This window comes from Pongo pygmaeus, chromosome 12, assembly GCF_028885625.2.
Source record: "Pongo pygmaeus isolate AG05252 chromosome 12, NHGRI_mPonPyg2-v2.0_pri, whole genome shotgun sequence".
Lineage (NCBI taxonomy): Eukaryota > Metazoa > Chordata > Mammalia > Primates > Hominidae > Pongo > Pongo pygmaeus.
Genome location: NC_072385.2, coordinates 88,743,659 through 89,723,812, shown reverse-complemented (window position 1 = coordinate 89,723,812; position 980,154 = coordinate 88,743,659). Strand labels below are relative to the sequence as shown.

Here is a 980,154-nt window from a genome sequence, read left to right as displayed (position 1 = left end):
AGACAGTTTCATTCTGTCGCCCAGGCTGGAGTGCAGTGATGTGATCTCTGCTCACTGCAACCTCTGCCTCCCGGGTTCAAGCGATTCTCATGCCTTAGCCTCCCAAGTAGCTGGGATTACAGGCACGCACCACCACGCCTGGCTAATTTTTGTACTCTTATTAATAGTAGAGATAGAGTTTCACCACGTTGGCCAGGCTGGTCTCGAACTCCTTACCTCAAGTGATCTGCCCGCCTCGGCCACCCAAAATGCTGGGATTATAGGCATGAGCCATAGCGCCTAGCCTGTTGTTGTTTTTAAATTCTCAGGGGAAAGAAGACTTTTCTGTTTTGTATTTAGGGCTTGAATCACATAGTCTGGGGAAGTTAAGCTGATGTTGATAACATTCAGGAAAAATATAATACTAGAGGAGAAAGATGTGGGATTGCCAGAAGGCAAACAAAAACAAGGCGCTTGAATAGTTGGAAGGGACTCAGGAAAGCCAGAGGGTCCAGGTGACACTGAAAATGGGTGTGAGGGGCAGGAATTGCCAGGACATCCTTTCTTCCTCCATCTTCCTGGCATGACTGAGCTAAACCTCCTGCTGTCTGAGCTGTGGTTTGGTGGGGGACCGAAAGCGGGGAGAGTGCTCTTCTCCTGTCAGATCTTTCCAGACTCCCCAGTGCGTTAATATGACATGAAGCCAAACCAAGCCGAAGAGCTAGCTGGCAATTGTGAAGAGCCTTGGCCTTTTATTTAATCATCAGAAAAACCAAGGCTCGTAAGTGCTGGTAAAGTGCCAGATTAATTATTCAGAAACGAGTGACTGAGATTGGACCAAGTATTGTCTCATTAGCATGCAGTGTCCATGCTGGAGTCTGGTTAGAAAAGCCACGGAGACTACAGGAGGGGTCGATGGGAAGGGAACCAGAAGAAAAATAAAACTTTCTCTTTATTGTACTGTGAAATCTCACACTATTAGAATATTCCCCTGCCCTCAAATATAGGGTACTCTCCGGTAATATGCCTCGGCCCAGACCCTGTTCTGGAAGATGCAAGACAATTATTCTGCCAGCCCCTTGCATCTGTGCCCATAAACTTGGCCTTCTTTCTTCTTATAATGCATTGTGTTTAAGACCAGCGCCCCTCTCATTTACATTCAGATCTCACCTCCTCCTCTTGCCTACTGAAGGACATACTTTGCTTCTGAAATTCTTTCTCCTGCACAATTCATTCCTCCTCTTTGTTAAGTGATCTCCATCAGCATGCATTCTCAATTTCTATCTTTAAAAAAACCTCTTTAGCTAGGTGCAGTTGCACACCTGTAGTACTAGCTACTCAGGAGAGAGGTTGAGGCAGAAGGATCACTTGAACCCATGAGTTCAAGGCTGTAGTGTGCTATGGTCACACACCGCACTTTAGCCTGGACAACACAGCAAGACCTCACCTCTAAAAAAAAGAAAAATTTAAAACTCTTTAGACTCTATTTCTTCCTCTAGAAACTCCTTCTTTTTCCCTCTTTACAGTGAAAGTCCTGAAAAGAGTTTTCTCTACTGGTTTATCCTCTGCTTCCATTTACTCTTTTTCGGGAGGTGGGTGGTGGGGGACAGAGTCTGTCTTTGTCACCCAGGCTGGAGTGTGATGGCACCATCTCGGCTCACTGCAAACTCTGCCTCCTGGTTTCAAGCGATTCTCCTGCCTCAGCCTCCCGAGTAGCTGGGATTACAGGCACACACCACCACACCTGGCTAATTTTTGTATTTTTAGTAGAAACGGGGTTTCACCATGTTGGCCAGGCTGTTTTTGATCTCCTGACCTCAAGTGATACATGCACCCCAGCCTCCCAAAGAACTGGGATTACAGGCATGAGCTACTGCGCCCTGCCCTCCATTCACTCTTGAACTTACTCCAAGCAGACTTTTGTCCCCGCCATTCCACAAATAACTTTCATGTAGCCAACTCCAGGAGTGAATACTTTTCCTAAGTCTGTTTACTGGATTTCTTCCTTTTTTCAACCTCTAAAAATTGCGGTGCCCTGGGATCTTTGGGTTTCTTTCCCTTGACAATTTCCTCTAATGCTGTGGCTTTTTAGACCATCTTTATGATGATGACATCAAAATTCCTATCCCACTTCTCCTCTGAGGTCCAGTCCCCAATCCCCACTGGAATGGTTAATAGATATATTAAACGTCATGTTCAAAGCAGAACTCTTTATTCCCTACTCTCCCTTACTCAAGCTGCTTCTCCCACAATTTTCTCTTTCTCATTCATGGCTCTTCCTTTGTTTTTGTTTGTTTGTTTTTTGAGATGGAGTCTCACTCTGTCACCCAGGCTCACTCTGTCACAATCTCAGCTCACTGCAACCTCTGCCTCCTGGGTTCAAGTGATTCTCCTGCCTCAGCCTCCTGAGTAGCTGGGATTACAGGCACCTGCCACCATCCCTGGCTAATTTATTATTTTTAGTAGAGACGGGGGTTTCACCATGTTGGCCAGGCTGGTCTCGAACTCCTGACCTCAAGTGATCCACCCGCCTTGGCCTCCCAAAGTGCTGGGATTACAGGTATGAGCCACCGCACCCGGCCACATTTATGGCTCTTTCCTTCTCCCACTTGCCCCAGGCAAAAACCTAAAAATCATCTCTTTCCTCCCCTCTCTCACACCCAGTGCATCCTATTTTTCAGTCTGTCAGCTCTACCATGAAGACACCATTCCATTCCAAAACACTTCTCACCATCTGATCATCATCTCCCACCACTGTCAGCTCTCACCTGGACTACTGGAATAGCCTCCTAACTGCTCACCTACAGTCTATTTTTCATATGGCAACCAGTCTTGTGTTTTGTTTGTTTGCTTTGAGAAGGAGTTTTGCTCTTGTTGCCCAGGCTAGAGTGCAAGGGTATGATCTTGGCTCACTGCAACCTCCTCTTCCCGGGTTCAAGTGATTCTCTTGCCTCAGCCTCCGGAGCAACTGGGATTACAGGGGCCCACCACCATGCCTGGCTAATTTTTTTGTATTTTTAGTAGAGATGGGGTTTCATCATGTTGGCCAGGCTGGTCTCAAACTCCTGACCTCAGGTGATTCACGCCCCTCGGCCTCCCAAAGTGCTGGGATTACAGGCATGAGCCACCATGCCTGGCACAAAGTAATATCTTAATTACATAAATTTAATCATTTTACTCCTCTGGTCAAAACTCTTTATGGCTTTTCTATCACACTTGGAACAAAAAGTCCTCACCAAGTTTGCATGAGATGCCACGTCATGTGCTTCCTGTTCATTTCTCCATTCTCACCAGCTTGCTAGTTGTTGCCACCTCTTCCTACTCGCTGTAGCCTTCCTGTGGTGTCTCCAACACTTAAAGTTTGTCTCTCAGATGACATAGTATCAGTTTTCATTTATAATAACAGCATACTATTTGTTGAGTTTCAGCTACATGCAAGCCACTATACTAGGCATTTTACATACATAATTTTTAATCCTAACCATGAGTTTTCAGTGTAAAAATTACTATCTCCTATTTGCAAATGAGGAAACTAAGGCTCAGAGAGGTTAGGTAATTTGTCCAAAGTAGCAGAGCTAGATAGACAGTGGTAGAGCTGGAATTCATTTCTACGTGTTTGTTATTTTATTTTATTTTATTTTATTATTTTATTTTATTTTATTTTATTTATTTTATTTTATTTTATTGAGACAGAGTCTCACTCTGTCACCCAGGCTGGAGTACAATGGCATGATCTTGGCTCACTGCAACCTCTGCCTCTTAGGCTTAAGCGATTCTCCCACCTCAGCCTCCCTAGTAGCTGGGACTACATGCATGCACCACTGTACCTGGCTAATTTTTCAGTCTTTTTTTGTAGAGACAGGAATCTCGCCATGTTGCTCAGCCTGGTTTTGAACTCCTGGACTCAAGCAATCCACCCACCTCAGCCTCCCAAAGTGCTGGGATTACAGGCATGAGCCACTGCACCCAGCCTTGTGTTAATGATTTTAAAGTCTAAACTCTTTCCATTGCATTATACTACCCGTTTGTGACCAGGATACTGACTTAATCCTCTCAGGAAAATTTCGCTTTTTTCTTTCAGGATTAGGGGCTGGGTTTATGTCCGGGTGCTCACCATAAGGCTGACCTACAAGCTCGTGGAAGAGGTTGCTGAGGTAATTGATCCTGTTTGTAAACTCCTTGGATCTCCAGGAGAGAATGTGGAGGGAAGTAGAGCATCTTCCCACCTGAGTGATGGGGCCTGCAGGACTGGGGAAAACAAGCTCCTGGGGAACGGCTGCATTGAAAGCTCTCTTTTGTCTCTAAATGCTAATAGTTCTGGATTCAAAATCTTTTCTCTCTTTAACTGGACCCAGAAATAATAAAACAAAAACCTTACAGCATATAATTTGGCATTTTACTGGTATGGTAGGCTCACAAAAATTTTGTTCTCCCTGACAAGGCTCAGCTAATTCTATCAAAATAAATCTCTGAAGGAAAAAAGCTTTCTTTTAAAGTCAATGAGAAGCTTTTTAAAGAACAAAAATAACACTTTAAAACTGATATTCTGTGTATCTTCTTTCTCTTCTCTTTTTCAGAAGAAATTCTGCCCTTTTTGATAATAGAAAATAAGAAATGTCCGGGAGAAAAATGTCAAAATTTGGCATGCTATGAAGAGTGGAAATTTCTTCCAACATTACATTTTAAATTTTAAAGCATTTTGAGCACAGATTATGCAGGGGTCAGATTTCCACAGCCACATGTATCCTTTGCCAGTGACCATGCCCATGAATGGCCTCACAGTATTTTTCACTCACCAGACCTTGACTAAGAACAAAACCATTATAAGAGCCAAGTATTTCAGCATCTTCTCCAACTGGTCTCTCTTATGTTTGCTCTCTCAGGCTTCATGGACACTTCTCTGTCCTAAATGTGTTTGGTCAGAGATGTTTTTCCTGCAGGTGAATCACACAGCAAGGTTGAGCAGACAAGCTGAATTTTGTATTTCAGTAAAGCCACATTGACTGTGTATGTGTTCAACATTGTGCTAGGTGGTATAAACGCTACAGTGCAGAAGAGGAAGATAGCAAAAACACATTTATGAAGAGTCTGTTTTGTGCCATATAATTTATACTATATATAATTTTATAACATATTGGGTAAACATTATTCTTCATGGTTAGAGAAGAAAGGAAGCTGTGACAAATTAACTCACTCAGAGGCAAGCTAGAGTGAGGAGGAATGGAGGAGCTAGGACTGAAGTCTAGAAATGTCTGATACAAAAACACCCCACTCTTTCCATTATACTACATTAGCACAAAATTTAAGTTGAGATTCCCTTCCAAATGTGCTATGGTCCAATAAAATTTTGCCAAATTTGCCAAATGCGATTGATAAAGTCTGAAGGAAATTGGAAAAGAGGAAGACGCAAGCATGTCTGGATTTCCAAGGAAGGTTTCATGGAGGAGGCAGGGTAGGAGCTGGGCCTCAAAACCTGGCGGGGCTTGTATGATGAGGGAGGAAAGTCATAGCAAGGGAGGAGAATTACAGGCTGGGAATCAGAAGTTGCCAAGAAGTAGAGGGGAATTACAGTGGCATGTGAAGAATGAAGAGGTCATTGCTATCACTGCTGCTGAGGGTATGTGCTGAAAGCAGTAGCAGATAAGGATATGCAGGTATTAGGACCAGATTGCAGAGGACTTTCAAAGCCAGGTGGAGTTTTAAGTAGAGATATGGTGGAAGATAGTGCAATCAACTGAATGATTGTGTAACTTGCCAATTCGTGTGTTGAAATTTAATTCCCAATATGATGGTACTTAGAGATGGGGCCTTTGTGAGGTGACTAGGTCATGAGGGTGGAGCCCAAAAGTATGAGATCCATACTCTTATGAGAAGATGCCAGAGGGCTGGGCATGGTGGCTTACGCCTGTAATCCCAGCACTTTGGGAGGCTGAAACAAGTGGATCGCTTGAGCTCAGGAGTTCAAGACCAGCCTGGCCAACATGGGGAGACTTCATCCCTGCTAAAAATACAAAAAATTAGCCAGGTGTGGTGGCATGTGCCTATTTTCCCAGCTACTCCAGAGGCTGAGGTGGGAGGATCTCTTGAGCCCAGGAGGCAGAGGTTGCAGTGAGCTGAGATCACGCCACTGCACTCCAGCCTGGATGACAGAGGGGAGCCCTATCTCAAAAAAAAAAAAAAAAAAAAAGAGTGATTCCAGAGAGCTAACTTGCCCCTCTCCATCACGTGAGGATATTATGAAAAATTGGCAGTACACAACCCAGAAGAAGGTCCTCACCAGAACCCAACCATTCTGTCACCCTTATCTTAGAGCTGTGAAAAATACATTCATGTTGTTTATAAGCCACCCAGTCTATGGTACTTTGTTATAGCTTCCCAAACTGGCTAGGGTGGATAGAACATATGACTTTCAGAGGGGAAAGTTTTATAATTAACTGAACATGATAAAATTCTCAGTGTATGTGAATCTTTTACATACATTGGAATACATATATCAAAATTTTGTTTTGTTCTGCAACGTAGTAAAGTTATTCTTCAGATAGAATATAAAATATACAAACTATGACCATTTTGACATAAGTGCTCAACAGGACCTTCAATCCATCATCACCAGGGTCCCAGAGTTAAGAGAAACAACTGTGTCTACTTAGCCGATGGTGGTGTGTCAGCACCATGGACAGCGATGCAGTAGCGACAAACTGCATCTACGGGCAGAGGAATTTAGACTTCTGTAAGGCAGTAGGTCTTTCGCATAAAAGCAGTGGAATGGAATCTTTCAGTGAATTTCAAAGACTAATCTTTTTCCCAGGCTTCCCTTTCTTTGGATTCCCACCAGGGAAAGGAGAATCTCACGTGCGCTGACTCTGAGGATTTGGTGTACAGATGCACACGTGTGAACATGCTAGTGTGTGCACACATGCAACTGAAAGCTTTCAGAAAATTAAAACAAACTCATTTTACAAAGACTAAGGACCCTGGAGGAAGAAAATAGGGAGATTTTAAATTGGCGCTTTTGCCCTCCTGAACACAGCCTTCCCTGAGTACCAATGCATGGAACCAAATTGGCTGTGATGTTGAGCATCCTGAGATCAGACAATTCTCCCTGGTCTGAAGCCCTCGGCTTGCCTTTGGCTGAGGCCCAAGATGGAAAAGGACAAAAACAAAACAAAATAAAACTGCAGAGGTTAGGTGGCCTAATTCTTTTTTTTTTTTTTTTTTTTTTTGAGATGGAGTCTCACTTTGTCACCCAGGCTGGAGTGCAGTGGCGAAATCTTGGCTCACCACAACCTTCGCCTCCTGGGTTCAAATGATTCTCCTACCTCAGCCTCCTGAGTAGCTGGGATTACAGGTGTCGCCCACCATGCCTGGATAATTTTTGTATTTTTAGTAGAGATGGGGTTTCACCATAATTGGCCAGGCTGGTCTCAAACTCCTGACCTCATGATCCACCCACCTATGCCTCCCAAAGTGTTGGGATTACAGGTGTGACCCACCGGGCCCAACTTTTTCTTTTTTGTTTTGGTTTCTTAAGTCTTATTTGCAAAGTTCTTGACCAGGCCTAGCTTGAGGTTGAGCCTAAAGAACATCTCAGGGCTGGAGCTGGGGTAGAATAGTATTCTTCCTTGAAGTGTGTAAAATAAAAGGATTTGAGGCCAGGTGCAGTAGCTCACTCCTGTATTTCCAGCACTTTAGGAGGCTGAGGCAGGCAGATTACTTGAGCTCAGGAGATCAAGACCAGCCTGGGCAACATGACAAAACCCTGTCTCTACAAAAAATACAAAAATTAGCTGAGCGTGGTGGTGCATGCCTGTAGACCCAGCTAGTTGAGGGGCTGAGGTGGGAGGATAGCCTGAGCCCAGGAGGTGGAAGTTGCAGTGAGCCAAAATCGTGCCACTGCACTCCAGCCTGGGTGACAAAGTGAGATATTATATCAGAAAAAATAAAAAGGATTTGAAAGAGGAGTGTAAAGTGATTTACAGTCTACAAAAAGACATCTGTAGCACATCTCATTAAAAATCAGGGCAGGGTATACAAAAAATTAGCCGGGCGTGGTGGTGGGCGCCTGTAGTCCCAGCTACTCAGGAGGCTGAGGCAGGAGAATGGCGTGAACCCGGGAGGTGGAGCTTGCAGTGAGCCGAGATCACGCCACTGCACTCCAGCCTGGGCGACAGAGTGAGACTCCATCAAAAAAAAAGAAAAAAGAAAAAAAATCAGGGCGGGGTGGACAATTCTGTCACTGAGGACATTACCAGTTCTGCTGTTGTTGAAGACATTAACACAACTACAATAGGACCACTTTCTGGTAATAAATCCTCAGTGGATAATGCAGTCTTATTGTTTTAAGTCTTTAGCATGGCATTCATGGGCTATCGTTCCAGTCTTTGTCTCCAGGCCAGCCTCATACCCATCACAAGGTTCTACTACTTTCCTCTAGAGCTTTGCCCCAATCAGACCTTATGGGCCTCCATGCCATAGTTCTTTCTTTCTTTTTCTTTTTTTTTTTTTTCAGACAGAGTTTTGCTCTTGTTGCCCAGGCTGGAGTGCAATGGCGAAATCTCAGCTCACTGCAACCTCTGCCTCTTGGGTTCAAGCAATTCTCCTGCCTTAGCCTCCTGAGTATCTGGGATTACAGGCACCCACCACCTTGCCCAACTAATTTGTGTGTGTGTGTGTGGTGGATTATCATAGGTGGTGGAGTTAAGAGCAATATTTTGCGGTCAGGGGGTGGATCTCACAAAGTACATTCTCAAGGGTGGGGAGAATTACAAAGAAACTTCTTAAGAGTGGGGGAGATTACAAAGTACATTGCTCAGTTAGGTTGGGGCAGAAATAAATCACAATCATGGAATGTCATCAGTTAAGGCTATTTTCACTTCTTTTGTGGATCTTCAGTTGCTTCAGGCCATCTGGATGTATACGTGCTGGTCACAGGGGATATGATGGCTTAGCTTGGGCTCAGAGGCCTGATATTCCTGTCTTCTTATATTAATAAGAAAAACAAAACAAAATGGTGGTGAAGTGTTGAGGTGGCGAAAATTTTGGGGGGAGGTATGGAGAGATAATGGGCGATGTTTCTCAGGGCTGCTTCAAGTGGGATTACGGGCGGCATGGGAACCTAGAGTGGGAGAGATTCAACTGAAGAAAGATTTTGGGGTAAGGGGTGATATTGTGGGGCTGTTAGAAGGAGGATTTATCGTATAGAATTATTGGTGATGATCTGGATGCGATTTTGTATGAATTGAGAAACTAAAGACACAAGGTCCAAATAAGAGAAGGAGAAAAACAGGTATTAAAGGACAAAGAATTTGGGAGTACCCAGGACATCCAATTACAGATTGTCCAAGGGGGTTCAGCGTAATTACTTGCTTGGTTAACACAAATTTAGGCTCTATCCTTGAGTTTTTTTGTGTTGTCATATACCATGCCAGATTGATTTAGGTAAAAACAGCATGCTTCATTTAAAAATATACAGTCTTCTTTTTTTAGCAGTGACTAAGTTGAGGCCTTGGCAATTTTGGAGGAAAGAGAAATGCAAAGCCAGCAATTGTTTGTTAAAGGATTAGAAATGGCTAGGAAAAAGTGAGTTTGATAGTGTGGTGGAGATAGCTGGGGAGAGGTAGAGGGTGGCATAAGAACGGGAACAAGAATTAGAATAAGTATAAAAGTAAAGAATAGGACTTCATCAGGGTGAAAGTATTGGAGTGTACTTTGTCACTGAAGATCTTCTATCCACTTTAAGAGAGACTTAAGGGTGGCAGTTGGAGGTAAAACCAGGCGCCACTGAATACCAAGAGACTGAGAACCTGCTTCGGTGATTTGACTAATAAAGGCCTTTCCGTTATCAGATTGTATAGAGGTGGGAAGGCCAAACCAAGGAATTATGTCTGACAGAAGGGAAGAAATGACCGTGGTGGCCTTCTCAGACCCTGTGGAAAAGGCCTCTACCCATCCAGTGAAAGTGTCTGCCCATACCAAGAGGTATTTTAGTTTTCTGACTCGGGGCTTGTGAGTAAAGTCAATTTGCCAGTCCTGGGCAGAGGCAAATCCCCGAGCTTGATGTGCAGGAAAGGGAGGGTTCCTGAACAATCCCTGAGGGGTAGTAGAATAGCAGATGGAACACTGAGAAGTGATTTCCTTGAGGATATATTTCCATGATGGAAAGGAAATGAGAGGTTCTAAGAGATGGGCTAGCAGCTTGTAACCTACATGAAAGAGGTTATGAAATGACGACGGAATAGAATGGGCCTGTGAGGCTGGAAGGAGATATTTTCCTTGGTCTAAGAACCATTTGCCTTGTGTGGGAAGAGATTGATAGATGGAAGTTTCAGCGGGGGAGTAGGTGGGAGTGACTGATGATGAGGAGAAAAACTGGCTGTGAGGAACAGAAGTTGGAATTCTAGCTGCTTCTTTAGCTACCTTATCAGCATAAGCGTTGCCCTAAGCAATGGGATCTGATGCCTTTTGGTGGCCCTTGCAGTGTATGACTCTAGCTTCCTTTGGAAGTAAAGTGGCCTTGAGAAGAGTTTTTATTAAAGAGGCATTAATGATGGAGGACCCTTGCATAGTGAGGAAACCTCTTTCAGCCCATATAATAGCATGGTGGTGCAAGATATGGAAGGCATATTTAGAGTCAGTATAAATATTGACACGTAGTCCCTTTGCAAGGGTGAGGGTCCGAGTTAAGACAATGAGTTCAGCTTGCTGAGAGATAGTGGAGGGGGGCAGAGTGGTAGCCTCAATGATAGATGTGGAAAATATTATAGCACAGCCTGCCTTTGCTAGTGAGTGGCGATTAGGCCTGGTGGAACTGCCATCAATAAGCCAAATGTGATCAGGGTGAGGAACAGGAAAGAAGGAAATATGGGGAAATGGGGTGAGTGTCAGGTGGATAAGAGAGATACAGTCATGGGGGTCAGGTGTGGCATCCGGAATAATGTAGGAGGTCGGATTGAAGTCTGGGCCAGGAACAATGGTAATTGTGGGAGACTTAACAAAGAGTGAGTATAGCTGAAGGAGCCAGGAAGAAGAAAGTATATGTGTCAGGTGTGAGGAGAAAAATAGATTTTGGAAGTTATGAGAGCTGTAGAGAGTGAGTTGAGCACAGGTTGTGATTTTGAGGGCCTCTAAAATTATTAGGGTGGCGGCGGCCACCACACGCAGACATGAGGGCTAGGCTAAAACAGTAAGGTCAAGTTGTTTGGACAGAAAGGCTACAGGGCACGGTCCTGGCTCTTGTGTAAGAACTCTGACTGCATAGCCCTGCACTTCGGCTGTGTGTAATGAAAAGGGTTGGGATGAGTTAGGGAGAGCTAGTGTGGGGGCAGCTTCTAGGGCTGTTTTTAAGGAACAGAAAGAGGAGTGGCAAAAGGATTTAGGATCTATGGGGTCAGCTAGGTTTGGTTTTGTGAGTTTATATAATGGTTTTGTTAGGATTGCAAAACCAGGTATCTAAAGGTGAAAGTATCCTACCATGCCCAGGAAGGAAAGGAGTTGTTGCTTTGTAGAAGGGTTTGGGAGATTAGCCGGACACGATCAGCAGGAAGAGCACATGTGTTTTCATGAAGAATTATGTCGAGATAGGTAATGGATGAGGAAGAAATTTGGGCTTGACTGAAATAATGGGGGCTGTCCATGAAGCCTTGCGGTAGTATAGCCCAGGTAATTTGCTGAGCCTGATGGGTGTCAGGGTCAGTCCAAGAGAAAGTGAAGAGAGGCTGGGATGAATGGTGCAAAGGAATAGTAAAGAAAGCATGTTTGAGATCCAGAACAGAATAATGGATTGTGGAGGGAGGTATTGAGGATAGGAGAGTATATGGATTTGGCACCACGGGGTGGATAGGCAAAACAATTTGGTTGATAAGTTGCAGATCCTGAACTAATTGTAAGACTTGTCCAGTTTTTGAACAGGTAAAATGGGGGAATTCTAAGGAGAGTTTATAGGCTTTAAAAGGCCATGCTGTAACAGGCGAGTGATAACAGGCTTTAATCCTTTTAAAGCATGCTGTGGGATGGGATATTGGCATTGAGCAGGGTAAGGGTGATTAGGTTTTAATGAGATGGTAAGGGGTGCATGATCAGTCGCCAAGGAGGGAGTAGAGGCATCCTATACTTGTGGTTTAAGGTGGGGGGATACAAGGAGAGGATGTGAAGGAGGCTTTGAACTGGGGCAAAAGGCGGCAATGAGGTGTGGCTGTAACCCCGGAATAGTCAGGGAAGCAGATAATTTAGTTAAAATATCTCGACCTAATAAGGGAACTGGGCAGGTGGGGATAACTAAAAAGGAGTGCATAAAAGAATATTGTTCAAGTTGGCACCAGAGTTGGGGAGTTTTAAGGGGTTTAGAAGCCTGGCCTCAATACCCACAACAGTTATGGAGGCAAAGGAAACAGGCCTTTGAAAAGAAGGTAACGGGGAGTTGGTAGCCTCCGTATTGATTAAGAAGGGGTCAGACTTACCCTCCATTGTAAGAGTTACCCAAAGTATCTGTGATGGTCCAGGAGGCTTCCGAGGTGATTGGGCAGTGTCAGTCTTCAGCCGCTAAGCCGAGAAGATCCTGGAAGGAGTCAGTCAGAGAGCCCTGGGCCAGAGTTCCAGGGGCTCTGGGAGTGGCTGCCGTGCAAGTTGGACAGTCCGATTTCCAGTGGGGTCCCACACAGATGGGACACGGCTTAGGAGGAATCCTGGGCTGCGGGCATTCCTTGGCCCAGTGGCCAGATTTCCAGCACTGGAAGCAAGATCCTGGGGGAGGCAGTCCTGGAGGAACACCTGGCCACTGCGGTTCAGGCATTTTGAAGTTCTTGTATGCTGGAGATGTGGCTGGGGTTTCTCTCACAGTGGAGGCAAGTAATTGCAACTCAGAAATACGTTGCCTCTACTCTATTACTGTACACCTTGAAGGCGAGGTTAATTAAGTCCTGTTGTGGGGTTTGAGGGCTGGAATCTAATTTTTGGAGCTTTTTCTAATGGTGGGAGAGGATTGGGTAATAAAATGCATTTTAAGAGTAAGGCAGCCTTCAGGACCCTCTGGGTCTAGGGCAGTAAAGCATCTAAGGGTTGTTGCTAACGGGCCATGAACTGGGTTGAGTTCTTATATTTGATAAAAAAGAGCCTGAACGCTAACTGATTTGGGAGAGGTTGGATAAAGAAAAAGAAGCATTAACCTTGAATATGCCTTTAGCTCCAGCCACCTCTTTAAGAGGAAATTGTTGGACAGGTTGGGGAGGGCTAGTCGCGGAATGAAACTGTAAGCCAGACCAGGTGTGAGGAGGGAAGGTGATAGAAGGATTTTAGGGTGGGGGGAGCAGAGGCTGAGGAAGAATTGGGGCCTGGCTTGGCCTGGCCAGGAGCAGCCTGGGGAGAAGGGGAGAGGTCAGATGAGTCCATAGAAAAGAAGGATTCAAAGGACTCAGAGCTTGGGGTGGAGACTGAAGGAACAGACAGGAGAGAAAGAAGAAAGATTTGGGACGAGTCTCATTGGGAGCAGAGACTCGGGCAGGACCAACATGTAAAAGAATGACTGGACGTCAGGCACCTCAGACCATTTGTCCATTTTTTGACAAAAATTATCTAGATCTTCTAGGATAGACAAATCAAAAGTGCTATTCTCTGGCCACTTGGAACTACTGTCAAGTTTGTATTGGGGCCAAGTGGTATTGCAGAAGAAAATAAGATGCTTAGATTTTAGGTCAGGTGAGAGTTGAAGAGGTTTTAACTTCTTGAGAACACAGGCTAATGGAGAAGAAGGAGAAATGGAGGGTGGAAAGTTGCCCATAGTGAAGGAGGCAAGTTTAAAGAGAAGGGTAGAGGCATGGAGAAGCGGGGGTGGGGAGCAGCTCTGGGCTGCAACATGGGTGAGTAGCCAAAGCAGGCATCCCTGCAATTGACTTGCCACCAAGCGAATGTGGGTGAATGACCAAGCAGGCATCCCCGCGGAGATCAGACACCCATGGAACGTGGGTGAATAATCAGAGAGGTGTCTCCGCAATGATTAAACACCAAGGAAAGGCTGCCTTCCTGAGTCCGTGACCAGCACCGGAGTTTTGGGTCCACGGATAAAATGTATCTCCTTTGTCTCTACCAGAAAATGAAAAGAATTGAAATTAAGAGAAGGGAGAGGCCAGGTGCAGTGGCTCATGCCTGTAATCCTAGCACTTTGGGAGGTCAAGGTGGGTGGATCACAAGGTCAGGAGTTCGAGACCAGCCTGGCCAATATGGTGAAACCCTGTCTCTACTAAAAATACAAAAAAATTAGCTGGGTGTGGTGGCACATGCCTGTAATCCCAGCTACTCCGGAGGCTGAGGCAGGAGAATTACTTGAATCCGGGAAGCAGAGGTTGTAGTGAACCTAGATCGCGCCACTGCACTCCAGCCTGGGTGACAGAGTGAGACTCCGTCTCAAAAAAAAAAAAAAAAGAGAAGGGAGAGATTGAAGGGTGGCACCAAGATTGAAAGGAGAAAGAGGTTGAGGGATAGTGAGAGAGGTTGGAGAAGAGAGTAAAATGAGGCCGCTTACCCGAATTAAAATCGGTGAGATGTTCCTTGGGCTGGTTGGTCTGAGGACCCGAGGTCGTAGGTGGATCTCTTCAGGGAGTGAGGGTGAGGACAGGGGACTGGTCTCCTGAAGGAGTCCCACTGACCCAGGTCTTCGGGGCCAAATGTCTCACGTGTCCGTGTGAAGAGACCACCGCACAGGCTTTGTGTGAGCAACACGGCTGTTTATTTCACCTGGGTGCAGGTGAGCTGAGTCCAAAAAGAGAGTCAGTCATTTTTTGTAGTTTTAGTAAAGATGGGGTTTCACCATGTTGGCCAGACTGGTCTTGAACTCCTGACCTCAGGTGATCCACCCACCTCGGCCTCCCAAACTGCTGGGATTACAGGCATGAGCCACCTTGCCTGACCATAGTTCTTGCTCTTTGGCCCCTTTGACTGGCATGGTCTAAATACACCACATCTTTGTCTCTTCATAAGGGTTTTACTCATCTTTTAAGCCTTTTGTTTTCATTTACTTCTACTAATCCTTCCACTAAATCAGGAGTTTTAAGGCACCAATCCATAATCCATAGCTTTGTATATTGGTACTCTGTGCATTTGAATTACTCTAGCACTAGATTGTTAACTCTTTGAGAGCAGTAATTGTGACTTATGTTGTATGTCTGTTGGGAAAGTTCTGTGTATCAAGCTACACATGCATACCAGTTGTCCAATTAGACCTTCAACATAGACTTTGAAAGCTGAGAACTTCTTAGAAGTGAAGGAAAAAAAGACAGGACCTGAGTGGATTGCCACCAGTCACTCTCTTCTTTCTGCCTCTCTTGAATTCCTTTGTAGCAGAAAGAATGCAGTGTTGGTTTCCTCATTTAATCATTACTGTGGTTTTTGAGGCTCTTAAAATTAACTTTACCCTAATGCTTTTCTAAAATGCCACTTGACAACAGTGTACAGGTATTTTACATAACTACTGTATACTGGAAGTGTCTTCAATAGAATGTAGTGATCAAAATCCAGATCATAATTATATCCCGTCAGTGTTTCCATTCTAAGCTCCTCTCCAGAAGGGTTTGTTACTCATTTTTTAATTTGTATCAGGCTCCAACCTGACATGCGAGTTCTCAGTCCTGCTATAATGTAGGAATCCTTTTCTGCCTCAAAATGTATATTTTAATCACTACAGCAATTCAACTTGGAATTCTGTGTTTCTCTGCCGGGGAAGCCAATTCAATCACCCACACCTTCTGGGGGCAACTTTGATGGTCAAGGCTGTGGGACTGCTCAGGATCCCCTGTGAGGCATCTTATGGGTTGGATGTCATCCTTGAACCCAAGTGACTCAAGGGCTCTCAGCAACGTAAGCCCCGTGTGTTTTCTCACCCTGAGTCCTCACTGGCTTATTTTTTGTTTTGTTTTGTTTTTGTTTATTTTTGGGTTTGTTTTGTATTCTTTTTTGAAACAGGGTCTCACTCTGTCACCCAGGCCAGAGTGCAGTGGTACTATCACAGCTCACTGCAGCCTTTACCTCCTGGGCTCAAGCCTCCTCTGACCTCAGCCTCCTGAGTGGCTGGGACTACAGGTACATGCCACCATGCCGGGTTAATTTTCTAATTTAATTTTTTTTTTTTTTTGTAGAGTTGGGGGTCTCACAAAGTTGTCCAGGCTGGTCTCAAACTCCTAGGCTTAAGCAATCCTCCCACCTCAGTCTCCCAAGTAGGTAGGACTACAGGTGCATGCCACTGTGCTTGGCTAGTTTTTTTTTTTTTTTTTTTTTTTTTTTTTTTGTAGACACAAGGGTCTCACTATGTTGCCCAGGCTGGTCTTGAACTTCTGGGCCCAAGCAATCCTTCCACTTCGGCCTTCCAAAGTGCTGGGATTACAGGTGTAAGCCACCACGCCCAGCTGAATTCGCATGTTGAAGTTCTAAAGACAAGAGACCTCCAGACATTTCCTGGACAGGAGGCCTGAGCTCTTCTCTTTTGATACCTGCTGACCGGGGCTAGCAGTGGACCCTCAGGAAAACTGGACAGTCTCTGATCCTCACTCTAGGAGTCAGTCTTTTCTTTTCTTTCCTCTAGGTTTTTTTGGGGCAGCCTTTGAAGACCCAAGTTTATTATCCCTTCACTCCTCCTAATTCTGAGAACTTTGTTCCCAGCAGGGTCAGGGAATAAGGAGGGAAGTGCTTGCTCCTCATAGGTCTACTTTACAGTCAAGGACATTTCCTATACCTCATCTTCTCTTTTTTCCCAATCCCTATTTCTGGTATTCAACTTATTTTTAGGCATCTCTAGTGGATTTTCACCTTCTTTATCTTTACATTGATTTTCCTGGGATACCTCTGTGGTATCAGAGGGTAGAGAGAGGCAGGGATTGAAAGAATAGAAGGGCCAGGTGCGGTGGCTCCGACCTGTAATCCCAGCACTGTGGGAAGCCGAGGCAGCAGATTGCTTGAGCTCAGGAGCACAAGGCCAGCCTGGGCAACATGGCGAAACCTTCTCTCTACAAAAAATACAAAAATTAGCCAGGTGTGGTGGCGTGCAGCTGTACACCCAGCTACTAGGGAGGGTGAGGTGGGAGGATTGCTTGAGCCTAGGAGGTTGAGGCTGCAGTGAGCCATGAGCACCTCTCAGCACTCCAGCCTGGGTGACAGAAGAAAGCAGGAAGGAAGGAAGGAAGGAAAGAAAGAAAGAAGAAAGAAAGAAAGAAAGAAAGAAAGAAAGAAAGAAAGAAAGAAAGAAAGAAAGAAAGAAAGAAAGAAAGAAGGAAGGAAGGAAGGAAGGAAGGAAGGAAGGAAGGAAGGAAGGAAGGAAGGAAAGAGAAAGAAGAAAGAAAGAAAGAAAGAAAGAAAGAAAGAAAGAAAGAAGAGGGAGGGAGGAAGGAAGGAAGGAAGGAAAGGAAGGAAGGAAAGGGAAAGAATAGAGGGAAGGTAACATTGGCTCTATTGGCCGGGCGTGGTGGCTCATGTCTGTAATCCCAGCACTTTGGAAGGCCGAGGCAGGTGGGTCACTTGAGGTCAAGAGTTTAAGATCAGGCTGGCCAACATGGTGAAACCCCGTCTCTACTAAAAATATAGAAACTAGCTGGGCATGGTGGCAGGTGCCTGTAATCCCAACTACCCAGGAGGCTGAGTCAGGAGAATCGCTTGAACTGGGAGGCGGAGGCTGCAGTGAGCTGAGATTGTGCCACTATTCTCCAGCCTGGGTGACAGAGGGAAACTCTGTCTCAAAAAAAAAGGTGGCTCTATTGATTCTTACAACACAAGCCTGCTGTGGGAATTTCTGTGTTTAGAGGCTTCTTGCTTTGGGAATTTTATCCAAAGACTCACTGTGTAGCTAACGCCAATTACTTACCTGCTTTGTTTCCTCAGATGTCATGGGAGGGGATTCATAATTTAGTGAACTCAACAAACATTCATTGAGTAGGCAAGATACTGACCCTTTCCTTATGCCGCTCACAAGCTAGCCATGGTTATAAACAATTGAACAAACATTGACAATACAAAAAGGAAGTATAGGCCCAGAGGGAAATGTAACAGGGGCTCTGACTGGAAAAGGCTTAAAGGTGTTTTCCCAGAAGAAATATCATTTTAGCTAAGGCCTGAGGATGAGTGGGGGTTACTTGGCAAAAAATGGGGGGAAAAATCGAGGTGAGGTCCTGAGGCTGAGAAAGTCTGTTCTGTGGAGTGTATTTAATGAGTTGGGTATTCAGAGCAGATTCTTTTTAAATGCCCCCTTCTCTATTCAACAAAATTATTTGGTAAGAAACATAAGATAAAAGAAAGAAAATAATAGCTAGAAAAGATGAAAATAGTGAAAAATTTCTTTTATATAATATCATATATATATAATGATGCCTGTAAATTTTATTTATTTATTTATTTATAGAGACAGGGTTTTGCCATGTTGCCCAGGCTGGTCTCAAACTCCTGGACTCGAGTGATCCACTCGCCTTGGCCTCCCAAAGTGCTGGTATTACAAGCATAAGCCATCGCACCTGGCCTGTAAAATGTAAATAAATAAAATTAAATAGATACTATGACAGCAAAAGGAAAAGAGTAATAAAATGATGTTTAAAATTCATAATATATTTTTTAAACGGGAAAAACTTATACCTATGTATTGTTCTGTAGCTGAATAATAATAACATTATAATTTCTGTTTTTGAGATTTAACTTCTGCAGATTTATCAATGACTATATCAAAACTGGTTTTATTTGCATGTTCCCATCCAACAATCAGTATAGCTGGATTTTTCAACCCATCTTCACTTATAGTTGATCAAAGAACATTTTTATTCATTTTAATTTTGAAAAGTTTCTTTCACATGAAGCAACAAAAATGCAAATAGGGTAAAGATTCATAAAAATTCCACTTCATAATAAATTCCACAAGGTGCAATACTGTTCATGTCTTTTCCCCTCTGACTCTAGACACTTCTGAACGTTTCCATTTGGAGCTTTTGTGTTCAAAATTGTGTTTCTTAGACTTGACAATCACTGTGTTGTTATTGTTATTTCAAGTCTACTGACAAGAGAGGTTGGTACTTTGTACATGTGGACAATTTCTCCTTTCACTAGAATATGTAGTAAAACACATATTCACAGAAATATGTAGTAGGCCAGGAGCTGAAGACTTGAGAGCAAGAATGATTCCAAATGATTATAAACTTACTCTTGAGACAAATACATATAGCTGAGCTCATATGCATGGGACTTGACTGTATACTTGAGTGTTCCAAAGTACCTTTTACAAAGACTGCAATGATTATTAAGAGATAAGTAATAAAATTGGGCTAATTTAAAAGTCATATATATTAATTATATACATATAATTAAAATTAACAGTAATTGCAGAAATTGTTTAGTACTTAAGACTTATGAAAGATTTGTTGTTTGTATTTTATCACTTCCCTTCAGCCAAAAATGACAAGGGACACAAATTAGCTGGGCGTGATGGTGTGCACCTGAAGTTCCAGCTACTTGAGAGGCTGAAACTACAGGCACACATCATCAGCTAATCTGTAATTGAACAAGTTGGGTTTATTATTTGTTTGCATAGAGGGAGGACACACTCCATGAGGACCCATGGGATGTCTCAGAAATAGGATAGTAGAAAAAACCTATTTGGTTTGGATCTGGGCTTTAGTTGGGTAATTTGCAGGAGGGTCTAAGGAAGCAGGGGTTTACTCTGGATTGGGTGCCATTAGAAAGTGGATGCAATTCTATGATTTGACATGTTAATAAGTCTTATAGTGGGAGAGACCAAAGACCAAAGCTGTAATTGATAAAGAAGCTGGAGAGTGGGATATATGGTGCTCTGTGTTGCACAGTGACTATGTCTGAAGTGGATGTTCTATGAAACAGTGCATCCCATTCCTGCCCTCACCCAGGCAGACTGCTCTCACCATTCCACTCTTGGTTCACCACTGCTGATCTGTTTGAAAAATGAATAGTTTCTTTTGTTGGATCAAGAGGTCAAGGAGATGGGGAAGTAGATGACAGAAATTGGTCATGAAGGGCCTAGTCTGTCAAATTAAGCCAGTTAAACTACATCTAAAAATAATATGGAACCATCAGAAGGTTTATGTGAAGATTATTAGATTAATATTTTAGAAAAATCCCTCTGTGAGGAAAACGGGCTGGGGAGGAGGTTAAGACTAGAGGAATCTTTTCTGCAATAATCCAGGCAGCCAGGTGTGGTGGCTCACGCCTGTAATCTCAGCACTTTGGGAGGCTGAGGTGGGCAGATCACCTGAGGTCAGGAGTTTGAGACCAGCCTGGCCAACACGGTGAAACCCCATCTCTACTAAAAATACAAAAAAATTAGTTGGGCGTCATGGTGCATGTCTGTAATCCCATCTACTCAGGAGGCTGAGACAGGAGAATTGCTTAAACCTGGGAGGTGGAGGTTACAGTGAGCCAAGATCACACCTTTGCACTCCAGCCTGGGCAACAGAGCGAGACTTCATCTCAAATAATAATAATAATAATAATCCAGGCAAGAGATAATGATGAGTTGAACTAAGATGCTGGAGAAATGAGGACAGATTTGAGAGCTGGATGACAGGTAGAATGAAAAAGCCTTAGTGGCTGGCAGTATATAGATTCGGGGGAGTCAAGGATGACTCCAACCTGAGCAGCAGGGTGATTGGTGAGTCTATTTTCCAAGCCATGGAACACTGGAAGAAGACACGGTTTGGGCTGAGATGGGAGAAATGATGAGCTCAATCTTGGATGTAAGTTTAAAGTTCCCATGAGGCATTTCAGTGGAAGTAGGTAGTGGGTAACAGAGTCAGGATATCAGAAGCCATTTCCCAACTGGAGAAACATTAATTAATATGACAACTATTTTTTTTTTTTTGCATTTGCTGTACTATATACCACCCACAGTCTTGATAAAGACACAGCAGTTAACAAAATAAAATTCCTATCTTTATTGACAAATAATCAAATAGTTTGTCAGATGGTGATAAAAAAACAAAGCAGAGAGAGGGGATAGGGAGAATTAGTAGGATATAGGTCTGAGATATAAGTTTAGAATTAGTTCCTTGGCTTCAAGAATTTGTGATAAATACAAATTCTGATGACCTTCAAGAAATGTCAGGATCCAGTCTCCAGTGGCATGGTGCTTTCTATTTAGATCCATAACAGGGTCCACTCTGCTATTTGCCAAACTTCCCAGATCATAAGAATCACCCAGGAGGCAGAGGTTGCAGTGAGCTGAGATTGCCTCACTGCACTCCAGCCTGGGCAACAGACCGAGACTCTGTCTCAAAAAATGAACAAACAACAATAACAAAAAAAACTAAAGTGGCTTGCAAATTGCCACATAGTGATTGGGAAGATTCCAGGAAATATTAATTTTTAAGAACATGGCTTATTCTCTTAGTTTCTTTGTCACAACCCCAAGTAATTTGGCAAAAAATTCTTCCTCCAGGCTAGATCCTATAGGTTGCAAGAGATGATATGCTAACTGCCCTCACAGAACTTACAGTTTAGTTGGGAGAAATGACTTCTGCACATGAAACCAAGAGCAGAGCCTAGATTTAAAATGAAAATAATCACACTTGGACATTGCTGAGTTGTCTCAGTTCCCAGGGGGATTACAATGAAGTGCACCCGCTCCAGAACTAAAATGTATAGGACTGAATTGATGAGACCAGCCATCTAGAGAGAGACCCTTTAGTCTGAAGATGGGTGGCCAAACACCCTCAGATACCCTCAGCCTGAAATAGAATCCCCAGAAAAACATTAGGATGGATGGAGCCAATCAGAAAACAACAACAAAAAGAAAAGCAGTGATTTTCCGGGATGAGGAGAATGGAGGATGTACAAGATAAATAAATTCTTACCAAGTGTCTACCAAAGGCCAGGTTTGGGACTACTAGGCAACTGATGTCTCAACCCACGACAAGCTTGTGAGGCTGATTGTGCCTTTCTGTTTTATAGATGAGGAAGCCACCTCAGAAAAATTACGTAGCTAACCTAAAATAAAGAACTTGCTTAAAGTCTATTTGACTTCAAATGCCAAGGATAAGTTAGGTAAGTTTAACTCAAAGACAAATTTTTAAAGCTACAAGCTTTTTGTCTGTGATAGTTTCTCTCTTTCTCTCCTCCCACCCTCAGACTCTTTTAAATATTTTTATTTATTTATTTATTTATTTATTTATTTTTGAGACGGTTTCTTTTTTTTTTTTATTAAGTATTTATTGATCATTCTTGGGTGTTCCTCGGAGAGGGGGATATGGCAGGGTCATAGGATGATAGTGGAGAGAAGGTCAGGAGATAAACACATGAACAAAGGTCTCTGGTTTTCCTAGGCAGAGGTCCCTGCGGCCTTCTGCAGTGTTTGTGTCCCTGGGTACTAGAGATTAGGGAGTGGTGATGACTCTTAAAGAGCATGCTGCCTTCAAGCATCTGTTTAACAAAGCACATCTTGCACAGCCCTTAATCCATTTAACCCTGAGTTGACACAGCACATGTTTCAAAGAGCACGGGGCTGGGGGAAAGGCCATAGATCAACAGCATCCCAAGGCAAAAGAATTTCTCCTAGTCAGAACAAAATGGAGTCTCCTATGCCCACCTCTTTCTACACAGACACAGCAACGATCTGATCTCTCCTTTCTTTTTCCCACACTTCCCCCCCTTCTGTTCAACAAAACCGCCATCGTCCTCATGGCCTGCTCCCGATGGTCGCTGTCTCTTCGGAGCTGTTGGGTACACCTCCCAGACAGGGCGGCCGGGCAGAGGCGCTCCTCACCTCCCAGACAGGGCGGCCGGGCAGAAGCGCTCCTCACTTCCCAGATGGGGCGGCTGGGCAGAGATGCTCCTCACATCCTAGACGGGGCGGCCGGGCAGAGGCGCTCCTCACATCCCAGACGATGGGCGGCCAGGTAGAGGCGCTCCTCACCTCCCAGACGGGGCGGCCGGGCAGAGGTGCTCCTCACTTCCCAGACGGGGCGGCCGGGCAGAGGCGCTCCTCACTTCCCAGACGGGGCGGCCGGGCAGAGACGCTCCTCACTTCCTCCCAGACGGGGTGGCGGCCAGGCAGAGGCGCTCCTCACCTCCCAGATGGGCCGGCCGGGCAGAGGCGCTCCTCACTTCCCAGACGGGGCGGCCGGGCAGAGGCGCTCCTCACTTCCCAGACGGGGCGGCCGGGCAGAGGCGCTCATCACTTCCTCCCAGACGGGGTGGCGGCCAGGCAGAGGCGCTCCTCACCTCCCAGACGATGGGCGGCCGGGCAGAGGTGCTCCTCACTTCCCAGACGGGCCGGCCAGGCAGAGGTGCTCCGCACTTCCTCCCCGACGGGGTGGCAGCCAGGCAGAGGCGCTCCTCACCTCCCAGACAGGGCGGCCAGGCAGAGGCGCTCCTCATCTCCCAGACGGGGCGGCCGGGCAGAGACACTCCTCACCTCCCAGACGGGGTGGCCGGGCAGAGGTGCTCCTCACTTCCCAGACGGGCCGGCCGGGCAGAGGTGCTCCTCACTTCCTCCCCGACGGGGTGGCAGCCAGGCAGAGGCGCTCCTCACCTCCCAGACAGGGCGGCCAGGCAGAGGCGCTCCTCACTTCCCAGACGGGGCGGCCGGGCAGAGACACTCTTCACCTCCCAGACGGGGCGGCCGGGCAGAGGCGCTCCTCACTTCCTCCCAGACGGGGTGGCAGCCAGGCAGAGGCGCCCCTCACCTCCCAGACGGGGCAGCCGGGCAGAGGCGCTCCTCACCTCCCAGACGATGGGCGGTCGGGCAGAGGTGCTCCTCACCTCCCAGACGGGGCGGCCAGGCAGAGGCGCTCCTCACTTCCCAGACGGGGCGGCCGGGCAGAGACACTCTTCACCTCCCAGACGGGGCGGCCGGGCAGAGGCGCTCCTCACTTCCTCCCAGACGGGGTGGCAGCCAGGCAGAGGCGCCCCTCACCTCCCAGACGGGGCAGCCGGGCAGAGGCGCTCCTCACCTCCCAGACGATGGGCGGTCGGGCAGAGGTGCTCCTCACCTCCCAGACGGGGCGGCCAGGCAGAGGCGCTCCTCGATTCCCAGACGGGGTGGCGGCCGGGCAGAGGCGCTCCTCACCTCCCAGACAGGGTGGCGGCCGGGCAGAGGCGCTCCTCACTTCCCAGATGGGGCGGCCGGGCAGAGGTGCTCCTCACTTCTTCCCAGATGGGGCGGCTGGGCAGAGGTGCTCCTCACTTCCTCCCAGACGGGGTGGCGGCCAGGCAGAGGCGCTCCTCACCTCCCAGACGGGGCGGCAGGGCAGAGGTGCTCCTCATCTCCCAGACGGGGCGGCCAGGCAGAGGTGCTCCTCACTTCCTCCCAGACAGGGTGGCGGCCGGGCAGAGGCGCTCCTCACCTCCCAGACGGGGCGGCCGGGCAGAGGTGCTCCTCATCTCCCAGACGGGGCGGCCAGGCAGAAGTGCTCCTCACTTCCCAGAAGGGGCAGCCGGGCAGAGGCGCTCCTCACTTTCCAGACGGGGCGGCCAGGTAGAGGCGCTCCTCACTTCCCAGACGGGGCGGCCGGGCAGAGGCACTCCTCACTTCCTCCCAGACGGGGTGGTGGCTGGGCAGAGGTGCTCCTCACCTCCCAGACGTGGCGGCCAGGCAGAGGCCCTCCTCACATCCCAGACGGTGGGCGGCCAGGCAGAGACGCTCCTCACTTCCTAGATGGGGTGGCGGCGGGGCAGAGGCTGTAATCTTAGCACTTTAGGAGGCCAAGGCAGGAGGTTGGGAGGTGGAGGTTGTAGCGAGCCGAGATAACGCCGCTGCACTCCAGCCTGAGCAACATTGAGCACTGAGTGAGCAAGACTCCGTCTGCAATCCCAGCACCTCAGGAGGCCGAGGCGGGCAGATCACTCGAGGCCAGGAGCTGGAGACCAGCCCGGTCAACAGGGCAAAACCCCGTGAGACGGTTTCTTGCTCTTTCACCCAGGCTGGAGTGCAGTGACGATCTCGGCTCACTGCAACTCTCCCGCCCAGGGTTCAAGCCATTCTCCTGCCTCAGCCTCCCAAGTAGCTGGGATTACAGGCGCCCACCACCATGCCTGGCTAATTTTTGTATTTTTAGTAGAGACAGGGTTTCACTGTGTTAGCCAGGATGGTCTCGATCTCCTGATCTCGTGATCTGCCTGCCTCGGCCTCCCAAAGTGCTAGGATTACAGGCATGAGCCACTGCACCCAGCATATTTATTTTATTTTTTTTGAGACAGAGTCTTGCTCTGTCGCCCAGACTGGAGTGCAGTGGCACATTCTTGGCTCACTGCAACCTCCACCTCCCGGCTTCAAAAGATTCTCATGCCCCAGACTCCTGAGTAGTTGGGACTACAGGTGTGCACCGCCACGCCCGGCTAATTTTTGTATTTTTAGTAGAGACAGGGTTTCATCATGTTGGCCAGACTGGTCTCAAACTCTTGACCTCAAGCGAGCAGCCCACCTTGGCCTCCCAAAGTGCTGGGATTATAGGCATGAATCACCATGCCCAGTCTCTTTTAAATATTCTTGATACTCCTATGGTGTCTGTTGACAGGCATGCACATGCTGTGGGAGCAATTCGGAGCTAGGATGTGCAGCAGACAGTTTCTCCGCTGGCTGAGTTGACAGCCTGGTGGACCCACTTTTCCCACTTGTTTTTGTGGGACCAGTAGCCATCAGAGACCTCCACCTCAAAAGCTTGACTTCTCCTGTCATAGGGTAAGGCTGCCAGGAGTCAGATTTTGAGACGAAGTTTAGCAGTGAGTTGGTTGATTAAGGAGTGCTCTCATGATCAGTATTTACAGAAAGAAGAGGAAACTGGGATTGGGTAGAAGTCAAGTTGTAATGCCATCCCAACAAAGGCCTCAGTTGATGCCATGGGGAACTCTTTAAGCACTAGGATGACCTCTCAGAGTTGTCCCAACTTAGGCTGATCTTAATACCCCACACTGATAAAAAAAAAAAATCCTGGCAGGAAGTGTGACCTTAGGAGAGGCAAGTTTGTTCACACAAGCGCAATCTTCCTAGGGGACTAACAGCTGAGGGCCAAGTTCCAGTAGCACTGCCAGTGGCTAGGGGAAAAAGACCTTCATTCCTAGAGGGGAATCTGGACCATGCATCACAGCATTCACTACAACTTGCAAAAATTGTAGAGGATCGGCCAGAGTTAAGACTTTAGCCCAAATGACTGTTGCCGCTTTCCATCCATTTCCCATTTCCCATGATTTATCAGTTCATATTTGCCCATCTCATTTTATTTCAGATAATGGCAAATCAAAGCTGATTTTCATTCCTATGCTAAGAGGAGAGATGTTGTCCAGAAGAATAAACCATCTCACTGAAGAGAAGGGTAAAAATAAGGGAAAATTATACAAGACTGACCCCATTGTTACGGTTGATTCGTTTACAGTGGCAAGACATCAGAACCACATGATGGGTCCACTTAATGGATGGGTTTTTGAGAATGGCTGGTAAGCGGGTGCCGTGTTAGTTCTGGGTCAGATTGAAAGGTCATGCCTAGTTCCTTTTCCAGCCACTGTATGACTCTCTTCGAAACATTGAGAAATCATTGGGGGGAAAAGCAAAGAACACACCCTCACACTGAGACCATTCTCCCAGTTGGTTGTCAGAGTCCCACTTTTCTAACTACTGAGTCTCCAGTGCAAGCTCAGAGATGAGAGAGAGGACTAAAATATCTTTTTACAATGATGATAGTAATCCCCAATCTCTGCTCACCCTGGAGGCTTATTTTGAAAATCACAGTGATTTAACTTGTTAGCAGTTTAATTCACTTTTAAAAGATTAACCAGACTAATTATTCTTCAGATTTCACCATCATTGTCAGCCTCAATAAGGATCTTTTGTTACAGTGATTAATGTGTTTTAATTGTATCTTCTCTCAGAGCAATAATTCGATCGCACAGTATTTGCCGAATCTATGGAAATCTTGGAAATGCTTTGACAGCTGAGCTATTCTTGGGAAATGAAAGTAAAGGAATATATGTAACTAACAAAAAGTGTTTTATAGCATATCATTAATATGGATTTTCTTCCTCTCTGACAGAGACCTTGCTCTACCAGCTTCAGTCCGTGAAGCTGCCTGCTGTTCAGTCAATTTGCCATTCAGGGACAACATAGATCAATTAATACAGGTGACTAAACTGTCTCCAGTTGGTGTCTTCAAACATATGCTAGTCATAGTAATACTCAGAGCAAATATATCTAGGTCGCAGGGAAAGTTAATCAACTAGCCAGTGTCCATAAATAATCATCCAACTAAGAGACTGGATCCTGTGTTGACCATTTTATTTTCTACCTAATGCTTCATCCTCATTCATTTAACTGGTGGCTGCTGTCCAAGTTAAGGGTTTTTAGAACAGCAAAAAGGTTTGGAGAACCTGATAGAGAGATGAATTATATCCAGCCAATACTAATTTCAAACTTAAAATGTGTTCTAATATTATTATTTTTTAAAGCACAGTGGTTCTAAGAGCTTTGGGATCAGATCTGAATTTTATTCTTGGCACTACCGCTTATTAATTATGAGAGCTTGCTGGAAATTAGCAGGACCTAGCCTCCCAGAGCCTTGGTTTCCTCATCTCTAAAATAGGTATAATAATATCCACCTCATAGTGAGAATTAAAATGAGGTGTTACATGTAAGACCTAGTATACTTCCTGGACTACAGTAAGCATTCAATAAATTGTTTTTGAAAAAGTGATAGGCCTTCATAATGCAAGACAGTCATATGTCCATGAGCATTTCAGATGATAACAATTACCCTGAGATCAGTAGGAAAGGTGTGCTGTTATTGTTTTTGTTTGTTGTTTTCAGACAGGAAAACTGGGCACAAAGAGATGTGGTAATCTTTGTAAATTGGTCATGTATGTTCATCAATAAACTACTTGATCAAGCACAAAGCATGCTCTACAACCCAGAGAGGCTGACTTCTGTTCCTGCTTTTTCAACTGCAACCTTGGAGGCACCAAGCGCTCTGAATAAGCAGAGTGGTTGAGAACAGAAGTAATTCATTATTCGTTGACAGACTTTAGCCCTGCTGTTGTGATTACATGAATCTAGTAATTTTTTAAAGCACAGTGGTTCTAAGAGCTTTGGGATCAGACCAACAAAACCAGGCATAACCTCACTTAACTCATATGGCAAGGCAAGGAGGTAAGTATCATTCTTCCCCAAATTTGACAGCTGAGGATACTGAGGCTTAGAGATATTTAGTAACATGGTTTGACAGATTCAAACCCAGATCTGTCTGACTCCAGGGTCTGTTTTAACCATACAATATTTTGCCTCCTGCCAGTCCCACTTAACAAAATGCAGTTTTAAACAGGGTCTAACTGAGACCTATTAGGTCTATATAGTAACCAATGACCATTTTTTGAATTATTGTGCTAGTGCTTCATATACCATGACTCCAAATTTCAAATTTTCTTTTCTCTTTTTTTTTTTGAAACAGAGTCTTGCTCTGTTGCCTAGGCTGGCATATAGGGCACAATCACAGCTCACTGTAGCCTCCTTCTCCCAGGTTCAAAAGATCCCTCCACCCTAGTCTCCCAAGTAGCTGGGATTACAGGTGTGCACCACCATGCCTGGCTAATTTTTAAATTTTTTGTAGAGATGAGGTCTTCCTATGTTGCCCAGGCTGGTCTTGAACTCCTGGACTCAGACAATCCTCCTGCCTTGGCCTCCTAAAGTACTGGGATTAGAGGTGTGAGCCACCATGCCCGGCCTAACATTTTCCTTAATTTCAGGGCCAGAGGTTGGGAAACCCATTGTTCTCTTACTTGGGCATCAGCACTGTCTGTGAAAAAGGATTACATAGTCAAACATTAGAAGGTCAATTCTTCCTTAGATATTTGTAATACACATTTGCATAGTAAAGGCACTGAGAAATACTATGATTAAAACAAATTGTGTCAGCTGGGTGCGGTGGCTCATGACTGTAATCCCAGCACTTTGGGAGGCCGAGGCGGGCGGATCATGAGGTCAAGAGATCGAGACCATTCTGGCCAACATGGTGAAACCCTGTCTCTACTAAAACACAAAAATTAGCCAGACATGGTGGTGGGCGCCTATAGTCCCAGCTACTTAGGAGGCTGAGGCAGGAGAATCGCTTGAAGCTGGGAGGCGGAAGTTGCAGTGAGCCAAGATCGTGCCACTGTACTCCAGCCTGGCAACAGAGCCAGACTCTGTCTCAAAAAAAAAAAAAAAAAAAAAGTGTTAAACCTGATTCCTCAACTTATTTGACCACAAAACCCTTCTTTTTAGTTATAATAATTAAGAACCTATGGGAACTCATTTAGATTCATTTAAATAAAAATCACAGCGAAATTTATTTAGCACCCAGTATACCCCAGACTGCTCTCAGAACTTCATATGTATTAACTCATGTTATAATATTCTTAATGAGGCAGGTATTTTAAAAATAATCTTTTGAGGTAGGTATTTTATTAAGCAGCTTTCCCAAGATCACCAACTAGTAAGTGGCAGAGCCAGGACCTGAACCGAGGTTGCCCCTCTCTAAAGCCTATGCTTCCTCAGCTTCCATGGAAGAGCTGAGAAATAGTCAGTCATACGCAAAGGTATGCTGTGTTTTTTCCTACTTTAAATCTAGGATAAATATGCTACACCAAATTATTATCTGATCACATGGACCCAACTAAAGGGGAAAAAAAACAGGCAAAACCACTTCCCTGAATCGGACACTCAAAACCATCCAATTTGTCTGTTTGATCTTAACAACAACATTCTCCCCCTATAGTGTTGTTTAATTCTTAAATACTTTTTATTTGTTCCAGCTATAGCGGTCTACTTATATTTTTGTAGATGTATTTTGAAGCAGAGGTAACACCCTCTTATCACCGTATCTTTTCCTGGGTAATAATCACTTCAATTTTCCTCCAGGCCAAATGGACCAAGATCAGACAGATAAAAATCTTACTTAGAAACAATCAGGTGATCACCCATCAGAATTAGGAAAGATATAATTTTCTCCAGGAAGGCAAAAGGCACTAGAATTTTCCTTTCTTTTCTCTTCACTGATTTTCATTTTCTTCCTTTTACTTTGTTCGGTTTCAGGTGGAATAATGCCTTGAGGGACGACAGAGTTTGGGACTCACTCATTTAACAGAAGGTACCCCAGCCTAGAAGGAGGACCAGGAGGAAAGACAGACCTCCAAAAGGGACAGAACGCCCCAAGAAAGCTTTCAAGTACTATTGTTGCCTTTTTCTTTTGATCCTTTCTCCCCACAGAGTGGCTTTTTTTTTTTTAAGCATACTTTTCCAAGTTGTTACATTAACAAATTTGCACTGGTTTCTTTATCCTTGTCATCTAAAAGACCACCTTGTCGGTGGATGGTGAACTTTTTCTTCATGCCAGGCCTGCTGTACTGTCTAATGTCACAAGTGTCTGCTTACATTAGCTCCTGGAGACTGGAGAAGATTCCGCATGGGGCCTTTCCAGCAAGTTGATTTGACAGAATGAGTCCCCATGCTAGCTCATGGCACTTATCAGTTAGTCAGGCTTCCGCAGGGACAGGAATTTAGAGTGCACCATATTCCACTTCCAAATCAACTGCTGTCCCCTCAGGAAGCTGTGTGTTGCATTATTAAAAGAGATGCCTTCAACCACAGGACCATACTTAAACATTCATCCACATTAAAAAAAAAAAAAAAAATAGATAGTTGGGAGAGACAACACAACAATGCCCCAAACCCTTCACTGTGTTAACTCTTTCCCTCCAGGGTTCCTGCCTCCCTCAATGAACAGTCCTGGAACTTTTAGTAGTGAGCATGAACATTTGTAATATTGTGAATGTTACCTTTATTCAAAAGGAGTGCTTTTGCATTACTTTGGATGGCTGTGAAACATTCTCCGAAATTCTGAGATCTTGAAGGTGAGGTCCCCATCATCTTTGACTTCTCCTTTTTGCTGAGCTCCTGTTGCAAAATTAAATACAAAAATGCAGCTGCAAGAAACAGCAGTGACTTTGATTTACTTGTTACTTACTTCTCCTAGTTCAGATAAAATGAGGGTATTAGTTCCTCATTGAAAATCAACAGATGTAAAACTCAAACTTTAATAATTAAAACTTCAGATCTTTCTAATTTAAAAAAAAAAAAACATGTGCCCATTTTACCTTTATCTTTCCAAACGAGTAATTGATGAGATTGCTGGAGAAAAAGAGAGATCCTTTTTAAAGCTGTATGTTGATATAAACATGAAAATGGATTAAACTCTGCTTCCAATTTCCAAACATGTGTACTTCAATGAATATTAAATGGCAGGCCCCTATCACCATCATGACTTATTTACTCACTGGAGTTTTTATCAAAAAGGGACCGGAGTTGCCTGTGGAGCATGAAAGTCTCCTGTAATTGAGTTTAGAGTGGTAAATCCACTAAACAGGCCACGGCCCCAGAGACACCCCCGAAACCCACCTGTCAGCTGGTGTTAGATCACAGCTCAAACAAGGCATGGCTGCCTGCTCCTGCTAAATACTGCTGTGGCCCAAAACAAAAAAAAAAGAGACGTCATTCCCCAGGGGATGAAGGAGGGCTGGGGGCAAGCCATGGGGGTTGGGAGGGCAGGCGAAAAACTCTCATCTAACAGCTGCCCAATGTCAGCTGGAATCATGATCTGAAACTCAGCTTGGGAGGGGGACAGGCTAGGGCCTCGTTTGGTAAGGTGTCATTTCTTTATTTCAACTTCCATTATGTGGGAGCGTAATCGAGTGGACAAGAAGCTTTTTTTTTTTTTTTTAATCATGATTGAGCCATGGAAATCAAAGCCCATAATTTCAAGGGGGATAAAGATACAGCAGGCTTAAGACTCGTGCAGAAAGGTCCACATCTGGAAAGGGAGAGAAGCCCCAGATGAAGACATGCTGGGTCAGCAATGTTCAGCTCGAGAGTATGAACATTTTAAGCTAAAGAACCATCATTCACCCAATAAACATTTATTAATTGTTTACTAGCGCAGATTACTCTATCAGTTGCTGAGTGTATCAAGATAAATAAGACATAGTCCTTGCCCTGAAAGAAGTTAAAATGTAGTTGGGGAAAACATGCAGGTAAGTCAATTTAACAATAAAGTGTCAATGGCTGTGGGAACAAAACTATGTGCTCAAGTTGGTAAGTTAGGAATGCCTTCTGGAGGAGATGACATCTTTTATGTTTTTGTGGGTTTTTTAATTTTATTTTATTTTATTTTTTGAGATGGAGTCTCTCTCTCCCAGGCTGGAGTATAGTGGCACAATCTTGGCTCACTGCAACCTCCGCCTCCTGGGTTCAGGTGATTCTCCTGCCTCAGCCTCCTCAGTAGCTGAGATTACAGGCACACACCACCATGCCCAGCTAATTTTCATATTTTTAGTAGAGACTGGGTTTCATCATGTAGGCCAGGCTGGTCTCGAACTCCTGACCTCAAGTGATCCGCCTTCCTTAGCCTCCCAAAGTGCTGGGATTACAGGCATGAGCCACCTGAGGAGGTGACATCTAAGCTGAGTTTTTCAGAATGGGTAGGATTTTGCCAAGCAAAGGAGAAGGGTAGGGTGGGTGTGGGGATGGCGATAAGAATGAGAAGCCTTTACTGTATAGAAAAGACATAATATCAAAAGGGATAGAAGCCAGGTGTGATGGCTTACAGCTGTAATCCCAGCTACTCAGGCGGCTGAGGCAGGAGGATCATTTGAGCCCAGGAATTCAAGACCAGCCTGGGGAACATAGTGAGACCCTGTTTCTAAAAATAAATGAATAAAATAAAAAGGATAGAGTATAGTGTCCTCACAGGACTCTCAGAGGCTTGACATGGCAGGGGCATAGGTGATGGGAATGCAATACAGCCTCAGGTAGATGGGGCTAGAATGGGAAAGAAAGAGAAGTCAAATGATCAAAGGCTTTAGCAACCTGGCTAATACATTTGAGGTTTATTCTGAAAGCCATGCGGAGCAATGGAAGGAGGTAAAGCAGGGGAGTGACGTGGTCAGATTTGCCCGTTAGGAAGGCCCGTTTACCTGCTTTGTGAAGCGTGCTGTTAAAGAGGCAAGGCTGGAAATGGGAAGGCCAGGAAGGAGGCAGCTCCAGGAGTCTGAGAGAGAGGATGATGGCCTGAACCAGTGATGGAAGGGAGGGGACAAATTGAGAAATATTACAGAAAAGAGTCAGTAGAATTTGGAAGGCAATTGAAAAGGGGAAAAGAAGGAGGAATCCAGATGGCTCCAAGGTCCCTGGCTTGCCTCTAGGATTGCTAGATTTAGCACATGAAAATACATGCAATATTTGAGACATAATTGTACTAAGACATTATTCCTTGTTTATCTGAAATGTAAATTTAACTAGGAATCCTGTATTTACTCTGGCAACCCTACTTTGGTGACTGGTAAATGGTGGGTCATTTGTCAATCTGGGGATGGCAAGAGGCACAGTTGTGGGAGAGGGGGCCAAGAAGATCATTTTACTTTTATTTATATTGAGTTTGTGGTATCTGAGGGATATAGTAGACATCCCATTATCCCTCAATACCTTCCTGCCCTTTTTCTATAACAATGGTTTTAACTGCACATGGCCACTCAGCTAAAGACTTTATTTCCCAGCCTCCCTTACAGAAAGTGTAGCCATGTGACCAAACTCTGGCCAATGGGATGTAAGAAAAAGCAATGTATGCTTTGCCCTCAGAAGAATTAGGTACAAGCTCCCTCGACCTTTTTTTCCTTTCCACTGGTTGAAATATAAATCAGAACCAACGCAGCCACCTTCGGTCTAGAGAGGAGAAGCACAAGTTGAGGACAGCAGTGTCATCTAACTTGCCCTGGGCCGCCTACCTCTGAATTTTAGAAATAAGCTTAGCCTGTGCCCTAACCACGATAAAACATCCAAGAAGAAATGTCCAGTAGGCAGTTGGATATACCAGTCTGCAGCTTAGGAGAGGGCGTGAGCTAGAGAGAAGGAATTGGGGGTGATTTACTATGTAGGCACTGAGTGAGGCTTTAGTTTAGATGAGCACTCCTAGGAGAAATGCGAGGTGTGAGATGAATGAAGGACAAGAAAGCCAAATACTATCATCTTTTTTTTCTTTTGAAACTTTTTTTTTGAGATAACCTTAAACTTTATCCTTAAGTAAATACAGATGTTCCAGGAATACTAGGATGATTTTTGAGAGTTTTGTTTTCATTTCATTTCCTCTATATAGCCATGCATTAATATTCAGTGCTACTGAATTCATTTGTTTGTTTATTTGTTTGTTTGTTTGTTTGTTTTTGAGACAGAGTCTCCCTCTGTCACCCAGGCTGGAGTGCAGTGGTGTGATCTCAGCTCACTGCAACCTCTGCCTCCCAGATTCAAGTGATTCTCTTGCCTCAGCCTCCCAAATAGTGGGGATTACAGGCACCTACCACCATGCCCGGCTAACTTTTGTATATCTAGTAGAGACAGGGTTGCCCAGGCTTGTCTCGAACTCCTGACCTCAAGTGATCTGCCCACCTCAGCCTCCCAAAGTGGAGTGGCATTCCTCCCAAAGTGGAATTACAGGTGTGAGCCATCACACCGGGCCCTCATTTGATTTTATTTGGATTTATATTTCAGCACCAGCTGGGAAGAGAATGTGTTCTCATGCCCTGCGGGCCTTTGGACACGCTCACAGGTCCTGGTGGGTGTGCTAGGGTCTGTGCAAGGGTCAGGTTATGTGTGTATGATTTTGCATGTGCCTCTGTGGGTGTGTCAGTGCCACATGTGCCTTCGTTTCTCTGTTCTGGCAGCTGTCTTTTCAAATCTAAAGTGTTTGAAGGAAGGAATCTCCCAAACTTCCCCAAAGATATTTCTTGCCTCTTCTCTATAAGTCTGCCTATTCTCAGACACCAGACTGAGGCTGAATTTTACATAATATGAAATAACCATGATCTGCATGAGGGTCAAGGGCACCATGAAGAGTGTGTGTGTGTGTGTTATGGAAATTTCTAAATATACTCAAAAAATTAGAATAAAAAGAATCTCCATGTATCCATCACCCAGCTTCAATCATTATCAACATTTGGCCAATCTTGCTTCCTCTCCCCCAACTCTTTTTTCCTTCTAGTATATATTAAAGCAAATATTAGGTAGCTTGTCATTTCATTTGGAACACTTGTGTTTTAATCTGTAATTGATAAGACTTTTTAATACATTTCACAATGTCATTGTTTACTTAAAAAAAACACAATTCCTCAATATCATCTAAACTCAATCCATATTCAAATTACCTGATTATCTCAAAGACATCTTTTTTCAGTTGTTTTTTAAAACTCCACATATTGCATATGGTTGTGTCTTTTTAGTTTCTTTTATTCTGAAGCAGTTCACCCTTGTCACTGATTTGACAGGGAATCAGGTAATTTGTTCTGTATAATGTCTTAAGTTCCATATCTGTCTGCTTCATTGTGGAGTGGTTAATATATTCTTCCATCCTCCGTATTTCCTGTAAACTGAGAGTTATATCTGGGGCCTTCATTAGATTCAAGGTCAATGTTTTTAGGCACCTATACTTTTTAGGGTGGCATTACTGTGAGACATATAATATTAATATCTTTTTTTCACTTTTAATGCTAATAGGATTGATCAATGGGTTGAGGTAGCATCATCCCGTAAAGTTCTCCATTAACCTTTCACCTGATGATTTTAGCATCTGTTGATTGCGACCTAAGTCCATTATGTCATTTCCAGTCTTAGTGATTTTAAAAAATTTTTTTCAGGCCGGGCGCGGTGGCTCACGCCTGTAATCCCAGCACTTTGGGAGGCTGAGGCAGGCGGATCACAAGGTCAAGAGATCGAGACCATCCTGGCCAACATGGTGAAACCCCATCTCTACTAAAAATACAAAAATTAGCTTGGTGTGTTGGCACGCACCTATAGTCCCAGCTACTTGGGAGGCTGAGGCAGGAGAATCACTTGAACTCGGGAGGCAGAGGTTGCAGTGAGCCAAGATTGTGCCACTGCACTCCAGCCTGGCGACGGAGTGAGACTCTGTCTCAAAAAAAAAAAATTTTTTTTTCTTCCTTCTGCATATATTATCTGGGATTCTTCGAGCTCCAGAATTTTGCTAATCAAAGGGAATAGTGGAGTTGCCAGGCTCTCAAGGCCAAACGAGGGCCCTGTTTTCTTGGCCTCTTTCCATGTTAAAAAGATTAATCCACCCTCCCCAAAGTGGCCACACCTAAATCCTAGTCTCTAACCGAAGGCAACTCTTTGTGCTCAGATAAGGTGGAAGTCAGCAAGGATCCTAGTAGAGGGGTCTACCCTTTGCTCCAGGAAAAAGGGGCTCTAGGAGTAGCAGCAAGGCCTTCCCAGGACACAGGGAACTCAAGGCTGCTCAGGAACTGAGGCCTGATCACCAGAGATCATCATTAGTTTGGGGAGGGCTCCCTTTGCTCCACCCACTTACCCTATCCCGGTCAGGCTCATTCTGGGGCCCTGGATTTCTGCTCTTCTCCAGGGAAGCAGCAGCATTCAGCCACTCACACCAGAAACAAATGTCTGGGACTGTGGCTTTGACTTTCTGGTGCTTTTCCCTGTATCCTCAGATGAGCTCCACGTCCTTTGCCACCCCTGGCTTGGGCACTGGGCTGCATACCTCCTGCAGTTGCCCTTCTTCGAGGAGCAGGGACAGAGCTGATCTCCTGTTCCATGTCCCTCCATTAGCCCTTTCCTAGATCTAAGTCTTCCCCAAAAAGCCCTGGGACAAACAGTCCCAAAGGCAGGGCCCAACTGCTGGATTAAATGCTTAACTCTGAAGGTCCAGGATATATATACATAGATTATTAACTCTATCCCAGGCTTCATCCCAGGCTCAGTGTGGATAACTCTCCCCTCAGCAGCCAAATAAATCAGACCATTCTTCCTCTCCTATAGACAAGTTAGGTCTGCATGGAAAAGATAGCACTTACACTCATTTCTAAGAGGAAGATGTACTTTAAATTTTGTATGAAAACATTGAGTTCCATGGTATACACTGTTGGCATGAAAACAATGAGACTTTTAATTCCTCCCAAAACTCTAATATATATATTAGAGTTAATAATTAATATATAATATAACAGATGTTATTATATGTAATATATTTTATATATATATATAAAAATACTTGAAAATAGTCACCTGCCTTTAGACAGTTATAAGCCACAGGGGAAACTCTTTGAATTCCCACCAATAACCATTTGGCTTAGAACGACTTTCAGCTGTTTCTAAACATCAAATTCACCCTGAAATAAGGGTGGTTTGCTCTCACCTCATGATGGTGGGGAGGAGGTGGACAGCAGTTAAATATGCTGTGGGGCTGAATGTGACCAACACGGCAGTGCAAGGAAAGCTCCTTTGTCCCTGCGCGGCCCAGACTGGGACGCTAGATGGCAGGCTCACCTTCTAGATGGAAGCTTCTGGCTCCTTCTAGAGGGAAGCAGCCAGCCCTGGCAGCCCGGCCTCTGCAGGCAGTAGCCACACACTCCTGAGCAGTTCCCAGGGGCCTCCAGTGGGCTCCCCAGGGAAGGTGTGACCGATCCTCAGTGGGAGGCCCCAGAGCTGTCTGATGTGAGAATGGGGAATGCCTGCCTGTCTCCTGCAGCTGCAGTGGAATCAGGGTCAGGGCCCACTTGATCCCAAACCTCATGGTTTGTGGCTATGGTGACTCCACTGGGCTGCCAGCCACACCCACCTCCCACCTGCCTGTCCCCGTATGGGGCTGAGAAATGTCTCCAGCTTTCTTGGGCTGGCCCAAGGTTCAAGGTCTTTCAGGATGTCTGAAACTCGAGGTTACGCTTTATGCAACCTATTATCAAATAGAGGGTCCGGCGGGGTGTGGTGGCTGGTGCCTGTAATCCCAGCACTTTGGGAGGCCGAGGCAGGCAGACCACCTGAAGTCAGGAGTTCTAGACCAGCCTGGCCAACATGGCGAAACCCCGTCTCTAGTAAAAATTTAAAAAATAAAATAAAATAAAAATAGCGGGGTGTAGTGGTGCGCACCTGTAGTCCCAGCTACTCAGGAGGCTGAGGCAGGAGAATCACTTGAACCTGGGAGGCGGAGGTTGCAGTGAGCCAAGATCATGCCACTGCACTCCAGCCTGGGTGACAGAGTGAGACTCTGTCTCAAAAAAAAAAACAAAAAAAAACAGAGGGTTCTACTCTGGGTGTGTGCATTGCTGAGTGCCAGGAAAGAAATGTACAAGCCTGGGCTGACCACTGGGCTTGGGGTCTGTGGTTTTATTAACGTTCAAGCCTCAGAGCATTCTTCACCCTTCTTCTTTTGGCTGCCCCTGCCCTCCTCCCATCCTACCCAGGGTTTACCAATAAGTACAAGTTCTCTTAAAGGGCAAGAACCTTCAAGGACTTGCTTCTGGATTCCTGTGCCTGCCGCGTGGTGAGGCTCAGTGAATGTCTGCTAAATGAGTGATTGATTGAATAAATTAATGTTGGGATCCAGAAATCATCTGGCTTAGCCTCCTCCTTTTAGAAAGGCTATCAACTAATTGGAAATGTATTGTTTTCTAGGATGCCTGCTTTCATCTTTACCCTCCTTCCCCCCTCCCAGTTGAGATCCCATTCCCAGGATCTCCATTTGGGAGTGCCTGAATCTTTCTTACATCTAGCTGAAATCCCACACACTGCAATTTGAGACCGATCTTTTTTGGTCTGACTTCAGTGTAAGTCAATGATGGAATCGGGGAATAATATTGTAATGGGCTGAACTGTGTCCCCTTTAAATATTCTACTCAGAAATTTGAGGCACTCCCAGTATCTCAGAATGTGATTGTATTTGGAGACAGGGCCTTAGTTAAAGTGGGGCCATTAGAAGGTAGCCTAATCCAGTCTGACTGATGTCCTTGTAAGAGGAAATTTGGACTAAAAGATACGACAGAATCACACACATACAGGAAAGACCAAGTGAGGAGACAACAACTGGGTTGACATTTGCAAGCCACGAGTGGAGGTCTTGGAAGAAACCAAACCTGCTGACACCTCAACGTTGGACTTCCCGCCTCCAGAACTGTGAGCAAATAAGTATCTGTTGCTTAAGCACTCCCCCTCCCCCAAGACTGTGGTATGTTGTTAGGGCAGTCCTAGCAAACGAATACAAATATGACATGCTACATGATTATACATGATACCTGATTATAATAGAATGATACATGATTATAATAGAATATAATAAAAATGCTATGATACAGAATACTTTGCCCCTTTGTCAGCATGTCCAGCATCTTTAGAACTATTATCCAGCTGATGTGATGGTAACTGAGGTTTCCACCTCCACCTCTGGCTACTGGCTCTTGCCAGACAGGCAGAGAGGAGGGAGAAAGACCCCTTAAGAAAGGAGAGATGTTCACAGCTTTAGTCAGCGTGGGCTGCCTGCCTGTCTAGGTTTTTTTTTTTTTTTTTAACCAGCTCAAATGTGACGAAAAATAGGTTGGTACGGCTCCCAGGAGAGGGGGTTACCGAGTAGGACAAAAGCCAAGCTCCCCGAAGAGGTCAGCACAGCCTCAGTGGCCCAAAGGTTGACACATCAAGATAAATTAGGTTTGTCAGAGACAGAAAGGAGCAAAAGAGGCTGCTTGTTGGAGATTAGATTAGACCAGAGAAGACTGTGTAAAGGCTACACAACCGGGGAATTGAGGAGATGGGGAAAGAGGGAGGGCACAGGGCTGGCTGAGGAAATGACAAAGAGAAGCTGAAACTTTGAAGCAAAATCAGCCCAGTGAACACAGAGCACCTTGGGGTCAGAGATGAGCCAGCGGAAAGCTGTGAAAAACAAGGCAATGTCTCTCTCCTACCTGGGTCACATTTAAGTGGTAGGGTTTGGTCTTTTGAGAACTGACTAAAAGTAATTGACTCTCTTTAAAGTGGAAATTCTTTTTTTTTTTTTTTGAGACAGAGTCTCAGTCTGTTGCCCAGGCTGGAGTGTAATGGTGCAATCTCGGCTCACTGCAACTTCCGCCTCCCAGGTTCAAGCGATTCTCCTGCCTCAGCCTTCCAAGCATCTGAGATTACAGGCACCCACCACCACGCCCAGCTAATTTTTGTATTTTTTTTAGTAGAGACAGAGTTTCACCATGTTGGTCAGGCTGGTCTTGAACTCCTGACCTCAGTTGATCTACCCACCTCGGCCTCCCAAAGTGCTGGGATTACAGGCATGAGCCACCATACCTGGCCTAAGGTGGAAATTCTGGAGCACACTTAGAGTGAAGGGGGAGGATGGATGGAGAAAGCTAAAACTGAGACTCTGCTCTCCTGGACACGTAGCCACAGGACATTTCTGGGGCACAGTCAGGCCCTCCCTTTCTTTATGCTTCCAGAGACTATTTCTCTCCTCCCGTAAATGTCACAGTAAGAAATCATTGGGAAAAAGAGAGAAATTCCCCAACAGGAGCACATGTAGAGATGAGACCATCATCCACAGACCTTGCAGTGTCTCCCGCCTGGCACAGACCTGCAAGAAGGAAATCAGGGAAAGGGGGATACAATTTAGATGTCCCCTTTGTCCATCCTCTCTCTTCTGCCCCCAATTTCCACCAACTTAGCCTGGCTCAGATGAGGAAACAAAGAATGGACCTTGGCTCTGCCTCTCAGTACCCTTGGTCTCTTGGTCCTGGATTTAGAGAAGTGACCACACTCCCACCCCCAATGCCCTTTCCCTCCTTCTCACCATATTCCTCACTCAGGGTAAGGGATGGAGGAAAACCTGGTCTTGCAGCTCCAACCATGTGTGCATGGGTAGCAGAGTTGGGAGGTGGGAGGTTGCACTTTAGTTTTAGTAACACTTGGGTCCCTAAGGAAAAAGAACAAATCTCAAAAAGCTTAGAGATCATCAAAATAACACCCCTATTTTCTTGATAAAGTTGTTGCATTAGTCCATTTTCATGCTGCTGAGAAAGACATACCCAAGACTGGGTAATTTATAGAGAAAAAGAAGTTTAATGTACTCACAGTTCCACGTGGGTGGGGAGGCCTCACAATCATAGTGGAAGGTGAAAGGCACATCTTAAATGGCGGCAGACAAGAGAGAACGAGAGCCAAGCAAAAGGGGAAAATTCCTTATAAAATCATCAGATCTCGTGAGACTTGTTTACTACCATGAGAACAGTATGGGGGAAACCAGCCCCATGATTCTGTTATCTCCCACTGGGTCCCTCCCACAACACGCGGGAATTATGGGAGCTACAATTCAAGATGAGACTCGGGTGGGGACATAGCCAAACCATATCAGTTGTTGAGACCCACAATGGGGAAAGGATCTACTGAAGGTCACACAGGACCGATCATATTGTCCAATAGGTTTTCCCGAATATATCAAAGACATGTAGTCATTTAAAAACATGTCCCATAGAGGCCAGGCACTGTGGCTCACACTTGTAATCCCAGCACTTTGGGAAGCCAAGGTGGGAGGATCACTTGAGCCTAGGAGTTTGAGACCAGCTTGGCAACATGGCGAAACCCCATTTCTACAAAAAAAATACAAAAAGTTAGCCAGGTATGGTGGTGCTTGCCTGTAGTTCCAGCTACTTGGAAGGCTGAAGTGGGAGAATCAACTGAGCCAGGGAGGGCCAGGCTGCAGTGAGCCATTATCGTGCCACTGCACGCTAGCCTGGGTGACAGAGTGAGACCGTGTCCCAAAACAAACAACAATGACAACAAAAACCTAACACCATGTCCCATAGAGCAATAGCTTAAATCCAGTCTATTTTCAAAAGGCCAGTCCTTGAAGCACATTATAATCCCCATAACTACTTTATGCCAAATAAAGTTGTAACATATCCAAGAAAATAGATGGAATCTCCTCCCTTGTAACTGCATCTGGGTGAATGTTCACTTCTGGCCTTGGGTTTTATAAGGATAGATGAGGGGTGGGCTGACTATGGTGGTGAGGAGTTCAGAAACTAGGTCATACGAGAGCACAGAGGAGAAACTAGGGAAATCCAGCCTGTAGAAGAAAATATTGAAGAGAACCATGACAATGAGCTATAGCAGGTGAAGGTCGAATGTAGGAGAGCCATGGCAAAACTAGAAGTCAGATTCGGATCAAGAGTAAAGAACTTCCCAGGTTAGAGTGTGATAGAATGAGATTTTCTTTCCTCCTCACTCCTCTCTGGAAAGGAAAGGGTCTTTGGTAAGATGTAACTGATATTCACAAGAGAAAGGCTGTGACCTTGTAGATGATTCCCTCTGAGGGACCCAGAGCCACCTCAGAGACCTCAAGGAACTGTGGTCTTTCCATGGTGGAACCAGCATTCTGTGCAGAGGGCAGAGAAGAAGATGGCAGAGGAGGAGAGGAGTGGAGAAAGAGGGGCTGCAGAATCCATGAGTGCTGTCGTACTGCTGAAGCAGTGGGAGCTGGTGGTGCAGTTCAGCCTCAGCTGGAGGTGTGCAGTATGTGAGTGCTCTGAGTACAATGATGTTCCAGTGCTCTCTGTTCAGGGATATGGGAGCCATTTTGCTGGGCACATAGATCTCAAGGTTGGATTGGGGTTTCCTTTGTGCATCACGGTTGCAAATGCAGCAGTCGATGTCACGCACAGAATATTTTTGAATGGGTTGATGGGGGTTGCATGTTGAGTGCCCTCAGCCCTTTTCAGTGGAGGAAAGTGGAGACGGATTCAGTGGCAGTAAAGGCAAGGCCACTGTAGGGGAAAAAACACCAAGTACTTGCACCGTCGTTTTGCGTACATTCTCTTTTGCCTTGAAGCCTGGCTGCAGCATATAGTTGTGTAGGTTGTGCACTGCACCACTCCAGGAGGCATTATTTACAACCTGTGCAACTCTAACTGGCAGGGACTATGTAAAAGCCAAGAGCCAGTCCCAAATTGCCATTCAAAAAGACTCATTGCCTTGAGGGGGACAACTAACCTTTTCACAGACATTGGGATGAGATTAACAAGATTCCACCCACACCTCTGATGAAAGAGGAGTAGCCCTTCCAGTTATTTTCCCACTGGAGACGACCTTCAGGAAAATCACAATGTCAGTTGTTCTCAAGTTCTAACTTTTTTTTTTTTTTTTTGAGATGGAGCCTCACTCTGTCGCCCAGACTGCAGTGCAGTAGCACAATCTCGGCTTACCTCTGCCTCCCAGGCTTAAGCAATTCTCATGCTTCAGCCTCCCGAGTAGCTGGGAATACAGGCACGCACCACCACGCCCGGCTAATTTTTGTATTTTTAGTAGAGACAGGGTTTCGCCATGTTGGCCAGGCTGGTCTTGAACTCCTGACCTCAAGTGATCTTCCCGCCTCAGCCTCCCAAAGTGCTGGGATTACAGGTGTGAGCCACTACCCCCGGCCTCAAGTTCTAACTCCTGATATTTCTATTTTATTTTTTATTTACAACACTCAGAAGCAACTTAACCAGTATGATATGTGGATGGAAAATGTTGAAGACTTGGACCCCAAAGTATAAGTTATAGACCTAATTTTGGCCTAATGTGATTTGAAATGGGAAGCCATAGTTGCAAATAGCCCTGAATGTGATTAAACCCCAATGGGGGTTGGAAATGATGGAGACATGACAGATCCCTCACAATAGCTCACTCCACACAATAGCCTAATGAAACTATGTGCCTGACACACAGAGTATTTTCTGAAAACTGAAAATGCATCTCTGCAGTTCATAGGCTGGGTATTTTTTTCCTATGGAGAACATTAAATTTCTAAAAATTACTTGTTACAGCTTTTTAACTTGCAGGAAGAACTGATTTGCCAGTTCTGTTTCCTAGAGAATATACAGTTCTCCTGAAAAAACGTCTCCCTTCCTTCACAGGTTAATAAGAGAAATCTGGAAGGAAGAATGATAAATTGGCCAGGATGTTGGGGAAGGAGAAAGTTTGATGTGGACAAAGCCACAAGACTGGGATTAAAATAAGGCATAAGCTGGCCTGGTTTTCACAGAAACTTGGGGTGGAGATTCCTTCAACCACAGAAAGCTCAAGAGTAGACTTAATTTTGGTACAATCCTGACATATTGTGAGCAAATGTGTTTTGAAGACAGTTTTTATACCCCATTTTAAAAAAAATCCTTTTTTAATCCTACTACTTTATCTCATTGATCTGTTTCCCTGTATTGCAAAGTTTCTCAAAAGTTCACTATTCCTATAGTGAGCTTTTGCCTCTACAACCTCACGAAAACCATGCTGCCTAAGGTCACCAATGGTCACCAGGTAATGGAATGTGATAGTTCTTAGTCTCTCTCTTCCTTTTCCTGTCTTTTTTTTTTTTTTTTGAGAGGGAGTCTCACTCTGTCACTCAGGCTGGAGTGCAGTGGTACCATCTTGGCTCATTACAACCTCCGCCTCCCAGGTTCAAGCAATTCTCCTGCCTCAGCCTCCTAAGTAGCTGGGATTATAGGCGTGCGCCATCACGCCCAGCTAATTTTTGTATTTTTAGTAGAGATGTGGTTTTACCATGTTGGCCAGGCCTGCCTCAGCCTCCCAAAGTGCTCAGAGACCAGCACAGTGCCCAGTGGGGTGGACGTCTGACTTTCGTGTTGGGAAATACCTAGCAAGATAGATTTGGGTCAGATGGTGGAGGCCCTTGAATGCCGGTCTCAGGAGTTTGGCCTTGATCCTGCGTTTTCCAGTAGGCTTCAGCTTAAGGGGAGTGGGAGCAACTATGAAATTCACTTAGCATAGTTATCTCAGCTGCCTGCCAAGTAGTCTATTTAGTCCAATTCACAGGCAGAGCTTTGTTGAGCATTGAGAAGTCACTTGCTCCATTTGAATCCAATCACCACGGCAGGCACACCTCAAAGAGGGAACACACAGCCGCCTCTGAAAAGCCTGCCCCATACTCTGGCAACTCAATTCATGAATATGCTTTTCCAATGTCTGACGCTGCTGCTTAGCAAAGATATTATGGGACAAATCCTTGATTTGACCTTTTGTATCTCTATCCATCCCGCTGTGCTAAAAGCAATTATGTGCATCTTGTGTGTGGCTGTTGGAATGGGGAGACACTTAGCGACGGGTCCTTTTCACACTCCAACTGTCCTCTCGCTCATTCCTTTCCCTCTCTCAAGCTGGCCCGCACAGCAGGCCTCCTCGGCTGCTTGGCAGAGTCTAAAATGGCATCAGGGGGAGGCAAGCAGAGATGTAAACAGGTGGAAATAGTTCCTGTCATGGTGATTAGCATTCTTCTTGGCCAGGCACAGCTATGGATGAAAGAATGGGGCCACAAGGGGGACAGGGAGGAGGAAGCTGGCCAGGGAGCGGGAGACGGAGGAGGGATGAACTCTTTGTCAAATGCACAGACAACTTCCTGCAAAAACTTCCTAGGAAACAAAGCAATCCCCGTGTCAGGGTGGGTAGTAGTGGTCTCTGCTGGGGACAGATCACTTGTCACTGTCTTCTTTGCCTGTACTAAGTAGACTCATGTATGCTTATGTCTGTGTGATTAAATACGAAGATTGACGTCTGTGTATGATAGAATGTACAGTTATGTCTGTGCGTATCTGATGTTGATAACAATGTTTGAATGTCTGTATAATGCCTGTGTGTTATATATTTATATACTGTGTCTATACACTTATATGTATATGATGCCTGTGTTTATATACTTATATGTATGGGTGCCTCAGAAAGCTCATGTCGGTGTGTATCTACATATGTGTTAGGGTGTGTATATGGCGCATGAATGCATGCATGACTGCGCGCATGTCATTTCCAGATGTGTTGAATTCCTTTATGTATATGTGTGCATGGGTGTGCATGCTGGAATGAAGTACGAGGAAAGGACTGAGTGGGAAAGAGCTCCCGTATCCTCTTGCTGGAGCAGTTCAGCATAACTACAGAGGCCACTCCAATCCTGTCCAGAGAGAGGAGCCCTGATCTTGCTAAATAGGCTGAGGGTCTGGCTCTTCAGGAACTGGTATCGTTTACTCAGTTCCCCACTTCCCCCAAACTCCAGGCCTAAAAGTAGGGGGAAGACCCCAGAGCTAAGGAAGATATCCAGCAAGACAACAGAGGGAGAGAGTTAAAATGCTGGAGGCAAGACTCTGGAGGAACTGGGAGAAGATCAAGGACTTTTTCTGAGCTTTTGAATATAAATAATTTACCGTGGGAAAGTGAGCTGGACTCTTGGGCAAGAGGTAAATGCAGAAATAATAGTGAGTAAAGTCATCTGCTCTCAGCTGAGGCTCACTCCTGATTGAGTTGAGACTTGGCTGTAGAAGGAGAGTAAATAAAACCGGTGCTTGGTGGGGAGTTATCTGAGCTGACCTAGACCAGCACTGCTGTTTGAAAGAGGTGAGGACACAGCAGTTGGTCTCAGGTAAAGTCACCTGATGGAGTCACCATTGACTCTGGAAACTAGGGCAGAAAGGAGAAAATTAGCAATGTCTACGGTCAGAATTATGCCTTGTTACCCAAAAAACTTCCTTGGCCAAGAACTCTGGGAGGCTGATGTGGGTAGATTACTTGAGCCAAGGAGTTCAAGACCAGCATTGGCAACATGACAAAACTCTATCTCTATAAAAATACAAAAATTAGCCTGGCATAGTGGTGCATGCCTGTGGACCCAGCTACTAGGGAGGCTGAGTGGGAGGATGAATTGAGCCCACGAGGCCGAGGCTGCAGTGAGCTGTGATTGCATCACTGCACTCCAGCCTGACAGAGCAAGACCTTGTCTCAAAACAAAAACAAAAACAACAAAAAACCTCCCAAGCACAGCAGATTTTACTGCAATTGGCAGCTTTCTGCCATACCAACTTCCAGCCACGTGTGACCTGGCATGATCTTACCACCTATTACAGGTCACCTTTGGGTCGCTCAGGTTATTCTCAAAGTAAGAAGGGGGTGATGAAACCCCAGGGTCAGGCCATTCACTTTAAAAATCATCCAAGAGGGTCATTCAGACAGGCCTTTTATGATTACTCATTGATTGTAAGCACATTAAGAATGGAGATAAAAAATAAAAATTATCCATGAGTGCCTGTAATCCCAGCACTTTGGGAAGCTGAGGTGGGTGAATCATGTGAGGTTAGGAGTTCAAGGCTAGCCTGGCCAACATGGTGAAACCCCGTCTCTACCAAAAGTACAAAAATTAGCTGGACGTGGTGGCAGGTGCCTGTAATCTCAGCTACTTGGGAGGCTGAAGTGGAGGCTGCAGTGAGCTGAGATCCCACCACTGCACTCCAGCCTGGGCAACAGAGCAAGACTCTGTCTCAAAAAAAAAAAAAAAATTATCCATGAGGATATAACCTGGAAATAACCAACATTTAACATTCTGACAGATAGCTTCCCAGGCTTTTTCCCACCTTTCTTTGTTTTCTGTGCATATAGCTATTCACATGTACATATACATCTATAAGCTATAACTTATTTTCTCACTTATTAATATGTCAAATATCTTTTCATATCAATACAAATATACATTATATTTATTTTATTTTATTATTTTAAGACAGGGTCTCACTCTGTTTCTGAGCCTGAAGTGCAGTGGCCCAATCACAGCTCACTGCAGCCTTGACTTCCCAGGCTCAAGCGATCCTCCCAGCTCAGCCTCCTGAGTAGCTTGAGCTACAGGCATGCACCATCATGCCCAGATTTTTTTTTAATTTTAGTTTTTGCAGAAACAGGCTGATCCTGAACTCCTGGGCCCAAGCGATCCCCCTACCTTGGCCTCTCAAAGTGCTAGGATTACAGGGGTGAACCATACACTGTCAGTTTATTTTATTTGTTTATTTATTTATTTATTTAGTTTTGAGATGGAGTCTCCTTCTGCTGCCCAGGCTAGAGTGCAGTGGTGCAATCTTGGCTCACTGCAACCTCCACCTTCCAGCTTCAAACGATTCTCCTGCCTCGGCCTCCCAAGTAGCTGGGATTACAGGTGCCTGCCACCACACTCGGCTAATTTTTTGTATTTGTAGTAGAAATGGGGTTTCAATATGTTGCCCAGGCTGGTCTGAAACTTCTGACCTCAAGTGTTCCACCCGCCTCGGCCTCCCAAAGTGCTGGGATTACAGGTGTGAGCCACTGCGCCCAGCCTTATACACTGTCATTTTAAGTGGCTGCTAAATATCTCATTGCATGGGCACATTATAATTTATTTAACAGATCTTCATTTGTTAGATATTTATGGGTTTTTCTTTTTATTTGTCTGGATTTTAAAATTTGTGAATAATGATAATCAATAATTTAAAACAATAGTTGTTTTATAGTCCACTAGGTGGTACTGGTGGCAAAGGTGACATTAGAAGCAGAATGTTTGACTCTGGGGTTTTATCACCCCCTCCTCACCTTGAGAATAATCTAAGGAGGTCTGAAGGTGACCTGGGATGATGATAAGATCATGCAGGTCCCATACCACTAGCTTGAAGCTGCAGTTGCAGGAAGCCACCAGCTGCCACGCAATCTGCAGTGTTTGGAGGGTTTCAGAGTGGTGGATCTTATCTGATTGTAGACACTGCTAACCTTCTCTAGGAAGCAGCCTTCTTGTTCTGGTTCCAGACACAATGGCAGCATCACTGAGAACCCTATGGAGAACAACCACCCTCTGCCTTCAGCCCTTGCAGACAGCAGAGAAGGCCAGGGCACAGTGCAGAGACTTCAGCAGACTTGCTCAATCTCGGCAGAGTTTCATATAGAGGGTGTTTTTCCTGCTCTGAATCAGTCTGGTTGCTATTTCTACCTGGATCTCCTGAAATTTCTTTTGCCTGCTTTGGCCTTCAAGTATTTTCCGGACAGAAGGAGGAAGCAGAGATTAAGAGATACCAAAGCTCTCACTCTTCCAGACCCAGGTGAATGCTTCATGTCTCCATAAATCCTCCCAGGCAGGGGGCAGGACTTCTCCATCTTGGCCCCACATCTCAGCCTGTACTGCTCTTACCACAGGACTGTCTGCGCCTGAGACTGGGAGCCTCTCAAGGCCAGGGACTAGATTCTACTTACCTGCTTGAGGGCAACACCTGGCCTAGTGTTGTACACATGGCACAATGCTTAACGAGTGCTGCATAGAAGGGTACATAGCATCACGAACCCACCCCAGTTCCACTGCATCATCATTCCAGCCAACCCCCGATGACCAGTCCCCTCTTCTCCTGTGGATGATCTCAGCTAAGCAAGCCTGTAGACTCTGAAGCCAGGGCAGGTGGGTTCAGATCTCTTCTCCATTTACTAGTATGATCTTGGTTTAGTCACCTAACATAGCTGTGCTTCAGTGTCCTCATCTGTCAAATAGAGGTCATAATAGGACCTACCTCATTATTAGGCAGGGTGAAGATTATTTGGCTAGTATGTGTAAAGCACTAAGAGCAGTAGTGGGTACACGGGAAGTTCTCAATCATGGCTAGCTGTGGCCATTCTTTCAAAAGAAAAGAAGTGTTCCTTGAGTGAGCCTTATAGCCAACCTTGGAAGACTTGGCTTCTTGCGATTATATCTCTTCTGACTGTTTAAAAGTAGCTCTGCTCTTTTGAGTTTCTCTCTTCCTCTCTCTAGGGGCCTAAACCATGGCTGTCTGGAAGCCATTAAGCATAGCATGACCTGTGCTGTCCATGTTTATCCAATGAAGAGTACCTGGACTTTATTACTGTACTGCATCAGAATTTTGTTTTTTTCTGTTTTTTTGTTTTTTGTTTTTTTGAGACAGGGTCTCACTCCTGTCGCCCAGGCTGGAATGCAGTGGTGCGATCACAGCTCACTGAACCCTCGACTTTCTGGCCTTAAGTGATTCTCCCACCTCAGCCTCCTGAGTAACTGGGATTACAGGTGCTTTTGTAGAGATGAGGTTTCACCATGTTGCCCAGGCTGGTCTCAAACTCCTGGGCTCAATTGATCCACACACCTTGGCCTCCCAAAGTTCTCAGATTATAGGTGTGAGCCACGGTACCCAGCCCAGAGGTGGGCCTCTCTCAAGCACATGTTTCAGGGATTAAAGATAATCTTTGTCCCCTGATCTTACACAATCAAAATCTGATGCTTGGTTCCAAACTCACCTTTGTAATTTGCCCCCAGGACCCTGGAAGCCCCATTCATGCCAGTAGGGTGTTGATGGCCTATAGTGACACCAAGAGTGTTTGAGGTAGGCACAGTGACTCATTGGCACATTTGCTTTCATCAGAAGAAAATGACACATGCTCTAAATTGTACATGGAGGCTTGGGTATGGGCTCATGGAATTGTTCACATTCTCAGAGTCCTTTGTAATATCTAGTACATTACATTTCTTAAAAAGAGCTTTTCTGAGGCCGAGCATGGTGCCTCATGTCTGTAATCCCAGCACCTTGGGAGGCCGAGGTGGGTGGATCACTTGAGGTCAGGAGTTTGAGACCAACCTGGCCAACATGGTGAAATCTGTCTATGAAAAATACAAAAAATTAGTCAGGCATGGTGGCAGGCACCTGTAATCCCAGTTACTCAGGAGGCTGAGGCAAGAGAATGACTTGAATCCCAGAGGCAGAGGTTGCAGTGAGCCAAGATCGCGTCACTGCACTCCAGCCTGGGTGACAGAGTAAGACCCCATCTCAATAAAAAAATAAAAAATAAAATTTAAAAATTGACTCTTCTGGAATTAGAAAAACCGTGTGGGTCTCAAGCAAGGCAAGTCTTTCACAACATGTGGAGGAGGTAAAGTCTGTCCCCAGTACATTCATCTGTTCATTCAAGCCCTGTTTACCGATTCATGCTGTATTTGTTGAGTGACTACTATGCTGGGCAGTGTCATAGCCAAAAGTCAGACATGGAACTTGTGCCCTGGGGGTTCACAGTTAACCGGAGGATACAGATAATACATATAGTACAGTGAATAATATGTTCCAATGAAGGAGGTACAAGGAACTATGGGGATATGAGACTGGGGCATCAAACTGTGACTGAGATGAGTGCGGAAGTGTTCCTGGAGGACTGACGTCTGAAATTAAATCTGAAGAATGAATAGGAGTCAGGCAGTCAAAGGAGTGGGTGCAACGTGTTTAAAGCAAAGGTCAGAAAGCAAATGAGAACAGGGAACGGGGAAGGGCATGAAAGATGTTGGGTGTTGCAGGATTCTAGTGTTACAAAGGCAAGGGTGATGAGAGATAAAGCTGGGAAGGCAGGCAAGGGCCAGAGCATAATGGGTACTGTGAGCCAGGTAAGGAGCTGGACTGTTCTCCCCACCCCGTAAGTATTGTCCTGTGTCCCATTCTTCCTGATTCCCAGTTACTGTCAGCTGATAAGGCCTAATACTCACTGGGAAGGTGTGGAGGTGCTGCATTTTAGAAAGGACCACAGAGGAGGAGTAAAACATTTTGTCCAAGACAATGGGACTGTAATGGTGTAATGACAGGCAGTGGGATGGACATTCCAAAAGTGGGGAATTTGACTGAAATCCTCTTCAAGCAGCCCTTTGTAAGTAACTGGCTGCTGCTGAGACTCAGGGGACTGAGTTCTTTGTTTTTGTTTTTCCTAAGAATCAGGTGGACTAATTTTTGCCTCGTAAGAACACAGAAGCCTTAATTTTGTGCATTGTACCCAGGGAGTAGCCAGCGAGCACACAGGAGCAATTTAAATAGACTGAAAGCAAGGGCACATGTGTCACAGGGCCTCTCACAGCAGACAGCACAGAGTAGACACTAAATAAATACTTGCTGAACTTGACACCCTTTTGACTAGCCATCCTCAGATGCTCACTGGCCCCTCCCGAGCACCAGGCATAGTGTGCAGTAAGTGGTGCTAAGAAGTACAAAGACAAACCAAGACCCAGGAGTGTGTGGTCCAGCTCAGGAGTTCAGACGTCTCCACTGTAAATGCACATGGTACCACATGGCAGTATTGAGGCCCAACAAATGGATGGCTGAGAGAAGCAGGGCTTTGGGTCCTGTCTTCTGGAAAGTTTCCTGGAGGAGACAGGACTTGAGAAGGTGTATTAGTCTGTTCTCATGCTGCTATGAAGAAATACCCAAGACTAGGTAATTTATAAAGGAAAGAAATTTAATTGACTCACAGTTCTGCATGGCTGGGGAGGCCTCAAGAAGCTTACAATCACGGTAGAAAGCACCTTTTCACAGGGCGGCAGGAGAGAGAATGAGTGCAAGTAGGGGAAATGCCAGATGCTTATAAAACCATCAGATCTCGTGAGAACTCATTCACTATCACAAGAACAGCATGGGAGTAACCACCCCCATGATTCAATTACCTCCTACTGGGTCCCTCCCACGACACATGGGGATTATGGGAACTACAATTCAAGATGAGATTTGAGTAGGGACACAGCCAAACCATATCATTCTGCCCCTGGCCCCTCCCAAATCTCCTGTCCTCATATTTCAAAACACAATCATGCCTTCCCAACAGTCCCACAAAGTCTTAACTCATTCCAGGCTGGGCACAGTGGCTCACACCTGTAATACCAGAACTTTGGGAGGCCAAGGTGGGCAGATGACCTGAGGTCAGGAGTTTGAGTGGCCTGGCCAACATGGTGAAACCCTGTCTCTACTAAAAATACAAAAATTAGCCAGGTATGGTAGCAGGTGCCTGTAATCTCAGCTACTTGGGAGGCTGAAGTAGAGGAATGGCTTGAAATCAGGAGGTGGAGGTTGCAGTGAGCCGAGATTGCACCACTGCACTCCAGCCTGGGTGACAGAGTGGGACTCTGTCTCAAAAAAAAAAAAAAAAAAAAAAAAAGCCTTAGTTCATTCCAGCATTAACCCAAAAGTCCAAGTCCAAAGTTTCATCTGAGACAAGGCAAGTCCATTCTGCCTATGAGCCTGTAAAATCAAAAGTAAATTAGTTACTTCCTAGATACAATGTGGGTCCAGGCATTGGATAAACACGCACTCCAAATGGGAGAAATTGGCCAAAACAGGGGATACTGGCCCCATGCAAGTCCAAAATCCAACAGGGCAGGCATTAAACCTTAAAGGTACAAAATAATCTCCTTTGACTCCATGTCTCACATCCAGGCCAAGCTGATGCAAGAGGTGGGCTCCCACGGCCTTGGGCAGTTCCACCCCTGTGGCTTTGCAGGTTACATCCCTGCTCCTGGCTACTTTCACAGGCTGGTGTTGAGTGTCTGCGGCTTTTCCAGGCACATGGTGCAAGCTGTTGGTAGATCTACCATTCTGGGATCTGGAGGATGGTGGACCTTTTCTCACAGCTCCATTAGGCAGTGCCCCAGTGGGGACTTTGTGTGGGGGCTCCAACTCTACATTTCCCTTCCTCACTGCCCTAGCAGAGGTTCTCCATGAGGGCTCTGCCCCTGCAGCAAACTTCTGCCTGGACATCCAGGCATTTTCATACATCCTCTGAAATCTAGGCAAAGGTTGCCAAACCTCAGTTCTTGACTTCTGTGCACCAACAGACTCAACACCACATGGAAGTTGCCAAGGCTTGAGGCTTCCACTCTCTGAAGCCATGGCCTGAGCTGTACCTTGGCCCCTTTTAGGCACAGCTGGAGTGGCTGAGATGCAGGGCACCAAGTCCCTAGGCTAACACACAGCAGGGGGTCCCTGGACCTGGCCTAAGAAACCATTTCCTTCCTCCTAGGTCTCTGGGCCAGAGATGGGAGAGGCTGCTGTGAAGGTCTCTAGCAGGCCCTGGAGACATTTTCCCCATTGTCTTGGTGATTAACATTTTGCACCTCGTTACTTATGCAAATTTCTGCAGCTGGCTTGAATTTCTCCCCAGAAAATGGAGTTTTTGTTTCTATTGCATCAGTAGGCTGCAAATTTTCCAAACTTTTATGCTCTGCCTCCTCTTGAGTACTTTGCCACTTAGGAATTTCTTCCACCAGATACCCTAAAACATCTCTCTCAAGTTCAAAGTTCCAAAGATCTCTAGGGGAGAGGCAAAATTCCACCAGTCTCATTGCATAGCAAGAGTCACCTTTACTCCAGTTCCCAAGAAGTTCCTCATCTCCATCTGAGACCACCTTAGCCTGGACTTCATCATCCTTATCACTATCAGCATTTTGATCAAAGCCATTCATCAAGTCTTTAGGAAGTTCCAAACTTTCCCACACCTTCCTGTCTTCTGAGCTCTCTAAGTCTCTAGGAGTAAAAGGAGCAGAGAAAGGGGAGGTGACACCAAGGTTCATTAAGGTATATTGACCTGCCGGTGATGAGAAGTCAATATTGATTTCTAGTGGAAAGTTTTACTGTGAATCAAAATCCAAAGTACAAAAGAGTTGTTTGATGTTTTCTATCACAATACAGCTCACTGATGTGTAGGCTTGGCTATAATTTCATTTTGCCTTCTGGGGCAAAGTTTATAACAAGTACATGTGAAGGCAGAAACATGTTCTTTTCCCTAGGTGGGTTGAAAGGGTTGCCTCAGGTCTGGCTGTGTCAGTGAGGGTCTGTCATGCAAAAAAGGAAAACACAGGTAACCAATCCTGCATCTTCCTCCCCCTTGCTCTGCGGTGCTCCGAAGAGTCCCCATTCTGGCTCCCTTTTTCTTCTTCTTTTTTTTTTTTTAATTTAAAAGTAAACTTTAATGTCAAAAATGCAAACTTGGGGAGGGCAGAAAGATCACACATAGGGCAGCCACTTCACACTTGGAGGGTTGCACAGCGGCCGGGCAGAGGCGCTCCTCACTTCCCAGACAGGGTGGCCGCTGGGCAGAGGCGCCACTTCCCAGACGGTGTGGCGGCCGGGCGAGGCGCTCCTCTCTTCCCAGACGGTGTGGCGGCCGGGCGAGGCGCTCCTCTCTCCCCAGACAGTGTGGCGGCCGGGCGAAGCGCTCCTCTCTTCCCAGACGCTGTGGCAGCCGGTCGAGGCGCTCCTCTCTTCCCAGACGGTGCGGCGGTCGGGCAGAGGCGCTTCTCACTTGCCAGACGGTAGGGCGGCCGGGCGAGGCGCTCTTCACTTCCCGCACAGTGCGGCAGCCATGCAGAGGCACTCATCTCTTCACAGACGGTGTGGCGACCAGGCAGAGGCGCTCCTCACTTCCCAAACTGTGCGGCAGCCAGGCAGAGGCGCTCATCTCTTCACAGACGGTGGGGCAGCCGGGTGGGGCGCTCCTCACTTCCCAGACGGTGCGGCGGCCGGGCAGAGGCGCTCCTCACTTGCCAGACGGTGGAGCGGCCACGCAGAGGCGCTCCTCACTTCCCAGACAGGGCGGCGGCCAGGCAGAGGCGCTCCTCACCTCAGAAATAAGCCCCAGAACCAAAGTCTCTCTCTGTTCTTTCCCCCAACCTCCCTGTCGCTCTGGTCCTCTTTCCCGAAGAAGCAATAGAAGGGGCACTCTCTGGAATTTGCTTATCTGACTTCTAAGAACGCTTAAATGCAACTGTCTTAAGACTCCCTCCCTAGGGCGCTCATCAACTGACCAGGAATGATCAACCATGGAATGATCAACCAGGAATGATCAACCATGAGAGAAGAGACTCAAGTCATCACCATGCCGAGGCTGACTTTTCCTCTGTTCTTCTGAGGGTAGCTCCAAGAGATTACCCGCGGCGGGGAACTTCATTGCATAGTAAGACAACCTTTGTTCCTGTGAAGCAAACTCTGTTCCTTACGTTTCTGTACTGGTGGCCTCCCAGCGCCATTCGTTCTCCCTAATAATTTACTACCCCTTCAAAGAATTGTCTACAATTCCCATCTCCCCCCTCCCTTATGAAAAAAGGGGAGCTTCTGGACCGCACTGTTTTTTGGGTGATCATTCTGTAATTTCCTCTCATGCATGTTAATAAGTTTATGCCTTTTCTCCAGTGAATCTGCCTTTAGTCAGTTGGTTTTCAGTGAATTTTCAGACACTTCCCTGGAGGAGACATGAGGGCTTTAGGTGGCAACCTAGGGAGGTTACAGGGAGCTGCTCTTGGCAACTATAACTGTAAGGGAGTAAGGACTAAGCAGAGAGAGAAATTGAGCTCTGGCACTGTTAATAAAGGCCTCCATTGATCCCGTGGGGAGCTCTGAAGCTGGGATAGTCTTTTAGAATTGCTCTGAAATGGCTGGGCGCAGCGGCTCATGCCTGTAATCCCAGCACTTTGAAAAGCCAAGGCAGATGGGTCACTTGAGGTCAAGAGTTCAAGACCAGCCTGACCAACAGGGCGAAACCCCGTCTCCACTAAAAAATACAAAAAATTAGCTCGGCATGGTGGCATGCGCCTGTAATCCCAGCTACTCGGGAGGCTGAGGCAGAATAACCGGATGAACCCAGGAGGCAGAGGTTGCAGTGAACCGAGATTGCAGCACTGTACTCCAGCCTGGGTGACAGAGTGAGACTCCATCTCAAATAAATAAATAAATAAATAAATGGTTCCGAATTGAGGCAAGGGAGCTGAATCCTTGTATCCCTATTTTGACCACTCATTAGATGCATTCCCCTTCCCCCGCCCAGGAGGGGTATACCTAAGAAAGAACTCAGCTGTACGACATCTGTGCCCAACATTCCTGGCAGATCTAAAGGGCAAATCTAGATGGTGCACTGCAGTCTCTACTAAGAGGGTCATCGTGGAGAGAGAGGTACACAGTCACCTGTAGAGGAGTCCAAGCTGGTGACTGGTTGGGAGTTGCAGCCTGACCTCAGAAGATCTGCAGAACCAGCATGAGCAGAGGTGGAGCCAAGTCACTATGGAGGAGGTGGCAGCACTCCCGGGGGAACAGGGCTGTACATTTCCCAAGCGAAGGGAACACATTGTGCTTCATACCACCCATGATGCCTCAGCAGCAGAGGCAGAGAACCAAAGCCAATGCCCAGAGATAACTAGGAGAAGGCAGCTCAGCTGGAGAGCACACGTGCAGCAGCAGCCCCTCCCACAAGGCCATGGGGTTCTGTAGGGCCTTACTGTTCCCAGCTACTATCTTGGGAGGGAGGAAGGGAAGCCTTCTCTGGAGGAGAGATTTTAGGGGGTGTTTGGAAGACTGAGCAATTTACATTTGAAAGACTGTAATTTCTCAGCAAAAACTGAGTTAACAACTCTCAATCCTGCCATTTTTTTAAAGCTAGATGTAATAGAATTTGCTTATTTATTTATTTATTTTTGAGACAGTCTCACTCTTTCGCCAAGGCTGGAGTGCAGTGGTGCGGTATTGTCTCACTGCAACCTCCACCTCCTGGGTTCAAGCGATTCTCCTGCCTCAGCCTCCTGAGTAGCTGGGATTACAGGTGCCTGCCACCATACCCAGCTGATTTTTTCTTTTCTTTTTTTTTTTTTTTTGAGACAGAGTCTCGCTCTGTCATCCAGGCTACAGTGCAGTGGCGTGATCTCAGCTCACTGCGAGCTCTGGCTCCTGGGTTCATGCCATTCTCCTGCCTTAGCCTCCCGAGTAGCTGGGACTACAGGCACCTGCCACCACACCCGGCTAATTTTTTATATTTTTAGTAGAGACGGGGTTTCACCGTATTAGCCAGGATGGTCTCGATCTCCTGACCTTGTGATCCTCCTGCCTCGGCCTCTCAAAGTGCAGGGATTACAGGTGTGAGCCACCACGCCTGGACCATACCTGGCTGATTTTTATATTTTTAGTAGAGACAGAGTTTCACCACGTTGGCCAGGCTGGTCTTGAACTCCTGACCTTAGGTGATCCACTCGACTCAGCCTCCCAAAGTTCTGGGATTACAGGCATGAGCCACTACACCTAGCCAGAATTAGCTTCAATTGGGAAGTTTAAGTCGTCACCTCACCATAACCATTAGAGGAATTGGGGTCTTTTTTTATTTTTTGTTTTTTGAGACAGAGTTTTTGCTCTTGTTGCTCAGGCTGGAGTACAATGGTGCAATCTCAGCTCAATGCAACCTCTGCCCCCCAGGTTCAAGCGATTCTCCTGCCTCAGCCTCCCAAGTAGCTGGGATTACAGGCATGCACCACCATGCCCAGCTAATTTTTTTTTGTATTTTTAGTAGAGACAGGGTTTCTCCATGTTGGTCAGGCTGGTCTCAAACTTCTGACCTCAGGTGATCCGCCCACCTCGGCCTCCCAAAGTGTTGGGATTACAGGCGTGAGCCACTATGCCTGGCCTGAGGAATGGGGTCAAGAGAGAAAGAAAAAGTAAGTTACAAGGAATAAAGAAGCAGGCCTGTGCAGTGTCCCACACTTGTAATCCCAGTGTTTTGGGAGACTGAGGTGGGAGGATCCCTTGAGGCCAGGAGTTTCAGACTAGCCTAGGCAATGCAGAGAGACTCTGTGTCTAAAAGAAACTAAAGAATTAGCCAGATGTGGTGGTGTGTGAGTGTAATCCCAGCTACTAGAGAGGCTGAGGGGGAGAGGATTCCTTGAGCTCAGGAATTCAAGGCTGCAGTGCTTATTTATGCACTCCAGCCTGGGCAACAGAGCAAGACCCTGTTTAAAAAAAAAAAAAAGTGAAGAAGCTAATTTTTTCTCCCAGCTGAATTCTGATATGTAAATTTCATCCCTCCCAGTTCCCTCTTTCCCTCAAGCCTTATCCTAAACAACTGCTTCCAAAGTTATCTTTAGGAAACACAGGTTTGATCATGATGCTTCCCTGTTCAGACCATTGATGGCACTCCAATTGCATGTAGAACACTACACTTGATCTTAGCCAAAAGGCTGAGAAGCCTATAAAATAAAGTTAAAACTGCTAAGCTTTTCATACCCTGTCTATTCCCACCTGCCATTTCCAGAGATATCAGCCCCGTCTCAGGACAGGGTTTCGCCATGTTGGCCAGGCTGGTCTCGAACTCCTGACCTCAGGTGATCTGCCCACCTCAGCCTCCCAAAGTGCTGGAATTACAGGCATGATCTACTGTGCCCAGCCTTGGCTAATTTTTCTTTAAATTTTTTGTAGAGATGAAGTCTTGCTATGTTGCCCAGGCTGGTATCAAACTCCTGGACTCAAGAAACCCTCCAGTGCTGGCCTCCCAAAACACTAGGATTACAGGCATGAGACACCACACCTGGCCCTAGCACAGTTTTTTTTTTTTTTTTCACCGTTTAAGGAGTTTTTATTAAAGCAAGAATTTTATAATCCAAATTACATTTCCTTGCTCAGTTATGAATTCTGTTACTTAAAACAGAACTGACATTTTGAGCTATTTCACAGTAAAGAATTATAAAATTAAAGAAAGGAATGCTTTAAATTTTTGTACTTTGCTGAAAATTCTTTTTCCCAGGTTCTATAAAACATTAATTTGTTTTTATATTTTACTATTTTTTTGTGGGTTTTTTTGTTTGTTTTTAAATCAATAAGTAATCTAGGAGTAGCATTATGTTTGCTGGACCTGGCATTTGCTCAGTACATAAGGTTCAAAGTTTCCTTTCCTTTTTTTATTTATTTTATAGTTTGCAATTTTTTTCCATAATATTTAAGTTTTCCGATGTTTAGATAGTTTTCTTCGGTGCAGCACAAGTTTCTTTTCATGGTTCCTGATCAATTTTAAACAGTTGGAACACCAGTGGCACTGTTAACTACTTTCTGGGCAGCCTCTTTAGCTTGGTGGGCTTGTTTGTAGTACAGTTACAGCTTCAACAACCTTAGAACGGAGTGACTCTGGAGACTCAAGCATATGAAGAAGTTCTGAATTATCAATCTCCAACCACATGCCAGTGATTTTACCGACAAGAGTAGGGTGCACGGCTTGAATAAGAGGAAACAGCCGTTCACCCAATATTCGCTTTTGCTCTTGAGGAGGGGCAGATGCCAACATGGAAGCAAAGATTCCTGACCTTGTACGTGAACAGCAGCAGGCTGTTGCATTGTAACTTGAAGCACAGTTTTTTTTTTTTTTTACCTCCCTCTTTTTTTTAACTTCCCCAAAGTGCCTATAGGATTCACTACTCCCTCTACCATGATTGTATAACACTTTGTAAAGATCTGTTACAAATCCTGACACACTGTAATATCATTTGCTGCGAAGATACTTGTATCTGTACTCACCTTTAGATTATGAATCCTATGCATCCTTCAAATCCTCACCTCGTTTTTATAGTTTTGTTGTTTGTCTCCTGAATGACTCTGCTGCTCTTATGTACCTTGTCCTAACCTGGGCACACTTAGGCAGAGGAGCAACAGAGTCACTGTAACTGCTATGGGATAAGAGATTTAATTCCATAGATTAAAGAGTTAGAATTTACAAAAGAGCTGGGGAAGTGAAGATCCAGAACAGGAAGTTAGAGAATCAGAGAAAGAGTCACCCACCCGTCCATCCAAAGAGCCAACTATATCTAGTCACTGAGGCAGAGGCATCCATGGGAAGCTGTTGCCTCTAGATAGCTACCCTCTTTGTCAATTCACAACCAATAATTTGGTGTTGGGGAGGGGCCACTGTTGGTCAGTGGGGCAAGGCTGGTCACAGAGAGGGAGAGTGAGAACAAGCTGGAAACTGCTGGGCACCTCTGTGTCTGTTGGTCATCTCATCTTACCATCAAATGACTCTCAGAGAAATGACTACTCTTCCAAATCTCATGCAAATTCTTTTGCCCAACTTTAACCCAGAACCGTACAGAGAAGGAGACCCTGGGAACAGCAGTTTAGCCTAGTTGACACAGCACAAACAACCACGACACTGTATTATAGCCATTATTTAGTCTGTCTGCCCCTCAACAAGGCTGAGAACTCCCCAGTGTGAGCAAGAATTCACTTACTTTTTTTTTTTTTTTTTTTTTTGAGATTGAGTCTTGCTCTATTGCCCAGGCTGGAGTGCAGTAGCACAATCTCGGCTCACTGCAACCTCCACCTCCTGGATTCAAGTGATTCTTGTGCCTCAGCCTCCTGAGTAGCTGGGATTACAGGAGCGCTCCACCATGCCTGGCTAATTTTTGTATTTTTTTTTCTGTGGAGACAGGATTTCACCATGTTGACCAGGCTGGTCTCGAACTCCTGACCTCAGGTGATCCGCCTGCCTTGGCCTCCCAAAGTTTGGGGATTACAGGCATGAGCCACCATGCCCAGCCTGTCTTCCTTTTTTTAAAACTCTTTTTTGGTGTAGTCAAACCTAGGACATTATTGGCAGCATTGTAGACTAGATATCAATGGCTATTTTTGGAATTAAATTCAAAATGAAATACACTGAATTGAATAGGAAGCGACTGAGTCTTATCCTTGTGTCTACAGCTCGGAGCACAGTACCTGAAGGCTCATGCTTCTCAATGGTAAGTGTCAAGTGGATATTTGTTAACACATGGAATTGCCCAGAGAGGTTGTTTCAGAAGGAAGATGGAATACACTTTGAGTGGAGGGTGAATCTGAGGATAAGTTCCAGCTGTTTCTATTGTTCATTGTTTGATTTTTTGATACTAGCCATTCTATTAGAAGAAAACGTAGGGGATATGCTTCAGGACATAGACTTTTTTCATTCAAGATTAACAGAAGACATGGGCAGAGGGGTATGTGTGCGGGGGTGGAGGAATTATGCCCTTTTCCATGGAAATGAGAGAATGTGGAGAATGGTGCCTTGTGCAGAACAGAGCTCAGCGAAGAGAGAGGTAATTGAAACACCTGGTGATGCCAAACCTTCATCTCAAGATTTTCTTATTGCTAAGCTCATGCTTAACTTCTTTTTGGTAATTTGGCTGGGAATCTGCCTCTACGGCAGTAGTTTGTCCACTTAAGTATATCTATATAAAATCAGCAGTGCCTTGTTGTTCTAATAACCTGTTTCACTCGACAAAATGAAAAGCCAGATTTTGACAGATTCCTTCTTGATTGGGGGATGTGTGCTGCTGTCTATTTGTAGAGACGGAGAATTGTGATTGGTGTTTTTTTGTTTGTTTGTTTGTTTGTTTTTGTCCCCACAGTTAAAGCATGCTCCTGGCTTAGGAAGGGCAAGAAGCCACAGTGTCTTGCAGCTGCTCCTGAAGACTTCTTGTCTGGGTGTGGGGGCTCACACCTATAATCCGAGCACTTTGGGAGGCAGAGGCAGGCAATGGCTTGAGCCCAGGAGTTCGAGAATAGCCTGGGCAACATAGTGAGACCCCCATCTCTTTTAAAAATAATAATAATAATAAAACAAAACCTTTTAATTCTGGGTCAACCCTATACTTCCCCTGACCAGCTGTGGAGCTTTCTTCATCTAGGGCAGCAAGACGTCAAAGGCAGAGGAGAGGTTGACTCTTCCTGAAATCAGAATTTGTCCTCATACAGCAACTCTTACCAGGCCTGGAAGAGAAAAACCTCTCAAAATTTACCTGCAAAAAAGAGAGAGAAAGATTAAGAACAAGTTTACTTACACTGGAAAAATGCCATGGTTAGCAATGACCAACAAAAGCTCTTCCTGGATTAGGAGTGCAGACCTAGATACTTTGGCCTGACCATTGACTGAAATCTCTTTAGTCTGATCTCTTAGTACACACACACACACACACTCATACTAGATACATAAGAGTATATTGGCCAGTTGCAGTGGCTCACGCCTGTAATTCCAGCACTTTGGCTGAGATGGGTGGATCACCTGAGGTCAGGAGTTCGAGACCAGCCTAGCCAACATGGCAAAACCCTGTCTCTACTAAAAATACAAAACTTAACCGGTCAAATAATAAAAAGTGTTGGTGAGGATGTGAAAATATTGAAACCTTCATATACTGCTGATAGAAATATAAAATGGTGCCATCACTTTGGAAAACAGTCTAACAGCTCATCAAAAATTTAAACATAGACTTTGCATTTGGTCCAGCAATTCCAGTCCTAGTTGTATACCCAAAAGGAATGAAAACAGGGCCAGGTGTGGTAGCTCACACCTATAATCCCAGCACTTTGGGAGGCCGAGGCAGGTGGATCACTTGAGGCCAGGAGTTTGAGACTAGCCTGGCCAACACGGCAAAAACCTGTCTCTACTAAAAGTACAAAACTTAGCCTGGCATGGTGGCACATGCCTATAGTCCCAGCTACTCAGGAGGCTGAGGCAGGAGAATCACTTGAACCTGGGAGGCGAAGTTGCACTGAGCTGAGATCGCACCACTATATTCCAGCCTGGGTGACAGAGTGAGACTTTGTCTCAAAAAAAGAGTATATTGTCCTTGTTATAAGAAGAACCAGTTGTGCTTCTTAAAAGAGGCTTTAATTTGCATTTCCTTAATGATTAGTAATATTGAGCATTTTTTCATGTTTGTTGCCCATTTATATGTCTTTTAAGAAATGTTCATTTCAGTTTCTTTGCCTATTTTTAAATCAGATTATTTGGGGATTTTTGCTGTTGAGTTGTTTGAGTTCCTTGTGTATTCTAGATATTTGCCACTTGTCAGATGAATCATTTTCCCCCACTCTCCAGGTTGTCTCTGTACTTTGTTGATTGCTTCCTTTGCTATGCAGAAGCTTTGCCATTTAATACAGTCCCATTTGGCTGCTTTTGTTTTTGTTGCTTGTGCTTTTGAAGTCTTAGCTCAAAGCTTTGCCTAGACCAATCTCCTGAAGCATATCCCCTATGTTTTCTTCTAATAGAATGGCTGTTATCAAACAAACAGCAACAAATACTGGCAAGGATATGAAGAAAAGGGAACTCTTATATACTGTTCGTGGGAATGTAAATTAGTACAGCCATATGGAAAAGAATATGGTGGTTTCTTAAAAACAACAACAACAACAACTAAAAATAGAGCTACTATATGATCCGTCAATCCTACTACTGGGTATTTATACAAAGGAAAGAAAATCAGTATATCAAAGGGATTCCTGAAACCTCATGTCTATTGCAGAACTATTCACAATAGCTATGATAGGTTGGGCACAGTGGCTTACGCCTGTAATACCAACACTTTGGGAGGCCGATGTGGGTGGCTCACTTGAGGTCAGCCTGGTCAACATGGTAAAACCCTGTCTCTACTAAAAATACAAAAATTAGCCTGGTGTAGTGGTGCATGCCTGTAATCCCAGCTACTGGGGAGGCTGAGGTATGAGAACTTGAACATGGGAGGTGAGGTTGCAGTGAGCTGAGATCGCACCATCGCACCCCAGCCTGGGTAACAGAGCGAGACTCAAAAAAAAAGAACAAAAAAACAAAAACAAAAAAACCTCACAATAGCTATGATATGGAATCAACTTAAATGACCATCAACAGATGAAAGGATAAAGAAAATGTGGTATATATACACAATGGAATACTATTCAGCCTTAAAAAAGGAATGAAATCCCAGCATTCACAGCAACATGGATGAGCCTGGGGGACATTATGTTAAATGAAACAAGACAGGCACAGAAAGATAAATACTGCATGTTCCCACTCACATGTGGAAGCTAAAAAAACTTTTTTGAGCTCATGAAATTAGAGAGGAGATTGTGGTATTAGAAGTTAGGAAGGGTAGGGAGAAAGGAAGGATGCAGAGAAGTTGGTTAAAAGATATGAAATTACAGCTAGTTATGAGGAATGAGTTCTAATGTTCTTCAGCACTGTAGATTGAATATAATTTATTGTGTATCTTCAAAAAGCTAGAAGAGAGGATTCTGAATGTTCACAACACATAAAATGATAAATATTTGAGATGATGGGTATGCCAGTTACCCTGATTTGATCATTATACATTGAATACATGTATCAAAATATCACACTGTATCCCATTAATATGTACAATTATTGCATGCCAACTAAAAATAAAGGGAGTGCAATAAGGCACTTTTTGCAAACATTATCTTGTTTCATCCTCACATGAGATAACCGAGGGTCAGAAAATAGCTTGTCCAATGTCACACAGATGCCAAGTGCTGGAGTCTTTTTACTCCAAAACCCATGCTATTTCAGCACCTCAAAAGTGCCTCACACACACACAGGGAGCCAAAGCCACTGGAGGGTTTGTTAGAGGAAAAAAATATTAAAACTATATTTATATGGCTGGGCATGGTGGCTCACGCCTGTAATCCCAGCACTTTGAGAGACTAAGGCGGGTAGATCACCTGAGGTCAGGAGTCTGAGACCAGCCTGGCCAACATGGCGGAACCTCATCTCTACTAAAAATACCAAAATTAGCAGGGCATGGTGGCATGTGCCTGTAATCCCAGCTACTCGGGAGTCTGAGGCAGGAGAATCACTTGAACCCGAGAGACAGAGTTTTCAGTGAGCCAAGATCACACTGCTGCACTCCAACCTGGGCAACAGAGCAAGACTCTGTCTCGAAAAAAACAAAAACAAAAACAAACAAACAAAAAACTGTATTTATAGCTGGGCATGATAATTATGTGGGGCCTGAGACAAGAGGATCATTTGAGCCCAGAAGTTTGAGGCTGTAGTGCACTATGATTGTGCCTATGAATAGCCACTACACTCTAGCCTGGGTAACATAGCAAGACCCCAACTCTAAAAAAGTTTTTTTAACTTAAAAAACAATATGCTAGGCCAGGTGTAGTGGCTCATGCCTATAATCCCAACACTTTTGGAGGCCAAGGCGGGTGGATCACCTGAGGTCAGGAGTTTGAGACCAGCCTGGTCTACATGGTGAAACCCTGCCTCTACCAAAAATACAAAAAGCCAGATGTGGTGGCATGTGCCTGTAATCCTAGCTACTCGGGAGGGTGAGGCAGGAGAATCGCTTGAACTTGGGAGGCAGAAGTTGCAGTGAGCCTAGATTTTGCCCCTGCACTCCAGCCTTTGCAACAGGGTGAGACTATGTCTCAAAACACACATGCACACACACACATGCACATGCACACAAAACTATATTTATAACTGGGCATGATGATTATGTGGGGCCTGAGAAAACAAAAAACCCACTATGCTAATAGTGTGACCTTCATCTGTATGAAAACATATTTATATGTGTATATACCTGCACAGAAAACAGGAGGGCACAATACATTGAAATAGATGGGTGTATTGGTGACTTGTTCTTTTTGACTCTCAGTATAACCTAGAGCAGCAATGTCCAATAGAGCTGTCTGCCATGATGGAAACGTCTGTGTTGTCCAATATGACTAGCCGCTAGTGACATGGGTTTATTGGGCCCTTGATGATGTGCTATATCTGTGAAGTACACACTGGGTTTTTAAGACTTGGTCTGAAAAGCAAAATGTGAAATATCTAGTTATTTTTCATATTGGTTAAATGTTGAAATAATAATATTTTGGATATATTGGGCTAAATGAACCAGTATCAAAATTAATCTTATTTATTTCTTTTTTCTTCTTTTAATGTGGCTATTAGAAAATTTTAAATTATATATGTGGCTTACACAGTATATTTCTATTGAACAGCACTGGTCTAGAGTGCTTTTTTTATTTTTATTTTTATTTTTTTTTGAGAGAGAGTCTCACTCTGTCGCCCAGACTGGAGTGCAGTGGCATGATCTCGGCTCACCACAACCTCTGCCTCCCAGGCTCAAGTGATTCTCCTGCCTCAGCCTCCTGAACAGCTAGGATCACAGGCGCATGCCACTACGCCCGGCTAACTTTTGTATTTTTAGTAGAGATAGGGTTTCGCCATGTTGGCCAGGCTGGTCTTGAACTCCTGACCTCAAATGATCCACCCACCTCGGCCTCCTAAAGCACTGGGATTACAGGCATGAATTACCGCACCCGGCCTGGAGTGCTTTTTGTTGTTGTTTTTTCTTTTAGTCAACTGATCATATCAAATGGTCTAGAGTTTAAGTGCATGAAATTTGAAATCAGACAAACTGGAGTTTAATTCCCAGTCTTCAGTTTTCTAACTAGGTGACCTTGAGCTGGTTACTTAATCCCCAACCCTTGTTTTTTTTTTAGTTGTCAAACAGGGGTAATGACTGAACCTAACTCAGATAGTTCTGTGAGGATTAAATGAGTTGCTCATGTAAAGGCTCTACTACAGGGAATACCTGCCATATGTTAACTGCTCAATAAAAATTAATAGTTATTCTGGTTTCTAAATTTTCTATGGTGAATATGAATTTTTTATGTAATAAAGAGTAAAAAGAAAATCGAAACAATTAAATTTAATATTAAAGCAATTTATTCTTAACCACAATCAGAAGATAAATATGTTGTTCTAAAGCTGTGTAATAATGTTTGCTTTGTCATGTATTGGGTATGTGTGTGTGTGTGTGTGTGTGTGTGTACAACCCTTGGATGGGCATGGAGTTGGGGACCGTGACAAGTGACCATTTATTAGGTAATCCCATTCTTCCCTCTGACCCTGGTCCTCTCTATTCCATCAAGGGGAGGGGATAATTGCATCATGGTTCTCCCTGGCACTCACAACACACCATGTGTTCGCCTATATTTAGCCAACATGAAGTCACTGAAACTCTATGCCCACTGGAGGCAATTTGTGCTTTGTCGTTTGTGGCTCACATGGCTTCTATCCTGACCGCTCTTCATAGTTTATGTCCTTAGATGAATTTAAAGGACTGAAAACCTTTTGTTGGTTGAAAAACTGTGTTTGGGGAGTCGAAACTGAAATACCAAATCAGTGAGATCCTTGGAAGGGTCCCTGAGATGAATACCTGATGTTTCTTGCAAGCCAGGGAGACCTCAATTATCTTTTTCTTTGACAGAAGGAGAAGGACCAGGGTGAGCAGGCTGGGGAGGGAGGAATTGTCTTTATTCCACTCAAATGGTAAAAGCAGCACGTCCATTCAGCAGCTTGCAATAACAATGCCAACTCTACTCTCCTTCCAGCAATTAGAAATGACACATGGAGGCCGGGCACAGTGGCTCATGCCTGTAATCCCAGCCCTTTGGGAGGCTGAGGCAGGTGGATCACTGGAGGCCAGGAGTTTGAGACCAGCTTGGCCAACTTGGCAAAACCCTGTCTCTTCTAGAACACAAAAATTAGCTGGGTGTGGTGGTGCGTGCCTGTAATTCCAGCTACTCGGGAGGCTGAGGCACAAGAATCACTTGAACCTGAAAGGCAGAGGCTGCAGTGAGTTGAGATCGCACCACTGCACTCCAGCCTGGGTGACAGAGCGAGACCCTGTTCCAGGAAAAAAAAAAAAAAAAAAAAAAAGGCCTGGATGCGGTGGCTCATGCCTATAATCCCAGCACTTTGGGAGGCCGAGATGGGTGGATCACTTGAGGTCAGGAGTTTGAGACCAGCCTGGCCAATACGATGTAACCCTGTCTCTACTAAAAATATAAAAATTAGTGGGGCATGGTGGTGCATACCTGTAATCCCAGCTACTCAGCAGGCTAAGGCAGGAGAATTGCTTGAATTGCTTCAACCTGGGAGGTGGAGGTTGCAGTCTGGGCAACAGATTAAGACTCCGTCTAAAAAAAAAAAAAAAAAGAAATGACACAGAATGCAGACACATAGGAGCTCAACAAGGCTAATGTTACAAGAGGACAAGAGATGGAGGGGCTGCCCACAAGGTGTGGTTTCAGAAGTTCAACCTGTTTGCTGTTACTTGGATTTTACTCTCAGTGTCTCCTTCCTCTAGCTTGAGGCTCTGAACTTTTGTGTGTGTGTGTGTGTGTGTGTAGGCAGGTAAACATTGGGAACCTCAGCTTAGCATCTCAATTCTCAATTTTTTGTCTCTCACTTTGGATGAAAATTGTAGAAGAGACTTACTCCTATCAGAGAATACAGTTTTGTTTAACAAACAAAATAGCTTCAAGGGAGTGGGCAAAGAAATAAGGCAAACACTATTATATATATTTTTGAGACAGGGTCTCACTCTGTCACGCAGGCTGGAATGCAGTGGTTGCATCATAGCTCACTGCAGCCTCGACCTCTTGGGCTCAAGCGATCCTCCTGCCTCAGCCTCCCAAAGTGTTGGGACTACAGATGTAAGCCAGTGTGCCCAGCCAATAAGTTTTAAATAGTCATTTAGTCATTCATTCAACAAATATTTATTGAGTACTCAGTGTGAATAATACTAGTTAACATTTCATTTGTGTCATTGCTTTATCTGTTTTTATTAATCATATTTATATATTTTTATTGCAAATTAACAATTTATAATTGTATATATCTATAGGGTAAAAAGTGATGTTATGATTTATGAATACAATGTGGAATACGTAAGCCAAGCTAATTACCATATCCATCACCTCAAATATTTATCATTTTTTGTAGTTAGAACATTTGAAATTTACTGTCTTAATTTTGAATTAATTATAATGTTTATGGTTTTACTAAAAAACATGTTTCCAGTCTCATTCTTCTTCACTTCCACTATAGATTTGGTAAGCTTATTAAAAATGTATCCTTGGGTAACATTAAAAAGAAAACAAAAACAACCACATAAGCTCAACTCACTCACAAGGCAATTTGAAGAGGGCCCCGGCTTTAATGCTGTATCATTATATCCCTATGGGCTGTAACAAAGAGGTTATGGACAATTACCAGCACACCTGTTTTCTCTTACAAAGGAAGCTAGCAAATAAGAGTCAGGTGAATTCATTTCAGCAGAAACAGTGAGTTAACTCAGATTTATTAAAAAGTAAATTATTTCAAACTTCAGCACTTTATTATTAGTAACAAGTTAATTTCCACATACCTCACACTCTAATGAGAATGGCTGTGTTGGACAGCAACCAGTCATCAACACCTCAGTGTGAATGAGGATCTGAGAATAGATTGTAAGAGGTGGAATGAGGCACAGAACACAGTGGGTCCTTGGAGTAGGGAGTGGACAACCTGGGGACAAAATGTCTCTAACTTCCTAATTTTGCACAGGGACCTTGTCTCAGGAGTAACTTCCCTATGTCCTCGTCCTACTGGCCTCAAAATCACAGAAACTGAGTTCTTTAAAATTCTGGTTTATATTTTACTGCCGCTAATTGCTATGATTATCGCTACTAATTACCATGATAGAAAAGGAAAGTCTGCTCTTTCTGAAGCTTTTATACATTGACAGTCATTATAGTCACCACTTACGGTAAATTTTTGAATGCTTTAAATGGTTATAGTGAGGCTGGGGGTAAATACTGTTACTATGTTTTTAAGATATAAATACATAAAAATAATAATTCCATTAGTACAACAGTTTAAAATGTGCCACAGTATAATTGTCAATAGCTTTTACTGCTATAACTGCATAACAGGATACTTTTTCAAGAATGTTTTGTAAAGATGATGTATTCCAAATCTGTATAAAAAATAGATTATTCATTAAATGCGGTACCCATCTGAAAGAGAAAATGAAAGTGAATCTCTATCTCGATCCTCATAAAATACATTTCAAACAATGTATGATTTAAAAATGAAATGAATCAATTCTAGAAGGTAAACTGAGTAAATATTTTTATAGTCTTGGAGTAACGACATTCTTTTTTAGCTGAAATCCTCAAGGAAGATTGTCAATTGGGGCTTTTTTTAAGTGGAAATGTCTTCAAAATACATAAGAAACAAGGTTGCATCAATGCTGGGGAAAATATTGCAATATTTGTGACAGAGGGATATGATACAATATACATAAATTTACGTATAATGACCACAATAACTTTTACATGTAAGAACAAACAATCCTGCCTGGGCATGGTAGCACATGCCTGTAATCCCAGCACTTTGGGAGGCCGAGGTGGGCAGATTACTTGAGGTCAGGAGTTCAAGACCAGCCTGGCCAACATAGTGAAACCCTGTCTTTACTAAAAATACAAAAAATTAGCCAGATGTGGTGGCGGGTGCCTGTAGTCCCAGCTACTTGGGAGGCTGAGGTAAAAGAATTGCTTGAACCCGGGAGGTGGAGATTGTAGTGAGCTGAGATCGAGCCACTGCACCCCAGCCCAGGTGATAGAGCAAGACTTCGTCTCAAAAAAATAAAATAAAATAAAGAACAAACAATCCTAAAAATAGGTGAGGGCAGGTGTAAAAAAAAAATGACAAACAATCCTAAAAATAAATGGGCAAGCGGCTTGAATAAGGAGTTCACAGAAGTACAATGGTTCCCAAACTATTCAGCACAGTAAGATGTGAGAGCCAGAAACACTTTGGAGATGACCAGCCTAACCCACTGCTTTACACAGGAGGAAACTGAGGCTCGGAGATGTTTGGTAATGTGCCTCATGTCACCTCACCAGTTGGTGCAGATTTAATTCAACTTCACATTGAAATAGTCTACAGGATCTTTACACATCGAATGTGAGGAAAAGCAGATCTAGTTGCAGCCCCCACATTCAGACTTCCACATGTCGCCTTTGGAAAGCATCAGGGATAACACCAGGAAAGAAAATGGAGATTCCTAAGGCCGCATTTGCACTCTTGGTTGCAGAACACGTGAGATGTGAGCTCATTTGGCCTGGGCCAGTCGTGTAGCAGCTTCAGAGGCTGAAATGTGGGACACCGAGTTAAAAAGACATTCCAGGTCAGCCACCATTTGTTTGGATGACAGTCTCTAGCCCAGCTCTGCTTAAGGTCACTACCTGCAGGGCAAGGCTTTGCTGACAATGGACGCAAAGACCTGGTCAGCAGTCCAGGGCTGGACACTGATGCAATCTGAATAGAAGTCAAGAGGGAGGCAAAGAAAGCAAAGGATGTGTCATCCTAGTGGCTGTCACTATCGCCCAGGTCAGGGGTTCCCCAAGTCTGGACTGCACACAACTGAGGGCATGGGAACTAACTATTTTAGATAGCACCCAGATACTCTATTTTTAATGGCCTTGTATTTGTTTTAATGTGTGTAAAAACATAACTGGAACATCAAAATCATGATTTCATATATATGGGTTTTTTGGTGGTGTTTTTTGTTTTTTGTTTTTGTTTTTTTTTTTTAGGATGAGGCTGCAGTAGGTATTTAGGTTAAAAGGTGACTTGACTTAGGCCGGGCGTGGTGGCTCACGCCTGTAATCCCAGCACTTTGGGAGACTGAGGTGGGCAGATCACTTGAGGTCAGGAGTTTGAGACCAGCCTGGCCAACATCGTGAAACCCCATCTCTATTAAAAATACAAAAATTAGCTGGGTGCAGTGGTGCATGCTTGTAATCCCAGCTGCTTAGAGGCTGAGGCAGGAGAATCACTTGAACCCTGGAGGCGGAGGTTGCAGTGAGCCGAGATGGCACCACTGCACTCCAGCCTGGGCAACAAATAGAGACTTTGTCTCAAAAAAAAAAACGTGACTTCATTTAAAGAACAATACTAGCCCAGGCAAGGTGGCTCATGCCTGTAACCCCAGCACCTTGGGACGCCAAAGCAGGAGGATGACTTAAGCCCAGGAGTTTGAGACCAGCCTGGGCAACATAGGGAGACCCCATCTCTACAAAATTAAAAAAAAAAAATTAGCTGGGTGTGGTGGCATGCACCTCTAGTCCCAACTACTCTGGAGGCTGAGGTGGGAGGATCATTTGAGCCCTGGAGGTTGAGGCTGTAGTGAGTTCAGATCACATCACTGCACTCTATCCTGAGCAACAGAGCTATACCGTGCCTCAAACAAACAAACAAACAACAAAATAAAGCACAATACTAAGTAATTAACGGTGCAGGTGTTATTCGAATACAATCACAATTGTGAATGAGGTATGCAAATGACTGAAGTTTGGGAAATACTGATATAGTCCATGTTGTATAATTTTTTTTTACCAGCCCTGGAAAGAAATGCAGTTATTATTATTATTATTATTATTATTTTTTGAGACAGAGTCTTGCTCTGTTGTCCAGGCTGGAGTGCAGTGGTGCGATCTTGGCTCGCTGCAACCTCTGCCTCCCAGGTTCAAGCAATTCTTCTACCTCAGCTTCCCGAGTAGCTGGGACTACAAGTATGCACCACCATGCCTGGCTAATTTTTTTTTTTTTTTTAATGCCTGGCTAATTTTTGTATTTTTAGTACAGACAGAGTTTCACCATATTGGCCAGGCTGGTGTCGAATTCCCGACCTCGTCATCCACCTGCCTCAGCCTCCCAAAGTGCTGGGATTACAGGCGTGAGCCACTGCGCCTGGCCAAAAAATACATTTTATAATGCCTGCCAATACATACATACATACATTTATGCAGGAGTACAAAGCTTTTGTGAAACAACATTATTCCTGTTTGTGTGATGCACTCTGGACCCTAGATGCATTTGACTTTCTCTTTCTTTCCCCTTCTCCTCATGTCTCTAAGTCCTTTCTGTCAGTTCTGCCACTGCTGCTTTTTTTTTCCCCCCGAAAAAGAGTCTCGCTCTGTCGCCCAGGCTGGAGTGCAGTGGCGCCATCTCAGCTCGCTTCAACCTCTACCTCCCGGGTTCAAGGGATTCTCCTGCCTCAGCCTCCCAAGTAGCTGAGATTACAGGCGCACGCCACCCCGCTTGGCTGTTTTTCTTTTCAGAAACAGGTTCTCACTCTGTCACCCAGGCCGAAATGCAGTGGTGCAGTTATAGCTCACTGCAGCCTCGACCTCCTGTGCTCAGGCAATCCTCCCACCTCTGTCTCCTAAAGCACTGGGACTACAGGCACATGCCACTATGCCCAGGCCAGTTCTCCTTCTAAAAGGTCTTTATTCATTCTCTTTCTCATCTCCAGTGCTTCAGTCCTGGTCTGTCCCCCATCGCCTTTCACCTGGGCTATATCCTAACTCGTCTTGTCACTTCCAATCCAATTTTTCCCCTTCAATAAACCCTCCACACTATTGCCAAAAAGGTCTTTCAAAAACTCTGATTTGGTGGGCGTGGTGGCTCATGCCTGTTATCCTAGCACTTTGGAAGGCTGAGGCAGGCAGATGGCTTGAACCCAAGAGTTCAAGACCAGCCTAGGCAACATGGTGAAACCCCATCTCTACAAAAAATAAAAAAAATTAGCCAGGCATGGTGGCACATATCTGTAATCCCAGCTACCCGGGAGGCTGAGGTGGGAGGATCACTTGAGCCCAGGAGTTTGAGGCCACTGAGATCATGCCACTGCCTTACAGCCTAGGCAACAGAGCGAGACCCTGTCTCAGTAACAAAAACACAAACTCTGATTTGGCCCTGTCATGCCCCAGGGCACAGGATAAAGTCCAAGCTACTCAGTAAGACTTTAAAGGAATTCGGTTGCTGGTGCCTGCTGACCTTCCCGGACTCAAATGCTGGCACATCAGGACTTGAAATCCTTCTAGATTCTCGAATCTAGTGCTCTTCTCAACACATCATACTGCCTCCTCAAAGACACTCTCCCGGTTGTTCTCATTCCACATGTGATACCTGCAGAGGCGACTCCTGCCTCTCTGGCACAGGGCATTTTGAGTAAACCCTGTTCTGAAATAAACAGAATGTCACAAAGTAGGTTGGACATGAAGGGTATTGTGTCTTTGAACACATAATATCATCAGTGGAGGTCACAGAATGAACTAGTGATCAAAGTGAATCAAAAGGAAATTAAAAGTGGACCGGGCGCAGTGGCTCACATCTGTAATCCCAGCACTTTGGGAGGCTGAAGCGGGTGGATTACCTGAGCCAGAAGTTTGAGACCAGCCTGGACAACATGGTGAAACCCCGTCTCTACCAGGCGTGGTGGCCGGCGCCTGTAATCTCAGCTACTCCGGAGGCTAAGGCAGAATTGCTTGAACCCGGGAGGTAGATGTTGCAGTGAGCCAAGATCCTGCCACTACACTCCAGCCTGGGTGACACAGCCAGAGTCCATCTGAAAAAGAAAAAAAAAAAGGGGAAATTAGAAGTGTTTATTAGGCAACACTGCACTCACACTGGAGCCCGCCAATACTGCACAATGATCTGTGCCAGCCCCACTTTGCAGTTCTCCCACAAGAAGCCAGTGTCTCCAGGGAGGAGACAATGACCCACTGCTTAAATTTCAGTCTGGATTAGTTCACAACTGAGCTGTCACTTCCAGTGGTCTTCTGTGGGGTTTGATGTGCCCCCTTGCCAAGGACAGCAATGTGAGTCCTGAGACTTTTGGTCCACTGCTGTCCCAGCGGCCTTGGGCATTTCTGGTACAAAGGGTAAGAGTGTCAGAAACCTGTGAGATTGAAAGTCCTTCAACAGCTTCTATTAAGTGTTTGCTTATTCATTTATCTAAAAAATATTTATCCAGCATATACTACATGTCAGGCACTAGACTATGTGCAAAGAGATAATGGTGAGCAAGATAGGTGGGGTCTGGCTCTGGTACTCTTGATGCTTCTAGTTAGTTTAGGGTTTAAACAAGTGATTGTCATAAATCATGATTCCAGCTTTGATAAGGGACATGTAGGATGGTATGGAAACACAGTGCAAGAACAGCCAAAGCCAGGGGGCTGAGGCAGGGACACTGAGGCCAGGAATTTGAGACTGCAATGTGCTGTGATCACCCATATGAATAGCTACTATACTTTAACCTAGGCAACATAGACAGAGTCTTTAAAAAAAAGTTAGGGCCGGGCGCGGTGGCTCACTCTTGTAATTCTAGCATTTTGGGAGGCCGAGGCGGGCAGATCACTTGATGTCAGGAGTTCGAGACCAGCCTGGCTAACATACAGGCTGGTCTCTACTAAAAATACACGTGCCTGTAATCCCAGCTACTTGGGAGGCTGAGGCAGGAGAATCACTTGAACCCAGGAGGCAGAGATTGCAGTGAGCCACGATCGCACTGAGCCAAGATCGCACCACTGTACTACAGCCTGGGCGACAGAGCTATACTCTGTCTCAAAAGTGGAAAAAAAATAGGAAAATAATATAATAAAAGAATAGTTAACCAAGTGTGGAAGGAGTAAGAGGTGGCTCCCAGGAAGAAATGATTCTTAACCTGAGACCTCAAGGATGGTGTGTAGGAACTAGTCAGAAAAGGATAGGGGCAGCTATAGCCAGTAGAGGTGCTAGCATGTGCAATGTGCAGAAACTGGCAGCCAGAGAAACAATTTCAGACTGCATATCTGATTATATCAACCCACACCCTCATAGTGCACACTTTTTGCTGCCTCTCCAAAAGACCATTTCCCTCTCCCTCCCTCCTTGCTGACAGAAACCTCCTTCCATGAGACAGGCTCCCTAGTTCCTTCAATTAGGCCTTGGGCACATAACCTAATTGTGGCCAGTGAGGCTGACATAAATTCTCTGCTTGGCCAAACTCTAGTCAGGCTTCTGAACTTTCTCCTAGGCCCATCTGTGTACTTCCTTGTAAAATCCAGTTTTAGCAAAAACCCCGCTAAGTCAATTTGGCAAGAATATCCCACTCTCGATGTCTGATCTCCTTTAATATCTGACTGCGTTCCTCATTCTCCATCTTCTTCCAGATGATAACTGATAACCATGGGCTGCCTTCAACAAGAATCCTGTCAGGTCAGTTTAGCCAGAATTTCCCCTAACCCACTCGGATGCCTTTCTCCCTCCCTCCCTCCCTTCTTTCCTTCCTTCCTTTCTCTCTCTCTTTTCTTTCTTTCTTCTTTCTTTCCTTCTTTCTCTTTCTTTTCTTTCTTTCCTTCTTTCTCTCCTTTCTTTCTTTCCTTATTTCTCTCTCTCTTTCTTTTCTTTTCCTTTTTTTCTTTTGTTCTTTCTTTCCTCCTTTCTTCCTTCCTTTCCTTCCTTTCTTCCTCCCTTCCTTCCCTTCCTTTCTTTTCTCAGGGTCTCACTCTGTTGCCCAGGCAGGGGTGCAGTGATGTGATTGTAGTTTACTGTAATCTTGAACTTCTGGGCTCAAGCGATCATCCCACCTCAGCCTCCTGAGCAGCTGGGACTGCAGGCGTGCACCACCACGCCCAGCTAATTTTTTTAGTTTATGTAGAGATGAAGTCTTGCTACCTTGCCCAGGCCAGTCTTGAACTCCTGGCCTCAAGCCTCCTACCTCAGGCTCTCAAAGTGTTGGGATTACAGGTGATAGCCACTGTGTCCAGGTTATGTTTTCTCTTAGTAATTTTCCATCCACTGCCCCCACACCACAACCCTGCTTCTTAGCTTAAATTCCCACTTGCCCTTGCTGTCAGAGTTGAGCTCAATCTCACTTGCACTGGAAAATCCCATTTCAGTAGTCCCTACACCTATGGCAATGGTCCTGAATAAAGTCTTCCTTACTGTGCTTTAACAAGTATCATTAAATAATTTTTTTCGTTAACAGGGCCTGAGGGCAAGTCTGTTCGGGGGTTTCTGGGAAAGGTTTTCCTCCTTTGTAAAAAGTTGCAAGGGAAAAAAATTTAACTTCTTTGGCTAGATGGAGTTATGTGTATATGTGATACCTGGGACTGAGGCAGCTACTTTGTGGCCATAAGGTAACAAACCTAAGGACAAGTCCAATAGGCTAAGGATAGTGAAGATAAAAGGATCCTTCATGACAATATTGACCACCCCAAACTACTCTGGAAGCACTTGTTTTTTACTTTTTGTTATATGAGATAATAAATATCCTTATGTTTAAGTCACTTCTAGTTGGGTCTTCTGTTATATGTAGCTAAAAAAGCTTCTCACCAATACAGCCCTTAAATAGTTGGCTGGGCGAAGTGGCTCACGCCTATAATCCCAGCAATTTAGGAGGCCGAGGCAGGTGGATCACCTGAGGTCAGGAGTTCGAGACCAACCTGGCCAATATAGTGAAACCCCATCTCTACTAAAAATACAAAAATTAGGCCAGACGTGGTGGCTCACGCCTGCAATCCCAGCACTTTGGGAGGCCGAAGTGGGCAAATCACTTGAGGTCAGGAGTTTGAGACCAGCCTGGCCAAGATGGCAAAACCCTGTCTCTACCAAAAATACAAAAATTAGCCGGGCGTGCTGGCGGACGCCTGTAATCCCAGCTACTCTGGAGGCTGAGGCAGGAGAATCACTTGAACCCCAGTGGCAGAGGTTGCAGTGAGCAGAGATCCTGCCACTGCACTCCAGCCTGGGCGACAGAGTGAAATTCTGTCTCAAAAAAAAAAAAAAAGCTTTAAATTCTGTATGTATGTATGTATGTATGTATGTATGTATGTATGTATGTATTTATTTATTTTAGTAGACACGGGGTCTCAATATGTGGCCCAGGCTAGTCTTGAACTCCTGGGCTCAAGCAATCCTCCCACCTTTGGCTTCCCAAACCCATTATTTTTAGAATGAAGAAGGAATTCTCTTGTGACTCCCGAGGCCCTCCTTGACCCCTGGGAAGTGTGCTCTTCCGTTTTCCCCGCGCTCTAGCACCACTCGCCTTCTTTCACCGCCCTCTCCCCTGCAAGAAGAAGGCTTTCATACCTGCGGCTCTCTCTGCCAGGAGAACCCTTCCTCCTCCATTCCCCTACCTGGTTCTCAGCACTTTGAGGTGGTTTGTAACGCAGCAAAACTGATCCAAAAGTAAAGTGAGTTTGTGTTTGTTTTCATCTAGTTAAAAACCAACTCATTTTCCTTTTGTGGATCATCTGCAGGGGAAAAGCAATAATGAGCAGTTGACCTTCCCCGACCCCGGGCCCAGCGCATTTCTGGGGCATCTCCCAGCATGCTGCTTGTGTCCTGCAGAAAGCTCCGCAGCCTCCTCGCATTAGCCTGACGGGAAAGTAAATTAGGGCTATTCCACCCCTGCACTCCCTCCCTCGCCCCAGTCCCAGCGAAGCCCGAAGCAAAACCCCAAATCCGGTAGCCCTCTGCGATTAGCCTGGCCATGCCACTACTTCTCCCTCCAGGACTGGAAATCTGGGAACTGCTTTCATTAAGGGTGCCCAGCCTTGGGGATTGTCTCCCCACCCAGCTTTAGCCAGAAGTTATTCTGGCGAGAGTTCACGGTGTCTGACTCCTTTTATAAAAAAGAATGCTCCCAGGAATCAGAAGCCAGCCGGGACAGCGCAGTAACGCCCAATGGCCCGGATTACGCAGCCCTCGTTTTCCTCTAGCTGAGGTCACGGAGGAGCTTCTTGCCCCTCTGTGGGTTTCTTCCCTTCCCCGCGCCTTCCCAGCACCCGCCAGTTCCCCCGCCAGTTCCCTTCCAGCGGTCCCAGGTCGGATTCCCCTGGGCCCCGAGCCGCCGCACCATTGAGGACATTCTCCTCGAGGTGGCAGTAGAGAGCCGTTCCTTGCCCGGTCAGCTGACGTCACCTTGTTTACCCGGCTCCGGGTCATTTTTAGATCTAAGATCACAGGATGTTAATTGGGCCAATGATTTCCCATTCATTTTGGCAAAGGTCCTCCTAGTGGGCGTTCGGACAAGTATGATGTCCTTCTTGATACATATTGCTGCGGGGAGTATTTATTTGCAAACACTTGTAGTTTCATCTTCAGGAGATGAGGGTGCTACCAGTGGCTCCATGCTATGGGCTTTTTAGGGTCACTTGAGTTTTGGAGCCTGAATGAGGGTGGCATTAACTGGGGAGAGAAGAAAGGGTAGATATTACAGTGGTGTTTGGGGAGGCATCCTTAGAGCCAGCAGAGAGCCTCCAGAGGGAATCTGCCTTTTTACTTCTCCTTCCCTTCCCCTTGTAAAGTAACCACTGTAGTCAGCAGGAAAGCCTTTGGACTTTGGAACTTGGAGGGAAAAGGAAAGCAGCTGATTTGGCCTAATTGTGTCCTGATTACTCGTGGGAAGACACCTTGTAACTTAGGGGCCAGGAGGCCGCTGCTTTGGATGCTCTCACCCAGGAATTGGGTCTGAATGCCTCAGAGCCATAAATCACACGTTTCACACACTGGAACATTTCATCCCAACAGCAGCAAGCACACACTATTTCTTACGGGTCACTCCCAGCTACCCAACTGCGGATGAGGAAAGGCGAGGCACACAGCAGCTGAATGACCGAGCTCACTCTCTCATCTCCAGGCCCTGCCTAGTTTTAGCAAAAGTAAAAACATCAAAAGCACCGGGGGGCCTGCTCTTCCAGCGCCAGGTTTGGTGGGTGGGGAATGGAAGGAGCTGGGAGTTTGTCTCTGACTGTTCCAGAGGCAAACTAAGCAAATACAAGCAAAAAGGATCAGCTATGAGATCCTTTACAAGAGAGCAGAAGCATCTTATGCTAAGGAGAAGAAAGAGAAAAGCTATAATGTTAAAAACAAATGAGCCTTAGAAGTTTTTAAAGTGCCTGCTCTTTCCTCTCCACCTCCCATTGCACCTTTTTACATGTTGCTGCAGCTGCCATATGAAAACCAACTCCCAGAAAAGGCAAAAGCGCTCTTCCTAGTTGGCAGTCCGCTGGAGTGATCAGGCTAGGCTGAAGAGATAGATGGTTTTCATGCAGGCAAGAAGAGAAGGAAAATTCGATTCAGTTCAATTCAACAACCATTTCTTGAGCTCCTATTCTGCATCAACTACTCAGGAAGGCAATATAGCTTATGAAAACATGGAAAGATACCATTCCTGCCACTGTGGAACTTTGAGTCCTGATGCGTGTATAGACATGGGGAGCTTTTTGTTCCCTTGGTAAAGCACAGGATGAAAGAAGGATGGAGAGAGACATTACATTGCAATAGAAAGGGAGAATGCCAAGTCAATGGCTTTGAGAAGCATTTCCCCACTCTGCTGCGGTATCTGCTTAAAAGTAGTGTTGAGGACAGAACCTGGAAACAGTGGGAGAGCTGCTTGGCAGAGAACAGGAGTCCCACACTACAGGCACTCGGACCTCTAAGGAGGCTGAGGGAGGCTGAGAGAGGCTGAAAGAGATGAAGCCACTTGCTCAGAGATCAAACTGGACATTGAAGGGCAGGGATTTTGGTAAAAGTTAAGAAGCATCACAGAACCATGCAAGGAAAGTACAGGGGTGTGGAGCATCCCCTATAACTGTCCCAGGTGTATGTTCAGGAAAAGCATTTAGACCCAGCCTGAGTTTCTTGCATCTGTGAATAGGAAGAAATATGTGACCAGGAAGAAATAAGTGCTCCCAGGTCCCCTCGTCACCAATAATATCATCTTTTCAAAGGCCTTTTGTTGAGAACCTGGTGATAATTCAGATCCATCCTAACCACAGGGAGGTAGAGAGGAAGGAGCAGGCACTTTAAAAACAGGGAGAAAGCAGACAATAAAAAGTTTTTATTTTTCATGGTTATATGAAATTTTGAAAATATTTCTAAAGCTCTTAAATTGTTAAATATAAAACAAATACAGACAACAGCATAAAACAAATATACAGCTTCAAAATGTATAAAGCAAACACTCTAGTAACCTTGTAACCACCCATGAGAAGAGACAAGACCATGTCCACCACCCCAGCAAGAACTTTTTAAACCATAGTAACTGCTGTAGGCTCCAAGACTGGGCGGATTACTTCCAGGATGTTATGAAGCCCACAAGGAAGGAAAGGGCCTTTCAACTATCAACCAAGCAATATGAACAAGTGCATATAATAGTGTCACATACAAAGTGTAGGACCCTATCCCCACACATTTATCTGAGAGAGGTAAGGAAGGAAGAGGACGAAAGAAGAGAGAAAGGAAAGGAAGGAGACAAGGAAGACAAGAAAGGATTCAGTATTCATCGAGTGCCTGCTATATGCTAAGTGCTTCACCTACGTTATCTCTCTCTTTTAATTTTTAATTTTTTTTTTTTTTTTTTTTTTTTTTTTGAGACAGAGTCTTGCTCTGTATTCCAGGCTGGAGTGCAATGGCATGATCTTGGCTCACTGCAACCTCCACCTCCGGGGTTCAAGTGAGTCTCCTGCCTCAGCCTACCCAGTAGCTGGGACTACAGGCGTGGGCCACCATGCCTGGCTAATTTTTCTATTTTCAGTAGAGACGGGATTTCACCACATTGGCCAAGCTGGTCTCAAACTCCTGACCTCCAGTGATCCACCTGCCTCAGCTTCCCAAAGTGCTGGGATTACAGGCATGAGCCACTGCGCTCGGCCTGTATGTTATCTCTGAAGAAGATAAATGAAACATTAATCCTCACTACAGTTCTGAGGTTGGTGTTGTTAGGCCTACTTTACAGATGAGGACACTGATGCACAGAGAGGTTAAGTAACTTGTGCAGAGTCACATGGCAAGAACGGGGCAGAGTCACTCCAGAGCTCCAGTCTTCCTCCCCACTCTAAATAGTGTTATGTATTAACACTATTAGTTAGTGTTAGTTATGTTAGTTGGTGTTAGTTTGGTTAGTATGCTGGATACTTCGGTTTGCCTTTCTAAATCGACTCGTGATTCTTTTCTACTCTGCTCTGTGCCACTAACTGTATCAATGGGCTTGGTTACTCTTTGGCTTCTAGTTGGGTTTAGCCAGTGGGTATCCTAGGTAGGAGATTAGAGGGAGGAAAAGGTGTGGGAGCCCTGGGGGATCACCTCTGGGCTGGCTGTATCCTTTGACACATGGTCGCAGCTCTTGTCAGGTGCTGCTAAACATGCAGGGCATACTCTACAGGTTCTGGTGACTGCACCACCCCTGATCCCTTGAGGCCTAGGGTGGCCAAGTAGCTGTTACTTATTGCACTACCCCTGTGGTTTCCCTACATCCTGCCTGCACCTTTGTAAATAGCCCCTTATTCAACTTTTCTCAAATTACCCAATTTGAGTGTGCCATCTGTTTCCTGCCCAGGTCTGGCCTGATATAAATAGAAAGTCAGGAAAGCAGCAGCCCAGAGGCCTCCCCGCTAAGTGGGCAGCATTCCTCAAGGGTACAGGACCAGTCACAGGTGAATCAAGACACCCTCTCATGTGAAGAGCTTCAGGACACACTCTGTCTCTCTCTCTCTCTTTCTGTGTGTGTGTGTGTGTGAACACATCTTTGGCTTCCATGTAAGCCTAGACATCCTCCCACTGTTCCAGGTTTCTCAATGTTATGCCAAGGAGCTCTTGCGGTGTCTGTTCATTGATTTAGAGATTCGTTCATTGATCAGGCCTTCACAGTGTTTGAGGAAATGTGAAGAAAATTCCATCTTTGGGTGACCATTAGATGCATGAGACTGATAGGAATTGGAGAAGGAAGAGGTGGTAAGCCAAGGATAAACACTGCAGATAGTGCCGGAATGGTCTCTAATCTGTCTCAACCAGCAGCTCTGGGAGTTTATGGCAGTTGTCTCTGGGTTTTTACGGTCAACTGCCATCGTCGTTTTACAAGGGAAGAAAATGGAAGCTGGAGGGTATGGGATTTATTCATTTCCTTGGGCGAGGTCAACAAGGAGAGGCAGTGCTTGATAGGAACTGAAGAAACCCCCACACTTTCCTACCCGTGTCCTGCAGGGTCTCCAGAAAATAATATTCAGTCTATAACACCTTCCAAGCTTTTACCAGAATCAGTCCTCTCTTGAACAAGCCAGGATCAGAATAGGGCCAGAGCTCAGTCCCAAGAGCTTAGTACCACCATTCTCTGTCTTTACTGGGCACCGTGTGTGTGTGCTTGGGGAAAGTATCTGGGGAGGTGATGGGGAAGGGAGAGGCAAACACAGGAAACAGCTCTTTTTGAGCTTGTCTGCAGAGACTGTATTATGAATATGAGGGATAGGATTTCCCTCAGTGAGAAATGCATGAGAGAAGCCAGTGTCAGAATTTAGCCTTTACCAATTCCAAATGCCATGGCAAGGTTTGCAGGACCAATCCAGAGCCCCAGTATCAAAATGTCCAAGGGTGTTTCCCATTCCTCCTTGCTTAGAAGCAGCATCCGGGACCTCTGATAATGGCTGCTTTGGATGAGGACAATGGCTTCATTACCCATCCAGGCAGTTTCAGGAGATGAGATTTCTCCTTTTTGTTTCTTCTATGCCATACCATCAAACCAACTAGTCTTCCTCAGTATGCTTGTCCTCATTTCTTCCATTGTGTGGAAGCTAAGAAGAGGTGGAATGTAGAGAAAAACATGGAGGCAGACTAGATCTGGGTTTGAATCTGTGTTGCAGGACATAATAACTGGGTAACTTATATAAATTTACCTATGGTTTTAGAGTCTCAGTTTCCTCATCTGTAAAAAGCAAATAATAAAAATCACCTCAGGGAGTTATTGTGAGGGTTAAAGTCAATGTTTACATGGTCCTGGTGCATGGTTGGTGCTCGGTAAATAGTATCTGTTATAATAAGGTTTCCACTAAGCTGGCCTTTCTATAAAAGGCCTAAATCCCTCCTATACAAAAAGATCTGGTTAACTAATTTTGTCAGTTAGGATGCTTCCAGCTATAACAGACAAAAAATCCAACTGAGAATAGCTTAACAATAAGGAACACAGTATTTATTTAGTAAGAAATCCAGAGGTAGCTTCAGGGTTGGCTGATCCGTAGCTTAACAATGTCATGGATCCCACACATTCTTTCATCTCTCTGCTCTACATCCTCAACCTGTCTACATTGTCCCCAGGTAGTCTTCTTGTGGTTTCAAGATAATGGGCACAGTTCTAGGAGTCACATGGAAATACAACACTGAAAAGCAGAAGACGTCTTTCTTTCCTTTCTTTCCTTTCTCTTTCTTTTCTTTCCTTTCTTTCTTTCTTTCTTTCTTGATGGAGTTTCACTCTTGTTGCCCAGGCTAGAGTGCAATGGTGTGATCTCAGCTCACTGCAACCTCTGCCTCTGCAGTTCAAGCAATTCTCTGGCCTCAGCCTCCTGAGTAGCTGGGATTACAGGCTTGCGCCACCACGCCCAGCTAATTTTGTATTTTTGGTAGAGATAGGGTTTCTGTATGTTGGTCAGGCTCCTCTCGAACTCCTGACCTCAGGTGATCTGCCCACCTCGGCCTCCCAAAATGCTGGGATTACAAGCTTGAGCCACCACACCCCACCCAAGACTGTCTCTTTCTATGTCTACCTTTTAAAGCAAGGAAATCCTTCTGGGAATCTCCCCGGCAAACTTTCAATCTTATCTCATTCATCAGAATTATCTCATTTACTTATGTTTGATCAAGAAGAATATGATTACTGCAACTGATTGTTTCAATCAGGTTTTATTGCTGAAACAGGGAGGATGATTATTAGATAATCCCATGGTTTGAATGTGTCCTCTGGAATTCAAGTGCTGGAAATTTGGTCCCTGATGGGGAAGTGTTGGGATGGGGGGGCTTAAGAGATTAATAGGTTGTAAAGAGGGATTGGTGCCATTCTCACAGGACTGAGTTCATTCTTGAAGGAGTGAGTGAGTTCTCATTATTACAGGACTGGGTTTGTTACTATGAGAGTGTGTTGTTATAAAGTGAGGCTGCCCCTTGTGTTTTGCCAGTTTCATCTGTGCCCACTTCTCCTGCTGCTTCTCTGTCATGTTATAAGCAGTATGAGGCCCTTACCAGAAGCTGATCACATGTGGTCACCCTGTGTTGGACTTTCCAGCCTCCAGAAACATGAACCCAAACAAACCTCTTTCTTTATAAATTATACAGTCTGTGGTATTCCATTATAGCAACAGAAAATGGACTAAGACATCATTTAACAAATGATCTGCTCCAATATTTGTCTACAATATCACCACCTCCGAATTTATTGAGCGCCTATTATGTTCTCAGGCTTTGGAGGTACAGATACAATAGTTTAATGTCAACCACTGCGAATTTAGAATCTAAATAATGGATTTTGACTTACAGAGAGGAGGCTCCCAGAAATTTCCTATGAAGCAAAGAGCTAAAGGGCAAGGCTGAGGTGCCTGGGCCAAGTTCATAAATATTTATGGCCAGGCAGCTGCAGTTTTGGAGGCATGGCTTACTAAGGAGGTGAGGAGCTCCCAGTGTTTCAAGCTGGCACTCAGCTCCCAATTACGATTCCAGAATTATTAGCTTTGATTCTGTGAGAAAGGAACACATCAAAGCCAGAATCCTATGAATTAAAATGTTGACTAATAGAGCTAATTATAGTTCAGTCATCCGAATTTTCACACAATGAGCTGAGTTCTCATGAAAGCCTTCTCTTGGGCAGGAAGCTTTGATGATGAAGCAGCTATTTATGTCCCAGACCTAGTCCTCCTCACTCTGGCCAGGGGATCTTCACTGAAGTGCCTTTGGTCAACTCAATCCCTTTATGAGTTTAGCCCCAGGTTTCTTAAAAGCTAAGGCAAACACAGTTGAGGTGGAGATTACGAAGATGTTGGGAGCAAGACTGCCCTCCCTGGAGAAACATCTAACCTGTGTGTGAGGATGTCATGAAAGGATTCTTTTCATTTTCAATTTTATTCCAGATTTTAAAATACTTAGGCAATTTACATTGCCTAATTATACTTTAGGGAGAACCTTCTCAACATGTCTCAGTTATCAGATGCAGAGTGGTATAATAAATTTTAATCACTGTTTAGATGTTCTTTGCTGCAGAGTTAATAATATAGACTAAGCCTAAATCTTTGATGAGCTAGAATAGGAGAATTCCAGCTACAAGGTAGCTCTTCCAAGAGAGAATTCACTAATTTTAAGCATCAGTTGGGTACCAGAAAAAATGATGTGTTAAGGAGTGGTTCTCAACTGGGTAAAATTTTTGGACCCCTCCTCCCTTTACCCCTTGCCAGGGACATTTGTCAATGTCTGAAGACAGTTTGGGTTGTCACAACTGGGGAGGTGGGGGAATACTATTGGCATCTAAAGGACAGGGATGGTGCTAAACATCCCCCCAATGCACAGTTTAGGCCCTCACAATAAAGAACTGTCTGACTCAAAATGTTGATAATGCCAAAGTTGAAAAACCCTGTGTTACAGGGTGAAAGTTTTCTACTCAACATTAGTCATACATTACGGTGACAGCATCTTTGCTTAAATGGTGTTACATGCCACCAAAAGATATATTTGGGCAGACTTCTTTACATTTAGTCTTTCTAAAAGAGAGCTAAGAATAAAGAAGTGGGTTGAATACATGACTATCATAGTCTTGAGTCTTATGGGAGATGATTAATTCTTCCTACTCTATATGCTTGCTCCTCAGGTAGCCTGTACTTGATGAATGACAATGATGTCTGTTTATGGATGCACAGGCCCACTGATTAGATATTCTTCCTGTCCGGGCAATTTTAAAAGTAGGTATATAGAACATGATCCACCCAGTATATTTCTGTCCCCAAAATACCTCTTTATTAAGGAAGTTTTTATTAGTCTCTATTATAAATATATAAGCAACAAGAAGGTTTAAAATAACACAAGGCCTAGGTACAAATAAATACCCTTGTAATCAGCTGTTATCAAACTGTGCCTACATCAACCAAGAAATTTTTGACCTTATTCCTGACTTTAATCCCTTCCTATATTATCCATTGTATTTAGAACTTGAAGTTAATTTGCCTTTCTACACATTCTTAACTGTAAAGACTTTCCGTTTTGTCTTATCCTTTTGGAGAAAGGTTACTTAAAAATTGTTTTAATAAATACATAAATATAATTTTAAAAGTTCAATAGTATTAAAAGACCAGTGAAATTCAGCTCTTTCCTTTTTTATTCTTTCTCCCTCTCCCCAGTCTTGTTTCTTCAGGCATTTACACATTGCCATATGTTAAATAATATGCATGTACTATTCTCTTTTGATTAGATAATTTAGATGTATGATTTTCCTATTACAGTAAATGAGAATTTAGCATTCTTTTCAGCCATCTCTTCTGTTTTCTCTCCCTAATTCTCCCTACATAATTATATTATAATTTTTGGTTAATTCACTGTGTGTTTACATTATCATACACATTTAAAAAAAGTAGAGCATTGTAGTGTATTATGATTAAATTTCTTTGTTACATTTTGTTTTTCCTGAAGGTGTGTTTTCATTGGTGACCTACTTTAAATTTCTTCCTTTGCAGTCACTTTGATCAAAAGTATTGTACTGGCTGGGTGCAGTGGCTCATGCCTGTAATCCCAGCACTTTGGGAGGCTGAGGCAGGAGGATCGCTTGAGGTCAGGAGTTCAAGACCAGCCTGGGCAACATAGGGAGACCATGTCTCTACAAATAATTTAAAAAATTAGCCGGACATAGTGGCACATTCCTGTGGTTCCAGGTATTTAGGAAGCTGAGTCAGGAGGATTGCCTGAGCCTGGGAAGTTGAGGCTGCAGTGAGCTGCGATCTTGCCACCTCACTCTAGCCTGGGTGACAGAGTAAAATGCTATCTCAAAAAAAAAAAAAAAAAAAAAGCATTGTACTTGTCACCTAATTTCTCTTTACCTAGCTGACATTTAGCTAACATTTTAAAGTTTTGGCCCCTGGATGTCATCTCCCTCATGAATCACTAAAAAGAGCCTAACCTAGAGGCACAGCCCATTTGCCATATTAGCTTTATTTTCCCGAAATGGGTCATTCTTCAATCAGAGGTTTTCATTGCCATTTAAAAACCTATCTCTGCCAGGCAATGTGGCTCATGCCTATAATCCCTGTACTTTGGAAGGCTGAGGCAGATGGATTGCTTGAGGCCAGGAGTTCGAGACCAGCCTGGGCAACATGGCAAAACCCCATCTTTACAAAAAATACAAAACTTAGCTGGGTGTGGTGATGCACGCCTGTAATCCCAGCTACTCAGGAGGCTGAGATGGGAGGAGAACTTGAGTCCAGGAGGTTGAGGCTGTGGTGAGCCATGACTGAGACACTGCACTCCAGCCTGGATGACAACAGGAGAGACTGTCTCAAAAAAAAAAATAATAATGACGTTAAAGAAGTAGCAACCCTCTTCTGGCTTCTGTCTTCATTGAGAATGGTCTATCACATACTCAGGATTTATTGCCCTATTCCTATAGTCTGCTCTATTAGGATCTATGCTGTTGCCAATATCTGAACCCCCAAGCTGGTATTCCTGGCCCCAAGTGTGAGAAGATCTGTCATAGAAGATAAGAACTCCAATATTGAGGAGATGGAACCTAACTAAAAATAGGCATGGTTCAATTCCTCCGGAGAAAAGGCCTCATTCAGCAGAGCATCTCCATCAGAAGAACTCCTCTCCTGAAGTATGCTGGCCTCTCATGGTGTTGATGGTGGCTTCCTGACTTAGCTGATTTAGCTCTGATCTGCCCACTCTTGGAGAATGCTTGATTATGGCAGCTTCTTGGTGATAACTGGCCTTAGTCTGCCAAGCCTGTGTCTATTCCTGTACCCCTTCTTATAGAATTTCTTCCCATCCAAAATCAAGTAGTTGAGGGAGGGAGGAAGTCAAGCAGTCTACCTTATAAAATTTTAAAGCATCCAGGTCTTCCTCCAAACTCAATAACGCTTGCTTCTAACAGAACAACAGGCACACACACACACATGCTGAGGCTCAATAACAGTATCTTTTCTTCAGCGATGACCCTGGGTTTCTACTTCTGTATCTCTGCTCACTTCTCAACACAGAACAAAGGGATTTTTGTGGGGGCAGACACACCCCACATTCCTAGTTTACAGAATTTATTTTTGGCCAGAGCTGCATTTAGAAATATATGAGCAACTCTACTAGTAATAAGGAGAGGAAGAAGAGAAGGCGTATGTGTGGATTTATCTTCCTAGGGCTGTGTGGCTCAGGTTAATATTTAAAATGGACTTGCATTCTCTGAGCACACACTGACTGTATGATGGGGGAGGTGATGAGGAGAGGGACAGGTGGCATGGGGAAAGCTGACCTAGGATTAAAAATTAATTGTGCTCGATTTTCAAATTAGATCATTGTAGACAGATGGCTATGAATTTTAATGTGATTTCATGTTTAACCTTTTTCTGAGGAGATTTAAACTCTATTATTCACCAGCTAGGCAATTTATGAACTCACATTTCAGCTTTAATTCTACCTCATCACAAGCAGAATTATAGGGCTGGAAAAACTCCACCAATCATCCTCTGTTTGAAAGAACCACACCCAAGGCCAACCAAGGCAACAGGGATCCCTAACACATCTTCTATGCCTTCTAATTTCAGGTATTCCACAGCCAGTCACCCTTAGGAGCAAATTCTGGTGTTCTACTTTTCCATTCTGTCAGCCTCTGCTATGTTCCCTCTTCTCCTGTTCCGTGAAGCTGGGTAGACAGAGAAGGCTTCCACCCACCCCAAGGCTTCATCAGTTTCAGCCTCAGCCTTAACATCATATGGGGCCTGACATCCTGTTCTGTGGGCTGTGAAGTCAGGCATGCTGAATCAGGCCACAACCCTGCAACAAAAGGGAAGGAGAGCAAACAGGGAGAATCCTGCCCACTTAGGGTATAGGATTGGGCTGGAAGGAACGAACCTAATCCCAGAGACTGGCCTCCATCAGAACTTGGCCTATTCAAGATGTGGTACCCAAAGGGCAAAGAAAGATTTGGACAAACAGTGATATTAGGGGGTCCTATTTGGATGGTGGTGTATAGCAGGGAGGGAGGAATTCCAGGCAGCAGCAATAAGGCAGGAATTAGATACAGCAGAGTTGTGGTTCTGGAAGAGCTGAACACTCATGGAGTGTGTCATCAAGTAGATGAGGGCACAGAGAGAAATAAGTTTTTTGTTTTTAGTTTTTGAGACAGAGTCTCGTTCTGTTGCCCAGGCTGGAATACAGTGGTGCAATCTCAGCTCACTGCAACCTCTGCCTCCCAGGTTCAAGCTATTCTCCTGCCTCAACCTCCCAAGTAGCTGGGATTACAGGCGCCGGCCACCACACCTGGCTAATTTTTGTATTTTTAGTAGAGATGAGGTTTCATCATGTTGGCCAGGCTGCTCTCGAACTCCTGACTTCAAGTGATCCACCTGCCTTGGCCTCCCAAAGTGCTAGGATTACAGGCATGAGTCAGCAAGCCTGGCCAAAATATGTGTTCTTTGAGGAAAAGAAACTGGCAAGAACAAGGCAGGGTATCAAGGCCCTGAATAAGTAAGCAGGGGATCAAAATAGCCTTCAAGCTCTGGAGGGAAAGTGGAGCCCCTTGGCAGTCATTATAGATGCAGCGCTCCTCATCCTGCCTACTCTGCTGAGTGCCTCATTACATCGTTAAAGTCAGTGACCTCCAGGATAACTGCCTTTTTTTAGATCTCCAGTCTAGGCCCCTTCCTGGACTTCAGGCCTTCATATCCAGCTGCCCACTGGGCCCTTTCACTTACATGTCCAAAGAAACTCACTCTTTTTTTCCAACCTGCTCCTCTTCCTATACTCTTTATCTTTTTTTTTTTTTTTTTTTTGAGATGGAGTTTCGCTCTGTCACCCAGGCTGGAGTGCAATGGCGGGATTTCAGCTCACTGCAACCTCCACCTCCCAGGTTCAAGCAATTCTCCTGCCTCAGCCTCCCAAGTAGCTGGGATTACAGGCGTGTACCACCATGCCTGGCCAATTTTGTATTTTTAGTGGAGACGGGGTTTCACCATGTTGGTCAGACTGGTCTCAAACTCCTGACCTGAGATGATCCACCTGCCTCGGCCTCACAAAGTGCTAGGATTACAGGCGTGAGCCACCACACCCGGCTACTCTTAAGAGAAGCAGTCATTCTTGTCTCTTCCTTCTTCTCACCCACTATATTTAGTCTTTGGTCAATTTCAGTTGCACTGACCTCCTAAATTGCTCCTACTTCCCTTCCCTCTCTGCTATTTCAGTACTAATGTCTTCATTCCAGTCACCATTACCTCTCACCAGAATTTGCACTACAACCTCTTAACTGTTCTCCCTGCCTCTAGTGGTGCATGCCCTTTGCCAGTCCTTCCTCCTCAATGCAATTCCGATTTGATGTCTCTTTTGCTCATACTCCTTCACTGCTACCCATTGTCCCCAGGATAGGCAAAACATATTAGTATAACTTAAATGCTCATGACCTGCCCCTCTTGCCTGTCCATCTTCACCTCTTGCCCCTTCCTACACCCTCCACATCATTGTCCAGCCATGTCATTGTCTAGTAGGTCCCTGAAGAGCCTTGAAGTCTCCACAGCTGTGCACCTGGGGTTCTCACTGTCTTCATCTGGGCAACTTTTACTCATCTTGTGGGATTCCATGCAAAGGATTATCTTCCCCAGGAACCCTTCTCTGGATAGGGCACCTCCTACATGCTCCCATACCTGCTCAGTCTCCCTCTGACCTCATGCCTGTGTCTATCTCCCTGACTAGACCAGGAACACTTTGAGGTAGAAACCGGGTTTTTTTTTTTTTAGCTGAGGAGCAGTTCTGCAATGGGGAGACGATGGCCTTTGGAATCAACCAGATCTGTGTTTGAAAACCAAATGTAGGTTAACACACCCTGGGCATGAGTATCATCTCAGGATCTCTGTCTCATTAACTGTGAAATAATAACACTTCCTCCTAAGCAGTTGTCAGGATTAAATGTGGTAATAACACAAAGCACTTGGCATTAACCCTGACACATCGTAGACGCTCAATATCGTTGGATGAAAAAGTGAAGGAGGAGTAGCTCCAAATAGGCTTATGGGCTTGTGGTTAGTCATGAGAGAGGCTTATGTGAGTCACCGTGGCCTTGGCCAGCAAGGCAGAGAGACAGCAGAGCTGGGTGGAGTTGAGGTCAGAGCCTTTGTCTAGGGAGGAAATGCTAACTGAGCAGGAGCCAGGCAGCAACCAAGACTGATGAAGAGCAAGACAAGGAAGACAGAAAGTTAACGCAGGAGGCCTCAATGAGATTGCATGGCAGCATCTGGCTGGGCCCTTACTGAAGGTTCATGGCCCAGCTCAAAAGGGCAGGCTTGCCAAGTGCTTTAAGCTGGCATTGGGCATTAGGAAGCACATTCTCACCCTCACTCTTGAAGCTTTGGATCTCCATCTCCAGAGGTTTGGCTTCAGGTGCTCTAAGGTAGGCCCAGGATTGGACATTTTTAGAAGCTCTTCAGAGAATTCAGGTGCATTGAAGGCTAAGAATCATCACTCTAGAGTGAAAGCAGCCCTGTACAGATTGGGGAAGGAAGCACCACATATCAAAGGCTACATGGTCACTGGGTTTGCCCCTGGGCCTCTAGGCTGTTTTCACTGATGATAACTGAGGGGCTCAAGGGTGGAAGGTGGCTGCTACTCGCTTACCTAGCTTGGTGAGGACTAGCTTAGCTAGATCAAGTGTGAGGGAGGAGAGGAAGACAGGGAAGAAACAACGAGGCTGGGATGAATGCACATCCTTCCTTATCTCAGAATCCCAGCCTGCCTGCCCAGCTCCTCCCCAGAGGAGATCAGTTGCTCTTTGAGAGGTAGGAAATCCTTTGGGAGGTAATGGGATGGAGAAACACCTTCTCTTCCTTTGTATTTATTCCAGTGGTAGAGGGGGAGGCCAAAGGGAAGTTGCTTTTACTTCTCCTGGGGAATAGCTCAGAGATAGCAGTTTAGGACTCAAGGCCATTCTGAGAATTTACAGAATTTTTTAAGATAAGAAATGAATCCCCAGCCAGATGCAGTGGACTCTTAGTTTGAAGAGGTCATAAAACAGAATGAGAACAAAGTCTTATTAGAAAATTAGAATCAACTGACATTTATTTGAAAAATGCCTACTTCTCTGCTCTGTGGATTTCTACAATCTGTATATCTGCTCTTTTCAAAACTAATCCAGAAGACACATATATTATAGTTCACAAGGAACAGACCCACGAAGAAGTGGCATCACAAAGCGACTTTCAGTAAAAGCTATCCTTTATTCGGCCACCTTGATTCTCACTAGACCCTGCAAATGTTTGATCATGCAAACATGATCAAGCATCATTGATCATGGGTCTATGCAATTCAAGCAGTCTCTTTCTCAATCCCAGCCTAGAAAAGATGAAAAGAATGGCCATGAATCAGTAAGAAGTACAAAGTGGGCCAGGCACGCAGTGGCTGACGCCTGTAACCTCAGCACTTTGGGAGGCTGAGCAGGTGGATCACAAGGTCAGGAGTTCAAGAACAGTGTGGCCAAGATAGTGAAACCCCATCTCTACTAAAAATACAAAAATTAGCCAGGTGTGGTGGCAGGTGCCTGTAATCCTAGCTACTCGGGAGGCTGAGGCAGAGAACTGCTTGAACCCAGGAGGTGGAAGTTGCAGTGAGCAGAGACCACACCACTGCACTCTAGCCTGCGTGACAGAGCAAGACTCCATCTCAAAAATAAATAAATCAATAAGAAGTACAAGTGGGCTGGACATGGTGGCTCACACCTGCAATCTTAGCACTTTGGAAGGCCAAGGCAGGAGGATCACCTGAGCCCAGGAGTTCAAGACCAGCCTGGGTAACATAGCGAGACCCCATCTCTACAAAAAATTTTTTAAAATTAGCCAGATGTGATGGCGCACACCTGTGGTCCCAGCTACTTGGGAGGCTGAGGTGTGTGGATTGCTTGGGCCCGAGGGGTCGAGGCTGCAATTGTGCCACTGCACTCTGCCTGGGCAACAGAGTGAGACCCTGTATCAAAGAAAAAAAGAAGAAGAAGAAGAAGAAGTACAAGTGGCATCCCCTCCCATCAGCTGTCAGTGCAGAGGCAAAGCCCTGAGCGGGAGAGCACATGAAATAAAAAGTAGCACAAGGCGTGAGGTCTACTTGTTTCTAACTTCTATCTGTGTTTCTATCTCCCCAGCCCCCTACCCTCAACACCCTTCACCAATGTGCATCTATATAAACACCTATTCCTCTTACCACCTTACACTAAAATTCTTCTATATAAGAACTATAGCTTTGTGTCAACAAAGCATTGCACCCCATGCCAAAAACAACCAACCAACCAAACAAAAAACCTTAGAAATGTTGTCATGTGGTTCATAATCTTCCTGGAACTTACCTAATTGTAAAAAGACCCGAAAATAAAAGGACTTCTATTCCCTATGGGCAGAGAAGTGACGTAGACTATTTTATAGTTCAATCATCTCTTCCTTTCTGGAAATTAACAACTCGAGTCTCTATTGATTTAACATGCTGTCCCTGTGATACAGTGGGGGGTTCACACAAGTAATGAGGACAGGCCGTTCTGTGATTATTGAACCCTTCTTGTTCTTTGTTTTGTAATTTTCTCTACATGATAACAACTCCAATACATGGAATAATCTACCAAAGGGAACGAGACCAACATCTGCGTGTCCTCATGTACTTTAAAGATATAGATTGAAACATACTGTAGAAATAAGGAGATTTCAGTCTGTGTCATTGCATTGTGCTTCTGAACCACAGATATTCTTGTGAAAGAGCAGGCTCTGCAATACATTAGGACAATAAGCAAGTGCCTGGGCAGGAAATAGAGGGTGGAATGAATATATTCCTTGATTTTCTTTCCTGGGTCTCTGACTCTTTGTTTCAGAGTACTCTGAGGCTGTGTTTGCTGGGGATGATATCAACTTGCTGTGGGTAGAAATTATGACGGTGGCCTAAATTAGGCACCATGACTTCAGTGTTGGGATAAAGAGGAGGAGGGAGGAGAGGAGGCCAGAGCTGCTGTTTAAAGTACAATAAATGGAGTAACTGTCAGGATCCATCAGTTACTTTGTACCAAATTGAATCTTCAGGGATGATTCTTCCCTTTGTTTTGAGGAAAGAAGAAGCAAAGTCCTTTATTCCTCATGATTTTAAGGACAAGGAAAAGTCTTCCAAATTGTGAGAGGGGAGAAAATAAAAAGAGAAGCCTCATTACCCTGACTACTTAGCAAATGTTCAATGAGCATCCTCTATGTGCGGAAGCCTGAGCTGGCAATGCAGGAGAAGCCCTGTCTCTGCTGTGGAACGGGGAGTCGTGTGGGTGGAGAGATCCCCATGACATCCTGGCTTGTACCATGTTTGGACAGTGTTTCAGTCTTACACACTATTACAAGTCAGTAAAATTGGCCTTGGCAATCCTCCTCCCCATGCTTACCTTGTCTGGGGTCATCCTTGTGTGGTCTTCAGGTTTTGCCCCATTGCCTCCCAACCTGGGCCCTCCCCTTTCATTTTCCCCTCCCTGAGTACACCACCATTCTTTCTCTCACTTAAATGCTGAATGGGGCAGTGGAAAGGACATCGGTCTGCCCTCACTGGCTAAACTTTGATAAGTCATTTCATTTCTTTGAGGTTCAATATTTCCTGTAAATAACAATAGCAACACTTGTATTGTGAGGATTACATGAAATAATGATTGTGAAATTCATTATAGCTAATCTTTTTTCACTTTTAAAAAAATAGGCTGGGGGCAGTGGCTCACGCCTGTAATCCCAGTGCTTTGGGAGGCTGTGGTGGGTAGATTGCTTGAGGTCAGGAGTTTGAGACCAGCCTGGTCAACATGGTGAAACCCAGTCTCTACTAAAAATACAAAAATTAGCCGGGCATGGTGGTATGAACCTGTGGTCCCGGCTACTTGGGAGGCTGAGCCATGAGAATCGTTTGAACCCGGGAGGCGGAGGCTCTGGTGAGCCAAATGCCACTGCACTCCAGCCTGGGTGACAGAGTAAGACACAGTTTCAAAAAAAAAAAAAATTATATATATATATATAGAGAGAGAGAGACTGAGAGAGAGAGGAAGAGAGAGAGAGAGAGAGAGAGACTCACCATGTTGGCCAGGCTGGTCTCCAACTTCTGAGCTCAAGTGATCCTCCCACCTTGGCCTCCCAAAGTGCTGGGATTACAGGCATGAACCACTGCACCAGGCCGTGACAGTTAATCTTTACGGAAGATGTGGCACATGCAGACATAATGCTGAATGCTCTGTGTACAATATCCCATGTCATCCTCCCAACAGTCAGTAATGCAGGCATTCTCTTCTGCATTTACAGTGAGGAAACTGAGGCTGAGACTCAGTAACTTTCTCAAGTCACACAGCCAGTTTGTGGAAGTGTCAGGATTGAATCAGTTTGTGTCTTACTCTAAAGTCCATGCTAGTAACCACGATAGCACACTGCCTCTGTAAATGACTCTGTAAAATGCTATGTCAACAGAAGATAATTTTACTAGAATCACAGCTAACACATAGTACCATTCCTTAGTAGACAAATTTGAATGTACCAAAGATCACATCATTTACAGATTTTTTAAAATGCAGGGCAATTAATTTACATACAACCACAGGCTTTTACAGGTGAAAGGGACCTTTGAGATGATCTAGGCTTGTGGTTTTCAAATTCTGCTTCTCAGAGGCCACACATCAAGCTCGGCTTTGATCTGTTTTAGAATGCAGTGTTATTTGTAAGCAACATTTTATCTGAAGAATGGTTCTCTAGCTTATTCTTTTCTAATCCACACTATTCTTATACGGTGGCCTTTTACTGAAGTCTTTAAAGAGAAAAAGAGGCCCAGGTTTTCCTGACTTCTGATCCAGGAGTCTCTCCATTACTCAGCCCTATCTCTTGACACACTGTGTCCAATGCAGTAAAGCATTGAGAATATTAAAAATTAATAATCAAGAAGGACTTTTGGAAAGAAATATCTCTCTCTGTCTTTTTTTTTTTTTTTTTTTTTTTTGAGACCGAGTTTCACTCTTGTTGTCCAGGCTAGAGTGCAGGGGTGTGATCTCGGCTCACCGCAACCTCTGCCTCCCTGGTCCTGGTTCAAGCAGTTCTCCTGCCTCAGCCTCCTGAGTAGCTGGGATTACAGGCACCCACCACCATGCCCAGCTAATTTTTGTATTTTTAGTAGAGACAGGGTTTCTCCATGTTGGCCAGGCTGGTCTCGAGCTCCTGACCTCGTGATCCACCCGCCTCGGCCTCCCAAAGTGCTGAGATTACAGGCGTGAGCCACCGCTCCCGGCCCAGAAAGAAATATCTTAAGAGAGCAAATAGGTCTGGCTGATCTAAGTAAAGGCAATGTAAGTCTCAACCACAAGAAAATGAGGCATGGTAATGGGAATAAGAAAAAAAGATTCTGAGGAGGCTTGGAAATGATGGCAGCAATGACTGTTATGGAAGTTGTGTCCTATGAGAATAAACAGAAAAATACCATTTTGTTACAGGAAAGGGGTCCAGGTCCAGACCTCAAGAGAGGGTCCTTGGATCTCACCCAAGAAAGAATTCAGGGCAAGTCCACAGAGTAAAGTGAAAGCAAGTTTATTAAGAAAGTAAAGGAATAAAAGAATGGCTACTCCAAAGGCAGAGGGCTGCTGGTTGCCCATTTTTACGGTTATTTCTTGATTATATGCTAAACAAGGGGTGGATTATTTATGCCTCCCCTTTTCAGACAATACAAGGTAACTTGCTGATGTTGCCATGGCATTTGTAAACTGTAATGGCACTGGTAGGAGTGTAGCAGTGAAGACGACCAGAGGTTATTGTGTGGCCATCTTGGTTTTGGTGGGTTTTAGCCAGCTTCTTTACTGCAACCTGTTTTATCAGCAAGGCTTTTTTTTTTTTCTTTTTTTTCTTTTTTTTTTTTTTTTTTGGTTGAGACAGAGTCTCCCTCTTGTTGCCCAGGCTGGAGTGCAGTGGCGCAATCTCGGCTCACTGCAACTTCTGCCTCCAGGGTTCAAGCCATTCTCCTGCCTCAGCCTCCCGACTAGCTGGGATTACAGGCGCCGGCCAAGGCCTGCTAACTTTTTGTATTTTTAGTAGAGATGGGGTTTCATCATGTTGGTCAGGCTGGTCTCAAACTCCTGGCCTCAGGTGATCCACCCACCTCAGCCTCCCAAAGTGCTAAGATTACAGGCGTGAGCCACCGCGCCCGGCCTATCAGCAAGGTCTTTATGACCTGTATCTTGTGCTGACTAAGTCCTGTGACTTAGAATGCCTTAACCATCTGGGAACTCAGCCAGTTGGTCTCAGCCTCGTTTCACTCAGCCCCTATTCAAGATGCAGTTGCTCTGGTTCAAACACCTCTGACAATTTCATGAGGTCTTTACGTTCATCCGTTCATTCCACCATCATTTATAAACTGTCTGCTGTATGCCAGGCACTGTCGGAGGCAGAGAGACCAAAAGGTGAATAAAACAGTGTCCCTCGCTGGGCACGGTGGCTCACACCTGTAATCCCAGCACTTTGGGAGGCTGAGGTGGGCGGATCACCTAAGGTCAGGAGTTCGAGACCAGCCTGGCCAACATGGTGAAACCCTGTCTCTACTAAAAATACCAAAAATTAGCCGGGCATAGTGGCGGACACCTGTAATCTCAGCTACTCAGGAGGCTGAGACAGGAGAATCGCTTGAATCCAGGAGGCAGAGGTTGCAGTGAGCCGAGGTCGTGCCATTACACTCTGTTGCCTAGGCAACAAGAGCGAAACTCTGTCTGAAACAAACAAACAAAAAAACAAAAAACAAAACAGTGTCCCTGAGCTCACAAATGGGTGTAGGGTTGGCCATGAGGCTGAGGGGTTGTTCAGTAAAACCAATGATAGAGATCTACAAAGAATCTTAGAGGTACTTAGAGAAGGAACATCTCATCCAGCCATTGGTGGGGAGAGGTAGTGGTCAGGAAACACTTCCTAGAAGACAGAACACCTGAGAGAATTCAAGATGAGACGAGATCCACGTGGGTGAGTAGCCTCGTTTGGGCCTTAGGTAGAACAGAATTTAGTTTCTACTTTCTCTGATGAGGCAGAGACGGGCAAGATAGCAAGACTTCTTGACTGTAAGTCACAAACTGATAAACCCAAACCACATTGTCTCAGGGCGATTGCCAACTAGAATTTCTGCTTTCAATTACTAAAAATAGTTTCTTCTAATAATTTTTTCTCACAGAGATGAAAACAGCTATTCCTCAGAGTCAGAGCTGGGGAGTATCTTCCTCGGTGATCACTTAGATTTTAGCCCCTTTGGATGGCTTCTAAATAAGTGTATGCTGTGGTAGCTACACTACATATCTATGGGATGCTTGCAAGAATACAAAAATGAACTTTACTAGTTATGAGAGACTACATTGCTGAAGCCAATGGACTCTAAAGTACAGTGGTTCAAACCCAATAGAAGTTTATCACACATAAAGCAGGGTGAATATTCCAAGTCAGCAGCAACGGTCTTCCACATGGAAAATCAGGACTGCAAGCTCCTCCATCTGAGATTCAGCTTTCCTAAGGTCTTGATGTCTCTTTGGTCCAGTTAAAGGAAGTGGGGTGGGGAAGGAAGGTGTGGACACTTTGTTAAAGGGCTATGCTAGGGACTGGTATACCATATTTCCCCTTGTATTTTGTTGGCAAAAATTAATCACATGGCCACAGACAGCTGCAAGAGCTGCTGGGAAAGTTAGTTCCAGGTTGCGCAACTGCTTCCAGTCGTAACTCTATTGCTATGGACGAGGAAGATCTTGGTGAGCAGCTATTGTCTTACTCACAAAAACTGAGAGAAAGAAAATGGATAAAATGGATAGCCACAGAAAATCTAAGTTAAGTCACTAATAAAAATGCCTCTCTGCTACAGAATGTTTTATTATTATTTGCTTGGTAATATCAATACCTGACCAGAAACACCCTTCTTAAAAGCTTCGGATAGAAGCCCATCCATATATGAGCAACAACCAGGTGATTATATATTGTTCATTAGTTAAAACCCTGGTTCTTTTTTTTTTTAATTCCAAGAATCTGATAATGAGATAGTATTCACAGCAGGAAGTCATGGGAAGCTGTCAGATTTTTCTAATCAGAGCAATTTAAAAACATAAACAAACATTTTTCAATGCCTTTTCTACACTAAATATTTTGGAATAATAGTTTTAAAAAACACTGTCATAAATATATATATTTATATACATACACACACAATTAAGACCGAAATACAAGTGATATAACTCAGTAATATTACTGATTGCCAAAGGGGTTGTTCAGAAAAAAATGTAGGTCAGAAGGCATGGTGAAAGGAAGATTTGTGCAAAGCCTGAGCTATGGGTAAAGTGTTGATAGGTATAATGGATGGGGATATAGACTGGATGTTTGTCCCCTCTTCAAATCTCATGTTGAGGTATGATCCCCAATATTGGAGGTGTCTGGTGGGAGGTGATTGGATCACAGCGGCGGATCCCTCATGAATGGTTTAGCACCATCCCCTTGGTAATAAGTGAGTTCTTACTCTGAGTTAACGAGACACCTGATTGTTTAAAAAGTGTGTGGCACCAACCCCCTCAATTCTCTGTTGCTACCACTCTCACCATGTGAGACGTCACTTCCCCCCTTCACCTTCCGCCATGATCAGAATCTTCCTGAGACCGTCACCAGAAGCCGAGCAGATGTTGGTGCCATGCTTGTACAGCCTGCAGAATTGTGAGCCAATTAAACTGCTTTTCTTTATTAATTATCCAGTCTCAGTATTCCTTTATGGTAACACAAGAATGGCCTAACATGGATGGGAAGTCATTACATGTATCAGAGTTTCAGAAGCAGATGAGAACAAAACATATGCAGGGCAGAGGGGAGAGCATCATCATGAATGCAGAAATTGATAACAGTGACTCATTATGATGGAGATTTTCCATGAATGAGATGAGGTGGGAGAACAGGAGTTAACCTTCTATTCTCTAGGTAAAGATGAGGCGAAAAGTAGTATGTGTAGCTTAAAAACAGAATGATGACATTCTGTTACTGTCTTCATTGAAACATTATGAAACATCAGTTTAAATATGTTATGTTTAATCATTTATTGAAAATGCTTGCTGGGCATGGTGGCTCATACCTGTTATCCCAGCACTTTGGGAGGCCAAGGTGGGCAGATTACTTGAAGTCAGGCATTCCAGACCAGCCTGGCCAACATGGTGTAACCCTGTCTCTACTAAAATAACAAAAACTAGCCAGGCAGGGTGGCACGTGCCTGTAGTCCCAGCTACTCAGGAGGCTGAGGCAGGAGAATAGCTTGAACTCGGGAGGCGGAGGTTGCAGTGAGCTAAGATCACACCACTGCACTCTAGCCCGGGCAACAGAGCGAGACTCCATAAAAAAAAAAAAAAAAAAAAAAAAAAGGAAGGAAGGAGGAAATAAGAAAGAAAGAAAGGAAAATAAAAGAAGAAAATAAAGTTTGATTTAAAAAAAATTTTTAGCCTGGGGTAGATTTCAGGTTTGAAGCACCTGAAACAACTTTCAGATAAAAAATAAGATTCTCACCGGGCAGGGTGGCTCACACCTGTAATCCCAGCATTTTGGGAGACCGAGGGGGACGGATTGCGAGGCCAGGAGTTCGAGACCAGTCTGACCAACATGATGAAACCCTGTCTCTACTAAAAATACAAAAATTAGTCAGGCGTGGAGGCACGCACCTATAATCCCAGCTACTTGGGAGGCTGGGCCAGGAGAATCGCTTGAACCCGGGAGGCGGAGGTTGCAGTGAGCGAAGATCATACCACTGCACTCCAGCCTGCGTGACAGGGCGAGACTCCATCTCAAAAAAAAAAAAAAAAAAAGAAGATTCCATTTAGTATAACTGTGACTGATGTGATGTACTTAGTAAAAGGCCAATAAATAATTGTTATTTAATTGATAAACATTGACAAGCACCTTAAGATAGATTCATAGAATCTATGTAGTAGGCAGAATTTTAAAAGTAGCCACTAAGATTCCTATCCCCTGGCTCTTCAACCAAACACGAATCTAGGCAATGCTATGAAGCAATTTTGCAGGTATAATTACGGTCCCAAGTTAGTTGACTTTAAGATATGGAGGCAGGGAGTTATCTCTGGCTGAGAGCAAAAGATGATGCCAGAGAGATCGACAAGGCATGAGAAGAACTTGTTGGACGATTCCTGACTTTGAAGATAGAGCAGACTCATGAAAAAGAATGTGGATGGCCTTTAGAAGCAGCAAGTGGCCTCTGAGTGACAGCCACCAAGGAAACAAAACCTCAGTTGCGAGGAACTAGATGCTACCAACAACCTGAATGGAGTTGGAAGATTCTTTCTGAAAGCTTCCACATAAGAGCCCAGTCTGGCCAACACTTTGATTTCAGCCTTGTGAGACTCTAAGCAGAGAGCCCAGTTGAGCCCCTCCAGACTTCTGACCCACAGAACTATGAGCTAATAAATAAATGTTGCTTTGAGTTGCTAAGCATGTGACGATTTGTTATATAGCAATAGAAAACTAATACACATAGATATCTGAATGAGATTCAAGCAGATGGCCAGATGTGGTAGCTCACACCTGTAATCCCAGCACTTTGGAAGGTCAAGGCAGGGGCATCACTTGAGGCCAGGAGTTCGAGACCAGCCTGGCCAACATGGTGAAACCCTGTCTCTACTAAAAATACAAAAATTAGCCAGGTGTGGTGGTGGGAGCTTGTAATCCCAGCTACTGGGGAGCCTGAGGAAAGAAAATCACTTGAACCCAAGAGGCAGAGGCTACAGTGAGCTGAGATTGCACCAGTGCACTCCAGCCTGGGCGACAGAGCAAGACTCTGTCTCAAAAAACAAACAAACAAAAAAACAAATTTAAGCACAGTGTGGTGGCTTATGCCTGTAATCCCAGCACTTTGGGAAGCTGAGGTCAGCTGATCACTTGAGACCAGCATGGGCAACATGGCAAAACTCCATTCTCTACTAAAAATACAAAAATTAGCCAGGTGTGGTGGCACATGCCTGTAATCCCAGCTGCTCAGGAGGCTGAGGCGGGAGAATCACTTGAGTCCAGGAGGTGAAGGTTACAGTGAGCCAAGATCGCGCCACTGCACTCCAGCCTGGGTGACAGAGCCAGACCCTGTTAAAATAAATAAATAAATATATATATATAAAATAAGCAGAGATTGTACAATTCAAGAGCCAGTTTTAATCTTCCATGAAATCCTTCCTGATCACCCCAGAGTGATCCTTTTTTCCTCTCTACTTTTACAGAACTTAGTTTTTTATCATTCTGGAATCAGATATCACATATTACCTGGTACTTTGTGTACCTAACTTGTTTTATCCCCCCAGATGATGAGCTCCTTGATGGCAAGAATCAAGTCTTTGCAATTTCTGCTTCTAAGAGTTCGAGATTATAGGAGGAGGTGGTATGCAAGCCAGATTTTCAAGAATTTTCTATCAAAAAACACAAATGAAATGTTCTTGAGGATGAGCAAATGGCTATTGATTTCTCTCAATAAATAAGAACCTGAGACAATATTCAGTTGCTAAGATCAATGTTAAAGATCTGTGAGTGCTAGCCTGACCAGGGTACTATTGCTACATAATGGGCAAACCACAATGACTGGTTTGACTCATAAAGGTATAATTGAGACCCTCTTCCAGTTATGAATCTGTTTTATTCTTAGTGCCAGTTATTACTCCATAACCATAATTTCACCCTGTTCCTGTTTGCTGCTGAAGCTGTGATCATGGCAGGACATTAAAGCCTGGCTTACAAATTCCAATGTTTTTTTCTTAGGTAATCACGTGAAAACAGTCCTACCAGCCTCTAGATGCAATATCATTTATTTCCAAGAAGCTCCTTAATTCACATCTATTTAATGCACATCTATTATAAGTGGATTTCATCCATGTACTTTTATGCATAAGCCACTAATGCAAATAATTTAAATTTTTTTAATGTCCACATGTTATAAACTGGTAGACTGATTCTGTAAAGGATTGGCAATGCACTCACATAGTTCTGGAAGGAGTGTGAGGGCCTGCTTGGGACAGTTAATTCATTTCTTCTTCCTTCCCCCATGGGTAGCAAAGGAAAAATTATGCCTTTTGAGGCAACCTGTGTGATAGAGGGAGTGAGGGAGTGATCAGACAATCCCTGAAACAGAATAATTTGCTTGGGATCAGTGGGTTTGTGTGTGTGTGTGTTTGCTTTTTGTCTTTTTTTTTTTTTTTTTTTTTTGAGGCAGGGTCTCACTCTGTCACCCAGGCTGAAGTGCAGTGGTGTAATCTCAGCTCACTGCCACCTCCAACTCCCGGGTTCAAGCGATTCTTCTGCCTCAGCCCCCCAAGTAGCTGGAATTACAGGTGTGTGCCACCACGCCCGGCTAATTTTTGTATTTTTAGTAGAGATGGGGTTTGGCCATGTTGGTCAGGCTGGTCTAGAGCTCCTGACCTCAGGTGATCTGCCCGCCTCAGCCTCCCAAAGTGCTGGGATTACAGGTGTAAGCCACTGCACCTGGCCAGGGACCAGTGTTTAACCTGAGGTTAGAATGCCTGGCCAGGTGTGGTGGCTCATGCCTGTAATCCTAGCACTGTGGGAGCCCAGGTGGGCAGATCACCTGAGGTCAGGAGTTTGAGACCAGCCTGGCTAACATGATGAAACCCCGTCTCTACTAATATACAAAAATTAGCTGGGCTTGGCGGCGTGTGCCTGTAATCCCAGCTACCCAGGAGGCTGAGGCAGGAGAATCATTAGAACCCGGGAAGTGGAGGCTGCAGTAAGCCGAGACCGTGCCACTGCACTCCAGCCCGAGCAACAGAGCGAGACTCCATCTCAAAAAAAAAAAAAAGCCTGATTTTAGGAAACTGTCACGGCATTCAATGGTAACTGGACCTGGTAAGTTTAGGAACAAAATCAAATGTGTTTTTTTCTTTTTTCAGTTAAAAAAAGATTTTAAAATTTGCCAGCAATATTTTTACTGGATCCTCAGCCTCAAGTACCCTACAATTGTTCTACTTTTAGACTAATCTATTCACCCCTTTTCCCGTTTTGTAGTAATTCAGAGAGTATCTTAAAGTCCTACTCAGTCCCTTCCACCACTGCCATATTCAAGTACGTATTGAAAAAATCCAGGGTATTCTACCTCCAAAATATCTTACTTTCTTTCTTTCTTATTTATTTATTTTTTTGAGATGGAGTTTTGCTCTTGTTGCCCAGGCTGAAGTGCAATGGCACAAACTCGGCTCACCACAGCCTCCATCTCCACCTCCCGTGTTCAAGCGATTCTCCTGCCTCAGCCTCCCGAGTAGCTGGGATTGTAGGCACGCGCCACCACCATGCCCAGCTAATTTTGTGTTTTTAGTAGAGACAGGGTTTCTCCATGTTGGTCAGGCTGGTCTTGAACTGCCCACCTCAGGTGATCCACCCACCTCAGTCTCCCAAAGTGTTGGGATTACAAGCGTGAGCCACTGCGCCCAGCCTCTCAAAATATCTTTCAAAATCATTCTCATGTCTCCATCTTCATCCCCCTCATTTGGTTAAGATCTCCAGTCTCCTGGCCTTTCTTCCCTGCAAACTTGAGCTGAAATGATTTTTCTAAAACATCAACCTAGTCATACCTCTCACTGTTTTGCTTAAAATCCTCCATGTCATTTCCATCAGGGTATACTTTAAACTCATGAGCTAGACAGACCATGCCTTTGCCTGCTTTGCCAACTTTATCTTCTATCTTCTCCCACTTCCTTTGCTTCAGAATTTCTCAAAGTATAGTCTTTGGACCATCCTCAAAAGAATTGCCACTTATTAAAATTACAGATTTGGTCAGGAGCAGTGGCTCATGCCTGTACTCCCAGCACTTTGGGAGGCGGAGGCCGGTGGATCTCTTGAGCTCAGGAGTTCAAGACCAACCTGAGCAACATAGTGAGACCTCATCTCTACAAAAAAATTTAAAAATTAGTCAGGGTGTGGTGCCATGCACTTGTGATCCTAGCTACTCAGAGGCTGAGGCAGAAAATCACTTAAGCCCAGGAGGTCAAGACTGGAGTGAGCCGTGATTGCACTATTGCACTCCAGCCTGGGTGACAGAGGAAAGCCCTGTCTCCAAAAACATTAAGTAAATAAATAAAATTACAGATCACTGGGCCCTGTCTGAGGCCTGTAGAATCTGAAATCATGAAAGTAGGATCCAGAAATCTTTCTGGTTAACAAGCATCACTTCTGAGTTGATTCTTAGGCAACATGAAAACAGAATAGCTGCTAGTAGCTACTTCTTCAGTGCCTCACATTCTCTCTTTTTCTTGCCTTTGATGGGATTGAAAATATGCTTGCCCAAAATATGGCACCTTGACATTTAACGAAACAGCAGAAGCAAGCCATAGAAACTAGAAAGAATTCCCTCTGCCCCTTCTTGCCTGATGTGGGCCATAAAACCCAGCTGACCTTCCCTGAAAATAGGTCATAAAACCTCATTCCAGATATTCTGCGGATAGACCCTTTCCTATACCCAGAGGAGAAGACTATCCTTACTCTGGAAGACACACAGAGATGCCAAGAAGACTCTGAGCAAACAGGCCTTGCTTACCTCCCCACAGTGCATTGCCATTGGCTCATACCTTCTGTCCTCTGATCATATTTCTGCACCACTGTCCATAAAAATATAATTTTTCCTCTTTCTTTGGGTCTTCATTTCTGAAGGCTTCTATGTCACATAAATTTATATTAAATAAATGTGTATGCTTTTCTCTTGTTAATCTGTCTTGTTATAGGGGCCTCAGCCATGAATTTTGTGATGGGTGAGGAAAAGCTATCACTGGTCCCCAACACCTTTCTTTGTGCTGTGTGCCCTGCACACAACACATGCTTCTTTGCCTGGCTGACTTTGGACTGTCTTTCTAGAATAGTTTAAATCCTCCCTAAGAGTCACCTCGGGAGGCCGGGCACTGTGGCTCATGCCTGTAATCCCAGCAATTTGGGAGGCTGAGGCAGGCGGATCACCTGAGGTCGGGAGTTCGAGACCAGCCTGACCAACATGGAGAAACTCCATCTCTACCAAAAATACAAAAAATTAGCCGGATGTAGTGGCCCATGCCTGTAATCCCAGCTACTCGGCAGGCTGAGGCAGGAGAATCGCTTGAACCCGGGAGGTGGATGTTGTGGTGAGCCAAGATTGCGCCATTACACTACAGCCTGGGCAACAAGAACGAAACTCTGTCTCAAAAAAAAAACAAAAAAACAAAAAGAGTCACCTCAGGAAGACTTCCCTGACCCTGCTAGGCTGTCTAAGGAACTAGCTTCTGCATTGCCCTTATCAATATTATCAAAAAATAACAATATTTGCTATTGTTGGTGATGATTCTTTTACCACTAGATTAGATGCTTATAAATGAGGACTGTTTCTTTCATCTCTGTCCACAGAGTTTGGCAGAGTTCTGCGGATGTTGTGGTTCCTAGTAAGTATTTGTACATTTGTGAATAAATAAACGTATAATTTTCAGATCTTAGTATCTTCAGTATCTTCACATAATTTGATACAAGAGGAAAAAATTAAGAGTTTCTTAAACTCAGGGAATTTTGCTTTTTTCTAGTAGACAGTCATTGATTGTAACTCATAGCATCAATAATTCCAATCACTGGTCGACAACAGTTTTGTAGATAAAAACACCTGTTTCTCTGAATTTTTCATTTTTTCCTGAGGATGCCCTGAGCTCTGATGTACTGTGCTATAGGAAAGACAGATGCATCTGGGAGTTGGACAGTCCTGGATTTCAATCTCAGCTCCGCCAAGCACTAGGTGTGTGACTCTTAGCAAGTTTTTAAATTTCCCTGAGTCTGTTTCCTCATTATGTGAGTCAGAGAAGCCTTTCTACACATGCACAGAAGGAATGATAATATGCAGTCATAGAGGGAAAATGATATGGAACAAAATACAGTGTGTAAGACAATAGCAGGTAGTGAAAAAAAATCATTCTCTTTTCTTTATAGTAAAAAAGGAACTTAAATTGTTATTGCATTTCTGTTGTTTGTTAAGTGTTTTGTTAGATATTGGAGATGGAAGAGTAATGGAGAAAAATAGAGAGATTATATACTTTCTAATTCAAGAGATAGTATTTTTGAGAGAGCTTATAAGGTATTGAGCGTTATAAACAAATTAATAAACCTATTTTATTAATTTTTATACACAAAAAAGTCTCAGCTACAAGGAGACTGCCAGTTGTCCTCTAGAATCCATTCCCTCCTTCTTCTACAGTAGTAGAATCCTTAACTTTAAGCCAAGTAAATGGCCACCTGGAATAAAAAGGTTACAGTTACATGTGACCATATGTCTTTCTTTTGGCTAATGCAGTATGAATATAATGTAAGGAAATTCCGGGAAGCATCCTTAAAGAGAAGAATGCTCTTCTTCCATTTTCTTATTTATTTATTTGTTTGTTTGTTTATTTATTTGAGACTGAGTCTCACTGTGTTGCCCAGGCTGAAGTGCAGTGGCTCAATCTCAGCTCGCTGCAAACTCTGCCTCCTGGTTCAAGTGATTCTCATGCCTCAGCCTCCCGAGTAGCTGGGATTACATGCACATGCCACCATGCCCAGCTAATTTTTGTATTTTTAGTAGAGGCAGGGTTTCACCATGTTGTCCAGGCTGGTCACGAACTCCTGACCTCAAGTGATCCGCCTGCCTCAGCCTCCCAAGGTGCTGGGATTACAAGCGTGAGCCACCTCTCCTGGCCCCATTTTCTTCTTTTTGCTGATAGATGGTGGACTTGATAATTGGAGTAAGAAAAGTCACTGGGGCCATAATGTAGAAGCTATGTGTTGAGGATAGAGAAGCAGCGAAACTCAAGGAGCTTGGTCCCTGATGGTCTCATGATGCCATCATATTAGACATATATTGCCTATGTTTATTTGAGAGACAAATAAACTTTAACCCACTGTTTGGGGGGCTTTCTATCACTCACAGCTGAAGTTAATCCTAATGCAAACTAATAGGTATTTACAAAACTTCAAGCTGCCTTTCCAGTCTGGTCTCGAACTCCTGGCCTCAAGCAGTCCTCCCACCTTGGCCTCCCAGAGTGTTGCGATTACAGGCATGAGCCACTGTGCCTGGCCCTTTTTTAGAGTTTTTAATGCAGAAAGGCTTATGTCATAATGATGAGTTAAAACAATGCAAGAGACAACGTTGTGTGTGCAAAAATACATAGAAGACATATAGGAAGGAAATATACCAAAGTATTAATTTGTTGGCTTAAGATAATAGAAAAATGTGTAGGTTTTTTTCCAGTTTCATATTTCTGTATTTCCCCCCCCAGTTTTTAATTAAAAATTATATTTTCCTTTTTTTTTTTTTTTTTTTTTTTTTGAGACGGAGTCTCACTCTGTCGCCCAAGCTGGAGTACAGTGGCGCGATCTCCGCTCACTGCAAGCTCCGCCTCCCGGGTTCACGCCATTCTCCTGCCTCAGCCTCTCCGAGTAGCTGGGACTATAGGCGCCCGCCGCCACGCCCAGCTAATTTTTTGTGTTTTTAGTAGAGACGGGGTTTCACCGTGGTCTGGATCTCCTGACCTCGTGATCCGCCTGCCTTGGCCTCCCAAAGTGCTGGGATTACAGGCATGACCCACCGTGCCCGGCCTATTTTCCATTTTTTAGTGGATATACATTTCAGTTCAATTAGTAGTAGTCATTGTACACATCTCAGTGCTTTTGTTATCTTGTAGTTCTAAAAACTTGACGTCATTTCCTATATCTGGAGTTGATCACAGCAAAGTGGTTGAGAGCATGACTCTTGAGTCAGCCAGTCCTGGGTTCAGTATTGCATTCTGGCTGTTTGACCTCTGGCAAGTTACTTATCTGGGCTGGTCGCGGTGGCTCACACCTGTAATCTCAGCACTTTGGGAGGCCGAAGCGGGTGGATTGCTTGAGGCCAGGAGTTCAAGACTAGCCTGGCCAAGTGGTGAAACCCCATCTCTACTAAAAATACAAAAGGTAGCCAAGTGTGATGGCGGGCACCTGTAATACCAGTTACTCAGGAGGCTGAGGCAGGAGAATTGCTTGAACCCGAGAGGCAGAGGGTGCAGTGAGCCGAGATTGTGCAACCGCACTCCAGCCTGGGCAACAGAGTGAGACTCTGTCTCAAAAAAAAAAAAAAAAAAAAGAACTCAGGTAAGTTACTTATCTGAACCCCTGTTTCTTTATCTGTAAACTAGGCATGATAATTTTACCCATTTCATAAGATTATGGCCTGAATTAAATAAGGTAATGGGTATAAAAACTGCTTAGCACCATGTGTGTAGTAAGCAGTCAATACATTCTGCATAATATAGTTATTATATCTATTTCTATGTGTCAATAGAGTCTACTTACTGGCATTTTCACCAGCCACATAATGTCAGTATTTTATAGCTTGCTTAGCTATATCCTTACTAGTAGAAATGGATGTTGTTTTCAATTTTTCATTAGTAGATGAAATAGACTTGAATTATTCAAGAGAAGAGGCTCTCCCTGGCCAGAGAGTCATGGGTGAAAGCTAAGGTGAGACTATCTATGATCTGCTAATAAGAAAACTGTAGCATTTAAAATCAGGACTGTTTCAGAAATCCTGGAATATTATTACTGATAACAATTTAGCAAGTGGTTAAAAAACAAATGGCGTGGTGTTCCAATAAATATGTATTAATTTGTTTTAAATAAAAAATTGTTTCAGTGAGAGCAAAAAAAGCCTTATTTTCAGAGCAGTAAGATAATAGGCTGGAGAAGTGTGTGTGTGTGTGTGTGTGTGTGTGAGAGAGGTGGCACGATTACTGAGGAAGGATCTTGAGGGGTAGTCTGAAGAGTTTGAATTAGATACAAAAAGAGTTCTGGGCCAAGTGTGGTGGCTCACGCCTATAATCCCAGGATTTTGGGGGGTCGAGGCAGGAAGATTCCTTAAGGCTAGGAGGTTGAGACCACCCTGGGCAACATAATGAGACTGACTCTCTAACAACAATAACAACAGAAGTGTTCTGGAATAAATATGAATTCAACTAGTAAGTTTTTCAGTTTTTTCTGATGTTCCCCTCAGGGTGGTCAAGGGTTTATTTTTATTGGAAATTATATTGTAACAGAAGTATAAAGTAATACATGCTCAATTATAAAAGAAAAATCATAAAAGAAACATCAGGAAGGTTAAAAGTAAAACAAGGAAAAAAATCAGCATGTATTCTTTTGAAACAATAAAAAGAATTCCTATCCATTTTAAATTAAATACTAATAAAATCTTGCTTTCCATAAAGGGATAAATAGATGTGTTACTATTTTTATTAAGAGACAATCTGGATGATTGGAGAGCTATACTTATTTAACCAGATCCTAAGATAAATTAGTAGTTGTTCACCCAGTATTTCATGTTTCCCAATACTTCCCAGCCTCCTTGTCAGTTTAGGGCCATATGACCAGTCCTTCCCAGTAGACTGTGAGCAGAAGTGATTATGTTTGGGCCACTACACTTAAGCCTGGGCAACATAGCAAGACACCATCTCTTTAAAAAAAAAAAAAAGATATAAAAGACTTTTATTCACTATGAATATTTCATCATATATATAATGAATTTCCTCCATTTTATAGAGTACTGGGAAAATTTATTGAGAACTTAATTCAGTGCCAAGCCCTGTTAAAAATATACCATTCTAATATAGTACATTAAACTCTAAGTGAATTATATGTATTAACATTAACTCATTATAGCCTTAAAATAACCCTACAAAATGGATGCTATTATTATCCGTTTTACAGATGAGGACAGTAGGCACAGATGGGTTAAAGACTTGCCCAAGAGTACACAGATGGTGAGTGGTGAAGCCAGAATTTGAACCTATGCAGTCTTTCTGGAGCTGCATGTACAGCTCCAGAAACAACAAAGAAACGTTGTTGCTTTGCTAATTCCAAGCAACAACGTTTTGAATCTATGAATTCTGTGGTTAGATTTTGTGGTTTGCTTTTTTTCCCCTATGTCTTGCATGCAGTGCTTGAGTCACGTTTCCTCTTTGATGCCTTTGAAAAGTGACTCTTTGGTTTGGAAACCAGTTAAAATTCTTGCCCTAAGAAATGATATATTTCAAAACATGAGTAAACGTAGTATGAGCTGAGGATCAGTGCTTTAATTGCAACCAATTCAATTCAGCAAAGTATTTGTTGAGTAACTACTATATGCCAAGCTCTGTATTGTGTACTGAGGATACAATAGAGACGCTATCCTTGCCTTATAGGACCAAGCCACGATTACTGAGGGTTTTATGGTATTTTCCTCAGGTGTGTTAGTGAGGAAAAAAATCAGGACCATGGTGTTTTCTATCTATACTAAGCTACTAAGAAGGAACTTAGAAATTAAAACCGAGAATTTAATAATGTTTATTTACTCGTTTAAAATACTAATAAATCAGCCAGGTGCGGTGGCTCATGCCTGTAGTCCCAGCACTTTGGGAGGCCGAGGCAAGTGAATCACCTGAGGTCAGGAGTTTGAGACCAGCTTGTCCAATATGGTGAAACCCCATCTCTACTAAAAATGCAAAAATTAGCCGGTCGTGGTGGCATATGCCTATAGTCCTAGCTACTCGGGAGGCTGAGGCAGGAGAATTGCTTGAACCCGGGAGGTGGGGGTTGCAGTAAGCCAAGATTGCACCACTGCAGTCCAGCCTGGGCAATGGAGGGAGACTCTGTCTCAAAACACTAAATAAATAAAATAAAATACTAATAAACCCATTATATTACAGGTTGACAATAATAATATGTTTGATGAAAACAATTATTTCCAAAACAAAAAAAAATTGGTGAAAAGAGTGGCATTGGTTTTCTCCTCTTCTTTTGGCTAGTCTCCATAATATCATACTTAATAGAAGACAGGTAGGTTCTCATATCCACTTCTGCATTCAATCTATTGCAATATGTTGTTTTAGTTGAAATATATGAAGAACATCTGGCCTCACACAGGTAGTTGGAAAAGGAGGGACATTTTAGTAGTCATTTCAGATTCAGGTAAGTGTGGATATTCTTATTTGATATTACACCAAAACTTGACAAGTTGTAGTTTCCTAAAGGTTAGTAGCAATTTGAGATCTGACCTTCACATGCTGTTATATTAAAATCAACTGATCTGGCCAAGTGCAGTGGCTCACGCCTGTAATCCCAGCGCTTTGCGAAGCCAAGGAGGGTAGATCACCTGAGGTCAGGAGTTTGAGGCCAGCTGGCCAACATGGTGAAACCCCGTCTCCACTAAAAATACAAAAATTATCTGGGCGTGGTTGTGCATGCCTCTAGTCCTGACTACTTGGGAGGCTGAGGCAGGAGAATCACTTGAACTCAGGAGGCAGAGGTTGCAGTCAGCCGAGATCACGCCACTGCACTACAGCCTAAGTGACAAAGTGAGACTCCATCTCAAAAAAAAAAAAATCAATTTACCTATCATGCTTTGAATAAGTATTTCACCACTGCATGATCGTATAATATCACACATTGTTCATTCAGAAAATATTGGTTTATTGAGTTATACAGATCTTCCCAATGTTGACACATCTCACTGTACAAAACCCAGAAAAATCATATTCATTAATATCACCACCAATCTCACTGGAAAGGACTTTAAATACTGTGAAGCTGTCAAGTTCACAGTAGCAAACACAGGTCTTCTAAAATTCAGATTTTTTACTTGAAAGCTGCAATTCAATCACTGGTAAATTTGGAAATACTGTCAATTGTTTTCCTTGAAGTGACAGGCCCACTTTGTTCATTTTTGAAAAAATATCTGCCATATACCCAAGCATGAATAACTGTAATTTGTCCATCAGTCATTGTTTTAAATCAAAATGGTGTTCCATTAAAAAACAGTTAGTTCACCTTGTGCCTCAAACCACAGGTGCTTTTCCTCAAGATAGCTCCCTAGCTCAGTATGCAGCATGAGGACTTGATGTGTACTTCCCATTTTGTCACACAACACATTAAAAAGACATGTACTTTAGGACCAAGGTTTAATAAAATTGAGAATTTTACTGCTTCCCCAAGTACTTTTTTTTTTTGGTTAGAGACAGAGCTTCGGTCTGTCACCCAGGCTGGAGTACAGTGGAGAGATCTCGGCTCACTGCAACTTCCGCCTCTCGGGTTCAAGTCGTTCTCCTGCCTCAGCCTCCTGAGTAGCTGGGATTACAGGCGCCCACCACCATGCAGGGCTAATTTTTGTATTTTTAGTAAAGACGGGGTTTCACCATGTTGGCCAGGCTGGTCTCAAACTCCTGACCTCAGGTGATCCACCTGTGTCGGCCTCCCAAAGTGCTAGGATTACTGGCATGAGCCATCGCGCTCAGCCCCCCAAGTACATTCTTAGGTGAAACTTGTATTTTAATTTTAATTAATTGTGTTTATTTACTACTAGTGCTTGGCAATAAACAATGTAATGACTGTTATTACAGTTTGGTGCAACTGCCTTCATTGGTGCTAAGGCACCAGCAGTTTAACCCACCATTGGTTTGGTACCATCAATGTTAATACCAACACAATGAAAAAGGCAAACACTGTTTTAGTATAAAGAATAGTTTTGACTTCATGGATTTCCTGAAAGTGTTTTGGTGGCCTCGAGGGGGTTGCAGACCATATTTTTAGAACTGTCATGCTAGAAAATAACTGTATTTCCTCACGAAGACTTTAATATCTGAAATAGAACACTGGGGTAGATGACTGATTATTATACATGCCCTTTTAATAAGATAAACACTATAAAATCACAGACATAAGAAAACAAAAGGATTTAGTACTCATTTAGCTTTTCTAGTGGATGTGCTTAGAAAGCAAACTCAGATTCAAAAGTTTAGAGACTTTAGGCCGAGCACGGTGTCTCACGCCTGTCATCCCAGCACTTTGGGAGGCTGAGGCAGGTGAATCACCTGAGGTCAGGAGTTCTAGACCAGCCTGGCCAACATAACAAAACCATGTCTCTACTAAAAATACAAAAATTAGCCGGGTGTGGTGGCAGTGCCTATAATCCCAGCTACCTGGGAGTCTGAGGCAGGAGAATTGTAAAAGTTTAGAGACTTTAAATTTAGATTAGTTAATTTTTTTTTTGTTTTTAAGCATTAGAAGATCTATTAGTGAGATGGTTTTCTCTCTCTTGTTACTTGTTCTCTAAAAAATGATTATATTAATGAGAAAGTATCCAAATGGACATTTCTCCAAAGAAGATATATGAATGGCCAATAAACATATGAAAAGATGCTCAACGTCACTAATCACGAGAGAAATGCAAATCAAAACCACAATGAGATACAACTTCCTACCCACTAGGATGGCTAGAAATTATGAAGTCAGACAACAATAAGTATTGGTGAGGATGTGGTGAAATTATAATCCTCATACACTGCTGGTGAGAATACATAATAGTCCAGCTACTTTGGAAAACAATTTGGCAGTTCCGTAAACAATTAAACATAGTTACTGGCTGGTTGCAGTGGCTCACGCCTGTAATCCCAGCATTTTGGGAGGTCGAGGTGGGAGGATTGTTTGAGACCAGGAGTTTGAGACCAGCCTGGCCAATATGGTAAAACCCCATCTCTACTAAAAATACAAAAATTAGCCAGGCATGGTGGCGCATGCTTGTAATCCCAGCTACTCAGGAGGCTGAGGCAGGAGAATCACTTGAACCTGAGGCAGAGGTTGCAGTGAGCCGAGTCATGCCACTGCATTCCAGCCTGGGTGACAGACCAAGACTCCATCTCAAAAAAAAAAAAAAAAAATAGAGTTACTATATGATCCAGCAATTCCATACTCAGGTAACATACCCAAAAGAAAGGAAAACATATGTCCACACAAAAACTTGTATACAAATGTTTATGGTAGCATTATTCAGAATAATACAAATGTGAAAATAACCAAAATGTTCATCAACAGACGAATGAACAAAATTTGGTATATCCATTCAATGACCTATTATTTAGCCACAAAAAGGAATAAAGTACTAATATATGCTACAACATTGATGAACCTTGAAAATATTACGCTGCCTGAAAGAAGCCAGTCACAGACCACGTACTAATATGGTTTGACTCATATAAAAGCCCAAAATAGGGAAATCTGTAGAGACAGAAAGTAGATTAGTGATTACTTCAGAGAAGGGTAGCGTGGGGGATGCGGGAGAATGTGCTAGCCAAAGGGACATGTGGTTTCTTCTTGAGGTGATTAAAATGTTCTAAACCATCTAAAAGATGGTTGCTCACATCAAAAAAAAAAAAAAATTGCATTGTACACTTTAAATGGGTTAATTGTATGGAATGTGACTCATATCTCAATAAAATTGTTAAAACTAATTACAGTATAGAAAAAATTAGCGATAAATTTTTTTTTAGAGAAACTTTTTTCTTTTTTTTTTTTTTTTTTTGAGACGGAGTCTCGCTCTGTTGCCAGGCTGGAGTGCAGTGGCGCTATCTTGGCTCACTGCAACCTCCGCCTCCCAGGTTCAAGCAATTCTCCTGCTTCAGCCTCCCAAGTAGCTGGGACTACATGCACACGCCACCATGCCCAGCTAATTTTTGTATTTTTAGTAGAGATGGGTTTTCACCATGTTGGCCAGGCTGGTCTCAAGCTCCTGACCTCATGATCCACCCCACCTCGGCCTCCCAAAGTGCTGGGATTATAGGCGTAAGCCACTGCGCCTAGCGAGAAATCATTTTATAGATGGGAAGACTGATCCCCAGAGAGATGAGGGGACTGACCCAAAGTCACAAAAACCTGGGAAAAGAACCCAGTTTTCTTTTTTTTTTTGAGACATAGTCTCACTCTGTCCTCTGTCGCCCAAGCTGGAGTGCAGTGGTGCAATCTTGGCTCACTGCAACCACTGCCTCCTGGGTTCAAGTGATTCTCCTGACTTAGCCTACTGAGTAGCTGGGACTACAGGCATCTGTCACCACGTCCAGATAATTTTTGAATTTTTAGTAGAGACAGGGTTTTGCCATGTTGGCCAGGCTGGTCTTGAACTCCTGACCTCAGGTGACCCACCCACCTCGGCCTCCCAAAGTGCTGGGATTACAGGTGTGAGCCACCTGAAGACTTAGAAAGAACGCAGCTTTCTAATTCCTGTAGTAGAGTACATTTCCTCCCTCAGAATAGTAATACAATGCCCTTTCTTTCACTCCTGCAGTGAAAATGACAGTGATCTTACCAAATGCATTCAAACTGGAGTCAGCCTAAGAGGTGAAAAGAAAGTGTCTACAAGTAATCTATCTACAATTCTGCTCTGAACAATGTCACCCTTTGTGGAAAGAAATAGGAAACCACAGAAAAGCTGAGCAGAATAAGAGAGGAAAAATGAACATCACCTTCTCACTTCAACACTAAACCACTTATGGGTGGTCTTATAAATGTTGTCATACCAGTGGCATAGGCTTTTGTCAACTCATCTTAAAATAGCTGTCCATAAAAGTAGTAGACAAAATGCAGCACAAATATTTTGGTACGTCCACTGGGCTAGTATCATACCTATTCATGTTCAAAGATGTAAAGGACAGCAATAGTGCTTTTCTCACAAATGCTTGGGTTGCAATGCTAGTCAGAACTACGGTAATACCTCTGATGTATCATACTTTGAGTTTCAACTTACTTTTACACAATCACATCTGACGCTCAAAACAGCCTTGTGAAATCAATAGGGCAGGTATTATTAGCCCCATTTTGCAGATAGGAAACTATTTTTAGGAAAGTAGAACAAGGTTTATTACCATCCTCATTTTATGAATGAGGAGACTTATTTTACATGAGCAACGTGCTATAAATAGCAACAGGAGAGAGCTTAAACCTGTAGCTGGTACATGAAATTTGGGGAACTATTTAAAACTGGAGACTAAGAGAACAGAGTATGCAGCTGGGATACTCATGAAAATGACAGGTTTATTGCTGCTTTTTATTTATTACGTTCCATAAACTGCTTTTAGGCAGATCAGAACCTGCACTTCCAAGCCCTGGCATGATAGAGAATGATTGACAGGGCTCTGCCTTGCACAACTTCAGGGGACAGCATTCAGATGAGGTGATGCCATCCCCGGAGCATTTGTTACTCAAGTGGAGACTTGACCCTAAATCAGAGATGCTATATAGATATCTCAGACACGAATCAGGAAAATCTCAGGACCCATCACAAATTGCACCTCCTCCATGAAATTTCCAATAACTTTTCCTGTCCTAACAGAGTCCATTGTATGCATCATATATTTTGGTATTCAAGTATATTCCATTTTAACTAAAATTTATCTTTTATATTTTTCCTCAATGTTTCATCTTTATTTGACTTGTAGTACAAGTTTTATCTTCTTCAAAAGATTCTACTCTTTGAGGGCAAAAACCACGCTATTTTCCATTTCTTTGTGCTTCAAACTTTCTTCTGCATAACGATAAGTACAGTAGTCAGTAATTCAGTTGAATTCATCAATTTGCCCTCAACAATTTAGTCATTTGATATCATAAGTACAGTAAAAGAATATAAGTAAATCTAGAAATATGTCAATTATTCCATGAATAATATTTGCCTTTGAATTTACTAATTTATTTATACTTCATTTGTATAGCTTTCTGGCGTTTAGATTACTGCCTTAAATTTTTGTGCCCTTATTGGTGAAGCATATGGACAAACAAATTTGAATTCTATTTACCAATGCTATTAAGTTTCAAGAGCCAACTGCTGGTAGAACAATTATCCAGTCATTCAAAGATATATCTGGATTTCATTTCTAAGTAAGGAGATGTACATAGCTTATAATTCCAAATAGCTTGTCTAAAAGCCATGACTTTAAGGAAAAGTCTAAATTAACTTGAAACAAATAACTCTTTTTAAAAAGTGTATCAGCGGCCGGGTGCTGTGACCACCTGAGGTCAGGAGTTTGAGACCATCCTGACCAACATGGTGAAACCCTATCTTTATTAAATACAAAATTAGGCGGGCATGGTGGTTGGCGCCTGTAGTCTCAGCTACTACTTGGGAGGCTGAGACAGGAGAATTGCTTGAACCCAGGAACTGGAGACTCCGGCTCAAAAACAACAACAAGAAAAATGTATCAGCTGGGCGCAGTGGCTCATGCCTGTAATCCAGGCATTTTGGGAGGCCAAGGCAGGCGGTTAGCTTGAGTCCAGAGTTCAAGACCAACCTGGGCAACATGGTGAAGACCTGTCTACAAAAAATTAGCTTGGTGCCATGGCGCATGCCTGTAGTCCCAGCTACTCAGGAGGCTGAAGTGGAAGGATTGCTTGAGTCCAAGAGGTCAAGGCTGCAATGAGCCATGATCATGCCACTGTACTCCAGCCTGGGTGACAGAGTGAGACCCCATCTAAAAAAACAAAGAGAGGCCAGGTGCGGTGGCTCACGCCTGTAATCCTAGCACTTTGGGAGGCCGAGGTGGGCAGATCACTTGAGGTCAGGAGTTCAAGACCAGCCTGGCCAAGATGGTGAAACCCCGTCTCTACTAAAAATGCAAAAAAAAAAAAAAATTAGCCGGGCATGGTGGTGGGCGCCTGTAATCCCAGCTACTTGGGAGGCTGAGGCAGAGAATTGCTTGAACCCGGGAGACAGAGGTTGCAGTGAGCCGAGATCATGCCACTCCACTCCCACCTGGGCGACAGAGCAAGACTCCATCTCAAAAATAAAAAAAAAAAGAGAAAAACAAAACGAAAAGTGTATCAGTGAGAGGTTGACTTCAGCTGCATCTATTATAAATTTGACGACACTGGTAATCCTAACCAAATAAGGTTTTAGTGTTTTCAAATAACAAGATGTCTAGAGGCAGACAGGGTAGCCAGCTTTAGGAAATAGAAAGCAGTGAACCCAGTTAAATTTGAATTTCAGATAAACAACAAATAATTTTTTAGTATAAGTATGTTGCAAATACAAGTATAACTGGGCAGCATGCATTTTATCTGGCAATCCCAGAAGCAGGCATGGCTGGTGCAGCTGTTCAAGGATGTCTGCAGACTTCTTTCATTCTATCCTACTGTCCTTTCTTTGTGATTTTACCCTTATAGTTGCAAGATGGATGCTCTACCTCCACATATCAAATTTGTGTTTTAGGTGGGGTGAATGGCAAAAGAATTATCAGAAGGACAATAGAAGTAAGCCAGGTTTTCTGACCCCAGAAAATAATAGATTCTCTGGAACTCTCTTTGAATCAGGAAAACAGTAGCTTCTCTGGAAACTCCATGCAGTAGACATCCACTTATATTTTATCTGCTGGAACTGGGTTGCATGGCCACTGCTAGCTGCAAAGGCAACCAGGGAGGTAAATATTTTTAATTGTGTACTCTGCCAATCTGAACGAATTGAGTTTTCATTAGGAAGAAGGAAGGGTAGATGGGGGTAGGCAACTTCCAGTATCTACAATGAAAGATGAATGTCATTTTCAATGTCCAGTTTCTAATGTTGTATTCTTATATTTTGTATTTTATATACACATATATGCATTATGAATTTTGGAAGATGAAAGACACCCCAAAGGTAGAATTTCCCATTTTTAGTCTTAACTAGCTTAGGACCCTCTAACTTTCTAAGAAATTATTGCCCACAGTTTTAAGGATAGTCTTGACTCTAGAACATTTGTGGGAGAGCTGGGCATGGTGGCTCATGCCTATAATCCCAGCACTTTGGGAGGCCGAGGCAGGTGGATCACCTGAGGTCAGGAGTTCGAGACCAGCATGGCCAACATGGTGAAAACCCGTCTCTACTAAAAATACAAAAATTATCCTGGCATGGTCGCACACCTGTAATCCTAGGTACTTGGGGGGCTGAGGCAGGAGAATCACTTGAACCCAGGAGGTGGAGGTTGCAGTGAGCTGAAATTGTGCCACTGCACTCCAGCCTGGGCAAAAGAGTGGAACTCCGTCTCAAAAAAAAAAAAAAAAAACAAAAAAAAAAACAACAACAAAACAAAACAAAAAATAAAAGAAAAGAAAGAAAGAAAATTAGTGGAAAAAAGATTTTGCTGGTAGGCATGACCCGGAAGTGGAAATGGGGTCTCTAGAACCATACTTCAAAGGCTATTGCTAGGAAGATGTGTCTGTTTCCTGGAAGATCCATAATAACTATGTTACTTTGCTGAAGTCTTTAAAGGAAATTCATCTAAAAAATATCAATTAATGATTCCAACTCCACGGTCAAAAATTCTTAGACTTGATAAACTGCAGTCCTCTTATCCTGCACAATTTTACGATGAGACTTTTTCCCTGATCTAAAAGTAGCATGTGTATGATTTTCTTATCAAGAGACAATTAACTAACACCAGACACCAGCTCCTCTCTCAACCTCTTTAAACAATTAGCATCAAATTATTTCTTTTCTTGTGGAAATTAAAAAGGAAATCACTAACAAATTCTACCCAATTACCAATTACAAGATTTTGTTTTTCCTATTTGATAGCGGGCTTACAAATACTAGTGGGTTTTTGTTGTTGTTGTTGTTTTTTCCTGGCTATACCATCAGGAGTTTGACAATTTTGATGGAATATTTTGCATCAACAACAAAAGTATTGGTTCACCTAATTTGACACTATCAAAAGCAGTATCATTTGATGACCTTAGTTTTGTTTTTCTGTACAGATAGAGAGCTACATGTAAAACAAGCATGTAATTTGTGCCATGAGCAATACATTACCATAATTATTACTATATAGATAAATTCTCAAAGAAAAATAGAAAATTCTTTTTATTAAGCTTTTGTTCATTTTGTTTTGTTTTTACAACTTGGCTGCCTGTCTGCCTTTATTAAGGTAATACTTATTCAATATCTAGTTAAAATAAAAGATTTATGTCTAACTGAATAAGCAGCATAATTATTTTGTCAGAGAGTCATGAAAATGAATATCTTCTTAATTTTTTGGAATGATATAGTTTTTACAAGATATCATTCAGATAAGGTCAGACCAAATAGAAGTTTTGCTCATTGGATTAAAAATAGATCAGCTCAGTGACTCAGCATGTAGCTTATTGCAGTTGCCTACTGAGAACATCCTAATTCTTCGTTGTACTACATTACAGTGGAGTACTCATGTGGCTTTATGGGGATTAGCTTATTTAGCTATTAGAAATAAGATCACAGTATATCTAGGACAGTTTGTGAGACACAACGACACTGAGTATTATGGGTCAAATTCTGGTTAAGTATACATAGGCGTATATTCAACCTACCTATTTAAATTCCTTTTATTAAGAGTGTCATGGGTAACATTCTGGTTAAGTATAAGCAAGCACATAGTCAAAATAATAATTTAAGTTTCTTTTAATAAATTTACAGTGATATTATGGCTAAATTAAAAGTGAAAGGTGGAATCAGGTTACAGAGAGAACTTGACTGTGCTCTGATTTCTAGAGCAATGCCTGCTTTATTATTTCATGAAACTTCCTACCTGATTCTGCTGCTGTGTGGGAAACTTTGGTAGGGAAAGGGGGCTTTAATGCCTCTCTTTTGTTTTAAATGCCACTGAAGGGAATCAGAACATGCCACCTCAATATGCCACTTTGGCATAAGGACTACTTGAGCTCAACACAATTGAGAAATAGCAGAAACAGGAGAAGCTCTTTGCCCTTCCCCTATCTGCCTAAAAGCAGGGCATTAAATTTTCATTTGTAAAAGTGTCCCACTCTCCCATATAAAGGAGAGGAGAATGACTCCAGAGACAACTCTTATCACCAGGGACAACTTGAATCTGCATAACAAACCTTACTAAACAACCCTTATCTACCACACATTTCCTAGTCACCTTCTCACAGTCTACCTCTCTATAACCCAAATGCCCTTTTTCTTTGTCTAGTCACTTGTCCACAATTTATTGCCCTTTGTTAAAATGGTATATAAGCCCCCAGGTGTAATCACCTGTTTGGGTTTTCACTTCTTTGCTGTGAATCCCCTTGCACATAAAATACAATTTGTAGGCCTTTTCTACTGTTAATCTGCTTTTGTCAGTTTAATTTGCATATTCCAAGTAAGGAACCCAAGAGTTCAGAGGAAAAGTTTTTTCTACTTCTATATCCACACTCAGGCAGTGACCAGGAAAAGTTATCTCTAGTCCCAATCAGATAGTCTTCTGCACAAATGGAAGTTCTCCTAAAAGGAGACAGGAGGAATAGAAGACCCATCCTCCCTCCAAAATATCTCCCTCCAAATTATTGGCTATCAATAGAGAAACACTGGGCCAGTCATGGTGGCTAATGCCTGTAATCCCAGCACTTCAGGAAGCCAAGGCAAGAGGATTGCTTGCAGCCAGGAGTTCGATACCAGCATTCACTTAAAAATCACCTTTGGGCTGGGTACTGTGGCTCACACCTGTAATCCCAGCACTTTGGGAAGCTGAGGTGGGAAGAACACTTGAGGTCAGGAGTTCAAGATCAGCCTGGCCAGCATGGTGAAATCCCGTCTCTACTAAAAATACAAAAATCAGGCAGGCATGGTGGCATGCGCCTGTAATCCCAACTACTTGGGAGACTGAGGCAGGAGAATCACTTGAACTAAGGAGGCAGAGCTTGCAGTGAGCCAAGATTGTGCCCTTGCACTACAGCCTGGGCAACAAAGCAAGACTCCATCTCAAAAAAAAAAAAAAATCACCTTTGTACAGCCATCCTATGTCACATGCCAAAGACAAAAAAGTGACGCTTCCTTTAGCTCCTGATTTATCAGATTCCTGAGTAAATAGACAGGTAAGTTGTGATGTGAGAGAAAAAAAAAAGTATGAAGATGAGAAGATGAGAAGCAGGTCTTGCATAGCCCTACAACGGAGCATCTTCTTGAGTCAGCCAGGACAGCAGGCCTAGAAGGAGCAGTTTGAGGGCTCTAGAGGCTTTGAAGGGAGGCATAAAATCAACACGGGGTTCTGAGAGGGGCAGAAAATGAGCTTCATTCTCACAAAAATTTGGCCTTGAACTAACTTTGGAAACATCATCTGGTTTAGTCCATCCTCTCTTAGGTTAGGCCTTCAACAAGAGAGGTAACTGAAACCTAACTTTGGCAGGCAGTCTATATTCCTTTAGTACAGCTATTTTTCCTCCAGAATTGAATTTACTGTAATTTCCTCCCACTCCCTGTCACATGGAGACCTTTCTTCTCTGCTACTATTATTAATTGATAGCAAGAAGTTATGGAAGACTTAATTGATAAGGACTTAAAGTGAGTTCCCTGCTAGTAATATTTGCATTTTAACTCTTCAAAGGAGACCCCTAAAACTGCAATCTAAAATCAGACACTAAGGTTAACTTATAGGGTTATTCTTACTCACTATCTCAAGTCTCTGTCCTAGGTCTTAGCCCCCTAAAGTTTCATTGAAAAATAACAGACATTGTTAAGTAGGTAGTTAGGCAGACAGGAGTAGGGCAGTAGAGAGCCTCCCTGACCCGCTACCCAGGAATGTCAGGTGACCATCAGGTGACGGTCAGGTGGTTGTTAAGCTGTCTCTCTGAAATAATAATTGGTTGCAGCCAGTCCCAGGGAAAGGCAGTCTCCCAATAGATAGAAAATACCTGAAACTGGTGATCAGCAACTTTCCGATAAGATCTCAGGAGCTGGGCAAATGGGCTCAAGCATGCGCACTGAGGCAAAATGGTGGAGTTTAAGTACTGTATGACATTCCTCTAGGAACACTTGACCAGTAAGGGAAAAATGCCTCAAATGAGCATGCACGCAATTTCAGTAGACACATTGCACATGCAGACAGCCCACCTCAAGTGAAGAATAAGGGGCAAAGAGATGTAAGACCTCGGAAGCATGCCAATGTATAAAACCCAAGTCAGAGGTCAAAAAGCCGCCGGGTGCAGTGGTTCATGCCTGTAATCTCAGCACTTTGGGAGGCCAAGGCAAGTGGATCACTTGAGATCAGGAGTTTGAGACCAGCCTGGCCAACATGGTGAAACCCTATCTCTACTAAAAATACAAAAATTAACCACACGTGGTGGCAGGCACCTGTAATCCCAGCTGCTCAGGAAGCTAAGGCAGGAGACTCGCTTGAACCCAGGAGGCAGAGGTTGCAGTGAGCCGAGATGGTGCCACTGCGGTCCAGCCTGGGCAACAGAGCAAGACTCCATCTCAAAAAAAAAAAAAAATTAAACAGCTCAGCTGAATCTCTCAAGTCACCTGCTTGGCCCTCTTCCAAGTGTACTTAACTCCTTTTGTTCCTGCTCTAAAACTTTTTAATAAACTTTCACTCCTGCTCTAAAACTTGCCTCAGTCTCTCACTTTGCCGTATGCCCCTTGGACGAATTATTTCTTCTGAGGAGGCAAGAACTGAGGTTGCTGCAGACCTGTACGGATTTGCCACTGCCAACAACATGAGGCAGATTGATTAACAGGAGAAAAAGCACACAAATTTATTTGACATGAATATGCATACACAGGAGTCTTCCCAGTAAAGACCCAACCCCCTAATGAGGTACAGAAGCTCATATACCATCTTCAAGTTATAGAAAGAATGTGGACTCAGAGTGTGGCCAAAACCAGATTTTAGTGGCAAGATAGGTAATGGGAGGGTGAAAGGAAGAGGTTTGGCTAGTAAAGTTGGTCTTGTTATAAAGATGAAGCCTCCTAGGTAGCAGCCCTCAGAGAGAACAGATGGTAAATCTTTTTTTTTCGGATTTTGAAAGGTGTCAGATTCTCAGTTAATCTCTCCTAGATCTGGGAAAGGCCTAGAAAGGAGGGCCTGGATGCAATAATGGAGATTCTCTAGAGATACAAATTTTCCCAGTGAAAAAGAGTTTCAGAGGGCCACCTTAGTTGGATGGCTTGCCAGCAGCCATTTCAAAATATATTTGGGGGCAAAATATTTTTATTTCCTTCAGTCTCCTAATTTTACTTCTTTCATTGTGTATCAGTTAGCTTTGTAAATGACTTAAAACAAAACAAAACAAAACAAAAAAACAGACAGGACCTTGCTGTGTCACCCAAGCTGGAGTGCAGTGGTGTGATCATACCTCACTGCAGCCTCGAACTCCTGAACTCAAATGATCTTCCTGTCTCAGCCCCACAAATATAGGCAAGCACCACCATGCTTGGCTAATTTTTTTGTTTTTATTGTTTGTAGAGGTGGTATCTCCCTCTGTTCTAGGCTAGTCTTGAACTTCTGGCCTCAAGCAATCCTCCTGCCTCAGCCTCCCAAAATGCTGGGATTACAGGTGTGAGCCACAGCTGTGCAGGGAAGAAAAATAATTTTCTTTCTACCTTTCATAATTATTAACAGGGCATCCCTGTAACAAAAGACAGATTAACAAGAGAAAATCAAACAGAAGTTCGTCAACATGCATGCCTCACTGATACACGGTGGGAGCTGGGGGCAGAATGCAGCACAAAACCCCGAGAAATTAATAAATCTTCAGAGTGGATCTCAAAGAAAGTTTAAACTTCAGGCTTAAATATTATCTTTTTCTGAAACAAAGAAAGAAGGGAAAAATGAGATGGCCAGGAAAAGTACATTAAACAAAGGTAGTATTTATTATGCAGATTTAAATCCATGCCTTTTCCATTGTTCAAGAGTCTCTCATGATTTAGTCATCCTTTTCTTCCTGGTGCAGAGGAGACAGTCTTACAAATGGAGATTTCCTTTACAGATGTAAATTTCTCTTACAAAAGGATAACTATGTCTATAGTTTCTCAAAATAATCAATATGCTCAAGAGACATATTTTGGGGTGGCATATGCTGGTCTTCTACATTTGTTGGGCTGTTGTGTCCTGAGCCCCATGAGTTAAGTGTAAAAAAAAATAGTTGAGTAGGTAATTTTCTAAACTGTATTTAAAGGTTTATCTATCTAACTTGCCTGGAAACTACTATTAAGGTAGACTTAAATATATTCTCTGCTCACAAATTCTTTGGGACAGAATTGCTCATAACCTCCAAAAGGCAGACTCATGTGTTGTCTTTGGGCCCCAGACCCTTTCTCTTGCCTGACTTTGGTCTGGTTGTCAATGGATTGAACGCCAACAACTTCACATTTTGCTCCTAAGTTCTTGGAGCTGAAAGCTGTAATCATTTCACAAGATTTTCTAAGTCCTTCTTCTTGGCAAAGGAATTACAAGTTTATATAAATAGAGTTTATATCAGTCCAAGAAAATGACTTGCAAAACTTTACAAAGCAACATAAAATTAGATATAAATAAATACAGGGAAAAAATAGCGTATGAAGTAAGTCTGAGAATATTGACTGATCTTTAATGCTAGATGAAGTGTAAGGGCAAATACAAAATTTCCTTCGGTAGAAAAATAAGGGAAGAGTATTTTCTCTCACTTCTTCCTTTTCTTTTGGAGTTTATTTCTCTGTCCTTGTCAAAAGTATGTAAATTATTTTAATGGCTAAATAAGCCACTGGCCAGTCTCACAACTCAGGAATGTTTCCTCAAGGACTTGGGAGTCATTGCTTTGAAATGTTATCATTTAAGATAACGCTCCACCTGATGCCACCCCCATCTTTCAGTTTTGTGGGAAATGATGGACCTGCCTACATTGTCACCTGATTCCAAATTGCAAAACCTATCTAACAGTTTGCATGGATTGGGCTACGGTTGGAATGTTTCCTCCAAAACTCATGTTGAAACTTAATTGCCATGTGACAGTATTAAGAGGAGAGACCTTTAAGAGGTGATTGGATCATGTGGGCTCTGCCTTCCTTCATTAGTGGATTGATGCCATTATTGCAGGAGTGTGTTCCTAATGAAAGGATAAAGTTTGGCTCCCATTCCCTCTCTGTCTCTCGTGCTTGCTTGCCCTTCTACCTTCCCTGGTGAGATAACGCAGCACAAAGGCCCTTGCCAGATCCCAGTACCATGTTCTTGGGCTTTCTGACCTCCAGAACTGTGAGAAAGAAATGTCTTTACTTTCCAATTATCCAGTCTCTGATATTCTATTACTGCAGCAGAGAACAGACTAAGAGAGTTTGTATCCACTTAGCTATAAAAAGAGTCAAATTCCTTTCTAACTTTGCAAACCCTTTAGCAGGTTTCCTATATTGTGCATCACATTCTGGTTTAATGCTTATTCAATAATAAAATAATTTTCTTTCTCTTCTACCTTTATGGAGAGGTTTTCTGGGTTGGGAGAAGATTTTGTTTTTAATTATATTTCTCTCAACACAGGATGAGCTGAGCTTTTCTGGCAGCTGTGATATTGATGCCAGGTAGTTTCAATCATGACATTAATCCTCTCTGTTTTCTCTAAGTAATAGAGAATAATTGCAGCATGGTGGTCAAGAATGTGGACTCCGGAATTAAAACCCTTGCCTTCAAATTATCGCTGTGATTCACCAACAATGTAACTGTGTGCCAATCAATTAGATGTTACGCTGAACTGTCCCCAGTCTAAATTTTCTCATCAGCTTTTCTTAGCTGCAGTTTTCTCATCTCTAAAATGGTGAATTATGAATAGTGCTCACTCTATAGGGTTGTTGTAAAAATTGGGTGAAATAGTGTATGCTTGGTACAGTGCCTGGCATACAGTAAGCACTCAAAAACATGTTAGCTGTTATTTAAATTCTGACAAAGGAATTCATATTAATTATTGCAGTATAACTAGATTATTCTAAAAATGACATTTTTATTCTTAAGAAAGTGTTTAAAATTCATTTTATTATTTTTAAATTTTAATTGTTAACACTGAGCACTAGTGTTATAAAAAGGAGTAATTGTTTCATCTAAGTAACAAATCTCTCACAGAGATTAATTAAAAATAGAAACAAGTTTTTATAGTTTTTCCCTTTCCTTTGTACTTTATTCTTAAAACAGGTCTTTTTTAAACCCCAGGTTCTAGAGGTAACTATTAACAGTTTGATGTGCATCCTTCTAGACATATAAGTCCAGTTCCCCACTCCACCTGGATCGTACTACACATAGCAATTTCCTTTAAAAACCTAGCAATATATCATTGATATATTTCCATGAGAGATGATATTGTAACTGTAATAGGTTCATTGCCCAATGCGTGGCAAGTCAGTACACTGAGACACCAGGTTGCAGCAGAGGAAATGGTTTACTCATAGGGCCACCGAACAAGGAGATAGAAGGAAACCTCAAATCCATCTCCCCAAGGAGTTTGGAGCTAGGGATCCTAAGGGTTTTGGAATGAGCCAAACTGTGGACATCATTGATTGGTTGAAGAATGCCGGGTAAAGTCATGGAACAGGGAAATGAACAAACTGTAGTCTCATGCTGATTTAGTTTCTCTATGGGGATCTTCAAACTGGTTGGTATCAGCTGTTCCACTGGATTTCAGAATCTGAAACACATTCTAAGTAGTTTTTTTTTTTCCTTCTTTCTTTCTCTCTTTTTTTTTTCTTTTTTCTTTTTCTTTTTCTTTTTTTTTTTTGAGAGTCTCTCTGTCACTTAGACTGGAGTGCAGTGATGCAATCTCAGCTCACTGCAATCTCTGTCTTGCAGGTTCAAGTGATTCTCATGCCTCAGCCTCCTGAGTAGATGGGACTACAGGCGTATGCCACCATGCCTGGCTACTTTGTGTATTTTTAGTAGAGATGGGGTTTTGCCATGTTGCCCAGGCTGGTCTTGAACTCCTGGCCTCAAGTGATCCGCCCGCCTTGGCCTCCCAAAGTGCTGGGATTATAGGCATGAGCCACTGTACCTGGTTCTAAGCAGTTTTCAAACAAAAGCCTTATGATTCCAGCATCAGACATCTTATCTATAGGAGAAATGGGGATCCAAATCATCAGTATCTAGTGCTACATGACTTTTACAAGGAAGTGGGCCAACTTGCAGCCTCATTAATACTTAATTATGGTATATTTCTGTCCAGAATTCTTGTTAACCCTGTGAAGACAGCTTCAATATAGATAAATTTCATTCTTTATGGCTATGTGGTATCCAATAAGACAAATGTACTTTGATTTGCTTAACCATTCAGTATTAACAGATATTAAGGTTATTTCCAATGTTTAGCTATTTTAAACCATGCTACTGTATGTCCTTGGAGGAGCATTTCCTTATTTTAGTTTCCAAGGCCGAGCATTTGAAACCATCTGTCAAATTTACACACCCACAAATTGTGTACGAACAGAGTAGTTTCCCTTATTGCCACTGCTCGATCTTGTTTATTTTCATTGTTGCCAATTGGAAAAACCAATAGTATCTCCTAATTTTTTAAATTTTCATTTATTTGATTATTCATGATTTAGAATTTATTGTATTTTTTGGTCACTTGTTCTTATTCTGTGAAATGCCTATTTATATCATCTGCTTTCTCTGGCTTATGATTTGTCTATTTCTTAATGATTTGTAGCATTCTTTTTTTTTTTTTTTTGAGACAGAGTCTCATTCTGTCACCCAGGCTAGAGTGCAATGTCTCTATCTCAGCTCACTGCAACCTCCACCTCCCGGGTTCAAGGGATTCTCCTGCCTCAGCCATCTGAGTAGCTGGGATTACAGGTGCCCGCTACCAGGCCTGGCTATTTTTTTTATTTTTTGTAATTTTAGTAGAGACGGGGTTTCACCATGTTGGCCAGGCTGGTCTCAAAATCCTGACCTCAGGTGATCCACCCGCCTTCACTTCCCAAAGTGTTGGGATTACAGGTGTGAGCCACTGCACCTGGCCTGTAGGATTCTTTATATAGAACATCATTAATGTGTTATCTGCCCTTTAGCTCTGTTTCTGGAACTGCTGTTTCCCTGACTTTGGATCTGTGCTCACCCCTATAACTTTGCAACCTACTTCTGGTCTTCACTTTTCCTTGCCCTCAACTCAGGTTTCCCAACTCTCCCCTCTTGGACCTATTTGGGGCACTCCTTGTGAATTCCCACTCTTGATCTTACCCTTGTATTTTTCTCACTGAGAACTGTGAAGAAGAGGGAAAGAGTGGGATTATAGAAGGTAGAGATGAAAGTACCAGGAAGGTGGTGAAGGTAGAGATTTGGAACATCTATACCATTGCTCATGTGACTTCCTTTTTTTATGTGCTTCAAAGATGGCACTTTGTTGTGGTGTCCTCACATGGCAGAAGCAATGAACACTGTGCCCTCATATGATGGAATGGGCAAGAAAATTTCTCAAGCCTCTTTTATAAGGGCACTAAATCTAGTTTATGAGGGGAAACCCTCATGACTTAATCACTTCCCAAAAGCCCCATATCCTATTACTATCACATTGGGTATTAGGTTCCAACATATGAATATTGAGGGGACACCAACATTTAGACCATAGCAGACTCCTTCCTGGAGGCACAGCCTAGAATCTGCATACAATCCCTTCCAATATTTTTGCAAGCATTTAGTTCCTTAGATTATGTTCCATTTCATGTACTACCATTTACTAGTAAAGTCACCTCAATTATCTGCAAAGTAAGTCCTGATTAATTCATCCCAATTAATTCTTAGAACATAGTAAGAATTTTGGATTTTATTTAGTGAAAAGATGGAAGCTTCTCTGAGGAAGCAATGCTTGAGCTGATTTCTAAAAGATATATATATGTTAATTAGTGAAATGAAAGGGGGAGAATATTTCTGGCAGAGGACTTAGTGTATGCAAAGACACTGTTGTTTAGGAGGGAACTTGGAGAGAGGAAAAACGGCTGTAAGAAGCCTATGTGGCTGGAGCATAGAGAGTGAAAGGGAGGGAGGCACAAAATGAGGATGGACAATAGGAAGAATGGGAAAGAAATAAGGGAGGAGGTAATAATTTGATGAGATTTGCATTTTGAAAATATTATTCTAGCTTTGGTGGAAAAGGAGATTGGATAGGGTCCAGAGATGATGAAGATACATCAGTGTGTTGGAGCCTCCCGAAAGACACATGAGAAGATTTTGGATTAGCAGCTCACTAGCAGGTGATGAAAGAAGTGGATGGTTGAGGGATTTTTATAAGACTTGGTGATGGGGCCAGGCGCATTGGCTCACACCTATAATCCCAGCACTTTGGGAGGCCGAGGCGGGTGGAATACCTGAGGTCAGGAGTTCAACACCAGCCTGGGCAACATGGTGAAACCCCGTCTCTACTAAAAACACAAAAATTAGCTGGGCACGGCGGCACGTGCCTGTAATCTCAGCTACTCAGGAGGCTGAGGCAGGAGAGTCGCTTGAGCCCGGGAGGTAGAGGTTGCAGTGAGCCAAGATTTTGCCATTGCACTCCAGCCTGGGCGACAGAGTGAAACTCCATCTCAAAAAAAAAGAGACTTGGTGATGGACTGGAGATGGGGGTAAGAAAGAAGCAAGTGTTCAGGATAACTCCTCGGGGTCTAGTTTGCCAGTTGTATGGAGAGCAGTGACATTCACTGAGACAGAAAACCCCTGGAGAGCGCAGTGTTGCTTAGAAAGGAATTTGGGGCTTAAATAACTAATAATTCCGGGAGATAATTTTGGGATTTACCTCAGGAATAACTGGCTCCAAGGGCTCAAAAAATTACAGTAGAATACACTATATCTGTCTGTCCCTAGGACAGGCTCTCTCTCCATGTGGCAGGGACTATTGCCACCAAATGTCCAAGACATGTTCTCTCTCGCTCTTTTTTTTTTTTTTTCTGTAGAGTTGAGGTCTTACTATAGTGCCCAGGCTGATCTTGAACTCCTGACCTCAAGTGATCTTTCTGCCATGGCCTCCTAAAGTATTGAGATTACAGGTGTGAGCCACTGCACCTAACTAAGACACGTTCTAACAGCTTGGTAACCCTAGTGCACAGCAGAAAAGTTCAAGGTTTGCATTCTGATTGGCCTGGCTTGGGTCACATTCCCACCCCTGGACCAATCAGTGTAGCCAGAGAAAGATGGTGTCCTTGACTGATCAGGCCTGGATTATGCCTGATTCAGCCCTTTAATGGTAGGAAGAGGAAGTTTGGGAAGGTCAGTCCTAGATGAATCTTATGGAAATTATTTTCCAAAATAGAAAAGTAGATGGGGATGCTAGACAGGCCATAGCAACTGTTGGCAAGACCACTGTTAATCTTCTACCACTCAATGTTAAGCTCCTTGAAGGCAGGAGCCGTGTCTCACTTAATAGCTTCAATGCCAAAAATAGTACCTAATATTTAATAAGTGTTCAATAAATATTTGCTGAATGAATACATAAGGAATAAATAAATATCATAGGCAAAGTTTCAGAGGTCACAAAGTTGGAACAAGTAGAGAGTAGCAGTGGGAAATATGACTGAGGTATAGGTTAAGGCCGTATAGTAGGAATGCTTAAAAGGAATTTGTGGATTACTATGTAGACGGGAGGGAACCACTAAAGGGAAATAATAGGATCAGAGCAAAATATTAAGAAGACTAAACCAGTAGAAAAGTCTGGAATGAATTGGTGGTAGGACCCCAACAAATAGGAAGATCTTTCTAATAGAAGGCTATGGCAATTATTTGGTTAGAGCAGTAGCTCTCAACTGGGGATTAAGATTTTTTTCCTCAGGGGACATTTGGCAATGTCTGGGGATATATTTGATTTTCACAACTGAGGGGGGTGTAATTATCAGTGGGTAGAGGTCAAAGATGCTGTTAAACATCCTACAATGCATGGAACAGCTTCTCACAATAAAGAATGATCTTGTCCAAAATATCTATTGCACTCTACTTGGGAAAACCCTGGGTTAGAGGTAATTAGAGTAGATAACAGGAAGTGAAAGAATGGAGCAAACCTGCATGGCACCATGGAAGTAGAACACACAGAGTTTTGAAAATATATAGGGCAGAGAGAAGGCAGGATTAAAAAGAAAATTCCAAGGGTTAGAGCTGATAACTGAGAAGATGATGGTGTCAGGAACAGAAACAGAGAAATTAGAAAGGGAATCAAATCTTAAGGGGGGCCAGGTGTGATGGCTCATGCCTGTAATCCCAGAACATTGGGAGGCCAAGGCAGGCAGATCACTTGAGGTCAGGAGTTCAAGACCAGCCTGGCCAACATGGCAAAACCACATCTCTACTAAATATACAAAAATTTTCCTGGTGTGGTGGCACGTGCCCATTCTCCCAGCTACTCGGAAGGCAGAGGTTGCAGTGAGCTGAGATGGTGCCACTGCACTCCACCCTGGGTGACAGGTCGAGAGTCCGTCTTAAAAAAAAAAATATTAAGGGAGGATGACGAATTTGTTTTGAGTTTAAGATGGCAACTGGATACCCTAGCACAGATCCAGAGGCAGTTGAAAATGTACTTGCAAAGCCTAGCAAGAGCTTAACACCAGAGATACAGATTTTAGGAGACACTGGCATTGAGTTATTGGATAAGGAAAGGGGAGCATATGAGAGGCTGAAAAAGAGCAAAGAGGAGAAGAGGTCTGAGAACAGACTTGTGAAACGCTGGGCGAGAAATGCAAAGATCTGTCAGTCAGTGTAAGGCAGTGACTTTTATAAAATCATACTGTTTTTCAGAATAATTCTTTGCTTCAGTGATTAATTTTTCCCCACAAATTTTTCATACTAATTAGACTACCTGGAAGTGAGTCTTTCCTAACTGTTCCTAAACTCTTGTTAAATCCATATCAAAGAGCCTCTTGTTCTCTTGTTTTTAAATCACGGTTTTATTAAATCCTCAAATCCTCTTATAAATCTCAAACATATTTTCAAGCTTGGCTCAATGGAACAGTGTTTTTAAAGCATTCTTTTCCTTTTTTTTCTGTGACTATCTTTAGTATTTAAGAATTGTTTCAAAATTATTTTTAAGGTCGACCCTCTGCAAAATTGGGAAGTAGGTTATTTGATTTCAGAGCATAACAAGCCTGAGGCTTTTTTCCTCTCCATAAAGGAAGGGAGTGTGAGCATGAGAGTTTCTATCTCAGTTCTGTCACCAGTAAGCTATGTGACCTTTGGTAATTTTTTCTCTCTCTCTCTGTTTTTTAAAGCTTTTAATTGAGTAATACCACACCTACAAAAAAAATCACAAGCTTTGTAAGAGAATGACATAAACATTTAATGTGGTAGTTTCCCACCACTGCGTAATTCATTCCTTGTCTCTTCAGTGTAAATTCCAAGGCGCAATTCAGAAGCATGACAGATTTTAACAAACTTTCCAAAGTATTTTTTGTTTGTTTTCTCTTTTCCTTTTTTAGGTCACCCAGGCTGGAGTGCAGTGGTACAATCATAGCTCACTGTAACCATGAACTTCTGGCCTCAAGGGACCCTCCTGCCTCAGCCTACCTACTAGCTGGGACGACAGGTGTGCACCACCACACCCAGATAACTTTATTTTTTCACTTTTTTTTTTTTTTTGAGATGAGTCTCGCTCTGTCCCCCAGGCTGGAGTGCAGTGGCGCAATCTCCGCTCACTGCCAACTCCGCCTCCTGGGTTCACGCCATTCTCCTGCCTCAGCCTCCCGAGTAGCTGGGACTACAGGCGCCTGCCACCACGCCAGGCTAATTTTTTGTATTTTTAGTAGAGACGGGGTTTCACTGTGTTAGCCAGGATGGTCTCGATCTCCTGACCTTGTGATCCACCCTCCTTGGCCTCCCAAAGTGCTGGGATTACAGGCGTGAGCCACCACGCTTATTTTTCACTTTTGTAGAGACAGGATTTTGCTATGTTGCTCAGACTTGTCTCAAACTCTTGAACTCCTGGTCTCAAGTGATCCTCCCACCTCGGCATCCTAAAGCGCTGGGATTACAGATATAAACCACTGCACCTGGCCTTCCAAATTTTTTATTTTGAAAAATGCCAAATCTATAAAAAGTTGAAAACAATAATAGAATGAGTACTGATATACCATTCACCTAGACTCACCTATCATTAACTTTTATAGCATTTGCTTATCTATCTGCCTCTAACTATCTGTATTTTTTTGTTAAATCACTTGAAAGTAGGTTAAAGATATCATGAAACTTTACCCCAACCACCGAGTATATATCTCCTAAGAATTAGAACATTTTACTATATAACCACAATATTATTATCTCACACAAAAAAATTGTGCATTAATAAAGTAGTATTATCTAATATGTATTCAAAAATTTTAAATTGTTCCCCAGATACCCTTTATTTATTTATTTATTTTTATTTTTTGAGATAGAGTCTCACTGTGTTGCCCAGGCTGGAGTGCAGTGGTGTGATCTTTGCTCACTGCAACCCCAGCCTCCTGGGTTCAAGCGATTCTCCTGCCTCAGCCTCCCGAGTAGCTGGGATTACAGGATGCGTGCCACCACGTCCAGCTAATTTTTGTATTATCAGTGGAGACAGGGTTTCTGCCATGTTGGCCAGGCTGGTCTTGACCTCCTGATCTCAAGTGATCTGCCTGCCTTGACTTCCCAAAGTGCTGGAATTACAGATGTGAGCCACTGTGCCTTGCCATGAAGGCACCATCTTTGAAGCAGAGAGCAGGCCTTATTAGACACCAAATTTGCTGGCACCTTGATCTTTAACTTCCCAGCCTCTAGAACTGTGAGCAACAAATTTCTGTTGTTTATAAGCTACCCAGTCTAAGGTGTTTTATTATAGCAGCAGAAATGGACTAAGACACTTGAGTGTGTTTGTTAATGTAATAGCTATGGTAGGCCAGACATGGTGGCTCATTCTTGTAATCTCAGCACTTAGGGAGACCAAGGGAGGAGGATTGCTTGAGCTCAACCAGGAGTTTGACTCCAGCCTGGGCAACATAGCAAGACCCCGTCTCTACAAAAATAAAAATAAATCCCCACTTGGAGTTATCTGCAGTGCTGTAAGGGACTGCAGATGCTAGAAGAGTTGCAGTCACCCTACATCCCCAGGCAGATGTTCTCTGGTGTCTTTGACTTCTTTGGCCTCACTGCTGCAAACTTCCACTTGTATTAAACATATTTATTGAATATATGTTGAGAAGTGCTACAACCTTGTACTTGAATATATGTTGATGAATGCTACATTTCACTGTGGCCTCAACTCACTCCTCTGCAAGATAACTTCAGTAATTTAGAAGCATTATCACCAGTTTTGTAATGTTTCTTTAGAAATGTTAAAGGCATCTATAGGTAGTCACTGAATTGTGAAGAGTATGAGATCAATTTTTAGATGAAGCTGAGGTCAGCATGTGTCATTATGAAAGTAATCCTATTCGTCATCATATATATATATATATTTTTTTTCGAGACAGAGTTTTGCTTTTGTTGCCCAGGATGGAGTGCAATGGTGCGGTCTCAGCTCACTGCAACCTCCTCCTCCTGGGTTCAAATGATTCTCCTGCCTCAGCCTCCCAAGTAGCTGGGATTACAGGCACCCGCCACCATGCCCAGCTAATTTTTGTATTTTTAGTAGAGGTGGGGTTTCACCGTGTTGGCCAGGCTGGTGGCAAACTCCTTACTTCAGGTAATTCACCCACCTTGGCTTCCCAAAGTGATGGGATTACAGGCGTGAGCCACCGTGCCCAGCCTCGTCATCATATTTTAAAGATCCTGTCCATGTGAAAACTAAGCCATGATAGCCAGTTACACCAAGATAACAAAAGTCATCGGGTCTCTTTCCAACATGAAGCGGTCTACTTCAGATTTCCAGAAGTATGTGTGCCCAGGAGAAAAGTGACACAGGTTTGGTGAGTAGTCAAAGGGCTGTAAAAGGTTTGATAAATCCCCACTTGGGGTTTTTCCTGGAACAAATGAACAAAAAGCAATATTTAAATATTTAAAAGGTCTTCCTGACTGCTGTGTTACAAGGAAATCTACTGAGGCCTAAACTGAAGGGAAAGCAGGAATCCTAAGAGATAAAGCGAGCACCAAAGATGGCTTAGTCCTAAGGTTTCTGAAGAACTCTGGAGACCTTGAACTTCTACTCTGATGGCTGCACAGCATTTGGGGGACAGAAGATAATACCTACGGCCTACCCAAGTAGACAGTCTACTACAGGATCCCCATAAAGCTGAGACCTCCCTGCCCCAAATCCCAGAGAAATAGACTTACCACTTAGAAGTGAACAGCAGGCTGGGCGCAGTGGCTCATGCCTGTAATCTCAGCACTTTGGGAGGCCGAGGTGGGTGGATCACCTGAGGTCAGGAGTTCGAGACCAGCCTGACCAACATAGTGAAACCCTGTCTCTACTAAAATACAAAAATTAGCCAGGCACTGTGGCGGGTGCCTGTAATCTCAGCTACTCGGGAGGCTGAGGCAGGATAATCGCTTGAACCCAGGAGGCAGAGGTCACAGTGAACTGAGATCATGCCATTGCACTCCAGTCTGGGCAACAAGAGCAAAATTCCATCTCAAAAAAAAAAAAAAAAAAAAAAAGTGAGCAGCAAACAATTTGCCTATCTTGAACTTGACTCTGGGTAAGGAGAACAAGATAGAAAATTTCCCCCCTGGGCATTTGCTACCACAGACTGGCCTCCAAGTGGATTTTTAGTCCAATATCATGCTCCCTATGAGGTTTGAAAACCTAAAATGATCATTTATATGGTTTGGCTCTGTGTGCCTACCCAAATCTCATCTCAAATTATAATCCCTATGTGTCAGGGGAGGCAGCTGGTGGGAAGTAATTGGATCATGGTGGCAGATTTCCCCCATGCAGTTTTTATGATAGTAAGTTCTCATGAGATCTGATGGTTTAAAAGTGTGGCACTCCCCACCCCTGCCCCCACCACCTCCTGCCACCATGTAAGATGTGCCTTGCTTCCCCTCCTGCCATGATTATAAGTTTCCTGAGGCCTCCCCAGCCATGTGGAACTACGAGTCAACTAAACCTCTTTTCTTTATAAATTACCCAGTCTCAGGCCTGCCATGTTCTCAGGTCTGAGACTGGGTAATTTATAAAGAAACGAGGTTTAATTGATTCACAGCTGTATAGCAATGTGAAAACAGACTAATAGAGTCATATAACTTGAAGTGGTCCCAGGCTGGTAGTTCCTTCAGTCAATAGGCAAGACGATTGCAATTTCAACCTGGACCTCAAAGGAATCCTGCCAATAAAATGCTAAGGCTGGCCAGTCGCAGTGGCTCATGCCTGTAATCCCAGCACTTTGGGAGGCCAAGGCAGGCGGATCATGAGGTCAGGAGATCGAGACCATCCTGGCTAACATGGTGAAACCCCGTCTCTAATAAAAATACAAAAAAAATTAGCCGGGGCGTGGTGGCGGGCGCCTGTAGTCCCAGCTACTCAGGAGGCTGAGGCAGGAGAATGGCGTGAGCCCAGGAGATGGAGCTTGCAGTGAGCCGAGATTGCGCCACTGCACTCCAGCGTGGGTGACAGAGCGAGACTCTCTCAAAAAAAAAAAAAAAAAAAGCTAAGGCCAGTGATTCAGCTCACAGTAAAAGATCTAATGACACAAGGAAATAAGGCACTCAAAGCCAATAAATAGCCAAAACTAAAGAGCAAAATCGGCTGGGCTAGGTGGCTCATGCCTGTAATCCCAGTACTTTGGGAGGCTAAGGCGGGTGGATCACCTGAGGTCTGGGGTTCGAGACCAGCCTGGCCAACATGGTGAAACCCCATCTCTACTAAAAGTACAAAAATTCGCCGGGCGAATTACAAAAATTACAGGCACTCCCAAGTAGCGGGTGCCTGTAATCCCAGCTACTTGGGAGACTGAGGCAGGAGAATCTCTTGAACCTGAGGGGTGGAGATTGCAGTGAGCCATTGCACTCCAGCCTGGGCAACAAGAGAGCGAAACTCCGTCTCAAACAAACAAACAAACAAACAAACACACTAACCAGCAAAATCAAATCTGCAAAGACTTCACATATTGAAATTGTCAGATTCGACATCAAATTACTGTTTTGTATATTTAAAGAAAAAAAAGGGTGGTTTCAAAATATGAGCAAGGAACAAAAGACTATAAAAATAGTTAAGCCAATATGATAAAGAGCCAAAGAGAATTTCTAGAGATGAAAACTTTAATCATTGAAACTGAAAACTCAGTAGATGGATTAAGCCCCAAAATAGAAACAGCTGAGAAGAGAATTTGTAGAAGAGTCCAGTCCAGGCTTATAGTCACATAACTCCAGTTTTGTCCAGGGCAGTTTCAAAATTCCAAATGTGTTCAAAGCTAAATCTTCTCTGCTTCTCCAGCTCAGGGCTGCCTCAAGCATCAGAGCCAGAGGTAGGGGAGGCAGCCTTGTCAGCCACTCCTCTCCTCCCATACCACCTCCTGAACTTGCTAACTGCTGTTTCTGACCTCTCCACCCTGTACCAGTGGCGAGAGGGGATTAGGGGAAAAGGCAAACAGTCTTTTATACCTAGTACAGTGTCCTCTGGCATCAGTGCCCTCTGGGAATGGAAAATGCCCAAAGCTGACTCTCTCTCCCAGGTCACCCCTCTCTCTCCACCTACCCTGACTGCAGTTCCCTGATGCAGACAACACTTCTCTGGCTGTCAGCTTTTGATGACTTCCTCAATTTGGGCTTCTGGTGGTTCCTTCACTCCTTGAGGAGCGAGGAGGCAAGATTCCTCTTCAGATCATCCCAGGTGCAATGGTTTGAATGTCTCTTCCAACATTCATGTTGAAATTTAATTGCCATTAATCCAGATTAGGTCATGGACTAATGCCATTACCACAGTAGTGGATTAGTTATTATAGGCTTGCAGGCTCCCTTTTCTCTTTGTCTCTTGCACTCTCTTGCTCTTCCACCTTCTGACAAGCGATAATGCAGCAAGAAGGCCTTGACCCAGATGCAACTCCTCAGTCTTGGACTTCCCAGCCTCTAGAACCATGAGCCAAATAAATCTCTTTTCCTGATACATTACCCAATCTGTGGTATTCTGTTATAGCTGTGGAAAACAGACTACAAAAATTGGTACCAAGAAGTGGAGCTGTTGCTATAACAAATACTTGAAAATTTGGAAGTGTCTTTGGAAATGGATGATGGGTAGAGGCTTGAAGAATTTGGATGAACAGGCTAGAAAAAGCCTGGATTGCTGTGAATGGAGCATAAAGGGAGATTCTGATGAGGACTCAGGAGAAGAGCTGTAGAGAAACCTCTTAGAGATTAATCGATGGCTGTGATCAGAACGTTGGTAGAAACATGAATGGTAAAGGCCATTTTGATGAGGTCTCAGGTGGAAATGAGGAAGAAGGTGATGGAAACTGAAGTAAAGGCCATTCTTGTTATGCAGTTGCAAAAATTTGGCAAAATTGTGTCCGTGTCCTAGAACTTTATGGAACGCAGATCTTAAGAGCAATGAACTAGGATATCTGGCAGGAAAAAATATCTGAACAGCAAAGCATCTGAGCTGCTATGTGTCTGCTTTTAATCACATACAGTGAGATGCAAGAGGAAAGACATGAACTTAAATTTATAATTTTTTTTTTTTGGAGACGGAGTCTCTGTCGCCCAGGCTGGAGTGCAGCAGCACAATCTCAGCTCACTGCAACCTCTGCCTCCCAGGTTCAGGTGATTCTCCTGCCTCAACCTCCCAAGCAGCTGGGATTACAGGTGCCCACCACCATGCCCGGCTAATTTTTGTATTTTTAGTAGAGATGGGGTTTCGTCATGTTGGCCAGGCTGGTCTCAAACTCCTGACCTCAAGTGATCCATTCGCCTCAGCCTCCCAAAGTGCTGGAATTACAGGCATGCGCCACCGTGCCCAGCCAGGAATTTATAATTAAAAGTGAAGCAGAATAGAAAAATTTGGAAAATTTGCAGGCTGGTCATGTAGAGAGTGAAAAGGCATTTTTTAGGAGAGCAAACCAATGCTGTGGCCAAGCAACCATTTGCTAAAGAGCTTACCATAGATAGAAGGGAGCCAGGTGCTAGTTATCAAAACAATGGGAAAAATACCCTGAAGGCATCTCAGAGAGTTACAAGGCTGCCCCTTATAGCACAGGCCCAGAGCTGTAGGAGGTTTCAGGGGATAGGCCTGGGACACCTTCCACAAGCTCCTTCCCAGGGCTGCCACAGGTCTCTGATCCCAATAGCCTTCCTCAGCTGCCCCAGCTATGGCTCAAGTGGGCCCAGGTGTGGCTCCACCCACTGCTTTAGAGTCTATAACTGGTAAGCCTTGACAGCATCCACATGCTGCTAATTCAACAGATGTATAGAAGGCAAGAGTTATAAGGGCATAGCTTCCTCCACCTAGATTCCAAAGGATGTCATGGACAGTCTGTGGGTCCAGGCAGAGACTTGTCATAGGGCTGAGCCACCGCGGAGTCCCCACTAGAGTAATGCCTAGTGGAGCTGTGGGAGCAGGACCACCACTGAGGCCCCAGAACTGTAGAGCTACAAATGTACAATGCCAGCCTAAGAGAGTCATGAGCACAAGACTTCAACCTGTGAGACCTGCTGAGTGGACTGAGCACATGAAAGCCACAGGGGTGGGGCTGCCTGAGGTCTTGAGGGCCAACCCACACATCAGTGTGTCCAGAATGTGGGACATGAAGTCAAAGGAGATTATTCTTTAAGACTTAATGTTGTTTTTTTCTGATGGGTTTTGGACTTGCTTAGGACCAGTTAACCCTCCTTTTTTGTCTATTTCTTCCCTCTAGAACAGGAATGTATATTTTATGCGTGTCGCACCATTGTATTTTGGAAAAAGATAATGTTGTGATTTCCCAGGCTCACAGCTGGAGGGAATTTGCCTCAGAATGAATTGTGCCTTGAGTCTCATTCATATCTAATTTATTTCATTTTATTTATTTATTTATTGAGACAGGCTTTCAGTCCTGTCACCCAGGTTGGAGTGCAATGGTGCCATCTCAGCTCATTGCAACCTCTACCTCCCGTGCTCAAGCAATTGTCCTGCCTCAGCTCCTGCATAGCTGGGACTACAGGCTCACGCCACCACACCCAGCTAATTTTTGTATTTTTCGTAGACACAGGGTTTCACCATGTTGCCCAGGTTGGTCTCGCACTCCTGAGCTCAAGTGATGCACTTGCCTCAGCCCCCAAAGTGCTGGGATTACAGGTGTAAGCCACCACACCTGGCTTTCATTCATATCTAATTTAGATGAGACTCTGTACTTTCGAATTTTGAGTTGATGCTGAAATTAGGTAAGACTTTTGGGACTTTGGTGATAGAATGAAAGTGTTTTGTATATGAGAAAGACACAAAGTTTGAGGGGCCAGGGGGAGTGCTATGGTTTAAATGTCTCCTCCAAAACTCATGTTGAAACTTTTTTTCCAATTACCCGGTTTCGGGTACTCATGTTGAAATTTAATTGCCAGTGTAACAGTGTTGAAAGGTGGGAACTTCAACAGGCGTTAGTCCTCATGAGTTGATTAATGCAGATTACAGGAGTGGGCTCGTTATCACAGGAGTTTGGCTCCTTTTCTCTGTCTCATGAACTCTCTTGCCCTTTCACCTTCTGCCAGGGGATAAAATGGCAAGACCCTCCCCAGATGTGGCCTCTCCACCTCAGACTTCCCAGCCTCCAGAACCGTGAGCCAAATAAATCTTTTTTCTTTATAAATCACTCAATGTGGTATTCTATTATAGCAACAGACAACAAACTGAGGCTGGGTGTGGTGGCTCACGCCTGTAACCCCAGTACTTTAGGAGGCCGAGGCAGGCGAATCACTTGAGATAAATAGTTTGAGACCAGCCTGGCCAACATGGTGAAACCCCATCTCTACTAAAAATACAAAAATTAGCCAGGCATGGTGGCACATGCCTGTAATCCCAGCTACTCGGGAGGCTGAGACAGGAGAATCGCTTGATCTGGGAGGTGGAGGTTGCAGTGAGCAGAGATTGGACAACTGTACTCCAGCCTGGGCAACAGAGCAAGACTCTGTCTCAAAAACAACAACAACAACAAAACAGAGACATCCAGCACTTTTTGTGGATTCCACTTTGTTCCCTGGGAATATTTTCCTTTACCCACTGTAAATGAAAGTCCACCAGCCTGGCCAACATGGTGAAACCCTGTCTCTACTAAAAATACAAAAATTAGTTGGGTGTGATGGCAGGTGCCTGTAGTCTCCATTACTCAGGAGGCTGAGGTGGAAGAATCGCTTGAACCTTGGAGGCAGAGGTTGCAGTGAGCTGAGATCATACCACTGTACTCCAGGCTGGGTGACAGTGAGACTCTGTCTCAAAAAAAGAAAAGAAAAGAAAAGAAAGTCCAGTTTACACCCAATGTGACCTTGTGAACAGGTGAACCTTTGGCCGTTTTTTCTATCTTCATACTTGCCAAGGATCAGACCCAAGTCTTTCTTCCTGAAACTCCAGGGGACAAATTCTGGGAGGTCTCCTTGAGGCACCTTTCCTTTGGCTTGAGGTGAGGAGAGGAGGCACCTTTCTCCCTGCCTACATGTGAAAGTCAGGGGAGGAGAAAGCACTTTCTAAAAATTCCTCACTCTGGCTCTTTCTACCTCAACCTCCTCATACTTTGAAGGTCAATGATGGGTTCATGGAAGCCAGAAGTGTGTTTATGATCTTAACAGGTCCAGAGTGACTGTGGGAGTACTAGTCCCCAGTGGATTGATCTCAGCTTTTGGGGCCTGACTAAAACAGAGAGAGAGAGAAATGCCGTTCAAGCATATGGTTCCAGTGGATTTTATCCCAAATAATCAAAATCATTATGTTTTTAAAAGAAGTAGAAAAATGCAAATAAGATGTTTCCGTTTCTTTGAAGTCAAAAATTCAAAGCTAAAAATGCAAACCACAGAGGAAGAGAAGATATTTACAATGCATATTACAAAGAGCTTATGTTCAGAATACATAAAGAATTCCTATAAACTAATAGAAAAATGGGCAAAATCTTGAACAGGCTCTTCACAAAAGAGGATAGTCAAATGACCAATGAACATAAAAATGTACTCAAATTCATTAGAAACCAGGGAAAAGCCGGGCGCAGTGGCTTATGCCTGTAATCCTAACACTTTGGGAGGCCCAGGCAGGCGGATCACGAGGTCAGGAGATCAAGACTATCCTGGCTAACACAGTGAAACCCCATCTCTGCTAAAAATACAAAAAATTAGCCGGGCGTGGTGGCAGGCACCTGTAATCCCAGCTACTCAGGAGGCTGAGGCAGGAGAATGGCGTGAACCCGGGAGGCGGAGCTGGCAGTGAGCCGAGATTGCGCCACTGCACTCCAGCCTGGGCGACAGAGCGAGACTCCGTCTCAAAAAATAAATAAAATAAAATAAAATAAACACTGAAGCGGCTGGGCGCGGTGGCTCGCGCCTGTAATCCCAGCACTTTGGGAGGCCGAGGAGGGCGCATCATGAGGTTAGGAAATCGAGACCATCTTGGCTAACATGTGAAATCCCGTCTCTACTAAAAATACAAAAATTAGCTGGGTGTGGTGGTGGGCGCCTGTAGTCCCAGCTACTCGGGAGGCTGAGACAGGAGAATGGTGTGAACCTGGGAGGCGGAGCTTGCAGTGAGCCGAGTTCGCGCCATTGCACTCCAGCCTGGGCGACAGAGCGAGACTGCGTCTCAAAAAAAAAAAAAAAAAATCAGGGAAAAGCAAGTTTAAATTATATTGAGATATACCATTCACACTCACTAGGATGGCTAAAGTTAAAAGCAGAAAACACCAAGTGTTGATGAGAACATGGAGCAGCTGAAATTTTTCTATATCAGAGGCATGGAAGCATAAATTGATCTAACCACATTGGAAAACTGCCAGGAATAGCTATTAAGTCTGAACTTTTGACTTAGCAATTTCATTCCTAGGTATTTACTTAATAGGGCATATATGTGGTGTACTAAAAGATATATTCATGAATGACCATAGCAGTATCATTCATTATAGCCCCAAACTGGAAACAGTCCAAGTATTTATAGATAACAGAACGGATGCATACATCATACTGTATTCATAAAATGGAATACAATGTAGGAATAGACATTAATGTACTGTTACCCACTTAAATGCAAGCAAATCTCACATGAATAAAAGAAGTTGAACACAAAAGTATCCATAATGCATGATTCCATTTATTTATTTATATATATATATATTTATTTTTTAATGAATGCTTCATAAATTTGCATGTCATCCTTGCACAGGGGCCATGCTACTCTTCTCTGTATGCATGATTCCATTTATATAAAGTTTGTAAACAGGCAAATCTATGGTATTAAAAATCAAGAAGGTGATTTCCTTTGGGGAAGAAGGAGAGAATAGCTATTCGGAGGGGGCAGAAGGGGAGTTCTGGGGTGCCAGTCATGACCAATTTCATGCCTTGTTGGTGGTTACATGGTGTATACACTTTGCGATAATTAATTGAGCTTTATACACTTATGATTTGTGCACTTTCTGGTATCCATTTTATACTTCAATAGAAAAAAATAGTTTTTAAAGGGAAAACAAAAACCAGAACCATCTTAAAACCCCTGCTGTAAGAAGACAAAGATGAAATATGAGTACAGAAAGAACATTGGTTTTGAGTCGGTGTTGTATCCCTGCTGGATTAATGACATTAAACTTGATCAGTGTCACTGATCACTTGATCATACGTGATATCGCTGAGCCTCAGTTTCTTCATTTATGAAATAGGAATGATATCACAATACTTTCTTAGAGGACTATTGTGACGGTCAAGTGAGAGAATGTGTACAAATGCGCTTTGAAAACTAAAATATTTGTTTATGAGTAGTCATGCCAAAAAAAAACTAAAGCAAACATCACATATAATAATACATATATTAAATGACAAAAAATTCAAGGCCATTTTTCCTTCACAATTTGTTCTCTCAAGAAATCATCTATCCCAAGCACAGCTGCTTTTTTTTTTTTCTTTGTTTTGAGACAGGATCTCTCTGTGTCACCTAGGCTGGAGTGAGGTGGCACTATCATGGCTTAGTGCAACTTCCACCTCCCGAGCTCAAGTGATCCTTCCACCTCAGCCTTCCAAGTAGCTGGGACTGTAAGTGTGCACCACTACATCTGGCTAATTGTTTATTTTTTTACAGGTGGGATCTCCTAATCTTGCCTAGGCTGGTCTCGAACTTCTGGGCTCAAGCTATCCTCTCACATTGGCTTTCCAAAGGGCCAGGATTACAGGCATGAGCCACCACACTCAGCCGTCACGGTTGCATTTTTTTTTTTTTTTTTTTTTGAGACGGTGTCTGGCTCTGTTTCCCAGGCTGGAGTACAGTGGTGTGATCTCAACTCACTGCAAGCTCCACCTCCCAGGTTCACGCCATTCTCCTGCCTCAGCCTCCCAAGTAGCTGGGACTACAGGCGCCCGCCACTGCACCTGGCTAATTTTTTGTACTTTTAGTAGAGACGGAGTTTCACCTTGTTAGCCAGGATAGTCTCGATCTCCTGACCTCGTGATCCAGCGGCCTCGGCCTCCCAAAGTGCTGGGATTACAGGCGTGAGCCACCGCGCCCGGCCAACAGCTGCATTTTTAAAAAGAAAAGAAATAATCTAACATCCAACCAAGAATCAGGTAACAAAGGCCTCCCATACTATTTAATCCTCATGAGTCACCAACGGATGTACTGTATAGCCATGCAGATATGTGAGTCTACAGATAAATTGAGAAGATTTTCATGGCCATGAAATAGTGGCATCTTGATACAACTGACTTGTCTCAATGGACAAGTGTAGGAAGCCTTTTTCTTACTTTTAATCTGGATGTCTCAGTTACAACTATTTTGGTTGCAAATAACGGAAATCAACTCAAGCTAATTTAAGCAAAAAAAGAATGTGGAGATGTCTCACAAAACTCAAGGGCGTAAAGTAGTTGAGCTTCTAGAATCAGAAACTCTCAGCCTGGAAGAATCCAGGCAGAGCTGGCTCCTTTCTCTCAACCCTACTCCTTTAAGTCTCTCTGCTTCATTCTTCTCTGACAACTAACTGGCTCTCTCTCCTTCCCTGGACACAGAATGGGGAAAGGTGGCCTGAAAGCTGTCTGAGTTGACAGCATTTCCTCTCAAAAGACCAGCTTAGTCTGATGGACATTTTCTTGGTTTCAAATCAAATTTCCCAGGGAAAAAAAACAGTTTGGCCTGACTTAGGAAGAGTGACCACTGTGGTCTTTTCAAATGACCAGACCTCCAGTGTCATTTAGTACCAATGTGTTTGTTGGAGACCCATCCCACTGGGCAGTGGGTGAAATTCTCAGAGGAAGGGGGTTATGATCTGGGAATACACCCACAAAAGTTTTTTCTCTAGATTTTAACTGTAGTAGTTGCATCGATCAAGTTGCCTGCCTTCTGTGTCTTTTCTGTACTTTGAGGGTTTTTTCCACAACCCTTAAAGCCTATCAGATGGTAAAGGCCTTGCTATGCAGGTGATAGGTGATTGGGCCAGGGATTAATATATAACCCATTATAGGCCAATTATATTTTTTCTGCCAGAAATTGGAAATGGGATATGAAGGCTGGGTCAGTTACCCATGGGTCTTGGGTAAGGTAGAAAGTGGATGCTGGAGTAGCCATGCTGACACACATACAGAGGAGAGAAACCAGCCTCCATCTCTGTGTGAGGCAGAAGCAGCTGGACAGAGAAATGGAGAGAAGAGAGACTATGTCAGTTTTTAGAAAAAGAGACTGGTTTCTGACCTCCCAGTTCCCAGCTGCAGAGATATGCAGTCTTAATCACCAACCTGTAGTTGGGTTCTATCAAATCCTCCTGTCTGCTTATTATAGATGCCTATGTAGCTAAACCAACTTAAGTAGATTTATGCTCACTGTAAACAGAGGATCTGAATGAATTTGAAAACATCAATGCCTAGTGAGAGTCATTTCTTTTTTTTTTTTAGATGGAACCTCGCTCTGTCGCCCAGGCTGGTGTACAGTGGTAAAATCTCGGCTCACTGCAACCTCCACCTCCCTGGTTCAAGCAATTCCCCTGCCTCAGCCTCCCGAGTAGCTGGGATTACAGGTGCACGTCACCATGCCTGGCTAATTTTTTTGTATTTTTAGGAGAGACAGGGTTTCACCATGTTGGCCAGACTGGTCTCGAACTGCTGACCTCAGGCAATCCGCCCGCCTTAGCCTCCCAAAGTGCTGGGATTACAGGCATGAGCCACCGTGTCCGGCCTAGTGAGAGCCCTTTCTACCCCACACAGAAATGAAGTCATTTGCTTTGAGCTCTAGCCATAGTTGTACAAAAGCAATTGCTCTTTCTGGATTTTCCTATAAATAATCAACAAGATATGAATGGGTGCCCACCATGTTTAGCATAAAAAGCCATAACAGAAGTATAACACATGGTCCTAGCCTCTGGGACTACAGTCTAGTTGAGAAGAGACTACATAACATACCTAACACAATTAGAGACTAGCACAAAACAGTATATAATTAAGTATAAAATTGCACAGCACAAAAACATTACTACTGTAGCTCAGGAAAGAGAGAGGAGATCCTGTAATCTGTTGTGATCAGCAGAGATGATAGAGGAGGGAGAGAGGGGGCTATAGTGAGCAAACTAGTAGGATTGCAGAAGGTGGTTCAGGTTGTTAATTGGTAGGAAATTTGCTTAAAAATATTTCTCTTATGTCTGATTACTAGCTTCCAGTTGGTGTTGAGTTCTGTTGAAGTGTTGGGAAATTATAAGACACATTTCTTTAATTGAAGTTGCTCTTTTCTATAATCTTATAGCATTTTCTATCCAATATACTTTCACTCACTTCAACTTGAGATACAGAGATTAGGTTTCCTGGGGCCATTCAGCTGTTTGTCCCCATTGAGAAAGTATTTTGCAATAAATCTAGCAATCATGTCTAATACTTTATGTTGGTTATTCTATATTGTCCTGAATGATGGTGATTAATAGCAAACAAACCATAATACAGTTGCCCAAATATGAACAAACGTGCATATTCATGTAGCAACTGAAATTCACAAAAGTGCTTAACTTTATAATATAATCACCCCACAGTAAGTAAATAAAAGTAACACTGCAAAGTTATTGTAAAAGAAAATTGTTTCAGTGGTTGTATATAATCTTCTAAAGCACACAAAGAAATATGTCCAGGAGAAAGTAACAAAAATATAAACACATTCTTTTATGACTTATGAAATTATTATAATTATAAAATTGACCTATAAAAGTATGAACAATGACCTTTATTTGGTGTTTCCTTGCTATAAATTGTATGAATTTGGTATTGACAAAATCACCAAAATAGTTGTCCTTCGTGGGTAGAGACAACAACTATGATAGAGTTTGAAAATTATACTCAATTTATTGTTTTGTTTTTTTTTGAGACAGATTCTTGCTCTGTCACCCAGGCTGGAGTGCAGTGGCACAATATCGGCTCACTGCAGCCTCCGCCTCCCAGGTTCAAGCGATTGTCATGCCTCAGCCTCATGAGTAGCTGGGATTACAGGTGCGCACCACCATGCCCAGCTAATTTTTTGTAGTTTTAGTGGAGACAGGGTTTCACCATGTTGGCTAGGCTGGTCTCGGCCTCCTGACCTCAGGCAATCTGCCCACCTCAGCCTCCCTCCCAAAGTACTGGGATTACAGGCATAAGCCACTGCGCCCATGCCAATTTATTGATAGACAATTGAGTTCCAAAATAATACAATGAAAAATAAGCTTTAGCAGATGGCTTTCTCCCTCTCTATAGCTATTTACTGGGTCAAATTTAACCTTAAGCTATAGTGATAAATATAAATCTATGTAGATAATTTTCTCACCTAGTCTATCCATTTTGCATCCTTTTCTAAATAGTACTCTGAAAATAATTATTTTTTAATTTTTATTTTAGGTTTGGGATACATGTGAAGGTTTGTTACATAGCTAAACATGTCAAGGGGGTTTGTTGTACATACTATTATATCACCCAAGTATTAAGCCCAGTACTCAATAGTTATCTTTTCTGAAGAATTTTTTTTTTTTTTTTTTTTTTTTTTTAGACAGAGTCTTGCTCTTGTTGCCCAGGCTGGAGTGCAATGGCATGATCTCAGCTCACCACAACCTCCACCTCCCGCGTTCAAGTGATTCTCCTGCCTCAGCCTCCCAAGTAGCTGGGATTACAGGCGTGTGCCACCATGCCCAGCTAATTTTGTATTTTTAGTAGAGACAGGGTTTTGCCACGTTGGCCAGGCTGGTTTCAAACCCCTGACCTCAGGTGATCAGCCTGCCTTGGCCTCCCAAAGTGCTGGGATTATAGACATGGCCACCGCGCCCGGCCAGAATTTTTTTTTTTTTTTTGAATCAGGATTACGCTTTGTGATTTAGACTAGAGTGCAGTGGTGAAATCATAGCTCACTGTAACCTCAAACTCCCAGACTCAAGTAATCCTCCTGCCTCAGCCCCCAGAGTGGCTGTGACCACAGGTGTGCATCATCATACTTGGCTAATTTTTAAGTTTTTTGTAGAGACTGGGTCTCGTTGTGTGGCCCAGGATGGTCTCAAACTCCTGGGCTCAAGTGATCCCCCATCCTTGGCCTCCCAAAGAACTAGGATTACAGGCATGAGCCACTATGCCCAGCCTGAAAAGAATTTTTCTTTTTTTCTTTTTTTGAGATGGAGTTTCACTCTTGTCACCCAGGCTGGGGTGCAATGGCACGATCTCAGCTCACGGCAACCTCAGCCTTCCACACTCAAGTGATTCTCCTGCCTCAGCCTCCCCAGTAGTGGGGATTACAGGCACCCGCTACCATGCCTGACTAATTTTTGTATTTTTTAGTAGAGACAGGGTTTCACCATGTTGGCCAGGCTAGTCTTGAACTCCTGACCTCAGGTGATCCACCCACCTTGGCCTCCCAAAGTGCTGGGATTATAGGCATGAGCCACCGCACGTGGCCAAGAATTATTCTTTTAATCTTTAATGTCTTATTTTATCTTTCCACTTCAAAGATAATGAGGGCTATTTCAAGGCATTAGCCGGACAATTTTTTTTTTTTTTTTGAGACGGAGTCTCACTCTGTCACCAGGCTAGAGTGCAGTGGCATGATCTCGGCTCACTGCAACCTCCGCCTCCCGGGTTCAAGCAATTCTCCTGCCTCAGCCTCCTGAGTAGCTGGGACTACAGGCGTGTGTCACCACGCCCAGCTAATTTTTGTATTTTTAGTAGGGATGGGGTTTCACCATGTTGGCCAGGATGGTCCTGATCTCTTGACCTTGTGATCCGCCCACCTTAGCCTCCCAAAGTGCTGGGATTACAAGTGTGAGCCACTGTGCCCACCCTAGCTGGACTACTTTATTTTGGTTTTGCCACTAACAGTAATTGTGTTAGTGGAGAGAATGAAAAATTTGGAAGGAAACATTGACAAAACTGGCTAGATATGGGGAATTATATAGGAGGCTGAATGGGGAAACTCTTATATCTTGACAGAGGTAATAAACTAGAGTGAGCTTTGGGAAGAAAAAATTTTGGTTCCAAGTAACAGAAAATTCAACCAAAAATTCTGGGCACAGTGGCTCACACCTGTAATCCCAGCACTTAGGGAGGCTGAGGTAGGCTGATCACTTGAGGTCAAGAGTTCAAGACCAGCCTGGCCAACATGGTGAAATCCATCTCTACTGAAAATACAAAAATTAGCTAGGCGTGGTCCCAGCTACTTGGGAGGCTAAGATGGGAGAATTGCTTGAACCCGGGAGGCAGAGGTTGCAGTGAGTGGAGATCGCACCACTGCACTCCAGCCTGGGCAACAGAGAGAGACCCTGTGTAAAAAAACAAAAAAAAAACGAAAAGAAAATTCAACCAAAAGAGGCACATAAAATAAGGAAAATTACTATCACACTTAATGAGAAATTCAAGAGTAGAGTGGTTCCAAGGTTGTTTAATTCAATAGCTTGACAATATCATCAATGGTTAAGGTCCTTTCCACATTTTCACTCTTTCATGCATAGTGACTTGCTCTTTGTTCTCTAGTTTGGTCCCTTCATGGTCACAAATGGCTGTCATAGCTCCAAGCATCACATCCGTACAAAATAACCATAATAATATAGCTAAAATTTGCATAGTACTTTTGATAAGCAAAAGACTGCTCTAAGTGCTTTACATATATTAATTCTTTTGGTCCTCACAGCAACCCTATGAGTCGGTTCTATTATCCCATTTTACAGATGAGAAACTGAGGTACAGGGATATTAAATAATTTGCCCAGAGTCACTAGGTAATGAATGGCATAACTGAGACACACTGCAGGAATCTGGGTCCAAGAAAGGAAGAGTGGGTATCTTTTCTCATAGTCCTCATTCTTATGAGGACTATGAGGAACTATTCAGGATCCTCCACCTCCAGCATATTTCCTATCAAGTGTCATTAGCCTGACTTGCCTCACATGCACATTCCTAAACCAATCACCCGGAAGGGGGAATGATATTGTCATAGATAGCTTAGACTGATTAAGATTAATCTCTGGGGCTGGGGAGAAGCTCAGTCTCCCCCAGAGCATACCTCAATTGAGTGAGTCTCTATAGCAGGATACAAGATCGAGTTAGGGAGACTACCAAGAAGGCAACCAATAGGAGAGAAGTGCCATGGGATATTGAAATGGACAAATCCAATAGGTAGCTGAGGACACATCAAGAGGATGGAGCTGGTGCTCCACACTTGGGGCTCAGATGCATTGAGGCAGTAGTTGAAGTCATGAGAATGGGACACATTTCCAAGGAAGATATCAAAATCAGCAGACTAAAAACTGAACCTTAAAAAAATTGGTGGGAGGGATGGTTGAAGCAATAAAACAAAATGTTCAGAATTGTTTAAGCTATGTGATAGGTACACAGGGTGTATTATATAATACTACTCTCTGTAGTTTTGTGTGTGTCTGAAATTTGGAATAAAACGGTTTGAAAAAAACAAATTCAATCCCAGAGGCTTTGCAAACTCTCTCAATATGAAGGAGCCACCTGTCCTTGGTCCCCAACCTCTCGGTAGACTTGTAATTCAACCCTTGTATAAGGTTTATATCTACCCCCATATTTTGGGACAAGTTCTGGTCCCAGGCAGGGAGACAATAAGAAGCCCTAGCGTGCCCTCTTACTGGCTCATTTTCCAGCCGTTTTTGCTGCTGGTTGGTTCTGGTAACTCAGCTGGGAGTCTCTTGCATCCTCTCCTGTAACCATTTCTATCTGGCCTCAGAGCCTGAACTTTTCAACCCTGATCTCCAATCTTCCTATGCCCAGCTCCTGATAAGTTACCTGCCTCCAGACCAGTTACCTAATTGCGAGGATCTCTGCTTACTTGCCAGAATTAGGCCTCTATGTAAAGGACATTAAATATGGGCCTTAATATAAAATCTTTTTTTTTTTTTTTTTTTTGAGACAGAGTTTCGTCTTGTTGCCCAGGCTGGAGTGCAATGGCACGATCTCAGCTCACTGCCTCCTCTGCCTCCCAGGTTCAAGCGATTCTCCTACCTCAGCCTCCTGACTAGCTGGGGTTATAGGCACCTGCCACCACGCCCAGCTAATTTTTTGTATTTTTAGTAGAGATGGGGTTTCACTATGTTGGCCAGGCTGGTCTCAAACTCCTGACCTCAGGTGATCCACCCGCCCCAGCCTCCCAAAGTGCTGGATTACAGGCGTGAGCCACCCGGCCCAATATGAAACCTTTTAAATTAATTGCACTGAAGTCCTGCATGACTCTTTCACCAAGAATTTTCGATTTGCAGGTTTCCTACAACTATATCCCTGCATACTTGTCGAATAATAGACTTGTGATTTTACTCCTATGTTCATCTCCTTGATGTCTGCTCCAGTGTGAGTCCGCTGAGATTCCTTTTTTTTTTTTTTTGAGATGGAGTCTCGCTCTGTCACCCAGGCTGGAATGCAGTGGTGCGATCTCGGCTCACTGCAAGCTCCGCCTCCCGGGTTCACGCCATTCTCCTGGCTCAGCCTCCCGAGTAGCTGGGATTACAGGCGCCCACCACCACGCCCGGGTAATTTTTTGTGTTTTTAGTAGAGACAGGGTTTCACCATGTTAGCCAGGATGGTCTTGATCTCCTGAACTTGTGATCCGCCTGCCTCGGCCTCCCAAAGTGCTGGGATTACAGGCGTGCACCCGGCCGAGCACAGTTTCACTAGCAGGAGAAAAAGAGCTTTCAGACAAGTAAACAGGAAGAGTTGCTGCAGATATGGAAGGAACATAAGGGAACAGTAGCACAATGTTGCCTTTAGGTTTTTGAAGCATGAACAAACCACCATATTGCATGAGCAAATGGCAATGTTATGATAAAGCAAAAGATGAAGAGTTGGCAGAAATGTATACTTTATTGTAAAAAGAAAAAAATAACAAAGTGAATGAATAATGTAAATGAATTTGGGCATAAATGCTAAACTGCTTAAACAAATGGCTGTTATTAGAGTTTTCCACAGCCAAGCATATTTAAACATTTAGCAGTGTTGCAGCATTTATAGTTGGGCTCCACGTGAATAGTTTTCCTGATACCACCCACTGTGTTATAATCATAATCTCAATCATCTTATGTGTATGACACTCACTTTAAAACACAAAGGAGGATCTGGTTCTGAGGAAGCCAGTTTTGGCCTCCTAGGCTGTGGGGATTGCATGTAAGATGGTGATAGCTTGATCAACTTCCTCTCTAAGGAGGAAGCAGGGTTGGAGGACAGGCCCAGGCTTCAGGTCGTAGCACTGAGAAAAGGAAAAATGTCCAGCAAACTACTTGAGATACTCCAAATGCAATTCAAGAAATACTTATCAAGCATCTATTATGTATGATTTACAACAAAAGAAACGATGTCCTTGCTGAATTGGAGGTTATAGTCCACAGCAGGGGTACGACCTCCTCCATGCCTTTTTTTGGGCAAAGGGTCCCTTTGGTGAATCCTGTGGATTTCTTCTCAGAATAACATTTGAAAATACATAAAGCTCATTAAGATTATAAAGGAAAACCAATTATAATTAAAGACAGTTATCAAACATGTACATTTGTGATATGCTTCTTTTTTTTTTTTTTGAGACAGAGTCTCGCTCTGTCACCCAGGCTGAAGTGCAATGGCATGGTCTCGGCTCACTGCAACCTCCGCCTCCCAGGTTCAGGTGATTCTCCTGCCTCAGTCTCCTGAGCAGCTAGGACTACAGGCGTGTGCCTCCACACCTGGCTAATTTTTGTATTTTTAGTAGAGACAGGGTTTCACTACGTTAGCCAGTCTGGTCTCAAACTCCTGACCTCGTGATCCACCCGCCTCAGCCTCCCAAAGTGCTGGGATTACAGGCATGAGCCACCACGCCCAGCCTATGCTTCTTTATTAATGCATGAAATAACAAGATCTAGTGATGAGTATAATAATTATAATTTCAAAAGAGTGGTGAGTATAAATGACATCTAGAGAGATTGTGATGCTTGGTAAAGACAGGGAATCTCTGCTCTAAGCAACTTGTGCAGTTCCGTAATTGTTTGGCCTCCCTTGCAGCTAGTGGTGATCATGTGATTTCCTCACCCAACTTTTTCTACATTACATTTAATATTGTTTTTATTTAAAACTATATATTGGGGAGTGATTTGCATTACTAAGAGATTCTAAAGCTCTTCATGTGGCTCTGGAGAAAGATGTTATGATTCTCATTTTGCAGAACAAACCAAGGCTCAGAGAGCTTAGTTACTAGCTCAAGTCACACAGCTAGTTCATAGCAGAGCACATTATGATGGTACTCAGGGTTTATGACACATTATGTTTATGATGGTAAACATCAGTTTTCAAAGTTGTGAATCTTGTTGGGCTTTCTTTAATGGTTTAGTATTTTAAGCAAATAAAGCATACAACAAAGGTAACCTTCATATATGTTCTGGGGTGTCTCCATACTTTTCTTTTTTTTTTTTGCTCTTAGTGATTGAAAGTATGAATGACATGGAATTATCAGCCCACCTAAATGACTGAGCTTTGTATTTGTTTTTGGGTCAACCAAGGGAAAGTGAGAAGGAAGTCAAGCAAGCCAAGAAACTATTCTCATGCCTTTCTGTGGTTGCTTGTATTCACAGGACAAGGGTCCCTAAGTGTCTTCAGTTTTTTATCCTTAGCATGGTTCCCATTTTAGAAGCTGAGGTCTCAGACTCCCTTCTGCTTACATAAGGGGTGTCAGGCAATGGAGTGTGATTTAAGAAAATTTTTTTTATAAGTCACTTCAATAATACTTCCTGCGGACTGTATGATCTCATGCTGATAATAAAGAGAACGGTGGAAATGTGAGATATATATATGTTCTCCCAACATGCGAAAGTAAGGAAATTAATTTACTTTACATCTGCCTCCATTATCCTGTGCCAGAGGGTCTCAAACATTGATGCGCATAAAAATCATCTGCAGGCCACGTGCGGTGGCTCACGCCTGCAATCCCAGCACTTTGGGAGGCTGAGGCGGGCGGATCACTTGAGGTCAGGAGTTCCTGACCAGCCTGACCAACATGGTGAAACCCCGTCTCTACCAAAAATACAAAAATTAGCCAGGCGTGGTGGTGGGTGTCTGCAATCCCAGCTACTCGGGAGGCTGAGGCAGGAGAATCATTTGAACCTAGGAGGCGGAGGTTACAGTGAACCGAGATTGCACCACTGCACTCCAGCCTGGGCGCCAGAGTGAGACCCCGTCTCAAAAAAAAAAAAAAAAAAAAAAATCATCTGGGGAGCTATTTTAAAATTCACCTTTCTGAGCCTTGTCCCCAGAGTCCCTGATTTGTAGGGATGAGTGGACCTGGGAATTTCTATCCCAGAATCCCAGATGATTCGGATGCTGGTGGTCTATTCACCATGCTGTAAGAAACACCATTCTCACACAAACTTGATGAGTAGGTTTTAAAAATCTGAACTGCAGAGGCGGAGCCGCCACCCTGCCGCGACTTTCAGACTCTGACCATAGCCTCATGCTGGTGGCGGTGGGCCCGGCTCCCCCGGCCTTGCAGGGCCTCTGGGGCCGCGCGCCGCTGCCGGCGCCCGCGCTCAGGCTCATAGGCGGAAGGGATTTGGCTTGTCTCAGATACCCTATTTTAGTCTTGTGAAGCGCTTAACATCTGCCTGTCCAAATGTATATAGTATATCACGGTTTTATCACACGACCCCGGACAGTAAAACACACAGTGGTGAGAAATATACAGATCACCGATCCTTTCAAATTCGGTTGCAGAGACTTGAAAGGTCTGTACGAGGAGAGGACATTAGAAAGGAACTGCTCATATCAACAACAGAACTTCAGGAAATGTCTGAGTACTACTTTGATGGAAAAGGAAAAGCCTTTCGACCAATTATTGGGGTGCTAATGGCCCGAGCATGTAATATTCATCATAACAACTCCCGATCCAATGTCCAGTTTTCACAAGCTGATTGCTGAGAAGGTTGTAGGCGGCATCTGTTAAAAAGCATTGCTGTCTGTTAATTTGACATATGCAAGCCAGCCAGCGCGCCATAGCCTTAATTGCAGAAATGATCCACACTGCTAGTCTGGTTCACGATGACGTTACTGACGATGCAAGTTCTCGAAGAGGAAAACACACAGTTAATAAGATCTGGGGTGAAAAGAAGATACGGTTTTTTGGTTTTTTAAAATCTCTCTTACCGAATCGCATGCTTTTTGGACCGCGTTTGCTTTTCAGATTTGTCTTATTAAAAAGTAAAATATGCTTGCTCAAAAAACAAAAAAACCCGAATTGCAATTAAGTCTTTTGTTTCTGCCGTCCTTATGACGGCCTGGACAATTGTCCTATTACTAAATTTGCCCTTTTCTATAAAACATTGACAGCCCCTAACCTGAACAGCACTCTGTTGGGTCTAAGCTTAAATTGTCTGCCCAAACCAGTTTACACCAAAGTAGGAAATAGGTTTAAGTTCTTTCAGGACATTCGGATTACAAAAATATATATATATATATAAATATAAATTATATATATCCTAAGGGAAGTATTAGAATACCTCTATTACACTTTTGTTTTTCGTTTGGAGAATTAACATGGCAGCATCGTCTAATTTGATAGCTGGAGGAGTCATGTCCACTTTCCCCATCGGCCTGTTAAACCCCTATCATTCATTCTTGACTCATCCTGTGTCTTTGTGAAGCCTTTCTTGGTAAACCTATCCACAAGGAAGACCCTTTATGTCATCACCAGCCCTTGTGCATGTTTCAATTATAGTACCTATCATCTTGTACTGCGATTGCCTAATTTATTTTTGTATCTCCAGCTCTACATACAGTGCCTGGCAAACAGCAGGCGCTCAATAACTGCGAAACGAACAAGTCCATGTCAAGAGACTAGGCTGGGAGTTTTAAAAATCAATGCTGAGAAACAAAATACGGAAATGTCAAGGGCTGGTATAAAAATAATCTCTAATAGCACAAAATCCTCCTGAAGGGAACACCTGTCCCTCTTTCCCACGTTGATTTCCAGATTCTTCCGACACCCCAATTTCCCGCCCACTCTTCTCCCTCCGGGGGACAGGTCAGGCAGGTATCCCAGCTCGGCGGCTCTGATAGGTCGGCGATGATTTCATTGTCAGGGAACATCCGGGCCTTTCCCCTCCCCGCAACACCTCCCCAGAGCCCGGCCTTCCCAGTTTCCCACTCTCGCGTGCGCCCCACCCGCGGCTGAAGCAAAACAACCGCCTCTCCCCTGCCCACTTCTTGTCCTCGTCTGAGCCATCCCTTCCCGTCTCCACGCCGAAGAGAGGCGTTTAGCTCCTCCAATGAGGGCCTAGGAGGACTTTCTTAGCCAATCAGTAGCCAAGCCCCTGCAATTCCGGGTGGGACCAGGCGTCCACACCTATAGCTGGACTGCTCGTTGGTCCCTTATGGCGCTTCTTTTACGCAAGGCTTAGAGGTCAAATACAAGGGGGCACGGTCCTCACAGAACGGAAAGGATCCGTACAGACTCTGGGTTTGACCGTTTTCTAGGACGAACCAATCGCTTTCCAGATACTTCCCCGCCTTTTGCGCGTTCATTTGAAAAAAGCCGGTGTGACGGACTTGGAAATTGGCTCAGTGACTGACCCGCAAGAAAGCCAGTGACTGGGGGTTCGGGCCACGATTTGAACCAATAAGAAAAGACAACCGCTGGGGCCCGGGCTTTGCTAGGAGGAGCGCAGGTGGGCGTTATTTGATTGACGGAGGGCTCTACTTATGGCTGGTAGCGGGGGCTGGTCCCTGACGTTCGGGAGGTAGGACCTAGCGGAGGCGGGGCCGAATAAAGTAAATGGTAATAAAGGGTTGGGTCTCACTTAGTGGGCGGTGTTTAATGGACAGCTGACCTTGCCAATTGAAAGTAGCCACTGATGCCCAATGGGAAATTAGAAACTCAGAGGCGGGGCCGGGTGGGCGGGGTAAACTAAGTACGAAGGTGCCGAGGGAGCAGCACTGGGAGGGGGAGCGGTGATTGACAAGACTCCCAGCAAACCGGGGGCCGCGAGAGGGCGCGCGGCATCCCAGTGGGTGGCAGCTGGAGGCGGGGCTCCCTGAGGGGCGGGGAAGGACTAGGGTGCGGGGAGGGGGTTGCAGAAGGAGCCCAGCGGCTTCTGCTCAATGGCGGAAAAGCCGCCGGTGCTCTGACCGCCTGGTTCCCCTAGCATTTGCGGGGGAGTTTCCTGCCGGCGCGGCTGGAGTCTCTGATTCTCAGGGTTCGGTGGTTGGAAGATGCTCCAGAGAGACGAGGCTGCGGCGGAGGAGGTGGCGGCGGCCGAATCGGCAACGGCGCTAGGGTGGAGAGAAGGCGGCAGCGGCGGCGGCGGCGGCGTGAGGGGCCGGGCGGTGTAAACAGCCCCGGAGGCGGCGGTCGAGACCCCGAGGGGGAAGCGGCGGCTGAGTCAGGGTCGCGCCTCTGTTGGAAACTTGGGCTGAGTACCGCGGCGGGCGCGAGCGAGGCGCCCCAGACATCTTCTCCCTCCGTTGCCTCAGGTAAGGCCGCCAGGCGCCCCGCCGAAGGGGAAGCGGCTGACCCGCCGCGCCGCCGAGGCCCCGGGCCCTGGGCCGGTTTTCGCGGTGCTGCGGAGCCGCGGCCGGGGCCTCTGTCCTTCCGAATTCTTGCTGCTTTCCCTGCTGCCTCGGAGCCTAGGCAGGGGAACGCCGGGCCTGGCTCTCGGGTAGGCCCCTTCCCCGGCCCCCGCCTCCGCTCGGCTGAGGGCTGGGAGAGGCACAGGGAGAGAATGGGAGTTTGCTCGAACCCCTGGAAGCCCACTGATTCCCTCTTCCCTCCGCTTCATTTTGCAAGCATCTCTTTCACACGAAAGCACTGGGGCTACCCCAAGCCTTGGCGCTTCTCTTCCTGGTGCATGCCCTGTTTGAAAACAGTATCTTTTCCCATTCGTTTCCTCATCAGCTTCTGCCCTACTCTGCGCTCCACTTCACTTCCTTGTTAAATCGTCTTTCTCTGCTGTCTATGCGTTCTACCCTCGCCTTCCCTACTTAGTGGCTTTAAATTGTGTGTTTCTCTTTTCATCGTACCCCGGCATCTCTTGCCTGTCTTCCCTAGCACTATCCTTTTCGGATGTCATTCCTGACAGTGAAGTTCTTAATTGAAACTGCCACTTATTGTCAGTACCCCAAATCTCCCGGAGCCCCATTAAGAGTATAGACTGAGTAGCCGTATGTGGTAGATCAGTTTTTTATAGTTTAAGCCTAACAGCCTTAAAAACATTGTATTATTAAACGTAAAGTGTGAAAATAATACCGAAAATAATTTTTTAAATGAAGGACTCAGTGAGTGTTGGAAATAGTTATTTCTTCATTTTTTAAAATTGCATGACCTCTCATGTCAGATTTAGTAGATCTAGGACGTCTGCCCATCTTATTCGGCAAAAAAAGTGCTTCTTAGGCATTTGATAGCAGCCCAAATTCATCAATATTCAATTTCTTCTAAGAACAACTTGAAAACTTTTTAAAAAGAGACATTAATAACTAGGAAGCTGTTTTGATAGTCACAGTTAAAGAGCTTTTAAAATAGGCTCCACATGTTTAATGTATCAAAATAGAGTTGGCAGGCGTGTTGTAAAAGGATTATTTAGGAATTTCAGTAGTCTTAGTGTTATGTAGCTATTTTAGGAAAAACATTCTTTTTCTGTTAACAAACGTTTACAACTACGGTGATGTGAGAATTACTGAGGCTTATTGTGGGATTAACACAGGAACTGTCTTTATTTGAGCTACTGCATGGATGAAGAAGTGATAAATTGTTCAGAGTAGACAGTGTAAGTCACAGTATGTTCTAGGAGATGGAGAAACATGCCATGGACACTGAATGTTAATAGATGTTATTTCATTTACTTTCTCTGTTGTGCAATAGCAAAGTTCCTATTGTTGGCCTACTTTTAAATGGAGCATTTCTAAGTAAATAGTGAGACAAGTTATTCTAATTATTATGATAGTCTTTTCCAAGTGTACAGGCCTTTTAAAAATATAGTTGAAGTAATGGTGATTTTTTAAGGAAATGTTTTTGTAGGTCTGCCAAATGGACAGTGCGTTGTTCTAATCGAAATTTTAAAATTAAGTATTTAGAACAGAATATTTTAGTCAACACATTTTCAGGGATAATCTTTATTTTGTGCTTCTTCTCTCAATGTCTTCTTTGTCTTTTTTTTTTTTCTTAATGGTTATTGTGTTTTCGCCTCTTCATTTGTTTTTGCTCTCATAAAGTCTTATAACAGTTTCTGCAGTGGTTCTTTTTGTTGCTGTATATTAACACGCAGTAGTAGTTTTATTTGAGCTTTCATAATTTAAGATTTCCCCAGTTTCTAGTACATTATCCTCTGGATTTGCTGAATTGATTGTTCTCTTTGAAGTGACCAGCAGAGCTTTCAACACCGTTTTCTTACACTGGGTGTCTGATTTCTGTGAAGACTCTAGGAATAGGTGAAAGGCCTTTCAGTTTAGTCATGTCAGTAAATACTGTTTTATGTTAGTAATTCACCTAATTACTAAATTCCTTAAGATTACATCATCTGAAGGAATAGTGTAGTGTCCAAGTAACTGTGCTTCTAAGAACAGCTGATTCACAGGTTGACAAGGTCAGAAAAAGTGGCTCTTGTTGAAAGTTATCTTTTCTGTAACAAACATTTTTTATGGAATCTTTTGAATTAAAATATGATGCTGATTATGTCTTGGCAGTCTTGGAAGTGTAGAATTGGCTACGATATCACTTAGTGATTGTGGTGATTTATTAAAAAGAGGCTATATAGGCCAGGTGCTGTGGCTCATGCCTGTAATCCCAGCACTTTGGGAGGCTGAGGCGGGTGGATCACTTGAGGTCAGGAGTTCATGACCAGCCTGGCCAACATGGTGAAACACCATCTCTACTGAAAATACAAAAATTAGCCAGGCGTGGTGGCGTGTGCTTGTAATCCCAGCTACTCAGGAGGCTGAGGCAGGAGAATCACTTGAACTCAGGAGGTGGAGGTTGCAGTGAGCCGAGATTGTGCCACTGCACTGTAGCCTGGGTGACAGAGTAAGACTCTGTCTCAAAAAAAAAAAAAAAAAAACAAAAAACTGTATTTCATGAATATTTTTATATGTAACTATTTTAAAGTATTTTGTGACATTAGCATAGAAAGTAGTTAAGTAGTATAATTCTAACTCTCACTTTTAAAAATGCAACATACAGTATTTTATATTTTCTGTGAAATATGCCTTTCACAATTCACTGATTTTAATAAAAATTAGCAAACAAATAACTGATGGCATCAGAATAATAAAAGTTTGTTTAATCCAAAATTATAATAGCAAAATTTATTCAAGTAATAGCATAAAATGTGAAATCATGAATAATGGTAAGATAATTTTTGGGAGTGTGATATTCCTGGATTTTCAGTTATTCTTCACATTGTACCTGTTTCTTTTTGTTTTTCCCTTGCTGAATTAATTTCAGAATTGGAATGAAATGGAATACTGCTATTATATTAGCAGCTTTAAAGTTTTATTGTAAAATGTATCTTATATTAGCAGAATTGATGGTTAAGTGTACTGACATTTCACTATCCTATACTCAAACATTGATGGTAAAATAGAGTTTTGGGAAATATTTACTTTTTGTAGTTTGTAGTTGGCTGTCATAAAATTTGCAGAATGACAGAACTTATCATTGGCTTCTAGTGGCTGATCTAACAAGAACAGGTGAAGAAAAAGGTACATGAGCTTCATAATCTGTATTTTTTCTTTGTTTTTGTTGGTGTTTACTTACATCAATACATTGAGTTAAAAAATAGGTTTTCATCTTTTGGACTAATTTAAGTATGCTAAAGCTGTTTTAGAATCTTTGCAAGTAAAATGTTTCTAGGCCGGGCACAGTGGTTTACTCCTGTCCCAACATTTTGGGAGGCTGAGGCAGCTGGATTGTTTGAGACCAGCCTGGGCAACATAGCAAGACCCTGTCTCTATAAAAAATAAAGTTAGCTGGGAGTGGTGGTGTGCACCTGTAGTTAGCTGCTTGGGAGGCTGAGGTGGGAGGATCGCTTGAGCCAGGGAGGTCAAAGCTGCAGCGAGCTGTGATTGCACCAGTTTACTCCAGCCTGGATGACAGAGTGAAACCACGCCTCTATTTTTTGAAAAATTCTGGTGTGATTTAATCTCTTTGTGTCCATTTGATTTAAGATGATTGACGCTTTTGAACATTTCCATCCATATTCCTTTTCTTAAAGAGTACCTAGAAGACTAACAAGTGTGGCCAGGCGCGGTGGCTCACGCCCATAATCCCAGCACTTTGGGAAGCCAAGGTGGGCAGATCACTTGAGAACAGCCTGGCCTGGCCAACATGGTAAAACCCAGTCCCTACTAAAAATACAGAAATTAGCCAGGTGTACTGGCCGGCCAAAGAAGACTAACAGACCAGATACTTGAATCAGCGTTATGATGAAAAGAACCCTTTACTAAATTCTTGATGATGTTACAAAATTTTCCAAAAGCGTAATCTATATAGTGTATTTATTTCTCAGAGTATTTAAAGATTTTGAGATTTAGTTTTTAGTAATATATAATATCCTAGGAAACATAAATACTGTACGATAACTTATATACTTTTTTCTTTTTAGTTTTCTTTTTTCATTTCTTTTTTGCCCCTCAAGATCTTACACTTCGTAGTTTTCCTTCAAATTACAGGGTGCTTTATTTCTCCTCTTCGGTTTAACTTTAGTAACAACCATAAACACTTTACTTCTGAATTAATGGTAAACCATGACACAGAAGAGTGCTTAAATACATTTTTTTCTTTTTGTTTTACTATAACTAATCACATCTACAATGTCTTGTTATTGCTTGGCATAACATATACCTTTTGTAATAATACTCCTCATGGCCGGGCACAGTGGCTCATGCCTGTAATCCCAGTACTTTGGGAGCCCGAGGTTGGTGAATCACTTGAGGTCAGGAGCTCGAGACTAGCCTGGCCAACATGATGAAACCCTGTCTTTACCAAAAAATACAAAAATTAGCCGGGTGTGGTGGCACATGCCTGTAATCCTAGCTACTCAGGAGGCTGAGACAGGAGACTCACTTGAACCCAGGAGGCGGAGGTTGCAGTGAGCCGAAATTGCGCCACTGCATTCCAGCCTGGGCAACAGTGAGACTCCGTCTCAAAAAAAACAAGAGGGAACATAATTAATTCAAAGCACTCCAAATGTTAAGACTATATAGGAGATTTTGTTTAGGTTTGGGAGGCTTTCTGCTTTTATTTAGTCTGAGCTACGAACCCACTGAGAAGTAAAGAGTTCAGAATAGTCTAATAGTATTTAGTCTGTAACCCTCCACCCAATTCTTATGTTCACTGAGTGCCTTCTGCGTGCAAAGGCCCCCATTTCATGCTAGTATCTGAACAAAACAGACAAAATCCCAAATCCTTATCGTTGACGATCTTGCATTCTGTTAACCAACAACTCCCAGTTTACATTACAGCTGAACTCCTTATGTGGCTGGCTTAAAAACTTGAGTGGAAAATTTGGGGTGTGTGTGTTTTGTACACTAAACTTAAAAGCTGTGATTAGAGCTTTACTATTTTTAACAAAAGGAAAGGAAGAGGTTTTCTGTAATTGGATAAAAACTAGACTGAAAAGAGGAAAGGGGAAATATTGTTGTGCCTTAGAGAAAGACATTGGTTTAAGATTTTTTATTTTTTTGAGACGGAGTCTTACTCTGTCGCTCAGGCTGGAGTGCAGTGGCGTGATCTCAGCTCACTGCAACCTCCGCCTCCCAGATTCAAGCAAGTCTCCTGCCTCAGCCTCCCGAGTAGCTGGGATCACAGGCATGCACCACCACACCTGGCTAATTTTTGTATTTTTAGTAGAGATGGGGTTTCACTATGTTGGTCATGCTGATCTCGAACTCCTGACCTCGTGATCCACCTGCCTCGGCCTCCCCAAGTGCTGGGATTACAGGCGTGAGCCACCACACCCTGCCTGGTTTAAGATTAAAAGATGACCCAAGGAGAGAAAAAGAGATCCCTGCATTAGACAGACATGAGGGAAATTTGGGGGCTTCAGGTGTTTCCATTTACTATACAACCTTGGCTAGATGAGTTCCTGGAAAGGAGGATGGTAGTAAAGGTGGAACAATAGGAGGAGGGTGAACAGGATTTTTTAAGTCTGATTTAAATAATTGGGATATACCTATAAAATATATGTTGTCATTTATGTTTAAAAAGCTTTCTGTTCTTACGTGAGTATAGCTGAAGGATTAGTGGTTGACCAATAGTGCCTGGTACTGATTTGTAATGGATACTTTTGTGCTCTTAGCAAAGACAGGTAATGCAGCCAATTTGTCTCTTGGTTTATTGTGCACAACTTGGTCTGTATATTTATCACTGCTTCTCCTTCCATAGCTTTGTTGTATTACTTAACGTTGTGCCTTTGTTTTTTCTGCGTATGAGATTGGCATATTGCACTTAGATGTGTGAAGCAGGTGCTTAATTTTTGCTTTCTGTTCTTTATTGCTTTCCTATTGAACCAGTTTGGTAAAGAGGCCTCTTCTTCAGTTTATACAAACATTGCAAACTTAAGCATAAAAGATCTTTCATCTTTTTGTTCTTATTTTAATGCTTGGTGGTCTTGTGCTTTCATTTATGAGTCAGTTTCATTTGATCTTCATTGCTAAAGTGAATCAAGATTGATTTTTTTAATTTTAAAGTAAATCAACCAACTTGCATTTATTTCAGTGCCTCAATATAAAAATGAATGTTCTATTTTTGACTTAAGATTCCTCATTTATTATGCCCAAATACGCCTTCAGATTACTAGTATATTTGTTTGTGTGGGTGTATGTGTATTTTTATTATGTATTTATTTATTTTTTGAGACAAAGTCTTGCTCTGTCACCCAGGCTGGGGTACAGTGGTGCAATCTCGGCTCACTGCAGCCTCCACCTCCCAGTTCAAGCGATTCTCCTGCCTCAGCCTCCCAAGTAGTTAGGATTACAGGCCTGCGGCACCACGCCCAGCTAATTTTGTATTTTTCGTAGAGACGGGGTTTCACCATGTTGGCCAAGCTGGTCTCAAACTCCTGACCTTGGGTGATCTGCCCACCTCACCCTTCCAAAGTGCTGGGATTACGGGCATGAGCCACCATGCCCGGCCTAGTTTCATTTTTAATGTATTTTTGTAACTCTGTTACTTTATCAAAATGCTGATATGCAAGAGAACTTGAATTTTTGGAATATATTAAATTTAGTACTGTAATTCAGACCAGATTCATTAAGTTGTTCAACATTTGGCCATCTATCTTAGATTTAAAAATAACCAAAAGCAACCTTAGTTGAATTTTAAAAAATTATCTCTTGTAACTGGTTTTGTTTATATAATCTAACATTTTATTAAATCTTCGGTGGTTGCTAGTCCTAAACTTAAGGAAATTGAGTTTGTTTCTATTCAGCTGTTCTGGAGTGTTTTGAATTGCAATGTGAAAGTGAAATAACTTTTTTTTTTTTTTTTGAGACGGAGTTTTGCTCTTGTTGCCCAGGCTGGAGTGCAGTGGCGCAATCTTGGTGCACCACAACCTCCACCTCCCGGGTTCAAGCAATTCTCTTACCTCAGCCTCCCGAGTAGCTGGGATTATAGGCATGTGCCACCATGCCTGGCTAATTTTTTGTATTTTTAGTAGAGACAGGGTTTCTCCATGTTGATCAGGCTGGTCTCTAGCTCCCGACCTTAGGTGATCTGCCTTCCTCAGCCTCCCAAAGTGCTGGAATTACAGGCGTGAGCCTCCATGCCCGGGCATGAAATAACTTTTAGCTTAATATGTAAAATACATGTAGTCGTTTTCAGTTATGCCCCTCCCACCCTCCTTTTTAATAAACTCTAACTGTAGTTTGTAAGGGCAGGTTTGGAAAGATTAGTGATAATATTGACTTGCATTATTGTTCTTACTCTACATCTTGAATCTTCTTCCCAGTGACATAGGTTTATATTTAGGTTTAGGTTACTCTTCAGTGTGCTTTTGCTTTGAGTTGCTTTTTCTGCCTATGTCTTTGCTTACTTGATTTTTAAGTACAGGGTGGCCACCAAGTTTGTATACACAGGTGGATATACAATAATTGTATATTGATGTTGTATTGCAGAATATGAAAATAATATCTATGTTGGCCAGGGGCAGTGGCTCACCCCTGTAATCCCAGCACTTTGAGAGGCCGAGGTGGGCAGATCACGGAGTCAGGAGTTCGAGACCATCCTGGCCAACATGGTGAAACCCCGTTTCTACTAAAAATACAAAAATTAGCTGGGCATGGTGGTTTGCACCTGTAGTCCCAGCTACTCGGGAGGCTGAGGCAGGAGAATTGCTTGAACCCAGGAGGCGGAGGTTGCAGTGAGCCAAGATTGCACCACTGCACTCCAGCCTGGCAACAGAGCGAGACTCCATCTCAAAAAAAAAAAGTCTATGTTTTCAGACCTTATGACCACCCTACAGAGGGCAGTTCATGTAGCTGGGTCTTTTTGTCTTTGTTCAGGTTTATATTGCCAAATTATGGAGTCAAATATAAGGCATATTTAAATATAAAGTTATAGTAATAATTATAGAGAACTGTCTGGAATCACATTGAACCTGTTTTTAAGAGGACTGAAGGCAATCTCAAGGTAAAAATGAGTTTGATATTTAGTTGGTTGTCAGATACTTTGGTTAAAAAAAGTTCGGGAGATGCTAGATAGCAGTAGTTTCAGTTGTGTATTTGAAAGCTGGTTAGAGAGGTTGTCCATATGGTAATGATATTGGTATTGTTTCTGAAATGTGGATGAGGTATCTTCTCAACAGATTTAGATAAATATTTCTGAATTGCTGCTACTCTGTGCTTGCAGGTAATGCTGTAGGATGCTTAGCACTGTTTATAAGTGTATAAAGTGTAAGAAGCCTTTATACTTAGAGTGGGTTGTGTTTCTGGAAAAAGGAGGACAGTGATTGGGAACATTGACTCCAAAGTCATATTCTTGGATTTGAATCCCTGCTCCACCACATAGACAGGTTACCGACCCTAGGGTAGGTTACTTAATGTTTCTAAACTTCAGTTTTCTCGTTTGTAAAGTGAGAGTGTTCATAAGATTGTTGGGTTGGGATAATCTATGTAAAGCTTTTAGCATAGAGACTGGCACATTATAATGGGTAACCTTTATTCAGTGCTTTCTATTGCTGTTACTACTATTAATACTACTAAATGATATATGGTAAGTTGAAAGAGTACTGAAACTTGGAAACAGAAGATCCTGTTTGTGGTTCCCACTCAACCTTTTAATGGTTCTGTGGCATGTGTACTTATTCTTTCTAGGATTTAGTAGCCTTAACCTTCCATCTTAACATTTTTATCAGAGTTAAGGGAGAGGCCTGGACCATGTGATATCTTGAGGTTCTTTTGACTCTAAAATCAAGAGTCCTGTTCTGAGATTCTCATTTTCTACCAGAGCATAAGCCACATAAGGGCAATAACTGTTAGTTTTGTATGCTGATTTATCCATGTATCTATATTGTGTTCTGCAAATATTAGCTGAATAAATGAGTAAATAAGCTAAACAGCATCTTCTAGGGAGAGGAAAGGAGTAGTGCAGAGGTCCCCAACCTTTTTGGCACCAGGGACCGGTTTCATGGAAGACAATTTTTTCCACGGATGGTGTGGGGGTTTCAGGATGATTCAAGCACGTTACATTTATTGTGCACTTTATTTCTATTATTATTACATTGTAATATATAATGAAATAATTACACAATTTACCATAATGTAGAATCAGTGGGAGCCCTGACCTTGTTTTCCTGCAACTAGATGGTCCCATCTGAGGGTAATAGGAGACAATGACTGATCATCAGGCATTAGATTCTTACAAGGAGTGCACAACCTAGACCCCTTGCATGTGCAGTTCACAGTAAGGTTTGCAATCCTGTAAGAATCTAATGCCGCTGCTGATGTGACAGGAGGTGGAGCTCAGGCAATAATGCCAGCCATGGGGAGCAGCAGTAGCTTCACTTACTTGTCTACTGCTCACCTCCTCCTGTGCAGCCTGGTTCCTGAAGTCCACGGAGGGTACTGGTCTATGGCCTGGGGGTTGGGGATTCCTGGATTCATGGGTAGGAAGAGGGAGAAGGATGGTTGTTGAAAGTATGAACAAGCGGAGATTGTGGTGAGCCGAGATCATGCCACTGCACTCCAGCCTGGGCGACTGAGTGACACTCTGTCTCAAAATAAAATAAAATAAAATAAATGAATAAACACAAATTTCCTTCTATTCATTTTTGTTTAATCAATAAATATTGTCTATGGGCATTAGTTGCTTTGGAGAACAATGATAATTCAAAGTATCTTGTGATTTTTGCCTTGTCCTCACTTTTAGAAATCACATGCTTAAAAGGAAAAACATCAGGGTCATGAACTTTTGGAGAATTTATTTTGGGTAGATTTTGATATTTAACCTTGAGGACTCTGGGGGAGACTTAGGACTACTTTAATATTTGGGGGGAGAGTAACAAATTTAATAAATTATAAATCATCTCATACTGGATTTTTTGCTTTTTAATATGGAAAATTTTAATGCTGCGAAACATTATAGTAGTACACTGAGTGCTTGTATACCAGTCACCTAAATTCAACAGTATTTTGTATTTTTGCCTGTCTTAGTTCGGGCTGCTGTAAAAGAATACCATAGACTGGGTGGCCTATAAAAAACAGAAATGCATTTCTTACAGTTCTGAAAGCTGGCAAGTTCTAAGATGAAGGTGCTGGCAGATCTGGTGTCTGATGAGGTCTGTCTTTCTGGTTTGCACATGGCCATCTTGTGTGCTTACATGGTAGACAGAGCTAGAGAGCTCTTGGGGTCCTTTTTATAAGGGCACTAATAGTATTCATGAAGGCTCCAACCTGATGACCGAATTACCTTCCAAAGGCCCCGCCTCATATCACATTGGGGGGTTAGGATTTTAACATATAAATTGTGGGAGAGGAGTGGACACAGATTCAATCCATAACATTGCCATATGAGCCATTTAGAAATTACAGAGATGTCATGTCACTTTACTCCTAAATACCTAAGTATGAATCTCCAAAAAATGATTTTCCTCTATACCTGCAAAATTATCTTATCTGACAAAATTAATTCCCCAATTCATCTGATCCACAATCCGTATTCAGACTTCCCCAGTTGGGCAAAAAAAAGTCTTATGTAGCTTTCCCCCTGCAAACCAAGGTCTTTGAAGATTGTGCATTACATCATGTTTGTTATTGTGCCGCCATTCTCTTACAAATTTTTTTTTTTTTTTTTTTTTCGAGATGGAGTTTCACTCTTATTGCCCAGGCTGTAGTGTAGTGGCGCAATCTCAGCTCACTGCAGCCTCTGCCGCCCGTGTTCAATCTGTTGTCCTGACTCAGCCTCCTGAGTAGCTGGGATTACAGGTGCCTGCCACCGCACCTGGATAATTTTTGTAGTTTTTTAGTAGAGATGGGGTTTCACCATCTTGGCCAGGCTGGTCTTGAACTCCTGATATCGTGATTTACTTGCCTCGGCCTGCCAAAGTGTGGGGATTACAGGCATGAGCCACCATGCCTGGCCAATGCCTGACTTTAACATTAGTAGTGGTGCTAAGTTTGATCACTGGGTTAAGGGTGGTGGTAACTGCTAGATGTCTCTATGGAGAAAAGGAACATTTTCTCTTTTGTAATTATCGGATGATCATGGCATATATCGTTATTATGCAAATCCATTTCCCCTTCAGCCTTTCACTTAATAGATTTACTGATACCTTTTTTAAAGGTGGATCTAGACAGGTGTCATCAAACTGTAACCTCTCAGCCAAATTTGGCCTGATGCTTCTTTTTGTAAAGTTTTATTTGAAGATAGCCGTGCTCATTTGTCTATGGCAGCTTTCCCATTACTAAAGCAGAGTTGAGTACTTGAGAGAGGAACCATATGGCCTTGCAAACCCAAAAATATTTACCGTTTTGACCTTAAAAGAGAAAGTTTGTTGACCCCTGATCTAGGATGTATGTTTTGTTCCCTTTTTCTCGTTGTAGTGGTATACAATTGGTATTTACATATTTGGTGTTTATATTTTTGGTGTTTACTGCATCTCCTGTACCCTGGTGTTAGTCAAGGGATAACTGCTTTTAACATTGTTAAAATTGTGCAGTTACTGCTTCATTATGTCCCCCAAACCATAAAGTATACCCAGTTAGTGCTACACATGGTATGTAAAATCTTCTGTTAAAAGTTTGGAAATATTTGAGACATAGAGTTATAAATATTGAACAATGAAGTACCCACCACCCAGCTTAGTTTAGGTAGTTGAAGCTCTTCTGTAATCTTCCTGAATTCCATCTCCTTTCTCTGCCACTATCCTAAATTTCATGCCTGCCTTATAGATACGACCTTCATACATGTATCTGGTTTTTTTTTTTTTTTTTTGAGACAGAGTTTCCTCTTGTTGCCCAGGCTGGAGTGCAGTGGCATGATCTCGGCTCACTGCAGCCTCCGCCTTCATGTTTTAAGCAATTCTCCTGCCTCAGCCTCCTGAGTAGCTGGGATTACAGGAACGTGCCACCATGCCCAGCTAATTTTTGTGTTTTTAGTAGAGACGGGGGTCTCACCGTGTTGGCCAGGCTGGTCTCGAACTCCTGACCTCATGATCCGCCCGCCTTGGCCTCCCAAAGTGCTGGGATTATAGGCATGAGCCACCGCGCCTGGCCTACGTGTATCTGTTTCTAAATAGCATATAGTACTGTTTTAAGAGGCGTATGTACATGATCATATACAGAATTTTTTTTTTTTTACAATTTGTTCTTGTCACTTAATATTTTTGCAGTTCTTTTTTTGTTCTAGTCCCTTTTTTCCATAGTATTGCATATATATTGCATAGTATTCCATTGTATGATTAGAACGGTTCTTTTTTTTTTTTTTTAAATAAGACAGTCTGGCTCTGTTGCTCAGGCTAGAGTGCAGTGGCTCAATCTTGGCTCACTGCAGCCTTGCCCTCCCAGGCTCAAGTGATCTTCCTACCTCAGCCTCCCAAATACCTGGAACTACAGGCGTGCACCAACACATCTGGCTAATTTTTGTGTTTTTTGTAGAGATGAGGTTTCACCATGTTGCCCAGGCTGAGCTCAAGTGATCCACCTCCTTTGGCCTCCTAAAGTGTTGTGATTACAGGCGTGAGCCACCACACGCAGCTAGAACACATTTTGTCTAGTCTTTTTTGGAAGGACATTTGGATTATTTTTGTAATTTTAATCAATGGTCTAAAACCATTTACATGCCAGATATATATATATATATATATATATATATATATGCAAGAATTTCTCTAGGGAGTAAAATGGCTGAACTGTAGGCCATCCTTATCTTATAGCCCTAACTAGATATTTCCAAAATTCTCTCCAATGTTGCTATACCAATTTATAAAAGAAAGAGAGGTTTAAGAGTGGATCACCTGAGGTCAGAAGTTCAAGACGAGCCTGGTCAACATGGTGAAACTCTGTCTCTACTAAATATAAAAAAGTTAGCCGGGTGTGGTGGCGGGTGCCTGTAATCCCAGCTACTCAGGAGGCTGAGGCAGGAGAGTCACTTGAACCCGGGTGGCAGAGGTTGCAGTGAGCCGAGATCGTACCATTGCGCCCCAGCCTGGGCAACAAGAGCGAAACTTCGTTCCAAAAAAAAAAAAAAAAGACTTTAACCTCAAGTCAACTCTAAAATATTCCCCCAAAATGTGTATTTGGATTGAAATGAATGCTTGGAAGGACAGTACTTGAATGGCAATAATAGGGGTAGGAACAAGGCAATTGTTTAATACTTAAGGGAAACAATCCTTTGTATGTATTTCTTTTCCTTCATATATTTCTCCCTTTGTTTTGCTTAATCTTGATCTTTCTTTCCTCACTTAGGAAGAGTTGGCTGAATGGATCTGATTTAGAGCCAAAGATGTTCTCCAAAAGGGCTACAGGGATAGACTGACTTTGGGAGTTGGGGACACTCTATGCCCATCATCAGGAAACAAACCTAGTAATATAAATTCATTAGTGTGTCCTCTGTCCTCAGTAAATAGGTGTAATTGGCTAGGTGATTTAAATGAATCAGCACAAATAAAATTGCTGGAAATCAAGGACTGCTTGTACTTAATAAATGTTACAGTGGATATTAGAGGTTAATCAGCATTTCCAATAGATTTTTAGGTCTCTGCCAATTTAATATTTCTGGGAATGTTGAAATAGCTGACTAGGACATTCTTTCTTGAAGAAGGATCTTTTTTAATTATTTTTTTTTTTGAGATGGTGTCTCACTCTGTTGCCCAGGCTAGAGTGCAGGAGTGTGATCATATCTCACCGCAGCCTTAAACTTCTGGGCTCAAGCTATCCTTCTGCCTCAGCTTCCCGAGGAGCTAGGACTACAGGCGTGGGGCACCATGCCTGGCTAAGAAGTGTCTTTTAAGTTAACACATATTCTATTTAGTACCTACTAGATGACAAGGACACGAATTAGAGTAGGAAAGGAGCTAAGAAGAGCAAAAATGTTAAAAGGAATCCAAATGATTTTATAGGAGTGGTGAGATGGTGGTAGGAAGAGTTGGGATGACATCAAGGAGGAGGAAGTGTTTTGTTTTGTTTTGGAGACAGGGACTTGCTCTTTTGCCCAGGCTGGAGTGCAGATCACAGCTCACTGCAGCCTCGATCTCCTAGGCTCAAGCAGTCGTCCCACCCCAGCCTCCCAAGCAGCTGGGACCACAGATGTGTGTCACCATGCCTGGCTAATTTTTAAATTGTTTGTATAGACAGAGTCTCACTGTGTTGCCCAAGCTGGTTGGTCTTCGACTCCTGTGCTCAAGTGATCTTCCCATTTTGGCCTCCCAAAGTGCTGGGATTACAGGCATGAGCCACCATACCCAGCCTAGGAAATATTATTTCACAGGCACCTTGAAGGATTTGGCTAGCTAAATAAAATAAAGTAGAAAAAACTGACTGTGGGGTGGGAATGACCATGATGAAGTTGAGCTGTGTAGAGCCTAGGCATGACAAATTAGAGAAGGTTCTTGATAAGGTTGTAAAAAACCACTGCATCTTTTAGGGACATTTAAGGTGTGTTTTAGGGAAATCAAGCTCATGATAATCTGTAGGTGGATTAGAGGAAGATGAGATTGAAGTCAGGGAGATCCACTAGGAGGAAGTTAGATAATCAGTGCATTATGTGATGATGCTAAAATTAGGATGGTAGGATAAGAGAGACACTGAAAAACAAGAATGATGGAACATAGTGATTAGTGGTGGTTGAATATATATCAAAAGATTTATGGCTTCTGTCCTGGATTAATACTAGAGGAATGCTCTTACTAATACAAATAGGTAGGTAGGCATATGAACGTGGCTTGGGTACAGAGATGAAGTTTTTGATTATGTTATATTTGAGGAGAGATGTAGCACATTCAAGCTTTATGTTTAAAATCTAGAATAAAATTCATCTGAGAAGTCAGTATAGACATAGCCTAAGCCATGAGATTGCATCAGAGGGCAGATGCTGTGTTTTGGGTTGAAGGTTGATTATTATCTTGGGACCCCACTTCCCTCTTTCAGAGGGTGCAGAAAAAAGAATAAAGGCAAGTGATTTGAGAGTGTTTTGAAAGTCAACACAAGTGTTAAGAGTTTCCAGAATCGAGGAGTTACCAATAGTTTGAAATGCCGCAAAGTACCTTATTTTGGGAAGCCTCTTCTTAGGACTGATAGTTGGCTAATTCTACCCCACAGGACATCAGTGTTTGAGCTGTTTGGTCAGGAATATTGGTGTTTTGGGTGCTGAAATGGCTGTATGTTATATCGTGAGAAACATTCTCTATGGACGATACTCCAGACATACGGGAAATACTAGTAATTTCTTTTTTTTTTTTAATTTTAATTTTTTTTTTTGAGACAGAGTGTTGCTCTTGTTGCCCAGGCTGGAGTGCAATGGCATGATCTCAGCTCGTCGCCACCTCTGCCTTCTGGGTTCAAGTGATTCTCCTGTCTCAGCCTCCTGAGTAGCTGGGATTACAGGCATGCACCACCATGCCCAGCTAATTTTTTGTATTTTTAGTAGAGACAGGGTTTCTCTGTGTTGGTCAGGCTGGTCTCAAACTCCCCACCTCAGGTGATCCACCCGCCTCGGCCTCCCAAAGTGCTGGGATTACAGGAGTGAACCACCATGCCTGGCCAATACTAGTAATTTGTTATAATTACTTTGTTCTTGATTACCTAATTTTTAAGTTTTCTAATTGTGATTTGCTTTTCTTTTTTTACTTTTCTCTTTAGTTTGTTTTGAAATAATAGGTTACAGGTTTCCTCTGTTTAGTAGGCACTTTTTTCCTAGTATGCTTTCTTTGACTCTAGGGGCTTTATTTTTCATATTTTTTTTCTTTCTTATAATTACTTTGTATAGAATTGGACCGTGATGTTTTCCTGAACTTTTAGGAAGATAGGGTGTGTGTGGATTTTTTTGTAATGTAGATTTTCTTCTTAGCAGTTTTTCTTTAGTGTAGAGCTTCGTCTAACAAGGGAGCGTTTATTTCAGAGTTTATAGGATCTAGATTGCTCCAGCACTATCAGATCTTATTGTATATTGGTCCCTTTGCATGACCTCAGCAGTTGGGTCTTGCAGAATTCCCTTTCAGTTTTAGCTGTTACTAGATTATCCTGTCACACTTTTCAGTGAGTAGCTATTGGTGATGTTGGAGTTTCTCTCATCTCAGCATCTTCAGAAGCCTGTTTTCCTTTTGCTTCGTTTTGCACAAATGCTAATACCACTTGGATCTTATAACAGTTTGTAGCTTATGGGGGAATAATACCTTTGTTGTTGGATTGCTTTGTCTAGGGGAGATATTAAAAACCTCTGCTGTGACCACCACTACCATCTTAGACTGCCCATGTGCATGTTCTTAACTACTGTGTTGTATTACTTGCCAAGTGATATTTGATGAAATCAGGCCATTTAGATGAGGAATATCCACATTTTGCCTTGAACATTCTTCCCGTATGGTTTTGGGAACAAATATCTGCACAGAGTAGGATAAGTAAGACAGAATAATAGGTATTTAACTGGTTGGAGAGTCGGTCTCCAGAATCAAGTACAGCTGGATACTGGGATAAGGTTTACATAAGTTGTTAGGTAGGCCTGAATGACCTAAAACCAGAGGAAGCTAAAAGGACTGCCTCCTCATCACCACCCAGTAAAGCCCAAAGCTTCAGCTTCTTCATCACTTAAGTACATTGAAGGAAATACCAGTGAGCCCCAGGAGGAAGGGAGAGAATTAGCCAGAGAGCTTTTTGACCCAATTGTGAGCCTGAGGATGAGATTTGGCTTTGGAATTGGACTGCATGGTTTAGTATCTTAGTTTTTTTTTTTTTTCTTTTTTTTGAGACAGAGTCTCTCTGTCTCCCAGGCTGGAGTGCAGTGGCGCTATCTCGGCTCACTGCAAGCTCCTCCTTCTGGATTCACACCATTCTCCTGCCTCAGCCTCCCGAGTAGCTGGGACTACAGGCATCCGCCACCATGCCTGGCTAATTTTTTGTATCTTTATTAGAGATGGGGTTTCACCGTGTTAGCCAGTATGGTCTTGATCTCCTGACCTCGTGATCCGCCCGCCTCGGCCTCCCAAAGTGCTGGGATTACAGGAGTGAGCCACTGTGCCCGGCCTAGTATCTTAGTTTTACCGCTTGATAGTTGTGTGTCTTTGGCAAGTTCTTAACCTCATTGTATGTTTCCTTATTTGTAATGTAGTGATTATAATAGTACCTTCCTCATAGGATTTTTGTGAGGATTAAATGAGTTCATGCCTGTAAATATGTTGAAACAATTCTTAACATATAGAAAATGTCTGCTGCTCTAATAGGTATCCAGTGGTTGTTCTTTTTGATAGGACATTGACCTGTTAGCAGCATTTGACACAGTTCATCACTTCCTCCTCTGTAGCACATTTTTCTTTGTTGTCAGGGGTACCACACTGTTGGTTTTCCTCCCACAACTCTGGTTGCTGATTCTCAGTAACTTTTACTGGATTTTTTTTCATCTCTTGACCTTTAAATGTTGGAGTGCTCAAGAACTTAGTTCTTTAGTGTCTTCTCTTTTTAAATTATATTTACTCTGTTCTCAAGGGGTTTAAGTGGAGATTTAATTATCATATAAATGCCCCCAAATTTATGTCTTCATTCTTGATCCCACTCCTGAATGCTTTATTTCTAGATCCACCTTCCTGCAATATCTCCACTGGACATGTAATAGGCATCTCTAACTGAACATGTTCAAAGCTGACTACTTGATAGGTTATGCCTCCCTTCTTCTCCCCTAAGTTGCTGTTGGCACAGACTAAATCAGGGATTCTTAAGCTGGAGTCCACAGACCCACATAGGGATCTATCAATAAAATTCAGGAGGATCATGTTTTTATTTTCACTAATCTGTAACTGAATTTTAACATTTTCTTCAATTATCAATGTAGTATAGCAATTCTTTTTTACTTGTCTTCTTTAGAAGTCAGATATTTCTATATCATTTTATAGTTGTTGCAGGTATCTTAAAATATTATTAAACTCACCACTACTTCAGAATTACGACACTTATTAGACCTGCCACTAGATATTATTGTGTTAGTGAAGAAGACATGTATTACTGTGCCAAGTTTTAAAAAATATTTTGATAATGACTTTAATATTATTGGGTTTTATAGTAATCCTAATTATTGTATACATTTTATGCTTACCTGGCTTCTAACCTGTTTTGCCTGTTTTTACATTTCATTTAAATGGAATCATACATTGTATACTCTTTGACTTCTAGTTTCTTTCAGCATTGTTAATGAGATTCATCTAAGTTCCTGCCTATAGTTGTGTCTTGTAGAATTTGAAAAAGCATGACAAGTGACATTAAATTAATTCCTCTTGTATGATACCTTGCCCTATGTTGAGAACTGCTACTTTAAAGTTGATTAAGTGGTAATTTTCTGTTTTTGATATAGCCTGAATATATGCTTTTCATAGGTCTGCATGTAGTTTGGTTTTTAGAGCACACTGTACATGTTCAGTGTGATAGATTTTTTTTTCTCAGATTAAATTTGCAACTAAAGCAAAATACCACTGTCAACAAAGCTATTTCAGTTTTATGAACTACATTTTTCGTATTGAAAGGCTTGGAGAGGGATAAGTTATACTGTTGTCCTGAGTTTGAAATTTCTAGCTGAGCTTTTGATTTAGGACAAGAAAATCTAAATTATTCTTGTATCTGGGGTCTCTCACTTATGATTTCAGAGAATCTGATTCACTGAATAAATTTGTTTTCGTAATCTTGCTCTAATGTAGAGCTATAGTTTCCAGCTTTTGGAGAATTATTAAAAGTGACTAGCCTATTTTTATCAGTAACATCTCCTTGCCATTGGACCTGGGTGTGGTCAATGTCAATGTTATTCAGCAATTATAATGAAAACTGTAAAATATCTCTTAAACAATTATTCAGGCCCTTTTGAATGTCAGTTATGATTTTGAAAATCTTAAGCAAATGCCACTGATACTACAGTTCATCAGAATTGATTTGGAAGAGGGGAGGACTTAAATAATTTAATTCTGAAGATACTAAGAATTGGAAGAAAGGATGTGAGCTACATGTTCTGTTTCTGTGAGTTTACTGATGGGGTGGAGTTGTTTTTCTTTCGCTTCTCATTCAGGCAGTTTAGGATTTGATGCAGGTGTTTGTGAATGAGTATGTTCTGTAAGGTCCTGGCATGGTGTTAGTAGTATGTGACTTTTCAAGCATCTCTTTGAACATAAGCTGATTATTAGATTTTATTACTACTATCATTTATTTTAGCAATGTTTTATAATAATGAAAGCCATTAATCTACACATTGTCTAGGAACAGGCTGGAAGTGAAGACTTGGCTATATCATAGAAATATTTCTTGGTAACACTTTGGAGTATATGTGGCATCAGTTAAATTTTGAAGATAGAAGCACATTATTTGAAGTATTTCATGTGTACAAGCTTTTTTCTTTTGAGACAGGGTCTTGCTCTGTCATCCAGGCTGGAACGCAGTCCTATCATCTCAGCTCACTGCACCCTCCACCTCCTGGGCTCAAGCAATCCTCCCACCTCAGCCTCCCAGGTAGCTGGGGCTACAGGCAGACACCACCATGCCCAGTTAATTTTTGAAGTTTTTTTTTTATAGAGACAGGGTCTCACTGTGTTGCCCAGGCTGGTCTCAAACTCCTGGACTCAGGCGGTCCACCCGCCTCAGCCTCCCAAAGTGCTGGGATTACAGGCGTGAGCCATTGTGCCTGGCCTGATTTTTAACTAAAAGGTTTATACAACTATTTAATGATTTTTCATTTAGACATTATCATTTGATTTTCTGCTATGGAATGTCAAATGAATTTTCTGTGGTCTAGTTTTGTTGATGAGAAGTCTCGTGCTACTTGGATTCTTCTTTTTGTGTAGATGACTTTCTAGCTCTACTCTTACCCCAAAAGCTTAAATAAAATTTAATTGTAGTACAAAAAGCACATAATATAACATTACCATCTTAACCATTTTTAAGTGTACAGTTCATATCAGGCCATGGTTGCTGCAAAAAAGAAAAATAAGCATACAGTTCAGTAGTGTTAAGTATATTCACATTATTGTGCAACAAATCTCCAGAACTTTTTCATCTTGCGAAACTGAAACTCTATGCCCATTAAACAACAGCTTCCCCTTTACCCTTCTACCTCCAGTCCATGGTAACTGTCACTCTACTTTCTGTTTCTATGAATTTGGCTGTTTTAGATACCCCATGTAAGTGGAATCATGTAGTATTTGTCTTTTTGTGACTGACATGTTGTCCATGTTGTAGCATGTGACAGGATTTCCTTCACTTTTTTTTAAGGCTGAATAATAATTCATTCTGTGTATATACTACATTTTGTTTATCCATTCATTCGTCATTGGACATTTGGGTTGCTTCTACCTCTTGGCTGTTATGCATAATATGGGTACTACGATCATGGGCGTACAAATAGAAATGTCTCTTTGAGATCCCACTCTCAATTTTTTTGGATACATACACAGAAGTGGCATTGCTGGATCATATGGTTGTTTTATTTATAATTTTTTGAAGAAGCGCCATACTGCTTCCAAAAGCTTTTAAATTTCTTTTAATTCTTGGCCATCTGAAAGTCCATAATGATCTGTCTAAACATGGGATCTCTCCCCTACTCTGCCTCTCCGCCAAGCAGTAGGCTTTGAGTCTGAGTATTTGTATCTTCCCTCAGCTCTGAAAAATTATTTTTGTTTTATTGTTTCTTTGATAATTTCATTTCTTCTCTATTTCTGGAATATTTGGTCCTGCATTGCATTTCCTGGATTGAACCTCTGTGATGGTTCAATTTTTTTTTTTTTTTTTTTTTGAAACAGAGTCTCGCTCTGTCGCCCAGGCTGGAGTGCAGTGGTGCGATCTTGGCTCGCTGTAAGCTCTGCCTCCCGGGTTCACGCCATTCTCCAGCCTCATCCTCCCGAGTAGCTGGGACTACAGGTGCCCGCCACCATGCCTGGCTAATTTTTTGTATTTTTATTAGAGACGGGGTTTCACCGTGTTAGCCAGGATGGTCTCAATCTCCTGACCTCGCCATCTGCTCACCTCGGCCTCCCAAAGTGCTAGGATTACAGGTGTGAGCCACCACGCCCGGCCTTCACCTTTAAATTTTTAAATTTGATACACAGTCCAGGAGATTGCTTTGGCTTACTTTAACTTTCAAAAACCATCAAGAATTTTTGGGTTTTGTTTGTTTGTTTGTTTTTAAGAAGGGGGATGGATTGAGACAGTCATGTTTAAATCTGAAAAGCTGTTTTTTTGTACTGTACTGTGTTCCATTTGTTAACATCCTGTTATTCTATGGAAGCCAGATGAAGTATCTTTTTGAATCTGAGGATTCTGATTTCTGATTTAAAAGAAAAAATCTTCTTTCATTGAGTTTTTTCCTTCTCTTCTCCCAGTGTTTATCATGGCTTTAGTGCTGCTGTGTCTTTCTTTCTTTCTCTCTCTCTCTTTCTGAGACGGGGTCTTGCTTTGTTGCTCAGGCTGGAGTACAACAGTACAATCATGGCTCACTGCAGCCTCAACCTCCCAGGCTTAAGCAGTCCACCCATCTCGACCTCCTGAATTGGCTGGGATCACAGCCACATGCCAACATGACTGGTTAATTTTTTAATTTTTCGTAGAGATGGGACTTTGCTATGTTCCCTGGGCTGGTCTTCAACTCCTGGCCTCAAGCGATCCTCCTGCCTCAGCTTTCCAAAGTGCTAGGATTACAGACAGGCAAGAGCCACTATGCCCAGTTTGCTTGCCTGCCTGCCTGCCTGCCTGCCTGCCTTCCTTCCGCCTCCCCCTCCTCCCCTCCCCCCTCCCCCCACCTACCTCCTCGCCCTCCCCCCATCTCCTCCCCCTCCCCCTCATTTCTTTCTTTTACTGGGATCACATAGCAACAGAGGAAGCAAGATAGAGAGGGGAGGTGCCAGCTTGGGTTTTTTGTTGTTGTTTTTCCCCCAAGCACTTCAGCCTTGATCTCCTGGCTCAGGTAATCTTCCCACCTCAGTCTGGGTAGCTGGGACTACAGGCATGCCACCACCACACCTGGCTAATCTTTTTGTATTTTTTATAGAGATGAAGTTTCACCATGTTGCCCAGGCTGGTCTTGAACTCCTGGGCTCAAGCAGTCCACCTACTTCAGCCTCCCAGAGTGGTGGGATTACAGGTGTGAGCCACCATGCCCAGCCATGCTGCCTTTCTTTCTTCACATGCCTCATTATCCTTAGCTGTTTATACTTATTCTTAAATATGAATACAGAATTCATCTTAAGTTTCTTGAGAAAAGATAGAACACTTCTGCTTTTTGTCTGTATGAGAGGAGACTGGGGTTGATGGTTCTCCATAACTTAGTTTCACCCTCATTCTTACTTGCAGGCATGATCCTATCTTACTACATCTGTGAACGTACTGTGTCTGAGTTCTCAAACTGTCTAGGATTCCCTCCGCAGTTCTAACTTGCTAAGCTACTGGTCCTTCCGTTCTTTTTTATTTATTTTTTTAAATTTATTTTCGAGAGCCTCTGTCGCCAGGCTGGAGTGCAATGGCGTGATCTCAGCTCACTGCAACCTCTGTCTGCCAGGTTCAAGCAGTTCTCCTGCCTCAGCCTCCCAAGTAGCTGGGATTACAGGTGCCTGCCACCATGCCCGGCTAATTTTTTGTATTTTTAGTAGAGATGGAGTTTCGCCATGTTGGCCAGGCTGGTCTCGAACTCCTGACCTCGGGGGTTTCGCCGTGTTGGCCAGGCTGGTCTCGAACTCCTGACCTCGGTTTATCCACCTTGCCTCCCCAAAGTGCTGGGATCACAGGCGTGAGCCACCGTACCCTGCCCATTGTTTTTTATTAATCACTGCTTCATGGCTTCCAAAGGCTTTTGATATCTCTCCCCATTGATGGCATACCTCTCGCCCCCATTTCCTGCTCTTAATTTTTCATTGCTTCGTGTTTTACGCCTTTTTAAAATTTTTTCTTTACTAACATTTTGATGGCATATTGGGAGGGATTAGAGATAAATGGCTTTGTTCCACCTGTCTTGAACTAGAAACCCTTTTATCATATGGATTATATCGTATGAATGTGAATGTTTTCATTACAAAAATATTTCACAAAAGATTAAGCTACCATTGGGCATTGTGGACAGATCATTATTTGATACGAGTAGAGAAATTTGAGTATATTTGATTTTTTTTTTTTTTTTTTTTTTTTTGAGACCGTCTTGCCCTGTTGTCCAGGCTGGAGTGCAGTGGCCCAATCTCAGCTCACTGCAGCTTCTGCCCCCAGGTTCAAGCGATTCTCTTGCCTCAGCCTCTCAAGTAGCTGGGACTATAGGTGCCCACCACCACATCCAGCTAATTTTTTTGTGTATTTTTAGTAGAGACAGAGTTTCACCATGTTGGCCAGGCTGGTCTCGAACTCCGGACGATAGGTGATCTGCCCGTCTCAGCCTCCCAAAGTATTGGGATTACAGGCGTGAGCCACTGTGCCTGGCCAAGTATATTTGATTTTGAGAAAATATTGAAACTTACTCTCATGTCTTTTTTTCCTGTATCACTTTTTGAGGCTTTTCTCCCCTTTGCTTGTTCTTACTTTTTAAGGCATTTTTTCATTTCTTTTGAAAGTAATTTTAAAGAACTCTCAAAAAATTTAGTAGGCAGATACATTTAAATGAGTTGATCTTTTTATTTGTAAGCGTTAGACCAGGCGTCTGTTCAAACAGAAGTGACATTTATTTTGGCTAAACAGTTTCTGTTCTACATATGTGTTTACATAGCATTTTCACACTCCGTAAATTGAACAGAGCAAGTACCCATATTTTTGTTGACTAAGTTTTACTGTAATATTTGTCAAGGAAATGGGTATTTAATGACCATTTAATAATAAAAGAAATTGTATACAATTATTGTGTTGAAATAAGATTTTACTGAGACACGAACTGTTATATCAGTGTGTGCAGCTTATTTGAATAGTTTGGCAGCATGAACATTTTTGCTTCTTAACATAAGGATCCATGTTCTCATCACTAAGATTTAACAGACATTAACATTTTGCTGTTTGCTTCAAATTGATCTCATAGAGAAATGTTAACCAACTTTAAATATTACCACTTCACTATTTCCCTTGAAGTAAGTACTATCAAGTTGGTCTTAGTAGTTTTAGTGTTTATACTACTCAAGCGTGTTTTTAAATACTTTTGCCACATATTCGTGTATGTAAACTAATCTGTTGCTTTGTAAATTTTATTTGTTTGTGTTTTTGTTTTTTTGAGACGGAGTCTCATTCTGTTGCCCAGGCTGGAGTGCAGTGGAGTGATCTCGGCTCACTGCAACGTGCATCCCAGGTTCAAGCTATTAGCCTGCCTCAGCCTGCCGAGCACCTGAGATTACAGGCGCCCGCCACCATGCCCGGCTGATATTTTTCTATTTTTAGTAGAGACAGGGTTTCACCATATTGGCCAGGCTGGTCTCGAACTCCTGACCTTGTGATTCGCCTGCCTCAGCCTCCCAAAGTGCTGGGATTGCAGGCGTGAGCCACCGCGCCCAGCTTCTGCTTTGTAAATTTTATAACTTTGCATAATGGCATCACACTGTATGTATCATTTTCCAGCTACTTTGTTTTGATTTACTCATGGTGATACAAGTTAATGTAATCCATACTTTTAAATTCTGTAGAGATTTACATTGTATCAGCATCATTGTATGCTTCTGCTTGTATATATGTGAAAATTTCTCTGGGTGGATACTCTATAACCAACAATTCTTCAGGAAATTATATGCATTTTTATTCTACCAAATATCACTCTGGAGATTTCTCATGCTGTTTGGGTTCCTAATTCTTTATCTGTGACTTATTTTTTCCCCCTTTTTCCCTCTGGGAAATTTTAGGTTTTATCTTTATCATCAGTGTTTTGAAATTTCAGTTGCTTTTTGTGTCTCTGTGTGTGTGTGGTCGGTTCTACTTTCAATCCTGACACTTAGGGTGTTTGGTTCTCTTTCCTTTTCTTTTTCTCTCTGTCATAGCTGTTAGTTTCAGGACTGATCCTGTAGCTTTCTTAGTTTTATTCCTTACTACTTTGAGTCTGTTTGGTTTTTGTGAGGGGGAGGGGTCTGGGGGATTTTACTTTGGATTTTTTTTTTTTTCAGTTTGATTTTCTAAACTTCTATTGAAAATTTTTTGTCATTTTAATTATTGTTATGTTATGTTATGTTATGTTATGTTATTGTATTGAGATGGAGTCTTGCTCTGTCGCCCAGGCTGGAGTGCAATGGCGCGATCTCAGCTCACTGCAACCTCCATCTCCCGGGTTCAAGCGATTTTCCTGCCTCAGCCTCCCGAGTAGCTGGGATTACAGCCCACAACCATGCCCGGCTAATTTTTGTATTTTTAGTAGAGACGGGGTTTCGCCATGTTGGCCAGGGTGGTCTCGAACTCCTGACCTCAGGTGATTCGCCTGCCTCTGCCTCCCAAAGTACTGGGATTACAGGCATGAGTCACTATGCCTGGCCTGTCATTTTTATTTTTAAAATGTTTTCTTTAACTCGACATTATAATCTTACATATTTATTAGGTACAAAATGATGTTATAACATATGTATGCAGTGTAAAATGATTGAATCAAACTAATGAACATATCTATCACCTTAAATAATTATTATTTATTCCACCTGTCTAACCACAACTTTTTATCCTTTGATCAACATCTCCCCATTTTGCACCACCCTCCCAGCCTCTGGTAACTACCATTCTGCTCTCTGCTTCTATGAGTTTGATTGTTTTAGATGTCACATGCAAGTGAGAATATACAATATTTGTCTTTCTATTCGTGGCTTATTTTACTTAGCATAATATCCTCCAGGTTCATCCATGTTGTTGTAAATGACAGAATTTCCTTCTTTTTTTTAAGGCTGAACAGTATTCCATTGTGTATATATACACCACATTTTCTTTATCCATTCATTCATTGATGGACACTTAGGTTGATTGCATAACTTGGTTTTGGTAAATAATGCCACAGTGAACATGGGAGTGCAGATACTTCTTCCACATACTGAATTCAGTTCCTTAGGGTTGTATACCCAGAAGTGGGATTGCTGGATCATATGGTAATTCTGGTTTTAGTTTTTTGAGGAATAGATAGTTGTCCAGAATTACTGTAATTTACATGCCCACCATCAGTGTACAAGGGTTCACTTTTCTCCACATCCTTACCAATACCTGTTATCTTTTCCTAATAGCCATTCTGACAGGTGTGAGATGATATGTCATTGTGCCTTTAATTTGCGTTTCCCTGATGATTAGTGAGGTTGAGCATTTTTTCACATATCTATTGGCCATTTGTATGCCATTTTAATTTCAAAAAGCACTTTTCTTTCCTCTGAATTTTTTTATTTTGAAAAAAATTTTTTTTAGAGACATGTTCTCACTCTGTTACCCAGGCTGAAGTACAGTGGCCCATCACTACAGTCTTGAACTCCTGGGCTAAAGCAGTCCTCCCGCTGCAGCTTCCCTAGTAGCTAGGACTGCATGTGCTTGCCACTGTACCCAGCTAATTAAATTTTTTTTTTCTTTTTTCTTTTTTTTTTTGAGAGACAGAGTCTCGCTCCATTGCCCAGGCTGGAGTGCAGTGGCATGATCTCAGCTCACTGTAACCTCCGCCTCTCAGGTTCAAGTGATCCTCCTGCCTCAGCCCCCCCAGTAGCTGGGATTACAGGCACATGCCACCATGCCCGGCTAATTTTTGTATTTTTAGTAGAGATGGGGTTTTACCGTGTTGGCCAGGCTGGTCTCGAACTCCTGACGTAAGGTGATCCACCCGCCTTGGCCTCCCAAAGTGCTGGAATTACAGGCGTGAGCCACTGTGCCCGGCCTAAAAAATTTTTTTTTATAGAGACAGAGTTTCACTTTGTTGTCCAGGCTGGTCTCGAGCTACTGGCCTCAAGCAATCCTCCTACCTTGAACTCCGAAAGCGCTGGGGTTGCAGGCATGAACTACTGCATCACCCAGCCTGGTTTTGTTTATTTGTTTGTTTGTTTGTTTTTAATATCTTTTTGGTTCACGAATACAATACTTTTTTATTTCTCTTAAGAATGTTTTTCCCTAGTCCCTGCATGGTTTTTTCCTTCTGATTCCTTTTTGTTTGATTTATTTTGCTTTTCATGTTGTATGTTTCCTTTCAGTATCTGGTAATCTTTGGATAGCTCCTCATATTTAAGTGTAGCCCTGACAGCCTTGACAGGGATGTCATTTGATAGGCCTCACTGTAGGATGATTGTGGAGACCAGGCATTTTATGGAGTATTCCTGTGTGTAAGTAATCTGTGGGTACTTTCTCTGGGACTATTGAATTTCCTCAGAGAGCAATAGAGCTGTTGCCTGCTTGTGGTTTCCTTGATTTCTGGGAGTTGGTAAAGAAGGCTGAGCAGGCCGGGTGCATTGGCTCATGCCTGTAATCCCAGCACTTTGGGAGGCCGAGGCGGGTGGATCACGAGGTCAGGAGATGGAGACCTTCCTAGCTAACACGGTGAAACCCCATCTCTACTAAAAATGGAAAAAATTAGCCGGGCGTGGTGGCGGGTGCCTGTAGTCCCAGCTACTTGGGAGGCTGAGGCAGGAGAATGGCGTGAACCTGGGAGGCGGATCTTGCAGTGAGCCAAGATCACGCCACTGTACAAAAAAAGAAGGCTGAGCATATCAGCATTCATTAAGCAAATTAAGCAAATTTATGGTTTATATCACTGTTTTTCTGTAAGGCTTCTTACTCTGGTCCTCAGCTAAATCTGCTATCTCTAAACCCAGAGTCTCTATAGTTCACTCTTTGCAAGATAAACCTCCAGTCTTTTGCTTTTTTTTTTTTTTTTGAGACAGGGTCTCACTCTGTCACCCAGGCTGGAGTGCGGTGGCGCAGTCACTGCAACCTCCACCTCTTGGGTTCAAGTGATCTTCCTGCCTCAGCCTCCTAAGTAGCTGGGATGACAGGCGCGTGCCACCACACCAGGGCTAATTTTTGTACTTTTAATAGAGACAGGGTTTCACCATATTGGCCAGGCTGATCTCGAACTCCTGACCTCAGGTGATCTGCCCACCTCAGCCTCCCAAAGTGCTGGGATTACAGGCGTGAGCCACCCCACCTGGCCTTTTTTTTTCTTTTTTCAAGAGACAGGGTCTCACTCTGTCGCTCAGGCTAGAGTACAGTGGCATGATCATAGTTCACAACAGCCTCAATCTCTTGGGCTCAAGTGATCCTCCTGCCTCAGCCTCCCAGGTAGCTGGTGCTGCAGGCATATGCCACCATCCTAGGCTAATTTTTTCCCCAATTTTTTTTTTTAGTAGAGATAGGGTCTTGCTGTGTTGCCCAGGCGGTCTCGAACTCCTGGTCTCCAGTGATCCTCCCACCTAGGCGTCCCAAAGTGCTTGGATTCCAGGCATAAGCCACCATGCCCAGCCCAGACATGTATTAAAACTACCAAACAGGCCAGGTGTGGTGGCTCACACCTGTAATTCCAGCACTTTTGAGGTGGGAGGATTGCTGGAGGCCAGGAGTTCAAGGCTGCAGTGAGCTATGATTGTACCACTGCACTCCAACATGGGTGACAGAGCAAGATCCTGTCTCTAAAAATAAAAAATACATGTCTGCAACCTATTTAGTAATCTTCTCCTTTGAGTGGTGGGGTCTACGTTCCTTTGTCTTCAATCTGAACAAGACTTAGTGACTTGCTTGTAACCAATAATGCAGCAGAAGTGACTTCTGAGGGTGGGTCAGAAAATACCATGTAGCTCTGCCTGGGAAACCAAGTGACATGTAAGAAGCCTGACCATGTTGAGATCCTCAAACTGGAGAGGCCACATAAAGATACTCCTTGGGACAGTCTCAGCTAAATTCCTAGCCAACATCCCTCATCAGCTGCCTATCATGTTAAGTGAGCTTTCAGGTGACTTTCTCCCCATCCAATATTTGTGTGCAATAATATGAGAAAACCCAAGTGAGAACTGTCCACTTGAACCCTTACAATTAATGAGCCAATACTGATACATTGTTAGCTAAAGCCCATTATTTATTTGCATTTTCTTAGCTTTAACCTAATGTCCTTTTTCTATCCAAGATCCCATTAAGGATGTACCACATTACATTTAGTCATCATGTCTCCTTAGGCCCCTGTTGGCTGTGGCAGTTTCTCAGGCTTTCCTTGTTTTTTATCACCTTGACAATTTTGAGGAGTACTGGTCAGATATTTTGTAGGATGATTAGACTGGGGTTATTATGGATTTTGTTTTGGAGGAAGACCACTGAGGTAAAGTGCCTTTCTCATTAGATTATGCCAAGAATATAAACCGTTGATGTCAAGTTTGATTACCTGGCTGAGGTAGTGTTTGTTAGATTTCTCCACTGTAGAGTTATTCTCTCCCTCGTTTTCATTTTGTACTTTTTGAAAAGAAAATAACTGCCCATTCCACCCTTATGAGGTGGGAAGTTGTACTTGACCTCTTTGAAGGTGGAAGATCTACATAAACTATTTGGCATTCTTCTGCATTAAAGGTTTGTGTGGTATCCCCATTCATTTACGTATTCAATCCTTTATTTTTATCAGCAAAGACTCATGAATATTTGTACTATGGGTTATAATCCAATATTACATTATTTTGTTGCTCAGATTGTTTATCCATTAAAAAAGAAAATGATCTGTCATAGACCAAGAGTGGTTATAACATCTCAGAAATAGAATCACTGGATCGGAGTTTCCAATTATTATATAATCTTGGTATTTTTAGGATACATTTCTAAGCCACCTAGCATGATTTGCAAAATCACAGGTGGAGAGATTTTCCATAGCCAGTCCACCTTGCTTCATCCAACACTGTACTTGGAATGACTTAACTGAGGCTTACCTTTTAGTTTTCATTTTTTAAATAAACTTTTAATGTTGAAATAATTTCAGATTTACAGAAAAGTTTGCAAAGGTAGTACAGAGTCTTCCCCATCTACCCCCTACCCAGTTCCCACTAACGTTAACTTTTTTTTTTGAGACAGGGTCTTGCTCTGTCACCTGTCATACCACTGGAGTGCAGTGGTATAATCAGGGCTCACTGCAACCTCAACCTCCCAGGCTCAGGAGATCTCCCACCCCAGCCTCCTGAGTAACCCAGGCTACAGCCGTGTGCCACCATGTCTGGCTAATTTTTAATTTTTTGTAGAAATCGGGTCTCATTATGTTGTCCAGGCTGACCTCGAACTCCTGGGCCCAAGTGCTTCTACCTTGGCCTCCCAAAGTGTTGAGATTACAGGCATGAGCTACCACACTTGCCCACTAATGTTAGCTTTTTGCATTTACTGTAGTGCATTTATCAAAAACTAAAAAAAAAACTAACATTACTCTTCTGTTAACTAAACTCTAGTCTTTGGATTTCACCAGTTTTTCTAGTAATTCTGTTTATCTGTGTCAGTATCCAGTCAGGGATATGACATTGAGTTGCCTTTTGAACCCCTGAACATTTATATAACTATTATTTATTTTTTAAAAGGAAGAAAAAAGCTTGTAATACACTAGCCACTGAAGCCCAGAGTTTGAGAATGCAAGATTTAGGCTAGTCTTAATAGGTTCGATTTCTGATTTGCCACTTAGTTGTGTTGTCTGGATACCCTAGGTATCCCAGTTTTCTCAATGGTAAAATGAGAATATAAATAGTGCTAACCTTACTAAGTTGTTATTAGAATTAAATGATATAGTGTATATCAGTATCTTAGTGTAGTGCCTGACATATAGAACTCATTAAAAAATGAGGCATTGTTATTGCTATTTATGTTACTTTTCTAGTCGAAAGAGCAACATACTAGCCTTCAGAAACCTTTGGGAAAAATTTTATCCATGAGCCTGAAGCGTCCCTAACACCACCTCATTTTCTTTGATAGGAAGCAGATGGGATTGACAGATTGTGCTGTTCTTAAGCAAGGCTTGCCAATGTCCATGTGCCCCCTCTAAAAAAGTGTGCCAAGTGCAGTAAGGAGGAGAATTTTGAAGTATTTGGTCGTCTTTTTTTGAAGTTTTGTGATTTTTTTGTTTGTTTGTTTTTGAGACAGTCTTGCTCTGTTGCCCAGGCTGGAGTACAGTGGCACGATCCCGGCTCACCACAACCTCCGCCTCCCAGGTTCAAGAAATTCTCCTGTCTCAGCCTCCCGAGTAGCTGGGATCACAGGCACCCACCACCATGCCCGGCCAATTTTTGTATTTTTAGTAGAGACGGGGTTTCACCGTGTCGACCAGGCTGGTCTCAAACTCTTTGCCTCAAGTGATCAGCCCGCCTCAGCCTCCCAAAGTGCTGGGATTACAGGCATGAGCCACCGCACCCAGCCTGAAGATTTTTTATTAAAGGTCTCCCTGATAATTGTTTGCTTTTTTGTTATTTGTTTTTCTAAAGAGTAGAATTTAAATAAGTTAATGTTTGTGAAGCATTTAAGACAGAGCCTACCACAGAACAAAGCACTACAGAAGTATTTGCTTATTCCTTGGTCCCTCAAATAAGATAAAAGCGTAACATAATGTGCCTCTGGTGCAAAAATGAAATGAAATAATAAGAGGTACGAGGGCCATTAACTCTCTTAGATTACTTCCCTGGTTGTCTCTGCAGGGGCTTGGTTTTGGACCAGACCTATCTGCAGTCTGCCCCATCATGCTCTTAAGACTGTTGAAGATTCTTACTTTTGGTCATAGGGCTGGTAAAAGTGCAGGTAGTGTCTGGCATTTGTAATTACTAGGGAATAAAGGGAGAATGAATTAGTTTAAGCAGTTTTTTCACTACGTATTTTGCAGTTTAAAATTTCATTACAATCACAAGTATCCCGTATATGGCTACTAGAAAGAAATGGTCCTGGCCAGGCGTGGTGGCTCGTGCCTGTAATCCCAGCACTTTGGGAGGCCGAGGTGGGCGGATCACAAAGTCAGGAGTTCAAGACCAATCTGGCCAACATAGTGAAACCCCATCTCTACTAAAAATACAAAAAATTAGCCGGGTGTGGTGGCGCGTGCCTGTAATCCCAGCTACCCGGGAGGCTGAGGCAGGAGAATGGTGTGAACCTGGGAGGCGGAGGTTGCAGTGAGCCAATATCATGCCACTGCACTCCAGACTGGGCGATAGAGCAAGATTCCATCTCAAAAAAAAAAAAGAGCCGGGTGTGGTGGCAAGTGCCTGTAGGTCTCAAAAAAAAAGAGCCAGGTATGGTGGCACGTGCCTGTAGTCCCAGCTACTTGGGTGGCTGAAGGAGGAGAATCGCTTGTGAACCTGGAGGTGGAGGTTGCAGTGAGATGGCACCACTCAACAGAGTGAGACTGCATCCCCTCACCCCCCAAAAAAGAGAAGTGATTTAATAAATACAACCAACAATTCTGTTTCATTTGCATTTAAGTATCTTTTAAAGTTGTCTTTTCAGATGAAATAGCCTATACAAGCAAGCATATAAAAATGTACTTAGAACTAGGCTTTAAAATCATTGTATCACAGAGAATTAAACCAGCATGTTCAAAAGTAATCAAGCATATTCTGTTACATTGCTCTCAGTACAAAATATGACATTCTACTGATAGAATGAAAAATAATTTTTACATGATTTTAATCTTATCCTTTCAGGACTCTTTTTCTATAAATACATTTGTAATTTATTAATACAGTATCACGTATAACCCAGGAAAATTATAAAACTGGTATGTAACTTATAAATATTTACATATATATATCGAATGGTTCATCAGATTTTTTAAAATGGGGATATGTAATTTTATTGTAAAGTTCAATAATGATCATACCTGGAAAAAATCTCACAAAGATACGTAGACCCAAATGGAGGTAAATTGATCTAGACCAGTGTCTCTCAAAACCTTAAATCACCAGCATGCTTTTTTGGTGATTCCATCTAAGATCTAGTGAAAAAAATCCTTAGGTGTGGGAATAGGGCTATGAAGTGTGCATTTTGAGCAGATATAACAGCAAACATTTTATGGTGTTTATTGTGTTTTAAGTGCTGTTTTAAGCACTTTACATTGACTCATTCTTCACAGCAGCCCTATGAGGTATAGGTACAGGTGACTAAGAAATTTGCCCAAGGTCACCTAGTTAGAGTGTAGGGTTAGCATTGTATGTAGAAAACATACCAGAGAATTCTTTTGCATACTTTTGGGAACCATTACTCTAGTCTAAGTCATTTGAAATTGGGAAAGTTTAATTCTATAAAATAGTAAAGTTGGATAGGCGGGGAGAGGGTGATGCATAGTAGTACTTTCCAGTTCTAAGGATTTTAAGTCTTTGTCAGTCAACACCGGGTAGCTACTTCATGGATTTTAAGTTCAGCAAAGTGAAGTCCATTTTTTAGCACCATGTTAAAGGTATGTTTTTAACAGAATCAAAGTAATGATACGGTTTTCAGTTTTGTAGATACATAGTAAAAGTGATAAAACCAAATGTGTGTAGAATGGAGATTTTTATGTTTTAATTGAATTTTGGGGTTGTCTTTAGGTTCACTGTGAGGAGAAATCTTGATTTCAATACTTGCTTTTGAAAGTCTTCTAAAATATATTAGTATACCTTCCTGCCTTGATTTATTGAACAAGATGACTCACTGTTTTGAATATTCTCATTGTCCAGTCTTCTATAAACTTACATGTCAAACCCTAGACTCACCTTGTAAATTAAATCAGAATAAAATTATTAACGAAGTTTTATTTCTTGTTTTTCCTTTCTCCTAGAACAGTGGTCTCAACGTGGCTGCACATACAAGTCACCAGAGAGGCTTTTAAAAGATGATATCTGTGTCCCATCCCTAGGAATTCTGATTTAATTGGTCTGATTATTCTTACGCACTAGGGCTGAGAAACCACTGTTCTGTAGGATGTAGGGGAGGAAATTTCTTGGACTTTTGTTGTTGCTCCCGTAAATTAGGATAATACTAAAAAAAAAAAATACTTGAGGTAGGAGTTACTAGACTATAGAGGGAATATTGTAGATATATTTTCTGTCAAATTTAAACATTTAACACCTGCATTTTTTATTTCAGATTTATTGCTAAACATGGGTGCATTTTTGGATAAACCCAAAACTGAAAAACATAATGCTCATGGTGCTGGGAATGGTTTACGTTATGGCCTGAGCAGCATGCAAGGATGGAGAGTGGAAATGGAAGATGCACACACAGCTGTTGTAGGTATTCCTCACGGCTTGGAAGACTGGTCATTTTTTGCAGTTTATGATGGTCATGCCGGATCCCGAGTGGCAAATTACTGTTCAACACATTTATTAGAACACATCACTACTAATGAAGACTTTAGGGCAGCTGGAAAATCAGGATCTGCTCTTGAGCTTTCAGTGGAAAATGTTAAGAATGGTATCAGAACTGGATTTTTGAAAATTGATGAATACATGCGTAACTTTTCAGACCTCAGAAATGGGATGGACAGGAGTGGTTCAACTGCAGTGGGAGTTATGATTTCACCTAAGCATATCTACTTTATCAACTGTGGTGATTCACGTGCTGTTCTGTATAGGAATGGACAAGTCTGCTTTTCTACCCAGGATCACAAACCTTGCAATCCAAGGGAAAAGGAGCGAATCCAAAATGCAGGAGGCAGCGTGATGATACAACGTGTTAATGGTTCATTAGCAGTATCTCGTGCTCTGGGGGACTATGATTACAAGTGTGTTGATGGCAAGGGCCCAACAGAACAACTTGTTTCTCCAGAGCCTGAGGTTTATGAAATTTTAAGAGCAGAAGAGGATGAATTTATCGTCTTGGCTTGTGATGGGATCTGGGATGTTATGAGTAATGAGGAGCTCTGTGAATTTGTTAAATCTAGGCTTGAGGTATCTGATGACCTGGAAAATGTGTGCAATTGGGTAGTGGACACTTGTTTACACAAGGTATGTAAACTTTTTTGTCGTTAAAATAACATGTTAATTTTGAAAAGTTACGGTAGGTAAAGTTAAGCAAACTTAAAATTTTAAAACTTTTAATATTTTCACAGAAGCTGTATATTTTGAAATACTTTACCAGAAATGAAACCACTGTTTTCTTTGCCATCCCTGTTTGTCCCAGCCTTCTAATTTGAAAATTAAGCTTGATAAATGTGAGGCATTTGTTGTCATTTAAGTATTTGATAGCTCGTTGCTATAGCAAAAGCATTTACAGAGTGACTTTTTCTTGACATTGGCAGTAACCATCTTATGCCTGATTGTGAAGCAGCTTGATAAAATATGTATATAGTAGAATTCTGTACTAGATACTACTAAAAGATCAAGAGCCATGTGAAATATTGGAAGATGTACTAGATGCCTAGCCTATATAAAATTTAGTCCTGAGCCTCCTAGCAGTGAAGACAAAAACTGAAATAAAAATATGGGTTGTATATTTCTCATTGTCTTCTAAAAGCAGCTCTTATCTGGCAATACAATCTAAAAAGGATTTACATGTGGCTCTCTATGTAAGTAATACATGACTTGATGGATAGTATCTTTTGTAGAAGATAAAATTCTTTTCATATAGATGTTTTTATTATTTCTGATTAAAAACCAAAGGCTTATATAAAACATAATCTTGTGAAAAATTCCTGTGGAACGCTAAAGTTTATTTAGATTTGTAATTTTCTATGAATCATTGCTTGATACAGTAATAGAAAAAAAGACCAGAGTAATAGATAATTGGCAATCCTTTGAATGTCTTTAAAATACTCAGTTGTTTCAAGTGGGTTTTTGACAGCATCTATATATAATTCAATTAAAATTTGAGTTATCTGGCCAGTGTCTGGAGTGTGTAAGTATTTGACTGAAATACTTTTATTTATATGAAATAAATAAAAGGGTTTGACTTATTTATTATGTCTAGATTAGAACCATTGTATCTCCCTACTCCAAAATTTACTGTGGAAGGTATGGGCATAACCTTTTCAGAAAGGATCTCTGGGTCTCTGGAAATGCCCAGATTTTGGTTAAGTACAGATTTATTTTTAATAGAATGGAAAGAGACAGTTTTAAAAACAGAAGATTTAAAGGCCGTTCTTGTCAGTGGACAGCCTTTTTCTGAAAGGATTTTAATGATGGTACCCTCTAGCTCCTCTGATTTTTATTTTTAACACACTGTATCTTTTTACTTCTGGATGAGTTAAGAAGTATTGATGGTTGTCAGTGATCAAATAGTAAGTGGGTCTAAAATTAATGTATTTGTCTTTGAACTCTAAATGAAGCAATTCTGACCTGTAGATTTTTGAGACAAGCATAGGCGTATGTTTGTTGCCTGACTAGCTAATGAAAACAGCGTTTTCCCCAATTATAAAAAAAAAAGTATATACTTATTATTGGAAAAAAAATCCAGATGATAAAGAAAATATAAAGAAACACTCAAAATTTTGCCATCCACCTAAGTCAGCTACTTTCATTGTTGTGGTGTATATTGTTCCAGTCTTTTCTGCCTGCCTGCGAGTGTGTGTATTTTTGTAAAACCGAGATGATTATACTTGTTATTCTACAGCCTGCCTTTTCCAACAATATATTGTAGAGAGATCTCCATGCCTATAAGTATTGATCGGTATCATTTTTCTTGGCTGCATAGTATTTTATTGAAAGAATGTGGTTGTGAGGGAGTAGCCAAAAAATCTATTAGGTCTGTAATTTGGACTAAGGAAAGAAGTTTGTGTTAGTAGATTAACTCACTTATCCATTGAAGGGATGCTAGTTTTTGAGGATTTTGACTCGACCCTTCTGAATGAGGTTTAAATATTTCTGGTGGTATATCTTCACTTGCTAGCTTTTATCAATTTAGAGTGATTAAATGTTCATGTTGATAGTGTTAAAAGATTCTAGATGGCATCCTAGAATCTCAGAAATGAAGAATGATAATAACAGACAAGAAGTTGGGGCCCATGATTCATTCAATGTTAATGGAAGCTGACCATCATAGTTCCTTCTAATGGAGCTGCATTCAAATTGAAATCAGTTTGGAGGTTTGAGTTGAAACAAAACAGACTTAAAATTATTTTTGAACCTTTGAAAGTTACTTATGGAAACCTTCATTTCTGTTTAACTTCGTAATTTTGTCTTTCCATTTATTTGTATTTGTAAAAGCAAGGGTTAGCAATAAGATCAAATATAATTACTTTGAATTTACTCAGAAAAATTGTAAGTTAAAAATTCATGGAAAGCACTTAGCGATTGCTCAGTAGTTACCTGCTTTAAGAGGAGAGGAAACATTAATAAGTAGATGTTTCCCTGATAAAAGATTTAAATGAAGTCTTAGTTTTTTCTAACACCTCCATCACTTGTCATACTTTCATGATTTATAAGCACTTTTATCTTAACTCATTAAATCTTGGGAGGTTATCATAATCATAATCATAATCGTGGTAGTATTAGTAAATTATTGCTTTCTGTAAGCCAAATGCTATTCTAAATACTTTACATATTTTAACTCATGTAATTTTCACAACCATATGAGGTAGTTAGGATCACGAGGTCAGGAGATCGAGACCATCCTGGCTAACACAGTGAAACCCTGTCTCTACTAAAAAATAGAAAAAATCGGCCGGGCGTTGTGGTGGGCGCTTATACTCCCAGCTACTCAGGAAGCTGAGGCAGGAGAATGACGTGAACCCGGGAGGCGGAGCTTGCAGTGAGCCGAGATCACGCCACTGCACTCCAGTCTGGGTGACAGAGTGAGACTCTGTCTCAAAAAAAAAAAAAAAAAAAAAGATAAGCATTTTTCAGGGTTGCCAATTAATATTAATCTGTAAGTATTGGATGACTATGGTCAGGTATTATCCTATTTAAATTAGGTATTTAACTCGAGGGGAGAATGGGAGCTAAGAAAGCAACCCTCCCATTTTATTTCTAATGCTGGCATTTATGGTGTTTACTGCCAACTAATTTCGGGTTGTTTAAAATATGTAACTGCCACTTGCATAGCTTTTCATAACTTGTAAATTATACATACTTATTAATCCTCATAGTAACTTTCTGAGGTGAACAAAATAAAAGTTTTTATTTTTTAATTTGCAAGTAAGGAAATGGAGGTTGTTTGATAATAAAAGATATCCGTAAGTCATATACTTGGTGAGTATTGAGGCTGAGACTAGTTTTCCGACTCAAGTTTAGTATTTTTGTTAGCAATATTTCCCAGAAGGGTCTGATAAAATAAAGAAGAGTGTGTGTGGGGGGGGTGGGGGGGGCAGGGTGGGTGTGTGTGTGTGTCTGTCTGTGTGTTTCGGTTTTCATGGTCTGAGAAATTTTTCCCCAAGGGAAACATTAAGACTAAATATTTTTTTGTAACAAATACAAAGATATTTGAAGTAAAGTGATTCCCCATGATGTTTCTGCTTTCCAGTCTCATCTCCCTTAGGGAACCACTGCTTATGGTTTGCTGTATATCTTTCCAAATGGTTATTTGTGATTATTGATAGAAATGTATAAACATAAAATAGGATTTTTTCTTTTTTTCTATTTTACAGAAAGATCATGCTATGTTTGTTACTTTGTCACCTGTTTTTTTCTTAAATTATAAAAGTCAGTATTCTTTTAAGTGGTTCTTTTAAAACATTATTTGATTCTCCAAAATTTCATTTATATACCATCTACCAGAAGCCTATTTATTTTAAAACATGAGATAGTACCTCATAGTTGGATAAAATTGAGGGAAATTATCATTTTCCAAAGGCAACATCATTCTATATTAATTTATATAACATAGAAAATGTAACCCCCTCAATAATTGTTTAGTTCTAAACTCAGGAGAATTGCTTGAACCTGGGAGGCAGACATTGCAGTGAGCTGAGATCGCGCCATTGCACTCCAGCCTGGGCGACAGAGTGAGACTCCATCTCAAAAAAACGAAAACAAACAAAAAACTGTATCAGATTATTTTCTGTTTAAGTTTAGGTGCCCTTATTTATGGCAGGGGCACTGGCTTCTTTGATCTAGTACTATAATTATTGAGAGTGTTAACTGCTATGTTGTAAAAAGTAAAAAGAACATGTAATAATCAATTTTTATATGCAGAGCTAATTTCTTTACTTATCCAAACTGGATTTAGAAAAAAAAAAAAAACATGTTTTATTTATGGACTTAGTGAAAACTTTGTACTGATTATACAAGGATGATTTGTCTCTAAAAAACAGAATGGCACAAAGGAAAGGACCTTTTCTATTGCTGTATAACAGCTACTGAAACATATTTATACTTGGTGTTAAGGGGAAAGCCATCTTTACATAGAAATAGAAGCAAGCCAGGCAAGGTGGCTAAGAAGCAACATCACTGAAATCACACATGCCTGACATGTAAATATAAATTATTTCCTTTAAATATCTTTGGAGAACCATAAATTTATTGGAACTCTCTTTCAATTAATTTTCCAAAAGTATTTATATTTTATAACTTATAAAAATCGAATGGAAATTAGATAAGGAAATGTTCAACAATGCTCATGTTGTTGTTACCAAAACTAAAAAGGGTTAAAAGAAATTAGATTTCTAAAAGTGTAAGGTTATTAATTCCGTTTATGCATAAAATTGCTTTATAAAATGTAATTATGCTTGATTCCTTTTTTGTTGTTGTTTTGTTTTAGAAGGGGTGTCTCACTATGTTGCCCGGGCTTGTGTCAAACTCCTGGCCTCAAATGATCCTCCTGCCTCAGCCTCCCAAACTGCTGGGATTACAGGCAGCCACCATGCCCAGCTGTTTGATTCTTGAATGTCCATGGTGTACTTTAAAATTATTTTTAATTAAAAAGTTTTGCTTGACCTGCCCTTATGACATTTATACAAGTATATTCATATAACCAAACACATACAGTATTTCTAATATAAAAGTTTTGGTGGGTTTCATTAAGGAATGAAATTAATTTGGCCAATTTGGAAATTCTTGTTCTTCCAGATAACCAGGAATCTAATGAAATACTCATGTTGGTTCCTTCTTCTAAAGCACAACAATCTGTGACAAGTTAATTTATTTTGAAGTCTTCTGAAGACCCAACCTTCACTGCCTTCAAACTTTACTCCCATTGAATTAGGAGGTGAAGGCAGAAGTTATTCAAGGCCACCTGTCTTTTGGGCTGTGTCATGTAGGTTCTGAAAGGCGCAAGTCTGAACCAAGCCATGCCTGCCTAGATTCTAACCATAATAACTGAAAAGACTAGAATGAGTGTGGTCTTGGTTTCTTTCACTTAAGTTGGCAAATTTGGCAAACTCCACTATCAGACAAAATAGCCTACTACCTCCATTGACTTAGTTTTTTAGAGTGAACAGAAAAAGAAAGTTTGAAAAAAAAAAATCATTATTCCAAGAACAGTTTCATCTGCTCCTGCTCTTAGAAACTGAGTTAAAGTAGTATATCTTTAGAAAAAGTAATGAGAAGATATTTTTAATTTATTGCACGTAATCTCATGGTACTAGAGTAGTGTGTATTATATGCTTTTTTTTTTTTTTTTTTGAAAGAGAGTCTTGCTCTGTTGCCCAGGCTAGAGTGCAATGGTGTCATCACGGCTCACTGCAATCTCCACCTCCCAGGCTTAAGCGATCCTTCCACCTTAGCCTCCCAAGTAGCTGGGACCTGGGACTACAGGTGTGCGCCACCAAGCCCAGTTAATTGTTATATTTTTTGAAGAGACAAGGTTTTGCCATGATGCCCAGGCTGGTCTGGAACTCTTGGGCTAAAATTAAAATGGTCTGCTCGCCGAGGCCTCCCGAAGTGCTGGGATTACAGCCATGAGCCACAGTGCCTGGCTTTATGCTTTTTTTTTTTTTTTTCCCAGGCTGGAGTACAGTGGCGCAATCTCAGCTCACTGCTCATTGCTCACTGCAACCTCCACCTCCCGGGTTCAAGTGATTCTCCTGCCTCAGCCTCCTGAGTAGCTGGTATTACAGGTGCACACCACCACGCCTGGATAATTTTTGTATTTTTAGTAGAGATGGGGTTTCACCATGTTAGTCAGGCTGGTCTTGAACCCCTCACCTCGTGATCTGCCCTCCTCAGCCTCCCAAAGTGCTGGGATTACAGGCATGAGCCACCATGCCCGGCCTATGCTTCCTTTTTAACATAGTAATTTGTGACAGTGTGGTTAAAAGGGAGAAATAAAATATGTCCTTAAATTAGCTATTTTAGCCACTTTATAAAGATCCTGAAACTATTTGCGACTATACAGCAATCTGATGTCTTTTCTTTAAAAGTTATCACATGACTACAGTTGGATCTCAGTTGTCCAGTTACAGTCCACCCTGTTGCTGTGCCCTCTGAATAGTTTCTTGTATTAATAGTTGTGGGGCTGGGTGCGGTGGCTCACGCCTATAATCCCAGCACTTTGGGAGGCTGAGGTGGGTGGATCACCTGAGGTCAGAAGTTCAAGACCAGCCTGGTCAACATGGTGAAACCCTATCTCTACTAAATATAAAAAAATTAGCCGGGCATGGTGGCGGTCACCTGTAATGCCAGCTACTCAGGAGGCTGAGGCAGGAGAATTGCTTGAACCTGGGAGGTGGAGGTTGCAGTGAGCCGAGATCGCGCCATTGTGCTCCAGCCTGGGCAACAAGAGTGAAACTTTGTCTCAAATAGTAATAATAATAATAATTGTTCAGTTTAGCATTTTGGGTATTCTGCCGAATAACAATTTTCAGCTATGTTAAATTCACGGAGTCGTAGCATTGCTCTGAGGCAGTTTAAAAGCTAAGCTGGAAAACATTTGCATATGTGTTTGGGAGGATCCATTGTGGACTTAAGCCAGCTTGGGAATAGACAGTCTTGAGTGGGAAATAGTTTAGAAGATTTAATATGTATTGAAGATATCTTCATTTCTCAGACTGGAATGGTTGTGGGTAAGAATAGTTCACCAGAATTAAGAATACAGAAATGCTTACAGATCTGCCCATACCTAGACACCTTGTTTCTTCAAGTTGTGTTTTTAGTAGTTCATTGGAATAAAAATGAATGTGTTAAACATAAACGTTCTGGATGATTAAATAAACTATAATTGCTTAAAGTATTTTGAAGTAAAAGTTGATTGTAGAAATACAATTTTTTTTCTTTTTTTTCTTTAATATACAGGGAAGTCGAGATAACATGAGTATTGTACTAGTTTGCTTTTCAAATGCTCCCAAGGTCTCAGATGAAGCGGTCAAAAAAGATTCAGAGTTGGATAAGCACTTGGAATCACGGGTTGAAGGTAAGACAGATGCTGTTTAAAAATATAGACGGGCCAGGTGCGGTAGCTCATGCCTGTAATCCTAGCACTTTTGTCGCCTGGGCGACACAGCAAGGCTCTGTCTCAAAAAAAAAAAATACAATTTAGAGAGGGAAAGTATTCTTTTTGTTTATCAAATGATTATTTTAAAATTTCCTGGTCAGGCGTAGTGGCTCACACCTGTAATCCCAGCACTTTGGGAGGCTGAGGCGGGCAGATCACAAGGTCAGATCGACACCATCCTGGCTACACGGTGAAACCCTGTCTCTTCTAAAAATACAAAAAATTAGCTGGGCATGGTGGCACACACCTGTAGTCCCAACTACTCGGGAGGCTGAGGCAGGAGCATTGCTTGAATCTGGGAGGTGTAGGTTGCAGTGAGCCGAGATTGCACCACTGCGCTCCATCCTGGTCGACAGAGTGAGACTCCGTCTCCACAAAAAAAAAAAAAAAAATTCCATAGGACAAACAAGTATTTCAAAACAAGTCCTTGAAAAAACACATCTATCTGTCTAAAATTTACTATCTTGGACCAATGTTTCGGGATTTATTGACAGGGAGAAGACAAATATGTCTGTTTTACCACCAAAGAGAAACATAATTTGAAGGTAGTTGGTTAGAGCCTGCTGCATTATTTTTTTCTTTCTTTTTCTTTCCCTGCATACATTCCTAATAGTAAGTGGAGAACCCAGTGAAATTTCCCCTAACAGTGTCATGAAAAGCAAGTACTCTTAATTCCACTAATACTAATTCTCCCTTCTCGGGTTAATTATCATTGGAATTCATTACGGTATCCTTTCCCTTTTATTGATAGAGTTAACATTAGTGTTTCAAAAGATTATTTTACATATTTTTTTAAACTTCATTTGGCAATAAATTTTTTTTTTTTTTTTTGAGATAGGGTCTTGCTCTGTTGCCCAGGCTGGAGTACAGTGGCATGATCTCGGCTCACTACAGCCTCAACTCCCTGGGCTCAAGTGATCCTCTCACCTCAGCCTCTCCCAAGTAGCTGGAACTACAGGCACGTGCCACCACAGCTGGCTAGTTTTCTTTATCTTTTGTAAAGATGAGGTCTCACTGTGGTGCCCAGGGTGGTCTCAAACTCCTAGACTCAAGCAGTCCTCCCACATTGGCCTACCAAAGTGCTGGGATTACAGGCATGAGCCACCACAGCCAGCCTAATAATTTTAAACATACAGAAAAGTTGCAGAAGTATTACAGGAGCTCCCATGTACATGTAGTATCCTTTACCTAGATTCCTTGTTTGTTTATGTAATACCACGTTTGGCTTATCTCTATATATACTTTCTGTAACATTCTCATTTTGTCTCTCCCTCCTTCCTTCCTTCCCTCTCCCCCTCTCTCTCCTCTTATTCCCCTGCCCCTCATATTACTAACCTTTTTCCTGAGCCAAATCAATTGAAAGTTGCAGATATATCAGTACTCCTTAATAAAACGAAGATTACATAACACTACATAACTGTAGTACATCCATAAAAATTAGGAAATTGGCCCAGCACGGTGGCTCACACCTATAATCCCAGTACTTTGGGAGGCTGAGGTACGCAGCTCACAAGGTCAGGAGTTCGAGACCAGCCTGGCCAACATGGTGAAATCCCATCTGTACTAAAAATACAAAAATTAGTCGGGCGTGGTGGCAGGTGCCTGTAATCCCAGTTACTCCGGAGGCTGAGGTGGGAGAACTGCTTGAACCTGGAAGGCGGAGATTGCAGTGAGCTGAGATCATGCCGCTGTACTCTAGCCTCGATGACAGAGCAAGACTCCCATCTCGGGGAAAAGAAAAAATTAAGAAATTAACGTTGATACAATATTACTATGTAATCCACAGATCCCATTTAAATTTCCCTAATTATCCCAGTAATGTCATATATAGGTCCAGGATGCAGTCTAGAGCTTGTGTGCTGCATTTAGCTATCATGCCTCTTTAGTCTCCCTCAATGGAAAAAGTTCCATAGTCTTTTTTATTTCTGTTGACCTTGACGTTTTTCAAGAGTACAGGTTTGTGGAATGTGCAGCTTGGGTTGGCTGATGTTTCCTCTTGATAAGATTTAGGTTATACATTGGCAGGAATACCGTGGAAGTGATTCTAGATTCTTCTCAGTGCATCACAATCAGGGAGGCACGCGATGTTGATTTATAATGTTAACGTCTTTTGTGACTTGCTTGGGTTGTTGTCTTTCAGGTTACTTAATTAATAATTGTGTTATACCTAATAAGTATTTAATAAATATGTTATACTTATTCATAAGTATTCTATGGGGAGACACTTTGAGATTGTTAATAACCTATTGCTCATTAAGATTTTAGCAGACAGTTTTAGCATCCATTTGCGATTTTTGCCTGAAGAATGATAGCCAACTGGTGATTTTCTGATTCAGTCATTTTTTTTTTTTTTGTGATGGAGTTTCACTGTTGTTGCCCAGGCTGGAGTGCAATGGTGTGATCTTGGCTCACCGCAACCTCTGCCTCCGGGATTCAAGTGATTCTCCTGCCTCACCCTTCTGAGTAGCTGGGGTTACAGGCATGTGCCACCACACCCAGCCAATTTTGTATGTTTAGTAGAGACAGGGTTTCTCCATGTTGGTCAGGCTGATCTTGAACTTCCTGACCTTAGGTGATCCGCCTGCCTTGGCCTCCCAAAGTGCTGGGATTACAGGCGTGAATCACCATGCCTGGCTCAGTCATTCTTTTTATATGTATTAGCATTTTACTGCACGGAAAAATTTTCTTTTCTGCCTGTTTGTTTATATGAGCACAGACTCACGGATTCCTGTTCTATTCATTGTATTATCAACTGTTTCAGCCAATGAGAGCCTCTTAAAACTTGTTGTAGCATCTTTTTGTCCTGCCTGCAACTATACAGTACTACAGGATTTATTGTAGTTTTCTCCCTTTTCATATTTATAACTCTCTTCTACAGAAAGAAACCTGTCCTCTACTGTCAACCCAACAAATCTGTCACTGCGAACCCTCATGCATATGCCTTCCTCACTCCACATTGCCCATTCCAGTTCACCCTATAGCCGTCCTAAAGCTATGCTTACTTGGTTAGGCATGAGTATCCCATTCTGGACCAATTTGTGGCCACTATTTCCCCCTCCACTCCCTGAAAGATTTGTTTAGCTTAGCTAAGCAAATCCAATCGTGTTGGACAAAATTATTCAGGAACAAGAGAAGGGAGAAGCTAGTCTGTTTATCTTTAACATAATTGCTGATATGTTTGAGTTTAAATCTGCCGTCTTTCGTGTTTCATCTATTTTTTTTTAATCCTCCATTCTTGCCTTCTTTTAGATGTATTCCAGTTCATCCTAGGATTTGCTTATTAGTTACACATTCTTTAAAAAATTCCATTTAGTAGGCCGGGCATGGTGGCTCACGCCTGTAATCCCAGCACTTCGGGAGGCTGAGGCAGGCAGATCACGAGGTCAGGAGATCGAGACCTTCCTGGCTAACACGGTGAAACCCCGTATCTACTAAAAATACAAAAAGAAATTAGCCGGGCATGCTGGTGGGCGCCTGTAGTCCCAGCTACTCGGGAGGCTGAGGCAGGAGAATGGCGTGAACCTGGGAGGCAGAGCTTGCAGTGAGCCGAGATCCCGTCACTGCACTCCAGGCTGGGCGGCAGAGCAAGACTCCATTTCAAAAAAAAAAAAAAAAATTCTATTTAGTAAAAAGGAAAAAATTTTGTGGTTACCCTGAGAAAATGAGAATTTTTCAGTCTTAAGGCCCTTTTCTTTTTTTTTTTTTCCTTTTCTACTTTCAACCCTGAGAAGCTAAGTATCATAATCTTAATATAACCTTTTGGTTTTATATATGCTGTTTTTAAGATATGAGATTACTGTTTATAAAGTTAGGTTGTCAATCTTTTTTCTTTTCTTTGTGGGAGAACTTTGATATCATACCAAGCTCTTCCACTCAAGGAGGTTACGTAGTTACCTGTATTTTCTCCTAACACTTTTATGTTTTGATTCTTTTTTTTTTTTGGAGAAAATACGTTTGAATGATATAACTTACGATGATGGTATAATAGCTTGTTGAATTTGGCCTATTATGAGTCATTTTGTATATAGTAGGTCACAGTAATTGGTGAGAGTTTTGAAGTGTGAAGATCTGTGATTTCTAATATATAATTACAATTAAAAGTATAAAACCAAGAAGAGAGTCTTTTGCAAATTTGGAGAATGGGGATTTATCTTTTCTGTCTCTACAACTATCTAGCTAGGCACCCTAAACAAGGTGCTTAAAGTTTTTTGTGCGCCTACAATTTCCTCAGCCCTAAATTAATCTTGTTTTTAGGTCTCAGAGCTTTTGAGTCTCAATGAGTCCTGCTTTGAGGGTGATGGAAACGTGAGAAACATGTAAGAACACATTGAAGATTATGTCAGATGCAGTCATATTCCTATTGATAATATCATTAAGAGGAGCTGTTTTTATAGAAGTTAATATTTAATGATAAATTGTAGTATATTGGGGTTGCAGATTGCTGACTGTAGTTCATCAGAAGGTGGGAGGAATTCTCTTAGTTTCCTTCTTCCTCATTCATAAAGAAACCAGGTAGTTTTTATTTTAGGAAGAGCTCTCTAGTTTGGTCAGCTGCCTGTTATGTGAACTTATCCAACTTGCTTAACCCCTCAAGCCTCCAGTTTCTTTATTGGAAACTAAAGATAAAAACACCAATCATGGAGTTTTTTGTTTTTTGTTTTTTGAGACAGTCTCGCACTGTCACCCAGGCTGGAATGCAGTGGCGCGATCTTGGCTCACTGCAGGCTTCGCTGCCCGGGTTCACACCATTCTTCTGCCTCAGCCTCCCGAGTAGCTGAGACTACAGGCGCCCGCCACCACACCTGGCTAATTTTTTGTATTTTTAGTAGAGATGGGGTTTCACCGTATTAGCCAGGATGGTCTCAATCTCCTGACCTCATGGTCTGCCCGCCTCGGCCTCCCAAAGTGCTGGGATTACAGGCGTGAGCCACTGTGCCTGGCCCCATAGAGTTTTTTTTTTTTTTTTTTTTAATAAATTGTTATAAAAAAAGCTTATTGATGACACTTGTTAAAGATGGTAAGGCAGATATTTTTTCAGGGGGGCCATGGCAGTAGATATAGGGACCACTATGATGGAATCTTGCAGTGGCAGAAAGAAATTAAACTCAACTTGGGGTCCCATAAAGATAAGTGGAATTTATAACTAAGGAGCTGAGTGCTTGAAGGGAGTGTCAGTGGATGGAAAATTATTACTAAGAGGAAGCATCAACATAAGGGGTTTCTGGCTAAACTGAGTTGATAGGATGGCAGGCCAGGCTAAAATATCCAGAGTGGTCATATATCAAGTGTGTGGGGGTTTTCAGTAAACTGAGCAAGATTCTCATTCAGCCTGGTTTCTACAAGGACAGAGAGGGAGCCTAAAGGTCTCCTAGTCAGAAAGAACTCAAGAGTCTTGCTGAAGGTTTGGTCCAAGCAAAGAGTTTTTGTCAAAATAAATGAGAATTATGTTTGTTAAGCACCGATTATGGTGCCTAGCACGTAAGTCCTCAGCAAACTGTAACTTTGTATGAACTCTTAACTTCTGTAATAGCCACGTTTTAATTTCTTAAAGTTGTGGTCAATTCAGTTTAACATGAGTTAATAATTTAATATTAATTTTCTTTTGCATAGGTTGTAACTTTCTGAAGTATATATTATATAGGCGAGATAACAAATATGTAATATGATCTCTAGGGCCTGTAGCAAATAGTTATTAATCAGGAGACAAAATTGTTAGCTAGGCAGCCACTACAAATCAATTTAAGTTGGTACTTAAAATGTAACTTCACAGTAGCTCACACCTATAATCCTTGGGATGCCGAGGTAGAAGGATTGCTTGAGACTAGGAGTTCAAGACCAGCCTGGGCATCATAGACCTACAAAAAAGTTTTAAAGATTAGCTGAGCATGGTGGTGCACACCTGTAGTTCCAGCTACTTGGAAGACTGAAGCAGGAGGATTACTTGAGTCCAGGAGTTTGGTGTTACAGTGAACTATGATGGCACCACTGCACTCCAGCCTGGGCCACAGAGTAAGAACATGTCTTTAAAAAAAAAAAAAAAAGTAATTTTTTATTCGTAAAGCAGTGTTCTTCAGGAGCATTGTGTTTCTTCTGGGGTTTTAAATCGTGTAATATGACATTAAATTTTGTGGTAAATACATTCTGGTGTACTTGGTAAATCTGTGTGTATGTTTTTAATGATGACTGGTAAGGTGGGAAAGGAATAATATTAAAATAAACAGGGAATAGTAGTTCACCTAAATTGATGAATTATATATTTAATGATTGCTTTCTACATATAGGTTTACTCAGTGTTTATTGAACATGTGTCACTGAGGATACAGCAGAAAAGGAAATCTCATGTAATTTGTATTCTAGTAAAAACCTATTTTTTTAATAGAGAAATAAAATAGAGTAAGTAGAGAGCAACAAAGAATATTGGTTAGAAATGTCTCTGTGAGGAAGGACATTTGAGCAGCCCTGCATGGAGAGAGAATATCTGAGGGAAGAACATTCCAGGCAATGAGAACAGCAAAGACTAGAAGGGAATGTTCTTAGTGAGTGCAGCTGGGTTAGAATGAGCCAGTAGAAAACTAGAGGAAGATTAAGAGGTTTGTAGGAGGCGTATCATGTAGCGTCCTGTAGACCAAAGGGAGGACTTTGGGCTTTATTTGACTTGTGGGAATTCATTGGAAGATTTTGAGTACAAGAGTGATTTGTTCTTTTTTCCAAAGGATCTCTCTTAGTTGCTGTATGGAGAAGAGATTGTATAAAGGGGACAAGAGAAGCCAAAATACCAATTAGAAATTATGCATTAATGCATGGTAGTGGTAAATTGGACTAGAGTAGAGGGGTGTGAAAATGTCTGGAGACATTTTGGGTGTCATAGCTGAGGGGGGTGCCACTGGCATCTAGTGAATGGAGGCCAGGGATGCTGCTTAATATTCTACAGCACACAGGACAGCCCCCACAACAAAAGAATTGTCTGGTGTAAAATGTCGGTGTTGTTGATGTTGAGAAGCCTTATACTATAAGACGCAAATTTAAGGTAGAAAACTTACAGTCCTGCTTTCATGAAGCTTGCAGTCTATGACCCAATAAACATCGTGTATATGGGAGTATATAGCATTATCGTATACAGTACATGTCATGCATATGGGAGTGTATTGCAGTGTACCTACTCAGACTTAGGTCAGAGAAGGATTTGAGAATGTGACATATAAAATTGAAACCTCAAGGATGAAAATAGGCATTCATAGCTGGGCATGGTGGCTCAGGCCTGTAATCCCAGCATTTTGAGAGGCCGAGGCGGGTGGATCACGAGGTCAGGAATTCAAGACCAGCCTGGCCAACATGGTGAAACCCCGTCTCTACTAAAATACAAAAATTAGCTGGGAGTGGTGGCACATGCCTGTAATCCCAGCTACTCGGGAGGCTGAGGCAGGAGAATCGCTTGAACCAGGGAGTCAGAGGTTGCAGTGAGCTGAGATAGCACCACTGCACTCCAGTGTCTCAAAACAAAAAGAAAAAAAAAAGGACATTCACCATACAAAGGGGTTGGATTAGAGTGAAAAGTGTTCCCAAACCAATGAAAAGAGTATGTGAAGATCTAGAAGCAAAAGTCTGAATAGATCCTTTGGAAATGAGGGAGGCAGGGGCAGAGTTGAAAGAGTAGTGAAAGTCAACATAAGGGTCTTGTGAGGCATGGTAAACAGTTGTTTTGAAAATAAGGCCTGGGCTGGGTGTGGTGGCTCACACCTGTAATCCCAGCACTTTGGGAGGCCGAGGAGGGTGGATCACCTGAGGTTGGGAGTTTGAGATCAGCCTGACCAACATGGAGAAACCCCATCTCTACTAAAAATACAAAATTAGCCAGGCATGGTAGCACATGCCTGTAATCCCAGCTACTCAGGAGGCTGAGGCAGGAGAATTGCTTGAACCCGGGAGGCGGAGGTTGCAGTGAGCCAAGATCACGCCATTGCACTCCAGCCTGGGTGACAAGAGTGAAACTCCATCTCAAAAAAAAGCTGTAGAATGTAACTATTTCAGGTAAGTATCAACTTGTAAAAATGATTTTTAATTTCTCCCCTTTTTCTTATAATTCTTATCTAGCTAAACTTTTGTTATCCTTTAGTAATGGCATTCATAACTTTTATATTGTTTTTACTTAATATTAGATCAGAAGTATTTTTCCATATAGCTGTTACTGTATTCATCAAGACACCTATTTCTTAATTTTTAGTGATTATAAACCATTTCACTCAATAGCTACACCAAAGTTTTTTTAACGTCCTCTTGTTGCTGAACATTAGTTTGTTCCAGTTTTTGCTTTAATGAGTAATGCTGGAATGAACATATATATGCAAATAACTGTTTTTTCTTTTTTCCCCCACATAACAGTGTTTCAGTCAATAAGTAGCTTCTTGTATTACTTTTTTAAAGTTTTTTGTGTGTTGATGGTAATTTTTTTTATCTATTTTAAAATAGGTATTACCAAATAGTATCTCTTGTTTCACTTCTTGGTGAGTACTGGCTTATCACATTAATTTAGGAACTTTTTTTAAAAAACCTACAGAGATTATGGAGAAGTCTGGCGAGGAAGGAATGCCTGATCTTGCTCATGTCATGCGCATCTTGTCTGCAGAAAATATCCCAAATTTGCCTCCTGGGGGAGGTCTTGCTGGCAAGTAAGTAGAACAAAAAGCTAATTTTGAGTTCGTTCATAATTAGTAATTAAATAATTTGGGGTAAGAAAACTTAAATCAGAAGTACATCAATTATCTAGAGGTGAAATGGGTTAGTGTTTCTTATACTAGAGAATAACTCGTAAAACTTTATCCAAAAACGATTTTTTTAAAGGAATTATCTATCATACTCTTTGAGTATGAAGTTCCTTCTTTCCTTGCTAAGGAGTACAAATGGATTACGCAAAATCAGATTCTGAGAGTAAAGTGTAGAAGGTATGTTCTTGACAAGTATAGAGTGTAGCAGTTACTTTTTTAGTGTGGTCAGGATGAAATATTGAGATATTCACAAGCTTAAAATTCTGTGTAATTTAATAAAACTAAAGCATGATTTTTTTTTTTAGGCGCAATGTTGTTGAAGCTGTTTATAGTAGACTGAATCCACATAGAGAAAGTGATGGGGTAAGTTTTATTTTATTTCATAAGCATTTGAAGTAATTTCACAATATAAATACTAAATATGAATATATTCACATTAACGAAGTCTATAATAAATTATAGTCTAGTAAATTACTACTGCTTTTCATTTTAAAGTGTCAGTTAAAGTTTAAGAAAATGTATTGAAATGAAGGTAGAGATAAAATTTTGTTTTGTAGATAGCTTTGTTGTCACTTTCTGGGCATCAAATGACCTTTTTTGTTTGGGCTGTCTTTTATTTCTTCTCTATATGTCTGCTTTTCCTTCTTCTCCTTTAAACCTTAATTTTGAGGCAAGAATGCTCTTTTAAATATCTCAATTTCTCCTCCAGCAGGCTGCTGCCATCACCAGAAGTTAGTGATAGTGAGTGAGTTGTTATTTTAATGACTAGACCTTTCAGTACCCCTGTATGCCCACTTGGAATACCCGAGGATAGTTTTTTTCTAATATTATTGTTGTATTATGGGTATATGAGCGTTGAGCTGAGATAACCATTTCTGTTGTACCTTGCTGTACTTCATCAGAGCAAGACTCTATGCCCTTACCTTTTATTTTGCTTTCCTTCGAAATGTCAGTGAGCTGCCAGCTGCTCCTCTATATTGTTTTGTTTTGTTTTGTTTTAGTACTATTACCATGAGACAGAAGTGTCTTTTTTTTTTTTTTTTTAATCCAAGTTAGTTCAAATAAGTATTTTTCTCTTGGGTTTTCAAGTTTTTATGTCTAAAAATAAATTATTTAATTTTTAATATATATGCTTCAAAGCTTTAAGGGAACCAAACTTAGAAATGAAACTGATTGGGAGGAAGAGCCTCCGTCCAGTCTCCAGCTCTTGGCAGGTTGAGAGAGAGAGTATCCATTGGCTAGAAATCATATGTCATCTCAGTTGCATTATTTGCTAGGATTCATTATTGCACAGCCATATAATATAATTTCTTTCCTTAACAGTATAAGTTATCCTGGCAAAAAGGAAAATTTAACAATTAATATAATTTTAGTGAGTCATATAAAAGTGATGCTATATATTGCTAATTATAATTTATATCTTGGTCTAGAGCAGTGATTCTGAGTCTTTTTTTGTGGCAGGTACCTCAAAGTATTAAGAATTGTACCCAAGGCCGGGCACGGTGGCTCATGCCTGTAATCCCAGCAGTTTGGGAGGCCGAGGCGGGCGGATCACCTGAGGTTGGGAGTTCGAGACCAGCCTGACCAACATGGAGAAACCCCGTCTCTACTAAACATACAAAATTAGCCGGGCATGGTGGCACATGCCTGTAATCCCAGCTGCTCGGGAGGCTGAGGCAGGAGAATCGCTTGAACCCGGGAGGTGGAGGTTGTGATGAGCCGAGATCATGCCATTGCACTCCACCCTGGGCGACAAGAGCGAAACTCTGTCTCAAAAAAAAAAAAAAAAAAAAAAAAAAAAGAATTGACCCAAAGCTGAGAAAATTAATTTAAAAATCCAAATATTTTATGTGATCCATCAGAGAACCCTCAAAGAAATGAGTATAGGATGTTGACATGACTAAAAGGATGGTTGGTGGTAATTTGGAAGGTTGAGAGAAGAGACTCTTACCTCTTCAGCTAGATTATAGATTCTTCAGGGCATCCACTACCTTGATTAGAGGAAATAAGCCCTCAGAAGACAGTTACTGATTCATTATTAGCCATAGAAGTACTCCCATTTCCTCAGGTGTTTCAAAGTGCCAAGCTTCATGTGTAATCTTTAAAAATACATATACCTTGCTGGATTTTGGGGTCCTTCAAGAAAATAGTCTATTTTTACTCCAAACAAGGTTTTCTGTTTAACATATACCAAGAATAACTTTTAAATTTTTTAAAAAGAAAAAATGATTACACATAGTAGCTACATAAACAGGGAATAAATAGGCAACAGAACTATGAAACTGGGGGGAAATGCTCAATATATAAACCTTACCTTAAATAGATTATTATTTGGCTATAGAAATGGGATATATGTACTTAATTACCTTTATACATAAATGTTCTGTCAACATCAGCAGATCAAACACTGACATTGTGTCGTATAGTGGATTCACAGAGGGAGAAGACTAGAAAACCTAAGACATGACCCCACCTGTGTGCCTAGTGCAGCTTACACTGCAGTTATAAACACACCTTAAATGATCAAAATATTTCATATAGCTTAGTAACAAATAAATGACAAAATCCAGAATGTGACCATTGCCATGTGACTTGGACAGTGATTGCTGTAAAAGTTCAGCTACTTAAGCAGGGGGAAAGTCAGCTTCTTAGAGAAAAGATAGGATTTGAAGAATGATTTGAATGGTAGAAATGACATGAGGATGATGACCTTTCAAGTGGACTAGAGAGGCAAGGACAAAGTGTAAGATATCTTCAAAAGAAAGGACATCTCTTGGCTAAAGCAGAGAACTGTTGTGGTGAAAAATAAGAATTTAGGTTGCAGAGGTACTTGCTAAGAGACCAGCCTTTTGAACATCATTTTAGAGTAATGGACCACCTTATGTTTAGAGCATAAGAATGATAGATTCAAAAAAATATCTGTGGTATTTTAATCTGTTAGAAACATTTACCGTATTAGATTAAAGAGATGCAGGCAGTCAGGTAGTTGTGAAATAATTACAGAGACCAAATGGTAACTGTAAACTTATTATCATTACATAGATATATAGATTAAAGGAACTTTCCTTGTTTACTGTGAAAACTGACTTTGCAGCCTAGAATTTTAAATGGGGAAATATTATATGCCTTTCACAATAATCACTAACTTAGAAAAATGTTGAACTATAATTGCAAGTAGCAGAAATATGCTGAAAAATACCGCAGAAGGAGAAAGAATGAAGAAAATACAGACATGTGATTAAATTCTGAGCTCTTAACTTGACCCACTGTAGCAAAAAGCTGGCCACAAAGGTGCTCCATAAATGCTTCTTAACAGTGTGGATGATGTCACCAGGAGCTGGATGTTAACTTGCAGGGTGGGAAAGATGAAAGTATGGTAGAATTACAGAAGAGGAGAAAGTTGGAAGGTATTATAAAAATTAAGTTTTTTTTAAATAACAAAATTATTTTTGTTTAGATATTTAACAAAGAATTCTAGCCAGAGTTAAATCAGAGGGTTTTTTAGACTCCCGAATGTCTGCTTTATATCGGACAGAATTGTTCTGTTGTAAATGATTATAAGTAGTACCACTAGAAATAGGGATTCATTCATTTTTCTTATAATTAAGACAAATCTTTTAAATAAATATTTTTCAGAAAGTAGAGTTGAGTATAAGTCAGAAATTAAGTAATTTTAATATATATTCAGAAAGGTTACTATTTAGGGGAAACTTCTTAAGTTGTTTACTAAATTTGTTTTTTAGTATGTGTTCCATCTTCTTACCACAAGCAATATTGATATTTTCCCAACTTTTAAAATATAAATTTGTAACAGAGTTTAGCAGGGATTCTTAGTCTAGGGATTCACGAATCCCCAGAAATCTTTTGGAAAATTTCCAGAAAAAGCAAAACTACATTTTGCTGTAAGTTGTCTTTGTATTAGACAGGGCTCTGGGATCACACTCCTTCCCTTTTTCTAAAATGCTAGTTTGTGTTTTATAATTAGAATATAAATTCTGTGAGATCTGGGACTTCATCTGATTCATTTGTGTGTATAGTCCAAGCACAATCCTGCCATACGGTGAAAGCTCAGTAAATATTTTTTGAATAGGAAATATTTGTATTTATTCATTTCTAGTAATTTGCTTAAGGCTGTCCTTAAGTCATATATTTAAAAATTAATTTGAAGTTACTAATTGGTATGAAAGTCTGTATTTATAGAGTTTTATATTTTCATGCAAAAAGTTCTTCCCTTGAAAAAGACTCACAATGCTTTTGAATTAGTATGCCACTGATCACGTAGTTGCATAAGTTGGTAATTTTCCAAGGGTAAAGTTGCGCAGGGGGGTGACCTGTATTTACCCAGCTCCTACTTGTGCCAAGCCCCTTATTTATACACACACAGAGTCATAGGTAATCTTCTCAGCACCCTTCTTTTACACATGAGACTTACAGAGATGAGGTAGTTTGCACAGGTCACAAAGCTAAATAAATCGTGCAGCCAGAATTTGAATTCGTCTGACTCCTATTCTCTTTACATTATTCCATGTGGCTTCTTTAAGGTAGTTAGAGATTATGTATGTCTGTACCCTGCCTCTGTCTACCATGCAGGAAAAATCATTTCCCATTCTTTGGTAAATATCATGTTTAGCAGTCTTAAGATACTCTATTGATTGAGACAGGGTCTCATTCTTTGTCCCAAGCTGGAGTGCTATGGCACCATCATGGCTCACTGTAGCCTCAACCTCCCAGGCTCAAGCAATCCTCCCAGCTCAGCCTCCTGAGTAGCTGGGATTACAGGCACACAGCACCACACTTGGCTAATTTTTTGTATTTTTTGTAGGGATAGGGTCTCGCTTCATTGCCAGGGCTAGTCTTGAACTCCTGGGCTCAAGTTATCTTCCTACCTCAGCCTCCCAAAGTTCTGGGATTACAGACATGAACCACTGCATCCAACCACAAGATAATCTGTTTTTAATGGTAAATATTTTATAAAGTTGTCGAAAGGAAGGAGTTAAGCCCAATTCCTTGTCAGTTATTTTTCATTTAAATACACATATTTATCTTAATCCAAAAACGGTTTAAGGCATTTTGATCTTAGAGAAGGGGAGGAAAAACAAGACAGATTAGTCTCTTTTTGAGCCCAAAAGAATCTCTGTATTGTTTTCACATTATTAAATTTTGCATGCATTTTTCTGTTTTACTTCAAACAGATAAATGCAATACCCATAGCTGCTTTTACATTTTTATATCACAGTTTTTAGAACTATGTGAATATTAGTTTTTTCATATTTACTTTTTATTCACTTGTCAAAGCATTGCTATGGAGAAGACCTACACTGTTTGAACATGCAGGCCAGGCGCGGTGGCTCATGCCTGTAATCCCAGCACTTTGGGAGGGCAAGGTGGGAGAATGACAAGGTCAGGAGATCGAGACCATCCTGGCTAACACGGTGAAACCCTGTCTCTACTAAAAATACAAAAAAAAAAAAATTAGCCAGGCATGGTGGCGGGCGCCTGTAGTCTCAGCTACTCGGGAGGCTGGGGCAGGAGAATGGTGTGAACCTGGGAGGCGGAGCTTACGGTGAGCCGAGATTGCGCCACTGCACTCCAGCCTGGGCAACAGAGCGGGACTCTGTCTCAAAAAAAAAAAAAGAGAAAATGCACTAACATTAGTCACTATGTTTTTAAGGTATGATTGACATAACACTTATCTTAGCTATGTGGTCTTGACCATTCAAATGACACTGTCTAAAATTATTCATTAAATTTGACATGATTCTTCAAGTAACATGTAATTTATTAGAATCTTCATTAGTCATCAATTGTATCACATTTTGTCATATTCGAGAATTTTTAGTTTAAAAATTTTTTTGTCTGACAAGCAGCACATAGGACTTCACAAGAAACGTTTTTACTAGTGTTTACTTTTTCTCTACTGTCATAAGTAGTCATTTTAAGAATTTTGGTTATGGGCCGGGCACAGTGGCTCACGCCTGTAATCCCAACACTTTGGGAGGCCGAGGTGGGCGGATCACAAGGTCAGGAGATTAAGACCATCCTGGCTAACAATGTTGATAACCCGCCTCTACTAAAAATACAAAAAATTAGCGGGACGTGGTGGCAGGTGCCTGTAGTCCCAGCTACTCGGGAGGCTGAGGCAGGAGAATGGCATGAACCCAGGAGGCAGAGCTTTCAGTGAACTGAAATCGCGCCACTGCACTCCAGCCTGGGCGACAGAGCAAGACTCCATCTCAAAAAAAAAAAAAAAAGAATTTTGGTTACGAGAGCTGTGTTTCAAAAGATAAATATTGCTGCAAATAAATATTAGCTGGTTAAATTTTCTTTTTTTAAATGTGCTTAGATTCCCTTCCTTCCCCCTCCTGTTACTACTCTCTGCTTGATTTATCTAATTTCTGTGTCTTATTTGGTGTAAGTTAGTATTTTCATCATGAGAGATTCGATTTTTAAGCTATGTTAGTCTAGCTGATAGCTGATAGTAAAAGCTTAAAAACTAGGGTGGGTGGGAGATGTCCTGAATTCTCATCTGAGTAATTGCCTTCAATTTACTTTACAGAATAATTGTAAACATCCCAGCTGATATGATAGTTTAATCAACATAACTAGTGTTCTATAGTTTTATTAATTTTACTATATTAAGGAAATATAAACTTCAATATGAAATAACCTGTGGTGTTCTATAATAATTTCACCAGTATTTCTTTAGTAAGAGTCTTATCTATATGAGGTACTTCCTATGCAAAAAAAGTCACTCGCCATAATGTATTCAACAGAGCGCAAAGATAGACATTGATGTTAATTATACCTGTGCACAAATCAGAGCTCTGCCGTTTACTAAGATTGTCACCCTGACAAATAACTTAAATCTCTCTGAGCCTTAGTTTCCTCACTTATAAAAATGATAACTGGAGTCCTTACTTTGTAGGGTACCTGTGAGGATTCAGTAAGATTATGTATATAAAGTTCTTAGCACAAATATTATTTTTCCTTCCCTAGATGGTAGGAGGACATAGAATGGAATATGAAATTGTCTTTACTCTCAAAGAGTTTGCAGTGTAAGTGGAGAGTCTTGTGAACCATTGCAAGGTAGAGTTAATTGCTATAATAGATGTGTAAAAATAGGTGTGCTATATCAACTGTATGAGTTCAGATAAAGAAAGTGCAGGAACCTAGATAATAGGTTTCTCTTCTAATATTAATGAAAGCCTATGAGAGAGTTACATAACAGTGTTTGGGAAAATCAAATGTAATGGCTGGGGAAGAGGTTTCAGTCCTCTATTGTCTATCCAGAGTGATGAGAAAATGTAATTTGCCATAAGATAAAATGACTTGTAAGTGTGGTCATTAGCTAAAGTTCTTCTCAATTTAGTGATTCTGTAATGTCAGCCATTGCAAATCCGTGTCTACTTGATTTATTGGTTTGGTTTTCTTTTGCTTTTTATTTTTTTGTTTTTCATTTTTTGAGACGGAGTCTCACCCTGTCACCGAGGCTGGAGTGCAGTGGTGCAATCTTGACTCACTGCAACCTCCGCCTTCCAGGTTCAAGCGATTCTCCTGCCTCACCCTCCCAAGTAGCTGGGACTACAGGCATGCACCACCACGCCTGGCTAATTTTTGTATTTTTAGTTGAGACGGGTTTCACCATGTTGATCAGCCTAGTCTCGAACTCCTGAACTAAAGTGATCCACCTGCCTCGGCCTCCGAAAGTACTGGGATTACAGGCATGAGCCACCGTGCCTGGCTATGGTTTGGTTTTAGTATGTCTTTTTTTTTTTTTTTTTTTTTTTTTGAGACAGAGTCTCGCTCTGTCGCCCAGGCTGGAGTGCAGTGGTGCCATCTCAGCTCAATGCAAGCTCCGTCTCCCAGGTTCACGCCATTCTCCTGCCTCAGCCTCCCAAGTAGCTGGGACGACAGGTGCCCGCCACCACGCCCAGCTAATTTTTTGTATTTTTAGTAGAGACAGGGTTTTACTGTGTTAGCCAGGATGGTCTCGATCTCTTGACCTCGTGATCTGCCTTCCTCAGCCTCCCAAAGTGCTGGGATTACAGACCTGAGCCACTGCGCCTGACCTGGTATGTCTTTTAAAAAGCAACTTCTCTTCCCCAACTATCACTACTATAGCAATTCACAGAAATACAGGTGATTAATAATGTAAATGTCAGTTGGAAAGCGAGAGGTACTTCATCTGTTGAACTTGCCAAAATTGACCCAAATACGACAAATAGAAAAACCTTACATCCAACCTTATTAATAAGTGCACCTCCAAATAGAGTTATGCCATTTAGTCTATATCAGTGATTCTCAACCCTGGCTGTATATCAGAATTACCTGTCAGGCTTTAAAAGAACAACCCAAATCCACTGAATCTGTGTATTTTGAAATGGAACTTTGGCATGTATGCAATTTTAAAAGCTCCACAGGTAATTCCAATGTGGAACAAGGGTTGATAAGCACTTTATGTGTAAATCTTTGAAGCAGATTTTATTTTAATGTCCTGTAATTTTTTTTTAATAAAATGGTAGGCTTTTTTTTTTTTTTTTTTTTTGGTTTGGGGGTTTTCTGGGGGAGAGGGTTGTAGGCCCTGCATTAAAAGGTCTTTGTGATATACCATAAAGTAGAAAATTTCCTCTTAAAGACTGACAAGGTTTATCATTAGAGTATACTTACCACACGTTGTTCCATCTCAACCCTTCCTGAATAGATTGAAACGGTAAACTTTTTATTTATTTATTTATTTATGAATGAATGAATGAATGAATGACAGGGTCTTCCTCCATTGCCCAGGCTGGAGTGTAGAGGCATGAACATGGCTCACTGTAATTTCAACCTCCTGGGCTCAAGTGATCCTCCCACCTTAGCTTCCCAAGTAGCTGGGACCAGAGGTGTGTGCTGCCACACCTAAATTTTTAAATTTTTATTTTGTAGAGACGGGGTCTCCCTGTATTGCCCAGGCTGGTCTCAAACTCCTGGGCTTTCACCTTGGCCTCCCAAAGTGCTGGGATTACAGGCATGAGCCACCAGCCCTGGCTGAGAAACTTTATTTAGGGAAACATGTTTTAAGTCCACATAATAAATTTTGCAATTAAATGACAGCTAATATGCTTGTTGTGGAAAATTGGAAAATTCAAAGAAAATAAAGTATCTAGAACTCCCTACCCATTATCATTATATTGCTGTATTTCCTTTCTTTGCAGGTATTTTTACATATGCTAACATGAACAGATACACAGACATATATGTACCCAAAAAGCATGAGCCATACACAGTATCACCTTTTTTTTTTTTTTGGAGATGGAGTCTTGCTCTGTCGCCTAGGCTGGAGTGCAGTGGGTGTGATCTTGGCTCACTGCAACCTCCACCTCCCAAGTTCAAGCAATTCTCCTGCCTCAGCCTCCCGAGTAGCTGAGATTACTGGTACACACACCATGCCTGGCTAATTTTTGTATTTTTAGTAGAGATGGGGTTTCACCGTGTTGGCCAGGCTGATCTCGAACTCCTGACCTCAGGTGATCCACCCACCTCAGCCTCCCAAAGTGCTGGGATTACAGGCATGAGCTACCTTGCCCGGCCCAGTATCATCCATTTTTTGCCATGAGGATACTTCCCCGCCCCATCCCCACCACCACCCCGTCTGAGGCAGGAAAACAAGCACTTTTTTTTCTTTTTCTTTTTCTTTTTTTTTTTTTTTTTTTGGAGACAGTCTCACTCTGTCTCCCAGGCTGGAGTGCAGTGGTGCGATCTCGGGTCACTGCAACCTCCGCCTTCCGAGTTAAGCGATTCTCCTGCCTCAGCCTCCTGAGTAGCTGGGATTGCAGGCATCTGCCACTGCGCGCTGCTAATTTTTTGTATTTTTAGTAGAGATAGGGTTTCACCATCTTGTCCAGGCTGGTCTTGAACTCCTGACCTCGTGATCCACTCACCTCAGCCTAACAAGCACTATTTTTTTTTTCTTTTTTTAAGAGGGTCTCACTCTGTCGTCCAGACTGTAGTTCAGTGGTACGGTCATGGGTCACTGAAGCCTCAACCTCCTCGACTTAGCTCAACCTCTCGCCTCAGTTCCCCAAGTAGCTGGGACTATGGGCGTGTTCCTTTTAAACATTTTTTGTAGAGATAGGGTCTTATTGTGTTTCCCAGGCTGGCCTAGAACTCCTGACCTCAAGCAATCCTCCTACCCCTGTCTCCCAAAGTGGTGAAATTGCAGACATGAGTCACTGCTCCTGGCCAATGAGGGAAACTTTTTAAAAAATAACATTCGTCTGCTCTCATTTTTCTAATAAAACATTGCCATTTATTATATGGCTTTATTAGTGTTATCTTTGTTGCAAAAGTGTAGTGTAATAGTCTCTAAAGATGGTCTAAAGATGGTTAAGAGTTTGTGTCAGATCAACTGCATCAATAACCTATTTTGTATTTTATTTTCCCAATATTTTAAGATGAAAACTTCCAAATGTATTTAAAAAGGGGATATGATATGTTGGAACAGCTGTATATCGTCTGTCTAGATTCAACAACTGTTAACATTTTGCCATAGTTGCTTTATTTTTCTTACTATATCTACTGTTTTTTTTCTTTCTTTGACTGAACCCTTTGAGAGAAAATTGCAGACATCATATTTTACCTGTAAACATTTAAGCATGCAGCTCTTAAGAATGAAGATATTTTTCAGCCAGGCGCGGTAGCTCACACCTGTAATCCCAGCACTTTGGGAGGCCGAAGCAGGCAGATCACCTGAGGTTGGGAGTTCGAGAGCAGCCTGACCAACATGGAGAAACCCTGTCTCTACTAAAAATGCAAAATTAGCCGGGCGTGGTGGTGCATGCCTGTAATCCCAGCTACTCGGGAGGCTGAGGCAGGAGAATCGAGGTGGAGGTTGCGGTGGAGGTGGAGGTTGCGGTGAGCGGAGATCATGCCATTGCCCTCCAGCCTGGGCAACAAGAGTGAAACTCCATCCCCCCAAAAAAAAGAATGAAGACATTTTTCTATATAACCATAATACCATTATTATACCTTAGAAAATTAATTTTTTTATTTTTAATTTTTGTGGGTACACTGTAGGTGTATAAAATAATAAATTGTATAATATCGAATATCAAGTTTAAATTTCCCTAGTTGTCACCAGAATGACTATTATAATTGTTATTTTGAATCCCAGTCTAATCAAGTTTATCAATCAAGCGCATTAAACAAGTCTTTAATCAGTCAAGCCCCTCACCTGTTTTTTTCCCCTTGACACTGACTTTGAAGAGTCTGAGCCAGTTTTTTATAATACGTCCTGCATTCTGAATTCATATGATTGTTTTCTCATGGTGTGCTCTAACTTGACCCTCTATTCTCGTTTTTCCTGTAAACTGGGAATTAGCATTATTAGATTCATTCTAAACATTTTTTGGCACGAATACAGGACATCACTGTACTTTATAATGCATCATATCAAGAGACACATAATGTAAGGATATCTTGATTTTAGTCTGTCAGCTTAACTGTGATCAGCTTGGATGATTAGAGCTTGTTCTGTACAGTATTAAGTAGTTACTATTGTAGAAACCTGTAGATTTTCCAAAATTCACTAAAATATTAAAGGATTGAGTAGTTTATTATTCATACTTAGAATACTTAATTTATTTTTATCTAGAGATGTTTTTATCAAAATAAGAGCAAAAAGTAAATACAGTTTTTATCCTTGAAAACTCTAAAATCTTTCAAAAATCTGTTTAAATCTATATAGTTTTATGTTTTGTATTTCCTACTTATTTAGCAGAAATGATGAAGAAACTGTTCTGATGGCCTGCTTTTCTGTCCTTTTCCTACTGCTTTAAGCATTAATTTTCTTTTGTACTAAATCATATAGCCAAATATTGTTTAAGTAAGTCAGTTTTAGGAAATGCTTGTGTTGCTGTTGAATTATAAAAGCTGAGTAAATTTCAGATTAAACTTTAAATGACTGAAATAAGACATGAACTAGTTAATGGTAGTTTGCTTAAAATGACTTGAGATTATAATTGGAAGTTTTTATTAATTGATACAGGTAAGAATCGATATTTAATAAAATGTTCTCATGCTTAGACTATATTGCTTTTCAGTAGAGAAATTAGTATTTTGCTGTAATGTGTTATGAAATACATGTGATATCCTAGTTTGTCTACTGACACTGGGGTCTTGAATCTTAAAAAAAGGCCTCCGATGAAGCAGAGGAAAGTGGATCACAGGGAAAATTGGTGGAAGCTCTCAGGCAAATGAGAATTAATCATAGGGGAAACTACCGACAACTTCTGGAGGAGATGCTGACTAGTTACAGGCTAGCTAAAGTAGAGGGAGAAGAAAGCCCTGCTGAACCAGCTGCCACAGCTACTTCTTCGAACAGTGATGCTGGAAACCCAGTGACAATGCAGGAAAGCCATACTGAATCAGAAAGTGGTCTTGCTGAATTAGACAGCTCTAATGAAGATGCAGGGACAAAGATGAGTGGTGAAAAAATATGACTTTCCTTTTTGGTAATATTTTTGTGATCTTTGATGGTTTTTAACCTAGGAAGTGTAATGTATGCATTTATATAACCGTTTTGTTATTTGAATCTTGGAAAACTAGTTTTATTATATTCAGATAGCCTTGTTTTTTAAAAAGGCCTTTGCATACACCTTTATGAGATAGTGTAAAATTGACTATTTATAGTACTATGGATTTAATGAAATTATATGTCATTTCACATTGTATGCCAGAAATTAGGCTACCAATTATGAATTAAAGTCAGTAGTTAAATTAATACTAGATAGAATTAGAAATTTTGATTAGAGAGATTACGCTATATTATGGAAAAACTTGTTAATGTAGAATTATACTGCTTCATATTATTTTACCTATTAGTACACTCATAGTTAGCTTTGTAATAAATTTATGTTTTCTTTAATAATTTTAGTTCTTCAAAGAATGGCTGATGCTGGCCTGTAATTTTTCTTTCAAGGATGATAATTTGTGTGTTGTTTGATTTGTTTATATTTTACATCTCTGTAGTTTTATTTTTAGAAGTTGTGAGATATTGGATGTGTGGCTATTTTTCCTTTCTCTGTATTCTTTATGAAACATAACTTTTGAAAAACCTATGTATTATTCATACAGCTTTGGTTTGTATATTCTGTATAGCCTAACTACACACATCAAAATGTATGTCAACCAAGTGTTTAGAATGAAATTATAAGTGTTTAAGTCCAAATAAAGCATGTGATGTGGAATAATCTATGCATGTTGTACTTATTTTTGAATTAATTTTTTAAAAACAACCAAGCTTGGTATATTGGAAGAATACCCATTAGAAATTCATTTGTATTTATATAACATTTAGAACACTTTTGGCCTACCTTTTTTCATTAACAAAAAGGAAAGAAGTTTAATATTAAAATATATGTGTTGCATACTTAAATCTATTCTTTTTCTTATCCATCTTTTGTGGTACAAAATATTAATCTTTGGACATTATGGGCACACATAGACATGTGAGAAAATTTGCCACAGTGAGCATTTTAAAGATTGCAGAATTGTCCATTTTGTTACAAATTTTTGTTAGTTATTAATAAATTGAATAATTATGGGCTATTTTTAAAATAGTGGCAGATGAGAGTTTTTGTTTAAAGGGATTTTTAAATTATAGATTTGTCACATGGGGGAAAATATTTTTTTAAAATTATTTTATGACTGTAGAACATTAACTTTTCTTCTTTACGTTTATATTTATATCATGTGTCTAAAGTTGCTTTAAGTTACCATAAATTGAAACTTTGGAATCTTTGGATGTTATAGCTGATGTTTTGATGTATTTTTCCAATGCCAGAATATTTTTAAGTGCTTTGAGAAAGGAAGGCATTTGATGGAGAGGGGAGGAAAATAACCCAACCCAGTTATCTATCTATATTAGATACACGTGTACACACACAATATGCAATACACAGCATCTCTCTGTAAAAGTACCCTTTTCAGACAAAGAAAGGAAGGTAATTTGTTCATCAATTTTGTTTTCTTTTGAAATTCAATCCAGTCTGGAAGTGATATAGGTAAATAATAATATTCTTCCTTTTCTCTTCCTGTAGGGTGCTGGAGATCTAGAAGACCCATGGTAGCCTTAAAAACCTTCTAAAATGCTTTTGATTCTGAAAATTGGGGGAAAAAACTTTTAATCACAATTTTCTTCAATACAAGGGGAAAATATTCTTGCGGATTCCCAACGTTTTGTGATATGAGCAGAAAATCATTAGCATTTCCCATCATTTGTTCATATTTGTGTTTTCTGACAGTTGCCACTTGTAGCATTGCCTGTACTACAGTATTTTTTGCCAACCTCAGGCATACTCATTACATCTGTATTGAACTTTTGTCCCTAGAAACCAGTGGAGTTATTTCACCACAAATCAACAATGTGCCTGAGGTGCATGGGAAATATAGTTAGCTATACTCTGAAAATACATTGTTTTTTTTCTTTAAACAAAACACACAACATGTAAGCATGTAAGAGTAAAGAATTGTATGATATGTTCCTTTTTTCAGTTCACCACGTTGGAAGCCTTTTGCAGCTCTGTGGCTTGGAATTTCATTTGAGCAATTTCTATAGAATATGTATTTATTATTGATTGTTATTTAATTTTTTTCCAATTTTACCTGTATTACCAAACTGGGTTCTCCAATAATGTCCAAATTGTAATGTTGCCTTGCTTCAAGATAAAGTGTATTTGGGAATAATATTATAAACCCTTACAAATTTTATGCATGTATCTACTGCATCCTTCAACTCTCACTAGAAAATCTTTTGAAACCAAATGGATTAATTTATGGCTATTTATAATTTGCTTTGACATCTCACTGTTGGAAATTTTTTAAAGATGAGATTTGCCTTTATAATGTAAATTGTGATTTTTGTTTTACATGTGGGTTTCTATAGTTTTATTTTTTTCAGCTTTTAAGATACGAGTTTTGTGTAATTTGGTATTTTTAATCCTTTATGTTATTTTAAAAGCTCAGAATATCACATTGAAATTACTATAAATACATTTAAAATTATCTATTTTAGATCTAAGGAAATACTACAGAGATATTTTCATGGGTTCAGTAACCTTTCATTTTATAACATTGGGCACGGTACAGAGTCGTTGTCACATAAGGTACTTGAAGATTTATTAGTTTAATTCTATTTTTACAGTAACCTTGAATTCTTCTGAGTTTTGCATGTATTAAATTCAATTAATGCTGAACATGAAGAGTAAAGTATTTATCTGAAGTTTCTGGGTTAGGAGAAGTAATGAATATATCCATTTGTACATGGTTTACATGTTGTGGATGCTTTGTAAACATTTTCCTATATGTTTAAATTGTGTTTCAGCAGGATGTAATTGCCCTTGTGTGTAGTTAAAATGAGTCATCATCTGGTCCTGTGTGAAATGGAATTCATGGTATTTTCTGTAACATTTTCCTGAAGCTGTTTCTGTAGAGCCACACGTTTAAATACAGACAGCTTTCCTGATCATTTGATTTATTGTGCACCTGATTTTTGGTCTAAAAGGAATTATTGCCACAGTATATTTTATTTATTCTTTAGATTTTAGCCTTGTAAGTTAAAGTGCTTTACATGATGATGTGAAAAGCTGTTTGTCCCTTTACTGGGTTTGGGGGATTGTTAAAAGATAGGGAATGAAGAATGCAAAATGGTTTATCGTTCAAACTGTCCACTCTGATCCAACCCTGTGCTGATAGTACTTTCCAGTATGATATTGTGATGTTTCATACAATGCAGTGAACATAACCAACTTGTTACCTAAATAAAGAATTGATAAAAACAGTGTGACATATTACTATTTGGTATGATTCAGTTTTTAATGTTATTTTAAACTTCTTATGTGGTTGGCATATTTGTGAAAATTAATTCCAAAGAGGAATTAACCAAACTGTACAGGACAATATTAACCCCTTCTCTACTCCAGAAATATTTATACTCCTTTTAAAAAAGCCTGCCTTTGGCCGGGTGCGTTGGCTCACGCCTGTAATCCCAGCATTTTGGGAGGCCAAGGCGAGCGGATCACGAGGTCAAGAGATGGAGACCATCCTGGCCAACATGGTGAAACCCTGTCTGTACTAAAAATACAAAAATTAGCTGGGCGTGGTGGCGCTTGCCTGTAATCCCAGCTACTCGGGAGGCTGAGGCAGAAGAATTGCTTGAACCCAGGAGGTGGAGGTTGCAGTGAGCTAAGATTGCGCCACTGCACTCCAGCATGGCGACAGAGCGAGACTCCGTCTCAAAAAACAAAACAAAACAAAACACACAACTTTTTCGGCAGGGGGCAGGGTGGGGGTTACTGGTACTTGAAATAGAAATAATGTATGAGTTAGTAAAAGAAAAACCCATGTTCAGTGTTGACTCATCTGAATTTCCTAGCCTGGCTATTCTCAAGTATTTTGGTCTGAGGACCCACTTATACTCTTACAAATTGTATGTTGCAATGAACTTTTGCTTTTGTGGATACTATCGATATTTACTATATTAGAAATTAAAGCTGAGAAATTATACATACTGTTTTAATTTGTTAACAAATAAAACAATTACATGTTAATATATAAACCATTTTATGAAAAATAATTGTCTTATAAGTTAAGATAGAAAAATTCAGTGTAAAAAGGACCGTTTTTCATTTTTGTGAGCCCTTTAATGTTGGACTGAATTCTTGTTTGTGCTTCTGCATTCAGTCTGTTGCAGTGTGGTATGGCCCGGTGGTTGAAGTATATGAAGAAACCTGGCCTCACACAGATAGGTAGTTGGAAAACAGGAGTATTTTAGTCACTTCAGATAATTGTAGATATCAAAACTTGACAACTGATAGTTTCTTGAAGGTTGGTTGCAATGTGAAATTGGAAAGTTTATTAGAGAACTTTTCTTTGTTAAAATCCACTGGGTCTGTCTTGCATTTTGAATGGACCTTCTGGCTATGCATGATTTTGTCACATCATGAATTAGTCATTTGGAAAATACTGGTTCACTGAATTATGCAGTTCTTCTAAATATTGATCTGTTATTTTGCAATGATTAAAGTTTTTTGTTAAGGGTAGGCACAGTGGCTCATGCCTGTAATCCCAGAGCACTTTGGGAGGCCGAGGCAGGCAGATCACCTGAGATCGGGAGTTTGAGACCAGCCTGACCAACATGGAGAAACCCTGTCTTTACTAAAAATACAAAATTAGCCAGGCATGGTGGCGCATGCCTGTAATCCCAGCTACTCGGGAGGCTGAGCCAGGAGAATCGCTTGAACCCAGGTGACAGAGGTTGCAGTGAGCTGAGTTCATGCCATTGCACTCCAGCCTGGGCAACAAGAGCAAGACTCCATCTCAAAAAAAAAAAAAAAAAAAAAAAAAAAGCTTAGCTGAATGTGGTACCTTATGCCTGTAATCCCAGAGGCTAAAGCAGGAGGATTGCTTGAGGCCAGGAGTTCAAGACCCGCCTGGACAACATAGCAAGACCTGGTTTCTACACACAAAAAAATTTTAAGTATTCTAGCATGCCTATAGTCCCAGCTAGTTGGGAAACTGAGGCAGGAGGATTGCTTGAGTTCAGGAGTTCAAGGCTGCAGTGAGCTATGATCCAGCCACTGCACAGCAGCCTGGGCAACAGCAAGATTCCATCTCAAATTTTAAATATATGTCTCTTTTATATTAAAAAAAACTATCAAATTTTAAAATAACATTGTGAAGGAATAAACAATCTAAGCAACAAATGCTTCCAAGCTGCTTCACCATTAGTTTATTAACCTGAGTAGAATTTACCACCAAGAGTCATAATTTCTTAATGCTAAAAGTAGAAATCCATTGGGAGTTGCATTGTCATTCAAAAAAAATTACAATGAAGGCCAGGCGCAGTGGCTCACGCCTGTAATCCCAGCACTTTGGCAGGCCAAGGTGGGCAGATCACTTGAGGTCAACAGTTTGAGACCAGCCTGGCTAAAATGGTGAAACCTGTCTCTACTTAAAAAATAAAAATAAAAAAATTAACTTGGTGTGGTGCTGCGTGCGTGTAGTCCCAGCTACTCGTGAGTTTGAGGCAGGAGAATCGCTTGAACCTGGGAGGTGGAGATTGCAGTGAGCCGAGATCGCACCACTGCACTACAGCCTGGGCAACAGAGGGAAACTCCGTCTCAAAAAAGAAAGAAAAAAGGTGTAATGAACTGGTCTTCCTATATGAAAATAATGGCGCTGCCTTGCCAGTTGTTATTCTTCTTTCTATCCAGGCTTTAAAATGGTTTTTAATAACAGGAGAAATAATATTAGTTGGGGAAAAAATGTTTATATAATCATATTAGCTTTATATTTGAGCCAGGAATTACAGCCTCATTAGTTTACTTTTCAAACTGCCTGATATATTTTCTGAAACCTTGGAAAATACGCAAACCAGAGCAATATATGGTGCCCAAGTCTTTATCCAACTTCAGTACTTGAAATTAACTGGAACATGTCCATCAAATATCTTTTGCTGACCAAATATTATTATTCCTTGTCTTGAATTTAAGGTTATATTTTTTAAATGACATCTCACACTGACATTTCCTCTTCCAAATTGCCTTCATTTGTGTTTTGAAGTTCATCTGGTTTAAGTATTAAGGGAAAACGTGATAAGATTTCTTGTGGAACACATTTTGTTTTGAGAAGCTAAATAGTATTTAGTGAAAAACAGCAAAGTGATGTTTTTCACATATTAGACAATTCCTAGTTGTGCAAAAAATCCATTGTATATGTAAAATAGTCAAATGCTAACATAATTGTTAAGATGAATTCAAGCGATGATTTAATTTCAAAGCAATTCTGAAGTTACTTTTTAAATTCTGTACTAGAAAATGCACTGAAATGGAGTTACTTGCTTTTAGTTCATAATGGGCATTATAACAGTTTGCACTGTGGTTTTTATGCTAAATTGCTTTTAAGTTTTTTTCTATTCAACTTTGGGAGTTATTTTGTAAACCCTAAAGAAAATGCTAAACAAGTGTTTGTTTTTGCCCGTTGTTTTCATGATTTGTGTATGTTACATTATGGTCTAGAAGTAAATAGGTGTAGCTAGTAATAGAGAATACATTGCTTTTCAGGCAGCATCACTGCCATTTCTCACTTCCTGCTGGCTTTTCTGGCTGTGGTATTTTCTCCCCCTTATTTCCTGTTTCAGTTTTATTTTACCTGCGAACACCACTTACTAGTACACTGTTTTGTGCTCAGATGTAACTGGTGGATATGCTCTTCTAATTCAGAGGTGAGGGGCACTTAGGAAGTTAGTATTTCTGCTGTCTTGTAAGTATCCACAACTCCAGTGGGACACAATAGAGCCATCCCCTTTATCGAAGGGGAGAATGAAAGATTGGGCTTTACTTCTTTTAACTAGTAAACCTAGTCTATAATATTGGCAACAGTGATGTTTTTAATGATTAAATCTGTACAACAAATGTATTCTTTCCATGTAACATTCACCTATAATGCATTTAAGATGAAGAGGACCAGTACCACCCAGGAGTTACTCTAATAGTGGGTCTGATACCTTCTTTCCTTCTCCTGAGTCGTTTACACTTACTTTTTTGGGCACCGATTATGAAGAGGTGGTTTTGCTTCATTCCTTAGTCTTGAAGTTATGAAATGCAATTTATTATTTATTATTATTTGAGATGGAGTTTCACGTTTGTTGCCCAGGCTGGAGTGCAATGGCACGATCTCGGCTCACTGCAACCTCCGCCTCCCGGGTTCAAGCGATTCTTCTGCCTCAGCCTCATGAGTAGCTGGGATTACAGGTGTCCACCACCACGCCCAGCTAATTTTTTTGTATTTTTAGTAGAGATGGGGTTTCACCATGTTGGCCAGGCTGGTCTCGAACTCCTGACCTCGGATGATCCGCCTGCCTTGGCCTCCCGAAGTGCTGGGATTACAGGCGTGAGCCACCGCGCCCAGCCTGAAATGCAATTTATCTTAACAAAATTCCACAGTAACATGATATAGAGTACCATGGGGTTTATTTTCATGAGATTTTGACTATGAATAATCATAATAAATCTATATAGTATAAAGTTTATTTTAAATATTTAATATTTGCTATTAAAATTGCACTTAAGACTGCTTATAATTGATATAGCACTTTGGTTCTACTGAAGTATACTCTTGAAAGTTACTGGGTTCTGCTGGGCACAGTGCCTCACGCCTGTAATCCTAGCAGTTTGGGAGGCCAAGGTGGGTGGATCACCTGAGGTCAGGAGTTAGAGACCGGCCTGGCCAACCTGGTGAAACCCCGTCTCTACTAAAAATAGAAAAATTAGCTGAGCCTGGTGGCGGGTGCCTGTAGGCCTAGCTACTCAGGAGGCTGAGACAGGAAAATCTCTTGAACCTGGGAGGCGGAGGTTGCAGTGAGCCAAAATCATGCCACTGCACTCCAGCCTGGGCGACAGAGCGAGACTCTGTCTCAAAAAAAGAAAAAAGAACATTTTAGGGGGAGCTTGAACTACATAAACATTCTTAAGTCTAGTGTACTTCTGATTGTAACTAATTTTAAAATGTGAAGTCTTCATGAAAGTTCTGTAGGCTCCTAAAGATCCTATACTCTAGGAGTTAATTAAATCCAATAACTTTAAAACGTATTTTAAATGGTTGTAATAATATATTTTACATGTACGATCAAAAACCTTAATGTAAACAAATTATTTCACTAAAAATCCTAACTGAAAAAAGGAGGGGAGAGGAGGGAGAGGGAGAGGAGGAAAACAAACAAACAGAAAATTGGCTGGACATGGTGGCGTGTACCTGTAGTCCTAGCTACTTGGAGGCTGAAGCTGGAGGATCCCTTAAGCCCAGGAGTTCAAGTCTGCAGTGAGCTACAAATGGATCACTGCATGCCAGCCTGGGTAACAGAATAAGACCCTGTCTCTAACACACAGAAAAAAAAAATTGGATAAGCATGAAATAGTATATAATTTGCATTTCTGATTACATGTGAGAAAAACATCTTTCCTGTATATATTGGCCATTTGAGTTTCCTCTTTTCTGAATTGAATGCTCACACCACTTGTCCATTTTTCCATTGGGTTTGTCTTTTTCTATATAGTGTAGATACTAATCCTTTGTTATGCGAGCTGCAAAACCTCTCAGACTTTTTTTTTTCTTTACTTTGTTTATGCAGTCTTGCTATTTGTCATTTTTTTGCTATATGGTTTTCTTGTTTAGGAAATCATCCTCATCCCAAGTTCATATAGTCTCTAATTTTTTAAATTTATACATTTTCATTTTCATATCAGGTGGATAATGTAACAAGGCTGAGGGGAGGCACATCTCACACGTAAGTGTGAAAACCCAATCATCATGCTTGTGAACTACAGAAGGATCTCTAATATTACCTTCCAGCCATTTTAGAAGTCTTCTACCTCCCAAGCACATATATTTAGGTTTTTAATCATTCTTGAATTTCTTGTTACATAATATGTGAACTAAGGAATCTTTTTTTTCCATCCAGCTAGCTAATTGTGCCAACACCATGCCACCCCTGTCAGATTCCCATTCCCCAAGTATGTGTGGTCCATTTCTAGTTTCTTCTGCCCTATTGTTTTTTTTTTTTGTCTAACCCTGTGGAAATATCACATCATTTTGATTACTATAGCCTCCTAAGTGCTGACATCTGGCAGGTATACATTGTCTTCACCATATTTAAATTTAGTTCCTTTTATTTTTTATTTTCAAGACAAGGTCTCACTCTGTTGCCCAGGCTGGAGTGCAGTGGCATCATAGTGCACTGCAGCATCGAACTCCTGTCCTCAAGCAATCCTCCTGCCTCGGCCTCCCAAAGTACTGGGAGTACAGACATGAGCCACCGCACATGGCCTAAATCTAGTTCCTTCTAATAAAATACAACTAATAATCCACATTCTAATAGTAAGAGCTTGCATCCATTTGGGGATGTAATATTGAAAATTGTTCGCCTTTCCTATAATTATTTTGTGTGTTTCTGTTGTACATTTACATTTTTAATTGTATTATGGGACCATGTTGCTTACTCATTTTAATCTGTCACTCCCTTTCCTCCCCCTGTAAAACAGGATTAGTAACTGTACCATGCCAAGCCATGTGGGAGCCTAAGGCAAATGGAAAACTCTGTAATGATTCTTTTTTTTCCCTTTTTCTTTTTAAAATTTTTATATTATGTTTGTCATTTTGCATTAGTTTTTTTTTTAATGTTGCATTAAAATATCTAAAATTAAAAAAATAAAATATTTATCTTGATTACTTGCCATTCCTTAAATTTTGTCCCCAAAAGTGCTTCACCCTGGTCCCAGATGATATGTGAATTCCTGGGCCTTTGAAAAGACCATTTTCCTGATTTAAGGCAGATGTTACCAAGAAGGAATAACTCCTTAGCCTACTAGTACCCATTAGCATGAAACAGCGTTTTCTGGGGTGGCTCAGTAAAATGGAGGGAGCGCTGAGCTAAGAGAGTCCCGAGCTCCAGCAGCAGCCAGGTGCTGTTGGCTTCCTTACGCAGTGAGCTGTCTTTTACTACTTTGAAAACATGATGCTGAGAGAAAGCAAGTTATAAGGGGATGTCTTGTATGTAAATTTGTCTCCAAAATTAATTCCAAAACACACTGCATATTTTAATTTCTTTGAAATTGGGAAGCATCTTTATTTTTATTTTTTTATTTTTGAGACGGAGTTTCACTCTTGTCACCCAGGCTGCAGTGCAATGGCACGATCTTGGCTTACTGCAACCTCCGCCTCCCAGGTTCAAGCGATTCTCCTGCCTCAGCGTCCCAAGTAGCTGGGATTACAGGAATGCGTCACCACGCCCGGCTGGTTTTGTATTTTCAGTAGAGTGGGGGTTTCTCCATGTTGGCCAGGCTGGTCTCGAACTCCCGACCTCAGGTGATCCACCCCCCTCAGCCTCCCAAAGTGCTGGAATTACAGGTGTGAGCCACCGTGCCTGGCCAGGAAGCATCTTAAATCAATGGCATCTTAGCAATTGTCTTTGACTAAGGCAGCCATCATGCCATAGTTGCACCAGCTTGGTCATATCTCAATTCATAATTGGGTTTTGTACTGTGTCGGGAATACATGTGTTAATATTTAAGTGCTGTTTAAAATGTCTTCAAGGCCAGGCGTGGTGGCTCACACCTGTAATCCCAGCACTATGGGAGGGCGACGTGGACAGATCACTTGAGGTCAAGAGTTCGAGACCAGCCTGGCCAGCATGGCGAAATCCCATCTCTACTAAAAATACAAAAATTAGCCAGGCGTGGTGGTGTGCACCTGTAATCCCAGCTACCTGGGAGGCTGAGGTAGGAGAATCGCTTGAATTCAGGAGGCAGAGGTTTCAGTGAGTCACTGCACTCCAGCTTGGGTGACAGAGCATGACCCTGTCTCAAAACATAAAATGTCTTCAAAATGATTATATTATGATTTGGCATATAACACAGAAATAACAGCATATGTAAGATTAAAAAAAGATCTGTCCTAAAACCCTGTTATAATAAGTATTAGAAAATAATCTTTTTTTTTTTTTTTTTTTTTTTGAGATGGAGTCTTGCACTCTCGTCCGGGCTGGAGAGCAGTGGCGCAATCTCGGCTCACTGCAAGCTCCGCCTCCCAGGTTCACGCCATACTCCTGCCTCAGCCTCCCGCCTCAGCCTCCCGAGTAGCTGGGACTACAGGCGCCCGCCACTACGCCCGGCTAATTTTTTGTATTTTTAGTAGAGACGGGGTTTCACCGTGTTAGCCAAGATGGTCTCGATCTCCTGACCTCGTGATCCACCCGCCTGGGCCTCCCAAAGTGCTGGGATTACAGGTGTGAGCCAGTGCGCCCGGCCAGAAAATAATCTTAAATGTTAACAAAACATTATTTCGTAGTTTAATTGGCAGCATTTTTTCTTAACATATAAAAGAATGGTACGTAAAATGATAGAATCTTAGAGTTGATGAAATATGATAGGTACAATTTATGGATATGTAGTATGTACATATAAAACACACATGAAAATAATACACATTAACTTTAGAACAGTGGTTACTTTTTTAAAGACATTGGGAAAACGAGCTTTTTATTTTCTCCTTAAAGGTAAAGATGTCAAAATGTTAAATCTGGGCAATAGGTAAAATTGTTGTATTTTCTCTAATTTTCCATATGTTTGAATTTTTCATAAAATCTTGAGTTAAATAAAATACAGAAACAAAATTCAGTGTCCCAAATTGCGTTTCAAGAAGAGGGTACACATTTACAATCTTAATAGTATACAAGAGTACCCATGTTTTTCACTTTCTTACCAATGTTGCACATTGCCAAGCTGCTGGGTAAAATATTGTAACCTACATTTTCTTGATTTAATTCCCAATTATTTGATTACTAGTGAGTGAAAATGTTTTTCTCATATTTGCTTATTCTTTTATTATAAGCCTGTTCACACATGTTAATTGGAAGCATTTTTTCTTAACATAAAAAGGATATTGTGTTTACATATTTATAATTTTTCTTGATTTGTGAGAGCTCTTTATATATGTAGGATTTTAACCATTATTCTGTTACATATGTCATGAATTATTGTCCTGAGTTCACCATTTGCCTTTCAATACTGTAATACTGTTTATGGTTTGTTGTTGTTTTTAAAGAAAGATATTCACGGATTGGACTAAGACCAAAGGACATCTAGCCATACTGAAATGACCTAATTTTTGAAAAAAATACAATCTCAACCTCATAGGGTATTCCCCCCCAAAAAAATCACATCATGCAACTTCTGAGCTTTTTCTTACACAATAACTTTTTGTTTCGATGCCAGATTTTCCTACAGGCAGAATAAGGGCTTTCTACTCACTATGACTGGAGTGGTACTAGAGAGAGGGCTAAGATGCTGAGAGCTGAAGAGTATAAGAGAGCTCTCCTTGGTCACAAATATTCCCTTTTACCCTTCATATACCCTTTGAAATCAATCAGGGTTTATTTTGTTTTATATTACTTTAAAAGAATTGAAAATTTACATACAGTAAACTACAAAGACCTTTTGTGTTAAATTTGATGTTTCAACAAGTGTCATACTTTTACATTCAAAATTTTCAGGATTTTATTTTCTTTAACAGTTTCATCAACCTTCAGTTGCATACAAAGACGATTTTTTATATCCTGAGTAAGTAAATATTTACATATATTTTAAGACATTGGCCTTTTGAATATTTGTACTTTAATACAACTGAAACTTATTTCTGAGGTAAAAATCTAATATAACATTTTCCTATAGATTTTTCCATTATCCCCTTATACCAGCTATTACATAAGCCAACCTTTTCTCATTATTTGAAGTTGTCCTTTATGACATATTCATGTATATGCTTGTATTTTTATAAGCATTCTATTTTATCGTTTTGTGTTGTGTGTCAGTACCATGTCATCTTAATTATCATAGTTTTATTATACATTTTATTATCTGATAGGGGAAAATGCCCCTTATTATTCTACTTTTACAAAAATTGAATGTGTTTATTCTTCCAGATGAATTTTTCAATAATTTGGCCAAGATTTCCCTGCCAAATAAAAATCTCATTAATGTGTTGATTGAATTGTTATATGTGTAGATTAATGTAGGGGTCATTGGTATCTTTAGCCAAGGTGAGTTCCACCAGGAAGATGCTACATCTTTCTATTTATACAAGTGTTTTTAATGTCCCCGGTACAGTTTTGTAATTTTTTCCATATGATCTACACCTTTCTTAAATTAATTCCTTGTTATTTTATATTTCTTATTGCTGTGATGAGTGAACTCCCCTCCTCAGTATATTTTAAATGTATACCTTATTAGACAACTAGTTTTATTTACTTACCACCCCCAATCCTGCAAGAAAAAAAACCCATATATATATGTTTCAATTTCTATCATATCCACCAGATGGCAGTCTTGGGCACGTCCATTTGTAAACCTGCTGAGAGCTCTGGTGACAAGAAAGGCAGTGGCTGGCAGACCTTCCAAGCACTCAGAAACACACGGACAAAAAGGTTTTTTTGTAAACCCGAATGAAAAATAAACCCAGCATTATATAATTATAGTATTTGTACTGCTGTTAACCTTTAATCTTATAACCCATTAGTGGAGACAGAGAAGAACTGTCACTGTGCCCTTCAAAATCATATTTTTTCCTGTCCATGTGATAAACACCTGTGGCTTCTTGGCAGCACTTTTGGTTTGATTCCAGGGACTCTTATGGTTAAAGGCAGGCTTTAATCTGGCGTTGTTTTCCTTCTTCTAAAAGCACCATTTAAATTGGAAGTTACTGGATTTCTAAACAGTTAAGACCATCTTCCGACTGGTTTTTATCATTCCCAGATCTCTTCTGAAAGGAGGTGGTGTGCATAGTTAATATGAAAGGAACTGGCTTGTTCTACACGAATACAAATCTGAATAACTCTTCTATATTAGACCTTTTTTTTTTTTACTTTAGTGACTTCCAATATCTCTATTTAGAAGTGTATAGTGAATTACTTGAGAGAGAGATATATATATATACACACATATATATAGTGTGTGTGTGTATCTATGTGTATATATATACATATACACATGTATTTTTAGGGCTTTTGGCTTTTTTAGGGTGGGACACGTGAATCTGGCAGTTGAGACAGAATTTTTCCTATAGCGGTGTAACAGTGTACAATAATAAACTAATGAAACGTCTTTCACTATCAACAATTTACGTATCCATGCTGATTGCTTTAACACTAGAAAAAATATGCCAAAATAAACTACATTTTCTAGACTGCTTTCACATCAAAAAAACACACACACAGCTGCTTGCCCATTTGAGAACAGCCAATAAAGCAAACTCTTTGAATGATTTGTGGTTTTGTGTCCCCAGAAGTTTTAACATAGTAGTTCTGAAGATTTGTCATTTGTGTGTGCTTCAAAGATAGAGTAATATATTTTATAGCTGGGCAGATCTTTAACTATATAGTTATAAAATCTCAAAGCTGAGAAAACCCTGAATGCCAGATGATCTTTCAGCAGCCTCTGGTGTGAGTGTCAGGAATGAGTTCATTTTCATCTTTGATCACCTCTGCCTGTCCTGTTGCATCTCTGCTTCTTCTCCTCAGTTGTCTTATTAACCCTTGGGGCTATGAAAATAAGTATTTAAAAGCTCCTGGAACCCACAAAAAACACTAAGCCTTGAGAGAGATGTAGTTGATCTGAGTCACATATGGTAACAACTTTTTATTTCCCTGATTATTCTTCCTGTTCTGTACAATGACTTAGAATAAAACTACATCAGGTACAAAAACCACCTGCCTTCTTAATTAATGACCTTTGTTATAGATTAACTTCTCCTTTGTTGTCCTGCTTCACTTAGATCAGATGACAGAAAACCCATGACTTCACCCTCTGTAAAAGGTGTTCAGTGTACCTTTCCCAAGAGAAACACTGCCTGTAACCAAATTGCTGTAACTATGTGCCAACCTTGTAAGAAAAATGTAATCCTGCCAAAAACTCCTGTCTCTGCCTATGGAAGTGAAACCTTGAGCTTCCTTCCTTCAGCACACTGACTCCATTCCTTTGGAGCTGGTGCTCCTGGGTGGGCTGTCCTCAAACTCTGCGCTTGAATAATCTCTGTTTAAATTAGATTCTGACCGTTTTGATTATTTTAGATTGATAAGGCCAAAATTTAACCACAGCTATTAGGATGACTCCTAGCATATTCTCTTTTCTGTCCCCCATTATTTCATTGATTACCATTATATATCCTAACGCCAACTGTATTCACCATCCAGGACCCTTTTCTCCCAATGTGCTCTCATTTTCTTGATCATTCTTAAAGTATGCAACCCAGAACTGAACATTTATGGGTAGCAGAACTGTCTCATCCTTTATTCTCGTTAATACTTTTCTGTTCTTCTATTTAACACCCAAATATTGAACTAGATTTTTTTGCAACTGCACGATACTGTTTGAGTCCTTCGAGCTTATTTTTACTGCTTTTAAGCAATCTTTTCCCATCCCATACTTGTGTGGTTGGTGTTTTGGTTAACCTATTTTGCAGGACCTTTATTTGTTCCTATTAAGTTTTCTTGGGTAAAATTTATTAACCTTTTGAGTTGGTTGTGGATTTATCTAAGATATGTTAGCTATCTTCTTCTTTCCAGTAACTCCAAAATTTCATACATAAACCTCCCATACTGAATGAAACAGGTCCAAGTACTGAGGCCCTGTGGGAGGCCTCAGAAACTTCTCTTCAGTAAGATGCAAATTGACCAATCTTTTACTCAACATCCATTAGGTAAGAATTTCAGCAATGTACTGATCCACTTATTTGCTCATATTTCTCCAGTTTATCTACAAGGATATCATAGTATTTTACATTCTTTGCAGAAGTCACTTGCATATAACCCAGCTTATGCGGAGGTTTCACTTTGACCTATTCCTCTAGGTCCTTGCAAATTTTTGGTGTTGGTTTTTGCTTGTGGTATTGCTTGCATCATTTATGCATTTAAAAAAATCCTGAGCTTGTTACAACTCTTCCTGTGTAACTGCTGATTTCTTGGTTTTGTTTTTATTGTTGTTTTATTATTTTTAGGTACCTCTGCCTTTTTATTCTGTATGTATATTATACTTCAATTAAAATATTTTTAAAAAATATCCCTGATGCACTGAAAAAAATCAAAACTACAAGTTGCTCTGCAACCTGAAGGCCAACTGTAGCCGTGTAGGTTGGTTAAGGTAGAATAGTGCCTCATCCACAGACACCAGTCACATCACAGACACATGGACTTAGACGTTGCAACCACTCTCCAGCAAGTGGCAGGAAAGTGTTCTAATTCTAATGAAACTAGTATAGTTATATTGCAACAAATACCGGACAGGTGGAAGTAACGTGACTTGCAAAAAAAGTGCTTTTTTTTGGAAGCGGTTTTTCCAATTTACCAAATCTGCCACATGGGCCAGCAGCAGCCCTGGAGCCTTGAATTCCTCTGGGAGAAGAGACGAGGTAGCTCTGCACCCTACATTCTCCCCTACCTGATATATATCCTCTTTCTTAAAAAAAAAAAAAAAAAAAGAACAATGGAAAAAAGCGACACTGTAGGACTGTGGCACAGGAATTAAGCAGCATCTGAGCAATCTTAAAGGACCAGCTTTGGTTTCCTAGGCTGGAGTTCAGCCTTTTTGGGAGGGCCTGTGACACACTCAGTATGTCCTTCTACAACTCTTATTCTCTTGACTTCCTCAGTCACCAGGCTGAAAAAATAGCAAATGAGAAATAGTGGAAAGGAAGGGAATGCCCCAGATGTAAATAGCGTTGTAAATTTCTGCAGATATATGTATTATTTATAATGTGTATATAGATAGTGTATATTTTTGTGCACATTTCGGTATATATGCTATACTTCAATAAAATTTTATTTTAAAGAACCTTGAATAATGCAATAAACCTTCATATATATTTATTTATATGAGGTTTCTGGTAGTGGAAAATGAAACAGTTGAATAGATGTGGATATGCTTTGGAGAATATGGATTAAAACATAGATTACATGTATGAAAAAGTCACTTTCAGGGAAGGAGGGCACACCTTCCAAGAGACAGGCAACAGTTTAGTCAGGGTGAGCTAAATTGCTATAACAGAACCAAATCTGTAATGTTCAAACATAACAGAAGTTTATTTCTTGTTCATCTATAGACCAGGCTAGGTGTTCCAGGTCAGAGGCTTCTTCTCTTCCATGTTGTGACTCAGGTTTGAGGCATTTTGCATCTGGTGGCTACCTATCACCCAGGGCCTTATTGTTACATATATCCCACCAGCGCAAGGGGAAAGAGAGCAAGAGAAGGGTACCCCTGCTTCTTCAAAGCCTCAACCTGAAGGTGGTGCACTTTGTTTCTATTTGCACTTTGTTGATGAGAACATGGCCACACTTAGCTGTAGGTGCAAGGTGTGGGGCTGAGAAACTATTCCTGGTTAGTAGCTGCATCGCAGCTACAACTCAGTTACTATGGAAAATAGGAAGCACAGTGTGAGGACAACTCCTGTGTCTGCCACAGGCAGCCATTCTCCAGAGCAGGTAAACAGGGTCCACCACTTCAGAGAGATGAGGCATACATATTAAGGCACTGTGGACAGAGAAAACGAACGATTCAAACACAACCTTCAAAAATGAGATACTCCACGCACCCACCAGAATTACTAAGATTAAAAACACTGATAATACCATATGTTGGCGAGGGTGTATAACAACCAGAACTGTTGGCATTATTGGTGGAAGCATAATGACACAATCATGTTGGGAAAAGTTCTGGGGTATCTTTTTTTCTTTTTTTTTTTTAAATTATACTTTAAGTTCTAGGGTACATGTGAACAACGTGCAAGTTTGTTACATGGGTATACATGTGCCATGTTGGTTTGCCTTACCCATCAACTCATCATTTACATTAGGTGTTTCTCCTAATGCTATCCCTCCCTCAGCCCCCTACCCCCCGACATGCCCCAGTGTGTGATGTTCCCACCCTGTGTCCATGTGTTCTTGTTGTTCAGCTCCCACCTATGAGTGAGAACATGCTGTGTTTGGTTTTCTGTCCTTGTGGTAGTTTGCTTAGAATGATGGTTTCCAGCTTCTTTCATGTCCCTGCAAAGGACATGAACTCATCCTTTTTTATGGCTGCATAGTATTCCATGGTGTGTATATGTGCCACATTTTCTTAATCCAGTCTTTCATTGATGGACATTTGGGTGGGTTCCATGTCTTTGCTATTGTGAATATTGCCACAACAAACATACGTGTGCATGTGTCTTTATCGTAGAATGATTTATAATCCTTTGGGTATATACCCAGTAATGGGATCGCTGGGTGAAATGGTATTTCTTATAAAACAAAACATACACATACATTATGTCCCATCATTTCCATGTCTAGGTATTTACCTAAAAGAAATAAAAACATATGTCCTGCCTAGTGCAGTAGCTCACACCTGTAATCCCAGCATTTTGGAAGGCAAAGGCAGGCAGATCAGGAGTTTGAGACCAGCCTGGGCAACATGACAAAACTCCGTCTCTACTAAAAATACAAAAAATGAGTCAAGCATGGTGACATGCGCCTGTGGTCCCAGCTACTCAGGAGGCTGAAGCGGGAGGATCACCTGAGCCCAGGAGGTCGAAGCTGCAGTGAGCAATGATTACACTACTGCATTCCAGCCTGAGCGACAGAGCGAGACTCCATCTCAAAAAAAAAAAAAAAAAAATTAGCCAGGTGTGGTTGTGGGCACCTGTAATCCCAGCTACTTGGGAGGCTGAGGCAGAAGAATCGCTTGAACCCGGCAGGCGGAAGTTGCAGTGAGCCGAGATCATACCATTGAACTCCAGCCTGGGTAACAGAGTGAGACTCTGTCTCAAAAAAAAAAAAAAAAAAAAAGGAAAGGAAAGGAAAGAAAACAACATATGTCCACAAAAAGACTTGTACAGGAATGTTCCGAGCAGCCCTATTCCTAACAGTATCAAAAGGAGGACAGCCCAGCTATCCATCAGTAGGAGAATGGATCACTGCAGTATAATCACAAAATGGAATGCTACTCAACAATAGAAAGAAAAGAACTATCACTCTATGCAATGGCATGGATGAATCCCACAACATTAAGCTGAATAAAAGGAGCTTTACACAAAGAGTGTACAGCATGTGACTATGACTACATGACTATTTAAAAGAGGCAAAACTATGACAAAAAAGAATCAGCATGGTGGGTGTCTCAGTTGGGCAGGGGAGCTGGAGGTTGACTAGGAAGGGGCATGAGGGAACTTCCTGGGATGACAGGAATGTTCTGTATTGTGATAAGAGGCTTGGGCTACACAGGTAGATGCATTTGTCAAAATGTAGCACATGTTCACTTAAGATGTATTCATTTCATTGTATATAAATTTTATCTCAAAGGATAAAATTTATAAATGAATTTTAATCATATGCTTGTTGAAGTATTTAGCGGGGAATGCATTGTTATCTGAAATTTATCTTGAAATGCATAAAGAAATAAGAGGGCTGGGTGGATAGAGGGATGCATAGATGGATAGGTCTGTGATAAAACGTTATGAGACATCCAGACTGCTCAAAATGGAGAAACAGGAGCTGGATTGAGTCTTTCACATTATGCAAATAGAAAACCAGGCAAAAGACCTGAAACAAAGGCTTATAGACACTGGGCTATAGGCAATATGAAAATGAGATTGCTGATAGAAGGTTAAAAAATGAAGTGTGCCCTTTGGTTTCACCAGCTTCCTGTCTAGAAGCAGTTTCCAGGCCATGGCACAGAGTATGGGAACCCAGACAGAATTGGGTAGTCTTACTGAGTTAGCAAAGGGAAATCCGAGTTTAGAGAGCCCACAGTGCTATATTTCAGCCAGACAGCAGTGAGCTGCATGGAGAGAAAGGACCCTAGAAACCTGCAGAGGTTTCCTTCAAGTTTTTACTTTTTTTTTTTTTTGAGATGGAGTTTCATTCTTGTTGCCCAGGCTCAAGTGCAATGGCACAATCTCAGCTCACTGCAACCTCTGCCTCTTGGGTTCAAGCGATTCTCCTGCCTCAGCCTCCTGAGTAGCTGAGATTACAGCCACCACGCCTGACTAATGTTTTTGTATTTGGGTTTCACCATGTTGGCCAAGCTGATCTCGAACTCCTGAGCTCAAGCAGTTCTTCTGCCTTGGCTTCCCAAAGTGCTGGGATTATAGGCATAAGCCACCATGCCCAGCCTCCTTAAAGTTTGGCTGAGTACTGAGATCCTATACGGGTGAGAAGAAACCCCACCCGAGGCCTGACAACTACAGGCAGACCTTGTTTCCTTGTGCTTCACTTTATTGCACTCCACAGACCCTGCATCAAGCAAGTATTATGAATGAGCAAAGAAAGTGGTTTCTTGAGATGGAATCTACTCCTGATGAAGAAGCTGTGAACGCTGTTGAAATTACAGCAAAGAATTTAGAATATTCCATAAACTTAGTTGATAAAGCAGTGGCAGGGTTTGAGAGGACCGATTTCAATTTTGAACATTTTACTTTGGGTAAAATGCTACCAAACAGCATTGAATGCTACAGAGAACTCTTTCATGAAGAGTCCAATGATACAGCAAACTTCATTGTTGTCTTAGTTTAAGAAGTTGCCACAGCCACCCTAACCTTCAGCAACTCCAACCCTGATCACCTAGCAGCCATCAACATCAAGGCAAGACCCTCCACCAGCAAAAAGCTTAGGATTCTCTGAGGGCTCAGATGATAATTAAAATACGTTAGCAAAAAGCATTTTTAAATAAGATATGTACTTTTTTAGACATAATGCTATTGCACACACAATAGACTACAATATAGTGCAAACATAACTTTTATATGCACTGGGAAACCAAAATGTTTGTGTGGCTCCCTTTATTGTGATATTCACTTTATTGTGATGGTCTGGAACTGAGCCCACAGCATTTCCAAGGTGTGTCTGTACTTGAAAGGAGTAGGCATAACAATGAATAAAATATACACAGGTCTAGGAGGAGTTTGTGTCCCCATAAGCCAGAGTGAAACAACTTCATAAGACAAGGGGCATCGAGAAGAATCCTTAGAAGAGTGTGGACTTAATAGTGGGACTAAGTTAGCCCTAGACTAAGTGTATCTCTGGATCCATCCTAACAATTCTTTTTTTTGAGACGGAGTCTTGCTCTGTCACCCAGGCTGGAGTGCAGTGGTGCGATCTCGGCTCACTGCAACCTCCGCCTCCTGGGTTCAAGTGATTCTCCTGTCTCAGCCTCCCAAGTAGCTGGAATTACAGGCATGTACCACCACGCCCGGCTAATTTTTGTATTTTTAGTAGAGACAGGGTTTCACCATGTTGGCCAGGCTGGTCTCGAACTCCTGACCTCAGATGATCCGCCTGCCTTGGCCTCCCAAAGTGCTGGGATTACAGGCGTGAGCCACTGTGCCCGGCAGATCCATCCTAACAATTCTTAAAGTCAAGTCTCAAAAAGTTCAAACCACTGTGAACCAGAACCAAGTCTAACACTATTTAAAAGAATACTACAAAACCCAGCAACTACCATTGTAAAAGTCTCCATTTCCGGCATCCAATAACAAACTACCAGGCATGCAGAGAAGCAGAAAAAATATGACCGATAAGCAAGAGACAAGCCAGTCAATAGAGACTGAGAAATGGCAAAGATGATGGAACTATCAACAGGTAAGTTAACACGGCTACTATTAAATATGGTCCTTTTGTTCAAGAAGACAGAGGAAAATATAAGCATGATGAGGAGAGTTGCAGAAAAAAATTTAAAATATAGTATTAGAAATTCTAGAGAAGAAAAATATAATATCTGAAATAAAAATCCATTGGAATGGATTAACATTAGATTAGATACTGCAGAACAAAAGAATGGTGAGCTTGAAGAAATAGCAATAGAAATTATCCAAAATGAAGCACAGAGAAAAGTGATAGGAAAAACAAAACAAAAGAAGAAAACATTAGCAACCAGTGAGAAAGTATCAAGTGGTCTAACATATATGCAGCTGGAGCATCAGAAGAAAGGACGGTGAAAAAATAAGGCCTAAAATTTTGTCAAAGCTGAGAACTATAAACCCTCAGATACAAGAAGTCCGAAGAACCATAGCTGGATAAATAGGAAGAAAACAACACCACATCACATCATAATCAAATTGCTAAAAACCAGTGATAAAGAAAATTCCTTAAAAGACAGTGAAAGACAAATTATGTATAGAGAACAAAGGAAAGAATGACAGTATATTTCTCATCGGAAGCTTCGCAAACCTGAAGACACTGAAGAGACATGTTTAAAGCCCTGAATAATCTGCCAGTGTAGAATTCCTTACCTACCAAAAATAACTTTCCAGTGTTATTTGGACAAAGACTCTTTCAGATAAACAAAAGCTTAGAAAATTCAAAAACTTTATAATTTTTCTCATTTTTGATTATTTAAAAGAAAATTCTTGGCCAGGCACAGTGGCTCACGTAATTCCAGCACTTTGGGAGGCCAAGGTGGGTGGATCATGAGGTCAGGGGTTCGAGACCAGCCATGACCAATATTGTGAAACCCTGTCTCTACTAAAAATACAAAAATTAGCCAGGTGTGGTGGCATGCACCTGTAATCCCAGCTACTCAGGAGGCTGAGGCAGGGGAATTGCTTGAACCTGGGAGGCGGAGGTTGCAGTGAGCCGAGATCACACCACTGCACTCCAGCCTGAGCAGCAACAGAGTGAGACTCCGTCTCAAAAAAAAAAAGAAAGAAAATTCTTTGTTCAAACAAAAATAATAATGTAGGTTGTATAGCATATTTATAAGTAAAATGTATGACAAAAATGACAAAAGATAGAAAAGAGGAAATGGAGGTGTGAGATTCTTACACAATACATGAAGTTGTATAATATTATTTAAAGGTGGAATGGATAAGACAAAAGTGTATATTGTAAAATTCAGAGCAATTGATTAAAAAATAAAGAGATATGGCTATAATTACATTTAATGAAGATCAAATTAAATCATACAAATCAATTCAAAAGAAAGCAGAAAAAGGAAAAAATAGAGAGCAGTTACAAAAATGAAAAACAAATAGATTCATAGTGGGCATAAACCCAACCATATTCATGATTAGACCAAATGTAAATGGTCTAAACACTTCTGTAAAAGGCAGAGATTATCAGCTGATGCAGTGGCATGTCCTGCAGTCCCAGCTGCTGCAGGTGGGAGGATTGCTTGAGGCTGGCAGTTCAAGGCTACAGTGTACTATGACTGTGCCAGTGAATAACCACTGCATTCCAGCCTGACTGACATAGCAAGACCCAATCTCTTAAAAAAAAAAAAAAAAGGCAGAGGTTATCTAGTTAGATAATATAATCATTTATGGAAAGTTCAACTATATGTTACCTACAAGAAAACTTCTTTAAAAATAAAGACACAGATAAAGTAAAAGGATAAGAGAAAATGTACCATAAAAAATACTAATCAAAGGAAAGCTAGAGAAGAAGAAAATTGAAGGACTCATGCTAATTTCAAAAACTTACAAACAAAGCTAACAGTAATCAAAACAATGTGATACTGATATAAAAATAGGCATATAGGCCAGGTGCAGTGGCTCACTCCTGTAATTCCAGCACTTTGGGAGGCGAAAGCAGGGGATCACAAGGTCAGGAGTTCGAGACCAGCCTGGCCAATATGGTGAAACCCCATCTCTACTAAAAATACGAAAATTAGCCAGGCTTGGTGGTGCGCACCTGTAGTCCCAGCTACTCGGGAGGCTGAGGTAGAAGAATCACTTGAACCCGGGAGGCAGAGGTTGCAGTAAGCCGAGATCATGCCACTGCACTCAAGCCTGGGTGACAGAGCAAGACTCCGTCTCAAAAAAACAAACAAAAAAAAAAAGGGCATATAGATCAATGGAATAGAATTCAGAGTCCACAATTAAACCCATACATCTATGGTCAATTGATTTTCACCCAGGGTGAAAAGGCCATCCAATGGGGGAAGAATACTCTGTTCAATAAATGGTGCTGGGACAACTGGATATACACATGCAGAAGAATGAAGTTGGATTCCTATTCACACCATACACAAAAATTAACTCAAAATGGATCAACTTAAATGTAAGAGCTGAAACCATAAAATTCTTACAAAAAATACATACGGGCAAATCTTTATGATCATGGATTTGACAGTGAAAGATAGGACATCAAAACACATGAAACTAAAGAAATATAGATAAATTGAGCTTCATCAAAATTAAATACTTTAGTGCAACAAAGGACACCATGAAGAAAGTGAAAAGAATCTACATAATGAGAGAAATTATTTGCAAATCATATGTCTGATAAGGGTCTAACATCAGAATATATAAATAATGCTTACAACTCAACAAAAAAACAAAACAGGACCATTTAAAAACAGGCAAAACCCAGTTAAAAATTTAAATAGACATCTCTCCAAAGAAGATATTAAATGGCCAATATGCATACATAGGAATGCTCAACATCATTAGTCACTAGGACAATGCAAATCAAAACCACATTGAGATATCACTTCACACCTACAAGAATGGCTACAGTTGAAGTGGGGAAAGTGTTGGAGGATGTCTTAGTCCATTTGTGTTGCTATACAGGAATACTTGAGGCTGGGTAATTTATAAAGAAAAGAGGATTATTTGTCTCATGTTTCTGCAGGCTGTACAAGAAGCATGGTGCCAGTATCTGCTTCTGGTGAGGGCTTCAGACTGCTTCTGCTCATGGTGGAAGGTAAAGCAGAGCTGACATGTGCAGGGATCACAAGGAAGCAAGAGAGAGGGGAGAAATGCCTAGTTTTTTTTTGTTTCTGTTTTTGTTTTTGAGACAAAGAGCAAAGTCTTGCTCTGTCACTCAGGCTGGAGAGCAGTGGCATGATCACAGCTCACTGCAGCCTTGACCTCCTGGGTTCAAGTGTTCCTCCTGCCTCAGCCTCCTATGTAGCTGGGACCACAGGTGCACACCACCATGCCCAACTAAGTAAAAAACAATTTTTTTTTTTTGCAGAGATGGGGTCTCCCTATGTTGCTCAGGCTAGTTTCAAACTCCTGGGCTCAAGTGATCCTCCCACCTTGGCCTCCCAAAGTGCTGGGATTACAGGCATGAGTCACCACACCTGGCCCCAAGTTTTTTTTTAACAACCAGCTCTTGCGGGAATTAATAGAGCAAGAGCTCATTCATTACTGCAAGAAAGACAGCAAGACATTCATGAGGGATCTGCCCCTATGACCAGAAACACCTCCCATTAGGCCCCACCTCCAGCGTTGGGAATGAAATTTCAACATGAAGCTTGAGGGGACTAACATCCAAACTGCAGCAGGAGGATGTGGAAAAATTGGAACCCTTGTACATTGCTGATAGGGATGGAAAACTGTGCAGCCACAGCAGAAAACAATGTGATGGTTCTCAATAAGTTAATCGTAGAATTAACTGCACACTTACCCAAAATTGTAGAAAACATTTTGGCTATTCACAATAACCAAAAAGTGGAAATAATACAAATTTTCATTTACTGATGAAGGGGTAAACAAAATGCAGCATATATATACAATGGAATATTATTCATACATAAAAAGGAATAAAGTACCAATATGTGCTACAACATGGATAAACCTTGAAAACATTATAAGTGAAATAAGTCAGACATGAAAGGCAGAATGCTATATGATTCCGTTTTTATGCAGTGTCCAGAAGAGGCAAATTCATAAAGATAGAAAGTGAATTAGTGCTTGCCAGGGGAAGAGGGGAGTGGGGAAGGGGAGTGGCTGTTTAAAGGGTTGTGGGTTTCTTTTTGGTGTTATGAAAAGATTCTGGAACTAGATAGTGGTGATGAGTACACAACATTGTTAAAGTACTAAATGTGACTAATGGTAAATATTACATATATCACAAGAAAAAATAAAGCTAGGTAGCTATATTAATATCAGATGAAGTAGATATTAAGACAATGACTGATACCAGGGAGAAAGAGAGACATATCATAATGACAAAAGGCTCAATTAATTGGCCGGGCAGAGTGGCTAACACCTGTAACCCCAGCCCTTTGGGAAGCTGAGGCGGGCAGTTCACATGAGGTCAGGAGTTCAAGACCAGCCTGGCCAACATGGTGAAACTCCATCTCTACTAAAAATACAAAAAGTTAGCTGGGCATGGTGGTGCACACCTGTAGTTCTAGCTACTCAGGAGGCTGAGGCAGGAGAATCGCTTGAACCCGAGAAGCAGAGGCTGCAGTGAGCCAAGATTGTACTACTGCACTCCAGCCTGGGCGACAGAGTGAGACTCCATCTCAAAAAAAAAAAAAAAAAAGGCTCAATTAATCAAAAGGATTATAAACATAAACATGTATGTATCTAATAACAGTTTCAAAATACACAAGGCAAAAGCTGATAGAACTAAGAAGAGAACTGGACAAATTCACCTTTATAGTTGGAGGTCTCAACACTTCTCTCTCAATAATTGATAGAACAAGTAGACAAAAAATGAATAAGGATATAGAAGACTTGGCTGGGTGCGGTGGCTCACGCCTGTAATACCAGCACTTGGGGAGGCCAAGGCAGGTGGATCATGAGGTCAGGAGTTCAAGACCAGCCTGGCCAACATGGTGAATCCCAGTCTCTATGAAAAATACAAAAATTAGCCAGATGTGGTTGTGGGCCTGTAATCCCAGCTATTCGGGAGGCTGAGGCAGGAGAATTGCTTGAATCCAGGAGGCAGAGGTTGCAGTGAGCCAAGATCGCGGCACTGCACTCCAGCCTGGGTGACAGAATGAGACTCTGTCTCAAAAAAAAAAAAAACAAAAAAAACCACCACCAACCAACTTGCCTAAAATGACATTTATATAATACTCCACCCAACAACACCAGACTACATATTCTTTTTAAATGCCCACAGAACATCTACAAAGACGGACTATGTTCTGGGCTATACAGGGAGTCTCACTAAATGTAAGGAAGGTTGAAATTATACAAGGCATGTTTCTGGTCATGGGGCAGATCCCTCATGACTGTCTTGTGCCTTTCTTGCAGTAATGAATGAGCTCTTGCTCTATTAGTTCCCACAAAAACTGGTTGGTTGTTAAAAAAAACTTGGGGCCAGGTGTGGTGACTCATGCCTGTAATCCCAGCACTTTGGGAGGCCAAGGTGGGAGGATCACTTGAGCCCAGGAGTTTGAAACTAGCCTGAGCAACATAAGGAGACCCCATCTCTGCAAAAAAAAAAAATTGTTTTTTACTTAGTTGGGCATGGTGGTGTGCACCTGTAGTCCCAGCTACATAGGAGGCTGAGGCAGGAGGAACACTTGAACCCAGGAGGTCAAGGCTGCAGTGAGCTGTGATCATGCCACTGCTCTCCAGCCTGAGTGACAGAGCAAGACCTTGTCCTTTGTCTCAAAAACAAAAACAAATGAAAAAAACTAGGCATTTCTCCCCTCTCTCTTGCTTCCATGTGATCCCTGTACATGTCAGCTCAGTTTTACCTTCCACCATGAGCAGAAGCAGTCTGAAGCCCTCACCAGAAGCAGATACTGGCACCATGCATCTTGTACAGCCTGCAGAAACATGAGACAAATAAGTCTCTTTTCTTTATAAATTACCCAGCCTCAAGTATTCCTGTACAGCAACACAAATGGACTAAGACATCCTCCAACACTTTCCCTACTTCAAATGTAGCCATTCTTGCAGATGTGATTTCCATGTTAGAATTAACCTAGTAATAACTGAAGGATAAAAACAACACACTACTAAATAATTCATGTGCAAAGAATATATTACAAGTGAAATTAGAAAATACCTTGACTAGCATGAAAATGAAAACAATTTATCAAAATTTGTGGGCTGCAGCTAAGGCAGTGTTTACAGGAAAATTCATAATTTGAAACACATATTAGTCCAGTTGTGGTGCCTCACGCCTATAATCCTAACACTTTGCAAGGCCGAGGCAGGCAGATTACTTGAACTCAGGAGTTAGATACCAGCCACGGCAACATGGCAAAACCCCATTTCTACTAAAAATACAAAAAATTAGCCGGGCATGGTGGCACGGGCCTGTAATCCCAGCTACTCGGGAGGCTGAGTCACGAGAATTGCTTGAACCTGGGAGGTGGAGGTTACAGTGAGCCGAAATCATGCCACTGCACTCCAGCCTGGGTGACAGACTCTGTCTCCAAAAAAAAAAAAAAAAAAAAGTAAAAGAAAAAACACATATTAGAAAAAATGTGGTGCCGCTGTAGCTATAAATGACTTTGATTGGCATAAGCACAATTGTTTCACATATGCACTTGTCAAAATTTAATTAACTGTACATTTTATTTCTGCTAGCGAAGTTTCCTAAAAACAACAAAAAAGTACACTTTAAATATATATAGCTTATTATATGTCACTTATGCCTCAATAAAGTTGTTTAAAAGAAAAAAAAAAAAAAAAAGAAAAAATGTAAGATCACATATTAATGATTTACCAACTTAAGAATTAAGTACAAGTGCAAGAAAGGAAGGAAACAATAAGAGTAGAAATGGATGGCATAGAATATAGAAAATGAGGAAAATCAAAAACTGGCTCTTTGAAAAATATGAATAACATTAATAAACCTGTCTAACCGACCAAATCGGGAAAAAAGAAAGACACACATTATTAATATCAGGAATGAAAGGGAAGATATCACGACAAACCTGACAGACATTTTTTTTCTTTGAGACAGGGTCTCACTCTGTTGTCCAGGCTAGAGTGCAGTGGCACCATCATAGCTTCCTGCAGTTTTTCTTTTTTTTTCTCTTTTGAGATGGAGTTTCCACTCTTGTTGTCCAGGCTGGAGTGCAGTGGTGCAATCTCAGCTCACTGCAACCTCCACCTCCCAGGTTCAAGCTATTCTCCTGCCTCAGCCTCCCGAGTAGTTGGGATTACAGGCACGCACCACCACACCTAGCTAACTGTATTTTTAGTAGAGATGGGGTTTTACCATGTTGGCCAGGCTGGTCTCAAACTCCTGACTTCAAGTGATCCACCTGCCTCGGCCTCCCAAAGTGTTGGGATTACAAGTGTGAGCCACTGTGCCCAGTATAGCTTCCTGCACCCTTGACCTCCCAGTCTTGAGTGATCATCCCACCTCAGCCTCCTGAGTAGCTGGGTCTACAGAAGTGTGCACCCACTTCTGGCTAATTTTTGTATTTTTAATATAAACAGGGTTTCACCATGCTGCCTACGCTATCTTGAACTCCTGGGCTCAAGGGATCCTCCTGCCTCGGCCTCCCAAAGTGCTGGGATTACAGGCGTGAGCCACTGTGACTGGCCTAGACATTTTTTTAAAGTTAAAGGAATACTATGAAAATGTTTATACTAAATCTATTACAAGGAGAAAAAACTACAGACCAATATCTCTAATAAATATTGTTGCAATAACTTTTAACAACTTTTTTTAAAGTTAAAGGAATACTATGAAAGTGTTTCTACTAAATCTATTATAAGGAGAAAAAACTATAGGCCAATATATCTAATAAATATTGTTGCAATAATTTTTAACAAAATTTCAGCAAACTGAATCTAGCACAATACAAAAAGAATAACAGCTTATGACCAAGTGGGATGCATCCCAAGAATGCAAGATAGGTTTAACATTTGGAAGTCAATCAATGCAATTCAACATGTGAAGTTGAAAAAAATCAAAAAACAAAACCATTTCATTATCTCATTAGATTCAGAAAAAGCATTTGACAAATTTGGGACCTAGTCAAGATAGAAATTCTCAGCAAACTACCAATAAAAGAGAAACTGCTCAACTTGATAAAGGCTAACTATGTTACACCTAAACCTAACATCATGCCGGGTGGTGAATCCATAAGGGTCTACAGCAACCTCAATTCTTGCCTCCTCAGATGAAAGAATTCGACCGAGTGACAGAAGGCGGAGTGTGAGACTGAGGCAAGTTTTAGAGCAGGCGTGAAAGCTTATTAAAAAGCTTTAGAGCAGGAATGAAAGGAAGTAAAGTACATTTGGAAGAGGGTCAAGTGGGTGACTTGAGAGGTCAAGTGCAGTTTCATCTTTGACTTGGGGTTTTATGCACTTGTGTGCTTCCGGGGTCTTGCATCCCCTCTCTGATTCTTCCCTTGAGGTGGGCTGTCCACGTGCGCAGTGGCCTGTCAGCGCTTGGAAGGGGTCACATGTGCAGTGTGTTTACTGGAGTTGTAAGCATGCTCACTTGAGGCGTTCTTCCCTTACCAAAGGTTCCTAGGTCATAGGCCAGTTAAATGCCGCCATTTTTGCCTTCAGTGCGCATACGTGAGCCCACGGGCCCTACTCCTGAGATTTTACTGGGAAGTTGCTGATTGCGTTTCAGGTTTTTTCTGTCTTTTGGGAGGCTGCCCCTCCCTGGTGCCAGCTGCAACCAATTATTATTTTAGAGTGACAGTTAACAACCACTTGACCATCACCTGATGGTTGCCTGACATTCCTGGGGTAGGGCAAGGGACCCTCTCCTGCCCTGCTCATGCCTGACCAGCTACCTACTGTAACAATACTTAATGGTAAAAGACTGAATGTTCCCTCTAATACAGGGAACAAAGCAAGAATGTCTGTCTGCTCTCACCACTTGTATTCAGTATTGACTGGAGATCAATTGCCAGTACAGTAAGGCAAAACAAATAAATAAAAGGAAATAAAAGGCATAAATATTGGAAAGAAACAAAATGGTCTTGATTTGCAGATGACATGATTATGTAAATAGAAATTCATAAAGAATCTATAAATAAGGTATTAATAAGCTTAGCAAGGTCACAGGATTCAAGGTCAATGTACCAGTATACATTTCTATATATTTGGATCAAACAGTTAACAATTGAAATTAAAAAATCAATACCATTTACGATAGCATTCAAAACTATGAAATATGGCCGGGTGCAGTGGCTCATGCCTGTAATCTCAGCACTTTGGGAGGCCGAGGCAGGTCGATCACCTGAGGTCAGGAGTTCAAGACCAGCCTGGCCAACATGGCAAAACCCTGTCTCTACTAAAAATACAAAAATTAGCTAGGTGTGGTGGTGGCCGCCTGTAGTCCCAGCTACTCAGGAAGCTGAGGCAAGATAATCACTTGAACCCGTGAGGCAGAAGTTGCAGTGAGCCTAGATCACACCACTACATTCCAGCCTGGGTGACAGAGCGAGACCCCATCTCAAACAAAACAAAACAAAACAAAACAAAAAAACCCATGAAATATTAAAGATAAATTTAACAAAATATGTGCAAGACCTGAACCTGGGAAACTACAAACCATTTTGAGAGAAATTAAAGAAGACCTAAATAAATGAAGAGAGATACCGTTTCTTGGATTTAAGATTAATATTGTTAAAGATGTCAATTATCCACAAATTGATTTATAGATAAAATAAAATTCTTGACAGAGTCTCACTCTGTCACCGAGGCTGGAGTGCAATGGCATGATCTCAGCTCACTGCTACTTCTGCCTCCTGGGTTCAAGCAATTCTCCTGCCTCTGCCTCCTAAGTAGCTGGGGTTACAGGCACCTGCCACCAACCCTGACGAATTTGTATTTTGTATTTTTAGTAGAGACAGGGTTTCGCCATGATGGCCAGGCTGGTCTCGAACTCCTGACCTCAAGTGATCCGCCCGCCTTGGCCTCCCAAAGTGCTGGGATTACATGAGCCACTGCGCCATAAAATCTAATGAAAATTCTACTAGCCATTTTTTGGGGATAGAGTTTGACAAGCTGATTGTGAAATTTATTTTAAATCTTAAATAATGCAAGTGACCTTGATAGCCAAAACAACTTTGATAAAGGGATTAAATTGGTGGATTCATATTACTGGATTACAAGAATTCCGATAAAGTTGTGGCAATTAGGATAATATGGTTTTGGTGTCAGGATCTATATATCAAGGGAACACAACAGAGAATCTTGAAATAGACCTGTACATATATGGTCACTTGAGTTTTAACAAAAATGACATGGGAATTCAATAGCGGAAAGGAAAAGTTCTTTATTTTTTAATTTTTGAGACAGAGTCTTGCTCTATTGCCCAGGCTGCAGTGCAGTGATGCAATCTTGGCTCACTGCAGGCTGGACCTCTAGGGTTCAAGCGATCTTCCCACTTCAGTCTCCCAAGTAGCTGGGACTACAGGCATGCACCACCATACTGGCTAACTTTTGTATTTTTTGTAGAGATGCATTTTCCCTTTGTTGCCCAGGCTATTCTCAAACTCCTCGGCTCAAGTGATCTGCCCACCTCTGCCTCCTGGAGTGCTGGGATTACAGGTGTGAGCTACCATGCCCAGCTGAAAGTCTTTTTAACAAATGGTTTTGGAACAAATGCATAGCCATATGCAACTACAGCAGTAACAGCAAAATCAACCTTGACCTTCTTATCTCATGCCACACAAGAATTAACTAGCAATTAGTCACAGACTTAATGATAAGAGCTAAAACGAAAATTTCTAGATGATAACAGTGGAGGAAATCTTTGTGACCTTGAGTTAGGCAACACTCAGATAAGATACAGAAAACATAAGAATAAGTACCATAAAAGAAATTACTGGTGAATTTGATTTAATAAAAATTAGAAACTTCTACTCTTCAAGAGAAACTGTCAAGAAAATTAAAAGGCAAGCCTTAGGCAACACATATCTGATAAAGGACTAATACTTACAATAAACAACTTTTACAACTCAGTAACAAAAAGCAGAAATAGGTAAAATATTGCAAAATTGAATGGACATTTCACTAAGGAAGATAGACAAATGGCAAATAAATGCTAATGGTCAAAGTTATTGGTCTTTAAGGATGCACAAATTATAATTTTGCTCACTAGAATGCCTAAAGTTACAAAAACTGGCATTGCCTATTGTCAGCGAGAACGCAGAGCAAATGGAGCTTTCACACGTTGCTTATGGGAAGGTAAAAAGGTCCCAACCTTTTAGGAAACAGTATGGCAGTTTCTTGTAAAGTTGAACATTATACTATATATTGGTCTTATGATCCAGTAATTCTATTCCTCAGCATTTACCCAAAATAAATAAAAACATAGCCAGGCACGGTGGATCATGCCCGTAATCCCAGCACTTTGGGAGGCCAAGGCAGGCAGATCATTTGAGGTCAGGAGTTTGAGACCAGCCTGGCCAACATGGTGAAACTCTGTCTCTACTAAAATTACAAAAATTAGCCAGGTGTGGTGGTCGGTGCTTGTAATCCCAGCTACTTGGGAGGCTGAGGCAGATGAATGGCTTGAACCCAGGAGGCGGAGGTTGTGGTGAGCTGAGACTGTGCCACTGCACTCCAGCCTGGGTGACAGAGTGAGATACTCTGTCTCAAAAAATAAATAAATAGCTGGGCGCGGTGGCTCACGTCTGTAATTCCAGCGCTTTGAGAGGCTGAGGAGGGCAGATCACAAGGTCAGGGGTTCGAGACGAGCCTGACCAACATGGTTGAAATCTGGTCTCTATAAAAATACAAAAATTAGCTGGGTGTGGTGGCGTGCACCTGTAATCCCAGCTACTCCAGAGGCTGAGGCAGGAGAATCGCCTGAACCCGGGAGGTGGAGGTTGCAGTGAGCCAAGATCGCGTCACTGCACTTCAGCCTGGGTGACAGAGCGAGACTCTGTCTCAAAAAAATAAAATATAAAAATAAATAAATAAATAATGAAAACATATGTCCACACAAAAACCTGTCTGTACATAAATGTTCACGAGACCTATTATTTATAATAGTCCAAAATTGGAAACACCCCAAAACACCATCAACTGGCGAATGAATAAACCACATCTATAACAAGGAATGCTATTTAGCAACAAAATGGAATCAATTACTACAATAATTAATTCAACAACATGGGTGAATCTCAAAAGCATCATACTAAATGAAAGAAGACAGGCAAAAAAGACTACATACTATTTGAATCCAATGATCTGAAATTCTAGAAGAGGCAAAATTAGAGTGACAGAAAGCTGGTCAATTGTTGGCAGGGGCTGGATTTAGGGGAAGGACATGAGGAATCTTTGGTTGGGGCTGATGGCACCATTCTGTATCATGATTGTGGTGGTGGTTACATTTATCAAAACCCATCAAATTATATGCTGAAAAATGGTGAGTATGCATTTTATGCCTCATTAACGAAGAAGAGGAAGAGGAGGAGGAGGAGGAAGATGTTAATGTAGATGTTGGTTTATTGGTATTTATTGTAAAATTTTTTCAAATCTACTTTATACATGGTAATTTTTATTTTAAAATATGCCAAAGCAGTCAGGATGGCCGAGCTGTCTAAGGCGCTGCGTTCAGGTCGCAGCCTCCCCTGGAGTTATGGGTTCAAGTCTCACTTCTGACAAAGCTGAATTTCCTGCTGGGTGCGGTGGCTGACACCTGTAATCCTAGCACTTTGGGAGGCCACGGTGGGCAGATCATCTGAGGTCAGGAGTTGGAGACCAACATGGAGAAATCCTGTCTCTACTTAAAAAAATACAAAAATTAGCCAGGCGTAGTGGTGGGTTCCTGGAGTCCCAGCTACTTGGGAGGCTGAGGCAGGAGAATGGCTTGAACCTGGGAGGCAGAGGTATATATATTATATACATATATGAATGTATTTATTATCTGAGTTATTTAATGATTTAATGATTTTCCTGAACAACTGCTGGGTGATGGTGGTGATGGAGTAAGGAGGAAAGCTAGTATAAAATACTTTGCAAAGTAATCCATTTATATAGGTTGAATTATGTCATATGAAATTGATCAAGCCTTATTTTATTTTATTTTATTTTATTTTATTTTATTTTATTTTATTTTTTGAGACAGAGTCTCGCTCTGTCACCCAGGCTGGAGTGCAGTGGCACAATCTTGGCTCACTGCAACCTCCACCTCCCGGGTTCAAGCAATTCTCCTGCCTCAGCCATCCAAGTAGCTGGGACTCCAGGCATCTGCCACCAAGCCCGGCTAATTTTTTTGTGTTTTTAGTAGAGATGGGGTTTCACCATGTTGGTCAGGCTGGTCTCCAACTCCTGACCTTAAATAGTCTGCCACCTCGGCCTCCCAAAGTGCTGAGATTACAGGCATGAGCCACTGCACCCGGCCAGCTTCTTTATTTTATAATCCCATCTAATACCCTCACCCAACAATCAGGAAGACCTATTAATAGAATCTAACTTTGGAATGTTGTAAAAGTTACTAAAGCTTTATTGAAATCCAACTATAGAAGATGCTCGTAGTTTTTTTTTGTTTTTTTTTTGCTTCTCAAAATCACAGTTTTGTAACCTTTTAGAACAGTCCCTTTTGCATGGCATTCTCACTAATGCAGCTGATGTGGTTTGGCTGTGTCTTCACCAAATCTCAACTTGAATTGTATCTCCCAGAAATCCCAGGTGTACTGGAAGGGACCCAGGGTGAGGTAATTGAATCATGGGGGCCGGTCTTTCCTGTGCTATTCTCGTGATAGTGAATAAGTCTCACAAAATCTGATGGGTTTAGCAGTGGTTTCTGCTTTTGCTTCTTGCTCGTTTCTCTCTTGCTGCCACCACGGAAGAAGTGCTTTTCGCCTCCTGCCATGATTCTGAGGCCTCCCCAGCCATGTGGAACTGTAAGTCCAATTAAACCTCTTTTTCTTCCCAGTCTCGGATATGTCTTTATCAGCAGCGTGAAAACAGAATAATACAGTAAATGTTGCCAAAGCCATGCACACTTTCATTTGCTACTTATAAGGTGTAGGGTGCCTCCATTTTAATTTCGACTTCTATTTTGATGCCTCTTCAAGCTTTAGGAAAGCAGGCGTCTACCTTTTAAGCAAAGATGATTGCCTTTCTGGTAAAAAGGTATGCTATAGGCTTAGGATGACATCCTTTAAGGCTCTGGAAGTGGTAACATTGTTAGTAATGATCCCTTAACATATATGGTTATTGTTCTTTATTCTATAGATCAGAGTCAACAAACTTTGTAAAGGGCCAGAGAGTGAATATTTTAGACTTTGAAAGCCATGTGGTCTCTGTCTCTCAACACTGCTGTTATGACAAACAGCCATAGACAACACATCAACAAATTAAAGTGCTTGTGTTCCAATAAAACTTTATATACAAAAACAGGCTTGGAGCTGGATTTGACTTGTGCTGAAGTTTGTTGACCCCAGCTGTAGATTGTAAACATCACTGAAAACAAATGTGCAGCTTGTTATGATAGACTGTTTGTACAATCAAATAACATAGGTACTTCTATGAAGAGAACCAATATTGAATAGTGAAATATCCATCAGGAAGTCCCCATATCCGAAAATTAGGGTGTGCATCTTCTGGGACTCTGCATGATTAACTGGTATGCAAAAATCTCTGATTTATAGAAAATATGAAGATATTTATCCAAGATAGTTTAGAAATGTTTCACAGACTAACCACTTTGGTTGCTAATCGAAGTATACTTTAGCTACAAATGTAAAATTCAGAGTAGGTTTTACTTTTACTTTGTCTTTCTAAAAGATTATACTTTTTTATATTTAGCAAGTAATATAAGGTGACCATTATTCTTGTTAAAACATTCCAACAAATCAGATTGACTCCTATTGAAGATTTAGCTCTACAATTTTTTATTCTTGGCTATAAGGAGTAGATAAAGACACAGCTACCATCTATGACTATAATTTATGCAATTTGCAGTGTTCCCTTGTACTAAGATCATTTCCCTTGACTTAAAACAGAATTATTACTTAAGAACTTCTGAACAATCATGATTTACGCAAAGGTACTATTATTAAATAGAACTTAGGGCCGGGCGCAGTGGCTTATGCCTGTAATCCCAGTACTTTGGGTGGCTGAGGCAGGTGGATCACAAAGTCAGGAGATTGAGACCATCCTGGCTAACACGGTGAAACCCTGTCTCTGCTAGAAATACAAAAAAATTAGCTGGGCATGGTGGCATACACCTGTAGCCACAGCTACTCGGGAGGCTGAGGCAGGAGAATCATTTGAACCCAGAAGACGGAGGTTCCAGTGAGCCAAGATCATGCCACTGCACTCCAGCCTGGGAGACAGAGCGAGACTCCATCTCAAAAAATAATAATAATAAAAAATAAAAAAAATTAGCTGGGCATGGTAGTGCACTCCTGTAATCCCAGTTACTTGGGAGGTTGAGGCAGGAGAATCACTTGAACCCTGGAGGCAGAGGTTGCAGTGAGCTGAGATTGTGCCACTGCACTCCAGCTTGGGTAATAAAGCAAGACTCCATCTCAAAAAATAAAATAAAATAAATAGAACTTAGAAGAGCTAAGAGTCTTTGTCCTCATGGTCATATCATTTCTATTAAACAAATACATTTTAAAGGATGGAAAGGAGGAAAGAGAAACAAAAAAGATATTATGGTGAATATATATTGTTTTGTTGTTCTAGTGTCTTCCTACTCATTGTTTACTATCAAGTAGAGCTAGTATTTATTTCTTATTTAGTGAGAGAATATTCTAGCTGCCTTTTGGGATAAGTGAGGATAGAAAAATTACTTCCACCAGGCGCTCACATCTGTAATCCCAACACTTTGAAAGCTGGAGGCGGGAGGATCGCTTGAGCCCAGGAGTTCAAGACCGGCCTGGGCAATATAGGGAGACCCGTCTCTACAAAACAAACAAACAACAACAACAACCACAAAAAACAACTTAAAAACAATTAGTCAAGCATGGTGGAGTACCCTGGTGGGATGATCACTTGAGTCTAGGAGGCAGAGGTGCAGTGAGCCAAGATCACACCACTGTACTCCAGCCTGGGCGACAGAGCAAGACCCTGTTAAAAAAAGAAAGGAAAGGAGAGGAGGGAAGGAAAAGTAATAGGAAAGGAAAGGAGGAAAGGGAAAGGAAAAGGGAAAGGGAAATTACTTCCAAGGAGATCATTCTTATCTTGTGAAGAATAGAGATGTTCCCTTTAGTTCTGTAAATGTAGTGAGTAGACCCCATTGTCCTGAGAGATAGACCTTAATACTGACTGTAATTTTATTGTCATACTTATTTTAACAATGACAACTTTTATCCATGATATAGGCCTTGCTATGCAAAGCTCTTTGCTGGCGAGGGAGCTGACCAATTTTTACAAGAGGAGCCCATTACCACTGGTAGGTAGTTTTATATGCCATTTTATTTAATCTTTATAACAACCTTATAAAATAAGTGTAACAGGCCAGGCGTGGTGGCTCACGCCTGTAATCCCAGCACTTTGGGAGATGAAGGCAGGTGAATCACCTGAGGTCAGGACTTTGAGACCAACCTGGTCAACACGGTGAAACCCCATCTCTACTAAAAATACAAAAATTAGCCAGGCGTGGTGGTGTGCACCTGTAATCCCAGCTACTTGGGAGGCTGAGGTAGGAGAATTGCTTGAACCCAGGAGGCAGATGTTGCAGTGAGCTGAGACCAGGCCATTGCACTCCAGCCTGGGCAACAAGAGCAAAAATCTGTCTCAAAAAATAAAAATAAATAAAAATAAAGTAAGTGTAACAGATGGAAAAGTAAAGAGACTGAGTAACTTATCTAAGACCACAAAGCTCGGAAGTTGCTGATCTGAGATTCACACCCATGTCGATCTGGCTCAAAACCTGTACTTTCCCATTTCAACATGCTGAGTGAAGATGAATTACCATGAAACTATAACTCCATCAGAGAGAGCAGAGGGAGCACTAGGCGATGCCCTTAAGGCATGAGACTCTGAGCAGGTCATGGAGTCTTTCTGTGTCCCACTTTTCTTAACTGTCAGTAGGATGACTCTGATAATCAATGGTTCCCCAAAACCAGAACTCGGGTCAAAGTTTGCACATGTCCATCATACAATTACAAAAATAAGGACTGCCAGGTGTGGTGGCTCATGCCTGTAATCCCAGCACTCTGGGAGGTGGGTGGATTCCTTGACCTCAAGAGTTCAAGACCAGCCTGGCCAACATGGCAAAACCCCATCTCTACAAAAATACAAAAATTAGCCAGGCATGGTGGTGTGCTCCTGTAGTCCCAGCTACTGGGGAGACTGATGGGTTGAGCCCAGGAGGTAGAGGTTGCAGTGAGCCAAGATTGAGCCACTGCAATCCAGCCTGGGAGACAGAGCCAGAGTCTGTCTTAAAAAAAAGAAAAAGAAGAACAATGTAGATTTTCCATAAAGCTACCATTTATTCTACTTAAAAGAGCTATCCTTTGATGTAAGATTATGTTTTTTTCCTGCATGTTTTACAATGTCCTTCACAAAATAAAATATTGGGAGGAGATGATAGATTATTTTTATTTTGTATTATTATTTTTTTTTGAGATAGAGTCTTGCTCTGTCACCCAGGCTGCTTATTAGCCTACAGGGCTCCAAATACAAAATTTCATTTTCACATGTCTTCTAAGCCAAGCCTAGAATTCTCTTCTGTATAAATTCCTGGATTCCTATGTAGGAGAATAAGGGAAAAAGTTCAAATTTAGCAAGTTCAAAGGCAGTCTGAGAGTGGAAACAAAGACTCCTCAAATATTGGCACAAACTTACGTTCTGTGTTGCAGTTGCACTCCTTCTCGACCCCGTGTGCCAACATTTCTCACCCTTATTTATTTATTTAGTTAGTTAGTTTTGAGATGGAGTCTTGCTGTTGTTGCCCAGGCTGGAGTGCATTGGCACGATCTCGGCTCACTGCACCTCTGCCTCCCGGGTTCAAGCAATTCTCCTGCCTCAGCCTCCCAAGTAGCTGGGACTACAGGCGCGCACCACCACACCCAGGTAATTTTTGTATTTTTAGTAGAGACGGGGTTTCAGCATGTTGGCCAGCCTGATCTCGAACTCCTGACCTTGTGATCCTCCCGCCTCAGCCTCCCAAAGTGCTAGGATTACAGGCATGAGCCACTGTGCCCGGCCTTTTTTTTGTTGTTTTTGAGATGGAGTCTTGCTCTGTTGCCCGGGCTGGAGTGCAGTGGCACCATCTCAGCTCACTGCAACCTCTACCTCCCAGGTTCAAGCGATTCTCCTGCCTCAGCCTCTCAAGTAGCTGAGATTATAGATGTGCGCCAACACACCTGGCTTTTTTTTTTTTTTTTTTTTTTGAGACAGAGTTTCACTCTTGTCACCCAGGCTGGAGTGCAATGGCACAATCTCGGCTCACTGCAACCTCTGCCTCCCGGGCTCAAGCGATTCTCCTGCCTCAGCCTCCCAAGTATCTGGGACCACAAGCGCCTGCTACCATGCCTGGCTAGTTTTCATATTTTTAGTAGAAATGGTGTTTCACCATGTTGACCAGGCTGGTCTTGAACTCCTGACCTCAGGTGATCCACTCGCCTCGGCCTCCCAAAGTGCTGGGATTACAAGTGTGAGCCACTGCACCCAGCTAATTTTTGTGTGTATATGTGTGTGTATGTGTGTGTGTGTGTGTGTATAATAATAATAATTTTTTTTTTTGAGACAGTTTCGCTCTTGTTGCCCAGGCTGGAGAGTGCAATGGTGCGATTTCAGCTCACCATGATCTCCACCTCCTGGGTTCAAGCGATTCTCCTGCCTCAGCCTCCCGAGTAGCTGGGATTACAAGCATGCGCCACCATGCCTGCCTAATTTTGTATTTTTAGTAGAGATGGGGTTTCTCCATGTTGGTCAGACTGGTCTCGAACTCCCGACCTCAAGTGATCTGCCTGCCTTGGCCTCCCAAAGTGCTGGGATTACAGGTGTAAGTCACCACGCCCAGCCAATTTTTGTATTTTTTATTAGAGAAAGGGTCTCACCGTGTTGGCCAGGCTGGTCTCAAACTCCTGACCTCAACTGATCCACCCACCTCAGGCTCCCAAAGTGCTGGGATTACAGGCATCAGCCATCACACCCAGCCAGATTATTTTTAAATGTCTTTATTGAGCAAAATAAGATGTTGACACCCTACTTTGGCTTCTAAAATATTGTTGGACTTTTTTTGGGAATTTTCCTTGCCTATGAAATCACAAAATTTGGGAACCATTGTTCTAATTGAACACACAAACTGGCCAGGCGTAGTGGCTCATGCCTGTAATCCCAGCACTTTGGGAGGCTGAGGCAGGTGGATCACCTGAGATCAGGAGTTCGAGACCAGCCTGACCAACATGGTGAAATCCCATCTCTACTAAAAATACAAAAATTAGCCAGGCGTGCTGGTGGGCGCCTGTAATCCCAACTACTAGGGAGGCTAAGGCAGGAGAATAGCTTGAACCCAGGAGGCAGGGGTTGCAGTCAGCCAAGATCGTGCCATTGCACTCCAAGAGAGTGAGACTCTCTCAAAAACAAAACAAAACAAAACAAAACACACACACACAAACTAGCAGATTGACTATTTATTGATTAAGGGACAGATTTTATTTTTTAGTTAATTTCTTTTTTCAGTTTAAAGAATGCTGTTGTATAAATAAACCCTGGTATAGAGAGACTGTTATAACCGCAGAAGAGCAAGGACTGGGAGTATTACCCCATCACAGAAAAGGTCATTTAAATCAAACATGGATTTGAGTGTATTGGCAACATTTAAAATGTGCGGAATTTTACTTGTTAATACAGATTTCCAGCTTCCCTAGAAAAATTAGATCTGGCCATCTTGAGCCCACATGTTGCTGGAGCACAGTGGCTGTGGCCCTGTGGGCATGGCATGAGCCTCTGGTTTGCCATCATCCCCACCATTTTCTACTGCATCTCACCCTGCCTGCTTCATTCACGTGAGTGTGCCATCCCAATCCTGCAGGTTTTTATGTTTGCAACCTCGTGCAAGTGCAGTCTAGGGACCACAGCACTGATGTCACCTGGGAGGTGGTCAGAAATGCAGAATCTCAGGCTCCACCCAAAATCTACTGAATCAAAACCTGCATTTTAACAAAATCTCCAGGAAAATAATATGCACATTACAGTTTGAGAAGTCCTTTGAGAAGAACTGGAACTTCAAGAGCCTTTCCTCAACCAGATTCTGTGACCATGGGCAAAACTCTGAACTATTCACTGTGGCAACAGGTACAACTCACAGTGCCTAGGGTAGGAAGACAGAACAAAATCACATATTAAAATAGCTACCGCCTGGGTGTGGTGGCTCACATCTGTAATCCCAGCACTTAGGGAGGCCAAGGTGGGCAGATCACGAGGTCAAGAGTTCGAGACCAGCCTGGCCAATATGGTGAAACCCTGTCTCTACTAAAAATACAAAAATTAGCTGGGGGTGGTGGCAGGCACCTGTAGTCCCAGCTACTCAGGAGGCTGAGGCAGAAGAACTGCTTGAACCCGGGAGGCAGAGGTTGCAGTGAGCCGAGACTGCGCCACTGCACTCCAGCCTGGGGCTCACGCCTGTAATCCCAGGACTTCAGGAGGCTAAGGCAGGCAGATCACCTGAGGTCAGGAGTTTGACACCAGCCTGGGCAACATGGTGAAACCCCGTCTCTACTAAAAATACAAAAAAATTAGCTGGGCGTGGTGATGTGTGCCTGTAGTCCCAGCTACTCAGAAGCTGAGGCAGGAGAATTGCTTGAACCTGGAGGCAGAGGTTGCAGTGAGCCAAGATCATGCCACTGCACTCCAGCCTGGGTGACAGAGTGAGACCCTGTCTCAAAAAAAAAAAAAAGAAAAGAAAGAAAAAAGAAAGCTACCATTATAAGGATGAATGTAGAAATACATGACGCAGACTGGGCTGGATCAGTGTCTCCTGGTCTGATGTTGGTGGTAGGGGGTGGAGGCTGGAGCTGGGCCTCAAAGACAGGAGGGAGAAACCGTCTAGAATGAGGTGCTCACGGTCTGTAGTGAGGGAACCCTCGGCAGTGCTGATCGGCTGGAGCACAGAGCCTAATTTGGAAATACTAAGAAAGCAAAAAGATTGGAAATATATTTTGAGCATAAACTGTAGCTTAGACTTCTATGCAAAGATATTGGCATTTGTTCTCTTTATAATGAGAAGCCATTGATAGCTTTAGAGGTGTGAAATGAGTGTTTTGAGGTTAATAGTCTGACAGATTGTACAGGGTCAGTGGGTTTTATTTTAAAGAGACACATTCAGAATGGTTTTATACACAAGCCTAGATGTGAATAAAGCAAATTCCTTAAGGTATGACACATTTTGTGTCTTTCCTACCTATATTGGCATGCGTTTCTCTGATATGTGTACTCAGAGTCCCTGACCCAGCACCTAAAGTCATGATGAATCTTTCCTGGCTTTTTGTCAGGCCTTGCCAAGAGTGACCATTAAAGGTCAGAGAGTCATACGGCCTCTCCCAGGGATACTGGGCTGGCCTGGGAATTGAGGAATTCACTCCGCATCCAAGAACCACATTTCCCCAGCTGTAAGATGGCAGAGAATAATGTTTGTGTCCCAATGAAGTTCTAACACACAGTGTTCTCAGATGACTGGCAGCATTTTGAAAGTAACATGTGACTGTGTAATTTATGCTCTTTGAATTTGCAGTGAGACTATTTGTGGCAGTACAATGTCTATCCATGCTCCTAATTAGAAGTTTTCCAGAACAGCTCATGTGTCTGAATTAGAAATATTTGTCACAGGGCATTAAATGTGGTATTTAGCTGTTGGGTGATTTTTTCAATAGAACTTTGTTAAAGACCAGATATAATGTGTCATTGTTTCTTTTGTGATTCTGGATTCTTTTTGAGAACTAAATGTTTAAGCAGTAAAGAGCTGAGACACCCTATGGGTAAGATCCTTTATAAATCAGCCCATTACACCGCGAATTCACTTACATTGTTGGTCAATGACATCATGTAAGGATCAGATTATGGTTTTCTGTTTGGGTGTGTTTTGTGTTGATTTGTCAAGCCTGGAGGGTTGGCCACCAGGAAGAAGTTGAAATGGCCACTGAAATCCCCTGGCTGTGATTGTCACAAACTTGAGTCTGAGATACACAGAAACACTTGCCTGTCATCAGGCTGAAGCTTTCAGCTCAGGCTGTACCAGTGCCTGTTGGAAATATAAATGAAAGTATTTTTACAACTCTGCAACAAAATATCCAGTAGCCTAATAAAAAGATGGGCAAAGGACTCAAACAGACATTTCTCCAAAGATGATATCCAAATAGCCAATGAGGACACATGAAAAGATGCTCAACATCACCAATTTCATTAGAGAAATGCAAATCAAAACCACACTGAGCTATCACCTCACACTCATTGGGATGGCTACTATCAAAATACAAAACAAAACAAAACAAAAAACGGAAAATAACAAGTGTTGATGAGGATGTTGCAAAATTGAAGCCCCCGTGCACTGTTAGTGGGATTGTAAAATGGGGTAACTGCTATAGAAAACAGTATGAACAGTCCTCAAAAAATTAAAAATAGAACTACCATATGGCACAGCAATCTCACTTTTGAATATATATCCAAAAGAATTGAAAGTAGTGTCTCAAAGAAATATTTGCACACTCATGTTCATATCAGTGTTATTCACAATAGCCAAAAGATGGAAGCAAACCAAGTGTTTGACTGATAAACAGATAAACAAAATGTAGTATATACATACAATGGAATATTATCCAGCCTTAAAAAGGAAAGGCCAGACACAGTGGCTTATGCCTGTGATCCTAGCACTTTGAGAGGCCAAGGCAGGAGGACTGCCTGAGGCCAGGAGTTTGAGACCAGCCTGGGCAACATAGTGAGACCCCCAAATCTCTACAAAAAACAAAAATTAGCTGGATATGGTGGTGCATGCCTGTAGTCTCAGCTACTTAGGAGGCTGAGGCAGGAGGATCGCTTGAGCCCAGGAGTTCAAGGCTACAGTGAGCTATGACTGTGCCACTGCACTCCAGCCTAGGCAACAGAGCAAGATCTTGTTTAAAAAAATAAATAAATAAAAAGGAAATCCTGTCACATGCTACAACATGTATGAACCTTGAAACATTGTGCGAAGTGAAATAAGCCAATCACAAAAAGACAAATGCTATAGGATTGCACTTATATATCTACAGTGGTCAATTCATAGAAACAGAGTAGAATGTTGGTTACCCTGGGCTGAGGGGAGGCAAGGGGGAGTTGTTTAAAGGATATATACAGTTTCAGATTTGCAAGATGAAAAACTTCTGGAGATTGGTTTCACAGCAATGTGAATATACTTAACACACTGAACCATTTAATTAAAAATGCTTAAGATGATAAATTTTATGTTTCTACTACAATAAAAATTACACAATAGATAATTTCATTAATAGCCCAATTTGTAGCCTCCTGTATTTATGCCCTTTGCCTTATAACTTCTTAGTCCCTTCACACACTGTCTCTGGGCTTGGCATATAAAGTACAGTCAAAAACAAGCTATGTAACTTCTGAGGCTAGGTCACAAAAAGGATATCGTTTCTGCCTTGCCTGCTTTCTCAACTGGGACACTAACATTTGGTACCAAGCCAGCATGCTATGAAGACGCCCACAGTAGCCCACATGGAGACTACACTGAAGCAATACAGGTATTGAGAACAGAGACACCCCCAGCCCCACTCCCCACCCAGCTGGCTGCCAGCATCAGCTGCACCAAGGAAGATATATGGATGGCAAATAAGCACATGAAAAGATACTCAACACCATTAGTCTTTAGAGAGGTACAAATTAAAACCACAATGAGACACCACTACTTACCTACTAGAATCCCTGAAATTAAACAGACAACAGAGCAAGTGCTGGCAAGAATGTGGAAGAATTCACACACTCATACACCAATGAAGGCAACGCAAAATGATACTGTCACCGGTAGAGGGTCGTGACTGCAAATTGTCTAGGTTCTTGGTGTTTTGAAGAAAGAATTGGACAAAACGCCCAGCAAAGAAAGAATGAAGCAACAAAAGAAAGAAAGCAGCTCTCTCGGCTTTCGGCTCGGAGGAGGCCAAGGTGCAATTTTCTTCGGTCGTCTCGAATCCGGGTTCATCGACACCAGGCGCCTCCACCATGCCGCCGAAGTTCCACCCCAGTGAGATCAAAGTCATATACTTGAGGTGCACTGGAGTTGAAGTCGGTGCCACTTCTGCCCTGGCCCCCAAGATTGGCCCCGCGGGTCTGTCTCCAAAAGAGGTTGGTGATGACATTGCCAAGGTAACGGGTGACTGGAAGGGCCTGAGGATTACAGTGAAACTGACCATTCAGAACAGACAGGCCCAGATTGAAGTGGTACCTTCTGCCTCCTCCCTGATCATCAAAAGGAACCACCAAGAGACAGAAAGAAACAGAAAAACATTAAACACAGTGGGAATACCACTTTTGATGAGATCGTCAACATTGCTCAACAGATGCGGCACCGATCCTTAGCCAGAGAACTCTCTGGAACCATTAAAGAGATCCTGGGGACTGCCCAGTCTGTGGGCCGTAATGTTGATGGCCGCCACCCTCAGGACATCATAGATGACATCAACAGTGGTGCTGTGGAATGACCAGCCAGTTAAGCACAAAGGAAAATATTTCAATAAAGGATCATTTGACAACTGGTTAAAAAAGAACGAAAGCAGGGATTTATTGAAAACGAAAGTACACTCCACAGTGTGAGAGCGCGACGAGCAGCGGCTCAAGGGCCCCAGATACAGAATCTTCTTGGGTCCAAATACCTTCTAGAAGTTTCCCATTGGCTACTTCATGTCCACCTCAGGTAAATGAAGTGGTAGCCCACAATCAGTCTGATTGGTTGCAGAAAGCAGCCAACCAGAGGATGACGTGGTTACAAAAGTTACACTCCTGTGCAAACATATGATTGGTTGCAGAAAGCAACCAATCAGAGGCTAGGGTGAAGTTACAAATTTATACTTGTATGCAAACGAAGACTCCGTCCGCAATCAGTCTGATTGATTGTGGACAGCAACCAACCATTCGGAGGCTGGAGTGAAGTTACAAAGTTGCAAAGGAAGACTCAACCCGCAATCAGTCTGATTGGTTGCCAATTTCCCATGCCTGGCAGAAAAGGTGGGGGGTTTGCAAAGAGAGTAGCCTCTGGTCCTTTTGTGATTTAGGCATGTAAAGTTAGGGTTTTCCTTTCAGTTTAGTTCTAGGAACGCTGCGTGAAACAGCCTTAGGTTCCCTGCCTCCAAACCCTATTCTCCTGCCTCAATACAACTACTTTCCAAAACGGTTTGGCAGTTTCTTAAACATTAATTATACACTTACCATATTATCCAGCTATTTCACTGCTAGTTGGTTCCTAAGAGAGAAGGAAGCTGTATCCTTAGAAAGAGTTGTACATGATTGCTCGTAGCAGTTTTATTTATAATAGCCAAAAACAAACGAAAAAAATCCCACATGCCCACTTATAAACTGTGGTGTATATTCTTTTTTTGTTTTGAGCCTCACTCTGTCACCTAGGCTGGAGTGCAGTGGGGTGATCACAGCTCACTGCAGTCTTGGCCTCCTGGGCTCAAGCAATCCTGCCTTAGCCTCCTGAGTAGCTGGGATTACAGGAGCACGCCACCCCGCCCAACCAATTTTGTATTTTTGAGTAGAGACAGGGTTTCTTTATGTTTGACAGGCTTGTCCTCAACTCCTGACCTCAGGTGATCTGCCCGCCTTGGCCTCCTAAAGTGCTGGGATTACAGGCCTGAGCCACCGCGCCTGGCCAGGAGCAGAGGTTTAATAGGCAGAAGAAGGAGAAAGACAAAGAAAAATAGCTCTCTCTCTAGTGAGAAAGAAGGGACTTACAAGAGGAAAAGGTCAGCTGGTAGATACGCCAGATTTTATAGTCCAGCTTGAGGAGGCCGTGTCTGATATAGGTAGGGCTCACAGGTTTTTTGGGTCAGGTGTGACGTTTACATAGCACACAGGGAAGGCTGGTGGCCCCACCCTAATCTTATTATGCAAATGAACTCTCCCCTTGGTCGGTGCCATCTTGTCTGCTCCTTACTGTACACGTGGCTGGCAGAGAAGGGGAGATGCAGCCGCCATTTTGAACATGTCTAGTCCCAGGTAGTTCTTTCCTGTGGCATCCACCTGTGCAAGTTAGCAGCTTGCTTGTCTATGTCTGCAGCTTGACTTTACTGGCTGCTCTTTGTTAGAAAATGATTTGGGGCCTGGCACAGTGGCTCACGCCTATAATCCCAGCACTTTGGGAGGCCAAGGCAGGTGGATCACCTGAGGTCAGGAGTCGGAGAGCAGTCTGGCCAACTTAGTGAAACCCTGTCTCTACTAATGCAAAAAATTAGCTGGGCGTGTTGGCGGGCACCTGTAATCCCAGCTGCACAGCAGGCTGAGGCAGGAGAATCGGTTGAACCTGGGAGGCGGAGGTTGTGGGTGAGCTGAGATCACGCCATTGCACTCCAGCCTGGGCAATAAGAGTGAAACTCCATCTCAAAAAATAAAAATAAAAAATATTCAATGGGCATAATTAATAATAATGAGAGGTATCACTGGGTGCATTCAATGAGCCAAGTATTAGTATTTACTCATTTTAAAATATAATTTGTCCAAGATCAAGTAGCTTATTCCTCCATACCTCTATACTATACAATGCTTCTAAGCCATTCCACAAAGAGACACTAAGATTAGGGCCCCAGATAACTATCATCATTTAAAAGAAAAAAAAGTCTCATTATCAGATCAAATGATTCATAGGACTGTATGTGCTCCTGATGAAAGGGACATCATAAATCATTACATTCCTTTTTGTTGTTGTTGTTGAGACAGAATCTTACTCTGTCATCCAGGCTGGTGTGCAGTGGCGTGATCTCAGATCACTGCAACCTCTGCCTTCTGGGCTCATCTCAGCTCACTGCAACCTCTGCCTTCTGGGCTCAAGTGATCCTCCCATAACAGCCTGCCTCCTGAGTAATTGGGACTACATGGGTGCACCACCATGTTCAGCTAATTTTAAATTTTTTTTGTAGAGATGAGGTCTTACTATATTGTCCAGGCTGGTCTCCAACTCCTGGGCTTAAGCTATCTTCCCACTTTCTCTATTTAACCATGTATAAGAAAAATAATTCCCCCCAAAGTCATTTTTCTTATACCTGGCTAAATAGAGAAAGCTTTAAGCTTTAAAAAAAGTTGTGGTAAAACATATATAACATTTCAGTGGCATTACGTATGTTTATACTGTTATGCAACCATCACCACTATCCATCTCAGGAATACTTTTCATCATCCCAAACTGAAATTCTCTGCCCAATGAACAATAACTCCCCATTATCCCCTTCCTCCAACCTCCAGTAACCACCTTTCTATTTTCTGTTCCTGTGAATCCTACTACTCCAGATACCTCATCTAAGTGAAATCACACTTGCCCTTTTGGGTCTGGCTTATTTCACTTAGCATAATGTCCTCCAGGTTCATCTATGTTGCAGCATGTGTCAGAATTTCAGTCCTTTATTTATGTATTGGAGACAGTCTCACTCCATCACCCAAGCTGGAGTGCAGTGGTGCTATCTCAGCTCATTGCAACCTCTGCCTCCTGGGTTCAAGCGATTCTCCTGCCTCAGCCTCCCAAGTAGCTAGAATTACAGCATGTGCCGCCATGCCCAGCTATTTTTTTTTTTTTTTTTTTTTTGAGATGGAGTTTCACTCTTGTTGCCCAGGCTGGACCGCAATGGCATGATCTCCATTCACCGCAACCTCCGCCTCTCGGGTTCAACTGATTCTCCTGCCTCAGCCTCCCGAGTAGCTGGGACTACAGGCATGCACCACCACACCTGGCTAATTTTGTATTTTTAGTAGAGACGGGGTTTCTCCATGTTGGTCAGGCTGGTCTTGAACTCCCAACCTCAGGTGATTCACTGGCCTCGGCCTCCTAAAGTGTTGAGATTACAGGCGTGAGCCACCACTCCTGGCCTAATTTTTGTATTTTTAATAGAGATGGGTTTTGCCATGTTGGCCAGGCTGGTCTCCAATTCCTGACCTCAAGTGATCCACCCGCCTTGTCCTCCCAAAGTGTTGGGATTACAGGCGTGATCCACCATGCCCAGCCTTCATTCCTTTTTAAAGCTGAATAATATTTCACTCTATGTATAACCACATTGTTTATCTGTCCATCTGATGATAGCTACCTGGGTTGTTTCCAATTTTTAATTTTTTAATTTATTTTTAGTTTCATTTTATTTTTATTTTCTTTCTTATTTATTTATTGTATTTTTTGAGACAGAGTCTCCCTCTGTCACCCAGGCTGGAGTGCCGTGGCTCGATGTCAGCTCACTGCAACCTCTGCCTCCTGGGTTCAAGTGATTCTCCTGCCTCAGCCTCCTGAGTAGCTGGGATTACAGGCATGCACCACCACGCCCGGCTAATTTTTGTATTTTTAGTAGAGATGGGGTTTCACCATGTTGGCCAGGCTGGTCTTAAACTTTTGACCTCAGGTGACCTGCCTGCCTCAGCCTCCCAAACTGCTGGGATTACAGGTGTGAGCCAAGGTGCCCAGTGGAGATTTTTTTTTTTTTTTTTTTTTTTTTGTGGGATGGAGTCTCGCTCTTGTCACCCAGGCTGGAGTGCAGTGGCACGATCTCGGCTCACTGCAACGTCTGTCTTCCGGGGTCAAGTGATTCTCCTGCCTCAGCCTCCCGAGCAGCTGGGATTACAGGCGCACACCACCACGCCCGGCTAATTTTTGTACCTTTAGTAGAGACGGGGTTTGGCCATGTTGGCCAGGCTAGTCTCAAACTCCTGCCCTTGGGTGATCTACCCGCCTCGGCCTCCCAAAGTGCTGGGATTACAGGCGTGAACCACCGCGCCAGTCCCACGATTTTTTTTTTTTAAACCTCTGTACTTTTACCCTTTCTTCCTTGGCTGGACTTTGTCCAGCCAGGTTCATTTATAAACCACACAAAGTTCATTAACAAGACCAAGCACTCAGCAAGCCACTCTTCCACCTCCCTTACTGCAGGAAGGCACTCTGAAGACATAAGTTGGTGAGACATGGCTGAAGATAAAAGCAAGAGAGACTCCATCGAGATGAGTATGAAGGGATGCCAGACAAACAACGGGTTTGTCCATAACGAAGACATTCTGGAGCAGACCGCGGATCCAGGCAGCTCAGCAGACAACCTGCAGCACAGCACCAGGAGCATCCTTGGCTCCCAGGAGCCCGACTTCAAGGGCGTCCAGCCCTATGCAGGGATGCCCAAGGAGGTGCTGTTCCAGTTCTCTGGCCAGGCCCGCTACCGCATACCTCGGGAGATCCTCTTCTGGCTCACAGTGGCTTCTGTGCTGGTGCTCATCGCGGCCACCATAGCCATCATTGCCCTCTCTCCAAAGTGCCTAGACTGGTGGCAGGAGGGGCCCATGTACCAGATCTACCCAAGGTCTTTCAAGGACAGTAACAAGGATGGGAACGGAGATCTGAAAGGTACATGCCCAGAGATCGTTCAGGGTGGGTGCCAGGATGAGATTGGTTTATGGTTCTTTTGTTCTTCAGAACCAAATTATGCCTGGGTTGTTCAGTAAGCACATTCCATTATGACTGGTCATGCCAAGTTGCTCCTTGTTTATGATATTCTTAGAAAATCACTCAGCAGAACCCAGCAGTTATTTTACTAGCTGAAGGGTTATTTGCTGAAGGCCTTTGAGCCAAACGAGTTGTTTAATTTATTGCCCACTAATTACATATAGTTGTTCAGTCATCAATTCTAACTTCTTAGAGCAGCCTTCCTTCTAAAATCTATGTCTTGTTTCTGGGGACTTTATAGTTGAATATGTCAGGGCGGCAGCTGGGAATTGCTTTCCCAGTATATGATGCGGCTAGTTTGGCTGTGTGGCTGGGAGTGTATTAGTGAATAAAGCATAAATAATATTTTTTAAAAAATCAAGTGATATCTGTAAAAAGTATAGGCTGAGTCTTAAAGTTTAAATTCTAAAAAAGGAAGGGAAGTAGAAAAGGTGTAGCAGTATGCGTTTGTTATTACTTGAATTAAGGATTGTTTAAAACCATGTCCATATTAGTATAAAACAAGTAAAGAATTAACCAGGGGTAGTGGCGCATGACTGTAGTTGCAGCTACTTGGGAGGCTGAGGTGGGAGGATTGCTTGAGCCCAGGAGCTCTCAGCCGGCCAGCTTAGGCAACATAGGGAGACCCCATCTCCAAAAAGAAAAAAAAAGTGAAAAATTATTTTTTAAAAGCTAAGTTAATTTCTTGGGGGGTTATGTGTAAAACATCCTTACAATATATCGCTCAAACCAGGACATACTTCAGAGTAAAATTATGCCAGATGGCAGGCATACACTGGGAACTTTTGAGCAAATTGGTTGGTATGGTCACTCTAGTTCAAGGCAACAATAGGAAACAAATAAGGAAACTAACAAACTAATGTTTTACAATGATAATTGGTTTGAAGAAAACAAAACAGGATGATATGAATGTGGAAAGTAGGAATGGGCTTAATGTATCTTTAAAATGCTACAAATGAATTCTTGAAACCTGCAGCTTTCCTTAATCACTAGTAGAAGGCTTTTTTTTTCACGCTCCTATCATTCTCTCTCTCTCTCTCTTTTTTTTTTTTTTTTTTGAGATGGAGTTTCACTCTTGTTGCCCAGGCTGGAGTGCAATGGCACGATCTCAGCTCACTGCAACCTCCATCACCTGGGTTCAAGCAATTCTTCTGGCTCAGCCTCTCGAGTAGCTGGGATTACAAGCATGCGCCATCATGCCTGGCTAATTTTGTATTTTTAATAGAGACGAGGGTTCTCCATGTTGGTCAGGCTAGTCTCGAACTCCTGACCTCGGGTGATTTGCCCGCCTCGGCCTCCCAAAACTCTGGGATTACAGGCGTGAGCCACCGCATCCGGCCATATCATTCTTTTTTAAAAAATCATCCTGCATTGTCACTCATTGAAGAAGAGTGTATCTGTCCTTCACGGTGCAGCTCAAACCCATTGCCTTCATTACTCTTTCTTTAGCCTCCCTAATCAGACCATGGGCTCCCCACCCCAGACTCTTCGGCTTTGGATGTGTTTCTAGCATCCTTTAATCCTGCCTTGAGTGACTCCCTTTCCCCTGACTCATGACCTATTACCTGCTGCCTTTTGCACATTGAGTGCTTAGCAAAAGCAATGTTCTGACTGAATAGACCTAAAGCCCTAAATCCAGAGATACGTTTACCGCTTCCTGGCCCTGCCTTCCTAATAATCTCCTTCTGGATAGGTCCAACATTCCCATAAGCATGGTGGTTTCCAATCAACTCTGATGTTTGTCATTTCCAATACCTGTTCTTGGAGGGATGTTTTACTTCCTGCAATCCATAGGCATTTGTCTTTGAGGCTGAAGGGATTTCGTTGTTGTTATTATGAAGATCCCATTCCAGCTTTGAGTCTGGTTTTGGTGATTGCCCTCTCTCCTCCTAAAATGTGGGGTGGGATCCCTTGTTTACTTTCTCCAGCCACTTTGTTTTCATCCTCATGTTCCTTTGTGTCTCATCATAAGATATATTGTGTTGCTGTGCTGGCTTAGATCAAAACCTTCTTGTTGCCTGTTGATACTGTGTGAGATCTTGCAGCTACCCATATGGGGGAACTGGGGTACAGAGACAAAAATAAGCAGCCTGGCGGACCAGGCGCGGTGGCTCACGCCTGTAATCCCAGCACTTTGGGAGGCCGAGGCGGGTGGATCACGAGGTCAGGAGATTGAGACCATCCTGGCTAACATGGTGAAACCCCGTCTTTACTAAAAAAAATACAAAAAATTAGCTGGGCGGGGTGGCGGGCGCCTGTTGTCCCAGCTACTTGGGTGGCTGAGGCAGGAGAATGGCATGAACCCAGGAGGCGGAGGTTGCAGTGAGCTGAGATCGTACCACTGCACTCCAGCCTGGGTGACAGAGCGAGACTCCATCTCAAAAATAAATAAATAAATAAATAAATAAATAAATAAGCAGCCTGTTATAGGGGAAGAGCCCAGATCCCAGGTGTCGAATGACTCTGTGCTTTGGAATTAGTGACCTTCAGCCTGCGGTGTGGCCTCTGACAGTCTGATTCTAGGAAGCCACATCAGGATTACACAGAAAGTTACTGGAGATTGAATACTAGACTCAAGTTGCTGAATATGCATTTGGGACTCTGAACTAGAAGGAGAAAACATATTATCTGCTCATTATCCTACAAAGTTCCAAATACAAAGTTTCATTTCCACATGTCTTCTCAGCCAAGCCTAGAATTCTATTCTGTATAAATTCCTGGGTTCCTATATAAGTGAACAAGGGAAACAGTCCAAATTTAGCAAGTTCAAAGGCAGTCTGAGAGTGGAAACAAAGACTCCTCAAATATTGGCACAAACTTACCTTCTGTGTTGCAGTTGCACTCCTTCTCAGACCCCGTGCACCGACAACATTTATCACCTTATAAATTAATTGATGCATTTACTTATTTATTTATATTTATTATTATTATTTTTTTTTGAGATGGAGTCTTGCTCTGTCGCCTAGGCTGGAGTGCAGTGGCACAATCTCACCTCACTACAACCTCCACCTCCCAGGTTCAAGCAATTCTCCTGCCTCAGCCTCCCGAGTAGCTGGGATTACAGGCGTGCACCACCGTCCCCAGCTAATTTTTGTATTTTTTAGTAGAAATGGGGTTTCACCATGTTGGCCAGGCTGGTCTTGAACTCCTGACCTCAAGTGGTCCACCTGTCTCAGCCTTCCTAATTGTTGGGATTACAGGCATGAGCCACTGTGTCTGGACTTCTCACCCTTTTTTAGACATGCCCTGTCTATGCTTGCTCCCTCCTTTCCTTTGCTGTGCCTGGAAGCCCTTCACTCTGATTCCCCTTGCCCACACCATCCTGGACCTTCTCTGTCCTTACCCTCAGGGGTCATCAGCTTCCTCTGCCCCTGGGGATCAAGGGCCAATGCCCTGATGCCCTTAAAGCACTTTCTGCAGCTCTTCCTTAGCTCTTCAGTCTGGTCATCATCCCACCCCTACCTGCAGACACTTCCGAGACCAACACTGCCCAAAAGAAATACAATGGGAGCCACATAAGAAATTGTAAATTTTGTAGTAGCCACATTAAAAAAAGGAAAAAAGAAGCAGGTGAAATTAATTTTCATATGTTCTGTTTAATCCAATGTACCATTTCAACACATAATCAGTATAAAAATATATACTTTTTTTTTTTTTGTATTTTAAGACGGGGTTTTATCATGTTACCCAGACTGGTCTCCAACGCCTGAGCTCAAGCAATCCACCCACCAAGGCCTCCCAAAGTGCTGGGATTACAGGCATGCGCCACCATGCCCGGCCCAGTATAAAAATATTAATGAGATTTTTACATTCTTTCTTTTTGTACAGGGTCTTCAAAATCCAATACATGTTGTTCCCTTACAGCACATCTCAATTCAAATCAGCCACACTGCAAGTGCTCAGTGGCCACATGTGGCACTTGGCTCTTAGACAGAACAGTGCAGTGTAGACCACGTGACCAACGGGGGCCATGTGTTACTCTGCTCTGTTCCTTGACATTTAGCCCAGCAGCTGGCGTAGATTAGCTGCTTAAAAACCATGTGTAGAATAAATGAACAATACCACAGTCTTGGTTTTAAATATAAAATATGAGTAAGTCACAGATTTTTTTTAATGCTATGTTAAAGGTCATCGATTACTGCTAGATGACTAATTTGATTTTCTTTTTCTTTTCTTTTTTTTTTTTTTTTTTGAGAAAGGGTCTTGCTCTGTCGCCCAGGCTGGAGTGCAGTGGTGTGATCTTGGGTCATTGTAGCCTCCGCCTCCCAGGTTCAAGAGATTCTCCCGCCTCAGCCTCCCAGGTAGCTGGGATCACAGGCATGTGCTACCGCACCCAGCTAATTTTTGTATTTTTAGTGGAGACGGGGTTTTGCCATGTTGGCCAGGATGGTCTCAAACTCCTGACCTTAGGTATCCTCCCACCTTGGCCTCCCAAAACGCTGGGATTACAGGCGTGAACCACCACACCCAGCCTAATTTGATGTTTTTTTGTAGAGCTAGATCTTCCTATTTGAATTATACTCAAATTCAACAAAATTCTAAGTATTTTTGCCTTCATGTAAATATTTCTATCTTAGGCATATTTGTTATATTTTTTGTCCTTTAACTAAAACAAAGTAGGATTTATTCAGGACTTTGACTTTTTTCTTCAGGTATTCAAGATAAACTGGACTACATCACAGGTTTAAATATAAAAACGGTTTGGATTACTTCATTTTATAAATCGTCCCTTAAAGATTTCAGATATGGTGTTGAAGATTTCCGGGAAGTTGATCCCATTTTTGGAACGATGGAAGATTTTGAGAATCTGGTTGCAGCCATACATGATAAAGGTAAGTTGAATGGAAAGTGAGCAGGATGGGGGTGAGGGTTGACAGAAGCACTTTTTCAAATGTTTGCTTAAAGCATTTCTTTTCCTTAACTGTCATATACTATTTCTTTTCCTCCCTCCCTCCCTCTCTTCCTTCCTTCTTTCTTTCCTTCCCTTCCCTTTCCTTTTTTTCTTTCTCCTTTCCTTTCCCCTTTTCTTTTTCCTTCCCTATCTCCTTTCTGCCCCTCCCCTCTTCTCCCCTCTCCTTTCCCTCCTTTTTTTTTTTTTTTTCCAGGCAGGGTCTTGCTGTGTCTCCCAGGCTGGAGTGCAGTGGTGCAATTATGGCTCACTTCAGCCTCCACCTCCTGGGCTCAAGCAATCCTCCTACCTTAGCCTCCTAATGTATTGGGGTTACAGGCGTTAGCCACTACTGTGCCTGGCCTGTCATATGTTATTCTAATACAATCTTTCCCTAGCATTTGAAATGTCTTTTACTCATTAGGTTTAAAATTAATCATCGATTTCATACCAAACCACACGAGTGATAAACATATTTGGTTTCAATTGAGTCGGACACGGACAGGAAAATATACTGATTATTATATCTGGCATGACTGTACCCATGAAAATGGCAAAACCATTCCACCCAACAACTGGGTAAGTATCAACCTGTCTGATTTACGAAGGGGTAAAAGGCAGATATGCAGTGATTGAACTGATTTAGTAAAACCCTTCTGAGGGAAAAATTAATGAACATAGTTTATGGGAAGGGGGCAAGTTTCTGAAAGAAATAGAAATAAGGCTTCCAGTTATTATTTACCCAGGCTTCCAATTATTATTTAGATTTCTGATTTCATCATAGAGATGATGTGTTCTAGCAAATTCAAACCTATTTTCTCTCCTTCCACCCTTCCTTCACTTCCTACCCGATCCAACTTGGATTCCATGTCCCATTAGTTCGATAACCTTTTTTCTACTATCCATACCTCTTTGCATTTTTTTTTCTTGAGATGGAGTTTTACTTTTGTCTCCCAGGCTGGAGTGCAATAGCACAATCTCGGCTCACTGCAACCTCCACCTCCTGGGTTCAAGCAATTCTCCTGCCTCAGCCTTACCAGTAGCTATGATTAGAGGCATGCGTCATCATACTCGGCTAATTTTTGTATTTTTAGTAGAGGTGGGGTTTCACCATGTTGGCCAATCTGGTCTTGAACTCCTGACTTCAGGTGATCCACCTGTCTCGGCCTCCCAAAGCGCTGGGATTACAGGTGTAAGCCACCGCTCCCGGCCCCCCTTGCCTTTCTGACTTTTTGTCTCCTCTGTCTGACAAGACCCTAGCCATGAATGAACCCAATTATCTACTTTCTTTTTGCCTAAACCTTAGTAGTCGAGTCTCTGGAGACATCACACCTTCACTGTCCCCACCTGAACTGAGCCATCCAATCTTCTTGGGAATTTTGCTAATTCCAACCAATCAACTTTCCCTCCCTCTTTTCAAACATCATATCTGCCTCTACCCCATCTTATCACTGTCAGCAGCAAACTCGACTTCACAGAGAAAACGGAAGCCATCAAGCCTGCCTGCCCCATTCCCACCCTCTTCCTACTCACTCCTTTTACAACAGAAGCCAGATCCCTCCTTTCTGGGGTGACCAGATTTAGCAAATAAAAATTCAGAATGCCCATTTAAATCTGAATTTTGGATAAGCAGTGCATAAATAATTTTTTAGTGTGGACCATACCTTCTTTTTTATTTTTATTTTTCAGAGACAGGGTCTTGCTCTGTCTCCCAGGCTGGAGTGCAGTGGCTTGATCATGGCTCACTGCAGTCTTTGCCTCCTGGGCTCAAGCAATCCTCCCAGCTATTCCTCCCAAGTAGCTGGGACCACAGATGTGTGCCAACATGCCCAGCTAATATTTTATTTTTTTGTAAAGACAGGGCCTCACTCTGTTGTCCAGGCTGGTCTTGAACTCCTGAGCTCAAGTGATCCTCCCGCTTCGGCCTCCCAAAGTGCTGGGATTACAGGTGTAAGCCACTGTGCCTGGCCACATGAGTAATACTTATACTCAACAATATGCATGTTGATCTGAATTCAGATGTAACTGGGCATCCTGCACTTCATCTGGCAGCTCTGCTTCTGTCCCAGGCCAGAGCTTCCCCTTGCCCGGGTTTGTGTTCTCTCCTGCCTTTATTCTGGATCATCCCTCCCTCCTCCAATCCCTCCTTCTCTCTTCTGGACCTTCTCCATAAATATTTAAACATCAACTTTTAGGTGATCCAAGGACACTCAGAATTGATATATTTCCAGGTCAACTTTGTGATGTGTGATCTTCTCCCTACAACTTTCCATCTCCCAGGTTCAGTGAATGGTACCACTATGCAGCCTGAGGAACAGGCTGTCAGCAAGTCCTGGCAGTTTCACCTCTTTAATTTTTTCCTCCAGTTCACTGACTTGTTAAAATTGCAATGACATTAGCAAACATTTACAAAATACTTACTTTGTGCCAGGCTCTGTGCTAAGTGTTTTATATTCATTAATTTAGTTAATCCACTCTATAATCCTATGAGTCAGGTGTAATTCCTGTTTTGCAGATAGGCAGACTGAGGTTACTCAGCTAATAAATGACAGGGCTAAAGATGGGATCTAGTCATTCCAGCTCCATAGTCTGCTTTTAAAAATTGCTGCCATACTCAAACCATATCATTTCTTGCTTATAGAATGGTCACAGCTGCCTTTTTTGTCATCCAGTTTTTCCATCGCTTTGTTAGTTCTCCACTATAGTCAAGGTTACATTTTCTAATGTAATAGTTAATATGTTCAAAAATACGTATATGTATATGATGGATAAACACCTTGTAGTATAACCATATATTGCAAGACTTCGACTCTAAAAAAATTATTTTTTGGTTTCCTCTATTTTGAACTTCAGAAAAGTGTCATGCTAGGTATAGTCTTCTTAACTAACTTTTTCATGATTTATTCATGTAGCTTCATGTAGCTATGGTTCATACATTTTCATTGTTGTATATTTCACTGTGTGAACAATCCATGGTTTACTTATCCACTCTTCAGTTGATGGGAAGTTGGGCTACTTCCGTTTTTTTTTTATTATGAACAATGTTACTATAAACACTGTCATTAATCTATCTTGGGGTACATGTGCGAGGTCTTCTTTTTTTTTTGAGATGGTCTTGCTCTGTCGCCCAGCCTGGACTGCAATGGCACGATCTTGGCTCACTGCAACCTCTGCCTCTCCAGTTCAAGCGATTCTCCTGCTTTAGCCTCTCAAGTAGCTGGGACTACAGGCACCCATCACCACGCCCACCTAATTTTTGTATCTTTAGTAGAGACAGGGTTTCACCATATTGGCCAGGCTGATCTTGAACTCCTGACCTTTTGATCTGCCCACCTCGGCTTCCCAAAGTGCTAGGATTACAGGCGTGAGCCACCATGCCCAACCAAGGGCTTCTTTAAGGTAAATAACTAGGAGTAAAATTGCTGTGCAGGATGTTGCATGCTCAGCTCTACAGGATAGTATCAAATTCATTATCAAAATGGTTGTACCAATTTATATCCCCCACAGAAGTATAAAAAATACACATTCTCATTAATTCCTGGTATTGCCCAACTTTGTAATTTTTATTTAAAAATTATTATTACTTTGTGTCAAGGTCTCACTCTGCCACCCAGGCTGAAGTGTAGTGGCTCAATCATAGCTTACTGCAGCCTTGAGCTCCCAGGCTCAAGCAATCCTTGCCACCTCAGACTCCTTAGTAGCTGGGACCACAGGCATGCACCATCATGCGTGGCTGAGTTTTTTTATTTTTTTGTAAATATGGGGTCTCGCTATGTTGCCCAAGCTGGTCTTGAACTTCTGGCCTCAAGCAGTCCTCCCGCTTCAGCCTCTCAAAGTGCTGTGATTACTGGCTTGAGCTACCATGCCCAGCCCAGACTTAAAACAATATTGCATTGCGATCTTAATTTTATATTTATTTAATTACTAATGATGATGTGTCTAATTCCTAATACAGTAATTATCTAATTCCTAGTGATGTTGAACATCTTTTCTTACATTTATTCACTTCAGTGTCCATTTCTGTGAAACACCTCTTTATGGTTTCTTTCCCCTAGTTTCTTTTGGATTATTTATCCCTTTGAAATTGCTTTCTTCAGTTCCTTTTGTATTCTGGATACTGATTTTTTATTGTTTACGTACACTAAAAATCTCTTGCCCTGGTTGTGTCCAGGTGGGCTGTGTGTTGAATTGGAAAGGGTGCATGTCCTTGAAAGGCAGCAGCTACTACTCAGCATCTGCCTGGTGTTGCCATGGACATGTGGACTCAGTGTAACTACGTCTTCCAACTCAAAAAGATTTATGTAAAACCTCCCAGTTGTTAAATGTTTTCCAGATGTTCTCTTTAACATGAAATGGACAAAAGGCCTAGGACAGAGCCCCATGAAACTCTCACATTCAAGGGCCTACAGCATTGACTTAAGGAGTGGCCAGATATGTGGGAGGGCAGCCAGGAGAGTCACGCCATGGGGCCATAAATGTGAGCATTTCCAGACAGAGGAGACCAGCGACAGCGTCATCTGTTGCTGAGTACCAACACTTGAAGTTGCTTTTTATTCTTGGAGACTGGTAGAGATTTTAAGTGAAGGATTCTAATAATTTTCTGGGGATACAATTTAAATATTCAGTCTCTCTGGACTCAAGCTCCAAGATGAGCGGAATGTGTCTTTCTTCCAAATTGACTACCATTTTGCTTCTCTTCACAAACAAGAGTTCGGATCCTGGACAGAAGATTCAAGAAAATACATTAGTAATGTCTGTTCCTTAAGTTGACCTTGTCTTGGGTTTAAGAACATTTGTTTGCTGTTGCAGTTGTTACAAACAGCCTCTACTGTAAAAATACATTGCAACCATGTTTGTGAGGCATTAGGCCAATGGGGTGGGGGGTATTTGGAAGGGGTTACTTTAACCTGCTGCTCTTCGTAGAAGGAAAACGCTCAGGATTTACATACTCTGCCTGCAAAGGATCAGGGAGGGCAATGATCTTTATTTGTGGGCAATACCATTATATGTCACTGATGTGCTGTTTTCTTTGTTTGCCAGTTAAGTGTGTATGGAAACTCCAGTTGGCACTTTGACGAAGTGCGAAACCAATGTTATTTTCATCAGTTTATGAAAGAGCAACCTGATTTAAATTTCCGCAATCCTGATGTTCAAGAAGAAATAAAAGTGAGTATAGATACCCCCACAGACTTCTCCATTAATAGAGGTTTAGGTAGTTATTTAAAACTCTTTATATTGCACAGTAATTGTGTAGGCAAAATCAAGTCTTTAATTATTTGAAATACTCTATAGTTATTTGAAACACTTTATATTGCACAATAATTGTGTAGGCAATAGTCAAGCCTTAATTAAATCCCAGAATTAAGCTCTCTGGTGCAAATGTAGACTCTCAGATGTGTCTGTGGCTCCTTCCTTCATCTAACCCAGAGTACCCTAAATGGAAGGAGTCAGAAACACCTGCCACCCTAGCTCCAAGTTGCCCTGCCACCTGTGACAGTGAGCTGTATGGTGCCTGTGACAGTGAGCTGTGCAGTGTCTGTGCAGTGCCTGTGACAGTGAGCTGGTTCAGGGAGGTGGGTCATTTGGGGTCTGGCTCCTGCATCTAAAATGGGCTTCTTGATGAGTTATTTGGCTTTCATGTCTTAGCTGTCTCATCTATGAAACACAGTTGGTGGCAATATTTGTCTCATAGGACTGTTTGGAAGATTAGATGAGATAACCCATGCACGACACTTCTCTACTCATTCAGTAAATATTAACATATTGCCTACTCCGTGCCAGGCCCTGTTCTAAGCACTGGTAACGCAGTAGTGAATAAAAGAAGCCTTACCCTCAAGGAGTCTCCAATATACTGAGGGGAAAGCAGGCAATTAGCCACTAAATATATATATATTTAAATATATATGTATAAAAATATATATTTATATATAAATATATATATTTAAATATATATATAAAATATATATTTAAATATAAATATATATATAAAAAATAAATATTTAAATATATATAAATATATATAAATATATATAAAAAATATATATAAATATATATAAAAATATATATATTTAAATATATAAAAATAAATATATAAATATATAAATAAATATATATAAATATATATAAATAAATATATATAAATATATAAATATAGATAAATATATATAAATATATATAAAATATAAATATATAAATATATAAATATGTATATCATATATAAATATATGTATAAATATATATATCAATATATATAAATATATATAAATACATAAATATATATAAAAATATATATAAATATGTATAAATATATATATAAATATATAAATATATATAAATATACATATAAATATATATAAATATATATAAATATATATAAATATATAAATATATATAAATATATATAAATATATATAAATATATAAATATATAAATATATAAATATATATAAATATATCAATATATAAATATATATAAATATATATAAATATATATAAATAGATATAAATAGATATAAATATATATATAAATATATATAAATATATATAAATATATAAATATATAAAATATATATATATAAATATATATAAATATATAAATATATATAAATATATAAATATATATAAATATATATATAAATATATATAAATATATATAAATATAGAAATATATATATAAATATATATAAATATATATATATATATATATATATATGTGTCAGGTGGTGGTGAATGCCAGGGGGAAGGGGCATCAGAGTGCCAGGTAAAAGTGGCTCTTCTATATAAGGTGTGTAGGAAACACCTTCTTATGATGAGATGCTGTTTGGACAAAAACCTGAAGTGAGAAGGGAACCATGTGACTATCTGGGGGAAGAGAATTTTGGGCAGAAAGAAGAACAAATGGAAAGGTCCCGAGGTGAGAGTGTGGTTCGTGTGTTTCAGGGATGGCGTGGAGGCCAGAGTGTAGGATTGCCAAGTTTAGCAAATAAAAATACAAGATGTCCAGTTAAATTTTAAATGAATGATGCAACATTTGAGACATACTGCTACCAAAAAATTGTTCATTGATTACCTGAAATTGAAATGTAATTGAGTGTCTTGTATTTTATCTGGCAACCCTACCAGTATGCTGGAGTGAAATGGGTTAGGGTGCTGAAGTAAGAGGTGGGGCCTGATCAGTTCTCACAATACAATTCACAAAACATATCAGCTGTGTTCTTGTTCTTGTTCTTGCTGCTCCTATGGCTACAGTGGGCAGAAACTTAGGTGAGTAAGGGAGTCCTCTGAGCCAATTAGGTGGGGAGGAGACCCTAACAGAACAGGGAGCAGTGGGTGCCTTTCCACAGCTCACCACATCAGCCAGATAGAGTGGATGCAAGCTGTCATGTTGGAGTCACTAGGGGCACCTAGAACCCTTGGTTTAGTTTAGTTTTATTTTGAAATAACAGTTTAATTGACATATAATTCACATACCATAAAATTCACCCCTTTTCAGTGTGTAATTCAGTGGTTTTAGTATCTTCACAGAGTTGTGCAATCACTACTAATTTCAGAACTTTTTTTTTTTTTTTTTTTTTTTTTGAGACAATCTTGCTCTGTTGCCTGGGCTAGAGTATAGTGGCACAATCTTGGCTCACTGCAACTTGTGCCTCCCAGGTTCAAGCGATTCTCCTGCCTCAGCCTCCGAGTAGCTGGGACTACAGTCATGTACCACCATGCCCGGCTAATTTTTGTATTTTTGTAGAGACAGGATTTTGCCATGTTGGCCAGGCTGGTCTCAAACTCCTGGCCTCAAATGATCCACCCGTCTCAGCTTCCCAAAGTGCTGGGATTACAGGTATGAGCCACTGTGCCCGGCCTAATTTCAGAACACTTTTATCTTCTCAAAAAGAAACCCCATATCCATTAACAGTCACTCCTTATGGCCCACTCCCTTTCTTCCCCCACCCCCTGGAAACCACAAATCTACTTTCTTTTTACCCACCTAAGCCTCAGTTAGATAGGTTATGCCTATTCTGGACACTTTATACAACAGAATCATGCTGTATCTATATATCCCCGGTAGGTATCTGTATCTATGTTTATTTGAGAAACTGCCCAGTTGTTTTTCAAAGCAGCTGCACAATTTTACATTTCCATTAACAATGCATAAGGGTTCTAATTTCTCCACATTCTCACCAACACTTGTTATTGCATGTATTTTTTATTACAGTCACCCTAGTGGGTATGAAGTGGCATCTCACTGGTTGTATTTGCCAAATGGCTAAAGACATTGCACATCTTTTCATGTGCTTATAGTTCATTTGTGTATCTGCATTGTAGAAATGTCTATTTAAATCCTTTGCCCATTTTTATTTTATTTATTTATTTAGTTTTTTGAGATAGAGTTTCACTCTGTCACCCAGGCTGGAGTGCAGTGGTGCAGTCTTGGCTCACTGCAACCCCCGTCGCCCAGGCTCAAGTGATTCTTGCGCCTCAGCTTCCTGAGTACCTGGGACTATAGGCACGTGCCACCATGCCCAGCTAATTTTTGTATTTTTTGTAGAGATGGGGTTTCTCCATGTTGGCCAGGCTGGTCTCGAGCTCCTGGTCTCAAGCAGTCCTCCCCCCTTGGCCTCCCACAGTGCTGGGATTACAGGTGTGAGCCACCGCACCTGGCCCTTTGCCCATTGTTAAATAGGGTTGTCTTTTTATTATTGGGTTGTAAAAGTTCTTCACATATTCTTTTTCCTTTTTCTTTTTTTTTTTTTTTTTTTTGAGACAGGGTCTCACTCTGTTACCCAGGCTGGAGTGCAGTGGCGTGATCTCGGCTCACTGCAACCTCCACCTCCTGGGTTCAAGCGACTCTCCTGCCTCAGCCACCCAAGTAGCTGAGATTACAGGTGCACATCACCATACCTGGCACATTTTTGTATTTTTAGTAGAGACGGGGTTTCACCATGTTGGCCAGGCTGATCTCGAATTCGTGGTCTCAAGCAATCCTCCTGCCTCAGCCTCCCAAAGTGCTGGGATTATAGGCATGAGCCACCACACCTGGCCTCTTTTCATATTCTTGATACATGATTTACAAATAATTTTTCCCATTCTGTTGGTTGTCTTTTTACTTTCTTGATGGTGCTTTTTGAAGCACAAGAGTTTTTAATTTTGATGATGTCCTATTTATTTATTTGTTTTTTGAGACAGAGTTATGCTCTTGTTACCTAGGCTGGAGTGCAGTGGTGCAATCTCAACTCACTGCAACCTCCGCCTTCTGGGTTCAAGTGATTTTCCTGCTTCAGCCTCCTGAGTAGCTGGGATTATAGGTGTGCACCACCATGCCCAGCTAATTTTTTGTATTTTTAGTAGAGACAGGGGTTTTATCATGTTGGCTAGACTGGTCTCGAACTCCTGACCTCAGGTGATCCACCCGCCTCGGCCTCCCAAAGTGCAGGGATTACAGGCATGAGCCACCGCGCCTGGCCCAGTTTATTTATTTTTTTCTTTTGTTGCTTGTGCCTTTAGTGTCGTATCTAAGAACCATTGCTTAATCCAAGGTCGTGAAGATTTACTCCTATGTTTTCTTCTCAGTTTCATAGTTTCAGTCTTACATTTTAGATTGTCTGTTCCATTTTTTGTTAATTTTTATACAGGGTGTGAAGGTAAGGAGTCCAATGTCTTTTTTTTTTGCATGTGGCTATTCAGTTATTCCAGCCACATTTGTTTAAAAATACTATTCTTTCCCTGCTGAATTGTCTGGCAACTTTTGTTGAAAATCAATTGACCATAAATGCGTGGGTTTATTTCTGGACTCTCAATTCTGTTCCATTCATCTATATGTCTGTCCTTATGTCAGTACCACACACTGTCTGAATTACTAGCGCTTTGTAGTAAGTTTTGAAATCGGGAAGTGAGAATCCTACAACTTTGTTCTTTTTCAGTATTGTTTCACTATTCCAAGTCCTTTGGATTTCCATATGAATTTCTGAGTCAGCTTGACAATGTTTGCAAAGAAGCCTGCTGGGGTTTTGATAGCGATTGCATTGAATCTGTGGTTTACTCTGGGGAATATAGCCATCTTATGTTAAGTCTTCCAGTTCATGAACATGAGATGTCTTTCCATTTATTTATGTGTTCTTTCATTTCTTTCAACAATGTTTTGCAGTTCTCAGAGTACATGTCTTGTACTTCTCTTGTTAAATGTATTCCTATAGACTACTTAGTTTTAAGACTTTTTTTTTTTTTTTTTTTTTACTATGTATGTTAGTTTTTCCAGAATTTGTATGAAATGTTTTGGAATCTGTTCCGGAAGTAAGCACCATGAGTGAGGGCACCTTGCCTCCATGGGGTTGTGGGGTTGTGGGGTTGTGGGGTTGTGGGTTGGGTAGTTGTAGACATGGTCAGCAGACTAACTAGGGGTTAGTTTTAAACTTCTCTGGTAGCCTGTGGACTCTCCTCTTCTTCATCACCAAAACTCCTTAGCACACCCACGCCTCATGCTCTCCCCACACATTCTATGTGCTAAGTGCTGTTCCTGGATAATTTAATGCTCAGAATAAGCCTAATTTACAAGGTTTTGTGATCATTTTACAGAGAAGGAAATTGAGGCTTAGATAGGTAAAGTCACCATCCTTGGGAGTCATGGAGCAGAATTGAAATCCAGACACTAGGACTTGAGTTCATGCTCTTAACCACAATCCTACACCTGCTTTGAGGCAATGTATGTGTTTCCCTCTCCACGCTTCACTTTTTCTGCACGGTTTTTTCAAGGAGGTTTTCAGTTATACATTGATAAATGTGAGTGTAAACCAGCTGGTTTACAGTTGGTTTATCAGGCAGTGGATTTTTCCAGGCTCCTTGTGGCAATAATGATGAATTGTCTGGGGATGTTTAGACAAGTGTGATAAATTCTGCCAAAATGTGCCAGCCAATACATTAATTATTTTTTTGACTAACCCAGCTGTGCTCTTCCAGATATCCAAGCCGTGGAGTGTGTGGATAGGATACTTATTTACTGGTCCTCCGGCTGAAATCCCTCATGTGATGAATCATTACTGCCTCCGGTTGAGAGATTAGACTTTATTTGCAAGACTGGTTTAGAAGATTTACTATTAGAAGTAAATAAGAAATGCTGAGAAGCTGAGACAAAAGTGTCTTTGTTCTTGGAAAGGGACTTTGGCATGAAGGAGACTTCTGTCACCCTCCTCCCCACCTTACCCCCAGCAGCGCTTGTTTCTGCAATAGAGTTAAGCAGGTTAATAATTTGCAGCTCAGAGGGTTTGTGTGGAGGAGGCGTTTGGAATGACTTGCTTGCATACCAACTTGTACTCCTGGAGCCTGAGCCCACTTCCTCCCCGCTCCTATCAGATTTTGCTTTATCTGTACAGTGGGAAGCTGGCATGCTGGGGAAATCCAGCGGAGAGCACCCTCTGCTCTCCTTCTCTTTCTCCTCCTCTTTGCACTGGCCATCAGGGGACTTGGCTCTGCTCTGAACCTCTTGGGGCTTGAGTGCTTTCAGCTGAAGAAGTCAGAAAACCTTCTTTGAGGTATCAGGGGTGTATATTTGTATAATATTTCATACTTTCCCAATCACTTTGGTTTTTACTGGTCCTCCAAATTTCTTATTTGACAAATGAGGAAAATGAGACACAGAGAGGTGAAGTAACCCAGTGGGTTAGCAGCATGGCAAGGAAGAGACTCCAGATGGCCTGGCCTTGTATCTGGGGTTTGGAGTGATCCTAGACCTGCCGTATGGGAATGCTGAGCCCCAGGGTAGGGACTGCTGGGGAGACCCAGCTGAGAGGGAACCCAGAGCACAGGTGTAGGCTCTGTTCTGTCCCTACTAAGCATGATACTGCTGGAGGCAGCAGCTCAATTCAAAACACAATTCACTCACTACCTGCCTGATTAGCCAGCTCTATGTTTGATAATAATAATTGTGCCATTTATTGCACCTTCTCTATGCCAGGCACTTTATTATAATCATTCACTCATTTAACAATAGGTATTGTGTGTCTTGACCATGTGCTAAGGGTGTAGGGGCTGGTAAGATACATATGTCTTGTAGCCACCCTGGGGCTTATATTCTGGAGTGGGAGGTGGACAATTAAACAGGCAATTGCAATAAAATGTGCCCAGCGGTCATGACAGTAGGAGGTAGGAATACACAGGGCAAGTGCCTAACCTGGACACATTTGAAGAGGAGGTGAGATACCAGAGGAACAGGCATGAGCTAAGCGAACAGGCATGGGTGGCAGTGTTTCCAGCAGAGGAAAGCATGGATCGTGACACATTAGAGGTGCTGGTAGCTGTCCAATATCTCTGGGATGTAATATATAGAGCAGGGAGTGACTCGATGAGACTAGAGAGGTCACTGGGGGTGAGGTCAGGAGCACCACTGAAGGCCTTGGTAAGGATTTGGGCTTAAAAGGTCTTAGGTATTTATTTTTTATTTTATTTTTTTTCAATTTGAGAAATCAGTCTGGTTTTTGAGAAGGGGTTTGAGTAGGGCAGGTTTGGAGGCTTTGGGGCCAGGGAGGAGGATGGTGCAGTAATTGGGAAAGAAATTCTGGTGGCTTTAGGCCAGTGATGGAGGCATAGAGGTGCAGAGAAATCATCAGGGCTCTGAGAGGAGTCCCCTGTGAATCCCAGGTTTCAGATTTGAATATGGGGTGGGTGGCAGAACCATTGTCTGAGATGGGAGACACAGGGAGAGACAGGGAAATATCTTAGGTATGTAGAGTTTGAGCTGCCTGTGACACATCCAAGTGTTCAGTGGACAGTTAGATATAAGGACACTGGGCTGGGCACAGTGGCTTATGCCTGTAATCCCAGCACTTTGGGAGGCTGAGGCAGGTGGATCACGTGGTCAGGAGTTCAAGACCAGCCTGGCCAACATGGTGAAGCCCCCATCTCTACTAAAAATACAAAAATTAGCCAGGCATGGTGGTGGGCACCTGTAATCCCAGCTACTTGGGACGCTGAGGCAGGAGAATTGCTTGAGCCCATGAGGAAGAGGTTGCAGAGAGCCGAGATCATGCCACTGCACTCCAGCCTGGGCGACAGAGCAAGACACCATCTCGGGGAAAAAAAAAAAAAGATATAAGGACACGGAGCTCAAGGAAAAGTCTGGTCTAGAGATAAAACTTTGGGACTTGTTGACATGGCTGATGTCTACAGCGCTCAGGTAGGTGTTTGGTGAGAGAAGCAGGCTGGGTAAGGTGAGCAAGAGGGCCAACTGCAACGTAGCTGGAGCAAATTGCTCACATGTGAATGAGGGCCAGGTGTTGGTAGACCTTCCAATTAAAAGAAAAAACCAAGGGAGCCAGGCTAGCAAATAAGTCAGGGCGCCCTACAGTTGCAATTCTGCTGCCACCACTTACCAACCATGACCTTGTCAAAGGCACATCATCTTCCTGAGCCACAGTTTCCTCACTGATAAAGGGGGAACAATAATGGTACGTACTTAATGGGGTTACTTGAAGATTAAATGGTTTAACCTTTGTAAAGCACTTAGGATGCTATGTTTTTTACTGTATACAGTACTTGTTAAATAGTCAGTAAATTGGTAAGTAAATAAATACTATTGTGAAGTGAAATGTCCAGACGGTGTAAGATGGAGCCCCAAGGAGCACTGACATCAAAGAGCTGCAGAAGAGACAGAGAAGGGAGGCAAACCAAGGGGCAGGGTATAACGGAGCTAAGGTATCTGAGTGTTTCTAGAAGACGAGATTGGTCAACAGTGTCAAATGATGCAGAGAGATTGGGTAATATAAAGACTGAAAGGGGTCTGGGTGTGGTGGCTCATGCCTGTAATCTCAGCACTTTGGGAGGCCGAGGTGGGTGGATCACTTAAGGTCTGGAGTTTGAGACGAGCCTGGTCAACATGGTGAAACTCCATCTCTACTAAAAATACAAAAACTAGCCAGACGTGGTGACAGGCACCTGTAATCCCAGCTACTCAGGAGGCCAAAGGAGGAGAATTGCTTGAACCGGGGAGGCAAAGGTTGCAGAGCTGAGATCACACCACTGTACTCCAGCCTGGGTGACAGAGTGAGACTCCATCTCAAAAAAAAAAAAAAAAAAGAAAGTCTGAAAAGTCAATTGACTCTGGCAGCAATACCTTATTTACTCCATACAGAAACCCTCCATACTATGTTATTGATGGAGACACTGAGGCTTAGCTAGTCTTGCAGATGCCCTATGTCATGCAGCTGGACAGTGAGAGAGCTGGGTTGTACCCAGAGGGTCAGATTCTGAAGTCCTTGATCTTTCCTCTACTTCTTGCTTCTGGAGGAGTTAGCAAAGAATTTTTCCAAGATTTCTGAACATGAGTAGGGTCAGTTTTCTTTCTCTTGCCTCTAAGTAGAGGAATAGTTTCCTCTGTGCTCTGAAACATCCTTTCTCATTCTTTCTTGAGATGGACAACCTGGGATTGATGACATTTTCAAGAGGATGTCTTCTGTTTGTGTTTTTGGTTTGTTTTCATTTTTGTTTTTTCATTGAGACAGGGTCTCACTTTGTTGCCCAGGCTGGTCTTGAACTCCTGAGCTCAAGTAATCCTCCCACCTCGGTCTCTGAAAGTGCTAGGATTACAGGCATGAGCCACCACACCTGGCTGAAGAGGGTGTCTTCTTTATCATCCCATGTAAGAGTAGACAGCTTTTCCCAAACATGGCTTTTTAGTCAACGGGCCCCCAAATGTCAGCCATCTGAAAAGGAAAGGCTTGGCTCAAGGTTCCATGTATTTGGATATGTTAACTTGCTTCCTTAATGCTGACTTGCTTTCTTTTCACTCAGAGCAGTGAGTTATTTAAAGAGAAAGGAGTTAAAATGTGCCCAGTGGAAAAACCAGGAGTGCGTGATGTCATGGGAGTCAGACAGGAGTCAAGGACATAGTGTATAGTCCAGTTCCCGGAGTCCACGGCACCTGCGTGGGTCATATACCCAGCCGACCCAGGCTCTGTGCCCATTTTTCATCTGGAACCCTGGGAGACCTTCACTGGAGTAAAGAGGGTTAACAATTAAAATCTGAAGCTCTCTTTTCCCTCCTGGTTGACAGAATAAATAGCATGAAGCAAATATTTTTCAAGATCAAACTTTGGATTATCTTGGTGATAATGTGAATTATCAGCATTTCAAATGACTTTCAGAAAATGTCCATCAAGCTTTTACTGTTTTGTCTCATTAAACGATGATAATATTTCTGATTATGCTAGGGCCATAAACCTTCTATGGGGTACAAGTTTCTCATGTTTAATGTCAGGTCAACATTTCACAATGCTGAGATCCGGACTCCGTAAAGAAAAGGACTGGCTTTATTTTAGGAAATCAGTGCCCAAAACTTGATGTTTACACAGAATGGTGCTTAATGTTTTCCCACATTTTTGTCAGAGGCTGCTTGGATGCCTTCAGTTATTCGTGCTCTGCCCCAAACAATGTTCACACTTTTAAAGAACAGCACCACCTGGGGGCGGACCCAGGTTGCGCGGGGTTTGAAGCTCATAGTAATTTAGGGCCTTCTTAAAATAGAGCACAAAATGAGCAAAGAAGGGGAGTTAGATGGGTGCAAGTGAGAGGTCTTGAAGCTTAAGTTTGGTTAGCTTCATAGTAAGGTCACTCCTGAAGCCACTGAAAACCTGTTCTAGAAATGAGGTGCCTTTCTTTGCCCCACCAGACTTCTCTAGCCCATTCTCTGATGAATGGCTGTCACTTCCTGTTTGCCAGCTGCAAACCCTCCCCAGGGCGAATTGCTGTTTTACCCTCTTGTATTACCATGTTTCTCTCCTTTGTCTCAGCTGTGATTTAAATATTTTTGTGTTGCTATTTGTCTAGCTGGAGATTCTAAAATAATCCGGGAGACCTAGGACTGTGTCTGTTGTATTTTGCTTGTGGTTGTAGTTCCAGAGCTTTGCCTAAGTGCCTGGTATACAGTAGGAGTTCAAATACTTATTGAATGAATGAATTTGGTAAAAGATAAAGGCACTAGTAAGAACAAATTTGTTTTTTATGCCCCAGAGAAAAATTCCACTGGGTAGAGATTACTGGAGGTTATTTGGGTCACCTGTGCCCATGATAAGAGTTATTCGCCCCAGAACCTGCTCTTAGGCATAAAAAATTGATTCAAGCTTCACCATTCAAAATCTCAGCTTAAAGTGAATTGACATGAGCGGTATTAACCCTTGCATTTAGCTGTTGAGACCCTTGACTTGACTTGAAACCTCCATATTCACGTGCAGATAGAAACACACTTCAAGTCAAACAAGTTGATATGGTTTGGCGGTGTCCTCACCTCAGTCTCATCTTGAATTGTAATTCCCATAATCCCCATGTGTCGTGGGAGGGAGCAGGTGGAGATAATTGAATCATGGGTGTGGTTTCCTCCATCCTGTTCTCGTGATAGTGAGTTCTGATGGTTTTATAAGTGGGAGTTCTCCTGCACAAACTCTCTCGCCTGCTGTCATGTAAGATGTGACTTTGCTCCTCATTCGCCTTCTGCCATGATTGCGAGGCCTCCCCAGCCCTGTGAAACTGTGAGTCAATTAAACAGCTTTACAAATTACCCAGTCTTAGGTCTGTCTCTATTAGCAGCATGAGAACAAACTCTAATACACAAATGAACTGTGGGATAGTTGTCATTTGGGATCTGTGGCTCTGTTTCCCTCCATAGGTGAAAATTGGCTGTTTAGTACTTTACAGATGGTTCTGCTCTACAGTGATATATACTTTCCTGTGAAACCTTCCATACAGCAAGGGATGAGCCAAGAGAAAAGTAGGGAGAGCCACTGTTCCTTTGCAGAGCTTGTGAACAGGTGCCAGAGCAGGCCTTGCTGGGAGAGGCTGGCTGGGGGATTGAGGCAGGTAGCTGAGGCTCAGGCCCTCTGCTTTTCAAGGTCACCTGGTCCTCCCACCTGTCCCAGTACAGGCCAGCCTCTGCCTCCACGCTTGGCTCATGTTGTCCCATTCCCACCCTCCACTGAAATCTCACCAGGTCATCTAGGTCAAGTTCAAGCTCTAGCTCTTCCTTCTCCTGCTGTGCCAACCCACATTATTTTGAAATGTCTTGAAGCTCTTGCAGCCCTGTAGGCAGAGGTGTCTCCTCTCATGAGGACCTGCATTATTAGGTGACCATCCCTTGTCCCACATGTCCCCAACTGTTCTGTAGACCTGAAGCCAGGGAACATGCTGTACTTCTGTAATGTTTGGTCATTCAGGCTCAATATGTCATTCTTTCATGCTACAATTGGTTCACTAAGTACCAGGTGCTGTTTCAGAGGCCTACAGATGTGTACCATCACACTCAGCTAATTTTTCATTTTTTGTAGAGACAGGGTTTTGTCATGTTGCCTGGCTGGTCTAGAACTCCTGAGCTCAAGCGATCCTCCCACCTCAGCCTCCTAAATTGCTGAGATTACAGGTGTGAGCCATCACACCTGGCTAGAAAAATCTTTTCAAGGTTCATCCATGTTGTAGCATGTGTCAGCACATCGTTCCTTTCCATGGCCAAATATTCATCATATGGATAGACCATTGGGTTGTTTCCACTTTCTGGCTATTATGAATAATGCTGCTATGAATATTTGTGAACAAGTTTTTGCGTGGACATAAGTTTTCATTTCTCTTGGGTATATACCTATGCATGAAATTGCGGGGTCTTATGGTAACTTGATGTTTAACCTTCTGAGGAAATGCCATACTATACAGTTGATCCTTCACACATCAGATCTTTAAAAAACATGTAAGTCAGCTCACAGCCTTTTCTGCTTAAAAATCCCTCCAGGGGTTTCCCATCACCCTCACACAAATCCCAGATCTTTCCTGTTAACTACAAAGCTGAGCATGATGAGTTAGTTCTCTTTACCTCCTTCTACTCTTACTTATGCTCCTCTGGCCACACTGGCCGCCCCCCTATCCCCGCCACTGCCCTTTTTTTTTTTGAAACAGGATCTCCTTCTGCCACCCAGGCTGGAGTGCAGTGGTATGATCTTGGCTCACTGCAACCTCCGATTTTTAGGTTCAAGCAATTCTCATGCTCAGCCTCCCAAGTAGCTGGGACTACAGGTGCATGCCTCCACGCCCAACTAATTTTTGTATTTTTAGTAGAAGCGGGGTTTTACCATGTTGGCCAGGCTGGTCACAAACTCCTGGCCTCAAGTGATCCACTCGCCTTGGCCTCCCAAAGTGCTGGGATTATAGGCGTGAGCCACCGCGCCCGGCCTAACCATTTATTTGCACCAGTCTTCATCTCTCTAATCTTTGGCTTCAGCATTAAAAATGCCTGGGAACAACGCAGCCCACGATGATGCTCTCAGGAGCAGTTGAGGCAGGGGAGAGGCTGAGCAGGCAATGACTACCTTCTCTCTAGCAAGGTGTGTTGGAAGAGTAGGGCAGGAGAGGAGAGCGAGCCAGGGGCATTCATACAATAATCGGGTTTCCAGCACACACCTTTGGAAGAAAGTCTGTCACCAAAGAATAAAATGAAATGTATGAGAACCTGGATTTTTAGCTTAACAATTTGTGCTTGGGATCAATTTATCTGTGAAATTAAAGCCAGTGGAATAATGTACGTTCCTTATTTTTTCTTTTTTTTTTTAAGACGGAGTTTTGCTCTTGTTGCCCAGGCTGGAGTGCAATGGCCCAATCTTGGCTCACCACAACTTCCGCCTCCCGGGTTCAAGCGATTCTCCTGCCTTGGCCTCCCGAGTAGCTGGGATTATGGGCACCCACCACCATGCCTGGCTAATTTTTGTATTTTTAGTAGAGACAGGGTTTCATCACGTTGGCCAGGCTGGTCTCAAACTCCTGACCTCAGGTGATCCGCCTGCCTCGGCCTCCCAGAGTGCTGGGATTACAGGCATAAGCCACCGCGCCCAGCCCATTTCATCTTTTATTATCTGAGTGTATTCAAGACAACACTTGTATCTGAGTTTTACCACAGGATTGTCACTATTCTTAGCTATTTACTTGGTTGATGGTTGATTCTATTTTTTTGTGTGTGTTCCTTCCATATTACTCCTAGCAGGTGATCCTTTAATATCTAAGCACTTCACCTCTCATTTGCCTTCCTAGTAAGGAGTGAAATATTTAACTATTGAACAATGTGTTATTTTCTTTGAGTTTGCAGTGACAGTTAATGACTTGGGCATGAGGGAGATGAGAAACTTTCCCAGTTTATTCTGAGTCCTATCTTTTTTTTATGGTTTCATTCTTTCATTTTTAGTAGATTCTCTAAACTTTGAAAACATCCTCATAACATCCATTACAAATGTAACTAATGGTAATTCTGAATTCAAATATGAAGGAGGTGTGGGAGTCGCCAAATGCAGTTACTTGAGAGTGTATTATAGTAAGACAGTTATGCTAAATAGATAAAAATAGACTGTGAATACTGTGCTTGTTCTGTATATAGATATCTATTTTATGATGCCAAGTCGTTAACAGTCAAAACTTTTATTAAACGTTGTGATAATAACATGTAGTTAATGTAACCAAGCATTTTGCTTCTTCATCTTTAGGAAATTATACGGTTCTGGCTCACAAAGGGTGTTGATGGTTTCAGTTTTGATGCTGTTAAATTCCTCCTAGAAGCAAAGCATCTGAGAGATGAGATCCAAGTAAATAAGACCCAAATCCCGGTAAAGTTTTATTTTAAACGTTTTTCTTTTGCCTTTTCTGAAAATGTCATCAGAGTGTTTTCTTTCTCAGCCTGAGATACCAATTACAAAGATGAGTTTTGTCCTGTGTCTAGCAAGTGCCTTGATTCATTTCTTTAGGAAATGCTCAAGAGTTTCAAATGCATATGCATTAGATGTTTTTTTTCCACTGGTTCCCTCCAGAGCGAGGGATCCCTTGAGGAGTCCTTCAGTGACAAGGGTTCTGAAGACATGGACAGTGTGGGCTCTACCAAGGGCCACAAAATAGAGGACATTTACTCCTGCAATTTTGTCATCTGACATAGGCTTAAGTGAGGAGGCCTTGAGTTGTATGAGATGTAATTTTTTGTTTTGATTCTAGGAGATTATTGTCATCCTAGAAAGACATAGAAATGAGACACTGACATAGAAATCCTACAAAGATACAGAAAGTAGGAAAAATTTACTGAAACCCCGAGAAAGTGTAACAGTAAGGAGAAAGGATAGTGATGGTAAAGAAACAAATTTAAGTGCATGATGTCAATAGTTTTGTGAGCAGATAAAGTATATGTGTAATAATGAGCTCTATAACCACTAAGATCTTTTTTTTTTGTCTTTAAAAGTGTCTGAAACATTTTGACAATTACGTGTTGAGGAAGACTTTGTAATCAGTGTTTTGCTTGGTAAAATTTATTTGCTAAAATGGGTGACAGTTTATTAGAGAAATATTGCTTAGTAGATTTATAAAGTTAACAACTTGAGCATCAAATGAAGTATTCTTCTCCATCCACAAAACCATGTTTGAGTGTGTGCCTTGCTTGGCTTGAGCCCTTTGAAGAGGTTGACTACATTCACATAGAGCCAGCTGTGGGCATGCGATGTATGAAATGAGGATAACCATGTTGTCCTGGTTTTCAAAGGACATGCTCACACAATACTCGGAGCTGTACCATGACTTCACCACCACGCAGGTGGGAATTCACGACATTGTCCGCAGCTTCCGGCAGACCATGGACCAATACAGCACGGAGCCCGGCAGATACAGGTGACCATGGCATATGCTCTCATTTCTTCCCAGGCTTAGTGTGTGATCTGCAGTGTATCCCTCACAACCAAGTGTATTTGGAGGTTCAAGTAATAATGTAACAAGCCTGCATAACTCTAATTGATTACAGTTTGGTTATACCAGGGCCTGCCATATTCCTTTCCTGTTTGCTTACTTTGCTGACTTTCAGTTTCCTCTTTTGTAAAATGATGCAGATCACACTACTTACTTCACAGGAGTTTTGTGAAAATTAGGTTAATTAAAAAGAGATTATATTAGCTAAATGTTAGCCATGAACTATTATTTTTTCTTTTTCAAAAACCAGCTCCAGGCCGGGCACAGTGGCTCACGCCTGTAAACCCAGCACTGTAGGAGGCCAAGGTAGGTGGATCACGAGGTCAGGAGTTTGAGACCAGCCTGGCCAATGTGGTGAAACCCCGTCTCTACTAAAAATACAAAAATTTGCTGGGTGTGGTGGTGGGTGCCTGTAATCCCAGCTACTCAGGAGGCTGAGGCAGGAGAATCACTTGAACCCGGGAAGTGGAGGTTGCAGTGAGTCAAGACTGCACCACTGCACTCCAGCCTGGGTGACAGAGCGAGACTCCATCACAAAAAAAAAAAAAAAAAAAAAAGAAGAAGAACCAAAAAAACACAAAACCAGCTCCAGCTGGGTGCAGTAGCTCATGCCTGTAATCCCAGCACTGTGGGAGGTCAAGGCTGGTGGATCACCTGATGGTGTTCGAGACCAGCCTGGGCAACATGGTGAAACCCCTCCTCTACTAAAACTACAAAAATCGGCATGGTGGCACATGCCTGTAATCCCAGCTACTTGGGAGGCTGAGGCAGAAGAATTGCTTGAACCGGGGAGACAGAGGTTGCAGTGAGCTGAAATCATGCCATTGTGCTCCAGCCTGGGCAACAGAGCAAGACTCCATCTCAAGAAAATAGTAAAAATACCAGCTCCTTCTCTGCAGCATTATTTTTATCATTGTTATTGGATCTATAGTTTCCTTGTACAGTATAAATCCATATGTTTCAGCTAAAGTATCAGGAACACAGCTTTGGAATCAGGTAGGCCTGAAGGAGTCCTGCTCTGTAGCTGTGTGACCTAGGGCCGGTTAATTAATGTAAGTCTCAGTTTTCTCATCAATAAAAAAGTGATAGCAATAACCTCTATAAGGCTGTTGTGAGATTAAATTAGATAATATATATAAAGTACTTAAAGTAGTGCCTGGATCATAGTAAACACTCAATAAAATTACCCATCATTAAGTTTACATAGATCACTCAACAGAATCAATAGGAAGGAATTAAAGAAATTTCATCTTCTTAAAGTAGGTACTCCGATTACTCTGTCTCCATTTTATAGACAAGGAAACTGAGGCTCTGAGCATGTAGGTAATGTCCACAGGTAGGAGTGGCAGCTATGGGATTTGAACTGAAGCAGTTGGGCTCCAGAGACCATGCACTTATCCATAAATATGCTGCCTCAAATAGCTAAAGCAAGCATTGATCGGAGTCATTTCAGGTGAATGTGTCTTCCCCAGGGTTTTGCTTTCAGTAATTGAGAGTGCACACCAATAATAAGGCAAGATGTTACAGGGACTCAAATACAAGGGGAAGTTCTTTTGAAGAAAATACCCCACCTTATTTGCAGACATAAACTTTAGATCCTAAATGGAGTGATGAGAATTGCTAAAGAAAGTCTTCCTGGATGTCAATGAGTTTTAGTGTCAGGATGTTACTAAATTTTGATTCTAGGAGATTATTTCTCCTAGGATTCTAGGTTTAGAAAGAAAAGAACAGGCTGGGCGCAGTGGCTCATGCCTGTAATCCCAACACTTTGGGAGGCTGAAGCGGGCAGATCATCTGAGGTCAGGAGTTTGAGACCAGCCTGGCCAACATGGTGAAACCCTGTGTCTACTAAAAACACAAAAAAATTAGCTGGGCATGGTGGCGGGTGCCTGTAATCGCAGGTACTCAGGAGGCTGAGGCAGGAGAATCGCTTGAACCTGGGAGGTGGAGGTTGCAGTAAGCCAAGATCATGCCATTGCACTCCAGCCTGGGCAGTAAGACTGAAACTCTGTCTCAAGAAACAAAAATAAAAAAACAACCAATATAGACTGAGATCCAATTTTTTTTTTTTTTTTTAAACACAGATTCTCACTTTGTTGCCCAGGCTGGAGTGTGGTGGCATGATCTTGTCTCACTGCAACCTTCACCTCCCAAATTCAAGTGATTCTCCTGCCTTGGCCTTCCGAGTAGCTGGGATTACAGGCGCATATCACCACACCTAATTTTTGTATTTTTGGTAGAGATGTTTCTCCACGTTGGCCAGGCTGGTCTCAAACTCCTGACCTCAAGTTATCCACCCGCCTCGGCCTCCCAAAGTGTTGGGATTACAGGTGTGAGCCACTGCGCCTGGCACCCAAATGTGTTTCATTTTTTTTGGGGGGGGGGGGTGGATTTTTCTGCCTTGTGTTATTTTTTATTATTATACTTTTAGTTCTAGGGTACATGTGTACAACATGCAGGTTTGTTACATAGGTATACATGTGCCATGTTGGTTTGCTGTACCCATCAACTTATCATTTACATTAGGTATTTCTCCTAATGCTATCCCTCCCTCAGCCCCCCACCCACTGACAGGCCCCGGTGTGTGATGTTCCCTGCCCTGTGTCCATGTGTTCTCGTTATTCAACTCCCACCTATGGGTGAGAACATGCGGTGTTTGGTTTTCTGTCCTTGTGTTAGTTTGCTTAGAAGGATGGCTTCCAGCTTCATCCATGTCCCTGCAAAGGACATGGACTCATCCTTTTTTATGGCTGCATAGTATTCCATGGTGTATATGTGCCACATTTTCTTAATCCAGTCTAACATTTGGTGACAGCTTGATTATGCTTTCTAGAAGGTGCTAGTCCTATATGGTTAATAGTGTGCATTCAGCCCCTACATCTTGTACATGCAAGATAAGCAGCTGTGGAGTGCCTTCCCAGTCTTCTGACAGGCCCCGATGACATTGAACCTTATCAACTCTTATAGGTTCATGGGAACTGAAGCCTATGCAGAGAGTATTGACAGGACCGTCATGTACTATGGATTGCCATTTATCCAAGAAGCCGATTTCCCCTTCAACATTTACCTCACCATGCTAGACACTGTTTCTGGGAACAGCGTGTATGAGGTTATCACATCCTGGATGGAAAACATGCCAGAAGGAAAATGGCCTAATTGGATGGTAAGTCCTCATGACAGCACAGTACATAATGTGCTGCTGTTGCCTTTGCTGTCCAGTTACCTCTAAAATACAATGCACCTTTGTCTCTAAGTGACCATCACCTCTGCCTTATTTGGTGATTGTTCAGTGGTCAGGCCTGTCACAGCCTCTGCCAGGTTCTTTTCGTTAAGGGAGAGACACTGCCCACTGAATGGAATGAATATTGAATGAGTGCTTGTCTATGCTCAGAACACTGCTAGGCTTTTTGGGGATGGATATCAAACCATAATTTCTCCCCACATATCTCAGAGTTTATGATGTCAATGGGAAGAAAGAGGATTTCGGGTGTGGAAGAGGTACAGAGCAATTCAGGGCAACATAAAACTGTGACAAAACGCCAATTTGTGGGGCAGGATGCACTGCAAAAAGCGTTTAAACTACAGAGATTCTCGGAGAAAAATTTCTCCCCCTTCTGCACTACACTCTTCAAAACAATTTTTTTTTTTTTTTGAGACGGACTCACTCTGCACCCAGGCTGGAGTGCAATGGTGCAATCATGGCTCACTGCAGCCTCGACCTCTGAGGCTCAAGCAATCCTCCCACCTCAGCCTCCTGAGTAGCTGGGACTACAGGTGCATGCCACCATGCCTGGCTAATTATTTTTGTTTTTGTATTTTTAGTAGAGACGGGGTTTCACCATGTTGGCCAGGCTTGTCTTAAACTCCTGACCTCAAGTGATCTGCCCACCTTGGTCTCCTAAAGTGCTGGGAATACAGGCATGAGCTACCACGCCTGGCACTAACATTTTTCAAGACTGGCAATACATTACTTCAGTGAAGAACAGAAGATATAGCGATACATACCTGTGGTAACAAACCAGTATTCTCACTTCCACACCCATCAGGGTTGCTTTCCCTGATCTGATTTTTCTGTCTTTGGGTTTGAGTTAGAGGTCAATATTAGGCTCCTTTATAAGGTGTCTGTAGTATTATAGATGTAAGCCCTGCTGCTTCAAAGTCCCACGGTAACAGTGGTTTAAACAAAATGCAAGTTTCTTTCTCTCATATAAAAGACCACCTTTCTTTTTTTTTTTTTTGAGCGGAGCCTCCCTCTGTTGCCCAGGCTGGAGTGCAATGGCGTGATCTTGGCTCACTGCAACCTCCACCTCCCGGGTTCAAGCAATTTTTCTGCCTCAGCCTCCTGAGTAGCTGGGATTACAGTTGCACGCCACCATGCCTGGCTAATTTTTTTATTTTTAGTAGAGACGGGGTTTTACCATGTTGGTCAGGCTGGTCTTGAACTCCTGACCTTGTGATCCACCCCCACCTTGGCCTCCCAAAGTGCTGGGATTACAGGCGTGAGCCACCACTCCTGGCCCTTCCTTTCTTTAATATATTATAAATGTAAACTCTAAAACGCCTCTTTAGTCTCGATAATCCTCCATCTTTCTGTATCTCTACCACCTTAGGCTGTTTCTGTGGTCTCATCATTTAGGTCTCAGGTAGGTGTCACCACAGGAAGCCTTCTGGAGCCCCCAGATGAGGTGTCAGGTCTACCTATTGTATACTATAGCACCCGTTCATTCCCTTTCCTTGAAGTCCACACAATTCCACGATGTCTGCTTTCCCCACTAGACGGTTCACTGGTTGAGGGCAGAGGCAGGTTCCCAGCATCCTTGCACGGTGCCCACCTCACACCGACGTGCTCAGGCTCAGGGTTTGTTTGTTGCTGGTGCTGTTATTAGTATGCAGTTTAGCGATTTACCAAAGGTGTGCCTTATATATAGAGAGAGTTGCCTTACACTAGTCAATATCTTCTGTTGTACCCCCACAATACCTGTAGGTTTGATCTGAGCCCTGAAAAGTGGTATGATTTTGATACTTTTCGCACAGATCCTGCCAGCTATCTTACACAGCCTGATGAAAACCTGAAAGGATAAAGGAGAAAATGCAGCCTAGGCAGAAAAACACTGGCAGAATCTGTGAACGATGATTAAGCTTATTTCAATCTTTTCTGACGCTTTAATAGGCAGGAATGTGTGTTTCCATTGCCAGAGCCTTTCTCTGTCTGGTGAGGGGAAAGAGGCTCAAATTTAGGCATGGTAAAAGCTTTAATTTGTTAAATCTAAGTATTAAAACTATACTACAATTTTAAAATAACAGCTTTGTTGAGATATAATTCACATACCATAAAACCTTTTTTTTTTTTTGAGACGGAGTTTTGCTCTTGTTACCCAGGCTGGGGTGCAGTGGCATGATCCCGGCTCACTGCAACCTCTGCCTCCTGGGTTCAGGTAATTCTCCTGCCTCAGCCTCCAGAGTAGCTGGGATTACAGGTGCCCACCACCATGCCCAGCTAATTTTTTGTATTTTTAGTAGGGACACGGGGTTTCATCATGTTGGCCAGGCTGGTTTCGAACTCCTGACCTCAGGTGATCCACCCATCTCGGCCTCCCAAAGTGCTGGGATTACAGGTGTGAGCCACCGAGCCCAGCCAAAATTTACCGTTTTTAAAGTATGTAATTAAGTGGATTTTTGGTATATTCACAGACTTATGCAACCATCACCAATGTCTCATTCCAGAGCATTTTCATCACCCCCAAAATAAACCACATCTCCATTAGCAATAACTGTGCATGGCCCCTCCCTCTCTGTCCTCAGTCTCTGGCAACCACTTACCTACTTTCCGTGTCTATGGATTTGCCTATTCAGGGCATTTCATATAAATGGAGTTATACGATATGGGCCTTGTGTGTCTAGCTTCTTTCACTTAACATAGTGTTTTCAAGGTTTATCCATGTTGTAGTATGTATCAGTACATCATTCCTTTTTATGGCTGAATAGTAACTTCCATAAAGCACATTTTGTTTATCTGTTCATGAATTGACATTTGTTTTCACTTTTGGACTATTATGAATAGTGATGCTATGGACATTTGTGTACAAGTTTTTATAAAAACATGTTTTCAGTTCTCTCTGGTATATATCCAGGAGTGGAATTGCTCCACTGGGCATATGGTAAGTCTACATTTAACTATTTGAGGAACTGCCAAACTGTTTTCCAAAGTAGCTACACCATTTTACATTCCCACCAGCAATGTTACGAGGTTCCGATTTTTCCACATCTCATCAAGCCTTGTGATGGTCTGCTTTTCTGATGATGGCCTTCCTGCTGAGTGTCAAGTTGTTATCTCATTGTATTTTTTTTTTTTTTTTGCATTTCCCTGATGGCTAATTTTGTTGAGGGTATTTTCATGCACTTATTGGACATTTGCATGTCTTATTTGGAGAAATGTCTATTCAAATTCTTTGCCTATAATTAAATTTGGTTGTCTTTTTATTGTTTAGTTTTAAGAATTCCTGATATACACTGGATAGGTGATTTGCAAGTATTTTCTCCCATTCTGTGGGCTTTCATGTCACTTTCTTAATAGTGTCCCTTGAAAAGCATAAAAGTTTTTAATTTTTATGAAGTCCAATTGTTTTATTGTTGTTGCTGCTTTTACTTTTAGTGTTACATTAGAAACCATTGCCTGGTCCATTTATTCCAGCACCACATGCTAAAAAGACTATTCTTTGCTTCATTGGATTATCATGGAACCTTTGTTGAAAAATCAACTGATTGTAGGCTGGGCATGGTGGCTCACACCTGAAATCCCAGCACTTTGGGAGGTTGAGGTGGGAGTTGAGCCCAGGTGTTCAAGGTTGCCGTGAGCCATGATCACACTCCAGGGTGCACTCCAGCCTGGGTGACAGAGTGAGACTCTGTCTCTAAATGTAAAACAAAACATAAAAAAGAAAATCAGTTGATTTCCAGACTCTCAGTTCTGTTCATCTATATGTCAGTCTCTATGCCTCAACACCCTGAGTTGATTAGTGTAGCTTAGTAAGTTTTGACATAGAGAAGGATGGGTCCTCCAAATTTGTTATTTTTCAAGATTGTTTTAGCTGTTCTGGGTACCTTATATTTCCATGTAAATTTTAGGATTTCCATATAAATTTTAGAGTAGCCATCTGGGATTTTGATAGGGATTGCATTGAATCTGTTTATCATTTTTGGCAGTCATGCCATCTTAAGTCTGCTAATCCATGAACACAGATGTATCTTATTTAGGTCTTTAATTTCTTTCGATGATGTTTTGTATTTTTCATTGTATAAGTCTTACACTTTTTGTTCAATTTATTCCTAAGTATTTTGTTCTTTTGATATTATTGTAAACTGAAGTGTTTTCTTAATTTCATAATTGGATTCTTCATTATTATTGTATAGAAATACAATAGATTTGTGTATATTGATCTTGTATCCTAAAACATTGCTGAACTTGTTTTTCGTTTCTAGTAGTTTATTGTGAATTCCTGAGGATTTTTTTTTTTTTAATTTGAGGCGGAGTCTTGCTCTGTTGCCCAGGCTGGAGTGCAGTGGTGCGATCTCAGCTCATTGCAAGCTCTGCCTCCCAGGTTCACACCATTCTTCTGTCTCAGCCTCCCGAATACCTGGGACTACAGGTGCCTGCCACCATGACTGGCTAACTTTTTGTATTTTTTAGGTAGAGACAGGGTTTCACCGTTAGCCAGGATGGTCTTGGTCTCCTGACCTCATGATCTGCCTGCCTCAGCCTCCCAAAGTGCTGGGATTACAGGTGTGAGCTACTGTGCCTGGCCTCCTGAGGAATCTTTTGTTTTAAAATTATTGCAAAATATACATAAAACATAATTTTAAACATTTAGAAGTGTGTAATTCAATGCATTAAATACATTCAAAATGTTGTACAACCATCGCCATTATTAGTTTCTAGAACTTTTATCATCCCAAACAGAAAATCTGTACCCACTAAACAATAATTCCTCACTTCCACCACTAACCCCTGATATCCTCCATTCTATTTTCAGCCTCTATAAATTTGCCTATTCTAGGTACCTCATATAAGTGGAATCATAACAATATTTGTCCTTTTGTGTCTGCCTCATTTTACTTAGCTTAATGTTTTCAAGTTTCCTTCATACATACAATAGCATGTATCAGATCTTACTCCTTCTTATGACTGAATAACATTCCATGGTACCTATGTAACACATGTTATCTATTCATCTGCTGGTGACATTTGTGGTTTTGCCTCCTTTTGGCTATAGGAATAATGTTACAAACCAATGGTGTACAAATATCTGTTTAAGCCCCAGATTTCAGTTCTTTTGGATCTATACCATGGAGTGGAATTGCTGGATCACATAGTACTTTCTTGTTTTTGTTTTTTGAGATGGAGTCTCACTGTATCACTCAGGCTGGAGTGCAGTGGTATGATCTCGGCTCACTGCAACCTCTGCCTCTGGGTTCAAGCAATTCTTATGCCCTAGCCTCCTGTGTAGCTTGGATTACAGGCATGTGCCACCATGACTGGCTAATTTTTGTATTTTTAGTAGAAATGGGGTTTTACCATGTTGGCCAGGCTGGTCTGGAACTCCTGGCCTCAAGTGATTTGCTGCCTTGGCCTCCCAAAGTGCTGGGATTACAGGCATAAGCCACCGTGCCCAGCCTTTTTTTTTTTGAGACAGGGTCTCACTTTGTCAACCAGACTGGAGCACAGTGGTGTGAACATGGCTCACTGCAGCCTTGACCTCCTGGGCTCAAGCAATCCTCCTCCCTTAGCTCCCACCAAGTAGCTGGGACTATAGGTGCATACCACCATACCTGGATAATTTTTGTATTTTTTGTGGAGATGGGGTTTCGCCATGTTGTCCAGGCTGGTCTTGAACTCCTGAGCTCAAGTGATCCTCCCACCTTGGCCTCTTAAAGTGTTAGGATTACAGGTGTGAGCCACTGTGCCCAGCCTTGGATCATATAGTACGTCTATGATTTTGAGGAACTACCAAACTGTTTTCCATAGTGCCTTCTCTGTTTTACATTCCCATCAGCAATGTACGAAGGTTCCAATGTCTTTTCATCCTCACCAACACTTTTGTGTCTTGGTTTTAAAAATTATACTCATCATAGTACATATGAAGTAGTAGCTCATTTTTTCATTATTGAATAACTGTTTTGCTGGATATAGAAATCTTGGTTTACAGTTCTTTCTTTCATCACTTCAAATATGTCATCTCATTGCCCTCTGGCCTTCATGGTTTCTGATAGGAAGTCAGTTGCTAATCTTATTGAGACTCCTTACATGTGATGTACCAATTTTCTTTGCTCCTTTAAAGATTCTGTGTCTTTTAACAGTTTGACTGATACGTCCAAGTGTGGGTTTTTAAAAATTTTGTCCTACTTGGAGTTCATTGAGGTTCTTAGATACACAATTTTTAAAAAAATCAGATTTGGGAAGTTGGTGGCTATTAGTTTTTCAAATATTGTTTCTGACCATTTCTCTCCCTTCTCTCCTTTTGAGACTCCCATTATGCATATGTTGGTATGCATGATAGTATCCCACAGGTCTCTGAGAGTCTGTTTTTTTTTTTGTTTGTTTGTTTGAGACAGGGTTTTGCTGTTGCCCAGGCTGGAGTGCAGTGGTGTAAACATGGCTCACTGCAACCTTGATGTCCTGTGCTCAATTTTCCCATCTCAGCTTCCTGAGTAGCTGAGATTACAGGTGCATGCCACCATGCCTGGCTAAATTTTTAATTTTTTTGTATACATGGGGTCTCACCATGTTGCCCAGGCTGGTTTAGAACTCCTGGGCTCAAGCATCTTCCTGCCTTGGCATCCCAAAGCACTGGGATTACAGGTGGGTACAGCGCCTGGCCTCATTCTTCTCTTTCTTTCTGGTTCTCAGGCCAGATACTCTCAATTGAGTCTTCAAGTTTTCTGATTCCTTTGCTAGTTCAAATTTCTCAAGCCCCTCTAGTAAATGTCTCACTTTAGCTATTGTACTTCTTAACTCTAACATTTTTATTTTTTCATAATTTCTCTTATCTATTTGATAACTGTTCATATACTTTATTTAAATTCTTTAGGCACAGGTTTTTTCTTTGAATATCAAAATATTAGCTGGTTTAAAGTCTTTGTCTAGTAAGTCCAATGTTTGGTCTTCCTAAGCAACATTTGCTATTGACTCCCCCCACCATTATATAAGCCATATTTTCCTGTTTTGACTGTTTTGTAAATTTGTTGTTGTTGTTAAAAACTGGACATTTTAAGTAGTATAATTCTGGAAATCACATTCTTCCTTTCCCAGAGTTTGTTGTGGTCTATGTCCAGAAGTCTTGAGAAATCAAAGGGTTTCTTGTCAGAAGATCTCACGACAGTGAAAAGAATAAAAGGATGGAGGCAAAAATTGACCTAATTTTCTGGCCATAAAAATAGAAAAATACTTCACAATGGTCTACAAAAACATAATTATAAAGATCATTTTCATACATCTAAGGAAATTAAAAAAAAAAAAAGCAACCTCCTATTTCTTGAATTGTAGCAATTAAGTTTTGTCCTAAGACTCAAGTTCAAATGCTAGTTCTGTCTCATACTACTACTTGAATAAATGATGTAATTTCTCAGAGCTTGTTTCCTCATTTGTAAAATGGAGATAGTACTTGCTAGCACTGTTGTGTGAAGGAGGGAAATATAGGTGTGAAAGTACTTTTTAAAAAGTAAAGTGCCATGCTCAGCATATGCACATGAGGGTTTGAGTTGTGGGTTATGGAGAGAGTTGTCAGGTGATTTAAATAAATTCTTATTTAAACAAACTCTTTTTAAAATAAGGGCTAGAATATACCTAGAACATTTAACATGGAAATATATTTACAAATAGAAAACACTTGATAAAATTTCATCTTGGACTATGTAAATTCTTCCTAAAAGTTGATTTACTTTAAAAATTTTGTGTAAATAGTTCATAAGTCAAAACAAAAGAGGACACATCAGAAGTCTCTCATGCCTGTCCCTTTCACCTTATTCCCTTGTCTTGCTCTCTGCCAGTTTTGTTTCCTTTCCTGTCAATATTCTTATCCAGATATGAGAAAATATGACTATGTACCCTCTGAGTTTTATTTGCAATATCATTGTAAAATAAATTCTTATCACCCTTTTCTTGCTCATCAGTGGCCGAGATAATAAATTGGTCAGTTACACAGCAAATAGCAGGCCTAGGACTCAAGTCCAGGCTTGCTAGTACCAAGGTACCACATCTACTTTGTTTTGCTACGTTGTGAACTTCCTGTGAAATAGGGTAAATCTTTCAGAAAACTGTGTATACAGATGTGTTCTTAAAAATATCTGCCTTTCAGATTGGTGGACCAGACAGTTCCCGGCTGACTTCGCGTTTGGGGAATGAGTATGTCAACGTAATGAACATGCTTCTTTTCACACTCCCTGGAACTCCTATAACTTACTATGGAGAAGAAATTGGAATGGGAAATATTGTAGCCACAAATCTCAATGAAAGCTATGATATTGTAAGTTGAATACAACTTGACTATTCATCACAGCTATAAAACCAAGTACTCATTTTTTATTTTTTGCCAAATCAGAGAACTTACTATCTCTCTATTCCATTGCTGAAAATCATGGTTACTTTGCTTTTCTTTCTTACTGTAAGAATTCTCAGCTTTCTTGGTGGTCTGAGAGCTTATTTTAAAAATGCTTTTGGAGCCACACAACTAAATTTCTTGGGTAGGGCATTTTAAAGATGTTTTCTACCTGATAGGCACATTAAAATTTATTTATTTATTTATTTATTTTGCCAGGAATACTGTGTTGTGAGGCACACTAAAATTGGAGAACCAGTGGTTTAGTTTATTATTCATTTCCCTCTACTTGAAATGTGGTGTTAGGAACACTTATTTCTTTAGTTCTCATTTGTCCTGTTTGGTCTTGGGTGACCACAGCACAAGGACCCTTTTCTGTTATCAGGTGCAGTGCACAGCCTGAGAGTTAAGCAGTTTTCATTTTGTAGCTACAGATTTCAGAATTGTGTTGCTGGGTAGACGACTATCTTGCAACTTTAATTTGCCTGGTTAGCTTTCAATTGTATGAGATCCAATTTCCCTAATATTTGATTAAGGTGAAGCTTTTTTTTCCTCTATCAGCTCCTACATTTGTGTGTGCGCACTCATGAGCAATAACCAGGCTGAATAAATGAGTAGGACAGAATTCACACTCACTTGTACATGGCAGTGTTCTTAAATTCACCATCACTGTACCATAGTAGAAGTCGTGTAAATTGGCAATAGCACATTTTGAAATCCTATATTATTGATTTTTAGGAAAAAGCAAAGATTTCAAGCATGTATTAAAGTTCGATTAGTATTGTCTATTCAAACTCAAAATGTTATTAGGTACTTTCTAGTTAAAAGGGTGAAACTGGTTTGTGTACCAAATGTTAAGGCCTTTTCATCACAAATGCTAATGAGTACAAACACTAGCTAAGAACTACAGGGAATTAAATAATTATGAAGTAAATCAGGACCAAAGTACATTTCTTTTAATAACCAAACCACTGTTTTCCCTTTCTGGTCTTTTGACATAGAATACCCTTCGCTCAAAGTCACCAATGCAGTGGGACAATAGTTCAAATGCTGGTTTTTCTGAAGCTAGTCACACCTGGTTACCTACCAATTCAGATTACCACACTGTGAATGTTGATGTAAGTATCAGTGAAAATTTTATGTTGATTCTAGAAACAAGAAATGGGTTTCTACTGAAAGTACACACTCACCCTGAATGTGTCTAAACCTTAACGGATACTCTTTAAAATCAATCACAGACTTCCTTGCAGTTTTCAATTTGTAAGGAGTTTGTAAATCATGCCTTTGTGAAAATACAAACTGGTACAAATCTACCAAGTGAAGTGAAGTATCATATAGAATATACAAGTCTTCATTGCGATGACCTTTACTAAGGCCTTTGAGCTATGAAGGAAATTTTATGGAAGTTTTTTAGCTAGCCCAGCTGCCCTTCCTCCTCTCTTCCTCTCAAAAGGCACGGAGAGAGGCGGGTGGATAGGCAGCCATGCAGGCAGGAAGGAGATCAATCCTCAAATCCACACTACTGTTTTGAAGAAACAGAAGCCATACATGATCCTTAAAGTGGTTGCTCTGGCATACTAATACCACTTTGGCTTTTGCCCTTTTTTCTGTTCCCATAGTGATCAAGCACTAATGTCATTCACTAGTGAAAACTTCACTGGAAAACAAACTAAACCAATTTAGGGGAAATGAAATTATAGATGCCACATGGAGATACTTAAGAAATGCAAAGCACCCTCCACCACACACCATGCCCCATCCCAGTCTACTGAGTAATCTGAGGAAACTCCCCAGGATATTCAGATATAGAAAGCCACACAAACCCTCCTGCTCCCACAGCTCCCTGCTACAAGCACCACTGAGAATTCCTGGATAGTATAAGCTTTGTTTTATATAGTTGTAGGTCTTGAAGACACAAAACATATATGGGTTGAATGCCTCTTGAGTCTCATGTCTAAAATATTCCCATAGGCCAATATGAATACAGTATGTAGGAAGTCCTACATAAAAATGCATGCCAGCGAAGATAGAGAAAATGCAAATTAAAACAGTTATTTTATTTTTTATTTTTTTTTTGTGATGGAGTTTCGCTCTTGTTGCCCAGGCTAGAGTGCGATGGTGTGGTCTTGGCTCATAGCAACCTCCACCTCCTGGGTTCAAGTGATTCTCCTACCTCGGCCTCCCAAGTAGCTGGGATTACAGGCACCCACCAGGCGCCTGCCACCATGTATGGCTAATTTTTGTATTTTTAGTGGAGATGGGGTTTCACCATGTTGGACAGGCTGGTTTCAAACTCCTGACCTCAGGTGATCCGCCCACCTCGGCCTCCCAAAGTGTTGGGATTACAGGCGTGAGCCACCGTGCCCAGCCAACAATGATACTTTTTTCTATCAGATTAACAAAGTCTTTAAAAATGATCATGAGTGATGACAGATACTAAGTCATAAATCCCAGACAATGCCGTTTTAATAAAATACATCCAAATGACCCTGGAAAGGAACAGAAAATTTAAGTAATTTCTAAAATATATAAAGTAAAATTAGGGCTGGGCACCATGGCTCACACCTGTAATCCCAGCATTTTGGCAGGCGAAGGCCAGAGGAATGCTTGAGCACAGCAGTTTGAGACCAGCCTAGGCAATATAGTGAGACCTTGTTTCTACCTTCCCCCTAACCTCGCCAAAAAAAAAAAAGGGAAATTAGCTGGGCCTGGTGACATGTGCCTGTCATCCCAGCTACTCAGGAGGCTGAGCCCAAGAGATCAAGGCTGCAATGAGGTGTGATTATCCCAATGCACTCCAGCCTGGGTGACAGAGTAAGGCCGTCTCAAAAAAAAAAAAAAAAAACCAGAGGCTAGAAGTGGGAGTCTAAAACATACAGGAGAAAAACAGTTCTAAGGGAGAGAGCACTGTAGGAATTTCCTGAACTCCTGCAATTTGCCATGGCATAATTTCCCTGAGGAAAAAACATTCCAGAACTGTTTGGTGATCACATGCATGGTAGAATTAGTAGAACAAAGCCTGAAGCTTCTAAAAGTGCATCAGAAGAAAGAAAAGAAGGAAAACAAGACCTAACTCTAGCGCCGTCCCTGGCGAGAATTCACTGTGGAATGCTCTCAGAAAGGAGAGCTTTTACTACTCAGCTCAGAGTCACAGAGGCCAGGAGAAAAAAGGTGGGAATCTAGCAAGCTTATCACCTTCAAGTAGGAAAAGAACCCCACATCCCAATGTCCCAAAGACAAGTCAGACCCACATCCAACTTGGCTTCCCATTATGAGAGGCAGGCAACCAAAGACAGGCAAACAAGGAAGGTCAAAACACAAAAGCAAACAGATCAAGAATCACACAGTATCTGAGAAAAACCAAGGCCATGAAAGGAGACACCATTCCTAACAGAACACTGTAGAAAGCAGAGAAAATATAGCAAACATAAGACTTAAATATAAGTATAAATACCCCCAGTAGATTGCTGTTTAATGGAGCTCCTTGAGATTCTTTCAAGAAGTGATTAGATATCTCAGAAGTATAAAAGACTGTCAAACAATGAAATAAAATAGAACATAAGTGCTAATTAGTATGCTGAAAAACTGATCCAGGGGCTTGTCCAGAATGTGCTGAAAAAGACAAAGAATTAAGAGCATAAGAAAAAATTGGGATACATGGAAGATAGATACAGAATTCCAACATGCAGTAAAAACAACTGCACAGGAGAACAGACTGGAGGAAACATACAAAGAAATAAAACACATAACCCAGAGATAAAGGAAGACTTTATCTTCTTTCAGAACAGCTAGGATAAAGAGAACTCCAAAACTACTCAGAAAGAAACCAAACCTGAAAACAGATTGCCTGAGAAAAGGGTTGAGAATTGGACTAGCATCAGAATCCTCAATTGGATACTACACCACATTAGAACTCTATCTTCAAAGTTGTAATGGAAACTGAATTCTATATCCATTCAAACTAGCATGTAAGAGAGCAAAACAGAGATGGAAAAGCAAGGACCCACATTTTACCATGTGTGGCCACTTTCTGAAAGAATAGTCAAGGGACTATCCAACAAAACAAAACATAACAATTCTAAGAGATACAATGTATTAAAGAAAGAAAAGGAAATAATATAACTTGATTTAAATAATTTTTGATACACAATGTAAAACAAGGTATTCTGGAACAAACATCTTAGTGATTTGATTCTATATGGGAAATGTTAGCAGGGAGGGTGTGTGGGTGGGAGGGGGCACACAGGAGCAAGCAAATAAGAGAGCAGTGTTTGTTTTGCACAGGAAAGAGAGTAACTCTAGATTTGAGCTGTTCAGTAGCCATTAACCACTGTGACTATTACATTAAATAGAGTTAAACATTTAGTTCCTGCTGGGTATGGTGGCTCAGGCCTATAATACCAGCACTTTGGGAGGCCAAGACTGGAGGATCACTTGATCCTAGGAGTTTGAGACCAGCCTGGGCATCATAGTAAGACCCTATCTCTTAAGAAAAAAATTAGCTGGGCATTGTGGCACACACCTGTAGTCCCAACTACTCAGGAGGCTGAGGTAGGAGGATCACTTGAGCCCATGATGTTGAGGCTGCAGTGAGCCATGATCATGCCACTGCACTCCAGCTTGGGCAACAGAGGGAGATTTTGTCAAAAAAAAAAAAAAAAAAAATTAGTTCCCATGTCATAGTAACACTTCAAGTGCTCATTAGCTGCCATATTGGATAGCTCTGATACAGAACATTTCCAGCATTACAGAAAGTTCTATTGGCCAGCATTTTTCTAGACATTGAGAAAAATTATTTTAAGGTGGTCATAATTTTAATGGTAAAATTAGGACAGACATAAAAATAATTTTCAGAGAATTATTTTCAAAGAACACTAGACATAATATAAAAATTTTCAAATTTTCAAAGAATACTAGAAGAAAAAAATTATACAGTCAATCCAATAAAAAGCTTAATAGAAAAAAACCCAAACAATAGTATAACCACAAATAAAATAGGGCTTTGGAATTATGTCTAAATAATACAATAATTACAAATATGAATGGGTTAAATTAGCTTATTAAAAGATAAAACCACTCAGATAACAAAAACAGACATAAACACTAACACAAAACACAAAGAATTAAAATGAAGATATAGCAAGCAAATAATAGAAAGCTTGCAACCCAGCTATAGCTATAAACACAAAAAATGAGGTTATCTTTTGACTTAATAATTCCATTCCTAATACTTGTACTTAGAAATATTTGCACATGTACGCAATAATACTTAAAGGATCTCAACACTTTTTTTTTTTTTTTTTGAGACAGTCTTGCTCTGTCACCCATGCTTGAGTGCAGTGGCATGATCTCGGCTCACTGCAGCCTCTGCCTCCCAGGTTCAAGTGATTCTCCTGCCGCAGCCTCCCGAGTAGCTGGGATTACAGGTGCACGTCATTATGCCCGGGTAATTTTTGTATTTTTTAGTAGAGATGGTGTTTCACCATGTTGGCCAGGCTGGTCTTGAACTCCTGACCTCTGGTGATCTGCCTGCCTTGGCCTCCCAAAGTGCTAGGGTTATGGGCCTGAGCCACCTTGCCTGGCCTGCAACACTTGTGTTTAGTAGAAGACACAAGAAATGATTTAAATATTTTATCAACAGAAAACCAGTTCTATCAACTATGGGCCCAGTATGCAGCTTTTAAAAATGAGAGCTCTATATACGTTGATATGAGACCATTTCAAACATGTATTCAATAAAGTATAGAATGGTAACATGTCACCAATTGTGTAAAGAAAAATATGTAAACATGTTTGCATAGGCACAGAATGTATCATTTCATGATACATAAAAACAAAAGAACATATAAATAGTTATAGTGCCTGTCTCTGAGGGGAACTGTGAAGCTATGGAAAGGTGTTGAAGAAAACCTTTTTATAGTATGTACTCTTCTTGTAATTGAATAAAAAATAAAATTACAAAAATCAGGCTCGGAAATATTTAATAGCAGACAAAATATAGTTCAATATGAAAAGCATTATATTGAGACAAAGGCAATTTTCAAAAATTGATAAAACATTCCACTAAAAATCATGACTATGCATCTAACAGCTTCAAAATATAGAAACTACTCAAATGCAAAATCAACAAATCTGCAATTACAGAAAAAGACTTCAACATACTTCTAGAAAGTAGTAACTCAGGTAGACAATAATAGCTAACACTTACCGGGCACTTCTTATGTGAGCGGCACTGAAACATGTGCTTTCATGCATTACCTAAGGCTAGAGAAAATGTTAATAACTTTGACAAGTCATACATGTATCATAAATATCTTTGTACCTAACAAACAGAATAAACATCTTTTTAAACACCATTAGATAATTATTTAAAGACCACATATTGGGAACCTACCCCTAAAGAACAATAACAACCACAATAACAACTATCACTCCAGTAAACATGGCTGGCAAGAGTACAGTTAAATGAACATTATCACTGATTTGGCAACAGCTCTTATGAAGAATAATTTGGCATTATGTATCAAGTGCCCATACTCTTTGACAAAGTAACTGTCTTTCTGATAATCTATCTTAAATAATACAAAAATTGGGGGAGGGGAATAAAAATAGAAAATATTAGAAACACTACCGTCAAAATGAAAAGGCATGGTTGAGTATGGTACAACCGTTCAACAGAATATTGTCATTAAAAACATTTATGGAGGCTATATTATACAGTCAATAACAGAAAATGCTTGAAAGGTTAGAAGTATATCATCAAATTATGTTTTATATAGCTGTAAAATAAACCCAAATCATCTTTAATGAACACATACTATTATGGTAAAAAAAAAATCTACAATTTCTAACTTTCACCTTAGGCAGCTTTTTATTTTGCATCCTTTTCTCAACTTTCTCTTCTATTAGCTGTGCAAGAAATACATGTCTGCTAAAGTTACGTGGTCTTCGCACAACAGCAACTTACACATTAGTCTACAAAGGGGAACAAATCCAAATTCCTCAGAAGTCTGAGTCCACTGTTGCTTTCCTTCTGGCCATCTGGCAGTTACAACATAGCACAGAGTGACTTTATGCAAGTTAAATATTCATCTTAGACATGGACATTTGTTTTGGAATTCCTAAAGTGGAGTCAAATTTGATCTCTACAGACTCTACAATGTAGCAGAGCACTGTGCATACTTATTGACTCCCAGACAAGCTGAAACCCGAATTTGTCATTTCTATCAGTTTTTATATAAATTGTTCTTACCTACTTATTGATGCTTACAATTTGGCAATTATAAGGGGCAAAACTGGAGCAAGTGTTTTGGGTAAATAACTGCTTACAATATATTAAAAATACTTACAAACAATTCTTAGAATCAAACACTTATGTAAATACTTTTTTTAAAAAATAGGTCCAAAAGACTCAGCCCAGATCGGCTTTGAAGTTATATCAAGATTTAAGTCTACTTCATGCCAATGAGCTACTCCTCAACAGGGGCTGGTTTTGCCATTTGAGGAATGACAGCCACTATGTTGTGTACACAAGAGAGCTGGATGGCATAGATAGAATCTTTATCGTGGTTCTGAACTTTGGAGAATCAACACTGTTAAATCTACAGAATATGATTTCGGGCCTTCCCGCTACAATGAGAATAAGGTTAAGTACCAATTCTGCCAACAAAGGCAGTAAAGTTGATACAAGTGGCATTTTTCTGGACAAGGGAGAGGGACTCATCCTTGAACACAACACGAAGAATCTCCTTCATCACCAAACAGCTTTCAGAGATAGATGCTTTGTTTCCAATCGAGCATGCTATTCCAGTGTACTGAACATACTGTATACCTCGTGTTAGGCACCTTTATGAAGAGATGAAGACACTGGCGTTTCACTGGGATTGTAAAGCATTTGTAATAGCTTCATGTACAGCATGCTGCTTGGTGAACAATCATTAATTCTTCGATATTTCTGTAGCTTGAATGTAACTGCTTTAAGAAAGGTTCTCAAATGTTTTGAAAAAAATAAAATGTTTAAAAGTAAATTATCGCTTATAGGAGCTTATAACTTTATTCAGATAGCATCAATCAGGGATGATCAGAACACATTAGGACCCCAGATTATTCAAAAACTAACGAATTTTAAGAGGAAGAATTTTATCTTTTCCCTTAAAATGCAGTCATAGAAATTAGAGGATGACTCACTGCCACAGTATCTAAAAGCATTTGCTAGCAAAGAGGCAGGACACTAATTTGTAAACTGCTCAACTGTTCTGACTGGAAGGGAGGCCTAGAGTTCTGCTATCACCAATCTTTGCCTTCCCTCTACTCCATGTCCTTCTAAGGAGCATGATTTGAAAACTACTTTCCTAGGTCAATGGGCATGTGCATCAATGGAGAGAATAGTATAAGCAAGTGAGATGTAGACTAAGCAAAATTTAGATGGAGAAGCACATTTTAAAAAATTAATAACTTAAAAGTCTCAAGTTATTAATTTTTTTTTGCTAACTCAATTGGAAGTAAGACTATGAAATATTTCAGTGTGTTTCCAATTCCCAGTTGAATGTAGTGTTTCAGAATTTCAGGTATTTCTTAAGATCCTCGAAAACACTGGTGCTGTCAAGTCCAAGTTCCTCGTACAGGAATTTAATTTGGGCTGTAATCTAAAAGAAACACATTAAAAAAATTTAATAGAAGGCCTTTGTAGTAAAATGCCACTGTTTAAGCTTCTCTTTATCTATTCATCTTTACCTAACCCTGAAGTCAGCAATTTATGGCAAGAATACTTTCATTTGGGACAGAGGCAGAAGGCTTCCAACAATTAAGTTATTTTCTTTAACAGAGCTCACTTATCAAGTACAAGAGAGAGACATTTCTCTTGACTGACACAGTGTCCCTCCCTCCCCTCCTGGGTCTCACCCACAGATAGGACATTTGTGAAGTAGCTTTGTGATAAACCCTGCTGCAACCACTGAAAACGTAAAAACAACATATATCTAGTTCGGGAATCTGTCCACTGAGAGGGCCTTGATAACATACCTTTTTGTGAGAATCCTCAATTACATGATTGCCTCCAGGCTGAATATCCAGAATAATATTAGGGGACTGATAGCCTGAAAGAGTTAACATGTAGAACAATTACAAGATTGTATGGGATCTTCTTTGGAAGATCGAGACCCATTCCTCCCCTCTTCTTTGAGTACTCAGTTCAAATAACAGTAAAGGAATAAAAAGCAAAAACCACCATCATCAACAAAAAGATGGGAGGGGACAAGCAGCAGAAGACAAACTTCTGACACAGGGAAAGCAGGAAGAGGCCGTATGGAAAAGACTATATGGTGCCACATGGAGAAGGTTGAAACCCAGGTGATCATCAACCCACCCTGTGGAATCTGAGAGTCTTATGCCCTGAAAACAGCAACTACAACAATGGATGGGAGTGACAAATGGAGATGAATACAGGGACACTGACTTGGTATGTAGTTTCAAGGCAAAAAGGAGGGATTCTTATCTCATAAAGCTGAAACAGCTAGCTAGAGGAAATTCATGCAGCTAAACAGTTTGGGCACTGATGGCCCAAAACAAAAATCTCAGAATCTGTCTTTTAGAGATTCCCAAGAGTAACGGCTCAATAAATATTGTTAAATGAATTAATAATTGTATGGCAGTGCATCTCCAAGTTATATCTGATTCTTAAATTTCCTGTTTCCTTTGTGTATTTTAATACTGTCCTTTGAAAAAGAGGTGAGGCAGTGTTTGTATAGTTATGTAGTTATGTACACTTTAACTGGGGAGTCAACATAGCAAAATAATTGTTTGCCCTAAATCCTGGGCAGATGATTTGGCTGCAGCCTGAAATATATTCCTCTGAGCAGTGTGCTGTGGGTAGTAGTCTGTTTGGCCATGTTCCCTGCTTCTAGGGGGGGTCTCCTACCTTCACCTGTGTCCTTAGCATGCTCCGCAATGGCTTCCTTGAGTTTCTCAGTATAACTTACAATTCCTTTCAGAGGTACACGTTCATCGTTTTCATATGCCGTTATGTGAATTGAAGGATAATGCTGAAAGAAAATACATGCACAAAAAGTTTACATTATTTCTTATGGTCCCTTTCCACTACAGAGACTATGAAAAATAATTACCTCCAATTTTTTCCCTCTAAGTGCTCTATGCTTTTTCTCACTTGCTATCTTGAGACAGCCTCAGTATTACAGTAGTAGACTACTTGTTATCTGGAATAGCCTTTTCTTGACTACAGGACCTTAGCTAATTTAGTAATTAAGGCATGATAAGTCTATTCTCCCGAGGTATTAAACATGTAGCATGAGCAGAGATGGTGCTGAAGATATTTGGGCATCATAAGTAGAAACATCTCAAAAGCTCCTATTTTTGCTTCAGCTTGGATAAGTTTTTTTTTATTTTTATTATCTTCTATGTAAATTCAGGATAGTCTAACACAATTGTCTTTCACTACCTGAGGTTTAATATTTTGATAGGGACAGTAATGTTTTATGTAGTTCTTGTGTTTTTCATCAGATGAAGGATTCCCCCATTCTTCTAATTCTTCTAATGTCAGAGGAAGTGTAGTGTCCATCATGGTGTTGAGAACATCTAAGAAAGGTGCCTAAAAAAAAAAAGGGAAAGAAACTTATACTTCAAGTAAGAGGTTGGTAAGTGAGTTTCAGAAAAACATTCTATTTTATGAATGTACATACTGATATGAGAGAGAATAACTCAAGAAGCCATGTAGATTCCTAGGAGCTAGAATACTCAGTCCTTAACCAGGGCCTGTAATTTATAACCTACTTTTAAAGTCTTCAGACTCCTTAAATGACATATAACAAGAAATGGTTTTATCTTCTAATTTCACAATATTTATTTTTGGCTTAGTACCTTTTATTTATTTATATTTTTTCTTATATAAAAGCAATAAATGCTACTGTCTCATACCAATTAGGACAGTTAGTTATTATATTAAAAAACAACAGCAACAAGTATTGGCAGTAATGTGGAGAAACCGGAATCCTGATACACTGGTGGTTGGAATGTAAAATGGGGCAGCTGCTATGGAAAACAGTATGGTGGTTCATCAAAAAGTTAAGATTACCATATGATCCAGCAATTCCACTCCTGGCATATAATCCCCAAAACTGAAAGCAGGGTCTTAAAGAGATCTGCATACCTATGTTCACAGCAGCATATTCACAACAGCCAAAAGGTGGAAGCAACTCAAGTGTCCATTAACCGAAGAACGAATAAGCAAAATGTGGTATACACATGCAATATTACATGGAATATTATTCAGCCTTAAAAAGGAATAACATTCTGATCCATGCTACAATATGGATGAACCTCAAGGATATAATCTAAGTGAAATAAACCAGTCACAAAAAGATATACTTTGTATGATTCCACCTATGTGAGGCGTTTGAGTAGTCAAATTCACAGAGACAGAGGCTGTGGGAAGAAGCAAATGGAGAGCTGTTTAATCGGTACAGGGTTTCAGTTTTGTTAAGATGAAAAGCGAGTTCTGGAGACTGACTGCATAAGCCTATGAATGCACTTACCACTACTGAACTATTCACTTAAAAATAGTTGAGATGGTAAATTTTATGGTATTTTACCATAATTAAAAATTTTTAAATGAAAAAAACACACAACAAGGAATAAAGTCTTTTTCACCAGTTGGACGTTTATATTAAAAGCAAAAAACGCTAAGTAAAGAAACTCTGGAAAATATCCAAGGTGAAAGAAGAGAAAACAACCCATTGGCTTACAATTAGTGTTACAAAATTTAATAAAATGAAGGCTGAGTCGCACATGGTGGTTCATGCCTGTAATCCCAGCACGTTGGGAGGCTGAGGTGGGCAAATCACTTGAGCCCAGGAGTTTGAAACTAGCCTGGGTAGCATGGTCAAACTCCATCTCTACAAAACAACAACAACAAACCACAAAAATTAGCAGGGCATGGTGGCACATGCCTGTAGTCCCAGATACTCAGAAGGCTGAGGTGGGAGGATCACCTGAGCCCCAGAGGTCGAGGCTGTAGTGAGCTGTGTTCGTGCGCCATTGCATTCCAGCCTGGGTGAAAGAGCAAAACTCTGACTCAAAAAACAAAACAAAACAAAACAAAACAAAACAAAACCCCCACAAAAACAACAAAACAAAAATGAAGGCTGTATTTTTCACTTAGCTTTATTTTCTTCTGTTAACATACTTTTTAGCTTTCCCTCGTATTAACATTAACCAAGTATAGTGAGTCATCTGTAATTCTTTTTGGCTGCCTACCATATGAACTTTTTTGCATTTGAAAAACCTCCAACCTTAATCAGCTAGAGCCTGCCTCTCACTGTAGAGATACTAAGTGCTAGACATTCTCTTTCCCATTTTTCCCTGCAGCTTGGGAGTAGCTGTGTGACCCATGTGTGACTTGGGTCTATCAACCAGACACATGTGCTTTACACTCAGCATGGGAAGTTAGTGATTCAAAGAAGCAGTGATCACAGATAATTTATTCTGGCAAAAGTGCCACAGCTATATCCAGCTCTAGAAGTTACACTGGCAGTGTGAGGTGATTTGTGCTTGGCAGTGGCGGCAGTAATAGTTTCATTGGGCCAATTCTATGCCTTTGGCTCTGAAGCCTCTAACACTGGTCTGAAGATACCTACATTTTCCTAATGCCCTTTAATCCCTTTTCTGCTTAAATTAGGGTTGATTTTTGGTGCTTATAATTAAGAATTTGACTTATACACGTATAAAAGGTTGTCTCCTATTCTTCACTGTAATAAGCAACCTAGGATAAATATCCTTCTCATTATTTCCTTTCAAATTTCTAAAAGTCAAAAGCTAGTTGCTTTTTCTTTAAACTGTAAATAATTCTGCCATTATCTTTGTGCATAGGTTTTTTTTGTTCTCTACATTTTTCTGTTTTTAAAAAACAGACTTACAGGTGACTACTATTTAACACTTATTTACAAGCCCACAGTATAAACTCTCCAACCTCAAAATAAAAAATCCTGAAAATAATTTACTCTCTCCCATCTCAGTCATTATTTTTCAGAGTAACCAGGAAGTAGGAGAATGATAGCAGTGAAACCAACTGCTATAATGGAACTTCATAATTTCTGACACTGGGAAAAGATAATCATTTTCAGAACAGGGTAAGATATTTCAATTAAAATACAGAAAAACTATGCCCAAATGACCATTAAGAATGGACTAATCTAAAAATAAAGAGCCTATATATCTAGGACTGAAATGTTGATGGGCAGTAGACTGTCAAGGTGACCAGGAGCCAAAGGACTCAGTGCATTCCAGAGTCACAGCGTGCTTTGCCTGGCTTTCTCAACTGGGACTCATATATGCTTCAGTGCTTTTTCACCAATTCTAAATGTGCTTACAAATACAAATGAACAATGGAAATAGCCATTAATATCTTTCAGTGGAAAGCCTTAAAGATAATAAAGAACACTGTCAGAGAATAAGGGTTAATAGTTGGATTAAAATAACTTTAGAAGTTCTCCTCGAGCTATAATTCTGAGTTTAAAACTTAAAAGCTTTGTTATACTCCTGTGCTATGGTAAAACTGTAACAGAAATGTTTTTCTTTCCTTTTTTTTGACAACCTCTCACTCTGTTACCCAGGCTGGAGTACAGTGGTTCACTGCAGCCTCAACCTCTTAAGCGATCCTCTTACCAACAAGCCTGGGTAGTTTTTGTTTTTTGTTTTTTGTTTTTTAATTTCTTGCAGAGACAGGGTCTCGCCATGTTGCCCAGGTTGGTCTCGAGCTCCTGGTAAGCAATCTGCCTACCTTAGTTTCCCAAAGGGCTGGGATTACAGGCATGAGCCGCTGCGCCAGCCCAAAAATGTTTTTCTTAAGAGTAGCCTATGGCTTCACACCTCCCCCATTCCATAAACAGTAGAGACAGAGCGTACTCACCTCCAAAGTCACCGCTCTCAGCAGCTCTGGATTAGAATTACACAATGCTCCTGCAAGCACCCCTCCAGCACTGAAAGCAGTCAGGGTTGTTAGACTTGGCTGAGAAAAGCCTTGGCCATGAAGCGTCTTAATGCAAGCCTCTAAGTCAGCAAGGCCATTGAGTTTTTTAGTTAGGCGGCCATCAGCGTGCCACTGGAGGCCTAACTCACCACCACCCCTGAAATTGAAGGGCAAAAAAGTTTTAGTGGAAAAAAAAAGTTAATGATGTAGGCTGGGGTCAGCAAACTACACCTGGAGGCCTGTTTTTGTGTGGCCCTGGAGCTAAGACTGGTTTTTGCTTTTTAAAGGCTGAGTGAAAACAAGGAATGTGCAACAGAAACTGTATGCGGCCTGCAAAACCTAAAATGTGACTATGTAGCTCTTTAGAGAAAAAGGTTTGCCAACTCCTGATATAGACAATCCAGAACTGATTCAACAAATACATTTTGAGTGCCTGCCCATTTATTAGGGATTAAGTACAGACCTTAAAAGTAGAAACAAACGAAAATCCCCTACCCTGGAGAAGATAGTAATTCTGTGGGGGTAAGAAAACAATGACTTACGCAGCAATGTGGTCATTGCTGTAACACAAGTGTATTTAAGGTATTACAGGAGAGAGGAAAGAACATCCATCTGCCAGATGAGGGGTATATATACGAGTCAGGAACACAAATGCTTTTAAGGAGATGATACCTAAACTAAGTTGTGAAGGAAAAATTTGAGTTTCCAGAGGGCAAAGAAAAGGCATTAAGACACAGATACGACACAGCATGTATAAGGGCAAGGAGGTGACAGAGCATGTCATTTAAAAGACATGACTTTGGGGGCTGGGCCCAGTGCCTCACGCCTGTAATCCCAGCACTCTGGGAGGCTGAGGTGGGCAGATCACTTGAGGTCAGGAGTTTGAGACCAGACTGGACAACATGGTGAAACCCCCGTTTCTCCTAAAAATAGAAAAAATTAGCCAGGTGTGGTGGTGCGTGCCTATAATCCCAACTACTCAGGAGGCTGAGGCAGGAGAATTACTTGAACCTGGGAGGCGGAGGTTGCAGTGAGTGGAGATCGCACCACTGCACTCTAGCCTGGGAGACAGAGTAAGACTCCGTCTCAAAAAAATACAAAACAAAATAAAAAAAAAAAAAAGGACATGACTTCGGAAGGCCGAGGCAGGCGGACTGCCTAAGCTCAGGAGTGCGAGACCAGCCTGGGCAACATTGGAAAACCCTGTCTCTACTAAAATACAAAAAAATCAGGCCGGTGCGGTGGCTCATGCCTGTAATCCCAGCACTTTGGGAGGCTGAGGCCGGCAGATCACTTGAGGTCAGGAGTTCGAGACCAGCCAGGCCAACATGGTGAAACCCCATCTCTACTAAAATTTCAAAAATTAGTCGGGAGTTATGGCAGGCACCTGTAATCCAAGCTACTTGGGAGGCTGAGGCAGGAGAATCGCTTGAACACTGGAGGCAGAGGCTGCAGTGAGCCAAGATCATGCCACTGCACACTCCAGCCTGGGCGACAGAGAGAGACTCCATCTCAAAAAAAAAAAAAAAAAAATTCAGATGGTGTGGTGGTGTGCGCCTGTAGTCCCAGCTACTCAGGAGCCTGAGGCATGAGAATCACTTGAACCTGGGAGGCAGAGGTTGCAGTGAGCCGAGATTGTGCCACTGCACTCCAGCCTGGGCGACAAAGCAAAACTGTCTAAAAAAAAAAAAAAAAAAAAAGGATCTGATGTTAAATGCCACTACAGAGATCAATCAGACTATTAGGAGTATTATACTGGGGAATCTGGACTTTGTTCTAGAGATGGGGAGGTGGAGAAGAATTTTAAGCAGAAATACAAAATAATATTTGTGTCTTGAAAACAGCTGAAATAAAATGGAGGTTAAATGGAAAACAGGAGTTCAGATTGAGAGGCTACTTAAACCTAAATTCAGGAGAACTGAATGGAAATAATAATATTACTAAATAACTACAGAGTCTGGTACCTCTATGCAAAAATCCTAAAAACCTATCCTTTTGCTTTTTGGATCAACTAATCTGTTACAGAATCAAGTTTCACCTGCACTGGTTTAGGAATACATAAATTGAATAATAAAAATCAAAAAAATAAGCTTTTGTTCCCTGATATATTGCTATTCTTGACATCTGTCACAATGGTCTAGCACTTACATGCCAGGTAAAATATACTGACTCACCGAACATGGCAGTATGCTAATATCCATCCATCATCCACCAGGACCCGCCTCTCAGGCCTGAAATTCATTTTCAAATCTATTCCATAAGCTCCATATACTTGTACCAAGAGAGGTTTCTTCTGCAAGTCCTCAGAGTCAGTTTTGTGGAAAACAGTCATTGGCACTAATTTTCCATCCTAGAAATGAAGAATTACTATGTATGTAAAGAAGAGTCTTTTATAATAACAGTTTTATCCCAATTTAAAATACATTGAGGTGCACTGTCTCCACTTATGTGCTACCTACTGATGTTGAGCACAAATTGGTTTAAGAAAAAGAATTATGGTCTCTAAAAATACATCATGGCTTTTGGTTTCAGCTACCTTGCTGTCCTACAGTATTAACCAGAAAAGAGCAGCAAGATTGGCCTGAAAACATTTTATTAAATGCAGCTTTTCATGATAATAATGTAATTTTAAAGAGTTCTTCACTATCTACTATAATTTTAAATTTTCAGATGAAACCAAAATACTTACCAAGGTTAGAAGTCCTAGTATAGCATTCTTCCTATGCCTAAGAGCTAGATATTGGCATTTTTCACTTTTGAGTATCTACAAATATGCTGACTAAAGTCTTACCAGCTCATTTTTCTCTCCTCTGTAGTCGGAATTCTCAACCATTAAGACTTGAAATCTTACTGATGTTACTGATAACTACCACAATCCTCTTCAAAGGCCTATTTAACTTTATTAAAAAAAAATTTAAAGTGGTGTTAAAATTTTTAGGTAAAATTCTTTGTAGGGTTAAAGTAAGTTAAATTATTTGTATAGTTACTAAGTTACTTGTAGGTTATGTAACCATCCCCCAATGTAGCTCAAACTCATCAATTCCAGTTGACTGAAACTAGGCAGTCTCTGAACAGATGAAAGAACTAATTCTGATCTACCTTTCATAGAAAAAAGATAAAGAAATTGGTTTTCACTCTGCTTAAACTAATGAAATAGTACCAGTTTACATAAAGAAAATAAATAATATATCCAAGTCACTCTTCGTATTTTCATTCTCATTTTGAAAACTTCACTTTGGGGCAATAACTGGAGACAGCAAAATGTTATCAAATAAGGAGGAAATTCTCCTCTCATTCTTCTTTAAAATACCCAAGTTGTTATGACATTGTTAACTTTCACTTTTAGTAAGATTCACTTTTATAAAACTTGATGTAGATTAATTTCTATAAAACAATCTTGGTCTTTTCACCTCCCAACTCTTCCCCAACTTCAGTTATACAATCAGAAAAACTTGCTTGTTGAAAAGTTTTGAAAGGAAGAGGTAAAACAGTAGCTACTCCTGTGATGGGCTGGATGTGGCTTTGCCAGCAGTACTAAAATGCCTGTGGAAAGGTGTAGCGCTTCCATTCAGCAGCTGCTTCCCTTGTCCCCTCTTGGCTCTCCAAGAACATGGCACTTAACTGTTCTTTCCATTTCGGGTCCAATAATTACAACATTTTGATAGACTAGTCTAATTCCATGTTTGTAAAACCAAACAAAACCTATCTAAAAGATAATACACTAAGTGGGTAACAATGATTATTTCTAACAGGTGCAGCAAGCAAATGGTACTGAGAAGTAGTCATTTAAGATTTATTTGTTCTGTATTTTTGCATCTGTTCAACAAGCATGTATTGCTTTTGTAATATAAAAATATTAATATTTACTTAAAGATTTTCAGAGAAAAATAAATGAATTAAAGAAAAAAAATTCCTAAGAATAAAAGGCTTGTGTTGCAGTTCATTGTGTCAGCACATGTGAAATTATCTGATATATGATATGCTAAAGTCTGATGTTTCCTTAAATTCAAGGCTATAGTTTACATATTAATTTGTTCCCTACTTGCATAAATTTGTAAATTCTGTATATTGAGTATACCTGGAATATGGATATTTGTTATTTCCTTTTCTATGTCTCATCTCTCTCTACTCCTCACCCTGCCAATCTTCCCTATTCTACTTGACTCTGGCCATAATGGCCTCCTTTATATTTGTTTTTTTTCTGAGACAGGATCTTACTCTGTCACACAGGCTGGAATGCAATGGCGCAATCACAGCTCACTGCAGCCTCAAGACCTCCTGGGTTCAAGTAATCCTCCCACATCAGCTTCCCAAGAAGCAGGGACTATAAGCATATGCCACCATGCCTGGCTAATATTTTTGGGTTTTGTAGAGATGAGGTCTCACTATATTGCCCAGGTTGGTTTCTAACTTCTGGGCTCAAGTGATCCTCCCAGCTTGGCCTCCCAAAGTGTTGGGATTACAAGTTTGAGCCACTGTGCCTAGCCCTACACTTCTTCTGTAGGCTGGAGTGCAGTGGCGAGGTCTTGGCTCACTGCAACCTCTGCCTCCTGGGTTCTAAGGATTCTCCTGCCTCAGCCTCCTGAGTAGCTGACATTACAGGCACCTGCCACCACGTCTGGCTAATTTTTTGTATTTTTAGTAGAGACGGGGTTTCATCATGTTGGCCAGGCTGGTCTCGACCTCCTGACCTCGTGATCTGCCTGCCTCAGCCTCCCAAAGTGCTGGGATTATAGGCGTGAGCCACTGTGCCCGGCCAGCCCTACACTTCTTGAATTGTATAATTTCTTCCCAAATTCAGGGCCTCTATACAAAATGGAATCCCCTGTCTCCTTTCTAGTTTACTCTTAATCATCCTAGTGGTCTTGAGACATAACTTCCTTGGAGAAAACTTCCCTGATCTCTCTAGAGTAGGTAAAATCCCTTTGCTCTATGCTCCCACTGTACTCAGTATGTCCTCCTTTGCAGCAGTCAGTACATTATTAATGACTTTTTAAACATGTCATCTTTCCTGCTATATGTAAGCTCCATGAGGGCAGGGACTGTATCAGTCTAGTTTACTCTAGTCAACTACCACCTTCACAATTTTTGCCATAAACTACATACCAACTCTATTAATTTTTTCTTAAAATCAACTTTAAAAAATCAGACATAAACAACATGTAAAATAAAAAGCTTGACATGCTATAAATTTTCTTTTTCTTTTTTTTTTTTTTTTTTGAGACGGAGTCTCGCTCTGTAGCCCAGGCTGGAGTGCAGTGGCACGATCTAGGCTCACTGCATGCTCCGCCTCCCAGGTTCCCGCCTCAGCCTCCCAAGTAGCTGGGACTACAGGCGCCCACCACCACGCCCGGCTAATTTTTTGTATTTTTAGTAGAGACGGGGTTTCACCGTGTTAGCCAGGATGGTCTCGATCTCCGGACCTCGTGATCCACCCACCTCGGCCTCCCAAAGTGCTGGGATTACAGACGTGAGCCACTGCACCTGGCCGACATGCTATAAATTTTCTAATCCATGTTAAAACAAACATGAATATTAAGGTTAAAAAAAATTCACGTACCCCTAAAGTCATTTCGGTATTACTATGGTCTAAGAAATCTACATTAGGAAACCGTGCTAATGTAACTCCAACAACTGCATGGCATCTGGCAAACGGTATGCTTTCAGTAAATGGGAGCTGAAAGTGAAGATTATTAAGACCTACCTTGCTTTTCGCTTCTAGACGTAAAACACGACTAGTCTTTGTGATTGGGTCTTCATGCCCAGTTTCCTCAAACAGTTTGCCTTCTGCAAACTTGTATGTGTAATATTTTGGGGGACGTATTGGAGAGCAAAGTTGAAAGGGGCAGTTCTTTGGGTCAGAATTTGTATCCATTATGAATCCACAGGCCCAAGGAGGGAGCTAAAGAAATAAAACAGCTATTTTTATTCTTTATTTAGGCCAAGTATCATTAATTAAATTTCTAAGTCTTCTCCAAACAAGATGATGTGGATATCTAGTTTACTTTTTTTATCACAACAACATATATTTCAAATAAAAAACAAAACTGTACATTAATGACCAATAAAATAAGACAAACTATAGGAAAATGATTTATCATGATTCTAGCTTTGTATGAAATTGCCTTTAACATAAAACTTTATTTTGGGGTATAATCTTGGATAATAAAATAGTAAAATGGAAGAATAAGAGCAAATCAAATAGTAATTCCAGAACCCACCGACACTGCCAAGATCTCTGTTCTCAAAGAACGTGAAATCCCTCACATGCGTGTGTTTTTCATAATTTACCCACTAGTCCTTACCCTGCTGCCTGGACAGCCACAGTGATGACAGTTATTATTTCAGGGCTATAAACGGGCTCAGCAGCATTAAGGCATTTGCAATTTGTTTCTAACTTTTAGCTCCTAGGCTAACCATTGTGCAGAACAAAACCTCTTCTGGCACATCTACTCTGAGAGACTCACAGCTATTATACTCAAGGTTCTTAACTTTAAGAAAAAAGGAAAGGAATCAAAATTTATTCTCTTAGAGCAGCAGGGTCCAGCTTCAAGCCTTGCACTAACATCCCTCTTACACCTTTTAAAGAACTCTGGTAAGCAGGTTGACAGAGTGTTAGAAATGGTACCGAGAGGCAGAACATTAAAAGAAAATTGCCTTTCTTTTCCTGAGTAATTGTAGAAGGAGCAAATTCCTTAGAAAATCAGAGGCACAGAAACATCACTGGTGGGCACTATTGAAAAAGGGCAGCTGGGGATTTGTGCATAAAGAGGATACCATTCCACCTGCAGCAACTACAGCCAGAGTTTACGTTCTCTGAGCAAATCTCTTCTTATTAATAAAAAAAAAATCTATTTTCATGAAACACTAATAAGGGCACACATCTGCAATCTCTAAAAGCTCCTAATGTATGCTTCTCACATTGAGGGTTGTTTTAAAGGATAACTTGTCTATTTAAATGTAAGCCATAACTGCAGAGTAAAATGTAAACAAAAATTGAGAAATCTGGTAGCATAGTTATAAGCAAGCAAACTGAGACTTGAGAGGGAAGAAAAGGAAGCACTGCTACAAACCTCATAACCAGGCCTCAGAGCGAGGGTACAAGGTTCCTTAGCCCACGGAAGCTCAAGTTTTTCTGCCCTTTGGTGAGACTTCAGGACAGTCTCTATGTGACCTATGTAGTAAGCTGTCTTAGCTTTAGACCAAGTGGTTCCAATAAATCAAAAAGTATTTTTGGTGTTTTTCTAAAACTAATGGGACCAACATTAATGTTTTAATCATAATGAAAACTGTTTCAAGGCTATGGACTTTTAAACGTTCATCCAGCTAATGCAGATATAAGTATTAACTAACTCAAGGATATCTTAAGCCACATTTCCTATTGAGATAAGCCTGCAGTATATCTGTGTATATTAATGGACAGCACCAGAGAGTAAGTAGGCCAGGAGATAGGGAGACATTCCTTAGATACCTGACAGAAACAGGTTCAGTTTTAGCACTCTACCAGCAAACTATAGTTATTTCATCAAAAGAATAAGACATACATGCCGAAAGAAAATTGGCCTGAATATGCAGACTCCTCCTCTAAATAAAACTGATGTTAGCATACAGCAAAAAATGTCCCAACTGGCCTAAGTTAAATATCATAACTTCTTTTTGTGACAAAAAAAATACTTCCAGAAAACACTGATGGCACGATGACCAAGGATACGAGGCAAGTATGTGAAGGGTTTTACATTTCTATTGCTAAGATAGAATTTATTTATTTATTTAGAGACGGAGTCTCGCTCTTGCACCCAGGCTGGAATGCAGTGGCATGATCTTGGCTCACTGCAGCCTCCACCTCTCGGCTTCAAGCAACTCTCCTGCTTCAGCCTCCAGAATAGCTGGGACTATAGGCGCCTGCCACCACGCCTGGCTAGTTTTTGTATTTTTAGTATTCTTTGTATTTTATACTTTTTGTATTTTTAGTAGAGACAGGGTTTTACCATGTTGGCCAGGGTGGTCTTGAACTCCTGACCTCAGGTGATCCGCCTGCCTTGGTCTCCCAAAGTGCTGGGATTACAGGCTGAGATTGAATTTAAAAATATCTTCTAATCAAGTGCCCACCAGGCAGAGATACTGCATAAAGAAATATTTTATAATGCACTCATGCTTTGGTTAAAGATTTTGTCTTTTGTGTATAGCACTGTCTATGGATATTAATTAATATTATTCAGGTTCATAAAAAGGGTCTGACCTATAAAATTCTCTTTATTATATACCACGTACTAACCAGAAAGATCAAGTAGTATTTAATTCCACTTGATGATGACTAGAACATTATAAAAGTCGTAATAGGTACTATCATTTGGGAAGGGTCAGAAAATGAAGAGATAGAAGATACAGAATAAATTAAAGACATAATGTTTGTTCCAGTGGAATTTAAAACCATGGAAACTTGGGCATATCTTTAAAATAAGAATACTTACAAAAAATATAAAAGGTCATATTTACTTAGAAGTCAAATCATATAACGGAGTAAACTCCACATGACATTTCTAACTTTCCTGACATAGAATTTTGTTGTAACAAGTGCATTGCTAGAAATTACATATTCTCTCCCATTCTTATTCATACAGACTGAAATAAGAATAGCTGCTCCACCAGTTTCCCAACTGAAGATGTCTAAATTTGGCACCAGTTAACATGTAAATGGTTAGCCACAGGCAGAAGATTGAAAACTGGACCCCTTCCTTACACCATATATACAAATCAACTCAAGATGAATTAAAGACTTAAATGTAAAACCTAAGACTATAAAAACCCTTGAAGAAAACCTAGGAAATATAATTCTACAGAAAGGCAAAGATTTTATGACAAAGATGCCAAAAGCAATTGCAACAAAAACAAAAATCAGCAACTGGAAACTAAAGAGCTCCTGTACAGCAAAATAAACTATCAACAGAGTAAATAGACAACCTACAGAATGGGAGAAAATATTCACAAACTATGCATCTAACAAAGGTCTAGTATCCAGAATTTATAAGGAACTTAAATTAACAAGCAAAACAAACAAACAAACAGAAACAGAAAAAAACCCCAACACCATAAAAAAGTGGGCAAAGGACACGAACAGACATTTTTAAAAGAAGACATGCATGCAGCCAAAAAGCATACGAAAAAAATGCTCAACCTCACTAATCATTAGAGGAATGCAAATCAAAACCACAATGAGATACCATCTCACATCAGTTAGAATGACTGCAGTTAAAAAGTCAAAATATAACAGATGCTGGTGAGGCTGTAGAAAAAAGGGAAAGCTTATACACTGCTAGTGGAAATGTAAGTTCAGCCACTGTGGAAAGCAGTTTGGGAATTTCTCAAAGAATGTAAAACAGAACTACTATTTGACTCAGCAATCCCATTATTGGGTATATAACCAAAGGAATACAAATCGCTCTACCATAAAGACACATGCACACATTATGTTCATCACAATAGCAAAGACATGGAATCAACCTAAATGTCCATCAATGATAGACTGGATACAGAAAATGTGGCACATATATACCATAGAATACTACGCACCCATAAAAAAGAGATAATGTTCTTTGCAGCAACATGGATGAAGCTGGAGGCCATTATCCTAAGCAAGCCAAGAGGAACAGAAAATCAAACACCACATGTTCTCACTTATAAGTGGGAGCTAAACACTGTGTCCATATGGACACAAGGAAGAGAATAACAGACACTGGGGCCTACCTGAGGGTTGAAGGAGGGTGAGGATTGAAAAACTACCTATTGGGTACTATGCTTATTACCTGGGTGACAAAATAATAGGTATATCAAACCCCTGTGGCAGACAATTTATCTATTAAACCAACCTGCACATGTACCCCTGAAAGTAAAAGTTAAAAAAAAAGAAATGCTATCTAAAATAATAATATTAAAATTTTTTAAATTAGCAAGTGAAAAGAAATACTTTGCACTCCAGCAGATGAAGACAATAAGGACATCCCTCAAGTCAGTCACCATTTTGGTTTTAGGACCTTACATAGCGTTCTAAAAGACTGGACATTACATTTAATCTTTTGATTTTAGGGAGTAGCTGGAGAATTTCAGTTATTTCAGGCCCTTGTTATTTCTTATTTATACCAATAAAACAATCTCAGAACTAGCTTCCTGCCCCTTACTTCTTTTTGGTTTAGTGTATCCTACTATGGCTGCCACTCCTCAAACCATTCCCCTGCTCAAAAACTTCAAATGTTACCTTTCCTAATTAATAAATTCCTCATACTGACACTCACAAAAAGTCAAATCATGGCTTCATCCCCCAGAAATGTATAGCGCTTTAATAAAACAGAACAATTAACAGTTTCCTGAACATTTTCTGAATGTCAGAGCATACAGCTTCATTTGATGGCTTTCTCATCTTGGAATATCATCCCCTCTCCACCTGTCAAAATCCTATCTCTCCTCTTTGGTTTATTTCACATTCAACCAACTTTACCAAAAGCTTTCCTGGGCCTTCTTCTCTAATTTGAGCCCCACAGCACATTTTATGTTTTTGATACTACTTATTTAAATCCACAATAAACTTAATCTTTGTGTACTAATCTTATGATTAACTGTATCTTCCTTAAGGCTAGGATATTCTGCTTTAACAGCTTTTGACTCTATAATGTCCAATACAATATTGTGCACATAAAAGTTCAATAAAAAGCCACTGAATTGACTGAAATTGCATTTTTACAGGAGTTTTAAGAATATTGGAGTTAGGGAGGTATAAATGGTCTATGCTGTTTGCTCATCAACTGGCTCAATAACTCTTTTCATATCAAACAAAATGGAAGCCATCCTCTTCCCTTCAGTGCCTACTACCTCAACTCACATGTTAATGCTGCTTTAAAACTAGGCAATAAGGTTGTCATTCACCAATTTTAGGAAGTTCACTTGTGAAGGCAGGTTATCTTTCCTGGTAGCCACAAGCAGTATCAACTAGTCAGCTTGCCAAGCAGTCTTGCCACTAGTACCCTTCTGTGATGCTGTGGAGACCACGCTACTCCTACATTGAAAGAAACCAAAGTTTGCTCCCTGCATCCCCCGCGGATAAGAAAACTGGCAGAGAGAAGACGATGCAGACAAAAGCATGTAGTGGCTAAAACACAGTGGATACCACTACTGTTCCTGTTAGGGATGTGGGATGGGGGAGCAGCGGTCAGTGCTTAGGCACTAGCTACCAAGTTTGGCCTGAGTTTTTGCTATATCTAAAGTTGTAGAGATACGTGAGGTAGAGAGATATACAGAAAGAGAAATATTAGCACTTAACTCTACTTGTGAAGTCCATGCCATAAGACACTATTTTAAGTAAAACTGCATAAAAAGCAAGATCCTCTAAGTAATTCTAAGATAACCCTCCTAAACCCGACAGTGAGTTTGCTAAATTCCATTTAAGTTGAATTCCTTTTAAGAAAAAGAACATTGCTGCCACTATTCAAAATGTGATGTTCTGTTAAGCTAAACTGCATATATATTTTGATTAACAGTATTAACTTCTGAAAATTAAACATACCTTTAGAGACCGAACTGAATCATCAGCCAGACCAATCACATTAACATAAAGGAGATTGCTGTGCTTCAGAAATAGAACACAGTGATCCTTAAACATGTCCAAGTCTATCACTTTTGTATTTCTCTTCATTGTAAAAAATAAATCCCAATTCATAATTGCAGGGGTATCAGCCGCTGTTCTCATTAGCTATGTGGAAGAAAGTTAGAAGACATATAGGTAAGAAAACACGAAGGCTACAGCATCCAGAGATGCAATCACTGAGAACTAGACCATACTAGTCCTCACTGTTTTAAGAAGAGCTGAAGGAACTAACGCTGCATCAGGGATAAAGTGTGACCATCAACCATATGAATGAGTCCTGACTAGCCTGCTGGGTGGCGAGACGGTATGTTCAGTGCTTAGCCAACCACTGGACATTTGAGTGAGGGCATTGACAGCTAGCTGACTATAGATACATCAGTGAGGTTAGCTGATACCAGCAGAAGAACTGCCTAGCTGAGATCAATCCAAATTGCCAACTCATAAAATCACGAGTTTATAAGTTTGCTCTTTTAAGCTACTAAGTTTGATTTTGATAACATAAACTCAGGACAAAATATGTTTTATTTACTAACTTTTTAGGCACAATTAAAATATGTAGAGGCATTAGCTCTAAGGGAAAAGAAATGGGATTGGTTATACATAGGAAGGTGGCATCAATTTATAAAACAATGAGCTCTTGGAGCAAGAAATGTTGTTGATCGAAGTGTGACACTTCTTAACAGCCCAAATAGGAACAAAGAGCATGCAGGATTACCTTAAATTCTGTAGGCTCTCCAACATTAGTGAGAATGTATAATTCATCATCTCTGTGTTCAACATAGTAAAGGACCCCATGTATTCGCTTCTGGATAAGTACTGGTGGGTCCCAAGGGCTCAGGCCATCTATCAACCACACTTCAGAAGTAGTCTTGTTCATAATATTTATGGTGAGGAAACGACTGTCTTTTGTAAGATAAAGGAAAACAAAGTAGCTAGAGAGAGAGAGAGAGAGAGATGAGATCACAGTTTATTTCAGATGGATGCTACCTTGTTAAGGACAGTATCTCAGAGGTGGTCAGTATACATGTTGATTTATAATGCAGATAGGAAATAAAAATAATTCCTTAGTGAGTATCACTTGTAACTTTAACAATTAGCTATTATTTTTCTCATTTTCTCCTAAAGGGCATTCAAAATCATTTACTTCTAACATTTTATCATAAATGTTTTTCAAAAATACAGAAAAGTTGAAAAAACCATCTTGATTCCATCATTGCTAACATTTTGCTATATTTACTTTATCACATATCTATGCATCTATTAATCCATCTTTATTTGGATGCATTTCAAGGTAAACTACAGACATCATTTCTCAATCACATGAGTAGATAATACAGCTTTTTGCTGAGAAGAGGAAATAAGCTTTCTATAGGAGACACAAATAGGGAATAAAAGGGACACGGAGTTATTTTTATTTTCTTTTTTCTCTGCATGAATCTTGGATTTTTTTTTCCTTTCTCCCAGTTTTTACAACAAAATAGAACAGGAAGAAAACCCCTCACAACCTTACTAATGTAACACATTTAAAACATTAACATAGCTATTTTACTTTATTTTTCCTTCTAAGGTATATTTATATTTCATGCGTGTCTTTAAATAGATGTAATTATAGATACAATTTTTGATTCTGTATTTCTTACTTCATATATCAATTTTCTCCCTACATGAGTTGAAAGTCTTTGTGATTATTATTTTTAATGGCTACCTAATATTATAACAGGTTTAATGGCTACCTAATATATCATAATTCTTAAAAATTTAGATTTTAATGTTTCATTATAATAAACAATATAACAAGGAACATATTCATGAAGATATTTTCCCCTTCCATGATGTTCACAATTATTTTCCCAAGACAAATTTTTAGAAATGGAAATACTAATTTAATAAGTGTATTTTTATGACTTGATGAATATAATCAAATAATATCCTAGAAGCTCTATACTAACATAATGGGTGGCTTTAAATGTTATATTTATATTTTTCCTTATTATAAAAGTAATTTATACTGAAACTACTGAAAAATGTAAAGAATCCCAATGCCCCCAAATAACAACTGCTTATAGTTTGGTAAAATTTCTTCTGTATTGGATCACATTACCATGTTTATTTGTCAATCGTATTTCTTTTGTGAAATGTCTGTGTCTATTTTAAACTTTGAATGTAGCTTAAATTATTAGTATGTAAATAGCTCTTTAAAAATTAAGACTATTGGCTGGGCACAGTGGCTCACAACTGTAATCCCAGCACTCTGGGAGGCCAAAGCAGGCAGATCACCTGAGATCAGGAGTTCAAGACCACCCTGACCAACATGGTGAAACCCCGTCTCCACAAAAAATACAAAAATTAGCCAGGCATGGTGGCAGGTGCCTGTAATCCCAGCTACTTGGGAGGCTGAGGCAGGAGAATCACTTGAACCTGGGAGGCAGAGGTTGCAGTGAGCTGAGATCACGCCACTGCACTCCAGTCTGGGTGACAGAGTGAGACTCTGTTTCAAAATAAAAAAAAATTAAGGATATTAACTTGTCTTTTTGTTGAAAACACTTTCCTCCATTTTGTTATCTAGATTTTAACTATTTACAATAGTTTTTGTAGTTTTTGACTTGAGTTTAATATTTTAGGTAATCAAGACTGCTACTACCCTTTGTAATTTCTTCTATTGATTTTATGTTTCAAAAATATTCCAACCAAGTTGAGTAAAAAGCTTATATTTTCATCTTATTAAAAAATTATTTTTCTCAATGGATTCTTTAAATCTCTTAGGAATGTATGCTGACATAAACAATGATGAAAATTATTTTTTCCCAAATAGTATTTCCCATTGCATTATAAAATAACACTGATTCATTTTTCATTAGTTTGTGATGCCTTTTATCATATAAATTTTCATATATACTAGGATCTGTTTTAGAGTTATTTATTCTAGGCTCTATTATTCGTCTATCAATTTGTATTATTTTTACTGTTATTGCTTTATATGCTTTAATATTTAATTGTAGGGCAAATCCCCTACCCTACTTTGCTCTTTATTTTCAACACTTTCTTTGCTGTTTTTATATATTTTTGTTTGCTCGGTTTGGTAATGACAAATCAAAAATAAACTACTTGAACAAATAGTTGGTAGATACGTGGTTACAGGAAGTGAGAACACAAGTGGCTCTAGGGTAAAATGTGTCTAAGAGAATATAAGAAATATAAAGAACTAGAGGTTAATCTTTTTTTCCAATTATTTCTAGCGACAATTATTTTTAAATTTAAAATGTATTTTCTCTATGATTATAAAAATAATAATGCTTATTACAAAAAGAAAAAAAGAAAAGTAAAAAAAAACCATTGTTAGTATTTTGGGTATATTTCCTTTCAATCTTTTAAAAATGCATCTTTTTTCCTTGATACCCAATTGAAACCATAGCATATATTTAATTTTTTCACCTAGCACAATAATACATTTTTGAGTTAGTTTTAATTTATAATTTAGTAGCAACACATACTTTAAATTCTTCTATATATTACTAAGAATTTAATGGTTAAAAGGTACTCAACAATCATCAGGAACAAGGGGTTTTAGTTTGAAAGAGAGATACCTATCTAAGTATACCATTTATTTAAGCAATAGATACTGACTAAATAGCACTATACAAACCTGGCACCCTGCTTATCAATTAAGATGCAAAGGTGAAACAGACTCAGTCTGTTCACAATCTAGCAGTTCTATGTCGTCTTTATGAATTTACATGAATGAACTATGTTGTAATTCACAAAATCAATTTCAGTTTTTAATAAAATGTTAGTGATATATTTGTATTTACTCTGATTTTGAATATTACCAGACTCCAATTTTGAATACAAACAACTAATAAAAGAATGATCGTTTTAGCCTTATTATTCCTGGTTCCAACCAAAATAAACATTTTAAGTCAACCAAAGTCAGTACTTTAAATAACTGGAGAAAGGTTCTGGAGAGAAAGATTTAATTATATTATTCTAGTACCTTGGGTCTTTTTCTGTGTAAAAGCGTTCATTACGTTTGTTATCACCAAAAGTGGCTCGATATACGTCGTGACAGCGAAGGTTCCTCTGGAAGGTGTAGAATAAAACATCTTCATCTTCCTCGTCCTTTACCCATTCTGAAAGAAAATAATGAGATAATTATACATAATCACCTACATTCCATAAAAAAAAAAAAGGCACAGCACATTCTAATTTGGAATGCCAGTGAGAACATGTGCAAGTTTATCCCTGGAAATCTAAATATTTGACTGTATCTAATCTGTGCTGTATATAAGCCAGAGAGCTTTCCTGAGAATAAACCACTACTACATCATTCCAAGGTTTCAAGTAGTTATCATTCTCAGGGTACTCAAGTTTCTAAATAAGAGCTAAATGCTCAATATTTAGGAAAGACATTGGTAAAGTCACATCTGCTTTTAGGAGGTGAATTCTGTTTCAATCTACAACTCGAAACTGTAAGTCTGAAGAAATATTGCATCTTTCTCTCATGTGTAAACCTTCTCCGTCTGCTTTCAAGCCACAGGATATCTCCAACTGCCAAACACAATTTAATGCTGATTCTTGATCCCACCAGAAGCTGTCAACAGAAGTTTGCACACAATTACACCATGACTGCCACCTGGCTGACAGTGATTGTAAGTCATCATTGTATAATATGCACCATGATTTTAAAGGTTAAAATGTACAAAATATATGTCTCAGAATTCAATAGTTAGGGTATAATTTCAATTCACTGCAACAACATTTAGTTAAACAATGGAGAAAATGATGGCAGAAAATGAAAAGAGAGGACAAAATGTGACATATGTACCACTCAATGATAAATTAAAAGTTAGTTCTATTACTAAAAATGTCACAGCTTCCATTGATAAACAGGTTAGTTCAACATATACCAAGTGCTTTGGTAGTGACTTTGGGCAATTTGCTGTAACAGCTCTATAGGATAACATGAAATTAAAAAAATACATTCAAGCTTAAAGTTGAATAAAATATTAAGATGCACCTTACGTGTAAAAATTTATTCTAGATAATTTGGCAAATTACTGATAAATCAAAACATATTGTATGACATGGACTCTAACTCTTTTAAAAACATGAGTATTTTAAAATTACCCATATAGATATATAATTAAATAAGGGAAGGTCTCCTGAATAAGAGGTACATAGGAAGATGTATAGTCCATAGGGATATATGAATCAGGCATTCACCTTCTCCCTCACTCACATGGGCTAAAAAAATGTTTCAAAACTGTTACTGTTGCCTTTCAACACAGAGGACTATTTTGGTTGGTGGCTTACCAAAACTGGACACATTTGGGAAAGAAGCTTCCATTACAGGCTGATCGCTGAGCTTTATAATTACACAGGTAGATGCTTCAGAATCTTCAGTTCTTATCTTGGCAGCCACATATTTTTCATCTGGAGCAACTCTGATGCAATCAATGAAGGGCTGGTCTAACTTAAGTTCCTCCAAATTGAATAAAACTTCATAATTATCATTGTCTGCTGTATAAAGAAAAATACGAAAGTGATAATTTCACAGGATGTACTTTAAAAAATTAAAACTGTATTTTAATGTTTCAAATTAGAATTCCCATTCTGTAAGAGGCCATATCCTAGCTTCTTTCAGCAACGATGGCAGCTTAACTTGCACATAAACTGACAATAAGTTTTTTAATATTACCTTATGCTATTCAATACTATTCTGTGCATCAACCTATGAGACATTATTTGATATTGTTATAGTCTAGTTTAGTATTTACAGACCATACAGAACCTAGAAAGTAAGTGAATATAAATGACAATCAACAATATATGCCAAGTGCCTAGCATAGTACCTAACACACAGCAGATGCTCAAAAAATGCTGGATGCCATCTCCATTCTCCCTGCCAAAGCTTCTGAGTCTAACTATGTCTTACACAAACCCAAAGATTAAAAACTAGTCATTAAAAAAAAATTCAGAAATAATCTTTAAAAAAATCTTTTCTCTATCTTTGAGAAATTAATAAATTTCCTATAAAAATATGAAATCTGAAAATTAGAGCATGTAAAAAGAAAAATTGTGGTGTACCTTCTTCATCTTTGGAACGAACCAAGCAACAACCTTCTTGGTAATAAACAAAACCACCATGTTTAACCTGATAAAAGAAACATGCAGTTTACTTAATAATAATTTAATTAACCTTTTCATAGTCTGACTATTCAAGATGAAGATGAAATGAAGCCTCTTATAAAAAACAGACCTGTTGAAGTATATGAATGAACACATATGAAATATAAAATTGACCATTTTTACAATATAGTTGATAAGATATGGTTTTCATATGTTCATAACCACTAGAGGGGTTTTTAATACATAAATACAAGAGGCAATAAAGAAAAGGTATAAAAAAATCTGTCAGTTCTCACAACTGTACAAACTACTTCTGCTACATTTTAGAAACATCTGATACCTGCACAGTGGGAGTCAATTAACAGAAATCAAATGGCATCTTTAAGATAATCCAAAATGATGCAGATGAGGAAACTGTGGCTCAGACTAGCCTGAAAACCCAGTCAATAACTTTCTGAGACTCTTTCCTTTAAAATATGCTGTCACCAACAACTATACACAGTCTTGATTTAACACAAATTATTTCACCTGCTGTAAGGTGACAAATACAATTTGAAATTGAGAGAATTAATATTACCAAAATATAAATAGTGTTGTTGTCTAATGCCTACATATTAAATGTAATTGATTGGTTGATATGATTTCAGTGGCTTACAACACATTTATTATCTGTTAGTTAGTGGCGTAATTTGAATCTGGAGATCCTTATTCTTAACCTACTATTTCCACTCTACTATGTATGTGATTTTCACCTATTGCGGTTCAATTTTCCAATCTTATTGAAAAATTCAATTCATTTCTTTCTTTTTTTTTTTTTGAGACAGAGTCTTGCTCTGTCGCCCAGGCTGGAGTGCAGTGGCACAATCTTGGCTCAGGGCAACCTCTGCATCCTGAATTCAAGTGATTCTCCTGCCTCAGCCTCCTGAGTGGCTGGGACTACAGGCGCCCGCCACCATGCCTAATTTTTGTATTTTTAGTAGAGATGGGGTTTCACCATGTTGGCTAGGCTGGTCTTGAACTCCTGACCTCAGGTGATCTGCCCACCTTGACCTCCCAAAGTGCTGGGATTACAGGCGTGAGCCACTGCACGCACGGCCCTCAATTCATTTCGATTGAATATTTATGATTGTGATAACCATAAAATGGTTAAACAGATACTTGGCTTTCATGGTATTATACTACTTGAAGTGAATTCCTTTTATTAAAAAATTTAGACAAAACAAGTAATTTTCAAATAATAACAAAGTATGAACTACTTTCATTTGAACTTCTCCTTAGAATCATTAAAAAATTTTTAAATCAGTGCTGGGCATGGTGGCTCACACCTATAATCTCAGCACTTTGGGAGGCTGAGTGGGGAGGGTTGCTTGAGCCCAGGAGTTCAAGGGGGCAACATAGTGAGACCCTGTCTCTTGAATTTTTGTTTTTTAAATCAGAACTGATTGTTTGCAAAAACCAGTATTAATATATTACAGTTGAAAATTTATCTTAGTTTCGATCTTTACATTTATTGAAAGATGTAAAGGATCACATTCTGTGATCACAATCTGTGAAGTCTTTGCTTTTTAAGTTTTTCAGCATATTTTAAAGGCCAAAAGCAGTATAATCTTGATGTGGACTATGTCTCTAAATCACCAAGTATATCATTTGCATCTTGATTGGTAATATCAAAATTTTTTTTTAAAGACATGAGATATCTTACTTCCACATTGATGATTTCATATTCTTCTTGTGGCTGTGTTTCTAATTTTGTTCTCACTTTTTCAAATGCATCCATGTTTTCTGGAAGGGGTTTTTCGTTTTCTTGTTTAACAGGCTGAAGATCCTGGAAAAAGTTTTGTTATGATCAAAATATTTCAAACTAGGGAAAAAAAATTTTTGCTTTTTAAAGATAAGTAGGTCTATAACATAGACTAACATTGTACAAAAAAGAAATAAGATTAAATAGTATGCATTTCACAGATTTTAAATGTTCTTTCCTAGGCTCATCAATAAAATGATCTTTTTCATTAAAAAAAAGTAAAGAAAATAAGATAGACATTTGATGGTTATACTATTATTTTAGATGAATAAGTCCTTAAGAAGCAGGAATACTAAGAAGCTCAGAAGAACGTTCAGAAATACTATGGGGAAAATTGATACACAATTAAGGAGAAAATAAAATTCCATGAACTTTTACATATTTAATAGGAAAGTCAGGTAGAGAAAAAAATCTTTCGCGTTTTATAAGTACTGAAGTACCTCCTAAAAGAAGGGAAATATCAAAGAAGTGGAAGACATTATTACTACTAATAAATGTTCACTATTATTTTACTCACAGCCAGAGTGATAAGAAATATTTCCCTACTTCATTAACTATAATTTTTTACTTTTTAAATTTTTTAAATTTAAATGGGTCTGAGAACCAAGGGATATAATTTTCTTTTCTTGTGGGAATAACTACGCCCCAAAACAGAACTGTTTATCAAATCAAAAAGTGAACTGGCGAGGCGCAGTGGCTCACGCCTGTAATCCCAGCATTTTGGGAGGCCAAGGAGAATGGATCACTTGAGCCCAGGAGCTCAAGACCAGCCTGGCCAACATGGCGAGACCCCGTCTCTATAAAAAAATACAAAAAATTTTAGCTAGGTGTGGTGGCACACGCCTGTAGTCCCAGCGACTTGGGAAGCTGAGGTGGGAGGGATCACCTGAGCCCAGGAGGTCGAGGCTGCAGTGAGGCGTGATCATGCCATTGCTCTCCAGCATGCAGAGTGAGACCCTGTCTCAAAAAAAAAAAAAAAAAAAAGGGAATTAATGCCTAATGAAACAGAGCTTCTTTTTCAGTTTCTTTGAGGAATAATAATACGTTCACTCTATGAAAGGAAGAACCAGGAAAAATAATAGAAAACTAATGAACATGAGTGGAAATATAGATGAAAGCTAAATAAGCATTCACTGTGTCTTATCAAGAGTGACTAATAAGCTAAGAGCTTTATTTGAGTTCTGGTAAGCAAATTAATATCATATAAATCATTACAATTTGGATAAAGCAAAACCTGTTATCAAATTTAAAAGCTTTAATAATTCAACACTCCAATGGTTTGCCTTGTTTAAGCAAAAGAATTCCGGCCAAGATGTTTTACTTCAGCTCTCTGCCAAAGATGACAATTGTACAGTGATTTGTACCAGAGGGGGGACTTAAGTCTTTGGTAAGGATTGCCAACAGCTGGAAAGTATTTATTGCATAAATATGTCCATGATACTTTACTAACATTGTAGAGAATGTAAGCTATAAATACAGTTTATATTACAAAGAGTTTACAATCTAAAATTAAACACAAAAATATAACGGAAAAATCACCAAAACAAATTAAATGGAAAATAATCATTTTCACAAAGGTTTTCCTTTTAGATTTTTTTGGGACACATTATTATTTGAATTAGATTAAAATTATTAATAATGGTTGTTATGATAGTCTCAATCATTTAGCCTCTACTTACAATCACATAATTTTCTGAATTTTTTTTAAGAGACAGGGTCTCACTATGTTGCCCAGGCTGGACTCAAAGTCCTGGGCTCAAGCAATCTTCCTGCCTCAGCCTCCCAAGTAGATGGGACTATAGATAGGTGTGTGCCTCCTCATTCCATACAGTTAATTTTTTGAGTAATTATTCGAAGATCAAATACTGGAGGCTTATATATTTATTTTTCATTCATTTTTAAAGCATTTCTACAAAATCTATGGTTGATCTTTAAAGTGGTGAGACACGATATCTGTATCAATAATCCCCTCATATCACCATCATAAGTCAGTAGATGACTAAAAATCTATTCTGAAACTGTAAAATAGCAATAAGAGCTGCCTTTGCATTTCTAGATTCAGGATTGTCTGTTCTGTAATTTCCATTAAAACTTTTGAAGTAGAGTCAGGATTATCTCTCTACTACCCTGTAGCTTCTAGCACATTCTAGGTCATGGAGCTGGGTTCTGTCACTTTTAAATACTCATTCTTACTGAGAGTCATAGCCAACACAGAGCCAAAAGCAACAGAGCAGGCTCCAAAACTCACCTTCTTAATTTTACATTCCTGATTAACATTTTTTCTGTCATAAATCCAAATAAACTGAACTTATCTGAACCAAAATAACTCTGAAAGCAATAGGATTTTTGACTGCCTTAACGAAATTCAAGCAGAACTCAACAGCTTTCTAAGTAACTCTTCCAAAGGAATTACTCCCATGGAAACTGAGATTTTATATAATATTCATTAAGTACTCCAAGTTACTTTTGGTTTTTGTTCTGTCCCAAGGATACCTGCTAAGTGTTTTAAGCTTTCATTTCAATTTCAGCTAGCAATATCATTAGGGTACACAGCTAAAGCCATCCATTTTAGCCAGGTATCTTAATATTTTAAATAGTCCAGTTGTTTCAAAGGCATATACTACCCAATGGAGCTGAGGTAAGGATGGCTTTACCTTCAGATTTTAAGAAGGTTACTGGTACAGTATCACTCCATTAGTGGTAAAAAGAAGCACTCCTTCCCACTTCCCAAGTGACCCACCACTAAATCATTTTAACAATGAAAGCTGTTATAAAATAGAAGGAGAATGATATGTGTTAACTTTATCATGGCAAAGATGCTGAACTCTAAAGATAGAAAAAATGGTGAAGTAGAAAGACACTGGACAGCCCTTCAGTCAAGACTAATTAGCCAAAAGTAAATGGCTAATTCTAAGGCTAGGGCAGGGAGAAAATACATGGTAGGTTTGGGAAATCTTATGCCAGAAAATAAGGAAGTGCTCAAAGTTTAATGGAGACATGCCAAAAGAATACAAGTGTCAACTGAAGGGGTTTCTACTGGCCACATTTTGGACAACTGGAGCATCAAAAAGAATAATAAATAATAAATAATACATTGAAAAAACATAAATCCACAGCAATTGAAAAACAGAATGCAATATGAAGCATTTCAATTTAGGAAAACAGAAAAAGAGTAAGTCTTAAGGAAGTAGAAGAAAGGAAAGAAAATTAATTTTTGAAATTAAATTGATAACAAAGAAACTAAAGAGAATCAAATTAAAAGTTGGTTCTTTTAGAAACCTATTAAAAAACAAACATCGCAAAACTGATAGAAAAAAGAATACGAGGCCGGGCGTGGTGGCTCACGCCTGTAATCCCGGCACTTTGGGAGGCCAAGGCGGGTGGATCATGAGGTCAAGAAAAAAGAATACGAGGAGAGAAAAAGGCATAATTACAGATACAACAGAGATTTTTAAAAATTACAATAAGCTTTATGTGAATCTATTTGAAAATAAATGAAATGGGTAATTTTCCAGAAAGAAAAAAGAATTACCAAAATTGACTCAAGAAATAGAAAAGCTATATAAGTCACTAACTCTTAAAGAAATTAAATTGGTAACTAAGTGTCCCCTTCTTGAAAGAGACACCAAGCCCAGATGCTTTCAAAGGTAGCTTTCTTGGATCTTCAAGAAACAGCTAATCTTTTCATATGTCAACTATTTAAAAAAATAGTAAAAGAGGTAAAACTACTCATTTTATTAGGCTAATATAACCTTGACATCAAAATTAGACAATGATGATATGAGACAATTAAAAAAATCAATCTTATTCTAAAATAAAATGTGATAAAATCAGTTAATTTTAAAAAGCACAAAATAAGAACAGTAATAGTAATACTAATTAAACTTAATGTGACCAAGAAGGATTTTTTCCTAAGAATGAAAGGATGGTCCAACATCAGAAAAAAATCTATCAATGTAATCTAACACAAATAAAGGAGATAAATCTTAGAGCCATTTTTGATAAATGCAGGGAAAAAACAAAAAATAATCACCATGCTTTAAAAAAATGATAAAACCTTAAATTAGGAATAGAGAGGAACTTCCTTAATAGTTTCTGTCAGTTATCTTAACACAGAAATATACTAAATCTGTAATCAAAATACCTGAAATTAATTCATATTAGCATACATGCTATTTAGCAACCATGAAACACCAATGAGATTTCCAAAATTTTAATTATGTTCACGTAAAATAACTAATTGTATTTGCTGTTAACTCATTTTGTTTTTTAAAAGCAATTGTTAAATGAAGGAAACGTGTTCCTTTCATCTTCTGCCTCCAATTCTTCTCCTTACCCCCTCTCTAGAGCCCAGACTTTTGCCCTTCTTATGCCACTGACTGCTCCTGTCAAGGTCAGTGAATGGCTACCACATTGCAAAGTACAAAAGTTAATTTTCAGTATTCATATTACTTGACCTGTCAGGATCATGATACAATTGATCACTTCCTCCTCCTAAAAACACTTTTCTTTACTTGGCTTCCAGGACACCTCATTCTCCTTGTTTTCCTCTTATTTCACTGGCCCTTCCTTCTCAGTATCTTTAGCTAGTTCCTTCTCAACTCCCTGGCTTTTTTTTTTTTTTTTTGAGACGGGATTTCGGCTCCCTGCAACTTCCGCCTCCTGGGTTCAAGTGATTCTCCTGCCTCCGCCTCCTGAGTAGCTGGGATTACAGGCACTTGCCACCACGCTGGCTATTTTTTTTTTTTTGTATTTTTAGTAGAGACGGGGTTTCACCATGTTGGCTAGGCTGGTCTGAAACTCCTGACCTCAGGTGAACACCCGCCTCAGCCTCCTGAAGTGCTGGGATTACAGGCGTGAGCCACCAGGCCCGGCATCTCCCTGGCTTTTTAACACTGGCAGGGCTCAATTCCTGCACTAAGTACTTCTCTTCTTTGCAGTCTGCACTAATTCCCTTGGTGATCTCATCCAGTCATGACCTTAAATACTATTTATATGCTGAGGACTCCCAAATTGACAGCTGTAGCCTGAACAACCCTGAACAAGATGGACTTGTATATCCAACTGACTACCCAACATTTTTACTTAGATGTCTAATATGCCAAAAAATGTCCAAATCTGAACTTTAAATCTCCCCATATATCCCTTGCCCTATTAAAAAAAAACAAAACCCTGTTCTCCAGGCAACCTTTCCAATTTACATAAATGACAAATCTGTCCTCCCAGCTACTCAGGCTTAAAAGCATTACAGTTGGCTTTGTCTTTTTCTCTTGCCACAAACAAGTAGTCTGCTAAATCCTGTCAATTCTACTTTCAACATATATCTAGAATCTGACCACTTCTCACACTTGGACTGGACTACTCGGCTAGTACCGTCATCATTTCTCCCTTGGATTACCGCAAAAGCCCAAAAGCTTTCTCTGCTTCTGCGCTTGCCTCCCGGTCTATTTTCAACAAAGGAGCTTGTGTGAGTCTAAAGTCAGATTATGTTACTCCACTCAAAACCCTCCAATGGTTTCCCATCTTGCTCAAGAGGAAAAGCAAAAATTCTTACAATGGTCTACAAAGTCCTAAAGAATCTTGTCCCATTACGTTGCTGACCTAATCCACTACTAGACGCCAAGCCCACTTATTCCAGTTAATCCATACTTGATGCTTCTTGAACATATCAAGCTTGCTCCCACATCAGTTTCTTAGAACTTGGGCCCTATGCCCAAATACCTCCTTAAAGCTATTGCTCAAATGTCATATTCTAAGTTAGGCCTTTCCTAACCATTTTACTAAAATAACACCCCTCCCTATCCCCACACTGCCTATTCACATCTTTCCTGTCTTTTTTTTTTTTCTTCTTCACCATACCTATCGCTTCTGACACACTTTGTATTTCATTCATGTAATTCTTTTTATTTTTTTGAGAGATGAGGACTCGCTTGTGTCCACCTCAGCTGGAGTGCAGTGGCATGATCTCGGCTCATTGCAACCTCTGCCTCCTGGGCTCAAGGAATTGATCTTTGATCTCAGCTCTCAAGTAGCTGAGACTACAGGCGCCACCATGCCCAGCTAATTTTTGCATTGTTTGTAGAGACAGGGTTTTGCCATGTTGCCCAGGCTGTTCTTGAACTCCTGGGCTCAAGCAATGAGCCCACCTCAGCCACCCAAAGTATATTACAGGCATGACCCATTGCACCTAGCCTTGTTCATGTAATTCTTTATTCTTTCTCTTTTCCTTTCTCAAGTAGGATGGTAAGCTTCACAAAGGCAGGGATTTTTATTTTGTTCAGTGTTATATCTCCAATGCCTAGAATGGTGCATAGCAGGTGTTCAACAAATATTTGCTGAGTTGAATAAAATTCAGACAGCATAAAACATAAAATGAAAAAAACATATTTAACAAAAGATATCATAAAGTGAAAAGAAATACTAATAGGACAAATATGGAGAAGATATCTACAGCACATGTAAAAGACAAAGGACACGTAAAGAAATCTTATGAATCAGTAAGAAAAGGACAGACAATTAAAAGAAGGTCAAAAGACAAGAATAGGCATTCAAGAAGAAAAACCAATAGGATCAATAAATGTAAGAAAAGATGCTCACTGGCCATGAGTGGCAGCTCATGCCTGTAATCCCAGCACTTTGGGAAGCTGAGGCAGGAGGACTGCTTGAGCCCAGGAGCTTGAGACCAGCCTGGGCAACATAGCAAGACTGTCCCTATTTAAAAAAAAAAGTTTTGGATTTTGGAGCATTTCAGATTTTGGATTAGGGATGGTCTACCTGTACTACAAGATATTAAAAAAGAAAGGTACTGTGAATTAGGCTAACTTAGGTCTACTTCTGACTCTACTAGTTTTCTTACTTAACTTTAGGCTCTGTGGCTTTAGTTTCTTCATTTGTTTAGAAAGAATTCACACGCTTCCTGATTTTAAAACTTATTACAGGCCAGGCGCAGTGGCTCATGCCTGTAATCCCAGCACTTTGGGAGGCCAAGTCGGGCAGATCACCCTGAGGTCAGGAGTTTGAGACCAGCCTGGCCAGCATGGAGAAACCCCGTCTCTACTAAAAATAAAAAAAAATTAGCTGGGCATGGTAGCAGGCACCTGTAATCCCAGCTACTCGGGGGGCCTTGGCAGGAGAATTGCTTGAATCTGGGAGGCAGAGGTTGCAGTGAGCTGAGATGGCACCACTGCACTCCAACCTGGGCAACAGAGCTAGACTCCATCTCAAAAAAATAAATAAAACTTTTTACAAAGCTATATTAATTAAATGTGTAGTACTGGCATAACGACAGACATATAGAAAAATGAGATAAAAGTGAGAGTCGAGAATAAACCATTGCATTTATGGTCAGTTGATTTTCAGAAAGGACACCAAGACAATTCAATGGAAAAAGAACAGTCTTTTCAACAAATGTTGCTCAGACAATGGATATCCACAAGCAACATAATAAAGTTGTACCCCAATCCCTTGCACTATAAACAAAATGAACTCAAAATGGGTCATAGGGCTGGGCATGGTGGCTCACACATGTAATCCCAGCACTCTGGGAGGCTGAGGCAGGAGGATTACTTGAGCTTAGGAGTTTGAGACAAGCCCGCACAACAAAGTGAGACCCTGTCTCCACACACAAAAAAAATTCAAAAAATTAGCTGGGCATAGTTGTGGGCCCAGCTACTTGCAAGGTAAGGCAGGAAGATAGCATGAGCCCAGGAGGTTGAGGCTGCAGTGAGCCATGTTTGTGCCTCTGCAGTCCAGCCTGAGCAAGAGTGAGGCCCACTCTCAAAAAAAAAAAAAAAAAAAAAAAAAGTATCAAAGACCTAAAGAAAGAGCTCAGATGGGATGATTTCTGGGGTATGTTTTCTAGCAATAAAGTTTATGGTTATATGAAAAGAAAAAATGCAGTAATTTAACTATTAATTCATTCTATAAACACATTGCTTATCTACAATGTGGCAGTCATTATGCTATGTGCTGGCAACATGTGTACTATAAAATTCTTGTCTTTAAGGACCTCCCAATATAATGGGGAGACAGAAAAAGTTTAAAATGATGTAGTAATAGCAGAGAGGTAAATATAGTGATATGACTCCTATGGCTTCAACTGCTATCTATATGTAACGACTCTCCCCAAATTCCAGACTCATATATCCAACTGCTACTGAAATCTCCACTTTACTAGTGAGTTATATTTATCCTTTCCTCTTCTTCTTCTTTTTTTTTTTTTTGAGATGGAGCCTCGCTCCCATTGCACCAGGCTGGAGTGCAGTGGCGCGATCTCAGATCACTGCAATCTCCACCTCCCGGGTTCAAGTGATTCTCCTTCCTCAGCCTCCCGAGTAGCTGGGATTACAGGCATGCACCACCAGGCCCGGCTAAAATTTTTCGATTTTCAGTAGCAATGGGGTTCTGCCATGTTGGTCAGGCTGGTCTTGAACTTCTGACCTCAGGCGATCCACCCGTCTCAGCCTCCCAAAGTGCTAGGATTATAGGCGTGAGGCACCACGCCCGGCCTTCTTCACCCTTAACATCTGAATATCAGTAAGGTTACATACATGACTGTGAAATAAGTCCATCTGAAACATAAAGATAAACCAGGTATGTTTTAAAATTTTGAGATTTTTACAGGGGAACAACACTCTAATCAAATGCAGTAACATTTTAGAGCTAAACATCTACTAATTGGGATAAAGGTCATAATAGCTTTGTGTCAGTTTAGGTCAGGTTTTGCCCATTCTCAATACCCTCCAATCAGTTAAAAAAAATCGTTTGTTTTCTAACAGGCTTTTGGATTTTAGAATCCAAAGAGATGAGGAATTATCACTCAAGCTCTCTAGTCTTCCATTAAGATGTCTCAAATAAAATGTAATCAGGGCCAGGTGCGGTGGCTCATGCCTGTAATCCCAGCACCTTGAGAGGGCAAGGCAGGTGGATCGCTTGAGGCTGGGCTTCCAGACCAACCTAGCCAATATGGCGAAACCCTGTCTCCACTTAAAATATAAAAAAATTAGCTGGGTGTGGTGGCACATGCCTGTAATCCCAGTTACTCAGGAGGCTAAGGCACGAGAATCACTTGAGCCTGGGAGGTGGAGGTTGCAGTGAGCAGAGACTGTGTCACTGCACTACAGACTGGGTGACAGAGTGAGACACTGTCTCAAAAAAAAAAAAGCAATCACCCTCATCTTCACTCATCTGAGTTACTGACAAGGCTTCCTACTTCCAATTTATTCTCTATTCTGTCAGAGTGATTCTTCTAAAATGCAAATCTGATTGCGCCTACATTTTTCAATAACATTCTATTGCTTAAAAGGATGTAGCTCAAACTTTTTGCAAGATATACAAAACTACATATATATATATACATATGAATATGAGACTATTGCAGGAGCTGCTAATCTGTACTGTAGAAATAGGCAAATGACATGTTTAACCAAAGGATTTAGTCTTCTCTCTTTAATTATTCAATTTCATTTTTGTATCTTGTTCAAATTATCACTATTAAAGATTTTGGGAATTATTTTTTAGGCAGAGCAGAGCAGGATGATGTGGAAGATAAAGAAATGTGATATCTGGATGGATGCTAGTCTTTGAGTATCACTAGCTGGCTTGTAAGTATAATAATTTCATCTTGCCATCTGGCTAATGTAAAATGGAAAGCTGAGGTACTTGCCAATAAGAACTGCAGAACTGAATGAATTCAATAAGGTTTAGATCAGCAACACTTGATCATCAAACATTTCCAGTTTCTAAATACAGGTCCACTGTCAGTCAAGTTGTGAGTTCCAGAATTACCTGATGTGAACTTCAAAAAAACAGATCTGGGGCTGGGCATGGTGGCTCACTCCTGTAATCCCAGCACTTTGGGAGGCCGAGGCAGGTGGATTACCTGAAGTCAGGAGTTTGAGACCAGCCTGACCAACATGGTGAAACCCTGTCTCTACTAAAAAATACAAAAAAAATTAGCCGGGCATGGTGGTGGACGCCTGTAATCCCAGCTACTTGGGAGCTGAGGCAGGAGAATTGCCTGAATCTGGGAGGCAGAGGTTGCAGTAAGCTGAGATCATGCCATTGCACTCCAGCCTGGGCAACAAAGCAAGATTCCGTCTCAAACAAACAAAAAACAGACGTGTAGGCCTCAACCATAGAGATTTTCATTATGCAGATGTGGGGTGAGATCCAGGAATCTGCATTTCTAAAAAGCTCTCCAGGATTTCTGATATACAGTTAGACTGCAGAAGTTGATACTGAAGAGTCCCCAAACTTATAGGCAATAATTCGTTGCTAAAGTAACAAGAGGTATAGAATCACAAAATTTTAGCACCTGTAAGACTTTCTCGAGAATGACAAGTTGAAACTCCCTATTTTTTTTTTTTTTTTTTGAGACAGGGTATCCTTCTGTCACCCAGGCTGAAGATCTCACTGTGCCTCAACCTCACTGCAACCTCACTGCAGCCTCGACCTCCCAGGCTCAATCAATCCTCCCACTTCAGCCTTCCAAGTAGCTGGGATTACAGGCGTGTGCCACCACGCCCAGCTAATTTTTAGTCTTTTTGGTAGAGATGGGGTTTTGCCATGTTGCCAAGGCTGGTCTCGAATTCCTGAGCTCGGACAATCCGCTCGCCTTGGCCTCCCAATGTTCTGGGATTACTGGCGTGAGCCACTATGCCTGATCAGAACTCCCTATTTTTTTCAGTCAGGAAAATTAGGAGTCCTGATTAGTTCAGTCACACCAATCATGGCTAGATCTTTTGCCTTCTAACATTCCCATTACACATGCTACTTTCTGTTCCTTACTTAACTTATATAAGTAATAGCTCTTTAAGCAGACACATTTTAATTTACCTAAAAGCATTAACTACTTTTTCTACTTTATTGCACCCTATAAAAGTGGACAGAGTTGGAACTCAGTGGATGCTTGCTGAAAGAAGGAAGTGTGCATTCTTGTCTACAGGTGTTTTCACAGCTGCAGGGGCATCTTTATAAAGCTTCCCCAGGTCTCAGTGATAAAGACCATGGCTTTTATATTACATCATTTCTCATAGAGGGAATGGTTGATACATGACATGTGAAAGCAGGATTACTTTATCAGGTAAAGGAATTACTAAAAGAACTATTAATACTTGGAGTCACTGAGTCAGGTTAAAGTTTCCAGGTAGTGGGAATCTATAAAAGAGAAAACTGAAAAGTTGCTTCAGGAACAAATGGAGGGAAAAAATAGTCAACCTTCTGTTTAGAATGTGAGCTAATACCACAGCTGTTACTCTGATGGTAATTCCTGCCTACTATTTATAAACTAAGTGTTAAGACAAAGTACGACATGACAAAATGTTCTAAACACAATGCAAAATAAAATCACCTAAAGGTCCAAAATTTAGTTCAATAGGTGAAATTAAAAATTTTATCTTTCTGAAGTAGGAATGATGTACAAAAAACACAAAAATGAAATAAAAAGAAGATATAAAGAATTTCTAAATGAGTAAAGAAAGTACTAAACTAAGGCAAGACACTACGAAAAGGAAAAGAATTTCAAAGACTAAAACATAAAAAGTCTAGGAAGACTAGGGGGCTACATATAAAATGTTAAAAGCAAAAGAGACACACACAACACCTAAATAGGTATCAGCTAAGATAATGGCAAAAATTGAACAAAAACTAGAAAAACTGCGTAAAATTGAAAAGTAAGATTGAAAAGATAGTTTCTAAAATGAGAAGAATCTGCCCAAGTATCCATCAATTAGAAGAATGGATAAACAAAATGTGGTTTATACACACAAAGGAATATTATTCAACTATAAAAAGAAATGAAGTTATGATACATGCATACAACACAGATGAACTTTGAAAGCCACTGAATTGCATACTTTAAAATGGATCAAGTGGAAAACTTTGTTATACATATATTTTACCCGAAGAAAGGAGGAAGCCAAAACAGACTAAAGGAAAAATCAGTATGTGACAAAACCAGAAATTAAAATAAAAAGATATATTAAAATCATAAATTTGTGAAACTATTGCAAGAATACCACCCCCAAATATCATTAAGGAACCTAAGGAACATAAGAAGTAAAAGGCAGGAGAGGGATGTCAAAGCAGCAGCAGCACAAATAGATCACTTAATCCTACTTACTGTAGGATGACCATATAATTTACCATTCTAACCAGGACACTTTTGAGAGGAAAGGGGACACTATTAATAATTACACAGGGACAACAGGTGTAGGCTGGAGCTGTCCCAGGCAAAAGTGGATATGTGGTCACTCTCTATATAAGGGCAATCAGGTCCTCAAGGTTGAGTTCACGCCCACAGCTTGGGGTCTGGCAGAAGTACAATACTCTGACAATGTCTTCCTGAATGACTCAAGTGGTCAAAAACGCAAGACTATTTTTCATTTTTTTACAGAGAAATAAAATACAATTCATGGCCTTTACTGACGTTTACTGATTCGTGATTCACAAAACAATTAGCGTATCATTAGATTTTATTAAGAGCTATAATTTATTGTTCTAGGAAGTTTAGAAGGCTCAATTATACTTTGAAATGCACTGGCAGGCATACTAAGGAAGTCCTGAGGTGAATCATTTTTTATAAACCTACATTTTTATATATTACATTAGAGCCCTATAAATATATGTATACACTTTTTTTTTTTTTTTTTTTTGAGACACAGTCTCCCTGTCACCCAGGCTGGAGTGCTGTGGTGTGATCTCAGCTCACCACAACCTCTGCTTCCTGGGTTCAAGAGATTCTCTTGCCTCAGCCTCCCAAGTAGCTGGGATTACAGGTGGGTGCCATGACACCTAGCTAACTTTTGTATTTTTAGTAGAGACAGGGTTTTACCATGTTGGCCAGGCTGGTCTTGAACTCCTGACCTCAGGTGATCTGCCTGCCTCGATGTATATATACTCTTTTATACTTACTTTTGACTAGAGACAATTGAGACTTGAAAATTAGAAAAATCAAGTTAGAATTACTGAGAAAATTAGTAGCTCTGATAGTCTACTCATTCTTTATTTTTAAATTAAAATTAATCTTAATGACCTACAAATAGGTTAACTTAAACAGTCCATACCTTACATGAGAAGCTCCGACTTGGGATGTTTCTTGCTAACTCTGATATCTTGGGTTTATTCTGAAGACACTTGGTTAGGTGATATTTTTTCAATTTTATTCTATTGTAATAATGATCAGCGAAGTTATAGTGATTCAAATGCTGTTTCTGCATGCATTTTCCAAGGTGAGGAATACTATACTTCAAAGCTTGGAGAAATAATTTGGTCTTCTGCTGCATGATATCAAAGTCCCTGGTTTATGCTCCTTTTGGGGCTGCCAGTACATGAATGATTTTATAGGTATGATTACAGAGAAGTGGGTTCTCAGAGTATCTAAGATCAGCAGTTCTCCTCCCTCCTTTTCAGGGCCATGCCCCGCTTAGGTTATGAATAACTTCAGACAGCTGATAACTTAGGCTAACTAAATCTAAAAACCTGTGTAATTTAAAGTTTCATTCAAATCATAATTCTTGGCAGATGTGACTTAAATGTCTCATTTGTAAAGTTAATCCTATCAGGCTCAAACTATGCAGCACTGATTCTGGCACACATAGGGGTTAAACTAAAACAAAAAACAAAACAAGAAACAAAATAAAAATTTGCAAATAAGTACACAGACTTAATGGGGTATCTCAGGAACTCAGGGCTGTAAAACGTAAAAAGCCCTTTGGTCTTACATAATTATGAACATATCTTTGGTATATATGTGGAAGATAAACTGAAAAAGCCTAATTATTTAATAAAGGTGGGGGAGGGAAGATTAATTATTGTTGAGTGTTAACTAAGTGCCAGGTGCTTTTATCTTCTTTAATTTAAATTTTATATGGACTTGATAAAGTAGATATTACAATGCACATTTTACAGGCTGCCAAACTGTGGCTGTGGGAGGTTGTAAGCAACTGTTACAGGTCACTTGGACAGTAAGCTGCATAGCAAAAAATCCAATTTGGTTTGGTTCCAAATATTGGACATACTCAACTTCGGATTTTTAATGTTAAAAAGGTATTTAGCGCTTTAATTAAAAACAACAAAAAACCCCTGCAAGATGCACAAATAAAACGTAAGGCCATCTCTGGTTTGTCAGGAGGTAGCTTTTATTAACCTTGATTGCTAATAAGTAGTTAAGAGTCAGAGAGACTTGGGTTGAGGTCTTAGCTCCTACACTTAACTGTCTCTGGGCCTCAGTTTCTTCATCTGCAAAAATGAAATGACATCATTTACCTTCTAGGGTTGTTGTTGTAAAGACAAAATGAGACAGTTTAATGTTAAGACCATACAGTGCCTGGCACATAGTGACCACTCAATAAATGGCAGTTGCTATTATTTACGACAGGAATAATCTAGGTATGTTGCACACCGCTGAACGTCATTATGGAAGTCTTCCACAAAATGCCCCCTGGTATCAAAGGTAGAACGCTGCGTCAAATTTACCATACATCAGATGCGCTACGACGCCTCCGCCCCCCTTAATCTTTCCATGTCGCAGCAAAATAATGGGCGATTGGGGGTAGGGGAGCAACACTAGTTTACTAGCCGACACTAGTAAAAAGGGAAAAAAGACCCGAATAACAAGGGCCTGCAAAGGTCCTACATCACCACGTTTCCACAGCCTTTATCCATCCATCTTTCATCCTTAAGGAGAAGTATGCGAGGCTAGGATGGGGGTGGGGTAGATAAATGGGTGTTCTCAGGAGAACTTATTCGTTTTCCCCATGCAACTCTCCATCCCAGGGATGAGGCGATCTGAATGCAACAGGGAGAGGGACCAGGTGACACGCACGCAGTGACGGGACATTAGTCAAAAAGCGAGGACCTGGGGACTGAGGGGTGGGTGGCTAGGCGGGGGGAGAAAGGGGAGAAGGAAAGAGACCAGCACATCCCCCATACATACGCAAATTGAGAGAATCAGTCCAGCTCTGGACACAAACCAGTGAAGGCAGGCCGGAGAACCTGAAGCTCTCAGAGAGGAGCAGGTGTCACCGCAAGCACGTCCAGCCGAAGTCTGCGTTCCGCAGCTCACAGAACGACAACCTACCCAGAGCCGCCTAGAGCTGGTTTGCAGCACGCCGATCTACGTAACCTCAATCTAGCACGAAACCGGCAGATTTCGCCATCTTTGTTGTGGTCAAGGATACTTCTTGGGTTCCTGGGTTCTTTAGTCTCGAAATATATAAGACTTTTGGTTTTTTGCTAGTCTTCTGAGCTCGAGATGAAGCACAGAAGGCTAAAACAATGAGGGACAGCGTTCCAGTAGCCCTGCCACAGCTCTCTCATCCTCTGGTCCACCCTCACTCAAGATGGCTACCAGCAAAATGGTGCAATGACGTGACAGCGCGGCCCTGGTTGCCAAGGAGATGCGAGTACAGGAAATGCGGAATTCGGGGAGAACGCGCATGTCTGGTCCGGTTGGCGGGAGGGGCCGAGCGTCACAGGTCCTGACAGGGAAGAAGTTGGCAGGTCCTGGCAGGGGACGAGCTGCGGCGGCCGCACCTCCGGGTATGGAAGGCTCCAGTGAGATGGAGTCGCGAGTCGCGGACGCTGGGACCGGCGAGACTGCGCGAGCAGCGGGCGGGGGTCCGGTAGTTGGCTGCACCACTCGGGGGTCCGTAGTCTCGGTGCCCCTGGGAGCCGCCCGGTGGAAGCTCCTGCGGCAGGTAAGGGAGAACCTGCTCGCCTCACCTTTGCCTCTGGTCACTTCTCTCTCACGTACCGGGGGAGCGACTGTTCGCAGCTCTTTCCTCTTGGCAGCTCTGGGAGACCCTTCTCAGTTTGCCGGGAGCCACCTGCGAAGCTCCCCCTCGCTTCACCTAAGCGTTCCATCCAAGAGGAGGAATCATGTGGGGTTGGGTGGGGAGCGGGACAGCCAAGGCTGAGCTCCTGGGAAACTCAGATGGAAGTAGAAGAACCCCTTCTAGACATTTTTGTGCGTCTGGGGGACTTTTCCCCTTCTTGCCAGTCTCTGGTGCGCCCACTGCTCCCCACTGCTCTTTTCCTGCTTCTGTTTTGCCTCCTTCCCCAGGTTTCTTCCAGCTTAACTTGCAGCCTGGTTCGAGTTACCGATATTCGTCTGCACCCTCTGGCCCCGTCTTTTGCCCAGCGTGGTTGACTGTGCCGGGACTGAGACACGGCACGCGTTCCCTCGGCATCTTCCGTACAGCGGAGCGTGCAAGGAGTGGGAAGAGCTGATCCCCTCTCTCACTGAGGTCTCAAAGTTAAATGATTATCTTGTAGTTTATAGTGATCAGCGAGATTCTTCGTGTCCAAGGTGGGCTAGTCAAAGTGTGTTCGTTTTTGAATGATGGTATCTTCTGGTACTTAAAAGTTTCTGCTGTTACTTACAACTTTACTCGTGCAAGCTTGATGGAAGTTCTGATTTATGATCACTCACATTCTTCGCTCACTTCTTGAAGTGAAGTCTGGTTATTGTTTTTACATACCAGTGTTATACCTCTGCCTGAAGTTTTCTGCCGAAAACTTTACTCAGGAGGACATTTTTCCATTTCTGACGGTTGTATTTGGAAAAGAGTTTCCCAGCTATTGCCACTTTACTTGAGATTGTGCTTTTAGTGTTTTGGGGGTCACTTTGTTTGCAGTTGCCTTGAGTCACCTTTTCATACAGTGGTCTTTTAGTGCTTTTAGAGTTATGAGTTAAGTAGATCATCAGAGTTAATTAAGATTTATTTGCTGATACATTGACAGTCTTTCCAGACCATTAATGATCTGGTTTTGCTATTGTTACAAATGGTATTTACAGGATAAGAAAATGCATGTCCTCACAGATCATCATAGGAAGTATCTATAATAAAGTAAATATCTAATTTTTTTTAATAGTGACCACTGAAATGAGATCTTGCGTGAGCTGGGGAGAGTGGACTCAACCCCCCTTCCCCCCTCCTTTTTTTTTGAGATGGAGTTTCCCTCTTGTTGCCCAGGCTGGAGTGCAATGGCTGCAATCTCCACTCACCACAACCTCCGCCTCCCGGGTTCAAATGATTCTCCTTCCTCAGTCTCCCCAGTAGCTGAGATTACAGGCATGCACCACCACGCCTGGCTAATTTTTTTTTTTTTTTTTTTAAGTAGAGATGGGGTTTCTCCATGTTGGTCAAGCTGGTCTCGAACTCCCCACCTCAGGTGATCCACCCACCTCGGCTTCCCAAAGTGCTGGAATTACAGGCATGAGCCACTGTGCCTGGCCCCTCCCCCGCCTTTTTTTTGTTTTTTTGATACAGAGTCTTACTGTGTTGGCCAGAGGTGAGTGCAGTGGCGCAATCTCGGCTCACTGCAGCCTCCACCTCCCTGGTTCAAGCAATTCTCCCGTACTCAGCCTTCCAAGTAGCTGGGATTACAGGCGCTTGCCATTATGCCCAGCTAATTTTTGTGTTTTTAGTAGAGACAGAGTTTTGCCATGTTGGCCAGGCTGGTCTTGAACTCCTGACCTCAGGTGATTTACTTGCCTCACCTCCCAAAGTGCTGGGATTACAGGTATCAGCCACAATGCCTGCCACGCCCACCGCCCCCACCCTTCCTTTTTTTTTTTTTTTTTTTTTTTTTTTTTTTTAAATAAGATAGTCTTGCTTGTTGCCCAGGCAGGTAACTCCTGGGCTCAAGCAATCCTCCCACCTCAGCCTCCTGAGTAGTTGGGATTACAGGGGTATGTCATGCTGCCTGGCTTTCAGTGATTCTCAGTATAGTAAAAACTACAGCACTTATGTTCATTCTAAATTGCGGTCTAAATGAAAACAGTGACAAGTTTCAGCTGTGGCTGTTACATGAACTCCCCACATGTTCTGACATCGAAACGTTTGGTATACATCTGCCTGCTTAGAGTCTTTTTATCTTCTCTCCTTGGTGAATGATTGTTCATTCTTCACACTTCCATTTCAAACAACTCTTCTGTGAAGCCACCCCTAATGCCTCTGGGCTAAGTTAGACCCTCAGCCCACTATACCAGTGAACCCCTTATATTATTTTATGATCATGTGATCAGGGTCTCTCTTTCTTACTAGAATGGGCATTCTCCCTGGGAAAAGGTGATGTTTTATTAATTTACATCCTCTGCTCCTAGCACAGGGCCTGGTTAATTTGTTTTTAGTAGATGTTGTTGTCTGTGGAAAGCCTGAGAGTAAGGACAGTCTTTAAGTGGCGCATAGCACCTAGTCCTTAGTGTATTTTATCAGTAAGCTATTGCTAAGTAAGAACCGCAACATCACAGTGGCATACAACAGTTAGTATTTATTTTGTTGGTGCATCTGGGGGCCACCTGGGAGCTGACTGACAGGCTGTAGTCACCTGGGTATCTCTATGATGCACATGTGGTCCATATGTCTCTAATCTTTGGACTAGTGGGCTAAAGTCCTCATGGTGATAGCAGAGGTATAAGAGCAAGCCCAACCACAGAAACACATTTTAAACCCCTGCTCACATCATGTGTTTATTTCCTATTGGCCAAAGTAAGATATTTGGCAAAGGCCAAATTCAAGGGGCAGGGAAATACAACTCCTTCCTTGGAGGTGACAAAGAGGAAGTGAATCTTTTTCTATTATAATTTAATCGATCACATATATTAAACATTGACAAGCTCTTAGTAAATGTATTTCAAATGAATGAACCATTCCTATCTTATATGCATCTAGTACTGGAAAACTATAAGGAATCTAAGCAGTGCTAGAGATATGTGACTCCTTTTCCTTCTTGTGGGACATCTGAAGAACATCTGCTCTGTCTACTTGTTTTTTCCTTTAAAATTCTGTCTTTCCTTTACCCTATAGAGCTCCAATGCTGTCTCATGGCCTTTTACTTTATGTTAACTATTCAGTATTTTCTGTGTTTTGTAATTAACAAAACACAGGTTTTGAGAGAAAACCTGGTTGACCTAGTGCATCTTTTGGTTCCAGGTTACGTGGTAAGTTGCCAACATTTGAGTCAAGCGAGTACTTAAATTAGATGAGGTCTGAAAGTTTATGAATCAATATCAGTAGAAGTTATGGATGTTGTTCTATTTTCCTGTTTGTTGAATCTCATTACATGTTGACGAAGATGGCCACTGGCAACTCCAGGCTTTCATATCCATCCAGCTAGTAATACAGAAGAAATAACTCTTTTCCCCAACATCCAAATCATTTCCTCCAAAGGACTCTGATAGGCCAAGGTTGGACCAATTGCTGTGTCCAGAATGGGGCACTTTGGCTAACCTGGGTCATCAGCCCACCCTGTGGCAGGTAAGGTAACAACCTCACTAGAATTACATAGAGTGAGGGAGGGACAGTTCCTAAAAGGAGGCGATGTAGGGCAGATGAAAAAGTAGCAATGACTGTTACACACGTATTTACAAACCACCTACCGAATGAAAAATGTTGCCTGGAGATGTGAATACTTGGCTGAAGAATCTGATTATGGAATATTTCACAGTTCAGTTTATATCAAAGCAGGATGCTTTTACCTGGATTGGCTAATTGAAAAAGTTAGTTAAGAGGTGAATTGTAATAACTATACATATTCCAAGTGAAGTTATTTTCTGAGTGTCAGATCTTTCTAGATGTTTATAATTCTTCAAATGTTTATAGTTGGCTTCCAACACCTAAATTGATAGTAAACTTTTAAGCAACTTACCTTTATCTTTCTCAAACATTCAACTTGGCTTTTAGGGTAGCGATAACTCTCTTTCAGCTGCTATTAGTTTTGTAATATTTAATTAATGACAAGTTAAATATTTAATTGATGACAAATTTAATTTGTTATTTTGAAGAACAAGTAGAATAAAAAGGTTTGTGAAGAAGCACAGTTAACTTGGCAAGCATACAACTTGACACTGGCATCAGATGCATCTAAATCGTGATCCAGTCCTAGGTCTACTACCATGTACTGGATGCTCTTCACTGATCTATATCAAGTATTTAGATTGTTTTGGAATGTATTTTTGTTGCATCTTTGTTTTATATCCTTACTTTTGCTTTCTCTTTTTCTTCATAAATGTTATCTTGTTGTATTGTTCATCTTTTTAAGCCATCTTAAATCCTTTTGGTAATAGGTGTGATATAAGTCTTCTATAAGTTGTCGGAATTTGGACAACTTTTTACTTTCTAACCTCAGTTTTCTCTTCACTTAATGGGAGTGATAACACATACTTTGGAGGGTTGTTTTGAGTATTTGACATAATATTTGTAAAATGCTTAGCTTGGAATCTGCCACATCATAGACTCAAAATAAATAGTAGCTATTATTATTATTATTATTATTATTATTATTATTTGAGACAAAGTCTCACTCCGTCACCCAGACTGAAGTACAGCAGTGTGATCTCGGCTCACTGCAACCTCCATGTCCTGGGTTCAAACGATTCTTATGCCTTAGTGTTCCGAGTAGCTGGGACTACAGGTGCACACCACCACGCCTGGCTAATTTTTGTATTTTTTTTGGCAGGGATGGGTTTTGCCATGTTGCCCAGGCTGGTCTCAAACTCCTGAGCTCAAGCAATCTGCCCACCTCAGCCTCCCAAAGTGCTGGGATTACAGATGTGAGCCACCGTGCCTGGCCTGTTGCTGTGTCTTAAAAACGGGAAACACTATAGCTTCTGCATGTAAAGGATACGGTTTTCTGGTTTTTATTTGCATCCCTGAGCATAGATTCATATATAAATATAGGGATTCAGAATTCTGTTAACTGTCCTCTTAACTGTAGGGTAACTGGAATTGGTCATTTTTGTTGGGTGGATCCCAAATGTCAGTATCTACAGGTCTTTTTTTCTTCTTCCAATATCCCAGAAAGGAAACCAGGTTAAGCATCCCTAATACAAAAATTCAAGATCTTAAATGCTTCAATATCCGAAACTTTTTGAGAGCCAACATGTTGCCACAAATGGAAAATTCCGTGCTTGACCTCATGTGACAATTCGCAATTAAAATACAGTCAAAACTTTGTTTTATGCATAAAATTATTTTTAAAATTATGTAAAATTGCCTTCAGGCTATGTGTATAAGGTATGTGTGAAAAATAAATGAATTTCATGTTTAGACATGGGTCCCATCCCAAGCCTTCTCTTTATGTTTTACAAATATTCCCAAATCCAAACAAATCCAAAATCTGAACAAATTCAAAATCCAAAACACTTCTCGTTCCATTTTGGATAAGGGGTACTCATTCTATATTGCAATCTCCTCTCTGGCAGATATAAGACTAGCTGCCTATTATCTGGAAGCTAAGTGAAGGAAAGGGATATTGATCAGAATGAAGAGCCTGTTATACTACTTTAAGCTGTACTTGATGTTTAAGATCAGAACTGTTACTCATCTTCTCTAGAAATGTACCTATCAAAGTTCCATTGTGGGGAAGTGTAGTTGCCTGGTGTTGATGATGTAATCAGGGCATCTAGCTACTCTTCTAAAAGATTTTCAACCAATACTTTTGTGTTTAGCCTTACTCCTCTACCCAACTGCTACATCTGGTCTTCATAAGTGTTTCTGTATAGTTATGATCAGTTTAGTTAGTTCTGGAGTAAACAAACATTTGAGGTTAATAAATGGGTCTTTGACTTCCATTGTGTTCAGTTGCATACGTTGTTTACCTAATGGGTTTAGGGACCTTAGGACTTGATATCTTTTTTTTCTTCTTCTGATACTTAATCTTTTGACATGAACTTATTTGGTATAGCATTGATATTTGACTCAATAGCTCATTGACTTACTTAGGAGAATGAGAAAATGCCTTGACTATTCCTTCACCCCAGATAATTTCATTTGAATATTATTTAATTATATAACATGGGTATTTGAAGGAGGTCTTCTAAAAGTGGTAGATGATAAGGTTATAACTTGATGGGAGATTTGAGTATCCTCTCAGTTCATTAAGCTACAAATATTATTGATGGCCTTAAAGTAACTGAATCTTCTTTTTAAAGAAATGTCAAAAGTAATTTGACTTGATCTCCTATTGCAATTACTTTTACCTAACGTGGATTATATAAATGTCTTATTTGTTCTAAATATGTTACCTGTTACTTTCATTGAGTATTAGCTTGTTGTCATATTGTCAATCATGTAGATCTTGTTGTCATACTGTAGATCATGCAGATCATACTAAACTATGAAAGCCCCTTCCAGTATTATACATGTGGTGACTTAAATTATTTTTTATATTAGTGGTTTATGGTGCCATTACCTTGACATCAGAGTACCTTGGTGCCATTACCTTGACAACAGAGTAATTTAGACTATTAAAAGGTGTTTACTGTTTGAAGTTTAATTGGGCAAGATTGAAGACAATTTATAATATCTACATTTTATATTTTTAAAAATTTGATACTTTGTTTTTTCCTAAGAGTAAGCTCTGTTAAGTAGTTTGTTTTTCTTCCTGTTGCCCATAGTTGACAGACTATAATAAGACCCTGTATTATTATTATCATTATTTTTAAACAGAATCTTGCTCTGTTGCCTGGGCTGGAGTGCAGTAGTACAGTCTGGCTCAAACAATTCTCATGCCTCCTGTGCCTTCTGCCTCCCAGGCTCAAGCAATTCTCGTGCCTCAGCCTCCCAAGAACCTGGGATTACAGGTACATGCCATGCACCGCCTAATTTTTGTATTTTTAGTAGAGATGGGGTTTCATCATGTTGGCCAGGCTGGTATCAAACTCCTGGCCTCCAGTGATCTACCCACCTTTGCCTCTGAAAGTGCTGGGATTACAGGCATGAGCCACCATGCCTGACCAAGACCCTGCTTTTCATTAAGTCTTTTAAATAATTAAAAATAAATAAAACCTTCAAAGAGAGGCTACCTTTTCTGATCCTCCATTTAAAAAACTAACCTTCTAAAACTTCTACATAGTATATAAAATTTAAACATATTTTTCCTATGAGATATATTCATACTGATATATTTTCTTGATTGTTTTGATCTCAGTTTGCCCTTCTACACATAAGAATTATGCATCTTTGGAATAAGGGTTCCTTTTTTGAAAATGGAAACCACTCTAGCTACTTTAAGCAGAAGGGGGTTTAGCATAGTGAATTCAGTACTTACAAAATCATTGGAGAAACAGTCTAAGAGTGAATCCCAGAACAACAGAGTCCCAGAACAGTATAAAGCTGAAACTGGCCAGCCAAGTGAAATACTACCTCTACCACAATGAAGAACCTGAAGCTGTGTCCAGGATTACATCACTTTAGCTGTGATCTTTGGTGAACAGGAAGCTGCTGTGCCATAACTATAGATTCTAGAAGCAAAGTATGCCATAACTAGATTCTAGAAGCAACCAGGAGAAGTGATGCCACTTGTGCTCCCTCTCACTCTCCATTAAATTAGAGAGTCAACACTGGGACCTCTGTTAAAGCTGCTTCAGAAAAACCATATCTTTACAACTATTCTGACCAGCACAAGTTGGTTGTGAATTATAGTTAACACCATCTTTTCTTCTTTCAAACTCATGTTAGTGCATCTGATTAGTTAAACCAAAATCACATCTGAAACTCTAACTGCTAAGGATTCTGGGAAATACAGCTTCTAGCTTTCCAACTCTATAAAATAGAAAGGTATCTTGGGATCTGGAATGGATAGGTGATGCCAGTTTATCATATTCTCTACAAGCAGAGGTGTTAAGAGTTTAAGGTCTGTAGTCAGGCAGCCTGGATTTTAACTTTGGGTTTGCCTTTTGTGAGCTCTCTGACGTTGGGCAAATTGCTTAACTGCCCTGTGTTCTGGTTTTTTTCTCTCACATAGCAGGTATCTACCTCATAGTGTTGTTTGAGTATTTAATGAAGAATGTGGTAAGACTTGCATTAATTATTACTCAGACATTTAATGTAATTTTCCGGTAAGCAGTCTGGGCCTGGAGTTTTCTTTGTGGTAAGTTTTAAATTTATGAATTCAGTTTTTGAAATAGTTTAGACTATCCGGATTTTCCATTTCTTCTTGTGTCAGTTTTAGTAGTTGTGTTTTTCCATTTCATCTAAATTTTCGAAGTTAGTTTTCATAAATATCTCTTTATTATTATTTTTTAATGTCTACAGGATTTATATTATAGTAATCTCCCTGTATCACCTTGATACTTCTTCCTTTTTTTCTTATTAGTCTTATTAAGGATTTATCAGTTTTATCAATCTTTTCAAAGAAACAACGTTTAGTATTATTGATCCTCTCTCCTATGTTTGTTTTCTACTTCATTAACCTGTACTCTTTTAGGGATCTATTTTGCTTATTTTTCAAATTTTTGCAATGAATGTTTATTAACTTTTGGCCTTTCTATATTTTTTTCTGTAAGCCTGGATTTAGCTGCATGTCATATGTTTTGAAATGTATTTCTATTATCATTCAATTCAAAATACTTTATAATTTTCTTTGTTTTTTTCAGAGATAGAGCCTCACTCTGTTGCCCAGTTTGGAGTGCAATGGCTTGATCATTGCTCACTGCAGCCTCAAACTCCTATGCTCAAGTAATCCTCTTGCCTCAGCTTCCTGAGTAGCTAGGACTACAGGCACACACCACCACATCCTACTAATTATTTTTATTTTAAAATTTTTTTCAGGCAGAGTCTCGCTGTTGTCACCCAGGCTGGAGTGCAATGGCACAATCTCGGCTTACTGCAACCTCTGCCTCCTGGGTTCAAGCAATTCTCCTGCCTCAGCCTCCCCATTAGCTGGGATTACAGGCCCTGGCCACCACACCTGGTTAATTTTTGTATTTTTAGTAAGGATGGGGTTTCACCATGTTGGCCAGGCTGGTCTCGAACTCCTGACCTCTGGTGATCTACCTGCCTCAGCCTCCCCAAAGTGCTGGGATTACAGGCGTGAGCCACTGTGCCCAGCCTATTTTTATTTTTTGTAGATATGGGGTCTTGCCATGTTGCTCAGGCTGGTCTGGAATTCCTGGCCTCAAGGAGTCCTCCTGCCTCAACCTTCCAAGGTGTTGGGATTACAGGCATGAGCCATTGCACCTGGCCTATAGTTTTTATTGTGTGTTCTTTTTCTGGTTCACAGGTTATTTATAAGTACATTGCCTAGTTTCCAAATATACTTGGCTTTTCAAATATCTTTTTCTTTATTTTTGTTTGCTTATGAGTCCGAAGTTATTTTATATCTAAGATTTTTCTATCATGGGAAATATCAAACATATAAAGCTAGAGAGAAGAATACAATAATCATTCAGGTACTGATAAGCTTCAACAATTTTAACTCATGAATAGCTGTGTTTATTCTCACTTTTCCCATTGCCCCCCCACCATTATTTTGAAGCAAATCTCAGATGTCATTTTTTTCTTTAAATATTTCATTATGAACTTATAAAAATGACATTAAAAAATCACAATACCACATCAACCCAGAATAATTAATTGATGTCATGAAATATCTGATCAGTTTTCAAATTTTCCCCATTTTGTCATAATTTTTCTTTATAATTTGATTATTTTGGAAGAGGATCCAAAGAAAATCCAAACATTATTATTGGTTGATGTGTCCCACACTTAAAAACCTGGCTTTCAGCAACACCAGCAAAATTATTCATTATGCTAAAACATACATACCTTGCATACTCAATATACCTCCCCATTCCTAGGTAAGCTTTGAAACTCAACTTTTCTCTCCTAGCTCCATAGGCTGTTAAAGATGCAGCTTATCTTCTTGGTTCTTTCTTTTGGAATGGACAAATATCCCCAGGAGAAAAGTGGTTGCAAAAGTCAGAGTAACCTTTGTAGGTTTTCTGCTTTTAAAGATATAAGACTGCAAGCCAAGTGCTGTGGCTCACATCTGTAATCCCAGCACTTTGGGAGGCCAGCTTTGAACATCACTTGAGCCCAGGAGTTTGAATCCAGCCTGGGTAACATAGGGAGACCCCATCTCTACAAAAAATTTAAAAAATTAACCAGGCGTGGTGGTGCATACTTTTAGTTCCAGCTGCTAGGGAGCCTGAGGTAGGTGGATCGCCTGAACCCAGGTGGGTGACAGGCTGGGTGACAGTGAGGTTGGGTGACAAAGTAAGATCCTGTCTCAAAAAAAAAAAAAATCAGACTTGTAAATCTTCACTGTCTTTGCTCTCTGATGTCTTCAAGTAATGTTTTAAAATATTTTGTTCATCTTTTATAGTTATCTTCAGTAGGAGATATATCTGAATTACCTAATCTGTCATTATTGGAAGGGAAAGTCCCCTTACCACTTAAATTTTGAACATTTTGAACACTAAACTTACTATATGTTTAGATAACATGACTGCAATATTTGGTTTTATTTCAAAGGTTCTGAAGCAAAAACACCTGGATGATTGCCTGCGACATGTATCTGTAAGAAGATTTGAATCATTTAATCTGTTTTCAGTAACAGAAGCCAAAGAAAGGGAAACTGAAGAGGAGGTTGGTGCATGGGTCCAATATACAAGCATCTTCTGTCCTGAATACAGTATCTCCTTAAGGTAACCATTATTCTAGTTAAGATTTGTAAACACTAGATTTCTCTTGCATAAGAAAAACAATCTAATAAGAATCGTCATTATTTATTCTATTGAGTTTACGGGCAGTCTTTTTCAGAACTTAGGTTTTACAACTTGTTTTAGGAAATCCTGCTATTTTAACTGGGTCTTGCTGTGTTGTGAGACTAAAGGAAAAAAATTCTCACAAATATAGTGGCATTTGAAGATAAGGTGGTTGCAAATCAAAGGGTTCATTTAAGCATTCTGTCATAGCATTTGTTTATGACAAAAAGCCATGTTTGTTTTGAGGCAAAGAAGGGGCTGAAAGTGAAAACAGAATTTTTGCAAACTACCCTTCAAGTAGTAATCTGAAAAATCAAGCTTTGGTTTTTTTTCCATTTATTTATTTTTTATTACTTTCAGAATAGAATCAATCTTAAGACTAAAGGAGAAAATTCAACTGAAAACACTGATATTGTAAGAAGCATATGGACTGTTCTTTAAAAATCATTAGAAAAGAGACAAGAGAGTTACAGACTACAATAACAAGATACCATTTTACTGAATTAATTTTCTCTCAGTTATATTCTAGCATGTTGCAATATTACTGTAGGTGTTTGATTTTATAAAATCTGCTTTTTCTGACAGGATTTCACATTTTGAAAGGGAGGGAGGAGCACATTTACAGTAACTATAAGAAGAGCAAAAAACATTTTAAGTGTAAATGTGACTGAATAAGGTTTAGGTGAGGCTAGGAATAATTTTAAGAAAAAAATTTTCACAAAGCGTATCTATTTATAGTATATGTTTCTCGAGCTATTTTAGTTTAGAATATCTAAGCTTTAAAAGATATCATAATAGCTAAAAATTTGGGATTTGGATAAAAATTGACTAGGTTGGGCAGGAAAGAACAATTAGAATCTGGTTTTATAATATTATTTTACTGAAAATGCCGGCTGGGCGCAGTGGCTCATGCCTGTAATCCTAGCACTTCAGGAGGCCAAGGTGGGTGGATCACTTGACCCTAGGAGTTCAAGACCAGCCTGGGCAACATGGCAAAACCCCACCTTTACAAAAAATACAAAAATTAGTTGGGCATGGTGGCATGTGCCTATAGTCTTAGCTACTCTGGAGGCTGAGGTGGAAAGATTGATTGAGCCCAGGAGGTTGAGGCTGCTGTGAGCTGTGATTGTGTCATTGCACTCTAGCCTGGGTGACAGAGTAAGACTCTGCCTCAAAAAAAAAAAAAAAAAAAATCAAAGTAAAGAAAATGCCGAATAAAACATATAAACTTACAGATTTTTGGGTGTACCTGTACATTCGTTATGAGATTCTAATTAGGATACCCCAACTGCTTTGCATTTTGATGGAGATAATCAGTTTTGTCCTTGGTTAGAAAGGAAAGAAAGGTATATGCTTACTCTGTGTCAGGTACAGAGCTAGGTGTTTTGATGTATTCCATTTCAAGTGATCCTTACAATAACTTTGTGAAGCAGGAATGGAAATGATTAAACAGTTAGAAGGAAATGAAAGACAAGAAAGGACAGAGTGATCCAGTAGGGGTCTTTAGGTATAAAGTTCTAAAAGTTATCTTCTACATCCACTGGTGAAAAGAGACAATAAGTATAAATTGTAGCAAGAATAATTTCCTGACATCTTCAAGGCCCTGGTAAGGGTTAGCCAGTGAGAATGTGAAATAGTCTCTTCTTGAGAACTTTCAAAGCAAGTCATGGTTATCCACTTGTGGAGATGATCCTCATGTAGTACTATCCAGAGCCCAGGCTATAGAGTAAACTGGGACTCCTCTCCAACAGCATTGTTCTTCGTGATATATCTTCTTGTGATATATGAAAGAATAAATGTGTATCTATATAAATATGACATTGAGTTGGAAAAAAGACAGGTGACTGAGCTAAAATTTTGGCTTCATTGGCTGCCAAGATTTTTTTTTTCAAACTAGTTAGTATCTGTCCACATTAGTGCAAAAATAACAGTACTTTGGGAGGCTGAAACAAGAGGATCACTTGAGGCCAGGAGTTCAAGACTAGCCTTGGCAACATAGGGAAACCCTGTGTCTACAAAAAATTTTAAAAATTAGCCAGGGGCGGTGGTATGTGCTTGTAGTCCCAGGTACTCAGGAGGCAGAGGCAGGAGAATCCTTACAGCCCAGGATTTCAAGGCTGCAGTGAGCCATGATCATGCCACTACACTCCAGTTTGGGCGATAGAGCGAGACCCCTTTAGGGGTTACAGGCTTGAGCCACCATGCCTGGCCAGGGTTTCTGTTTTTTTGTTGTTGTTGTTTTTTAATATTACTTGCAATATCCCAAAGCAGTGGTTTAGAAGTAGTTTTGAAATGAAGTGGAGTACTCTCATCTTCCTCTATATTTTTTAAGTTTGTTTAATCAGCAGTAATGATGATTGAAAAAAAAGTGATGAATAGTGTTAAATTCAAACCAATAAATATTTAATAGCACCTTCTCTCTCTATATATAAACAGAAGGAAATATAAATATACAATACTATGCTCAAGGAGCTGAAATAGATAAAAGTTAAATAATAAAAATAATTAAATAAGGAAAGTTAACTATTCAGTCTAAGAACTCTCACCAGGCTGTGCATAACTACTTTCAAAATGAGTGGAATACTCACACTTAATAGAAGTTTAGAGGTCTTAATAGAAGTTTAGAGGTAGGAGTGATTTTTGGAAATGATTTTTTAAAAAACTGGATCTGGAAGTACTTGAAAGTTCTGGGAGAAGGGGATGCCCAGATGATGGCAAAGGTACTAGAAAATACACAGGGTGAGAAAGAGCAAGACAGAATCATCAGAGGCTACTGAGAAGAGGCCATTGCAGTCTTTAGCTGGAGGAATGATTATCGATACATATTATATGGTGGATCTGCTCCAGGTTCTTGGTTTTTTTTTTTTTCTTTTTTGAGAAGGGGTCTCAATCTGTCACCCAGACTGGAGTGCAGTGTCCCATTCTCAGCTTACTGCAACCTTTACCTCCGGGTTTCAAGTGACTCTCCTGCCTCAGCCTCCTGAGTAGCTGGGATTACAGGTGTGTGCCATCACACCTGGCTAATTTTTTTGTATATTTAGTAGAGACAGGGTTTCACCATGTTGGGCAGGCTGGTTTTGAACGCCTGAAATCAAGTGATCCACCTGCCTTGGCCTCCCAAAGTGCTGGGATTACAGGTGTGAGCCACCATGCCCAGCCTGCTCCAGGTTCTATTAAGGGGCTAAGCATTGGAGATGTTGGGCTGGGCACAGTGGCTCATGCCTGTAGTTTCAGCACTTTGGGAGGCTGAGAAGGGTGAATCACTTGAGCCTAGGAGTTTGAGACCAGCCTGGCCAACATGCTGAAACCCTGTCTCTACTAAAAATACAAAAAAAATTAGCCAGACATGGTGGTTCATGCCTGTAATCCCAGTATCCCTGTTACTCGGTGGCTAATACATGAGAATTGCTTGAACCTGGGAGGTGGAGGTTGCAGTCAGATGAGATTGTGCCACTGAACTCCAGCCTGGTGACAGAGTGAGACTCTGTATCAAAAAAACCAAACCAAAACAAAACAAAACAAAAAAACTGGGGATGTTACAAGTTCCTCACAAATCATAATTGTAAACCCCATTTTCACTTTCTCAGTTCTTATCGCCTAAGATCACCTGTCACAGCTTAACAGAGTTAACACACACAGGGTGATCAGCACTTGTTATCAATACTTATTAGTTTTGTCTATCTTAAACTTTTGCTACCCATTCATTCTGTCTCCTTAAAGTTTTATTAGAGTTGAAATGAATACCCCCAAGAGGATTAATACCTAGGTATTTGTGAATTCAAAATGCCTAGTTGTATCTTGTTTATATAAGCAGTGACCTTAAAAACTTTGACCATTATTTTCTGTCAGCCTTATATGATAATACTTAAAATGAAGGAATAATTTTCCCTTAGTGACTTTTCATCTGAAGCTAAAGTGTAAACAGTGTGAAAGGTAGGTTACAAAATTCCCAAGGTTTGTTGTCGTCTTTGTCTACCTGTGGATGGTCGACTCTTTGTTTCAAATTATGTGTTGAGAGTTTTGAAATGAAAATCCAGGGTATGACTCCTGGATTTTGTTCCTTGACAAAATATTCTTACCTTTCTGGTACTTTCTTTCTTTTTTTTTGAGACGGTCTCACTCTGTTGCCCAGGCTGGTGTGCAGTGGCATGATCACAGCTCACTGAAGCCTTGACCTCCCAGGCTCAAGCAATCCTCCCGCCTTAGTCTCCCAAGTGGCTAGGACTACAGTTACAGTACAAGTGGCTAGGACCACAGTTACAGCTAATTTTTGTATATTTTGTAGAGATGGGGTTTTGCTGTGTTGCCCAGGCTGGTCTCAAACTGCTGGGGTCAAGGGATCTGCGGGCCTTGACCTCCCAAAGTGCTGGGATTACAGGCGTGAGCCACTATGCCTGGACTTTGGTACTTTATTTCTTAGAACTTTGTCGAAGAGGCTCTTGTTATTAGATAGATGCAAGTATGTAAGCTAAGAGATACCAGGAGATGTTTATGCTAAAATTCTTTAATTAAAATTTCCTTTTCGCTGTCTCATAAACTGTAATCTATTGTTGTATAAAGCTTGCTGTGTAGATAGAAGAAATTGTTCCTGTCTCCCATATTTCTACTTAATTTCAGCACATCAGGAATTTGCATATTCTGGAAGCTTTAAATTGCTTCCATTATATATGGAACCATAGAAGTGCCTGAGGTATTCATTTATAAGTGTATACATGTCTTAGGTATAGAAAAAGCTGAGAAGCCTGAACTGTCCTTCTTTGTTTGAATAAGACTACTGTTACTATGGTAATTGCTGAATTAGAAGGCTAGAACTCTTGACTTTTGCCTTGTCCTGGGAACTTAGAATGGGCAAAAAGTCAAGAATGACTTTGTCTTTGACTGTGTTGCATCTTTCTGTTATAACAAATGCGCTACACAGAGATCATACCTTCCATTTCTAGGGAAAGAAAAAGACAAACCAAACCCTCACCTCATTATTTTAGTTATATAGCTTGTGAATGTTCAGTAAATAAAAACTAGTGATTAGATGGTTTGCTTATGAAATTAGATGTGTGGCAGATTATTTTTGTATGTGTGATATAACCTAGGTACGTATATAGAGCTTGGCAAGGCTGGCATCTAAGACAAATATGAATACTGTATCTATATTTAAAAGCATAGTTTTATTGTTAGTAGTGATATTAACAACAGAGGTGATTATAGCAATAAAACAACGGTTTTTAGGACCCTTAAAATATGATCCATAGTTTCCCAAAAACTGTGAATTCCATTGTGTCACATTTTTATGGATCTTAAATCATAGATATGGGTTACTATAACTTAGTTTTCTAATTTGTTTTAAACTTCATTGCAATTTTTTATGTAATGTGCTTACATATAAATATACTGTTTGAGTAAATTGAAATGTTCCCTTAAACATTTTCCAAATCCTAATATAGAACATGTAGAAACCATCTACTAATTTCCTAAAACTCGTAGATATGAGACTGGAAAACATCTCTTTAGCTATTTTTAAAAATTTTAAATTTTTAACTGCTTATTTTTGAAAGAACTCCAAAGCATCTAGAATTAAGTTTGTTTGTTTGTTTTGAGACAGAGTCTCGCTCTGTCACCAGGCTGGAGTGCAGTGGTGCGATCTTGGCTCACTGCAACCTCCGCCTCCTGGGTTCAAACGATTCTTCTGCCTCAGCCTCCTGATTAGCTGGGACTACAGGCATGCACCACCACGCCCAGCTAATTTTTGTATTTTTAATAGAGACGGGGTTTCACCATGTTGGCCAGGATGGTCTCGATCTCTTGACCTCGTGATCTACCCGCCTTGGCGTCCCAAAATGCTGGTATTACAGGCGTGAGCCACCGCGCCTGGCCTAGAATTAAGTTTTTAAAACCTTCCGAAAACCTCTCCTCTTTGTTCTTCTGCAGCCTTTTAGGACCCATTCCACTCTCTGGCTTACTTTGTATTTTTGGATCAATTTTCTTTTACTCACAATACAATTTACATAACAAAATTTGCTATTTTAATCACTTTAAAGTATGCAATTCAGTGGTTTTAAGTATATTTACAATGTTGTACAGCCTTCACCACTGTTCCAGAACTTTTTCATTACCCTGAAAAGAAACCCCATATACATTGGCTGTAATGCCCCATTCTCCTCCTTCCCCTAGTCCCTGGCAACCAGTACCTGACTTTCTGACTCTATGTATCGTCTGTTCTGGGCACTTTATGTAAATGGAATCCTACAATATGTGGCCCTTTATATCTATCTTCTTTCACTGAGCATAATCTTTTTAAATTTAAGATTCAGCCATATTGTACCGCATACCAGTACTTCATTCCTTTTTTATGGCATCCCCATTGTATGGCTAATGTATTTTGTTTATTTTTTCATCAGTTGATGAACATTTGGATTGTTTCTAATTTTTGGCTATTATGAATAATGCCACTATGAATATGCATGTACAAGTTTTTGTGTGAACGTATGCTTTTAATTCTCTTGGGTATGCACCCAGGAGTGGAATTGCTGGGTCATATGGTAACTCTATGTTTAACTTTTTGAGGAGTAGCCAACTATTTTTCATAGTGCTGTACCATTTTATATTCTAGGAATGTATGAGTGTTTTAGTTTCTCCCTATGCTTATCAGTGAAGCACTTGTTAATTTTTCTTCTTTTTTAAAAAATATTATAACCCTTATAGTGGATATGAAGTGATATCTCACTGTGGCTTTGATATACATTTCTCTATTGTTTAATGATGTTGAGTATCTTTTCATATGCTTATTGGCCATTTGTATTTTTTTTTTTGAGAAATGCCTATTCAAGTTCTTTGCCGTTTTTTTTTTTTTTTTGAATGTTTTATTTTCTTTCCAATGGGACTTTTGCACTCCTGTCTTTGCGTTTTTAATTGAGCTGTCTCTTTTTATTGTCAGAGTTATTTTTATATATTCTGGATATTAGACCCTATCATACATGTGGTATTTGCAAATATTTTCTCTTAGCCTGTGCATTTTCTTTTCACTTTCTTGATATGTAGTACCTTTCGATGCACAAAATTTTTAATTTTGATGAAGTCTAACATATCTATTTTTTCATTTGTTATCTATAATTTTAATGTCATATTTATCCATGGCTTGCTTTTCACCTCTAGTTTCAACCTCTTGGCACGTTTAGGCTTCAGATTTTTCCTCTAGCAGCTTTTCTTTTTCCCTCTTCAAATAATTATCTGCCCCAGTGACTCATTCCTCAGTCCTTACTCAGCAGGCCATTTTTAGGAAGAAACTCAAAGTTCCTCAGTTCTAGGATAGCTTTAGGTGCTTGTGAAAAAAATGGTGTGGCCCTGGGGAGAAGAATCTGGCCATTGTTAATGGTTTGGGATAAAGCTTTGAAGTTTAGGACAAAGATGGAGTGAACTTTTTATACTCTGAATATGTTGGCAAAAAATCGTCGTTGTCACATAACATTAATTACAAGTATAATGCTAAGACTGAAGTTTTTAAGAATTTAAGTTTGAGAAGTTTCTTTTGTTATAGGCAGTACTAGCAAACCACAGAGATCAGACAGGACCTAGGTAAATAGTTGAAAAACTAAGACTAGACAAGAGCTTGTAGAGTTGAGGCTTGAATAAAATAGATGACTCAGTGAAAAAGAACAGTCCTTAAGTTTGGAACAAATGAAATGGAACTTGAATCTTTGTCATACTATATTGATAGCAGTTTTCCTATAATTAGAACTAACTTCTTATAGTTTTGAAAATAGTGATTATTAACATTATTCTTTCATAAGATGCCATCTTTTAGGTTTTTAAACCCTGATAATTTCATGGATAATTGATTTTATTTTTATAAATATCTTAGAGGTATAGGATGAGGTTTACTGTTTCTCCACTGCCTACCCCCTTAAAAAGGTCATAGGGGAAGCATTCTGTTTCTTTAAGAAATAATGCTTTCGGCCGGGCACGGTGGCTCACGCCTGTAATCCCAGCACTTTGGGAGGCAGAGATGGGCGGGTCACGAGGTCAGGAGTTTGAGACCAGCCTGGCCAACATAGTGAAACCCCATCTCTACTAAAAATACAAAAATTAGCCGGGTGTGGTGGCAGACACCTGTAATCCCAGCTACTCAGGAGGCTGAGGCAGGAGAATCGCTTGAACCTGGGAGGCAGAGGTTGCAGTGAGCCGAGATCGCGCCATTGCACTCCACTCTGGGCAACAGTGCAAGACTCTGTCTCAAAAAAGAAATAATGCTGTCAAGAATGACAAGTTTTGCTTCAGTGATAAGTTGAAATCAAATTTTTTATTTTGAATAGTGTTCTTAACTTTTAAAACATGCACTTCACTTCTATTATCTCAGTTTGTTTTTTAGAAATATAAAAAAAATTACCATTATTACAAAATATGTGCATGTTATTTCTACTTGTTTCAGATTTAATTACAAGTATTTATTTCATCCTGATATATGAGAGACAGAGACAGAGAGAGACAGATGCAAGAGGAAGAGAATATTCTTATTAAAATTAGGCCATAAAACAATTCCCCTTTTAGCAATGTATCTTAAGTAAACAATCAGAAATAGATCTGATGTTTTCCACAAGAATGTTCATTGCAGCAGTGTGCACAATAGCACAAAATTGGGCACAATCTTAAAATCCAACATAAAGTTCTGGTTCAATAAATTATGGTGCAGACATCCATTGAACTTGGCAGCCATTAAAATCATGTTATGGGATATTACTTAATGATGTGGGAAACTGTTTATAATGCATAATTTGTTATAATTGATGAATAACAAATTGCAAAACAATATGGAAAAGTGCTTTCAGTTCTTTAATAAAAGGAATATGTGAACATAGAATAAGATTTGAAGGCTGCGTACCAAAATTCTCATGTTATCTCTCCATGTTAGGATTATGAGCAGTTTTTTCTTGAAGGAACCATATATTGCTTTTGTATTAAAACTTTTTTTGGATTTCAATACTGTCTTGTTGATAATTTTAATAGTTTCATCTTACTTTTTTTTTTTTTTGAGATGGAGTTTCGCTCTTGTCACCCAGGCTGGAATGCAATGGCACGATTTCGGCTCACAGCAATCTCTGCCTCCCGGGTTCAAGCGATTTTCCTGCCTCAGCCTCCTGAGTAGTTGGGATTACAGGTGCCTGCCACTACACCTGGCTAATTTTTGTATTTTTAGTAGAGACAGGGTTTCACCATGTTGGCCAGTCTGGTCTTGAACTCCTGACCTTAGGTGATTCTACCTGCCTCAACCTCCTAAAGTGCTGGGATTATAGGTGTGAGTCATCTTGCATTTTGGAGGTTAAATATTTTGCTCCTTTTCATCTTTTCTCAGTATTTACTGTAGTTTTCCATATTAGTGTAAATAACCTCATCTATACCTAGAATCTTATAGGCCCAGAGAAGACAAAGAATCATTATGTTATTATGATTGTTTTATTTGTGATTGGTGACTTTGTTTTTTTAGATTATGATACTTTGGGGCCTAGTGCTTATTTGATCAGTCAGATTGCAAGTAACTTTTTTCTTTTTCTTCTTTTTTTTTTTTTTTGAGACAGAATCTTATTCTGTCGCCCAGGCTGGAGTGCAGTGGCACAGTCTCCACTCACTGCAAGCTCTGCCTCCCGGGTTCACGCCAATCTTCTGCCTCAGCCTCCTGAGTAGCTGGGACTACAGGTGCCTGCCACTACGCCCGGCTAATTTTTTTGTATTTTTAGTAGAGACAGGGTTTCACTGTGTTAGCCTGGATAGTCTCGATCTCCTGACCTCATGATCTGCCCGCCGTGGCCTCCCAAAGTGCTGGGATTACAGGCCTGAGCCACCAGGCCCGGCCAACTTTTTTCATCTCATTTAATTACCCTGTCAAAGAACTGGGCCTCTGTGACAGAAATAAAGAAAAGCTCTATTTTTATGGAAAGGGTAATACAATTTACATGTATTCTCTTACTATGTTTTAGTTTGCTTGGCTGCCAAAACAAAACACCACATACTGGGGGGCTTAAACAACAGAAATTTAGTTTCTTGCAGTTCTGGGAGCTAGAAATCTGAGATCAAGGTGTTGGCAGGTTTGGTTTCTTCTGAGGCCTCTTCCCTTTGGCTTGCAGATGGCTGCCCTCACACTGCCTTTTCAGAGGCCATTCCTCTGTGCATGCATGACCCTGATGTCTCTCTGTGTCCTACCTCCTCTTTTTTTTTCAGTTGATAATTTATTTTATTTTATTTTATTTTTATTTTTTGAGACAGAATCTCACTCTGTCACCCAGGCTGGAGTGCAGTGGCATGATCTCAGCTCACTGCATCCTTCGCCTCCCAGGTTCAAGCAATTCTTCTGCCTCAGCCTCCCGAGAGGCTGGGACTACAGGTGCATGCCACCACACCCAGCTAATTTTTGTATTTTTATTAGAGATGAGGTTTCACCATACTGGCCAAGCTGGTCTTAAACTCCTGACCTTGTAATCCACCTGCCTCGGCCTCCCAAAGTGCTGGGATTACAGGCATGAGCCACTGCACCTGACCCCTTTTTTTAATTTGTAATTTTAATTTTCATTTTTTCCCATAAGTTATTGGGGTACAGGTGGTATTTGGTTACATAAGTAAGTTCTTTTGTGGTGTTTTGTGAGATTTTGGTTCACCCATCAGCTGAGCAGTATACAGTGTACCATATTTGTTTATCCCTTGTCCCCCTCCCACTCTTCCCCGCAAGTCCCCAAAGTCCATTGTATCATTCTTATGCCTTTGCGTCCTCATAGCTTAGTTCCCACATATCAGTGAGAATATATGATGTTTGGTTTTCCATTCCCGAGTTACTTCATTTAGAATAATAGCCTCCAATCCCATCCAGGTCACTGCAAATGCCCTTAATTCATTCCTCTTTGTAGTATTCCATTGTGTATATATATATATACCACATTTTCTTTATCCACTCGTTGATTGATGGGCATTTTGGTTGGTTCCACGATTTTGCAATTGTGAATTGTGCTGCTATAAACATGAGTGTGCAAGTGTCTTTTTCGAATAATGACTTGTTTTCCTCTGGGTAGATACCAAGTAGTGGGATTGCTGGATCAAATGGTAGTTCTACTTTTAGTTCTTTAAGGAATCTCCACACTGTTTCCATAGTGGTTGTACTAGTTTACATTCCCACCAGCAGTGTAGAGGTGTTCCCTGATCACAGCATCCACATCAGTATCTATTGTTTTTTGACTTTTTGATTATGGCCATTCTTGCAGGAGTAAGGTGGTATTGCATTGTGCTTTTGATTTGCTTTTCCCTGATCACTAGTGATGTTGAGCATTTTTTTCATATATTTGTTGGCCATTTGTATATCTTCTTTTGAGAATTGTCTATTCATTTCCTTAGTCCACTTTTTGATGGGATTGTTTGTTTTTTTCTTACTGATTTGTTTGAGTTCATTGTAGATTCTGAATATTAGGCCTTTGTCAGATGTTTAGATTGTGAAGATTTTCTCCCACTCTCTGGGTTGTCTGTTTACTCTGCTGACTGTTCCTTTTGCTGTACAAAAGCTCCTTAGTTTAATTAGATCTCAGCTATTTATCTTTTTTTTTTTTTTTTTTGCATTTGCTTTTGGGTTCTTGGTCATGAAATCCTTGCCTAAGACAATGTCTAGAAGAGTTTTTCCAATGTTATCTTCTAGAATTTTGATAGCTTCAGGTCTTAGATTTAAGTCCTCAATCCATCCTAAGTTGGTTTTTTATAAGGTGATATGAGGATCCGGTTTCATTCTCTGCATATAGCTAGCCAATTATCCCAGCACCATTTGTTGAAAAGGGTGTCTTTTCCCCCACTTTTTGTTTTGTTTACTTTGTCGAAGATCAGTTGGCTGTAAGTATTTGGATTTATTTCTGGGTTCTCTATTCTGTTCCAGTGGTCTCTGTGCTTATTTTTATACCAGTACCATGCTGTTTTAGTGACTGTGGCTTTATAGTATAGTTGAAATCAGGTAGTGTGATGCCTCCAGATTTGTTCTTTTTGCTCAGTCTTGCTTTGGCTATGCAGGTTCTTTTTTGGTTTCATATAAATTTTAGAATTGTTTTTTCTAATTCTGTGAAGAATGATGGTGGTATTTTGATGGGGATTGAATTGAATTTGTAGATTGCTTTTGGCAGTATGGTCATTTTCACCATATTGATTCTACCTATCCATGAGCATGGGATGTGTTTCCAGTTGTTTGTGTTGTCTGTGATTTCTTTCAGCTGTGTTTTGTAGTTTTCCTTGTAGAGGTCTTTTGACTCCTTGGTTAGGTATATTCCTAAGTATTTTTTTTTTTGCAGCTATTGCAAAAAGGGTTGAGTTCTTGATTTGATTCTCTACTTGGTTGCTGTTGGTGTATAGAAAAACTATTGATTTTTGTACATTAATCTTGTGTTTGGAAATTTTGCTGAATTCTTTTATCAGTTCTAGGAGCTTTCTGGAGGAGTCTTTAGGGTTGTCAGGGTAAACAATCATATCATCAGCAAACAATGACAATTTGACTTCCTCTTTACTGATTTGGATGCCCTTTATTTCTTTCTTTTGTGATTGCTCTGGCTAGGACTTCCAGTACTGTGTTGAAGAGCAGTGGTGAGAGTGGGCATCCTTGTCTTGTTCCTGTTCTCAGAGGGACTGCTTTCAGTTTTTCCCCATTCAGTATTATGTTGGCTGTGGGTTTGTCATAGATGGCTTTTATTACATTAAGGAATGTCCCTTGTGTGCCAGTTTTGCTGAGAGTTCTAATCATAAAGCGATGCTGGATTTTGTCGAATGCTTTTTCTGCATCTATTGAGATGATCATGTGATTTTTGTTTTTAATTCTGTTTATGTGGTGTATCACATTTATTGACTTGCATATGTTAACGCATCCCTGCATCCCTGGTATGAAACCCACTTGATCATGGTGGATTATCTTTTTGATATGTTGTTAGATTCAGTTAACTGATATTTTGTTAAAGATTTTAACATCTGTATTCATCAAGGATATCAGTCTGTAGTTTTCTTTTTTGGTTATGTCCATCCCTGGTTTTGGTATTAGAATGATGCTGGCTTCATAGAATGAATTAGGGAGGGTTTCTTATTTCTTTAGCTTGTGGAATAGTGTCAAAAGGATTGGTACCAATTCTTCTTTCACTGTCTGGTAGAATTCTGCTGTGAATCCAGCTGGTCCTGGACTTTTTTTTGTTGGTAATTTTAAAATTACCATTTCAGCCTCGCTGCTTGTTGTTAGTCTGTTCAGGGATCTAATTCTCATGCTGTACTGACTGGGCTAGCTGGGTGCCTCAGGGTGTCTAATTTTTCCTGATTTAAGGTAGGAGGGTTATATTTTTCCAGGAATTTATCCATCTCTTCTAGGTTTTCTGGTTTATGTGTGTAAATGTAGTAGCCTTGAATGATCTTTTGTATTTCAGTGGTGTCAGTTGCAGTATCTCCTGTTTCCTAGTGAGGTGATTTGGATTTTCTCTCTTCTTTTCTTGGTTTATCTTGCTAATGGTCTATCAATTTTATTTATCTTTTCAAAGAACCAGCTTTTTCTTTCATTTGTCTTTTGTATTTTGTTGTTGTTTCAATTTCATTTAGTTCTGCTCTGATCTTGGTTATTTTCTTTCTTCTGCTGTGTTTAGGTTTGGTTTGTTCTTGTTTCTCTAGTTCCTTGAGGTGTGACCTTAGACTGTCAGTTTGTGCTCTTTCAGTCTTTTTGATGTAGGCATTTAGGTCTATGAACTTTCCTCTTAGCATCACCTTTGCTGTATCCCAGAGATTTTGATAGGTTGTGTCATTATTGTCATTCAGTTTGAAGAATTTTTAAATTTCCACCTTGATTTCTTTTTTGGCCCAGTGCTCATTTAGTAGCAGGTTATTTAATTTTCATGTATTTGCATGGTTTTGAAGGTTCCTTTTGGAGTTGATTTCCACTTTTATTCCACTGTGGTCTGAGAGAGTGCTTGATATAATTCCAGTTTTCTTAAATGTATCGAGGCTCATTTTATGGCCTATCATATAGTCTGTCTTGGAGAAAGTTCCATGTGCTATTGAATAAAATGTTTATTCTGCAGTTGTAGGACAAAATGCTCTGTATATATCTGTTAAGTCCATTTGTTCGAAGGTATAGTTTAAATCTATTGTTTCTTTGTTGACTTTCTGTCTTGATGACCTGTCTAGTGCTATCAGTGGAGTATTGAAGTCCCCTACTATTATTGTGTTGCTGTCTATCTCATTTCTTAGGCATTAGTAATTGTTTTATAAATTTGGGAGCTCCAGTGTTAGGTACATATATGTTTAGGATTGTGATATTTTCCTGTTGGACAGGGCCTTTTACCATTATGTAATGTCCCCTTTCGTCTCTTTTAACTGCTGTTGCTTTAAGATTTGTTTTATCTGATATAAGAATAGCTACCCCTGCTAGTTTTTGGTATCCATTTGCATGAAATGCCTTTTTCCACCCCTTTAAGTTAAGTGTGAGTCCTTATGTGTTAGATGAGTCTCCTGAAGGCAGCAGATATTTGGTTGGTGAGTTCTTATCTGTTTTGTGGTTCTGTGCCTCTTAAGTGGAGCATTTAGGCCATTTATATTCATTGTTAGTATTGAAATGTGAGGTACCCTTGCATTCATTGTACTCTTTGTTGCCTGAGTACTTTGTTTTTTTTGTTTTTGCTTTTTAACTTGTATTTTTGTTTTATAGGTCCTGTGTGATTTATGCTTTAAAGAGGTTCTACTTTGATGTGTTTCCAGGATTTGCTTCAAGATTTAGAGCTCTTTTTAGCAGTTCTTGTGGTGGTGGATTGGTAATGGTGAATTATCTCAGTATTTGTCTGAAAAAGACTATAATTTCCTTTATATATGACACCTACTTATATGATGCCTAGTTTCACTGGATACAAAATTCTTGGCTGACAATTGTTTTGTTTGAGGAGGCTGAAGATAGGGCCCCAGTCCCTTCCGCATTGTAGGGTTTCTGCTGAGAAATCTGCTGTTGATCTGATAGGATTTTCTTTATAGGTTACCTGGTCTTTTGCCTCACAGCTCTTAAGGTTCTTTCCTTCATCTTAACTTTTGATGATCGATGGCAATGTGCCTAGGTGATGATCCTTTTGCGATGAATTTCCCAGAGCTTCTTGTAGTTGGATGTCTAGGTCTCTAGCAAGGCCGGGGAAATTTTCCTTGATTATTCCCCCAAATATGTTTTCTAAGCTTCTTCCTCAGGAACACCGATTATTCTTCAGTTTGGTCGTTTAACATAATCCCAGACTTCTTGGAGGCTTTGTTCATATTTTCTTATTCTTTTTCTCTTTGTCTTTGTTGGATTGGGTTAATTCGAAGATCTTGTTTTTGAGCTCGGAATTTCTTTCTTCTACTTATTCAATTCATTGTTGAGACTTTCCAGAGCATTTCACATTTCTAAAAGTGTGTCTGAAGTTTCCTGACATTTTGACTGTTTTTTCTTTATGCTGTCTATTTCCTTGAATGTTTCTCCCTTCACTTCTTATATTGTTCTTTTGGATTTGCTTGCATTGGGCTTTGCCTTTCTCTGGTGCCTCCCTGATTAGCTTAATAACTAACCTCCTGAATTCTTTTTCAGGTAAATCAGGGATTTCTTCTTGTTCCGGATCCATTGCTGGTGAACTAGTGTGATTTTTTGGGGGAGTGTTAAAGAGCCGTGTTTAGTCACATTAACAGGGTTGTTTTTCTGGTTCCTTCTCATTTGGGTAGGCTCCGTCATACGGAAGGTCTAGGGCTGAAGGCTGTTGTTCAGATTCTTTTGTCCCACTGGGTGTTCCCTTGATGTAGTACTCTCCCCGTTTTCCTATGGATGTGGCTTCCTATGAGCAGAACTGCTGTGATGTCTCTCCTGGGTTCTAGCTACCCAGTGAGTCTACCTGGCCCCAGGCTGGTACTGGAGGTTGTCTGCACAGAGTCCTGTGATGTGAACTGTCTATGGGTCTCTTAGCTGTGGATACCAGTGCCTGTTCTGGTGGAGGTGGCGGGGCAGGGGGGTACAATGGAGTCCGTGAGGGTTCTTAGCTTTGGTGGTTTAATGCTCTATTTTTGTGCCGGTTGGCCTCCTGCTTGGAGGTGGTGCTTTCCAGAGAGCATCAACTGTAGTAATATGGAGAGGAACTGGTGGTGGGCGGGGCCTTAGACCTCCCAAGAGTATATGCCTTTTCCTTCAGCTACCAGGGTGGGTAGGGAAGGACCATCATGTAGGGGCAGGGCTAGGCCTGTCTGAGCTCAGAATCTCCTTGAGTGGGTCTTGCTGTAGCTGCTGTGGGGGATGGGGGTGAGATTCCCAATACCTCCTCTTCTTATAAAGAAACCAGTCACATTGCATTAGGGCCCACCCTAATGACCCTATTTTAACTAAATTACCTTTAAAAGCCCTATCGCTAAATATAGTCACCTTTTGAGGTACCAGGGTTAGGGCTTCAGCATAAGAATTTGAGGGAAGTGGGAGGCACACTTCACCATAATTCTATATATCACTTATGACAAGTTTTAAATGACAAAGTGAATGTTGAAGTAAATTTTTATGAATTATCAATGGTTATTATAAACTTTTATAACATTCTAAAGAACTTCAGCTGTAAATTATATGGGAGAGAATGTAGAGGATTGTAGATGGATTAGCACTAATTTTTTTTTTCCTGAGAAACTCAAACTCTATGACCTATTGCACAATTGAGTCTATTTGTATATAACATATAGTATTTTTCATAGGTATTAATAAAATATCAGTGTCAAGTCAAATATTTAAAAGAGTTGTTAACTGAAGAGAGATTAGAATTAAAGGCGTTAGAATTAAGATTAGTGGGCAAAAGATACAAAAACTTTGCTCCCTGACATTCATAACTGTCTGTAGATGGAATAGCAGACCTGATGATTGGCTAGTTCTTTGTGACTGAAGTTCTGAATTTTTTGTGCTGTTATAGAGTAAATTTATGTATTGTTGAGTGTGGTTCTGGAAGGTGATGATTTTTCAACTTGATTCTCTAAGTATACTGTGTGGGTTTTTGGCTTTAAAAAGGTTAAGAACTTCCCTTTACATAATGAAAACGCAACAAGTAAATATTATTTGTTAGTACTTTAAGATGTAGATTAATCATTTAAAAAGTCATTATGTTAAATATTCTGAGGACCATACTGTTATTTCTTTTCCTTCTCCCTCTAGTGGGCAGAAAATATTCTTAAAATATAGCATGGAATAATTTATTGCTATTGGGTATGCCATAATATACAGTCTCAGTCTCAGCTTTTTTGAAAACTAAAAATGTTAACATTTCAGAATCATTAAAGCAAACGCTTTACTCCTTTCTAGGCATAATAGTGGATCCTTGAATGTTGAAGATGTCCTTACCAGCTTTGACAATACAGGAAATGTTTGTGAGTTATACATTCACTGTATAGAAATATATTTAGTGTTTTACAAAGTGAATTTATAGTTGATGTTTTCTTCTCACTAATATTTATTATACTCACTAAATGTATGCATGTATGTATATATAATAGAAAGTTTTACTGTCTTTAGCTGAAAAATAAGCCTTGTATAAGGTACACCGACAAAATGGGATACTGCAGTTTCTACACTTTGCAGGTGTGTGTGTGTGGGGGGGGAGGTGGGGGAGGGAGAGAGAGAGGGAGAGAGAATGTAGGTCAGAAAGAACACTGGACACTGAAGTACTGTCCCTTTTATTTTTGTTTCCATTTTGACCTCAGTTAATTCAGTAGTGGGGCTGTTTCTTCCTTCTTTGCTTTGTTTTGGGTGATTTCTTTGCCATTCCCTGCTTCTTTACTTTCACTGTAGAATAAACCCAGAACATATTTTTCTTGATGCTACTATACATTAATACCAGAGTGTTTTTGTTTGATGCAGTATTACAATATTATAGAATATATTGCCTTTTCATCCAAGCTTCTGATTAAGTGGTGATAGATTTGTCCACTGAGAAAATCACTTAAATATTTCTTATAATTCTTGTAATTAATTTCATGTGATGAAAGAAATCAGCCAAGAATACCTTTGTGTCACTGAGTTAAACAGCATACCATCATAGGAGCTATGGACTTTGTATGTTTTTTGTATAGGACATTTCTCTTAAGATAGTGAATTGTCAATGAAATATGAGCATTTTAAATGTAAAAATAGTACTCATACTCTTTCTCAAAGAAAATATCAGTACTGTTAACTATTGTCTGAATTTAGGTAGTGTCTTTTGCTTAACAATACAGCTTTATCAAATGAATAGATTTGTTTGATAAAATAGATTTGTTTGAATAGAATTATGTTCAGTAATACTCAGACAACACTTTTGTTCTTATGTCCACATTATGATAAGCTTTTGATTTTATAGAAAAATATTTGTGGTTCACTAAGGAATCTATAAATGTCCTTAAATTATCCTAAATACCTAAAATAATGTAGGTTTCTTTTTTGTGGATAGTGACAGATGTACCTTTTAGTTTCTTTCTTCTTTTTTTTTTTTTTAATTTTCCAAACACCAACTTGAACCCAAATGCCTTTTACTTTCTCCATGTTGGCATTTAGTGAATTCTTTCCCACTTAGGCATATCTCATGTTTTTATTAGGTCTAGGCAAGGACTGGGCAAAGCATACCAATGATGGTTGAGGATACATACTCTTTTAGTTCTGGGGTAATGTTAAATATCATTAAGTCAGGCTTACACATATGTAATTTCAGAAAATGATTCTAGAATGTTAAATGTGGAATTTTTGATTCAGTAATGTAAAAGTCAAGTATTGTTCCCAGTTGATTCAGTATGAAATAGGGCCACTAGCTGGCAGCATTATGTAAAATAAAAATAATTTCCTAAAGGCATCAATTATTATTTTAGGCATGAATAACTGTCTTATCCTTCTCTAACATTTTTTCCCATCAACTTGTTCCATACCCCGTGTTGTTGTTGCATGAACAAACGGAAAGATTGCATATTCAGGGTGTTTTTTCACTGTTGTCTGTTGTTTGGTAGAAAGGTTTAAGACTATGGAATGATACTCACCTGCGTTTGACTTCTGGCTCTGAAATTCATCTTGAGCAATTTGTATCATCTCTATGAACCTCAACTGTTTTCATCTCTTAGGAGTGGCTATATTATAAAGAAAGTACATACATACTGCATGGCTCAGAGTTGATATTCGATAAATGGAAGTTATTAATTATTACTGGCGATGAGTACCTATATAACCTCTTTTGGTTTTTTCCTAATAAAGAAGATAATATTATTAGGATTATTCTGTCTTATACTATTTTAATTGAACTAACAGGGCAGAAAAATTAGGTAAAATTAGCGAAATAGCTGTTTATTAAAATGCCTCGTTATAAATATTGTCTTAAAAACCTGAATATATTGCTAAGTGATAGAAGTGGTGACAAAAATAAGACCTCTTAAAATATGTTGTTTTGTGTACCTTTTATGTTTACTCTTTTTATTTTAACAGAAAAATCTATGTAGATGTTTCATTTAATGATAAATTGGTAAAGTCCTGTTCCAATAAAGTAAATATTGATTATGACTTTTATATAATCTTGGATGTAAAGTAACCACGGACTGGAAAAGTGATTTTTCACTTGATGCCTCAAAAATTTGATTTTATTATGCCAATAGTGATATTGAGTTTGTGACTGGAAAACCCAGCAGAGGGCGCCACAATCATAATTCTTTGTCATAGCCCAATATAATTAGGATAAATAGCTCAAATAATAACCCTAAGCTTTTACCATGTAGGCATATAAAGATGTGTCTAAACATTTCTATTTTATTCATTTATAATATATTTAATATATTCAGTCTTTCAAAAATACAAAAAAATAGATTTTTCCTGGCTGATTGTTTAGTTTAATTTTTTAAAATATCAGTTTAATTTTTCTACTTCTAGATTTAAATAAAGAAGTACTTTTGATAGCGAAAGTTCCATACAAGAGTATCAGTTCGTAAATCACCACCATGGTAGTATGTTAAAGGACAATTAGAATGAGGAAAAAAGTTTCTAATAGATGAGAGAACCAATAGATAGAATTATCTATTTATTTTAGGAATTTGTTTCTAGGTTAATAGTGCTTCCTAGTAATAGAAAAAACAGCTTAATTAAAACATTTTCTAGTCACAAAAACCTGATATGTGTAGATACAGTAAAAAAAAAGGTATGGTCATGGTTTAGTAGAACCATTAATTTCAATTTTAAGTTCATTTTGAATATCAGGGAGTGATTGTATTCATTGCAAATTTTCAGAGATGAAAGGATCAGTCTTACCTTCTGAATTGGTTTATGCTGTAAGTGAAAAGACATGGAAAATTCTCTTTAATTTTGGAAAATAAATGAAACCTCTAGATAACTTATTTCCTATTAGAAAAGATAATTTTTTTGTATATACTTTTTTTGTTTAGAAGTCTTGTGATTTTAAATGTATGAACTGCAAAGTGTTTTATATTTTTGTGGTAACTTTTCATTGCTTGAATTTCTTCGAATGTTATGGAAAGAAATTAAGAGGAATCTCATACAGAATGAATCACGTCTGCGTATTGATTTATTGCCGTGTGATATACGACCCAACCTTCTTTTTATATATTTATATTTACTATGGTGGAAAACAAACCATTTTGAAAGTGCTTACCTTTAACTAGGAATAGGTATGTATATTTAATTATTTGGTTTCTACTACTTGAGAACCTACTTTCTTTTGAGATATCAAAGCTTCTTGGTCAGGAGGTTGTGTCTACTATTGATTCATTGTGCCTAGAAAGACATGCTGGCAAGCTACCTAGGGAAAAGTATAGGATGACATCTTTCACCTCAGATGAGGTACTGGCTGCTTCTGTGTTTCCTTTGATATGTTGCTCAGATACCTTGGGTAATGAGGGAGTGCTCTATAAGCATTGTAGCAGATTTCTTGCTTCTGCTTTTTCTGTGGGCAGAAAAAGCTAGACTCCTTTCTAGCTTGTCCTCTGACCTCTGGTCAAAGAAGCTGCACCATGCTGTCTCTTCCAAAATCATTTTCCTCTTCTCCAAAGTCATTTCTTTCCACTACTGAAAGGAATTTTTAAAAATGTAGTTTTCAGTGTTTACTTGATCCAAATTTGGATATCATAGTATCTAATATAACTATTTGTTGTTTATAACATCTCTTCTTATGCTTGGGTCTGTAATAGATTTATTGGGACATTTTTAGCACATCATCCTTTGTTGAGTAGTATGAACAGAAGTGTTAGTACTTCGTATAATTTATTATAAACTATGTACAATATAATGTATATAATCCTTTAAAGGATAGGAGGTGAGCAGTTATATCATTTCAATAATATCATTGTGAAGCAGGATTCCTGGCAAATGTTGCAGCTTAAGTCTGGGGGATGTATTGGTAAAACTTCTCTACTATTCTTTGAAAAATTTTTTTTTTCTTGGTTGAGCTCCATGACAGGACCCTGTGGTAGTTGGTGTTGCATTATCTCCTGGAGGAATTTGTAGACCCTCTGCCATATATACTCATACATGTGACAATGGTGATTTTTTTTTCCCTAGTGAATTCTAAGACTGACCAGGGTTTTTTTTTTTTTTTTTTTTTTTTAATGGAGTTTCACTCTTGTCCCCCAGGCTGGAGTGCAATGGTGCAATCTTGGCTCACTGCAACCTCTGCCTCCCAGGTTCAAGTGATTCTCCTGCCTCAGCCTCCCGAGTAGCTGGGATTACAGGCGCCTGCCACCATGTCCAGCTAATTTTTATCTTTTTAATAGAGACGGTGTTTCACCGTGTTGGCCAGGCTGGTCTCGAACTGCTGACCTCAGGTGATTTACCCGCCACAGCCTCCCAAAGTGCTGGAATTATATGCAAGAGCCACTATGCCTGACTTGACCAGGATTTTTAATGCACACAGCTATAGACTTTGCTTCCTAGTGGTCTGCTAGCAGGATCTGTTTGTCTGTTTGTGATGTATCTAAAACTGATCTCTTCTGGGGTGGTAATCAGTTATTATTGAAAGAAAGACTCATTAAAATAAAAGTCAGGTGTGGTGGTATGTTCCTGTAGTCTCAGCTACTCAGAAGGCTAAGGCTGGATGATTGCTTGAGCCCAAGAATTTGAGGCAAGCCTGGGCAATATAGCAAGACATTTCCTGTAAAAAAAGAAAATCAAATATTTATCTTCCTGGTTTTTCTAGAGGAAAAAAATTATGTGTTTTCACTTTTTACTTGTATTTAGGAAACCAAAGGTAATAGTTTCTTTGGAAATATGGTCTAAATTTTTAGTTTTTCTGTTTCATTGTTGTTATGTTATAAAGTTAGGGTTTGGAATGTTGGTGAAATTATCAAAGCTTCAAAAATGTCAGCTTGGATTTTAGAATGATATTCTTATTCAAATAAAGATGTCTATATATGTAATGTATATGTATGTATATATGTATATGTAGCTATATATTGCATAAATGTAGCATATGTGTATACATATGCATGTATACATATATGTAGTATATGTGTATACATGTACATATGCAGATATATAATGCATCTATGTAGTATATGTGTATACATATGCATTATATATCTATATATATGCATTGTATATTTATATTTATATACAGATATATACATATACACAGTACAGTAGTTTGATTAAAAAATGAAAAAGTTGGGCTTTTATGGGTCATTGCTCTGTTTTTAATTTAGAGTGGTTATGGAAGGTACCTGGGATATGAAGTTCAGGTTTTAGCTCTGCTGGTTATTAGCTGTGTAATTGTAGACAAGTCTTTGTACAAGTCTTAACTCCTTATGTAAAATTGAATAGGAAACAATAAGTACTTTATAGTGAGGTGAACATAATATTAGATAATGTGAAAGTACAAAGTAAACTGTAAATAGTATTCGTATTTTTTATGGTTAGTAATATCATCTGCCTCATTCTTGAATTTTTTCAGTACTGTTGTTATTCAAAATAATACAAGATAGAAGGTATTTTTGGTATGTGCCATTCTGTTTTAATATCGCACATTATTTTGTTATTTGAAAACATTGTAAAGCTACACAATTAAAATAGTGTGGCATTATTGTAGAAATACACATATAAATCAATGTTTTAGAATAAAGGGTTCACAAAGACCTAAATATATGTGACTTAACATATGATGAAGATACAATTTTAGTAAGAGAGGAAAGGATGGATTCTTCAATAAATAGTATTGGGACCATTGCCTAGGAATTTAGAAAACTAATAAAGCTGACTCCCTCCTATATACTATATGCCAAAATAAATTTAATATGGATTAAGTATTTAATTAAAAATCATAACACTCTTAGATATTTCAGATGAATAATTTTAATATATTGAAATCAAGAAGGTCCTTCTAAGTGTGAGTCAAACACTGTGAATTTAAAGATTAATAGATTGACTAATTTAAGATTTAAACACCCTTTATTCAAAAAGCAGCATCAAAAAAATTGAAATACAAATTACACACTGGCAATTGTTATTTATGACATATATTCAGATGAAGATGTATTTTCTTTATTTTATAAAGAGCTCTCACAAATCCATAATAAAAAGACAATCTGAAAACCTGTAAGACAGAGAAAAATATAGCCAAAAATTTAAGAAGAGGTATTTCACAAGAGAAATAGCAATGTTCTATATGTACATCAAATGCTTATTTTACTAGGAATTGAGGGAATGAATTTTAAAAGTGAGATAGTTTTTGTTTATCAGGTTGGCAAAGATGAAAGAAGTTAAGCAGTAATCAGTAAATTGTAGGGAACTGGGTATTCTCATACACTATTGGTGGAGGAGGGGAGGTAAATTAATTCTACTTTTCCAGTGGCAGTCTGATTGTATCTTTCATAATTTTAAATATCCATATCTTTCAACTAATGATTACCTTTCTAAAAAAAAAAAAAAAAAAAAAAAGAAACCAGGATGGGAACTGTGGCTCACACCTGTAATCCCAGCAGTTTGGGAAGCCAAGGTGGGTGGCTCACTTGAGGCCAGGAGTTCGAGACCAGCCTGGCCAACATAGTGAAACCCTGTCTCTACCAAAAATGCAAAATTTAGCCAGGCTTGGTGGCAGGCATTTGTAATTCCAGCTACTCTGGAGGCTGAGGCAGGAGAATTGCTTGAACCCAGGAGGCGGAGGTTGCAGTGAGCTGAGATCATGCCACTGCACTCCAGCTTGGGCAACAGAGTGAGACGTGTCAAAAAACAAACAAACAAAAAAACCATGGCAAAACCCCATCTCTACTAAAAATTACAAAAATTAGCCGGGCGTGGTGGCAGGCGCCTGTAATCCCAGCTACTGGGAAGGCTGAGGCAGGGAGAATCGCTTGAACCCGGGAGGGATTGGCATGTATTCCTTTTATAACTAGAAAAAATAATGATATTTTCATTTGAAAAACTACTCTTTAACTTCCAAACTGAGTATTTTTTTTTTTTTTTGACCGAAAGCTATGATACAATCTCAAATTGCTTAGGACAGCATTGTGAAAAAAAGGAGCAGTTCATTTTAGCAGTGAAAAAGTGTACAATATTGCCTGGGCATGGTGGCTCACGCCTGTAATCCCAGCACTTTGGGAGGCCAAGGTGGGTGGATCACAAGGTCAGGAGATCGAGACCATCCTGGCCAACATGGTGAAACGCTGTCTCTACTAAAAATACAAAAATTAGCTGGGCGTGGTGGCATGTGGCTGTAGTCTGAGCTACTCAGGAGGCTGAGGCAGTAGAATCGCTTGAACCCAAGAGGCGAAGGTTGCAGTCAGCCGAGATTGCGCCACTGCCCTTCAGCCTGGGCGACAGAGTGAGACTCCATCTCAAAAAAAAAAAAAAAAAAGAAAAGAAAAAGTGTACAATATTTTGTTTTAAAATAATACTTTTTTTGAAGGAGCTCACAGCATGTTAGATGTTAATGTATTAGTCCCCCATTACACGTTCAGAGATCAAATCAGTTTAACCCTTTTTTAGGTTGGGAAAGTACAAAGAGGTTAAAGTCAGTCAGTGGCAGAATATTGAGCTTTGGGCATAGAAAATGTATAAGTTGTGTTACAAAATAAATATTTAAGGTTATCAATGTGTTATGTGGTTAGAACACATGGGTAATGATCAGCAGCCCTGAGATTATAGGGGACCTGAAAGCCAGTGGAGTGCTGATGGTATGCAGCCTAGCACTGGATTCTTAGTCCCTCTTTAGCATCGTAATGTACATGTAGTCTTTGATTCTTAGTCTGTGTTAGAATTTTTGGAGGTTGGCTTCGGTTGCTAGATGGTAGTTTCCCTAGCCATGTGTCTCCAACTTCTTAGCTCCACAGTTGTCAGGACAGTTTTTTCTTTTGGCTCAAAATTGGGTAAGCATGCCCCTAATTCATAAACAGAGCCCTACACATTTGTTATCAATTACCAGAGAAGGAAAAAGAAGTCTCTTTTTAATGTATTTTAAAAATTTCTATTTGAAATAAGAAACCGCAGAATTGGAATGATTCTTTGACAGTAGAACTTGGTAGTATCATGGGAACCGACTGAAATAAACCCTATAATCCTTTGTAGATTCATATGCCTTAATCAGTGCAATAATATAGAGAGGTAGCTCATGTCTTTGTCATAAACCTGCTAGTTTCTCCCTCCTTTAAATATCTAAAGGGATGTTTCTAATTTAGGTACTTCCAAGTTTTAGCACAAGATATGTCAAGAAAGTCTTTTTATTTTTCCCCTGAGCAAATACTGAGTAGTTTTCCTTTGTCTGTCTTTTAAATAGCTACCATTACTTTTGCATCCTTTACAGTATTTGTCAGGAACTTTGTAAGTACTGTCCCGTTTAATAATCTTAACGACTTTACAAGGGGTGAGGAAACTGATGTCCAGAACAAGGTAATTTGCTTAAAGATTTAGTAGGTGGTGGCACAGGAATTTAACTATTCTACTTTATTTCTTAAAGGCTACATTTCTCCAAAATGGCGAGAAATGAATTTTAAAAGTTTGTGATGGGAATTGAAACTGAAAGTGGTAACTTGAAGGGCTAGAAAATAACTTTGGCAAATGGAATTCTGTGCAGCAGATTGTGTCTCAGAGGAGACTGATTAAAGGTCAAGAAAAATGGGCTCTCCAGGGTTTCTGCAAGGTAGTTGACAATCTAATGGAGTGGGGATTTGGGGAGTGTGGATAAGGGACAAAGAATGCATTTTCTTTTAATAGTCTTAAACCAAATGCAGGCTTTGTTTTACTTCAGTTTCTTTCTTTTTTCTTTTTCTTTTCTTTTCTTTTTTTTTTTTTTTTTGAGAAGTGCTGATTTTTGTAACGGTCATACAATAGTAAAAACAAGTTATGTTTTAACATAGCTCCTTCTCTAAGGTACTTCTGAAGCTTATGGCTATATATTTTAAAAGTGCTTACATAAACATAAATCATGCAAAGAGCTCAACTAAAAGGATGTTTTTGATTTTAACAAAGTTGTTTGGATTGTGGATAGCCTTTCCACAGAGAATTGTTATATTTGACATTTGTATGAACTGCGTATATTGCACTACTCTTGTTAATGCTTGATAAGAACAAAATATTTGATGATTGAATGAATTTAGTGTTTGTGTGTATATACTCCATGTTAAAAAAATTTTTCTCTTCTCTGAACTTTTACTCTCCACTCAGCCCTCAGTCTGAATATTTTCATTATATTCTGGGAGGTGGGAACAGTTTGCAGGAAGGAATAAGGAAAAGTTTCCAGTCATTCTGTGTGTATGAGATTGAAAAGGTGCATGTTTTGTGTAATTATAGATATGCCACATGCTCACAATCTGCTTGTCCTAGTATGCTGGATCAGGTGTAGTCTTTGCTGCAGATGGTAAATTCATAGTTTGTCTTAAGCCTTTGCCCTTCTAGGGTTTTGAAGATCAGACTTCTGTATCACTTAATTTCTGGTTGATTTTCTACAAAAAAGTATTGTTTTTAATTGTGTGATAGTCAAACACAGACAAATAATATTTTGGTTAATCCTGGACTTTGTTTTTATTTTAATACTTGGTGACTTAATCAGAATTCAGTGGGGATTGACTGGACTGCCATTAGATACAAGTAAGAAATGATATGTGTGGGATGAAAACCACAAGTTCTCCTCTGCTTGTGCCTATCCTCTGAATTTCTTTAAAAGAGAAATTAATGTAACAAGAAATTTGTTGGGGGAGGGGGCATTGATTCTTATTGCCCTCTTTGATCTTTCTCTTATTTCCCACAGATTTGTTTACATTTCCCTTTTCTCCCTCTCTCATCTACTGCCATCTCACATTGCTGCTGGTTTTCTACACCTCTTAAATACAAAATAATCTAGAAAAAAAAAAGCTAAGAAAAAATTCTAACTCTTGTATCCATCATGAGAAAACTCTTCTCTTCCATTTTACCCCCTTTCCTTCTGATTTTGTCATGATAGAACTGAGGAACATGGCTGTCAAGGTAGGATTTTTCTTGCAGGAGGTGAGCCTGGGGTAGGTAGACTGGAAGAAGAAGAGACAGAAACAGACCAGGTTCTTTTAGTTAGGGTGACTGTACAGCCTTGTTTGCCTCCGGTGGTCGCAGTTGTTCTTATCATAATTATTAACAGTGCTTACTTTCACTCCCAAAAGTGCTCTGATTTGGATGATAAATTATATGTATATGTTTAGAAGACAAGGAAAGAGAAAGATTGGAAGCTTAATTATTTATAGTCATTTATAACTCTTTATCCCAGCATAGTACCTTTCACAAAGCCTGACCCAAGTGGTATTCAGTAAGTATGCATTGATTCATTTGAATCCCAAGTCATACCCAAACAAATCTGTTCATTCTACACAAGTGTATTTATATTTGATATGTTAATATATTCTGTATAATGGAGAGGTAAATCTAAGTTTCAATTTTAGAGGACATATACCACAAGCCCTATAAACTAATAGAAACTGAGTTCAGAACACATACATTTTTTATTTAGGTAATACAATAATTTTTAAAAAATTACAACCAGGATTTAAAAATCAGAAATATTCACATAAAAACATCGATTTTTCAGTTTCTTTTAGAGAAAAAAAAATGATCTAGTGGCCTGAGTCTGAGCTCACATGGTAATTATTATATGGAATGAGCAGGATCTTTATTTTGCCTTGGCACTCACTGCTCTACCCATGGACATTCAGATTTGCAATCGCTGATGCATATTGTATATTTGGAAGCATTTAAGATGTTAAACTTTGTATATTTAGTTATCTACTTAAGATGAGCCAATTCTCATTAGTCATGTTGTTTATCAAAGCTATTTAAATGAAATACTTAAAAATTCTTTTGGTGATAAGCCTTTTTAAAAAATTCAACGGGTTGATCATTAATCTTTGGGAAATATTTTTTTCCCATACCGTCCATGAATGGCAACAGCTATTAACAAATATTTATATTATTTAATAAAAAATAAGCTAACACTATCTTAAATATTTTTCAACAGCCAGTATCTTCGAGAAAGCGTATTTTTGAACATACTCATTTGAGTTAAAATTGTGAAATGCATTTAAAAATGGAAACTGAAAGTAGAACTACTGAAGAAATTTTAAATATTTGTGAGTACATGTATGTGTGTATGTGCATGTATACTTATGTGTGTATATATATGTATGTACATAAAATACATAGTTAACTTGATCTTCATTTGGTTCTTGTTTATTTATAGATTGGAACAGAAAGAGCAATCTCAACAAGTGTTTATTAAGTTCTATTATGTGCTGTCCTGCATTTTCAATTCTCAAATGATTTATCAACTTTGAAGTACAAAGGAGTAAAACATTCTTTCTACACATGTTGAAGAAACTACTGCATGTTAAATTTGGATAAATATCTCAGTATCTGATGCATCCAGGTACTTGGATGATTTCTGTGGACTATATCTGACTTCTCACCAGCAAACATGTTTTAAAAATAATACAAAGACCGGGCGCAGTGGCTCACGCCTGTAATCTCAGCACTTTGGGAGGCTGAGGCGGGTGGATCGCCTGAGGTCAGGAGTTTGAGACCAGCCTGGCCAACATGGTGAAACTCCGTCTCTACTAAAAATAGAAAAATTAGCCAGGCATGGTGGCGGATGCCTGTAGTCTCAGCTACTCAAGAGGCTGAGGCAGGAGAATCTATTGAACCCGGGAGGCGGAGGTTGCAGTGAGCTGAGATTGCATCACTGCACTCCAGACTGGGTGACAGAGAGAGACTCTGTCTCAAAAAAAAAAAAAATTAAAATAGCTACATTGCTTCACCAATGAAGAATTTACCCTGCTAACAATTTTTAGAATTTTGGCAAAAAAAAAATGGCTTGACTAACTACATTAAATATGAATTTAATGGCATGAACATATTGCCTCAGGACATGATTTTATTTGTACATTTTTAAGGTTTAATATATTTTCAGTTAAAATTATCTATATGTAGATCAATTTCTTGCTCTTGGAGTCTTTTCTGAAGCCTTCTGACCTCTTCCAGTTTGACCTCTACACCTGCAACAAACATCTTGACATCTTCCTTCACTATCATCTTGAGGATTCATTTCATTTCTTTTGTTTTGTATCTCGTTCTAAATTCCATGGCTTCCTTTTAGTTTACTCTGTTGTTTTGGAGGATTATAAACTCCAATAGCTTCCTGAGAAAGTAAGGGGAAGTAATTTTTTGAGAACTTGTGATACTTTGGTTGGATATTAAATGATAGAATTTAAAACAATTTCCCCTTCAAAGTTTTACAGTAATGTGTCATAGCTTCTAGAGTTGCATTTGAGTAGTCCAATGCTATTCTAACTTATCATTTTTATGAAACTTGTTAATTCTCTGTTGATTGAATCTTCTGTTATTCCCATTATTCCAATATTTTATGATAAAATATCTTTGTGTGGCTGTATTTTCAAACATTGTGTTGGACATTTCTTGGAATTTTCAAACATTGTGTTGGACATTTCTTGGGCACTTTCAGTTTAGAAAGTCGTATTTTTCAGTCTGGAAAATTTTTTTGAATTACTCTTTTAATGACTTTCTTCCCTCTGTTTTCTCTGTTTCTTTCAGAAACTTCCATTTTTTGAATATTGTACATCCTGGACAGTTCTCTAATTATCTTTTCATCTTTTGTTTTGCATTTTTTTTTTACTTTTTCTTTACTGTCTTTTAACCTTTCTGTTGAGTTTTTTATTTCTATTTTTATGCTTTTTAATGTCCAAAGTTCTTTTTCTCTTTTCTTAGATTTTTCCCCCATAGCGTTCTTTTCATATTTCTTAATTGCCTTTCTTGCTTTTTTTGAAGATATTACTGAAAGTTTTTTTTTTTCTGTCTTTATAGTCTTTGTTTCCTATAAATAGCTTCTTCTGTTTCTTTTCTTTGGTCTCTGTCTGTTACAGTAGAAGCTTTCATTACATTTCTGATGATCCTTAAGAGATGTATACTGCAAAACTGATTGGAAGGGTCACTGATATTATAGTTTCCTCTGTGGGATAATCTGGTTGGGTTGTTTCTTAGGGAACCCTGGATGTCCATATGGTGTTTCCCTTGAGCTGGCCAGTTTATCAGAGAAAACACTTTTGAGTTTGCTGCTTTGGGCAGTATGTATACCTTAGCAGCTAGCATTTTGGAAGATGGATAGGAAGAAGAGTCCTCAGTTACTCAACCCCCTGATTCAGTTACTCAACCCCCAGTTAAAAAGTATTTTACCTTCCCTACCACCACCCTCCTTGAGCTGCATGAATGCCCTCCAGTCTGGAGAGACTAGACCCGAAGACGTCTGACAGGATGGAGCAGGGGTAGTTGCACATATCTTTGGAATAAGAGATGAGATTTCAAGATCTAATTGTTTCGTAAGTAGATTTTCAAGAAATTCTTCTTTGTTTAGTCCATCCTTATCTGTACTCACAGACATGTAACTCCGGTTGCTTCTTAGCTTCTCACCACTGCTGATGTAAGATTCAGCTTTTTGTGCCTTTACGAACCTTCATTTTATTTTTAAATGTACTTACTTTTATTTTAGGTGGGGTATCAGGAAGAGAGGGAAGCTAATAGGTAGATTCACTCTAACATCTTTAGCTACCATCTTTAACACATACACACATTTATGCACTCATGTACATTAATTTCACATAAATGCCATAACCACTTAAAAATAAGGTAATCAAATTTTTAATACTTCATTTAATTAGACTACATATGGTTCTTGTCAAATCTACACTAGAACAGCATTTCCAGTTTACGTGTATTGAGATAAATCACCAAGGCTTTGCATAAATTTTAGAAATTCTTTCTTCCCTAATTTCTTCAGCCTTCAAGATTCAACTCAGATGTCACCTATAAAGCTTTTCCTGACTCTCCTAAGTTACAGTTTATTGGTCCTTTCTGTGTTTACCTATAGACTTTTTAATTTAATATACCATTAAAACATATCACATTGTGTTATAACTATGTCTAAATCACTTACCAGACTGTAAGCTTCCAGAAGGCAGGAGTGATGTTTTGTTTGTACAGTGCCTGGCATATAATGAATACTCAATATATGCTTTGTGGATTAGTGAACTTATTATTTAAAAAAGGAAACCACACTTTAAGTAAATAAATTAGGATATGATTATTTTAGAAAATATTCACTATACAAAATAATTTACAATGCATTTAAAATTTCGTTACATGGCTTTTTTTCCCCTCCAGGAACATGTTCATATTAGTGTCACTTTTGCATATGTGTGTACATATGTATGCATTTTGCATTGGTCTTCTTTAGTAGGTATGTTACTTGTCTTTTAAAAGACATACATGTTATTTTGTTACATATTGGTGATATTTTCCCCTCCAGATATCTTTTGCTAGGAGAGCACTAAGTTGCAATTCATCTAGTTTTTTGATCAGTGCAATATATTTTAAGCAACTAGTTCAAAAATACATTCAAATAGCATGCCCTATTCCTCATGAATTGCTATTTCTTTGCTTAAATTTCCCACTCAGACCACCAGCAATCCCTTAAGTACTTTTCCTACCAGCTAATGCTAGCTTTTAAAAATCTACTTAATGTTTCTCTTTTCTTTCTCTTTGTTGCCTCTGTCACTTAATATACCTGTGTGCCTGCCTGATATTGTTCCTTCTCAAGGTCTTTTTATGCTTTTAGGACGATCTTTCCTAGTTTCTTTTTCTACTATCTTAGATGCTTTGATTCTGCTGTTTCTCCATTGTAAAGAGCTTAGTGGAAAGAGGAAGCGAATATTAAGAGTGTCTTTTTAAAAAAAGTTGTTATGTATAATATTAAAGAGAATATAAATGCTGGTGGTTACTATATAACTAGTGCTCCAAAAAGGATTTTGATAAACTTTTAGAGTCTTTCATGGAGTCAGAAATACTAAAACGTGTTGTGTTTAAATTTCTTAGATAAGGGGAAAAGGGAGCATTGAAATTGGGCAATTGTAAAAAATGAATGATAGATAAATGGGAGTTCATTATTTTCTATTCTCTATGTTTTTGTGCATATTAAAATCTATCTAAATACAAGGTTTAAAAGAGGTTAAGTATCATTTTTCATTTCTTTTGACCCAATAATCCCACTTTTGGGTGTCAGTCCTCTAGCTCATAAAGACATATGAGCAAGGATGTTAAATATAGCACTGTTTGGATTGGAAAGGAACATAACTTGAAAACAGTCTGACAGCTGTACTTCCATTACTAATGGAATTGTTGGATAAATTATAGTGTGTCCATACAATGGATTATTATATAGCAATCAAAAAGAATGGATTGAGTTATATGCTATATTCTGGAGGGATGTCCACGATGTATTTTTAGGTGTTGAGTAATGCATAAAATGTAATTTCATTTTAATAAAAAGAAACTATGAATATTGCAAAAAGCTGTGAAGGCATATATACCAATTTATCAAAGTTACTTATTTTAGGAAATTGGAACTTGAAGGAATGGGGTAGAAGAAAAATTAACTTTATCTCTATTAATCTTTGTACTTAATTTGTTTCAAGTATGTGTTACTTTTGGGGAAAACGTAATGAAGATTTGAAAAAAACGTAAAAATAAAATATTTTAAAAATGAATGTCAACTCATCCAAGATAATAATAACTCATTTTTATAGCTGTAAAGAGACACAGAAAGTGATATGCATAAGAAACTAAATGATGAATTAGATCATAATTTGCCTTTGGAAAGAAACATAGATGAATTGATAGCTCATGCCTATGAACTATATATTGAACTCTGTTTCTATTCCCAAACTTCTAATAGAAATTGCTGGGTAATAATTACAAAGAAGACTTTGGCCTTTTATATATTAATTCAGTATTCTCCTAAAATCTGTGCCTAACTTTAAGCCTTTTTGTTATGGTAACTGAACCAATCAATTTCATAGTTAAAGATGCCCCATTTTCAATAGACCATATTTAACTTGGAACCAAGGGTATCTAGTTATATCAGTTAGGATTCTTTGGTTGTGAGCAACAGAAACTGAGTCTGGCCAACTTAGACAAAAAGAAATGTATTGGAAAGATACTAAGCAGGTAATAGAATTCATGTTTCACCTGACAGTTGGGCATTTCATTTTGTGTTTTAGTATGCCTCTAATTATATTCTCTGCTTTCAATTACAGCATTGCTCCAAATGTTCCTAACCAAATGCCTTTGTCATTTTGCCTTAAGTCTTTTTTTTTTTATTACCATTTTTTAAAAGGGAAATTTATGTAACATCTATTGTTCAAATTGTGCCCTAGTAAATGATGAGTTTGGAGTTACAATATGTTTGATTTATTATAAGAGATATTCCTATTCAGATACTTACAGATAGTTTCAACCTACATATTTTATTTTAGAATTGTCACCCTTGAGTTTCTCTTTAATACCACCCCAGTGTCTTTGTGTGTGTTTAGCACATTTGTTTTGTTTATCTTTTTTGTTGTTGTTGTCTTATTGGTAAGTTTTCTGGGGAGATTAATTATAAAATGTTTATTAACATTAAATTATTATTATTTTTGAGACAAGGTCTCACTCTGTTGCCCAGGCTGGAATGCAGTGGCACCATCATGGCCTACTGCATCTGCAACTTCCTGGACCCAGGTGATCCTCCCACCTCAGCCTGCCAAGTAGCTGGGACTACAGAAGCGCACTACCACGCCCAGCTTGTTTTTTGTATTGTTTTGTAGAAATGAGGTTTCTCCATGTTGCCCAGCCAGGCTGGTCTAGAACTCCTGGGCTCAAGCAATCCGCCCACCACACCGCATCTTCCCAAAGTGCTGGGATTACAGGCGTGAGCCACTGCGCCCAGCCAAATTATTTTTATATACCTATGCTATTCTTTATAATTTCTGTCTACTTAACTGGAACAGTCTCTTGTGCTTTTTAATTGGATTCCAGACATTGTGTGTAAAAGGACAGCAGGGACTAAGGTAATAAGATTCATGCCCAAAAGTGGTCATGCCTCTTCTGTTAGGTCATTAGTGTAGGAGATTAAGTCAATTTAGGCAGTAGTGAAACTGAGTTTGGTTTTGTTGTTGCTGTAGTTATCTTCAATTGTTCTGGTGGGCTATCATTACCTTCTGCTTAGCTTAGAGCCTGGAGTCTTAGAGAGTTTTTCTCAATAATTTTGCTCCCTTCACAGCTTTCAGCAGGCTTTGCACCGCTATATGACAGATCTCTGTGCTCCTGAGCCTCTCTAGAAGTAGACTGTTAAGTTGGTTCAAGGCTTGTGGTAGGGCCTGGAGGGCTCATTCTTGGCCATACCCTGTGCACCTGAGTCTCAAGGGTCAGACGTTTTCAGTGTTTGTGCTTCTGCCCAGATGGCAATACACTTTTGCTTTGTATTAGTGCAGGATGCTTGGCATGAGTGGGTTTTCTCCCCTTTTACAGCAGCAGGTGTCTTTTGCCACCTGCAAAAGACAAGGTTGCCCTTTTTGTCAGGGCAAGGTAAGGATGAGGTGGAGATTGCCTTGGCCAAGTTAACCTTATGAACCTCTGCAGTAAAATGGAAATGATACTACTATCAGATGTAGCAGTGAAACATTTAGTGTACTTTATTTGGTACTATACAGATGTTTGTTAATTAGGTAATATTTAATGCAGAAGGTATAGGTTGAGCCATGGCTAAAAGGATTAGGACTTAGATGGACAGACTGAAGGCAAGAGGGCATCTTGGGTAGCTTAAGATAAAATAATGATAGGCAGCTGCAATTTGATGTGAAAGTATTTTTTCTTAAATCAGTTATTCTGTACCTCAAAATTTCATTCATTCATTCAGTTAGTCAGTCATTGTCTCTTGCTGCGCTTTACTAGAAGTTGGGGCTTCAGAAGCATATGGCTCAACTGTAATAGTAAGTTGTACTGATAGATTTCCCAGTATACTGGGAATGATCAGGGAAACTTAATTGAGGCCTGGGTTGGTTTAGAGGCAGAGGACAACAGTAGAGCATGTCTTTTTGTTTTTCTTTTTTTTGAGATGGAGTCTCGCTGTGTCCCCAGGCTGGAGTGCAGTGACGTGATCTCGGCTCACTGCAACCTCCACCTCCCAGGTTCAAGCGATTCTGCTGCCTCAGCCTCCTGAGTAGCTGGGACTACAGGTGCACACCACCACATCCAGCTAATTTTTGTATTTTTAATAAAGATGGGGTTTCACCATATTGGCCAGGATGGTCTCGATCTACTAACCTTGTGATCCACCCACCTCGGCCTCCCAAAGTTCTGGGATTACAGGCATGAGCCACCGCGCCCGGCCATCTTTTACTCTTTATAGATTGCTATAAAGAGTTACTTGTAAGTAAAGTAAAGATAATGACAATAACAGTAAAATGATAATAGTAGCTCTAGTTTGTAGAAAGTTTTCTTGTTTTTTATTGTTTGTTTTTGTCTAGGCATTGACCTCTTTTATTAAAGCCCTGCAATACATAAATTATTATTTCCTATTTATTTCTTTACATCCACAGATGAAGAAACTGTATCTCAGAAAGGTTAAGTGAGTTGCTCAAGGCCACTCAGCTAGTTTAAATTAGTGCATGACTTTGACTAAAGTTAGTCTAACTTCAAAGTCTGAACTCATTTTGTTTTATTACTCTGCCTCCCAAGACTCAGATATCTAGTAAGGAAAGCTAGTATTCAGAAACATCCAATCAAAGAGCTCCTATATTAAAGTTAATTAATTAATTAATTTTTTTGAGACAGGGTCTCGCTCTGTCACCCAGGCCAGAGTATAGTGGCATGATCATGGCTCACTGCAGCCTCAACATTCTGGGCTCAAGCAATTCTGCCACCCCAGCCTCCTGAGTAGCTGGGACTACAGGTGCACACCACCACACCTGGCTAATATTTGTATTTTTTATAGAGACAGGGTTTTGCCACGTTGCCCAGGCTGATCTTGAACTCCTGAGCTCAAGCGATTTGCCTGCCTCAGCCTCCCAAAGTGTCAGGCTTACAGGCGTGAGCCACCGCACCCAGCCTGCTTCTATAGTTTTAATTTTTAGTTGTTATTTTAGCCGATATATATATATATATATATATATATATATATAGCTACATAAAGACAACTAGCCAAAATTCAATGAAGTATCCAGCCAGTGCTTTGTTATGAATCCAGCATTCTTGCAGGTATGTACTATCTTAGTAGTTAGTTGACATTTGGACTCCTAGAGACAATCATGACTTACTGGTGATATCTACCGTGACATTTGTTATGTTCTTCAGGCTCAGAAACATTTACACTTTCATATCATGTGGGGTTATATGATGTACAAATTAGGTATTGGCTGGTTTTTTATCTCCTCTTGAAATTTCACATGAATCTTGGTTTGATTCTAAACGTAGATGTTATTGTGTTATCACAAATAAGTAAATTTGGAATTTTGTCAAGTTTTTATATACTTCTTTGGCCTCAAAGCATATCTTAAAGCCATTTTATAGCAACTATTACAGTGGCAGATTTGGATGGCTAAATATTAAAAAACATAGAAGACTTGACATTGTTGTAAAAATGTGATATCATACATTATGTCTTAAGAAGTTAATAGAAAACATTTTATCTTTAATTGTGGAATACTCTAATTTATAGAGATTTTAATAAAATAATTCATATGGAAAATCACTGTTTTTTTAATTGTTGTCAAAATGCAAAGAAGCAATAGGATAGAGATGTATGTAAGGACTGTGTCGTTTGTTCATTCAGTAATTCAGTTAACCAATATTTACCATGCTAGACAATCTGTTAGGTCCTGGGGTATAAAGAGAAATAATATCTGGTCCTTGTTCTCAAATGGTTTAGAGTTTAATGAAATAGACAAATAATTTGATGAACTATAATATGTTTTAATAAAAGTAGGAAATAACTGCTGTGGAAGTATAGAGAAGAGCTGAGAGCTGTGTATAGTTTTTAGTACGTTTTCTTTATGTAGCATGGTTTTTATATTTCTGTAGAAAAGTCTGAAACTGGTAGGGAGTATTTTTCAGCAGTTTCTTACCATGTACTACCAAAGAAGCAGAATGTAAGAGACCAGTAATCCAGTAGTAATATGTGTATCCTGACAAACTTAAGTAATTAGCTTAGCATAAACCATAAATGGAAATGTCATCAGTAGATTAGTAAATACGAGTCAGGTATCAGTATATATATAGGATATATACTATGTATATATATTTATATGTATATGTATGTGTGTGTGTGTGTGTATATATATATATATATATTTTTTTTTTTTTTTTTTTTGAGACAGAGTCTCGCTCTGTCGCCCAGGCTGGAGTGCAGTGGCGCGATCTTGGCTCACTGCAGGCTCTGCCCCCCGGGGTTCATGCCCTTCTCCTGCCTCAGCCTCCCGAGTAGCTGGGACTACAGGCGCCCGCCACCTCGCCCTGCTAATTTTTTTGTATTTTTAGTAAAGATGGGGTTTCACCGTGTTAGGCAGGAAGTATATTTTACAAGACTCTTTTTGTGATTTATCAGCATACTTTCATGCCAATGTAAAATGTGGGAGATCTTAAAATTGAGAGCTACAATCAACCCTGAAATTGCAAGTCTATTGAAAGCCCAACGTAGACTCTGATGACTGTCATTTCACCTAAAGGGAACATACTCTAATTAGTTCAAAGCAATATGTCAGTTGCCTGTTCTTTAATATGCTAAAATATGGGTACAGTAATTTGGAGAAATAACTTCATTAACAAGTGAAGGATTGCTGAGGCAAAGAGTAATTGTCTGATACTAATGGGATAGCAATATACCCAGAGATTAAAGAGTTTTAAGAGGTTGAAAACAAACAAATTCTGTTTAAGGATTGGTGAATTTTAGCTTCCCACCCCCCATCTGAAAATGAAGCAATTACTTTTTAAAATGAAATGTATCATTATGTATAAAATTAATTTTTAAAAGTAATTGATAGTTCTAAAGTAATAAATAACTTTTGGTTAAGATGTTCCTATTGGGATTATATACCTTGATTAAAGGAAATGTAATCTTTTGAATACCCATCTTGAGTGTTATCAGAAATGGCCTTTACTGTCATATCCATTAGTTCCTACTTGTAGAATTTCTAAAAGTCGAAAATTTGATTTAGTTTTTTAAAATACTTCTCTTGTTTGAGCAAATGTAATTTGCAGTCTTTATGGACAGAACCTTGTACATTATATTCCTGGGCATCCAGATTTGTTAGGATAGGTATTTTTGTGAGTAATATTCTGGCTAGCTGAGCATTCATTCGTTTATGCATTACATATTTGAGTGACTATTGTGTGGCAAGTACTAGGCTAAGCACTGGGGATACAAAGGTAAAAAAAAGACATTGTCTTATAGAAAAGTGACATTTGGTTTATAAAGTTTCTGAAGATTTAGACTCCAGGGAAATGTATACTTTATACTCAATTGCATGTATTAGAAAATTTGACTTTGGTCATATGGTATCTCTAGATTTTAGCTCCCTCATTTATGAAGTGAATGCATCTGGATTAGGTAATCTACAAATTCTCAGAGAGATTTTAATAGTCTGTCAGTGCCTCATGATTCTGAATAAGGGTTAAAATTTAGAAAAAAATCCTGAGTACCAGACTTTTTTTCATATTTTATTCATTAGTATATTGAATATGCAAATAAATACTGCTTTGGACAATGTAACATTATTGTCTTTCTCTTATATATTGTATCCTTTCCCCAAGTTTTGTCTCAAGTATTTTTGTAAAATTCCATTCATCAAACTATTTTTTAAATGGTTTCCACCAGTTGCCTTAGTTTTTTAAAAGTCATCGTTCAAGGTAGTCTTTTTAATTTTTTTTAAATTGGCATCCTAGGGGCTTCAGTTTCAGCTAATTTAACCTCTCTTTCATTGTTGATTCATTGCCCAAAGTATCATTAACATTATTAAGAAACTTTGGCTTTGGATACATAGCCAATTAATATTTAACATGAACATTCTTTTCAATTTTTTTTTTTTTTTTTTTTTTTTTTTTTAGCAGACAGTATAGATTTGCACTGAATCCTCCGTAATTCTTCTGCCAGGACTCTTCAAGGATAAAGACATTATCGGAGAAAACACAGCATATAAAAGTAACCACAAGGAGATGGAACTGCTTGTCATGGGCATTATGTTTCAATGGATTGACTCCAATAGCTAGTGATAACCCACAAAGAGTCTGTCCATTTATTCTGTACACCCCCTGCAATGCCTGTTCTACTCCTGTACATACAATGGGGGTTCAAATATTTGTTAAATGAATGAGTGAATAACCAAAATAATGGCTAGCATATCTTTGACACAAATTGTTTTTGGGCCATTATAATGTTTATTTAAGTTTTTTTTGTTTGTTTGTTTTTGTTTTTGAGACAGAGTCTGGCTCTGTCGCCTAGGCTGAAGTACAATGGCACAATCTTGGCTCACTGCAACCTCTGCCTCCCAGGTTCAAGCAATTCTCCTGCCTCGGCTTTCCGAGTGGCTGGGATTACAGGTGCCCGCCACCACGCCCAGCTAATTTTTTGTATTTTTAGTAGAGACGGGTTTTGCCATATTGGCCAGGCCGGTCTTAAATTCCTGACCTCAGGTGATCCACCCATCTTGGCCTCCCAAAGTGCTGCGATTACAGGCGTGAGCCACTGGGCCCAGCCAGGTGAGTCTTTTGAATCAATACATTTCATTGAATTACTTACAAGCCTTCTAAACTATTTTGACAGTGAATAAGTAAATAAGCAGTAACTTAAGCAATAGGAAACATCCTCAAAATATCCTAAAAATTCAATTTGGAATGTAGTTTAAAAATAAAGAGGCTGGGCATGGTGGCTTACGCCTGTAATCCCAGCACTTTGGGAGGCGGAGGTGGGCAGATTACCTGAGGTCAGGAGTTTGAGACCAGCTTGACCAACATGGTGAAACCCCGTCTCTACTAAAAATACAAAAATTAGCCAGGTGTGGTGGCGTGCGCCTGTAATCCCCACTATTAGGGAGGCAGAGGCAGGAGAATGGCTTGAACCTGGGAAGCAGAGGTTGCAAGGAGCTGAGATTGTGCCACCACACTCCAGCCTGGGCAACAGAGCAGGACTCCATCTCAAAAAAAAAAAAAAAAAAAATTAATTAAATAAATGAATAAATAAATAATAAACTAATGGTGTTATCCATTCTGTACAGTTCTCTGGGGGCTGATTACAAGTGCTGAATGGCAGTATTAATCTCTGTTGTTTTTCACTTGAGTGATCCTATACATTAAAGTCACAGTGTACATTGTTTCTCTGCTTGATTTCTCCTCATCTCAAAATGTAGGGTCAAATGAAAGAGGTAGGTAGATATTTAGAGAAGAGTATTTTAATCTAAATATAACCATCGTGTACTATTAGTAAAAAAATTAAGAGGCCAGGAATGGTGGCTCATGCCTGTAATCCCAGCACTTTGGGAGGCCAAGGCAGGTGGATCATGAGGTCAGGAGTTCAAGACCAGCCTGGACAACATAGTGAAACCCCGTCTCTACTAAAAATACAAAAATTAGCCGGACAGGTTGGCGTGTGCCTATAATCCTAGCTTCTTGGGAGGCTGAGGCAGGAGAATCAGTTAAACTGGGGAGGTGGAGGTCGCAGTGAGCCGAGATTGCACCGCTGCACTTCAGCCAGGGTGACAGAGTAAGACTCCGTCTCAAAAAAAAAAAAAAAAAGAAAAAGAAATTTAAGAAATGGATCCATGGGAAATATATACATTTGTTGAATAGAAAATTATTTTTCAACAGTTAGCTCATATCTACTGTGTTGTTCACTTAAAAAGCAGGCAAAATGAAGATGATGCTTTAAAAGGAGTTATAATTAGAAATTTGGAACTACCATACTGTTCCAGAAGACTTGATTTAATATTTGGTCATGAGTTGCACAACTAATAAATTTTAGACCTCATTAAATATATTTTCATGCCTGATTTATCCTTGATTGAGAACTCAATACAAGATTCATAGTGATATTTTAGCTTTCTAGACAGGATATTTAGTAGCCAGGCTCAGGGTGGCATTGTATTGGTATGGCAGTTGGTAGGCCTTTTGACTATATGTTGGCAGGATAACTTGAATGATACCCTCTCCCAAACCTGTCCCACATCCTCATATCTCTGGCAACTCTATTTTAGAGTAGTTAGCCAGAGGTGATTGCTTGGAGGGGAATATAATGGTTATTTTCTGGTTGTTCCAAAGGAAAGAAAATATTATCTCCATGTATTATTTATTGCTATATAGCACATTGCCCCAAATTTAGCAGCTTAGAACAAATATTTATTATCTAACGAAGTTCCTGAAGATCAGGAATTTGGGTATGAATGGTTCCTATGGTTCTGGCCCAGGGTGTCTTTATCAGGTTTCAGTTAAGCTGTCAGCTGAGGTTGCCGTTATCTCAGTGCTTGACTGGGACTGGAAAATCTTTCCAGGGTCACCCACATGGTTGTTGGCAGGCCTCAGTTTCTTGCTAACTGTTGATTAGATGCTGCAGCTTTTCACCCTGTGGGCCTTCCATGAGGTTCACAATATGGCAGCTTCCACTAGAGTGTAAGATCAGAGAGACAGAGTGGACACCCAAGATGAGAGTCATAGTCTTTTATAACCTAATTTCAGAAGTGACATACCATTACTGCAGCCATGTGGTGATCATACAGACCAACCCTAATCCCCTGAGAGAGGGGACTGCACAGGGTGGAAATATGAGGATGCAAAGATCATTGAGGACCATCTTGGAGGCAGGCCACCAAACTCCTCATGATGGATATCATCATTGGTAGTTCTCTAGCTGGCTATCTGTAAGTCTCCAAAGCTACATTTGAACTGTCTAGCATTTAGATTAATACAGCTAGAGGAGCTAAGTTTGAATTTTTTGAAAAATCAGCCAGGCTTGGTGGCTCATGCCTGTAATCCCAGCACTTTGGGAGGCCGAGGCAGGCGGATCACAAGGTCAAGAGATCCTGGCCAACATGGTAAAACCCCGTCACTACTAAAAATACAAACATTATCTGGGCGTGGTGGTGTGCCTGTAGTCCTAGCTACTCAGGAGGCTGAGGCAGGAAATCACTTGAACCCGGGAGGCGGAGGTTGCAGTGAGCTGAGATGGCGCCACTGCACTCCAGCCTGGTGATAGAGTGAGACTCTGTCTCAAAAGAAAAAAAAAAAAAATTCTGGGTATTATTCTTATTAGATATGTGTCAGATTATCAGATCACTTGGTGTTAGGCCTGGTATCTACAACTGAGTTACTAAAAGATTTCATCAAGTAGGTAGCAGATATTTAGGAAGAGTACTTAAAGAAAATGACTTGTTTTTAAATTTTCCTTCTTTATAGGCCTCAAGTTTAATTCACTACAGAGGATAATTTTGTTTGCTTTGCAAGACAGCCGGACTAGAGGTTAAATGTTTTTTTTGACAGTATGTGGTTACAAATCAGTCTTGCCAGTCGTATGTTAATTAGTTATTTCCACTGTCTCCAGACTCTGGTGATAGTGATACAAATTAAGATAATCACATGAATAAATTAGTGGCAATAATTTCTTTGAGTCTTTTTCTTGGCCTTTAAGTTGGTCACTTTGCATTACTTGTATAAATTTCTCATGTAAACAGAGAGCAAATTGTGTGTGTGTGTATGCACATGAGTGAAATCTATAATGAAATCACAGTTTAGAGAAGGAATTATACGTTTAAAGTCTTCAATTTTATGAAAACAATGATTCCACATTTCTTCAAGTGGCTGCCATAGAATGGAAATTGAAATCCCTGGGTGGGAAGTGTGCTAGAAATCATAGTATTCCTTTTCAAAGTATTTTGCATCCCCTTATACATATATTCAGTACTTCATTTCTAACCCCTACACACTAAATCATGCTGTGATTCATAATACTCTGTTATGTTTTAAATTCAAATATTGTTTTTAAAGGGAAATTGCTACTAATGTTGGCTAAACTGCACATAATAGTTTAGTAAATGGTTGTAGGTTTGATTCTTCTCATGTCAATCTAAATGTGAACTAATATTATTCAAAATCCTTTTAAGATACTGCATAATTGTTTCAGTTAACTAAATGCTTCATCAAGTAATATCAATTTATGAAGTACGGTTGGGTTTAGGGCGTTTATTATTTAAAGAAAAAAGCAATAGGTACATATCTACATAACAATGTTAATGGATATCTTTTGAGTGCTCATGTGTTTGAAGAAAGAGGGATTTTCATATCTTAACAGAACAAGTATAGATCATTGAAAAAATTTAAAAGTAATGTATGATTTAGTTTACTCTTATTTAATTTGTTAAAATATCAGCTTTATTGAGATATAATTTACAGAAATAAAATGCACCAATTTTGGTGTACATTTTGATGAGTTTTGAAAATTTTATACATTCGTGTAACCTGTGGAACATTTCTATCACCCCAGAATGTCTTCTTCTGTTTTTTTTTTTCCAGTCAATTTTTTTTTTTCCAGTCAAATACTGATCTACTCTCTGTCACTATTGATTAGATTAGACTCTTCTAGTGTTTCATATAAGTGCATTCTTATATGTGCTCTTTTTTTTCCCTAACATGTTTCACTTAGCATGATTTTTTTTTTGGAGATGGAGTCTTGCTCTGTCGCCTAGGCTGGAGTACAATGGCGTGATCTTGGCTCACTGCAACCTCAGCCTCCTGGGTTCAAGTGATTCTCCCTGCCTCAGCCTCCTAAGTAGCTGTGATTACAGGTGCCCACCACCACACCCGGCTAATTTTTGTGTTTTTAGTAGGGACAGGGTTTTGCTATGTTGGCCAGGCTGGTCTCTAACTCCTAACCTCAGGTGATCCACCCGCCTCGGCCTCCCAAAGTGTTGGTATTACAGGCGTGAGCCACCACACCCGGCCAGCATGATGTTTTTGAGATTCATCCGTGTTGTGGTGTGTATCTGTTGTTCGTTTCTTTATTCTTTTCACTTTTTTTAGAGACAGAGTCTCCCTCTGTTGCCCAGGCTGGAGTGTAGTGGCCTGATCATGGCTCACTGAAACCTGAAAATCCTGGGCTCAAGTGATCCTCCTACCTTAGCCTCCTGGGTTGCTGGGATTACAGACATGTATCATCATGCCTGGCTTTGTTTCCTTTTTATTTCCTAGTAGTATTGTGTTGTATAAATATGGCCACACTTTGGGAGGCTGAGGCGCGGATCACGAGGTCAGGAGTTCAAGACCAGCCTGACCAACACGGTGAAACCCTGTCACTACTAAAAATATAAAAAAAATTAGCTGGGCGTGGTAGTGCACACCTGTAATCCCAGCTACTCAGGAGGCTGAGGCAGGAGAATTGCTTGAATCCAGGAGGCAGAGGTTGTAGTGAGCTGAGATTGTGCCACTGCACTCCAGCCTGGGTGAAAGAGGAAGACTCCGTCTCAAAAAAAATAAAAAATAAAAAATAAATATGCTCACAATTCATTTATGTGTTCATCTATTGATAGACATTCGGGTTGTTTCCGGTTTTTGGCTGTTCTGCATAAAACTAGTGTGAACATTCATATACAAGTTTTTGTGTGTATGGATATGTGTTTTTCTTTCTCTTGGGTAATACCTAGGAGTAGAATTGCTAGATTGTATAAGTGTACATTTAACTTTGTAAGATATTACCAAACTGTTTTCCCAAGTGGTTGTACTATTTTACATTGCCGCTAATAATGTATGAGAGTTCCAATTGCTTCACATTTTTGCTAATGCTTGGTACTGTCAATTACCTTTAACCATTCTGCTAGGTGTGTAGTGTATCTCATTGTGGTTCTATGCAGATTCCTGATGATGATGACGTTGAACATCTTTTCATGTGCTTATTGGCCATTCATATATCTTCATCTGTGAAGTGTATATTTTGCCCATTTTAAAAATCAGATTGTCTTCTTAATGAGTTGTAGGCCGGGCATGGTAGCTCATGCCTGTAATCCCAGCACTTTGGGAAGCCGAGGCGGGTAGATCACCTGAGGTCAGGAATTCGAGACCAGCCTGACCAACATGGCGAAACCCCGTCTCTACTAAAAATACAAAAAGTAGTCGGGCATGGTGGCACGTGCCTATAATCCCAAATACTCTGGAGGCTGAGGCAGGAGAATTGATTGAACCTGGGAGGCAGAGGTTGCAGTGAGCCAAGATCGCGCCATTGCACTCTAGCCTGGGCGACAAGAGCGGAACTCTGTCTCAAAAAAAAAAAAAAAAAATGAATTGTAAGAGCTCATTATATACTCTGAATACAAGTCTTTTGTCAGGCATGTACTAAGAGTATTTCCTCCTTTGTGTATCCTGTCTAAAAAAATCTATGAAATTTTTTTTTATGTGTTCTTCTAGAAGTTTATAGTTCTGGCTTTTACATTTTTAGTCTATGGTCCATTTTGAGTTAATAAAAACATATAGCATGAGGTAGAAATTAAGGTTCTTTTGTTGTTGTTTTTGTTGTTGTTGTTTTTCACGTGGGTATTTGGTTGTTTTGGTATCATTGATTGAAAACACTGTCATTTCTCCATTAACTTACTGTTGCATCCTTTTTGAAAATCATTTACTCAAATATGTATCGGTTTTTTCTAGAGTCTGTATTCTGTTTCATTGATCCATCTTTTATGCCAACGGCACTACATTGTCATGATTATTATAGCTTCATAGTGAGTCTGGAAATGGGATAATGTAAGTCCTCTGGATTTGTTTTTGTTTTTTCAAAATTGTTTTGTCCATTCTAGGTTCTTGCATTTCCATACAAATTTTAGGCTAAGCTTTTCAATGTCTACTAAGAAGTCTACTACAATTTTGATTGGATAGCACTAAATTTGTAGCTGAATTTGGGGAGAATTGACATTTTAACAATATTTGGTCATCCAATCTATAAACCTGATATGCTTCTCTCTTTATGTAGGTATTCCTTAATTTCTCTTAGTAAAGTTTTGTATTTTTCATTTTACAGCTCTTGCATATATTTTGTTAAATTTATTCCTAAATATTGCATTTTAAAAATAATATTTTAAGTAATCTTTTGAACATTTTAATTTCCTGGTTTTTGTTGCTAGAAATCAGTTATTGAAACAAGGAAATATGTTTCAAGCTAAATTATTAGAAAAAGCCCTTTTGATTTAAAGTATGTGCTGTTTATGAGATCTGAAGAAGCAGGCAAACTAAAACTACTTTTCCAGATTCCGTCGCAGCTAAGGTGCTAAATATGAATTAGGTTGTACCACTTAGATGCACTTAGATGAGATTTGAAATGTGGACCTAAGATGATGCCTTGGCCAGCTCTTTCTGCTGGAAAGCACAGTGATGGACATGTTTAATGTTTCTACAAAAGCATTCCGGTGTTTGGTCATTAGCTTCATGGGTGAAAGTGGAAGGTACAATGGCAGCTTCCTGATCCCTAAATCTCAGGTATGTATTCTTGAACTCAGCAGTTCTAGTGGTGGCCTCCTATTCCCCCATCTGGAAGAGGAAAGAAGGCACCAGTGAGCCAAAGGATGTTCGCAGCTTCTAGAAGCTTGTAATGGCAAGGAAATAGATTCTCCTCTAGGCCTCCAGAACAGATAGCAATTTGCATACATCTTGATTTTAACCCACTGTTGTTGTTAAAAGACAGTCTTGCTCTGTCACCCAGCCTGGAGTGCAGTGGCACAGTCATCACTGTAACCCTGAACTTCTGGGCTCAAGTAATCTTTCTGCCTCAACCTCCCAAGTAGCTAGGACACAAGTGCATGCTAAAAATGTTATTTTTCCAAGAGGCAGAGGCTGAGGTAGGAGGATCACTTGAGCCCAAGAATTCAAAGCTGTTGTGCACTGTGATCACACCTGTGAATAGCCACTGCACTCTAGCCTGGGCAATATGGTGAGACCTCACCTCTTTAAAAAAAATTTTTTTTTCTTCTGTGGTTGCTAATATCTTTTTTAAAGTGCAAAGAGTTGTCTCACAGTCATTAGACACAATAGATGATGTAATGCCATTGTTTCTTTTTTTAGTATTTAGAGCTTTTTGCCATCTGAAAAATACTCATACAAGATCACTAATCGCCTAAGTTTAGGTGAATACTCAGGAGAGGAAATTACACAATTATTTTAGATAATTATATGTAAAGATTTATTAATTGTGTAAATGTAATGTGAGTTTAATAATAGGATATAGCTTAAATCTCTGGCTTCTATTTGAAAAATTTCTAAGGATCACATCCAGGCATATGAAATAAAAAGGTGACATGTTAATCTGTGTATAATTTGTATATTTCTGCATAACTATATGGTCAAGTCTCAGACTGTTTTCTAATTAATATTTACTGTTGCTTTCATATTGTTTTTATCTTTCTTTAATCTTAGAATCCAACCAATACTTTTCTCTATATTGCTAGAGGGGGAATATATATGTAGAGATAAATAATAAAGTTGACTCTTGAACAATGCAGGGGTTAGGAGTGCTGACTCCTCCCTAATAAAAAATTTGCATGTAACTTTTGACTTAATAAACCTACAGTTGACTTTTATTGGTGAAAATCCATGTATATGTGGACCTCTGTAGTTCAAACATGTATTGTTCAAGAGTCAACTGTACATATATATTTTTTTCTCTTCCTTTTGTGAAAACTGCCCAAGAGTCAACTGTGTATAAAACCTGGGAGCAGTGAGGCACCTCCCAGACAATATCTGCATTATTGCTAAACCCTAGAAGATAGTGTGGATAATTTGGAGCTAAAATAATTTAATTATATTTTTAAAAATATTAGTTGATAGGTTTGTACCCAGGCCTGTCATTCAAGATAGAGTATCATTTATTTCATAGCCTATATTCTACTAGCAGAAGCTTACTTTTTTTTTTTTCCCCTTGGGTAATTTTTTTTAATTGTCTAAGGGATTAACTATCACCTCATTATCTTTGTTAATCACTTCCAGAGCTTTTCGCTATCGTTCACCACAGTAGTCAAGAGGATCACAAAGAAAGTGCTAAATCTTTATTTACAAAGAAAATTGATTCTCAGCTTTGCTTATATCTGCTATATATTTCCTTTGAATATTTGTTAGGGTAGCAAATGGTTAAAATTAAATATTTATTGAGAAGTTATTTTTAATGTTGTGGGAAAAGATTTTATGTCAGAAAAATATTGAATCTCAAATAAAACCATAGAAAATAGAAAAAAATCATTAAGAGACTTGACTAATGTCTCCTCAGAATGGTTTACAATATTCTGCTATTCATTTACTTTCTTCGTGAGCAGTGTTCTTGAAAGTTTTGAAGAAAGACTTTTGTCTTTTGTTAAATACTTTGGAATTTTTTTGACAATGTGAAGAAATTTTATTTACATGTTTGATAAGAACATCCACAGACATCTCTTTTAAAGATAAAAAACTTCAATATGAAAATTGAAGTTATAAACTAAAGATCCTCTCTCAGCTAAGAATTCCTTTTTAGAAATGTATAAATACAATTATCCTTTAATAAATAAACTTATCTTCAAATTTTCTCAGTAATGTGTCACTGAAACACATTAAAAGATGACATTGCTACTCACAATAACAGTACAAAATGAAGAAAATAATTGAAACATAGATCAAGAATGTTAAAGATGGGTGAAGAAATTATCTTGCTTTTTATAACTAAAGTTTGTTTAATATTCATAACAGGCTTATAGAATTCTTAGTTGTTCCAGGTAAAATACCTAATTTTCTTTGTTTTGAAAGCATTCTCTTTTTCTTACTAAATCAAAAACAGAGAAAACTTAGAGTACACCAATCAATTATGGTTTTTAGAACAAAAATGGATAAGAATGTTTTAAAGATTTAGGAATCTTTTAATCTCTCTGACGTTTCATCATTTCCATTCTGTATCGAGTTTTCGGTTGCAAAGTAATAGAAACTGATGTTGAATAACTTGAGTAGAAATAAATTCATTGGATATCAAGCAATTCTCAGAGTCTATTTTGAAGGCTGGAAAAATGGGGCTTGGGAAGTAAAGAGGAACCGAGGCAGGCTAGGCCCAGGAACCTCTACACAGATCAACCTGCATGATATAGTTTGGATATATGTCCCTGTCAAATCTCACGTTGAAATGTAATCCCCAGTGTTGGAGGTGGGGCCTGGTGGGAGGTGTTTGGGTCATGGAGGTGGAGTCCTCATGGCTTGGTGCCGTCCTTGTAATAGTGAGTACTTGCAGAATCTGGTTGTTTAAAAGTGTATAGCTCCTCGCTTGCACTGTCTCATGAGTAAAAGCTCCCTGAGGCCTCACCAGAAGCTGAGCAGATGCTGGTGCAATACTTATACAGCCTGTAGAGCTGTGAGCCAATTAAACCTCTTTTCTTTATAAATTACCCAGTCTCAGGTATTTCTTTATAGCAATGCAAGAATGGACTAGCACATTAATGTTGACTAACTTATGTAGAAATAAATTTGCTGAATATTGGGCAATTCTCAGAACCTGGGGAAAGCTAGAAAATGGGGCTTGGGAAATTAAGAGGGACCCAGCCAGGAACCTCTACACAGATCAACGTGCAGGATTAGTCTTGTTGTATGGATGCTCCTCTCAGACACATATCAGTGCTATCACTACTGGATTTTTAATGCTACTTCTGCTGTTGCTGCTGCAAATACTTTATCACCTGCGTCTGTATTTTGCCTTACTCCCTCAAGATTCAAAGTCCAGAACTGGAGTATCCAAATATATTGGTCATTAGTTGGAGCATAAATTTCTTTTTTTTTTTTTTTTAAATTTTCAAACATCTCAACAGCCAGATGGAGCATAAATTTTATCTTGTAGATCAGTGTTTTACTCTCACAAAGTTTTGTCTCCCAGTTGACACTCTAATGGAGTTTCCAGTTCAGCTTCTCTAAGAGGTGAGCTGCTTTTTGATGAAGAGATACATAGAACCAGTGAATTCCCTGGGTTATCAGCCCATGGCTTTATTTTTATCACTGTAAAGTGAGCTCCTTGTTCAGAATCAACGTGGTATGGTATACCAAATGTCCATTACACCTTTAGTCTCAGATTTTCTTTCTCATCTTCACTCTATATCTTCCACCTGCAGCAGTAATAAAGGTATCACAAACAATTATTTTTTAGAATTCCTTAAGAGGAATAATATTTATTCTGCTGATCATCCTGGTTTCAATGGAATTATCCTAGGAGTGAGCAGTAATCATATGCACAGATTCAGACATCAGGACTCTATTTTATTTATTTATTTTGAGACAGAGTCTCCCTCTGTCACCCAGGCTGGAGTGCAATGGTGCGATCTCGGCTCACTGCAACCTCTACCTCCTGGGTTCAAGTGATTCTCCTGCCTCAGCCTCCTGAGTAGCTGGGATTACAGTCATGCACCACCACTCCTGGCTAATTTTTGTATTTGTAGTAGAGACGAGGTTTTACCATGTTGGCCACACTGGTCTCAAACTCCTGACCTCAAGTGATCCACCTGCCTGCCTTGGCCTCCCAAAATGCTGGGATTACAGGCATGAGCCATCGTGCTGGGCCAAAACCCTTAACTCGAATAGCACTTCAAGCATCAGTTCTCTGTCTCCTCCCTTTCTGTTTTCCTGTGCTGCAGAGATGCCATCTTATAAATAATTCTATGAGCCTAGTTATCACAATGAATTGTAATTTTGTTTTGTATATTGTCTTCCCCATGGACTATGAACTGCTGGAGAGCAGGAAGTTTTAATTTGTGTTTGTGTTTTCTGCACTTAACACTACATTTGGGACACAGTAATGGCTCAGTTTTTAAAATCAAAGTAACATATACATACAGTTAAAATAAAATATATTGAAGGCTTTATAATGAAAATCAACAGTCTCCTTTTCTAACCTGTCCTGCTTCTTAGAGGCCAACATTTTTAACTTTTCTAAGTAGTCTTCTGGCAGTTATTTCCATATTTCTTTAAAAATATGTTTATCATGGTATTTCTTGATTCATCAATTTTAGAAAATTTATTGACCACCCACCAACATTCCTGAGATATGTATGTAGTGGGTGTATATATAGCTGTTTTTGTTTTTATGAATAATTAGCATGTCTATTATTTGAACTATGCAAATTACATTCATTACAGAGCCAAGTAGTGTTTTGTAATTATATTTTCCGTCTTATACAGCTTTCTTTTCTTGTCCTCTTGTACTATTTGCTATTATATTTCCTTTCTTATACCACTTCTATGCCTTATATATTATCTAATGTTTCTGTACCGTATGTATTTCTTAATTTTTTTCAAGCCCTCCTGTAGCAGGACCGGTCGCAGACAAAACCTCTTGGACACCGGTTTTAGGAAGGAATGGGCTTTAGTCAGCTGGGAGCATCGGTAGACTCGCATCTCAAGGTCCAAGCTCCCCAAAGTAAAGATTCCTGTCCCTTTTATGGGCTTACAACTCTAAGGGGTCCATGTGAAAGGGCCGTGATACATTGCGCAAGTGGAGGCTATGTGACTGAGGGCTACATGCATCAGTGATGGGGGCTAGCAGAACAGAACAGAAGGTTTCACAATGTTTCCTCATACAATGTCTGGAATCTATAGATAACACAAGCAGTTAGGTCAGGAGTTGATCTTTAACTACCAGGCCTGATGGAATACTACTCAGCCATAAAAAGGAACGAATTAATGGCATTCACAGCAACCTGTATGAGATTGGAGACTATTATTCTAAGTGAAGCAACTCAGGAATGGAAAACCAAACATCATATGTTCTCACTCATAAGTGGGAGCTAAGCTATGAGGATGCAAAGGCATAAGAATGACACAATGGACTTTGGGGACTTAGGGGGAAAGGGTGAGAAGGGAGTAAGGGATAAAAGACTACAAATAGAGTGCAGTGTATACTGCTCAGGTGATGGGTGTGCCAAAATCTCACAAACCACCACTAAAGAACTTACTCATGTAACCAAACACCACCTGTTCCCCAATAACTTATAGAAATAAAAAAATTAAAAAGAAAGAAAAAGAACACAGAGTGGAATGGGGACAAAGCTGTAAAGTTTGGGGGATATACATGATCTAGAACATGAAACAAAAAAGTACCTGTTTTGGTAAATAGATTTCATATCCTGTAATATTCACAATTAGAACACCTTCAATATTGTGACTCAAAGTTAAAGAATAAAATGTTGCATGTTTTCAAATTGCATGGACTCCTTTAGAGATTCTGAATCAGAATAATAAAATAATTAAAAATAAACATAAAGAATAATGAAAAATAAAATAAAGCTATCTAACAATAGTTAATGGCTGGGTTTTTAAATGAATAAAACATTATCTTATCGTTATCTTACCGAAAGACAACAATATTTCAAATCTACTTATGAAGACATTAATGATATGACTATCTAGTGTCTACTAACCATTATTATAACAACCATTTTGGTGGAGATTTACTGCATTGTTAGAAGAATATCATGACTAAAAGAAGAGAAATAGCAATTGCAAGTTATCGTAGAAGTATAAAGACAAGGTCATTATAGACTGATAGTTAATAGAGCAATAAAAAAATGACATTTGATATGAACTGTTTTGATTACAGAAAAGGCTGTGACTCATTTTTACATTCATATATTTATAAGAAAATTCCAGGTTTATAAGATTGATCCTTCAATTATTTTTTTCTTTTTTGTAACATACAATGAGTAATTGATGTTACATTTTTCAAAGAGCAAAAGAATTGTTAAATCAAAAGCCGTATGTATAAGGTGGAGACTATTTCAGGGAGACCAGTGTATTATCTCTCTGGTTCTATGTAGGATTGTATCTTTTTTTTTTTTTTTTCCAAGACAGAGTTTCACTCTTGTTGCCCAGGCTGGAGTGCAATAGCATGATCTTGGCTCACTGCAACCTCCACCTCCCGAGTTTAAGCCATTCTTCTGCCTCAGCCTCCCAAGTAGCTGGGATTACATGCATGCCCCACCACACCTGGCTAATTTTTGTATTTTTAGTAGAGAGGTGATTTCACCATGTTGGTCAGGCTGGTCTCGAACTCCTGACCTCAGGTGATCCACCCGCCTTGGCCTCCCAAAGTGCTGGGATTACAGGCGTGAGCCACTGTGCCCAGCCAGGATTGTATCTTTTAAGCAGAAAACTTAATAGCTTTGTTCATGACTTAAAAAAAATACCATGAGAATCATTTTACCAAGTAATTTACCTTATACAAATAATTAGAAATTATGCTATCACTAAAACATAGTTTAAATATTTTTGAAAATAACTTAGTGTTGTTATAAAATAGAATTGGAAAAGGTGGGCAAATCAACATAATTGGTAACTGGCAAAAGTTTCAAGCATTCTGCCTAAGAACTGGAGCAAGACAAGGATGCCCATTCTTACCACTCCTATTCAGTGTAGTACTGGAAGTCTTAGCTAGAGTAGTCAGGCAAGAGAAAGAAATAAAAGGCATATAGATGGGAAAAAATGAAGTTAAATTCTCTCTCTTCATTGACCATGTGATTCTGTACCTAGACAACCCTGAAGATTCTGCTCAAAGACTCCTAGACCTGATAAATGACTTCAGTAAGGTCTCAGGATACAAAAGCAATGTACAAAAATCTGTAGCATTCTATGTACCAATAACATTCAAGCTGAGAACCAAAACAAGAATGCAGTCCCATTTACAATACACATACCTAGGAATACTTCTAACCAAGGAGGTGAAAGATCTCTATGAGGAGAACTTAAAACACTGCTGAAAGAAATTATAGATGACACAAACAAATGGAAAAACATTCCATGCTCATGTACTGGAAGAATCAATATCATTAAAATGCCCATACTGCCCAAAGCAATTTACAGATTCAATGCTATTTCTATGAAATTACCAATGTCACTTTTCACAGTATTAGAAAAACTATCTAAAATTCATATGGAACCAAAAAAGAGCCTAAGTAGCCAAAGCAAGCCTAAGCAAAAAGAACAAAACCAAGGCATCACATTACACAATTTTAAACTAAACTACAGGGCTACAGTAACCAAAACAGCATGGAACTGGTACAAAAATAGACACAGAGACCAATGGAACAGAATAGAGAATCCTGAAATAAAGCCACATACCTACAACCAACTGGTCTTCTGCAATGTCAACAATGGGGGAAGGATACCCTATTCAATAAATGGTGCTGGGAAAACTGGTTAACCATGTGCAGAAGAATGAAATGACATCTACCTCTGACCATATACAAAAACTAACTTAAGATGGATTAAAGATTTAAATATAAGATCTTGAACTATAAAAATTCTAGTAGAAAACCTAGGAAATACTCTTCTGGACATTGGCCTAGGTAAATAATGTACGACCAAGTCCTCGAAAACAAATGCAACAAAAAAATTGACAATTGATCCTAATTAGACAAAAGAACTTCTGCACAGCAAAAGAAACTATCAACAGATTAAACAGACAACATACAGAATGGGAGAAAGTATTTGAAAGCTACACATTTGACAAAAGACTAGTATCCAGAATCTATAAGGAATGTAAACAAATCAACAAGAAAACAAATGCCATTGAAAAGTGGGCAAAGGACACGAACAGATACTTCTCAAAAGAAGACATCCAAGTGGCCAACAAACATGAAAAAATTCTCAACTTCATGAATCTAGAGGGATGCACATCAAAAACACAATGAGATACCAAACCTTAGCACCATACAATATACTCATGTCACAAACCAGCACAAGTCTCCTCTGAATCTTAAAATATGTATATGTATTTTTTTGTTAGGCTTCAAATGTAAATTAACATGGAGCCCAAGAGGCCAAAAAACAGCTGCTACAAAATATACTAGATTTGTATTATATTGAATTTGTGGCCCAAACCAGACCATATATTTTCCTGCTTGGTAAAAATGTGATAGTGAAATGGGAGAGTTCCTTTGACCCCGTCATGGGACTTGGGACAGGGGTGGCTCGTTTGCTCGGCTGCCATGCCCAAACCCCTTGTGGGAAAGGGAGCATACAGGTGAGGGGGTGCAGTCTCTGGGGCGAATGCCTTTGGGCACTGGCAGGAACAAACATCATACTGGCCTGCAGCAGCCTCTAGGGGTTGCCCACAACCTCTGGAGCCCCTAAGGGTGTGTGTTACAAAAAATGCTCTTTTAGCATTTGCCTTCTGCAGTTGGCTAAGCGTTAACCAGCTCAGTGGAGGGTCAGGGTGACAGCTTTTTACACCCTGCCCCCTTGGTACCCAGGTTCTTGTCCGGTGTCCAGGAAGAATCAGATCACATGGACTTGAAGGATGGTGAATGCGGAGATTTCATTGAGTGGTGGAAGTGGCTTTCAGCAGGATGGAGAGTTGGAAATGGGATGGAGTGAGAAGATAATCTTCCCCTAGAGTTCAGTCATTCCCAGCCCAACTCCTCTTTGACCATAGTCTCTGATGTTCAGCTGCCTCTTCTCTTCTTTCCTTCTGTGTTGTGCTGCCCTGCTCCTCTGCCAGTGGAGGTTGTGATTTTTATGGGCACATGATAGGAAGTGTGGGGGGCAAAAAGGCAGCACTAGGGTAGGAAAGCAGAGATGTGAAGTTCTCATTTAGGGCCGCAGGTCCAGGCTTGAGGGTGGAACCCTTGCCAGGGACCCCACCCTTTTCTACTCAGTATTTCCCTGCCTCCTATCCATATCAATAGATGTTGGCAGTTCTTTTAGTTAACATAGTCCAAGGTTTTTCTTGAATTTTTGTATGTTTGTGTATATGTATATTTTATATGTATGTATGTCTGTATACATATATATCTTCAATTTTCTCAGGCTTCATACCACAGTTTAGAGTTATGCAGTCATGTTAACCATAATAACTCAAATTCTACTGGATACAACTCCAAATGCAAGTTTATGATGACTCCATGAGTTTGTAAAACTGTTACAGACTTTCAAGGATCTCAAAACACGGGCAGAAGGCATTTGTTTCTGGGCAATGTGCTCTGCTTGTTGGAGTGACCCAGCTAAACAGAGCAAGAAGTTATTTTGCCTTTTCCTGCCATTTCTCCTCCCATTTGGGGGCTTTATGAGTGCTTTGAGCCTAAGAAATATATTTGAAATATAGATTGTAATCATCTTTGTTCCAGTCATGTTGAACTTAAGGCTAAAGTCAAAGAGCCCAACTCTTCTTACAGGGCTCCTTGAGCCCCACCAGCAAAATTGTTTCTTATCTGACCAGCCTAGACATACCAGAATCTCACTTAGACTCAAACTGACATCCCTACCCTACAAGCTATGAAGCTGACTTTGAAGCAATGTGGAATGTGTTTGCTTTGGTGACTCAGGAGGTTTTATATATGTGTGTGTGTGTGTGTGTGTGTGTATATCTATCTATCTATCTATCTATCTATCTATCTATCTATCTATCTGTCTTATGGATGGTGAATTATACTGTTAATTCAAACTAATATTTCTAGATAATACATATTATATTCGTACTACTGTTTTGGTTTGTTCAATCTGAAATAGCCCTAGCTGGACCTGTATCTCTTTGCTTCTTTCCTGGTCTCTATGTTATACTTACTTCATCATCATTTAACATAATGGAGCTACTAATGACTCTTCCAAGGTTTTTGTTGTTGTTGTTTGAGAGTGTTACTTTAATGGGACCAAAAGAAGAACATATGACAAAAGAATAAAACCTATCACAGTTAGGTGCTAATTTACCCATAATTATGTAGGGTCTCATTATATGATCTTTTTAAAATTTGTGATAGTGATTATATATGATATATGTGTATATATATGTATTAAGACAAAAATCTCTAAATAATAAAAATAATTAGTCATCCAGGACTCTTTATAGAGAAGCTCTCTATAAAGATGAGAGAATTTTGGGGGGAAATTATGACTTCTTGATATTTTCAGTGGGCTTTCAGCTATGAATGTTTGAGATTCTCATGGTGCTGGATTAAGTCAAAGTATTCCACCTAAAACAGTGGTACTCTTGGTGGAAGCTAAAGAATAACCTGCCTTGTAGTCTCTGATGTTTCAAAAGAATCTGCCCAAACATATGATCTCCATCAAATGTAAAGTTAGGGCCTGGAATCACACCTTTCATTTTCTTTTTGTCTCCTTTAGCAGCCCTGAAGAGTTTTCACCAAATTGCAAACTGGAGTCAGGTAATAATGTTTGTTTCTGAGCTTTCAGAGGAAGCTGTTTATTTTAGTAGGCAATTTTCATGTGTGATGAAGTGAAATGTTGAGAAGGCAGCCTCTCATCAGTGGACAAACAATGCCTAAGAATTTAGCTAATGGCCCCCCTTCAGTGCAGAGAATAGATGGCAACAATTGTACTTGCATACTAGACCCAGAGCTACTTGTTTGGCTGCTAGGTGTTAATGCAAATTTGTTCTTCAGCTCATTCAACCCTGGGGCTCCCATCCTTTGATTTAATTAAATGTAATTGGTTACATTGCTCCTCCCAGGCCCCTGAGGTGTTTTTGTTTATTGCTTACTCTTTGCAATAAAGCTTCAATTCATGGCACAAAATGCTGGATAAATAAGAGTCTTTTTTTCCTGTGTTGGATTTGTTGGGAGATTATTTCTTTCAAATAGTTTGGCTTTACTGTTAAAAGCAAATGACCAGTGAAATAAACTCATTGGGTGGCAAATGTAGCATATCCAGAAGCAAGGAATTAAGTAGGGTAAATTACATGAGATTAGGAAAAGATATGAAGTTGTAATGTTAAATTAGTAAAGATTTGCAAAAGTACTAAAGAGCTATCAACACTGTAAACAAAGCTTTAATAAGTGAGATTATCATTTTTGTAGCATGTTATTAAAAAGTTTAAAATTTCAGTTATGAAATACTCAATTTATTTTGTAATCATACATAATTCTCTTACAAATATGCAGGTGGCATTGGTTCAAGATAAAAGTGAGAATAATATTGATTTAAATTAGGTCAGCACAATTAACCTATTCTTTTTACTGAGAGATATTTTCCCTCTGAATTAAGTATATATATTTTTTCTACCTGAAGATATTATAAATAACATTTTTTGGTAAACTGATACTTTTTTTCCCTTTCAAGTTTTAATCTTAATTTGAGAAGTGGGGTAAATTAACTTTGTATTAACTTCTGAGGAATAACTCAGAAACTTAGGAAAATTAAGAAAATATTATTAGCACTTCCCAATTCAATTTTAAGTACCAAATTGTATTAAATGACTTTTTTCCCTTTTTGTTACTGTCAATGGGATAAAATGGCCTCTAGAAGCTGCCATTTATTATAGTGCTACCTGGTTAGTTCCTTTGTTGCTTTCTTCTTTCCCTGGTCTTTATTTTTCCCTTTTTTACTGTAGAGGTAACATCAGTGACATTTTCATTAGTGCAATAGACTTTCTAAATCTTGCTGTGTCACAGGCCTAACTCATATCTCTTCTGATGGAAAAAATGAAAAATCCATGATAAGAACCTAGGTATTCCCAGTGCAATATAAAGCTTCAGTTTCCTACAATAGGATTGTTTTGCAGAAATTTTTTTCTAGGCTCCTCTCACATTCTATTGTTGAGATACTGGGGTTTTAGGCTTATCATCTTGTGCTGTCGGGTTAGGCCTTTCTTCTGGTGGATGCCCATGATGAAAACCAAGTGGTAATAGACAACTAGAAAACACTCCCATTGGGAAATGGGGAACTAGTCTAAGATGTTAGCTCAATGGTAAGTGTTCAGAGAAGAAATCAAGTACCAAATTTACTTCCTGGAAATGAGCTGCTAAAAAGGCTGTGCTTCACTTTCAGAGGAAGCTTTGTTTAGCCCCTACCAGCTCAGGTATAGGCAGAAAACCCAACTGTGGTCCTGGGTCCAGAAATCTTGGATGGAAATTACAGGCTTTCTTGACAGCAAGGCCAGGATGATTTAACTTCTTGGCTGGTTTAGTCACATCTTAAAATAACTCTTGCCCCACATACAGAGAAATAAGAATGTTTGAAATATTATAATGTAGTGGTTACTGAGGGTTTCCTTTGTGAATGAATGTAATGTCATAGACAAAAGGGAGAGAAGTGTTCCAGTGGTCTTTTAGATAAAACCAGATGCTCTTGTACTTGAGTAATTTTCCTCCCTTCACATGGGCAATAATAAGCCCATTGCCCATCCCCTGACTGTGACTCTCCTGAATCCACAGCTTTGATTGGAAACTCTCAACCCCTGACCAGCCTTGGGAGCACTGATTACAAAGGCACCCCACACACTTCCTTCATAAACATTTGGCAGATCAGGAAGTGCTGAAAAGCAATGCCCCTGGGTCTCAGAAGAGAATACTGGTGGGAGAAGAAATAGAACATTTTCCCTCTTGCAGCTGTCAAAGAGTGATTATGTCAAATGGGTTTTCAAGGAGCCACGAAGTAATTACAGGGTAACTTCTTGACATTATTTTCCAATGTTTGACTCAGCAGATGATGATTAATTGATGCGTATTATTTTATGGCTCTCTGAAACTTTGTTTGATACTTCAGATAGAGGCGGGGCTAAGTCTTCACTTAGACTAACATAACAAAGTTGCCTTAAATTTTAACATGTTAACTCTTTCTTTGTAATAGATGATTTCCTAAACTAACTGGTCTTCTGGTTGCTAATAGAGACTGTGTTTGAGCTAACTTTTCATGTAAATTAAAAAAAAAAATCATGTGCTTTCCAAGTAGTGTTTCATTCTTTTACTAAGATGTTACTGTTAATTTTCCATGGCTATTGTGAGAATTAAATGAGTTGAATAATGAAAAGAGCTTAATAGTTGGCACATGGTAAATGCTTAGTAAATATCAGCTATAATAAAACATGACATAGTAATCATTAAACTCAGAAAGGTATTTCCTTATATTCTATCTCAAATGTGGTCCTTTTGGCAGAGAGGAATTTGAACACCCAGCTCATTTTCTTGTGTAGTTATATTACATTAGAGCTGGTTTATCTATTGGTTTATATCCTTTTACAAATTTTAGTTCAAGTTAAAATAGTTGGGAGTATTTAAATACAGTGGACTTGAAATACACATATATATATATCCTTTTCCAGGGTGTATTTTATATATGAATGTCTAATATTATTTGATTCCAAGCAAGTAATTGATTCAGGTAAGCCAAGATCTGGACATTTGTGACTGATGCAATAGAAGTGAAGAAAGATTAATTAACTTAGTAAATAATACATATCGTGGAACTTTTACTGAGTTTGTAAGCTTTAAGTGTATTATTTTTTCAAATCCAACTTGTCAATGATATAAGCGTTTCGTGATCTTAGGGTTTTCATAAATTTTATATGAAAAGATGTTTTGTAGCCAGAATGTTTCTTATAAGAAAAATGGAAGTGTCTGACATTATGAGAATTTGTATCACTTTGTGCTTAGTCTAAATTTAAAAAAGTCGTAAGTTTTATTTTTGCCTTTGTTTCATGCAAAATAAGTTCTATATGCTGACCCTAAACTGTTCATTAAAAAATAATTATACTGAGCATGATGTCATATGAATGACTTGTTATAGCATGAACCATTGATATTTGATTAACTTTTGAAAACATGCTTACATATAGCTTATGCAAGTAAGTGCTTTTAAGTGGAATTTTTAAAAAATTAAGTTATCAATATTTATTCAAAGTATTATTTTTCCTCAATTTAAGAGAAATCTTTTAGAATCAAAGATCTTGCTATAGTGGGATCCCACCATGCCCTTTTACATACCAAATGCATTCATCTGTCTGGTGGTGTGTCTGTGTGCCGTGGTTTGTAAATAAATGTGTGTTTTGTAAACAAATGGAGTAGGTGAGTTGTTTGTAAGCTGTGCTGCTTCTGCCTGCCAACTAGATGTATCATCAACATTCCAGGTACAAAAGATGTTTAACCAGTTCAACTGAATAGTCCTCCTTTGTCTCCACATGTATTTCACAAAGAAAAGATGCTGCTCTCATGGTAACAGAAGGATGGTAGTCTAGGGTTTGCAGTGCCATCTTCATTATGTGTATGCTGAATGAAAGGAAACCAAGTATTCAACTGTGGGCTGCTGTATGGTTGTGAGGGATTTTTTTTTTTTTTTTGGTGTTGGTTGAGGTTTCCATTGATAGAATATTTTAGACTTTTAAAAAACCATCTGTTTATCGGAAGCACAGGGAGTGCATCCGTGTGTTGACTTTAATAAGTGTATTGCAAATAACAGATGGCTTAGTATTAGGTTTGCTCTTCTGTAGGAATTTGTTGCTTCTAAAAGTAACAAATTTTTGTCTTTCAATATTAACTCATTTAGGACATTTGGACTGAGGTTTGATTTCATTCTAAAGTAAAGCTTTCATTGACAATCTGACCTAAGCTCTCCATTTATACCCTAATTGTAATATTGTCCTATTGTATGGTAATTATCTGCTTATTTGGCAATGTCCTTAGCAAACAAGGTAGTGATTTTGTCTTATTCAATGTTGTCTCCCCAAGATCAATTAACACAAGTATGTTGAATGAATGAAGTAGTTTTGTGTGTGTGTGTATGTGTCTGTGAAAATCCAGAAGAAACATCCAGAGATGCTGTAAATTCCTCTGATTTAAGGATTGGTGAAATTCAGTTATTTTGTGAAAGCTCTCCTCCCATTTTTAGATAAAGGTTGCTAATAGGTTTCCAACAAAAAATGGCAGAAACCTAGACTGCTAATTTACTGTTTATGTTTGCATATATTAAGCTAGGACCCTAAATGAAAATATCAGAGTAGCATGTTAATCACAATTTGAGGTCAAGTCAATTAGAAAACATTATAACTAAGTTTGCTGTTATTTCCAACTTCATATAATGGCATTATTGTCTCTGGGGTATGTATGTTTTCAAATATGAGCATCGTTAGGTTCTTTTGAACAACGGTGCACCATCTAATGAATTTACATACATAAATACTACTAATTAACATTCGTTTATTATTTTGCATTTCACTGCTATTTACTAACAGATTTCAAGACAATAGACAATTTTGTAACCTCGATTTTATAAAAACCACTAGTATTTTTGGTCCCTAGCAACCATTTAGTATGTAAATTAGGTATTCTCAGGCTTAATGTACTTCATTTTTATAAAACAAATACATCATTAATCTGATTAAGTTCTTGGGTGGGAGTGCTGTCCTCAGATCATTGTGGATCATTTATTGTTGGGCATGCATCCAAAAAAAAATTCAAGCATGGCACTTACAGTCTAGATTTAGGAGAATTGTTGAAACCCCCTAAATGACATTTTCCAGAAGAATAGAAAGGCACTGCTTACTTAACAATTGCAAGCATTACCTAAAACTTAATGATGTTCTTATCCTTAATTACAACTCAGTTTGATGATGATTCAGTGCCTGAAATTATGCCATGTTTTGCTTTGATGTTATAAAATGTATAATGAAATAAAGGTGATCCGAGTGAATCAAAAATAGATTCTGGCTTTCCAGTAGTGACTTAATCACTATGTTTCTGAATTCACAACTTGCTTGACTGTCATGGCTATTATTTGGTATGTCTTTAGCTTTTAGTCAAATTTACTACTTAAGAAGTGAGAATGTTTAATTTTAAGGTTAAGGAAAGTTCATGATGTTCTCATTCACATAGCAGAAGGACCTTTTAAAGAAAACTTAAAATTATTTGAATTCTGCCTTTTTAGTTCATAGTTTACCAAGTTGTGTATCTTCCTTTTGGAGGTAGTCTTTGTCTAATGGAGCACGACATAATAATGGTTTTCGTTTACTGAATGTCTCCCATAGTACTTCATTCATTTTGCCTAGAAATCCTGTGAAGTTGGTTATGTTTATACCCATTTTACAAATGATTAAACAAAGGCTCTGTGAGGTTAAGCAGATACCCAAGGTCATTATAGATAGCAGGTGCTTAATCTAGGAATCAAACTCAATTCTTTTTTTTTTTTTTTTTCTTTTTTTTTGAGACAGAGTCTCCCTCTGTCACCCAGGCTGGAGTGCAGTGCCTCGATCTCAGCTCACTGCAACCTCCACCTCCCAGGTTCAAGCGATTCTCGTGCCTCAGCCTCCTGAGTAACTGGGACGACAGATGTGCACCACTATGCCTGGCAAATTTTTTTGTATTTTTAGTAGAGACAGGGTTTCACCATGTTGGGCAGGCTGGTCTCTAACTCCTGACCTCAAATGATCTGCCCGCCTCAGCCTCCCAAAGTGCTGGGATTACAGGTATGAGCCCCTGGTCCGGCCAAACTCAATTCTCACTCCAGAGCCTCTGCCTCCTCAGATAGGGCAGATAAAGAAAGGGGACACCAATTTCCAAGGCGTGCTAGGCTGGGATCATTTCAGACAGGGATTGGGAAACTTTTTCTGTAAAAGGTCAGATAGTAAATATTTTAGGTTTTGAGGGCCACACAGGGTCTTTTTCAAATATTCTTATTTTTAATTTTTTTTTTTTTTACAAACTTTAAAAAATATAAAACCACTCTTAACTCCAGGGCCATACAAAAACATTCTGAGGGCCAGATCTGACCAAAAGTCCTTAGTTTGCCAAACTCAGATTTAGGACAGTGTCAGTAAGCCCTATAGGTATCTGTTCTCTCAGGACTATGTGATTACAGTCAACAATAAAATAATTTATATCCATAATAGTGACTTTTAAACACTAAGAAAATGGATAAATTATGGTTCTCTATGCCCTATTTAAGAAGGCTTGCAAGTATTACATCTTAGATTTTCATCAAAAAAATAAAAATATGGTTTTGGTGTTTATAATGATATTTTAGGTACCTGAAAGATTCAACTTTTTGAAACACTTCATTTCATAACAGATAAAATGAAAGGTATTATTACAAGTGGATTTTGACAGTTACAGAATTTATAACATGCCATTTTAGTTTCATACCTGAGTGTTTAATTTTATTTTTAAAAATCTTACCTCCTTGATATTTGAGTGCTTACTATTCTGTCCACAGATTTTTGATATTGCAGACTGTTAGTTCCTTACCCACCCCCCAACACTATACATTTTATTGAAGAATACAAAGGAGTAGCAGAGAAAATGGTTCTTTATCCTTCTTAAGAAAAAAGCATTTTATAACAATAGGTATCAGTTATCTGAGATTTTTGCTGATAGATTAATGTTTATATACATATGAATGTTTCTTTCTCCAACTCCTTAATTCATTAACAATCTATTTTTGACAGGCTAAAGTGAATCAGACTTCTGCTTCAATCCCTTTGCTTAAAGAGGCCCCAAGCAGGGTTACTGGGGGATAGTTGTTCTGTTGGGGAATAGGGGATGGCAAGGGACCTGGGGCTGTCAAACCAGTAGTTGAAAATGTTTTTTATTTAATTCCTTTATGTCCATGTTTTTCTAATTTCTTTGTTTTTCTTCAAGCCATAAGCCATTAGTAGTGTTCTTTTGAAAAAGTCAGTATTGGCTGATCACGGTGGCTCACGCCTGTAATCCCAGCACTTTGGGAGGCTGAGGTGGGTGGATCATTTGCACTCAGGAGTTCAAGTCCAGCCTGGGCAACATGGTGAAACGCCTGTCTCTACAAAATTTACAAAAATCATTTGGGCATGGTGGTGCATACTTGTAGACCCAGCTACTCGGGAGGTTGAGGTGGGAGGATTGCTTGAGCCCAGGAGTTTGAAGCTGCAGTGATTCAGAAACTGTACTCTGGCTCAGGCAACAGAGCAAGACCCTGCTACAAAAAAAAAAAAAAAAAAAAGTATGATCAAACAGGATTCAGATTCAGAGAACTACTACCTTCTCTGAGTCTTCTTTTCTGTGTTAGCTCCTCCAGAGATCCACCAAGTAATGTGTGTTTGTTTTTTCCTGCCACTTCTGTTGGTTTTTTAATAAAGTAAAAAATACAGACAGCTTCTTATTCCATTGTTCTAAGCTCTTTATATGTATTAATTTACATTATCTTGGCAGTAACTCTTTGAGAAAGGTACTTATAGCCCCATGAGAAAACTAAGGCACCAAGAGGTTAAGTAATTTTTTAACTAGATCAAGGTCACTCAGCTAGTAAAATGGGGAGCTGGGATTTGAACTCAGGCAGGCTAGCTCCAGTGTTCATGCTCTTAACCATTCCTCTAAACTCTCTCTCAAATATAATACTAGACTTGCATCTTCCTACTATTAAATTCAATATCAGTGAATTTGTTTCAGTAAAACAACATTATTCATTACATTAAATTGATGACTTAAGTTTGAATTTAATTGGTTTTGAAATTTCGTTTGTGTTTAGTTTGTAAACTTGTTTTGGTTTCATGGTTATCTAAAAGCTATAACTTTGAGGAAGTTTTACTCGTGTTTGTACATAATAATTATAATTACAAAAATAATAAGAGTTAACAGAGTAGTCCTCAACAACTATAAATTTTTTCCTATTCATTTACATAACATTACTTAAGTTTAGGAAACACCAGTCTGTGACATAAAGTTAGGCTCTTAATGCAGTATAGAGTTCCTTGAAGATATGATCCCTACCTGTCTTCAGTTTGATTTTTCACCGTTTCCACCTTTATACTTTTTGACACTGAACTACTCAGGTGTGTGTTTTTGTTTTTTTGTTTTGTTTTGTTTTGTTTTGTTTTTTTTGGGATGGAGTGTCACTCTGTCGCGCAGGCTGGAGTGCAGTGGCACAATCATGGCTCACTGCAGCCTTTGCCTCCCAGGTTCAAGTGATTCTCCTGCCTCAGCCTCTTGAGTACCAGGCGTGCTTTTTGTTTGTTTCAACTCACCCTTGCATAGGACTGTCTCCTCTTATCTGCCCCTCCTACTGGGAAAATGGACATGGCATCCCCTTAATCCCTTGCCTGAGCTTGGTTGGTGCCCTTTTTTGGTAACCGCTTAGTGTCCTGTGCACCCTTCTCTCATTTTACTCACCACATTGTTTCATAATTGTTGTACCTGTTTTAATTAAACTGATGACTTGAGCAAAGGGACAGGTATAGAAGAAACAGCTATAGTAAGTAAAGTAACCATACTTTCCTGGCCAGTTAGTTTCATTTTCTTGAAGCCACCATCTTTTTTTTTCACTGTCTTTTGGAACCCAAATTGAAACCACCATCACTTGTTATTAAAACATTAAGAACTCTCATTGGGACACAGTTTATTATACTACATTCTTTCTTGTATAACTAGATCCTTCTCCTACCACCCCAACGACGTTATCCTACAATTAATCCTCTCTCTCTTCTACATCCTTAATTCCTCCTTCTTTGTAGAGTCATTTCCATCAGCAAACAAACATGTAGTACTTCCCTTCTTGAAAATAGTTCTCTCTTGACCCCATTTCCAATCTAGTTGTTGTTCCACTTCCCTGCCACCCACCTCCTCTTTTGATTCCTTTTTATAGAAAAACTTTTTGGTAGAGTTGGTTCTAGTTGCTTCCCCTCACGTTCTTTCTGCTGGTACTGGATTCAAGAAATGCCAATATGGGCCAGGCGCAGTGGCTTACACCTGTAATCCCAGCACTTTGGGAGGCCGAGGCGGGTGGATCATGAGGTCAGGAGATCGAGACCATCCTGGCCAACACGGTGAAACCCCGTCTCTACTAAAAATACAAAAAATCAGCCGGGCATCGTGGCGGGTGCCTGTAGTCCCAGCTACTCGGGAGGCTGAGGCAGGAGACTGGCATGAACCCGGGAGAGCAAGACTCCATCTCATAAAAAAATAAATAAATAAGAAATGCCAATATGCTGGGAGGACTTACATCCATCTGAAAACATTTCCAGGGCTTATGAGTGCTGTAAGTCAGGAAATGTCAAGAGCCAACGACAGAGTTACTGAATGAAACCCCTGAAGATAAATATTTTCTACTTGGAGACAAAGGTCTCATTGGCAGGCTCAAGCCTCTCATCTTTTCTGACAGTGCCTCCATCTCATGGGATATGGCTTCTTATGGCGCAGGTCAGAATGAGAAAGGAGAGTGCTTAGAGGTAAAGAGTGTTGAATTGGAAAGGGTTTTGTTTGTTGTTGTTGTTTGTTTTTACTTATACAGGTCTTATAAAAATGTATTCATTTGAGCTGGACTTGGTATGCTGCATCCTCTAGTCCCATGATTCTAGTGCAGCCCATGATTTCCTTGAGTTTCCTGAGGTTCTAAAAGCCAACTTGGGCTCTTGATGTAACCTCGGGACCTCAGGGAAATCACACAAAGAGTGGGTCTTGATAGCAGTAATAGAAAATACGGTATTATTTTATTTTTTGGATGAAGAACCCAACATTCAGATTGTCCCCAGGGCACCATGCTAGTAAATACTAGTAAATGTCAATGCTGGCATTTGAAAACCAGATCCTACTTCATAGCATGTGCTCTTCCCACTCTTTCACCTGTAAAAGATACACAAACACTTTAAGTCTTAAGCTGCACTATCCAGTATGGTAGCCACTAACTCTGTGGCTTTTTAAATTCCAAATTTAATGAATTATGATAAAATTTAATAAATTAAATCAAAATTTCAGCTCCCCATTTCACATTTCAATGCACATTTCAAGGGCTCAGTAGCCACATGTGGCTACTATATTGGACAGGAATGATATAGAGTATTTCTATCAGAAAGATGTATTAAGACAGTGCTACTTCCCTTCCAAGACATTAGTTTTCCACAGTAGTATCACATACTCTTAGAATTCTGTGCTATTGGTATTGATTGTAATTGTAGAACCTTTTATCCCTTATTTTTTTATTATCCATTTTGAATATCGTGGCATTATTTTTCACAGAATCCCTCTTTTACTTGGTGTAGTCAGAATTCTCCATTCATCTTCTTAACTTACATTTTCTCTTTTCTTAAAATGGCCTGTTTTAAATTAGCCTTGCCACCCCTACTAATTTGAATTCCACATCATGAAATGAAAGTTCATACTTTGTGCTTACCTGGCCAGCACCTGGGGGAATTCACCTATTAAATCATATTCTTCCCTTTAATATATTCCTTTGGTTCCTCTTCCTTAACAATTTTTTTCTCACTTATTTGGTGTCTGTTAAATATCAGAACACTTTTCCTGTGACTCAATATATGTTTATATGCCAAGTCTTTTTTTCAGTTTGAGGTGTCTGGATACTTGAAGTTCATGCCTTTTCATTTGACTTGCTGGGAAATAGTTATTCCTTCCCTACATCATGAGTTTTCAGGATTAAAAGGTTTTTTGACCTTTAAATTATAACTAATAATTTGCCTAAATCAGTGTTGCTCGGTGATAACATCTAGGATAACAAGTGAGTTACAGGTTCACAGTGATGACTCAGAATTAATCATTAGCCTGTGTCATCAAGCTTGCAAATAGAGGAGTCTTTAGAATTAAGACTTTATCTGCTTTCTCTCATGGCACACGGCATAGTACCAAGCATTTCATCTTGTGCACTCAATAGATGTAGATGATTAACTGTATAAAAAGGCTGCACTATCTTAGGGTAGGGTTAACTATCTCTTGATACTTCTTTTTTTTTTTTTTTTTAACCCAACACAGAATGAATAATATAGTGCCTTCGAATATCTTTCAGATTGGTGCATTGATATTCGTAGATATAATTTCAAATTTAGAAAGTGCTTGGTCTTCTGCCATATCACTCTGTAGGTATGTATTCTCCTTATATAACTAGTTGTACTGTAAAAGGTGATTTGGAGCCTTACAGCTTTAAATCATTCTTGCCTTTTTAATATTTATTTTATAAGGAACCACAGTTTTGTGTGCATTTTGACATGGTAGCTTTTATACTTGAAATAATATAATGGCAAGGAAAATATCCTCTTTTATCTAGACTTCTAAGGCTTAAGCTTTGTTTTTTGTTTTTCATTTTCTTTCGGCACCTGCAGTATGAAGCTATATACAAGGCTGATGGAGAGCAAAAGAGGCTGCCCTATAGCACTTTAAAGAAAAGGTATTAGCCTGGTCTTCAAATTGGCCCTTGAGAAGCAGGTAGCTCCCTTGCTACTAAACAGATGTGCTGGTAGCAGCTTGGGAATAAAGAGCAGCAGCAGAGTCTGGCCCTAATACTCATTTTTACCCAAGCAAGACTCCAGTCTGAGAGAAAAAGAACTGCTTAGATAAGGTGAATGAAAGAGAAGTATGTATGACTCAGTTCTTTCATTTGCCTTGCAAACCTATCAGTGGCTCTAGTAGAGCGTAGGTCAGAAGCCCAAGAGCACTGGTTGTCATTTCCCATAGAGTTGTGTGTGTATATATATATATATATACACACACATATATAAAGCAAAACTATATACATAAAAATGACATATATCTCTCTATACATACATATACATATATATTTTTTACATCTGCTCATTTTGCTTTGTTAATCTAATGCCAAGATTTCTATGAGTATGGCACCCTTGTAGTCCTTCACAGAACAGATTTGAAACCTATGATTTCTAGGCACTAAACATTATCTCTTGCTACTAAGCCATATTGTATTCCTCACATTCTCAGGTCAAACCTTTTGATGACTCCTTGCATTTCAATATAATGTTACCTCTGTCTTCAAGGTCTCCCCTTAATTCTCTGACAGACTTCTAATGTTTCTAAGTACAACTGAAATGCTACCTTCTTGTTAAAGCCTTTCCAAATTCCTTCAGGCCAGTGGTTCTATCCCTTGTGCTCCCAAAGTACTTAGTTCATCCTGCTGTTGTAGCACTAGGCACCTACTGTAATTACCACTTTATTTGTCTGTCATCGCTCTCTCTCATGAGATGCTGGAGCAGGGATTGTTTTCATAACCTTAACGTCTAGCACAGACCTAGACTTCATAATAGGTGCTCAATAAATGAGTGACTGCAAGAATAAATGAATGAATAAAATATACCACCTCATGTTTGAAACGTACTTGAATTCTTCCAACCAGCCTTTTCTTTTGTGCTGCTTTTCTTTATCTTCTTCCCGGCAGCACGTTCTTCTGTCCTACCTGGTAGATTTTAGAGCTTAGGAAATACGTGTTTGAAGATTTAAAATATAGTTCTTTGAACTCCTTAGAGGAAAAGTCTATGAATAAATAATTAGACTCATTTCACATCAAAATCTAAAGTGTGAAAAAATGTTCGTATCATTTGGTGCTTTATTCACTTGTATGGTAATCTAATGGCATATCCATTGTTAACACTGAACTATACTGAAATATTTTACTCTCAGGGCTTTTCATCTGACAAAGGAGGCTTTTTGAAAATGAAAAAGCACAGCTCCTGTCCCTGGTATGCTATGGGGAAATTTATTAGTTTTGTAATGCATGGGTTAATATTACCATTTTTTATATTGAATATTACTTGAAAAAACTACTATTAATATCACTGCAGCATGTATGTATATAAGTCCTGTCATCTTTGGGGTATGTAAATCAGGAATGTTGCTGAAGAACTACTTAGCATTTTCTTGGGGGTGAAGTGCTTAGTTTTGGAATTTAATTGTAGGTTTTACATTTAAGCTGTTCAGTATTACTCTTCTAAAGGTTCTATAAATTTCTTGCTTTGTAGTTTAACAGGTTTAGTCACCACAGTTGAAAGGCATCATCCTCATAATGAAGCCAGAGAAGAATAAAGGTTGATCATGCAGGGCTGGCTGGCTGTGACATTGAACAATAGAGCTTGACTTCTTCATGTCTGTTAAATTAGACTATGGGGTGTGCTTATCTTGCTGCAATGATACTGAATTGTAACAAGAAAATGTTATGTTGTGCAGCTCTGCGAAGGGGGTGCATCCGTTCTCACCTCATATGTATGGCAAAAGCTTTAAAACACTACTGAAGCTGCCTAGTGGGCTTAAAGTCTAATGACACAGAATTGGGCATAATAATGAAACAAAAATAAAGAAAAAGTGCAAAGGCTTTTAAATGTCTTGTAAAATTTTATTTATAGTAGTCTTTTAAGGGTCTAAGGCAGAACACAAGAAGGGTATGCTGGAAAAATTCCATTTGGAAGAGGTCTTTGAAGGAGATAAGTGTTACAGCCTGAAGGAAAAGTAAGAAGATATGTTGCATAGGTGAATGATTTATTCTAAACTTTTCTACACGTGTACTTGATACATACAACTAAATTCTTTAAATATTGATAAAAAACCTACTATGTTCCCAGCACCGTGTTGGATACCATAGGAGATTTTGAAAGAGCATTAAATTCAGTCCTACCTTGAGGAATTTACTATTTTTTGAGGCAACAGAAATGAAATCCATGAAATAATTTCTTAGAATTGTTGGATATGTGAATGACAGTATTATAAGCTGTCAAGATCATGTAAAATTTTGATTCTGTTATTATATGTATCATTCCCAGATGTGTCACATGAGCTTTTGATAGGCATACCTTTTATGTTTTTAAGTCTCAGATAAAAATGTTGAAAAATCAAGGCCATGGTTAGGTTAGGGGCAAGAAAGAGCCTTCTGACACTTCCCATACTTGTTCTTCATACATGCTTTTTGTCTACTTTTGAACCTGTGTTATTTTCTAAATGTGTATAAGCCACAAATTAGTAATCTGTTACAAAATTTTATCGTGGATGTTAAGCTACTGTTCAAGTTATACACACATACATGTGTGTGTAAAAATCTGGATTAATATTCTGGTTCTTTCAGAGCAATTATCATGCAAATCCTGCCAGGTGATGGGAATAAATAGGGTACCCATCACCCAGAGGTTTCCTTTTTGGGAAAGTAAGAGCATGGGAGCTAACCAACGCCAAGCACCATGTACCCAAATCTTAGCAAGCATAACTATAGCTACCAGTTATCTGGGCATGTCACAAGACATCCAAAGAGGACTCAATTCCAGTTTCACCTTAGCATTCGGCTTATGATAAGGAGTCCATGCAAGCCCCCAAGACACATTTTTGTCCCAAATTCAGTTCCAAGCTTCGGGTCAAAGCCCTAGGAAAGAAAACTGTATCTAAGGGATCTAGAGGCAGATGATAATAGAGGTTAAAAGGCACAGTGCAGGTGAGCATGGCTAGTTTCTGCCAATTAAGCCAAGCCTCCCACTTCATGGATAAAGGTCAAGCTAATATTCATGGCATAAATGAGGTCCTGGGAACTCCAAGGCTACTGACAGTAGCAAGGATAGAGACATAGGTGAGAGCAGATAATTCCTATTCTCTAGGCCCTCCCTGCTTCATGGGTACAAACTGCTTTGGCACCCATGAGTGGCACCTGTTATGGTTTCCAGGACTCAGGGATGCAAGGATGGAAGAGGGAAAGAGGACTCACTTCCTTCTTTCCCTCACATACCCCAGGTATTTGCTAGGAAGAGAAGGGAACCAGGGATGCCTGCTCCCCTCTTTCTAGATGAGTAGCCATTCATCTTCAGTTTGTATCCCTTTCAAATGCATCCTGAACCCCTGGGACTCCCTTGAAAAATGCCCTCTTTTTTCTTTTCTCCTTCTTGGTTCTCTCTTCACAGATAGGTAATTGTGTCTCCATACTACGGGACATTCCCCTAAGATGCACCCTCCAAACTGGGAAAAGTTAATTTCCCAAACCTTAAACTGGTTGGCTTAGGATTGGGCTCAGGGGAAGTCCAACATGTTGGCAAAATGGTACTTTTTTTTTACCAGTTGGGCTTTTGGTCTTCCTCTCCCCATGCAAACTGGTAAAAGGCCTCAGGATTTTTGAGCTGTCCTCAGCCCCCTCCTCTTGTTTCATTTTAATACATGTTTTCTAATAACCCAGTTTGTCTCTTCTCACTTTCAGACCATCAAACTCCAAATGGTCATGCAACCAAAGTCTTGAAGTCTTGGACAATGACCCCTTCTGCCAGGAACTCTTAGATAGGCCTCTGACTGCCGTTTTCCCCAAAACAAGACCCTCTGTCAGCAGGAAGCAGTTAAGATCTGTCTTCATCCTTATCTTTATCCTTATTCTAATGTCAGTTAGACGTACTTCTTTAGAGGGGGGAATGTGACAGCCAAGTATAAAGGGGTCGCTGGAGAACCTCTGGGACTACAGGCATGTGCTACCACACCTGGCTAATTTTTTGTATTTTTAGTAGAGACAGAGTTTCACCATGTTCGCCAGGCTGGTCTCGAATTCTTGACCTCAGCTGATCTGCCCACCTTGGCCTCCCAAAGTGCTGGGATTACAGGTGTGAGCCTCTGCACCTGGCAACAGATATTTACTGAATGCCAGTTACGTGTCAGGTTCAGTTGCGTTGATTATTCACTCTCAGAGCCTCCCAGATTTGGTCTTTCCCTTATATTCTTTTTTTTTTTTTTGAAACAGAGTCTCGCTGTGTCGCCTAGGCGGGAGTGTAGTGTTGTGATCTCAGCTCACTGCAACCTCTGCCTCCTGGGTTCAAGCAATTCTCATGCCTCAGCCACCGAGTAGCTTGGATTACAGGCATGTGCCACCACGTCCAGCTAATTTTTGTATTTTTAGTAGAGACGGGGTTTTGCCATGTTGGCCAGGCTGGTCTTGAACTCCTGGCCTCAAGTGATGCACCCCCTCTGCCTCCCAAAGTGCCAGGATTACAGGCATGTGCCACTATGCCCAGCCTTTTCCCTTATATTCTCATTCACTTCAACAACTTAAGTTCCGATCCAGAGGCCTCTATCTCGGTCTTCCACCACACTGTATACCTTGTTGTGCTGCCACAGGGTTTGTGGTGTCAAAGCAGGCATCTCAGTCCAGCATTGAGGCCTTTCATCATCACAGTCTTTCTATCTAAAGTTTATCTTCTGTCATTCCTCATCATACCCACAAGATTTGGCCATACCTGTGTCATTACCTTTGTTGTTGTTATACATACACATATTATGATTTACATTTGGGCTTTTCCTTATTCCTTTTCCACATTAGCATTTATGAAGGTAGTCTATACTTGATTACCCAGGTGTTCTTTATTTAATGTAACTTGTATTCCTGACAAGCTTATGTGCACAAAATTTTGGTACATTGGACCATTTAAGAAAGAGTAAATAATCAATTTTAATTTATCTTTGTTTAAAGTTGGAGTTTTATTTAGTGGAGATATGATGCATCTTTATATTGCTTTGTGCTTTGTTAATGTTCAGATAAGGAAACTGAGATTCCTAGTGGTTAAGAGATTGGCATAGGACATTTGGCTAGTAAATAGAGAGAGTAGGATTAAAACTCACATTTAATAACTCATTGTCGAGTATGCTTTTCACTAGAATAGTTGATTCCTTTTATTCTCCTCATTTTATGTAATTCTGTTATAATATCCCTAAAGGTAGGAGCTGTATTTTGTATCACACCCCCTCTTCCAAATATTCATAACATTAGTGCCTACAGTAGTTTTGGATAAAGAGATTTAACTGCCATGTTGATATATGTGAATGTATCAGTCATAGTGGGATAGGTTATGTTGCAATAATAAACAGCCCATCCCCCCCAACCTCAGTGGCTTACAACACTAACATTTCTTTCATGTTGCATGTTTATCTTGGGTTTATTGTGGCCATGTTTCATGTTGTCTACAATCTGCAACCTGGGATCAATAAGCAACTTCTTGAACACTTGTAGTGGATAGAAAAAGGGCACGATAACCCATGTACTACTTCTCAAACAATAATGTTTTCACATCTTATTGGCCAGAGCAATTTACATGGCAAAGCCTGTTGTCAGTAGAGCATAAAAGTATAATCCTTCTCTAGGTAGGGGCAGCAAATATTTTTGAAAAATAATACTCCCCCCAAAAAATCTGTGACCTTACATACAGAGCATTGAGCAACTTGTATTTTTCAGTTTATGGCACACTATCATCATTGGTCGCTATCTGGCCACTTTATTTTTTAATTCATTTGTCTCTCTGTTTTAATGTGTTCTTATAAAATGCATTCTATTGTTTGGGATATGTATTTTAAATTTATAAGTGGTATTATGCTAGAGATTGTATTCTGTTTCTTGATTTTTTTTCACTTAACATTTATTACAAGATTTATTCACATTGCTGCACATTCATCCAGTCTGTTGCATCTGGTGAATATAGTTGTCCCTTGGTACATGTGGGGAACTAACCAGTTCTATACCAAAATCCACACACAGTCACATCTGAAAGTTGACCCTGCAGAAACTGCATATATGAAAAGCACCCCACCACCCACTGCTCCTTATGCACGGGTTTGCATCTGGGGAATGTTGTATTTTCCATCTGCCTTTAGTTGAAAAAAATCCACATATAAGTATATCTGCACAGTTCAAACCTGTGTTGTTCAAGGGCCAGCTATCTATAGTATTGCATGATAAATATCCACTACACTTTACCTGTCCACTTCCCTAGAGGGTCTTCAATTCTGTACTACAATAAATGGTGCTGTGTGAGAATTTCTTTGGGCTGTACAGCCAGGTATAAGATTGCTGGGTCTTGGGACATACATATATTTAGCTATTTAAGTATTGCTTTCTTATTATTTTTACTAAGTCTTCACAGCTATTAAGCTTTGGTATTATGAGAGTTTAGTAATTATGTATTCTATCTTGTAAGTTAACCTTACTAATTCTGTAAATAAAGTCCACCCAACTAAGAACACACGAGTAACTAATGTGACATGTAATTCACCTCTGTAAACAGATTTTTCACTAATGATTATGTATATGCATATGTTATAAACTTATTCTGAGGCATTATTTTGTATTGCTGTAAATCAGTGAATGGATAAACAAAATGTGGTATATTTATTCAATGGAATATTTTTCAGCAATAAAAATGAATGAATTAATGATACAACCTGGGTGAACCTCAGAAACATTGTGCTAAGTATAAGAATCCAGTCACAAAAGATTATTTTAAGATAACATTTATATGAACTGTCTAGAACAGGCAAATCTGTAGAGACAGTAGATTAGTAGTTGCCTCGTGCAGGAAACTAGGGAGTATGGACGGAATGGGGTTTCTTTTGGGGGTGATGAAAATGTTGAAAAATTGATTGCGACGATGTTAGCACACCTGTGTAAATACACAAAAAAACTATTGAGTTGTACCATTTAACTGGGTGAACTTTGTGGCATGTAAATTATGTCTTAATAAACCTGTTAAAGACAAAACAAAACTTCAATCAGATCATTTTCCAAGAAGCAGGTTAGAAATGAGTTAAATGTTGACCCCTTCATGTAGGGGGAGAATTTTCTCCCCTTGTGAGAACCTGAAGGGGAAAAATTGGGACAGTTTTATTCCCAAACTCTGTCCTCAGGTTATTTGAAAATAAACCCATGCATGTTATTTCAACTGACCATCTCTGTGCTGATATACCCTCAGCCCTGATAATTTGTTTAACTGTTTAGTTATCTTCAGAATATTTTTACTTGTATAACCCACCACTAATTTTCTTCCCAATTATCCAATTTCTGCTGTCCTTTCAGTTTTTATATCTCAGTAGTTTATATCTCAATAAATCTTGGTGATCTCTTTCTTTTTTCTCATTTCTAGATCAACCTTTTATCGTGTCATATCATATTATCTTAAAATTATTTTTCACATATGCTTCTTTTTATTCTTTAGACTTTACACTGCCCAAAAGGAGAAAATAATTTCTTTCTTCAATGTTTTAGACACAATAGCATTGGCAGATGTATGCTAATTAATACTTGCTTAAAAACAGCAAGGAAATTTCTTTCAACACTATTAACAAGTATCTGACATGAAATAACACTTTCACGAGTAAAAGAGATTCTGATCTTTTATGTTCCTTAGTAAATCTTTGGAGGGGGTTAGTACTAGAAATTTTTTTCCTTTGGAGGACTGGTAAATTCAGTTCTGATTTTTACATTGTTTTACATATGTCCTGTTATGATCACTATAACATTTGTGTTTATCAAATGAGTTAAACTATAGTAGTTTTTAAGTTAAGTAGTGAAATCCATGATAATCCAGGGATGCTCAAGTGACTTGAATGCTTCAACTTGAGATGGGTCAGCTTTAGGGGTGAAGTTGTGAAGAGAAAGCCATCACACACACTTCATCAACATTGTGGAATGAGGGACCGATGCTTTTACTGAGCAGTGGATTTCCAGTGAGCATATAAACTAATTGGTGGGTGAACATACCCCAGGAGCAATGATTTTAAGGTCATAGCAGGCTCAGTGAATAATGCTGACTTACACTGCGTCTCACTGATAGCTGATCTTACCAATGAGCAGTTTAGAGGCATTCAAGCCTGAGCTCTCTTCCATGTGCCTTGAATGGCATGTCAGTGGTCACTGTTTTTGACATCCTTTATATTTGTCCAGTCAGCTCTAAATCTTTAGGTTCAGCTTCAGAGTACTCAGGAAAGAAAAGAGAGAAGCAATTATTTTCAGTCATTGAGTTTTGAAGATCTTAGCGTTAATTATGCCAAACATTGTTGGTTCATCAACAAATACAAACCTTAAAAGGGGTTATGAAGCATTGTAAACTTGCTTAAACATAGTTTATGGTGATTAAGAGAGTCTTGTATACACTAATATATTTTTAGGTACACTTTCACCCATATATTTTCATATATAGTTTCAAAACCAAATATTCAAATTAAAGCTAATTTCAATTTTGGTTAATAAATTTTGAAATGCTTATTCACTTTTAATTAGCATTTCTTTCATATTTGAAAAAAGAGGAATAAAAAAGTACAATTCACTATTTCTCTGTGGAGTCCAGAGTAATTTTGGGTGTGAAAAATATTTCAATAAAACAAAAATCACAATGTCATAGCTCTAGTAATGCTTTTTAAAAGTTGATTTAATAGTGGGCTTTGAGATTTAGAAATTTTCTCCTACTTAAATCTTTAATTTATCAAAGATTATTTGAGCATTAAAAATGTGCTTTGCCTATTGTTTTCCAACTCTCTGTGCTCTCTGACTTGTTGAAGTTTTGCAGGAAGTGCCCAATCAAAGGATTTGAGGAAGCAGTAGTGAACATTCTTTGGAAGTGTTCATCTGAGAAAATGAAAGTTAGAGGCAAAACTAGTTTTCTTGTTTGCAACTCAAATTTTAAATCTAATTTCCCATGTAAATAAGTGAAAAGCACAAAGGATGTAAACTTCCTAAATCTGCCAGAATCTTGTGTGTTAATTAAAAAATAATTTTACTGTAGCAAAAGAAACACATTTAGTTCCTAAAGAAAATACCATGGGTGGTATTCTTTTGTTGTATTAGAGGTTTGAGGTAGAATAGTTGTTTCTCATGTACATGTATTACAGTAGACAAAGTGTTGAACTTGAATAGTTTTCATTTCTGATACATTAATGATTAGAAAAATCACTACCCTAATCCTTTTTTTTGTAACTCAAAAACAAACTAAAAAGGTTTTTGTTTTTTGGAGGATCTGTTCTTTCCAAGGCTGGTGTTTTTCTACCTTTACCGTCCTAACCTTGCCTTTCAAATTAAGATATAATAGTTAGAATCTACTATAGAATTAATTTAGATTCAGTTGTCTCTATTAACAGAAAGTGATATAGTTTTAAAAAATGCAGATGATCATTTATGAGAATCTGGCTGTAATCAAAAGCAGTAACTACTATCCTTATAAGTTCTTTATTCAGTAAAGCATTATCCTCTTTTTGATGTTCTTTATTTCATTTATTCTTGTAAAATATGTTTACCTTTTTATCAAAACTTTCTATTTTACATGGCTAGATATGTGATAAAACAAGCATGGTAAAATGTTAAGGATAGAATCTAGGTGGTAGGTATATGGTCTTCTCTGTAAAATTTGCTTCTCTTTCACGTTTGCTGTATGTTTGAAATTTTCATGAGACAATTTTAGAGAACAAAAGCTTTCTATTTTGATTGTAATAGCCAATAGCCAAAAACCTTATTCCATTTTCGAAAAAAAACCTAGGTATTTTAAGTTTCTTTTACTTATCTAAGCATAACAATGCAAATACCATATAATATATATTGATAATATCACACATTTAGTGAGTTAGAAAATACAAAACTGGCTTTTAATTGTTAAATATGTATACTATATACCATTCATATTTTAGCTGGTGGTTTAAAAAGCTAACTTAGGCATTATTTAAACTGAATTAGGGTAATTACATCAAAAGTAGATTTTTAGCCAGAATAATTTTCCACTTTGTTAAAGGAGCCACGATGAAATGAAGTGTTTGGAGAGTTTTAGGAATAAAATGTGGGTGTGTATTCTTTAACATAGAATGAATATGCTTTCCAGTGGACTTTGGAATGGGAAAAGTATCAATAAATAATGCTTATTAAGCTTCTAACTAGGCATAGGGCCAGTTATCTCATACTTGAGAGAGAATTTTTTCCTTAAATAAATGCAACCATTGCATTTTGGGGGTGCTTTTCTTACTGTTTTCATTCAACTGTTTGCCACATGTGTGCCTGATATATTATTGAATCATAGAAATAATGTTTAAATATATGTGGGCTCCCCACCCACCCACTCCTTTTTAAAAAAATAGATATTAAACACACAAAAAATATTACTATTGTTTCTTCCCTGAAATCTTTCATGGCAGACTTGGCTGACAGAGTTTAATTTTGCTGAAATAAGAGTTTATAAGTCATTTTACCTTTGATATTCCAAAGTTAGAAACCTAGAGATAATTTTTAAGTAAAATTTGTCTTTAACCTTTGTATTATAATCTCTTTTTACATGACTCTGCAAGTAGCCTCTCTTTATTAATGAAAATAAAGACTAGTGAAAAAATTTTATAAATCATTAACCTAGTTCTTGCATTCATTAGATATATTTACAAGTCATCTGTGATCAGTTTAGTTACCATCTCTTTGATATCCTGCAGCCATTATTGGATGCCTTTGGGGTTATGATATCATGCTGGGGAAGAATGGTTCAGCTGCAGGTTTTATGTGTCTTTTTATAGTTGTTCACAATATCCCATGCTAAATTATATGGTGAATTATTATACATTAGCTAGTTTAAAAGATGTCTAATTGATTTACTATGCTAAAATATCAAAGACTATATGCTGCAGGAGTGATGCTTCCAGTTAACAACTTATCATGTATTCATGGAGACGACAATGCTTGCTCACATATTGGGACTATTGTCTAATTTGGTGTGCCTTGTGTTGTAATTGAATCATCTATTATTAAAAGTAGATGTGGCTGTAGGGAGCAAAACCACATACAAATCCATAAACATACATATGTGCATATTTACTTATACTCACATATATGTTCAATAAGTTTTTTGTTTTACCTGCTATTAATGTTTGTACTAGCGAGTCATAAATGGAAAATATCTATTAGCTCTAAGGTAAAATAAAATAGGTTTTGATTTAGTCAAGTGAACCATCTCATTTAAAATTAGCCCAGGGGTCTTGTAAAGAATGCAAGTAATCTAAACATAATAATGCACATTGCCCAATTGCTTCTGTGTATGATACAGGTTCAGTGCTGTAGTGCTTTGACAGCCCATTACTGAATGTAATGAACAGCTATTTTTAAACAGAAGAAATTCAAGTTGACAGCTTGGCAATGAAATTCAGCTAGTGGGATAATTTTTGTCATCTTTAGAGAATGGATTCAGTTTGGTTTAAGCAAATTTGTATCATGTAGTTTATAGGGCAAACATTTTTATTAAAAGATAATTTTATTGTCCATTTTATGGAGAGGGGCAGATGTTACTGTTAAGAGTATGTAATCAGCTTTTAATGAATATTTTAATGAATTACTGAAACATCATTTCTAGAACCTAGGTTTAAAATGAAATTTCTCATTTTTCTTTCCTGCCATGGGTGAAACAGTCTAATAAAATGACTATAAGATTAACCCTAAGAGGTGTTTTTCAATGCTGCTTTTTAGTCTTTCAGAGTTTAAAAGAAGTAGCTTTTAAGAAATAAGATAGTCTTTGGAAATGGATATAAAGCTTGAGGCAGTATTGTCTTAATGGAAGTAAGAATTAGACAAAATACCATTGAGAGAGAGAAGGAAAATGTCTGCCTGACTATATTTTAGAGAAATTCTTTTACTAAGAATAAGGAGACGGTAACATCTGATTTTGACAACTCTTAAAAAACAAGATGGAGAAGCTTCGTCTGCAGTTCTTAAATAAAACATATATTTTTAACTCATACTATGAAAAATAATAGGGTAAGTCAGAGTGAGTTATTTCATTCTTTTCTGTTTACAGCAGAAATTGTTTGAGAATTCTATTTGCTATTTTTTCTAAGTTGAGCTAATTGCCAGAGCTTTTAAAATAGAGACTTCAGGTTCAACGTTGTGCATTGTGTTAAATGTGGCTTGAAAAATACGTTACTCAACAAAATCTGGGTGAACAAAGTAAGTAAACTGAGTACTTTACCCAGTATCCAATAATGTTTCTGACCCTACCAGTAAAATAAACTAAATATATAGCAGGGGTGAAAATTTTAAAATTGTCAGAAATCCCCCTCCAAATGCATTGCCAGAAAGCTTTGTTCATGGGTCTTCATTACCCCTTCATGCTTCCAGGGCACCTCCTCTGGGTTCCCAAGGCACTGGGAACTTAAGAGTTAGCTTTGCTTAGTAACTATGCCTTAAAGTAGGATAATAAAACAAATCATTTTTAATAGCCAATAGATTTTTTTCCATTTCTGATCTGTTTCTCTATTTTACTTATCTCTTGGAAGGCATAATGGCCCCAAACCTAATATAGCAATGAATCTGTGTAGAAGTCAAGCATTTTTGGAGAGGCTTTCATGTTAGGTCACTACTGTACTCTTTAGAATTGTATTGTATCAGTGAATCAAAAGAATTTCTTGACATGAAAGAATTGGTACACCTCTATAAACATTTTATTTAAACCTAGAGAGGATATTATTTATCTAACAGAATCCGGCTTATTTCTAGCAACAGTACCATCAGTTTGTAGCCTGGTCTTTGAACTCTTGATTTTGTTGTGAAGTGACCCTCTTGAAATCTTAATTTACCCATGGATAGAGGACGTTGTATGAGGCAGAAGGGCATCATCACATTAGCCCTGCTTCTTTATGGCATCATGAGATGCTAGGATAAGCACTTGAAAGGTATTTTAACTTTCTTGATCTCAGAATAACTTGAGAAGAAATTCATGGTACCCACATACTGGGTTAACAAAATAATTAGTTGCATTTGGTTATTTGTGAGGAGGAAACTGTGAAAAGTGAAAGTAGGACTGGGGATTCCAGAACAAAGCCTAGAGATAGATTTTTTTTAGAAGGAGGCTTATCTCTGAAGATGGGCAAGATGAAAGAAGTCACCAGCGATTCCAGTGGATGCTTTCTGTGTTATGTGACTTCATTTTTCTTTCTGCTTGCCCTTTGAACTTTGAAGTCTGAGCAGTGCAGGAAGAAGAGAAGAAATTGCGTTGCCATGATACACTGTAAGGGCTTCAGGAAAATGGGATATGGCAGTGGTTTGAAAGATATTGAGAAGGTTTCCAACCCAATTGTCATTCATTGCAGCTGTAAGAATTTAATGGGATATGGTCTAATGAAGCATACCCATTGAAAAGTTCTTAAACTAGTGTCTTGAGAGTCAAAATTGTTTGCTGGTTAAGACACATTCTGTCTGGAGCTTGACTGCCTGGGCTTAAGCCCTATCACTAGCTGTGTAACTTTGACCAGGTTATTTAACCACTTTGTGCCATTGTTTCTTTATTTGTAACAAAAATCACAACTCCCAGGGTTAGTATAAGGATCACATGGGGTAAACATTTAAAATTCTTAAAAAGCTATTTTTTTAATGCAAAAAGAGCTTAATTTGTGTAATCTATTGTTGTTGTTTCAGAATTCATTGTAGTTGGAATGCTGTGTGTCAAAGACGTTGGTCCTTAACTGAAGGTTAAAGTTATCAGGAATCCTAACTTTGAAAAAGGAAAGTCTAAATGAGAATTCAGTTCCATTTGGTTAATATTTATCAATCATAAATATTAAGTAGCATGGGATGGGATTTATAAAATATTGAAATCATAGCTTCTACCCTACTAGTAAACTCTTTGAGGATAGGGAACATGCTATATGCTACCAGTCTTGTAACCTAAATGGTGCCTTGTGTAATTCAAATATTTATTCAGTAAAAGTCAGGTCAACATGAATCCAAATATATTGCTAGTACATATTAGATTCTTAATATGTGTAACTTAAGTGAAAGGATTTATTTATGTGTGTGAGTATGAAAATAAGTTTTCATTTTCACTAGTGATGAAGGACTTGAATTACAACAAAAGAGTTATAGGTTACAAATAGAAGTAATCTGACTATAGGGTTGGTAAACATCCTAGTTCTTTCCTAAGAGAAATAACAGAATCTATATATTGTAAAGAATAGGTTATCAGGTGACATTTAACTGTTTTTATTTGTTGTAGAAGAATATTTAGGTCTTTTAGCCCTCTTACCCTCTATTTCTCAGAATTATTATATAAATATATACATTCTTATGAAAGAAGAAACAAAAAGACTTTGGAATGAAAAGCTTTAACTACAGCCAAGTTTACCTTTTCTATACATGTCATACTTTCTCTTTTAGGGGAAGCAACCAGGGGAAAATGAAGATACCACCATCAGTAACTCTTCCTTTTTTGTTTAAATGGTAAATATGCCTGGGGAGATGGGACTTATAAGAAAAGATATTTTGGCCAAGGCAGCCTACCTCTCCTTGTCTTCATGATCTTCATTACAATCATCGCAGAAATCCTCATGCTAAATGTTTTTCTTTTCCTTCTTTTTTGGGAGATCATTAATCAGCTATCCTATTTTCCTATTTTACGATTTCTCCTTCTCCAGCCCAATTATGTTTTCTACAAAGCTAGTGTCTGGGATACTAACTCTTAACTCATTCAAGCAAGCTTCTCAGCTATATCATTACAATAAATTCTATTTAAAATACTTAGTGAAGTACAGTATTCATAAGCCAGTTATTGCTTTAGGTGTAGCTGCAGTGACACTGGTTAGCATTCATCATAAAGTTAGTTGAATATGATTTATTTATATTTGTATGTAAGTATATATATTTTGAATATGTACTATGCTCATATGATTCAAAGTTCAAAATGGCCTCAAGAATATAAACTGTGAAAAGTCTCCTTTCCATCTCTGTCCTTCATCAACCCAGTTTCCCTCTCTGGAAGTAACCACAATGACTAATTTCTTTTGTATTCTTCCAGAGTCATTTTCTGCATACAAATAAAAACATGTATGGTTGCATATATTTCTGTATACTTAAAAAATGGAGATGACTCTTTTTTATTTGGTTAGCATCACTTTCTGGAAGGCAAAAGATGATCATAAATTCCTTCTGAGAGTACCAACTTGCCAACTTGCCTTAAGTCATATTTCTTTCTTTTTATTTTCTTTCTCTTTTTTTTGAGACAGAATCTTGCTCTGTCACCCAGGCTGGAGTGCAGTGGCATGATCTTGGCTCACTGCGACCTCCACCCCCCGGGTTCAAGCAGTTCTCCCACCTCAGCCTCCCGGGTAGCTAGGACTACAGGTGCGTGCCACCATGCCCGGCTAATTTTTGTATTTTTAGTAGAGATGGGGTTTCACCATGTTGGCCAGGCTGATCTCAAACTCCTGACCTCGTGATCCGCCCGCCTCGGCCTCCCAGAAGTGCTGGGATTACAGGCATGAGCCACCGTGCCCGGCCCTTAAGTCATATTTCTTAAAAGTGCCTAGTGTACAAGAGTCTTTGAAACTAGAAATAAGTAAGAAGAGAAAGCAAAGATAGATTAGAAACCCTCGATATTTGTTTTCTTCTTTTGGAAATTCTCAACAGAAATTCCAGATGTTACAAAGTTGAATTAGCTAGTTCTGCCATGGCTGCTTGCTGATGGATAAGCCATTCCCCTGCAAATGAATAGTGAACCCTCAGATTCTCTTGGAAGCATGGAACAGCCTGCACATTAGTGTAAAGAACATCCCCCATTTTGGAGTCAGATTAATCTGGGTTTGGAGACACAGATCTAGCATTAGGACTTTGCAGCTTTGTGACTTTTTTTTTTTGCCAGAGTCTCGCTCTGTTGCTCAGGCTTGAGTGCGGTGGTGCATTCTCGGCTCACTACAACCTCTGCCTCCCTGGTTCAAGCGATCTTCCCACCTCAGCCTCCCATGTAGCTGGAATTACAGGCACGTGCCATCATGCCCGGCTAATTTTTGTATTTTTGGTAGAGACAGGGTTTCACCATGTTGGCTAGGCTAGTCTTGAACTCCTGATCTCAAGTGATCCGCCCGCCTCGGCCCACCAGAGTGCTGGGATGACAGGTGTGAGCCTCTGCGCCCTGCCAGCTTTGTGACTTTTAGCAAATGACTGAGTCACCTTGTGAAACTCTGTAAATAGAGAGTAATCAAACCAAACCTGTGGTATATTTCAGATGGTTAAATGAGATCATGTAAGTGAATACTGTCTGGACACAAAGTAGGTGCTCAATAAATGTCAGCTTCTTTATTCGCCATTCTGCTAGTACATTCAAGATGAAAAGGTCTACTTTCAGGGGTTTGTGTTGTTCGGTCTTACTGTGCTTCTCAGAATTGAAAACAGCATTTAGAAAGACGTTTTTATATAATTATTCATCTTGTAAGGACACAAGTGTCAGAATCTATTTTTAATCTAACAACCAGCTTTTCTGTAGTGTTTTAACAGTTTACAAATGTTAACTTTCCATTCTCTCTCTAGGGAGATGAGAGAAATCAATGAAGGGCGAATACAGATGAATACTCCTGTAGCAATACTTGATAGATTAAATTATTTAAAAGTGTTTTTTTTCTTCTTCCTCTTCTAGTTGCAGTAATACCAGGTTTCTAAAGGCCGTACGTAACTATGTACATAAAGAGGAAAGCTACTTGGGATAGAAAGACTCTCAGATTGGGTTTTAACTTCTCAAGTATAAAAATAAGACAAGTAGGCAAAAATATCACATTCTGAAGTTTTAAGTGACAGATAAACAAATTGAAAATGCACCACCAACTTTTTGAGTTTTAGGTACACTAACTTATTGTGGGATCTGGGCCAGCTGCTCTACCTCTGTAGACATTTCTAAGTGGGGGAAAAAAAAAAGATTTAGGAATATTTCCCTTTTCAGATTCTCTCAGAATTATAGTTGTAAGCACTATGTAAATTCGTAGAAAATAGTTTTGAAGACCAGCTTTAGAATTTCAATAGTTATTGTATATTCAAAACAGCTACACAAGCACTTTATTTTCATTTTAAAGATTTACAATTAAAGTCATTTTATGTATACCTCAAATGCCTGATTATATACAAACCCATTACAGGGTTTATACACACATTAAATCCCTTCTTATTATGGGGTTTTGTGCACATTAAATGCCTGGTTGTTATAGATTGTTGTTTTTCTTGTTACCATTAAATGTAACATTTCCCTAGGTGATGAAATGTATTAATATTTAGAACATTTATTTTAGTGTGTGTTCTGTATTTTAAAAGAGAAAGGTATTTAAGCAGCAAAGATGTAACTGTTATGAAATTTATTTTTATAAATAGCTTTCAGCAGAAATCAGAACAGTGCTTTAAAATTACAGTTAAAAAATCATTTAATCATCACACTCCTTGATGGCTAATAGAGTAGTAAGTGACTCCCCCATATCCCCCGCAATAGGCTATTCTCGATATGCTCACTAAGTGGCCCTAAGAATAGTACTAGTATATTTTATGTTAGCAAGCCTTGATAGCAAAGTGCCCAAAGTTCAGGGGGCATTTGTCTCCTTTCTCACAAATTCATTTAAGTCTTTCTGGAGCTTTAACTGGGGCAGACAACCATACAAATGACTTGAGATAAAATGAAAATAATGGACTGAGCTGGGTGCTGGGGATGGTAGTTATGCTGAGCACACATCAATAAGCTTGGAGTGTGATTCTATGCTAATGCAAGCCTGATGGATCAGCTTTCTCTTTTAGCCTGGAGGACCATTAAGCTCTGGAAGCTGAGTCAAACTGATAGAGTTGGCAAATACAGCCCATCAGTTAGCAGCAATTGTTAACTGACTGTGATTCCTAATATGCGAAACTAACATTGCTTAAAAACCCTCCATGATCAGGACATAGATCAGAAAGGAGATAATAGATTCTGCTTTAATTTACATAATCAAAGCTTCTCATTTTCCCACCTATAGTTAACCTAAGAGGGAAAAAAAGCCATGGCTACTTTCATTTTGTTGTTAGTCTTGAATCATAGCAAATAATTTTCATAAAAATGTAAATAACTTGTTTCAAAATAAAAGAGTATATTTGAAAGATTCTCTGTGTTATTTCTTTGGAATTAAACTGTAGACACAGTTACACGGGTTGGGTAATAAGTGTCTTGGGGATATGAAAAGTAACAAAGTTTTAAAAAATTGTGAGTCTTTTTAGTGATTGATTATTTTCATATATAATTTATAAAGTTCTATACTTTTACTTGAGGATATTGGCTTTGCAAACTTATCAAAAACACTTAGTTCAAATTCTGTTGAATTCATATTTTTGTGTTGTGAGGACTTTCTGTTCATTTAAAAACATTTATTGAGCACCTATTTATTTCAGGCACTGCATTGGACACTGGTTGTGTCCAATTGTGATGTGGTTGCTCTCTTGGAGCTTACTTTTTTTTCTTTACAGGGGAGGTAATAAACTGGTAAACAAAGACATAATACAGTTTCAGTGAGTGATAGATTCTTTTTTTTTTTTTTTTTGAGACAGAGTCTTGCTCTGTCACCCAGGCTGGAGCGTGCAGTGGCATGATCTCCGCTTACTGCAACCTCCACTTCCCAGGTTCACATGATTCTCCTGCCTCAGCCTCCCGAGTAGCTGAGATTACAGGTGCATACCACCACACCCGGCTAATTTTTGTACTTTTGGTAAAGATGGGTTTTTGCCATGTCGGCCAGGCTGGTCTCAAACTCCTGGCCACAAGTGATCCGCCCGCCTCAGCCTCCCAAAGTGCTGGGATTACAGGCATGAGCCACCATGCCTGCCCTGAGTGATAGATTCTTAAGTAGAGCCTTCTCCATCTGAGAGATTCTACTCTGACCAAATTTTTGCCAAATAGACTCAAACATTAAATATGCTGTTTTCAATCACAGGTTTCCAGATGGTCTAAAAAATTTCTAAATGTAAGGAAAATAATAAATAAATTTGTGTTGAAGAAAAAGTAAGGGCTTTTGTGTATACCTCGTTGTAATCCAGACTGACATCTCTGTGAAAAACCTAATAAAAGTCTATATGCATGGCTTTCTGAGTGTTTAATGTGTGCTGGCTCTCTTCTAAACAGTTTACTCATTAAATACCTCATTTAAAAAAACCTCTAAAGAAGGTACTATTATTCCCAGATGAGGAAATCAAGACAACAAATGTTAAATAACTTGCTCAAAGTTATATAGCTAGTAAGTGGGTGAGGTGGGATTAAAACCTAGGCAGTTTGGCTCCAGAGTAAGTGTTCTTAATCACTGTTACTCTATGGCAACCTGAAGAAATTTGTTTAGCTGAAAATGTGTTGCTACTTTAGAATGCAAGGTTTGAGAGGACAGGGGATGCATCTGTCTTGTTCACCTCTAACTCTGCACTTAGCACTGAACCTGGACTATAGAGGGTGGCCAATAAGTATTTGTTGAATAAGTGAGTGTAAATGACTACTATTATATGTTTAAATTGAAAGTAATATTTCATACAAATCCTTTTCAAAATTTATTTTGCTACATATGATTTGCTGGTGCCCTAAATTAGTATATGCCTTATATGTACAATCCAGCGCTAGTTAGAGTAATAATATGATCAGTTCCTATGGATGGGGTAAGGGTAGGGCCAGAATTCCTACCTACCCTATATAGATAGATCTATAGCCTATCTACCCTACATAGATAGATCTATAGCCTATCTACCCTAGGTATATGGGATCTATAGCCTACCTACCCTATATAGATAGATCTATAGCCTATCTACCCTAGGTATATGGGATTTCTCAGTGGATCACATCACATTGAGCTCATACTGTGTTCTTGCATAATACCTGCTACCCTTGACTCACAGAATGTTTTGTGTGATGTCAAGTAGCAAATGCTTACATATTTCTACTTCCACTTATGTTTCCTTTCTCCTTATATCTTTGGAGAAGACAATAACATTATTCTGTAAGTATCAAACTGATATTAAATGATTGAATGAATGGGGGTTTCTCCTGTACCTGGTTTGTTTTTAGAATATAAAAATGAAAAATAATTTTTCTAAATATGATACACAGGAAAACTCATGTAGAAAATTCAAATAATAAAAGGGTAATAAAGTAAAAATAAATCATATTCTCATTACTCAAAATAATTTATGTATCACTTAAATGTATTAATTCTCAGTTAACATTTTGGTAATCATCCTTTCAGATAACTCTATGTATACATAAACACTTACACATGATTTTAAATACATGAGTTTATAATGTGCATATGATTGGATAACCCGCATTTTTTCACTCAATAATGAAACTTGGGAATTTTTTTTCATGTCAATGAACATTATTATAGTTTTTAATGACCTACTCTGTTGTTTGGATTTATGATTATTTAATTGGCCTTATAAAGATCTAAATTCCTTTTTTTGCTTTTATTTTTGACGTTCTAAACAAAACTGTAGTGAATATGTATTCATATATCTATATGAATTGTTGCTGGGTCAAAGGTTTTATTTTTTGGGTCATGTATAATCTGACAGTTTAAAATTATACAAAAATGTGCTGAAGTCCTTGCGTTCATTGCTTAGGGAGTATCTATGTGCAAGAGGAACATTATGTGAATGAATAGAAATATAACTTAGGTCTCAGCTATTTAGAAAAAAAATGCTTCTCAAGTCTCTTAATCTAAAGATTTCTTCTTTATCTCCTTTTGCTTTTTCTCCTTGCACTTTGTTAAAGAAACTATTTGTTCTGTAGGTTTTCCTATAGAGTCTGAGTTTTGCTGATTGCATCCCCATATTGTCATTTAACATGAACTGCTACCTTCTGTATTTCCTATACATTGATAGTTAAATCTAGAGGCTTGAGCCAATTCAAGTTTGATTTTATTTACTTATTTATTCAAAGCTACTTCATAGGGAGAGCCTTTCTTCTCTGCCAGAAGGCCACAGTATCAATCTTATTGTAGTATTGTAGTACTTACAGCCATTCTTTATCAATGCCATCAATACCTATGTTAATGTCTTTGCAGTCCTTTAAGTTGTTCCAGTTTGGATTTGCATAACAAACACTTCAAAACTTAATGGCTTACAGTAATGTCAGCAAGAATAGGAAGCCCTAGACCTTGTTTTCCCACAAAGACACTGATTTAACAATATATGACCCAAAAACATTTAGGATAGCTCCAGAAGCCAGTTGTGAATTCACAGCACCCTAGGCAGGATCAAAGCCATGAATAGTTCTATTGAAAGAGATAAGAAAAGTAGTTCCATTTGAATGATGTCAGCCCCTCTCTTAAGCCAGCGTAGCTCATAATAGGGAGGAAAAGCCCAACTCATGGCTTCTGCCTTGAGAGGAAAATAGAAAAGTGAAATGTACATGCAATATACTAGCTTTTTAGGGGGTGAAAAAGTAAGGGGTTGGGTGGGAGTTGGGCTGCCCAGAATGTTGATTTCAGTCTTGCCTGACTCAGAGTGCTAGCTGAACCAGCATACCTTGGATACCTGGGGTCTGCAGCAAACAAAAGAGAGCTTAGTAGCTTTTTGCAGCACCAAGAACCCCGCAAGTACCACAGACAGGCACAAGAGGGAGGAAGAAACTATAAACTGAAAAAGAAACTGACAAACTTCTCTAATTGGGAATTTACATGCAGAGGGTGAGAGAAGACACATCTCCCCATAAAAGGATTGAGAGGCTGTCAGATTCTCTGGCTGTGCTATTTGGTGAAGATCTTCCCCTATACAAAGCCAGTATGTAAAGATTGGGAGAGGTGGCTGTTTTTCAAATTCAAAAATCACAACAAAAAATAACAAGGCACACAAAGAAACAGGAAAATCAGTCAAAGAAACAAAATAAATCTCCATTAACTGACTCCAAAGAAATAGAGATCTACTAGTTACCTGAAAAAGAATTTATGATAATCTTAAAGAAGCTCAATGTGTTACATGAGAATACAGATAGACAGCTAAATGAAATCAGGCAAACAAAGCATGAACAGAATGAGGATATGAACAAAGATATAGAAACTATAAAAAAGAACAAACTAGAAATTCTGGAGCTGAAGAAAACAACTGGCTAGGAAAGTTCACTGTGGAAGACCAACAAGAGACTTGATCAAACAGGAAAGAATCAGCTAACTCAAAGACAAGTCATTTGAAATTATTGAGTCAGAGTAACAACAACAGCAAAAGAATGAAGAAAAGTAAAGAAAGCCTGAAGGACTTATGGTATACCATCTGGCTGACCAATATATACATTATGGGAGTTCTAGAAGGAGAAGAGAGAATAGGACAGAGAGCTTATTTGAAGAAATAATGGTCAAAAACTTCCAAAATCTAAGGAAGAAAATGGACATTCAAATTCAAAACACTCAACAGACTGTAGATATGATGAATCAGAAGAGGTCCACACTGAGACACATTATAAACTGTCGAATGTCAAAGACAGAATCTTCAAAGCAGCAAGAGAAAAGCAACTTGACACATACAAGGGAGCTCCCATAAGTTATCAGTGGACTTCTATCAGAAATGTTACAGGTCAGAAAGAGTTGGAAGATATACTAAAAGTGCTGAAAGAAAAAAACTGCCAATAATACTGTATCTGGCAAAATTATCATTTAAAGATGAAGGAGAAATAAAGACCTTGGATGAACAAAAGCTGAGGGAATTCATCATTTATCACCACTAGACCTTCCTTACAAGAAATGCTAAAAGGAATCCTTCAAGTTGAAACAAAAGGATGCTAGACAGAAACACAAAAAGATATGAAAATATAAAGCTCTCTAGTGAAGGAAAATGTATAGATAAATACAGAATCCTATGATCTGTTATGGAGTGCATAAATCACTTAATTCCGAAGTGATTCCAATTTAAAATTGGATATTTATCTTTTAAATTGGATTATCTTTTAAATTCCAATTTAAAAGATAAAAGCACAGAAAATAGCTAACTATAAAACTATGTTAATGAATATAAAATATAAAAAGATACATAATTTGTGACACTGGTAACATAGAGGGAAGAGACGTAAAGGAATGAAATATTTATATGTGATTTATCAGTTTAAAAGAGATCATTATAACTATGTTTTATGTAATCCTCATAGTAACCACAAAGAAAATACCTACAGAAGCTGCACAAAAGAAAATGAGAACAGAATAAAAGCACATCACTAAAAAAAATCAATGAAACAGGCTGGACGCAGTAGATCACTCCTGTAATCCCAGCACTTTGGGAGGCCAAGGCAGGTAGATCACTTGAGGTTAGGAGTTCAAGACCAGCCTGAACAATATGGTGAAACCTCGTCTCTACTAAAAATACAAAAATTAGCTGGGTGGTGGCACATGCCTGTACTCCCAGCTATTCGGGAGGCTGAGGCACGAGAATTGCTGGAACCTGGGAGGCAGAGGCTGCAGTGAGCCAAGTTTGTGCCACTGCACTCTGTCAAAAAAAAAAAAAAAAAAAAAAAAAAATCAAACATAAAGGGAGACAGCAAGAGAGAAAAGGAGAGACAAAATAACTGGAAAACATAGAAATAGTAAGTTCCATGGGAACGGTGAGAGCTTCTCTATCAGAAATTACTTCAAATGTAAATGTTTACTTTAAACTCCTTAATCAAAGAACAGAGAGTAGCTGACTTAATTATAAAAACTTCAAACAATAAATGCTATTTATAAGGCACTCACTGTAGATATGAAGACTTAGGCTGAAAGTGAAAGGATGGAAAAAGATACTCCATGCAAATAGCAACCAAAGGAAAAAGAGGTTAGCCCTACTTAGACAAAATAAACTTTCAGTCAAAAACTGTCACAAGAGACAAAGAAGGACATTATATAATGATAAAAGGATCAGTTCTCCAGGAACTCAAAACAAGTCTAAATATATATGCATCTAACAGTAGAGCACCCAAATATATAAAGCAAACACTAGCAGAATTGAAGGAAGAAATAGTAACACAATAACAGTAGGATATTTAAATATTTCACTTTTCATAAGGGATAGATCAACTAGACAGAAGATCATAAGGAAACAAAGGACTTCAATAACATTATAGTCCAATTGGACCTAACAGATATACAGAACACTCCACTCAACAACAGCATAACACACATTTTTCTCAAGCACATATAGAACGTTTTCCAGTATAAATCACGTTAGGCCATCAAAAGTGGTCTTAACAAATTTAAGAAGATTGAAATCACTTTATGTATTTTTTCTGACCACACCAAAATGAAACTAGAAATCAACATCAAAAGGGAAACTGGAAAATTCATAAATATGTGGTGATTAATCAATACACTCTTGAACAACCACTGTGTCAAACAAATCACCAAAGAAATTAGAAAACATCTGAAGGCAAATGAAAACTAATACACAACATATTAAAACTTATGGAATGCAGCAAAAGCAGTACTCAGAGGAAAGTTTGTAGTGGTAGACACATTAAAAAAGAAGGCTCTCATATCAACAAAATAACTTTACACTCAAGGAACCAGAAAAAGAACAAACTAATCCCAAAGCTAGTAGAAGGAAGGATATAATAAAGATTTGAACAGAAATAAATAAAAAGAGAATAAAAATGATTTAAAAAAATTAACAGAACTAAGATGACTTTTAGAAGATATCAACAAAATTGACTAGCCATTAGCTAGACTTAAATAAAAAAAGACAAGACTCCAATAACAAAAATCAGAAATGAAAGAGCAGACAAAACAATGGATGCCACAGAACTAAAAAGGACTATAAGAGACTACTATGAACAATTACACAGCAACACATTTGATAACCTAGTAATGGATAAATTTCTAGAAACATATAACCTACCAAGACTGAATCACTAAGAAATAAAAATAGGCCAGTCACGGTGGCTCACACCTGTAATCCCAGCACGTTGGGAGGCCAATACAGGAGGATTGCTTGAGTCCAGGAGTATGAGATCAGCCTGGGCAACATAGTGAGACCCTGTCTTTACAAAAAAAAAAAAGCAAAATTAGCCAGGCATGGTGGCACATACCTGTAGTCTCAGCTACTCAGGAGGCTGAGGTGAGAGGATTGCTTGAGCCTGGGAGGTCAAGGCTGCAGCAGCAGTGAGCTGTGATCATGACACTGTACTCAGTAAGACCCTGTCTCCAAAAACAAAAACAAACAGGTGGCTCACGCCTGTAATCCCAGCACTTTGGGAGGCCAAGGCAGGCAGACCACCTGAAATCAGGAGTTCGAGACTAGCCTGGCCAACATGGTGAAACCCTGTCTCTACTAAAAATACAAAAATTAGCCAGGCATGGTGGTGGGTGCCTGTAATCCCAGCTACTAGGGAGGATGAGACAGGAGAATCCCTTGAACATGGGAGGCAGAGGTTGTAGTGAGCTGTGAGCTGTGATTGCACCACTGCACTCCAGCCTGGGTGACAAGAGCAAAACTCTGTCTCAAAAAAAAAAAAAAAAAAAAAAAAAAGCCAAACCAACAAACAAAAACTCACCACCACCACCAAAATATACTACAAAGCGACAGTCACCAAAACAATATGGTACTAGCATGAAAACTAACATGTAGACCAATAGAATACAGAACCAAGAAATAAGTTTTTGTATCTATAGCCAACTGATTTTTGAGAAAGGTATTACAAAAATATGTTGAGGGGAAGGACAGTCTCTTCAATAAATAGTAGTGGGAAAACTGGATATCCACATGTAGAAGAATGAAACTAGACTCCTAGTTCTCACCACGCACAAAAATCATCTCAAGATGGATTACGGACTCAAATATAAGACCCAAAACTATGAAACTACCAGAAGAAAGCATGGGAGAAATGCTTCAGGGCATTGGTCTGGGCAAAGGTTTTATGGCTAAGACCTCAAAAACATAGGCAACAAAAGCAAAAATAGACAAATAGTATTATATAAAACTAAAAAGCTTTTGCACAACAGAATAAACAATCAACAGAGTGAAAAGACAACCTGAAGAATGGGAGAAAATATTTGCAAACTGTCCAACAAGAGTTTAATATCCAGAATATACAAGGAACTCAACAATTCAACAGCAAAAAAGCAAATAATCTAACTTAAAAATGAGGCTATAATCTGAATAGATATTTTTCAACAGAAGTCATATTAAAGGCCAACAAGTACATGAAACAATGTTCTACATCACTGGTCATCAGGAAAATATAAATCAAAACCACGATGATATATCATCTCTCATGCCAGGTACAATGGCTGTCAACAAAAAGACAAAAAATAACAAATGCTGGTGAGGATACAGAGAAGGGGGAGCTCATACACTGCTGGTGGGAATGTAGATTAATACAGCCATTATGGAAAACAGTATGGAGTTTCCTCAGAAAACTGAAAATGGAACTATCATACGATTCACCAGTATCACTGCTGGGTATATATCCAAAGTAATGGAAATCAGTGTGTTGAAGAGCTATCTGCACTCCCATGTTTATTGCAGCACTGTTCATAATAGCCAAGATATGGAATCAATCTGTGTTCATCTAGAGATGGATAGATAAAGAAAATATAAGGCCAGGTGTGGTGGCTTATGCCTGTAATCCCAGCACTTTGGGAGGCTGAGGAGAGAGGATTGTTTGAACCCAGAAGTTTGAGACCAGCCTGAGCAACAAAGCAAGACCCAGTCTCTACAAAAATTACAAAAATTATTTGGGTATGGTGGTACATGCCTATAATCCTAGGTACTCAGGAGGCTGAGGTGGGAGGATTGCTTGATCTGAGAGGTTGAGGCTGTGGTGAGCCATGATTTGCTCCATTGCACTACAGCCTGGATGACAGAGTGAGACCCTGTCTCAAAAACAGCAACAACAAAAAAGCAAAGGAAAAGAAATAAAAATGTATGTTCTCACTCGTGTGGAAGCTAAAAATGTTGATCTCATGGAAGTAGGGAACAGAAGGCTAGGAAGAGTAGGGTGAAGGAAGGTATTGGGAGAGGTTGGTTAATGTACACAATATTAAAGCTAGATGAGAGGAATCAGTTCTAGTGTTCCATAGCACTGTAGAGTGACTATTGTTAACAAAGAAATGATATATGTTTGAGGTAATAGATATGCTGATTACCCTGATTTGATCATTACACATTGTACATATATATCCAAGTATCATACTGTATCCATAAATGTGTACAATTACTATGTGTTAGTTAAATATAATAATACTTTTTTTTAAATTAGCTTATTTTTTCATTGAGTGTCTTAATCTATTTGGCTGTTGAATCTTATTACACCTGATTTTTTTTTTGTTATAAATAATTTGGTCATGTTGTCTGAAAATCCAAAGATTGTGTATTTGGTGTGTGCCCTTTCAATATGTAGCTTTAAGTATATTTCTTTGTTTATAAATTTTAGAAACATTTTCTTGGATGATAATTCCACATTTGTTTTAATCCATTACTTTTTCAGGAGCTCCTCTTACATGTATGTTAAATCTTCTTTGTGTTTCTGTATATGTTACTTTATCTCATGTTTATAATTGCTTTCTTAATTTCTTTTCTTTCCAAATTTTTTATTGTGTTAAAATGCACCTATCACAAAATTTACCATCTTAACCATTTTTAGTATTCAGTGGTATTAAATACACACATAATGTTGTACGCTTATCATCACCATGCATCTGTCTCCTCACATTTTCAGTTTTTATTTTGTCTTTAATTGTCTCCTTTTCATTTTCTATTACTTTTAAGGTATTATCAGTTACGTTTGTTTGCTCTCATGTTCCTTCTGGTTTTGTTTTCATTTTTGAAAAAAAAATTTCTTTCATTTCTAATTTTTTTTTGCATTTTATCACCTTATTTCTGAGTTTTCTAATTCTGATTTATATATTTAAATATCTTCTATTGCTTTCTTAATTTCTTCTAGCTTGTTTGGACATAATAAGTTAGATTTTCTGTATAGATATTTCCTGTATCCATAGATATTATTTTTCTCTTTATCTTTTTTTTTCTCTCTAATAAGAACTTTTCATGAGATTCAACTGTAATATTTCCTGCGGCTCATTTTAATGTAAAAGTAGTTATTTTAAATATTTAAGTAGGAGGGTTGTGTCAATATAGCTTTTGTAGCTTTCCAATTCTAAAATTCTCAATTCTGTTTTTAAAAATATGGCCTCATACTTTGTGAAGTTTCCTGGGTTTTCTCCTCTCCCATTTTTACCTGGGTCATTTCTTTGCTTTAATTCTATTGCCCCATCCTGCCCAATTTGCATTCCACTACCAGCCACTTGTCCTTTGTGAGGGCAGCTTCAGACCCTTTGTACTCTCACCTGTGAGTTGGAATGGGCAGTAGTGTCTCTCATTTTCAGTTGCTGTTCTCAAATTGGCCCTCCATGCTTCTCAAGGAATACCTTGGAAGGAGTTTGCAATTTGGAGGTGGCAGTGGTTTCTTCCCACCTGTTTGTATTTTGTCATTCATGGAGATACCTTGTTATAGCTTTGTTGCAGATTGTCAAGGGGGTTTTGGTTTTTCTACTTAAAAAGTATGTTTACTGTCTTTATTTAAGAAGCTGATTATTGAATTTTGCTATACATTAATAAAATGATATCCAGACAAAGTCATTGCTAATATATATGCATGTCTGTTTTTTCCTTCTCCAACAACCTTGCGTATTATCTCTCTTTTGAAATTGTCAGTTGGCAAAAAGTAATACCTTATTGAGTTCTTATTTACATTTCTTGATTACTTAGGAGATTAACTACTTTTCATGTATTTGTGGTCCACTTGCATTTTTTTCTATTGTAAATTAATTGTTCTTTTGTCAGTTTATCTGCTATGTTTATCTTTTTCTTATTGGATTTTGAGAGCTCTTTGAATATTAGGAATATTAATCTTTTGTTTTTCATGTATTGTTAATGTCTTCTCTCTCTCTCTCTCTTTTTTTTTTGAGACAGTTTCGCTCTTTCACCCAGGCTGGAGTGCAGTGGTGCGATCTTGGCTCACTGCAACCTCCGCCTTCTGATTTCAAGCCATTCATCTGCCTCAGCCTCCCAAGTAGCTGGGATTACAGGCACCCGCCATCACACCTAACTAAGTTTTGTATTTTTAGTAGAGACGGGGTTTCACCATGTTGGCCAGGCTGGTCTCGAACTCCTGACCTCAGGTGGTCTGCATGCCTTGGTCTCCCAAAGTGCTGGCATTACAGGCGTGAGCCACTGTGCCCGGCTCTAATGTTTCTTCTCTAGCTGTTTGCTTTTGATGGTTTAAAAACTTTTTAATAAAATTTTATAGAATAGCCAGGCATAGTGGATCACTTGAGTCTAGGAGTTTGAGACCAGCCAAGGCAACATAGCAAAACCCTGTCTCTAAAAAATATATACAAAATTTAGCTGGTGGTGGTGGTGGGTGCCTGTCGTCCTAGTTACTAGGGAGGTTGAGGTAGGTGGATTGCTTGAGTCAAGGAGGTGGAGGCTGCAGAGAGCCATGGTTGTGCCAATACACTCTAGCCTGAGTAACAGAGCAAGACCCTGTCTCAGAAAAAAAATAAACTAACAAAAGAAAGAACATGACTTTGGAGTCAAGTAGTTAGATGGTATAGCTTAAGCATTTACTAGCTACGTGAGTTGAGTCAAATCACTCTTCTCTGATTCTTGATGTAAAGTACAGAGTCTCACTCTGTCGCCCAGACTGTCTGCAGCCTCCACCTCCCGGTTCAAGTAATTCTTGTGCCTCAGCCTCCCGTGTAGCTGAGATTACAGGTGTGCACCACCACGCCTGGGTAATTTTTGTATTTTTAGTAGAAATGGGGTTTCTTCATGTTGGCCAGGCTGGTCTCAAACTACTGACCTCAAGTGATCCACCTGCTTGGGGCTCCCAAAGTGCTGGGATTACAGGCATGAGCCACCATGCCTGGCCTAAAGTACTGTTTTCAAATAGTACTTTAAGCGGTTGGTATAAAGATTTTCAAAAGAACTATTTATGATTCTTCCTGAAAGAATTAAATGGGCAATTCTTTTTTTCTTTGAGATGGAGTCTCGCTCTGTTGCCCAGGCTGGAGTGCAATGGCACAATCTCGGCTAACTGCAAGCTCCGCCCCCTGGGTTCACGCCATTCTTCTGCCTCAGCATCCCGAGTAGCTGGGACTACAGGTGCCCGCCACCATGCCTGGCTAATTTTTTTTTGTGTTTTTAGTAGAGATGGGGTTTCACTCTGTTAGCCAGGATATTAAGTGGGCAATTCTTTTTTAATCAGTGCATGAAATTTGCTTTGGAATTTCATTTGAATGATTATTTTTTATTGTGAAGAATAAATGAGATAATGTATATAAAGTAAATAACATAGTAGTCAGCTAATAAATGGTAGCTATTACTACTGTTGCTGTGAGGCTCAATCTAATAACTTGTCTAAGGTTCAAACTTTTGCATCAGCCCCCAAAATCCTGTTCGTACTAAAATATACTATCTAAAAACATTCATAATACAAATATTCCATATATCCTCTTTCATTTTAACAAATATTTATGGATGATACAATGTAAGCAAGAACCTGAGGATACAAAAAAGTAAGACTTGGTTCCTGTCACCTAGGAGCCCACAGTTGGTAGAGAGGACGGGCAGATATAGGAAAGAAGAAATTGCTTTTCCTAAATTATGCATCCCAGAAAATAGCATTCTGGAGTGTGGTTTTGAACAGAATTCTATTCTGCAGATAGCAAAACGTAAGTTACATGTTGATGAGATTAAATGTTCAAATCAAATAATGAAATATATTTATTTAGATACATTTAATGTCTTCTTATATAACTATCAAGTTGCATTTTTTCTAGCTGCATTTAAATCTATGTGCATTTCCTTCCTACTTCTCCTGAGATTGATATGCAGCCAGCCCATTTCAGTTACCAGCATGAAGAATAAACTGGGAGAGAGGAAAGATAGTGAAGCAGCTGTCTTCCATTATAACATGTCTAAATGGATAGTTCTACCATGATGTTTCTTTCAATTCCTTCTGGGTTTGGGTGAGAGGGGTGGAAGGAATGTTTCCATTGGTGAAATGGTAGCTGAACTGCCAAATGGTATGACCTGCTATCAACACTACTAAAAAGAAAATCAGAGACATGGATTATTATTGGCCAACATATGTTTTTTTGTGGGCATTTCCTTTGTGTTTCATTTTATGAAAAATGATAGGCATCGCATTAAAAAATCAAGTAGTTTATAATAATTGGAACCTCATTAGTAGATTTTACATTTTATGTACCAAAATGTTAACAACCTATGTTTTAAAAATTAAACCTCGAACCACTAACAAATCAGAGCTAAAGAAATAATCCCATTATTGAAGAAGGATCATTGTGGTAGATTGAGTACCAGAATTTTTTTTAAAAGCAGTGCTATTTTTAGTACATTTTAGAAATAATTCCATAAAATGATATGTTTTATAAGCGTGGATTTAGAGCTAAATTATCTTGGAAAGGTGTAAGTTAACGAAGACAAATTCTGTTTAATATGTAATAAGCAACTCTGGACAATGAAACCTTTCCATCCATGACTTTATTCTGTGTGGAATTTTTTAGTAGATACCTGAAGTTACAAAATATAAAAACAATCCTCTCTCCTTGGGGAATTTACAGTTTAATGTGGAATAAGTAAACTCCACATTTAATGTAGAATAAGTATGGTAGAAACCCAATTGACAAAAGTTAAAACAGTTTATGCAGTGAGAATTCAACTACCTAGAGACTTGTGGACTTTTTAGAATCATTGTCTTCTGTGCCTGATCTTTGGTTATTACTGGGATACCCGTCATTTATCTCTGCCCTTCTTTTACAAACCTTTCAATCAGTAAACTGGGACCAGTTGTTCTATTTAGAGATTACCCATGAGGCACCATCCAAATTGAATACTACTAAGCAGCAATTACATGATTTATAGCAGAGATTATTTGGCTATTTGCAGCACAAGGCAAAGAAGAAGGAATATAATCTCCATTCACATATACCTGTGTGCATATACATGGTATATGTGTATCATAATAAACATCACAGTTCTTCTTTGGAATTGTGAAATATCCTCTGAACTTAATAGAAATTTAGTAGGCATTAGGCCGGGCGTCGTGGCTCACACCTGTAATCCCAGCACTTTGGGAGGCCAAGGCAGACGGATCACCTGAGGTCAGGAGTTCATGACTAGCCTGGCAAACATGGTGAAACCCCATCTCTACTAAAAATACAAAAAATTAGCCGGGCGTGGTGGCAGATGCCTGTAATCCCAGATACTTGGGAGGCTGAGGCAGGAGAATTGCTTGAACCCAGGAGATGGAGGTTGCAGTGGGCTGAGATTGTGCCATTGCACTCCAGCCTGGGTGACAGAGCGAGATGCCATCTCGAAAAGAAAAAAGAAATGTAGTTAAGTATCGAGAGGTAAGTAGTGAGTAAGAGAGAGATAAAGAGGGAGAGCGAAATGCTAATTTTTTTCAAAGGAAATATAACCAAGTCAACATGAAAATCATTCTGTTACTATTTAATTCCTATATGTCTATCAACCCAACTAGACCTATAATCTCTAAGGCAGTGACTGCTTCCTTTCAGATTCAAATTCAGCAAACAACTGTGTTAAATGTTATTCCTGACCTTCCTCACTCTGCCAGACCAAATGCTCCTCCCTGTACTCCAAATAACATTGCGTGATATCTCTATTAATTGCACTAACAGCACTGTAAATACATTGAAACCCTCTATGCTGAAATTCTCTATTTGCGTTGTTGCTCTCTATTCTGCTAAAATATAAGCTCCTCAAACTAATAATTTTTCTTTATTCAGTGCCTGGTATGTAGAACTGAGTAATGTTTATGACATTCAGCGTGAAAGACTGGCCAGACACAAGAATGATAAGAAAAGACCTGAGACATAGTGATAGATGAAACTCGAGAATGTATTATTATTTGAACAAACTTGATTCTAATATTTACCAAAATGATATAGTTGAAAAGAGTCAAAATGTAATCCTTCTATAGCATGTGGCTTAGTTTAATATCCATGTTCCATTATTTCTTTTGTATCCTCTTGAGTATTTAATAAATTTTATATCTGATTTAAATTTTAAAGTAGATAAATTAGGTTTTAATAAAAACAAATGGAAACTTTTAGTAAGTGGTTGGACTTGTTCTGAATAAAGGAATATAGAATGGACCTTATTTGAAAAGTTGAAGTTTTTAAATAGTAAGAATATAGGTTGAAATTTTTTTTTTTGAGATGGTGTCTTGCTCTGTCACCCAGGCTGGAGTGCAGTGGCGTCATCTTGGCTCACTGCAACCTCCGCCTCCTGGGTTCAAGTGATTCTCCTGCCTCAGCTTCCCGAGTAGCTAGGATTACAGGTGCGTGCCACCACACCCAGCTAATTTTTGTAGTTTTAGTAGAGATGGGGTTTCACCATGTTGGCCAGGATGGTCTTGATCTCTTCACCTTGTGATCTGCCCATCTTGGCTCCCAAAGTGCTGGGATTACAGGCGTGAGCCACCGCGCCTGGCCTATAGGTAGAAATTTTTGAAAGGAATAACTGGTGTGGCAAGTAGAGCTGGCAACATTGTGTATATTACAAGGATGGCCTTCAAAAGGCAGAGGACTGTTGGATACCTCACTATTTTAAAGAGAATTTTTATTTAAAAAAGAAATCTTATGCATGATCTCATTTCAGTTTTGATTTACTAGAAGCATATATATGATGGACCTACGAACAGGACCCTTCAAATCAAAATGCATCATTGTTTAGGACTATTCTGAAGGGGAAAGTCTGTGACTGCATTCTCTGAGAACCATCTGCTCACCTACTTATGTCCCTTAAAACTGAAGCTTTAGGATATCGTTTGAAACCTTTTTGTTTCTTATCATATAATGTATGGTATCATAAATACCATTGCATTTGATTTTTGTGTGAAACAACACTAAATCACTATTAAAAAGGAAAGAATGAGGTTATCTTGCTGACAATTTAAAGAAAAGACTTCTTCATAATATATTTACGACATCTAAAATGGCTTTTGTCCTCAGGGTAGCACTGTAGTTCTTTGGTGCTTGAGTTGATACTGCAATTTAAGACTGTACCTACAAAGAAAATTACAGTTTTTAAACTGTTTATTCCAAGTGCTTTCAAAATGAAGACACTACTAAAGTGGTGAAAGCATGTAGTTGGAAAAAAAAAGTAGTAGGAGATTATTAATTTCTTAAAGGTAAAGATTATTGCAAATTCAAAAGATCCCACTCATTATCAATATGGGGTCTTTCTACAGTTTTGCATAGTATAACATATTCTTAAAAATGGGATACATAGTGACTTTGTAGCATCAACTATTTAAATTTTCTAGCTCCTGAGTCCTTTTCTTGCTGTGAAATGTGTTCATTTTATTTGTGTGATATTAACATAGATCAAGAATATAAGTGAAATATTAAATCTTGTCACGTTCAGGGTTTTAGGGTTCTTAAAAATGTATAAAGTGTTTTTACACTGTGTGAAAAAAAACTTCATACATTTGTAAGATTTTGAGTTACCTAATTTTATAAACTAAATTATTTTGTGAAAAAAATGCTTAGAATCATATGTTCCATGTAGCTCAATATTTTTTTCTGAAATCGAATTAAATTATATCTACAGTTGCTTAACAGAAAGAGCACTTAATTTGTAATCCACAGACCTCGTGGTCTTAGGCAAGCCATGTAATTTCCTTGTCTTTCAATTTCCTCATCTGTAAAATGGGGATAATAACTCAAAGGATTATGAATAAAAAGCACCTAGTACATGACACATGGTGGGTGCTATATCCAAGCTATTATTATTATCCAAATGGCTTATTACTGAAGTAATGAAAGAAAGCTTTTATACAGTTATATCAAAGGTAGTTCTGGGTTATAGTCTCAGAGACATCATTACTATGAGGATATAGGGAATTTGGGAAAATTTTAAAAATTATTTAAACAAAATTTGAAAAACATTGTAGGAATGTATTACCACATACAATTATATCTGCCTACCTATGTATTTAATCACTATCTTTTAGAAAACACACAATAAAAGTTCAGTTTGCTATAGTTCATTATTGAGTTAATAGGAGCTTGGAGATTTGATCTAATAAAATGCAAACCCATGATGTTATCAGAAATTTTGGAGAAGCCCAGGACTGGGGTGTACAGGTATACCCACCCTGAGACCCAGTGGATCTATATAAGTCTGGTGTATTGGTTTCCGTACAATGATATTTATATACAACTTTGTGTCAAATAAATTTGCTAAGCCCTATTATAAGTTAAAACTATTTTTAAACCATATTTTCCCACCCTGGTTTGGAAATTGATAAAACAGTTTAAAGCTGAAAAACATAAACTACAATGACTTAATAAACAATTTAAAAATAAGTTGTGTAGGTAGCTGGAAAAAATTATAAATCTCAAAAGTATAGATTTAAGATAAAGCCCAGTTATCTAGAATTCTAAGGTTATAGTACATTTTTGGTTGAGCACATTTAGCTTTTTCTATTCCTCCATTTCGCCTAGCTGCCATTTCTTAACTATGAAAGGAATTGAAAAGTCCATCAGAGCTTTTGTTCGCAGCAAAGAATAGTCATTTGAAGAAAATGGTGCCAGGCCAGACATGTAAAGATATTTAAAGAAAAGAAGGAAGGTGATAGGGCTAAATTCAGGACCATTAGTATATTCACAATGGTACAGGTATAGGCTAAGCTTGGTCACAGGTGAAAGGCAGTAGTGTGAGAACTCATGGAATTAACAAAACTACTTCACACAAAGTGACGGATGGCACTTCCTCCATGTACATTCCCTTCTAAGATTTCAATGGCAAACAGCCTATGTAAGGCTGCAGTGACAATTTGTTTCAGTGGCCCTAAAAAATACCTATATGTACCGTAGATTTAATGTGTAAAATTAAAAGCAATATATATTAAATATTTTCTAGGAATCTGTGATTTTGTGACCAAAGATCTGAATATACTTAAAAACAAATCCTTATTTTTTTCTAAAGAAACATGATAAATATCTGGATAGCTGGCTACATTTTGAAATATTCACCCAATATTTCTGGAATAGTCAACATTTCAATAATAATTTTATTTGCTTTTTCATGGCTTTGAATTGGGTATTAATTTGTTTCTTTGTTTTGTCCTAAGTCTATAAAGTTTTTTCTTGCCACCGTTTGCTGTGATTACAGATAGAGGTTTAGAGTTTAGCCTTTGCAATATCATCAGTTGATGGCATGTCTACAGCAGTATAGTGGATAATATTTTTTATTTTCATAGTATGAGTGCTACTTGACTCTGACTGAATGATTTTCTGTTACAAGATTTTCTTTGGTTTATAGACCTACTTTACCTTGGCTTCTGAATATGCTGAAATCCTTCTGCCCTTGGTTATAACACCTTTTATTTGTTAACATTTAAAATGCTCTCAAATCTTTAACAATAATAAAGGCATTAGTTATTTTAATTAATTTGTATGGATGGAATAAAACCAAAGGGAAGGTGTCATTTTCTGGTTACAATAAAAAGATATAAAAGTTAGTTGCTTTTCTTTTCTTTCTTTTTTTTTTTTGAGAGGAGTCTCGCTCTGTCGTCCAGGCTGGAGTGCAGTGGCACGATCTTGGCTCACTGCAAGCTCCGCCTCCTGGGTTCACCCCATTCGCCTGCCTCAGCCTCCCGAGTAGCTGGGACTACAGGCGCCCGCCACCACGCCGGCTAATTTTTTGTATTTTTAGTAGAGACGGGGTTTCATCATGTTAGCCAGAATGGTCTCGATCTCCTGACCTCGTGATCCACCCGCCTCGGCCTCCCAAGGTGCTGGGATTACAGGCATGAGCCACCGTGCCTGGCAATTGCTTTTCTTTTCTAAGAAAATTATGCTGACATCTTTGGTACATATTGCTGTTCTTAAAGTTTTGAGTTTACTAATCCTCAACAGTAAATATCTTTAAAAATGTATAACCTTTGCTTAATATTAATTACCTAAAAATGCCACAAGAAACTGGCATCTTTATAGTTACTTTATATTACAGAGTGTAATAAATTCTAGAAAGATGGGACTAATTATGGTAACAGACATTTTATACTCAATAAAAACTTTCTTTAATTTCACCCTTATTCAGGGAGTCTCAGCGGAGTACCTCTCTTTTGTGTCTTGGTTGGTATGGCATGGCACTAAGTGACATTAGATTAGCAACTGGGGAACAACTTTGTGAAACTGTGTTTATGGAAGTGAATTTTCAGAGTTCAAGGTTGTGGTTTTTTTTTCCTATCTCAAATCACCTAGCAACTTTAGATTCAGGCAGAAGTTGGAGTTTATTTTACAAAACATGAAAAAGCTTTTAAACCAACATCTTTGAGGTAAATCTGTAGCAAAAGTGAGGCCACCTGCTGTTAAGAAAAGTGCCTACACATTCAGCACATTTCTGTCCCCAATAGAGGGTACTGCTGAGTAAAACACTGCCATTATTGTTCAGATCCTGTAGGTGGCAGCAGTTCCTACAGTTTCAGAGCATAACAATGGCTCGATTTGTGGGTCTAAGAATAAAGCTGTCACGAACTCATGGGATCTTTATACTGTAAGGGCTCTTCTTTGAAATGTGATACATGAGAAAATTACCATTAATTTTTAGTTTCCCTTTTAAGATTTAAGTAGCTTATCTTTCTTTTAAGTTCCATTTTGTATTTGAAATTGTGTCCCCAAACAAGTATTGACAGCCATAATTTTATGGTGTTAAATTATGAAGTATAAATTTTTAGGTAATCTCAGGGAAAGATATGATGTAAACTTTTTTTTCTTTTCCTCTCCCACCCTAGCCTTCCACCCCAATTACAAGAATAATCCATTGTTAATGTTGACTGCTGCTGCAATCTTGAGAAGGAAATCCTAGTTGCTATACAAGCATAATTTTCTCCATGTTCAGGAGCTGAGTGGTTAATGGTTTCAACATTGCCATTCAACTTCTAGGAGGCTTTGAACCAAATTGTAGCACCTATCAAAGAGTGATTTTGTAACTCTCTTTAAGAAAAAAGATTTGAATCATACTGTAGTTTCTGTTAGGCGACACAGAACTGAGGATGTAAGTACTGTACTCTTAGAGCAACTCACCTTTTGCCTCTGACAAGCAGCAGAGTCCTTGTTACTTCAGTGGGTCACTTGCACACACATACACACACCCTCCCACCCATCCAGAATAAACTCCATATTAGGTATAACAATTGTAATTCATTCAGTTTTAACGGTCAAGTGACCATTAAAAAAATTTTCTCTGCTAATTATTGTGTTTAATTCAGAGAGTTGCAAAATGCTAAATAAAACTAGTTTTTTGGTTCAAGTCAAAATAGAGTTAAGCCTATCTCTAGAAATGTTTATTCAGAAATTCAGCAACCCTTGTCTTATTGCTCAAATTAATTATCCAGAAACTGTATTATGATTGTTTACTCAAATTAATATGAAAATCTGAGAATTCTATCTTTGTTTTAAATTCAGGAAAGACTAGATTCTTTTTATTTATCATTTGAGATAACAAAGTAAACTAATGGCAATTTATGAGTATCTTAACTTATTTTGAAGGGAATGGGTTAAACTGTTACTCTTTTGGAGCTGATCTCTTTGTATCTATTAGGTACATTTGTAAACTCTATATTTTTGAACCATATTTTTGGAACTAATCTAAAGCTATGAAATGAATACATTATTTCAAATTAAAATATACATATTTATATGTATTATACATATCATACATAGAGATGCATATATATATTTATTGAAGATAAAGGAGATGTAGGTTTTAGGATTGTAGAACATTTGGATCATTTAAGTAGAAGATACATGCCTATACCTTCTATCATCCATATTATATGTGTGTGTGTGTGTATATGTATATATGAATACATTTATTCAATAGTATGTTCAGGATGATGTTTTTCATAAAGAATTATTGGTGTCACATATGATGCCATTTCCCATTTGGTGGATATGAAAGGAAACAGAATTATATAAGCAAAAAAGTTTGCTAGGAACCTTACATGCTCTTAGTAATTATTTTGTGCATTATCGGCTACTGAACAAATTATTTGTTTTTAAAGGAACTACTAGGAGCAAAGTATAAATCAACTTGTTTTTGAACACTTCTAATATTATATGTTCATATAAAATCTATTTTTGATGGCATAATGACAGTTTAATTATGTGCATTTTTTTTTTGTCCTTGCTGTTGTTTTTAGCATATTTATAATAGCTAGCTGAATAGGAAGAAATCATCACTTAAGGCAAGGCTCTTCAGGTCATCTGTGAACATTCTGTCTATCCTTTCTTTAAAAATATTTTGAACACCAAGATATTACAAGATAAATTCCATTTTTATTTTTGCAATTCTCTTTCAGAAGCTTATGTTAAAATTAATTTCAGTTTATATTATTTTCTTATGTAAATTATGAACATGTAAGGATGATCACTTTGTTCTAATTTGTAAATTTTTACAAAGTATTTTAGTAAAATGATATATGTCCTTCAGTGAATTCATATTGCTATTTAACAAAATATTCCCTAATGATAAAGTTGATATTTATGTTTTGTAAGTAAAATCATTTCGATGAATGACAAAGCTTTTGATGAATCAGATACTATCAAATCTTGGAGTTGTTTTCAGAAATTGAATGTATGCAGGTTTAAAAAATAAGCTAAAACATATTTTTAGGTATCATACATATGGGGAGAAAATGAGATATATAGTCAAGTTTGAACAGCTTAGACTCATTTGAACCCGGATTTTAGAAATTTCAATTCCTTGTAATTAAAAATTCTGTTGATCTATTTAAAAATGAGTATGCATTTAACTTTCCCATATTTAACAATAGTAAACTTTAATATTAGCAAAATATTACCTAAAAGATGTTCACAGAAACTGTTGACATGTTTGAAAGGATAGAATATGATTAACTCATGTATTTTGAGGGGTATTTTACGGCTTAGAGAATTGCATAATAGACTGATAGGGAAAGACTTTCAGGAGAGGGAGCACAGTGACTGATATGCCTGAATTTGAGAAAGCAGCAGATACAATAAATGTTTGATTCTATGTAACAAGTAGTAAATGGAATTTTTCACTAATTGAATTTTTCTGTTTAACCTAGTGTCCATATGTATGTATTGTACATATGACTAGTTTTGTAAGCATTAGAATATAATAAACTTAATCTTAAACGTAACACCCAAAACAATTACTTCCAAAAATTCTTCAGGAGGTCTATTGGAATCTTTAGTGTGAATGATTATCATTGTGAGCGTCTATTGCTATTTTAGAGTCTTGCTTATGGGGAAAAATAATTTGATAATGATTGAGCTTTCTGATTACCTGGGTACTAGATAAATAAGAGTTTGTTAACACTAATTTCTGTACATTTAGGTAAATATATTTACTTATAAACATTTAACTAAAATATTATTATTAAACATAGTTCTATTTTGAGTAAATAATTTAAAATGCTGGGACCGTTTTCTCTGAATGGCCTTCTTCAGACTTCTGGACCCTAGAAATGGCCTTATACTTCACCCTAGGAGGGCCCTTTTTTTCACAGGCCTGAAACTCTGTAGAATCCATGTTGGATATTATTAATGAACATGTTTCTTTTTGTAGAGGGGAGAATGATGATTGGAAAGGTAAATTAGTATCATAAACACTCCAGATATTTCAGCATATGGGGGAAATTATTCTCTCTCTTCATGGAATCCATTGTCTTCATGTGCATCTAGTTTCATGACCTACAAAAGGGGACTTCTGAGCCATGGGCATGTACAATCAGGTTCTGCTTAAAGTCAACATTTCTTATACAGGTACCATCTGTATTATAAAGAATCATGATGCCAATGGTGTAGCTTTAAGTGCTCTCCAATCGAATTAACAAGTACATATAGCATGCATGTTGTGGGCAAGACATGTGCTTAGCACTATATAAAAATACAGTGAAGGTTCCTACAACTGACATTTTCCCATTCAGGCCTGACTCTTCAGCCCTATCTACTCTCTTATCTGAATAGATATGTCACCCTCAGTCAGTGTGGGGAGAATAAAGCTGAATGTGAAATTTAGCTTCCTTAACATTTAAAGTCAACTTTTCATTTAACTCATTTTTTTCTTCTGTGCTTTCAGAAAAACAATGATGAGATCAAAATTAGTTACTCATGAATTCAACCACAATTATTAAACTATTTTTGAGGTATAGGGATCCAGCAGTACCTGTTCTGAAGTTCATTTTAGTCTAATGGACTTAATTAGCCTTAAAGATGTCATCTAGTTAATACAATATATTACACATACAATATATTACACATACTCTCCTCTGTTTAGAGGGTGTATATGAGTAGTCATAAATTCTTGATGGCATAACCCAAACTGGTATCCTAAATCTTTGACTTCTAATTTTAGACCATTGTACTTCTAAAGTTTGCTTGTAATTTGAGTATTAAGAAATTAAAGGACAAGAACATACGAAGGCCATCATGTAGCTCAAAGTCTAAGGGAAAATAATGCTGTTTCAGTTCTCAATATAAAACAAAAATAATTATATGAGTAATTATTCATTTCTTCAAGTAAAACTGGGCTTAATCAAAAAAGGAGTAACCCCTGAAGACCTTTTGCATTGTAAAATTCTAGCAAAGTTGTGATTCCTGTTGATTTTAAAGAGTGATATGAATGGAGCTTCTGAATATCCCCTGAGATTTTAGAAGTATATGATACTGGCAATTATCACAAAAATATATTTCTAGAGAAGTCTGAATAACTGACTCTTTAAAAATTATGTTTTCTTGCAAAATCTCTAAGGAACTGAAGAAGTTTCTAAGAATCACAGGCATGCTCTTAAAGCATTACCATGAGCCTTTACTCTACTCTGAAATACCTCATATTGGTACCTCATACCTTCTTTGCAGAAATGAGTGCCTAAGTCCTAATGGGTAGAAATGTACTCCAAAATGATCTGAAGCCATTGGCAGGGGACAGAAGAGATACTATTAGCAGAGCAGAAACACAAATAGATGGATAGAGCCAATGGGTTTTTTTTTTTTTTGGTAGAAACTGACAAACGATTTTAATATTTATATGAAAATGTAAAGAACCAATAATAGTCAAAATCATGTGGAAGAAAAGGAAGAAAGTTGGAAGATTTACACTACTAGATATCAAGGCTTGTTATAAAGCTACCGTAATTAAGATAGCATGGTATTGGTGTAAGGATTGATGAAAGTCAAATAAAATGATATGGAGTCCAAAAATATACCCACATATATGTGGAAACTTGATTTTATAACATAGGTAGCACTGCAAAACAATGAAGATGGATGGTATTTTTAATAAAATATTCTGATCCAACTGGATAACCTTGTGGAAAAAAATCATGGTCCTCTACCTCATACCATATACAAATATCAATTTCAGATTTCTATTTAGACTATAAATCTAAATATAGAGGGTAAAGCAGTAAAGCTTCTAACATTAATGCATAAGAATATCTTCATGACCCTGAGTTAGGTAAGGATATCTTAAATAGGACAAAAAAAAAAAAACCATACAGAAAAGACTGATAAATTGGTCTATGTTATAATTAGGAATTTCTGTTATTGAAGGACACTATTTAGAAAGTAGAAATGTAAGTTACAGAGTAGGAGGCGGTATTTGAAATGCATATAACTAAGGACTTATTTTCAGAATATATAACAAATTCTTACAAATCAACAGGAAGAAAAAAGAACCTAATTTCACAAATGTGAAAAACATGAACAGGCACTTCACAAAGAGTATATCCAAATGGCTGATAAACAGAAAAAGATACTAAACCGAAATAGTCACCAGGTAAATACAAATTGAAACCAAAATAAGATACCAACATATTTCCAACAGAATGGTGAAAACTAAAACTGGCAAAACCAAGTATTGATAATAACGTTGAACAGTTGAAACTCATATACACTACTAATGGAAAAACCATTTTGGAAAACTGCTTGACAGTATCTGTTAAAGCTGAAAGTATATGCATCCTGTTCCCTGGCAATTTCATTCTCAGGTATGGTAGACCCTACAGAAATGTGTGCACCAAAAGACATATGCAAGAATGTTCATAGTATTTTTCGTAATAGCTGAACAATGGAAATAACTAAAATGCCCATCAACATTAGAAAAGACAAATAAATTGTGGTTTATTCATATAATGGAATATTTTTAAAGCAAAGAAAATGAATCAACTATTTCCACACACAATATGCTGTACAAATCTCACAAACATAATGTTGAGCAAAAGATGACAGACTCAAAATAATACATACAGTCATGCATCACTTAACAATGGCGATACATTCTGAGAAATGTGTCCTTAGGCAATTTTGTTGTGCGAACATCATAGAGTGTACTTACACAAACCTAGATGGTATAGCCTGCTGCACACATAGGCTATGTGGTATAGCCTACCGCTCTGAGGCTACAAACCTCTCCAGCATGTTACTCTACTGGATACTGTGGGCAACTGTAACACAATGGTAAGTATTTATGTATCTAAACATAGGAAGGGTACAATAAAAAACTGATATTATAATCTGAAGGGACCACCATATATGTGGTCCTTCACTTACCAAAACATCCTTATGCAGCAGATGACTATACTATGTGATTCCATTTATATAAAGTCCAAAGGATGGCAAAACCAGTCTGTGGTGTTAGAAAGCAGGATAATGCTTACCTCTGAGGAAGAGAGAAAGGGAACAAGGGAAGCTTCAGGAGTGCTAGTAATATTCCATTTCTTAAACTGGGTGATGATTATGTGGGTGTGTTCACTTTTTTTATTTTTATTTTTTGAGATGGAGTCTCGCTCTGTTGCCCAGGCTTGAGTGCAGTGGTGCGGTCTCAGCTCACTGCAACCTCTGTCCCCTGGGTTCAAGCAATTCTCATGCCTCAGCCTCCTGAGTAGCTGGGATTACAGGCCCGTGCCACCATGCCTGGCTAATCTTTGTATTTTCTTAGTAGAGACGGAGTTTCACCATGTTGGCCAGGCTGGTCTCGAACTCCTGGCCTCAAGTGATCCACCCACCTCAGCCTCCCAAAGTGCTGGGATTACAGGTGTGAGCCACCATGTCTGGCCTGGGTGTGTTCACTTTGTGATAATTCTTTCAGCCATGATCTTACTTTTTTACTTTTCTGTATGTACATTGTACTTCAGTAAACAAGTTTAATAAAAAAGAGAGGTAACAGAAGTTGTGTTTTGTTTGCTGTTTGTTTGTTTGTTTTTTAGCTTTTCCAATACAGAGCAGAGGAAAAGCAGTCTAGAATGTGGATAAGAAGCTCTGGAAGCTTTTTCTGATTTGAAAGAGGTGGTTCACGAGATAAATATTTTTAACTTAGCCACAAACTCATAGTGTGTACTGATGTTGGTCATAGAATGCCTCAATGTTGCAAGGTTCTTCGGGCTGTGGTACTTTACCTACACAGGATAGTGTTTATGAACCTGAATATTGTTAAAGGAACTTTAGTCAGAGAGCTGAAAGCCATTGAGCATGTATGTTGCTCAGCACAGATACCACTTCTTCCAGAAAGCCTTCCCAGACCCATCAGTTTGGGCCAAGTGCTTTCCTTCTATGTTCCCACAAATCCTTGGTGTACCCCCCAAGAAACTGTAAGCTTCCTGAGTGAAGTTGTCTGTGTTGTCTGTCCTGAGAGACATTGTCTGTGTTGTTTATAATTTAGATTCCAGTGCCTAACATTGTGCCCAGTACTGAATAAAATAAGTACATGAATGAATGTTTGTAAGTCAGTCGTTCATAACATGAAATGTGCTTAACTATGTGTTTAACTATTTTATGGATAGATTTGATCATTTTGGAACATGTAATTCTTATCAGCACTGAATATTAGGATGAGGAGTGTGTTGGCCGGGCGCGGTGGCTCACACCTGTAATCCCAGCCCTTTGGGAGGCCAAGGTGGGTGGATCACCTGAGATCAGGAGTTCGAGACACCAGCCTGACCAACATGGTGAAACCCCATCTCTACTAAAAATACAAAAAAATTTAGCTGAGTTTGGTGGTGCATGCCTGTAATCCCAGCTACTTGGGAGGCTGAGGCAGGAGAATCGCTTGAACCCAGGAGGCAGAGGTTGCAGTAAGCCAAGATTGCACCATTGCACTCCAGCCTGAGTAACAAGAGCGAAACTCTGTCTTTAAAAAAAAAAATTTGAGTATGTTATTAATAACTTATTTGTATACACAAATTAGCCAGGCATGGTGGTGTGCACCTGTGATCCCAGCTACACAGGAGGCTGAGGTGGGAGGATCATTTGAGCCCAGGAAGTGAAGGTTGCAGTGAGCCATGATTGCTCCACTGCACTCTAGCCTGGGTGACAAGCGAGATCCTCTCTCGAATCAAACCAAAAAAAAAACTCACCCCCAAAAACCCAAACTTATTTGTAAAGTGATGTTCAGTTGCATTGTTATGAAATATGGAGTCATAATTTTTTTAAGCCCAAGGATACTTATTAAAAATTAGAAAAGCCTTAGGGTATTTGTGTGTGTGTGTTTTATGAAATGGAGTCCCTTTCCATTGCCCAGACTGGAGTACAGTGGCACAGTCATAGCTCACTGCAGCCTTGAACTCCTGGGCTCAAGGTATCCTCCTGTCCCCCACTCCTGAGGAGCTGGGACTGCAGGTATATACCACCATGCCCGGCTAAGTTTTAAACATTGTTTTAGAAATGGAGTCTAGCCATGTTGTCCAGGCTGGTTTCAAACTTCTGGTCTCAAGCAATCCTCCTCCTGCCTCAGCCTCCCAAAGTTCTGGGATTACAGGCATGAGCCACCAACCCTGGACTTTCAATTTTTGACATTTTTTAAATTCTTCCTCTAGTCTAATGGTTTTCATATTTATTTGTCCACGGAATACTTTTTTTTGTTTGTTTATTTTTTGAGACGGAGTCTTGCTCTGTCACCCAGGCTAGAGTGCAATGGCGCAATCTTGGCTCCCTGCAATCTCTGCCTCCCAGGTTCAAGCAATTCTCCTGCCTCAGCCTCTCAAGTTTTTGGGATTACAGGCACCTGCCACCATGCCCAGCTAATTTTTGTATTTTTAGTAAAGACGGGGTTTCACCATGTTGGTCAGGCTGGTCTCGAGCTCCTGAACTCAGATGATCCACCTGCCTTGGCCTCCCAAAGTGCTGGGATTACATGTGTGAGCCACCGTGCCTGGCTGGAATACTTTTTATATTCTGATGTCATGGAAGAACTCCAAAATGAAGTAATGAGGTATAATAGTATATTGCAATACTTGGATTACAATTGACAGAAAAATAAAACCTTGCAAACTAATTGCTGTGAGAAGTAGCAATTGTGATTCTTATGCTTTGAAAACTTTAACAGAATGGAAAAAATAATGGTAACATATTAGAAAAATTGGATTATTGTAAAAAGAACAAGAAAAACCTAATTTAAAATGAAATTAAAAAACACTTTCAATGAGAACAGTGTTTTTATGTCTTATCCATACCCATTTAATATAAGGAGAACTACTTATTGGGTTCCATGTTCGCTATTTGGGTGAAGGGTTCACTTGAAGCCCAAACCTCAGTATTATGCAATATACCCATGTAATAAACCTGCACATATACTTCCTGAATCTAATATATATATTAGATTAATACACACACACACACACACACACAAATATATGGGCAATGTTTCACTGTTGGATCTGCATACCAGATGCAACATCCAGTTATAGTATTATATATATTTTTAATGCAGACAAATGCAAAAATCCTTTTCCACACAGATATGTTAGAAATAAAAGGAAAAATACATAGACTTTTACAATAGTTAGGTACTCTTGAATCAGACCATTCCAAAGTGTTTAATTATTTAATTTTCAATAGCTCATTTGTCATTTTTCTTTTTCTTTCTTTCTTTCTTTCTTTTTTTTTTTTTTTTTTTGAGATGGAGTTTTGCTCCCGTTGCCCAGGCTGGAGTGCAATGGCGTGATCTTAGCTCACCACAACCTCCTCCTCCTGGGTTCAAGTGATTCTCCTGCCTTAGCCTCCTGAGTAGCTGGGATTACAGGCATGCGCCACCACGCTCGGCTAATTTTGTATTTTTAGTAGAGATGGGGTTTCATCATGTTGGTCAGGCTGGTCTCGAACTCCCGACCTCAGGTGATCCACCTGCCTCGGCCTCCCAAAGTGCTGGGATTACAGGCATGAGCCACTGCACCCAGCCTTATCATTTTTCTAGAAACTAAAATCTCCACATATTTATCTTCATTTTGAAGTATTCTGTATTTCAAATACATGAGTATTATAATTTATGTTCTGAGAGCAGTATTTTACTAGATGAACAGTATGTATTTCTCTCCATTCCAGCCTAATAATTCAATAAGATCTAAATTCAGCTTTACTATTTTCTTTATAAAGTGCTTAAAATTGAACAAACAGGAGGAGAAAAAGGAAGAGAAGAAAACAGTGATGAAGTCATTTAGGAACGATAAGCAAATGTGACCAGGTGAGGTGGCTCACACCTGTAATTACAACACTTTGGGAGTCCGAGGTGGGTGGATCAGTTGACCTCAAGAACTTGAGACCAGCTTGGGCAAAATGGCGAAAACTTGTCTCTACAAAAAATACAAAAAAAATTAGCTGGGCATGGTGGCATGCCTGTAGTCTCAGCTACTTGGGAGGCGGAGGTGGGAGGATGGCTTGAGCCCAGGAGGCAGAGGTTGCAGTGAGCCGAGATCATGCCGCTGCACTCCAGCCTGAGCAGTAGAGCCAGACCTTGTCTCAAAAAAAAAAAAAAAACAGTAAATGCAGAGTATTCCAGAGACTGTGACAAACTCTTAGTTATTTCTATGTTTTTGAGATTTCCAGCAAGGTTGTGCCAATGGCTGGAGGGGATAGAAGAGGTGGTCCATTCTAGGGCAATGAAGTGAGTTAGATAATTTTTTTAAAAAAATAATAAAATTGAAAGTTGTTCTGCTGTTAATTATCACCATGTGCCTAAAATTTTTTTAAATGCCACTGGTAAAATACCTCTCCCTATCCTTATTCATGTAGACCACTCCTACCATGTCCTACCTTTTGGTACACATTGGCTTCCAGGATATTTAAAAAATGAAGAAAATGCCAAAAACAGGGTTACAAAAATTTTGGAATATTTTAAATGTTTTAATTTAATAAAGTAACTCTTTGTACAAAGGCAATTTAATTGAGCTATTCATAGGATAATTGTATAATATAGAAATATTAACTTATACTGCACTATGATGAATGCCTGACTTTCAGCCCTGTCAGGTTATCTCTTGTGACTATACATCTGACCTTTTTTTGATTTTCTTTATGGCTATGAGGCCAGACCATATACTTTTCTTGTTGCTGTTCTTTTACCTATTGCACCCCCTTAACCAGAATGGGCCCTTTTTAATTGGTAACTAATTGCCTTAAAGATATGTTGAGAATATAGCATTCTTTGAAGCTATCAACAAATTTATAAGAAAAGTTTGTAGAGCATGAAATTCAGGAAATGTTTTCTTTCTTTCTTTTTTAATCAATTAAGTAATTAGATTTAGTTCTACTAATATTACTGATTTACCTTAAATCCTGATTCCAGCTGGTGAACTTTTTGAAATGTGAAGCACTGGTTAGGAATTTGAGAACTGCAGATGTGAGACTCATCTAGATCTTAGTTATGATTTTATTGTTCACTGCATTTGAAGGACAGAGAAAAAAAGGCAGGGGTTAAACATAAATCTCAGAGAATGTATGAGGATTAATGAAATTATGTCCCTTATAAAACATTTGAGTTTTTTTTTGGTAGAATGCCAGTATGTGAGAATAAAGGAGGATATTCACCAGTGTCTTCTAACATTTAAAATGTTAGCAGAAGCAGATCATATTTGAAAATAAAATTTAGTCTATGGTTAATAGTTTATTTTCTCTTAAAATTGTTATCAACTTCCATAAATGTAAATTATATATTTTTATTTTCATATTTTTTGATAGTCAATACTTGTTTCCAACATGGACAATATTAAACTGTAAAGTTTCTGAAGTACTCTAGGTTTCTCAAATACGCTTATTTCCAGGTAAGAATAAAAAATATTTTAAAAGTTAAAAACATAATATTGTAAGTAAGCAATGTAGGTAAGGTGTTTTGCATCTGAGAGTGCGTTTGCCCAACTTAACTAATAGGGCAAAAGCACTATTGTGATGACATCTTTGACATATCTTTCTTGGACCCAATGTCACCGATGATGTTGGTTTGTGGGTTGGGCCATCTTCACTGCTTGGTTTATCTTTGGTGTCAATCAGTGGTAATGATACAATCCATGACAAAATATTTTTTGTTGAATATTTATCATCACTCAAAATGGGATACAGTTCTTTCTAAAGATAAAGGCTTTCTCCTAAGGCATTTGTTCCTGCTTTAAGGATTTGCTGTAACAGAATATGCTTCTTGGATTTTGTTTATTAGAGCTAAGTTATCTGATCTTTTGGGGACATATGGTATCTTATTTTTTTTTTTTTTTTTTTTTTTTTGAGACAGAGTCTTGCCCTGTCACCCAGGCTAGAGTGCAAAGGCATGATCTTAGCTCACTGCAACCTCCGCCTCCTGGGTTCAAGCGATTCTCCTGCCTCAGCCTCCTGAGTAGCTGGGATTACCGGCATGCACCACCATGCCCAGCTAATTTTTGTAATTTTTTTAGTAGAGACGGAGTTTCACCATGCTGGCCAGGCTGGTCTCGAGCTCCTGAAGTGATCCGCCCACCTCAGCCTTCCAAAGTGCTGGGATTACAGGCATGAGCCACTGCACCCGGCCTTAATATTTTGCTCTATTAAGCAGTGGTCAACAGGAAAAAACCATGAATTTACTTTGAATTCTAAATAAGTTATGACTTTAGAACTAAAGTCACCTGTGCCAGGTACCTGAGGCCTCAGAAACAAATATCTGCCTATATACTGTATATTTGAAAACAAAGTAGCAAAACTTTTTGTTTTTAAGTTTTAGTTCTGGACTTCTACTCTTCCAGCCCGTTAGAAATCATTCTGTCTCTCTGTCTCTCTCAAGTCTAAACAACCTCAGAGATTGTACTGTTGTTTTTATTTGTTTTATGAAGTGCTAATCAAACTATTGATGGTTTAAAAAATTATTTGATAATAATGATTTTGCTTTTTGTTTTTATTCTTCTTCATGAGATGTTTTTTTCCCAGGGCAAGTTGTTGAAGACATTTTTGGCCACCTGATTTTTGCCTGTTGCCATTGACTTTTCCTTTTTGAAGTGTGACTAAGCTTTGAGAGCTCCTTCTTTGGTAATTCATAGAAGAAAAAGCCTTGGAAAAAATATTTGTACTTGATTTTAAGGGGTAACAAAATTTCTTTGTTGTTTGTTTTTTGGAATTGTGTTAAAGAAAATTATGAAATTGTAATGACTAAGTGCATATTTTTGAAGGGTTTTACTTTGTTTATTTCCTTCATCAAAAAAATAAGCAAACCAGTAACTGTTAACCCTAATTTATTTTTACTCTTCAAGTGACATTACTTTTAACTGGCTACATTTGGATAATAAAAGCCATGGATTTTAAACCACTTAGTAATTTGGTTTCATTTTTAACACAAATAACACCTTTTCATCCATTTTATATAAACTTCAAACAACATATGTTTTAACTTACTGCCAAATAAGAAGAAATGTGTTACATTAAAGTGCATGTTGTTTGCCTGCGCATTTGGAAATACCATTCATTTTATAGCAATTTTGAGTTATTTTTCTGTCACTTTGTATTCCTATTCAAAGAGACATACAGAAACCCTCACTCAAAACAACTCCCTTAGGATTTACTCTTGGATGTCAGTAGACATGAACGGGAGGCACTGTATACAACAAGCTTAGGTCATGGAAATGTCAACTCTTGGTGACTTGCATTTATTATTATCCTTTGAATTGTGTCCTCTTGAAATTTTGTGAGTGGTATTTTAATATATTTCTTTTATGTTTGAGGTGGGCAAAAGAGAGAGACCACCTCACTTTTTTTCCCCTTTTCCTTCTGTTTATGTACAAAAATGAGATACTCTCATTCTCTAGAATTTGATCCAAATTTTAAAACTGTTGCTAAGGGATAATGGTCACACAGAATGTGAAATATTAATAACATAAAAAACTAGGACATAAAAATGGAAACATTTTCAGTGCTAAGATGCAATTCAAAGTGTTGGATTGTTTTTAAATTAATGAGAAAGTATTTTTAAAGCCCTTTTTCTTTAGGGTCTTAAATTGTACCAGGAGAACGTGGATTCTTTTAAAGAACACAGGTTAGAGTTAGTTAAAACCTACCAATTAGTATAGGAAAGAGAGACTCCATTATGACAGATAAGGTTTAGATAGAATTATTATTAGTAAACTAGAAAATTTAAAAAATCCCCAGGAAGCTTTCTCTGACCTCTTACCTCCTGCTCTTGTTGAGTTAGGTGCCTGCCACTCTGTGAAGCTCAGGTAATCAGAGCACTGTGCTTAGCACATCCTCACTAGTCCGTGAGCTCTTTCAAGGCAGGTACTGTATCTTATTTGGCTTAGTTTTCTCATCCGTCTCACACAGTAGTTGCTCAGGAAGTATCTGTTGAATGAACATGAGGTGTAGCGTGATGATGGATAGACCCTAATTATGTCCACATCCATGTAATAAAATTAGCAGTATATTTAGGTTTGAAAATAATCTCACTACTTTTTTAAAGAAATAAATGCCGCTGCAATCCTTCTAAAAATAATTGATTTTTATTTTTAGCCAGGTTCTTGCTCTGTCACCCAGGCTAGAATGGTAGTAGCGTGATCATAGGTCACTACAGCCTTGAACTCCTGAGCTTAAGCAATCCTCCTGCCTCAGCCTCCTGAGTAGCCTGGACTACAGGTGCATGCCACCTGCACAGCTAATTTTTTAAATTTTTTTGGTAGCAGTTAGGATCTTGCTATGTTGCCCAGGCTGGTCTTGAACTCCTGGCCTCAAGCAATCCTCCTGCCTTGGTCTACCAAAGTGCTGGGATTAAAGATGTGAGCCACCGTGCACAGCCAAGAATTGATATTTATTTTGAGGACTGACTAGAAGTTTTAAAATTAAAAAAAAAATTCATTGCAGTTTTGTAATATGTGAAAAAATCATGAAAATATATTGTTAAAAATGTCATCACAATTCTGGTAACCTAACTTTGGGTTTCTAAAAGCTTTTGTAGTGTTAATGTTAATACTGCCCTTTATTGTAGGCCAAGGATGTCAACTGGAAGCAATTCTTACTACTGGTTGTTGGCAAGTTGCATGAGCAAGGCAGATTTGGACCCAGGCTGAAATCTCTAGTCAGTTGCATTCTTTAGCAGCTGTCACAGTGTAGTTCCAGCAGTGGTGTGTACCTTTCTCGTTCCGTATTATAAACCCACAAAGAAAGCCACCAGTGAACAGGACCAGCTAAAAGTTTTATTCTCCTTCTATTGGGTTGCTTTTGAGTAGATCCAATTTCACTTTTATTAGTGATTCAGTTTCTTCCACGTATAATCACGTCTCTTACTTTTTTATGAAATCTAATACCTAGTAACTCAAAGTAAAGAACAATGAATAATCCTCAAATACAGAGTATTTAGTTTTATTCCCTCCTGCATTCAGAATAAGGCCATGGTTGCACTAGGCCATACCCAAGTTAATAATTTGTAAAATGCCAAAGCATTTGAAGCTTTTCAGATTTCTGTTGTAAAAGTCCTCAGTACAATTTTACACTATCCTTTATATTGACCAATCTAAAGATTTGACTATTAATTTAACCAGCATTATTGTACTTTTCCTCTGGAATAAATCAGGGCTTTTTAAATGAATTGATCCCTTACTGTCTTATAACAATAAAGCATATTCAGCAGTCATATTTTTCCGATACTATTGCACAATATTGTCAATACTTGAATAGAAGAACAGCTGTTGTCTAGGGAGTGAAGGTTAAAGGTAAACACTCCCTACTGATTAAAAGAAACATGGGCACCCTATTTATTATGTATTTGTAAGTAGAGCTCAGCAGAGTACTGCCACATTTAATGTATATTTCATAGAGTAACAAAAGCATTTTCCACTTTTGACTAATACAGTTTTTAGAGCCCATCCTTGTAGGTGACTTGTACGTATGTCCTACAGGCACACAATAAATATTAGCTGATGATGAGAGATGAATATCCTTACTTTTCAGTTCTGAACATGAGATAACCAAGCCTTTTAGGTAGAGTTAATTAATATCTGGTGGTCTTCTACGTTCCTAAGGGAATATGACTTTGAATTCTCTGTCTTCATCATAGATAAATGTGTAGTCACAAATGTGGTGTTCCAGTTTTGGGCTTGGGAAATGAAGTTTAAATGAATAATGATAATCCATAGTAATAGAAATGCTTAGTTCTACTGGGTGTTTAAGTCTAATGTGTAGGCATCTGGGGACTCTGATACACTGATTTACTTGTAGGTAAAAACCTTTAGAGCTGCTGCAGTGTTTTTTGTTGGGATCATTTGTTGCATTTTTAGTGTAACAGTGGACTTAGAAGTTAAATGTCAACCTTTGGCCGAAATAATCTGCTAGTCAAAGACCTTGGACATTTAGGGGTTTTTAAATTGGAAGTGGGAGGGTATCCTCATTTATTATTCATAGCTACAGTATGTTAGTTATTATTCTTTTGTTAAAAATGTGACAAAATTAAAGGCAAATGTAGTTTTAAAGGCTCCAGAGTAAATTAGAAAACTGATTTCATACATCTCCAAAAATTTTATTAGCTGATTATTTTACGTCAATTAATATTGGGAATGTTGACAGATAACTACACATTGCTGTTTCACTAGAAATATTTTGTGTATGTTTATTCTTTATGATCAGAAAAATAAATAGTGTAGATTGGACAGTGTTCATTTTTCATAAATGGAAAAGAACATTGTTCTTTTACTAGCCAGGGTTGGAAGAAAGTACTTGGGATAAGAAATAAAAATGAACGTGTACAGTTCAGTATGTGTAGTGGGATGGATTCAGGAAATTCATTCTTTCATATTTAATTTTTCTAAACATTTTTTATGTAGGCATGACAAAAGATAAGAGAGAGTAAAAAAAATCCCATTTTGTGAAAAAAGCAAACATATTTGTATAGATGTAGTAAAGATATACCTGAAAGTTACATACCAAATTATTAACTGTTCTTTTGGGGGAATAAACCTCTAACCAGGGACCTTTTCTTTTTAAAAATTTTTATACCTCTATATTATTTCGAGGAGCCTGTATTATACCTGTAATTTAAAAAAATTAAGGAAGCAGGCAAAGAGAGAGAGAGAGGGTATATGAAGGGCTGTAGGCAGCCCCAGAAGAGCAAGAAAGGCAAAGACCAAGCGGGCATCAGAGCTGGATCCTGACATAGTGAGCAATTCAGACACTTGCCGGGCATTGGGGCAGGGTGAAGTCTTCTTACCAGAAAAGAAATCTGGAGTCCAGGCCAGCGGGGAAGTGGGGGGACCTGTGTGGGGTAGGGAGTAGGTCTGTAAAGCGGAATGTTGTGGTAGAGTAAGACTGGAAAGGTAAGGTCATTCATTATGGAGATAGTCTGAAATAAAGACATCAGGGATCATGGAGTGTAGTTAGTATATAAGCATTTTGTGCAAGAGTTTGATGCTTGTTTCCTTTATATTTTTACCCTGTGGAGCCCTTGGGAGTTCAAGTATGTGTCTATTGAGAGAGATCCATCATAGCGCCTTTATTTATTTATTATTACTACTTATTAGAAAATGAGCAATGCTTAACCTCTCTAGATAATTTTAATACAGTGACATGACTTCATGTTGTAGAGTTGGCCAGGTTATATGAACATATAGAAATGTAGCTATTCAGTTTCTCAGTTTTGATGATGACCCATGTCAAATATTTTTTAAATTGTCTAATATGAGATTAGGCTCTTACACTGAGAAATTAATGTGAAACAAGCTATTTATTAACAGAGTAGGTTGACTAATCCTTTGCTAGAGTAAATATGAGGAGCTACATCAACACACATATACATTCTCTACGTAAGGTTAAGATGTGTGTAGCTAAATATATTCATTAGTATCACTTAGGAGATGCTCTTTCTTTTGTCATGTTTCTTTGGCAAAAGCTAGCAGTTCTGTTAGCAGTGGTTTTGATGATAAAATCCTGTAATTCAAGAGGTTGGCTTATTCAACTAAACAACTGCTACCTTGGGCAATACTGGACCAACTGCAAGGGGACTGTTTTCTTGAGACCTGGAAAGCTGTTCTGTTTGCTAAACAAAGGAATTGTTGATTTCAGTGATTTAATTCCCCTTTTGGCTAAAGGCTGCTGAATGAAAACAGTGCTTGTTTGGGAAGGAATCTGTTGCTAAGGCAACTGATATCTCCTTAATTATTGGCCAATATTCCCAAATGAGATTGGTCTCTTTTGATTGTTGGAAATAACCAAATTATCCTGAGCACTTTCAAGTCTTGAATTTTGTGGTAATGGCGGGGGTTGGGGGAGGGATTTCTCTCAAGTATATAAACACATATCTCCCATTTGGATTGGCATAGTGTGGGCACTATGTTTATGAGGGTAAAAATATAGATGATATTTGCAAAACCTCTTTTATTGTAAGAGATCTTATTACTTAAGACGAGTTGCAGTTCTGAGATGAGTGACCTATGTTCAATCTTTTTTAAAAAAATGCATTATTTGATTTCTGTAAAAAAATATAATACATCTAATCATTTATCCTCAAGAATAGGCAGATATACGGAGAAACTTGTAAGTATTATTTGAATGATGCTAACAAGGACTGTCTTCAGAAGTGTCTGCAGCCATTTATGTGAGGTTCTTTACTTGAATGTTTCTAGCAGTGCCTATGCTGACCTTGGAGAGGGACCTCTTTTCTGTCTGTTACTTTGTAGGATCATGTAAAAGACCTGTGGTTTCTTGTCTCTTGGCAGTACAGTTGTTTGATCATTTAAAATTAATTGAAGCTTTGAATATAGTCAGGCTCAAGTTCTAGTGTATTCATATCATACTTTGTAATTGCTCTCTAGTGTGAAGGACATACTAAAACATCAGTACAGTTCTTACAAAATGGGAATTTGTCTTTATAATTTTATTGTATGTCTTTTAAATTCTTATTGTGAATCATAGAGATCACACATTATTATCTCATGTCCTTACAACAAAACAGGAATTCACTGTTCTTTGGTACTTGTCCTGTGACAAGCCTGGTGAGCATTGATGAAATTGTTCTAATATTACTTAGGGTATCCCAGATCTTACAGTTGAGTGAACATGAGGTTCTGAAGTGTGACTGTTTATGATTTCTGTGTTGTAGAACCATGAAAATTTTGTAGAAGTCTCACATGAAAGGCTTTTGGCACAATAGCACTGAGTAAAATCTGTTTTGTGATACTTCTGAGTGGCTATAGTTCTTACTCAGGATTAGTCTTTCCATGTTTCATTCATAGAGATGACATTGGGTTTATACCTTCGGTTGAATTGAATATAAAAAGCTTTGTACTATGTATTGGAACAATACTTGAGTTGGATTTCATGTACATATTTATTATCTATTCTAGACTTATGAAATTTCACTCTTCATTTTAAATAGCTTCAAGAAGTAAATACAGGATTCACTTGGTGAAAATATTAAAATACGTGAAAAGGACAATATCCTGCAAAACTGTTGACTAAAATATAAGCACAGAACCACAGAATATAAGTTCAAAGCTGTCCCTACATGTCTCTAGAGTATCATTAATCTAGTTCTCACTAGGGTTTTACAGTATCTAAGTAGGTTTTACACTACTGAAGTTCTTCCATATCAGACTATAAATATAAGCATACAGTGAAATCTGTGATACATTTTGAATTAGCCTCCCTTTTTAGAACTCTTTTGAGCTTGTCTTATTTAAAATATGTTGAAGTATGAACTATCAGACTTCAAAAACATTGTTCTTTGAAAAACATTTTTGTGCTGTATTTTTAAATTCCTTGATATTTGTAATTATTTCAAAGATTTTTGTTGTAGTCATCCAGTTTATGAGATTAATTTTTTCGTGGATTATTGTAGGAAAAAACAAGTTTTTAAATAAGATAATATAAAGAGAATTTATATATTTATGTTGATTAGATCATACAAATTTGACCCAAGTTATTATATATGTTAAATTCTATGAATTTATTACTTTGTTTTGTCACATATTAGTTGACTCAATTTTCCAACATTTCCAGCATTTCGCCCTTTTCTCAGATACTTTTTTTTTTTTTTCTGGAGTCTTGCTCTGTTGCCCAGGCTGGAGTACAGTGGCACAATCTCGGCTCACTGTAACCTTTGCCTCCTGGATTCAAACGATTCTCCTGCCTCAGCCTCCCGAGTAGCTGGGATTATAGGCACGCACCATCACACCCAGCTAATTTTTGTATTTTTAGTAGAGATGGGGTTTCACCATGTTGACCAGACTGGTCTTGAACTCCTGACCTCAAATGATCCTCCCACTTTGGCTTCCCAAAGTGCTGGGATTACAGGCATGAGTCACCATGCCCAGCCTCAGATTCACTGAAGATCAAAGATATAGAGAGAATATTTTGTTAGCAATTTCTTAGCTTTTTTTTAAACCTTATATATATATATATATATTTTTTTTTTTCCTGGAGACTTATACTTAGTACTAACTTCAGTTTGCATAATATATATTTATATATTCAATGTGACTATTTTATATACATATCTATGACAAATCTTAATTTTTATATACAAATAAATGGCAGTGTTCTTTTTCTTTCTGCAATGGTAGGTTTTTTCTTCAATTCAAGACTAATTCAGTATTTTATTTACCTTTATTTATAACCATGTGTGGTATCTTTCTTTTGAGAAAGCATTGACACTCTATTGCTATTAAACACTTTCACTGGGTGAGATAGAACTGTTGTTGACTGTACATTATGTGTGTGCCAGAGAATATAAAGGAACAATGGAGAAATGTCCCATCACAATTTTGAAAGGGTCTATTTTAAATGCTACATGTTTCTACTAGAATATAGAGCTGTAATTTGGAACAGGAGTGAAGAAAGAGACTTGTAGAATTTAAGTTGCCTATCTGCTATCTCCTAACTCATTGGGAGGTTGGGTCTTCATTGTGAAGTCTCTCATGTATACCTGTTAAATGAATTTGTATGCCTTTTGTCCTATTAAAAATTAATTAATAAAGGGCTCGGACAAATTGAAACACTGGGTCTACTCAGGAAATATTTTTATAGTTGCAGTTCGAATGTTTGAATTAGGATGTAACATTAGAAAAGGTAAACGAGCTGGGCATGGTGACTCGTGCTTGTAGTCCCAGCAGGAGGCTGAGGCAGGAGTTTCGCTTGAGCCCAGGAGTTGGAGTTGAACGTTGCAGCGAGCTATAATTACATCACTGCATTCCAACCTGGGCAATAGAGTAGGGGGGTGGGTTGGAGGCGAAACAAGAATAAAATGATACAACAAAAACAAAAAAGCAAAACAACAAAAAGAAAATGTAAAGGCTATATAAGGCTTGCCTCAGGCAAAAATTATCAAATAGGCCAGGCGCAGTGCCTCACACATGTAGTCTCAGCCTGGCCAACATGGTGAAACTTGTCTCTACAAAAAATACAAAATATTAGCTGGGCGTGGTGGCAGGTACCTGTAATCCCAGCTACTCTGGAGGCTGAGGCAGGAGAATTGCTTCAGCCCAGGAGGCGGAGGTTGCAGTGAGCCGAGATCGCACCACTACACTCCAGCCTGGACAACAGAGTTGAAACTCTGTCTTAAAAAAAAAAAATTACCGAATAAATACACATTTATCTTTGGTGTTTCCCAACTTAGATTTGAATTGTTGTCTCTCTCCCCTAAACCCTGCCCTGTGCTCTTGTGTGCCCTGTGACTGATTAGTATCCTTGTCTCTGTCACTCCAGGTCTGCTCTCTTTTTCCTTTTCCCTTTCTGCACTTCAAGCCTTCCCTACCTCCCATGCCCTTGTACCCTTTTAACTTTCTTTAACAATGGCCAGTGCTTTATTTCACTTCCACTGTGTCCATTCTCTAGAAATTAATCTGATGCACTAATCACCATTAAATTGATAATGCTTGATAATGTCTTGCCTTGATCTGGTTTGCCATCTTAATTAGAATTTTAACTTAGCTTTTTAGAGAAGAACATTTCAAGACATACCACCTTGATTGTTGAACCTGGGTTTAGATAATATTTCAAGGTGGTTCATAAAGGTATTTATTTTAAAGGAAAAAGAACACTGAGAGCCCAGCATGCATATCCACCTTCAAGATTTAATAATTTGAGATTTCAACTGTCCCTTAAGGAAAGCTGATTTTAGAAGAGAGAAGGTAAAACTATTCAATAATTATGATCCATAATAAAATATATTATAGTTCCTTATTCTTAGCCAATTAAAGGAAAATATTATGTATTAATAGGATATGTAATTTGGGGGGATAGAAAACATTTTTTTAACTCATCTAATTATTTTTAGTTTTTGTGATGATGACTACTGATTTGTCCTGTGCTACATATAATTCTTTGTCATAGTTTTATTAGCATATATTATAGCCAAGTGCTTGCTTGTTATATTATGAAGAGGGCATTTTTATTCTGTTCCATGTTATTTTTCTTACCAAAAAATGCAACAAAAAACTAAAGTCTATTCAAAAAAAGCTTATTTCATTATTTAAAAAAATTCTTTCCCATATTCCATGTTTCTTTGGTTAGTGTAATAACCAATTTTTTTTTCCAGAAATTTAACCTCTCCCCTGCTTGTGTCATTCAGGTTTGGCCCAAAAACAAACAATGGAAGTACTTCTGACCTACCTTTGTTAGAAACTTTGCATATCTAAATCATTGCTTGCAAGAGTGTGAGGGAAAGTAAGAGTAAAGAGGATAGAATATAAGAGATTGCTTTGTCCTAAGATATTGATGGTCTATTGGGAAATCAGATAACCACATATGACACACTCTATCAGCAAGCCAGATTAATTTTTAAGTTCTAAGATATGTGAAAAAGTTCATAGTATCAGTCTTCAGAGAGAAAAGAGAAATTACCGCAGGCTTGAGATGTCATAGAAGTTTTAGACTAAACTTTGGTGATAAAAGGGAAGAGGACCTTTGAGATGAAAATCTTCAAATATTCCTATCAGAATTCTCAGCCCAAAGATGATACATGCAACAAACTGAGAAAAAGAGGAAAAAAGATTCGCTTCTAGGCTTCTTCATTTGTCCACACGAAGTCTGTCCAAACCCAGTGGACAGACTTGTAGTTTCAAGCACTCTGTTCTTAGATCTTAGACTGCTATGACAAAATACACCAGACTGGTTGGCTTAAACAACAGAAACCTATTTCTCACACTTCTGGAGGCTAGGAAATCTAAGATCAAGGTGCCTCTAGATTCTGTTCTTGCTGAGTTCGTCTCCTGGCTTGTCTTAGAAGGGCTGTCTTATCCTTATGTTCTTACGTGGCTTTTCCTTGATGAATTTACTTGTGGAGAGAGAGAGAGAAAGCGGAAAGGAGAGAGGGGAAGAGGGGGTGGGGGGAGACAGAGAGAGAGAGAGAACAAAAGGGGAAGGGGGAGAGTTGTCTACTCTTTTTGTAAGGGCCCCAATGCTGTTATGAAGGCTCCATCTTCATGACCTCATCTAAGCCCTATTACTTCCCAAAGGCCCTATCTTCAAATACCATCACATTAGGGTTTAGGGTTTCAACATATCAATTTTGAGGGACACAAACATTCAGACCATAACACAACCCAGAACTCATTTGTGTTATGGTCAGTCCCACCCTTGCCTTAATTCCCTATCTTCCCCCAGTATCCTAGAAGATAAGACACACTGCTCAAATGACTTAGGACTTAGTTTAGGGCACTCCCTTTCGGGTCATATGTTGTATTAGTTCAGATTTCAAGTATTTATAGATATTTTTGAATTTATGTTTAATTCTTTATTCAAAATGAGGTTTTTGAGAGCTCATAATTGGCTTACCTTATGATTCCATAAAAGTGAATATTTGGCTTTAGACAAATGTAGTTTGTTTATTTAACAACCATTTAATGGATGCCTATGATGTTCTTCTTTCTGATTTTTGGCCTAGGGGTTTGTTCAATTTCCTATACCTCTTACAAGGGCAGAATTGAGGTGGGGCCTTTGAGTTTCTCTGCATCCTTGCCAGCCTTTGGTGTTGCTGTTATTTTTATTTTAGCCATTTTAATAGATGTATGGTGATATCTCCTTATGGCTTTAATTTGCATTTCCTTAATGGCTGATGGTGTCAAAGATCTCTTAATTTGCTTATTTTCCATCTGTATATCCTTTTTTGTGAAATACCTGTTCATGTGTTTTGCCCATTGTGTTAGTCTGGTTTTTTGTTGCTATGAAGGAATATCTGAAGCTGGGTAATTTATAAAGAAAAGAGGTTTATTTGGCTCACGGTTCTACAGCTTGTACAAGAAGCGTGACACCAGCATCTGCTTCTGGCGATGGCCTCCAGCTGCTTCCACTCATGACAGAAGGCAAAGGGGAGCCAGTGTGCACAGAGGTCATGTGGTGAGGGCAAAGGGGAGCCAGTGTGCACAGAGGTCATGTGGTGAGGGTGGGGAAGAGAGATGCCAGGCTCTTTTTCACAACTAGCTCTCACTGGATCTAATAGACCAAGAACTCACTTATTACTGCAAGGATAACACCAAGCCATTTGTGAATGATCCCATCACTGTGAACCAAACACCTCACGTTAGGCCCCACCTCCAACACTGGGGATCAGATTTCAACATGAGATTTGGAGGGGTCAGACAAACCATATCGAAACTAGAGCACCCACTTTCTAATTGTTTTTCTTTTTAATAATTGAGTTTTGAGAATTTGTAAATATATTCTACATGCTACTCTTTTGTTGGATATGCAGTAGTTTGCAAATGTTTTCTCTCAGTCTGCAGCTACTCTTTTCATCTGCTTAATAGGGTCTTTTGCTGAGCAAAGGCTTTTAATTTTGATGAAGTCCAATTTATTTTTCTTTGTGGTCTTGTGCTTTTGGCATCAATTCTGAGAACTAGTTTTGTAGCTCTAGGTCCTGAAAACTTTTCTTCTGTTTTTATCTAAAAGTTTTATAGTTTTATGTTTTACATTAAGTCTGTGGTCCAGTTTGTGTTAATTTTTTATATAAGGTACGAGTTTTTGGTGGAGATTCACTTTTTTGCTGATGTCCAGTTGCTCTATTCTTTATCATAAAGGTCTTCATCCTCATCATCTTACCATTGAGTAGGCTGAGGTGAAGGAGGCGGAAAAGGAGGAGTTGGTCTTGCCATCTCAGGGGTGTCAGAGGTGGAAGAAAATCCATGTGTAAGTGGACCTGTGCAGTTCAAATCCCTGTTGTCCAAGAGTCAACTGTACTTCCTTTATAAAATGTCAGCTTGTTCCTGTTACATTAAGGAGAAACAGGGAGTTGATTTACTTTTGTTTATTTATTTATTTATTTATTCGAGACAGAGTCTGGCTCTGTTGCCCAGGCTGAAGTGCAGTGGCACGATCTTGGCTCACTGCAACCTCCTCCTCCTGGGTTCAAGCGTCCTCCCAGCTCAGCCTCCCAAGTAGCTGTGCATCACCATGCCTGGCTAATTTTTGTATTTTTTTACAGAGACAGCATTTCACCATGTTGCTCAGGCTGGTCTTGAACTCCTGGGCTCAAGCAGTTCATTCCACCTTGGCCTCTCAAAGTGCTAGCATTACAGGCGTGAGCCACCGCATCCTGTGAAACTAAAAGTTTAAATCTGTGCTTGTTTCAAGGAAAGAAGGAGCAAGTGGTAAGTGCTCCTAAGCTAAGTGGTAGGGGTATAAAAGTGAGAAAACGAAATAAGGAAAGTTGAAATTCAAGGAGAATGAGTTGAAGACTACTTGTATACCTCATCCCTTCTACACAATATATTTATTTCTATTCGAGAATTTTTCTCATGCCTTAAGGATTTTGTAAGTAAAGGGATGATTCTCTTCCTTGCATGTGAGACAGTTTTCAGTGGTTTTCATTTAAATATGTAAGTTATTTTTCATATTTCTTTCTGATTATACTTTTTTAAACATCTGGGGATAATAGTGGTTGGTTTTAGTCAATATCTGTATAATTTATTCTTTGTTTATATTTTGGGATAGATATGTTAAAATCCTGATTATGTTCTGGTTGGACAGAAATAAACGCCTTTTCTCACTGTAGGGGGACTCTATAAATACAGATACTGGTAAACCCAGGTTTTTAGTGCTAATAATGAATAATAACATGAGACATTTCACATGATATAAATATAGTTCAAGAAATCCATCTCCTTATACCAAATTGGATTTCTGTAATAAGTGTGCTTTACTGACTAATTTTCTTTCAAAATTAACTCTGTTTAAACCGTTCTTGCTTTTTGTCATATTTCAAAATGTGTTAGCTAATATTACCTTAAATAATCAAGGTATCATTTTTATCTTGCAAATTTATGCTGATCAAAAAATCTTCAAATTTGAAATGTTTATAAAAATGACTATGTGGCAGAATGGCAAACATACTCTTTAAAACGTTTTAATTCGAAAGCTCACAAGGCATTTAGAAAGGTAGTGCCTACAAGAAAATTCTTATCTTCAATATTATTTACCTATTCATTTTGGAATTCATAAAATTTGTGCAATCTTTTTTTTTTTGAATATGTGTGTCCTTATCAGAAAGGAATAGAAAAGTTGAAGGCAGTTTGGAGCTGAATAGAAGTTATTAATGAGCTTAGCTTTGACTGAAATGACAGATTAATGGCTAAATTTTCTTCTATAACAAGTCTGTTAGAACTTCTACCTTGCTTCAGTAAATTCTTTTTGTCATTACAAATTGGAGGCAAAAGGCAAAGTAGGTTTAATTTCAATTTTGAAACTCAGACCTTAAATCTTTAGTGACCTTCACTCAGAACTAGGATTGGTTGTACTTCTTTGGAGCACTTATAAAAAAAATCTTATGGATAGTATGCATCATGGAACACATCACATTTTCTCCTTTTTATTGACTGCAAAAAAGCACTGAACCAAATTCGTGGTGGCCTACTTATAATTGGTGTACTGTACCATGTAGTATGCCTTTTTTGTACTGACCCTGATTTCATCTCATTTTTTTCTTGTCTATTTTCTGTTTGCAGTGATGTCCTCATTTTAGAAATCCTGTTGTGATAATAGTAAAAGTAATAATTATTCATATTTATTTAGTTCTGTTTATAAGCACTCTACATGTTACATTAAGTTTAATGTTTAACATCCCTTTGTGATAGGTACTCTCATTATCCCCATTTTACTGATGAAGTAGAGCAGTGCTACTCAAAGCACTAGACTGAGAGGAGTTTAGCAGCTTGTACCAGCATTAAATCAACTTACTGCTTCCTTCATCAAGAAAGTCATGCTGTGAAAAAAGTGTCAGCCGAACTAAACAATGTGCTTAATGATCTGCATTCTGATGCAAGAAACTTACCTCGGCACAAACTGGCAATAGACACTTCATTGTCAGCCTGGACATCGAACTTTGAGTAGCACCGTTCCAGAACAGTGTTTCTCAAACTATCTGTGGTGAAGGACTTTTATGCATGTGTTTAAATGTTTAGCACTTATGGGCTGAGACTTTCAAAAAGTAAAAACGTTGTGGTAATGTGAAAAGTTTCCAAGTACTTTAATGTAATTACCTTGTCTTGAACAAGTAACAATGACTTTAAGGACTGGCATAGGTAGACTCTGTTTTGAGCAGCACTGGTATAGAGTGAATTAGTGTATCGATTGTGATTGATTCTAGATCCTAGGGAGAATCACAGTGTCTTATTCAGCATCAACACATGAGAGTTGCCTAATTTGCATAAATGTAAACCTATGGCCACATTGGTGGGGAATAACAGAGCAAATATCTAGGTATTAATCCTGTGGCATCAGCACCTTAGGTTTATCTGGTTTGCATATAGCCAGTCACAGCAAGGGAGTGAGTAGGCAATATACCTATAGGTATAGAAGCAGTCACAGGAAGGGAGTTCCCCACTACAGTGTTTAAAAATTCTGAGCTTTCATGCACAATGAAAGCATGTTTCTTTCCTTCCCTCACACTCAAAGGTTGTGAACATCCTACAAGAGACTATTGTAGACATCCACCTAGAGGTTCCAGTACTGTGGCTGTTTACCTTATCCCAAAGGAATATGTATGTGTATATGTAGGATGTGTAGTAAAAGGAAAGTTTGGCCTAGATAGATTGAACAACTTTCTATGGGATTTTTTTCTTTTAGGTAAATAATCTTATGATAAATATAAGTAATCTGGATAGGATATCCTTATCAGTTTCTATATTATTATGTTAAAGGCAGTGGAAAAAATATGATGTAACTTGTATGTCTTAAATTGTATGTCTTGGCTGGGCGTGGTGGCTCACGCCTGTAACCCCAGCACTCCGGGAGGCCAAGGTGGGTGGATCACCTGAGGTCACGAGTTCGAGACCAGCCTGACCAATATGGTGAAACCCCATCTCTACTAAAAATACAAAAATTAGCCGGGTGTGGTGGCGTGCGCCTGTAGTCCCAGCTACTCAGGAGGCTGAGACAGGAGAATTGCTTGAACCTGGGAGGTGGAGGTTGCAGTGAGCCAAGATCATGCCACTACACTCCAGGCTGGGTGACAGACCAAGACCCCATCTCAAAAAAAAAAAAAAAAATTATATGTCTTAAATTCTTGTGGCTTTAATGTGAGAACACTGAAGCACAGAAAGGTGACAAGAGCTAATGAGGGACTAAGCCAGGGTTTCAGCTCAGCCAGGGTTTCAGCTCAGGGAACTGTCTCCAATAGCCTAATTATTTTTCTTTGTTTTTAACTTTTAGTTATTTTAGACTATTACAAAAAAAAAGTTTTCTGTTTTTGTTTTTTGTTTTGTTTTGTTTTGTTTTGAGTCAGGGTCTGTCTCTGTCACCCAGGCTGGAGTGCAGTCATCTTGGCTCATTGCAACCTCCACCTCCTGGACTCAAGTGATCTTCCCACCTCAGTCTTCTAAGTAGCTGGGACTACAAGCACATGCCACCATGCCCGACCAATTTTTTGTGTTTTTTGTAGAGATGGGGTTTCACCATGTTGCCCAGGCTGGTCTTGATCTCTTGAGCTCAAGCAATCTTCCCACCTCGGCCTCCTGAATAAAAGTTTTAAAATAAGTATAATTCCTGCTGTGGTTTGAGTATGTCACCAGAATTCGTGTGTTGGAAATATGGTCCCTGGTATGGCAGTGTTTGGAGGTGGGGCCTTAAGGTGGTTAAGAGGGATTAATGCTTCTCTTGCAGGACTCGGTTAATTCTCATGGGAGTGAGTGAGTTGTCACTATTGTGGAATTGAATTGGTACCATGAGAGCAAGTTGTTATAAAGTGAGGCTACCCTTTGTGTTTTGCCCACTTCCTTTTTGGCTTCTGTGCTATGTTAAAACGTGGGACAAGACTTTCACCAGAAACCAACCAGTTGCGGCTGCCCAATCTTGGGCTTCCCGGTCTCCAGAACTATGAATCAAAATAAACCTTTTTTCTTTGTAAATTACCCAGGCTCAGGTATTCTGTTATAGCAATAAAAAATGGACTATGACAGTTCTCAAATACTTTTCCCCTGGCTTCCCTGAATGTTAACATCTTACATTACCATAGAATAATTATTGAAATCTCAAAATTGACATTGATACTGTTAACTGCTCTACAGAGCTTATTCAAATTTCACCAGAATTTTAGTTTTTCTATTAATATCCTTTTTCTGGTCCATGATCCAATCCAAGAGCACATACTGCATTTAGCTGTCATTTTATTTTAGTCTCTTTAAATCTGTGGTAATTCCTTAGTCTTTCTCTGTCTTTCACGGCCTTGATACTTTAAAGAGTACTAGTCAATTATTTTGTAGAATGTCTGTTAATTTGAGTTCATCTGATGTCTTCTCATGATTACATTGAGATTTTAAAGTTTCAACTAGAATATTACAGAAGTGATGTGCTCCTTCTCAGTGAATCATACTGGGGCTACATGATTCTAACACGACTCAATTACTGGTAATGTTCACCTTGATCACTTGGTCGAAGTGGTGGATCCTAGGATCCTCCATTACAACACTACTATTTTCCCCTTTGTAATTAATATTAATAAATATCTTGTTGAGAGATACTTTGAGACTATACAAATATCCCATTTCTCATTATACTTTCCCTCTCAGATTTTACATTCCACTGATTCCATGGCCTACATTCTTTTTAAAAAACTTCATTTCAATAGTTTTTGGGGTACAGATGGTTTTTGGTCACATGGATAAGTTCTTTAGTGGTGATTTCTGAGATTTTAGTGTACCCATCACCTGAACAGTATACACTGTACCCAGTATGTAGTCTTTTATCCCTCACCTCCCTGTCAACCTTCCTCCTCAAGTCCCCAAAGTCCATTATACCACTTTTTTTTTTTGAGATGGAGTCTTGCTCTGTTGCCCAGGCTGGAGTTTAGTGGCACGATCTTGGCTCACTGCATGCTCCACCTCTTGGGTTCAAGTGATTCTCCTGCCTCAGCCTCCCAAGTAGCTGGGATTATAGGTACATGCCACCGTGCTCAGCTAATTTTTGTATTTTTAGTAGAGATGGGGTTTCACCATGTTGGCCAGGTTGGTCTTGAGCTCCTGACCTCAAGTGATCTGCCCGCCTTGGCCTCCCAAAGTGCTGGGATTACAGGCGTGAGACACTGTGCCTGGCCCATTATATCAATCTTATGCCTTTTCGTCCCCATAGCTTAGCTCCCACTTTTAAGTGACAACATACGATATTTAGTTTTCCATTCCTGAGTTACTTCACTTAGAATAATGGCCTCTAGCTCCATCCAAGTTGCTGCAAAGGACATTATTTCATTCCGGTTTTTTTTTTTTTTTAAGATGGAGTCTCGCTTTGTCACGCAGGCTGGGGTGCAATGGCACCATCTCGGCTCACTGCAACCTCCACCAACTAGGTTCAAGCAATTCTCATGCCTCAGCCACCTGAGTAGCTGGGACTACAGGTGTGCACCAACACACCTGGCTAATTTTTGTATTTTTAGTAGAGACAGGGTATCACCATGTTAGCCAGTCTGGTCTCGAACTCCTGACCTCAGGCAATCCACCTGCCTCAGCCTCCCAAAGTGTTGGGATTACAGATATGAGCCGCCATGCCTGGCCTATTTCATTCCTTTTTATGGCTGACTAGTATTTCATGTCCTACATTCTTAATCGTTACATTGGACTTTTGTAAATTATCTGAAAGTAAAAAGGTACTTCAACTGAGGGCTGAGAGATCTGCCTCCTAAAACCATTTGGGGCTCTTGCTCCCTCCAGCTGTTTCCTCCTCCTGGACTGTTCTTCCCTCAGATTTTATCTTTTGGTTGGGTCCCTCACTTCAAGTGTTTACACCAATTTGACCTTGTTAGTGAGACCTCCTTGACCACCCTATTTAATAATACTGCAAACCAACCTGTCCAACCTGCTTACTCTGCCCACCCCCCATCTTCTAATAGTACTGTACTTTGTGCTTACCTAGGCTGTCCCTCTTGTAGCTCCTTGTAATTTCAGACTTTAGAACAGGTATGAATGAAAACGTTCTGAGAACTTTCTCTGCTTGTGGGTGGAGGAAGGAGTGCACAGTGAAATTGCTCTTCCTATGCGTCTTCCTTACGTCAGCCATGACACTTGTAGTCACTGCTGCTACCACTTCCCAAGGAACTCAGACTCCAGGCTGCCACTACTTTGCAGGACAATATTATCTGATGCTTGACCATGTCTATGTAATTTTGTACACAAGACAAAAAAGGGGCAAAAAGTTACTAGCTCCTCCCCTTAGCCAACATTTTGACTTTGGACAAATAAGTTCACCTTTCTGTTTCTCATTTTCTTTATAAACTGAGGCTAATAAATCATAGGTTTGCTGTAGGGATGAAATAAGAAAACACATAAAGCACTTAGCATAGCACCTGGCCTGTTGTAAGCATTAAATGAGTGGCAGCCATTATTATTATTATCTAGCTTTTATGGATGTATTTTACACATGGCACAAAATTGTACTTTCATTTATCTCATTTTGACAGTATACCTCTTCTTCTGACCTACATGTACCTAAATTTAAAGAACAGTTTTTCCTACCCTTTCATTATTGCTAGCCTTTCAAGAGTCTCCTACTTTTTTTGTGCTTTCTCAATTCCTGTATGATGTTTCTAAACTACAATAAATTAAAGCTAGTATTTCTTCTCTATTGGAAGGCCAGCTGGTTAAAGACAACATCAAAATATCTATACCTAAATCTATATGAAATTTTGAAAGACATGATGTGTAGTCAACTTACAATGGACTTCATTATACTTGCTTAAAATTAAATTTTTATTTGATTTATATTTTCAATGTTTTTTTCTTAAGATAAATGCAAACCAACTTCCGTTCTCAAAGCAAATAAAATAAATGTCAGTATTGAGCTTGGAATGATATGATGTATGCTGTCCCCCATCTGTATGGATGAAGCCAGTTCAGGAAAACAAAAACAAAATATCTATTTAATTACATTTGGTGTTAATCTTTTCACAAGCAGTCCTGCATTTTCATGGAATTAAAAAACATTCTGATGAGAGCTTTGGTAATGAAACATTCTGATGAGAGCTTTGATAATTTGCTGTATGTGTTTATTTTCACATCTATGCTAGCTATTGATCGCAATTTCCAAGCCATGGAGAGGGAGAAATGCCCTCAGGCCACTCTTCTGTGTGGCCTACTGCAGACAGCCAGATTACCCCACTGTCAGGCCCCTTCCTGCACCCACCCCCACCCACCCAATACCTTATTCTTCACACAGAATGAGACAAGGGCCAAACGAGAGGGGGACTGGAACATAGGAGTGTGACTAGTACATAGTAGTAACTTGATAACTGTTGTTGAATTAATGAATTAACAAATGAACAAATTATGTTTCCAGTACACTGTGACTGCTAGTAAGGTCGGAGCTAAATTTCCTATTCCATTGCATCAACTAGGATAGTGTCTGATATACCTTATCTCTATTCCTAGTTGTTTTTAAATTTTTATTATCCTGCTTATGGATGCTTTAATATCATAAGCTCCTTCCCATGTTTGGACTGTGAAACTTAAGAAAGATGTTTCAAGTTCTTGGTACACAAGAAAGGAGAGCTCCTCTCGGGACCATAGGCCAGTTCCAAATGTGCCTTCTTCTAATCATAGCCCACAGAGCTTACTTCTCTTTCCCTTCTTGGGTAGGAGCACTGGAAAGGACATCTTCAATCACTATGGACGTTGACTTATTCTGACAGTGTAGAGCAGTGTGCCATAAAATCTGGGGCAGACATTTCCCCCAACTTCCAATATAGAAGAGAAAAAATTACTAAGAAAATCCTGGCCAGGAACGGTGGCTCACACCTGTAATCACAGCACTTTGGAAGGCTGAGGTGGGCAGACTGCTTGAGCCCAGGAGTTCAAGACCAGCCTGGGCAACATGATGAAACCCCGTCTCTACAAAAAAATGTAAAACTTAGCCAGGCATGGTAGTGCATGCCTGTAGTTTCAGCTATTTGGGAGGCTGAGGTGGGAGAATCACTTGGGTTTGGGAGGTGGAGTTTGCAATGAGTTGAGATTGCACCACTACACTCCAGCCTGGGTGACAGAGTGAGACCCTGTCTCAAAAAAAAAAAAGAAAAGAAAAGAAAATCCTTCAGTGCTTAGAGAAATCAGAGGGTGAATGGTTATATAGAGGCCAGCAGGAAAAGCATCATTAGAGGAGGTGAAGAATCTGAATTAATTGTCCGGGGCAAGGACCTATATCCAAGAAGGGCAAATGTGTTTAGGAGTAAGACAAAACTTAATGTTTATGCCAGATAATGTAGGAAAAATACCTTCTGCCAGACCTTGGTGATTGACTAGATAGAGAGGCTGATAAAGAGGTGAGCCTATTGAATGAAGCATTTTTAGTATGGCATGATATAGGTGGCCCAGAGTGTCTCGAGTTTGCCCAAGCTCTTTCCTCTCTAAGGACTAACTAAACCTAGTGCTTCTTTGCTCTGAGAGCAGGTGGACATTGGTTTATGGTGGCTAGTTTGTACTAGGTAGAAAGGCAAAAGAGGGAATGCTGCATGGATTAATCAAGGATGTCCAATTCTAAAACAAAGGATGCTGAGATGACAAGAAAGGCCAAGGAAGAACTATTGAGATTGTAAATGCCATGAGAGCAGGGACCTTTTCTGTCTTGTTCACTGCTCTGTTTCCAGCTCCTAGACTAGGGCCTGACACATGGTAGATAGAGTAAGTTTGAATGACTACATTAATAGTAGAAACTTTTGAAAGATAAAATGCAAGGTCAATTATATGCAATGGTTGTTGCTATAGCAATGATATTAGTGCCTAGATTCTTCCCCATATCCTTCCTGAATATTTTAAGATAAGTATATATAAAAGGAATATGATGGATACTCATAAATCATAGGATATGGCTGCTATGACTTATGGGATGGGACAAATGACAACTTGGTATATTTACGAGGAAGGGAACTGCATAGCCTCTGAGAAGTTGGGTAGTCCTGTGTAGACCACTCACTTATTTGTACCAGGGCAAGAGGCAAATAAAGCTGACCTTATATACTTTTGTGTCTTGATCTCTATGTTTTAACTCTAAGGGGTGGGAGAAGCCAGTGGCTAGGGAAAGACAGAGGTTTTAGGATTAACATCATAATATTAGCTACAGAGATTTTACCTAGAAGTAACTGGAGCCTCATTTGTGTTTTGAATTTCCATAAGGAAGGGTTTGATATATTGCCAGATCAGTACTGGCTTTGGTGTCTGAAAGCTTTTTGGGAGAGTGGCTCTGGTCACTAGTAGAGGCTTTTCAGCGGGACTGGGAGGAGTTAGGTAGAACTTTGGATTTGGGTATAAAGGGACCTGTAAAACTCAGTCAAAATGCTTACAGTCTGGCAAAGGTAGCTCTTCAGGCTCTGGTAAGGGATATCTATAACCTCTATGGAATATCCTAGAACACATGGGATTAGGGGAGGTAAATGATCAATGGAGTAGGCAATTCATTCACCTGTCAGTCACAGAGATCTTACTTCTAGGGAAAATCTGAAATTGGAGGACTTACTCTGTTACATGAATCAAAGATATGACCTTGAAAAATGGGAGTAACCATGGCACCAATTAGTGAGTCAGTGATTTGGGAGGGGAAACTGGTTTGGGAAGAAGGATTATCATTTTGGTTTTAGAAATTCTGAGTTTAAAGCTACAGCACATGTTGAAATTTGTAGTAGACAGCTGGGAGGAACTGATGGAAGCTTAGGTGAGAAGACAAGTTAGGGGTTGTTAGCTCTGTTTTCTTCTTTGTCCAACTCCTCTGAGAAAGCAGAAAGTAAAGATGCCAGCTTTAGTCTGTGGCTACTTAGTTTTTAGGCCCTTTACCTATTTTTAGTCTAAGTCATTGCTGGGATACATGAAATGGGGAGAGCACAAGCAGTTGCATCTATTTATGAGAAAGAACAAGTCTAAAGAACGAGAGTCACGGAGAAGCAATTTTCTTTGCATTTATTTTTATTTTTATTTTTTGAGAACTTCTCATTATTACCAAGCTTCTGTCAGGAAATATGTACTAGAAGCCAAACAAAATTGTTTCATTGCTTACGGTAAAATGCACCAGGGGGGTTGATGGGCGAAAAAGAGCGCCTCATATGAAACACCAAATGTTCCAGTAATCCTGCTCCAAACCATGCCAGTTTACTTAAAATTTCTTTCACAGTTCTCGTTAGACTCATGCAGTAAATAAATTAAGTACCTTTCCCACTGCGAGTTTTTTAGAAACACTTAATGAAGTAAATGCCACAGTGTTAGGCCAGGGGGAAGCCATGCCGTTAAATTATTTTTAGCATGCATTTTCTAGTTTAATTTTTGTTGGTTTCTTTTGATCTGGGCTTGAGTCTTAGCCAGATAGTGTGATTCAGGGGACAGAGGACATGGATGAAAGAGAGGTTTGTCTTACTGCCTAGTGAATATAACTAAGAGAAGCTTCTTTTTTTCCCCAAAGGTTAAAAAATTTTGTCCCTCTCTAAATATGTTTAGGATTGCCTCTCTCAATATCAAAATAATTGTATTTGGGATAACTATAAAGAGATACACTATTAACTCATTACCCTTGAATATTTAGAAAAGCCCTATATGTTTAATTTTAATTACATGGCCTTTCAAGAAAAGTATTATATATGCTATTTTTAAAATACTTAAAAACATAAGATTATTTTAAATATAGTTTAATCTTTCTAATTAAGGACGCTTCTTGAGTTTTTTTTTTTTTTTTTTTTTTTGAGATGGAGTCTCACTCTGTCTCCCAGGTTGGAGTACAATGGCACAATCTCAGCTCATTGTAACTCCCGCCTCCCGGGTTCAAGTGATTCTCCTGCCTCAGCCTCCCGAGTAGCTGGGATTACAGGCATGTGCCACCATGCCCAGCTAATTTTTGTACTTTTAGTAGAGATGGGGTTTCACTATGTTGGTCAGGCTGGATTCGAACTCCTGACCTCAAATGATCCACCTGTCTCAGCCTCCCAAAGTGCTGGGATTACAGGCATGAGCCACCCTGCCCGGCCTTGTGGTTTTGAAGAGTTTGAATCATCATTTTGAGAATTAAATGATTATTATATTATAAATGTGCATAAGTGTTTGTTAATGAAGTTTCTGATTAATATTTCCTTTTAAAAAAACAGGAACTATAACCACATTCTTTTAATAACTAAAAGCATTTGTTAAAGTGACCAAAAATAATTGTTTCAAAAATTATTTTTTGAATGAAGACAATGCAAAAATGTATCGGAGAAGATACACTGTGTCTGGAAACAATCTGTGTCTAGAAAGAAGTCTTCAATTTTGATTAATATGTTTTATGAGCAACTTAAGAATTAATGCAATATGTTAGGTAAAATACAGCAATAATTTTTCATTGCTAAATTGTTTAGCAGACTCTTGTAATTTTCAAGGGGTGTGCTGTTGTGAGTATGGGATTTTATTCTGAAGGAACAAAAACCAAAGTCAAAAAGATGGTTTCCTTTTTGCACAGAACTCTCTAATACCTCTGTCACTATCTCAACAGGGAGTGGTGCTTCTTATTTTAACTTGAAGAGTATAGTGAGGACTGTCCAGCCTTTCTGCAATCTCCAAGTAATCAGAAAGTATTGAAAGGTGTAATAGGAACAAAGTGGAAAACGGCAGTATCCTCAAGTTATAGGCCAAATTGGTAACCCTAAGAGAAAGATTTTGACAGCCATAAATATTTCATCTCAAGGCCCTGATGCTACTGTGTGAGAACAATTTAGTTAGAAAGATCATCAACAATTACGTGACATCTCTATCACACCTATTACTGAGTTGAAATTTCACTGACATGAATAATAAGGGGTCTTGTTTGACATTTAGCAGTTTAATTAATTTGTTTCCTAAAGTGAATGATGTTTTACACTGTGATTTTTCAATACGCCGTCTCCATACACTTGAATTTTTTTATTTTGCTTTTCTTGGGGAAACTAGTTAGTTTTCCTCTTCACTTAACAAACTACCTACCCATCTTGGCTCTGGTGCCAGCCAGTGTTTTGTGGGGCTTAGGGGGCGGGGATAGCGTGGGGAAATTGAGGAAGTGCTGTAGATCTTCCTCTACTATTCAGTTTTGGAGGAGAGATAATGTAGGAGTATGTAAAAGGAAAACAAAAACACTTTTTTTTTTTCAAGGAAATTTAGTACTTTTTGGCATTATTGTTAGGCAAAAATACAAGTCTTGTCTCTCTGGTTATTCTAGTCATCGAGAATCATCAAGGAAGGAGCTGTTATGGGTAGTCTTTGCCTGCCATGTGGCATAACTGTTTGCATTATTCTTTATATATTACTGACTTTATTGGTTTCTGTACACCTTCAAGATATGTTGTATATTAATGTGATTTCTGTAATGCTATTTTTGAAAATAAAAAACATAATGTTTGCTAAAGGTCACTTCTAAAACAGCTGCTGTGAAAGTAGGAGGAATAATCCAATGTAACAATAGAAAGCATGAATCTACTGTGTATTCTTACAGATAAAAATAGACTTTTGAAAAATTCGTCAACTCAATTAAATTATTTACTCTAATTACCTCTATACAAACACCTAAATACCTACCTTAAGCTGCTTCCCTTTGTAGAGTTTTTTAAAAACCGAAGATGTGTGGAAAAGCTATTTCTCTCCCACTCTAAACTGTAGGTCATGAAGGTAAATGATATTCTGTATTCGCCAGAGTGCAAGTGTCCTTAACTACCTGATGATGATGTATATTTCTGATGGATGGGGCTTAGCTAGGTAGACGTACCCAGATGAAATCAAGTGAGTGCATATTCGTGACACCTGTGAGTGGGAAGAATGTCTTAGAACATGTCATGCTGAAGAGACAATGCTGAAGTGTTGAAGGTTGAATATTAAAAGGGGAAGATATGCTCCAGCTTTTGGAGGAAAGGTAGTCCAGTATATACCTCCCATATGATACTTCTTTCTGTGTTGTCTGTTCTTATTTTATAATGGCGTCTAAAAAATAAACAGGTACCACTACTTTACTAACCTGCTTTTGGGCCAAATATAATGAAAGTGATACGGAACTGATTTTTAACTATTGAACCTCTAGGATAGATGAACTCTTAATGCTATCACAAAGCACCATGAGATACTTCAGCATAATAGAGTGCTAGCGAAGTTGAAATTGCTGCTGTTGTGTATCTCAGACTTGTTAAAGCTGTTCCAGACTCATGGTGAAATAGATTGCTTCCTTCTACTGGTGGAAATTGAACTTTTTCCCTCTATACATGTATTTATAAACAAACAGTGACATAAACTTTTCCATTGGAACATATTTTGTGTTTGTAGAGAGCATTATATGTATCATTTAAATGTATTTTTTTCCCAAAACAAGTTTCCAGGTCATAATTTTGAACCTGTATAATTTTCATTATGATTTTCCCCTCTGAACTGAAAGGCCATGCAATAAGTGAAAATATTTTATGTTTATTTTTATTAAGTACCTCTCCCTCTCTGCCATAGTGCAAGGCATAGCAAAGGAAGGATTAAGGATAATTTCATAAAGATAATTAAACATAAGCCTTGAGTGACTTCTTTCTATCAGAAAGACTTCAGAAAGGAAAGAGTTGAATCAGCATGGTATGTTTAAAAACGAAACAAAACAAAAAAGTGTGACATAGGACACAGCAGATGTATGTTACTAAAAAGTTTTACCATGTGCCAGGCACTGTGCTTCAAACTCAACATGCATTATTTCATTTGGTCCCAGCAACCAAGTGAGGTAGTTGTATTATCTTAATTTTGTACATGGTGGCATGATCATAGCTGAGAATTCCTGGGCTCAAGTGATCCTTCTGCCTCAGCCTCCTGAGTAGCTGGGACTACAGGTGCACAGCATCATTCCCAGCTAGTTTTTAAATTTTAGTTGAGATGGCCAGGCGCAGTGGCTCATACCTGTAATCCCAGCACTTTGGGAGGCTGAGGCGGGCGGATCACAAGGTCAGGAGATCGAAACCATCCTGGCTAACACGGTGAAACCCTGTCCCAACTAAAAATACAAAAAAAAAAAAAAAAGCGAGGCGTGGTGGTGGGCACCTGTGGTCCCAGCTATTCGGGAGGCTGAGACAGGAGAATGGCGTGAACCTGGGAGGCGGAGCTTGCAGTGAGCCGAGATCGCGCCACTGCACTCCAGCCTGGGTGACAGAGCGAGACTCTGTCTCAAAAAATAAATAAATAAATTTATTTTAGTTGAGATGGGGTCTTGCTATGTTGCCCAGACTATGTTGCCCAGTTCTAGACTAGTCTAGAACTACTACCCTCAAGGGAGATCCTCTTATCTATCTCAGCCTCCCCATCCGCCTGCCGTGGACTCCCAAGTTGCTAGGATTACAAGAATGAGCCACTGCATCCAGCCCTCAAAGCATTTTAAATTACTATGCAATACTTCTACTCATCAACCCTCTATCATTAAGTGGTTATATCATCATGAGTGAATTACTTAGGCTTTGAGAGAGGTAATTTCTTTCCCTATTAAGTGATGGTCATGGTACCTGCTCCTCTTATTTCAAATGCAACATGATACCATGGAAAAGGCAATGGACTTAGAGTCAGAGAATATGAATTCAAAGACTGACTCTATTAGTTATTAGTTGTATTATCCTGAATTATGCACCTAATCTCTCTGATGTGGTTTGGCTTTGTGTCCCCACTCAAATCTCACCTTGAATTGTAATCCCCAAGTGTCAAGGTAGGGACAGGTAGAAGTAATTGGATCATGGGGGCAGTTCCCCCATGCTATTCTCGTGATAATGGGTGAGTCTCATGAGATCTGATGAGTATATACATGTCTGGCATTTCCCTTGCTTGCATTCATTCTTTCTCCTGCCACCCTTTGAAGGGTGGCTTCTGCCATGACTGTAAGTTTCCTGAGGCTTCCCCAGCCATGTGGAACTGTGAGCCAATTAAACCTCCTTTCTTTATAAATTACCCAGTCTTGGGCATTTCTTCATAGCAGAGTGAGAACAGACTAATACACTCTGTAAACTTGGTATGTTCAGCATGTATCATGGGAATAATATCAGCACTACCTATCTCCACAAGGTTGATACTGAAGTTGAAAGTGACATAATGTAGGTGAATATGGCTTGTGGTAAATGGTATGGATTTATGTTTATTAGATGCTCTGCTCATGGTAATACTGTTTTTAACAGCATTTTACACTTTATCTCTTTTATTTTGAATGACTTTATATTGTAGGCACTATTATCCCAATTTTTTTTTTTTAATAGACAGAGTCTTGCTCTGTTGCCAGGCTGGAGTGCAGTGGCACAATCTCCGCTCACTGCAACCTCCGCCTCCCGGGTTCAAGCGATTCCTGTGCCTCAGCTCCCGAGTAGCTGGGACTACAGGTGTGCACCACCACACCTGGCCAATGTTTTGTATTTTTTAGTAGAGTTGGGTTTCACCATGTTGGCCAGGATGGTCTCAATCCCCTGACCTCGTGATTCACCCGCCTTGGCCTCCCAAAGTGCTGGGATTACAGGCCTGAGCCATCATGCCTGTCTAGTATCCCAATTTTATAGTTGAGAACACTGAGGCATAACGAGGTTAGGCAACTTGCCTAGAATTATGTAGCTAATAAGTGGCAGAGCCACTCAGTTTGAATGTAGTGATCTCCCTCCAGAGCCCATGCTCTCAGCCTTCCATAAAGACAGGTTATAATGTCAGCTACTGGGCTGACTGAGATGGGAGTATCCCTTGAGCTCAGGAATTTGAGGCTGCAGAAAGCTAGGGTTGTACCATTGCTCTCCAGCCTGGGCAATAGAGCAAGATTCTGTCTCTAAAAATAAAAATAAAATAAGATAGAATTGTGGTAAAATACATGTAACATAAAATTTACTAATGTAACCATTTTTAAGTGTACAGTTCGGTAGTATTATTAAGTACATTCACAGTTATGCAACCTCTCTTTTCTTTTCTTTTCTTTTTTTTTTTTATGGACAGAGTCTCACTCTGTCACCAGGCTGGAGTGCAGTGGCACAATCTTGGCTCACTGCAACGTGCGCCTCCCGGGTTCAAGCAATTCTCCTGCCTCAGCCTCCCGAGTAGCTGGGACTACAGGCACATGCCACCACTCCTGGCTAATTTTTTGTATTTTTTTAGTAGAGATGGGGTTTCACTGTATTAGCCGGGATGGTCTCGATCTCCTGACCTCGTGATCTGCCCACCTCGGCCTCCCAAATTGCTGGGATTACAGGCATGAGCCACCAAGCCCGGCCCCTCTTTTCATTTTATATTCTATCTGTCCCTTTCTGTCTAAACTGATACAATTCCTTTAAAAATTTTGTAGGTTTACTGTATATGTTACAATCTATCACATTAGACAAAAGCCACACTCACTAATATGCCCTTCTCTCTCTTGTGCTCCTTGTAAAGCTGCTGTGGGGCAATCCCCTTAAGATACTTAGAACCCCTATTGTTATCACAGGAGGTCTTCTACACATGGTTTTAAGATCTTCAGAAGTTCTTTTGTCTGTCTGAAAGGGTTTATAATGCATTACCTTAAATCATTCTGGGGTCATTGAGGGTTTTACAGCCACACTCTGAGATGCTTTCTTGGTAGGACCTGGGATTTTATTTTTACCTTGAAGGCATTTCTTAATTTGAGAAGTATTTCCTGTCTGAAGAGTCTGGGAATGAGAAACAAATTTAGTTTTTTAACGCAGCAAGTCCTGGATCCTTTACATTACCTCTAAATTTTGTTTGAAAATGGAATAGTTCATTCTTCAGTTCATCTTTCTCCTCTGACATTTTATTATGGGGAGCAAGAATAAGCCAGGTAGCACTTCCAGTGTTCCACCTGCAGAATTCCTTAGCTAGATCACAAATTTATTAAGTACATTTCCTTTTTTCATACTACCAAATTTCAAGCTGTTATACAAGGATCTTCTTTCTCCTAAAGTAACATCTTTGTTCTTTGTTACATTTTTTATTTATGCTTCAGTGTTAGCCTCTAGAGTACTGTTCCAAAACTAATGCCATGTGTATTAGATTTTGTTACAACAGCACCGAACTTTTAGTAATGAAATTTGTTCTGGTTAGCTTTGCTGCATTAAAAAAAAAAAAAAAGCCTACCAATATTAATTGTATAAAGTCACAACTTTTTAACTTTGCTCATAGATTCTGTAGGTCAAGAATTTGGGATAGTCACAGAAGGCATGGCTCTTCTCTGCTACATGATGTCTTGGGCTTCTGCTGGGGTCAAGGGGACCCACTTTTTTTTTTTTTTTTTTGGAGACAGAGTCTCACTCTGTCGCCCAGGGTATAGTGCAATGGTGAGATCTTGGCTCACTGCAATCTCCGCCTCCCAGGTTCAAGCGATTCTCCTGACTCAGCCTCCTGAGTAGCTGGGATTACAGGTGCCTGCCACCACACCCAGCTAATTTTTTGCATTTTTTTGTAGAGCAAGGGTTTCATCATGTTGGCCAGGCTGGTCTCGAACTCCTGACCTCAGGTGATCCGCCCGCCTCGGCCTCCCAAAGTGTTGGGATTACAGGCATGAGTCACCACACCTGTCCAAGGGGACCCACTTATAAGATGATTTCTTTGCTCACATGTCTGGTAACTGAGCTAGGATGACCTAAAGGCTTAATCGGGACCATAGAGTACCTATATATGACCTCTATGGGGCTTGGACTTCTTGCATGATTGTGCTGGGTTCAGAGAAGAGCCTCCAAAGAGCAAGCATTTTTTTTTTTTTTTTTTTTTTTTTTTTTTTTTTGAGATGAGGTCTCGCTCTGTCACCCAAGCTGGAGTGCAGTGGCGTGATCTCAGCTCACTGCAACCTTTGCCTCCCAGGTTCAAGTGATTCTCCTGCCTCAGCCTCTTGAGTAGCTGGAATTACAGGCATGCACCACCATGCCCAGCTAATTTTGTATTTTTAGCAGAGATGGGGTTTCATCATGTTGGCCAGGCTGGTCTCAAACTCCTGACCTCAGGTGATCCGCCCACCTTGGCCTCCCAAAGTGCTGGGATTACAGGCATGAGCCACTGCACCCAGCCCAGAGAGCAAGTATTCTAAGAAGATCAACTTGTGTAACCTTTTCTGACCTAACCTCAGAAGTCACAGAGCATCACTTCCACTGAACTCTATTGGTCAAAGCAGTCACAAGTCTGCCTAGATTTAAGGGATGGGGACATAGAATATAAAAAAATTGGGGGCTCATGTTTTAAAACCACCACAGGGGTGATAAAATTCAAGGATAATACAGTCCATCTTTGTAGCCAGTAACATTACTCCCCAATCCCCCCATCCCACAACCAGGAGTTGCTTTTTCCAGGACTAACCTTGGATGCTTGGAGATAATTATTTTAAGAATGGGAACATTTCTACCCAAAGGTGCATTATTATTATCGTTTTCCATTTTGCTAATGGTCTCCTTTTTATTTTTCTTCTCTTATTCCTCTTTCTTCTTTTTTCCTTCTCCTCCTCCTTTCTTTTTTTTCTTCCTCCTCTTCTTTCCTCTACCATTCTTCTTCCTTCCTCTTCCCCTCATCTTCGTCATCAAGCAGTGTACACTGGACATCCCTTAGCATCTGTTTTCATTTTGTTATCATTGTGGCTGTGGTTAGCTTTAAAGACAGTCTGAAATCTATAACATACCTCAAGTTGAAAAATTTGAAAAGAGGACAAGATTACAGTAGAGAAAATAAATAGAATAAAAAGCTAGAATGAATGTTGGAGAGTATTTTCATTCTGTAAGTGCACTGTATCAGTAAGGAGTAAAGTTGAAGGAAATTTTTATAAAACAGTATATAGTCTGCTGTTTTAACTTCCAGGGAGATAAAGTATGAGAAGCTGTTTGGACTCCCCAGTTTCCCAAGGGTAGCCAGTACACAATATTTCTGGTACAAATGAGAGAAGGAAACTGCTAACTTCACGGAGATATTCTTGCAGTATCAGTAGAGATCATTTAAATGTAAATGGAATTGAGGGAAGTGTATTGGCCAGAAGAATCTGAGTGTTCCATAAGTATAGAAAAACACAAATTTCTACTGCACCTTCCTTGAGCTCCTAATAGAGTCAGTTGTCAGTCATGCATGCTAATGGAGGATTATAGTGACATGGATACTAAAAAACAAAAACCTTTGTTTTAGACTATATGAGGGTTATGCTTTGCTTACTTTACATTATTTGAGCCCATATCAATTTATAGTATAAGGAGTAAACTAGGATCTGTATATATAGCAAGTAAGTAATCAGTTATCATCTTAATATTTAAAACTTTAAATTGATAGTACATTTAGTGGATTTGCTCACAAAAATCCACAGTAACTTATTAAATAGCTAATTAACATTATTTATTTATTTTTGAGACAAGATCTCACTCTGTCATCTAGGCTGGAGTGCAGTGGTGCAATCATGGCTCACTGCAGCCTTGAACTTCTGGACTCAAGAAATCCTCCTACTTCAGCTAGGACCACAGGTGCACACTATCATGTCTAATTTTTAAAACAGTTTTTTTTTTTTTTTTTTTAGTAGAGGTGGGGGTCTCCCTAAGATGCCCAGGTTAAAAATCCACTATAGGCCAGGGGCAGTGGCTCATGCCTGTAATCCCAGCACTTTGGGAGGCTGAGGCAAACAGATCACTTGGGGTCAGGAGTTCGAGACCAGCCTGGCCAATATGGTGAAACCTTATCTTTACTATAAATACAAAAATTACCTGGGCATGGTTGCACACACCTCTAATCCCAGCTACTTGGAAGGCTGAAGCAGGAGAATCACTTGAACCTAGGAGGCAGAGGTTGCAGTGAGCAAAGATCACACCATTGCACTCCAGCCTGGGTGACAGAGTGAGACTCCATCTCAAAAAAAAAAAAAAAAAAAAAAAGAGAAAAAAGAAAAAATCCACAATAATTTAAAACGTTAATGCAAATGTATTGTCTTGAGATTTTTCTGCCATGTACTCTCATTAACGCCCATTATGTCCTACTGTAACATTTTTAAGACATTAATGTAATTATTTACATCACTTACTTTCCATGTTATACTGGAAGCTCCATGGGGACATTAGGTCTAACTTGTTTATCTCTGTATCATCAGCACCTGTACATGTTTGGTGACTAAATGAACTAGACATCCAGGCTTGAGAATTCTGTCCTTTACCTAATCATTACCACTCCATGGTGCTGAAGGATTTCTTAGTTTTGCAGTTAGCTATGCCTTGCTTCATGCTCCAGAAATACTTTTTATATCCCTCTGTTAGCCTTTATCTCATTCTGTTGGAATTATTTGCATATTTACCTGTATGTCACAATACCTGGGACTCCTGATGGGCAAAGGCCATGTCCTGTTCATCATTAATCCACCAGGCCTTGGCACAGTACTTGGAATCCAGCAAATGTTTTTGGAATGGTTAAATCATTGAATGATTTTTTTCTGCCCACTTCTATACAATAGATATTATGCCTCCTCAGATCTTTTGTTTTTACTTTGAGCAGTTTAAGAGCCTCTCCATAAGTGCAAAGTTCATAAAAAAAAAAACAATTTAACTTGTTAATCATCCCTTTGCATTATTTTCATTAAATATTCATTTAAAGCCTTTTATTTTATATGAGGATAAGTGAGATTAAGATAGCACACGTTAGTAATTATAGTAGTAGTAATACTGGAAAATTTTCAGGCATTTATATAAATTTTATAGGTTAGATGACACAAAATATATAGTAAATTAGATTATTATTTTAGAACTGTTCATGTTTAGCTTGTTGATGACTGAAATCCAACAGTAACTATTATAAAATTGTCCTAAAATTACTAAAGAGATTTTTTTTTTTTTTGAGATGAAGTCTTGCTCTGTTGCCCAGGCTGGAGTACAGTGGTGTGATCTCAGCTCACTGCAACCTCTGCCTCCCAGGTTCAAGCGATTCTCCTGCCTCAGCCTCCCGAGTAGCTGGGACTACAGGTGTGTGCTACCATACCCAGATAATTTTTTGTATTTTTAGTAGAGACAGGGTTTCACCATGTTAGCCAGGATGGTCTCGATCTCCTGACCTCGTAATCCACCCTCCTCAGCCTCCCAAAGTGCTGTGATTACAGGCGTGAGCCACTGTGCTGGGCTGAGATATTCTTTTCTTTTGAAAATATTACTATACGTTTTCACAGAATAAATTTTAATTATTTCTAGTTTTTTGAGTGTAAGTTGGTTTATACCATCATATGTCATGCAGTTCTTATCATCATCTTATTAGGTGGGAATTAGTGTACTTATTTCATAGATGAGAAACTGAGGCTGGAAGAGGGTAATTCATTTGTCTGAGGTCAACAGCTAATAAGTAGCTGGGCTAAGATTCAAATCTGGATCTATCAGACCCAAAAGCCTCTTAAGCACTATGCCTCTTTCCCAGGATTTCTTAAGCAATATGCCTCTTTCCCAAGATTTCAAAGTGACATTTTCTCCCAATAAATTGAATATAATCTGAATAATTTTATGCAATTAATATTGTCTGCCTAGAAAATGTATAATGCTAAGAGCATTCACTAGTAATTTCCTATTTTTATACATGTAGATATAAAATTTCTATTAGGGTTCTCCAGAGAAATAGAACCAGTAGAGTATATATAGATAGATATACAGAAAGAGATTTATTATGAAGGCTTGGCTCAGGCAGTTATGCAGGCAGAGAAGGCACCATCGGTTGTCTGCAAGCTGGAGGCCCAGAAAAGCTGGTCATATAGTTCCAGTCCAGGCCCTAGGGACCAAGAACCAGGGGGCCAGCAGTGTAAGTCTGTAAGTCCTGGTCTGAGTCCGGAGGTCCAAGAACCAGGAGTCCTATTTGAGGGCAAGAGGACGGATGCCCCAGCTTAGGTAAAGAGAGAGCAAATTCACCCGTCCTTTGTCTTTTCCCTCTATTTGGGCCCTCAACTGATTGGATGATGCCCATCTACACTGGTGAGGGCGATTTTTTTTACAGTCTACTGATTCAAATGCTAACCTTTTCTGGAGGGTTCCCAGGCACACCCCAAAATAGTATTTTATCAGCTGTCTGGGAATCCCTTAGTTGATGCATAAAATTAACCATTACAAAAGCCCCCAAATATTTTCTTTTTTATAAGGACTTTAGTAAGATATAGCTCATACACATACCATACAATTAATCCCTTTAGGACGTATAATTTAGTGGTTTTTAGTATGTTCCTAAGGTTGTGCAACCAGTTTTAAAACAATTTTACAACCAATTATAGAGCATTTTCATCACCCAAAAAGAAACCCTATACCCATTAGCAGTCACTGCCCATTTCCTCCAGCCCCCTTATTCCTTGACAACCACCCCCAGTTTTTTTTTTTTCTTTCTAAAACAGGGTCTTGCTCTGTCACCCAAGCTGGAATGCAGTGGTATGATCACGGCTGACTGCAGCCTTGACCTCCCAGGCTCCAGTGATCCTCCCATCTCAGCCTCCCTAGTAGTAGCTGGGAGTACAGGTGAACGCCACCATACCTGGCAATATATATATATATAATTTTTTTTTTTTTTTGGTAGAGATGAGGTCTCTCTCTGTTGCCCAGGCTGGTCTTGAACTCCTGGGCTCAAGCCATCCAGCTTTGGCTTCCCAGTGGGATTATAGACATGAGCTACCACTCTTGTTTAATGTCAAATCTTTAATATCCTACAATATTTTAAAGATTTACTCACTGAGACAATAATAGAGCTTTAAGAAGCATAGAGTAGAATCATAATAATAGAATTAAGAAGCATAATAACAGCTTTATGGAGCTTTATGAAGCATCAGTGTGCAACATGTTCATGAATGTTTTACAGTTCCTTTTTTTTCTTTTTAAAATACTTCATTTTTTAGAACAGCGTTAGGTTCACAGGAAAATTAAACACAAAGTACAGGGCATCCTCATGACCCCCTCCTCCCACACGTGTACAGCCCCCCCCCCATTATCAATATACTCAATGTTTGTTGCATTTGTTACAATTGATGAACCTACCTTGACACATTATCACCCAAAGTCTATAGTTTACATTAGGGATTACCCTTCCTCTTTTGACATTCTGAGTTTTGACAAATGTATAAATGACATGTATTTGCCATGACTGTATCATAGAGAATAGTTTCAGTGTCCTAAAAATCTTCTTTGCTTCACCTATTCATTCCTTGTAGTTCTTTTAAAAACTACAGAATTATAGAAATTCGTCGTGGGAAGGTATTGAGAGATTATTTAGTGCAGCAAACCAGTTGGGAAGGATGTAGTCAAAATTCTCAGTCTCTTCAGCTGAATTTGTCCCTTTCTTTCTTTTGTTGATTGTCATAAATATAAGCATTTTTTTCTTTTTTTGTAGTTTCCCCTTACTTACCACAAAGGGTCATTTCCTAACTTAGAATGAGCCAGGCAACAAATTTTAGAATTTAACAAGAAAACAGTATTTTCTTAGTTCTTGTTTTATGAAAAATAAGTTATTTATATTAGAAAAACTTAAAAATATACAAATAGTAGAGAGCACAAAAATAGTTATCCATTCCCCAGTTACCAACACTTGGCCAATCTCTTTTCATTTGTTCTTCCACTCATTGCCACCCCCTTAACTGCATTATTTCAAAATGATTTATAGATATATCATTTTATTTGTATGTATTTTAAAAGATACACTTTAAGAGAAAAAAATTATCACAACTGTTATCATATTGTAATACTGCTAATTCCTTAATACCACCAGATAGCTAATCATTATTTAAATTCTCCCAGTACTTCATAACTTTTTCTTTATTGTCGGTTTGTTTGAATCACATCCAAACAATATCCACACATTGCATTTGTCTCTTTCAATCTATAGCTTCCCTCCCTTGTTTGCTTCTTCTCCCTTGCTTCTTATTTGTTGAAGAAACTGGACTATTCATCTTGTTTCTTGCACACAGGATTTGCTTATTGCATCTCTGTGGTCTTTAATGCATTTTTCTCCTGTGAACTGGCAGTTTACTTAAGAAGTTTGATCTGATTCCAGGGTGTTTTTTTGTTGTGTTTTGTTTTGGTAAGAATACTTCATTGATGGTACACTGCATTTTAATTTCTACTAAGTTTCTGTTTGTCTATTTTATGATGTTAGTGGCCATTATTTCGTTAGGGGTTTGCAAAGTGGTGATATTCTAATGTGTTTATCTTTCTTCATTTATTAGTTGGACTATTTCTATAAAGAGAAACTTGTCAATAACCTGAGGTATAGTTTGTATAGAAAAGGCAGATTAAATGCTTGATTTCTTTCCCTTTAACTGCTAGTTTTCAGAATAATGAATTGGTTCACTAGCATCCTCCAAAGGAGACCAATCAGGTTTTGTTTGGTTTGTTTCTTTAATATCATTATGAACTCATAGATTTTTTAACCTATTTCATGTGTTTCAATCAAATACAGTTATTATTCTACTGATACTCAAACTTGAAAATCAATGTAAAATTTAAAAATTGTATCACTTAAAGGTGGTTTTATTATAAATTATTTCCCCATAGAATTTATGAAAATGAAAAGCTTCCCTGTGTGGTTACACATGAATGTTCAGGAGTATATCTACCATGTAAAGTGGGTTGAACTTTCACAGGGGTTTATTTATGCATATACACTGAAATAAATGTGTTGGTGTGGTTATCTAAGACAGTCTATGATACTCTAAGGAATGAATACATGTTCACCTTTATACAAGAAATCTTGAGTTATGTGCTTTGGGATAGGGTTGCTTCTGAGGGGGCAGCCATTCTGCAGCAGCCCTTCTGTACCTTAAAAACCAGCACAATCTCCTTGGAACACATTCTTCAGCTCTGACCACAGGAGACCAGCTGGGCTAACGCTTAGTGATTTGTCAGATTTACCTGCATTTTCATAGTATGTCTGTCAAAGAAATTTGTCCTAAGTGTCAAATTGCTGATTTTTCCAGTAACTAAAAGGTTTCATGCGGACTTCTGTTGTTATTTATATGTATATGGAGAAAATTGCAATCTGTGAGTAATTTGAGAAATTTCAACACTTTCAGCAGTAGTGATCTAGAAATTAAATGGGTTTCAAATACAATATTCCAGTGCAGTGCTGCATATATAATGTATGTGCAGCATATGCTGAGGTCTTTTTCAAAACATTTACATTAAACCTGTCAGGTATTTATGAATAGCAAAAATTAATTTCCCCTAGTTCTGTCATCAGTTAGAGAAATGGATTTTAGCATGGAAGACTGTCAGTATTTCCTGCATACTAGAACAGCTCACTTCAATGTCATAGTATTACACCAGGTGGCCTTCTAAGAGTCAGCTTAATGTGATTTCAAATGATAGGGTAGTGAATGTGAGGGAAATTAAAATAGTATCATACTTATGATTTAAAAGCAAGTTAATTACAAGGGCTTGTTAATAAACAAAGAAAAATTCTGAATGTATTATCTGTTATATAGCATATCAATAACAAGTGTGATGCTTTGAAAACAAAAAACTCTACCACTATGTGACTTTGAGATGACTTAAAAATATTTAATTAAATTGTTGACAAATGTGTTAGTCTACTAATGGCCTTATAGCATTTGAAAGAATTTTTAGATATTCATTTAGCTCTTAAGGCACTTCTAAAAGCATTGTTTAACTGAAAAGATTAGCTACATTGTTGGCATTTTATCTAGAAAATCACTGATGTGTTTGATATGAATGATCCTAACAGGACTGTACTTTGTCAATGTTCAGTCAATGCATTTTCCCCAATTGGGTACTTTTAAGGTTCTTATAGGGCCAAAGCATGTGCAATATCACTATTACTAAAACGAGAGACATTTTATTTGATGAATTATTTAGTATTTTTTGATAGTTTTGGGTGATGTGCCTCCATAATGCCCCTATCTTATATATTAGGGGGAAGAAAAGGGAGTATATCTGATGCATTTTAAGAAATTATTAACGCTCTGATTTTTAAAAATATCATTGTGAAATTTTAATTTTAGAAGGTATTTAAAATGTCCACTATTTATGAACCTGTGAAAATTTCATAATATTTTTAAATCTAGAGGTTTAGAAACAATTATTATTAATAATTTAATAGTGTGGTAGCCTTAGAAGGAACAAGATATGATGACAAAGATCTTCCCCATTGTGCATATGAACTTGCTGGGAGCCTGATATATATATATATATCTATATATATATATATATATATAGATATATATATATATATTAATATGAGGAACACAGGCTGATTTTTTAAATATATATGGCTTATGAAAATCTCATTTTCTAGTCACAAGACAAACTGAGGATAATTCTTCCCTTCCTGGATTATACTGTTATGTAGTTAATAAACCTATTCTTTTAAAGATTATTTCAAGGAATTTTAATAGTTTTTGTTCCATGCGGTTTTTAAGATTAAAAATTAAGCCCAATTCTTAAGAGGTTGCCTTTTAAATAATGGGTCTAATACACCAGGGTCACATAGAGTTCAAATCCTGGAAATACATGGCTCTACTTACACAATGTTTTATGTGGTTTTTCTTTTAAAAATTGTCCTCTTTAATATACTGTGGAATAATTTGAGTCTGTACAATCCCATTTTAAGGACTTCTTTGTAAAATCCAGCTGTTTTAAGGTTCTTGAAATGTCCTGGCTGACAGCCCAACTAACACTGCTGTGCTGATGTGGATACAAGAAATTTCATTTGAATGAGAAGGACAGCTGACATTATATTCATAGTTTTATCGGAGGCCATAGCGTTATTAGTCATAGGAGCCAATACTTTGTTCTGGTCATGTATCCCTTTTTTCATAGGGCTTTCCACTTTATGATTATTGTTTGTTAACATTTTATCTTTTAAGTAAATAAGCAGTGATACTGCAAATCTCTGTGGTACAAATCTGCATCTGTTTTACTTGAGGATTGTCTATGTTATTGCAATTTTGATAAACCTTTGACTCTCTTGATATTACACTTATATTTCCTTGGTTATATACAGATTCCTTTTAAAAAAAACTAAGGCAAATATTTTAAAATACATTTAATAAGAACATAATTTTTGCATGTTTTGTCTTATCACAGTTTTAAAGTGCTATAATTCTGAGGCTTCTTCTAGAGGAGGTTAAGCATTACAAAATAAAAGGCAGGAAAGGACAATTTTAGGAACTGTGCAACTAAGTTAAAACAAATATTATATCCTAGTAATTGAGGATTAGGACTCTTGATTCCATTCCTTGTAGTGCTCTCCTATAGACCTCTGTACAGAATGTGTATATGTAGGTATGTACATGTATTTTCTGAATACGGCTACTTGCTGGTATAGTGTCATTTTAATCAGCATTTTAATCTAGTTGTTATTAAAATGCTACTTACAATGTAGAGAGAGGCTGGCTATTTGCTTTTAAAGTGTCAACAAAAATGCTGGAACAATCACATGTTTTTGTTGATCAAAGAATGTACAAATGTCTAGGAGATCACAATCACTATTATCATATATGGATTATGTTGACAAAATACATGGGTGTGTGAATTCAAAAGGGAATAAATCTGATGATCTGTTAATTTGCAAACAGAAAATCATTATGGGAACTGTGCAGTTGGAGTGAATTCAAAAGTTAAGGAAAGTTTGAATATCTGCTTGCATGCTATAGCACTTGAAATACATTTAGACCTGTGTCACAGACATTGAGTTCCTACTATAGTCAGCTTCTGTATTTGGTGTATTAGATGAGTATGACAATTTGCCTCCCCTCAAACAGCTTAAAGCATACTGGAGAAAACTGGCATGCAAATAAACAGTGACAATGCATAATAGCTGTAATAGGATGCATACTTTCCAGTGGGAAAGCAAAAGGGGGCAAATTTATTTTTATGTGGAAGCCAGAAAAGACTTCACCAGTAAGGCACATTTGTAAGGGAGGCACAAAATGGAAATAATGAAGCTGAAAAAATTTATGAGGACTTCATAAGGTCATGTTAAACAATTTTACTTTTATCATGAAGGTAATTGTATGCCATTAAAGATTTTTTTTTTTTTTTTTGAGACAGAGTCTCACTCTGTCACCCAGACTGGAGTACAGTGGTGTGATCACAGCTCACTGCAACCTCCGTCTCCCAGGTGCAAGCGATTCTCTTGCCTCAGCCTCCTGAGTAGCTGGGATTACAGGCATGCACCACCACGCCCAGCTAATTTTTGTATTTTTTAGTAGAGACGGGGTTTCACCATGTTGGCCAGGCTGATCTCAAACTCCTGACTTCAGGTGATTCACCTACTTCCACCTCCCAAAGTGCTGGGATTACAGGCATGAACCACCACTCCTGATGTAAAGATTTTTAAACAGAGTAATAGATCACATATTTGTGTTAGAAATACAACTTTAAGATGGCAGATAACTGCATCTTTTTTCTGAGGGGCAAATCCAGTAATCTCATTAAAAAATAATTAATAACAGATTTTTTTTTTTTTTGAGACAGAGTTTCGCTCTTGTTGCCCAGGCTGGAGTGCAATGGTGTGATCTCGGCTCACTGCAACCTCTGCCTCCTTGGTTCAAGCAATTCTCCTGCCTTAGCCTCCCAAGTAGCTGGGATTACAGGTGCCCAACACCACACCCAGCTAATTTTTGTATTTTTAGTAGAGACGGGGTTTCACCATGTTGGCCAGGCTGGTCTTGAACTCCTGACTTCAAATGATCCATCTCCCTTGGCCTCCCAAAGTGTTGGGATTACAGGCGTGAGCCATTGCATCCAGCCAAGAATATTATATCTGGCAAAATTATTCTTCATAAATGAAGGAGAAATAAATTCTTTCCCAGGCATGCAAAAGCTGACAGAATTCATTACCACTAGGCCCTAGAAGAAATACTTAAGGGAGTCCTAAACCTGGAAGTGAAAGGATGATATCTACCATTGTGAAAACACGTGGAAGTATAAAGCTCACTGGTAAAGCAAACACACAAATGAGGAAGAGAAAGGACTCAAATGTTACCACTAAAGAAAAACAACAAACCACAATGATAAACAATAAGAGATGAAGAAAGGAACAAAGAGTATATAAAACATTCAGAACACAATTAACAATATAACAGGAGCATATCAATAATACCCTCGAATGTAAGTGGATTAAATTTTCCACTTAAAACATAGAGGCTGGCTGAATGAATTACAAAACATTACCTAACTATATGCTGCCTACAAGAAACTCACTTCACCTGTAAAGAAATGTATAGATTGTAAGTAAAGGGATGGAAAAATATATTCCATGCAAACAGAAACCAAAAGCAAGCAGGAGTAGCTATACTTATATCATATAAAACAGACTTTAAGTCAAAACAGTAAAAAGACACAAAGAAAAGTTATATAATGACAAAGGAATCACTTCAGCAAGAGGATATAACAATTCTAAATATATATGCACCCAACACTGGAGCACCCAGATTATAAAGCAGATATTACTAGACCTAAATGAAAAGATAGACTTCCTATACAATAATAGTTGGGAATTCAGTATTCCACTCATAGTCTAATGCAACTAGCATTAGACAGATCATCCAAACAGAGGATCAACAACGAGCATTGGGTTTAAACTGGACTTTATACCAAATGGACTTTATAGACGTTTATACAACATTTTACCCAACAGCTCCAGAGTGCACATTCTTCTCATCATTATATCGAACATTCTCCAGGATAGAACATATGTTAGGCCAGAAAACAAATCTCAATAAATTTTTAAGAATAGCAATCTTATCAGTATCTTCTCAGATCACAATTAAACTAGAAATCAATAGAAATCAACCATAATTTGAAAACTATACAAATACATGGAAATTAAACAACATGCTCCTGAATGACCATTGACTAAATGAAGAAATTAACATTAAAATAAAAAAAATCTTAAACGAAAATGGAAACATAACATAACAAAATCCTCAGGATACAGCAAAAGCAGTGCTAAGAGAAGTTTATAGCATTCAATGCCTACATCAAAAAAGTAGAAAGATTTCAAATAAATAATCTAGCAATGCACCTCAAGGAACTTGAAAAGCAAGAACAAACCGAACCTAAAATTACTACGAGGAAAGAAATAATAAAGATCAAATCAGAACTAAATAATATAGAGATTACCAAAAAAAAAAAACCAATAAAAAGGATCAGTGAAATGAAAAGTTGGCTTTTTTAACATATAAAGTTGATAAATGGCTATAACCAAAAATTGCTATAACCAAAGGGGAGGGGGAGAGAGAGAGAGAGAGAGACCCAAATAAAATCAGAAATGAAAAAGGAGATATTACAACTGATACCACAGAAATACAAAAGATATCAGAGGCTATTATGAACAACTGTATTAGAACAAACTTTAAAACCTTAAGGAAATGGATAAATTCTGGGGCATACAATCTACCAAGATTGAATCAGGAAGAAATAGAAAACCTGAATAGACCAATAACAAGTAATGAGATTTAATCAGTAATAAAAAGTCTCCCAACAAAGAAAAGCCCAGGATTAATGGCTTCACTGCCTAATTCTACCAAATGTATAAAGAAGGACTCATACCAATTCTCCTCAAACCATTCCAAAAAATGCAAAAGGAGGGAATTCTCCCTGACTCATTCTATGAGGCTAGCATTACCCTGATAACAAAACCAGTCAAGAACAAAACAACAACAACAAAAACTACAGGCCAATATTCCTGATGAACATAGGTGCAAAGGTTCTCAACAAAATTCTAACAAACTGAATTCTACAGCACATCAGAATGATAATACACCATGATCAAGTGGGATTTAAACCAGGGATGCAAAGATTGCTCAATATATGCAAATCAACAAACGTGATTCATCACACCAACAGAATGAAGGACAAAAATCATATGACCATTTCAATAGGCACAGAAAAAGCATTAGATAAAATTCAACACCCATTCATAATAAAAACTCTCAGCAAACTTGCTCTAGAAGCAACATGCATCAACATAATAAAGGCCATATATGACAAGCCCATATAACATCATACTGAGTGGGGGCAAAGCTGAAATCCTTTCCTGTAAGAACTAGAATAAGACAAGGTTGCCTCTTTCACCACTCCTATTCAACATAGGAACAATCAGGCAAGAGGAAGAATTAAAAGCATCCAGATTGGAAAAGAGAAAGTTACATTGTTCTTTGCAGACAAAAATAATTTTATATTTAGAAAAACCAAAAGACTCGACCAAAAAACTCATTAAACTGTTAAATTCAGTAAAGTTGCAGGATACAAAATCAACATACAAAATCAGTAGCATTTCTATACACCAATAATGAACTAGCTGAAAGAGAAATCAAATAAGCAATCTCATTTGCAATAGCTGCAAAGAAAATAAAATATCTAGAAATAAATTTAACAAAGGAAGTGAAAGACCTCTATTAGAAAAAGTATAAAATACTGATGAAAGAAATTGAACAGAACACAAACAAATAGAAAGATATTCCATGTTTGTGGGTCAGAAGAATTAATATTGTTAAAATGACCATACTACCCAAAGAAATCTGTAGATTCAATGCAGTCCCTATTAAAATACCAACTTTTTTTTTTTTTTTTTTTAAGGTGGAGTCTCACTCTGTTGCCCAGGCTGGAGTGCAATGGTGTGATCTTGGCTTATTGCAACTCCTGCCTCCTGGGTTCCAGCGATTCTCCTACCTCAGCCTCCCAAGTAGCTGGGATTATAGGTGCCCGCCACCATGCCCAGCTAATTTTTTTGTATTTTTAGTAGAGATGGAGTTTCACCATGTTGGCCAGGCTGGTTTCATACTCCTGACCTCAAGTGATCCACCCGCCCCAGCCTCCCAAAGTGCTAGGATTACAGGTGTGAGCCACCACACCTGGCCTCCAACATTATTTTTCATAGAAATAGAAAAAATAATCCCCAAATTTGTATGGAACCAAAAAAGAGCCTGAATAGGCAAACCAATCCTGAACAAAAAGAACAAAGCTGGAGGCATCACACTACCTGACTTTAAAGTATATTACAAGGATATAGTAACCAAAACAGCATGGTATCAGTATAAAAATTGACATATAGACCAATGGAACAGAATAGAGAACCCAGAATATATAGAACAAATAGAACAAATAGAGAACATATTTACAGCCAACCAATTTTTGACAAAGGCGACAAGAATATACATTAGTAGGACAGTCTCCTCAATAAATGGTACTGGGAGAGCTGGATATTTATATGCAGAAGAATGAAACTGGATCCATATCTCTCTCCACGTACCAAAAAGTCAACTCCAGATGGATTAAAGACTTAAATATCAGATCCCAAACTACGGAACTATTAGAAGAAAACATAGGGGAAACAGTTTAGGACACTGATCTAGGCAAAGATTTTATAGTTAAGACCTCCAAAGCATAGACAACAAAAACAAAAATGTACGAATGGGACAATATTAAACTAAAAAGCCTCTGCACAGCAAAGGAAACAATCACCAGAATAAAGGCATAACCTTCTGAATAGGAGAAAATATTTGCAAACTATTTCTCTGACAAGGGACTAATATCCAGAATATACAAGGAACTCAAACAACTCAATAGTAAAACAAACAAACAAACAAACAATTCCATTAAAAAGTGAGAAGGGACATGAATATACATTTATCAATAGAAGACTTACAAATGGCCAGTAGGTATATGAAAAAATGTTTAACATCACTAATCATCAGGGAAGTGCAAATGAAAACCACAATGAGATATCATTGTATCTTACGTCAGTTAGAATGGCTGTTATTAAAAAGACAAAAAATAACAGATGCTGGTGAGGATGGGGAGAAAAGGGAACTCTTTTTTTCTTTCTTTCTTTCTCTCTCTCTCTCTCTCTCTCTCTCTTTCTTGACAGGATCTCATTTCTGTCACTCAGGCTGAGTGCAATGGTGCAATTATGGCTCACTGCAGCCTCGACCCCAGGGTTCAAGTGATCCTCCCACCTCAGCCTCCCAAGTAGCTGGTACTACGGGCATGTGCCAACATGCTCAGCTAATTTTTTATGTTTTGTAGAAACAGAGCCTTGCAATGTTGCCCTGGCTGTTCTTGAACTACTGGACTCCAGCGATTCTCCTGCCTTGGCCTCCCAAAGTGTTGGGATCACAGGCATGAACCACTGTGCTGTGTAAATTAGTACAACCTCTATGGAAAACAGTATGGAGATTCCTTAAAGAACTAAAAATAGATCTACTGTTCAATCCAGTAGTCCCACTACTGGATATCTACCCAAGGGAAAAGAAATCATATGAAAAAGGCACATGCACACATGTGTTTATAGCAGCACAGTTCCAAATTGCAAAGATATGGAACCAATCTAAGTGCCCACCAATCAATGAGCAGATAAAGAAAATGTGGCCAGGCGTGGTCGCTCAACACCTGTAATCCCAGCACTTTGGGAGACCGAGGCGGGTGGATCACGAGGTCAGGTATTCAAGACCACCCTGGCCAAGATGGTGAAACCCCATCTCTACTAAAAATACAAAAATTTAGCCAGATGTGGTTGTGGGCACCTGTAATCCCAGCTAATCAGGAAGCTGAGGCAGGGAATTGCTTGAACCCGGGAGGTGGAGGTTGCAGTGAGCCGAGATTGTGCCACTGCACTCCAGCCTGGGTGACACAGCGAGACTCCATCTCAAAAACAACAAAAAAAAAAAAAAAAAAAAAAGAAAAAAGAAAATGTGGTATATATACACCATGGCATACTACTCAGCCATAAAAAGGAATGAAATAATGTTTTTTGCAGCAACTTGGATTGAGTTGGAGGCCATTTTTTAAGTGAACTAACTCAGGAATGGAAAACCAAATATGGTTTATTCTCACTTATAAGTGGGAACTAAACTATGAGAATGCAAAGATACAGAGTGATATAATGGACTTCAGGGACTCAGGAGGAGAGGTTGGGGTGGGGGTGATAGATGAAAGACTGCATATTGGCCACAATATATACTGCTTGGGTGATGAGTGTGCTAAAATCTCAGAGTTCACCACTGTAGAATTCAACCATGTAACCAAAAACCACTTGTACCCTCAAAGCTATTCAAATAATCATTTTAAAAAAAGTTCTTTAGCTTCAAACCTAAGGAAAAGTTGCATACCATTTACTTATACTTGTATGCCCTTTATAATAATACCAATTATTACATCTGCCCCATTTATTATGTACAAAATAATTGGTATACCAATTATTTGCATCTACCCTTCTCTCTCTCTCTCTCTCTCTCTCTCTGTGTGTGTGTGTGTGTGTGTGTATGTATATAATACTTCTCGGCTGGGCGCAGTGGCTCACGCCTGTAATCCTAGCAGTTTGGGAGGCCGAGGTGGGCGGATTGCCTGAGCTCAGAAGTTCGAAACCAGCCTGGGCAACATGGTGAAGCCGCATCTCTACTAAAAATACAAAAACTTAGCCTGGCATGGTGGCGGATGCCTGTAATCCCAGCTACTCAGGAGGCTGAGGCCAAAGAATCACTTGAACCCAAGAGGTGGAGTTTGCAGTGAGCCAAGATTGTGCCACTGCACTCCAGAAGTCTCAAAAAAAAAACCCCAAAAAACTTCTCTATATCTCTTTATATTTTTTAAATCTATTTTAATCTATCTGTCTATATTGTTTTTCTGAACCATTTGCAAGTAAGTTGCAGACATGATATCCCTTTACTTATAAGTATTTCAGTGTGAATTTTCTAAGAACAAGAATATCCTCTTAAGTAACCACAGTACAGTTATCAAAATCAGGAAATTTGATGTTGGTGCAAAACTATGATCTAATCCTTAAACCATATTCAGATTTCATCAGCTGCCTCAATGATAGTCTTTATAGCTATTTTTCTTACACTAGTGTCCAGTTCACAATCATGCCTTGCCTTTGCTTGTCGTGTCTATTTACTCTCTTTTAACCTTGAACAGTTCCTCAGCCTTTCTTTGGTCTCTTTTGCCATTGACAATTTTGAGGAATAAGGGCCAGTTATTTTGTTGAATGTCCTTCATTCTGGGTTTGCCTTCTGTTTTCTCATGACCATATTTGGGTTAGGCACTTTTGGCAAGCATATTACCAGAAATGATGATGCACTTTATTGGCATGTCATATCAGGGAATGACATTGATTTGTCTCATTATTGGTGATCTTGACTATGATCAATTGGTGATCACAAAGGTGATGACTTCCAGGTTTTCCAGTGTAAAGTTACTGTTTTTCTTTTTATAACTAATAAGCAATCATGAGGCGATACTTTGAAACTATTGAAGCATATTGTTCCTCATTAAACTTTCAGTTTTAGCATACATTGATAATCATGCCCAAATCAGTTATTAATATAATTGTTGCCAAATTGTCCCTTCTACATTCATTAATTGGCATTCTGTTATAAGGAGAAGCTTCCCATTTTCCCTCTCTTATATATGTATATACATATATATATATGTATGTACATATGTTTTAGTATGGATTAATTGATTCCTGTGTTATTCAGTGGATTAAAATCTTTGCTTTCATTATTTATTCTGATGTTCAAATTGTCCCAGATTTTGTCTGTGAGAACCCCTTCAAGCTAGTCCCTTTGTCCTTTTGTCTTACCATTCTTTGTATACTTTTTAACTTTCTAATACAACAGTGTGTTCCAGGATCATCTTGTACTTTCTCTGACATAGCCATGGAACCAGCGAGTCCTCCAGGGAACATTGATTCTTTTTAGTGGAAAGTGTTATTTAAAAACTCAGATACGAGGCCAGGCCAGTGGCTCAGGCCTGTAATCCCAGCACTTTGGGAGGCCGAGGTGTGTGGATCCCTTGAGTTCAGGCATTCAAGACCAGCTTGGGCAACATGGCAAAACCTCATCTCTAAACAAAACACAAAAATTAGTCGGACATGGTGGTACACACCTGTAGTCCCAGCTACTTGGGAGGCTGAGGTGGGAGGAACGCTGGACCCTGGAAGGGCAAGGCTGCAGTGAGCTGTCATTGCGCCACTGCACTCCAGCCTGGGCAACACAGCAAGACCCTATCTCAAAAAAGAAACTCAGATATGGGTTCTAGATATACTCATTGTTACTGAGATGTAATTGCTTTTAGGCCCCCACAGGGGACAAAGATAAAAAAATTTATATTTATATATGTGGATCTGTGATCCATTTGAAGTTTATTCTTATGCATGATGTAAGATATGTGTCTAATTACATTTTTTCCAAATGGCTCAGCAATTATCCTAGCATCATTTCCTAAAAAGTTCATCTTTGTCTCAATGATTTGACATGTCATTTTATTATATACTAATTTCCATATGTACATGAGTATATTTCGGTACCTTTTATTCTATTCTACTGGTCAGTCTGTCTATTTGTGTGCCAGTATCACAATGTTTTAGTTATAGAAGGTTAATGTTTTAATGTCAGTATGGCTAGTCCCATCTCATAGGTTTTCATTATCAATATTTTCCTGACTAACCTTGCATGTTGTTGTTTCATATGAACTTTAGTACCAACTTAGTTCCATTAAAGAAAAAGTGATATTTTTATTGAGATTGCATTGAATTTATAAATTAGCTTAGAGAGAACAGACATCTTTATGCTGTTGAGTCATTCTGTCTTATAGTAGGAGATGTCTTTCCATTTGTTCAAGTCTACTCTTGGGGTTTTCAGAAGTCTTTAAAAATTCTCCTCACTTAGATTTTGCCATTTCTTTTTATGTTTATCTATACTTTATTATCTTTGTTGCTATTAAAAGGAAGTTTTCTGGTTATTATGTGTGTACAGTATTTGAAGGCTATCAGTTTCTGAATATAATTTTATATCCTGCTACCTCACTGAATTTTTACTGTTGAAGGATACATATATATATATATGCCTGGATAACATGGTGAAACCTCGTCTCGACAAAAAATACAAAAATTAGCTGGGCATAGTGGTGCATCCTTGTAGTCCCAGCTGCTTGGGAGGCTGAGGTAAGAGGATCACTAGAGCCCAGGAGGTTGAGGCTGCAGTGAGCCATGAGTGTGCCACTGAACACCAGCTTGCGTGGCAGAGTGAAACTCTGTCTCAAAAAAAAAAAAAAAGGATATATATATATTTTTACTAAGACTATTACTTCAGAAAAGCTATAAAAACAGCCATATCGGTGGGGCACGGTGGCTCACGCCTGTAATCTCAGCACTTTGGGAGGCTGAGGCAGGCAGATCACCTGAGGTCAGGAGTTTGAGACCCACCTGACCAATATGGAGAAACCCTGTCTCTACTAAAAATACAAAATAAACCAGGCATGGTGGCACACACCTGTAAATCCCAGCTACTCGGGAGGCTGAGGCAGGAGAATCACTTGAACCCGGGAGGCGGAGGTTGTGGTGAGCCGAGATCGTGCCATTGCACTCCAGCCTGGGCAACAAGAGTGAAACTCTGTCTCAAAAAAAAAAAAAAAAAAAAAAGCCATATCTTTGTCTCTAACAATATAGTCAGCTCAAATCTAAGTCTTCCCCTGTGAATATAAATTATTTTCAGATACTGTTTGGTGCTTAAGGAGGCACATAATTTCTTTCAAGTCATTTGGAGTTTATTCAGCAAGCATAGAGTTGTCATTGTACAAATATATATTTTCCATATAGGGCCCCCAAAAATCAACTGGAAAATTCTCAAACCGATACTTATTGAGATATTTCCATGCATAAACACTGCTAGGCATTTGGGTGTTGCAACAAAAAAAATAGAAGATGCTGACAGCAAAGACCTCCACTCAAGTTGCTTAGAGTCTAACTCAGGAGATAAGACACATACACACACACACACTCTCTCTCTCTCTCTCTCTCTCTCTCTCCATATATGTATATATTTCTATACATGTGTAAAGAAACTTGGCTGGCAGTTCAAGGCATTATATAGAAAGATCTAAATGAGTTAGTTGCAAGATAAGAAAGAGGTCAGAGGAAGAAGGAAGAGGGAGAGGAGAGGTTTCTTGGAAGAGGCAGAACCACTGTCAGGCCTAGAAGCAGTGACAGTATTCCAAGAAACTGGGGTCTCAGGATAGCAGTTATGGGATACTTAAGACAGGGACCAGATAAAAGATCATCCCAGCATGGCTTCATCTGGTGAGCTGTGTGTGGGAGATAAAACTGGAAACCTAGACTAATTTAGGTCAGATGGCGGGAGATCCTGGGTGTCAGGTTAGAGAGCTTAGACTTTACTTCCCTTCATCCTCCATTCCTCACTATTATTAAGCTTTTAACAGTTATACTTATTAAAATAGAGAACCGAGTTTATGTATCATATAGCTTCTTAGATGCAAATTATCTTTTACTAGTATCTTTAACTAGGGGAATAAAGTAGGAATAACCTGGAAATTATGGTCATTTATATGTGATTTTCCTGCTTTTTAAATTAATGCTTTGAAGCAACTGGGTCGAACTTTCTCCCAATTAAAGAGAAATCTCAGTACTTAAGGAAGACCTTAAGAGAAAAGCTGAGAATCTACAGAAGTGCCTTCTTTTAGTGTAAATAGTGGCTCATTTAGTGCCTTTTAGAGCCTCTGTTTCTTCCAGTATGATTTCTGCCATGTAAGTGTAGCCACCAGCACAAATGAAGAGGATGCAAAGACATTTCCCTGTATTAAAACAATGAATTAATAAAGAGAGCTCTGTTCTGGATTAGTTATGCTTTTAATTTTAATATAAAATGGTCTCTTTAGAATCAAATGCCCTGTGGGACCTATATCTAGAAGGAGGAAGAATGAGCCCCCAGGATTAAGGCTACAAAGAACTGACTGTGGTGCTCAATGTAAACAACAGCTGAGATTAACTATGCTAGTATTTTTATTAGTATTGTTATTATTCTTTATATTCTGGGTAAAGAGTTTTGAGTGGTCCAACCCAACCCTATTTTTCTTATAAGCCATATTATTATTTTTTGGTGCATAATTTTTGAGAATGCAAGGATTTTCAGGAAAGCTAGGTGGTTGGTTTTACAAGATATAAAATTAGAAAATACCAAATTTTTACACAACATAGTTGATGTAATGTAGTAATCATGTATTTTATTTCTCTGAAAATTGTATCCTCATTTATGAAAGCCAGAATACTATTTTAGTAGAATTTATCTATTTAACTTTCATTGTCTGTTGACTGATGTATTTAGAAAATCAAAGTTAATGTAGGATAACCTGGTCGAGTTAGCATTTATTTTCGTTTCTGTTCAGAAGGTAGCAAATATTGGTTTAACCAAAGCTCAGGGGCTAAGATAGGTCAAATGAAGTTTATGAGATTCCATACACTTTCTGGACAAAAATCTACTATACTAGCTTTGGAAAAATAATTTGAAAAAGACGTTTTTGAGTAGGCTTAATGTTCTTAATTTAGTGCTCCCCAAAAGAGGAGTATGAGAAAAACATTTAAACTTTGGTATTATGTTAAATACATCCCATGTTTATACCTAAAATAGTCAATGAAATTCTTTTCCTGTGTCAACGATTATTTCAGTGATTAACTGGACATTTGGGAAAGTTAGCAATTAATGCCAAGGGTTATTTATTTTGTCACTGGTTCAGAAATGCCTGTTTATACAAATCAAGACTTCCAGCAGCTTGAGCCTTCTTTTTCTTTTTGAGCTGGTAGAGTCAATGGTTAAAGGACAAAAATTCTACAATTGATTGAGTTACAAATGAATACAGTGTTAATTAAGCCAGGCCATTGTCTTTAAAGTGGAGTCAGTACATTGGAAGTCAGATTTCTCTTGCTGTTTAGTCAAACTGCCTAAGGCAGCAACTGCTTCCTTATTAGGTTACTAGCTTTGGGGAGATGTCATTGTTTGCTGCTGTAGCTAGGCTTTCTGTTAAAAATCACAGCATGAGGCTTAAACTGCTGCAACCATTATCCAGTGCTAACATGTCACTAAAGGTCTGCTAATAGAACAAGAGGAAAAATATCAATCTTTAATTTTAGATCAGCTAAGTAATCTGTAGCACCTGTTCATTTTCTCTCATCAACCCATTTAAAACAAGACTAGAGTGATCCTTTGATGGGCAGGCTATAAGATTCTAATATTTTTTGCCTTTTCTTATCAGAGGAAAACTTAGACTTTAAGACTAAAGAATAGAAAAAATACACTATAAGTACATTTCTTTTAAAAATTTTATTTAAGAGGTAGAATTATCTGATGTAATCCAATGATGACTAGGTTATTATAAATAATTTTTTAAAGAATAATTTTGTTTAATTTTCTGAAATTTACTTTTTAGATAAAAGCTAATCAGTGAGGACATACTACAGTGGTCCAAAAAGCAAATTTTCCATAGAGAGCAGAAGCTCTTTCAAGCTTTAGATGACAGCCAACTTACATTTACCTATTCAAATATAATAAACAGAATTAGAACTTAGCAGCTGCTAGCTTTCCCTTACATAGACCTCAAGGCTCTGTCACAGTATGGGGCAAAATTAAAGAAAACATTGTGGCCTGCTCTTAGGAGAGGTGAAAGGATAGCTTGTGCAAACCACCATTAGCAATGTGAGTTCCAAAACATTCCCAGTGATGCTAGACCAAGTACTACACTTAGCAAATAAACATATAATAATAAGAGAAACATAAAACTTAGTAAACCTTTACAGTCCCCAAGTATATCCATCTTTTATTTAAATTAAAAAGTCAGTTACTACTCTGAGCCTGTCTCTTTACTAGGCACTGAGAACATCAAAATGAGTCATAATACATGTACCCTGCTCTTCCTCATGGAACTTATGGTCTATTATTGATCCTCTGTATAAAACCTTTCTCAGAGCTAGTACACATGCAGTTTTTGTTTTGTTTTGTTTTTGTTTTTGTTTTTTTGCTGGTAAGGAAGTTGAGATACAGGGAGGTTGTGACTTGTCTAAGGTCACAAGGTAAGTGGCAGAGTAAGGATTAGAAGAATCCAGTGTTCTAACTTCTAGACTCGGTCTTTTTTTTTTTTTTTTTTTTTTTAACTGTATCAAGATGAAGATACCAGAGGGGAGAAGGGGATTATGAAGGCACAGTTTTAATGGACACCTTGTAGAATAATACAAGAGTGGAGTGACAGTGTGGGAGCCTTTGATTAAAAAATTAATTCTAATGATGAAAATCTAGAAGCCAGATATAATTTAAGTATCTTCAAAAGGAGGGATCATCAACCCATTTAAAACAAGACTAGAGTGATCCTTTGATGAGCAGGCTATAAGATTCTAATATTTTTTGCCTTCTCTTATCAGAGGAAAATGTAGACTTTAAGTAAGACTAAAGAATAGAAAAAATAAACTATAAGTAAATTTCCCTTAAAAATTTTATGTAAGAGGTAAGATTAGCAAATTGCATCTTTTATATAGAGAGTTATCTTTTGTCTGTAACATTCATCAGTATCTGATCATATTCTTTTGGATCTGGCTATCTTAGACTGCTAGGACACACACACACACACACACACACACACACACACACGCACATACCCCTATACCTATGACCAATTTTACATCTAAGATCTGACATTTAGCCCTAAAATCTCCTTCTTAGCCCAAAGCCGCTATTGGCCTTGTCCTGGGCATTCCAACTTTTAGCATTTTCTTCAGTGGTCACTTGTGTGATGCATCTCTCCTAAGGTCTACATCAGAGCAGGCTCAGCCTCATTCTGCCACGACCATTTCCATCATCACAAGTACTTGATCTGTTTCATGTTTTATAGAATCGATAAATCTCATCCCTAAAGAGTCCAGCAGGCCTTTGATTCCTGACCTGACATTTGCTAATGCTATTCCTGATGACCTGCCACTACGGATCTGCAGCACTGCACTCTGTGTTTGACAACACTCATAATATGAATCAATATTCAGCATTCAGTAAGTGAGCTGGGGAGTCATTTCACTGCTGCAAAAGGCTGCGTTGCCCCTGGGCAGCTGTCAGAAATGGGTAGTTATTAATAGCCCTCTCTTTTCACTTAGCATAGTCAGTAGGGGTCAGGCATGAAATGATTTAATCAGTTTATGATATCTGTGACAGAGAGCACTTAAAATGTAATCACAAAATTTAGGTAGAAGTGTCCCTGGGCTGTTGTAATATTTTTCTCACTTAATTTTCCCTAATGCTGATACAGTGTAGTGCACACTGAGAGACTGACCATACAACAAAATGACATATGAGTTGGTGCTGGTTTCATTTCTCCCTCAGTAAAGTTGCCTTTTTAGTGGGGGTTTTTACTTTACAACATAGACCATAAATCCTAAGGGTAAGTGAGTATAAATACCTTGGGTTGGCTTGCTTGGCTCTGCAAAATGTGTCCAAAATGTGTTGAGGGGTCTTGAGGGTGGAGAAGAACTTGATTTAGCAGAAAAATGTCAAGCTCAGGTTTTTTGTTGTTGTTGTTTTCTGTGTCCTCAAAGAAAATGTTAATGTGCTAGGATTCAGAGGACATTTTCCAGGTACACAAACCTCTAATAGAACAATATCAGTAGTCTTATTGGGTCCTCTAGCAGTCACTTGGAAATAAGCTCAGCAGAAGTAAGAATAAAAACTGTTCTATGCTGATAGTTGGAAAGACAGTACCTCAGCAGGGATTGGTCAAGCTGGGAATTCAGGGTTCCAGTAAGAGGAGTGGCTCTAAAAAATGTTAGATGATGCTGACGTGGTGGTGCATGCCTGTGGTGCTACTCCGAAGGCCGAGGCAGGAGGATCACCTGAGACCAGGAACTTGAGGCTGTAGTGCACCGTGATCATGCCTGTGAATAGTCACTGCACTCCAGCCTGGGCAACATAGCAAGACCTCATCTCTAAAAAACAAGAAAGATATGATAGGTGAAAGATGACCCTAAACTTAAAAAGCAGTGAAAAAAATCATCACAGGTGTAAAAGTTAGCAATGCATGGAACAAGCTTAGTACAATGTTTGGGTCTTGGGATCTGGAATAGCCAGGTTCAAATGCCATCTCTGTACTATCATTTCCTCATTTGAAATAATACCCATTTCATAGGGTTACTATGAGAATTAAATACGAGCTTATGTAATGTATCTGACACACAGGAGAAGTTCAAATAATATTACTTCTCCTTCTCTCTTTCCTTATCTCTAACGGCCTAAATTTGGTTAATTACAATGGAAAAGGGAGGGCAAGTTTTGAGCTGAAGCTGCAATGGAAAGGGATCATCACGACAGCTGTCCTTGACTGTCCCTCCTGCGGTACTGTCTGTCATTGGCTGCTTGGCCATCAGAGGCACACTAATCACTCTAAATATCCTGGTAGGGGAGTGGGGAAAAACTTGGCCCTGGACATCTTCCTGCAGATTTAGGGAGACAGAAGAAAGAAAAAAGCACAGAATATGCTGAGTTCAGATTTGTGATTCTAATGTTAATTAATGCTTGCCTTCAAATGGGCTTAGTTCTTTTATTCAACAAGTATTTACTTAGCATCCTACTATGTGCTTTCTATGTGTTGGCAAAATTTATGGGAACAACCAGCTCGAAGTCCCCTCCTGCCTCATTCCTGACTCTCTTGGGTATCATAGGATGAACATTAGACAAAGACATGCCCCTTCTATATTTCTCTGTGAATCCAGAGCCTTAAAAGCTCTGGCATTGTCTAATTGTCCATTGTCCATTGTCTGGTTTGTACTGGTTCTTTGTCTATCTTTCTAAGCTAGAAAGCCATGGTCTCACATGAAACCACAAGCCCTGATAACAGGTGTCTCCTGTGGTAGGCAGAATTCTAAAATGGCTCCCAAGATTCCTGGCCCTGCTGTACACACACCTTCTCCCAGGTATTTAGCTGTACAATATCTAGATACTGCTGTGGAAAGATTTTGCAGATGTAGTTAAGGTCCCAAATCAGTTGACCGTAAAGCAGCGACATTATCTGAGTGGATCTGACCTAATGACATAACCCCTTTAAATCTGGGTCTAGAAGTCAGAGACAGGAAGTCAGAGACAAAGCAGGAGAAGGATTTGCTGGCTTGAAGATGGAGGCAGATTTGTAACAAGGAATTTTTTTAGCTGAGAGTGGCCGTTGGTTGCCAGAGAGAAAATGGGGACCTCGATTCTACAACTACAAGTTGCTGAACTTTGCCAGGAAGAATGAAGTTGGAGGCAGAATTTTTTTAGAGCCTCCAGATGAGAACTCAATCTGGTTGGACTGTTATTTCAGCCTTGTGATTGCCTGAGCAGAAAACTCTGACCTAAAGAGTTGTGAACTGATAAATGAGTGATGGTTTAAGCTGCTAAATTTCTGGTGATTTGTTATGCACCGATAGAAAACTAATAGATTTTGTTTACATACATCTTGCCTGTTCCACATTTGTTTCCTCCAAGATCAGATGGAAACATGATCCCCTTTTTCTGTTTTCAAATCTTATGTCTCTTTCTGGTACATTGGCTAAGCTTTTCTTTCTGTTGGAGAAAAATGTTCTCTATTCATTTGCCAAAAGAGATTATTGCAATCTTCTGAAGCTGGTGAATGCCTGAGGCTCTCTCACTAGTTTACCAGCTCTGTCCACTTCTTTGGGCTCTCTTTGGTGACTAATCACTCAAGCATCCTCCTTCCCAAACCCATGGGAATTCTCTGCCAGATTACTATGTTATAGTTTTATAATACTAGAAAAAAAGACCTGAAAATGTACAGAGTGGCAAACATAATTCACCCCAAGGGAAGAGAAAAACCTCTCTCACACAGCAGGAAGACTCAGTTTTTCTTGTCCAGTCACTTGCCACAATCTCTTGAACTAAAAACCGCAATTACTTTTGCACCAACCTAAAATGTATATATAATTTTTTTTCTTTTTTTCTTAGACACAGGGTCTCATTCTGTTGCCCAAGCTGGAGTGCAGTGGTGATCATAACTCAGTGCAGCCTCAAACGCCTGAACTGCTCATATGTTTTAGAAACACTTCTTGGCAGAAGATTATGATACTCTTGCTTATTTATTGGCTTAAGGATCCCCAAAGTCTCAGACTTCAGTAAGTAAGCCTATGTCCTACATGATGTCTGTAAACTCCACTCCCTCTTGGACTTACATCCTGGAACAAGGACATAGGGGGCTTCTTCAACTCTGGCCATACATTTTTGCCCCAGACCCAGCTTCATTGTGTTAAAAGTCATGGTGTTATGTGAAGAGTGTCTTATCCATTCTTCCGTCATTCAGTGTAGAGTTCTAGGATTTTTGAAATAGGATAGATTCATTCTGACCTGCCTCAATTGAAAGTCATATTAAAATGTGGGCAGGGAATGGGGAAGGGAAATGTGGAGAAAGGGAATGTATGTGTAGTTATATTCGCAAAAATACCTTGATAAAGAGCCAATACCAGCACAAAGAACATCAGCATGTATGTTTTTAAGACTGACAGCCCGTGGGCATGGTGATTCACATTTATAATCCCATCACTCTGGGAGGCTGAGGTGGGTGGATTGCTTGAGCCCGGGAGTTTGAGACCAGCCAGGGCAACATAGGGAGACCCCGTTTCTACAAATCATTTAAAAATTAGGCAGGCCTGGTGACACATGCCTGTAGTCCCAGCTACTCTAGAGGCTGAGGCTTAAGCCTGAGAGGTTAAGGATTCAGTGACCTATGGTAGTGCCACTGCACTCCAGCCTGGGTGACAGAGTGAGACTCTGTCTCAAAAAAAAAAAAAAAAAAAGGAAAGAAAAAAGACTGACAGTCATGTTAGATCACATTTACATATACAATACATATATGGAATATTTCTTATATGAGGATAAATAGTAAAGGAATTAAATCAATTTAATTCTACTACTATAGAATTAAATGTCTACTATAAAGTTGTCACTAAGCTGACCTCTTAGGGAGACACCGAACCCAGGGAATTTATAAGCTCCTTCTATCTTTTTTCTATTCCATGTGGTATGACAGAAGTCAGTTACCAAGATCTATTGACCATCTATCCACTCTTTTCTAAACCAAAGGCATACTCTAAAAGCTTGCAGAGACTGGATGAGTCAAATTCTGTGGGTTTCTCTTTACAAGTTGTTTTGTAATGATTAAACCAGTGATACATTGTATCATACATTGATTGAGGAGGCATTTAATACTTAAAGTGAGAACTGTTGCAAGTTATCAGATGAACTGTGGGTGTTCTGTATGTTCTCTGTATATCTTCATAGAGACTGCCAAGAATGGGGCTTGAGACTAAAGTTTTAAACAACTCATTCATGAATGTCCATCTACCTAAACTTCTGTACACAGTATATGACAACTTGCAAGACCTGAAAACCAGCTGTTTTTAAAATCGTTTTCTTCAGTGTTTTATTGTAAAAAGTCTCATCTATTCTACCTAGCCACATAATTCCAGGTGGTGTTCTAGGGTTCAGGGTAGAGTATGTAGCAGTAATGTAGTCACAAGATTATGTAGTCCTGTTTAATTGGGGCAGAAACCCACGTCTGCAAGATCTTTATTCTCTCAGATTGCTGAGACAAAGAACTGAATACGGGGCTTTACACAGTGTCATGCAGTCGGTGGGCATACCTTATGTGTCACATTAATTGTATTTATAAATTTACTCCAGAAACCTGAGCATGAAGACTCTAAATTCTCATTGTTCAGGTGACTCTAAGCAGATGGCTTATGCATAAGATTGGAAGGATTGGAAGTTCTAAAGGGAATTGTGCATGTTGCCCTTTGTGTTCCATAGGCCATTACCAATGGGCCTTGAAACTCCCTGGAGTTTTATGCATAAGAAAGAAAGATGTCAAATTTGCCTTCTTGCGTAATTTTATCAAGGTCACCTATGATCTGTATTTAACATTTGGTTGCAAGGGAGAGTTCCCAACAAAAAGATGCTGGAACACAGCCAGTCCATTAGCATTGAGGCCATGCTTTCTTCAAAACATCCTGGGCTCTAAACCAAAGTGTGCTTTTTAAATGGCAGCAGTGGAAAAGATTTGTCGAAAACTCATGTCACTATAGATGAATTTGCTCTGAAGAATAGAGATCATTATCAGCCCAGTAAATTTTGAGACATCAGAGTGAAGCACTGTACTAAGTGCTTTTGTACATGTCACTTCACTTCATCTTCTTAATAGTCCTGAGAATCACATAATTATTATTCTCATTTTACACAAGAGAAAACTGAGGCCTATATGTGACGTACCTTGTATACCTATGGAGAGCTTTCCTTTGTTGGCATTATACCAGAACCAGTTTAGCTTACTCAAGGTGAAGTGTAATATGGGTTTCTAATATACGGATTTTTTTTTAAATTTTCATTTTTTAATAGATTTAGGGGGGACAAGTGCAATTTTGTTACATGGACATATTGTGTAGTAGTGAAGTCTGGGTGTTGAATGTAAGCATCACTTCAATAGTGTACATTGTTTTACCCATTAGGTGATTTCTCATCTCTCATCCTCCCCTCCAAGTCTCCAGTGTCTGTTATTCCACTCTCTGCCCATAGGTATGCATTTAGCTCCCGTTTGTAAGTGAGAACACTAACCTACAGTTTGAATGTATGTTCACAGTGATACACAATGATATTTTGATTGTACTCATTATTGCTTTTGAATCTTTTAAATAAAATTCAGAAGAGAATTTTTTTTTAAAAGACTGTGGCTTTCTCATTAACAAGACAGGCAAACTGAACCAATTCACTTACCTATCTAGTGCTTGACATGGAGGATTTAAGAAATCCTAAAAACGATTTCTAAAATGGAAGATTTTACTTGGTGATCTTTACAGTCAATAACAACTCCAAAATCCTGGAATTTTATGCAGATGGAGTCCTTTCATACAAAATACTGTGGCAGTACTCAGAATCTGGTGTGAGGTCTGAGGCAACCACTCACCTCCATATTTTCCATTTATTGAGCACTTATGTTTCAGGAACCATGCTAAGCGATTTACATACATCATCTCATTTAATTCTTACAACTGTTCTGCTAATATTATTTCCATTTTACATATGAGGAAACTGAGATACAGAGAGGCTTAAGTAATTTGTCCAAAGTCACATGGTATGTGATGGTAGAGCTGAGATGTGAAAACCAGCCTGTTTGACCATCAAGCTAGCCTCTTACCATTGGGCTATTTACTTTATTTATTTATTCAGCCTTAGGGACAGGATAAGTTTATGTCATTTAGTCAGGACCCTTTCCCTTGATAATCATTGGACAAATCAGCAATAATTTTAAAAGAAAGAGACAAATATTTTAGAGGAAGGTAATAGGATAATTGGAAAGAAAGTAAGAGGGTGCTGGGAAAGTAGACATAAGGCGAAAGGAGGCTTAGCCAAAGAGTTCAAAGTCAGAATGCTCCCTTGTCACAGAAATTAAGTACTAGATGTGTGCTATGATTTAAAGTTTCATGGCACATTAAAGTCTTTTGTTGAAAAACCTGTAACATCTTCAGCAAGTAGTAGACACTATTTAAGTACCTGTAATTGACCAGTACGATACTATACTACTGGCGTTCTGTTCACTGTAGACACAGAAGGCCACATGTGTAGATAGCATATGAACCTTCTTCATTTTATACTCTGTTCTCTCATACAAGTGCTCTAAATTGACTTTTAATCTCTGTTATATATAGTTTTTATCCATTAAGAGGATATGACATCTTTTCATTCAGAGTGAGACACTTTTTTTTTTGAGACAGTCTTGCTCTGTCACTCAGGCTGGAAAGCAGTAGCACAATCTTGGCTTACTGTAACCTCCACCTCCTGGGTTCAAGTGATTCTTGTATCTAAGTAGCTGCGACTATAGGCATGGGCCACCATGGCCCGCTAATTTTTGTGCTTTTAATAGAGATGGGGTTTTGCCATATTGGCCAGGCTGATCTCGAATTCCTGGCCTCAAGCCATCTACCCAACTCAGCCTCCCAAAGTGCTAGAATTACAGTTGTGAGACACCGTACTTGGCCATGTTTTTGTTGTTGTTGTTAGAAATGTTCTCTGAGAATGGCATTTCATCTCTGTGACTAATCAACATTAGATGGGAAGATAGTCAACTGTTGTATTCTTTTTCTATTCTGATTATTGTCGTGGCTCTGGTAGAATTTCTAACTATAATTTTACACTAAAATAAAAAGAATAATTTATCAAATAAAGCTATTTTAGTGAATTACTTTTATTGTTTTGTTGACTATTCTGGTTCTATAAAACACAACATTTAAAAAAGAGGTTGTAGGCATTAATATTAAGTGACTTGCAAATAAAGAAGTATGGCGAATCTTAGGAGGTGGCTGCCTGTTTATCTCTTTAAAGAACACAGTTTTAGAAATGTTTGCTTTATCCATTATGACCTTTTGCTAACTCATTAATTCATTCAGTAGACATTTGGTGTCTGTATGTTCAGTCGAAATTCCAGGGGTAAGAATTAGACATTCAAAGACAACTAAGATAGAGTTTATACCTTTGAGAAGCTGACTGTTTTGTGAGGGAGATAGACAAGGGAGGAGGAAAATCCAGTAGTTAGTTAAACATTATGATAGAGGTATGCACTGGATGGTGTGTGGGCACAAAAATCTTCCTAGTAACCCAGATTGCCTAGGTTCAAATCCTGGCTTTGCCACTTGTTGACTATGGGTCTTGGACAAGTTACTTGACCTTTCTGTGCCTCATTTTTCATACAGCCCTTAGAACAGTACTTGATACACAATAAATATTCGCTGGGCACAGTGGCTCATGCCTATAACCCCAACAGTTCAGGAGGCCAAGACAGAAGGATCGCATGAAACCAGGAGCTCAAGACCAGCCTGGGCAACATAGTGAGACCCTGTTCCTACAAAAATTTAAAAAATTAGTTGAGCATAGTGGTACATGCCTATAGTCCCAGTTACTTGGGAGTCTGAGGTGGGAGGATCACTTGAGCCCAGGAAGTCAAGATCAGCCTTGGCAGCATAGTTAGACCTTGTCTCTGCAAAATAAAAAATAAAAAAATTACCCAGGTGTGGTGGCATATGCCTGTAGGCCCAGCTATTTGGGAGGCTGAGGTGGGAGAATCGCTTGAGCCCAGGAGGTCAAGGCTGCAGTGAACCATGATCATACCCTGCACTCCAGCCTGAGTGACAGAGTGAGACTGTCTCAAAATAAAATGAAATGAAAACACAATAAATACTGCACTAGGGTCTGTTAAGTAAGATATTTAAAGCAGAATGGATGAATAGGAATTAACCAGATGAAGGGAGTTTTGTTGGGGTGGGAGTAGAGAAGATAGGATGGTTTTGAGGAAACTGCATGTGTGGAAGGTCTTGGCAAGAGGGATCTCGGAACTGTTGAAAAGGGTGGAAAGGGGGCAGCAGCAAAAGAATAAACAGGAGAAGTAAGCAGAAACCATATTACACAGTCTTGTCTGAAAACATGGCAATAATTTACATTATTCATTCAGGTTCATATTTTTACAATATTTTCATGGAGGATAGATTGGAGCAGGGAAACCAGTCAGAGGCTGTTGACATGGTTCAGATAAAAAACGATTGAGACCTTAAACTAGGGGTATTGGTGGTAGGGATAGAGAAGAAGTGAATTGATTAGAAAGCTGTCGAAAGTGTGGGATAAGGGACAAGGGACAGGTGGGAGTCAGATGTGACTCACGGTTTCTGGCTTGTTTGACATATTGCTGAAGCAGGGACTACAGGAAGAACAGACTAGGGTGAGGATGGGGAGGGAGGATGAGTTCCATGTTAGATATTTTTGAGTGGGTGGAGCCTATGGGACAGTTAGAAGAGCTTTCCCAATAGGCCTTTGGTTGTTGAGAAGGTCTAGGCATCAGGAGAGTGGTCTCATCTGTAGAAATTGATTTGGGAGTTGTCTTCAAATGAATATGAGTTGAAGCCATGAGAGTTGGTGAGATTAAGAAAAGGAATAAAGAAAGAATATAATAGAATTCAGGATAGATTCCTGGTGATCACTAATTTGAGGACTGGGTATATAGACTGAAACAGACTGAAAGGTAATGCCCAGAGAGGAGGAAAACCAGAAGTTGTTGTCATAGAAACCAAGGGAGGAGAAACTTTCAAGAGCAAGAGAGTGGCCAGCCATGTCAAATCCTGCAGAGCTTTTGGTTAGGATGGGGACAGAAAAGTGTCCATTGAATTTAGGAACAAAGGAGTCATTATTGATTTTGGCCAGAGAGGCTTCCAGCAGGAAAGAAGGAGTGGCAGCCAGATTGCAGTGGGCTAAGGGGTGAGTGAATGGGAGGAGCGGAAGTATAGCTTGTCTGCAAAGGAAAATCAAGACATGGGGCAGCAGAAAGGGGAATGCAGGGTTATACCTGTCTGTGTTATGGGTAGCATCTTCATTGCAAAGTGAAAGGCTATTTAAAAATACCTACAATTTTTTTTTATTTTTTATTTTTATTTATTTACTTATTTTGAGACAGAGTCTTGCTCTGTCACCCAGGCTGGAGTGCAGTGGCACCATCTCAGCTCACTGCAACCTCCGCCTCCCGGGTTCAAGTGATTCTCCTGCCTCAGCCTCCCAAGTAGCTGGGATTACAGGTGGCTGCCACCACGCCTGGCTAATTTTTGTATTTTTAGTACAGACGGGGTTTCACCATGTTGTCCAGGCTGTTCTCGAACTCCTGACCTCTGGTGATCCACCTGCCTCGGCCTCCCAAAGTGCTGGGATTACAGGCATGAGCCACCATGCCCAGCCAATTTTTCTTTTTTTTTGTTTTTAAAGGACTAATCCGCTGGGCACAGTGGCTCACGCCTGTAATCCTAGCACTTTGGAAGGCCGAAGCAGGAGGATCCCTTGAACCCAGGAATTTGAGACCAGCCTGGCAAGATAATGAGACCCCGTCTCTACAAAAAAAAATTTACAAAATAATACAAGTGAGGATGCTGTAAGTTTATTTTAGGGAGAAAATGCACAGGAACTACCCACTCCCCGCTGGAATGCAACAGCATGCAAAAGTTTTATCTTTTTTACTTTCACCTATGTGGTTTGCTTTAACTCTTTTCACTGAAGAAATGCCTTGTTTATTAACTTTTCTAGACATAGGATTCATTCATAATTAATGATAATGTGGTTTCCAAGTATTATTTGTCAGAGAAATGTCCACTAGAGATGATAATGGTACTAACTGTGTCCTCTCTCTACCATCACTTTAATCTTACTCATATCTCTGTGGGAGGATGGAGCTGAAAGATAAACCTTTGGTACATTTTCTAGTTTTGTTTCTGGCTTTTTTTTTTCCCCCATTTAAAAATGTTAGTACATTCTCTTATTTGAGGAAATAAAACTAGCACATGAAACAAATAGGAAGTAAAAATAAACAGTGCTTAAGAAGATAGTTAATTTTGTGATACAATAAGGGCAGGCCATTGGTTGGTTTCTTTGTTTAGAGGGAAGTCCTTTTTTGAGGAAGGGGACTATTAGTGGAATGGTCTGATGGTGTTGCTCCTCATCTTGACCTGAGGGAATGTCTTGAACAAGTCAATTAACTTATTTCTTCCTTCTTTCCTCCTTCCTTCCCTTCTTTCCTTCCTCCCTTCTTCTATGTGTAAAATAGAAACAGTAACAGCAGTAATAATCTCTTTAGAAAAGCTTGAGAAAAAAGTTTCTAAATAAATAGAAGAATGGTTAGCACCATATTTCTGAGTCCTTGTCCATTTTCTTGTTACCAGGAGGTGATCACTTTTTGTGGAGAAAGTATTTTTAAGGCACTTTTTATTATTTTCTACATTTTTCTAATTTCATGTTGCTGTTTTTAAAATATAAGGAATAGACAAAGAAGGAAGTTTAAGATTAACCATTGCTCTCTGCTCTGTATCAATTTAGGTTGGTCTCTCCTCCCCACCCCACATGTCAGTCAGTTTAAAATATGTTATCAGGACCCTGATTGGCATTAAAGAAAAACTTACATAATAAGTTTCACCCAGGGATGATCAACTGCAATACTATTGTGAGTTTTATTTATTTATTTATTTATTCATTCATTCATTCATTCATTCATTCGATGAGATCTTGTTCTGTCACCCAGGCTGGAGTGCAGTGATGTCAGTATAGCTCACTGCAGCCTCAAACTCCTGGGCTCAAGTGATTCTTCCGCCTCAGCCTCCTGAGTACCCATCACCACACTCAGCTAGTTTTTTAAATTTTTTGTAGAGATGGCATCTTGCTATGTTGCCCAGGCTGATCTTGAACTCCTGAGCTCAAGTGAGCCTCCCGCCTTGGCCTCCCAAAGTTCTAAGATTACGAGAGTGAGCCACTGTGCCTGGATAATTGTCAGTTTTCTAAGAGCTCTATTGCGTTGCCCCAGTTTCCTTGGCACTTGCTAAGTTTAGACCTTGGGTGGACCAATTTACATATATGGGAATATGCAGGAAATGCTTTTATCATCTGTTGTAGCCTCAAAAGATAGTTCCTAAGGCAGAAGTCTATCTTCAATAGATAGAGTTCAGAGAGACAAATTAATTAATTCTCAGAGGTGGATTGGATAAGGAAATTGTGGTACATATGCCCCATGGAATACTACACAGGCATAAAAAAGAAGGAAATCATGTCCTTTACAGCAACATGGATGCAGTGGGAGGCCATTATCCTAAGCAAATTAATGCCAGAACAGAAAATCAAATGTCACATGTTCTCACATATAAGTGGGAGCTAAACACTGAGTACACACAGACTCAAAGATGAGAACAATAGACACTTGGGACTCCTGGGGTAGGATGTGGAAGAGAGGTGAGGGTTCAAAAACTAACTATTGGGTATTACGTTCACTACCTTGGTGATAGGATTATTTGTACACCAAACCTTAGTGACACCTGAATTACTCATGTAACAAACCTGAATACATACCCCCTGAACCTAAAATAAAAGTCTAGAAAACGTGTGTGTGTGTGTGTGTGTGTGTGTGTGTATGTATGTATGGATAGATAGATAGATAGATAGATAGATAGATAGATAGATAGACATTATCTGTCTATCTATCTATCATCTATCTAAAATCCAAAATAAAATTAATTATCGGTTTCTACAACAGATGATTCTTCAAAGGCTTAGATCCGCTAAAGCTATCCAACTTGAACACTATTGGATTAGGGACACAACTTAGTGATGGTGCTGTTTTAATTAGGACACACTATTTGCAGAATCATGAAATGATGGTGTTGGAAGGGACTGTATAGTCCTCTATTGCAGCTTCCCCTTCAGTTGAGGAACTCCTCCGAGAGCATCTGTCACAGACTTGTGAACATCTTCACTAATAGGAATTGCATTCCTTTTGAGGTGGTACACAGTTAAACTGCTGCAGGTGTGAAGAAATGTTCTTCATCAAGAGCCTATATGTTCCTCTCTGTGATAATGTACATTCTTTGCTCTGCTCTCTAGAGCACTACCTTATTTTCATGACAGTCCTTCAAGTATTTCGGGACAACTCTCATGGCTTTTGTAAATCTTTATTTCTTCAAACTAAGAATTTATATTTTACCTAACCACTTTTTTTTTAATGTGGTCTTCAGATTTTTCACCCTCTTCTCTATGAAATCTGTTATCCCTTTGAAAGATGTGTCTTACACAGGGTCTAGTTGAGCAGACTAGTATGTCTGTAGAGCTGAACCCTCTATCTACTTACTGGAGGATAATTATGGAGGAGGGGAAGGAGTCTAGCTCAATGCCTGAAACGGTTATTGATTTAAATTTACATAAGTGGTTCATGATAAAGCATTTTATGACTATTCAAAATCATGTTTTTTATTTGAACTGCTAGCAAACTAGGTCTTCTCCAATTTGTACATGGGACTTAATTTTTTGTTTAAGATAAAAAAGCTTCTGTATGTTTTTATCTGCCAAATTTCATTTGACTTTGAATGATATTGGTTTTTAAACTCATTTTTATATTGACTTTGAATAATATTGGTTTTTAAACTCATTTTATGCCAATCAAAGTCAATTCAAATTTTTATTCATCATCTGTATTATTAACTAGCCCTCTTGCTTTGGCTATTGGGAAATGTGTAAGTTTGCCTTTGAAGTCTCTTTTCAAGTTGTCAATAAAATATTTGAATAGGCTAGAGCTAAACACAACACACTGGGAGTTTCTGTTAGGAAAAATTGACATCCATCAACTGACTTGGCCAGTTTTTCTTAGTCTTGTCCATAAGAATCTATCTGAGGCTTAGTTAAATGTCTTCTTGGAACTAAGAGATACTCTAAGATACTTGTTTTTTAAAATTTATTTATTTTCTTTTAGAGATAAGGTCTCACTCTATTGCTCAGGCTGGAGTGCAGTGGCATGATCATAGCTCACTCCTGGGCTCAAGTGATCCTCCCACTCAGCCACCTAAGTAACTAGGACTACAGGAGCATACCACTATGCCCAGCTAATTTTTTAATTTTTTTTTCTAGAGACAGTGTCTTGCTATATTGCCCAGGCAGGTCTCAAACTTCTGGCCTCAAACAATCTTCCTGCCTTGGACTTCCAAAGTGCTGGGATTACAGGCGTGAGCCACCATACCCAGCAGGTGGCATCCTTCTAATGATAGCCTGATTGATCAGTCTAAAAAGAAAAAAAGCATGCTCTCATTTATTAATATCTAATATTATATAGTTTGAGGTGGTATATTTAAGCTCTTTGGACAATAGTTAACCTCATGTAATTTTATCGTTAAAAATCATCTGAACAAAGCCTATGCCCATCTCCATTTCCCTGGCAGCTCCCCCGTTCTTTGTGATGTCTCAAAGTTACTAATATTGATTTTGCACACTTGCCCTCAAGTTCTTTCAGTACCCTGGAGTGTAATTTGTCTAAGCTTGAAAACCTGAATTCACTTGAAGTGACTTCATGCTGTTTTCCTACTATCTTACACCTTAGATGGGGGCTTTGAGTCTTTCTTTTTCATTCTTGTTCTACCATTTTCAGAGAGAAAATTAAATCTAAGAAAAACAAGAATTGATAAGTACTGCTGCCTTCCTGTCACCATTTATTATAATATCATATGGCCTGACCACTGGTTTTGTAACATTCTTGTTTGTCTTCTTATTCCAAACAACCTTCTTATAATCTTTATCATTTTTTTTTTCTTTCTTCTTGCATGCCTTAGCATTCTGGAATTTAGCCTTTCTGACACTGTGTTTTGTAAGTTCCTACCAACTTGGCAGCATACACCTGGTGAGGTGAAGCTCCTCAACATTACTACATCTTACCAAAATCATGGTTTTGTATCTAGACTTAGAAATAGATTATCTGAATTCTCCATCTGGCTGGTGGTTTATAGTATACATACTTCCACAAGACTACCATTACTGTTTTCCTTTCTTAATCTCCACTTTTTCTTTCCTTCTTTGTGTTTGATTTTTACATAGATAAATATGTTCTTAACATACAGTTTACTTATTATTCATCACTATGAATTGATATATAAGCATGTGACTTTCTTTTCCTTGTTGATTTCACTTGGGATAACCTGGTGACCTTTCCCAATATAATTATTCTAAGTCATACCTGTAGGCCTTTTTATTAATATTCCCATTTACTCTCAATCAATTCAGCTAGTTTTTTGTCAAACATGTTCTGCTCCCTTTTCAGGAGACGAATGATATCTCTCATTAGGAGTTTTTCAGTCTGCCAGCTTAAGCTATAGATAGACAACAATATTATGGGGTTTAGAGCAAGTGGCACTTAAGACATTGATGAGGGACCTTAAGATCTGGTCACATTGGATCCCCTCATTTCTGATAGAGAAAATAAAGTAGATCTGATACTGCTAAATGGACAAGGAAGTGGAATTATCTGTAAGAGTCTTTGAGGACATGGATGGGTCAGGAAAAGTCAAGGAAATCACTAGGCGATGGCCAGGTAGGGAAGTGAGCCCTGGACAGGGCTGGAGAATATAAGAGGGAGAAAAACGTGAACCTCCATTCCGAGTGATGGTGACAGTGTGAAGCAGCTGTGGTGGTGGACTTGCTTGTGACAGATGGTGAACTTGTACAAAATGAAAATAGAAGATGAAGCTGATGCTTGGAAACTGGGTAGGAGGTTTATTGGGATATTCTACCAAGGGCTTTGTAACTTGCCACCCAGCTGCTGTCTTTGAGTAGAAAGTCCTCTATGTGGTGAGCCAGTGAGAGGAGCTAACAGCCATGCCCCCCTTCCCATTCCACTCTGTGTTCTACATTAGAATTTCAGATCCAGAGCAGGGGGGATTTAATTTTTATTTTATTTTATTTTATTTTATTTTATTTTATTTTATTTATTTTTTTTTTTCCAGCTCACACATGGAAATATATTTTTTGTAGCATTGTTTAAAATAGAGGAAAAATGCAATCAATAAAAGAATGGTTAAGTCAATTCTAATATTCCATCCTATAAGACGCTATGTCTCAATTTCTTTTTTTTTTTGTTGTTGTTTTTGTTTGTTTGTTTTTTTACTTATTATTATTATACTTTAGGTTTTATGGTACATGTGCGCAATGTGCAGGTTAGTTACATATGTATACATGTGCCATGCTGGTGTGCTGCACCCACTAACTCGTCATCTAGCATTAGGTATATCTCCCAGTGCTATCCCTCCCCCCTCCTCCCACCCCACAACAGTCCCCAGAGTGTGATGTTCCCCTTCCTGTGTCCATGTGTTCTCATTGTTCAATTCCCACCTATGAGTGAGAATATGCGGTGTTTGGTTTTTTGTTCTTGCGATAGTTTACTGAGAATGATGATTTCCAATTTCATCCATGTCCCTACAAAGGCCATGAACTCGTCACTTTTTATGGCTGCATAGTATTCCATGGTGTATATGTGCCACATTTTCTTAATCCAGTCTATGATTGTTGGACATTTGGGTTGGTTCCAAGTCTTTGCTATTGTGAATAATGCTGCAATAAACATACGTGTGCATGTGTCTTTATAGCAGCATGATTTATAGTCCTTTGGGTATATACCCAGTAATGGGATGGCTGGGTCAAATGGAATTTCTAGTTCTAGATCCCTGAGGAATCGCCACACTGACTTCCACAAGGGTTGAACTAGTTTACAGTCCCACCAACAGTGTAAAAGTGTTCCTGTTTCTCCACATCCTCTCCAGCACCTGTTGTTTCCTGACTTTTTAATGATTGCCATTCTAACTGGTGTGAGATGGTATCTCATTGTGGTTTTGATTTGCATTTCTCTGATGGCCAGTGATGGTGAGCATTTTTTCATGTGTTTTTTGGCTGCACAAATGTCTTCTTTTGAGAAGTGTCTGTTCATGTCCTTCGCCCACTTTTTGATGGGGTTGTTTGTTTTTTTCTTGTAAATTTGTTAGAGTTCATTGTAGATTCTGGATATTAGCCCTTTGTCAGATGAGTAGGTTGTGAAAATTTTCTCCCATTTTGTAGGTTGCCTGTTCACTCTGATGGTAGTTTCTTTGTCCAGGGCCAGATGGATTCACAGCCGAATTCTACCAGAGGTACAAGGAGGAACTGGTACCATTCCTTCTGAAACTATTCCAATCAATAGAAAAAGAGGGAATCCTCCCTAACTCATTTTATGAGGCCAGCATCATCCTGATATCAAAGCTGGGCAGAGACACAACAAAAAAAGAGAATTTTAGACCAATATCCTTGATGAACATTGATGCAAAAATCCTCAATAAAATACTGGGAAACCGAATCCAGCAGCACATCAAAAAGCTTATCCACCATGATCAAGTGCGCTTCATCCCTGGGATGCAAGGCTGGTTCAATAGATGCAAATCAATAAATGTAATCCAGCGTATAAACAGAACCAAAGACAAAAACCACATGATTATCTCAATAGATGCAGAAAAGGCCTTTGACAAAATTCAACAACCCTTCATGCTAAAAACTCTCAATAAATTAGGTATTGATGGGACGTATCTCAAAATAATAAGAGCTATCTATGAGAAACCCACAGCCAATATCATACTGAATGGGCAAAAACTGGAAGCATTCCCTTTGAAAACTGGCACAAGACAGGGATGCCCTCTCTCACCACTCATATTCAACATAGTGTTGGAAGTTCTGGCCAGGGCAATTAGGCAAGAGAAGGAAATAAGGGGTATTCAATTAGGAAAAGAGGAAGTCAAATTGTCCCTGTTTGCAGATGACATGATTGTATATCTAGAAAACCCCATCATCTCAGCCCAAAATCTCCTTAAGCTGATAAGCAACTTCAGCAAAGTCTCAGGATACAAAATCAATGTACAAAAATCACAAGCATTCTTATACACCAATAACAGACAAACAGAGAGCCAAATCATGAGTGAACTCCCATTCACAATTGCTTCAAAGAGAATAAAATACCTAGGAATCCAACTTACAAGGGATGTGAAGGACCTCTTCAAGGAGAACTACAAACCACTGCTCAAGGAAATAAAAGAGGATACAAACAAATGGAAGAACATTCCATGCTCATGGGTAGGAAGAATCAATATCGTGAAAATGGCCATACTACCCAAGGTAATTTACAGATTCCATGCCATCCCCATCAAGCTACCAATGACTTTCTTCACAGAATTGGAAAAAACTACTTTAAAGTTCATATGGAACCAAAAAAGAGCCCACATCGCCAAGTCAATCCTAAGCCAAAAGAACAAAGCTGGAGGCATCACACTACCTGACTTCAAACTATACTACAAGGCTACAGTAACCAAAACAGCATGGTACTGGTACCAAAACAGAGATATAGATCAATGGAACAGAACAGAGCCCTCAGAAATAACACCACATATCTACAACTATCTGATCTTTGACAAACCTAAGAAAAACAAGAAATGGGGGGAAAGGATTCCCTATTTAATAAATGGTGCTGGGAAAACTGGCTAGCCGTATGTAGAAAGCTGAAACTGGATCCCTTCCTTACACCTTATACAAAAATCAATTCAAGATGGATTAAAGACTTAAATGTTAGACCTAACACCATAAAAACCCTAGAAGAAAACCTAGGCATTACCATTCAGGACATAGGCATGGGCAAGGACTTCATGTCTAAAACACCAAAAGCAATGGCAACAAAAGCCAAAATTGACAAATGGGATCTAATTAAACTAAAGAGCTCCAGAGCAGTTTTTACAACAAATGAATTCTATTTTTCTTGGCACTATCCACAGTCTCTGTTTACCCTTCTTTCTTTTCTAATCCATTTGCTTATTATAATTATTATTACAACAGAAGCATAACCATTAACAACAATAATAGCTAGCACTTTATGAGCTTTCATTATATGCCGAATACAAGTATTAATTCATTTAATTCACACAACATCCCTGGGAGGTAAGTATTATTATTTCTATTTCACAAATGATGAAACCAAGGCTTAGAGAGGTTGGGTAACTTGCTTAGAGAGGTTGGGTAACTTGCCTAAGGTCACATAGCTAGTAAGCCGTGTCTTCAAAGCCATGCTCTTTTTTTTTTTTTGAGATGGAATCTCACTCTGTCACCTAGGCTGGAGTGCAATGACACAATCTCAGTTCACTGCAACATCCGTCTCCTGGGTTCAAGCAATTCTTCTGCCTCAGCCTCCCGAGTAGCTAGGATTACAGATGCCCGCCACCACACCTGGCTAATTCTTGTATTTTTAGTAGAGACGGGGTTTCAGCATGTTGGCCAGGCTGGTCTCAAACTCCTGACCTCAAGTAATCCGCCTGCCTGGGTCTTCCAAGGTGCTGGGATTACAGGCACGAGCCACAGTGCCTGGCCCAAAGCCATGCTCTTAATATCATATTCCCATCTGCCTCCCCTGCGTAAGAGGACCTTACCCTCTCAGTACTGGTGGTATTTGTGGTAAGATATGGAGAAAATGATAACTAAGTATGTATTTCACAATATGTAAAGGTTTTTTCTTTTTTAACAGACATTACATTATTTGATCTAACCAACTCCTGTGCCATAACTAGTGTTATTCCTATTTTATGGAAGAGAAAAATAAGGCTGAGAGATTAAATTAAAACTTACAAGGTTTACTTTTATTGAATTAATTTTTAAATTATTATTATAAAAATAATCCTACAATCCCACAACTTAGAGGTATCTACTTTTATCTCTTCGGGATGTATTTCCCATAGGTGTATATAAAAATTTTTGTTTCTTTCTTAAAAAAGGATTATTCTACCTGTACTGTTTTATAACCTGACTTTTTTTACTTCAAAATGTACTATGAATATTTTCAGTGTGATTAAATTTTCTTGTACAATATTATTTTAATAACATTATTGTTTTGCATTATGTAGATATTACCATTTGTGCTCCTGACACTGTCTTGTGGGGAAAAACAGTAAAGATGATAATGTCAAGGGAGAGTATAGAGTCATTAGTTTCTTTTTTTATTATTATTATACTTTAAGTTCTAGGGTACATGTGCACAGCGTGCAGGTTTGTTACATATGTATACATGTGCCATGTTGGTGTGCTGCACCCATTAACTCATCATTTACGTTAGGTATGTCTCCAAATGCTATCCCTCCCCCCTCCCCCCACCCCATGACAGGCCCCAGTGTGTGATGTTCCCCACCCTGTGTCCAAGTGTTCTCATTGTTCAGTTCCCACCTATGAGTGAGAACATGCGGTGTTTGGTTTTCTGTCCTTGGCGATAGTTTGCTGAGAATGATGGTTTCCAGCTTCATCCATGTCCCTACAAAGGACACGAACTCATCCTTTTTTATGGCTGAATAGTATTCCGTGGTGTATATGTGCCACATTTTCTTAATCCAGTCTATCATTAATGGACATTTGAGTTGGTTCCAAGTCTTTGCTATTGTGAATAGTGCCACAATAAACATACGTGTGCATGTCTTTATAGCCACATGATTTATAATCCTTTGGGTATCTACCCAGTAATGGGATGGCTGGGTCAAATGGTATTTCTAGTTCTAGATCCTTGAGGAATTGCCACACTGTCTTCCACAATGGTTGAACTAGTTTACAGTCCCACCAATAGTGTAAAAGTGTTCCTATTTAGAGTCATTAGTTTCATATTATTTATACAGTTGGGGTTCAAAGCATACTAGTTGATAAGAACTTTTTTTTCTTTTTGAGATGGAGTCTCACTCTGTGCCCAGGCTGGAGTACAGTGGCTCAATTTTGGCTCACTGCAACCTCCGCCTCCTGGGTTCAAGTGATTCTCCTGCCTCAGCCTCCCAAGTAGCTGGAGTACAGGAGCGCGCCACTGTGCCTGGCTAATTTTTGTGTTTTTAGTAGAAACGGAGTTTCACCACCTTGGCCAGGTTAGTCTCAAACTCCTGACCTCAACTGATCCACCTGCCTCGGCCTCCCAAAGTGCTGGGATTACAGGCATGAGCCACCACACCTGGCCTAGAACTTTTCTCGGAGTGAATAAAGGCCTGCATTGCTATTATTTACCAAGCCGATAACATGTTTTGTTTGTTTGTTTGTTTGTTTTTAGGCAGAGTTTCGCTCTTGTCACCCAGGAAGCTGGAGTGCAGTGCAGCACGATCTCAGCTCAGTCTCCCAGGTTCAAGCGATTCTCTCCTGCCTCAGCCTCCTGAGTAGCTGAGATTACAGGCATGTGCAACCATGCGCAGCTAATTTTGTATTTTTAATAGAGACGGGGTTTTACCATGTTGGCCAGGCTGGTCTTGAACTTCTGACCTCAGGTGATCCACCTGCTTTGGCCTCCCAAAGAACTGGAATTACAGGCGTGAGCCACTGCATCCGGCCCCAGGTGATAACACTTTAAATCTTGGTTGGACTTGGTAGTATCATTACATATATGCAGGTGTCCACTCTTGTCTGTAAGTGAATTTCATGAACTAAGCCACCCTGTTAGGGTTGTGCAAGGTGAAATCATAGTCCAAAGAGATTTCCAGGGCTATCCACTGTTTCCTCACTTGGTCTGCCTGGCGTTGCTGTCATGTGTATTCGTGTCTTAATTTTTTTCTGCTGGGTTGAGGGTTCTTCGGAGAAGGCATCTTTCTCATCTTTGTTTCTCACATTTCCTAGCATAGTGCTGGCCAAGGGGACCCCCCAAGTGATTTAATTTTATATTCACTTAACTATGGCAAGGGTGGCTTGATGGCAACACCTTCAAACATTTTTATCCATATACATTTGATCTATAAATTGGATCAAGAATGCTCAGAAAAAGAAATAAACATTAAAAAAATAATAAAGTAGGCAATGTGGTGTCCTGGAAAGAACACTGAATTATAGCAAGAAGACGTAGCTGTAAAGCTTTGGCACTAACTTCTGGAGAGAACTTGGCAAAGTCACTTGACTTCTCTGGTTCTCCATCTCTCCTTTTGAAAAATGAAGGAGAGATGAGATACTTTTTTAGATCCTTCCCATTAGTGATGTGTGAGGATTACGTAATTTAATATTGCCAGAGTTTGTGCTTACTTTACAAAAAGAAAGAAAAAACTTCAGGAATAAACAGATTCTAAAGCAGTTCTTCTAAAATTTGGCTACACATAGGAAGGACATAGTGAGCTACAAAACAAAACAAAACAAAAAAATGATGCCTGGATCCTACTCAGAGAATCGGATCTAAGTGACCTGGAGAGTGGTCTGAGTTTGGAATTAAAAAAACAAAACAAAACAAAAAAACTCCCCAGGTGATTCTATGTGGAGCCAAAACCACTGTTTTAAAAGTTTTCCCCATTGTCTTATTCACAAGTGATCAATTACTGGTCTTGGCGCAGGTATTACTATTTTGACCCTAAAAATAAATAGGAAGGCTGACTGCTCTAAAGTTGATGATGCTATTTCAGATCTTTTCACACAGATGTCGCTTGCCCTATAATATTGTTTTGTCATGCCACAACATGTGTTTGTGTAACCGCACATGCATGTGTACGTGGCTTGTAAATCTGTGGGGTAAATTAGATGGCGCTAAAAAGTAATTGAGGATTACAAATTATCTCTACCGGCTGTTGAATATTTTATGTCAATTAAACATTTGTAAAAACCAAGTATAGTATTATGATCTACTCATAACTATTACAAGACTGGCACATCTCCATACAGCAAGAGCCATTGCTAAGGCTACTGTACTACTCTGGCATGAATCATAATAAATTGGGATCCCCCTGGACATAATGAACAGTAATATAATTTTGTAGTTATTCTCCTAGCATGATGAAGCAGCAAGCCAAATTGAGTTTCTAGATAAATTTTGACATATGGGTCTTATTCCTAAAGAAAAAGAGCTATTGTTGCTTTGGCTTTGTTCCAGAATTCTGCAGAAATCCACATGGTAGCTTATTGTTATATTACAAAAAGGTACTACAAGTATTTTTTTATGAAAAAGAACAAATTGCTAAGTTCAATTAGTCCTTTGGGGCAGAATTTGGAATTTCTTTTCAGTCAGGCTGCTGGATCGTATGTGAACTATTGTTTGACTCACACAGGGGCTGTCCTAAAGGCCTATGAGCCATAAGGCCACCGTGGGGGCTTCTAGCTGATGGTGGAAGGATCAAGCAGCCCTCTTTGCCACAGCAGCAAAACATGATGTTGACATCATTTAAAAAAAAAATTAGCCATAGGAAAGAGGTTAAGAAGTTGTGGCAGAATTGAAACAAATCTAGGCCTCTCAACTGACAAGCTGAGAACCCTGCTTGGCATTTATGAGTGGATGCGTTTGAGGAATTATGTAAGAATAATAAGTTAAAGGATGCTTTTAATTTAAAAAATTAAGATAACCTGAAAACATACCTGTAAAAACATTTCAGTTGACACAGTCTCTTATGCTTATAACAAGGATTACTGTTAATGTGTTTTTGAGGAGTTGGGCTCTGATCTGGAAATATTTCTCAGGGAGATAAGAGTCTATGGTTAAACAGTAGTAGCAGTAGTAGCAGAATTCGGGTGTCATTGTATAGCCAAATTCAGAAGCTTGGGGGAAAAGAATAGCTACCATAGGAACCAGTATTTTAGAAGCAAGTACTGCTTATGAGAGTTATCAGTTGACCAAGGGATTCCTGTGTAGGTTTGTAAAGAGTGTCAGATCTAGCATTCTCAGTATGGAATTACTGGCATGATGCAATGGAGGAATAGGAATTTTTCTGCAGCTCTTTCAGTAGTATTGGTTCGGACTTGGGTTATCCAAATAATGCTCAAATTGTCCTAATTAACATTAACTCATCCCCTCTGTCGGGCTTATGTGACATATGCAACCCGACCATCAGTCAGTGGCATATTAAAACGCTCTCCACAGGACCACAGAGCAGTGGGTGACCTCTGCACGGACACGATCTTTGCTGAGCAGGAATACTCATATTTCTGCCCTAAGCACAGAGCAACCAGCTATCAACTGGGATAGAAAAATTATGTTCATTCAGGAGACTCTTGAAACATCTTGCTTCTCTCCCATGTCAATCCTTTGTAATAGAGTAAGGGAAAAGCACATACACTTTTCAGTAACAGTTTCCATACAAATGCACTGATGAAAGTAGGGTCCCATTTGGAGGAAGCTCAGTTCAGGGCTCAGCTTGTTTTCTGGAAGCTGGAAGCAAAAGACTGCTGTTAGACAGAGACAGACATGGGAAGGATGAGAATTGAAAGAAGATAAAAAGAGAGGATTTTCCTTGTCAGGTTTCTTCTGCAGTTATGTCTTGTCCTGTCACGTCCTGCTAGCACAACTTTTGGCAGAATCCAAAATGTGGGAGCCAAACTAGGCATTAACAATGTTTCTTCAACAGCTCAGCCATAGAAGCTGATTTCAAAGTTAACAGTAACTGCTCTCTTTGGATCAAGAGTCATTCATTCATTCAGCAGGTATTTATCGAGTGCTTACTTAGCACTGGGGAAACTGGTGAATGAGGTAAAATGCTATTCCTGCTCTTATTTACAAGTAAGTACTGGGGACCAAGGTTAATTGTTTACTTGCAGTTATGATAAGGGTCGCTCTTAGAGCTTATAATAAGGAGCTCTAACTTTGCCAGGGGCCAGGGTGGGGGTGGGTGATCAAAGCATGCAACCTTGAGGAAGTAACAGTTGAGCATAAATCTGAAGGATGCACTGGAGAGAGAGATGAAGGAGTAGGGCAAAGTGTTCTAAACAATGGGAAGAGCATAGGCAAAGTCCTGAAATGAGCAAAACAAGCAAAACAAGCTGAGCCTGAATTGAGCTTCCTCCAAATAGGACCCTACTTTCATCAGTGCATTTGCTTGGAAACTGTTACTCAAAAGTATATGTGTGTTGTGTCTTTTCCCTTACTCTATTACAAGGACTTACATAGGAGAGAAGCAAGATGTTTCCAGACCCTCCTGAATGAACATAATTTTTCAATCACAGTTGATAGCTGTTGCTCTGAGCTTAGGGCAGAAATATGAGTATTCTTGCTCAGCAAACATCATGTCCATGCAGAGGTCACCCACAGCTCTGTGGTCCTGTGGAGAGCATTTTAATACGGCACTGACTGATGGCTGGATTGGGTATGTCACATAAGCCTGACAGGTAGCAAGGAGATTGGTTTTAGAGGAACTGAAGGTCTAAAAAGGCCACCCTGGCTGAAGCAGGTCAGCATAACAGGAGAGAAAGGAGAAGGGGCCAGACTGTGCAGCACCTCATGGACATGGCAGGGGTTTTTGCCTTTATCCTAAAACCAATAGGAAGACATTGAAAGTACAAAGCTGGGGAAGTGACATGTGCAGCCCCTGCTTACAGAGGGCACAAAAGACTAAGGTTAGAATAGGGTGTGGGTTCTGAGAGGCCCTGTGGAGGCTAGTGCAGAAGCCCAGACTACAGAACAGGAACGAGGGAGATGGCAGTGGAAGAGAAGTGGAAGCATGCAAGCTACATTTCCAAGTTACAAGGGTCAAGTCTTGGCTTAGAAGCAATGGTGGTGGTTGAAATGTCAGTCTCTAGGGCAGTGTCAGAATTCCACCTGATGGCTCTGGCCATCACATCTCAGTTTCTGGATTGTTCGGGTTAATGCTAGACAGGTAGAGCCCCAAACTAAGTATGTGCTCTGAGAGACTCTGCCTCATGAATAAAAATCATGCTGTCCTGTGATTTTTATTCATGGAACAATTGTACCTAGAGACAACTCAATAGGAAAACTATTAATAACTGGTGATAATATCATCTCACTTCTTCAAAATAAATGTTTTTCATTTTCAAAAGTTCTAAGTTCAGTTACTTGCAATATTTCTGCTTACATGGTAAAGGTCTATAAATCAAGATGCAAATATCATCGGCTTCTTACAGGGTATTATACGAATGGTGATTTTCTAGGAGTTATTTCACTAAATTTGCATATGTAATCCAATGGAATATATTCATTGCAAATGATTCTGAAAATCATTTTCTTTTTTTTATTTTAAAAATGAGTTTGTGTTTAATAACCTTACATTCCCAATCTGTGTACTATTACTATTGTCATTCTCCTTCAGTAGTTCTGTGAAATCTCTTACAACTCTCAGATTCCATGATTTTCCTTCGTCCCTGTCTCTCTTATTATCTTTCATTTCATCTCTTCTCTCAGTGTCCTGTCTTTCTCTCTTTGTGGAAGTAGTAGCTGGCATGATAGATGGAAGTTAGAATGCTCAGGAAGGGTAGTTATCAAGGGAAGCTTGGGCCGTAGTCATCACCAATCCTCTTTGCTCAATTTCCTCTGTGCATTAGCTTCAAGTGCAGTCATTACTCATTTAGTCCTCAAATAAAATGCTCTTTGTTGCAATGACAATTTTTTTCTAGTATAAGGCAAAATGGCATATCAGTCTGATGATGTGGATTTTATAGCAACTGGCAGATTTTATTTGTGTAAGGAGTTTTTATAGTTGTTGGTTTCCTTTTTTTTAAGTTGCCATTTGGATCAAGGAGGATTTTATTTCTTAACTAGGATTATTCCTTTATCGGATATTAACTTAGCCTTTTTTCTCTAAATACCAAATTCATAGAGATGCTACATAGTTAATTTTTTTCTTTTTAACTAGATTATCCCCATATCAGGTATTTCATAAAGCTAGGATAAATGTATTTAACAGAAAATATCCATCTTATAAGTAATATTTCCCCCAAATACAATGAGGTCCATTTAAATGAATGTCTGAAATAAAAATAATCCTAATGATAGATCTAATGCACTTTGTATCAGACCCATTGAGTTTCTTTAAACTCTATTCAATAAATGCCTGATTAATAAATAATCTTGTTAAATGAACAAAACCCCAGTGTGCCAAATGGAGACATACAAAGCAATCATGATCAGACTTGTTATGGGAGAATGATAGATGAATAAATCTACTGTGCAATTAATTTATGACTGAACTATGATGAAATCCCAGTGGCAATACTAAATCTGTTAGAGGAATAGATTTATCATCTTCTTTCAAACAATTACATTCCAGGAACTTTACAAAAATACTATTATCTGAATCTTATCATAACAGAGATATCTATTCATTTACATGGGGAAGAATTCCTTCCGTGCCGTCTGAGCTAAATTAGTGTTTATTATTTTTGATGCTAACCAAAACAGAAACAATATAGGACAGAAACTACTAATGTGGTTAGCTATTCTTAGCTGCTTCTGTTTCTTCAGACTTGATCAAAATTGCCTAATTTTTAGATAGTTTTTTTGTTTGAATAATTTTACTTTTTAAAAGATGAAAAAGCAAACCAATAAAAAGCAGGTTATAGGCTATTTTGAAAGCAATCTGTGTTACTTTATAATGTGGTTACATGTAGGTTATGAAGGCACAAATTTGGGGGCCATGTTTTAAGAAGATCATTGGGGAGTGGTAGTATTTCAGAGTATTGTTACATATTTTAGCTTCAAAAGACAGTCGACTGTATTTTAGTGCTGTTGTTCTTTTAGACAGGCACTTATTGATACCAAAAAACACCACAAAAAGTAAAAAGGAAAACCCAAACCACAAGAAACATTTGATTTAAAGGTTAGATAATCTGAATTCATGAGAACTTAGATTCAGAGCATGGCAAGGTTAAAAGAAATTTTATTAGGATCAAGACACAAACCATGTTTAATGCAGTCCTTTTGTTTTGGGGAACTAGAGCTGATATTTTAAATCTAGTCATTTTTACCAATGTAAGGGAATTTAAGAGACAAAATTTGAATAAAAAGGTAAGATTTGTATAGTGATTACAAGGATGTGATCTTTAACAGAGGGTTTTGTTGTGTTTGTTTTCCACATAAAAGAATGAAGAATTTGTAAGGGTGAGGTAAAAGAGAAAGGATCTCCTTAAAACTTAGAGAAGGAAAGAATTTGTTCCATTGTAGCAATATTTGAAAACAGGTTTTATTAAGGTTTTAATATGTGTTGAAGTAAATAATTATGCAAATTAAACTAGAAACTTCTTAGTTTAAATCTAGTCGGCTATTTACAGTGTTAGTAGCTGGACATCATACTTTTTAAAATTAATGTAATATTGATAAATAGCAATCCTGTATATTCTCTTATTTCTCAGACTTAATAACAAAGACTTTATAAATCCACATATGTAGTGGGTTTCACTTGTTTGCACGTTATTCATGACCAATGTTATGTACACAGCATTGTTCTAAGGCCTTCTTTGATCTGATCTTGGGTATAAAGAAACAAAAACAAGCCGGGTGAGGTGGCCTAACCCGGGCCACCGGGTTTGTAGTCCTGGTGCCCTGGAGACTGAGGCAGGAGGATTGCATGAGCTAAGGAGTTTGAGACCAGCCTGGTGGCAACATAGTGAGACCCTGTCTCTAAAAAATAAAAATTAAAAACTAAAAAATGAGACAAAACAAATAAAAGTTATTACTTGCAGAGCTTATACTTGAGATTATATTAACATATGAAATAATACATTCGAACACTGACACATCACTTGTTTGTGAACTACCTTCATGAATTATTACCAAAAATCCTCCACTATTTTAAAATATTTTTTATCATGGTAAAACATATATAATCTTTTACATATCTTAAGTATACAATTCAGTGGCACTAAGTATATTTATATTGTTGTGCAACCATCACCACCATCTATCTCTAGAACTTTTTCATCTCCCCAGACTGGGACTGTACCCATTAAGCAGTAATTCCACAATCTCCCCTTCTCCCAGTCCCTGCCAACCACCATTCTACTTTTGTCTCTATGAATTTCTTTTTTTAAAAATTTAATTCTTTTGTAGAGACAGGTTCTCCCTGTGTTGCCCAGGCTGGTCTTAAACTCCTGGGCTCAAGCAATCTTCCCATCTTGGCCTCCCAAAGTGCTGGGATTACAGGTGTGAGCTGCCATGCCTAGGCTCTATGAATTTCATATAAGAGGAATCATACAGGGTTTGTCCTTTAGTGAATGACTTAATTCACTTAAGATAATGGCATCAAGATTCATCTGTGTTGTAACGTGTCAGAATTTCATTCCTTTTTGAGGCTGAATATTATTCTATTGCGTGTATATATTAATACTATATTTTGTCAGTCCATTTATTCATTGATGGACATTTAGGTTGTTTCCATCTGTTGGCTGTTACGAGTAATGCTGCTGTGGACGCAGGTGTACACGTGTTTGTTGGAGTCCCTGCTTTAATTTTTTGGGGTCTATCTCTGGAAGTGGAATTGGCTATTATGAGTAATGCTGCTATGTTGGCTGTTATGAGTAATGCTGCTATGGACACAGGTGTACATGTGTTTACTGGAGTCCCTGCTTTAATTTTTTGGGGTCTATCTCTGGAAGTGGAATTGCTGGATCATATGGTAATTTTATGTTTCATTATTTTTAGGAACCACCGTAGTGTTTTCCACAGTGGCTACATCGTTTTACATTCCCACCAGCAGAGCACAAGGGTTCCAATTGTATCTCTTGTGGTTTTTTATTTGCATTTCCCTAATGATTAGAAATGTTAATCTTTTCATGTGCTATTTGGCCATCTATATCTTAGTAATAGTAATCTTTTCATGTGCTGCTATTACTGTTAGTAATAGTAATCTTTTCATGTGCTGTTTGGCCATCTGTATATTTTCTTTGGAGAAATGTCTATCCAAGTTCTTTGTCCAGTTTTCAATCAGGTTTTTTGTTGTTGTTGAGTTGTAGGAGTTCTTTATAATATTATGAATAGTAATGTCTTGTTAGATATATGATTTGCAAATATTTTCTCCCTTCCTGTAGGTTGCTTTTTCACTGTTTTTGTGTGTGTGTGTGTGTGTATATTATCTTTTATTTACCTATGTAATGACTTTAATCAGTGCTTATTATTTCTTTGTGTGGATTCCATTCATTCTGTTGATAATATCTTCTGATGGACAAATGTTTTTAATTTTGATGAAGTTTGATTTTTAAATTTTCTTACTGCTTGTGCTTTTGGTGTCATATATATTTTTCATTTTGTAGTTTCCTTTAAGTCTTCTGGCTTTTGTGTTTTGTTAGGGAGGCCATCTACATCATAAGATTATAAAAATATCCTTTGAAATTTTCTTCAAATACTATTGTAATTTTTTAAAACATTTGGTTCTATAATCTCATCTGGAATTTAGTTTTGTGTATGATGTGAGGTAAAATTCCAAATTTATTTTTTCTATATGGATATTCATTTGTTCAAACCAAATGTAGTAAATAGTTTATTTTTTCTTCACTGTTCTGAAATACAACCTTTACCATATACTGTATCCACATATGTAAGTATGTCTATTTCTGTATACTCTATTATGTGTCACTGATTTGTCAGTTTCTGCTTTAATTATTTTATAGTTATGTTTTGATTTCTGATAGGGCAGGTCCCTTCTGATTATTCTATGTAAATTTTTTCTTCAGTGTTTTTATTTATTCTTCCAGATGAACATTTGAATCTACATATTGGATTTTTAGAAATACAGTAGTATGTTACAGTTTACCCAGGATTTGTTTTAATCAGGTGTGGTAAGACATGCAGACGCAGACATAATTATCATGAAGGAAATGTTTAGACTTATAGATCCCTAGAAACGGCTGTTATACAATGCCACTCAGAGCCACATGGGGAAGACCAAGATTGGGCAAGAGGCAGAACCAGGGAGCATGGCCCAGTGCCTTTATTGGGGTTTTCACAGGATCGAATGGGTGAGGTAGGGTAGGTATGTTGAATAAGTTTAGGATTGGAGAGTTTGAGTAATTTTGGTGGGCTCTGGGTTATAGCTGTGGCCCCTAATTATCTGATATCTAGCCCTAGGCAGATTTAGGGCGGCAGGAATATTGGCTTGGTGTGTGAGAGTTAGATACAGGAGATGGTTGGGGATGTGTGCTCTGGATTGGTTTACTTAAATATCAAAGGTGCACTTGCAAAGAAATCCTTTGTCTTCTCTAGGAATTAGCTAGCCCTGAGAGGGGCAATCTAAGATGAAGACTCCAAAATGCCAGAGTATCAAGAATACAGGGGAAAAAAAGTCAAAACAAGCTATGATTTTTTTTTTGACTGAGGTTGCATTGACTTATAGAGTAATTTGATAATGAAATGACATCATTACCACAGAGTGCTCCCATCTAGGAAAATGATATGTCTTATTAATTAATTAATTAATTGAGATGGAGTCTAGCTCTGTTTGCCAGGCTAGAGTGCAGTGGTGTGGTCTCGGCTCACAGCAACCTCCGTCTCCCAGATTCAAGCAATTCTCCTGCCTCAGCCTTCCAAGTAGCTGAGACTACAGGCATGAGCCACCACACTCAGCTAACTGGCTACTTTTTTGTTTTTGTATTTTTACTACAGATCAGTTTTTACCCTGTTGGCCACTCTGGTCTCGAACTCCTGACCTCAAATGATCCACCCACCTTAGCCTCCCAAAGTGCTGGGATTACATTGTGAGCCACCACGCCTGGCCATGTTTCTCCTTTTATTTATTTTTTATTTTATTTTATTTTTTGAGACAGAGTCTCACTCTGTCACCCAGGCTGGGGTGCAGTGGTGCAGTCTCGGCTCACTGCAACCTCCGTCTCCCGGGTTCAGGTGATTCTCCTGCCTCAGCCTCCTGAGTAGCTGGAATTACAGGTGCATACCACCACTCTTGGCTAATTTTTGTATTTTTAGTAGAGATGGGGTTTTGTCATGTTGGCCAGGCTGGTCTTGCACTCCTGACCTCAAGTGATCCTCCCACCTCGGTATCCCAAAATGCTGAGATTGCAGGCATGAGCCACCACGCCCAGCCCTTCTTCATTTATTTAGGTATTCTTTCATATTTTCAGTAACATTACATATTTTTCTTCACATAGGTCTTGCCCATTGTTGTTATTCTTATAAATATTCCTAAGATTTTTATTGCTATTCTTTTTTTCCCTATGGCTTCACCAAACATGACACCCTTACAGATCTTGTTCAATATTCAATCATTCATTTATTTTCCCAGAAAATATTTGTTGCCAGGTGCAGTGGCTCATGCCTGTAATCTCAACACTATGGGAGACTGAGGTAGGTGGATCTCTTGAGCCCAGGAGTTCGATACCAGCCTTGGCAACATGGCGAAACCCCATCTGTCTACTAATAATGCAAAAATTAGCTTGGCATTAGTACCAGCTATTCAGGAGGCTGAGGTGGGAGGATTGCTTGAGCTTCGGAGGTCAAGACTGCAGTCAGCTGTGTAATTGTGCCACTACACTCCAGTCTCGGTGACAGTGAGACCCTGTCTCAAAAAAATAAAAAAAATTGTTAAGTGCTTGTAAAGTATGAGTCAGACTCTAAGGTAGCCACTAGGCAGTCCCCTTCCTAGTGACTTCTTATATCCTGATCTGGGAAATGTTGAACATAGAGAGGGCACAGGTGGTGAAATTGGTCTCAGAGAAGTTGAGAAAACATGGGTTCAAGAATGCAGGTGGGAGGCTGGGCACGGTGGCTCACGCCTGCAATCCCAGCACTTTGGGAGGCCGAGGTGGGCAGATCACCTGAGGTCAGGAGTTCAAGGCCAGCCTGGCTAACACGGTGTAACCCCGTTTCTACTAAAAATACAAAAAATTAGCCAGGTGTGGTGGCGCGCGCCTGTAATCCCAGCTACTCGGGATGCTGAGGCAGGAGAATTGCTTGAACCCGGGAAGCGGAGGTTGCAGTGAGCCAAGATTGCATCATTGCACTCCAGCTTGGGCAACAAGAGCGAAACTGTCTAAAACAAAACAAAACAAAACAAAAAAAAGAAAGAGCACAGGTGGGAGAAAGGAGAAACAGAAGCAAAGGAAGACAGGAAATCTGAAGTAAAGAGTATAGAAGTTGTGAAGCATGGTGTTCAGTAGCCTCAATATATTTCAATAACTTGGGAAGCAGTCATCTGCTAAAAATGATAGGGCAGGGACAAGTCTTCCTGGTGGAGAATAATTTGTTGTAATAAAAGCAGCTTGTTGGATTACATGAGGGTCCAGCGTGAATGTGATCAGTGGTCAAAGTCAATGTGATTTTGTGACTTATGCTGATAGCATTCAGCAACCACAGAAGCAGGTGAGGACAGTGTGGTTGGTGAGATTATTCAGGTCTGAGGAGTGGCATGTTAGGATCAGTGAGAGAAAGGTCAAAAATAAAAGTAAGTGCACTGTTGAGGCTAGAGTGCTACCATTTGCTCAGAAATAGCCTCACTTGCACAGTTCTAAAAATGCAACTCAAAAGATAATTATTGACAATTAAATAGCCCCCATGGCTTCAACACTAATCATAACAAAACAAAAATACTGCAAGGAACGTTCATTCATTCCATTTTTATGGAAAGAATACCTGTGTTAGATGCTGGAACTGTTTTCAAGGAGCTCATTTCTAAATAATTTACTTTCTTGGACCATTTATCCAAAGAAGAAGTGCCATTTCTTCAAAGATGTGTGTTATTCAAATCTGCAGTATCTTCTGTAAGCATTCTGATTAAATAATTCCCCAGGACAGGAAAGTCACTTTGATGGTGGTTGTACAAGGGAAATGCCATGAATTCCCAGATGCTTTTAAAATACAGGTGGGTTATAAAGACAAAGGTGATGCAACTTTTTGAATGTCTCATTTTTAAATTACAACTTTCAAAGGAGTGAAGGACTTGCCATCCCAAAATATGTCCAACTGGTATATTAATTATTTTGAAAACATTGGAGAAATTGTAGTTTCAGAAAGGGGTAGCTGACCTGCATGCAGCAAGCCATAAAGCTTCTCCTGTGGCTCACGCCTGTAATCTCAGCACTTCGGGAGGCCAAGGCAGGAAGATCATTTGAGTTTAGGCATTAGAGACCAGCCTAGGCAACATGATGAGACCCCATCTCTACAAAAAATATGGAAATTAGCCAGGTGTGGTAGTACATGCCTATAGTGGCAGCTACCTGGGAGGCTGAGATGAGAGGATCATCTGAGTCTGAGAGGTCCAGGCTACAGTGATCTATGATCACACCACCACACTCCAGCCTGAGAGACAGAGTGAGACCCTGTCTCAAAAAAAAAAAAAAAAGAAAGAAAGAAGGGAGGGGGAGGGGGAGAGAGAGGGACAGGGAGAGGGAGACAGACAGGGAGAGGGAGAGGGAGAGGGAGACAGAGAGGGAGACGGAGAGGGAGAGGGAGACGGAGAGGGAGAATATTCCTTTGGACGAGATCCTCCCTTTACTAGAGCCAGGAATTAGCTCTTATCAACCAGAGGCTGGGAACTGGGGGCTGCAGTGGACCCAATTAAATATATTTTCCAACGTAACCCTTCTACTAGTTTTACACCCCGCTTGTATCTCCTAGTGACTCCCCTAGGAATTTATTGCCCATAGACAGATCACCTTTGCCCTATCATTTCTTCTTAAATTTATTATTCTTCATCCAAAAAGTATAAAAGCATCTTGCTTTGGCCCCTTTAGACTTCACTCTCTTGTGAAGATCCCCATGTACATGTAAAACTAATAAAATGTGTATGCTTTTCTCTTGTAAATCTGCCTTGTGTCAATTTGGTTTCTAGATCCAGCTGAAGGGCCCACATAAGAGCTCAGGGGGGTTGGAGGTGATCTCTCATTACCTACACGTTATATAAATTCAGCATAGGAATAATGCTTGAGGGTAAATTAACATTGTTAAAAAGAATACACCATAACATAAAGTACTTTAACATTTATGAGACCATTTATTAAAGAAAATACCATTATATAATAATGAGGCTAATAATTTCATATGGAAATAATACTGTATTAATTCGATGTATTCATACTAACAGTGAACATGATATTTTAAATTTTGCTGTCACATAATTATGCTGCTGCTTTATGAAATGTTATACTGTCACCTAGAAAAACCCTTATTTGAGTGTAGATCTGCGATCTTCAGCCTCAGATGGCAGGTTGTAATATGTTACTGAGGTATTTTTAAGTGAAGAGGTGGGAAAAACTCCTGGCTGAGTCATAAAGCTGAGGATTATTTCTTTCCTAATCTGCCTGGAGCAAAGCTGTCTAGGCTAACACTGGCCTTTAGCAAAGAACTGAAACACTTTCCTAGTTCTACAAGGCAAATTGGGTAATGGGATGTGGTGTTAAGTTTGGAATGAGGAGATATCTTAGGGTTGTGAGTCATAGTCTGTATTATTTTTAAGTTGTTGCTTAAAAATAAAAAAGCAACAAAAAGCAATCAAAGGGAAAGTGAGAGTTAGAAGAAGTTGAAGGCCAAATAATTTTATACTAGTCAGTAAATAGTAGTATTATGACTACATATGACTATTTGGTACAGGCATCTTAACTCCTCAGCTCTGTTAGCACTGATTAAAAGTGAAAAAGTTGATTCATTGTGCATTGGAATAAATAATGCCTCAAAGTTTACGCAGTGGTGGAAGTGAAACCAAAATACAAAGCTCCATTTGTGACTGAAGTTTGCTAACATTTCAAGAAGTAGGTTGAAGTGACAGTGGGTAATAGGAAAAGCAGACATATTTCTTGCCATGATATTTTATAGCTGTCATTGGCAGTGTGTTTTCTTAAACTGATATCAGCTACCATTTATACACTTAACAATTGCTGGTCAGATTAGGGCAGAAGGTTGTGGTACCCACATATATAAAATAGTATAATAATGTTCTATTTTTTTTTTGGAACAAATTTGTTACATGAAATGTCAGATGAGTCATTTTGCTCCTGTCAGGTATTTAAAAGTAATGGAAAGATGCCAACGTGGAAGCCCAGTAATTCATGTGCTGGTGTAATGGAGCAAATGAAATGCAAAGCTCTTGTACAGGTCCAATTTCAGCACCAAACGCTTACCTGTCAGTCAGCAAAATTGTCCCTGAATAAAAATGAACCCCATCTGAGAGGCAAAGCATTTTAATATACATCACATTCTTTGACTCTATTGCGAGGTAGAAGCTGCATGGAAAGAAAGAGAATGCTGTTGGAAAAGACATTTAACAGCAACCTCTGAGCATGCTGAAAATCTCACTCGCACTACTGCCCACAAAAGGTTTTTGGTTTGCCTTTTCTCTCCTGAGCTATTGACAAACTCTTCAGCATTGCTGCCCTCCCCGGCTCTGTGTCTCTTATCTACATGGAAAGGCAGCTGATTTACCCCAGTGAGAGATTTGGCCACTCAGGGATGTGGAGACCAAGTTTTAGACAGGTAACTTTATTGCTGTCTGGGTGCAGCTGGGGGATGTATTTATGGATGTGACAATTAAAAGTGTGTGTTGCACAAATCGAAAGTCAGACATACCCTTGTAGAAATGATTATTGTGGTCCAAAGTGACTGCCATTCTTTTGGAAAGCCTTTCATTTGGAATCAGTTCCCAGTTTTCTATATGAGCAAGCATCTTACAGAAATGAGGTGTCTAGTTTTTTTTTAGACCCAATTCCTGTGGTTTTTAAAAAGCAAATGGGAAAGTTAAGAATTTGTGTGCTTCAGTGCCCACGCACCCGGGGATTCTTGTACCCTACCTCTAGGAGTCATGATTTGTTCTACCTTTGAAATGTCTGTTTTCCATTTCTGTGTTTAAGACTCTAAGTGCTTATAGGAACCCAAGCAGCTATTGAAAACCAGTAATGACTAGTTCTTCTAAATGCTAATGATTGAGAATGAACTAGCAATCAGGGCTCAAAAATAAAATAAAATAAAATAAAGTGTGCTGAATTAGAAACGATAATAATTAAATCAAGCCAAGGTGCCCTATACTTATGACTGCACTAATGCTTGAAAAATTATGAGTACAGAGAAAATTTACATAAATCCTCTTTAAATGATGTATGTGAAAAAAAAAGAAAGAAGGAAAAACCATGGTCACAGGACTGAATTTATTTTAATCCCCTGGTTCAAGTGGTCCTAGAAATAATCATACTTGTATCAATCTATATTGCATGACTTTTGTAAGATGTGAAAATAGTGTTTTTCACTAAATTGTCACTTATTATTGTTCATTTAGGGCCACTAACATAGAAAAATTTCTCAGCTACAGTGTCAAAAGAATAGGGACAATTTGATGTTTTCTTTTGATGCTGTTTGTTGATATCTAGACCACTGTAGCTTGATTGCCTAACATTAAACCTATAATAACAGTGCAATCATAGCAGTATCATCATGAATGTTGTTACAATAGAAACAACATTTACACGGCTTCAGAATGGTAATTATCAAACTTTTTGTCATGAAGCGCTTATTTGCTAGCATTGATCTGCCCTGGTCAGTTGTTAGCTCTTCTCATCTGAGGTGTATTGATTGTATAATCAGTAGATAGAGGCTGTGGGCAGATGAAATTCAGTGTTGTTGGGCAAATTATCGGCTGCTTGCCTGTTGACCTGGACCCTGCTGGTTGTACCTTAGATGCTGGTGGGATTATTACTCATTTCAGTGACCCTACTTTATGACAGAGCACTCTGTATTATTATAAAAGATAAATGCCATCCTGCTTGCTGTGGTTGTGGTTGACTACACAAATGTCAGAATATAGCTAGTCTGCAAACTAGGCAGTACAAGTATGTTTCTGATGAGATCAAAAGGAGAAATTTTCAAAGACTACCTTTTCTGAATTTGTCTCTCTATAAGAATGTAATAACAAAAAGCCTATGTGTATCTAGCTGATGATAATAATGAAACCTTTATGTATATAGCTCTTTATCATGTGCTAAGGATTATGACAAATCACTTAATATTTTGTTTTACCAGTAAGAACACTGAAGCCTACATTAAGCTAAGCAAATGGGCTAAGATCCCATGTCAATGAGCAGTAGAGCTTGGAATTAAATCTGTTTCTCCTGAATACAAGTCAAGTTTGTTATATTCTACTGCTCTGTCTTATTAGGTTATCCAGGCTGACCATTAAATATGTGTGTACTGACAGATCTAAGGTTTCATCCAACTGGATTAAAAAATAAAGACCTCAATGTTACTGAAATAAATTATTGCATTGGGTAATTTTTGAGACTATTTGAACTATTAAATAATTATAACATTCCAAAGCCCAAGGTCTAACATGGGATTAATTTTACAGACAAAATCATTTTATATAAAGAGCAATGTAAATTTTATAGCTGGTGGCTGTTTTTAAAAAATCTAGATGGTTTTGGCCGGGCGTGGTGGCTCATGCCTGTAATCCCAGCACTTTGGGAGGCTGAGGTGGGTGGATCACAAGGTCAGGAGTTCGAGACCAGCCTGGCCAATATGGTGAAACCCCATCTCTACTAAAAGTACACAAATTAGCCGGGCGTGGTGCCACGCGCCTGTAGTCCCAGCTACTCGGGAGGCTGAGGCAGATGAATCGCTTGAACTATAGAGGCAGAGGTTGCAGTGAGCCGAGATTGTGCCACTGCACTCCAGGCTGGGCAACAAAGCGAGACTCCATCTCAAAAACGAAAACAAAAACTAGATGGTTTTAACAGAATGTTTTGTTTATATGAAAAAATTCTCAAACGTTATTTATGTTACCATGTCCTATTTTCCTTGCACTTTAGGATCATTCTATCCATCGTAGGTAAGTACAGGATGGCATCACATCCTAATACCTAAACTGGGCCTTTCTGACACTACATGGAAGAACAGAAAGAATGTCTTTAGTCTATTTGGACGTTTAGATTGCTTCACAAATACATATATGTGAACTTGACAGTGTTCACAGTGGCATTTTTACTCTTTCTCTCTGAAAAGAAAAGAGCATAAAAAGGATGTACCTCACTAACAGTGCAATGCTATAAAAATATTAATGTTTTGGTGCTGATCATTCAAATTCTCAAATAGTAAAATAGATGAAGCGATACTTAAACATAATTCTCCATTTCTAAATGCACTCAGTTGTGCCTGGTAAGCTGTCTCATTCTTTCTGCCAACTTCTGGACCATTGTTTTATAAAGGTCAGTGGTTACCTGCTCATTGTATTTTAAAGGCACACTCACAGCACATAGTCCAGTAAGCAAGTCCAGCAATACCACATTCCTCTTTGGTCTTAAATTCTGCACCTGTTGAATCATGATTGGACAATGATTTTTTTTCCTCCTAGTTAACTACTTTACGTTCTTACTTTTAAAAGACTAAGTGACTGATCTCTTACCCAAAATGTTGGAGGAGATAATGGGTAGAGTACATGAAAGTTACATGCAGAGGTGGCTTAGAGTTGAGATATTTAGTAGTTTCCCTCTCTGTGAATACCAAAAAACACAGCTGTTTGAGTACTTCCTTAACATTGCTTACCTAAGCAAGGCAAATAACTAAGAAACTGACTCCCAGTTTCTAGCATCGTAAGCTTTTCGAGAGAAGCCTAAATTTGTGTGTATATTCCTTTCCTTTATCTTTTGGCTGCTGAAATACATACTATCAGCATAGTATTTCAACAAAAATGATGATCTTTTTTGGAAATTCGAATTGTTCTGATACTCCCCACAAAAAACCCTTAAAATATATATAATACATAATAGTCATTATTTGGGTACTGATCCTATTATACTGTTAGCTCTTCACATCTGACCTATTTTAGTATTTCCTGCATTGCTCACTACTATGCTTTGAGTGTAGAAGGAGCTTTATTGATTAAAATGGACTGGATATTCATTCAACAAGTATCTATTGGATGCCTACTAGATATGAGGCACGGTGGGAGCCATCAGATACGGTAATCAATGAGCAAGACACACACACAGTCCCTGCTCTCAAAGAGCTCATGATGAGAAAGATGTAAGACAGGCATTAAGTGACCAATTACATAATTTTTAATGCAAGTTTTACTTTAATATTATATGCTTAAATAAAATTCACGATGTTAGAGGATACTTCAGTAAGAAATCAGATCAAGTTTATGCTTCTCCAGGACAGGGACCTTTAAAAATCAACACTTAAAACTCAATATTTTGCACTTAAAAATAAAATGAGGCTGAGGACCATGGCTCACCCTATAATCCCAGCACTTTGAGAGGCTGAGACAAGAGGGTTTCTTAAGACCAGGAGTTTGAGACCAGCTTAGGCAACATAGGGAGATTCTGTCTCTACAAAAAATAAAAAATTAGCTGGGCATGGTGGCACATGCCTGTAGTCCTAGCTACTTGGGAGGGCGAGGGGGAAGGATGGCTTGAGCCCAGAAGTTCAAGGCTGCAGTGAGCTATGTTTGAGCCACAGCACCGCATCCTGGGCAACAGATCAAGACCCTGTCTCTGAAAAGAAGAAAGAAAGAAAAAAGAAGGAAGGAAGGAGACAAAAAATAAAATGCACACATTGCAAGTGTACATTTCAATGAATTTAGACAAGTGGATACAAATATCCATATATAAGTGAATATATTATATAGGTAGAGATGAGTATATATGTATGTATAAGCATATACATATATAACTGTGTACATACCCACACATCCCTTCATTCAACATACAGGATATTTACATGACCCCAAAAAGCTTCCTTTGTGCTCTTTCCTTGAATACAACTCGTGATTTCCCCCAGGCTCCTAGATTTTTTTTCCAGTTTCAGATAAATGAAATCACATAGTATGTACTCTGTGTCTGACATCTTTCACTCAGCCTGATGTTTCTGAGATCCATCCATGTTCTTATGTGTATCACTGGTGTTTTCCTTATTATTACTGATTAGCATTTTATTTTATAGATACACCACAATTTATTTATTCATTTATCTACTGATTGACAAAAATAAACCTTAATTTATTGCTTATAAGGTAAGATGAAAGAAGTGGTACATTTTTATTTGTGAGCTGTGAAAATGTACTAGAGGACCTGAGATATTACCTTATATTCACCACGTATGAATAGTGTTGGCCCACACTGAAGTAATTTTTATCCCCAAATGAGCCTGTTATAAAGACATGTCCTACCTGAAAAAAGTTTCATTGATAATTTATGGATAATATTAAATGCTTCCTAAGTTGTTGAGTAGAATGCTGAACTAACAGGTAAAACACTAAAATTAACCTGATTCTGTGTATTGTGGGCTACTTACAGAATGCAACAATTATTTTTGGAATTCAAATTCAAGTCAAAAAATATTTATGAATGTCTGCTATACATAAAGAATGGTATTCAGTTCTATAAGGCAATAGAAGATAAGCAAGATGGAGTTCCTTCCTTGGAGATCCAGTGGCCTAAAGTGGGAAATTGGGTGTCTGCATGAAATAATTAAAAAAAATAGTAGGCCTGGTGTGGTGGCTCACACCTGTAATCCCAGCACTTTGGGAGGCTGAAGCGGGCGGATCACGAGGTCAGGAGATTGAGACCATCCTGGCTAACATGGTGAAACCCCGTTTCTACTAAAAATACAAAAAAAATTAGCCAGGCGTGGTGGTGGGTGCCTGTAGTCCCAGCTACTTGGGAGGCTGAGGCAGGAGAATGGCATGAACCCAGGAGGCAAAGGTTGCAGTGAGCCGAGATCGCACCACTGCACTCCAGCCTGGGTGACAGAGCGACACCCCATCTGAAAAAAAAAAAAAAAAAAAGTAAAAAGGCTTGTTGATTAAACCAAAGTAGTTTTAGTGCCCAGCTTTTTAAAAGGGGAGTAAATTATACCTCCTATAAGCCAGTCAAGTTAATTTTGATACCTTTAAAGATTCTGCACTAGATGAAATCATTGAACAATCAATTAGTTACCACATAGGAGAGCATGAAGCACTGGGTAGTCACTGTCTTGGCTTCGCAAAGAGCAAATTGTACCAGATCGATTTAATTTCCTTCATGAAGAGATTGACAGTTTATACAGACATTTAGGAAGCAGGATATATAATTCATCTGAACTTCAGAAAGGATTTTGATTCAGCCACACATGACATTTTAGCACTAACTCAAAGGATGTGGTGTAGTCCAGACCATATTCCTGTAGGAAGTGGCCTGCTTCTCTGAGGGGTTATATTTGAAAAGTGTTATGAAGGGCTTAGCGTCAACCATGAATCTTGTTTTATAAATACGTATCCAAATGCTGGAGTTATTCTGAGTTTCTGTGTCATGCATAAATAATTGAAAATAAACTCATATGTTGGCAAAGGAAAACCTTGATATGAGTACTCTGGAAGATTGTTATAGATTAGATGAAATGATCTTAAACCATAAAAGTGACAATTGTATACTTTATGAAGGGCTGTAAGATCAAGTTCAAGTAACATGCTATGGTGATCCTAAGCTTTGCCAAAGATAGATGCAAGATGGGAACAGCTAGGCCATAAATAAGACAAGAGACTTAGGAGTCATAGTGGAATTCAATCCATATATTGCTGATCAATTCTGTGTTATTATTTATAAACAATGCATACTTTTAGAGTGTGTAAAGAGGAATATGATTTGCAAGCATATGGAGCCCAAAGGTCGTTACTCCGCAATAGTCAATTTTAGTCACAACTCTCAGACTCTTATAATTTTACACTACAGGGAAGCTAGAGGGTCCAGAGAAAAACATTCTAAATATGCAAGAAGATAAATAAACATTTCTTTAAAGTTCAGACTATAGAAGAGAGACCACTCTTCAAATTGTACAGAGGTATCATTTCATTTCATAGTCATTTATTGTGCAGCCAGCTGTATCTCAGCTTGTCACGATTTATGGAGCAATTGTTTTTTGTTGTTTTAATTTTCATCGCGAAGAATATAGAGCAAACAAGCTTAAATATAGCAAGACTTTAGTTAGGTAAAGGAGGAACTCTTACTATTGAAGTCATTAAGCACCAAAACATGTCATCAAAGAGTTTCTGAAATGCTTTTTCTTTTCTTTTCTTTTTTGTTTTAGTAGAGATAGGGTTTCACCATGTTGGCCAGGCTGGTTGTTGAACTCCTGACCTCAGGTGATTCACCAGCCTCAGCTTCCCAAAGTGCTGGGATTACAGGCGTGAGACACTGCACCCAGCCCTGAAATGCTTTTTCTTGAAAGCTGTTTGGAAACAGAATAGGCAGCCTTCTGCCCAAGGTGGCATAGGTGTTTAAGGCTTGGTTTAGTTTAAGTGTTCCAAAATCTGATAGGGTTTCAGGATCACTTGGATAGAATTTTTTGAAACACAGCTTTATTGAAGTATTTTACTATATTTATTGAAGCTTTATTGAAGTATTTTACTATACATTGCACGTATCTCAAGTGTACAATTTGATAAGTTTTAACATATGTATATATATGTTAAAAGGATTCCCTATTTAATGAAACTATTACCACAATCAAAATAATGAACATATTTATCACCCCCAAAAATTTTCCCCTGCTCTTTTGTAGTCCTTCCTACCCTTCCCTAGGCAAATATTATCTGCTTTTTCTCACTATAGATTCATTTTCATTTTCTAGCATTTATGTAAATAGAAGCTAACAAATTGTATTCTTTTTCATCTGGCTTTTTTCACTCAGCATAACTATTTTGAGCATTCTTTCACTCAGCATAATTATTTATATTTGATTCATGCATATTGTAGTGTGTTTCAGTCTTCTATTCCTTTTTTATTGCTGAGTAGTATTCTGTTGTGTGGATTTATATGCAGTATATTTATCCATTTATCCATTGATGGACATTTGGGTTGTTTCCAGCTTTGGGTTATTATATATAAAGCTGTTGTGACATTTATGTAGAATCTTTAATTTGGACATATGCTCTTATTTTTCTAGAGTAAATACATAGGAGTAGAAATGCTTAGATCATATGGTAGGTATATGTTTATGTTTAACTTTTAAAGAAACTGCCAAACTGTTTTCCAGAGGGGTGGTTCTATTTTACATTCCCAGCAGCAGCATGGGAAAGGTCTGTCAACACTTGGTTGGTGAGTCCTTTCCATTTTAGTCATTCTAGTAGATGTATTAGAATCTCATTGTGGTTTTAATTTAAACTTCTCAAATGATCATCTTTTCATTGCTTATTTGTCATCTGTGTATCTTCTTTGGTGGAGTGTCTATTCAGGTTTTTTTTTTTTGCCCACTTTTAAATTTGATAATTTGTTTTCTCATTATTGAATTTTGAGAGTTCTTTATTCTGAATACAAGTCCTTGAGCAGATTCTGATGAGAATTGCATTGAATCAATAGCTTAATTTGGGAAGAAGTGACTTCTTAACAATACTGAGTCTTCTAATCAATGGACATGGCAGATTTTGCTGTTAATTTAAATTTTAAACTTCTTTCAGCAATATTTCACAATTTCCAAAGTACAGGTTTTACATATCTTTTGTCAGATTTATCCCTAAGAATTGTATATTTTTTATTGCTATTGTAAATTTTATTAAAAAAAAATTATTTCCAATAGTTTGTTGCTGGTATATGGAAAAACAACTTTTATTTGTGTATTGACCTTGTGTCCTGCAACCTCACTCAACATACTTGTTAGCTTTCTGTAAATTCCATCAAATTCCATCAAATTTTCCACATGAACTGCTAATATTTTCATATTGTCTGCTAATATTGACATTCCTTTCCCATCTAGATGCCTTTTATTTCTTTTCTTCCCATACTGCATTGGCTAGAGCCTCTAGTATAGTGTTTAATAGAAGGAGTAACAAAGAATATCTATGTCTGCGGGGGATATTGGTCTGTAGTTTTCTCTTTGTCTTTGTCTGGTTTTTGTATTGGAGTAATGCTTTCTTCATTAAGTAAGTCGGAAAATATTCTTCCTTTGCAATTTTCTCAAAGAGTTTGGGAAAGAATTGGTGTTATTTCTCCTTCAATATTTGGTAGAATTCACCAGTGAAGCCAGCTAGGCCTAGAATTTTCTTTGTGGGAAAGTTTTTAAACTACAAATTCATTTTCTTTTATGGGTACTGCAATATTCAGGTTATTTCTTCTTGAATAATCTTTGAGAGTTGGTATCTTTCAAAGAACTTGTGCCTTCCATTTCATCTAAGTTGTCAAACTTATTGGCATAATGTTATTTATAATTTTCCTTTATTATCTTTTTACCATCTATAGAATCAATAGTGATGCCATCTTTCTTATTCCTTATATTGGTCATTTTTGTTTTTTCTATAGCTTGTCTTGGTTATCAGATTAATGGTCCTCAGTGCTTGGGTTCAAGTAACCCTTATTTTACTTAATAATGGCTCCAATGTGCAAGAGCAATCTTGCTGGCATATTGTTATAATTGTTCTGTTTTATTATGTTATTATTGTTAATCTCTTACTATGCCTAATTTATAAAGTAAACTTTATCATAGGTATGTAAGTATAGGAAAAAACATAGTATATATAGGGTTCAGTCCTATCTGTGATTTCAGGCATCCACTAGGACCTTGGCATGTATCCCCCAAGGATAAGGGAGGACTACTGTACTTTGTGATCAGAGAACATATTTTGCATGGCTTAAATCTTTTTAAGTGTATTGTTTTGTGGCCTAGAATATCGTCTAGCTTGGTAAAGCTTCCACTGGCATTTCAGAATACTGTATTCAGCTCTTTTGGGTGGTGTGTTCTATAAATGTCAATTAAGTTGGTTGGTAATGTTATTCAAGCCTTCTATGTCCTTACTGGGTTCTGTATACTTGTTATATCGATTATAACATGTTAAAATCTCTGACTATAATGATAAGTATTTATAATACATATTCTTGAGTTTTGTTTTGTGAAGCAGATGTGTTACTGGGAAACAGCTTGATCCTTTCAGATCTTGCTTTTAAGATTTGTTAGGTGGGACCAGCAATATTTATGTAGGGCAAATTTTTCCACACCACCGAGGCAAAACTCTTTTGTGTACTCAACTCAATGTTCAATGAATTAAGAAGTTTTTCTTGTCAGACTGGCAGAAACATGCACAATTTTCAGTTTTTTGTGAACACTGGATACTATTTCCTTTAATCCTTTCTGATAGGTCTTTCCCTGGCCTCCTGTAGTTTTCTCAGATACATGTGCTTATCAATACTCTGATGAATACTCAAAGGGAGGCATTTTTCAGATGTGCTGGGTTCTATCTCTTTGCAGCTCTCTACTCTCTGATACTCTGTCCTTTGAACTGTAGCCACATTGTTTTTTCCAGACTTTCAACTCTGGTACTCTGCAGGGCTCCACTTGGGTTCCCTGTCCCAATGCCATAGCCTGGAGTCTCTCTTAAACTTGAGATAATTGTTGGAATCACTCACTCACCTCATTTGTATTCTGTCTCCCAGGGATAACTGTCCTTCATGCCTGCTGCCCACTGTCTTGAATACCATAGTTTCATTTATTATATTTGATTGGTAGTTGTTTTAGGTGAGGGAGTAAATCTGGTCCCTGTTGCTCTATCTTGAATAAAAGCAGAAGTCTCCCTGGGGAACTTTTGAAAAAGACAACTTCATTTTATTTTTGAGACGGAGTTTTGATCTTGTTGCCCAGGCTGGAGTGCAATGGCATGATCTCAGCTCACCACAACCTCTGCCTCCTGGGTTCAAGCGATTCTCCTGCCTCAGCCTCCCGAGTAGCTGGGATTACAGGCATGTACCACCATGCCTGGCTAATTTGGTATTTTTAGTAGAGATGGGGTTTCTCTGTGTTGGTCAGGCTGGTCTCGAACTCCCGACCTCAGGTGATCCGTCTGCCTCAGCCTCTGAAAGTGCTGGGATTACAGGCGTGAGCCACCATGGCTGGCAATTGCTACAAAGAGAATAAAATACCTAGGAATACAACTTACAAGGGATGTGAAGGACCTCTTCAAAGAGAACTACAAACCACTGCTCAAGGAAATAAGAGAGGACACAAATAAATGGAAAAACATTCCATGCTCATGGATAGGAAGAATCAATATTGTGAAAATGGCCATACTGCCCAAAGTAATTTATAAATTCAATGCTATCCCCATCAAGCCACCATTGACTTTCTTCACAGAATTGGAAAAAACTACTTTAAATTTCATATGGAACCAAAAAAGAGCCCGTATAGCCAAGACAATCCTAAGTAAAAAGGAAGCATCACGCTACCTGACTTCAAACTATGCTACAAGGCTACAGTAACCAAAACAGCATGGTACTGGTACCAAAACAGATATATAGACCAATGGAACAAAACAGAGACCTCAGAAATAACACCACACATCTAAAACCATCTGATCTTTGACAAACCTGACAGAAACAAGCAATGGGGAAAGGATTCCCTATTTAATAAATGGTGCTGGGAAAACCAGCTAGCTAATGCAGGAAGCTGAAACTGGATCCCCTCCTTATACCTTATACAAAAATTAACTCAAGATGGATTAAAGACTTAAACGTAAGACCTAAAACCATAAAAACCCTAGAAGAAAACCTAGGCAATACCATTCAGGACATAGGCATGGGCAAAGACTTTATGACTAAAACACCAAAAGCAATGGCAACAAAATCCAAAATTGACAAATGGGATCTAATTAAATGAAAGAGCTTCTGCACAGCAAAAGAAACTATCATCAGAGTGAACAGGCAACCTACAGAATGGGAGAAAACTTTTGCAATCTATCCATCTGACAAAGGGGTGATATCCAGAATCTACAAAGAACTTAAATTTACAAGAAGAAAACAACCCCATCAAAAAGTAGGTGAAGGATATGAACAGACGCTTCTCAAAAGAAGACATTTATGCAGCCAGCAAATATGAAAAAAGCTCATCATCACTGGTCATTAGAGAAATGTAAATCAAAACCACAATGAGATACCATCTCATGCCAGTTAGAATGGTGATCATTAAAAAGTCAGGAAACAACAGATGCTGGAGAGGATGTGGAGAAATAGGAAAACTTTTACACTGTTGGTGGGAGGGTAAATTAGCTCAACCATTGCAGAAGACAGTGTGGCAATTCACCAAGAATCTGGAACTAGAAATACCATTTGACCCAGCAATCCCATTACTGGGTATATACCCAAAGGATTATAAATGAACTCCTGACCGCAGGTGATCTGCCCGCCTCAGCGTCCAAAGTGCTGGGATTACAGGCGTGGGCCACCATGCCTGGCAATTGCTACAAAGAGAATAAAATACCTAGGAATACAACTTATAAGGACCTCTTCAAGAAGAGCTACAAACCACTGCTCAAGGAAATAAGAGAGGACACAAACAAATGGAAAAACATTCCATGCTCATGGATAGGAAGAATCAATGTTGTGAAAAATGACCATACTGCCCAAAGTAATTTATAGATTCAATGCTATCCCCATGAAGCTACCATTGACTTTCTTCACAGAATTGGAAAAACTACTTTAAAGTTTAAAAAACTACTATAAAGACACATGCACATGTATGTTTATTGCAGCACTGTTCACAATAGCGAAGACTTGGAACCAACCTAAATGCCCATGAATGATAGACTGGATAAAGAAAACGCCGCACATATACACCATGGAATACTATGCAGCCATAAAAAAGGATAAATTCATGTCCTTTGCAGGGACATGGATGAAGCTGGAAACCATCATTCTCAGCAAACTAACACAGGAAGAGAAAACCAAATACTGCATGTTCTCACTCATAAGTGGGAGCTGAACAATGAGAACACATGGACATGGGTCTGGGGGGCATCACACACTGGGGCCTGTTGGGGGGTGGGGGACTGGGGGAGGGGTAGCATTAGGAGAAATACCTAATGTAGATGATGAGTTGATGGGTGCAGCAAACCACCATGGCACGTGTATACCTATGTAACAAACCTGCATGTTCTGCACATGTACCCCAGAACTTATAATTAAAAAAAAAAAGAAAAAGACAAATTCTTGGCTGGACACAGTGGCTCACACCTGTAATCCCAGCACTTTGGGAGGCCGAGGTGGGTGGATCACTTTAGGTCAGGAGTTCGAGACCAGCCTGGCCAACATGGTGAAACCCTGTCTCTACCAAAAAATACAAAAATTAGCTGGCATGGTGGTATGTGCCTGTAGTCCCAGCTAGTTGGGAGGCTGAGATGGGAGAATTGCTTAAACCCTGGAGGGGGAGGTTGCAATGAACTGAAAATGTGCCACTGCACTCCAGGCTGGGTAACAGAGCAAGACTCTGTCTCAAAAAAAGAAAAAAAAGAAAAGAAAGAAAAAGACAAATTCTTATGTCCATCACAGACCTACTGAAACCCAGTCTGTGGATGAATCCAGAAATCTCTAACAAGTCCCCCATCTGATTCTGTAGTACACACATTTTAGAACCACTGATTTGATCAAATGTGATCCCCTAAAGTCCAGTCCAATTCATCAAGCAGCCAAGGCAGTGGCATCTCTCAAGAGACAATGAGGTCATGATCAGTTTCTCAGTTTCAACTTTGAATTGTGCTTGCATCATCACAGACCTACACCAGTGAACCGTGGAAATCTCACCCCGAGAAAATCCCAGGCAAAAAACTCTGTCAGGAGACTACTGGTTGTAAAAATTCTAAGGTTTACTCAGTCATTAAAATTATGCATATATAATAGATTCCTTTCTATTTTCATTGCCAACAGAAAATTGAACATTTGCTTCAACCTTCATGAAATCAAAACTTAGAGAAAAACGATCTTTTTATAAGGAAAATGAGTTGTTCCATGTTACTAATTAGATCTTAGCTGTTAAATTTTGGAATGATTAAAATCCTTTTCAATAATTGCAAAATTTGCTTTGATAAAATCACCCTAGAAGTTGATTATGCAGTGTAGTTTCAAGTTCATTATGTTCTCTTCTTGGGGACAGCTTTCTGTCTGGGGATGTCAGTAGTGGCAATCCCCTAAGTGCATGTTGGTTGTTGGGTTGATGTAGCCACAAAAGATTTGATGAACTGTGATATGACTGCTTTTATACAGGTCCAACTTCCACATAGACTAGTTAACGCTCCATATAACTAAGTTCCGTCCTTGGCAGATGGATTAATTTGTGAATAATGAATTTCCCTTAGCTACCTCCATACCTCCATTTTGGTTTACTAAATATAGAATCATTTAAGAAATCTGTCCATAATTATTTGCAGTGAATCCACAATTAATAATAATATCAGCCAGTGATATACCAACTTACATTGGGAGCATGTCGCATTCTGAACTCTTTGTTAATCCTAATTTACATTCCAGTAAAAATGTGGTAGATGGTGTGTAAGTATGCATATTATAATCCCTTTAGCTCAGAGGTTCTTAACCCTTGCTGTGTCATGAGCCCCTTTGGTATCTTGTGATTCTGCTTATGGATCCCTTCTCAAAATAATGTTACAAGTGTATTAAATAAAATCCAAAAAGCAATTACATTGAAATACAGTTATCAAAATATGTTTAAAATACAATTGTGGTATAGTAACATATATGCTTCCTTATTTTTTGTTTGTTTGTTTGTTTGTTTTGAGACAGAGTCTTGCTCTTCACCTGGGCTGGAGTGCAGTGGTGCGATCTTAGCTCACTGTAAACTTCACCTCCCTGGTTCAAGCGATTCTCCTGCCTCAGCCTCCTGAGTAGCTGGGATTACAGGCATGCACCACCACGCTGGGCTAATTTTTGTGTTTTTAGTAGAGACGGGGTTTCACCATGTTGGTCAGGCTGATCTCGAACTCCTGACCTTTTGATCCACCTGCCTGGGCCTCCCAAATTGCTGGGATTACAGGTGTGAGCCACCGCACCCAGCCTGTGCTTCCTTATTAATGCCATAAAATAATAAGATCTAGTTGTAGCTCTAATAATGATTATAATTTTTCATTAAGAATGAGCTACTAAATATCATTTCCAAACAAACAATGGCAAAAATTATAATGTTAGATGAAAATATTACTGTTCATAGCCTACACTTGTAATATAAGGAAATACTAAATTTGGTTAGTTTAGTAAAAATAAGAATATTTTTTCCTTGCAAGTTCATGGACCCCCTGAATTCTTTCTATGAATGCCTTCCTTCTGTTAATTTTTGATGAAAATTTAGATTTTAGTCACGAAAACCAAGTTATGCAAAAATAGATTATGAAGGAATATGGGAGAAAAAAATGAAGTTCCAGTTTTCTCATGAAATTGGTTGAAAGGCTTTATTCAACATTAAGATATATACACTGTGCATTTTTTTTTACTTTCCATTACTTCCTGCTGGAATTAGCATTGTCCTCTTCAATGAGTCACTAATGAACAGCCTGACAAGTATGACTTAATCATACAGCACTTTTAATCTATGAAACCTACTTAGAATGTTAGCACAAAGTAGAAATACAATGATTTAAGGAGAGACTTATATACTATAATGAAATCTTAGCTTAGAAGAACCTAATTTGCAGCAAGCTTAGGACCTTTAAAATCAGAAGTCCTTTGGGTCTTGTCTTAGCAACTTACTTGTTAAAGGCTCTGGGTGGGGAGGTGGTTGTGAGGAGATATAAGAAAATGAAAAGAAGGAATAAATAAAGTCATGGTTTCACAATGTGAAGTTCAAAAAGGCTATATACCATCACAGGTGTTCAGTACATATACCAAACCTCATATTTACAAGTTGCTAACTGGAATTGCATGATTAGATTGAGTAATCGCACGTGTCGGTAAAAAGCTGTAATTACCTAAGAAAAACGTAGCATTTTTGTCTGTGCAGGGCTCACCTATTTTGTATATCTTTAAAACTTTGACCAATTATAAATCTGTTAGCAAGGTAGAGAGTAAAATCCTATATTTTCTGTGGATCTTGACACATGTAAGTTCCTGATCATTATTTACTAAACAATTAGCTTTAACATGTAAGATGGAATGGGAAAAACATTTAAACCTAGTGTGAATTGCCTAGGTATGAGAAGCCTTAGAACTTTGTTAGAAATTTCTGTTTTCCATTTCTCAAATACTATGACCATAACTCATAGTTTATTTATAAATGGAAAGTGACACTTCATAATACCTGGCAGCTTTCAAAACTAGATTGTATCTGTCTTTGCCTGAAGGGCTCCAGTAACACTATTGTACAACATTTTCTTCTGACCATCTGGCAATTCTTAGGAACCAACCTCTGTCAACATTTTATAGCTACTGCACTGGTTACAGCTAATCCTTTCAATGAATGAGCTGGAAAAAATGTAGATACATCAATATCGTATTCCTTTAGAGCCCATTTAATACATGCCCTGTTATTATTTTGTTTAATAGGGCCATTATCTTCTGTGAGAATGAAAAGTAATTTGTCAGAAGCATTTTTTTAAATTTAAAGATCAATCTATGTAATTTTTTTAAAAATAAAAGAAACCATAGCTTTTTAAAAGAAGAACCTCAAACATAATCATTAAGATTCTCAGAAATGGGAACTTAGGGCTTAGATTCCACAAACATTTTTAGGTATTATTTTCTAATCTGGGTTCTAACATGTTTAGTCTAATAACCAAGCCTGGATTGGGCTATTTCTGAGAGGATTTTATGTTAACAGTGGAGTTGACACTTTGGCAAGGTTTAAAAAAAAAAAAAAAAAAAAAAACTTATATGTTTCTCTTGTTGTTTGCTTTAAGAAACTAGGAAGCAATTCATTCCAATGTGGGAATTTTTATGAATTTTTCTTCAAAACAATTTGGTACTCTATGGACTTTGAATAACTAATGATTTTAAAGTACTTTATTTTGCAGTTTATGAATAAAAGTTGTGGAAAGTTTCCAGTGTTCTCATTCTAACCTATCTTTACTTCATAAAAACCCATGTTGGTTGAATAATTTTCTTAGAAAGGCTGTTAGTTATTTCTGTATTCTGAAATTTACATTTATCATTGAAATGAAATGGGAAAAGATATTGATCTTTTTTTCAGATTCAGAGTTTAAAACTCTGCTCATAATACAGATGATAAAAGAGATTCTCCTCAGCTTCACCATTCCATTACACACCACCACTATCATGAGACCAATTTTTTTTTTTTTTTTTTGATTTTTGAGACAGGGTGTCGCTCTGTTGCCCAGTCTGGAGTCCAGTGGCACCATCATAGCTCACTACACCCTCAAACTCCTGGGCTCAGGTGATCCTCCCACCTCAGCCTTCCAAGTAGCTGGGACTACAGGTGCACGCCAGCACACCCAGCTAATTTTTGTATTTTTGGTAGAGAGACAGGGTTTTGCCATGTTGCTAAGGCTGGTCTCAAACTCCTGGGCTCAAGCCATCCTCCGACCTTAGCCTCCCAAGCGCTGGGATTACAGATGGAAGCCTTGGTACCTGGCCAATATCAAGTTTTTGACAGAAACCTTTTCTCTGTAAATGTTTTGCACTTCCATATTTAGGTACTTCAACTTGGGCAAGGTTGTTCAGTTAACATACACAGATACAGACACACACACATATGTGTCTGTGCACACAAACTGTCCCTACGTTGCTGGGTGAAATTGATTTGCTATTCCCATAGTTTTTTGGTATCAAAATTAATGTTTAAAATTTCTTTAGAGAGTTTTATGGTGACTTTTAGAAAATGTTTTCCCTTTCTTTTCTATCAGATGGAGATTAAAACTACTACAGTTATAGTACAATGTTGAGTAGACTCAGGAATTTATGTAAGATGTGGCTAACAATTTTGATAACTGTACATTAGAGTGTGTCAAGACAATGAGCCTTCTTTGATATTGTCTTTTCTTCTTCCAATTACCAGGTTTCTGTCATATCCTAAATTTAGGGAGGGAATAATATTCATCTCCAAATTAAGTATAACATCTTGCTATATTTTGATACTTTTTAATTGCTATATATGATATAACTGATATCAGTTAAAAAGTACCAAAATATAGCCAGATGTTTTACTTAATATATATAAAGGTATGCCATTACTCTTTTAGAAAAGTCATATGGTGGCTCACGCCTGTAATCCCAGCACTTTGGGAGGCCGAGGTGGGCGGATCACCTGAGGTCAGGAGTTTGAGACCAGCCTGACCAACATGGAGAAACCCCATCTCTACTAAAAATGCAAAATTAGCCAGGCATGGTGGCACATGCCTGTAATTCCAGCTACTTGGGAGGCTGAGGCAGGAGAATCGCTTGAACCCTGGAGGCGGAGGTTGCGGTGAGCCGAGATCACGCCATTGCAGTCCAGCCTGGGCAACAAGAGTGAAACTCTGTCTCAAAAAAATAATAATAATTAATAAATAAATAATAAATAACAAAATTTTAAAAAATCATAAAATTGGAAGAAACCTAAAGAGGTCGCTAGTATAATTTATTTTCTTGGAGACACTATGTTTCTGGAAAGAGGAAAGCTTTCTAATATGTTCTAATATGTAGTGACTCTGTTGTAATATGTACTGACTTTTGTTATCAAATAATTCCATATACGTAAATAATCTCTTTCTTACTATTCTCTAAATTCCATTCATTATTTTATTTTTTTCTTGCTCTAAAACATTGAATACCTTTTTTTAAGTTATTTTTAAAACCAGAAGATTTAAACTTAATATTAAACATTTCCTCTCAATTCTCTTAATTACTTTTTAATTTTTCCTATTAAGAAGGACAGTTTGGAAAACACAAAGCTAAAAGGAAAAGTAATCATGATTCCATGTCTAGAGGTAGTAGCTTAGCATATGTCCTTTGATTCTTTTTTCTCTATATCTGTACTTTTTAAGTTGTGTTTTACAAAAATGATACCATATTGCATATACTATATTGTAGTTTGCTTTTAAAAAATATATTTATTTATTTATTTGAGACAGGGTCTCACTCTGTCACCCAGGCTGGAGTGTAGTGGTGCCATCTCAGTTCACTGCAACCTCCACCTTCCAGGCTCAAGCGATCCTCCCACCTCAGCCTCTCTAGTAGCTGGGACTACAGGTGCACACCCCCACACCTGGCTAATTTTTGTGTTTTTTGTAGAGATGGGGTTTCACCATGTTGCCCAGTCTCGAACTCCTGAGCTCAAGTGATCTGCCCGCCTCAGCCTCCCAAAGTGCTGGTATTACAAGCGTGAGCCACCATGCCTGGCCCTGCTTTTAGAAAATTTATTAGCCAATTTTGATAATAAACATTCCTCCACCTATTATTTTTAATGACTACCTAGTATTCTATAGTGTGAATGCACCATAATTTACTCAGCCTGTTTTCCAATATTTTTATTAAGAGAACAACAAAAATGTTAAAATAATTTTATAGTAAGCACACATATATCCACCATTTAGATTTTACAACTAACATCTTATTATACTTGCTATTAGTCTGTTCTCACACTGCTATAAAGAACTACCTGAGACTGGGTAATTTATGAAGAAAAGAGGTTTAATTGACTCACAGTTCCACAGGCTTAACAGGAAGTATGACTGGGAGGCTTCAGGAAACTTACAATCATGGCGGAAAGGGAAGGGGAAGCAAGCACGTCTTACTATGGCAGAGCCGGAGAGAGAGAGAACAAGGGAGGAAGTGCCACACTTTAAACTACCAGAGCTCAAGAGAACTCCCTCACTAACATGAGAATAGCATGAGGGAAATTCGCCTCCACGATCCAGTGACCTCCCACCAGGTCCCTCCCCTGACACCTGGGGATACTATTCGACATGAGATTTGGGTGGGGACACAGAGCCAAATCATATCACCTGTTTTGTCACATACCAGTCAAACTAGCTATCTCTCCATTATTTTTTGTGTATTGCCAAGTAAGTTGTAGTCATTAGTATACTCCCCTCACCCAAGTATTTAAGCATCATTAACCAGAGTTCAGTATGTGCTTATGTACCCAACCTATATATACACACACACACACACATATATATATATATACACATGTATATATATGTGTGTATATGTACCTTTGTTTTTTGAGACAGAGACTTGCTTTGTCACCCAGGCTGGAGTGTAGCAGCATGATCTTGGCTTATTGCAGCCTCTGCCTCCTGGCTTCAAGCAATTCTCGTGCCTCACCCTCCCGAGTAGCTGGGATTACAGACATGTGCCACCACACCTGACTAATATTTTGTATTTTTTCAGTAGAGACAGGGTTTCACCATGTTGGCCAGGCTGGTCTTGAACTCTTGGCCTCAAGTGATCCACCCACCTCGGCCTCCAAAAGTGCTGAGATTATAGGCATGAGCCACCAACTGGACCCCCAACCTATATTTTAAAGGATTCTTTTACATTTATTATTTATATGTATTTATTAGTGTAACTGGATCAGCTATATATTGCCACACGACAAAATACCCCAAAATTTAGTGGCATAAAACAAACAAGTACTTTATTTGCTTTTGATTCTGTGGGTCAGCAACATAGGCTAAGGTCAGCTGAGTGATTTTTCTGCTTGCTTCACTAGAGTTTTTCATGCAATAATAGTCATCTGGCCGTTCCACCAAGGCTGGATGGAGAAAGATGGTCTCACTTGATAAATTCCTGGAATTGGAATTACTTAATAAAAAGGTATACATACACATAGTCAAATTGCCCTCTTTAATTATTTAAAATGTTTTCCCCTGCCCCAGATTCTATTTGCATTCTTTCAATTCAAAGTCAGTAATTTTTTGAGATGCTGGCTGGATTCATTTTAATGAATATATTGAGTATCTCTTGGCTAGGTATTGAGAAGGATACAAGAGAAAGAAATACAAGATATTGTCTGTTCTTCAGGAATTTATAATCTAGTTGTGTAGATAACACCAACACCAATAAGATAGTCAAACTGAATTATAAGACCTGGTACAGTTGTCAAATTGCTTACCTCTTTCTCCTCTTCTCACAGGACAGGCTATGTTAATTACTTGACATCTAATAAGTATTCAGTAAATAATTGTTTAGTGTTTATCACTGAATTTAAGAGAAGCTCTGAGTTAAAGTCCTCTAGATGAGGGGTTTTGTTAAAGAGGTGGGCCTTGATATGGCCCTTGAATTAGAAGTACAATTTAGAATTAGAACAAGGAAAGGAATACGGATTTAGTAATCATTTTCTTTAAATCTGTTTTATTTTGTATGTATGGCTAGAAATTACTTTTCTTGTTTGTTTACTATAAACACAAGACTATCTGCTAAATATTACCCTACTGAGTTCATAACTAAGATTGCCAAAGTGCTTGTTTCACTACCATATTTTAATTTCTGACCATCCTTTATCACACAAGGTGTGACTAGAAGGGAAACAACCAATTTTCTCAAACAAATTCAGAAACCCTTATCTGAAAACCCCATGTAGTAGGGTAATTCAGAGTAGGAAGATTTTCAACATATTGGAGGGAATAGTTAAGGGAGGGTTATGGGTATAAGCAAACCTATGAAAGCCAATCTGTTTTTTTTTTTTTTTTACATTTTTAAAGTAAAATATCAATTTGGGCACCCTAAATACACATAGTAAAATAGTTACAATGAGATTCTGAACCATTAATATACATTTACTATTTTTTCACTGTAAACTTTCAGGATCTCCATCTTCCTTGATTTCCACTCTATGCTTAGAAGTTCAGGTTGCTTTGTTGCTGAGGGTGCTTATACTAAAGGTTTTTGCTTTTTTCCTGAATGTAATTGTCAATCCTCCAGGAAATTTTATGACACAGAGTTGTTGACTTCCGTTATCTGATTCCCACTATGGTCTCAGAGTCAAAGAAAACTGAACAAATAAGCTATTTGTGGCTCACTTTCTTTAACCAACCTGAACAAGTATTTCTTTCTCCCTATTTCAATGTGTTAGTTTCCCTTAGTTCCAAATGGAGTGCCATCAGTCCCTGATGAACTGAGCTAAAAAGTTGAGGACATGCAATTACAAGGCCCTCATATACTTTTTCTCACCTTCTGTCTGTCTTCCAAAAATTCATGGTAATAATTCTGTTCTCTTCTCCTTTATTTCCCTTTTCTTTTTCTTAATTATTTGTGTAATAGGGAGACAAAAACTCTTGAGGACGAAGAAGCCATAAATAAAAGTGAATTTCACTTAAGGGGAAATCAAGGTTGAGAAATTATTATTATATAGTGGCACTTATCCATACAGATGAGTGTTGCCCACTTCACATTTTTTATCTTAGCTCAACTGTGCTGCTGTTGCTCAAAGTATGTTTTTGTTATGGCCTTTACAAACTGTAGCACATTTTTTTGAACATACTTGGTGGTGGCATGTCTTTCTTGAGGGTGAGTTTTGTTTTGTAAACAAGTTATCTATCTACAATCAAAATTGGTGATTTCGGCAGATGGAATCATGCTGCATAATATGTCTACACATATACACGTTCATATACACACAGGTATATCATCACACATATATAAAGTAATGAGAATAACTCAGAGTTTATATATCATTGAAAAAGTGTAGTTTCCTAAGTGTTTGGGGACAACATTTTTTATTTTTAAGAATCAAAAAGAACTGAAAGAGCCTTGGAGGTCATTTATTTCAATACCTCAGGGAAACTAAGACAAAGAACAGGAAAATAACTTGTCGAAGTCTCATGGGCAGTGATTGAGAACTCCTTAGATTTCAGTTTCTTTGTTGATGATCACATATCTTGCTTGTCCTAATTCCTTTGAGAGTGAGTGCTGAGGGAATACAGATTAGAGTCTTGCATGTAGAGATTCCGAAGAAATTATGTTGGCATAAAAGGAAAAAAACCACTCATACATAGAGCTTCTTTAAAATATTTTAAAAGCTCCAAATTCTATTGATAGGATTATAATAATCTATAGGCAAAATTTCCTTTTAATCAGAAAAATACTAAAGAAAGTAAGAATTCTATATAGTTCATGAACCACTTGAATAATTTGAGCCTGCACCTAATAATTCCTGAGTTGTTCAAAATTAACTACTCCAGGAACGTCAGTTAACTGTTTTTGTGTTTTGTGAGTGTTTGTAGCTATGTTTTCAAGCATATTTCTTTTACAAAATCAGCTGTCTAGTACTTTTCCCAATCTGGACTTCTAAAATAGCCACTAAAGTATTAGCCAAAAGTGATCCCCATTGCTGTCATAAACTATGTATCTAAAATACCTATTTTGTTTGGAAAAGAAAACAGCTCATGAGGAAATTAAGTGATAATATATGATCATTCAGAGAAATGGATTGGCTGAAATGATTACCTCTCAAAATGACAAATATCTTTTTCCATTGAAATAACCTAGTCAATCTAACATTTAGAGAGTCAAAGGTCTTTTAGACCTTATGATTCCCACTCAATGTTGGAAGAGGCTGGAGTGATGGCATTCAAACACCAGGTCCACAGACTGGAACTAGCCTATGACAAGGAGTCTGTGACAGCATTTTAGCCTATCAGTAGTCAAATGAGGAAAAAGAAGATGATATGGTGAGCTTATTAGAAAACTAAATATATCCAGCTTTTTATTATTTAAATATCATTTTTGAAATGGTAGTGATAATATTTTTTGTTCTTTGTTTTTATCGTGTTCTTACCTTAGCAAAGGTGAATCCCCAAACTTAAAGACATCCAGTTCAATGTTCTACCCTTTCAGAATATAAACAAAGCGCCTGCTATAGAATTTGAGTTATTTTATAAAAGTAGAATAAATGACTTAGAAGTTTCTTAATGTGACCCCCCCCACCAAGATTACTGTGAGAGTTCAGTTTATCTATAGTTTATCATTAAAAGTTTACTGCAGCTGGTTCTAAGCAGTGATTCCCTACCCCCCGCCCCTTCCATTTTCATGACCATCTTGAACCTTTCATTGAAGCTCAGGCTGCTTATATAGAGTCTGAATTGTTTTGTCAGTATTAGTAGCTCATAATTAACATTGTGATTTGTCACATAGCACCTCTAACTGCACTATTCTGTGGTTTCAAGAAGTTATTTTGGTAGCAGTTCCTTTATGATCAGAAGGAACATTTTGCTACAATAGGAAATGCATTCTGTGCAGACAGGCTGCAAATTCCCATGACAGGGCAGGCTCATCTGTCAAAGAATATTTTTTATTCCCATTTACCTCTTTGATTACATTCAGAATGCCCCAGTAATGCTGATGAGATCATTCTAACTCTTAAGAACATTTTCCTCATGTTTTCTATCATCTCCAATAACATTAAAATGTTTATCACAGTGGAAATGGTAGAGAAATCTCCGTTTTTCTCTTTAGGAAGCTAATTTGGGGAAGGAAGGTTGGTATATGAATGTCTAAAAAGTATTTTTTAAATTATCAGTACCGGTGTTTATTATTTAACTGAACACTAAATTGCTCTTGCATGTATTGCATTTGCATATACTATGGGTTCTAGTAGTGAACATAAAAGCACCAGTGATTTACTCAAAAAAAGATATTTTCTGTTTATTTTCAATTCTACCTATACTGTATTGAAAGACTAGGAAATACTATGAATTATTGATACATTTTTTAGTGAAATATGGTGTTTTATGTACCATAACGAAAACCAAAATCGGTAAACACTTGGTTACAGTGATTTAAGTACAGAAATGTGTAATTGATGCAATTAGGTGTTTCATTGGCATTTTAAATGAAGTCTGTATTTGTGCATATGTAATTATAATTTGAATATATTCTGATTTTTTGTCCTCTACTTTTTTCCAAGTTATAGTCTTATATATGCTCAGTACTTTATTTTTAAAAAACTTTTTATTATGAAATGTAAATGATTCAAAAAAGTAAAGAAAATAGTATAGTGAGAGCAATATACCCATCACCCAGTAATACCCATTAGCATGACTGATCTTATTCCACTTATATCTCCATTCACCACCCTTCTCCCACCACTAGATTGCGTAAAATCACATACCAGGTATCATTTTATCCTTAAATACTTTCATACATAAACTGTATACCAATAGATATTTAAAATATATTTTCCTTTTTTTTTTTTTTTTTTTTGAGACGGAGTCTTGCTCCGTCACCCAGGCTGGAGTGCAGTGGCGCCATCTTGGCTCACTGCAAGCTCCGCCTCCCGGGTTCACGCCATTCTCCTGCCTCAGCCTCCCAAGTAGCTGGGACTACAGGCGCCCACCACCACGCCTGGCTAATTTTTTGTATTTTTAGTAGAGATGGGGTTTCACCGTGTTAGTCAGGATGGTCTCGATCTCCTGACCTCGTGATCCGCCCACCTCGGCCTCCCAAAGTCCTGGGATTACAGGCGTGAGCCACCACACCCGGCCTATTTTCCTTTTTTGTACTTTTAAGTTTTATTTTTTAAAAATTGACAAATAATAATTGTACTTATTTATGGGGTACCTATTGACATTTCAATACATGTAATGTATAGTAATCAGATCAGGTATTAGCATATCCATCATCTCAAACATTTATCGTTTTCTTGTGTTGGGAACATTCAGTATCCCTTTCTAGCTATTTGAAACTATATAATGTATCATAAAATATATTTTCTTCAAACCATCAAATATTCAAAGAGTTACGTTTTCCTCCCTCTTGATTATCTCTCTCTCTTTCTCTTTTTAACAATTTGTTTGAATCTGGATCCAATCAGAATCCACTGTATTTGGCGGATATTTCTCCTGAATCCTTAAACTTAGGTTTCCTCCTCCTCCCTCTTTTATTTTCTTACCATCATTTTTGAAGAAAACAGGGTCATTTGTCCTGTAAAATTCCCATATTCTGGATTTTGCTGATTATATTACCATGTGGGTATTGCTAATAGGTGCCTCTAAGCTGTTAGTGTCAGTATTTTAAGATTATTTTCCAATTTTTACTTTGAATGTAAATCTCAACATGTCTTCATTTTTCTATTCAAGTAATGTAAATCTCTATTCAAGTCCAATCCAAAATCTACCTTTTTCTTGCCATACCAGTCAATCACATTTGCAGTATTTTAAAGAAGATTGCACATGAAAAGATTGCTTTTCCACTTGTTCCTAGACCTCAAAGAAAGACATGTACTGTATGATCTCCCTCATATCCTAAGAAAGTTGATCTCACAGAAGTAGAGGGTAGAATGGGGATTGCCAGAGACTGGGGTGGTTAATGTGGAGGGAAAATGGGAAGATGTTGGTCAAAGAACACATAATTACAGTTAAATAGGAGGAATAAGTTCAAGAGACATACTGTACAGTGTGGTTACCATAGTTAATGATGATATATTGTATTCTTAAAAAATGCAGAGTGGATGTTAAGTGCTGTTATCACAAAAATGATAACCATGTGAGGTAATCCATTTGTTAATTAGCTAACTATTCCATAAGGTGTATATACACAATTTTCTGTCAATTAAAAAAAACACTTTTTAACAGAAAAAATAGATTAATCAATAAAAAATTTAGTTTATTAAGTTATGCCCCATGTGAGTGGCATAGACTGCTACAAGGAATATAAAGGCCATTTTAATCCCTGTGGGTAAAAGTCTTCAAAAGTGACTCCTAATATGGTCATAAATTCTTCATTACTAAGTGCTTCTTGACCATTGCAGTTTTATAGGATTTGATTTCTGAAATTACAAACTTTGTTCTGATGAACTCATTCTCTCCTCTTCATAACTGTTCTAATTTAGTGTTTTTCTGCTTGCTATGGAGGGATGGAGGAGAAATGGCTCATTTCCAGAAGGGTGGATTGGAATCACTCATAGGGCTCTTAACTCCTCCTGCTGAATTGATGGTTACTGTTAGAGTGACCCACTGCTACTGATGGAATTACAAAACATCTTTCAGATATGCTGGGGTGGAAAAACAGTTGAAAACCATTGTCAACAGTCTATGTAAGACTTTCATGAGAAAGTTGCTGTATAAAGTTGTAATACACCTAGTTGACTTTCAAAGGCATCTTAGCCTAAGGCATTGACTGTCAAGAAAATAAAAAGGTCACGGAACATAAAGACCTCTTTTTCCCCACCGAGGAAGCAGGTTTATATTATATACCTAGATTATTAGGGAAGAGGCTACATTTCTGAATATAGAAATGTGTTCATTGAGAAGGGATTTATTGAGCATCTATTTAATTGCATTGTGTAAGTCTCTGAGGAAAAAAGGAAATAAAAGTGTAAAGTGTCTCTTGGTTCCATGAGAGCTTATAGTCTATTAATAGTTGAAGAGAAAGGCATATAGTGTTAAAAGAGTTAAATAAAAATGAAAGATACTATTAGATTAAACGTTAGAATTTGGGATGATAAAGTCTTAAGGAAGCAGAATAAAGGGAAGAATAAGGACCAAAGAGGATTTCTGAAGAAGTCTGGGGTCTCTCCTATTTGGGAGGTGGCACTTTTATCATGTGAAGTGGAATGGATGACCCTCTCCAAAACCTCTAAGTTTCTTCCATATTTGTGATTCATACTAGAATATTATCAAAATCTAAAGTTTTGATGGACAAAAACTGTCAGTATGACCAAAATAATGTAACCCTTTCAATTAAACTGACAAGCTACATTTGCAACATATTTGCCAAAAATAAATTAAGTATCTCAAAGTAAAAATAAGTATCAGCAGTAAGCCCCAATTGTGTTGTTAAGTGAAGTTAAAAATATATAAGAGTTCTTAAACTTTTTGTGTTGAGTCTGTAGAGAATTGATGAAAGATATAGAACTCTTCTCCTGAAAAATACTTATATTTACATACAGAATATTGTACATATTTCAGGGATTCATAGACCCTTTAAAACTGATCCATTGACTCAATTTTTGAGAATTTTGACATATAAGAATAAAACAGAACCAAACTTTCTAATCTCCCTCAAGTGGCGAGAACGGAAGGGCTTAAAGCTATAGACATTTAACAAATTGGGCCCAAGAAACAGGGTTAGTGGGCAGAATAAAGAGAAGTAGGTATGGAAGGGCTTATCAGAGCAAAAGCAGGAGTGGTCCAGGGAGGATAATAGTCTCAAGATAGTATCTGAGATTGGGTTTTCTTATTCCCAATATGTTCCTGAAGGCATACTCTATGGTTAGGCTGAGTCCATTTAAAGAGTATCTACTCAGGGCTGGGCGTGATGGCTCACGCCTGTAATCCCAGCACTTTGGGAGGCCGAGGTGGGTGGATCTCCCGAGGTCAGGAGTTCGAGACCAGCCTGGCCAACATGATGAAACCCCATCTCTACTTAAAATACAAAAAATTAGCTGGGTGTGGTGGTACACACCTTTAATCCCAGCTACTCGGGAGGGTGAGGCAGGAGAATCACTTGAACCTGGGAGGCAGAGGTTGCAGTGAGCTGAGATCGCACCATTGCACTCCAGACTGGGAGACAAGAGCAAGACTTTGCCTCAAAAAAAAAAAAAGTATCTACCCAGATACTTTAAGGAGAATACAGAACAATTTTGACTACAATTAATAGTGAAAAAATGAAGAAATTACAAAGTAAGTCACACCATTCCTAGCAGTTTTAATTTAAGAACTCATGTTCTGGAGCACCCACAAAAGGGAGTTTAAATAATATTTTCTTCAGCCCTTTAAGCATGGTGTATTAGGCCATTTTTGCACTTCTATAAAGAAATACCTGAGAGTGGGTAATTTATAAAGAAAAGAGGTTTAATTGGCTCATGGTTGTGCAGGCTTTACAGGAAGCATGGTGCCGACATCTGCTTGGCTTCTAGAGAGGCCTCAGGAAGCTTCCAATCATGGTGGAAGGTGAAGGGGAGCAGGCACATCACATGGCGAAAGCAGGAGCAAATGAGGTGGGGGGAGGTGCCACACACTTTTAAATGACCAGCTCTTGTGTGAACTCAGAGCAAGAGCTCACTTATCACCAAGGAGATGGTCCATGCCATTTGTGAGGGATCTACCCCCATGATTCAAACACCTCCCACCAGGCCCCACCTCCAGTATTGTGGATCTCAACATGAGATTTCAGTGGGGAAACATCCAAACTATATCATCTGGGTAACTTTCTAATAAACTATGTGTGCAATGTCATATGTAATTACCATATGTAATTTTAAAATTTAAAAGCCTTTTACTTTTATGCACTGGAATTGTGTTTTAAACCTAACAGGAAGCTGTTATCATTAGAATGATCAAAACCTGATAATATTAAACAAAAGAGAAAGTTAATTTATGGGAATAATCACTCAGGCAACAGAATAACCAGCATATATTGGTGTCTTAAAGGGGAGTAGCTGTCAACATGTGTTACCAATAGTTAAAGGTTTCCAGAAAATTTTCAGTATCTCCCTGCCAATCAATAAAGATAGCATCACACTCATCACCATAGCTTTAGTTGTCAGAAATGGTGTATTTATTGACTAAATGCAGCACTTTGAAAAGGCAAAAAGGAGAGTCAACTTTGAGGAAGCAGTGATTACAGAATTTTAGTAGTAGTAATTTCCTCTCACTCTGAATAATATTACAGTTATGGATATTTCCCTACTCTTAGGACTAAATAGTTATTTAGTAGTTATATAACTTTGGAAATACAGCACAATACTTTATTAGTTCCTATCATTAAAAGGTCCATGAATAGAAAATGGCTTACTTGCATTTGGACCAGCCCACCAAAAAATCAACATTGGCCAAATGCAGATGGGAGGTTGATTCTGGAGTTTAAATGCAAAGTTTATTAAGTAACATGTTTATTAAATTATAACGGACTCAAAAGTGATATAAAAACTCACTGAACTGATAACTAGTAAGACTATTTTAATTATTGTTAAGCTTACTTTTCAGTCCCCCTCCTTTCCTTCCTCTTTTTCTCTCTCACTCATTAACGTCATTGACTTTTAAAGCCTAAGTCAAGATTTTCTCTAGACTTGATTAGGTCTTTGCCAGTCTACAATTTCTGTTGTCTGCATACGCATTTCTTCCAGATACATTGTCTGGCAAGATGGGTAATGGTGAAAGGAAAAGATGAATGGGTATAAGAATATAAAGAATCTATGGTATTCTCTTAAATTTACATGAGATTTCAATGAGTCTTTTGGGGAGCAGTAAAAGATTTCTGTATTTGACATTATTTTGGTAACATGGAAATGTCACTGACAGAAAATTTTAACTCTTATGTTTGTTTTTTATTTATGTAATTAGCATTTGCATGTCTACTATATGCAGCAGTCAGCTGGTATACAGCAGAACAAGGATACCAGTTGTTAAAATACTGAAATGTTTCTATACTGTTAGAGAAATGGCACTTTCTTGAATGCCATACCCCACCTCTCAGGCTCTGGAAGTCCTAGATCTTCCTCCAGAAACCTCCAGATCTCCCTATGACCCAGAAAATAAAAGGAAAATGAATAGCACAGCAGCAGGACTTCAGGACCCTCATCTAGTGCCAGGGCAACATCATTCTGATTGGTCAGGACTGTATGCTGTGCCAGTTGTTAAAATATTTAATATTTAATATTACCTTTGGCTATATACAAAGCACTGTGTTTAACTCATCAGGGAATAAAAAGGTGAATAAGTCACATCCCCTGCTCTCAAGGAGCTCACAGATGAATCAGTAGTAATAATTACACCAACGGCTGACATTTACTGAGCACTTACTAGCAGCATTGTTCTAAGCACTTCTCATATATCATCTCATTAACCCTCATGATATCCTTAGGAGTTTATTTTCTCTTTTACAGAGGAGAAATCTTAGGTATAGGGAGATTAAGTCCATATCAGCCAGTCTGACTCCTTAAAGAGTATTGGAGGAAGCACGTGGAGTTCTAATTTGTCACTAGTCATGTGATCCCCTTGATTTTCACGTCCATCCTCTATGGAATGAAGAGGTTCAATTACATGATGTCTAACGGTCTTAAAAACCTATGATTCCATAACAGTGATAAGACAAATATTAATTAAAGGCAGAAATCATAAGCATAACTCAAGGCAGAATATGAAAAGCCCTATAAAATAGATAAATACAAATGTAGAAGGGGCTATACATAATTTGTTTCCAGAAAACCTATAATGCTTTTCTTTCTCCCATTTCTCCTTTTCAATTAAAATAATTCTTAGAAAAAAAATCACATATAGTTTCTTTTAAAAGGTTGTATTTGGACTAGATATTGAAAGTGAAAAACAGAAGAGAGGGCATTTTGGGCAAAGAGGATAGCAAGAGCCAGTAAGTGTTTCACAAGGGAAGAGAGAGATGGGTTTATGGAAACTTGAGTGTCTTCCCTGTGCCAGGGACTGTGTTAAGTGCAAGGAACACAAAACTGACTGAAATACAGTTCCTGTCTGGTGAGAATGACGGAGAAGTAAACCAACAGTAATGATACTGTGACTGGGGAACAGTTGCATTGCATTCTTCATATCTGTCGAAGGCACATATTTATTGAATGTGCCTGTTTTCCAGGCACATGGAAGATGGTGGAGATACACCAGAGAGCAAAACAGACCAAAATCTCTGCCTTCATGAAGGCTATATTCTTATGAGCAAGATAAGCAGAACATAAATAAATAAAATATAGAGTATAACAGATGGTGATAAGTGCATTGGAGAAAAACAAGGCAAGGAAGGGGATGAAATCTGCTGGAGTTGAGAGAAATGAGTTGCAATTTTAAGTACAGAGGTCAAGAAAAGCCTCATTGAGGAGACATTTGAATAAAATGCTGAAAGCCACAAAGAGGTAGCAAGTCCTGTGACTCTAGGGTGAAAGATGTTCCAAGCAGAAAGCTGTGTCCCGTCCAGAGTCTTGTCTCAGTATGCTTCACACACACCAGCAATTTGCTTCTTTTTCTTTTGCATCATCAGTCTGCTACTACTGTCCCGTGCACCACCCAGTCTGCTACTACTGACCCTTATTCACTCTAACCAGCTCTTTGGTCTCCTTGCTTTTTTTTTTTTTTGGTTTTGTTTTTTTGAGACAGGGTCTTGCTTTGTTGCCCAGGCTAGAGTGCAGTGGTGAGATCATAGCTCACCTGGGCTCAAGCAATCCTGCCATCTCAGCCACCTGAGTAGTTGGGACTACAGGTGCACCACCACACCCGGCTAATTTTTAAAAATTATTTTAGAGATAGGGTCTTGCTATGTTGCCCAGGCTGGTGGCAAACTTCTGGCCTCAAGTGATCCCCCGACCTCAGCCTCCCAAAGCATTGGGATTACAGGTTGAATTACTGTGCCCTGCCTGGTTTCCTTGCTATTCTATTAACATGCCAGATGACTTTCACATCAGGGGGTTTGCATTTGGCTGGTATATAGAGAATCAATTAGAAAGATGTAAGTCCAAAGTCAGAGAAACCATCTGGGGTCGGGGAAGAGCAATAATCAAGGTAAAAGATGATTAGCAACTGAATTACGGCTATGGCCAAGGGAATCAAGAAAAGTAGACAGATTGAGAGAGATTTAGAAGGAAATAAATTACTAGAACTTGGTAACTGCTTGGATGTGGTAACTAAAGGAGAATGGAGACGCAAGGTAATTCCCAGGTTTTTGCCTTGGGTAGCTGGCTGGATGATGATGCAGTTCACTGAGAAGGGTACAGTTTTGGAGGCATTTAGGTGAGATGATGGATGTGGTTTGGGGAATATTACATTTGAGGGGCATTGGGCATGATTTGAGTTGGTATACCATACAGATTAATTTCTTGTCAATATTTTAAAAGTATTGTAATGTGTTTTTTTAACCACACCCTATAATTTAAGTAACAATAGGATCTCCAGAATGAGAATAATAGGGGAACTCATTCAGAGATGGCCTCTCAAAGGCAGTAGCCTTTTAGTGGGATCTGAAAGATGAGAGGTGCCAACTGTGCAGTTAGGGAAGACTCCAGGCAGAGGCACAGCAGGCATGCAGGCATTCATCCCATGTCACCAAAACATCCAGTATGTTTTCAGCAAATGCTGAAAACTGAATTTACAGCCTATTCTCTGTCCCTTGCTCTCCCTCTAGTTTCCCTAGATCAGGATGGAAACCCACCATCCAGCCAACCGTGCACTTCAAAAACCCAGAGGTCAGCCTGGACTCCTCTTCTCCCCCGACCTCCAGTCATAAGTCCTGTGGATTGTCCTTGAAATCTGACTGTCACTCTGCCTCCATCCTGTCCTAGCTGCCATCTTCTGTCTCTTGAACTGTGCAGCAGCCCCCTGCTGGTGCCCTGCTTTCTCATTCTTGTGCACTTCCAACCCAATCTCCATATTCAGCTGAGTGATCTTTGAAAAACACAAGTTTGCTCCTGTCATTCCCTGTTGCAATGTATTTTTACAAACACATCCTAAGATAGTTAGTCACGTACCAACTTTTAGACCTTTAAAAATTGCATTTATCTGCCAAGCAATTGTTCCCCATGGAAGAAGAGCTCTAGTGACTACTTTGTTCCTTTGTTGTCTCTAATTTTAATATTCCAAAACCCACATTTTTTTTTACAATTGTCATTTGATTTAGACGACTTAAAAGCTTTTTATTACAAGCCATATATATACTAATAGAACAACCTTTAACAATATTTTTTTTTTATTCACCGGAAAAGGTGATCATTTCTTGATCACAAGCAGTAAGATTTCTTGTCCTCAGCTCAACCTCATTATAACTATATATTTGAACAAACTAAGATATCCTCTGAAATGAGTCACCTCATCCCAGGGTTCAACTGACATGGGGAATTACCTTGTTTTAGTCAGAAAGCCTTAATTAGATTAGGTTGGCCTTTCTGAACTTTATGTGTTGCTACATACAGGAGTTAAAAACCTTGATCTACACATATCACACAAATCAGGAGAAAACAAATGAAAGCAGAAATGAACTCATGTTTCTATACGCAGCTGCTTTGATGAAGACATTTCAAATAGAAACCAGAAAACCAAAAGCACAAAACTGAGGAGATAATAGCCAATGAAGGGGAGAAGTGATTAATTCAGATCAGGAAAAAAAGCTGCAGAGTTCAAAGAGATTATGATGAAATTATTAGGGGCTGTTGGAGATGTAATCCATATCTCCTTGTCACATGTGTCCTATGTGATAGTGCCGTGAATGTCATGGGAGAAAATTAGTGCCTTACAAAATAAACATGTTTAAACTTTGTGAAAAATACCCACACAAGAGACTGATATACATACATTCAGAGGTGGACACATTTGTCTCTACAGGGAAATTCATCTGCTATGTGGTAAGAGCAGCTGATAATCAGGAAACTCAAAGTCACATTCTAGCAGAACCTTTTATTAATATTGACCCATAATTGTGGCTCTGCAGGAGTTTTTAATCTCATTGTATTTATGTAGTGTCTTTTGTAATATGATAACACATTTCAAAATTATTATTGTTGAATTGCCAACAAAATGCATCCTAAACACACACTCCTTAGGTAAGGGAAGAGACCCCATGTATGCTGTCCTCTGCTATTGGAAACAAGTAAAAAAAGAGTTATCCAGTAATCTTTTTCTTAAAAACAGTCACAACATCTTGATGATACTGATTCAATTGTAAATTATTTTGGAATAATCCAAACTATAAAAGCTCTAATCTTCAAGATGGGAGGCTTGAATGTGGGAATGTATGCACAGATGTTTATCTAATTTTATCCAATAGTTTATACTGCACAATGGGCTCAGTGAGCCATATTTCCTCACTTTGAAGTTACCTGGAGTTCTACCTGGTCACAGGCTTGCCTGATGTATGTGAGTGAGGAAGGAAAACCACTTAAATGAAGAGTGTGGCTTTAAAGAATATAGTGCATTTTCTCTGAATGAGCATTCATGACTTTCTGCAGGAAGGTAGATGACATTGGACAACAGATTATTTTGTTTTGGTTGAAGATGAATTAATATTACAATACCAATGCTTTGTCTGTTCACAGGCAACAAATAAATGAGTGCGTGATACTGAAATGAAAAAAATAGGATATAGATGGCTTATGTAAGAGCCAAATATAGCAGAAGCATACAACTATCAAACTTTATTCAGACATCAAGAAAGCATCATATCTGAGCTATTCTTTTCATCTCCTTCCTGTTTCTTTATATACACTTCTAGTAGTTAAACTGATTTTAATGGATGAATTTTCATTTAAAAGTAAAAAAAGATGTTCTCTGCTTCAAGCAGCAGGTGTGTTTTTAATCTTTAATAGGTCACCTTGCCAAGTGCAAGCAGGCAAGCTGTTATTGATCAAAGAGGTTTTGTTGGGTAGCTCTCAGATTATTGAGTGACAAACTTTATTGAATTTGACTTAACAGAAGTCAGAAGACAGCTGAAGCATAAGAGCTTGCACTGCCATCAGAGTCATTTTACGACAGCCAGGGAGCAAAGCTCAGAGATGGATACTGAGCTCTTTGCTGGCCCTTGGAGATTAACTGAACAGCGTTCCTACCAATTCCCAAGCCTGTCAGCAGAACCAATTAGATTTTCAACCAGTAGACAAGAAGGGTGGCACTTGGGGACCTTTTTGCTTTAGGTCGAAGGCTTTTCAGACTGCGATGAGATGACATTGATGATGACACGTTGAGCATTGGTTGGTTTTAAGACAAGTTAAATTAGCAGTCTTGAAATGATTCCAACTGTCTCCTGACTTCTCACTGTTGCCATATTCAGTGGATCCTGTCAGGAGCAAGTTGATGACTTAATAGTCTTTCTTGAGTGGATTTGAGCACTTTGGCTGTGTGTTTATGTGTAGTTGTCATGCTTAAAATATTCATATGAAGGTTTGAAATATTTATTTGAAGGCGCCTTCTGCAGAGTTCAGCAGTAAGGCTCTCAGTGCTTCTACCTACTTTTTATTTTTTATTTTTTGCTTCTCTAAGCAGTTATTTTGTACAACTACCTTTTATTCTATTTCATGTATAATTGATGACAATGTTTCATGTAATTATTGATAACTTCATTTATGATAAACTTAAAAAGCCTTTCTGACATCATGCATTTCTCCCAGAATACTGTAAATTCAGATCTACTCATAAATAGTTTGGGAATCACTGGGGATTAGGAAGGGCACTATTGTTTTTATTCTGTGACCTTTGGTCCAAGAAGACTGAGGCAGATTTTCATGGAAGGGATATAAACAGAAGGATGGAAACATAGATGTAGTACTAATACACGTAAGATTGTCTTAAATGATGGAAACAGGATATCTTTGAGAAGCTTCATTTTTGACCTTGAAAAAGTTCTACAGGATACTTATTTGAGGTATTGAAAACACCATTACTCAAGTCTGCATTTGAACTTAAAGATTACTGAATAGTCTTAACATCTACTAATATCAGAAAATTGTTGTGAGTGTACTTCTGTGTTATATAGATAATTGAGATTTTAAATTCTCAAATTTAAAGTTTTTGGTGTTTAGTAGGGTTACCTGGCAAATAACTTGAATATAATAATTTGTAATTCATTGCACCTACTCTTGTACATTTTTATAAGTGAGAATAATTTTAGCTGATTATGTGTGTGTATATATATATGCATCTGCAAACACATATGTGTGTGTGTATATATAAATAATTCATGTTTTGTAACAAAGTTCTACATTTTCTACAGTTACATGCTGGTGCTATCACTTGGCAATTGCTGACCCTTCAAAAGCATGAAAATGAAAATATTTTACAGTATAAATTCTTTCAGGCTACTAGAAAGTACTTTTTGCTAAATTAGACTTGAAATTTTATAGCTAGCTCCTTGGCAACCTACAGTGGTTACGTCCTTTTTGAAGAGCTTGATTTATAAACAGGGCATTCTTGGTGTATGCACTTAACATTGGATTTAGAATTCTGACCCTATGGTTTCATACCTATACAATGCTGTGGATAGCAGTGATGATATGTAGGAAATAAATATTTCAACATTAGACTCATGTTTTCAAAGTGGATTCTTTTAGATGCTTTTTAAGATAGCCACATTTGGCCAGAACCCCATGTAATCATCACCCAGTCCCAATAAGTGACAACCCATGCCCAGTCTTGCCCACTGAAAATCCCATTCAGTACTTCTTTTATATTATTTTGAAGCAAACCCAAGATAATCATATAATTTTTTCCATAAATATTTCAGTGTCTATCTCTAAAAGATAACATAACTACAATACCATTAACACATCTAAAAAGACTTAGCAATAATTTCTTAATATAATTAAGATAGAATTAGTATTCAGATGTCGTTTATTGTTATTCAGAATTACCAGTGATTAAGATTGTGATAGATTTTTTCTAAACACACCTATTTTTCTTTGCAAATCTGTTATCCTATTGTCCTTTGATACTTTTTTTTTTAAACTCCTTTTCGTCTTGCCCAGCCAGGACCCTACTGTTGGACATTTCAACCACACTCTTATCACTACCTTTAATTCTTTCACCCCTTGACCCTCTTTTATGCTTACTCATCCTATCGTTAACCCTACATAAAGCTAAAATTGGTTTTCTCTGTGCCTGGGCTGTCAAAAGCTATTGAAGAAAAATGCGTAACTGTTGATGGCACCATTACACATTTATGATTTTCAGCCTCAGGTGGCCCCTTTGTACCACCTGGTGATCATTTTACCCATTCCCCACAGGAACTATTTCAGATCCATACCTCTTTCTTTAATTCCTCAACCTGGCCTCTAGCCAATTTCATCAGGCATCATAGATGACTTGAACATCTATTCTGTGAGAAAGGACAATAGTTGTGAGTTATTTCAAACTTCTTCCTTCCTCTATATTTATTTATCTTTAATTCCTACCCTCTGTTTCAAAACAAACAGATTCTTTCTTCCAAAAAAGTTAATGTTTAATACCATGGATTCTGGTGCCAGATTGCCTGTTTAGAATTCAGGCTCCACCCCTTCTTAGCTGTGTGTCATTGGGCAAGTTATTCAACTCCTTTGTGCTTCAGTTTTCTCATCTGTAAAACTACAGTTATTACAGTTCTTGTCTTTAGGATTGCTAAGAAGATAAAGTGACAATATATGTAAAATTCTTAGAACAGAGCCTGGAGCAGGCCGGGTGCGGTGGTTCACGCCTGTAATTCCAGCACTTTGGGAGGCCTAGGCGGGCGGATCACGAGGTCAGGAGATCGAGACCATCCTGGCTAACACGGTGAAAACCCCGTCTCTACTAAAAATACAAAAAATTAGCTGGGCATGGTGGTGGGCGCCTGTAGTCCCAGCTATTCGGGAGGCTGAGGTAGGAGAATGGCGTGAACCCAGGAGGCGGAGCTTGCAGTGAGACGAGATCGGGCCACTGCACTCCAGCCTGGGCGAGAGAGTGAGACTCCGTCTCCAAAAAAAAATAAAAAAATAAAAATTAAAAAAAAAAAAAAAACATAAGAAAGCACAACCCATGTAACAGTTGTTGTTACAGTTATATTTCCAAAACTCTACTCATGTTCCTGACTCAGGGTCTTTCCAAGGCTCTACCAGTGTTCCTGATTGTGAAAAGTAGGATACAAGAAAGGGATGGGGGAGGCTGCTTTACATTGGATGGCCTGGCAGGCTTCTCTGAGGAAGCGACATTTGAACTGAGATCTAAAGGATGAGAATAGACCAGTCAAGGGGAAAGTGGGAGAACATATTCTAGGCAGAAGAAACAAATGCAAAGGCCCTGAAAGAAGGAATGTGTTTAGTATGTTTGAGGAACTGAAAGAAAACTAGTTATGGCTGAAGTGTAGCAGGAAGGGTGAGAATGATTCAAGATGAAGTTGGGGAAATAAGCTGGGTCCAGATCATATATGGCCTTGTAGGGCAGAGTGAAGTGTATGGATTATATTCTTAGTTCAATGGAAAGCTATTGGGGGTTTTAACCAAAGGAATAGCATGATCTAATTGGTATCTTGTGAAGATTATTGGGGGTTTTAACCAAAGGAATAGCATGATCTAATTGGTATCTTGTGAAGATTATTCTTTTTGCTCCATGGAGAATAGATTTTTAGGACAAGAGTAAAATGGGGAAAAGTTGATAAAAGACTATTGCATTATTCTAAGTTAGAGATGATAGTGATTTGGATTGTGGTGGTGGCAATAGTAATGGATTGAAACAGATGAATTCAAGATGTAATTTGGAGGTAAAAGGTGATGGATTAGATGTGAGGGATGTTGAAGGAAAGATAAGAATCAAGTATAACTTCTAAATTGTTGGCTTGAACAATAAGGCAGATAGTGGTTTAATTTATATAAATCATTCTCTAGGAGAGTCAACAATCTCCAGGCACCCAAAGGGTAGTGGTAAGGAATAATACAAGGTCAAGTACAAAGTTACTTATTTTGGTTTCAAAAATGACCTTGGCATCTCGTTCCTCATAGATTGGTAAATCTTGAGGAAAACTTCCACTTATTTATGTCTAGTGTCTTTTTAGCTTTTAAAAAATCAACTCCATAGAGGTAAAATTTGCATATAATCAATGCACCCATTTTATTTTTTTATTTTTTATTTACTTTTTCTTTTTAAAAACATTTATTTTAGATTCTGGGGAGTATATGTGCAGGTTTGTTACAAAGGTATATTGCATGATGCTGAGGTTTGAAGTACACTTGAACCCATCACTCAGAAAGTGAGCATAGTACCTAATAGGCAGTTTTTCAACCCCTGTCATCCTCCTTCCCTCCTTCCTCTTATATTCCCCAATGTCTGTTCCCATCTTTGAATCTGTGTGTACTTAATGTTTGGCTCCCACTTATAAGTGAGAATATGCAGTATTTGGTTGTCTGTTCCTGCATTAATTTGCTTAGGATAATGGCCTCTAGCCGCATCCATATTGCTGCAAAGGATATGATTTATTTTTTATGGTTGCATAGTATTCTGTGGTATATATGTAACATATGTTTTCATCCAGTCCACTGTTGATGGGCTGGTTTGATTCCATGTCTTTGCCACTGTGAATAGTGCTGTGATGAACATAGAAGTACATGTGTCTTTTTGATAGAATGATTATATTCCTTTGAGTATATATCCAGTAATGGGATTGCTGGGTCAAATGGTAATTCAATTTTCTGTTCTTTTTAGAAATCTCCAAACTGTTGTCCATGATGGTTGAACTAATATATGCATTCCCACTAACAGTGTATAAGCATTCCCTTTTCTCTGCAGCCCTCACCAACACCTGTTATTTCTTGACTTTTTAACAAAAGCTGTTCTGACCAGTGTGAGATGGTATGTCAGTGATTTGCATTTCTCTGATGATTTGTGGTGATGAGCATTTTTTCATGTGTTTATTGGCCATTTGTATGTCTTCTTTTGAGAAGTGTCTGTTCATGTCCTTTGCCTACTTCTTAATGGGGTTATTTGTTTTTTGCTTGTTGAATTAAGCTCCTTATAGATTCTAGATATTAGGTCTTTGTTGGTATAGTTTACAGATATTTTTCTCCATTCTGTAGGCTGTCTGTTTACTCTGTTGATGGTGTTTCTCTTGCTGTGCAGAAGCTCTTTAGTTTATTTAGGTCCCATTTGCCGATTTTTGGTTTTGGTGCAATTGCTTTTGAGGACTTAGTCATAAATTATTTGCCAAGGCTGATATAGAGGAGGGTATTTCCTTTTTCTTCTAAGATTTTTATACGTTGAGGTCTTCTGTTTAAGTCTTTAATCCATCTTGAGTTAATTTTTTTATATGGTGATAGCTAGGGGGCCAGTTTCATTCTTCAGTGTATGATTAGCCTGTTACCCCAGCACCATTTATTGCATAGGGAGTCTTTTCCTCCTTGCTTATTTTTGTCAACTTTGTTGAAAATCAGATGGTTGTGGATGTGTGGCTTTATCTCTGTGTTCTTTATTCTGTTCCATTAGTCTTAAGTGTGCATTTTAATGAGTTTTAATAAATGTATATACCAGTGTAAACACTACTCCAATCAAGTTATTGTTTCTGCTGTATTACTCTGAAAAGTTCCCTCATGTCCCTTTTCAGGCAATCCCCTACTCTACCCCCAGGAAGCTACAGATCCATGCATTGTCAGTATATTTTATGGATGCCTTTTTCCCTCAAATCATTATTTTTTTTAGATTCATTCATGTTGTTTGTTTTCTGTTAGTAGTTTAGTCTTTTTGAATTTTGGAGTAGTATTCCATTGTATGAATTTACTAGCACAGATTTGTTCATCCATTCAACCCAACTGTTGATAAAACAAAAATTGGCAAGTGGGACCTAAGTAAACTAAAGAGCTAAGTAAACACCATCAGCAGAGTAAGCAGCCTACAGAATGGGAGAAAAATGAATACTACTGTTGATAAAGAGTTGGGTTGTTTCCAGCTGGAAGCTATTGTGAATAAAGCTGTTAGCGACATTTGTGCACAAGATTTTTTGTGAATACAAATTTTCATTATTCTTGGGTAAATATCTAGGAATGGAATGGCTGGGGTTTTTTTTCTTTTTTCTTTTTAAAATTTTATTTGTCTTTTTTATTATTATTATACTTTAAGTTTTAGGGTACATGTGCACAACATGCCGGTTTGTTACATATGTATACATGTGCCATGTTGGTGTGCTGCACCCATTAACTCGTCATTTAGTATTAGGTATATCTCCTAATGCTATCCCTCCCCCCTCCCCCCACCCCACAACAGTCCCCGGTGTGTGATGATCCCCTTCCTGTGTCCATGTGTTCTCATTGTTCAATTCCCACCTATGAGTGAGAACATGCGGTGTTTGCTTTTTGTCCTTGCAGTAGTTTGCTGAGAATGATGGTTTCCAGCTTCATCCATGTCCCTACAAAGGACATGAACTCATCATTTTTTATGGCTGCATAGTGTTCCATGGTGTATATGTGCCACATTTTCTTAATCCAGTCTATCATTGTTGGACATTTGGGTTGGTTCCAAGTCTTTGCTATTGCGAATAGTGCCGCAATAAACATACGTCTGCATGTGTCTTTATAGCAGCATGATTTATAATCCTTTGGGTATATACCCAGTAATGGGATGGCTGGGTCAAATGGTATTTCTAGTTCTAGATCCCTGAGGAATCGCCACACTGACTTCCACAATGGTTGAACTAGTTTACAGTCCCACCAACAGTGTAAAAGTGTTCCTATTTCTCCACATCCTCTCCAGCACCTGTTGTTTCCTGACTTTTTAATGATTGCCGGAATGGCTGGGTTTTATGGTATGTATGGTATATGTTTAACTTTGTAAGAAACTGCCAGACTGTTCTCTAAAGTGATTGTACCTTTTTACATCCCCTGGCAGTGTATGAGAGTTTCAGTTGCTTCACATCCTTACTAACGCTTGGTATGGTTAGTCTTTTTAAAGTTGGCCATTCCAATGGCTATGTAATAGTATCTTATTGTGATTTTAATTTGCATTTCCCTAATGTTTGCTGATGTTGAATTTTTTTCATGTGTTTATTGACCATTTGTATATATTTTTTGGGACATGTTCAAATCTTTTGTACAGTTTTTAGTTAATTGGATGCCTTCTTTTTATTAAATTGCAATAATTCTGTATCTAACCTGTACAAATACATTTAATAAATATATTTATGTAACAAATCAGTTGTTAAATGTATGTATTGCAGATTTTTTCCCAGTCTTTGGCTTACCTTTTTATTTTATTAATACTGTCTTTTTAAGAGCAGAAGATTTTAGTTTTTATAAAATCTAAGTTATCTTTTTTTTCTTTTATGACTAGTACATTTTGTGTTCTAAAAATTTTTGCTCACACAAACATCATGAAGATTTTTCTGCTATGTTTTAATTTGGATATTTTAAAGCTTTAGCATTTATGTTTAGGAATATGATATAATTGAATATTATTTTTAATATAGTGTGAGGTAAGGGTCGAGGTTCATTTTTTTCTGTACCGATATCCAGTTGTTCTAGCATTATTTGGTGAAAAGACCATCTTTTCCCCCATTGAATTACTTTTACATATTGTTGAAAATTAATTGATGTAAATGTCCAGATCTCTCACTGGATTGTCTTTTCTATTCCCTTAATCTGTATGTCTACCATTATGCCAATACCATACTGTTTTGATTACTGTAGATTTACAAGTCTTTAAATCAGGTACTGTAAGTCATCTAATTTTGTTCTACTTTTTCCACATTGGCTTTGGATATTTTAGGTCCTTTGTATTTCATACAAATGTTAGAATCAGCTTGGCAATCTCTAAAAAATCAAAAGAAGAAGGCTGTTGTGATTTTAATTGGGATTGCATTGAATTCATAGATGAATTTAAAGAGAAGGTAATTCACATCTTAATAATATGGAGTCTTTTGATCCATAATAATGATATCTCACTCCATTTATTTAGGTCTTCTTTAATTTCTATTAGTAGTGTTTTGTAGTTTTCAGTGAATAGATCTTGTACACCCACTCCAATGTGCATAATTTTTCCTATTATTTTGTTTTCTTTTTAAATGCTATTGTTAATGGTATTGTATTTTTATTTCATTTTCCAATTGTTTAGTGCTAGCATATAGAAATACAATTGATTTTTATACTGACCTTTAATGCTGTGACATTGCTAAATTCACTTATTAATTCTAATAGCTTTTTAAAGGATTTTATAGAATATTTTATGTATAACAGTGATTTAGTCCATTTGGGCTATTATGTCAAAATATCATAAACTGGGTAGCTTATAAACAACAGACATTTATTTCTCAGTTTTGGAAGCTGGGAAGTCCTCAAGGCACCAGCAGATTAAGTGTCTGATGAGGGCCCATTCCTTCTCGACTGTATCCTCACATGGTAGAAGAGGCTACCTAGCTCTTTGGGGTCTGCTTTGTAAGTGCACTAATTCCATTCATGAGAACTTCACCCTCATGACTTAATCACCTCCTAAAGGCCATACCTCCTAAACTCATCATTTTGGGGGTTAGGATTTCAACATATGAATTTTGGGCGGACATTGCACGAACATTGCACGAGACCATGTCCTGTATGAATAAAGACAATTTTACTTCACCCTTTCTAGTCTGTATGTCTTGATTTCCTTTTCTTGCTCTATTGCACTGTCTGGGAGGTCCAGTGCAGCACTGAATAGAAGTGTTTACAGTGGATATCCTTCCCTCGTTTCTGATCTTAGGATAGGGATTTAGTGTTTCACCATTAATTAAGATGTTAAGTATAGATTTTTTTGGTAAATGTCCTTTATGAGAGAATGTCCTTCTATTTCTAGTTTGTTGAGAAATTTTTTCATAAATATATGTTAAATTTTGTGAAATTATTTTCCTGCCTCTTTTGAGATGATTGTATAGCTTTTCTCCTTTACTTTGTTAATGTGGTAAATTATGTGATTTTCTAATGTTAATTCAACCTTACAGAATAGGGATTAAATACTGTTTTATCACAAGGTATTATCCTTTATAGATATTACTGGATTTGATTTGCTATTTTGTTTAGGATTATATTATGTTATTAAGGATGATGTCATCTATGTTCATACTAGTTACAGTCTTTTTAAATAAGTTTTATTATAGTTTCTTTTGTCTGGTTTTGGTATCAGGGTATTGCTGGACTCATAAAATACACTGGCAAATGTTCTTCCTTCTTATGTTTTCTGAAAAAATTTACAGAAGATTGCTAGTAATTCTTCCTTAAATGCTTGATAAAATTAATCAGTGAATCCATCTGAACCTGAAGTGTGTTTGGGAAAAAAGTTTCATTGACAGATTCAATTAAATAGACATAGGGCTCTTCAGATTTTTTACTTCTTCTTGTGTCAGTTTTGACAATTTATATCTTTCAAGGAACTTGTGTATTTCATGTAATTTTCCAAACTTATTAGCATAAACTTATTTATAATGTTCCCTTTTTATCCTTTTTTTTTTTTTTTTTGAGATGGAGTCTCACTCTGTCACCTAGGCTGGAGTGCAGTGGTGCAATCTCAGACTCTGCCTTCCGGATTCAAGTGATTCTCATTCCTCAGCCTCCCGAGTAGCTGGGACTACAGATGCATGCCACCACACCTGGCTAATTTTTGTATTTTTAGTAGAGACAGAGTTTCACCATGTTGGCCAGGCTGGTCTCTAACTCCTGACCTCAGGTGATCCACCCACCTTCTCGGCCTCCCAAAGTGCTGGGATTATAGGCATGAGCCACTATGCCTAGCCCCTTTTTATTCTTTTAATGTCTATAGGAACTGTAGCAATCAATGTTCCCTATTTCAGTCCCAACAGTGCAAGTAGCTTGGACTACAGATACATTCCACCGTGCATGGCTAATTTTTAAATTTTTTTGTAGGGATGGCGTCTCAAACTCTTGAGCTCAAGCAATCCTCCCACCTTGGGGTCCCAAAGTGCTGGGATTACAGGCATGAGCCACCGTGCCCATCATTAATTTGTATTTCATCTCTCTTTTTCTTCTTGAGCAGTCTAGCTTCTAGCTTAAGGTTTATCAATTTTATTAATTTCTTCAGAGAACTGGCTTTTTATTTCATTGTTTTTCTCTATTGTTTGTCTGTTTTCTATATCTTTTCTTTCTTCTTTTATCTTTTTCAATTCCTTATTTCTAATTACTTGGGGTTTAATGTAGACTTTTCTAGCTTCCAAAAGCTAATTATTTGTGGCTTAATGTAAATTTTTCTAGCTTCTGAAAGTGAAAGCTTATCATTGATTTCAAATCTTTTTTTCTAAGTTTTTTTTTTTTTAGATACAAGGTCTCACTATGTTGTCCAGTCTGGTCTTGAGCTCCTAGGTTCAAGTGATTCACCTGCCTCAGTCAAATCTTTTTTCTTATGTAAGCATTCAAAGCTGCAAATTGACCCTGTAAGCCCTACTCTTCCAATAAATTTTGATATGCTATATTTTAATTTGATTCAACATATTTTTAATGTTTCTTATGATTTATTCTTTGACCTATACATTGTTTAAACAGTATGTTATTTAATTGCCAAATATTTGAGAGTTTTCAAGACATCTTTTTTGTTATTGATTTTCAACTTAATTTTAGTTTGGTCAGAGAATAGAGTCTGGATAATTTCAATCTTTAAGTTATTGGAGAATTGTTATATAGCCCATCATATGGTTTATCTGAGTAAATGTTTCATGTACACTTGAAAAAACTATATTCTGCCCTTGTTTGAGGTACTGTTTTGTAAATATCAGTTAAAACAAGTTGGTTAATAGTGTTATTGTCATATTCTACATCCTTACTCATTTTATGTCTACTTGCTCTGCCAATTACTGAGAGAAGAGTGGTGAAATCTCCTGTATAATATATATGTATGTGTCTATATTTCTGTTTATTTCTATCAGCTTCTGCTTCATGTATTTTGAAGCTCATATTTGTTGCATACATATTTATGATTGTTATGTTGTCTTTTTGATGATTTGACTCCTACATCTTTATGAAATGTCTCTCTTTATCCTTGGTAATATTCGTTCTTTGAAGTCCGCTGTGTCTGATATCAATACAGCTACACTAACCTCATGATTAGTGTGCACATGGCATATCTCTTACCGCTCATTTATGTTTTACCTACCTATCTCATCATATTGTGTATGCATTTCTTTCTTTGTTTTTTTTTTGAGACAGGGTCTCACTCTGTCACCCAGATTGTAGTGCAGTGGCCTAATCTTGGCTCACTGCAACCTCCACCTCCACAATCTTGGCTCAAGCAATCCTCCTACCTTGACCTCCCAGGTAGCGGGGACTACAGGTGCACACCACCATGCCTGGCTAATTAACAATTTTTTATTTTTTTTGTAGAGATGATGTCTCACTTTATTGCCCAGGTTAGTCTTGACCTCCTGGACTCAAGCAATCCTCCTGCCTCAGCCTCCCAAAGTGTGATTAGTGGCATGAGCCACTGCTCCCAGCTGTGTATGCATTTCTTGTGGACAGTTGTATAGTTGGGTCTTGGATTTTGAGCCCATCTGACAAGTTTTTCTTTTTAATTGTACTGTTTAATTGAACTGAATTTAATTATTGATATGGTTATGTTTAAGTTTACTATCTTGCTATTTGTTTTCTGTTTGTCTTATTTGTTCATTATTCTTTTTACCTCTTTCCTGTCTTCTTTTGTATTATTTTTTATTATTTCAGTTTTCTCTACTCTTGGTTTAGTGGCTATACCTCTTTGTTTAGAATTTAGGTGTTCCCTAAGGTTTAAACTATATAACTTTAATTTATATTCACCTTCACATAATATTATACTATTTCACATATAATGTTAGAAGCTTTAAGAATATACTTCCACTTCCCCACCCTCTCCTTTATGCTGTTATCATACATTCTACTTCTACAGATGTCATAAACCTCACAATACACTGGCATTATTTTTTCTTTAAATGGTTAATTTTCCTTGAAAGCAACTTAAAAAAAGAAAAATGTTTGTATTTACCCATGTACTTACCATTTTCAGCACTCTTCACTGATTTTTATATATACCTGAGTTTCTACGTAGTATTAATATCATTTTCCTTTCACTTGAAGACCTTCTTTAATTATTTCTCACTGTGCAAGTCTGCTAGTAATATCATCTTTTGTTTGTCAGGAAAATTTTTATTTTTTCCTTTATCATTATAGTATCTTTTCAATGAACATAGAATACTGAGTTGATGTCATTTTTTAAACACTTTTCTCTGGATAAATTATTTTTTGTTTTTTGAGGTGTTAGTAAGTTTATTTTTCAAAACAAATTTCATCGTATGTATTTGAGGTTTACAACATGATGTTATAGATACACATAGATAGTAAAGTGGTGACAACAGTGAAACGATTAACATGTCTATAATTTCACATAGTCACTTTTTTTGTGTGACAAGAGCAACTAAAATCCTACATATCTAACAAAAATCCCTAATACAGTACAGTGATGGTTAATACTGAGTATCAACTTGGTTGGATTGAAAGATGCAAAGTATTGATCCTGGGTGCATCTGTAAGGGTGTTGCCAAAGGAGATTAACATTTGAGTCAGTGGGCTGGGAAAGGCAGACTCCCTTTAATCTGGGTTGGCACCATCTAATCAGATCCCAGTGTAGCTAGAATATAAGGCAGGCAGAAAAACATAAAAAGACTAGACTGGCCTAGCCTCCGAGCCTACATCTTGCTAAATCCATCATGCCGAATGCTTCCTGCCCTCGAATATCAGACTCCAAGTTCCTTAGTTTTGGGTCTCAGGCTGGCTCTCCTTGCTCCTCAGCTTGCAGATGGCCTATTATGGAACCTTGTGATCATGTGAGTTAATACTTAATAAACTCCCCTTTCTATATATATATATATCTATCCTATTAGTTCTTTCCCTCTAGAGAACCCTGACTAATACAAGTACAATTTTATTAACTGGATAAAGAATTTACTTTGATTTTTTTCTTTAATACTTGAAAATTTTCATTCCATTGTCCCCTGGCTTCTATTATTTCTGACGAGAAGTCAAAAGTACACTCATTTTTGTTATTTTGAATGTACTGTCTTTGGGGAGTGGTGATTGTAAAATTTTCTCTTTATCACTGGTTTTCAGTAATTTGATTATGATGTGCCTTAATGTTATTTTCTTTGTATTTACTCTGCTTTGGGTTTGCTGGCCTTATGTATCTTTGGTTTTATGATTTTCATCAAGTTTTGGGCTTATTCCTTTGAATATATTTCTGTGCCATTTCTTTCCCTATTCCTGTGGGGCATCAATTATGTATATGTTAGGCAGATGTTATTCAATATGTCACTGAGGCTATGTTGTTTTTCGTTTTTTACCCCTTTCTCTTTCTCTCTCTTTCAGTTTGGTTAGTTTCTATCACTCTTACCAATGTTTTCATCTGCACTGACTAATCTGATGTTAAGCCTATCCAACAAAATTTTAATTTCAGATATTATATATTTTTTACTCTAAGAGTTCATTTGTTTTCTTTCTTTTTGGTTTTCATTTCTCTTTTCATTATGTTTCTATTTTCATTTAATCTTTGAATATGTTTGTATTATCCTTTTATATACTTGTTGTTTTGCTAAATCCATCATCTTTGTCACTTCTGAGTCCACTTCTATGGTTAAATTTTCTTGAGTTTCTTTTATCATACTTTTTTTCTCCTTTAAACATCTAGTAAGTTTTTGAGGATGCAGGATACTGTGAACATTACATTGTTGAGGGTCTGAATTTATTTTTTGTTTTGGTAGTCAGTTAAGCTACTTGTGGATCAGTTTGATTCTTTCAACACTTATTTTTGGTTTTTGTTTTTGGGGTTTTTTTAAGCTTTTGGAGGACACATCTAGTGTGACCTTTACTTTATGCTAGTTTAACCCTACTATTAAAGCCTTACCTTTTGGTGTTTTCACTGAATGCCTCTGTTATTTAATAATATCTCTCCACTATGGCTAGAAGTAACTGGAACATCTTATAGACTATTGTTTTTTTGCCTAGCCTTATGGAGTCTCACACTGCAACACACGGCTTGGTGCTCAGGCAAAGATTCAAGGAGGACTCTGCATCAGTTTCTGAAACTCTACTTATGCATAGCTCCCTCTTCTCTGGTATTGTGCCCTGAAAATTCCAGCCACCTCAGCCTCCCCTAATTTCATCTCTACCTCCTCAACTTAATGAGTCATCCACTTTCTGCTTGTAGTGATCTTGAGGCTCACTTCACGTGTTTCCCTTTTCTCAGAGATCACAGTCCTTTGCTGCCTGTTGTCCAATAGCTGAAAACAATGGTTCCATACATTTTGTCCAGTTTTCTAATTGTTTATAGTTGGAGGTCAACTCTAGTACCAGCTTTCAGTCATCACTAGAAGCAGAAGCATTTTATTGCCTTTTAAATATAATAGTTTATTGTTTAGAAATTTACTTATACATCATACCACAGTGATTTATTGAGTACCTACGATGTGCTAGGTGCCATGCCAGGATTTGGGGATACAAAGGAATAACTCTTTCTATCTTCAAGGAAGGTCACAGTCTATTAGAGAGGGCAAACATGTAATATAAATAGTTAGAAAGGTGTTTGGGAGCTCAAATGAGGTCATAAGTAACTATATGGTGTGGGGTAGAAGTATATATGAAGCAATTAGTCTGGTTTTATAGGTATTCTCCAGGTTGAGGGCTGGCAAAAAAAAAAAAAAAAAAAAAAGGCATTCCAGTCAGAGCAATAAATGGAAAGGTACAGAGTTATAAAATAGCACAGTGTGTTTATAAAGCTAGTTTCATTAACTAATCATTCATTTAATAAATGTGTCTGTAGGGCTGTGTGTGGTGGCTCATGCCTATAATCCCAGTGCTTTGGGAGGCCAAGGTGGAGGATCGCTTGAGCCTGGGAGTTTGAGGTTACAATGAACTATACTTGCACCATTGCATTCCAGTTTGGATGACAGAGTGGGACACTGTTTCAAAAACAATAAATAAAAGAAGAAATATTATATGCTATGCAATGTGTTAAGTGTTGAGCATCCAAAGGGTGAGTAAGATGTTCATGACTTCTGCCTTCATAGAGCATATGGTCTACTGTTTAGTGTGAATGGAGCATAAGGTGCCTAGATAAGGATATTATTTATGGACAAGGTAGCAGGAATGGCCAGTAGAAGGCAGATTGTAAGCTACCTTAAATGCTACCCTAAGGGGCTAGTTATTGTTATGAAAGGTACTGGCCTCCAAATTTTCCTCACTATATATCCAGCCTATAAAAATTTCACGTATTTACCCCAACATATGTATACATTTATTAATAAACTCTATAATGTATACTACTGTACTGATATATACACTGTAAAATACACCAAAAAATATAAATGGGATAATTTAAATATAAACAGACAAGCTAGTATTCTCTTCCTGCATTCCATGCTCCATCTTGCTTATCCTGGGTTCACGCACTTTACTGTGTAAACTAGCAGGAAATGGGAAGCATTCAAGCTTCTTATGCAGCAAAAAGATTTGATCAGAATTCTGATTCATAAAGATTCTGAATATGACTTTTATTTTAGTTGTGCTGAATAATGTTTTTAAAAGCATAGGAGAAGCTGGGCTCATATGATTCCTTCCGATTTCAGGGTTTTATAACTGGGGGTGCTCCTTAGAAGAGGTTAGCAATCTAACCTAGTGTTGTTGATTAGCTGTGTTATTAAGATACAATACACAAGACTAACCAAGTGACTTAAAATAGACTATCCAGTATGGAGTTGGTATCCCCTGCAGTGAAACTGACTTTGTTACTTGCAAGCCACCACTTTATAAATAAATGAGTCACAGCAAACAACCCAACTGGTTTCCTATATAGATATTTCAGTGGGCTAGGTGTCAGTTTTCATAGATAAGCTATGCTTTTTTATATTAAAAAAAACACAAAACCAAAGAAGTTGATTTATATAAGGCAGTGCTTCTTAAATGGGAGTAATAAATCTGACAGGAATATTTTTTTCCTAAATAAACTTTGGCAAATTACTTTTTGATTCATCCATATTATACCTGGAAGTGGAGAAATAAAGGTGGGGCACACTGTCCAAAAAGCTGGACTAAGGGAGCAGAACTGGGCAGTTTTAGAGGTCCCAGAAGTCAGTGGTACAGGGTAGCAGAGACATAAGGCAGATGAGATGCCAGGTTGTTTAGAAGGCTAGTAACTGGGAAGACGGAATTAGGACCAGTTACTTCCAAATCAGGAAGACACAATTACCAGAGTTAGGACCCAGATGTGCAAGAGTTTGGAGAATGCATGTACAGAACCAGCCCCAAGGAAGACCTCAATGACTGAAGAGGTGGCTTGCTTCAGCTCAGCAGGTCTCTGTGCAAACACTAAGGCGGTTACCAGGGTAACTTAGGTGCAGCTGAGAACCTGACTGGAATGGGACGCAAAAAGGCTGAAAGAAAGATGGTTTGCAAGAAGTCAGTGTGCCCCAAATTCATCTTCCTAATGAAAGATTTATATTACTTATTTCTGAACTTCCAACGGTTCTTTTATGGTTTTAAAAATATTCTCTCATAGAATAAAGGGAAGTGTTCTTCCTAAATTATAGGAGAATGTATTAACTGTGTCTTTATATATACATTTCCTATGCAGTTTAAGAGCAACAATACATAAACTCATTTTACCAATTGGAAAACTATGACAAGAAAACTTAGGTAGGAGAGGGTTCGGTTTGTTTTTGTCGGTTTCCCCCCAACTTTGATTTTGTTCCCTATCTAAATCCTGTAATTGCTTTGTAGCAAATGCACCTTTCTCTTGCCCACTTTACCTCACCTGTCTCAAACAACTGAGGTAACATCACATCACAAGCCAAGAACATTCTCATTCTGAGTTCACTTGGCAGTAGATAGAACAGTACTCCAACTTGACAAGCATTATAGCAGGTAAGAGGGGAAAAAAATGGGTTACCAATTTGTCATACTGCTGTTGAAAGCTGTCCTAAGGCTAGTGGGTGTTCGCTAAAACCAAAATGAGCCATGGCTAGAGGCACCTGTAGAATAGTTAATGACAGTCATTTAGCTTTCATTCATTTTTCAGTTCAAATTATTTTAGAATACTTTGTTAGTTTGGAACATGTTTGCTTAAGTCATTTCAGTAGTAATGCTTTTCTACAGGAGGCAATTAGGTATTCTTCATTTTACAGCTCTTGAATAATAGCTGAGAAAACTGCAGTTGCACAAGCAAAGTACAGATAAACACCAGATTATCATATTAAAGTTCTTATTAGTCTGTCAGAAGAATTTTTTGCACTGAATGTTTTAGTTTTTTTATTATCCATTTTTTTAAAGTCCGACTTTTCCCCAATGTTAGTTCAGTTTTAAAGAAATTAATCAGTCTACATTTTTACTAGGAAATTAATCTTTACTTCACGTCCCTGCCACCATTAACTTCAGCCTAAAATAGCAAATTTCCCTTTAAAATTTTAAAAATATGTATAATTAATTTTTTTTCTGGGCTACCCAATGGCTTCTTTACTACAAGCTGTATTAGAAAAGGTGAACCTCTTCCTATGTCAGGTGTGACTAGTAATCCTAAACCCAGCATGACAGTGGTCGTTTAAAATAATAGTAAGTTTCCCATGTGTTTGCAGAGATTCCTAGGTATTTGAAAAGCCACCAGCCAGGCACGGTGGCTCACGCCTGTAATCCCAACACTTTGGGAGGTTGAGGCGGGCAGATCACAAGGTCAAGAGATTGAGACCATCCTGGCCAACATGGTGAAATCCCATCTCCACTACAAATACAAAAATTAGCTGGGCATGGTGGCACACGCCTGTAGTCCCGGCTACTTGGGAGGCTGAGGCAGGAGAATCACTTGAACCCGGGAGGCAGAGGTTGCAGTGAGCCGAGGTCATGCCACTGCACTCCAGTCTGGGCGACCGAGCGAGACTCCATCTCAAAAAAAAAAAAAGAGAAAAAAAGAAAATGAAAAAAGAAAAGCCACCAAATTAAAGTGTTCTTAAATTTACATGAATATTTATGTTTTGCCTCTGAAACTACATATACTTTCTTTTCAACTATGGTTTCATCTTCTGGAAGGGAGAAACTGTGTCTTTGGCAACTATTTCTCTTGTTTCTTTCAACATTCAGGGGAGTGTTAAGAAAGTTAGACTCTCAGTTAATATTGCTTAGTTTCTATTTGAAATAGGGTGTTTTTTTCCCAAGATCTGAAGAGAATACACAGAGATTCCCCCTCGTAAAATCTAAAAGCTACCTTCCCTTTATTGCAGGCATTATTGCAGGTTAAAAACAGAAGGAAAGAAACTGAAGTTACCTTAGAGTGTCATAAAAAATTACCAAGAAGTCTAAAATCCTGCCATCTGCTTTACGTGAAAACTCTCCTAGTGAGAACCCAAGGCAAAAACTGTGTGTTTCTTCTATAATAATTCCTCAGAGTATCTGTTGTCTTTCAAATGGGGCCAGGGCCTCTCGAGGGAAAGGAAATACTCTAAAATAAAATTGTAGGGTGCGACATAATTTGTGATTTGTTTTCTTTTATGAGTAAAATTACATGGTATTTTGGCCACCTGTTTATAACTGTGTAGGTCCTCCCATGAGGAATATTGTTGGGTCCAGAAGAAAAATAGACAAGTAGGAGGCATGCACCACTCTTTCAGATACCATCTGATTAATTGCCTCTGACATTCCCTGACCTTTGTCTGCTCCAGCACGTGTGGTCAGTGACAGAGGCCTTGGACTGCCAGTTTTGCTATCTTCACTGGCAGAGGGGTAGAACCGACACTTTTGTAGCCACTGGCAAGACTAAGCCTTCAAGTGGGGAAAAAGATTATTTCTGGGTTGTCTGAACTGCCAAGTTAGCTCCCCAAATGGTTTGTGCCACAGCAGGTTTGATCTTTTCATTGCATCCTGAGTTACATTGATTTCCTTTGGCTTTTTGACATGGAGAAAACAAGACACAAGAAAATGAACCAAGACTAGTTCTTTAGTATTTAAGAACTATTCTAATCAAAACGAAATAGTCTGCGTATATTGACAAAGCTAGCTTGGAATATTCACAAAGTTAATTCAGGTCATCCGACAGAAATGACTAGTCAGTGGGCAAGGAATTAATTTATTGTGTTCATCTGAACTTCCAATGAGCTTATATCAAGGTAGTGAATATAACCAGATTATGGTTTGCCTGTTACACAAACAGCAAATGCCATCTTTCAGATTTCCTGGGGGGTTATATTCAGTTCTTATGGACAGCTTAGCATAGCAGTTAAGAGCACAGATGCTGGAGTCAGACTGCATGGGATTCAATCGCAACTCTGCCACTTTCTAGTAAATTTGGGCAAATTAATCTATGCGCTTCAGTTTCCTTATCTTTAAAATGGGGATAATTATGGTACCTACTTCATAAGGTTGTAATGAGTTATAATCAGTGACTTGCTAGGTATGAAAGCCCTTTAGCATAGTGCCTGATATTGGGAAAGCACTATACAAGTGTAGCAGTAGCAGTGGGTGGTTTATATATGACATACATGTCATTGGGACAACTTTCAGCACCAGCTCCTATCTTTTGTGGTTGGATCCTGGATATTTTGAGGACATTTGGGGAGTATGTCAAGCCTGGTTTCTTTTATTCTATTCAACCTATTTTTCAGGGTGCCTTAGTTAATAAAAGTTGATTTGGTGCTTTGGAAATACAAGCTAATTTTATGAATTATATAAGGACATCAGGGTAACTTAAAAGCACATAATGCATTTGTAAATATTTGGGATTGGTTTATGTTTTGGATTGTCAGAACAGCTACCCTTGACCCCAACTTGGTTGACCCAGTGAATGCACGTGAATTTATAGCAGTCTTGGGTTTTTGCCCGGCAGGAAGCATCTATCAAGTACCCAGCAAATACCCATTTCTCTCCTGCTTGAAAACTGAGCTTTTCTTGTGGAACACATACCCTTGCAGTTAATACCTGGGTTCTGAATATTCACATTAAACAACAGACAATTTGAGTTATTTTACTATTGATGTGTCATCAAATAGGAAGATGACTATCAATAATATGACTTTTGGTAAAATGGAATAGAAGGAGTACTTTAAATAGAAGCATCATTAGAAAAATGAACACTGGTTCTTAATACTTAAAAAACACCAGTTTTAATAATACAATACAAAGAAATATCCCCTATGATTTTGTTCCCCTTTTATGTAGGGTTTTATTTTGAAAGGTCCCATTTTGAGTATTTGAGAGATTGAGCTCCTCTGCCTGGATAATCTCCAGGTGCAAAACATAGGAATGTCTGTGAATACACACTGGGTTCACATAATTTAACAGCATGGGCTTTGGAATTATGCTGCCTGTCCTCATATCCTGGCTTTGCCACTCTCTGGCTGTGTGGTTTGGCCAAGTTACCTAACCTCTGTAGTCCTCAGTTTCCTCATACATGACAGTGTTGTGAGAATGAAATGAATTAACAATATAAATGAAGCACACCACACACTGCCCAATTGTTAGTAAAAGTTAGTTGCTGCTACTGCTACTTACTATTACTATTATTGGTGCTTTGCTATTACTAGTACTACTAATAATAATGTCATTATTCAACCAAGTTTCTTTCCCTAACAAACAAAATCACCAAAAAGTACTGTGTGGAGAGCATGCCCTCTGTAATGTTGCTATTGAAAAGATTAGAGATGTTCTCAAGCTTCTTTAATATCTCAATGTTAATCCACCAGCCATGAATTTTCCCAAAGCCTTTTTGAACATCTGAACATGTCCAGCTAGTGCTGCCTCTTGAAATCATGAGTTCCATGATCTTCCTGGGCTATATAGAAACTGACATAGAGTGACCAAGGCCACTTGGTTCCAGCGTCATGAAGTGGTGCCTCCCTCCTTTTTATGTTACAGACTTGGTGAACATATCACTTTTGATCTCCTTCAAACACACTGAGAGTGATTTTTTATAAATCCCTGTTGCCCCCCTTTTTTCTCACACATTATCTTCTAAGCCTAAAGAATCTTCAAGTAATGGTATAAATATATAAATATCTTCTTAAATGGCAGCTTTTCCCCCAGTAAAATGACATTCAAGAGTAAGGCAGTGGTTGTTTCTCTATCATCATTTCTAATTTTTCTAGATTCTAGCATAGATGACCTACGGTTGCCTATTCTTTTTCTAATGTACATCTTTTTAAGCTCCTTTCAAAGCATTAGAGAGATAGACGGTCTTATGCACCCATTCAGTCTGCCCCTGACTTGGGCAAACATCCCTTCTATGTATTAGGAACAGCAGTTTTCCCAGCTGAGGTGATAACACAGTCCTAGTCTTGCAAAAACCCAACCCCAGACCTAAGGCAGTAGACTCAAACACATGCATGTGACAATCATTTGTTGTTGCTGTTATACAGCCAAGTTCCATTGTTCAGAATTTTTATGATATTATATTTATATATATATATATAAAACTTTGAGACAAGGTCTCACTCTTGTCTCCAGGCTGGAGTGCAGTGGTATAAACTTGGCTCACTGTAACCTCCATCTCTTGGCCTCAAGCAATCCTCCCACCTCAGCCTCCTGAGTAGCTGGGACTACAGGTGCATGTCACCAAACCAAAATAACTTTTGTATTTTTTTGTAGAGATGGGGTTTTGCCTTGTTGCCCAGGCTGGTCTTGAACTCCTAGGCTCAAGTGATCTGCCCGGCTTAGCCTCCCGAAGTGCTGGGATTATAGGCATGAGCCACCGCACCCAGCTCTGATACATTTTTATCTGATCCTCAACATGAACCAGGACTTTAGAAGAGAAATGCCATCCTTGCACCAATATTAACTATCACATTTCCCAGCATCTACTGAGCTGTCTTCACCCATCTTGCCGCCTGACATCCTGAAATTTGGGTGAAAGTCTTCTCTGGCTTACTATTCTGAAAGGCTTGTGTTGTTTCCAGACCTCTTACGTTATTTGTTTGTATTTTATCATACAGACATAGTAAAATGGTAATGAATATGCTATTTTATATTTTTTCTGCCTCCTGTATAAAAATAATTAGTGGAAACTATTTGTAAAGGAAGATACATTTACTTTTGTTGGCTAAAAGTTATCTTGATTGCCAGTCTGAATAGTGCCATGGACGGTATAGGCAGGCCTGGGGCATAGATGGGAACAAACCTAAAAGATAAGCAAAGAATGGGCGGAGAGAAGATAAGGGTGCAGAGAAAACAGAGGCTCATCTGGTAGAAAGAAATAAAGTGCCCTCTGAAAGTGTCTCAAGTGCTTCCTAGTGGCACTGGTGCCAAAGGCAGCTGTGTTGAGTCTAAGCTGAGTATCTTCCTGATCTCCACTGCTTCCTGCAGCTGAACGGGGCACAGGTCTTTCATACACATTTATTGTAATTTAGGGAGTGAACATGGTCCAGGTATTTGAAAAGAAGACGTTGTCAGGAAGTGTTCCTTCTGCTTCTCTGCATTGTGTGTCTGTGATTATGTGTGTGACTTTATGAGAAGTATCTGACCTTCTCTCTACACAAATCCTCCTGCTTGTGAGATAAGGTGTGCCCTGGCTGGGGTGTTGGCAAGCCTGGTGAACATGTCTAAACTACTCTGGGGGAGAGAATTGTGAGGGTGGGGAGGAGGTGCCCTTGGGTCCAGCCTTCCCAGAGCATAAAAAGAAGTGACACCCTGGAACCCAGCCACTCTGAGGCTCAGGGAGGGCTTGGTAAAGGACTTCATCCAAGGTATGAAACGGTTAATTTTTCTTTGTCTGAATAAAGATAGAACATACAATTACCCATGGATGATTCTCAGGTAAAGGCTCATATTGAGTGTCCGCTGTGTTTATGGCATGGTTGTAAGCCTAATGGATAATTAAGAACACCTAATCCTCACTGTGACGGCAAAGACAGTAAAATAGGGGAGGGGATAGGCAGACTGACAGGAAACACATACATAGAACCCTATAAATCAGTATTATTTTATCAGTCAGTGACATGTCTCTTTAGCATTCATTATACTTTTTAAAAAACTCCCAATTAAATTATTGTCTATGAGTATATTGAAAGCTCTTCTATTTTATTTGTAAAAGTTTGGCTATTTAATATTCCTTCAGAAACATTAATGAAAATAAGATTTTCCAATTAGTCAAGTAAATTCAGGAGCACTGTGTAAGGCATGGAGAGGGTGAGAGATGAGGGAACTCAAATTAATTTATTGAAACATTAAAGAAACTGTATGGAACAACTAACAAATAACATGAAAAGATACGTAATTCTTTGCAACTATAATGAATGGACTATATTGAAGTTATCCAAATGAATGGAATATTGTGATAGGTTGGAAAAGTGAGAGAGGTCTAGATGGAGGAAAAAGAGCTTGAACAGTTCTTAAGACAGGTAGGAGCTAGATGGGTAAAGATGAGATGAGTTTTCTAGCTAAAGGAAATAACTAACCTATAAAATTGTTTTTAAAATTTTAATAGTAAAAGCCATACTCATTCTTACTTATTACTTGTTGGGAAAGAATAAAATATTTCCAAAGGAATTTGGGTGTTTGAAAAAATTGTAGAAATATTCTGTATTTTTCTCAGAAAAAAATTAAATATTGTATTTAAAAGTGACCATTAGCCTTTCTGGTGTGACTCAGAAATGTTTCTGTATTTAAATATCATTGCAACTTTAGTTATATCTTTTCCCTGTGAGCCTGGAAAGACAAGATGCTGGTATCATACCTGAGATCAATGAACATTTTTATAGTGTGTCGATATGATTGATATTAATACATTATAATAAAACAGACTAATTAGAGTTAGCGACAAACTGTTGAGATGGTGGTATTGATGAAATATCTCTGCCCATTGCAGGAGAGTTGCAGCAATCCACTCATACAGTGATTACACCTTGTGACAAAAGATAATATCTTCATATTTCTTCATTTTAAGTCAAAGCATAAATGTAGGCAGAGATGTTTTTAACTAACATGACTATGATCATCTATGTGCCATTATCTAATTGCTCACAGAAATCAAATTGTACAAGTGCCAAGGAATCTGAATCCAGTCTTGAGCAGTCAGTGGAGAATGTCAGTCATTTCAGTAAATTGCCCCCTTAGTGTCATCCTGCATAATTCTTTAATTTTAGGCCCAAAAAACTATGAAAGGAATTTTGTGTAAAATGTACCAAAAGAACTGTCCCATTTAAAACATTTAATGCCATGCTTGGAAATGAAAATGGACCCTACAACAAGTAAATCTATAAGTTGTTTTATCAAAGTACTCAGATGGAATGGTAACAACCTGGCGTGTGTGTTCTCTAAAAAATTATCACGTTTTCAAGTTATGCATTTAACCTGTATTAACATATGAAAGTTTTGATGTAGTTTCCTTTCTCAATCAACTCCAAAGAGTCAAAAGTGATTATCAAAGCTGAAAAGGCTTTTTGTATTTTCTTCAAATGTTAAAGCCATGTATGTGAACAACAAGGCTGATGAATTTGCTGTTTTATTTCGTTGACATCTTAATTCAAAATGTAAACTGAAGTTTCTTTTCATTTCTTTGCACTGTTAATATTATTCTGTTTTTGGTTAGCTTGGGTAAAAACTGTTCACTGGTGTCATTTTTTGTAATTAGCCTTTTATAGCTTGGGGTTTTTGGTAAGCAAATAAATATTTTAAATGTAATTGGTGCAATTACTGTATGTGCACTGAACAACTTTATATTGAGCTTCATGTCATGTCACATTTTTATGCTAGTGGTTTCTTATGATTTTTTTAATTGTATGTGGTATTCTTCTGAAATATATAATTACCAACTCACCCTGAGTTGGAGAAGCAAGAGTTCTGTCGTTCTCTCAAACAGACTTGTATTGAAGGATATAAAAAAGCTTGCTTTATTCTAACATTATTTCCCCATCGATAAAAGTGGTTCATGTCTATATTATTCTTACATCTTGTACAATCCCAGCATCACATTGTTCTAGTAGGAGTACAAACAGATAACCCAAGCTTAGTCCAGATTTGATTTGGGAGAAACTAGAAGGCTGGAAAGGAAGATGGAAGGTTGTGATGAGTAGGAGGCCAGGGGTAAAAGCAGAAGGAAACAAAAATAATGTAACCATTAGCTAAACATGAAGTTTTACCCCTGGTCCTGCCTTCGTGGCATCACATAACATGGAGAGTTTTAAGATGGCATATTTGTTCTAGCTTCATCTTTTCTCAGAATGCCACCCAGCAGCACATTGAGGCCACATACAAACCACAGCGGAGAGGCTAGGGCAAGGGTTAGTGTGAGGGTGAGCCCAAGGAGAAGGGGAAAGTTGCACAGCCCTGGGCTCTAGGAAGTTTTGGAGAAGTTTTAGAATGGCAGGATGAAAAGTAGTGTCAAACAAAACCAAAAGGTCCTTATTAAAATCCATTAGCAAAAAGAATCTAGACTGGGCACAATGGCTTACACCTATAATCCCAGCACTTTGGGAGGCCAAGGCAGGTGAATCATTTGAGGTCAGGAGTTCAAGACCAGCCTGGCCAACATGGTGAAACCCCATCTCTACTAAAAATACAAAAATTAGCCAGTCATGGTGGCGGGTGCCTGTAATCCAAGCTACTCGGGAGGCTGAGGCAGGAGAATCGCTTAAACCTGGGAGGCAGAGGCTGCAGTGAGCTGAGATCATGCCACTGCACTCCAGCCTGGGCAACAGAGCGAGACTCCATCTCAAAAGGAATCTAAGAGGAGTCAAAATCTAAGTCTAAGGTAATCATTCCCAAATACTCTCTTCCAAAGGGTAGGAAGATGGACAGTGTCCTACTGCAGGGCCAGAAAAGGAAATTATCTTTGCTCAGTGTTGAACTATTCTGTTATAAAGCATTGTAAACATTATAGCAACACTTATGACCATTATAACCCTACATGTGTTCCCATTGCATGTTTAATAATTTCTCTACTTTAAAAAAATTGAGAACTAGATTGAGAAAAAAACTGATTGTAGAACAGTCAGAGAGCTTTGTGCTGGTGAACATTAACAGAGCTATAATAGTCTGCCAAAATTATGATGAAATCACTGAAGACATCAAGGCAAAAAACAAATCAAGGGGAAGCTATTAACAGTTTAGCATTTCTAGTTTGTGTGAGAACATGGATTCCAGCTACCAGAAGAATACTTCAACTCAGATTGGCTGTTAGGCATTGCTAGAAATCTTGTTTTTTTTGTTTTGTTTTGTTTTTTTTGTTTTTTTGTTTTTTTTTTCAAAAACAATATTGAATTCTATACTGGTTCTGAAGGTCACCTTAATAGGAGGGCTAGTTTACCTGTCTCATAACATTACAGAAAAATATGAGCCTGAGGGAAAGAGAAAGTTCAACAAACTTCTTACAATTCCATCCAGTGATTCTGAAGCTGAATTAGTACTGACTGCAATAAAACCTAGTAGATTATTTCAAATCTTCACTGCCTAGATGTGCAAAGTCCTGTCAGAATCTCTTCACCAAATCTGTGCACTTTATACTAAGGTGAACATTTGCCCAGCCTGTTCTTTAAGCTAGCCTAGAAAATCTTCCCACAAGAAACTTTCTACCTTTACCCCAAAACCATGAATCTCAATAATCTTACATTGATTATAATTTGGACACACTTTATTCAAATTGCTTCAAAGAAAACCACCACCAGCCCCCAAGTTTCCTTAGTGAGAAGCCAAAGACTTTAGAGACACTAGATTCTCCAGGAAGGCATATTAGTGCTTTTTAAAGAGCTGCATGTTGTCTCTGGTTAGTAAACTATGGTTAACATCTTAGATGAGAGAAGGATGAGAGCCAATGGGTCTGTGCTCTTCTCCAGTTGGAAGGTGAAAGTGATATGAAAAGGCTATTAGGGAAAGTATGTTTTTCTGCTTACTTTTCCTATCAATGGTATATTTTAAAAGTATTCCTCGGCCGGGTGCGGTGGCTCACGCCTGTAATCCCAGCACTTTGGGAGGCTGAGGCGGGTGGAACACGAGGTCAGGAGATCCTGGCTAACATGGTGAAACCCCGTCTCTACTAAAAATACAAAAAAGTAGCCTAGCGAGGTGGCGGGCGCCTGTAGTCCCAGCTACTTGGGAGGCTGAGGCAGGAGAATGGTGTGAACCTGGGAGGCGGAGCTTGCAGTGAGCCGAGATTGCACCACTGAACTCCAGCCTGGGAGGCAACGAGACTCCGTCTCAAAAGAAAAAAACAAAAAAAACAAAAAAAAAAGTATTCCTCAAGTTATCTTATACTTAATTGCAATGAATAGTTCATCTATACGTATCATATTACTGCTTCATGCCTCTTACTGTGAAAGTAAATGATATCCACCACTGGATTTTGGTTCAGAAGGATTATCAGAGCTTTTGCCTTGATAGAACGAACCTGAGCATTAGGGTCAGATAGACCTGAGTTTGAGTCTTAGAGTGCATTTTGTAAGCAAAATCTGACCTTGAGCACCTAATCCCTTAGAGCCTTACATTCTTTATCCATCAAAAGGAGAAAGTAATACTAACTTAAAATGTTTAGAGTTTAAAACTAAATGATATATATGTATACACCTAACACAGTGCCTGACTCGATAGTATTTTTTTTCTTTTTTTTCATTAATTTCACAGATATTATTAAGCATCTACTTAGCACTGGACACTGTACTGGATACCACACATGGGAAGGAGCACATAATCCAGCCTCTTAGGAACTCACAGTGTGAAAAGTGCTACAACTGAGTGGTATCCAAAAGGCCATGTGAGCACAAAGAAGGACGAAGTTTCCTTGGCCTGGGAAAACTGGGAAAGACTATAAAGAGGTGACACTCAGGCCATGGGTTTAAAGGGGTTAGTAGGTGGGAAAAGTTAGAAAGGCATTCCAGGCAAAGACATAGACTTAGAAAGGGCCAGTTCAGTGGAGTTAAAGCATACAGTTTGGGTAGAGGAGTAGCAGAAGAGAAGTCTGAGAAGTGATGTTTGGTCCTGGGATGTCATGGATTTTCAAACAGTGAAATGACTTCATCAAATCTGGACTTGGAAATCTCCCAAGTCCATTGGACATATGGAGGACAAATGACAAGGAAGCCAAGCAGGAAGGAGTCTGGTGAGGAGGCTCTCTCTCCAGCCCAGAGCAGAGGCTGAGGCCTGACCTGAGGCAGGGCAAAGGGAATGAGATGACAGGGTCTCAGAGGCAGAGCCTCTAGAGCTTGGTGGCTGGTTAGAAGGAGATGGCAGTCACAGATGACAGCAGCTTGGTGGATAGTGATGCCATTTGTTTATAAAGAGAATATGGGAGACTATAAAGACAAGATGCATTCGTTCTGGACTAGTTAAATTTGAGGAGATGTCTTATAAGCACTTGGAAGCTTTTGTTCTGGACTAGAGATAAAGCTTTGGCCCTCACTGGTAAATAAATCATAGTCAGATGTGATTATTACACACTATATGCCTATATCAAAATATTTCATTTACTCCATAAATATATACACCTATATGCCCATAAAAATTTTTTAAAAAAAGAAATCATAGTCATATCTTTGGAAAGTATGTCTTTATTCAGGGAACATGTACAGAGTGAGAAAGACGGGGTCCTGGGAAGCACACTTCCCAGCTGGAAGCCAGTAGAGCACAAAAAGACGACCTGGCCAAGACAGCAAAGAGAGATAGAGAGAAGAGAGAATAAGAAGACTGAACGTGGTAACAACCATGTGAAGAGGAGAAGCAGGAAAATTCTCTCAGAAATAAAGGAGAGACGCCTCCAGCTTTGTTCTTTTGGCTTAGGATTGACTTGGCGATGCGGGCTCTTTTTTGGTTCCATATGAACTTTAAAGTAGTTTTTTCCAATTCTGTGAAGAAAGTCATTGGTAACTTGATGGGGATGGCATGGAATCTGTAAATTACCTTGGGAAGGATGGCCATTTTCATGATATTGATTCTTCCTACCCATGAGCATGGAATGTTCTTCCATTTGTTTGTATCCTCTTTTATTTCCTTGAGCAGTGGTTTGTAGTTCTCCTTGAAGAGGTCCTTCACATCCCTTGTAAGTTGGATTCCTAGGTATTTTATTCTCTTTGAAGCAATTGTGAATGGGAGTTCACTCATGATTTGGCTCTCTGTTTGTCTGTTATTGATGTATAAGAATGCTTGTGATTTTTGTACTTTGATTTTGTATCCTGAGACTTTGCTGAAGTTGCTTATCAGCTTAAGGAGATTTTGGGCTGAGACAATGGGGTTTTCTAGATATACTATCATGTCATCTGCAAACAGGGACAATTTGACTTCCTCTTTTCCTAATTGAATACCCTTGATTTCCTTCTCTTGCCTAATTGCCCTGGCCAGAACTTCCAACACTATGTTGAATAGAAGTGGTGAGAGAGGGCATCCCTGTCTTGTGCCAGTTTTCAAAGGGAATGCTTCCAGTTTTTGCCCATTCAGTATGATATTGGCTGTGGGTTTGTCATAAATAGCTCTTATTATTTTGAGATACGTCCCATCAATACCTAATTTATTGAGAGTTTTTAGCATGAAGGGTTGTTGAATTTTGTCAAAGGCCTTTTCTGCATCTATTGAGATAATCATGTGGTTTTTATCTTTGGTTCTGTTTATATGCTGGATTACATTTATTGATTTGCGTATATTGAACCAGCCTTGCATCCCAGGGATGAAGCGCACTTGATCATGGTGGATAAGCTTTTTGATGTGCTGCCGGATTCTGTTTGCCAGTATTTTATTGAGGATTTTTGCATCAATGTTCATCAAGGATATTGGTCTAAAATTCTCTTTTTTTGTTGTGTCTCTGCCAGGCTTTGGTATCAGGATGATGCTGGCCTCATAAAATGAGTTAGGGAGGATTCCCTCTTTTTCTATTGATTGGAATAGTTTCAGAAGGAATGGTACCAGCTCCTCCTTGTACCTCTGGTAGAATTCGGCTGTGAACCCATCTGGTCCTGGACTTTTTTGGTTGGTAAGCTATTGATTATTGCCACAATTTCAGCTCCTGTTATTGGTCTATTCAGAGATTCAACTTCTTCCTGGTTTAGTCTTGGGAGGGTGTATGTGTTGAGGAATTTATCCATTTCTTCTAGATTTTCTAGTTTATTTGCGTAGAGGTGTTTGTAATATTCTCTGATGGTAGTTTGTATTTCTGTGGGATCAGTGGTGATATCCCCTTTATCATTTTTTATTGCATCTATTTGATTCTTCTCTCTTTTTTTCTTTATTAATCTTGCTAGTGGTCTATTAATTTTGTTGATCCTTTCAAAAAACCAGCTCCTGGATTCATTGATTTTTTGAAGGGTTTTTTGTGTCTCTATTTCCTTCAGTTCTGCTCTGATTTTAGTTATTTCTTGCCTTCTGCTAGCTTTTGAATGTGTTTGCTCTTACTTTTCTAGTTCTTTTAATTGTGATGTTAGGGTGTCAATTTTGGATCTTTCCTGCTTTCTCTTGTGGGCATTTAGTGCTATAAATTTCCCTCTACACACTGCTTTGAATGCATCCCAGAGATTCTGGTATGTTGTGTCTTGGTTCTCATTGGTTTCAAAGAACATCTTTATTTCTGCCTTCATTTCGTTATGTACCCAGTAGTCATTCAGGAGCAGATTGTTCAGTTTCCATGTAGTTGAGCGGTTTTGAGTGAGATTCTTAATCCTGAGTTCTAGCTTGATTGCACTGTGATCTGAGAGATAGTTTGTTATAATTTCTATTCTTTTACATTTATTGAGGAGAGCTTTACTTCCAAGTATATGGTCAATTTTGGAATAGGTGTGGTGTGGTGCTGAAAAAAATGTATATTCTGTTGATTTGGGGTGGAGAGTTCTGTAGATGTCTATTAGGTCCGCTTGGTGCAGAGCTGAGTTCAATTCCTGGGTATCCTTGTTGACTTTCTGTCTCGTTGATCTGTCTAATGTTGACAGTGGGGTGTTAAAGTCTCCCATTATTAATGTGTGGGAGTCTAAGTCTCTTTGTAGGTCACTCAGGACTTGCTTTATGAATCTGGGTGCTCCTGTATTGGGTGCATATATATTTAGGATAGTTAGCTCTTCTTGTTGAATTAATCCCTTTACTATTATGTAATGGCCTTCTTTGTCTCTTTTGATCTTTGTTGGTTTAAAGTCTGTTTTATCAGAGACTAGGATTGCAACCCCTGCCTTTTTTTGTTTTCCATTTGCTTGGTAGATCTTCCTCCATCCTTTCATTCTGAGCCTATGTGTGTCTCTGCACGTGAGATGGGTTTCCTGAATACAGCACACTGATGGGTCTTGAGTCTTTATCCAATTTGCCAGTCTGTGTCTTTTAATTGGAGCATTTAGTCCATTTACATTTAAAGTTAATATTGTTATGTGTGAATCTGATCCTGTCATTATGATGTTAGCTGGTTATTTTGCTCGTTAGTTGATGCAGTCTCTTCCTAGTCTCGACGGTCTTTACATTTCGGTATGATTTTGCAGTGGCTGGTACCGGTTGTGCCTTTCCATGTAGGCATCACACTACCTGACTTCAAACTATACTACAAGGCTACAGTAACCAAAACAGCATGGTACTGGTACCAAAACAGAGATATAGATCAATGGAACAGAACAGAGCCGTCAGAAATAATGCCACATATCTACAACTATCTGATCTTTGACAAACCTGAGAAAAACAAGAAATGGGGAAAGGATTCCCTATTTAATAAATGGTGCTGGGAAAACTGGCTAGCCATATGTAGAAAGCTGAAACTGGATCCCTTCCTTACACTTTATACAAAAATCAATTCAAGATGGATTAAAGACTTAAATGTTAGACCTAAAACCATAAAAACCCTAGAAGAAAACCTAGGCATTACCATTCAGGACATAGGCATGGGCAAGGACTTCATGTCTAAAACACCAAAAGCAATGGCAACAAAAGCCAAAATTGACAAATGGGATCTCATTAAACTAAAGAGCTTCTGCACAGCAAAGGAAACTACCATCAGAGTGAACAGGCAACCTAGAAAATGGGAGAAAATTTTCACAACCTACTCATCTGACAAAGGGCTGATATCCAGAATCTACAATGAACTCCAACAAATTTACAAGAAAAAAACAAACAACCCCATCAAAAAGTGGGCGAAGGACATGAACAGACACTTCTCAAAAGAAGACATTTATGCAGCCAAAAAACACATGAAAAAATGCTCACCATCACTGGCCATCAGAGAAATGCAAATCAAAACCACAATGAGATACCATCTCACATCAGTTAGAATGGCAATCATTAAAAAGTCAGGAAACAACAGGTGCTGGAGAGGATGTGGAGAAATAGGAACACTTTTACACTGTTGGTGGGACTGTAAACTAGTTCAACCCTTGTGGAAGTCAGTGTGGCGATTCCTCAGGGATCTAGAACTAGAAATTCCATTTGACCCAGCCATCCCATTACTGGGTATATACCCAAAGGACTATAAATCATGCTGCTATAAAGACACATGCACACGTATGTTTATTGCAGCATTATTCACAATAGCAAAGACTTGGAACCAACCCAAATGTCCAACAATGATAGACTGGATTAAGAAAATGTGGCACATATACACCATGGAATACTATGCAGCCATAAAAAATGATGAGTTCATGGCCTTTGTAGGGACATGGATGAAATTGGAAATCATCATTCTCAGTAAACTATCGCAAGAACAAAAAACCAAACACTGCATATTCTCACTCATAGGTGGGAATTGAACAATGAGAACACATGGACACAGGAATGGGAACATCACACTCTGGGGACTGTTGTGGGGTGGGGGGAGGGGGGAGGGATAGCACTGGGAGATACACCTAATGCTAGATGACGAGTTGGTGGGTGCAGCGCACCAGCATGGCACATGTATACATATGTAACTTACCTGCACGTTGCGCACATGTACCACAGAGCCTAAAGTATAATAATAATAATAATAATGAAAAAAAATAAATAAAAATAAAATAATTTCCAAAAAAAAAAAAAAAGAAATAAAGGAGAGAGAGAATTTTAAACTACAAAGTGTATAGAACAACATCACATGCTGCAAATAATTCAAAGTAGAAAGAAGACTGAAAAACGGCCATTAGATTTGCTTTTTGGGAGGTCATTGATGATCTTAGTATTTAATGCAGAGGTGAAGGTAGAAAGCATTCCTTTGAGTGAACGGGGAAGCGCAGGCAGCAATGTGGTAACTGAGCCCACATGACTCGTCTTTTACAAAATCTTTACGAAATCACTGAGAATGGAAGAGGTGCCCCAACACTAAAAATGGGCAAATCTCTTCTCAATTTTTGACAGCTAATGGAAAGTGTAAGCTTCATCGCCTCTCCTAGGCTCTTAGAAGGGGCCCATGCATGTGAAGGTCCATGAAGCTTAAGCCTCAAGAGCTTCACGAAGAGTCTAGTCTCTAAGAGAATTAGATCCATAACTGCTTAGCACTGTGACTCAAATATGCAGTCCCAAAAGTAGACCTCGGTTCAAATCTAAATTCAACCTCTTTCTTGCTCTAGGATTTTTATTTGATTGATTGATTGATTGATTGAGACAGGGTCTCATTCTGTCCAGGCTGGAGTGCAGTGGCTCAATGTAACTTCTAACTCCTGGGCTCAATCTTTCTGACTCAACCTCCCTGGTAACTAGGGAGGGCTAGTTACAGGGCTATAGGCACATACCATCATGTTCGGCAAAATTTTTTTTTTTTTTTTTTTTAGAGACCAGGTCTTGCTGTGTTGCCCAGCTGGTCTTGAACTCCTGGCCTCAAGCAATTCCCCCACCTCAGCTTCCCAAAGTGCTGGGATTACAGGTGTGAGCCACTGGGCCTGGCTGTTGTAGGATTTTAATGAAGGTCACTTAATCTCTATAAGCTTTAGTTTTCTCATTTGTAAAACAGAAATAGTATAAGTATCTGTTTCATAGAATTGTTGTAAAGATTAAATCATACATAACCTGAAAACCATTAGCACAATACTTGGCATACATTTTAAATGTTGGGAAATGGTACCCACGATGAATATTACATTATTAGTTATTTTTGTATTATCAACTAATTACTGTACCTGGGGGTGCTGAAGAGAGGATTCTTGCATTATGTTTTACTATATCTTCCATCCTGTTCTAATTTAAAATTTTATTAATGATGATTTGAAAATATATAGGTCTTCTCATCTAATATACACATAATGAGAAAACGCATTGGTGGGCAGAACCTGAATCCTAGATTAGACAGTGGAGCGAAGGACTAAACATAATAAGATTAAATTTTAAAAGCCATAAATGTGAGGCCTGAAACTAGGGCCCCTAGAACTGACTTAGTACATAACAAATATGTGGTTTTATAACAGCATGGGTGAAATATTGAAGGGTTTGAGGTAACATGTCAAAAGATAACACCATGGTAGCTATATTAATCAAAGTATTAACCTCAGAATCTTTCTTTGCTATTTTGTCCTGGTTAGCTCATACTTAAGGGTATGGTCTTCAGTTCTGAGGGCCATACCTTACAAGAGATATAGATAACCACTTTCAAAGTTTCTTTACTAGGGCAGTAAAAGGACCCAATTCCATGTCATTTGGCAAGCAATACTAAATTCCTTGAGCTACAGTTTTTAATGATATGGACAAAAGGAGACTATGATACCCCCTTTACATAGTTTGGATCTGTGTGCCTTCACAAATCTCATGTAGAATTTTAATCCCTAGTGTTGGAGGTGGGGCCTGATGGGAGATGATTGGATCATGGAAGTGGTTTCTCATGGTTTAACACCATCTTCTTTGGTGTTGTCATTGCAACAGTGAGTTCTCATGAGATCTGGTTGTTTAAAAGTCTGTGGCACCTCCCAACTCTCACTCTTCCTCCTGTTCCAGCCATGTGAATGAAGTCCCTTGCTTCCCCTCTGCCTTCCACCATGATTGGAAGCTTCCTGAGGCCTCCCTAGAAGCAGAAGCCACTATACTTCCTGTACAGCCTGCAGAACTGTGAACCAATTAAGCCTCTTTTCTTTTTTCTTTTTTTGGTTTTGAGATGGAGTCTGACTCTGTCACACAGGCCGGAGTGCAGTGGTGTTATCTTGGCTCACTATAGCCTCTGCCTCCTGAGTTCAAGTGATTCTCCTGCCTCAGCCTCCTGAGTAGCTGGGACTACAGGCACATGCCACCACTCTTGGCTAATTTTTGTATTTTTAGTAGAGGCAGGGTTTCACCATGTTGTCTAGGCTTGAACTCCTGACCTCAAGTGATCCACCCACCTCAGCCTCCCAAAGTGCTAGGATTGCAGGTGTGAGCCACCACACCCAGCCAAGCCTCTTTTCTTTATAAATTACCCAGTCTCAGGTATTACTTTATAGCAGTGTGAGAATGGACTAATACACCCCTGGAGGAGAATACTACTTAGAGGACAATCTGACAGTACCTATCAAAATTAAAAATGCACACACCTTTTCACTTAACATTCCACTTCTAAGAATCTATCCAACAGAAATTTTCACATTAAATGTCCATGAATGTAAGTACAGGCCATCCTCATTTTCCACAGTAGCGTGGGACTGTAAAAATGACAGTGCCAACTGAAACTGTGCAAAGCAATCTTAATGATCAGTGGAAAAAATTATGATTGTTTTGTGATCTTTAAAAATTTTTGTCAAAAACACTTAAAAAACTTTCTTACTGTTGGTTATAAATGTATAGGAAAGTGGGGAAAATAGTAAAACTAATATTTAGTTCACTGAAATTTAAAATGTTAGAAACATTGAAAATTAAAGTATTTTATCTCTTTGCAAAAAAGTTATCAAGAGCAGTTTGAACAGCAAGGGAAAGGGGAAGCAGAAGGGTGAAGACAAGTTGGCTAATGGGTACAAAAATAATTAGATGGAATAAATTCTAGTATTTGAGAGTACAGTAGGGAAATTACAGTTGACAATAATTTATTATATGTTTCAAAATAGCCAGAAGAGAAGAATGGTAATGATCCTAACACAAAGATGAATGTTTGAGGTGATAATATCCTAATTACCCTGTTTTGATCATTATATATTGTATACATGTATCAAAATATCACATGTACCCCCAAAATATTTAAAACTATGATAGATCAATAAAGAATACAAAAAAATCTAAAAATTAGAAAAGAGTAGTTTGAGCAATGCTTGCCTTTATAGTCTCATCATATAGCTTACCATATAAAGGAAGCATCTTTTCTGTGCCTTAATGAATTGTCATACTCCTGTCTAAATTTCTATCAGTTTCTAACATTTTATCCTTTGCACTTTTGATGTTGTTTCTTCAAGAATTCTTTTAATGTGAAGTTTTTTGCTGGTGTTACTTCCTCTGGGACCTCTTCATCCTCTCTATCACCACCACTTTCCTCATTTATATTAATAAGTTTGCCTTTACTAAGTTCCTCTAGCTACATAGCTAGCTAGAGTCTCCCCAGTGGCAGCAATTGTCAACATTCCTGTGGTCAACTACAATAACTCCATTGACATTCAATTCAAATTTTAATTCTACTGTTATCACTTTTAGTTTCTTTGTTGTACCTTCCTTTTTGTTGGTCAGTTTTCCTTTTTTCAGTTACCCGTTTTTGTAAAGTGTCATGTTGGTTTATCACTGGGAGACAGGGAAAAGCACAACTACATTCTTTGCTGTCTGTGCATGGACTGAATAACAGATGTGCAGTGAACAATCACCAACAGACTTTGAAAGAAGTGATGTGATTGGTCACTGATCATGATGTGCGTGTGTTATTTACATAGCAATTTGTGGAGACCAAGCAGTGAAGTTTGTACTTCATGCAGTTACTCATAGTTAACATACTGTGGTAACTGAAATTTGAACTGTGTTGCTGGGGGGACAACTGTGGTAACTGAAATTTGTGAATATTGAAACTATGGGCCGGGCGCGGTGGCTCACACCTGTAATCCTAGCACTTTGGGAGGCCGAGGCGGGTGGATCACGAGGTCAGGAGATCAAGACCATCCTGGCTAACACGGTGAAACCCTGTCTCTACTAAAAAAATACAAAAAAATTAGCCAGGCATGGTGGTGGGCGCCTGTAGTCCCAGCCACTCGGGAGTCTGAGGCAGGGGAATGGTGTGAACCCGGGAGGTGGAGCTTGCAGTGAGCTGAGATCCCGCCACTGCACTCCAGTCTGGGCGACAGAGCGAGACTCCGTCTCAAGAAAAAAAAAAAGAAAAGAAACTATGAACAGCAACAATTGCCTGTATGCCTGTATAAGGATGTTCACTACACCATTATTTGTATTAGGAAAAAGTGGAGATTGAAAACCTGAATGAAGAAACAGTTAAGTAAAAGTTAGCACATCTACACTATGCAATTGTTAAAAAGAATGAGGTCAATCTTATATGTATTGACAGGGAAGGGTGTCCAATGATATGTCATGAAATGAAAAAAGCTTGTTGTAGAACATTATATATAGTATAATGCCACTTATATAAAAAAGAAATATTTATGTATATTTGTTTATTTTTATATTTAGGTTTGATAGAAAAAGCTCTGGGAGGCCCACCTAATTGTCAGCAACAATTACTGCTGAAGAGTAGAAATTGAGGACTGGAGTTTGGTGGTGGGCAGACTTTCACATTGTATTCTCACACTTTTTAATATTTTTTTCCCCAATAAATGCATGACTATTTGTTAAATTTTCAAAAGAAGTACAAAAATTTTAAGTCTCATATGAGGAACCATTTAAGACATTTTGCCTGTCATGGAGAACATGATGGCATTCTTCAAACATTTGAAGGGCCGTCATTGGAAGAAAGATTACATTTGTTCTGAAAGATATTGAACAGCTGATATGGGACCAATGGATGCAATAAACTCATTTCTTAAACTGTAAGAAATGTAAAATCCTTATAAAGACCATACACAGGGCTCTCAGTCAGAATGTCTGAGTCTTAACTCCTTCACCATCACTTGCTAACCTTGGGTGTATTTCTTAACCTTTCTAGGTCTCAGCTTTTATATCTGTGAAATGAGTAATCAAACTAATGCTACCTTTGAGAGCAGTGATATCTTCAAGGTGAAGTTAGCGTTGCTTCATAACCCTTCTATAATCTCCATCAGCTTTCTCCCCTAGACTACCCCAAATAAATATACAATCTAAGTAAACACAAAAACATGGGCCAGCTAGGTGAACACAGCTTCCAGACAAGTACTATAGTCATCCACTTCTACCAAATTACTACTATAAACCCTTTCTTTGTAAAAAGTCATCTAGAGCTGCCACTGCCTCAGAAGGTGTTGAAGGGATTAAATGAGATAATTAATATAAGATTTCTAGTGTGATGCCTAGCACATAGTAAATACTAATGAAACAAAAATCACACATACACATATCCCACTAAATCATGTTATAAGTGAGATGACATTTTAACTGGGGGTATATTGAACAGGTTTTCCCTTCAGTGAGGGGGGAAAATGATTTGATAATTAAAAGCCTAGCACACTCTTGTTGCTCTTGGATCCTGTTTCCTTTCAGTTTTCCTGCCCTTAAGGTTCAGTGACTTTTCTCATTCTTTTGTTAATTCGGCCACCATTTATTGAGTACCTACTGAGTTACAGGTTCAGTCCTGGGTGCTGGCCATTCTAAGATGAAAAAACAGGGACTCTGTCCTCAGATTGCTCTAGTCAGAAAGAGAAGGAAGTTGGATAATTGCAATATGATGTGATCTGGATTAAAAATAAAGGTCTATAAATGACATTAATGCAGCAAGCAGAAAAACATACTGAGATCAGTCTGAGGGAGCAGAGAAAGCGTCCTAAAGAAAGGAACGTCTGAACTGGAGCTTGAAGGGAAGACAGGCATCTGCTGGGTAGAAATCCTCTGTCATAGGATATATGCAGACGCTGCTTGATGTGGGTTGTGAAATTTTCCATGACTGTTCATAAAGCTGAAATGACAGTAAATTTTGGCTTCTCTTTTTCCCAACATTTGGCTGTAGTGATGGAAAACTGAACAAGTAATTATTCAAATATGTTAGAGATGTGATGGCACAAACTCACCCATTCCTACTCTCCTGTCCTTACCCTGTGGCTTTCATTCTTAGTATCAGGTGGGTCACTGTACCTTTAGCCAAGGCCTTCTCCCTGTGAAGCTTTGTAATTTTATCAGGAAGCAAAGTCTTTCCCCTAAATCTTCCACTTATGTCTCATTAGACAGAATGGTGTCACGCAGCCACCATAGGTTGTGAGGGAAGCTGAAAATTAATCTAGCAAACTACAGTGCCTGCCAGAGCAAGAAATACAACTTCTCCATCATTCCTAGCTGGTTTGGTCTTATTTTTATAGTTGTAGCCATTTGTTTTAGTTCCCTGAGGTTTCTGTAACAAAGTACCACATACTAAGTTACCTAAAACAACAAAACTATTCTTTCACAGTTCTGGAGGCTAGAAGTCCAAAATCAAGGCGCAGAGCCATGCTCCATCTGAAACCCCTAGGGGAGTCCGTCACTGCCTCCTTGTAGCTTCTGCTGTCAATCTTTAGCATCCCTGGGCTTGCAGCTGTATCACTCCAGTCTCCACCTTTGTCGTCACCTGGTACTCTCCTTGGGTGTCTCTCTGTCTTCACATGGCCAGTCATATTGGACGAGGGGCCCACAGTACTCCAGTGTCACCTCATCTTAACCTAACTAACGATATCTGCAGTGACCCTGTTTCCAAATAAGGTCATATTTTGAGGTATTGTGGGTTAGGTGGAGGGAAGGAGATTAATCCATAATATCATTGCTTTGCGCTTAGTATATAAATAAGAAATGCTCTATTTCCAAGTGACGTTTCTTTATACCTAGGATTAGTAATGAACTTTTAAAAGCCTTATTTTTATTCCTAGTTTGAGAAACAATTACTTTAACTACAAAACTGTGGCAATATGAAAGATTACTTGATAAACCATTTTCAAATAACTGGTTACAAATTTAGAAGAAAGTTTAAAAATCCAGACTATACTGTATGCCAAAAAAATGTACAAATGTGTTAAAGAGTTAAATATTTTATAGAATTGCAGGAACTGGTCTTTTGAACATTTATGTGGTTATAAGAATCAGTAAAGATTATAAAAGATTCATAAGTCCTAACTGTATAAAGATGTAAAACTTACTGCACAAGAAAAAAAAAACCAGTGGGGAAATGACAGACTGGAAACATTACAACGAATAATTCAGACAATAGACATGAACAATTCATACAACTATTAAGACCCCAATAGCTAGCTGGTCAAAGGATGTGACCAATCTAAAAACACCATGTTTGTTAAGCAAGCATATGGGAAAATGTTCAGTAATAGTTTAAAAGTGCGGTTTAAAGTGCAGTGTGACTGATAAATTACTATATTGCTGATGGTGGTATAAATTGATATAATCCTTCTGAAAAGCATTTGGCAAATACATCCAGAGCCATAAAATGTTCATTCAATTGATGTTTCTGGGAAGTTACCCTAACTAAATAGGCTAAAGAAGAAAAAAGCTGTGTTTATGAAGCTGTTAATTGCAGAATCATTTGTAATAAAGTGAAAACTTGGGAGCAATCTAGTTATCTGAAAGTAGAATAGTCAACTGACTTATGCATCCTTTTGTTGGAATATGCAGACATCAAAAGGTCTTGTAATGACCTGTGGCAACATGAAGAAATACCTGTGTTTTAAAGTTGCGTGTTTTTTAGCCAGGCGCCGTGGCACATGCCTGTAATCCCAGCACTTTGCTAGGCCGAGGCGGGTGGATCACCTGAGGTCAGGGGTTTAAGACCAGCCTGACCAACGTGGTGAAACCCTGTCTCTACTAAAGATACAAAAAAAGGCACTCTAGCCTGGGCAACAGAGTAAAACTTTGTCTTAAGTGAATAAATAAAGTTGCATGTTTTTAAAAAGTGGCATCTGTGATTGCAGTTATGGTAAATTTAAAAGTATGCATGTGGAAAAAGTCAGCAACAGTGAGATAGTGAAGTATGTAGAAGGTATTAGGGAGCCTGGAGTTGTGTTAAGGTGAATGATTACGAATCCTTTTCCCAACTTTTGTATAATTTAAAAAATATTTGAATGTATTCAACTTATAATGAGTTAAAAATCCTCCTGTACTTTTTGCATGTTAATGAAACCATTAAAAGGAAAGAAGAATTTAATGAGCTTTCTGGGAAAAAAAATAATTTTGCTCACAGTAGTATTGTAAATCATACCAGATGTTTTTCTGTCATAAAAAAGTCTTGTACTAAGTAGTGGGATTATTCTAATGTGAAAAAATGACATTTGAAGAAAGCTTTTTAATACAGTATATGTGCATTATATGATTAATGGTGATGTTTTTGATTGGTGAAGTAATTATTTTAATCCTGTCTCATCATTCACTTTAGTTTTGGTTTTGTGGCTGAGATTTTAAAGCTATGTTTATAAAGAAAATAACTCTACTCACAGGCTGGAGAGAAATAGTTTTACTTTCACCATGACAAATGATCTCTGCTGACTTTCTAGTTATGACTTAATAGTGTGGATTTAATGGTAGGTGATCAATGTAGTTAATACTATTTTAGCAACCTCTTTTACCTGTGTTCTTATAAAGAGGACTTGCCCCTCGCTTCTCAGAGTCAGAGTTTATAAGAACTGTAAAAACATGATCATTAGCCCTGTTCCTTGTTCCTGGTGGGGCACCCCTAGCATGTTTCCTACACTTGCTGAACTGCTCAGCATCCCCAAGGGAACACAGGTACTGACTCTCTTTGGGGGTGTGAGAAGTAACCAGGGGTGACAACCCCTCTGGGGTCTCCACTTGTAAGGCTTGATTATGCCTCTATGGTTGACTAGGCTTTGAATTCACTGGTCTGAATTTACTACCTGAATATTCAGGTTGGGTGGTAGTGCATCTCACCACCACTCCCTCCCCTTCTCCAAAGTAACAAGCACATGCGCGCACGTGCATACAGACACACACTCTTGCACACAGGTTTAACGTGAAACAATCAACATATCCTTTAAGAGAAAAGGCAGGGTCTAGTGGGAGGAGTGTGGGAGTGGGAGTGATGATGGAAAGGAGTTAATCCGTGTCTCCAAAATAAAGACTAGACAATGAGGAGCCCTGCAAAGCAGTGCTGGACAATTGACATCCACTGACTCCCTAGTGAAATGCAGCCTGCCCTCAGTTATTCAGAGACCGATCATCTAAAGTGTGGATTATCCAGGCCATATGCTTCTCCTCCTTTGCCATCTGGCTGGTTGCCTGTTTCCCTTCTTATTAACATGGAAAATAGTCAAAATACCTCAGTCTATTTCTGCCAAACCTTTTCTATTACCTCTATGAGCCCTCCCTTTAAGCTTACTCTGTGCACATCCTGGTCAAATCTGGTCACTTGGCATATTCTGATTCCTCCCATGACACATTGGTTAGTTTCTAACGTACAGTCTTGTGCTTGTTGATCCCGCCTTCATAAGAGTCTTTTTTTATTATTATTTATCACTTCACTAGCTTGTGAGCTCCTTTAAAGCAAGGGACATCTCCTCTGCTTTTAATATCCTCTTCAACTGGCCCAGAGAGCTCCTCTTCAGAAGGCAGGTGTGGGACAAGTGTTGTTGGCTAAGTACTATTCATTGTCATTTCAACCAGATAAGTAATAAGAAAGTCACAACAGAGAGGAGCAGTAAGCTGAAGTGTCATTTGCTGTAAAGATCAACCAAAAGAGAATCGCAGACTTTTAGAATTGGAAGGAACATTAGATATAGTTTTATCTCATTGATAGAGAAACATGGGCCCTTAGGAGTGAAGTAATTTGTCCTTGGTCACCCAGAGCATTTGTAGCAGAGCTAGGACTAGACTTCACCTCTTTAGAGCCCATTTCTCTTATACTCCAGTCATCCAAGGATTATAAAGAAATGGAGTTATGCAGAAGGTATGCAGAAAAGGAGTGGCTTAGGTTAGGTTCCCAGGAGGAGGAGTCTATATTAGTGACAGGTGACTAACCAAGATGAATGAAAAATTTTATCCCCCTTTTAAATAGATTAATCTTTTGGGATTATAGATATGATAGCAATAATTTGGAGTTATTTTTATTCATTTTAACGACTGATCTAAAACAAGAATTGAAAAGATCTCATCGAGTGCCTAGAACAAAACTGACACATAGTAGACATCAATTAATATTTGTTGAGTGAAAGAATGAAACCAAAACTGTCACATTTTAGCCTAAGGACTAGGAGTATTTTTCAGTTCCAGTATAATCAAACCCATTTATGAAAATTGTTAAGAGTTTTTCTTTGAATTAAAATTTTCTTAGTTTGCCATGTATTTTAATTGACTCTGGACAAATAATTCAGCCATGAATTACAATGAACTTATAAATACCTGTTTTTGGATGCTGTAAATTACCAGAGAAAGCTAGTACCCTGTCACTTACCAATGAAATGTCCATTGAACATTTTATGATCTTAGCCTGAACATTTCAAATAGGATTCCTGTAAATTTCCAAGGTGAATCTCAAACATCAGATAACATTTCCAAATCTGGTTGTGGGGGAATGTAATTCTATGTAATTTACATAGAATTTAGGTTTAGAATTCTATAATTCATGAACCTTTACATGAAGGAAAAATTGAATTCTATTGTTTTCTTTAAGTTTTTTACATTACTCAAATAATACCTATTCATGGTAGGGAAAAATTAGAAAATATAGGTAATCATGAAGAAGAAAAAAACTACTCTTAATCCTAGAAGCCAAATATTAACTGTTAACAATTAGTTGTATACCCTTTAGACCTTTTTACGCATATTCATGGGGTCATATGCTACAAACCATTTTTCGTTTTTGTTTTTTTGTGAAACAGAGTCTCACTCTGTCACCCAGGCTGGAGTACAATGGCACGATCTTGGCTCACTGCAACCTCCACCTCCTGGGTTCAAGCAGTTCTTGTGTCTCGGCCTCCCGGGTAGCTGGGACTACAGATGTGTGCCACCACGCCTGGCGAATTTTTTGTATTTTTTGGTAGAGACAGGGTTTCACCATGTTGGCCAGATTGGTCTCAAACTCCTGGCCTCGAGTGATCCGCCTGCTTTGGCCTCCCAAAGTGCTGGGATTACAGGCGTGAGCCACCGTGCCCGGCCTACACGCCATTTTAAAACAACTTTTTTCATGTCTTAGGAATATTTCTCAGTGTCAATAAATATTTCTAGGAACCATTCTTAATGGTTGCAGAGTATCCTGTTATGTACATGTACCATAATTTGTCTAACCCCTTGCTTTTGGATATTTAGGTTATTTTCCTTTTTTTTGCCATTATAAATGATGCTGTGATGAACTTTCTTATTTATACATCTTGACTCACGTGTTCAGTGATATTTTTAGAATGCATTCTGAAGAGTACAATTGCTGAATTTAAAATATATCCAGTTTTAAGAGTGGAAAATAGGAATTTTTAGGTGTCAGAGATCACTTTCATGTAGACTTTGAAATGCTGGCTTTTAGAGACTTAGTACTTAATTTTGGCTCTTCATGGCAATAATAAACACATTTTTATTATGTATTAATACAATTGTATTTGATAAATGATAAGCTCCCAAATGCATTGTTTTAGATGGTTTTCAAACATTTAAATGCTTTAAATGGTGGTATTCTTCTAGTAATAATAATGATACATTATGCCTATCAGTTTCCTCATTATTTTCAAAGCCTGGATGCTTTGTTTGGCTAGTTGACATGAGGCAGTTTCTTGCTGGAGGCAAAATGTCATTGGACCATGAACTAATCTCCCTTCCCCCTCCCCATTTTACCCACTTCTAGGCTGATTATATAAACAATAATGTGTTGTCTTTTTAATTAGGTGAAAGTGACTCATTACAGGTGCTTTTCAACCATCTGAACTTATCTCCTAAATAGGCCTTGCATTATCTATAGTCAAATGAGAATATGATTATTCAGGCAAGGCCACTCTAGAAAAGCATTTAAAGCAAGGAGCAGAGAGTCTTCTCCAGTTTTGCACCCGATAGGATGTAAGAGCAGAGCTATCCAATTAGAAAAGGAGACAGGGGAGGCGGGGAATGAGGCCGTGCTTACCGAGCTTGTTCAACTTGATGACATTATGGTTTTCATGATAAAGTCTGCAATAACCTTTATCTTTTTATATTCAATTTAATGGCCTTGGAATCTGGAGAAGCCAGTAGGACCTCATTTACCATGCAGCAAACATCAGCCTCTTCTGGTACAATATTTTGTGCTAACCAAAAGAGACATGAAATTTAAAATAGGTCAGAAGGCTTTCCGTTCCAGTTTTGTTGATTTAAGTGGGGCAGTGGGGAGGGTAGGCAAAACATTAGTTTCTTTTAAGTGATATTATGGAGAAAATAATCTATTAATGAGTGAAAAGAGATTATAGCACTATGAGAAGAGTAAAGATTATGTTTTGTGAAAAGAGCTCTTTCTGAAGCATCAGAGAAGCATAATTCCCAAAATGATTTCAAGTTATCTACAAGTAGTTTTGGCTTGAAGAAAGTAAGGGAATGTTATTTATTGGAAATATTTTAATTGTCTTTATGTAAGGCTGTGATGGAAGAGGTGAATGTGTGTTTTACCAAATCATTTCTTCATTCATAAGACAGTACATTTAAATCCCATGAGAAACTTTTACCAAAAGGAATTATTTTTTTTCTTTTTTAAAAAAAAATGAACAAAAATAATGCTACTTCTGAAGGTATGTTTAGAAGGCCCTGGCTTCTCAATAAGAGTGGATAAGGAATGTAAACTCAAGTACATTACAGCTTTTCTCAAAAAGAATTTAATTATAAGAGCATGGATAATAAATGTAAATTCTGGGCCATGGCTACATGACTGTAATGAAACATATTATAGGAATACAGATAGCTGTTGACATTCTAGGTGAGTTATTTCTCCCTTCTCCATTCCACTATGACAGTTGCTCTGTTTCACTGAGCACGCTGAAACCCATTGTGCCCTCTAATTATGACGCTAAAGGCCTCTGGAAAAGGTTCCCCCCACCCCACCTTTTTTTTATTGGTCACTAACAAATCCCTCATTATTACTCCCAAGTTAAGAAAAAAAGCTTATGGCAAGAGTCAAAGTGGTCAGAGATGACCTTCTGACAGAAAAAAAGTTCCTATTTTAAATGAGGTAGCACACTTAAACTTATATTCGAACAATGTGATCACTCTCACATACACTGGATAAATATTTTTCTGACACTGCAAGCAGGAAGATAAGCATCCCCTTATACACCAGGGCCACAAGTGCTCTCAAGAAGCACCTACTATCAGAAAGAACCACAAAACTAAAATGATTGATTTTTGACAGGGACATTCTGAATCCAGACTGGGTCACATTAATGTGTTTAACAGGTTGTTTCAGATATCCTTCAGATATCTGAGGATACAGGCAGTTGCTAATTTGTTCTAATGTGCTGGTCAGAGTGCAGCCCCACCTGAAATCCAATTTGTGTGAGAGCCGTATGAAGGCCATCCCATGGAGAGGTCAGGACCTCTCAGAGTTGAATTTTAGAAGATTCAGATAACTTCTTCAATTTGAGGTTCCTGGTATATTAAAGAACTAAAGAAATGCCAGAAGAGTGTTGCACAAGTTAATTGATTTTCAGTGTTTACGTATAACATATCAATGTCTAACCTGACTCATTTGGAGAGGGCTTTAAAAGTCTTGGCGTTGAGGATCCCCATGAATATTGTGAACCTGAAGTCCAAAATGACTCTTCCACCCTCCCTATGAAAGGATTGGCAGATCAGAAATTTGGTTACATGTGCCATCAAGATATTTCTGGCCAAGGTCATGCCTTCCATGCTTTATGGTATGTAAGTTTGGAATTAAACTAAGTCTTTAAGTTCATGAATAGATGGACATGGAGCTTTTTTCTGAACAATTCATGTCCCTGACTACAAGTGTTCCTGGGGCCACTTCTGAAAGCAGCTCATCACTTCACTAAAACAGCAAAAGCAAGGCAATTCTGTTTTTCAAAATACATCTTTGCCAGGTACATGCTTACTACTTTGTAGATTTTTAGGACCAAAAAAAGCTTATTTTGGTAACAGAATAACTGACAATGATGGATTCTCAAACATTTCTGCTAACCAAAGAAGGAAAATGAGATTGTACACCTTTAGAGCTGGAGTCCAAAATAGTATGGCATACTTAATGTTTATCTAACATCTTAAGTGTTTGTTTTAAAATGCATATAAATGTCTCATTTTCCTCTATACTCTGTTTTTATATAAAATAATGGTATCTCTCTCCTCAAATTATTTTTCACACAGATTTACTCTGCTGAATTTTCCAGAAATGTAGATACTTTTAATTCAAAGGAAGATTGTATTTTGTTTTGTTCAGAACTTTTCTATTCCAGAAAATCACGTCAATTGACAGCAAAGCCACTTGTGGTCATTGAGGCTACTGTGTAAAGCACCGACGTCATTCTGTAGTTGTCATCACTGTATTCAGGGTGATTCTACACATAGGAGTGAGCATTTGACTGCTTCCATATCTTCTAGTGCAGCTGAGAATTTACATATTAAGATACACATTATTTATTATCAATTACTTTCCTGTTTCAATGTCCATTTAGAGCACTAAAAATATCTTTGTAGGTAGTTGATATTACTTATGAATTTTATTTCAGGAAAGCAAAGGAAAATACAAGATAGTTGTTATGAAAAGGGGGCACCGGGTGTGCTAGAGTGGCTCACCACCGCCCTACACAGTGGGCTAATTGGCTGGAGAGTAGAGCTGACTCTACACAGTTGCATGCTGACCCTCTGAAGAATTTTTTTACAAAAATGTGATGTCACGTGAAAGCCTTGACAGAATTAGCAAAGCGGTTGAGAAGCATACTTTGGAGTCACACAGACTCCAGTTCACATCTTGGCTTTTATACTTACAGCTGTATGACCATAGACAATCTATTTACCCTCTGTCCGACTCCATTTCCTCAATTATAAGATAGGATAACTTGTGAAATGCCTTCCACAAGGTTACTATTGCATTTATTCTACTCACCACTCTTAATGAAGAGAGTCTTGTAACAGATAACTCTAATTGTCTTCAGAGTTCAGGTCCCCAAGAAAGATTTTGCCTTCTAAAAGCTAGTCTGTTTCCTTCCAGTGGGAGCCATTTCATTCATGCTGCTCTACTCTTTACTTGGACTGCTAGCAAACATGGAGCTAAGTACTCATGCTTAATTGCTGTGGCTTTCCTCAAATAGGGTTTCAATACTGTAGTTTGCCCTCACTCCATTCCCTCCTCCATTTCCCCCTTACTGCTAAATTTTGGTCTTTCATCCCATGTTGTTAGCTGTTGGTCCTAGTGATCCTGTGGTTTTTATTATAAAACCACTTGTGTGTGTGTGTGTGTGTGTGTGTGTTTGGTAAAATGATTATCTCAAATCATTTAGAAAAAGTAGGTGAGGCTGGGCACAGTGGCTCACACCTGTAATCCCAACATCTTCAAGGCCAAGGCAGGAGGATTGCTTGAGCCCAGGAGTTCAAGATCAGCATAGGCAACATAGTGAGACCTTATCTCTACAAAATAAAAAATAAAAAAATTAGCCAGGTTTGGTGGCTACATGCCTGTAGGCCCAGCTACTTGGGAGGCTGAAGTGGAAGGACAGCTTGAGCCCAGGAGGTTGAGGCTGCAGTGAGCCGTGATTATAACACTGCACTCCAGCCTCGGTAACAGAACAAGACCCAGTTTCAAGAAAGAAAAAGTGGCGGAGGGCGGAGTTCAGTGGGTCATGCCTATAATCCCAGCCCTTTGGGAGACTGAGGTGGGAGGATCCTCTGACCCCAGGAGTTCTAGACCAGCCTGGGCAACATAGGGAAACCCCATCTCTACAAAAAAAAAAAAAAAGAAAAGAAAAATTAGATGGAAATTAAATAAGTAAAATAAGAACGAAATAATAAAGCTCCATTCTCTTTATGGTACTTTATAGTATTTATTTCTGTAGGTGGCAAAGTTACTTTTTTTCCTTAATTTATACTGTCTGTTCATGGTAGTATTAGATCTTTACTGTATCACTTACTTGGGGAAATATGACAATAACACTAAGATGATATTTTACCTAAAATACTCATCTATAGAGTTATTTCAGCATAAACTATTTATTTCTATTTTCTTAGCAAAAATCTGAAGAATAGCACACATTGCTGTCTCTCATCGTATTATTATAGAACAGTAATTCTCAAGATTTTTGATCCCTGGACACCTCTTTGCACTTTTAAAAATTATTGAAGACCCAAAGAACTTTTGTTTATATGAGTTATATCTATCAATATTTATTGTATTAGAAATTAAAACTGAGAAATTTTAAAAATATTTACAAACTCATTCAAAATAACATTAAACTCATTTATATCTTAACATAAATAACATATTTTTATGAAAAGTAATTATATTTTCCAAAGCAACAATAATGGGCAAAACATTCTTATAGAAGAGTGTCATTATTTTTACAAACCTCTTTAATGTCTGTCTTAGTGGAAGACAGCTGGACTCTCTTATCTGCTTCTACAGTTAGTCTGTTGCCATAACGTATGTTATGTGGCCTCATGTGAGAATGAGAGTGGAAAGGGCAAATATGTATCATTACTATTATCATTGTTAAAATAGCTTGGACCTTGTAGATCTCCTGGAAGTGTCAAGGGGATGCTCCAGGGTCTGGACTAGACTTTGAGAACTGCTGCTGTATAGAAGATAGCCAATGCATATTGCAACATAAGAAATGGAAATAATATTTTGCTCACATCTTAATTTGTAGTGGTTTCAATGAGCTACTAAGTTTTAAAAAATATGCCTCTTAATCCTTCTTCCAAAGTCTACAGAAACATTAAGGTCGAACTATGGTTGACAGGAAAGTTTAGATTTTTTCCTTGAAGATCTGGCCAATATATTTTGGTTTTTTGTTTGTTTGTTTTGAGACAGGGTCTCATGCTGATGCCTAGGCTGGAGTACAGTGGCACAATCATGGCTCACTGCAGCCTCGGCTCAGGTGATCCTCTCACCTCAGCTTCCTGAGTAGCTGGGACTATGGGCACACACTACCATGCCTGGCAAATGTTTTGTATATTTTGTAGAGACAGGGTCTCACTATGTTGCCCAGGCTGGTCTTGAACTCCTGGGTTCAAGTGATCCTCCCATCTTGGCCTCCCAAAGTGCTGGGATTACAGGCATGAGCCACCACACCTGGCCAGGCCAGTGTATTTTGAAAGGTACTAGCAATATATGGCATCAATGTTATGTTTTTGGGAATAGTTTTTTTTTAAATATATGTATTGAACAGGGATGATCCTTTCACTTGTGGTATATAAGAAAACTTAGCTTTTTTACCCTTCCAATCTATAATGGTAAAGCTAGCTTTATTAAACCATTATTGTTATTTGTGTGTGTTGCTTGTTATATCATCTTTATACCATTCAATAATGAGAGTAGAACAAATTGATTTCTCTTATTCCTGCTGTGAGATGGTTCCTAATGAAAGGTAGATGGCTTGCCTAATTTACAGAGTGGCATTAGGTTCAGAATGAGTTAGTACAGAAGAATAACACATTTTATTTTGCTCTATTTTATTTTGCTCTATTTTATTTTTCTTTATTTAGGTAATAACAATAATGGTTGTGAGCAGCCTTTTTTTTTTTTTTTTTTTTTTTGAGACGGAGTCTCGCTCAGCTGCCCAGGCTGGAGTGCAGTGGCGTGATCTCAGCTCACTGCTACCACCGTTTCCCGGGTTCAAGCGATTCTCCCGTCTCAGCCTCCTTAGCAGCTGGGATTACAGGCACTCGTCATTATGCCCAGCTAATTTTTGTATTTTTAGTAGAGAAAGGGTTTCACCATGTTGGCCAGGCCAGTCTTGAACTCCTGACCTCAGGTGAGCAGCCTTTAAGCCTTGGTATTGCTATAAGACTAAGGATAGCAGCTCCACTTTCAGTGTGATAGAATCTCCATTACAGTGTGATTTTGCTAGTTTCATTAATTACTTGTGTTTTCTGTTTATCTTTCCATGAAAGAACAATCTTAAACTATCAAGCACTTCCCCAGGAGAAGATGGATCACTTGCCCAACAGTGGCATTAGAGTTAGGTTTAGGATATTTTGAAATGGCAGAGGTATGAAGTAGTCTTAATAGACGCATCCCAACTAAATTTCTTTGGGTTTCAGACAGGTGGTGGTAAAATAGACAAGGGCAAGAAGTGTGAACCACTATCTCCAGTGACAACATAACTCCTTGCTGGGCCCTGAGAATCTCCTTTATATCACATCAGACTTTTCATGGAAGATTAGATTATGCCTTCACCTAAAAAATATCTTGCCGATATGAGTCTATATCTATCACTGTATGCAACCCTCATGATTTGGGACAGCTGCAATTATTGGGAAAGCTTTCTTCCCAACTTAATCAGAGACTAACAGATACTGTTGTCCCCACTATAGTACCTCATATGTTTGAAGACAGTTCCCATGTTTTACTCTTGGATCTGCATGAGCCTTCTCATCTCCAGCCTCAGCTCTGTTCTTCATCTGAAAATGTTGCCAGTCCCTTTCCTACCCTTGTTCTGTCTCCTGTTGTCCTGTTCCAGTTTTCAGTGTCCATCTTAAAAGTATGATGCCTAGAATGACACTCGGTGCTTCTGATGTTGAACGACCATAATAGAGGAGAGTGGGGCCAACTGCTTCCTTACTGCCATCATCTGCTAATGAAGCTGAAGATCTGGCTTCTTTGGCAGTTGTACCACAGGGACTTGTGCTGTATTTACTGTCAATGGAAATAGTGTCTTAGTCACATCGAACTATTAAGCTATATTTTCCTCATCCTGCATTTGTGCAATTGGACATGCACATTCAAAACTGAATCCATCGAAGTTTCACAAGAAAGTGTTCTTTTTTGTTTTCTGTTTTTGTCAGTGGAAATAACATTTTATTTAATTTTTTTATATATGAGGGTCTCACTTTGTCACCCAAGATGGAGTGCAGTGGTGCCATCATAGCTCACTGCTCAGGTGATCCTCTCACCTCAGCATCCTGAGTAGCTGGGACTACAGGTATGCATCACCATGCCAGGTTAAATTTTAATTTTTTTGTAGAGATGGGATTTTGCCATATTTCCCAGGCTGGTCTTGAACTCCTGGGTTCAAGCGACCTTCCTACCTCAGCCTCCCAAAGTGCTGGGATTACAGGTGTGAGCTATTGTTCCTGGCCTAACTTTTTATTTTAAATGTACAGGAAGGTTTCAAGAATAGTTCAAAAGATTCCTATATGTCATTTGCTTTATCATTCTCTAAATGAATAAATATAGATCAGATACACATATAAATAATTACATATAAGTTTTTTCTGGAGAATTTGAGAGTAAATTGCAGATTATCATGCCTCTTTAAATATTTCAGTTTGTTTTTACCAAGAATAAGAATATTTTCTTAAACAGCCATGGTATAATTATAAAATCAGGAAATTTAACATTGGTATAATACCATTATCTAATCCATGATCCACACTCAAGTCTCACCAATTATCCCACTAAGGTCCTTTATAGTGTTTTTGGAAGTGGGAGGAGTTCCAGGTCCAAAATCCAATCTAGGATCATGCATTTCATTCATATACCTGCTAATTTCTCCACCTGAGAAGAGATGTTCTTATTCTTCAAAAATTGGATAGTAGCTGTGGGGATTACTCACTCATTTGTCCATAGCTTCTACATCATTGATTTGCAAACATTCAACTACCATCTTCAAGCAAAACCAAAACAAATAAATCAGTCTGTTCATCTTTGAGCTTCCGCTTCTGTGAAATCTTGTTTAGCATCTTGACTATGGACATTTCAATGTGGACATCAGAGAGCAATAACTTTTAAAAGGTTCATTATTCTCCACTCCAGTTCATTTTCAGAAGCTTTGCATTCAGCGAGCCTTTCTTCTCCTTCCTGCAGATGTGGCAAGGCTGTTAGATTGTCCTTTTGCCCTGAGGCTCCCATGTCAGTTATGCCCCGATGTCTATTCTCATGGGGTTTTAATTGCCTATAACATTTTATTGTTCACCCTCTTCAGCCTCCTAAACTCTATTTATTTCTCAAGGTACCATCTTGTTCATGAATCTTTCCATTCATTCATATAACAAATGGTCACCTTCTGTGTGGTAACATTGTTCTTAGGTGCTGGGAGTACAGCAGTGAGCAAACCACAAATAGTCTTGCCTTTTAACACTTACATTCTTATGGGGGAAGATAAATAAGATAAATAAAATTTATGGTAAGTGAGATGGTAATAAGTCTAAGGAGAAAAAAAAATAATCAAAAGAGATAAGGAGTGATGGGGGAGGTACAGTTTAAGTAGGGTGGCCAGGGAAGGTTGCTAAGTCATTACTGCAGCAAAGCCTCTGAACTCTGCTTTCTCTGAATTCTTCAGTCTGTAAGTAGTTAATCTCAATTAAACAATTGGGTTATAATTGTTTCATGATAATCTGTTTATTAAAAGCAGCAGAGTAGAAAGCACTTGGGTTCTGAAATTAGACATAAGTTTGAATATAGATTTAGTTGCCATGTAAACTTGGATAAAATATATAACCTAAGACTATACTTTTATGATCTATAAAATGAGGCTAATGATGCCTTATAGGTTTGTTAAGAGGATTAAATGAAATAGCAAAGATGTAGCATCTAACATTGCTTGGAACAAATGTTAGAAATTTAACAACTGTTAAATTTAACAAATGTTAGAAATCCTATTGTCTCCTCTATGTGGAATCCTATTGTCTCCTCTTGGTGTCACCCACAGGAGCTAAGCTCAGTGCTGGGTATAGAATAGATGTGTAACAGACATGTTCAGTAATCAGTGTCCTATTATTGGCTCAGCTTTTATTTCATTAATTTAGTCACATGACATTTACTAGCACTTTCTGTATATAAGGTGCTATGAATATTAATACAACCCTAAGGTGTTTATAATTTAATAGAGGAAATAAAACAAATACATAAATTAAGCTAGAATGTAAAGATAAAAGTAAAGACAAATACAATAAGAGAGGCAGGCACAAATTGATATTGGTGTTCACATGAGATTGCCTCCTCAGTGGAGAGAAAGTTTTAAGAAGAGGTGACATTGGAACTGTGTCCTAAATTTCTGAAAGGGTTTTAAAGGAGATTTCAAAAAAAAAAAAGAGCAGACAGAAAATGAGCAGAAACTAGTGGATGGAAAATAGCCTTCAGAATGCAAGAAACTGGCAGGTGGTTCAGTGTGGGTCACAGTGATTCTCAGGTCTGGCTGTAGAGTAGATACTGGAAGGGCCCTGTAAAAGATACTGCTATTCATTACCAACCCCCAGGAATTCTGATATAGTTGGTCTAGGATGGGACTTAAAGTTGGTGGGTGCAGCGCACCAGCATGGCACATGTATACATATGTAACTTACCTGCACATTGCGCACATGTACCATAAAACCTAAAGTATAATAATGATAATAATAATAATAATAATAAAAGAAAAATAAATAAATAAAATTTTATACCCTAAAAAAAAAAAAAAAAAAAAAAAAAGAAGAAAAAGTTCTCAAAGAGGTTTTTGTTTGTTTGTTTTTTGTTTTTGAGACTGAATCTTGCTTTGTTGCCCAGGCTGGAGTGCAGTGGTGCGATCTCGGCTCACTACAACCTCCACCTCCCGGGTTCAAGCAATTCTCCTACCTCAGCCTCCTGAGTAGCTGGGATTACAGGCACCCACCACCACGCCTGGCTAATTTTTGTATTTTTGGTAGAGATGGGGTTTCACCATGTTGGCCATGTTGGTCTTGAACTCCTGACCTCAGGTGATTCACCCGCCTCAGCCTCCCAAAGTGCTGGGATTACAGGTGTGAGCCACCGTGCCCAGCCTCAGAGAGGTTTTAATGTGCACCCATGGGCTGAGACCTCAGCCCACAGTATAGTATAGGGGAGAGGTTTAAGATCAGCCAAGAACCATATATTGAGGCCATATTGTAGAGGCCTTGTTTCAGATTAAGCAGTTTGATTTTAATTTAGGAAATCATTGCCCTTGAACCAGGCAATGATAGCTGGACCACTTCTGAACTTCCTGGATGGTTGATCAGATTTTTAAGGCATTTGTCCCTCAATGCTCCTGTCTTCATTGTATTACTGTGATTTGGGTACATTTCTTATATGCCCTATAAGCATACCAAAGGTGAAAAGGGGGTTGTACTCATCTTTCTGTCTTCTTCAGTACCTAATATTTTCTTACATTTGTATACCCTATAAGTGTTTGTTGAATGAGTGAATGAATTAGTCAAGGATCAGAGCTGCAATTCGATTGGGGTCCATACATCAAATCAGGAGACTGTTGCAATATGAGCACCTGGGTAAGAACACTGGCAGCAGGGATGGAGAGAAGACACCCATAATACCTGCTGCAGAAGAAGTGGTTCTATTTTGTCCTTTAAAGGTGGCCAAATCACTCACCCGTCAAAGTGGCTCAGAGTTAAAGCGGACTAGCAAAAACATGGAGATAATGAAAGAAATAGGCAAGCTATGTGAATTTAGGAGAAGATAGATTTTAAATCGTTTGCACTGAAACTTCAGAGATACATCCAGATTGAGCTGTTTCTCAGGCAGATGGAAATGTAGGTTTGATCTTCAGAAAGAGGTTAAGAGATTTACATTTATAACTTAAGCATAGATAAGGAAAAAATGAAATGTGAGGGAAAAAAATTGTTCGACCTGATTAGGCAGATGGAAAGTAGTGGTTCTGAGCAGAATTTCAGACAGTTTCATCAAGTCATTGATTTTCTAGAAAATAAATACTGTAATAATTTGGGGCTTTCTATTGTTCTTTACCTGAAACATAACTAAATCCTGCTTTTTCTTTATCAACATTTTCCCACTGCACTATCTATTCACAGCTTGATGAAAAAGTCCAGGACCCCCCGAGCCCTTTGGCCCCCAGAATGTGATAAGCAGCCTAAGCCTGGCCTGGTGTCCTTAACTTCTCCTCCTGCAAACAGGGTGAACAGATAGACCCCAAGATCTAAGTTCAGGAAGGAGAAGCTACCACGTTCTCCAGTCCAACTTTATTAGTAATAAAACTGAACTTGTATTTTGATCTCCTTTTGGCTCCTGGAATCTTTTTTTTTTTTTTTTTTTTGAGACAGAGTCTGGCTCTGTCACCCAAGCTGGAATGCAGTGGCACAGTCTCGGCTCACTGAGCCTCCACCTCCTGGGTTCAAGGGATTCTCCTGCCTCAGCCTCCGAATAGCTGGGAGTACAGGCACGAGCCGCCATGCCCGGCTGATTTTTGTATTTTTAGTAAAGATGGGATTTCTCCATGTTGGCCAGGATGGTCTTGATCTCCTGACCTCGTGATCTGCCCACCTCGGCCTCCCAAAGTGCTGGGATTACAGGCGTGAGCTACTATGCCCAGCCACGTTCTTAATTTGTTAAGAATCTGTAGAGAAGGAGAAGTAACCAATTTGCCTACCCCCAAACCTTCTGCACTTATAAACCTTAAATCTTTGTACAGCAGTCTGGTCATATATTGAATCTAAAGATATAGTCATACTCATCTAGGGATTTGATAAAATGTTCTGAAATGGACATTTTAGCTGCAGGGAGGCAAAACCCCAGAGACCTTTGTATCAGCTTGTGTTCTTGGAAAGAGATCCTCCAATTCAGACCAACCATTGCTGGGAGTTTTAGGATCCAACAGTTCCCTAAGGGCCTTAGCTTCTAGCTAAAGTCTCCTGACTAAATGGATTGATTTCCTATCTTCCCATAAGGGACTTTGTTGACTCATTCCATCCACCCCCTATTTACCTCTATCACCAGCAGATGATATCCCTATCCAGCTCTCTCCTGAGGACCCTGCTTCCCCCGCAGCCCTCTCAGCAGCTGAAGAGGTTTCTTTCATCTTTCCTGCTGTGGCTCCACGTTGCCACCTTCACACGTTTCTCCTGTCTCAAGAACTGTAGACCCTTTAAAGCACAAGTTGCTATTATCCGCTAATGTTTAAGACACTCCCTCTTATTTGCTGAAGATTTTAGAACTTGGCTCACTATCTTCCTCTTTGTCATTATTCTCAAAGTCTTCAACATCCACATAGATCATCTATCTGTAGTTCGTTATTCCTCCCCTTTATCTCCATAGTTCTTTCCCTGCACACCTACCTACCCCCACAGTCATACCCCAGACCTTGTCATCACCAATAACCACACCACCTCTGCAATCTACAGGTCAAGCGTCCCATTCTCTGATCCCCAACTTCTTTTTCTACAGCTCAGGTACTGTGATAGCTCACTCCAACAGTGTTAATTTTGGACCTCCACTCCAACACCCTGTACATTTTTCATTGCCCATCACTCCCTCTTCCCTGCCTGCCTCAGGTTCTCATTTCTCTTCTTCCCTATTTATGTTCCATGCCCATGACTAGGTATTTCATCCTCAACACTCAGCCTCTATGCCCCTTCCTCTTTCACTTCAACAGTCAAGCTCTAATTAAACTCTGAGCCTGTCCCTGACCAGCTGACTGTGGCAATCAACCATGCTGAGTGGCTGTGGTTTGAATAATGACCACGGATCTCAAATCAGCATTTGAGAAATCCTGCTACATTTCCCTGGTAAATTTGTTCTTCAAACCCCTCCAATATCTCCTCTCCTATTATTCTCAGCTGATGACCTGGCTGATATTGCATTGAGGAAACAGAAGCAACTACACCAGAACTACTTCATTTCTCATCACTAGAGCCACCTTGTCCGCCTGTGTCTGTGTCGTGTCTCCTCCTTTCCTTTGGTAACAGTGAATGAATGGACCACCCTTGCTCCTCTCTAAGGCTAGGCATTCTTCTTATGCTTCAGACCCCAGCTCTCCTTGCCAGCTTAAGTATTTTGCTCCTAAAATTATTCCCTTTCCCTCATTAGCAAATTCCTCTCTCTGCTGATTGACTCCTATCACCATAAAATCATATGGCAGTATCACTCATCTTCAGAAAAGGAAAGACAAGACCCTCTTGACTCCACAGTGCCCTCTAGCTGTCTTGTTTCTCTGCTCTTTTTCACAGCAAAGTACCTCGAGTTGTCTATGGTGTTCTATTGTCTCACCTCCAGTTCACTCTTATTGTTCTTTACTTTTTTTGAAAGACACCTACAAGACAGCATATATAATTCATAGAATATTACCAAGGTTTTTAACACCTTGTTCATCCTTTCCCAATAGTGTGCCCCTGCCTCCACTGCTTAAGTAACCACTCTCTTGAATTTTTGCCATCATTAACTTGCTTTTCTTTTCTTTTTGTTTTCTTTTTTTGAGACAGATTCTCGCTCTGTTGCCCAGGCTGGAGTACAGTGGTGTGATCTTGCCTCTCAGGTTGAAGCACTTCTTGTGCCCCAGCCTCCCAAGTAGCTGAGACTACAGGCACCCGCCACAAGGCCTGGCAAATTTTTTTGTATTTTAGTGGAGGCGGGGTTTCACCGTGTTGGCCAGGCTGGTCTTGAACTCCGGAGCTCAGGCAATCCACCCACTTCAGCCTCCCAAAGTGCTAGGATTGCAGGCGTGAGCCACTGTACCTGACCCGCACTTTTTTTTTTTTTTTAAATAATTTTACAATATATGTATGTATCCCTAAATAATACATTTTTGTTTTGCATGTTTTGGACTCATCCATATGGAATCTTATTATATATTCTTCTATGACTTGCTTATGTTCCTCACCTTTAGATTTTTAAAAAATTCATATTGTGTATAATTCATTTTCACTGCAGTATAGTATTCTTCTGTATGATATTACCGTTTATTTTTCCATTGTATTGTTGATGGACACTTGGGTCACTTCTGGATTTTTTGCCATTACAGACAAAGCTACTATGGATATCCTCATACTTGGCTCCTAGCACATGTGTGCAAAAATTTCTGTAGGGCATATACTGAGGAGCGGAATTAGTGGGTTGCCTTTACTTGACGTTACCTAATTATCCTCTGAAGTGTTGTATCAATTTATACCAATATAAGCACTGGATGAAAGCTCCCGTTCCACCATATGTTTGTCAAAACTTGGTGCTATCTGACTTTTAAAAATTTTACTAGTCTATTAGTTAAGTAATGGCATCTCATTATATTTTTTTTTTCTTTCTTTTTCTTCAGACAGGGTCTTGCTCTGTCACCCAGGCTGGAGTGCAGTGGCACAATCCCGGCTCACTGCAGCCTCAACTGCCTGGGCTTAGGTGATCCTCCCACCTCAGCCTCCCAAGTAGCTGGGACTACAGGTGTATGCCACCACATCTGGCTAATTTTTGTATTTTTTGTAGAGACGAGGTTTCACCATATTGCCCAGGTTCGTCTCAAACTCCTGGGCTCAAGTGATCTGCTCACCTCAGCCTCTCAAAGTGCCAGGATTACAGGTGTGAGTCACTGCTCCTGGCTCATTATGGTTTTAATCTGTATTCCCCTATTTACTAATCAGCTACTTTTCAATAATTATAGGCTTTCATGTTTTCTGTCTTGTGAAATGCCTATTTGTATTTTTGGCCCATTTTTCTACTGGGTTAATTGTCTTTCCCTTATTGATTTGTAAGAATGTCTTATATATTCTGAACACTAATCCTTGATCAGTTATGTGTTACAATTATCTTCTCCTAGTTTTTAGCTTGTCTGTTTACTGTTGTTATGGTGCCTTAATGAACAGAAATTTCTTGAACTATAAGAAATTGCTTGTATGTGATCATTTTGACTTACACAAACTATTCCATGTGGTTCCTGGAGAGCTCATTAAAACACAGACTGGGCTGGGTGTGGTGGCTCCACCTATAATCTCAATACTTTTGGAGGCTGAGGCAGGAGGATCACTTGACACCAGGAGTTCAAGACCAGCCTGGTCAACATAGGGAGACCCCAACTCTACAAAAATCACTGGAGTGCAGTGATTGCACCACTGCACTCCAGACTGGGCAGCAGAGTGAGACCTTCTCTCTAAAAATAATAATAAAAATTAGTTGGGCATGCTGGTGCATACCTATGGTCCTAGCCACACAGGAGGCTGAGGTGGGAGGATCAGTTGAGCCCCAGTGTTCGAGGCTGTAGTGAACTATGATCATGCTACGATGATGCCACTACACTGCAGCCTGGGTGGCAGTGAGACCCTGTCTCTAAAAAATAAATAAATAAATAAATGATAAAAATTAAAAAACACAGATTGCTGGACCCCACCTCCAGAGTTTCTGATTCGTTAGGTCTGGGATGGCGCCTTAAAATTTGCATTTCTAGAAAGTCCCTAGGTTATGCTGCTGATCCAGGAACCACACTTTAAGAAACCCTGCCTCAGCCAGGTCTGTCTTCTGAACATCTTTCGCCAATCCTCTCTCCATGGTTCCTTAGAGATTACACTCTATTGCCTAAAATATAATCCACCTCTTCTGCTCTTGACCTATCAAATTTTGGGCCCTGGGTCACCTTAATTGACTTTTTACCAGGCCTTCTCAATCCTGGGTACAGATAGCTAGTTGCCTAAGGAATGCTTGCAATATTAATAAATGCTGCCTTTTTGTTCAAAGTTAACAGGTAGCTTTTAGAATGGCCTAGTATTATTGATTAGCTGACTTTGTAGTCTCCTTTAGGAGTATAAGTGTACTGAAGTTATTCTGATACAACGTTAAGTCATAAATCAAACTCATTGTCCTGCCATGCTCCAGTACCTAGTCTCCTTCCCCAACATCCTACCCCCTTTTTTCCTTCAAAATTGCACTTCAGATCTGCATCCTTTCCTGTCATCAGTTAGTCCCCTACATCCCCAGTCCTATTTGTGATACCCATGTATTTTTCTGGGACGTGAATAACAACCTCAAACATCTTAATAATAAAGCCTCAGATGGGTAACAAGAATACACTGTAAAAATTAAATTACAATATTTAAGCCTTCCTTGTAATTTATTTAGAGCCAGGTTTCCCAGCAGTGACACTGTTGGCCTTCTGGGCGGATGACTCTTTGTTGTCTGGGCCTGCCCGGTGCACTGAGGGTGTTCAGCAGCAGCAGTGGCCTCCAATCACCATGCCAGTGGCACTCTACCCTCACCCCGTGTGGCCACCCCAAATGTCCTTTGAGGGCAAAAACCTCCTCTGGTTGAGAACCACTGATTTAGAGACATCTCATGCCTTATTTGAATTTTCAGGGATTTTTTTGGTGTGAAATATTGTCAGCTGGTTTGGGCCTTTTAAAATTTCAACTCCCCAAGCCCTTTTAATCTTCTCCATTTCTTTTTTATCATATATTTCTCTTTGTTTCTGGCTAAAAGAGGGCATTGTATTTTCATGATTTTTTTTTAAACCAATTCTCAACCACATTTCTCCAAGACAAAGGGCAGCTCCCACCAAACACACAGAAGCAGACCCTAGGACACACTTCAGATTATTTTCCTGCCCTTCCTGCAAGTATTACTCTCACCATAGGATGGTGGTAGTTACTGTGATTAATATACTTTTAACTGTAATGCGATTATAGAAAATCATGCCAAAATTGCTAGAGCTAAAACTTGACCTGCCCTGACAGGATGATGAAAACTCAATACCATTCTCCCTGACCCTCCCCACCCGCCTCACTCCCCAAATAGTCTTGCTTCTTAATGAGTAAGAGTAGTTTAAGCTGCAATTATTTCCTCTTACACTGACTGTCCTTTTCACCCTGATTACTCTTTGGATGTATAATGGGGAGATAGCTGCTTGCAGACTAGCAAGGAGGTCTGGTGAATGGCAGCAATACATACTTACTCGGGAAGAGTGCATTCCACTCTCAGAACAACCTGCCCAAACTGAATGCGGCTCACAAGTGGAGTGGGCAGAGCTTTTTACAATTTCAATTTGAAATGCCACTTTTCTAGTTTTCGTGGCTAAAATAGTAAATAATTTTGTGGGTTTTTTTTTTTCAGCTGCTCTTCGTTTGACATTTGCTGAGCCCCTCTTGAATTTACTTTTGCAGAACAAGACCATTTGTACCCCAACCATTTGTACCATTAGGCCACTGCTCCTTTTTAGTTGCATTTAGGAACCTTCTCCAATTCAGTCTCTTTCTACATGAGCAGAGCACCTATTCATTCAAAGGGAACACCATGACACAGCCAGAGACTATGCCTCGGGAGTGTAAAGAGCTTTGTGTCTGCTTCCCAGTTTCAGAAACTCAGAGTTGCTTATTTACCAGATACCAACCAAGCTCTGGGTACCAGGCACTTTTGTACATTTCTAGTTTTGTCTTAGCTGAGATAAATACAAACTACCCTGAACTGCTGTAAGATGTACAAGTACCTTATTAATCATCCAAAAAAAAAAAAAAAGCCTAAGCAATAACAATGTTTTATATTAGTTTGAGGGTTAGATGAATTCTATTTTTAGCTATATTTTTCTAGGTAGCAGTTCTTATAAACAGACATTTCATAACCACTAATCAAAATAAGTCAATGCCTTGGTTATCTGTAATTTTCTCTTACAACAACTTTAGACACTGGAATAGCACTGAAATAAGGAGTAATGATCTTAATTGTGTATTTCTTGGTAAATGACAGAATTCCTCCATATATATGATTTTGTTTGATTTTTTTAATTGGCACTATGGGCAAGGGAAGAAACTTTGGGGCAATGAATGGTTTTAAAAACATAGGCTGGGCAAAGTGGCTCATGCCTGTAATCCCAGCATTTTGGGAGGCTGAGATGGGAGGATTGCTGGAGGCCAGGAGTTTGCAATCACCCTGGTCAATATAAGGAGACCCCATCTCTACAAAAATTTCAAAAAGTCAGCAGGGTATGGTGGCATGTACCTGTGGGTCCAGCTACTTGGGAGGCTGAGGTGGGAGGATCATTTGAGCTTCAGAGGTCAAGGCTGCAGTGAGCCATGATTGCACGCCACTGCACTCCAGCCTGGGGGACAGAATGAGACCCTGTTTAAAAAAAAAAGAGAGAGAGAGAGAAAGAGAAAGAGAGAGAGAGAGAAAGGAAGGAAGGAAGGAAGGAAGGAAGGAAGGAAGGAAGGAAGGAAGGAAGGAAGGAAGGAAGAAATCTATACACCCAAAAACCTAAACATCATCCCTGACGAGTGTGACCAGCTTGCTTATCAAAAGGCAAAGAGGGGTTCTCATTTGGTGGCGGTAGCTATCTAAACCAAGGCACTTGCTGCAAAACCCAGAAACATGGGAAAATGACAAATAAAGGAGCCAAGCAAAATAAGCATTAAGGAAAGGGGGAAGAAGAAAATATGAAGACTGCAGGACAAAGAAGGGAGATGATTCAAAGAGAAGTGAAGATTTCAACGCTGATGTGAGAAAGTGACAGCATAAGTTACAAAGAATTTGGGAAAGATTAAATACTTCTTCAGGGTGGGAACAAACAGCTGAGCATAATGGAACAGTCTTTTAGGACACCCAGCCCTCAGAGCTCCAGACACCTCACTTCATACCAGTTTATCCCAGTAACTGCTCTTCATAGCAAATCTCCTTCTTGAGGAAGAAAAGTTTGAATCATGTTTGCTATTTTCATGCACCAAAACCTTCAAAATTACCTAAAGAAAAAAAGAAGTTTGCTTAATTTTCCCTGTAATGAAAGTCTGTGTGGAATCACTCACTGTCTGACAGGGCTCACTAAATTTGATGTTCCTGTCCTGGATTTATCAGGATACCTCATTACTTCATCATGCTATATGTAAGAGTTAACTAGGATGTAGTCAACTCATTATTGTTTGAATGATGTAAGAAGGAAAGGTTGATAATCCAAAAGGGTATGCAACCGCCTGTGATTTATACTTGGTTATTTACATTTGTATTTTGATATTATAAACTTGCGCCTTTGTATTGTAACAATCTGTTAACCCATCTGTCTCCTCCACTAGACTATCAGCATCTTGACTGCAGGGACCATCTTAGTTTCCAAAACCTAGAGCACAGTCTCTGGCACATAGCTGGGGTTCAAAAAATGTTAAATAAATGAAGAAAAAGATGTATCTGATCTGAGAAATCACTGCAAACAAAGTAATGCCTCCACACAATGAAAACACTCGGTAACACCTGGAAAGCTTAACTGCTTGTCTCTCAGACTGCTGCGAAGCCCCCAACCTCAACCAAAGTGCCCTACTGTAAATCTTCTCCCAGAATAACGGAAGTGGTTAAGTGTTCAGGTGTCAAAATGCTACCCTGCTGGGCTGCAGGCCGCATACAAAGTTATATTACATTGAGTTTGAAATGCTAACAAAGCAAGTAATTAAGCTGAGTAAGTGCTAACTTGCTTGAAAGCAAGATTTGAAGCTGATAAACCAAAATGCTGATAATTAAGAGTTGATTATACAGCTTTGTTGTTTCTCTACCCTGCTAATAGCCTCTCATTCTTGGCATGTAATGATTTCTTCCCCACAAGGAAAAAAAAAACACACACACAAAACTATCAATCTTCTCCTCCTGTCTCCCATCCTGAATAAGGTGTGACTCCCTCCTTTCTTAAGCTAAATCCTCTCCCTGTGGTCTTGATCCTTCTCTCTCTCTTCTATCTATTGCATCTTTTACCTCTCCCTCTCCACGAATTTCTTCTTTTCTGTTTGCAAACATGCTCAGGATTTACCAACCTTAAGGGGGGGGAAAAAAGGCAAGCCAGCAAATGATAGTAGGAGAATCTTCCCTTACTCTACATTCCCTTAATTCTCTCCCATCTTTCTCCTCTGTATCCCCTAACCTCTTGGAAAAGGAAATCTGTGTTCCTTGCCTCCTCAACTTGATAGCTGATTGCTTTTTATTCCCTTAAACACTTCTCCTGGTTTCAGCACTCTAATGAAGCTCTTTCAGAAGCTATAAATAATTCTTAATTGTCAGATTCTGGAATCTTTATTTTCTTCATCTCTGCAATCTTTCACATGGTTGACCTGCCTCTTTGGTAGAACTATGCCCTTTTATGACTTCCATGATATTTTTACCTTTCTGGTTTTCTTCTTCCTTCTCTTATTGCTCTCCTCACCCTCCCTGTTCTCCTTCTTTCTTTTCCTTCTTCCTTTCTGGTAAGAGAGGAAAAGAAACTAATATTTACTGATATACAAGACAAATTATATGTCAGATATTGTGCCAAGTTTTCAAACGTCTTTTATTCTCACATCAACCCTAGGTTATAGATATTCTTCTCTCCATTTTAGAAATTAATTATTTTTAATTGTGGTAAAATACACATAATATAAAATTTACCATTAGCATCATTTTAAGTGTACAGTTCAATGGTATTAATTATATTCACATCATTGTGCAACCATTACCGCCATCAATTTCCAGAGGTCTTTTCATTTTCCCAAACTGAAACTCTGTCTCCATTAAACAATAGTTCTCCATTCTCCCCTCCCCCAGCCCTTGGCAACCATCATTCTGCTTTCTTTCTTTGTGAATTTGACCACTCTGTGTACCACAAATAAGTAAAATTGTACAGTATTTGTCTTTTTGTGGCTAGCTTGTTTTACTTAGCATGATGTCCCCCAAGGTTCATCCATGTTGTAACATGTGCCAGAATTTCTTTCCTTTTTAAGGCCGAATAATATTCCATTGCATATACATACCACATTTTGTTTATCCACTCAACTTTCAATCATCCGCATATAAATGGTGAAACTGTGGCTCAGACTAGTGCAGTAAACTCATTGAGGTTGCACAGCTTTTCCCTATGGGGAAGCATTCTTCTAAATTCTATCCTTAGTCTTATTTCCTCTTTCCCTCTCTCGCTCTCTCTCTCTTCCCTCTCTTTGCTGATCTGCTCCCATATTTTTAATTTTAATCTCCATCCATGTGGGTGTTTCTTAAATGTATATCTCAAATTTATCCTTGGTACTGAATCTAGTTCCATATTTCCAGTAGATCCAACCAGAATATTCCCATATTGCTTTCAATTCACTATGTATAAAACCCAAGTGCATCATCATCTGATCCTCAAACCAGGCTTGACTTTCTCACACTCCTATTGTTGTTAATGGCACCACAAATTTCCCAGTCATCTGGACCCTAAACCTCTGAGTCATCCTTAAGCCTCTTTCTCCACATCTCCCAAATTCCGTAAATCCTAGTCAGTCTTGTCAGTTGGGTCCCCCTAATCATCTTCATGCCCATTCCAGCCTTGCTGTGCCTGCAGAAGGGGTCCTACAGTCTAGTGGGTCTAAGAGCTTGGGTTGGGCTTAAGTCCCAGCTCAGCCACTCACTGGCATGGAGAGGACGGAAGGTGTTTGGCTAGTCACCTGACCTCACTGAGCCTCAGCTTCCTCATCTGAGAGAGAGAACCTAATGAGCAAGGTATATTGATCATTAAATGAAATAGTATTTATGAATAGTTCAGCACAATGCCCAGCGTTTAGTAGATGCTAAGTAAATGGTTATTCTTTCTTCTTTTTTAAAAAATTCTGTCGTCCTGCTTCTAATTCACTAGCCTTCTTCCCTCATAAGGATTTTTTTTCTCTCCCTCAGAATTCTCTGCAGGAAACAAACCACTGTATTTTAGCATTATGTTTTATATTACAGTGCCCTTGATTCTTTATACGAATCAGAGGATAGTGACTGTGTTGACCCTTTACATTTGTGTTTCAACAATCCTGAAGGGAATTTTCATCTCCCGAACTGCTTTATCAATATTGTGTTATAAACAACAATTGTGACCTACAAAATTTATTGATCCCAACCTCATTTTTTAAAGAACTGCTATAAAGTCAGTGGAATAGCATTTTTATGATTAAGAGCAGTCAGAGGGATTAATGGAGAGGCAGCATGAGCTTATTCCTAACTTTGAGTGTGCCAGGAGTTTTAACAGGGATAACAGGAGTCACCAAACATCTCTTCCCTGTCCCTTGTATTATTTTGCAAGAACATAGGCAAACTTGTGCATTTTTCAGCAGAAGGGACATCTGGGTAGAAGATTGCATTCAGTTTGTGGAGTAAGGGCATGCAAGCAATTAAATCCCAACTTCCTCATCAGCGATCTGTACTCAGGAGAGCTGTCCAGAGTAGCCAGGCCACATCCAGCCACACTGGAGATAGGAATTCCATGTATATGGTGAAACCCTATCTCTACTAAAAATACAAAAATTAGCTGGGCATGGAGGCGGGTACCTGTAATCCCAGCTACTCAGGAGGCTGAGGCAGGAGAATCACTTGAACCAGGGAGGTGGATGTTGCAGTGAGCCGAGATCGCACCACTGCACTCCAGACTGGGCAACAGAATGAGACTCCGTCTAAAAAAAAAAAAGCGTATTTACTTTTAGAAGGTTGTGTTATTTTTTACAATTCTCTTATAACAATGCACCTCCTTATTGCCTGCACCTGGCGTACTCCATTCCAATCTCCTTGCTCTCGGCGGGGGGGGGGGGGGGTGTAAAATGTCTGGCATAAAACACAAGTGTGTGTGAGAGTCAATGTGTATGTGTATTTCACAGCTGGACTCATGCATAACACCCAGTTAATGGTGTCACTAAGGAGTACAATTAGAGGATGTATAAAAAAGAGAGAACTGACAAACTTTTCTGTACTATATGAAAATTTTACAGTGGGCAATAACTCTTTACAATACAGTTTTTCCAATAAGAAAAAAAAAAAGGAATTCCATATATGGATCCTAAACTAACTGTGTTCCTTACCTAGCTGGGTTGCTGCGTTTCCGAAAACCCATTAGCAACAAAAACACCAACAAAACCCCAAACAATCTTTATGAGTAGCTTGGAAAAAAATTTTTTAAATGCATGAAAAATGTAGACTTGTGATGGTGCACTTCAGATTAATTCTTTCTGTTAACATTTTGAAATGTTAAGTAAATAGGTAGTGAAAATGGGGATGGTGCTAGTTCTTCATCTTGTGTTAGACATCCAGGTCTAGCCATGTCTGTACTTCTCTAAACGTAACTGTGTATTCACTGAGATTGCTGCTGAGCCTACCTGAGATCATGAGGCTGCTTACTCATCAGTGAACAGCATGACCACCCTTGGTACACACTCCAGCTTCAAGCTAATGGTTCAGGCATATCTAAAATGGCCAATCTCTCCAAACAGTTGGGCTGAATTCATTACTCCTGCCTCATTCCTGAAGTGCATAATCAAATTCTAAACACTGATTGCTTGATATTCATATTTTTTTTTCCTACAGCAGGTTTTACTCAGCAAAAAATGGACAATACTACTCAATGGATAACTTAGCAGTTCAGAAGCCATGTTATGTTTTTTGCTTGTATTTTTATCTCATGAGTAAGACTGTAATTGTGAATGTTTGTATATTGTCTTCTGAGTGTTCTTTTCTCCTGATAGCCTTCCTTCTCATCTTTTCTCAGTCTGTCTCTTATGAGTCCTGAAAATAGGAGCCCCTGGTATTCCATGTACATGTTTTGTGAAAATGGCAGACTCTGCTACTCACTTTCCTTTATTCATAATTAACTATCTTGGCCCAAATCCTATTTTTCTCCCATTCTAATTGAGAAATTTGGTTCTCTTCTCTCTACATTGAGTTGAAAATCCTCAGGAACCCAATAGCAGACTGGTTATTAAGTTGGTTTGGTCCCAAAAGAACCTTAACAAAATCCTCTTTCTACTCTTATGAATCGAATTCCCCAAACTCTTTTGAATAAACCATCCTGGTTTCCTCTAAGCTGACTGTTAGAGTTGGGTCGTGGAGTTCAGGGTGAAAGTATTAACTCAGAAAGTCAAACTCCAGTGTTTTGGGGGCTGCCAGTGAATCAATGTTTGAAGAATATTGTGACCATTTATTTGCCTATTCTGTTTTGTCCCTGCCCAGCACCTCAACATAGTGATATTAAATTTTATAAATGTGGCTCAAAACTTGACAATTATTATATTTGATATTGGACTGCAACCATCCTCTCAGGGATCTCTGCCCTCATTTTTTTCCACTCTGAGTACTTGCCTCCGAGTGAAGGGTTCAAGAATAAATGCATTACCAAAATGAAGGGAAACAGTCTTTGAACTTCTGAGTGGAGAACTGTAAAGTGACCAAGAATGTGATTACTAGTCAGGCTTCTAGATGGTTTATTAATGAAGCAGTGCATTCTCCACGAGGGGAAAGAAATGCCATTAATGTTATACCCTTGGCACGGAAGTTCCTATTTAAGGAAAAGTAAATGCATAGCCTGCGCCATGTCAGAAAACTAATTTTAATGTTAACAATGAGTTGAGTATTCTTATAGTTATGAGAAAATATTCCAGCCTTCATTGCCTTCCACAAATAAGTTGCTGGAAGTAAACGAGGTGTGCTATTTCAGTACCAATTTAGCAATACCTCTGCTCTATTATCAGCAACATGCACAGTTGGTTCATGGCAGAATGCAAGCCACTCTTGTCTGTGAATAAGCATCAGGCTGACTGTGCAGGATGATAATTGCTCTGCCTGCACTTCCTTTGGCACCTACTGATCTCTGCTAAGTGGTTAGTAAAACATATTTTTGAAGGAATGTCAAGCACTTCTAAAAATTTGAAGGACTTCGTCTTTGATTGTTCTTTTTCTTATGTGTAAGTTTGAAGAAAGTTCACGCCAAGCCATTCCACGGCTGCCATTACTCCTAGCAAATGTCTGAAATAGCAGGGTGCCAGTGTGTCTGTGCTTGGCATCTTTTAATCAGCGGTGTTTTCTTTTGCATGATACTGTGACACTGGCTGGATGTGTTGGGATATCAAGTGATGGACTTCAAATAGATGGCAAATTCACTAAAGTGAAAATGATTGTGATAGTTCCCTCATTTCCCCCCGCAGTGTATGCAAAACTGACTTTTAAAGTGTTTAGTGGATAATAGATCATGTAAGGTCAGTGCTAGCCATGGCGGCCATGGCTATTATTTTCCCTTTTCATGGGAGTGTGCTCAGCAAAATGAGATTGTCACACTCTTTTTTTGAGAGGACAGCGACAGACAGTTAAAAGCCTCTTCATGTAAGGATGTTATTTCATAAAGACACCAGCACTGGATTATCCCCTTCACTTTAAACTTCTGCCAGCTTGTACAAAGAGATAAAACAAAATAGCCCTGGTCCCAGGGGTGGGGAAGTGCCGGCCAGCGCAGCCTGGGTCCACAGGCTTTCATTTTGATTAGTCACATGTGAGGAAAATTCACTTAGGCTGAGAGGTAAATTTAATACCAGTTATGCCCATGCTGTTCATATCACAACCATTTTCACATGATGCCACTTAATTCCCTAAGAAGCAGAAAGGTAAATCGGTGGCTGGCCAGCAAAGGTGTCACAATGCATTAAGACCAGGACTCGCTGCAGGGGATAATGGTTCTGATTGCTGTTGACTCATGTCTCCACCAACTGCCTCATGTAAAATAAGTGACATTTAAAAGACATCAAGATGTGAGAAGAGGTAAGGGATAGAGAAGGAAAGAGAGAGGAGGGTAAAAAGTATGCGCGACTAAGCTTGCCACCCGAATGTGCAGTTTCTTTTCCACCCTAAGTGGTAGGAAATGATAACTCGACATGCCATGGGTGACCTGCACTAAGCTTTTAACTTCCTGTCTTGTGTTTTTAGAGAAAAATCTGTAAAATTGCTTCTGGGAACTGCTCCAACATGTTATCATTTATTTCCAATTTAATTTTTTTTAAACTCTTATTCTTTTGCCCTCACATATCAGTCTATTCATCTCTTTAAAAGCTTTAGGCTGAATCAAGTTAGGCAGTGGTAGACAACAAGAGGCAGTCTACTTTCTGAAGGCCCATTTATGTCTATTTTTATAAAGAGAATCAAATTCCAGTTTACAGTAAGCATATGCTTCAGTTGACATCTGTTTCTAAGACTTGGACGCTTTGTTTGCATAACAGTCACCAATAAATGGCCTTGTTTTAAGTCTGCTCACTGAGTTGTATGTGGGTTGTTCAGCTGGGGATTTTAGTTGCAGCTGATCCCCTACCGCTCATAGCTGATAGGAAGGGGGAAAATCCGAGAACCCCAGTCCTATTTATTAATGCAGATTTTAACATTCTCAATGAACCACTTATCCAGTGTGATTCGGCAACCAAATCCTTATTTGCTCAGGCAGAGGAGGGGGTGTTCTTAAAGTGCTGAATTAAAGCTTTTACCAGCTTTTTTTTTTGGAGGGGGAGGGGAATGGGGAAGAAGAAGCAAGAGCAAGGTCCTTTCTTTAGCCAGTCTCTGATAATTTGGAGTACAATGAGATTGAATCTTTAAACAGGACATCATAAACCAAGCTTATGTTTAATGAATTTATTGTAAACTAAGATGATCAGATGTTTGCAGAGCCCTAAATGTTGGCCCTTTGTGCAGTCTTGATGATTTTATTTAATACCACTTAAATATCAGTTTAGAGTTTGATAGAACAGGGTTATGTTTCCTTCATTCATCTGGTTTTTGTTTCATTTTAAAGCATATCTGATTCTGCATGCGTGGGAAACGGACACAATATTAAAATATTTCAAGATGTACATGTGACTGTCTTCAGAATCGTTACTGCTAATTAAAGAAGTTACTACTTGTGTTAAGCAGCTTCAAATACAAAGCTAATCCTGTCTTGATAAGTCTGCCCTTTTTTTCTCTGCCCCTGAAAGGCATGCCAGCAGTTAAAAATATTAAAAGTCCAAAGATGGGGTCGATGTGCCTTAGAGAATAAACCTGATTAATAGAGGGCTTTCGTTTAATTCCCTTTTTTACATAGAGGAGATCTAACTGTAATGTATTTGAAAATATGTGTTCACTCACAAATACACTGAACTTTTTCCCCTGAATTATTGTATAATATTCAGTAATCGTTTATGAAATGTGTAACATTTTTCAAGGGGATTTACATATCAACTTTTCCTAGTGGAATCAACAACAGTAGCATGAAATGTATCTACTCCATTTACTCTTATCCAGTGCTCCTACTTTCTTTTTCCCTTTAATTTTTATATATGGTAAAAATTTCATTGAAGAGAGATTTTAGATGACAGGACTGTAATTTTAAACCCAATAGAAGAGGTGTAAGCAATTTGAGCTTAGCTGAAGCATAATCTTAGGTTGTCAAGAAGAAACCCATTCTCCCTATGCTAATCAATCAGTGTATCAACCAACCAATCATCTCTTCAGCTTAGCATATATCCTAAGGTTTGATATATCTATTAACTGCCCATCATGCAGCTGGTCTCTGGATGATGAGATTCCCCCTATCTTGGCATTTGGCAGCAGACGACCGAGCTATCACAGCCTCAGATAAATACCAAAGTGGAGATTTCAATCCTGTTCCTGAGTGCAGAGACAATCCAGAGACATTGAAAATATTCTTAGAAGAGAATACACAGAAAATTACATTTCTCAACACTGTTGTATGTGAAAATTGTATATATTACATGATTCTCCCTCCCTAGACCCAACAATGTAAAATAAAATTACTCTTTTATTATGATTGAAATGCTGGTAATCAAAAGAATTGTTGGAATCTGCTACAAACTCTTAATTGCAAGACAAATTACATGTAGACATCTGAATAAGTAAGATTAATGACTGTGTAGATGATAAATTTCCTGAAAACAAACAGAAGCCCAATGATATAAAGCAAGGCACACAATCATTATAATTCTGGAGAAGGGGGTCACTATTTCTAAAGATTTTATATTGCTTCCTGGCCTCGATTCAGAGATTCTGATATTAGGTAAGCTGCAGCTGAATGTAGCCTCTTCCACCAGCCAGTGTATTGGAGCATGGAAAGGAGGCAGGGTTTCTATAAAACTGTTTATTGAGAAATAGAAACCAAAAAAAAAAATGATTTAAATTTAATTGCTAAGCATCTGTGAATATGTTGAAATTGGGATGAGTACGATTCATTTCTTCAAACACTGATATCCACCTGGAAGGTAAAATCTCTCCACAAGATGCAAACTCAAATCATGTCTTTCCCACAGTATAGTTCAAGTCTCATACTCTGAAAAGAGAACCATAGTGAGGTATTAGGGGACTGAGGTTCTAGCCCAAACTCGGCCATTAACTAGCTAGCCTCTGTGTGCTAAGCAGGCCCCTGGATCCGTTAGACTTTACTTCATAAATTGCAATGTCTCTAAAGCACCTATGAAAAACAGTAACGAGGCGGGGCGCGGTGGCTCACGCCTATCTATAATCCCAGCACTTTGGGAGGCCGAGGCGGGCAGATCACAAGGTCAGGAGATCGAGACCATCCTGGCTAACACAGTGAAACCCCCTCTCTATTAAAAAAATACAAAAAAATTAGCCGGGCGTGGTGGCGGGCGCCTGTAGTCCCAGTTACTCGGGAGGCTGAGGCAGGAGAATGGCGTGAACCTGAGAGGCGGAGCTTGCAGTGAGCCGAGATCGCGCCACTGCACACCAGCCTGGGCAACAGAGCGAGACTCTGTCTCAAAAAAAAAAAAAAGAAAAAAGAAAAAGAAAAGAAAAATAGTAATGAATTTCTCTCCTGATAAGTAAACACGATTTCATATTCTTCTAAAAGGTTATTGTTTTTCATGTCACTAATGGTATGAATGTAGACTTCCACCATAGTATTTGCTCAGCCAAAATCTCTTCAATGCTGTTGGGCAGCATAAACAGATGAGAAACATATTCTAGCCTAAATACAACGTTCTGGGTTTGAAGCCATTATTTCAATCATTTGTTGAGGGTGGGGCCAAGGAGGAGAAATGATGGAGTTCACAATAACATGAACTCTTTACTGCTGGAGAGAGAAGGAAATCTGTTTTCTGTCCTGAGAAGTCCAGCATGAGTCCATAGAGACCGTGATGACTTCTCCGTTCTCAACAACTCAGCCTGTGCACTTTGATCTCAACTTAAGAACACTCGTGTGTCCTGGTGTGAAAGGGCTGATAACAATATAACAGCTCTAGAATTTTTGTATTTTTCCCAACAGAAAGATAATTGTGGTGTCAAGTTCAGAGCAAGAGTTCGGTTTAAATAGTGTATTTTGAAAACCTTTCTCGAGAAATTGTGATTCTAAGAGAAAACAATTTTCTATATGGGTTAAGGTTACGAATTTTATCATAGCAAAGAGAAGGGGACAAAAAAAAAAAAAGCCAGACAGAATCATTTTCTCTCTCAAGTCACTTAAAGGGCCCATTCTGGGACTCATTCCAGGCTCCTATGATTAGAGACCTGCATGTTTGTAGATATCCCCAGATAAGCCCCAGATATGAGCACCCATGGCATGGGCTCTGCTGAACGAAGCAAAAGGATTGATTTAGAGAAAGATGGCCTATTGAATGTGGATTCTTCCATGTTGCTGGCCTGGAAACTGGTAAGCATGCACCTTTCAGGCCCAGGACAGTCCTCCTCCCCAGAGGATCTATCCTGTCTACTGGTGATAATTGTCCTGCCAGGTCTACAGATTGTGGATATAGATAAGAAAGCCAGTGAAAGTGGATTGAGTGCAATTAGAAACTTATCCACACAAGAATTGACCTGTGATTGCATTTATAGGTAGAATCAAATCTGGAGTAGAGAGACAACATTTAAAGCTCAGCAAATAGATCTTGCAAAAGAAGAGGGATTCATTTTTTATTGCTGAGTTCTAGGTTTAGAACAATTTGTTGCTATTCTCCATGAATACAGCATGACTTCATGTGCGTCGTGTAAACATGCCCCCGAGAAGAAAACAATGAGGTCCCTGTCCTCAAGCAGTTGATGTTCAAAGACAACATAAAGAAAGAGATGAAAGTATTTTAATGAAACCTTGAAGGTGGGATCAGCAAATTTTCTTTATCAAAGTATGATTGATTTTTGCTTTTTAAAAGAAAGATTTGCTCTTATGAATTCTCTCAAATAGAAAAAGTGGGCACTAAAAGAGGCATAAGGATGAAAGTGAAAAGAAGGAGAGAGAATGAGATGGACAGAGGGAAAACTGAGGGAATCAAGGGAGGGAGAAAGCAATGGGCAAAGTGAAGGGAGGGAGTTCTTTCAGCTTAGAATACAATGGGGCTGGAGAGGGAGTATTCACCCAAACATCAGGCACCAAGGTTTGACCACCAGTTATAGCTAGAGAGAATCTCCCCAAAGGTGTCCTTTCCAACTTGCTCTTGGAGAGACCACCATTAACCAGTACAAAGCCCATGAATCTCTGCAGGATTCTGGAAGCATTGTGCTCAGCCATTAAAACAGTGCAGCAGACAAGGGAAGAAAGCAGGCACAGAGAGGAGAAGGAACATAGTGAATGCTTTATAAACACTCTAAATGGGGGGAAATAATGACCTCTGACTTCTTTGTGGTTCTCAACTCATGCTGCCACAAGATTGGTTATAAGGTCCATACCACACTGTGATATGAAAGTATTAATTGAATAGGGGCAATCAACATTTCTATGTGAATAATGACTTAGAAATAATATTCTGCCCAGTTCAACAATGGAACGGGAAACCAAGGCTTCACCTGGCTACACAGTTCTTTTGATGAGGTCAGATTTTTTTTTTTTAACTCTGAGATATATATATTTTGTGTTCTGTTTTAACTCTTCAATCTGATACGAATTTCTTTAGAGTAACTTAAGAAGATGGAATAAAATTAAGGGAAGGCAATATATGATAGATGATAGTATTGTCTTTTAAGTTCAAATTATGACTTTCTGACAGACACCTTCATCAGCTCTCATCTGAATAGTGACTCTTCTATTAAAAACAAACCCTTGGCCAGGCACAGTGGCTCACGCCTGTAATCCCAGCACTTTGAGAGGCTGAGGTAGGCGGATCATGAGGTCAGGAGATCGAGACCATCCCGGCTAACACGGTGAAACCCCGTCTCTACTAAAAATACAAAAAATTAGCCGGGCGTGGTGGCGGGCGCCTGTAGTCCCAGCTACTCGGGAGGCTGAGACAGGAGAATGGTGTGAACCTGGGAGGCGAAGCTTGCAGTGAGCTGAGATCATGCCATTGCACTCCAGCCTGGGCAACAGAGCGAGACTCTGCCTCAAAAACAAAACAAAACAAAACAAAAACCAAACAAACAAACAAAAAAAACAAACCCTCTAGTTTAGTTCATAGTAATGAACCAATGTCAGTTTCTTAGTTTCGAGAAGTATAAGATGTTAACAATGGGAGAAACTGAGCAAATGCTAGGAACTCTTTACTATCTTTGCAACTTTTCTGTAAATCTAAAATTATTCCAGAATAAAAAGCTTATTTAAAGAAAAAAATGCAACCATGTATATGGGCTTTGCCATGAACACATTTGAATAAGAAAGCCCTCAGTGCTACATTTATGGGAGCATTTTCTTAATCTTTCTGGAAAGGAACGCTCATTGGAATTTGATATCCTGAGAAGCTGATGACTAACCCTATGCTCGTGTATACCACCAGACAGGTCACTAGCTGATCAGGCTGAAATGCTCACTTATCCGATGTTGAGTCAGAAAGAGAGGAGAATTTAAAATTAGCTGACTTCTTGGACTGGCACCTAGCACTAAAATAAATAATCCCTTAGCATGTTTACTAGCCAAAACCTACTGTATCACATTGTAAGTTGCTTTAAAGTTTGTATTTTCTATTAAGCTTGCTGCATGGTGTATTCCTGATCATGTAAAAGTGTCTAATGGTTACTGTAAAATTAGAGGCTGTCCAAACAAAACTTAAAATCCTGAAACTTTCTCTCCAATGTATGATAATTCTTGGCTACACTAGTAAACAGTTTGACATGTGTTTAAACATAATTCAATTTTTTTTTATCAGATCGTCTTTTCTTAAAGGTATGTCTAATGAAGTGTGTGACTGTATAATAGAGGAGACAGTATTTGATTTTTAATTTTTATGTTAAATAGTTTCCACTGTTGTATGCCCATTTGAGTTTTTACAATAAAAGACAAATATAAAAATGTGTATCTGTATAGCTGTGCTTACCATATTGTTTTACTGATGTTTTTGTGTTCATCTTTTCCCTTAAAGAGTGAACTCCTTGAGAGTAGGAGCTGTGGTCTTAGTATCTCGCCCAGTGCAATATATAGTAAGGATTCAGTAAATATTTGTTTGGATGAATAAATGAATGAAATCACATTCAAATGCATTATTTCTCCTTTGAAGGGAACCAAATAGCTGCCAGTCAATTTGCTCTCTTCACTGCCCTTGTTTTAGGGTGGCCTCACAGTTTGGACTGGTTTTTATCATTGCTATCATTCAGCTACATATACTAACCTTTCAAATCTGCAAAAAGTATTTAAAAGAAAGAGAAATTGTTCATGTTTCAAAACCTATTATAATGCATTTTCAAATATGTCAGACACATCTTTGTTAAAATTAAACCAGGGATTGGTTTTGAGCGAATAGCCCTATATCCTTACAGATGCTGTGGATGGATGCATCTAAGCTGCTTATTATATTGATGGGTTTTGCTGCTCTGCAGCAAATGAAAACAGGCAGCTGCTTCCTCCATCAAAGCAAAAAGCAGCCTGAGTTTTTATTAACCGAGTGTTCATTTCTTCTATTGCCAAAATTCTTACACAAAACAAAAGAGCAGTTTTAGCACATTATTGCTTAACTAGACATGAACAACTGACAGCAAGTGATAAGCCTGTCTGCTTTTCACAACTGGTAATCATTTTCGGAATAGATGTTTTAATATAGTTGAATATAAATTTTGTAATTTACATCTACAATGGTACGTAAATTTATAGATCCAGTTTGTTGCAGGAGAATGAAGGCTATAATCACAAAAGGCTTTTCCCAGTGTTGTTTAATTTTTAATGACTATTTGAAAACTGGGGAAGGAAAATGAAATCAAATTCATTTCTTTAAAAAAAAAAAAAAGGTGTTAAAGACAATCATACAAGTTGGTTGGAGACATTTGTAGATGGCCCCAACAGAGCAAGACCGCTGTGTTTACAGCCAGGACGTGCTTAGCACTACATTTCCACATTAGTTGCAGTGAGCTGCCCAAGTTAGTGCAGCAGCAGAAATTTCTGGAGAGCAGACTGTCATGTTTCCTTCATATCAATGAATAATGATGAGTGGAGATACGGGAAGGACAGACTCCTGGCCATTTTGCATGGCTGAGATTCTCAGCCAGCTCTCATACATATATATGTGTATATATACATATACGTATATATACATATATATATATTTTAGCAATCTGAATGTCATACATTTAATTTCAGATGGCATGGCAAAGTGAGGTTTGTTTAAAGTAGGTTTAGACTGAACCTCAATGAGATGTTGCCCTACTTACCATGTCAATTTGCTGAGTAGTGTTTTACCTTTTGGAACTTGCTAATGGAAATTCCTGCTGTAAGAAGGGGAGGCAGTTCTCCTCCTTCCCCCTTCCCCACACAGAAATGATTCTTTCCTCAAGACCTAAGAGAGGAAACTTGGAATAAAGGCAGTGTCATATGCTGGGACGTGCACCTTCCAAACAACATTGCTAAAATAAGTTATGCTGCCTAACAAGCCAGATACCAGGACTGTTTAATAAATGTGTTCTGTTCTTGCATCTGGAACATGCACTTCCTAAATACTATTTACTCTCCAGGAAAGCTTGCATAAATGTGTAGAGCATGCATTCCACATGGAACACATGGCTTTCAATTTGTTTGGAATTTAGCCATAGTGTTTACCTGCAAATGAGATAAAGCTGGACTCCAAGGCAGGAAAATGCTTCAGAAATCAAATTCATGAATCACAGGTAACTCCAGGGAAGAAGCTCACTTTTGCTATTTTGGTATGCCCTGTAACAAGTATATGTCTGTGTTCGGGATGTGGCTTAACACCTAAGACAGGGAACAATAACAATTATTCCTAATACTTTATTTCCTCCACTCCATTGGCACATTGCTGCTCTTACTTGACTTTTCAAGACATGACCCAGCACTATTTTTTATTTGTTTATTTAGTTATTTATTTATTTATTTAGAGACAGGGAGAGTCTCGCTCTGTTGCCCAGGCTGGAGTGCAGTGGCGCGACCTTGGCTCACTGCAACCTCCGCCTCCCCGGTTCAAGCGATTCTCCTACCTCAGCCTCCCTGTAACACGGCACAGTTTTAAAAGGGAAAAGGGTGATCTCATCAGAATGATGGCCTGTTCATCCCACCCTGAGGACACTCAAGCACAGCAGGGCCTTGGGGGAAGGCATTACTTCCCCCAAGTAAAGGAATAAAACTGACAATGAAAGTCTTCCTTTTTCTTCTTCTCTTTTTTGTTTTTCCACTGTGGGAAGCGCATGTGGTGTTTCTGGGGAAATCCATGTCATGTTTTCCCTCCTGCTAGGAACTCTGTGGTCTGATTTTCTGGGTCCACCTGTCCTAGACATGCTTCTTCTCACTTTCTGACATCCTCTCTGACCAATGGAGATGGAGCATTTTCTCACATAGGTCCAGATAGCTCACATCAGGAGATGTTCTACTTGTGCTTTGAGACCTCAGGAAAATCTCTTCTGCCCTTAGGTAGTTTTGTTACACTGAGGAGAAGGAAATTCTTCTGAGGAAAAAAATACAGCAGAGAGCTGTGCTCAATATTGGAGAGGGAAAATCATACTTGAAGATGTTTTCTGTTATTAATATGCTTGATTAACTAAATAAGCATTCACATCTAGTGTATATAGGTGTAGAGCAGTTATTTTCTGAAGCTCTGAGATTTAATTAACAAAGGTAGTTCTAATTCCATTGAAATAGACATGTAATGAAGACTTAACTTCTAGGACCATTTCGAAACCCATCTAAAATATTTCTTGGTAGAGGTTTAAATTTGAGATTATAGTGAAAATAAAATATTTTAACCAATCTAATTTCTTTAAAATGTCACAGGCTAGAGCCCACTGGTAATTTTATAGTTTTCATTTGGAAGTGTACACATATAATGATCTCTAGTCATTGGATTTAGAGTTGGAAGAGGCCTCAGAAATCAATTCAACTCCTCCATTTTTATTCTTGAAGTGAGAGCCCAAATATAATTTGTCCAAAGTCCCAAAATTAGTTATTGACAGAGCTATGAGAACTAGCAAGTAGTTCTCTTGATTTTAGGACCAGCCATCAGGGTTGGGGTACAGAATGCAGTGATGAGAGACTGGGCTCTAGAGTTAGAGTATGTGGGCCTAAACCCTGGCTGTGCCGCTTCAGCTCACTGTTCTGTTTATGCTGTATTTCACTGTGCCTTTTAGCTGGTCATAAGGATAATGCATATCTTATAGGGTTGTTTTAAGGATTAAATGTGATCATCCATGTAAAGTACACAGCCCAGTGTTTGCCAAGTAGTAAGTGTTCAACAAGTGATGCTGCCACTGCCAATAATAATAGCTGGGTGTGGTGGCTTACGCCTGTAATACCAGCACTTTGGGAGGCTGAGGCAGGTGGATCACCTGAGGTCGGGAGTTCGAGACCAGCCAGACTAACATGGTGAGACCCTGTCTCTACTAAAAATATAAAAATTAGCTGGGTGTGGTGGTGTGTGCCTGTAATCCCAGCTACTCAGGAGGCTGAGGCACGAGAATCACTTGAACTCAGAAGGCAGAGGTTGCAATGAGCCGAGATCGCCCCACTAAACTCCAATCTGGGCAACAAAGTGAGACTCCATCTCAAAAAAAAATAACAACAATAATAATAATACTAGCAAACACTAACTGAGCACTTACTAGCTCCTATTCTGATTAATCCTCAGCCTATAGTATGGAGTAGGTAGTATTATTACTTTCAGATAAGGAATCGGGGCAGGAGAAGTTAAATGACTTGCCGAGGTCACAAAGATATTAAGTGTGAGAGGTGTCTTCCAAGTTCATGTCTTCACGCTCTAAGCCACTGCGGCGATGGCTAGGGCTGCCGTGCATTTCTTTTTCTCAGCAGTGCTTCCGTATCCTCTGGTTCTGTCTCCACTTCTCATCTGTCACTCAGCTGCTTTCCCAGCATCTGCTGGAAAACTGACCATCAGCCCTACGACCAGGGCCTCTGAGGAATGTTGCCTGAAGGCTGTCTTCCCCTCCCTGCTTCAGTGTCAGGACATGGCTGGGACCTTGTCCATCTTTTCTTTACCTCCTAATCGTCACATTAATAGTCTGAGTTAAAATGGACATTTTAAATTTTAATGCATTTTTAATCAAATCACACCCATAATAAACTGGCCATCCTATAGTCCTAGAAGAATTTATTGTTGAAATACTTGAGTAATTTTTTATGCCCCTTTATTTCTCCTGCTTCCACATGCTCCTTATCTGCCCTTCTCTCAGCTCAGGTCAGTTGGCTTCTCCAGGAGCAGGGGAAGAAACAACATTGAAAAACAACTCATTTGGACCCTTGTTTTTGTAATCTAGTGAGAGGCAGCAGAGCCCAGAGGTTAAGAATAACAGGTCTAGAATCAAATTGCCTGGGTTCAAATTCCAGCTCTGTGACCCAGTATCAGTATGACTGGGGAGAAGGTTTCCAAACCTCCCTGTGCCTTGATTTCCTCCTCAGCCTCATAGTCCCTGGGCAGCATCAACGTTCCATAAATTGTAGAGTGTCACAGGGCAGGCCTCCACCTGCCCACCATTCTGGAATATTCAGACATTCTCTCCTACTCAGATGTTCTTTGTGACCTGGCTCCACAAACATAGGGAGGCCTGCACTTAATCATATATTGTACAGAGTGAGTCTGCTAATGGGTCAAAGCAGGAGGACAAGTATAGAACATGTATTGTCCATATACATGTAATAATTGTTTTGGATCCATTTTCAAAGCTCCCATAACAAGGGCACATTTATCCTAAATTCAGTTTGTTTTGATTTTGTGGGTTATCAATGAGGAATAATAATATCCCTGAAAGTACCATAAAAATGTAACTCAGGTTGATAAAATTCCCTGAATAGAAACTTGTCACAATAATAACAGTAATAGCAGCAGCATCATTTCTGTTTTTAATAGTAAAAAAAAAATTACTCTATGTTAGGCACACTTCTAAATGTCTTACATGCATTATCTCATTTAATCCCCACAGCACCCCATGAGAAGGTACTTTTATTGCTTGTACTTAACAAATGAGAGAAGTGAGGCATTACCCAACAATCTGGCCAAAGTAGCCACCTCCCACTCCCATAATTATTCTCTATTTCATTAACATGTTTTATTTCCTTCACAGCACTATTCACTGTCTGAAATGATCTTACTTGTGTCTATTTTCCCTATGAAATTTATTTAGGCAAAGGCCTTGTTTTAATCACTGCTGTATCCCCAGCTTCTAGAACAGGCCTGGCTGCCTTGATAATTGCATGTTGCATGAATAAATGAGGCTTAAAAAGTTTAACTACCTTGCCCAAGATCACAGAACCATAAGAGCCAGTATTCAAGCTGCACTGTAACTCTGGAAGATGAGAGCTGGTTTTCTACTGTACCTTTTTATAGTTGAAGACCCCCTAGACATAATCTAACCCAAGGCTATCATTTTGCAGATGAGGTTACTGAAGCTCAAAAAGGATAAATTACTTTCTAATATCTCACAGTTTGTTAGTGGCAGAGCCAGAATCAGACCCCAGATCCCTAGGTAGTGTTTTTTTGCACCATGAATTCAGCCTCCTCATTTCACATAAAATTGAAGGAAAATCCTATATGCGTCTGCTGTACATCATCCGCCCACTTATTCATGCCATAAACCTAAGTCATACTTGACACTTCCCTCTCCCTTACCACCCCCTTCATCTAATTAACTAGTAAGTCTTGTCAGTGTACCTTCTAAATATATCTCAGATCTTTCCACTTTTCTTCATCTCTGCTAACCATCACCCAAGCCACCACCAGCTCTCATCTGGATATTAGTAGTAGCCTCCTGCCTAGCTTCTCTCTGCCTCCTCTTGCCCCCTTTCATCTAATTTCTTAGAGTAGCCAGAATTACCTTCTAAACTGTATTATAAATCTGGTCATACCACTATGCTGCCTAAAACATATCATTTATTCTAAGGTGTGACTTAAAATTCTTAACATGGCCTCTGGGCCTAAGGGGTCTGGCCCCTAACCACCCCTCCTCCAGTCTTATCTTGTATTACTCTCTTCCTTTCTCATTTATTCTAGAGCTCCACTGACCTTATTTCCATTCCTACAACATTAAGCCCTCTTCTTAAAACTTTGTTTCATGGAGCTCCCCTTCTGTGGACCACTTCTTCCACTTTGTCCTCCTCCTCCTTCTCTATTGGGCTCTTCCCCCTCTGGGTCTCAAACTAGACTGAAGCCCCAGTGACCGTGCTATCTCCATCCCTGTTGATCCACAGGGCCCGAAACATTGTAGATGCCCAATAAATATTTGAGGAGCATTCAGTAGTCCTCTTGTGGATTTCTGCACTGGGTTGACACATCAGTGACAAAGCAGAAATGTGAGTTGGATTAAAAGAAAAGGAGACAGAGTACAAACACTGAAATGAGCCCAGGAAGCTTCCATACTCATTCCAACATGAGCAGCTTTTCTTTTTAGTAACATCTACCAGTGCATTTATTCTTCCAGAAGGTTTGATGGCTTAGCTAAGTGTGTGTTGGCTTCTCCACTTGAGTCTCAGATTTGAGAGAGGCCTTTTTTTACTGACTCCTGTGTGATAGGCTTGATCACTTACCTTGAGGGAGCTAGAGAAAGGTGCTGCTTCGATGGACATCAGCTGATCACAGAAAAGCTGTATGTCTGCTGTGAGAGCTGGATGTGTTGTCATCATGGAGCAAGTACGAGCAGTTGGTGGGGAGGAGAGGGCCAGCAGTGCTGCTTGTTGGATGCTGTCGATCAAAGCCTTAGGACTGTCCTCCAGGACGAACTGTGAGAAGTGAAAAGCTTGCAAATGGAACTGATCTAGAAGGCCCCAAGCTTAGCTGGATCCTCGGGTTACTGAATTTTAGGATTTGCTCAGTCTTCAGGTTAATCATAGTTGTGCTGTTTGTTTCCAGATTAACTATGAAACTTGACATTTAAAATAATTCTAGGCCGGGTGCGGTGGCTCACGCCTGTAATCCCAGCACTTTGGGAGGCTGAGGCAGGAGGATCACTTGAGCCCAGGAGTTCGAGACCAGCCTGAGTAACATAGTGAAACCCTATCTCTACCAAAAATAGAAAAATTAGCTGGGTGTGCTGGTGCACACCTGTAGTCCCAGCTACTTGGGAGAGAATCACCCGAGCCTAGGAAGTCTAGGCTGCAGTGAGCCATGACAGTGCCACTGCACTCCAGCCTGGGTGACAGAGTGAGATCCTGTCTCCAAAAATAAAATAAAATAATTCAAAACTAGCTACTTCACTAACAATAACAACAACAAAGTGGTTGCATATATTAAGCAGATCACATTGCCAGTTTTCCACCTCACCCTTGCTACACAGACAGCTGTTTTAGTGTTGGCTGGCTATAGGCTTTCTAAAGTCTGACAAGTTCAGCAGGCCCAGTTCTGACAGAGGCAACTGCAGGGAACCAAGCCTTTGTTCGAAAGAAATGTGATAAAACAAAATGACCATAGATATGCAAGTATAGTGTAGTACTCTTCCAGACAGAACTCTTGTTTAGCCAGTGCTTTTATGGAGGCCCAAAGGATGAAGGAGGCCTTTCCTCCTATGAAATAAACACATTTGATTTATACAGAAAGCACTAAAGAATAGGAAATGATATGCTTCGTAATAACTTTTATAATGTGTTTAGAGAATACTTTATCTAGAATGAATTATTACTTTAAAAGTTTGGGGATGCTTTTTTAGATTAACACTTTAGCTACTGTAAATGCCACTTTGGGCATTCTGCAACACTTCATTGAGTGATGTCAATAATGTAGCAGAAGTGCTATAATTTTCAGATAAGCATTATAATCTGTTTTTTAAACTTTTATTTTAAGTTCAGGGGTACATGTGCAGGTTTGTTATACAGATAAATTGCATGTCACAGGGGTCTGATGTACAGATTATTTCATCACCCAGTGAATAACCATAGTACTATAATATTATTAAGGGAACATAAGAACCTTGGGATCTCATCATTAGTGTTCTCGTCTTGTATGTCCTTCTTCTAAAAATTATTCTCACCACCTTTCCAATGAATTTCTCTCTAGTCTATGAAGTCCCCCTACTCACTATTCTTCCAGAATGAGTTAATGAAACCCCACCGTTCTGAGCTTAAAGCATTGATGCTAAAATGTACTCTGGAAGAGATAAGAATATGTCTTGGATTCCAGAACTGTCCTACAAAGCTATATTCAAAAGACCATACATTTCTAGGTTTCAGGTAAACTTGGAGACTGAACAATGCATTCCTTTAAGAAACCTCACTAAACCTCTACATAGGGATGTTTTTAAGGCATAAACCCACGTGAATGACACAATCGCCATTTTAAGGGGCAGCATGCAATAGCAATAAAATTTCGGAAGCTGGAAGGCAAATGCATTGGCTTAGCAGATATGAGAAAGCCAGCAGTTGGCAAAGCTGAGAATCAACCCAATTTAAACTTCTGGAGCCTTGAAAGGCTCAAAAATTGGTGGCATCAGATGTAGCTGGTTCTCCATATCCATGGATTCTGCATCTGAGGATTCAGCCAACCTCTGATCCAAAATATTCCAAAAAAAAAGACTAAAAATAACACAAAAATTTTTATTTTATTTTATTTTTTGAGACAGGGTCTCACTCTGTCACCCAGGCTGGAGTGGAGTGGCATGATCTCGGCTCACTGCAACCTCCAACTCCCAGGTTCAGGTGATTTTCCTGCCTCAGCCTCCCGAGTAACTGGAATTATAGGCATACACCACTATGCCTGGCTAATTTTTGTATTTTTAGTAGAAACGGGGTTTCACTATGTTGGCCAGGGTGGTCTTGAGCTCCTGACCTTAAGTGATCTGCCTGCCTCAGCATCCCAAAGTGCTAGGATTACAGGCGTGAGCCACTGCGCCCGGCTAAAAATGTTTAAAAACATTACAGCAAATATTTACATAGCACTTATATCGGATATGCATGCAAATACTACATCATGTTATATAAGGGACTTTAATATCTGCAAATTTTGGTATGGAGTGGAGGAGTCCTAGAACTAATCCCCCACAAATACTGAGGGGCAGTTGTACTTCTAAAAGAAGGAGTTGAAGGGGATGAAACTAAGGAGAATTGATTGAAAGTTGTTTAAGAAGTAGTTATATCCCCATTTCAGGCGACTGGGCAACTATTTTCCCTCTACTCCAACAAAAAACTGGAGGTTTATTCTTTGGAGAGGGTTAAACTGGGGATTTTGGGGTTGGGAGACACCAGGTACAATTGAAAGCAGAGAATACGAAAAGCCAGGTGGAGTGACTAAGTGAACATATGCAGACTGAATGCTGAGCCCCACACCCTCACCCCACTCACCTACACTCAGCCTTCTTTACTTCCAGAATTACTAGATACCTGAGGGAAGCTTTTAATGTGACAGATAACAAAATCAAGAAACAGAAAAAAACAACTTGAAGAAAACAGACTTTATAAAGATGAGAAAACTTAAAAGAAACTATAATTAATATTTTCAAATAATTAAGACATTGCATTCATGAAACAGGAATAGGATGCTATATAAAAGAAAAATTCAGAGAATGACCATCAATAACAATAGCATATATTAAAAGAACAATAAAAAGGTTAGAAGATAAAGTTGAGGACATTTCCAAGAAAGTAGAAAACAATAAGAGATGCAAAGCAAGAAAGAAAAGATTTTTTAAAATAAGAGGATGATTTCAGGAGATTCAACATCCAAATAATAACAGTTCCAGAAGAAGAGAACAGAGAAATATGGAGATAAGGAAATAATCGATGATACTTTGTAAGAAACTTTCCAAGAACTGAAGAACACGGAGTTTCTGGGTTGAAATTACCCACTGAATCATGCAAGTTCTTAAACATTTACCTCTCATACCCCCTTTTTCAAGAAACTACTGGAGGATGTGTTACACTAAAATGAGGGAATAAACCAAGAAAGAGGAAGACAATGGGTAGAGGAAACAAGAGATGGAACCCAGGAGAAAGGCAAAAGGAGCCTGGGATGATAGTGAAGATTAGGCTGTCAGCTGTGTACCAAGCATAGAGGGCATTCAGTCCAGACTAAGGCAGGTCAGAAGATAACAGGAGAGATTTCCTCATAAGGTTGATAGAACCCCCATTGTGAATGAATGTATTGAGAGGAGAAATTGACAACTGGAGTTTGAGGTTGCATAAAAATCTTAGCAAATGAGGGGGGAAAAGATCTTTATAAACTCCAGAGAAAACAAAAATGTGTGCATGAAAGGAAAAACAATCATAGTTTACTACATAGCTGTTTTATTTCATAGTCATACTGAAATCAACTGGGGAGTGATCTTACCAAAATTTTAACATTATAACTATTATTGTAATATTAAAATATAATATTAAGCAGATGGTGTGGGGTGGATAAGGGTCGCACATGTGTGATGTGGGAAGAGGAATAGAGATAAAAGCAAAAAATGCTAATTTTGCACAGTGAGGGTTCAGTAGATTTTGCCTGAAACTGAAAAATCAAGAAGCAACAATACAAACTTATTATGTAGAAATATAGACACAATTACCAGAAGAGTTAGCTAAAAGAGTTGAAAGTAATAGTTTCTGGGGAAGCAGAAATACTGGGGAAAGGGGCTGGGTACTACTGTTTGTCTTAGCCATTCTAATAGATCCCAATGGCTCTTTAAACTATGTGTCTCTATAACTAATTTGAAAAGAAAATCTTTTTGAAAGGCCATTTTATTCCCACAAATAAGAATGGGAAAACTTTGAAAAGTAGCAGCTTTATTGAGATATAATTCACATACCATATAATTCATCCAGTGGTGTTTAGTGTATTCACACAGTTGTGCAACTGTCACCACAATTTTAGAACATTTTGTCACCTCCAAAAGAAACCTTATACCCATTGGCAGTCATGCTCCATTTACACCTAACCGTCGTTGCCCTGGGCAGTTACCATGCCACACTCCATCTTTATGAATATACGTATTCTGGATATTTCATATAAATAAAAACATACAACATGTGGTCCTTTGTAACTGGTTTCTTTCACTCAGTACAGGCATACCTTGGAGATATTGAGGGTTTGGTTCCAGACCACTGCAATTAAGTGAATATCACAATAAAGTAAGTCACACAGATTCTTTGCTTTCCTGGTGCATATAAAAGTTTGCACTATACTGTAGCTTAAGTGTGCAATAGCATTATGTCTAAAAGAATGCACATACTTTACTAAAATACTTTATTGCTAAAAAATACTAATGATCATCTGAGCTTTCTGTGAGTTGTAACCTTTTTGCTGGTAGAGGGTCTTGCCTTGATGATGGCTGCTAACTGATCAGGGTGATGGTTGCTGAAAGTTAGGGTGGCTGTGGCAATTTCTTAAAATAAGACAATGCAGTTTGCCACGTTGGTTGACTCTTCCTTTCAGGAAAGATTTCTCTGTAGTGTGCGATGCTATTTGACAGCATTTTACCCACAGTAGAACTTCTTTCAAAATTGGAGTCAGTCCTCTCAAACCCTGCCACTGCTTTATCAACTCAGTTTATGTAATATTCTAAATCCTCTGTTGTAATTTCGACAGTGTTCACAGCACCTTCACCAGGAATTGATTCCATCTCAAGAAACTACCTTCTTTACCCATGCGTAAGAAGGAACTCCTCATCCTTTCAGGTTTGATCATGAGATTGCAGCAATTCAGTCACGTCTTCAGGCTCCATTTCTCATTCTAGTTCTCTTGCTATTTCCACCTCTCAAAATCATCCACGAATGCTGAAATCAACTTCTTCCAACTCCTGTTAACACTGATATTTTGAACTCCTCCCATGACTCACGAATGTTCTTAATGGCATCTAGAATAGTGAGTCCTTTCCAGAAGATTTTCAACTGACTTTGCTCAGATGCATCAGAAGAATCACTGTATTTGGCAGCTATATCCTTATGAAATGTATTTCTGAAATAATAAGATTTGAAAGCCAAAATTACTCCTTGATTCATGGACTACAGAATGGATGCTGTGTTAGCAGGCATGGAAACAACATTAATCTCCTTGTATATCTCCATCAGAGCCCTTTGGTGACCAGGTGCATTGTCAATGAGCAATATATAATATTTTGAAGGGAATTGCTTTTTTTCGGAGCAGTAGGTCTTAGCAGTGAGCTTAAAATATTCGGTAAACCATGCTATAAGCAGATGTACTATCATCCAGGCTTTATTGTTCCATTTATAGAGCATAAGCAGAGTAGATTTAGCATAATTCCTTTTCTCTTATTTTTTTTAAGAGACAGGGTCTCACTATGTTGTCCAGGGTGGAGTGCAGTGGCTATTCACATATTGAATCATAGCCCACTACAGCCTCGAACTCCTGGGCTTACTCAAGCAATCCTCCTTCCTCACCCTCCTGAGTAGCCTGATAGGCACCTGCCACTGAGCCAGGCTAGATTTAGCATAATTCTTAAGGGCACTATGATTTTCAGAATGGTGAATGAGCATTGGCATCAACTTAGTCACCAGCCACACTAGCCCCTAACAACAGACTCAGCCTGTCCTTTGGATCTTTGAAGACAGGCAGTGAATTCTCTCTAGCTACCAAAGTCCTAGATGGCATCTGCTTCCAATGGAAGGCTTCCAATGTTTGTCTGCATTGAAAATCTGTTGGTTAGTGTAGTCACCTTCATCAGTGATCTTAGCTACATCTTCTGGATAACTTGCTACAGCTTCTACATCAGCACTTACTGCTTTGCCTTGCACTTTTATGTTACAGAAATGGCATCTTTATTTAAACATCTTGAACTAACCTCCACTAGCTTCAAACTTTTCTTCTGCAGATTCCTCACCTTCAGCCTTCATAGAATTGAAGAGTTAGGGCCTTGCTCTGGATTGGGCTTTGGCTTAAGGGAATGTTGTGGCTGGTTTGATCTATCCAGACCACTAAAACTTCCTCCATATCAGCAATAAGGCTGTTTCACCTTCTTATCATTTGTGTGTTCACTGGAGTAATACTTTTAAGTTCCTTCAAGAACTTTTCTTTTACATTCACAACTTGTCTGTTTAGTGCAAGAGGCCTAGCTTCCAGCCTATCTCAGCTTTCAACCTATCTCAGCTTTCAACCTATCTCAGCTTTCAACATGCCTTCTCCATTAAGTGGAATCATTTCTAGCTTTTGATTTAAAGTGAGAGACATGCAACGATTCCTTTCACTTGAACACGTAGAGACCATTGTAGGTTTATTAATTAGGCTAATAATAGGGAGGCCTGGGGAGAGGGAGAGAGATGGGGGAATGCCAACTGGTGGAGTTGTGGAGAGCACACACAAGATTTATTGATTAAGCTTGCTAGCTATCTTATATGGACGCAATTCATGCCGCCCCAAAACAATTACCATAGTAACGTCAAAGGTCATTGATCACACTTCACCGTAACAGATATAGTAATAATGAAAAATTTTGAAATATTGTGAGAATGACCAAAATCTGTCACAGAGACACTAGTTGAGCACATGCTGTTGGAAAAATGGCACCAGTGGACTTGCTCAGTGCAGGGTTGCCACAAACCTTCAATTTGTAAAACTGTAGATATGCAGCATCTACAAAGCACAATAAAGAAAGCTGCAATAAAATGGGGTATTGCCTATATAACGTTTTCAAGTCCCATCTATGTTGTAGCATGTATCAGTTCTTCTTTTATTGTCAAATAATAATCCATTGTATGGACGTACCACATTTTATTTATCCGTTAGTCAGTTGATGGACATTTGGGTTATTTCCACTTTTGGGCTATTGAGAACAATGCTGCTATGAGCATTCGTGTACAAGTTTTTGTTGGACATATTTTGATTTATCTTGGGTAGCAGTGGAATTGCTGGGTCATATTATAATCTACATTTAACCTTTTAAGGAACTGCTACACAATTTTCCAAAGTGGCTACATGATTTTACATTCCCACCAGCAGCGCATGAGGGTTCCAATTTCTCCACATCCTCACCAGCCCAACATTCGTTATAACCTGACTGTTTGATTGTAGCCATCCTAGTGGGTGTGAAGTGGTATCTCATTTAGGTTTTGATTTTCACTGAGATAACTTTTAAAAACTTAGATTAGCAAAAATTAGTATGTTGAAAAAATCCTATCTGGGCAAGGCTTTGAGGAAACGAACACTCTGATTAGGAGTGTAACTTGGTACACATTTTATGGAGGTCAGTTTGATATATTAAAATGTGAAATATATGTAACCTCTGACCAGATATCCCATTTCCTAGTATTTGACCTAAGGCGAAAACCATAGGTTGGGAAAAGATGGGTTGTCATATTGTACTACTGTTGATGTTAATGGCAAAAACCACAATTACTTTTGCATCAACACAATAATCTCATCATATCAACAACTTTGAAACTAACTTAAATGTCTATCAAGAGGAAAGTGGTTAAATGAATTCTGATGCACACATAGAATGTCTAAGCAATCATTATAAATAATGATGCAGGTAAAGTACATTTTTATTTTCATGTAAAGCTAGCTACCACATATTGAATGAGGGAAAATCAAGTTATTGAATATCTTCATGAAAAGATCCCATTGGTGTAAAATATCTGTTTGCCTAGAAAGATCTTTTGAGATGATGTCCAAAATGTTAACAGTGATTATATCCTAGTGGTCACATTTTACGTGATTTTTTTTTTTTTACTTTGTTCTTTGTATGTAATTTTGTTTAAAATCAGCCTCTATAATTTTTTGAGACAATTGTAAAACTATTACAAAAGACTGCATTTTGGAAGTTGCATTTTTGTACTTAATTAAGGCTTAAATTTTAGTTAGATACTCTTTGTCTATCATTTTTTTAAACCTCAAGCTAAAGGCATAAAGAAATTCATTATAGTGGTGATTATATTCACTTGGTGTAGAGCATTGTCTTATGCTCTTCCTTCAGAGACTTTTATTTATACTTTGATCTTTATAGAGTTATTTTTATGTGGAGATATGACAGGTATTAGGATTTGGGGTAACAGGTCAAAATGGTTTTCCATTTTTCTGGTTATTGGGATAATAATTTTGGATTCACATATTCTCTCTTCCACTCTTCCATCCCTCTTCGCTGGAGAATAACATTAACAACGCTTTCTTTTTCTTTGAGCTTATTATGTGTTAGGAACCCTTCTAAACATAGGCATGTATTTTACTCATCTAACTCTCAGGCCAATCCTGTGAGGTTGACAATACTGCAAGGATATTTTACAAATGAGGAGCATGAGGGATAGGGAGGTTAAGTAACCTGTCCAAGGTCATTCCACAAGGGAATGGCAGAGCTGGCACTGGAGCCCAATAAGTCTGGTTCCAAAATATCTGTGATCTTAACTACCACACTCCACTGCCTCTCTGACTTTCCTCTTAAATATGACTCCAAACACTTCTTGCTGGTTTTCCTTGTTTCTCCCTCAAGCTGTCATTCCTACCAGAAATGCCAGAGAGGGTGAGGTAATGTGTACACCTGACTGGGCTTCCCTGCAACAAATGCTCTATGGAGACACCTCTTTGTTGTTTATATATTTACCCCCTGAATCTCTTAGGAGTTTACTTAACATTTCTTTGACATCCTCTTCTCTGAAATGTTTGGATTTCTTACTCCTCAAAGTTGGAGGTTCATCTAGAGGAAAAAAATTAAGCCTTTTTTAGATGTTTCAACCTTGCATTAAGACCCATCAGCAGAGTGCTTGGTGTTGAGTCAGAGAACATTTGCCACGCATTCCCAGGACTGCATGGTGCTCTCAGCCTCAGGAAGTGCAAGATGCCTGGTGCTCTGCCTGATCTTTGAGTCTGATTAAATGGGGGAAAACATAATTTTTATAAGGTTATAGTTTATTCTAATTATAAGGGTAATATATGTTTATTGTAAAAATTTTGGAAAATACAAAAAAGCATAAAGAAAAAAATTAAAAACACTTATAATCCTACCATCCTGTGATAACAACTAGAAACTATAATTTCCAAGCATGTTCGTCTTCTCTTTAAGCAATTCATATCCATTCATGAAGACTAAATATTTGAAATCAGTGATTTATGGATGATAATTTTAGAAAATGTCCGTCCATGCAATTTAGCAGGTAGAATTATTGTTAAATTTAAAGATGTACCAAAGTTGGTGAAATTAAAATTTCTTAATCTTATACTCCAGTTTGATTTTATTTAACTGAAGAAAGACTTAATTGTGGCCAGGAGTGGTAGCTCACACCTGTAATCCCAGCACTTTGGGAGGCCAAGATGGGCAGATCATGAGGTCAGGAGTTCGAGACCAGCTTGACCAACATGGTGAAACCCAGTCTCTACTGAAAATACAAAAATTAGCTGGGTGTGGTGGTGTGCACCTGTAATCTCAGCTACTCAGGAGGCTGAGGTGGGAGAATCACTTGAATCCAGGAGGCGGACTTTACAGTGAGCTGAGATCTCACCACTGCACTCCAGCCTGGTGACAGAGCGAGACTCTGTCTAAAGAAAAAAAAAAAGACAGAATTGTGCATGTTTAAAAATATTAGCATGGAATCAAACAAAAAAGTAGTGACTTCAGTGGTTTTGTTTGCTCCTGTGTGTGATCGTCCCATTTATTTTTGCCTAATATGGGCTGCATATATAAGTAAGTCTTCAACTGATACTAATTAATTTTATGTGCACAAGATGAAGATCTATGTGAAGTACCATCAAAATTTAACTTTTGATATTTGTGATTTTGGTTGTTACTGTTTTGGCTATCTTGTGATCAAAATTTAGTATAATTTATTTAGGATATTTTTCTCTTATCCTTGGGGAAAGAGTTATAAATCTTACCACTATAAAAATAACAACAATAAAAGACACTCGTGACATGACATATTATAAGTAATAACAATGTTGTTTGATTGAAGTTGAAATAGCTTGTACTGAACATTATTTTTAAAAGCCATTTCTTAAAAGAATGACTTCTATAATCAAAAGGTTTATCCTCTTGTGTTTTCTAGGCATCTGGCCATCTGAAGAGGTTTTGGCTTACTACTGCCTCAAGCACAATAATATATTCAGGTACAGAGCTGCACTTAAGATATTTTTTAGCCCATCATGGATATTGAATCAACATATTAAAAATTGTCATGATTACATTCTTCAAATTAAATTGTTAGAAAAAATATAAAAAAAGGAAAACAGAAAGGAAGAAAAGGAAAACAGAAAGAAAGGGGAAAAAGTTCACAGTGAACACATGTTGCTTCTCAAGTGAAATCTGAATTGCCTTGGGTACTAATATTGCACAGCAAGATTTTTGCTATATGTCAAAGGCTTTTGATTTCCACTCAAGGCATTTTATTTCACTTTGATTTGGGGGAAACAAAAGTGAAGCTCCAATCAATCCTTACTGATTGTGAAGGTTAAAAAAAACAACAAAAAACCAATAAAGACATTCTTTAAACTTCTGCTGGGGAAGTCACTACAGAATGTCTGATAAATAAATACCTCACAGCTATTATTTAAAGATGCCATCCCACCCCTGGTTTTAAAGGTATTTTTATATGTCTAACAATATGTATTTGTGAACTACAAATTACCATTACAGATTCATGCTACGGAAATAAGTGTTTTCAACTGTTAGTGTGCATTACAGATCAAACTCATGGATGGAATTTAGGAAAAAAAAAAAACTTTATTTTAAAATTCTAAAGATGTTTGGTAGACCCAGAAAATATAGGTTTTCCATTTTAATTCTCATTTTATAAAAGTCATTCAATATATACTTCCTGAATAGCTCATTATGATTCCAGATAAGCCACTAGTGATCATAGCGTGTGTTTTAACCGTATGTACTTACAAGATTGGGTCAATAATATGTGTTTTTTTAAGTTCTGTGGGTCCATATTTACCAACCAGTCTATAATTGCTTTGAACAACCAAACACTCATTAAGTGTGTTTTGAAATATTAATGTCCTTGCTTGGCTTCTTCTCCTCCCTTTCCCCCTCTTCCCACCTCTCCCTCCCTTTTAATTTTGCTTTTTTTCTCCTCTTGAGGTAATAAACTTCCCAAACTGGGAAGAGGAAACAATCCTAAGAGTCTAAGCATATAAATAAGAACAGGGCAATTTTGAATGTAGGCTGCAGAGCTGCCCTGGAAGTCTGGCATTTGCTCATCTCGCTGTACTTCAGCTTGACTGGAGCTCCAATCAGCGAGCAGTGGGCCAGGGTGAGAATGTCACACGTTGAGGGCTGATATTTAGGCACAAAGGGGAAGGTAAGTGCAGAGTGCCACCCTAGACTGTCGGCTTTAACTCTGAGCCGCTTTACTTTTGAGCTGTGAAGTCAGAGCCCGGTCATTACTTTAGCCTGGGTTTGCTGGCTTAACCATATTATGTCCCTGCATTGTTTATTCACTGTGTTGTGTTGGGGTCAATTGTGATTTAAGTGTTAATTGCTAAATGCTCTTTGTGTAATTGTTCTTTTTGGGGACTGTTCAGCTTTCCAAAATGTTTCAGTTTGTTTAAGAATTTTTTTTTTTAATTCAGGATTGCATCTATTTATTTTGTGTGTGTTGTTTGTATGTAACTATAATATAGGTATATACACACTTATATATATTCTTCATTTACTTGTCTAACTGTTTTTGAAGGAATGAATGTGGATTAACAGTGTTATCCTTTCCTAACAATTATCTTTCGCTACTCTAGCTAGTTTAGTTCTAAAAGACAGCGCCATTGACAAGGGAAAAAAAGGGAACCTTCTCAGATTTTTCAGCTCAGCGGTGGTAATGTTGCAGTGAACACTAATGAGGGAACCCCCACTGATTTGCCTGCTTTGTGACTTTTCTATTTCATAATTATTTTTAAAACGCAAAACGACATGAGGTAGCCTAGTCATGTCTCTACAACTTCCTGGTAGCGCCGTTCTTACTGCAGATGGCAATTTGTTCTTGTAACATATATCTCTCTCTGACCATTTTCATCTAATTTGTATGGGTTCTACCATTTCTTTTCTCTCTTTCAGGGCCCTTGCTGTGTGTGAGCTAGGGGGTGGCATGACATGCTTGGCTGGGCTCATGGTAGGTCTTTTCTCCATTCCAATCCCATTCAGAGGGAGGAACAAAAGGAAAAATGTTCCAGGGCCTCCAACTGCTGGGTCAGAGAACCGTCAACAGCATCAGCTGCGGTCAAGCTGCCGGGTCTTGAGAGACCTTCTAGATTGACTTACTTTCGGATCATATTGATTTTATGGTTGCCTCGATGAACAGAAACATTTTACCTCAGTGTAGTCAATATTGCTTGTTGTGACATTCCAGGCCTCGCACAGTCTTTCTTTGCCATAGCGAAAGCATTTTTTTTTTTCAGATTATAGTCCCATTTGCTAAGATACAGGAATAGCCCGGCGAATCACAGTTGGAGCACCATGATATAGCTGCTAATGTTTTGCCTGCATTATTACACCAACAAACATGATCCAGAGCGCTCAGTAATTAGATTCTTTTGAATTAGATTGGCCATTCAGGAACGTCGTTCCCCATTCTCTGGGTTCTGAGTCATGTATTCAGGAGATATTATGTAGCAGCACAGTGCATTAGACAAGTTTTTATGTCTCTACAAATAAAAGCATATTGTTACACTGATTGGCATTTGACAAACCTGTCGCTCTTTTACAATGTGTCGAGGTTACAGCCCAATGTGCGAGCATGTCAAAGCTCACAAAAAAATTACCCTCACAAAGCCATCTGCCTGCAATGCAAAGTTATATGAAGGGCATCAGGCAGTCAGACAGAAGCAAGCTGAAAGGCAGAGTGACAGCCTTGTATGATGGCTCTACTAGATAAACAGAAGCCCACAAATGAAAGCCTCTCAGAATACCATCATCCGCTGTCACAATGCAATTACCGAACAGAATGATAGCAAGATAGAGGCTCCCGCAAATGGAATGATAAAAGTATTGACTGATTTGATTGAATGATTAAAATAATGCAGACATAAAATGAAAAAAGATTGAAGATTGTTACAGAGAAATAGGTGAGGAAGCATGATACTGAAGGCTTGTCACTCCTGTCTTCACTTCCACACAGACAAGCATATTTGCTCATTGTTTGCTGTGCTCCCTTTTTTTTTTTTGCAGGTTGCTATTTCTGCAGATGTCAAAGAAGTTCTGTTAACTGATGGGAATGAAAAGGCCATCAGAAGTATCCTTATTCAGATAGAAAACGGGTTTGTTGTGCTCATTCCTTTTTCCCGGCTGAGTAACAATTGATATAAAGAAAGACAGCATGGGGTATTAAAAGAGAGTTTCCCCCCTACATACATGATAAGTAATTAAGAAAAAGTAGAAATATATGAATTCCTTGCATACAACTCCGTGGGTTTTTTTCTTTCCATAGATTTTTATAGACATCTCTCATTAAAGGAGCCTATGTTTCGTGGACCTCCCGAGGCAATAAGAAAATTTGTTTCATAATAATTTTCAAGCATTCTTGTTCTTTTATTTCCATTGGAATTTGCCAGTGTAAAATAAATTATTTGTCATTTATTGTACTTGGATTTTGCTGGTAAATATTAACTTCCAGCTTCATGTTTGTTATTACATTTATGCACTTGATATTGTATGTACTGTGTAATATTGTGCCTGCTCTAATTGCTGAGGGTACCTATATCCCCCACTGGAACAGCTGTCAGTTCTTCATTATTTCCTTTTATTTAGGATTTTATTTAGGATTATACAAGCTATTTCTATTTTTTTGCTATGCTATTACAGTTCAAACTCCATTAGATTATGCTTTACTAATATGTACACAGAGTTCATGAAAATTGAACTGTACTTTAACTAAGAAAGCAAGCATAAATGTAGCTACTTTAGCAGTCGAGCTGATTTGTTCAGGGGCAGTTAATAGCTGTTAGAGACTGAGAGGAAAAGTGGAAGATATGTTTGATTTGGATTTTTTTTTTTTTTTTGGTGTGCCTTACATTTACATTTTGAGGGAGACAATCTACTTATTTGAATTTTAAGCTCCTAAACTGCCAAAGCAGTTTTGATTTCTGTGGCATCTTACGTACAATCTATTTCTGATTTTCTTTTTCGACTTCTGCCATATGATTTTTTCAAAATATGCAGCAGCAGCTTCATCAAGCTGCTCAAACAGGAGAAAGGAGGAACGAGAAGCACAGTAGCTAATATTGTTCAGTAACACTTGTATGCTCTACAGAGCCCCACCCAGCTAATTGCCTGACAGACTTAAAAAAAATTCAGGAAGGAAAAACAGCCAATCACAATCTTGGCCTTTCATACAAGGGAAAGAGATCACAAAAGGTGCTTCCTTTTTTAAAATGCAGGATTTTAATCACGTTCTTGAGACTGTCTCAAGTTTTTCAAAATATTCCTGAAGATGAGTGGATGTTGTTTCATTCACTCTGCTTTATTCTGAGTTATTTCGTGCATGTATCCATGTATCATTTCACTGTGCTCCTCCTCCTTATGTCAGGGAATACAGAGCAAGAGGAAGCTCAGGTATGCCAGCTCAGCCCCAGCGGATTTTTAGAGGGTGGGGGGAGCAGGATTATTGGACAAGAGAAGATTATTTTAGCCACAGAAACTTTCAGCTTGGGCCCGGTAACCTAAGGTTTTTTTCAAGTCAGCAGGTGTCTTATTTAATAGCATCAGAAACCAATTAGAACTTTTATCAAACTATGGGAAACATCTGTAGTCAGTATGTAAATCTAATTGTTCTAAAATTATTATTGAGCTAAACTACAGAGCTTCCAAAGAAGGGAAGCGATGCTAATGTCATTAATTAACACACCTTTGCTTTAAACAACAAAGATGCCATGCCAGCTTTTGAAATCAGAGAGGAAATCTCAGATTCTGTATTCATTCTGCCGGCCTTTCAAAGAAATGATTGGTACAGCCCCCTCCCAAGAAAATGGATTTTTAACATTTGGTCCTCAGAAGCTCAGCCCTGAGAGTGCTTTATTGTGCTGGGTTTTACAATGGGTTTAATATAGCGGGGTGCCAAAGGGCAGGAGGGGAAGAACTTTACAAAGTAGATAAAGTAGGTCTTTTCAGGATGCAGACCAAAATTGGTAGTGTGTTTTATTTCATCTCTTAGGACTTTCCTGATGGAGTTCAGTTTTTACCATGCAGTTGTTCTATGTTTGTATGCCTTTTTCTGTTGTAACCAGATCTAATTTTTTTTTAATTAAGAGAAAAAGCATGCATAAAGCCTTAAAATTGGCAATGTGTTTTTCCTGCTTTTAATACTAATGTTATTCTTGATTTGCTAACAGAGCTTACAATTGGCATTCGTTGTCATCTGTTTTACTGACTGAGGTTAATATGAATGATTTTTTTTTCTATTTGCATGCCCACTTGCTGTAAGAATAACTAATTCACTGAATCACATACTATTGATGCATATAGATTGAAACAAACTTATTTAAAAATTACTGTTTACATCTTTCCTTTAAAATTTTAGGAAGTCTAAATTATATAGCAGTTGTAGGATATTATTCAAAAATTACTTTCTAAAAAGTAAAAGTGGATGTCAACAAAAAAAGGGGGAGAAACATTGCCAGAAGCCAGAAAATCTCTTAGTAAAGCTGCTAATTATTCTTAATGGGCAAGATGAGCACATTAAGAAACAAATGAATACATCAGTGAAATGTAATTGAAAATCGACCTGGCAATGGCATATCGCATCTGAGTATTGGCCTGTATATTATTCTTATCATTTTAAAAATTATTTTTGTTGTTCTTGGCTTCTGAATTTAATGAATCCAACTGAATCTTCTTAGTCTCTTAAGCTTCTAAGATTCTGATTTTTACCTTTTTTCAAAAAAAACCAGCATTTCCTGATATTTCCTTTTAATTTTATATTATTTCTATTTGTTTTAGTATGTGAGGCAATGAATGGATTGGTTCTGAATCTTTATGTCACAGAAGCATGTCAACCAGTTTTGAGTTTATTTGTTATCTCCCTAAAATGTATCAAATGGATTGCCTATGTCTTCTTGAGTTTTCCAACTTGACTCTGAAAAGCTAGATGTTGATCTGAGATTTATTAAACAGATGTCTGGAAAGATATTAAGACTTGAGGTAAAAATGTTTAAGTCACAAATATTTTCCTAGATTCATGGGTAGTTTTCCCTAAGGTCTCCTTGATCCTTAAACTGCATTGCTGGGTCTACGAACTCAAAGCCCCCACACCTGAGAGCTGCTTTTCCCTACAGATGCCATTTTATCTGTACCTCAAGAGAACAAAGGATAAATTAGAAATGAGATCATTTGGTTTGTCCAGTTCTCAAATTTATTCTAAAATAATGTGAAACATGTTCCTTTTCTTTTTTTTTTTTTTTTTTTGGCAATGCCCCTTTAGTGTCAAGAAAGAAATCTTCAACTGCCCGTATATAATAATTACTCCATAAGGTTTGTAGCTTGTGATAACAATGACCTAGGAATAGGAGAAAGACATGGTATACTGAGTTATTATTGATGCTAAGCCTCTTCTAAATTATAATGAATAAAAGTAGAACTCCTGAAGGTGAGCAACCCTCTCTGGCTACAATCACTAATGTGCCTAGCACAAACACCCTGCCTTAGTAAACATCTAGCAGTTCTATGCAGAAAATTCCAATGTTTGGTGACCCATTTCTCTGTAAGCATCTTATCCCCATAGTATGCACAGTGTGGGTCATGATCTTGAACTTAGGATTCTCCAAAAATGGGTAAATCCCCTGTGCTTTTTAAAGGAGACACCCCTGGTTTAACATTATTTTTATTTAATACAATCCCTGACTTGAGTAACTAATAAGTGAAGCTTCGTGTGGGCTGTGCAGCCTGTACCACAGATGGTTGACAACACGGAAATCCCGGGCCATCTTCCTGTGTCCAGGCTTCTTCTTCCAATGCCGGCTGTGCTTCCATCTACTGATGAGTCATAAGTAAACTACATGTGCCTCACATTGGGTAGCAGTGCAACAAATATGTATTTTTTGGAATTAAATTAAAATTAATTCAACCAATATTAATGGCATGTCATTACAGGTGCTAAAGATACAACAGTGAACAAGATAGGTCTAGTACCTATCCTTGTGGGACACAGATTTTGCCTTGGCTAGAATGTGTTCATACACGTGAAGGGCAGAAGTTCTTTGATAACTTTGGTTATTTAAATTCTACAGTATAAATGTTCATGTAATTAATTCTAACTTTTTTTCTTCTCCTTTTTGTGGAGAATGAGGTCTTGCTATGTTGCCCAGGCAGTCTTGAACTTCCGGGCTCAAGCTATCCTCCTGCCTCCACTTCCCTAAGTGTTGGGATTACAGGCGTGAGCCACTGTGCCCGGTTCAGGTAATTAATTCTAAGCAGCAGGGAAAGAAAATATAGTGTAACCGTCAAACCTCATGTTAGTTACTTTACCCGCCTCTTCATCCTACCAAAGCTTTTGCCTGAATTATATACTAAGATAATGAATTGACATGAATTGGGCACCTACTATGTGCCAGGCCCATCACACGTGATACTCCATTAAGCCTAACAAATAGGTATCATTATTTCTGTTTTAGAGATGGAGCTCAGAGAGATTAATTTACCCCAGGACACACAGCCACCAAGTATCAGAACCAGCACTAGAAGCTAGGTTAATTTGACTTCAAAGCTTATGTTTTTTCGACTTAAACCATTCTGGGTCACCAAAAACTAAAATGATTTGGTGAATGTCATCTTGCATTTCCTTACCATGCTCTGGAAATAAAGGCCTCTCATCCATAAACATAACAATTGGCATTGCTAACAGAGTTTATGGTACCTCTATGGTGTCTTCTCAATTCATGTGAATAATAAGCACATTTAAGAATATTTTGCAGCCTTAAATTAGCAAATATTGCCACATTAAGCATTAAAAAAAAAAAACCTTGAGAGATCAAAATGAATAGGGTTTATATTATAATCTCATAGTTTCCTACCCTCATTTTTGGTATTCCAGAGAAAATAAAGATAACATAAACCAAGAAAATGGTGCTTTGTGAATCACAGTGTTATTATTTTTAAAATATTTTCTTGCTTAAAGAACATGCCAACTCTCAAAATGTATATATAACTACCGATCAATAATTGCTAATTGCAGGAGGAGGCTGATGTTTTTAACAATATGATACATACATATAACATGTATATAATTTGTTTAAATTACTATTATATAAAAATATTTTTTAAGAATAAAAATCAACTGAAACAAAATTGAAATGGAGCCCTAACTCTGAACAGGGCTTTATTTGAGAAGAAAACCTAGAGATAGAATTCCGGTTTCTTTTTAGCCACAAACATATATCCTGTAGCTCTGGAAGTCCAGTTGCCTAGACAAGGGGATTGGAGGCAATTACTCTGTATTCATTTAATCAGAAATCACGTTAAGGCTTTCTTTGCACCCAGTCCCTCCCACTGAAGTCCTCCAGAAGGTGGGTGCGGTTCAGAGAACACGATTTGGCCCGTTGTGTTGAACACTATCCTGGACATATTGACTCAATGTGATTGGATTTCCTTTATTACCCTGAGGTGACACAGAAGAATGATAAAATCTATTATTGGACAACACAGTGCCATCCAGAAGAACCATCAAAATCTGACCTAAAGTAAAGGGTGGGGAGCAGGATATCTGAATTTATCTCTTAAGGTAATATTTTAATATACTGTTGACATTTTTTCTTCTCATGCTCATTTTAATATTTAAAAAAACTTCTTAAACCACAAAACTTATTTCCTGTCCAGTTCTAAAAATAAAGCAGCCTAAATACTGCTGTCGATTTTTTTTATTTAAAAAATTGCTTCTAGAATATAAATACATATGTTTGCTGCAGCCTGACCACCTGGAGTCACAGGTTTGTAAATTGTATAGAAGTATATAGTGTTAAGCTGTTTACTAAAAATTATTAATAGGTTTTCTGAGTTATATAATTTAACTTCCCTGAGACTATTTTATAAAAAGTATTACCTCCACTAACAAAATAATATGTTTTGCTTGATAGATTAGTCATGTACTCATACGACTCTACAGGTGTACTGGGCACATTATGGCGTGCGGTTGGATGCCATGGAAACTCTAAGGAGGGTGTGGCTAGAGTGTGGGGGAACTTAATCAAAAACAGTTGTCAGTTGACTCTTTACTAATTTTGTTCTTCTCAGAATAAAGATGTCAGCTGTCCTTTTCTGCAAGACATTTCATTTAGAAGACTTTCCTGAAATACTTTCTTCCTGAAATAGACAGAACTGTAGGCCGATGTGTCATTTTAGTTAATCAAAACAAGTAGGCAAATTAGTCTCTTTTATTTTTTTAATGAATGTAATTTAACGGTATTTAATTTGCATACAGGAAAGTTCACCCAGGAAAAAAAAAAAGTCTGCATTATAGCACTTTTGTAAACCTCAACAAAGCCCTTCATTAGCAGACCTAATTGATTTTTCCTACCCACCCCTGGGGGAAGAAAGCTATCACAGTACCTACTTATTCACTCAGAGAAGAAATGGGTGTGCCTGGTGGTTTAAGCAGAGATTTGGGTTAAAAAGTCCTGTGGCTCTGTTTTTGCAGGGAGATCTTGGTCAATGCTTGCTTTGAGCATTCAGGAAATTTGTTTTTCTGAGCAATAGGAGAACATCGCTTGTCTGCTTAGTGTCCTCCCCATGGGCCCAAATTAGTTCAACTTGCAGCCTTCACTGGAATTATTTTATTTCTTGTTTATTTAAACCTGCCTTATTCCAAAAGAGGGATTTTGAGGCTTCTTACCGTGACACATAGAATATACCATATAAAATGAATGGGAAAGTGAGGGCAGTTGGAAATTGGAAAGCCAGGAAAATATGATGGAGCCAAGAATAGAGGTCAGTAGAGAAAACATATGCAACAGGGTCTCTTGTGGTTGTTAGAGTTAGGCCACACATTTGGCTCTGAGTTGCACAAGTGCTGGAGCAAAGAAAAAGAGGATCAACTATAAGAGTTATAGTGCTGGGAAGTGGAAGCAACATCCCTTGATCTGCAGACTAGCCTTTCCTGGTGCTGAAACCTGACAATTTTTTCCAACGGGCCCTTGTAAATATGGCGCTGGGTGATGTAATGAACCAGCTCCTGAAAACAGGTCTTCCATAAATGTGGCTCTTTTGTACAAGTCCTTCCATGCCAAAGGCCATAGCGTAAGTCTGTAAAGACAGTTCTTCAGGGGACTTTTCACTCAACTGACTTTCTTCAGTAATTCATTTTCTCTCAAAGATTCTCCAAGATTTTCTTCATCTTTTTCTTCTCACTTCCTCCCAAGCTCCACCCCTCCCTAGTAGCATCTAGGAGATTGGAAATACTTCACACTGGAAAGTCTCAGGAGACTGACATTGCCTCCCTGCTGACAGAGAGGCTTGCCTTTGGACTCCTTGACCTTTTAAGCGAGTAGGACATGGCACCTATGGGTCAGTCATTTCCCACCAGCACTCATAACTCTGGGGCTTGCCATGATGATCCATCTCAGGTGATAAAATGCAGCCCAGGGAAGTAAAGGAGCTTGCCTGTGGCAAGTCAGCATCCTGCTTCACACTCCACATACAGCTCTTCTCCTTTCACTGTGCTCATCCCATGTATGATAAAAAGATTGGCCAGGTGCAGTGGCTCACACCTGTAATCCCAGTATTTTGGGAAACTGAGACAGGTGGATTACCTGAGGTCAGGAGTTCGAGACCAGCCTGGCCAACATGGTGAAGCCCCATCTCTACTAAAGATACAAAAATTAGCTGGGTGTGGTGGCTCATGCCTTTAGTCCCAGCTACTAGGGAGGCTGAGGTGGGAGGATCACTTGAACCCAGGAGGTAGAGGGTGCAGTGAGCTGAGATCACGCCACTGCACTCCAGCCTGGGCAACAGAGCGAGACCCTGTCTCAAAAAGAAAAAAAAAAGATAACTGTTTCTGGACCTTTTTTTTTGGTCAGTTCACAATCACTGCAGATGTTTTCTTAACTGTGTCCTGTAGATGTGCGAGACATCATCACAAGGAATCGGAAGGCTGGTGTGTTTAAGACCCAGAAAATATCAAGCCGGTAAGATACCTTTCTGCATTAAAAAATTCCCATTGAAATTTCTTTTCTTGATACTATGGATGGTTATTAAAAATAATAACAGCTAACATTTATTGAGCACCTACTGTGTGTCAGGCGCTGTTTTAAGCACTTTACAAGTATTATCTCATTTAATGCTCACTGGAATACTATGAGGCAGACAGACACTCTCATTAGCTCCAATTAATAGATGGGAAAACAAGATAAGTATATTAAACACTGGGCTGGGGACGATTTATGATTATACAGTATGAGGTTGGGAGAAGCCAGGCCTGGGAACTCCTTAAATGGCTGTCTTCCAGTGAGTCTCAGCCTAGGAGCAGTTTTGCCCCCAAGGGGACTTTTGGCATTCCCTGGAGACATTTTTTTGTTGTCATGACTTGGTAGGAGAGCGGGGAGTGTTGCTACTGGCATCTAGTGGTAGAGACCAGGGATTCCACTGAACATCCTATGTTGCTTAGGACATCCCCATACAACAAAGAAACATCTGGCCCAGAATGTCAATAGTGCCAGCACTGAGAAACCCTGCTCTGTTTCATGATTTTAAAATAGGCTAGGTGTCCGTTTGCTTTTAGATTCTGTTAGTTCTTATACAAACTAAGAGGAATGCTTGCTCTTAACCACAACAATGGTGTGTTCTGTGATGCTACATTTTATTTTTGCCCTGTTGGTAATGGGTCTAGAGACGTGAGTAATCATTTCATAGTTTTCACATGAAATAGCTGTATTTGTGCATTTTTTTCTCATTCATTTAACCACAGACTTTATTAGAATAACTCTCTGTTAAATTAATTGTTTTCTTTATTACTGTGAAGCTGTCATCCTTTGGTATTTTGAATTTTCCCTATGGCGAAGACACTTTCCCACCCCAACTTCCCAGTTTGATTTTTTTTTTTATTAGTTATATGAACTACTCGTTAACAGACAAAGCCTACAGACTGATTTCTCTCGGACACACCCACGATACAGCCCCAGCGGCCAGTGGTCATGGTGTGCTGGCTTCGGACATGAAAATAGCTACAATGCTTAAAAACCAAAGTGATGACACATATTGGTGTGAGGCTATGGAATAGCAATAATTTTTTTCTCTTATATTAATTGGTGAATGTAATGAAGTGTCCATATGTGTATTTTTAAATCCTGCTTAAAATGTTGGGAGTAGGCTGGTGGCACAGGGGACAGCATATTCTGTGTTTCTCATATAAATGAACAGACCACTTCTGTTTCCCAGAAAACCTGGGGTAGGTTGAGAGAAAGAGAAAGGGTCTGCCGTTACCTGTGGGGTCCTCATTGTTAGGACAGCCTTTCCTTCACAGTGCAGATGGCCTTACCCTTCTGGAGAGGACTTCATTTTTGGACATGATTTTCAACCTGGTCTTTTAGTTATCAATCAAAAGTGCATTTTCTATGTTGTCCTCATTTACATTTATTTAATGTTTAAGGTCATTTGTGACCATTTGAGTGTATTTCAGCATATGGAATCAGGGAATAATAGATTTCAGCTTCATGCTGTGAAAAGAGATTGTGTTTTTACAAGACATAATGTTGTTTACTGGGTGTTAATAATCACTAATTAATAAACATATCTAGACTTCTAAAATGTTGCATTTTGAGGAATAAAAATGTCAAGTGTTTAACTTATGGAGTGCAATAGTATTTTCTGTCATCTCTTCATAAGATAATTAAGTGACATAAACAAGCAAAATGTCATTGTTCAACAAAGGGCATATACCAAATGCTTAATACATGGCCTTTGTTTCTATTTTTCTGTTCTCAAAAATGCTATTTCTAGATATATTGTTCTTTTATGTATCTGAACATATAGACTATATGTCAATAATAGTCATATAGAAACCTCCAAGATGAGGGTGGGCTTTTTTTTGTCATCTTTATCTCATACTAATTGTGGTCAGTTTCTTTTCTTTTGACCCCTGCAAGCATTTTGTTCAAAGTCTACTAAAGCACTTTCTAGAGAACAGGTAGATGAGTTAGTCCTTGAAATGCCTTGATCTTATATTAAGGAGCGATTTGATCACTTAACTGTCAAGAAGCTAAGAGAAACGGCTAACCACTGATGTAATAATCAGTATTCTCCCTCCATCCACTGCTTTCCCACCCATAACCAGTACAATGTGATGAAAGTATTAGTTCCATGAGAGAAGAAATAAAAGGAAGCCATTCACAAAAGAACTAAGATAGAGTTCAATATTCTTTTTTAGTGCCTCAATGCATATGCAGAATTTCTCCTCCAAATTGGAGGTGTGGAGTAACAGTAGCAACAGATAACTAAGAGGTATTTACCGTAGCTATAAAGCCAACACGTGAGCCAAATATTTCTGCTATTAAATAGCACTTCAAAGCTTGACATGAAGTTTGTAACAGCTGAATGTCTCTTGTGACTTCATTTGCAAAGAAGATGTATAAGCTGAAAGGAAAGTCGTGATATGAGAACTATAAGCCTAAGAAATGGTATTTAAAAAAAAAACAAGCTGCCCAGAAATTTGACTGGCACCCAATCTCCTATTCCCACTACTCCGATGATGTTCTCAGTAACTATCAGCATTTCTCCTGCTACCAACCTCTTCCTACTTCTTACACAGGGGCAGACCCAGGTTGTGTGGGGCCTGAAACTTATTTTGAGGGCCCACTTAGGAAGAATGAATTCTATTATACCTTACTTTGATAAATTTTACAGAAATATATGACCATGTGAGCACATTACTAGGGCTTCTCCAAGGGCCTTGGAAGGGGCCTTGCAAGAGGCTCTGACGCTGAACAGTCAGAGCTTCACAGTCAATCCACCTCTGCTCTCATAAGCACCACCATCCTTGCCTAGAGTAACTCTTCTCTTAGCTACCAAACTTTCCTGCTCCGTCTATCCATTTTAATCATAGTCTGATTGTAGCTAAATGTGAAAGACATGCTGGTGAAAGTCTGGAAGCCTTAGCCCTGCCTGAGTCTAAGATCCACATATATGAAGCATTATATTCATTACATCTCAGCTTAATGCAGTCATTTGGTTTATTTGTTGTCCACCCATGCGGCCATCCATTCACTTAACAAGTATGTCCAAAGTACTCTGCTTTTGAGAATACAAATATGCAGTTATCAAAAATAATTCTTGAACAAAGGAAACCATGCTACTAAATATAGCTAGAGATTGATGAAAGAGCAAGGATATTTACAGTATCTCAATTGTTGGGTTTATCTAAAGCTGTCTTCAAAATTGTGACTGTTTAACAAAGAACCATTTGGAGCTTTTGACGTCTACGTATTTCTAGGTCTTCCAGAATTAGTGAATAGCGTCATTCTCTGGTTAATATTAGTTGAGAGTTACTAAAAAATCTATTAAATTTACCCTGCTGTGATGATGTAAGTAAGTTTCACTTAAGAGTGTATGTATCTTTGTGTGAAAGTTGCTAGTGAATTCAGGCTTATGACCTTTATTATTCTTTGATAAACCATGAATTTTAGTAAACTATGGAACTTATGTTAAGACTTTTTTTATAACCCAGACTTTACCTTTATGTGGGCCCCCAAGATTGGTTATTGGTCCCATTGCCCTATTGCTTTTTAAAGATTTATGCCTCCTCTGAGACTCAGTTTCCTTTAGAGGTTAAAATGGGGATGTGGAAAATGATTTTTGAAAGGTACGTTCCGACCAAGTGGAATCCAGTGGCTGATTTTCCTGGGCCTTCTGCAGTCTGCCCTTATATCCACATCTCATCTAGCTGCTGCCTCCTCTTTTGGTTACCCGGGCCACCTCACTTGCCTCCGACAGATATGATCTCTCCATCTCTAGTCTTTGCCATTCTTGTTTCCCTCCTCTTCTCCATCTAAATCCTTCCTTCTAGGATGGCTCCACTGCCATTTTCCCCTTGCCTTCTCAGCCTACCCTAATCTTTTTAATTTCTGCTGCCCTTAGAATAGTACCACAGTTGAACATGGCATAGTCTCTTTTTGTTCAAAGCATGTTGGCTTTGTTTGCATGTTCACTGGTTTATCTACTTGTTGACAAATATTTTGACCACCTTCTGTTTGCCAAGTCCTATTCTAGATGCTAGAGATAGAGTGGTAAACAAGATGGAAAAGGCCATGCCTTCTTGGAGTTTATGTCCTAGGGAGGGAAACAGATCATTTTCTTAAAGGCAAGAATTCTGCTTAATATGTTTTTGTACTCCCTGAAGCAATTAGTACACTTTATCCTTGGTATATGAAAGCTTTTAAAATTGGTATTTAGAGAACATTTTGAAAGACATGAATCCATAAGGCTTATGGAACCAAACCATTTTTAGTAGAGGAAAGTCAAGCTCTAGAGAATCAGACATCCGTTTCTACATCAGATAGCTGACTTTCATTTCAGTGTTGGCCTCTTCTCAGGCATGCGCATGTAGTGTCTGTAGACACACTGACAGTGTGAGTAGGCATTTATCTGTTCTTTGTCAGGTTGAAGAGGAAGGTTAGTAGAAGGTAACTGAGATAAGGAAGCTGAAGGCTCTCTTTAAGAAATTTTCTGATAAAATATACCTGTTAGTGAGTTTTACTAGAATTATAGTAACAGAATCCTGAAGACCGCTGAGAATTCTAGAGATGCCACACTCCTGTTTCCTTCTGTTGCTATCTTGGCTATGACAAAATGAAATTATCATGTGTACTTTCTGTTACTAACATAACACTGTTGATTTGCTTAACAAATTTATAGAGGGCTCGTATCCCTACTATTTAGTGTTTTGCACTGAAGACACCAACTCCCATAAGAACATTAGCCAGTTCAGCTATTTTGATAGAGTTATCCTTTTTGTATTAAAATGAGCCAGATTTTAAAATAGGAGGATGCTGTATTTAGGGACCCTCTTAAACTACAGTCAATTAAAAATTAAGGCCTTTTATTTTAGAATAACATTGTATTGATTCTTTGGATTTGCCCACTTCTACTTTTTACCAAGGTCAGAATCTCACTGCCAAAAATAGGCCAGGTTCTGTATTGATAGCTAGGTATGCAAGTCAGACTACTGTATTCTCTGTGAAAATGTCTTCTGGTTTTAAGAGAGAAATCCTCCCTTCACAGAATTTTATATCACAGAAGTTACATATCAATAAAAATATTTTTATTTTCAAAGGGGTTCTTCACTTAAAAGTAGAACCATCTTAAAAAATTTTTTTAGAGAATGGCCAGATGATAAATCTTTGTTAAACCATCATTTATTTTTTACCTTAATAATGGACATTAGTTTGTTTTCAATATTTTGCTTTTATAAACTGCTGCAGTGAGACACATCTTTACATAAATTATACATTTACAAGTGTGTCTACACAACAGATTTTCAGAAGTGGATTGTGTCTATTTGTACAACCCTACCAAACTGCGTAATTTTTGTCACTGTAACTTTGTAATATATTTTCATATTTCATATTTACTAAGACTTGACATTTTAAAAACTTGGAGTCTTTCTATGCAAGAACAGGTGTTCGCTTTTTAAGTTTTTTAAGGTGTTTCACTAGCATTTTTATTTCTCTTGTTTATTTTTAGAAACTTTTTGTTGGTCTTACAAATAGGATTTTTTCTTCCATTATATTTTCTACTTCCATTATGTTTTACTATGGGGTTTGGTATAGTAAATGTTTAGTCACCTCAGTGGGTTATTGTTTTGAATATTTTGCAGGTTTATCCTCTTGAGTTTTCCAAACAATCACATCATCTGCAAATGATGACAATTGTAACTTCTTTCTAATTCTCATACCTCCTTTTTCTGTCTCTTGTATAATTTTATTGGATAAAAATTTCCACCATGATTATTAAATAATAGGCATCTTTGAGTCTGACTTTGTTGGGAATCTACTAATTTTTCACCGTTAAGTATGCATTAGCTTTTGAGTTGAGATATATATGATATTTTTTATCTTCTTAAAATTTCTTCAGAGATGTTAATCACAAGTAAATATGGAACTTTAGCAAGTATCTTTTCAGCATCTATGGAGATGTTCAAATTGCTTTCCCTATTTTATTTTTAACTATGACAAATCATATCAAAAGGTTCCTAATATTAAAACATCCCTGCATTTCTAGTAGTTACTTGGTCACAGTGTCTTAATTCTTCTTTTAATATGCTTCTGTGTTCTAATAACAAATTATCTGAGATTTTTAAAAATTAAAACTTTATTGAGATATAATTCACTTACTATACAAGTTACCCACTGAAAGCATATATAATTAAATGGCTTTTAGTGCATTCACAGAGTTGTGCAAGCATCACAATCATTTTAGAGTATTTTTTTTTTTTTTTTTTTTTTTTTTTTTTTTTTTAGGAATGAATAGATCTTTATTTACTAATCATAAAGGAGGAGACAGAAAGCTCCGAGTCAAAAGGACAGGAAAACTGCCTTTAGCTCTTTAAAGTGGGATGTTGGAGTCTTTTATACACATGAAAGTTTCTTTTTTTTTTTTTTTTTTTTTGAGAATTTTATTTTTTTTTTATTTTTTTTTATTTTTTTATTTATTTTTTTTTTTTTATACTTTAGGTTTTATGGTACATGTGCCCAATGTGCAGTAAGTTACATATGTATACATGTGCCATGCTGGTGCACTGCACCCACCAACTCGTCATCTAGCATTAGGTATATCTCCCAATGTTATCCCTCCCCCCTCCCCCCAACCCACAACAGTCCCTGAAGTGTGATGTTCCCCTTCCTGTGTCCATGTGTTCTCATTGTTCAATTCCCACCTATGAGTGAGAATATGCGGTGTTTGGTTTTTTGTTCTTGCGATAGTTTACTGAGAATGATGATTTCCAATTTCATCCATGTCCCTACAAAGGACATGAACTCATCATTTCTTATGGCTGCATAGTATTCCATGGTGTAGATGTGCCACATTTTCTTAATCCAGTCTATCATTGTTGGACATTTGGGTTGGTTCCAAGTCTTTGCTATTGTGAATAATGCCGCAATAAACATACGTGTGCATGTGTCTTTATAGCAGCATGATTTATAGTCCTTTGGGTATATACCCAGTAATGGGATGGCTGGGTCGAATGGAATTTCTAGTTCTAGATCCCTGAGGAATCGCCACACTGACTTCCACAAGGGTTGAACTAGTTTACAGTCCCACCAACAGTGTAAAAGTGTTCCTATTTCTCCACATCCTCTCCAGCACCTGTTGTTTCCTGACTTTATCACTCCCAAAAGAAAGCTCATACTTGGCCAGATGTGCTGGTTCACACCTATCATCCCAGCACTTTGGGGTGCCGAGGTGGGAGGGTTGCTTGAGCCCAGGAGTTTGAAATCAGCCTGGGCAACATAGTGAAACCCCATCTATTGAAAAGAAAAGAAGAGGAGAGGAGAGGGGAGGGGAGGGGAGGGAAAGGGAGGCCCTCATACTCATGCCCCTTCCTCACTCCTCCTCTCTTCCAGGGCTAGGCAACCACTAATCTATGTTCTGTTGCTATGCCTTTGCTTATTCTGGACATTTCACATAAATGGAACTGTATAATATGTGGTCTTTCACATCTGGAATCTATCTCTTAAAATAGTGTTTTTAAGGTTATTCATGTGTAGCATATATCAGGGCATTTGTCATTTTTGGTACTGTTCCATTGTATGGATAGACCACACTTTATCCACTCATCAGCTGATGGACATTTGAGATGTTTCCTTTTTCTTTTTTCTCTTTTTTTTTTTTTCTATTCTGGATAATGCTGCTATGAATATTTGTGTACACATTTTTGTGACAAGTTTCGTTTCTCTTGGGTTTATATGGTCACATGGTAACTATATTTAACCTTTTGGGGACCCGCCAGACGATTTTACAAAGTGGCTGAACCACTTTAAATTTTCTACCAAAAAGTATATGATGTTTTCTGAGCTGCTTGCATTGATATTCATCAGTAAAATTGGTCCAGAATTTTCTTTATTGTGCAATCTTTGTCTGATTTTAAATAGCACTGACATAATAGCTATTTAAAATAATTTGGAAGTTTTTCTTATCTTTTGAACCACCTCTTAGTGGGTTGCCCTACACTGCTACCATAATTCTAGATCAGAACAATTTTTATCCCCTTGTTTTGTATGTGATATTTGGAGATATAGTGGCAAGAAAGAACAAAATTACATTAAAAAATGCACTGCACTTGAAAGTATGTAAGTTTCATCATTCTCAGTAAACTATGGCAAGAACAAAAAACCAAACACTGCATATTCTCACTCATAGGTGGGAATTGAACAATGAGAACACATGGACACAGGAAGGGGAACATCACACTCTGGGGACTGTTGTGGGGTGGGGGGAGGGGGGAGGGATAGCACTGGGAGATATACCTAATGCTAGATGACGAGTTAGTGGGTGCAGCGCACCAGCATGGCACATGTATACATATGTAACTAACCTGCACATTGCTCACATGTACCCTAAAACCTAAAGTATAATAATAATAAATAAAAATAAATAAATAAATAAATAAAAGAAAGTGTGTAAGTTTAAAACATTAAAAAAAGGAAGAAAAATAAATGAAAACACCAAAAAGCAATAAATAATTTTGTAATTTCATCTGAGATGGTATATAATTGTAATTTCTAGTCCATTCATTCTAATATTTTGTTGTCACTTTGTTTTGCTACTATGTAAGTTAATCAGCTGTCATAGGATCAGAGATACTTGAAACAGAAAATATAATTAGTAAAATAATTAGTACCTTTCATTTCAAGGTCTTGAAACCCTTTCTAGTCCTCTTTAACCAGTGCAGAATATACTGGTCCCCAGCGTGAGGGGGGTCTAAACGTTAGGAAAATATCCCTCTTTTGGACTCTGAAATAAGTTCATTTCTGCTAAATTCCAAACAAAAACACAGAGCTGGGATCAGTTTTAAAGTCAGTCCAGAAAAATATAAGTGATAAGCTGGAACCACAGTTCTCAAACTTTGTTCTCAGAATCATTTGTAGAGCTTGTTATGACACATTCTTGATCCCCACACCCTGAGAGACTGAGGCGGGCCTGGGGTTTTGCATTTGTAACAGGTAACTCTGACGTCTGGTCTGGAGCCCTCACGTGGGAACCACCAAACTAGAGTTCTCTCTGAGAGTTTCTCATTCAATTCTGCAGTGTTCTATTGCTTTAAAATTGTTCAAATTTTCTTGCCGAGAGTGGTAGCTCATGCCTGTAGTCCCAGCATTTTGGGAGGCCAAGGTGGGTGGATCACAAAGTTGGAAGTTCGAGACCTGCCTGGCCAACATGGTGAAACACCACCTCTACTAAAAACAGAAAAATTAGCCAGGCATGGCGGTGGGCACCTGTAATCCCAGCTACTTGGGAGGCTGAGGCAGGAGAATTGCTTGAACCTGGGAGGCAGAGGTTGCAGTGAGCGGAGATCACACCACTGCACTCCAGCCCAGGAGACAGAGCAAGACTCCGTCTCAAAATAAATAAATAAATAAATAAGTAAATAAAATAATAAGTTGTTCAGATTTCGATTCATTGAAGCCACTTCCATTCACTGTATTTTCTTGCTTATTTTATAGATGTTATGCACTTACAAAGAAAGGAAAGGACCTGACTTACAGTCATCTCTCATTTGTCTGGAATTAATTAATCTTGTAGGTCTTCTGAGGTAAACATTTCATTGAGACCTAATTTTACTTCCCCCTCACCTTTCTCCCAGCCTTATTCCTAGTCCAGAAATGTAAAATAATTTTGTTTCATGATAAAATCAGCCAAGTTGATCAGATAATCTGTTTCAAGGAATTTACATATGTGAAATCCCGTTTTGGTTAATCTGTGATGTTGCTTCCTTCTCTGAGATAAGGGAAGTGTTCTTAATCAAGTCTGTCTTTAGGGGAACTGTTACTTCTCTGGAGTGGCACTTTCTTTAAATGCTTGGGACTAAAAAGCCTAGGCCTGTGGCTAAAGAATGTTCTAGCCAGGTGCAGTGGCGTGTGCCTGTAGTCCCAGCTACTAGGGACACTGAGGCAGGAGGATTGCTTGAGGCCAGGAGTTCAAAGCTGTAGTGTGCCATCATCATGCCTGTGAATAGCCACAGTACTCCAGCCTGGGCAACACGGCAAGATCCCCTCTCTTAAAAATTTTTTTAAAAGAATATTCTAAATGTAAATTCATACAGGTAGAGATCTTCTGAAACAAGATTTTCAAAGTGGTTCATGACCCATCATCGCCTGTGGTGCTAATTTTAAAAACAGGTTTCCAGACATCACATAAACCTTGCTGAAGCAAACTCCATAGAGTTGAAGTTCATTTGAACAAGCCGACATTTGAACAATCTGACATTTGAATCACCTTCTCAGGTGATTCTAATATATCTGAAGCACAGAGCATGCTTCGAGAAGCCCATTTTATATCCCTGGATTGTTGCTCAGATGAGTAAACTGAAAGCGTGAGCGTGAATCCATGGATAGCCTCTGTTTGTCATTAGAAGAGGCATTTTTTTACTCTCATATGAGAGCTTTACTCCCCACATTGGACTCTGAATTTCTACGGTATCATCTTAGTGAAGATGTGACCTCAGTGGAAAGGGGAAAGTTGTATAGATAAAGTAATTCTGATTCGTTTCTTGTCTACATCACAGCTTTTAGTTGTTGGGATTCAACAAGAAGCACATATCGGAAGTGGACAGGCCTGAGGGGATAGTCCAACCATAGTTCTCAACCAAAAGTGGACTGTGTGTCCACCTCTGCACTGTTTGTAATCATATGGGACATTTTTGTTTTATTGTCACAATAGCTAAGTGCTACTATAGTACTGGGAAGAGCAGCAACTGTAAATATTCTGCAATGCAAGGGACAGTTCACCACAATGAAGAATTGTCCTGTTCCTCAAGACTATCCCAGCTGAGAAATACTAGTTCCAGACTAGATGAGAAATGGAGATCCAAAAATATTGCCTGGATCTCTTTTATAGCATTGTCTTGCTTTCTGGACGTGTGTGTGTGTGTGTGTGTGTGTGTGTGTGTGTACCTGTATGCATGTGAGTGCTATATCGGTCTTACATACATTCTTCTTTAAATAAGGGCATGGAATTGATTTTTCTAATGAATAAAAGTTTTTTGCCTAAAATATTTTACTAAGTTGCTATTCTAGTCCAACTTGTATTATTCAGTTCAGTGCAATGAAATATAATTTAGTGTCTGCTATGTGTAAGGTACTATGATGGGCTTTTTATGGATTATAAAGATCAAGGTGAGGTTTCTGCCTTTAGTAAGCTCAAGATGTCCAGACAAGAGATGGACACTTCCCCAGCTACCAAGTTACGAGACAGAGTCTGCTCTAATTTAGTTAACCATGCTATGTGAGTATAAAGAGATCTGCCAATTCAAGGTGGAAGGATCTGAGAAAGCTTCATGAAGGAGGTGGCCCTTGAGCTGTGATCTAGCAAATTAAAGATAACGAAAGGAAAGAAGTTGAAGTGGGCATTCCCGGTATAAAAAGCAGGGAGGAAATAAGACGTAGAAGTAGAAAAGATGTGTCCAGGCAAATTTAGCTATTTGTGATAAATAGAGAGAGGCTAGAGGCAGAAAGACCAGTTAAGAAATCATCACACTGGGGTGAAAGGGGAGATGAATGGGACAGAGCACATGAAGGGACTTCTGAGGTTCCAAGAGAAGTTCTATTTCTTTTTTTTTTTTTTCAACTTTTATTTAAGATACAAGGAGTACATGTGCAGATTTGTTAGATGGGAATATTGCATAATGCTGGGATTTGGAGTACGGATCCCATCACCCAGGTGGTGAGCATAGTATCTGATAGGTAGTTTTTTAAACCCGCCCCCCACCCTCTAGTAGTCCACTGTGTCTATTGTTCACACATATTTATATCCATGTGTGCTCAATGTTTAGCTCCCGCTTATAAGTGAGAATACGTGGTATTTGGTTTCCTGTGCCTTTTTGGTAGAATCATTTGTTTTCTTTGGGGTATATACCCAGTAATGGGATTGCTCTGTTTTAAGTTATTTGAGAAATTTTCAGACAGCTTTCCACAGTGGTTGGACTAATTTACATTCCTATCAACAGTGTGTAAGCGTTCCCTTTTCTCCACAGCCTCGCCAGCATCTGTTGTATCTTGACCTTTTAAGAATAGCCATTCTGACTGGTGTGAGGTGGTATCTCATTGTGGTTTTGATTTGCATTTCTCTGGCAATTAGTGATGCTGGCATTTTTTATGTTTGTTGGCCACTTGGTGTATCTTCTTTTAAGAAGTGTCTGTTCACGTCTTTTACCCTTTTTAAATGAGGTTATTGTTTTTTGCTTATTAAGTTCCCTAGAGATTCTAGATATTATGCCTTTGTTGGATGCATGGTTTACAAATATGTTCTCCCATTCTTTGGATTGTCCATTTACCCTGTTGGTAGTTTCTTTTGATATACAGAAGCTCTTTCATGTAATCAGGTCACACTTGTCTATTTTTGTTTTTGTTGCAGTTGCTGTTGGAGACTTAGCCAAAAATTATTTGCCAAGGCCAATGTCAAGAGAGTATTTCCTAGGTTGTCTTCCAGGATTTTTGTAGTTTGAGGTCTTATATTTAAAATTGTAATTTTGTATATGGTGATAGGTAGGGGTCCAATTTTATTCTTCTGCATATGGTTAGCCAGTTATCTCAGCACCATTTACTGAACAGGGTGTCCTTTCCCCCTTGCTTGTTTTTGTCAGCTTTGTTGAAGATCAGATGGTTGTAGGTGTGCGGCTTTATTTCTGAGCTTTCTATTCTGTTCCATTGGTCTACGTGTCTATTTTTATACCAGTACCAAGCTGTTTTGGTGACTATGGCTTTATAGTATAGTTTGAAGTCAATAGTGTGGTGCCTCTGGCTTTGTTCTTTTTGCTCAGGATTGTTTTGGCTATTTGGACTTTTTTTTGGTTCCATATGAATTTTAAAATAGCCTTTTTCTAATTCTGTGAAGAATGACATTGGTAGTTTGATAGGAATGACATTGAACCTGTAAATTGCTTTGGGCAGTATGGCCGTTTTTACAACATTCATTCTTCTAATCCATGAGCCTGGAATGTTTTTCCATTTATTTGTGTTGTCTTTGATTTCTTTCAGCAGTGTTTTATAGTTCTCCTTGCAGAGATATTTTACCTCCTTGGTTAGCTGTATTCCTAGGTATTTCATTTTCTTTGTGGCTAATTTAAGTGGGATTGTGTTCCTGTTTCACTCTCAGCCTGGGCATTGTGTAAAGAAATGCTACTGATTGTTGTACATTGATTTTGTATCCTGAAACTTTACTAAAGTCATTTATCAATTCTAGGAGCCTTTTGGCAGAGTCTTTAGGATTTTCTAAGTATAGAATCATATCAACAGCAAAGAGAGATAGTTTGACTTTTTATTTGGATACCTTTTATTTCTTTCTCTTTGCTAATTGTTCTACCTAGGACTTCTAATACTATATTGAATAGGAATGGTGAGACTGGGAATCCTTGTCTTGTTCCAGTTCTCAAGGGAAATGGTTTGAGCTTTTGCCCATTCAGGATGATGTTGGCTGTGGGTTTGTCATAGATGGCTCTTATTATTTTGAGGTATGTTCCTTCTATGCTTAGTCTGTTCAGGTTTTTTATCATGAAGGGATGTTGGAGTTTATCAAAAACTTTTTCTGCATCTATTGAGGTGATCGTATGGTTTTTGCTTTTGATTCTGTTTATGTGGTGAACCACATTTATTGATTTACATATGCATGTAGACAGGGTTTTACTCTGTCACCCAGGCTGGAGTGCAGTGGTGTGACCATGGCTCACAGCAGCCTCAACCTCCCGGGGTCAAGCAATCCTCCTTCCTCAGCCTCCCAAGTAGATGGGACTATAGGTGTGTGCCACGACATCAGGCTATCTTTTTTTTTTTTTTTTTTTTGTAGAGACAGGGTCTAATTTTGCTGCCCAGCCCGGTCTTGAACTCATGGACTCAAGAAATCCTCCTGCCTCGGGCTCCCAAAGTGCTGGGATTACAGGCGTGATCCAGTGCACCTGGCTGTTTTGTGTATGTTGCGCCAGCCTTGCATCCCAGGAATAAGGCCTACTTGATCAAGGGGTATTAACTTTTTGATCTGCTGCTAGATTCAATTTGCTAGTATTTTGTTGAGGATTTCTGTGTCTATGGTCATGAGGGATATTGGTCTGAAGTTTCCTTTTAGCATTGTGTCTTTGCCAGAGATTGGTATCAGGCTGATGCTGGCTTCATAGAATGAGTTAGGGAGGAGCCCCTCCTCCTCAATTTTTTGGAATAGTTTCAGTAGGATTGGTATCAGTTCTTCTTTGTATGTCTGGCAGAATTCAGCTGTGAATCCATCTGGTCCAGCGCTTTTTTTTGTTGTAGGTTATTACTGACTTAATTTCAGAAGTTGATTTTGGTCTATGCAGGGTTCCCATCTCTTCCTGATTCGATCTTGGGAGACTGTGTGCTTCCAGGAATGTATCCATTTCCTCTAGATTTTCTGATTTGTGTGTATAGAGTTGTTCATAGTAGTCTCTGAGGATCTTTTATATTTCTGCGGCATCAGTTGTAATGTCACCTTTGTTGTTTCTGATTGTGCTTATTTGTATCTTTTATTTCTTTTTCTTTGTTAAGATAGCTAGGGGGTCTATCTTTATTTTTTATTTTTATTTTTTTTTTGAGAACCAACTCTTGGTTTCATTGATCTTTTGTATGGATTTTCTATTTCTTACTCTGGGTGGTGGTTAGAAGGGTGTTTGCCTGATAATAGTTAAGGCATGTATTTATTCCATGTGGTTTACTGTGTCTTATTTCACAATACAACATGTCTTTTGTTTTTTTTAAAAAAAGCCATTTCAGTAGTACCAGAGAGAGAAAAAGAGGGAGCCCTGGCCTGAATGAGAGTGGAAAATGGTGAGCAAATACGGGGTCATTCCAGAGAAGTGACTGTATGTAGAATGTAAAATAGAGGCAGAGTAAGAGATAGCCATTTGGAAATTTACATTTGAGATGGCAGTAGAACAGATATGTGACAGTAACTACAAGAGGTTAGAAATAAAAGTTCAGATCTCAGAAAAATATTGTGCTAGAAGATTTGGAGATCAAAATCAAGTGATCAGAACATAACTACAGGAATTGGAAAGTCAGAAGAGAAGATGGCCAAGGACAGAATCTTAGAAAATGTCTGTGTGTCAGGAGTAGTAAAAAGAGCCAGAAAGGGATACTAAGAAGGGACTGGAGAGCAAGGTTGATGGCTCAGGGTGGTATGGTATAATACCACTTCTTAATGGAAGAAGTACAAGAAAGCATTTCAAGGAGAGTGTGGTTGGCTGCTGCAGATTACTGAAGGTAAGTCAGGCAGATTGCAAAGTAGTTCAGTGACTGTTGGAAGAAAGGTCATATCATATGGGCAGGTGAAGCAATGGGAGTGTCCACTCCCATAAGAATGTTGGTGGCAAAGGGAGAGAAGTTGTGTGTGTGCTAAGGGGAAGCTGAGGTGGAAGAGTTGAGCATGTGATCAGGCAAGCCAGTACAGCCAAGAAAGAAGAAAGAAGTGGAGACAAGAAAGGGAGATATTTGACGAGGCAAAGATCTAGATCAGGGCTTCTCAAAGTGTGGCCCCCTGACCAGCACCATCAGCATTAGTTGTATACTTGTTGGAAATGCATATTCCAAGGCCCCACCTCAGACCTACTGAATCAGAAACTCTGGAGTTGAAGCTCAGGAATCTGTATTTCAACAGACTGTCTAAGAATCATGATGTATGCCGAAGTTTGAAAACCACTAGGAAAGAGGAAGGGGTGGCTTTATCCAGCACACAGATGGAGACGTTTTCCTTAGTGAGAAGAGTGACCCTACTTCCTTTTAGACAAGAGGAAAGGAGAAAAAGAAGAAGAGGAGAAAGATGGTATCAGATAGCCTCAGGCTTTCCGTAAGGTCACCTGCTGAGAACAAATACTTGGGATATTTGGGGAGCTTAAAGCATGAGTGTGTTCATTCCAGCCTCCAAACCCTGGCCTCTTCTTTAGGCTTTGTCTAATATGTCCTCTTGCTTCTTCATTCCCCATCCAGATCCTGCGTGTAAGATCACATGCAGTTCCACCTTCTTCAGGATACCTTCCCCAATTTGTCAAGTCCACAGTGATTACTCCCTTGGTAGTACCTTACTTACATAGGGCCATCTGTAATTCTTTTGTTTCATTTGAATGTCTTGTCTTCTGAACATGCCTGTATGTTCCTTTTGACGATTATGATTTTGCTACTCGAGGAACATGTCCTCATTGTACTGCTTCTCACAGCATCCACTGAGGTTTCAAAAACATTTATAGATAGATAACTCCCAAATTAGGAAGTCAACAGATCAATATCCCCTTTCATTCTGAGTTTTCAATTCCAGATTTAGATGGTGTCCTTTTCTCTAAGTGTTTAAAACACTTTCTTAGAGAGGCTTCTACGATATGGAAGTTTAAAACTATAAAAGATAAGGAAAAGTGGAGGAGAAAGTGGCAAATAGGAAATCATTTGAAAGAAGAGAAGTGATTCACTGATTTGGGTAAACACTGTAAATGACTTGAACACTGTAAACACTGTAAATGGCCCTCTACAAAAGTGAGCTGTGCCAACATAGACTTTGAGAAGTGACATAAAAGAAACTGTGGGAAAGGATACTGGAATCCTCTGTAAAGAATGCCTATAATATCCATACAAAGAACACGGCTGCCTTCCCTACTGCTGTTAAGATAGCTTGTTTTCGAAGTTCATTACATTTAGCAAGCACGATCAAGAATTCTGTCAGTGCACTACTTTCACAAATACACAAGAAACTACCTTTTTAACAGCAGAGTTTAAAACCAAGACTCAGCTGGGCACAGTGGCCCACGCCTGTAATCCCAGCACTTTGGGAGACTGAAGCGGGTGGATCACTTGAGGCCAGCAGTTCGGGACCAGCCTGGCCAACATGGTGAAACCCCGTCTCTACTAAAAGTACAAAAATTAGCCGGGCATGGTAGCACATGCCTGTAATTCCAGCTACTAGGGAGGCTGAGGCAGGAGAATTGCTTGAACCCAGGGGGCAGAGGTGGCAGTGAGCTGAGATTGCGCCACTGCGCTCTACCCTGGATGACAGAGCAAGACTCCGTCTCAGAAAACAAACAAACAAACAAAAAACAGGACTCACTCCCCTACAACCAGGAGTCTGAAAATATAAAGGTAAACAAAGAAACACTAAACATGAGAACATGAGAAAATAAATTCTTTAAATCTCTATAGAGAGAGTTATCTGTGATCACTGCAATGAAATACAAATTAGGGTGAACCCATTTGACATTAGGTTTTATTACAAACTTGAAACAGAGACTCTCTGTTTGAGAAATTCTTTTAGTGTGAGTTTTGCATCACAAGGTAAAAATCCTTTCAGAAATTGACTTGGTTTTGTTTTTCAGATTGAAACCCCAAACTCAAAGCCAGAATGAAAGGATGTAAGTTAGTACAAGAATAAGGGAAGGGAAACTAATATTTCTTGAGCACCTATAATGTGGTTTCATTTACTCCATCTCTTTCAATTCTTAATGAGTCCTGTGATGCAACTCTTACTGTCTCTTTTTTACAGATGAGGGCAATGATACTCAGCATCTCTCATCTTCACTGGCTTGGGTTTGAACTCAGAGCTATCTAGCTACAAAGCCCATGTATTCTTTCTGCTATACTATACCTGTTAAACTTCATAGGTTTGGCATGTCCATAGCTGTTATGATTTTTCTTTATTTTTAAAATTAGAGACAGGATCTTGCCTTGTCATCCAGGCCGGAGTACAGTGGCAAGATCATAGCTCACTGTAACCTCAAATTCCTGGACTCAAGTGATCCTCCTGTCTCAGACTCCTGAGTAGCTAGGACAACAGGTACGTACCACCACAACTGGCTAATTTTTAATTTTTTTTGTAGAGACAGGGGTCTCACTATGTTGCTTAGGCTGGTCTCAAACTCTTGGCCTCAAGCAATCCTCCCACCTTGGCCTCTCAAAGTGCTCGGATTACAGGCATGAGCCATAGTGCCCAGCCAAGATTTTTCTAAAACAAGGAGAATTCTATAATGATCATTGATTTTGTAATATTTCTGCTTACAAAATTGTATTTCACTTTGTAATGAATTTTGAATGGAAATAAGATTTTAATATTGTGATGAAATAAAATGGAGAGAATATAAATTTTACTTTGGTGTCAGTGTAATTACAAGCAACATGTTGACATGATTTGATGTCTGGTAGAACCATCCTTTACATGTCTTCACACATGAATGTTATGCCTTAGATGGTAAAACTTATATAGCTAAGGGTCCTACTTATATGTGCCCTGCTCTTTTTCAGAAAGCATTTTCTGTTTAGTTTGTTTAAAAAACAGTTTTGTAGCTGGGACTATAGGCACATGTCACCATGCCCAGCTTGGAGTTTTAATTTGAATTTCCCTAGGGACTAATGATGTTGAATATATTTTCATGTACTTATTTGCCATTCACGTATCTTCTCTGGTGAAGTGTCTGTTCAAATACTTTGCCCATTTTTAAAAAAATTGGGTTGCTTATTTTTCTTATCATTGACATACTCTGGGAGTTCTTTATATATTCTGGATATAAGCTCTATATCAGATACTATATATGATTTGCCATTTTCTTCCAGCCTGTAGCTTGTCTTCGTTCTCCTCACAGGATCTTTCAAAGTGCAAATGTTTTTAATTTTAATAAAGTCTAATTTACCAATTTGTTCTTTTAAGGATCAAGACTCTTGTGTGTGTCTAAGAAATCTTTGCCTAACTCAAGGTTACAAAGATTTTCTCCTGCATTTTCATCTACAAGTTTTATAGTTTTGGGTTTTACATTTAGGTTTATGATTCATTTTGCATCAAATTATATTTGCATATAGTGTGAGATACAGATTGAAGTTCTGTTTTTAAAAAATGGAGACTCAGTTGTTAAAACACCATTTCATCCTTTGCTCACCAAATTGCCTCCATTTACTTAGGTCTTATTTAATTTCTCTCATCCATTGTCAGAATTATCTTTAAGTGTTTCATATTTTTATGCTATTATAAACAGGATGGTTTTTTAATGCTGTTGTAAACAGTATAAAACTGGATATTCCAACTTCCAATTACTTGTTGATTTTATGAAGAAATACAACTGATTCTTGTACATTGATCTTGTATCCCACAATCCTACTAAACTCACTTATTAGTTCTAGAAGCTTATTTTTGTATATCTCTTTATACAGAAAGGGACTGTAATCTCCAGTGCAGTGTTGAAGAATGAAAGAAAACATACTTTTCTTATGCCTGATGTTAGGAAGAAAGCATAAGGTCTTTCACCATTAAGTATGATGTTAACTATAGGTTTTTCATAGATGACCTTTTTCAGGCCAAAGAATATCCTTTCTATTTTTAGGTTGCTGAAAGTTTTTAGCAGGAATAGACATTAATCTTTGTCAGAAGCATTTTCTGCCTTTATTGAGATGATCATATGTTTTTCTTTTTTGGCTTGCTAATATAGTAGATCATATTGATCAGTTTTCAAATGTTAAACCAACCTTCTTATATTCTTAAGATAAACCCCACTTGATCATTATGCATTGCCATATGTATGTTCATATGTATATTATGGACAACTTTGGATATGTTGTATTAATATTGCATAAACATTATCCTCTTAATATTTATGGACTCTGTAGTGATGGCACCTCTCATATTCATGATATTGGTGATTTATATCTTCTCCCTTTTTTCCTGATAAGTCAGGCTAGAAGTTTATCAATTTTATTGATCTCAAAGAATCAGTGTTTGGTTTCATTGATTTTTCTCTATTATTTTTCTGTTTTCCTTTTTATTCACTTCTGCTCTAATCTTTATTACTTCTTTTTTTTTCTGGTTGAATTTAACTTACTCTTCTTTTTCTTGAATATTTAGCTAGAAACTGAGTTCACTAATTGAGACCTTTCTTTCCTAATATAGGCATTTAGTGCTATTAATTTCCTCTAAGTACTTCGTTAGTGGCATCCCATAAATTTTGATGTGTTGTATTTTCATTCAACGCAAAATAATTGTCAGTTTATGTTTTCATTTATTCTTTGGACCCCAGGTTATTTAGAAGTATATTATTTATTTTCCAAATATTTGAGAATTTTACAGAGATTTTTGATTTCTAATTTAATTCCATTGTGGTCAGGAAACATTCCTTTTTTTTTTTTTTTTTTTTTTTGAGACAGAGTTTCGCTGTGACGCCCAGGCTGGAGTGCAATGGTGCAATCTCAGGTCACTGCAACCTCCGCCTCCTGGGTTCAAGCTATTCTTCTGCTCCAGCCTCCTGAGTGGCTGGGACTACAGACATGCGCCATCATGCCAGGCTAATTTTTGTATTTTTAGTAGAGATGGGGTTTCACCATATTGGCCAGGCTGGTCTCAAACTTCTGACCTCAAGTGATCCACCCCCCTCAGCCTCCCAAAGTGCTGGATTACAGGCATGAGCCACCATGCCCAGCCAGGGAACATATTTTTTGTATGACTAGAATCATTTTAAATTTATTGAGACTTACACTATGACCCAGAATAGGCATATATTGGTAAATGGTCTATTTGAAAAGAACATCTATTCTGCTATTGTTGAGTGTATTCTATAAATATCAATTAAGTCAAGTTATTGATAGTGTTGTTTAAGTCATCTATAGCTTTGCTTATTTTCTGTCTACTTGTTCCATCAATTACTGAGAGGGGAGTATTGAAATCTCTGACAATAATTTGGTTTTGTCTGTGTTTTTTTGTACTTGTACTTCTATCCATTTCAGCTTCATAAATTTGAAGTTCTGTTATTCAGTGCGTGAATATTTAGAATTGTTATGTCTGCTTCTTGAATTGACCCTTTAACACTGAAAAGTGATCTTCCTTATTCCTAGTACATTCTTTGCTCTGAAATCTACTATGTCTGATATGAATATAGACACTCCAGCTTTCTTTTGACTAGTGTTGCTTGGTATATCTTTGTCCATCTTTTTACTTTTAACCTAGTTGTGTCTTTATATTTAAAATGCATTTATTGTAAGCCACATGTACTTCGGTCTAGCTTTTTTGTCCAGTCTGACACACTCTGCCTTTTAATTGGAGTGTTCACACCATTTTTGTTTAGTACAATTACTGATGGGGTTAGATTTAAATCTGTCATTTTACTATTTGTTTTGTGTTTCATCTATTCTTTGTTCCCCCTTTCATCTTGTTCTGCTTGCTTTTGGATTAAATGAGTTTATTTTCTTATTCTATTTTATCTCCTTTGTTGGCTTATTAGCTGTAACTCTTTGTTTTTTATTTTAGTGGTTGCTTTAGATTTTATAGTATGTATCTTTAACTTATCACAGACTATCCTCAAATGATATACCATTTCATGTATATTATTAAAACCTATGGCTGGGCATGGTGGCTCACGCCTATAATCCCAGCACTTTGGGAGGCCAAAGTGGGCAGATCACTTAAGGCCAAGAGTTTGAAACCAGCCTGGCCATCCTGATGAAACCCCATCTCTACTGAAAAAACAAAAACAAAAACAAAAATTAGCCAGGCGTGGTGGTTGGTGCCTGTAATTCCAGCTACTCAGGAGGCTGAGACAGAATAGCTTCAACCTGGGAGGCGGAGGCTGCAGTGAGCTGAGATCGTGCTACTGCACTCGAGCCTGCTCTGTTTCAAACAAAACAAAACAAAACCTTACAGTAGTATACTGCCATTTGTCCCCTGCCAGTCTTTATGCTACTATTGTCCTACTTTTTATCTGTACATATATTATCACCCCACAATACTTGCTTGTTTAACCAATTATATTTAAAGAGGTTTAAGTAATAAGAAACAGTCATATATATATTTACCTATATAGTTACTATTTCTGATTCCTTCATGTACATTTCCATCTGATATCATTTTTCTTCTGCCTTAAGGATTTCCTTTAACATTTCTTGCAGCGTAGGTCTGCTGGTGATTAATTCCTTCAGCTTTTTGTATGTCTGAAAACATCTGTTTCACCTTGTTTTCAAATATATTTTCACTGGCTGTACAATTCTAGGTTGACAGTTGTTTTTTATTCCTTTCAGTACTTTAAAGATGCTGCTCCACTGTCTTCTAACTTGCATATTCCTCACAAAAAAAATATGCTGTCATCCTTATCTTTGTTTGTATATAAAACATCTTTTTCCTCTGGGTGCTTTTCAGATTTTCTCTTTATCACTACTTTTGGGCAATTTGATTCTTATTATGTGCCTGCTAGTTTTCTTCATGTTTCTTGTGTTTGGGCTTGTTGAAATTTCTTGCTGAGTTAACAGTTTTCATTAAATTAGGACATTTTTCAGCCATTATTTCATCAAATATTTTTTCTGTTATCTCCTCTCTCCTATTTTTTGAGAAGTCCAGTTTCACATGTATTGACCACTTAAATTTGTCCCACAGCTCACTCTTTATTTTATTCCTTTTTTTCTCTATATATTTCATTTTGGATAGTTTCTATTGCTATGTTTTCAAGTTCACTAGTCTCTTTTGTGGTGTCTAATCTGCTGTTAATCTTATCCAATGTATTGTTCTTCTCAGGCATTGTAGTTTTCATCTCTAGAAGTTTGATATGGGGCTTTAAAAGATATCTCCCATGTCTCTACTTGATTCTTAGAATATATTAAAGACCATTATGATAACTATTGTAATGCCCATGTCTGGTAATTTTGACATCTCTGTCAGTTTTCAATTGAGTTCATTTGTTTGATTTGTCTTGTCATTATGATTTTTATTTTTTCAATTTTTTATATGTCTGGCCATCTTGGATTGTATACCAGGTATTTTGAATTTTACTTTGTTGGGATCTGAATGTTTTTATATTTCTGTAAATGTTTTTGAGATTTCGTGTTTGTTTGTTTTTGAGACAGAGTCTCACTCAGTCATGCAGGCTGGAGTGGAGTGGCACAATCACAGCTTACTACAGCTTCAACTTCCTGAGCTCAAGTGGTCCTCCCTTCTCAGCCCCCCAGGTAGCTGGGACCACAAGCATGCACCACTGTGCTTATCTAATTTTTGTATTTTTTGTAGAGATGGGATCTTGCCATGTTGCCCATGTTGTTTTTGAACTCCTGACCTCAAGCAATCCTCCCACCTTGACTGCCCAAAGTGTGTTTCTGAGTTTTGTTCTGGGATACAGTTAAGTTACTTTGAAATAGTTTGATATGTTTGGGTCTTGCTTTTAAGATTTGTTAGGCAGAACCAGAGCAGCATTTAGTCTAGGGCTAATTATTCCCTACTATTGAGACAAGACGCTTCTGCGGACTCTATACAATGCTTGTAAATTATGAGGTTTTCTAATCTGGCTGGTGGAAGAGGCACTATTCCTGGCCCTGTGTGAGCACTGACCTACTCCCCTTCAATTTTTTGACATGATCTTTCCCCAACTTCAAATAGTTTTCTCACATACATGCATAATCAGTCATCCACAGAATATTCTAGGGGGACCATCCACAGATCTCCAGAGTTCTCTCTCTCTCTCTTTCTCTCTCTCTGTCTCTCCAGTGCTCTCCTATTCAGTATTTTATCCTGGGAACTCTGAAGTTTCTTAGACTCTCAGTTCCATCTTCTTTTTTTTTTTCTTTTTTTTTTTCTTGAGATGGAGTCTTGCTCTGTTACCCAGGCTGGAGTGCAGTGGTGTGATCTAGGTTCACTACAACCTCTGCCTCCCGGGTTCAAGCGATTCTCCTGCCAAAGCCTCCCAAGTAGCTGGGATTACAGGTGCCCACCATCGTGCCCAGCTAATTTTTGTATGTTTAGTAGAGACGGGGTTTCACTATCTTGGCTAGTCTGGTCTCAAACTCCTGACCTCATGATCCACCCGCCTTAGCCTCCCAAAGTGCTGGGGTTACAGGCATGAGCCACCACGCCTGGCCCCATCTTCTTAACTCAGGCAGTCCACCTGCTTCTATCTCATTTCCTCTGTCTATGCTATGGCCTGGAAACTCTCAAGGCAGTAAGCTGGGGTAAAGGTAGGGCTCATTTCATGTATTTTTGTCTTCTTAAGGATTACTGTCCTGTGTTGCTGATGTTCAGTGTCTTGAAAACTATTGTTTTATATGTTTTGTCTAGGTTTTCTGTTGTTGTTTAAGACAAAAAGCTAAATGAGGGCCTTGTTATGCCATCTTTACTGGAAGCAGAAATCTTTAGAAAGCATTTTAAGTGGCCTTCATATCTAGCTAATCCACACATTCTATTCAGAGAGCAATTTAACAATAGAAACCTCTATTTCTTGAGGGCCTTCTGCGTGCCAGGCACTGTGCTAGGTACATTCACACACAATTCATCCATATGGCATATTTATTGAGCAGCTATTAGGTGCTAGGGACTCTTCTAGGCATTGGAAATACATCACTGTACAAAACAGATTTTAAAAATCTATATCCCTGTGGTACTTATATTCTAGTGGGGAAAGAGAGAAGAAACAAAATCAATAATTTAGTTATATAGCACATTAAAGGGTAATAGCTGCTACAAAAAAATAAAGAGCAAGATAAGGGGGTTTTAGAAGTGCTGGACTGAAAATAAATGATCGCAGTTTTAAAGAGGATGGTCAGGGGAGGCCTCCCTGAGAAGGTAAGACATGTACATAAAGACCTGAAGGAGGTGACGGAGTGAGCTGTAGCTATAGAGATATCTGGAGGAAGAGCATTTTGACTGCTCAAGCAGCCAGTATTAAGACCCTAGAACAGAACCATGCCAGTGTATTCAGGAAAGCATAAGGAGGCCAGTGTTACTAGAGCAAAGAGACCAAGGAGGAGAGTAATAGGAGATGAGGACAGAGTGTTAACCAGGCCCAATTGTGTAAGGGTTTTCAGATCATTGTAAAGACTTTGGCTTTTGCTCTGAGTGAAGAGAGAAAAGGCTCATAATCTGATACATGTTTTAAAAGACTCTCTCTGGCTGCTCTCTTGAGCAGAGATTGTTGGATGACAGATGGAAGCAGGGAGACCAATTAGGGGCCTATGCAATAATTCAGATGAGAGATGATAGTAGTTTAGACTGGGGAGAGCAGTAGAGATAGAGAGAAGTGGTTAGATTTTGATATATTTCAAAGGTAGAATGACCTGCACTTGTAGCATATTCAATGTGGACTATAAAAGAAAGAGTCAAAGATATATTCAAGATCTTTGGCCTGAGCAACTGGAAAGATGGAATTACCAATAACGAGATTTTAAAAAGACTGAATGAAGTGAGTTTTGGGGAAAATGATTGGGAATTCAAATTTGGACATGTTAAGTTTGAGATGTCTAGTAGATACCCAAGTGGAAATATTAAAATAGGAAGTTGGATATATGAATCTAGAGTTTATGGGAGAGGTTCAGGCTGATAGGTCAAGTAAGATAAAGACTAAGAACTGACAAATTTAGCAACGTGGAGATCTTTGGTGAGTTTGACAGCAGTACTTTTGGTGGAACGGTGGGGACAAAAGCCTGGCTGGAGTGAATTTTAAGAGAATGAGAGGAGAGGAATTGGCAACAGAGTGTCAAACAATTTTCTCAAAGAGTTTTGCTGCAAAGGAGGTATAGAGAAATGGTGCAATAACTGTCAGGAGAGGATATTTTACAAAGGGGGAAATAACTCCATGTTTGAATACTGATGGAAATAATCCAGAGAGAGAAAAGAGCTGATATAGGAAAGAGAAGGGAAATTGCTAGAGCCGTCCTAGAATAGATCAAAGGGGATGGATCTAGGTGGCATAAGAGAAGGTACTAGCTGTAGATAGGAGTATAGATAGTTCATCTATGGTAATATTAAGGCAGGAAGGCAGAGCATGTAGATGCAGATGCTATTAGGAGCATAAGTGTGGTGGTAGGAGTTTATGGAAGTTCTTAACTGATTGCTGCATTTTTTTTTTTTTTTTTTTGAGAAAGGGTCTCATTTTTGTCACCCAGGCTGGAGTGCAGTGGCTAGATCATGGCTCACTGCAGCCTTGACTTCCTGGGCTCAGATGATCCTCCCACCTTAGCCTCCTGAGTAGCTGAGACCACAGGTGTGCACCACCACACCCAGCTAATTTTTTGTATTTTTAGCAGAGAGGGGGTATTGCCATGTTGCCCAGGCTAGTCTCGAGCTCCTGGGCTTAAGCAATCCACCTGCTTTGGTCTCCCAAAGTGCTAGGATTACAGGCATGAGCCACCGTGCCCAGCTTGATTGCTGCAATTTTGACAGTAAAGCAAGAAGCAGGGTCATCAGCTGAAAGTGAGGAGGAGGGGAATATTGTCAGAATTTTGAAGAGAGAGTAGAAAGTGCAAAATAATGACCTAGGATAGTGGGAAACTAAATGGACAAAGGAAATGTAAGTATAACTGCCAGATGTCATTAAGAGTCCACTTGAGGTTCATGGTCCTGAATTTAAAGCAAAGCCAGTGAGGATGCTTGTGTGCTGTCTCTAGCCACATTCAGGTGCACAGGTGCAGTCATGGACCAGGCAGAGAGCTGGATTTAACAAACATGAGGAAGTAGGAGAGGGACAAGGAAGTTGAGGGTGTATGCAAGGGAGTAATTACAATGATAGGTCATGGAATTTAAGCTAAGCAAGAAAGAAAGATAAATATTAGGGAAGTGGGATAGTGACATGGTGATAGGATCAGTGTGGGCCAGTGGCACTGAAGAGTACCTTCTAGAAGGAGTGAGCTGTGAAAGATAGGAGGGGTTGGTTGGAGAGTGGCTAGAGCTGCAGTAACTGGTAAAGATAGGTTTGGAGGAGTGCTACTCAATGAGTAGGCCATGGACTGGTGCCAGTTTGTGAACTGTGTGTTACTGATCTGCAAGGAGATAAGTTCAGAAATTGAAAATAAATGTTTAGAAACACTGCTGTGACATCCAAGCATATGATCAGTGGACTTGTATTTGGAATGCCTTTGTGTTTTTAATCTCATTTGTCTGTTCCTTTGTGACTATATTTTACAAAAGTATTGGTCTGCAACAGATTAGATACAAACAAACAAAGTCTGGTCCTCCCCCACAGTGGAAGCACATGCTCTCACAAGTATGCATGGGAGTGTATCTCCAAAGGTGGAAGACAAGGTCACTAGAGGAGAGGAGTGAACAGTGAACTCACCATCATCTCTAGTCCTCCAAGATAGCAGGCTGCCTGACTGCACAGCTCCAGGAAGCACCATTCTCATTGTATGTTACATGAACAATACAACTCCAAGTACTGTATGAATGGTGCTCTTAGAATGTTCAAGGAGATAGCTAGTGTTATCCCCATCTTACAGATCAGAAAACAAGCTCAGAAAGGTTAAATAATTGCCCAAACTCATACAGCTACTAAGGGGAGGAGCCAAGATTTGAACCTAGGTCTATCTGTTGTGCTAAAGCTGAACTCTGTCCACAATACCACTCTCTCTCTCTGTCACATGCATGTAGCACAGCCATAAGCCTCATGAGAACTGGGGAAAAATGCCTTTTGGGAATGTGTTATGGTCCATGTGACCAAGCCAGGCATTTCAATTTATTTTAGAGTCACAACTTATTACAGCTGCTGTGGAAATCCATACCCAGTCGCTTCTTAGACCCCTGTCTCTCCAGTTGGTCTTTGTTGAACCAAGGGGCTGAAGCACCTCAGGAATACAGCATCCACTATCACCACAGGATTTCCTGCAGTCTGTTCTTGTGCTTTAGTAATTGCATATGTATTAAAAGCAAATTCTAAAGACACATTTATGGAATGGTAAGATTATGAGTAATTTTAATACTTTAATCTTTTTTTTTCAAAATTCATATGATAGATGGATACATTACTTTTCTGATCGGAGAATGTCTAGTATAGATGTATACTTTAAATCATCTTGCTCATGGTTCAAGTCTTAGACTCTAAAACTCAGGGCTCTGATGAGGGCTGGGCAGGCCCCATCTCTCACTGAGCCTGAGTCCCAGATACACTGGGAGCCTCAGCATTTCTAGAAAAGTTGGTGTTTGTTGCTTCCTGCTCTCCCCAGGAGCATGGAGTTTCGGAGAAATCTGTAAACAAAGTAAACATTGATCTCTTAGGGATTTCCTAATTTCCTTCATTTCCTGCCTATCCAGTAGGCCTCAGCAAGTACAACAACACTAAAGTTAATTTGTAAAGCTTATCTGGATGTTACTGGACTTGTGAACACTGAGGTAACCCACTGCTTCTGGAAAGCCCTCCCATGCTCCAAGTCTGTATATTCACCCAACACATAGGATACAGCATAGGAATTGGGGGTTTCTGTGTCCATATGGCCCGTCAGGCTGCCTCTGTGAAGGCATGGTCTATGGCACAGCACAGGACCTGACACAGCACAGGACCTGACACACAGTGAGGAGTGACTCAGTAGGAATGAGTTGGACAAGTCAATGAACAACTGCTGCCCAGCCTGTGTAGGTATTTTTGTGGTGATGTCTTTAATCTTTTCTACCTTGAGAAATTAACTGGCATTAATGTATATTAATGTATTGTATATGAAAAGAACTTTTGGGCTGACTAGTATAAGACTTATGATTATATTCAGACACATGACTTTTCACCTAGGGAAGATATAGAAGAAATGAATCCACCAAAATAAGCAAATATAACTGGGCAGGGTAGGATATGTTCAATCCGGTTAGGTCTAAAGAATCAAAATAGAAAATAGGAACAGAATTTTACTTTGAAAAATAGTACTATAAATCACAGTTTTGGTGCTGTGGTAAGACGAATCATTAAAATACTTGCATATGGTAAAATGCTAATCATCACAGTTATTAATTGAGAGTAACTAAAAACCACTGGTTGGCCTCATAAGCATTACTAAAGTTTTCAAATGTATGTTACTAATTATTGTTATTAATGTGAAGTTTTAAACCTGATCCCCTTTGGGAGACTTAAGTGTCAGTGTGGGTGAATTTTTCACTATGCCTAAAAACCAAGAACTGCGAAATGAAATTTGACTCTTCTTTTCTACCATCTTACCAAATTGCTCATTTCATCAATACGAAAAGCAACTGACATGCCAGGCAGTATAGATATAAGCTGTCTCACATCATTTATTTTTATAAATTTGTATTCCAGTCAAATGTGGAATACTTTGGTTTCAATATGTACCTTATTGATGTTAAGGGTCTAGAATCATTATAGTGACTATGGTAAAGATAAGATATTTTTCTCTAGTTTGTCTACAAAAACCTATAAAAACTAGCAAAAAGGTTAACTATTGTATTTAAGCAGAGAATTCTTCTTCTAGATTTGAATACTAGATAAAACACAGAAGACAGTTACATACTATTTTTTATTATGCCTTTTGAAATAATTTCTATATACCTTCTAAATAATTTCAAGTGCCACAAAAAATAATGTTAATAGCTCAAAATCAAAATTTAAAAAAAAACCCTATGTATAATTTTTAAAATCTTTTTCTCCTCAAGCGTTTTACGATGGGATAATGAGACAGATGTCTCTCAACTGGAAGGACATTTTGACATTGTTATGTGTGCTGACTGGTAAGTACATAAAAATCACAAAACTCCTATTAGAAAAAAATAGCTTTGCTGGAGTAATTGGGCTGTGTTGCTTTGCTGACGGCTAAGCAAAGTCAACAAATGAAGCACAAAGCCACCTTAACCTCAACAAATTAATATTCATCTCCATGTGACAGTTATAAGGTAGTCTTCTATCACACAGTAACTTCTACCACATTATTTCCCAAAGATTGATTTTGAGAAGCATTTCCATTTTCTGGAATTGCCTGTTTCATGCTTGACGTATCAGTAAATGGACGACTTAGGCAAATTGCAAATAATTATGGCTCGGAGAGGAATAGTCTGGAGAAAAAGGAGTTTATCAACACAAACAGCTCAATTAGCTTACTTCTTAGGAGAGATCTGACTATTGATATAAGGGAATATATATGTGTGTGTGTACACACACATACTCCCTGGCAAATAAACATATCTGTGGAATATCTTTGGGGAAATAGCTTTTCTTAAAATATATGTTTGCTATCTAATGTTTTCAGTGTATTCAATTATAATGTTTAATTATACCTAAAACAAAAATTATAAAATTACATTTTATTCTTATGCAAATAATAACATGACAACCTCTGTCAGGTGCCTGCCTTTTCTTTTAAAAATAATTTACATTCAGTATTTTGCCCTCTATTTTAGCCCAATCTACTTATTTGTTAATGAAAGTCTGATCATAAGTTACAAGATAAATATGCATCAGACCTTAATAATTATTTCAACTAATCTTATGTATTTCTTCATGCAATTTGAATAATAATTATTTCAGCTTACGGGAAACATTGACAATTCACAAGTATTTTCCCTGTTGAGTAAGATCTTGTTTGAGGTTTTATCATGATGTTTATTAGGACACTTTAGATTTGAAAACACATTAAGTTCAGATTCTGAAGAAGTTCTGTTATATTGATAAGGCCAATCATAAGATCCAGAACTCAGGGAATACTTTCCCTAGAGGAGAGTTGAATGAAATTTTCAGGAAGTGGGTTTTGTTATTATTATTATTTTAATAAGATTTTCAATGGATAACTTTTCTACAAAAGTCATTGGAATTAGGTTTGCTTTTTTTCTTCGGAAAAAAAAAATACTTCTCCATGAAAAATAAATATTTTGTTCTATTCTTAGCTGAGAGTTTCTAGTTTTTCATAGCCCTTTTAGTCTTTTTGCACCCAATTTCAGAAAATCTTGTTCCAAAAATGGGAGAAACCTGGATTTCTGACTAATCAATGATAATGTGCCTCAATGCTGCAGCCCTCATCTAATCAAAAATAAGGAGCTAAAACCTCACCGTATGATTCGAACAAGTAATTTAGTAAATGCGTTTCCTCACCAAATATGAGAAAGAATCCTCCAGGTTTCATTGCACAGATGAAGATAATGCTGGCAGGATTAGATCAGATTAAGCATGAAAGTCAGATCAGAGAGCAGCAGCAAGAGGGAAGGGGCAGCATCTTCCTGAAGCTTTAGACAAGGGTCACACGTGGATGGGCTCTGATTATATGGGGAAGGCAGGTCTGGCCAAGAGATTTAGAGTTAAATTTGTTCCTTACACAAATATCAAAACAGCCTGGCTTTGTCATACCTTGTGTTATGGACACTCTCACCATGTCATCCTATTTGTACCAGAGGGAAAAGCAGAGGAAGTAAGATTTAAGCTCTTTTCTGATTAATGTTCTCAGGTTAAAAATAGCCACACAACATGTTTGGAAAACATTCTTTTTTCCCTAGCCGACAACAGGGTCACGTACACTGATATACATAATGCATATTCAATTTAAGACTTACATTACACACACATAACATAATATTATATGTATACACACACACATAGATACACATCTGGTAGCTGTGTGAGAATTTATGGCTTCAAATGAACTAAATACACCAAGCTTTATTTTATAAATGGCTTTTCCATGCATGAATTGTTTTTTTTTTCCCCCTGGGTGTTGTAAATGCCAGAATGTCAGCCTGTTTATACTTTCCCATTTGTAAATGTGAAACATTAAGCTACTCTCACTGCGATGCTGATAGTATTTCCAGAAGAAATGCTTTGGTAATGGTCTCTCTTCATATTCGCGGGGATGGGTAAGCTGCTTAGAAACTTAGAAAGTACAGTAATATTTCTAATATGCATGTTGTGCATGTAGCAGTGAAGCACAGGATTCCACGAGTTCTTTATGTCTTGTTGGTGTGGTGTTTCTCTGTAAGAGTTATTGCATGGATGCTTCTTCTAGGGGCAGGCAGGCAGGCAGGCAAACTGTGCTACATATTTTTAAGAATGTCACTGGGGAGGAAAAGAAAGCTCTCTTTAGACACTACCTCCAAGATGAAACCTGAAATCCTCAGTGTCAGGAAGAGGTGCCACACGTAAATAGATCACATTAAGTCTCACACCATCCTTTAGTCATTGTCAGCAATGAGATCTGGATTAGGCCACAGGAATATGAAGCAAGAGTCGGAGTTCAAATATTAGGTACATGGATTAAAATCTTACTGAAGCATTTCCAGCAAGGGTGGCATTGTCTGATTCCCTGAATAGCTAACCAGTGGTACTGCTTGATCCCATTTACATGAAAACAAGCTCTATTCACAAACCTATTCCAAACCCACATTGTGGTTCAAGTAAAATGCACATGATTACAACAAACGGTGATATGTTTATGTTCTTAAATCATTCATATATTCAGATATTTACATTCAAACATTCAAAAACCTGTAGGCAGTGGGGGAAATAACTTATTTCCCAGAAGAGACAGTCTGTTAGTTCACAACTAAATTTAGTAGCTCAACTAGATTATAAAATAAAGAGGCAAACTGTGAAAGCTAGTCATTACTTCACCATTCAGCATTTTTGACAATGAAAAATAGTTTCATGGTTCAACAGTTCCTAAATAACTTGTAAAATGTCAACTTTGAAATAAACAGAAGGAAAAATTGAGGTGCAGCCATACCTGCAAAAGGATGCTATTGACAAACATCAAAATATTAGAATATTTAACCACAGGTGTAGAAAAAAACCTGCCTATTAAGTTCCTCAGTTGACTTGTTTAATGTTGAGTTTAATATAAGGATTCCTTTCTGCTGGAATGCAGTCCAGCCTGGTCCTTGCTGAGTTAGAATAGTGAGTGATTGTTAATTTTAAGCCTGCCTTTCCAGACTCCTGTTCAATCACGATCTAATCTAAGGGTCTGGAAGTAAGATGTTTTTTATCCAGTGAACGCTTTCATTCAGTGTTTGACGGCCCTCCAGTTTATTGTAGCTCTGCAAAAATAGAAATGACTCTGTGCATTTGAATTCTCAAAAGGCTTAGAAAGCATATCTGAAATGCCACCCATACCCTGACCGGCCCATTGAGCCGGGTATGCAGGACAATCAGCACATCTGTGTGCCTGCAGCCCGAGACTTTGGAAAGAAATAGGGGAAAGTACACTGGCCTGTAGCAACCCACCCCGCTTGCTCCCTCAGCGTTTTTGCACTTGCTATATACTCTAAATTGTTTCTTTTTTTTTTTTTAGTCCTTTTTACTTTACTATAAATGATGAAAAATGTTTGATTTTTAAGCTGATTTTGTGAAAATTTTTTTCCCTCAAAATGGAAATACTGTAGGCTCTAGAATTTGTTTTCTTTCAGATGCTGTGATCATGGACAGCTCCAAATCACAACTCACGGAAGTTTACACCTGAAAATATCTTTAGCCCAAATATAGTCAGCCCTTTCACCTGACACCTGAGAAGACTCAGTCCCAGAGAAAATACATGAATCACCCAAGATTGCTCAACTAAAGGGGTAGAGCCAAGTAAAATTAGAATACGGCATTATTCTGAGCTCTCATAAAAATCAGTTGGTAAATACTGAAAGAGGTCATTCCTTTGCTGAAGTTAAATCTAAAACAGTGACTTTAACTCAGCACATTTCACATTGAAAATTACATAGGGGTCTTCCTTTCTGTGGCTATTGACAGAGAAAAATGTCTCCTTGTTCTCTGCACTAATTAACTTCCCTATGAGAGGAATTACAGATGCTCTGCAGTCTGCATAAAACCCTGATTCTAAGGGAGGTGATGAAAATGGTCTGGCACCCTTCCTTTGTTGGAAAATCTGTGATTCAGATCAATGGAAGAAAGCAAGTGTTGATCCACAAGTGAATTATATAGAGGTGTGTGTCTGTGTGTCTGTGTGTATGTGTGTGTGCGTGTGTGCCCTTTAATGGTCAAACTAGACTGCCAATGTATTTTGATCAGTAACTGAAGGGAGAGTTAAAGTGGTATCTCCGTCCCCATCACTGACCCACTCAGCCTCTTTTAATAGATCCACTTAAGCTACTGCTGTTCTCTCAGCCCATTAAGACTTATTTAAGGGGTGAATTTTCAGGAGATTATATATCATTCCCTCTAAAACACATTGAAATTGCTCAGATGACATACTCTACAAAGTGTTACAAATTCTGCATCAGAGCTAAGTAGCAAGTGAGCTTACTTGGAATAAAGATCTATTAGAGAACTACAAAGAATTAATTTTGGGAAATTTGATTTGGAGAGATGGAGTAGACAGCATTACCTTTCAAATAAGTGTGTTTGGAATGTGTGCCGTGTGTTAAGCTGTGATGTTAACATCTTTGTCATCCTGACCAACTTTAAGGAGAAATAGCACTTTATAAGGGCATGTTTGAAGCTCAGTTCTTAAGATGCTGTTCATTTTTTTTTCTAACAGTCTTACCAGTTTTAGGATGCACAGATATAAACCGAGTGTGGTCCTTTGCTTAAATGCTGCATGTCCCAACCAGCCAGGTTTCCCGTAGGCCTGGGTGACTGACAGAGATATTTTCCCACAATCATAATCTTCTTTTAAAAATCCAGAATGCTTAATTATTAAAACTCAAGATATTGGGCCAGGCGTCATGGCTCATGCCTATGGTCCCAGCACTTTGGGAGGCCGAGGCGGGCAGATCATGAGGTCAGGAGATCGAGACCATCCTGGCTAACACGGTGAAACCCCGTCTCTACTAAAAATACAAAAAGAAATTAGCCGGGCATGCTGGTGGGCGCCTGTAGTCCCAGCTACTCGGGAGGCTGAGGCAGGAGAATGGCATGAACCTGGGAGGCGGAGCTTGCAGTGAGCCAAGATGGCTCAAGATATTATTACCTCACTAAGGAATAAAATAGAGAGTCCTGAAGAGCGAATATTTTAAAGACTTACTTATAGTTTGATTCCTTTCTCATTAATTCTTAATGGTTATTAATTACTGTTTAATATGACTTAATGGCAAATTTGTGTAGCACTTAATTTACATACATTCTGTGCTCCAAGATTTAAGAATGTAGTTTTAGGAAAGATAAAGTCTTTCCATGGGTAATAATCAGGTCATCATGAGTGATGGATGGAATGGGATGAGGTTCCATTCTGGACATGGTTTCTAGCTCATCTGAGGATTCTTTTTCCATTGCTCAAAGTGACCTTCCACAGAAGAACCTTCCATGGAACCTGTGGTGACCAAAGACACTCAAGCAATGACTTTTTGGAAACTTCTTGTAAGCTGCTCTCCTCAGAGGAGAAAATCATCAAATTGGAAGAGAACCAAGTCTGGTGAAACATCCTACCTGAAAGCTGATTCATCCTTGACAGTATCAGTAAAGGAGTGTGTATTACCTACTTTAGGGACATTGAAACTAACACCCTACATAAGCTCCTTGATTCCAAGGACTGTGATGATCTGCCAGTCTGTCCACAAGTAACTGCCAGTCTGTGCGTACGCTGTGCTGGAACTATTAATAGTAAAGCAAAATGAAGACAAAATGGAAGCTCCTTGACGATGGGAACTTTGTCTTATTCATAGCTCATCCCCAGTGCCTAAATTTGCCCTTAGTATATAGTAGATGCTCAACAAACATTTATCAACTAATGTATCTTATTAATTTGATGTCCACATAGTCATATAGGTGGGTGTTTATTGACAAGGAAACTGAGGCTTCACATGAAGTGACCTGCCCAAAGTCACACAGCAGCAACATCAAAGCCAGAGCTCTTTAAAACCCTGAACCAAGTTCCTCCCTTGTCTGAAGTATAGCTCCACGCAGCAGCCCCCTCTGAGCGAGGACAGCAGCCTTCCCACTGACAGCTGATACTCACCCTTAGCTAAAAAGAATGATGCAGGGCCCTAGAGTAGGTGGTACTTACTCTTGCTGTGTGAAGAGACGGGAGGCCAAATCAGAGGGGACTGACCTGCAGCATTAGAAATGGGAGTAGGGGGCCTTACTTAGGCCCCTCATGGAGATGGCTGATGCACAAGGTTGCTGAGTGTTCTAGCTTAAGGTAAGGGACTCACTGTTAGAGAAGAAATTCAAGTTGTGAATGGAACAGTTTTCCATATTACTTTCCAAACAAATGCATTTGAAACGGTGTTATGGGTTAAGAGGTTTCAAAAGTAGTTTTGCTGTCACTGCTTTTTTTTCTCTCTCTCTCTCGAGACAAAGTCTCACTCTGTCACCCAGGCTGGAGTGCAATGGCGCGATCTCGGGTCACTGCAGCCTCCGCCTCCGCCTCCCAGGTTCAAGCAACTCTCCTGCCTCAGCCTCCCGAGTAGCTGGGATTACAGGCACACACCACCATGCCCAGCTAATTTTAGTATTTTTAGTAGAGATGAGATTTCACTATGTTGGTCAGGCTGGTCTTGAACTCCTGACCTCAGATGATCCACCCACCTCGGTCTCCCAAAGTGCTGGGATTACAGGCTTGAGCCACCGTGCCCGGCCTGCTGTCCCTGCTTTTTAAAAAGACATCATTGTCAATTTTTATTAAGTAGAAGACAGTCCTTTATTTATTGCTTTGCAAAAGACACAGCCTAGAACTGATGGCTCTAAAGCTGAAGATGTATGTCTCATACACTCCTCAAGCCATACGCTATCACTATGGTGACTAACTCTACAGCATGGCTGTTCTTCCCCAGGAATCACCCTTTTCATCTACTATGTCCTCAGCTCTTTTCCAAATGTTATGAGAGAGGCAAAGAAATGCACAGATGAGGCCAGGCACGGTGGCTCACGCCTATAATCCCAAAAATTCGGGAGACTGAGGTGGGCAGATCACCTGAGGTCAGGAGTTTGAGACCAACCTGGCCAACATGGTGAAACCCTGCCTCTACTAAAATACAAAAATTAGCTGGGCATGATGGCGCATGTCTGTAATCCCAGCTACTTGGGAGGCTGAGGCAGGAGAATTGCTTGAACCCAGGAGGTGGAGGTTGCAGTGAGTCAAGATCGTGCCACTGCACTCCAGCCTGGGCAACAGAGTGAGACTCAGTCTCAAAAAACAAAAGAAAAAAAAAAAAAAGAAATGCAGATGCTCTCTGCCTTCAAGAAGCATAGCAGCTGAATGAGAGGACAACAATGAAATGCAGGAACCTGGGAGAACCTCCAAATGCTCTACTTGTTGTGCTGAGCTTGGAAAAGGGAGAGATCACTATGGATGCAAGTAAACAGGGATGGCTTTCTCGACCAACCCCGCCTAACTCTAGTCATCTGATGACCTCCCTCTTTTGCCTAAACCGGTCAGCGCTCTCTTCCGTACATTATTTCATGCTCAGGAGTAATTACAATTAGATGGGAGAGGCAGTACCGAGCAGTGGCTCAGAGCACAGACTCTGAAGCCAATATGGTACAGAGGTGAATCCCAGCCCTGCCGATTAGTAGCTGTGTGACTCCAAACCTCTCTATGCCTCCGTTTCCTTAGCTGTAAAATGTGGACAATAATAATGCTAACAGTAAAAACTACCTCATAGGATAGATGTGAGGATTAAACGAGCTATGAAAAGCTCTTAGAAGGTACCTGTTACCTAGTACTCAGCTCAGTGAGTATTAACTGTTTTGTTATTAAAACATGTGTGTCTCTGCCATTTGTATTTAACATGTGTCCTTGTGCCTGGCTTACCTCCCTATTATACTGTAACCTCCATAAGGACAGGTATAGTGCCCCCTTCTTCCTTATCTCTTTACTGCTTGTATTAGTCCATCTTGTGCTGCTACAAAGGTACATCTGAGGCTAGGTAATTTATAAAGAAATGAGATTTAATTGGCTTACAGTTCTGCAGACTGTACAGGAAGCAGATTGCTGGCATCTGCTTCTGGTGAAGACCTCAGGAAGTTGCCTTATGGCAGAAGGCACAGGGGAAGCAGGCAGTCACATGGTGAGAGGGAAGAAGCAATAGAGAGAAACAGGAGAGGTTCTTTCAACCAACCAGATCTCACATGAGCTCATTACCACAGGGAGTTCACCAAGACAAGGATGAAAGATCCGCCCCCATGACCCAATACCTCCCATTAGGCCCCACCTCCAACATTGGGGATCACATTTCAACACAAGATTTGGAGGGGAGAAACATCCAAACAGTATCACTGCTTTTCGGTGCTGTATATACAATTTGGGCCCCTGGTTTTGGCATCCTGGATATTCCAGTACTGTTCAGATTTCAAAGATTCAGCTGTACTTTCTAAGCTTGGTTATTATGACTTCGGTTCATAGTTACTATGTTGGTGCAAAAGTAATTGCGGTTTTTGCCATTAAAGGTATGGCAAAAACCGCAATTACTTTTGCACTGACATAATATCAGATCATGTATCCCAATATGGGGTTCAGAAAAAAGTCCCTATCAATAGGTATCATTGGCAGCCTCTAGCAGCTTTGCTTTCTCTTGGCAGAGTGCTCTAGCAATGCCCAGGAACCCTTCTGCAGAGGCTGGACAACTCCCCTGGTGTTTGGCAGCCAGCTCTGTTCTGCGTGACTTCAGCACTATATGCTTTCACCTGTCCCCACCCTAACCCCACCCACAGAATCCTTTTCTTGGTTTTAATAAACATCCAGCTGTCTTCATCCATTTTCTGCTGCTATAACAGAATACCACAGATTGGGTCATTGATAAAGAACAGAAATGTACTTCTCACAATTCTGGAGGCTGGTAAATCCAAGATCAAGGCACTGGCAGGTTTGGTATCTGGTGAGCATCTGGTCTCTTCTGCCAAGATGACACCTAGAATGCTGCATCCTCTGGAGAAGAAGAACACATGTCCTCACATGGCAGAAGGCAGGAGGGCAAAAAGGAGCCAAGCTCCCCACCTCTCAATACTGTTGCATTGGGGATTAAGTCTCCAACACATGAATTTGGGGGAAACATTCAGACCATTGCATCAGGCATGGCCAAGTTAAGTAACTTGCCACCTACTGCCAAGCAACCCAAACTCAAAGGTCTGGGACCTGCAAGTTCAGATAAGGAAACTGTGTCTCAAGCTTCCAAGATAATAACTGGTGAAGACAGAGTCAGACTGACCCAAGCAAAGGGGTGACAGAGCTGCTTGAACAGAAATTCTCTAAAGATCAGGGGTGGAAAATGAAAAATCAAAGTGAACTATAAAAACATGAACCTGGGTTGGGTACAGTGGCATGTGCCTGTAATCCCAGCACTTTGGGAGGTTGAGGCAGGAAGACTGCTTGAGCCCAGTAGTTCAAGACCAGCCCTGGCAACAGAGTGAGACCCTGTCTCTACAAAAAAAAAAAAAAGAACTAGCTGGGTATGGTGGTGCACAACTGTAGTCCCAGCTACTTGGGAGGCTGGGGTGGGAGGATTGCTTGAACCCTGGCATTTGAGGCTGCAGTAACTGGATGACAGTGCAAAATCCTGTCTCAGAAAGAAAAAAAAAAAAAAAAAAGAAAAGAAAAGAAAGAAAGAAAAGAAAAAAAACAAAAAAATCAATGTAGAGGCCCAGAGAGGAAAATCCAAAGTTGCCATGGTCTCTGTGATATATTTTCTGAGCTTGTTCTTTGTTTTTGTAGCTGTTCACTCCTAAGTCAGACGTTGAATCTAACCTCAGTGCTGTTTCTAGTCACTAAACTCTATTGCCTCCTGAGATATATTTCATGGTTTGGGTGTCATAGGGCTGGTGGTTTGTTGTCTGAGGGAAGCCACACAGCACCCTTGGTGGGCAGAGGGCCAAGGTCTAAGGGAGACTAGGCTCTAATGACAGGAAGTTGCCAGACTGCTTCATCTCAACCAGATGGCTACCCCAAACAGCAGTTTGGAAATTGTCCCTGTAACATTAACACATGGCCCAGTCACGTGTGAATCCTGGCCCATTGCATGTTGACAACTTGGCTTTAGTTGGATAACACTGACCACAATATCTTCTCCCCTCCCACCCCCTCCAGTGAGACACTTGAATGGTAGGAAACAATTTCTCTTTTTTAGCGTTGGGTAAACATGTGTAATTAGCCTTGTACTTATCTCCATTAGTATCATTAGACTTGAAAACCCAGTTTAATCTGGATTCTGCTCTCTTCTCAATGTCAGCCTGTTTCTGGACCAGTACAGAGCCAGCCTTGTTGATGCAATAAAGAGATTACTCCAGCCCAGAGTAAGTATGTTTCTATTTTCTCCTGAACGCTGGCTACAGAATAATTAGTCTGTGCACAAAGATGGAGAGAGTAATGGAATGGCAGGATTAATGTCATGTAATACTTTAATACTTATTATGTCCAACTTCAATTGGGTCTTCTGATCTATTAGATTCTTTCCTAATCATAACTAGGAAACTTCTTACCCTTGACCTTCTGATAAGAAACACAGTGGGTAGTAAAATAAATGCAGCCGCTTCAAAGATAGTGTGAGATTATTTTTATCAAAGAATTTCTTGAGTCTTTTCCTTTGATAACAATATCTTCATATTAAAGTTAAAGTATGATATTGAAAGTTTTCTGTTGACTTCTGTCATTTTTAATTCCTTCAATGGCAACCTTTCTCATTGGTTATTTATTTATTGCAAAAGAATACTTTTTTCTTTTTATTTCTGTTTATATTAAAAAAAAGGACTTCAGATGAATCTGTATATTAATAGTTCTTTGCTTTAAAAGGAAGCCATTATTTACATATTATAAACATTAGGTCACAATGAAGCCAAGCATGGCATAAAATATTGTGCACATTTTTACATTTATATATCCATTTGTGCCTGTGAGTAAATTACAGAGTTTGTATCCACTCTTATTTTGTTGGACTGTTAAACTAAACTAGGAGGTCCTGCAGCCTAAACGGAGAGTTATATACATCTATTTAAAGTAAGAAAACGAGTTTAAAGCTCATGCATTAAAAAAAAACAAACCTTATAACTATGTAAGACTCTTGCTGTGCCATAGGAATTTAAAATAGGTTAACAGTATTAATATAGTCGAAGATAGGAACGCATATTTATCTGAGAACACTGAAGTGTGTGTGTGTTTCTAAAGTATTTTTTTAAAAAGGTCTACTCTAGTCTTCTGACTCAGTGAGACTTACAGACCAATACCTTTTAACCTTTCTTTTATATCTTTTTCATAACCTTCGGTGGTTCCCAGAGCAATCTGATAACCATCCTTTGCCGTACACTGTTGCTTTTTATTTTGCTATGTCTATGTAGCTCAGAAACTTAAAATAGGTGTCTTGGAGGAGTAGCCATAGCTTTGTAAGTGGTAGTCAGTCCAATTCAATTGGCCTCCTCAGTTCCCCTGTGAAATGGGCAGCAGATCTTGAGGCAAGGAAGGGGCATGTTCCAAGCTATTGATGGCCACTGCATGGTTGAATAGGCCACCCAAGTTGAGGACAGAAGAAGGAATTGTGGGTGTCTGCATCCCCCCACCCCTGTTGGCCTTGGGTGATTCTTGTGGACATTTGCAAGACCAGGATTTTCAAGGGCGGCTCAAGATTCTTGAATATGAAGGCCTCTATGAAAATGTATCATACATAAATATAATGCTTTCAAGGACTCCTGAATCTCACACTGCACAAATAGTACTTCACTCATCACCAATACCCCTTCAAAGCCCATTTGTGGCAAATACTCCATTTTGCAGCAGATTTGCATGATTTACCTAGGATCTATTGTAAATCATTCGCATGATTTACAAAAGAAAAGTGCCCAAGCTATGAATAGACCTAAACGCAGATTAGATTGGAATCCAGCAGCTCTTCTGTACCCTCTAATAAACCCTGAACACACTCCCTCCGTCTGAATCATGGCCACACGCAGCAGCTCCCTCTGAGCAAGGACAGCAGTCCTCCTCCTGACAGCTGATACTCACCCTTAGCCTAGAGAAAGGTGAGGCAGGGCCCTAGGGGAGGTGGCACTTACTCCTGCTATGAGAGGAACAGGGAGGCCAAGTCAGAGGGGCTCACACTAACCTGTAGCATTAGAATGGCAGTGGGGGGGCCTCACTTAGGCCCCTCTTGGAATGTCTCATACCCAAGGCTGCCAGGTATTCTAGCCTAAAGTGTAAGGAGCCCACCATCAGAGGGGAAATCCCAGTTGTGGATGGCACATGGACTTACTGAAATTACCACCCAGGAACCTCATCCCCATCAAGAGGTCTGGGGAGGTAGGCATTTGTCCTCCCTGAGCCTCCACCCAGATGGACCACAGAAGGACCATGTGGGCTTGCCAGTGAAGAGCCCAGTCCCACATCCTGTGTTGATGGGCTAGGAGGCTGTCCAGAGCATGGGAGCAACCAGTAGAAAACTGGACTTTTCTTCTTAGCTCTCAGGGCTGCCTGTTTGGCTTCTGGAGGACCTCCCCCTCTGAGTATACAGTCCAAGACTAAGAAAATGGTCAAGGTTTTATTCCATTACAATTAGAGCTGGTTTTAGTGTTCTCCTGAGCCCAGACAACTCTTCCATGGTTTTGTGGCCCAGAGGCTGAAGGTGTCACAAGAAGCCCACAAAGATGGCTGGGCACAGTGGCTCACACCTGTAATCCCAGCACTTTGGGAGGCTGAGGCGGGCGGATCACAAGGTCAGGAGATCGAGACCATCCTGGCTAATATGGTGAAACCCCGTCTCTACTAAAAATACAAAAAAATTAGCCGGGCGTGGTGGCGGGCACCTGTAGTCCTAGCTACTCGGGAGGCTGAGGCAGGAGAATGGCGTGAACCCGGGAGGCGGAGCTTGCAGTGAGCCGAGATCGTGTCACTGCATTCCGGCCTGGGCGACAGAGTGAGACTCTGTCTCAAAAAAAAAAAAAAAAAAGCCCACAAAGAAACAACACGGGGGCTACATGGTGGATCCTGAGTTCTTGATGATTCAGTGCAAGATACAGCAAGTTCTCTGTGCACTTCCAGCAAATGCAAACACTGCACTTCCAACAAATGCTTCAAGTTCATAGTGTGGCCCCAGTTTCTGAAGGTCTAGTGTAGTGGGTGGAAAGAGTCAGAAAAATCTGCATACAAACCCCAAGTCTACATTAACTACCTTGTCTCTCTGAGCCTGCATTTCCTTACGTGTCAAAAGGCAAGACTAGTGCCCACCTTGGGGGTTGGTGTGAAATATTTACATATGTATAAATCCTTGGTCTGTGCCTGGCTTACAGGAGGTGCTCCTTAAGGGGAGCTGCTTCTCTTTTATTGCTGTAGAACTTATCAAGGTTAATCCACATGAGATGTTTATCCAGGAGGATGCTGGCTTGGCTGATGGGACACCTGAGTTCCAGGTCCAGTGTGGCCCTAACAGGCTCTGGAATCACCTCTTGCTCCATTCTCCCCAAAGAGGGGAAATGAGGGAGTTCACCCGTGCTCTCATAGAGTTCTATCAGCTCTGAAATCCTACATTCTCCTCGCAGAGAGAAGGTATACATGGGCTGTGGAGGAAGAAAGCTTAGGCCCAAATCTGGTCTCTGCCATTGACTGAATTAATGTCTGGAAGCCTCAGTTTCTCATCTGTAAAATTGGGAGTGAAAAAGCTGATGCACTGTAATCCACATGATTGGCTCTGAGTATCTATTCGAGGCTAGCTCTGGTTACTTTGGTAAATACAGACTATGGGGGCTTTTTTTTTTTTTTTTGAGATAGAGTCTCACTCTGTTGCCCAGGCTGGAGTGCAGTGGCGCAATCTCGGCTTATTGCAAACTCCACCTCCCAGGTTCAAGCGATTCTCCTGCCTGAGCCTCCTGAGTAGCTGGGATTACAGACACGCACCACCATGCTAGCTAATTTTTATATTTTTGGTAGAGATGGGGTTTCACCTATGTTGATCACGCTGGTCTCGAACTCCTGACCTTGTGATCCGCCCCCCTTGGCCTCCCAAAGTGCTGGGATTACAGGCATGAGCCACCACGCCCGGCCTTATGGGGGCCTTTTTCCGAGCATTTTCCTGGAGAAATGCTGGTGGGAGGGGAAGACATGATTTTCTTGACCTGGACTTTGAGAATTTCTGCACATAATTGGCACATTGCATCTCCCCTGCACATGTATCCTGAACACCTGTAGGAGGCCCTGTACTGGTTCTGGGAGGATTGTCTACCTGGACGAAGATGACACTTTACTATAGACAGTCCCCACCGAGTGGGGGAGAGTACTCCACATTGGCAAGACAGAAGTAACTGCAAAATGAAGGTTCAAGTGTCAAGCTGTGGGAACAAATGAATTCTGCCATTTAGGGGAGTATGGTTGATTTCTACCTTGAGCAAATCAGTTGTCTGGAGTCAGAGGGTCCAGAAGCAAAGAAAGTAGATGGAGAGGAGGAGTTTCCCTGCCTTTCATTTTCTATACTGGAGCTATGAATGAAGAGAGATCCCCAGAGAGAGCTTAGCCACCAGGGTAGGCTCTTCGCTTGGCCCAGGGGTGATGTCGGATCCCAGGCTGAGCTTAGATTCTCAACCAAACAGGCACCTGTGCCTGAAAAGTCTTTACAGGAGGCCCAAATTTTAGCAGGGAATATTTGTTACCACCCGAAACGCAGACTTTCCTCAACCTGCTGGTCTAAAGAAACTGTAAAGATAGTTAACTCCTGTCGTAACACTACAAGGGACTCTCCAGCAAACTTCATAGATGAAAACAATAGAATAGGTATGAAAAAGGAATGAAATCAGCATATTTTACCCATTCCAAGAAGCAATGCTCCCCTCAACCCCCCCCCCACTCACTTTTCCCTCTGGTGAGTGGCTTCTTGTTGCTGATGATTGATAGGGTGACTCACTGTCATTGTATTCCTTAAAAGTCCATGACAACAGCAGTGTCCAGTATCAGAGGACCCAAATGTAATTTAAAATACAAGCACAGCAGCCTGCAAGTTGAACTTTCATCCAGAAATGACAACCAACAAATGGTATCTACTAATATTCCTCTGAAATGACTTTGGGTACAGGGATGGGAGCCAAGCCAACCAGACAGCGTGAGTTTACTCAGGACCAGAGGATAGAATATTGACAGTAATCCAGCTTGTTACCACTGCTAACCAACTGTCAAGAATTCAGAAATATCACTGTGGAATTCACTTACCCTTCTTCAGAAATTGGCCCTACCCGACCACCAGATTCCCAGAGTCCTGCCTATCTCCAAGGTGTGCTATAAATGTAAATCATAAACTCTTATATTATAAAAGCAATTTTTTTGGGGGGAGGACAGGGTCTCACTCGGTCACCAGGCTGGAGTGCAGTAGCACCATCACTACTCACTGCAGCCATGAACTCCTGGACTCAGGTGATCCTCCTGCCTCAGCCTCTCAAATAGCTAGGACTACAGGCATGCACCACCATGCCTGGCTAATTTTTGTATTTTTAGAGATGGGCCTTTGCCATGTTGCCGAGGCTGGTCTTGAACTCCTGGGCTCAAGCGATCCTCCTCCTTGGCCTCCCAAAGTGCTGGGATGACAGGCATGAGCCACTATGCCCAGCCAAGTTCTTTTTGCTGAGATACTTTCTCATCTTTTTTTTTTAAAAATCTAACATCTCTGCCCACTTCTGTACAAACTTCTTTGCTTGCTTGTTTCAGGGAAATTGCCTTGTGTATGTGGGATTAGTACCATGAACTGAAATGGTGCTGAGACACTTGGGTTCTTATCTGCTTACTAAGTCAGAGACCCAGCGACTCCTCACCAGTGCTTGGGGAGAAGTTAGCTCCTACAGTTGTAGGATTGCCCTTGACACAAGGGTTGTAGCTTATAGAGAGTCCTCAGATGGTTTTAAGACCCTCAGTGCAGGGGCCCAGCCCTGAGAAGTCCTTTTCTAATATCTACCCAGATGCTGTTCAGCACATACAGTAATGTGTGCTTAGCAGAGAATACCAAGACATGAGGTGGAATCTCTGCCCCCAAAGACGTTGCAGTCTGGTTGTGGAGACGTAACATACACACAGGTAGAACTATAGCAGACAATGTAAAATACAGCCCAGTGCTATTTTTATTTGTTTTGTGAATCTTTCGAATTTACGCCTTCAATAGAATGAGAGATACTCATTCTATTGAGTACTGGACTCTGTCCTGATTCAGCAAACATTTGTTGAGCAACTGCTGTCTGCTTGGCACTGACGCCATTCCTACGCGCTGAGGAATGTGGGCTAGGAGAATGAATATGCACTAGGAGCACTGTGGGAATCTCACAGTTTAGCAGGACAGATGAACACATGAACTCCCAGGAATTACAGTGCAATATGGTGGGTGCCAGGAAAGAGGTACCAGGAGAAAGCACCAAGAGTGACTGCCTGAGGAAGGTTTCCCTAGAGGCAGTGGTGTCTGACTTTGGTCTTAAATAGTAAGAAGGGCACTTTGAGTGTGTGGAGTAAGAGAAATCATGATGTGTTTTGGGATCAACAAGAAGTTTGCTCTGGCTGGAGTGTGAGAGTGTCTGTGGTTTTGAGGTTAGGGTTGGGGAAGGGCAGGAAGATGAAGTTAAAGAGTTATGAATGTCCATCGAGACCATCCTGGCTAACACAGTGAAACCCTGTCTGTACTAAAAAATACAAAAAATTAGCCAGGCATGGTGGCAGGCGCCCATAGTCTCAGCTACTCAGGAGGCTGAGGCAGGAGAATGGTGTGAACCCGGGAGGTGGAGCTTGCAGTGAGCGGAGATTGCATCACTGCACTCCAGACTGGGCAACAGAGCGAGACTCCATCTCAAAAAAAAAAAAAAAAAAGAGTTATGAATGGCCAAGAACATTGTGATGAAGAGACCAGGCTCTACTGTATGGGTAATGGAGAGCCATTGAAAGTTTTTGAGCAGTGCTGTGGTCAGGTGTACCTTCTAGAAAGATCACTCTGCCCATAGCATAAAGGGTAGATTGGAGTAAGGGAGAGCTTGAAAGCAATGAAGCTCCTCAGAGGTCCAGTGTGGACCAATATCCACCTGGAATCATCCATTTAGGAGCTAGTGAAGACCTGAAAATGGAGAAGAGGACAATGGATGGATATTCACTGAGCGTTCCACTCAGCAAACATTTATTGAGTGCCTCTCAGATGCCAGTCACTGTGCCAGGCCCCGGGGATAGAGTTAGATATGACCTAACCCTACCCTGGAGGGGCTCACAGTCTAGAGACAAGCAAGAGACAATCACCTGGTGGTGTGTGATTGGCACAGCAGAGGTGTGGGCAACCCTTGGGGGCAGGGAGTGGAGGTGGCCAACTGGGGAGGAGGCACAGTATGGAGGCCAGAGAAGTCAGCAAAGGCATCACAAGGGCAGGGAGTCTAACCTGGGTGCCGAGGGATGAGTAAGAGTAACCAGGCAGACAGAGAACTGGAGGTGAGAGAGGCATTCCACCCAAGGGGAGCATGTGCATGTTTGAATGCACAGGATACATAAAAGAACAGATGGGGGATGTGATGAGGTTGGCCTGACTAGAGCCCAAGATGTGTGTGAGGGAGTAGCAGGAGACCAGGCTGCGATAAAGGCATGGGGCCGGTCACGTGGGGCTTTGCCTGCCATCCCAAGAAGGTGGGACCTAAGTCAAGGTTTTCAAACCCTGTTTAAATGGCAGAATGCTTTGGTCAAACCTTTTTAGCCAGCACCCCAATTACAAAACAGATAAAAATGATGCAGCTTTAGTTAAACTAAATGTGAGACTGGTACTTCCTCTGTCTTGGTCTTCCTCTTATCCCTCCAGGCCACCCCTGAAGCAATTCAGAACACAGTTTGAGAACCACCTGCAGTAAGTGACAGTGATGCAGGTAGGGGGATGTGGCACTGAGAGGTCTTGAAGGGCAATGCCATGGTTCCCAAGTTTCCAGCTTTATTTCAAAAGTGACAGATACGGAAGTGCTTGGTACCTAAGAGGTACTCAGTTTGCATATCTGAGTGTATGTGTGTGTGTGTGCTGCATTTGATGGGTCCTTCCCTGGGAAGGGTAGGGGTTAGCAGTCAAGAATATTGAGTTATATTTTGGACAAAATGGATTAAAGGTATTTTCAGAATACCCACATGCAGAGATGTAGTAGGCACTTGAAAATGTAGGTGTGAGCCCTGGGCAATGGTGAAAGCTATAGTTACAGCCTTGGGAGTTATTGGTGTATAAGTGATAGCTGAAGCCATGGACATCAGTACAATTGCCTAGAATTAGATGGAACGTGATGAAAAAGTAGGCAGAGCCCTGAGGACCACTGACAATTAAAAGACAGGTCAGAGAAGAGAAGCTACAAAAGGAGACAGAGACTGAGAGAGATGCCAGGAGAGGAAGCAAGTGAAGTCTGCATTTCAGAAACCAGGTAAAGAAAATAGGCTGGACACAGTGGCTCACATCTGTAATCCCAACACTTTGGGAGACCAAGGTGGGAGGATCGCTTGAGGCCAAGAGTTCAAGAGCAGCCTGGGCAGCATGACAAGACCTCATCTTTATAAACGACAACAAAGAAATAGAAAATAAGCATAAACTTAAACATAGAATTGGTATTTAATAGTTTGGTTGCTTGGAAATGAAAAAGGAATAAACTAAATGTGAGAATAGTGCTTCCTCTGTCTTGGTCTCCCTCCCCTAATGCATTTTATTGGCATAGCATATTCCTTTTAAAATAAATCTGAAGCTGGGGGAAGGGGAGAGGGATAGCATTAGGAGATATACCTAATGTTAAATGACAAGTTAATGGGTGCAGCACACCAACATGGCACATGTATACATATGTAACAAACCTGCACGTTGTGCACATGTACCCTAAAACTTAAAGTATAATAAAAAATAAATAAATAAAATAAAATAAAATAAATCTGAAGCATACCAATTTTTTCCAGAAGTACACTCCCTTTAATGTATAAGTATAGATTAGTCTAGCAAAATAACAACAACTGAGCTCATGAGGTAAACAGTATCACTATGGTTTAGTGGAACTTCTCCCTCTCCAGGAATAAATGAATTCTCTTAAATTTCCGCTCATCAGTCAAAGTGTTACATTCAGTTGAGTATTCATTCTGAGTTTAAAATAATTCTGCAACGGAATGCTTAGAAAGTTGTGCTTTGGCAAATTGAAAATAATTTTTCTAAAGTGATGGGCTAATTTGAAATCCATATTCCTTTTCTTGTTTTGATTTGTGCAGCTGAAATTGTAAAGCATATTCCTCTGATTGTACTGTTCCACCTGTAATGTGTTCTCTCCCCTGGGGATACTGGGGTCTTCTAAAACCATTCATTATGGGGAGGGGAGATGCTGGCACTCAGTAGGGCTCAGTGAATGAATGGATGATGGGGCTATTTTTCATCCTAACTATTAATCCACATCTCAAAAGTGTCTGTATTCAATGAACTGAAAAAGAAAACAAAACTCCTAAGTAGTTAGAGATGAAAACTACTGCCCAGTCTTTCTCTTTCTCGTGGGTACAGAGTTGTGCGCAGAATGCTGCTCTCTAAAACCCCATCATAGCAGCTGACTCTGTAAAAGCTTTTCGGGAAAATCTTTTCAAAGGAATAAGCAATAGAACATGGCTTTTGAATTCCCAAAGACTCAAATTCTTTAGATTACTCAACTTCTGGATTTAGTTTATTGTCTCATCAAATATTGACTGAGTGCTTACTATGTGCTAGGCACTGAGAAAATGTAGTGAATAAAACATTAGAAGATCCTGTTGTCATGGAGTATGCATTCCAGCCAGAGAAGACAGGGCAATAACAAACAAGGATACAATGTGTGTCCCTGGTGGTAAGTGCTAAGAACAAAAATAAGCCCGGCGAGGGATTGGAGAGTGATGGGGCAAGGGCTGCGTTCTGAACAGGGTGGCTAGGGAAGGACAGGTAAACTGAGAGCTGAAGGAGGAAAGGGATGTTTAGGCAGAGAGTGCTGTCACGTGCTTAGCTGCTGTCCCTTACAGCTTACCCCAACCAGGGCATGTGGAGATGCATTGCTTTGTCAATGCAAGGATCAGCCCAACCTAGAAATCTGTAGCCTTGTGAACATGAAGATATGCAGCTTAGATAATAGCTATTAAAAACCAACTCTTCAAGTGTTACTGTGAGACAATTTTTTGCGGGTGACTTTTAAATAAAACAGCTTCCATTATTCAAAAATCCAGAATGGCAACCAGCTCTTAGAAATGACTAAAATGACCTACCAGCATTCCCTGTTGTTTTTTTTTTTTTTTTCTAATGGAGACTTTTGCTGTCCTGCTGAGACCATGTATTATATCTAGTTTCACATAAAAATGAATTTTTGCGGCTAAGTTTGAAAACTGCCTGAAAATAGCAATTAATATTGAAAAAGCTGACAGAACCGTAAGTATAGTGGCATGATTGGTGCTGCTATAATTATGTGCCTGAGTGTGTACAGGCCGATGTAAACACAGTATGAAAACACACTTGATGCCCAGGACAGTGTAGCCACGTATTTTCTTACAGGTAAGTGAGGGCGAAGGGGAGAGGGAGAGAGAATTGATAGCATTTTTAGAGCACTGTTAGGTGGTGTAGATCTTTCTAATCTTACGTCAGTATAATCTTTCTAATTATTTTCACATTCTGCATTTGATCCTCACAATTTGTGGGGGTGAATAAGGCAGGGCAGGCTTTGTTATTCCCATTTGATGGATGAGAAAACTCAGTGGATCAGCGAGGATGGTTTAAGGTTCTTATCTACAAAATGGAGAGATTGGACTGCATTATTTCCAAGCTTCCCTCTAACTCAAAAGTTCTATGATTATTTTCTGATTGTCCTGAGGTGACACAGCTGTTTAATGGTGGAGACTCCCCTTAAGTCCAGAGTCCTTTCTGCCACAGTTCCTTCTTATATTCTTCAAATTCTTCACTGTATGTTTAATCATCTGTAAAATGCAATGTCTACTGTACAGGGTTGTTGAGAAGATCGCTGAGGGGATTAAAGGGAGGATTTGTGAAGCACCTAGCACAGTGGTAGCTATCATTATCATTGTCATCACTGTTCCTAATAAGGAGACATGTAGCGTAGTGGAGAGAGCATCAGTGCTGGGGCTTCTGATCATTCACTGACAGAGTTGATAATACCTACAACATAGGGTGGTTTAAAGACTAAAGGAGGGTTGGGCACGGTGGCTCATGCCTGTAATCCCAGCACTTTGGGAGGCCAAGGTGGGAAGACCACCTGAGGTCAGGAGTTCGAGACCAGCCTGGTCAACATGGCAAAACCCCATCTCTACTAAAAATACAAAAAAAATCAGCCAGGCATGGTGGACTGTGCCTGTAATTCCAGCTACTTGGGAGGCTGAGGCAAGAGAATCGCTTGAACCCAGGAGGCAGAGGTTCCAGTGAACTGAGATCGTACCACTGCACTCCAGCCTGGGTGACAGAGTGGGACTCTGTCTCAAAAAAAAAGTCTAAAGGAGATGATGTTTATATGAATGCCTAGCCCAGGTCTGACTACCAGGTGCTCAAGAAATGGCTGGCTGGTGTGAATGATAAACCACCCTTCATAAGAAACTCAGATATATTTTCATGATACCCTCAAAACCTAAAGAGGCATTTCACAGAGGTGAAGTGTAACCTTGAGAGTAATAGAAGCATATAGCCATCTTTATTTAAAAAAAAAAAGAAGAAGATTCTGAAGTTTGGCCATTCTGTACACACCTGAGAGGGAGGAAAAATCCACATGCATCCAATAGTTAACAAATGGTCATTGTGAAGTTTCATGTCAGATGGTCTTCTGAAATCCAGTACATACTTTATTCAGGTCCTCCCGTTCTCCCCACTGCAACAATCACATAAGATTGTGTGAATTATTTAGAAAAGCCTGTTTACCCTCATTATACCACTTTCTTTGAAAAGCAATCATGTGAATACTATGAGGAACTGCTTTGCTATAGTGATGACCATTATGAGGGATTCAATAAAGTTGGAAACCAAGATCCTGGAGCCTATATCTGACAGCGTGGTCACAGAAAAGGCTAGGGGCCGGACTGAAATATGAAAACTCTCCAAGAGGAATTGTCTCTATGAAGGATTTCTTGGTACTGAATTTTCAGGGCGCAAAAAACTAACAGATGTAAGCATCTGTTGTCACATGCCCCGGGACTGTGTTGGGGAAGTGTTGGCAGGTGCTAAGGAGTCACAAGGTGAATGGCACTGCCCTGGACAAGTTACTCTAAAATCTAGTCAATGGCTTAACCCATTGGACCTGAGACAATGCATATCGTTCAGAACACCAGCTTTCAACCACATTTTGTTTTTTATAAGTATTATTTGAAAAAGATATAACACAGCAACTGGCCATTTGGATGTGAAATCGATTCTTATCTCTCCTGGAAATTATTCTCACTGTGAATGTCCATCCTGCATAGACATCTCAAAAACAATCGAGTTTTTCTACTTGAGAGCAGTACATTAAATACTTTGACCAATGTCTGTTATGTTTGGTTACCTTCCGGTTTTAAAATGTGTGAATTTCCTTTTTACTGTTCTAGGGGAAAGCAATGGTATTTGCCCCACGCCGAGGGAATACTTTAAACCAGTTTTGCAATCTAGCTGAAAAAGCTGGTTTCTCTATCCAAAGACATGAAAATTATGATGAACACATTTCAAACTTCCACTCCAAGGTTAGTTTTCTGCTTGTGTTAGATAACACTTTAATCCGCATTGCATTTTGAAGAGATCATGGTCTTTTTGGCAGGTAACCTAAATATTTGATTAAAGTACTCCTTAGGTGTGTTGCTTCTGAACAGCTATTTGTATCTGATTATTTTGTGTGGTAAAGCCATCTTTTATCTTTGCATGTCTAGAAGGATTTTACAGAAACCATTCCTGTTTACTCTTTTCTCTGAAACAAACTAATCTTTTCATTCATAATAGACTAATTTGTAGGATGCAAGGGGAGGTGGCATAGAATGAATGATAAACATGCATTTATATTTTAATGAAAAACCTTCAGCTTTTAAGTAGGTTAAATGCTTAGCCGCACTGAAATAAATAGAAGGTGAATGTCTAATTGTATCATGTTGGACTGTAAATCTTTATCTTTGCTTGCTTTATAGCTGGGTCAGTTGGCAGTTTGAGACTGTTAAATCTCATACAGAATTTCACAGTTGTGGGGTTATATGTCAGATCGAGGCGCTACAAGATTTAGGTCAAAAGCACTTATCTGAGAGTGATTTCTAAGCCTGCTTACATAAAGCAATGTTATCAGCCTTTTTATTATTTATAGGTATAGAGCAATATAGGACACTGAGAGGCGAGTGTTTCACTGAAAACTTTTTAGGATTCTCATGTTTGCTAGTAGTACATGTCACAGTGACTAGTATAACATGTATTATTTCAGTAATTTTGTGCCCTACAGAAATCTCCCTTCACTGAGCTAGTCTGACCTTGGCAAGAGACTTTAACTTGTCATGATTTCACAAGTTGTAACTGCAGAAAAATAAAGGCCCAAGCTTAATTTTCTCCTGGGACAATGTGAACAGCATCCTTTATTACCCAGGACTATAATATAATGTAGAAGTGTGTTGGCTTTTGGAAAAATGTATGCAAAATTAATCTGATCTTCCAAGCAAGAGAAAGAAATTCTCACTTTCTGGAAATGAATTTATTTATTTAAATCTTTAAGGTTCCATTTAGCCTCTGGGGGAAAAATGGTGCTTTGTGAACTGAAAGAGTTAAATCGCGTCCTCTCACTGGTGGAGTCAGGCCCATTGCTCACAATCAGAAAATAAAAACAGGATGGTATGTGATTCAGATCTTACCAGCCTCTCTAGAATGATGTTTTCCCCTTTTCAATCCCTCCCCCTAAAAAAAAAGCGGGGCTTTACCTGGTAGGAAAAGGGTCCCTCCTGGCTCCCTGGACTCCTCCACCCCAAGAAATAATGTGGCTTTCTCTCCAGGGTCGGGTTGGAACTACAAGGATCAGCTGACAGCTGCTTCAATGTCGTGCCATTCACTTTCCCCCTAGAACAACAAATGCTTTTAGTTTCCCAGTGACAGCTCAGGAGAGCAAAGGCGTGGGTTTCTCCACCAGCAAAGATGTTCAGCATTGTGCCTGATACCCTCTGTCTCCTCCCTGAAAGATCTGAGGAGTGTTGGGACATGCCAGGCATGCCCACCTCTCCTTTGTCTAGAATTTTAGAGTGTTAGCGCCTGGTGGCCAGCACACCTCCTCTTTTTATTTCCAACGTTGTACACTACCCTGCTAAGCAAAGCACATAAATAAGTGGCCTTATTTTTTCTCTGGTCATAATTGCTGAAAAGTCAAATTCACAGTTTGCTGACATTGGTACATTGGACTAAGAAATAGTTCTCTTCATTGTTGGGGGTGGGGAGAGTGTAGAACCCTAGAAGAATATTCTGCAGAGTTGGCACATCCTGGATAAAAGGTACAAAGGGGCGCCCATTATATATATATATATATATATATATATATATAAAATTTAATAATGAGAGCGATTTCAGCTGGTGTGGGGTTCTGCTTCTAGCAAAAGAATGCCTCTGGTCCCTCCTGTACCTGCTCCAGCAGCGGGGATACTGTGTGCTGACTGGGCTGGCACGTGCAGTCGTGCTCCTTTGCAGGAGGAGCTCGCCCAGGGGCCGGAGCAGTGAGCCGCGGGCCACGCTGGAGGGAGCGGGCAGCGCCGCTGCTCCTCGCCCAGCCCCATGCCCTGCAGCAGGGCGCGAAGGCGGAGGCCCAAGGCAGCACCTCTGCCCCCTCCAGCCCTGCCCGCCCGCCCGGGACGCGGTCGCTGGGAGCCTCCACCCTGGCAGCTTTTGTTGGCCGCGTGCTAATAGCCAGGGCTTAAAAGTTTTCCATCTTGAGCAGCAATCAGCTTTCTTCCTCTCCATCTCTGGCCAAAGCCCCCTCGTCCCTGGGACGCGCTGCTCCCCAATGGAGGAGCGGCGTTTTCCTTCAGGCTGCGTGTTATCCTCTTAGCCCTACTGTGTTGGAATAGAGCGTAACCAGCTGGAGGACTGTAAGACGCCTGATAATGCCGCTCTTTTCCGCTGTCCCGTCTTAATCTTGTTACACAAATGGTCGTGAAGAGATTCATGAATTTTAATTTTGCCCTCTGCATTAGTGCCTCGCGTCACTCATACACAGCTGCCTTCGAAGCCGAGTTTTTCACCCCGCCTCTTACAACAGGGGGAAAAATTAGTTACTTGGCAGTAGTGCAAGGTAAAAAAAAAAAAAAAAATCTACAGATTTAGGCAACCACCCATGAAGCTGATTAACAGTCAGTGATCAGGAGGAACAGCTTTGCCTCTTAAACTTTTCACCTCTCATTGTTAACTGTGAAATTTTATTTCCGTTAAAAAGCAAGCCTGTAATCAAAACGGTGCCATTCTGCACTTTTCTGCCAGTGCTTTTGTTAAACTGTGCCCACACCATGCAGCCAGTGTGCTCAGGAACCAGGCAGCCAAAGGTGTAGTATGTTTTAAAAATACTGCTTTTCAGTCCATCCTTGCAAGGGGAGAAAAATAAAACACTTCCCTCTCCTCCCCAGCCGTTTGGTCTCCTCAAGGCTGAGAATCAAATTCATTGCCCTCATAGTGTGGTTCAAAACCTTTCGGATAGTAAGATAGCAAATCGTTTTGTAAGGTAGAGATGTGACTTCCAGATTACAGCTGGCTTGATGCTAGTTGGTAAAAATACTCTCATTCATGCAAATGTTCTTTGAAATATAATTTTACATGCCGTGGGGTTTTTTAAATAAACATTCGCAAAACCACCCTGAAGTGTTTATTTTTCTGTATTTTGTACATAGCTCTGAAAATAGGCTTGGGCTGGGCTGTGAAGTCAGTACATTGTGTTAAAAACAGCCATATTGCACTTCTGCTTATCTATTCAAAATGCCACATTACAAGTGGCTGGTGCTTATAATCTGTGTGGTGTGCTGTTGATAATTGTGGATACTGTAAAGGGTAAACAGTCTGAACTCCACTCCTGCTGCTGCTGTTCACGCCGTAGTAAGGCTGAGCGTGTTACATCCAATTATGAAGTAAAGCATAATGCTACTAATAGCAGCTATATAATTTAGTTTAGTCCTCAAAGGCCCGTTTTAACCTATGAAATTGGAAAATTGTTTTATTCATGATTTGCTTTTTGTTCATTTTCTTTCAAGGTGCCTTTTGATATTTGTTAAAATTGTAATTATTAATTGGGCAAGGAAGTATAGCCTGGGTAAATGGAATTATTCTTAAAGCTCATAACATTCCCCCATCGAAGCAAGTATTGGCTAAGAGCTTTGTGTGTGTTCAAGTACCCTCACGTAACAGACTTGCTTGATTCAGAAATGATCCAGGGCTGGGTTATAGTGTTGCCTTTGAGGGTTGTCAGCTCTTCCCCATTGTGGAAAGGTCTCACAGGCAAGACGGGGCTGGCCCCTGGCCCCTTTCAGCAACGAAGCCTCCGCTTTGGCCTCCAGAGGTCAGCATAGAATCCAAGTTAAAAGTGATTTCTAACCCATATTTACAGAAGAATTATTTATCCCACATATTACCTCAGGGACTTTATAAAGAGCTCATTTGAGTCTCTGTATATTAGTGCATTGTGAGTGATTAGGTCAGCTGACTGCCACTGAGTAATCAACTTTCCCTTATCCCCAATCCCCGAGGAAAGAATTGAGCTAGCTTGGTCCTCTCTTCCCTCTATAAAATACTTCAGTGAGCTCCCTCTATCACTAGGGTAACTGGCAACAAAGGTATCTACAGTTGGTAAGTCCCGGTCAGTGGGTATGGACTGGGAAGTTGGTGAAGCCATTTTCTCAGCACTTTCTAAAATTAGACTAAATAGTAAGGTTGGAAGACCCGTGTTTAGGCTTAACACTCGCTACTTTGGTAGCAGCAAAAATCCACAAGGATCTTCCTAAATAGACAACAAATCACCTGTACACAGACAAACTCCATCTAAGAAAACAGAATGAAGTCACTTCAGTGACTGTACCACCGTCAGTTCTTGGGAAAGTGGATTAGAAAGTAAAGGCTGAATTAGCTTTATGTTCCCCAGCGGAAAAGGGGAAGTGGGCTCATGACTCCTGTCCTTAATAGTGACAGCATGTCCATGTCATGGTTTGGGAATATGATTTAGAAGGAAAATGCACTTCGAAAACATTCAAGTTAACAAGCCCCACAGGGACCAACCTGGGAGAGTGTGATGTTGAGGCCATTCATTTTGCTTTAGGGTGGGTGGGGTGGGTGGTGTTTGACTAATTTAAACAATAAAGGAATTGACTCCATGTATAATTTAAAGAAATATTTATTTTTTATTCTTATAATCTAAAAAGGGAGTAACAATTGGCTCATAAATTCCAACTTCAAAAATATTAATTTTGTCTTTATAAATAGCAAATTTTTATTTGCTAGAATAAATATAAATATAACTTTAAAACTATTCCAGTTGAATGAAGAAAAAGTGTACTTTATATGTGAGAAACCTAACGATTTTAAAATCTTATCACAGAAAGATCCTCAGAACTTCCCTGCGCAGTATGGACAGGAATGTCGCTAGTCTAATTGTTGGAGTATGTTCTCCTCCTCAGAGAAAAAAAGAATTTGAGTGACTTATTATTAATGTTAAAACCCCTAAGAAGCACCTGGAGAGCCTTTGCAGTGTCTTGGGCCCCACAAGCCTTTTCCTGTGCCCAGATGTTGCCACAGACTCCAAGCAGTGATCTGAAATGCCCGCCTGCCTGAATAGTGTGGCATTGCTCAGAGGCAGAGGGTACAGAGAGCAGAAACTTCTATGTCAAATGGCCAGTCAGGTGATGATGAATGAGCCCCAGCTCTGCCTTCGGTCAAATGCCTCACAGTTTATAGAGGTCAAAGTGCAGTTTGGGTATTTATGAAAAAAACCCTACCCACCCCTACCAAAAACAATCCCCATGTTAATGTATAGAATTGTCACATTAGTGCCACTGAGAACTACTTTGAGTTGCTTTTCTGTGATTTATTTTTCCAGAACTATATATTTTGGTGTAAAAGTCATCATGATACTCAACATTAATATTGACTGGTAAAGATCCCTAATTGGAGTCCCCTTACCTTTTTCTTTCTATTATTGTTTTCAGTTGAAAAAGGAAAACCCGGACATATATGAAGAAAACCTTCATTACCCGCTTCTGCTTATTTTAACCAAACATGGATAGAAGATTAAGCTTCTCAAAGATGAAGAAAAATATCAAGTGCACAGGGAATATTTTTACAAAAACAGAAATCTGTAAGGGGTATAATCGCCTGCCTGCCCCCTTTGCAGCATTTCACGTGTGGGCTATGGACTCCACCTGTCCTCACCCACGTTATTCCCCAGCTGCCCTCTCCAGCTCCCTCCCCGCCTCTTTTTACACTCTGCTTGTTGCTCTTCCTGCCCTAAACCTTCGTCTTTAAATATGTATAAGCTGCCTGTCTGTGACTTGAATTTGACTGGTGAACAAACTAAATATTTTTCCCTCTAATTGAGACAGAATTTCTTTTGATGATACCCATCCCTCCTTCATTTTTTTTTTTTTTTTTTTTTTTTTGGTCTTTGTTCTGTTTTGGTGGTGGTAGTTTTTAATCAGTAAACCCGGCAAATATCATGATTCTTTCCTGGTTAAAAAGATAAATAAAGCATATGTTTTAATCTCCCTCCAATTAATTGTATTAAATCCGCCATCCCTTTCTCTGTCCCTCTCTCTCCTTCTTTTTTTCCTTTTAAACAGTATGTTTTTTTTCCCTATAGATGTATAAGAAATGACTACATCAGCCCAAAGCCGCATAAACTGACCGTTTGTCCTCTGGACACAATAGCGTGGCCAGCCCTCTGCTCCTCCTCCCCAATTATGTGTGATTAGTCTCAGTGTGCTGTGTCAAGGAGGGGGAGTGTGCTGAGTGCTTATTATCTGTTTAGGTACAAGAAGAGCACATTTAGGCTCTGACTATGAATGAAAAGTGAGCCTTTATCAGGGCTTAAATCTAACTGCTGCTGTTCTCCAAGCCTCTTTCAAAATAGGTCCTTCCCAGAGAAATTTTGAGTAAATGGTTGATAAACCAGATTGCAACCAGGGGGAGTTTTTTAAAAACTCAATCACACAATTATCTTATTTAAAATAAGTATATATTGTTATATGCTGTGATTCAAGTGTATGGTAAACATTTAATAGGTGCTACCTAGGATTAAGAGAGAATGACTTTTCTGCAGGGAACCCAAGCTTATCCTTGCCTAGTGCATCCATGAGATGCTCTAATGCCTTTTGTGGAAATTCAGATGTTTATCTGTAAGGAATCATCTGTGCCCACTTTAGCAGTAATGTCATTAGTAGGTTAGCTATATATCCTCATATCTTTAGTAGAGGCAAAAACATGTATTCAGTGTGATACAATTAAAGTGATAGGTGAGAGACTGGGGGTGCATCCTTTTGCACGTTAAACAAACTTAGCTGTCATAAAAGCAGCGACTCTCAAATGTCTTCTCTGCTCACTTCTATCATTAAACAAATTTTTCACCATCAGTTTTCATGTCCTTGTATTCACCACTTTTTCTGCTCCATTAGAGCACCTAGATGGATCTCAGAAGGCATAGGTCAAGTCGCAGTTAGATCATACATTTCTTTCTCACAAAAACTTGAATTGCAATGCCAAGTGATGGGCTAACATCACAATAACAGCAATTTATTCCTCTTTGGATAAAACAGCAGTCTATTCTCAGTGCTAGATAAAGACCAGGGCAATGCAAACCAGCCATTTAGCTGAGTAGTTCAGCTAGTGGCACCTCTCCTTTGGCGACTGTATAGGTTGCACACTGGCTTCATATTTTCTTGTTTAAAAATTAGAATTTGGCATGTTTTAAAAGGCAACACAAGCCATTCCATTTATACTGGTGAAAATACAGCAAAATTATTTCCTCTGTAAAACCTGCAACTGACTCTGCCAGACAAAGAAAACGCATCCCTGTAGTAGCACCTAAGATGGTCTATTCTTTTTTCTTTTTAAATATGGAACAGCAGGACTATGAGAATATTTTCTTTTTTCTCTCAAGAAAATACGTGAATTGGCAAGAATTCAATTTGCATTTGCTTGTTGTGGGTGGAGAAATCCAGTATTTATGTCTCTGGGAGATACTATATTTTAAAAAGTAAACTAGGAATGTATTTTTTTAAATATCTGAGAACAGTGTTTCAGAATTGAACTGTTGCTACCAAGAGATACCTAGTAAGGAAATTCACTTATTATGTAATTAAAACCTAGAGAATCTCCTATACAATGTTAAAGGGTTTCATAGATCTGCTCTTCATGGGATCCTCACCTGGAAATATCTCTAGTCCAGGTTCTTTGAAAGTTTTTAAGAAATGTTCTATATTATTGAATAATTTTACAGTTTTTATTTTCCCAAAGTTTAATGGAATGCCGATATTGAAAAGTGAAATAGAGCAGCTTTGAAAGTTTGTCCATTTACATTTCTTTTGAACTTTATGATTATTTCTGTGCGTCAATTGCAACTGAAATGGCCCATTCCATAATTGCCTATGTAATTATGCGTGTGTTTATTTCAGAAAGGAAGCCTGTCTGCTTAGGAAATCCTAAGAATAATATTTCTTTTCTTTGTGTACCTTTATCTTCTGATAAAACTCATGTTTTTCCTTTGTCATACTAAGTAGATTTGGTTGGATGAAAGAATGTTTCTAATATTGCCCATGGTCAGTTCTAATGCTGTGAGATGAATAGCTACATACAAGTTGGTTATAAGAAATATATTTTACTTTATAGCAAGACATATGCCGTGAATTGGGATAAAAGTGCTAGAAAAGACTACCTAAGAGGTTGATGCTATTTTGTATAAATTGTGTATTTTGTTGGCTTTTTGACTGAGCATGAAAATGTAACTTCCATTAGGGAAGGGTAATTTAGGTGCTCAGTATTCAGCAGAAAACTTGTCAGGGCCATAAAAGCTTTTCTGGCTAGTTCCTCGGGTGTTTTCAGAGAAGAGCTGCCCGCCCCTTGCTGATTTTCCCTTTGGCTTCAGTATGAGCTGAATTTACCACTGCATACCTGTTGAATCAATTTGGGGGATCCAGCAGTTAACTGAGTGAATGGAAGGATTAGTTGCCCTCCGGAGCCCTATTTCAACAGCCAGGTGTCTGTCCTAAACTAGTTAACTGCTTTTGACAGCTGAAGAACCTGGTTTTAATACCAGAGGCAGGAGGTAGTGGTGTTTTTTTCCATCTCTCTGCTACCAAAGTGGGGCAACCTTCTCAGGAGGGTTAGGTGGTTTTTGTTTTTTATTAGGAACCCAGCTTCCATGGATTTTGTCTTTGTGCTTAGTCAGCATTTGACTTGTTTCCAATCTATGCCAGACAATTCATTAGCATTGTCTGGCAAGAACCTTTCATTGGACTCTGGGGGTGGGGCAGAATGCCCACATACGGGAGAGAGTCAAAGTATATGTACAAGCATATACACACACACACTCACAAGACAGATTAAGCTATTTAGACCCGAGATCTGGGCTCCAGCCGCCAGATTCCAGGTACATCCGCACCCTAGATCAAAATCCCCTGAGTTCAGGCTGTATGAAACATCGTAATTATGTTGATTGTATACCATAAAGAAAAAATGGATTTGAAAGTCAGGCTGATTTTAGGCAGGGTAGATATGTTTTCCTGAGTGGACTATTTCCAAATTAGGAAGGATCCTGTTAGTGTTTATCAAACCATTAAGCCTGAAATGCCACTTTTAATTCTCACATTTCATTTTACCCAGAGAGCTTACCTTCCAGGCTGTGGCTAAATGCTCACAGTGTTCTCTGCCCTGGAAGTCTGTGCATTTGGAGTCTGTATTTTGCCTTTTTTGTCCCCCTGACTTTTCAATTAATACATTTTTTAATAGATAAAACAGATCATACCGTGACTTTTAAAATGTCAACAAGCTTGTAAACAGAAATGTAATAAAATGGCTAATAGGAGATTCAATAGTTAATAGAGGGCCTGAAGTGTGAGCAAATACAGTAGCTGTATATTGGAAACTGTGCAAGTGAAGATGGCTTTAGTATTGCAAACTGAGGAAGAAAATTGTTTTTAATTAGCACCTTCATAAGAACTGCTGATTAATACTGTTTTGTTTGGTGAAAAGCTTTCAGCTGAGTAATTTGTACAGCCATTACAACAGTTTTGTTAGAGCGGGACTCCTGTTGTTAAACACAAACAGCAGATGATAATGGTGGAAGATGAGTTTGTCATGTAACAATTTACCTTATTGAAAAAAGCTTTATATAAAACCCAATACAGTAGGTACCAGCAGAAATCACATATTTTAAATCCTTCCAAAATTGCAGTGTGCCATGCTTATGTTTTTTTTTTCTCGGGGCTAGAAGCAGATTTTATATCATTTATAAAATTATATACACAATTTAAAGGTGGTATAGCATGGACAGACCACTTTCTTAGCAGCAGTTTACATTGGAGCAGTAAAGTGGCGTGTATTCAAACATTTCCTAACTACACAAAGAAGGTGGAAAAATGGAAGCCTAATTAAATAATGTTACTCAAATGTAAATCTGCATTGCGACTGGATACGGGGAAATAAGAATTGGTGTTTCTGCCTTAGGTGGGTTTATCATGTATAGGATCTTAAAAAAAAAAAAAAAATCTCAACAGAAGTTTAAGTAACCTTTTTTTTTTTTTTTTTTTCTGGTGATGTTTTAACTGACCCAGAGGAAACAGTGCTCCATCAGTGAGACCTGACCAGAGAATAAGAGGCCGATTTCAGTGAACTCCCATAAAATGGATATTTTGCTAGCCAGAAGCATGGGAAATTGTGTGTGTGTGTGTGTGTGTGTGTGCTTAAAATAAAATCCAATGGTAAAGCATATTTGCATTAAAATATTACGCTAACCAAGGCTGGTAAGAACTGTAAATTATTGGAGTGGCGTAATAGAGCATGAGATTTTTTTTTTTTTAGACAGGCCTTCGGGGTAATAACAAGGGTTGAGGCTCACGACAGTGCCAAATAAGCTTTAGACAGCATAATAGTCTGCAAAGAAAGCCACAGAGCACTAATGTGAAGGAAGAGCTGTCCACCACATGCAGCAAAAATCACCAAAGGTCATTTTATGGTAGCAATTGTGACATAAAATTGGTGGTCATGCTACATGTCTAATACTCAGCACAGCTTTATAAATGATGGGCCCCTAGCGATGGCTGTCATTAAGTGCTTTCATCATAATAAACTTTAAACTGTTGGCTTTATGAATCGCCAGCTAGCTTCAGCTGTTCGTTGGATGGAGCTTGCAGTGCCTTAAGTGTGACAAGACCTATTAGGAATTGCAACCATGTTTCAAGCGTACTTGGCTTCCCCACTCCTGGGGTGATTGCTGCCTATTAAACGGCGTCTGGGAAGATTTTCCTCCAGCAATCTCTGATCAAGAGCTTTTTTGGGCTTTGACCTGCATTTCCTTCAAGACTTTCTCTGAGGAGTTTTATAAGAGCAAAACTCCAGAGGATTTATAGCCACTTCTGATTAATACCTTTCCAGTTTTTCTAGCAACTCTCCCACTGCTGCATAGAGAAAAGCTTTCATTGTTCCTGAGGTGCTTATTTGTGACCTTTTTTCTGCTTCCTGATTCCCTCTAACGTGTTCTCTCAGTGAAATCCTCGGGGTGGAACCCAGACAGTTGGTGAAGTTGTTACAGCTGGAGAGACAGAGAAGGAAAGAGAGAGGCTGTTATATTTTTAAAGGATTACATGCAGAGCAGCCTGGCCCCGCCCATTTAAATACTAATGTGACGTCACCTGCCGCCCGCTGTACCAAACGCATCCTTAATGAGCCCTCGGTGTAAATTGAGCCGACACATAAAGATTTCATGATTCAAATTACACTTTCATTAACCTTTAGCATGGGAAGTCTTTTAGTTTCTATAAATCTTACAGTGGCTTACCGTCTGTCCTACTGATGTGAATAATAGATGTTCAGAGAATCACTCTTTAAAAACCCAGGGTTATTTAATTTACAAGGGCTAAATACATATTTCAGACTCACTTAGCAAGAACTTTAATTACTTCTTGTTGCTTGTTCTGACTTTGAGGCCACCCCTCATCCTCCCACCCCGTTTTCTTCTGCTTGACTCAGATGTTTTGGAGATGGTAAAAGCTTTCAATGTCTAAGTCCCTGTCTTAATACTCTTATTTGTCTTTCTTTTAGGCTAAGTAGTGTCCTAAAGATAGTTCAGGGAATGTCTCAGGTGTGGACCATTACACAATTAAATTAGCAAACCTCAGAGGGCTTGGATTAGAACCCGGCAGGGAACACTTGGGGATTCGAGGGCAGAGCCAAGCTTTCTGAATGGCAGTGGCTCTCCCAGGAACAGCGAGGGTCGGCCCGCTTGGTAGTCTCAGTCACAGACTTGTCTTACCAGATAAAGTATTGCAGGCACTCTTTTTTTTTCCCTGGGAGTGAACAGGAAATACATTAGTGAATGTGTCAAGCCGAAGGGAAAACAGGAGTTGGAGGGCTCGTGGCTTTTCACATACAAAGGCATCAGCCATCCCACCACGGGAGCCGGCCAAGGGTGGACAAGTGCATTTTGAGGCTGCTGCCCAGGTGCAAGGGGAGGGGGCGGGGCGAGCCGCAGAATGCCCCCGAACAAAGGCGCCTCCAGGGGCCTGTGCAGAGGTCACCTGCTGCCTCCAGGGCAGATTAAGGAGGACTGCAGAGGGCATTTGGAGGAAATGGTGCTGTGCTTCTTTGGGAAATCAATTCGTCCCACCCTTAATAGGGCATTTTGCCCTCCCACTTTGGGAGTCCCAGGCAAACGTGCTTCCAGGTCTCTCAAAATCAGTTATAACAGACCCACGTTTGAAGAGGCGGCACCTTTCCCTGCCTGCGTTCCTTCAATAGCCTGTGCCCCCTGAGAATCTCTTTCTGCTCTCTGCAACATCTCACTTCCCTTTTCTCTCTTCTTTGGGCTCCCCCGCCTCTCTCTACCGAGGCCTCTTTCATAATTAGGCTGAAAGTGGAACTTTCCCCCACTCCCTTACTTTGAGATTTCTTTTTTCCCAGTGACCTGGGCTGCACTTTGCCCCCACTCCCTGCCTGCCAGTCTCTTCAGGGTTAGGGCCTCTCTCTTTCCATTCTTGCCGCTCCCCCTCCTTGAGAACTCCGGGAGGCCCAGCCTCCCTGAATCCGATCGGCTTCCAACACAGCAGCCCCCCTGTGGAGGAAGGAAGAGGCCTCCTCAGAATGAATGGCCGGTAAGGAGGTTTTTAATTTGTCTGGAGCTACAAGAAAAAGGCCTCAGAGCAGCGTTCCCTCCCTCACCTCTGCCGCCCACGCTGGGCCACTCTGCCTTCCCGGTGGGGACCGAGGCCGCACCATCCCAGGCCAGGTCCACGGTGAAAGCTGGGCGGTGGGATCTGAAAATGTTGGCTTGTTGTCTGGGCATCACCTGTGCAATCTAGAATAAGGACTCAGCTTGGTATATGAAATTCTACTTTTTGATGATTTGCAGCCTACCAATGTGAGAAAGGTGGAAGCCGAGCACGATGTGACTGTCAGGCTAGGTCGGAAAGTGAGCTCAGGCCGTCACTGTCTTGATATGCAGTCTGCCTTCTGATGGCCGAGCTCTCCTTGAGCTTGAGGGAATGTCACCATGCTGTTCCCAACCCAGAAGGCAGTACATTTAAAAGCTTTGCCCACCTGACCTATGGTTCCACCTCCAGGTACATTAGCCTTCATTTTCCTCCACAGGCTTTATTTTTAGGAGCAGAGGCCACATCCCTGATCCAGCCTACATTTTTAGTGGATCTCTCGCTTTCCCTCTGTCTCTTTCTCAAGCAGCATCTCATGATGCCAAGGGAGAGCAAGTATGAAGCAGCTCGGAGGAGAATGAAGCCGCTCACAGCTCCTGAGTGTCCGGAGATCTTTCCTCTCTCCAGGGGTACTCCTGGTTGGCCCATCTCCTACCCCATAAGATGAGAACCTCAGCTCTGGGCTGGGTGACAAAGGTTTTGAGTCTCCAGCTTGCATTTCTGCCAGCTGTTAGTGGTTTTCCCTCACCTCACAGCCAGGTGCTGCTTCTGGGTCCTCTCACACACACCCTCACCCCCAAGAGACTAGATAAACCATCAATGGTTACAATAATCTCAATATGAATATGATACTGCAGGTATTTATCCAGCTCTACCCTTGTGGTAGATTGGCGGGGTGGGGGAATAGCAACAGTGCTTTCCAGCTCCTTCCATCATGGAGTGGAATCTTTCTTCACTCCTTGATTGTGAACTTGGCTTGGCTTGCTTTGGCCAAGGAGACAACAGTAAACATGAGTACAAGCGGAGGTTTGGAAATCACTTGTGCATTGAGGTTTGTCCTATCTTGATGTTTTTGGAACCCAGCTACCATGTGAAAAAGCCCAGGCTGTGCTGCTAGACAGTGGAGACATGTGGCCCAGTCACCCCCATTATTCAGCCATGAGCCACTGAATGGCAGTGGCTCTCCCAGGAACAGCGAGGGTTGGCCCGCTTGGTAGTCTCAGTCACAGACTTGTCTTACCAGATAAAGTATTGCAGGCTAAGCTCTTTTTTCCTGGGAGTAACAGAAAACCAGGACCAAACAGCCCCTGGGAGATGCAGCTCTGGCTGCAGCTGTGTGAGAGGGCCAGGTGAGCCAGCAGAAGAACTGCCCAGCTGAGCTCAGCCCAAATTGCCTGCTCACAGAACATGAGCTAAAAATGGTGGTGTCTTAAAGCAACTACATTTGGGGCAGTCTGTTAACTAAGTGATGAGCAACTGATAACTCATGCAGTTCTAGATCTATTCTCTGGGGGTACTTTTCTGCGTCCTTACGTGTAACTTTTGATATAATGTCTTGCCTAAAATGTGGTGAGTTACATAGTGACTGACATTTCAAAAACACAAAAATAGGATGCAAGTACCACGGGCCTCATTTACCCTTCAGAAATTCAACCTATTACAGAGGCACATCACTCTCAGGCTACTGAGAGAGGACACCAGAGAAAGTGGGCTACAGGAGAAAGAACAATGAACCTTGAATCAGAATACCTAGTTCAGCCTGGACTCTACCAGTACCAAGCTGGTGATTGTAGGCAAGCTGCTTAATCTCTCTGGACATCAGTTTCCTCTTCTGTAACATAGGAGAGCAGAACGACATAATTTGATTTCCCAGTTCATGCTAACTTCTGAAGTATTTGAGATAAAAAACATTCTATTATGAGGACCAGAGATATTGGCCACCTCAGGGAGTTAGAATTCTCTGGTACTGTCAGAGAGTTGTCAGACATTAGCTTGGCCCTAGAGAATATGTAATACATCGCAGGGGACTTTCTCCCATGAGGTTCTGGGGTGGATCCCAATGTTTCACCTTCCTCTGCCCCAGGCTGAACATTGCGGGGCTACCTCAGTTACCACTGCAGGGGAAGGGAGGAGCGGTGGGGGCCCAAACCCCTCCATTTTTATTCACTGATCTAATCAATACAGACATACTTCGTTTTATCTCACTTAGGAGATAATTGCATTTTTTTTTTCCTTCCAAATTGAAGGTCTGTGACAATTCTTTGAGCAACTCTATTGGCTCCATTTTTCCAACAGCATGTGCTCACTTCATGTCTCTGTCACATTTTTGTAATTCTCACAATATTTACTTTTTCACTATTAAATTGTTATGGTGACCTGTGATCCGTAATCTTTGATGATACTATTATAATTGTTTTGGGGCACCTCAAACTGTAGCCAGATAAGATGGTGAACTTAATAAATGTTCTGGGTGCTCTGACTGCTCCAGTGAAAGGCTGTTCCCTGTCTCCCTCCCTCTTCTGAGCCTCCCTATTCTCTGAGACACAACAATATCGAAATTAGGCCAGTTAATAACCCTGCAATGGCGTTTAACTGTTCAAGTGAAAGGAAGAGTTGCATGTCTCTCACTTTAAATCAAAAGCTGGAAATGGTTAAGCTTCATGAGGAAGATGTGTCAAATGCTGAGACAGGCTGAAAGCTAGGCCTCTTGTACCAGTTAGCCAAGATGTGAATGCAAAGGAAAAGTTCTTGAAGGAAATTAAAAGTGATACTCCAGTGAACACAGGAATGATAAGAAAACAAAACAGCCTTATTGCTGATAGGGAGAAAGTTTGAGTGGTCTGGATAGAATATCAAACCAGCCACAACATTCCCTTAAGCCAAAGCCTAATCCTGAGAAAGGCCCCAACTCTCTTCAGTTCTATGAAGGCCGAGAGGCGTGGAATCTTCAGAAGAAATGTTTGAAGCTAGTGGAGATTGATTCATGAGGTTTAAGTAAAGAAGTCATTTCCAGAACATAAAAGTAAGGCAAAGCAGCAAGTTATCTAGAAGATCTAGCTAAGATCACTGATGAAGGTGGCTACACTAAACAACAGACTTTCCGTGTAGATGAAACAGCCTTGTATTGAAAGAAAATACCATCTAGGATTTTCATAGCTAGAGAGAAGAAGCCAATGCCTGGCTTCAAAGGACAATCTGACTCTTTTTTTAGGGGCTAACGCAGCTTTTGGTGACTTTAAGCCAAAGCCAGTGCTCATTTACCATTCTGCAAACCCTATGGCCCTTAGGAATTATGCTATATCTACTCCACCTGTGTTCTGTCAATGGAACAATAAAGCCTGGATGGCAGCACATCTGTTTACAGCATGGTTTACTAAATATTTTAAGCCCACTGTTAAGACCTACTGCTCAAAATAAAGATCCCTTTCAAAATACACATTGACAAAATATTCATTGACAATGCACCTGGTCACCTGAGGGCTCTGATGGAGATTAATGTTGTTTTCATGCCTGCTAACACAACATCCATTTGGTAGCCCATGGATCAAGGAGTAATTTTGACTTTCAAGTCTTATTTCAGAAATACCTTAAGTAAGGCTATAGCTGCCATAGATAGTGATTCCTCTTATGGATCTGGGCAAAGTCAATTGATAACTTTTTAGAAAGGATTCATCATTCTAGATGCCGTTAAGAACATTTTTGAGTCACGAGAGGAGGTAAAAATATAAACATTAACAGGAATTTGGAACAAATTGATCTTAGCGTTTATGGATGATTTTGAGGGGTGCAAGACTTCAGTGGAGGAAGTTACTGCAGATGTAGTGGAAATAGCAAGAAAACTAGAATTAGAAGTGGAGCCTGGGCTGGGTGCAGTGGCTCATGCCTGTAATCCCAGCACTTTGGGAGGCCGAGGCGGGCAAATCATGAGGTCAGGAGATTTAAACCATCCTGGCTAACATGGTGAAACCCCATCTCTACTAAAAAATACAAAAAATTAGCCGGGTGTTTTGGTGGGCGCCTGTAGTCCCAGCTACTCTGGAGGCTAAGGCAGGAGAATGGCATGAACCCAGGAGGCGGAGCTTGCAGTGAGCCGAGATCGTGCCACTGCACTCCAGCCTGGGTGACAGAGTGAGACTCTGTCTCAAAAAATAAATAAATTAACTAATTAATTAAATAAATTTTTTTAAAAAGTGGATCCTGAAGATGTGACTGAATTGCTACAATCACATGATGAAACTTGGGTGGATGAGGAGTCACTTCTTAGAGATGAACAAAAGTCATTTCTTGAAATGGAATCTACTTCGGGGTGAAGATGCTGTTGAAATAATGACAAAGAATGAAGAATATTGCATAAACTGAGTGGATAAAGCAGGGGTAAGGTTTCAAAGGATTGTCTCCAATTTTGAAAGAAATTTTACCGTGGGTAAAATGCTATCAGTCAGCATTGCATGCTACAGAGAAATCTTTCCTGAAAGTAAGAGTCAACTGATACAGCAAGCTTTATTGTCTTATTTTAAGAAGTTGCCACAACCTCCCCAGCCTTCAGCAACCACCACCCTGATCCATCAGCAGCCATCGACATCAAGGCAAGACCCTCCACCAGCAAAAAGACTGTGACTCACTGAAGTCTCAGATGAATGTTAGCATTTTTAAGCAATAAACTATTTTTAATTACAGATGTACATTTTGAAGACAATACTATTGTAAACTTAATAGACTACAGTATAGTGTAAACGTAAGTTTTATGTGTGCTGGGAAACCAAAACATTCACGTGACTCACTTTATTGTGACATTGGCTTTACTGTGGTGATCTGGAATCAAGCTCACAATATCTCTGAGGTATGCCTCTATCTCTTGTGTGCTAGGCACCTGGGGAATCTAATACTGAACACGAAAAACCCTATTACATGTTGGAGCCAAGTGAGAAAGACAAAATGACCGCCCACACATAGCTTGCATTTGAAATGTGCCAGTGCATTTATAAAATAATTATAAATTATCAGCCAGGTGTGGTGGCTCATGCCTATAATCCCAGCACTTTCGGAGGCCAAGACAGGTGGATCACTTGAGCCCAGGCATTTGAGACCAGCCTGCGCAACATGGCAAAGCCCTGTATTTATGAAAAGTAAAAAAATTTTCTGGTTGTGGTGGCGCGCGCCTGTAGTCCTAGCTACTCCAGAGGCTGAACTGGGAGAATCGCTTGAACCCAGGAGGCAGAGATTGCAGTGAGCCGAGACTGAGCTACTGTACTCCAGCCTGAGCGACAGAGTGAGACTCTATCTCAAAAATAATAATTATTAGTAAATTATATGAAAAATTCTATGAAAAACAGATAAGGTCCTATTGGTAGAGAATAATAGTGGGGCCCTACTTCAGACAGGATGGTCAGAGAAAGCCTCCCTGAGGAGGGTCTCAACTGGTGAGAAGGAGCCAGTCCCATGAAGAGATGGTGGTGGGGTGAGGAGCCCAGACAGAGGGAGTGGGTGGTGGAGGCCCTGGGGGAGCTGAGTCTGCTGCCTCTGAGGCATGGGAAGCCGGCCAAGGTGGTGTGGGCCCCATGCGGAGGGACTTGAGCTGGGCAAGGGCCAGAATGTGCAGGATTTGTGAGTTTAGATTTTATTTGGAGGCCGAGCAGCCATTGAAGGGTTCATAGTCATAAGAATGACGTAACGAGGTGCACATTTTTTAGAGGTCGCTCTGAATGCTGGACGGAAAGTGGGCTAGAAGTAGAGAGTCCAGTTAGGAGACTCCTATAATGTAGTCTTGGTGAGAGAAAATAGCAACTTGGACTGGCGACGTGAGTAACAATGGGGAAAGGGGAGCAAACCACTTCCAAGTGTGTTTGACCCCAAAGAAACAGGAGTTGCTGGCAGTTCCTCATAAAGTTTCAGGTGAACATAAGGTTGGTCAGCCTTATCTGCACCTAATGCTGTAGGAATTCAAGTCCCTTTGCCTGTGATCTGCCTCAGCTGACCCCACCCCACCTTAAGGCCTGGGATAGGCAGAAACGTGAGAGGACGGGCCCTGGAGAGGGGATGGACCCTCCACACGCTTCCACTTTCTGCTGCACAAGCTGCAAGTTCATAGCACTTGGGAACATGGAGGGTGGGGGGTCTTTGTATCCCATTGCCTTCTTGGCCCCCAAGACGGGCCCTGTCTAACATCCTCTTATACTCTCGGAGAGGGAGGTGGCAGTGGCTAAATAGGTTGGGGCCACAGGATAAGAAGTCCATTTCTGCTCTTTCCATAGATAGAAACCCTAGGCTTTGATTCACATTGTTTTTCTGGGCATCCAGCACTGCAGTGGAAATGTCTGCTCTTGGGGTTTCTCAAGGAAAGACCCCTGGAGGTCAGAGCTGGCTTCTGTCCAGGTCGTGGCACCCCACATTGCTGGAGAGATGCAGAGCAAGTACTTGCTGATGTGGCACGATTTCAGGAGCACAGGAAAGCTCTTGGGTGGGAAAAATGTGTCATTGATGTGAAAATTCCACCAAGAGAACATCTGCCCCTTAGCTGTAGTGAAGGGTTGCTGTGAACTAGGCTGTCCTCAGGAGAGGTAATACTCTCATGGTCCTTGGTGTACACAAGCTGAGAATAGGCCTCACTTTGGGGAGGGGAGCAGAGGACACTGGGAACCCAGATGAAGTAAAGGGACCCCAAGAACTGGCAAAGGAACAGAAATGGGACAATCTTAGTGTGAAGAAACCACTCCTGGCCGAGCATGTGACTCATACCTGTAATCCCAGCACTATGGGAGGCCGAGGCAGGTGGATTACCTAAGGTTGGGAGTTCAAGACCAGCCTGACCAACATGGAGAAACCCTGTCTCTACTAAAAATACAAAATTAGCCAGGCGTGGTGGTGCATGCCTGTAATCCCAGCGACTTGGGAGGGCTGAGGCAGGAGAAGTGCTTGAACCCAGAAGGCTGAGGTTGCAGTGACCCAAGACTGTGCCATTGTACTCCAGCCTGGGCAACAAGAGTGAAACTATCTTAAAAACAAAACAAAACAAACATTCCTCAGCTTCACAGAGTGATCTGGGGCCAGGAGGACTGTCCTCATTCAACCTGGCACACACCTTCTGCAAGTCCTTCCTGCACACAGGAATGTGAGAACGAAGCAGGTAGAAGGCCCTGCCCATGTGGTGCTTATAATCTAGTAGGGGAGACAGAGCATGTCCTCAAATATGCCAGATCAATGGAAGAGGAGGGGACTGGTTGTTAGAGATCAGAAGAAGGAGCAATTACCTTATGGGAGAGGAGGCAGAATTGGTATTAGCCTTCGAAAGTTGTGGAAGTGGAAAGAAAGGGCGTACCAGGGGCATGAAGCCCATGAGCTGAGGCCCACAGGAAGATTTCAGGAAATGTTTGACTTGGCAGGAATGTGGAGTTCAATGGGGTAAAGATTAATCCATTCACTCATCTCACAGATACTCCCTGAATGCCTAAGAGGTGTCAGACAGTCAGGGGAGAGCAGCAAACAAGATGGACAAAGTCCCTGATCTCAAGGAGCCAACACTTCGGTAGGGGGAGAAAGGCAACAGAAATGTAAACAAATAAGACTGGTTCAAATTGGGATAGAGGCAGTGAGGACAATAAAATGAGGTGATGTTTTAGAAAGCGACTGGGCTTCCTTTGGATCCGAGGTCAAGGAAGCTGTCTCTAAGGCAGCAGCATTTTAGTTGAAACCTAAATGACAATGAAGTCAACCTTTCAAGATTGAGGGGAAAGCCATTCCAGGCAGAGGCAGTGGCAAGTGCAAAGGCCCTGAGGCAGAAGCAAACCTGCAGACACGCAGGGAGCAGAGCAAGGCATCCGCCAGGGAGTGTGCAGGCCCAGTTGTGCAGCGCAGGACCTTGTAGGCCATGGAGGGGAAGCTGGATTTCATTTCAACGGGAAGCTACTGGAGGATCCTAAGAAGGGGAGTGGCATGGTCTGACTCTTACGTTTATTTTTTATTTTATTTTATATTTTGAGATGGAGTCTTGCTCTGTCACCCAGGCTAGAGTGCAGTGGCATGATCTCGGTACACTGCAACCTCTGCCTCCTGGGTTCAAGTGATTCTCCTGCCTCAGCCTTCCAAGTAGCTGGGATTACAGGTGCCCGCCACTGCGCCCGGCTAATTTTTGTATTTTTGGTAGAGACAGGGTTTCGCCATCTTGGCCAGGCTGGTCTCGAACTCCTGACCTCGTGATCCACCCACCTCGGCCTCCCAAAGTGCTAGGATTACAGGCATGAGCCACCGCGCCTGGACTATTTTTTATTTTTTTGAGACAGAGTCTCACTCTGTTGCCCAGGCTACAGTGCAGTGGTGCGATCTTGGCTCATTGCACCCTCTACCTCTTGGTTCAAGTGATTCTCCTGCCTCAGCCTCCTGAGTAGCTGAGATTACAGGCACATGCCACCATGCCTGGCTAATTTTGTATTTTTAGTAGAGATGGGATTTCACCATATTGCCCAGGCTGGTCTCTAACTCCTGAGCTCGGGCAATCCACCCGCCTTGACCTCCCAAAGCGCTGGGATTATAGGCCTGAGCCACCACGCCCAGCCTGATTCTTAGAAGCTCACTCTGGCTGCTGTGAGGAGAATGGGTGAGGAAGAAGGCCCAGTGAGAGGCTGTTCCAGCCATTCTGGCAGGTAGTGGCGGGGACAGGAGGACACACAGAGCCAGCTGAGGGCTGGGGAGTGAGAAAGGAGAGTGAGAACGCTGGAATTTATTTGGGAGCAGTGGGGGCCTTAGGGGCTGCTAACCTGATGTGACCCATCCAAGGACCTGGAGCGATGATGCTCCTGTACTGGTGGGTGCAGATGTGGAAGCACAGTCCTAGGTCTGTCTTTGGTGTGTGTGCCGAGTGCAGGAGTGCAGGACTTTCCTAGGGCTCTCTGTTGGACCTTGAGAGCCCAGGGCCGATGTGCTGCCCCTGAGGGGGGTCAGTGCCTCACTCGCTGAGGTGTGGCAGCAACTGGCACCTGGTGAGCAGTCGGTACAGCATGGCTGATTGACGGGAAGGCCAGAGGGAGGAGGCTGGACAAGTGCCCACTCAAGACATATCTCTGGCTCCATCTCTACCCTCTTTTCTGAGCTGTATTCCAGAGTTGGTGAAATGTCACAAGCCTCCTAAGAGTAACTCTAAAAATTGTCTTCGGAGGTCACATTTTTTATAATCATGGGACTATTTAAAGGACAGAAAACACTGGCTGAGGATTGGAAGGACCCCAAGGGAAATAGGAGCTCAGATTCATTGGGCACCTAACTGTATTAAATCAGGAAAATGAGGCTCAGAGAGGTGAGGCAACCTCCCCAAGGAGAGGCCAGTTGGCTGCCTGGCCACCTCTGCCCAGATGAATCCTGGCCACTCTGCCTGTGACCTTCTTGCCCAGAGGAAAGGCTCACCTAAAAAGAAGGCTTCCAGGTGAATTCAAATGCAAAGGAAAAGAAGGGTGGCATCACCCATGCTTGGTTCTCAGCCTGGTAGTGCTGTTAAAGCAAACGAAGAGTTGAAAACTGTTTCTGAGCAATGAGCCCTTAGAGCTGGGGCTGTGATGTGTATGAGTTGGGCAGATGTGAGACAGTCTATCCCACCAGATGCAGGCACATCTGGTTCTCAGCCACCATCTAAAGTGGCGTGCCAAGCCTTCATTCCCTGCCTCACACATGGTGTTCATGCACACACCCACACCCACAGCCTGCCTGAAAAGGAGCTTTCCCTGGGCTGTAGGCTCTAGCCTCTCAAGACCCCAAGCAGTAGCCAATGGCTGGGTGATCCTGGTGGCCATCTCTAAAATCACCTTAAATGTCACCTTTGCCTTGAGACTTGATTGCCAGCCCCTGAAATAGGTGTTGGGAGCATGGTTAGAATTTCTCCTGTGACATCAGCACTGCCCCAGCAGCTGCACCCACCCACGTCATGGGGTCACTTGCAGCCTGCACAGTAGGACCAAAGCGGGGCTCTGGAATCTCCAGGACAGCAATGCCAAAAGATATTTCTTTCCCATATTCCCTTCCATTCTTCATTGGCAAGGTAGAAACCAAATTTTTGACAGAGAAATTAGATGTGTCAGTGATTCACCCCCTTACAGTGTGATTAAGCTGCTTTTGATCATCTGCACTAGATGTAAAGACTATGAAAATTCAGGAAAATATAAGTGTTAAGGAAATAGAGCCAGCACATCAACATGTTAGGACTGATTTCCATCTTCGGGAGGACAGAACAAAAGATGGGTCTTCACCAGGAAGCAAGGGACAAAAAGAAGCCCAACAATCAGCTGATGTGCTGTGAGTAGGGACAAAACTGCACAGAGAATCTGTGGATAAATTATTCCTGGGTAATTCTGACTCTTCATGCAGAGGAGCCCACACAGAACTCTGTCTCACAGGTGCCGGTTGCCTGGCTGCCTGGTTGCCAAGTAGAGAAGGAAGATACAAAAAATTCTGTTCCCTTACAGTGCACTTGACGTCACTACAGTAATTTTTTTTTAAATCAAGCACATTTAGACATTTCTTCCTTTTAGACATTCTCTTTGAAGAAGCAAAGAGGGAGGAATTTGGGTGCGGTGTGAGGCAGCATACAATTCTCAGAAGACCTCTGGGCTGCTCATGCATCGTGAGCAGTGGGCTGGGGGAGAGAGCTCCCATCCTAAAGGCTTTGTAGCTTGCAAGGCTCAGAACAAACAGATTTTAGTTCATTGCTTATCTCATCAGTATTCACTTCCTAGATTTTTTTTTTCAGTTAGGACTAACATTCTTTATTGTCAATTGAATATTAATGATTTGGAATTTTCCACTTTTGATACTGGCAGCAACAGGTGCTAACCTGACATCAACAACCCAGGACTCTTCCCTTGAGTTTGCTGCAAGGGGTCTCCAGAAAGGGGCTGATGGGAGTGAGGTGTTTACCCAGCTCCTTCCATCCCAAATTAAATATTCAAATTGGGTTTGTTCTGGGGCATTGTTAAGGCTTAAGCTTTAATTTAATGGAAATGGCATTGTCCTTGGAAGAAAGGTTTCATTAGGCCAGCCCGCAAACTTTTCCCATTATCCTCTGGAGGAAACAATCTGGGTGACAGCCTGACCGTCATAATCCCCGCTCCAGATTTATGGTGACAAAAGACTCTTAATACTGAAAATGTTCGGGGGGAGGAGAAACACTTCCCAAACAAGAAGTCTCTCCCTTCCAGGCCAGGTAACAAAGGGTCAGGAGGAATTTGGTGGGGGCCTCCTGGCCACCTGCCGGTTAAGCCCATGGTCAGTAGATTAACTGCAGCTCTGACTGAGTGTTTAGAAAGGCAAGTTACATGGCAGAGCAAACAAAATTCAGACTGTGCTTTACACATGGTAATCCCAAATTTAATAAGGCTTCACCACTGGGAAGCCAGAGCCCAAAAGGTAGCTGAGGTGTGGGGCTCTATTGTTCCCAGCCAGGGATGTCGCCATTGGTTGTCTGAGCAGCCTCTGGGCCCACCCCCTGGGGGTCTGTGGCCTCAGCTAAGAAAATTCCTCCTGGCCGTTTGCGGGGAGTCTGTTGTTTTCCTTCCTGCCAGGCTTCACCAGCCTTGTCCAGAGTCAAGTCACAACTTTGCCTGAACAAAGTCCCTGCAGATGGCTTGGGTGGTCAGAAGGCCATATGAGCTTCCAGCCCTGTGGGCTGCACCAGAATCCACCTCCCTGACCTGTGGGCTCATCATGGATGGAGCTGAGGCTTCAGGAAAGAGTCCTGGGAAGTCTGTGATCCAGCCCTTGGTCAAAGCTGCTGAGGGCCCAGATGTTTGTGCCCTGTTGAATTTCAGGCCTCCAAGGTGGGGGGTATGTGGGGTAGGTGTGAGTTATTTCTGAAATTATAATGAGCTGAAGGAATGTTTCTCTGTGGCCATCTTCCTGATTGTATTTGTCCATTTTCACACTGCCAGTGAAAACATACCCAAGACTGGGTAATTTATAAAGAAAAAGAGGTTTTAATAGACTCACAATCCCATGTGGCCGAGGAGGCCTCACAATCATGATGGAAGGCAAAAGGCACTTCTTACATGGCGGTGAGCAAGAGAGAATGGGAGCCAAGCAAAAGTGAAACCCCTTATAAAACCATCAGATCTCATGAGACTTATTAACTACCACGAGAATAGCATGGGGGAAACCGCCCCCATGATTCAATTGTCTCCCACTGGGTCCCTTCCACAACACATGGGAATTATGGGAGCTACAATTCAAGATGAGATTTGGGTGGGGACACAGCCAAACCATATCAATGATCATTCTTCATTGAGCAGCTGTTTATAAAGTACCTGCTATGTGCCAGGCACTGTGTTCAAATGCTCAGGACATTAAGATAAAACAGAAAATAGACATGATCTTGCTTCACAAGGACCATAAACTGAGCTAAGTGCTGCAAAGGAGAGAATAATTGTCCCATGAGCCCATACAATAGACGGACTTCACTGAGTCAAGGGGAACAGGGAGGACTTTTCTAAGGAAATGAGCCGCAGCAGAGATCTGAAGGGTACCAAAGGGCTAAGCCAGGCTGATGATGGGAGCACAAGGGAATGCAGGGTGAAGGGAAGCCCACCAGTGTGGCAGAGTGTCTCAACAAGATGTGTACAAGTTGTATACAAGGAAGCTGGCCTCCTTCATTCTGACTCCTGGGGATCACAAGCCTGCACAAGAAGAAATGTGGGAAAAGCAGGGAATCTGGGAAAAACTAAAAATACAAAAATTAGGTGGGCATGATGGCATGTGCCTGTAATCCCATCTATTCAGGAGGCTGAGGCAGGAGAATCGCTTGAACCCGGGAAGTGTTCCTAGTTTATGTGTACAATTTGTAAGAGGGCCACAGGATGCCGAGAATCTGTAAACAGTTCCTGGGGAAACCCTAAACCTCAGGTGAACCTCCTGGACCTGGGCACCAAGCTGCTGAAAGATGAAGCAATTAAAAATGAAAAAAACAATGTTCAAAAAGATAGTTTTCTGAATCTCCTTATTGTTCAAGATGGAAACCCAGTACACACATTTGCCTCCCATCTTTCCAGAAATCTTGCTGAAATAGTTTTAGAATTCCAAAAAGACATAAACCCATAATACTAAGGAGAGGAGGAGGAGGTCACCCACAGATAAGAGATGTAAGCAGATTTCTGGAATATGTGAAGCATATGGGAGACATTATTAGAGGAAACAGCTGATGACGGCCACATAAAATGCTCTATGGAGGGGCAACAGAGAAGATGGAAGCCGGTTCACCCAGGAAACCTCAGAAAGATTCAGGAAAGGTATGTACACAATTGCACAGTAAATCCACACCATCTATAGTGTTTTATATTCCAAAATTTGGGTTTACTGTGATGACTGAGGAGGCATAAATGGAGAAATGAGGAGAACCATTTGCATGAATGAAATATATGAAAGTAAACAAGCAGTTACCCAGTGCAGTGGCATGTACCTGTAGTCCTAGCTATTCTGGAGGCTGAGGCAGGAGAATCACTTGAGCCTGGAAGTTTGAGGACAGTTTGGACAATGTAGCAAGACCCTATCTCTTAAAAAAAATAAAAAGCAGAAAAATATCACTTCTGGGCAAACAGAACTTAAAGAACAGATTACTCAAAATTTTTTTTAGAATTCTCAGAATTGGGAAGATAATACATTCTAAAAATGGGATCTTGAGAACAAAATGAGCTCTTGGAAATTAAAAATGCAATTGGTGAAATAAAATAGTAGAAGGACTAAAAAGTTGAAATATCACAGGCATAGAGCAGAAAGACAAAATGAGAAATTATGAGGGGGAAAATAATAAAAGACATATGGAATAATCCAAGATCTAAAAGGCATCCTAGAAAGAAAAATAAAAGAAGTAAAGGGGAGAGAATTCTCAAAGCACAGAAGAACATTTCCTAGGGCTGAATAAGAATAGTCCTATGCAAAAGATCCACAACTAGACATAATCCAGGTAAAATTTCAAAACATGAAGTAAAAAGAATAGATTGTAAAAGTCTTCAAAGTGGAAGAGCAGAACACCTACAAATAAGCAGCAGTCAAAATGGCATCAGACTTCTCCTCAGCAACACTAGATGCTGGAAAATAATGGGTGCTGAGGGAAAATGGTTTTCAGTCTAGAATCCTATATACAAACTATTCACCAAGTAGAGGACAACAGAAGAGTTTTCAAACAAACAGGTACAGAAAGTTTACCTCCAACAGGCCCTTTCTTAGGAAGTTGCTGGAGCAAGTTACTCCAGCAAAAGCAGGACATAAGATGGGGGAGAGAAGAAAATCTGAGATTGAACTTAGGAAAGCCATAAAGAGTCTCAAGGAGACAGCTGTGCAGCACCTTGGAGAGCAGCCAGCCATACTGCAGTGGGATCACAGAAGACTTAGAGGAAGAGGGGAAAGGCAATTATCAGTATATTAGAGAACACAATTCATTTAAAATTCAGATTTAAAATAACACAGAGCCAAGCATGGTGGTATGTGCCTGTAGTTTCAGCTACTCAGGAGGCTAAGGTGGGATGATAGTTTGAGCCCAGGAGTTCATGCTCAGCCTGGGCAACATAGCAAGACCCTGCCTCTAAAAAAAAAAAAAAAAGAAAATTAACATAATAGCAAATAATGCAAGCAAGAGTAAAGGCATCTGGAAACCCTATGGAGAAAAATTGGGTTAAAAAAAAGTCAAGCTCTGAATATGAAGCAAACTAGGAGACATGATATGAAGCAACTGACAAAGTGTAAGGAATGAGAATCCTTTTGACTTGGTGCTGGAAATACACTCTTTTTAGAGGTCCAGGGATCATGACACTGAACTTGAAGAGCAGGAAGTATAATCCTAACATTACTATTAGTAAATAAGAATTACATAATAATACAATGAAGCCAATGTGATCAGTTTCCCATTTTAAGACTCAACCTTTAAACAAAGCTTAGAAAACTAGGGTGTATGCATCTGACAAAGGGCTAATATCCAGAATCTACCAAGAACTTAAACAAATTTACAAGAAAAAATCAACCCCATCAAAAAGTGGGCAAAGGATATGAACAGACACTTCTCAAAAGAAGACATTTATGCAGCCAAATAGACACATGAAAAAATGCTCATCATCACTGGCCATCAGAGAAATGCAAATTAAAACCACAATGAGACACTATCTCACACCAGTTAGAATGACGATCATTAAAAAGTCAGGAAACAACAGGTGCTGGAGAGGATGTGGAGAAATAGGTACGCTTTTACCCTGTTGGTGGGACTATAAACTAGTTCAACCATTGTGGAAGACAGTGTGGCAACTCCTCAAGGATCTAGAACTAGAAATATCATTTGACCCAGCCATCCCATTACTGGGCATGTAACCAAAGGATTATAAATCATGCTGCTATAAAGACACATGCACACGTATGTTTATTGCAGCACTATTCACAATAGCAGAGACTTGGAACCAACCCAAATGTCCATCAATGATAGACTGGATTAAGAAATTGTGGCACGTATACACCATGGAATACTATGCAGCCATAAAAAAGGATGAGTTCATGTCCTTTGTAGGGACATGGATGAAGCTGGAATCCATCATTCTGAGCAAACTGTCACAAGGACAGAAAACCAAACACCACATGTTCTCACTCATAGTGGGAATTGAACAATGAGAACACTTGGACACAGGAAGGGGAACATCACACACCGGGGCCTGTCGTGGGGTGGGGGCACGGGGGAGGGATAGCATTAGGAGATATACCTAATGTAAATGACGAGTTAACAGGTGCAGCACACCAACATGGCCCATGTATACATATGTAACAAACCTGCACGTTGTGCACATGTACCATAGAACTTAAAGTATAATAAAAAAAATTTTTAAAACTAGGGTGTGTGGCAGGATAGAATAGAAACTTTAACCTTAATAATGTAAAAGTACAACTATAGTGGCAGAAGGTGAGATGTAGAAAGGAAAAGAAAGGTTAGAGGAGAGGATATTTGTAATAATATCCTCAACTTGCAAAGCAGATAGTCAAGAGGCACTGGGGAAAGTTGATGGATCCATAAATATAGGTTTAAACATTTTATTAAAGTTACAAAGGCAAACCATAGAAGACGGGAATATCTAAATATTGAACTTTGAAATTCACACTCAGAATTCCACAGATACCTGAAAAATTGGTAAATGAAGAAGTAGAGATAAAAGTATATTACAAGTATAATGTGTATAACTCTATATGTTATATGGGGAAATCCACCTAGGGCCAGATAAAATATATAATATTATGCAGTATTTGGGATGTATCTATTCATGGCTTATCTGACATTTGAATTTGACAGGGCATCCTGTATTTTTTTTTTTCTCCTAAGTCTGGCAACCCTAGATCCACTAGAGGAACTAAAAATCAAAAGTATGCAGGCTGGGCACGGTGGCTCATGCCTGTAATCCCAGCACTTTGGCAGGCCAAGGAGGGCGGATCACCCAAGGTCGGGAGTTCGAGACCAGACTGACCAACATGGAGAAACCCCGTCTCTACTAAAAATACAAAATTAGCCGGGTGTGGTGGCACATGCCTGTAATCCCAGCTACTGGGGAGGCTGAGGCAGGAGAATCGCTTGAACCTGGGAGGCGGAGGTTGCGGTGAGCCAAGATCACGCCATTGCACTCCAGCCTGGGCAACAAGAGCAAAACTCCATCTCAAAAAAAAAAAAAAAAAACTACATGCTACTTGATCTGTAACTGTAGGTTTGCATTATTTTGATAAGAATAAAAAATTTCAGATGTGTTCAGTGCATGTAGGAAATAAATCCCTTATTTTGAATATATAGGAAGAGGCATATTTATTAAATCAGCCTTGCCCTGTCCCACTTAATACATTTTAAGAAAGTATTTAAAGAATATTAGTTTGCAAGGATTCCATTTGTAAGCCTGTCAGGCACCAAACAGGACTTAGGTGCTTTGGGCAAGTATGTGCCAGATGCTGTGGGAGGTTGCTGAGTCTAGGAACTTGAAATTTAGATGAAGAGGCAAGATATATATTGTGTACAGGACAGCTAACTCTTTAAGGGAGGTTGGCTTCTATTACTTGAAGTCAGATGATTGCGGGAAAATGGTGGTAAAGGTGGTGACTGCTAAGTGCTACAGGGGCTGAGCTGAGGGAGCAGGTGAAAAGCAGAACAAGGTTGGTGATGAAGATGAGACTTAGAGGAAGAGGAGGAGGGTTTGGAAAAGGAAGAGGCAGCGATTCCAGTGCCTGCTTTTAAAGACCCTGATTTAAACCACACCTTTGGGCTGGGCGTGGTGGCTCACGCCGGTAATCCCAGCACTCTGGGAGGCGGGTGGATTGCCTGAGCTCAGGAGTTCAAGACCACCGTGGACAACATGGTGAAACCCTGTCTCTACTAAAATACAAAAAATTAGCCAGACATGGTGACGCTCACCTGTAATCCCAGCTACCTGGGAGGCTAAGGCAGGAGAATCGCTTGAGGCCAGGAGGCGGAGGTTGCAGTGAGTCAAGATCGTGCCACTGAACTCCAGACTGGGTGACAGAGTGAGACTCCATCTCAAAAAATAAAAAAAAAAATAAACCACACCTTAGCAAAGGATTAGCTGTCTGCCTGCCCCCAACCTCTCCCAAATGCACCCCAACAAGCACCCACTTTTTGTGGGTCTCCAAACCTTCAAAAGGCTACTCAAACAGTGGATTAATGTCCAAGAGCCCTTCCAAAGTGATGAATCAATGGTCAAGAGGTGATGGGGAACCACTGCTTTGGCTAGGTCTAAGCAAACCCCGGCTAGAGGTCTCCCAGGCCTGGTGGGCCGAGAGGACAAGCCTAACCCCTAGGGAAAAGTCCCTTCCCTGATCAACTCAATGCAAGGTGTTAACCTTGTTTGAATCCTGATTTGAAATACCATCTGCCAAAGTTCATTTCTAAGCCAAATGAGGAAATTTGAACATTGCCTCAATATTGGTGGGATTGAGAAACTACCGTTAATTTTTTAAAGTAATGAACTATGGTTGTGCTTTTAAAGGAGACTTTAAATATTCGGAAATACTTATACCTAAATATTTGAGAATTAATTTAGTATAATCCAATGTGGTCTTGTTGCAGGGGTTGTGTGTTAAAACTATTGGCTATAAATTCTTGTACTTTAGTATGTGTTTAAAATTGTCAATAATAAAATTCCTCACTTAATATTCCTTGCTCTCTCTATAGATAACAGTCCCTTAGACTTGCTTAGCATGTATGGCTTACATTTACATCAAATTACCCTCGTGATCCCTGGAATATCCCAGTTGGGCAGTTAGGAGATTTTTGCTGATGAGGAAACAGAAAGACAAAGGCACACAAAGGGCCTGACTTGGAGAGAGGTTCTCCCTCCTCTCTCAGGACACCTAAAGGTGGCAGGAAATACCTTCATGGCTTACAAAATATTTTACCTTTCTGAGTGCTCAATAATAAGTACTCCTGGCACCACTTTGTTTCTTTATTCAACATATAGCTGTTGAGCATCTGCTGTTTGTCACACTTTCCAGGGTGGCAGAGATAGAGATACCAGACTTTTTCCTACTTCCAGTTCTTCAGATATTTTTCCAAAATCAGATGGGATATTTTGCCCCAAATCTAAAGACCCTTTAACTAGAAACTCCCTAGAGAGGTAGAAACCACAGCCCTAGCCCCTGCCCATACCCAAGAGCCTTAGCTCATTCCTAGATACCAAATCACAGGGCAGGCCCCCTTGATTCTGACTCCTGCAATTCCTGTCCTTCCCTCTGGGGAAAGACTCAGCAGGGCAGGGAACCTATGCCTGGGACAAGAACATCTTGCCCATGACCTTCACTGGAGGCCCCCAAAGCAGAACCTGAGCACCCCCTTGGTCTGCCGCTGTCTTCCATCTGGCAGTACCCAATTGCCCAAGGGCAACAAGCACTCTAGGACCTGGCCCCTAGGCACCTGACAGGCAGCCACCTCACCACTGCAATGGCCCCAGCCCCCACTTCCCTGGGTTGCTGGAGGGTTTCTTACCTCAGCTAGGTTGCCCCTCCTCCACCCCATAAACACAGGCCTCTCCAGCTGTCTCTCTTCCTTGGACAGCCTCCTGTCAGCCAAGCATTTTGTGGTTCCTCCTCAGCACTCAGCACTGTGCCACCCTCCTCCTCCTCCCCATGGGGCTGAAACAGCCATGGCTGACGTCTCCAGGGAGCACCTCATGAAGAGACCCCATGATGGGTGGTGCTTAGACGGCCATTGTTCCTCCTCTGGCTTCCCTAGCCTGCTTTCCTCCAGCCCCGCATACTGTTCCCCTTCCCTTCCCTCTGTCTTCCTCAGTCAGTACCTACCTTCTGTCCCTCAGGCTGGCCAATGACTTCACTGTCCCATCTCCTCTGGGCTCACTCTGGAAGACCCTCTCATAGCTGAGGGGGCTGGCCTCCGAGTCCTCCACAAGTGGTGGGCTCTGGCCCTCTTCCTGCCATGTGCCAGCTTGTTGGCCTGTCCTTTGTCTCTTCCTTCAACTTAGCTTGAGCCAGCTCACTGAGTAGGGACAGTCACATCCAATTCAAGACCTTCCCACTGTTCGTGTTTCTTTTCCTGGAGCCAGGATTTTAAATTTGAGGTGGATTTATTGGGCATTTACTATATGCTAGGAAATGTGCTAAATACTTTTGTACATTATTTCGTGTAATCTGCCAAACAATGAGGTTTTTAAATTAAATTTCCTTTAAGACATCTGAAGATACTATTATCTTAGGCTTAGAGAGGGTAAGGAGCTTGCAGAACCAAGGTTTAAACCCAGGTGGTTCATCTCCAGAGAGGGCTTGAAGGCTGAAAAAAGTGAGTAGCAATTACATCATAAATAGAACCACCCATGGACATAAGGAGATCCAAACTCTACTCTCACCTCTGCCATGAAACAGATGTGGGCAAATCATTTAATCATTCTGAGCATCATTTTTTTCATCTTCAAAATGTGCATTGGAGAAGCAGGGATAACAGACACTCTCTCGTGGGATGCAGTGTAACACAATGATTAAGCATGTGGATTCCAGTGCTAGATTGTCTGGGTTCACATGGTAGTTCTCCTATTCATGAATCATGTGACCAAATTGCCTTGTGTCTCAGTGTCCTCATCTGTGAAATGGCTATGATGATAACAGTACCTGTGGCATAGCATGATGGTGAGAACTAATTGGTGCATATCTGGTAGAGCAGTGCCTGGCATATAGCCACCATTAATATCATTATTATTATTATAATGAATGGTCTCTTCCATCAAAATTCTATTATTTTAGGATGTATTCGAATTTTTTTTTTTTTTGAGATGGAGTCCTGCTGTGTCACCCAGGCTAGAGTGCAGTGGTGTTATCTCAGCTCACTGCAACCTCCTCCTCCTGGGTTCAAGCGATTCTCCTGCCTCAGCCTCCCAACTAGCTGGGATTACAGACACTTGCCACCATGCCCAGCTAATTTTTGTATTTTTAATAGAGATGGGGTTTCACTGTGTTGGCCAGGCTGGTCTCAAACTCCTGACCTCGGTGATCTGCCCACCTCGACCTCCCAAAGTGCTGGGATTACAAGCATGAGCCACCACACCCGGCCTGCATTCAAACTTTTAGCACCATTCTTAATGTAGCCAGAGTTTTCATGTTTAGAAATCAGAAGTTAAAGGCTCATCTTTAATAAGAAATATCCTCACACTTATACAGTAAGTCACTCCCTTCAAAACACATGCACATATAATCTTACATTAGGACCTCATAATTCTGGTAAGTCAGCAATAAAACTGTACATTTGTGCAGCTCTTCACAGTGACCGATGCATTTGAACCCACTTCCATTCACTTTGGCCCCACCCCACACTATGAGGCAGGCAGGATAGGCAATGTGCCCACTCAGGGACAAGGAAGCCTTCAGTCAGATGTAGTCGGTGACTTGCTCGAGGTCACACGTTAATGGGCAGCTGAACCAGCTTTGATGCTGAAAGATCCTAATTTCCAGTCTAGAAATCTCTCCAGAAAGAAATCTCTCTCTGTTCTGCAAGGTACTTTGTGCTTATGTGTGCTGGGTCCCCATAGACCTGAACCCGAACGTGGGTAGAATTCACCCATGGCAAAAAGAGCTCCTCTCCTGTAACCACGGACTTAAGCCAGTCTTTATCTAGAATGGAATCCCCTTTTCTACAGATTGTAGGTACCTAGGGTCACTGTTACCTCACAAAGGGTGGAAAAAAGAGGGGAAAAGGCCCTGGGCTCAGAGACACCCCTGTTCTCATCCCTGCGCTGGCCCTTGATGAGCTTTGTGGCCTTGGACAAATCATGAGAGCTGTCTAAACTCTCTGAGAAATGTGGACGGGCACAACCACTTTGTCGGGAAGCTGAAAGAATTAGCAATAACACATCGTAGGCATCAAGGAGGCGTTCAATAAATGGTAGTTCAAAAACAAAACAAAACAACAACAAAACTCCTTTCTCCAGAAGGCCAGTATGGCTGACAGACCAGCCTCTGGCCTCACTTCTGCCCTTGGAGATGCTGGCGCCCAGAAAGGCAGCAGGCAAAGCAGACAGGTGACTTTCAGTCCTGAAACATATATTCTCACCTTGGGTACCTGCTGTTTTTAATGACTAATTTTTTTCCCTTGATACAGCCATCATTTAGCAAATACCAGGGCTAGTTATTAATTTAAAAACATCTTCAGCCTGTGCTTACAGAAACTGCCATTTCCCCCCTCGGGAATGAGTTTTTCGTTATGTTTTTAAAATTAGCTGGCGCTTGAATTTCATTTTCCATCCAAGCTTCCCTGTTATCTGTAAGGTCACAGAAACACATAGGCTGCGGACAGTCCAATCCCAGATATTAGGCTCCCGGAATTAAAAGCTGAAATAAGTAAATAAAGAGAGAACGCCCAGGGATTTTTTCAGAGCAGAAAGCCGGTCCCCAGCGTGACGCGGAAGCCAGGTTCCCTCCTCAAGTGGCTCTTCCCTTACATTTGGAGGTGAAGGCTGAGGAAGAGGAGGAGACAGAGAAGGAAAAAGGCCTGTGCCCTATATCGCCAAGATCTGTTTCTCCTCCGCTCAGCAACGTGAAAGAATGAGAATGCATTCTGGAGGAAGAAGCAAAAAAAAAAAAAAAAAAAAAAAAAAACAAGCGCTGATTGTCCCTTTAAGCCATTTCAATCACAGGCTCGCAGTTAAAATAATGCTCACCTACTGCGCTTCCAACTGGGCCATCTACCTTTTCCGCCGGGTCAGGCCCAGTCAAGCCTGAGGAGGCGGCCGCGGCCCTCGTGAGCCCGCTCTAGGCCCGGCTACACCTGTTTATCACCAAGTCGCTTCATTTCCCTTCCCCTCCTGCCTGCTTGAAAAGGAGCATTAATTAAACCGGTAAACAAGCCGGCTCCCATTCTAAATCAGAGCTGCAGGCAAAGGAGAGATAACTTAGGCTCCAGAGAAGAGGGATTTTCAGTTAATTTATGGAATCCACCGTCACACTTTCTCCGAGCAGCCAGCTCCCCGTTTAACGGGGAAATTGAAGCAGACAGCCTTTGTCTAAACACTTCTTTTGCCCAGAATATCTTAATTTTTCTATTTGAATGTTTAATAAGGTTTGGGGTGCAGCAGCTTCCTTTTAATTGTGACGGTGCGGCCGCTTGGGCGTGATCCCTTGGCTGGGGTTGCAGGGGGCCCGTCCTCCTGGGGCGCGGAGGGAACGACCAGCGTTTCCAAGCCGGGCTCTGGCCGTCGGCGCGAGAGCGAGGCCAAGGTCTGGGGGCAGTTTAGGGGGACCCCGAAGTCGGGGCGGCCCAGAAACCCTTTGCCCACAGCCACCGCCCTTTCCTTTGTAAGTTTCCCCATAGCCGTCGGTGCGACCCGGCGCCGACTCTCCTCCTCTTCTCCCTGCGAGGGCCCGCGCCGCCCCGGCCCAGTCCTGGGGGATAGATCCCTCGGGGCCCAAGGGCTGGGCCACAGCCCGTCTCCGGCCACTGCTGCGAGGACAGGCGCTGCCTAATTTCTCCTCTAAGGGGGCTGTGTGTGCGTCTCCTTCCCAACTGATGTCTGGAATTTCACAGTGTAAGTGGGACTCCCACTGAAATTGTAGTTTTCCTAAGATTACAGACAGTCCAAGAAAAACAGCTCGGTACGTCTTTGTCATTTCCTCTGTAAACCTTCAGGAAACAACACAGGAACGTCTTACATAGACTTCAAGTCAGCCTGCTTTTCCGGGTGGCGTATCCAGTAATCATGTTGACAAATTAATGGTAGAGAATTAGTTGTACATTAAAGATTTAAATTATATTATGCAGCACATTGTCATAAACTGATATAAAACAATAGGAAAATAAATGTAAATGAATTCAAGTTACTGACATGTAAAACGCCAGACTGACATCTGTACACTTAGCTACTCGCTCAGCCGCGGTGGCGGGGCCCGCGCGGTCCCTCCGCAGACTCGCGGGCCGGGGCCGGGGGAGGCCCTGCTGCGGCGCCGCGGCGTACCAAGGGTTAAGCGGCGCGGCTCGCGGCCCTCCTGGCTCCCCTCCCCTGCGTGCTGATTTTCAGGCCCACCGAGCCGCCCGAGAAAGTTTTCAATTCGATGGGGCTGCAGCGTCTCAGGGGCTGAGCTCCTTAGAGAGCTTCGGGGGCCCCCGAGGGCCGCCTTGCGGGGAGGGGGCGGCTGCCCGGTCCGGGACCCGCTAATTACAGGGATTCGGTTTCCCCGCTCTGAAGGAATGCATTACCTGCAGCAAAGGAGGCGCGGCCTCTCAGGAAGGCCCCGAGAGGAAGCTGAATGCCCCAGTGCATTCCAGCCCCATCCCTAGGTTTATACCCGCAACCTCAACCCATGCTGAGAGACTAATCGCTGGGCCATTGTCAGGGCTGTTGTCCAATCAGCCCCTGAATAGCAAAACTTCACAATGCCGAGTATGAATTAGAGGGGAACAAATGTGGATGCAGACTTTTTTTGCAACAATACCTAACTGAGCCTTTCAGACAGGACAACGGATGCACAAAAGCTCGACGGAAATTGGAGTAACTTTTGGAGGCCCTTGTAGCTGCCGTCAATAAGCGTCAGCCCCATAATGGCGGCTGGGCCTCCGCCACCAATTCCCCCCCCCCCAACACTTTTTGTGTGTGTGTGTGTGTGTGAGATGGACCAATTGTTCATGGGGTGGGGGGAAACTGTTGTAAAAATTGGGCATTTTTGTTGTCCTTGTCTTGGAAACGGTGGCTCTCTGTTGAACGCAGCCAAATGGATTGTCTCTTCCTGACGTGGATTGTAGATTTGGTCATTATCTAGCCCACATAAAGTACTGACAATGTCCCCTCCCTCCGTCTGCCCACCCCCAAAAGAACAGAATAGCTTCTTGAGCTATACAAATGTCAGGTCTCTGTTTTAAAATTTAGCTTTGTTTACCCAACAGAATGGAATTCATTACTGTGTAAAAGAGGCTCCATTTTCTGATCTTTTTATTCAAAATGTTGAGAGTATCAAAAAGCTCATTTGAAGGTCACAGGTTTATGTATCTATTCTCTTAAGTGTTTTAGAAATTCATAGGCAGGACACAAAAGGTGGAAAATGTGAAAACATACTGTTCATTGTTTATCCTAACCTTGCCATGGTTATTAGATAAATGAGTGTAGGGGAAAAAATGGCATTAAAAGCCATTGTGAACTGGGAATTTTTTTTCCCCTGAAGACTGTTAATTTTAGCCCTTGATCTGTAAAGGTCAATTTCTAATTCTTTTTACTGTGCAGTTTATATAACTTCTGCATTTCAAGTCTATAAAAAGCTTTTGCAGACTTTTCATAATGTAAGTAGCAATTTATTTCATTACGGTCTGAATTTTTTATGTAATTCCTATGGACACTCTGATGAAATTGTCAGGCTTAAAAGCTGTAGTGCTTTTCATTTGGGGATATGTGGATTTTTTTTTTTTTTTTTTTGCTCCGGTCCATTCTTGCTGAATAATTTAAAATTAGAAAGATTAATCAGTTCAGTGATTTAAAAGACCACACTTTGGTTGGGACAAGGTCTGAGGCAAAATCATTTTTTTATTAGTAAATGATTTAAAAGGTCTTTACAACTAGTTATCTGAAGCTGATATTTAACTGTTACTTATTCCACTAATTTCTATCTTTTGTTAAAAGAACTTTCCAGCCTAAATCTCCTCGCTCTGTCCCATGCTAATTGCGGCTTACATTATATAAATGGCTTTGTAAAGAAAACTATAACTCCAAACCTTGAAAGTTGCGTGTTTCTATTTGCTCAAACTTGATGCACTTGTTTGAAGAGGGTCATTGCAGGGAGAGCTGTGTAGCCTGTAAGAATGTCCTGGATAACAAGCTTAAACAGAACCTTTTGTTGTGCCTAGTATTCTCAGGACTCCAAAATGAGGCCTCCTTTTTCTGACTGTGGGCTGAAGTGGTTCATTACTGCTGTTTCCTCCGCCAGGCCAGGGCTCAGCCATTCCCACTACTGAAGGTCTGTAACTTCCTTAAAAAGGAAGAAGGAAAACATGGCCCAGAAAGGTCTTGTTAGCACTTCCTATGTGAAATTAGCAGCTTTCTAAAAGGTACAACTCCAATTACCTCACATTGTGGAGGCGAGCACAAACTCAACAATATGCACAGCCTAGCAAGTGACATTCTGTCTTTCTAGAGTTACTTCCCTAATTAGGAATGAAGAAGCTCTATTCTGCTGAGTGCATCTATTTACAGTGGCCACAATGCTTTAACTTGAGCATCCTTCTCAAAGACCAGTGTTAAAAAACACAAGTGCTCTTTTCGCCGAGCAGGCTATGGTGAGGCGACACATTCCTAACGGTTACGCCCTCGGGGGGGAGAAAAAAAGTGTAGCTGCTTTGGCAGGATTGTTAACACTTCAGGATTCATTTTCCACAATAACGCCCTGCCCAGAGAGCTCTGGGAATTACAGTGGACAATGGGGAGGCATTCTTAGGAGGGTCTAATGATGGAATAAAAAGAAAAATATTTATTGCTTTTGACAGTTCCACAAGGGGCAAAAATCCTTGTCGTGGCTAAAGTTTCCCTAGCTGTTGGAGGAAGGCGGCTCACTGGGACTCAAACAGTTCCACTTCCTTTGTTAGGAGGCTGAGTACCAGGGCCAAGCTGGGAAATTAAAGATTAAGTTCATTAAGGTAAGATAATTGTGCAGAGGCATTGTTGTTGATACAGGTGGAGTGATAAGGGCTGGGGTAGGAAGCCCATTTACATGTAGGGACGACCCATTAAACAGGCTTAACAGACGTGCAAGGCAAATATGTTTATTATTTGCCTGATGGCTGACCTATGCTTTCACTGTTGCATTAGTCAACGCCACCCCCCCCCGCCCCCCAAAGGAGGGCCAGGACTCCCTGCCGGGAACCAGGTGGAAGAGAAGGCAAAACAGTCTCCAGCGAGCAAAGATACAGTCCTGTGGGCCCTTGGGGAAGACTGGCCTTTCTCCTCCCTCCAACACCCTGTTACCCTGCCACCCGAGAGGACCAACGCCCCTCCAGCTAAGGAGAGGAGACAGTGCTCTCCCACCTGAGGGATGTCTTTAAATCTTTCTGGATGCTGACAGGAAACATTTGCGCAGAAGCGCCCTTTGGATGCCCTTCTTAAAGAAGACCTCACGCTCTCTTTTCTCCTTCTGATAGGAGGGAGATACCCTGATTTTCCATCAGGGAGCTTCTCAAACGCTTCCTTCCCCAGTGTTACTGACCGCCTCAGAATCTGACTTCCATTTCATTCTTCTAAGAAAAACAAACCAAACATCATTCCCTGTCCCTGCCCTATCTGTCCACACGCACAGATCCACCCTGCTTTGTTATTGAAAACTGGAGTTTGGCTTTGTTGGGAAGAGCTCCACCCTGCCCCCTTCCCAACTTGGAGACCTATAAATACTGAGAACTTTAGAAAAACAAACAAAAAAAAGTATGGGATGGATGGTGGAATTTTGGGGAGCATGGGGGTCCGTCCTTGCGATCCGTCCGAAGGGAGGGAGAAGGTGGAGAGAGAGGTGCCCAGATTGTGCCCAAGTGGCTGAGAATGTGCCCGGTGCAGTGTTCAAGAAAATTATTTCTTCACAAGCACCCTTATTTTTGCTGTGTCTTGGGCAGGAGGAGAAAGATCTGCATTTACTTTTGTTGGGGTCACTAGTTCATCATCTCTGGTGGCTCCACTTATTCTTCCTATTTCTGGTGAGGAACTGAGAAACAGTTAAGGGTTGGAGATGTCTTTGATAATAGATATCCTGAAAGAAATTCACTTGTTTATTTGCGTGACAGGGTCACCTCTTACACAAAAACTCACCTGCCGTCCTCTCTTTCCCCTCCTGCCCTCCCTGCAGTCCCCCAGTAGGAAAATAAACAGTGGCATAATGATTTTGGTAAATAGAATTCTTTTTAAAGCCATCTGATCACAGGGAGACATTCTGAGAAGACCCTAGGATTTAGTCAGTGCTGATGTGTAAAAAAAAAGACTTAATTTCAGAGAGGTTTTTAAAAAATATATGTAGATACAATCACATGGTGAGAAGAGTTTCAGGAGTTAAGAATAAACGTATTTTAATTCATTCAGGGTCTATGATCTCTCCCTACTTGTTGCTGCTGTTATTTTCTCTGAACGGAAAGATTGTTGATTTCCTTTAGCTCACCAGGCATCCATATTGTAGAGTGATGCGGAGACTCCTTTGGTTATTTTCATAGATTATGTCAGAGAAGTTTCTGAATGAAACATTTTCAGTAGTATGTATCTGTGGGTTTGAGTAGAACTTGAAGTAATTCTCAAGCAAGCAAGCAACATTTACCAATGTTTTTCTCCTCTTGTGTTGATGTCAGGAGTTCTTTTTATTTATTTCTATAAAGCGTCCTTTATCCTTGAGAATGTTGAATAGACTTCTTACAAAAGTTATCAGAGGCCAGTCTGATAAATCAGATGAGAAATTAGGAACATCTGAGTTATTTTCTAAGATGGGTTAATGAAGAGATGAGGATTTGCATTTTCTTTTAAAGACCTAAGGAGGGAGGCAGGCTCCTCGGCTGTGACATTGTGATTTATCAGAAAGCAGAAAGGAAAATTTCATACAGACCAGATTCCAGGCTGCAGGTTACTTGGAATGTATTAACTTTTTGAGAACAAGTGTGTAATCACTGGCCTTTAACGACTAAAAATGAAGTTTGAAAACCTTGTACAATGTCCTCAGAATGTTTGTGTGCGAGGAAACATTTATCTCCATAAACAGCCCTTTAACGGAAAAGAAAAACTGTTTTGCCAATAATCAGAAACGAAAAGATTGCTCTCTAAACTGGAAGAAACAATATTTATATTTTCAACCCTACTGAACTACTGAATTGAGATTGTTAAGAGGCTTTTTCTTTACTGCATTAAAAAAAAATAGCCTGTCATCACATTGTCATAAAAGGAGGGAAGTCTCGTTTTGGAAATTATTTACAAGTTTGATGTCTTTAGAAATACCACCTTGAATCTGGAACTGTGATTAAAGTTGGTGAAAGGATGGGAGTGGAGGGACTGCACGTCTGTCTTCTGGCACTTGGAACATTTCTTGGATGGGGAAGAAACCCGGAGACTTCTTTCTCTTCCTTCCCTTTACAGTGTGATGGGGACATGGTGGAGGGGCGCAAACTGGAGCAGCCAGGGAGGGGTCTGCAAAGCCCTGTAAACACCTCTCACTAAGCCATGAGTGCTTTACATATTTCAGGCTATTACTTGCATCACAATTTCTGGAAATTCTGTTGTAACTTTTAAATTTTATCTATTAAATACTGATTTTTGTTTTTAAATAAAAAACTTCCTACTTTATGTTTTTTAAATCTTTTAAATAAAAAACATAAAAATGTTTATGGGCTCTTTTGTACTTTACAGTGGATATGAAAAAATGAAAACATACCTCGTTGAATTTAATGAAAGATTGCTATTTCCTAGTCTGTGCAGTTCTTTTAAAAATGGAGGTGAAATTTACATAACATCAAATTAAACATTTTAAAATGTACAATTCAGTGTTATTTAGTACATTCACAATGTTTATCTGTAGCTTACTTTCTAGTTATAATTTTAGTTACAGAATTACCAACAAGTATTTGTAGAATTGTTATTAAATATTAATATTCATTCAACAAACATTTATTGAGCAAATTGTTACAAGAGTGGCACTAGGCTAAGCCCTGTGGGGTTTATAAAAATGAAAAAGGACTATCACATCCTCAATTTTTTTTTTTAATCTACGAGAGGTTGTGCTAAAGGCATCAACAACTTTAGTCTGGAAATCTTTATTGAATTTATTAATAAACAGTATTCGGCCCCACAGAGTCTTATCATTCTAAAACATCACAATATTGCTAAACATTTCTCAGCAACAATAGCCGATATAATTAAACTACCTACAAAGAGTTGAGAATATTTACTGTACTATATTTCTCAGAGTGATTTTATTTTCTCTGACACATTCCAGAGTTTTCAAAACTTATAATACGTAAGTTGGACTTGGTTCAGTATGTTTGCTTTGATGGGCATTGACTTTGTTTGGGTAGGTCTATTATTTCAAAGTGAAAATTTCTGTGTAGTTTTTTGTCAAACTCCAGCTTATATGGCTGAAAGAGGGTAGCAGGAGGCTCCAAGAGGATAGAAGTCACTTTGCTGGAAAAGCCACGCATGCTTCTCAAGGGACTCTAAGGCAAATGGTTCAGCACACTAGAAGAGTAGCAATATAGGTAACGAACCCAAGAATGTTTTTAGCCGCAACTAGTTTTTAAAGATTGAAATTGTTTAATGTTAAAAAAAATGCTCTATCTGTTAAAGCATTTATCTTTTCCTTGAAAATATCTGTCCTTCAAGTAGCATCTGAATTTTGATGATGATGATGATGATGATGATGATGATGATGATGATGATGGTGGTGGTGCTGGTCCTGAGGTAACGGAGTTGGCACAAAGGAAACGTGACAAAGCCCTCGTCTCATTAAGGCTAGTTGATACAACTTTGTGTGATCAGTTAGTGAAGGGTCTTCTTTGGCCTCCAATATAGGAAGAAAATAACAAATGGACAAATATTAATTGAGTCGCCTTTCAGGAAAGGCTGTGCATAGCCTCCTTTGGGGGAATAAATGCAGTAGTGAAAAGAGCTCGATGGTTGGGAGTTCCAGTCCTAGTTCTGCCACTTTCTAGTTGGGTAGTTTTTGGCAAATTACTTGTTTGCTCTGAGCCTCGATTTCTTCATCTGGAGGGACAGTAATAGCTGCCTTGCATGGTCCCCTGTGAGGATCAGCAGTAGTATGATGCTAAGTACATCCTCCATTCTCAATAAATCAGTAATTGCTGAGACAAATACACATACCAGGTGTGCTTGCCATGCCTTTCAATGACAGAACGAAGTAGGACATTCTACCAGGACAAGCAAAGTACCTTTTGGTGTGAGTTTTGCAAATCATAAAACATCAAATTAATTTCTCATAGTGTGTATGACTATGAATGGAGGCATGGAGGCTTCAGAATTAGTATTTTGAATGGGAATGTTAGAATCGATACCTCTGTTGAATACCATCTCTTGCCTCCACTGAAAGCTTACAAATACCACCTGAAAAATTACATCAATTTGCCATAAGACTGGAACCATCAATTTATACCTGAAATGTGTCAAAATGTTGGGTATTTCTATAATGATAAAAATGATTGGAATTGCCATGTTTAATTAAAATGTTAATCCACTGTCATCTTAAATGATCTCTATTTACAGAGAATTTTCTGTTTGCTGTTAAGGTGTTTTATTATTAAACGTAAACCTTGCTGTTTAGCCAATGCCTGACACTAACTTAAGGAAGAGGTGACAATCTTCCAGGAGTGGGAGGAAGAGGTGACAATCTTCCAGGAGGGGGAGAGGTGACCCCTTCATCAGGAGAGTGTCTCTTATAGGTTGGAGGAGGAGTGACTGCTGCATGGGAGCCGGAAAGACCACCCTGGCTCTCAAATCCTCCACAGCCTGCTCCCTTATGTTCAAAACCTTTTAATAATAGAGTTGACTGAAATGCAAATATTTTTGGAAAAAGGAACACCAAAGTTTGAATTTGCAAAAGGATGTAAGATGCCCAATACCAACCCCTTTTCTGGGAATGAGGTTGAGAGGTTTGAGGGTTACAAAATGGGAAGAAGTCTATCTGCAGAATTTATAATTGGCTGCAATTGACCTGAATGCGAGGAAAACTAGATTTCCTCTGTGTGTGTTGGTGGCTAGGTGTGTGAATGAGGAGCAAGGGGCACTGAAACTTTGCCCCCCCCTTTTTTTTTTTGAGACGGAGTTTCGCTCTTGTTGCTCAGGCTGGAATGCAATGGTGAGATCTTGCCTCACCACAACCTTCGCCTTCCAGGTTCAAGCGATTCTCCTGCCTCAGCCACCCGAGTAGCTGGGATTACAGGCGTGCACCACCACGCCCAGCTAATTTTGTATTTTTAGTAGAGACGTGGTTTCTCCATGTTGGTTAGGCTGGTCTTGAACTCCCGACCTCAGGTTATCCACCTGCCTCGGCCTCCCAAAGTGCTGGGATTACAGGCGTGAGCCACCGCACCCAGCCGAAATTTTGCCCTTAGGGAACTGATATTATTTCTGCTTTCTGGCCTAGGAGATGGCTGGGTACAGGAGCAGTCTCCCTTGAGGTACAAGAAGAGATACGGAAAGAGATGTGGGAAGAGATTTGGAATAATTACAAGGGTCTCTGCTTAGTGTGGCCGCCATCTTAGATTGGATGCAGTCCGTTCTGCCTGGTTACTCTGTACAAGTACCCTTCCCGTGTGACTCTTCCAGAACTTGGAGGATGTCTCCACTACACTGTGCCATCCCTCCCTCTCCAGTTGGCCACACTCCCTCCACACCTTGGTTGATGCAGCGCCCTTCCCGCCCCCAGGTGGGCTGCTCCTCTGACTCCACTAGACTGACTTTCTCCTGTAATTTGCAGTTCCCCTCCCAGCCCATTGCTTCTTGGGGTGGTGGCTCCGTGATGGGACACCCGCCACCCACTTCCCACTCAAGCCTTTGTCCCATGCTACTCTGTGCAGCGTGGGCACTTTCTTCCTGGCCTGCAGCACAGCTCCACAGCAGGTGGTGGTGCAGCCGGTCAGCCTCAGGCCCACAGGTCCCCTGCGTCCCCTGCGGAGCTACTGTGCCTGTGAGGCTCCTGGAGCCCTGCCCTTCCCGCTCTTAGCCTGTTCTGCTTAAAGTTCTTCCTCCATCTCCCCCAGCCAAATCCTACTCAAGTCATACCTCTTCCGTGATGCCTTACTTGACCTTTCCAGCCTTCTCTGGATAAGAATCATTTTTCCGAAATTGCGGTAAAAATACATGACACAAAATTTACCATTCAGAAACCCTGTTCCCATTAAACACTTACGTCCACTCCCCCAAGCCCCTAGTCCCCTCTAATCTGCTCTCTGTCTCTATAAATTTGCCTATTCTAGGGATCTTATATAAGTGGAATCAAAACATTTGTCCTTTTGTGTCTAGCATATTCTTTTTTTAAAAATTGAGATAGGGTCTCACTCTATTGCACAGGCTGGAATACGGTGGTGTGCTAATGGCTCACTGCAGCCTCGACCTTCCAGGCTCAAGTGAGCCTCCCACCTCAGCCTCCTGAGTGGCTGAGACTGCAGGCTCGCACCATCATGCCCAGCTAATTTTTAAATATTTTGTAGAGATGGGGCCTCACTGTGTTGCCTGGGCTTGTCTCAAACTCCTGGGCTCAAGCAATCCTTCCACCTTGGCCTCCCTAAGTGCTGGAATTACAGATGTAAGCCACAACATCTGGCCATGTATTTCACTTAGCATAATGTCTTCAAGGTTTATCATGTAGCATATGTCAGAGTTTCATTCTTTTTTAAGGCTGAATCATATTCCTTTGTATGTATGTATTACATATTGTATATTCATTCATATGTGCTGGACATTTGGGTGGTTTCCACCTTTTGGCTGTTGTGAGTAATGCTACTATTAACATTGGTATACAAATTTGAATCCCTGTTTTCTGTTCTTTTGGGTGTATACCTAGGAGTGGAATTGCTCCATCATGTGGTAATTCTATATTTAACTTTTTGAGGAGCTTCCAAACAATAATCATTTTGAGAGTGAACGATAGTTCACATTCAAATGGCACCTTATGGTTTACCAAGTGCTGGCTGGTCCATTGGCTTCTCAGAACAAGCCTGTTTGACAAGTACTGTCATTAACATCACCTTTACTCAGGTGAAGAAAGTGAGGCTCAGAGAGGTTCAGTGACTTTATGAGTCACAGAACACATTGATGGGGACTTTACCTCAAAGTAAAATTGTGTGACTGTGCTACCATAAGTTTTCCAAGGCTGCATGCTACCGTATAGTGTTCCCTCATTGCTTTATCCCAATGCTAGAGTAACCCTTAAGTCACCATGATTATGAATGTGTCTTGACTCCCTCGCCAGGCTGCCAACCTCAAGGACAGGGGCTGTGTCATGATTGTCTCTCCCATACTGTGCAAGGGCTGATACATAATAGGCTTACAATAAATGTCAGTTGAATGAATAAGTGAATGAGTGGGTTCTTGATGGAGAGGGAGGTGAAAAGAGGGAGGAATGCCCCAGAGGGCTTCATGGCACCTTTCTGTTCTGCCCCAGACACAGAGGTGGAGCTGATGTCTTTGCATTGGCATTGACCTCCACCATCAGTGGGAAGGTTGTCAGAGAGAATACAGGACTCCCAGTTAAACTTGAATTTCAGATAACTGATGAATAATTTTCTTTAGTATAATACATGCTTATATGAAAAACTTATTCATTGTTTATCTGAAATTCAAATTTAACTGGGCATCCTGTATTTTTATTTGCTGAACTGGCAGCCCTAATCACTAGGTACTTATTACTTACTGTCACGTCACCAAAATCCTCAGAACTGCTGAAGAGGAATAGGAAACTGGCTTTCCAAAGCTGAATTGCTAACTACTTTTTAATTTACAAAATGCAAATGGGGAGGCATTTTCTCCTAAATAGAAAATAATCCTACACCTGCAGTGATTTAACTCCCATTTGAAATTGCAGTTTCTGCTGCCTCCCAGATAGCTCTGCTCTGGTGTCAAAATAGTGTCTGCCATGCCTTTGGCTAATTCTGGCACCCAAGCCATTCATGCTGGGAAGGTGCCTGCTTGTGGCTATTTGGGACATTCCCTGAAGGCTGACACACAGGGATCCCCCTCCACTCACTACTATTCTGACGTATGGAATTTATTACACTCCAATTTCTGCAAGATCTTTTGGGCTTGTCTGTTCTATAATCCAGAACTTCCTGACCAAGACTTAATTAGAATCCTGACTCAGTTCCCCCATAAGCCTGTTTTAAATTGTGGCACTGGCTAGAGATGCTGCCTAATCTTCCTGAGGGTCCTCTCAAGTTCACCCGAGACCCCTGGGATCAGTTCTTCTCACCGGATATGTCTCAGACATCTGGGAAGGAAGGAGGTGAAGGAATCTAGGTGAGGTGTACAGTCACTGTTGCTTTGACCAGGTTGGTGTCTTTGGGGGCTGGGGATCTAGGGGGCTGAGACTCAGGGTGGTGGCAGAAAGGGTTGTCAGGATGACGCAAGGGAGGATATAAGACTCTTGTATTGGTGTTTACTCAGGGAGTATCCTCCTAAGTAGTGAATGATCACCCTTCCCTGCTGCTTTTCTAACTCGTCTAATTTAATATTGCCAGGATGCAATTACTTATGTGTCTGCTGATTTGGGGACTTTATTTTTTAAACATTAGCTTTTTAGACTTAGAAGCAGCTGGGCTAGTGAAAAGTCACACATTTGGGGTCAGGGAGTGGTGGAAAGAAGGTGGCGGTGGCTCACCCAGGGCCTTGTGAACAGCAGCCAGGTGAATGGAGTGGCCAAGAGCATGGATCCAGCAGATACTGCAGCTGCTCTGCAACTCAGAGCACTTTCAGAAGTTTGGGGTTCCACCCAGAGAATGGTGGGGTGGGGAAAGGGCAGAGAGATCACACAACCTGGGGATGTCCCTGTTATTTAACATCCAAACTTGGTATCTTGATCTTAGGAAGTTCCTGGGCTAAGGGATTGAGAAGTCTGCATTCTTCCAGGGCCTCAGTTTCCCTTGTGCTCCAAGTGTAGAGGACAATCTCCCACTGTCATCTGGCCAGGGTGAGGGGGCACGGCAGGAACTGCAAGAGGGTCTGGCATTTTGCATATTTAGGAAGACAGGTATCATCTAAAGTAGGGTTGGAATAGGTCCAAAGTGAACAAGGTAGAGAATGCCCTTCCAGAGCCATGCATGGGATGGGGGAAGGCCAGAATGTACAGTGGTGCCGTGAAGGTTGAGTTACTCTGTGAGAGCTCCACTCCCCTCTGGAACCAGGAAATGGAATTTACCTTATAACTTAAAATCCCAGCTATACTTGGGCTGTCACTCATTTGAGGGGACCTGGTGGGACCTGGCTGATGTGGGGCAAGGCAGTCCAGACAAATCAGCTTGCCCTGTGGGACTTGTCACAAAATCCCTAAATGTCCCAAACACCAGGGCTGAGGCTGAAACAGAGCACTCCATGGGGAACTCATCACCCGATGTCCCATTCCATCCCATCTCTGGAGGGGAGAGTCATCTGGGGTAAAGTAGCACTAGGTTGGGTTTTAGAATCTATGACCAAAAAAACTAATTTTGCTATCACGAGAGACCCAAAAAGGACATCCATGGAGATTTCACCCCCCAATTACAACCACTTATCGGATTATATAGAAGACCTGACATGTGAGCTGCCCCCTGGTTACCCAGTCAACAAGGAAGGGGCAGAGAGGAAAAGGGAAGCTCAATAAGAGGGCAGAAGGCAGGGTAAGTTCTGTGGGGACTGTTAAGCCCCACAGCCCTTGCCCCATTAGGAGGGGCCTCCTGGTAGACACACAGGAATCATCGAGAGACTTCTGAACCCTCAGGAAGGGCGAAAGAATGGACCAAGTCTCAGTCCTCCAGAAGCCTGAATCCAAAAGACAACCCCTGTCCTCTTCCTGGACTTCAGGGTCCCTTCCCAGCCAGGACCCTCTCTGACCAGATCAACAAAATGTGATTATTTTGCAAAGGTCTAAGAAATCAGATGATGAGGTTTTATAATCCCAACTTCTCCATTCTCTTCCCTTTGTGGAACGTGATGTTCATTCCAAATTAGTATCAAGAGTGGCTTTGCTGGTGGCCTATGGGACAGAAGGTCTGGCTGGTATGGAGGGGGGCTGTGAACAAGCCACGTCTGTAGCTGGGGGGCCACCTGGGTGAGGTGGAGTGTGGCCCCTCAGGATGCTGCTGTGAGTGGAACTGGAGAGGAGGCAGGGGGCTGAGGAAGGGAGCAGATCACTCCCTGAAGTCTCCACTCCTCATTCCCCTCAGCCCAGGCCTCTCTCCCAGGTCCCCTTATTCCTTGCCACTTGTGCGTTGATGATGTGAGGATGGCCAGAGGGGAGCCAGTGTGCTGGCCTCTTGTATAATCCGATAATTGGCCATAATCTGTGTACGAAATATTTGGAGATCTGCCTCCCCATTAACTCCTACTTGAAGAATAATCACATCTCCACATACAGGCCTTTGGGCCAAGTTCTCCCTCACATCTCTGAAGCTCCTATCACAGCTTCAGTGCTACCCAGGATTTTTGTAATTGCCCACACCCTGTTCATTTTTAAATTTTACCACACATTTTTAAAGAAATAATCTTTAAAGAGAAGGCCCTCCATGGATGTCTTTGAGTAAATATGGGAGTATTAATAAAATTCTTTTTTTTTTTTTTTTTTGAGATGGAGTCGCGTTCTGTCACCCAGGCTGGAGTGCAGTGGCATGATCTTGGCTCACTGCAACCTCTGCCTCCCGGGTTCCAGGGTTCCAGTGATTCTCCTGCTTCAGCCTCCTGAGTAGCTGAGATTACAGGTGTGCGCCACCATGCCCAGCTAATTTTTTATTATTAGTAGAGATGGGGTTTCACCATGTTGGCCAGGCTGGTCTCAAACTCCTGACCTCAGGTGATCCACCCACCTTAGCCTCCCTAGGTGATGGGATCACAGGTGTGAGCCACCACTCCTGGCAATAAAATTCTTAGAAGCTGACAGGAAGGGGGTCTGTTAGGCAGAGCGTGCATATGCTCCACGGGACCATAAGAGGGTCTTAGTGAGAATCCTGGGTGTGGGGATAAAACATTGTGTGTGGGGATTTGTGTTATAGATGTGGAAGGACAGCGATGCCTTCGGTTGTCGTGGAAACAGCACATGGAGGTTGTTGAGATGTGGGACAGTTGGGTGGCCGGCCTGACACTCTGGGGTAGCCACAGCAAGCCAAGGACAGGGGTAAATGTGGAGATGCTGGTCTGGAGCCCCATTCTCTGGGAGCTGGCTTTTGAGTCTGCTCTCAGTGTGGGAAACCACTCAAGGACAGGAGGAGAACAGAAGTGAGAACAAGAGGGGCTAGGGACCCTCTCAGGTGTTCAGTGCTGGTGATGTCTGTACAAAGAGAGCTTTTCAGCCCTTCAAGAGCCCCCCAGGGCAGGAGGAAGCAGCCCGAAGCAGGACAACCCCAGTAGGTTTGAATCAGGCTGGAATAGCGTGTTGAGTTGATGCTACATCATTGTGTTGATTTATTGATTCATTCAGGCAGGGCTGGCATTATAGGGCAGATGGACTCTAGGTGGTTCATAGTTGATATTTGAGGGGAGGGGGGTACCAAAAGAACCCTTCTGTTCCCAATTTCCCTCCAGCACTCATCAATGTTACTATCTGAGTTTTATGCCTTTGGCTGAAACATATCCCTCCTGGGGCTCTTCCTCTCCGTTGCAGGCTCTCCAGGAGAAGCCCCACATTGAATCACTGCAACCTCTTGTGGACTAGTTTATCAAATACTTTGGCAGGACCAGAGTAGCCTGGACTCTCAGGGAACCTGGCTTGGAGAGTGCATGCTGGAAGAAGGGAGAAGGATGAAGAAATAGGAAGTGAAACTTTCCAAAGGCGAACTTTTCCATTCTCCCAGTTTGTCCATCTGTCCCTCAAGGCCCTGGTGGGCAGTAGAGATGCTGTGTGCACGGCATTGCCTACAATTTCCAGACACTTCTCTTTTCTGCCATGCTTGGCTTGTTCGTTCAGGAGGTTGAGAGGAGGCTGCTCTGAAAGGAGGCAGTTGCTACCCAGGATGTGTGAGCTGTGAGCGGTGACATCCAAGCATTAGGAAGGATCTGCTCTGGTGCCTCATTCCAGATGCTGCTGCTCGTCTCTTCCTGCGCTTGGCCCGGGATGCCCTGTGAGTAGGTTCGCCAGATTAAATGCAGGATGCGCCATTAAACTTGAATCTCAGATCAACAGCAAGTGAGTTTCTAGTATAAGTATGTCCCACATATTGCATAGAACATAATTATTATTGTTTATCAAAAATTTGCATTTAAGTGGGTATCCTGTATCGTCATTTGCTGAATTTGGCAACTCTAGCTGTGAGCAACTTGGAATTCCAGGGCCCTGCTTGGCCTTCCTTTCCTTCAACATGAGGCTTCTGTAAAGATAAGCAATAGTTTCTATCCTTGCCCCTCACCCCCAACATCTCCTGCTCCTTTCCCTGCCTCTTGTCTTTTTCTTCCTTTCTTTCCCTTCCCCCAATCTCTCTCTCCAAGAACAGAAGTTTTAGAGTCTGACACACCCAGACACAATCTTTGCTTCCCTATTTACTGCCTGCATGATCCTAGAAAAGTAACTTTACTTATTTAAGCTTCATGTCCCTTAAATAATATGGAAATGATAGTAAGGCCTCGTGAGGCCATTGCTAGGATTAAGTGAAGTAATAGAAAAAGAAAAGGCCAATTATGGGGTTGATGTCATTAAAGCAGCAAACAGTTTTTGAGCTGACAGCTCTCCTCTCCAACTCAGGGATTTATGTGCACAGGTGCTGTCTGTTTTCATCCCAACCCGAGTGCACACCCTGGCACCTCTCATAGTCCCCAAAGAGGCTTTTCCTAGCACCATTTGTGAGTAGTGGAGACTGCATTACAAGAAACAGTGATACCACTTACTTTGCAACCAACCTCAAAACTCTAGGAGACTTATGTCTCCTCCAATGTCACTCTGAGGTTTTTTTATTGCTTTTTCTCTCTTTGTTAACTCTTCCCCCTTCTGCATGCAGTGGGCAGCCTCTCTCTCCTGCTCCCTTGCAGTGGTGATACAAATCTGGCACTTCACGCTCTGCAGCCAGTTAGCAGCCAGCTTTTGCTCTTGAGTTTTCCTTTCCTGCTCACCCTCCTCTTGATGTCATCCAGCCTTTTGATGTCATCTAGCAGATTTCCTCCAAGCAGGCATGAGGCTCTCACCAAGAGGAATTCTGTGGAACGTGATTTTCTGCTTATCCTTACTCTGTGTGATAGGGCCCAAAACACTTGCATGTAGGATACTCATTTACATTAATCCTTACAGCAACTCTGTGATGCAAGGATTGTTAGTACTCCCATTAATAGATGAGGAAACTGCGGCTTAAAAGAACCCCTACAAATCCACAAAGAAATGATCAATCCACAAAGAAATGATCTACAATCCAATAGAAAAGGAATTTTCAAAAGGATCTATAAAATATGGTACCCATCATATAAAACTTTAAGCCTGTGAAAGCAGCATATATTTTTATACAGAGGTTCCCCCAACCTATTTGGCACCAGGGACTGGTTTTGTGGAAGACAATTTTTCCATGGACCAGGGGGTGGGGGGATGATTCAAGCACATTACATTTATTGTGCACTTTATTTCTATTATTATGACATTGTAGTATATAATGAAATAATTATACAACTCACCATGATGTAGAATCAGTGGGAGCCCTGAGCTTGTTTTCCTGCAACTAGACGGTCCCATCTGGGGGTGGTGGGAGACAGTGACAGATCATCAGGCATTAGATTCTCATAAGGAGTGTGCAACCTAGATCTCTCAAATGCACAGTTCACAATAGGGTTTGAGCTCCTATGAGAATTTAATGCCGACACTGATTTGACAGGAGGCAGAGCTCAGGTGGTAAGGTGGGCAATGGGGAGTGGCTATAAATACAGATGAAGCCTCACTTACTCACCCACCACTTACCTCTTGCATGTATGATACTCATGTATGAACTGTGCACTCCAGTTCCTAACAGGCCATGGACTGGTACTGGTCCGTGGCCTGGGAGTTGGGGACCCCTGGTTTTATTATAGATACTCACATATGCAGTAAATGTTTTTCAAAATGCACTGGAATAATAAACACCAACTTCAAGAAACTGGTTACCTTTGGAGAGGAAGGAAGGGGAAGAGAAGAAGATTGTTTTAGCTAATTGTTAACCTTTCATTTCTTCTTTCAAAAAAGGGTGATAGGAAGTAACTATAATGCAATGTTTATGTCTTTAATGCTAGTGGAAAATACATGAGTACCTCATATATAAATGTAAAGATTATATATAAATACTTGTTATATAGTTCTCTGAAATATTTTGTCAATAAACTGAGACATTTTAAGAAAAAAGAGATTAAATAACCTCTTAAGGTCACCCAGCTGGGAAGAGGCAGATTTCAAGGGTTAGATTTGAACTCAAGTCCATCAGACCCCAGAGATAAACTCATAACCACACACCTTATGTCTCCCTTAATTTATTGACATAAGTATTCAATTAATGGTCTTTCTCTTTGTGTCTCATCTGAGAGTTTATAAACAAGAGGAGAAGTGAGTCTGTGGGATCCAGTGTTCCCCACAGGCCCTGCTGGTGTCAAGCAGTTTTGCTCAGCCAGTCCTCAGCAGTTTCCTGGGTTCTGTCCATTCATGTACAGAAGAGGACTCAGGCCTGCCCCCAGTGTTCGCTGACACCATAGGGTCCATCAGAAGACAATGCAACAGCCAGGTGCAGTGGCTCACGCCTGTAATTCCAGCACTTTCGGAGGCCGAGGCAAGTGGATCACTTGAGGTCAGGAGTTCAAGACCAGCCTGGCCAACATGGTGAAACCCCATCTCTACTAAAAATACAAAAATTAGCTGGGCGTGGTGGTGGGCGCCTGTAATCCCAGCTACTTGGGAGGCTGAAGCAGGAGAATTGCTTGAATCCAGGAGGTGGAGGTTGCAGTGAGCCGAGATTGTGCCACTGTGTTTCAGTCTGGGCGACAAGAGTGAAATTCTGTCTTGAAAAAAAAAAAAAAAAAAAAGGCAACATAAGATGCCTGGCAAACAGAATATGACAAGATGCCTAAACGTAACCTTGACATCTCAACAGGCCTGGTGTGAAGACAATGGCCTAGGGTCATGCAGAGGCATGGGCTCCATATGGGTCCTTTTAGACTTTGTGGAGCCACCCAAGAAGTTTCCAGAAATTTTGTTTTCTGAGTCCTCGTTGAAAGAGTATTTCCTCCTCCTTGTCTTCCCCTCAAAATAGCACCCACCAACCATTCCTATCATCCTTGTCCTCTCAGAAGAGTGGGGAACCAAATGGGAAAGGGGGCTCCTGCCAGTGCACACAGACCCTGGGCATGGTGTGCATACAAAGCCCTCCTCCCATCACACCCCACCTCGAAGGCCATGACAGCGAGGCCCAGGGCAGATGGGAGTCAGCATTCCTGCCCCTAAGCCCTTACTCTCCCCGGCACCCATGTGCCTCTCACTTCCAGAAATGCCTTCTGTTTTCTCTCCTTTGTCTGTTCTATCCATCTTTTAAGGCCTATTTAAAAGCCCACCTCCTCTAGGAAGCCTGCCCCGATTCTCAGCCCACAGTGGTCTCTCACCTCAGAACTCCCACAGTATTTGTTATTCGGAGCTCTCAAAAGCTCCTGATGCATTGCTGGGTTCCGTACTCTTTCCCCTCTGCCAGTTTGACCTGTGTGTGACTGCAGCTCAAGGCCTGAGCTTCATTTGTTCTTTCCCATGGTACTTGGCACAGTGCCGGGCACACCGTAAGCATTCAATAAGTCTTGCAAATAAACCGATGAAGGAAGAAACGAAGAAGTTCTGAGAAGTTATTCCTAATGAAGGAGACAGACCCAAACCAGGTCAGGTGAAAGTCAGCCCATCCCAGTCTGGCTTCCAGGAAGACCTTGGACACCCTCTGCCTGGGGCAGGAGCTGCTGGCCTTGGAGGGGCAGGAGAGAGAGAGAGGGAGGCGCAGTGACCAGACTGGATGCGGATGTAGTAGGTGCAGGGGTCACTTGGGGGGGTTGAGGGGAGATCTTGGCCTTGACATCCCCTCATTATATTTTTGTTTATTTTTCTGTTTTTGCCCAATTACCTCAGACAATGCCCCCACACTGGCTAAGAAATGTGAAAACAGCTGAAGAAGAAATAAAGCAAAAGAGAAAAACAAGGAAAAGAGGGTAAACAAAGAGAGAATTCACCTTTCACTGGCCTGCAAAGTCCTCGGTTGGAGAATGAAGTTAAGACACAAAAGCTTAGCAACAACAACATTGTGGGGGAAGGCACGAGAGGGAAGCCGAACAGCCATTAAAGCAATTAAGAAAAGATTAAGGTCGCTGGTGGTGGAGAGAGAGAGAGACCCATTAATCAATAGGCCAGAAATCGCAGCAGGCTACAAAATTATAAAACTAGGCAAACTGGAGAACCACAGAGGCTCACCTCAACCAAGATGCCTGAGTAACTCAAAAACAGAAACATTATATTCATTTCTCAAGCTTGGGGGAAAAAACAGGTCTTAGAAGAACCCTTTCCTTTTAATCAGCTAATGGAGACTTCCTGAGGTGGGGGTGAGATCCTTGTTGATTTCAAGGCAAATTCTAAAGCGTCAAGGTCAAAAGAAAAATTTGTAATAATGAGTGATAAACAACGTTACTGGGCTGAGGGGATATCATAGCAGAAAGCTGTGCGATAACCTTAGGCAGGGTCCTAAAACGCCCTAGGGTAGGTTACATTATTGTTCACAAATATTTGCTGCCCCTGCCTGCGGAAGACATACATCCCAGCCCCACTGACAACCCGCTTGGCTCTCTGACTTGCTTTGGCCAATGCAGTACGTGTCCCTTCCAGGCGGAAGCTTTAAGAGCCAGGGGCACATGGTTTGCCATATGCTTTTTGTCCCTTTGCAGTAATAGCACAGCAATATTCTAGATCCAACTTGTCCAACCCATGGCTGGCTGGCCGCCTGTGACCAGCTTTGAATGCAGCCCAACACAAATTCATAAACTTTCTTAACACATTATGAGTTTTTTTTTTTTTTTTTTTTGCGATTTTTTTCTTTTCACTCATCAGCTATCGTTAGTGTATTTTGTGTGGCCCAAGACAATTCTTCTTCCAATGTGACCCAGGGAAGCCAAAAGTTTGGACAACGCTGTTCTAGATGGATTCCCCAGACTGAAACTAAATGGGGCAAAGGCTCAGCCGACAGGCAGAGGACCTGTAACTTGAGCAAGAAATAAATTTTGTTGGCTTAGTACTGAGAAATGGGGGAGGAGTGTTTGTTCCACAACCTATCCTGATTAATACATTTCTTTGTGACATGTCACTGCCGCACAGAACCTTCATTGGCTCCCTATTTCTTACAGGATAAATCCTGAACTCTTGGTCTTGTTATCAAGCCCTACTCCCTGCACCCATTCATCTTAGATTCTGCAGTTCTCTTTGTGTCTTGATTGACTTGTTTCCTCACTGTGCCCCACACATAACTTTTTGGGCAAGTGTTGGTGAAGTTCTCCTCTGCCAAGAGATCCAAATTGTGCAGGCCTTTGATCATGCTCTCTCTGACACCTGCTCTGTAAAGCCATTTCTAATCATCTCCAGCTCAAAGCTATTTCTAGATCATTCCAGCTTATGATATCTGCCATTCAAATAACACTTATTTTTACTTAAAAGACACGTCATGTAGTGCTTACCAAGTGTGAGACATTCTATTCAGAGCTTTATATATATTAGTACATTTAATTTTCACATAACCTTGTATTCCCATTTTATGGATGAAGAAATAGAGGCCCAAAGTAAACTTATAAAGCTGGGAAGTGCAAAGTAAAGATTCAAACCTGGGCAACTGGGATCTGTGCCCTTAACCTCTCGAGCACATTGCCCACCTGCTTCTGCACTGTCTTACCTATGATCAGCCTTATCTCCCTAACAACATGGTAGAGCCCCAGAAGGCCCCTTCTAGGCCACTTTTATCTTCCCCAGCATTTAGTCTCATAGCTGGTCTTTCAGCTCCAGGCCAGTATTTGTTCTTTGATTTAAAATCTAATGAATCAGTTGACTTCATGCATTCACTTGACTCCAGGAAAAATAGAAGCAAAGCCATCCATTATAGGGGAGGCTTCCTGAAATCTAGCTCAAGTCTCTACTGCTGCAACATTGACTTGTTTTTGTTTGTTTTAGGCTTTCATGAAGATGGATAGCAGATGAATAGCTCTTTCTTATGACAACTATCACATCCAAAAACTATTATTTTATTAATTCCTTTTGAACTCTGCCTTGTTACAAAAAGGATATAGGGTGGCTAATAAGAAACCATAGGCCGGGCATGGTGGCTCGTGCCTGTAATCCCAGCACTTTGGGAGGCTGAGGTGCGTGGATCACCTGAGGTCAGGGGTTTGGGACAAGCCTGGCCAACATGGTAAAACCCCCATCTCTACTAAAAATGCAAAAATTAGCTGGGTGTGGTGGCACATGCCTGTAATCCCAGCTACTTGGAAGGCTGAGGCAGGAGAATTCCTTGAACTTGGGAGGTGGAGAGGTGGAGGTTGCAGAGAGCCAAGATCGTGCCATTGCACTCCAGCCTGAGCAACAAGAGTGGTACTCTGTCTCAAAAAAAAAAAAAAAAAAAAAAAAGAAACCACAAAATACAACAGAGAATACATATAAAGAGCGGGAAAGAAACAAAACAAAACATATTGTTACATTATTAATAAAAAGCACATTGCAAAATAATGCATACTGTATGATCATGTATACAGCTCATAGAAAAAATCTAACCACAGATTTCTATAAGCACATATAAATATTTGTTATTTTAAAAAGAAATATTAGAAGCAAACTTAATAGTGGTTGCTGCTGGGGTGGTAGGGGTGTGGTGGAATAGTTTTAGAGGGAGACAGATGGCATTCAACTTCATGTAATGTTTTATGGGTTTGAAGCAAATAAAATAGTAATAGTTGTCCATTTTCTATGGCAGGGATCAAGTATAGTATTATTTTGTATATTGGAATTTGAAAAGTTTCTCCAGTTTGAAAAAAAAAGGGAAAGAAATAGAAAAAGATTTGAACAAATATCTCAAAGCTGTATTTATCTGCTCTAGGGAGCCACTCATTTGTCTCTAAGCTGTTTTTTTGTTTGTTTGTTTGTTTTGCTTTTTTGAGACAGAGTCTCACTCTGTCGCCCAGGCTGGAGTGCCATGGTGCAATGTCGCCTCACTTCAATCTCCACCTCCTGGGCTCAAGCTATCCTCCTGCCTCGGCCTCCTGAGTAGCTGGAACTACAGTCACATGCCACCATGCCTGGCTAATTTTTTGTATTTTTGGTAGAGACAGGGTTTTGCCATGCTGCCCAGGCTAGTCTTGAACTCCTGGGCTCAAGTGATCTGCCCGCTTCAGCCTCCCAAAGTGCTAGGATTACAGACATGAGCTACTGTGCCTGGCCCTGTCTCTAAGCTTTCTAATAGCCAATATAAAGGAAGGAACCAGGTCAGCTGTATAATTCCCAAGGTCAGGTCATGAGTGTCTTCAGTGTGGAAACAGATCCAGGCTTTGGGAGCCCACCTACCCTAGTACTAAGAACCCTAGAAGCAGTGGCAGCTCTAGAATGTCCACACAAGAGGGTGTGTAAGCCAACCACTGGGCATTCAGGAGTATGTGTGCATGGAGGACGGGGCTGTTTGTTAGGAATCTGCATTTGTATATCTCTTCACCTAAACTTGTTTGTAAGAAAGGCTCAGGTGGGGACCACCTTTGGTTGCTGTGTGATGTCATGAACAGCCTCCCCTTGACAGCCTTGCCACTGACCAGTGACCAGTTTAGTTAAATGGTATCCGGCAAGGCTCAATCCCTAAAGCCTGACTCCTGTAGGGCAGACCCCCAGCTCTCTGCTGAGCTAGCCTGGCCCAGGGGTGGACTTTTGAGCCCCTGAAAGAGTAAAGAGGACATGCATCCTTAAAGCAAATACAAACAATATGTCCCTCCTTTTGGCTGAGCCTGCCACAAAGGCAGAGGAGTGATAAGCTGAGGGGTGTGCTGCCTGGCAGGCACCTGGGAGGTCACCAATATCTTTTTCCCCTTGTAAGATAAGACAGTCAAGTTGGGAGCAGGCTTCCTGATGGAAGCTCAGGAGATTGGGGACTTGCCTCTCTAGACTGCCATCCCACCTCTTCTCAAGAGGAGCCCAGGGGGTCTCATGGCTCCACCAGGTTTGTCTTTGGGAAGCGTGTGGAGTTGGCTCTGTCCCACAAACACATGGTGATGGAGGCATCTGGGGTCTACTCCAGGACAGTCTAGCCTGAAAAATGTTTAAGGCAGGCGTAACCAGATATCCCCCCCTGCCCCCACCAATTCTGCCAAAAAAGAATTTGAGAATGTTTGCCCAGATGCCCCACTCTTCCTGGTGTGTCCCCTGGGTGCACTGCTTGGGAAATGAACTCCACTGTGACAGCATGAGGTGTGAAGCTGATGTATGACAAATCGGTTTATGTGGCTTTCAGAAGAGTTGCTCTATTTCCTTTCCCTGTGGCAATAATTAACAAAGAGAACCAACTGCCTATTGAGGCCTCGCCCAGAACACTTATTCTCTAAATAGCTGCTCTGCAGAGCGAGGGTTCTGGAGCCAGAATCCCACCCCACCACTTCTTAGGTGGCAAATTACTTCAACTTGCTGAGTTTCAGCATCCTTATCTGTAAAGGGGAGATAATCATGTACTTGCTTCCCTAGGTTGTTGTGGGAAGTGCGTGAGTGGGCTTGTGCTAATCATAAACCTTTACTGTTATTATTATTTATGTGGGTGGTAGCATTTCTACCATCGAGTTCTTCCTTCTACCTTCTGCCCTCCAGACAAATCTCAATTCCTCTGTGACTCGACCCTCCAGGCCTTGAAATGCTTTCCTTGATTTGATACTGGCAGCAAGTCATTCCACCTCTTCATGGCAACACCAGCTCAGACAAACCATGCTTCAGTCTGGGCCTTAAGACAGTTTCCTGGGTCAGATGGTTTCTGGGGTTCTGGGGTTTGTGTCATTGAGCGGAGGTGGAGTGGGGGTTGGCAGCGCCAGGCCCCTCAGCCCAGTGGCAGCTTTCTGAGAAGGGCATCCCCTTTTCCCTCCCTCCTTCTCTCCTACTCTCCCGACCATCCCCAAGGGAGAGTGAAAATTGGGATTCAGTTAATCCTGAAGAAAACTTCCCTCAACTCTTTCTTTGGGAAAAGGGTCTGTGAGCTGAGAAGTCCTGGTTGCTGGATTGGCCACGTTGTGTGGAATGAGACAAGTAATTTCTGAGGTGATAAGAGAGACTCATGGGCCTCTACAAAGAAGAAATAGGAAAGGCCTGCTGGATGTTGCAGGTAGGATGCCCAGGGACCCTCGCTAAGCTCCCTTCTGCACACAGCTGGTCTGCCCGCATTAGCATGCTGGTGCTGAGGGCCGCTGGGAGCCACACTTTATGGATTATCTGGAGCTAAGAGTAATCCCAAAATTCACAAACACAGGCCCCAGGAATAACAGAGAGATGAAAATTGAGTGGGCAGGGTGACGGGGCACTGACTCCTGGCAAGCAAATAATATTATGTTCCCATGAAAAGATTCTCAAACTTTTAGGTTTCAGAACACATTTTCATTCTTAAAAATTATTGAGAACTCAATAAAATAAAATAAAGAACTTTGTTTTTATGGGCTATATCTGTTGATATTTACTGCATTAGAGAGTAAAACTAAGAATATTTAAAATATGTATTTATTTACACTAAGAATAGCCAAATAAGCCCATTACGTGTTAGCACAAATAGCATATATTTATGAAAAATGACTATATTTTCCATAGCAAAAAAAAAAAAAAAAAATCAGTGAGAAGAGTGGCATTGTTTTGCACTTTTGCGAATCTCTTCAGTGTCTGGCTTAATAGAAGACAGCTGGATTCTTCTACCTGCTTCTGTAGTCGGTCTTTTGTCATATTGCACATTGCGTAGCTTCTGGAAAACACCGGTGTATACTCCTGAGAGAATGAAAATGAAAAAAACAAATAATATCTTAGTATTATTATGAAAATAATTTTGATCTCAGGCCCCCACACCCACCCAGGGGTCTCCAAACCACACTTTGAGAACTGCTGTTCTAGTGAACTCTGGAAATAACTCTTCCATCCTTGTAAGATTTCAAAAGTTTCTTCTAACTTTGTAGCTTCCTTCCATTTTATTCTTTCTCTAACCCTGGTCTGCATCCTAGACCGCTGGGCCATTGGAGAATCTCAAACGGGGAGGCTGAAGGCTGAGAAACAGGAGATTTGAACCACTGTCCAGGTGCCAGCTCCGTGTAGCCTGAGAAGTACCAGTGGTGGCTGGGATTCTGTAGCACCTCCAGTGAAGCACAGAGATGGCCTTGTTGGGACCCTCCCCATATACTATGATGGGAGAAGACTCAGGACAGCACCAGACTGGAAGATGTGTGTTTTGCCTGAGTTCCTGGGCCAATCGGTAGCAGGACCAATATGAGAACTGACATTGGCTGGTCCTAGCACCTCATCCGCCAACCCGCATTACTCAGTTTCCCCACCTATAAAATGGAGATGATCGTGCTGTCCATTCCTAGAATTTGATTTTGCCTTTTTTTTGCCTGGGTCGTTGATCATCTGTTTTAGTACCATTATTTTATAGATACTGAAATTGAGACTAGAGATCAAGTGACCCATCTAAACTCACATGGCCAGTACTCAAGCTCCTGGTTTCTGCACTAAGGCCAAATTTTTTTTTTTTTTGAGATGGAGTCTTGCTTTTTCACCCAGGCTGGAGTGCAGTAATGGCACAAGCTTGGCTCACTGCAACCTCCGCCTCCTGGGTTTAAGTGATTCTCCTGCCTCAGCCTCCTGAGTAGCTGGGATTACAGATGTGTGCCACCACACCCAGCTAGTTTTTTGTATTTTTAGTAGAGACGGGGTTTCTCCATGTTGGCCAGGCTGGTCTTGAACTCCTGACCTTAAAGGATCCGTCGGCCCCAGCCTCCCAAAGTGCTAGGATTACAGGCGTGAACCAACATGCCTGACCTTAAGGCCAGTATTTTTTTCACTGCATGGCTCATGCCTGTAATCCCAGCACTTTGGGTGGCCAAGGTGGGCAGGTCGCTTGAGCTCAGCAGTTGGAGACAAGCCTGGGCAACATAGTGAAACCCTATGTCTACAAAAAATACAAACATTAGCTGGGCATGGTGGCACATGTCTGTGGTCAGAAGGCTGAGGTGGGAGGATCGCTTGAGTCTGGGAGGCAGAGGTTGCAGTGAGCAGAGATCACATCACTGCACTTCAGCCTGGGTGACCGAGTGAGACTCTGTCTCAAAGAAAAAAAAAAGGGGGGGAGAAAGAAAAGGAGGAACGGAGGAAGGGAGGGAGGGAATATAAAATGAGACAGTTGGACAAGAATAATCTTCAAGTCCTTTCCAGCTCTGGAGTTTAGCAAATCTCATTTAACTTGTGCTGAATGCTGGCCCAGTTTTCTGGAATAATTCTTGGTCATCGTGTCCTAAGTGAAGTGTTTGCTGCATGTTCTGTAGACAAAGCAGCTTCCCTCTGCGGATTTTCCACTGCATGATCCTAACAGAAGAACAGAGACCCCACAGATACTGCTAACAGTTACAGCGCTTTCCGAAGATATGGCTGGGGGAAGCTTGAAAACTTCTCTGTAATGAAAAAAGAGCTAGAAAACGAGATGCTTCCTTACCCCGGTGAAACCGTATGCCTCTCCACCACTGTTGTTTCTCTTTCTGCTGCTTCATACCTGCATCCCCGAGAGTCAGGCAAGACCCCAGGAGTGGAGAAGGCTCCATAGCGGCCCCTTCACATCTCCTGGTACAAGGTACAGGAGCACCTATGATCAAATGAGTAGTCAGTGGTACATAAAGGAGCAAAATAATACATTATATCCAAGAATAATCGGATCAAGCAAGTGGAGGGGGGAGATTAATGAATTAGGAACCAAATGAGAGTGGATGGAAAGCCTCAGAAGGCTGGAATGAGGCTGATTGAAAATCCATTTCCCATAAATCAACTGCCTTCTCTGCAGAGGCTCAAGGCTGTGTGGACAATAATATGTAGATTGGCGGGAAAGCTATCCTCCTTGCAAGCTGGAGAAAGACAGTGTTTTTTTGTGGCACTAGATAAGAAAGAGTGGCATGAAGAGAGAAACAGATCAACGGAACAGTAGGGGCCATTTGCTTTTCCACATCGTTCCGTCTGCTCTAGGTTCTGGGGTCTCTGATTAGCTCTGTGTCTTGCTGGGTGATTTAACAGATTTTTTTTTTTCTGACTTACTGACAAGGAAGCTCCAAACTTTCAATAAACCTCCCATGGAAGCCAGCTGAGACCCAAGGAGAGAGCCACAAGGGTGTTTTAAAAGTGCCTGGCTCTCTGGGGAAGCTGCTGAGATGCAGGTGTTAGTAATTCTCGCTCCGACTGCTTCTTGCTGCAGGCTGGCCAGCCTCGGCTTACCCCAGAGGGCGACAGGGACTTTGGCCAGAAGAGTCAGGGAAGGAGACGGGGTGCAACCTGGGTGAGACCAACCTTGATCATTGTAGGATCCCAAGCCCTCAGAGTGGGACCAGGCCTCTGGGGTAGGCCCACGGTCATGGGCCCAAGTTGCAGGAAGACTCACTTGTTATAGGACGCATCTGATTCTTCTGCAAGGGAGATTCATGCCCAGAGGAGAGCCATAACTTGCTAGGGCTGGAGTCGATTCCCCGTCCACACCCACCTCCTCTTATATGTGTGTGATTCTTCAGCCACTGTTACATGGAAGCAGAGATGAAACATTGCCTCTGGTATGAGAATACAGGCCTTCTTACACTGCTGTAAAAGTATGAATTGGTAAACTCTGGTGGGGGTTAATTTGGCAATACATGACAAAAGCCTTAAACAGGCAATGCTTTCCCCCAACAACTGCATTTCCAAAAATATATTCGCAGTAAATAATCAAACAGCATTTGAAAGTGAATGTACAAGGGTGCTTTTGTATTGTTGATTATAACAGCATCGGAACCCCGGGAAAGCTCTCAACATACACCAATAGTGTTGGTTAGTAACTGAGGGTATAACCATGCCTTGGAGTAGTAGATAACCATTCAGAATGATGCTGTGGTGCCATATGTGTCAATACGGATGCATATTTACAACATGTTGGATTTTAAACAGCCGATTACAAAACAGCATTGCATGATGTAATTCCTCTTGTTTTAAACAAATAAATATCACATATATGCACGAAAACAGTCTGAAGGATACATATGACATGTTGACAGTGGCCATTCAACATGCTACGGTTTCAGATGGTTGTTTTTCTTTTTGCATACCCATTCTATATAATAAGTATATATTTACTTGTGCAGTGTTTAAAGGATAAGGTGGGGAAAACCTGGGTCTATTGCTGGTCCGCTCCTAGCTCTGCTGTTCCTCATTGTTGAGCACAGGAAGGCAGGGCTTAATCCACCTTCCCGAAAGACCATCAGGAGACACAGTCTCATTACACAGTGCAGGCAGCTCTGGTAGAGGGACCAACCCAATTCCAGAAAATCCTCAGGGGCTCAGAACCATCCTCCCCTTTCCTCTAGAGATGGAAAAAGTCCACCAGGCAAGGACCCTGAATCACTTGTCCCCCTGCCTTCAGAGGAAGCCCGGAAGCCCTCCCAGGCTCTCACCATGCTGCCCAGGTCATGGGTAGGGGAAATGTGGGAACAGCAGGAGGGAAATAGAGAATAAATAGCATAAACTAAATTTGTCTGATGTTCCAGCAGATAAAATCTTGTGATGAAGCCAACAAGCATTAAAAAAATTTTTTGCATACAACAACAAAACATTTTGATCCCAGTGCCTGTTAACCTTTTCTTTCATCCACCAAGGAATAACCCAAGACAGAAGTCTTTAAGGCATCTCACCTTTTCACTTGTGATAATTTAGGGGACGTGCAAGATAAAATCATTGGTGAACAAATGTATAGTTCCTTTCCACATATATTGCATCTTTAGATTCTGAGCCTCCCAAGCATATTAGAGTAAATGCCTCCTTTCTGAGGTTCTGATGGACCAAAGAGCAGCCCAAGGACTAGTGACCAATTGTGAAACAAAGTGTGGCTTTAAGAGTCACTGGGCTGGGCCGGGTGCGGTGGCTCATGCCTGTAGTCTCAGAACTTTGGGAGGCCGAGGCAGGAAGATCACGACGTCAGGAGTTCGAGACGAGCCTGGCCGACGTCATGAAACCCCATCTCTACAAAAAAATACAAAAGTTAGCCAGGCATGGTGGCCTGTGCAGAAGCATCGCTTGAACCCAGGAGGTGGAGGTTGCAGTGAGCCAAGATTGTCAGCCTGGGCAATAGAGCGAGACTCCATCTCAAAAAAATAAAAAATAAAAAAATAAAAAATAAAAGAAGAAGAGACTCTGGGCCAATACTGGCTTCCCCCAAAACAGGGCTCCGATAAAAGCAGGGCTGGAGAACACGGCCTTAGACTTCCCATCAAAGTGGCAGCTGCTATTCCTTTTCCCCAAATCTCTGCCTATTCTTTCCGCAGAACCCAAGGATATGGTGCTAGGAAAGGCCAATTTGAAGCACATTTGCTAGAGAAAAAAAGAGCAAGCCAAGACAGTAAACATGTCTATGCCTCCAAAGTGGAGCAGATAAGCCAGCTGGGCTACCCAAACCCCATGGTCAGGCAGAGGCAAGGCAGGGAGTGAAACAGGAAGGAGCAAAGTGGTCATGAATCTCTCATGTAGAGTGACAGTTCATCTCTGGCAGCCTTTCCTCCCCCTGTAGGGAGAGAGCCCGGACATGGGAGCATGAATGGTTTCCCAACACTCACCCCAGGGGGGAAGAGGGCTGAGAGAAGTTCTGTCCCCCATACAGACAGAGGCAGAAACATGGGGAGGAGAGGGACAAGTTTCCTCTCTCAACAGCAGTGCCACAGGTGATGGAAAGAAAAGGACTGAAGGTCAGCCTTGAGACACCCTCATTCATCCCACCTTGTGTCCTGACCAGCCCTAATCTCTGGTTTTCTGATTGACCTGCCTTGACTTGGAGAGAACTTCCCAACATCTTCTTCCTGCCTGTAGACCTGCTCAGCCTTGTCTTTCCAGCTCCCTAGTTGACCTGTCTGTGCAGCAGGGACTCTGTAGCCACTCCCTGGGAAACCCTCAACTTGCTCAAGGAGACAATCGTCCTTGGTTGCCAATCTTGTCACACTTCCTGAAGTGCTGATGAAAGACAGTGAGGGCCTAGGCGTGGTGGCTCACGCTTGTAATCCCAGCACTTTGGGAGGCCAAGGCAGGCGGGCAACTTGAGACCAGGAGCTCAAGACCAGCCTGGCCAACATGGCAAAACCTTGTCAATAATAATAATAATAATAATGATAATAATAATAATAATAATAATAATAAAATTAGTCAGGCTTGCTGGCATGTGCCTGTAATCCCAGCTACTCAGGAGGCTGAGGCACAAGAATTGCCTGAACCTAGGAGGCAGAGGTTGCAGTGAGCCAAGATCACATCACTGCACTCTAGCCTGGGCAACAGAGCCAAACTCCATCTCAAAAAAAAAAAAAAAAAAAAAAAAAAGAAGAGAGAGAGAAAGAGAAGATCAGACAGGAGAGGAGAGGACGGGTTGGGCCAGAGGGATGAAATTTTGTCCCCAGGACACAGAACTAATCCCAAAGTCAAGTTTCATAAATGACCTGCCCACTCTCTTCTTTAGACAATAAGCAATATAGATGATTTAATAAGGATCCCTAATAACCAACCAGAGGACTCCCTCCTATTTCAGAAAATGGCCTTAGTTATGAAATAGCCATAGATAACATATTTGGAGGCCTGGCCCCCTTTTCTGGGAACTAAATTCTGCCCACAGTACCTCTGCAGGGGCAGGTTTAGATGGCCATGACTTGTCTTAGGTTATTTTCCCCTCCCCTCCAGCTGCAGTTGGTTGGACCAGGGGTGATCATCTGATTTCAGAGAAGCTTATGTAAGTTGGTGAGTTCAGCCAATCAGATTCTCCCTTGCATATGCAAAATGAGAGTATTTGGTGGTGGGCATTTGAGAAAAGCCTCACAGAATGGGAGTTAGAGTTAATGCCAGGGAAAACCCAAGCCACATGCAAGACAAAATTGGAGGGGAGAGGGTGGCCAGAGGAAGTGGAACAAGATGCTTTGCAAAGAGAATAAAGCAGACCAGGCGAGAAAAGCCAAGGATGAGGAAAAATGGGAAGCAGGGAGAAGCAGCAAAGAGGATGGAAAGAAGGAAAGAGAAATGCAAAGAGACAGAGACATGGGAGGTGGTGGAGGAGGGAAAGAAATCTTTTTGGCTTCTTGTGGCTTCTCCATTACCAGCTTTAGTTTCTGAAAGGCGTGTCTTTATTTCTATTTCTGTAACCTGATTCCATGTCCTTTTAGTAATCATCTGTTTCTTTAAGTTTCTGTTTCTCACAACCATTGAGCTCTGACTCAAACTATGATCTTAGCCATTGTAGCAGGATGGGGCAACTTGAGAGAGTTGGAATCTGCCACCGGACCTGCTCCGTCAAGTGGAACAGGCACTGGAGGGACACAGCCAGTTGCAGGGACTAAACAAAATCAGGGGCAGGTTCCACATGGAAATCTGGGCAGATGAGCAATTGGCATCTGAAAAGAGATTGGCAGAGAACTGGGTCCTGGGCTGAGAGACAAGAAAGGGCAGGAAGTCAAAGCTGGGTTCTAGTTCTGGACATACTGGGTAGGGATTCACCCAAATGGATCCCATAACCAGAACCAGGGGCCAAGAGCTTGGGCGTTATCTTTTAAAGACCTTTATAGGAAAAAAAACTCTTAAAAAAACAATAAATACCATTTTTGTAAGTGTCTCCAAAGGCACCACAGAGTCGGTGTCTTTATTGAAAGTGGTAGCTAATGACAAGTCATTTCCTGCAAGCTTTGGAGGACTTGAACTCTAACTCCAAAGTGCCTGGGGCCTCTATATCACTCCACAAATACTTTATCCTCTTTAGTTTATTGTTGTTATTTGCAGTAGTTATGTTCTATAAAGTTGCCTCCAATGCTGAATTAGCAAACACTAAGCCATTGCTACCGGGGGAAATATAGGGTTAGGTTCCTGCAAGCCTCTGGTCACATTTTCACCAACAGGTCAATACATAACCTTATTTTGTGTGTGTTTTGCTTCAAGATGCCATATTATTATATATTGTTGCCTCATTAACAGTGAATTCACAGCCAACAGTGCAATAACTCATACCTGAACAGTTCATCTAATAAATGTATTTTCTTTAGAAGACCCCACTAGAGAGCCCAACCGAACATTGAGGACCCCTGCCAATTTCTTGTACTCTCCTATGCTTCTGGGCCTTGCTACACGTTATTGGTGCTTCTCTAAGTATCTTTTCCAATCCTCCCTCCCCACGGACTCTTTCTACAACTTGCCCAGCCCCCTAATACCCTGACAGCTGGTGAACATCTACTCATTTTTCAGCCTTGGCTCCAGCACTACCTCCTCAGTGAAACTTTTGCTGAAAATCCAGAGTGTCAGAGGTTCTCCCTCACAATCTGTTTCTGTATTAGCACTAGAACGCTTACCATGCTAGTGGTATAATTCTTTACAAATGTGTTCCCCAAAAGAACTCTGATTCTTTTGGGGAAGAGAGCATTATTAATTATTAATTCTTGTAGCCACAGTGCGTAGCACAGTACCTGGTTCCTAAGAGTCGCGCAATAAATATCTGACGAAAGAATCATCCAGGCAGGAAGGAAGCCCAGAGTCTGTGCTGGGCTACTAGCAATGGGGACTGTATCTGATTCTCAGCGAGCTTACCTGCTGATCAGACTTGGTCCTATCAGTCGCTGAGCTTGCAGGAAGGGAACCAGCTGAGAAAAGAGGGGTTGACACCAGGTAGGGCCTGGGAGCATTCATCATTGCAGACAGGTGAGTACAGGCCACCATTAACTTTCAGTTGGAGGAGCGCTCGTGTGCACTCACAATATGGGCAGCCAAGTTCTAGGCCTCGGAGGATCAGGCTGAATTGGTGGAGGGATCAAGGAGATGTTGCAACTGGAAATAAAAAGAGATACATGTATTATGCAATTGCACTTATTTACATAAAAGTACTGAGAAATAATTTGCTTCATTACCGTGCTACTAAAACTGCTAGTTGTAATGTTGGGTCAAATAAATAAGTTATACAAAAAGCCATATGTACAGATCATTGCTTTCCTAACTTTTTGTCTCCCTCCTTTTATTAGTTTACCCCCTGACCTCTATATTTTAAAAGATACTGTCATCCATCAGAGAAGTGGCATTTTTAGTAACTCTTTTTCCATTATTATTAGAGATACAGAACTGCCAATCAAGCTTCTGACCACCAAGAAATGCCACTTGGAGTTGCTCTATTCCAGCCAAAAGTAAAGAAGCTTGCTATTTACTCTCCTTAAGGTGGTTAAATATATTATTTCTACCTGGCTTTTAAAATATTGAGATACACTTCAGGAGGTCGAGGCTGGCAAATCGCTTGAGCCCAGGAGTTTGAGACCAGCCTGAGTAATGTGGTGAAACCTCATCCGTACAAAAAAATAAAAAAAAAGTTTAGTCTGGAGTGGCAGCATGCACCTGTAGTTTCAGCTACTCGGGAGGCTGAGGTGGGAGGATTGCTTGAGCCCAGGTGATAGAGGCTGCAGTGAGCTGAGATGGCACCACTGCACTCCAGCCTGGGCAACAGAGTGAGACCCTGTCTCAAAAAAAAAATTGAAATAACTTCCCTGTTACTCATTACTAAGAGTGTCATGGGCCTCTTCAGAAACCTTGGGTTGAGAAAAACTGAAATTGATGTCTGAATTCGCCAGTGGTTCATGATGGTGGAGGAGATATGTGAAGATGCTACTTGGGGTTTTGCCCATGACTCACCTAGCCCAGGTTGAGGAAAACTGAAATCAACGTCTGAATTTGCCAGTGGTTCATGACAGCAGTGTAGATAAGTGAAGATGCGACTTAGGTTTTTGCCCATGACTCACCCAGCCCGGGTAAGGTGACTTTCAGCCTCTCTCCAGTGCTTTGTTCTCAGTAGATCCAGACGATCCTCCTCAGCTGTCCCTACCCTTGGCATGGTGGGCTGTGAACTTTGGTTTTTCCTGTATTTTCCACAGCCCCCTGCACAGTGGCAATCAATGTTGATTGAATGATCATATCTTCAATGGTGGCCGCACAGCTCCCTGTGGTAAAGTGTAAAATTCTCTTGTCTAAGGTCCCTCTTGTGATGTTCCTAGGGTCTCTGGGCCCTTTTTGCCGAGAAGATGTACAAGAAATGGCCAACCCTGTGCTAGAGAGTTCAGAAAAAGAATTCCAGGAAAGCTGTGGGGCACAGCGGAGATGGAGCAGGCTGCCATCTCATCGTCTCTGCACCAGTTTGAAGAAGTAAATTACATAATTATATGTTTGAAAGCTTTCATAGGCACATAAGATGAAATTCCTTGGCAAATCACTGTTCCTATCCACAGGGAGAAGTTCCTGAGGTCCTTCTGCTTTGTGGTTGACACTTGCCAGTTGGACATTGTTCCCTGAACTCCTTCTCTGTCACCTCCTGGTCACCTCCTCCCTGCTGCCCAGAGTAGCCTGTCAGCTCACCCAGGCTGGGCCTCTGAAGATCATGGAAACACCTTTGGCTGAGGTGCCAGTGAGGCCTGGGTGCTGATTCTAGACGGACAGAAAGCAGTGAATTGGGAGGCAGGGCCCCAGGCTCTGCTTCAGCTCTGAAATTTACTTATCTGTGGGGCCTCAGTTTCTCCACCAAGGGTTGTCTGCTCTGGAGAAATGCAGTCCCCTCTTCCATGGTCCTGTGAATCTGGTTGGAGACTCATGGTGAGACTCCTCACCATGAGTCTCAGGTGGGCGCTCAGCACTGTCTAGAAGTTCTCACACATTTCTCCACTGGAGTTCCTCTCCCTTCTTCCAAACGAGTGCCCCCTACCTTCTCTGCTCTCCTCAAACCTTAGATCTTTTCCCCTTGCTCATTAGTCTCAGCTAATATGATATGGTTTATTTCACTGAAAAAAGTAGAAGCATCAAAAGGGAACCACCTTTCCTCCTGTGACTGGTCGGCCAACCCACCCACATCTGCATCGTCTGCTCGGCCTCCCCTGTCCCTGCAGCCCGGGTCTCTAAGGCTGAGCCTCCACTAGGGTGACCAATCGTCTCAGTTTGCTTGGGTCTGAGGGGCTGTCTGGGAGGTGGGACTTTCAGTACAAAGAATGGGCAAGTCCTGGACAAATGGGGATGAGTTGGTCACCCTACCTTCCCCTGTGCACTAGATTCCACCTATCATGTAATCAGGGGTTCTGCTCCTGTAATTGTGTCTTCTCTTTCCTGCACTACCATTTTTTCTTTCTTGTCTGAATGAGTCTCATTAGCACATAGACATGCCATGAATTTGCCCATCTTTGGAAATCTTGGGAGAATCACTTGAGTCCAGGAGTTCGAGACCAGCCTGGGCAACAAAGGGAGACCCTGACTCTACAAAAAGTACAAAAGTGAGTTGGGCATGGTGGTGTGCACCTGTAGTCCCAGCTACTCGGGAGGATGAGGTGGGAGGATTGCCTGAGCCTGGGAGGTCAAGGCTGCAGTAAGCCATGATCAAGCCACTGGACTCCAGCCTGGGCAACAGAGTGAGGTGCCACTCTCAAAAACGAAAATAAAAATCCTTCCTAGGCCCCACTTTCCCCTCAACTCCTGCTCCATCTCTCTGCTTGCCTTTAGAGCTAAACTAGCAGTTGGCCAGGTCCTACTTTCTCCACATACTGGCTTCTGGGCCTCCAGGGTCAGCACTGCGAGCTGGATGTCATGGGCCTTAACGCTGACTCATAATGTGAGCCAGTGCTTCCCATATTACAGCTAGGGGTGCCAAGGGCCTGATGAATTGGGGTCGTTTGGTTATGTGTCAGTCCTTTTCACCTCTGGCTATGAACTCCTTGCCCGGGGCCTTGCTCTACTCATCTCTGCATGTCCATTATCTGGTACGTTGCCAGAGACATAGTAGGAGCACACTCAGTATCTGCTGAGTACACAACCAAACACATGGATGAATTTCAGGCCCAGTTCAAAGTGTCTGACCACTTCGGCCACTTAGGCCTTGCCCTCCTCTGAACTTCTGGAGCACTTCTTGCCCTGGCTAGGTAGGTGACACTTAACCACACTTCCGTGTCACATTTTCCCTATTCCTATGTGGCCGTTTATCTCCAATGGTGTACTAACTCGCAGGCGCCAGGCTTAGCCTTCCTGCATAAAGCTCGCTAGTGCCTTGTAGGCAGCCTGTGCCTTCCACGGCATCGACAGCAGTCAATAAATATATGTGGAATGGCAGAATGCATCCGTCCACTGATATAAATTGTGAAGTATTCTAATTGGTACACTCTTGTAGGTACTGTGGGCCATTCCAACAAAAGACATGACTATTTCTTGTAGGAGTTTGCACAATAAAAGAATGAGAGGTTGGATAAAGAATGACAGAGGCCTATTGTTGCCACATAGGAGCCCACCTTTTTTTTTTTTAATTTTTATTTTACTTGAAGTTCTGGGATACACGTGCAGAACGTGCAGGTTTGTTACATAGGTATACGTGTGCCATGGTGGTTTGCTGCACCTATCAACTTGTCTTCTAGGTTTTAAGCCTCACATACATTAGCTATTTGTCCTGATGCTCTCCCTCTCCTTCCCCTGACCTGACAGGTCCCAGTGTGTGATGTTCCCCTCCCTGTGTCCATGTGTTCTTATTGTTCAGCTCCCACTTATGAGCGAGAACATGCGGTATTTGATTTTCTGTTCCTGTGGTAGTTTGCTGAGGATGGTGAGGAGCCCACCTTTTGACCTATCCCAGGGCTCAGGAAAAACAGATATCTGGGACTCTGGGGAGAGCCAGCAGCCTGCAGTGAAAAATCACTGAACAATGCTTGGGAGATGGGCTCATCAGGCTGCCTGGTATATCTTGGAAATATAATAAATCTGACCCCAGAATACATCACCTGGATGGGCCTGCTTTTAGCGCATTCCCCTAAAATGTCTTTTCCTCTTGTGATTGGAATGTTTGGTTGTGGTTATAACAGCAGATTTCCCACCAAAGAAACATTTCAGTCCCTGCCGGATGAGGTTGGTTGTCTCTAATTTCCTCTCTTAAAATGCTACCCTCTCCACCTGCGACTGCCCTCCTCCCCCCAGTCTCCAAAGGAATACCCACTGAGGCGCTTGGGTACCAGCCTCTGGCAGCCTTTTAGCTCTTCTGTTCCACGCCCTCCATTTTCTCCTCCCCTGGAAAGGCACCTGCAGCCCTAGCAGAAACGTGGAAGTCAATTTGTGCGGCTGGTGCAAGCGTTTTAGCATATTGAGTGGTCCAAATATTTAAATATCTATGATATAGGAAGCGCGGAGAACATTAAAAACCATTTTCTCCCTGCTGATTGCAATAGAGGAAATACACACAGTCCTGCTCTCCTGCACAGTTGCAAAACTGCTGGCCTAATCATATTGCCTATGTAAAGAACCTCTCCCACCTCCACGAGTCTGGCTTTAGGTTGCATTTACTGTAAACAAAGATGTATTTGGCGGGGGGGGGGGGGCAGTTGGATTGAGTTTATTGTTTATGTAAATCTCTCAGAATGTGACATAGCAAGATAGCTTCCTATGTTGTGTTGATCCACATTTTAGGCCAACAGCCAGAGTATTTTATCTTTTCCTTCATTATAGTGATCTTCCAATTAGCCGTGGTCTGTAATACCCTGATTTTGGTGGCAGTGGTTTGGACAGGATTGTTTGATAGTTCTGCTCGAGAGGCAAAATAAGGGGCCTTATTATAGAGGTGCAGAGGTTGTACAGGAGCTGAGTTCTGTTGCAAAGTTTGCCGATAAGGGGAAAACCGGCCCTTAAGCGTCCATTCTGTTCTGTATATTAACACTTCTAATCTGCACTGCTGATAAAACTGCAAGCCATTTGCCTTTGGAGGAATTAGTTCTGCCTCACTTGTGTAACCAGGCGATGGTGATTAACCTTTAAACTGTCCAATATTCCCAGCAGCCTCCTGCTCCAGATTAGAAACTATTTAGTTATGACCAACTAAATTAACAACACTCCCTCCTCTGAAGAATGAGATTTGGAAGTTGGATGCATTTTAAGGTGGAATTGTGTTTTGAATTGGTGATCCATCCTTCTAAGGTGTTTATTTCCTCATCCTTAAAGTTCAGGCTGCCACACTGGGCATGGAAGGCTCAGCTGGGGAGTGGGGAGGTAAGTAGAACAGGAGGGAGACCAGTTGTCCTGGTTGGATTTGTAGACACAAGGTTTTATGGGCACAAAAGAAACCAGTCTTGGGTTCAGATTTCCTTCCTTGTTATCATCCCAGGTGAAAAGGGGACGTTAGCTCTTCTGCAAGACCCAAACCATGCTCACAGTGGGACTGAGCAGTTGTTGCTAATGGGGAGATTAAGGAATAAATAAAGTAGCTCCCTTACTCCCAATTTCTTCCTGGAGTTAAATGTCAGGAAAAGAGACGCTAACTAACTTTCATGTTCCAGACATAGGGATATGCCCACCGCAGGTGGGTCTACCCAGTTGAGCTGCAGCCGTGCTAACAATCGTGGTTCAGCCCTCTCCTATCTGCCCATTTCAAATGTGTAATTTATCAGTTGAAACATACCCTCGGTGGTGAGGGCCAGGCAATTATGTAATCGTGTCATGCCTTAAATCCCCAGATTGTTGGTCCTCCCTGTATAACAAATAAAATGGAGCAGCAATCCTCACCACCAGTACCCCACCACCACCCAATGCTGGTAGCCACCTTTTCTGTTTTACCAGTTTCATATTAGCTACCTCCTTAAGAACTGCTAATCTAGATACTGCATTAGCAGGATGTCAGTCAAGCCGTAGTCCACGGCAAAGCCTTCTTCATATACCAATTTAAATCATTCATGGTCTTTTCTTTGGCATTATTCAAAAGATCATAATAATTTTCTTGTGCCCACAGCACAAAAAAATCAATTATTTCCCCACAAAGACTTGAAAGTACTTAGCGAGTGCGGCAAGAAAAGCTGAGGGTGATATCAAATTGAAATTGCACTCATTACATACAACACAATTAGTTGCCACTAGCCTGGCCGGGCTTTAATTCTGAATGGCATATCTTTATTATTACAGAAACAAGCATGCAAATGGCATTGTTCAGGATTTGCCGAAATCAATAGGATATAGTGCTGTGTGTTTGGTGGCCACTGTCACTCACGCTGCTGTGGATGCGAGATAATGTGTGTGTTTGAATTAATGAAGGGAGCAGGCAACATCATAAGTGACACCCAAATAAAAGAAATGGGTACATGATATTTGTAATTATTCTACTTGTGTTTTTGTTGTAAATACTTGTGCTTTTTGTTTTTTAATCAAAGGATTAATTGCATTTTAATAAGGCATTATGATTTGCAGAGCTTTAGTTAATTAAAACTTGTAGTATATAATTATGAAGTGATGCTGAGATTTCCTAAAGATCACCCATATGTTTAGAATATGTATAATTTTTCTGTTAAGCAGTGGCAACCTCCCCTCCACCCCTTTTTCCTTGGTCCCTCCCCCAGCAACGGAAGACATAGATGACTTATGTGAAATGTTGGTGAATTGACAATTCTAGATGGATATCTCTAAGTGACAAATAGAACCCAGTTTAGGTTATTGCACAAACTAAAATGATTCTGAAGCAGCACTTATATGATAAACTGTAGCAGAAAACTTTCTCCTTGACACTTGCCTTGTCGTTAATCTTCCTGAGATGTAGCACTATAGAGGCTTGGGGAGTTGATGTGAGTTTTAGAGTGCAAACATTGAGATTTTAGACCTGGGTGAGGTGATCTCACTGAGTTGGAATCTAGTTGGTTCTCTGCAGCTAGGCCAAAACCCCGGTGGAGTCACTGAACCCCAGCTTGTCCTCTGTGACACGCAAGAGCTTATTTGGGAGGAATGGGATGGGGAGAGGGGATGCTGAAAGTCAAGGGAACTTGGAATTCCCTAGTGTTAACACATTAGTAATTCACAATGGAATCCAGCCCAGAGATGTGTAATTGCGTTTCCTGTAGGTGTGTATTATGTGAAGACTGATGGATTAATTGCTAGATAGATGGAATAGAGCTAAGGTAAAACATTATTAAAAAGTTTTAAAATCTTAATGTAACATTTTGAAGTTTGCTTTGGGGATTATTTTTCAACTCAGTCTCCTACTTTCCATTCTCTTTGGGATCAGGAGTCTTAGTTGTCTTTGCAGAAGGAGGGGTCCATTTGTTGGGAGCTTAGTATGTCCTTTGTGAAGGTCAGGTGGCCCTGTGAGGGCAGGTGGATGTAGGAGCTAGGAGCTGGATCTCGTGCGGCCAGTGATGTGATGGTATGAGCTGACTGCAAAAGCCTGGACTCCAGTTACCCTTTGGGGTATTGCCTGGACACCAAGGGCTAATTATTCCCTCCCTGTAAACACCCAGATGCTGCAATGAGTAGTATCAAGAATCCTCCCCGCAACCCCCTGCAAGGCAAAGTGAAAGATGAAGTTGAAGGGAATATCCCACGATGTTCATGTCCCAAGCCTGGTTCCCTGGGATGCCCACAATAGTGCTCTAAGTAGGGTGGCCCAAAGCTGATTTAAAATCTAATATTCTCAGGTTGGTCATGGCTTCCTACTTTAACTCTGAAAACCTAGAGCTTGAAAAGGTGGTTCATTCAAAGCTTGCTAAAATATTTGCTCAGCAGCACAATGGTGTGTGATGGAAAATAAACTCTTGTGGCTTGCTTCATCCTATCAGCCGCGGCCTGCAGCAGGGAAAGAATGAGGGGAGGTCAGTCAATTATGTGTGGTAATCACCGTAAGCATATTATCTGAGACACAGATGTCTTCTATGACCCCACACGACATGGCTATTAACCTCGGAGCAATATAAAAATGGAGTGGGCTTGGGGCGAGGTGTGGAGGTAGGCCAGACTTTCAGGCTAGCCTTGTTCACAGGCTCAGAAAAACAAGTTCTGGACACGACTATTTTCAGAAACCCATCCAACAAACTGACCCCGGCTCACTGTGGCCGGATCCTCTCACCCCACCTTGCTGGAGACCTTTCTGTAGGCCTAGTTATGTGCTTAAGGACTTGCCTCATCTGAAAATGAGACTGACAAATTGACTTCGGAGATATCTCGGACACACAATGGCCCTGGAATGCTACTTTCTGTTCACCAGAGAAAAGGAGAGAGAGGAAAGCAATTTGGGTGTTTGTGTGTGCGTTTAAATAAGTCCCCCTCCAGTTGTGGATGTGGGTGTTGAGGGAGGACGATGGGGTCACCCAGGCATGTTGGGGGGACCCAGCGAGGCCACCCAGGGGACACAGAGTCTTGGAAGTCAGGGTTGTTGTGCCTAATGGGCTTTTACTCCATATCTAACCCTGATTCTGTGGTCTTTCCAAAGAAGTTCATTCTAGAGCCTGGCACGGGGCTGGGCACAAGGGGATGTTCCTTGAACGCTGTTGCTCGTTTGGTGACTGGCCCCGGATGCACACATTTAGGTAAATGTTTGCCCTCTGAAACACCCTGGAGCAGGTACTGAGGACTCAAAAATAAATAAACCTGCTTCCAGTGCCCCAGGAGCTTAGAATCTACAGAAGGGAGGATGGAGGAAAGCCTTGAACATAAATGAGTGTAAAAGACATGTTTCAGATGGTGGAAGAGGCCTGCCCAAAGGGTCCATGTAGAAAAGAAGAAAGGATTGTTCCAGCCAAGGGGCTTGGAAAATTTCCCTAGAGGAGATGATACTTGAGCTGGGATGCCTGAGTTGATAATAACAACCATCTTTCTGGAGAACTTGCTAGGAGCAGGGGACTGTCCTAGGCACGGCGCGATCTCGGCTCACTGCAAGCTCTGCCTCCCGGGTTCACGCCATTCTCCTCCCTCAGCCTCCCGAGTAGATGGGACTACAGCCACCTGCCACCACGCCCGGCTAATTTTTTTTTTGTATTTTTAGGAGAGACGGGGTTTCACCGTGTTAGCCAGGATGGTCTCAATCTCCTGAACTTGTGATTCGCCCGCCTCAGCCTCCCAAAGTGCTGGGATTACAGGCATGAGCCACCGTGCCCGGCCCTGATTCTCACAACAACCCCGCAAGCAGCATTGGACCAATCAGGAAGCTGAGGCTCCGGGGGGTGGGGGGTAAAGCTACTTACTCCAGGTGTCATAGCTGGTGAGCAGTGGAGCTAAGATTAGAATTGGATCCAGTTGGACCCAAACTCCACTAAAAAGGACAATGTGTTTGCCTGTTGTGCAAGAGGGACAGCATTTGAGGTGAAGGGAGGAGTGTAGGTAAGAGTTGGAGGCATGTTCTAGGAAGTGCAGGAACCACTGAGGGTTCGAATAGGCAGTTGTGTGACCAGGAAGCCAGCAAGGTAGTCAGAGCCACTCGTAGGGCCATTGGCTTCATTCTGTCAGCAACAGAAGGACAGCATGGTCAGAAGCATGTTTCTAAAAGAGTTGAGAGTTGCAGGGCAAATGAATTGGAGGGGCTGAAGATTGGAGACCAGAAGCCAGTTGGGGAGCAATTGCAGCTATTCCCACTGCAGGTTGTGAGCAGGACGATGATGGAGAGGCAGCGATGGAGGCCCCATGTGTTAGAGAGGGGCCAGGAGGGCTGGGCAGCTGACGGGATGTGGTGGGGAGGGAAAGGGAGGAGTCCAGGATGACTCAACCCCTTATATGCCACTCAGTGGATGCTACTTTCACCTCTTTTTTTTGTGATAAAGAAATCGAGGTTCAAAAATGTTGAGTCAATTGCTCAAAGTCAAGTAACTTGTCTTTTCTCCAAGTCAGGTTTGTAACGAAGCCTCTGGCTTTGTAGCCAAGGCTGGTTCTTGCCCACTATGCTCTTCTGTCTATGTGTGTGTGTGTGTGTGTGTGTGTGTGTGTGTGTGCGTGTGTGTTTGGGGGCTGGGTGGGGGGCAGCAAATTACTCCTTTAATCCGTGACCTCCTGCCCTTTCACGTGCCGCCTTCTTTCTTCCCTTCCCTAAACTTTCACCACTGAAAAAGAAGTTTGGTGGCATGTTATCAAAACTGCAGTGGCAACCCCAGCTACTTTTATATTTAAAAGCTGTTATGAGAAGGTGATATTGCCAAATGGGCTACAGAAGAGATTGTGTTGTGACATATTAGAAAAGAAACTTAAAATAGCTGAATGTGCCCCTGCCATGGTGAGCTTGACTTGTAAATGACCCTATTGAATTTGCTTTTACAAAGTCATAGCAGACATGCTAGGAGGTCTTTTCAGCATCCTCTCTACTACCCTCCATCTTCCTAACAGAGATGATTTGATTCAGATGTCCACCTGACTCAGCGTGGCCTTCTGCTTCTGGGGAAACTGGCTCTGGTCTTAGCCTCAAAGGGCAAATCTTGATTGGTTCAAGCTAGTCATATGGTCCCCTGGGCCTGGGTGGGTGATGTAATGAAATGGTCAATGAAACATGGATAGATATGCGGGAAGCCTTCTGGGAAATGTTCCCTGTCTCCTGAGGAAATCCCTCTGTCTCAGTCAGTTTGAGATGCTATTAAAAAATACCTTAGACTGGGTAACTTATAAACAATAGAAATGTATGGCTCATATTTCCAGTTCTGGAGGCTGGGAATTCGAAGACCAAGTTACCAGCAGATTCAGCGCATTCCTCATAGGTGGTGCCTTCTATGTGTCCTCACATAGAAGGGCAAAAGGGCACTTATTCTACTCATGAGGAGGCCCCATGACCTAATCACCTCCCCAAGGCCTCCCCTAATACATCACGCTGGGGGTTAGGTTTCTTTCTTTCTTTCCGTCTTTATTTGGAGATGGAGTCTGGAGTGTAGTGGTGCAATCACAGCTTGCTGAAGCCTCGAACTCCCAGGCTCAAGCAATCCTCCTGCCTCAGCCTTCTGAGTAGCTGGAAATACAGATGCATGCCACCATGCCCGGCTAAATAAAAAAAAAAATTTTGGCCAGGCGCAGTGGCCCACACCTGTAATCTCAGCACTTTCGGAGGCCAAGGCCGGCAGATCACCTGAGGTCAAGAGTTTGAGAGCAGCCTGGCCAACATGCCGAAGCCCCGTCCCTATTAAAAATACAAAAAAATTAGCCAGGCATGGTGGTGTGTACCTGTAGTCCCAGCTACTCAGGAGGCCGAGGCAGGAGAGTCGCTTGAACCTGGGAGGCAGAGGTTGCAATAAGCCGAGGTCAGGCCAACTGCACTCCAACATGGGCAATAGAGCGAGACTCCATCTAAAAAAAAAAAAAAAATTTTTTTAGAGATAGGGTCTCACTCTGTCGCCTAGGCTGGTCTCAAACTCATGGGCTTAAGTGATCCTCTCAAAGTGTTGGGATCACAGGTGTGAGCCATGGCCTAGGGGGTTAGGTTTCATCATAAGAATGTGGGGGGTGGGGGAATAAAATTCAGACCATAGCATCCTCTTCCCAGGAAAAAAGGGTCTCTTTTATCTCTATAATGTGTCACGTTTGGGTGTGGTGTCTACAAATGCAGTGTCCATCCTATGATCACAAGTAGAGCAAGATACACACTCAGTAAAGGCAGAGCAGAAAGATGCAATGACTCGAGTTGTCGATGATGTAGCCACCAAGCATAAACTATGCAGTTGGCCTACCTGTGGACCTTGTGTGAGGTGTGATGATTTTAAATTTCCTTGGTAAGTCATGTTTTAAAAAAATTGTGGTAAAATATATACATAACATAAATTTTACTATTTAAACCATTTTAAGTGTATAGTTCAGTACTTTAGTAAGTACATTCACATTGTCGTACAACCATTACCACCATCCATCTTCAGAACCTCCACCTTCAAACTGTAATTCTGTACCCATTAAACACTAATTTCCTATTCCCTCTCGCCCCAGCTCCTGGCAACCACCATTCTACTTTCTCACACTGTGAATCTGACTACTCTAGGTCCCCCGGATAAAAGGAATCTTACAGTATTTGTTCCTTTGACTGGCTTATTTCATTTAGCATCATGTCTTCCAGCTTCATCTATATTGTAGGATGTGTAAGTCACTTTGAGATGGGTTTTCTGATACTTGCAATTGAAGGCATCACAAGTCATAAACCCATCAAATTAAGGTTTAAATTTGGTCTTGCTGTCACTGACTCTCAAGTGTAATGGTTAAGAGCATGGACTCTGGAGCCCAAGCCCCTAGGCTTACATCCTCACTCTACCACTTACTAGCTGTGTGAACTCAGATGATGTGCTTACCTATCTGTGCTTCAGCTTTCCTAACTGTAAAATGTGAAAAATAAGATTTATTCTGGCATAGGGTTGCTGGAGAACTGAGTTATTACATATAAAGAACCAAGGGGCTGGTGGCTGGCACACAGTTCCTCCTCTCCTTTTTTTTTCTCCTCCTCCTTTTTCCTCGTCATCTTCCTTCTTCCTCCTCTTTCTTTTTCTTCCCCTTCCCCTTCTTCTTTGGCTTCTTCTTCCCCTCCCTCCTCCTTCTTCTTCCTCCTTCTCCTTCCTGTTCTCCTTCTTCTTCCCCTTCTCCTTTTCCCCCTTCTTCTTTGTCGTCTCTCTTCTTCTTTGCTATGAGCAGGCAGCCACTTTAGTAGCGTTCCCTGAATGTCCTGCATGAGTTTGTCCTACACCCAGCCTACCTTTAGCAGATGGAGGGTCTGGAATGGCTCACCCCCGCTGCCATCCATTGTTGCTCTGCCTAGAATGAAGATTCTGGGCCTTCTCAGTCTTTCTCTTACTTAAGTCTTTCTGCTCCCATCTGAGCAACATGTCCAGCTTCCTCCTGTTCCCCATTCAATTCTGGAAGGACCAACCCAAAGGTCTCAGGTCCCAGAAGCCTAGAGGTGGCTGGTGCTGGGGACAGAAAGCTGGGTGGATTCAAGGAGGGAGGTACTGGAGTCATGGTGTTGGACCTGGGCGCATGGATGGGAAAGAGCAGAGTGAGCCTGGCCCCTTGCCCCTCTGTCTGGGAATCTGAGGAGATGAGATGCAGCAAGAATCTGGTGGGTGAACTGAGGGAGGATCAGCAGGCACAGAAAGCTCCAGAGACTCAGATGTAGACCCAGACACACTTGCTTTGCCTCCAGCAGCTCTGGTAAAGGGTCTAAACAGCCCACTGTTGTCACAGTGGCGCTAGAGATGTGACTAAGGAAGGAGGAGAGAATAAGGAAATTGCCTTAAAGAGTAGAGGGTAGGAGTCAAAGAAGCAACTCTAGAGGTAGAGATAGGGGTGTGTGGGGGGGGCGGGGGGTGGAGAGAGAGACAGAGAGAGAAATGTGTCTCAATTTCCCCATCTGCATAAAGGGAATAAAAAAAATGGCTGCCTTTCTTGTATTAGGAGGATTTTGCCAAGAACAAATTAATGCATTAGAAAGTGCATTGCAGGCCAGGTGCAGTGGCTCACACCTGTAATTCCAGCACTTTGGGAGGTCGAGGTGGGAGGATCACTTCAATCTAGAAATTTGAGACCAGCCTGGGCAATATAATGAGACCTCATCTCTACAAAAAATAAAACAAAATTACCCCAGTGTGGTGATGCATGCCTGTGGTCCCAGCTACTTGGGAGGCTGAGGCAGGAGGATTGCTTGAACCCAGGAGGTCGAGGCTGCAGTGAGCTGAGATTGCACCACTGTACTCCAGCCTGGGTGACAGAGCAAGGCCCTGTATCAGAAAGGAAAAAGGTGCTTTGCAAAGAACAAAGCCTTTAAAAGATGTCTTTTGGACCTAACCTCACGGTGATAGAAGGAAATCTGCACTTTGGTGTGGTGAGGACACCACCTTGTTTGTGCCACATTTAGCTGCCAGTGGAGGGAGGCACAAAAAGGCATCTTAGGAGATCTGCATGCTGATTTTTCACTATCTCCTCTACAGAAACACTCTTGTCTGCAGGGTAGCCTCTGGAGGGCCAGGTTGGGCTGTAACTCTTGGGAAACTCAGTTGTACAGAAGGGAAAACAAACTCAGATTTTATTAGTAAGAGGGAAGCCAAGAGGGGCAAGTGCCACTAGATGCAGGGTGGTTGCCTGATAAACTGTATATTTGGTGGAGGGACAAGAAGGAGATAAAAGATTAAAAAATGTAATAGAAGATTTGCTTACACTTCTTGGAATGGTAATTAAATTTATTTATAGTTATGGAAACTTTGGGGAAGGGAGGAAAAGCAATTTAAATGCCGAGTTTTCACAGGGCAGCTGCAAATGGCTTGCTTTAACGGTGCCTCGGAAGGTTAACAGAATGGCAGGGAGGTCAGACTGAAGTGCATATGATAAGTGACAAGTGTTAACATGGCAAATCATGTATTTAAAATTACTCTGAGCTTTATCAAATGTTTCCTCTCGAAAATAAACTATCCTGGAAGGAAAGGTTAACAGAGGAAAAAGTATTACTCTAATGTTCTCCTGATGACCTGGGGGAGGGGCTGGAGATTCTGTAATGTGGGAGAAGTGATGATAAATATAAATAGGTTGTTATGTTATTAACAGCAAAGAAATAAAAATATTCAACTTACAGTGCACTATGAGGAAAGGCAAGTGAATGTTCCTTCCTCTCTTATTCTTCCCTGTCTCCATTAGCTTCCCAGCCAACCCTTCTAGTGGAAAGGAGACACATAGCCAATGAGATACTAAAGAAAGAGTAATAGCCAGTGCCTCTGCAGCTGGAACTGTCCATGGGCAGCTTTGGCCATTAAGAGGAAGTCATCAGATTCTCTGAAGTCCTCCATCCACTGCTCCTCTCACCTGGTCTCCATCTGTCCCAGGATTCTCTCTGCCCCTGTCTGGAGGAAGGGCTAAGATGGGCAACAGAGCAAAGCAGAGGCATGCCTGCAACCCAGCCTGGTCAATGGGATAAAGTTATAGAGTGTTAATGAGGGTCATGGACTTTGCCACCATCTTTTCCTCTTAGCCTCAGTTTCCTCCAACTTATTGGAGCAAAACCTCAAGTGGTTGGATGAAGCAGTAGGAGGAACCTCATCAAAGTCAAAAACGAATCAGGGGCCAGTTGTGACGGCTCATGCCTGTAATCCCAGCACTTTGGGAGGCCAAGGAGGGCAGATCACTTGAGGTCAGGAGTTTGAGACCAGCCTGGTCAACATGGTGAAATCCTGTCTCTACTAAAAATACAAAAATTAACTGGGCATGGTGGTGCGCACCTGTAGTCCCAGCTACTTGCAAGGCTGAGTCAGGAGAATTGCTTGAACCTGGCAGGTGGATGTTGCAATGAGCCGAGATGGTGCCACTGCACTCCAGCCTGGGCAACAGTGTGAGACCTCTGTCACAAACAAACAAACAAACACAAATCAGGGATGGTCTTTTTGATTGCTATTAGTTAATACTGTCCTGGAAGAACCATCCAGCACAATGAGACAAGAAATAAATGAAATTATCATTTGTTTTACTTATGATGTTATTTTTTTTTACAAGAGGGAATAAACCAATAAGAGAATCAACTAAAAAACTGCTACAATTCAGTAACATGCCCGGGTATAAAGTTAATGTAAAGAAATTTATGGCATTTCTAAATAAAAGTTAGAGATAATGCAAGAAATGATACTATGAACAAACCAAGGAAGGTTCAAGAGGTGGATCATTTAAAATGTTAATGAACGGCAACATAAATCAAAAAAGATGTGAACAGACAAACCCCATATTCTTGTAAGGAAAGATTCAACATCATAAAGATGTTAATATTCCCTAAATTAATCTCTAAATCCCAATGAGTTTTTTTTTTTTTTTTTTTTGGTTAGGGCAAGGAGAGTATCAGACAAGCAGACACTAAATTTCACATGGAAAAATAATCAAGTAAAAATAGCCAGAAAAAATTATAAAAGTGATGAGGGGAACTGGCCCAGCCAGATATTAAAATATATTATAGAGCTGCAAAATTAAAGCAGTCAGGTACTGGCACATAGACAGACCAATGAAACTATGTATAAAAATTAATTTGTACTCCTGTCTTAGATCTTATGCTTAAAGATCCAGATATCCAGATAGGTCAAAGATCTTACAAATGAAATTTAAAGGAGCAAGAAGGAAACAAGAAAAGTTTTTTAATGACCCTGAAGTGAGAAAAGCATCTCTAGGTATGCCATAAGACCCAGACACTATAAAAAGATAAAAATCGATAAATGTAATTGTATAAAAATTGAAGTTTATGTATGGGAAGAAACACCATAAACAATGTCAAAAACAAACAGAAAACTGGAAAAAAAAGATTTGCAATTCATATCTTCTAAAGAAAGGACAAATTACCTTTTTTGTTCTTACTGTTATTTGCTTTTAGAGATGGGGTCTTGCTATGTTGCCCAGTCTGGTCTTGCACTCCTGGCTTCAAGTGATCCTCCCACCTTGGCCTTTCAAAGTGCTGGGATAACAGGCATGTGCCACCAGGTTCCACCAACTAATTACCTTAATATGAAAAGTTTCCATAAGTCGGAGAGCAGTAGACCAACTAACAAAAAATAAAACATAAATAATTTTTTTAAAGTGAAAAGAGGCCTAATGGCTCTCATAATAGAAGAGATATGAAATAAAATGACCACAAATTACCATTTTTCACTTATCAAATAGGAAAAAAGTTGAAAATGTATTGGAAAAAGTTTAGGGAAATAGAAACTCTGCTGATGGGAGTAAAAATTAATATAATCCTTATGAAGAGCAAGTTGGAAATGTCTATAAAGAGTAAAAATTGAACATTCTCTTTGACTCAGGAATTTAGTATCTAGGAATTTATTCTATTGATTTCTTTGCACAAGTACATATAAGAATATTTATTGAAGCATATTTGTAATAGCCAAAATGGGAAATAACCTAAATTCTCATCCCTGACATTGATTGAATAAATTATTGTTCTTTCATGCAGTGCTATGAAACAATCTCCAAACTATATTTGTAAGTGAAAAAGAGTGAAGTGTATTCTACTCAACATAAATGAATCCTAAAAATATAATATTCTGCAAAAATTAAAAAAGTAAGACCAAAAAGAATACATAAATATGATTCCATTAATATAAGCTTCTAAAACAGATATGGCTAAACTTTATTGTTTAGAGATACATTCAGAGGAGGCAAAACTGTAGAGAAAAGCAAGGAAATTAATATCACAAAAGTCAAGATAAGGCTGTCTCTGCAAGGAAGGAACCAATGATGAAGGAAGGGCAAACAGGAAGCTTGTGGAGTGCTGACAATGTTCTGCTTCTTGATCTGGGTGCTAGCCACATAGGTGTATACTTTTTAGTTATTAACTAAACTCCACATGTTTTTTTTTTGCATTTTATATGTGCATTATTTTCCCCAATAACTTTTGTCACAAAAAGTAGGTGCAGAACTATGTATATTATATCATTCATTTTCTAAAATAAGATATACATATTTGCTTGCCTATGCATAAAGTAACTCCGAAAGACACACACACAACTGATAGCAGAATTTGCTTCTGGGGAACTGAGCTACTTGAGGACAGAGATCTTTCTATAGAAAGCAGGGACATCTACTTTCCATTGTGTACCTGTTAGTGCCTTTTGAATGCTTAACAGGTGCATCTATTACCTTTTCAAAAACAATTTTAAAAGCACTGAATAAACTTTAAGATGATCCATACTAAAGATAGGTAAACATTTTTAAGTGGACTTTTACAGAAAGGAAACTGAAAACATAATGCACCTTGATTCTAGGGAAATAGCCATAAAAACAATTTCATCTATTGGTTAGGGCATTCTAGGGAACGGAATTCACTGTAGCAAGTTCAATAGAAAGGAATTTCTTGGAGGGTATTAAATAGCTCACAGAATCATTGCACTAAAGAAACAGACTCGAGGTTGAGAAACAGTCCCCAAAGTCACCCTAAAGTGGGCCACCAAGATAGCTGCTGCCTCTTACATGATCTGAAGCCATCATGATCAGAAAGCTGCCCCTTTGGTTTACACCAGCCGAATGGACGCCCTGTACCCTGAAGACAAGGGACCAGACCCTGGGACCCCTGATAATGCTGCTGCAGAAAACAAATGCCTCCAAAACTGTGCTGGCTAGCAGGTGCAACAGACCCACGGCCTCTGCCTTACTTCCCCTTCCAGATTTCACATAAGTGCATCTTATTGGCAGAATCAGATCATATCTGGAACCCTAGATGCAAGAAAACCTGAAAAATACACCAAATATATGTAAGTTGTACCACCACTAGGTATACCAATTTTGTAATATCTAATAAAGTTGAAATTGTGCCTACCTTAAGACAAAGAAATACTACTTCAAAGCAAATACTCTTTTTTTTTTTTTTTTTTTTTTTTTTTTGAGATAGGGTTTCACTCCCATCAGCCAGGTTGGGGAACAAGGGCACAATCTTGGTTCACTGCAACCTCCACCTCCCAGTCTCAAGCGATTTTCCTTCCTTAGCCTCCTGAGTAGCTGGGACTACAGGTGCATGCCACCACACCTGACTAACTTTTTGTGTTTTTCGTAGAGATGAGGTTTCACCACGTTGGCCAGGCTGGTCTCAAACTCCTGAGCTCAAGCAATCTGCCCGCCTTGACTTCCTAAAGTGCTAGGATCACTGGTGTGAGCCACTGTGCCCAGCCAAAGTAAATATACTAAAGAAGTTCATGCACATTTGCCCAAGGATCTACATATAAGAAAGTGTTTTCCAATGGTATTTGTGACAGTAAAATATTGGAAACAACCAAATATCCATCAACAAGAGAATGGATTGTGACACATTTACTCAATGGATACTATACAGCAATTAAAGATAGGATCTAGAGCCATACAGCCTAAAATAAATAAATCTCAACATAATGATATTGAAAACAATGTTGTAGAATTACACATATATCATTTATATAAAAGTTTTAAAACCACAAACCAACATTATATATGAGTCATGGCGACATACATATGTCACATGGATGGAAATGATAAATGTCAGAGTCAGATTAGTGGTTGCCTCTGGAGAGAAAGAGGGAGGTGGGACCAGAGTTGGGTACATAGAGTTTTTAGCCACTCAGTAATACTTTATTTCATTATAAAATATCTGAGGCAAACATGGCCAAATGTTACATTCAATAAAGCTAAATAATTACATTGATGAGTGTATTATTGAGTGTATGTACAACTGTCCATGCATTTTAAATATTTTAAATATTTCATAATAAAAAATTTAAATTTATGAGTAATCATTACAATACTGAAAACATGTCATTTCCAGATTAGCAGAGAAAACAAAAATAGTTGGGATGAAGACAATGTCATCAATCAAATAGTGGACAGAAAAGGAATAGAAAAATAACCCAAGGGAAAACATGGAAAAAAGGAAAATAAAAAGAACATAGAAACAATTCCACATGTCAGTAATAATCATAAATATAAACAGTCTAAACTCGAACTATAAAAAACATGAGACTGTTACATTTTAAAAATCCAAATATGTGCCCCCTACAAGTACAACCCAAACCAAAATGATAGAAATATTGAAACCAAATGGACGGCAAAAGGTATACAAGACAAATACTAATCAAAATAACCATATCAGACAAAATATTAATTTAAGGCAAGAAGCATAAATATGATGGAGTGGAACACTGCATAATGGAAAGAACAATTCACAAATAAGATACCATTATCATAGAATTGTATGTGCATAATAAGATAGCCTCACATAAATATGTAAATTATTATATACCAATAAAAGAGAAAAAAGCCTCAAAACATATAAAGTAAAAAAAGTCAGACATAATTACAACGAAAAATAAATCCAAAATTGCAGTGGGAAATTTTAGTACGCCTCTATCAGAGGAATAGATTAAGCAGAAAATAGAGTATTTAAATAATAATATTGGGTGGTAAAAGAGGATGTAACTACAGATGCAGTGGAAATGTTAAAATCATAATCTATTGGCAATTTATGCCATTAAATTTGAAAACTTAGATAAATAAAAAATTATCGAAACTGGATTAAGCATGGTGGCTCACGCCTGTAATCCCAGCACTTTGGGAGGCTGAGGTGGGTGGGTCATCTGAGGTCAGGAGTTCGAGACCAGCCTGGCCAGCACGGTAAAACCCCGTCTCTACTAAAAACACAAAAAAATTAGCCGGGCATGGTGGCACTTGCCTGTAGTCCCAGCTACTCAGGAGCTGAGGTAGGAGAATTGCTTGAACCCAGGAGGTGGAGGTTGCAGTGAGCCGAGATTGCACCACTTGCACCGCAGCCTGGGTGACAGAGCAAGACTCTGTCTTAAAAAAAAAAAAAAAAATTATCAAAACTGACTTAGGAAAAATTGATCATTTTCAGGGCCCTGTAATCATAATCATTGTTAAATAAATTAAAGCAGTACGTAAGTCCATTATCAAAATGAACTGTACGAGAAAACAGAAAATTAGGAAAAGCTAACTCATTGAATAAAATTAGTTTCACCTTGGCGCTAAACCTGGACAAGGGTAGTAGGTTAATAGAAAAATTATATGATACTGTTACTTATGAACATAGATGTAAAACACTAAATTACATTAAGCTCAGAATTGTTTAAAGCTAATAATACGTCCTGACCAAGTAGAATTCTTCCCAGGAATCTAAGTATCACTCATTAGCAGAAAATAAATCAATGTAATTGACCACTTTCAGATTAAAGAAGAAAAAACATATGCTCATCTCAGTAGATGCAGAAAATATTTGACAAAATACACTACTCTTTCATAACTAAAAGAAAAGAAAGAAAAATGCTTATTTAACTAGAAGTAGAATGGACTTCTTTTGATTTGATAGAGTAGGATCTAAAAATCTACAATAATGTCTTTCTTAATGATTTTTTTTTTTTTTTTTTTTGAAACAGAGTCTTACTCTGTCACCCAGGCTAGAGTACAGTGGTGCAATCTTGGCTCATTGCACCCTCCGCCTCCCAAGTTCAAGCAATTCTTCTGTTTCAGCCTCCCGAGCAGCTTGGATTACAGGCGCCCACCACCACGCATGCCCAGCTGATTTTTTGTATTTTTAGTGAAACGGGGTTTCACCATATTGGCCAGCATGGTCTGGAGCTCCTGACCTCAAGTGATCTGCCCACCTCGGCCTCCCAAAGTGCTGAGATTACAAGCGTGAGCCACCGTGCCTGGCCATTAATGTTTAAATTTTAGCAAGATTTCCTTTGAAGTCAAGAACAAGATATGAATGCCCATTATTACTCCTCTTACACAAGATTATACTGGAGGTCCTAGAGTATGCAATAATGCAAGGAAAAAGTAGATAGAAGGAAGAAAGTAGATAGAAGGAAGGAAAGAAAAAAATATTATTTGCAGAAAACACAATTATCTGCATAGAAAATCCAAAAACATAGCCGGGCATGGTGGCATGTGCCTGTAATACCAGCTACTCAGGAGGCTGAGGCAGGAGAATCGCTTGAACCTGGGTGGCAGAGGTTGCAGTGAGCCGAGATCATGCCACTGCACTCCAACCTGGGCAATAGAGTGAGACTCCATCTCAAAAAAAAAAAAGAAGGTGGCATCCAGCAGGGCACAGGGTGTATACAGCTGAGAACCCATGACAAACTGGAAAGCAGAGTTTGGAGCCCAAGCCACCCAGAAGCACACACCACACTGAGGGCTTTTCCCAGGCATCGCATACAGCCTTCCGTGTGAATAAAGACCCCTTTCGCACCCCCCCCTCAAAAAAAAAAGAAAATCCAAAAACCAAACTCTTAAAACTAATCAGAGCATTTGGCAAGGCTGCTGGCTACAGCACCAATATACAAAAATTCTAGACACAAATAATAACCTATTAGCCAATACTTGATATTCAATGTAATTTCAAACAAAGTTCAAGAGGATTTTTTACAGAACTTAATCTGATTAAAACATAAAAGTATAAGGGCATAAGTAAACAAGATAAATCTGAAAAAGAGGAAAGATAAACAATTTAATCTATAAACTATCAAGACATATCATGAAGTTGACCAATTTATCAAACACCAATTTGTCAAATGGCCAATTCAATGAATGGCCAGTTTGACAAAGGCTAATTTCCCAAAAGTCAGTTTGCTAATGAATTAACTTCACAAATGACTGATTCACAGAATTTACAAGATGTACTGAATAGCTACAAATGTGTTTTAAGAAATATTGACTTCTAGTTATTCTTTAGTTAAAATTCTAAGAAAGAATATATTCAACATAATAGATAGTCAAGGATCTATTCAAGACTATATACTTCAAAATATATTCTTCATGAATATAGTAATGTGCCATGTAATGACGTTTCAGTCAATGATGGACCACATAAAATCACAATACCATATTTTTACTGTACCTTTTATTGTTTAGATATGTTAGATATAGAAATACTTAGCATTGTGTTACAATTGCTTACAGTATGCAGAGCAGTAGCATGCTGTACTGGTTTGTAGCCTAGGAACAGTTTGCTATTGCCCATAGCCCGGGTATGTAGTAGGCTATACCACCTAGGTTCGGGTACGTACACTCTATGGGTTTGCGCAAGGATGAAATTGACTAATGATTCATTTCTCAGAACTTATCCTCATCATTAAGCAACAAATGACTGTATAACCAATGACTTCATAATAAGACAGTCTTTATTAACATATTCTTATAAGCAATATACATGAGAAAAGATCAAATATATACATGAATATATGCAAGACTACATTAAATATATTCTGAAAGATACTCTTCACAACTCAATCTCTGATAAATGATTTGTTCAGTGCTGCTAAGAAAAATGCAAGTTAGAATATATATAACCTATTTGTGAATATAGGCTTAAGAATATTGTCATATTTCTAATATATTCGAGAAGGCTGTGTCTTAAAATTTTTGATATGTTAGTAAATTTAATAACTTTAGCAAATTGAACATTAGATAGAGTGACTTAAAACTGGCTTTTACAGGCGCAAAAGACCACATAGTGTGCGATTCCATTTATACGATTTGTCTAAAAAAGGCCAATTTATAGAGATGAAAAGCAGATCAGTTGTTGCTTAGGGCTGGGGGAGGGGTGAGAGGAGTGGAGATTAACTGCAAAACGGCATGGAGGAACTTTATGGGGTGATGGAAATGCTCTAAAACTGAATTGTAGCAATTGCAAAACTCTATAAAGTTACTAAAATCATTGAATTGCACATGTGCAATGGATGAATTTTATGGTGTGTAAATTATAACTCAATAAAGCTGTTCAGAAAGGAAAAATTGGCTTTCAGTAAATTGATTGCCAGCATATTAACCTAGGACTATTATTACAAAAATATAGTAATTAAGACGGTGTGATGTTTGTACAGGAGTAGATGAAAAGAACAATAGGGTAGAATAGAAAGCTCAGAAACAGACTCAAGTGTGTGTAGGATCTTGATCTATTAACGAGATAGCATTAAACAATAAGTGGGGAAAGAATAGACTAGTCAATAATTGGTATTGTACCACTTGGCTAACCATATAAAAATAAAATTTTATATCTTTATTACATTAGACACAAAATTAAGCTCTAGATTTATTAAAAAGCTAAATGTTAAAAATAAAACTAGACTTCCAGTTTATAGCCTAGTATATAAAGAGGCTAGAAGTCTTTACTTTATCCTAACATAAAGTAAAAACTTAATGAAATATCAACAACACTTTTTAGATCTGTCAGAGAAGTGAGGTAACAGGGCAACCACTGCTCCCAAAATTGGAAAGACAGACAGGTGGATACAGAAAATCACAACTTACTTGAGCCAAAATTTATGAGTGGGAACTTCTGTGGGAACCAGTACTGGGATAGAAACACATTAATTGTAATTGACAAATTGCTAGAGGCTCAGTGTGGACAAGCTTAAGAGAGAAAAACTCCAGGTGGACCCAGTCACAGGGGGAGCTGCGCACTATTGAGTTTTGCTTGCAAGAGCTCTCCCAGCTCCTCATAGTAAATAGAGAAAAATCTCTTTGTGCTTCTGGCAGGGGGGAGAGGAAAAGGAATCATTCTGAAATATGCCAGTATATTCTGTTCTTTGTGACAAGACCTGCCCTCAAGAGAAATTATTTTAACAGAGCCTAACCTGCTGGGAAAGGAAGATATTCAAATCCAGGTGACTCTAGCCTTCCACATGGTGCAAGAGAAAGCCCCAACTCTAGCTCCCTCTAGACTTCCAAGTAGGGGAGGAGAGTACACAATTCTAGTCCCCTTCTGCTATCTGTCCCAGCTAAGTAGGGAGTACTGAGGAGAACTAGTGAAGTTGGCAGTCCAGGGGCATAGGCTCACCAAAAGACTGGGACCCAATTATATGCATATAAAACACTTTTTCTTCCCTAACACCTTACCATTTCATTACTAAAAGCCTGCTTACTAATGTTCTTTCTCCTAGTACATCCTGTCTGCCTTTCAAGAAAAGATTACAAAGCATATTAAAAGGCAAAAACACAGCTTGAAGAGACTTAACAAGCATCAGAGTCAGATATGGCAGCAATGTTGGATTTTTCAGACCAGGAATTATAACAATTTGTGATTACTATGTTAAGGGCTCTACTGGAAAAAAATAGGCAACATGCAAAGACAGATGGATAATGTAAGCAGAGAAATGGAAATTCTAAGAAAGATTAAAGAGAAATGCTAGAAATCCCAAACACTGTGACAGAAATGAAGAAAGCCTTTGATGGGCTTATTAGTCAATTGGATAGAGTTGATAGTATGACAATAGAAACTCCCAAAACTGAAAAGCTAAGAGAACGATGACTGAATGAAAACAGAAAAGGCTATCCAAGAACTGTGGGAAAACTACAAAAGGTATAATGTATGCATGATGAGAATCTCAGAAGAAGGAGAAAGAGAGAAAGGAACAGAAGCAATATTCTAAGCAATAATGATTGACAGTTTCTCCAACTACTGTCAGACATCAAACCACAAATTCAGGAAGCTCAGAGAACACCAAGTAGAGTAAATGCAAAGAAACCAACAAACAAAACCAAAAACTACACATAGGCATATCATATTTCATATGGTTTGGATATGTGTTCCCTCTAAATCTCAGGTTGAATTGTAATCCCCAATGTTGGAGGTGGGGCCTGGTGGGGGGTGATTAGATCAAGGGGTGGATTTCTCATGAATGATTTACCACGATCCCCTTGGTGCTGTCCTCATGACAGTGAGTGAATTCTTGCGAGATCTGGTTGTTGTAAAGTGTGGCACCTCCTTTCCCACTCTCTTTCTTGCTCCCATTCTTACCATGTGAGATACCTGCCCTCCCTTTGCCTTCCACCATGATTATAAGCTTCCTGAAGCCTCCCCAGAAGACAAGCAGATGCCAACACCATACTTCCTGTAAAGCCTGCAGAACCATGAGCCAATTAAACCTCTTTTCTTTATAAATTACCCAGTCTCAGGTATTTCTTTATAGCAATGCAAGGCAATATTCAAACTTAAGAAAATCAAAGATAAACAATCTTGAAAGAAGTAAAAAAGCACCTTACTTATAGAAGAGAAAATAATTAAATCCAACTTCTCCTCAGAAACCAGGTCAACAAGAACAGAGCAAGGTGAAATAGTAAAAGTATTGAGATTAAAAAAACCACCAGCCTAGAATTCTGTACCCAGCAAAATCATCCTTTAAAAGTGAAGGAAAAATAAAAGACTTTCTCATACAAGCAAAAGTTGAGGAAATTTGTTGCCAGTAGACCTGCCTTGCAAGAAATGTTAAAGTAAGTTCTTCAGAGAGAAGGAACATGATATAGGTCAGAAACTCAGATCTACATAAAGAAAGGAAGAGCATCAGAGAATGAATAAGTGAAGGTATAATAAAAATATTTTGTCATTCTTAATTAATCTAACAGATAACAGTTTGTTCAAAATAATGATAACAGTGTCTTTGATTATACTCATGTATACATATATACTTATGTATGCTTATGTATAAGTGAAATGAATGACGGCAATGATAACAAAAGAGGGGAGGAATTACAATTATTTCGTTATTATAAGGTACTTGCACTACCTGAAAACAGTGTAGTGTTATTTGAAAGTGAACTTAGTTGTAAATGTATGTTGCAAACTCTAAGACAATGAATTAGAAAGTGAAAAAGGAAATACAATTGATATGCTAAGAAAGGAGATAAAAAGGAATCATATAAAATGCTCAATTAAAACCACAAAAGGCAGAAAAAGTGTAAAAGACAAAAATAAGAACAAGGAGAACCAATACAAAACAGTAACAAATCTGGTAGATATTAATTCAACTATATTAATAATCCCCTTAAATGTCAAGGGTCTAAATATACCAATTAAAAGGCAGAGATTGTCAGTGGATCAAAATCAAGACCCAACTGTATGTTGTCTACAAGAAATCCACTTTAAATATAAAGACACATATAGATTAAAAATAAATGAATGGAGAAAGATATACCAGGCTAGCATCAATGAAAAGAAAGTAGGTGTAGGTATATTAATTTCAGACAGAGAGGATTTCAGAGCAAGGAAATTTATCAGGGATAAAGAGGAACAATATGTAATAATAAAGGAGTCAGTACTCCATGAAGACATAATAATCCTTAATGTGTATACACCTAACAACAGAGCATCAAAATACATGAGGCAAAAACTTGACAGAATTGCAAGAAGTAAATGAATTCACTATTATAACTGGAGACTTAAAACATTCCTCTATCAGAAATAGACAGATCTAGCCGACAGATCATCAGTAAGGACATAATTGAACTCAACACCACTGCCAATCAACTGGATATAATTGACATCTATTGATTACTTTATCCAATAATAGCAGAACACACATTCTTCTTAAGTTCACCTGGAACATTTACCCAGATAAACCACATTTTGGGTGATAAAACATCTTAACACGTTTGAAATAATAGAAATCATACAATGTCTGCTCTTAGAACACAATGGAATTCAACTAGAAATCAATAACAGAAAGAAAGCTGGAAAATCACCATATACTTGGAGATAAAATAGCACACTTCTAATCAACATATGGGTCAAAGAAGAAATCCCAAGAGAAATTTTAAAATATTTGAACTAAATAGAAATGAAAAGAAAACTTAACAAAGTTTGTGAGATGCAGTGAAAGAAGTGCATAGAGGGAAATTTATGGCATTGAAAACATGTATTAGAAAAGAAGAAAGATCTAAAATCAATGATCTAAACTTCTACCATAGGAAACTAGAAAAAGAATTAAATGCAAAGTGAGCAGAAGAAAAATAATAATTAGATTAGAAATTTATACAATTGGAAAGAGCAAATCAATAGAGAAAATCAACAAAACCAAAAGCTGTTTCTTCAAAAAGATCAATGAAACTGGTAAGACTATAGCAGCATAAGAAAAAAAATCGAAGGACGCCACTGCACTCCAGCATGGATGACAGAGTGAGATCCTGTCTCCAAAAATAAAGAAAAAAAGGACATGAATTATTCCTATCAGAAATGAAAGAGGGGACATCACTATAGATCCCATGGACATTAAAAGGATAATAAAGGAATATTATGAACAACTCTATACCCACAAATTTCATAACTTAATAAAATGGAACAATTCCTTAAAACACACAGTCTGCCAAAAATGCACACAAGAGGACATAGACAATCTGAATAGGCCTATTTCTATTAAATAAATTGAATCAATAACTAATAACTTTGTAAAACAGAAAGCATCATGCCTACATGTGTTCACTGGTGTATTCTACCAAAAATTTAAAGGAGAAATTATACCAGTTCTCTACAATCACTTCCAGAAGACAGAATCAGAGGGAGTACTCCCTAACTCATTCTGTGAGTCGAAGACATTATAAGAAGGGAAAACTGCAGACCAATATCTCTCATGAACATAAATGTAAAAATCCTGAATAAAATATTAGCAAACTGAATCCAGTGACATATAAAAAGAATTATATACCACAACCAATTGGGATTTATCCCAGGTGTGCAGGGCTGGTTCAACATTCAAAAATCAATTAATGTAATTCACCACATTAGCAGATAAAAGAAGAAAAGTCTCATGATCATATCAATAGATACATAAAAAGCATTTGACAAAAATCCAACACCCATAGGTGATTTTTAAAACTCTCAGAAAACTAAGAACTTTCTCAATTTTATGAAGAACATGTACAAAAACCCTACAGTTAAAATCATACTTAATAGTGAGAAACTTGAAGCTTTCCTGCTAAGATCAGGAACAAGAAAAGGATGTTCCCTCTCACCACTACTTTTCAACATTATACTAGAAGTTCTAGCTAATGCAACAAGACAAAAAAGAAGGAAATAGAAGGTATACAGATTGGGAACAGATGGTATGATTGTCTGTGTAGAAAATCTGAAAGAATCAATTTTTAAAAACTACAACTAATAAGAGATTAGCAAGGTTTCAGGGTGCAAAATTAATATATGAAAGTCAATCACTTTCTTATACACCAGCAATAAACAAGTGGAATTTGAAATTAAAAATGCATTATGATTTATATTAGTATCCATCAAAATGACATACTTACGTATAAATCTAATAAAATATGAACAAGATCTATATGAGGAAAACTACAAAACTCTAATGAAAGATATCAAAGAACAACAGAATACATGGGAGAGATATTCCATGATCATGGATAGGAAGACTCAATATTGTTAAAATTTCAGTTTTTCCCAATTTGATCTATAGATTCAGCACAACCCCAATCAAAATCCCAGCAAGTTATTTTGTAGATATTGATGAACTGATTCTGAAGTTTATATAGAGAGGGAAAAGACCCAGAACAGCCAACACAATATTGAAGGAAAAGAATGAAGTTGGAGGACTGACACTACTTGACTTCAGGACTTACTATAAAGCTACAGTAATCAAGACAGTGTGGTGAAAAAAAATAGACTAATAGATTAATGGGGCCTAATAGCCCAGAAATAGACCCATGTGAACATAGTCTACTGATCTTTGACAAAAGAGCAAAGGGAATACAATGGAAAAAAGACTGTCTTTTTCAACCAATGATACTGGAATAACTGAACATCCACAGGCAAAATTAATAATAATAATAATAATAATAATAAAGAATCTAGACACAGACCTTACAAAATTTATCTCAAAAATTATCTCAAAATGAATCACAGACCTAAATGTAAAATACAAAACTATAAAACTTTTAGAAGCTAATATAAGAGAAAATCTAGATGACCTTGGGTATGGTGGTGACTTTTTGGATATAACACCAAAAGCACAATCCATGAAAGAAATTATCCTGAACTTCATTAAATAAGCTGAACTTCATTAAAATTAAAACTTTCTGCTCTGTGAATGGCAATGTCAAGAGAATAAGACAAGGCACAGAATGGGAGAAAATAATTGTAAAAAATATCTGATATAGAACTGTTATTCAAAATGTACCAAGAACTATTAAAACTCAAAAATAGGAAAATAAATAACCCAATTAAAAAATGAGCAAATACCTAAACAGATACCTCAGCAAAAAAGATATACAGATGTTGAGTATATTAAAAGATATTCAGCATTATTTGTCATTAGGGAATTAAAAATTCAAACAGCAACAAGATACCACTACACACCTATTAGAATGGCCAAAATCCAAAACACTGACAATACCAAATGCAGGTGAGGATGTGGAGCAATGGGAACTCTCATTCATTGCTGATGGGAATGCCAGATGGAATAGCCATTTTGGAAGACAGCTTGGCTGTCTTACATAACTAACATACTCTTAGCATATAATCCAGCAATCATACTTTTTGGTGTTTACCCAAATGAACTGAAAACTTATGTCCACACAAAAACTTGCATGTAGATGTTTATAGCAGCTTTATTCATAATTGTCAAAACTTGGAAGCAATCAAGATGTCCTTCAGCAGGTGAATGGATAAATTGTAATATGTCCAGACTATGAAATATTACTCAGCACTAAAAAGAAATGAGCTATCAAGCCATGAAAAGACATTGAAGAAACTAAATGCATATTACTAAGTGAAATAAGCCAGCTTGAAAAGGCTACACACTGTATGATTCCAATAACATGACATTCCAAAAAAGGCAGAACTATGGAGACTGTAAAAAAGATCAGTGGTTTCCAAGAGATAGGAGGAGGGAGGGATGAATAGACAGAACATAGAGGATTTTTAGAGCAGTGAAACTATTCTATATGAAACTACAATGGTGGGTATGTGCCACACATTTGTCATAACCCATAGAATGCACAACAACAGTGGACCCTAATGTAGTCTATGGACACTGGGTGTTAATAATGTGTCAATATAGGTTTGATTGCAATATATGTACCATTCTGGTGCAGGATGTTAATCCTAAATGAGGTCGGGGGTGTGTGGGGACAAGGGAGTTATGAGAACTTCGTACATTTTGTTCAATTTTGCCATAGACCTAAAGCTGATCTAAAAAATTGTTTATTAATAAAAAATAAAATAGAACACATTTTTAATTATTTAAAGAAAATATAGAAAAATACATTTATTATTCCCAAATAAGGAGTGATTATTTTCAGACAAGATCTGGTGCGTTCAGGGTGGTATGAAGGTAGGCAGGAGTGATTTTTTTCAAAGACACACACACACACACACACACACACATACACACACACACCATGAATGGAGAAATCATAAAAGAAATCATAAAAGAGAGATTGCAAAAAAAACCCATCAAAATTGAAAGCTCTGTGGAATAAAAGACACCATAAACAAAATTAATAGCCAAGCGGTAGACTGGGAGAAGGTATTTACATCATATGTAACAATCAAAAGATTACCATTCAGAATGAAGCATTACTAACAACCAAATAGGAAAATGTGTGATTCATGTAAGAAGAAACCTGGATAGCCTAAAAACACATTTTAAAAAGCTTGGTTTCCCTAGAATCAAGGCAGCACTAATTAAATTCACAATGAGAGATCATTTCACACACATAAGATTTGCAGAAAATAAATTCTGATTGTTGAAAAGGATATTGGGAAACAAGTCTTGCACAATGCTGGTGGGAATGCAAATTGGCATAACCACTTTGGAGATCAACTAGGCAATATCTAGCAAAATGCATAATATGCATATCTTATGCCCTAGCAGATCTATCTCTAGTCAAAAACCCTAGAAAAACACTCGCACATGCATTCAAGAAGATGTAACAAGCACATGTGTTCAAGATGTTATAAGAATGTTCATTTCAGCATTGTTTGTAATAGTAAAAAACCAGAAACAATCCAAATGTCCATTAATAGAAAAAGGAATAAATAAATTGTACTATGTTTAAACTACTATGCATAATGGGGCCAAAATTCACTGACTGTATTTAAAGGTATCAACATGGATAGAAAAAAATATAGAGGAAAAAAGAATCTTGCAGAACACTACAAACCATATGCTTTCATTTAAGTAAATTTTTAAAAATATAAATCAATATGATACTGGTTATGACTTTACATGTGTGTAACAAAACATACAATTATTGTGGATATCCTGTCAGTTAGGATCTTTTAAATACAAGTAAAAGAATCCCCAGCTCAAGATGGCTTCAATAATCAAGAGATTTATTATCTTGACATAACAAGAGATCCAGAAGTAGGACAGTTCCAAGGTATTTAATCCAGCAGTTTAAACATCTTACCAAGGACTTAGGATTGTCCATATTTTCATTCAGCAATTTAAAATGTGTTCTCCTCAGCCTAACCCCTCTTTTGGACACCATATGGCTACCATAATCCCAGGCACCACATGCGGAAACAACAACATCCAATGAAAGAGAAAAGAGCACGTCTTTGCTGTACAACTCTATCATAAAGCGAAGATCTCTTAACCAGACCACCCAGTAGACTTCCCCTCTAGACATCTCCATTGGCCAGAATTGTGTCTCCCAAACCAATTACAAGGGAAATAGGATCACCAGGATTGGCTTAGATCATTGGGTTACACTGGGGAAAGGTCAGCAAAACAAAATTGGGGCTCCTCATAGAAGAAGGGGGAAATTTGGATGCGTAGGCAATGATATCAGCCAAGGATTAGGAAACAAAATCTATTGTAGAGAAATAGGTGCTTATGAAATCTCTGGAGGGTTGAGGGAGCAGGCTATGGGTTGAGCCTCTAATGACTTCTAGAACATCATAGTCCAGTTGCTACTACCTCTGGAATAAAAAGAAAAGCAGGGCATCAGGCAGCCACCGGGGAGCTCTTGATTCAAGAATACACAGCCATAGCTATGATCCAGGAATTGGGAAGCTTGTATCCAGAAACGCTGCCATAGTCACAACTGTCAGCTGTCCCCCGCCAACTTTGCAAATATCTTTCAGTACTGCCCCCCCCACCACACACACAGACACACACACACACACATTGGATACTGGACCTTGGGATCTCTACAACCTTGCTTGCCATGAGAAAAGAGCCAAAACAGCTTGGAAAATGGGTGCTGTTGCAGGATTATTTTCTAAATATCGCGTTAAGTGCATGTAATTGGTAGAACTTAATTTTCATGCAGAACCCTAACTGCAAAACAGTCCTGGAAATTTAGTTTTAACTTTCCAGGCTTTGCAGTAGAGGATGGCATGTGGGAAGGGGTGAGGATGGATGCTGTGTATCAATTGATTAGTCCTTCACGGCAAGAAATAATGTCTACTACAGTCCATCCCTTTGCCTACCCCCACATTCAGCATAAAAAACGCTCATACCTACATAAAATACATTAATCCCCCTCACAAGAAAGAGATGACTCAAATCTCCTTCAGTTACAGCATCCAGATCCAGGTCCAGGATCTCTGAGTAGGGTAAATTCTTGTTCATCAAGTCCCAATATGGTGGGACCAGATGGTACTGGGGGAGAGGAGATTGGAAAACATTTGCAAAGTAGGTTGCATCTGAATTCTATCTACCTTCCAAACAGTTGTGACTATGGTCCAGTGATATCTATGTTAAAAATACCCAAAATAGAATAAAATCTCCCAACCAGAAAAGGAGGGGGAAAGGTAGACACACATACACACACACAGTAATCACTGATCCATGGTCCACAGCATATATCATCATGGTCTGCTGGGCTCCACGTGCTGTAAATGTTGTAAGATCCTTTGTCAGCTAGTCTGGCAGCCCTCAGTTCTGCTCCCTTGGAGAATCTCTCTTGTTCTTCATCCTTATGGCCACATCTGAGATGGGCATTAGGGAGAGTAACTCTTTATTGGGGCCGCACAGTTTTAAGAACACATTACTTTTGGTGCCAGATCAGGAGCTGAGAGATTGCCTTAGAGGCTGAACTGTCATGGGTTGCCGTGAGTAGTCTTGGCATTTCTTTGGCAATACAGTTCTTTTAGCAGGTTTCTCATGTTTTTGCTTCAGGGAGTTACATGGGCCAATAATCTTAAGTCAAAATCTTGTCTGGATACAATCTTTGGTCCTGATAATACCTTTTCCTAGCCATGTCCAACCCCTGTCCTTCGATCTATTGGCCTCTGTCTTAATTGTCTTAAGGCAATTCTAAACAGTCCTGAGTGCCAAGACCCAGTGTGTCAGGAGAGGACTGGGAGCTTTCTGACACTTGCTGAGTCTTCCTCTTTTCTCTGCTATAGGGATGCCTGTGGCCATCTATATCCTGGAGGACTTTACCAAAAGCAGTAAGCAGTAGCAACACACATACCACGATTCTGAATTTTTTCCTAATACTACAGCCCCTATACATATGTGGCCTAAATCCCAAGGAACAAGGAGGGACACTTGTTACGAGTCAAGGGTCCCCAACTTCCCAGCTTCCTCTTTCCTACCACCTCCACTCAGCCAGTTTCACGTTTTAGAGTCTGATACTTGCAACACCCACTTCCTAATAAAAAAAAAGGGGAAATTATTTTGGCATAGACCAATAAAACACACACACATACACACACACAAATTATAAAAACATTAACTGGATACAAACCAAATTCATTATAGTAGTTGCCTATAGGGAGGACGAAACTGGAGAGGGACATAGGAGAATCAATGTTATCTGTAAAAAATTCATCTTATTAAAAAAGATCTAATATGGAAAAAATACAAAATATTTTACTGTTTGGGGTGACGTGTACCATCATTGCAATGAATGACAGAGCATTTGTTATATTATCCTCTATGCTTTGCTGTGTATTTTATGGGCAAGTTGGACAGAGTCTATGACCCATGGGAAAAAATTCAGCAAAGTGATTAGTCTGGCACAGCAAGCAAGCAGCTGGCAGCCAAGAAGTTGTGCCCTCTGCTCTGCCTATCTAAATCCTGGTTATCTTTTCAGGCCCTGCTGAAGTCCCACTCCTCAAGGAAGCCTACCCAGACTATTCCAGCTCACAGTCACCTCTCCCTCTACTGAACTATCAGAACCCCTCGAGCCACTACTCCCCTAGTGTGTCACTAATTCTTCATTTCATGAGTTTTAGGATGGGGACTGCATGGTAAATGCATAGTCTTACTTAGCTGGGGAACACTGAGGAGAGTTACTATTTCTGATTGGGTCTGACTTTTTCCTGTTCCCCACCGGTGAGTATGTCCAGGGCCTCCCTCTTTCTCCCCAAACCACAAACCATTACTGGCAGGCAGCCTCAGACGTCACCTGGCTGAGAACGTGCAGCTGGCAGAAACAGGCCCATTTGTCACAATTCATCAGGTCCAGCTCTCGGCTCAGAGGAGCCCCGATCCCCTCAGAACGCATTTTCCTTTTGTGTGATGTATGTAAAACACTCCTAATGTGAGGATCCTCAGAGAGAGCTCACACTGCCCGGCTAAGTGTTTTTTAAAGAATCAAGCTCTTACTTTTTAAAATTACACCAGGGTGGTATTGTTCAAATATGTAAGACTGACTACTCCAGAAAGCGGCAACAACAGGATACAATGCACTAATTTTACCCCACTTTGACTTAGAAAATACAATCGGTACTTAGAAAAATTGTAAATACTAAAGAATCAAGGGAATAGGATTATTCTAAAATAGGGCGCTAATACAGCAAGCAAAATAGCTTTCGCTAGTCTTAACTGAGGGCCATTATCTATCAGAGAAGATATACCTCTGGCCTATAATGTAAAGAAACACAAATGACTAAAGAAGCTTGCCAATATTTCTAGGAGGAGGAAGAGAGGAAAGAGTCTGTAACAAGACAGAAACTTGGAAAAGCCAAGAGATGCAACAGGGTAGGCAAACAGCCTCCAGTGTGCCTGAGAGGGGGAAATCCCTGGCCTGGTTCAATTCCCATCATTTCCACGGAGTCTTTTTCCTTCTCCTCTCTGAACTGCTGTGGCTTTCACACAATCCAGGACTTCCTTATCCTTGGTGGGGGTGTCCAATCATTGCATGTATCTCCCCAACTAAAATACAGCCCCTCAGTATAGAAACTGTACCCTAAATTTCTGTCCTATATCAGCTCATATCATCCTACTTTCCGAACAGCAAACCTAGCACAGATTGGCCATCCAGTAGCCTTCAGCCTCAGGGCATAGCCTACTTTCTTCCTCTCCCCGCCTCCCTTTCTGTGATAAATGGAGAGGATTTTGAGACAATCCTCCCTACAGCCCTGGTAGCCAATTTGGTAGCCACATTGTCTCCCTGCAGGTACGCAGAGATTAGTAGGAGGCATTTAGCTGGGACAAAATTCCAAGATAGAAAGGTGGGATATTCTAAATAGAAAAGATTTCAGCTGCCAAGCACTACTGAGGTACAGTGAAGATTTTGTGTTTAGAAGATACTAGTTTGATTACAGTGGGGATCAAAATTGTTGGAGAGTTGATGGACAAGTGTGGGGAGAAGAGAGCCCAATCTCCTTGTTGGAAACTAGAGGCTCATTGGTAATGACAAAGCAATGCACAGCGTGTCCATTTTTGTTAGTATCCTTACTCGTATGGTCACTACCCAATCTCCTCAGTGGCCACAAAATCCATCCCCTTGATGCTACACCTAAACTTAGTTCCAAGAACATGAGGTGGAGCAAATCAGTACCCATCATACTTTTTGTGCTTCTAACTTTTTGTGTGATTCTCAGTGGAGGAATAAAAAATGAGTAGAGGAAGCTTTCATTTCATATTGCATATGTATTGTATGTGTGTGTGTGTCTCTCTGTCTCTCTGTCTCTCTCTGTGTGTGTGTGTGTGTGTGTGTGTGTATGTGTATGAGTATATGAGAGCCTTCCTCTTATTTTTGTTCTCTATACCAAATCCAGGTCATTTTTATCCATGCGCATCTGGATAGGTCTACATGTTTTCTTTTCAACAATCAGATGCAAAACATACTTATTGGCTCTTGATTCTAAAAGAACACCAAAGCCACATGTGGTGGGCTCATGCCTGTAATCCCAGCACTTTCGGAAGCTGAGGTGGGAGGATTATTTGAGCCCAGGAGTTTAAGACCAGCCTGGGCAATACAGTGAAACCCCATCTCTACGAAAAAAATTTTAAAAAATTAGCTGGGCCTGGGGGCACCCACCTTTTGTCCCAGCTACTTGGGAGGCTAAGGCTGAGGATCCCTTGAGCCCAGGAAGTTGAGTCTGCAGTGAGCTGTGATTGTACCACTGCACTCCAGCCTGGGTGACAGAATAAGACCCTGTCTCAAAAAAAAAAAAAAAAGAGAGAGAAAGAAAAAAACCCCACAAAATCAAAATAAATATTTGCTAGATTAAATATCTATGTCATATTTCTTATTTGTCATTGTTAAATTTGCTATTCATAAAATATTATATTTGAAAATAATTCATAAAATAGATTTGCCCCTTTCCAGAATTCCTGAGTAGATACCGTATTGCCAGACATAATTGACATATTAATTGTCAATTATGACTTAATTGAGTTATTCTCAGCCAGATAATTTTGAAGGCAAAAGTTTAAAAGTATAAAAAAAGTTTTGTGAAAAATGTTTCATACACAAAACACATGTGTAATGTGAGTAAAACTGCATTTTAATATGCTGGATATGATGTGTGGTGGGACTCCAAATTAAAATTGTCTTTTGTCTATGATGGTTTTAGGGTGACTGATGGTGCCAGGTTGGTCTCTATGAAAAATTGCTGTCTTGGTTCCAATGAAAGACTTAATGTTTCCATTTACTTTGTGTTTGTGTGTGTGTGTGTGTGTGTGTAAAACATATATACGATAAAATGTGTAATTTTAGCCATTTCATTTACTTTTTAAATAAATACAAAATAGTATTTATGTTGCCTGTATCATTCTTTTGGGCATTTGATCATTCCTGTTCTAGGTTGTTCTGTAACGGCTGTTTCTAGTCTTTCCTCTAAGATGGTAAGCTTTTCAAGATAGAGTAAATGGCTTCTTTCTTTCATGAGTTATAGGGTTAAGAACAGAACTGGGTACTTAAATGGAATTCAAAAAATACCAACTGAGTGAATGAATATGTGAATAAACGACAGAAATTTGATGACACACTTGATTCAAGGCTGTGTGGTCCCACACTGCTTTTCAAACTCTGTTTTGTAAGGGAAAAGCCAATGTGTCTAACTGATTACAATGGAGAAGCTCTGAACCAGGATGATCCAGGATGGAGAAACTGATACCACTTCTGCCTCTAAGTTTCTGGAAGCCTCCCTAAAGCATTCCAGACTGGAGCATGTCTTCTAGGATCCAAACCCCCCTAAGAAATTCACAGGACTCTCCCTGGCTACCGGGAACTTTTGCTTGTCTAACTTCTATCTATGTCCCTATAGTAAAGAGATGACCACAAATCATAAGACACTCCCTTTCCTAGGACAAGTGATTCCCATCCATTTACCTTTCCTGTTGATGTTCATCTTAAAACCATTAATAGACATTGTCCCTCTCCTAACTCCTTCCCTGGTTCTCACCATCTGTTTACATTCTGGGACCTGCATAAATGCACAGATAAAGACTGCAACTGAACTCATGACTCAGCATCAAGTACCTAGAGTCAAAATTCTAGCTCAGGCACTAGCTGTGTGACCTTGGACAAGTTACTTAACTTCTCTGACCTTGACCTTCAGTTTCCTCCTTTGCCAACTGGGATTGGTAATGTAACTCACAATTTATGGATTAAGTGAGATAATGTGCTTGAAATCACTTGGCACACAGTAGATGCTCAATCATGGTTGTATCTCTTTTTTTTTTTTTTTTTTTTGAGACGGAGTTTCACTCTTGTTGCCCAGGCTGGAGTGCAATGGCGCGATCTCGGCTCACCGCAACCTCTGCCTCCCAGGTTCAAGTGATTCTCCTGCCTCAGCCTTCCTGAGTAGCTGGGATTACGGGCATGCACCACCATGCCCAGCTAATTTTGTATGTTTAGTAGAGACAGGGTTTCTCCATGTTGGTCAGGCTGGTCTCAAACTCCCGACCTCAGATGATCCACCCGCCTCGGCCTCCCAAAGTGCTGGGATTACAGGTGTGAGCCACCGCGCCCTGCCCACGGTTGTATCTCTTAATGTAACTTAGTTATTGCTTCTGTTTCTTGTTCTTCTGCTTTCGTCGGTCCCTTCTGGTTCCGCATGATTCTTGCTGAACACACTGGTAGTCCCTGGTCATTTCATTAACTGCTGCACATAGTTTTGAAATATTTATTTATCTATTTGTTGCCTCTTTAGTGATAGAATTAGAGGTGGTATTTAGATTTATGCCATCTTCCAAAGAACTCCTTATGAGCAAGCTGTAAAATTAACTTGTCTGACTCGGGAACATGTTGTTTTTGCCTCGTCAATTGCTCTCAATGGAGTCCTCCCTTTCTTCTCTGTGTCAGAAGTAACATAATGGCAGATATGCATGAGTTCTCTGGAGAACAAAGAGGGACTTCACAGAGCTCAATTTGGGAGACTACACAAGTGTTGTCATAGAGTGATAGTCTCATCACACTTGCAAGTGGAAAACGAACTGGATACCAGATGAAGTGAGGGAATTTGAGGGGAGAGAAACTTTCCTCCAAAGTGAACAAAATGAAAAGGCCTGCAGCCAGGCAGAACTGGGCAGAGAATTCTATAGATGGGATGTGCAAGTTAATTAACCATCCACCCCCAACTTCTGCCACTGACACCTTGGCAACCACTGTAGATGATTACTCTGAACTCCTGAGGGCAAGGTTAGTTTACTGGGAACTTATTTTCTTTTCCTTGTCTTTTTTACTTCTTTTTCTTTCTCTCTTTTTTGGTTTAATTTAGGGGTGGGAGTCATAAGTACCTCAGTCCTTGAGATCTCTAATAGCTTTCTAGGGATCAATAATTCTTCATTCAACAAACATGTATTGAGTAACTGTATGAAATAGACAGATCCTGATTAACCCAAGTAGTCAGGCTTGAGGGTGACAAACTGATTCCCTGATGGGTTGCAGGGAAACTCTTTTCTTCTACTTTTAACTTTATCCACTTTTTTTTTCTTCAGGTACTATGGTGAATACATCAGTTCCAAATTCCAAGTCGGTCCAATTCAATTCCAAATCTTGTGTGAGTGTATCTAGTTAGGCAGAACCTAATTCAAATCCAGAAATGGGCCAGGCACAGTGGCTCATCCTGTAATCCTAACACTTTGGGAGGCCAAGGTGGGCAGATTACTTGAGCCCAGGAGTTTGAGACTAGCCTGGGCAACATAGTGAAACCCCATCCCTACAAAAAAAAAAAAAAATACAAAAAATTAGCCAGGCATGAAGGCATACACCTATAGTCCCAGCTACTGGGGAGGCTGAGGTGGGAGGATTACCTGAACCCAGGAATTTGAAGGCTGCAGTGAGCCATGATGGTACCACTGCATTCCAGCTTGGGCAACAGAGTAAGACCCTGTCTCAAAACAAAAACAAAAACAAATCCAGAACTCTACTTGCAAGAAAATTCAGAAATCAATTTTTAGCTTTTGAGTCTCTCAAACTACAAGGAGGCTAGAGGGAAGGCTGAGTGAGCCACTCCAGAGTGTAGGCACATTAGTGTACCCCAGTCATATGAAGAAGATGGGCTTTGAAATAGGCCTCTGAAATGTGTAGGATTTGTTTTAAGAGGGACTCTTTTAGGGAAGAGAATTCCTGGTGGGTAGAGAGGAAAATTAAATAGGGATAATAAGAATAGCTTAGCTGAACGGGACTGGAGTGGGCATGCTGGGAAGGCATGAGGTGGTTGGGAACTGAGAGGACTCTTTAGGGGAGACTGAACTTGATCTTCTAGGCAGGGGAGTGGAGGAGACATTGAAGTTCATTAAGCATGGGAGTTTGAAGACTGTAAGTTAATGCTACCATTCCTATTATCTTAATCAGTCTATACCTATTAAGTGGTGATCTCTACCGTTCAACTTTTCTCTAGTTCTTTAAATCTATCAGTAAGTTACTACTATGATAATCACTGATATGAGTTTCCTGGATGAATATGTTGAGTTTACTGGTTTAATATATTTAGAATTAGTATGCAATCCTGAGAAATAGAGAAATGCTTGAAAAAGCTAGAGGATAATGATTTCTACCCTAGAATTCTATACCTAGCTAAACTATCAATCAAGTATATAGGCAGAATAATGACATTTTCATTCATATGAGAGCTCAAAAAAAAATTCACCTCCCCCTTATCTTACATATATTTTTACCATGATGCTTCTGAAAAAATAAACCAAGAAAAAAGAAGACATTGGTTGCCAAAAACAGGGAATCTAATACAAGAGAAAAGCTGATAGAATCACCAGAATAATCCCAGGAACAATTCCAGGACAATAACTCTACAATAGCCTAGGAAATAACCTGTCCAGATTGAAGCAGGAGCAGAGAGAGCTATGAGATGCAAGTCTCTAGGAAAAAAAAAATAAAATGGATAAAATATTTTGAACATACTGAGAGAAGATTTACAACATTTAGGGTTGAATCAGGGTTAAGTATATCAGAAAACTGAGCAAAAGGGGGAGAATTATTAACTCTACTGGAAACAAAGGAAATATGAGAAAGGAAATATAATCATAGACTACACACAGCTCCACAGGAAATGATATTTTCATAATCATAGCAATATAAATGATAAATATTGACTCTATGGGAAATTAGAATACAACTATGTTGTAAGCACCAGGCCAGAGAGGGTGTTGGTAGAGAGGGAGCAGAGGTGAATGGGGTGGTAAGGGGATGTAAGAAAGCCAGCTCCTCATCTTCCTGAGTAGGAAGCTAGTAGACAGTGTCTAAAATAGGAAATTCTAGAAATAACAGCACAAGCATGTCATTTAGCTATATGGAAGTAAATAATAGAAGAAGCTGCTAAAAATGTGAGATGGTGGCCTCTGGAAAATGTGAAAAGGGAGTTGGGTAAATCCTTCTAGAATCACATTTTTAAAAAACTTTTTAAACTATGTACTGTTTAACTTTGATAAAAAATAATGTTTTGCAAAGGTTTACAGTAAATGCTCAAGCTTAATTCTCCAATCACAGTTTTCCTGTCACCAATCCCTGCGAGTCCCTAAACCCGTCTATCTACTAGCTACCAGCTACTTGCTAGCCATTTCTATCAAACCACAGCCTCCCGCTGGCAAATGGGTAGCTCAAACTTTGTTGAATTCTGTATTTGCTGCAAAATCAGAAGCTTCAGGAATCTCTTAAAACATGACTATTACCAGTGACCTCAGCTTGTCGCGTGCAGCCAAGGGACAACAAAAAATGGCATGAAGAAAGCAAGCCCACAGTAGTAACAGATGTTTTTCTTTTAAAGAGCTGCTTGGGTCATTATATACCTTAGCTGGGGACAAAGCATCTTAAGAACATTGTAAATGTGGGAGGAACAAAGATATAACACATTCTATAAATTAATTTTAGCCTGTGGCATAAAATTATGCATCCTATCCCTTCAAAACAGGCTGCAAAAATAATGGGTAATTGCTCAAGGAAACCAATAAATAGCTGCTCCTGGGCGAAAAATCAGGAAAACTGTGTCATATTGTCAAACCTTCCTCTAGCTGTGTTCTACCTTTCTGTAGTTCCCTTGGATGGCGTGGCTTTGGGAAGAGGGGGAGATAATCATTGTTGTTCAGGAGGGAGGGAAAGCTATTTGTTCAATATCAGAAATTTAGAAAGTGTTTCATTTTCTGAGCTCCTAGTTGCTAATGTATTAAATTCTCTGAAAAATTCCCTTCATCATTTTCTGCGATTTTTAAAATGCAGCATAAAGCTCCAGTAGAAGGCAAAGATGTTTCCTTGTCTGAATTACTGCCACCGTGAAATAGATTGAAAAAAATATATCATTTTGTATCAACCAGTAGCATCCCTGTCCACGGAGGGGTGTCTCCTAAAGCCATCAAGATAGTATCAGGGTATTAATCATTTCTGGGACAGTGAGAGCCCCAACACCAGCCAGCACCCACAAAGACTGCAACCCCAGGGCCAGCTGCAGCCATCCCTGACAATCTCAGAGCTCTGTGACCATGAGCACGTGCTGACTGGCTCCTGATATTTGACTAAAAGGCTGCTGCCAGGCACTGTGGCTGAGTGGGCCCCAACTCCTCAAAGCTGGAGACTCACAAAACCCTGGTCATTGCTAACTGTCAGGAAGGCTGGAAATGGCCAGAGTGGGACAGACATGAGGGATTGCTGCAAAGATACCCATATACCATACCAGTGTGCACTAAATCTGCATAATCAAATACCTCTTTTGTGGATACACATTTTGTGCAGGCTGGCCTCACGTGAAGCTGTAAGGCACAGTGCTTAAGAGCGCAGCTTTAGGGTGAGAGTGGTTTCAACAGTCAGCTGACAGTTCCTTAACTTCTCGAAGCCCGTTTTCTCATCAGTAAAATAGGGATAATAATACTGCTCACCTCTGAGGGTCTTGTAAAGATTAAATGAAGACCTGATGCCCCGAATAAAAGTGATTCAAGGAGGGGAGTATCTGACTGGGTTGTTTCATTTCCATGGGGAAAACCTTCAGTGTTCCACTCTCCCTGCCTCCTGCTAGCCCCAGGGAAGATTCTGGAAGAATCCTCCCAATTCGTTCAGAGCCCAACCATGGTTCCCTGAGGTAGTGCTCTCTTGCCTGCCTGCAGCTCACTGTGTGACCAGAGCTCAGGGGCCAGTGGTGTAGGGTGAGAGATTTTCTTTTTTGTGCCAGCCAACGAAACAGACTTTAGAATCCAGCAGCCCCTGGGAGGAGGTAGTGGTTTACCATCAAGCTGGAAGTCTTTCTCATCCCTTGTTACCACTGAATCCCTACATCCCACACTTTGCGGGTAGGGGTTATTGGCCTCATTTTACATAGGAGGTTAGGGTTACGGGATATAAGGTGACACAAACTAGTTAAGGTTATGCAATCTCTCAGCTTCTTGGCTAGGGGTTTTCCCACCACTTGGACCAAGATATGCATCCAGACCCTTTCCCATCACAGGCAGTCTGGGCTGGGATTGTAAAATGAATTCACATGTAGTTCCTGCTATCAGGCAGTTTGCAGTCCCCAGGTGAAATAAAACACACATATGTTAAAAGGTAACTGACCAATTATTACTCAGTAAATTATTGGAGTCTCACATGAATGACGTGTCGCTGGGGATACAACAAGGTGCCACTCCTCTGCCCTCAGGAGCTTATGTTCTAAATTATCCAAAGAAGGCACTGCAGGCAAGTGTGAAACGAGGGTTAGATGGTGGACAGGACAGGGCACAGACAGGGCTTGCAGGGGCTGGGGGAGTCAGGAGACAGCACAGTTTGAACTGGGCTTGGACTAACAGCTGAGTGGAAAGAGGCCTTCTGGGGTTCTAGACGGGAAGAAGATAAGCGGGTGTGGTGAGCCACGGGTCCACCTTCTGGGACCAGGAGGGTCCTGTGAGGAAGAAGTGGATGATGAGTGAGGAAAGGTAGTTGGGGCCAGACTATGGAGGTAACAGACAGGGTCTTGATGTTTGCTAACACGAGAGTGGAGTAGGAGGAGGACTCAGAAGCTGATGGCAGCACAGAGGCCAGGTGTGAAATGATGTCAGAGGAAGGAGTTGACGAGGCGCTGGCCAAGCAAGGGCCGTGGTACAGTGGAAGGAAAGGAGAGGTGAGTTTATGCTTGGTAATCAAGAAATAGACCCGAGTGGCAACCCCAGGTGTGATCCTGGGCAAGTTACTTTACCCCAGGCGTGATCCCAGGCAAGTTACACTCTGAACCAGATAAATACCTGCCTCAGAGGGCTGCTGTGACACTTACATGGGATAAACCATACTGAATGCTTAGGACAGTGCCTGGCCTGTTGCAGCTGTTATGACTATTGCCAGTACCACTGCTATTGTTATTATTATTTTTGTTAATGTGAGGACAGACAGAGGTTAATGACATGAGACTAAGGATCTGTGAGCCTGAGAAATAAGAGATTCATTGACAGGATGGTGGCTGGGGCAGAGATGGACAGCCTCAGTGTGCCCTGTGGGGAGGTGTGGTGGGGTTGAATATTCCCCAGGCCAGAGCCCTTGGGGGCTCCTCTGCAGAGCAGAAGCCCCTCCCTGGTCTCAAGCCCTCCTTTCCCCGCTCCCACATCCCACCTGCCTCCTGCTTTTAGAAATCAGGCTTCGTTCCCTGTGGGATGAGCATGTGTCTTCCTGGGGAAATAGAATTCTACCCAGAAAGGCTTCACCCTTTCTAACTCCTTCTCCCCACTCGAGACTAGGGGTAGGCAGGGAGGGAGAGGATCGATGAAACAACCTGCATACTCAGAACCAAGGCAGCCCCTCGCTCAGCAGCGCCGCGCTCAGAGAAGGCTGGAGCGCCAGGCCGAGGGCTTTCCCTGTGAGAATCAGTTTCAAATATGAGGTTGATTTTATTTTCCCCGGTTGCAATTAACTGAAAAAAATATTTCAAAGCTGTATAATTAAAGGCCGGCATTTTATTAGGGTTTAAAATAGTCGCTGTGAAATTTGCTCCTGCCATTGGTAATTACAACGTACATCTTAATATCCCCCTGCTTGCCAGCCCCGAGATAACAGCGCTGTGTGTGCCGCATTTGGCTTTGCAGAGAAGGTAAAATCCTTATCTTATCTCCATCTGCACACAACAACCAGCCTCTCTTCCAATTCAACCCTAATCTTCTTAGTAAATAATACTGATATTTTTCACCATAACAAAATGGAGCTGGTGCCAGATTCTCACTGATAACACCTCTCGTTTACACACCATTCTCTGTCAAAATCGGCCTGATTTTTCTTAATCTCTTTAACTTATCAAAAAAGAATACTTTTTACATTTGGCCATAGTAAGTTCTTTTCTACCAAATAATAATATTATAAATAAATCCCTTTGCCTACAGCTGACTCATTGAAAAGATACTCGGTCTCCTCATTTTCTTCATGAATGGAAATTGTTCTGCTCTTCAATTTTCCTCCCAAGTTTGGGGTCCACACCAAGGGAATTGTTCCCAGGCAGGCCCTGAGCCATCTTTGTATCTTGCAGGGGGTCATCTTGGTCCAGGATGTGCATGCTTCTCTTTATTTTCATTGTCCTGGACATGGTGAGCTTCCTATAACCCCCACCTACATCCATCTCCAACTCTTGCTGCCCAGGGAAAATGCAGAGATTTAAGGCAAATCCTGGCAGGCTCTTCCCCCACCCTGTAGACCCCCCACACACACACACTGGGACAGGCTTTTGCTCATTGTAGACACCCCCCGACACAGAGACAGGCTTTTGCTCGGCGCCCCATCTTGGCAGAAACCAGGAGCAACTGCCTTCTCCTGCCGCCTTTCAACGTGAATTGCAGAATTGTCACACAACCAGGGCAGGGAAAGCTGAGAAGTGTTCAGCACACAGCACGTATTTATTTGACCAGCCTTAGCCTGGTAGGGATTCCAGAGATGGAAAGCACAGTTGTGGCTGGCCAGGACCGCATCACATATAGGTTCTCTCCAGGCATGAAGAGAACTTCCAATGGAGGAGCACTGAGGTTTAAGGAATTTAAGATGTTATAGGAAGAATAGGATTGGGACAAGGAGATTGACAATGAACCCTTGGAAGCCTTTTGAATATTTGTGTAATCACTAAGACAAAGCAGAAAGAAAACAGTAACAAAGACACTATCAATAACATTTTACACAGTTCAAATTAATAATCATCAGCACTGTACTGGGAGATTCCAATTTCCATTTCCAATTTCCTTGTTCACTAGAAACTTTCTATGATTTCCTTCTCCTGCAGTTTCCATAATACGCTTGTAAATTTACTTGACTTTGTTGCAGATAATGCACACCTAGGAGGGGTTTTATTTTCTGCATCTGTCCTCCTTCCAAATGTCCAGCGCTTTCCTATTTGAGGACTCTCCAGTCCTTGGCAGCTGCCTCCTATCTCCGGGGCCTTGAATCCCCTGAGGCAGGAGTTCTTCTCCCTCCCCCCAAGACCCCGGTGGATCCAGATGCTTGAAACAGGAAAGGCAGGGAGTGGGGGGTGTACCCTGTGTTTAAGCATTTCTTAACTCCGCTTGGCTCCTAAATACTCCGAATTATCAAATGTGGACTCTTCATGGTACCGTCTGGCCAAAGCACATGGCACCAGCTCCTTTGACGCGTGTGCCCCCTGCCCTTGCCTTACAAGCTAAGGATGTGCGTTTCTGCAGCTGTGTTTATTCCCCTTATCTTCCTTTATCTTTCCCAAGGTACCAGTAAAAACCCTTCCATTCTTTCCTTATCCATCTGACTTATACGCCTTTTTCATTCCCAGTACCCAATTGCCTCATTATCTAGGGGGCAGGAGGGTGTAGTATTAAGAATCAGAATCAGACAAACCTGAATTTTAGTCCTAACTCTGCCACTTGACTGCTGTGTGACTTTGATCAAGTTACTTAACCTCTCTGAGTCTGTTTCCTTATCTGCAAAAATGGACATAATAATGGGATCTATTTCATTGGACCAATGTAAAGTATTTTATGAGATGATTTAATAATCTGTCTATATACTTGATCACAGTAAAGGCTCAATAAATGATAGCTATGTTAACAAAGCTGTTAATTGAAACTCAGAGAAGAGAGATATCAGTGTGAATATCCTTGGTTGGGAATCTATCCGTAGTCAAAGAGCATCTGTGAGAGCTGATCATAGAAGACTAGGCTAGTTCTTTAAAGAGGCCTCTTGGCATTTTGGTTTGGGAACATCTTCAGAAGCTTGGTGTTTTCTGGACCCACACACCTCTTGGGAACAGCATGAAGAACACAGACAGTTTAATAAACACCTTTGTGCCTCAGTTGATAATAATAAAGACAAAAAAGGTACAAAATTTGTTTTTTGAAATGAATTTCTTCCTAAGCATTCCAGGAAGTTAGTTCAACCCAAAGCTTATCTACAAAACTCTCCAGGGTCTTGAAGCTGCTGCTTACACGCACCTCTCAAGCAGTTGTGCAAAAACAACTAAATAGAGATAAATCATAGTGCCAGACCTGCCCCCTTCCTCATCTTCCTGGGACACTCATCCTTCAGACCAGTTGCTCTCATGTTTCCACTTCCAAAGCCCTTTCCAGCTGCTCCTCTGAGATTCCTTCCTCCTCTCCTTCCACCAACAATGTTTAAACAGGAGATAATCCCATGTGTCAGCCACTCACTAGCAGTCCTGTTGGGATGTGTAATAACTGCTTTCTCTATCCCAGGCACTATGCTAGACTCTTCACATATGCTAGACTGTTCACCTCATTCAATCATCCAACAACCCTGTTAGGCAGGTACCGTTATATTATCCCATTTTACAGATAAGAAAACTGAGACTTAGGAAGATTAAGTAATTTGCCCAAGGTTATGGGGCTAGTATTGACAAGCAAGTTCAAAACCAGTTTACTGCAGCAAAGACGGAGCTTCTATGTGAGGGGTAAAAAGGGAAAAAGATTAAAGAAAACAAACAGGAAAACTTAAAGAGATAACATTATATACTTTCAAGGTGACACCTTACCAGAACACTGCACTCAAAGATGCAAAAGCTTGCTTAATGAATTAATTTTCAAGGGAAATGTTCTCAGGTCACCCAGGCCATGAGAAAGTCCCACAAGGAAGACCTTAGCAGCATTGTGGGAATCTCTTAGGGGTGCCGTCTGTCAAGGGGGAAGCCGCCCTCCTCATGGCAGCCCTGTCTCCATGCTGCTGCCAGGCTGGGACTCATCTTGTCTCCCCCTTCGATGGGAACATACATGGTTCCTTTCCTGCCCTTTAAAAGTCTCACTCCTCAGCCTGGCTTGGTGCCTCTCTATGTGGCATCTCACTCCTCCCCCAGTATCTGCTGGCCTCACTGCCCCGCTGTCCTCACCATGCCCCCAACCCTCATCGAGCATGTCCATCTTGACTCAGCCTTCCACTGGTCTTCTGTGTAGATTTTTCTCCATCTTTGAAGGCCCCACCATGTCCCATGGACTGGAGAAAAGCATTTCAGACCCTCTCCAATCACTATGGTGTCTCCCTCCCTGACCTCAGGTCACTGTGACATTGTTATTTCATTGAGAGGTATGTGTTGTGCTTTTGTTCCTGCAAGATTTTGAGGCCCCCTTGAGCACAGATCAACTGTGAAATCATAGACCACTAGGGCTAGCAGTCTTGTTAGGCATGATTCATCCAACACCTCATTTTGTAGATGAGGACACCAAAGGCAGTCCAGGTGGAATATGTTTTCTTTTGTATCCCCTGTGACTTCCTGCGAAGGATGGTAGGATGGGTACTTAGTAAATGCTCAATGAATACCGAGCCCATCTGTTTGGATCCAGCCCTGCTCCATCATTTACTATGAAATCTGTGATACAAGCTTTTGTCAAGAACTCATTTTAATTGACCATATTAACAATAAACACAACATAAGAGAAATTCCAGTTTAAGAACCTCTAATATGCCAGCTTCCTAAACCAGATGAACTAACATGAATTATTCATTTTAAAAGCTGAGCTCCTTTAAATAGCTCCTATAGTTATGATAAGATTGGATTTGAGCACTTTGAATATAAATTGAACTTTTCGGCCACATTATGAAACTGTAGAGAATAGGGTGCTCTTGTACCTCACTTGCCTTGCAAACAAAATGGATCCTTTTAGGAGCTCAGAGGCCAACAGATTTGTCTCTGAATCTGAACTGTACTTGAAGAGTCATCATCAAACCCAGGCTGGCCAAAAGCATGGGCAGCTAGAGGTAGGGATGTGGACCAAAACGATGGGGAGCTGGGTCTCCAGATAAAAAGGTGGGAGGCAGCTGGGTCAGAATGGGGCCCTACTCAGCTGGGGTACCACTCACACACTTGCTCAAGCATTGCAGCAACATGATTGCCTCCTCAAGGGAGGCTCCGGCTGAACACGCTCCCCTCTGCTTTTCTTGCCTGTCTCTTTTGCCCATCCCGGTCTTTTCCGGTGTCCTCCTCTCTCTATTCCCAGGCTCTGTTCTCTTTTCTTTTCCCTCTCCCTTCTACCCTCCTCTCCATCACCCTCTCTCTGTGACTATGTATGGGAGATGGGAAATAGCCATGTAACAGTGTTTAACATAGATTTTCTATTAGTTGGGTGGTTTTTAAATGTTCATATATGTATTTTAAAGGCCCTGGCTCCTTTAAGAAGTCAGTAGGTAAATATTGGAAGCTCTTGCAAGCACAGATAGGACAATTCTGAGAAGATTAATAAGAAGTAAACTGCTGACACAGGGATATTCAGTGCCTCTGTGAATTTCCTACCCTTCTCAATCATCCACCCTGGGAGAAAGCCTATTCTATTGGGCCAAAGTTACCATAAATAGTCTCCACCGTTGACCTGATTGTTGGAGCCACAGGGAATAAATCTGCCCCAGAGGCCTCCCAACCTTTGCCAGTGCCTGGAAATGACCAGCACCCTTTAGGATCTGAAACAGAGAAATTCTTATGTGAAATCTGCCTCTTCCAGGCAGCGTTTGTTGCTCAGCCCCACTTTCTCTCTGTGAACCTCCTCGCATACGAATGTTTTAATGCCGTGCATTTAATCCGCACCTGACTGTTTTGCGTTTGCTGCCATGTTGTTCTGTGATTATTCCCTCCTCTTTCATGTGGTTATATTTCATTTACTTACCCAACTAGACAATGAGCTTAAGAATAAGAAGAACAAACATTTATTAAGTGACCCTTACGAACCATCCACTGTGCTTAGCACTTGGCAAATATAATATTATTTAATTCTCAGACAATTCAGAAGGTAAAGATGATGCTCTCATTTTACAGACGAGGAAACGGAAGTTTAGAGAAGGTAAATAAATTTCTGAGCCTGACACTACACCTTTGTCCCAGCTTTCTTCACTTGGCTTTGACCCTGGACTGTGCACATCACACTCATTTTGCAAGTGCTACCAACTGGGAGTCAGGGTCCCCATCCCCAGCTTCCAGTCCTGGGGTCTCCAAGCCCAAGTTCATGAATATTGAGATGCGTCTTTCATGGCCATGTTGGGGAACTCGGCACCTGGGCATCCCTCCCCTCTACTCCTTGCTTACTTGCCTGCTGCAAGTTCTCGGGTAGTTAGGCTTATTGAACGATAAAGTGGCAGCCCAAACATGCCTGGAAAGTGATGTCTGCTCACGCGGAAGAAGCAGTTTCCAAAATATGAGACTGAAAAATGGCTGGAGTTGTGGCTGTTGTCTCGGTGGCAGAAGCAGCTGTAGCAGCCCCAGCCTGGGAATGCTGGTGAGGGTGCTGGGGACGCTCTCCAAGTCAAGGGCAAAACCTTCTCAGCGTGGCTTTCCCTGCCAAGTACGGACCCGCCCTGTATGTGGCAGCCTTAATTGGACCCTCGTTTATTATTGTAATGAGGATCCCTTTTCTAATGTGTTTTCCTAGCCCTCATGTGGCTGAACTGTTATTTTTCTCACTTGACTTTTTTTGCCTATGAAATGTTTTGGATAAATATGCAGCTGAAATGGCTTGTTACTAACTGTGTACATTTTCGGTTGAATGAAAAGTAAAGAAATACAGCATTTCGCATATAAAATATTCTGTTAATGTTATACAATTTGGCTGCAGAGTATCATTTTGCTTTTATGAAAGGGTCTGGTGAAACCCTCAGGAATAGCAGATGGCTAACATGTAGTAATTATTGGTTACTAAATATCACTTATATCACACTGATCTATTCATACAAGTTTAACCACATTAAATGTATATTTTTTGAAAAGACAATATGTAATATGAGTGCTTGAAACAATGGTGGGACCTAAGTAAAATGGAGGAACTAGTCTAAGGTGTAAGTGATTTTAGGAGCCTTGTTTCAGCGACAGTGCCCTCCTTTCCCCCAACCCTCGCCCCATCTCACTTTGCCCTCTGTTCTGGGTTTTCACAGGGAGCTGGTCTCTGCCTGCCGACAGACAGCTGGGCAGGGCGGGAATATGAGGAATGCAGTGTGGAGGTCAGCACTTGAGCAGATGTTTTGAATTCTCTGCCTGGAAGCTGATGTTTAGGACTGGCCATGACTGCCGTTCTTGGCATCATTTCTATTTGGCTGTGAGTCGTCCGCTTGATGCATGGTCCTCAGCTGATTTTCATTCCCCAAACAATCCCCATCAAAGGTCACACAATGTCCAGTTCTCCTTCCCTTCTCTGTCACTCCGTTCCCAGAAAATGAAGACCCAGTCTAGATAAGTCACTACCACGTTGGGAAAGCCACACTGCTCCATACGCTAAGTGCCTGATCAGTGGTTGCTGCCTCATTGTCACAGGGAAGGGACTTCAAAGCTACATCAAAGGGGTTTTAGGTTGCCTGCTGATTTCAGATGAGCAAATCCCAGGATGGCAAGTAGGTTTTAAATCTGGGACCAAATTGGATCAATCAGGAGGGACTTCTTGGAGTTCTCTTCTTGAGGAATCTGAAGTTGAGTCCTGATCGGAGAAAAGGGGTGCCGTAATCAGTTAGGGATTTCTGCTATGGACATGGGCATGAGGGAACAGCAATATATTGAGAATGCAGCTCTGCTTATCCTTAAATCTCACTTCAATGGTCATCTGCTCAGGAAAGCCTTCCCTGCCTTCTCAGCAACATAGCCTGGGTTTTGAGAGCACAGGCTCAGGGTCCACCATCAAGGCTTGAATTTTGACCCTGCTACTCACTGGCTTTCTGACCTTGAGGAAAACATTTCACTTCTTTGTGCAGCAGTTTCCTTATCTGTAAAATGGGACCAAAAATAGCACCACTTCATGGGACTATTGTGATTATTAAGCACGTTGAGGCATTGATTAATGTCACCTACAATAGTCAGACACAGAGGTAGGCCTCCTTAAGATGTACCTAGCTAGTATTACTTCCAGGCTAGCCCAGGGGCCACTATTGTCCTGTTGGCAGAGTTCTCTCTCCTTGATTGTACTAACCCAATGGTATTTTTACATTTGTAGTGTGAGTATTGGTTAATGTCTGCTTCTAGTCATCATTGTATGACCAGTGCCTGGCATCAAGCAGTGTCCAGTAAATATGTGTTGAATGAATGGATGATCTCCTGGGCTGGTTGACTCATCCAGCGAGGGAGAAAGAACTGATGGCTTCTGGGGGCACCCTAAGCCCTCCTCAACATGATTCTCTATTCTAACTTAAGATCGTGCCAACATTGCTGCAAGAGAAAGATTTCAAGATCTTTCCCCACAAGATGGTAGGGAAAGAAATGAGGTAGTGGGGAAGAGGAGGAGGAGGAGGGGGAACAATCTGTAGAAGTGAGAAAAGAAAGCTAGAGACAGAGAGGAAGGAAAGGAAGAAAAAGAGTGGACCACCTTTTAAAATACGGGAAACAAGAAGGATGAGAAAATTAAATAAATGAGGAGAAGAGGGGAAAAGAATAGAAGGAAAATTACCAAATGCCTAAGGCAGGCAAATCTGTTGATGAAGGTGACATATCAGCCCAGGGAACAGGCAACCAGAAGCTTCCAGCAGACTGAGAATCTCCTTGGCCTTGGGACCAGTTCTCTCTGGAGGGACCTGCTTAGAGGGTCTGGACTTACATACCTGAGTTTGAATCCTGACACCCCCACATACTGCCTGAGTAATGCTGGTCAAGCCACTTATCTGAGCCTTGGTTTTCCCTCCTATCAAACTCTGATGAAAATTGCCTATTTCATAAAATCATTGTATTATTGAGATAATCCATGTCAAAATTCTAAAGTTATTGGCACACAGTAAGCTCACAAAGAATAATAATAATTGTTATTATTGGAAAACGCCAGATGGGCATGAGGGCCTCTAGTCAATCCTCTCTGCTTTATGGTTTGACCTCCTAGCCATGCTTTGGCTAGGATCTCTGGAACACTAAGCTTGCAGCAACGGAGGCTAGCTCATATCAGCACCTTTTATTGAGGACCCTCTGGTGTCAAGTTCCATCATGGGCCCTGGGGATACAGGAAAGGCACCAGGGACAACTTTGGACCCTTGACAGATCCTGAAGCCCATTCTTAGCTTCCATCTCCCTGGTGACATTGGGCCTTCTCATTCTCAGGATAAGTCTTCACCTCCAAAGTGGAAGGTGAGGGTCAGAAGCTGTGAACTGACTGTCAGACAGAGGAGAGCCGAGGAGAAGGAGGGAAACAGGCTCACAATCAGAACGCCCCGATTCCAGCCCCAGCACCTCCCTGATACTACCATGAGACCTTGAGAGCATCTGCTAACCTCTCTGAGCCTCAGTTGGTTTGCACTTTTGTAAATGGAGGAAATAATGCCTGCTGTAGCCTAGTTCATAGGATCACAAAGATTTTGAAAATAGTAGGATTCACTCAATGCCCAAGATTTTTATTATTGTAATAATGATCTCTTCTCAAAAAGATGCTAAAATTTCGAGCCAGAATAGAACAATCTTTTTGAAGAGCTTTTTTTGGGGGTGGGTAGATGGGGGATAGAGGCCTTGACTGTCATGGAAAAACACTACAAAGAGGGCTCAGGTGGGTGGAGGGAATGAACTCTCAGGAGAGACGTACTTGGGGCACAAGGGGGTGGCCGGATGGTCTGTAAATGTTGAGACTGGATTGAACCTTTGCCCCTCTCTGAACTTCCTCCTTTAGGGACTGGACAGGAAGACAAGATCCTGAAATACCATAAGAATGGTGTTTCTCATTCCTCTCCCATCCAAACAAGGAAGCCGGGAAATCTTGCAAGGGCATGCTTTAGTTCAAAGGCCTCAAGTCCAAAGAGCAGAGTAAGTTCAGCTGGAGTCAGGAGCCAAGGCCTGGAATGCTTGAATGGTCTAGCCCTAGGCCTCTGGGTCTTCCCAGACACCTTAGCTTCTGAGAAGACTGACTGGATCTCACTGTTTAATCTGAACCACTAATATTTTGATTGACTCAAGTGTCAATCAAAGTAGTGGCTGGTCAGCAAATGACTTGTCTCACTATAAAGTTATATGAATAATTAAAAAGAATTCATTCATTCATTTGTTCTTTCAACAACTATCTGCCAATAAAGGTCACAGAATTTTAGAGGCTAATGATTGAATGGATATTAATAAGAATACTGGGCTTCTCTCACAGCCTATGCTCATGTGGCTACAGTGAAATCTTTCTTTAAATATGGAACCACAGAACTAGAGGGACTGTTTGGCTACTTTAAACTTATTCCATTTCCAACTTACTTTTCAGAAAGGCAATCATATTTATAATTCAGTCCCACAAAAGCTTCCCTCATGTACCCTTCCAATTGATACTACCCCTCACCACCAAAAGGTGACCTCTATCACCAAGAACTCATTTTTTCTGTTCTTGAGGTTCACATAAATAGAATTGTACAGTATGTACTCTTTTTGTGTCTGCTTTCTTTCACTTAACAGTTTGTCATTGGATATATCAGTAGTTCCTTTTTACTGCTGTGTAATACTCCATTGTGTGAATACATCACCTTTTATTTACCCTTTCTACTGTTGATGGACATGTGGGTTGTTTCCAATTTGAGAACATTACGAATACAGTTGCTATAAATATTCTCATACATGTCTTCTTGTTCGCATAAGAACTCATTTATGTCAAGTGTATACTCACTCAATGTTAACTTTATCAACCTGAAATGGGCCTTTGTGGCCACTTAATTCAAGCAATGCCTATATTCCCAGGTGAAGGCAAATACCTTTGGATTCCACAAGTTTTACAATCTAGCACCTGAGCAGCCATTCTGCTCAAAGACTTCCCATGTTTCTTCTATTCTATTCTATTCTATACATCCGAAACCACAACCAATTTTTCTTAGGCATAATAGTGCCCAGCATATACTCAGGAAATGTATAGTCTGCCTCACACAGTCACATTCAGAATTCTGAGTCTCTGTGCTGTATCAGACTCAGAGCCATTTAAAAATCAGGGCAGAAAGTCATTTTTCACACTGAGATTTAACTGACCTGCTAAAACCAACTTTTGAATGTGACCCACAAAATCCTGAGTGGATAAAAAGAGGTCAAAGCTGAACAAACCCTCACTAAGTTGATGCAGGTGGAGAGCGAGGTGAAAGCAGTGGTCGACCTTCTACCCCCTGGAGCAAGGCCCTCTTTTATGTTTTATCATTATTAGTGAACTCATTGTGGTCACTGTCCTAAGCAATTTTCCAAGGGCAGAGGCCTCATGAACAGCCTAATGCTCCTGTATTATCTGGTCTGTAGTACCTAACATGACTTGATATGAAAAATCTTTAATTATTAATTATAGACATGTCATTGTCATTTTTCTTCTCTGCTAGTGAGAAGAGGGAATTTGGACCAGAGTTTGAGAGATGAGTAACAGTAGTAATGGAAGCACCATCCTTTACTAAGCATGGTCACTATGTAAAGCATCTCGCATTGCTTACCTGCAGTCTTGTAGCTCCATTTTCACAAATATGGAAACTCAGGCTCAGAAAGGCTAAGTAACTTGCCAAGAGCCAAACTGTTAGTGTGTTAGTCCGTTCTCACACTGCTATAAGGACATACTTGAGACTGGGTAATTTATAAAGGAAAGAGGGTTTAACTGACTCACAGTTCCACATGGCTGAGGAGGCATCAGATCTCATGAGAGCTCACTCACTATCATGAGAAGAGCATAGGGTAACTGCCCCCATGATTCAATTACCTCCCACCAGGTCCTTCCCATGACACGTGAGGATTATCGGAACTACAATTTGAGATGAGATTTGGGTGGGGACACAGCCAAACCATATAATTCTGTCCCTGGCCTCTCCCGAATCTCATGTCCTCACATTTCAAAACACAGTCATGCCTTCCCAACAGTCCCCCAAAGTCTTAACTCATTCCAGCATTAACCCAAAAGTCCAAGTCCAAAGTCTCATCTGAGATAAGGCAAGTCCCTCCCACCTATGAGCCTGTAAAATCAAAAGCAAGTTAATTACTTCCTAGGTATAATGGAGGTACAGGCATTGGGTAAATACACCCATTCCAAATGGGAGAAATTGGCCAAAACAAAGGGGTCTAAAGGGCCCATGCAAGTCCAAAATCCAATAGGGCAGCCATTAAACCTTAAAGTTACAAAATGATCTCCTTTGACTCCATGTCTCACATCCAGGTCACACTGATGCAAGAGATGGGTTCCCATGGCCTTGAGCAGCTCCACCCCTGTGGCTTTGCAGGGTACAGCCCCCTCCCTGCCCCAGCTGCTTTCATGGGGTGGTGTTGAGTGTCTGTGGCTTTTCCAGGCACACAGTGCAAGCTATCAATGGATCTACCATTCTGGGATCTGGAGGATAGTGGCTCTCTTCTCACAGCTCCACTGTGTTGAGGCTCCAACACCACAGTTCCCTTCTGTACTGCCCTAGCAGAGGTTCTCCATGAGGGCTCTGCCCTGCAGTAAACTTCTGCCTGGACATCCAGGCATTTCCATACATCCTCTGAAAATCTAGGTGGAGGTTCCCCAACCTTAATTCTTGACTTCTATGCATCCTCAGGCCCAACATCATGTGTAAGCCACTAAGGCTTGGGGCTTGCACCCTCTGAAGCGATGGCCTGAACTGTACATTGACCCTGAGCTGTATGTTGCTCCTTTTAGTCATGGCTGGGACACAGGGCACCAAGTTCCAAGACCGCACAAAGCTGTAAGTCCCTGGGCCTGGCCCACAAAACCATTTTTTCCTTCTAGGCCTCCATGCTTATGATGGGAGGAGCTGCCATGAAGGTCTGTGACATGCCCTGGAGACATCTTCCACATAGTCTTGGTGATTAATATTTGTCTCCTCATTACTTATGCAAATTTCTGTAGCTGGCTTGAATTTCTCCTCAGAAAATGGGTTTTTATTTTCTATCGCATTGTCAGGCTGCAAATTTTTCCAACTTTTATGCTCTGCTTTCCTTTTAAACATAAGTTCCAATTCCAAACTATATTTCGTGAATGCATAAAACTGAAAGCCTTTAATAGCACTCAAGTCATTGTGGTCACTGTCCTAAGCAGTTTTCTAAGGGCAGAATGCTTTGCTGCTTAGAAATTTCTTCTGCCAGATACCCTATATCATCTTTCTCAAGTTCAAAGTTCCACAGATCTCTAGGGCAGGGGCAAAATGTTGCAACTTTTTGCTAAAATATAGCAAGCGTCACCTTTATTCCAGTTCCCAGGAAGTTCCTCATCTCTATCTGAGACCACTTCAGTCTGGACTTCATTGTCCATATCACCATCAGCATTTTGGTCAAAGCCATTCAACAAGTCTCTAGGAAGTTCCAAATTGTCCCACATCTTCTCTTCTTCTGAGCACTCCAAACTATTCCAACCTCTGCCTGCTACCCAGTTCCAAAGTTGCTTCCACATTTTTGGGTATCTTTATAGCTACGCCCCACTCTCTGTGGTACTAATTTACTGTATTAGTCCATTCTTGTGAGGCCATAAGGACATAACCGAGACTGGGTAACTTATGAAGGAAAGAGGTTTAATTGACTCACAGTTCTGCATGGCTGGGGAGGCCTCAGGAAACTTACAATCATGACAGAAGGGGAAGCAAACACATCCTTCTTCACATGGCAGCAGGAGAGAGAAGTGACAAGCAAAGGGGGAAAAGCCCCTTATAAAACCATCAGCTCTCATGAGAACTCACTCACTATCATGAGAAAAGCATGGGGGTAACCACTCCCATGATTCAGTTACCTCCCACTGGGTCCCTGCCACAACATGTGGAGAGCATGGGAACTACAATTCAAGATGAGATTTGGGTGGGGACACAACCAAACCATATCAGTTAGTAATCTGTCACCCCAGGATTCAGGCCCAAAGTGCCTCCTGAAAAACCCAAGCTCTCTCTACCTCAAGCTGCATTTATGTGTTACTTTCCAATTTGCCAAGCACTTTTTTAGACTTTTGTGTCATTTAATTTTCATTACAAAAGATATTTGTGTCATTTAATTTTCATTACAAACATTTAATAGTGTCACACAGCTGGTAGGTGGCAGAGTCAAGATTTGAACCCAGGTTGCCTGGCACCGAATCCCGCTCCTTTTCTACTATACCACAACTACCTTCCAAAAAAAAACCTTCTTCCAAAGTTCCTAAAACAAGTATTGTTTCAACACACTGCATTTGATGACAATCCAAGTTACCTAGAAAGTAAGGACAGAAATTTCTTGCTCTAAGAGTATGGTGCCTTAAGAAAATTTTAGGCTCGCAGCTGTGTTGAGGGTTCGTGGGTGAATATCTCCACTGAGGTCAAGGAAAACAGAGTACTGGCATAATCAAAAGGACCAGGCCTGGAAGTAAATGAGGTGATCAACAGAATAGATTTCCCTTCCTCAAGAGAGATGTTGAACTGGTAAGAAAGAAAGCCCAGGATGCAAGTATTGCTACCCAGTCTCCTTACCCCAATCAAAAATTATTCCTCTGACACACTGTTCTGTTCTCATTCTTTGAAAGATATTATGTGTTGCTCATTGAAAGGTGCTTGCTCTTTGAAAAGTACAATGTTCCATATAAATGCAGGGCTGTGGTGTCTTTATTGTTATCATGATTATTTCTGCAGGGGAAGAAGAGGAGGAACCAGGGGAGCTGAGGTTCATTCCCCAGAGCCCTCCCTCCTGCTGCGTCTGCTGACTGATCGGCAGGATGCCTCTGCTAGGTGTCGATAGAAGAGTCAGACTGAAAGTATTGTCTGAGGACATCACGAATAACGCAGGCAGAATGAATCAAAAAGAAATCAATGGTCCTAAAAATAGCAAAGAGACGTTCCCAGAATAAAGTCTTAATGGGAAAAAAAGGGGGTTGAATGATGTGTTATATTGTAAAAAGTCAAATGTTTTAAAAATGTCTGTATAGAAAGATGAGTGATCGGCTTATAACAGAGTGACATCCAGGCTGAGAAGGTCCTGGAATCCAGCCTGGGAACAGCCCACTGGGAGAGTACTTGCCCTTCTGTTAGATGCAACTTCTTTCTAGTACCCTGGGGGAAAAAATCCATGGGGAAGGTGGTCATCTTCTGATAATAAAAATCACCTAGGGCCCGGGCTCAGTGGCTCACACCTGTAATCCTAGCACTTTGGGAGGCCGAGGTGGGTGGATCACTTGAGGTCAGGAGTTTGAGGCCAGCCCGGCCAACATGGTGAAACCCCATCACTACTTAAAAAAAAAAAAAAAAAAAAAAGAATTAGCCAGGCATGGTGGCAGGCACCTGTAATCCCAGATACTCAGGAGGCTGAAGCAGGAGAATTGCTTGAACCTGGGAGGTGGAGGTTGCAGTGAGCCGAGATCACGCCACTTCACTCCAGCCTGGGTGACAAGAGCTAAACTTCATCAAAAAGAAAAAAAAATCACCTAGGTAATAAGGAGCATGCAGCCATGACAAGGTTTATTTGTGCACACACACACACATACACGCTCACCTGCTCTAGTTTTTATTGTTGGGTCCATTGTATTGTATTACACTGTGTTGCATTGAATTGTGTGGGTTTGATCGGATTTCATTGAACTGTGCTGAATTTGAGATTGTCCTCTATGCGGGTGTAAAGCGGGTGGATATTCCCATTTTCAACCAAAGAGGGTGAATCTTTAGATAAGAATCTTGAAATTTGAAGAAGAGCCAGTTTGCCAGGGTTCTTTAGAATTCTTTCTGGCCTTGTTCTCTTGGGTAATGACTCAGAAGCTTAGAGAAAACATTAGCAAGAAAGTTATCTTACTCCTAAAGATAATATTATTGTTGCCAAGCTTGCTAAAGTAATGGACCTTTACTGGCATTAGTAAGCTAATGACCAAACATGGTTGGCAGGTTTTACTGGCAATGTACAGGGTATGTGGAGGCCCATATGGAGAGTTTTTAAGGTGTAACATGGGAGACCTTCATATCCATTAGTAAGCTTTCAACTTCAAGTAACAGAAGATCTAGCAGTAGTTGAATGATAACAATGTTTATTGTTTATTTAAAATAAGTCCAGAGGTTGGTGGTCTAGCGGTTGGTTTAACAACCCGGTACTGTCATCAGGGACCAGGCTTTTGGCATCCTTTATTTCATTGTCTTGAATATCTTGGTTTTTGTCCTCAAGTTATTGTCTCATGGTTACAAGATGGCTGCCACTGCTTCTTAAGACATGCAAGGAAAGGAAAGAAGGGGACAAAAAGGTTTCTTCCTTTTGCTGCTCTTTTGCCAGGGAGGAAATATTTTCCCAGAAGCCCCAGTAGATTTTCCTCCACATCTAGAGACAGGGGAGAGGACAGAAGTTCTGAGGTCAGACTCATATCCAGATTCTTACACTTATCATCTGTGTGAACCTGGGCAAGTTCTCTGCACCCAAAAAAATCGTCAAAATAATAGTGCCTATCTCTAAGGTTGCCATGAGAATTAAAGGGTCAATATACATAAAGGTCTTAGAACAGTGCCTGGTATATAGCAAATATACAGTACATGTCAGCTATTATTTTTAGTAATGTTTTCACCATTCTCATTTTATTGGCTAGATCTGGTTTGTAGGTACAAGAGTGTCCCTCAACTCAGAGGCTATGAGGGTAGATATATCAACAAGGATTCAAATCTTTCAAGCAAAAATCACAGGCAAAGAACACCTTAAATATTTGACTTCTGATAGTTTATTTTATTTTTTTCTGAGATGGAGTCTCGCTCTGTCACCCAGGCTGGAGTGCAGTGGTGCTATCTCAACTCACTGCAAGCTCCGCCTCCTGGGTTCACACCATTCTCCTGCCTCAGCCTCCCGAGTAGCTGGGACTACAGGTGCCCACCACCATGCCCAACTAATTTTTGTATTTTTAGTAGAGACGGGTTTGCACCATGTTAGCCAGGGTGGTCTCAATCTCCTGACCTCGTGATCCACCCGCCTCGGCCTCCCAAAGTGCTGGGATTACAGGAGTGAGCCACTGTGCCCAGCAACTTCTGATACTTTAGTCCAAGAATTTGATGCTCAAATAATTTTCCCAGGTAGCAGCTCATTGGGAACTAGGCTGGAGGAAAAGGGATAAAAGAGAAGCCCCCAGGAGGCAGAGATCTGAGGGCAGGGGATCTCAAACAAAAGCCATGTGGTCAAACTTGGCCAGCTTTACAGTTCTGTCCAGTGTGAAGGAAGTATTCAAAGGATATACTGTTATCGACTTCACGTATGACTATCCTCTGCAGAGTTACAAGGACAGTACAATTCTAACCCTGACATTGACCCAGAAGATTATGGAGGCCAGGGAAACCCAAAGACAGGATTCCCTGGAGCCTCACTGGCATAAATCTTATTATGCCAGCCAAGCTGAGTTCCTTCAAAGCAAAGACCATTGATTTCTCATTCTTCTGCCATCCCTACAGCACCTTAAATAGTACTAGGCACAGATATAATAGTGTTCAATATTTACCAGTTGCTCAGTGTCCAATATTTACCATATTTCTCCAAATAAGAGCAGGTGTCCTGTATTTCTAAGGGAGGGTAACTGGTGAGTTAAAGGCACCCAAATAATGTCAACTAGGTTGGCACCCATCTTGATCCCTTGGAGAGTTGAGGAGGAGAGATGGTTAAGAAACACCGAATATGCCAGACACTGTTCCGGGTCATCTGTGACCATTATTTGTTTATTTCTCACAGCAATCTTATGAGCTAGGTACCATGATACCCCTTTGTAGATAAGGAAACTGAGGCTTAGGTAACTTGTTATTTTGTAATTAGGCTATAAAGGTAGATACATCAACAAGGATTCAAGTCTTAAGTGGCTGTGTCACTTAAGAGATTGAAGATTTAACCTCAGTCTACCTTGCTGCAAACACATACCTTCTCTATGCTGTTTCTTGCAGGTGATCCTGGGTGAAAAGGGAAAGAATCTCAAGTTCAACGTTGGGGTGCTGCACATAAACCGAAACCTGTGCTCCTGTGCCCTGATGTCGTATGTGTTTCTGGCAGATGGTGGCCAGGAGACAAACTGTCTAGGAACCCCATGAACTTAACTTTTAACTCTGCCTCCCAAAACCAGCCTTATCCATGAACAGTAGATAGCAGTCCTGCCCCTGACGCCCATGCACATCTCTGTAGTTGTTCATGTTAGGCTCAACGTGCAGTTAATGTGCAGCTTGGTTCCCAGGCCTGCAAGATTAAACCCAGCCATTGTCCCTGCAAGTGCAATGCACTGAGTTGCATTCACATCCAAATTCCACCCCTCCCCAGTGGGTAGCAGACAAACAGATTGGGTGAAGTTGACTCCATCTGCAGCACAAGGAGTTCAGAGGACAGCAGGCCTAGGTCAGACCTCAACAGTTGGTTAGGAAGTGATTCAATCAGAGAGAAATTCAGAACCTTTGAGTGGTAAAAGCTACCCTTTCCTTTCCCTGGAGCCAATGAAGAGTATATTGCCTTCATTGTTTCTGCAGACATCTTATGGCTATCAGGGTAGCCAGCCTATATACCACACCCACGCACAGAGAAGGATAAAGCCCAGAGAAATGCAGAGAAATGGGATTGAAGCCCTAATCAAAGAATATCTAGGCCGGCCGCAGTGGCTCACACCTGTAATCCCAGCACTTTGGGAGGCCAAGGTAGCGGATCACCTGAGGTCAGGAGTTTGAGACCAGCCTGGCCAACATGGAGGAACCCCATCTCTACTAAAAATACAAAAAGAATTAGCCAGACTTGGTGGCAGGTGCCTGTAATCCCAGCTTCTTGGGAGGCTGAGGCAGGAGAATCACTTGAACCTGGGAGGCAGACGTTGCAGTGAGCCGAGATCACGCCACTGCACTCCAGCCTAGGTGACAGAGCTAGATTCCATCTCAAAACAAATAAACAAACAAACAAACAAAAAACCAAAAAACAGACAAACATAAAAATCAAAGAACATCTAAAGCTTACCTGCTCTAAGCTTTACATTGGACAATATATCCAAGTCATTTTTAAGCTAGTTCTATTGGCTTATTTTTTCCACTTGCAACCAAAAGCATCCTAGCTGATATACCCCAGCTTCCTATGCGCTTACTTCTGGGTTTCATCTGAAGGATGGGTCATTTCTGGTGGGCAACACCTGAGGAAGAAGCATAGCTATCCTGTGGAAAAATGAAGAGATGGGCCCTACTTGGAAATGTGAACGAGAAAGCTATGTTGGCTGTTTAGCACTTTGGGAGGCTGAGGCAGGTGGATCATGAGGTCAAGAGATCAAGACCATCCTGGCCAACATGGTGAAACCCCATCTCTACTAAAAATATAAAAATTAGCTGGGCATGGTGACATGCACCTATAGTCCCAGCTACTTGGGAGGCTGAGGCAGGAGAGTCCCTTTAACCCAGGAGGCATAGATTGCAATGAGCCAAGATTGCGCCACTGCACTCCAGCCTGGTGACAGAGAGAGACTCTGTCTCAAAAAAAAAAGAAAGAAAGAAAGAAAGAAAGAAAGCTATGTTGGCTGTTTTAATTCCTTACATTTTCTATGTTAATTTTCATTTTGTCCTCTTCAAATTTACTAAAGTCTTTAGGGTGCTTCCCCGACTCAGATATGCTGAGGCGTAGAACATGAAGATGTATGGTGAATTGCACAGCATCCATTCCTATTTCTTTCTTCACAAACTGGAGAGGCTGGAAAACCAAAAACAATAGATTTCTTTGCACTTGGGGTTCTGGGTGTCAATTCCTTTCTGCCAGTTATGTGCACTGTCGTGAGACACAGAAGATGAAGTGTCAGAGGGGCATCTTCCCTCCTCCTGGCACTAGCAGGAGAATGAGAGGCAGCTGGGTTGGAGGGTGCTCCCTGATTCCTGGATCACACCTTGGTGACATGTTCTTGTGCTGATTCTGGTGCTGGCTGCCAGATCCTTCCCCTTCCTGATGTGCAGAAGCAGCAGCTCCTTGGTGGATCAGTTCTGTAATGGTATTCTGGGAATTGATCTTGGAGTCCAGGGTAGTGCCAGCTTCTGCAGCCCTTCTCATGGTTTCACAAGTGCTTTGTGTCAAGTACTCTGCTTAAAATATATAAAATGTCTTATTTCTCGTGTAACTCAACTCTGCCTGATAGAGGAAGTAAAGGTGAACATAATGTTTCTGCTGAAGACAGCATCAAAGGACAGAAGCATTCCTCAGAGCCTACAACGAATTCAGAGGGAGAGAATTCGTGTTGTGAGATCAGCTGGCAGATTTTCCTTCCTAGACCACATCCATGGAAGGTCTGGACTTGTTTACTAAAATCAGCATCCCCTTACAGACAATAGTGACATGATTTTATGCACTTTACCACTTGTGTGGCATTTCATCTGCATGTCCTCAGTCAATCATCATTATTCTGTAACTCTGACAGAAGTTAAGACACAAGCCTGATGTTACAATCCCCATTTTACCAATTAAGACACCTATCTTCAGAGAGTATGATCCAAGAGAACCTGACAAATATCTCACCAGAGTCCAAAACGTCAGATCTTTCAGTGTCTACCAATTCCACCATTAGAGGCTCATTCCTCTGGCTTAAGCACTGATCTCTACAGGTTCTTCTTCTAAAACCAATTTTCTAGGTTCAAGGGCCATACATTGAGTTACTAATAGGCCACTATAAATGAGTTTATGATCTTGTCATTGATAAAAGGGATGTGGCATCATAGAAGCACTCAATGCCTACAGAGTAGGGGTGGGGTGAGTTTGAGAAGACTCTTGCTGAGAAATTTCTATGCCATATTTCTTGGACACTCTTCATAACTTTTCTAAGGGCAAATCCTGCTGTCATTCATCTCCCTTCTTCAGGATGGAGAATGTCATGGATCTGCTGGAGGGACAGTTATGGCAGCTGGGGTAGAGGACTCAGGGGTGGATGTGAGAGTGTGAACTGGCATAGGAGCCTGGCTCCTTCCTTTGCCAGGAAGCTTGGCAGAATTAGGCCCCTAGAAAAACCTGTGTGGTCGAGGACTTGCCAGGGACCCTGGAACTAGAAACAGCAAAATTACCAGACTAGGTAAAGAGGCAACGGCTGGGGAGGATTGACTTGTCAGCAGTTTGTTGGACGATTTCCCCATCCTCAGACCAGGTATCCTTGGAGCAGCCTTGTCCATCTCCAGCAGGCCTCTCCTTTCTGGCAACCTGCAAAGCAGCAGTGCCTGTGGTCACCTCCTACTATCCTGGCTGACAAAGAGAACTCACGGGGGCCAGCCCAGTGCCAACCGGTAGATGCTGCCTCAGGAAGATGTAACTGCAGAGAACACTGCCTGAGTGAAGCCAGCTAAAACTTCATTTCCCCCTTTATTAACGTTTTCCAAAGAAGGCTCCTGACTCAGGGTGGCTCACAGAGGAATTTGATAGGAAGATGTGACACCTCATCTTAAATTTCTTCACATTTCTGAAGTTGACAGGAGTGTCGGGAAGTGAGGCTGATAAAGTCCGCTGTCCCCTCCAAGTAGACTAATCAGACATGAAGTCTTGGCAAGAGATAACCAGATTATAAGAGAGCCAAAATGACATTGCATCAACTCCATTTCAGATCCTGTACACACCAGTGACTATCACCGCTCCAGGTGGCTGGCGTCTTTGATGCACAAGAGGTATTTTCAGACCAGGACGTCTGTCCCCCATTACCCTGTAGCTGTCACTCACCGGTATGCTGGGAACCTGTTTTGTCACTATGTGTAAAGCCACACACTTTAAGGAGTGGCCACTCTGTAGGTGAAGCCTGCTTTGTACTGCCCTCCTCCCCTGCCCAGGCATTTGTGACAGAAGGACCTTGCCCTGGGCATCCAAGACAGAGACCAGGGGTTGTGCCTTCCTGAGTCCACACACCCAGATAATAGGACGGGCTTTCTCTCTGAAGAGTTATTCATATCAATAATGAATTTTGAATAATTTATTCATGTCACGAGTAAGTGGTTGGCATACAATCCTTGCCACTGGTTTGTAGAGATAATTGATTTCATGTAGTTTAAAGATAGGGAAAAGAAACAAATGACAACTGGAACGGGTTTGGAGGCAATTGTGAATGCCATATCAGCTTAATTATAGCTCCATCTTTAGCTGACATGGGTTCTTTCCTCTTCGAATTAAAATATCCAAGCAACTTGAAATGTAACAGTGATGAATTTTTCATGTTCTGCTCCCTACCTTGCATCCTGGCTCAGAGCACTGTTACAAGCACACTTCGAGCTTTTTTCAATAGATAGTTAACGTGACATGGAAGAGTCGTCTGCGTGACACAGATAACTCAGGGGAACAGCACAAAGTAAATGAGATGCATTAGTGTCTGGATGGGAACTGAAGATAGAAGTTCTCAGAACTTCTTGTTTAATTTATAGAAACGGATTTTCCTCCTGTGCTTAAGATTTCAAAATAGTAATCATATTCTGAAGAGGAGATGTTCCCACTCCAGGTACTAATATCAATATGTAAAAGAAAATCATTAACTGGATGTACCTCTCAGCAGCACCTATTATATGTCAACAAGCTAACTGAGGTGATAAAACAAACTGTTAGTGGAAATTTAATTACTAGCCATTGAGATTTGGGCAAGGAATGGGGATTCTAGATTCATTACTCTGGCACCAGAGGCTGCTGGAAGCAACCATCTGCCCGGAACGAACATTTTTAATAGGTGTTTTCCTTCCCTCTCAAAAATCAGAGCACCAAAGGCCAATCAGGAACTTTTCAGATTCGGTTTCTTGGGGAAGGCAAGGGCAATGTGGAAATGGAGGCTTATGTAAAAAATAAAACAAAATGAAACTGCTTCCAACCACAAATCTTGTCAACTTTGGGGATGCTTGGGGGCCTTTGAGTTCATTTTGTAAGTGATTTCTGCACATTTAATTATGTCAGATTCCTGGCCAATAGCCACTTTTCAAGTTGGCATTATTTATGATTTATAATGTGATATAAAATGGGGTCCTGCCCTCTGTGAAGCTAGCTAAGCCTGTTTCCCTTCTCTGGATGCCCAATCTGTGCAAGCCTAGCAACCACCAGTCCTGCCCCTACCCCAGTGAAGCGCTTAAGAGTACCTTCTCTGCAGTAACTTTGTACTCTCCACCACCTCCACAATCTTCACCCCCATAGGAAATGAGGGTGCGCACAAAGTCTGACAAATAGCGGGTGTCCAATAAAAGGCTGAGTGTGTGATGGATGTCAGTAGTGTTACCGATTGAGGGTAGTTGTGCAGATTCTTGGCATTTTAAACAAAGAATTGGACAAAATGCATAAAACAAAGCAAGACAGTGAAAGCAGACATTTATTTTAAAGGGAAGTGCACTCCACAGGGTGGGAGCAGGCTGGAACAAGCCGCTCAAGAGCCTTGGTTACAGAATTTTCTGGGATTTAAATACCTTCTAGAGGTTTCCCATTGGCCCACGACCAGTTTGATTGATTGTGGGAGGGGACCAGTCAGAGGTACTTTCATTTTTCAACTGCCACACAGAAAAAGGAGGGGTTGCAACTGCCAGCCCAACAGCCCTGCAGAAAAAGAAGGTGCTGGAAAGTGGGGAGCCTCTGATATCTAGTCAGCATGAATCAGCCTTAGGTTCCCTGCCTCCAGACCCTTTTCTCCTTCCTCAGTAGGGCTCAGCTGTCACCTGGAGCTGCCTTGCTCCAAGGTCTAAGATAATCATGGCATCAAACCACACCAGTTCCACCAACTCCAAAGCCCTCTTACAAGATATCTGCAAATTTGTGGGGAGCTTATCATCTCAAGGACCCTTCAGCCTCAAGAGATTTGCTGGTATCCCACACTATTTCAACCCTGGAATGAAACTCACCTGTCCAGTTTTCCAAAGGAAAAAAGTTATTCATATCAAGTATTTTTTGAATTAATGGACTTCCGTGAAATTAGGAGAGTCATTAAATTGTACACTTCTATGGAGGGGCCACAGGCCCATCCTTCACTGTTTTGTCTCTTCACTCCCTTAGCTCCTTCCTGTTCTCTCTCCTGAAATGCCTGGAAGCTCATCCATCCTTCCGTTATGCAGAAGAACTGAGCCAATATGGATGGGCAATAATAGGGTGACCAACCTTCCTTATTTGGCTGGGACTGAGAAGTTTCTTGCAGCATAGGATTTTCCATGCTAAAACTAGGACAACAAACTGGATTGGGGTCACCTGAGAGGTGACTATCCCAGCACAGATAGTGCAAGTTATCAAAGAGATGATGTTGTCTCCCCCATGTAATATCAGCGTCTTCCTCCCTTGCTCACCTGGAAGAGTCCTTTAGAAATCATTGCTCTCAACCTTAGCTGCACCTTAAAACCATCTGTGAAGATTTAAATCATCTCAATGTCCAGTACTCACCCTGGAACAACTGAATCAGGCTCTGTGGAGGCAGGACCTAGGCAGCAGTGCTTTATAAATTTCTCCAGGTGATTCCAATGTGTTCCTGGGGTTGAGGACCAATGCATTGGAGAAGGGATTTCAAGGAGCTCTTAAGGTTGGGCTCCTTTTGGGTGTGTCTGTTCAGCAGCCTGAGCTATCTTGGATGCTTCAAAAGAAGTCTGTGTTTTGGTAAAATGAATGATGTAAAAATGTGCTGTGTTTCTTTTTTTCTTTTTTCTTTCTTTTTTTTTTTTTTTTTTTTTTGAGATGGAGTCTTGCTCTGTCGCCCAGGCTGGAGTGCAGTGGCACGATCTCAGCTCACCGCAAGCTCTACCTCCTGGGCTCACGCCATTCTTCTGCCTCAGCCTCCCCAGTAGCTGGGCCTACAGGCACCCGCCACCACGCCCGGCTAATTTTTTTTTGTATTTTTAGTAGATACAGGGTTTCATCATGTTAGCCAGGATGATCTCAATCTCGACCTCGTGATCTGCCTGCCTCGGCCTCCCAAAGTGCTGAGATTACAGGTGTGAGCCACCGTGCCTGGCCAAAAATGTGCTGTGTTTCTAACTGAATCTACTGACTGCATTTTTAAGGCCTCATTAAAATAACTAGACTGGTTTTATTGCTCCCTTTTCCCCTCCTTAAAGAAAAAAAAAGTCTTAGGCTTCTAACTTTCTTGGCAGGTGGCTAGAACTGATTGACATCTTAGACAATCCAAATGCAAATGACATGAAACCCCCGAGGCCCTGACACAGGGGACCTTTTGTAAGGGGTGGTAGGTGATGGCTGCCCTAAAAATAATTACCTAGCTACCTGGATGACCTTGACAAGCCCAGGTAGCTTTCAAACCAAGGCCAAAGTCTTGTCAGTCTCTTCCTGTGCAGAACTTCTGAGGTCTGGGGTCTGTAAATTCTCTTTAGGAAATCCCACTTAGATCCTAAGACTGGAAATCCCTGACTAAGACTTTTTAAGCAGAGAGAAATGTCTACTTTTGTGTCTGTTTCTGAAAATTTGATTGATGCTTCTGCTGCTGCTGTGGATATAGGTACCAAGAGACTTTCCCAATTAAATCAAATGAGTCTGGGTAGAGACTGTAAGTCTGTTATTCTCTGTGCCTCAGTTTTCTCACTTGATATATGTTAGAATGCTAGTAATGAATATGCCCACTTGGAAGTAGAGTTTGAGGAGAAGGGTTGTGATGCAGATAAAGCTGTCTTTCACATGTTAATTCCACAAACATGCATTGCACCTTTAGTATGTAAATAAACATGAGTAAGAAATTGTCCCTGCCTTCAAGAGTCTTACAATCTAGTAAATGTCTAGTAAGAGCCATAAAAGTACTCGGCACAGTGGAATGTGTCATATTAAGTTGAGATAGTGGTGTCCTTGAAAGGAGACCTTAGGAAGCTGATGTAGCAACTAGAACAATTGAGTTTAATCCAAGTGAATAGATTAGATTGGCTTACCCTTTTGCTATCTTGGTAGTGTCATTTAAAATAGGAAATATTTAATATTCACTAAGTGCCTAAAGAATCTGTAACCCCTTGCTGATATGGTTGGACAGCATATCTCTAGCACTTTGCAACTCTTCAGGGGGCCCACAGTCAAAAGTGTCTATAGGCCGGGTAAGGTGGTTCACGCCTGAAATCCGAGCACTTTGGGAGGCTGAGGCGGGTGGATCACCTGAGGTCAGGAGTTCGAGACCAGCCTAACCAACATGGTGAAACCCCATCCCTACTAAAAATACAAAAATTAGCCAGGCATGGTAGTGGGTGCCTGTAGTCCCAGCTACTTGGGAGGCTGAGACAGGAGAATCGCTTGAACCCGGGAGGCGGAGGTTATAGTGAGCTGAGATCGCACTGCTGAACTCCAGTCTGGGCAACAGAGCAAGACTCCATCTCAAAAAAAAAAAAAAAGTGTCTGTAACAGTGACTGACAACCATTGTGTCAATTTCATAGATGGGCACACTGAACCAGGAGTAAAGAAAAGGTGTTAGCCTGGGAAAAGATCTCCAGAAATAAGTTCTAGCTTTTCAGGCCAATATCTCCGTGCTTCACAAGAGAACATCTTCTTCCTTAGCTCCTTTTTTTCAATCCCCAGAGACCAGAAAGACCCTTGCTGTCATTTTACATTTGCATCTCGCTCTTTCTTCATTCTTCTGCCTCTTCTTGACATTCAAGCAATCTCTTGATATTCAGGTCTTAGCTTAGCTCAGATATCACCTGCTCACCTGTTTCCAGGCTCAAGTAGACTTCCTGGTTTCTCTCTATCAAATCTTTCTGTTTTATTGTTTCCAGAGCACACACTATTGTCTGAAGTTATCTTGTCCATTTACTTGTGTATTGTCTTCTTCTCCTAAGAAAATGGAAACTCATGGCTGGGCATGGTGGCTCACATCCATAATCCCAGCATTTTGGGAGGCAGAGACTGGTGGATCACTTGAGCTCAGGAGTTTGAGACCAGCCTGGGCAACATAGTGAAATCCCGTCTTTAAAAAAAAAATGCAAAGATTAATTGGATGTGGTGGTGCATGCTTGTAGTTCCAGCTACTCAGGAGGCTGAGGTAAGAGGATTGCTTGAGCCCAGGAAGTCACGGCTGCACTGAGCTGAGACTACACCACTGCATTCCAACCTGGGCAACAGAGTGAGACCCTGTCTCAAAAACAAACAAACAAACAAACAAACAACAACAACGAAAGAAAGAAGGAAAGGAGAAAAGAAAAGGAAAAAAAGAAAAGGGAACCACTACAAGATTAGGACTTTGTCTCATTCACTGCTGTATCCACAAATGGCTGGTACATAGTAGATGCCCAATAAAAATTTGTTAAATTATTTAGTATGTTCACACTCTCTGAGATGCTGATGACCGAAAGGTCAGCAAAAAGAGAAGGGAAGTGTGTGTCTCAGCTGCTACAGCGAGGAAGCCTGCAGCCCATCTGTGCCTCAGCTTTCTTGCCTGTAAAATCAGACCCAGCAGAGGATCTGAGAAAAGAGGTTCTGAGGACCAAATTAGAAAATGGTGGTGAAAGTACTTTGACAAGTAAAAATGCAAGTTAAGTGGGAGATGTTATTATCTTCCACCATCTGCTTTACTTTAATCTTTTTTTCTCTGTAAGCGGACCTATTGATTGTAGCTTGCTGAAGGAAGCTCTCACTGTCTAATTACTGCCCCAGCTCAGCCTGTCACTGTGTCCTCTGCAGTCAGCACGTCCTGACACTGACCCCTGATGCCTCAGCCCTTTGCAGAGCAGCCAGCCCTGGCACTTTGCACCCAGCACAGAGGGGCAGGTCTCCTCGGCGCCGTGAGAGGCTGCTCTCGTCTCCAGGGAGCTGAAGCCCCAGAAAGGCAGACAGCCCAGCTAAGGAGATGCAAGGACACAGGTGCTGCTGCAGCCAGAGACGGCAGGAATGCGATTCTTCCCTGGAGCCAGAGCCTGCGGCCAGACAGGGATGTGTCCTGTGATGACACACAGTTTTGAGCATTCTCAGACCGTGGCTTCCAAGATAATAATCCCTGCACATTTTTTTCTGGCCTGGGATATCGTGAGTGGGGGAGAGGTTGAGAATAAGTCATTTCTTTTTCCTTTCTTTTTGAGACGGAGTTTTCGCTCTTTTGCCTAGGCTGGAGTGCAGGGGTGTGATCTCGGCTCACTGCAGCTTCCGTCTCCTGGATTCAATTGATTCTCCTGCCTCAACCTCCCGAGTAGCTGGGATTACAGGTGTGCACCACCATGCCTGGCTATTTTTTTTTTTTTTTTGTATTTTTAGTAGAGATGGGGTTTCACTATGTTGGCCAGGCTGGTCTCGAACTCCTGACCTCAGGTGAGCTGCCCACCTCGGCCTCTCAAAGTGCCTGGATTACAGGTGTGAGCCACCATGCCCGACCGAGAATAAATCATTTCTAATACTGGGCAATAATAATTCCCTGCCCTCAAATTGTAGAAAGTTTCCAAATTTCCACGGTATTCTCATCTGCGTTACCTCACCTGACCCTGACAATACTCCTGTGATTAATATTCCCGCTTTATAGGAATGGGATGTGTGGTCTTTGGAGCTGAGGGGTGTGACTTTCCCAAGTTCAAATATCCAAGTGGAGAGGAGAATTAGAACATAGGTTTCCTAACTGTCAGTCTAGACTGTTTAAAAATGCTAAAGGAACTAAGACTTTTTAACCAGCAAGGGAAATGAGGATGTGCTAGAAAATATATGTTAGTTTTATGTCAGTCCTTTAGAAGAAAGAAAAAGGCTGTATAAGCAAACAGCACAAGATTTATTTTTATAAGTTTAAATAAACCATAATTTTGTATTGAATTCAACACCTCTGGAAACAATTGAACCAAGTAACCTCAGGCTAAGGGAGTGTCGCGTAGAAGGTGCTTGGCAAATCCTTGTTGAGAGAATGACTGAATATTGACCTGAATTATAAATCACCTTTGCTGGCTTTTTTCACTCATCTTAATGAAGAAGAAAATATATTGTAACGTGATACAGTTTCACAAAATGCTCTAATATTGGTATACTGCCATACTTTTTAGTTTAAAAGATCTTTCCTTTGGGAGGCCAAGGTGGACAGATGATGAGGTCAGGAGTTCAAGACCAGCCTGACCAACATGGTGAAACCCCGTCTCTACCAAAAATACAAAAATTAGCCAGGCGTGGTGGCAGGCGCTTGTAATCCTAGCTACTCAGGAGGCTGAGGCAGGAGAATCGCTTGAACCCGGTAGTCGGAGGTTGTAGTGAGCCAAGATCATGCCACTGCAATCCAGCCGGGGCGACAAAGAAAGACTCCGTCTCAAAAAAAAAAAAAAAAAAAAAAAAAAAAAAAAAAAAAAAAAAATCTTTCATGTGGAGCATCTCAGTTGGTCCTCAAACAACCCTCCAAAATAGACAATTTTATAGGTGAGAAGACTGAGATTTGGAGAGATCAATTGTTTGCCCAGGGTCAGAAACATAGTAGGCGAAAGAACATTTTTAAAAGTACTAATAAATTGGAAAGAAACTAAGAAATACTTAGAATCCAGAAACTAAATGAAAGTGAAAATCCACAGAAATAAGCGGAGCACTAAAGCTTGCTTTGGTCTTGAGGATATTTGCCAAATCAGGTAAACTTTAGTTTTTAGTTTTCACAAGTTCACAAGGCCAGAGGGAAAGCAGAAAAAGCCTAGTACGTACCCAGGGTGGGGAGTATGGCTGATATTCCCCATCCATAAAGTTGACACTGGCCAGGCATGGAGGCTCATACCTATAATCCCAGCACTTTGGGAGGCAGAGGTGGGAGGATAGCTTGAGCTGAGGAGTTTGAGACCAGCCTGGGCAATGTAGGGAGACTACTCTCTCTACAAAAAATACAAAAATTAGACAGACTTGGTGGCATGCACCTGTAGTTCCAGCTACTTGGGAGGCTGAAGTGGGAGGATCACTTGAGCCTGGGAGGTTGAGGCTGCAGTGAGCCATGTTAGTGTCACTGCACTCCAGCATGAGGGATAAGGCAAGACCCTGTCAGCCAGGCACAGTGGTTCATGCCTGTAATCCTAGCACTTTGGGAGGCTGAGGCGGGTGGATCACCTGAGGTCAGGAGTTCGAGACCAGCCTGGCCAACATAGTGAAACCCCATCCCTACTAAAAATGCAAAAAATTAGCTGGCTGTGGTGGCAGGCACCTGTAATCCCAGCTACTAGGGAGGCTGAGGCAGGAGAATTGCTTGAACCCAGGAGGTGGAGGTTGCAGTGAGCTGAGATTGCACCATTGCACTCCAGCCTGGACAACAAGAGCAAAACTCTGTCTCAAAAAACAAAACAAAACAAAACAAAACCCTGTCTCAAAAAAAAAATAAAATAAAAATAAATAATAAAAATAAAGCTGACATCCAAAGTTACTGCACCATCAGTGTAAAGATGGAGGAGAAATAAACCAGACTGTACTCTCACAACAGGGACTATAAAGAAAATCATGCCTCTCTGACTTTGACCCTAAATAGAGGAAGAGAATTATTCTGAGAATTTATAACCATAAACCAGTCCTTCCTTGGGTTTGCACTCTATTCATACTCCCTGGGTCTAAGAGGCCTCAAATTAAGAATTTGAGAAAGAATTTCTAAGTTAATAGTAGCCCCAGGCACCTAGGGGATAAGGGGCTATCTCTCTGAAGGAACTTTAATCCAAATCTCAAAGAGTTCCCACAGATAAAATTTCAAAGATATAAACTCATAGTCAAATACCCTAAAGGACTCAAGGAAGCAAAGCACCATGAGCAAGAGCCAGCAGACAGCAGAATTGGATCCGCAATAATGTTAGATATTGAAAGTATCAGGTATAAATATAAAATAATCTGTTTAAAATAAATTTAAAGAAATAAAAGGATTAAAACTATGACTAAGAAAAGTCTATTGAGCTGGGCGCAGTGGCTCATGCCTGTAATCCCAGCTCTTAGGGAGGCAGAGGTGGGAGGATAGCTTGAGCTCAGGAGTTCGAGACCTGCCTGGGCAATATAGCGAGACCCCGTTCTCCACAAAAAGGGGGAAAAAAGACAAAAAATAGTGATAAGTGTAAGAAGAGCCTATAGAAATGCCCAAGGAGATGGGAAAATGATTCAAATGGAGCTTTCATCAATAAAAAATATATAATCATTGAAATTAAAAATTCAATACATGGCTTCAACAGGAGATTGGACATAACTGAAAGGAGAATGAACTAGAATATAGATCTGAAAAAGAAAATCCAGAATGCAGCTCTCAGAAAGACAAAGAGAGGGAAAATGTGAAAGAAATGTTAAGAAGCATGTAGGATAGAGTGAATGTATCTTACATGCATCTCAAGAAAATTACAGAGGAGAGGAGAGGAAGAATAGGGCAGAGGTAATGTTTTAAAAATAAGAATTTTTCACAGATTCTGAAAGCCTCCAAAATGCCAAGAAGGATAAATGAAAGATAAAATTAGATGGCAGAGTAGGCCCTATAAGTTAGTATGACTTACAGAGATATTTGGGTTCTGACCTTGTTCTAGTCTCACATCACAAGTTTAAGACCAAACTGAGAGTGATGAATAAGAATTGTGTTCATGCACAAGAAGACTATATTATACTGTACTGAACTTTGTGGTCATATTACATATTGTATAGCACCAAGATTGTACACAAAATTGGTCTTGGAAGGGGAAGGTGTTTTTCTAGAAAGTCTGATATGACCTTTGCTCACTTAGAAATTATCATCTACAACAGTGTACTCCTTTGTGAAAATTTGGTTCCAGAATGTATTAGTCCGTTCTCACACTGCTATAAAGAACTACCTGAGACTGCGTAATTTTTGAACAAAAGAGGTTTAATTGACATACAGTTCCACAGGTTTAACAGGAAGCATGATTGGGAGGCCTCAGGAAACTTACAATCATGGTGGAAGGGCAAAGGGGAAGCAAGCAGTGTCTTCACGTGGTGGCAGGAGGGGCAGGGGAAGTGCCACACACTTTTAAACCATCAGATCTTGTGAGAACTCACTCCCTATCATAAGAACAGCATGGGGGAAATCTGCCCACATGATCCAATCACCTCCTACCAGGTCCCTCCCCCAACACAGGGAATTACAATTCAACCTGAGACTTGGGTGGGGACACAGAGCCCAACCACATCACAGAAGCTTACACCTCTGTCTTTCTCTGCTGTGTACTCACTATGCTTACTCCTATCTGTATCATATAGATAAGCAAACCTCATCTGAATTATCTGTGTGATGTTCATGTCTGGTTTTTCTACCAATTTGAACCTACTGCTGATGTTTTCAATTCAGGGGCTATGCACATGCCCATACACATCACAGTGCAATTGCAGAACACAAAAGACAAAGAGAAAATCTCAAAAACAGCCAGAGAAGGCTGGGTGCAGTGGCTCATGCCTGTAATCCTGGCACTTTGGGAGGCCGAGGAGGGCAGATCACCTCAGGTCAAGAGTTTGAGACCAGTCTGGCCAACATGGTGAAACCCTATCTCTACTAAAAATACAAAAATTAGCTGGCCGTGGTGGTGCACACCTGTAATCCCAGCTACTTGGGAGGCTGAAACAGGAGAATTGCTTGAACCCAGGAGGCGGAGTTTGCAGTGAGCCAAGATTGCATCACTGCACTCCAGCCTGGGCAACAAAGCAAGACTCTATCTCAAAAAAAAAAAGCAGCCAGAGAGAAAAAAGTATTATTTTCAAAGGAATGATAGAGTAGTGACTGCCTTCTCAGCAGCAACAATGGAAGCCGGAAGATAATGGAAAAAATAGTATCTTCAATGTGCTGAAAGAAAATGCTTGGCAACCTGAAAGTCTATACTTAGAAAAAGTATATTTCAATGCATTTCCAGACAAACAAATTTTTATTTCAACAGACTCTCACTAAGGAAAATTAGAAAATCCTGAAAGATAAACTTCTACATCTTAAAAATTGTGGGACACAGCCAAGGCAGTTCTTAGGAGGAAAATTCTAACCTGAAATGATCATATTAGAAATGAGCTAAGCATCTGACTAAAGGAGGTGGGCAAAGCCAGGGATCTGAGTCCTTGCCACAGTCTGAGACAACTATGTCTGAGAGTGAATTGCATCTAAGAGCACTTAGAGGGGTTGGAGCATAAGTAGCGGTGAACTGATGGAAGCCCACACAGTAAGAGACGACACTGTATTTTCATGTTCCCAAACATGGTTCTGGGAATTGGAGTGGCAAGGATGGACATAAGGAGAACCTGAACTTGAAAAATGAGGGCAGAAGTAGAACCCTCTTGCTCTTCCCTCAGAGTGAGGGGCCCTTATATTCTGCCTGTGTCCTGGCCTCTCTGAGCCCAGGTATCCCGCTCTGCAGGAGCCAGCAGAGGCCCATGAGAGTGGAGGCAGAATGATTCAGAACACTCACTAAATGCAAGGTACAAATATAAATGAGGCACAGTTCTTAAAGAGTGAGATTTCCTTTTTGAGGTAAGGACTGCACGTAAGGAAACTAAACATCTCTTCACTACACTCAAGAAAACATCTGTCTCTGGTCCTTTCTAAAGAAGGATGTGACTTTACTGTCTGCCTTTGGAGGGAATCCACAAGTGGGTGGGAATCATCCTGACGTGATTCACAGCATCTGGTGGCCAGAGTTGATGGAGGCTATTTGTTTAACACCCGTTCCCCTGGGCACCTATGTCTTGTGTCTGACACTGATTGGCTATGTGATCTTGAAACAAATTGCAACACTTCCCTGGGACTCCCAGTCTCAATCTGGCTGGTGTTCTAACTATAATTGAGCTGGAAATGTGCTTTGCTGGGAAGGTTTATGAAATACAGGATGCTGGCCAGGCTCCGTGGCTCATGCCTGCCATCTTAGCACTTTGGTAGGCCGAGGCAGGCAGATTGCCTGAGTTCAGGAGTTCGAGACCAGCCTGAGCAACATGCAAAATGCCATCTGTACTAAAAATTCAAAAATATTAGCTGGGCTTGGTGGTGTGCACCCGTAGTCCCCGCTACTTGGGAGGCTGAGACATGAGAATCAATTGAACCCGGGAGGTGGTGGAGGTTGTAGTGAGCCGAGATCACGCCACTGCACTCCAGCCTGGGCAACAAAGAGAGACTATCTCAAAACAAAACCAAAACGCAGAAAACAAAAAACAAACAAAAACCAAGATGCTGTTCGTCACCAAAGCCTAGCCTGTTTTGTGAGCCTGGCATAAAGCCCCAGCTCTCTCCTGGCATCCCTCAAACATTCCTTCCTGTCAGACCCAATGGTCGGATCCAACAATTTGAATAAAGAGTGAAGTTAGGAAAATGTAATTCTTTGTGACCTGAAAGAATTCACATCCCTCTGAATCTCTGAGTTGCAGTTGTTTTGCTTATTTGTTTCGTTGTTGTTGTTGTTGTTTATTTTTATCCCCTTTCTCCATAAAAATAAAGCGTTTGGATCAGAGGAATAATTCTTAAATTCCACTTCATTTACAATCACCTGAGAGACATTCAAATGTGCTGTCGCCTGGGCCCATTCCATGCTGGTGGAATCAGAATCTCTGGGTGAGGGGCCCTGGCTCTGGTATTTTTTATAAGCTCCCCAGTGGATTCTGATGCATGGCAAGGGCTCGAAGCCCCAGCCTGGGGGATGTCTGCGGTCATTTCCAGTTCTCTGATTCTGTGACCCACGTATCTAGAAGGCTGCAGCCTGTAGCCCATTGGGATGCAGCACAGATGAGTTGTGTGTGTTATACCGCATATGCCCTGAACACAATGCACTCACCTTGGTCAACATTCTGAGAGTCATTATCCCAGACCCCCTCAATCTCTACAAAACTGCCCTCTGGTGCCCCCAGTCAGAGTCAGCATCCTGACTTATAAGGCCACTCTGGTGTTTTAAGGCACAGGAAAACCAGACCTAAACTAATAACTGAACAACTGCTATGTACCAGGCACATACATCTATAATTGCTAATCCTTACAACCACCTTCCAAGACAGGTTATATTATTTTCATTCTACAAAGGAAACGAGGGGCTCAGGAGGGTTAAGCAACTTTAATAAAGCAGTAGCTGGTGAACTAAGGCTGAGATTCAAGCTCAGGTTCTGGATCCAAACCCCACGTTCTTTCCATTATACCCACTTGGCCAAAGCTAGGGCCATGACTTGGGCCAGGAGAAGACAGCGTTACCTAAGGCAAAACCATTGGGTTCAGCTGCGTCGCTGGCTATTAAAGGTCCGAAGCCCCAGAGTCAGGTGTGAGCTGGGTCCCATGGCCTGCTCGGCTCCAGGCCTCCCTGTGTGGGGAGACAGTACGCTTGTCTAATACACATCAGGCTGCCAGCCTCAGTTTGTATTTTTACAGTCCACTAATTAGGCCATTTTAACTAATTTGTTTGCATTTTGTATGAGCAAGTTGGGCTTTTGGATTGACTAATGTAATTGCAGCTGGTTTCTGCCAAATACAAATTACTCAGTCTAGTGTGGGCTAGGGAGAAAAGCAAATATTTAATAGACATCAATACCCTTGTAGCTTTTTAGTGGAGCCTTTTTTTCCCCTATGGAAAGTTGAAGTAATTTCTCCAGCATCTGATTGAACTTTCATGTTGGGGAATTACTTTTTAATCATTTTTTTAAAAAATAATGAGACAAATGCTTTAGTGACTCTGTTGGGTTTTATCTCTGATCCATTTGCCCCTAAGCTTGGGAAACTCACGGGACTTTTATGCGTTCAGCCTGGCTCCCCACAATCCCTTTCTGCGTGGCTACTCCAGCAACTGTGCATCGGTCTGCATCACAAATTGTCACAGCCGAAAGGGGCCTGAGAGATCATCTAGTTCAGTAGTTCTCGAAGTGTATTCCTGGGCCGGAAGCATTGACCACACCTGGGAACTCGTTAGAAGTGCATATTCTCAGGCCTACTGAATCAGAAGCTCTGGGGGTAGGGCCCAGCAAGCTGTGTTTTAACAAACCCTCCAGGTGGTTCTGATGGAGGCTGAACTTGAGAACCACTGATCTAGTTGAAGCATTCCATTTTACAAATGAGGAAACTGGGGCCTGGAAAGAGTCTATGCTTCTGGTCACAGCAGGGACTGTGCCTGTTTCACTCATTGTGCATCCCCCAAGTTCAGCACAGGGCCTGGCTTGTGGTAAGCACTCAGTAAATCTTTGCTGAATAAATGAATAAGGGAATGAATAAGCCAGAACTAGAAACAACATCTCTAAATCCTAACTCACTCCACCAGAGGTTTCTTTTGTCCCAGGGAAGGATGGAGGCATGGGGGAAGAACCGCTTCTTGGTTCTTGTTTGTGAGAGGCTTGAAGCATTGTATCTGTGGCCTGTCCTGTAGGAGGATGGCAACTCTACCCCCACGGTCTTGCTCCCCAGCCATGGGCCAGTCTTGTTCACTGTCCCTGTACCAGTAGTTTGACTAAGCCCATGCCCCACTAGGAATTGTGTCTGTTGCTTTCATAGATCCTGTCACTGTCTGAGGAATAATCAGGCCCCCTGCCTAGGTCTTAGATTCCCTGACCAATAAGCTCAGCTCAGAGAGTGAATGGGGAGAATTAAAGTGAGATCCAATTCATGAAAAAAGAGATTTCTAAGGCAAGGGTCCTAGGAAGGTGGGTCTTCAGGTTCTGTTACTGGGTCCTGTGAAGCCAAGAAGGAGGGGGTGGGGGGAGGGAGGGAGAGAGGGAGAGGAAGAGAGGAGACAGAGACAGAGAGAGAGAGAGAGAGAAAGAGAGAGAGTCAGTCCTCAAAGTTTTCAGTTGCAGACGTGTAGAGCCATGTTGCCTGGATCTGGGTGACGTACCCCTGGCTGTCTTGGTCCCCCAGCTCTGGCTTGCTGACCCTCTCTGAAATGAGAAGAAGGGGAAGGCAAACAGGGTTCAAGAGTTTTTAAACAAAAAAGGAGATCTCCCAGGGCATGAGTAACAGGCTTCTGAGAAGGTTCCTGGGTCCCTGATCCTGTTACATTCTATGAACTGACTAAGCAACTGAAAGTATCAATCCACATGGATCCAACCACTCAAGGAGCTTATGTTCTTCGAACCTCAAGTTCAAATGGCTCTCATGCCATACAGCTACCCAAGTCCCTTATCTTTGATTGTCTACATGCCTATAGTCCCCACAGAAGAGCAGAGTGATCTTTCCAATGCTGATAGAAAACTCTTTGGATACTCAGTGCCTTCATAGTTATTGCCACACTTCCCTGAGACCTATCCTTAGGAAAGAACTTGATAAACTCATTCACTTACAGGTGGTAGCAACCAGTAAGAGCTGCCATTCCCATCCCCATGGAAGATTTAAGCTGATGATTTCATACCTTAGTGCTAGCTATTAATTCCTAACTTGTGGTTGACTAACCCACACCTTCTTCTCTGGGCCCTTCATATTTTGTATTTTTTCATGCTCTTTGGGGCTCCCAGTAGAGGGATAAAGTGATTCCTAGTTGCAGACAGATTCTTAACTTTATGTGTTCTTGAGTTAAAGAGCTCTATTGTAAAGGGTAACTTTACTAACAGATAATTATTGGGCACCTACTGGGGCAAGGCAATGTTCTAGATGCTAACGGTGAAAAAAGACAGATGAGGTTCCTGCATCCATGGGTTTACATTCTAGATCAAGGAAATGGAAAATAAACAAGTTAACAAATAAGTGAAGAACATAACTTCCAAAGGCAAGAAGTGCTGTGAAAACAATAAAGCGGGATGAAGTAGAGTGACTTTAGGAGCCAAGTTAGATGTGTTCCTCAGGGAAAGCCTCTCTAAGGAGGTGCCATTTGAGCTAACTGAACAGGAAGGAGCCAGCTCTGGAATGTGAGGGAAGAGCATTCCATCCGAGAGAAGGGCCTGGGTAAAGGTCTGGAGTCAGGGGTGAACTTAGTGTGTTCAGAAACAGAGGCCTGTGTGGCTAGATGTGCATGTCCTTGAGAAGAACAATCTTAGGGGAGGGTTGGGGGCAGGTGGCAGACTGTGACAACATCCTTAGTTCTTTGGAATTGTTTTATGATGAAGGGAAGCAGGTAAACAGGCTGGAAACTGGAAGAGGTAATCAAGTTCAAGGGAGGAATCTGTTGTGGTGATTTGGTTTGTGTGTCTGTGTGTGTGCTTTGATTTTGTTTTTTGTTTTTGAGACGGAGTTTTGCTCTTATTGCCCAGGCTGGAGTGCAAAGGCACGATCTCAGCTCACCACAATTACCGCCTCCCAGGTTCAAGTGATTCTTCTGCCTCAGCATCCCGAGTAGCTGGGATTACAGGAATGCATCACCACACCCGGCTAATTTTGTATTTTTAGTTGAGACAGGGTTTCACCATGTTAGTCAGGCTGGTCTCGAACTCCCGACCTCAGGTGATCCACCTGCCTCAGCCTCCCAAAGTGCTGGAATTACAGGCATGAGCCACCGCAGCTGGCCAGGTTTGTGTGTTTTTATGGAAGAGGGTTGGATGTTGATAGGGATGATCAACACATGTTCCTATGTGAGAACTCCCAACCCTGACCCTCCTACCCTCTGCGGAAGTGCCAGGCAACTGACAAAGACCCCCACCTACTGCTCCTTCATCCCTGCATGCTGCCTACACCCGCAGACACTCAGAGAAGACTCTCAACCCCTAGTTTGTGCTGACTGCACACCATCTTGAGCTGCAGTAGATATTGGGGTCACCTTGGAGCCCCAGTCCTTGCAGAGACTTTCCCAGCTGAATCTTATTATGTCTACATGTCCTTACCAACCTGGTCAATCCCAGGAGCTCAAGCCACCCAGTCCCTTTGCCAGATCTCACCCAACACAGCTATGTACATCCTAACCTGGCTTAGGTTCTACCCATGTCTTCCAACCCTCCAAACCCTTCCACTTAGGCACACTGGAAATCAGCACAGCTCCTATTGCTTCAGTAACTTTCCTACATGCTTTTCTCCTCTTCTCACATAACTGAAGCCCATTCTCTCTGAGGACTTGCCACCCTGTCAGGTGGAGGTTATTTTATCTCCCATATCTCCTAAACCAGTGGGTCTGGAGGTAAGATGGGGCTGTCTTGTTCCCATTACTACTTCCAGACCAATCTCCCCTCTCCTTCAGAGTCCTTAGCTATTGAGGACCTAGACCTGACTCACTTCCTTTCCACAATATAGACTGTTACAATCTGGGTGGCCTCCCAGTGTCTTAGCTCCCTTGACTCCCTCACTTATCTCAGTCTTCCTCTCCCACGGTCTTACCCCCAGACCCTGCCATTACCAGAAACTGCCCCACCTCTGGAATCTGGACGGCAGGCACCTCACTCTCTGAGCTCCTATCTTTTGAGGTCTCTTATTCTCCAAAAATGCTTTGTTCTCAGGGAGACCTCCAATCCATTCATTGACCCCACCACATTCTCCACTGTCCTTCACCTTCCTCTTTCGTTGTTACCCTTCTCACCAGCTTAGATTCCATGACTCACCATTATAATTAGTCACCCCTTGCCCACTTAAGTCCATTGCCCCTCTGTCCCTTTATCGTACTTGCCTGGCAAAACCCCAACAATGATTAAACCCAACCTCTGACTCACTCTATGCTTGCACCAGAGCCCACAAACATTGATGAAGAATATCACACCATGGTGCTGCTCACTGCGTGCACGTTAAATTCATGATCACAGCACTGCCTAAGCATCCTAACAAAATGTGCTCATTTGCTAATTTCCCCACTCTCTACAATTTCCCCTTGGTCCTTAAACCTCCATTAATCCCTGTCCTAACTTTTAGCTTGTTTCACACTTCATTAAGACAGAGCTAATAGAAACAATGGGTAGGAGGCCAGGCACAGTGGCTCACGTCTGTAATCCCAGCACTTTGGGAGGCTGAGGTGGGCGTATCACCTGAGGTCAGGAGTTCGAGACCACCCTGGCCAACATGGTGAAGCCCCATCTCTACTAAAAGTACAAAAATTAGCTGGGTGTGGTGGCACATGCCTGAATCCCAGCTACTCGGGAGGCTGAGGCAGAAGAATCACTTGAACCTGGGAAGCAGAGGTTGCAGTGAGCTGAGACGGTGTCATTGCACTCCAGCCTGGGTGACAGAGTGAGACTTAGTCTTAAAAAAAAAAACAGAAACAAAAAGGGTAGGAGGTAGAAATGCCATCCTTTTCCTGCCTGCATTTGTTCTCATTTTCTGCTTTGCTGCTTGTTACAGTGGATGAAGTGTCCTCACTCATGAAGACCCATTCCTTCACTTGTGTTCTGGAACCTGTTGTCTGCTTCCTCCCTGTGGCTTTTGTTCCTGCAGTCCTCACCTCGCCCCTCTAGTGCTAGAATCATCAGTTTGTCATCTCTACTGGACCATTCAAACATCCCCTATAATCTGAAACAGGGATTAGCAAACTCTGTAAAGGGCCAGGTAGTAAACATTTCAGGCTTGATGGGCCACATGGTCTCTTTGATTGGCCTTGTGGTTGTAGCAGGAAAGCAGCTACGTATAATGTGTATAAATGAATGGCCATGGTTCTGATCCAATAAGACTTTATTTACAAAACAGGTAGCATGAGAATGAATTTGTTCCATGAGCCATAGTTTGCCTAATCAAGAATAGTATATAGCCTCTTACTGGGTTAAACAACCATGTGCTCTGTCAATAAAATTATGATGGAGGCTAGGTGCAGTGGCTCACGCCTGTAATCCCAGCACTTTGGGAGGCCAAGATGGCAAATTGCTTGAGCCCAGGACTTTGAGACCAACCTGGGCAACATAGTGAGACCATGCCTCCACAGACAATAAAAAAAATTAGCCAGTCGTGGTGGCGTGTGCCTGTGGTCCCAGCTAGTCAGGAGACTGAGGTGGGAGGATCACTTGAGCCCCGGAGGTCAAGACTTCAGTGAGCCAGATAGCTGGCAGGGAGGGAGGTGAGAATGTACAGGGTCCAGGGTGATTTTTGAAGGTAATGGTTATATTTTTATTTTCATGGATGTTTTTGTGCATGTCCATAAGTTATTTTGGATATAAATGGCAAAATATAGGAGATAGCCACATCCTATTTTTATTATTGGCTGTTCAATTGGCTGTTTAATTTTTTCCATTATTTCTTTTAGAAAACACTTGAGTAGTTCTTTCCAAAATTGGTGGAGATTCTATCTCTCCAAAATTGGTGGAGATTCTATGATCACGACACCTGGATTAGGAGTTGGACTCCAGATGAGATCTATGACTGCTGGGTTCTCTGGGATAGGGTTGGTTTTGTGTGTGTGTGTTGGTGGGGGAGGTGTGTGTGTGTGTGAGACAGAGAGAGAGAGAATGTGTGTACATGTGCAGGAGATGCTCTGGAAGGGTCTCACCTAACAAATACAACAGCCTTCACTTTTAGCCCACAATTACAGTCTGCATGCAATAGTTATTGCAAGGTTGCCTTTAAAGACATCCTCATATACTCTAGATAGCTCTCTTCTACTTAGCCGTTTCAGAGCACAGATTAGGAAAAGCTTCACTGAAGTCCCATTGGTTGCATATGTTCTCTGCTTGGGGAAACCATGGCCGCTATGAATAGAACCCTGTTTGCTGCCTGTTGTCACTCTCCAATAGTATCTCCAGGGCTAAGACACTATTGTAGAGAGTTGACATGTCTTCTCTTCTTCTGTGATGTCTCGACCTGCTGAGAGCAATTGGTGCAGGTATCCCAGGGCCTGAGTTAGCCCAGGATCCGTCTCATCTCTAGGTAGTTAACCTGGGGTCCTCTGCCCTCTGCCCCTGCAGGGGTAGTAAGTGTCAACACTCTTTCTGCCCTACCATGCGTGGCCACTGGGAGTATAACTGATTTCTTTTCTTTATCCTATCCCTTCCAGAATAACTAAAAGATTTCAAAAAGAACTCAAAACTGAGACAGAATAAATACACACACAAATTGTGGCATTTACAATTTTAGATTATTAGATTGTTGAATCTCTGTGTGGCCAAAGACCTGTACAGAGGGCTTTGGAGGGGTCACAGGGGGCCAGGAATCAGAGGGGATGGTTTCTCAACCCAAGAGACAGGAGGTCAAACCTAAAGGAGAAGAAAAGCCAAGGATGATGTTAGAAAAAAAGAACAAAAACAGAAGGGAGCCTGGGAGGGGCCCAAACTAAGGCGTCTAGAACGAGATATCAAAATTAGAGCTTGAGTGGGGCTTAAAGAGCCAGAAGTAAAACTAAAGCATCTCAATCTGTAGCATCTCGCAAAAGGTTAACCTGGCTGGCACAGTTTTGGGGAGTACAATGCTTTTCCTTGGCTTCAGGAGACCCCCTTTCCCAACTCCTTTGACCTTCAAACATCGATTGCAGAATCAATGTTCATTGATTATTGTGCTTTCATTGGGACACAGCGCAGACACGCACAAATCAGCCAGCTCTTCCCTGACTATGGTGGTGGCCTAGTCCATTTGGGCTGCTATAACAAAATACCTTAAACTGGGTGGCTCATAAACAACAGAAATGTGTTTCCCACAGTTCTGGAGACTGGGAAGTCCGAGATCAAGGAACCGGCAGATTCGGTGTCTGGTGAGGGCCCATTTCCTGGTTCACAGATGGTGCTTTACATGATGGAGGGGGCAAGGCAGCCTTTTTTATGAGGCTCCCCCTCCATGACCTAATAAAGTTCCAAAGTCCCCACCTTATTACACCATCACATTTTTGATTAAATTTCAACATATTAATTTGGGGAAGACATAAACATTCAGATCATAGCCAGTGGGCAAGGGCTGAATCCCCCTTGGGGCACAGCCCAGGGGATTGAGAACATTTGGAAAGGGAGAACTAGAGTGAACAAGCCATGTTGAAGGGTGAGTGAGTGCCCATAAGCCACAATCCTGGGAGTAGCATGATGGCAGTGGACAGGCACACAGACAGGAAGAAACTGGCAGGTCTTTCCAGTGGTGACGTGAAACTCAAAGCCATTGGAAGGATGGCCATGTGTTCTGAAAATGAATCACCAGGGAGAAAGGAGCCTCTTCCACCCAGACATACCAGATACCTCTCACCTACGCAATTATGGCCAATATTTGGGAGCCAGGATTTATGATTCAGAGTCAGTTTTTTTTTTTCTTTTTTGTTTTGCGGGGGAGAAGTCATGGTGATTTTGAACCTTGGAGGAAAAGAAGAAAGCCATTATGGAGAAAGCTGTGTGTATGAGTGGATTATAAGCCTGCATGGTGGCCTGGTTGGGGCTGTCACCCCCTTAAATTAGAGTCACAGATTGCTCATACCTCAAATATCCTGAGTAGGAAAGGAAGGAGCAAAAACGGAATGAGAATAATAATAATAATAATAAAGAATTTGCTGATATCAAATGTTTTCTCCTTGGTTTCTGCTTGCCCAGGTCTGACTGGTGCAGCTTATAATTAGTCTCTGCTTGCAGAAGTGTGGTTCCAAAGACTTGTGGATTAAAGACAAACTCTAGAATTTCTCAGTACCTGACAAGTTGTAACGTGAAAAGCTACACTTAGTCCATTAAAGATTTTTCACAGTGACATTTGAGTTCAGCTTCAGAAATATGCCACCTTGCCATTTATCATTTTCAGGGCACGGGTGTCGGAAAGGAGTTTGCTATGAAGAACAAAACAAAATGGATTGCATGTGTAGAGGTGAGCTGGTGAATACTGATAAATGTACTTCACTGAATGTCAGCAAATGTCACTTGAGAAGCCATTTGCAGCTACCATAACAGCCTCCCAAACCCAACAAAGAGTAGCAAAAACGGGCAAAATGAACTGGGCGTCTTGCTTCCGCATGAATAAGCAATCAGCCCTCTCAGAAGTTACACCAGAAAGTTGTTAAACTTGATAGAAGAAGCTTTTCCAACCATACTGATGCATACTATAGATTGCTATAGAGGGCTGGAGACCTTCTGAGGACGTCAGCGCTGTGACTCTGGGCAGAACTTCACAACCCCTTCTCTTCCAGATAGGTGCCTTCCTTTTGCATGTGCAGCCACTGGCTGTCTCTGAGACATATTTTCTGGGTTTTCCTACACCAGTTTGCTGCTTTTGCTGTGTCTACAGACCCCTCTACTCCCTACCCACTCCTAATCTACCCTCCCTTGCAGTGTAATCTGGGAGTGGCTGCAGATGTGACGTGGGATGCAGTCCTCACATGCCACATAAAGAAAAGACCCAACAGAAACACCCTTGAGCCAAAATTTCAGTCTCTCACTCAAGAAAAGAATTTTCAATGTGTCTCCTGGTTAATGTGAAAATTGGAGTAATGGACTCAGCTTCTGGTTCATTCTTGGTACCCTGGCCAAAACTTTCCCTCTATGTGATTTAGGATTTCTGGAAGGTGGGGCCAAGTGTTCTTCAGAATTCAGCTTGGGTTGAGATGTTCCCTTCTTCCTCCTCAGCTTGGTGAGTCTCCAGACTTTCCTGCAGAGAAGTAAATGGGAAAGAAGATCATATTCTCAGAAAAGCTCTCCATGGAATGTGAGACTAATTAAAATAAAATTCCAGCCCCTCTTCATTTTCTAATCTCTGGGGGCTCCTCCTCCTCTTTAACACATACAAAGTCATCCAATACTTTTTTCCTCCTTTATACCAAGAGACTTTAACAGAGTAGCCTGAATTTGTCTGGCCTTGTGAAATATACCACACACACACACACACACACACACACACACGCACGCACATTGCCCATACAAACTGAGGTCAGTTAGGCTTTCATTGGTGCAATGCTGTGGTATAGGGCTCAGATACAAGAAGCCCTTTGTTGAATGTACATCTCAGACTCTGTCCCTGAATGTGCTAATGGACACACTTCCCTCTTCACACTGTTCTGCCGTATGTTTAGCCTGTGTACGTTGGAAATGAACACATTTTACAACCAGGAAAAGACGGGTTCTTGGGAAAGTGAGCTTCCCTCAGATGAACTCGGAGGGATGGTGCAGGAAGGAGGGGTTGGAAGCTAGCTCCTCTTCAGCCAGACTCCTTGCAGACTTCTTAATTCTTTGTGTTTCCTCCTTTTGAATTAGGTGCTTCCCATGGAAGGGCCTTTACTTGGGTCTTGGGAACTCACAAGCCATCTGCTTATTATTGAAATTGAATTGTCCTCAACTTGTTGACTTTCATGTCAACAAGTTTAGTTTAGGAAGAAACAGTGGCACGTTTAGGAGAGAGAAAAGGAGAAGATGAAAGCCAGATCTCTGGATCAGAGGTGGAGGTGAGGAAAATTGGAAGAGATCCTCCAGAGAGAATGAGATGTGAAATGTTCCGCTTGAGGCAGGACCCATAATATAGCCTGGCAGCACTTTACTCAGTTAAGGCACTTTCTGAAGAGCAAATCTCTGCTGTATCCCAGTGTGGAATGTATGTCCCAGCCCAAAAAGCTACTAAAGCATAAAAACATGTTCTAAAGAAAAGACAATATGGGTGCAGATTTCTCATTGTGCCAGTATTCTTTATTTTCTTAGTTGCTGCAATTTTAAAATTTGTATCTTAAAGCTCAAGCTAATAAGCATCTGTTCCCTGGTGTGAAAAGAAACTGTTCATAATTGATTAATATCACAAGAATCCTGTAATTGCTGAAGGCTAGAGCAATGTAAAAACCTACCTTCCTATTGTTTTGTCTTTAAAGAACAAAAACAAAAACCGTGTCGTATAGACAAGGGTAGCCAATATTGTCTCTTTCAGTGAGAAAAAGCAAAGCTGGTTTGGGTGAGCTACTTTACCCACTAATTAGTGGCAGTAGCAGGTTTCCTTGTTTTTAATCCAGAAGCTGTTTACAGTGGATTCTTCTCTGGTCTATTTAAAAACCTAACAAGCCCCCTTTAACCATTTTGCATTCTGGGATGTTTCAAACAAAATGTTAAATTGCTATAACAAGAGGAAGATTTGTTAAAAATACAAAACTGCTTAGAATTGCAGTAATCCCCTCATTCTTGCAAGAATGTAAACAGGACATCAGTTTAGGGAACATTTGCCCATGGAAAAGTCTCCTCTGAGCAAGAAACTTCACCCACTGCATGGGAGCAATGGGCATCATTTAATCGGCTCTAGACATTCCCAATCTCAAACTGAGCTCCCCTGTCCTTGAAGGAGTGGAAAGATACATTAAAGTGGGAGATAAATAAGCAAATTTCAGGTTAACACTGCAGGCAGGCCATCCTAAGGAGAAATGTTTAGAGGAATTTATTACCAGACTTCCACATAACTTCACTCACGTATTCATTCATTCAAGTAGGCACTTTTAAATGCCTACCTTATGTCAGACCTGACATAATATCTTACCTGGATAGCAAGTTTGCTTAGAAGTCATACTCTTTGCCATCTAGAATCACACTCTTTATGGCTCAGCTCAAACCCCATCTCTTCCTTCTAAGATTTCTCCCATGCTTCCCTGTGTGCTTCCAACCAGGACACCCATAAAACAGCATTGTTCTGTGCTGTTCTGAACTGGGTACAACTTTCTCCCCAACAAGTGTTAGTTCCTTGAAAAACGGGTCTCTATCTTATCTCTGCATCACTGAGATAGTCTTTCCTAGTCTGCTCTTTAAAATGAGATTTAAGGCACTGAAAACTGGGTTATCTCTCACTCACACAGAGATCTAAACCACTTTGGTGTGAATACATGGGAAGCAGCCTTCTCCTCCTTGGCTACTGATAGTGTCTGGATTCAGCATTCAATGAAGGTTGTACCAACGACGTAGGTTGGGGAGGAAGTGGATGAGTCCATCTGGATAATCTGGGTACCATGCAGGCAACATCAGACTGGTTAATTAGGAGGAATAGGAGCTGAAGTATCCAAACAATTGTGTAGATGCAGCGTTTGCTGGCAGAGCCATTTTCCCCACCTCTGTATCAAATATGCTTTAGAGATTTGGGAGTTGACACCGCATCCAGATATAGTGGGAGAGAAATGGAGAACATTCACATTTTGCTCTACAGTTGCCAGACTTGAGGCATCCAAGCTTCTTTCCTACTACAGTAACTTATACTATTTCCCAGTGGGAAGAGTTTGGTGTAGGAATCATTCTATCTTCCCTCTCTTGTTTCTGCCCAGGTAGTCACAGGGGAGAGAATACCTAGCCCCACCAACCCCACACAGCCAATTTTGCTATTGAAATCTAAGATTTTGCATGAGATCTGCACATGTTAATGACTTTTGATGAAGAGATTTTCTTTTTTAAATCAGGGATTCAGAAATTCCCTTCCTTCCTCGTGATGCCTATTATTTTCATGTGGGCCTTTCAGGGAAGAATCTTTAAAATTTTCAATCTTTTAATGCAAAGAGTCCCCCAAGCAGGCAGAATACATCCCGTCAGAGCCAAATGTCAGGCCAGAAGAACCTGTGCTTCGAGTCACTTGGCAAATGCACAGAGTTTAACAAGCTCTATTTTTTCCCTTAAAAATACACAAAACTCACTTAACATAATTAATAGTAACACTTTTATTTCAAATATTTCATTTCAGTTCCTTAAAATGTATTTGTTTCCCTGCCCAATGAGGGGGGAAAATCTGCTTCAATTTTAAGAAGAAAAATATAAAGTTTCTAAAAGTAAGGATAGCTGAAGTTTTTTCTCCTCTTAAATTGACATTCAGAAAAAATAAATTTCTATATTCATTTACTTCTGATGTGAGAGCAGAAATGCCACCTTTGTTCAAAGAAAGTTTTTGAAATGATACAAATCTACATGTGCATGTTTCCAGAATTAATACCCATGTGTTCACTGTAGCGGTGGGATTTTCTGCTAGGGGAATCCGCATTGGGAGAAGTATCCCCGCCTTGGGAGCATTTAAGGAAATTTTAATATCCAAACAAAAGCAGTATTACCATCACTACCCACTCCCTCCCTTCGAGGAAAAACAATTAATAATTTGCATATGCTCATGACACAAATTAAAGACAAAGGGCCCCTCACAGGCTGTGGGCACTACACAGCCCTCCGCAGGCTGCAGAGTCCCAGCGCCGAAAGGTTCTAGCTTCCGAATGAATAGCATTAAGCTGCACCACTAAGGCGAGGTGTTCTGGGCCCTCTGGCCCATTCCCACAACAGAATCGAGTTTCCCCAATCAGAAACATCTCCCAATCTTTCCGTAAGCTTTTAGGGGGGAAAAAAAGAACATATAGTTCCAAGGGGGGAAAAATACATATATACTTTGCCCTTTTTATTTTAATAGCCAAACATTGTAATGCTAGCTAAATAGAAATTCTTGTCTGTTAATAGGTTCCTTTAGTTTGTAATAAATAGGAATGCTAATGACTAAAATTTGGTATTTGGTATGCATTAGCTTTTGTGAGCTTTTCTTTACAGTCCTCATTGACATGCAATATGGCAAGCTTCCTTTGAAACATATTTATAAAATAACTACAGTATAATTAAACCAACAAAGCCATCTTTTAAGTAAGCTTAATAGCACAGGTTTTTTTCACATCGGTAAAATTTACTTTAAAAAGGAAAAATAGTTATGCCTTAATCCCCCTGTATATTTTATTCTGTGCATCTAATATTTCCTTTGCATCTACAATCTATGCATATCTAATTCTTTTTGACAACTATGATTATTAATAAAGTGCTTGTGAAAGATATGCTTCATAGCTTCTTCAACAAGAATGTTTTTTTGTTAATGGAAATTGTAACATATCTTGACAGATACAATATATAAGATGTGCTTTTTTCTTAATTGTTAATATTGTTATGCTGCATACACAAGGAGCAGATCAACAGATGTGGCAGGTAATCAGAGTGGATGCCATTTTACACAATGTAACTAAAAATATTTTAATGATATAAAAGCAATAGATAAATAAAAGCAATTATGTTTAATTTTGCTTTTGGTGTGCCGGCAATTTTTGGTTGTTGCTTCCGTTGCCAGTGCGCTTAGCAGAGTAGGAAGCTCGAAGCGCAAAGCAACCGGACCCAGGCGGCTCTGCCTTCTTGCAGCCCAAGGGTCCTGCAAGCCGCCCTTTCTCTCTCCGCAGCTTCAGCGATCCAGGCGCGCAGGGCCCGACTGAATGCTAATTTGGGATACACAGGAGCGCAAGTTCACCGAGTTTTCCGCAGTTTTGCAAATCCTTTTCCCTCTCCCCATGCCTCACGGTTTAAGACCACGCGATTTCCCAAAAAGAAAAACTCAAAAGATGCCAGGCGCCGGGCTGGAGTCACTTAGAGCCAGCTCTGGCTGCTCCTGCGCCTCCCCGACCCCCGGCCGCCGCTCGGCCCTGCCCCTCGCGCCTCGCCCCCTTCTCCCGAAACTCCGTCCTCTCCGCCGAGGGGCTGCCTTGCCCCCAACCCACCCCCGGCGTGGAGAATAAACACAGTTGACATCACTCTTATAATCTTTATTTAAAACTGTTTCCAAGGTTACAAATTGCCGAGCCTCGTATGCAACAGGTTCCTCCGAAGCGGTATCATTACAGATTAACTGTAATGTGTAGGATTAGAATAAAAGCATAAGAGATTAGGTAAAAGGGCGACGCTCCAGACATAACGCCCGAGCGCATCTCGACTGAGTCAGCCTAGGGAGACCGCGAAGGCGCAGGGTGTCGGAGCGCCGCGGGGCCGCAAAGCCGGACTCGGTTCCTCCGCTCCCCGCCCCGGCCCCGGCCCCGGCCCCGGCCCCAGAGCGGTCAGGACGGCGGCGCCGGAAGGGCCAACGCGGCCGAAGGTTTCGGAGCCAGGCTTCCCGGGCGTCAGGGGCTAGGGACGGGTCCCCAGAGCTGGGGAAGATGAGGGGTCGAGAGGCCGTGGAGGCGGAGGACGCGGGCAAGCCACGGCCCGGCTGGGAGCTTCGGAAAGTGCCGCGCCCGGGACGCGGTCTCCGGGCGGGGCAAAGCTCAGGGAAGGCGGCGAGGGGGTCCCCACACCGGCACGGGGCACCGGGTTTGTCCATGTGGCTGGCTGACACTGCCTTCAAGGCCCAGGCCCGATGGGGCCCTTCCTGGCGTCCTCCTCACCCGCACTCCGCCGCGCCTCCCCTGTCCGGCTGGGGCTGGGGACAGCGGCAGGGGCTGGGCAGCCGCGCAGGCCGCCCGCACCCTTCCAAGCCCAGGCCTCTGGCCTTCGCCGCCCGCCCAGGCCGTGCGGCCTATTGGACCACCTTCCCCCCGGCCTTCGCCTGCCCCTCTCGCGCCAGGAAGGCCCTGGAGCTCCCTCTCCCCTCACACCGCTTCCTGCGGGGCCAGGGCTCGCCGTGCTGGCCCCGTTTGGACTCAGGCCTGACCTGGGCCACGGCCTCAGGCCGCTGACGCAGCCCCGAGGGCTGTTTGCGTGTTGGGGTGGAGGGCGCGGGGCTGGAAAAACAAACAGGGCGGGGGCGCGGAGGCTTGGGGTGGGGGCCGCAGGGGGCTGGAAGGAAGTGCGCAGTGTGGCGAGAGCACGAACAAAGCCCTCTCGGGAGCCCCGTCACCCCTCGGTGACCCCAGGCCCGCCCCGCTGAGCGCGGGGCTCGCGGGCCTCGCCTCCGAGCAGGCCGCACCGCTCGGTGGGCGCACGCCAGGCCTCCGCGGCCGCCCGGACCACTGCTCCCCTCGGACCCCGCAGGCCGAGCCCGCGGCCGGCCCCGAAGGCGCGAGGGGCCGCGCGGCCGGCGGTGGAGCCTCACCCAGCGACGGAGCCCACAGAGCGAGGCTGAGGAGGACTCCATGCTGTTGTCCGTCGGGAAACCGGGCTATTCTGGGGCGCGCTGGTGCCACCACTCTGCCAGCAGCCGGGGAGGGGCCGCGAGGGCTCCCAAGTGGACGGAAGTGGGCGACCAACTTCGCCGCGACTCCTGCTTCCTAGAGAAGGGCCTTGGCTGAGGAGGCGGCGGGAGGGGACTGTTGCAAACAGCTGTTCCTCATACATATTTCATTACACAATCAGATAATGCGTCCCACCACCTTCTCAATTATTCACAGATAAACATTTTCAAGACGTTTTGACATCTGTCTTAGTGCCTGCTATTAATTTAGTAATCACTGTAGTTAAAAATGTATGGGATTTTTGCCGTCGGAGCACCTCCTATCCGGCGCGCGGGCCCAGTGTGGGACTGCGGCTGGGGGCCCGGGCCCTCCGGGAGTGAAGATACCTTTGGAGGTGAGACGGCCTCTCTAGCGCGTTGACACTGTTGATGGATGGGATTAAAGGGGTATCAGGTTATTTTAATTTATTGTTGAAGATGATGACTGCTCGCTCCCCCACCCGCATACCGTCCTCACTTTCCCACCCCAGCCCTAGACCCGTTCAGCCCTTTGCCCCGGGCAGCGGAAATGGTTAGCTTCATCTAGGAGTTTCTGCTGAGGAAGGCGCAGGCAACCCTAGTCGGCTTAGAGAGAGAGAGAGAACCACACGCAATCACCGAGCACGATTTCTCCCAACAAAAAAACTAACAATAATAGCTATCCACACACTCAAGGGGTCTCAAACCTCCGAAGTTTTGCCCTGAGTCTTGTGGCCCTGGCAGAGGTGACAAGGGCATTTGGGAAAGACAGAGAAAAATAAATTCGCTCCAGTGACTGTACACGGGGCATTTGGGGCTATGAGAAAACGAGTTGCTTTTCTGCTTGAGTGATAAATGTTGCAACGGGCATAGCTATGTAGACGCAAACAGTTTTTTAAACCAGAGAAGCAGAGTTTGAAGAACCTTGTAAGGCTGAAAATAATAGCATACACTCCCAACTTCAAGATGCTGTGATTAATTGTTGGGAAAGCTCTAGATAGATTCCCCAAACGGGGGAAATACTCAAAGATAAACGAGTTTGTTTCTTTGTGTTCTGAATCTCAGCTGCAAGAATGAAAGTTACGCTTTGAGTTTGAGAGTGATGTCTATTTATTTCTCTTCCTTCTGTCGCAGTCTCTTTCTCAGGTGAGTTAGCAGGTGGACTTTGATTTTTAAAACTATCTCATTTGGGAACGAGGGAAAACAAATCTGGTGAAAGAAAATGGCCTTGGAAGAAACTGCCCTTCCAACGAAGATTAAGTGACTCCAAAGTGATTTTCACTCTTTATTGTTCAAAACATCCACAAGAACAAACTCGCTAAAATTTCCAGGAATTAACTGTATCTAGAAAAAGAAAAGGACATAGTGTTTGCCCCCAAAAGAAGACATTCACACCCCCATACTCTTCTGTTTCTAGGGCAACTACATCTGCAGAATACATGTCCTCCTGCGGCGTTTTCCGGGTAGTTCATTTCTTCTTCACAAAATGGGCCCTCCTCTGCCCCTTCCCTTGGAGGGTGGTCATCCGACTTGCTGGCCCAGAAAGTCCTTTTTTTCCACCTTCTTTGTCTAAATGAATCTTCTCGGACTTACACTCCACTTTCAGATGAGAGAGCGAGGTTCAGAAGATGTGCTCAAAAGAGAGAAAGTTGGGAAGGGAGGTGAAGTGGAAGCAAGGGCACCCCTGCTCCCAGGGAGCCTGCCTCTTCTGCAGGAAACCCGGAGGTAGCCACTAGAACTGGTTAGGCAAAGGGAGCTCACACTAAAAACAAGCCTATGTAGAGTAGTTTCTCAGGCCTTGCCCTAGAGCCACTCTGGAAACTCCTCTCTGCAACCCCCCAACTCCGCCCGGACACCGTGCTCAGCCAGAGACAGGGGAGCAGGGGGTGAGGACTTCCCAATATATCACAAAATTTTTTTTTAAATAAACTATGTAATTTGGTTTACTTTGAAGTGTGTTCTGCAAACGTATTTGACATACAGGGTATTGGGGTGGAGATGGGGGCAGGAGGGTGTGGATCCTTTTGAATGATCAAGTTTAGGATAAGAAGGGTGAAAGGGGCAAAACAAGGGCCCTCCAGCTTCTCAGGCCATGGTTAGAGCTAAATGTTCCTATTAAGAATTATGAATCTCCCAGCAGTGAGTGAGAACTTGCATGCGCTCCACCCAAATCCTTTTTCAGAATGCAAACCGCTAGGTCAAAAATAATAAGAAATAAACAATAAAAACAATCTCGGTCAAAATGAATCTTTCCTGGATTGTCCTTTTCTGGGTATCTCCAACAGAGCTGAGAGGAAGGCTAAAAGGTTGGCTCTGGGTGGTTGAGGCCTTGGTTCTTTCTAGTGGCCAGGACTTGACCTGAAACCTTTCACCCAGTCGGCTCAACAAAGTTTCTCCCTCCGAGCCAACGTCCCTCTAGCAGGAAGCCCCCTTGGCCTTGCGGCCTGCGTCCTCATTCGGCGAACTCTCCCGTTCACGGCTTCCTGTACATCTGCCCTTGTGGTTGGGGTCACTCCTCGCAGGCACTGTGGCTTTTGTCTGCATCTGGACAACAGGGTGTGCACCCGTTTATTCAAATAATTATGCCTGTGGGCAGTTCTTTATTCCTCAAATTCCTGTTAGTGTTCCTTTAATTCTCCCGTAGTGTTCCTTTAATTCTCCCGTGTGTATTCGGTACGATTGCCTGTACGTTCCAGGCATAGTCAGGTGACTCAGCTTGAGTCTGAGCTCAAATGTGCGCGACCCCCTGGGTCTGCATGGGGAGAAGGAGGTGTGCACGTGCAAACGCGGGACTTTGGGTGGAGTGTGAGGTTGATAGGGCTTTCGGCCCCAGGGCCCTCTAGGCCTCTTTTAAATACCTTCATCTGCCCAATTTCTTAACCTTTCAGGACAAGGAGGGAGACCCTCCGCGATCCTGCGCCTTGACACCCTTTGGGAAGGATAGGACCATCATGTAGGACGTCTCCGGTGGACTGTGGCTGGGCCGGGCTGAATGGGCGGGCGGAGGTCCCGAGGTCGTCTCCTGGCTCTCGATTGCTCCCATCACCCAAGCCACCTCGAGGTCAAGTGCGCCCTGGGGCTCTGTCTGGGGAGGTCATGGCGTCTCGGGGCGAGTGATATGCACGTTTTGGGGCAAAACTCTCCTAGGCCTCGCAGGAGCAGCTGTATTTGTAACTTGGAATTGGCCTGGGCCCGCCTCCCTTGGCCCCTCCTCCAGCTCCTACCTCAACACGCAGCGCTCAGCCGGCTGCCAGAGTGCGCTTCCCGGACCACCCCCAAGCACCCTGGGGCCTCACCATCCTTCAGGGTCCCTGGGGCATCCTAAGGGCCTGGATCTGGAAGAATGGGGGCCAACAAGAGTGGCCAGGGCTCTCCTGGGGCGGTTTTGCCATGTATTCCTCCGCTAGAATTAGCCTCTCGGGCCTGCGCGCCTACAGGTTTCAGAGGCCAGCGGGAACGTTGGCCTCGGGTGTGTGGGGGTGAGGGGTGTGGTGTGTGTGCACGTGTTCACGCGCGACTAGAAGCGGTTCCTTGTGCATTTCTAGAATCTTGTAGATGTGTTTTCTCGTGAGAATGATGCGGACTTACTGCTGACTTCAGGTCAGTTTGAAAAGGGAGAACGTCAGCCCGATGGTAGGTGGTTGTGTCTCTCCTGAGCATTCGTACAAAGTGAAGCCACCTCCCCTCCCCCATGCAGTCTCCCAGACCGGGTCAAAGGACCCAGGCTCCAGGTCGCTGAGGCCTGGAGGGCTGAGGCCCTTGCTGTGCGCCCTGGTGCTCTGATCCTAAGGCCCAAGCTGCCCCGGTACCCACCTAGGGTCAGGGTGGAAAGCCTACGTGGGAAAGGGGGACCTGGAGAACTACCCCCACGCCCATGGCAGGGTGGAGTCCCGATTTTGGCATATTGGACCTACCCACTTGGCATCTCCCTGCCCCGACCCCGTCTGGGATCCGTATTGGCAGCGACGAGGAAGGGAGGAATGGTAAGGGAGTTGGGTCGGTACAGGACGGAAGTGAAGATGGAAAAAGAGAAGAAAAATAAACAAAACTGGGTAGGGACATGGAGATGGGTGAGGCTGGGGTAGGGTGGGGTTGGGGCTGCCTCGGAGAGCAGCGGCTTTTCATCCTGCTATAGGGAGGTGCGTTTGGCTGAGCTGTCCCCCCACCAAATAAAGCTAATGATGTAGTAATTTAGGAGGGGGAGAGGGGCTGGGCAAAAGGAGAGAGGGGAGAGGATGGGGAAACGCGCGCCCCAAGAGCAAAAGCAAACAGCTGTGGAGGCGCTGCCCGCGGCTCAGGCTTCCCAACAGGTTAGCTATACTGGGATCCACCCGGCATTTCGCAGGAAGGGGTGGGGGGAAGACAGAGCGAGAGGGGGAGAGAGCCTCACAAGAGGACAGAGGGAGGGAGGGAAAGAGAGATAGGAGCCAGAGAGCGCACCGCGCGGCTTAAAAGGAGAGACTTACTAATGAATATTTATCCGCCGCTGCTCCGTGCTCCCGGCTTCCCTTACCTTTCAGCAGGTAAGATCCTCCCTGTGCCCCAGCCCCGGGGGCCCTCCTAGCTCCCCAGTCGGGGAGCCTGTGGCTGGGCGGGAGGGCTCTCCGTTGGTGGGGGTGGGAGGGCGGCTCTACTCTGCGTTCACTTTGGGTGCCCGGGCATGCGACCCTGCACGACTAGGAACCGCCTGCGTGGGCTCCACGTGTGAAATGAGTGTGAGCATGTAAGAGTGTGTTTGTGTGTGTGCGAGAGAGAGACAGAGAGACTATGAGCCCGCAAGCGCGCGCGCCTGTTTGTGGTGCGCTCTGGAAACATTTTCCGACTTTTCACTCGGGCGCCCTGGATTTCTCGCCTTTGCCTTTCTCTGCTTCCCCTCCCTCTTCTCTTGCCCTCCCCTCCCCCACCCTGGTCTACCCCACCCTACCCCACTCCTACCCCGGCTGCTGAGGCGCTCTTCTGCCGGCTATTGTACGGCTGGCGCGGGCTCCCCCTGGCCACATCCCGGGCCTCTCATACAAGAAGAATAGTTCTGTTTCCGCCGTAAACCCCCACACAAAGGCTGCCCGGCCACCGGGTCCCCTGTCTCCCTTCCTGGGGACTTCGGCTTTTGAGGTGCTGCGGCGCGTTCTTTCTCCCTCCCCCTCTCAGGGCGCCAGGGCCCAGACCAAGGAGCTAAGAGTGATCGGGACTTGGGGGTACCGGGTGGAACTCCTTGGGGGCCGCCCGCCAGTCTTCCTGGGCTGCAACCCGGAGCCCCGAGACCCCCAAGGGAAGGGCGCCTCTTCCCCCACCACCACCCCAGCCGTCGCCTGCGGGAGGAGCACGGGGAACCCGGCCCAGCCAAAGGGGAAAGAGGGAGGGGAAAAGGAAGAAGGTCGGGGAGGGGCTGACCATATAACCAGAATTCTTTAAACGGACTTACCCGGCCACCTGTTGAGAATCCATGTGGGGTCGACTGGCTCCGGAGTTGCGCAAGGTGGACACACAAAACCAAAAGCCGGAGTTGGGAAAAGAAAATTCTTTCTCTGACCATGCCAGACGCGGCCGGTCAGGCTCGCAGCTCCGCGCTGGGATCGGGCGGCTGTACAACCAAGATCGACTTTGCCCTGTTCCCCAACGCCCCCCTCATCCCACGGCTCCACGGCTGGGAGGCTCCGGACTCAGAGCTCGCGGACTCGGCGCTCAGGGCCAGCACCAGCAGCTCGGCTTAACCCGGGGCAGGCTCTGTAAGCCCTGCTCAGAAGTCAAGAGCAGCAGTGCTGCCTCTCCTCGCCGCCTTTCATGCCGCGGCCGCTCCTTATTCTTGTGCCTCGGCCTCTCCCGGCCCCCTCGGACAAAACCCCCAGAGCCCGGCCACTCTCTTCCCGCTAAATCCCCTTCGGGGTCAGTGCTCTACCAGCACCGGGCCGCGCGCCTCTCCTGCCAGCTGTGTGGCTCTTAAAGAGCTGCACCCCTCCTCCGCCCTGCGCGATCCCCCGACCCCCGCCTCCCCTCCCCTCTCCTCCGGATCTAGCCCCCCACGCCGACGCCTGAGGTCCCTGCTACCCCGACCGATGCCTGCGGACTCCCAGCCCCCTCCCCTCGCCTCCTCCCCTGAGCAGCCGGTGGGCCTGGCCTCCAGGCCACAGGGCTGAGTTCTACCCTCGCCTCAGGTTCCCTTTCTCACCAGCAGCGCCCACCCCTCCCTTCCCCGCCCCTACTTTAGCCCTCTGGGTCGATCAAGGCCCGGGCACCGCCTTTGCCCAGCTCAGAGGTGATGCCTAAAGATTGCCAGTTTAAGGTTAAGTTAGGGGGTTATGTGATGGGAAATGGGGCAGGGCATGCTAGTGGAGCTAGGGAGAAAGGAAGAGAAGCAAACCAGATGGACTTGGAGAGCTCTCTGTGTCCCAGGGCCTACCTGGCCTTTTGGTTCCTTCCCACGACCTCCCAGAGACGCTCACGCAGGCACGGGGTCCTGAGGTTACCAACCTGACCAGGCCCACTGTGTGTCTGAGGGATCCTGGGCATGTTTGTGTTTGTGTGTTGGGGGGTGGGGTCCAGAGTCCTGAGTGTGGATCTGGAGCAGCCTGCTTCCCAAGCCCAGAGCATTAATTCCCCCCAAAAGTAACTCTTAAGGGCCCAAGAGCTGTGGATGCAAGGAGGGAGTGAAGGACCTTGAGCTCCAACTGTCCAGGGAAAAGGGCATCAGAAGAGAGGGGAGACAGAAAGGGAAGGAAGGCTACTCTTCCTGAGGACTGAAGCACAATTTCTAAGAGGGTGTCTTATATTTACTGGCCAGCCATGTCAGCTGCCCCACTAAGAAAAGGTGAAGTAGATGACTGCTTTGGTTTCCCTTCCTTCCAGAGCTCTGGCTCTCTGCCTCTCTGCCAGGCTGCCAGGCCAGTCTTGCAGGGTGGTCTTGCCTATAGCACTTTTTTTTGCCAGGCCTCCCTGGGACTAGAAGCCAAAGAAGGGATACCTCTGTTGAGGGGGAGTGCAGGACAGGCTGTGGTACCCTGCCTTCCCTACTGCCACTTGTCATAACATGTGACTGGGCTCTGTGAATGGTGGAGGCAATGATGGGTTAGGGAGGGGAGCTGCCCACCCTTTCTCAAACCCAAGTCCTAGCACACCAGGTCTGGCTGTTCAGAAGGGGAACCTTGGGAAGAACTGTGTGGCCTCTGGGCAGTGGAAGCTAAGGGAACTTGAGGTGATAGGAGGATGGAAGGCTGACCCTCAGCCACCCCAACATTAGTCCAGATGCATCTTTAAGGAACTGGAGTGACTAATTGATTTGCAATTGGTCCTCTTGGGAGAGGTTGGCAGTGCACTCCCTAGGCTGTTTCCTGAGACAGCAAAAGCCTCTCCCGCCACCCGCCCCCCTCCCTGAACTGCCCCCAACCAGTAAGGCTCACACCTCCCAAGTCTCCAGCCCCTCTCTCTTGGGAATGGGTAACTGCAGGCAGCTAGGCTGGGTTTGTGCCCACCCTCCGGGGCCTGGCAGTGGGAGGTGTCCTGGTTCAAGACAGAGCCAAACTTCCCCTGTTTCAGAATGTGGGGGGTGGAGGGTCCTTTAGAGGGCGGCGGGGCTCATTAGGCAGAGCAGGGTGCCGAGAGGTGCGCGCCGCCGGCCCCTGAGGCCGCCTTTGAGCCGTCGGGGCGGCTTCATTAAGCTGCGTTAACAAGGCGTACAAATGCCGAACCCAGCAGCTTTCTTGCAATGCCCGGCCTTAGCAGGGCGCCGGACTAATGAGGGTCACTCAAAGGGGCTGATCAAATATTCAAATTTCCCCGCACGCCAGGAACTTTTATGCATGGAGAAAGTTGAGGCAACTGAGCTGTGTTTACTGTCCGGGGCGACAATTGCTTGGAGCGCCAGTCCCCCGAGGCTAAGGCGGGGGGCGGGGGTGCGGGGAGGGAGCAGTTGTTGTTGTTGTTTTTCAAAGGAAAGTAATCGGGGTCCTTGAAGGGCTTCGCGGCCTCCCCGCCTGCGTGCTGCGCTCCCCTGCGCCCTCCCTGGCCGCCCGCGCCAAGCGCCTCAGTTTGCAGCTTGCGGGGAGGCCCAGACTACGGGCCACCCGGCCAGCCTCCGCCTCCTGACATCCTGGGAGCCGGAAGGGGCGTTGCCCCCACAGGGCAAACCTTCCCCCGGCCTCCTGGTCGGCTGTTGAGAGCCGAGCAAGGCCAAGTGGGTGCAGCTGCCCCAACCCTCCGGATCCTCGTCTCCCGGAGGCCTGCAGACCCGTTGGCTTTCCCTGTAACCCAAAACAAGGAGAGAGTGGGAGGTCTCTCGGGCGTTCTCCAGATGTGGTTGAGACTTTCCTAGTGCTGGGGTTGCGGGTGACATTTGTAAATAAATGCCAGTTGGTCGGGTACAAGGAGAACACTCTTTAAACCCCAAAGACATCTTTTCTCCCTGCCCCACCTGAAGGCGATATTTTCGATCCCCGGGGCCAGGATTGAAGCGGGGATGATGGCAGCAAATTTGTTCTGCACAGGTGACAGCAAATTTGTTCTGCACAGGTGACCCGGCCTGTACGGGCGCCAAGTCCTAGATCCCGCAATCAGTGCGGCCAGAGAGCAGAGAAGAGACCTAGAGGAACTGCAAGCTGACCTATCCACCCGAGACTCTCCGCTCTGAGCGACCCCAGGGTGCAGGCGCCCTCCGCGCGCCACCTCCTCTAGCGGTCCCCCAGGGTCCCTTCCCAGTCCTCGCATTGCCCTAGGGCTTCCTTGGTTCCCAGACCAGCGTAGAAGGAGGCTGGGCCCTGGAACCCAAGGTCCCTCTGCTTCTGCTCCACTCCCCAGTGCCCAGCGACTGGGAATTTGGGAGGGGAAGCTCTGGCGCTCCACAGCCCTGCTTCCCACCCAAACACACACTCAGAACGCCTAGACTGAGACCCTATGGAGCCTGCGCCCCCAGCCCGGCGGGGAGCCAGTCCGGCCCTCCGCTCTGGGACCAGCCGCCCCGCCTCCCTGCCCTGCTCTCCGGACTCTCAACTTACCCGCTCCAGGCGGCGGGAGTAGTGCTTCAGGCCAGAGCTGAGAGGCGCTGGCGGCGGCTGGACCGCGAGGTGGGCTCGGTGGGCGGCGCCGAGCTCGGCTCTTCTCGGAGGCGCGGACAGCCCGGGGCTGCCAGCCGCCCTACCGGGTCCCGGCGCACAAAGCTACAAGGCTCGCTGCAGCCCTCTGCCCTGCCTCGCGCTCCGGAGCCGCGGTCGCCACCCAAGCAGGCGGGGTGCGGCAGGGCGGCAGGCGCTGGGGCAGAGGCTGGGGGGCGGGGGTGTCGCCAGAGTCTCAGCCCCACTTGCCTCAGTTCTCCCTGAGTGGCGATGGTTTTTTATTTCAGCGGTTTCGGCAGAGCCCGCAGCACCTGCCCAGCCTCCCTCCGGGGCTGGCCCGGCAGTGGCAGGGAGAGGCCAGTTCCCCCCCACCCGGAGGCGGGGGTTTCGGGGACGGGGAGGGGACTGACCGGGTTCACCCGCCCGCCCGGCGCCTGGGTCCCCGGCTCCGGGGGATGCAGTTTCGGGGTCACGAGCTGCTTTCAAAAAGTTGAACACAATATTCGGAAACCCACCCGTAGGAATTCTCCCCCCACACGCGGCACAATACCCACTCCCCTCCCCTTTTTCATTCCTTCCTCCCCCGCTTCCTCCTCCTGCCCCTTCCACCTCCCACCCTTCAGCCTATAATCCTTCCCCTATGAGAGAAAGGGATCGGGAAGAAAACATGAAGTGTCTGTTTTTGTGTCCCAACCTTTGGGCTCTTTCTGGGCCCTCAGTGAACGACCGCCCAGAGCTTCTCAGCTGCTTGGAGAAGGACTCATGGCCGGGAGGAGAGGGAATATATATGGAGTGGAGAGAGCACTGAAATGGGGCTTGGCAGGTCTTCCCTTTGGAGGAATATTTTTCTGCCCCAGTCGTCGTGTTTACGACCTGCTACCCCACGACTGCCTCTGGCTAAGTGAGCCAGTATTGGCACCTCGCCGGACCCAGGGCCTCCCTGCCGCCCGGAATCCTCCAAGGAGGCTTGCACTTGTCGGCTTGCTCTTCTCCCCGGCCCTCAGAGGCCTGGCACTGCGGGAGTCAAGGCCTAAGCAGGGCTTCAGCTCAGGGTTTAGGGGCTGGGACACTCACAGCCCCAGTCACGTTAGGTTTCCCATTTAAATTCTCTCTCAACCTCTCTTTCTCTCTTGCCTCATTGAGATCACCAAAGTGGTGTGGACCCGGCGCCTTGCCCCCAGATCTGCATCGGAATGCAGAAAAGATCTTAAAAAAAAAAAAAAAGTTTTGAATTCCTCAATGATTTTTCTTCTGGAAAGGCAGCTTAGGATAATTATTTCAGCTTTATTGAGGGCAGATTAGTTGAAGTCTGGGCGCTGCGTTTCAATACGCGTTGTACACGGGCCGACAATGTGGTCATTGTTGGCTACTGTGTGTGAATCCATTCAACATATACACTTTTTAACACCAAACCGAGTCCTGTCTAAATATACACAGTGCTCAGGGAAAGACGTCTCTGACCCCGACAAATCTGCGTAAATCACACTTCCATAGTTACAGAAGCCTCACAAAGGGAGGCCCGGCTCAAGATGCTGATTACATCTTCTTAAAAGCAACATACCTAAGAATAAATACCCATGCCTGGCCTAGGGGCTGTGGTGGCCAGAGGCAGAGAGGGCCCTCTGTGTTCTATGGGCCTTTTGGCGTCTGTTTTAGGCTTTCGATGTTACTTTCCCTAGAGAAATTAGACAGTTTTAAAATGATAATGGTAATTATTATTATTTTACAATACGAGCAAACAAGCAATTTTCAGGCCTTATTCACTTCATCCGGGTGGCTGGCCTCCAAAGTTTGAGTGCCCTCTGGGGCTGGCAGGCAGGACCAGAGCTCCTTCTGTTGTGTGGTGAGGAGTGGGCATCTGTGGGACTTTTCTGGGTCCAGAGAGCTCTTGGGCTTCTCAGCTCCCGCAGCTCCTCCGCCACTCCTCAGAGAGGCAGCTGAATTCTGGGAAGAAACAGAGTTGGGTTGCTTCTTAAGATGGAAAGAAGTGTACTGTTTGGACTCTTATTTTAAAATACAGGGTGGTGGGGGAAATCGAGGCTCCTTGACCGGGGAGGGAGTAAAGAACAGCCTAATTGATGAAGAGGGAGTTGAGGTGAATGTGGTCCATGGGCACCGATGGGGGAGGCAAGAGTGGCCTCCAGCACCCTGGGAATTGGGCTCAGGCTCCCTGGCGCCAGATACCCTCGGAATGCGGGATCCCTGGCTGGCGCCACGGCCCGCTGGGCCAAGGTCGGTGCTTGGTGGGCCCCATGATCTCATCTCTCCTTTCTTCCTTGCCACTATTAGTGCTCACATAGGCAGAAAGAGGCGGCCCGACGTGCAAACCATGTGCAAACCGCGCCCGCTGAGCTGGTCAGCCGTCTTTCCTTGCCCGCCGACCTGGCCTATGTGGAGCCTGGGGGACCCTCTTGCCTCCCAACAAAATCCCCGCTCTAATTGCACATCCCATTCAACAACTCTGCCCAGGCCTTTTCGAATTTCTGGATCAACTTCTTTAGGGAAAAGGGAAGAAGAAGGCTCAGAGACAGCGGTAGAGAAAAGAGGAGAGAGAGGGAGAAGAGAGAAGAGAGGAGGGGGAAGTAGCGAGATTAAGAGTTGCAAAGATAAAAAAAAATTCTCTTTATCCCCCCACTTCTCCCTCCTTCCCTGCTCTCCCCCTCCCCCCGCCCTCTAGCTAAGTGGTAAAACCGTCCTTACGTTCTCGGTATTGATTGGCAGGGCTGACAGTGATTGGCAGTGGTTGCCGTGGCAACGCCACAACGACACGCCATAGACCAATAGAAAAGCGAAACAAAATGTTTCAATGCTGCACTCACTGTGGATTTAGGGGAGATATTATGAGGCTGTTGTCATTAGGGCGATTGCGGTGGAATCGCTGAATCTTGACTCGGCGGTGGTTGGCTCTCCCTCTCCTCTCTCCCTCTCCCTCTCTGTCTCGGGTTCTCTCTCTGCGCGCGCGCATCGGGCCGCTCTCCTTCCTCCCTCTCTATGTGGCTGCGCGGGTGTGTGTGTGTGTGGATGTGTGTGGGGTGTGGGTGTCCCTTACGCCCTTCCTCCTCCCCCTCCTCCTCCTCCTCCTGCTCCCCCCTCCTTTCCTTCTCCTCCTCCCCCCTCTCCTCTCCCTCCTCCTGGTCCTCATCGCCCCTCTCCTCCTCTTCCTCCCCTCTCTCTTCCTCTCCCTGAATTTTCTCGTCTCCTCTCAGGTCAGTCCATGGTATTCCGCTCCCCCCTAGACCTCTATTCCTCCCACTTCTTGTCGCCAAACTTCGCCGATTCTCACCACCGCTCCATACTTCTGGCGAGTAGCGGCGGCGGGAACGGTGCGGGAGGCGGCGGCGGCGGCGGGAACGGTGCGGGAGGCGGCGGTGCTGGCGGAGCAGGCGGCGGCGGCGGCGGCTCCAGGGCCCCCCCGGAAGAGTTGTCCATGTTCCAGCTGCCCACCCTCAACTTCTCGCCGGAGCAGGTGGCCAGCGTCTGTGAGACGCTGGAGGAGACGGGCGACATCGAGCGGCTGGGCCGCTTCCTCTGGTCGCTGCCCGTGGCCCCCGGGGCGTGCGAGGCCATCAACAAACACGAGTCGATCCTGCGCGCGCGCGCCGTGGTCGCCTTCCACACGGGCAACTTCCGCGACCTCTACCACATCCTTGAGAACCACAAGTTCACCAAGGAGTCTCACGGCAAGCTGCAGGCCATGTGGCTCGAGGCGCACTACCAGGAGGCCGAGAAGCTGCGCGGCCGCCCACTCGGCCCGGTGGACAAGTACCGCGTGCGCAAGAAGTTCCCGCTGCCACGCACCATCTGGGACGGCGAGCAGAAGACGCATTGCTTCAAGGAGCGGACTCGGAGCCTGTTGCGGGAGTGGTACCTGCAGGACCCCTACCCCAACCCCAGCAAGAAACGCGAACTGGCGCAGGCCACCGGCCTCACTCCCACACAAGTAGGCAACTGGTTTAAGAATCGGCGGCAGCGCGACCGCGCCGCGGCGGCCAAGAACAGGTTAGTGGCGGGGCCCGCGGCCTGGCTACAGCCTCGGAGGCCTGGGAAGGGGAGAGGGGTTGAGATGGGGCTAGCGGAGCGGCCGCTGAGAGCCAGGGAAGCCGTGACTCCTGGCCAGTCGGAGAAAGTTTCCGCTTGTCCGGGACGCGCGGAAGAGGGGGCGGGCTGGCTGTGGGTGTATTGATTGCTTTGACCAAGAGGGGCTTTCGTCAGGGCGGAGAGTGTGTGCTTGCGACCCGAGTGCCCGCAGCCCCTGGGAGCCTTAGCCCTGCGCTGCACCCGTGCCTGCCTCCTTAGCCCTGCCGCCAGCTCGGCGATCCTCTGGAGCCTAGAGACAGGGAGGGAATGAAAGCACTCCTTGCCATCTGGTTCTTATTTCTGTGCATTGCAAAACCCCGAGAGAAATCCACTAGCGTCAGAGAGAGGAAAGTGAACCTGGGTCCCTAGCACAAGGGGAAAAGGCCGGAGGCCACTGCGCAGCGGGCCTGTTTCCCGCAATGCTGCACGTTGCCTGACCGGGAGCAGAAGAGCCGGGCTGGGAGTGGAGAGGCCTAGTGTGTGCGTGTGCGTGTGTGTGTGCACGCGCGTGTGCATGTACTCGCCCTCCTGTTTCAGCCGAGGAGAATCCCTTTGGTCCTCTAAGTTGGGAAGCGGACACGAGCAGCCTCGTTGCCGGCAAGTTGGCCACAAAGTCACAAAATTGTATAGGGCTTGACCAACATCACAGGAGCTGGGCCTGGGGGAAGGAGAAAAAGAACCCGAGGGAAAGAAGTGAATAGACGAAAGGAGTGGGGAGAGAAGGGAGAAAGAAGAGAGAAAGTTGGGTGAAAGCCCTGATGTGGAGCCTGTCTCTCTCTATCCAGCCAGGAAGGCCCAGGGCCTGGTGTACCTCAGGGAGCCGGACCCCCAGCTGCTGACAGCTGCCCGTGGGTGGGGGCTGGGTGTGAGTTTCTGGAGGAGTGTTCGAGTTTAGGCGGCCGGGACCTGAGCCCATGGCCCTCTCACCCCTGCCGTGGAGCCCACTTTTCGTCTGATGAGGGGAGGGCCCAGGGTCAAGCCAAGGCCTCCTTGTGGAGAGAATTCCAGACACCAGGTCCAGGCAGAAGGTTCCCGGTGGGGGGAAAGGGCAGCTGGAGACTGCTCTGTGCTCCTCTCTTGCCTTCTCCTTTGCCCCTTTTCTGTCTCCCTGCTCTTTCCCCACTTTTCCACCGCCAGCTTTCCTATTTTCTCTACCCTCGGTCCTGCGCTCTGCGCTGGTATCCAGAGAGCAAAGTATGCGGTTCTACCCGGAGACGGGCCGGGCGGTGAGGAACCCGCAGCTCCCGGTGTGTGTTTGAGGGAGCAGGGACGGGGTTACTCGGGGAACTCGACCGGTCGCGGGGCAGCAGGCTCAGTTTGAAGAGCCCCAGGGACTGCGGAGGGAAGAAGCGCCCGGCTCTTCTCCGACTTCTGCTTCTCCAGGGCTTGGCGTACTTTGCCGCTTGCACCCAGGCCTCCCCAAGCGGCCGGGCTCGGGTTCTGCCTCTCCTCCGAGGCCAGCCTCTATCTGAGAAGACTTGGGACGCTCCCGAAAGCGGAGTGGGGAGCGGCGGCGCGGGGTAGCCGGTTGGCGGGCCTCTGTGTCAGGGCGGGCGCGGCTCTCTTTCTCCCGCAGGCTCCAGCACCAGGCCATTGGACCGAGCGGCATGCGCTCGCTGGCCGAGCCCGGCTGCCCCACGCACGGCTCGGCAGAGTCGCCGTCCACGGCGGCCAGCCCGACCACCAGCGTGTCCAGCCTGACGGAGCGCGCGGACACCGGCACCTCCATCCTCTCGGTAACCTCCAGCGACTCGGAATGTGATGTATGATAGCCAAGGCCGCCCTCCTCCCCCCCTTCCCCTCCTCCCCAACTCCTTCCCCTCCTCCTCCTAGCCCTCCTCCTCTTCCTCCTCTTCCTCCTCCTCCTCCATCCCCAGAACAAACCGAAATCAGGATACCCAACCATACACACATACAAGTCCACACACACTCCCACCCCAGCCAAAAATATATAAAAAACAAGAAAATAGCAAATTAACCGCAAACTGTCAACAACCCCCAACCACCATCTACCACTACGGCCACCCCAAAGGACCCCGACGCCAACAGACAGTCAAACGCTGATGTTGCGGGCAGAAAACATAAAAGAGGTGACAATTGTATACTTTCTAGGACAAGCACGGCTTCTCCTTTCGGTTCCCATGGACCCGGCATCCCACCTGCATGACGATTTATTTGTATCTGGGAAAATATTATCTCTAGTTAAAAATGATTTAAAGAGTCGACTATACAAAAACCAATCACCACCACGAGGACAAGAGGACAAAAGCAAAACAGACAAAAAGAAAAAAAAATCGCCGTCTCCGTTCCGAATTTGTTAAAAAAAAAAAAAAAAAAAAAAAAAGACAGGGGAAAAAAAAAGAACTCCTGGAGAGGGAAATAGCAAATGTTTCTTGCCTTTTGTTGCTCTCTCTCTCTTTTTTTTCTCTCGCTCTCTTTCTTTCTCTTCTTCTTTCTGTTTTTAAGTCAAGTATTGGTCAAAAAAAATGCAATCTTCTGTTTTTTGTTCAGCAGACAATCATTTTCTTCGTAAGCACCTTTTTCTCTCCACTCTGTCACTGCCTGTGTGGGTACTGGTTATAAATGTGGAAAATGAATAGTTATGACTGTAACAGATTTTTATTTTTATTTCAAAATTTTATATGAATTATGTATATCTTAATGATCGGTCATTTTCCCAGTTTGTAATATATGTGTAGAAATTGCCTGTATATGATATTGCTTTTTCTCCTCTCCCTTTCTCTTTCTCTCCTCTCCCTCTCTCTGTCTTCCTCCCTGCTCACCTGTCTCTTTTCTTTCTGGGGTTCTCCTCTCACTCGGTGCTCCTGGTGTCGACTTGGCAGTCAAGGAGAGGCATGGTGGCCTGGGTTAGGAAGAGGGACCCCATCGCTAGCAAAAGCGGAGAGTGAGATTGTAGTATTCTTATGCAAAAGCTATTTCCAGTATTTCTTAGCAGCTTCAGAGGTATCTCTCACTCCCTGTAGGGCGCTTTTACTGTTATCTTAAACTGCGTGTTTATCTATATGTAAAAACTTTCTAAAGCAAATACAGTATTCTCCATTTTCTTATCACTCCCAGAGACTGGTGTTTTTGTCTGCCCCTGGCCTGCAGCCGCGGGGTGTTCAGCCTTCACTTCCACTCCTGCTCACCTGAGCCGGGGCAGAATTTCAAGGCTGGATCTCAGCATTTCCCCCGCCCCCCCGAGGGCACTGGGAAGACCAGAACAGGCCCTCCAGAAAAGAGCCAAAGCCGGATCCTGAGCAAAAAGGCAAAGAGTGTTCGAGGGTTGGGAGCAGGAGGCTACCGCCAGTTTCTTCAGAGTCAGACGCTAGGCCCACTTCACCACAGTATGCATTCAGCCAGAATTGTAGCCTGCCAAGACCCTGTGGGTCCTTGGGGGTGTGCTGGGCGTCTTTCAGTTGTTGTTGCTTTGTTTTTTAAAAGGAAAAATATACAAGGTCGCCAAACCCCAGCATCCATCCCAAGTAGAGCTGACAGGTTTTGTCTTCTTTTTGGGGGGTGGGGTGGTGGGAGGGACAGTGGCCTGAGTGGGGAAGGCAGGAGGAGTGAGGGAGGAGGTCGCTTGCAGAGTTTAGGGCCTAGAATCAGGATGGACTCCCCTCCTCACCTCCTGAGTGTGTGTCTATGTGACAGTGTAATTTGCCTTACAGCTCTCGATCTGTCCCCCTGAAATTTCTTCCCATCTTTGGGGTTCAGCTGGAGTCTCTCGAGCCCCTAAGACATTTCAGAGTCGGTTTACACTTTAAAATGAAAACCAAAAAATCACCACCTCTTACTAACCATGTTCCCACTGGCCCCAAGGCCTCCATGCCCTGGGCAGGGCCCCCACAATTCCCTGGGATGGCTTGGCTGGCCGTGCATCTGCTGCTCTGGGCCAGGGTGGCCTGCACCCAAGGAGGAGCAAAAGGGGTAATTTCAGAAAACTTGCTTTTACTTGAAAGTCCAATTTCCAAAGCAAGGAGGATTGGGGGAAACGTGCCTGGAATTTTGCATCCATTTCCAAACTAATTTTGACTTCCGATTTCCTTTTGTCCCCATCCCCAGCAGCGCCAGGGGGTTTAGGAGGGCCAGGCTTGGCAGAGAGGCTGTCTGGCCCAGAGGTGCCCTGAGTGTTCCAGTGGGACCTTGCAAGTCCAGGGCATGCATTTGCCAGGCAGAGAAGTTTCCTGAGTGCGCCCCTACTTAGAACCAGAGCATGCAGCCGACCTCCAGAGCTCCCAAGTTCTGTGGCCTGGCACATGGTGTCAGAATCTCTGTGTGTGTTCACTGCTCGGGAAAATGTTCCTTGTCCTGCCACATTTCAGGCAATATTGACCCAGATGGTAGGAATTTGGGAGAAGGACTGCCTGGATTCTACCCAACTTGAGCCTCTGTTCTGGGATGAGGAGCTCTGTCACCCACCTTTGCTTTTAGATAATCAGTCACATACTTGACACAGAGCTTGGGCCTGGAAGCCCAAAGAAGTGCCTGTCTCAGTGTGGAGAGTCTGGATGGACGCTGCCCAGCCAACTGACCAGAATTGACAGATGAAAGGCAAGAAGTTGCTCTGCTGGAGGGTGACTCCTGGAAGGGCCTGCCTAGATAGAGGACATCAAGGAGCAGGTGCCTTTTGTCTAGGGGACAGGAAACAAACCTGAAAGTTAAAATGATTTCCTATCTCAACACACGGTGCAGAGAAAGCAGATTTGGGACATCCAGTGCCCACTCCTTCTGTATTGCAGAAAACTGTCCATCAGACTCCACAGCAGCCTTTAGCTTTGGAGGGCCTGGGCCTTACTGGGTGTCAGCAGCCTGTTGTCTATCTGTCTATCCTGCTATCTATCATGTATCACTCTCTCATCTCCTGTGTTTCCATCCAGGTCTGCACGAATACCAGTACTCTATGCTTTGTATTTTCTGACCTTACATATAGGTTCCCTGCAGCAAGGACATGTGTGTTTGTTGTGGGTGTGTAGATGTGTGCAATTCTGGATGCTGGGCTTTCAACCCTCAGTCAAGGTCTGCATACAAAAGGATGTGTGTGTGTGATGTTTGGTATAAATGTGTGTACAGTGCATTGGTGTGTGTCCAGTATGTTTTCATGTATATTGCATAGCACAGGTATTTGTGTATGGCTTAGGCAGTTTCTCTGTCCTTAGTTCTGCAAGGAGTGCATATTGAGGGGCTCCAATACACCTATAAGGTACTTGGGCATGTGTCTTGTGGGTCTTGGGTCTAGTGTAGACATGTGTGGGTTCCCTTGTTCTAGGCACTCCCTAGATATGACTGCCAGGCTGCCCACCTCTAACAGGCCTTCCTGTCCCTTTAAGATATAAGGGATCTCAATGGGTATTCATTGGCTGGACGGCAGAGGGGGATTGGGCTCTTTGGCTATCCCAGTCCATCCTTTATTCTGTTTGATTTTCAGGGGATATTATGGTTGATTTGGCCTCTGCCCCTTTAAACATCGGAGTGAGAGAATAGAGGCCCCTTTCTGGCCAGATCTTGCCTTTTACCAGCTGCTGGCCTAGTCTCTTTCTGGGCCCCTCAAAGCCCTGGCCAAAGCGGTCAACACCCTACGGGCCACTCAGACAGAGCTTGAGGGCAAGGCCAGGCTGAAGTTCCACCTGCAGAAAGCCATCTCAGTCACTGCACAGCCCCCACCTCCTGGGAATGCTGCAGGTTGTGCCTTAGCCAGAAGAATGTGTGCATTGGTGTGTGCTCTGTCGTGGGTCTTGTGAGCCTGGGTCAGGCCCAATATGTAGGCCTAAGTGCTAACCATCTGTCTCCTATGTCTGGGCCATGCAGCAGCCAGTAGGCTGGCTCCTCTGATTCCGGCATTCCAGTGAGTCCGCACACACTACCCTGCATGCAGCACACTTCGCCTGGCATCCCAGCGGAGTGCTCTGGCTCGGAGCCTTCCCTGTATGCTTAGGCCTCCTGTGTACCTGAGTCACTTACCTTAAGTTTCCAGAGGCTTGGGGCATAATAGCCAACTTGGCTATTTTCTCAAAGAAAAATAATGACAATCCAGGATTTGCATTGGAAACCTGAACGGGCAGAATGGGGTGTGAAACTGGGCAAATCTGTGTCAAAGTCTTTGACCCCTAGATGTGCCTGCCTGAGGGAAGAGGCCCGTCTACCCCTTCTGGCCTGCTCACTCTCTCCGCACCCAGCCCTCTTCCGTCCCTGCCCCTAGCCCTGGCCCTGAGCCCCCCACCTGGCCTCTCTTCTTGCCCTCCTTGAATCCTGCGGAATCGACTGCCCAGTGCCAGTGCAGTTGATTATCCCCGGCGAGACACACAACTGATTAAAATGAAATGACCCGGAAGCTGCCACGGCGCGGGGTGGAGATGCCGATCAATAGTGGGGCTGGAGGCACATGAGTCTGGCCAGTCCCGGCTGGGAATGGGGTTGAAGACGGAGGGCCCAGCCTGGGGGGTGCCTGAGACTTTGGGCGGGGAGATGGTTCAGTGAGGCAGTGGGAAGGCCCGTGCCTGGGCTTGCCGAGGGGGCTGTGATGGTGGAGTGGCCCCCAGGTTCTTCTGCAAGGAGAATGGGACAGCCTGGTACGTTCTCGACCCAGCGCATCACCCGGGACCCCGGAGCTCGAAGTCTGTTCCCAGGCCTGTGGCGCACTGGATGCACTCGGCCTCTTGGAGCAGTCTCTTCTCCCTCTCTTCTCCCTCTGCTTCTGTGGCCCTGTCAGTCCCGCCTAAGCCTTTGTGTGGCCGTCACCTGGAGCACCGGCTGTGCCTCAGGGACTTTCTCGGGCCTTCCCCTTGTCCTCTCTGTCCTCCAGCGCTGGAGCTGAGATGCCCGGCCCGCGGGACGCTCGAACCCCTGGTACGCGCGCTGAGGCCCCCACGGCTTCCCACCGCTCCGGCCCTTTCCGGCCCCAGCTGAGCTGAAGCTCCCTGGCCCCAGTGTGCGGGCCCCGGTGGCCGTCTGGCCCGAGGGAAGGCGGGGGCAGGCGAGAGGGAGCTATGGAGGAGGGGAGCAGTACTAGCCCGGCTCCGATTTCTCCGGTCAGCTGAGCACAACTTTCCATTCGAGTGTATTCATGCAGCGGCTGATTGAGCTCCACTGTGCCGGGCGGGGCTCGGCGGGAGCGGGCAGGCCCAGCCAGTCTGACAGAGGCTACACACACACACACACACACACACACACACACACGTATGTGCAATTCATCTCATCTACATAAACATGCCCTCTGTGTTATATCATACCTCACCTCCAGCCGTGCCATCATAAACACAGCCGAGCCCCTTCCCTCAGGCACCTACCTGCCCTCAGAGCAGTTTCCCAGCACCCATAGACCTGCTTCTCTCCACAACATAAGGCCTGCCTTTCTGATTTTCCCCTTATGGATTCTACACCGGTCCTCAGATACAAACACAAGAATCCTTCATCTGCATTTCCTGCAGGCACACTCTCCAGGATGCATGCACTCCAAATCTGTACAGATGCACGCACAAAATGCCCAGGCTCACAATCACACCCTCCTACAGAGCTACCCAGATTCACACAATAGAAATACACATCTGCATAAAATGGCATTAGCACCAATAGACATTTAGTGCACAGCCTGTTGTAAGTACATAGTGTGCTGGGGCTAACCAAAAGTTTACACACAAGAAAGGGAGAAAATGAACAATAAATCCAGTCAGAGAACACAGCCACTACACAGTCACCACGACAAACACACAGAGGACACACAGAGGAAAACTTCGGGCACACACACATACTTGTGAGCCAACCCAAAGACATAAGACATGCCACCCAGAGGCATGCCAACCTCCAAACCACAGAGCTTGACTCTAGGGACTCAGAGACCAACCATTCATTGCACACACACACACACACACACACACACACACACACACACACACTAGCCTAGGGCCCCAAAGAAGATAGATAGGGAACTAGATAAGCATCTTGAGAGAAGCATGCCTGCTGTTGGGAGTGAGCAGGCAAACAGACGCCTCTGTGTTACAATCCACCCCTAAATGCCCATGGTATGCTGTTCTGCAGAGCAAGAAGGGAGAGTGAAGAAGAGGGAGATAAATTATAGAGTGAGGATAAAGGCAAAAGGAAAAGGGAGACAAAGGAGAGGGAGGTGAAAAAAAAAAGTGAGGAGAGGAGAGAACAGGGAAGGGGCGGGAGCTGGAAGGGTCTGAGGGAAGATGGGGAGCAGCTTCCCAGGCTTAAGCAGGAGGGCCAAGGCTGGTTGGGGAGAGGGTGCCATTGCAGCAGGAGAGCAATTCCTTCTCCGAGAAAGCGCCTAGGGGAGCACGTTGACTTGTGGCCGGCTGGACTTGGGAAGTGAGCTGAATACTGGGGGTGCACAGCAGCTTGGGGCCCAAGAGCAGCCATTCCCCTTGTGGGCTGGGGAGGTCATGCAGCTTCCTCTGCCCAGAAGAGGCCCACCCAAGAAAGCACCCACCTTCCCATGCCTCCCTTCCCTGGACTCAGCGGCAGCTTCTCCCCTCACACTACACACTCTTAGAGATGCCCCCAATATGATTCCGTTCATAAGACACACATAGTCACCGCTCTGCATGCACACACACACACACACACACACACACACACACCCCTCTGCCTTCTACAGTGGGCACAGGCAACCACCCACTTCTGCTCAGGGATGCAGCAAGGGACAGAAGCATATCTCCCCTCCTAGCAACGACTCCCCACTTTTTACAAATAAACCCACGACTCTAACTGGTTTCTACACACACTCTTTTTGGAAAAGAAAAGGGCTTTAACCTCCAGGAGTCTAACCCGTCAAGACGTCGAGGACTTTACAGAATGTGCTGGCAAGAAAGGAGAGCACAGGCAAGTCACACACACATGCATGTGCCAGGCTCTGCCTACACTCCAGCCCCGCCAGGCTGCTCACGGCAGGCTCAGTCAGGCTCAGTCAGCCCCTCTCTGCCTGAGGATGGAAATGGCTGTGTGGCTGGAGGAGCTACAGACCAGCCGAGCACTGGCTGTTCTCTACCTTTTATTTTTTATTTTTATTTTTTACTGAAAAGATGAGGCTTGGCAGGAGGGGCGAGTTCCCTGGGGACTTCTCGGATCCCTGAAGGCAGGAAGAGTGTGCGGGGCCCAGGAACCGAAACAGGAGGTCCGAGGGACCGAAGCAGGGTCCAGACGTGAGGGGGAGCGCGGCAGGGCGTGGGGGACGCGGCCCCCGGGGTAGGGGTCCGGGATCTGCGGACGTGGCCCGGTGGGGCGCGCGCCCCTTGGTCCCCGCTCCGCCCTCCGGCCTTCGCGGCGCTCTCTCGCTGGGCCTTTGTCCCCCTCTCGGGCTCAGACTCCGTCTTTCTTCTTTCAGGCCGCTGGGAGGCGCTGTGGCCGAAGCCCCGGCCTCTCCCAGCCTGATGCCCTGGTCCTCCAGCCGCGCAGTCTTTCTCCGAACCCGGTCCCCGCGGGGCTCGGCTGCCTCAGGCGATGGCCCGGACTGTGGCTGGGGGAGGCCTGGAGCCCTTCCAGGCCCGCACTGGCTTTGGTTTGTTGGATTTTGCGATATTTACCATAATAATTAATTTGCGACCATTCAACAGAATATCTTAGCAAGGCCCCTTAACGACTGGAAGCGCTGCTAATTTCCGGCGTGTGCGCCTCTCCCTCTGCAGCCCGGGACAGGCGCAGCCGCCTTATCCCTGCCCCTACCTCGCCCGGGACACCCTCGCCCTGGCCAGGCCCGACTGGGAGGAAGGACGGAGGACCGACGGACACGTGTACACGTGCGGGCGCACGGAACCCAGGCTCCGGCCACCGCTGCCTTTCCCCTGTGTGTCTGAGCTGAAGCGGCTACGCTTATACCGGGAGGTGAAACGGAAGCTCAGAGAGGGCCATAATTTGGCCACTGTCACACAGCCAACCTCCACCTTCACCCGGCTACTCCAACACACTCGATGACCCTCTCTGTCTTCCTCGCCGTGCGCTCCCGATAGCGGGGGAAATACTTTTCTGAGATGCCTCTCTGGGCGCACAAGATGAGGCAAAAGCGGGAGACGGGAGTGGGATAGGACCGGGAGCGGGCGGCCTTAGGCTCTGCCCTTCTGGGCGCGCCATCGCTCCCGCCACCTGCGCTAGGACTTTGCAGGAACGCGCCTCCTACGCGCTGCCTAGGAGGACCGGACCCGAGACAAGCGCTCAGCAAGCAGCTACGTGCAGGCAGCCCTACCAAGCCCGGAGAAAGAGCGGGGATTTCAGGGGCCTCCCCTCCCACAGCGGACCGGCCTCCACTTAAACCACCAGCACTTCCCAGTGGGCTGGGAATCGAGGATGTGAAGTGTGTGGATACATGTGAACGTTGTTGACTGTGCAGTGAGACTGTTGTGCAGATTCTCATGAATTGCAAGAGAAATATTTACCTTGTGCGGGTGACAAGTCTACCTGCAGATGAGCCCGGGGGCTTGTCCAGTGTTTGTGAGCATGATGCAGAAATATCAACTAAGTTCTCGAAGAATGGAGGGGAGAGGGACAAGCACAATTGAGCCCTGTCCTCAAGTTTCTCACGATCTAGTGGGAGGGACAGTTGAGGTCACCACTTAAAAACAAACCAACCCCGTGGAGTTGCACACGGTGTTTCCCGGAGTGGCAACTTCGCAATTAATTACTACAACTTTGGCGGTGGGGATAGAGAGGGCTTCTCTGAGTTCTCTGAGCAGATGGCACTGACCCAGAAGGATGAATCGGATTGAGTAGAGGAGATTCTAGGCAGGAATGGCAGGCAGGAAGGCATGGAGGAGGTGTCAGGTCCAGTGGGGAGCAGTGCAGTGTGGCTGGCCCGCCGGGAGTACTGTAGTGTGGGGCCCATGGGTTTTTGAGAGGTTGGTAATTGATTCTGAGGGAAGAGGGAGTAGAGATTAATTACAAGATCAGGCAAGTTGTGTGGCCTTGATCCCATGGGTACTGGGGACCCAAATAAAACTATATGAAAGTGGCTGGGCGCGGTGGCTCATGCCTGTAATCCCAGGACTTTAGGAGGCAGAGGCGGGCGGATCACGTGGTCAGGAGATCGAGCCCATCCTGGCCAACATGGTGAAACCCCGTCTCTACTAAAAATACAAAAATTAGCTGGGTGTGGTGGCACATGCCTGTAATCCCAGCTACTCGGGAGGCTGAGGCATAAGAAGCACTTGAATCCAGGAGGCGGAGGTTGCAGTGAGCTGAGATTGCTCCACTGCACTCCAGCCTGGAGACAGAGAGAGACTCCGTCTCAAAACAGTCAAACAAACAAACAGACAAACAGACAAACAAAAAAACTGTATGAAAGCTTAAGTGGGAATATCCAGTGTCTTGCTTAAGGACTGTAGTCGGGGGCAGTGAGGCTGTAGACAGGAAGTCCCTAGGAAACTATTCCAATAGGCAGGACTGAGCTAAGGCGCCAGAACCGGTTAAAGGCATTTCCAAAGAGGAATGGTGAGGACTTGATGACCAGTTGCAGACCTATAGGCTGCCCTCCGACCTCCAGCTTCATGTGCGTTCACAATTCACATGCTCACACGTGCTTCTTAGAGGGGTCTGTCGGTGGACGCCACGAACCAATCAAACCCTTGCACTTTGTTCCAAAACCCATTCCCTACCAGAATGGGAGTCCTGTAGGGCCAGGTCTCCTCCCATACCCACCCATTTCGGCCTTTGTTCTACTGCACAATAACAGCTGGCACTGGGGTGCGGGAGGACGGTGAAAGTTCGAGTCCCAGGCCCCAAGTCCTCCAGGAGTAACTGGGGTGACCCGAGGAGAGCAGCGCACTGGGTGAGTGGAAGCGTGGCCCGTGAAAAGGGTACCGATGGTCAGAGGTGTCGCAAGGGACCCAGGACCCACGCGCCTCCGAACCCCTGAGTCTTCGTCCGAGCGCCGCCGCAGGCTCTGCGAAACTTCAGTGCGCGCAGCCTCCTGCACACCGTTTTCGCGCGACCTCCTTGCCTCGGGCTCCAGGGGTCAAGCCAACCCAGCGCGGGAATGTTCCATTTGCCCTATTGGGACATTCAGGGAGGCTTTTCCGGGCTGCCGCGGCGCTTCCACGCAGAGGAGGCGTCGGCTCCCAGGCAGCTTGGCGATCTTGTTATTGGACACGCGAGAGTTTAGAGACCCAGAGAAATGGAGTGAGTCAAAGTCAAACTCAAGTTTCTCGGCCCCTAGTCCTGAGATTCTTCCATTGCACATTGCACCCCTGGGCCTTTCACATCTGCTCCTCGCGAGCTTGGAGTGTAGGTGCGACCAGGGCGCATCTGTGCCAGTGCGTGTCTGCGTGCGTGGCCTTTGGGTGACTCCACGCCCACAACTGTCTCCGAGTGTGTGGGCGCGTGTGTAGCAGGTACCCAGGAGCAGGACAGGGAGGGAAGCCTCAGCTTCCAGACCCGTTCTCGCGTGCTGGCGGGAGCGGTGGGTAGGAGCAGAAGGAGGTATGTGGGGAAGGATGGAGGCGGACTAGGGCTCTGTGCCCGCAGAAGAGTCCAGGACGCAACCCCGCACGCCGGGCCAGCGGAGAAGCAGGAGAATGGACCCGTTCCCCCGGGGATGGGAGAGCTGAGGAAGGCTGCAGGTCGGGTAGCTAGATTCCATGATGCCCTCAAGAAGTTGCCAGACTCCAGTTGGGGAGCTCTCAAGAGCCAGAGACCCAGGGAAGTCCCCTCTTCGGCCTCCGAGGACCCCGAAGCCTGGCCGCAGTGCTCAGCCTTGGACCCCGCTGTTCCGCGGCCAGACGCCCCCCGGCGCTGGCTGTGCGCACCTAGGCGCAAAGCACTACAGGTTGGAGGCGGAAAGCAGCGCGCTCTGGGGCCATTGGCGGGTTTTTGCTGCCACCTCGCGGCGGTGATGCGTAGCATGCGAACCCTCCGCACCGCGGGCCTTCGTAGTGCACGCGGGTGGTGTGAGGGGCCTTGCCCTGCCGCGCTGTCCTTTTCTGCTCGAGTTTTCGCAACGCCTCTTCCACCGGGATAGCTTGCTTCTCCTCTTGAGGGACTGCGCCCTGTCTTATACCAAAGTCCACCACTTTGCGTGGGTAGGACCCTCCACCCTGGCCTGTGGGATTTGGAGTCACCTTTCTAGCTCCTTTCTCTTGCTTTACTACTTGATCCCGTAGCTGCCCACCTGGACTTGCAAGAGGTCTCATGCTAATATTTCCCTTCTTCTGCACTATTAACTTCTTGTCTTGCAGATAGATGCCTCTAGGTCTCCTACAGCGGGAGTGTGGGGCTGTCTTCCATGGTGGTAGGCTGTCTGGTGGGAAGCCATGCCGAGCTAGTACCCTCTCCTCCTCTCCACAACCGCCTGCTGAAGGCCTTCCATATGCCTGACGCTGCCACACCTTGGAGACAGCCAATGGCAGCCTAGACCCTGGCCCTGCGATTATAGTTTAGTGCAAGCAGAGGAACACAATACACAAATTATCATTGAAGCTGCCATATGGAGGTATAGACAAAGTGGGAGCCCGAGGAGGGCCTTTGAAACAGATCTTGATGGATAAGCATGAGTTTTCCAGGCCAGTGAGGAGGGAAGGACAGTCAAGGGACTGGGAAGTGTGTGTCCAAAGACACTTGGGTACAAAAGAGCATTGGGTGCTGAGAGGGACAGCTGTTTCCTGGGATGCTCCACAGTCTGACAGTGAAGACATTGCTTTGCTCTGGACAGCATAGCCAGCCAGCTTGGGCGAATGTATTGATAAGAATATGAAGTGTCAGCGGTGAAAGGAATATTTGGAATTGCTTCTTTTCCCATTTAAATAGACAAGGAAACCGAGATTCTGGCTAAGTCTCTGTCCTTAAGTACAAAGCTAGTTAGGTGGCCGATTGCTCTATAAAGTCCACCGTGGTGCCTAAGGGAGGCTGCGTTCCAATGCCAGGTGGTCTGGAAAGAGGAGGGGGGTGGTGGTGGTGGGGAGGGTTTAAGAGGAGCCATCACAGGCTCTTTTCCTTTTCTCAGCTACAGTTTTGCTTGCCTGCTTCTCTCTTAGGCAGCATAAATACTAACCCTTACTCTCTTCTCTACAGATGCAATCATTCTAAAAGCTTTGGGGTTTTTTGTTTGTTTGGTATGTTTGCTGCCAAAACTATTTGGCAGCAAAACCTGACCTAAACAGTATGAAGCTATTTATAGTTTTTATTTATCCTGCTTGGCATAGATATCAGATGTTTCACTGCAGAAATGCTGATGTGTTGGATTACAGGTACTGCTCTGGACCCACTTGGGTGGTGTTATGTAATACAGAATATACGGACCATTATATGTACCTTTCTGAAATCTCTAAAACTATGAATTTCCCAAGGTTTTTGGAAAGGGATTGTGGTCCTTTAGGATTGAGCCTGGATTGTCTTATGGTAAAGAGGTTCACGGTGGGACAGGAAGTCGGCAGAGAGTGGAATTTAAACAACGTAATGAGATAAACCATGATTGGTAGTTTGCAGGAAGAGTAGGTCAAGTTGGCTGTGGGACAGGGTCACAGGGCCAGCCTAGCAAAGCTGCTGGCATCCTGGAGGGCCTCAGGTGCTAGGGTCTTAAATTTCTTTTTTTCTTTTGAGACAGGGCCTCACTCTGTCACCCAGGCTGCAGTGCAGTTGCATTATCACGGCTCACTGCAGCCCCACCCTTCAGGGCTCAAGCAGTCGTCCCACCTCAGCCTCCTGAGTAGCTGGGACAAAAGGTGCACACTCACCACACCCAGCTAATTTTTGTATTTTTTTTAAGAGATGGGGTTTCACTATGTTGCCCAAGCTGGTCTCAAACACCTGGGCTCAAGCAGTCCTCTCACCTCGGCCTTCCAAACTGCTGGGGTTACAGACATGAGCCACCGCACCCAGCCCTTAGATTTCTACACAAGCTGGAGAAGGTAAATAAGATCCTGGCTCCAGGCATTTTTTCATGGCCGTTCTCTCCCAGAGTCAGACTCTCCCCTTGATGCCAGAATTCTCCCTTTCTCCAGACCCAGGGAACACCTAACTCCACCTTTCCAGGTCAGTCAGGTGGGGGCAGCCAGATGCTCCCTCTATCCCCTGGATGTCCTGGGGAAAATCCATCTCTATCATAAAGCCATAGGTAAGTGCCTAAAATGTGAAAACTTTACATGAGAGAGACAGCTGCGAAGGAGGAAGAAAGTGAACATTTATGATTGAATGCTTTCTAGGCATCCAGCCATGTCCTAGGTTCTTACACCAGCTTTTTTTTTTTTTTTTTCATCCTTGCAGCATCCTGGGAGATCAGTATTTTCATCCTCATTTTTATAGTTGAGGGAATTGAGGGCCTGAGAGGTTATAGGATCCTTGCTAATTCTCCTTCTCCCCCTGAAGTCCCCCTGCAATAGGGTAAGAAGTTCTAGTCCAAGCTTTCCTCTCTTCCACCTTCCAGGAAAGTGGAGAGACTGGAGCCCTGGTAGTGTGTGTTGGAGGGGAGAATGTGGGTCCCTTGGAAGGGAGTGGCTGGGGGCCCTGAGCTCTGGGGAATAATCCAGGCTAACCCTGTGGTGCTCCTTTCCCAAAGCTCCATCAGAGACAAATAGAATGGTGACATATCCCCTTGTCCCTGCAGGGAAGGCTGCTCCCTCCCCAGTGGGGCTCACCTCCATCTGCAGCTGTTTAGCTCTTCCTTCTGTGTCAACACTCCCCCCCTTTTCTCTTTTTGAGAACTTCGGCTGTATCGTTGTTGTTCTTGTTGTTGTTTTTGAGATGGAGTCTCCCTCCATCACCCAGGCTGGAGTGCAGTGGCTCCGTCTCAGCTCAGTGCAACCTCTGCCTCCCGGGTTCAAGCGATTCTCCTGCCTCAGCCTCTTCAATAGCTGGGACTACAGGTGCATGCCACCATGTCCAGCTTATTTTTTTTATTTATAGTAGAAACAGGGTTTCACCATATTGGCCAGGCTGGTCTTGAACTCCTGACCTCAAGAGATCTGCCTGCCTTGGCCTCCCAAAGTGCTGGGATTACAGGCATGAGCCACCGTGCCTGGCTGGCTGTATTGTTTTCTATGTTTATTTAAAACTAAAAACTTGCAATGATGCGAGTTTGGAACTGCATGCCCCAGGAACATCTGGGCTCCTGAGTCACTGGAGAACAGCTTAGAGACAGGGTGGGGACAGTAAGCTAAGCTGGGAAGAGTGACTCAGAGATACCAGAGTCATCATGACCTGTCCAGAAGCAGAGGAAACAGGGACCCTGCAGATGGGCCAGAAGGAGCTGGGATTTTTCAAGTAGTAGGAGAAAGGATGCACCTCAGGTGGTGGGGGAAGTTACAGTGCAGAAAATGGTGCCCTCATGGAGCTATTCTGGCCAGCAGCGAGCCCCAAACCACATTCTGCCTGGCTTTACTGTGATTGCGGTGCATGGCTTCTTTCTCCTGCTAGACTGGGGATGGGGCTGTGTTAAATGCACCTTTTGTGTTGCCCACAGCACCTAACACAAAGCCAGACTCTGTTGATTGGATGGGGAGTGAATGAATAAATACCATAGGCTTAAAAACCAGGCAGTGCCGGGTGCGGTGGCTCACGCCTGTAGTCCCAGCACTTTGGGAGGCCGAGGTGGGCGGATCACGAGGTCAGGAGATGGAGACCATCCTGGCTAAAACGGTGAAACCCTGTCTCTCCTAAAAATACAAAAAGATTAGCCGGGCATGATGGCATGTGCCTACAGTCCCAGCTACTTGGGAAGTTGAGGCAGGAGAATCGCTTAAAACTAGGAGGCGGAGGTTGCAGTGAGCCAAGATTGTGCCACTGCACTCCAGCCTGGGCGACAGAGTGAGACTCCATCTCAAAAACAAAACAAAACAAAACAAAACAAAACAAAACAAAACAAAAAAACAGGCATTACCAGCCTGCCACAGAATATGCCTAGAGAAATCTACAGGTGACCCTGATGGGGCATGCAGAACCCAGAGCCATGGCAATCACCTAAAAGGAGGGGACGGGAAAGCATCTGAGCAGACTGTCTGTTGCCTGGAGCAACAGGAAACTCTCTGGGGTCAGCTGAAAGGGAAGCAGTCAGGGAACTTGCAAGGGAGGAGTACCACTCGGGCAAGGGCAGGAGAATAACAGGCAGTGCCCTGGAGGAACACTGCATGCTGCCGAGGAAGGAGGGCAGCCTTGGCGATGATGTCACCATGAAGCACTTGGAATTGAGACAGAACATCCTCACTTGGGGTCAATTTGTACCCTAGTACTGAAAGTTATTCCCTGTACTCATCATATTTTGACAGACTTTAGAGTAACCCTTCCATCTCTCCCTGCTTCTTTTTGAATTTAAACATCAAGCATTTGAACACATGTCTTCACGTCCATTTATCTCAGTGTAAAGAGGAACAACTGGGATGGATGTGGTGGCTCATGCCCTCTCTCGGTACTTGATATAGTCAGTTGCCTGACTGCAAACCCAGGCCTACCCTGGGTAGAAAGAAAAGGGAGTTGTGACAGTTGCCAGGAAGACTTCTCTGTGGAAGCAGCTGGTGTTTTTCTGAGTGGAAACTTTGTGGAGGGAACTAGCATTTAATTAAAAAACGGGCTGGGCGCAGTGGCTCACACCTGTAATCCCAGCACTTTGGGAGGCCGAGGCGGGTGGATCACCTGGGGTCAGGAATTCGAGACCAGCCTGGCCAGTATGGCGAAACCCCATCTCCCATAAAAATACAAAAAATTAGCCAGGTGTAGTGGCCGGCACCTGTAATCCCAGCTACTTAGGAGGCTGAGGCAGGAGAATTGCTTGAACCTGGGAGGCGGAGGTTGCAGCGAGCCAAGATTGGGCCACTGCACTATAGCCTGGGCAACAGAGTGAGACTCCATCTCAAAAAAAAAAAAAGGAATAACTGATGGGATCACATTGACCTTCCCATTCTCTCCACATAGACACGTGCTCAACAACTGCCTCTAGAGAGGAAGCAGGCCTGGTGGCGGCAGCTGTGGAGTGGGGTGACGGTGGCTGGGATGGGGGTGGAGCTAGGGAGTGGGAAGCCAGGGGTCTGTCTCCTGCCCATAGGCTCTTCCTATCTGGCCACTTGATAGATGAGCCCCTGCTCCTGGCCAGTTCTGCCCTCCTTGCCTCCATTTCATTTCAGGATTCCTGGCCACTCTCTCTGGTTGCCAGCCCCGCACCAAGCCTCCCAGACATTGATTCTCTGCTGCTCTGTGGCATAGAAGACTACAGTGACGGGCTCTGCAGACTTCACCTTGGAGTCCCCCTTTCATCCCTGCCCATTAGTCTCCTCCTTGGTTGTTTGGTTGCATTTTTCCTAATGCCAAGGGGTAGGGGCAATGTATGATATCTTCACTTTTTTACATCTCAGCACGATCCTGGCTTCCCCTCCTTCCTCCTTCCCGCTGCCTTGCCTTTTTACCCATCTCCCTCCTGCTCACAGGGTGGACACTGCCTTGTCCCTAGCAGCTCCAGCAGTCCCCTTCTCCAAATGCCCCCCTTCTCTAGGTGGCCCCTTCCATCATGTCCTGGCCTTTGGATGTTGGTTCCCATAATGCAGATGAGAAGTTGGAGGCAGAGAGAGGGGAAGAAGCCTGCCAAGGCTGAACACTGAAGCACTCTCAGGGCCAAGGCAGGCATTCTCCTGCTGGAGCGAAGGGCCTCTGGGAGACCCAGGATACCCATGAAGAAGGTTCCCATCCCTGGGGCCCTGCTAAAGCTTCCCAGTGGGGGCCACATGTCTCCCACACTTCTAGGGCAGTGTTTCCCAAACTTATCTAACCATGAGGGGCACCTGAGGCTCTTGTCAAATGGTCACAGTTCTGAGTCCTTATTGCATTGGAATCCCCAGGTGCTGGAGGTGATTCTTATGAATAGGCAGGATGGGAAAATACTGCCTGATGGCCTTATTCCTCAGTGCAAGGGTGAGGGAGGGGTCCTGGCAGTGCTAGTATCTCTTGGGGACTCATTAGAAACGCATTTTAGAGTTTGAGACCAGCCTGGCCAACATGGTGAAACCCTGTCTCTACTAAAAATAGAAAAATTACCAGGCATGGTGGTGCTGGCCTGTAGTCCCAGCTACTTGGGAGACTGAGGCAGGAGAATTGCTTGAACCTGGGAAGCAGAGGCTGCAGTGAGCCAAGATTGCGCCACTGCACTCCAGCCTGGGTGATGACTCTGTCTCAAAAAAAAAAAAAAAAAAAAAAAAAAAAAAAAAAAAAAAGGAAAGAAAAGAAAAGAGAAAAGAAAAGAAAAAAGAAAAAAGAAAAAGAAAAATGCATTTTAACAAGATCCCAGGTGATTTGTAGGCACAGGGGTGTCTCTGGGTTGGAAATTCTTCAAGGTGACACTTTGTGTCAGGGAGAAATGCAGGCCTTGTAACCTTGGTCCTGTCATTTCAGCAATCTGAGCTCTGGTCTTGCTCCTCTGTGAACTGGTGGTAATAACAGCTGGGCACTGGTTGTGATGACCAGATTGGATGTGGGGCTGGAAACATTTCACCAAGTTTAGAAATGTGGACTGCCCCTGGTGTCTGGCCCTTATCCTTGGCAGCTGCTCATTTCACTGTGGCCACCCCAGGACTCCCTATCCCGTCTGTCTTCTCACAGGTGCTGCCCTCCCCTCCAGCCGCAGCCGCAGTGGGGCTCTTCGACTCTTGCACATAAACTCTTGAGAAGATGGCCAGCCTCTGGGGGGGTTCTCCACCTTGGCCACAACCACAGCCCCTCCTTCCTACCCCCACCTCTGATCATGGAAACCAGATGCCCCAGTCACTCAATGGACAGATGCTGAATAACTTGGAGAATAATCACAGACAGAGCTCCCTTCCCAGAGGGACAGACCCATTGCCAAGGCCTCAGCCCAGAGGGACTGTGCTGGTCCCAGAAACAGCCCACGTAGAAATGGTTTGGACGATTGGCTGGCCTTGTAAGGGTGGCTGGACAGGGGCCAGCTGGTAAAACATCGCGGGAGTGAGGAAAGGTGCCTGGAGCTAATGTATATAGACAGGAGTATCATTGTGCCACCGGGCCAGGCATTCCCCACCCAGCTGACCTGACTTATGGATGGAGGACAAGATGCTGCTGCTGCCAGCTTCCCCAGACCCCCAGACCATGCAGCACTTCCTGGCCTCACACAGTTCTTCCTCTATGCAGATTTGTCCAATCAGAGCAGCCACAGGCTGCCCCAGCCTCTCTGTATTCACATCCTAGACCTTCCTGGCCTGACTCCCTCAATTTTATACTGCATCTTGTTTGCTTCCATAAATGTCCTCCTGTGTGTCAGATCACATGTCCCCCTTTTTTTGGTCTCAGAAAATAAGATTGTTATATTTACATTACTTCATTGAGTTTTATTTTGTGGAAGGCAGAGGTAGGGCGTAAGTAATGAGTTTGTTGGGTCTTGCTTTCCAACCCATTGTAGATTTCCTATTTTTTTCTTTGCTGTTGTAAATGTTAATCAATCAATCTACAATCATGTATAATAATAACGCTTATACTTTCGGTTAGTGGCTCTGAGTTCTACTGACTTAAGTCCCATACACCCACCAGCCTGGAATTCCTTCCAATGGGGCTACCCCACAGCTTTCTGGGGCACAGCCTTGCTTTCTCTCACAGTCTCGTCACTGTTGAAAAAAGCCAACATCGTCTTCTTGATTCAAGTAGGCCTTCTGGAAAACATTATTCTGAACAATCTCACAAAGATTTATAAAGAGTTTTCTTTCTTTCTTTCTTTCTTTTTTCCTTCTTTCTTTCTTCTTTCTTTCTTTCTTTTTCTTTCTTTCTTTCTTTCTTTCATCTTTCTTTCTTTCTTTCTCTGAGTTGGATTATCTTTCTGTCACCCAGGCTGGAGTGCGGTGGCATGATCTCGGCTTACTGCAGCCTCCACTTCCTGGGTTAAAGTGATCCTCCTGCCTCAGCCTCCCAAGTAGCTGGGACTAGTGTGCCCACCACCATGCCTGGCTAATTTCTGTATTTTTAGTAGAGATGGGGTTTCATCATGTTGGCCAGACTGGTCTTGAACTCCTGGCCTCAAGTAATTCACCCGCTTCAGCCTCCCAAAATGCTGGAATTACAGGCATGAGCCACCACACCCAGCCAAGAGTTTTCAAAAATTGTGAACCAAAAACCCAGCACCTTAAAGTATGTGAGAAGTTTAACATTCCACAATTAGACCACCTGATCTCCACACGGGGGATACTGTGATCCCGGGAGAGCCTTGCCCGGGAAGCCTGGATTGTTCTAAAGCTTGGAAGTGACATTCCAGGTCCACACTGTAGGTTTCCTCTCAGCTCTGGGTCTGGGGGCCTTTGTCATGGCTGCAACTTGCAGAGAGGTGTCTTAGGACTGGGATGCCACTGGCTGAGGCCCTCTTGAGGGTCCTTTTCCCCTTTCTACAGCCACATATTGGATTCTCTTTTCGGAGCTTGGCAAACTCTTCCCAGGGGATTTGCTGTTCCTGGCTACTTCGTCTCTTCCTCCTCTCCCTTTCCTTCTTAAGTCCCCACCCTCTTCATCTTCCTCTTTTCCCTTCTTCTCCCTTTTCTTTTCTGTCTTTCTTTTTTTGAGATGGAGTCTCGCTCTGTCGCCCAGGCTGGAGTGCAGTGGCATGATCTCAGCTCACTGCAACCTCCGCCTCCTGGGTTTGAATGATTTTCCTGCCTCAGTCTCCTGAGTAGCTGGGATTACAGGCACACACCACCACGCCCAGTTAATTTTTTTTTTTTTTTTTTTTTTTTTTTTAGTAGAGACGGGGTTTCACCATGTTGGCCAGGCTGGTCTCGAACTCCTGACCTCAGGTGATCCACCCACGTCGGCCTCCCAAAGTGTTGGGATTACAGGCATGAGCCCCTGCACCCGGTGTTCTTCCCTCTTTTCTTGCCCTTCCCTCATCTGCCTTTCTGGAGAGCCCCGCCCAGTGTTCCCTCTCCCTGGGGTCTGAGTTCCGTGTGACAGCCCCCTGCAGGTGGAGGAGCCAGCTCCCCGTGTCCTTGCCTCCCCGGTGCGCCAGCCTCCCTGCCTGGCTCAGCCACCTCGGCAGATGCAGGCACCCCCTGCATTGTTTCCTGTCCTGAAGACGAGCAGCTGCTGCACTAATTGCCACCAGCAGGGGGGCCGGGCTGTGCTCGCACTCCTCCTGCTGATTAGGGGGCGACGGTGGAGGGGGGGGGGCAGTTTTCAGGAGCCGAATGAGCTGAGCCAGTGTTGAGCATTATTCTAGGAATTTTAAACACTCGTTAAAGGCTTTGCCATGTCTCACTTCAGTACACATCATGCTCCAGTTACTGCTCGGAACTGCGGGGGCATCAGCCCGGGCAGCACTTATCAATATTTTAGCACGAGAAAGGCAAATGATGTTGAAACATTGAACTATATTTCCATCTGTTCAAACTGAAATGGAACAAGCTTAGCTCAGGAAATGGAATCTCTCCTCCCCAGCTGCCTTGGAAGCAGCAATACCCACTGGCCTGGCCTTGGCCCTTGCCTCAGTTTCCCCTTCACCTCTCTTCTCGATTAGTCCCCAGTGTTCATACCTTATGGGCATGATATTGAGCAGGTGTTAGGTTTGTTGGTAGAGCAGGAATGCGGCATCTCAAAGAACCTGAGAGGGACCCCTGCTCTTGTTAAAACTTGCCTTCCCCATCGACTGACAGAGAACAGTGGGGTCAAATGCGGTCTGTCTTAGTGCCAGGGGACATCCTCTCCATCCCCTGCACGGGCCTGTTTCAGTGTCTCCAGACTGTCCGTCCTGCAAGAAGACCCAGGATGGCTGGCTGGATGTGAAAAGGAAAGCACTGACCATACACAGGTGGACGAACACCGTAAATACTGCATACAAATAAAGCATTTATGGTAGAACCCTGTTTCCCCTGGAACAAAACATAATTTATTGACAGGAAAGAACTTCAAGAAATATTGGCATTCAATTGTCTGAGAAGAACAGAGGAGTTTCTGCAGTGTGGAAAGCAGGGTGGCTGATGTGGGCGGAGACGAGTCATCTCATGTGATTTAGGGGAGAGCCCATGGGATCTCTCCTCCAGCGGGGCCCCCAAAAGGCCTGTGATTAACAGTCTTCAAGGAAGAAGGAACCCTTTTGTCCCCAGCTCTAAAGCAGAATGGGGGATTGCTTCTTCCCATTTCCCCTCAGACTGTCTTTTGGCAACCTCTCCTTTTGAGGCTGTTCAATTTAATTTGGCTCATCTGCAGGGAAATAGGGGTGGGGTGGGTGAAGGGCATGTGGTAAGAGATGGGCCCAGAGCCTGCATCCCCCAAGACTCACCCTGCTAAGAGGGGTCCTGGGGGCTGGTCTCAAATCCAAGGGTGTGGGGTATATACTTTTTGTTTCTGGCATCAACTGAAGAATAATTGCAAGACATTTGTCACCCAGGCCCCCATGCAGGCAGCCAGGCTGGTGACAACTTGCATTTTTGGGAAGGGGTTTCCACTGTGACAACTGTAGCAGCAGCAGAGAGGCTCTTGTCTGTCACAGGAGATCGAGGGCTGCAAAAGTCCGAGAACCCACTGATTTCATCTCTCTCTCTGTTTGCAGACAAGGCCACCTACATCCCAAGCCAGCTGGAGGAGCAGCTTCCGGTCTTCAGAGATGGGCCCCTCTTCTTCAGTTGGCCTTGGTAGTCAGGACACAGGACAGAGGGATATATTGTAACATATATTGTAAAATTTGAGCCACATACACGGGATAAACGACAACACAAATAATTACCTCCGTAAAGAAACCTGACATCCGACGACTCAGAGGCCAGAGCCATTGCTGACGCTCCTGGAGATGAACATTCTTTGCAAGCATTTGTGCCTCAGTGAGGGTGGTGAGGAGCCAGCAAAGTGCTGGGCTCTGCAGAAATCTAGGGGGCTGCCTGGGTGATGTACAAATGCAGACCTATTACATCAGTAGAAAAATGTAATGTGTTCATTCCTATCAAGGCAGAGTGCTTTTCAAATTCACCATTTCTGAAAGACTCAGGATTAATGTCAAACTGTATGAAAAGACCCAGCCTTTCACCTCTCTTTCTCTTGACCATAGAATGCAGGTCTAGTAGGGGGAGAGCAAAGGGGGCACTTTAGAAGAATTGTGAAGCAAGCACAGACAGGGTGACAGAGAGCCCTGGTATAGTGGACGTCCACCCCCACCCCGGTGTCCTCATACACATTATCACACTAAGGAACTAGGCAGAACTCTAAGAAGGGCTGGTGAAAGAGAGAAGACACGGGGAATCAGCACATTGGCTGTGCTGATATATGTGAGCCCAAGTTGGAAGACAGCATGAATTAAGACTGAAGCCAAGACCCCCTTCCTCAAAAACAACACTTATAGATGTTAGAGGGCAGAAAGGCAAAGTCAGAGGAAGCCTAAGGTTAAGTGAGTACGTACCCTGCACCGAGCGCTATCCAAGGTACTTTACATGAATTCTTAAAGAGCTTCTGAGATATAAATATTATTATAAAACCCATTTGACTAATGGAAACTTGAGGGTCAGAGAGGTTAAATAATGCACTAAATGACATACTTGAGGTCACCGAGACAGAGAATGGCACATTCAGAATCGGAAACTAAATCTGTAATACTCCCAGGTTCATGTTCCTTTTATGCCACATGCCGTGTGTAGCCCCAATGTCAAGGGCTAGGGGTGGGGAAAAAGAGCAGACAGAAGGCAGGATGAGACTCCCTGGAGGTCTGAGGGAAGGAACATCCTGGTGTAGGAATATTGTGCCTGCAAGGTTGCTGAAATATGTCTGTACACAGCCTGGTGATTCTGGAAGTGTCGAAGAAATGGCCTTTTTTTTTTTTTTTTTAAAACAGGAGCCAGAAACCAGAGGGATCCGTAAGAGGACCAAGACAGCTGCAGAGCAAGTCCAGGTTACCCTGAAACTGAAGGTGTGAAGGTGCAAGCTCAGAGCCCAAACCCAAAGGCTACCATACAGATGGGGGACTGGTGGGCCACCAGCATTCCTGGGGCTCAGTGTGAGTGCAGGCAGCATGGACAGGGGGTGACAACATACAGTGAGGGTGGGGGCAGGCCATGTCCTGGCTTCGTGAGACAGGCTAATGTTGTTTGCATGCCCAGCTATTTACAATCAGGAGACTGAACAAAGATTCTTTAAACTGTGACTCTGCAGAGGCTTATACCAACTATATACAGGAGCCCTTTTTCTTGCATGCTTTGACCACTGTAGACACTCATGACTGTAGGGATCCCAGGTAGGAAGGTAATGAGGGAGACTAGGCTCCATCTAGCAACCATATGTGCAGAAATGACAAAGAAAACAGGACCTAGATTTTGGAGAGAGGGTAGGTGGGGTTCTTTTGACTTCTCAGAGTAGAGCCACATGTTTTCCCAGAAAGCAAGGTTCACAGGACACATGCATATGGACATGAACACAAGAAGAGTCTTGATCATAAGGCTGGGCCTCCAGGAACCTGAGGAAAGCTGCCCAGCCATGCCTCATGGAGAGTGAATGTTTAAAAATCAGAGAGTCATTCAAGACTGAGGACATCTCCGGAACCAGGTTTTAAGACTGTCCTCTTAGCAGGTGGGTTTTGTCCACTCTTCAGCTCCGCCGCTGACATTATCAGACTTTTTCCTGTAGGCACCAGAGTCACGGGGCCTATGACAATGTTTCAGATCTTGAAAATACATTACGGGTCCAAAATATGAAACGAGAACTATAAAAATCCCATTGATACACATTTTATTAGTATACCCAAAGTTCATTAATTTAATAGTTGTGCTGGGTGTGGTGGCTTACACCTGTAATCTCAGTGCTTTGGAAGGCTAAGGTTGGAGGACTGCTTTAAGCCAGGAGTTTGAGACCTGCCTGGGCAACATAGGGAGACCCCACATCTCTACAAAAAATAAAGACAAAAATTAGCTGGGGGCAGTTGTGTTTGCCTGTTGTCCCAGCTACTCGGGAGGCGGAAGTGGGAGGATCACTTGAGCCCAGGAGTTTCAAGTGCAATGAGCCATGATCCCTTCACTGCACTACAGCCTGTGCAACAGAGCAAAACGCTGTCACTAATAAATAAATAAATATTTAATATTTGTAAAATATTTGAAATCAAATTGTAAGTTAGGATCTCATATTTCCCAAATATGCCTAATGATTGAGACATCAAAGCCAATCATAAATGAAATGTGTCAAGATTCTATAGACAGGAAATTGTAAGCAGGAAACTAAATGTGAGCATGGTAACATTTTAGTGTGTTTGATGTGCAGCCTCTGAAGCTCTTCAAATTGGCCTGGAGGAGATTCAGCACCTTATGTGAGTTGATTCAACATTGTTTATTAAGCACCTACTATGTACCAGGCATTGTTCCAGAAACTTGAGTGACATCGATGGACCCAAAAAAAGATGTGTCCTCATCTCTAAAGAGAAACAGTGAAAAGGAAACAAAATCAATAAGTAAAACATGTAGTGTGTTTGAAGGTAACAAGGAATAATAAAAAGTGAGGCCAGGTAAGGGGACCAGGAGGGGTGGGGTGGGGTGGGGTGGGAGAAAGCAGTGGCAAGAAATGGATTTGTCAGTTTAGGCCTCTGTTAAAAAGTGAGATGTGAGAAGGACTTGAAGAAGGTGAGCCAAGGAAATATCTGGAAGGAATGTGTTCCAAGAAGAGAGGACAGCTACAGTAAAGGACGAAAATATGCCTGCTGTGCTTGAGGAACAGCAAGGGGGCCAGTGTAACTTGAAGCGGGAGGCACAGAAACGATGTTGGGTCAGGGTGCAGTTCCTGCCAGGCCCTACAGGTCATCACAGGGAACTGTGATGGAACTCAAGGAAATTGGGGACCCCTAGGAAGTTCTGAGCAGGTGGAAGGTGGGAGCTGCCATTGGCGGGAACTGGGAGAGCTGAGGGTGAGAGTGAGAAATGTTTGGGGTAGGAACAGGAGCAATCAGGATTTCAGGTTGGACATGTTTAGTCTGAGCATCTGTGAAACATCCAGATAGAGAGGTTGGGTGGGCAGTTGGGCCTATGAGTAGGAGTTCGGGAGAGGTGGACAGGTTCGAGTTGTCGACAGATTTTATAGAGATGATGTTTAAGGCCACAGAGTGGGATGACCTCAATAAGGGAGAGTGGAGAAGGAGAAAAGAAAAGGAAAAAAGCTGGAGCCCTGGGCACTCCGACTGTTATGGGCTGGGGAGAAGAGAGACGAGGAAGAACCAGCAAAACAAGCTGATGCGTGACCGGGGACACAGGACGAAAACCAAGAGTGTTGTCCAGGAAGTCAACGCAGCACAGGAAGGCAGATGGCTGCCATGATCATACAGGAATGCATGTGCAGGGCTGAATGGGGCTTGGACATATGAACAACTCAGCAAGTGATAGCTATTTTTTTTTTTGTTTGAGACAGTGTTTTGCTCTGTCACCCAAGCTGGAGTGCAGAGGTGCGATCACGATTCAGTGCCTTCTTTACCTTCTGGGCTCAAGCAATCCTCCTGCTTCAGCCTCCCAAGTAGCTGGGACCACAGGCATGTGCCAACACACCCAGCTAATTTTTAAATTTTTTTGTAGTTGTACAAAAAAATTAAATTTTTAAACTTTTTTCCTGCCCAGGCTGGTCTCAGTCCTCCCACTTCGGCCTCCCAAAGTGCTGGGATTACAGGTGTGAGCCGCTGTGCCCAGCCATCATTGTTATTTGAATTACTGTATGAGTAGTGTTATGTGAGCACTGCGTGAGCAGAGGAAGGTGGAAGGCCTGGCAGAGAAATGAGCTCTTTGCTAATCAGATTATCATGGCTAAGAATCTATGGTCAACCAGAGTCTGATGGAGGGGCATCCTTGCTTAGCTACTCGCAGATTAAAGCAATTCTGCCCTGAGGAAAAGGTCCCAGGTTTAGAGACAGGGCCTTTCTGCTCCTTCCAGCCCCCTGCATTCCCCACGGTGGGGAATCTGCAGGCAGGACACAGTTCTGCTGGTGCTTGGTATTGTCCCCCGGCTTGAGCTGTCAGATGATTCCCTGGACCCCTTTTGACCTCTGCCTCTGACTTGGGGATCAGGTGACGTGTGACTGGAGGCAGGTCTGCGCATCCTCTGAGGTGACAGCTCACTTGAGCTCACCCTTGTCTCTGCCTGTCACCAGGAGAAAACACCCCCTGTTGGGTTTTCTAAACATGCATCAGCTTGGGCAGTGACCCAGCCACAGATACCCAGACAGGCATAGACACCGAGGAGCGGCTGAAGCAAGGTGAGGCGAAGGTTCCAGCAGAGCCTGCGGAAGGGCCCCCAGAAAGTCAGATTCTCCCTGAGGCCATCTCTGGAGCTTGGCTTGTGTGTGGTTGTCTGCCAGGCTCTGGGGGCCCTGCAGTGGTGACTCATGGGCCATTTTTGGGACCCAGACAACTGGAGAGATCATCAGACGGTTTGCTGGCTGTCTCATGAGGCTGCGTGTGTAGCTCTGCCATCCATCCGTGTGTCCTCGCAGCTCACACATGCCCGTAAGTGCTCAATGGGGGATGCACATGAAGCCGGGAACGCACGACCCTCTCACTGCCACCCGATCCTTAACCCTCCCAGGCAAAATCTCCAGCAGGGACGGCACTCTCCCCTCTCAGCTCTTGTTCCTGGATGTATTCACTTGCTATAGGATTCTGTGCTTTTACTGAGATGGTCCTTGAAGCAAGGGAGCTTCACAGTTAAGAGTCTGTGTTTTTAACATGCATTGGAGGTGAGTCTCATGTGCAGCCGATTTGGGACCTTCAAGTATACCCAGACCTTCCTGCCTGGGGAAGTACTGACTGGCAGTACCAGTGATTGTTCTGTAGGCTAAATGAGTCCCCAGGTGGGACAGGGATCGAGGTGGGGTGAAAAAGTGCCAGAAAACCCCTCTGCCCCCAAAGATGCCCTCATCTAACCTGCCAATCCCACCTTCAATCCCACCATGGGGGATCACTCAAGCCTGTGGGGCTGAGTGCTGTCCTCTTCAGAACCTCTTAGAAATGCAGCTCTCGGCTGGGTGTGGTGGCTCACATCTGTAATCCCAGCACTTTGGGAGGCCAAGGCGGGTGGATCACGAGGTCAGGAGATCGAGATCATCCTGGCTAACACGGTGAAACCCCGTCTCTACTAAAAATAGAAAAAGAAAAAAAAAATTAGCCGGGCATGTTGGCAGGCGCCTGTGGTCCCAGCTGCTCGTAGTCCCAGTTTCTTGGGAGGCTGAGGCAGGAGAATGGCATGAACCCAGGAGGCGGAGCTTGCAGTAAGCTGAGATCATGCCACTGCACTCCAGCCTGGGTTGATAGAGCCAGACTCCGTCTCAAAAAAAAAAGAGATCAAGACCATCCTGGCCAACATGGTGAAACCGCATCTCTACTAAAAATACAAAAATTATCTGGGTGTGGTGGTACGCACCTGTAGTCCCAGCTACTAGGGAGGCTGAGGCAGGAGAATCACTTGAACCCAGGAGGCAAAGTTTGCAGTGAGCTGAGATTGTGCCACTGCACTGCACTCCAACCTGGCCTGGGGACCGAGCTAGACTCCCTCTCAAAAAAAAAAAAAAAAAAAAAAAAAAAGAAATGCAGCTCTCTCTGGAGAGTCCATTCTTCTGCTCCAAGGATAGAGGCTGCAAAAACTGCCCATGTCATCTGGCCCAGGACAGATCCTGCCCGTGGGGTGGGCTGACCTCATACCTGACACATACTGGGAGCCCAGAGTCCTCCCACTCCAGCCTAACCCAGTCCAGGGCCACCAGCTCTTAGGTTCTGAAGTAGCCCTTGGAGAGGGTGAGGGTGACATGCCATGTCTCTCTGTGCCCATTCTCCTGCCAGTCTTCTCTCCACCCTAGCATTTAAGGCAAAGGAACAGAAAGCCAGTCTGTGCCCCCACCTGACACTTTCTCCAGGAAGTGTCAGGGAGTGGGCTCTGCTGCCTGGCCCCTCACGCCAGGCTTCAGGATGAAAGGAAACTCCAGAATGACAGTTTGGGATTATCTAGTGCCCTGGGCCTCCTGTGAGGATTAGTGGCATCTTTGAAAAGCAGCAGCCACTCCTTTACACAATACCTCCTCTTCAGGGGATCTCCTCCCACTCTCCCATACAGGGAGCTGTGAATCTGAAGAGGACAGCTTATCTTGGAACACCTTTGGGATGGGAAACTCATCATCTTTCAAGGAAGCCCAGTCCATCTGCAGCTGTGCTAGAAAGTTCTTCCTTCTACCGACTCAGAAGCAGTCTCCCTGCTGTTTCCTCCTTGCGTCACGGAGCAAAGCCTGCTGCTTTTTCCAGGAGCAGTGGGGGCACCAAATATCCTATTGTTTATGTACCCAAAGAGTGCTTGCTCTAAGCTCCTCCTCCACCAGAACTCTGCAGATGCCACTGACCACAGGATGCCCGTTTGGACAATGAAGCCCCTTTCTAATGGGAGGATACTTTCAGGATTGTTGCCCCTGGTGAGCTCCCTACTCCTCCCCTTCCGGTTGCCCCTGGTGTGCCCTCAGCCTCCCGGCAACTCTACTGCTTCACTCAGCCATCACTCCAACTAGCTTTCTATATCTCCACGCCCCTGTGTTCAGTTCTAAGTGGGGCTACTGGATATTTGAGCCTCTCACTCAGCAAGCCTTGGAGCTCCTTCCCTTAAGCCCTACTAGCACCCTTTCCCCCATGCATATAGGTCCTGGGGCCCAGCCACCACTGCAGGCATGGGGGAAGGGGGTGGGCAGTGCACAGGTATCCATGGCACAGGGCCAGCAGGCTGTATCTGTGGAAACAGAATCTGTAGCCTCCCTCACTGATCCTCTCTGAATCCCCAACGCTGGAGGGTGTAATTTTTTATTGTGAAATATATATAACATAAAATTTGACATCTATCTTAGTCCGTTTTCTGCTGCCATATCAGAATACTTGAGCCTGGGTGATAAATAAACAAAAGTAGTATAGTTGGCT

At 40.7% G+C, this 980,154-nt stretch overlaps 5 protein-coding genes, 2 long non-coding RNA genes, 1 other non-coding gene and 4 pseudogenes across 27 annotated transcripts; 6 read left to right on the top strand and 6 right to left on the bottom strand.

Annotated features, from left to right (window-relative positions):
• Positions 1 to 18,316: 18,316 nt before the first annotated feature.
• LOC129030541 (uncharacterized) lies at positions 18,317 to 49,069 on the bottom strand. Its single transcript, XR_008500697.1, has 3 exons — positions 48,824 to 49,069; positions 30,757 to 30,874; positions 18,317 to 18,463 (listed from the first exon to the last, which is right to left on the bottom strand). It is a non-coding gene; the product is annotated as an uncharacterized LOC129030541 (long non-coding RNA).
• Positions 49,070 to 133,581: 84,512 nt separating this feature from the next.
• On the top strand, positions 133,582 to 158,649 carry LOC129030024 (all trans-polyprenyl-diphosphate synthase PDSS1-like; annotated as a pseudogene).
• Positions 145,273 to 145,379, bottom strand: LOC129030937 (U6 spliceosomal RNA). Its single transcript, XR_008500830.1, has one exon. It is a non-coding gene; the product is annotated as a U6 spliceosomal RNA (small nuclear RNA).
• Positions 158,650 to 159,380: 731 nt separating the features above from the next.
• Positions 159,381 to 226,979, top strand: PPM1B (protein phosphatase, Mg2+/Mn2+ dependent 1B). 2 transcript variants are annotated; one of them, XM_054475094.2, is made up of 6 exons: positions 159,381 to 160,051; positions 194,186 to 195,045; positions 202,204 to 202,321; positions 210,957 to 211,068; positions 211,470 to 211,527; positions 225,243 to 226,979. In XM_054475094.2, exons 2-6 carry the CDS (start codon positions 194,200 to 194,202, stop codon positions 225,270 to 225,272), a joined length of 1,164 nt encoding a protein of 387 aa, XP_054331069.1. In that variant the 5' UTR covers positions 159,381 to 160,051; positions 194,186 to 194,199; the 3' UTR covers positions 225,273 to 226,979. The 2 variants fall into 2 exon arrangements, with proteins under 2 accessions (XP_054331069.1, XP_054331067.1); XM_054475092.2 differs by having other exon boundaries at positions 223,338 to 226,979.
• A 5,460-nt stretch (positions 226,980 to 232,439) lies between these two features.
• LOC129030999 (small nucleolar RNA U13) lies at positions 232,440 to 232,532 on the bottom strand (annotated as a pseudogene).
• Positions 232,533 to 269,264: 36,732 nt separating this feature from the next.
• LOC129030677 (large ribosomal subunit protein uL11-like) lies at positions 269,265 to 270,050 on the top strand (annotated as a pseudogene).
• Positions 270,051 to 274,393: 4,343 nt separating this feature from the next.
• On the top strand, positions 274,394 to 320,021 carry SLC3A1 (solute carrier family 3 member 1). The gene is made up of 10 exons (XM_054473830.2): positions 274,394 to 274,879; positions 279,631 to 279,810; positions 280,291 to 280,445; positions 284,907 to 285,032; positions 299,353 to 299,472; positions 300,390 to 300,514; positions 303,557 to 303,752; positions 311,941 to 312,108; positions 313,182 to 313,298; positions 319,581 to 320,021. The coding sequence occupies exons 1-10, from the start codon at positions 274,450 to 274,452 to the stop codon at positions 320,019 to 320,021; spliced, it is 2,058 nt and encodes a 685-aa protein (XP_054329805.2). The 5' UTR covers positions 274,394 to 274,449.
• PREPL (prolyl endopeptidase like) lies at positions 318,145 to 361,091 on the bottom strand. 10 transcript variants are annotated; one of them, XM_063648756.1, is made up of 15 exons: positions 360,656 to 361,091; positions 358,785 to 359,326; positions 345,622 to 345,744; positions 343,878 to 343,944; positions 343,104 to 343,310; positions 341,785 to 341,920; positions 338,509 to 338,725; positions 337,713 to 337,898; positions 331,863 to 332,060; positions 328,333 to 328,508; positions 326,099 to 326,315; positions 322,634 to 322,783; positions 322,097 to 322,220; positions 321,202 to 321,275; positions 318,145 to 320,825 (listed from the first exon to the last, which is right to left on the bottom strand). In XM_063648756.1, the coding sequence occupies exons 2-15, from the start codon at positions 359,001 to 359,003 to the stop codon at positions 320,736 to 320,738; spliced, it is 2,184 nt and encodes a 727-aa protein (XP_063504826.1). In that variant the 5' UTR covers positions 359,004 to 359,326; positions 360,656 to 361,091; the 3' UTR covers positions 318,145 to 320,735. The 10 variants fall into 10 exon arrangements, with proteins under 10 accessions (XP_063504826.1, XP_054329787.1, XP_054329800.1 ...); XM_054473812.2 differs by having other exon boundaries at positions 358,785 to 359,038; positions 360,656 to 361,078; XM_054473825.2 differs by having other exon boundaries at positions 358,785 to 359,038; positions 360,800 to 361,075.
• On the top strand, positions 361,077 to 778,950 carry CAMKMT (calmodulin-lysine N-methyltransferase). 9 transcript variants are annotated; one of them, XM_054473831.2, is made up of 11 exons: positions 361,077 to 361,418; positions 371,982 to 372,154; positions 389,523 to 389,587; positions 709,655 to 709,715; positions 711,661 to 711,715; positions 712,771 to 712,834; positions 720,644 to 720,710; positions 750,088 to 750,162; positions 760,519 to 760,582; positions 772,806 to 772,937; positions 778,389 to 778,950. In XM_054473831.2, the coding sequence occupies exons 1-11, from the start codon at positions 361,119 to 361,121 to the stop codon at positions 778,464 to 778,466; spliced, it is 1,134 nt and encodes a 377-aa protein (XP_054329806.1). In that variant the 5' UTR covers positions 361,077 to 361,118; the 3' UTR covers positions 778,467 to 778,950. The 9 variants fall into 9 exon arrangements, with proteins under 9 accessions (XP_054329806.1, XP_063504832.1, XP_054329808.1 ...); XM_063648762.1 differs by having other exon boundaries at positions 720,641 to 720,710; XM_054473833.2 differs by lacking the exon at positions 772,806 to 772,937.
• Positions 778,951 to 927,933: 148,983 nt separating this feature from the next.
• LOC129030846 (uncharacterized) lies at positions 927,934 to 928,759 on the bottom strand (annotated as a pseudogene).
• An 8,749-nt stretch (positions 928,760 to 937,508) lies between these two features.
• LOC129030847 (uncharacterized) lies at positions 937,509 to 945,286 on the bottom strand. Its single transcript, XR_008500783.1, has 3 exons — positions 945,221 to 945,286; positions 941,659 to 941,817; positions 937,509 to 937,869 (listed from the first exon to the last, which is right to left on the bottom strand). It is a non-coding gene; the product is annotated as an uncharacterized LOC129030847 (long non-coding RNA).
• A 2,908-nt stretch (positions 945,287 to 948,194) lies between these two features.
• On the top strand, positions 948,195 to 952,425 carry SIX3 (SIX homeobox 3). Of its 2 annotated transcripts, XM_063649451.1 has the most exons (3): positions 948,195 to 949,276; positions 950,931 to 951,090; positions 951,467 to 951,595. In XM_063649451.1, exons 1-3 carry the CDS (start codon positions 948,492 to 948,494, stop codon positions 951,554 to 951,556), a joined length of 1,035 nt encoding a protein of 344 aa, XP_063505521.1. In that variant the 5' UTR covers positions 948,195 to 948,491; the 3' UTR covers positions 951,557 to 951,595. The 2 variants fall into 2 exon arrangements, with proteins under 2 accessions (XP_063505521.1, XP_054331772.1); XM_054475797.2 differs by having other exon boundaries at positions 950,931 to 952,425.
• Positions 952,426 to 980,154: the final 27,729 nt, after the last annotated feature.

What these genes read in the sequence shown, in the direction of transcription:
- PPM1B (XM_054475092.2), top strand. Translation starts at nt 194,200, where the DNA reads ATGGGTGCATTTTTGGATAAACCCAAAACTGAAAAACATAATGCTCAT. An exon ending in TGGACACTTGTTTACACAAG is followed by an intron (nt 195,046 to 202,203) that starts GTATGTAAACTT and finishes TTTAATATACAG; the next exon opens with GGAAGTCGAGATAACATGAG. An exon ending in GGGGGAGGTCTTGCTGGCAA is followed by an intron (nt 211,069 to 211,469) that starts GTAAGTAGAACA and finishes TTTTTTTTTTAG; the next exon opens with GCGCAATGTTGTTGAAGCTG.
- SLC3A1 (XM_054473830.2), top strand. Translation starts at nt 274,450, where the DNA reads ATGGCTGAAGATAAAAGCAAGAGAGACTCCATCGAGATGAGTATGAAG. An exon ending in TGCAGCCATACATGATAAAG is followed by an intron (nt 279,811 to 280,290) that starts GTAAGTTGAATG and finishes TTTACTCATTAG; the next exon opens with GTTTAAAATTAATCATCGAT. An exon ending in TCAATGAAAGCTATGATATT is followed by an intron (nt 312,109 to 313,181) that starts GTAAGTTGAATA and finishes CTTTTGACATAG; the next exon opens with AATACCCTTCGCTCAAAGTC.
- PREPL (XM_063648756.1), bottom strand. Translation starts at nt 359,003, where the DNA reads ATGCAGCAGAAGACCAAATTATTTCTCCAAGCTTTGAAGTATAGTATT. An exon ending in CCCAAATGTGTCCAGTTTTG is followed by an intron (nt 341,921 to 343,103) that starts GTAAGCCACCAA and finishes ATTTTCTTTCAG; the next exon opens with AATGGGTAAAGGACGAGGAA. An exon ending in TTGAGGATTCTCACAAAAAG is followed by an intron (nt 320,826 to 321,201) that starts GTATGTTATCAA and finishes TGTTTCTTTTAG; the next exon opens with ATTACAGCCCAAATTAAATT.
- CAMKMT (XM_063648761.1), top strand. Translation starts at nt 361,119, where the DNA reads ATGCGAGTACAGGAAATGCGGAATTCGGGGAGAACGCGCATGTCTGGT. An exon ending in GGTGGAAGCTCCTGCGGCAG is followed by an intron (nt 361,419 to 371,981) that starts GTAAGGGAGAAC and finishes TTTATTTCAAAG; the next exon opens with GTTCTGAAGCAAAAACACCT. An exon ending in TGACAATACAGGAAATGTTT is followed by an intron (nt 389,588 to 562,349) that starts GTGAGTTATACA and finishes TTCTTTGTCCAG; the next exon opens with GGCCAGATGGATTCACAGCC.
- SIX3 (XM_063649451.1), top strand. Translation starts at nt 948,492, where the DNA reads ATGGTATTCCGCTCCCCCCTAGACCTCTATTCCTCCCACTTCTTGTCG. An exon ending in GCCGCGGCGGCCAAGAACAG is followed by an intron (nt 949,277 to 950,930) that starts GTTAGTGGCGGG and finishes TTTCTCCCGCAG; the next exon opens with GCTCCAGCACCAGGCCATTG. An exon ending in CCGGCACCTCCATCCTCTCG is followed by an intron (nt 951,091 to 951,466) that starts GTAACCTCCAGC and finishes TATACTTTCTAG; the next exon opens with GACAAGCACGGCTTCTCCTT.